A 1,153,433-nucleotide genomic window follows, 5' to 3' on the forward strand; every position below is an offset into this window, starting at 1 on the left:
TTTATATTCGAGGTCAAAAGTGAGACTTATATTGCAATTTTCTATTAAATGATCATTAAATGTAAGTCCTAACTAAATACACAATCCGTGAAAAGGAGAAACCATAAATTTACCGACAATCATAAAAACAACTGAATGCAAGCTCATAATATTTCGAAAAACACAATTAGAAAACAATTTACAGACAATCATAAAAAATCAACCCAATTTAATAATGAACCCAGAAAGTAATCATTTTTTAATGATCTATACAAATTATAAATATAAGACAAAGTTGATCATGATAAACGATATTTATCAAACAAATTAAGTTTTTTTTCTACACATTATTTAATTTTATAATTTGTAAATAATATTTTCGGAAGAAGTGTGTACACCTGTGGTGTAACTACTTCGTGTGTACCAGGTGTCAAATAAAACTCATTTTAACAGGTTGTGATTTACCTGACCATCGGATAATTCAAGCCGAATATACATGTCACACTGCAGTGACATTATGTCTCCGAGACAGGTGTATATTTAATAGAAACCCATTATGAAACATTCAAATAAAATTAACTCTGATACAGGACATACAATTTATTACGTATTAATTATTTAAAATCGTATTTTTAATACAATATCAAATAATGTCTCTTTTTCAATAATACAAATAATCAAAATTAAAATGACATTGAAATACATAATTACGTATGAACTAAAATTATTCAATTAATTATGTTAAATTTAACACTGAAACAGTTAATTCAACTTTACTATTTCTTCGAGTACCTTTAATACTTTGATAAAGACTCTATTGACCACAGAAATCTCGCGAGATTTAAATATGGCCGAGTGAAATCACGGGATTTCGGCGAGTTGCCAATCTCTTGTATTATATGTCTCTGGTAAAAATAAATTACGTCACATATAAATAAACAATTACATGTGCGAAAACATAAGTATTTTAATTTATGCATTTCCATATAAGGTAGTGGTCCTGACCCGTTTAACCACAGAGTGAATATTTGTGGGGGCGACGACGGAATATAGGATTGCTATGTTTCACTATTTCGAAAAATGTTGAAGGCTAGCAAAATTAAGACCACTTGTAAGTAATATACAAAAAAACAGGAAATAAATTTTTACAAAATTTCCATCTGAATATTAGCTTGATTGTAAACAAACTTCTGTTCATGTTTAGTACAGAGTTATTAAAATTTCAAAAACCGAGTGAATATTTGTAGAAGACTACAAAAGATATGTAGGATGGCTTAGATAGTCTTGCTTTTGCCACTAAAGTTGCAGGCGCTATAAAAACATGAAAATAAGTTCATGGTCAGATGTACCTCATCAGACGAACATGTTTACCTTTATATAATCATTCTGTATACCAAATATAGTTGACCCTTTTTTGAATATCTCTTATAACTTTTACTAATAGTATCCAAGAAATAATCCTTATCACAAAATTTAAATATGAACAAATATCCATGAAAATAAGGTCAAGGTCAGAAGAACCTTGTTAGACAGACATGTGCACCATACAATCATTCCATCCATTAAAACATAAATAAACATGAAGAATTACCTTGTTTCAGAGAAACAAATACATAATCACAAAACTGAACATTAATCACTGAACCATGATTTGTTTAGGCTAGGCATTCCCTCAGGATGGTAATAATGAATTGCTGTTTAAAGTCCTGTGGCAATTAAATGCATATTCAGGACAGGTTCGTGAATATTAAGCCTACTTTGTGCAATCCACAAATAGAGCGGCATGTACTAAAAGGTGGAGTGGAGTATTGGAGTGGAGTGGTGGAGTGTTGGAGTGGAGTCATGGAGTGAAATATACTTAATATATAAAAAAAAACTATATCAATTTAAAAATCATTCATAAGTGGTTTTCTTTTTTAAATTGCAGCACACAATGATTTTATATCATTTCATTTGACATATTCAATCAAAGTTGGACAATGTTTTGGGTAGCATTTTATGACAGCTTAGATGGAGGGGAGATTATGTTGTGTATCCTGTAATTTATTTTACTGTCTGAATTGTTGTGTATTTATAATGAGAAGGGGGAGGGAAAGGCCCAGTAACCTATTCAGTTAAAATTAATTTTGGAAGAGCTCACAAAACTTTTATAAAAATACACATATTGCTAAAAGTAATTTTCAAAGTGTTGTACGTATAGTCCCTAGTTAAAAAAAGTATGTCTTACTCCTGGCAAAATATGTTAGAATTAAACAGAGGCTAAAAAGTCATCTTGTGAAAAAAAAATATATTAATAGCTTTATCATCAATGGACTATGATATAATAAAATTAAATTGTCAATCAACATTTTCAGTCACTTTGATTTTTATCTTGCATGTTAATTTAATAACTGTACTATTTAAAAAAAATGTTTCTTCCAATTAAGAATAGATAAGGAAAATGCATCTAGCCACCATCGCCTGTCCATAGAACCCATAAAACTGTCATTACTATAACCTTAGAAACTAAATAACTTTAATAGATGAGAAATGTGGTTGCTTCTGATTTATTTGATAAAATAAACAAAATCATTTATGTTAAATCAGTACAAACGACACATTAAATGTTCTACAAATGTTATCAAAACAATTAAGACAGATACAAGTATATAATGAAAACATTTTCAACAAATTTTATTGTAAAATTAAGAATTTATCTATTGTCCTGAATAATTAATGTTGGATTCCAATCGATTCAAGGAAAAGCAAATGCTCATCTGATAAACTTTGCTTTATTTCATTAAATCTATGAATTTTTTCTTGGACAGTCACAATTTAAATGAAAATATGTGTTTGTAGAGAAACAGATTGTTTCAAGATGTTAGATCTTGGAATTAAATACATTCTATCTTTTTAACACAAGATAATATGGAACATTTCTATGTTTATCTGAAAATTATTGTCCACAGCCGAATCATTTTCATATTATTCCAGCTATGAAAGTAAGATGGAATGGTTGTGTTGTGTAGTTGAATCATGTCTTTGAACTTCAATGTCTTGTTTTTAAAATTATTCACACCAGAATGATGTTAACTAAGGTAAAACTGCTGAGAGACACCCTCCTAAATTATAGAAATCTTAAACTTAATTTTTATTTAATATTCTTTGGAGATATTACCTTAAAAAATGTCCCTGACACATCCAAGGTGAATATTCAATTTGGTATAATGAACATGAATACAGTTGGATGCTGTTAAAATATTTAATCTATGGTTGTATAGCTACACAAGTATACACAATATCTTATAAATTGGTTTAAGATTCTAACTCATTTTTTTCCCTCTGTGACTCTACTGAAAAACTCAACAACTCCACCACTCCACTCCACTCCACTCCACCTTTTAGTACATGCCAAATAGAGCAGCAGTAAATGCCATTTTTTAAATCATTGGTTTTAACATGCCAGGGGGTCCAACTTGAGACCAACCCAATAACACAAGACCACTGATGTAATCTTTGTATGAAGGACATGTATACCTTTTTTATAATTTTATAATATACCAAATATATAGTCAGCCATATTACACATAAGGTTGCAACCATTTGATTTTCTGGGGGGGGGGCTATGTTTTTTTTTTCCTGTGCAAACTTTTTTTTCGCCTTTGGCAAAGAACAATATATTTTTTTAGCAACAAACCAAAAACATTTTTTTTCTTTCAATTTTAGCATTACATAGTGGCAGCTGAGGGTGAAACCAAAATTTTTTTTTTTCTCATGGTCCAAAACAAATTATTTTTTCACCAAAACCTGGAAACAAACTTTTTTTTCCAAAAAAAAACATAGAAAGATCATATCATAAGGAACATACATACTAAATTTCATGTTGATTGCACTTCAGCTTAAAAAAAACCTACCATGACCAAAAACTTTAACCTGAAGCGGGACAGACGGACGAATGGTACGACAAACGGACGAACAGACCAGAAAACATAATGCCCCTCTACTATCATAGATGGGGCATAAAAACACCCTGGTTATTGAACCTGAAATATAGGGTAAAATGTATAATGAAACACCATGAGGCATCTGCATACAGATATGGAGCTATCGAGTCTCTTCTACAGTTTGCATAATTATGATTTTACATAAATCCTTTTAGCATTATAGTCACCTATTAACAGCATTGGTAGCTATATGATGGTAATCAGCAAACACAATGATCAATTCTGTAAGGTAGTGCTTAAAGCATCGTTTATCTTGGGTCTTATTCAAACCAGCAAAGAAATTACACAAAAAATTCTTAAAAAAGTTGAATGATGATGATCGACACCTAATGGAAATATAAATCATCTGCATGTGTGTCATACCGTGGACCACAGAAATCTCTTCCCCCTTAACTTATCCAAATTCAAATGAAATGAGGCTGGTTTTTCAAATATATTTTATTTACCAATTATAATTATTATGATATATCACAATGATACAAAATATCCAAATGAAACCAAACACAATCTGCTTTTGTTAGGTGTGTACGAATATCAAAAAACAAATTGATTCTAGGGATATGATTTTGGACACGTCTGTAAATTATCTCTACAATAAAAAGGAGGAAAAGGATCTGCATCATGGGTTTTGTATCATTAGCATAATATTACATTTATACAAAATAAATGTTGACATTACTGAGGATTCTATTTATTTTCCGGGTTGTTTTTATAATATTGTTTTGAATACTAATTAGGGGGAGATAATCCTAATGTAATTTCCAATTAAATAAGCATTATGAATTAAATTAAATCATGTCTAATTTTTGATACATGTATTAAATTCTGTAAACAGAGTAATTATTCTTTGTTTAATAAAAAAAACCTTTTTATTGCTAACCAAACTTATAAAAGAATTCCATAAACAACAGAATCCTCAATTAGTGTCAACTTTTAAAAATGACATTAAAAAAACATTACAATTCTTAAACAAAGGAAATTAAAGCTATGTTTATGCTACAATAAAAAATACATGAATCAAATTATTTTTTGAGAACAAACTCAACTTATTTACTGGGTTATAAAAAAACAAAATAGCAGAGACGTGGATTAAGAGGATTTTTCAGAGGGCCCCCTTCAGTGGGAAAAATTTGGTTTAATATTTAGGGAATCACTAAAACATGACTGGAGCAGGGCCCTGCTGAAGCAGTCATTGCCCCCCATATTCCTGGAAAATTTCTGGATCCACCAGACTAAATATCTTGATCTGTGCAAAAAATTATTAGATCACCAAGGATATGTTTAACAATTCATTTCATATTTTTAATCACATGCTGTTTTAAAATAAAAAGTAAAGTTTATTTACTCACACCAAATTTCTAAGCATATTAATCTTTATTAAATATCCCCCCCCCCCCCCAAACCCCTTTCGGAGGAAAAATTTGGTTGATTGTACAGGAAATGACTGGTGTTGGGGCCCCTTTATGTTAAGTTCTGGATTCGCAAATAGGTAAAGTGAGTAAGTGTATGATATGTTTGTTTATCCATCTACAACTTTAACCCACAATTATCAAGATTAAATGGGACTTTCTCTAAACTTTCAAATAATCTTCAGTATCTGCCAACACTGTGTTCCATTGTTTTCAATTCAAAAAGGTTGGGAAAACCCAAAATTTCATTATAATAAATTAAAAAACATACTGCCTTTAGTACAGAAAATCAGCTGAAAGTTTCAATGAAAATCTACCAAGCTGTGGATGAGAGCTGATGATGTACAAACAAACAATACAAATCTTCTTTAACACCCCATTTCAAAGGCATATTTATGGGGATGTCTCCTCTCCCTGTTGCGGGAAAATTTTTGTTTAATCAATTGCGCTGGCCCCCTCTAAGAAAGTCCTTTAGGACCCCGCAAAATTTAAGTTTTAATGATTCATCAATTAAAAAACAATAATTGAATGCAAATGGAATACAAATAATATAAATAAAAAAATATCCAATTTGAAACTCAATACAGGAATAAAAACAATTTGTTTACAACTCATTCTGCCACAAGATTACTGTCTAAGGATTCTACTAAAAAAAGATAGTAACAGTTCAGCCACGGTTTGCAGGATATTGTCTGAAGATTGTACCACACAAGGCAGCAAAGGTGTAACTTTCAACTGAAAAGAAATAAAGTCAAGTTTTAATTATTGTTTGATTTCGAATTAATTATTATTCTGGAATATAATAACATTTAATGTGCAATTTTTCAAATAAAAAAAGAACCTGATATCACTGAATGTGAAATATAAAAAATAGAAGATGTGGTATGATTGCCAATGAGACAACTCTCCACAAGAGACCAAATGATACAGAAATTTAAAACAACTATAGACTGTATGACCGTCCACAATGAGCAATGCCCATAAACCATTATCAAGTCAACTATAAAAGATTCCCAAAATGACATCTGTAAAACAATTCAATCAAGATAACTAATGGCCTCATTTATGTACAAAAAATGAACAAAAAACAAATATGTAACACATCAACATACAACCCCAGAAACAGGCTCCTGAAGACAAAAATAAACTTTCCAAACTTTTCTGAGACTTAAGGTGGTACCTTACACTACAGGGAGATAACTCTGTAAAATCAGCTAAACGTTTTAATTACGTTGTGTTATTTAGGGAGGATTAAGCTTTTTAATGATCAAAAGTAGTGTTTGTAAAACTGCTATATAATCAGTGTAATTTATGATAAAATAGTTCGTTCAACGTTTTTGAAATTTTTATATTTTTGTCAAAGGGTCAAAAGTAATACTTTGTCAAAATTTTATGAAAATATAAACGAGCCAAATTAATTTTAGTGAAAGTGTTGGGTACCACCTTAACATCAATTTTCCATGAGTAATTATTTGAAATATTCAACATGATGAGTGCAGAAGCTGCTGATAAATTCACTAAACAAAAAGTTAAAATAATTGAATACGGTATGTTATTTGTTGTTTAGTTGACACTTACTCCACACAAAATTTATGTTAAAAATGTAGGAATAAAATTCTTTTGAAAGTTGAAACGAATATATGAACCACTGAATGTAAGGCAGTTATTATGCATCTTTTTATAAAAGCTATTTTTTTACTTGATATCAGGTTATATCCCCTTCATATTTCTTGTTCAGGAAAGGGACAAAAAATCAGTAAAAATGGATACATAGATATCTAGGGGCATAGATACATGTATAATTAAAATTTAAATTGTTTGTTGATTAATAAATTCTCACCTTAAACAGCTCTCTTTACTCCTCAAGCAAGTTACTTAAAGGAAACTTGTGATGCTAACCTGTAAAACAAAGTTCAAGGTCAGTTATTCGCAACTTTAAAAAATATATATAGATCATAATAATTGATTAAAAGTTCTCGAATAACATACAAAATTCTGTGAGAAAATAATTGGTATTCAAAATCAAACTAATGGTTATGTTTTCTGCTCTTTGTATGTTTTTTTTTATCTCTCCAACTCATTCTCGATTGCTATTTTCAATTCTATTAAGTTTGCAATACAAAAATAAACTTGTACTTTATCATATAGTATAGTATTTCAAACCTTTAAAAAAACAATTGATATCAATTACTATTAAATTATGAAAAAAACTAAAAGCTTGTATACCTACCATCATGTTAACAATATCAGATATTCAAGTCTTACTCCCCACATCATGAAAACATTGTAATTTCAACAACCTGGAAAAAAATGTTTTTAAGATTAAATTGTACATAAGATTTTTTTAAAAAGTGTAACAAAATTATGCCTTGTCACATTTCTTATGAATTTGTCTTATACTATCATTTTCTGTATGTTAACTTGATACCTAAGGTACAAAACAATTCAATTGAATACAAGTTGTTGTTCACATCCATTTGTATTTTTGTGCATCTGATGAGTTGAGCCTTTTTCAACTGATTTTTATAGTTCGTTCTTATGTTGTACTGTTATACCACTGTCTCAGGTTAGGGGGAGGGTTGGGATCCTGCTAACATGTTTAACCCCGCCACATTATTTATGTACATGCTTGTCCCAAGTCAGGAGCCTGTAATTCAGTGGTTGTCGTTTGTTTACGTGTTACATATTTGTTTTTCGTACATTTTTTTTACATAAATAAGGCCGTTAGTTTTCTTGTTTGAATTGTTTTACATTGTCTTATCAGAACCTTTTATAGTTGACTATGCAGTATGGGCTTTGCTCATTGTTGAAGGCTGTACAGTGACCTATATTTGTTAATGTCTGTCATTTTGGTCTTTTGTGGATAGTTGTCTCAATGGCAATCATACCACATCTTCTTTTTAATGTGTTATAAAATTGTTCAGCATTGATGTAGATGTCCTCAAAATCAAACCCATTATAAACAAATAAGTTAAAATGCCTATAATAATATGATCATTAGTTTTGTGGAATATTTCAACTCACCACATATTTTTCATGGTAAGGCCTCAGACTGGGTTGAAGATTTAATTGACCATCTTCCTTAAGAGCTGCTATCCTAACCTGGAAGGTGGTTTATGTCCTCATCTTATTGTCCATTTGCTTTCAGAAATAACATTATGTAAAAATAAATATCAGATGCACTTTTTAAGTCTTTTAAAATTTCACCTAATCAATTGTAGTTACCCACAATTTCTCCCACCCTCCAAATCTATTATCTATAGCTAGAGCTCTGCTTACATTTTTTTTTATTTACAGAACTCTAAATAAAAGTAATTTTAGCCAGTATACATCTGATATTTAAAGAAAATGTGTACAAAAGTGAATATTTTAATTAAAAAAGTTATATTCCATATAAACACTCAGGAAATTTCAAGTATAATGAGTATAACAAAGGAATTACCTCCCTTTTGTCCTGAAAATTTCACTGTTGAGACTCCACACCCTTTAAATATTTAACAAAACAAAATTTGTATAATTAAAATAAAGAAATAATAATATGTAAAAACTACAACACATTTCAATAAAGGGATGCGCTTTAGCACATGATACGGCCGTTGCTCTTTTAAGTTTCACCAAAACTGCATAAAATCCCCCTTTTTTAAGTATAAAAATTCATTACTTAAGAAAACGTAAAATCTAAAATTAATAAAAAGGGAAAGGGAGCTTATGTCAATAGATATAAACAATTTACCAAAGTTTCATGGACATTGGTGAAAGCCTTTTTGAGTTATTGTCCAGGTGTGAAAAATCCCCCTTTTTTATGAATAAAGCCCCATAAATCTAAAACTTAAAATCTGGAATTTATAAAAATTGAAAGGGAGCAATAACAAAATGTATATAAAAATTCAGGAAACTAAAAAAAAACACTTTACATATTTTTTTTAGATTCTCCATTCTAAACCAACTGGAGGCTTTTGACTAGACAGACCATTATTAAGTTGACAAGTAAAATTTGTCTGTTCCATTTCATTTTCAAAGTAAAAATGAAATAGAGATACAGGGGGTGGGGGAATAACGAAGAAGATCTAACAATTGTAAATACAAGCTTCCAATCTAATTGAAAATGGAGAATCTTTACACCTTTTTTTTTTTTTTTTTTTTTTTTTATAAAAAATTACATTTTTTGAAATATATACACAAAAAAATTGAATAACATTCTTCAGTTTTATCACATAATCATTGCTGCAGCCACAGCTTCCTGAAATAGTAATAAACATTCTTAAACATATTTGTCAAAACAAGATCAAACCGATATACCGATTTATACAATTATTAGCAAAAAAGGATGATAAAATCAATGGCTGATGTGCATCATGTTTATTTTCCTTTATTAGTTGTATGAATTAATGCATTGGTTTTCTAGTTTGAAACTGTTTCACATTTTGTTATGTTCAGGCAGGGCCTTTAAAACTGGTACTGTAAAACCAGAAATTATTGCATGCTATTCTTGTGATTTTTCAACAAATGGACAAATATGCAAGATAAATAATCCCAAGATTTCAGAAAAATCTGGCCTCAAAGTTTTGCATTAGAGATTAGATTTATAAATACAAGTTCCTATTGTGATATTCAACCAGTTGCATTATTTACATTCATATAGGTTTTGCTCATTGCTGAAGGTCCTACAGTGATTGTAATTTGCTTCTCTTATTGATAGTTGAGTAGTTGGCAATCTTATAACATCTCTTTATTCTTAAATACCCAATCCAGATTACCAGTATAATTAAAACTATTAATTTGGAAAATATTTCAAAATACATGTGTTCATAAAAAAATACATGGTGAATTTAAAAATTAATTAATAAATATTTTAGTTTCTTACCATAAAATTCAGCTCCAATGGCCGTTTCCCAGCTTCAATCCTTGCAGACAAGCTGTGGTGCTAACCTGAAATATAAAATACAAAATTGTTTTAAAGGATAACTTCTGAAATATTGTATCTATGATATATAAAATGGGTTATATATGCGATAGGTTTTGAGAACATTGGTTAGACATCAATCCAACAACACAATTCAATCCTAAAAGGAGTAGGCTTAAAAGGGTTAAGTTGGCCCTAAGATTTTTTTTTTTTAAATCAAGCCCAAATACTACAAATTTAACATATATATTGTTCTGGTATCATTATTGATACAAAATAAACACTTCATTTTGGCACCTGACACTATAAACTATTAAGTTATGACATCTTGATTATGCAATTCTGGTGTATTCGCAAAAGCGCCAATTAAGGTCCAATTTTTCACAATTCAGAACAGTTTTTAGCATATCCAGTAATAGTTTACGTCTTTTTATTTAAATACATGTATTACCCTTGGTTCCTATAAGTTACGAAACATTTTGGATCAAAGGTATTCTTTAAGCTTTTAGGTAAGAAAATTCACAAAATTATAGCATTTTGATAATATCTCCCAATATAGCTAATTATGGAGACTACAATGTATTATAAAGAAGCGATTTATTTTAAGTCACATTAAGTTTCTTGAAATATATCCATTTAAGATCCAAATTGGGGCCCCTTTGATATTCTATGATAAAAGTTGAAATTTAAAATCTATTATAAGGCCATACTTTGCCAAGAGACCATTGTCATATGATACTGATAAAATAAAGAGTATATATACTGTTGACCAAACTCTTATAAACCTTTAACCCTAAAAAAGTCAGTATTCATTTTAAAATAATCTTATTTATAGATTATTTTTTTTTAAACAGGATTAACAATACTGGTACCTACCTACATATTAGCTGTATTTGACCACCAAGTCTTATTCCCACACCATGAAAACATGCCACAGAAAGTACCTAAAAAGAAATTAACACATTTATTAATTTTACAAACCAATTTCTATGTCAACCTAAAGATTGATTTACACATTTTTCTGATTTCTTACTTCAAGTACCAATAGTATAAAATCCACATATTTTGTAAAGATTGAAAAACAAACAAAAGTAGTCAAGGTTTATGATTTGAATTCTGCACTCAACTAATTTGAATAATGAAAATGAGTTGTCTCCCATTGAATGAACAAATCTTGCTGTTAATTGTGCTAGTCTCCCCTTGAAAGTTAATTCCTATCTTAGAATTTACTCCTGCAATTGTAATAGAAATTCTTGTTAATGTACAATCAAGGGGTACAATCAAAATTACGTGATGGATATACACACACCGGAAGTTACAGTCGAACTCGCCGCTTGAAAGGTTAGTAGTTGCATTTTCTTGTTTATATCAATTAAATTTTGATTAATAAGTTGGCACACCGAATGTCGGATAGTATGTAGTTTTAAAATACACAATTGTTTTTGCTAGAAAGCGTGCAGTTATTGAAAACACTTCGACACAGTTCCAAATTTTCAACGAATTTTTGTGTCGAAGTGTTAGCAGTAACTGCACGATTTCCAGCAATGATAATTGTGTATTTCAAAACTAGATAGTATCCGACATTCTGTGCACTACCTTATTTATTAAATTTCATTGATATAAACAAGTAAATACAACTACTTACCTTTCAAGCGGTCTGCTCGACTGTTACTTCCGGTGTGTTTATATCCATCACGTGATTTTGATTGTACCCCTTGACAATGGTATCCCAAAATATTAAACTGGTAAATAAATTATTGAAAGATGTTTTTCATGCAGAAAATAAGGATGAATATGTACATTTAACAAATATTTCTAGAAAATGTATAGAAATTGTTTGACTTCAATAAACTTGCCTTCTCAATTTCATGGTAAAGCCTCAGACTTGGTTGAAAATTTTATTGACCATCTTCCTTAGAGCTGCTCTCCTGGCTGCCAGAGTGGCTGTAATCATTATCTTAATTGCAATCTTTTCGTTTTTGGTCCATTATTTATAGAAATAAATAAAAAAAATATCAGATGCACTCTCAATTAATCATGTATCTTGAAAATTTCACCAAATCAATTCTACCGATAGTGTCCCATAATTTCTCCCACCCTTAAATCTATTATCTCGAGCTCTGTTTACATTTTTTTTTATTTACAGAACTCTGAATAATAGTCATTGTTAGCTAGTATACATCTGATATTAAACAAAAAACTTATACATATGAATATTTAAGTAAAATAATAAATTTAAAAGAATGAGGAGTTAAACAGGGGAATAATTTATTACCTCCCTTTGCCAAAAATTTCACCTGTTTAGACTCCACATCATTGCTATATCTAACAAAAATACAAGATGGTATAGCTATAATAAATAATAAATAATTTGATATAAATTATTTAAATAATTAACAAAAATATTTAGTACTTAATTGTTCACCTAGGTGGTTCACTTCCATTACTCCGATTTTCTCAACCAATTGAAAAAATGGACACCAAGATATATAACAAATCTTGCTTATTGTGGAATTTAACACTAAAAATCTGAATTAATCTTTTCTCACCAAGATGTGTTTTTTTCTATGCTTCTTGTGAAATAATCTTTTTTATAGCTAAAAACACTGCAAAAAATAACAAACTAATGAAGAAAAAAAGAGATACATCCAACAAATCAGAAAACCAAAATGTACATTTTAACAAAATAACATTATTTTTCTTTTTTTTTTAGATTCTTCATTTTTAACCTTCTGGAAATGTTTGATAACACATTGACCATAATTAAGATATCAAGAGTAGGTCTAAAAGTAAAATTGTAAAATTATGAAGTATCAATTTAGCCAACAACTTCCAGCTTTGTTGAAAATGGAGAATCTTTACAATTTTTAAATTTTTTTTTTGGTAAAAAAATATGAACATTTTTTAAAACATACACAAAAATAGTCTGAATTACATTCTTTTTGGTTTCAGTTGTATTGCACAATAATTTCCTGCAGCCACAGTTGAAGTCACCTGAAAAAGAAATATACATTCTAATATCTTTCAGAACAATATTCAATGCAAAGGAATAAGTAACTAGTTAATAAATGCACTTATGATGCATAGAACAATAGAACATTGCTTTTACCTTGCTTTGAAGTGATTCTGTAGACTGAATTTACAAACAACCAGTCTTCAGTAGCAAACAAGGGATGAAAAGTAGTTGGTTGTTGTTCGACGTATTTATAGATTATCGTTGAGATGACCAATGATAATCTGTTTATCGCTATTTTACCTATGATGACCTTGTCAATTTCAATGTCAATTTTGTTAGCAACGCCACGTGGTCTCCTTAGTTTCTAGCGATAATTTTTCCATCTCAAGCGAGAAGCATGATATGAAAATTATCACAAAAAAGATCAAAGGAAAAATGCACAAAATAGCGATAATTGTTATTATTTCATGGTTTCATTATAAATCAAGCTGTTGGTTTTCTTGTTTGAATTGTTTCACATTTTGTCATGTTTCTAACTTTTAAAGTTAACTGTAAGGTATATGTTTGGCTCATTGTTGAAGGCCATAGTGACCATTTGTTGCTTACATATCATTTGGTCTCTGGGAGATAGTTGTTTCAGTGGCAATCATACCACATGATGGTCCACATCCCATTCATTATACAATGTATATACGGGAACAATTTTAGAAAACTTACAGATAGTAAGATTTTCTTAGTAACTGAATAATTTTTTTATTTCCTTTATTTATCTTGATACCTCCCTTTAGATTATATCACAGTTATAGTTCAAGAAAAATTAAAGTTTACTACGTCTCAAGATCTGCATAATTAAAATATAATACTTCTTTGCACAACATTCTAGGGTATTTACATGTTCTTGGCTAAATGACTCATTAATTTATGTATTGGTTCTTACCATATTATTCAGCTCCAATGGCCATTATCAGCCTCAATCCTTACAGACAAGCTGATGCTAATCTGAAATATAAAGTGTTAAGTCTTACCAGAATGGTTTCAAAAGATCACTGTTACCATATGAAATTATAAAGAAATAGGTTACATATATGTGTAATAGAGGCTGAGAACATATATTAACTAGATAGCAATCCAACAAACTAAATAATTAGGTTCGATATTCAAAATTACGTTATGTTTGTACTGATAAAAAAAAAAATGCGTAAACTAGAAACCAAACTCTTACAAACTTTCAAGCCTGAACCACATAAAATTTAAAAAGAATATTTATAAAACATTTATTTTATTCGAAACTGTATACTGGCACCTACCTATATACTAGCTGTATTAGACCTCCAAGTCTTATTCCCACACCATGAAAAAATCTCACAAAAAAAACCTGAAATATATGAAAATTTACAATTTATATACTTTATATTTCAATTTCCCTGACATTTACCAAACATTATTCCAATTTCTTACTATAACATAAATAACTGTAAAATCAATATAAAAGATTAAAATCAAAAACAGTAAGTCTTAAGTTTATTGATTGAATTTTCAACTCCACAAAAATAATAATTTAAATATATTCCATTGTTTATAAAGGTAAATTATGAGTTATCTCCCATTGAATGGCAAAAATAACATTTTACATTAGCAACATCAACTCTATCATATGCCCTTAATATACAATTTTTATCAAATTACTGTAATAGGCCCAAGACCACAATTAATGACCCCGCTTTTCGTTGTCCACGAATATAGTTCCTTTTAATTAGAGTGTATTTTTCCTTAATTTTTTTTCTTTCCTTTCCTCACTCATTCCTTAAATCTTTTTGGGTGGAAATGAAAGAAGAGAGGTCAAATAAATTTTTGGAGGTTGTATTTTAACTGATTTTGATATGGAATGAGTGATTAGGTCAAGTGCAAAAAGGTGATATTTACAGTTTTTGGAACATCTCTTGACTTGTCAATAGGGGTATGGATGTGTATTGGCTAAATTTGTAAAAGTGATTGCTTCAATCTTTCTGAATTTTGGATATATATTTGGACTAGGACAATACATTACACACACAAAAAAATTGACAAAAGTGCATGGTGCAATTTTTTTAATGATTCAAAAGGTTATAAAGAACTGATAGAGGAATTAATTGTGGTCTGTGGCCTAAGAGGTGCATTTCAGCAAATTTTGAATTTTTACTTTGGCATCTTTTCTGAATGATTTATTGGTATTGATTTGTCAAACTATATGAGAAGAAATGATTTTCACTTTCATTTGATAGAAATTTTGTGAAAAAGTCACTTTTCAGGTTAAATGCCTAAAATGTAGCTTTTTCACTTTTTTCACAATTTTTTCAAAAACAGCATGCTTAATTTCTCTCTGACAGTTTTTTTCTGATATCTATTTGTGTTTGTGGTACTTATTTCAGTTGTTTAACTTATTTGTGAACTCTGAACACAAAAAAAAGTAGATAAAAACATAAAAGGAGTGCAAAATGTGCTGTTTTAATAGTCTAAGGCTAATGGTCAGTATACACAGCAGGTGAAATGTGAAGTTCTATGCACTTAAAAGTTGTATTCCAAAACAGATTGCACTGAACCTACATCAAAAACACTTATTACTGGTTGCTTAACCATTTCTGTTTCACAGACTACCTTTACTTTCTTCTGTTGGATAGCAAGTGGTTTAAATATTGGCCTTTTGAGGCTGAAATTTCATTCAGTTTTTAAACAGTAAAGTTAATAAACTTTGCATCAGACCATACTGTCTGCATATATAGTTGAAAGTGACAGTCTTGTTACATCCAGGCTCCATGTTTTATCATATCTGAGCACAGATTTTAGCAAAAAGAAGTATATCTCCATCTCCCATATCATTTATATGCTTTTAAATATGCAAATGTGGGGAACGGCCTAAACTGGCAATCTGTTTTTTTAAGCATAACATTGCTAAAGACCATTTTATCCACATGTGTTATGCTATTTGAAACTTATATTTCCATCAAAAGTACATTTATAACCTGTTAAAGTTTGTTTGATAACTTAACAACTTCAGAAAATTGTGGTAAGTGAAAAATATTACATTTGATATAAGGCCTCACCCTAATTGAAAACCTCTATTTTTTGGCACAGGCTCATATAAAATTAACTTCTGGCCATTTTTCATAAGTCTGATACATGAAGTATGCTTTCTGTTGCTTTAAATAGATGTTAACTTATACATAGAGACATTAAAAAGTGTTAGTTTTGGTATCTTTTGGTTTTTAAAAGCTCAAATTTGATAGTTTTAATTGTTCTAATTCAACGCCACAATTCAGCACCCAAAATTCAGATATAAAAAATGCCACATTTTTTTTATGTGGTATCATATGGCTTTGAAACTTTGTAACCTGATTTATAATATACTAAGCTTGAATCATGCCAAGTTTTATTAGAATTGGTCAAGTTTTAGGCCCCTCATAGGCCCAAGACCACAATTAATGACCCCGCTTTTCGTTGTCCACGAATATAGTTCCTTTTAATTAGAGTGTATTTTTCCTTAATTTTTTTTCTTTCCTTTCCTCACTCATTCCTTAAATCTTTTTGGGTGGAAATGAAAGAAGAGAGGTCAAATAAATTTTTGGGGGTTGTATTTTAACTGATTTTGATATGGAATGAGTGATTAGGTCAAGTGCAAAAAGGTGATATTTACAGTTTTTGGAACATCTCTTGACTTGTCAATAGGGGTATGGATGTGTATTGGCTAAATTTGTAAAAGTGATTGCTTCAATCTTTCTGAATTTTGGATATATATTTGGACTAGGACAATACATTACACACACAAAAAAATTGACAAAAGTGCATGGTGCAATTTTTTTAATGATTCAAAAGGTTATAAAGAACTGATAGAGGAATTAATTGTGGTCTGTGGCCATTGTATAGAAAATGTTTGGCTTAATTAAACTTGCCTTCTTATTTTCTTGATGAAGCCTCAGACTTGGTTGAAGATTTATGTAACCATCTTCCTTGGAGCTGCTGCCATGGCTACTTTTCATGCTTTTCAACATAATTCTTTGTGATAACCAGTTCACTGAATCCATTTTAATATTCCAATGTCCTTTCCGTTGTATATAATCCAATATACAATTGTCCAAAGAATGTTCCAAAGCATCTCACAATATTTTCTTTTTACATTCATGGCAGCATGGAAGTAATTCTCAATATAAAAAATAATTGTTTGAACTCATACATAAAACAGTAAAAATATCAGATGTGCTTTTATACATGTAACTTGAATTTTGAAAATTGACCAAATGTTTTTTTTTAAATACCCACAATTTCTCTTTCCATTTTTATTTAGAACTATGTTTACATTTTTTTTATTTACATAGCTCAAATTATTGCTCTTATATTAGTTAGCAGACATCTGATATGTAAATACCTAAAAAAAAAAAAAGAGGTTATAAAAAAAGAACAGAATATTTATTGGCTAACACCTATAAATCACAAACATTTTTTTAATATTTTGGAGCATAGTTTAAAAAATTTCCCTTGTTTTAAGTTTCTCAACAAAGGAGAATGGTCTTTACTGAAATTTAAATATATGGAAATATAAAAGGTCAAACATTTGTGATGACGATTAACCTTAATCAATTTGCATGCTCATCATGTGAGTTCTAAACAAAAATTGTTACATTCTTACAAAGGTTTAAATAAAAATCTCCTAATTCAAGAATAGAAAAAATTATAACTGCAGGAGTTGATTACACAAACGAGTACTGTCTGTTTCATACTAGGAATAACACAACTTCAACGTGAGTGCAATCTTCCTTTGAAGTTTCAATGGTAAAAGAAACGCTGATAATATAAAATACAAATATAATACAAAATAGTGGTATGTTGTAAGAAATCTTTACATTTAGGATAAAATTTAGGATGAAATATTGTAAACTAAAAAAATCCTGTTTCTTTAAATTAAAAAATAATTGTCCAAATTCAAATTCCATGTAATAAAATCATTAAACTAGAATAGTTGAAGGAAATAGTTTCAAAATTTACAATTCAAAAGTAGCATTTTTGTTCCCAAATTAAGTTTGATACATGAACCATATTAATCGGTGATGTCAAAATTTGTTTTTCATAAGAATGCTTCCAAAAAACTTAAGAGAAGAGAAATCACTGATATCTTGACATTAATAGAGATGGACTGACACAAGGTAAACTTTGGGAATGACTGGTTCCTTAAATGGAGGATAACAGTCAGAACTAGCTCCTGTAAATACACAAGACAGGAAACACCTCTTTTCTGCCATTTCGAAACAAATCCCATGTAATAACGTAAATAGTTTTTTCCATCTTCAAATGATAAAAAAGCAATTATTCTCCCCCAGGGGTGGTTCCAGCCATTTTTAAAGAGATGGGGCTCCCACCCAGGATAAAAGGCAGGGTTCAAACTAGGTTCTGTTCTCATTTAATTGCAACCAAAAAATTTGTACAGGTTCTGCAGATCCCAGTGTCTCGCTTACTTTTGCTGTTAATCCCAGGCTCAACAAAAATGAGGGGGGGGGGGGAATATCAATAAAAATATTCCTCTCAGACTATCATTTGATTGTAAGAAGCTTCTGTCCAAGTTTGGTAAAAATCCAGAATAGTTTATGAATCTAATAATTGTTTTAAAAACTTTAACTTCAGAATATAAGGTTAACTAGGTCCATTAATAAGCAAAATACGGAAAAACAGGAAATAAGTTTTAACTAGCTTTTGATCATAAACAAGCTTCTGTCTAAGTTTGTTACAAATCCAGAATATTTGAAGAAAGTTATTAAAATTTTAAAAACTTTAGTGAATGTATTGTATCCTGGCATTTATAAGTAGAATATGGAAAAATTAATTTGTTTCATTTACAAAATTTACTTCTGGGTACTATCTTATGATCATATACAAGCTTCGGTGGAAGTTTTAGAAATCCAGAATAGTTTTAGAAAGTTATAAAAATTTCAAAAAACTTAAACTAAAGAGTGAATTTTTGTGATCGCCAATGATGACGCTGCTGACAGAATGTAGGATGGCTAAGTCTCATGTTTTTTTCAATTAAAGTTGAAGGCTCGACAAAAAGTATTAATGGTTTAAAAAGAATGTTAAATAAAATTTGTTGAATAGTGTTTAATCAAATTTTGCAGAGGTACATGCTTCCAATTGGCTTCCCTCAGAGTTACATGCCTCTAATTGGGACCGCGCTGCCAGGGGTACTGCTTCTAATTAGCTTTAGCAGACAGAGGTATATATGTACTGCTTCAAATCAGCTTCGCAACAAGACAGAGGGTATGTGCTCCCAATTAGCTTCACTAAGAGGTACATGCTTCCAATTGGCTTCGCTCAGACAAACGTACTGCTTCCAGTGTCGAAATGGTACGGTATGCAAGTCTGTACTATATCCAGCCTAGTAAATGGTACATAATTGCAAGTCAAATGTCGTCCAAATATACAAAAACATATTTTATTTAACATTCTTGATCTAGTTTATTTTCGCATCTACCTTCACTCTCCTATTTATAATTTATCCTGATGGTGACATTGTGAAATGCAAATTATCATTACAGGATTCTGCAGTTCCCTATAGTTTCAATCCTGATGAAGGTGCCATAGGATCCAAAATATGGCTATCTTATCAAATTCACTTTAGCAATCCCTTAATTTTTTTTATTATCTTTTGATTAAAAGAAGCATGTCCTAGTTCTGTCAAAGTTTGGTAAAAATCCAGAATAGTTTATGAATTTAATAAATATTTTAAAAACTTTAACAGCAGACTGAATGTTATGTTAACTTGAAGAAAAACTAAGTCAGTTATAAGTGAAAAATACAGAAAAATGAAATTTTATTTTTACAAAATTTACTTCTGGGTACATGTACTATCTTATCATCATAAAAAAGCTTTGGTCCAAGCTTGGTACAAATCCAGGAGAGTTTAAGAAAGTTATCAAAGTTTTTAAAACTTTAACCACAGAGTGAATGTAATATTTCCCAGGAGAAAAACTAAGTCCATTACAAGTAAAATACGAAGAAATGGAATTTTATTTTTACAATATTTACTTCTGAATACTATCTTATGATCATTTACAAACTTCTATCCAAGTTTGGTATAAATCCAGGATAGTTTAAGAAAGCTATTAAAATTTTAAAAACGTTAACCACAGAGTGAATATTTGTGGACGATGCCAATGACGGAATGTAGGATCGCTATGTGTCACTTTTTCAACTTAAGTCAAAGGCTCGACAAAAGGAGGATCCAACCTCTCCAGAACCCCCACCCTCTGAATCTACCACTGCCCCTAAAGTATGGTACATGATCTAATTTGAACCTGCTTAGTTATAAAAAAGAAGATGAGGTATGATTGCCAATGAGACAACTATCCACTATCCACTAAAGACCAAAATGACACAAACATTAACAATTATAATATGTTTAAAGTGAATATTGTATGCATTTTTAAAAGAAATATAAGGGGAATTTCGAAAAGAAATGTCAAAATCTTGTCATGAGTAATTTTTAAATGTGACGAAAAAGTTAAAATTAAAAATAGTTGTTAATTATGTACTGATAATTATAAACCAAATAGTTATACCAAACATTTTTAAGAATTACACTGATTTTAGAAAAATATGATGCCGAATGGACAAATGTCATTTTTAGAAATTTCTTAATTAAATTAAATTTGAAACAAGTTATCTCCCTTGCTTAAAAGTAAAAGTTTTCAGCTGTGTAAAGACAAAGCAAAGAAACAAACAACTATTTCGCTTAAATACAACATTCGAGGCTAATTGATGAAACTTGATTACAAATATTTTTCAAGCAAAATGTGAATACTGTGGATTCCTTATTATTGACAGTTTTTTTTATTATTATTATTCATGTGAATGACAAATTTTAGGTTTTCACAAAATTATTTTTTGGGGGATTTGTATGGAGAATTTGTCAAATGTCTGAATGAAAGCATATTATTGGGGGTTAGAGTTAAAAATGAACCCAAGAATGATATATTTGAAGCAAAATAATTAGATACTTCTGTTTAATACTAGGGATTTTTATCTAAATAACTCTGGGAAATGATGATAGTTTCAGATAAATAAGAATGAAGGTTTAAGGGGGGTATTTGAAATGATTTAAATACTTTTTCTTCCCACTTGGTCAAGCATTAAGTGAATTTAATTTAAAAGGTAGATTATAATTTTGAAATGTTACTTTTACTTCACCATTATCTTGTTAGCAATCAGTGCTTTTAAGAAACAGATACCCTGAAATAATTTTGATGACGCTTAAGTATATAACATTTTGGGTAATTTTTCACAATAAGGTATTTGAATTCAATCTAAGATACAAATATATTTTTAATATTTTGGTTTCCAATACATCATAATATGTCAAATATAATTTAGAATTTGATTAAAGACCTTTGTTTTTGACATTGTTTCGAAAATTATAAAACTTTTTTACAGATTTAAGCTCAAAATTATAATTTTTTTAATACTTAAATTACCAAACAAATATCAAATATTTTCATTTCAGAATTACATATAAAGATTCCCTCAAAAGCAGAACACCATATCCTGAACACTTGAAAACCATGACACCATTCAAAGAACCAATGAAAAAACAAAAGAAACAACCAGACCCTAGCAACTGCAAGCTACTCCAAAGAGAAACTATGTTAGTAATAGATAAGAAACGCAGCGCTCTGAGCTCAATGTATTTCTGAAATGGTCATTTGATATTTGCTTAGTCTTCAAAAAAAAAATCAAGATGAACATTAATGTTCAGCTATGAAACTTTAAATGCAGATGACAAACTTTAATTTAGTTTCAAGTACAAATGTACTGTTATTCTCCAATTTGACAATCAAGATGTATTGAAAACAGTAAAATATTTAGGGAAGTTGTTAAATTACAAAACTGAAATTTCAGTTTTATCATTTAAACGAGTGTATCACCAAAAACTGCATGAATTGTTTTGAAAATTTCAACCACCCGAAAGCACTAACAATGCAAACAAGACAATGTTTAAAAATGTTTTATAAATATCTGTTGATCATTTGATCCAAGGACCTTAAACTGTTTTACAACCTAATAAACCTCATCCTAAGTTATTTCAACTATCACCCTTTCTGCATTGATCAATTTGATAAAGAAATTAAATAAATGGGCGTTCCACTCTGGGTTAATCTCCAACCTCTTTTTTAGCTTCAAATGTTGTTGCATATATAAGTATGGAGATTTGTCACATTGGCACTCATACCACATCTTCCTATATATATCAATTTAACTATTGAAATTGATGGGCAAACCATTTTGCTGCATTTCAGAAGAAAATCTTGTTCAATGGTTAAATAGTGTTGTAATCAAATTATATCAATCTTCTTCCACGGTTTTATCATTTAATATCCAGTTTTTAATGTATATTATAATTTGTTTGCCTGAATCTTTTTTTGAGTTTTTTTCGGTCAAATTTCTAACTTGGTTGTTCACATGAAATGCTTAATAAAAATCTCTGTCATTTATGTATTCAAGCTGAATATGTTCTCAAAAAAAATACTTTTTGGTAATTTTTAAATATGAAATGAAAATTATTCCAGAATCCACCGACAAGAATCAAATGAGTACCACTTGTATTTATATCGGCATATTTATCTCAATATTTTTAAATTATGAGAAGGTGTCCATGGCTTTAATTAATCAAATTATTATTTGGCTACAGTTATAAATTATTGGATGAAAACTTTTACAACAAAAAAAAATTGCTCGACATAATCTTCCAGAATCGTTGATGGTGAATGTTTGGGATAATCATAAATATTTTTTTTTATTACAATATCAACTAATTTCAGAAATTCAAAATCTTATTCAATTAATCTGAACCAAACCATATTTTCCCCAATTACTAAATACTTTGCAGACATATCTTAATTTTCAAGCAGTTTTTTACCACTTCCCAAGGGTAAAATATACATGAATTTGATCTTGGCATAGTGTACCTGAATTTTACTTCACAAATTTAGAGCAAAATTGCATCATTTGTTGAAAAACCATATCGTATTGATACCCTTATTTTATACAACTGGCCTCCCCTTCTAATTTAGTGAATTTTTATTTCGCTACTCAGTGGCAGAATCCAGAACTTTTCATGAGGGGGCCCCCTCTAGTCATACTACAGTGATTCCTTATATAATCAACCAAAAGGAGTATGTTCGATAAGGTCCTAAAATGGCCCCCTTTTTAGCGTAAATTTCAAATTCAGATTAATCGCCCAATATCACGATAAATTACAGCTAATCCATTGACTAGCTAGGATATACACCATTTTTATGGAAATTTTACGTTTCTGCGTTTCATTATGACGTCACAAGTTAAACTCATATTGATTTTCACGAAAAAATCAATGAAAATGGGTAAATTTCCAGATTATTGGACAGGAAATCTAGAGCGCATACGTCGACAACAAAGATCTTTTAAAATAATGTTTGTGAAGACATTTCACACGTCTTATTTGAATCTTAAGCTTGTCGACGCCTGCGCTCTATGTTTCCTGGTCCTTCATTTGGTTGCAATCTGGCTTATTTTGACAAATTTCACCAAAATCCCTTATTTTGACCTTTTTGGGATGTAAAAATTAACGTGTTAGAAGTAAACTTTGACAAAAACAGTTCTGTGTAACTTTCTAACATGTCTTTCAGGCAACTTGAAACAGTTATTGTCTTGTTACTATGAACTTTATAATTGGGGCCAAATATGGCTCTTACCGAACTTACTCCTTTACCCACAAAAGGGGGGGGCAAGGCTCCCTGGATCCACCTATGCTACTGTCATTCAAGATATCAGTGTTTTCATGTAAACCCGAATCATAATTTGTCATTTTACCTTATATTTTTTCTGTAAAAAACAATACATTATTATATTCTGGAACAGTTCAATTGTAAAAACTCTTAGAAGCATATCTTAATTTTCTAAAAAAAAAAATATAGAAATTTTTTATTTGTAATCTTTTATTTAACACATTTATTAATTTGGTTATGCATGAAAAAGGTTTGAACATTTATTTTCATATTCGTTGATTAAAGTAAATTAACATTTCCAATAAAAAAAAATTATTCAAGAAATTATTTACTAATTATTTTTGATAGTCCAATGGAATTTTCAAAAAATTTCAATATGTAAAACATTTTGAAGAAAGAGCTGAAAAACACATAAAAATTTCATGTTGCATTTTGACAATTTTTGATAGAATAAATGCAGCACAGAATGAAAAAAAAACATTTTACTTACACAAGTAGTAGATAAGTTAACATATCAAATACTTGCTAACATTCTGTGGCGTCTGAGATCACCCTTTTTTATGTTTTGGTTGGTGCTTGGTGTCAGATCATTCCTGGTCTTTGGTAAGGTTGTTGTGCCTGAAAGCATCCCTGATCTTTGGAAAGGTTGGTGCATGGTGTCTGAGATCATCCCTGGTTATTTAGTTTAGTTGGTTGCATGGTGCCTGCAAACCTCTTGGGTCTTTGGTTGGGTTGGTGCTTTTTGCCCTAGTTCATGTCTGTTCTTTGTTTTGGTTGGTGCTCAGTGCTGGAGTTCATCCCTGGTCTTTGGTTGAATTGGTGCTTGAGAATCTCTCAGGTCTTTGAATGGGTTGTTGCTGTATAATATTTTGTTGTCAGTGTAGACAATTTTCCGTCACTTTTTTTGGTTATGTGTTGTCTTTTTTCACCACATGGTTTGAGATTGTACCTCTTGTTGATCAAAATATCTGACTGTTTTGTTTGAATTTTGAGGATAGTAGTAAAAATACTATTAGAGATATGCTATTCCCAGATGTTCCAGGACATGGATACCTTCATGATTACACTGTGTGTGCTGCTTCCTTCAAAAAAGGTGAAAACAAGATGTCTCATGTTAAATTTTGTGAGGTAGGATATTTCTCGTGTTCCAGGGTGTTCTCAAATTACACCAGTTAATACTTCTGATTGATTTGTTCTGTGGTTTTACCTCATTGACAAAAATACACAGAGACAAAAATAATAAATACTGCATACCTATACATCTTCGTAAGAACTCTGAAATAGATATGAAGAAGAAAGATTAGTTATTTGCACTTCCATAAAAGAAATCTACATGCCACTCTTCTTCTGTCACAACATAGCCAAACTCTAGGGTGTATGACTGAGGTTGCATCTACAACAAAAACAAATTTGTAAATTATTAGTGTTTGAGAATGTTGGTGTCACTTCCATCAAATGAGTCCATGACTGAAACATCCTCTCGGCTGCATCTGCAAAAACAAATCTGTAGTGTTGTGGAGAACGTTGGTGTCACTTTCATCAAACGGGCCCTTTAACAAGCTCATGGTAGAGTGATCTTGTTACTATTGTATAGTGCTGCGGAAACTCTGTGCTACCCTCCCTGGCCTAGTACAACGGAGTCTATCCAACGTCTATGACTGTAACATCCCACTGCTGCAATCTGCGAAAAACAAAATAATAGAATTAATAATCTGTTGTTGAACTCTGAAATGAAATAAAAATACATATACAACATTACACATATAAGAAAAAAATCAATTAAACTTTATTTTATTTTCTTTGAGGTAAATTTCAAAAATTAAATACATATTTTTTTAATTTAACTTTGGTATCTTCCTTTTTTTTATGTAGCTCTTGTTGACCATTATACCAGACTGTTTTAACTATAAGAGGTATTGTATTTCTAGAAGTTCAAGGACATGCATACATTCTTGACCACACTGTGTGCTGCTTCAATGAAAAAAGGTGAAAATAAGATGTCGTGTTAAATTTTTATGAGGTAGGATATTTTTTGTGTTCCAGAGTGTTCTCTCTCAAATTACACTAGTCAAACTTATTACTTCTGATCGATGTACTGTTTTTTGGGTTTTAACTCATTGACAAAAATACACCAAAAGACAAAAAATAATAAATATTTTATACCTATGCATCTTTGTAAGAACTCTGAAATGGAAAGAAGAAGAAAGATTAGTAATTTGTCACTTCCATAAAAATGGACATACAGAAGTCTATATGCCACTCTTCTTCTGTCACAACATAGCCAAACTCTAGGGTGTATGACTGAGGTTGCATCTACAACAAAAACAAATTTGTAAATTATTAGTGTTTGAGAATGTTGGTGCCACTTCCATCAAATGAGTCCATGACTGAAACATCCTCTCGGCTGCATCTGCAAAAACAAATCTGTAGTGTTGTGGAGAACGTTGGTGTCACTTTCATCAAACGGGCCCTTTAACAAGCTCATGGTAGAGTGATCTTGCTACTATTGTATAGTGCTGCGGAAACTCTGCGCTACCCTCCCTGGCCTAGTACAACGGAGTCTATCCAACGTCTATGACTGTAACATCCCACTGCTGCAATCTGCAAAAATCAAAATTATAGAATTAATAATCTGTTGTTGAACTCTGAAATGAAATATAAATACATATACAACATTACACATATAAGAATAAAATCAATTAAACTTTATTTTCTTTCCTTTGAAGTAAATTTCAAAATTAAATATTTCTTTTTTAATTTAACTTTTACTTTATTTTCCCACAAAATTTAGCTTTGTAAATGTTGTAAAAATACACAAATTATTAGTCTGTTTCTTTTGTTACCTTTTCTGAAGTTGGACACAGACTTCTTTTTAATGAGTTTTACGGTGCAAATTGCTGTGTTTGTTTTTTCTACATTGGCTCATAGAGGTATAAGTGTGGGTTGAGATCTCTCAAAACATGTTTAACCCACTGCATTTTTGCACCTGTCCCTTGTTAGAAGCCTCTGGACCTTGTTAGTCTCCTAGGTTTTTTAATTTCAGTTCATTTTAATATATGTTTGAGTTTAGTATGACATCCACTTTCACTGACCTAGTGAACATTTTTGTGTAGGGGTCAGCTGAAGCCTGCCTCCAGATGCTGGATTTTCTTGCTGAGTTGAAGAGTCATTAGTTGATTCGGCTGTTTTTTGCTCTTTGGTTGGGTTGTTGTCTCAGACATAATTCTTTTGTATAAGATTTGTACTTTGCAAATAATTGCACTCAAGTGAGTAAAAAATTGAAGCAAAAACATTTGAGTTTTACCACTGAAATAATATTTTTTGTTGGCAAAACCGTTTTATTTTGACATTCTGTTCTTTTTATTATCTGACCAAGCTGAGCAACCATCTACTACAATGGTTCTTATTAAATGTTGTATGCATACAGACCAAAATGAGGTTGAATTGTGGTTTTGGAAAAAAATATGAAATCAGCAATGCTTTTCAGATCATTTTTACCAATTTAACTATAAAAATGACTGTTAATAATTACAAGTCATTTCTTCATTATTCCACTTTTATTAATATTCATAAAAAAAACAAAGTGCTGTTATTGTTTATCTAAATCATTGCAAATGCCTCTTTAAGTGATAAATTATCTAAATGTATTTTTTTTAAGCAGAAGGTGGCTAAAATACACAAGATAATGGTAATTAAGTAATTTTTATAACAATTTGAAGCTCCTACCTAAGCTTAGGAATTTGATGGTTTCTTTAATGTTTTTTGAGTGAAAGTGACAAGCTCCAGGGGAGGATCCAGCCATTTTAAAAAGGGGGGTTCCCAACCCAGAGTAAAGGGGGGGAGGGGTGGGGGAGTCAAACTATATGCTCCCATTCAAATGCATTGATAGGCCCCAAAAAAGGGGGGTTCCCAACCCAGATTAAAAGGGGGGGTCCAACTATATGCTCCCATTCAAATGCATTGATGGGCCAAAAAAAAAGGGGGGTTCCAAATTCCAGACCCCCCCCCCCCCTGGATTCACCACTGAGCTCATTGTGTAAAAGGCATATTCTATTGTGCAAACCATAAGCCTTGCTATCAACAATAAATTTGGTGAAAACTTTATCAAAAATGAAAGTCAAATCTTCTTATCACTAAAAAAAGGTTATATTGCCTTTTGTTCAAACTCATTTACACTCTGACGAAACTAAAAAAAAAATCAGTCAAAGTCAATCAAATGTTTAGCATTGACAATGCATATAACATTTCAATGGAACTAACGTACATAAGGTTCTTTGTGACTCAAGAGGTGAAAGCCCATAAAACTACTAACAATGACGAAATGCTTTCCATGTCTCCAACAAAGTTGTCACTAGTACCATTCAACTTCAATCAACATTGTGTTTGTCTTAGTCAAAGTCAAAGTGCAGTGCTAGTGAAATTGTCTCAACAGAGTAGAAATGAGTAAAAAATGTTTTTGAAGATACTTGAACATTTATAAAATTATATTTATTTCAAGATGTAGGACACACGTTTGGACATTTTAGTGTGCTGATTAGGGTCTCCATGCTGTGGTATTTTGTTAGAAGAATGGCATCCTACATCTTAGTCTTGGAATTTATTTTGAAAAATGAAGAAAAAAATCTTTTGTTGATTGTAAGCATGGCAAAAGGCAAAACAATTTCTGTATTTCTTTTATCTTAGTTATCAATTATATATGTGAGGGGGATAGGACCTATATTGGGACTCAGGAATCTGGTATTTTAAAGCACAGGATTTAGGGATTGACCCCTTCAGGATAAAGTTTTTTTTTTTTTAATTTCTTGATGTCAGGATCTAAATTTATTTAAATTTCGGGAGCTCAGGATTTTGTGTTTTTAAGCCCGGGATTTCAGGATCAGGACCCCTCTTTAAGTTTTCAGAATTATTCCATGTGGTCAGAGTTATCTCCCATTGACCAAACAACTCCATATTCACTTACATTGTTAAATTTTGAAAAATGACCAGAGCAACTGAATTAATTCTAAAGACCATTCAGGTAGTGGCCATTTTCCTCAATGATAAGAGTGACATTTTTCTCTTGTTGGGGAGTCAAGATTTCGATTATTTTTTTAAACCATAAATTGGCTTATTTAAAATTTGAAACCCCTCAATTTGAAAAGTTTTCTGTATGAAATTTTGTCGTTAAATGGTTAGGCATTGCACAAAACAGGCTCAAGCTTTATTTAAAAAAAAAATTTCACCCTGCAACATGCTCATGTGCTTAGGTCAGATATTTGTGTGCATGTAAGTTATTTGTTAGTCTGTTCATTTTATTCACAAATATTTTAGACTTTGGATGATTTACAAGTTCACGTATTGTATAAACATCAGACTATAGTTGAAACCTCTAGATGGTTTTGGTTATTTATTTTCCTTTGGTCACTGTCTTGTTGGTGTATACCCTTGATCCCCCATTTTCCATAATGATGCTTAATATTTAACCAACAATAAGAATACTCACCAAGTATAATTTAAGATGAGGTTCTTACCATACTCTTTGGTAACCCCAAATATACTTAATACATTGCTTACTCTTCAAGGTCATACGGTTCTTCTTTCTGCTCAGTTGTTTGGTCCCTACAAAATATCATTTTATTTTAATATATGAAAGGATTGAAAGTCAAAACTGTATTGTTCATCCTTTTTTAATAAAATGTTTATTCAATCACATGTTTTCCTTGGTACATCTCCTTTAATCAATGCCATATTTCACCTCATTTCTAATATATTTATTTCAAGAAAGATAAAATTAAACACCACTATTATCCTATAAAACAAACCTCAAAATTTTAACCAATACATACCTGAGTAATCATTTCCAATGCTGTAAAGCTTCATCATAAACTGATTGATGAAATGCAGCTGGCTGATTTTCTAATCATTGTAATGTTGACTATAGTCTGATTCTCTAATCATTGTAATGTTGACTCTAGTCTGATTTTCTAATCATTGTAATGTTCACTGTAGTCTGATTCTCTAATCATTGTTATGTTGACTATACAGTCTGGGTGTCAGTAAGTCTTCACATTTCTCTGGTTCAACAATTCATCAAAATAAGACTGTTGCATTTTGTGGATAAGTCTTGTAAATTCTCTGAAAAACCAAATGTAATTAACTTTTATATAAAAAATGTATTCAGAAGGTATTGCCAACAAATTCAGTTGGTACACTGTCAGTCTCCTAGACATATATATGAATGTGTCCCCTATTCCTGTTGTTGTAGGTAGATATTATTTGGAAGCAATACCTGGTCAAGTTACATGGATCTTTCAACTTGAAATGCATGATATATTTGCCACAGGGGGTTATGCACCCACAATCAATCATGAATTTTACCATGGTTACAGAACTTATAGTTACAGTTCGATGATGTTTATACAAGAGTAAAAGCTTGAAAACATAACAACTCTAATAAATCAATAAACTTAAAGAAATGGGGTAAAGTCATCATATTGTAATTTCACATGCAACATGAAAAATTAGTGAAATCATTCAATTCTCCAAAAGTAATTTTCTGGAACTTTTAAAATCTAAAATCCAACACAGATCACATTGAATCAATTAATTGCCTTAAAATTCTTTCAAACATATTTCATGTCCCCTAATATTCTAATGAAACAAGAATGTGTCCATAGTACACGGATGCCCTACTCACACTAATTTTCCATGTTCAGTGGACCATGTAATTGGGGTCAAAACTTTAATTTGAAATTTAAATTAATAAGATCATATCATAGGGAACATGTGTACTAAAGTTTCAAGTAGATGTGACTCAGTTTAACTTCATCAAAAACTACCTTGACCAAAAACTTTAACCTGAACTTTGCACTTTCATTTTCTATGTTCAGTGGACCATCGTAGGTGGGGCATAAAAATACCTAGGTCTTTGTCCAAGTAAAAATCAATTTAAACTGATTTGGCTTCTAATTCTAACCTATTGATGACACGACCATATATCGGTTCAAATTCTAACCTTTTGATCACATGTCCATATAGGTGTTACACAACAATCTACTCATTTCACACTTTAGTAATCGGCTGTGCAGAAAAATATCTACTGACAAAGGACATACTGCAAATAAATTATGTAACTGAACTTTACTCAGATCAATAACAAAAACGTGAAAAAAGTGTTAAAACAATTGAGATTAAACCATGTACATAATATTTATTACCACCAAAACGGCTGTAAGTAAATCGAGGATCAAGGACAATAATATAATGGAGAATCAAGTCTTCTACTTTTTGAATTATGGCTTTATTATCTTTATAAAATACAAATAGACTGCATCTACTATAAACTTGAAAACTGTAAACTTGAAATATAATTCCATGTATCAGTAAAATACGAAAAAGTAAAATAAATATTTTCAAATCTTTGCTATCGATAGTTGAGCAAAAATATGCCATCTGCATTTTCAGTTGGTGCAACCTTTTCAAACATCACGATACTTGCTACAGCATCGACTCAGGCACTTGTTTTGTAGTAACCAGTGCATGCTCTAATTTTTTTTTATTTATTCCGATGTCAATGAACACGATTGATTGTTGGTTACTTGGTGTCCAGTGGCAAATATTTCATGTATATTCAGGACGATCAATGAACACGAGCCAACTTATTAAATTTCATCAGATAGTCTTCTTTATCATATCTTAATTTTTCGAAAAAGATTTCAAAAGTCGTGTTTTGATCCATATTTTTAATAATGAAAATAATCTGGGAAAATACCAAGGGGTTAATATCTACCTTGAGTATGTGTGGTTTCACGAACAGTTCAAATCAAATCTTTTGCTTCTGTAAACTGCATGTGTCCATCTTGTTCGTTTGAAGACAAAGTGCTATTTGAAACACTTCGGCGGGAAGTTTTCCACTGGTCAACAATGAAGGGTCTAAAAACTCCAAACCAATGAAAACTCACAAAATAAGACACACCCTCGGTATTAAAACTGCTCACAAAATTTATTTGACAACAGCTAGCCTTTTTTAACAATAAAATTTAGATCTCAAATCGAGCATAAAAAGGTGTGATAATACATTTGATATAAAAATGACTTGTAAAGATCTTTTTTTATCCTAAAGACTCATGAAATTAAGAGACCGTGGCATTTTATACATGAACAGTAACAAATAATAAATAAGAAACAACACGAACTCCATTAAAAAAGTTACAATTAAATATGTATCATACACGGCTGGTAATCTACACACGCAGAACAATTGGTTCTGCAATGAAAACCGTGAGAGGATTTTCCGGTTGTGCTTGAGTGGAACAATTGTCACCGCTTCAAAGGGTATAGACATTTCCAAATCGCAATTTTCTTATTCGACTAAACAAAATATTGAAAATCGGAGAATGCTATGCTGTGGTGAATACTTTAACGAAGAGATACATGTATCATTTACTGTTGTACGTGGAGTTGAACTTCTACAAAACCAGTTGCCGCACGAGAATTTGCCGAAAGAAGTGACATTTAGATTTTGAAATGGTTCTATTAACAGACCTACAAGTTCAAATTTACTTGTATTCGGTCAATGGGTATGAATGTCGTTTTGGGCGGCGTGGACGCTGTCCGGTGTTGATAGACATCTTAATAAATCTAAAAACCTCATATTTTCATTTTGTCATGTGTGAGGGGATCGGTTCTGATTGAGGACATCAAGAATGCGTGAGGGGACTTGGAATTATGTCTTTATATATAAACTATCAGTCGTTGAAAGTTGCCTTGATATGGTTAGATTGTTTATGAAAAAACAAAGGAGTAGGTCCGGTAAGGACCGATTTTTGCCTCAAATTTCAGGTTCATCTTTTGAAAGATTTTGACCACTTTTTAAACACTTAAGTGTCTATTTCATTTGATTCAATTAGTTTATGTGAAAGATTTTTGACTGATTTAGTCATAAGAAACGATCCGATTCAGGCTTAAATATGAAAAACTACCAAATATGCCGAAAAATGTCACTTTTCAGATGTTTTTGTAAAAAATGAAAGTGGCCGCATCCGTGTTCATCCACAACCTTTATATATGTTATGTATTATCATCAAATACAACTTATATTTCAATATCAAGGATAAACACGAATGCGGCCACTTTCGTTTTACACGGAAACCGTCCAAAATTTAACTAAAATGCTAGAATTGTGGAGATTTCAGTAATTTTGCATGACTTAATGGTGCTACTACCCAATATATGTGCATTGTATTGTAAAAAAACAGCCCATATTTATGTAGCAGAAGCATTCTTCTATCCAATAAATAACAATAAGTTAACATTTCAACAATTTTGTAAAACTGCTATATCATTTGGGGCCAAAAAGGGGTCTTACTGGACCTACTCCTTTGTGTGCATAAATAAAAAATATGAGATAGAAATTTGAAATAACAATAAATCACCAAGTTTTCTTTTTATGAATAAAAGTCTATAACCAATAAATTTCAAATATGTCTCCAAATTCGTGGATTTGGGCAAATAATCGGTATAGTTTACTACCACAATTTGATATTAATTAATGTTGTAATTTTCATTGTTATATCAGTATTGCAAATCTAATCCTGAGCTTTGTCTATCCTATTTTTGGAATGTTGTTTAAATTCATGTGACGTCACATGTGCGTTGATGGTATAGCTAACTCGGCTGTGAATTTTTATGCGCTGGTTTAGGTTGTTTTATGTATCCGTTTTTATTGTGTAGTTAGTCACCACTTCAATTTTATCATGCATATCTATTATTATCGAATAATTCATAATTTTGCAACCAGTGAAGCTTTATAAAATGACTACTAGTATATAAATTACAATGAAGTTTTATAAAATGACTATAGTCATTTTATAAAACTTCACTGGTTGCAAAATTATGAATTATTCGAAATAACAAAGATTTTCTTATTCCAGGCAGAAACCCTAGCCGTATTAGGCACAACTTTTTGGAACTTTTGTTCCTGAATTTACTTGTCTTGGCTTTCGAACTTTTTGCAACTGAGCGTCACTGGCAAGCCTTGTGTGGACGGAAGACGCGTCTGACGTATAACCTGGTACCTTTTGTTAGCTATAATTGGCGTGTTTCTCTGTCCTATATGTTCTCATTTATTTGTATTGTAGTCCTGTCGTGTAATGTTGTCTTTAAATGATATATTAACTATTGCCGTAAAAGCGGGAGGTTTGGCATGCCACAAAACCGGATTCATCCCACCATTTTTTCTTGAAATGTCCTGTGCCAAGTGTGTGTGTGTTAAAGTTTAATGTTAACTTGTGTTTCTGTTGTGTCGTAGTTTTCCTCTTATATTTGATGTGTTTTCCTCAGTTTTAGTTTGTAGTCAGAATTTGTTTTGCAATTTATGAATTTCGATCAGCGGTTTACTTCTGTTGCCTTTGTTGGAGACATATTTGCAATTTATTGGTTAGACTGTTTATTCATATACAGAAAACTTTGTGATGTATTGTATACATCAAAATATTCAAACAAATATCAAAATTTGTGTTTTAGCAATCACTTTTTTTTAATACGCAGTATCACAGTGTACAAGCGGACAGTGACACAAAACGGAAGTTGCTGATCAGTCCGACGGCGATCGGCTCGTTGTTTTTCAAAAAAATATAGAATATCAACACAAAGTGTCCCATAATGGATTGTTCAGCAGCTCAAGGTAAGTGAATAACTACAATGATGTATTTTTGACCATTTAAAGCTTATTTTATGCTTTTAGCATCAACCGTCTTTTTAAAATAACTCCTGATCATGAAGAGGGGTCAAAATTTTGCGATTTTTCGAGTCATAAATCTTAACAAAACTCCGAAAATTCAAACATTTTCAAGATTTTTAATCGATACATAGTTGAATAATCATATTCCGCATACACACACAAAAGTTTGGTTCATTTTTTTTTATTATATTGTCACAATTGAATCTTTTCTATTCAAAGTGTACTGTCCGCCTCGTTGCCACCGTATGTTTTCATACTGTCCGATTCGTTGGTCATATTCATGATCGATATCTTAAGCAAAAGTAAGATTGAAACATGCAATTTATCCACATTCATGACCGATTTCCTAGGAAATATCAACATTTATAAAATGTTACTGATTATTACATATAAAAAGCATTGTTAATGCATGCACATGAAAATTTAATATACGTTTCTCTAGTTTGTTTTAGGAAAATGGGGCACGTAGGTGATTTTTATGGTATATTTATTCATACATTCATGTGGAACATTGTTATTTTTATCACTTAAAAACATAAATAGGGGTAATAACTTTTCATGAAAAATACAACCATGCAACAAAAGTTATTTCTAGGCCTTTTATAGCTGACTATGCGGTATGGGCTTTGCTCATTGTTGAAGGCCGTACGGTTACCTATAGTTGTTCATTTCTGTGTCATTTAATTTGTTCTCTTGTTTAGAGTTGTCTCATTGGCAATTACACCAAATCTTCTTTTTTATATTTATAAACGTTTGACACAGAAAATCAAAACAATAGTTTTTTACACCCAGTTTGCGTCTTATTTCACCAATAATCAAACAAATCTCATGGCTTGGAATTCAAGTCAAAAAGAATCAATTGAAAAGTTAATTGAAAAACTATATCCATAAATAACAAAAAGCAAATATTTTGCAAAGGAAAGTCGTCGTTTACAACTAATCGACTGAATCTTAAAAAATTATGTTTTTGATTTACTGTTTTCAGTTTTTCAAAAAGTATTGGCAGCAATTGCCGCATTTCTTCAATATCAGAGTCAATGTAATTGTCATCCGATATAGAAAGATCCAAAAGTTCTCTCGACAGATCTGCATCGATATCGAAAAATGATTTATTCTTGTCTCCTTCAGTTTCCATTTCCTCGTCTGTCTGTTCCTTGAGGTCATGAGAAATATCAGATTTGCGGGGTGTTGATGTGGAGATTTTTTGTCTTTTTGCAACTGGGCTTCCAATTTCATGCGAGTTATCATTTTCAATTTCAAAAAGAGTGCTTGCTGTTTCCAAAAGATCACATGTTTTTCCTATATTAAGAGTGTCCTTATAATTGTCACTATGTATGTAATAACCATCCTTTTGTAGTTGGTTTGGTATAACACAAAAGTTTTTCGTCTGAAGAATGCATTTATTTTGAATATAAACCTTTATTTTAAGTGTTTGTTCCGGATGGCGAATTATATTGTGGTCTATTATTTCGGAAAATATTTTGCACGAAAACAAGCATGTTGTACAACTATAAGGATTACTAGTACTCATCATGTATATCTGAAAATATAAGCAAAACATTATTTAATTGATGTTCTTAAGTGCGCTGCATCACTCACTATCATCTACTGTTGTTTTAAAATAACTTTTAAACAAGAATGTGACCATAGTACACGGATGCCCCACTCGCACTATCGTTTTCTATGTTCATTAGGCCGTAAAATTGGATCAAAACTCTAATTTTGCATTAAATTAGAAAGATCATGTCATAGGGAACATGTGTACTGAATTCACCATGCATTTATTAGAATATTATATCGGTAGAGAATCTAACAACAAGGTCCGCAAACGATGAATACGAGCAGCAGACATGAGTAAAGGTTCTGGAAGAGTGACCAATGTCCCCCTTTAATTGACACGAGATCCAAGCTGAATATATAATCTATAAATATTTTCCATATATAATCATAGACAGTATCTGTGTTGAATAAAGTTTAAATGTGGATAAATTGCATGTTTCAATCTTACTTTTGCTTAAGATATCGATCATGAATATGACCAACGAATCGGACAGTATGAAAACATACGGTGGCAACGAGGCGGACAGTACACTTTGAATAGAAAAGATTCAATTGTGACAATATAATAAAAAAAAATGAACCAAACTTTTGTGTGTGTATGCGGAATATGATTATTCAACTATGTATCGATTAAAAATCTTGAAAATGTTTGAATTTTCGGAGTTTTGTTAAGATTTATGACTCGAAAAATCGCAAAATTTTGACCCCTCTTCATGATCAGGAGTTATTTTAAAAAGACGGTTGATGCTAAAAGCATAAAATAAGCTTTAAATGGTCAAAAATACATCATTGTAGTTATTCACTTACCTTGAGCTGCTGAACAATCCATTATGGGACACTTTGTGTTGATATTCTATATTTTTTTGAAAAACAACGAGCCGATCGCCGTCGGACAGATCAGCAACTTCCGTTTTGTGTCACTGTCCGCTTGTACACTGTGAGTATAAGAGGAGTTAACTCTTTTCGTAAAAAAATATATACTGTGCTGATACGAAATTTTTCAACTTTTATTTGTAGCTAGAAACACCTCGTTGACATATTTTTTCCTTTTGTTGTTCGTAAAACATATCTTCCCACTATGTATTTCAAAATTCTTTTTCATTAATTTTGTTTATGCACACAAATGTTTTTTTTTCCTGAACAGTCTGACCGCATTTAGGCAACTTTCAAAGACTCATAGTTTGGAAATTATATTATGATTTCACGTCCCCTCACGCATTCACGATGTCCTCAATCAGAACCGATCCTCTCACGCATGACATAATAAAAATATGAGTTTTTTTAGAGTTATTAAGATGTCGATCAACACCGGACAGCGTACACGCCGCCCAAATCGACTTTCATACCCATTGACCGCATAAAAAGTAAATTTGAACTTTATGGTCTGTAATTAGAACCATTTCAAAATTAAAATGTCACTTTTTTAGGCAAAATCTCGTGCGGCAACTGTTTTTGTAGGAGTTCAACTCCACGTACAACAGTAAATGATACATGTATCTCTTCGTTAAAGTATTCACCACAGCATAGCATTCTTCGATTTTCAATATTTTGATCAGTCGAATAAGAAAATTGCGATTTAGAAATGTCTTTACCCTTTGAAGCGGTGACAATTGCTCCACTCAAGCACAACCGGAAAATCCTCTCACGGTTTTCATTGCAGAACCATATGTTCTGCGTGTGTAGATTTCCAGCCGTGCATAATCTAGTTGTTCTTTATCACTTAGATCACATTTTTTTTCCAGATCCATCAATAGAACAAACACTACCAGCTTCAATTGGCAACTTGTGACTTCCACATCTAAATTTATTAATAGTATACATCATTTCAGGTGGGGAAACAGAGAGATATTTCTCAAAACCAAATTCAGTCTTACAATTCTATAATTAATACACTTAGGTGAGTTAAATATTTGTGCTTTCCAATTTTCAATAAATTTTTCATGAAGAAACTGTTTAACTTGTCTTGACAGAATAACATTTCTCTCCATAATTTGGTTATTCCTACAGTGATTATAACCACATTCAAGTAAAATTTCGTTGATACATGGTAACCATTTAGAGTGATACACATCATCTTCGTCAAGTCTATATAACATATCATATCGTGCGTGATATTTTCTTTTTTTTACCATTTAAAATAAGTTGCAAAAAGACAACCATTCTGGCTTAATACAAATAGGCATAGGTTCTCTACCAAGCTCTCCATAAACAATACAATTTGGAGTACATTTTTTAATCTTCAAAATATACTTGCAAAATTCTATTGCAAAGATTAAATAATTTCATTGTTTTCGTAACCCCACACTTGAGCACCATACAACAATATAGGTGCAACCATTGCATCAAATATTTGTAACAAAATATCAACTGGTAAACAAAGCCTTCTCGCTTTACACAATGCATAGAGCATGGCCTTCCTAGCCTGTTAGACTAGCCGAGCTTTATTTTTTGAAAGTGTACCTTTTCTTAAAAAAGACTGTTCCCAGATATTGAAAATCTTCTATAACAACTATTTATTCATTATTATATAAAAACTGAGTATTCTCACACTGCCTATTTTTGAAAGTAGAATAACATTGGTCTGAGTTACATTGACTTTAAGTTTCCAGGTCTCACAATATAAAAACATCACATTTAGACTTTAGTGCAGATTGCAATTCAGCTGCCAGATTCTGCAAAAATAACAGTATCATCAGCATATATACTAGTCAACAAAAGAAACGATACACGTAATTTATCAAAGAGTATTAAAATTTTAACAAAATGAGTTACACTATTTCCAAAGGCTTTCATTTGCAATGTATGCAATTGTGATAATGAAAATCAAAACCTTTCGGAGAGTACCTTAATTCCATGTAAACGATCATAGGGTGCAAATTATTTTTGTGGAAAGTTTGACACAAAATCGTCACACAATTTTCTAAGTACCAAATAGAATTATCAAATTCGTTTAAAAAATATTCATAACGCTAATCAAGTTAATATGTTCATGTTGTAACTAATTATATATAATGGGTTGAATTGAAAAAAAATGGGTAAAAAATGTGTTTATGAAATCTCAAAAATGCAAAAAAATAAATTGTTTTCGTCTCAAATCAATGTTTTAGATATGAAAACAACACACTGTAACTTTAGAACCTTTCGGATTAGTTTTAAGATTGTTAACGTTCTTTTTAATTTCACTTTACACATACAGTCAATGGTAAATCAATTGATAATGTTTACATTTTAACGATTTCTTGTTGGGCAGAACTTTGCTTTACAAATAAACAAAGAAACTGTACGATTTTTAAAAAAGAATTAATGTCAAACATTGTCTTTATTGTCATTGAAAGGTTGACATCATTAGTTAGAACTTCTGTTTTTAAAATTGTTGTTTTATGTAAATTTTGTCAAAAAACTTAAATTTCGCAAAATGACGTCACGAAAGCCCCAAAAAATCTTTTTTTTTTAAACGGATTTATATTTTCATGGTCATAAGATATCACTACCTTCAATATTGGTCCTATAAACGAAAAACTTCATCTTTAATTTGAAAAAAGTCTTGTATCGTTTCTTGTGTTGACTAGTATAGTAACAAATACAATTTAACCTTCAATATCATCATTATCAAACAGCAAGTGAGAAATAGTACATACATCATTAAGACCATCATAGGCATATGATAAGAACTATGTCAGATCATTAAGAAAAAATGAAAATATTAAATGAGAGAGGTTTTCTCCTGGTCTGACTCCTACATTTGGAGCAAAATATTCAGAGAAATTATTACCTTCTCTTATACATGATTTTGCATTTTCATACAGATTCTGTACAGCAATAAGCATTTTACCATCAATATCATTTCGTAACTTGCCATAGTTAACTATGGCAAAAATTGTTACGAAATGGTATTGATGATAAAATGCTTATTGCTGTACAGAATCTACTAACCAAGTCCGTCCGTCCGTCAGTCCTGTTTCTTGTCATCGCAACTCCTCTCAAACCGCTCAACAGAATTTCACGAAACCTTTTCAGATAATAAGGACATACTATGTAGTTGTGCATATCGACGGGAAATTGCGATTCAATTTTTTTTCTAGGAGTTATGCCCCTTTGAACTTATTTACTTTAACGTACTACTGCAACAGTTTGTCATCGCAACTCCTCTCAAACCACACAACAGAATTTCACGAAACCTTTTCAGTTAATAAGGACATACTATGTAGTTGTGCATATCAACGGGAAATTGCGATTCAATTTTTTTTCCAGGAGTTATACGCCCCTTTGAACTTATTTACTTTAATGTACTACTGCAACAGTTTGTCATCGCAACTCCTCTCAAACCACACAACAGAATTTCACGAAACCTTTTCAGTTAATAAGGACATACTATGTAGTTGTGCATATCGACGGTAAATTGCGATTCAATTTTTTTTCTAGGAGTTACGCCCCTTTGAACTTATTTACTTTAGTGTACTACTGCAACAGTTTGTCATCGTAACTCCTCTCAAACCACACAACAGAATTTCACGAAACCTTTTCAGATAATAAGGACATACTATGTAGTTGTGCATATCAACGGGAAATTGCAATTTAATTTTTTTTCCAGGAGTTATACGCCCCTTTGAACTTATTTACTTTAATGTACTACTGCAACAGTTTGTCATCGCAACTCCTCTCAAACCACACAACAGAATTTCACGAAACCTTTTCAGTTAATAAGGACATACTATGTAGTTGTGAATATTGAAGGAAAATTGCGATTCAATTTTTTTTCTAGGAGTTACGCCCCTTTGAACTTATTTACTTTAGTGTACTACTGCAACAGTTTGTCATCGCAACTCCTCTGAAACTACTCAACAGAATTTCATGAAACCTTTTCAGATAATAAGGACATACTATGTAGATGTGCATATCGACAAGACATTTTTATTCATTTTTTTTCTAGGAGTTATGCCCCTTTGAACTTATTTGCTTCAATGTACTTCTGCAACAGTTTGTCATCTCAACTCCTCTGAAACCACACAACAGAATTTCATGAAATTTTGTAGATAATAAGGACATACTATGCATGTAGATGTGCATATTGACAGGAAATTATTATTCAATATTTTTTCTTATACAATTTTTTTCCTTACACTTATTTAATTTCTCCAATGACAATGTGGGGACGTGGGGTATGTGAGCGTGCTCACTATTTATAATTAACTACCTCAGATATACTGCACAGTTCAATTCTATTTTTACCTTATGGGGCGGTTCCTAGATTTTGAACGGGCGTTATTATATCAAATTAAAAAAAAAATGTCGCCGAGTGTAGCGAGACTAAAAACAATATTGACTATTTTAAGCTAAAACACGATACTTTATCCAATACATGTTAGCCTCCAACCCTACGTCGTTCAGGTTAATAAGGGTCACCTGAGCTGTGCAGATTAACTTCTATATACCGACTTGCTTGGTCAATAACTATAACTTAACGTGTACTGTCAAACTAATTCTTCTGTGACAAAAGTCGGATAAGATAAAAATCACTTCTTTGCGTATAAGATGTAACATTCTCAAATTTGAAAGGCAAGTGGTAGGTTATATGCTTTTTTTATCAAGTTGAAATAGACACTGTATGCATTTTATTATAATATCATTCCCATTTCCATTCTCAATTTTATTAAGTCTCCCATTATAACCCTGGTCCACCAATAAAACAACTAGAATCACAAATTAGTAGAAAAAGTGCTATGTATTCATATTGCTTGGAGTGCAATATTCCAATAAAAATAACCTGCACTCATAAACCACTGATCTCAATATTATCAATTAAAATACGACAAGCCTTTTAGAAAAGCTATTACTAATTGTTTTATGATATTTCTTTATTTAGATAGTTCTAAGTCACCGTGTATCATCAATACAGATGATATAGGTACAAAGGGTTTTCGTTACTGTGTAAGATCAAAATCGCTCACGCCCGCTTGGTGACTATTATCCGCTGTACGATACACGGTGTAAGTCACGTAAGGAAGATTGCTTCTTATAAGAACCATTAAAACATCCAACTAAAACCATTTATATTTTTCTGAAAAAAAACGCATCACAACGAACTTTTCTAATCGACAAACTATCGCCAGATTGTTTCTTTTAGGAACCATTAAAACTCCAGCTAAAAGTTTTTATAATGTTTAGAAATGACGCACCACTATGACCATTTAAATCGACAAAACCATAGACAGATTGTTTCTTTTAAGAACCATTATAAATTCAACTAATACCAATTATAATGTTTTAGAAATAAAGCACCACAACGACCTTTTTAAATCGACAAAACCATTGCCAGATTGTTTCTTTTAAGAACCATTGTAAATTCAGCTAATACCACTTATAATGTTTAATAACGCACCACAACGACCTTTTAAATCGACAAAACCATAGCCAGATTGTTTCTTTTAAGAACCATTGTAAATTCAGCTAATACCACTTATAATGTTTTAGAAATAACGCACCACAACGACCTTTTTAAATCGACAAAACCATTGCCAGATTGTTTCTTTTAAGAACCATTGTAAATTCAGCTAATACCACTTATAATGTTTAAGAAATAACGCACCACAACGACCTTTTAAATCGACAAAACCATAGCCAGATTGTCTCTTTTAAGAACCATTGTAAATTCAGCTAATACCACTTATAATGTTTTAGAAATAACGCACCACAACGACCTTTTTAAATCGACAAACTATGGCCAGATTTTTTCTTATAAGAACAATTTTGAATTCCAACTAATACCACAACAACCTTTTTTAAATCAAATGTGTTCTGCACAACAGAATACAGAATCATAAATGCTAATGATAAGGAACAAAACACAGGGTGAATATAATAATGACGCATCATACAATAAAAAATGAATTTCTCCTTGGTATATTAAAGCAAGAATGGTACAGTAAAGAAGTATATATACAGTCCGCCAAAAGTTAAGCACCACCGAAATATAACTGGCAATATTTGTTTAACTATTGCGAAAAAAATATTAATGTTTCGTGTTATGAATTACCTTCAACATACACTAAGAAAATCAATTACGACCAAAAAGATTGAACTCCGATAAAGCAGTCAAGCAACCTCTTATCAAATGTCATCTGCGCGTTTACAAATACACAGTTTCTCCAGGTGGTCGTGTAAGTGTTCGTACATTGGTCAGTCGACTTGTCAGAGGCAACTGAAGAGCAAGTCTTGGTTAAAGAGACCTGTACTTACAGGAAGGCACTCCACCGTCAGGTTTTAATGGGATAGTGACTATCTATGCTTGAACATAAGAAGCTGACAAAACACTCATTGTTCAGATGGTAGTCAGTTTCTTTTACTGCCAGTAGACGCCAAAATACGAATATCGCGGGGTAACAAAACGGCCTATGACCAAAAACAATGTTTGCACAAGGACTGCATTCAGTGCTGGTGGTGTTCCAGTACGGGGTTGCTTCTTATACCATTATAAGCTGGGTATGCATGTTCTGCAGGGTAGCATAAACGGACAGACAAACAGATATTTGGAGCCTTAAAACATTGTAGTCCCTCATTTTAATAATCCCCCACTTGCGTCTACATTGCCAAGACTCTTGTACATGAACGACAACGCTAGAACATACAGAACAAGGATTTTAACAGAGTCCAAAGAGCAACAAGCCATTTTCATTTTTTAGCCTTCCATGTACCCATACATAAACCCTATCAAACATGTCTGAGATGCCATTGGCGGAAATCTCAATCACAGAGATCCAACTTCACAATATTTTGTCGATTTAAAAGTGGTATTTGTTGTGTAATGCAACAGATTTCCTAAACTAAAGCTTGAAGGCTTATACCGAGAATGAAACGTCGTGTTTTGAAACTCTACCGGAAGTGAGGTTGATATGCATGCTATTGACTCAAATGTTGTCATTAAAATTGCCAAACATACCTAAGCTTATGTGTAGAAAGTTTTAATAATATTGGGTGATCATTTTTTGTAAAAAAAATAAAATCAAAGTGAAACTTAAATTCTGTTTCTGAATTCAGTAATTTACACTATTTCTATGAACGGAAAACCTACATGCATAGAACCTTCATAAGTGACTAAAATTACATTTCTGGTTTGTTTATGGTATACATTAGCAAAATTGCTATATGATTGTTTTATTTTTTTCGTGGAATATTTTATTTTTTAAATTTGAAAAAAAATCTGTGCAATAAAAACAGGTGGTGCTTAACTTTTGGCGGACTGTATACATGGTGGCATACAGCTGCCATCGAAATGACCAGTTGCCTCTACAATAACTTTTTTTTATCAACTAGTACATATCAAAACTTAGTAAATTTGGCTATACCTGTAGAAAGCTTATTAAAAATGGTATTTCACATCCTAAATTTTATGGTAATATTGTACTTAAAGCGAGGAAATCACTATGTGATCCTTGTAAACTCATCGAACCTTTAAACAAACTTATAAGTAAGGGTTATCGTACCAATATTGTAATTAGATCTCTGAATATAGTTCACATTGGCACTAATATTGATTTTGTCATTAGCAAATTAAAACATAACTAAAATCATTATCTTTTGAGGCGAGATGTATAGAGACACAGACACGTTAACTTTTATTTCTATAGAAGTCGCTCTTCACTTTACTACTACCTGTCGATACATTTATTTTTGGCATTGCACAAGTCATGTCTTCTTTGACTATTAATAACGTTAAAATACTAAATCCCTGTGATGTGTTTTAGTCGATTTTAGTCTCTGATGCATGATTTTATATTATTAATTGGTTTTGGCTTTTAACTAGCTGTCAGTAACTGCGAGTACTCTCAAATCGTATTTTCTTGTTAATTCGACCTGTTGATACTGTTTATAATGCTTTTTTGTTATTTTTTATTTATATGGATCTTGTCTGTACACCAGCTTTGATTATTTGTAATATCTAAAAAAAATCACTTATTCTTACAACATTTGTATAAACTTCAAGATTATAAAAAAACGTTTTTTTTCTAAAAAGTGAACATTGATTGGTTAAATATTTCTCAGTGATGTCCTGTGTTTGAATTTGTTTGTTAGCTTTTTGGTCATGAATGTTTGTCTCTAATATTTAATTAACTGTGCATTTGTATTCAGATATCGCAGATCAAATTTATTCGTTCATTGTGTAATCATACGTTTTTTGATTGAGTTAAGTCTGCCAATTGATATTTTATCGCATGTTTTTCTATGTTGTGATGTTATGCTATTGTTTCAGAAAAAGGGAGAAGGTTTGCATCCATTAAAACGTTTAATCCCGCTGCAAATGTTTGCACCTGTCCTAAGTCAGGAATCTGATGTACAGTAGTTCACGGTTTGTTTATGTAATATATACGTGTTTCTCGTTTCTCGTTTTGTTTATATAGATTAGACCGTTGGTTTTCCCGTTTGAATGGTTTTACACTAGTAATTTTGGGGCCCTTTATAGCTTGTTGTTCGGTGTGAGCCAAGGCTCCGTGTTGAAGGCCGTACATTAACCTATAATGGTTTACTTTTTAAATTGTTATTTGGATGGAGAGTTGTCTCATTGGCGCTCACACCACATCTTCCTATATCTATTGTCCGAATGAAATTGTTACTTGCCATTTTTATTTTTTTTTATTAAAAATAACATTTTTACATCTTAAGTTGATTAAAGGAACAAAACAAATTAAAACAAAAGAACCGAATTTGATATATTTCTTTTGAAATACTTTTCAAAATATGAGTCAAGTACACCTAATCTAGTCATATCACAGCACTACGGTTCAAGTTTTCATCAATGCCAGTCTCATCAGACTGCACACGAGACACCATCTGATAGGCCTGTACATTCATTGAATTTGTATGGTATCCGGTTTATTTTTAAGTTGAAAAAAACTGTTTTGTAATTCATATATCTGCATTCGCAGATGAAACGGTGGAAATTGGGGAACCCAGTTAATTCCCTTATTTCAACAGACATATGAAAGTAAAACTCGGGCTGTTTTAGCACCTCCCCCATCCACCTTGATACCTTCTATTAGTTGTTTTTCTACTCCTTGTTACTTTGTCTAGTCCTATGCAGCCTATTTTTACAATGTAATCAGTTGTTCTACTGTTACATTATTGTCCCAGATTTTGGCGGTTGAGCATAACCCGCCATATTATCTCATGTCCTAAATCAGAAACCTGTAATCCAGTAGTTGTTTTTGATTACTTGCTCTTATATTTGTTTATTTGTTCATTGTTTGATATACATAAATCAGGCCGTTGGGTTTCTTGTCTTAACTGTTTAGTTATGTCGGAACATTCCAAAACTTATACAGTATAAGGTTTATCTCAATGTCGATGGCGGTATTTTTTCTTTTATTTCATTAAATTTTGAGAAGAACGATTGAAAGGAAAGTAATCAGGCGAGAAAAGCAAGAAAGTGCGTGTTTGAAAAATGGAAAATGCCTGTACCAAGCTAGAAATATGGCAGTTGTAATCCATTCGTTTAATGTGTTTGAGCCTTTGATACTGGCATTTGCTTATTGACTTTCCGATTATAATTTTCCTCCAAGAATAAGTTCATTTTTAAGATCGAATTTAAATTTCCGAGTTTGGTTAACAAGATATCCGTAAAAATTAAAATATGCCATCCGTCGTTTGAAATAAGTTTTGTACAGGTACAACCAAATTTCAAAACCAAATCTCTATATCTATGTGTACTAGTTTACTGAACTACATGTTCTATTTGTTTTGTTTCAGATTTCGCGTTTTTTACTATGCGTTTTCGACTTCGCGATTGCGCGATTTTGACTTTTCGCGATTTAATTCACGTTTTTTCCTTTTCGCCTTTTTGTCGCGGGAGTAATCTACTTGAACATTTACCCACCTGGGTCTAGGCAACCTTGGGCAATTGGCTATCATTTGTACCTAGTGGTGCCAAAAGCTTTGCCGTATGAATTTTTTTATGAATGAAACGGAAGGGTGATGGTAGGGTCACCCTAGCCCAACTTTGGACCTCAATTTAAAAAAAGTCCCCTCTGGATAGGTACAAATGATAGCCACTTGCCTAAGGTTGCCTGGACACAAAGACCCAGGTGGGGAAATGCTCGAGTAGATTACTTCCGAGACAAAAAGGTGAAAAGGCTAAAACAAGAAATGGCAAAATTGTACAGAAAAAGTGTTTCGCGTGTTCGACTTCGCAATTTTGCGTTTTCGCCCTATAAAATATGAAAGGCGGAAACGCTAAATGGCCTTAATATATACGGCCAGCATGAAATACAGTAATCAACCAGAACCATATGTAAATTTAAAAAAATAAAACTGTAGCATGCTTTAATCTATTGAATGCTGTTTATGTGTTAGTCCAGTGGCTGGCATTTCATCATTTTACTAGTCTGCAAGTCTATTATAGATTTGCTTTCAAATGTTGTTACGTAGATTTTATGTTATATTGCTGCAGCAAGACATATTAACAGATATAATACTCATTTGTAACTCTTCGATTACAACTAACCCTATAGAATTTGTATCTTGAGTAATTAATGTAAATCTAATAAAATGTTTGTGTTATAATCATGCATTAAAATAAGTGAGACTTTCGTAAAATATTGAAACTGAATCATATTTTGTTCAGATAATCTACCCGGTATAAACGTTTTTTTAAACTGCTAGATGATTAAATGATATTATTAGTAAAGTACCTGAATGATAATTAAACCTGTTAGATAGTAATTAGTACTTGGTGTTGGGTAATTATTGTAAAAACAAGTACCACGCGACTGTTTAACTCAATGAAACCCTACAACAAACCTCAAACACTGGACAGACAATTGTGTAGACAGAGCGTGTGCTCTTGTTTTTACTGTGGACCCTTTGATGTGTCTCAAATTTAAAAAGAAGCAAAAAATATATAAAATTTAACGAATGTTTCATAAAATAAATAATAAATAATAATTTATTTTATTATTGTGTCACATATTGATTGACATACATATCATACAACAATATTAAAACATACATAGAACAATCAATACCCAGCCATATCATTTGGCTTATGAGACACATTGCACAAAATATATATACATTTTCTAAAAAATCCAACGATACCTTGAAATACTATATTTTAAAAAATAATAACTATGATTTTAAAGTATTTTCAACATGATGAATAAAACTTAAGAAAAAATATTTAAAAATGTTTCATAAAAAATATTTACTTTACATACATCTAAAACTTCACACATATAAATGTGAAAATATTTACATTAAGATATTGCGAGGGGGAAAAAATCAACTGATATGCATAATTTAAATAAACTCAATGAGTTAAAATAATTCTCTACGGTTAAAAATTTAGGTAAAAAATTTATGTAGCATGAAAATAGTTAAAAATTATGTAAATAATTTACGTCGCATAAAAAACTTATGAATACTTTTACATAAAAATGGCTGAATCTCGGAGCAATTCATGATTTGTATAAATTTTAAATCGTCATTCAAATTTTCAAAACTATTAATATGTTGTGAACATTCTGAGTAAAGGTCAAATCTTAAGTCATTATATAGACAGCAGTTCAATACAAAATGTTTCTCAGTTTCAACACTATTGTCAGAGCAATAAACACATAAACGGTCATCAACAGGTATTGGCGGCTTGGTGTATCTTCCAGTCTCGATGGCTAACGGGAGCGAGCCTGCACGAAACAGGGCCATTACACGTCGGTGCGACCGTGGAATTATTTTTAACACATACGGTTCCACAGAACAGTTGCTTTTGTATTGCCTATATGTTCTAAGTTTATTTCCATTGTCTTTTCCGCGATCGTTAAATAGTTCTCTCTGCCATTCTGTATTATTTCATAACAAAGAAAGATATTTTTTTTTATCTATATTCCTCCACAAAATGTTCTAATTTATAAATATAAGTAAGATATTTTTTGTCTGCAATTTTTATTTATGCACACCAATTCCAAATGTTTACAAATAAGATTAAGTAGCCACAACTTGGCTATAGAAAATCGAAAAAGAATTTAATGGTATAACCAGAAATGATAGAACATGTACTTTTTGTAAAAATGATATAGAAGATGAGTTTCATTTCATCCTCAAATGTCCACGTTTTCAAGGTTTTAGAACAATTAATATTTAAGCCATTTTATTGGTAAAATCGTCAATGTAAAAATTTATTTTAAAAATATGAGTCCTAACAATGGAAGAGGGTTGTGTAATTTAGGTAAATTTATATTTAGATCTTTTAAGCCTAGAACTGAAATGTTAAAATAATGTTTGTGTATTTCTACAACACCTTCTGCTATTCTGTCACATAGTTTGTGTTTATGTATGTATTATGTGTTTTATTGATGTTGATATAATAAAAATGTATGTCTATTTAAAAAGAAGATGTGATATGATTGCAAATGAGATAACCATCTACAAGAGACCAAAATGACACAGAAATTTAAAACGTCTATAGGTCACCGTACGGCCTTCAACAATGAGCAAAGCCCATTACGCATAGTCAGCTATAAAAGGCCCCGAAATGACAAATGTAAAACAATTCAAACGAGAAAACTAACATTTATGTACAAAAAATGAACGAAAAACAAACACATAAACAAACGACAACCACTGAATTACAGACTCCCTACTTGTCACAGGCACATACATATATAATGGGACGGGGTTAAACAAGTTAGTGGGATCCCAATCCTCCCCTAACCTCAGACAGTGGTATAACAGTTAAACATAAGAACGAACTATAGTTTATATTGACTGGTAATAAAGATGCATCTACATTGAGTCTCTGTTAAAAAACTAAATCTGGGAGACCAAAAAGCAAATACTGCATAGAGTTGGAACATCGTTTTTTTTTTTTTTTTTATTTTTTTTAGTAAATAGTACTTAAAATTCTTTCCTTCATTGCTACTGCCCATTCTATATAAAAAAAATAGTACTTTTGTATATGCTGCATGTCCATCTATCTTTTTTTCTGAGTTGATGGACGGCATTTGTAAACTAATATTATTCTTATAATGAATGGAGATTAATTCTGGTCCTCTATTCTTACTTTTTTTTAGAAATTAAAAAATGAATGAATGAAACTATAGGAAAAAGAAATTTTTGACCGATTTGATTATTACTGATATTAAAATTCACATGGTTAGATTCAAAACACCATTGTGTTTACTTGAATTTAACAATATAAAAGTGCAATTATGTACAAGGACAGTACAGAACGGTATATATATAAATTGTAAAATAATCTACAAAAAATACAAAATTTAAGATATCTTTGCTAGATAATAAATTAACATGAAGCTAGATATTGTAATGATTTATATATATTTTTTTATTTGTCATGAGCTTGCCTGAAAAATTTGTCATTGGACGTTAAACAACACTGAAAAAATCATGTTAAAAATCAAGAACTTCTTGTATCTATTAATTTTTGTAATGCTTGTGAACTGATTGCTTCAGGATATCAGGATATTTAGAAATTATTCGTATAGTGTACTACATGTATATAGTGCTTTTTTATGTTTATGCATTTAAATTAGTGAAACATTAGTAAAATGTTCAAACTGAATCAAAAGCTTTCAAAATCATCTTCAAAAGTACAAAATAAACTATCTCTTTTTTTATAATGATGAGCATTCGAATTCTTTATTGATGCTGAGCCGAAAGGCCTTTTCTTTGCTTGATAACAAATTGGGTACCGCAATGATAATTAAACTTGTTAGATATTAATTAGTACTTGGTGTTTGGTATCTATAATACTAAAATTACGAGGTCCAATTTGTCAGCCGTCATCACGTAAAAACGACGAATCAAATAATTCAACTGTATATATAACTAATATAGTACAAAGGTGTAGATTAAAAATTACACCACTCTAGGCCCTTTTGTTTTCCACGTAATTAATATTGCAAATAATTAAGAAGTTCCGGGTCGAGTCCGATACCGATACCAATAGTGTATCCACCTGTTACCGATTACCTTATCTGTACGTTCCGCATCTGACAGGCGCACCACCAAACGGTGTATTCATATGCTTTATACGAAGGTCATAATCACAGGGTTGACACTACCAGAGACATATAATACAATTGTATTATATGTCTCTGACACTACTAAATTGTCAAATTGTTACACATTGAGGTATTTTAATCAGTTAGAATGCTAAAACAAGGCTTGCGCATAGTAATATACTTTAATTCAATCACGGGTGTGTGCTAGTGTATTGTAAAAACAAATGGCACGCGACTATTTTACTCAGTGAAACCCTACAACAAAGCACGATAGACAATTTTTAAGACATAGCTTGTGATCTTGTTTTCATTGTATTCCTTTGATATGTCTCAAATCTTTAAAGAATCAAAATACAAAATAACTCTAATACTAGTACATGAATTAAGTTAGAAAAAAAATATATACCTTTTATATCCGCGATTATACTATACTTACATTTAACATGAAATATTGAATTCTGCATAACTTTGTCGTTTGTTTCAAAGTTTGTTTTTTGTGCAACACGGATCCAACTTCTTATTTCTTTTTTTTCTGTATATTTTTTTTTTACTTGAGTCAATAAGTTATTAAATCTTTTCTTGCCATTGTCTATACGATATAACAATAACAGAACTTTATTTACATATTCTTCATGCATGCTAGCACGCTTTCTTATGTTAATGTAGTTTTCTTGACAATCTGAAATAGCTGTTCATGATAAGAAACAAATCAGAGAAATAAGAATAATCCACGCAAAATAAGGGGGGAAAATGAAGTATATACACCGAAAGTAGTAAACAATTTTAAAATTAGATAATCTCCAATAGTTTAGAATTATATAGATTTATTTATTTGATGATTTTAAAATCAACATGAACCAGGATATTCCAATGATGATCTTAGTAAAATAGATTACAACTATACTTCCAAGTCATAATTTGTAAGAAGTAATTATTTTTTAAGTTTAAGATATTGCTAGAAATCAATTAGTGTCGTGTCTTCGGTACTTCGGTTTTAAAACATTTACATCAGCCCGTCGAATGGTGAGACTATAATTAAAATAAAAAATGAATCCTAACCAATTAAGATTTTATTTTAAATAGCGTTTATGGTCTTGTGTGTGAATACATTTTATGTCCAAAACTCTAAATTTGATAAATACTAAAACTCTTTAACTAATGAAATGCAAAAAAGGGTCTTTGGTAGATGATTAATTGTTATTATGTAAGGTACCTGAATGATAATTAAACCTGTTAGATAGTAATTAGTACTTGGTAATGGGTAATTATTGTATAAACAAATGGCACGCGACGGTTTTACTCAATGAAACCCTACAACAAACCTCAAACACTGGACAGACAATTGTGTAGACCGAGCGTGTGGTCTTGTTTTTATTGTATACTCTTTGATGTCCCACGATCCGATACTTTTCTTATCTTCAAGATTAAAAAAGAAATTGTAATAAAAATAAGAAAAAAAATTAAGAAAATGTTTTTGTTCCATACTGTTTAAATATATTATAAAACCATCCGATTGACAAAATTACTGATCGCGTTTCGACTGAAAAAAAAATATCACCTTGTATGACATACACAAATTCTTTGCTTATTCAAATCATCTTTCGGAACAAAAATGCAGAATTTCGAAAAAAAGATGATATAACATAACAAATAAACGAACGAACGAACAAAACCATGAACTATTCAATTATTGTAATAATGCTTTACCCAACAAGTTCACCCGATCAAAAAACAACAATATACACTTCACTTCGAAGTAAGGGTTGTACAGTTATTGATTCATTTTAACAAAATAATGTTGCGAATAATGGAACAGCAATCTTATGAAACAATAGAACACCAAAAAACCCATAAAAAGAGTTATCGATAACCATACATTTGTAAAAGTTCTCCTATACTTTTTTCAGACATATAACACAAAGTTTATTATGGTATGTGTCTGTTTTCCTTTTGAAATGAGAGACACTTTTATGTTGTAAGATCCACTTTGTTTTTGGTTGGTTGCTTTTCTAAGATTCTTTTTTTTTTTCTCTAAGAGTTTATTAAAAAATTGCTTACTTAAGAAGTTGTAAGCTCTTGTAATGATGGCTCAAGGAGAATGTTTTTATCTGATATCTTTTATTTGAAATATGCAACTGATTTCCATATCAACTATTTTCAAATTCTGGTACAAGAACAGTGAAGTTTAAGTAAATAAATGACAAAATTTGGTTCCTTTACCACATAGTTGAACAATCTTATTACAAAGCAACTTGCGATGATAAATTATGTCATTGGAGATGCATCCCATTATCACTTTATATGCAGTCACATAGAATTAACAATGTTTGAGATCGTATTTATTCCTACTTGATTTTTATCATTCAAAGCAAAGATTGATTATCCTTTTGTTAGAAACTCTTTCGAAATAATCTAAATAAATTAGAAATATTTTTGAATAAAAGTTCTAGAAACAAATCTGGCTTGGTATATTTCTATATTTTGTGTTTATATAGATAGACTTTACTCGTGCTATATGTATATATCTATGTTTCTTTTTGTGACTAAAATATTCGCTCAATGTACTTTTGAATTCTTCTTGAAACAAAATTGAAATTTTCAAGAGTATCAATAGAAACTTGTACAATATGAAAAATCTTGGTAAATAAAAATTCTCAATTGCTTACTAATTCCACATTTTACCCAAACCTCAAGTTTTTGAGATACATACGATGCCCTTCTTTTTTTTTGGGAAGGGGGGGGGGGGGGATATTTTAACTGTTATTTTACAAAGCCATGCAGACAAATTATATCAATACTGAATGAATTTATCAGGTTAAAATACACTAGAGAAAACATTTTAGCAGTTTTACTTTATTTAATAAGAATCACAGAAATCACAGAAAATAAGTCATAGATATAAGATTTTATTTTTTACTTTTTTTTTTAATTTGCAGAAACGTTTTTTTACCATGGATTTTCATGGTTTGTAATTTGGAAAGCTTAAAACAACAATGGGCGGAGCCTTAGTGCATTATTAGGATAATCGTTAATCCTAATTATTATTCAAAATTAAAATAGTCCAATAGAATTCTAACAAATGGCTTCACTGTAATAACAAATTCTTAATTGGTCAGTAATTTCTCAAAATTTGTAATAAAAAGAAATTTTTACCAAATATTTTCATAACTGTTCAAAATGTCTTACACTTGGTCAACTGATTACTTGAACCTTAGTACCATGCTAAGTGCCGGTCAAGATCCTAGAGACAAAGAGCCACCAATGATTGACCACTCAGCAGATCTTCTAGACATTATGCCAATGGACTACATAGAGACTCAGTCTACTACCAGTACCATGTCTTATGACTCAGTACCACCAACAACTGCTGATGTACTCATGTCCAACATTGAAGCACTGACCAGTCTGCAAGAAGTCACATCTTACCTGCAACACGTTAACGTCCAAAGCAACAACGCACACATGCCGTACAATGTACATAGCCAAGTGATGCCACCAGTGCCAACAATTCAGCCACCTCCAGGTCTACCAGGTCTACCAGCACCAAGCGCATTCTCGTCAGTTGTCAAAAGACCAAACGCACAAGATCTCTGGCGTTCAACATTAGTTCAGCCACCACCAGACTTTTCTGTGTACAACCCATCTGGAAAGCTGCCAGAAACACACACTCAACAAACAGCCTTTGATCCAGAGAATGCTGAGATCGATGACTCCTACTGTGTCCTCTGTAAAAGAAACGGCGAGGTCCGTGAGTGGTACACTTCTCATGTGTTGAAAGACAATCGTGGTAAAGTAGCTTGTCCCATCCTTAGGAAGTACACGTGTCCAACATGTGGAGCTACCGGTGACAACGCGCACACTATTCGCCATTGCCCAAAGTCTAGCAACAAACAGAAGTCATCTGCCAGTAGTAACAAAGGTTTCAGAGTGTAAATAACTGTCTTTTAGAACTTTTAGTGCTTACCAGATACTGTTTTAGTGCTTTGCTTTACAATAGTATGCTAGCTTCTACTGACAATTTAACATAGTATATATATATATAACTTTCAAATGATCTAAATAGTGCATAATATATGTAATATGTTAACATGAACAAAGTTTTTATATCTTGATGTACATAGTTTAGTAGTATATTTATCAAATAAATAGTATTTATTTTATATCTTGTATTTTTCTGTCAAACTATACTCGCCTCATCTCGCCCTTACTACATAACAGAACTACGGTATTAGTAATGGTTTTAGTTAATGAAAACATATTGGTTTGTTCTTTCAATGTCATTGGGTTTAGTATGTCATACATTGTGTCTTCTCATATCAAGGAAAAGGTTCGCATATCATAGTCTTCAGATTTCACACATACAATTGGTGTTCTATTATAACTCTACATTAAAAATGGTATACATGTACCGATTAAACACATGCAGGAAAAGTTCAAAATGAAAAGTTCCTATGCCAAGTAAAAATAATAGCACTAACTCTACTATCCGACATTGGGTTGCTGAAACTCTAATAAAATTGAAAATTGAAAAAGGTTTTGTAAATAGAAAAGTTCAAATTAACAAGATAGTCCAAGTAAAAGAAAAAAAAAATGATAGCGCTCTCCTTTTCAACATTGGGTTGCTGAAACTCTAAATACACTGTGAATAAGGCCATGAAGTCAGACTGAATATGACTTTTTGGTTGGTCCAATATCAAACATTCGTCCCGAAATGTGAAAACGATAAATCACGAAATACATATATTCAGGCTGTACGACAGCACTATACAGCCAAAAACCAGATAACTTGATGTAGATCATATTGCTAGTAATTCATTGGTCTCTTGACATTAGACTCTTCACCAAATTTGTCGTTTAAATCAGACAGATGCTCAATCTGGTCAATGATCACAAGCGAGATTCACAATATAGGTCAGACAATCCATAGTTTTTATTTACAAATCTATGCACAACGGTTCCTCTTTAAGAGACGTTAATCAGAGACCAAGGTCAGATGAAAGTGATGTGAAAAGCTAGAAGAGGATAAGCTTGCAATTCAGATTCCATATTCATCTTACTAGGTGCAGTGTTTTCGATAAAAAACGAGAAAACATTATAAAAAAATCGGCCTAATATAATACACACTTACCTTTCAGTTTGTAAAGTATAGACTTAGATTTGCTACATACATATTTTTCTGTCTACCTCAAAGAATAAATATCACTCAATTTACACGGGAATGGAACCATACATTGCAGACTGTTTTGTGTTGTTCTGAACCTGGTATTTATCTCTTTATATGCCTCTGCCTCCCTTTATTTTTCTACTTGACTAACATACTAGATTAAAGCAGAGACATATAATACATGTATTATATGAGTATGGATTGAAGTAACTTGACGACAAAGGCTCTATTTGATGAATCATACTTAATGAGGGACAGTTCGAGCCTTGTTTTTATTTCCAACCCCAGTGCCAACAAAGCAGTTGTTTTTATAAGATAAACCTGGAAGTATCATAGTAAAACATTTGTATTTATTTGAATATTGTTGTTTGTTTAATGTCAGTGGCAAATAGTGCATTTAAATGTAGTATGACTAAAAGGCCAACCATATTTGGTCTATCGTAATGTCCAATTGTCTGTTAGCTGCGGAACCGTAGCTTTTATGTTCCATGTCTATTTTGACAAGTTGCCAACCACAAATTGTCCAAAAATATCATAATGACCATATGAGCCATGGTTCACAGCTATACATCTGTCTAAAAGCTCATTTGACCTTGACCTAACGTTCAGGTTTTAATGACCTATAGGTTCCATTTAAGTTTTTAAGTATTAAGAATAGGTGATTGAATTATATTTTAAAAATTTGTAGAATCGCTAAGCTTGATGCATGTCTGTCTGACATTAGTCACCTGACCTCATTTTCTTACTTAGGTTGAGTTTCTTGCCTAATAGGTACATAATAGTGTTTACATAATCAATGTTAGTTTCTCTGAGCCCTGAAAGGGTTCAGGCCTGACATTAATCTCCTTTTGATGGTCAAGTGTAGTTTTTCTTGAATCAAAAGGGGGCATTGCTGGCTGAGTGATCTAAGTATAACTGAATAACTAAACTAGTCTGACAACACTCAGGTTGTAAATTTCGAATCTTTGTTCTACACCAATATATATGATATATATATATATATATATACGAGTCTAAATTGAAAACTACGTTCAAACCTATGATTGCGTTGGATAAAAACCGCAATTTTTATACGTGTGCATGTCAAACAAATTTCGTTGTAGAAGGATCTAAAAACAGCACAAACAACATTTTGCAAAAGACCAAAAACGTGAAAAAGTATATTTAAACAAAACGCATTTGACTATATATATATATATATAGGAAGATGTGGTATGAGTGCCAATGAGAAAACTCTCCATCCAAATCACAATTTATAAAAGTAAACCATTATAGGTCAAGGTATGGTCTTCAACACAGAGCCTAGGCTCACACCGAACAGAAAGCTAGAAAGGGCCCTAAAATTACTAGACGTGTCAATCTATTCAAACTGGAAAACCAACAGTCTAATCTATATAAAAACAAGAAAAAGTTATGAACCACATAAACAAACGACATCCACTGGACATTAAATTTCTAACTTAGGACAGTTGCAAATAATTGCATTAGGATTAAACATTTTAATGGTACCAAACCTTCTCCCTTTTCTGAAACAATAGTGTAACACCACAGCATAAAAATAGTCTGTTTTCCTGCTGAAAGTTGGTGGTTCTCTTCAAGCACACCAGCTTCCACCACCATTTAAAATTGACTCAGGATATGGCAAATAGTGCTGATCTCAGCATTTTTACATACTATGATGGTCATTAAAGAGACAAGACAATAGTTTCATCATTTAATGAGTAAAATATTATAAATCAATATTCATAAAATGGCAGATAAAAAGTAGGTATATAAATTGCTGCAACCTATTCTACTAATTTGATAGTATTGTGCAGTGATGATTTTCAGTGATTACTTCTATCAAAATTAAAATAAACATAAATCCATGAACAACTTAAACAACATACAGATACAGGGGCGGATGCAGGAATTTTCGAAAGGGGGGGGTGCTAACCCAGGGCAAAAGGGGGGGGGGGGGGGTGCAAAACATATGTCCCGATACAAATGCATTGATCGGCAAAAATAAAGGGGGGTGCGCACCCCCGGAACCCCCCCTCTGGATCCGCCACTGAGATATATGTATGTACAAGTCATGTGATGAAAGTTTTGATTAGAATAATTACCCTGATTTGTTTCTTTTACTTATGAATGTAAGCTTTATTCAAGCTTATAAATTGGGGAACACTGGTATTTAACCCTAGCAATACCACTAGAGGGGAAATAACTCTGTACACTTCAAAATCTTTGTATTCCCCAATGCTCTGTACACCGGCCAATATGTATATCAACAAATGATCAAATCTTTGTGTTGTACAGGACCAAACTCCAAAATACTCTAACACATATTCCTTTATATTCATATCTTATATGGACTGGCCAACACATAAGATCTTAATTCTTAGTTTTTTAACTGTCTGAGTATTATCAGGAACTACGTAAGTTTAAATAATCCCAAAAGTAATGTTTTATTGTTAAACACCAAAATTGGTATGTCCATAATTTAATTCTAATGATTCAATATAGTCTCTTTTTCTAAAAGTCGTCAGTATAAACATTATTTTAATGAACTCATGATTTGTGCAAATCTTCTGATTTTTCATCAAAATTTCTCTAACTATCAACAAGGATTTGTATAGTAACAATACAAATCCTTGCTATCAATGAAAGTATACTATTTGTAACTTCACTAATCTATCCCATAATAAGACCCTTAGTTTTCAACATCTTAAAATTTCATACTACCATGTACTTATACACAGGTATAACTTTTCAATAACAGGAAATAACAAATCAACAAATTAAAATTGCACTTGAGAATTGAATAACAGGAAGATTTCATCCAGAACTTTGTGTTGTGGATGTAACAGCATTGTTTTTGGGTGGTGTGTCGTCGTTTGAGAATGCTCCGGCACCATAGGCTATTAATACGGCTATGATTATAACAACTACTATGCCTACGAGGACCAGTATTAACATCATCTTGGTATTCTTCCACCAATATTTTCTTTTGATTCTTCTGGCAGTCTTTTGGAATGTGGCAGCCTAAAATAAAGAAAAGAATATCAACTCAGTTTTTTACATTCTTGGAATTCGTTTAACATTTTTTATATTAAATCTGGATTTCTCTATTAAAATTTCTTTTTTTATTGCAATAACTTTTTAAATATTTTGATACCTGAGTTTCATGTTCTTGTTTTTTCAGAAAATATATTGAAACTACAAGGCCGTTCCCAGCCCCCACCCCAAAGAAAAGAAAAAAAACCCATGGCTGACATTAACATTTATTCCTGGTAATCATTTTTTACGTCTTTCTTTCTAGTAACAAAGCACACAAAATTGTTCCAAGTTTTTTTGATATTTTATGTTTAAGATAATGAATAACATATGAAACCCTAAATCAACTTTATACACCTTAGATTCTTAATTTTATCACCTTTTACCTTTTAAAAAAATATTTCTACTGTCTTATCTTATCTTAACTTGTCTTCATTTCTTATTTTAATTCCAATTTGAAATGGAAACACATTTTCAAATGGTAAAGCCAAGTGAGAAATGATTTAATGTAAGTCTTTTCTTTCAATTTCATTTACTCTAACTTAAACTTTTAAAATTGTTATACGATGATGACAGATGTACCCATATTTTGACTATTTTATTCATTGTGTCTGTTTATTTAACGCATCAATGTAAATATAAAGGAATTTGATGAGATTGTCATTAAAGTGAGAGGGTTAGCGCTATAAAACCAGGTTTAATCCACCATTTTCTACCTTTGGAAATGCCTGTACCAAGTCAGGAATATGACAGTTCTTGTCCATTCATTTTTGATGCAATTTCTTATTTGATTTTGCCATGTGATTATGGACTTTCCAAATTGATTTTCCTCTAAGTTCAGTATTTTTGTGATTTTACTTTTTAAACTTACACTAGCTTCTAAATCTTCTGTTTTATCAACTAAATCATCCAACTTTTCTCCTCTATCTAAAACTCGTTCAATATTCTGTGTCATTACATCTTTAACTTCATCAACCTGGGATCTCAATTTGGCAACATTGTCAGATTTTGAATATCTCTCCTTCAATTATAACAGTAAAAAAAAAAATTACTTGAAACAGTAAAAAATCACAAATATAAATAGTAGATCCAAGAAACCAACATCACATATGGAGACAAATATCTCATTTTAATATTTATGTAAATAATTTCTGGATAAAAATAAATGATTATTTAATGGTAAAACTATGGGTTATTCCGAACAAGAATCCGTTCTGTTGTCTGGCTAAGAAAGTATATAATTATATGTTGCTGAGTTACAAGTTTGATGAAATTATATATAATAATAAATTTACAAACTGTCTTATGAGACCAATTGCTATTATGCCATTTTTAAAAAGTATTAGAAAATTTCCTACTTGAATTGTTTCATTAAAATCAATATGTTAATTTTAAACATTAAAAGAAGAAACTCTTTTTGATGGCATTATACAGGTTTTCTCCTATATTACATTAAATAATTATTTTGACTGTTATATCTGAATAGATTGGTTACTCCAGCTTGACATTTGTTCTGTATTCTGTTAAGGCAATAACTCAAATTTTTAAACTATTAAGGTCATGATTATGCTTGTATTGCTGATTATTTTTGCTACTTTTCAATTTCTGTCTGCCTATAATAATTTTCAATGCAACAGAATAATTAAATTAATTATCAAAGATTTTTTTTTGCCCTGTTTATGGGCATTATGTTTTCTGATCTATGCATCCATTAGTCCGTCCGTCCGTCTGTTTGTTCCGTTCATTCTTTTGTCTGTCTATAAATCCAGCTTCAGGTTAAAGTTTTTGGTCGAGGTAGTTTTTGATGAAGTTGAAGTCCAATCAACTTGAAACTAACTAAACATGTTCCCTATGATATGATCTTTCTAATTTTAGCCAAATTAGAGATTTTATCCCATTTTCACAGTCAACTGAACATAGAAAATGATAGTGCGGATGGGGCATATGTGTACTATGGACACATTCTTGTTAAATGCAATCACTCTTTTAAAAAGTCATACCAACAAAAGAGAAGTTGTATATTGTCAATGATGTCAGTAACCACACAATATAAATATTTTTTGTACCAGAAATCAACCTACCATTTCTTGTGCTAATTCCATGCTAAATTCACTATCTAATTCATGACTTTCAGCACTGACTGCTCTCATAGCAATTGTCCCACCTTGGAACTTTCTTTTGATCTATTAATAGAAAAGACATTTTCTTGGTTGCATTTTAGTTAATAATAACTAGCAGGACTTCAGAATATTTTTTAATTTTAGAAAATTAACTATTTAAAATTTTCTCCTGTGTATAGGATTTAAATTTCTGCAAGTAATAAAGTTAATTTTAAGTGCAACAAACAGCAATGGGCTTTATAACAAATAGGCAGTTTATATTTAAGACATTTTATAACCACAATAAATATAGTAAAGATCACAGGAAATGAGTATATATTACATGTATCAATTGGTGAAAAACACTTCAGTGTTAAAACTCTTCCTTTATGTTATATAAAGGTTGATATCATTTATCAGAAAATATTATATAAATTTGTTTAATACAACTTTTTCAGTGTGTGATGATTATGAGGCCCAAAATCTATCAGTACCTTCACTTTTACAGTACTATACAGCTACATTTGCATATGTACTATTTCTGTACTTAAAATCTGCAGTACTGGAAATTTACTTGTAATATTTAGTACTATTTATTTACCTTAAAATTATTGTAATATTTAGGTACTTGTATTTTCCAGTACTTGATATGTACTAAATATTTTGGTACAGAAATAATACAATATTCCACGTTTGAAAATCATAATTTTAAGAGATTTTGAATAGAAAAACTTTCAAAATGATGAAAATGTAACGATAGTAACCAAAAAACTGTAGTACCTAAATTTCAAGTACAAATTAAGTAATGTAAAATACAGGTACCTAAACATTACAATAATTTTGATAACAAAATAATACTGAATATTAAATGTAAATTTCAAGTACTACAGATTTTTAGTACAGAAATAGTACCTATGCAAAAGTAGCTGTATAATCTTACAACATTTCATTTGAGAATTACAATGTATCACTTCTTTACAGAATAGTACTGGGCATGTTTGACATTTTATCATAAAAAGGTCTAAATAAAATGAAAAAAAGATTTGCATCATATTATTAAGTACATAGCAATGGTAAATATATCAACTTAGAAACATAAAACTACAAAAATACCTCAGCTAAGAAATTATAAGATTGTTGCTTTCCAAACTCTGGTTTAGCTGCACATAAATAAATAATACCATTGTCTACCACACAGTGATACAAATAACTACAAAATAATTAGTACAGTTAGATATATGGTCAGAACAAAATCTCCATGCAATGACAACATAAAATTACATCTAGTATCTATTTCTATTATTACAAATCTAGTATATGCATGAGTAGAAAAAATAGAAAATTAAAAAAATTTGGATATCTAGAAAAAAAAAAAACATCATCAGTGTACTAAAGGCTCATTTAATTGTCGATATCTGTTATCACATGTCAATCCAACTGTTTATTTTGATTTAAGGTGGTACCCTACACCTTCACTAAAATTTATTTGGCTTGTTAATTTTCATAAAATTTTGAAAAAGTATTTACTTTGACCCTTTGACAAAAATATAAAAATTTAAAAAAATTTAAAACAACCATTTGTTTTCAGAAAAAATACACAGGTTATATAGCAGTTTGACAAACACTAATTTGATCATTGAGAAGCTTAGTTTTCCCTTAACAACACAACGTATGAATTAAAACGTTGAGCTGATTTTACAGAGTTATCTCCCTGTAGTGTTAGGTACCACCTTAAATGCAGAAATTTCAATAAACATAATTGAACATTGTGTCTATTACTTACAGGTGCCAGCAATAATAGGATTTTAATCAGTCTGACAAAGTTTGTGATCAGATTGTTTTAGTAGCAAATATCCTTTTTCTTCTCCTTCTTGCAATGTAACAAACTATTGTTTGTCTTTGATATTTTTTGTGTTATGTTTTTTAAACTGATGTTTGAAAAAGTATTTAGTGTCATTATGTTTTCTGTGGAGTGTTATATAGGCTGTTGTTTGTATTTGTTTTTTCTGTAAGCCATGGCATTTTCTTCACTGTGCTCTGTGGACTGTAATTTTTGTTTATTTTTCTGCGATTTGGTTAACATGGTTAAAATCCCATTGCAGTTCAAAGTAGTTTGCATTTGTTAAAATAAAATATCAGTAATTTGGATCACACTGATTATTATTTTTTGTAGAAATGTTATTTTGTTATGGTCTGGTATAAATGTATTACTGGTAAAGGTGATAGGAAAATAAACTCAAATCACATCTAATAGTGCAGCAAACACACATGCATTTTGTTATACAACACCAAAAAAAATCACAACATCTTTATAAAACAACATTACCACACAGTATATCCTGAATCCATCTCTTTAAAAGTAGGCACTGTCAAACATAACAATAATAAAATATCTAATATTGGTACAGAATGCACAGATTGAAATAAAAAGTTGGTTATAGTCAATCTTATTGACATACAGATCTATGTGGTTGCTTAGCTTGCAAGGATATGAAAAATCGTGTTCTACTCTATGTTCTTGTAATTATAAGATCAGCCTATCCAGATTTCTGCCTTCGAATTAATGTTGGTTTTGCATCGTAGAATTTATCCCTTTAATTTTTTTAAAGAAACTAAAACTTAACTGGAAAGAAAATTAAAATCTTCCTGAGGATTTTTTTAAAGTATTTATTCCTTTGTTACTTTTAAAATAACTTGATGATAATAAATTAGAGAGTATATATTTATAATAATTATAGAAGGCAGAAATTGAAAACTGGTTATTGTTTTTGAACACTGCATGAACTCTAACTAAGGTACATAGTAATAATTGAGTAATTCAATTTCCCTGCTTTTAATAATTTCTTGTTTTTAATTGTAATATGTGGTTCACAAGAATTATTTGCCCTATTCATACATCTTTTTTCTGGATTTTGGAAGTTAATGCAATGGTTCATATGTAAAATCTAAAAATAGCTTAAATCAAATTCTAAAGTTATAATTTTTTTTCTCTTTAATATCATAACATGTGTGCCAAATTTCATTTCATTTGGTTGACATGTCATGTGGACCCACTTATAGGCATTTTGCATGGTTCTATCAAAGACTGGTTGTAAAAGTTCTAATAATAACCAACAGTGAAGACCATTTTCTGAAATTATCATAATACAAATGGTAAGTGAGTCCTAAATGTTACCTGTCTGAGGTAAGACAGTGAGATAAGTTAAACTCTATACAGAAAGAATTACCTGCTTGATTTGTATGTTGTCTTCCCATCATTCCTTGTAGGGATATTGGGTAACATTGATGTAACCTCATTCTCAAATGATCCTCCAGCATTGGCTTGGCTACAGAGAATGGTCGTACCACGTGCAACACAACTATATAAGATTGTCATCTGAAATAAAAAAAAACACAACTCAAAAAAAAAAAATTGGTATTCATGAAATTTTTTTTTTTTAGCAATTTGTTATATATAGGAAAAGTGTATTATTTCGTTATAAAACAGCATGATTCCTACACATTTGTCCAAAAGTATTATTTGGTAAATGTCAATGCCATCTTCATAAAAGATAAATCAGGTCAACTAAGCTTTTCATACAAAATGTCATTGATGCCAAATATTTGAACTTGTGTATTAAAATTACTTTTTAAAGCTCCAACATCTCTTATAAATATAAATGAAATTTCACCCATGATCAGATGATAACTGAAATAAGTGAAAAGAAAAGATCTTGGTTTGTAAAAGCCTGGGATCCTTGCCAGAGGGTCTCATTGGGGGGTTCTGATCCCAGATCCCGATTACTGTTTTGTCAGATTCCTGTATCCCGTTTACACTATGTACGTACGCAATTCTCACATTTTTTGTCATTTCCCGGGTCCCACTAGACCTCATTTCCCTGTTTTCACGACACAATAATTTGACTTTCAATATTGTTGTTGATTTATTTAATTTGCAGTAAAATATCATGAGTAAATAGCATTAATCGTGCACTCCCCTTCTAATGTACAACCTCCTAACCATATTAGACAAATCATCCCATTAAAACAGTTAATTCATTTTAAAACAAATGCTAAATCATCAAACAAACCTTATTTCCAGTTTTGTATCTGTGTGTTGTAAAAAAATACCCTGAAGGAAATGTTTTAAATTTGAGAACATAAATATAAAATCTTATCAGCAATATGTTACAGGTGGTTTTTATCTCACTTCCGGATTACGACAAGACAAATTAACACATGTCCCATTTACCAGTATTTGTTCTTATTGTAAAGTTTATGTTTAAATCCTTTTGTGAATCAAATTAGCATACTTTTCAATAAATTTGTGTTTCAGATATTGGTGAAAGTGGGTGGTGTCATCCTTCTCGATAAATCCGAGGTGTTCTGAACTAGTTTCACTTTTGGTTTCTTTACAATCAATGGACAATGAAGAGAAGTTCCGATATGACAAATGGCGGGAATTCCGTAGATGCTGATGATGGAGGATGGTTGTTCTTCGGCTGAACACGGTTGTTTGAAGAAAAAATATCGACATGCTGATAATAATGAGTATGAACAGATTAACTACATATACATATATTTTTGTATTGACACAGACAATTAAGTCCAAACTTAGCTTTTAGGATCTGAATTTATAGATGTATGAAATTCAAAATTAAGTTTTCTAGTCCAAATCATAGTGTTGGATAATCGGTTGAAATTACCAACCGATTATCTATTACAATCGGTTGACAGCAACCAACTGACTATCGGTTATAATCGGATCATAACACCTTGCCCTCTTTTATTAAAGGAAATCATGCATTTAGTCTCATTGTACTTGTCTAATGTGTATATCCATATCATTGCAGAGTTTATATATTCATATTTGATCTTTTGTTTCCATTTCATATTCTGGCGTACTTACTACTAAATTATAATTCTGGTACCTTTGATAATTATCTATTTAGCAGTTAAAACAATGAATTAATAAGAATCAAGCCATTCATATTGAACATATTTTATCTCATAATTGCAACATTAATTACCAACCTAACATTTCTAAATTTCAATGGTGAAACTCACAAAAAAAAATCAATAACATAGCTGTATGAACATTTGAATGCTTCAAATTAGGAAAAGATATATAAAGTTTTTTTAACTTTTAGAAATTTAAAATTAACAGAAAAAAATAAATCAATGCATTTGCATTTTACAGTAAACATACTAAACATGGGTATTAAGCCAATGTCTGTTAATTCGTGTAGAAAGCTTTTATTACTTTTGTAATCATTATTTTCTTTCAATTGTGGAACTTGTGCGTCTGAACTTATAATTGCAAGAATGCGGAATTTTTACATAGTTGAACTGTATCCGAGTCGTGATTCTTATATTTTTATAAATGGCAGACAAATTTCGTAAAATTTACAAAAGTAAACAATGTTTGGCAAGCAATCTGGAAAGGAATATGACGTTTTTGATGCTACAAATGGATAACACATTACATGTAATAAAAGGCAACTTGCAACATGTTTTAATGAAGCAACGGAATTATTTTGTCTAAAATCAGAATTCTTTGTACGCTCTCAAGTAACAAGTACCGGTATTGTAAGAAAGTATTTCATACAAAGTTATTAATCTTAAATACCATTCCATCAATCTGCAAATGCTTTTTGTCACGTTTATAAAGAAGGAAATTAGTTATTTCTTTAATTATAGGATGTTTGACATTGTTACTGTCATCGACTGATATTTTTTGTTAATATTGTTTGACTGCGCATATGAAATGCAAACAGCAAACGGACCGGAAGTGGACAAGCTCAAAGTCCGGAAACTTTAACGACAATCGATTGAACAAAATCCCAATCAATTATCGACATCGCCAGTCCCAACCAACTGATTTCCGACTTATTTCGATCATCGGAACAACACTACCAAATCATTATGACGTCTTGTACTCTTTAAAGGCTATTATGATCTATTATATTTTTAATGCTTTGAGCACACCTTCCACATAGGCAAGGATTTGTATAGTGAGAAATCCTTGACATAGGTCAATATCTTTAATTGTTTTTACATAGGCGGTAATGGTAACGCTTTTTCCTGTAGCTCAGTCCATAAGGCAGCAACCATTTGATTTTCTGGGGGAGGGGGGGGGGGGTGCTATGGTTTTTTTTGAAAAAAAAAGTTTGTTTCCAGGTTTTGGTGAAAAAAATATTTGTTTTGGACCCTGAGAAAAAAAAATTGTTTGTTTCACCTCAGCTGACAATATATGTAATGCTAAAATTGAAAGAAAAAAAATGTTTTTGGTTTGTTGCTAAAAAAATAGGTTGTTCTTCAGCGAAGGCGAAAAAAAAAGTTTGCACAGAATAAAAAACCATAGCCCCCCCCCCCCCCCCCCCAGAAAATCAAATGGTTGCTGCCTAATGCATATCATAAACTTGGATATGTATGATAGCTTGTTTCGAAGTTGTGACATTTTCACATATGTGGTTCAATTTTCGGGTTACGAAGTGAGATTACTTTTTCCGTAAATTAGCAAACCCATAAAAAAACCACCAAAATTCTTAATTATTCAAGCCAGTGGAAACCTGGTATTTTATACTGTAGAAACCACTATAAACTACTGTAAAAGCCGTTTGAATCATATAATTAGAGTGCAATGAAGTGCAAATTTTCAAAACTTGTTCTTTCACATAATTCTATTTGAGAAAACAAGTTTTTTACATGTATTTCAGTGAAAATCATTATCAGTGAGATAATCACATGCGGGATTTCAAACTGACAACTTTAGTGTTGTTAGGCTAGTGATCCAAAAGTTTGACTTCCGAGTCCACTCAGCTGTAGAGGCCCCACGATGGTTTTGAGTTGTGGATTCATAGGGCTGAATTTTGGAATCATTTTTTTACTTTTGCAGTTTTTTCTTTTTTTGCCTTTGTACTACTTTAAATTCAGCAATTTTTGCATGCACTAATTATATTGTGAATTTAAGAAAGTACAAAAATGCAAGTTTTATTATTGTAATTTCATGTGTATCTGGCTACAGATATATATGTATAAGATATCAGGATTAGAGTTTGAATTCTCACCCAGTTGCATTAGTTACATTAACTAAAACCTCGGGATAATTTTCAGGTTTTGTCTAATGTTGGTGAGTTCAGAAAAGGTGTTTTGGATGCATGCAATTTTTAAAATATCATTTTCATTTTGTACACCCTCCTTGTATATTTAACAATTTACTTTATCATAAAAAGTGTTTGCAATTTGTTTTAATATATGTAAAATTCTTTTTCTCATTGTTAAGGTAGTTCGGGGGTTTAAATTTTCGCGCCGTCTGCGCATAAAGTTGCGCATTGATATCGTAAGTGATGTACAGAGTCGTAATTTTCCGTAACAGTAAAATATGATCATTTAAATAATCTTTTTTATTCAAATGCATTGAGAAAGAGTTGAATAACTTTTAAATGCAATTTTAAAACTTAATAAAATTTATTGTTACAATTGTCATTGTTGAAATAGGACTTCCGTTCTAAAAATAAATGCCATGTTTTTGACGAAGGAGAAGAATGAAAAGAGAATAACTTACATTTATCGAACACGTGAACTGCTTTTCATGAATACTGTAATGCAGATCGAAATTATAGATAACGATATTCATTTTGGTAGCTTATGAAGCAGTTTCACTCTTGTCTTACATTAGAAAAGGTCCGACAAACATGCGAAAGATGATGTAAACAAATCATGAAAAAGGGGAAATTTAAACTGACAAGTAGTTGAATTGAATATAAATGTTCAAGAGCGATTCACGACCACTGAAAAATAACATGCAAGCGTAAATAATTTCAGAACAATATCCGTGTCGAACAACAAAAAAATGACCCTCCCCCTTTTCAGGCTGAAAATGAATTATTAATGCAACCAAAAGCATAGCTCATGGTACTTTTATCATGTAATAGATTTGAAATTTGTGAACCTGAGAAATATGTCATCTGCATAGGGTTCAGACCAAATAGGTTTCTGGGAGTAAAGGTCATGATTATGTCTCTGTATACATGTAAGACATGTAATACACCTTATTGCTATTTGTCCACCATTACTGGATATCACACAGGTTCCCATACATTTTGACATCATAAAACAAAATATCTAATGTCACAATGGAAAAGTGATTGTTGAATGCGTCAAAAGGTCAAGCGACCAGGTCGGCCGGCCAAGTAGGCTAATAGCGATGAGGTGTATTACATGCAAATGCAAAAAGAATTTTCTTGTTGTAAACCTGGAGTATTCAAATGTGAATGGAGTTGATTTTGCCGGGATTCCAGTTATAACATTTTTCGTTAAGAATGCACACTTAAAATTTAGACATGTTAGAACAAAACCCATCTATATAAAAAAGATGTGGTATGATTGCTTGGATGAGACAACTTCAATATATCCAAAAAGAGACCAAAATGGCACCTACATAAACAGCTATAGGTCACCGTACGGCCTTCAACAATAAGCAAAGCCCATACCACATACATGTATATATATATACTAGTCAGCAATGAAAGGCCCAGATTTGACAATGTAAATTGTATATGATGTACATGTACAACAATTCAAACAAGAAAACTACGGCCTTATTTGTATATAAAAAAATGAATGAAAAACAAATATGTAACACATAAACAAATGACAACCACTGAATTACAGGCTCCTGACTTGGGACAGACACATACATGAATAATGTGGAGAGTTTAAACAAGTTAGCAGGATCTAGACCGTATAAATAATTTTTTAAAATGAATCATTTCACAAAACTACCTTTCTTACCAATGGTCTGGATTGAGGGTCCTTCATTTCATTCCTAACTAATTCTTTATACGATTTATCTCTATTTATTTTTTCCCATTTTTCTGTACTTCTTATAATTTAACAACCCAGTTTTTCTTCATTGTAACATGTATGTCTATTTTCTTTTATTCACAAATGTATTGTGACTCATAAAGTGGCGAAAAGTATATTGTTTTGGCGAAAGAGGTGGCGAAAAAAATAATTGACCCAGGGGAAACCCTGATTGTGAACATTACATGCATTATTCTCTATTCTTTAAACCTTTTCCTTACCCCCTATAATATATTTGATCCCACAGAATCTTCATGAGAGAAAAACAAAACTTTTACTACCTAAACAGGAAAAGTGGTCTTGTCATTAAGTGAATTTTTTCTAAATTTAAAAGCTTGTTAGGGGTCTACACAGTTATTTCGAAGAGCATTTCTTTAATTTGTTAAAGACATTAAATGCAAACTTTAAAAAAAAATATTTCAAGATATGTAATCAAATTTTCAAAAATGATTATATAATTGATTTTCATGTGGAACGCATGGTAATGTCCACACAAGAGTCTTTATTTTGTAAATAAAGATAAAATCAAAGGATGTTTCTTCAGTGTAATAGGAAAGTAGGAACTAACTGATCTTAACCAACTTTGTATGACCAGAGATTACTAAATTAAAAGTCTACGGACCAAGTTTCATGGCAATTATAAGATATATATAATAGACAAAATGTTTTTACAGACTAAATTGATGTATATGTATCTGATATATGTAGAATGTTTAATAATTATTCAAAAGTCAAAATTATACAAATGTATAAGTACAAATGTATGTGACTTTTAGCATGTTAAGTAGGTTTTTTTGAATGAAAAAAAGGGGGGGCTTGTATGAAGAGGTGATATTTTCCTGCAATTTAAAACCTCATGAATGTTTTTGTTGTATAAAAAATCCCAGTGGCGGATCCAGAATTTTTCAAAAGAGGGGGCTCACTGACTGCCCTAAAGGGGACCCACTCAGGTCATGCTCCAGTGATTCCCAATATAATTAACCAAATTTTTCCTAGGGCTGCCTCTGAATCCTCCCATATGTTTAAAATGTACTTTAAATAAAAAGGAAATTACCAATTGCATAGTATATTACAATATACATGTAATAATTTAATAGTACTTTAAGTATTAAAAATCCTTAGGCCAAAACACTTGAAATAATTCAGGGTCAATTTAGGCCCCTAGCACATACATTACATTCAAAAATGCATATTACAGCTGAAGTTATTAAAATTTGCTTTTTTTTGGGGGGGAGGCTGATTTCTATTGCATGTAATTTAAGTCTCAAGAGGCATACATGTATATTTGAACCACTTACTGTCCTACAGTAGAAAAGAAAAATAACATGTGAAATACAGCAGTTACAAAAAATATTGTTAAATGTGAATATACTGAAACCTTTAATTTTATGACGGACTTTATGTACATACAAACCTCATCACATTTTTTTTGCTCCATAAAGTTTGTAAAACAAGGGTCCTGACTATTCATACAACTCATTCTGCAAATTTATCTGTGATAATCTACTTTTCGCTAGATTTAGAGTTCAAAAATGAATAATACAAATTGATAAAACCCCTATCATGCCTATGTTATACCAAATTATACCACTGTCCCATGGCCAGGTTAAGGGGAAGGGTTGTCACCTTCAAACATTATGTATGTGACAGAAGTGGCTCATTATGTATGTGCCTGTCCCAAGTCATGAACCTGTATTTCAGACAGTGGTTGTCTTTTGTTGTGTCACATATTTTCTTTAGTTCATCATTTTGTACATTTATATGCCTTCAGTTTTCTCATTTGAATTGTTTTTCATTAGTCATTGAAGGGCCTCTTACATCTCACTATGCGATAACGGCTTTTGACCTGTAGCTGTTAACTTCTGTGTCATTTTGTCTATTGCGGAGAGTTGCCTCATAAATAATCAATTATCATACCATATCTTCCTTTTGTATTGAAACACAAATATTGACACATAAAAACCTTTTAGATAGAAAGTCAGATTGAGACTTATGGATAAAAACTAAGCAAACTGTCAGCTCACAGTTTACATATGTTGTCACAAATATGGTTTAAGCACAATAATTACCAGATGCTCCGCAGGACACAGCTTTATACAACCGCCAAGGTCAACTCCTCTTTGAACAATGAACAACTTCTGTCATTTATTTTGCTAAAAAAAATCTCGGATGGCAGATGACCCGCAAATTTTATTTCAATTTTATAAAATAGAGACATCAAGCTATACAGTCATGACAGTATGAAAAAATGAGCCACTTCTGTCCTTTATTTTGCTCTGTAAATTCAACCAAAGAGATTTTATGTCTGTTTTTCCCATATTTAGCCTATTTGCACTCATTTTCAGAGGTAAAAAAATCTCTTGGATGGCCGGTGACCCCAAAATTTTATTTCAATTTTATAAAGTAGAGATATCAAGCTATACAGTATGAAAAAATGAGCCACTTCTGTCGTTTATTTTGCTCTGAAAATTCAATCAAAGAGATTTTATGTCTGTTTTTCCTATATTTAGCCTATTTGCACTCATTTTCAGAGGTCAAAAAATTTCTTGGGTGGCCGGTGACCCCCAAATTTTATTTCAGTTTTATAAAATAGAGACATCAAGCTATACAGTATGAAAAAATGAGCCACTTCTGTCGTTTATTTTGCTCTGAAAATTCAATCAATGAGATTTTATGTCTGTTTTTCCTATATTTAGCCTATTTGCACTCATTTTCAGAGGTCAAAAAATCTCTTGGATGGCCGGTGACCCCCAAATTTTATTTCAATTTTATAAAATAGAGACATCAAGCTATACAGTATAAAAAAATTAGCCACTTCTGTCATTTATTTTGCTCTGAAATTTCAATCAAAGTGTATTTGTGTCCATTTTCCCTATAATTTCCTATAACCTATTTGCACTCATTTTCAGAGGTCAAAATATCTCTAAGATGGCCGGTGACCCCCAATTTTTTTTGCATTTTTTCATTTATAATACTTCAAAGTTAAATTTCACAAAGTATAAGAAAATTCTGTCGATTTTTTTCTATACCCCTGAACTACCTTAAAGGCCATAATATGTTGCCTATAATTGCTTACATCCACTTCATTTGAAATTTGTAGAATAGTTGTCTCATTGATAATTATACCTTCTTATTTTTGTATATATCTGTACTAGATCATGCATGGATTTTTGTTGAGCTCATTTTATAAAGTTTTGTTATATAACTGTAATGTATGTTTTACACAATTATATGCAATCTGGATCACAATTATTGTCACATCAAGCAATTTTATGCTCTATATGCTCTTTTTGCGTTGATCATACAATTGTGTCAATGAAACATAAATGTCAGGCCCGTAGCCAGGAATTTCCAAAGGGGGGTTCGTTTGATTCACAAACTCGACTTTAACAGTCACAATTCGAACAGAACATCGACTTTAACAGTGCTTCTTAGTTTTCAAGGGGGGGTTCGGACGAACCCCCCCTGGCTACGGGTATGAATGTTTACAAGTTACACACAAATGGAAAGTTTAGTTTGCTATAAAGCAGGTTTATTTTGCCATTTTCTTCAAAAAATGCTTTTACAAAGTTAGAAATAGGACAATTTAATGATGTTGCTGTAGTCCAGCTATGAGTAAATATGGAACTTTAATAATGCTAAAGAATTATCTAAAGGAAATGGCATGAATGCTTCTTAACTAACTAAGTAATAGCACATGATTATATGTAATTTATTCTTTTTGTCTTTTTTGTTTGCTAGTTTTTAATTAAGATTGATTTTATTAACTTATCATATCATTTTGTCCTGAAATAAATATAGAAAATACCTTTGACATTTATTTTGATTAATCATTTGCTCTATTACAAAAGAACACATTAAGACCGTTGTCATAAATTCAAGAAGCATTGTGAAATATATCGATGTGTGCAATGAAATTAAAAACAATATTCAGGACATTGTTAATTTAATTTAAGAAACAATTCCTTCATGTCATGCTCTATATGCTAATTTTAACATGGGAAGGCACTAGATTTGTTGACAGATCACACTGAGCGTAAGCTTTCACATTTTCCTGCACTGATACACATAATTAATATGGCTTCTACTAACAAAAGCTCCATTTGAAGCTACATGTATATGTTTAGAGACCTTTATGTCAGTACACATGTATTGCCTATGGTCAAATTTAATGCCTACCAATGTTAATTTTTTTCTTTATTGAAAAGCACTTTACGCCCATATGGACCAATGGCTTAAATGAAATGAAATAATCATAGAACATGACATGATGGAATTATTACGATTCAAAGAGGGAAAAAACTGTATTTTTATCAGGCGACGCATACAAAAATACTGAAGGCACTTTGGCAGTTCCTGTTCCCTCCTCATTTTACTTTCATATTCAATAAGTTTAAAAACTAATAGCAGGGAAAATATATGATGTTTTAACAACATTATTTAATTAACTTTTATGTACATGTAAGCAGTTAAAATATATACAATTTACTAGAGAAAGAAAAATAACGAGAATGTAAACACAAAGTTTGTGCACATGTGATTTATATTAGAACACAGCTTTGTGTACAAAGTGTTAAGTACGTCATATTAAAATCAAATATATACAAGATTTCATCTGATGAAATTTAAACAAGATGACCAAAACTAAAGCATGTACTAAAAACCAGTCTCAATCAAAGTTCAGAACACTGATCATGATCACTAAAAAACATGAACAATACTCCTACAAAAACTGTCTTATATTTTTTTTGTCTTCAAACAAGAGGTCCGAAAGATAATGTCCCATATTCTAAAGGCCACTACATATAAATCCAGTGTCTACAAACTAAATAAGAAAGTCACAATGATAATATAACATGTTTTGGAATCCTGAACTTAAAAATGTCTAGCCATACCTCTATCAAGGATGTAGTTTTGTGTCATTCATTGCAAATTATAAACCGTCACTTTAAAACAAATCATTAAAAAGTTACGAAAATATGCACTTCACATTATTTCAGTGTTACATGAAAAAGGAAGAATTCTATTTAATCTTATGTCAAAAACCGATATATATGAATCAGGAACATGTCACTAATTCCCCAGATAAGAAGTCCCTGAATACAATTATATGATGCTAAACAGGGGTTAGCGGACATGGGAATGAGAGACAGGAAGTGGGTTTCTTTTGGAAGGCAGAACTGAGGGAAATTGTGGGGTAAAAAACTTTTTAAGGGATATTGAAATATTTTTTTAACGATTTTAATGTGTAGTAATGAGGAGGGGATCAGGAGTTAAGGGTAGGGAAGGGGGAATCAGGAACCCCCTGTAAAACCCCTTTCATAAATATTGTTTCTTTATTGAATTGCTTTCCATTTGTAGCTGTTTCATATCTTATCAATGAAACTTAAAAAGAATCATAATTACTGGAAAAAAAACTTTGTATGATCTTGAACCATATCATATATAAACGATTAGAAGCCTTAGAGCAATTTCAGAGCATGTACTTTTGCCTTGTTTTCATCTTCTTTAAATGCATCACACCCAATCCACAAAACCATATTTTGATCAAAATGAAGACTGTAAGGTAACTGAATTCCTAGGGGTTTTACCTCCTTGCATAAAATAATTTCTCCAGTATGACTTAATATATGTATTGATGGGTTTGAGTTGTCGGACACCACAATCATGTCATTAGAGGATACTGCTATATCTCTTGGAGTAAATTTAGCCTTATCAGAATTGACACTATCACTACCATTGTATTTCCATAAGACATCACCCTTATAATTCAGAAGTACAACAAATCCCTCAAATTGATTGTTTATAAGATCAACAACAATTATGTTGTTTTTAACAGTTGCTATTCTACGTGGCCATGAGAACAGTCTCTGATTGTCCTTGTCATGCTCATAGATGCGAATTGCATTTCCTTGCTGGTTGATGATCACAATTTGTCGTACACTTTCTTTTGTAGGATTGGTAAAATAGCCTGATTCACTCAGTCCTACTAATATCTGATTACTTTTGTTTACATGAATGCCTAATGTCTTTAACGGAGAAAAACATTTCAAAGTTTTTGATTGTCCATCATTTGAAAACAGTTTTAGATTACTTTCATTTGATGAAATAATGAGGTCTCCATTTTGTTGTTTTGCTATATTATAAACTTTAATTTTAGTGCTTTTTTCTTTTTGAACATTGCCATCTTGAAAACGTACTTCCTGAAGTTCTTCATCTTGCCAGCATGAAATATAAGCTTTGTTAGCATTGTGCAATATATTCTCTACATTACACAACTCTGTTTGGTAAGTGTTCATTAATTCAAAATCGGGAATAGTCAGAAGACTGCCAAGTTCTGCAGTTAATTGGTTATTAACCTTCCTAGAAATGTTCCCCTGAATAAATTTTGTCTTCCTGAGTTGAATTTTTGTATGTGATATATTTGGCAGTGTGTCATTCAGTGTTTTACCTGCAGAAAAAATATCTGTGCATTGATGAGATAGTAGTTTTTTATCCAGAATAACTTTCCTTGAAACTAAGCCATCTTTATTTCCTGAAAGAGTAGAAAGATTTGCTTTAATGTTATTTTCTATTGGCCTCCAGTTTGTTTCAAGATCTTTTAAAAGATCACTAGTATATCTTGATACTCTTTCCTTCAATTCCTTTTCTGCTTGAATAATTGTGTCCTTTGTCTCCAAAAAGTTTTCGTTTCCCTGTGAAAGGAGGTGTTCGAATTCGGATGTTTCATTTTCATACCATTGAATATCTTTTACTAATCTTCCGTTTGTTGCATTAATTGCTACAAGAATGGTATCAAAAGCATCATGTAGCTTTTTACGTTCATGCTTTTGGTGAGACTCTATTACACATTCAGAACAAATGGGATAACAGCAGTCATTGCAGTAGACCTGGACTTTATGTTCACTGTGGATTGTGCATAAAATATTTTGCAGATCCACCCTACGGATTATGGCAGTTTCATTCTCAGTTCCACAGTCTTTTATGTTAATTATTTTGTGTCCCTGAAAGGCTTTACATTTGCTATGAATCTTTGAACTACAAGACTCACACAAAAACAAATCACAGTTAATACACTTCCATTCTTTTTTTTTCAGATCACAGTACTCGCACAGAGCTGGTTGCTGTTTTTTCTCATTTGATTTCAAAAACGCCATTTATTATAAAGACAGTCTTATATAGAAATAATACACTGGAAAGAAATGAGTCCAATAATTGGTAAGTAGTAGTACAGTGATTCATATTTAGCTTATTATGTTATTATATATTAAAAGCTTATTAAAAGAATGAAATATGATATTTGAACTTTTATAAAAAGTTATTTCTGTGTGAAATTTGAACAAAGACATAGACATTATTGATAAACCAACTTTGTATAAAGTCATTGTTATCTGTTATAGGGTAAGTTTGTCTTTACCATTCAGCCGTGTTAAGATAATACTGAAAGGAATAATATTATCTGTAAAAAATGGAAAACATGTAGATTATAATTAAAATAAACACTAAAAAATCTTTAGTTATGATTCCCAAACTCCTGGCAGCTGAAAATATTCAAATTTACAGTTGTGACTTGACAACTCTGTCACATATGTCTGCTTTAGTTCAGTCATTTCATTTCTGAAATAAGAATGAAATCAGACATTTCCAACCCTCAATCTGAGTCAATATGTTAAGTAAGTCTGCACAATTTTTGTCGAGTCTTCAACTTTGAAAGACAATAACTATCAAAACAAATAAGTAAACAAAAGACTCACAAAACCAAAGGACATTTACATCAACAGTTATAAATAATAATTAAGAACCAACACACACTCCACTGAAAACTTGGAGTGAAATCAGGTGCTCTGGTAGGCTAAGCTAACTGTATACGGCACCCGCTAAAAGCTTGCATACACCTTGTTTCCTAGCCTCGTACAAACACAGCTGATATTTAAAGACACTAAACAGTTATTGTCTATATCCATTATTCACACAGAAATGATGTGTATAAAACTAGAAATTATTTCTGCAAAAAAATAAAATGTCTGCATATGCCGCTGGTTAATTTGAAAGTGAATAATTACGCTCTTGATAAAACAAGAGCCACTAAATAGTAATTCAAATGGGTTATTTGGACTCACAAACCTGAATTTAACAGTCACAATTTGAACAGAACGTTGACTCTAACAGTGCTTATTTGTTTTCAAGGGGGGGTTCATCCGAAACCTCCGAACCCACCTGGCTACGGGTATGAGTGCCAAATAGATACTGGGGCCTGATTTTCTAATGTCTAAGTAACCTTAATAAATGTAGCAACTTAGCTTATCAGCAAGGGCTGCAGATACTTTAGTTAAATGCAATTGTATCTCTAAACAACAAGTTAGGTCAAAGTTTCCACTATATTTGAAAATACTTCATTTATTACAATTAAATAAAAGTAATTCTTTGTAACATTTTTTATGACATTATGAAAGTTTTTACTTATTGTCAATCTGGAATTTTGTTGACATAACCAGAGATATTATACAATATTGTTTTATATGTCTGTGACATATCCAAACAGCTGGTAATTTATTTCACTTTTAAATTTCTTGAACCTGATTCCAGGGATAAATTGTGTCTTCTTCAATTGAATGGTACTAAGAGGCTTCTTTGCCAGTTCCTTATTTAGTCCTTTTCTTGCAGTAAAAATATCCAAAGATTGCTTTGATTGAAGTGTTTCATTTAGAATGTCTTTCTGTGATTCTAAATCTGTCTGATTCTTTGCTAAAGAAGAAAGTTCAACTTTAAATTTTTTCTCTAGTAGCCTCCATTTTGTTTCAAGGTCTTGTAACAAATCACTAGCATATCTGGATATTGTTTCCTTCATTTCCTTTTCTGTTTTAAGTATTTTGTCTTTTGTCTCTTGGAAATTTTGTTTTCCATCTGAAAGGAGCTGTTTGAATTTAGCTCCTTCGTTTTCATACCATTGCATCTCCATTTCAATTCTGCCCTTCAACTCCTTGATCTCAGAAACAATTGTATCAAAAACTTCATTAAAATTTCTCAATTCATGTTTTTGATGGGTCTCAGTTGAACAATCTGTACAAATAGGAATCCTGCATTCAGTGCAGTACATCCAGTATTTTTGTTCACTGTGGGTTTCACATTGCATATTTTTGAGATCCACCTTGGGCGTTTTGTTAGTAGCATCCTCAGTTCCACAGTCTTTTAAGTTTATTATTTTGTGTCCCTTTGAGGCTTTAATTTTACTATGAATTCTTGTGGTACAAAGTTGACATAAAAGCAAATCACAGTTTATACATTTCCACTTTATCTTTGATTCTTTTTCTTCACAGAATTGACACAATGCTTGATTTTGGGCTTTTTCAATTGACTTGAGAAAGGCCATGTTCACATATCAATAAATCCCTACTTTATATAAATATCACACTATTTTTTCAATATATAATGTATGAATTATTTCAAAATAAGTTTATACTCTTCATAGTGTGTTTCCCATGCATTTGTTTATGGTGAAATATTATCTGTAAGCTTTATTTTAAATTATCTGTGCATGTATCTCAAATATCGTAAAATCAATATCAATTCTTTTTCTGTTAGTTTCTTGTATATATCTACTTGAATATAATTCTGTCCAGTTTATGGGATAGTCTTGATTATTTTCCTTGCATGTAGAATTGATTTAAAAAATGAATAAATAAAAAATTATGATCATCAATGTGTTTCAAAATAAAATGGAACATCAAATGAGCATACTTAAAGGATTGATACTTCCAGGAGTTAGAACCCCCCCCTTTTTTGGGGACGATCAATGCATTTGAATAGGGACATGTAATTGGAACACCCCCCCCCCCCCCCTTTTTTGGTTCTGGGTAAGGAACCCCCCTTTTTAGCTCACCTGGCCCGCCAAGTGAGCTTTTCTCACCACTTGGCGTCCGTCCTCTGTAAACTTTTAGAAAAATTTTCTCCTCTGAAACTACTGGGCCAAATTTAACCAAACTAAGCCACAATCATCATTGGGGTATCTAGTTTAAAAATTGTGTCCAGTGACCCGGCATACCAACCAAGATGGCCACCACTGCTAAAAATAGAACATAGGGGTAAAATGCAGTTTTTGGCTTATAACTCTAAAACCAAAGCATTTAGAGCAAATTCGACACGGGGGTGAAATTTTTTATCAGGTCAAGATCTATCAGCCCTGAAATTTTCAGATGAATCGGACAACCCGTTGTTGGGTTGCTGCCCCTGAATTGGTAATTTTAAGGAAATTTTGCTGTTTTTGGTTATTATCTTGAATACTATTATAGATAGAGATAAACTGTAAACAGCAATAATGTTCAGCAAAGTAAGATTTACAAATGAATCAACATGACCGAAATGGTCAGTTGACCCCTTTAGGAGTAATTGCCCTTTACAGTCAATTTTTAACCATTTTTTGTTAATCTTAGTAATCTTTTAGAAAAATCTTCTCCTCTGAAACTACTGGGCCAAATTTAACCAAACTTAGCCACAATCATCATTGGGGTATATAGTTTATAAATTGTGTCCAGTGACCCGGCATACCAACCAAGATGGCCACCACGGCTAAAAATAGAACATAGGGGTAAAATGCAGTTTTTGGCTTATAACTCAAAAACCAAAGCACTTAGAGCAAATCTGACAGAGGGTTAAATTGTTATACGACCGCAAAATTTGAAATTTATATTGCTATCACGTTGGCGTCGACGTCTGCGTGGTCAGTGTCGTCGTCGTCGTCCGAATACATTTAGTTTTCCCACAACTTAAGTAAAAGTGAATAGAAATCCATGAAATTTTTACACAAGGTTCATGACCACGAAAGGAAGGTTGGGATTGATTATGGGAGTTTTGATCCCAACATTTTAGGAATAAGGGGTCAAAAAGGGCCCAAATAAGCATTTTCTTGTTTTTCGCACAGTAACTTTAGTAAATGTAAATAGAAATCTATGAAATTTTGACACAAGGTTTATGACCACAAAAGAAAGGTTGGGATTGATTTTGGGAGTTTTTTTGGCCCCTAATTCCTAAACTGTTGGAACCAAAACTGTTTTGGTTCCAACAGTTTAGGAATTAGGGGCCAAAAAGGGGTCCAAAAAAGCAATTTTCTTGGTTTTTGCACCATAACTTTAGTATAAGAATAGAAATCTATGAAATTTAAACACAAGGTTTATGACCATAAAGGGAAGGTTGGTATTGATTTTGGGAGTTTTGGTCCCAACAGTTAAGGAATAAGGGGCCCAAAGGGTCTAAAATTAAATTTTGTTTGATTTCATCAAAAATTGAATAATTGGGGTTCTTTGATATGCCGAATCTAACTGTGTATGTAGATTCTTAACTTTTGTTCCCGTTTTCAAATTGGTCTACATTAAGGTCCAAAGGGTCCAAAATTAAACTTAGTTTGATTTTGACAAAAATTGAATCCTTGGGGTTCTTTGATATGCTGAATCTAAAGATGTACTTAGATTTTTGATTAATGGCCCAGTTTTCAAGTTGGTCCAAATCAGGGTCCAAAATCAAACTTTGTTTGATTGCATCAAAAATTCAAGAAATGGGGTTCTTTGATATGCCAAATCTAAATGAGTATGTAGATTCTTAATTTTTGGTCTGTTTTCAAATTGGTCTACATTAAAGTCCCATGAGTCCAAAATTAAATTAAGTTTGATTGAATTCTTGGGGTTCTTTGGTATGCTGAATCTGAACATGTACTTAGATTTTTGATTATTGGCCCAGTTTTCAAGTTGGTCCAAATCAGGATCCAAAATTATTATATTAAGTATTGTGCAATAGCAAGAAATTTTCAATTGCACAGTATTCAGCAATAGCAAGAAATCTCCAATTGAACAGTATTGTGCAATAGCAAGAAATTTCCATTGCACAGTATTGGGCAACAGCAGGAAATCTTCAATTGCACAGTATTGCGCAATAGCAAGAAATACTAATTGCACAATATTGTGAAATAGAATTTTTTTTTAAAATTAGAGTTATCTTTCTTTGTCCAGAATAGTAAGCAAAAACTATCTAATTGCACAGAATAGCAAGAATTTTTTTTAATTGGAGTTATCTTTCTTTGTCCAGAATCAACTTAAATCTTTGTAACATACAATATACAATGTATATTAACTTTTTACTACCAACTGATAAATTAACTGATAAATTAAAACAATCTTTACCATTCAGTGATAACAAGCACTTTTTTACATCTTAATATTTTATGATGTATTTAAATGAGTAGTTATTGTTGCAAACTCCATTAGAAATTTGAATTGAGATCAGTTTTGGAATAAGGGAAAGGGGGATGTGAAAAAAAATTGGGTGTGGGGGATGGCTTTCAATTTTTCTCATTTCAGATTTCATAAATAAAAAGAAAATTTCTTCAAACGTTTTTTTTAGAGGATTTATATTCAACAGCATAGTGAATTGCTCAAAGAGAAAAAAAAATTTCAGTTCATGAGCACACATTCATTCTGTGTCAGAAACCTATGCTGTGTCAACTATTTAATCACAATCCAAATTTAGAGCTGGGTTCAGCTTGAATGTTGTGTCCATACTTGCCCCAACTGTTCAGGGTTCAACCTCTGCGGTTGTATAAAGCTGCGCCCTGCGGAGCATCTGGTATATCAGGTCAAGATTTATCAGCCCTGAAATTTTCAGATGAATCTGATAATCTGTTGCTAGGTTACTGCCCTTGAATTGATAATTTTAAGGAAATTTTGCTGTTTTGGGTTATTATCTTGAATATTATTATAGATAGAGATAAACTGTAAACAGCAAAAATGTTCAACAAAGTAAGATCTACAAATAAGTCAACATCACCAAAATGGTCAATTGACCCCCTAAGGAGTTATTAGCCCTTTTTAGTCAATTTTTAACAATTTTTGTAAAATTTTTAAATTTTCACTTACATTTCCACTGAAGTTTATTGGGCCAAGTTCATTAAAGATAGAGAAAATTTTAAGCAGCAAGAATGTTTAAAAAAGTAAGATCTACAAACACATCCCCATCACCAAAACACAATTTTGTCATAAATCCATCAGTTTCCTTTGTTTAATATTCACATAGACCAAGGTGAGCGACACAGGCTCTTTAGAGCCTCTAGTTTAAATATAGTTTGATCCGCTGATGCTATATATTCTTATCTTCAAGAGATACTAAGAAGAATATAAGCCCCCCTTTGGATCCGCGCCTGTAATAGAATATATAACTACAACTGATATTGATGAAGATTTTTTATGGCCAAGAGGAATTAAGGCCACAGTAGTTACCAAATTTTCAAATAATGTCATTTTATAAAAGATAGAAAAGACCAATCAAGTTTACTTGGGAACTGGCATGAAATACAGATTTTTTTTGTGTTTTTGAAATTTGCTGTTACAAAATATTAGAAATTATTTTAAATTAACAGCAACAGGTCTCCCTCATGCAAAGCTCTGATTCCTTTCATGGATTTGGCTATACTTTTTGTACCTTTTGAAGTATAGCTCTTCATCTTTTATATAAGCTTTGGATTTCAAATATTTTGACCACGAGTATCACTGAAGAGACATGTATTGTCTAAATGCGCATCTTGTGCAAGAAAATTGGTACCATTAATGCAGAAGATACTTTTTTTTGTTTAATAAAACAATACATATATACAACTATATGTTTTGAAAAACAACTGTCAAGATAATCAGTAGAAGAGAAGATGCAATATTTGTATGCAATTGATAAAAATATGCAATTGATAAAATTTTTATGAAAAACTAAATTGAATATCAGTTTTCAGAGAATATTTTCGATAAATTACCTAATTAAGTATAAACTTTTACTGTTACAAAGAAACTTCAGGATTTACTATACTTATTTAGGATTCAATGTCCAGATTAATTTTTATTGAAAACTAACCACACTTTACACTTTGCCTCTCTCTCCTCCTCTCTTTCTCTCGTGTTCAGACCGTGTTCAGAGCGTTTAATCTCTATCTTATATTCTTATATCTAAAAAAAATATGCCTCCTTAGAAAGATGTATGGATTAGATATTACCAATAGATTTATGATAAACATATTATAATATTGCTATTATATATGTAAAATTGAGAATGGAAATGGGGAATGTGTCAAAGAGACAACAACCCGACTAAATAAAAAAAACAACAGCAGAAGGTCACCAACAGGTCTTCAATGTAGCGAGAAGTTGACGCACCTGGAGGTGTTCTTCAGCTGGCCCCTAAACAAATATATATACTATGTGTATGTGTATATTACTAGTATACTGTAAATTTGACATTATAAAAAATAAAGATAAAAACAAGTTTACAAACGAAAACTGATGGAATATCTCATGGATGTTTCAATATACAAGAATAAACTAAAAGACAAATGGTATTATATTGTAAAAGATTTAAAGTTAATTTGAAAGCATCTTCTTTTCTACCAATTATCTAACTGTTTTTGTCCATTGATACAGGTAGAACAAGGGTACCAGGACAGCAGTCATATGAAAAGCAAGTTTCATAATTCTGTAAAATAAAATATCCAACAGTTGCTTCCCTTACCACACAGTATGGTTACTTGCAGGAAATAATTAGGTTTGGAAAGATTAATTAAGTGTAGCAGTAAACAGTTATTTTAATAAGATTCTTTATGTTTTCTTAATTAAAAATGCATTTTATGAATATAAAATAAAGCAGGTATACTTTAGTGATGAAAATAAGTTTTTAATTAAGTAGGAACGTAAAAAAGAAAATTAAGTACACATGATAGGAGTATTTATAGCAAATACTTACAAACTCTAAGGTTTTATCAATGACTTTGTAACTTCAGAGTATATACTTTGATTAAAAATAGTTGATGGATTAAGAATGCAGGGAGGGTTGTTTTGTGGTAATAGTTGTAATGAGAAGATCAGATAACAAGGCCAACATTAAAAATACATTTCCCTGCCTACTCTATTTTGTATGCTTAAAAAAACCTACCCGATGTTTTTAAGAGTGAATTTTGACAAAAATTGCAGGTCTTCCCATTTAATAAGATATGGGCTATTCCAGAAAAAAATGTAGGGGGGGGGGGGGTGGTTGGAAGGCACATTGTATTAATAATACATGGGTGATGGGTATCAGAGCAATTTTTCACACTATAATGCACTATAATTCTTAATTACAATTGTATGGGTGGCGGGTGCTGACAAAAACTGCCTTCCAACCCCCCAACCCCTACATTTTTTCTAGAATAGCCCAAAACTAAATTTGGAGCAATAATTGATAAACTAATCCTACTTTCTTGCCTACCCCTATTTTTTTAACAAGAAAAATCTATTAACACACATTTATTTGGCCTGGCCTTAGATAAAAGAAGACTGTCTATATATATATATCTGACAGACATATTTTGAAATAGCATAAATTTGTCAAATATTTAAAGCATTCCAAGTACACTTTTAAGAAATAGGTGAAGATATTTGCAAGAAATGAATCAGACAGCATCATTTATAGAAAGACTTCAAATAACAATAATTCATTTAATCTTATCTTTATTAATTTATCCTTTCTAAAAGTTAAGTTGGATTTTAAAATTTGAAGTTTTAAGTCAATCTGTACTCCCTGAGATATGAATTTTCTTAAATGCTGTATGATAATGACCTGGAAACAAAATATACTTTGAACAAAAGATTTTTGTAAAGAATGATTCTGCAAATCCCTTGCCTGTTTACTTCATCAATTAGCTGTCATGCCTCAGGTGCAAGAAAATTTTAAATTGTAAAAAAAAAAAAAAAAAAAAATGATTAAAAAATAAATTCATTTGACAATTAGAATGACATTGGTTGGTGTTGTATAACAAGACCTATTTGAATCTATAAATGAGCGTCAAGTTTTTTTAGTTCCAGATCAATTTATTTATAATGGTGCCATGTCCTCTGCTTGTTTCTTTAAGGTTGTTGCCCTGTGTTGTGGGACGTTTTAAAATTTTATTGTTAATCAGCATACAGTGTAACAAATAACTAAAATAAATTGATATCAGAATATAATTTTAAAGCCTGTTAAAATCATAAAAAGCATGATAAGTAATAATGTTTGGGTGATTAGGTTTATTATAAGCGTTCGTCTAAATATTTTTAAAATTAAATTCCCTTTCAAAGTTTAAACATCATGGATATTTAAATTTTGTTTAGTTTAAATTGTATTTTCTCGACTTTGAATAAAGCAGATTGCCATTTTCAGTTATTTGAGTAAAATTATATTGTTGAGGTTATTTGATCCTAATCTGATAAATAAATAAATTGCTTCACAATATTAGCCGAGAACAAACTTTGTGAAATATTTTTCTAATTTGCCTATAGAATATTATTTATATTCTTCATGCTTCAAAAGATATTTAATATGTTGATAAAGTATATATTGTTAAAAAGATTAGTTATATTTTCACCTTCTCTTGCTCAAAAAGTCACAAAGTATTTTATCAGTCAAACCCTTCTATAACAAAAGAGACAGGTCTTTTCTTAAATGTTAAGTTTTATTCAAAATCAGTCAACTGGAAGAATATGGGCAAAATCTAAGTTCAGTTTTAGATATTAATATTGGTGTTACATTTTATTGATAAATTTAAAAGATTCAATTGAATTATGTCTGTGTTTTGACTATGTAAACATAATGGAATTCTTTATCGCATTAAGTGGCGAGTTGAAAATAAATTTGTTTATTTTAGAGTCTATTATATGGAACATGCTATAATAGATACTTATTTATTGGAAAAAAAGATTAGGTTTTCATTTGCACATGATTTTTGATTAATTTTGTCTTTTAAAAAATGACTAGAAAATAAAAGTTTATTTTCCATGAATGATGAAAAAAATAAAGCTAAGCAATCAAGTATATATCATTACACTCTGTTGTATACCTTCAAATCAACTTATAAATATCTTGAGGGGGGTCTCATTGGGGGGTGCTGATCCCAGATCCCCGTTACTGTTTTGTCAGATTCCCGTATCCTGCTGACACTATGTACCTAAGCATTTCTTATATTTTGGTAATTTCCCGTGTCCCGCTAGACTTCATTTCCTGTTTTCATGGCACAATAATTTGATTTTCACATGTCTCGCTTAGAAAGATTTGGCAATCCTGCGTCACGCTTAGACCCCAATTAGACCCACTCTTGAGACCAGTATTCAAGGAAGAATAGAAAATTTTAGTCACCCAAGGTTAAGATACCAAGAAACTTTGTATATCAAAGCCAATTAGCATATATATCTTAACCTTACTCACAATTTGCTTGTCATCATTATTTACTAGCAAGCAGCAATGCATATTCCCATAAGAACAACTTACCCAACTTTCTTTGCCTGTTACAAACCCTGCATTACTGTGGATTCATTTATTTTCATGGATATAGGAAAACTTGTATGTTCATGGATATTTAATTTTGTGTTTTTGCTAAGGTCTGTATACCAGCCTACAGAAAATTTGTAATTCGTTGAAAATTTTATTTCGTGGTTTGTCTGTACCCACGAAATCCACAAAGAATTGTTTCAAACAAATAATAATGAATCCACAGTAACCAAAATTTATATATCACAACATCAACATCAACGTTTTGGCACACAAGAGCTACACATTTATTTCACTTTATAGCTGGGTACATTTTGGCACCAAGAGCTACAACATTCGCGCTACCCCAAAGCTCCATATGTTTTGGTGCTAAAAGCTTTAAGAGCTACAACATTTACTTAACAAGCTCCACATGTTTAAGCACTCAAGAGCTGCAATATTTACTTCATTCTAAAGCTCTATATGTTTGGACACTTAAAGAGCTTCAACATTTACTTCACCCAAAGCTCTATATGTTTTGACACTTAAAAAGCTTCAACATTTACTTCACCCAAAGCTCTATATGTTTTGGCACTTAAAGAGCTACAACATTTACTTCACCAAAAGCTCAATATGTTTTGGCACTTAAAAAGCTACAACATTTACTTCACCAAAAGCTCAATATGTTTTGGCACTTAAAGAGCTACAACATTTACTTCACCAAAAGCTCAATATGTTTTGACACTTAAAGAGCTGCAACATTTACTTCACCAAAAGCTCATTATGTTTTGACACTTAAAGAGCTACAACATTTACTTCATCAAAAGCTCAATATGTTTTGGCACTTAAAGAGCTACAACATTTACTTTACCAAAACCTCTATATGTTTTGACACTTAAAGAGCTTCAACATTTACTTCACCAAAAGCTCAATATGTTTTGGCACTTAAAGAGCTACAACATTTACTTCACCAAAAGCTCAATATGTTTTGGCACTTAAAGAGCTACAACATTTACTTCACCAAAAGCTCAATATGTTTTGGCACTTAAAGAGCTACAACATTTACTTCACCAAAAGCTCAATATGTTTTGGCACTTAAAGAGCTACAACATTTATTTCACCAAAAGCTCAATATGTTTTGGCACTTAAAGAGCTACAACATTTACTTCACCAAAAGCTCAATATGTTTTGGCACTTAAAGAGCTACAACATTCACATTACCCAAAGCTCAATATGTTTGGGGACTCAAAGCTGCAACATTTACTTAATCCTTATGCTCCATATGTTTTGCCCCTTAAAGAGCTTTAACATTTACTTCTCCCAAAGCTCTATATGTTTTGACACTTAAAAAGCTACAACTTTTACTTCATCCAAAGCTCCAAATGTTTTGCCACTTAAAGAGCTTTAACATTTACTTCTCCCAAAGCTCTATATGTTTTGGCACTTAAAGATCTACAACTTTTACATCACTGAAAGCTCTACATGTGTTGGCACATAAAGATCTGCAACGTTTACCCAAAGCTTTTACCCAAGGCTCCATATGTTTTAGCCCTTAAAGAGCTAAAACATTTTCTTCACCCTAAGCTCTTTATGTTTTGACACTCAAAGAGCTACAATATTAACTTCATCCAAAAGTTCCATATTTTTTGGCACTCAAGAGCTGCTAGATTTACCCTATTTCAAAGCTCCATATAGTTTACTAATGAGCTACAACATTGATTACATTATTATAAAAAGCAAACAGCAATGCACACTTTCCCAAGAACAATGTATTCTTACTTTATTTGCTTGTTACATACCCTGCATTATCCAAAAGTGTCATATCTGTAAGGAAGTAACAATGTCAACATCAACATCTATTCACTCAAGAGCTACAATATTTATTTCACTCCAAAGCTTTTTATGTTTTTGCAGTAAAAAACTGCAACTAAAAATAGTATGGTTTTTGGTCATTGTTAAAGACTGTACACTACAGTGACCTATAGTGGTAACCTCTATACCATTTGGTCTCTGTTAAAGCGTTGCCTTATTGGCAATTACACCATCTTATTTTAAAAAAAATTAAAAGGGTAATAATAAACTGTACAACACATGCATTACTGGCTGAATAAATTATGAACATGGGGTATGATTGGTTATATAAAAAAGAAGATATGGTATGATTACCAATAAGACAACTATCCACAAAAGACCAAAATGAAAGGTTCTTTATTTGGATAAGGTTGTATCTCATATCAAGATTTTAATATGCAGACCTCAAAATGCTGCTATTTTGGCAATTCTACAGTTTAGCTATTAACACAAGTAGTTCTAAGCTCTTAGGCTAATAAATTGGACAAAATAAAAAGAGGATATTACTATCTGACAGATATGTCTTTTGAACTTCTGAAGTGCTTCATCATTCTGTTTGATTTTAAATTCCTGTGGCCTTATCATATCTTCTTTATATTAAATGCATTTATTATTGGGAATCCTAAATGATTATCAGAAATGTTAAATTAATACATGCAATACAATTTTAAAACCATAAACTAGAACATTACAGATGTAAGTTAAAAAAATAAGGTTTATTGGAAGGAATTTCCTGTTACCTTAATTTAAAATCTCAGTAAATTTTACATTTGGAATACCTTTCGCTAATTAAGCTATATAGCTACAGGTATAATTAAATACAATTAAATTGCATTTACGACTTTAATGTATTTTAAAAACTTTGATTTTTCAATATTTTGAATGAACTTCAAAATTTCTGTCACAAATGACATCAGGCAGATTTTACAGTATTGTGTTCTGTCTCCTACTTTCATGTTGCTAACGTGACGGAGACAAAAATGAGTAACATTAGCGACATTTGGACATGTAACATGAGCAACAACATCTTTAAAAGTTCAAATGTATGCACACAGTGATGTTTAATATATGCCTGAAGTAATAAAATTGTACAGTCTGGTTTAGAATTTCTAAATAAACAGAATGTCATTTGCAGGTGTACTTTATATCAAATGAATACACAAGAAACCAATTCGTAATAGTAACATTAGCAACATCTACTATCATGACATTACGTTTTGTTGCGAACGTCTTTTTGATGGACGGAATACATTTAAGGTCCTCTTGTAACGATATTACATACAACTTACCTTCTTTGCTACCCCATCATGTGAAGGAACTGACTCCGAATCTATTTCTGCAAAGGGCGATATCGTAACTCCTATACAGGAGAGTTACAGATCTAAATATATGTTGCTCACGTGACACTGATTTGGACGGAAACCTCAAGTAGTAACGTTCACAAAAAATAAAACAGCCAATGATATTGATTCCTCAAGTCCTTTGACCCCCTTACGTCATCCAAATTTAATATGATTGCTATTTTCAATTATTTATAAAACCCGGGATAAAAATAACTACAATGGCCAGTCTGAGAACCAACAAGAAAATTGCGATCGTGACATATCACAATGGACGGAAAAGACGTGACGTTAGCAACAATATTATTAAATTACCTTTTTTAGCCTTTACCAATAAAAATCTGCCTTAAAGTTATGATTAAAACACAAAAGAAGACTTTTTATTAAAATATAAGTCCATGTGATAAGGCTCAACTTATAAATAATACTTCAAAATTCCACTCCGAATAAGCTGGATGTCAGTAAAGTAGGTCATGATGTCTATTCCATGTCCAATATTTTGAAATTGAAAACCCTCTAATTCTAACAAAAAACACAAACACAGAGTAATTTTTATTTTTATTTACTCAGAAAGACACATTTTATTCAATAACATAATGCATTACTCCATTACACAGTCTGTTTCACAGTTTCAGCAATTGCTTTTTTGATGGATACAAAAAAACAATAATTCCTTCTTATTGTAAAATCTGCCATCATATTTGAGGGGGGATAGGAGGGATGCTGATCCCGAAATCCAGGGCTTAAAAACACGAGATCCTGAGGTCCCGAAATTCAAAAAAAAGAATTCCTGGATCCTGAAAGGGTCAATCTGAAAATCCCGAGCTTAAAAGCACCCAATCCCGGAGTCCCCATAAAGGTCCTATCCCCCCTCATATTTGGTCAGCAGTTCAACATTGATGTCAGAGAATGAAGATATGAGCAATTTTGTTATCTGTCAAACACCCACTTCCTGTTTTCTGATTTCCAGGTATGCTTAGCCTGACAACACATGCATTCATGTTTATTATGTTATAGTCGTAATTCAGAAAAAAGTGTTTTTTTTTATCAATTACAACTCATATTTTCATGAAATAAGTCAAGGACTTTAACACATGATATTTTGATGAACATCTTTTGTTGAAAACAACTGGATTGACGCTAAAAATTAGGGTTAGTAGAGAAACCCTGAACAGATATCTATTTTTATGGTGTTGTGTAACTGTATTCATCGTGTATCATCAGTACACCGGATATAGGTACTAACCAAGCGGGCATAATTGATTTTGACCTTACATGGTAATGAAAATCTTTGTTTTGCTTTTCTGAAATTCCTGCTCCCAAATAACAATGAATAATTTTCGTATTGATTTTTTCCTATTCATAAAACAGCTTTGATATCCAAATAAGAACAATTAACTTGTACATGCGCAAATAGTTGTGAATGTCAACACCAACTTTCAATTTAGATACAGTTGTTGAGACATTTACATGTTTTATTTGAAAGAAACCTACTATAGGACAAAAGTAATAGTTACCGATCATAAACCTACCAGTGATTACTCATTCCTTGAAACTTTTTGGGTGATAAACGAGTATGAAAATAAAGTTTTTGTGTACGGTGTACAACAACTTAACTTAAAGATTAAGTTGTTAAAACATGAAGATTTATGTGCTCAGCTAAACACCGTACACAACGCTTCTTTAGGGATAAAATATCGAAAAATAACAGATGTATGATAGATTTCAATGCCAATTATTGAAACAGCTATACTTATTACACGCACACATTGACCTTCTATCAGTAAAAGAGTTGCAATGAATATAAATGATATCAGATGAGACGAGGGCCAACTTCTTTGACAAGTATTTACACATGCTTTTACAATGTTTTAGTAATCCCTCTTGTTTTGGGAAAATAATGAGACATCTCTATACATCAATCTATGACCAAATCATTTCTTAAAAAGGCAATTATGTTTAGATTGAAGTACACATTGGTATTATGTGAACAAAACAAAGATTTTTGTTACAGTGTAAGATCAAAATCACTCGAGCCCGCTTGGTTAGTACCTATATCCGCTGTACAATGATACACGGTGGTATTTAATTTAAAAAAAAAGGACATGGTGTATCCATCTATGACATAAAATCAGTATGTGCACTGGGAAAAAAAATCTTAAAATAAACATTTATTGCTGTTCTTCATCTCAAAGTCACATTGAGGCTCATTTGTTTTTCTTTCCAAAAGTGTTGTTAACTCAAATGACGTATTCTGATTTTTGGTAAAAGTACAAGGTTTATAAAAGTTCATCTGACCTATATATAGACTTAAGTAAATGAGGTTATTTTGTTAAAACGCTTTGAAAAAGAAATTTGTTATTCTGTTATTTTAATTAACTGTGAAATTCATTCAAGTCATGTTTTTAACAATTGCAGTTTCTGAAGAAGCAAAAAATTGACAAATAGCAATAGAGTTTGAATAATGAGCAAAGTCAACAACAAATTTAAAAAAAATGAAAATGTTTAATAAAGTAATGGATAAAAGCTTGATGCTATTGATTTTGGCCCGAAAGCCTTTCAGAAGCATCAGCTATCATATCAATCCTATAATGCTGTATTTTTGTTTTTATCGATTTTAGCAACACTAGATATTAATGGCCTTTCTTTACATGAGAGTTGCTTGTGTACAATTTACAGAGAAAATTAATCAAGGAGAGCAGATCGTTTGAATATCTCTGTCCATTACTGGTGTTATAAATCAATTGACGCAGGCATATAATTGGTATTGTCGTATCGGAAGGTTTCCATAGTCGACACATTTCTAAAGTGTTTTTATTTACCTGTAGCAAAATTATCTTAAATCAATCCAGTATCAGTAATAGCTTAAATGATGGTAGTTGAAAATTATTTCTTTCAATTGTCAATTGATTTTTCGTGTTGAGAATTATATTGTGAATTAAGCATTAATATTGATGTTACGAGACATAATAATTTAATTTCTAAGATTGTTAAGCACAGGAAAGTATAAAATTCTATTTCCCGTAGTTCCTTAACATCTAACAACCATATTATTCAGCGTAAAGAGTTAATGAGTACACAATACTTGCTTTTCATCTAGCCAATCAAAATGGCCATTATAAGCCTAGACCATCGTTGTTTTTGAAATGTACTCTAAAACTATTTAATCAATTTAAACAAATTGTAGGAAGGAGTATTGTTTAATTTCAATATTACAAAAAAATTATTCTAATTGAAATGTTTATTATGCCCTCGCTGTAGCAGAAGGGGCATTAAGTTTTACCCTTGTCCGTCTGTACGTACTTATGTACGTTTGTCCGTACTTCCGTTCTCTTAACTTAAGTTTGCCTCAATCAAATGTTATGAAACTTATACACAATGCTTATTACCACAATAATCAGATCAAGTTTGAATTTTGGTGCCGTCACTTTTACTGTTCTAGAGTAATATCCTTTACAAATTGAAAAATTGCTGAAAAATTTCAAAAATATCAATCTAGTAATTTTTTTTTGAATTGGAGTTATCTTCCTTTGTCCATGATTGTCGTTGAATTAACTACAATCAATGCTTTTTAAAATTTTCTATGAAAATTGGAGTTATCTTTTTTTGTCCAGAATAGTAGTTGAATCAACTACAATGTAAAACCAATGCTTTATCCAATGCAATGTTCAATTTTACTACCAACTTATAAATTAAAGCAATCTTTACCATTCAGTGCTTATACGCACTTTGATTACCATTCAAAGGTTATGCCCCTTTACATTTGGAAAGTTGCTGATTTTTTTTGTTTCTGTTCTCCTAACTTTGGTATGTCTTTCAACTGAATTTAATGAATGTATATATAATATACTGACTGACTTTAAAAATGCAACACCTTTGTAGATCTTTTTTTACCAAATTATGTTTGATCCTCATACAACTTTTATTCATGCTAATAATACTTCCTTTTCTTTCAAAAAATCATCATTTGACTTATCTGTTTTTCACTCTTTGCTCGGGTTGTTGTCTGAGTGTCTTGTTGACACATTCCCCTTTTTCATTCTCAATTTTTAAAAAGTCAGCTTTATAAATATCCTCAAATTCCTATCAATAATCACTATAATTTTTTTTTTGTCAATTATATTTTATGGATTTCTAATAAAGTTGGAAGATCTGCACAAAGCAAAGTTGAGTATAAATGGTAGGATTATTTCAATAATTTCATTAACATTATAATCACCAGAAACTTGTTTTAAGACAATCAAACTAATAAAAAAAGAGGAAAACCAAATGAGCTTCTGCTTTCCATAAAAAGCGTGTATTTGTATCAAACTAGGTTAAAGCTGCTTAAGGAAAGCTCATAAAACATAAATTCATTTTGGATTTTCTAATGCGACAAAACTGTTAAAAGAATAAGATGTGAGTTTTAAGTGCGGAAAGTCCATAAAACTAAGACAAGTGTCAGGAAAGTGCTATTAATCGGAAGATTCTTTTATTATCTGATTAAAATATCGTTATTCATTATTACTGTAGGCTTTCTATTGTTGTCACTCTTATCACCGTCCTTTAAACAAAATTACGGAGAAAAAAACATAACGGAATAGAATATTGTCTATTGATTGAAGAGGTTGACAGAGGGGAATTAATATAATACAGACAGATGTGATACACAGAGTTAATGGAAGTTGGTAGCCTAACATTGCCAATATTACGTTAATTAAGCTGAGTTGTTACATATTGCGAGAGAATTACCTTCACTTAGTTAAATTGATATATGATACATGCAGTTTAAATTCTGATTTGTTTATCTGTATGATTTTTACCTGCTAAAGGTAAAAATGAGTAATACTTTAATGTTAAAATATTTTATTTGCTAAATATGAATAAAATGAGATGTTGGATGCTACAGATTTGTAGTTATTCGTTTGATACCAACTTTCGTAGATTTGGTTGGTACAGGTGAACCAAGATATTAGTTGCTCATCTAAGTATCAATTTTTTAAAGGCTTGTATGAAAATTTATACAACATCAAATTCCTATGAAAATATAATACTTTGTCAAACCACGAAATTTGGTACAAAAAAAAAGTTAAAAGATCGAAGAAAATACAATGTTTGTACCAACAAAATAAATGAATGCACTGTAAATGTTATTGAGACAACAACCCAATTACATACAAACGGAGAGACATCCAGAGGTGAATTAGTGAGAGAATCTAGTGTGAAAGTTGTTCCTTGGTAACCTCAAAACTATAAACCAATCAAATGATGATATGTGGATTTTTCAGTCCGGCTGTCCTGTCTGGATATTGCGGACTAACTTCTACCTATTGTTTGGTTCTGCATCAGTTGACTGTTTAGCTTTTAGTTTGTTTCGAGGAGTGTAATAAGGTGTATCTGGCCAAGATCATAAGTGCTGATGTTACTGCCTCTGGAGATGGCATCACTAGTGGCAATGTATGTGGTGGTGTCTGGAGCAACTCGGGATCATCTAGGTCCAATCCCTCGTCGTAGTCGATCCAGGATAGCTTGCCTCAGTCTTTAGTTGGCTGAAGATAGTATTGGCGATGGCATGCCTTCCTGGGGTTGTATGGACTGATGACAGTGTCCGTCTTGATGATAATGCCCTCAGGTTCCCCTTGATATTTTGTGTTTACTATCTCCCTGTCGTTTAGTGCTGTTTTGGCTTCTGTCTATTGGTTCCGGTCTACCTTGGTGGTGTGTGGTATAACCTCAGCCGATGTTGCAGTAGAGCTTTTGGCCTGCACCCACTGGTTGTAATGCTTGGCATCCCTTCTCCTGGTGGATGGTGGTTTAATCTTTTTCAGGGCTGGCTTGGGTTTACTGCAGGATACCTCTTGTTCCTTAGCCTTGGTCCATGTCAACTGTATTGTCACCTGGTCAGTACTTGCCAAGAACTCCCAGGCAGGTTCTTTACCATAAAACTTCCATGACTGCTAACAAAGCGTTCAATTCATCAGGGATTTCCATGATGATTTGTCCAAGAAGTGAGTTGTGTTAAGCTGTGATCAGTACAAGTACATGGAACATGTTTAACTAATTTTGTGGTGATTAGTAAAATAAACCAATCTAATATTACAAATGATCTATTTATGCAACTTTTGCAAGCATAAAAACAATGCAATCATATATCAGACTTAATCTTATATCACAGGTGACAGCAATCTATGTTTGGTATGGATTGAGAAAAGCCTTACCATCAGAGTGGCAAGTTAAAGACCTCTCCATATATTTGTTTCACCTGCGATGAGAGAAGCAAAGGCATTGAAGCTGACAACAGATTAGTCACAGGTGAGACACTGGGTTCAGAGGAATATTTGAAATTTGTATTCCGGTAGATAAGAGAAGAAAAATAGGTGAAGTTTAAAACACAAAATTGTAGGCATTACTGAATTTAAGTTTCATCACTAAAAATACTAACAATCAAAGACAAGTGACAATGAAAAACACATGGTTAGAAACCCTGACAAATACCAGTAGGTACAAAATGTTGTGGGGGTAACACTGGTTTCACACACAAACCTCCCACTTAACCTATTTAGGTCATATGTTGTAAAATAAAAACACAAAATAAAACTGCATGGTGTATCTACCAATTCAGCTGATCACTAACAGTCACTACATAGAACAAGGGAATTGCAGCATAAACCCCAAATACTTTGACCAAATTTCTTTAAGCTGGTCAGATCTATCTGAATTTTATCAAGGGCTAACAAAAATGGGTGTAGTCAACAACTTGACTTTGCTGACAATTTTAACTTGTTTCAGGTGACCAAAGGTTAACCTCAGCTCTAATGGAGCAATTTAGATTTCAACACCTTATTTCTAAAAATGAAATTGACCACTAGTGCAAGAATATTATTGACTTGTTTGAAGTTCATATTGTATAAATTAGTGGTTGTGAAATGATTATAGTTTGCAAAAATCCTGCATTCATAAGATTTGATATTGAGTACTGATAAAAATTTATACTGAAATAACTTGTAGTGGTCAAAGTAAAAAAAAAGTTCATTTGAATTGAAGAAAGTTGAATTGGGCACTTAAGTACTTAAACTGTAGCATGTTTAACAAATTGTTAGGACAGAAAGAAAAATGATCTTTGAAAGTAGCATTGGTGAAAATGTGTATCAATAAAAGAGATCAATGACTTAATTGTCACATTGAGTTTTAAGGGCCTCTGATGCCAAATTTTTAATAGAGTATCGCTAGTCTGTCCACTCTGGGGTTGAGAATTCAAACCTTACAGTGTTTTTCAACTAAGATCTGAATTGACTAAAACAGGTTCCTCCATCGATAAAAACTAGCCCAAAATATATTGTCAAAAGTGCTGAAAGCGGTGATAAACACTTATAATCCTCATCTAGAATGTTTTCAAATACAAGAAATAGATGTGGTATGATCTTTCAACCAGAGACCAAATGACATAGTAATTAAAAAAAACTGTATTTGAAATATTTGTTTTTTGTTCATTCTTTTATATAAATAAGATCGTTAGTTTTCTCGTTTAAATTGTTTTACATTATTATATCGGGGCCTTTTATAGCTGACTCTGTGGTATGGGCTTTGCTCATTGTTAAAGGTTGTGCAGTGACCTATAGTTGTTACTGTCTGTGTCATTGTGGTCTCTTGTGGACAGTTGTCTCATTGACAATCATACCACATCTTCTTTTTTATATTTATGGCAATCAAAAAATGAGCAAAACCTGTATCTCATAGTCATAATACAGTCATCCTGTATCTCATAGTCATACTACAGTCATCCTATATCTCATAGTCATAATACAGTCATTCTGTATTTCATAGTCATAATACAGTCATTCTGTATCTAATAGTCATAATACAGTCATTCTGTATTTCATAGTCATAATACCATAATACAGTCATTCTGTATCTCATAGTCATAATACAGTCATTCTGTATTTCATAGTCATAATACAGTCATTCTGTATTTCATAGTCATTATACAGTCATTCTGTATTTAATAGTCATAAAACTATCTCATAGTCATAATACAGTCATTCTGTATTTCATAGTCATAATACTATCTCATAGTCATAATACAGTCATTCTGTATTTCATAGTCATAATACAGTCATGCTGTATCTCATAGTCATAATACAGTCATTCTGTATCTCATAGTCATACTACAGTCATTCTGTATTTTATAGTCATAATACAGTCATTCTGTATCTCATAGTCGTAATACAGTCATTCTGTATCTCATAGTCACAATACAGTCATGCTGTATCTCATAGTCATAATACAGTCATTCTGTATCTTATAGTCATAATACAGTCATTCTGTATTTCATAGTCATAATACAGTCATTCTGTATTTCATAGTCATTATACAGTCATTCTGTATTTCATAGTCATAAAACTATCTCATAGTCATAATACAGTCATTCTGTATTTCATAGTCATAATACTATCTCATAGTCATAATACAGTCATTCTGTATTTCATAGTCATAATACAGTCATGCTGTATCTCATAGTCATAATACAGTTATTCTGTATCTCATAGTCATACTACAGTCATTCTGTATTTTATAGTCATAATACAGTCATTCTGTATCTCATAGTCATAATACAGTCATTCTGTATCTCATAGTCATAATACAGTCATGCTGTATCTCATAGTCATAATACAGTCATTCTGTATCTCATAGTCATAATACAGTCATTCTGTATTTCATAGTCATAATACAGTCATCCTTTACACAATGTATTGCTAACATCTTGTTTGACATAGTTTTAAGCTCATTTATTTATTACAGAAAATAATCTGTATACATTATGTTAAATCTAGAAAGTGTTTGGAGATATTCCAAAGATATTTTTGTTACTACAATAAATTATTTCTTATGTTATCTGATAATGTGTGGAGTTTTTATGATCTTTTGTAGGAAATGTTAAGTGATATTTTGTACAGCAAACAAATTTGTTGAATAATACAAAAATAAGTAAGAAAGTTGTGATTTGCGCAATAATTGCATAACAAATAGATGGTTTATGGTGTTTTGATGTTAACAAATTACCAGATAAAATGTCTGTCTAACTTGAGAGGGAGAATGCGATACAAATATCTATTGAATGTTTGTTTTATTGCACTAATACAGAAAACATTTAAAAAAAGAAAAGAAAGATGTTTTATGATATTTATTTTTTTGAGTAGGACGTGTGTGAGTCAGTTGTTCTTTGATTTCTGCACTTCCTCATTTTCAGTTTGAAATTTAATTCATTGAACGTTCAGGCAGTGTTTTTTTTTTCACATTAAGGTATCACGAAAAGACATTCAGTGTAAATTTGAATTATTATATAGAGAAATTTTAGCATTCAAATTAAATTTATTCATAAGAAAAATAAAAAGAGATACCCAAGGCTATTTATATTTCATAAAACTGGTGACAACAGATTAACAGTAACACCATTTCTGTAAGACAAAAGACACAAGGCCAAACAAATTTCACAAGTCAACATGCGGAAAAGTGAAAATTTAGCGACCTGTACCCCCCAATAAAAATGAAAACACCAAGTAAGGGTGCACAGTTTCTTCTCCATATGTGACACCAGACATATTCCTGCTATTGGGTTAACATGTGCTGAATAATAGATAACAAAAGTAACTTAGGAATAGCTTAAATTTAAGGTTTCTTTTGGCTGTTTTATTATTTTGTCCACACAACCATGTAGGCCCACCCCTTCATGGATTTTCATATATGGTTGATGCATAGAATTTTTACATGTTCACTCCCAATGTAACCTTGCTTCTTTTTCTCTAGGTACCAGATACTAAACAGAATGTCTCTATAAGTCACAGAAAAACGACCAATAGAAAAACTAGTCCTCATATAAATCTAAAGATTGAAAAAACAAGACATTCCAGAAAATAGGTTTGAACTCATTTGTTCTGAAAAGGTTAGTAGTTCATACTCAGCCAGTGAAATTCTTTGTAAAATGTTGTTCTGAAAGGGTTAGTAGCATATATAATAGGGGTCTTCTATTGAACAAAGGTACCATTTCCATTACTTTTTCGTATCAGCTCTTGTAACAAAATAGAAATGTTTTTGTCATATGACATAATAGTGCGTAGATTTACTACGTATTACAGACCTACCAAAGAATTTTTTCATGATTTTATTCATTTATCAAGACCTAAAACCATTTTACCGTCAGACAAATTTATCACAGTGATCTATTTGTCATTGGATAATCACAGGCAGATAATGTAAAGGATGACAAATGCATATGTCTATGTTGTAATGAGAGAAAGGTTACGATTGAATTGAAATCTACTTTTTAAGAACTATCATTACAAAGAAGTTAGATTTGTTTCTGTAACAAAGATGATCTTTAAGTGTCTTAATGTTCGTTTGACCTTTGTTTATTTGGAATTGATGATATCTTCTTTCAAATATTTATTTATGTCATTGAAGCGTATATCAAAATTTGTCATCAGTATTTTTAAAGTTTCCAGCCAGTTTTTTTTCTTATGTTTGTTATTGTTTGATTATTTGGTTCAGTATCAAGAATCGACACATTTTGAAATAGCTTCATACATTAAGAAGTGAAAAGTAGATAAGTTGATTTCAAAACTTTCAATGCAATTTTTTTGCTGAGGTAAACTTGGCTTCAGGAAGTAATCTTTTATATTTCTGGACAGTTTTTTTTATGCAATTCACATTATTTTTTCAAAATTTAGTTTTATATTGAACCGTTGGGGTGGGAAATACACCTTTTGATTTTGTGGTCACTAGGTCAAAGGTCTAGGGTCAAAGTTCTAGGTAACAACAGCAATTGGTAGGCTGGTTTCCAGCTGATCTCTTTTGAACCATTTGGGAAACCTTCGTTTAACTTTTTTTTAAAATATTTGTGTCTGAACAATATCTTTTTAAACCATGATTTCAGCTTTACTAAAATGTATTAAACAATTTTGTATGACTGACATAGACCACTATTTCATCTTAAGATCAATAGGTCAGAGTCAAAATTACTAGCAATGGATTGACTAATTGAGACAATAGTTTTGTTTTCAGATGATGATAATTCATTTTGTCAACAACAATTGGAAGTAGGAGAAGGGGTTGTAGCTTCATATTTTCAAGTTGGGATACTAAACAGGGAATTTATATTTGACAATTTTATGCCTTAAAAGAGTATTCTTTTCAAGAGGTTGGGTGGGGTGTAGTGTATGTCACTACACCCCCACCTGAATGTGCCTCCTCCTCCTGTCAGTATTTTTCAGTACTTGATTTTAATAGCTTTTTGGGATTTGTGCTTCAGCAACTCATGAACTGTCAACAAAAAAAACATAACATATGCATGCAAAGTGAGTGACACAGGGTTCTTTGATACTTTAGTGAGATTACTAATTTTTTTATTAATTGGTACTAATGTACTGTATGACTAATGTTTCCTGAAGTAAGTCCATGATGTCTGTCCAATTTCCATAAAATTTGCATCATTGTTGTCTGGAGTAAAAATGATATGACCAAAAAGTGTATTACTGACAGCTGAGTCAGTGGCCCAGTAAGCCCAATAGAGCCTTTTAAGTGTCTTACAAATAGAGCCTTTTAAATGTATTACAATACTTTTTAACCACCCGGTATAAAAAAATAAACTTTGTATCTACACATTTAGAAAATGACCTTATTCTCTATAATGATAACAATATTACTTGATTTCATAATAAAAGTGATTGATGAACACAAATAAATTTGATTTTTGAAAATATAAAACTTGTGGCTATTTGGAAACACACTTTAGTGGAACTGTTCTAAGTGGCCCCTGCACAAGATCAGATTTGATCTTTTATGACTTTAAGATGATAAGACCCACTTTCATAGATATGAAAAATAAAGATTCAAAATATATGTCAATAAGACAGTGTTCAATTCCAACTTCAACACTTAAACCAAGAGGTCATTTGCATGCACAAACTGAATAACTTGTGCAAATTTAAAAGGTTATTTTCTGCTTATGATCAGAAATGTATTTAATATTCTAAAAATGAAAAAATGACTTTTTTTAAATACTATGCAGCAATTTCTGAACATGAAATCTCAATTTTTCAGCAGATTATGAAAATGTTCCTTCATTCCTTTAATTAAACAATAAGAATGTTGAATGATTTCATTACAAAAAAAAAAATCCCACATCTTTATTATCCATACTTTACTGGCAATAACCTTTAATAGTTCAAATCATGACAAATGGTCATTAAATGTAAATTTCAACAGAGTTATCTCTCTTTGGGTTGATGCAAATATGTAACATTCCATACTTTTCATACTCAAGATTTTTTTGCAAAATAAAGTTATTGTTTTAGATTGTCTGTTATTTTTTAACATGATTGATATTTATGTTCATTTATTATTAAGTTGTACACCTTGCACGGTTTTGCATAGTTCAAACAGTTACTGGGTTTAATGAAAAATCACAGTTTTAGAGAAGTAAAACAAAATACCATAGGGTATTAATCTCAAATAATTATTAAGTCTATCATGGAGCAAAACTATGTAATACATGTAAAAGATAGCAGGAATTAACAAATATACAAATGTATCAGACTGTACAACAGACCAAACCTAGCAACATCCAAAATAATACTTTTACAATTTAGACAATCAGCAATTAAACCACATGGTCCAGGTAAACTGACTTGATACAAACACAACATGTGATGGGTTAAAAATGATTTTACATAATATAGTATACAAAAGTATCCACATTCTCTCTCTGGACCATACATGTCATACAAGTAAACACACAAAATAAAAAACTGCACTGTTCTGGTACTAACAGGATCCCCACTAACCTGAACCAGGAACTGAAAAGGGGCACATTATTTTGAAAGTAGGGTCAAAATGTGTTGGATGCTACAGAATTACAGGAAGCAAACTAAGGTAGCCACAGAGGTTTGTTGGGTGCTTTTTTTTTATTTATCTAATATACTAAGGAGGTAGTTCAAACTAAATAATTGTTCTAAAACGTGACAAAGAAAATGTAGAGGGTCAGACCAAAAATAAAAATGTTTGAACTTTGTATAATTTTGGTATTATGAAATATATAATACAGTTGTATTTTCAGTTACATGTATATATAACCCTAGTAATTTATTCAGTGTATTCCACTTTCAGCATAATAATGCCCATATCATGATTGGGAAGATTAAGGTGTAACCACAGAAGACTAATGGAGGTTTAAAAGGAAAAGTCAATTTGAATGAGAATTTGAAGACTGAAGATGATCCAGTTTGTTTATGATTTGTTAAATATAGGATTTGTAAAATATTTTTTAAACTTGGCTATATAACATGCTCTTTAGATCTGATAAAATAAGTTTTGGTTATTTATATACATGTAGTAATTTTTGACACTTTTCCATATTCCTGACAGTTGATTAAGATATATAGTTCATGTTCAATCTCATTCTGATTCTACCATTTTTTCAGTTGAATAGTTGTAATGGTTCATTTTATTTCTAAAATTGATGTATTTGACCTACAGTGGTCATTTTGTCAGATTTTGTTAAAAGAAAATATGTGCTATGGATTTCTCCAAAAAAGATGTTTTACTCTATATCAACATAATATTGACATTAAAAAACAAATAGACTGTTTTGAGTCCCTTGTTGACAATTTTGATATTGGCACTGCAAATCTGAAAACATATAACAATAAGAACTATAATTTTATTACTTGGAAACCAATTAGACAACTTAGATACTTAATTAGATTTTGGAATTTCCTAAAACAATGTTAAGTATGAATGTCATTCATGTTTTTTTTTTCTAATCATGTTCAAAGCAATAATAGTGCAATTTGACAATGATGAAAAGTGCATACTACCCATAAGTAATTGAGAAATTGAACATTTATGTTACAAAATTTTACATAAAAATATTATACAAGAAAGATTCTTCATTCTTTATGCAACCCCAATTTGCATAGATTTCAGAGTAAATTGCCGGAAATTACTTTGTATGTTCAGTGCTACACTTCAGAGTAATTTTAAAGTTCTTTAGGCACTTTGTAACAGGAAATTTCTATAATTTGGAAATAAAATGATACCAATTTTATTTGTGCATTTTTAAACAAAGTCTTTTACTTCTATGTTACATAATAATTCTATGTGATGTTATTTGTTTTTCCGAAAGGAAATTTAACGTTTCTCTATGGACACAAATTATTAAGTAATTGCAGAAAAAATGATTGCCGTTTGACATCTTCAGATGTCCATATTTACTGTTTATTATAGACGGACCTAAAGTGTAATATCGATAAATCTTCTATTGAGCTAGATTACTGTCTGGTTCTCATTTAATATTAATTTGACTTGTATCTTTGTCACAATCCACAGACATATCCTATATTGAAAATAACAATTGAAAAGATTTGCCATGCTCCTAGATATAATTAAGAGGTTAGCCAATCAAAATACTAAATTGTATCTGTTTTTTAGATGCTTCTTTTCAAGTTTTTCCGTTGTCGCTGACTCTTATAGTGAATCAGTTCCTGATTTACAGTAATGTTAATAAGTTGTTTTATTATTTTAACCTAATCATGTTTATACACTCATTTTCCTTTGTTGCAACTACCTATCTGATCATACCTTTCTTATTTCAGGCCACTTACAGCATTTACAATAAATTAGCAGACGACAGTTTACATGGGAGCAGACGATAAAGAAACCTATTGGTGATAATGGGACAGAAAGAAGATATTGTCCACAGTTTAGTAGAAGATTAGTTTTGATAACAGGTAATTATTTCAGATAATCGTCATTAAGTGTTGTTAGCCGAAATTTTGTACATTCTTTTGAACCATAGGGTTAATTGCAAGATAAATAATATTTCTGTTGCAGATGAATAAATGATTGACATATTTTAGTAATTAGATCTCAAATACAGGTATTTTTCCACTTCATGCAAAAGTAACTAATCAATTGCATCTCGATTGATTGATATTGTGTCAGTTGATAAGTCTGATAAAGAGATTGCATACAGTTTACTAAATTTTAAAAGATTTTCAGTTTTGTAAAATTAAATATTGTAAATCTGTTCGAAAAAAATTGATCAAAGAAAAACCAATAAATAAATTAGAAATTTTATGAATAATTTAACAGACTATAAAGAAAAGAAATAGGATACAGATTTCTTTATTGAATTTGAAGACATTTACTTCAATAAAATGTTGTATAAATTTTATTTGAAATGATGTGGAACAAATACTTAAAAGTTAATTGAAGTCAATAAATTGTGATATATATGTTGTGAGAAACTTTCAAAAATTGCATAAATTATGTTCATTTGCGTCAATAATTCTATTTAGTTATATATTATTTTAAAAGAACAGTTAGGTTTGTTGTATTAGAAAAAAAACATATGTAAAAATATGACATCTGAAAGAGTAATCGTCACTTCTTTATGTTTTATTTTTGGTATTCTCAAACCCCTTAGTGAAATCTGGTGATGGGCTACTGTAGTTTAAGGATACACAAGATTGTGTTTTGGACAATATTTTTTTTTTTACCAAAATTGGACTTTTGAGCTGTGTTTGTCATCCCTTAGTCCATTATCTTTAAATTGTTCTTTAAAAATCTTTTTTTGTAAAACCACTTAATCCATTGTTCTGCTTCAGCTAGAGAATGTCCCTTATGCAGTTTTTGATAAACCAATATGGCCAAAGTGACTTATTATAGAACATTGGGTCAAATTACAGCTCTTGGTTAATGTCTTGAAAATTATAGCCATAAGGGAAAGGAGTTATTGCCCCTGAAATAATAATATTTTTTTTGGGGCTGTTCTTGGCTATTATTTTGAAAACTAGAAAATGGTCAGTAGTGCAATTTCTATCTTTTTGGAAACTTCTGAAAAAAATGCAAAAACTTTTTCTTATTCAATAAAATTTTGTATCAATTTTATTTGAAACGATGTCAGACATCTTCTTAAAAGTTGATTGAAGTATATAAATTGTAATGAATATGTTGAGGGAAACTTTAAAAAATTGCGTGAGCTACTGTATGTTGAATAGCAAAAATGATCAGCGATACATGATCTATCTACCCTGAAAGTTTTAGAAAATCTGCCCCCTCTATTGGAGGGTAGGAGGGGTCCTTATCCCAAAATTCTGGGCTTAAAAACCTGAATCCCTGAGGTTTCAAAATTAAACTGTGTTTGTTTTCATCAAAATTGAATTCTTGGGATTCTTTGATATGCTGAATCAATCCATGGCCATGCATTTAGATTTTGATATTGAACCATAATAGGTCAAAAAAATAATTTTAAGTTCATAAGACAACATTCATTCTGTGTCAGAAACCTATTATGTGTCAACTATCTAATTACAATCCAAATTCAGAGGTGGATCAAGCTTGAATGTTGTGTCAATACTTCCCAACTGTCCAGGGTTTGACCTCTGCGTTGTATAAAGCTGCGCCCTGCAGAGCATCTGGTTCTTAACTGAAAACATTGATAGATTGAACAAAACTGTAAAATGCAAAAATATTTAGCCAAAAAAGATCTACAAGTAAGGCAACACTGACAAAGATCCTAGCATTTGGTCTTGTAAAGCACTCTCACAGATACAATTCTTTGGACTATTAGAAATTTATATCAAACGTTCATATCAGCAATGGCTCAGATGGGTTTGCAAATAAGGAGTAATGCCCCTTGGAAATTAAAGCTGTATTGAAAATTTCGATTGCTTTGTATTTGCTTTCAAATTAAGTTAGTTTCTAAAAGTTCATATTAATAATCTAATGTCAGGAGGGAGTTTGAAAATCAGTGTTGGTCAATATTTTAAAGGAGTTTTGCCCCTTGGAAATAAAAATCTAATGAAAATTGTCATGTCAGCCTACATTTGTACATTTCTTGGGTTCAATCATCAGCAGGCAGGAGTGATGATCACATATTTGACAACAAATACTTTGCCGCTTAAACTTCGTCTTAAAATTCTCACAGGAAAAAATGATAAATTCCTCAAAATACTGACAGAAATACCCAAGGACATTAAGTACAAGCATCTAGTTAATTAGTATTGGTTTTTTTTTGGCATATCAATAAATAACGTGTCAATTTATGTAATATCAGAAATTAACAAGTGACATAATATTGGCAATGCTATTTATTTGCACAGATAATTTGAGATAACAGATGTGTATATTTTTATCATTTTTATCACTTTTTATCATTGATACATTCGCCACAAACAATACATACCACAATACAATTTTTCGTAATGTACAAAATTGTTTATTGGCGATCTTTTTTCTTGATATAAAATTGATGATCTTGGGACTGTGTAAGTTGATAATGGAAATCTATAGACATTCAAAGGCTTATCAGATTATATGATGTTAATTGGACAATAGTTGACCGTTAATCAGCTTTCAGCTGACCATCCAGTAACCCATCTTATCAAGCGATCAGTTTTCTCAGCTGATTACAGATTTACTAATAAATCTTGAACATTTGGTTAGAGCTTTGATTTTATTACTTGTAGGTTATTGTTAAATTGGTTATAGGGAATAACATCTTACTTTTTTTTGTTGTTTTGTTTCAAACAAAAGTGGTAGACTTCTGTAGGTGACAGTCATTTGGTAACATGTAACAAATATCCCTCTTTCTTTTTTTGCTGCGCATGCATGTACTGATTAATGTTGAGGATGGACACCCCATATCCTTTCTTTTTTATACCCGGCTTTCAAAAAAAGGGGGGTATACTGATTTACCTCTGTCTGTCCGTCCGTTAGTCAGTCCGTCCCATGAAACTTTCGTCGCATTTTTCTCGGGAACTACAATACAAGGATTTCTGAAATTTGGTTTCAGGGTTTATCTAAGTCATCTATACCGTGTGATGTGTTTTCAGATTGATCACTTGACAACTTCCTGTTTACCGAACACTTGTATGATTTTACACATGATAGCCAAGTTGAAAATTTTCGTCACATTTTTCTCAGGAACTACAATACAAGGATTTCTGAAATTTGGTATCAGGATTCATATAAGTCAGCTATACTGTGTGATGCGTTTTCAGATTCATCACTCGACAACTTCCTGTTTACCGAACACTTGCATATTTTTACACTATTAATATTATCCACTTGCGGCGGGGGTATCATCAGTGAGCAGTAGCTCGCAGTTTCACTTGTTGCCCCCTGCGTAAGGTCTTAGAAAGGAGGGTGTTTCGGGGACATGGAAATACTAGGTGTCTGTCTGGTCTTGTAAGGGCTCTCAAGGGTACAAGTCTTGCCAGATTTTTATAAAACTTATTCTATAGGTTAATATCAGCAATATCTGGGACAAGTTCTAAAATGGTGGACCATCAACTTTATAAAAAGAGTTATGACCCTTGGAAATATAAAATAAGTGCAACACAGGGGACATTGGAACTCTGTACTTTTATTCTATTGTAACAAGATTTCTCTTTGATTTACAAAAATGTTATACTTTGGATTTAGTGTTGTGTAAATTAATTACTTCTAGATATTTAAACTTAAAAAAATAAATCATAATTGACCAAATTTAGTAAATGTGAACATAATGACCCGCTTACCATTTATATCAGTGATGGACACAGTGAAGGTGCAGTAATTCTCGTGAAAATAACAACAAAAAAACTAATTACTTAAAAAGGTTTAAGTTTTAATACATGTTTTCTAATAAAAAATTGATATGGTAATAAATTAGGATTATTCTATTTAAAATATTTGCCAGTTAATGTGAATGATTTGATAGTTAGATTAGATTATTAAACTTATACTTTGGGGACTTCATTGGAATTCATGAACTCCATAGCTACAAATTGTCGTCAAGGGAATACTCAGTGATATCGCCAATAAATAGGCTGCGAATAAATCTAAGAGAAACATCTTCACTAAAATTGGTTTGAGGATCAGTAAAATCAAATATTAACTTGTTGCAAAATTCTCATTAATATCCTGCTTTTCAATTTTCTAGCAATGTTAAAAGAGTCTCTCGGGATAGCATCCACGGTAAAGTATATATAATACATCTTTTTCTATACCAGCAGACTTATTTAGTTAATGTACAACATTGATTATCAAATGGTGAATTATTGTTGCCGAATCTATTTAGCAGAATCTTTGTGTGATTGAGAACAACTTTTACAGTGTTTTCAGCTTTTCATCTGACGACCTTAGATTTATATACTTTCGAGAGAAAATGAAATATTGCTTGATGTTTCTATGGAAATATTCCAGAATAATTCTTAAGAAAGAATCATTCTAATTTTAACCACTATGTTTTCACTTGAATTGAATGATTCATGCAAAATATTTTGTAAATTAAAGACGCTTTTTGATCCTGATATTTAGCCTCCTTATGAAATTAAAAGAGAGGTTATTGACCTTGACCCCTATTTAAGAATTGATGTTTTTCGAGACACTTTGATTAAGCTTATGCAATATTTACCTGATTCACCTGTGTTTTTAATTTCATCTGCAACAAGACGATGGAACTAACATTAAAATTGCATCAAAGTAGTTAAAACTATAATAATGGAAAAATATTTATATGTCAGCTGTTAGGATACAAGACTTTGGCTTTTATTTGTTATTTAAAAAATGTAATTTGTTATTGGTCCTTGAACCTGAATTATAGAAAGGATAATCATCATTTGAAAAAAGTCTTGTTTGTGGCTCTATATAATATTTTCTTTTCTGTTCATCGTTTTGTAGATAAATGAGGCCTTTTGTGTTCTCGATTGAATTGTTAAACATTTGTCAATTCTAGTTTTAGTTTAAATTCACTATTTCAAAATGATGTCCAGGATGAAACATTTCTGACCATTTTGAAAAGAACCCACTTTTTCTAAGTTAGTGCAGTCTTATGAAAAAAAAATGTTATTTATTTCCACTGATTGCCTCTGTTTCATAAGAAGTTTGGAATACTTTTTGAAAAATACCATTTACCACATACATATGTACACTAGTTTAAAAAATTAGACTTTAATATGAAAACTTCCATCATAATGACATTTTATGCTTAATCACCAGTTGATCAGGTTTAGTAGTTTAAACATATTTATTTATAGTGGATTGGGAAACAAGTTTTGCAACTTATATTAATCCCTTTCCACTTTGCGGGTTCGAGTGCTGCCTTGTAGCGGCATTAGCCTACTCTTTTTCGAAATCTACAAGGGTGTCTTTAACATGCAAGAGATATGGCGCTCTCTTAACACAGGTCAGCCATTTATCGTCCCCTTCTGACGGACTATCATCGTTTCCTCAAAACCATACTCGCAAATGGTGTCAGGGGAGAGCCGAAAATTGAGTTCCTGAAATTTTCATCCCGAACAGGAATTGAACCAGGAACCTTTGTGTTAGTAGTCCGATGCACTAACCACTACACCATGGCTCTCATTAGGTTTAGTAAGAAGTGATAGTGAGGTGTACATGTCTGGGCAAGGTTCATCTGATCATGACTTCATTTTCATGGTTCATTGATCAGTGTTATATCTAAATGATAAGGTCCTTTTCTTAAATCCTATACCAATTATAGATCAAGTACTATATATACCATGGTTTTTACGAGTTAACATATTTAAACAAACGAATCCGAAGGATGAGTTTATTTAAATATGTTAATGAGTAAGACACATGGTATATAAAATTTGTAATATAAATAAAATGATTGACAGCTTCAAGACCTTCAACTAATATTGGAAATTGATCACGTTACAGTTTTATCCAATGAAATGGAAGCCTGCGCAAGTCACTTTTGCGCCTCGTGTACGATATTTTGTGTATTTCATGTAATAGAACCCCTGAATTTGCAAAAAAGGAAAGAAAATATCAGATTTTCCCGATTTTTATTTCGTTTTGCGCCCCGTGTATGGTTGTTTGCGCAAGTAAATTTATAATGTCATCAGACTGAGGTTAACAAAAAAATCGGATTCCAGCGTCGGACAAGGATTAAATAATTATTCTATTGGCGGTAAGAATTGTTTTTGTTTTGTTTCAAGTTTCATACAAATTAATCATATTTTACAGAATTTTCATCTCATTGAAAAATGCATATTTATACATTTCTAGTTTTCGTACAAACTGCTTTCTTCCGTTATTTTATTAATTCGATTATTAGATTATTTATTAAAACACAATTTTAATGAGAAAACACTGTATTTAAACAGTAGCGGATCCATGGAGCGTGATAGTGTACGTTCCCCTAATTGATCGCAAAAATAAATCATGTTTTTACAGATATTTGTAGCCGATATTTACTAGTATTCCTTTTTCTATAGGTACCCCCTTCTTAAATCGAAATTTAATTGGATCTTTGCAAAGGAAATGATAGTTTCACATTTCATTTTTTCACAACTTAAAGAAGAAACATTAAGTAATTGTTTACAAAATTAGGGGAATGCGTAACAATCCTATATAGTTTGAAAAAGTGTATTAAAATTTGGGTACACATAATTTTTTGCTTTTTGTTATGAAATGAAAACAAATGAAGATCTTGACCTTTTAGTACGTTTAACAGTTTCCTAAATATTCATGAGGCGGATACATTTAAAACTGAAAAGGTGGAGCTTCAGCCATGGAATAACATGAACATGAATATGTTATACCATGGCTGAAGCTCCGCCTTTTTTCCTTTGAATTCTTGTTGAGTTGCATATTTAATTAGCAAAGTATGGTACAACATTAATTTGCATATAATATACCATGGTTTTCCATCACCACACTTTTTAAGCAAATTATTTCATAAAAACATCAAAGGAAAAAATCCAATTTATGTTACAACTCTATTTGTTGTATGGAAAGATTGTCAAGCATTCATGCTGTGGCAAAATTCATCTGACCTTGACCTCATTTTCATGGTTAATTGATTAGCTTTACCTGTTCATGATAGATCCTTTTCTTATATACTTATAACAAGAGATCAACTATATATATTTGGGGTATGTAATTATTGTAAGGTGTACATGTTTGTCAGAGAGGGTTCATTTTCAGTGGTGGATCCAGAACTTCTTGTAAAAGGGGGGAGGGGGGGGGGGGGGGGGGGGGGGGCACTCCAGTCACACTTCAGTGATTCCCTATTTAAGCAACCAAATTTTTCCCACAAAAGGGGAGGCCCTGGCCCCCAGGACCCGCCTATGATTTGACTTTCACTTCATTTCATGCTCATGGATCAATGTTAAGTTTTGTGAAGAGGTATATTTCTCAACCTATAATAAGCCACAAGTCAACTGCATATTGTGTATGGAATGATTGTAAACTGTACATGTTTGTCTGGCAGGGTTCAACTGGTCCTATCCTCATTTTCATGGATCACTGGTTATGTTTAGTAAAACCTTGATCTTGAAGACTTTCAGCATGAGCAGTAAAGCAGGCATAAAGTCATTTCACCATGAACACCCTTGTGATGGAATCTATAGGGCATATTTTTCAGATCAGTCATTCAGACTCTTTCGGACTCTTTAAATTATTTTTTGTGACATGGGTTGAACTCTAGCTTGAAGGTCAAGGTTGCTAACTTGTCAATACTATATAAGGTGGATGTTTACCAGCTTTTTATCATTCACCTGAATTATGTCTGAAGGTCAAGGTTGCTAACTTGTCAATAAAATAAAATGAGGATTTTAACAAACTGTTTTACGTTCACCTGAAATATATCTAAAGGTCAAGGTCACAAGCTAATAACATTTTTAATATATTTTTAATGCTTCAAAATGTATGGACTTGGGCCCATTAAAACGTTTAATCCCGCTGCAAATGTTTGCCCCTGTCCTAAGTCAGGAATCTGATGTACAGTAGTTGTCGTTTGTTTATGTAATATATACGTGTTTCTCGTTTCTCGTTTTGTTTATATAGATTAGACCGTTGGTTTTCCCGTTTGAATGGTTTTACACTAGTAATTTTGGGGCCCTTTATAGCTTGTTGTTCGGTGTGAGCCAAGGCTCCGTGTTGAAGGCCGTACTTTAACCTATAATGGTTTAATTTTTAAATTGTTATTTGGATGGAGAGTTGTCTCATTGGCACTCACACCACATCTTCCTATATCTACTTGGGTAAGTTTTTATGCCCCATTTATGTTTTCTAGTCAGTGCCTCCGTTTGCCTGTTGGTTGGTTCAGTTCTTTGTCTGTCCATCTGTCCGCTTCAGGTTAGAGAGTTTGGTCAAGGTAGTTTTTGATGAATTTGAAGTCCAATCATCTTGAAACTTAGTACACATGTTCCCTCTGATATGATCTTTCTAATTGTAAGGCCAAATTAAGAGATTTTATCCAATTTTCAAAGTCCACTGAATATAGAAAATAATAATGCAAATGGGGCATCCGTGTACTATGGACACATTCTTGTTTTATTATAAATGGCTTGTGTACCGAGTTAAACATGTAAGTGAAGTTCCATGAGGTTGGTTGTTTCAAACAGATAACTTTGAATTTGTCTTTGTTCAGTTGAATTATCTTAAAGATATATTACAACTTTTTAAGTAAAGGTAAATTGATATCTAGATATAACCAGTTGAGATTTTATGAATAAGTAAGTTGAAAAAGGTACTCCAAAGAACAAGGAAGTGAATTTGATTGCCATTTATTTCTCTGCACTCTAATAGAAATCATGTCTGTTCAAAAATTGATACTAATGCAGTAAAAAAAATCATTTATATAGCCTATGTAACATTCTGTTCAGTTAAAAAGAAAACAACTATATTTGTGATTATCTATTTCTGCTGACAATTACTATATGTGACATTTATTTTGATTAAAATACGGATGGGAAAAAGTAATCTCTTTCATCGAAAATGGTTTTTGACAAAAAACCAATGAAAGATTAACACTATAAATGGATTTTGAAGTCAGTAGCCATATTTCATATAATGCATTAAAGACAATTGAATTAACTATGAACCATTATCCCAAATATAGCCAAACAAAAAGGCATCATTTGAAATGTAAGCAAATTGAGACTTCTCGTTAAACTTGATTACATGCTAACCATATTTAGACTTGAAGATCCGTCCGGTTTTAATGGTTTTGTCTTTCTTAATTTAAAGTAACAAGTTTGTATACTTAGTTATAATGAACAAATGTGAAGGCGTCTTGATTTCCAAGTTCATACTTACTGTATTTTAAATGAATATTTTGTTGACATCAAAAGCGTGAGTAAAAATAATAGTAAGTGAAAAAAGAACAATTTACGACTGTTAGACATATCTATGATGTAAAATTATAAGGAAATGCAAAAGTAGATATGTTTTGATGTAAACTAATCATTGTCTTGTTTTTACAAGAAGTCTACTTTTGGAATTTTTTGTCGACAAAGATGTATATTATCACATTGTCAGTTGCATTTGATTTGTAAGCATCAGTTCACCTTCTGACATGCCAGACTTATAAATGTTCAAATTAAATTGTATGGAAAAAAAAAGAAAATGATGACTTTGAAATGTTTGCTTCAAAAGAACTGGTCCAAATGTTACTCATTTGAACAAATTTCTTTAGAAAGTTTTGTCATGGTTCCAGTTAAATGTACCATTATCTTGTGGCTGACAATCTTGACTGAAGTCTTTCAGAAATCTGATTTTGTACTGATTTATTTGAATTATGTGAATGAAATTAGACTTTATTTTTACGTCTGCTGTTTACTTCCTGTGAAAAAAATCACTTCTGCAGACAATTCATTCTGGCTTCTTCTTAATTAAAATTCTTAAATTTTCTTCTGATGAGTTGTCCTGATTTTAATCCAGAAAACAGGATCTTGTACAGTTCAATTGACTTTTAACAATTGACGCAAAAGTTCATTATTGTATAAGAAGATATCTGTTACAATTGTCTTCTGCAGGTATTTAACCGTGTTTTAATGTCAACAATAACAAAAATTAAAAAAAAATTGTATAAATATTTTTTTCATGATATTTTTTGACACTTTCCTGTTAATTTGACATTTCAAACTATACTTTTGAATTCAATTAGACAATATTAAAAAATGACTAGCGCTCATCTGAACACTTACATTCAGGTATTACAATTGTGATTATATGAAACATATATAATCAGCATCAAGTTTCAGCGCCAAACTGATAAATCATCAGAAATGTAAATGAGATCATATACAAAACAGATATTCCATTAAAATAATTGACTACTTTTTCTTTTCAACCTTCTAATGGTTATCGATGTACCATAATTAAAACATATTGATGATTTTTACCGTCTTCATTTTATGATATTTTATGATCCAATTTGTTAACGACGGGATATGATCGAATATAAAAATTGGTACTTAGATTAAATATAGCATGTAATAATGTGTAAAATGTTATATGATACGCCATAATTCTGTACTCGGCTGAGGTTTAGAAAATCCTATTTGTAATGTATAAAAGAGTTATCAACCATCAGAGTACAACAGCAAGATTCATAAGTGAATTAGTGAAATAATAATTCTCTTTTAGCAGCCAAAATGGTTCATTTTGTCAAATTAAGCTAAATAATATTGATAATGAACTATTCACTTGCAAGTGAATAAGTCAACCTCATTAAATCCGTATTCAAGTGGACTTCAACTTAACCCCTTATCTAGAGATGGGCAAAGCATGCTTTGTATGTGTACTGTTTATTTAAAGGAAAGGAATGTCAAATCTTTTTTTCTACAGGTACAAACGATGAGAAACATATATTTTTATTCTATAAAATAAAAATTAAACAGACCTATAAAAATCCCACTGCACGTGTTGGCTTAATCTATTTATATCTAATCATTAGTATATTTATGTTGACATCGCTTATATGGTCATCTGAGGTCAACTCAATATTTAATTTGATGGAGTCTTAAGCTAGAATACACAGGAAACGAAGCTCCATATTATTGACCATATGTTCTGTAAACTGTTTAATTCACACTTTTGATAGTTTGGATAAATGTTTTGCATTGTTATAAATAAAATTTGAAAATTTGAGTCAAATCGGCGACCATGAATTTGACAGCTAGTGCCCCTTTTAAGACAAAACTGCTACTCTGTTACTGATTTAACAACAAGGAAATAATTATTTTTACAACGATCGTAAAATAAAAGAAATGCCATAACAAGAAACATTACATGAAATTAGCTTCCATTCATTACCAAAATATTAGCTTTTTGTAATAAAGATTCAATAAAATATCCAAAGAATTGGTAGAATGTTTGTAATGATCACTATGTTCTGGTTTTAAAGTTCTTGACTGATTGTAATTAATTGCTGTCATCGTAATCGAGTGATTTTAAAAGATGTTGGCCCTTGCTAACAAATGAATCCTCTTCCCAATTTCATGCATGAATGAATTGGCATTTGTAAATAATAAGAGATCAACTTGAATTGAGTGCTTTTGTCTGATTTGATTTCTCTTCCATTGTGCAATGTCTCTTTCTGATCAAATAGGTAATCCAATTTACATTTTATTTTTCTGCCGTTAGATGAGTTTTCTGATGTGTAATTTAATTACCATTGTGATCGAAATCGGAAAGGCAATATCCTGTGCCGCATCAATATTTACAGCATCTAGGACAACTTGGCAAGATTTATTGTCGTAACAAGTCCTGAAGATTTCATCAATTTCATTATCTTCTACCGAGGCCCTATCAGCCGCTTAATCAATTTACTAACTGTGATTGTTCTCTTGTTGTCTCACTATAATAATTAACATTGAGCTGTATCCTAGATATACATTGTGGGCTAATCATATTCATTTTGTTGCTCTTAACATGACATTTTCACCGATTCTCTATTTATTGGTATAATGTAAACAGTTACGGGTTATATTATTGGTCAAACTCCTGGAAAGAGAGGTTAATCAAGTCATTGACCATTCATGTTTCTACATGGGTTTAATTAGTTTATTGACCGTCACTTTTATAGACAGATTCGTTTTTTCCCCCGTCATTATTGGACAAAGAATAACCTCTTTAATCAACAAACACAGATGCTTATTGTTCTCTTGATACCCGTGAAACACCTGGCTTTGCTGTCAAATCTATCTTTTGAGCTTAAATTTAAAATACCGCAGTCTGATTGGTTATTTTTTTCTTTTCAAACACTATTTAAATTTTGAAAAATCTATAACCTTTCACATTTGCCTTTTGGGCATTGTATCTCTTGTGGTTGACAATATCTTCTTGTTGTGTTTATCCACTAGAGGGTGTTTTATATGCTTATGAAGTGTTGATGGCAGCTTGTTGATAGGAATGACATGATTGAAGCCTCCTTCTGGTGATAATTAAAGCCTCCTTCTGGTGAAGATTAAAGCCTCCTTCTGGTGATGAGAGTCATGGCATTGATATGCTATTGATATACAATTATTCTTTGCTGTTTATCTTTTGTTATGAATATCGCATGTAAAAATAACTGATGGAATGATTCATGAAAAATGACAATCTTATAAAAAAAAAGAAGAAGATGTGGTATGATTGTCAATGAAAAAACTATCCACCAAAGGTCTAATTTAGTGGATGTAAGCAATTATAGGCAACTGTATGGCCTTCAACAATGAGAAAACCCTTTTCTGTATGGTTGGCTTTAAAAGGCCCCAACATAAAAATATGAAAAGTTATATCAAAATAAATTTTACCCCCAAAAATATGACAGAAATGAACCAATGTAAACCATGTGGCACAAAGGGCCAAGTGAGCTTTTCTCAACACTTTGCGTCCGTCGTCGTCTGTTAACTTCTACAAAAATCTTCTCCTGTGAAACTACCAGGCCAAATTAAACAAAACTTGGCTACAATCCTCATTAGGGTATCTAGTTTAAAAATTGTGTCCGGTGACCCGGCCAACCAACCAAGATTGCCGGCATGGCTAAAAATAGAACATAGGGGTAAATTGCAGTTTATGGCTTATATCTCAAAAACCAAAGCATTTAGAGCAAATCTGGCATGAGGGAAAATTTGTATCTCTCTGCCCTGAAATTTTCAGATGAATTGGACAACCTGTTGTTAGGTTGCTGCCTCTGAATTGGTAATTTTAAGGACATTTGGCCATTTTTGGTGATTATCTTGAATATTTTTATAGATTGAGATAAACTGTAAACATCAATAATGTTCAGCAGAGTAAGATTTACAAATAAGTCAACATGACCAAAATGGTCAGTTTACCCCTTGAGGAGTTATTGCCCTTTATAGTCAATTTTTAACCATTTTTGTAAATCTTAGTAATCTTTTACAAAAATCTTCTCAACTACTGGGCCAAATTAAACTTAATTTGGCTACAATCATCATTGGGGTATTTAGTTTAAAAAATGTGTCTGATGACTCGGCCAACCAACCAAGATGGCTGCCATGGCTAAAAATAGAACATAGGGGTTAAATGCAGTTTTTGGCTTATATCTCAAAAACCAAAGCATTTAGAGCAAAACTGACATGGGGGGAAAATTGTTTATCAGGTTAAGATCTATCTGCCCTGAAATTTTCAGATGAATTTGATAACCGGTTGTCAGGTTGCTGCCCCTGAATTGGTAATTTTAAGGAAATTTTTATGTTTTTTTGTTATTATCTTGAATATTATTATAGATAGAGATAAACTATAAACAGCAATAATGTACAGCAAAGTAAGACCTAAAAATAAGTCAACATGACCAAAATGTTCAATTCAACCTCTAAGGAGTTATTGCCCTTCATAGTCAATTTTTAACAATTTTCATAAAATTTGTAAATTTTTACTAACTTTTTCCACACCAAGTTTATTATAGATAGAGATAATTGTAAGCAGCAAGAATGTTCAGTAAACTAAGATCTACAAACACATCACCATCACCAAAACACAACTTTGTCATGAATCCATCTGTGTCCTTTGTTTAATATTGCCATAGACCAAGGTGAGCAACACAGGTTCTTTAGAGCCTCTAGTTGAGTTTTGTGCTGTGCATATACTGATTTTGAGTAATTATACTATCTAATGTCAGTCAGTGTGCAAATTAAGTGTAAGAAATCATCAGCTGACACTGCAAGACTAAATAGATTTAATTCACTGAAGATCTAGAAAATTTAAGAAAAGTAAAAAACAGAGTCAAATTGTAAAAAATTCAACAACTGGCATAAAAATTAAATAAAAGAAACATCTGTATAAGAAAACGGTGATAAAACCTCAATTTCTTAAAGATCTGTAAGACAACAAGAATAATTATCATATTAACTTTGTTTTTCTGAAAAGAGCCAGTTTCCAGAGGCGATTTCTCTAGACTTAATTTAAATTACCATTACTTTATACTCTTGAAATAATTTGATAACATTTTTTTTACCATGGGCATTTTTTATTTTCTGATTTGATCTGTCTCTTAAGACAAACAACTAGTGATAAAATGATGATGAAACAGTCGTCAGTTCTGAGAGTGCAACCATTTCTTATTTGTCCTGATGTTCATTTGGTAACTATACTAAAGTCCTACGAGAACTCCAATTATTAAAAGTTCACGTCTTTCTTGTTTAGGTTCTGGTTCATTTAGTGACTATGTACTGTACTAATTTAATGGTATTCCAGTTCTTAAGAGTGTTAGACTTTCATGTTTAACCCTGTTGCTAGTTTGGTTACTATAAACTGTTAAAAGATGCTACATATTTTATGGTCTCAAAAATCTTACAGCTTTAGAGTGAAAAACTTTCTTGTTTAACAGAATTTCAATTAGGTTATCATGAAGATACTTAGGTCTTGTCAAATTTTTCATATTAGAGGGCAAGACTTACATGTTAACCCTGTTGCTTTTCTTGTTACTATAAACTGTCTTAACCGTTGGTTTTCCCATTTGAATGGTTTTACACTAGTAATTGTGGGGCCCTTTATAGCTTGTTGTCCGGTGTGAGCCAAGGCTCCGTGTTGAAGGCCGTACTTTAACCTATGGTTTACTTTTTAAATTGTTATTTCGATGGAGAGTTGTCTCATTGGCACTCACACCACATCTTCCTATATCTAATTAAGATATAAACACATTTAATGGTCATAGAAACCAAGAAATTTAGGCCATTTGAACTCTACATGTAATTTGATATACATGTACAAACCCTTTCTTCTGCCATTTTGTGATATTCTTGGTGTTTAAGGCCTTGTTAGCTGGTGCCAGCACTTATGTTGTGAGAAGTTATCAATTATATGATGGAATGTATTAGAGTCTAGTGGAAGTATCATTTCTGAAAGACTTGTCTTCTTTTGGACTATCCTATATATATTCTAGTGCTGAATTATTAAATTAAACCATGTCATTTAGAAATATGCAAATGTTGTGGTCAAGAAGGCATGGAAAGAACCAACCACAAAGTTATTTTGAATTAATTTGTGGTTTTATTACATAATTAATAGAGTATATGGACTAACCACAGCAAATCTTCAAGGTGGTACCTAACACTACAGGGCTCTGTAAAGTCAGCTGAACGTTTTAAATACATTGTGTTGTAAAAGGAATATTAAGCTTCTCAATTATCAAAATTGGTGTTTGTCAAACTGCTATATAACCAGTGTTATTTTCTGATAAAATGGTTGGTTGAAATTTTTTGAAATTTTTATATTTTTGACAAAGGGTCAAAGTAAATACTTTGTCCAAATTTTAGGAAATTTAAACGAGCCAAATTAATTTTAGTTATAGTGTATATGGACTAACCACATCAAAGTTTTAAATTCATACTACTGGATTTAAAAAAAAAAGATGTCAGTGCTATTGTAACTATTATCTTGAGTGAAAAAAATGTAATTAGAAAGTTCATATAGTATAATGATAACAATAATAAGTACAGAATTTATGAGGGACATTGTATTTCCCTAAATCTTGTAATATTTCATTTTCTGTCCATTTTATGAGAAAACTTTTGGAACTACAATCCTGAAATATTATCTTATAACCATAAAATTCTGTCGGCCCTGAAATTTGTAACTATTAAAGAAGGAGTGATTGTAGAAATACCCAAAACTAAACAAGATTTTATCCAATTAATGTGTAACTTTTGATTAATTATACATATTAATTGGGTGTTAATCAGTGAAATTAGAATAACAGTTGAAATGAATACATTTAGGTTCATTTAAAGTAAGGTGATGTTTCAGGGTTTTCATAAACATATATGAACTGGAGGTAAACAGACTTGGATTTCAGTATTTCAAAATTGACACTTGATACTTGATACTGGATACCAAAAGAAAATTCTGTTTGTGTTTTATTTTTTTAGATTTTTTTTTGGCCCTAGATGTGGAATAGGCGGGATTAAGTTTAACCTTTGACCATCAGTATGTCCCAAACTTAGTTTCCATTGTCTAACCTTACTTTGAATAAAACAAATGTTATATAACTTATACAAAATGTTTATTACAACTAAAAACAGATCAAGTTTGAATATGGGAGGTACATTTCTTATCATTTTCAAGTTATGTCCCTTTACATATGGAAAATTGGCAAATTTGTTTCTACACTCTTAGTTTAGATTGCCTATTCCAAATGTTATAAAACTTAAACACCCCAAATACTGATGATGTTTGTATTTCGATGGCCTTCCTTCACCATTTTCCAGTTATGTCCTTTTGTAAGCAGAAAATCAATAAATTTGTGGTATATTTTTAAGCAGGGGCATCTTTGTTTTATAGACACATTTTCTTTTTAATACTTCTTATTGCTGTTGATGATTTTCAAAAATGATCTTATTCACCCAAGGGGACATGATATCATGTATTTGTCTTTGTCACCAAATTTAAGATATAAAACTAAAGAAACTCATTTATTCAGTGGGTTTACATAGTTTCAATGCATTTATGGTATAGATAACAGTGCTAAATTGTAAGTTGGGTAAGCATTCTGATTTAATATTTGTTCAGTTCATTATGACCAATTATAGCTCTAGAGTTTTCTGATCCTGGCTGGAGTCAATTTTATATTTATCAAATTTGGGTTAGCAGCAGCAAGGATATACAAAAGTCAGATTTTTCTTTATTCATAAAAATAGGAATAAAATAGAATAAGATACCCAGGGGGCTATCAAATTATACAGAGTAGTCAGTTGACTTTTTACATAACGAGTTGACATAGTTTTGTAGAAATTTTATTAGTGATTCTAGCAAATGATATAATAGGTTTATTTGTCTGATCTTAGCTTTTGATCGTAAGTACTTTAAATGATGCTTCTTTAGTGATAACACAATCCATTCATTAATAGGAATGACCAGACAGATATGATTTCTATTTAATCCAAGCTGTTAAATTTACATTGATTTCTAAACTTCCTTCATTTAAAGTACAAGTGCACTTTCATATGATGGGGGGGTTAGTCACATCCACTTTATTGCAAGAGATTCCATATCTTCAAAAGATATATATGTACATTTTAAGATGCACATGTTTGTCTTTTTAGCTCACCTGGGCCGAAGGGCCAAGTGAGCTTTTCCCATCCCTTTGCGTCCGGCATTAGCATCGTCCGTCGACGTTAACTTTTACAAAATTCTTCTCCTGAAACTACTGGGCCAAATTAAACCAAAGTTGGTCACAATCATCATTGGGGTATATATTTTAAAAAATGTATGGCAGGACCTGGTCAACCATCCAAGATGGCCACCATGGCTAAAAATAGAACATAGGGGTAAAATGCAGTTTTTGGCTTATAACTCAAAAACCAAAGCATTTAGAGCAAATCTGACCTGGGGTAAAATCAGTTCAACATCTATCTGCCCTGAAATTTTCAGATGAATGGGACAACCCGTCGTTGGGTTGCTGCCCCTGAATTGGTAATTTTAGGGTAATTTTGCTGTTTGTATAAAAAAATGTTATTTCAATGAACTACATTCCATTTTAATATTTTTTAATCAAATATAAGTTCAAATATTTAATGTGAAGAAACATAATTACCAGCACCAAATTTTGAAATTGGCAAAAATAAAGGAAGTAACTGAAGTTTCTGTAAATTTTGGTTTTACATTGTTTGATCTAAATTGTTCCTGTGCAACAAGTTGATCCCCATTACTGCAGTAATAAATTCTTGAATTGGAATGTGCACTATAGGAATTTAAAAGACAAAAATAACTGAAACATGAAATATTGTACTAAAATCGGCACCAGTTATATGAAAATCAAAACCAATTTAGTCTTTAATATTACAAGCAGAAAATACAATTAAACTATGATCTCATCATTAGCTCTGCTTGTTTTACTTAAATCATTGATTATATGAAGATGTTACCAACTTGACAATAGGGACACAGTTAAATGGCTGACTTCAAGTTGATCTTAGCAACTATGGTATTGATTGATAAAACTAGATTATTGTACAAAATAAATACTATCAATAAATACACGCTTCTTGTTTACTGATCAACTAAGGGACAATTTAATATTTTATTAGCTCAAGTTTGAAATTTGATTTTATTGAGAGCAAGTATATGTCAATAAAACATTTAAATTCGATAATAGAAGATTTGATGATCAGCAGGATTTTAAACTAGTATTGAGTCAATTTATTTTCTTAAAGAAGTTTAATCGCCATTAGAAATTGACAGTTTGTGCTAAATATCTTGACATCAAACAAACAGTTTAAAGATGTTTTTTTTTAAAGATTTTTTAAAATATTCTGACATCAAACAAACGGCTTTCAAGAAGTTTTTTCTATCTCCTCTTGTTTTAAGGTAGTCATTTATTTCTTAATAAATTAAAGTATGTTACATCATCAAGGTTGATTACAAGATGTCCTTGACCTCATTTTGTGTATAGAATTATTAAAATATGCCCATCTAGCAGGATATGTCTGACCTTGACCTCATTTTCTTGATTCATTGGTCATGGTTACTTCTTGTGCTTAGGTGAGTTTCTCAAAATACTATGAACAAAAAGGTCAATCAAGTTTTGATTATGGATGATTGTAAAGAGTGCATGGCCTTTTGGCAAGTGCATCTGACCTTGACCTCATTTTCTTGGATCATTGGTCAAAGTGAGTTTTTTTTGTGGTAAGATTTTTTTTTCAAGATACCATAATCAATAGGTGAACTATAATTGTTGTATGAGATGATTGTAAGGCATACATTTCCTTATGGCTGGGTTCATATGACCTTGACCTGTTTTCCATGGTTCATGGGTCAACATTAAGTTATCGTGGTAAGGTTTGTTTTTCATGTGCTTTAAGCAATAGATCAACTATATTTGATGTAGTGTGTACATGGTCATCTAGAAGAGTTCATCTAACCTTTAAATTATTTTTATGGATTTTAACATTTTTATGTGATGCATGCAGTAAAAACCTTGACCTTAAAGACTTGCAATATAAAATTTAATCATGATCATTAAAGCAGGCTAGACATTTCAGTGTGTGCATTCTTGTGTGTAATCGACTCCTCCTATAGTTTTCAAACCTTATTCTTGAAACTTCACTCATATTGACATTTTGAAAATGCTATCAAGGAATTGTTTGTCAAAATTTTCCTTTGTTTTCCAGCTTGGCAATTTAGTATTATTTAGATCAAAACTTACAAAAGACAATTTTATTTTTGTGCAACCTAATCTTCCTACAGTTTTCCACCTAGATCATTGAAACTTCACAGAAGGCTGCACACTTATCGTAGTTCTGCACTTTCTATTAAGAAATTATTTAAAGATTTTGTCCCCATTTTATATTTTAATGGTCATTATAGTCCATTCTGCTTTGTATAAGAAACATTCTTTGCAACCTAAGCATTTGAGTCATTCATTTTTCTCTCTTTAAATTGCACAAAAACATTATTTTTTACAAAAATATAGTTTTATCTCCTTTATTATCTGATATTTATGTAGTTCTTATCTGTTTATATCAGAATAATTTGTTATTCATTTTCTTTTCTGTTGGTTAAATTTTGTTTTTTGAAGAATTCTAAATTCAAATTCGATTTAATATTATCTTTTAAGTATCCAGGCGACAATTACCACGAAAAGAAACGCATTTTTTTGTGTACATTGAAACATAAAAAATTGCATAAAACTTGTTTATTGTTGAAGGTCATATGTTTGACATTTAAATGTCTTAGTTATTTTGTATGGTTGTGTTGCTGTCCCATTAACATATGTACCCCACATATTTTTTAATCCCAGCAAATCTTTTGTTTACAATTTTCTTAAGAACAATTGCAGATTTATTGAAAGGGATAACATTTGTGAAAGTTATATAGTAAATGAGGAATCAAGGAAGAATTTTTAATTATTCAGCTGTAGCTTTACACAATTGTTTTCTATTGTCAGCATTGAAATTCTATCAGGGAAACACAATTTGACTAAACTTCAAGGTATATTCTGAAAAATATTTGCTTATTTTTTGAGATTTTTTTTTAGAAACAGCTGACTTTGTTATAGAATTTAATTCAGTCTTTTTTTTGCTCACAAAATAAAATATAATAAGACTGTAGTTGTTGCAAACTTATTACAGCACTTATGCTTGATTTTCATTTTTTTGTTATTGAGCAAGATACAAACCTTTTTGTACACTTATATCCAGGCCAGTAGCCAGGAATTTCCAAGGGGGGGGGGGGGTTCGTTGGACTCACAAACTCGACTGAATAGTCACAATTCGAACAGAACATTGACGTTAACAGTGCTTATTTGTTTTCAAGTGGGGTTTCTTCCGAACCCCCCTGGCTACTGGTATGATATCTATAAGCATCATGAAAGTGATGCAAGAAAATACTATTTCAAGTCTCAGTCAAAAATGCATCTGTTAATCTTTAACATACAATCAGCGTCTATCGCTGTTTTAATGCGGCGTAAAGCAACCAACAATCAATCAATCAATCTATCGCTGTTTTAGGAAGTTAAGAACAATTAGCATATGTTCAGACCCATATTAACATCCACCCACTCTAATGACAAACCTCACTTAGCTTTCATATTTAAAAAAAAATATCGTCATTTAAAAAGTTGTACTAAAGTATTTGCTCGTTTAAGTACCTTGCTATAAAGGTTTTTTGTCAGTTATTGCTTTTTTAGCTCACCTGGCCCGAAGGGCCAAGTGAGCTTTTCTCATCACTTTGCGTCCGGCGTCTGTCGTCGTCCGTCGTCGTCCGTCGTCGTCGTCCGGCGTTAACTTTTACAAAAATCTTCTCCTCTGAAACTACTAGGCCAAATTAAACCAAACTTGGCCACAATCATCATTGGGGTATCTAGTTTAAAAATTGTGTCCGGTGACCCGGTCAACCAACCAAGATGGCCGCCATGGCTAAAAATAGAACATAGGGGTAAAATGCAGTTTTTGGCTTATAACTCAAAAACCAAAGCATTTAGAGCAATTCTGACATGGGGTAAAATTGTTAATCAGGTCAAGATCTATCTGCCCTGAAAATTTCAGATGAATCGAACAACCTGTTGTTGGGTTGCTACCCCTAAATTGGTAATTTTAAGGAAATTTTGCTGTTTTTGGTTATTATCTTGAAAAATATTATAGATAGAGATAAACTGTTAACAGCAATAATGTTCAGCAAAATAAGATTCACAAATAAGACAACATTACCGAAATGGTCAAATGACCCCTTTAGGAGTTCTTGCCCTTTATAGTCAATTTTTAACCATTTTTCGTAAATCTTAGTTATCTTTTACAAAAATCTTCTCCTCTGAAACTACTGCGCCATATTAAACCAAACTTGGCCACAATCATCATTGGGGTATCTAGTTTAAAAATTGTGTCCGGTGACCTGGTCAACCTACCAAGATGGCCGCCATGGCTAAAAATAGAACATAGGGGTAAAATGCAGTTTTTGGCTTATAACTCAAAAACCAAAGCATTTAGAGCAATTCTGACATGGGGTAAAATTGTTAATCAGGTCAAGATCTATCTGCCCTGAAAATTTCAGATGAATCGAACAACCTGTTGTTGGGTTGCTACCCCTAAATTGGTAATTTTAAGGAAATTTTGCTGTTTTTGGTTTTTATCTTGAAAAATATTATAGATAGAGATAAACTGTAAACAGCAATAATGTTCAGCAAAATAAGATTTACAAATAAGTCAACATTACCGAAATGGTCAAATGACCCCTTTAGGAGTTATTGCCCTTTATAGTCAATTTTTTACCATTTTTCGTAAATCTTAGTTATCTTTTACAAAAATCTTCTCCTCTGAAACTACTGTGCCATATTAAACCAAACTTGGCCACAATCATCATTGGGGTATCTAGTTTAAAAATTGTGTCCGTTGACCTGGTCAACCTACCAAGATGGCTGCCATGGCTAAAAATAGAACATGGGATAAAATGCAGTTTTTGGCTTATAACTCAAAAACAAAAGCATTAAGAGCAAAACTGGCATGGGTTAAATTGTTTATCAGGTCAAGATCTATCTGCCCTGAAAATTTCAGACGAATCGATAGTCAATTTTTAACAATTTTCATAAAATTTGTAAATTTTTACTAACACTTTTAACTGAAACTACTGGGCCAATCATTATAGATGGGGATATATGTACGCAGCATGAATGTTCAGTAAAGTTAGATCTACAAACATATCACCATCACCAAAACACAATTTTGTCACGAATCCATCTGTGTCCTTTGTTGAATATTCACATATACAAATGTACCAAGGTGAGCGACACAGGCTCTTTAGAGCCTCTAGTTTAAATATGCATTAGATTGTTGTATAATTTTAGAAATACATATGAGATTCAGTTCAAATGTACAAGTATTATACCTTTGCAACTGTTTCAAGAACATCTTTCCTACGTAATTTTCTGCACAGTAAACGACATTCTCAACTATTTATAATAAATAACAAAAAGAGAAAACATGACAATTTCTTTGTTAAAATGACATACGATATCTGGATGTTTACGAGACTGAAGTACTTTTAAAAGTGATAGAAACAAACGCTGACCTTTGTGACTTTAAGCGGTTATGTTTACATCTGGAAATTTAAAACTCATTTTTGTTGCAAATATACTTTGCATTTTAAGATTAAAGATTGATGATGTGATTGTTGGTGCTTAATGTCCAGTGGCAGATATTTTCATGCATGTTCTTGAAGATAAAATTAGAGAACATGATTATGAGACATGTCATTATTTTGTTGATTGATTGCTTTGTGATTAACTTTTTCCAAGTAATAGTTCATGCACCTCAAAGATGCCAGGGGGCCTCAGTGGCTGAGTGGTCTAAGTATTTACTACTGTAATCATTAGCCAGTCAACACTGAGGTGTGAGCTTGAGCCCTGTACGAGCGGGTGCACTCGACTCCAATCTTAATTGACTAGGATTGTCAATTTTTCCAACAAAGGTCCCTCCTTCACCAATAAAAACTGGCCACAACAAAAAAGTCTTATTGCGGTGCTTTAAAGTGGCGTTAAAACACCAAATATCAAAAAACCATCAAAAGAGCCAATAAATCTAACAATAGAACAAACAGGTAGGATCTGTAAAGTGGGTAGACCAGGATGAAGGAAGAGAAATTTTTAATTCTACTTGAAAAATAATACAGTACAATGATCAATCAGATATTAAATCAGTAAATCATATGTTTAATCGATACAAGGATCATTGAATCAGTAAATTACATATTTAATCAATACAATCATTGAATCAGTTAATCACATGTTTAAGAATACATTGATCATTCAATCAATAAATCATATGTTTAAACAATACAATGAAAATTGAATCAGTAAATCATATCTTAATCTTTACAATATGATTTTTTGAATCAGTAAAATGATCCGTCTATTATTGAATCAGTAAATCAAATGTTTAATCAGTACAATGATCAATAAAATATTGAATCAGTCAATCATATGTTTAATCAGTACAATGACCAATCAAATATTGAATCAGTCAATCATACGTTTAATCAGTTGAATCAGTCAGTCATATCTTTAATCAGTACAATGATCAATCAAATATTGAATCAGTCAATCAAATGTTTAATCAGTACAATGATCAATAAAATATTGAATCAGTCAATCATATGTTTAATCAGTACAATGATCAATAAAATATTGAATCAGTCAATCATATCTTTATTCAGTTCATTGATCAATCAAATATTGAATCAGTCAATCATATGTTTAATCAGTACAATGATCAATCAAATATTGAATCAGTCAATCATATGTTTAATCAGTACAATGATCAATCAAATATTGAATCAGTCAATCAAATGTTTAATCAGTACAATGATCAATAACATTTTGAATCAGTCAATCATATGTTTAATCAGTACAATGATCAATAACATTTTGAATCAGTCAATCATATGTTGCATCAGTCAATCATATCTTTAATCAGTTCAATGATCAATCAAATATTGAATCAGTCAATCATATCTTTAATCAGTACAATGATTAATCAAATATTGAATCAGTCAATCATATCTTTAATCAGTACAATGATCAATCAAATATTGAATCAGTCAATCATATGTTTAGTCCATATGATGATCAATTAACTATTTGATCAGTCAGTCATTTTATCAATAATACAATGATCAATCGACTGTTCAATCAGTCAACAGTTAAATCATAATAACACCCTCATTTTTGTACTATTAAACATAATTGAAATAGTCAATCATTTATTTAGTCCATAGGATGATTAATTAAGTATTTGATCAGTCAGCCATTTTATCAAGCAATACAGTAACAGTAATCAATTGACTGTTCAATCAGTAAATAATTCAATCAAAAAACCAACCTGACCATTGTACTTATGTACAAACAGGATCTGTAAATGCATCAGTCAATGAAATAATAATTAAGCATCCCTCTGTTAAATCATGAAGTCAATTGAATAATTATAAAACAAAAGATGATGTGGTATGATTGCCAATGAGACAACTCTCCACAAGAGACCAAAATAACACAGAAATTAGTCAACCATTTAAGATATGCTTTGAAATAGTAAATTTTACTAATTGTTGGATGAAATATAATAATTAATAGCCAACCAGTTAACTAATTGTTGGTGCAAAGCTGAAATATCCTAATAATTTAACCATGTGTCGGTCTGATATAAAGAACCCTCAGATCAATCTTAGTATGACATAGACCTTTAATTTTGTTGCTACAAGTAATTTGTTACAAGTGAATCTGTAGTCATTCTGGCATTAGATAATAAATGGCAAACAGCAAGGACTATAAACAATAAGCTTTGTTGCAATGATAAATGTCTAATACATAGACAGTAGATACAAATTACTTCCTTTGTAGAGCAACAGAGTACAGTTAGAGTTATTTCAAGCCTCATCAGTTGTCAGTTTGTTACGGTATTATAACAAATAGTTACCATTGTCAAATTACATCAGAGCAATAGTTTAGTGTTATTTCTTCTCTAATTATCTTGTACAGAAAACGCTTTATAATTAATCATGTTTTGATCCTGTTAATGATCCTGGAAAAACCGGAGTTATTTTCTCTAATTGAAAATATTTCTCAAAGAAAAAGTATAAAGGACGGGGGATCTTTATTGGGACTCCAGGATCGGGCGTTTTTAAGCTTGGGATTTCAGGGTTTCGTGTTTTTAAGCCCGGGATTTTGGGATCAGGACCCCTCCTATCCTCCCCTTATAAAGGAGACAGATTTTAATAAAAAGAATTTCATTTTAAGAAATCATTTTTTTTCTCAAATAGAATTATCAGCATCTTTTAGATAATAATAGTCATATTTTAAAATATGATTAATATGATTTCACAAATTCTCATTTGTGTCATCAGAGTAGTGTTTCTAACAAATTAATTGAAACATGAAGCAACAGCAGCCTAATTGAACCAAATGTTTGAAAATGTAGACTTGAAGATGGATCTGATCTGAGACAATGCTCTTTTAACAAGAGTTATTTCCATTGAACCTAGATCACTCATGGAATTTTATCTTGAAATAAAACCATAAAAGATACTAGGCTCATTACTTAGTGCTTCAGATGCATATTTTGTTTTGATAAGGACATGAGTTATGTTTAAATAAAAAAAAAAAGAAGCTAGAAGAATTAAGAAGTTAAAAACAGTAATTGATGGGGAAAAAAAAGACTAAATAATGCTCTAAAGTTTTAATTAAACACAGTTTGCATGGTAGCATTGAGAAATAGATGAATAAAGTACTACATGTATAATCAAAGTGTTTGACAGTTAAATGTGAAGCTCTGACATCAATACAAGAGTATATTATAGCATATGATAAGTTAAAAATTGTAAACTAACAAAACTGGTAAAAATGCTAAACAAAAAATAAAAAAATTGTTCAAAAGATTTTGTTCTTGATAAGGAGTATATGTGACTGATTTGTAAGTCCCAGCTGTGGCTTTCATATGAAGAACTGAGCATTCTCCACTTAAATATCAAATATCGCTGCTGAAAAGCTTTTTTTGTGCCGAGGATGGTGTAAAGCAGAACGGTGTAATGCAGGAAGGTGTAAATCAGAACGTTGTAAAGCAGAACGGTGTAATGCCAGACCGGTGTAAAGCAGGACGGTGTAATGCAGGACGGTGTAAAGCAGGAAGGTGTAATGCAGGACGGTGTAATGCAGGAAGGTGTAATGCAGGACGGTGTAATGCAAACACCAATTAACCAATCAATGATGGTTTCTTGCTTTCAAATTTTTCAAATATTCATGAGCTCTACGATCTTTGATATTTGCTGTGGGATGACTAAATGAGGAGATACCATTATGTATTCCACAATACATTGGAATTTAAATCTCAAGAACCTGATCCAATTAACTATGTGTCAGTTTTATTCACCGTACTTTACTTGAGGATATTCTGCTAGTCCAGATAAAAATTAATATCAATAAAATCCTTTTCTATCTGTTTATTTACCAATAGGAAAGCATCTTATGTTCTTGTACCAGCTTTTTTTGCTATTAATCAGTAATTCAATCATGTTTTTTTAAAAAGAACTTTGAAATGGAATGGTGGCTAATCTATTGCAATATGTTAGAATTGGTCCTGATTGTACGTCATCAATTCGGAGAGGTCATGTGTTACACAGATTTACATCTTCATGGCATTAATGGCTAATACGGAGCTATCAAGCTTCATCAATTAACTTTCATGAATCTTCAGCGGTGATTTTTCTCCGATGTCAGTATTTGTATCATTGTATTGATTGCAAATAACTTGACACATCATTTCTGCGACTTTCCCGCCATGATAAATGGCCTTTTTCCGTTCTATTGACATTATACATTACAGTATTGTCTTCCAATTTAAAACATTCCATCTTATATTTGCACAACCAATTCAAATATATAATTCCAATCATTTTACCGTTTAAAACGACAAGTTTATATACATTATTTACTTTTTATTGAAACAGTTTGTTTTTAAGCTTCTGCAGGAATGTCCAAGTTTAGATGAACTTTAAAATCAAATTAAAAATCTGAAAAAAGAAATAATTTGTGATACTTCAGAAACAAATATTGAGTATTGATGAGGGAATTTTAAAACAACAGCGGCTGTAAATTGACTTTTATCAGTAAATCAACACGGGGACAAGTATGAATTACTAGAGTTGTGTCCCTTAGAGTAGTAAATTTTAAATTTTAATGTGTATAGACATTTCTTCAATAGAAGTCTTCATATTTTGCTGAATGAAAAATTTTATCATTCCTTTTAAAAAATGCAATAAAATTTATGTTTTTATTTATATTTATAGCTGCAGACTAATTTATCGAAAAGGTTTTATAAAAGAAAACACACACTTATATGAATTAAATGAATTTGCAGATAGAAATATTTTATAAAATGTCAGAAAATAGTTTATATAAATACTTATTTAAAAATATGAAGTTGCATTTGGCGCACAACAATGAATAATGAACTCAAGCTTGATTGGAGAGTTATTTCTTATGTCAAATCATATTTTTTCAAAAGATGTAAATAAACAAGTATCTTCCTTATATTGATATAAAATAGAGACAAGTTGTTTTTATGTCCCAAATATTTGCATTACGTTTTCTGATCTGTGCATCTGTCTGTTCGTTTGCTCGTCCGTCTGTCCCAATAAAGTTTTTGGTTGAGGTAGTTTCTGATGAAGTTGAAGTCCAATCAACTTTAAACTAAGTACATATAAGATCCCTATGATATGATCTTTCTAACTTTAATGCCAAATTCTACCCCATTTTCACGGTCCACTGAACATAGAAAATGATAATTTGGAAGGGGTATCTGTGTACTAGGGACGGATACCCCTTCCAAATTATCATTTTCTATGTTCAGTGGACCGTGAAAATGGGGTAGAATTTGGCATTAAAGTGTACTAGGGACACATTTGTGTGTATTGGTGAAAGGAATGGTAACCAAACAACACTGTTGTGCTAATGCTCTTTTGTAAATACAAACCAAGTTTTTTTTTTTAAATTTACGGGGGGGGGGGGGGGGGTTGAAGAGTGTGTTGTGAAAAACAAAATGGATCTGGATATAGATTGGGCAATTATATTATTAATGATAAGAACATATTGAGACTACAGATTGTTTTATTGCACATAAGATATATTCTGATAAAGACAGACAATTTTATTTTTTTTGTATAATAATGACTCTTAAAAAACATATAAAAAGCAGAGGAAAAAATGTCAAAAAGTCACATATTATTTATGATATGATAATAAAACTTAAAATTGAGAGATGTTTATATGGTGTTTTACATTGTAAAAGAATATTATCTTATTTTACTGTTAGATGTTTCAAGTGAGTGAAAAACCATGCAGCAAAGAAGTGTTTTTGAGAAGTTATATTTTATAACTGGAAAAGGATCAAAGTTGTAGTATTTTTTTAGTAATAATTTATAAACTAATAACATGAAAAATAAAATAGGTGGTATGGTGACATAATGATATATGGATAGGACAATAATTTTACAAATAAGATTTATAAGGCTTTTAAATCTACTTTTGAACATTTAAATCATTGTTTTCTTACATATATCAAAATTTATTCAACATAAAAATAACAAAAAGGTGTTTAAAAGTACTTATTAAAACTTTATTGAAATCGGTGCATTAACTATCCGATTGGGAACAATTAGGATCAACAAGTTTGTTTACATTTATAACTTGTGTATTGGTCAATATTAAACTGACGATCTTTTAAGCCCAAGTCAACAAAAGAAGGATTAAGTTGTGTTAAGTCAATAATTAAGTTGTATTCATATCTTTTGTCTCTTACGTTGATCATACGGCACTTGTAATAACTGAATTATTACAGCTTATTTACGTTGATTATATGACACTTGTAAAATCTGAATTATTACAACTTATTCTAATTCCTTTAAATAGAAATTGACTTCAACAATAGAGAAAGTAGTGGCTCATTTAGCTTATTCTTATTTAGTAAATCTGTTGGGGATAGAGATAAAATGTCAGCGTAGTAGATTAGTTACTCTTTTTCAACTTTTATCTGAACAGAAAATGACATGTATCACAGTATTGTTTGTTAAACAGTCGTTCCGATAAATTGTTTCCGAACAAAAGTAAACATTGGGACCAGGTCTCGCCCTCAGGTGTGCGAAGTCACTGAGGAACCTTTAGGGGAAGTTGGCTATCAGTTTAACGAGTGTATTCAATGCATTTGCTATCAGTTTAAACAAATAATTGTTGGCAAACAGTAACAAGGTGTTTCAATTTTCTGTTATTGTTAATTTATTGAGTCGATTGTGTCTTTATTTCTAAATCTGTTTTGTATATACAAATACAGTAGCCTCAACTTGGCTAATATCCAGAAAAAATGTAGTACATGATTTTAATATCTAGTGATGTTCCTTAAAGAAAGTTCAAATAAGATTGATAATTGATCCCAGGTAAACACAGAGCTGTGATTACAGGTAAGGTGTTCGTAATTGATTTATGTCCTATGTCGCTCACGTTGCTTGAAGGGGGAGGATAATAACTACATCTATTAACGTCCATTTAATGCAAATTACGAAATTTTAATTTTATATCTACCAGCAGTTAATGTATCTAGTGATAGAAAATAATGCATGATTTTAATTTTAATTGTGAAATTTTAATGACATCTTGTAAAAATTTACAAAAAAGAAAAATTTGAGATGCTGAAATCGTAGTTCATGTAAACTTTAATAGTATATATGTAACTTTTATTCATTTTTTCCCCCTCAAGGTATAGTATTTGTTTAATCTTAATAGGTGGTCTTTTCAAACAATCTTAAAAATTTAATTCTTAGACTTCAGGTTAACCACAACAGTCTGGATGTGATTTCTTTAAGGTAATATTTGTCTGAGAAATTTTCTGTATGATCCACCTGTCATGCATCATGCCTGATGTTTTAAGCACTGTGACATTCACCTTGAGACCTGTCTCTTGACATGTCAATAGCCATGAATAGCCTGGTGATTCTATACAAGAATCAGATTTATTGGACTTGTCTGCAAGTTTATGTTCCTGAGCTTCATTTTTTGAATTGAATGAACTTTTAGAGTTCAAGGTCAATTAATCTTGGGTTGATAATTAAAATTTAATTAATAGTGTTAAATATTAAAATAAGATGTGGTATGGTTGCCAATGATACAACTCTGAACCAGTGACCAAATGACATAAACATAAGCAACTTGGGTACAGCCTTCAACTTTAGGCAAAATAGCAAGAGGACCCAAAATGAAGCTTTGACCTCTTTGAATTTTGCCTCCCATTTTCTTTCTAAATTTATATGAGTTGTTGCCTTTCTGTTGGAGAGTATCCTTATATTAGAATGTGTTGGTGTTATATATATAAGGTTTTGCTTCTTTTAATGAAATTTTACAATAATTGTTTAAAATCATATTTTTATGTGTATTTATTTCAATTACCCTCTGACATATTTTTTTTGTCTTTTTTTCTTACTTATAAATTTTAGATAACTTAGTTTTAATTTTGATGGTTTGCAATTATTTACAGTTTCAGAGTTCAGTAAGACACAAACTGTCTGATTTTAAAATTTGAATTATTTCTGATTTCTAAGACCTTTTACCTACATAATAACCAATTTTGAACTTTGAATTTTGACCTACTTAATAACCAATTTTGAACTTCGAATTTGGGAAGTTTTTACTTTTCTGCACTTTGTTTTTGTTTAGCTATCAGTGTCTGAGTTGATATTTAGTGGAATATCACCAAGTTATAATACCTCAAATTATTTCAAAATGTTCACTAACTCTTTACTATTTGAAAGCACTTTCTAAAATTGTCCCAAAGAAAGACATCTTGTTTTATTCATCACTTGATCTTATCAGACATAAAATATGAATTTGAGATATTTTGGTACTTAAATCAATACAGATGTGACAAAACAGATGCATATCTCCATATTCGTAAAAACCATTGATGTTTATTTTATTTAGATGAAAGAGTGCCATAAATATAGCATCCCTGCACAAAATCGTTGCATTAAAACCTCTGTTTAAATATCAAGTTTCGCTTCAAAGATGACACTGTGATTACATTAGAGTTGCAATACTGGCTTTGATGTTAAAACACAATTATTTCATTTGAATGTATCAAGTTACTTTTATAACATAAACCTGCAATACCACGATCCAGAGATCATCTGCTTTGTTGACAAGGTAAACAGTATTTGTTTACAAATAGCACAATTTTAAGTGAGTTTACACACAGTTTTAGCTGTATATCAACAATATAAGGATATATAAGATCACCGATTTAGACTGAGGAGTTATTTAGGGTATAATAGTTATTTTATTATTATACCTTTGAACAAATGACTTCTTACAACAGTTACAGAGTCATTCATTGCCTTAACAGTTAAGAATTTAAATTTAATATGGCCTTAAAGATTTTTGTGTTATTTTTAGCTTTAATTACATAAAAGTTGCATAACTTGCCAGTAATTCTACATCTAAAGACTTGCAGGTAGTTCTCAGAAAACAATAATGCTTATGTAACTGAAAAAGTCTTTTATAAAAATACTGGCTTTAAAAAAAAATAATGTTTTGGTGAATTTTAAACTTATATCAAAACCTTTGCATGTGCACTTTTAAATTGGCGGAATTTATTTTTTGGCAATGTTGTTCTATCCGTAAAAATAAGCGAAAATTTACAGCCCGCAAAAATAACCCGCTATACAGTATTTGATGGAAAGAAGTTTTCACTGACATTTTCTTTTGCAGACAGATGCATAGTTTTTACAACAAATTACTAAATGATATTAAACTTTGATATTTTACTGCTTAAACAAATCACCCATATGTAGTTTATTTGATTTTTTATGGTGTCATTATTCATAAAAGAAAATATGTTTTAATTTTCATTATATCGCTTATCAGTGTCCGATCTACACATCAATAATTCTATCCATTTAGAAAAAGTATGATAAACATATTTTACAGATTGCAATAAAATTTACATATAGATTCAAATAAGATTTAAAATTACAAAAAATGTTAAATTTGATTAAATTTTGAGTTGTTGCCTTTCTGTTAGGGAGTTTCCTTATATTGGAATGTGTTGGCGTTAAATATATAAAGTTTTGCTTCTTTTAATGAAATTTTACAATAATTGTTTAAAATCATGTTTTTTTGCTTATGCAAAAAATAATTTTGTGTGTATTTATTTCAGTTACCCTCTGACCTGTTTTGTGGTCTTTTTTTCTTACTTACGAAGTTTAAGATAACTAAGTATTAATTTTGATGATTTTGCAATTATTTACTGTTTCAGAGTTCAGAAAGACACAACCTGTCTGATTTTAAAACTTGAATTATTTCTGATTTCTTAGACCTTTGACCTACTTAGTAACCAATTTTGAACTGCGAATTTGGGAAGTTTTTTACTTTTCTGCGCTTTGTTATTGTTTAGGTATCAGTGTCTGAGTTGACATTTAGTGGAATATCAACAAGTTATAATACCTTAAATTATTTCAAAATGTTCACCAACTCTTTACCATACAGTCTTTTTTTTTGAAAGCACTTTCTAAAATTGTCCCAAAGAAAGACATCTTGTTTTATTCATCACTTGATCTTATCAGACATAAAATATGAATTTGAGATATTTTGGTACTTAAATCAATACAGATGTGACAAAACAGATGCATATCTCCATATTCGTAAAAACCATTGATGTTTTTTTATTTAGATGAAAGAGTGCCATAAATATAGCATCCCTGCACAAAATCGTTGCATTAAAACCTCTGTTTAAATATCAAGTTTCGCTTCAAAGATGACACTGTGATTACATTAGAGTTGCAATACTGGCTTTGATGTTAAAACACAATTATTTCATTTGAATGTATCAAGTTACTTTGCAACGTAAACCTGCAATACCACCATCCAGAGATCATCTGCTTTGTTGACAAGGTAAACAGTATTTGTTTACAAATAGCACAATTTTAAGTCAGTTTACACACAGTTTTAGCTGTATATCAACAATATAAGGATATATAAGATCACCGATTTAGACTGAGGAGTTATTTAGGGTATAATAGTTATTTTATTATTATACCTTTGAACAAATGACTTCTTACAACAGTTACATAGTCATTCATTGCCTTAACAGTTAGGAATTTAAATTTAATATGGCCTTAAAGATTTTTGTGTTATTTTTAGCTTTAATTACATAAAAGTTGCATAACTTGCCAGTAATTCTACATCTAAAGACTTGCAGGTAGTTCTCAGAAAACAATAATGCTTATGTAACTGAAAAAGTCTTTTATAAAAATACTGGCTTTAAAAAAAAATAATGTTTTGGTGAATTTTAAACTTATATCAAAACCTTTGCATGTGCACTTTTAAATTGGCGGAATTTATTTTTTGGCAATGTTGTTCTATCCGTAAAAATAAGCGAAAATTTACAGCCCGCAAAAATAACCCGCTATACAGTATTTGATGGAAAGAAGTTTTCACTGACATTTTCTTTTGCAGACAGATGCATAGTTTTTACAACAAATTACTAAATGATATTAAACTTTGATATTTTACTGCTTAAACAAATCACCCATATGTAGTTTATTTGATTTTTTATGGTGTCATTATTCATAAAAGAAAATATGTTTTAATTTTCATTATATCGCTTATCAGTGTCCGATCTACACATCAATAATTCTATCCATTTAGAAAAAGTATGATAAACATATTTTACAGATTGCAATAAAATTTACATATAGATTCAAATAAGATTTAAAATTACAAAAAATGTTAAATTTGATTAAATTTTAAGTAGCAACTATAAAAAATTGTGTAAGCTCAATGATGTGTGCTAATGATAGTGAGATATACCATATTTATATAAATGTTATAGACGTTTATTGCCGTCTGCTAATAATATGCTTAGATAAGTACAACTAGAAATGACATTGAAATTGATTATAGTTGTCACATAGTCATTCATTTTTATACTAGGAGGTCAGCTATATACATGTTTAGTGAATACACATCGCTGATTTTACCCCAAACTTCAGTTTATGTGATATGTCTAAATGAAATAGCTCTATGGGTGTCTCGTTTACTTGATATCATGTGAAGTTGTCCTTTTCAATTACGGCCTTTACCGAGCGTTACCGCAAAACTTTAAAACCTTTGCTTTAAAACATAAGACAAAGTAATACACAATTTAGGTAGAATTTGATGCAAACCATTTTAGAAATTTACCTGCAGTTTTATGGGCTGAATAATAAGAATTTCTGAACTTTATTCAAGTATTAAATTCTTGTGGTGAAAATATTGAGCAAATGATAATAGATATGTAATATTTGCCAGACAGTAACCCCCCAACTTGAGTTACTGTTTTTCAAAACTTTACAAGATCACCATACAGGTTTGAACCTTGACCTTGTTTGTTGACATTTTGTAAATGATACCAAACATAACCTTGAGCAAAAACAAGTCGTGAATGAGTTTTAAATAGATGACACAACATTGCAAGCAATGAACTGACAAAATACATTGTAGAGCCCTACAGAGCTTGTTTGGCTTCCCAATACCAACAATGGCCACCCTCCAACCAGTTTCAAATCCAATCAAAAATTTATTTATAGTTGGTTCATATACAAAATTGTATAACTTTGAATATAGCTTTGCTGAAAAATGTTTTTCTTCTGAAGTTACAAATTTTCTAGCCAGGCCCTCGTTTCATTTTCGTAATTTAAGTGTTTGTTGCCTATCTACTTGAGAGTAGAGACTGGGACAAAATTATATAAGAAGATGTGGTACAAGTACCAATGAGACAACTCTCCATCCAAGTCACAATTTGTAAAAGTAACCCATTATAGGTCAAAGTACCGGTATGGTCTTCAACATAGAGTCTTAACTAACGACTGAACAGCATGCCATAAAGGGCCCCTAGTACATTATTATAAACTGGTCCCAGCTTGAAAATTTATAGTAGAAAGACGACAACAAAAATTGAGCCTCTTGTTATTTCTGTAATTTTATTTCTGTAAATAAGTTTTTATCCTATAATTTCTGTGTTTATTATAATTTGCTTACTACATACATTTACATAATAATAAAACGGATCTTGATTTGTGCTGTTTTTCAAAATATTGCCTTTGTGCTTTTACATATTTTTACAGATCAGTAACTGTTAACATATAATACTTCCACAATACATTCTCACATGGATAACTTTGATGACTTTGTCCATCTGCTTACAAATGTTTTTATATAAAATTGTCTCATAAAATGTGATTTACTACTGTTTTGTCACATATTGTGGTCGTTTCTTATTGACTAAGTGATTTTCGTTATCAGATATAATCCTCTTTTATGTTGTGTTCTTATTCATATGATATATATATATATATAAATTTCCGATCGGTGAAAAGTTTTCTTAATTAAATCCTCTGTTTGCTCTGGTTCCACCGTGTGTTAGGCAACAGACAATCAATGAATGATCGCTTTTCATTAAATACAATTGACTAGATAACCTATGTAAGACTAGATAATCTTTTACGAAGCCAAACAAGGTCTTTGGCGGCATTCTTCAGTATTTATATACCTGTACCTATCAATATATATATTTATCGGAAAATCATGCATTTTCACATTGATCCTGATGCAAAGTATATTTTAGCTCCAGGATAGGAACGTGACTTGAAAATTTAAAGGCAATGACGTCATATAGATCAGCGTCACACTTTTGATGTCAATCTTTGCCAATTAATAAATGAAATGTAATGCAACTTCATTTATACAACAGAGCAATTATATATATATCACTTTGTACTTGTTAAAAATAGTTTAACTTAATACATCATGTCCATTCATATTAAAAAAAAACATATACCATAGTAGAGACAATTTGCTGATAAAAAAAAGTGACAATGTAGAATTTATATATTGACTAATTATCAGCTGGGCTCTTGTAGAGTAGCTTGGTATTTTTGCTAATAATACAAGTATCAAAAAACAAAAATGCCAGTATTCTACATGCTGTATGACAAGATAATCATTATTGAAGCCAAACAAGGTCTTTTGCTGCATTCATCAGTATTTTTATACCTGTGTGCCTATCAATACATTTGTATATATATATTTATTGGAAAATGGTGCATACACTTTGTTTCTGATGCAAAGTATTTTTTAGCCCAAGGACATGACGTGACTTTAAAATTAAAAGCAATGACGTTATACAGATCAGCGTCACACTTTTTATGTCAATCTGTGCCAATTAATAAATGAAATGTACGCAACTTCATTCATGCAACAGAGCAATTATCACGAACTTTTTACTTGTGAAAAAAAGTTTTACTAACTACGTCATTTCCATTCATAGTCTAAAAAAATTATAGTATTAATGAGCATTTATTTATAATATACTGACCATTTATCAGCTTGCTCAAGCCAAGTTGCTTTGTATTAGTATGTTAAATTATCCCTGGGTGCCAATTTTTCGTGATTTTATTGTTCAATAAAACCCCAAACTTCAAAACCCAATTTTGACCAATTCTAACTGGACTCAGATTGAAACTGTTGTGAAGCATTAGAACCTTTAATACCTGATAAATCACTTCTATAATCACTTTTACAGTATACTTAGCTCATGATCATTAGATAAGTCACTTTTAACAGTAGCTAATTAAACAATTACCACATTACATAATTGATTAAACAAGTGTGCTTTCGTGACATATATGATGATGTCATATGACAGACCTAACATGATGCATTGTTGATATATTTAATTGCACTGTAAAATATCATGTTGGACTACATTTTTACATGTGGCAATCTGACATACTGTTACACTTTTACATGACATGTGTGAATAAATTGTCATATGACATCTTTTAAGATCACTGTTAATGACTCAATTGATTACACTCAAGTTAGCATGTAATACTGGGAAGAGGCTAATTACATTTTATTGATGCAGAACATGCTCATGTCTCATTTGGTTTACACTGTGACATGTCATGTTTCAATACATTGACACCTGGGGTATTTGATTACACTGTTACATTGGTGGGTAGATTACACTGTCATATGACAGTCTGATTACATTATACTGACGGAAGGCTAAACCATTTCTGATTTACTGTTGAAGAGCATATTTGAATACACTGTATCATACGACATCTTTTAAGATAACAGTTAAGGCTCAATTGTTTACACTCAAGTTAGCATGTAATACTGAAAGGAGGCTAAATACATTTGACTGTTACAGAAAATGATCATGTCTCCTTAAGTTACACTGTGACATGTCATGTTTTAATACAATGACAACCCTGTTAAGTTTGATTATACTGTAACATTAATGATTAGATTACACTGTCATGATTACTTCTACATTAACATATTTTACTGGCAGAAAGCTAAATGCAGTTTTGATTTTACTGTTGCAGAGCATATTTGTATCATATGACATCTTTTAAGATCACTGTTAATGACTCAATTGTTTACACTCAAGTTAGCATGAATAACGGGAGGAGGCTAAATACATTTCACTGTTGTATAACATGCTCATGTCTCATTAGGTTACACTGTGACATGTTATGTTTCAATACACTGATAACCCTGTTAAGTTTGATTACACTGAGTAGATCACACTGTCATATGACAGCCTGCTTACTTCTAAATTAACATATTTTACTGACATAAAGCTAAATGCATTTCTGGTTTCACTATTGCAGAATATTCTGTTGCATGTCTCATTTGATTTCACTATGACATGTCATGTCTCATTTGATTTCACTATGACATGTCATGTTTTATTTGATTTCAATTTGACATGTCATGTCTCATTTGATTTCACTATGACATGTCATGTTTCATTACAATGACACCTGGCTTATTTGATAACTCTGTGAAGCTTGATTATCATGTGACATTACTAATAAGATTACACTATTATATGACAAGAGTTGATTACTTACACATGATTTTTGATTACACTGTCATATGACACATTTGATAACATTTTCATCAGACATTTAATAGCACTGTCATAACACTATATAAGTAACATAGCTGAGAGGATGATAGAGCAGATTGGTATCATGAGAAAACATTGTCAATCGGGGTGAAGCCAAGCATGGTCAAGTGATTTATTTGATGACACGGTCAAGTGATTCATTTGATGACACGGTCAAGTGATTCATTTGATGACACTGTCCAGTGATTCATTTGATAGCACTGTCACATGACACTTATGATGGCACTGTCTTATGACACATTTGATTATTTTTAGATTCCTAATATTATATTTTTCTGTTTTACTGTATGTAGAATTGTTGATTATGTTAAGATTATTAATCTTACAACAAATCTTTAAATACTGTACCTAATGAGATGTTGACTAGCAGTAATTAGACTTCTGATGCTTTTAATAACAACAAGTCACATGACATGTTCAAGTCATGCCCACACTATAACTATTTACCCTATATTGCAGAGATGATGTGGTATAATTGCCAATAAGACAACTCTCCACAAGAGCCAAAATTTGCATAATAAAATATGTGTATATTTGATAACTTCAACATGATTAATCCCCATGTGAAGTGCAGTATGATATCTTGAAAGAGTTTTTGTCAAGTGCTTTTGATTACAATGTCTTGTAGCATGTTTTTATTTCTGATTAAACCATTGAACACCCCATTTTTTTGGCCAATCAATGCATTTGAATGGGGACATATAGTTGGGACCCCCCCTTTTGTCGTGGGTTGGGAACTCCCTCCTTTTAAAAATGGCTGGATACGCCCCTGAGATTGATTGTTCTCATTCTGGCTTTGTCTGCCAATGAAAACTGCCAGTCATGAAATTGCCAATAGTGCTGAAATTAGTGTTAAACACCAATCAATCAGTAAGGTGGTATCATGATGTCATCCATCAGAACATTAAATTTGCTAATTTTTCGAAATAAGATAAACTTGCGTAAATACTCCCCCCTCCCTAAATCAGCCACAGGCATTTAAGGACAATGACTATACATGTATTCAAGTTTTATTATCAAAGACCATAATGATCAGGTTATTAGTCAGAAATTTATATTAAGTTCCAGGATGTGCTATTTTTTGTACATTTCTAACATTAAAAGCTATATTTAATTGATTCCATTCTGTCAACTGTCTTTTATGACACATCTTTGCAACTCCCAGTGCTGGTTCTTAGGGCCAGTTACTTTTGGTATTTTAATCGAGACAAAGTTAGACTTTTCAAGCTTTCGTACTCCATAAACAAATGTTGAAAAGACAATTTTATCAAAATAATTTGTTTTAAATTGATTTATAAGAAAGAGATTTTGAAATAATATCTGGACCACTTTGTTGTTCAAATAAAAATATGAAATGTAACTTTCCGACCCATTGATAAGTTATCAATAACTTTGGTTAGATATAAATTATCTGTGTACCGAGGAATTTTATGTGGTAATCATCAGTATAAACACCACATCCTTGACAACATGCATCTTTTTAACAATGTCCATCAGGACATGACTTAATACTATACAATAGAATACAGAGAAAGAAAACGGAATTAGGCTTTATATCTTTAAAAGTATACTTAAAAATCTGATGTAAAGAAAACATTTGTAAGTTCGGTTAAGTATATAAAAATATTTTGTATTTTAGTGTTTTGAAATTAATATTGTTATTTTGAATCTAATATTCTGAAATAACTTTTTGATATTAGACAACCCTCCATTATGACGAAAATTTATTGGACCTATAAGTTGAAATATCCCTTTATTATTTTTTCCATCCCTTTAACTCCTTTTCAGGTCTTTATTTTGATTATTTCTTTGATTTTATATTTATTGTAGGGTTTTTAATATGAATTAAAGAAAATATAAGCATAAAAATTGAATGAAAAAGAAAAAGAGGCACTTGACTTTTTGTTGTAGGGCTTTTAACTTTTTTAGTTGCTAAGAAGACTTTGCTATTTTAAAGACCTCTTTTTTGTAGGGTAAATATGGAAATTTGATGTTTTAATTTACTTTCACTACATTAACTTTCTTAACACTTATAAAAGGTCTAAAGCCCTGATTGATGGTATATTTAGACCACCTTGTGACACTAAGAAGTCTAAAGTCAGCAAAGCAAGAAAATTTCCCACATTAACTAGACCTGGACATTGATTTTAACATCTTTTTATGGTGTTTCAAATGTCCATAGCATGTTAAACACCCATTCCACTTATAATTGATCTGTTAAAACATCAACAAAGGGATAAAGACATTTATATAGGGTCATAAGTCATCATTCATGAAACTTATAATTTTGTAAAATGCCAACAAACCGACCTCATGATTATAAGCTATTAAAAACTGGATAGGCTTTAATATTCAGCCTGCTATATTTTGTGACACCAAGTTTCCCTCACATAAGTTTGATTTAGATGGGTCAATAGGCCTTATTCACACCTGAAACGACCATCAAAGAAGTTCCTGAGCTGGTCAGCGGACAAAGCTATATCCTGTTTGTCTTCTCTAATCTATAATTCAATAACATTTACTATTGCTTTATAACTTTCATGCTATGCTTTGATATAATTTATTGTATTATATCCAGACCAATAAGGTCACTTCAGGTAAAAGGAAAAAAATCGTTGAATTTCAATGAGTCTAATAAAAAGTTCAATTATAACCTTTCATTTTATCTATAAACTAGGATGAATTCTTTAAATAGTTCTTTAACTTTTACCTGTATAAAGAGTTTCGTCAGATTTATCAAATTACCGATTTTTAAAATGGGAGGTACTGTTAAAAGTGTAATTTGTACTAAGCTGTCCCTAACTCGTATCAGTGAAATCTTAATACCTGTCTGAAAATTTAAAAATTCTTAATCTCTTTCAGCATGATTCTTTAGACAGAACTTAGCTATTTAAAATCAGATTGTTTTGTTTTACGTGTGAAAGGTTAGAAAATTAACAAGCGTGTCCGTATTATTAATATTTTAATACAATATGCCAAAAACATTAGTAATGAAACTTTGAGGTAAGCAAAATCTTTTATAAATTTAAAATTTGATTAAATTCTTTTATTTAAGACGTGTATTGTCTTTCAGATTGGTTTGAAAGTAACCGAATTTGAAAAAGCCACACCAAAAAAATAGAGAGATTATTTAATGGTTCACTTCGTCGCTTTTGGTCGTCGCAAAATTTGCCATGATAAATTATGATATGAAATAAGAAGATGTGGTATTATTATCAAAGAGACAAGTGTTCACAATGGTCCGAATTAAGCAACTACAGCCGAGCAAAACCCATACCCTATTATCTGCTGAAAAAAGGCCCACATATATATTAAGTAAAGCTTATCAAGTAATTACAAGGCTAACATGTATTATCAACAGTTATAAAATTAAAAGTAACTCCTTTCATATATGACTTGAGAAATGAGGTACTCTTCATTTCATAAAGATAAAAAACAATTGTAAACTTTTGATATTGATCAGATTAATTATGATAAGATTTAGTCAGTCTAACATAGGCTTTAGTTTGCAGACTTATGATTGTTACAGTCCTTAAATGTACTTGATATGCAGTCCAGGAATGCTGTACAGTGACGTATAGCTACTAACCTTTACATCAGTATGTCTGTGGCATAGAGTTGCCTCAACAGCATATTGATCATACCACATCTTATGTCTGTGGCATATAAGAGTTGTCTCAACAGCATAATGATCATACCACATCTTATGTCTGTGGCATAGAGTTGTCTCAATAGCATAATGATCATACCACATCTTATGTCTGTGGCATTATAAGAGTTGTCTCAACAGCATAATGATCATACCACATCTTATTTTCATAATGCCACACATTTAAAAATTGCACCAGACAGGTAACCAGTTACTTCTGCATTTATTTGTGCCCTCTTGAAATCTGTTGGTATGTTTTGTCGTTGGGTTGCTGTCTCATGGATGTATTTGTTTTATTTTTAATGTAATAAATGAAAGAAAAACATGAAAACAAGAAAAGTGGTTAAAAAGACTGTATCTGTTTATTTGAAACTTTAAATAGTTAATTAGTATTAAATCCAAACAGTTAATTAGTATTAAATCCAAACAGTTAATCTGGAACACTTCAAGATTAACACAACTTCAATTTAAAAGGCATTTATTTGAAATTAATTCTTGCACAAGACAAAATTATCACCCAATCAAACTGCATAATAGTTTAAAAGAAAGTCAATAATTGGCCAATTTACAATTAATCTGCCAAATTAGTACTGATAATTTAATCAGAACAAGCTACTTAAACACAGCAGTTCATACACTACCGATCGGTAAGTAGCGATTGTTGACGATTACGATGATAACTGATATGTTTGCTTTGGCGGGGATTAGGAGGTATTAGAGACTTTGACGAGAAGACTTTCTAAGCACACAGAAAAGGTAGTTAGACAATCTTGATACGGTATTTGTCTACAAAGTGTGTACTTTGTACTAATTTATTAGACAATTGTCAAACATTTGTCTTACCAAAAATTGTTAAATGTTTTAAAAGGCAAAGGTTGATAATTTTATTTGAAAAATTGAATAAAAAGGTGGGGAGATGATAGAAGATTTTAAGAACATTGATTTCAGTAATAGGTTTGACATTCATACAATTTATCATTTAAATGTTGAGCTCTGTCGGTTACTTATTACAAAGGTTACTATAGATATAGAGTTTAAATGATGTAGGTCGTAGTGGTAGTAGTTGAGTATGCATATAGGTCATAGTGGTGACAATTTTGGTTGTATATAGGTCATTGTGATCTAATTATAGGTAATGTAATGATACCCTTTTAACTCGCTATTAAAACATTTAAACTATAAAAGTTTATTAAAAGGGATAAGTAGGATGCCACTTAGAAAGTTAAGTTTACAATAAGGTGACAATAAAATTTAAATGGAGTGGCTAAGTGGTCTAAGTGATTCATATACAATAATAACTAGTCTGGCAACACTGAGGTTGTGAGTAAAAACTCTTCTCAACGCAGATGCATTAAAGGTACGGATCCAGCCATTTCAAAAAGGGGGGTTCCAACTATATGTCCCCATTCAAATGCATTGATCGTAAAAAAAGGGGGGGGGGTTGCAACCCTCCCCTGGATCCGCCACTGCATTAGACTTGTGATTGCTTGTTTCATGTTAAAAGTTGTGGTTCTCGGCAGGCAAGCTGGCTTCCTCTACCATGATAAACTGGTTGCTATGATATAAATACAGTGCTTTAAGTGGTGCTAAATACCAACTATCAATCAATCATACTTTAATAGATTTATCAGGGAAGAAATCTTATGTATCTATATTGGTTGATTGATTGATGCTTGCTCTACACTGCCTAAGCCCCCAAAAGCTATATTGCTGCGTTATGTAGATATAGGAAACTTTATTAGGTGTTGATGTTTTCAGTCCAAAATTTTGCTTTCAGTCATCTAAATATTGGAGTTTTGCATATTCATTATTTCCTATGCATTCCATTTTCTCAATTTTCAACTGTCATGCTTGTTTGTAACCTATATCAAATGAGAAATAGATATAAATATTAAATGTTGCTGATATTGCTAAAAAAAAATCATATGATAGCAGGTTCAGTATCTTTTCTTAACAATAGTCTATTGCTCCTGGTGTTAATATATTTAAAAAAGTATTTTGAAATAAAAGTGTTTTGATATGTATGAAAAGTGATACAGTGTTCTAATAGCAGGAGTGTCGTATGGCCTTCATCAGAGGCCTATTTTGCAATGTTTTTAACACAGTATACTACAATCAAGGTTATCCTTAGGTATAAAGAACAAATAACTGTTTGCTTTTATAACTTTTTACAATAGAATTTTATTTAAATCAACTTGAAATATCTGTTAATTCATCATGAAGTGTCAGATATCTTTTATGTAATGTTATATCTCTTTATTCTCCTGTGATTAAGTAGTTGTTGTCGACAAATGCCGATCACAATGAAAAAATGTTACCTTAGTCTGCATGGGGGAATGTACATACAAACTCGTAACTCAAATTTGCAACATCATCTTTATAAGAATGGTACTCAACTAGTCGAAAGATTTTTAAATACATGTATTTTCAATTAAATTACACTTTTTATATATTGATCATTTTCGCATTGTCATTTATCAATCAAGAATTGATTTCGATAAAGCATCTTAAAAAAAAGAATAATGAAAAATGACGTGATAAAAAAATTGTGCAACTGCAAAAAATATTTAGTTTCTGTAAGTTTATTTAATTAAGCTGTCAATTGGATTAATAAAGAAGGTAAAAATTAAGTGATAAGAAAAGAGATTATTTTATTACAAAAGCTTCTCAAATTTAGTTGACAGATACTTAAGACCAAGTTGCCGATATTTACCCTCTAGTAAAAGATATTTTAAACAGGTAAATAGCAACATAATAGAATAACGTACTTGCTGATCGGCTCAGCAAACTAATGTTTAGATAACCATACTTTAAGTGACGGTAAACTTTTGCTACTTTACAAGCAAGAGAATAGATTGTTTGATTTGTGAGAGTGAAGATCACAGTTCAAGTTTAAATATCATGCCGAATTACAGTGATTTAAACAGGTAGATAAGGTTTTAAACAGGTAGTAGATCTACACGGTAAAATGATATTACAATTGTATACCCTGGCTAACACCTTGTCATTTGTGTATTTAAACTTCTAAGTAAATTAATAAATACACATGTATACAAACTAAAGAGTAAGGTATTTCCTTACATCGTTTCAAAATCAATTCATCAAAGTTCTAAATAAAAAAAGTTATTCTAGAAATTGACTTGTATTTTCTTTGTAAGACAAAAAACTGATAACAAACATATTATAAAAAAAGCAATTTTGATTGTTAAATTTCGCTGCATGCAAAAGAACTTTTTTTTTTAGGATTTCATTAAAATTATTAACATAGGTAATCTTAAAGTAGACAGAAAACTGATAAGAGATGAACCTTAAACAATTTGTAAAAGTTTATAACTTGCGATTGTAAAATTCGATTGTATGCCAAAATTTTTTTTTTTTCCAAATTTCATCAAAATTGTTGAAATAAGTAATCTTGAGTTCAGCCATGAGGGGGTCTTTCCCCCATGGAGCTGTACAAATGGAAGATTATACCTACCCCCTGCTTTGAATGCAATTTACCCCCTGTTTGTTTATCCTAAGTGGTAGGCTGTTCATCATGCACTAATTTCTAAGTAGGAGATATTAACTTTTACAGGATTTTTCAATTTAACAAAACTAAAATTCAGAAGGAATTCCTAATTATTCAGGTTTTTTTTCTCTTCCACATTCTTTACAAATGGAATTGCTTAATATAACAGTGAAATAAAAAAAAACTTTGTCAAGTTTTATAGGTAATAAAAAAAAGGCATCACAGATTTTTTGAATTTACAGTAAGACAATTGATGTCAAAAGATGCTGAGTAACCTCTGTGGCCAAGTTGTCTAAGCTAAGGTAAAATGTTGTATCAGTAGCCTGTCAACACTGAGATTTAGTGTTCAAACCTGCAGGCATGCCTTTTATAGCTGACTAAGCAGTATGGGCTTTGCTCATTGTTGAAGGCCGTACAGTGACCTATAGTTGTTAATGTCTGTGTCATTTTTGTTTTTTTGTGGATAGCAGTATCATTGGCAATCATACTACATCTTATTTTTTATAAGCTCCATTCTACAATTGTCAGTTTTGCAATCGAAGTGCTATAGGGCTATTATGTTGTCTCTAGGCACTTTTGATTTCTCCACCAATAAAAACTGACCTCCAAGGAAAGACACAATAGTGGTGAAACTGGCATTAAATTTAAACACTATTCAGTCAATTGAAGAATGCTGTGGCAATAAGAAGCCAGCAATCAATTTTAAAATTTTGCTTTGGTGTTTTTGATAAAAACCCACAAAATAACTCATTATCCATTAGGACCTCCAAGTTAAAATGGACATTTCAGTAATATATAACTAAGCATGAGTGAATCGTTTGAAAGGTGTCTGTTAATTAATGTTCTACTGTAACAGAACCTGAAAGATCCTAATCTGAAAGCAATTTTCTACAGATATGTGTAAAATTATAAAAACCATAAAAGTATAACAAATATGATGATGTAGTTAACGAGAAATGATGTGGCATCTGCTATATTAATAATTTCTTTATAAGGACGAAAAGCAACAGATTGTTTAAAAAAATAAAGTTTTCAATAATTAAAGTGATAATCAATAAGACATGACAAAGTTTGTGATGAAGAGGTATAGAATACAAAACAAGTAGCAATTTAATGCATAAATATTAAAATTAATTCTATTAATTTCTACGCTGAGCAGCAGGCTTTTATTGTGTTTGTATCTCTGTTAAGATATTTCATTATTTGTTCCGAAAAAAGAAATGGCTTTTGCGTAAGAGATCAATTTATAAAACCAGTTCTTTAACTCACAATCAATAGATTTATTTCTGTGTTTTAGAAAGTGTCTTCGGTTAATAACGTACGTCTGTTTATCTTCCAATAAAACTTTTTTTTTTGCCTTTTACCTGGCTTGGGCTGATTATTCTTTTGAAATTGAAAATATTATGCAATTCTTTTGTTGAATTATTCAGATTTAAATGTTATTTGTCAGTGTATTAATTTTCTTTGTGCAGAAGCATCCAATATGTCAGCTAATTTAGTGTATGATCAAAAGTAAATCATATTTGTTATAGCTCACCTGGTCCAAAGGCAAGATTGAGCTATTCCCATCATATGATGTCACTTATCTCAATCTTTTTTTACGATCAGTTAGTACACTCTTCCAAAAAACACAGAAAACTATGGACCGTTTAAAACCAAACTTAATTACAAACAATATAAGGATGTTAGGTTCTAAATTTGTATCAATTGTTTCTCAGATAAAGCATCATGGCTCCCATTTAAAAAAAAAACATGTTGGGGGCTGAAAAGTGCACAGTTATGGTAGTATTGTAGTTTCTTAAATATTGTAGACATTAGATGAGAATTTGTTCTAACTCATTTAATTTTACACATTTATCGTTATTTGAACTTAGATGACTTTTGAACCAAATGCAGGAAATCTCAACCTATAAAAGTACTGGAAACCTACTTTTAAAATGGATGATGTTCAGAGTTTGAGGAAATCATTTTTTTTCTCTTTCATAATATAAAAAAGAAGATGTGGTATGATTGCCAATGAGACAACTATCCACAAAAGACCAAAATGACACAGACATTAACAACTATAGGTCACTGTACAGCCTTCAACAATGAGCCTAATGGCAACTGACAAATTTTACACTGAGAGATTTCTTCATTTTCAAAAACTGCAGAAAATAACCCTATTGAAGCTGTAAGCTAAAAAGACATAATAGAGGTCACCAGTCTTAGAGGTCACCAGTCTTCACATTTTGTTAGTTATTCATACTTGATTAAGTTTTGTCTTTTGCACAGGAGAGAGGACATCAAGCGTCTGAGCATCATACCAAGTCTCAAAAACATATGCTGCATACACTTAGTTTGAAAAATATCTTTTAAATAAAATTTAAAGAATTTCCTATGTCCTGCAAAAGGGATGGGTAAAAATTTAATTGATGCTAAATATTTCATCATATGAAGGAAAATATGTTAATGTGAAAACTTGAAATAGTCTTTTGACCTTAATTTTTTGCTTCAAATAGAGTTTCCTCTTATTTTCAAGCTGTTCATGTTCAAGGGTGTTTTACCTTTAGAGTCTGTAGGTTGAACCTATGATTAAAAATTTAGCTCAAACTGTTAGTCAACAGACTTATTGGCCTGCAGATGTGTAAAATCATGGGCCACTTAAATTCCTACTGGTTTCTTGAAATTTTCAAGTTGCAATATTTTTTTGAAGTTTGCATGGAGCACTTTTTGTGTTGTCATTGTAAGATTTGACTTCAGCAAACAAATTGTCAGGTAAATTGATAAATTCTGACAGGGGAAGGTTACTCAGGAAGGAAGAGGTTACTTTATTAAATTTATATCATTTGAATTGAAGGAAGATTTGACAAGATCAGATCATTTTAAATTTTTTTATCTGAGAGATTTTGAGTCCTTGGGTTATTTTTGGATACTTGTCTGGTTTTGGTTGGTTCAAGGAGAATAACATGTAGATAGTGTTTTCTTCATTTTGTTTTTTTGTAAAAAAAAAAAAAAAATGGGGGGGGGGGGGATTTTCAATTAATTTTTTATGTTTTTTAGTAAAATATTAGACACTTTCTGTACATTAATGTCTTTAATTTACCAATATACCCTTTATGTTTATTGCAAACAATAATGTGGAGATGGAGATGAGACAGAAACGTTTAAAAAAAACCGAAACAAAACCAGGGGGAAAACTTCATTGAAACAGAACTGTTACTTAGACATATGGATAGGTTTTCTTTCAGTCCCAATCCATATAACTTCAATAATTTTGAAGTGGCTTATTTGCTTGAATGTTTCTACAAGTTACTAATTGAAATCTCTTAAAACTGATCAATTTGTGAGAAAAAAAAACACATAAATTTTATTAAAACAGAGCTCAACTCCTAGATTTGAATGTTAGGAAAGATTTTTATCCACCAAATAGCCTAAAAATTCATACTATCAACTTAGCATACTAGAAATGAACTTTATTATTTAACCAGTTGATCAGTTTTAAGAGATGAATTCAAACTGCAACTTGGAAAAACGTTTAAGCAAATTGTTATTTTAAAAGGACAAAACCTTTTGAAAATGCACTTTAAATGTAATGAAGAAGAGTGCTTTTCTTCAATTAAGGAATTAATAATTCTACCGTAGATTAATACAAGTATCGTTTGACCCACAGCTTTTATTTTCACTTGTACACCAACAGTAATTGCTGTTAATATCGATAGACGATGCTGTTACAACATTAAACCACACTTGCACATGATTCTGCTGCATTTAATTTGTGCAAAAGCCATATAGCATATATTCTGTAAAACCTATTCTACCGTCCTATAAAAGATTTAATTATTAGCAGTGTTTAATATTAGTTTGCTTTTAGAACTTAATGTCAAATAATCGTAGAATGAATATTGCATGTTGAAATTTAAAGGAATTACGTGTTAGATTGGTCTAAAATAACTTTTGTGTAATCGGCTTTTTTTCTTATTGATTCAATTTGCAGATTATTTGCCGTAATTTTCTAAAAGGATGGAATTAAAATGTCAGACATATGTTTATGTAACATTTCAAGTCTGTTATGTAAATTTCTATCGTTAATTTCCATAGCTCACATTAAGTACAGGTTTATTGGGAATCGCATCATCTTAATTTTCCAGAAGTTGCATCGGAAAATACCTCTAGGCTACTGCCGTGTTATTGATGTCGTTAGTGTTGGCGAATGTCGAAAGATTTCTGTTATTTAGTAATTATTAAGTGACATTCGGTTTGAATATGAGAAGTTTAAGTCGCTAATCTGAACAATGAGCTGTTATTGAAAATTATATTACATTTAGCAATTTTTCTACACGTGATGATTTTCTTTTAATATTTTGGCTTCTAATTTAAGATGTTTCCTTTATGCTGTGTACGGAGAATGATTTTTAATTTGATTGGAAAGTTACAACAATAAACTAATTTTGTAATCCTCATTAAGAGTGTTGCTTCCTTTTATGATGTTTTATGAGCTTTGATTGATGTTTCCAATTTTGATTTTAGTTTCAATAACAAAATGGTAAAAAGCAGAACTTTGTTGATAAAATCTTACTTGCTTGATCTTAAAATATTTTTAAAATGGTAAATATTTATCTCAGCTAAAAGACAATATACAATAAACAAATAAGTAAACAAATTTTGAACATTCAAACAGAAATATTGATGTGTTTCAAAAATTTCTTAATGCATACCTGCCAACTTTTGAAAATGCCCATGGGGGTTTTAGCGCGCGACAACAATTTCAAAGGTTACAATTCTTTGCGACGACTTTTTTGCGCATGCTGTTTTGTAGTCTAGAAAAAGTGTCATATTTGTAAGATGAGCTTACATACCTTTTTATTAAGTTTATTTGCATGATTCTAGTTATTATATCAGCAGAAAATATGAACATGTAGCTGTAAGACCATGAATTATTTTCATGTGTAAGGATACTATATAGTTGTTGACTTTTCCAATTTAAAATTATACACAAAGAAGGACCTTTATCAGGTTAGGAACAACACCTAGGGACCCCCCCCTCAATGTTAGGACATTAAAAACCACTGTTTAAGTACAAATGAGCACACATTCATATTATTTGAGGAAACTTTTCCCTAAGAACTAGACATCTTATGATCTATCTTGCATATTTCTTGTATTATATGGTCAACACATGTCCAAGAATTTTGATATGTTCTTGGCCTTATATCTTCTTTATTATTCAAAATAATAGGACTCTTCATTTAGAAAAGCTGTTCCAAATGTAATCACTAATGTCAGAATTTCCCATTTTTAAGTTAATAAATCTACATTTTTCTATTTTTTTTTTACAAGAGTGACCCCTTGACTAAGGGTAGTCCCTCATTTAAGGGACTCCTCATGTTGATGGGGGGGGGGGGGGGGGGTTTCCATGTGAAAAAATAATGAATAGTACATTATACTTTAAATGATTGAAAACATAAATAAAATTATGTTACAGCAAGTGTACATGTAATGTCAATAAATTAGTGAATAAACTACTATTTATTATCTTCATGGTAGTACTGCATCATTGAAGTTTGTCAATCAGCCATGCTTATATTCTTATTCTGTGTAAGAACCTCCTTGCAGTTGAAAAATCATTTGCCATGTTCACGTTTTACAATTCTGACCAACAAACACAAGTTCAATATCTAGCATGTTAAATAATCTTGAGAGAAAAGTTTTTGATTGGCTGATTAATTTGATCATGAGAAACACACAATTTGATTGGCTGAACACGATTTTCCTCCATTGGACACAGTTCAAAATCGGGAACAACAATATTTTTCGTGTAGATTTTCACCAAATCGTGTTTTAGAGGGTTTTTCAGGAACACGATCGTGCAATCGTGACAAAGGGTCAAAATCGTGTAGTACACGCCTAAATCGTGAAAGTTGGCAGGTATGTTAATGATTAGAAAATATCCTTAAATGGACTACATTACACAAATAAAACAATAAAATCAAAATAATCTAAATCAAATAGTGAAAAACCGAAAAAATTGATCTGACATGAAAAGGAAATCCTTCACTTGAAAGATTGATTGTCTGTTGTTTGCTTAAAGTCCAGTTGCAAATATTTCATGCCTATTTAGAATAAGAAACTAAAACATCTAGGACATACTTCTGAAGGTCATATAAGTCACCTTTTGGTGACCTTTGTTGATATTTTAATGTTGGGCATGAATCCAGGGGGTTTCATTTTGTAAAAGATTTTTTTTAGTATAATTTTCCGAGATTTTCACAAGTTTTACCCTTGTCTGTCTGTCCGTCCATACGCCTGTACATCCTGATATAAGTTTCTGTTCTCTAACTTTAGCTAGCCTCAACCAAATTTTATGAAACTTTTTTACACAATGCTAAATCACCTCTGAATACAAAACAAGTTTTAACTTTAGGGTGTCACTTTCTGTTTTTGAGTTATATGTGCCTTTATAAATTTGATTGTTGGATGCATAAATGATTAAATTGATTTTTTTTTCTGCACCCAGATTACAAGGCAGGGGCAGTCTCCAGCCATTTAAAAAAGGGGGGGCCAACCCAGGACAAAAGGGGGGGGGGTTCCAACTTTATTTCCTTATTCAAATGCATTGATCGTCAAAAAAAAAAGAGGTGGTAAATCCTACCCCCGAAACCCTCCCCCTGGATCCGCCACTGTAAAGCAGAGTGAGCATTGGTTTTCATAATAAAATGGTCATCTGTAAGAGGAACTTCCTAGACCATGAGAGAGATACATTTATCAATAGAAAGTCAGCTAGTCTGAATAATGAAGTGGTATAAACAATTTTTTATCAGTTTTTACAATCAGATTTTGAAAGATTTAAAATATGAAATTTTATCATAAGAATATTAGTTTTAAATTGACAGCTTGTTTTGTTAATGCATTGGGTTCTGTTCACCTGTAGTTAATGGAAAGAATTGGAAATTTTTTATGAAGAAATTTGAATAAAAGGATGATGAATGGAGAAAATGGATTTAAAAAAGCGATTTCATTCTCTTTGTTCAAAGCGTATTTGTTTGAGGTCAAATTAGGTTGCACCTGTCTACCTCTAAAGCATAAGGTCAAGGTCATTCAGAAAAAAAATATGTCTGCTGCCAACTTTTGAATTGTCTGCTCAAAACACAATAGAAATATTTTTTTAAATTTCAATTAGATGCGTAAGTGTTTGACATCCTTTTTACGGGAAAAATATTAAAACTATAAAATCCACAGATGAGTTGTGATGAAGTGGATAGTTGTCATTTTAAGCACCCAGTAGCATATTATATTTTCATTAGTCATTCAAATGGAATTTATTGTTCGTAAATATAACTTAAATCATCTTTTTATTAAATTTAATTGAAAAAAATAAGTTCTCTGAAAAGAAAGTATGTTTCTTTATAAAACCAATATGAGAAATTATTATGGTAATTTCGAATCTACCCTGCAAATTTACTACCTATTAAAAAGATACAGGTGAGCTTAACAGTGTTCTCCAGTACAGTACGTTTTCTTTGTGAATTTCATAGACCCGTTTTTTTCTTCTTCTTCACGATCTGCAGGTGTATCCGTGGAAAAGTTTAAAAGTTTGACCTCTTTGTCATTAAGGCAGCCTTTGTCATTGAAAATCGAGATTTCTATTCAGCATTCCTAGTCATCTAAGGGATTTATCAGTAACTACATATGGATAAAATTTCAATCGCACCCAGGGTGGCCAATTATATATACCCCATTTTACAGGTATTGATAAATTCCTTGTATTTGATTTATGGTTTTGTTAGTTGTAAGTCAGATTTTCTCAAACTATATGAAGATTTATCAATGTGACAATTCTGTCTGCAATTTGTTTACTTAAGGAAAGGACAGCTTATTTACTTATGTATTATCTGTTTGATGTGTTTGTCATAATTCATGGAGATTCTTGAATATGATTGAATATTACAATATTGTATTATTTACTTTGATGATTGTTGCAAGAGGAGATAGGTTTTAAGAATTTTTCTGATCCACCTTAACTTTAATTTGGAGCAATCTCATTTTGATATAGGAATTTAAAAGATAAACGGGAAAATAGATTTTTGTTTTGTTTTTAGTTCCACAGAAAGCAGCAAGTTTTGTAATATGAAAATCAAAAGATATTTTGACTTTAGTAATGTTCTATAAGGCATTGCATTAGCTATGATTAGGTAATGCTATTTATGGGTGTTAACATTAAATTTGTTTGGAGGTGTGCTGATTGATACCAAAGTCTTGTAAAAACATATTTATTCATCAAATGGTCTAAGGTGTCCAAAAGTAATTGGAAAAATCATGTGTAGTTTTTTTTTTGTTTCTTGAGAAATAAATGATATAATTGTCCAAAGTACTGGTCTACCTTAATAAATACATGTATTGTATTGTACTGGTGTTACATCATTGTTAAAGTTTCAGGAGAATCAGTTGCAGATCCAGGGGGCGAGGGGTTCATAGGGTTGAACCCCCTTTTTTTAGCCGATCAATCGATTGAATTGGGAAATATAGTTGGAACACCCCACCCCACCCCCCTTTTGTCCTGGGTTGGGCTGGATCCGCCACTGAGGATGCATGCTCCCATTATGTTTCATTACATGTAATTGCTCTTGTTGTTTGGTTGTCTTTGATATATGATTTATTATTGTCCTTTTGTCCCTTTGTCTTTGTTTTATATTGATAGTGCAACTTGATTGATTATTGTCCCCCCTTTTTTTCCTAAAAAAAGTATGACATTGTTGTCAATTAATTACTTCCTGGTGAAACCTTAGCAATTATCTGCTGCAAGTTTTATAGACAAGAGTTGTCTCCCCTCTACCATTCATATCAATAGCAGGATGAGAAATTATAATTATTTTATTAGGCGAAACTGCAGATTGTATGATAGTTAAACCAGACAAATGAAACATAATACAGCTACATTCTTAACCATGATGTGTTGAATTTTTCATGAGTTTGGGCAAATCTCCACACACAGAAGGTTTGTCAGTGCAGCTGAGTGTTTTTTTAGTGGTATTTGTAAACTTGTTAAACATGTGCTTGATTGCTTCAGAATAACACATTATCCATTCAGAATTACACTAGATTTTTCACTCATCATTAAACATCAACTTATAAGAACTGATAACGACAATAGGCGTTTCAGATTAAATATAGATCATTGTTCGTGTTTTTTTAGCAATCTGATGATGAATTCTTAAATATTTGATATTCTGTCTGCCTTTGTAAGGTTTGTTGAAGAGAGAGACAAATTTGACTTAATCGCTGTTATTATTTGACATAGAATCGTGGTCCAATCGTATGAACTGGTCCGTTGAGGATACTAAATAAGGCACAAAACGACATCGTCATATAATGTACTAATGCAGTGAATTAGATCAATAAACTAGCCAATGTATTTTATTTGATTAAAGGAAAACAGATTTTTCATTGGAATTGTGATAAAGTAATATTTGATCCTCTTGTTATGTGTGGGAAGGAACTAGGAAAAGATCAATAATAATAGATACCACAACTTTCCTTAAAAAGATATTATGTGTCATGATTATGTTAATTGGTCTTAAAAGATTGATGAAACATTTATTCCAATAGTATTAAGAAATCAGGAAGTTTTGTTCAGATGCTGAACTGACGAGAGAAAATTAAAGTAGCATGGCAAAGCGTTTTGTTCTATTGATGTTTTAATTGTATTTTCCTAGTTTTTATTTTTTGATGAATTGCACAATCTGAATCAATAATTTGTATACTTTATGCATGATGGGTATATGATTTGGAGCAGAACTTACTGGCTTCATTGTTGTAGTTAATTTGTGTATGATTATGATAAATAAGAGGGACAGCTTTATTTTAGACTCCTGCTGCTAGACTAAAAGGGGGGGGGGGCATTACGTGTTACCATTATCAGTCCGAACATAAGTCCAAAAGTGGTTCTGGGGGTTGGAACCCCCCCTTTTTTTTGGCTGATCAATGCATTTGAATGGGGACATATAGTTGGAACCCCCCCCCCCCCCCCCCCCCCCCCTTTTTATCCTGGTTTGGGATTCCCCTTTTCACTGAATTTCGAATTTGGTTGGCCTCACATTTACTGTTCTCTAGTTTTATCATACAAGGATATATTGCTATACTATGACAATCTGTCTGTTTGTAAGGGTGTTGGTCTGTCCCATGGAATTTTATATCTTACTTTTTCTCAGAAACTACAAATCAAAAGTTTTAAGAAATTTGGTATCAAGCTTCATGTTAGCATGTTTCACCTTGTGACATGCTCTTTTATAGATTTCTCATCAACTACCTTTTTGCTTAATTCTTATAAAAAGGGGGGGGGGGGGGTCATTAGAGAGCAATATCTCACTGTGCTGTGAGTGCAACTTGTTTGTAATGGAAATGATCAAATCTTATAAGTTTCTTCAACACACTACAAGTATATCATCACAAACAGGCTAAGACCCATTTGGTTAATGTTCTCTTGAAGTGATATGGTTACAAAGTATATTATTCAAGTCTTCAAAACCCCCCCTGAAAGATTTGATGTTCAGGTGTATGGCTTTTATATCATAACAATTCAAATCTATGGCATAAAATGGGTTATTTTTATTTTGATTACAATACCAGATCTTGTTGTACAATTGAACTGTGAGGATTAGTGTTTAAAGTACTACAAATCAATGAAATTGGATTATGAAGACAATTTAAATTGATGGGCCAACTTTTGTGTTCACTTTCTGATGACTTTGATCGGGGTTTTATAGTATTAAAGCTGACTCTGACAAGATTGAAGAATTTTATTTTTTTGGCTGAATATTTCATTGATGCATGTCTAAGTGTAAAATGCATATTAAACAACATATTTAATGTTCTGGAATTTTGAAATACATAAAAAAAAAAAAGTAGCAAAGTTTGAACCAATCAATGGTCAGCAAAAGTAAAAGTACACTTTTATCAAAATTTGCATAATCCCGCCATAATGAAGGATGTTGCAAGGCATAACATGACAGAACTATACTTAAGGTGGTACCTAACACTTTAACTAAAATTAATTTGGCTCAATTATTTTTTTTTAATTTTGACAAAGTATTTATAAAAATTTCAAAAAATTTGAACCAACCGTTTTATCAGAAAAATTACACTGGTTATATAGCAGTTTGACAAACACTTATTTTGATCATTGAGAAGCTTAATATTCCCTTATGAACACTACATTATTAAAAGGTTCTGCTGATTTTACAGAGTTATCTCCCTGTAGTGTTAGGTACCACCTTAATATCCTAATCAGGATAAAGTCAAAGTAATCAATTATAAATAAACATATTTTTTAAGCAGCTGTGTTTGTTCTTGAATGTTACATGTAATACCAACATCAATATAGTTATATACTTTTTTTGTTTTTTCCACATGGATAAGTAGAATCTCGAAAATCTTTTGGTAATATACTCTTGTTTTCCAAACTTATTTGATTTTTATGCATTTGTACATGTTAATACCATGTAAAAATTTGTTTCAATCTTAATAAATCCCTACTCTATGATAATAAGGTATAAAAATTTCAGAAGTAGATTTCTTTGCAAAGGGTAAGTAACCATAGTTACAAATTAATGATATTTTTTTATTAAATAACTCGAGAGACATTGTTTTTTTTCTGAAAATGAATTTTCTTTAGATAAATGGACAGGTTATTTTTAAAAAAAAAGTGATAATACATAAATATGCTTTTCTGAAGGGGTTTCTTACTTGTTAACTTTTACAAGATGAATTAATCCACATCCACAAATGAAATGGAGTCCTTTTTCAGACTTTTTTAAAAGTTCTTTTCTTCAGACATGGTTTTATCAGTGATGCAAGTTTTCTGAGGATTTAGCTGTTTGAGTTCATGTTTTTTCAATCATTTTATTCTCTTTTACCGAGTTTTTCCTCCTGGGGACACCATTTCTACTTTTTTCTGTTGGAGGCCAATATCATTCTTGTAAAGTACATCTCCAGTGCAGATAAATTACTCTAGGGAAAGTTCTGTATCATAGATGGGGATTTTGTTATGAAAAGTGAAAACTGTTCAGACCACTATTTAAGTCAGATATTCCACAAAGACCCAGGAATACCTCTAGAACAAATGGATGCTCTCTTTATAGTTTACTCTTCAATATAAACAAGTTTGTTTCCTATTTTAAAACAAAGAACAACTATAAGAACCAACAGGGTAAATTACTCCATAATCCAGATGTTGAATATAGAGAGGAATTACTGAATAAACAAAGTGATGTTTTCTTCCATAAGGGGTAAATTCTACCCCTAAAACTTGAACAATTGAGACATTTCGAAGAATCTGTTTGCACTGAATTTTTATGCATTGAAATGTTTTGAGGATTTTCTGAAGAGATTTTTTAGTAATAACAGAATTCAACCTTTACATTTGTTGTTTATTTAGTCTGGTTTTGTTGTTATGTTGCTGTCTTCTTTGAGGTGGCCCAACCGCTTATGTCACTCAGAATGACTAAGTTCATCTGATCTTGCACTTGAAAAAAAAAGAGAATTTTGACCTTAAAAAATGGGAAGAAACGTGACATAACTTTGATTGTCGCCAATGGTTTCCGTTCTATTGTAAAAAATTGTAACTTTTTCTCAATTCAAATCACCAATTGTGAACCTGTTTTATCTTTTAAACTATAAAAACCACCGTACAATCAACAAAGAATATGTGGTTTGTCTGCTGGTTTGATTTAAAAGGGATTTAAATTTGTGCTCATTGAAAATTGCAGACATTTAACCATTGTCGTAACCCGTCGATGAAGTAACAACATGATCTTAAGGTCATCCTTTCAATTTGTTTGAACAAAAGTAATGCTGTATAAACATGGTATGTTTAAACGTTACCGATTACCTAATATATAACATTTAAATTTCATTGGATTAGATATTTCACAAAATTATAGTATTTTTCAATTTTGATAAATCGTTCAATTTTTTTTTGGCAATTTGTCATCATTTTGTGGCTTTAAGTAATATTTAGAAATAAACTTGTGTCATATCACAAATTTTTCATTCTTTTATTGATATGTGATATGTCAAAATATTTTTATATTGTCATTCATGGTTCCACATTTAAAAACAAATCTATGTAACGTCTTTCATCAAACATATTTTAGAAGATATACAAATTTTAAGGTGTCAAATTTTGTGGTTTTGTTGAATATGATTAAAAACTAAGAAGAACAGATCAATTTAATTGCAATGTATGAATTTTTATCATGTCGAAGATTTTTTCTTTTTTTTTTATTTTTTTGCTGAATTGCAGAGGAGAACACGCCAAATATAGAATTACATTCTCACTAGAGGCATGTCTTAATAGATTTTATGATTCCATTAATAGCCAAGATTACTCTTGAGTGGTATCTTAATAATACTTTATATTCTTTTCTTACAGGAAAGATTCCTTATATGTTGTTTTAGTCAAGAAGTGAAGAAATCATATATAAAGGTAATTTTGAATATATATTTAGGTTTGAATCAATTTTTTACATGTGATTGTTGTAAAGTTGGTTAAGCCGTATGATTAGGGGTAGAGAGTATTTGTAAACACAATCCCTACTTAGACTTGATACACTTCCATTGGGAGACCTTGATAGTAATGATAGATATCATAAACTGACTTCTGGTTAACAGTTCTAGTCTTTTAACTTCTGCAGTAGTGTTATGTTGCACATATTGCACATGACGAAATAGAGCACAAAGAATATTTTGTATTAATTCATGACGTATCATGACAAAACCAAAGGCAAATGAACAGCACATGTGTTGCTGTTTTCATGTACTGCATGGACATGGAACTAAAATACACACTTCACTGCAAGTCTAAATTGGTCTCTAAGCAATGTTTTGAAACAAGTTCTTAATTGAAGTAGATAACACTACAAAACTCAGCACATTGAAAAATAAAGGCACTGGGTAGTATAACAAGCTAAACCAATTCTTCATCTTAAAAAGAACATGCACTTTTATAATTTGCTTTACAATCTTATTATGAAATAGAAATACTATACAGGGTACAATTATAAGCCCAAAAATGATGAAGTTGAACTCGGCTTCTAAACAATAAGTTGAACATTGTCCTGATTTACTGGCTGACCAGAAATCCAAACATTAGAATTGTCTCATCGGCACTCACACCACATCTTCCTATATCTATTGGCACTTGGTTTGGAGAAAAATCTCCAGTCATAATGGTGTTTTGACCATCATTGGTTTGGTAATGCCACATGTGATGAGGAATCCACCTATTGGTAATAGGGTCAATAGGTCAAAGATCAAGGTCACAGCAGCTATTATTGGACAGAAATTTGGGGAGTAAAAAGGATTGGTTTTCTTTTAGTTAATGTTCTTATTTTACAATACTTGGTTATTTAATGTCTCTTTGGATGGAATAGATGACTTAGGAATTTGGGGTTAAAAGGTCAAGGTCACATCAGTTGTTGTTTAAATCAAAATTATCAAATGTCTTTTGAATTTTTTGTCTTTTTTGCCAAATTTTATTGGGTAATAAATACCCACTAAAATCTTGGTACATGCTCTCTCAGCTTGGTGCTGTAGCTCTAATTTAATATATGAGTGATCTAAAATTCATAGAGCCTCTGGATTCTTGTCGAAGCAGCTTGTATTTGTTTTGTAATGATTAAAAGGTTTTTACACCTTTTCGTAACATTGTTCCAGAAGGCAATTTGACCTTTGACTTTATAAAAGTTGTTCCAGTGTATGTATAAACATTAAAAGTCTCTTCCCTAGCAGAAAAAAATGATTTCAATGTCTATTTTCATGTATTCCATCCAATTTGTATTGCCTTTTAGGCAGCTATTGGATCTTATTGACATTTGTCAGTAAGTTGAAATACTGAGTTTATTAAATAAAATATGTCCTATATATATTTCATAACTTATTATTTTTCTTTTAAATGAACATCTGTGATTTTTATTAGAAAGAAAACATTTAATGATAAATGACAACATCTATGTTGTTTATGATAGGTACAGGGAGATTCTTCTTAGTACATTTTGTAATTAGTACCTTACTTGGCTTCTCTCATAAGTTCACAACATACAGGTACAGAGTGATTCTTCTTAGTAATTAGTACCTTACTTCATGTACTTGGCTTCACTCACAAGTTCACCAGAAACAAGTACAGAGTGCTTCTTCTTTGTACTTAGTACCTTATGTGGCGTCTTTTATAAGTTCTCAAGATTGATCTGCCAAGGAAATAGTGTTTAACTGGTAAATGCAGAAGCAAAAAAGCTACATTCTTTTATTCTTATTTTTTCTCTTTTTTTGAATAACAGAAAATAGGCAATTATAAAAGTTATTGTTGAAAATCTATTGTTAGATAACTAAGTTGTAGCTGGGTTGTCCTTTTAAAAGTTCTTGGAATGAAGTAGCTTCTTAAAGTGTCTATCACCAACACAGTGGGGGAAGAAATGGTCTGTTTAAAAAATTTCTAACTACTTTGTACATGGTCTATCTAAATGCAAGTCCTGCAATGCATTTATAGTATGCTTGGTCATGAGGTATACATCCATGTTTTGTCATATTTTGCCAACATAATAAGACATGTTAAACACACAGTGGTCAGCAATAGACTGTTGTCTATAAAATGCAAGTCTTAACTTCAATAGAGACTAGTAATCGTCATGTCAACAATCATGATAAACAGATTAATTGAGCCAGCTAAACATTGCAATCAAGAAAAGGAAAATTAACAAGCAGAAAGTAAAAGTAAGTTTTCCTGTTTTGATATTTGGTAAAGAGATTAACAAAGGAAATTCTAGTCGCTATTAATGTTTTAACTTTGGAGAGACTTTGGAGCTTGTATAGACATTGGTCAATTGCTAATGGATGTATGTTGACCTCTAAATGTCATTTGGCTATTTTATATTTCAAGACTCTAGTTTTGGCCTCTGAGCGATTTAAAGCTTGCATAGGGATGTGTCTAATGTTCTAGACTGTATGTTGACCTTCAGATGTGTTTTGGCTGTTTTTGTCATTGGGTAGGACTGTATTTTGACCTTTAGATGTGTTTTGGACTGTTTTGTCATTGGGTAGGACTGTATTCTGGCCTTAAGATGTGTTTTGGCCTGTTTTGTCATTGGGTAGGACTGTATTTTGACCTTTAGATGTGCTTTGGCCTGTTTTGTCATTGGGTAGGACTGTATTTTGACCTTTAGATGTGCTTTGGCCTGTTTTGTCATTGGGTAGGACTGTATTTTGACCTTTAGATGTGTTTTAGCCTGTTTTGTCATTGGGTAGGACTGTATTTTGACCTTTAGTTGTGTTTTGGCTGTTTTTGTCATTGGGTAGGACTGTATTTTGACCTTAAGATGAGTTTTGGCCTGTTTTGTCATTGGGTAGCTGTCTAATTGATGTATACCAGACATCTCATTTCAATTCATATTTTCAGTGCCATCAGTAGGATGTTTTTGTCATATGATAATCTGATTGAATTATTTAAGCTAATAACTTCTTTGCTTCCTTTAATTAATTCATTTCACTAGCTCCCATAGACAGCTGTATGGCTGTTTTGTCAAGTGAAGTCAATATTAACCACAGGGGTCAATAAAGTGTTGTATAAATAATTTTATTTGCTACCTCTCACCCTTCGGTGATCGGTTGACCAGTTTATCAACAAATTTGGATAAAATCTAGCCACTTGTTGTCTGATCAGTGTTAGTCGCTGTATCTTTGACAATATGTAATCCTATGAAGGTATTGACTTAGTAGAAAATGATTAATTATTGTTAAGTGATACATTGTTATGGCCGTTCATTGTAAAGCTTTTACAATGTCACTAACAAACAAGATTTATCATATTTTTAGTAAAATCACTTAAGCGGGTTTTATTACATCAGCGTTCATATGTATTGATTTCACAAAATGAAAAGTGATTTAGATTCTATTTTTGTTGCCATTTGAAATATCAATTGCTGACAAATCAAGAAATGAAAATTTTTTAATATGATGCTTTATATGCCAGCGTCACGGAACAGCGTTCTTGATGTTCCCGATCATATCGTTTACTAATTGAAATATATTTTACAAAAGGCCATGTGTGAGATACATTGATCCGTTATAGATGAGTTTACAGACTTTATTTACCGTGCATAAAAAGGAAATTATGCTGGATTTATTCCTTGTTTCTTTTACAAATGAAATTGATGACGCCAAAAATTTATCGTCATCAAATAATTATGTAGTGGTTGATTATTGATATATAAGGATATCAATTGAATAGTATTACACAGTTGAAAATTTTCTTTTGACTTTTTTAAAATTAACTTTTAAAAATTTAGGAAAGGTCTTATTGATTGGGCGTATATTTTTAATTTTAATCTTGATTAATAATGATATTGCAATAAATAAAAATCACAAAGTTAATCACCCATAGTTCTCACAACATAATAAGTAACTTATTTAATCAATATTTATAGCATTCAGATTAAAAGTTATCTATGTCATGAACAAGCTTTCAGAAACTAATTATTCAAAATAGGTTATAGTATGAAATTGGAAAAGTATCCATATAAAGCGTTTGAATCTGTAATTGGTTCCATAGGTAATTCTCTATGTCCAAGTCTATATATAGCTGTATGATCAGTCTGTCTGTCTGTCTTTCTTTATATGAAGTGTATAACATTCAGTATCTTGTCTGGTCCATCTAAAAGAGTATTTCTGTTGCTCACCTGACTTAAGGGGTTGCTAAATCTTACTTATTTGTATCTCATCTGACTGTAGGGGTCTTTGAAAAAACTACTTATTTTTATCTCAACTGAATTGAGTGGTCTTCTAAAACCTACTTCATTTTTTTACATAAATAAGGCCGTTAATTTTCTCGTTTGAATTGTTTTACATTGTCTTATCGGGGCCTTTTATAGCTGACTATGCGGTATGGGCTTTGCTCATTGTTGAAGGCTGTATGGTGACCTATAGTTGTTAATGTTTGTGTCATTTTGTGGATAGTTGTCTCATTGGCAATCATACCACATCTTCTTTTTTATATTGTACATTGTATATTAATTGTACCTCAACTGACTCAAATTGTCATCTGCCTCCTACTTATAACTAGCTGGCTTGACTCAAAAGTTTATCTCTATTACTATGGGTTCGTTATTATCCATGTGATGATACCATTTTTGTTGGTTTTCGGTGGTACAAGTGAACTGATAATTTCGATGTTCAACAAAGTTCTCATTCACTATTGGGTTGTATGCAGATTTGGACAAAAACAAAAAAAGAAAAATTCGATGAAGATGCAAGATTTTCTCAATCCATGAAAGCTGGTACCAAAGAAAATAAATGAATTCACAGTACATATTTGTATCTGGCCTGACTCCATGGGTCTTTTATATCCAAATTAAATTTTTCAAATTTATTTACAATTTTGTTTTTATTTACTAGTATAGGAGTTACTGCCCTTGTTAATTTCTTAAACTAAAGAGGGACATTGTAAACAGCCACATGATAATATTTGTATTTCCTCCTGATAAACTTCAGTTAATTTGTTTTTGTTTTCAATATAAAATCTTGTTACAAACGTATATTGATATCTTTTGGTCAATACTTATACAAATTGGTTTTCAACATGTCACTTGTGATTTTAACAGCCACTTACGAAAAGTTTTAAAAACTCATTAGGCTTGAAAAGAAAAATGGCTAAATTTGTTCATAGTTATTGAAATAGATATAATTATTGTTGAAATCAATGTTTTTATCAACATATTGTGCTATATCAATCGTTTGAAGAATCGCTGTCGGCTAGGGAAAAAAAGAAGTCTTCGTGTAATTATACACGGCAGATCATAAATTTATAATCAATTTCATGATTTCCTTTTACATACATCTGTCACTTAAGGGTATTTGACTATAAAAGACGATTTTTTTATATCGTTTTAAATACTTTACTGAAAATGTTTCTTTTATACTTAAGAAGCTGGACTTGAAAATGATTTTCATGGATGATGGATTTTATAGTTAAAATGTCATATCAATTGAACAATAGAAGTTCACTAACAAATTTCCCGCTCATCTGCTAAAATCTTATGGAAGAACAACCATGCATATAATATTTGAATGATTTTTGTATGGATGCCTTGTTGATTATATATATAAATGTTGAATTTTATCAAGACATTTTTAATCATCATATCATAATAAATATTTCAGACAGAGGTTCATAACTCTTATAACTCGTTCTTATTGCCATATCAAAAATATCTGTTAATCTTTAATCTCTTTTAGTCTTTTTAAGTTGTAAACAGGCAAAACCTTGGGAAGTTCTAATTTAAATGCTCTGAAACATACTTTATTTGGCCTTTTCAGTTTTTTTGATTGAGACTCACTGGCGAGTCGTTTATAATGTAACATGAGCCAGTCGGTTTCTTTGATGAGTTTTTTCCTCATACAATATTCATAACTATCTTTGTTCCATCCAAATTAACAAAACAATGCTGATGTCATCAATTTCCTTGGTCATGGCTTATTGATTGATTGAGTGGTGTTTAACACCACTGTAAGCACACTTGGTTATACCATCGTTGCTAGTTGTTTATTGGTAAAGGAAGCTGGAGTACCCTGAGTGAAGCACATCCTTTCAGCCTGGAACTGCCTCAATTAAATTTAAGCTGGCAAACTCACATTGCTAGTAATCACTGTAGGTATGCTACTCTCTTTTGAGTAAACGAGTTATAAACCAACTGTAAAGGTTACAACATGACATATTCAACTGTGTGTTTCTTCATTGTAACATATTCAACGATTTGGTAATTCATTATTTAACTTTGCCATTCTTCTTTACAACATATTCAACTGTGTTTTAATTCATTTTAACATATTCAACTGTGCTAATATTCATTATAACATACTCAACTGTGCTAGTATTCATTTTAACATATTCAACTGTGCTAGTATTCATTATAACATACTCAACTGTGCTAGTATTCATTATAACATACTCAACTGTGCTAGTATTCATTATAACATACTCAACTGTGCTAGTATTCATTATAACATACTCAACTGTGCTAATATTCATTATAACATACTCAACTGTGCTAATATTCATTTTAACATATTCAACTGTGCTAGTATTCATTATAACATACTCAACTGTGCTAGTATTCATTATAACATACTCAACTGTGCTAGTATTCATTATAACATACTCAACTGTGCTAGTATTCATTATAACATACTCAACTGTGCTAGTATTCATTGTTACATATTAAACTGTGTGATTCCTCATTATAGCATTTTCAATTGTGTAACAACTCATATAACATATTCAAATGGGTAATAACTCTTTATAACATATTCAACCGTGATGATTATTCATTTTTGAATATTCAACAGTGTGATTATTCATTATAAGATATTCAACTGTGTGATTATTCATTATAACATATTCAACTGTGATTATTCATTATGAATTATTCAAATTTTTCAAATGTGTAATTATTTATAACAACTTGATTACACAAAGTCACCTTTACATGTTTATCAATTTCAGATGTTTTACATATATGATATCATACATTGTCTTTATAAAAAAAAACCAGTGTATATGAATATAAATACACTACAATTAAGTGTAATTTTCTTTCTGATAAATGTTAAAAAGCTATAAAATAAATGTTTTCTTGTTATTTATAATTCAGATAAAAATTGAAGTTGTATATATTGATATATGTGTGACAGGTGTTCTCTGTATAATTATAATGTTTTTTACCTATTTTTGATCTGTTTGAAAACGACATATCACACCTGTTGCATATTTTTATATTATCTTTAATATAAGTAATACATTTCGTTAATTAATATGTAGAAATGATGAATGAAAATTACATACACAGCAATTTTACAGTTCAAATAAATTAAAGGACATGTAAGGGTGCTCAGCAAACCATCAATACAAATTAGAATAGATATATTGAGATTACAACTACAAGAGGGTCTGGATGGGGGGGGGGGGGGGGGGGGGGGGGTCTGTTATTTTGTAAACATATAATTTTCACCCCTTTTTTCTCTAATCTTCCAAAAATTAACCCCTTTTTTTTCCACTAATCTTCAAAAATCAACCCCTTTTTTCTCTAATTTTCATTCTAATATGACGTGCTTCTTTCGCTTTGTAAACAACACTGTGTGAAAAATCTCGATATATCTATACTTAGCGCAGACTCAGAGATATACATAATAATGGATGTTACAATATACCTCCCACGTAAATCCACATGTATTTGAACCTACTTTGCAAACGCTTTGCAAATTTTATTGTATTAGAAAGTGTTATAAAACAAAAGACAAAAGGACTTTTATTCTTATTCGGATCATTAATAAAAAGAATAAATATATTGCAACTAGTTTGGTTTATTTCCTAAATATAGTAACACAGCTGTGTTTTGTGCGACGTCAATTTCATCATGGAACACTTTCTCTACAATCAGGGGCTCATTAAGGGATGAAAATAAGCTTGATATTAATGTTACGATTTTAAAAGCTATCAATATAATAATTTAAGTTGCAGTATAAAAGCAATACTTAGTCAATGTCACAAAAATATAAACTTTTTTGTAACAATCGAAGTTTGTATAATATTGTATAAAAATGGAATTATGAGGTAGATTTGTTTTCTATTCTATTGCAATTGATTTCAGCTAGTCAACAAGGCAACTCCTTCATTACGAAATGTCCGTCAATTTTGGATTTGACAGTAGTTTACGAGAAAACATGTAAATCAAAAATCGGAAATATTTGGTTTGAGAGTTAAACATATTTTTGACTAGCGGTTATTAACGAAATACTTAATGCAAGCTTAAGCTTTATGAGAATATTTGAGCTTTATCTAACAAGTAGTAAAAAAGAACAGCTACACACACGGCATACATGTACCTATCCTCGCTTCAGTATTTGACTTATTTGTCCTATTAGAATCGAAATAATTCATGAAAGCCATAGATTTGTTGGAAATTTACACATGGCCTGGGCCGTGATATTGGTTAATTTTATCCCTCGCTAACGCTCAGGATAAAATTCGAATATTACAGCCCAGGCCATGTGTAAATTTCCAACAAATCTATGGCTTCCAGGAATTATTTCTTAATTTTTGTTTGCCCGTTATTCTCTAATCTTCATTTTTAAGGGCATTATTCTTTAATCATTTAACCCCATCCAAACCCTCCTACAAAAGTGCTAAACAATTTAGTTGGTATTTTGAGTTGGTAGCTGACTAGAATTGTGTTCTGCATTCGTGCAATTGTAGGGGCGGATCAAGCCATTTTTTAAAGGGGTAACCCAGGGTTCCTGAACAAAGGATAAAGAATGGAGGTCCAACTATACGACCCAATTCAGAGCACTGATATTAAAAAAGGTGGGGATTTCTAATTAAGGAATACCTTTAGAATATCAGTGTGATTACCTTTTAAGCAAAATTTGAATTTGAATTGAGTTTAAAAAAGTACCCAAAATTCTTAATAGCATGACAAGTCATTTGAAGACAAGTGTTGAGAATATTGAACGATTGACCTTGACATCAGTTGAAAGGCATTTGTAAGTTTTCATCTGACTGTTTTGAAATGATTGGACAATATATTCACTTCCGTATACAGTAGCATTAGATATAATCCTTCAATTTAGTTGTGATTATACCTTGTTGATGTTTAATAAGTCTGCAATCATTGTCTCAGTTTTTGAAATTTTTGCCTTCGATAAGTGGAATCAGTTTTCCAACGTCATAATAAATTCAATAAAAACTTTTCAATTGTTTTTTTTTGGAGACTTGGAACATAAAGTAAATGTAATGTTAATTTTTGTTTAAATCATGTTTGTTAACCCTGCACTTAATTATTTTTGGCCTCAATGTGGATAAAATTCAAAAGATTAGTCAATTTTCACTAAAGTCTCTGTTTTAACCCAATTTAGATATAATTGTCAAAGCTTTGTAAGAAAAGCCTGACAAAAAAAATGTGTTTTTTTCAAGAATTTATCAAAAGTAACACCAAATAAGCTTTTTTCATTGAGCAGAAAAAGATTTTATTTTGCAAGAATGGAAATAATGTTCCTTTACCCTGTAGACTATTATAATTTGTGACTGTTGACTATAAAAAAAGGAAAGGAATAAAAGTTGTTTGTCTACACAGATTTTTTTTTATAGTTAAGTCAATGCTTCTGCATTAATAAAAGATGGAAAAAAACATCATTAAGTTTTATGTCTAATAAAGCACGAAAATGTTAGGTACATTTCTATTTCATGTCTCCTGGATGCAAAAAGTAATAAAAATCATATGTTTTTAATTGGGGCAAATAGAATTTATTACAAAACAAATTTGAAGGCGTATAACTTTAAGCATTTAAAAAAAAATGACTAACTACAATGAAAATTCACACTTCTGTCTTGTTGTTACTTCTCTAGGCAAAATATTCACCTTTTTAACGGTAAAATCTGTTTGAAATCAAGAGAATATTTAGCAGTGATTTTCCTGGTCTTAACCACATCAGAGAGGGCTTGCTCATGTCCTGGTACACATTACTACACCATTTCTTCCTTATCAAAGTGAAACGTGTAACAAGCTTTTGTTTCAAAAGACCTCAATCCTTAAGAGAATTCTATAAATAGATGATGATATTTTATACCAGTTTAATGAGTTTCTTTTTAGGTTTATTGAAAATAATCATGAATTATTAATTTCTGTTATAATTGAATAAGATTACATTTTAAAATGTTATTTAAAGTAGTGATGGGATTCATTTTATATCACAATTAAAGTGGTCTGATTTGGATATTTAAACATATTTATTTATAGTGGATTGGGAAACAAGTTTTGCAACTTATATTAATCCCTTTCCACTTTGCGGGTGCAAGTGCTGCCTTGAAGCGGCATTAGCATACTCTTTTTCAAAATCTACAAGGGTGTCTCTAATGTGCAAGAGATATGGCTCTCTCTTAACATGGGTCAGCCATTTAACGTCCCCTTCTGACGGACTATCATCATTTCCTCAAGACCATACTCCCAAATGGTGTCAAGGGAGAGCCGAAAATTTAGTTCCTGAAATTTTCATCCCGAACGAGAATCCTACCAGGAACCTTTGTGTTAGTAGTCCGATGCACTAATCACTACACCAGGGCTCTCTTTTGGGATAATACAATAGAGGAGAAAAAAACATATGACAATCAGCAACCAAATGCAACCACTGAAATTACAAGTTCCAGAGTTATGTTTTGGCATGTTTGGATGCATTGTATCTTCCTTCTATCATGGGACAGTGGTGCAAAAGCACAAATTTTTTTTTTAGAAATTAGTAGGAAATGGAAATGATTCATTTACTTGGTGGGTCCCAAGTGGTTTTCTGGATTAAGCTCCATCAGGAATTCTTAAATCCAAAAAATTTGAAAACCGAGGATGTAAAAGTACTTGCATACTTTAGAAGATGTATGACCCAACCAACCTTTGAAATCCAGATTTTTTTTTAATAATCACATTTTTAGCAAATACTTTTTTTTCTTTGAATTCTACTAAGTTTATTTACACCTGGGTGTTACAATATTTCATAAAGTATATCAACTCATTATCATTAGGCACCATTAATCAAAGTTGTCTATGTGCTTTAACCAATGTTTTCTAAAAACTTTCTCCGAGACGGAAGACGGTTATAAGCTTTAATAGATTCATACAATTAGTCTTTTGATATAACCTGACAGATCGAGCCACACAATTAAGTAAACCCGACGTTTACCATAGAAATCATGACAATTTTTCCAATATTGAAAATGTATGAAAAATTGTTAGCAATCAACACAGAACCCTTTGTAAATCAGTTTCAGTTAATCATCGATACTTTTATTCAAAAGCCAGATCAGATGTATATTTTCGTTGCGATCACAGTTTTGCGTTAATCTAATTGATGTTTTTATGGCTTTGAGTATCGCACCATTTTTGTACTTGTTCATCTTGTCTTTTTCAAAACTCCTGATTACTCATTATATTCTTATATAATTGAACAGGATTGGTGTAATTCCAGATTTGGAACTATTGAATTATATTTGTCGTATGTGGACGTACAACTTGAAGCAATCTTAATTATTTCTCTTAGACAGAAAAGATTACTTTTCTAGACAATGATTTATGTTTTGTGTGAAATAAGTTGTAATTGTTTATTTTAAGTAAAATTGATTTCCAATTTCCACCCGTCATATTGAAAAATAAAAACATTCATAGATGATTGAATTACTTCTTCGTCTATCATAATTTACCTTAATTACTAGTGCATTTCCAGGAAAGTGATGTTAATATGCCAATCATTGACAAAATTTATTGTATGCCGTTATGGTTTTGTCTGTCTGTCTGTCTGTCTGTCTGTCTGTTTGTTAGATCACATCTCAGAATCATTGAAATTTTCTTTGACAAATTCATACAGATTTTTTTGTTGTTGTCTATCTTAATTGTCTGCTGCTAAAGAGTTGAAGTTTTCTTTCTATAAAAATGTACACATTTTTTAAAATATCTCCCAAGATCACGTTTTGTTTGTACCTTGGTCATGGTAGTTTACCATGTAGTTGTGGTCACTACTGGAATCTTAATTGTAATGTTCATTATATGCCACCTAATGGTTATTACCCCCTTTTAGGGATTTATTGAACATAGAAGTATAATCCAAGCAGGGCCTATTATCCTATGGACACAGATTCCTGTTACCTTTGTAATATCCAACATGTTTCTTTTTAAATCTAAGACTTAATTTTAGTTTTGAGAAACAACAACTATATATTGTTTTCAATTTTCAAACTTATCAAGAACTGTAACTCTTTTTTTTTCTTTTTTTGTTGAGCTGCATTTAACTGTGGAACTTGAGTCACTGTTATGATTATTTAAGCTTTGATACAAGAATCAGTCAGATTAATTGTAAAATTAAATGGTTGGAGTGCTTACAAAGAAATTTTATCAGTTTCAAGGGCCATAACTCTTGAAAATTGACAGTAAATGTTTGTGTTTAGCGAAATTCTTGATAGTAAGCATCATGTACATTGGAAGATTTCCGGGTAAAGGTATACTACCAGTAATGACATAAGTAAAAACCACAAATAGATTGTACTGTAATTAGATTAAGTACACAGATTATCAGTTTTGTGATACCCTACACCTTTGATAAGATAATAAACAGTGCCCCCACAAATAAGGAACTCCTATCCAATATGGTGTGAATATTTATATTTAGTATTTAATTAGTTCATAAGCTCTTCACACTCATTCTTCTTTTAATTAATTGAAACCTGTATGACGTAGAGATAATTTTCCCATTGTTATGCTTTAGGTATGTTCTAGATATTGACTTTTTATAAAGTAATCAAGCCTAAAGAATAATGCTAAAGTATTTTGAGTAAGCTATTCTAAAATAACAGCATGAGTATTTTTATCATACATAGAACTAATGAACTGATTCTAAGACATTGACATTGTAAACCAAAGATGAACTGCCATCATTCTAAGACGATGACATTGAATCAAAGAAGTAGGCCAAATTCGTTCTTCTGTAATGGTACTACATGTTCAAGTCCCTTCTTCTCTATGGCAGTACACATTCCAATCCTTTATTCTCTTCTGGGACTACACATTCAAATCCTTTATTGTCTTCTGGGACTACACATTCCAATCCTTTATTCTCTTCTTGGACTACACATTCAAATCCTTTATTGTCTTCTGGGACTACAAATTCAAATCCTTTATTGTCTTCTGGGACTACACATTCCAATCCTTTATTCTCTTCTGGGACTACACATTCAAATCCTTTATTGTCTTCTGGGACTACACATTCCAATCCTTTATTCTCTTCTGGGACTATACATTCAAATCCTTTATTGTCTTCTGGGACTACACATTCCAATCCTTTATTCTCTTCTGGGACTACACATTCCAATCCTTTATTGTCTTCTGGGACTACACATTCCAATCCTTTATTCTCTTCTGGGACTACACATTCAAATCCTTTATTGTATATGGTACTACATGATAAAATGCTTTCTTGTCTAGGGTACTACATGGTCTAATGCTTTCTTGTCTATGGTACTACATGGTCTAATCCTTTCTTCTCTATGGTACTACATGGTCTAATGCTTTCTTGTCTATGGTACTACATGGTCTAATGCTTTCTTGTCTATTATACTACATGGTCAAATGCTTTCTTGTCTAGGGTACTACATGGTCTAATCCTTTCTTGTCTATGGTACTACATGGTCTAATGCTTTCTTGTCTATGGTACTACATGGTCAAATGCTTTCTTGTCTAGGGTACTACATGGTCTAATCCTTTCTTGTCTATTATACTACATGGTCAAATGCTTTCTTGTCTATGGTACTCCATGGTCAAATGCTTTCTTGTCTATGGTACTACATGATAAAATGCTTTCTTGTCTATGGTACTCCATGGTCTAATGCTTTCTTGTCTACGGTACTACATGATAAAATGCTTTCTTGTCTATGGTACTACATGGTCTAATGCTTTCTTGTCTACGGTACTACATGGTCTAATCCTTTCTTGTCTATTATACTACATGATAAAATGCTTTCTTGTCTATGGTACTACATGGTCTAATGCTTTCTTGTCTACGGTACTACATGATAAAATGCTTTCTTGTCTATGGTACTACATGGTCTAATGCTTTCTTGTCTATGGTACTACATGATAAAATGCTTTCTTGTCTATTATACTACATGGTCAAATGCTTTCTTGTCTATGGTACTACATGATAAAATGCTTTCTTGTCTATGGTACTCCATGGTCTAATGCTTTCTTGTCTATGGTACTCCATGGTCTAATCCTTTCTTGTCTATGGTACTCCATGGTCAAATGCTTTCTTGTCTATGGTACTACATGGTCTAATCCTTTCTTCTCTATGGTACTACATGGTCTAATGCTTTCTTGTCTATGGTACTACATGGTCTAATGCTTTCTTGTCTATTATACTACATGGTCAAATGCTTTCTTGTCTATGGTACTCCATGGTCTAATGCTTTCTTGTCTATGGTACTACATGGTCTAATCCTTTCTTCTCTATGGTACTACATGGTCTAATGCTTTCTTGTCTATGGTACTACATGGTCTAATGCTTTCTTGTCTATTATACTACATGGTCAAATGCTTTCTTGTCTATGGTACTACATGGTCTAATGCTTTCTTGTCTATTATACTACATGGTCAAATCCTTTCTTGTCTATGGTACTCCATGGTCTAATCCTTTCTTGTCTATGGTACTCCATGGTCTAATCCTTTCTTGTCTATGGTACTCCATGGTCAAATGCTTTCTTGTCTATGGTACTACATGATAAAATGCTTTCTTGTCTATGGTACTCCATGGTCTAATCCTTTCTTGTCTATGGTACTACATGGTCAAATGCTTTCTTGTCTATTATACTACATGGTCAAATGCTTTCTTGTCTAGGGTACTACATGGTCTAATGCTTTCTTCTCTATGGTACTACATTGTCAAATGCTTTCTTGTCTATGGTACTACATGGTCAAATGCTTTCTTGTCTATGGTACTACATGGTCTAATGCTTTCTTCTCTATGGTACTACATTGTCAAATGCTTTCTTGTCTATGGTACTACATGGTCAAATGCTTTCTTGTCTAGGGTACTACATGGTCAAATGCTTTCTTGTCTATGGTACTACATGGTCTAATCCTTTCTTGTCTATGGTACTACATGGTCTAATCCTTTCTTGTCTATGGTACTACATGGTCAAATGCTTTCTTGTCTATGGTACTACATGGTCTAATGCTTTCTTGTCTATGGTACTACATGGTCTAATCCTTTCTTGTCTATGGTACTACATGGTCAAATGCTTTCTTGTCTATGGTACTACATGGTCTAATCCTTTCTTCTCTATGGTACTACATGGTCAAATGCTTTCTTGTCTATGGTACTACATGGTCAAATGCTTTCTTCTCTATGGTACTACATGGTCAAATGCTTTCTTCTCTTCTTCGACTACATGATCAAATCATTTCTACTTTCTAGACTACATGGCTAAATTTTTCTTCTCTTCTGTGACTACATGTTCAAACCCTTTCTTCTCTTCTGTGACTACATGTTCAAACCATTTCTTCTCTTCTGTGACAACATGTTCAAACCCTTTCTTCTCTTATGTGACTACATGTTCAAACCCTTTCTTCTCTTCTTGAACTAATAAATTAAATCGAGGTACATGTATAGTTATTGTGAGTTTCTGCATAATAAATACCCAAATAATTCAGATAATAGAATTATCACATTTTTCTTAAAAGACACTATAAATATCAGCCTCTTGAAACTTGCTGTCAAGTTTTATGTGTTCATTTACAGTATAATGTCTTCATGAATTTTGTCAATTAAACTTAGTGAATTTTGCGTGAGCATACTTTACCTTGTGATTGGTTTTCACAGCCATTTCCTCATCAACTTCCTCTTTACTGAATACTGATAGCAGGGTATCATTATTGCGCAATAATTCATACCGCTTGTTTTCCCCCCCAGAGTTGCATGAAATATTTGCCAATGGGAATTAACCAAGCAAAAAATAATCTAATTTGGTTTTATTGTGCTGTTGTGTTGCTGTCCACATATTCCAGCATTCTTTGGTTTTATTGTGCTGTTGTGTTGCTGTCTACATATTCCAGTATTCTTTGGTTATATTGTGCTGTTGTGTTGCTGTCCACATATGCTAGCATTCTTTGGTTATATTGTGCTGTTGTGTTGCTGTCCACATGTTCCAGCATTCTTTGGTTATATTGTGCTGTTGTGTTTGCTGTCCACATATTTTAGCATTCTTTGGTTATATTGTGCTGTTGGTTTGCTGTCCACATATTCCAGCATTCTTTGGTTATATTGTGCTGTTGTGTTTGCTGTCCACATATTCCAGCATTCTTTGGTTTTATTGTGCTGTTGGGTTGCTGTCCACATATGCTAGCATTCTTTGGTTATATTGTGCTGTTGTGTTGCTGTCCACATGTTCCAGCATTCTTTGGTTTTATTGTGCTGTTGGGTTGCTGTCCACATATTCCAGCATTCTTTTGTTTTATTGTGCTGTTGGGTTGTCCACATATTCCAGCATTCTTTGGTTTTATTGTGCTGTTGGGTTGCTGTCCACATATTCCAGCATTCTTTGGTTTTATTGTGCTGTTGTGTTGCTGTCCACATATTCCAGCATTCTTTGGTTTTATTGTGCTGTTGTGTTGCTGTCTACATTTTCCAGCATTCTTTGGTTTTATTGTGCTGTTGTGTTGCTGTCCACATATTCCAGCATTCTTTGGTTTTATTGTGCTGTTGTGTTGCTGTCTACATATTCCAGCATTTTTTTGTTTTATTGTGCTGTTGGGTTGTCCACATATTCCAGCATTCTTTGGTTTTATTGTGCTGTTGTGTTGCTGTCTACATATTCCAGCATTCTTTGGTTTTATTGTGCTGTTGTGTTGCTGTCCACATATTCCAGCATTCTTTGGTTTTATTGTGCTGTTGTGTTGCTGTCCACATATTCCAGCATTCTTTGGTTTTATTGTGCTGTTGTGTTGCTGTCTACATATTCCAGCATTCTTTGGTTTTATTGTGCTGTTGGGTTGTCCACATATTCCAGCATTCTTTGGTTTTATTGTGCTGTTGTGTTGCTGTCCACATATTCTGCTATTGTGCTGTTGGGTTGCTGTCTACATATTCCAGCATTCTTGTTTTGGTTTTATTAAGTTTCTCTTGTTTATTGAATATTAAAACAGCAGCTTAATGCACCTGAAAAACTTATTTTCCGCAATAGCTTGTTTTTTAAATTTCTTTAAAAAAAAATCGTAATGAAATTGATTTGCAACAGTAAAATCAATGATTAATGTGCCAGACAAATAAAAATGTTCTGATTCTAGAAAAGTGAAAAAATAGTTCTAATGTATAGAATACTGCAGCTTAATTGTTTTTTTTTTCCTCCAAAAATCAATGATATGTTCTTAAGTAAAATAAGATAATTATTAACATGTATTGAATTAATTCTAAGAGTTTGTAAAGAGGATTTAGCCGTTGTTTAAGAACTACTCATCTGATTAGAGATATACAGCTTTCGCTTCCGCACATTGCAATATTGTTTTAAAGTTGATTCCATAGTGGAATAATTGATCCATTATTACAAATAGACAAACAGATTTACAGCCCATCCTTTGACTTCTAGAAATATGAGTTCCATCTAATGAAATGATCTTTATTGATTCACGGTAATAATTGTCAAACAATCGACACGACTGTGTATCTATGTATTGCTATCGACTAAATAATTTTTAAATGAATGCTTTTAATACCATCTAGGAGCTAATGTATATATCATCTCTTTTTACGTAATTATATCTTGATTTCAGAAATACCTTATTTTGAATTTAGTTTAGAATAAAGGCAATTTGAACTAAATACTTCTTATGTAACAAGTGTTTCTGGTTGGACCTAAACCTGCTCACCCTTCAGAGCACCTTGATTTGTTGTATTATGTTTTGCAGATAATTTTTTATCTTTTAAATTTTCATCTTATTGCTATGGTCCTGTGTTTTCTTTTTTAATATGGATATTCAAGTACCTCCTTTTGCATCATTCTACTTTTTTTTGTACTGATTACTTCGTCTCTGTCTCGGAATTAATTGCTGTGAACTGTTGAAATACATGTAGTACTATCTACTTACATTTATGTGTACAATGTACTTCTTATAAGATATTTATAGGATAGCAGGAACTACTGAAAATATTGGACAGCACAACCAAAGACACCAACACCATAACTCCTGTATTTATGTGAATTTTGACTAATTGATCCAACATTATTTGTAGGTGTCTTTATTGTATATATATCAAGCACATAACCTAAAAGCACTGGTATATACTTCTTGAACTGAGTAAATAAGTTCTTCAGTCCTTCCGCCTTTCTGTCTATTGGTCAGTAATTATGGTTTCATAACTTCATATTGAATTGCAACTGTACTTAATAATGGTCAAAATAATATAACAGGAAGATGTCTAGTATTTTGAGGACTATACGTCCACAGTCAAGGTCATAGTTACGAAAAGCAACTGGAGTTTGTGCAGAAAAGTTTTGTGGATGCTTTATCAAATGCTTCATAAGGGATTGTAACCATTTTTTGATAAATGGCTGCATATAATAAGCGGCAGATTCCTACATATGGTTTTGAGGTAACTGTGTTATAGGTCAAGGTCATTGAGAACATTGCATAAACCTTAGGAATAGATCTTTGATGGTGCAACCTTGACCTGAAACAGAGTAATTTAAAAGTTTTGACTCAGGTTGATTTGTCTGATTTTCTTTAATCTAGAACTAATTTGAAATAGATAAATTTGAAAGTTTAGACAGTCTAAGCTTTCAAATTTATAAAAACCTAAATCTCCTGACCAAAATTTTCAAATCTCCTGATCTGAGTTTCACAGTCCATCACATGTATGTAGACTCTGAGTTTGATTTAGATGATGTTTAGTAAATTAAGCTCATGATGATTTGGAGCTCGATATTTTGCTTAAACATGTGTCTGCAGTTGAAGGCTGTTTTTGTTCTATCAGAAGTTTTGGGTTTTATGCCATTTATTTTTCATTTGAATCGTTTTACGTTTGTCATTTCTTGGCCTTTTACAGACGATGCAGTATGGGCTATCTTCATTGTTGAAGGCTGTATGGTGACCTATATTTGTTAATTTCTGTGTCATTTGGTCTCTTGAGGAGAGTTGTCTCTTTGGCAATCGTACCACATCTTCATTTTTATATGGTTTGGTTGCTGTCTCATTGAAATTAACCTCTAAATCATTTTTTTTTAACACCCTTATTGATTCTTTATTGCACATATTGCTGTTTAACAATTAAACTTGGTGTACAGCATTTCATATCCTGTTTATTTATACTTCCACATGAAAAAAATATCAAAAGTTTATCAAAAATAGGATGTAATAAAGATGTAACCTGAAACATTGCAGACTATTTGTTAAGTAAAATAGGTGCAAGTTTATACTAAATCATTTATACCTAACATTTGTAATATGAGGTTTTTATTGTTTAGATATAACCTGTCCCAGTTAAAAGCAACCACAAAAATGTGCAATGGAAAATTTTCTTTAAATGTTTTTCCCATTAACAAGCAAGATTAATATTTATAAGCAGAATTTTTATGAAACATTACACTAAAAAATTAAATATCATTTTGTTCAAAACTTATTGAACCGAGACTACTTGTATCAATTGGCGCACCTTTAGAATGTGTTGTAAACAATTACGGATTGATGAAACCATGAGTTTTTATGTACAACATCTGAAGATTAAGGGTTATCTTCCTAAATACGCAATTGCTCTACTGTTAAACAGCTATTAACAATTTAAACTAATAATAGCTGCTGTTTCCTGGGTGGTTAACTGGGAAAATTGGATCAATTTTACGTCAATTGTTACCAAAATAAATTGCTTCTTGTTGCTTATGTTTTTTCTTACTGTTTATATATTTTGTTCTGCAATATTTTTATTGCCACGATAGTGTAGTGTAATGTTAGATAACAAGCTGATCATAGCTGGGTTTTACAAGGTGCCTGTAGTAAATGTAATTGAAATGCTGTAATCAAGATATAGTAGAAAATATCACACATTCTGTAGCTTAGAAATTGTTGAGGTGTTACAAGGAGTAAACATTTGAACTTATAATTGATTTATGCTTGCTAAATGTTCAGTGGCAAATACTTCATGCATATTTAGCATGATAATTAGCTTTTATTGTATCATTTTATTTTTGAATACTCACTTTTGTGTAGAAAAACATTTCAATTTTTTTTATATTTTATTTAAGAATTTAGGAATAAACAGATTGCATCTTTGAAAGGTTTTTGATAAATTGAGAATGGAAATGGGGAATGTATGGAAGAGCAGAAAACAGCTCAAGGCCACTAATTGGTCTTCAGCACAATGAGAATCCAGCACCCTGAGGGGGCTTCAGCAATGGCCCCTTAACAAAAAAGATGTTCTAGTTCAGTGAAAATAGACATCACACTAAACTCTGAATCATATCAATGAACTTATTATAAAAAGTAGATATGGTATGATTGCCAATGAGACAACTCTCAACAAAGGACACAGAAATTAACAACTGAAGGTTGCCTTCAGCAATGAGCAAAGCCCATACCTCATAGTCAGCTGTAAAAGGCCCAAAAATGACAATGTAAAACAATTTAAACGAGAAAAATAAAAAAAAAGAATACATACAAGACTTTCAAAGGCCAGAGATATCTGTGTTTAGGATTGCCTCCCTTAGATCAATAACTATATTGCATTAATGAAGTTAAGTTAAGGTGTTTGAAAAAAGTTTGATAGTTTCAATTATCAAGTCAAAGGTATCACAAATGAATAGAGTGTATAATAAGATATCTTTTTTCAAGTGACCGATGTAAACATAATTTCCTCGTAAAAGTGATAAGTAGGTAAAATACCATCACACTAAAATGAATTATTTCTGGTGGAAAAATATAATTATTTACAACAAAAGTTGTGAATTATGCATTATAACACAGATCTGAATATCAGGATTAAGCTGAGGCACTCCTTAAAAGACTGTGTAATCAATAAAATTTAATTATTGATATAGTGAATAATTGATATCTATAAAGATTAATATATTGTTTGTTTGCTCTTTCAAGCATATTACTTTTATCCTATTGTATGGTATATTATCAGTTTATCATGTCGGGCAGGAGGTTGTTTCACACATGTAACGTAGCTTTTTGATTTATTTAGATGGCAAATGTAACAAATCGGGACTAAGGACCTGTTGTAATGTGACTTGTCGGAGACAAATTAGTACAACAAACTAAACTTTGGTTGACTTGTATGTGACAAATTAGTACAAGTAGTAGCTTGTCATTTGGCTTTTTTACCTTGAAATTAGTATCATTTTTAAGAAGTACATGTGTGATTGATTGATTGATTGTTGCTTAATGTCCAGTTGCAAATATTTCATGAGGGGGATCTTTATTGGGACTCCAGGATCTGGTGTTTTTAAGCTCGGGATTTTGGGATTGACCCTTTAGGGTTCCGGGAATTCTTTTTTTCTGATTTCGGTACGTCAGGATGTACTTATTTTAAATTTCGGGACCTCAGGATTTTGTGTTTTTAAGTTCGGGATCAGGACCCCTCCTTTCCCCCTTTTTCATGCATGTTCAGGGTGATATTGTTAACAAACAAAGAATTATATATTTTGAGGATATGACAGGCAATTTCATAGAAGGAAGTACAAAGTAAAATGAGGAAAAGGAAGATTTCAATTAAATAATCTTAAAACATATCAGACAAAACGATAATTAAATAAAGAAGTCGAAAAGGAACGCAATATTAAACTTAAGTACTGCGTATATCTGTAAAACTATTACTCCCAGCTACCAAAATTACATTATTTTTATAACCTTTCAGCGTTAAAAGCTCCCTAGTGTTGTATATATATATTATATAATCCAACAGTCCTCTTAAGACTTACTACTTATCTCCTCTCCTTATGTAACATATTATACAGTAGTAAAATTATGTTATATCGTTAATATGTGCACCATATGCATGGATAATTAAAGATTAATAACTCGGCTGTAGGCTACCTGATTTGTACTAAGCATTTTAAGTAGGGGTGCTGTTAACGTGCATATTTGTGAATCAATCGAAAATTTTAAGAATAGGTGTTATTATGTCTTTTCATAATTTACTAATGACTGTAAAGGGCTATATGTTTTATTTTTAACATGTATGTGTCTGATTAATTAGTTGATGGAGGGTTCAATAATCTCTAGGGGAATGAATTACACACATATTGAGGACAATAACTTTTTGATTATATTTGGATATACTCAAATTTATAATAGACATATACACTCCGAATCTGTTTACTGGATATGAAAATAAGGAGATGTGGTATAATTGCAAATGAGATAAATATCCACCAGGGACCAAAGGACGAGGACGTAAACAACTATAGGTCATTGTACGGCTGTCAAAAATTAGCAAAACTTATTCTGTATAGTAAGCTTTAGAAGGTTCGATAAAATGCTGCACAATTTATAATAAAAAACAACTAGCCTGATTTTGGCTTGAGACAATTAAAAAAAATATAATGCAGACCAACCTCTGATTAACAGGTTTTTAACTGAGACAGAGACACATAAAGAATGTTGAGAGGTAACATATTTGCATGAGAGTCTAAACATGCAAAGCTGCACACAAGATGGTCCAAGATTATCAAAAGAGTCCCAAAAGTATTAATTTGTAAATAATTCAAAAATGCAAAAGTAAAAAAATATTTTTTTTTTTTTGCATCCCAAAATTTTTTTGTCGCCCCTCTTTGTTAGTCCATCATTTTAACTAATGAATTGACTGAAATTTCCAATGATAATTGAAAGTATCCATTCAGTAACATATGCATTAAATTTTCCAAAATTAGAATTGCCTCCCTTAGGTCAATGATAAATGATTTATACAGTTTATGAATAATAACTATAGGATATTGTCCCATTATTAAATAACCAGTGATTTTTTATTTATTTAGTGATTGTAATTTATATTATGTTTAATCATTCGATTTAAAATGACTATGTTGTAAAGGTGTCCAATTAAATATTTATAAAAGCAGTTAGTAGAATACAGGTGTAAATATTAAGACGTGTAGGTAAACTCCGACTTGTTCCCCGATTATCTTGTGTAAATAAATATTAAGGCTGTATCTCAATGTATAATCAATGCAACTGTATCATGTTATGAGTGAAAAAACTTTAACTCATGAATACTTTGCCCCAATAGGGTGTAATAAATTGCATTTGACATGATGTTAACACGACAGAATAGGACTCGTAGCAGATAGCGAGAGAGGTCCGCAAAGCACGTCATCCTCTCCATTATACTATTGTCATTGAATGAAAATTATGCTATTTGAAAAGGCTTGTATTGATTTTTAGGCAAGATAATCTAAGCGATGGAAACTAGTATTATTGAGACGGTCACAAGAGAAAAAGACTGAGAATATATGGCTAAAGGCATTGATAAAGTTATCACCAATTGATGTGCATCGCTATCATCATTATTTTAATGTAGTAGTTGTATGATTATTGTTCTGTTGTATCGAGTATTTAAAAAACTTTACGATTTCCTATTTCTCAACAGACTTTTAAATCGTGGAGAGTGATAGTTTAAGAAGTGTGCAGCGTTTGATGGGCTATTGTTACACTTGACTGAAATGGATAGCAATCACAGGTGACTTATCAAGGTATCAACCACTAAGCAGCGGTCAACAAATAATCAGGTATTTATAACTCGTTTGTCTCTCGTTATTAGATAATTAGCAAATTGGCACCATTACTTAATCATGGTTGTCTAATTAAATAATGAAAGTGTTGAAGGGTAGTTATTAATATTAGTAATAAATAATGGGATAATTCAAGTCAATCATATGATATGTGTATAAAAACACAGGTGACAAGGCTGAAAGGTGTTTAAACATAACTTACTACTTGTTAAATTGTTTTATTACTAAGGTGTCAGCATTGTTATATGGCTTGTTTGATTTGATAATACCTCATGCACATACAATCAGTATAAATCTGTGTGTAAATAAAGAAGTAGGGATAATATGTGTATTTATTTTCGGTAAACAAATAAACATGTTTATCAATTAGCTTCTGTAGTTTGTTTACAGATTGTTATACACAAATGTTGAGTTATATTAACGAAAGGGGTGATTTTATTTTTAAAAAAAATAAAAAAAAAATAAATATTTTTTTCCTTTTCCCCTCCTATTTGTAAGAGTACCATTCTGTGTTTTTGTTTTCTTTTTTTTTCATTTAAAGTATCCTGTTTGATATGAACTCTTATCAAGTACTACTTGTACAGTTTAGGGAAATTTTATAAGTAGATAAAAACTATTGATGCAGAAGTACATGATTAGTTATATAAATTGTTATTTTTATATAAGTAAATTACGGGACTTTTTCTATTACCCAATATTTGTACTTTGCGGTTTATAAACTTGTTAAACAATCATGTTTTTCGTGTTAATATTATGTACTGTAAGTAATGTATTTAAAATTAAAAGTTGTTTGTCATCAATTTTTTCGTTTTTTACCATTTTGAAAAAAAAGAATAATAAGAAAAGTGAGGGAAATAAGTTCAGGAAAATCTTGTTGAAATGTATATTTCCTTCGACCTACTGTTTAACCCTTTTCTTATATCAAAATAACTCTAAATATCTTATTACGCTAAAATTTTAAAACTTTTTCTGATCATATTTTAAATTTTAGATTTTTTTTTTTAACTAAATCAAAGGTCTTTTGGGATTCATGGGGTATATATCGATGAGAAAGCAATTCATTGCAGGTACTTTTTATCTTATTTTGCACTTTTGCAGCAAATTTAAATTTCCATGACTTTGATTTAGTTCCTTTTTTTGAAATTGGCAGATGGTGTAAATGTACATGAAAGAAATGTTCATATAATACTGAGAAATGACCAAATTTGCTTTTATTGTTGTTCTTCATCCGACAGCTGCTTCAAAGTTTCAAACTGTTAGAGTTGCAATGGTATCATGGCTTGGTTCTTTTTGAAAGGATTTTTTAGATCACCAAGTATTCCAACCTTTTCATTCTGCATTAAAATGCCAGCAATCATTATAAAATAAGAAGATGTGGCATGATTGCCAGTGAGACAACTGTCAATGCTAACTTGACATTCAATTGTTTACTTCAAAAGAGTTATTTCCCTTGAACCAAAGACAAAGATTTCATCTGTATAGGAGAAGTTTGAACTTCTTTTTTATAGGACTGCGTTCATTTAATGGTATGGTGTCATCATCTGCGCATTTGGTGTCCGGCAAAATAACTTTTGTTAAGTTAAATGAATGGATCTCTATGAAATTTTATAAGGAGGTTCAATATTTTTAAAGGAAAGTTGGGATTTATTTTGGGGATGATGGTACCATTCATTTTGGAATTAGGGGCCCAAATCAAGCATTTTTCTACTTTCAGAAAATCAACTTATGTATAATTATTTCAATTGCTCTAAAATTGTACCACAATTACAAGACATATAAACCAGTAGTTATTGTTGCAAACTCTTTTTGAGGGGATTAACATTCAACAGCATAGTGTATTGCTAAAAAACGAACAAAATTTTTAGGTTCATTTGACCACATTCATTCTGTCTCAGAAACCTATGCTGTGTCAAATTTTTTAATCACAATCCAAATTCAGAGCTGTATCAAGCTTGAATGTTGTGACCTGATACTTGCCCAAACAGTTCAGGGTTTAACCTCTGCGGTCGTATAAAGCTGTGCCCTGCAGAGCATCTGGTTGAAAATGTTTTACCAAATAAATTGTATAGAGAAAAAAGTAGTCTGAAAATAATATAAAGCTCACATGAGATAAAAAGGGCAACAGTTATTTGTCCTAAATTCACATGGTAATAGAAAGAACTGTCTTTAAGGACCAAAAAAGTTAAAGATGAGGCAAAAAATGAAATATAAAACGGATGGGAATCAGAAAGAAGAAAGATGATCCTCAAGTGATATTGCTGGCCCTGCTGGAAGATCCATGCCTCAAAATCAGAAGAAAAGCAATGTAAAAAAGAAGCACTTTGATTGTAATTTTTGTATTTTTCTTAAAGAATTATTCTGTGGATTCATTATTATTTGTTGGATATAAATTTTCGTGGGTACAGGTAAACCACGAATTCAAATGTTCAACAAATATCATATTTTCAATAGGCTTTGTATTCAGGGTTTTTGCAAAACCACGATATCAAATATCCACGAATATGCCAGTTTTCAGTAATCCACAAAAATTGATACCCACGAAAATAAATGAATCCACAGTAGTTTACTGTTGCACTGAATTTTGGGTTTTGTTTATAGTTTATTATCTGTATTGTCAATTGTCAAAAAACAATATTTTTTGGAATGGTGAGTCTTTTTTTCAACTATATCATAAGAAGAAATGAATTTTATTTATATTATCTTTTATTCTATATTGTTTGATGATTAATCTCAAATTTTGTGGAAGAAGTTTGACGGTGATGTGCATCAAAGCAATTGGTCCAAAGAATCCAGTGTTTCTTATTTGCTGAGATGCTTTATATTTAGCTCACCTCTGTTACTCTAGATTCATTTATTTTTGTGGGTACCACATTTTGGTGGATTGATTTAATATTTTCATGGACACTTGTTTTCAAAAGTCTGCATACAGGCCTTCAGATGACTTGTTGACCATCTAAATCTGGGGTTTACCATTTTAAAAACAAAATACATGAAAATTGGTATCACACGAATTTTAATGAAACCACAGTATTTGCATTTTTCATTGAAGTGGTACTGATTTTTATAAAAGATTACAATAATTAAAGCTTTTCAAGCTGGACACTTTGTATTATCTTGTTGAAAAAAGTCATCAAACTCGTGTCATATTCTTACATAAAAACCCTTTACATACATGTATGATATATCCTACCATATAAACTACTTAAACATTTCTTAAACTGTTTCTTGTAGTACAAATGATCACAGCCTTTAACCTTTAAATATTGAAACTTATTTAGACAAGTTATTTCAAGGCATAAACAAATTATTTAATCTTTTGAAGATTTGTGTGTTCTTTAGTTGTACTTTTATTCAAAAATATTGAAATATAAGAGGGTATAAAAAGGGGAGATAATTTATATTTTTTAATTCAATGGGTTTCATGTTTTGAATTTAAACCGTTTATTACATTGTAAAATGTTTATTAAAAGGTGTAAATTTTCCATCTAACAAAACTTTATTATCGAAAACCTGACTCTGACAAATAATTTGCATTTAACATAATGTAATTGAGAAAGTGGTAACTTATTCTTCATTGAATTTAAATATTTCTTACAAGATTGCATAGTTTATCTTTAAAAAAACATCAATGAGTTTTCATTTGACAAAGAAAAACCTTGCAGGCATATAAAGTTTCTGTGTTAAAAGTTTACTATTGTGACTGAAAGATGATTTATATGACTACATTATTGTTAAGCTAGTTTGACAAATGCATGCATTCAGTTTTTTATGATGAATATTAACAAATTCTCAGTGTTATGTATTATACCATTTATAAGTTCATAAAAGGTTAAAGTTTAACCTCTAGGATAAAATTTTCATTTTTGATAAATATTTTTTAACTGTCAATGAGTCAATTAGGTGTATATGCTGAATTTGTTTTAAATTTATGAATTGAAGTACTGAGAAAAAAAAATCCTTGCTAAAAACTGAGAACTTTTGGTCACATTTGAGTTCATCAGCAAATATTTTTCAATCAAAGTTAAGATACCTGTAGTTATGATGATAAGCAGCCACTATATTGCTTTAAGTTATTACTTTATTAACTTTGAGCAACTTGCCCAATTTGAGTCATTATTCTAAACTGATATGACATAGGCAACACTATTACTGTTGCCTACCTGAGGGTGTTTTGAACATGTTTTTTGTCACCCAAACCAGTCCCTAAGTTAAGTATCAAAAGTGCTTTTTTTTTCTCACAATTTTTTTTCAACTTTAACCATGTTTTGCTGATTTTGCGATATTTTCTATTTTCATAAAAGATACTAGCATCCTGGTTTTGACATATTTTAGACAATTAACTTTGTACTATTTTCTACCACACTGACACAAGTGGAAAAAAAATGCATGCACAAATAGTTTATTTATAGTATTCTGAAGCTATAATGAAAAACCAAAACTTTAAGATGGTGCCTCATGTAAAAAGAAAATTTCTTCCAAATGGTTATCTTAATATATATTTAAAAATAGCACACTTTAACTGTAAAACCCTTGTTTATATGGGATCAACTCAAAAGTCACGTTTTATTCTGTCAATCAACGTTTTCTTATAATAAGTTCATCAAAGGATTGCTGATAAGAAAGGATATTATTTTCTTAAATAATTTTGAATTATGCTGCAGTTTAAAACACATAAAATGTATCATTAAAATGAGAAGCTGTTTCCTCTTTTGCAATTTAAAATTTGTTAAGATAAAATGTTGCACATGTACCGATTTCTAATTACACAGTTGCATAACACTTACTGTGACCCAGTAAAATACACGATATGTTTTGAAAATTAAGATAAACAATAGATACAGGGTCTGATCCAGTCATTATAAAATATGGGTTCCAACCATATGTTCCAATTCAAATGCATTGAGCATCCAAAAAGAAGGGGGGTTACAACCCTTGGAACAGCTCTGTATCCGCCACTTTATATTTGGAACTTTCATATTATGTTATTTCAATTTTTTACTGTTCTGTGATTGTTGCTTTTTGAAATCGTTGCTCTTGCTCTTTAGCTGACTTGGACAAATTGTTAGTTTCACTTATTATTCTCTCTGCCTATTTCTTTTGGTCAGGTTGCTGTCTTATCATTAACTTGAACATTTTCATCTCTAATTAAATCATCACAGTACCAAACTTAAACAGGTTCTGAGTAGATAAAAGTATGGAAAAATCTTTGATGGTCTTTGAATAATATGTGTATTTTTGGGTTACTGCCCATGTAACTTATTTTTCACATTTTGTTTTAGTCATTCCATTAAGTTAGGATAAATAACATTGCCAACTAAATAGAAGTTTCAAGAGTTTTGACCATATGTAAAAATGACACCTGTCAAGAGTCATCACCCTTTGTAAACCATAATTGTTTTAAAAAGTATAAATTCAGTACAAGAGTTATTGCTCCTGTTATGAATGACAAAGTTTAGTGTTGTTTTGTGTCAATAGGATAATAACTCTGTTTTAGTAGTTACTCATCTTTGCCTTTAAAGTATAAATTCACTGCAAGAGTTATTGCTCCTGATATAAAAGTTTTGAATGACAAAGTTTAGTGTTGTTTTGTGTCAATAGGATAATAACTCTGTTTTAGTAGTTGCTCATCTTTGCCTTCAAAGTATAAATTCACTGCAAGAGTTATTGCTCCTGATATAAAAGTTTTGAATGACAAAGTTTAGTGTTGTTTTGTGTCAATAGGATAATAACTCTGTTTTAGTAGTTGCTCATCTTTGCCTTCAAAGTATAAATTCACTGCAAGAGTTATTGCTCCTGATATAAAAGTTTTGAATGACAAAGTTTAGTGTTGTTTTGTGTCAATAGGATAATAACTCTGTTTTAGTAGTTGCTCATCTTTGCCTTCAAAGTATAAATTCACTGCAAGAGTTATTGCTCCTGATATAAAAGTTTTGAATGACAAAGTTTAGTGTTGTTGTGTGTCAATAGGATAATAACTCTGTATTAGTAGTTGATCGTCTTTGCCTTTAAAGTATAAGATTGAGCAGGTAATAAATATCTGTCTAACCACTCGGTAGTAACGATCTGCGAACATACTACTAAACTAGTCACTTAGTTGTAAACTATACTTGTTTTATTGGTTGCACAGCTCCTAGTGTAATTTGAAGTAGAGAGCTCAATTGTTTTAATTGTTTAGTTGAAGTGATTGAATTATTTGAAGTATTTGTGAATTATTTTATATTTAATAAGTGGTGAAATAGGCACTCTTGTGTCTTTAATAGAGAATTATTATTAAGCTTCTGTTTGGAAAACTATGGTTAATTATTTCTTTTTAATTTGATATGTTGATAAAGCAGCTAAATTTACTGTGAATTACTTTTTTTTTTTTTTGTATTAAATGTTCTTTTAAAAATGTTGCTGTAAGAATAAATCATGTCTTTAGCTATATAAAATAAGGAGATGTGATATGATTGCCAATGAATAAACTCATCATAAATACCAGGACTAAATTTAGTATAACGCCAGACGCACGTTTGGTCTACAAAAGACTCATCAGTGACGCTTGAATCCAAAAAAGTTAAAAAGGCCAAATAAAGTACGAAGTTGAAGAGCATTGAGGACCCAAATTCCTGAAAGTTTTGTCAAATACAGCTTAAAGTAATCTATGCCTGAGGAAAAAAAGCCTTAGTATTTCAAAAAATTCAAACATTTTGAAACCACTATCCAACAGAGTCCAAACGAATAGGATTTATTCCACTATAGATCACTGTTTGGCTTTCAATAATGAGCAATTCCCATACTGTATAGTGTTGTTTTTTTTTTTATATTCACTAACATATTTTCAAAACAACTGAAGTTTATTTACTATTTTAAATTCTCTTAATAGATGCCATAAACCAATTGTTCTTTTTTAGCTAAACACAAGTCTTACTCCTTAACACCCTCTCCTGATGGTACCCCCTCCACCTCTTTTTTGACAAGAGATGGTTCCTATAGATACTATTTTGGGTTAATTGGTAAGAAATTAATTGACCCTTTAACACTTCACTCCTATAGTCGACTAGCGCCTCTCATCAAACCAAAATAATGATTTATGGTCAATTGGCTAGTGTAAAAGTGTGTAGATTGTAACATGTGCTCTACACAGATAGTTATTTGTCTGTGATTAGGTTAGATGGCCAGTCTGTGGTCATTATCAGTGGCCAGAATGATTGATAGGTCAGCTGGCTAACTTGTTTACATTCAAACCCTGTTGTTACTACTAGTTAATTAATTGCTACCCACTAAGTTATTTACTAGTGCATGTACTGAAGTTCAAGTTACAATTAGACCGTTAAATATGTTTTAATTGTATTAATTTAAACAAATATACATGTTCTTTAATAAGGAGGAAATTTGTTATAAAAAAATACAGGACATTTCCTTGTGTGTAAATATTTAGAGGAAATACTATGACCTTTTGTCATGAAGTAGCTTGGCATTAATTTGAGGTAGGAATTTTTTTCGCTAATAGGGGGGTAATTGATGGCTACAATTATTTAGTATTGTAAATTACCATTGCAATTGTTTTAAATGACATCCTGTGTGTTGTGGTTTTTTTTACATTTAAGATTTTTAATGATGATTGTTTAAATATTTGGTATTGTGAAATTTGAGATTGCAGTTGTTTTAAATAACATCCTGTGTTGTTTATTAATCTTTCACCTTAAAGATTTTTAAGTGTAAATATTGAATTGATACTGTTATTTTATTAATTGATTTCATAGGTTTTTCTTGTACTTAAAAAAATAGAAGATGAGGTATGATTGCCAAATGAGATGACTCTCAACAAGAGTCTAAATGACACAGAAATTAACAGCTATACTGGTCACCGTATGGCCTTCAACAATGAGTACAATCCAAATCACTCAGTTAGCTTTAAATAGCCTGAAATGACATATATGTAAAACAATTGCATGCTTTAATAGTATGGCAAATGATCGTAATTGTACTGTACAGTCTTGCAACTAAGCCCGAGAAATCACATCAAAATGATGTTGGGCTTATCATCTGCACCACTTAAAAAAAAAACATAATTTCAAATTAAACTGACACTCCAATTAAAATTTGTTAGATGATAAGAAGCACATGTTATTTTATCCTGATCCACAAGTGGTAATTGTTGCATAAATGGATTAAAAGTAAATACACAGCACTGCCTCCCCCTTTTTGACGGAGGTTTTATATAAAAATGACATACATAAAAATGCATTTACGTTTGATAACTATATATTGATTTGGGGTATGTATGATCTTCATTTCATTTATAATATGCTATTCAGAATCTTAAATTATAAATGGTCAATGTTATTATACTAATTTAAACTTATATATGAATTAATATGAAAGTTCACCTTCAAAATAAGTTCCAAATGCCCCTCCCCCTTTTTCATGGGAAAAATTTGGTTGAATATTTAGGGAATCACTGATGACTAGAGCGGCCCCCTATTTGGTCAGTCAGCCCCCCCCCTTTTTACAAAAATTTCTGGATCTGCTCCTGACTATAGGTGCTGAACGTAATGTTACATGTATATTAAAATTGGTACATTTTTTAGGCCAGAATGGCACACCCCTACCATAAAAAAAATATTGAGGTATCATTAAGTATCAATGGGATCTATCCCCTAGATGAGAAAAGACCTAATCATTCTTCTTATATTCTTTTCTTTTTTTTCTTCTGAACATCTTTTGACAATCTATCAATAAATGCATAAGAGCTGAGCTCTAATAGTATTTTAGTAACAACAAATTAATGTATATGTAATGAACTTAATTAAGCTGTTGAAATTTACCGAAATTTACCATACTAGTATTAAAGATTCAAAGCTTAAATATAACATATAAAACTATGAAAAATAATACATTATTCAAAACTCGTGCTTCTTCTTTTTAATATCTGACGAGGTAATGTGTAGATGTAAAACTAAATCAGAATATTTACTTTTTACTTTTTACTTTGTAATTTCTTTACTTGAGGGTTTATCAAAAATTTGTACACTCAGTTTTTAATTTGTTTTAAACATCTGTTTTATGTAATATCATCTGTCCCCTAATCAGTAGTGGATGACATATTTATTTCTCTACTTAACCATTTTATAATTGAGAGAAGATATGAAATTTTCACTCTGAAGGGCTTAGTTGGAAGACTGTGTATTTGTAAGTCTTAAACATTTTTAAAATGAACTAATATCATTATATTTTCATTGTTATAGTCAAGGACAAATGTAAATATATAATATAACCTCTTATTACAGTATAGTATTGCAAAAATATATCTGGTACTACTTTATAAATGGGTTTAGTGCACAGGTACTGAAAAATAAAGTACGTCACAGTATATCACAATTCTTATTTTGCTTGCTTCAAATGAAAAACTATCCTTGATACTTATGTAATAACCCTCAGTAAAAGTTAGATCGTGTATGCTAGCTATGCGTCCCTCTAATAATAAACGCATTGCTTACTTACTTACCCCGTAATATTGTGATTGAATACATGTCATTAGTCTCTTATTATCTCGACTGTTATAGACATTGTGTTGTTGGTATGCTGTCTCTTTGAATTATCTTAAATACCTCCTTTTATTCATCTATAAACGTTTGTTTTTTTCTTGAAATCTCAAAAATGAGTTTTATTTGAGTTCCGAATAAAGAGAATTGAATATTTCCCACATTTTGCCAGCATCTCACCTCAAGTAAAATTGTCTCCTGTTTTTCAAAAGGTATTTTAGACTTATAAATCATATGGTGAAAATATTCAAGAAGAAATTAATTATCAGTAGTTTTATGTATTATTAATTAAAATATGATACATAAACTTTTAAGAAGTATGATTAGATTTAAATCTAAAAATGCAGACTTAAATTAAATTCAACTAAAAGAGCAGACGTGTTAAATTTTAAATCTAGAAGATATCTAAGCTAAATCCCTGACAAATTCCAATATTATGCAACAGAAAAAGTCACTTCAAAATTGAATTAATTTTTCAATTCTACATTATCAATTATTACAAATCAAAGGGCATATTAAACAAAGAATCCCCTAAGTAAAGATCCTTAAGTACACATTGTTTTATTCCTATCATTTCCTGTGTCTGTGTATCATATCTCTTTGATGCCATTGACAAAATTGTCCAGAAATATTTAATTGGGCGGAGGTTAAGGGGAAGAGATAAGACAGTGATAAAGACCTGCTCTAACAACACTGATTGATACAAGAAGACGAAGTGATAGTTTGCTACTTATTACAACACTTTGGGGGCCTGTGGATTAAATTACAAGCTGATATGATTGAGGATAGCATCAAGCTCACTCCATCACTTTTTACATATCAGCGGTTGATGTAATGATTATTTTATTTACATATATACAACTAGCACTAATCTGTCGGTGAGTAAAAAGATAATATTTTGTTGCATGTCTGTTTATACAGGGATTATTTGATTGGTCATACTGTGGCCAGGAGTAGATTATTGGCGAGACTTTATTGTTTTGTTAAGAGTTTAAATATGTGTGACATTGAACGAAATCCATTCATCTTGTTAGAATTAACCATTTCGTGTTTCCTCTATTGTCATAAACCATTGTTGTTTAGAGGCTAGAGAAATGATTATCGGACAAAAACCATCAGGAGACAAGAATTCCATTTAAATATTGCTATTAGTCTCAGTTAATTTAAATAATATCTGGTAAAATCTCATGCACGTGTACTGACAAATGTGTTCTTAATAAATCTTGCTTGTTTTCTTTTATGTAAAGGAAATGCATTTCTAGTGTGTAATTGATTAAATTCTTAAGATGTGTATTACTTAGGGAGTTGTATTTTATGTTACTTGTGTCACATTTCTAATTCATTAATGACAAAAAAAGAGATATTATCGTTACGAACTATACTTATACATTAAATGTAAATTTTATTGACAACCAATTGATTTTTTGTTTTAAATGTTCATCTTGTTAAGTTTAACATGATTTGTTTTTAAATTTGCACTTGAAAAGGAACTATTTTATTTTGTAATGTATATTTTTATTTTAATTGTGCATTTAAAATTCAATGAAATGTTAGTTGATGAGTTAGTTTTGCTGTTTTAAAAAATAATGTAGTGACTTTTCAAAAGTTAAGCATGTTGAGGAGCATCTCTGAGTGATACATACACATACTAAATCTTTTTGTGGTCTATTAATTGATTTAGCATCATTAGTACCTAAACCACATCTTATCCTTACTCAGTGATATATCATCCTGTTGTATTAAACATATATTTTTTTTTTAATTTTTAATGCTCCTTTTCCTGGACACTTGTATATACCTGTACTAGGTAGCAGAAAATTATCATGTATGTCTTAGGGTGTGTTTGGATATACGCATGAGGAGGCTTACTGGTTACCCATAGGTACCTGTGTATAAAATATCAATCCATAGGTACCTATGGGTAACCAAAGGCCGCCTCAGGCATATATCAAAACACACCCTTATATTGCTGTGTTTGCTGAATGAGGCATTTTTTGCAACAAAATTTATTCTAAAACTGTGAATGGAAATGGGGAATGTGTCAAAGAGACAACAACCTGACCAAAGAGCATTAAACATCCGAAGGCCGCCAATGTGTCTTCAATGCAACAAGAAACTCCTGCACCCAGAGGTGTGCTTCAGCTGCCCCCCTGCATATTTACCGCTTTAGAATTTAATTTCATTATAACAGGCTGGGAAAAGGGAACAATGAATCTGGAAAAGATAGAACTGTTCCAAAGAGAGGATCCAGCCCTTTGCAAAAGGGCTGGTTCCCAACCCTGGATAAAGGGGAGTTTCCAATCAAGGTTAAAGTGTGGTTTCCAACCATATTCGTATTCAAATGCATTTATCTTCCCCCAAAAAAGGGGTTTTTACCTCCTAGAACACCCCTACCTTGGATCCACCATTGTACTCCACCTATTTGAGCTCAAACCATAATGAAAACCTAACACATAACAGCCTATTTACGAAAATTAAAAACTTTCCTAAGAACTTGTATAATTGGATTGGTACTCACATACATGTATAAATTTCCTTTTGGTTTACATGAACTGCATTAGAGTAAACTGACATATTAATATGCATATTTACTTATGAATTATTGGCAAAACAGTTTAGTGCATGGTTACTTTGGGCTATCCAAGCTTATTGCATGTAATGACCCAAAAGCTCTGCTTTTTGTTTATAAATTGCAGTAAAGTTATAATTATGTTATGATATATTTCATATAATGGTAGTCAATAATAAATGAAAGCATATTTCCTTCTTTAAAGAAAGGGAGAGGTTCAAATTCATAAGTGATATGCATCATTGAGATGAACAAATTCTTCTTTTCAAATAGAATTAGAATTATTTCAAAATGTAAGCTATGAGAAAAATGTTTTGGAATATGGGGATAAAAATGGACATACCGGTATATGATTTAAAGAACAGATGAGACCTCTGAAAAAAAATCCTTAAATGAATCTTTCTTAATATGAGTTATCTCCCATTTTGCAGGTATTAATCCTGAGTTAAGATATTCACGCTATAAATCAGGAAATAGTTTTTATGAAAATGCTATATTTAAGATAAACGTCACTGAAAGTGCAGGAAGGCGAAGTCATAAATTGCAGATTTCAATTTTGAGTTTTATTAATTTTGAAATTTGTTATATTTTTGAAATATGCAACATCAAAAATTGATTAATAAATTTAATAGAAATAGGGAGGGTACCATTACATAATTTGCTATTTGTAGAGAAAATGATTGCATATGAAATTTTCACAATGATCAGAAATTAATGTGTCTGTCCTAAGCAACGCTGGATTGATGTTTAGAATCCAGTAATCTTTCAATCATAGAAAAGACAAAGCGTTCTTTGAATTCTTTTTTTTGCATTTACTGCGAGGAAAGAACTTGGAAAATCTGGTACCCACATCTGTTCCTTAACGTCTCCTCAAAGCTGTCATAACAGTAAAAGATGAGTGAAAACTTTCACAGATTGTTTTCTTTTTTATGCACTGTTTTTCATCATCTGAAACAAAGCCTTCGCCAATTAGTGTGATAAATTGTCTCTATTGCAGAAGAAACAATTACGATAAAACCTAGCAGATGAAAAATGGGTTAAAATCGTGAGCACTGATTCAGTGTCTAACTATTTTTGACAAAGTCGTCAAAGTGGAGAAAAAAATCTGTAACAAACAGAGTAACGATTTAACAAGCGATTTTCAACCTCAACAAACAAGTTATTGTGTATTGCTGACTTAATCTAATGAATACACAGATTAAATGACCTGTATCAGCGTGATTGTGACTGAGTGTTGAGATAATTGCCAGATAATAAACCCATAGCAGCGTTTCTCTACAGTAATGTAGAAATTAGCTCTGAAGGTATCAGGTTTTATCTGTTACATTTTTTTCACCTCATCTATGTAAATGTTATGGTTGCTTAGGTATTTAGTGAAAATGACGACCTGTCATGTGCTATAAATAAGTAAACGGCAAATTGTTTGTTAGGAAATCATAGAAAAATGTGATACAAGCCAATTATTAAGACAGATAGGGGTGATTTACATGTTTATTATGTATTTACTTATCAGCTTATATCTATTTTAAAAATATTTATATTTTGTGTTTTTGGAGTTGTTTTTATTATTGAAACTTATTATATACCGTGACCTTGAATTGATTTCATTTGTAATACGATTTTAATCCTTGTTTGTCTAGTCGTGTTCAACATTATATTAATGCATCTGAAGTCGGTATATTTAATATAAATAGATTAGTTTTGTGATACCAAGGCAATATCTTACTTCCAGGCAAAAATTAAAGCGTTTTTATTTTGAAAAAAAAGAATCAATAATGAAAAAGATTGTCTTAATGTTGATGCTGTTTATTGCTTGAATATAAGTCTTGATCGAAAGGTCTTTAAACTTTTTATTTAGAGGTTTACAAGATTTTGTATAGAATTATACAACCCTTAGTTAAGTTTAAACATATTTATTTATAGTGGATTGGGAAACAAGTTTTGCAACTTATATTAATCCCTTTCCACTTTGCGGTTGCAAGTGCTGCCTTGTAGCGGCATTAGCCTACTCTTCTTAGAAATCTACAAGGGTGTCTTTAACGTGCAAGAGATATGGCTCTCTCTTAACACGGGTCAGCCATTTATCGTCCCCTTCCGACGGACTGTCATCGTTTCCTCAAGACCATACTCGCAAATGGTGTCAAGGGAGAGCCCTTGAGGTTCATTACAAAAAAATATGTGATCAGATTTAACTGCAAAGGTATAATGTACCAAGAAAAAATAACAATTGAAATCTGAGAAAGTAACAAAAAAAGTAACTATTTTACAAGATATGACCAAAAATATAAGACAGAATAGATAAAAAGTTGTGTAAAGGGGAGGGGTGTCATTCCAGGATAGAGCCCAAATAAGTTATACATTTCAAATTTCCTGAAAATACACATTGAAACCATATATTTGAAAAGCAGTTTCTTTATGAATTAAAAAGTGTTTTCTAGAGAGAGCCCTGACAGCTTTCAAATTATCCAATCTTTAACCTTGCTGCTGATTTTCTTGAAAATTCTTTGTATATGTTTTCTTGAAATTCCTTTGTATATGACAGTGATCTTATTAATAGTCAAGACACAGATGTTTGTCTCATGTCAGTCACTTAGTTTTGGTTATGTCATATTTAGTAATTTGATCAAATATAGTTGTTTAGATATTGTCTTTATGATGTTGACCCAATATCTCATTTTATTCATTTTTCTCAGTGGAATAATTCTTGTAGTGCACTTTAAATGAATTATATGCAAATATTACCATGAATAAATTTTCTTTTCATTTTGATTTTTTTGGTTATATATGTGATTTTTTGAGTGATTTATAATCATGTTGTAATATTTTTTTTATGTATAGGAAATATTTTTTGCATTTTTTAAACAATATGTACATGTTAACAATAGTGCCTAGGGCCAATTATTCATAAACTTCATCTTTTTGTAAAATATCCAATATAGTTTGTGTTGTGTTAAAAAATGACACGATTTTTCAGACTTTTACTAAATGATCACTTTGAAATCTGTTTTAATCTATATAACATCCCTGTTCAACTTAACTATTAACCCACCCCCTCAGTATGAAATCATACTTGTAGAAATAAAATTACATCTTGGTCAACTTTTCTTCAGACATGTCTAGAAGTTTCAGAATCTATTTTTATGATGCCAGCAACGAAATTGCACTTTTACAGAAGTTTATCAATCAAAGGAAATGTAAAAAGATCGAACTGGTTTAAGTAAATTGGTCATTTTAAACATACAAAGTAAGATATAGGTACCAATTGCCCTTAAGTCCAATGTATTCTTGTTTTCCTCGATTTCTATACCTCTGATAAATGGTCTCATTTTATTATATTAGTTTTCCAAAAAAAAAATTATTTGGGTATCAGAAAAAGCGAGATAAGGGACATAATCTGGAAAATAGAAGACTGTGAGTTATTGTAATATCACACACAGACGTAGTTTGAAATGAAGAAACAGGAATCACAAATGTTTTTGGGAATTGAAATTGTGAACAACACAGGTTTTAAATATATTGCAACGAACAAATTCAATTAAATTTTGTACTGAACAGAAAGAACAATATTTTTACAAGAATTTTCTAGTTTGTTTGACAACAAATTATTCAGTTTATCAGAATATTTACTTAGCAGTCTGTTTGGTTTGTTTACATGTAGCTTTAGATATTTAATGTGTAAAAGTGAATACTTAGTACAAAGAATGAAAATAAACTCATTTTAAATCATAATTATTCCCTTTTAAAATCATTTGTAAAAATCTTTTCAATATAGATTCAAAAGTTGTTAAACATTTACTTCTTTGTATATTTACATTCTAACAGCTTCTTTTGTTAATTTGTAAGTAATTTTTGTGGGTAACAATACATTTAACATTTGACTATAGGTTTATCCGATGTAAGAGAACTATTTAACTAATTTAAAACTTCTACTTTTGTGATGAATGATCAATTCATAGGTTTTTTTCAGTCATGTCAATGTTTGATCTGAATGCAGTACTTTGATTTAGATTTCTTTACACATTCTTATATCAAGATATATTGAGATAAAAACCACTGACATGTTAAACATCAAAGAAACCAACCTGCACCCTTAAGAAACAATGAAGACCGAAACAAGCATGGGTCTAAGGTCTGGGGCCAGTGTCTTTTCTAGGAGGGGCCTTTTCGTTAATTGAATCACAAAAGTCAAAGACCTCACTCTCTTTTCACTTATGAATTATAAAGGACCATTGACTTTTTCAAGGAAGACCTTTCACTTGACAAATTGAGTGGTCCTTGACCTTCCATTATTTAATCATTACAAACATACATGAAATATTTGCCACTGGTTGATAAGCCATCAACAATCAATCAATCCATTATTTATAGCAAATTTGTTCCCATGAAAGACTTATTTTTGGGATATAAATACCAGCATTCGAATTTTTCCTTGGGAATCTGGTTAGTTTAAAGAGGTGTGTTACAGATAACTGGGGCTTCCATATTGATTTTCACCAATTTAGATGGATGGATGGATGGTTGTTTAACGTCCAGTGGCAAGTCAGATGCATATTCAGGACGAGAACATGATAATGATAAATGAATATTAACCCCGCTTTGTACTAGACCGACACGCTAAGCCGGATTTTTAACGTGCTAGCTCACAAGGTAACAGTTCGCAGGAAGACATGTCACCTTACCCGGACACATTATTCTGACTCCGGGCCGACCAGTCTTTGCTCTAACTCCTTAATGCCGCGTGCTTGGCGGAGAAGCAGCAAATACCAATTTTCAAGTCTTTGGTGTGACCCGGCCGAGGGTCGAACCCACGACCTACCGCACTCGAGGCGAGCACGCTAACCATTACACCACCGAGGCGGTCACCAATTTAGTAGGCCCTTCAGAAAAAAGGAACATCATCTTTTAAGGGGTTTGACATAAATGTTTAAGTTCCTATTTTAAAAATATCCTTATTTGTTTCAAGGGCCTAATTGATATGAGAAGAAAATTTTGAAAGCTCTCCCAATCCCATCCTAATTAGGTTATCAGCTCTTTGAAATATACTGCTTCATTTTTGGGATTGAAAAACTGGTCACATTTGTGTACTAAATCTCCCTGATATATATACCTGCTTGGATAAATCATTTTATGATTGAAAACATAGAAAACATTGCTAATTGCCTCAATAATTATGCAATTAATTAATAAGATTTATTAAATATGTGCAAAAATCATTAATAATGTTTATAAGATGGTGATAATGATATTCTAATTGCTTCATGATATATATCATAATTTTGGATAATGGTAGACGTTCATTACTATATAAATTGTCACGTCAATTACGCCATCATACAAACTGTAGGAATTGATTATATCGTCATATTCAGCGGAGAAATTAACATCCCTCTGACGACACAGGTGAAAAGTGGGTGGTGGGGGATGATCGTCAGATTGTTTCAGATTTCTAAATCTAGAACTTGTGGTAATTTTATACTGTATATAATTTCAATTATTAAACAAGAATCGTAAAAAAAATATTGGAAAAAACTTGATGAAAGGAGACAAAGGTATGACAATTTACTTTTAGTGGGAGAGATAAATGAAATATCATGAACTTGATGATATTTAAAGTTGTCAGAATTAAATTTTATATCAGTGAAAAAAGATCTTAGAAAACAATGAAATATTAGATGTGATTAAAAAAATATGTAAAGGATGACATGTGGATCTAAGATTCCCCCAAAGATACAATTGATAACTTGTAATGACCTTTTTATCTTTAACTTCTAGCTGTATCAAGAGACTTGAAAGAGCTCCTAGAATCACAGTATTTATATGTATAGCATATAGATGATTTTTTAACCTTTAATTAAAAAAAAACATTATTATGATTGGTTGTCAAGTTTTCTGAAAGGTTAATTCTGACATGTTTAAGAAACCAAAGATGAGTTTTTTTTCCAAATTTCATAACGTAAAAGTATTTTTATATGCCTTGCAAAAAACACAAAAACCAAATCATAACTTGATTCAGAAATTCACAAGTATATCATTTTCATATTAGTATTTTATGAAATCGAATACTGATTTTTCTTAGGCAAAGCATCTCAGCTGAGTTACTGCAAAGAGGTGCCAATCTGGAGTCAAGGGAGTATGGAATAAAGGTTTAAGCATGTTAGCTCATCTGGTAACAGGCTCAGTCCATTCACAATCTTTCATGCCTAGAAAACATTTTGAAACTCTGAATCCTTATACGGTAAAATTGAACTGTAGTTTTGGGAATTGTAACTAAATGTTAGTGTGCTCAAACATCTAGTTATAGATAAAGTATAAATGTATGTCAATTTTGAGGTGAGACTCTAATAAAGTATTTGTCTTGTCTTGTCTTGTCTATAGAATTATATCAAGATACATATATATATTATCAACCAATTAGGACACAAATTTTGTATGTTGATTTTTTAAAGCCATACTAAAATTGTAATTTAATTATACTAATGAAAGGATTTCTAAGAAGCAGTTTCGATAAAAAGATAAGCAGCTTAGTTTTAAAGCCTAATTTTTTATTCTGAATTACCATGGATATTAGGTCATCGTTTATTGAAGTCTAGGGGGGGGGGGGGGTTCATTTTAATTAAGAAGTATGCCAAAGATGTGATATGTATTTTTTTTTCCCTACTCAGATCTTTTACCTGATAAACAGTTGCAGAGTTAAACAAATTGATGTATGTACATAAATGTTTTATTCTATAAATAATTGATATTGTTTTTAATATATTTTTTATCAAAATGATTGACAGACGATTATTATACAACTATCAATTATCATAAATTTTACAAAATTTATTTGCCTCATGACAATATATTTTTAATTACTTCCATATCGATATCTTAATGTTTAAATAAGGATACTTTTGTTGACATCCTTAAAATTAGCAATTGTAAAGTGTTGATTTGCCACAAATGAAGCATGTTTTCACAGTTCTGTAAGCACCAACATAGGGGGTCACTTGAGATGTTGTTTATCTGATAAATATGAACACTTTACAATGCCCAACAGAAATCTGTATCATAGATTCCTTGTATACAAAAGTAACTGTAATGAAACGTACATGATTTACTCAATTTCTTTTGTATGGAAATCTAAATAAATATAAAGGTATACATTTCAAGTTTGTATTTTTAAAGAGATGGTGGTTTGCTAAACTGTTCATTGACATTAACCTGATGAAATGCTTAGAGGTATGATAAATATATAGTATGATAAGTTTAAATTCATTTATACAAACATAGTAATTTGTACTGTTAGGGGACAGGGTTTAAAAAAAAATATGTTATTTTTTTTAATTTTTTTAATTTAGAAAAAAAAGAAAAAATGTCAAATTTTGATCAGTTCTGTTACAGGATATAGTAGTTTTAAAATGGTGAAAAAAATATTTTAAAAATATTTTAAATAAGTTCGAAAAGATGTGATTATAGTAACAAATCTAAAATCATCAATTGAGATCATGGTATTGGCAAGAACCCAGCATAGAGAGGTTAATAATAGCGGAATCATCTGACAAGTATTTAATTATGCGATCAATGTATTAACTTATTGGTATGTGATCCATATTGAGAGTAAATTAAGAATATCATTATATAAGTGATCCATAGTTATTGTCAGGTTTATGTTCTATTGGATCTTGTTAATATCTACAAGCTTAGTTATTATATGATTTTGCACTTATAACTGCAGCATAGTAAATTAATTAGGTGGTTCAATTATGAGAGTTTTACACTGGTTGCTCGCAGCATTGCATTGTCCAAAAGTTCCTAATATTTTTTTGCAATAAAATATAAAAATGTTGTAGGATTTTAAGCATAGCTACAGTATTGGGTAAAGGATAAAAATTAACATTCATAAACACTATGAAAAAAGTTAACTCAAGTTATTTTTTTCTTTCTTTTCTCTCTCTCTAGTGTCTCTCTTTCTCTCTTGATCTCAAGATACAAAGTAATCTTTACCTGATGAATTGCCAAAATTTTCATTCAGTAGAGTAAAAAAATCTAATCATAAATTCACTTTTTTTTTAGACTTCTATCTTCTAACTTTGTGTTTACTGACAGTGGCGGATCAGAACTTTTCCTAAAAGGGGGCCTGCTGACTGCCCTAAGAGGGGGCCTGCTCCAGTCATGCTCCAATGATTCCCTATATAATCAACCAAATTTTTCCCACACAGGAGGCCTAGGCCCCCCCCAGGGCTCCGCCTATGAATGAAATCAGAATAAAAGACAGATCAACTTCAGTACCTTATTCAGTGTCACAAATTTAAATTTTATTAAAAAAAATCTAAATAGATATGTGATAATATTCCAGGAAAAGTTCTAAAATTTATAGTTCTTTCTTGTTTTATGAAACTAAAGATTTGAGCAATACATAACAAGCCACACTGAAACCAGGTTGCTGTCTCATAGATATAGGAAGATGCGGTGTGAGTGCCAATGAGACAACTTTCCATCCAAATAACAATTGATGTATGGCCTTCAACATGGAGCCTTGGCTCACACCGAACAACAAGCTATAAAGTGCCCCATAATTACTAGTGTAAAACCATTCAAACGGGAAAACCAACGGACTAATCTTTATAAAAAAACAAGAAACGAGAAACATGTATGAATTACATAAACAAACGACAACTACTTTACATCAGATTATGCATGTTTTTCCCTATCTCCTTTTATTCATAACAAATAAATTCACTGAAAGACTTTTTAACAATATATTACCAAGTATATAGATAACTGAATAAGATAAAAATCAAAGGCTTGACTCTGTCAAGTTTATCAATGATGTTATTCAGTTTAAGTTCTGTAAAATGAGGTTGAAGGTCAAAGGAGAGCCATCAAAACCTGTAAAAATTCTAAGTAAAAAAATATCTTATTATAGCAATTGAACATAATAAGATGTCATTAATGTCATTTTTCTGCGATGACAAATATGAACCTATTTTATTCTTCCATTCTTTTCATGGTTGAAAAGTTTTCAAAAGGCACAAGTTCTTTATCCTATGACAATCGATATATAAAGGATATGACTTGCGCGAGTTATCTGATTACAACAAAGTTGTATAAAATTGAGTGAATAAACCTATCTATTACCCTTGGGTTTTATATTATCATAACTTGTTTGTCACTTAATTGAAAACTAAATACACTAAAAATACAACATCATTTATCATACTATTTTGTCATTTTTAAAAACTTACAAGTGACAATATAATTTTTACCGCCTTTTTGCTTTATTGTTAGGGGAAACTGTAAAAAGTTGAAGATTTTTACGTAACTGCTATTTTCATGCATGATCAATTGATAAAATATTTTGGGAGGAACTAGAGATGTTTTATGGTCATTGCTTGTCTAGCCATAAAGGTAACCAGGAAATAGGGCAAGAAGTACTGGTATGATAAGGCTTCCTGAAACCCACCAGTTCTACTAAAATATGCCTCTATTGAAAAAGCCACTCTTTCAATAGAAGTATTTAAAAGAACACTGTAAATATAAAAAAAAAAATGCTACATCAATAATTGCATTAAGGTCTAACAGATCAATATGATTTTTTTGTTTCTTTTCTTTTTATGTATCATTTGCATCATTTATAACTGATTTGTTTTACCTTGGTTTTTAATTTACAGTAAAAAAAATTATGTGTCCACACTTTTTTCAGTATTGCTTTGTTTTATGTTTTGTAGTTTACAAAATCTTCATGAAACTTTGTCCCAAAATTCCTCCAGTATTGATGATATATTAAGATATCAGATTATTTTTTTTACAAGTCTTGATGAGGTCAATAATTTTTTTACAAGACTTGATGAGGTCATCTTCAGCATCTGTCTAGGACTTGCTAAATTTGTAAGAAAAGCAATAATTACTCAACCTTAAATGTTTTCTCATTTATCACAGTAGAAGTGATATGTCAGCATTTTTATTAAAGTTTTGTTAAAAAAGTCTTGAAATTCTATCAGCTAAGTTTAAGTTCTCTCTGTTGGAATATAGATAAAACAACTGTTTTATGCCGCAAAAATAAGCATAGGGTATATTTTTCATCCATTATTAGCTCTTCCAAAATATATTTCTTTATGCTTTCAATATCAAGTTGATTAGTTAGTACTGTAATTGAAGAGGTATATTGATGAGTTACAAGAAGTTTGTGTTATATTCCAGTTGACATGCCACTTATGGCACAATAATGTAGCCCTAATTTCAGAACTTTTTGAGTGCCATCATTGACAATTGGTTAGCCTTCTTTGTGAGACTTCTTGGTGAGACTTCTCGGATATGTCCTGTCACTGACTATCATACCATGTATCATAATTTTCATGTAAAAAGTTAATATTTTTTCATTATGTTAGGCACCCTTATGACATATGTTGAATTGGTCTTTTTTTTGGTAGCTGCTTTAATATCAATTAGTCAGAGGCTTAATGGACGTTTGTTTCTTAGAGATATACCACAAATGAGCCAAAACTGAAAGAAATTAAATATTGAATAACCCAAATAGCATATTAACAGTTGTAATTACATATGTAAGTAGATTTATGAATTTTTTTTTTAAACTTAAAGGTTTTTTTATAGCAGGTAATGTACTTCATCTTTCCATAGTACTTAAGTTTTGTTATACTAGGTTTTCTGGTTTAACGCATTGAAACCGACTTTGTAAAGAATGCCTTCTTCGTAATCGCTTTGATAGGCTGCCAAAATCTTAATATAATTCAAAATTATGATGTTCTCGTTGTAAATTTTGCATAAAACATTCAATAAACTGAGAATATTTATAATAGTTTTATCAAATTTTCACCTGGTAACATTCCATTAACTAAGATGAATAGCAGTCATCCTTGATATTATAGTCAAATCATTTTACAATCTATATATAATTATATACAAAAATGTAATTAAATGTCGCGAAACATGATACATGTAACTTGTATGCTTTCATATTTTTTGTCAAAAACTAATTCTTTAAGTAAGTTTAAGTTTTTTTAAATTGCCGTTCTGAGCAGATAGTTACTGTTGAATGCATTGAGGTGAGAAGGAGATACACACTGCACTATTATATAGCCCATTAAATCTCATTCAGCTGCTTAACTGCCTACCGAATAATTTTTGCCTGCAATTTATTTTCTTTAACTCTTTCTACATGAAAAAAAGTCGCAAACTTGGATAATATCTGACATGAAAACCTTAACATAGTGAAATTGATTGATTGTTGGTTGCCTAACGTCCAGTGTACAAAATTAGAAAATTATGATTCAAATATAGATTTCCAGGAAACCCCCTAGAAAGAGCTAAAACATGGAAAAAGTATATAGGAAAGTAAGTTGGTCTATAGTTTTATTGTAGAGTAACTGAAATAAGGCTTTTTAATTTTAACTTGGATGGAGAGACTTGTCTCATTGGCACTCATACCACATCGTCTGACATCTATTTTGTTTTTTCAAGTAAGAATAATTTGTAGAAGCAAAACAAATATGATGAAATATAAATACATTATTTTTTTATGAGAATATGGTACTTTTTACCTTGACAATACAAAAGTTGATTGAATCATTATTATATGAAATATTCAAATATTGTATGGTATTAAAAATTCTTGAATAAAAGCTACTCTAATAAAACAGTAAATAAACAAAATATTGTCATTTTGTTCAACTTCTCCCTTGTTTCAGCAGGTAAAACATCTGCCCGCCTCACCTGGTGTCTTTGTTTAGTGTTAGGCCATCTGATTTAATACAAATAGTCTTATAATTGAGGAGTGAACTGGGGTCATCTTACGGCAAATGTCAAAAGAGATTTTATAGAAAAAATATAAATCATATTGTTGTCTGTGAAACTATCCACGTAAATTGTTTGCTTTTTGGCTATCAATACTTGGTATTTATATTGTCAAAATAAATTAAAATCTCCCAAACAGGTGACAAGTTTACAAATGTTTTACTTGAATAAATATTTTGTGTTTAAATATTGGCGGTCAGTATCCCGCTTCTTCAACAATTTTGTTTAATTTCTTTTTCATTGTACATAATATGATTTATAATGTATTCAATAAAGCTACTATATAAATTTTTTATTTGAAGGCTAAGTTAGAAAGATATGTTATATTTTAGGTCTTCAGTAAAATGTTTGATGAACTTTTCGGTGACCTATAGCTGTTAATTTCTGTGTCATTGTGGAGTGTTGTCTCATTGGCAGTCATACCACATCTTCTTTTATATATTTTTATCTAATTTTTTGTATTTATTATCTCAATATTGTATAGGTTCCATGGTGTCCTTTACCCTGGTTCCATCATAAACAAATTCATTTAACCAAAATTCAGATGACTTGTAAGACCTTGAAGAAGGCAGATGTTGGCAGTGGCATTGTCCGAGAAAATATGTGGGAAATTTTTGTTAAAAATCATGGCAACCATAATTTCTTTTTCTTTGACACTTATAATAAGAATCTGAAATAAAGATGTTGTACAAATTGCAATAAAGTTTAAGGTCTACAAGATTTTTCCAATATGTAAAAAATGTGTATTTGATGTTTCATGACAAAAGGGATAAAGGAAAGAAGGGAAATCTGATCACTGTTCTATTTTGTGAACATGAAATAAATTGTTGCAGTATCAATTACTTAGAAGATCTATTTATTATATAATGATTTCTTGCAAGTGGGTATAATTATAGTATCTTTAACAGTTACCGACAATCAAGATGATCTCTTGGTGCAGAACGTTTTTTTGTGTGCAACAGCTATGCTCTTAACAAGCTAGACAAGATATCTTTACACTGATATGTATTATTTGTGGTATTTAGATGTAACTATTAATGATTGCCAAGGTCGTCTGAGGTGATGGTTGTTTATTGTGTAAATATTTTTTATCAGACAAATTATCTATGTTTTCTGTTTTCTTTCTCATTTTTCATTGAGAAAATAATTGAGTTGTGAGGTGTTGCCAAGTACTAAAAATAATTGTTGCTGTTAGTAACTGTGTTACTCTGTCAAAGGTCATGGACATTGTAACCTTGACCTTTCTGTTTGTTTTATTTTTGATATCCATTTGAATTTTGTAAACAGTCTACTTTACACTTGCATATTATTTTATAAATCTTTGACCTTTTTTTTTTTTTTAGTCCTAAGATTTCTTTATTTTAATTTTTCTTCAAACACTGACACATAAAAAATATTTTAGTCTCCACATTTTGTAAGCGATTAAATAAGAATATGAGTTGGGTTCCTAATTATGCAAATTGACCTGAGTGTAAAGGGCATGCCTGGGTATGTTTTGAATTTGTTTTGTACTCACGTACACCCCTCTCTGGAAGATATTGTTGAGTTATTGCCCTTGTTGACATTCGTTGTATGCATATGAAAGTGTTCTACAGAAGTTTTGTTGATTTATTGCCTGTTTTGGCACTTGTTTTATACATTGGAATTCTCACCATAAGATTTTATTGAGTTATTGCCCTTGTTTGCCTGTGTTGAATACATTAGGAAATTCTCTCCATTTAAACGATTGTGGGGTTATTGCCCTTGTTTGTATTTTTATACACCAGAAATTGTAATTACAACTTTAATCTGGTTCTTTTGTTATTTCAGACTACCAACCATGTAACCATATAAATATAAACCAGTACTATTAGAAAGGGAAATCCAGTTTTGACATTTATACCATTAATCTTCCACTATATATACCAATGTTTGACGTCTACCCAATGTACCTGTGTGATCCACAGAAAAACGGACCACCATGAATGAAATGGAAAGACATATTCAACAAACAATAGATAGACTTAGTTGTATTAAACAGGTATTAAAATATAGAAAATACTACTATCACAAGTTTAGGGGTCTGCTTAACTGTAAATTCATTAATATTCATTGGATAACAATTTTCATGGGTACAGTGGAACCACAAATTTAAATGATCAACGAATTACAAATTTTCTAAAAGAATGTATGCAGACTTTGCCAAAACAATGAAATCAAATAAAATTATAACCATGAAAATGCTAGATTTTCTCGATCCATGAAAATTGATACCCGCGAAAATAAAGATATGAATCCACAGTTTTTCAGGATATTATCTAAGACATGATTTTATAATGGCATATTTATGAAGTCTCCAAGAGAGAATATTCATGCAAGTTTCCAAATTGATAAATGAAAGTCATCTCAGCAGGGGTGGATCCAGCCATTTTAAAAGGGGGGGGTCCAATTACATGTCCCCATTCAAATGCATTGATCGTCAAAAAAAAGGGGGGTTCCAACCCCCAGAACCCCCCTCTGGATCCGTGCCTGCTCAGTAATATTGTAATTTTTTTCAAACTACTCAAGCAATATGATTGTTTGATTGGTTTTTGTTTTACATCACCTTAGCTCAAAATACGTATCTCAGCTAGAGCTTTAATTTATATAAATTGATATAAACAAAAAACAAGCAGTATGTATAATATTTGCCCTATTCAGTTTAAGAGTGTCTTTATTATTTATTGAAGGACACTATCTTCTTAATTTTCAATTGAATGACACTATACATGATTATCTAAACTTTGAGTTAAAGGATCATGCTACCACCATAACCACCAACCAACATGGCTATTGTTACTATAAATAGATGATATTTGATAGTGTTATTGGTCTGGTCTGTCAGTACTAATGAACTAACTAAATTCTAGGAGCATATGGCTACTCCTTATATATTTCTTGTTAAATGATAATCTCATTTTGTTTACATCAAAAGATATCAATTAATGTTTTGTAGATCTTGGAGTTGAGTAATTATCATCAGTACTATATAAATAGGGTTCAACGACCTTCGTAAACAAATCATTGTAAACAGATTGTTATTGCTAAATTCTTACACAATTAATTTATTTCTTAATGTTCTAGTAAATTGTTGATGATTTTATATGAAAAGTATTTTGATTGACAAAAAATTGTGATTTATGATTTTAATGAAACTCAAGATCTTGTTAAAATAGACAAAGACACATTTTTGAAATTCCTGGACATGGAAAGCGGTGCAGATCCAGGATTTTGAAAAACAGGGGGCTCCCTGAGTGACAAAGGAATGGTACGAGTGATACTTTTAAAAGTCTATATATATTTATCATATCTGAAGCTCCATATGACGATCCCCATTTTCCCTAAATCAGCCTCTTTAAAATCGTCAAAAAAAGTATAGGGAATAATTTTCATCCTTTAACAAGTGTTGATTGATATGACAAATTTTGAAATATAAATGACTTGAATATATATATTAAGAATTAAAGTAACTTAACCCTCTGTCCACACAATTTTAAAATATCATCTAAATTCCAATATTGTTTGGCAATGTTCATATGTAAAAGTTTTATAACTTGTTTACACTGACACCCTATTGGAATGCATTTCAATGCAACAAATAGAAATTCATAATTTTCAATTACTCAATTTCTATGATCTTTCTATTATTAGCAGATAAGATAGGCAGTATACAAAACACATAAGACTGCTAGCATTCCTTTGCCTTAAAACTAATCTGTTGGATAATTTTATATATGCCTTTGAAGTATAAATCTATTTTAATTAATTCTTAGTGTGATGATATTTGCTCTTAAAACAGTCTTTATTTCAAATATGTGGAGGTGCGCTTGACTCCAATCTTAATTAACAAGGGTAACATATTTCTCTCTGTGCAGTTAAGCTTCTTTCAACAATAAAAGCTGACCACCACGTGATACTTATAGTGCTGAAAGTGGTGTTAAATACAAATCAATAAATCAAATATGTGGCATTGTCCAACTCCTATTCAATTTTTTTTATTTTAAGTCATCATAAAAGTTGAAGGCTTTTTTTTAACCAAAGTTGAAGAAAATGGCAGATTCCCTATAAGAATCAAAATGGTGACCTCAACTGCAATCTAACATGACCTTCAATGTGTGATTTCTTGTGAGAACTATGACCTTCAATGTGTGATTTCTTGTGAGAACTATGACCTTCAATGTGTGATTACTTGTGAGAACTATGACCTTCAATGTGTGATTACTTGTGAGAACTATGACCTTCAATGTGTGATTACTTGTGAGAACTATGACCTTCAATGTGTGATTACTTGTGAGAACTATGACCTTCAATGTGTGATTACTTGTGAGAACTATGACTTATTGCTGTGGACCATCCTGCTGTTACTAATACTGGAAAATCTGACAAATATAATGAATAATTAGGGAATTGGTTGAGTTGATACAAAAGATTGGACACAAGGGATGATGATTTAAGGTTGCTTTTCAGGATAAAGTTGATAACTGCCACAATTTAAAAAATCAACATTCAGAAAAAACTAATAAGAACATTTGAAACAATATGGTCATCTTTTACCAAACTCTGGGTAATAAGCACTTGCAATCTCCTTTTCAGAAAAATGCTTATAATCTAAAAATTATTATCAAACACAGTACCATCAATTAAAAATTTTTGCTGAAATTTCAATTTGAAATTTTTTGAAATCAAAATTGCGCCTAAATTTAGAGAAAGGTTATGCACTTTTAAAACCTATATGTGTACTTTCTTTTTTTTAAATATTTAGTTTTGTTCTCATTTTAAGCCATTGATGACACATAACTTGCTATATATGTCAGGCATATTATTTGTACAAAACACTTTCTTAGTCTCAATTTCAAATTGGCATTAATTGCTTTAAATTTGAAAAACATAGCTGGCCACACCCTTCACGTTTCTTTGTTTTTTTAAAAGCATAATTAATTCCAAATCTTGAAGTAAATGATTTCCTGATAAACAAGTACAAAGAAATATATATCACTGACATATTTTCATAATAATCTTTTGATATGAAATTACCAATAACAGCTTGCAGTAGGAAAAAAACTGCATTTTCTTTGCATCTGCACGATAAGATAATTTTAATTCCTTACAAAATGCTGTTAAATCCATCAAAAACCATTAATTTATGGTGCATATCTGTTTGCCAAACTAAATTAGATTTAACTTCTGGCTTTAAGCAAAGATAAAAATATACTAAATAAAAATTCTTATTGTTTATGAAGTATAAGAAAAGATTTTTGCCAATTAGGTTTTTTTAAATATTGTTGTGTGCACTTTTTACGTGAAGAATGAGTTTGGTCTTCACCAAGCATGAACTAGATCATTAGATGGAAATGATATCATTTACAATGTAAAATATTTGTGGAAAGGTTTGTTTAAAGTTATAATGATTAAACACATCTGGAAACAATTTTGTTCTTGTTGGCTAACAAATTAAAGAAGTAGTCTACATGAGTTACTCCCCTTTATATAATTCTGGTCTGAATAGAAAAAAAATGTCAATTTAATTAATCACTTTAATCTGTCAAATTGAGAAATCTAATACACTGTTTTAAAATTGAAAAAATGTAATCAATTTTCAATGATTATTAATACAATTTAACACAATTTAACATTGAAAAACGTCATACTAGAAAAAGCGGTCAAAACATAAACTATTATTAGAAAAGGTAACGTATTAGTACATTTAGTACTACTTAATAAATCAGAAAGTTGAGACAAATTATTTAAGAGCAAGAGAAATAATCGTTTAAAACAAAAAACATTTTTGGAGGTATTTGATCACCTAGTGCCTGTAGTGTTTATTTTTACAAAACTACTCTGTTTGTATCTGCTTAAAGAATGATTTATTTACACTATTTAGTTGTTAGAACAGAAACTATTTGCACTACATGTCTGTCTGTCTGTTTAGTATTGTTATAAGTCATCAAGTTAAAACTGAGATGAATTTGTTGATATATTGACCCTCCTAATTACACACTTACGTCTTAACAGGCAGTTAGGTAAATATTAAGGTATGTTTTTAACACCTGAGCGTGAGGAGATACTACACTTTATAAAACGTAACTATTTTCTTAGTTTACCTATCTGTTATCGCTTTCTCGTAACAATTTAACTATGGAATATCAATTACCAATAATCGTCTATTTCCTGGCATTCTCCAGAAATCGGGTTCTGTGGTAGAATTGTTTTTGTATAAATATATCACAGATAATATCAACTTATGAAGAATTTAAGAGAATTAACAGGAATGGTCTGTTTTTGTTGTAGTACATCAATCATGCTTCATTAATTGTATTCTCAATGCTGTAGACTTTGACAGCCATAGCTATTTATTTGCTACTAGGAGGATGTCAAAAGTTCAATATACAATATAGTTCTGCCAATAAGTGCTGGTCAAATAGCTGTAAGGGTTACAAAGTACAGGTAAAAACATTGGGCTACTCAAAGGGATATTCATCAATGGCTTAATTACAGAATCCTGTCCTGTTATTATTTCTTTTAATTCTACTGGTTGTATTGAGGTTTTTTTGCGATTTGTATTATTAAAATTGTAGCTAGTTTTGATTGAGCTGTATAATTATACGAAATCTTCAAAAACTCAATATAATCTAGTTCCATTGAAATGACTATTTTTTTTCTAAATTACTGAATTGTTTGATTGATTGAACTTTTGGTGATTAATGCCACATTCAGCACAATTTGCAATCAGTTTTATTGGTAGAGGAAGGCAGAAAGAACACACACCTTTTAAGGATAGACTACCAAATTGGAGTCCAATGCATCTGCCATGTGGAAGGTTCAAACTTGCAACCTCAGAGATGACATATTAGTCATACAGTAAACAAACTATTCTGAAAACTCTTTCTTTTTGTTTAAATTAAAAGTTCAGATATCATTTGTTTTTTGTGTTGCTGCCTAATTGAACTGTTCTCCAAGTCTACTTGTTTCTGATCGACTTTGTTTCAATTTTGTTTATTTTTATTTCTTTCTAAATTCATTCATTAGACATTGATAAAATTAAGAATGAAATGAACATGAAAAAAAGACTCCGAAAGAAAATGGTAACAGATATTTTTGCAAAACTTATCTCCCTCATGCAAAGCTCTGATTCTTTTCATGGATTTGGCTATACTTTTTGGACCTTTTGGATTATAGCTCTGATTCTTTTATATTAAGCTTGGGATTTCAAATATTTTGGCCACCAGCATCACTGAAGAGACATGTATTGTCGAAATGCGAATCTGGTGCAAGAAAATTGGTACCGTTAACTTTATTACATGCTTTGTGAATTTTAATATCTGAAAAGGAATGTAAAGCTCAGTCTATGATAGTAAGAAGTTTTATGTTTTGTAGTCTTTGCAACATCAGTTGTTTTTCATGAACCAGGACTAGTCTTATGATGTTCATTGAACAAGGAAATGTGATATTATGAGTGGGTCATGTATTTCTTTTTTGTAGATGAATGACTTAAATCGTTCATTTTCTGTTTCAGCATTTGTCTTCCCCTACAGGGTTTCAGAACGCAGCACGTGAGCTACTTGAGTGGTGCTCAGACTTAAGAGCTTTCCAGCCTCCATTTGAAGGCAGTCTCATTAGCTGTTTAACAGTAAGTTATATGTGACAATGTCATTATGTAGATATAGTGCTTACTAATATATATAATATTTTTATCTATATCCTTCCTTATATGCCCTTACCTAATGACATTATGTTTTTTGGACTGTGCGTCCATTTGTCCATCCGTCCGTCCAGCTTCAGGTTAAAGTCTTTGGTCAAGGTAGTTTTTTATGAAGTTGAAGTCCAATAAACTTTAAACTCAGTACAAATGATGTGGTCTCTAATTTGAATTCCAAATAAGAGTTTTGACCCTTATTTCAAATTCTACTGAACATAGAAAATGATAGTGCAAGTGGGGCATCTGTGTTACTATGGACACATTCATGTTTATTTTGCTTTAAATATATTTGTGATGTACCCCAGAAGTTCTTTGCAATAACTTTATTGCAGATTGGAGAAAAATCTGTTTCAAACTAAAATTTCAAGAATCTGAATGGATCAAGTTTATCAACTTACCATTTTAAGAATGGATCAAGTTTATCAACTAACCTTTTCAAGAATGGATCAAGTTTATCAACTTACCATTTCAAGAAAGGATCAAGTTTATCAACTTACCATTTCAAGAATGGATCAAGTTTATCAACTTACCAAAGTATCAAGAGTCGGTAATCAAAGAATAGAAATAAAATTAAGGATGAAATTCTTAACCTACTGGGTAGTTCAAAACTAATCAATTTTATTAAGGTTACACTAAAAACTGAAATTTGAATATGAATCATTTGTGAAAAACAATTCTTGCTCAAAAGTGCAAAATTTTATGTTTTCCTATTTGTTGGTGTGAAAGAAAATATACAATTAAAGAACTTTTATTTATCAAATTTCACATTGCGGTATCATTATTTGAAATTAAAGTTAAGTCTCTATTCTCAGTTTTAGTCGTAATTTACCGTGAATGTATCATATATTGACTATGTAATTGTATATGTAGCTATAAACAGTGTACACATCTTAACAGATTCTTAACAAAGCAAATATTTTCTGTAACGGTTTACAAAGAGAAAGAAAATTGAAGTTAAAATGTTTTGTCACCCTTCGATATTTTATCTTGTATTAAGTTAAGTGTAAAAAGGCATTTAAATCATGATGTAAGAGGGAGTCGCAACGGGATATCATGTAATACAATAAATATTCACAATTGTAAAAAGATTTTTTTTAATGCGTTCTTAAATGACAAAAGTGTAAAATATCTTATAGATTTCAAAATCTAATTTAGTTAAAATGTCTATTTCTCGCTTTCAAAAAAAAAAGGACACGATTCTGACAAATTGTTCTCAGCAGCCCCTCGTTTGAAACCCTCTCAAGATCAGTGGTAAGCAAACAATGCTTAAAAGATAAGTCATTTTAAGGTAGATTTAAACCTAATGATAACTCTTCATGTATTTTAAACTTGAAAGTCTCCAACGCGCAAAATGAATCAAAAGGTGTTACATCGCAGTTTTTACCTATTGACGTAAATTACTTGAATGTACTCGTCATGATTCTCTAATAATCAAAAGTTTAATAGATTTATTGGGGATGTGTTGCTTGTAATGGCAGGAATTTATAGAACACACCTATTACAAATTTCTATTTACCTGTGACAAATAACGATTTTCTTGTCCATTACATAACTCTTTACATCACCTGCGGAGATTTTTTTTGTTACATCTCTGCTACAGTTATTGGAAAGTGAAGCAATTAATTTGAAGTCATAGACTGATAATGATCTAACACCCGCCATTTTCTTTTACCCAAGCTCCACTGGAGGGGTAAAGCTGTTTACCAATTCCTGCCAGTATTCTTTCTTCTCTCTGTCTATCTACGTCAAGTTTCTATTTTATTTTTCTCAGCAACTAAAGATTGTTGATACTTTATATTTTGTTACAATTTTTAATCTGGATAAGCTGTTTTCGTTTGACAGGTTTCTGATCCCTTCTCCATCTTCTTCCTGTTTGGTGCATACATACAAATAAAAGTAGATATGGGGTATTCCCCCAATGAGACAGCAACCTGATGACAGCTAAAAAATGTTGAGAGGTCAATATATGGTGACAATCATGCCAATTGCTGATTGACTAGGATTGCCAGTTTTCCTTATGAAAGGAAGTGATTCTCTAGCTGCTAAGATATAGCCAAATGTGGCGTTAAACACCAAGAACCAATCAATCTATCTAAATTCCTGGAATAGTAGAAAAGTTGTAAAAAAACTTGATCAACTGGTTGTTGAAACTTCTTGTAAAATTTGATAAATGTAAATAGGAAAATTTAGATTTACCACTTGTTAACTGTTATCTGCTCTTTGGTCGAATTGTTGTCTCTGACAAATTCCCCATTTCCATTCTCAATTTTATTTGCACATTGCATAAGAATTTTTGCCTGGAAATTTTGCAGATGCTATATCATAAATATTTGAGTTTTAAGGTATTGCTACGTTTTTTTTTGTCTATGGAAATCCCCCAATGAGGAGAGATGATCTGCATTAATAGGTACTATATCTTATTTCAGTAATAAATGACAATTTTAAAATTATTAATTTAATTACTTTAATTAACCATGACAAGGAATTAAAATATATTAAACATAAATTATACTAGTTATTACTAGAAATTCTGTCACAAAAACACTTCATATGGAAAAAAAACATTACTTTATTATTAAATCCAATATTGTTTCTACTCGTTTCACCTTCAAATATTGATAGGTTTTGTCATCGTTTAGGATATTTCTGTATGAAATATTAATCAAAACATTCTGCCTTCTAACTGAACAAAAATCAATTTCTCTATGTTTGTTGAGCTCTGTCAAATAACTATCTGAAGTGTTGGGTAATTGTGCTCAATTATATTATCTGCCTCATTTGGTTCAAATGTCTGATTATACAGGAACTTCTTTATGTAATTATATTATATAATAGATTGGTGATATTTAGGAACAATCTCAAATGTTTCATTTATGAAATTTAAAAGGACAAATGATGGTTAAGGGATTGCAACTAAATTATGTTATTTTCATTAAGACTATAACCTATTATGGGCCAAGCCTTATATTTGAAAAATCTGGGCAAGTTCTATTAATAGGGGAGTAGGAGTAACATCTAAAACAGAATTAATTCCATTCTCTAAATGTCATTTGTCAATTTGGTGAAATTAACATTCAATTCTATCTATCAATGGCATTATCTCAAACAACCTGATCAATATCATTCTTACGCTTAATTTCATGTAAGATCACAGAATAATTTTAATTCTGAGGGCAAATAAAAATGTAAAAGGTTGCAAAGTGTGTTAATGTCATAGTTATATAGACATTGACTCACACAAATGTCTGGTCATTTAGGTTTTTTTATATGTTCAACAGCTTGCATATTTGTTTCATTTCTTCATATATTTCTCATAAAAGAATTACTCATAAACATTAAATTACCCATCAGTCTAATTAAGCTTGAAATAATTCTGAAATAGAGTCAAGGTTTTTTTCTATGATGGCTGCTTTAGAAAGCCTGCTATTTACTATTTTCACAATAATGAAGAAAATTGTGTAGTATGAAGATGGATAGGGAGACTAGAACAACACTTTTGAGAGCAGAACAACACTATTTAAAACAAGACAACACTATTTAGAATAGGACAACAAAACACAATTTAGACTAGGACAACATCATTTAGAACAAAGCAACACTATTTAGAACAGAACAACACTATTTAGAACAGAACAACACCATTTAGAACAGAACAACACTATTAGAACAAAACAACACTATTTAGAACAAAACAACACTATTTAGAATAGAACAACACCATTTAAAAGAGAACAACACTTTTGAGCTCAGAACAACGCTATTTGAAATAGATCAACACTAATTCAAACAGAACAACACTATATAGACCCAAACACCAATATTTAAAACAGAACAACACTATTAGAACAGATAAACACTATTTAGAACAGAACAACACTATTTAGAATTGAACAACACTCTTAACAGATTTTTTTTCATTTAGAACAGAAAAACACTATAAGAATAGAACAACACTATTTAGAAAAGAATAACACTATTATTATAAATTAGAATACAACAACACATTTGAGAACAGAACAACATTATTTATAACAGAACAACTTTTGAGAATAGGACAACACTATTAAGAACAGAACAACATTATTTAGACATTATAGCTGATGCTGAAAATGCACAAGGCTCATATCACAAAGTGTTTTTAATGTGTTGGAGGTGTAGAGCTTTTTAATCCTGAAAAGAAAAAAACATTTTAGTACAAATGCACCAACTGTATGCTCACACAGATAATCTAGCATAAAACTTGTCAACAATAAATTAACAAGCTTATTTGTATCTTAATCAAAAAAATAAATGTAAGGATATACTTGTTAAAACATACAAATAACACAATTCTGTTGACACCTGTCATGTTGTAGAGGTGATTCTTAACATTTTGTAATGACACGATTATAACATAATTATTATGTAATTAAGACAGAACAAGGTCAAAGTTGACACTTCATTAGAATTTACATACATTTTACATTTATTTCAGTCAGAAAGCTATAAAATTTGTCATAAATTTAACAAATTGAAACAAACAAGCAGTTGCTTATCTTGATTGCCTAGAATTATCTGATGGCCCTGGTAATTAGGTAATAAAATACGAGGTGCATTATGTAAAAAAAAGTTACCAAAGTTTATAATACAATGTAGAATATTTAGTTTTCATAAAAAAAACTGCTTACAGTTCAATTTTTTTCTACCAGATAACAAATCCTGTTAGCTTTTCAAACTGGGTTTTAACAGAAAGAAAGAACGTAATTTAAAGATCATAACTTTTCTCACATTATTCTTTTATTTTGTTTTCAAAATTTAGCTCATATAAAAGTAAAGAGATAAATAAAAAAATAAATATTTTCTTTGACATATTTGTAATAGATTATGTTTTAAAGGGGAGACAAAGTGTGATTGCCACTAAACAAGACATTAAATAAATCATTTGTTCAATATAATTTCTAAGAGAGTTATTTCCCCTGATAACTCACAAATTCTTTAAATGTGTATTAATTTAAAAAAAAAAAAAAAAAAAAAATATTTTCTAAGAATGGTAGGACAAGTCTGGCCCTATTTTGTTCCAGTGGCAGTCTAAATTTTGTACTTTTCAATCTGGTGGGAAAACTTTGCAGAACACTACCCTTTTATTGTATTTTTCATTATATGGAAAGAGACATTTGAAAATTGGTGTTAAGCATGTAACAAGCAATCAATCTAATTTAAAGTATTATGTCTTCTTTTTGTTACATCCGGTCTGATCTAGTTGACATGTCCCCACTGTTCAGCATCTAATATTTCATCTGTATCTAAATAACACGAAAATAGAGAGGTTTATATTCTTTTTAACTTGTAATTGAAATATTAGCGATGATCACCTTTCTGCCTGTTTTACCTTTTAACTGATATGGTATTGTCTTGACTTTTACCTGAGAATCACTTAATCATAAAATTCAGGTCATCAAGGGACTACATGATCACTCTAGAACTTCACTGATGTGTGCTGAAGTATGACCTTTAACCTTACAATGAAAACCAATGTTCATCTTGCAGGTGGTGAAATTATACTTTATGTAATAGGTTATTCAGTTTAAAAGATATATGTTCTAAATTCTTAAGATGTTTTCATTGAGATTTTCACAGGAAATTTTACAGACTTTTGTCTGCTCTAAAAAATATAAAAATTTGATTGACAGTTTTGGTTCAAAAAAAGTTTGTTTTAACGACATTCGATAGGTTTTGAGTAATATACACCAGTAGGATTAAGCCTGGTAAAGCTAGTTTACATTGTTACATAACTTATTTAAAACTTTTATTTATAAAATGTTGTCATTTTTTATATTTTTTTAAATGTATGAAACAAGATTAAATTGCCAGATTCTTGTAAGAGTTATCTTTCTTTGCTAATAAAAACTTTAATTTTAACTTTTTATTTAAGTTATCTTTCTTACACCAGAAATTTGCTAATTGGCCCAAGAAAAAGTGATAACTTTTGATCTGTTATAATTGGAAGTTTTCAAACTAATTTGTAATCAATTCTATTGATATAACTAAAAAAACTGAAAAATAGAATTTTGATTTACTTTCCATCTCTAAATTTATTCATGCATTACAATGATTACTAAAGATTAAGTTATAGAAATTGATAAAAGAAAATAAAAAATTCAAATTATTTTAAGAAGGTCTAACTCAGTACTTCAATTTTTATCTAGATAATCAAAAACATAATCATTTATTAGCATCTTCAAGCTTTCAAAGGGAGATAATCGATCATAGGATATAACCTTTACGCTCCAATCTGATTAAGCAAAGAAATTAAAATCATGCTCTTTTTAATACCTATACTTATCTGCATTTTAAGTAAACTTTGTCTAATAACAGTGCCTTAAATGAATTGTAAAGAAATTGAAATCTCATGAATTAGAACATATTTTAATTAGTTTCTAAATTTGGTTTTTACCGCTAATACTAACACCTCATTTATATGATCGTAACTTTCTGGTGCATTGTATGAATTACATTGAGAGCGTGATGTATATATTTTCCAATAGATTTTGTAACAAAGAGTTATCAAAACTTTCTACATTACGACAAGTTCTCAAATTTAAATTGAAACACAAAAAAAAACCAGTCCAAAGTTTAAATCTATTGAATTCTTGACTACTTAGAGAATTTGTAAGGATGTAGTATCGTATTGATTAGCATATTAAACTTTTCAAAATGAAAAATTTAATACTTAAATTTATTGTTGGCGCTTCACTTGATTTTGTCCCTACACAATAAACTGTGTATCTGATCTGTGAAATCTTTAATGTTGTTAAAGTTTGGTTGATATTGATCCTGTCAATGTAAACATTTTATATTATTGTAAGATGCTATTTTAGACAAATATAATAAAATATGTTGAAAAAGTGCAAAATATAGGTTGATGCTTACAAATATCAAATTATGTCACTAGCATAAGACAGTCACTTGCATATGCCTGTCACATCACTCACATGGGTATGACAAAATAGAACCATTGATCCAGTAACCCAGTTAGATGCTAAATTGGGTTTTTTTCCTGATTAGATTCTCTTACATACAGGAATGAATCAAGAAAAAAATCAACATCTTACTTTTTCTGGTATTTTGTCGTAATTTAGCTTGAAATGTAACATTTTGAAATGAAAGCGCAAATGAATATGTCCATGTTAAAAGTCTCCCTGATACGTTGAGATGAAGAACATGGATATTAAGGAGCTGTTCTTTTTCTTTTGGTCTTTTTACATAATCATTTTGTGTCATCTGCTTTTTGGTCAGATTCAGTTGTCTCTTTGACACCTTCCCTATTTCCATTCTCAATTTTATTATACCTTTACCTTTCTTTTCCAACTTATTAGGATAAGTGCCAAAAATATATGGGCATAACATGACTGTCTGAAAAGTCTTTTTGTATCAATTAATACTTCAAATCTTTAGTTTTACATTTTTGTTGCATTATACAAAGAGTCAATACATCTAATAACATTTTGCACAACCTTGTATCATTTTTATTATTTTATTTTTGGCAGTTTCTTTGATGATCATAGGGTTGGCAGACAGTTTGTTTGTTTAAATTATAACAAATGTAGAAACAGTATTTGGAGATAAATAGATCTTGACAGTTTAACTTGATAGATGGTAAATTATGAAGTCACTGTCTGCAATGAAGATTCTTATTTTCTGTATTATTGCCAACCAAAATATTTAGAAAATCTCTCTGATTGAAGTTTATTTAGTGATTATCAAGGGGCATAACTCTTTGATAATCTATTTAAATGTAAATTGATTAACTTTACATATATTTTGAAACTGATATGTTTTACAAGTTGTATGACATTTTTTATGCCCTGCCTACCATAGTACTGGGCAGGATGTGTACGGACTAAGTGTCCCTCAATCCATCCACTCAGATTCATGTTTTAGTACGGTAAAAGGTAGTTTTTCACCGAATTCTACAGAATATGCTTAAAATAATTGCCCCTACTAGAAGTGATGCAAACAACGCTCGATCTAATTTTGGGTTGCATAATTGATTAATTATGGTTTAATGTCACCTATTTGACATCTTTTAGTATTTTGCCATCATTTCACCATTTATGGTTTGTTCTTACATGTGAAAAAAACATCATTTCAAGAAACCCACGTCTATACAGCTTTGAAATGTTTTTGCAACAGTCAGTCTACATGGTAGGGTGTTAGTTTATTAAATCTATGATTTTTTAATTGCAGTCATGTAGACTTCCGCAAAAAAAATAAGCTGATGAAACTATCCAATAAAGTAATCTTAAAACAGACATGTTCATGTTCATGTTTTATTTTTTTTTCAGCTAATAATGATATCATTTTGACATTAAATGTTATTTTTGACAATAATGTACTCTTCAATCAAGATTTCTGCTTAGTTTCATAAATACATATAATTCCCATACTTCGTAACCTTTTACTTCACAACAACGAAGCTAATATGCCTTTTATGTAAAACAAATATTTCTTTTGAAAATCCCTAGCGACAAATGTGAATTTATATCACAGAAAATAGTCCGAATGATGATGAATGATGGAGCATTTTGTAAAGATTACCCTGTATACTCAAGAGGTATTAAACATATATAGGATCAATGGTAAAACATTGCGTTATAACTGATCTTATGGTGTATATCATAAACTGGTCGTCATCGGCATTCTGTTGGAAACCACTTACATCAAAACTTATTAAGCGTGATTGCCAGGAAGACAGAATTGCTACTCTCTATGGCTTTCCGATTTTCTTCTTTATTGTCCATACAGTGACAAATAAACGAAATTAAAGAAAAAGCATTTTCAATAATCAAGCTTACAGAATTGCCGGCAGTGTAGTATCTCTCGTATTGATCTCAGTTATCCTCATTAAAAGTGATTGATTGATTAAATCTTGTAAATATTGTTGTGATTCCTTTGTTGGTTGTAGTGTACAGTGGGGTCATAAACCTGATTAGCTGGGTTTTAGAACATCGGTTATTTACAAAATAAGGTGTTTTTCATCGCTTATTCACTTTCTGTTTTGTTACTTACGGTTATAAGAAAGTAGACAACAGGATTAGAAGCTGAATACCGAGTTATTTTTTTTCACGTAATGAAATTTACACGATTTGATTAGAAAAAGACATTATCCTATATTAACTTGTCTGGCTGCCATAGGACAAGTCCGAATAGTAAAGCATTATTTTTCATTTCTGCCTCAGAAGTCTTCAGACAATAACATGAATATTTTTTTTATTAGATTGGTTACGAAAATTAATAAAACTGCAATTAGATTGAGGTTTTAGAACATATAGACTTTGACTGTGTCTACTCCATTCAGTCAAATTCCATTATAATATTCAGATATGATAAAGACATATACATCCTGGCCCCTAGCCAGGAATTTACAAGGGGGGTGGGGGGTATGTGGACTCACAAACTCAATTTAAACAGTCACAATTCGAACATAATGTAGATTCTAACAGTGCTTTTTTGTTTTCAAGGGGGGGGGGGGGGTTTGTCTGAACCCCCCTTAGACGAATCCCCCCCCCCCCCCCCTTGGCTATGGATATGCATCCTGACTGATGGAATAAAAAAACTACGACTGATCATTATCAAAATAGAGTACTTAGTAGAAACTTTTAAAAAAATTGTATTCAGCTCTACATATTTCAACAGTTATGAAATTTCTTTCCGAAATTTGGTTTAAACCAAATTAACTTTCCCAATTTGCTATCTTTTATTTAGGATTTTTCATATTAATTATTGTTACACTTGAATTTTGAATAAAAGTATTAAATAATTAAAGAGCCTCTCATTCAAATACTTTTCCTGAATTTGCATGAAATATTTGCCACTTGACATTAACCAAACAACAATCAATCAATCTGATGAAAATAACGACATACATTTGTTTACTTATTGTAAATTAAATTGAATATCAATATATTGAACAGGGAACGTTTATAACAATGAAAACCATCTACATAATAATGTATTGTGTCAAAATAAGTGATATTATTACGATATTGATCTGAGCCTCAGTGTGATTGACTGATTAAACCATTGATGACTTCCCCAGTGTCTGTCAATTGTAAAGTTGTAAAGCTATTTCCTAAGGTTTAAGTCTGACATTTTGTTTACAGAAATCCAAGTGTTGTTGTTTGATTTGCCATATTATTGTAGTAGAGGATTACTACGTTTATAAGAATTTATTGAGTAGATTGCAGTGTATGGTGATTTTTGTGGTTGTTAGACATAGAATTGTAATAGAGCTTGTTATTGATTAAAGTTAATGAAGATTGTGATATGAAGAATTTGATTGTCATGTTTAACTCCCAGGAGAATGACCTTCAAATTTACAATTACTGGCAAAATGGTATTCTAAATATGGTTTTATTCACTCCATTAAAGAAGATCTCACTAGGTTTTAGTCTCGCAGGAGACAATCAGTTTTGGTATTTATTTCAATTAATCTTTATTGGTTTTTCACAAGCTTTTAATACCATATATCACTCGTACAATATCATTAAGAAAGGATGAAATCAAATCAAAGATGGCCATCATTGTAAATGAAATAATACATTATAAGATTATATCTGAAATGAAGAAAGATTTACAAAATATCTACTGATTGGATATTTTTTAGGGTGGTCTGTCGAATGCCTGTTGCAAGGCAAAGTTTATGTCCATATCAATATACACTCTCATATGCCAGTGGCAGTCTAAATTTTCACGACCTTTATCTTCGACAAATCTATTACAGGACCTAACTGATTGTCTGTATTGGTGATTTATTGTCACCCTGAAAATGCATGAAATTTTTGCCACTGGAAATTAAGCAGTCAACCAATCTACCATTTGGATGGATGATATCCAGTTTCACAGAGAGAACATGAGACTGATAGGAATATGATCTCTGATTTGCTCTATACTCACAAGCTGAGCCAGAATTTTAAGGATTTGTTTGCAAGATTACAGTGAATACAAACCCTAGAACTCAAGGACAAGCATAATCTACCAATGCCACTGAGTGTTAAACAGCCAAAATCAGGTGCAGGATTTTCTCACTGTGTTGAAGACCCATACTCCTTATCGCTATTTGTCCGCCATTACTGGATATCTGTATAATGTTGACTTCATAAAACAAAATATCTGACGCCACTATTGAAAAGTCATTGTTGTATGCATCAAAAGTTCAAGCGGCTGGGTCAGCCAGGATGAGCGATAATATGTATTGGTGGTCGTTGGCCTTTTTCTGCTCTTTGTGGTTTGGTTGTTGTCTTTGAAGCATTCCCTATTTCCATTCTCAATTTCATCCCTCTCTAATCTCTTCAATCTTCAATGGTATTTAAATCTTGTCCAAACTTTTGATTAGTTTAGAAAAAAACAGAAATCATATGGAGTACATCTTGCTCACTAGTTTCTCCATCTTGGGAATTATGACTTCCTGGTTGATAAATCTAACAAATTGATTTCATGTTAGAATATCATAAATAGTGCAAACTTTGCACATTTGTGATGAATATAATATGACAATGTTTAAAAAAAAAGATTATCTTTTTTCATTATGTAATGTTATCAATAATTCAAAGTTATTTATTGTCAAAGCGTAAAAACAATTCAATTCTATAAAAATTACTACTAAAGTTATTTCATGTGTCCCCATTTATTACCTCACTGATCTATAGACAAAAATATTAAATTGTTCATTGAACTTCCTCAGCCATTATGGGATAAAAATATCAGAATGTTACCAACAATGTCAATTACCATTTCTTATTATTTATTGATTGAGTAGAAATGAACTGCTTAGAAAACACGGAAATCCTGTAGGCCACCAACACTGGTTAATATAAAATAATGTTACACTCTGTGTCTTCTGCTAATAAAGTGCTTGATTTCCCCGCCATAATTGATTACTGCAGTAGATTATTGTAGTCAATAGCAGTTTTACCTGTTGTCGATAAGAGTTCATACATCTTACTTATGTAATTATCTTTTTACAAATAAATTTAAGTTATATGATATGTCTATGTTATGAAGTCTGCAGTACTTATCTGCTGTTTTGACTATGAGGACTTTTTTTAACAAAAAACATTTATCACCAACCCTTTCGCTATTTAGCTTAATTAGTACATATCTGTTTGTGCTACTGTACTTTGTTACATTTGTCTGTCAGTTCTTTATACTGTCTCTGAGTAGCCTCTTCTTCATCATGGATTTTCCAGTCCAAAGGTCAAGGTCAACACTTTTGTCAACAAAAGACAAAGATTTTCTTTAAGACCTTGACCTCTGTGTCTCAGACCTTGAAAATTATTATAAAAAAAAATCCTTTTTCCTAGGTTGATTATGATTCTGTCTCTATAACACCAATATGATGATGATCTTGATTCTTGACCTTGAAATAGGGGTCATTTGATAATTATGGTAATTTGTTTACTAAATCGAATTGTCAGCACCAGTTAGTACCAGTTCATATGAAATACATCATCACATGACTCTAAGATTTAATATGATCATTTCTGCATGTCAAGGTTAAAGGGCAATTTCTAAGGACAGTTGTTGATAAAATGAGTAATCTCACTAATGTGCTTAGAATTGATTTCAAATTTAATAAGTTACACAAAATCATACCATCTTTATTTTCTGTGTCTACTAATTGGACAATGATCATAAATTCTTTACACTAGCTTGAAATAGATTACATCATTTTATCTGTGTATAATAAACATTTGCTTGATTTGATATGTAGCAGAAGATAAAAGACCAGGATGTTGAACAAGAGTAGATAATGCACAGATTAAACAAATTGATATGAAAGTGTTATTGATGTTTAGAACTCCTGGTATGTGTTGGTAGCAGAATAAAATACATGATGACAGAAATTGCAATAAAATAGCAACAGACATATTCTTTCAGCTTCTTGTCAAGTTAAATAATTACTTTTCCCGTGTTTATTACAAATAAAAACAAATCTGTGCAACTTTGCCAAATCATTATATTGGCATAAACTTGAAAGTGGAAAAACCATAAAAGCAACAATAGCTCAACTAATTTTTTAAAACTTCTTGGCATAGCATAAACATAGCATTTAGGAATTCATTCAAAAGATGTACATAAAAGTCCAAATTTGTTGGCATCTCACATATCGAACAAAATCTACTGAATATTTAGATATCAGATTAAAATCTCAAAATGAGAGATCTTTTTAGGTAAAGCGGTAAAAATATTGCAAGTTCCGTATAAAATCATAATTAAGCTTTTAATTGTAAATTTTTGAAGTACCTCTCATTGCTACCCTCATATTTATTTAACCTGCTCAATAAAACTTCATAACTCTGCATCTATGGGGAAGCTAGATACACATTTAATTCATGCTAACAAAGTAGTGGAACCTGCTGACAGGGGTTGTGCCAAAATGTTATATCTCCCAGCAATCCTGTTGTAAACTACTAATATTAAGACTTAATCTGACAGGGAACCCAGCAAGGGAAACAGAACAAGATTGTTGACAGACAAGTTAAGATATGTGTACACTAACAAATCTCATCCTCACCCATTATGTTGTAATTAGATTCAGAAAGCTGTGAAATGCATATAAAACAAGAGAGGTACCACACAGGAACTTAGCACAGTGAAGAATTTTTGTTTAAGAATTGAACTAATTAAAAATTTTACTGATTACATATCTTAATTGTTTTATTAAAAAAATTGTAAGAAAATTTCACTCTGCTGTTTTTTTTCTTTGATCCTTTACACTTTATTTAAACTGTTGAGAAAACTTTATGGTTTTTGATTGACAGCTGAGGGCACTTGGTAGTGCAAGGAAGATAACTCAGACATGATGTTTTATTGATTGTTTATTACTGTGATATGATTGTGTGGAAAATAGCTCTCCTGAGTTGGAACTTGATCTAATTTGATTGTGCTTGTCAGCTATCCAAGTTTGTTCTGTGGAGCGATTACCAGTTATCATTATCTGGGGTCACTGGCGGGGGAAATTTGATAAATCTGTTTAGCATTTAATTTGAAAGAAATAAACATGGACTTGTATGGTTTTAATGATGGTTTATTTACAGTTGGGAGGTGGTGTGTTTTATAGCTGTGATTTACGTAATTGATTATCCGATTTTTTTTGTTGAAAAAAAGTTACGGGAATACATTTTCCACTGATGGCTGACTTTATTGACTGTGCATTAAACATCAATTGATGTCAATTAAGACTTGTGTGGAGGATTTAAATATCTTTTTTTATTTAAATCAATGAAAGATTGAAGTAATTTAACCCTTGGATGAAATATACATTTGTCTTGTTTGTTGAAAGATTAAAGATTCTTTTGATGAAGTTTGTTTTTATTCTGTTGTAATTAACCGTTCAAGGGATTTTCTTTTCTTTCTTTTCTTTCTTTCTTTCTTTCTTTCCTTTTCTGTCATTTATAAGTTTTAGAAGAGACCCTTGCTCATTAGAATCAATTGAGGATTTATGTGGTTTTTATTACTTTTTCTTTCTTTCTTTCTATCTTTTTCCCTTTTTTTCTTTCTTTCTTGTTTTCTTTTCTTTTCCTTTCTGTTTTTTTTTTTTCTTTCCTTTTTGTTTTTGTTTTTTTTTCCTTATTTCTTTTCTTTCCTTCTCTGTCCTTTATTTTTTTTTTCTTATTCTGTCTTTTTTATAAGTTTTATAAAGAGACACTTGCTCATCAGAATCACAGTGCAATGTTTTTATATGATACTTGTCGTTTTAATTGTGATTTTTATTTTTACTTTTCACTTGAGATAGACGATTTATTGACTTATCAGAATTTAGTCAACATCAGACCATTTTTCCTAAATCCATTATCATGTAATTGTTTTTGTCCTTTCTATTGAGCAAAGTAATTCATAGAATTGTATTGATTTCTGAGTTAATAGAGACACAGCACATTTTGTAAACTTTCATCAACGAAGAAAAAAAAATCACATTTTTTCATCTGTTATTAAAGCATGAAGAAATCAATATTAAGTTAGAATTTTATTACCATATCTAAAGTGGATTGATTCTGCTGATAAATATTGAGCCTAGGATCAAAATTAAATTAAAAGAAACAATGCTTAAGTTAATCTTGTTTTAAAAGGCGTTAAATTTCAATTACTTCCTGCAGTTGCTCTTAAAGCCGGAGCTAAAAACAGATATTGGAATGACTCGTAATATTAAGTTAATTTCAGTCCAATATAAACAACTGAAGCAGGTTTATTCTTAAGAGTACAGAAAGACATAGTCTTAATGTCAAATCTTAATGGTTACATGTAAATGAAAATTTTAAAGTGGTTATAAACAAACCGAGGGTGATATAAACATAGAATTTGTTTTTTGAGCTGATTATGCTTGTCACTTCACAGCCTACCAACATAGGGAGCACTTGAATTGCTGCAAACAACTAATTGTAAAAAAGCAGTGAAAACAGACCTTTCTTAGAAACTTAACACATTTTTGAACAAGGATGCAAGATGAAACTCAGCAACAAATTTACTTTAATTGTTGTTTTGTAATGAGCACATCAATCCATTAACCTAATTATTTACAGGAATAATATAAACATGATCTATTCAAATTAATTCATTGTTCACAGGAAATTGATAGTTTGGTTTTAATCAGTTCATGATTTATTATTTCATCATAAATGACATACTTTTTCAATGACAATTTATGACAAAAATTTTATCTACTTTTCTTCAGACGTTGAAGGCCGTACTTTAACCTATAATGGTTTAATTTTTAAATTGTTATTTGGATGGAGAGTTGTCTCATTGGCACTCACACCACATCTTCCTATATCATGGAATTTAATTGTTCATTATTATCCTTGTTTACTTTTGACTTTTTTCCTTTTTTTTAAACTTTGATTTAAATCAGCAGACATGTTTGAATTGATGCTGCTTAAAAATGATTTGTTTAATTCAATAGCATTTATTTTCAAACCCGCTGGAGAGTAAGAGGGTGGTATAACAATTTCTTGTTTGTGCTATTGCTATTGTATTTTTTGGCGAGAAGGTTTTTTGTTCTGACTGTCATTACTATTTCCATACCGATCACATTTGATAGAGAAACGATTATTCTTGTAATAATTGTCTACTTAATAGAGTAAATGCGTAGTTTTCTCAGTGGTTAGTTCACATCAAAAGTATTGTATTTATAATGACGGAAATGAAAACATCTTTAGAGTAGCTTAGCGGAAAAATCTCGAATTGATTTAAATTGATTTACACAAAAGCGGTTAGTTGCTGTTGTGCATTTTCTGTTACTGCATGACAGGATTTGCTATAAAATGAAACCTTTGGAACATGAGGATGACGGTTGAACCTAAATTGTATCAAATTGATCGAGAATTATAAATTTGTCGCTGATGAATAGATAGATAATGTGCATAAGAAATAAATTTATTGTCGCGGGACAAATAACATAATATTCAGAGCATTACTTAGAGCAAATTTAAATAGTTTTATTTTGCGTCACGAGAAAACATCAAATAATGTATCTTATACTCTTAGAGAATGACCTTTCTTAATCTTGACATTTAAATTCAAAAGAAATCTGATAACGGTGTGAAATCATAAAAATTTTAAAGATTTAATTAAATTGAAAGTAGTGACTTTGCTTTTTGTACTATGTTAATTTATGACAAGAAAATCTGAATAATTGGAAAGTTTTTCCCTTTTCGTGGCAATTTATTCAATTCTACATCTAATGCATGTGATCAAATGCAAAAAATAATGATAAGCCTCTTTGTTGTCAGTAATCTAAAATGAGACACAACTTGTTCAAAACTATGTTCTTGCATTTCAATTATACATATACTTTTCAAGGCTATTTTTTTAGAAAAGGTAGCAACTTTTATACCTGGACAGGACCAGGCATTTAATGGTAACTCAAAGCCAATGTTTCTGTCTGTTCAATCATGGAAAACAATAGCTATCCCTTAGAGCTAGCATGATCTTTGAATTTTATGAAATTCTTTAATTGTACATTAGGGACATGTCTACTTAGAATAATATGTCTTTCATCTGTCTCATTCTTGCATATTATTTAGTTTCAAAAACGCTTTTTCATTTAAAGATTTTTACCCTTTACAGTACCTCAGCTTAACAAGATATTCCTGTGGTGAACCTCAATTGCAAAGTATGCATTGCTATAACAAATCTTGACATAAATAATTATTTATATCTACTGCAGAGTGGCCCAATTTCATCAGACTCTCTATGATATTCAACATATTATCTTTGTCAATAAAAATTACCCACAATTACCCACTTAGTAATGTGTCGTCTGCAACAACAAACTCTTGCTATTTACCATAAATAATGACAGGAACAATATAAACAACCAATATATCATGTATTTGCTTCCCAAATTTGTCTGTCCATGCTAAAAATGTCACTTAGAAGTAACTTAAGATATCTTAAACTGATTGAAATTATTCATAAATGGATTTCGTTTGTAATTGAGTTATAGAAACTTTAAAAGATTGCAGACAATTTGGCATAAAAAAGTTGTATTTAACATTCTAGATATATTATGAGATAATGTGCGGCTGAAGCAAGTGTACAGAGAAATAAATATGTTGTAAAAATAACATACATAGATAATGTATTTTGTATTACATTTAAATTGTGTAACACTATTTTCAAAATATTTAAAAAAAAAATCATACAAGCATGTTGCTGTAAAAGTAAAATAAAAAACATATAAAAGTTTAAAATTAATTGTTATTCGATCAATTATATGGTAATATCATTCTGACAATTCAGGTATACACAATTAATTTTCAATTAAAATAATTGAACAAACCATCAGAAACTAATATGTTTTAAATAACCTGACAAAATATCTCAATTATATACTATAAATCACTAACGACAGTGCAAGCAAAAATTGATATTTTACGAAAGCTAATTCTGTGAGAATGCGCAATTGTAAAAAAATTAGTTTAATGACCAGTAGTGACATTTTAAGCTGTGATTGAATTTTCTATGATTGTATTGATGAACACCTACAGTATTATATGACAAAGTTTATTTTTAACTATTAATTTCTAACGATTGATCATCGAGTTCAATTAACGTCATCAGTTTTGCTGCCAGTTTAGTTCTGTAGGTGGTAACACAGAGGTAAAAGTTGTCATGATTTTACCTAAAATAGTATTTTTTTTACAATAAAACATCATTTATCTAAATTTGTATCTGCTAATTAAGGGATAATTTTTTTTATTGTGTCGTTGCAATCAGACATAAGAGTGCAATTAATTGATGCTGAATTTCAACATATATTTTATTTGAAACCAATAAAGTAAAATATAATTAGTGGAAGTAATCACATTAGGCCACTCTATACTAGTAATCTTATAGTCATAGTATTTTGGGTAGTCACATGCTTATAGTATGTTCAGTAATCACATGGTCATAGTATGTTGTTATAGTATTTTACGTAATCACATGCTAATAGTATGTTCAGTAATCACATGGTCATAGTATGTTGTTATAGTATTTTGGTTAATCACATGCTTATAGTATGTTCAGTAATCACATGGTCATAGTATGTTGTTATAGTATTTTGGGTATTCACATAGTCATAGTATGTTTGGTAATAACATGGTCATTGTATGTTGTTATAGTATGTTGGGTATTAACATAGTCATAGTATGTTTGGTAATAACATGGTCATTGAATGTTGTTATAGTATTTTGGGTAATCACATGCTTATAGTATGTTCAGTAATCTAATGGTCATAGTAGTGTTCTGTAGACTCTAATCACATGGTCATAGTATTAAGTATTTTGGGTAATGACATTGTCATCATATATAAGTATTTTTGGTATTAAGTAATGACTGTGGTCATTATAAGTATTTTGGGTATTGACATGATCATTATAAGTATTTTGGGTATTGACATGATCATTATAAGTATTTTGGGTATTGGGTAAGGATGATGGTCATTATAAGTATTTGGGGTATTGGGTAATGACTGTGGTCATTATAAGTATTTTGGGTAATAACATGGTCATTATATGGTGAGTATTTTGGGTATTGGGCAATGACATGGTCATTATAAGTATTTTGGGTAATTACATGGTCATTATAAGTATTTTGGGTAATTACATGGTCATTATAAGTATTTTGGGTAATTACATGGTCATTATAAGTATTTTGGGTAATTACATGGTCATATTATGTTTTCAGGACTCGCATGAGGCCATTTATATACCGTAATGGCATGAGGCTATTCTAAGTAGAAAAGTAATAATAATAGACCCTTCTATGTACTGTATGTTAAAGCTAATTTTGTCTGGGAGGATCGTATCACAGAACTAAATAGTTGCAGGTTTCATCAGAAAAGGACTTGTTCAGTCACATTTGTTAAAAAAGTACTTATGAGGTATGGATTCAAGCTCGTTTTATTCATCCTTGTGTGGAATTTAATGGAGAAGATAACTTGAAAGTATACATCAGAAATATAAGATTCCATGACGATGACAATATTTACCTGAATCAGCTTTAAATTTGATCAGGTGTTAAAATTCATCCAGGTAGAACTACGACAAATGAGTTTCTGTACTGAAATTGACAACTTTATAGTTACACCCTTACTAAAAAACATAAATCGTACTGATAACGCTATAAACATATTTGGTACTAAAATCTAAGATGTTAACCTCTGATAACAAATTTGTACAGTACACACCTGGGGGTGTCTTTTTACCAAATGTACTGTACTTGCTGAAATTATCCCCCTTTTAAACCATGTGACAACATAATCTCCTTGTTAAATTCACCAAGGGCAGATAACTAGTTCACTTGGATACCAGTTAAAGAGTTGTCTCCCATTGCTAAAAACTTTGAATTGATTTAAGAAATGAAAAAAGTTCTGTTCAGTGTAAGTTTTTATTTCTATTTAAAAAATAATCAAAACGCAATTGTTTTGCATTAAATCAATTACAAGGTAGAAAAGTATTTAACTATTTATTCGCCAATATTGTTTATATTTAGATAAAGTTCAGATACATGACACTAACTAGCGCTATTTCATTAATAGATAATAAGACATTGTAGAAAGAAGATCTCTGTATTAACAATTAATATAAGAAAGTGTCAAACAAAAGCTTTACATTTCCTTTCTCCTTATACCATTGATTGACAGACAAAAATAGAGTTAATTTTCTGGGCAATGTTATTAAAAGGTTATAGAGAAGTTGTTAATCAATAGATTGTGTTTCCAAATCAAAATCATTGGACAGGAGACTTATTTGTGAAACTGACATTGTATTTGATCTGAACTTGTATTGATTCCCGGCTAATTCCTAACAAATTATTACATCTAAAATATTGATTCAAAGAAGATTTAATAAATAATGAAGCAGATTCGCTTAGCAATGTTTCTTTTCTTCTTTCTATAAAATTACACTGATATGAATTTATAGAAGTTTCGTTGAAAGAGTTTTTTAATGTGTCTCAACGATCACGTAATGGTTGAGAAATTGAGAAGACATCATCAAGAGATGTTACATTATTGATGAAGTGATCATTAAATCAAGGATCATTTTCTGCCTTTTTCCCCTCAAATAGTCCTATCTTTTCTAATTGAGTGGTCAATAAGAAAGATATATTGACATTAAGATTCTATCTGATTGTACTGGTATCTTTTCTATGAATGAAAAATGAACCAGTTAATACTCTTTTGATTACATTAATGGTTTTGAGTGTTAATCATGTTAATGATTCAATAATGTTACCTATATTGATCAGTTAATGTATATAAATGTTAATAAAGATTAAATTATCGCAAATAAATGTTATGTAGCTTTTGGTGTAATTAAAAGGAGTGAAAATATTTATTAATGGCATTTAATGGCGACAGGTAATAAGAACTTTTAGATTTTGTAAATTGCAGAAAAAAAATCCAAAATGTTATTCTTCAATGAATGAGTCTTTGAACATGTATTTACAACCTTATGGTAGAAAAGCGTAGTATAATGAAATAATATGTAAAATTTAGAATGGAAATGTACATGCATTATAAAAGATAAAAGCTGCAGAATACAGAGATGACTATCTGTGAATTAATTTTCCACTCCACATTTAGATATTTAGGTAAAATAATTTCAGTGTTATTATAATAATATGAACTCTTCTTCTTTCAATTATTAATTTTTTTATTTCTTTGTCATGAAAGATAATTTTCTGAAAATGACATCTGAATGTGTTTATAATGGTTTACTTTTTTTAAATTGTTTTTTGGATGGAGAGTTGTCTCATTGACACTCACACCACATCTTCCTAAATCGATATATTCAGAGCAAGTCAATGCATAATGATACTCATCCCCAGCACTCTTTATAATACAATATTTACAAGTAATGGCTTCAGTAGTTCTTAGTTTAAGGTCACCTGAGTAACGACCAAGGATAGACAAAATCAGTTTATGTAAATGCGCTTATATAAATAATCATTTTATTGTACTTTATTAATCATCTAAAAGAAATTATCACTGTTTTAATTTTGTTATCAACCAAATCTAACACTTCTAGTCTGTTAGGATAAAGTGATTATTAAAAAGTTTTGTAAAACTTAATAAAAATATAAGTATGAACAATTACGAAATACTGATAGCTTATATTTAATGTTTGTTTGACATATGTGTCCAAAAGACCATTTGTAAAGTATGTTTTGCCTTCATATCTATAACTTGAAAGCCTATTACAGCATATTTGAAATCCATACTAAAACCTAATTTTACTGAAGACTCTTCAAATAGATATATATGTGTGATGAAGGTTTCAAGTGAACATCTTGTACAAGCCTCCACTCTATTGGGATAAAGGGATAAACATGTTTATTAATGACCGTTAGTTACATGTATCAGATCATTGAATGCACATAAGTTTTTTATTTAGAAAGTTTTGTTGGTTGTTTAAGTTTTTTCTTTGACACAAAATTACTAGTTTTTCTAGTATATGTCTGGTAATTTCTTGTCTCGAAGTGCAGAGAAAGTTGTTTACATTAGTTAACAAGAAAAACATATTTTGAAAAACCAGCCGTTTACGTTTTCTAAGTTACAAAACAACCTATTAATAGGGTAAATAATTGTTTGATTATAGTTCATATAACACTCCTGTAGAATCATTTTATAAACCTCAGAAACAAACGCATAAAATAATCTGAGTCTCTCAAATTGAAAAAGACAATACGAGCAAAAAAGCCGATTGCATTACAATCTTATAGTGCACTTGGGCATTTTGTAGGGCTGTTTGAACATAAATAGCATAGATCTTTAAATGAATGATTTGTTACGAATCTGTTGATTAGTAATTCCATGGTATTCCTGGTTGGAAATAGAAACTCCAATATGAAGTGAACAATAAGTAAATCAATTCTCCTCTGGATCAATGCTACAGCATCCATCAATTATTTAAACAATTGTCATTAGAGGGTTTGTTATAGTTAATTACAGATCTGATCAAAATGTCATATAATCAGATTATAGCGTATCAAGTTTTCTACCATATTTTTAATTTCCGTCTTGTTTTCATAATAGATATAGGAAGATGTGGTGTGAGTGCCAATGAGACAACTCTCCATCCAAATAACAATTTAAAAATTAAACCATTATAGGTTAAAGTACGGCCTTCAACACGGAGCCTTGGCTCACACATAAGATTGTTTCAGTAAACTTAACACATCCCTAGATGTTACATGTGAGTGTCAGGCCTAATCATTGTTTAAATATAAATATGTTGGTCCATGGAAGTGTTTTCAGTTTTGTTTGTTGAATATTATCTCGACAAATTATAGCTTTATAATTGGTTTAGACATTTTTCAAATACTTGGCATGAGTAAAGTTTTATCCTGTCCAGTTCTAGAGAAAAAGTTGCACATAACATTTCATTGCATATAAGAAAATAACCATCATTGGAAGTTGACCAATCAAATTTCTCCCCTTATTCTATCTGTGTACAAGGTTTAGTCACCATGTAACCTCAAGATTACAAAATTTTCTATAGAAATCACAAATAAAAAATAATGGTGTTTTGAAATACCCAAGTCATATGTTTATGACACAGAAATAGTTTTACTGCAATAAAATGTAGGATTAATTACCTACAACGGTCAAATTCAAGGGAATATTTTTTTAGACCTACTTTCGTATGCAACCAGATGTGACGTACCATGATTTGGTGGTATTACACCTAAAATCAAAATACTAGTATCACCAAATATTCTCCATAAACATGAGTTCTCCTTTGCTTAAAGAAGATGATTTTGTCCCATGAGATGTGCCATTACAGAGACAATTACAAGGATTATCTCCCTTTAAACAATTCTCCTTCCTAAGAAAATGATTTTGTCCCATGAGATGTGCCATTACAGAGACAATTACAAGCATTGTCTCCCTTTAAACAACAATCTTATTTACCAGATCCCAACTCTGTCATTTATATCAGATATTGACAGAATAATTATGTCTGATACCCTGTTTATTTGTTAATCAATACTCCAGCTTATTAGACGTTATTGTTTGCACTGGAGTTCTCATTTAGTGAGATGAGTAATTCACTATTGTGAATTAGATCCCGTCAAAGAGATAACATTTAGCTTGTAAATCAGAACGATATTTTATTCATATGTATCAATTAAGAATTATTTCAGATTCCATTTCGTTGTTTTTCATAGTAAAATGAATTTGATATTATTTTATTTTTTTATTGTATCAATTTATATCAATTGCTGCAACAATGCACCTTGTGAAACAAAGATGATATTGACACACGGCGCTGATTATAGCAAATCAATTACAGATAACAGCATCAGAAAGGAACAAACAATTAAATAGAAAGCTAACTCCTGCTTCCTATTGTAACCAAGGATGGATTATTACTTTGTCAACTTGTTTACATTAATAGGGTGAAATCTATTTTCTATTGATTAGAGGAAAGAATCGCTTGTTTTTAAATATCGATAAAGATGTTGATTAGGACAATCATATTGTTACTATGTCAGCAAACAACGCTATCTGATTTTTAGTTCAGGTTTTAAAAGGAAATGAATCAAGAGAATAGAAGAAGAAAAAAATACAATATGGAAATTAATTGGGATATTTCGAGAGATTTTGTAGAATAAACCTACGCAATTAAACGAAAAGATGCATTGATACTTAATGACCGTGTAATGTGGCAATTAATTTTCATTTCAATAATGAAAAGATTAAAATAGGAATACTATTGATATATCCGAACCTTAATTAATATTTAACATTTGTTCTGAAAGTGGATAAATATTTTGAAACAAGGGATGGCATAATAAAAAGAGTTTGTAGTAACATCACTCACTAATTTGTTGAGACAGAACCAAGTGATTTTGCAGATGCTGTAAAAGAACATGCTGCAAATAAGATTTTTATGCATGCTATAAAATATCCTTGCAATAAAAAAAATCATGCATTATGATCAGCCTTTGTCCTTTATTTCCATTATGTTTATATAAAATTTAGGAGCAAAACATATAAAAAGATTTTTTTAAGAATTTGTATTTTGACTACATCTGCATGCACAAATATTAAATTGCACTTTTTACCAGAAGTTAAAAACAAACTGTATATAAATGTTCCTACCTATGTAGACTACAAAATATCCAACTGTCATTTTGCATCACTCTTGATTTTTGGTTCAGTTAAACTATTCAAATTTCAATGGGATCTTTTAATTCTTTGAATGATGAATGGTAGTTCTGCTATTTTTTTATTCTCGGAAAATGATATGTCATGTTTTCCAAGTACTGAAGTTGTCATTTTTTATTACTTTTTGCTGGTTTGGTTTTGTGAGCTATGGGGAAAATTATATTTCATATTGTAAGTACATGTACCATATTATATCATCTGAAGGTTTTTAAATTTAAAAGAGATGAATGATTAGAGGGTTCTTTTTTCCATGTTATATAAAATTGAGAAAGGAAATGGGAAATGTGTCAGAGAAACAACAACCCGACCATAGAGCAGACAAAGCCGAATGTATTTCAAACTTTTTTTGGGTGTTTCTAGGGACCATGCTGCTTAAGGTGTATCATATGTAGTGTTTTTCCTTTTCTTTACTGGTGTCAATATGCTTATTTGGCTAATGTTTTGAAACAGTTCCTTAAATATCCATTGCTGCATCCCCCATTATTGAATTAGTAAAACAAAGAATGTGGCAAATTTCCATCTTATAAACCCTGCCAATTTGTGAATAAAGAATGTGCATCAATCACAAATAAAGCAGCAATCAATGTAATGTGTGATCTCTCTCTTATTCGTCAATTAACTTAATAGAATAAAGGAAAGACTTGTAATTATCATTGACCTCTCACAGCTGTCCAACAATACTATGACAGATTTCAAGTATTGATTGTTTGTCATATTTCAGAATAAAATCTATCTTTTAAAGTGTGTCGCTTTTGATTAATTGTCACTTTTGATGTTTAATTTTGATATGGTGTATAGATATCATAAATTTAAAGTTTGAAATCATTTTTCACAATCATGAATATATTTTTCCATTCATAAGATTGACAGGTGCAGTAAAAGTTCACTTTGTTTTTATTGAATGGTTATTTTAAAATGAATGTTAATAAAATCATTTGAAATTCAATAATTAATTTTGACAGTTTTATTTATGACCAGTGTAGAACCTTTATGTTCAATGGCATTGTAAGGGAAGAATGTTGAGGTTGTGGTTTAAAAACCTTCCTAGTTTGAACATTTTCCAATTCTATCCAAACTAAAAATAATCCGCAATCATTAAGATATGTTATCATTATTGTTTGATCTTGGAATTCAACATCCAATAGACCACAATTTAAGACAAACTTTTATTTTTTCTTCTTTTAAAATGTTAATTATGTGATTGTTTACCTCTATCTTTTATAATTACAGATTGTCAGTAGAGTAGCAGCCCAGCCTGGATATGACCTTGACCTTGGTTATAGGTTACTTGCAGTATGTGCTGCTCACAGAGAAAAGCTGAGTTCTAAATCTTCAGGTTTGTATTTAGTGTTGTGACATATTTCTTGTTGTCCTGGCATTATAAAGAAGGGAATAAATAAGAGTTATTTTGAAATAATTGCACGAGAGTTAAATTTTTGCAGCAGCAGTTATAAATGCTGGTGATAGTCTCTATCAGTGTTTTCCACCTCATTCATGGCTTCAAACAATCTTGTTGCCACGCATGCTACATCTCATGCCATTAAAAAAAAGTCACAGATGTGTAATCTATGGACAACAAGGATGTATTGAACATAAGGCCAAAAATTTGTAAAGCCACTTTATTGTTCAAAATTGGTGTACAATAGTTCAATTAAATGATATTTTGATTTTCGAAATCTGTGTAAAACATTTAAAAAAAGGTTCAGATTTAGTCGCTTCTGAAAAAACAACAGTAGATGCTGTTTTCTTCAAATTTGAAGCCTGGTAAACAAGATTGAAATTTTCTACAATACTATTGCAAAGAGTTATCTATCTTGAATGGCATGTACCTTCTCAAAACTTGACTGTCATTGCTGAATTATTTCATAAACACTCTTCCTGATTCAGTGCATTTGGATACCTCTGCAATTTCTTAACTTACTTGTACCGTTCCAGACAATTGTTAAGTATTTTAAAATTTGTTCGTAATAACTTTAAAATAAAAGTTTTAAAGTGTTTTATTTGTATTTCATGTTGTCTTATACTGCTTAGGTCAATGATAACATTGTAAGTTCAAAAAAGTTTAACAGACATGATTTATTTAGACATGTATATAAATACAATAACATTATATTGTTGTCATGCTACTAGATGATAAACTGCTCCTTTATCAAAGGATGATAATAAATATTATTAAATAACCAACTAAGTATACCTTATACATTGTATTTGTATTTTAAATTCTCAAGATAAACACATTTAGTGTAGCATCACAAGCTATTGATTTTTATATTGATGCCCTATAGATGATAAATATGACTGTATTGTCCCATTTAGATTATAGTTTCTATTTTCATTAACTGAAAAACCTCATTGAATTAAGTATAGATTTATGTTCACTGAAGCATGGCATTAGATGTTGGGCAGATCACTTTGTCTGTATTTTGTACTTTATCCTTAATAATTATAAAAATATTGATATTGATCAAATCATGTATGAATTGTATTATATTTTTATTTGAAGAGTTATTTCCCCTTATGTTATATGACAGTGCTTATTGTTTGTTATTTCTAATCCTTTGTATAAAAGAGTTCGAATAAATGTAAGTTTTACTGAAGTTTTGATAGCCAAATACTTGATATGTATAGAAGTTTGAAAGAAAGCAAATCAAAACATCGTAAATTAATAATAATACTTAAAGAGAGATGACAAGAATCACGAAATATATTGAACAAAACAAGACCACACCAACACACATAGCTCTTGCGTTCAAAAATATAACCGTACAAAGACAGACTACAAGAAAAGACACATGGTACAATCTTGTGCATGAGAACTCTTACTGACACTAGAAACTTTATTTTTTATCATATTATAACTTATCAGTGTCTACCATTTACTGGACTTTTTTTTAAAAGATAAATATTTAATTTTTATTTGAAAACAAAACACTGATTTTGCAAAAAATCACTGTGAATCTGATGAAATAAAATATCTTAAGACCATATACATAAACATTTGTTGCCAAAAATAATCGTGACTTTATTCTATCAGTTTAAATAATTCATAATATGATTATAGATGTACTCAATACATTTATCAATTTTCCTGGGGCCACTTTCTAGACGATTGATCCTATGATTGTTTTCTTACATATTCAATAACCAAATAACCATATCAAGTTACAATAAAGAACAAAAATGATTGACGTCGGCATAAAATTTAAGACTTACAAGTAGAAAGGTTCATATATATTTTTTAAGAATTAAGTTTAAATACTTATTTCAAGTGTACAATAGGTCATTTAGTTAATTGTTTGTTAAATGACTTTTCAATGTCTTATCTATAACAAAAAGTTTGTACTGATTTTACTCGGCCAGATATCTGTGTGATTGACAGGTCTCTATTGACAAATTATACAGGTAAATTTACCTATAATTGGCAAGAATCAACATGACTTAAAGGTGTCCTCTGTGTTCATAAGTAACCTAATTCTATGCTTACACTTTAGCAACAAGCTGACAACAGTGTGTGTTGATTATTGATTTCTCAACTATAATTCATCTGTGATTGAAATAATTTAACCTTTTAAATGTGCATCATTTTCTTGAATTATGTAATGGTTTGTTATAACTGTGTCTAGCTACTTTTATATAATCTTTGAAATTTTCCAATTGCATAATTTACCTCCTCTATTTAAAAAATAAAGTCAAAGTCCATTATATCAGTCATTTGATGATTAAAAGTGGAAAGCAAGTCTTGCTAGCAAAAGAATAAAAAAAAATAACTTTATAAGCACAAGTTTCTTCTTCTGCTAAATAAAGGCATCATTAAAATACTGCTGTCTGCACAAGTTTCTTCTTCTGCTAAATAAAGACATCATTAGAATACTGCTGTCCAACAGACCTAAGTCATCAATCATGAGGTGATTGCAAAAACTCAATTTTCAATATGGATTTTAATAAAAGAATTAAAAAAATAACTTTATAAGAACAAGTTTATTTTTCTGCTAAATAAAGGCATCATTAGAATACTGCTTTCCAACAGACCTAAGTCATCAATCATGAGGTGATTGCAAAAACTCAATTTTCAATATGGATTTTAATAAAAGAATTAAAAAAATAACTTTATAAGAACAAGTTTATTTTTCTGCTAAATAAAGGCATCATTAGAATACTGCTTTCCAACAGACCTAAGTCATCAATCATGAAGTGATTGCAAAAACTCAATTTTCAATATGGATTTTAATAAAAGAATTAAAAAAATAACTTTATAAGAACAAGTTTATTTTTCTGCTAAATAAAGGCATCATTAGAATACTGCTTTCCAACAGACCTAAGTCATCAATCATGAGGTGATTGCAAAAACTCAATTTTCAATATGGATTTTAATCATTCGATATGTAAAAACTCAATTTTCAATATGGATTTTAACTATTTTGATATGTAAAGGTATTTCACCTTTTTCTGGTTGTACTCGGTAATATGAAGTTTAAACTACAAATCAAAACACAACCTTGGACTTTAGTCCTTATATATTCATGAAGGTTATCTTTATAGCACTAATGTTATATTATATGATATCTCCACTAAAAACAACCCAGCTCATTTGGTCATATTCATACATAAATGAAATAGACAGGACAAAAAAGGATGTAGCAAGTTTTACTATTTTTTGGGGCAAATTTCAGGAATCAAATAATGACTCTTATCATTGCACTTTCCTTAGGCTTTATGAAGTTGTATTATTTTCTCTGACAGTAATAGCATAAAGATCTGCAAATTCCCATTCTTATTCCACTGATTGTTATAATTCTTTAACATATTGAACATGATTTTTAAATTTTGAACAAAAAGCCATTTGAAAAATGCACCAATCTCCTTTGGTTGATTTCAAAAATCTATTCTTTAGGATGAATGTTCACACTTTAAGCTGTGGTACAATAACTTTGATCATTAATGACACTTACAAGATGACCAGAGAAGTAAACTAAAGATTTGATTGGAACAGTATACAGAAAAAGAAAGCCATTTGGGTTCTTATGCCAAAAAAATGTTATAACGTTGCATTCCAATAAAATTCATTGTGCAAACATTGGTTATGAGGATGTAAATAGTTGTTTCCATACAGGTCGTAATCAATGTGAAAGTTGATTTTCTGAATATGTACGAGTTGAAACAAATGCAGTGAAGCTTTCAAGTGGAAATTCATGATTTTTCTACAATTTGATTGAATGCCAAGAATAGTAAGATTGTTATTTTGTAAATTGACTTCAGCAGTTTCCAGTTATATTTTAATATTATCTCCATGAAATCTAAATCAAAACAAATTTGAATTATAATCTTGGTAACTTTGATAACTATTGAACAACATGGACGCCAAAACGACTTGACCATTTCATTGACAAGATTTTCAAAGCTTTGTGGAGTACATTATGTTTTCCAACAAAAAGTATTCCAATGGGTGTCTAACGTGCATCCCCACTAGCTTTCCATCTAATGTTTTCATGCAGTTGATCTTGGAATTCGAATATAGTCTTTAGATAAGTAATGGTCTGAATCATATTAAGTACTGATGACACAAAAGAAGCATAAAACGATGATAAAGTCTGCAGTGCCTGTTGTAAATTTATTCTTGAGTGTAACATACCATATATCTTACCTCTCCTCTGTCATTTTTGCGTTTCAATTGACACGATTTTATATATATGATATCATAGATTCAAGTGTATCCTTAATTAGAAACCACTCTTACTGTGTTATGTTGAATAAGTACTAACATCTACACTTGCTAAAGTATCTACAGTTGCCATTACGTTTTGGGCTGATTATTGTCTCTTTTGACAAGACATTTTTACTCAGATGTTGATCCAACATAAGGTATATTTGACATTTAAATTAGTTCTATTCGTGTTTTTTGATTCATGCTTCTTGAAATGGCTATATAATTTAATGTCAGTTCATGTATGAATAGCAACTGATACTTACCCTATGACGACCCAAACCTTACTCAAAACGGCTGCTTACAAAAATCGTGTTGAAGTCACTCATCATCGATAACCTGAGATTAACAATCAACATGCTTTAAACACAATAATTATTCCTTTAGGTTTTGCTTTTCTTTTTGTTTACCTGTCAAAGCTGTCTGGTGTATCCTCACTATTTTTTAATGAAATTGACAAATGCATCCAAGTATAATTAAAATTTACGGTATGCTTACTATTAAAATTTGATTTTAAGGACGCATATAGGATGGATCTAATAAAACCAAAGTTAAAACATTTAAGGTTGAGGAAAAACAGACGTGAACCAAGCCGAAAAAACGACAAATAGACAAAACAACAGTTTACAAAACACTTACAGAAAAATAGAAAACTAAAGATGGACCAAAAACTTGAGAGACACGTGTGGTCTAGGAAAGAAAGCAGATCCTTATCCACTTGTGGCACCCATTATGTGGTATCCTTTAATTTCAAGATGAATTTGGAAGGTGTGTTCAGCGTATTTAACCGACTTTAAACTTTTATTTTATTAAGTAAGCTAGCTCCTTTTTAGAGCTTCATATGAAGTCTGACTCCTGCAAATTATTACGAAAGCGATAAGAGGAACACTGATTGTTCTCTGAAGAAGGTTGACTACTTGTATCTGTTAAAAAAAAGCGTACCCAGCAAACACACCAAATATGTTCAACTCAAGCATCCCCGTATGTGATATCTGATTCTTATGACTTTTTGATAATATAGAGTGTTTTATTACGAGGCAAAATGCGAACTCTCTTATAACCTTTGGATTGAAAAAAAGGTGTTGATTTCTTGATAGCTCTCATTGTTTACAATGAAATTTGAATAAATGATATCCCGTAATAGTTGAAATAGTGTATCCTTTCAAGATGTTCATATACTTCTGCATATGTTTGTCAAGATTTCTTGTAAAACGATATCATTTAAGATGAGAAAGTGTTGAATACTCTCATGGCAAACAGCGCGGTGTACTCATCTCTAAAAGCTAGAGTTAACTTCATCAAAATGTATAGAAATAAGCACAATCATTGTTATCTTAGTGTGTTTTATGAATTGCTTGTTTTTTCTTTGATATTGAACTTGTGTCTCGTGTATTTGATTTTATTTGATGGGAAACTGGTATGTCTGTTTGATAGTGAAAAGAGATATTCAAGACGCATTTAAGATGATTCAGATAAATGTATGGTTTAAAAATAAAACAGATTATGTAGAGACGTTCCCAAATATAAATAAGATGCAATAGTAGTTTTCCAATTTAATATCTTAAATCCATTAGAATCCGTATATTTTACTTAGAGGAAAAAAAAATAACATGCCATAAAGGAAGTAACCGTATAACCTGTATATTGTTGATTGAAAAAGTTGATGTTTAACTATTTCCATTTCAAATTTTCAAATTCCATGGTTTTTCTGACGTGTCAACATATTTGGAGTAAAGCTTTAAAAGTGAGACAAATAAAAAAAAATCGTTTTCCATATAAAAAAAGGATCATTGCGGGAGGTTATATCCAACTGGTATATTATAATTTCAGGACACAGATGACATTGTTAATTTGATTCTATGCTCGAAATTTCAATACATATGATTAGCTGTAGACTCGTTTAAGGTATCAAAATACAAGTGCCTATCTGTTCTAGTGCTAACATTGAATTGATATTTTCAAATTTGTTATCCTTTAAGTGGTACCTACATGAATGTGCATTGTGCAGCAATGATACAGTATTGTCGGAAGATCAAAAGAAGGAAGTTGAGATAATTGCCAGTCAATCATTTATACCGGTATCATGTTGATCTATTAGGAATATTACTTCATCAATACATTTTCACCTACAATACTTAACTACATTGTTGCCAGTTATATTCATTTATCAAGTGTATCAAAATAGATTCCGGATAATTATCTGCTGTAAGTTTGTTATAAACATAACTTCTCTTGTTGGCTTATCAACAAATGGGGCTGTAATGGGGTGTTTGATATCAAGAGATACACACGCTTACTAGCAGGATCTCTGTTGGAGTGTACATTTCTTTGTCGATAAAAAAGGCATTCCTCAAGAGGTTAATTTAATATCAGAATGTGTAAGACGCTACCTTTAATTTTATTTATTGTAAGAGGTACGCATTGCCATTAACAGATTGTGAAAACATTGCAATTTTCGAAATATCGAACACAATTAGCTTTAGTTCTCCTGGACTCGAAAACATATTTATCTCAATTAAATGATCTGCATCACATCAACTTCATTAACTCTCATTCTTTAATTTAAATATTGAAGCCAGTATAAGCAAACAAACTTAGACTACTAGAATTCTCAAATATAAAACACCAGACGTCAAACTTGTTCCATAAGTACCAAAGTTAAGATTATTGACAGCATGTCTGAGTTTTTGTTGTTTATGTGAATATTTATTAAATGCCTAAGGCTAAAATGTAACAACGTGTTGGTGAACATGTACCAATGTAGATATTGACCATATCCTGCTAAATAATTTAATAATTTGAATTTGTACAAGGCATTTATGTCGACCTCAGCAACAGCACCTTTATTTTAGTCGTAATCGAATTAAGTCTATTAAAACATTCATAATATAACCTGCAAAAACTATGATGTTATTGTTTACAAATACGTTTCATCTGGTCACGCACCTGTTAAAATATCTGCAAATAAAGATATAACCATGATCTTTTCAATGCGGCTTACGAGATGCAAATCACAACAACAACAACAACACAATGATCAAAATACAAATTAAGAGTCGAGATAAGTGAATAAAGTGATTTCAACACTAAAGCAAGGTTTATTATTTATTGCTTAAAATCCTCAATAAGTTATCTCAATTGCCCTTGTCAAAATTTCAAAGGTATTTAAATTAATGGAGCATATCATGTTAAACTGATTTGATGTAATGAGTGAATAATTTTGTTTATTAAATAGTGTACACAAATAAGGGTGGTGGCTTTTTAATACGAAGTATTTTTATCACATCGCAACAACATGGAAACGCCGCGGTCATATGATAAGATGATGTTTATGACCTCAGAAAGTTGTGAGCAATGTAAAGAGTATAATACGTATCTTTTCATTCATCTGATCTTTAGTCCAGATTATTTCTTCGATGTCTTATGGAAAAGTATGATTAGTTGGTTGATTGATTGACAAAAAGGGGCAAATAGTTGCTGTTAATACTATAATATATTATCTACACGGTAATATGTATCCCCATTACGTTTTTTTAAATATATTTAAAGTATATAGATGAACAAATGTGTAAGTGAAAAAGTGTGCATAACCTCTAATTTGGCTATAATGGAAGTAGACTCTGAAGTGGGAACATAACTTGAGCTCACAGTATGAATTTGATCCGACTGTCATACAAGTGAGAGGTTTAGCAAGCTATAAAACCAGGTTTAATTTAAAACTATTTACTACATAAGAAAGTCAGGAATATATCATTTGTTTTCCGTTCGTTTAATGTGTTTGGACTTATGCCATTTATTTGGGGACTTGTGATTTTACTTTTATATTAATATATTTAGGACTTAAACACAGATACACGTGTTTGTATACATCTGATATATGTGCAAGCTAGACACGCAGTTGTATGGAACTGTAACCGTATTTCAGTATTTTTAGGACGTCTTAACGTAATGCAGTACTGTAGGCTATATTTCCAATGCACAAAATTGTACATTAGTGACACTGAATACTGTCATTTTATCCTTTTAATCTTGGATCATACCTGTCGTTCATTTAATTGCATATACTTGATTTTGGTATTTAACAAAGTCACTTCAAAAGAATAAAGAGAAGCTTCCTTTCCACTATAATTGTCTTGCAACACCTAAACAATTGACTTGTTATATTTGTGCTCGCTGTTGAGGTATGTTAGAAATTAATAGCTTTGAAAAGTATTGTTGATTCAAAAACATGTTAAACAAACATCTGTGTAAAAAGATTTTCACAAGATTACATAATAGCATCTTAACAACGGGCAAAACTACATAATACATAAATCAACTTGGCTTCTGAATATGTTTCTTTCTTTCGTTACATATCAAATTTCTTTTTCATTTCTTGATAAAATGTCTTCATTTGCTTTTAAGAAAAAACAACAAATCGGTGAAATATTATCTAGTAAATTGTGCCAGTTACAGCATCAATCAACTAAATGCATGAAATATGGATTCGTTTTAAAGATGAACTACTTTAACCTTTTGTTAGGTTGTCAGTACAAGCAGAACAAAGGCAAAACAGCCTGATTCTTTAGAGGACATCTGTCATGCTAAACAAATCAAACATTTAAACAGATTGTGGCGAAGAACACAAAATATTTCTCGATATGAGTCAAATTTTAATTTAGTAACTTTAAAATACACGTTATTTTATAAAAGGATGCATCAAAATGAAAGTTGTATTAAAACAGTGTATGGCTTTGGTAAATGGAGAGGAACTTCGAAAAGCCCAAAGACGCAACATTTTATGACTGTGACAGTTGTTGGTAAAATTTGCGAAAATCTTGTTCAGCTCAAAAACATATGCAAGTTGATGAGGAGACACGTTTGTTATGCAAAATTCCACGCCCTAACATTCGTGCATTGACTATACGCGAAAATTTTAGTAAAATTTAAGTATCGTTTTACAAAAATATCTGAATGCCCGTCAATCAATTGTTCCTTATCGGCTCTTTTTACACTTGAAGTACTCCATTTAATTGAAAGGTTAAGGGAGAAACATTTCTTTGCTTAGTGGGGTTCACTAGAGATACATTTCGAGCATCGCGAATTGTTAAGTGCTTTATATAACGAACTACAATGCATAAACTCACACCCAATTTACTCAGCAAAAGATATAAATGTCCAAACACGTTGCGTGTATCAATTGATATTGAAAGTCCTAAAGATTAACACCCTACCCGTCATAGACACCTCTCGGTAAGTGAATTAAAAAGATACTTGACCGCATCGATGGATAATGGAGATGAATAATTTACCTGTCACCTGTTTACAAAATGTATTGATGGCTTGTAAAGATTTAACTGTTTGTTTTCTGTGTGAACCTAGGTGAAGGCAAAGCTTCTTTAGTAAACATGTTTCGGTGCTCTCCTGGTCAGGCTTAGTATAGACTACCGGAAGTAAAAAAATTGTGTGCGTTTGAATCTGATAATTTGCACAGTATGCATAATGATATATGTTATCTTCAGATAGTGAGAAAATATTTATATGAAATTTACACGTATAATTTCTTTATGGACCTATGCACTGCTTGGTATTCTTTTAAAATGGTAGTTTTTGCTGGTGTAGTTTTAAAAGGGGTATGAGAACGATAGACTTGTTTTATGTGTCTGTATCATCAATCGAAAAGCCTCATCAGTCAGAGCATGTTTTTGTCGTTTGCGGAAATTTCTTGTTGAATGTAGAAATGTCGATTTAGAACTTTACATTGAATATGTAGACACCTGCCTTTTATACCTTACATTGTCCTCTTCTTGTGTTGTGTTTTATGTGAAATTGGGTTGTTGTCTCGTTGATGCATATACTGCACATCTCAATTAATCCATGAACATTAGCATTGCTTCTCCGACCTGTATGCTCATATACCTTTGTCAGCCTGAAAGCACTTTCTTTTATCAGTACATGCTTACTTTCGGGTTTAAAGTCATTAAATACATATCAATTTCTTTTATAAAATCTTGTAAATAGATATAACCATTTTAACTATAACAATTATTTACATTTACTCCATTTTAAATAATTTAAATAAAGAGACTTGGGTTTTAAATTATGAAATAATAATTTGTCTTACATTGTTTGTATAGGGAAGTTTTTATACACTATCTGTGAAAGAAGGTCAGTGTGTTAACCAGACTGTGATTAAATATAATATTATTTTATATATTGGGTCATATTGTAATATGTTTAACAACCAGAACTTAAAACATTGTCCTTAATGAACTGCATAATAATAATATGAATGCATTTTACAGAAAGACAAAGCCATATGAAGAACTATTTGCACTAAATATCGTGATTTCATTTGTTTTCACGGCATCTGCAAATACTTCATACCAATAAAACACCAAGTCAAAAGTTTCCGGCCATTCTTTTAAAAGAGGGTTTAAAGAAATTATCTATATTATTATTTGAAAATCTTATTTGCTGTTTGCATCAAATTGCGTCCCATTGTACACATATTAAATAGTTCGTTTGGTGTCTGCTTCATGTCCAGTGGCAAGAAATTCGTGCAGTTTCAAGCCGTTGGAAAAGATTCAAGATTAAAGGTTTACCGGGCCTAATGACGGCCGGGGTTAATTTAGGTTGCCACTGTTAAGCACTGTCCATCATTTGAAGTCTACATGTACGCATGATGCTCTGTGGGAAAACAAACACGAATTCAGCTGAAGGTTCACTGCATGTTGGAAATGAGAGCCCACTGGCTGCTGGCCTAAGAGGGGCCCGCACCCGTCACGCTTCAATAATTCCCTATTATAATCATAACCTTGGGGTCACCCATATCGAATCACAGACAGAACCGTTAGTTTAGGATTACGTCGATCAGTGTGCTCAAATAGTCTCAGTGAAAAGGCTCGGATAAGTTACATGCAGTCAAGGTAGATTACTTGCGATGTTTTATCCATGGGCTCAAACGACCCCAGTAACGTTATAAAAACCTCAACTATTCTCTTAATGATCACTGATGACTTTATCTACATGTAAACGGTTGTCACCTTTGGTTACCTGTTGTCAACCTGTACGTGATCACCTGTTATCTTTTATGGCCGTGTAGTGGTATTTTAATTCTTTGTAAAGATGACAATATCTTACTTGATACCTTTTAACACGCAACTTAGCCACTGTTGATATTTTGATGATACTCATCATGCTCGTTTATACACTGATGTTTATATAAATAGTAAACAGTTTTAGCTCACCTGGCCAGAGGGTCTGGTAAGTGTTGTTTTTTTCTTGCGATAAAAAATTCAACCACAAAGTTCAAAGACGCTCGACCAATGCCTACCCCTACAATGGCAATAAAACAATTTTCAAATTAAATGGTATTACTCTCTGGCTGTACACAGTGAAAAAAAAACGGTTGCAAATCACTGAACCAAAGATTTGTAAAGTTACTATACCCCTAGCTGCCAACGTCCAATAATACCGTGACGAAACGTGTTAAACTATTGGTATTTTAAATTGTACGCTGAAGTGGTTCAAAAATAAAATAATGTAAATGATGCAAAAAATAAAATCAGAAACAATATCTAATGTCTCTGGAAAAATAAAGTCTAATTAGTAACTTTAGTTCTGTAACTGTCCAAAAGATTAATGTCTAAATTTATTTTGTAAAATCAGCAGCCTATTTGCAGATAATTAATTACAGAATACATTATTAAATTGTTTATTTATTGCATATTAAATGTCCTGAATGATAAACAGTTCAAAAATATTTTTACCTATGAAATTATCCCGCCCATTCAAATATATTGTAATACGTCAAACATCAATACTGATTTGCGTTGTCTTGTAAACCTTTGCGTAGTTAGACATACCACGCATTACAAAAGTTTGTACGCATCCTCGATCCGGGCCGGTGCGTATGAATATTCATCATGGAGAACCCCATTGTGTGTTGAAGTGAATAAGATACTTTGTCAAGCTAACAAGTTAGTGATATCGTTAAATAAACTTTAAAGAGGAGTTTTGTGCAGCATTATACAACTATTTACGACTCATCGAGAATATTGTCAATGTGGATAAAGGAGAGATTCTATCCGTGAAGAAATATGACGTTAGGAAAGGGGTATGTATATTGTCTGTTCGCGTGCTTTTTTGATAAGATTACCGGTGTTTTTGTAGCGAGAGCTGATTATTTAAATTGCCTATCAGCTGAGTCTCAGTTTGCACTGCTGTGTGAATGATATAAATAACAAATCATATAATCGTTTGCATTTACGTGATTAGAAGAAGATAGAATTTTAAAAGACAAAAAAAAAACTATCAATAACAAATCTATTTTTAGAACAGCATGTGCTAGACGTAAACACAAGCACGTTGTCGGTGTTGCGCAAGAAGTTTATGATAAAAAGGAAAGTTAATTAATCATTTAAAATAATATAATATGTATTAATATGGAATATTTTTAAATGAATATTAGATTTGTCAGAATTAATGCATTTATCTGAAATTCAAGCCAAGACTTTATATGCAGATATCATGTACATGTAGTTGCCATTTTTTGAAAATCTTATAATTTTATCTTTTACTTGCTTTAGCATTATACTTGACATAGTTTGGGTGATTTAACTTTAGCAGTTTGTCTTGTGATGTTAATTTCATTACAGTGATATTCTAGTTTGTGTCTTGAAGAATTTTGTTTACAAACCACAAATAAGTTATAAATTTCTTTTGAAGTATTAGAAATTGCATTAGTTCACTGAAATAGTATCACAATGCGTTTATCATTTCATTTTATATTTTACATTTTTTTTCTGACATAAATTAGGGTCCAGCAAATGCCAGGTAGTAGATATTGTATTTACTTTATAATTTGTTTGTTTTCTTTTTTAATCTGGACATGTATAAATCTCTATATTTGTCCAGTTTACCTGTACACAAAAGTTTATGTCATAAAGTGGTCTATTTACGATGAGTTAGGTGTTAGTGGTGACAACAGTAAAGTCAAACAAAATAATGCCCCAGGGAACTAGCTGTAATCATGTCTTCTAAATGAGCATATCTTTGGATTAACTGATTAAATTACTGGTGTTGATATAAGATCTTTTTAATGGGATACTACTATCTATCTACTTGTATTGATTTTTAGGTCTCAATTTGTATATCTATAATGACCACTATGGCATTTTTATAGATACTGGAGTACTTGACACTTTTTTTATTTACCAGATTTAAATAGGTTTTTAATACTCTCCTGATCATTTTGGAACTACATCTGTACTGTACTGAACGTACATTTGAAGGTTACTTGATTTTAAAAATGTAGAAAGATAACAAAGAAAAAGCTTATAAAAATCAGAATGTATGTGAATACAAGTAGTGATACAGTAAAAAAAAATATCTGGAAACTAAGAATCTTCTAAAAGAGGGAGAGACTCTTATATGAGGCATTTTAAAATTATATTAAAAATAGTTTGCTCATGTAAGAACTATGACTTTCTTACGAATTAACAGTATATATGGAAAGGGTGCACATGTAAGTGTTGGTGTTGCTCTAAAAACAAGATCTAAAATTAAATTCATGATAATGCAACTTTGCTAGCAAATGGTAACACCTTGTCCTGTCCACTCAAGCTCAAGTGGACATTATCTTAACCCTTGGCTAGCATAGATGCATATATTGATAGTAGTTTGTTTTTAGTCTTATTCAAGCTTGATGTTTGACATTTTATCAATTTACTATTCAATTAATGTATTGACCAATATTAGTGGTTATAATATGTGTACAAGTTTAGAAATTAAAAAGATCATTTCAATATAAAGAAAGGTTCATAGAACGTGACTGTAATTTTCTTGTGCGTTTCATCATTTTCATGTTGTACAAATTCCGATTATAAAGGCAATGATAGATAACCATTTAAAGAAGATACATGATAATACACCCTGTTTAAATAAACAAAGCTAATAGTCTCAGTAAGTGATAAATTGGATAAATATTGATTCTCTCACCTGTAATCATGTTAACCTGTAGAGAGATACAGAAAGTGGTGCAAGGGAGGTAATCTACTCTTTTTCAATCAGATGAAGATTATTTGTATTTGCATTGTCACAAATAATCTCAGAGTTTAAACTGGACAGCTTTTGTGAATTTTGAACTTTTTTGATTACTCTCATTTTAAATCAAGATTTTTGTAGAATTTACTTTAGGTTTTAGTTATTTAAATTTTATCTTCCATCGAAAGAGGATTTATTACTGAACAGCAAGTTAAGGACCGAAGTTCAAATGCCCAACACTATTTATCAACATGACAAATTTACTATTTCATCATTCAGTGAAATGATGACCATACTAAAATATTGATGTTTTGAGTTATGGTACATGTAATATTTTTTCCTTCATATATTTAGATTTTGAGAGCAATGATTATGTCATTAGATTTGAACAGGTTTTCTAGCATGTACATGTATGATTGAAGCACTTGTGAGCAGCATGTACAGCAAAGCAAAGACCAGAGGAAGAAGTAGAATAGATATTCATGTTCAATTTGTATTTGAAATAGTGTTCATTTTTCATTTGACAGTTCACTTAATGTATTTGATTTTTAGTGAATACTTTATGAAGTTTTATTAGTTTTGCAGACCAAGATGAGCTGAAATTAAGATTTGCTTCATTATATGCATCAACCACTATTTGTCAGGATATGATGAGACATAGTAAAAGTCTTATTTTAACTTACTTATGTATCTTTTTAAGGAACAAAATTCCTGTATACATTATACATTGTCATTTGTAACCCAAGATATTTATTTATTGACTTAAAATGGATTTGATGTTTAAATTGCCTATTTAGAATATTTAATCTTATTCCAATCTTATTCTAACAATGTTCATTGATCACTAAGCATCTTCCATGTTTTAAATTATCAAAAGTTGAAAGAATTTGTTTTTACCTCAATCCTCTTAGAAGCTGCAGCACAATTCTTTAACAGAAAGCTTTGTCTGAGTTATTTTTTTTATAGTAAATAGGGATGTGCATGTGAGGTCCCAAATTTGTGAGGTCCAATTCTGACTTGTGAAATGTTATAATTAATTTTGTTGAATATATATAGATACTGGGGAAAGTGACTTAAGAAATTTGCCTGATTTCTTATTTATGATATAAAATGTCTTGACAGATTTGTTCTTCTTTGGCAAAATTAAAAAAATAAATATGTATTACAGAATTACATCATATAAACCACTTAAACTATCTTGGCCGCAATGAGAGCACATTGTATTACGCAAGACCTCTATATAGAATACATCATTTTATTTTATATATTTTTTCTATCTGAAAACCAGTAAAATGTTACAGCTCTTGACATGATTTTTTTTTGCTTAGTTATAAGAAAAGCTTGGTGAGCCACACACTTTTACTTCCTGGTTGAAAGGTTGTACAGATCAATTTTCTGTTTCTGACATTAAACATATATTGTATGTAAACTGAACATGTGAAAACTTCTGATTAATGTCAACTTGGTACAATTGACCTATGAAGATGTTAAACCTTGAATTGACTATGTACATGTAATACGAATATTTATATTTTCTATAACTTAAAGTTTATCATTGGTCATTTGAATACATGTATTAATTGTACAATTATTTTGCACTGCTTATTGATGGTTAATAGGATTATTTGTGGGTGGTCTTTTTGCCACCGGTACTGGTAGTTGAATCCCTTTTGGGGCTGAACCAGACTTAAAAAATGGTTATTTAGGAGAGAGGGCAGTCTGACTTGTCTGCTTGGAGTCAGAATACTGCTGAATTTATTAGGTTATTCCTTAGGTAGCAGGATATATTTGTAACATATTTTAGAAATCATTTATATTTACTGTTCTCAAAATTCATGTCATTTTTGCACCAGAGCAATAATAAGCAGCCTTCAATCAATCCTACATTCATGTAGTTGTTAAAAAAATTGAGCACACACAAAATTGAAAAAAAACAAAGAAATACTTTGCAAATCGTTTGTAAACATGTTTATTTGAAGAGTTTTGCACACTTTTTTATATGCAACTTATATACAGGAAATTCACTTCACACTATGATCTAAAAACAAAATAACAAAGAAAACAGATAAGTTAAACAGAGAAATTACTTGCAGGAGTTAGTTTAGTGCAGGGGTGCATTTCTTAAAGACTGATTTATGAGTTGGCTCTGCGCCAGACTTGGGTGTTGTTGTGGAGTCAATTTCACTTTACCTATATTTAATATTTCTTACTTAGCCAGATAATTCATGTACCTTAGTATAAGTAATTGAAAAGGTATTCAGAAACTTTTTATTGCAGTAAATTTTGCAATCTTGTTAACTGTTCAACACTTAATGTTTTGTAATTGAAAACTCTAAGCGTATTTAGATCAAATTAAAAAAAAAACGATAATGGAATGCAGAATTATGTATTAATTGTCTGGTATCTGATCAGATACTGATGGTAATCTGAAAATTATGTATACATAAATCTTGTCTACAAGAAAAAAATATATATGTTGAAACAAAGAAAGATATAAACAAAGTTATGAAGATATAGATGTGTGAAGTTGCGTAGATTTCTTTATACTGTCTGTTGTAAGTTTCGTCTTGAAATTTGTTTGAAAGATGATATTTTTTCAACACATTGAAAAAAATGGATCCAATATATTGAAGTCTAGATATGTTTCAACACATTGATCAAAATGCATCCAATATATTGACATCTACAAAAAATGTATGATAGAGATACTTGTATTTATTTATGTTCGAACTAAGATATCAGAAATATTAACATTACATGTTCTTATAGATTGTCATGTAAAGTGGTTGATGTATGAGTTCTTGACATAGTGGAAAGATAATAATTAATTTGTTTCAATGATTACACTTGTAATTAATGGCATATTTAGCTGTGTTATCTATGAGTTTGAAATGACAATAGACTAAAAAAAATGTATTTTGCAAATCTTCACTGACTCTTAAAACATCTTGTAAGCTGTATTTGATAAATTCCACAATGTCAAAACTCTTTCATCGTTTCTTTGTATTTGTTGGATATTTAGCATGTTCACCTGTGAGACAGGTATTTAAAGGTCAACCTAGCGGTCACTTTTCTGACCTATTGACTGTCAGTTGAGCGTATATTGTGTGGTCAACACTACATAGATTTCCCTGCCAAATTAAGTGATTTTTCGGTCTGTTTGGCTAATAGAAATGATAACATGGGTTAAATATAACAGATTTACGGTGTTTAAATAGTAGGAATAATGTAGTATGATTATCTAAGATATTTATATGGCCCCGTGTTTGGTGTAAATAAAACTGTTTATTTTTGTTACATATCAGTACTTTTAACTTTTAAGAATGTTAATGCTTTGTAAATTAGGAGATTATGTTCATATCATCAGTTGTTAATATAACTTTAATGTAACTGTTAATTATTTAATTGATGGGGAGTTATTTGACAAATTTTGCATCAGTGCAACTATAAAATATTAATTTACTATATCATTTACAATTAACTTACACCATTTTTTTTCAAATATTAGGTAATAACTTTAGGCATCAATCATGAATTTGATGGTATGAAAATTTAGACCTTGTCCAATAAAAGATTAACATGTATGAACAAATACTTGTCCTTTTACCTCAATATTTTAAGTGTGTTATCTAGAGAAGGAAAAAAGTTACTGTATTGATGCATATTACTATAAAAACTTTGATTATTTAGTAAAGCTTGAGTTAACCTTGCAAAATAATGTGTCTGTTCCAAATCAGACTGTCTAATTTATTTGTTATTGTACAACTTTACAAAAAATAAGATGTGGTATGATTGCCAACGAGACAACTATTAACCATAGACCCAATAACAAGAATATAAAAAATAAGGCACTATGAAGCCTTCATTTGTCATTTTGTATGTGTGTTTGTTATTTTCTAAGTTATATTTATTGTTAGATTGGTGCATTTTGTTGATACTAATTAATTTGTGTTATCTTACATTCAGTGCAATGTACATGTACGTATCAATATGTATGTTAAACTCATCATTACATGTAAAACTGTGAAATCTTTTGTATGTACCTGGTATATTTGACATTACAGTTTGTTGATTGCACAATATGTGCTATTTTTCTGCGTATGTAAATTTTTGATGACGTAGACTGAAATTGATGTCACAATCATTTAAATATCTGAAACATAAACCAAAATAGTTTACATGTTTCTTCATGTACCTATTTAGTGCACACTACGAAATGACGGTTATATGGTATTGTAACTAAAAATATGCTTAATGCAAAAAATTACAAAGAAAAACACAATGAAGCAGCCAAACAATTTTTTGAGAACCTGCTGTCTAACTTATATATATGTAGTTTTTGGTGTATGAGTTGCTTGCATGTGAGCTGTTGACTTTGTGATGTATGAGTTATGAGCCGTTGAGTTTGTGATGTATTATGCATGAGTTGCTTGCATATGAGCTGTTAAGTTTGTGGTATATGAGTTGCTTGCATATGAGCTGTTGAGTTTGTGATGTGTAAGTTGCTTGCATATGAGCTGTTGAGTTTGTGATGTGTGAGTTGCTGCATATGAGCTGTTGAGTTTGTGATGTGTGAGTTGCTGCATATGAGCTGTTGAGTTTGTGATGTGTAAGTTGCTTGCATATGAGCTGTTGAGTTTGTGATGTGTGAGTTGCTGCATATGAGCTGTTGAGTTTGTGATGTGTGAGTTACTTGCATATGAGCTCTTGAGTTTGTGGTACATGTATACAAGCTGCCTGCATATGAGCTGTTGAGTTTGTGGTACATGTATATGAGTTGCCTGCATATGAGCTCTTGAGTTTGTGGTACATGTATACGAGTTGCCTGCATATGAGCTCATGAGTTGGGTTGCTTGTGGTATATAAATCTTCATTTACTGTTACTGTTAAATTAACTATAAATTTATGTATATGAGCTACTGAGATAAATGTATTTTTTTGCTACATTGTATTAGGTTTCATGTATAAGATACTGAGTAAAAGCCAGTGAAGTGAATGGTAAAGGGAAAGGAAGTTGTTTACATGTTTTTAAGTAGGGAACATATTAGTCTGTAATCTTTTGCCAGACTTAAGTCATTTATAAATAAGTCTGTTGATATTCTCAGTATGGAATTAAAATTAGATAAACATCAGTGTTAAAGATATCAATTGATTTGCAGCAAATAAACCGAACATTTTTTAAGTAAAAAAAATTAAAGCTAAAATTTTAGATTTGTTTTTTTAAACTTTTCAGATCCTTTTGACAAATTGTTGGGACAATCATAAAACATAATTTCATCATTATATAGATAATTTATTTATTTACACTTATGATACAAATCTCTCCAGGCTAATTCATGTTTCAGATGCCCACTCAAATATACATGTACATGTAGAAAATTAAAATGAATCATAAGGGTTAAGATATTTCTACAATTTGGGGGAAAAAGGAAAAAGGGGAGGGTGTTATAATCTTAAAGATAATTTTGTATCCGTTTATTATACCTCTCAATCTGAAAGTTGAAAAAGGAAAAGGGGGGAAGGTGTTAGAATTTGTTAGATTATTTTGTATTCATTTTTGATACGTCTCAATTTGACAGATAAAGAATGTACCAAATCACTGATGCATGATATTTTATGACCAACAACTGGTGTAAAATTATGTTTTGACATATCAGCTTGACTAACAAGTCTTGTAGTAGTAACTATAATCATTTATTTATTATTTACACAAAAAAACATTTAGTAGAACATGTTTTACCAACAAAGTGAAGGTCAAAGTGTGTCTGGTTTTTAACAGGTCGTTTGACCCCCTCTAGCAAGTCGTAAAGGACGTAGGTTTTGCTTCTGTTGAATTTATGATGAATAGTGTGAAGAAGTTTTGGAAACATTGTTTATATTTTATTTTATTTTTTAAATTGACTTTAATTTTGTGAGGGAACTGTAAAATTAATTATTGACAAAAGTCTAGTAAGTAGCATCTTGGTGGTTAGTTTAATATCATATACAAGTCCTTTCTTCATCTAATAATTGAAATATTTTTGATGACCTCAAGAGTTTAGAAGATGTTTTTTGAAAGGATGAAGTGATTGCCCTTGTGATTAATGACTTTTATTTACCTCCTCTTCAAAAATTCAAATAAAAAAGTCGACAAAATTTATTTACTTTACGTAAAACTTGACATATTTCAAACTTCTTTGTTCACTAAGTAAATGACATTGGATTTCATTTAAATGTCTTTTTCTAGTAACAATTTGATACAAATCTTTTGAAGTTTGTTTGGAATAAACCTGTTAAAATTGGTAATAAAATAATCTATAGAATTGTTACCTGTGTAGATTACATAGATCAGATGACTTCTTGTTACTTTAGAGTAGTTAAATATTGTTTATTTAATAATAAGACGACCGTCCCATGTGTGGCTTTTTTACGCTCTAAATCTATTATAAGTAGAGAACACAGGTGAATTATCTTATTCTACCTGTAAAAGTCGTGTAACTTGGTTCATTTTAAAAATCCCAGGTAAATATTGAGGAGGGAAACAATGATTCTTGAGCAGACAACAAAGTTGAAAGGTCAACATAGAAGGGGAACTTCATGAATATTCATTAGATGGGCTGTGATAACAAAAGGTTATTGATTTCAAATTCCTAGTTTGTCATATTAAGGGCTCAGTTATTCATTAGATTTTGTTTGTCCTAGGTGATTTGTAAGCTATTGGAGTTTAACAACACGATAATGACACACAAAGTGTCTAGCATTGTGAGTATTGGTGAAATGTTAGAGTAGTAATGGACTGGATAAATGGCCTATAGGGCTATTGAGAAAAAATAACATACTTTGAGCTTAACAATTAGATGGGAAGCTATTATTTACTAATGTAAAGTTAATCGTTACTTAACTGTTTTGTAGATATTGTAAGGTACCGCACAGGTGAAGATTTTTATTGATCAGTCATTGTTAGCTAATTCTTTGATTGATTATCGTTTTGTTGATAAATAATTCTCATTCGATGATTACATAAAATGAGGTGAATATTTATGTAAATATGTTATTATAATATGATATTTATTGATATTAAGTAAGTCAAGATTAAATTTACAGGTATTGATATGCTTGTGAGCAATAAATTGATTAGAAAACAAAGTAAATTAAACATGATGATATGGGTGCTTTCATAATCGCTTGTAATTATTGAAAGGATTGGATTAAATGGAAATAGAGTTGTCAAGTCATTGTTTGAAGTGAAAGTAAGCTTGTTGTTCAATCATATTTAGATAGCTTGTTCAGATTAATTTTATAAGGATAGGTATATTATGTAAATAATTAAGTGTTTTTGATGTAGATATAGGATGATGTGTATTGTACAGATTTTTCTCGCATCATTTTATTATGTGAAAAATTGAAAGTTTTTGATGAAATGTTTTTTAAATCTTTCAATAGATCTTACTCTTTGTATATTTATAATGATTTTTAATCAGTTAAAAATAATAGGATAAAAATCACTTGAAAAGGGATGCTGAATGTACATCAATTTGACAGCAACTCTAAAACACCAAAAACTACATATAACATACAGTTTTCAACACCATGCAAAGTAAAATATTCAAATGCAATGCTTGTTAAAAAAAAAGGAACTTCCAATTATTTTATATGAAGTTGAAATAACATGCTCTGCCTTTGAATAATTTGTAGGATAAAGAATGAGATCTTGTCTTGTATTAACTGGACTTAGACACTGATATAGTGTTTAAAAGATTGTGCTTTGGTCTAATTTCTAGGGCAGAGTTCTATTTTTAGAAATGAAACTGGTCATAATCTCAAAGCTTTAAATTGTCAAAGAGCAGTTAAATGTCTGTCACAGCAAATATGAAGTTAGCATTATCAAATTGGACTAAATGTCTTATGTATCAAGGGCGGATAATAGTTCTTTTATGAAAAGGCTTGGTAATACTTTTTAAGAAGTGATAAATGAAAAATTAAATGGTTATAAATACATATGCAGACAAAGATTTTTTAGGAGTTCACTTGTTGTGATAAACCTAATTATTTGAAGTCATTATGAAAACCCAATTGAACATTAACAGCTTAAACTCAAATGGCCCATCACAAATACTGTACATAATTTGTAATAGGTTGAAAAAACTTTATTCATGTTCTATTAGGACCTATGACATCATATAATTTGATTTGGTAATATATTTTTTGATGATATGATGTTAAGCATACATAGGGATTGATTTTAAAAGATTTCTGCCAGCTGACCAGTAAATATTGTGATCAGCGTTGATGGAAAAAATATTAAGATGTTTCCAATACTTCATAAGTATTTTCCATCAATTCTTGGCTTTAAAACTGATAAACCATATATATAGCTTCATCTCAACATGTAGCTTGTTTAAAACAAAAAACAAAAAAGATTTGAATTAACTTTCTAACCATCTGAAATGACAATATGTTGATTTCGATATCAAATTCATTGAAATTATCTAAAATGTTGTTTTCTAAGATTTGGAAAGAAAATAATTTGTGTCCTATTATAGGAATTCCGTAACAGATTTACCATAAACTTTTTTAAATAAGTAATTTTCAGGATTTGAATTTCATTATCAAGTATATTAAGAATAGATAACAAGTAAAGAAAATTTATTTTATAGTCAGTTGTTTTGAATTGAATGTCAATTGACGTCAATATAAATAACCTTATGACCATATTGCAACACGTTACTCATATTATATGTATAGAACTGGTGATCCTTTCCAACAAAAGGAAAAATCTGATTAACAAACTGTTACTGTATGTAATTGAGGAAGTCAGAAAGTTTAGAGGGCAGTAGTGCAATCTGCGCAACTTATTTCTATATGTAGACTTAACATATACCTACATTAACAAACAGGATCGGTATTATTGATCTGTCCATGTATTTGTGGGTTTCTAAAAAGTTCATTAAGTTACAAGACATCAACAGTTACTAAACTCATAGATCTAACAAAAGAAATCAACCACGGATCAACCAGTTTGTATTATCATTTAAAAGGTATTTGGGTATTTAAACTCTGGAAGAAATCATATCCGTCAAGTTACATTCTCAGTGCAACATGGACAAAGGGAGGAAACTCTGACATGATTATCAATCTGCCCTTTGATGCTGATATGTTATTCTTTTGATTATAACAACTTAGCAGGGAATACAATTATTATATATAGATAAATGATAAATTGTAATGAATATTATTCAGAATCTACATGGTTGACAACATTTGTGGACACAGATGCTGTATTAACATAAAATTATAAATACTTATATGAATGAGTACATTAAACATGTTAAAAAGTTGAAGGCCACAACCACATATGTAATGAAGTAATTGATTAAATTAAATTTATATGAAATGTATTTAAACATGACACAGAAATAAATTTCACATTAAGATTGTATTTGTGGTTGGTCTTTCGACTTGTGGTGTCCAATAGGTGATAAGTTGGCACTAGAAAGTGTTACAATATTCAAATATTTGTCCTAGTTAAACTCATCCCTGTATTTGTTCTTTAAAAGAGGAGTGTTTATTGGAAATCTATTAAAAATACATATTTGTAATAATTACAGAAATGTTATTCAGAAAAGGTGTTGCATGCTTGTAGTTATTTAACAGTGCTGTTTTAGTTTGGTACCAGGAATTGGTTTTCTTGACACTTTATTCAGGAATAGTCCTGTAAATCAGAATGGACTAAGATCAAAAACCTAGTTTTCAAGTCTTAATTTTTATTTTCATATACCACAAATTGAACATACCATAAATCTTTGACCTTTGACAAGTACCTTGTTGATGATCCTTTGTCAAGCTGCTGTGTTGCTAATCTATTTGTACTCGAGGTTATTATATGGACATAATTTTGTTTGAAATCAACACATTTTTCCACCTGAGTATAATGCTTAAACAAGCATATTTTTCGATGTATTGGAAGTTTTATTGTTGTAAATAGTACCATCAAGTCGTATGATCTATTAACCTGAAACATATGTTGTTTTTCTATGTTGCTTATTGATTTAATCATATTAAATATTCAGGTAGATATATATACTCACAGAAAGTAATTATATAAGGAAATTGATAATTTAAAATTGACAATCAGGAAGAGAGTTGAGAATGGGGACAAAATTATACAGTGTTAATTATTTAATGGTCGATTCTATACAACAATTAGAAATCGTAAGATTAATTGGAAGTGCATTTTACTTCCTATTCATGTTTTAAGAAAATGAATTGTCGAGTTAAATATAAACTACAGGAAGATTAAAAGTCACACAATTTAACAGTCATTCATTTGAATAAGGTTGCATGTCATATTATGTTCATTTATTTATTCAACAATTAAAAGAACAACTTGAAAAAAAAGTTTTTTAAAAAAATTGAATGAGTAGGTGTTTGTTCTTTGGGTCAATGGTTTATTTTGATATTTGCTTTCAACTATTTTTAGCAGTACTTGTATACTAATGATACAGGTATTCTAATACATGTATTGCCATTAAAAAATTTAAATTTGTGTGACAAATAAAAGTCAGAAAAATAAAATCTTATAATTTTGGTACCCTTGTATCCATTGATTAAAAATGAAACACGGGATATTGCAGGATGATTTTACAGTGTTCAAATAACACTGGAAGAAATAAGTAACATGATATAGCCTTGCTGATTTTAACGTTTGTTTGGGGACACCAGAATAATGTGATATTTCTTTTTTTCAGCGTTACTGTCAATGTGGTGTGAGGAACTAGGAAGACTGTTATTACTGCGACACCAGAAAAACAGAACTCCTGATTCCAAGTCACCAGGAATGCATTCACAGTTACAAAATAAAATTATGCCACCGATGCCGCCCATGTCAGGGTATGTACAGAAATGGTATGTTTATTTTGAAACCTTTTTCCTAATTGGGGGTCCCTCAAAATACTAGGTAATCATTAAAAGCTTTGAAAGATTGAAGAAAAAAAATATATAAGATGTCTGTACTACGTCAAGTTTAAATTCATTTATGTAAAATATAAGCACATCACTAAATCTGTCAACTAAAAACAAATATTGATGGAACTATTACAGCAAATAGTAATCAATATACCTGTAGTCTGGTTTGTTAATTGAAAGCTTAAATTGTAACAAGTATAAAGAAATTAAGCATCATCAATTACAACTGAAACCATACAAGTGTTAACCAGTTTTCTTGTAATCTTTCATATTAGTTTCATCAGTGTCTGAAAAATACCATTTATCAAAATTTCTCTGGTAGAATTAGGTACTGGTACCTCAAACATTTGACTCTTGTCATAAAAACATGAAAAAAATCCTTTATCTTGCTTGCATAAGCATGTTATAGATATTTTTACCTTAGGAAACAGTTAATTTCTATGGCAAAAAGTACAATAAAAAATTGCTCAACAATTTAAATGAGTTCTATGAATATTGTAATAATGGCTCCTGTAGTGAAGACTGAAGAAAAAAATTGCAAGTTTTGCATTTATTCAGAAATCCTTTTCTACTTATCAGAGGGGGTAGGAGTGGTCCTTAAATCCCTAAATCCCGTCTTAAAAACGCAAGATCCTGAAATCTTGTGTTTAAAAACACGAAATCCTGAGGTCTTTGAATTCGAAAAAAGAATTTCCCCAATCCCAAAAGGGTCAATCTCAAAATCCTTAGCTTAAAAACACCAGATCCCGGAGTCCTGATAAAGGTCCTATCCCCCCCTCACTTATGTTGCAGTTCATGTATTTAAAAAATAAAATTCAATATCGTCTGTGAATTTATCATAGCTAAAAATTACAATTGGATTTTGAAATCTCATTACGACTATAAAACAAAGTGTGACAGATGGTACACTGTATGAAACACCAATTATTCTGTTTCATTACGGGATAAATCGTGTTTTTCTAAATAATTTTTTGCTGTGGAAAAATGAGGGGTGAATAACATTTTCAAACCCAGCAGCATATTTTGGAGGTCAATGTGTTCTTAAAGTAAGGGTTGTTTGTGAAACTAGAATAAAAATGTGTAAGAAGGTCCATATCTAGGCAGATTTTTTTGGGGGGGGCCTGTTTTGCGAAAAAAATTGGTTGCTTATATTATAGGGAATCACTTAAGCGTGACTGGAGCGAGCCCCCTCTTAGGTCAGTCAGTGGGCCCCCACTTATGAAAATTTATGGATCTACTACTGCATATAACTGTAAAACCCTTTTCCACAACTTTTTAGGCTGAAAATGTGTGGTTCAATTAAAAGTTTTAAAAGTTATTTATATATAGATATTTATTTATTTTTATTTATATATGATATGTATGGTAATACTTGTAGAAACTTTTATTTCTAAATTCATACGAGTGGGATTTATTTGAACTTTGACATTTAACTGTTTAGGAGCTATTATATTATTTATTCTGGGATATAAATTATAAGTTTATTGGATTGTGTTGTGTGACTAAAGACTGGGATGTTTTTTTTCTAAGAAACATTTTTACATTGGTATTAATTGATTTTTAGCCTAAATCAAGCTGATGATTTAAAGGAGCGTTCTTTTGTTGTTTGACATTAGTTAAAAGACGGTAACAGATGTAAGAAAACTATTGATTCGATTTAAGATGTAATTTAATGGAAAATATTTCTATAATAGAAACAGTTAATATAGTGATCAAACTATATGAACATCTTTGTCGAGTTCAGGCACTCTGGTTTTCTCTATTAAAAAGTGTAGCCATCATGAAATAGCCATTGTGTTGAACATAAAAAAATCAATCAATTAATTTAATTAGGATGTTAATTTAGACAATATAAATGGCTTTATTCATTAAGATAGCTAAACATTTACCATACTTTTTGACTCTTCAAAACTTGAAATCTTACCATGCTAAACCTCTTAAAAAACGGAATTCTGAACAAAATTAATGATAGGGCCCTCCATGAGTTACTCTTTTCATAATGCTGCAGCCGTAAAGGACCCTTCCTATTAGCTTTTCTTTTCATTACCATTAAATTGTTTGACTAATAATCTTATCCCCCCTTTTCTCCCAAATAGTCTGAACTCCCAAATTAGATTCTTTGCTTTACACTTTGCACTATGACTTTCATATTCTGTCATTTTTACAGAACCATGATTCTGTGCAATAGTTTTCTAACACAATGCAAATAAAATTGAGAATGGAAAGTACAGATAAAGCCCTCCTTGGCAGACAATCTTTATTTGTTAAACATACTAATTTCTATTAAATAGAGATCTTTATGCCCATTTGACCAATATTGTCAGTAGAAATAAGCATCTCTAATGTCAGACATTTGTAGTATTATTTTTCTCATTAATATGCAACTTAATTTTATTTGTTAAACGTCTGTCACCGATAATATTTGTCATCAGCGAGAAATTTTTTCATGGTAACATCAGATACTTCAACTGTTACAAAATCAATGCCAAGATTACAATAAAAACACTGATATTTTGTGTTTTCTCATTTATTGATTTTGGTTCTTTTCTCCGCCTAATAACAGTCATATTATACTGACAAAACTGTTTAATCAAATTGTCTAAGTATTTCATCTGCGAAAGGGAAGTACATTAACAAAATAGATATATTTCTGTCAATTTTATCTTAATAGGTTACTGGTGTAATTGGGGAATAATGATGCTCAAACTGTGTCATTGGTATCGACAATTCTCTTATTACAAAAATCACATTGTCCATTACAGCATTTTTATGTTTTTTAAAAGCTCAAGTTCAGTTGTCCTTTTTGTTGCTTATTTGGTCTGATGAGATGTTGTAAGCTTTTTTTTCTAAATCTGTCTTTTATATCTAAAAGATTATTTTTTAATCATTAATTGCTTAGAGAAACTAAATCAAAAATGGTATTCTATAATTCAAAATATGGATATCCGAGTCCTCCACATAATGATGTGTGATGCAGGCTCCAAGGAGCCTCTAGTTTACTTGTTTGGAAGCTTGATCTCTTGCATTATCAGAAGTGACTTTATTTACAATGTTATATGTACAATGAATGATGTTTTACTTTGTAAATTACTTGTCAAAGCTCTCTAGTCATGAACGCCACAAAGAAAAGTAGACATTTGGATTTCAAGAGAAAAGATGTATAGGCAGAAGACTCTATAGAAGGATTTTTGTCAACTGCCTTTCTTCATTCAAGTCAGCATTACCTTGTTACAAAGAGGAGAAAAGCAATGGTCATGTCTTTTTATGTAGACTACATGTATACCTGCACACAACTTCATGGCATATTGATGAAAATATTGTAGCGCAACTTGGTGGCGCTTATTAATGAAAATTCTCTGGCACCTATTGATGAATATATTGTGGCACAATTTGGTGGCACCTATTGATGAAAATACTCTGGCACAACTTGGTGGCACTTATTGATGAAAATACTCTGGCACAACTTGTTGGCACCTATTGATGAAAATACTCTGGCACAACTTGGTGGCACCTATTGATAAAATATTGTGGCACCTTTTGATTAAAATATTGTGTCACAACTTGGTGGTGCCTACTGATAAAAAGACTAAGAAAATGGCAATTGGCCAAGAGAGATGGAGAATAATTTCAAGATGATGAAAAAGTTTACCAGCTAGGAAAAAGATTTAGAAGAGGCTTTTAAACGTTAACTGTATGTAGCTAGGTAAGAGAGCATGGAGAAGATGGTAGAAACCTGTCTATAAATTCCATTGCAATGCTCTTTATTTAGACATATAACATTACCAATATTTAACAGATGAATGATTTTTCAGGCCATCATACCATACAACATTATCTTTATGTTAGTTAATTTGTAAAAGTTGGTTATAAATGTTGTCACTTTGTTGATTTTTTACACTCAGATATACAAATGTATGTAAATTGCCACAGGGCAAGTCACCTATAAGTTATGTTGGAACAACGACAATCTTGTTAATATATTTAGATAGGTACTTTTGTATCAATTTTGAAAAAAAATGTAAAAATATAAAAGTTTACAAAATAGGTTGTTGCCCTAAGGTTCAGTATTCTTTTAAAAAAAAAATTGCCAGTGAATCAAAAACTATAAATAGAATAAGCTGCTAAAACAAAGAAGAAAGGGAAATTTGAATTTTAAAATAAATTTTCTATAAGGATTAACATCCGTGACAGAAGAATAAAATTAAATGTTGAAATTTTCCGGAAATGAAATCTAAGTTAAAGTTCACAGGGTTTTTACGAGAACACGAAATTGTCACCAATGAATATGATGATTGTAAAGGGAAGTATTACAAGAGCCTCTTATCGGAAGTAACTATGTAATACAAAATACTTGGTTTTCAAGGATATGTGCTTTACAATTCAAGTCCCTGTCAAATTTCCTAACATGTGTTTTAAATATCAAATCTGTTAAATTTTCTAACTTTCAGTTGATATTTAACAAAATTCAAGGAGCTTAATAATTTTTTTTATTATTGTTTATTGACATGGCTCGCACAGTTGCATTTCAGAAATCAAGATGAACTTCATTTAATTCATTCCATTAGTCTCATAATTACCTAATAATTAGTTTTCTTATATAATTTTATGGTTGGTGAAAGGGGAAAAAGTTTTTAGGTAGAGCATAAAAGTTTCTAAATATAAACATCATATTGATGGGTTAGATATACAGAAAGACATATTGTAAATTAAAGAACAATCAATTAAGGCACATTTTCTAAATATTGTTTGAAGGGGTTTTAACATTACTTTATAAGTGAGGTTAAATGGTAAGAGTATTTGAATTTTAACTGATACAATTACAATGTAAACACATACTTTAAACATGCACTTTGCACTTGTATTCTGTCATGAAGAGGCATATATTTATCTGCCCAATAGTTTGGAAATCTCTCGGTTTCCATAACTGTGAACATAGAGTTGTAATAATTAAGGACATAAACAGTTATAGTGTAGTCAAGTGCTACTTAGATCTTGTAAATAACCATCCAGACTCAAGATATATATCATTTCACTTAGTCTGGACTAGTAAATGTATTTTTTATGGCAAAACATGTATGGAAATATTTGTTCCTTGCTTGTCTTTTTATACCTTGACCTTTGATTTTTGTTTGATCAATGATTAGCCATTCTTATTTTTTGGGGCAGTGTTCTCTCACTTAATTTTTTATTCAAACATACATTTACTAAATCCATAGTTGCACTAGAAAGTCTTTTCAGAGAGTTTGATGTGTTATATGCAAGTTCTTTAAATTTAACATAACACCACTGGGAAGAAAAAAAGTCCAAAAAGAAAAAATGATAGCAAAATAATATAAACAATTGTAAACAATTTAGTCTTCTTCAAAACTTTTATTTTTCAACCTTGACCCATCATTCAGAACTTTGAAATGATAAATAGGTCAGCCTTTCCATGCATGCTTGTAAAGTAGGTTAAAACACTTTCCCAATGAAGATTGCAATGTGAGTGTAATCAATGTTGAAGAGATATCTATATGTCGTTTTATAGCTTGCATACATGAGACTTTTTTACTGTCTCAAATTGAGCTAACCTGTTGAAGCATTGTGGAGCTAAAATAACTGAAATTTTCTTTCACCTCTGTAAAAAGGCTGATGATTTACCGAAGACCAACATGTTTCCTTCAGTGAAAATATTCCATTTTACAAAATACTGAAACTGCTAAATTGGTGCCATCTATGCCAGCCTGTTGACTTTTTTGTTTGTAATTCATAGTTTGTATTTTGACCAATTAAAATTGTGTACCAAATATGAATCCTTGAGTGCAATTATTACGGATGTTATCTATGCAAGAAAATTTAAAAATACTATTTCGGTAGGCAGAGTTTCCTGTGATATTTTAAGAGGTTGTTGATCTAATTCTGTTTACATTCTAACCAATGACTCAGTATACGTATCTTCTTTAATTGCCATACAAATTTCTTTATCTACACCCTAATTATCAGATATTGCGTACAATATATAACAACAGTGCATGGTCAAAATGCACGTTTTTTTCAATTGCCTTTTTGATATCTTGTTTATGAAGACACAAGGTCAAACCTTATTGTAATTTCTTATAATATCTTGTTACATCTTATATAAGAAATTCATCAGACAGTGATCTATTTCTGAAAGCTTGAATTCGCCTTGTCATGAAATCAGAGAAATATGATCAAAAATCAGGACAGACCATATGTTTGGCAAATAAAATATTTAAAAAAAACCTATAAGTCACAAAATCTTACATATTGTGTAAAAGTTACTTTTGGTAGTCGAATGATTTTATTTCATGTATTCAAAAGGTATGATTCTTACTAATAGGGAAAATAAGGAAATGTATAATGAGGTCATTATTTTTTCCTGAGTAGGTGGGGGCCAAAAGTTTTTTAAAAACCAAGGGATCCCCAATATAAATTTCAGTTTCTAATATTATAGTTTAACTTGTCTTAAAATGCAGTTTTAAAATAAACTTTACTGATTTATAAAGATTTAAACCTTATCATCAATAATTAATTTTTGATTAAATTAATTATTATATGAGGTAATCTGTCAGAAAGCCAAATATTTTTATTGTAGGTACTTATCGATTAGGTTTAAAAGTTTAGTTGTGTAGAGGTCATTATTTGATAAGTATAATGTGTTTATTTCTAAAACAGCAGGTGAATAGACTTGTAGATTAGCCCCATGAAATGTTACCTTCTAACAATAGAAAAGTGGTTTGTGTTGTAAGTCACATGATCAAAACATGAATGCCCCTTAGGACATTTAAAAACCAGACATGTTTATGAAAATCATTATTGATTTTATATGTGTGTTTATTAGTTGAAATTAAGTGTACATTTTGTGGTTTTGAATAGGATTTTACATTGCTCAACATTTTTGACATTTTTAACTAAGAAATTGAGAGAAAAAATAAGAGATTTCCCCTCAGAGCCTCTGTGTACTAAAACAAGGCATTGAGCAGTTAGTGCTGATCATGTGATCAACCAAGGATGAACTAAGATTATATTCTAGATAAAGTATTACATAGTGGGTTAAATCAATCAGCTTTATAATTGTGTATCAACATTATGTGTAAAATGGACTGATAGAAAGAAGAAAGGAAAAAGATGGCAAATACAGAATGGCAGCCTCAGGTGGATACGGAATTTCAGATAGCTATTCAGACTGAAAGGTGTGCTCTAATTTCTATATGATTATATTGTATTTACACACATAGGTAGTTTAGTTTTATAGGTCAAATATCTGACAATGTTTTACTTACTATTGACATTTAATACATGTTTCTAGAATGTACATATTTAATACATATTTTATATGTGTGTAGGCTCATGATTTAAAGAATTGCTGATGCATTGATTTTTGTAATGATCATCCTATAACAATTAGACTTGCCTACACTATTGTTAAGGATTGACTACAAATTTCTTCCTCTCTCAATATTACAAATTGTAAATGCCGTGTAAGGTTGCAGTATTGGTATTTTTGTGGAAATTCACTCTAATATGGACATATTTTAGTATGTGTGGGGACAGTTTCATTCAAAGATTTTTCTAACACTCATAAAGATTTGACATGCTTCTTTTAATGTAAATATCCATTATTGTTATTGTTGATATAGCATTATGTAATTTGTATAAACAGTTATAGAACTCAAAGTGATTTTAAAATCCTTTTTGTTTTTTAAAGTAAGATTTAATTTACTTTGATAGACCTTTTTGGTTATATATTTTAAAAGGCTATGTATAAACTAGGGATTAACTGCAGATTAACTTGATAAGACCTTGATTTCAGTCTAACAACCCTAATAATAATTTATATATAACCTAATATGTTATTATATTTTGACACTATACATTTCTTCTTTCTCATAATTATGAAAGGTTATAATAATAGAAGGGAAGGGAATTTTCCACTAAAGTCTCAAAGAATCTTTATTTAGTTTAAACAATACTTTTGATTATAATCTCTGAAATGTTTTCAATCTATTTTTGTTTGTGTGATATATACTATAAGGATAAGTCACTTAATCCTGATTGAATTAATTGACTTTTAATTTGTCTTTGATATATTTCACAATTCTGTATATATATTTATATTACTCTAAAAGTCTTTGTACATTTTGTGAATTGGGATAATGAAGACGAAGACTTCTTATATTTTGTATACTATAGAATTGTAATTATTCTAAATGGCTTCTGATATAATGTAAATATATATTTTTACTAATGAATGTGACAGTGCTAATCATATTGTTTATAAAATGGCTTCGTTTTTTTTTCTTCACAAATTTTCTCCTACAAATGTAAATTACGTAAATTACATCGTCTAAATATGTTAAATAGGTGAAGAAACACTACGACAGTTCATAACTAGTTCATATAGACATGATCATATGATTTAATGTATCACAGAACATAACTGTCACTCAAAAACAATCAAAATCCCGTGTCATTGATAGGTACACGATTTTATAAAGGTGACTTTTCATTTTCTTTTCTCCAAATGTTTATTACTTCCTGGTTTCTGTTGTCTTAACAGTAACAACCTTAAATTAGTCCTCCAAAAAATAATTGAAGAAGCTGGTGGATTTTCTTTCAACACTATAAATCTGAAATATATGTAGTATGATTTTGTATTTCAAAAAACAATGTATGATGAACACTTTGTTTTAAAATTGAAGGCAAAGAAAATGCAAAACTAGCTTCAATTTATTCCTTTCTGTCACTTGATGTACTCATTTCAAAGTTATAACTCTGTATTTTTGCTACTTAATTTGAAGACCATTATGTATAGTTCTTAACAATTTGAAAGTAATAGTTTCAATGTTGACTTTATTTTTGGAAGAGTTTATATTTGTTTAGGGGCAAGCTGAAGGACGCCTCCAGGTACAGTAGTTTCTCGCTGCATTGAAGACCTGGCCTCGCGGTCATAAAACTTTTGAGCACGATTTTTGTACTCAGACTCAAGAATCAACCAATCAAAATGCTGGATTTCATGTTTTAAGCATGATTTTTGTGCTCCCGGCACTGAGCAAAGTTTTATGACTTCAACCCCTGGTCTTGCGGTCATAAAACTTTCGAGTCTGTTTTTTGTACTCAGACTCAAGAATCAACCAATCAAAATGCTGTATTTCATGTTTTGAGCATGATTTTTGTGCTCCGAGCACTGAGCAAAGTTTTATGACTTCAACCCCTGTTGATCTTCTGCTGTTGTCTGTTCTATGGACGGGTTGTTGTCTCTTCGACATATTCCCCATTTCCTTTCTTAATTTTATTATATACATGTATACAGATCTGTAATGTGTGATGAACAGCCTCATCAGATTGAACACTGCTTGAGTTAAAATTTGTATTTTAATTGAGGATTGCCAATTTTGTTCTATCCTGAAGTTTGGTTTCTCCATTAGTAAAACTGGACAATACAATAACAGTGGCGGATGTAGAAATTTTTGGGGGCCCACTGGCTGCCTAAGAGGGGGGCCGATTTCGTCACGCTTCAGTGATCCTTATAAAAGCAACCAATTTTTTTCTCAAAAGGGTGGTCACACTACTTAATGTATGACCATACTGACAGAATTATAAGACTTGTATTTACGGTCCATATATAAATTTTGACAACAAACTGCTAGCCCTAGTCTTACTCTGGCAATGTAGATGCAGGACTTAGCATCGCTTAAATAAAAATCTTTGATAGTTAGAGTTCTATTCCAACTAACTCATACTCAAACCAGTGATTCCTAGTGCTTAAAAAAATCAACAGGACATTTGGTCCAGTAAAACATTTCTTTTTGACTGACTTGACTCTTTTTACAGGACTTTTACACATATGATACGGACAATTGAATAATGCATATCACCTTACTAGACCAAACAAATTTTTTACTGAACTTTGCCCAATGTCTGGCAACCTTGGGAATAACTGTCTTACATATACATGTACCAAATTTTGTTATGGTTGTGATGTGTAATTTCTGAAAGCATTTGGGCTTGTTTGGTGACGTTGAACTTTTCTGTTGGTCTTGTGTATACAAGAGAGTTTGATGAAACGTGTTGTATTCCTTACACAGAGTGTTAATTATATTAAACAAAGGGTACCTCCTCAGTCATGACATCAGTTAAATAATCATGAGGTGAAACTGTTTTATATTGATTTGTAACCTATATGTATATTATTTACGCGTTGATACAGAAGCAGTTTAAGTTTATTCTTTACTGCATTAAAATGTTTGAACTTCTGGAAACTGATTTGAAATCTTCTCTAGAGTTGGTGTAAGAACTGTCTGTGCTTGCTTTGTAGTTAATTTGAAATATGCATATTTACTGTGGTTTCATTTATTTTTTTGGATACCAATTTTTCGTGGATTAAGTAAAACTTGCACTTCCGTGGATATTTAACTTCATGGTTTTACTTAAGTCTGGATACAAGTCTATAGAAAAGTTGCATTTCGTTGATCATTTAAATTCATTTAGGTTCACCTGTACCAAAGAAATCCAGGAAAATTGGTATCGAAAGAATAAAAATAAATTGATTGAAAGCTTTTATATTTAAAGAATATATGTTGTTTATTGTAGTGATCCAAATGGTCCATGGTGTACAGGAAATCAAGGCCAGTCTGGACCTGGTTTATCTGTAGTGACCACTGTCTGGGGAATGACCAATACTACGCAAACAGCACCATTTAATCATCAAACCCCGGGATATACCACTACCATGTCATCAACAAACTATACGCAACAACCAAACTTCCAAGTTAATGCATTACAGAAAGGACCATACAACCCTACTTCAATATCATCAAATAACATTCCATATCGTCGTCCAAGGTAAGTCTAGAGAAAAGTTCTATTTATTGCATTACAGAAAGAGCATTAACTTCTATTTTAACAGGCTACAAAAATATTTCATTATTGTTTTAAACATGGCTTTTTAATTTACTCTTGTCAACTTTCTTTTTTCCTTCTTTTTTTTTTTTACAAAATTTGGAAACTTTCATGAAGGAATATTTAAGAGAGAATCCCATTTCTAATATTTCCTCCCCTTTTTTCTACCCTATTTCATGAAGAAATTCAAGGATTGTTTTTCATGCAAACTTTCATGTAGGATTATCACAGAATGAAAACTTTCTAAAATTCTCTTCTCCTCTTTTTAATTGTATTTCATGAAGAAAATCAAGCATTGTTTTTAACATGCAAACACACATGTAGGCTTATAATTTAACAGAGACAAACCTATTTCTTAAATTCTCCCTTTCCCTTCTTGCACTGAAGAGATTTAGGGATTGTTTGCATGCAAACTGGCACGTAGGCTTATTGCAGAGAGGTACCCATTTCTAATGTAGTGTAGATTTCCTTCCTCAAAAAAGGAGATAATTGCATAAAAATTGATATGCCAATCACTGAGCACTTTATTGAAACTTTAAAAAAAAATGGCACTTCAGCTCAAATCAAACAACTATCCCATTATTGGTCTTTTTAAAAAAAAACATGTTTAGGGCTTGATGTTGGAGTGGTCTTAAGTAATTCATCTATAATGATCACTAGTCAGTTTCCCTGTCACAGGTCATTTGTTCTCTCCAAGTACTCTGGCTTCCAACCAATCAGGACATTATTAACTACAATTCAAATGTCTTTCAATTCTGCTGCAATTTGTGATAGTTCTTAACTTGAAAAGAAAAATGCAATTCCTTGATATAATTTTGGTAAATCATGTTGGTAATCAATTTTGAATGTAACAACATTATAAGCTTTGAAACATGTTCTTTTTAAATAATTAGAAGATGAGTTTAAATACATTGTCTAATCGGGGCCTTTTATAGCTGACTATGGGGTATGGGCTTGGCTCATTGTTGAAGGTCGTACAGTGACCTATAGTTGTTAATGTCTGTGTCATTTTGGTCTTTTGTTGATAGCTGTCTCATTGGCAATCATACCATATCTTCTTTTTTATATGATTTGTTTGTTCAAAATCTAAATATTTGGTTGTTTATTATATTTCAGTTACCCTCCTACACCAAATACCCCAGGATCAAATACACCAAGTAATAATGATTACCCTGGTGCACCTCAACAAGGAAATCCAGCACTGGCACAAGCTTTAGTAGCGGCAGCAGCCACAGCCTCGGCCACAGCAACGGCGACTGCCACCATGATGATGCAGAATGACCCACAGATGAATAACAACCAACCAATGAATGTCCAAATGAATTATGGGCCTAACATGCAGGTAATGTATTAAAAATATTTTTTTTAGGGCTGTTCCATAAAATACCAGGTCTCCCCAGGGAATGTACTTTTTTTTAACCCACAGAAATGAAAATAAATTATAACAACACTCCCCTTGCATTTTAGTACATGTATTTCAAATACATCCACCTACACAAAATTTTAAAGAATTGCCTTCCCTTCGGGGGGAATAGTATTTTCTGGAACAACCCTAGGAACAATCATACCTGTTCTTAGTCACAAGTCTTATATTCAGTGGTTGTCTTTTGTTGCTTCATAAACAAAATTGTTATTCTTTGGTTGTTTTGAACATAATCAGACCATTTGTTTTCACCTTTGAATTGTGTGGCATTTTTCATTTTGTAGCCTTTTAGGCTTGCGAAACTGTATGAGTTTTGCTCATTGTTGAAGGTGGTACAGTGACCTGTTGTTGCTAACCTTGTATATCACTTTGGAATATCTGATGGAGAGCAGTATCATCTGTGAAATTTGATCAGTTTTCACATTCAAATCTTATTTACTGTTAAGGAAAATTTAAAGGAAATCCTGTTTATTGTATCTTTGCTGCTGCTTTTTATTTTTTTACTGGATAGGAAGATTGTTTTGATAAATACTTTCATTGGTTAGATGTTTTGTTTATTGTTTTGCATGACTACTGACGGTAATATTTTCAGTTTGTTGTTTTTTCTCTAAGGGAATTATCAGCATGTTTTTTGGTATTTATCCCACACTGGTTTTTTATGGGATTGATCATGTTTTCAAAAATACGTTATAGTGATATTTTTGTTTACATTTTTTTCATGTGTGAAATTTGGTCTTTTTTTTTTTTACCTAGAATCAATTATTTTGACCTTTTTGGAAAATTATGACGAGGTTTATCGTATCTTTGCTGCATTATATTTTTTATGGATAGGAATAATGTTTTGATAAATATGTTCGTCAGTCAGATGTTTTGTTCATTGTTTTGCATGACTGCTGAGGGTAAGATTTTCAGTTTGTTGTTTTTTTCATGGTAACCTTTTGAGGATATATTTGGTATCTTTACCACCTTAGATTTTTATGGGATTGATCTGGTTTAGATATAAATATGATAATTTGTAAGATGTTTCTTCATAGTGATTTTATGCTTGATGTGGTAAGTGCTTCCGTTTTTAGTCTGTATTCCATGGTAACCTTTAAGAACATTAAGGGGAGATGTTTAGTCCAATTAGCAATGTTAAAAGGTGTTTCTGTGTATAGAATTCATTTTTAGGTCATAACCAGAGTCAATGAATGTCTTAAAAAAATTGATACAAATTTTGGATTTGTGAGGTTAATTTATTAATTTAAAAATATCTCAATGTCAATTTTTTATGAAAAATAAATTATTTTTTTATAAATAAAAAAATCACTGCTACAAGTATTAAATTCAGAAGCAACTTTCTCTTGCAGAAAAGTGTCAATTATAAGTTTAATTCTGCATGGGTAGTTCCAAAAGAGTATTTAAAACGTCAGTTTATTTAGTGTCGAAGTGAAAGATGATCAGCCATTGTTTGACGACTGCTTAGACACATTTAACAATGTATGAATATTGATGCTGCGTTAATAAGATCTATAATTCTGGCATCGCTGTAATCATTCGTTGACACTTTATTGATTCTTCTTACAAACTGACGTGTCTTTTTACCTGTGTTTCACTATATAGTAGGTAGTTAAACAGCTTTTCTTAATTACCTGAGTGTTTTTTCACTGTCAATCTGGTGCTTGTGAGTCTGCGATACCTGGGTTGATAAATTATTCACACTTGATTATTATTTCAGTAAATCTTATCATTAAAAAGGTTGGTTTCTGATATATTGACTTTTTTTATTTTGAAACATTTTATATTAAAATATGCATTTTGATAAACTGTTTTTTTTAGCATCAGTTTTTTTTAAGACTATTGATTTTTTTGGTCAAGTTGCAATATGATGAATATGATTTGCATGTTTTGTTTAACACAAGTCTAATGATAATGCATATTTTTTTTGATACAATAGCCTTTAATAACAAGACTTTATTTTTACTTTTTAGCAACAGATGCCAATGGGCCAGTATGGGAATCAGTATCCTCCAGGAATGTCTCAACGACACCCTGGTCCAATGAATATGGGACCGGGTCCAGGGGCAGGTCCAGGCCCTATGATGAGAAATCCCATGTATGTCAGAAGACAAACACCATATCATAATCCTCTCAAACCAACAAGACCCTCTTTTCCAAATGGTCCACAGGTAGGAACCACTTATGATCTATTAGCTTAAAACAGACCAAAAATTTTTTTTTAAATGAAATTAAATGAATTTAATATTATGGGATGATTCTATTTTTTCAACCATTTTTCTAGACCAAAAATCCAGTAGATTCAAATCACTTTTGTTCAGTTATTTTATGATTGTTTTTTTTTTTAAACCAAATAATGTATCCAAAATTTATCACTGTCCCATGTGCATAGTACTTATTTGTGCAGTTTTCAAATCAACCAATTTAACATAAGACTGGTTTCAATGAAATAGAACAAAAAATGTTCACAATGTTGTTTGCATAGCTTTTTGTCATATAATAATTGTTTGTGAAAAAAAATTCTGATTTTGGTGTAAAATCCTCCATTCGATGAAAGATAACCTTGTTAACTTGACATCAGTTGTCTCATATTTGCGCCTCAATTTTATTAGTTTTAAAAACGCTGAAAAACTAAATGTTTTAAAAGATGCTGAATGCTTGAAATTTTTTATACCTAGTGTAAAAAATCACTTAAAAGATAGGTTAGAAACTAGGATATTATAAAACATCCCAGCTGGTGCAGCATTTAGTTCAGTATCCAAGGAAAGAGATATATAATAAACCAGAGTATTAATTATTATCAAATTAGAAAAAAATGCTAGAGCAACTTAATTAAAAACTTAATGTTACCAGAATACATGTTGTAATTAAAAAAAAATCTTTTAAAAAGGTTTATTTTTATTTTTTTATATATTAAAAAGACCAATGGATTCATGTATTCTAATCATTCATTAATTGTTGATTTGTGCATTTTAACTTTCATTCATGCTTATTAACAGAAACAGCAGAAATCAATTTGTATATTAGATGAAGTGATTATTTATTGTACATTGTTCAAGGGGAGCTAACTCTAGTCAATATCTATTTTAGTATGGTGATCAGTATAACAACCAACAACAGTATTCTGGTGGAAAATACCCACCAACACAGCAGCCACTTCCTTCACCTACATACCACCAGCAACCAGGAATGCGGCCCAACCCTGGTGGCCCCTATCCCAACATGCCTAACGGTCAGGCATACTATAATAATCCAGTGGGCAGACCGATGCCACCCCAGCCTCAGAACTTTAATAATTATAACATGGGACAACAAGGCATATCTGTAAGTAGAAATTGTATAGGATAAATGTATTTTATTTTATCCATTAAATTTACACTTAAATTACTTTTTTTTTCAAGATTAAAAGAAAAGAATTGCAATATACTTTACCTCAAATCATATTCATGCATGAAATAAAATTCCGAGGTTGATACTAAAAATTTATTAACAATAATTCATGAACCACACCAACAAACGAAAACTACTGAACATCAGATTCCTGACTTAGGACAGGTGTAAACAATTGCAGTGGGTTTAAACGTTTTAATGATACCAAACCTTCAATCTTATCTGAAACAATAGTGTAACATCACAACATATAAAGACACACTATAAAAAATCAATTGAAATGGCTTAACTTAATCATAAGACGAAATAACACAAGTGAACATACACTTTTAGTATACTGAAATGTCTTTGAATTATATATTTTTCTTCTTCATTTTTCAGTCACCCCCATCAAATTATCCTCATTCCCCATTACCTGGAAATCCGACCCCACCCATCACTCCTGGGCCTGGTCCTAATGGCTACAATGGACCTATGCCAAATGGACCACCAATGCCAATTAAAAAAGGTATGTACATGATTGTTGTTGTTTTATTTATTTTGATGCTAATCTATATTGAAATGATTGTTGTTCTATTTATTTTGATGTAAATCTATTTTAAACTGTATTTATTTCCTGTTATTGTAACTTATATCCACAATATGTGTGGTAGTAACATAAAGTGGTCTATATTTAGTTCAAGGTCATTTGTCATAGAGTTAGAAATTATGATTTTCTGTATTACCTTAAAAATCAAGAATTCAGACTTAATAATATTTAAATCTCAAAACTTTATATAATATATCACTTCTAGAATGCTGAGTTGAAATAAGCAGAATTACTTTTGATGAACAAATATTTCCTATATACTGTAAATTCAGAAATTATTGCATGCAGTTATTATTGCGAATTTTTTTATTTTTAGGATTTTGAGTAAAAGTCATGCTTTATTCAGTTAAAATATTACAAAATGCGAGTTTTAATTATTGCATTTACAACTCTGTTGCATTATTCGCAATAATAAAAACCTCGCAATAATTTCTGAATTTACAGTATTTTTTTACTGGTTTGATTTTAACCCAATTTTCAAAGTAAAAATCAGCTATTTATTTGTTACATGTATTTGATAATAAATTGATCTAAACTTAGGTTTTTATTCACATGTGATTTTGGTTTTTAGATCCTGAAGAATTACGATTGACGTTTCCTGTACGAGATGGTGTGGTGTTACCGCCTTTTAGACTGGAACATAACTTGGCAGTTAGTAACCATGTCTTCCATCTGAGGGAATCGGTTTATCAGACATTAATGTTCAGGTTAGTAAATAGCTTTCTAGCAATGTTCTCACTAATGTGTCGTAGAGTCCTGAACCAATGAAAAATCAGGTTGGACTCTATGGTATCTCAACTAGTGAGTTCAAAGAGTCCAAAGATACTTTATGATTGTTATCAGCAGTAGTCTATTCATATTTTCGTTGCACAAGTTTAGAAATGTACAATTAATTTGTCTCTTTTGTCATTTTGTTTGTAAGAAGACTGACATTGACCTTGTTTCTCTACAAAACTTTTAACTTGGTTTGGCAAAAAATAGGGTATCCCTGGAATCTGCAGAAATATTCTTTGTGAGAATCCTGTTTTCCAGTAAACGTGATTAAGGTGTTCCATAAACATTTTGTTTACATGGAAATCTGTATCATAATTTGTATAACCATGTAAATTAGTGTTTCTATAAACATGCTTTCTATCAAAATAGTTTACCTGATGGAATGTCAGTGAACTTAATAAAACAAGATCAATGAACTAGTGGTAGTAGCCATTTTTTGTTTTTCTGTTTAGTAAGAATAACAAATGTTCAAATCAAAGTTTTATAAAGTGGATAATCCTCTATTATCATTGAATTGTATACCATTTAAAAATTGATGGACTTACCTATTTGTTGACCTAGATGTTGTTGATGGTTTTAATGTTGTTATATCAATGGTGTTTATCCGATCTTATCTTGTTTATACTTGCCTATAAGTTTTATTTCTGAAAATAAGAAAACATGTTGATATCTAAATGGCTTCTAGTTATTTGACTTGGTATGCTGTCTCATTGACATACACTTAAAAAAATACAGCATCAGTTTTAACAGTAGCAGGAATGTGCCCAACTGTTAAATGGATGATAATTTAAAAAAAAAGTAAATTTAAATATGTTATGTGTATTTATGAATGGAATTTTTTATCATACATCAAAAATGTTAATTTTGTTAGTACAATTCTTAATCCTGCTTCAAATTACACAATAACAGAAACAAAAGGACTGCTGAATTTGCAGCAAGTATATTTTTTAAATTAATTAATAAAAAAATAATTGATATTAATAGCATCCTTTTATTTTACAGATCTGATTTAGAGTTACAGCTGAAATGTTTTCATCACGAGGACAGACAAATGAATACTAACTGGCCAGCCTCAGTTACAGTCAGTGTCAACGCTAATCCTCTCAACATTGAACGTGGGGAAAATAAAACCTCTCATAAACCATTATACCTCAAAGATGTCTGTCAACCAGGCAGAAATACCATTCAAATTACTGTCACTGCATGTTGTTGTGTAAGTTTACGTACAAATAAAAAAAAAGAAGATGTGGTATGATTGTTAATGAGACAAGTCTCCACAAGAGATCAAATGACACAGAAATTAACAACTATAGTTCACCGTTTTGCCTTCAACCATGATCAAATCCCATACAAATTTTTTTTCTGCACATGATTTTTTGGTAGGGTGTTTTTAGAACTGTATATACCTTGGACTGTTTAAAAGAGTTAAAATTTTGAAAATACAGATTGTAGTTATGTTGTCTGAAGCATGTAGATATTGAAAGATTCTGAAACCAATATAATATTAGACTTTTTAAAAGTTACTTAACTGCTCCAAAACCTCAAACTTGTATGAAACTTAATTCCAGCTCAAATTTAACAGTATACCTTTAATTGATTTTTTCAAATCTTTCTTGGCATGACAACTAAAATCTTATAACTTATTATTTTTATTTTCAGTCTCATTTGTTTGTTCTACAATTAGTACATCGACCAAGTGTACGATCAGTTTTACAAGGGTTGTTACGGAAACGGTTGTTACCAGCAGAACATTGTATAACAAAAAGTAAGTAGTTACTGTTGGAAAATACAATATAAAAAAGAAGATGTGGTATGATTACCAACGAGACAACTCTTAACAAGATACCAAATGAAAATACAATATAAAAAAGAAGATGTGGTATGATTACCAACGAGACAACTCTTAACAAGATACCAAATGAAAATACAATATAAAAAAGAAGATGTGGTATGATTACCAACGAGACAACTCTTAACAAGATACCAAATGACACAGAAATTAACAAGTATAGGTCATTATACGGTATATATTAGGAAAATGTGATAGAAAACTCAACAAATACTTTGAATATGACACAAATGTTAACTTAAATCATACATTGATGGAACATACTTCAATAATATTATCAAGACAGTTGAAATCTATATCATGTAGATTTTTTTTTCATATTTGTTTTAAAGAATCTAAAAAAAAGTCATTCACAGAATATTTCCTAATTGAGAGAACTATGTAGAAATGGGTTGACAATGATTCTCAATTAAAAAATTATGTATTTTAAGAAATTCTAGTTACTTTATAATGTTGATATTGTTTTTCTTTTCAGTCAAAAGAAATTTTAGCAGTGCTGCACCAAATTCATTAAATGGCGAAGATGGAGTTGAACAGACGGCGATTAAAGTTTCATTAAAATGTCCAATCACCTTCAGACGGATAACACTGCCGGCTAGGGGTCATGAATGTAAACACATACAGGTAAGCTTGATATTGCATAGACCATAAGTCTTGAGGGGGGGGGGGGGCACATTTGCAGGTTAAAACAGTAGTTAGATATATACCAAGGGAGGTAATAAAAATCATAAGTTAAAAAAGGAAAGATAACACTATCACTAAGAGAAAAAGAAAAAAAGGACAATCAACAGTTAAGACTAAAAACTGAAAACAAAAGAATGAATGAGTGATTGTTATGATGATACCACATAGACCAGCTTAAACTCAAATGATATGGAAGGGTAATTTTCTTGGTGTGAATGAAATTTTGTATTTTATAATTTTATTTGGTACCTTTGATAAACTATTTTAACAGTTGTTTATTTAACTACAAATAAATGTTTATAATTAATTGTTTTCTTTTACAGTGTTTTGATCTTGAATCATACCTACAGTTGAATTGTGAAAGAGGGTCATGGCGATGTCCAGTTTGCAAGTAAGTATAATCTCTGGTTTTCTGGTAGATAATGAAAACATGATATCAACCATATTATACTAAATATCAAGTCTAATTTTTAATTATTTCATTTTGGTATGTTGAAAAGAAAAGAAGTCTTCTGATTAAAATATCAGTCCATATTTTTCCGCTCTTAAAGACTGCATGTTAAATTCTAAATTAAAAAGATTGATGAATTAAATGTTGTTGTTTTTTTATTTACAGCAAAACAGCATTATTAGAAGGTTTAGAAATAGACCAATATATTTGGGGTATTCTGACAAATCTTCAGACGACAGAGTTTGAGGAAGTAACTATTGATCCCCTGGCAGCATGGAAACCTGTACAACATAAAACTATCAAAGAAGAGGAAGCTGGTATGTTGATAATATTGTTTACATCAATACCCAAAATGACGTCTTTATACAAAAATATTTTGATATGTTTGAGTGGCTGCAGAATTATGAATGATGTAAAAAAATAATTCTTTGTTATATTTCATTCTTTAAGAGAACTCGTACCAGTTAGAAGTTTAGTTGGCTTTAAAACCAGTTTTTAATCCAACATTTTCTACAGAAAAAATACATTTACAAAGTCGGGAATATGACTGTTGTTTTCTATTTGTGTGATGTGTCTGAGCTTTTGATTTTGCCATTTAATAATGAATTTCCAATTTGAATTTTCTTTGAAGTTCTTAATTTTTGTAATTTTTAGCTCACCTGGCCTAAAAGGCCATGTGAGCTTTTCTCATCACTTGGCGTCCGTCGTTGTCTGTCGTCGTTAACAATTTTTCAAACAACTTCTCCTCTGAAACTACTGAATGGATTTGAATGAAACTTAGCATGATTGTTCCTTAGTATATCCTGCACAAAGTGTGCGCTTCGATTTTTGATCGGTCAAAAAACATGGCCGCCGTTACTTAAAATAGAACATAGGGGTCAAATGCAGTTTTTGGCTTATATCTCAAAAACGAAAGCATTTAGAGCAAATCTGACATGGGGTAAAAATGTTCATAAGATCAAGATCTATCAGCCCTGAAATTTTCAGATGAATCAAACAACCCATTGTTGGGTTGCTGCCACTTAATTGGTAATTTTAAGGAAATTTTGCAGTTTTTGGTCATTATCTTGAATATTATTATAGATAAAGATAAACTGTAAACAGCAAAAATGATCAGCAAAGTAAGATCTACAAATAAGTCAATATGACCAAAATTGTCAATTGACCCCTTAAGGGGTTATTGTCCTTTAATGACAATTTTTCACAATTTGTTCATCATATTTGCTAACTTTAAAAAATCTTCTTCTCTGAAACTACTGAATGGATTTGAATGAAACTTAGCATGATTGTTCCTTAGTATATCCTGCACAAAGTGTGTGCTTCGATTTTTGATTCGTCAAAAAACATGGCCGCCGTTACTTAAAATAGAACATAGGGGTCAAATGCAGTTTTTGGCTTATATCTCAAAAACGAAAGCATTTAGAGCAAATCTGACAGGGGTAAAATGTTCATTAGGTCAAAATCTATCACCTCTTAAATTTTCAGATGAATCATACAACCCATTGTTGGGTTGCTGCCACTTAATTGGTAATTTAAAGGAAATTTTGCAGTTTTTGGTCATTATCTTGAATATTATTATAGATACAATTAAGCTGTTAATAGCAAAAATGTTAAGCAAAGTAAGATCTACAAGTAAGTCAATTTGACCAAAATTGTCAGTTAACCTCTTAAGGAGTTATTGCCCTTTAAAGACTTTTTTCACAATTTGTTCATCATGTTGACTTACTTTAAAAAAATCTTCTCCTTTGAAACTGCTGTATCAATTTCAGCCAAACTTAGGCTAAATGAGTTTCAGGGTTTCAGAATATCTAGTATAAATTTTATATTTCATTTCCTTGTATGTCAAGAAACATAGCTCCTATGGCTAAAATAGAACATAGGAGAAAATGATTTTTTTTTTGCTTTTGAAGAAAATAGGACAATTCAAAGAACATTTAAATAAATTGAAAAGCCAAAATAATCATTGATGAGAGATTAAACCAAAAATTCAGGTGAGCGATTCAGGCTCTTGAGAGCCTCTTGTTACACAATCTCAACTGTAAAGGTACTAGAAAGTACATGATGTTTGTTTTTTTTTAGAAAAACCTGATAGGGAAGAAAATAGTTCATTACATAGCATTGTTTAAAAGGTCATAGAAATTGTTAACTGGTTAATGAAATAGAAAATGATGCAAGCCTTTTTTGGAATTTTGGAAAATTTAATTATTGCTTGGAGATAAACATCATAACCAGTGGGGAATTGTGGTAGAACATTGTATAAATTATTGAGACAAAACCTAGTTCTAATGGTGTATTTTTTATTCCCAGAGTCCTGTAGCAGTCGATGGATAAAAGCTATGTCTCCGTCAAGTATGCAGTTACCTACCATGAATTCATGGGACGTGGGTCGAGGACCATCACCATTTACTGGTAACATGCCCCCTTCATCACAGAATATGCAGGGTAGGTTTATTTACTCACATTAATGTTTTATTGTAGCAAAATATCTTTATCATTGATTAGGTAACTGGAATCTTACTAGATAACATTAACAAGATATCCATTAGGAAAAAATAAGGTCACTTGAAATTATAAAAGTTCTCAAAGTTGGTTATTTTGATAGATTTACCATTCTTTGAGTATATTTTGGGCAAATATCTAAAAGGTCAAGAAGTTATTTTCCAATTTAATTTGAATCCACTATAGATAACATTGAAATTAATATTTATTTTATATTGTAGGTCCACCTTATTCAAACATGCACAGCAATGATGTCATGCCAAATGGAGGCCCATCACCTATGAGCTATCAGCACCCGGCTACCCCCGGGGATTATAACAATCCTCTTTCTCACATGTCACCTCCCACAAGCGTGGAAGCCATGAATAGCATGAACAATGTAAATATTAAAAGTGAACTTCATTCGTCAGTAGACATTCAAAATCATATGAATCATTATTTACCGACAGTGAGTGACACGACGCCGTTGCGACATCCTGATTCAAGCAATATAAACAATTGTGGAACTCCATCCAGCCAATCACAGAACCAAATTAATGGCAGCCAACTTAACCATGGTACACCAAATGGAATTCAGTCCAACAATTCAGGGGCAGATAATACTATAGTAGATTTGAACTTTGACCCATCAAGTGTGATAGATGGTGAAGGTCAAACTCCAACATTAGATGTAAGTATTGGTTATTTGAATATTTAAGATTCATTCATAACCTTGAAAAAAAATATTTTAATGAACAAGTCATTCTTCAAGAAATATATTGATCATTGAAACAAAAATAAACCAAAAAAACATGGGGAAAAAATATAGATGAAGAGAAAAAAAGATAGTTGAGAGGTAATGATATCTTCAAGAAACAATATTCACACAAAATTATTCAAAAGAAGGATATAAACTATAAAAAAGAAACATCACATTCATAGTGGTTTTATTTTTATTTTTATTGCACACAGAGCTTACACATAAATGTAAGACCAAGATGGCTCATGTCATTGATTTCAAACAATTTACATGTATTTTGATCCAGATTTATTGCACTTGGCACATCATAAAACCTGATATGGGATTTAATAGTTTTATGCATTTACAGTAAAGAAAGGTTGCAATTCATCCTCACATCAGATCAATAAAAATGCAGTGCATTGCAACACATATATTTTAGTATATAGAATGTGTTATCAGATTCTTAATTGCTATTTTGCTTCTTTTTTTTGACGCACGCAATTATAAAAAAACAACGATTTGGATCTCTTTTACAAAAGACAATACTTTTCAAGGTTATAACAATGTCTGATATATAACATTGTTCAGATAGAAATATTACATAACATTTGCATTGAATGAATTAATTATTTTATTTGATCTTCATTGATTGAAACTGAGAAGGACAGAAATCAGTTTCATCCTACAGATTATTATGTAATGATAGATTAATTCAGTGAAAGTAATTTTTCACTCCGATTTTCTTCCAGCATTGGAGAGTAATGTGTTAATATTTAATTAGATAGTTTTGCCTCTTATTGATGTTTTATCGATACAAATTGTGTTTTACATCACGCATCAATAAAGGCTAAAGTTCTGATTTTAATGAAGAAAAAATAGATTTACTCATGATTTAAAAAAAAATTAGATCTACTTATAATTCTAAAAATAGATTTAACAATGTTCCTTTTTCTTTCAGCTTGATTTGAACTTAACAGATCCTATGGAGTTGTTATCATATTTAGGGCCTTCGGAAAATTCTAATAATAACTCAGGTTCAGTTTCGTCGGGGAACACAGGGAACAATCAAAACACTAATACGACGTCGAGTAACAATGACGATTTACTGGCCTTGTTTGAATGATCAGTTAAGTGACAAGGGACACACACACACAGCATAGGGCCAGTAAATTGGAAACGGATTTGTTTCCTGTAAACAGTGCTATTGTTTTCATTACTACTGCAAATGGTGGAGGACCCTGAACGTTGTTGATTCATGTTTAAATCCGCCAGTGTAAATTCATAATCGTAGAAGTGGTTGTTGAAACAGGAGGGTAATAAGATGCAAAATTTGTAGACAGTGATAACCGTTGAGGTAGATATCAACAAGTTTTAGCATTCAGTTTACTGAGGAGTATCATGTGATCACCGTTGTCATGCAAACAAACAAAACAATATGGTTGACAGATCTGCAAGAACAATGATCAATTTCATCGAAACTCATTCATTTATTTATTTTATCATTGTATCTCAATTTGACTTGCCCAAAGAAAACAGTACAGAACATTCATGTGAACAAAAAATCTTCGTGCAAAAATGAAGGATAGTGACCTTGACCTATTTACAATGATCATGTGACTTTATACAGATGTGATATGTTTTATTATCAGTAAAATATGCTGGTCTTGACCAAGACATTATACTTTAAAAAAAGGCAGCATTATCAATATCATGTGAAAATCAAGACACATTGTGCTTATGATGATGATGACGATGTTTGTCACGTTGTCATTGGGGGGAAAATCCTATTTGTGGTTGTCATTATAGACTGCAATACATTATAATTGTGAATGCTGTTGCAAAATAAGGAGCATTTTGTCAGAATCATATCTCTGTGCAAAAATCATTAACTCAAAATTGCAATAATATGAACAATTTCAATCTTTTTGCTCTTAATTTCTAAAGTACAGGCCTCATTTTATGGTCTAAATCTATTAAATGGTTAGAGCTCTTGTTTAATGTCTCAATATTTTTTTTATTAAATATTTTGAATAAATTCAGAACTTTTAATTCAAAACTAAATAATTACTAAATACTAGTTCGCTTATTTAAGACATTGAAAGCTGTTCAAGATAATATTATTTTGGAAAGTGTATAAAAGACAAAACTTTTTTAAATCTTTAAAAAAAAAATGAGCAAACCATGAATCTTTGCAGAAGCAGATAATATAAAAGAGGAAATGAAAGTCCTTAAAAATTCTAAATAAAAGGAAGGATCCATTTAAGAACAAATCTCTTGATTTATTTTTTGATCTGCACATTAATACTTCTGTAATAAAAAAAATTAAAGTGCAATATAAGATGCCTTACTTAATGTGATCAACAAATTTGTATTTATTTTCATAGTTCTTTGTAGAATTTCTTTAATATTTTTTTTTAATGTAGACAGTCATATCTTTATTTTACATGCAATCTATTTTTAGCAATTTATAATCACACTTTTAGAAATCTTCACAAAATTAGTAACCGAATAAACATCACAATGACATTCAGTGATGTTACTAAAATTAGATTCGGACTTTGAATAAAAAATTAGGAGGGATATATATCTTAGAAAGGGCAATATATGACTGTCTATACCAAATATTTTTAATAAATTGTTAAGAGACAACATGTACTTTTTTGCAAACTTTAACTGATTATTTTTTAATCATTTGTGCAATTATTCAGAATTCATCTTTGGCAATTCATTTGTAATCAATATTTACCATGACAATTCAAAATATTTTTAATTTTTTTTATGAATTCAATTTATGAAAACTTGTTATCTTGTTGTTTTTAAACCCAAAACATTGAATTATTTTTATGAAATCACCATTACAAATTAGTTTCATTTCACACCTTGTTGAAATCTTTTTAAAAGATCTTGTATGAATCATTTTGTCTCACGCAAGGCGTTAATTATTATTTATAATGTGAAAGACATTTTTTTAACTGTTTACTGTGGTTTTAAGAAGATATTGTATGGAGAAGAGTTTGCCAATTTTTTGTTAATGTTGTACTGTTGACTATAAGCATTAATTTACATTTTTTGCCAGTGTTTATATATAACCAGATTTATCATATACCAGTGTATTATATATGTAAATTATTTAAGATGTGAACGCATCATCTGTACAGAAATTTTGAAAATGAAATTTAACGTAACCATGGCGTCTGTTTTTTGTGCCGAAGCCAAGTTCATACAACAAAAAGTAGATTAGTTTTAAAACATTTCTCTGTATATATTGACTTTTTATAAGTAGAAACATGATTTGTAGTCATAAACAAATATATAAACTATTTTTTGTGAAGATTTATTTATGCTTCATGTCTTCTCATTGGCAGTCAGTTGTAGAGTCACTTTTGCCGGTTGGTTTGCAACAGTTTTGCTTATTGCCAAAATCAGTCTTATTGTGTTACATAAAATATACTTGTTGTTACAAAAGAGTTTTCGATCAATATTTTTATTTATTTTTTAATTGATAGTAAAAATTATGCATTAGTTTTAAACTAAGGAAAGAATCTTAATCCTGTTAGTTTGGTACTCTTGCAAATTTAAATAACACTTTTACTACGATTTTTTCTTTGTTTTTAAAGGAAAAATCTATAGAAAGAGGGTAGCAAGTAGATTTGTTTTGGCAGCAAGGAAAATGTATGTTGCAGTTCATTTGAAAGAGATTTGCATTTGAAGAAAAAATAAATAATTAGCACCTCCCTTTTTTCAGCATTCTGTTGATACAGCTGTAGTTTCCTAGGTTAAATATCTAAAATCTGTCTATGCAATGTGCTATGTTAAACTTTATCATGTTTTTGTTTGATCAGGGATTAATTATTAAAAGCACATTATTTTATCCGTCAGCTATGCATATTCTCAGGATTAGCATACATCCAGATTTTTTATATCAACTGCAGATCTCTTTCATCTGAGTGTTTGTTTCCATCTGTTACTTCTAAATGTGACAAAGAGTTAACTTTTCTACCTGCCCCAAAAATTCTGGTTGTGTTGTCAATTTATGACAAAAAATGCATTTCATATATTTCAGAAATTTATATATTCTAAAATAAAATTCATGGCAGCCTGAAAAGTATTCACTTGGCAAAAAATTCTAAGCATTCAGTTGTTGTAGGTTGCAATAGGTTATCTCCCCACAGTTGTATTAGCTCCCCTTGTTAATGTAAAATAATCAATCCTGCAATAGAAAAAAATAAGCCCATTAATGCAATAGTTTTGTCATAATATCTTGGCAATATTATAAATTCATATTCCCTAAACCAAAGAAGATTAAAAGGATGGAAAAAAATCAGTTCTTTTATTTGTAAACAAGGAAAGTGCTCATAATCATTTAAATAAAACCATAAAGAGTGGTATATGTGTTATTGAATGCTCTAGTTTTAATTTTATATAAAATGTTACTTAAAAAAGAAAGTTGATTTATTTTTGTTTTTTTACGTTAATGACTTGCAAGATGAAGTTCTTGAAGGGACCATTATCAATACAGTTTTATCAAATACACTTCTTTCAGTAAGAATAAGAGGACTCTAAATGTTGCAATTTGAACAAATCATTTCTATAACTGAAAAAAAACATTGTTCTAATATGACATATTACAATTTGTACATGACATTAGTAGACACGAAACATTCATTTTAATCGCCAAATACAGTTCTCTAAGAATGATACTATGAACGAATTTATTTCAAATATCATACAATGCATTGAAAGGGACTGAATTTTTGAACAAATGCAACATTTAGAATTCATCTTGTTTACCTAGGACACATAATATTAAGGACAATAAATATGTTTGGATGCAGTCTGTGTTTTTAAAATGGCTATTTTTCTGTGAGAAAGTGCAATCACATGTTAGATGTCACCTGCAACTTATGTACTTTAGTCCCTTACATGTGATCATTATTTATCTAATAAAAAAGGAATTATTACAAATCATTGAAGTATTTAATGTGTTATATTTGATGCCATAATCCATCAATACCACATGGTTATCTTGTTCTGTGAAATTACGTGACATAATGCAGGGGTACAACATATACATGGTATTTCGTGCGACAGTGTTGAAAATGGAAATAACACCTTATCCATATATTGAGTTAAGGTGGTACCTAACACTTTCCTTAAAATTAATTTGGCTCGTTTAATTTTCATAAAATGTTGACAAAGTATTTACTTTGACCCTTTTACAAAAAATATAAAAAATTCAAAAAATTTTAACCAAGCGTTTTTTCAGAAAAATTACACTGGTTATATAGCAGTTTGACAAACCCCAATTTTGATCATTGAGAAGCTTTACATTGCCTTCACAATGAAATGTAATTAAAACGTTTCGCTGATATTACAGAGTTATCTCCCTGTAGTGTTAGGTACCACCTTAAAAGTGCTATATGGATTTACCTTTATCATGAACACTCATATTACAAAAATTGAAAGCAAAAGGATGCTTAAAAAAAGTGGAATAAAAAAAACGAACTCTTATGAAAATTCAAATCAAGAGAGTCCATTATAAATTGGCAAAATCAAAAGCTGAAACACATTAAAGGGATGAAATGTAATTGTCATAATTCTGACTGGTACAGACATATGTAGAAAATTGTGGATCCAACCTGGTTTTATAGCTAGCTTTACCTTTCACTTGTATGCCAGTAACATACAGTTCCTTTATATTGACAACAATGTGTGAACGAAACAAACATAATAGGTATTAAATGAGGTACAGCATCTTTCTTTGTGTTATAATCTCAATCACTATAAAACAGGCAACTATGTCAAAAAGAAAAAAAATATGCTTAAAACACATGAGCAAAAATGAACAAAAATACAAAAAATTACCACATCACAACACATTGGCTGGGTGCATGAGTAACGATCTATGTCAAAATGATATTTTCAAAAACGGACTGAACAGTAAAGGTTAAAAATAAAGAAACTATTAGAAAGAACAATTAAGATTATAAACGGGGTAATTATCCTGAATTTATAAGACCATCATGCATTATTAGATGTTTGATACAGCATACATATCATCTGCAATATGAGAAAGCAAAAATATACCTGACAGAAAATATGACCACAGTCAGGAAAGCTAATACCACACAAGAGTTAACTGAAATGATTCTTAGCAGCATGCAGGATTTGGAAGATCGTCTTTTTGGTAACATTTGATTAACTACTTGGTAAAAGAAGTGCTCATTGACAATTGAAAATGTGTTCTAAGGACAATCATTAAAGAGATAGCCTGAGCATTCATTGGTCTGTTTTATGTTCCTGTTAAATAACATCCAACAGTGAAAAAATGGATCGCCATTCACTCGAGTTTATACCAACGTTACATAAGTGTTGAGAGAAGAAACTCATTGAATTGACGTGTCTTTCTATTGCTTTGCTTTTCCAAATTCTTGATCAGCAATAAAAAATCTAGCTTCAAAGTAAATAGGAAATTACCTACTCGAAGGTAGGTTTAAATCCGATGTAGATACATACATACATTCCAAGTCCTTCTTCACATGCATTAGTTTAAAAAAAAACTTTAAATCATCCTTAACACTAGTTTTCCTCGTTTATAACTTCTTTTAAGACTCAATAGAAAGAATGATCAAACATCAAATTACGCTAAGAAACATTGATAATTAGTTATTCACTTGCAAGTGAATGAGTCGACCTCTTTAAATCCGTATTCATGTGAACTGCAATTTAACCCCCTAGCTAGAGATTGACAACGCATGCATTGTACGTGTACTGGTTATTTAAAAAACAAATGTCAACAATGAAAGTGAAACTACGGTAAATCATTTGATGACTAATTCGATGCACATAAAATCATTCTTATACGGCTAAAAATAATAAGAAACATATATTTTTAATCTATAAAATGAAATCCAATTGCACGTGTTGATTTAATCTATTGATATCTTTATTTATGTTACCATCGCTTATATGGTCATCTGAGGTCAAATCATAGTTAATTAGATGGCGTCTGAACTAAAATCCTCACGAAACGAACCTATATATTATCTACCCATGCTCTGTAAACTGTTTATTTTAGACTTTTGATAGTTTGGATAAATGTTTTACATTGTTATAAATCAAATATGGGAATTTGAGACAAATCGGTGACCATGAATTTGACAGCTAGTGCCCCTGATATTTGTTAAATCTTTATAAATAACCATTTTTGTCTCATTTCCTGCACACTCCTTGTATTCGTTTTTGACTCAGCATTATGATTTTATATCCACGGGCTTCAATTATCACAATCACTACACTACATTGAACTCTTATTGGAACGTTTTCGCTTTGATGAGTATTTTCACAAACACTTCCGGATTTGTATCTTTCGTTCATCTGTGTTGTTAATTGATATTCCCAATGCTATAGCTACCTACCCTTTTTATGTCCATATTAAAATGACTTGCAAAGTTGATCAACTCAGTAATATTCAATTTCTGAGATAAAGATATTGACAAAAACAATAATTTCCAGATATAAGTCAATTGCTAGAAAACAGTGGAAACAACTTATTTAAAAAATGGTATCAATGTTAAAACGATCCATGTCTAGGTAAAAACGTATAGAATTATCAATCGGCTAAATTTTTATCTGCCAATGCCCAGAGTAAGATCTACACTGCATAAACATTTATGCTATATTGGTCCAATGGTCATCTTAGGTATACCTTTTTTACAAGGATAAAGGCAAAAGTAGTATCAGGATCTACAACGTACGTCACGAGTCACGTGATATTTGTAAGTTTCAAGCCGCCATTTTTGCAATTTCAAAGTGAACAAAGGTAAGAAATCTATGATTAATTTGCCATGAAAGCATGTATAGGTAAAAATATATTGACGAGCACATAGCAGGGGTCAATTCTGATATGGTTTAGCATTACATTTTCATGTTAAACGTCCTTACTTTACAAACACTCTCAAAAACCGTGAGCGGATCATGCATTGTCTCAGTCTGCATCATGGCACAGTGTAAACACAACGTAGATCATTCTTTTATTTCCTCAGTAACAAAATGATAAATGATAGTATAGATCATATAGATCAACAGGAACATTAAGCAAAAGCAAGTACACCTACTCTCCTGTAAAATGGTTTCACGACTTTTATTGATACAGGTTCTGAGAAGTAATGAAAACAGGAAAAATCGGGGTTCTGGTTCGTTCCAATACAGCTGTGATTGTATAAATTTAATATCAATATCAACATTATTAATTCCTGTAATATGCTCTAACCATTTGCGGAACCCGGCCCCCCTTTTGTCTGAAAAAATTGGTGGATTATATATTATAGGGAATCACTAAAGCATGACTGGACCCCGCGCCCCCTCCCCCTCAAATGGTTGTATACTGCTTTACAAGTCATAAAACGATTCAGCGAAAATAATTCAGGGGCACAAATCAAAACCGAGAGAAACACAAAAATTATCAGAGGAAAACAACGGAACAACAGAAACACTGAACACAAAAAAAACCTACCATACATAGAAACGGAACGGACATCTTCAATGAATTCATGACAACATACCAGGACGTTAAAAAGGCCTGAATTGAATAACTATATCGTCTACCCTTCTTTTCTCGACGTAAACGAAGATATGTTCATGCTACTGATGGATGCAGTTGAGGCTTAATCGGTAACGCAAGATCCAGTTCAATCAAAACTGAACACTGAATCTGAATATATCATACTGTTTGTTCATGCATTCTAAATCAACAATCTACAATTTTGTAACTTCTTTCCTGAATAAAAAATTGCCTTCAGAAATATTGTGATGAGGTATATTCAACCAGCGGTGTTAATCAAATGTGGATTCTTAAACATTATCAAGATCTACTCCAAAATCTTTAATCACAATTTGTACAGTTTTGCAGTAATATCAAAACTTTTCTTTTGTACGCATTGCACATCTTTTCACAATGCTCAATTGGAAGATCGACTACATCATCTGATTTAAAGGTTTTAGTTTGTAACCTGGATTTGTGTTTTCTCAATTGGTCTATGACTTTTAAACAATGTTCTGCATGATAAAAAATTTTGATACAAGTTCTTTGTTTTTGGTCGTTAAAATCTGACAGTGAAGAACGACTAAAAATGCACAGAAGAAGAAATATATAAAATGCTGAACTTTTTGATCCACATCTTATATGTAGTTAAGTCGGCTTCGTATCTTGACTTACATCTAGAAGTTGACAATGAGGGTCGGTTGAAAACAAAACTTTACGACAAAAGAGATGATTTCAGCTTTCCAATTGTGAACTTTCCATTTCTAAGTAGCAACATTCCAGCAGCACCTGCATACGGGGTATATATCTCCCAATTGATACGATATTCCCGTGCTGGCATTTCCTATCATGATTTTCCTGATAGAGGGTTACTGCTCACAAGGAAGCTATTAAACCAAGAGTTCCAAATGGTGAAGTTGAAATCATCCCTTCGTAAATTTTACGGACGCCATCACGAGTTGGTTGACCGTTAAGGAATGACCGTTTCACAAATGATATCGGAAATGTTCCTTACGTCGTAACTACAATCCCCTTCCCTTTCATGAATGTGACCTACCGAATTAGACTATTTACCAGATTTGTAATCACATAAGCAACACGACGGGTGCCACATGTGGAGCAGTGTTTACCCTTTCGGAGCAACTGAGATCACCCCTATTTTTTGGTGGGGTTCGTGTTGTTTATTCTTTAGTTTTCTATGTTGTGTCGTGTGTACAAAACTATTGTTTTTCCGTTTGTCTTTTTCATTTTTAGCCTGGGCGTTGTCAGTTTGTTTTAGATTTATGAGTTTGACTGTCCCTTTGAGATCTTTCGTCCCTCTTTTATATGTTGAGTTTTGAAGAATAATATTTTAGCAGACAATCTGGATTCCGAGGGGCATTAGTTATGCTTACTACAAGTCACTCTGAACTTTCATAAGGCTTAAAATTGCATATTACAAAGGTACAGCTGAAAGTAGAAGGTCTGCTTCATAACTCGACCTTTTCCTATAATTTGACAAATATTGACGTCATCAAACGGGAATCTATCACAAACCTGATGGTACAATTATCTAATTGAAAAATTCCCAATTTTCATTATTAACATATCCTCTGCTCCATTTGTATATCGTGTAAATATCTCAGATCTTAGATCTTAAGATGATAGCAGTACAGTACACTATTTAACTTTGCCGATTATCACACGTTTGCTAAGTGGGGATTCAGATTGCGTGTGCTGCATGCATAGCAGAAGACACTTCTTACCCTGTGGAAGCACCCGGTCTCATTTCTTTTAAAAGTCGATGCGTTTCCCTCTATTTCTGTTTCAGAGTTTTTTAGAAATTTATCTATGACTTTTCTTTTCGGGGCGTTGAACCACTCGTATTACAGACACACACCTTGTAATTCTCTCAAGCTGTTTTTGTGTGCACTATCCTGTGTTTAACTGTCGAAATGTTTTTTTTATTATTTATTTATGTTTTTCTCTGTCTTTGGTGTCTTTGTATTTATTGTTCTATGTTCCCGTCATGTAATGTTGTCATCTTAGCAATATATTTATCATTGCAATAAAGCATGGAGGTTTGGATAGCCACAAAACCGGATTAAACCCACCATTTTTTTCTTAGAATGTCTTGTACCAAGTCAGGAATATGACAGTTGTTATCTAATAGTTCGTTTGTATGATTGTTGCATTGTTGCTGCTCTTTTGTTTTCCATTTCTTGTTTTCCTCTTGTAGTTGATGTGTTTCCCTCTAATTTATTGTGTAACCTGGATTTTTTTTCTCTCAATCAATTTATGACTTTTGAACAGTGGTATACTACTGTTTTCTTTATAAGTTCTTGATCGGTCGATTATTAATCCATTTGTGATCATTGAACATCGACAAATTACTGTTGCCTTAATTTTTCAGATGTGGCCAAGAATATGTTAAACAATCGCAATCCCGTGATCCTTTTTTTCGAATGTAACTTCATCGAGTGCGACTTATCATTATAATTGTTGATATGAACAACATCATGTGTTACAATGGTGGAACAGGAACTGCCTAATTTTCCAAAGTTCAACACCAACGTATGTGAGTTTCATAATGTCCAATCATACATTTTTTGTGCAGTTTTCGTTTGTCTATTATTCTAAGTTTGTTTTTGTTTTGCTTGGCAATGTCTGTTTTTCTTCCATTTGTGGTTTTATAATGCACCCTTGGGGTTTAGTCCTTTTGCATCACATGTGTAAATTTACTTGCAATGCGTTTTTCGAGTTAAAAATTCGTTCATCAAAATGGTTGATAGAAGAACATTTGTCTTTTTGGTTACAACAGTAAGGACAGAAAAAATATACTTAAACATATAAGCAATTGCCTTTGCTGAAAATGGAGAACAAACATTATTGTTGACTTGTTGGAGAATCAAAATATGTCAGTAATATTTTCGTCTAAAACGAGATTAACAGAACCTAAGACAGGTGATTGAACTCGTTATACAACTTTTTATTCAAATTGAAGGATATGTTAGATTAAATTTAATGAGAAAGCAACCAAACCAAATCAATAGCCAACAGTATATCTATTCCATCGAATCAGTATACGAGTGTGTTGTATTGGTCATATCGTGCAACGCTTTCTTATATTTACATTTAGACAGATTAAATCAAAACAACAGTGTTTTTTTTGGTGTTTTTACATCTGTTTCTCGAGACATCTCGAGACAAGAACTTAACAGAAGGTAGTTGAAGACTGGACTTTTAAAGGACATGTGATTGATTGCCAGAAACGATATTGAAGGGTCAATATTTCCTGCTTCACTAGTTATGTCTGTCATGTTGTTGGTGTTATATAAATAGCTGATGACAATTAGCATTTGGTGATAGTGATAAACTACAGAAGAGGACAGGGTTGTGACATATATTCCTCAATACTACATATGGAAAGGCCTGTACCAAGACAGGTATATGACAGTTGATTTCCATTCGTTTGATATGTTTGAGCTTTGATTTTTCCATTTAATGAATGACTTTCTTTTTTTAATTTTCGTAGGAATTCGGTAACATTTTAGTTTTTACATTCATTTTACAATTATAAACTCTTTGTTTAATTGTTTATTTGTAAGCAGCAAATTTCAATAAAATAATTCCTGGAGGGAATAAACTCATCTTAGATACCGGAATTGAAAAAAGTAAGCCTTGAATATATTTCATCTGGAATATATAAACTTAATGTGCAGGTGCTGTAATTTTGCTGCATAAAAGCGGAAAGTTAACAATTGGAATGTTTTTATCGTTTCTTGTCGTAAGGTATAGTTTGGTCAATATCAGATGTCGTTCAAAAGTTATATTTTTGTTAAATAATTGCGTTACTGTTTGTGATATCATGTGGTGTCTGTCGTTGATGGAATATGTTAGTTGTTGTTCTGCGGTTTGTATGTTATGTCCACTGTTATATCATTTGCATTTTTCGGTTTTTTTTGTGTTTCTCTGTGATGAATGCCTGTATTTATTAAGTTTGCCATAAAAAAAACTTTTTTTTTTAACATTGTCATAAAACGGGTGGTTTCGCTAGCCATAAAACCAGATACAACCCACTTTTTTCTGGAAATGTACTGTTACAACTCAGTAGTATTGAAGTTGTTATCAAAAAATGTTTGTTCCTCTGTATGTTGACGTTTGTTTTTGTTTCACTTAAATGTGCTCTCTTGGTTCCTTTGTTTTCATCTTATAGTTGACATGTTTCCCTCAGTTTTAGTTTGTAACCCGGATTTATTTTTAGTTGATTGATAACTTTGAATTACCGGTATACAACTGTTTCCTTCTTGTATGTGATCTCGGTCATCCAGACGTTCCATGTGCATATTTAGAAATCATATGTAGAGTGTTATTGTTTGCAGTAAGGACGATAACTCTGGTGCAACTAGACTTTTTTATATAAATAAATGCGTGCGATGAACACCGTAAACCAAATTTGAATTCCTAGTAGTTATTTTAATATTCGTGGGAGAGATTTTAATACTTATAAGAGTGAAAATTGAGATTTTAATTTGTCGATGTTTTATTCATTTGAGTTTAGGAAAATACAGACTATTTTCAGCCAGGAGTTGTCAGTTTTTTTTCGATGTATGTAGATGGTAATAATTGCCTATGCACATTTGCTACTTATTACTATGGACTGAACTGTGTGTATTTATTCACACATGTCTTTAATGTAGAACATTGACCACGGTCATCTGTAATGAAAAATAAAACATTATAAGCAATAATATGCACATTTCAGTCCATAGTTATAAGTAGCAAATGTACAAAGGCAATTATAACTCTTTGTATGAGTTTGACTGTTCCTCTGGTATCTCACGTCCCTCTTCTATAGATAGCAAGTGCAGTTGTGGAATTTCACAGGTTATCTTCGTCCGAAAGTATATTCCAATAGTTTTCTTACCTTCAATCAAACCGATGGATAGCTCATTACATTTTAAACATAAACTGGCAAATAACGGCAACAGTAGTATACCGCTGTTCGAAATTCATAAATAGATGCACAAAAAAAAGATATCCGTGTTACAAACTAAAACTGAGGGAAACACATCAAATATAATAAGAGACCCATGACACAACACAACAGCAACACCACACTAAAATGTAATACACACAGAAACTAACTAAAGTATAACAATGGCCAGTTTCCTGACTTAGTACAGGACATTTTGAGATAAAAAATGGTGGTTCTGAGATAGGTTGAACCCGCTTTTATGGCAATGTTAAATATAGCATTAAAATGACAAAATTACATGACAGGACTACAATATAAAAAGATGGGAGAACATATAGATAAAGGCAACAGTAGTATACCACTGTTTGAAATTCCTAGATTGAGAGAGGAAAAAAATCAGGGTCACAAACATTGGAATTACTTTAAGGTTCGTTTTAAAAGCGCTGTTTTGAGAATGCCGCACCATCTGTTTGCAATTTTAAAAACAGTATTGTCAGCAAACTGCTCTCGTTAGTTGGCCCCTATATTACTAAATGAATGAATGAATGCCGTAGCTGCATAATCATATGTAATAAGCAGTTTGACATATGTGATTAGAAATTTGGCATATGTGATTAGCAATTTGACATATGATTCTTTTAACTAAGCAAAATAATTTTCGGACAGTTATGAGCACAAGAAGAGATCCTCCTATATGTACATGGCTGCAGTAAACAATTATACTTAAGAAAGAATTATCAACAAAAATACCAATATAGAATTCTAATGTTGATTCAAAAAGGGTGATTTATAAAACCTGACAAAATCAAAAGCTCGATTAATCAACCACCAGAACGAACAAAACGAATGGAAACAAATGACATGTTCCTGAATAGGAAAAGTTTTTTTCCAAAGATAATTGTATTGTCCGCTATGCAGATAATTATATAAATCCTAGAAGATGATCATTCAGATGCTATTATTGATCTCACTAAGTTCTAAGGTCAAACACAACATGAGAAGTTGAGTCTTATCATATGGTTATAACTAACAACACACCAAGATATGAACACAAGACGTTGTGTCCCCTTTAATATATGCCTGGTTTGAAGTGACTGAAAGAAAACAATGGGTCCGGATTTGGAGTAAAAATAAAGATAATACATGTAATAATAAAAAAAGTTATTATCAAATATAGTTCAAACAGTAAAAAATATATTCTAAGACCATAAAATTTGATGACTGTTATAATAGAACAGAGATGGCTAACCAGATGACGTAAACCACGTGAAACAAATCATACCACGTCATGATTGTTGTAACGAACCAAAAACGATCCTAAGCTAAAATATAACTATGAGATAGCAAATTTACATGACTTGCCATGAAATTTTGTAACTAAGAATACGTGTATGACCACAATGGAGATATGAACATCAGGCTTGAAGTCTCATCGCATGACATTATTTTTGCGACTAAGCTCAGATGATTTTCAGTAAGATTTAGACACCAGATGAAAGGCCCCTAGACGACCTACGTTGATAACTGTAACTAAGATCACATAAAATTGGCATCAACCCTACACAGGCAACTTTCACTCACATCAATTTCACGTTAATTTAAATTCATGTGAATCTCACGTGAAATGCACATCAATTTCACCTCAAACGAGCTTATACGTGAAACTCCCGTTAAATCAGTTACTGTGAGTTTCACGTGAAACTTATGTAAAATTCACATGAAAATCATGCATTTTTTTTTTAAATAGAGCATTTCAAATAACATCTAAATTTTCAAATAAAGTCATAAGAAACCTCAAATTAAAAAAAATATGCATATGTTTTTTATAACTAAATGAATAGTTTTCATTATACAACTTATGTACAGATACTTTTTTCTGAGGAAAATTCTTTAAATTGTCCACATTTAGAAGAACTTTACTAATTTTTAATTGCTTGCTTCCAGGAAGCAATTCGCGGACATATTTTTCGTATGCATAGTGACTCGAGCGTAACCCTTATCGTAAAAATCCGGTGATCGCAATACGCATGGATCTGTCATTGAAATAAACAAATATCTGATTATACCTGTTAAACACGTGCTCAATGCCTATGCTTTTTGTGATTTGTTTACTATAAGGTGACAATCGGTAAAACTCGGCTTCAAAACACGGCATTTAATGAGCAGCCATATTTGTTAAATCATAACAAACTGAGAGAAAAAAATTGACGATTATATGATATATTTGCGAAAATAATGATAAAATCGTGCACATATGACTAAGTTTATGACATATACATGCATTGGTTCAAGAATTTGATAAACTTTATTTTTCACCACTCAATCGTTTCATATGACTTTAAATAAAAATCATGAAAAAATCTTTTTTTTGTAAATTTCACATGAAATTCATGTGAAAAAATAAACATCAGGTTCATGTGAATCTCAATTCACGTGAAATTCACATGAAAATTTTCACGTGATTTTCATGTATAAGCTCGTTTGAGGTGAACCTCACGTAAATTTTTTCATGTGAATTTCACGTGAGATTCTCAAAAATCATTAAATACATGAATTTTCAGAATGCCGTGAGGAACAGCCACGAACTTTCAAGCTCCCAAAATTTTGGATTTTATACATTTTTAGGCAATCTCTTACCAGGAATTAAAGCATATGTCATTAACTTGCGTATTATGGATCAATGCTACATCATTTTTCTTCTCGATTACCAGATAAATTAACTTTATCAATTGTCATCAACTCTGACAAAGGAAGCCAAGCAATTGTGGCCGTCATCTTTGTTTGTTTACATTCACTACCAGCTGTAAAAAAACATGTCACTTAGTCTGTACTTATCAATTATTCTGAGTATATTGGTGAACATTAACTCTAATACACAAACTAACGAAATAAATCATCCGATCTATCCAAAAATCAAAAACGTTGATTGTATATATAACTGGTTTAGTAACACAACAATTAAACAGGAACGTTTTAAATATTTACAACCGAAATGTGTAATCCAAACCATACTGCTGCTGAGCGGTAGCGTTGAGTATACTCCAGTTCCATACACTCCAAAATATCCATGTATGATATGCACAAAGGCAGTGAAATGGGGTCAACATGCATTAGCCTATGACAAATGTGACAAATGGGTCCATACATCATGTATTTCAATGTCAACTCCAGAATATAACTTGCTGGCCAATACATCTACAACTTGGATCTGCAGCGCTTGTAACACCCCAAAGCACACAAAATTTTTCGATTCAATTCTTACTGATGATTACATCTATGACAGCCTGCCTAAACTTATTAACATCTCAGAGCCAAAACAACACCACAATATCCAGCTCTCATTCAGTCATCGGTAGCCCGCAGGCATCCTCCTCTCCGAAGAAGAGTCCTCAACCCCCATGCTCAAAGCCGAAGCATAAACTTAGGACACTGGTAGTAAACTTCCAAAATATCCGCAACAAAGTACCAGATACACAAGTACTTCAGAAGAGACAGAGATGACTCTCATAGAGGAGCGACCTGGTATGTACACCTGTCCACACAAGCAAGGACTCAGAGCTATTGACTATTAAACTGCATCATACAAAGACAAAATCTACCATCATTTCTGCATTTTATCGTCCGACAAACTGTACGTCTGAAGAAAACACCAGAAACATTATGTCGATCAATTGTCCAAAATCCGATCAGACAACCCAAAGAGTGAATTTTGGATTACGGGAGATTTCAACCTCCCCGACATAGATTGGAGTAGCTTATCAATCACGTCACACCAATATCCTGCTCGTATGTCTTCTGACTACCTTGAACTAGCCACTCGTTGTTGAGTTGAACAAATGGTCAAGACCCCTACAAGAGGAGAAAATATACTTGATCTATTTTTCACCAGCCATCCTTCTCTGGTAAATAAGTGCAAAACTATCCCAGGAGTTGGCGATCATGACGCGGTGCTTATTGAAACACTAGCTAAACAACAACGTGCAAAGCCTACCAAAAGGAAAATTTACTTATGGGATAAAGCCAACCTTCCATCCCTAAAGGCAGATGTCACCCTATTTGTATCCGACTTTGTCTCACAGCCACCTCATAACATGAACACTTGTTGGACTTCATTCCGGACAAAGTCATTACCCTGATGGACAAGCACATCCCACATAAACTCACTCGTTTGCGACACACAAATCCATGGATGAACACAGATACACGCCTACTTGAACAACGCAAGGACCGAGCGTTTTAAAAAGCAAATGCCACTAAGAGCACTAGAGACATTCGCAGATATAAACATCTTAAAACAGAATGTCAACGCAACATCAGACAGGCTCACAGCAATTATGTTAAAGACATCATTAGCCCGGAAGCAAAGCAGAACCCCAAAAAGTTTTGGTCCTTCGTAAAAAGTGGGAAACAGGAAGCCTCAGGTGTGGCTCCACTTAGGAACACTGATGGATTGATCCACAGCGACCCGAATATAAAAGCTAATATCCTCAACAAACAATTTAAATCTGTCTTCACAAAAGAGGATACTAACACAATGCCAGATAAGGGACCTAGTCCCTATCCACAAATGGCACCGATTATCACCGGAACCACAGGTGTTGCCAAGTTTCTTAAGAACTTAAACCCACACAAGGCAACAGGACCTGACTCGATATCGTCTCGCTTCCTGAAAGAGTTATCATCGGAACTAGCGCCTGCTCTTGCACACATTTTCAATTTTCAATTAATGTGGGGCAAGTCCCAGATGACTGGCGAATGGCACATGTGGTGCCCCTCTTTAAGAAAGGAGACAAGAGTACTGCGGCAAATTACCGTCCTGTGTCTCTAACAGCAATTTGCTCCAAAGTGATGGAGCACATACTCCACTCGAAGATAATGGACCATCTAGAAAAGCATTCCATTTTGACACCAGCCCAACACGGATTTCGCAGCAAACGCTCATGTGAGACACAACTGATTGCCACTATTCACGAACTGGCAAGTGGACTATCAGATGGCCAACAAATTGATGCAATACTACTGGTATTAGACTTTGCCAAAGCCTTTGATAAGGTGCCACACAAGCGACTTCTACATAAGCTCCAATTCTACGGAGTCAGTGACTCTACTCTCAAATGGATGGAGAGCTTCCTGAACAGTAGAAAATAACTTGTGGAGGGAACAATATCAGACGAAGCAGTGGTAGTCTCTGTTGTACCACAGGGTACAGTAATGGGACCCCTGCTCTTTCTCGTCTTCATCAATGACCTCCCTGAATCAGTTAACTCGAGCGTGAAAATTTTTCCTGATGACTGCCTGTTAAATCGCCCTATTCGATCCACTACCGATTCCACCAAGCTACAAGACGACGTAGATAAATTAGAAAAATGGGAAAATAATTGGCAAATGGTATCCCATCCACAAAAATGTACCACCATCCATATCAGCAAGAAACGCAAACCCACCATATGCGATTACCATCTGCATGGCCACACCCTCTAAAGCGTCCCAGGTGGGAAATATATTGTCCTATACATCAGCAAGGACCTGTCTTGGCTTTAGCACATTAACCAGACCACAGCCAAAGCCTCCAGATCTGTTGGATTCCTGCGTAGGAACCTCAGGAGCTGTCCTCAGGAAGTAAAGAGTCAAGCCTACACAACTTTAATGAGACCTGTCTTCGAGTACGCCAGTGCTGTCTGGGATCCCTACCAGCATCAACAAATCCAACAAATGGAAAATGTACAACGCCAGGCTGCCAGATTTGCAATGGGTGACTTTTTCTCGGGGAACCTGGTTGCTTAACTAAAATGACTCAGCAACTAGGTTGGGAACCACTGGAACACAGGAGAGCTAGGAACAGAGTCATCATGTTCTACAAAACCAAAAACCATATCGTAGAAGTTCCTGTACACCACCTGCTCATCCATCATAACACCATAACCCGTGGTTCCGTGTCAAACAACATCAGTCAGATCAGGACCAGACTGGATGGTTTCAAATATTCATTCATCCCAGCCACCATCATATCCTGGAATAACACACCTCCAGACATCCGAGCTTTCCCGTCTGTGGAACATTTTCGACACGCCATCCAAGATGTCAGCGTGTCGACACTACTCCACATCTAAATTTGCACGGATTTTAACTGTACATACAGTTCTCTTTTTAATTGTACATAGTTGAAGGTTTTTAGATGTTCACTCACGCTGGAGTATATATACTCAAAAATGAGTCCACTCCTTGACGGGAAAATAGATAGATAGATGCGTATCTAGAAAATTAATACTGTAAAATTGAGAATGGAAATGGGGAATGTGTCAAAGAGACAACAACCCGACCATATAAAAAAACAACAGCAGAAGGTCACCAACAGGTTTTCAATGTAGCGAGAAATTCCCGCACCCGGAGGCGTCCTTCAGCTGGCCCCTAAACAAATATATACTAGTTCAATGATAATGAACGCCATACTTATTTCCAAATTGTACACAAGAAACTAAAATTTAAAAAATACAAGACTAACAGAGGCTCCTGACTTGGGACAGGCGCAAAAATGCGGTGGGGTTAAACATGTTTATGAGATATCAACCCTCCCCCTATACCTCTAGCCAATGTAGAAAAGTAAATGCATAACAATACGCACATTTAAAATTCAATTCAAGAAAAGTCCGAGTCTGATGTCATAATAACATTGACACCAGACATTAATCCTGTTGACACACACAAATTATAACTTGCATATAACTAAAGATGACTGATATCAACAGGAAAGGGATAAATTAGTGCAATCATAGTTTACTGATGTTCCTATAAAAAGGAAGGTTTAAAAGTGTTAAGTGCTGAGAATTCCATTTTTTTGTGGATTTCATTGGTAAAGGTTAAACACGAATTTAAATGTTCAGCAAAATGCCAATTATCTCTAGGCTTGCATGCAAATTTTGCAAAAAACAACGAAATCAACTACTTTTTGTATACTTTTTTTCAACAATCCACGAAATCTGTGATTGTGGTTGGTGTGATCCGTTGTGCTGTTCGATATTGTTGGAACTCTTTCTATGTTTGATTAGACATTTCTGTTAAACAAACATGTGAACTTAAACACCCTTACACCATACCATACAATTCTTTAGATATTCTCAATATCACTGTTTTTTTGTTGTATATAGTAACTATAAACTGCACCTTCATTCATCATTTTGCCAAATGTCTCATTGTCTATACTATTGACCACATATGATTTTTAAAATTGTTTTAAATGTTTATATCTCTCAGTTTAAGTACTTTGTATTGTATCTTCCTTAACTTGCCAACATAATAGGCATCATTCTACAGATCAAAGATAGCTGACCTACGATTTATAATAAATTAAGGCAACAGTAGCATACCGCTGTTCAAATGAGAAATCCGTCTACTATATATAATAAATCTTAACATTGATCAATGAAACAAGAAAATGAGGTTAATATCAATTAAACCCTGCCTACTCTGTGTACATCTTATAATGAAACCATCAAAAGTTGATATGTTACTAAAAGTGAATGAAAGACCATGTAAAATACCAGTTAATCTTAATCAATGAACCAAGAAATTTAGGTTGAAATATGGGAAACCCTGTCAGGCCTATGTGTACATCTAATAATGATTCTTTAAACCATGTTTAATTGGTCTGTTACTTATAGTGACAGAAAAAACCATGTAAAAAAATGTAAAATTTTAGCAGTCTATGGTTCTTGAAATAAGTTGGACTTTGGGGTAGAAACTTCTGACTTCTAATGGAGGTATTAGCATATAGATATAAATTTTCCAGGTATTCTACCTCTGAAATGTTAAGTTTCTTTTAACAGATAATGCAATTTCAGCAATTTTAACTTTTATGTATTCATTGAAATTGTTTTACTGATCAGCAAATATAAATCAACATAGGATCTTCAACAAATGTCTATAACGTGGGATACCCAAATTGCACCTATTTTGACAGAATTTTTTTCTCATACATTTATTTAAGATCAAGGCAAAAGTTTCCATTATGTGTTGATTTTGTTCACATACCCTTAATTAATAAATATTTTCACAAAATTAAATTTGAATCCATAGATAATCATAGCAAAATGAGTTTGAATCGTCATCCAAAGGACCAAAGTTTATGTATTGAGAAGTATGTAAATTGCACAAATTCCTAAATACACAGTTGTAAAAAAAGAATTTCTATCAAACTCTTAAATGCCCTAAGTCCAGACAAACTGATTAAAATAACAAATACAACCACATATCAACCATCTGAGTCTATAAAGACAGCCACTGACAAAGTTTCTGATCTAAGACACATTCATTTACAAATGCTGAAATTCGTAAAAATTTACAAATGCTGAAATTCGTAAAAATTTACAAATGCTGAAATACATTAAACAAAAGGTGAAACAATGAAGGTAAAAAAAGAGTTCAGAAAGGTGCTATCCTATATGTATAATAAACATAAAACAGTTGACAAAATCTTGAGAAAAGAAATGTTCCAAAAGAATATTCAAACCCAAAGGTTGAAAACAAAATAACAATTCCATGGCAAAATACAATAAATAACCCAGTGAAAAAAGCCAGGTAGGAAACTAAACCCTATTAAAGCAACATATAATGAAATTGAGAATGGAAATGGGGATGTGTTAAAGAGACAACAACTCAACCATAGAAAACTAGAGGCTCTAAAGAGCCTGTGTCGCTCACCTTGGTGTATATGAATTAAACAAAGGAAGCAGACAGTTCATGACAAAATTGTGTTTAGGTGATTGTGATGTGTTTGTACATCTTACTTTACTGAACATTCTTGCTGCTTACAATTATCTCTATCTACAATGAACCTGTCCGTGTAGTTTCAGTGGAAAATGTTAGTAAAAATAGACAAATTTTATGAAAATTGTTAAAAATTGATTATAAAGGACAATAACTTCTTAGGGGGTCAATTGACCATTTTGGTCGTTTTGACTTATTTTTGAGTCTTAAATTACTGTTCATTATTGCTGTTTACAGTTTATCTCTATCTATAATAATATTCAAGATAATAACCCAAAACAGCAAAATTTCCTTAAAATTACCAATTTAGGGGCAGCAAACCAACAATGGGTTGTCTGATTCAACTGAAAATTTAAGAGCAGATAGATCTTGACCTGATAAACAATTTTACCCCATGTCAGATTTGCTCTAAATGCTTTGGTTTTTGAGTTATTAGCCAAAAACTGCATTTTACCCCTATGTTCTATTTTTAGCCATGGCGGCCATCGAGGTTGGTTGGCCGGGTCAAAAAACACCAATTGTAAACTAGATACATCAATGATGATTGTGGCCAAGTTTGGTTTAATTTGGCCCAGTAGTTTCAGAGGAGAAGATTTTTGTAAAAGTTAATGCCGGACGACTGACGACAGACGACAGACGCCAAGTGATGAGAAAAGCTCACTTGGCCCTTCGGGCCCGGTGAGCTAAAAAACAACAGCAGAAGGTCAGCAACAGGTCTTCAATGTAGCTTTTCTCTTTCATTACCATAACAAAATACAATATATATCTGTATTCAAGTTTTTTTTATCAATGGTCCCGTATTTTGGGTTCTCTGGACAATTTGCCACTGTAATGGTGTTTTTTTTGGGGGAGTTGGGAATAGTTTCTAGTTCATATAAGTCTACTATAAAAGTCCAAAGTTCCTTAGATGTGCAACTAGCTTGATAAAGATATACAAAATAAGTCATCATACTTTTATAAAATCTATATTTTACAAAACATAAATACTGCACTTTATTACCTTGCTACCGTACAATATATATGTGCAAATTGTGAGCATACATTTTAATGGAATGCAACATTGCATTTATTTAAAAACAAACAAAGCAGATATAACCTACTTTTCTCTTTCACTACCATAACAAAATACAATTTATATCTGTGATCAAGTTTTTTTTTATCAATGGTCCCGTATTTTGGTTTCTCTGGACAACTTGCCACTGTAATGGTGGTTTTTTTTCTGGGGAGTTGGGAATGGTTTCTAGTTGATAAACTGATTCAGAAGCAGTTTTGAAAAACTTCAAATGGAGAAGTCCATATAGCTAACTTTGCAAAATTATATCTCTTGTTATACTGTAGATTCATTATTATATGTTGGATACCAATTTTTCGTGCATTTCGTGGATACAGGCAAACTACAAATTAAGATGTTCAATGAATACAAATTTTAGATAGGTTCTTTTAAAGCTTTTACAAAACCATGAAATCAAATATACATGAACTTTGTCCATCTGATGAGTTAAGCTAATACAGTAACTTCATAATAATTTTTTTAAAAATATCTATTTTAGTTGAAAAAATAGGACTTTGTTAGACTTGGAACTCACTTTTGTCCCATGACTAGTTTTGTTTAGGAGTTTTTGAGAAAACAGTGAAAAATCAATTTCTACTAAAATATTCTATTCTTCAAAAAATAATAAATGGTGTGAGATCCTTATGGGTAATTAAGGTCATTAAATACCATGCACAATGTAGTTTTTTGTTCAATAGAATTACCATTATGTTTTTGAGTTATCAGGAATTTTCCATAATTTGTTTGGTACATTTTTACCTCTGTCTTACACTTTTAGTCATGAAGGCAATGTTGTTTTGTCCCAGTGAATTCAATTATAAATTTCAAAATTCATCTTGAACAATGGATAAATTCCAAGAAATCCCACAGATAATAAAAATATAATGTATTAGAATAGAAAATAACAAAAAAAGCCAGTGGTTTACAGATGCCAAGCAAAAGCAGACAATAGCTCATGTTGCACCTTAGAACAATAATATTAGCTGAAAATATAAGAAAATGTAAATAACAACATACAAAATTATTTTAGTACAAAAAAATAAAATAAATTTGGCAATTAAAAACTTTTTTAAAAAACAGAAAAAGAAAAGAAAAACACAAGTAAGATTTGAACACCAGTTATAGATCCAGACAAACATATGTTAGGGGTCCAAGGAGTTGCTAAACATTTTTCTAGTAAAAACTACAAGTTTTCTAATATCATGAAAGAATCCATGAAAATTAAGTTGGAACACCTTTTCCAGTTTGAACCCGCTCAAGCCCCTTTAAAAAAAATCTAGATCCACCCTTGAACACAAAAGACATGAACAAATATTTGTAATGCATCAGAAACAAAACTTTTGGCAGCAATAACATCTTGGTCAAATTATGGACAGAAATTTATGAATAATACTTCTATGGCTAATAATTTAAAAATATTTTACTTCACAACTACACATTTGTTTCTAATAGCTAAATATTTAAACCAGTTTCATCGTTTTCATTTATGAACTAAAGGGGACATAATCCAAAATTTAGATATTAAAAAAAGTTTACAGATTTAAATAAACAATAAACAAAGAAATAAATTCAAATCAAGGTTATGTGTCATTTGCAATTTATTTCACATACTAAAATATTATTAGCTGGTCAAAGACCTTTTTTGAGAAACACACATGATAACTTATCATTTGATCATCTGAGCATGATTAGGAGGCAAAGGCCACTTAACAAATGGCAGACCTACATTGCATTCTTCACATGATTGCACACACTATTTATAAACTGTCAGGCATAGTTAAGAAAAAACACAACTAAAGCTAAGTATACCCAATGGAGCATGAAAACTAGGTCAACTCCATGTGAAACATATTGAATGAACATATTCTACTTCAAAAGAAATCACAAACAACACATCCTCCAAAATATTAAACTTCAGTCACAAAAGCATAAAATGAGATCAAATTCATTGAGGCATTTTCAATTTGACAGTGGAATAAGCTACCTATGTACAAATCAAAGTTGACATAAGTGAGAGAGGAAGTAAAATATGAATATATTTGCAACTGATTATGCAGTCTTTACCATCACGCAAGAACATTAATAACTGTGTATGATTTTCCTAACAAGCAAGATATAAATGTACATTTCAATCAATTTTGGCACACTTATCATTTTGTAAAACAAAACATCAAGGTATTCAGTCAAAATAATGAATATATGACAATCACATTCAATAATGTGGGGATAAATTTGTTCAGTAAATAAATAATAATAAAATAGAATAAAATGATAGAATCAGATTCAAAACTATTTTCAAAGTAACAAACTAAGATGTTTTGTACATAACAACCATCGGGCATCCATATTTGACAAAGCACACAATCGATCAAGCTACTAAGTGAAGGGTAATAGAGTATTAGCCATGTGATAGAATAAATTATCACCCTCTTATTAACCAATCAAAATCTGGTATTTTAACATGAAGTATAATAGTTTATCAGTAAAATGATTTCCGGAGAGAAAAAAATCAACAGGTTCTAAAATTCGATGTTTTATAGATTGCACAAAATGAATAAATATGAAATAAATAGAAACTAGAAATTACGTATGTCATTTTGGTATTATGCAGTTTTAAAGATCAACGAAAGCCACAAAAATAGTCACCACAAATTATTACCCGTAAGTGCATTAAAATGGATAAACATCAAAAAGATATTTCCCAAATTCTGCTCTCTTAGATGTTAGCATACAAATAATTTAAAATGTTAACCATATCAAACAACAATACATACTAAACATAATATTCACAATTTGCTGTTTCAGAATCTAATGCATCCTGGGTAATATTTTCAAAAGCATACACCAAACCATTGTGATTGGTTGAACACTTTCTAATACAGGATTTAAACACTTTCTAAACAATGGACACTCAAACATTAACCTGATGATATTTTCATTAAGGAACAATGAAATAACCCAGAGTTCTTTAGAAACTGAAATGGCGAATTGACTGCCTGGAAAAACAAATATTTAACAATGATTGTAATTTGCTTTGCATATGATGCATGACAGAGTTTGGCAACAAAACTAACACACAGTGCTTACTATTTACCTATGTACAAACCCAAAAATCAACAAAGATATTTAAAGCATAAAAATCAACAATTGGTTTTAGATCATAAAATAATTCTTAATAATGTGTAGCACTTTTATCAGTAAGTACAAAAATGCTGAAGATAATTTACCAAAAAAGTGTCCCAGGTTGTTTTTTTGATTAATTTATTATCAAGCCATTTTCCAATTTTGTTAAAAAGCCTGTATGAGCACAATTTTGAAGGTATAAGATGTATGACGTTGTAGATTATAAACAGCAATAAAAGTATTGTTCATTTTATATAATTATCAATTCTTATAATCAATGAGATAGATAACAAGAGGCTCTAAAGAGCCTGAATCGCTCACCTTAATTCTTTTGGTTAAATCTCTCATCAATGATTATTTTGGCTTTTCAATTTATTTAAATGTTTTTTGGATCATCCTATTTTCTTCAAAAGCCCAAAAAAATAATCATTTTCTCCTATGTTCTATTTTAGCCATAGTAGCTATGTTTCTTGACATACAAGGAAATAAAATATAAAATTTATACTAAATACTCTGAAACTCATTTAGCCTAAGTTTGGCTGAAATTGATACAGCAGTTTCAAAGGAGAAGATTTTTTAAAGTAAGTCAACATGATGAACAAATTGCGAAAAAAGTCCTTAAAGGGCAATAACTCCTTAAGGGGTCAATTGACAACTTTGGTCAAATTGACTTAATTGAAGATCTTACTTTGCTGAACATCATTGCTGTTTACAGTTTATTTCTATCTATAATTATATTCAAGATAATAAACAAAAACAGCAAAATTTCCTTAAAATTATCAATTCAGGGGCAGCAACCCAACAACAGGTTGTCTGATTCATCTGAAAATTTCAGGGCAGATACATTGTAGATCTTGACCTGATAACAATAAAACCCCAGGTCAGATTTGCTCTAAATGCTTTGGTTTTTGAGTTATAAGCCAAAAACTGCATTTGACCCCTATGTTCTATTTTTAGCAATGGCGACCATGTTTGTTGATAGATCATAACTTCGGATACAATTTACAAACTAGATACCCTAAGGAACATTCAGTTAGAGTTTGGAAGTATTTGGCCCAGTAGTTTCAGAGGAGAAGAATTTTGTAGAAGATTTTTAAGATTTACGAAAAATGGTTAAAAATTGACTATAAAGGGCAATAACTCCTAAAGGGGTCAACTGACCATTTCCGTCATGTTGACTTATTTGTAAATCTTACTTTGCTGAACATTATTGCTGTTTACAGTTTATCTCTATCTATAATAATATTCAAGATAATAACCAAAATCAGTAAAATTTCCTTAAAATTATCAATTCAGGGGCAGCAACCCAACAACGGGTTGTCTGATTCATTTGAAAATTTCAGGGCAGATAGATCTTGACCTGATAAACAATATTACCCCCATGACAGATTTGTTCTAAATGCTTTGGTTTTTGAGTTATAAGCCAAAAACTGCATTTGACCCCTATGTTCTATTTTTAGCAATGGCGACCATGTTTGTTGATAGATCAAAACTTCGGATACAATTTATAAATTAGATACCCTAAGGAACATTCAGTTAAAGTTTGAAAGTATTTGGCCCAGTAGTTTCAGAGGAGAAGATTCTTGAAATAGTTTACGACGACAGACGACGGACGACAGACGACAGACGACGACGGACGCCAAGTGATGGCATAAGCTCACTTGTCCCTTCGGGACAGGTGAGCTAAAAATGAATGGGTGTACAAATGAAAGAAATATAGATTCCTACACTGCAACATGTGTATTACGATATACAGTTAAATTTTAAAATTTAAAGTGTGAGGCTTGCAGAGCATTTTAAATAATTAAAGTTTAACTGTCGAGAGTGGAGAAATATCGTAATACACCAGTTATAGTGTCGAAATCTGTTTCTCTGATGATTTTTATCATTCTTTTTCAAAGATTTTCAGAAACTTGTATTCTTTGTATGCGACGTCATCAGGCAAGGTCGCCTTTTTTCATGACGTCACAATAGGAAAGTTCAGAAGAAAACAAAACTTTTGACATCATAATCAAATTTCAACTAATCATTTGCAGAGAACAGATATTTCATTAGTGAGAAAAATATTTTTCTCACACCGATCAAGAAATGTGAAGATAGCACAAAAAACAGAGAAAATGGAATATGGATTCAATTTGATAACATTTTACAACCACATTGGTTAGAGAAGCAAAGAATCTTGAGAAACTGTTCATTATTGTTTTGTGATAGAGTTACATATTTGATCACTCCAACATTTCACAAAGCAGTGATAAAATATACCTAAGTGTAATGATTTTTAAGTTAAATCAGTGTTGTGGAGTTAGTTATATACAAATTAATTACAATTTTTTTCCTAATTTAAAATTCTAGTTCATCACATCAGTCTAAAGCCATCTTCTAACATGCCCCAGATGACAGTTAAAAGTATATCACAAACACAAAAATATCTTTGAGCTTGGTTCCTGGCCTGAGGTAACACACCAGGGAATTTCTCCACTGGACTGTATCCCTGTTTCAGTATCATCGTTCTAGTGGCATTTCTTCAATCACTGTCAATACTTTGCTGGCACTTTCTCTCACTTTCTCATCTTTATGCTCCTTCAAACTTTTGACAATATTGGTTAATCCTGAGTTCATTATTTCATCTTTTAAGTTTTCTGAAATTCAAAAGGATAATTCATAGCATTAAAAGACAGATATTATTTTTTTTCATCAACAAGGCTGACATTACAGCATAGCACATAAACATCTTATAAACATTTCGTATAAATAGAGTAAATAATGCTGAAAATTTCTATAATTTATTTCCTTCCTTTTCAAAGATTTGAAGAAAGTTGTGTACTTTTTATGTGAAGCCATCTTGCATGCTTGCCTTTTTTCAAGACGTCACAATTGATAAATTCAGAAGAAGCCAAAAACGTTTAATGTCACAGTTAAATTTCAAACAATCATTTCCTGAGAACAGATTTTTCACTAGTGCGGTGAAATAATTTTCTAACACCAATCAAGAAATGTGAAAATAGAGGAATAATTTGAGAAATATAATTGCTTTATGTGGTATGACATATGTTTGTGTTTTCACTTGGTTTAGCAAATTAGATGCCGCTATTGCAAATTTTCAATAAACCTATTAAACAAATTTTCCATAAACTTATAAAACAAAATTGCCATAAACCTTTAGTTCTGAACACAGGTTTACATGTTAATGGAAGCATTTAACTAGCCTGAAAGTTTGTATGCATTTTCACATTTAGATTTTTTGCTGTAATACTGACATAATTGGTTTGAAGAAACACAAAAATTAAATATTTATTAACAGACAACACACCAATATACACAATTTCATGCTAACAAATGTTTATGGTCACACACAAAAACCTTTAAAATATAAACACATGAACAAAGAACCCAGAATCTATAGAATTCAGTTTCACATAGATCTTCATAGAGTTTAATTTCTGATGTAGAGTTTAATGATATTTTCTTGGTTTACAGTACCAGTAACGATGCCAGTTTAAAACCAAAAACATTTTACTGCAAGGGGAAAGTGTTCAGCATTAAATATTTTCTATAGATTCTTTGCACACATTTTATTAGCAAAGCAGTCCCTTCATATAAATTTGTATTTCAGAACCATATATTAGCTTTTATATATCTGTTAATCAACTACTTACTGCAAATCAGCAAAATACTTTCTAATACTTCATACACAAAGAAAAGATAAAACAAGTCTTTTCTTAACCATTGAACATGTTGAATATAAAAACTATCAAAATGCAATCAATTTTTTTCAAATATCTTACAAAATCCTTGGAAATCCCAGATGGATTTTTTTTCAAATATCTTACAAAATCCATGGAAAACCCAGATGGAATTTTTTTCAAATATCTTACAAAATCCATGGAAAACCCAGATGGATTTTTTTTCAAATATCTTACAAAATCCATGGAAATCTCAGACGGTAAAGATACATTTGCATTTCTGACCAACCAAAAGTAAATAAACCAGAATTACATGTAATGTCATAGTGTGTAAATACCACTGATATACATTGAAACAGATTGACGAAAAAATTCCCAAAAATTCAGAAGGCAAGTTACTGGATGAAAGATCTAAAAAGTCAATTAAACGGCACAACTATAAATGTAGACTAGGAAATATGGAATAGAAATTAAAGATGGACAATCAAACCAACAGACATACTCCAGACAAAGTGATTTAAGGGTACACATCACTTTATGAGTGAGGCTACAACAACATGCAGACAAAGCTAATCTTTGACACAATTATTGCAAAAGAAAGTCCTAACAAATAACATTCATACAGGCCTTTCTTTTATAGCTATCACTTAATTATTTGTTTTCTTCACTAAAGAAATGTTCTTAATTTCAAATTTACAGATATGCCTTTGTGTGCACTAAAAATACCTCTGAGTTCACAATTTTCTATCATTTCTACACATACAATAAAAATTCCAGTAAGAGAAGAAAACTAAAAGTTAACAGAAAAAAACAACTTGCACAGGCCAAAATATAACATAAAAATAATATTTTACATAACTAAAAGAAGTGAATTTGACAACACCATCATACTTTGCATATCAGACAGTGATCCTGAACACATAAACAAACCACCACATGGTAATAACTGTGAGAAGGGTGGTGTAGCTAGAAATACAAAATTAGATGCAGTTATCTCCCTTACAATGGAACCACATGGTAATAACTGTGAGAAGGGTGGTGTAGCTAGAAATACAAAATTAGATGCAGTTATCTCCCTTACAATGGAACCACATGGTAATAACTGTGAGAAGGGTGGTGTAGCTAGAAATACAAAATTATACTAAGTTATCTCCCTTACAATGGAAATCTGACTGGCTGGCTTCATCAACAACTTTCTGTCATAGCATGCTGCATTTTATAAACAAATACATCACACTAAACTCTAATCCTTTTAAAAGATTTTGCTGTTACTTTTGATTGTTATATCTATATGAACTGAGCAGCTATATGTCACACACCCTAATTGCTCTTGTGAATAATTTTGATGAGATTCAATTTCAGATCTCCACAGATATGCTTAAGCTGCTTTTAATAGAAAAAGCTCTTGAAAAAAATTGACCACTAACAAATGGATAATCAATTAATGGTTAGGGTTGCTTCTATCAATTATGTTAAGGAAAGGAAGTGTCAAGAAACAGGAAGAGAAGATGTAAAATACAAATTACAGCAAAATGCCTCTAGTGTGTAGGTAATCAGTTTGATTAGCTTGCATATAAATATATATGTCTGTAGGACTAGACTACCCCAAAAGGAGGGTAGTATACCTAACCTTATAATAATTTCACGGTTCAGCTAGCAAGCAAGCTAACCATAAATATTACCTGTAAGTGCACACTAGAGGCATTTTGCTGTAACAGTCAAACCATAGAACAGTACATATATCTTAAATTTAAAGTTACTAAAGTCTTCCTCACAAGAGTTTTTGCAAAAAAATTACAACACTTCAAGAATTATATATCTTTGATTTACAGTACTGTTTTAATCAGTAAAATTGTGCTTTGTTCTCTTTCAATGCAGTTACAGTATGTATGCATTGTTATACTTATCTACTTGGTTAAAAAAGGTCTTGCACCAAAAAGTATTTAAAATTCTGGTTATAAGTTGTGTTATGTCCCTTTACTAACCTGCTTCACACACAGTTTTAGTGAGTGTAAGTGTATTACACAGTATTTCTGGAATGACGTCTGCGTTTCCTAATAAATTAATGATTGTCTCAGCAAGTTCTGCTTCCTTCAACTGGAGAGCTGCATCAGCTACATACAGGGAAAAAATCAATTCCATTAAAATATAAAACATTTGCACTTCTAAAAAGAAAAGATGCTCACTGTTTTTTAAAAAGATGACATTCAAATTTTTGTATTTTTTTTAGTAAATTTATGTTGTCATACTTATGTTATTATGACATAGTAAGGGTGAAAGGACTGAACCTGCATTACAGTTTAAGTTCAAATAATCCTAGCACCATTTCAGCAGTTAAGTGCATATAGAGAATACTGTAAATTCAGAGATTATAGCGTGCATTTATTGTTGCGATTTTGTAATTTTAGACTTAAATTGTTTTTATTTTTACGATTTTGAGAAAAATCCTGTTTAATTCATATAAAATATTTCAAAATGCGAGTTTAAATTAATGCGTTTACAACTCTTTCGCTTTTTTCACAATAATAAAAACCTTGCAATAATTTCTGAATTTACAGTTTATCTCCCATTTGATATTTAAACTCCTGGTTTTAGTGGTGTTCGTGTTGTTTCTTATTTATGATTTATAACTGTTGATGTAAATGTCCTTTGGTTTTGTGAGTCTTTGTTTACTCCTTGGTTTTGATTGTTATTGTCTTGTTAAAAATTCGAGAGTATGCATTTCATGTCATCATAATTTCATTAATAGATAAATGATTTCCGCATACAAGGATGCTATTTTACCAAGAGTTTCAAATAGTAGAGTTGAAATCTTCCCTTCAAAAATTGTATGGATGTCATCATGAGTTGTTAGCTGTTAAGAAATATGCACTTGTTTCATAGATGACAAAGGCCGTACAGTGACCTATAGTTGTTAACATCTGTGTCATTTTTGTCTTTTGTGGATAGTTGTCTCATTGGCAATCATACCACATCTTCTTTTTAATCAAGGATATGTTTCAACAGCTTTGGTCCTTATACATCCTTGACCTTCACATATTCGGCTTTGAGTCTTACTGATTAAGTTAAATCCTGAACAGCTTTTTCATTTTTCATAGATCGACTTTCTGATTTAGACTAATCACAGTGTTAATATGTATGTGAGCAACTCAATGGGAGCCACGTGTGGAGCAGGATCTGCTTACCCTCCTAAAGCACCTCAGATCACCTTGTTTTTTTGTAGGGTTTGTGTTGCTCCGTCTTTAGATTTCTTTGTTGTGTTTTGTTTACTGTTGTTTGTCTTCTGGTATTTTATTGTCTTTTTGCCATGGAATTGTCAGTTTGTTTTTGATTTATGAGTTTGAATGTCATTTTGGAATCTCTTGACTTTTCTTTCTTTAGAATTTGAATCATTTCTAGTATTGTCAAATATTTTTTCTCTGGCCTTTGTTAGTCTTGTATTATTTTAATTTTAGTTTCTTGTGTACAATTTGGAAATTAGTATGGCGTTCATTATCACTGAACTAGTATATATTTGTTTAGGGGCCAGCTGAAGGACACCTCTGGGTGCGGGAATTTCTCGCTACATTGAAGACCTGTTGGTGTCCTTCTGCTGTTGTTTTTTTATTTGGTCAGGTTGTTGTCTCTTTGACACATTCCCCATTTCCATTCTCAATTTTATATTGTTGTTATTTAGGAATAATTGTCACACTTTACTTTGGAAAGTCCTTAATACTAAGAAAGGTACCAAATTATCAGAAAATGTTCTGTATATATTTACCTAATATAGTTGATGCTATTAATGTCAAGGCCATCAGGGCTTCATTCTGCATTACAATATGCTCTGATGCAACCATGGTCACCAATGGTAGAACTCCATCTTCCCTAACAATATTTCTCATTAGTTCAGTTGATCTTCCATTTTTTATTAACCATGCCAACATTCTAGAAGCTTCTCCTACAAATATAAATCATTACAATTTGATCACTCCATAATTTTCTTTCTCATTCACCATAATGTTATTGTTGTCTTAAATATTATGCAGCAAATATTTCAAGTACCTTGGAATTATATGCCTCAGCATTTAGAAATGCTGTTTCAATCATATGAACTAACTAAATTCCATTAACTTTTTATTCTTGTACTTAACTTTTACTTTTCTTAATCTATATTTTGTCCAAATTATAGGTTCCAGAAAGAGTTCTTGTCTACATATTCATCATGACATCCTAACAGGCTTGACAAAAATTGGTATACAATGACATTGAAGGACATAAAGCAACTATTCAATCAATCATTGAAGGGCAAAACTATAAATTATGAACTAAATTGGCTGCACTATATGCAGATCTTTTACTCTATCACATGGCTGAGCTGGTGACAATTTTTTTTAATGTTACCCTATCGTCCAGACCAATCAAAATCGATAATTTGGAGGATAATGAATTGTTTTAACATCAAATTAATAAAGACAATGCTTAAGATCTGCATTTTAGCTCTTATTCTATTAATTGACTGTCAAAATAAAAAAAAAACAACATCTTGCTTCAAATTTGTTGATTGTTCTAATACCCGTAATGTTGTTATATGCGTGACGTCCCTAGAAAATACTTTTAAATACAATTTATCCGTAAAAGACAATAATGATAGGACATTCAGTATAAGAAAAATAAATAACACATAGCTGAGATGGTGATAGAGTAGATTGGTACCTCTCAAAAAGACATTGTCAACCTTGGCTTCCGCGCGATTGACAATGTTTTCTCGGATACCAATCTTCTCTATCACTCTCTCAGCCATGTGTTATTTAAATAGTGGCAATCTTATTTTCTAATTGGCAGAGTAGTTTCAGAAGAAAATAATTTTGAAAAAACTCAATGGACTAAGACAGATACCAAGTGATAGCAAAACTTAACACTAGTACTATAGTCAGGTGAGTTAGCAAGGACTTTGTACTGTTTCTTTATTTGAAGTGTACTCACTATTTGCTCTTCATTCTCCTATACTGAATGGTGAGTTCTGTGTTGAAAATACAAATGATTAAAGACAATGGCAAATTTTCCTTAAGACACTTTTATCATAAAGATATTGCCAGAACAATACTACTTTCGATACCTAAGAGGTGTGTGATTAATAAATTTAGGACTCTGGTCACAAGACACACTTTTTGTTAAATATTTGTTTTATTTTTACCTTGAACACCAGCATGTTCATCACATTCACACCATTTCACCAACTTGTTTAAAAAATCTCTATTGTTTCCCAGCTGTATTGCTACTGATTCTGAAAAAACATAATAAGAATCTCTGATATAACTTGATTAGTCATCCAGACAAAGTATCCATTTGATTAGCCCATTGGCAACAGAGGACAAGACAATCTATTGTAAGTATAGGGCAGGCACTGGGTAATATTTAAAACTGTTACATCCCTGTTGTGCCAGGTGAGTGAAAACATTTGACTGAAGATTAACATAATACAAATTAAGATAAATTAAGACCTTAGTTTTTTTGTTGGATTTGACATTTGTCATTAGTCATATGTTGTTTTTTCTCATTGTTGAAGGCATTACTGTGACCTATAGATGTTAATTTCTGTGTTATTTGGTCCCTTGTGAAGAGTTGTCTCATTGGCAATCATACCACATATTCTTATTTTCATATTTTGTAGAATTTTTTTTTTTTATGAACTAGCTAAGTTGATCCAAGGAATTGAAAGTTAAAGTACAGTCAGCAATGAAATCTAATAATTATATGCTTCGTCAATGCTTTAGTCTTACCCAAAACAATAACAATCAGAAGAAACTGTTGCTGTCTTATCAAAATATATTTTTGATCATTTTAATTGTGCCAAAAACCACTTAAAATAGTTTTCTGATTCAATTTAAATGTTCTGACACACCATAGAACCATTTTGATGTATATCATCATCAAAACTTCTTGTCTGTTGTCTTTGAATTTAAGTAAACACCCAAAATATTTTACTTAATAAGATATAAATAAAATGATAAACAGATTTTAATATAGTAAATGCAGTCATGAAATTAACTGTTATATGCTTTATTTTATAATGTCAAACAAATGATGTTTGATCAAGCACTTTTTCAGACTCTTAATTTGAATAATCACCATATCTACTAAATCAAACAATATTTTTTCAAGACATTAATCTATAAGACATCCTTTATAATGTACATTTTATTTGATCATCTTCTTGTTATTTTCTTTTGGTCCTCAAATATACATTTTTTTGTGAGAAAAATTTCTAAAACTACACAATTTTTCATTAAAATGAAATTTATTTTGTAAATACTAATTAGAATAGAAAACCATGTTGATCCTTCAACTGTATTCTTATCCCACCAAATATAGTAATAGTGTTGTATTGTAATTCTGAGATCAATTAGCATACATGTATAGTTGTAGATGTTCCTGATGTTTAAGTGTTCATAGTGTACTGCAAGTAATTTCTCATTGTGAGCTCTGTAGAGTTTGACAATAAACTAAGTGTATATACATATGCCTAGAAGCAAGAAACAACCTAAGACAAAACTCTATAAGATAAACCAAGTATGTGCACAGCTTAAAAATGATGCCATATATTCTTCTATAAGGCATAACAGGTTACTGAGTACTGTAAAGACTCTGCTTAGTATCATCCTATGCATTGACATATACCCCATATTTGCAAGGGAGTGCAGCTTCTCATATACCAATTTCTACATTTACATGTATGGATAATTTGACGACGGATCTTACCACTAGTATAGTAATAAGAAAGGTGATGTCGACTTACTATTTTGATTCTTGATAATATCACTCCCTAATGTAATAATTAGACAAAACTAAAGTAGTTAATAATTTCTATTAATAAAAAACATAATATCAAAATATTTACATACACAATAAATCACTCAAAATTACTCTAATCAGAAAGATTATACTATATTACATAACTTCTTAATACAAAATAACTAAAAACTTATACTTGATTTGGGTTTGGGGCAGACTCAGCATTTTCTAAATTACTGACATAATTAAACTCGGTGTAGCAGCAATTGGAAAGCTTTTAGAACATAAGAGTAAGTGTTTACTCACTGTAAATGCTGTAGCTTAGGCTACAAGAGCCGGAATAACAATGTCAGTAATGCACATGGAAGTAATGCTCAACTCGGTGTAGCGGTCAACTCGGTGTAGTTAGCTACAAGAGCCGGAAGCAATGTTAGATGCTACTCGGTGTACCCAGAACTACAAGAGCCGGAAGACAAGTGTGCTACAAGAGCCGGAAGAGCATTACTTCAAATTGATGTGGATGAAGATAGCAAAACTGCTAGACAAATTTAATAGCCCATTCAAATATTAATGTACATGTACTGTACATGGAAACAAATGAAAACTACAGAATTTTGGGGAATTAATGAATTATGTATTCCCATTACCAGATTAATTAATTAATACGGCCGGGCACTCAGACCGCATACACTTCATGTATTCAATCTGATTTATGGCCGTATTAATTAATTAATCTGGTAATGGGAATACATAATTCATTAATTCCCCAAAATTCTGTAGTTTTCATTTGTTTCCATGTACAGTACATGTACATTAATATTTGAATGGGCTATTAAATTTGTCTAGCAGTTTTGCTATCTTCATCCACATCAATTTGAAGTAATGCTCTTCCGGCTCTTGTAGCACACTTGTCTTCCGGCTCTTGTAGTTCTGGGTACACCGAGTAGCATCTAACATTGCTTCCGGCTCTTGTAGCTAACTACACCGAGTTGACCGCTACACCGAGTTGAGCATTACTTCCATGTGCATTACTGACATTGTTATTCCGGCTCTTGTAGCCTAAGCTACAGCATTTACAGTGAGTAAACACTTACTCTTATGTTCTAAAAGCTTTCCAATTGCTGCTACACCGAGTTTAATTATGTCAGTAATTTAGAAAATGCTGAGTCTGCCCCAAACCCAAATCAAGTATAAGTTTTTAGTTATTTTGTATTAAGAAGTTATGTAATATAGTATAATCTTTCTGATTAGAGTAATTTTGAGTGATTTATTGTGTATGTAAATATTTTGATATTATGTTTTTTATTAATAGAAATTATTAACTACTTTAGTTTTGTCTAATTATTACATTAGGGAGTGATATTATCAAGAATCAAAATAGTAAGTCGACATCACCTTTCTTATTACTATACTAGTGGTAAGATCCGTCGTCAAATTATCCATACATGTAAATGTAGAAATTGGTATATGAGAAGCTGCACTCCCTTGCAAATATGGGGTATATGTCAATGCATAGGATGATACTAAGCAGAGTCTTTACAGTACTCAGTAACCTGTTATGCCTTATAGTAGAATATATGGCATCATTTTTAAGCTGTGCACATACTTGGTTTATCTTATAGAGTTTTGTCTTAGGTTGTTTCTTGCTTCTAGGCATATGTATATACACTTAGTTTATTGTCAAACTCTACAGAGCTCACAATGAGAAATTACTTGCAGTACACTATGAACACTAAAACATCAGGAACATCTACAACTATACATGTATGCTAATTGATCTCAGAATTACAATACAACACTATTACTATATTTGGTGGGATAAGAATACAGTTGAAGGATCAACATGGTTTTCTATTCTAATTAGTATTTACAAAATAAATTAAGACTTATAAGTATAAGTCATGTTTATGTTGTTAAATTGTTCCTATAGACTCAACTATAAGACAGTTATTTTTAGTTCTGAGTTTCAAGGCTTTTGATTGGCTGTTAATTAATTATGACATCATTGATCGTTTAACATTGTAACTGCCAGGTCTTGTGTCTTATCAAAGTTTATACAGCCACCACCATCGCCGCCGCTCTTCCATAAATTCTGTATAAACTTTGATAAGACACAAGACCTGGCAGTTACAATGTTAAACGATCAATGATGTCATAATTAATTAACAGCCAATCAAAAGCCTTGAAACTCAGAACTAAAAATAACTGTCTTATAGTTGAGTCTATAGGAACAATTTAACAACATAAACATGACTTATACTTATAAGTCTTAAGAGTAAAAAAAAAAAAAAAAATATGCAAGTTTAGAGTTTTCATTTTGCTATACGGAAGGTTGTTCTGCCAGTGTTATTAATTGTTTACTTTTAATTATAACATGGTCACTGAACTATAAAATATAGGTCAAACCGATCTACTTTTTAATTTCAATATTGGAAAAAATCTATACAAAACACTTTGATTAGGATGAAGAACTATATTTTGGGTACTGTAAATTCATAAATTAATGCGAGGTTTTTATTATTGCGAAAAATGCGACAAAATGCAATTTAAATTTTATTTTATCAAAAAAGAATTACTGATTATATAGAATGGAAATAAATCCTTATTCTTTCCAAGACTATTTCTTTAAAAAAAAAAACACACACAAAATGCATATAACTAAACAAAATAAGCTTTTATATCTCTGTGAAGAACCTCAATTACGTTCAGGTAAATTAAGAAAAGTAAGATAGACAATTTACCATTTGTTGCAATTACGTGTTGTTATTAAACACAAGAGTGCACACACTGAAATGTCTTGCCTTCTTTACTAATCATTGATATTATGTTGATAGACCTAAATATAAAGCTTTATTACAACTGTCACATAAACTCAACATCAACCAAGAAAACAAAACTATGATCAATGAGCAATGAAAATTTGGTCAAGGTCAGATGAACCATGCCAGGCAGACATGTACAGCTAACAATTCTTAAATACAACAAATATAGATAACTTATTGCATATAAATTAAGAAAAAGAGACCAAAACACAAAGTCTTAACCCTTAGCAAATGGACTGTGAAAATGAGTCAAGGTCAAATAAAACCTGTGATATCTGAGATATGGACTTGACCACCAAAACTTAACTTTGTTCACTGATCCATGAAATGAGGTCGAGGTCAAGTGAAAACTGTCTGACGGGCATGAGGACCTTGCAAGGTACGCACATACCAAATATAGTTATCCAATTACTTATAATAAGAGAGAATTTAACATTACAAAAAATCTTAACTTTTTTTCAAGTAGTCACTTAACCATGAAAATGAGGTCAAGGACATTGGACATGTCAGTGGCGGACCCAGAACTTTTCCTAAGGGGGGGCCCGCTGACTGACCTAAGAGGGGGCCCGCTCCAGTCATGCTTCAATGATTCCCTATATAATCAACCAATTTTTTCCCACAAAAGGGGCCCCCCTGGATCCGCCTATGCATGTGACTGACGGAAAGTTCATAACATGAGGCATCTATATACAAAGTATGAAGCATCCAGGTCTTCTACCTTCTAAAATATAAAGCTTTTAAGAAGTTAGTTAATTCCACCACGGCCGTAGCTGCTGCCAGATCACTATCCCCATGTCGAGCTATCTGCAACAAAAGTTGCAGTCTCGACAAAAATCATGATTACTTGTAAAACCAGTTGGAGGTTTTCTGTAAGAGCTATTAGAAAATATTCAGTATATATTGTATTCTCAATCTGCAATACTTCTATATCAAATCAAAAGCTTTATTTCTGTATATTTATCTGACTTTAATAGTCATGAACTAGGAAATAATATTTTTGCATTCATAAAGTAAAATCATTGAATTTGAGAGGAAATATTCTCTCAAATGAATGCATGTTTGTTTTTTTTTAAAGTATAAATTCATGTTTGCAGCAAAATAAACATGTCTACATAAAAAAAAATCAAAACCAAGGTCAAGGGCATGAACCTGGTTTAAAGTTTTAAACATAACATGCATGTCTCTTTAGGACAAAACTAGCATGCCCTTGCTACAGAAAAAAATAAAATTATATTCATTTATTTCACATATGAAAAGTATTTCACTTTTACTATAGAAACATAAACCAAATCCATTTTTGCCTTCAATTAACAAATAGCTATGCACCTGTCTATCATAAATTACCTACATCATATTAATATAATATTTATCTATACTTTACAGTCCTATGTAAGATTACAAAGCTTTCATGCTCAAATGTTTATTTGCAAGAAAACAATGTTACTCTTGTAGATATGAATCACAATAAATTATTACATAGATTCATTCTTGTCTGGCTAATAAAGTTACCAGTTAATTAATTATTGGCCTGGTTCCCTGTTTCTGTCTGTGTCCTTGAGAAAACCTTGAGGTAACACAAACAGAACACTAAAGGTACAGAATGACCAGCTTAATTTAAAGATAGAGTCAACTGTCAATGGAAAAAAGTCTCAACACTCTTTGAAGTATCTCATATCAAGTCACTTTTTAATCATAAAGTTTTTTTAAAATTGTGATATCATTAATTTGTGTTTTTATGAAGATTTCATCAAACACCTAACTTGTGGAATCATGTTATATTATATATTAATTCATTCCCAGTGCTTCTTACTTTATTGTTACTCAAAACCAAAAATGTTATTTGACAATTGGTTTCAAATGTTTCAAAAAACAAGCTTGTCACATAAAAAATATCAATTTACCAATGAGAGATACAGAACATTGAAAAATACAAATTCAGTTATGATGTAATTTTGTATAGACATAAGTATATAAAACACATCAAGTAACAATTTTAATTTTTCGAAACAAAAAAAAGTTGCTTAAATCGTCACCTTGAAGCAAATTTCTAACAGTCATTCATAAGTCAAATATAGGTCAAGGTAACCTTATGTCCTATTCTGATTTTGACCTTATAGCCTACATTTAATCACAATCATTCATGCATGGATTATGGGTCAACATATCAAAATTCTTTATGAACCCAAAGTTCTCTGTGAAACTGTATCTACTCAAAAAAACAAAGAAAAATGAATTTGGTAACTTTAAAGCCAAAACACTCTGAAGATCACGTTTACCAAAATGCTTGTCCTTATCTATTAAGTAATTCTCAGGTAAGAATTCACAGGTGTGTCATTATTTTCTCATTACGTAATTGTTTATCTTTATTTAAGACTAAGTCTGTAATATATGTCAATGTTTATTTCACTAGTAATATCAATCCGTCTGTATATCAATATAATCACATTCTCTCTATGCCAGCTGTAGAAGAAAAAAACCCAAACGTTTATGCAATTTTTCTTCTTGGCCTTGATATTACATGTATCATCTTAGACATTATTATCTGATATGCGTCTGATATTCTATTTCCAGTAAATTCCTGAACATAATGTTCTGTACTTAAGTTGTTGTAATTAATTAGAATTAACAAAGAAAAACTCTTACTTTTAATGCAATCATTTGGGATTCTTAGTTTATATATAGATCTACAAGCAATGACTAAATAAGAAAAAATAACACACAAAATCTTGAATTTCATCGAACTTGATAACAATTTTTTTTTACATATGAAATTTATAGATTGACCTGGATTCAAATAAACGGTTTTCAAGGCGACTTAAAAAAAAATGTGGAAAAAATTTGGACAAATGAATTTATAGTTTGACCTGATTTTTTCAAAATAGATTTCTAAACAATAAATATATACAGACAAATAAATCTTCCTACACCCATTATGCATTAAAGATACCTAAACATGCTAACAAAAGATAGATCATAACAAGATGCTCCGCAGGGCGTAGCTTTATACGACCGCAGTGGTTGAACCCTGAAAGATTGGGGCAAGTATGGACACAACATTCAAGCTGGATTCAAGCTCTAAATTTGGATTGTGATTAAATAGTTGACACAGCATAGGTTTCTGACACAGAATGAATGTGTTCTAATGAACGTAAAATTTTTGTTTTCTCTTAGAGCAATTCACTATGCTGTTGAATATTAATCCTCTCAAAAAAATGTTTGAAGAAATTTTCTTTTTATTTATGAAATTTCAAATGAGAAAAATTGAACCCAATTTTTTAATCACATCCTCCTTTCCCTTATTCCAAAACTAATCTCAATTAAAATATTCTAATGGAATTTGCAACAATAACTACTCATTTAAATACATCATAAAATATTAAGATGTAAAAAAACTGCTTGTTATCACTGAATGGTAAAGATTATTTAAATTTATCAGTTGGTTGTAAAAAGTGAATATACATTGTTTATTGTATATAACAAAGATTAAAGTTGATTCTGGACAAAGAAAGATAACTCCAATTAAAAAAAATTCTTGCAATAAGATATTTCTTGCTTACTATTCTGGACAAAGAAAGATAACTCTAATTAAAAAAAAAAATTGCTATTTCACAATATTGTGAAATTAGATATTTCTTGCCATTGCACAATACTGTGCAATTGAAAAGACTTGCTATTGCACAATACTGTGCAATTGAAAAGACTTGCTATTGCACAATACTTAATATAATAATTTTAGATCCTGATTTGGACCAACTTGAAAACTGGGCCCATAATCAAAAATCTAAGTACATGTTTAGATTAAGCATATCAAAGAGGCCCAAGAATTTAATTTTTGTTAAAATCAAACTTAGTTTAATTATGGACCCTTTAGACCTTAATGTAGGCCAATTTGAAAACGGGACCAAAAATGAAGAATCTACATACACAGTTAGATTTGGCATATCAAAGAACCCCATTTATTCAATTTTTGATGAAATCAAATAAAGTTTAATTTTGGACCCAGATTTGGACCAACTTGAAAACTGGGCCAATAATCAAGAATCTAAGTACATTTTTAGATTCAACATATCAAAGAACCCAACCGATTCATTTTTTGTCAAAATCAAACTAAGTTTAATTTTGGACCCTTTGGACCTTAATGTAGACCAATTTGAAAACATGACCAAAAGTTAAGAATCTACATACACAGTTAGATTCGGCATATCAAAGAACCCCAATTATTCAATTTTGATGAAATCAAACATAGTTTTATTTTGGACCCTTTGGGGTTTCCTAAACTGTTGGGACCAAAACTCCAAAAATCAATACCAACCTTCCTTTTATTGTCATAAACCTTGTGTTTAAATTTCATAGATTTCTATTAATGTTATGTTGCGAAAAAACCAAGAAAAATGCTTATTTGGGTCCCTTTTTGGCCCCTAATTCCTAAACTGTTGGGACCTAAACCCCCAAAATCAATACCAATCTTCCTTTTGTGGTCATAAACATTGTGTTCAAATTTCATTGATTTCTATTTACTTAAACTAAAGTTATTGTGCAAAAACCAAGAATAATGCTTATTTGGGCCCTTTTTTGGCCCCTTATTCCTAAACTGTTGAAACCAAAACTCCCAAAATCAATCCCAACCTTTCTTTTGTGGTCATAAACCTTGTGTCAAAATTTCATAGATTTCTATTAACTTAAACTAAAGTTATAGTGCGAAAACCAAGAAAATGCTTATTTGGGCCCTTTGGCCCCTATTTCCTAAAATGTTGGGACCAAAACTCCCAAAATCAATACCAACCTTCCTTTTATGGTCATATACCTTGTGTGAAAATTTCATAGATTTCTATTCACTTTTACTAAAGTTAGAGTGCGAAAACCAAAAGTATTAGGACGCAGACGACGACGCCAACGTGATAGCAATATACGACGAAATTTTTTTCAAAATTTGCGGTCGTATAAAAACTATTTTAAAACAGTCAACCTGTCCTATCAATAGCCTTAGATGCCCGATATCTGTCCTGTGGAGTTCTTAGATAATTCTAACAAATGATATGGCTACTAATAGCGTCACAAGGTTAGGATCTGTAACGTTAGTGTGAAAAGTTTGTCTTTTACATTTAGTGTTTTATATAGGTAAAGATACAATTTCACACCTCTCAGAAAGATAATCATTATAAATTCATTTAAGGTGGTACCCAACACTTTCACTAAAATTAATTTTGTCAAAGTATTTACTTTGACATTTTGACAAAAATATAAAAATTTCAAAAATTTTGAACAAACAGTTTTGTCAGAAAAATTACACTGGTTATATAGCAGTTTGACAAAACACCAATTTTGATCATTGAGAAGCTTAATATTTCTTTTACAACACAACGTAATTAAAACGTTAACTTTACAGAGTAATCTCCCTGTAGTGTTAGGTACCACCTTAAGCAACTTTTCAATATTATATAAAAAATTTCGTACTTATGATAGTTATGGATAGAAAAAACTAAATATGTGACTTATAATTACATAAGTAAACCACATATTCACCATAAAATAAGGATTTTTTTTAAAATTCCAAGCTAAGTTTCTAATAAATTACCTTGGCCATCAACAAGCATCCTAAGTACCCCTAATAATTTGAAGATTACAGCCATCGCATTTGAAGATGTTAAAATCATTACAGCTTCTAACACACCACATTGTACCAATAACTGCTTGTTAGATACTGAAAACAAAGATTAATTCATATTTGTATTTAAAATAATTGATCACTAAAAAAAATATATAAAAGTGCTAACCTTTTACTGTTAAATTGACAAGAGTGCAAACGCCTTCTTTACTAATCATTGATATTATGTTGATAGTCCTGAGTATAAAGCTTTATTAAAAACTGTCACATAAACTTAACATTAACCAAGATAACTAAACAAAGACCAATGAACCATGAAAATGAGATCAAGGTCAGATGAACCATGCCAGGCAGACATGTACAGCTAACAAATTATAATAATGATGCTTCCATACAACAAATATAGTTGACCTATTACTTATAGTTTGAGAAAAATAGACCAAAACACAAAAAATTAACACTGAGAAATGAACTGTGAAAATGAGGTTGAGGTCAAATAAAACCTGTGCAACTGACATATAGATCAAAAAATATTTCCATACACCAAATATAGTTGACCTATGACATATAGTATTAGATAAAAAGACCAAAACTCAAAAACTTAACTTAGACCACTCAACCATGAAAATGAGGTCCAGGTAAGATGACATGTACACCTTACAATCATTCCATACAACAAATATAGTAGATCTATTGCATAAAGTATGAGAAAAACAGACCAAAACACAAAAACTTAACTATAACCACTGAACCATGAAAATGAGGTAAAGGCCGGATGACACCTGCCAGTTGGACATGAACACCTTACAGTCCTTCCATACACCGAATATACTAGTCCTATTGCTTATAGTATCTGAGATATGGACTTGACCACCAAAACTTAACTTTGTTCACTGATCCATGAAATGAGGTCGAGGTCAAGTGAAAACTGTCTGACGGGCATGAGGACCTTGCAAGGTACGCACATACCAAATATAATTATCCTATTACTTATAATTAGAGAGAATTCAACATTACAAAAAATCTGAACTTTTTTTTTAAGTGATCACTGAACCATGAAAATGAGGTCAAGGACATTTGACATGTGACTGACGGAAACTTCGTAACATGAGGCATCTATATACAAAGTATGAAGCATCCAGGTCTTCCACCTTCTTAAATATAAAGCTTTTAAAAAGTTAGCTAACGCCGCCGCTGCAGCCTGATCACTATCACTATGTCAAGCTTTCTGCAACAAAAGTTGCAGGCTCGACAAAAGTCTGTGTGTATATTTTTTAATAATAATGTACATGCAAACTTTGAAGATATTCTCTCATAGAATCTTTGTTGATAATGGAAAACTGTGAATAACAGAAAAAATGTGGTAATTTACATTTATAAAGGGACATAACTTGAGAAAGGTGACCCCACACAAATTAGAAAAAAGCGTTTGGTGGCAATAAGAATTGTGTGCAAGTTCCATAAACATTTGGTTCAGGCTGAGTAAAGTAAGAGTGTGGAATGACAAATTCTGTGTGGAATGACAAATTCCGCAATTTTTTCATATATAAAGGTACACAACACAAGATGTGATTCACATCACCCAAAATCAAATTTGATCTGTTTTTGGTGGTCATATACATTTGTGTTTAAATTTCATTACTTTGGTTGAACAAATTTTAAGCTAGAGAAGGAAAACCAACTATGGAGATATTGATGAGCGACCATAAAGACAAGTGCAAATCTTTTGCCTAGTTCCATTAGCAGCTGGGGCATAAAAAACAATCTGATCCAAATTTTCTGTATTAGAGTCTGTGTATGTTAATGTGATTTTTCACAAGTTGTCTATAGGAAATGTTGATTTGACATGGAGGTTTCCAGGGGTTAGAACCTCCCTTTTTTGGGACGATTAATGCATTTGAATGGGAGCATATAGTTGGACCCCCCCTTTACTCTGAGTTGGGAACCACCCCTTTTTAAAATGGCTGGATCCGCCACTGCTGCCATCCACCTTTATTGTACATTTTATATCCCACTTGAAGTGGCTAAATTTTTTTAGAGCACTAAAAAGTGTAACATAGTGTTACATTGCAAAGATTTTCCCTACATCTCCCCATCCTCCCCTTTATCTTATATATAAATATATACCCACCTGGAATGGCTAGGTTTCTAAGAGCACTAAGTATAGCATGCCGTAGTGTTATTTGTTCCTCATCAGAATTTTTAAGTACAGATAATAATTTGTCTAAAACTCCTTCCTCTACCAGCTTTCGACAGTGATCATCTGTGAGTATAAAATATAAACATGATATACTATAAATTTTATATTTGCCAGAGATATCTATAATAAAATGAAAAAGCTGTAGAACCAGATACTTTAAACTATCTGTTGTTAACACTGACTTGATATGTAGCAATTTATGGGTTTATTTTTACTTGGAAGAATGATGTTGCTGTAAAAAGCATGCCTGAAAGAGACTTAAAAACTGCAGTTGTATCAAGTAAATTTACCCCACATCCAATTCATTTGTATTTCCTTATACTGTAAATTCAGAAATTATTGCGTGCATTTATTACTGCAATTTTGTCATTTTAGACTTTAATGCGATTTAAATTTTTAAGATTTTGAGAAAAATTCTGTTTAATTCAAATAAAATATTTCAAAATGGGAGTTTAAATTATTGCATTTACAACTCTGTTGCATTTTTCTCAATAATAAAAACCTGGCATTAATTTCTGAATTTACAGTAAATGACAGTTCCATATTTGTATTTACTTTGTCATAGACTTATTATTTGTCTTATTTTTGTGCTATTTGAAAAGTAACAAAGGGAGATTTAGGATTAAAGTTAAAGACATAGCAACCCAACTGCTAGCTATAGAGTTGACATGTTCTTTGTTTAATGTTTATATTCTGTCCATATCTAATATTAAGGTGGCACCTAACACTACAGGGAGATATTTCTGTAAAGTCAGCTAAACGTTTTAATAATGTTGTGTTGTAAAAGGAATACAAAGCTTCTCAATGATCAAAATTAGTGTTTGTGAAATTGCTATATACAGTGTAATTTTTTTGACAAAAGGGTTGGTTAAAAATTTTTAAAATTTTTATATTTTTGTTAGAGTATGTACTTTGACAAAATTTTATGAAAATTAAAAGAGCCAAATTAATTTTAGTGAAAGTGTTGGGACAGCCTCTTTTACATGACCTACCTATTGTACTTATGGTTACTTTGATCATGTACTTATGGTAACTTTGATATTGTACTTATGGTTACTTTGATCTTGTACTTATGGTTACTTTGATATTGTACTTATGGTTACTTTGATCTTGTACTTATGGTTACTTTGATCTTGTACTTATGGTTACTTTGATCTTGTACTTATGGTTACTTTGATCTTGTACTTATGGTTACTTTGATCTTGTTACTTTGATATTGTACTTATGGTTACTTTGATCTTGTTACTTTGATATTGTACTTATGGTTACTTTGATCTTGTACTTATGGTTACTTTGATATTGTACTTATGGTTACTTTGATCTTATACTTATGGTTACTTTGATCTTGTACTTATGGTTACTTTGATATTGTACTTATGGTTACTTTGATCTTGTTACTTTGATTTTGTACTTATGGTTACTTTGATCTTGTACTTATGGTTACTTTGATCTTGTACTTATGGTTACTTTGATCTTGTACTTATGGTTACTTTGATCTTGTACCTATGGTAACTTTGATCTTGTACTTATGGTTACTTTGATCTTGTACTTATGGTTACTTTGATCATGTACTTATGGTTACTTTGATCTTGTACTTATGGTTACTTTGATCTTGTACTTATGGTTACTTTGATCTTGTACTTATGGTTACTTTGATCTTGTACTTATGGTTACTTTGATCTTGTACTTATGGTTACTTTAATCTTGTACTTATGGTTACTTTGATCTTGTACTTATGGTTACTTTGATCATGTACTTATGGTTACTTTGATCTTGTTACTTTGATATTGTACTTATGGTTACTTTGATCTTGTTACTTTGGTATTGTACTTATGGTTACTTTGATCTTGTACTTATGGTTACTTTGATCTTGGACATTAAGCAGTTAACAATCAATCAATCTTTTTATGTGGTATCAAACTAAGACAGAGCTAAACTCAATAATAAAATTGTTAATTCAGTGTCATTTGGGCTCTTGTGAAGATGTGTCTCATTGGCAATCACACCACATCTTTTTTTATATTCAATGACAATTTGCTGTGGAATATTATACAATACCATTTCTTGCAAAATTTCCTACAGCCAGAGCTCCGGATAACCTTAGATGGTCAACATCACTGTCTAACCACTTGACAATCTCATAAAATACTGGACCTTCACTATTCTTAAATAATGCTTCCATGCTCTTGTCTGAAAAATATAACACTATTTAATTTCATTTCTTAAGATGATCAATTGTTTTGACTTGTTCAATTTTTTTTGTTTTTTTCATTTTTTGCCATGGTGTTGTCAGTTTTTTTTGGAATTTTTAATACCCTTCAGTTTGGTATCTAAAACTTTTTTTAAATTAAGAAATAATTCTATCATGCCATGCTCTATGCTCATTTTAACATGGGTAGGCATTATATTTGTTAACATCTTAATACCGAGCGTTAGCGAGGTATTAAATGTTTACAAAAATAACTACCCATGTTAAAATGAGCATAGAGCATGGCATGATAGAATTATTTAGATTCTAATAGGAATATTTTATACTTTTGTACTTCGAAAGCGGACCTATTGTAGATGCTCGAAATGTCGCCATTTTGATTTGATGAACAAAAGCGTTACGGAAAAATCAACAGTTTATCAATAAAAAAAGAACAGAAACATTTAAACTTTACTTTTAGAATTTTTTTATCTAATTTCCTAACGAGCAACACCAACAAAAATGTCCATTTTGATCTCTGGCGTTCAAAATTCATGTGACATTGCAATTTCAATCACGTGCAGCCCATGTTCTATTCAAATTAGAACATGGCTTTGTACCCAAAGCTATAGAAGAACGTCATATTAGAATGATAAATAGAATGCATTAACTTTGAATGTGATATGAATAATAATAATTTGAAAGTATTTTAATACCATTCAAATTTCAGTATTGAATTTGATATTATGTTCAAGGACTTATATAAATACAATTCAAGATTATTTTTGTATTTCAAACAATGAGTAAACATAAGTGCATCATTAAATTCTTGGCAATTCTCAGTGAAATCATTTTTGTGAAATGAAAAGTTATCAGTTTTCAATCTTTAAGTTGCCAAAACAATTAAAATAAGAAGCATAGTTACGCAATATAGATGTTTTCTACTGCCAAGTAAGATGCAATCTTTAGATCAATACATTCTGGGTTTTTTAACAGTAAATTAAAAGTAAAGAAGTGCACATATGTCATGCATTAACTCTGTACGTGCTGTTATTTGTGAACTGCTTTTAAAATTTAAGAATCTTAGTTTTTATGTTTCAAAAGTAAATTATTTCATTAAATATGAATAGGGCCTAGGATGTTAGGTCTTGTTGGTAGCTGGTCACACATTTCTGTACAGGTAAAAAGTAAAATGAACTCTGAGAAAAATTCAACACAGAAAGAACATTATCAAATGGCAAAATCAAAAGCTCAAACACATCAAACAAATGAATACCATCTGTCATATTCCTGACATACAACAGACATGTTTTTTATGTAGAAAAAGGTGGATTGAACCTGGTTTTATAGCTAGCTAAACCTCTCACTTGTATGACAGTTGCTTCAAATAACTCAGCATAGGTGCTACAGTCTACTTTAAATCATTTACATATTGACAATTTAAACTCAATCTATGGAAATGGGATAACTGAGTTAGTCCATTGTTTGGAAAAAGTCAGTGATTCAGTCTGGTAACTTGAGTTTCCATCAGTTCTTAAAATGATTGTCTTGCAATCTTACAAATGTATATAAAACAGCACCAAAAACATTGAACATTAGAGATAACAAGAGAATATGATGGTATCTATAGGCAGATCCAGGGGGGCTCTGGGCTTTTGTGGGAATAATTTGGTTGATTATATATGGAATTATTGAAGCATGACTGGAGCGCCATAAATATGACTAAATAAAATCCTTTTTTGAACAAATCTCTCACATTGTGTTGGGAAATGTAGAGGAACCTTATAATTTTGATTGGAACTCTGTGATATTCATAAACGAAAGAACAGACAAACAAGAATGTGTCCATAGTACACAGATGCCCTACTTGCACTTTCATTTTCTATGTTCATTGAACCGTAAAATTGGGGTAAAATATCAAATTTGAATAGATCTTATCATAGGGAACATGTGTACAATTTTAAAGTTACCTTGACTGAAAACTTTAACCTGGAGGTAAAAGACGGACAGACAGATGATCAGAAAAACGGACACACAGATAAAAAATATAATTCCCTAGTTGGGGCATAAAAAATAAAAATAAAAAGTTTCTTAAAAAGATTCCTCAATACTATGACTTCCAAAGTATTTACCACCAGTGAGCAATAGAACTAGCAAATCAGATGCCATTTTGATTGTCTGTTGACTTTCAGTGTCTAATTTGCCAGTCTTTGATTGGATAATCCTGATCAGGTGATTGCTTAAATTTGTCTCTGCCAATAAGTCCTTGATCTCATCTGAAATGAAAAAGCAATGCAAGTATCAAATGATGTAAGATCTTCTGTTCACTGAAGGAGTTTTAGATACAACTAAATCATCAGTTATTCATCAACGGAGTAAATCACAAAACCATAACGACCAGTTGTCATAAAAGTCAATTCCACCATGTTTCTATTTTTTCAAGAAATTTCTAACCTAAACAAGAATATGCATTAACTAGTATATATTTGTTTAGGGGCCAGCTGAAGGATGCCTCCGGGTGCGGGAATTTCTTGCTACATTGAAGACCTGTTGGTGACCTTCTTGCTGTTGTTTTTTTCTAAGGTCAGGTTGTTGTCTCTTTGACACATTCCCCATTTCCATTCTCAATTTTATTCACAGGACAGAATGCCTGCTAAAATTATTTCATTTCTATATTCAGGTTAACCATGAAATCTGGTTAAAAATTCTAATTTAGCATTCATATTAAATAGTTCACTTTATTATGAACATGTGTACCTAGTTTCATGTTGATGTGACCATTTCTACCTGAGACCAAAACTTTAACCTATTACATTTCCATTTTAAATTAACCTTGAGATCTGGTGGAGTGAATGCATTTTAACGTAAGGAAATGTGTGATATACATCAATTAAACAGTAAACCAAAGACAACAGCTGGAGGAATCTAGATGGCAACATACTGTAAACCAACTTATTTTCGGGAGCAATTTATTTTCGCGACTTTCGCGAGTAGAAAAATAACACGAATATAAATCCGTTATCGTCACGAATATGTAAACCTTGGATCTTTCCTTATTAAACTTCATCAAGTAAATCAGAAAATCGTGAAATTGAATAGCCGTGAAGTAGTCAAGATTGGGTAAAACGCGAAATAAAGTATCCGCGAAAATAAATTGGTTTACAGTAGTCTCAAATAGTAGACTGGTGTTCAGACAACATGTCATGCTCTAAATTGTATCGAATCCATAAAAGTTATGTATAATTTATTGTCAACTAGGACTAAACTGTAACTTGTGAGTTTAAATATAATAAAAGCATTTGATATTTACACTGCACTGGCAGTAAAGCAACATTTTGTTAACTGACACCCACAGATTTCAGAGATTCTAATACAAGTTGAACCAAAAAATGTAGTTATACATGTCAATTGAATTAAAACAAGGACTTACCCCATTCTGACATGCCAATTGAATTAATACAAGGACTTACCCCATTCTGACATGCCAATTGAATTAATACAAGGACTTACCCCATTCTGACATGCCAATTGAATTAATACAAGGACTTACCCCATTCTGACATGTCAATTGAATTAATACAAGGACTTACCCCATTTTGACATGTCAATTGAACTATTTCCAAGGACTTACCCCATTCTGACATGTCTATTGAATTAATACAAGGACTTACCCCATTCTGACATGTCTATTGAATTAATACAAGGACTTACCCCATTCTGACATGTCTATTGAATTAATACAAGGATTTACCCCATTCTGAGATGTCAATTAAATTAATACAAGGACTTACCCCATTCTGACATGTCTATTGAATTAATACAAGGACTTACCCCATTCTGACATGTTAATACAAGGACTTACCCCATTCTGACATGTTGATCAACATATCTAGTATAGTATCTGTATGGGCTCCATCATTATCTGACTGTAACAGGTTGACAATAGTACTACATAGGGTAGACTTTACTAATCTGTCTCTACTCACTTCTGGAAAGATATTGATGATTTATAAGCATGATGCCAATACAAATCAATTAACTTCTTACCAAAATTAGTCAACTAAGGATTACATGTTTGATCATGAAAAAGTGCTTTAAGAAGACTAAATATGGATCATTTATTACCAGATTCTAGTAATACTTTGAAAAGATCTTAAGGTGGTACCTAACACTTCAGGGAGATAACTCTGTAAAATCAGCTAAACGGTGGAATTACGTTGTGCTGTTAAGGGAATATTAAGCTTCTCAATGATCAAAACTAGATTTTGTCAAACTGCTATATAACCAGTGTAATTTTTCTGATAAAATGGGTGGTTCAAAGTTTTTGAATTTTTTATATTTTTGTCAAAGGGTCAAAGTAAATACTTTGTCAAAATTTTATGAAAATTAAACGTGACAAATTAATTTTAGTGAAAGTGTTGGGTACCACCTTAAATAATATAGACTAGATAGGGTAGTCTGGGACTAGTCCAATTAATTTTGACATCTTGCAAAGCTATTTTTCCCCCTGGAACTCCCTCTATGAATGCTTCCCAGAAAAAAAAATAGCCTTGCTAGACATCCTAATTATTTAGACTAGTCTTTTAAATGGGCAAATGTTGTCATCAGGACAATTTCTCAAACATCCAGAAGTTAAATCAATCCTGAAGACATGTTTATTTGCAATACATCTTTGAGAGGTTTCATTTAAATCTGGTAAAGGGTTTAGACGGACTTACAGATATATTGTGACAAACAACTCCTATAAATAAAGCATTATCATAAATCTACTGAACATTTATCAGGCTTGAAACAGAATAAAAGTACTTTTCAAACAGGAAATAACAGAATAAAAAAACTAAATCTCTACGCCAAATGAACATCTTACTTCTGTTGTTTACACAGAAATTACATCAGTTTAATCATTGAACACAAGTATAACCATATGTCTTCAAAAATATAATAAATTGAATTCTCTAAAAAACACATGAAGATAACCAATGATTTGTCAATAAAACATCTCTGAATCTTTAATATGCACATCTTGAAATCATAACAGCTCTCAGAGATGTAAAATTATTACTGGAAGTTAAAATCTTAGCTCAAATGTGATCATAACGGAAGAAAACTAAATGCCACCTTCTGACAATGTAATCTAATATCTCAATAGGAACAACTGTATCATGGTCTGTAAAACTACATTTTCACTAATTAGAGAAACCTTCGATGACCCTACATTCCCCCTATGTAAATATTGACCCTGAATGGTTGACCTTAGAAATATTGTAGCAATGTTTGGTTACAACACAGGAATTCCATTGTTTATTTGTTTTGTTTTTCTTGAAATTCATCTTCTCCCAAAAAAATGCATTTATGTTTTTGTTGGTTGCTTAAAGTCCAGTGGCAAATATTTCATGCATGTTCAGGACGATAAAACTGCATTAAGGAGTTATTAATATTGTAGTCAATTTGTCAATAAGTTTCTAATCATTTATGGGGTGATATTATAAAAACTTCATGACTTCTTTTACTTTTTGCTAGCATGAGCAAAATCAGGAATATGACAGTTGTTATCCATTTGTTTGATGTGTTTGGACTTTTGATTTTGGATTTTCCTTTTTGAATTTTCCTCAGAGTTCAGTATTTTTGTGTTTTTACTTTTTACACCAACAATTTAATCATACAAACATCAATTCCAACACATTTTCTAAATACAGCAAGTGACCAACCTAATGTTGAAGTTGGTGATCCAAAAATTTGCTTTATTCATTTAGACCAAACATTATAATTTCAGAGATCTTTAACCTTCTTTTTTATAGTACTAGTAACAATGAAGAACTGTAGTAAGTAGAATTACCAAAAAGAACATTTCAATTTGTTTAACTGCTTTAAATTTTTTTCTTGAGATGTAAAGTGACAAAGAAAGCCTTCTTATTAGAAACTTCTTGACACTGTAAGACAAGCATCATAGGTAAGTTTTAAAATGTGCATATCAAGATTATAAAAAAACGTTTTTTTTCTAAAGTGAACATTGATTGGTTAAATATTTCTCAGTGTGTTTGAATTTGTTTGATAGCCTTTTGGTCATGACTGTTTGTCTCTTAATATTTAATTAACTGTGCATTTGTATTCAGATATCGCAGATCAAATTTATTCGTTCTTTGTGTAATCATACGTTTTTTGATTGAGTTAAGTCTGCTAATTGATATTTTATTGTATGTTTTTATATGTTGTGATGTTATGCTATTGTTTCAGAAAAAGGGAGAAGGTTTGGGCCCATTAAAACGTTTAATCCCGCTGCAAATGTTTGCACCTGTCCTAAGTCAGGAATCTGATGTACAGTAGTTGTCGTTTGTTTATGTAATATATACGTGTTTCTCGTTTCTCGTTTTGTTTATATAGATTAGACCGTTGGTTTTACACTAGTAATTTTGGGGCCCTTTATAGCTTGTTGTTCGGTGTGAGCCAAGGCTCCGTGTTGAAGGCCGTACTTTAACCTATAATGGTTTAATTTTTAAATTGTTATTTGGATGGAGAGTTGTCTCATTGGCACTCACACCACATCTTCCTATATCTATATCACATATTTTTAAGAAAAAAATACCTGAAAAGATAGAAAAGCAATGTTTCAAAGCACTCAAAAGGTGAACCTACAGGAAAACATTTATCACTTCTTTTCATCTGTTTATCAGATAAAATCTTAAAATCTCAAAATCTTATCATATTCTGTATACAGGTAAAATGAAAAATTACCCTTTGCATTCAAAAATAATTCTTGTTATCAAACAGACAGACTATGCATGTCAGAAGCATGATTTGATTGTATCATCTTTAACCAGTTTTTTTTGTAGATGAAAGCAAGCTGTTTTACTTCCTTGTTGCATCTATCAATAGACTGAAAAGAATCCTTCTTTTACAAAATAGAAACATCAGCATGATTCATTTTTCTGCAGATCTTTTAGAATCTGCTTCAAAGCTTTCCTGACAGTTTATTTCTCTGACCAAACAAACTAACTGACAGAATCCTGTTACACAGTTAAACTTTCTTTAATTAGGAAACCTACTGACAATGAGAATCATGATAAGTAGAGATACAAACTTATGTGGGTGGGTAAGCAATCTAAAAAACTGACTGCCATTTTATGCAGTGCTAATCTTACCTGTGACAGCAAAGCTATAGAATGCAAACACATTGGCGGATCCAGAAATTTTTATAAGTGGGAGCCCACTGACTGACCTAAGAGGGGGCCTTCTCCAGTCACGCTTCAATGATTCCCTATATAAGCAACCAATTTTTTTCCCCAAAAGGACCCCCCCCCCCCTCCCCCCTAATCCGCCTCTGGAGCACAACTTTACATAAACTTAACCAGAATCAGAAAGAAACAAGCTATGTGTAACTAATATAAGGAGGATCATGTCATTAAATTACCAGATTCACAACTAATAACCATACTTAGAGTCGCAAAAAAAATCATAGCTTTCAACAGAAAGGAAATCTAAAGTTTATCTAACTAGATTAAGAAAATCACCCATAATGATATCTGTGTATAACTTTACTTTACCCCAACAATGATAGATAAAACTGGCGTACTAATTATAATCCTGGTAACTTTGATAACTATAGATACCGAGGAGAACAATGTTAAGATATCTTGAGCAAACCTTATCTGAACCAGAAAAGCTATGGAGGAGAACCAATGTCACTGAGTTAGCATTCCCTGAATCAGCAAGCCTACAAGGAAATAATCTATACTGGCAAATCTTTGTCTGAATCAGGAAGCTACTGACGAGAACCATGCTTTACAAAGCAAACCTTCCTGGAATCAGCAAGCCCACTGAGAACTAATATATACTGGGGAAAGCTGGTCTGAATAAGGAAGCTACTGATGAGAACCATGCTTTACAAAGCAATCCTTCCTGGAATCAGCAAGACCACTTAGAAATAATATATACTGGGCAAATCTTTGTCTGAATCAGGAAGCTACTGAGGAAAACCATGCTTTACAAAGCAAACCTTCCTGGAATCAGCAAGCCCACTGAGAACTAGGACGAAGAATCAGGAAGCTACTGAGGAAAAACATGGTTTACAAAGGAAACCTTCCCTGAATCAGCAAGGCCAATGATGCAAACCAAACTATCTACATAGAACAAACCTAGCAAAGTCACTTAGAAGGACCATGCTTTACTAAACAAACCATACTATCTACATAAAACTAACCTAGCAAAGTAACCTAAAAGGACCAAGCTATACCAAACATACCATAGCTAAATAGGAGAACCATGCTGACTATGTGTTATGGGCTTTGCTCATTGTTGAAGGCCATACGGTGAGCTATAGTTGTTAATGTCTGTGTCATTTTGGTCTTTTGTGGATAGTTGTCTCATTGGCAATCATACCACATCTTCTTTTTTTTAATTTATAGAACAAACCTACCGGTATATGGAATCTGTAATACTACTACAGAATACAATGCTATGGAGAACTAACATGAATCAACTTAGCTGATGACTGTCAGGACACACATGCATACATAGAGCTAACCTTACATGAAAGGATAGCTACTGACTTAGAGGAGACCCATGTGACACAGATCTAGAATACTTATCTGCAAACTTACTTACTGTGAGGAGGCTTACCTTATGCAAAGTTTATCTTACCTGAATCAGCAAAGCTACTGACTGTGAGGAGAACCATATTACATAAAGATCTATCAGACAGATGATAGGATATATATTGTTCTAACATGTCTAATACTCCTTCCTCTAAAGCTCGCTCTTGGAGACTCTCTAAAAATAAATAGGTAACTGCAGGTTTGAACATTTTAAATTTTCTCTTTTGTATTTATATAGATTGCTCTTTTAAAATTATTGTGGCAGTCACATATAATAGATACAGTTTGGTATATGATGAACATCATCAGACCCAGTAGCCTACCGAAAGTTTTCTCAATTAAATTTTTTCTTATTCATCATGTTGAGTGCTTCCATACAACAAATATAGTTGACCTATTACTTAAAGTTTAAGAAAAATAGACAAAAAACCAAAAACTAAACAATGTGCAATGAACCCTGAAATTGAGGTCATGGTCAAATAAAACCTGGGGGACTGATATATAGATCATAATATATTTCCATACACCAAATATAGTTGACCTTTGGCAAATAATATTGGATAAAAAGAACAAAACTTAAAAACTTAACTTTGACCACTAAACCATGAAAATTAGGTCAAGGTCAGATGACATCTTACAATCATTCCATACAACAAATATAGTAGACCTATTGCATAAAGTATGAGAAAAATCGACCAAAACACAAAAACTTAACTATAACCACTGAACCATGAAAATGAGGTCAAGGTCAGGTGACAGAAGCCAGTTGGACATGTACACCTTACAGTCCTTCCATACACAAAATATACTAGCCCTTTTGCTTATAGTATCTGAGATATGGACTTGACCACCAAAACTTAACCTTGTTCACTGATCCATGAAATGAGGTCGAGGTCAAGTAAAAACTGTCTGAAGGGCATGAGAACCTTGCAAGTATTTAAGCCTAACAAAATATAGTTATCCCATTACTTATAATAAGAGAAAATTGAACACTACAAAAAATCTTCAATTTTTTTGTAACAGTCACTGAACAATGAAAATGAGGTCAAGGACATTGGACATGTGACTGACTGAAACTACATGTAGTAAAATGAGGCATCTATATACAAAGTATAAAGCATCCATGTCTTCAACTTTCTAAAATATAAAGCTTTTATGAAGCTAGCTAACGCAGCTGAGCCGCTGGATCGCTATCCCTATGTCGAGCTTCCTGCAACTTAAGTTGCAAGCTCAACAAAAATTAATACCTTTTACTATTTTGTGCCCTATGGAACTTTTGTAATTCTATTATAAGTGTACCTATTTTGGTCTCTGTTCCTAACATAACTGTGACTAATATATAATTTTAATTGCAATTAGCCCGTCGGTACTTCAAATTTGTTTACTTATAGTCTAAGTGTTATGTGCATTTTGCTATTTGCTTTTAGAAACTGAAAATGAATATAAAGTAAAAGGGTCAAATAAAATAAAATATATTTTTTAATATTGTCTATTTTAAATCTACACAACTTTAAACTGAAACTATAAATTCCTGGCTTTTTATTTTACACAGAATTAAAATACATTATTTTCTGGAAAGGACTATACAACAAAGAATTGCAGTAGGCACATGACTGATGAATGTATGCTCAATTCAAAGTACTATACAGGTAATATGTTCTGATAAGAATCAATGGTAATGCTTAGTACTACTTATTGGTATACTAAGTTGTCAGTTCTTAAACGTATTATTGTAGATATAATTAGGACAGACCATTTTGTTATTCGTTTTATATACTAGCTAGCATATTATGTTTTTGCTGATCTTCAATGAACAAAATGTATGTTGCTTTAATGCAAGTAGTCTAAGACCCCGTCAAAGTATTTGAAACAACCAATAAATCCCAATACATGTATGATGTATTATGACCATAAGGCCAGGAATTTTTAATTTGTTGGTTTACGGATCCGCCGACCCGATTTTGCCGGTTTCATGAATAAAAATAAAATTGACTTGTCATGCTTTTTTATTCCCGCCGACCCTAACAAATGCATTGTCCCTGAAAAATAATTAAATTATGCTTTTTTATGAAATCAAATGCATTAATTACTAATATAATTGATAATACTTTCTGTTGTATATACTTTTGCGGAAAGAAACCTGTTTAAAACCAATTACACAATAGGTTCGTTTCCCTTCTTTGTCATCAGTCCGTAAGATGCATCATTTCATAGAAATAGACTTGTCCAAATGTGGACAGGTGGAAGTACAAGACATCAAGTTAATTTACTGAATATTAACAAATCATTTGAAATTTTCTTGTTTCATAGATAATAAAAAAAAATCGTCCAATTAGAAAATAAAAAACGTGAATTCATGACAACTGATTAACCCGACATTCTTGTTTTTCCAGTGGACGAGTCTTTTATGCTTTTGACACATGTGTTGAAATTTTTTTTCATACAACGTTTTTACAAATTTTTTTTATCAGTTTTCGTGGTTGGAGATCAATATCACTAAGTTTTCTGGAATTGATTAAGAGCTACACAAATCTGTTTTTTTGTTTTTGTGAAATAACGATTTAATATCGTCAATGTCCGTGCACCCCCCTTTTTACAGGAAAGTATTAGAAAATGTTGTCGATGTTTATGACAGCTGAGTAATAATGTTTCAACTAAAGTTTAATAGATGATGGCAAAATAGCATGACAAACATATTATTAGAAAGGTGAAATATATATTTATATATATTTTGCATAATACATATTTTTCTCGAGATTTTTCTGTCTTGAAAGATTTTTTTTAATTTTTATCCCGACCGACCGACCCGACTTTTTCATGGAGAAAATCCGTAAACCAACAAATTAAAAAACTGTGGCCTAACTACCCCACACCTAACACCCCAAAAAATCCCAAAAAATAATTAATTTAGAAGGTTAGACAAAAAATCTCAAAGGTCATATTCTAGTTGTTCAGTTTGCTATGATATTGAGTGCCCAAAGGTGAATGGCTTGGGAGCATAAATCTAAGATTCTGTTAGTTAAACAATGCAAATTTTGTAATCAAATGTTAAGTTTTTGTATTGTGTTCTTTTCTTAAATCTAACATAAAATGAAATCTCATGTTTTTTGTGCTTGCCAGAAATTTCAAAATGAAGATGTTTTTTTCTGATTCATGAATTTGATGAGTTCAGCAAGTTTTCTATAACCCTGTATAACTGTAGCAGTATGTAAGTATATCAATCAAAAATAGAATGTATACTATTTATACTGGATGACATGTATATCCTTGTATTATAGGTGATGGGGTCATGTCAGAATAAAGCAAAGTCTGCAGATTCTATAATACTTGATTAAGTACACCAAACTTCATATGAACAAAGCTATTGCAGAAACTAGAATTATACATGAGAAAATTTTTGAATATAAAATCCAAAGATATCTTTAAACTGCTTATTTGAAAAATGTAAAACTTCCATTCAAAGCTAGGGTTCTGATACTTACAATGCAGAATTTACAGTTATAGAAATAGATATAGGAAGATGTGGTGTGAGTGCCAATGAGAAAATAGAAATAGAAATAAAAATAGAAAACATGAATACAAAACTAGAGACTCTGAAGAGCCTGTGTCCCTCACCTTTGGTCTATGTACATATCAATCAATGGACACAGATAAATTCATGACAAAATTGTGTTTTGGTGATGGTGATGTGTTTGTAGATCTTACTTTATTGAACATTCTTGTTGCTACAATTATCTGTATCTATAATGAATTTGGCCCAGTAATTACAGTGTAAAATATTTTCAAAAATTTTATGACTATTGGTCTATGTGAATATTAAACAACAAAGGGCGCAGATGGTAACATGACAAAATTGTGTTTTGGTGATGGTGATGTGTGTTGTATTGAACATCATTGCTGCCTACAATTATTACTATTCTATAATGAACCTGGACCAGTAGTTTCAGTGGAAAATGTTAGTAAAAATTTACAAAGTTTATGAAAATGATTAAAAATTGACTATAAAGGGCAATAACTCCTAAATGGGTCAACTGACCATTTCAGCCATGATGAGTTATTTGTAAATCTTACTTTGCTGAACATTATTGCTGTGTACAGTTTATCTTTATCTATAATAATATTCAAAATAATAACGAAAACAGCAAAATTTCCTTAAAATTACCAAATCAGGGGCAGCAACCCAACAACGGGTTGTCCGATTCATCTGAAAATTTCAGGGTAGATAGATCTTGACCTGATAAACAATTTAACTCAGTCAGGTTTGCTCTAAATGCTTTGGATTTTTAGTTATACGCCAAAAACTGCATTTTACCCCTATGTTCTATTTTTAGCGGTGGCAGCCAGTTTGGTTGGTTGGTGTGGTCACCAGACATATTTTTTAAACTAGATACCCCAATGAAGATTTTGGCCAAGTTAAGTTAAATTTGACCCAGTAGTTTTAGAGGAGAAGATTTTTGTAAAAGATTACTAAGATTTAGGTAAAATGGTTAAAAATGGACTATAAAGGGCAATAACTCCTAAAGGGGTCAACTGACCATTTCAGTCATCTCTATCTATAATAATATTCAAGATAATAACCAAAAACAGTAAAATTTCCTTAAAATTTCCAATTTAGGGACAGCAACCCCACAACAGGTTGTCCGATCATCTGAAAATTTCTTATCAGATAGATCTTGACCTGATAAACAATTTGCTCTAAAAGCTTTGGTTTTTGAGTTATAAGCCAAAAACGGCATTTCACCCCTGTGTTCTATTTTTAGCCATGGCGGCCATCTTGGTTGGTTGGCGGGGTTACCTGACACATTTTTAAAACTAGATACCCCAATGATTATTGTGGCCAAGTTTGGTTTAATTTGGCCCAGTAGTTTCAGAGGAGAAGATTTTTGTAAAAGTTAACGACGACAGACAATGACAACAGACTACGGACGCCAAGTGATGAGAAAAGCTCACTTGGCCCTTTGGGCCAGGTGAGCTAAAAAAGAAGGATGGACACACACACAGGGAAGAGTTTTGACTATCACAGAAGATATATAATGAGTTAGGTAAGGTCAGAAAGCTTATCTTCAGCATTGGCCCCAATCAGCCTATCGGGGAGCAATTAACTACCTTAGATAATGTGTTATGTGTCTTATGTATGGATCATCAAAGTTTTATGTGAGTTTACCATGTGTATTAGTAAGATTAAGTAGAAATCCACAAGCTATGGTACGGAGTCTGTCTGCTCCCTCCTCTTCACTCTTTATCTTTGACTTCAGAAGAGACAACAGCTTAGCCATTCCATCAAATGAATCAACTGCATTCCTGCCTTCATCTAAAAATTAAAAAAAAAAGATTATTGGCTTAACTGAAATGATTTGGATTATTTCTGTTAGTGGAATCTGAAAACATTTTTTTCCAAGTACCATTTCAAATTGTGTCTTTCTAAAAGGGACATATGAGTTCTACAATACATGATAAACTGTATTTTTTTTTATAAAAGTGAACCTACTCCATGAAACTACCAAAACTAAAGATGTAAAAAATCTTATACAGTATCTGTGCCTGAGACACAGGAATAATAATGCCTATCAAATTGCTTTGATGTCCTGTATTCATATTTTTTTGTGAAAACCAGTTTTTCTTAGATTGCAGAAAAATAGTTGGTATTTTCATGAACAGTGGATTTCTTTGTTTTACCTCAAATAAAATCGTAGTTCATTGAACATTTAAATTCATGGTTCACAATTACATATACCCTAGAATTCTACAATATTTGGTATCCTGCGAATAATAACATCAATAGTTATCAGGGTTTCAAAGTTGTCTGCATCGAGAATAGAATGTATTATTCATATGCAAGTATAGAAGCGGAAGTCAAATTCCTTAGCCCTCCAATATATCTGTCACACAAAGTTCATTATTTAGACATAGCTTGATAAATGGTTCATCTCATAATGAAGCATAGCTATTTATTTATAAGTTGGAAATCATCTTCTATATCGCGATGACCACTTCATCTTTGAGTTAAATTATAAGGTATTAGTATCTGACCATACAAAATTCATAAACAGACGATGAATGGCATATAACTTATAACATATCATTGGTCATTTTCTGATTTCTGTAACTAATTTCAGAAACTAAAGAAAAACCAGATGCTCCGCAGGGCGTAGCTTTATACGACCGCAGAGGTTGAACCCTGAACGGTTGGGGCAAGTATGGACACAACATTCAAGCTGGATTCAGCTCTAAATTTGGATTGTGATTAAATAGTTGACACAGCATAGGTTTCTGACACAGAATGAATGTGTTCTAATGAACTTAAAATTTTTGTTTTCTCTTAGAGCAATTCACTATGCTGTTGAATATTAATCCTCTCAAAAAAATGTTTGAAGAAATTTTCATTTTATTTATGAAATTTCAAATGAGAAAAATTGAACCCAATTTTTTTAATCACATCCCCCTTTCCCTTATTCATTGTTATTCTAAAACTAATCTCAATTTAAATTTCTAATGGAGTATGCAACAATAACTACTCATTTAAATACATCATAAAATATTAAGATGTAAAAAAACTGCTTGTTATCACTGAATGGTAAAGATTATTTTAATTTATCAGTTGGTAGTAAAAAGTGAATAGTTTTCAATTTAGACTCGTTTACATTGTATATTATATATAACAAAGAATTAACTTTATTCTGGACAAAGAAAGATAACTCCAATTAAAAAAAATTCTTGCTATTGCACAATATTGTACAATTAGATATTTCTTGCTTACTATTCTGGACAAAAAAAGATAACTCTAATTAAAAAAAAATTGCTATTTCACAATATTGTGCAATTAGATATTTCTTGCCATTGCGCAATACTGTGCAATTGAAAAGACTTGCTATTGCACAATACTTAATATAATAATTTTAGATCCTGATTTGGACCAACTTGAAAACTGGGCCCATAATCAAAAATCTAAGTACATGTTTGGATTCAGCATATCAAAGAACCCCAAGATTTCAATTTTTGTTAAAATCAAACTAAGTTTAATTTTGGACCCTTTGGATTTTAATGTAGACCAATATGAAAACAGGACCAAAAATGAAGAATCTTTATATACACAGTTAGATTTGGCATATCAAAGAACCCCATTTATTCAATTTTTGATGAAATCAAACAAAGTTTAATTTTGGACCCCGATTTGGACCAACTTGTAAACTGGGCCAATAATCAAGAATCTAAGTACATTTTTAGATTCAGCATATCAAAGAACCCAAACGATTCATTTTTTGTCAAAATCAAACTAAGTTTAATTTTGGACCCTTTGGACCTTAATTTAGACCAATTTGAAAACGGGACCAAAAGTTAAGAATCTACATACACAGTTAGATTCGGCATATCAAAGAACCCCAATTATTCAATTTTGATGAAATCAAACAAAGTTTAATTTTGGACCCTTTGGGCCCCTTATTCCTAAACTGTTGGGACCAAAACTCCCAAAATCAATACCAACCTTCCTTTTATGGTCATAAACCTTGTGTTTAAATTTCATACATTTCTTTTAACTTATACTAACGTTATGGTGCGAAAAACCAAGAAAAATGCTTATTTGGGTCCCTTTTTGGCCCCTAATTCCTAAACTGTTGGGATCTAAACTCCCAAAATCAATACCAATCTTCCTTTTGTGGTCATAAACATTGTGTTTAAATTTCATTGATTTCTATTTTCTTAAACTAACGTTATTGTGCAAAAACCAAGAATAATGCTTATTTGGGCCCTTTTTGGCCCCTAATTCCTAAACTGTTGAAACCAAAACTCCCAAAATCACTCCCAACCTTTCTTTTGTGGTCATAAACCTTGTGTCAAAATTTCATAGATTTCTTTTAACTTAAACTAAAGTTATAGTGCGAAAACCAAGAAAATGCTTATTTGGGCCCTTTTTGGCCAATTCCTAAAATGTAAGGACCAAAACTCCCAAAATCAATACCAACCTTCCTTTTGTGGTCATAAACCTTGTGTTAAAATTTCATAGATTTCTATTCACTTTTACTAAAGTTAGAGTGCGAAAACTAAAAGTATTCGGACAACGACGACGCCAATGTGATAGCAATATACGACGAAAATTTTTTCAAATTTTGCAGTCGTATAATAATGGAATTTTTGTTGAAAATTTATAGGTTTTATAAATGTGATTTTCTAATACAGAGGGTTTCATAATCTGCATCCTTTTATAATTTATAATTTTCAATATGATCTATATTAAGGGTAGGACATCTATGCTACCCAAGGTTTGTGATCCACTCCCCTACTCTCTGCATCGTAACCCTTGGCTAGCAAAGATCTCCAGAGAGAAGGGGAGTGATTCATAACCTTTTGCTAGCAAAGATGAGTGAATAAGTAAACAGATAATTCCAAACAGAAAATAGGCAGACTATAAACTCATCTTATTGCACATGTCATATCATTACAGGAATCAAATCATATAAATATTTGTATAACTTATAATTAGGCCACAAATTATGATTAATATGTAAGAATGATGGCAATCATAGAAAAAATAATATGAAACCAGGAAGTTAAATAGATAAAGAACTATGTGATGGACATTAAATCAGCAAGACTTCCTGGAGGAGTCCTAAGGTTATCTGGTAACATTAACATGTTAAAATGATATCAATCTGATCATAATTTACTCACAAATCAATGTAATCTTAGATTTATGCAGTTTTTGTGATAATCAAAAAATTAATTGTTTCTCTGTTTGATTTAGATCTGCATTTCCTATCATGCATGTTCCGGTACATACCTATGCTGTTTTTTGCTGATGATAATAATGTGGAGAAATCAGTAATATTCCAGAAATTTAAAGAATATATAATAAGGCTCATCTGAATAAATAGAAAATGTTCTAACACAATTTGGGTGTGTTTTTTTTTACATTACTTTTCAACTTTCTATTTGTGACCAAAAAAAACAATTAAAAAATAATTACAAAAGAGCAAATTAATTATTATCTGCAACGGAAAGACATATGCTAGTAGATATGTATGTGCCCCTTTGCAACCAAATTGGTCTTCCCTTATTCCTATATCAATCATATTCTTTGAGTAGTACTTTCAGTTAGTCTTCAAATGAAACCAATTACTGGCCAAAGTTGTGACTACATGAAATATCTTTTATCGTATATAATCAGCTATTCTATTGAGATGATAGTTTCTGTTACTCATGCACTTTGTGATTAATCAGAAGAACATTCTTTGATCAAATCGGTAGAAGCTTATCTTGTGCTGCACTGGATAAATTCTTACCAGAAGTTTCTGTGCACGGACTAGCATCATTAAATGATGTACATTATATTATTCATCTAGTTTTCAAAGGTTAAATAAAATCTGTTTCATGAAAATAGAATTTCTAATTTTACCGCAGTCTTCATTGAGCATCATAATGTTTACTGATTGAGTGGATAAGAATATATATAAAAAAGAAGATGTGGTATTATTGCCAATGAGACAACTATCCACAAAAGACCAAAATGACACAAATATTAACAACTATAGGTAACCATATGGCCTTCAACAATGAACAAAGCCCATACCTCATAGTCAGCTATAAAAGGCCCTGATAAGACAATGTAAAACAATTCAAACGAGAAAACTAACGGTCTTATTTATGTAAAAAAAAATTAAAAAATGAATAGACTAGAAATTATTATTTCACAGTCTAAGTGCACGTTTTCTATATCTAAAACACTGCAACAAAACAAATTTTCCTGATAGAAAGCACGGATACTGTTCCGATATTAAAAACATTTATTTCCTGAACTTCTAATTGGCTTGCTGTGTCAGGGTTCAATGACCACATTAGAATATCTATAAAAAGAATATGTCTTACGCTCTACCCACCCTATTACATTTCCATGTTCAGACTTTTGTGAAATCTTGGACAACATATATATTTAAGTTAACATTGTAATGAATATGTGTACTAAGATTTTTAAAAAATTACATGACCACAACGTAATGGATACTGTGGATTCATTTATTTTCGTGGGTATCAATTTTCGTGGATTGCTGAAAACTTGCATATTCGTGGATACTTGATTTGGTGGTTTAGCCAATCTCCGTATGCAAAGCCTTTTGAAAATATGACATTCATTGAATATTTAAATTCGTGGTTCACCTGTACCCAAGAAACCCACGAATAATAATGAATCCACAGTAACTTATTTCCATTATTACTCCTACCTTCAAGCAAAACTTTAACTTCATACAACTGGCATATAGATATCCAGACTGGAAAACATACCCCTGCCCTCCCCTCCCCTCTTCTATCCTTGGCGTACACAGACAGGTACCTATGAATGTGCTTTTGGATATGTGTGAATGTATTTGTCTGTCAATGACAACATAATTTTTTCAAGTTATAAAGCATGGTAAACAAACATAATGAGTCTGTTAAATAAATAACCAGCCTTCGATTCAGGGTATAGTCTAGACCTAGACAGACATGGTATAGACACTTGCTCATTATTTAAAGATCTAGGCAGAAATACACGAGTCTTTAAATGATGTTTAAGTTTAACTCAAATAATGATACAGGTGTTCCTGTTTATATGATAGTAGGATTTAACATCAGCTTCTCACTTTAGCTTTGAAATTAGAAAATAATTGAAGGAGCTTTTGGAAGCAGTTGGTGCCCCTCTATCAATTGCTATAGTGCAGGGAACACAAATGTCAGGCATATCAAATAAAACTTCAACAGACCAAACCAGAACCGACTCTGTAATTCAAAGGCTTTCTTTTATTGCTGTATATCATATTTGTTTTTTGTTCATTATTTTGTACATAAATCAGGCTGTTAGTTTTCACGTTTGAATTGTTTAACATTTAATTAATTTTCTTTAAAAATTCTTTGCAATGGCATTAATTAGACTGGCATCTTTACCAGTAATAAGTGGTTTGCAATATTAGATGCACTCATTAATTTCAGATTTTCTGAATTACGGAAGTATTTTTTAGCCTTCTCCCTATAGGTATCCGTCTGCCATCATTGTTTTTCAAGAAACTTAATTTTATGCTATAAATCTGTAAAAACCTCTTGATACATATCATACAAAGTGTATCAAGTGCACCTTAAAAAATTTGCATATGAAATAAGTCATATTGTAACCCCTCTGGATACATTGATCGATTAAGTTAAATTTAGTAAAATGCCATATAAATGGCACTAACCAATCCTTGTTAACCCATATATATCCCACACAAACTTCTGTAGACAATCACAGTTTTGCTTTAAATATAAGTATATATAGTCAAACTAATGCGAATTCCATCTGTACTTTCTCAATACCCCATCCAATCAAGATTTAATGAATTAAGACTGGCACTACCAGTAACATCACAATCACAAACTGTTGTAACTCATTCTTATAGATTTTCTATGATAAATTGATCTGCGTTGATACATATAAGCTAAAAGGAAAGAAACTATTAACTTTTCCTGTCTAGAAATTAGAGGCTTTCTGTGAAATTATATTGTTGATCTGACTGTCATCTAAAAGTACAAATCCTAGTAATAACAAAGTTGACATTTAAGATATTTGTAAAAAAAAGGGGGAATCATCGGGAAACTGCTTAGCAATCAAATTAAATCATTTTAAAGTGGGAGGTGTATAATACATTCATGAAGTGTTTTAGCTTTTGCTGTTTTTGCAAAATATTTATTTCAAGAACTTTCAGAATGTCCTTTTTATTTTAATTTGAGCAAAGCCTTTTTCTGACTTAGGCAAAATTGACTGTAACACCTTATAAATATTTAAATAGCTCGAATTAAAATACAAACTGAAACATTCAGATGCAAGAATGTTGGCTTCTAATTGGCTGCATAACATGGATGTAAATACAAATATAAGATGTGGTATGATTGCAAAAGAGACAACTGACTCCATCAACGACCAAATGAAATAGAAGTTAGCAGCTATTGCCTATTGGTCACTGTCAAGCCTTTTAAAATGAGCAAACCCCATACCTCATACCCCAGTAGTCAGCATTCTTGCATAACTATTTACATGTCAATTTAGCATTAACTAGCATTCTTTTGAGTTACTGTTTATATATCAATATAGATAATTATTACAGCAGTTTATGTGTGACATTTAATTAAACTGGACACTTGCAAGAAAATTACATAACATTGCATGGATTATGCAGTTACAAAAGATTACATAAAATGCAAGGACTTTTCTTAGAGATTAAATATTGTGCTACATAATTATCTTTCCTGATGCTAAAACAAAATAAAAACAGAACATTTATCTAATCACTTTCCATGTATTAAGTTAATTACATCTTTAAGATTGGTAATTCTTTTTCGTTAAAAGACATTTTTTCAACCTTGGGAAATAAATGGGTGTATGAAAGTTTGTTACAAAACAAAACAGGTTTTATGCTGATTGTTTTTCAAATTGTTAACTTTAATTAAGATTCTAAAATGAGTGAATTAACAGCAATTCCAGAGCGATGTTGCAAAAGAAATTGTTTTGTATTTTCTCATCTTTTAAAAGTTTCTTCAACCCTCAAGGTAAAACACATTCCTATCCTTAGTTTAGACAATGTGTATGCATCATTAGCAATGATCATGCAATAGTTTATACCCATAAGGCATACCTAATTGCAACTAAAACATATTAGCACTTTAAAATATATCCAACTTAATAGGCTGACAAGTTATACCAAAAAGTACAGTATTTTTAAGAAGTCTCCATTGGGGAGATCATATATAAAAGAATGGAAAGTCTCTGTATCAGTAAATTGATTAATATTTCATTGAGAAAATAAGTTTAAATATAAACTTATAAATGGTACTGGAAACACCATTTGATGGTACAAGTCCTAATAATAATTAGTATTACTGTACTAAATAAAACCAAATTCTGATTTTTTATCTAGATTGTCTCTTAGTACTGTTAAATGATAAAATTTGAGAATGGAAATGATGAAAGTGTCAAAGAGACAATAAACCTACCCAAGAGGTGAAAACAGCATAATACCAGGGTCAGGCGATCAATGGGTCTTCAACTCAGCAATGAAATGTTATCATGGCTTGAAATAATCGTGATAAAAACAATCCTGAGCTTTAAGGATATGTGGAATGGTAAAAGAACTAGCATCCCTGATAGAGTACATTATTCAGCAGAAACCAACATATTCCCCAACAGATACCAGTAAAACTACTTAATAGAGGCCTGCTGTTAGTTCCTTCAGGAAGATAATTATTCGTTAATGGTTTCTAACAAAACGCTGTTATGTAATTTCACAAGCATGCAGGACATTGTTAAGAAGCTTTAAATGACCTAAATATGTATATATATTGACGGGGAAAATATAATACATGTACAGGGATGACTCATAAATTGTGCTTGCTTTATGCATTTCATGGTACTAATAATTTAACTTGTGTTAACTCAATTGATGAAACCACTTTCTGATTAACATGTTTTTTAAGGTACCCACCCATACAGACCCACTTAACTGTTTTCCAAGGGTTTATGAGTTGCAGAGTAAAGCAGGCTTCACTTCATAGTAAACAGTTTCAACGGTCTACACACTATACAAATAATTTATTATTATTATGTCCTTCTGTGATAGGGCTTTTAATCATGTAGGCCTTTTTCCTAGTTAAGTTTTATTACTGGTTAGCCAAAAAAATCTATTGACACATGACAAAAGTTTGCTTGTATCAATTATAATACAATGTAATTTTTTTTTTGATAATTGCAAAAGCATAGATTTAAATAAGCTATGAAACTGAACACATCAAAACTTAAAGAGAGTACCACTTGTGGCATTTTTCAACCAGGGAAAAAAATGTTTTATATATCCCAAGTAATATAGTAAGGTATGATAAAGGTAGGCGTCTTCCATGAAAGGAACACTAAGATAAAGCTTGCAAACCTTAAAACAAAAGATCAAAGTAATATTTGTTATTGTAAACAAAAATAAAATTGCACACCTGAAGAACATAATCTGAAGTGCATAAAAGAGCCTGCAGAAAAATCAAAGATAAAATGTGAAGGGGGTCAATGACCTAAGCTAATCTGGCAAGATACAAAAGTGTTCTATAGACATAAAAACAACTTGGCTATGTTTATTTAACCTTTGCACAGATCATCAGTTTCCAATAGATTTAGACACTGAATAACTAATCAACCATAATGATACTGCCTAGCTCACCCAGATCATTTGAAGCACCTGTCTTTATATTTATTTATGATTGAAATAAAGTGTGAACTACAACTTTCTGTCAAATCATCTTTATATGTTACCGCAAACAATCAACGATTCCAAAAAGAAGAGCATTCTTAAACTATGCTATATGTTTGAGTCAGTAATATAAATCAAAGTGGTTTTCTTACAATTTTTGAGTTCAACTGTAGTGCATATAGGTTTGTCTATATTCTGATGTTCATTTAGTTTCAATGCTAAGATGCCAATTTCACATATCATATCATAAGAACTGTCATAAGTTTGTTTTCATTTACAACCATTTGACAATTTTAAAAGAACCAATGTAATACATTCTCATCAGCATATAAGTCCCTTTTTTAAGTCCTACAACTGTATGACATAACATGTGAAACTTCTGTACAGCAACTATCCCTACTGTCACTAAAATTGCTGCAGATTTCAATCATATTTGTGTACATAAGAGATGAAAGGATTTGTTGGAATGTTTTCTGAAAAAAGGTCCATTTGACAGCATACAAAAAGCAGAAAATCAATCAGATTTCCTATTGCAGTCAGAATTGTTTTTGCTGAGTACTATTTTCAAATGACTTTTTTTATCAGAAAATTTCTAACTTTGAACTATTTTAACTCAATACTCTTAAAAATTAACACAAAAAAATGAAAAATGAAATTTTGTGTAGCAAATGGGAATGCATCAAATCTTTTGTTGCTGAGTATAAAGAAATGTACTGGAAACAATTGTAAAATATTTATCCTAGAAATAACTTAGTCATAGCAACCAATTATAAATGTATGTTGAAAATTGACCTGATTGAGTTTTAAGCCAAACTGCAGACAAATCCTAGCGATTCCATAGAAAATTAATAAATGAAACAATTAGTGTTCTATCAATATTACTAAATACGTAATTATCTCAAAAGCAATATTTGCCATAAACTTAAAGCAAATAATTTTATCAATACAAATAACAAAAGCCATTGGAAATAATAACTCAGAAAACATTGAAACGTTCAAGTCTGGTTCAGATAGATGCAGTATCAAATGGTAATTTGCTGCTTATCTTTATTGTCAGCTGAGAAACAGTTGATATAGCTCTTTAAGTACATGTATTTAACGACCATACTAGGGCTGTATAGTCAGTCTAGGTTTGTTAAAAACTTCAATCATCATCAAGTACATGTACTTGGATTCATCTAGTGTAATGGAAACTAATGTCATTGTATTTTCATTAAAACTTAATTTAAGAATTCTGCTTTTATAATACATGTACTGGTATGTAGATATAGGAAGATGTGGTGAAAGTGCCAATGAGACAACTCTCCATCCAAATAACAATTTAAAAATTAAACCATTATAGGTTAAAGTACGGCCTTCAACACGGAGCCTTGGCTCACACCGAACAACAAGCTATAAAGGGCCCCAAAATTACTAGTGTAAAACCATTCAAACGGGAAAACCAACGGTCTAATCTATATAAACAAAATGGTCCATTATATTGACCAAAAAAAAACAAGAATATGTCTGGGACAGTCACAGTACACGAACGCCCCACTAGCACTATCATTTTCTATGATCATTGGACTGTGAATTTGGGGTCAAAAATCTAATTTGGCATTTAAATCATAAAGATCATATAATAGGTAATATGTGTACTAAGTTTAAAGTTCATTGGACTTCAACTTCATCAAAAACCTACCTTGACCCAAGTCTGGTTCAGATAGATGCAGTATCAAATGGTAATTTGCTGCTTATCTTTATTGTCAGCTGAGAAACAGTTGATATACATGTAGCTCTTTAAGTACATGTATTTAACGACCATACTAGGGCTGTATAGTCAGTCTAGGTTTGTTAAAAACTTCAATCATCATCAAGTACATGTACTTGGATTCATCTAGTGTAATGGAAACTAATGTCATTGTATTTTCATTAAAACTTAATTTAAGAATTCTGCTTTTATAATACATGTACTGGTATGGTCCATTATATTGACCAAAAAAAAACAAGAATATGTCTGGGACAGTCACAGTACACGAACGCCCCACTAGCACTATCATTTTCTATGATCATTGGACTGTGAATTTGGGGTCAAAAATCTAATTTGGCATTTAAATCATAAAGATTATATAATAGGTAATATGTGTACTAAGTTTAAAGTTCATTGGACTTCAACTTCATCAAAAACCTACCTTGACCCAAGTCTGGTTCAGATAGATGCAGTATCAAATGGTAATTTGCTGCTTATCTTTATTGTCAGCTGAGAAACAGTTGATATACATGTAGCTCTTTAAGTACATGTATTTAACGACCATACTAGGGCTGTATAGTCAGTCTAGGTTTGTTAAAAACTTCAATCATCATCAAGTACATGTACTTGGATTCATCTAGTGTAATGGAAACTAATGTCATTGTATTTTCATTAAAACTTAATTTAAGAATTCTGCTTTTATAATACATGTACTGGTATGGTCCATTATATTGACCAAAAAAAACCAAGAATATGTCTGGGACAGTCACAGTACACGAACGCCCCACTAGCACTATCATTTTCTATGATCATTGGACTGTGAATTTGGGGTCAAAAATCTAATTTGGCATTTAAATCATAAAGATCATATAATAGGTAATATGTGTACTAAGTTTGAAGTTCATTGGACTTCAACTTCATCAAAAACCTACCTTGACCCAAAACTTTAACCTGAAGCAGGACAGACGGACAGACGAATGAACAACTGAAAACATATAGACTAGAAAACATAACGGCCCTCTACTATTGTAAGTGGGGCATAAAAAATAAATCCAAAGAACAATATTAAAATCCACACTTTTGTAGCAATGTCTGTTAAGAGAGCTGACAAATGAGAAGAAATAAATCCTAATACGGTAATTATGTTAAAAGTAGGTCAATGGGAACATTTTGTGATTTCAAATTAAGAATAACAGTAAAGACTTTTTCGCACTCAAAGAGTCTTCTAAATTCTAAAAAATGATGGCATCATTCATTACATATGATACAATTTTGAAACTAAACACCCTAAGAAAGTGATGAGAAAAACACACACTAGTAGACTTTAGGGTCCAGGGGTAAAAAAAAAAGAGCAGAAAAATGTTTTATTTCTTCATTACAATCATTGATAAAAACTATGAGTCCTTGGCACTTAGCATAATGACTTGTAATATTGATGATTGAATTGAAGGCTCACCTCTCTTTAAGCAGATTAGAATTTAAACCTAACTGTACGTAAATGAATAAAACTGCAAGTGGGACATATTTTTCATGAACTGTCAACAATCAGAGCGATACACTTGCTGTCAATAGTTAATAAAGGTTTCTTTTTATGAAACATAAAGGTTACATAATGTTCATAGACAATCTCTGAACATCAACTGTGAAGATATAAAGCATGCAAAATTAATTATTGTTTAATGTTCTCCTTTCTATATTCTTTATAAACTTTTTTATAAACTTTGTCCTCAATATTTTGTGATGCACTACAGATGCAGTGCATAGTTTATATTAATCATTTTACCATATTGGCAATTACTCAACAAGGATTTTTTTGGAATCCTTATGAATTATATAATACTGCATCTCAATAAGAAAAGACAGAGGTATTGATTTTTCTTTATGTTTGAACAGACAGAAGAACTTTTAGAAAGCATTAAAAATTATCAAGAATTTACAAAATTACTTTTTGATGTCAGGAAAAAGTAAAATCACAAAAATATCCGTTAATATCCTGTCATAAACAGCAGATACTAAAATATAAACGTCACTGATTTAACTTTAAAAGCTTTCTTTTATTAGTAAGAAGAAATCACTAGAAAAGTAACAAAATAGACTTAAAACAGCCATTTCAAGTAAAATATTTTGGAAAATGGATAAAACTATGATGGGCTTATTTATGTTGTTGATTTTCTTTACGTATACAGCAGAAGGTCTAACTATCTATAGAGAAGAACAGTGAACCTCTTAATATTGGTTTTCTAAAGTCATATCATGATGTTTCTATCCTATAGGGGATACAGTACTAAATGTAGTTCTTTCAAGGGTAATAGCTTTGCTGAATTCATTGACAACTTTTCTACAGAATTTAGAGATTGTGACAATTTGTATCGAGTCTATATTGACATCTGTCCTTTGTTGAACACAGCATGTTATCTCTACCAGTAATTTACTTTATTTGTTTGGGGGTTGCTGTCTCATTGACTAACACATGATCCAGTCTTCGTGCTGAACGGCAGCCCAGGCAGCCAAGGCTTGTAAAATTGCTCTAGGGCCTGTAAAAATCATATTTACAGGCCAACATAATTTGAACTAAAAAAATTCAAAAATTGAGCTCTGAGCCTGTAGATTTAACAGTTCATCGTAAAGACTGCACATCACATCATCTTCTATTATCTCTATCCAATGCAAAATTTGTATTGTTGGCTATAATTAAGAAGCAAAGATATTCCATGAAGCACATTTTTACATTAAACTATCTTTCATCTGATGAATACTGTACATGTAAACTAGCTTATTTTCACAGCTACTTTATTTCATGTTTAGCCCCATCTTACCCACTATGGCACGATTTTATCTCAAGATTTTCAAATTTACTTGATGCAGTTAGATAAGTACAAATCCAAGTTGTACTTTTTAACAATGATTTATATTGGTATTATTGTATATATAGTCAGACCATGTTTGAATTCTTGTGCATTTCAATTGTCAAATTTGTCTAAAAAAAAGTTGTGGCATTATACTTGTTTGTCCACAAAATAATTTAAATGCCTGAATAATAGGAAACGACAAATCTTACAAAATAATTTGTATATTTTCATCTGTTTCTGAAGTAGTAATTAAATGAACAAGAATATGTCAATAGGAAACAATGGTCTGCATACACCTTCACATTTCCATGCTCAGTGAACTGAGGAATCTAGGTCAAAAAACTAATTTTGACATATTTTTCAAAAGTTTATCTACAAATTATATAGAACTCATGTATCTAATTTTCAGGTTATTGTGTTCAAAACCTTTATAATTAACATGTTACTGCCTCTATACATTAACTATTTGAAGGCTTCACCTTGTGTCTGTTTATTGTATAAAACTCACTCAAGCATAAAATTTAGGTCAAAGAGACTTAAATTTTGCAGACCAGTATTGCTATCTAGTGAGTTTATATCACATTAATATATCCCCATAGTTTTCTCAGAAATGCACATACATGTGAAAAGTAACTCAACTGGATATTAGTTTGATTAATTGTTGATTGCCTAATGTCCAGTGGCAAATATTTCATGCCTGAATATAACAAATGAACGTACAGATGGACTAGAATTACAGTCTGTGCAATGGCTGTATAGCCAGTCAGGGTCATTAAAAATTCCATTTGTTGTTGACTAGGATTAATATCTAAACTGAGAGCCGTGGTGTATTGGTTAGTGCATGTGACTACTAACACAAAGGTTCCTGGTTCGATTCCTGTTTGGGATGAAAATTTCAGGAACTCAATTTTCGGCTCTCCCTTGACACCATTTCGGAGTATGGTCTTAAGGAAACGATGATAGTCCGTCGGAAGGGGACAATAAATGGCTGACCCGTGTTAAGAGAGAGAGCCATATCTCTTGCACGTTAATGACACCCTTGTAGATTTCGAAAAAGAGTACGCTAATGCCGCTACAAGGCAGCACTCGAACCTGCAAAGTGGAAAGGGATTAATATAAATTGCAAAACTTGTTTTCCAATCCACTTTAAATAAATATGTTTAAACTAAACTAATATCTAAACTGAGTTGCTGTGCACTAGCCTTGCACAAAACAATGTTAGATAATATCCACCCACAGAATGGAAGATTCCTGCTATAATTAAGATTACAACATCATCACCTGCTTTCATTTTACATGTGTGCTTAGACAATCTCAGAACTAAATGTCAATTACAGTTTGTTTTATTGTCTGTAGATTTTATTAACAGACTTAAAAGCAATAGAAAAATTTATCTTCCAAGATCTTTCTGCGATTGAATACTAACAGACCTTAATGGGTTTGACACTTATATGAAAGTTACGTAACATAAACTTGGCGAATTATTCACACAAAGTGCTATTTAGTTACATTATTTGGGGACACATTTATTGACATTTCATGTGACAGTAGTCTAGTATGATAATTCTGTATTGAAATATTGGCGTACAGAATTGGTCAGACAGAAAAACAGCCAGTTAAACATGATTTAGACATTAGGTATTGGTATTGACATTCTCAAATCACTTTCAGCGATGACTCATGTTTCCTTTTTCAAGTAATTTAAATGCTGACCACTCTAATATATTACTTTCCAAGAATACTTTTGACTGATTATTTAAGATTGATGACATTTATATAAAGAAATAACTGAAGTTCACCATTTGCAATTTTTTTCAATGGCTGCCCGTCAGCCCAGCCAAGTTCCTCCCTGGTATATACATGTGTATAAATATAAATTAATATAATTAATATACCCATATACATGTGTATATTAATGCAAATCGTGTGCAACCTGTACCCCCCCTTAAAAAAAAAGTTTGGTAACAAATTTTGATATAGATCTTTTTAGACATCTCACAGGAAATATGTTTTATAAAATCAATTTCATTGTATGAGCCTTTAAAAATCATTAACATCTAATAATTACAGTTTTAGCAAATACAAATATGAAGTCTTCAAGTAATTTTCAATTTTATTAATTATTGCATTCACTTCAAAATATTTATCCTATGTCTCCTAATTTCTTAATGTTTTACAAGAAATATGCAGACATTATTTAACAAGAGGGTGTAAACTACTATTGAAGTTATAGCATGATAAAAAAGAAACACTGTTTCATGTGTATAACAAAAATTTAGGCAGCATAGATATTCCTTCAAAGTGAAAACAATTTTCCATTGAAATTCAGTAAACATCTAGCAATTTACCCAATATACCGTGTCAACAGATATTAAATTAGAAGGACCGTCAATTTTAATTTCCAGAGTAAAGGAGATTGTGCATGATTATTGCTCTGTGCATACTTTCCCGTACACAACACCATTATTGGATTGCCTATTCCAACTGATAGCACTGAAGACTTCCTTTTGACTTTATCATACGGCTCACTTCAAAATAGACTTGATAACTTCTCAACAATCGGTTGATTGATTCATTTATATCGGTAATTACTCTTGCCATGTTTCAAGGATTATCAGACTCAAATTTGATTATTGTCTTACTATTTGTAAATTTGCTCACCATTTTCAAAACAGATATTTCCCAAAGTTCTGCAAGCTTGTGTTGCTATGGAGATGTCTTCCGATTCCAAAATTGGAAGGAGTATTGGAACAAATCCCAAGTTGACACAAGGAACTCTCAAGGCCTCTGAAAATAGGTTATTTATTATTCTGTTTATTCACATCAAATCAGTTTTCTATTTGTATTTTTTTTTCAATTTTCTCGTAATTAAGAAACACAATTTTAAAATTTAACAGTGAAAACAAGAGTAATTGATCTCAGTAGAGAAATTCTATAGAAATGTAATATTGGTTTTAAATAAATTACTTCTGTTCCAAATAATTTTTCTATCTAATGACTTGGTAGAATCCTGTCAAAATTCTGATAAATTGCAATACTGATCAGGGACCAGGAAGTGAAAATATTACATTAAAGGAAAGCTGTTAGACTTAAGGTCAAGGAACAGTAAATGGGCTATATCGCAGATTTTGCTAAAAATTTGTATACAACCTTGGCTCGTTGAACTACAACTGAAAATCGAAAAAATAATACATTGATCTCTTTTATTAACTGAGAAATTGTAGATTGGTTTCTTTTAATATGGGTGAATATTTGTATAGAAAGCACATGAAATTGGCGAAAAACCTTCTAAAATTTGTCTTAAAATCGCCAAATCTCTAATTCTACTAGTACTCCATAGATTTTTCTTTAAAAACTATATATTGTTGACACATAAATTTCTGTTTTAATGATATAAAATAATTATGGGGTCACCGACTTCGTTTTTTGTCTAATAATCAATTTGTTACCTTGTTCTTAGTGAGAAACGCCAAAAATCAACGTTTTACGGCCTGCAACGTGATAACGTTACGATAATTTCGACGTTTTGTTGGATTTTTTCACAAAAAACGCAACTTTGAATGATGAATACCGTAAAAACTAATTTGGTGACCCTATCTTTATTTTGCATCATAATAACAGAAATTTATGTATCAACAACATATAGTTTTTTAAGAAAAATCTATGGAGTAGAATTAGAGATTTGGCGATTTTAGGACAAATTTTAGAAGGGTTTTCGTCGATTTTATATGCTTTCTATACAAATGTTCACCCATTTTGTAAGATTTCAATCAGTAATATTTCAAATGATAAATAAGATAAATGCATTATTTTTATTTCGATTTTCAGTTGAAGTTCATCGAGCCAGACTTGTATGCAAAATTTTACTGAAATCTGTGACATAGCCCATTTACTGTAACTTGAGGTTTCGATGTTATTGGCAAATAAAACTCTGAAACATCTTTTACAGAAATATACAAACACAAAATTTGATAGACATACTTATAAATGAACTTTAAGTCTGAAACATCTTTTACAGAAATATGTAAACACCAATGTTGATACATTCTTATAAATGAACTTAATGTTAAAGGAGGGAACATAAATTGTATGTTAAATATTGGAATTTCTAAACAAGAATCGTTGTATTTGACAAAAGTCATCAATTTTTTTCATTTACGCCTACAACTGACAAATGTTTTTACTATGCCAGTCTATAGTTATATTGGTTCCCATTTATAAGCTATTTCCACTGGTGTTAAATATCTGTGACATTCTACAGACAATTTATTCAGTTTTGAACAACTTCACACTTAGTGAGTAAATCACTTACTATAAACTGCCGCCAAGATGAGCTTAACTCAACACTTTGTCAGTCTTGTTTATGTGACTAATACATTTTGTACTTTCACCAGTTTACGTAATATCTCTGTACTTTGGACTTACCAAAATTTTGTAAGTTCAACTAATATGGACTTTGGAATTAGTATGTCCTGTTGTATTGCTAATACTCACAACTTGTCTCAAGTCCATCTTTTGAATTACTATTTCAATGAAACCTATTACAAATGTATAAGTTTTTACTACATTAAACCTACAAAATTTTACAAAGTTAGCTTTACTATATTAGTACATTTGATGACTGATTTTGTTCTGTTGAATTTGTCCATACTCACCAACTTTTGCAGGATTAGTTTTTTTCTGTATAACTCTAGACCAATTTTCTTCTGCTAAATTTGCCTATATTCATCAACTTTTGCATATTTAGCAAATATATATATGACTGTTGACTGATCAAGTCTTTCCCACTGAATTTGCCTACACACACCAACTTTTGCCTGTTCAGTTAATATCTGAAAGATTTTTTACTAAGTCTGTCCCTATGAATTTGCTTATACTCACAAAGCTTTGAAATTTCAGCTTATGTTTGTATGACTTATGACAAATTTCGAAACCACTAATTTTGCCTATACTCACCAAGTTTTGCAATTTTAGCTTATATTTGTATGACCTTTGACTGAGTCTGTCCCTATGAATTTGCCTATACTCACCAACTTTTGCAAGTTCAGCTTATATTTGTATGACTTATGACAAAGTCTGGACCACTAATTTTGTCTATACTCACCAACTTTAGCGAGTTCAGCTAATATTTGTATGACTTTTGACTGAGTCTGTCCCTATGAATTTGTCTATACTCACCAACTTTTGCAAGTTCAGCTAAGATTTGTATGACTTTTGACTGAGTCTGTCCCTATGAATTTGCCTATACTCACCAACTTTTGCAAGTTCAGCTGATATTTGTATGACTTTTGACTGAGTCTGTTCCTATGAATTTGCCTATACTCACCAACTTTTGCAAGTTCAGCTGATATTTGTATGACTTTTGACTGAGTCTGTTCCTATGAATTTGCCTATACTCACCAACTTTTGCAAGTTCAGCTAATATTTGTATGACTTTTGACTGAGTCTGTCCCTATGAATTTGCCTATACTCACCAAGTTTTGCAAGTTCATCTTATATTTGTATGACCTTTGACTGAGTCTGTCCCTATGAATTTGCCTATACTCACAAAGTTTTGACAGTTCGGCTTATATTTGTATGACCTTTGACTGAGTCTGTCCCTATGAATTTGCCTATACTCACCAAGTTTTGAAAGTTCATCTTATATGTGTATGACCTTTGACTGAGTCTGTTCCTATGAATTTGCCTATACTCACCAAGTTTTGCAAGTTCAGCTAATATTTGACTTTTGTATGACTTATGACAAAGTCTGAACCACTAATTTTGTCTATACTCACCAACTTTTGCGAGTTCATCTAATATTTGTATGACTTATGACAAAGTCTGAACCACTAATTTTGTCTATACTCACCAACTTTTGCGAGTTCATCTAATATTTGTATGACTTATGACAAAGTCTGAACCACTAATTTTGTCTATACTCACCAACTTTAGCGAGTTCAGCTAATATTTGTATGACTTTTGACTGAGTTTCTCCTTTAGTATTGGTCAGTATACTATAGAGATCATCTAACATTCCACCTTCAGCAGCTGTTTCTATGGCTTCCTCAACTGTCTCTTCTGAAATAACGAAGTCATTTAGATTAAGTGATACATGCATGGTCTTTTCTCCTTTTTTCTAATGAGTAGTGATGCACTGACTAATTAATAATTATTTCATTCTTGAAACTGGCTAAATGTAAATTGTTTTTGTCTTATGGGTCATCTTTTCCAGAATTCTTTAAAAATAGTGTATACATACATGTACCTTAAGTGCAGATCAATTGAATGTAAAACATTTGAATTTTCTAAGACATGTTATTACCATGTCAGTCCAAATGTTTAACACAATTTTTAAATATGTTTAAAGAACTAGACTTGCAAACTGATCTCCTCAATTAATCATGATCAGGATTGATAGATTTCAAAATCCAGCTAAGTTGTTAATTCAAACATCATTCTTATATTGTGCAAACAGCCTGAATTACATTTAAATGTGATGATCATATAATCAGAGCTTGTATCCTCCACATGAAATTTGTGAATAATATTGTCTTAATAAATAAAATAGATGATTTGTGCTTACTATCTGTTAAAGATTTCCTCTGGTATAATAATCCTACATTCACAATATATTTTCAACATGTAAAAGCATTGAGTAAGGAACCAAGGTAGTGGTGGTTGCCGTTAGCCATGTCATGATGTTTGTTGAGTAAGGAACCATGGTAGTGGTGGTTGCCGTTAGCCATGTCATGATGTTTTTTTGCACATCTCAGAAAGACTTTGGCTATTTTATTCATGTATTTTTTTTCTCTAGAATATGATTAGGAGATTGACATAGTGTCTTCTGTTTTTCTATTGTTTTTTGTGTTACTAGACTCTTGACATATATATAGAAGTGTAGCCTACATCTCCTTTTATTAATATGGGGATGAAGTCCCCTATAACAGTAGAAAATTCAATAAAAAAAATTTAAAAAAATCGGGGAAAATTTCCCGAATTTTTCATTGTACTAATGAGCTCAAAATTGTTCATTTTTTTTTGTCGTGTTTTTGAATTTCCGGATCGGCGCAGAAATCTACTTCTGTTTCCGGTCTTGTTTACATGAGACTTTGAATAAAATGTATAATTACCATTCTAAGAAAAGAATTAATACTAATTCATTTAAAAAAAAAAATTATTGAAAAAAACGTTACCTGATGACAGCGTTTCTTTGTTTACATTGGATATGATGTCATAACTTAAATAACGTCACAACTAAAATCCCTAACAACAGAACCAAAATCGGAAACGTTAGGGTATTTCCGTTTCTCTTTTTAACATTGATGATTTAAAAAAAAGAAAAAATCATCGACTTCGTCCCCATTCACAGGTAATTCCTGCCTCATATTATACATTTCTAACCATTGGATGGATGAACAGACTAAAATTTTATAAACATATGTGTTAAAGCCTTTAACTGGTAGGGTTTAAGAATATTTCAGAGATTAATGGCAATGCATCCCTCTTTGTCAAAGGTCAAGGCCAATGAATCCTTCTTTGTCAAAGGTCAAGGACAATGCATCCCTCTTTGTCAAAGGTCAAGGACAATGCATCCCTCTTTGTCAAAGGTCAAGAACAATGCATCCCTCTTTGTCAAAGGTCAAGGACAATGCATCCCTCTTTGTCAAAGGTCAAGAACAATGCATCCCTCTTTGTCAAAGGTCAAGGACAATGCATCCCTCTTTGTCAAAGGTCAAGGACAATGCATCCCTCTTTGTCAAAGGTCAAGAACAATGCATCCCTCTTTGTCAAAGGTCAAGGACAATGCATCCCTCTTTGTCAAAGGTCAAGAACAATGCATCCCTCTTTGTCAAAGGTCAAGGACAATTCTACAAGATAAGAAAATTAAGGTTGAACCACTGTTCTCCAAGTGCATTTCTGAAATGCCAGTACAGTAGTTTTGCAACTTAAGCAATTTTATGTTGAAGCTGTTTTATGGTGGTCTTTTTTCACAATTAATAATGGTAAACAAAAGACTCTTTATGTCAGTATAAATCCAAATTTTATTTCTGGAACAAATAGTGAGTATGTTACAATCGACAACATCAGCAAAATTTTCTTATACATTTTGTACTAAGAAACAGATATATATTCTGCACCTTTAAAATTACATCATACGTCAATTTTGTACTTACATTACTCCTTAAGTGAACATTGTATGATGACAATTAAGTAAAATGTTTATAAAACATATCTTACCATTGTCAGCGCTTGTCAGATAATTCAATATTCTATCTAAACTTTGGTTCTGTTCGACTTCATTATCCAAAATCTGTAACTTTTCTAACATCTTCTGTACTTTTGATGGCTGACCTTCAGCTGTAGGAAACAAATTTTCCATTTGATTATCCAACATGAAATGGTTAATTATACATCTATTACAAAACAGCAGATTAGTCCCACAAAATTATTTAACGTATAAATTTGAACTACGATTGAAACTTAACTGGAATGGTAGAGAAAATGATCAATACAAAAGTCCTTTATTCTGTCAATACATACCATGACTTATAGCTATATGGGACTGGCAATTCAATCCAATAACTTACTAATTTCCATGTATTTTCCTCAATGCTTAAAATAATCAGCTATTACCAAGTAAGGATGAAATTTACCCTAAACTAATTATATTTATGTTACATAATTGTAACAATCAGAGACTCAGTCAGTGTATTGGTGACTATTTTTCCAAATGTTAATATCATAAAATAGAATCAATGTTGTAGATAACTAAAAACATATATATAAAAATGTTTATGAAAATATTAGTCAATTAAGAAAGGTATTCAGGGGATATTAACAGCTGGGGAAATATATTATCCTTCTTTTTTCTTTTACATGAATTTTATTTGACTACTGATATTTTCAAAATTGTTAACTTTGTTTTTATATCCATGCAATACTATTCATGCACAAAACATAAATTCATGTCACCATGACTGTTTTCTGATTTTACTTTTCTACAAAAAATATGATTTATTGATTATTGGTTGCTTAACATCCAGTGGCAAATATTTCATGCATTTTCAGGCTGATACGCATATTATGATATTTACAATGCACTACACGTATACAAACTAACTGTTTCTGGTGATTTTTTGAGAGAATTGGATATCACTTGATATTAAATAGAATTAATTAAGAATTGAATGCTTCTTTTAGTAACTTCATTAGGGAATGGATAAAATAATATATGTACCTACATTGAATGTACAAATGTATACGGTTTCAATTTTTATGATAATAAGTTAACATAAAAATACAGCAAGTAAAACCTGAAAATATCTCATGCACTTCTCTCTTTTATTTTTCACAATATGATTGGATGAAAATTCCAACAAGAGGCTGTCACAACGACAGCAAACCGACTTATTAACATTTGTTTGTGTCAAGGCAATATCACAAGAACCATTACTGATGAATAGTGAAAGTGAAAATCGTCAATATCAAATTTGACCTCCATTTTGTCATCAGTATCAACATATTAAAATTTGAAAAGCTTAGATTGAATGGTTCATGAGTAAATGCAACAATTTGAATGGAAACTCCATTTTACAATCTTTCAAGAACCGTAACTCCTGAACAGTAAAAGTCAAAATCGTCATTATTGAACTTGACCTCTATTTTGTCATCAGTAACAACATATAAAAATTTCTAAAGCTTTGGTTAAATGGTTCATGAGAAAATGCACGGACACGACTGGAAACACCATTTTTCAATCTTTCAAGAACCATAACTCCTGAACAGTAAAAGTCAAAATCGTTATTATTGTACTTGACCTCCATTTTGTCATCAGTAACAACATATTAAAATTTAGGAAGCTTTGGTAGAACAGTTCATGCGTAAATGCATGGACACAACTGGAAACTCCATTTTTCAATCTTTCAAGAACCATAACTCCTGAACGGTAAAAGTAAAAATCGACATTATTGAACTTGACCTTCATTTAGTTGTCAGTAACAACATATTAAAATTTTAAAAGCTTTTGTAGAACAGTTCATGCGTAAATGCATGGACACGACTGGAAACTCCATTTTTCAATCTTTCAAGAACCATAACTCCTGAACGGTAAAAGTAAAAATCGACATTATTGAACTTGACCTTCATTTAGTTGTCAGTAACATCATATTAAAATTTTAAAAGCTTTGGTTGAATGGTTCATGAGAAAATGCACGGACACGACTGGAAACACCATTTTTCAATCTTTCAAAATTTTAAAAGCTTTGGTTGAACATCCCCAAATCAATAACCGACATTTTTGTCCCAAAAATCCGGTTAAAAATAAACCTACATGTACATTTGTAAACAATTTGCATAATAAATCATGATTACAAAAACATTTTAGAAGTGTCTTAAAATCATAGTCTTTCAAAATCAAGACACTGAATTTTCTATTGAAATGTTAACACATTGCATGTCTATATCAAAAACATTTTGTTGTGATAAAGCCTCATAATAACAGCAACATTTGAATATTTAGTGAAAATCCCAAAGATACTTAAAGTATGACTATGAGCCTAAAATCCTCTTTGAAACTATTAAGTGAATCTGTGCCAATACATGAAACAAAGCCAAATCAGTGTAAATTATCTGGCACAAGTACATATAGATCTTATTAACAAAACTTCTTTCATGACCTTTTGTCTTTTGGTACATCATTTTGTACATGTAGATAGATGTCTTACTGGAAATAATACCACATCTCCTTATTTTCGTACTTCATGTATTCAGAAACATTTCACAAATAATATATACACTCCAAAGTCAAAGTCCAGCATGATTAATGGAGTCAGAACTCATATTCTCCTTCAAACTAAAATGCAAGATTACTACTGAAAGTCTGCAACAGCTTACAAAATATCAATGACCTGCAAGGGTACAGGGGATCCATGTACACTCCCTAAGGATTAATGGAGATGTGTCCTTTACAATATTTTCCCACCACCAGAACAATCCTCACCCAACACTGTCTGTAATTATGGTGGAGGAAGCCAAATTACTTGGAGATAACCACCGGGCCACGCAATGGAAACAGGCAAACCAGAGGGATATCAGAAGATTGATCTCCAGGTCAAAGTAGGGGACATCTTTGACAAACCAAGGCCCTCAAAGTACCCATTTTAGTTTAAACTCTGGTCTGGGTACCAGAGATGTGTGTGAGAGGGTGAAAATTACCCTTCTGATGTACTGATGTTTTTAGGAGTATGGTACAGTATTCGACAATCGATTGATTCGACAATATTTTTTTTATAGTATAATTATCTTGTCAACTGTATTCGATTGTGTCAATGTGTCGATTCAATCAATTGTTGTACCAAATTTACAAACTTTCTTAGTGTCTGGATTAATCAACTCAGTCAACTGTACGATCAATATAATCAACTCAGTCAACTGTATATTCCTATTTTAAGTGGAGCACGATTGTATCGATCGTGTACAATCGATACGATAGTGCCACGATTGATCAATTTAATCAACTCAGTCAACTGTATATTCCTATTTTAAGTGGAGCACGATCGTATCGATCATATACAATCGATACGATAGTGCCACGATTGATCAATATAATCAACTCAGTCAACTGTATATTCCTCTTTTAAGTGGAGCACGATCGTATCGATCATATACAATCGATACGATAGTGCCACGATTGATCAATATAATCAACTCAGTCAACTGTATATTCCTATTTTAAGTGGAGCACGATCGTATCGATAGTATTCAATCGTTACGATTGTGCCACAGTTGATCAATTTAATCAACTCAGTCAACTCTATTTTTTTTATATTTTAAACATTGCACGATCGTATCGATCGTATTCAATCGTTACAATTGTGTCACAGTTGATCAATTTAATCAACTCAGTGTACTCTATTTTTTTATATTTTAAACGTTGCAGGATCGTATCGATCGTATTCAATCATTAAGATTGTGCCACAGTTGATCAATTGAATCAACTCAGTCAACTCTAATTTTTTTTAAACGTTGCACGATCGACACGATCATATTGAATCGTTACGATTGTGCCACAGTTGATAAATCTAATCAACTCAGTCAACTCTATTTTTTTATATATTTAAAACGTTGCACGATCGTATCGATCGTATTCAATCATTACAATTGTGCCACAGTTGAACATTTTATTCAACTCAGTCAACTCTATTTTTTTATATTTTAAACATTGCACGATCGTATCGATTGTATTCAATCGACACGATTGTGTCACAGTTGATCAATTTAATCAACTCAGTCAACTTTATGTTTTTTTATATATTTTAAATGTTGCACGATCGTATCGATCATATTGAATCGTTACGATTGTTCCACAGTTGATAAATTTAATCAACTCAGTCAACTCTTCATTAAAATTACAAACTAATTATGAGTGTTGATAAATATGGTCAACTCAGTCAACTCTGTATTTTAATAGATATTCTTATAACCTTAGTCTAATACAATAACATACGCATAAGGCGCTAGGCGGCGTATATTGACACAGCATACGGCGCTATAAGGCATATTAACACAGCTTTCTGCGCTAGAAGGCATATTTAATACAGTCTTACTATTACTCTGACCTAAACCCTAACCTAAGTCTGATACAATAACATAGCCTATGGTGCCGCTCGGCGACATATATACATATATAGCCTACGGCACTAGAAGGCATATAACCCTAACATAAGTATGACACAATAAAAAAGTCTATATATATATATAGCTAGGTGTGTGTTTTTCATTTTTGTAATCCCAGTGAATCTTTAGGAAATCTCAGTGTGTAATTTTCAATTCTAAGTGTGTAATTTTTAATTCTCAGTGTGTTTTTTTAAGTTTTTAAATCTTAGTGTGCTTTGTTGTAATTCACAGTATGTGAATTTTTCGAAAAATAGTTTAAACATAGTTTTGACGAGGACGGATGGTCATAAACATACGCATACGGTAATGGCGGCGTATTGACACAGCCTACGGCGTTAGAATGCATATTTAATACAGTCTTACTATTACTCTAACTTTAACCCTAACCTAAGTCTGATACAATAACATAGCCTACGGTATATCATATTGACACAACCTACGGCTCTAGAATCTGTATGTATTACAGTCTTACTGTCAACCTAACTCTAACCCTTACCTTAGTCTGACACAATAACATAGACTTTGGTGCTGGGCGATACATTGACACAGCCTACGGTGCTCCAATTAAGGCCCATCAACACAGTCGACGACGCTAGATGGCTTATATTTAATACATTCTTACTATTACACCAACTCTAACCCTAACCTAAGTATGATACAATAAAATAGTATACGCTCCTAAGTGTCATATTTACACAGCCTACGTCTCTAGAAGGCATATTAATTACAATCTTAATATAACCCTAAATCTAACCCTAACCTAGGTCTAACACAATAACATAGTCTACGGTAGCACTCGGTGACATATAGACACAATCTATGGCGGTAGAAGTATATTTAATACAGTCTTACTATTACTCTAACTTTAACCATAACCTACGTCTGATACAATAACATAGCCTACGGCGCTAGGAGGCATATTGACACAGCCTACAGCGCTAGGCGGCATATTGACACAGCCTACGGCGCTAGTAGTCGTATGCAGTCTTACTGTCACCCGAACTCCAACCTGGGAACAGTATACAGTAATATATATGTTCCTGCTCCAACCCTAACCGGAGTCTGACACAACAACATAGACTTCGGTGCTAATTGATAAATTGACATGTAGCCTACGGCGCTAAAAGGCACACAAATACAGTCTACGACTCTAGATGGCTTATATTTAATACAGCTATAAAAAATGTATATGCGCAATTAAGCCAGCATATATTTACATACTACAGCACAAGCAGACACATTGAACGATCTTTCCTCTAATATTAATTTGATAATAATTTTCATGTTTGTTTACTCACTTCAGTTTCTTCATTTTTATGATCTATATATACTACTGTCATAAACTGGCTACTACAATACACATTTTTGTGACATTCATATTTTTCTCTCCTGAAACTGTTGCTATTAATCTTCTTCAAACTTGAATTAATGTTAAAAATGTTTTATCAGTGTAAAAAGTCTTTGAAACAGCAAATTCCTATGCTTCAACTTTTGTATCTGTTTAAATTATGTGTACGTTTTATGTTCACTATACTAATATCTCCGTACCCAATCTGACATATATTATTTTCATAGAGTTTTTCTCCATCAGTGCTGAAGTGGGAAATACAGTAATACAACTTATTTTTTTAAATCTTTATTAATAAAATTTATTAAGTAGTTTATACCATTAACAAATTAAGTCGATTGATTCCATATATGGCGTTTAATCGAGTCTTCATGAAACACATTGAGTTGATTGATTCGACATATAAAGTTCAATCGATATCGATCGTATAGATCGAGTGACGTCTTCATCAAAATACATTGAGTTGATTGATTCGACATTCAATCTATATCGATCGTATAGATCGTTACGATCGAGTGACGTCTTCATCAAAATACATTGAGTTGATTGATTCGACATATGACGTTCAATCGTTATCGATCGTATCGATCGTTACGATCGAGTCTTCATCATAACATACATGTGACAGAGTTGTCAAGTCACAACTGGAGATTTGGAAATTTTCAGCTGGAGTTTGGGCCTCATAACTGGAGATTTTTTATCGACATTTTTATCGACGTACGCAATGGTTTTTGTCACCCATCATATATAGTTGGTAAAAAGTATTTCTGCTTAAGCTTCATTGTTAATTTTGGTATCACTAACTGAACTGTGGTGTTGAATTAATAGAGTTGTGAACTTTCTGGTGGGTTTGCTGTTTCCATATATTTGATCAAGTCATTACTGTCACCATAGTCAGCTTTGCAACAAGTGTAACAGGCATACATATCATGTTTGAGTTCATTAAGACACTTGTCTTGATGCTACATGTAAGTAATATAACTGTTCAATGATTTTAACAGCATCACAAAAAAGTCGTTGTTTATACAACTTTAATTAATCCATTGTCAGAATTTCACTTTTAATCATGTAGGCATGTGTCTTAAACTTGCTAGTTGATCACCAGGTAATTGCCAATACTCTTTTATTGCTGAATATACAGTCTAATCCTTAACACCTTCATAGATAACTCAAGGCTATATACCTTTTGACATCAAAACAGTTAAAGGAAACTTCCGCTTTTCTCGGACTTTTCCGATATTAATTTCGAGTTTCTCGGACTTTTTTTCTGTCAGTATCAATTTTGTAAACAAAAAATTCTACTGAAAATTTTTGAGGTTGACATTTTCAAAAAGCGGAAGATTTCAAATTTTAACGGGAGGTATGGAAGAGGGTCTTATAAGCGGGAGATTTTGACTCCCGCCGGAAGAATCACATGTATGTCATAACACGTATGCATTGAGTTGATTGAATCAACAAACTATGTTCAATCGTTATCAATCGTATCAATCATTACAATCGAGTATCCATCATAAATACATTGAGTTGATTGAATCGACAAACAATGTTCAATCGTTATCGATCGTATCTATCATTAAAGATTTGTTGAATAAATCGATCGTTAATGTGTCTATTCAATTCATTCTTTTTAATTGAATTGAATTAAAACCTGAAGGAAAAATCAACTCTTGTCTAATCAATCGATTGTCGAATACTGTACCTTAATGGTTTTTAGCGCCCGAGTGAGAATCGAAATCGGGACCTTAAGCACTGTAGGTATCAGTCTTAACCACTGGACCACAAACTCACACAAATTGATACATGTTCATTGTTGTATTGATTCATCATAAAATCTTTGTATTTTATCTGTTTATCTGTTTAAGACACACTGATTTCAATGATACTTTGTGTTTTCCTTGTTTGCATTCTGAGAAAATAAAATCAAAGGGTTGATAGTTACTGTGTAATCTACCACTTTCTATGTTTAAGGTCTAGTAAGTTGAAAAACCTTAATATAAACTTGCTTACCCATGACTTGAGTTTGTTTATCTTGACAAACCGGAAATGATTAAGACATTCGGTAACTCTCGGATTACTTCATTGATTTGAATGTAAAAAAGAAGGGCACATGCTGAGCAGATGATTTTTGTTTTGGTTAGGGATTATCCCACATTTCAGTAGTAAACAACTGTCTGATAAGAGTATAACTGTTATGATGGTCATAACAGGGCATTAGTCTGTCGAATTCTTCAATGTTTATACAGAATTAAGCAACAGGAGAATATTTTGGTTTCACTTTACTTTTTGATCTCTATGAAACCCTGTTGGAGATGCAGTACTGGATTTCGACAAAGAAAATTGACATAGAATTTGTGTGATTTAATTTTAAATCAATATTTTTTATCAAAGAGGATCCTTGTTACATTATAGTTACATTTATTTTCCTTCTTGAGTCTTCACATGCGATACATAACGTATATATTTGGATTCCGTATGCATCAAATATCCCACTCGACTCTCACCTTAGTATTATTCTTTTGATGGCGGTTTCAACCGATTCGTAATGTACACTGTAACTTTAAAGGGTGGATCACCCTGGGGATTTAGATTCCAGGGAGGATGTGATTTCAACGAACCAATTAAAATAGCAAAGGTAAGTTTTAAAATGTTTTGGAAAGGTGACAAAATACTGCAAACAGTTTTAGCTAACTAAAAGTTTTGTAAACTTTTCTGATTTTTTATTAGCACAAATAGAGAAATGCAGCAGTATACAAATATAAATAATTTCCAAGTTACTTTTCAATGCAAAATTTTCTTACAGTAGTAAAAGAAGATTTAAATGTTATTACCATTCATATTTAATATGTTAAATTTGTGTACAACTACATGTACATTTGTACATGTTCAAATATCCAGGAAAAGAAACCCAAAACAAACATTTAAAGACTACAGTGTACAACATACAATTTATATGTTATGTAGCAGTTTGATTTCTTGTGTTAATTGTTTGAAGTGTAATTTAAGTAAATATACAAAGTATAATGTTTGTATTATTATCCTATAAAATGTAAACATGCACTGATAGATTTCTCATGAGACTGGTTTGGATGTGCTTGAGAGATTTTATAAGAAACTGAATAAAAATTTAAAACCATTAGAAATTTGAAGTGAATTAGTTTTTTATGTGAACCTGATAATAGTCGTCACCATTCTGTTATTCGTAATAGATTATTTGTCAACAATTTTACTTTGAATTGATAACTTTATATTATTGTATTGTAGCATATTGTGTGAATATGAAAACAGTTAAATAGGTCACATTATTTGTCATTTTGATAGTTTGGAGTTAAATAAGGTGTCCTATAAAATGAAAAATAAATAATGTCTTAAATGATATTGAATAAGAATTACAGAGTTGAAGAGAATTTGGATCAGTAACAGCTCGGGAGTAACAGTGATAACGATTATGTATCTGATGAACATTTAGGTGTTTTTTGCATCATCATTTGAAGAAGTAGTTTCTTGACTCATATTTAATAAGATGATTAGGGTAATATGAATGGTTCCATTGCTCTATCATGACTAGATCTGGCACAAGACAGGTAAATTTATTGTTTGGCATCAAACAGCATCAATCTTGCTGTTATAATCAAGGAAGTCATGTTCATCATAGCAGGCCAGGCTAATTAAAGTCTTCGTTTTTGGTTAATTAGCAAATATGTTAAATATCCCCACTGAGATGTATACACAAACATGAAGTACATAATGTTGTGTAATAGTTTGTATGTTATACATTTTGGACCTTCTGGTAATACATGTATCTTCAATAATATATTTGACCATTTAATACGTTTTGAACCAATTAAATATAATGCACTTTAAACATGTAAACACAAGAAATTTAAGACCAATACCAAATGTTTTGCAAAATTTACTATTATACTTATCATAGCAACAGGACATGAAAAGTGGGCACATGTGAGACATTAAAAAAGAGTTGTAAATTCCTTACGCTGTAGGGCCATGTATGATTGATTTAAAGTACCCTTTATTTTGTTATTACCTTGTACTTTTATTGCACACTTTTAAAACCTATTGAAAATATTAAATTTACAATGTACAATGGATGCATACAATGTAAATGCGTCTATTAACTAATTGTGATGCACTTGTCGCCTTAAAGAAGGAATTGTTAATTAAAATTCCATTGTCTTATTAATATAATGAAGGTCATCTTCTTACGAAGAAATACTGTAATATTGTCAGTGTTATTTAAATTAAATAAACTCTACCCTATGTTGTCAATTTTGAATAACAGTTGTAAATTCAAAGCTTTTGTTACACTCTAGATAAGAGATGGGTGCTTTAAATTGGTGATTGACCAGTGACATACCAGATACATAATTTGGGTTCATAACAACCAAGTATGAGTAGCAACTTTGAATTTAAAGTTTTCCTTCTTAACCATTTCTACAAAAATGATTTATGAGTTTTAAACAACCTGATTGCACAGGTGTGTTTTTTCGATACACAAATTTTTGGATAACACCCCCTCAAATAGGATTTTATCATAATCACAATAACGTAGGTTATTGACAAGTAACAATTTCACTTTAGATGAACAACCACAGGCTTGATACATTTCACAGAAAAATATTTGATTTTCTTCCAAACTTTAAAACATAGATTAATTAACACTTTACCATTTTCTCTGAATTGTAGGTTTCACTTTACCTAGCTAGAGAATTGAAGGATGATAAATGTTAATTTGCAGCTCATGTAAAAATGAGATGATTGTTTATAACCAATTTTAAATGTTGGTATAATGTGAAATACATATATATATTAATATTGATTGATATAAAATGAATTAAAGGATAATGCAAGTCCACATAGAAATTTAAAAGAAATTTAAACATGTCCTACAGTAACCCCTACTAGTATTGTACTGTTTTGATTTAAAAAAAAAAAAGAGAGAGGAATTAATCATGAACACTTGTATGTGAGACAGAAAAGATTCAAATACTACACCTATGGTCACTGCATGCTCTTTAACAGTAGTTCAGTATATTTATTTTCTAGAGCAATCTCAAGAAAGGTATGTGAAATATATATGAGTCAAAGAGATTTTTGTGAAACAGCAATCAGAACAACCCTACTTCTTAATGAACAGTCATGCACTCTAGATAGCAATTAAGCATTGGCATGTTATATCTAGCATGTCTATATCACCCTGCATGTGCCCCTGAAAGCTACTAATTGAGAGGTAATTGATAATCTGAAAATCAAATCTAAATTTCTCTCTTGTGCATTGGCTCTATGAATATTCAGCAAAAATCATTGATACAATGAATATATAGATATAGGAAGATGTGGTGTGAGTGCCAATGAGACAACTCTCCATCCAAATAACAATTTAAAAATTAAACCATTATAGGTTAAAGTACGGCCTTCAACACGGAGCCTTGGCTCACACCGAACAACAAGCTATAAAGGGCCCCAAAATTACTAGTGTAAAACTATATATGACTATTTACTTTGCACTCCTGACTGGCAAGTGAAATGCATACCTGGAAAAGTTAACCTCCTGAAAATAATTACTTAACTCCTTAAAAGAAAATGTATCCCCCCCCCCAAGAAAAACGCTCTTAACATTGTTGATGACAGAAATTAGTGATGACCAGTATTCCCCTTGAGAGTATATATGCATCTTGAGAGTATACATGGTATGCCTCTTGAGGGTATATGCATCATTTAGAGAGTATATGCTTAGTGGGGTTGTTTTCCATTAATTGTAGCCTCTTTTAATTTACAATTTGAAATTCTTTTTCAACTTAGTATATATATTATTGTACTGGTAAGCAGAATCCTTCAACATTGATAAATATCACTCTTTTATTCAATGATCGTGACCAACCCTTCATATTTCAATGGATTGCACAGAATATATCAATGATCCACTACTACTGAAGACGTGACAAATGATGACAATAATTTTGTTGTGGAATATATTAATGCATTGAATATATTTTTATGTTTCAAAAAATCTGTTAAAATTTTTATGATGTATACATATATATATTTTTAACTGAATCGCCTTAGATAACTTGATAAAATTGGGTGTTTCCAAAAGTAAAATCAGGTGATTTTTTCCTATTTAAGTTTTATTATATAGTTTTCCAAATAGTAATCTTCATTTTTTCCCCTCTTATACATATGCATTTACACTTAACTTTATCATTATATAGGGTATCATTGTGTTATTTAATGGTAGAAGGTACATGTACATGTAACATTCCAACATTGAAGAGAAAGTTTTTTGGCAGACTTCTGTTGTAAATAGATAATTAACCGAGGCCAATTCATCTTTACTGAATCAGAAAAATATGTTGGAAAATATTCAAAATAACTTCAGAATTAACTGCATCAGTAAAAATTGAGATAAAACAATCGAAAGGCAATATATTATACACTCAAATTTATATATATTCCGGTAATGAGCATTTACCAAATCACTCAAAGTTATGTATGTATAAAGAAGTAAGCAACTGCACATTTAGTTACAGTACACATCATATGAATGAAAACCATTCAGATCAGCATACATTAATACATGAAAGTGCCTCAACCATAACTTTATAAATTAATTGGAATAAAAACTTGGGCTGTTGGCAAAACCTTTCAGAAGTTTGGATTCTCATGATCAGTGTTTTTCAACTTTCTGTACTTTTTTGGGGGTCTATAACTTTTTTGATTTGAGCGTCATTGACGTGCCTTACTTACGGACTGGCAAAGATGTATCATGCACCGGTATACAAAATGTTAACCCTGGTATTGTGTCTATGAAATGTTTATCTAGTTCTGACAGTAACAAAGTTTATAATTTACTTAAATAATTGTAAGTGAAAAGACTCTCATTTAATGAATTGGTATATTTTTTTCATTAGAAACAGGAAGACAGTTATATGTAAAATGTAGATAGAATTTGTCTGACTAAGATTTTTCTTTTAAAATTTTTCTATCAAATTATAAGCTTTAAAACAAGAATACATAATCATATACATGTATTTTTAGCAATACAGCTGTCACTATTTATTTGCTAAATCTGTTTGCTCTAGCTAGTTTCAGGTAAATTGTAAAACAATTCAGATTTCATTGTCAGCTTTCTACAATACATGTAGAACTAGCTTATAACTTATTGACAAATTAATTGTGCTGTACACAGTACTAGAACAGATAAAAGCGAAGATACAATAAAGTCCATTACTAGTATTTCCTGTCGTTTAAACTGAAATGGAAATTGACTTATGATAAGGGAGATAACTCTAGCACCCAAGAACAAACAAAATAGAGATTAAATTGTAGTTTGTTGTGTTATATTATTGAGTTGGGAAGTGGATAATTACTGGACTGATTGATGTTTTGACTCCGAATGATAACCTTGAATAATTTGTAAGAGATTTAAATCACCATGTGTTTGAAACCTAAAGCTCTATCCTTAGACACCTGATATACTTGTATAATTATGGTATTAAAACCTTCTAAATGTCTGCTCCATTTTGCCTTTGGGATAGATATAAAATAGGACATAATATGTTTATCACTTTTTCTAAATACCATTTAATTTTTATGACAGTTTTAAAAGATGAATGCATTTGTGATTTTAAAATTGTGGTTCATATTACATGTACTAAATTTTTAGCTGCGTGTACATTATTACAAGAGTAAATATAAACCATGTAGAAATAAATATCTTTTTATTTCTTGTGCAAGCACTTCTTTTTAGATAAAAATCCTGGTATAGTTCCCTTTCTTTCTGATGATAAGGATAAAGGATTAGTCAGATGCCTGTGTACCTGATTATTTCCTGGTATATTGTCTGAAAAAATCTACCTTCGGTGTCATCCTTATATAGATATAGGAAGATGTGGTGTGAGTGCCAATGAGACAACTCTCCTTTTTTTTAGCAAAAATAAAAAAATAACTTTAAATCTGTTCCAAGAAACCAAGCATTAAAAAAAGTTAATGTAAAATGCTGTAAATGCATGAGAACAAAAATATAAAATTTTATTTAAGTGATGACTTTCACTTTAGAATTGTCTAAAACTTTGTACGAAAAGTCCTCGACCTTGGCAAAAATACTAGTATTTTCTGTATCTGACATTCTACTGCAAATCATCTGTTTTTTTTGCCCTGTCTACATTAGTAGAAAATTTTGTTTTAATCTTCTCTCTGCAATATTTATCCAGATAAAGGTGAAAGTTTTGGTTTAAGGTAGTTTCTGATAAAATTGTGTTCACATCAACTTGAAGCCTAGTACATGCTGATTTTAATAATCACTTTTAAAATCTATGCCAAGTTAGGATTTTGACCTAGATTTCACAGTTCATTGAACATTGATATGAAATCTGATAAAGTTAGCAAGGGCATGGTGTCCTACATTATGAGACACATATATATTTGGTGCTAATTAAGCATGGATATAAACTCATTGTCAATTTGGTATCTCCCGAAAAAAGCCACAAATAGACAGCAATTTTCATATACTATTTATACAAAGGTATAGCATCAGAAATTCTGATAAGAGATATGAAGATAAGTCATCTTAGAGAAAATTGTAGCATAGTAACAAATTAAATCTTCACCATTTTTATTTGAACAATGTACCTAAGCAGGTCTGGTAAGACAGGTGGTCAGACAATGTTTCCGAGAATGCCAATTCTAAAGTTTTTTTATGCAGGTATAAAACCTTCAAAAAATCTACACATGGTGATTTGTCAAACAAGTGTGGTTATGCAGACTGTTCTTGATACTATCTGTAATATTTCTGCAATAAAGTTTGATCCATCCGTCAATTTGTGATAAGGTTCTATAGATAGCACATTGGTTTCCTTGAAAGCATCATTAGTATGAGGGAGTATGAATGAACTACTGTTTTATGGAGTCATGGCAATGACCTTAGGTCAGGTCTTGAAGAGTTCAAACAGTTTCTGATTACATCCCAGCTGGTGGCACTTTTGAAGTTAGTGGCAAATTTAAATGTTAATTCCTCCGTGACTTATTTCATTCTTTCAGTAGTTTGGATGTTGTGATTATTTATCTGCTGTGTTGATTTTACAACATTCTTTCTTGCTGTTGGATTGATTTGTACATGCCTAGTAAGTGTTAATGTTTTCTGCATGTGATAATTACCTGACATATATTGTGTAACAGTAAACTGGTACCTGATAGAGATAACAGTAGGGTAACATTGTTTATAACTCAATTTAAACAATAACTACAACTTGCATCTGTAAGTTAGAACATAATTTTAAGTTTCACAACTACATAAATCATGCACTGTATATAAAATTGAGGATGGAAATGGGGATGTGTTGAAGAGACAACAACCTGACCAAAATGCAGAAAACTGCCCAATGTAATTTTGCATGGAAAGTAAAAACCATGAGAGTTTAAACAGTTTAAACATGTACAAACCAAAATACTTCTTAAGGTCAATATTTATACAGTCTTCATTCTTAGTGATCATGTGCAATCTTCAATCCCAATCATGCCAGTATTCAGTTTGAAATCTCAGTGACCATGATCGTTCATACTAAGTGCTCACTCTTTGCTGATCTATGTTCTCATTGGGGGCATTGGCCAAGGTGGCCAACAGGCCAAGTGGTCCATGTACATATAGTCCTACTGAAACATTAGCCTGTCAACACTGTCAGGGGGTGTGCGTTTAAATCTTTCACATGACAGGGTGGCCATGTGATCCATGTAGTCCTACTGAAACAGTAGCCTGTCAACACTGTCAGGGGGTGTGCGTTTAAATCTTTCACATGACAGGGTGGCCATGTGATCCATGTAGTCCTACTGAAACAGTAGCCTGTCAACACTGTCAGAGGGTGTTAGTTTGAATCCTGTCCATGACAGATGCCTAAAGTTTGACTCCAATCTTATCTGACTAAGATTGTCAGTTTTCCTACCAAAGTGGTTCCTTCTGGGCACTCCGGCTTCCACCACAGATAAAAAACTGCCACAAAATAGCACAATAGTGCTGAAAGGGGCATTAAACACCAATAAATCAATCCAATCATTCTTAGTGATCAACCTTAAATCTAAGTATCGACTGTGAATCTCTATGAAAAAATGATATATTGGTATCTGGTATCTTACAATATTAAATTTACTTTTGACACTTGTTAAGTTTATCAAGTTGTGAGTCAGTTTTAATGCATTTTGTGTTATATTTAGATTTTAAGAACTATTTATGTATTTAAAACATGCATCTATGTATATTATCAGAAGGTTTTTGGAATCATGAAATTTGAAATTTTTGAGATATTAAAATTGTGCTGACAGAAAGTCTGTTTTTAAATCACCTGTTTCCATTACCTTTTTACTGAATTTAAAGATTTAAAAACTGAGGCAAAGCTGATATATTTTTTATATTTTGACACTGACACGGATAATCTTATCATTTTTAAGAACAAGATGGTTGCATCACTTTGGAGCCACTCCAGGAATGATTTTATGCTTGGTGTGATGCCAATCACTAGGTACACTGTATAATATGTCTTTCATTAATTACACACTATTGCAGAGAGTTGTAGATGATCTTTGTTTATATTGTATGTGTGTCTGAATCTTTTGATAAGTCTGGTTTTTTTTTGGGGGGGGGGGGGTTATACATATAGCTTGCTTAAATAACAATGATATGTTTGAGTGTGTTTTTTTTTGTAAAGAATGATCAACGTAAAATTTGATGAAAGCATCAGAGATGTCCAGTTATACACAGGTAATCACTGATTTTTATTAAAATCAAATATTAACCTTTTGTTATTCAAAGGGACCACTGATATAGCTTACAATATGTTATTGGCTTTGCTCATTGTTGAAGGCGATACAATGCCCCATAGTTGATTACAACATTGTCCTTAGGTCTCAGTCTGAAGTTGTTGCATTGGAATAAAACCTCCTCTCCATATTTAATTTTTTAAACCAAAGTTAAAATGTGCTTATGCCGTTATGGGGCCCATTTATAGCTGGTTGTTTGGTTTGTAGCCAAGGCTCCAGTTGAAGACTGTACTTTGACCTATAATGGTTTACTTTTGCAAATTATGAATTGGATGGAGAGGTGTCTCATTGGCACTCATACCACATCTTCTTATATATCTATATATTATAAACTGTTTTAACCTTAGAGAGTGCCTATATATTGCTGACATTCATGTTATTTACGGTCATTAAGATAAGGGAGTTTACCTTGACAGCATGCGGTCAGTTATTTCTCACTTCTTTCTCAGTGATCATTAACCTTTCCCAAAATAGCATTACCTCATAACACTCACCAGATTCCTTGTGTTGTTATGTATCATTATTTTTGAAGATTTCTTGATGAAAAATGTTATGTACTTGCTTTGATGCACTCACCTTTAAGATGAAAGTTAGTGCACCATAAATTAGTTTGGATTCCTATGATATGGTATATATGGTTTGCCCCTGTTCTAAGTCAGGAATCTGATGTGCAGTACATGTAGTTGTGGTTTGTTTATGTAATTTATATGTGTTTCTCGTTTCTCGTTTTTTTTTATATAGATAAGACCGTTGGTTTTCTCTTTAAATGGTTTTACACTAATTATTACTAGTCTAGTAGTTTTGGGCCCTTTATAGCTTGTTGTTTGGTGTGAGCCAAGGCTCCGTGTTGAAGGCTGTACATTGAACTATAAGGGAAGGTGTAAAAGGCAATACAGAGATACAAGATACGAGATACGAGATACAGAGATACAGCGATACGAGAAACGAGATACGAGATATGAGAAACAATTATAAGTAATATAAAAAAAATAAGTCAAGTGTGTTGAACTACACTAATTTCATTTACACAAACTGTTAAAATTGTAAACTCTGGGAACTAATAGATAAATTTGTCAACATCAATTTAAAACACAAGCATTACAATAAATAAAAGCTTCTGAAGATTATACACTTTAATTTTATTTGAGGTTATTGGCCTGTGCCATAATTTGATACTACCATGGTCAAACATAAAAATTCTTTAGTGATTTATTTATTTAAAACAGATAAACATCTTGTTAATTATATAAATGTAGACTATTTCAACATAGATTTTTAAATTGATTTCTTAATCATTTGTTTATTGTCATCTTATTTAAAAATAATAAAGTCATATTAATATTCACTATAACAATTATGTTTTTGTGTACCTTATAATTTGTAAAAGACTTTCTGTTTTCTACTGGAGTTAAAATGACACACACAAATACTTCTGTGGAATTTTATCTCATTCATCTTTGTGAAATTATGCTTTAATGAGTTATCTGTTAACTATTTTTTTTTTCACAATCATAAAAATTACCATTTAACAATTGGGTTAAAACTTATTTATAAGGGTCTGGAGTGTGGGGGTGGGGGTCTGTTATTCTGTAAACATTTAATTTTCACCCCTTTTTATACGACCGCAAAAAATTTGCGTTCGTATATTGCTATATATCACGTCGTCGTCGTCCGTAGACAGATTGGTTTCCGGACAATAACTTTAGTTTAGGTGAATGGATCTCTATGAAACTTAAACAAAAGGTTCAATACCACAAAAGGAAGGTTTGGATTGTTTTGGGGGGTAATGGTCTCAACCGTTCAGGAATTAGGGGCCAAAAAGGGGCCAAAACAAGCATTTTTCTAATTTCTGGACAATGACTTGTGAATAAAATTTTTGATTGCTATGAAATTGTACCACAAGGTTCAATACCACAAGGTTCAATATCACAAGTAGAAGGTTGAGATCGATTTTGGGGATAATTGCCAAAACCGTTCAGGAATGAGGGGCCAAAAAGGGGCCCAAAACAAGCATTTTTCTAGTTTTCAGACTATAACATGTGTTAAAGTGTATGGATATCTCTTAAATTGTACCACATTTTACAAATATAAAATTTCTTAACAAATTTGGGGGGGGGGGGGGGGGGGGGGTAAAAAAAAATGGGGGGCCAAACTTTTTTTTCTTCCAGATTTACGAAATTACCAGTTTTTTTGGAAAAAAAATTGGGGGTAAAATATATTTAGGGGTGGGGGGGGCAATTTTTTTTTTTTTTTTTATATTTAAGGATTATTCACAATTTATTTTGCTATTTCTTTGTCTATAGTCTAAAAACAGAGGATTGGACTTCTGCAGTCGTATCTAGCTGCGCTCGGCGAAAAAAAAAAATCTATTTTTTGAAAGTGATTTTTTACGCATTATTCTCTTATTTTTTCCCATGTTTTTTTTAATCTTTAAAAAATAGTAAAAACATTCTTTAAAATGAATGAGAACAGCAAGGTTTTCTTTTGATTTTGTGTTGATGTGTATTCTGCATGATTTAAATGTTAAAGTTTCTTGAAGTAACATGTCCAAGTTTTCACCAGTTCTTTCCAGTGAATTTGACTACATGACGATAAATAACACATGCTATTAAACATATAATTTACAATGATAATTTTGATAATTTTCTTTAAATTTTAAGAAGGGGAAATTCTGTAAACATTTAACGTTTAGCGTTTTCTTTTATTAATTATTAATTATTCAATATTCATTATATTTTTATACCACACATTTCTCTAATCTTCATTTTGTTTGCCGTTATTCTCTAATCTTCATTTTTTGAAGAGCATTATTCTTTATTCATTTAACCCCATCCATATATTACAGCTATCTAGATGCACAATGATAAAACTTGGCTAACACGGGTATAAACATGTTAAACCCAGCCTTTTTTTAACCTGTCCTAAGTCCGGAACCTCTAGCCTTTGCAAGTCTTGCATGTTTTTTTTTAGTTTAGTTCATCTGTAATGTTTTTGTGTACATTTGGAGCTTGGTCAAACTCGCCTATGAGTACATGAGTTCCCGCTGTGTTGAATATTGTGGTCAGGTTGTTGTCTCTTTGACACATTCCCTGCTTCCATTCTTTTATTCTATTACAGAAAGCTCCAATTTCAATGTCAGTATATTTTTTTATTTTTGAAAGGGACCTATGGTTTGTTAATTTGATATGCTACATTTCATGAGTGTTACAAGGTTGTGTCTTAAATATTGAAAAACATAAAACATTTTTTTTTTAATTCTGATAACAACAATTAAATGTATACATATTATGTCATTAAGATAAATATGATTCTTCAATTCAAAATAACTGAAATAATTGATAGATATTCATCAATGCAAGTTTTTATCTTGCAAGATCTGTCACCAAATAAGCAATTTTATATAATTTTTTTCAAATGAACCATAGAGAATTTAAAATTATTTTTTTTTGCATAAGACTGTGTCCTCTTTATGCCATTGTATTAGAATAACTGAAATTTGTAAAAACATTAATATCAATGATTAATGCATTAACAAGTTTCATGTATTTCCATAATATACATTTTTTTAGCTTTAATTAATTATTATATAATTTTCAGTTATTTTGTATCTCGTATCTCGTATCTCGTATCTTGTATCGCTGTATCTCGTATCTCTGTATTGCCTTTTACACCTTCCCGAACTATAATGGTTTACTTTTATTAATTGTTATTTGGATGGAGAGTTGTCTCATTGGCACTCACACCACATCTTCCTATTTCTATGAACAAAAGCAATTGTAGTCTGTCAACTCCAGATCGAGTCAGACCTACTCCCATTGAAAAGCTAAAAATATGATAAATGAAAAGTAGATTTAAAAAAAAAGTATTTCCGAACATCTTGAACGTTAATTATTAGTTATTGTTAACATGTAACCTGTATCTAGATTGCTATCTATTATCTAGGCACTAGGTAACAGATAGAATAGAGAATTGAAATGGGGATTGTGTCAAAGAGACAACAACCTGACCATAGAACAGACAACAGCCGAAGGCCACCAACGGGTCTTAAAGTTCAGTGCAGCGAAAAACTCTCACACCTGGAGGCGTCCCTCAGCTGGCCTTTATATATATACTAGATCAGTGATAATGGACGTCATACTAAACTCTATATTATGGAGGTTTATATATAGACATGTTTTTTGAGATCTCAACCCTCCCTCTATACCTGTAGCCAATGTAGATAAAATGTTTAAGGTCAAATGTTTCCCACTGACCTGTGGCTAGAAATGAAATCTTCAAGTTTCAATCTGCACACCTCTTGCTTTTTATCAGCAAGGATGAGTAGTACCAGAGATTGTTTTGATTTACTAAGGTGTGAATTAAATCTGTTCTCTCTTTCCTTTCTGTGTAGGCTATCCACTTCTGTTGTAAGATTATCATAGGATGATCACCAACTGTGTTATAATGATGTGATGACAAGATTGCTGTTAACAAAAATATGATTCATGAAGGATTAGCACAGCTTGATAATAGATATCATCAAATAAATGTATCTGAATACACACTTCTTATGTCCATACGAATTGATCTGTAACCACTTAACTGATAGATGTTTTGCTCTATACTCTGTTATAGGAAGTTTTTACTCTAAACATGGTTATCAACATTTCTATATACATGTATATATACTTATTTCACAGTTTAGTGTTTAACCTGGTGTTCTGACCTCAGTAGAAAAGGATAACGGGAACAGATATTAGCCAAGCATTTGTAAAAGATTCGTATCTACATTTATAATGAGTTTAATTGGTTGTTCGCTAGTTTTTAGAGTAAAACTCTGTGGCAGAGTGGCATTATTGTAAAATAGTTTTTCAATAGGGATTCCAAAAAATGGCTGGATACACCCCTATTTTTGGCAGTTATCCTGCAGAAGGTTGTTGTTCCTTCTTAGATATTCAAGTTTCCTCCACCAATAAAAGCTGGCTTCTATCATACAGCTTTGAGCTAAGAGTTCTAAGACTAAAAGTAAAAATGATGCTTAATTGTCACCAACAATCAATCAAAATTACAGTAATTGGTAAATTTCAGCCTGTGCAGCTACAATGTAACTTGTCACCACTGTTGTATAGTTTTCTCTGGTCAGTAATAGCATGTCTATAATGGCTCTGTTACTTGGTTATACAATTTTGGATGTCCCCTTTATATCTTTGAAAATTGCAAATGTTTTCTTTTACACATGCTAACTTAAGTTTAACTCATCTAAAACTAGCAGTGATGTTGAATGCTCATAATAAGTATTTTAAATGTATTATAAAATTTCCTTTAATTTAAGTCACATTTTATTCACCATGTGCTTTTTCTAAAATGATGATAACACAACCAAGGTGTGAACATCATACCATGATTATGCAGATTGGACAAAGATAAAAAGTTACATGTGACTTGTATCATGCCAAAAGTGACATAATCTAAAAAGTGAAGCATGTAACATTCAAATGTAAACAGTAAAAGTAATGTTTACAAAGTACTCTTTGTACTAGTCTACTTGTACGAGGGTTTGGATGGGGTTAAATGATTAAAGAATGATGCCCTTAAAAAAATGAAGATAAGAGAATAATTGGCCCAAAAAATTAAGATTAGAGAAAAAAGGGGTTATTTTTTTGAAGATAAGGGAAAAAAGGGGTGGAAATTAAATGTTTGCAGAAGAATAACAGACCCACCCCCACCCCTCCCCCCATCCATTCCCTCTTGCACCACCGTGCATAACACAGCTTATAACACATATAGTAGATAGATGGTCTCATCTGTGCTCTTGAAACTCTTGTTTTGTCCTTGTATGAATGTTCTTCAACACCATCAAACAAAAAAACATTGTTTATGATGAAAAACAAAATATCTTCTTAAGACAGTGATTCATGAAAGATAAGGCGAGCCTGATGAAAGATGCATATTCAATAAAGCATTAATATTACTCTTTCATTTACTTCACTGTTGACTTCTGATGTCCATTATTATCAGAAACTTTGTGGTATCTTTTACCACTTTATATCATATAAAACATAATTTATTTACTGCTGGGTAGTGATCTCTTTATCTGTTTATATCTATTACACTTGCAATGAATCAAAGAAGCTGTGAGCGTATTTCAAGAAGACAGCAACCCAATGGCATTTAAGGTCATCTAGATAATGTTCAAATGGTTAACCTCTATAGCTATTTCTAGGAGAAAACTAGGATATAGGGTATGTTTGCAATTGAGATAACTTTCTGTAAGAAACAAAAGGATGAGGATGTAAGCAAATATACATTTGTAAGGCATGGTATGGCCTTCAACAATAAGTAAAACCTATATACATGTATTATAGTACGCTATTAAAATGCCTATGAAACATGGTCGATCCCTGTTTTCACTGTTCCATGTTTACCAGTAGTCATTCTTTTCTTTACTTTTCATAACTGAATAGCGTTAAAACATGTGGAAACTGGGGTCAAATTAAAGGTTGTATTAATATAGATTCTCAAATGGTTGTTGACTTCCATACTGATTATACATTTTTTTATATTTAGCCTTATTTGACAAAATTAAACCTAATTGGCAGATAATAGCAATATATATTATTTCAATATTTTGCTTTGATAAATGTTTTCGATTTTTTTTCAACTTTTAGACTGGATCTTTAACAGTTGATACTTTGGGGAATAAATAGTTCAATGTAAGTTTATTGAGATTAAAACCATTGTTATGATGTGGTCTTTGAGATGTGAACGTGCATTGATGATTTAACTTTCGACAGTTTTTTTTAGCTTGATATTAAAGATTTCTCTACCTGATGAGACATGATGTAATCAAGTATGCAGGTGAAAAAATAAAATTAAAAAGACTTATTTACCATAACATGTAAATTGACGTACGAAATACCTTTAACAAAATTTGATTTATAATCCTTATATATATATTCTATCAAATCACGTAAAAATAGTTTTTCTCAGGACTTTCAGGTATTAGGTAAGTAATATTTTCTTCTGATTTCCCAATCAATTTTCACTAAAGACAAGTAAATAAAGCTAGAATGAAAATTTTGAAAAGTGAAAACTGTAATGCTTTTTTGTAATAATAAGTAATAGTTATAGCTTATTTTTGAACAGACTGAAGTTCAGGGTAATCCGAATGTGACTAGAAACTAGTGTCAATTGGTATCTTACTATTAAATGAAACGTTTAGTTTATGATTGAAAAGCCGTGTAATACAAAGTTTCGGACTAAGATGACTGCCTGATGTTTATGGACAAATCTTGTAGTGGCTAAAAGATAACCTTTTACTCCAGACTTGGTAAAATTATTTCAAGCAAAGAGACAACAATCCCTTTTAGTGTCAAGGTTGGAGGTCAAGGTTAAGCCCTTTAGGTGATGAAAAAGGCTTGTATGCTCTGTATTTGTCTGCCTTAAGGGTCAAGTTATCATCAAAACCTAGTTTAAAGTGTTACATTGAGGATTTTATGTGTCAAGGTCAAACTTTTTACTTCAAGGTCAAGGTTGTCTGATTAATGAAAATAAACTATTCAGATTATATTGATATCATTTGGATGCTCTGTTTTGAGATGGCCTGTTTTATGTATAGAGATTTAGTATGCAACTAAAGAAAATGCTATTAAAACACTAAATGTTGAATACTATAAAGATCTACAAAACAATTAAGAGGTATTGTAAAATTCCTGAGAATCTTGTGATCACCTAATTGAATCAATTAACAATCAATAAATTTCTTATCTAGACTTATTTCTTAACCTGAAGAATCATGCGTATCAAAGGCACTAAGTTAAATTGCTTATTTTTTAAATAACTTAATACCTTGAGAATTTCATAGGGCATATTGCACAAAGAGAAACAAGTCACCCGAGCCAAATTACAATCTCATGCTCAAGTGATAATTGTGTAATCTAATTGATGAGTTTTGTGAGAAGTTTGTAGTTGTATCTTTAAAGACAATTGTTCAGTTTGATATTTGGGACTTTTGGTGCTACTCAAAAAGGTAAGCACTGTATATTATCCATATTCAAGAAGTTGTTTTCTGAAATCTGGAACAAACTGAATTTTACTAGATACATTGAAATATCGAAAATGATTAAATCACATTTCAAAATACTGTGGAGTCATTTATATGTGGGTACAAAATTTTGTAGATTGTGGATACTATGATTTCATGTATATGTATTACCAAATTGGTCTGTGAACAATCTGAGAGAAAATTTGTTGTTTTTTGAACATATAAATTCATTTTTAACCTGAACCCACAAAATCTATGAAATTTGGTACCCTACGAATAATAATGAGTCTTACAATAATTGCTGTTTCATTTTAATGAGTGTTTGTACTTAGAGCCACAAAACAAAGATATTTTGCTTTTTCTTCAAGCAATTTAGTATTAAACATTTTGGCAAGGTACTATGCAGAGGCGGATTTAAGGGGGCCTTACAGGGCCCCCTCTTTTGAGAATAAATTTTGGTTGATTATATAGGGAATCATTGAAGGGTGACTGGAGTGGGCCCCCACTTATGAAAATTTTATGATCCGCCACTGCTATGGGATATCAACCTCGGTGCTATAAATATTTTGCTGGTCTGTCATATTAACAACAGCTTTTGAAAAGGAGTTCCTTTTGACCTAATAACTCATCTCCACTTCATATTCAAGTGGGGCAGATACAATATGACAATAAAATTTGCTCTAAATTCAAAATGAATACTTTGATCAGCACATTTAGACCTTAAATTTTCCAAGGAAATCCCCTGATTGTGCAGTTTGAAATATGAATAACCTGTCAGGTGCATGATGGAAATATTAAAATATCATTATGATATTTAAACTTGTTTCAATATAAATGCAGACAAAAGACCCATTGAAATATTTTTTATCAAAGTTCAATTTGAATTTGATGTTTATCAATATTGATTGTATGATAAAATCAATTGCATGTATAAATAGCACAGCAAGAGAAAAGATAATAAAATAATATAAAAATAATTTGGTTTGTTGGAAAACATTTATGTTTGCTTCAAAATATCATCAAGGGGGAAAGATCATGGTTTAAGAAGGCTTAAAAAGAAAATCTCATTTTAATTGGTCAGATATTATTAAGGGATTATGAAATGGTGTAGTAATCCAAACGTTTAATGGAATAACACTATACTACTAGTATTTTAATACATACTCTGTAGAAATAAAAATTATATTGATATATATAATTGTAGTAAATGTATATCTAGTTAAAATAATACTGATGGTTTATTTTAATGGGATTATATATATATGGGATAGTAGTGTTCAATATTATACTAAGCCAGAGTTCATTGTACTGGTCTGTACAACAGCTTATTTATTTTTCAGTGGTTAATAATACATAGTACAGATATATGAGTTCAATATCAAAGGCCAGGTAGACCCCAAGTTCCAATATTGTTGTCCAAACACAAAATGAGTACCTATCCTATTTTCGATTTAACTTTTAGATATTTATCAAACAGTGCTTATTCAGAAGACTTTTAGTTTGCATTCCCTTTAACATTACCAACTTCTTAAAAAGTTTTACCAAATTGCAACTCTTCATGTTCTTTGACCTAATTTTATGGAAGTCTTTTGTTACAAAGTTTCTTTCTGTCATATGTTCATTGTCCTTGACCTCATTTTCATGCTTTAGGTACGTACTGCTACTGTCATGTGAATTTTTCTTTTACTATATAAATAATGTAATAAGTAATATTTAGTACAATGTATATGGTAGCCTTAGTGCTAGATCAATTTCAGACGGGGTTCACATAACTTAAACCTCATTTCATGCATCCGTAATCAAGGTTAAAGTTATTTGATTGGGTCCATTTTTCAGGTTCTATAACAGTAGGTCAAATGCATTTGGTTTAAGGTTATGATTGTAAGGTTTTCTTATCATTCTGGCAGGTTTTATCTAACCTTGACCTCATTTTGATGGTTCATTGGTCACTGTTGATTTTGTGCGTTGATCGGTTTCTCAGATACTATAAGGACTTTATTTGTAAAGTGTAATTGACCTTCTGACAATAGATATAGGAAGATGTGGTGTGAGTGCTAATGAGACAACTCTCCATCCAAATAACAATTTAAAAATTAAACCATTATAGGTTAAAGTACGAAGTTCATCTGACCTTGATCTCATTTAACTTATTAGTCCGTGATCCATTAGCAGGGAGAGACAGGGGTGGACCCAGCCATTTAAAAAAAAGGGAGGGGGGTCCCTAACCCAGGACAAAGCGGAGGTTCGAATCACATGTTCCAATTCAAATACATTGATCGTCCAAAAAAAAAAGGGGGGGTTCCAGGGGAGACATTACATATATAGCCCATACAAGTAGTGAAATGGGTCGTGCTGACAACTCACAAACTATAAAATCATCTATAATATAATTCTTCACTTTCATGACAAATGCCGATAATAACATTATATCTCTCTAGGTATCTAGTCTTAAGAAACCCTACGACAACCCTTGTGTCTATCAGGTTTCACTGTTTCTTGTCTAAATTGTTTGCATTTTAATAATTTTCACCTTCTGAAATTAAAATTCTGGAGCAACCATATTTGTATACTAGTATTCTAAATATGATAATGAGACATGAAAACCAAAACATTTATTTCATGTTTAACAACCGAAAAATTATGTCAGGTTTAAATAGTAAGTTACCACTGTTTGAAGATATTGATCATTAATATAATAAATAAAGGTTTTTTATTGATTCTTATGTGAAATTAGTTGTAAATTGTACTGGTGATTTAAGATGTCTTCTCAAGTTCTGTTAAATACTACAAAGATATGGGTACAACTGGTACCCTGTAAAAAAAGATCTGTAGGTCAAAATTAATGCAGTTGATGTTATATATGGTTTCATACTTTTATTGTGGTCTTGAAACCAAAATCTTTTCAAGTTTTATATGATTAGGAGTAATAATCTTTTTATAAATTCATACACTAATGACTTTGAGTAAGATTTTCATTTGAAACCCATGTTTGTATGTATATGCCTTTTCTATCAACAAGTTGGATGTTTAGTAGGAAAATAAAAAGTGAATATACTGTAAACCAAATTATTTTCACGAGCGATTTATTTTCGCGACTTTCGCGGGTAGAAAAATAACGCGAATTTGAATCGTCGCGAATATGTAAACCTTGGATCCTTATTAAACTTCATCAAGTCAATCAGAAAATCTCGAAATTAAATAGCTGCGAAGTGGTCAAGAAAGGGTAAAACGTGAAATAAAGTATTGGCAAAGATAAGTTAGTTTACAGTACTTAGTGATTGGCTCCCATGCTTTCCAATTGACTAGTAAAGGAAAATGTTATTATGTTAGTTACTGTATAAAGATATACATTCATGAATAAAGAAACACTCTACTGAAATAAAGATAAAGTTGTTTGGTAAAATCAAACTTTAAGTTAACCTGAAACTTCTCTCAATACTTTTACAAGGATATGGTTGTGTTTGTCAATTATATTAATTCAACTTTTATGTTGTATTCACATATGTTACAGAAATCAATGTTTGGAAACACTATCATATCATATGATTATTGTTGAAATTTACTGATAAATATTTAAACATGTCCATTATTTAGGATGCAAATTAAACATACAATACATTTTGTGGCTATTGTTTCCAAAAATAAAAGTTCACTGACAGCTAGTTGAGTTAACAAACAGTTCTTTCAAGTAAGTAGTTACAGTAGAAACTCATCTGTCCATAACATAAATTTGGGATATGGTTGATAGTTTTACTGTAATATTATTTATAAAGCTAACAAGCTAAGGAATTGTCCTTCTAATATTTCCCTTTTGCTAAGTAGTCTTATACTGTTTTACTGTAATATTATTTATAAAGCTAACAAGCTTAGGAATTGTCCTTCTAATATTTTTCTTTTGCTAAGTAGTCTTATACTATGGATTCATCAATAAGTCTAATGGCAGGGGTTTACAGAATAGAAGAAACTTAACCAAAAATGAAGAATAGAGAAAAACAGTTTGAACAAATGAATAATGGACATTTAATGTAAAACAAGAGTTGTTGTATAATTGCCAATGAGACAACTATATACCAGAGTTCAAATGACATTGTTGTAAGCAATTATAGGCATCCATACTTCCTTAAACAATGAAAACAAATCACATATATTGTTTAATCTGCTATGTCTTCGAACAACCTTGACATGAAAAATATTAAACAATTCAAATGAGATAACTAATTTAAATTTATGAACATGAGCAATGCTACACTACTTATTGCTGCTGTTCAATAAGAAAGATATTTTAATTGTCCCTTTGCATATTTTGGTTAAAATTATCATCTACTAGTAAAACCCTAATTGATTTACAAACATAAAAAAATATTAATGGTTTGATCATATATGTTTATGATTCATCTCCAGCAGATGTGCTAGTTATTTGATGAGATAAGAATTCAGAATTTTTACACGTTTTTGAAAGATTCTATTTTTTGAGCCTTCAAATAAAATAAATGCATCCTTGAAGAAAACATCATTAGAACATTTATTTTGGTGGTGTTGCTTGTATTTCTTCTTTTGTATTGGTTTGTATTTAAGCGATGTTATTCTTTGGTTTTCTGTTGAGAATTTATTGCTAAGGTATAAAATGGAGAATATTTCATCAGATGGATGGATTGATGGATGGTCATTCAACATTGATCAGGTTTGCAATAAAACTTATGATAAACCATGCTTTCTGATAGTCAATCTGATGCTTGCCTACATTTTGTTCAAAATATGGTGCTGTACTATTATTTATCACTGTAAAAGATTTATTACTATAAGCTAAACTTTATAATGTACATATTGCTTACTAATTTGACTAAATTTTGAAATTGAAGCAGTTCAATTTATTCGATTTATATTTTATTTTTGTCTCCATTCTGACTAAAACTTCAACTGAATTCAAGATTTTTTTTTCATTTGTTAAAATTTTGTATAAAATTAAGCACTTGAATAACAGACATTTGTGCCTCTTTGAATATCGATGCTGTGTACTAGCAAAATTTCAAAATATTAACACTGCAACAAGTAATTTGTAGGTTTTATTTAAAGTCATTTTATTTAATGACTAGAAAGGCATGATTTGAGTCATTTGCAGACCTGCACCATGCAGAAATCTTATAATTTTTAGTCTTTTGCAGACTTGCAACATGTACAGGGCTTGAGAGTTTGAGTCCTGCTATAAAGTATGTAACAATATTTTCTGAGGATATGTCAACCTACTCAGACTTACTATCTTGCTAAGGATTTAAACCTTAATCTCCCTCACTAAATTCAGTTTATGGATCTGAAACATGTTTTAGGGGCCAGCTGGAGGACGCCTCCGGGTGCAGGAATTTCTCGTTACGTTGAAGACCTGTTGGTGACCTTCTGCTGTTGTTTTTTCTATGGTTGGGTTGTTGTCTCTTTGATACATTCCCCCATTTCTATTCCCAATTTTATTTGCTATAAGAGATATTTAATCCTGTTTTAAAGGTAAATTGAACAATACAATAATTTTGGGTAGTTCTAAATCTAGCCTCTGTTACTAATATCGGAAGTGCAGATGTCTTTTAGTGCATATTAGGATACATATATTTATTTATTGACTTTTATGGTTCAAATTCAATACAAATGGCTTTAAAAATTAAAAACTTGCAGACAGATTTCTTGTCAATAAGATAAGTACATAGTACACTTTTTGTAGGAGTTGAATACAAGTAGGATTGGCCATGTATAGAAAACTAAATTCCTTCATAAAAGTTAGTAGTATATCTAAAAGTGATGCATTTATTGCACTCAAAATGAAGAGTGTTTATATTTATATAAATCTTTTCAGGTAAATATGATATGGAATTTTTTGTGTAATATCTTATGATCATGCTGAGAAAATCTTAAGATAAAACAGTTATGGAACTTTAAATAGTTTTATATGTTGTAAACCACCCAGCTCCAGATTTCATTTTATAAACAGTTTAAAGTTATGAATGAGCAAATTGTTTCATGTTATCATTTATGAAGGCTGTATTTTCAGTTTAGGGTTGTTTATGACTTTCATGTGCCAGGCTGTTACATTTTTTTCTGCAGAAGAAATATCTGTCTGCAAACAGAGTAATTGCCCTTTGATTGCGTCTATGAGTATGATACTCCTCTAGACAAATTGATGGGTATGAATATTTTTCTAAATCTATGCTGTTTTAATATTTATGTTTGACGGTCTTGGTTTTTATATATTTAGTTTTGCAGTTGTTTATAGCTTTTCTAATGCTTTGCTGTCACATTTTAAAAAATACATGTCTTCAAACAGAGTTATTGGCCTTGATTGTTCTGTAAGATACCCCTCTAAACAAATAAATTGATAGTGAATATTTTTTTGTGAATCTGTGTTATGTTTTTGTAATGTATGATGGTCTTTGTTCTTGTTGTTTTAGTTTTATGGTTGTTTGTGGCTTTCATAGATCTCCTACCTTGCTGTCATTTTTTTTTTGCTGTCTGCAAACAGGGTTATTGCACTTGATTGTTCTCTAAGATACACCACTAGACAAAACAGATGATATAAATATTTTTTATAAGTTTTTGTTATGTTTTTATAGTCTATGATGCTTTTGGTTCAGAAGATTCTGACATATCTCTATCAGACTTCTATCAAGCCTCCTGGTTATTTTAATCTTAAAACATTGATGTTTTCTAGACAAAAGACAGATGGAAAATAGAATGTAGAATGATTAGTTTGTCTAAAACATGATTTAAGTGTAGATTCTGATGCTTCTGATAAAGTTATATGAAATAATGAGATATCTAGCAAGTTGTGTAAGATATTGATGATTAAAGAGTTGAATTTCTTTGGTATTGGCTAAGTTGTAGATGTGTATGATACATAGAAAAAGAGAAAGATACTGAGTGCATGATTTTAATTCAAAATGAGGGGAAAAAACAAATATTTTTTATACAGTTTAGCATTCCTATTGTTCAACTTGAACTCTTACAGAAGTAAAAATTGTATAGCTAAAGAGAAGTCAAAATAACATTATTTTGATGTTATGTTAACGCCAGCCTGGCACCCTTTGGAATAAAGAAAATGATTCTGATACTTGAGTGAAATTAGAATCTTCAGTATTATACTTATATAGATACTTATCTGGGTGTTTATCCCTTGAAGTGCCTCTGTGGCAAAATAAGTGTGTTGATTAATCATTGATTGATTAGTATAGACAGTGTTATAATATCTGTGTTATGTAAATCTTGATTGGAATGTGTCGACTGATAAATCTATTCTACATGTAGTAGGAGGTCATGATCAATCTATTCTACATGTAGTGGGGGGAGGTCAATGATTTTAAGTGCACAACTTGCACAAAAAAACATGTTTTGTGTCTTGAAATGAAAAATATATGCAATTGAAATATAAGAAATCTGGGCAAACGTTCCTTTCTCTTGATTTTATATGTCTGTTTACTGGAGGTATTATGGTATATGGTACTGTTGTTTCGATTTTTATCAATTTGAGTTATAGAACTTTATTCTTTTAAAAAGCTACAAGTGTATCATGCGTTTAATTAAGGCACAGCTTAGTTTATTTCAACTGTTACACATGCAGTGGTTTATGTTTCCAATTTTTTCCCAAACATGAAACCTTAAAAGGGATCTTAGTTTATTATTTTCAAATACTATCCAGTATAGATTACCAGAATTAGGAAATGCTTATAGCACTATATATAGCGAGCCTGAATAAAATAATAATCTCCAAACTTGTTTTTATTTGTTGCAGATGATGTTTAATTTCTTTAGTTTGCAGGTATCATGTAAAAGATGCATTACTACCATAGATATAAGAAGATGTGGCATGAGTGTCAATGAGACAACTCTCCATCCATTGATCACAATTTGTAAAAGTAATTTAAAACCATTATAGGTCAGTCTTCAACACAGAGCCTTGGCTCACACTAAACAGCAAGCTATAAAGCACCCCAAAATATAACTGGTGTCAGGGAAACCATTCAAACAGGAAATCCAAATGTCTAATCTATATAAAAACAAGAAACAAGAAACACTTATAAACAACATCAACAAACAACAACCACTGAACATCAGGATCCTGAATCAAGCCTGAATAAAATAATAATCTCCAAAATTGTTTGTTTTTGTCACGGATGTTGCAAGTGTTTTATTTTCTATAGTTAGATTTCATGTAAAAGATGCATTACTACCATAGACAGGATTAAGCTGAATGATACTGTGTCCTCTTTTGGTCAGTGTTCTCTCTAAATGTATGGATTGATAGTGAGTTGGAATATCACAAGTGGATTAGTCTAGTAATAGCCAAGATCAAATATTTCTACCATGAATTAAATGGTATTTTTCTTTTGTTTATTTCAGATAAATCCCAACAGTAAAGCTTACAAGGAAGGTATAAAAGTAGGGGACTATATAGAACATATCAACGGTCAGAAAACAGAAGGATTACTACACAATGATGTTCAACAGATAATAAAATGTGCTAACAAAGAACTTACCTTAGATCTAAGAAGGTGGGATATAATAGAAAAATAATATGAATTTGATATTTTTTATTCATTTAGTGCCAGTCTTTGTAAGAATCAGGCAATTTTGAAAAAAAATCAAAACATGGCTGTAAAAAACCCTCTTACCTAGCCATCCTATTTTGAAGTAAAACTCGTCCTGAGTTAGAAATGGTAGGTCTTTAGTGTCTGCGTGTCTGGTAACTTGAGGAATCTTTAGATAAAATTTGGTTAGATTGATAGCAAATTACAGAGTTGTCTCCCCTTAATTGTTAATTTCTAGTGCATTGTAACCAAATTTTATCTCCAATTACCAGAACAGGAAAAGGAAACGAATGGTATATTTTTGCATCATTATACATTTTGAACATAAATTAATGTCAACCTGAGTGGGGTTTTGTTTGTCATGTTTTCACAACTGCCTGATTCTTAGGTAGACTAGCACAAAAAAAAAGAAAAAAAATTGTACAATAATGAACAATTAACATACATGCTCAAAATTGTTAACTTTTGCTATGATACACAATTATACTGAGTTACATGCTAAACAGGATATAGGGTTTTTCCTTGAATTTCAAAGGATTTGTCTTATCTGTACAAGAAAACCAAGGTCACTTCTAAAAGAGCGAAAAATTATTTTTTCATATATTTGTACATATTTATGGCCATAAGTTAATGAAAAAGGCTACTTTGAACAAATTAATCTGAACAGCTTTATTCACATTTTCATTACACTGAAGATGTCTCAGGCTTGAATTAGCAAAAAGAAGAAAGGTCCTGCTGATTTGTCACATACATATGTTTTGATGGCATATTAAGATATTTGTCCAATTTCTGTATTGTACCTTCGATATTCGTTCACTTAGATACATGAAATTAACTGAAACTCGAAAATCAATACATTTTATAAAAAATCAACATGCACTTGCCCTGCATTACATGTTATAGTATTCGTCCATACCAATTTTAAGCAAATTAAGTCGTCTTGCAGGCCTCCAGATTTTTTTGAAAATTTATTGTTCACACCAAGAACCGGTTTGGCCACAACATAACAATTTCAAGTTTATTTACAATTTACACAATGTGTATATATAAAGTATGTTTAAATGAACATATGTTCTTATAGTTTAGGACTTTATTCATTATAGGTTGAAAAATACATGCAAAGTTTAGATGTTTATGAAGTGTCCTATATTTTGACTTTAGTGGAACCTTAAAGTAAAAGAAAGCCAAACTTGGATTGTAAAAGATTTTGTATGTCTTAAAATTGTTTTGCTCTTTATAATATTCTCAATATAACTAATTGATAATATATTCAGTTGTAAGAGTCCAATGATGAATGGCCAGATAAACGGTGATATCCATCCAATAGAGGCACAGATCATATCAGGTAGGTTTCCATACAATCTGGCAGCATGGTAAGTGAAGACTATAAACACTGTATAAAACTATGTCCTCTGACTATGTTTTGGTTTATGGTGTATTGGCACTTCATGGATGTATGGAATTTATTCTGTGAATTGTGTCTGTTTTTATAAAACATTGAGTCTCATTTTACTGAGTACACACTATACAACACAGAAGTGACTATACACCAGAAACACATGTAAAAAACACATTTTGTAGAGGGTGTGGTTTACACAGTCTGAAGTCAAATAATTATAAAAGTAATAATACAATAGCTGGATTGTCATGATTGTAGTGAATTAAAACATGAAAACATGTAAATCATTGTCTTCATTCTCCACTAAGATCAACAGACCAGTCATAGTGGATTATGAGACAAAATGAGGAGGACAAAAAAAAACCTTAGTATTTTAGGGTCTGTGGTTTTCAAAACATGATATATCACCAGTATTTTGGGCTTGAATGCTGCAATTGACTTAATAAGGTAAAGTGATTTGCAAGTGATAAAACAAATTGACAATACATGCTTATTTTGTAAGAAAATGAATTGCCCTATTCCAATAAGTGCATATGATGTTTTCAGTTAAATGTATAGTCCAAGCTATCATAAGAGCTTTAAGTTCTTATATTTGGTCGTCCTGAATATGCATGAAATATTTGCCACTGGAGGTTAAGCAATCTGATCAATCTTACATTTGGATCTTCAATGTTCCAGTTTTTTTTATGACAACGTTAGTTCCATTCCTTTAAAAATAATATTCTTTAGCTACCCCTTTAATGCTTATCTTGATAGTTTTAATCTAATAGTAAAACAATTTTATTTTTTAATTGAATTGAAAACAAATTACTATGTTATAATATTTGACAATCAATCTACAGGGATATTTCGAGCAACACCTCATTACATTCAGCCTCAGCGTAAGCTTACTACAACAAAATAACCCAGTGTTTTTAAAATGCAATTTTGCTCTGCTAGCAGTTTTATTTCTTTGCTGAGGGTGGCTTAAAGCTTTTCATCTTAAAACATTTAATATGTGTTTTCGAATGCATACAGTTTTGTTTCATGCTACAACATATTCTTTTTTATTTGATATTTGCACAGCTAAAGCACTTGTTTTCATAACATACATCTCATTTTAGTCCTTCTGTACAGTTTAAAAAGGGATGATAAAATCAATTGTACTCTAAGTCTAAATTTTGATATTATTCAGGATAAAAAATTGAAAGAATGTGATAAGGAATTTTGAATACTAAATGTGACATTATTCTCATGCAATCTAAGCTCCATATGAGCAGTTTGATTTTCACACCTGGCAATTTGAAAAAAACCCTGCTCTTGATAAATCTGAAATAGAAAGACCAGAAAATTGGTAAAACATCTACAGTTTATGCTGTTAGGCCACTGAATAAGTAGTAATTGGTTGTAAAGAAGTACTGAATTGAGTTCATATTTTCTGTACAAAAATATTTTGGTTTTGCTTAAAAATTATCATTCACATGTTGTGTACTCATTCACTGGACATATATAAAACATGTATTTATTTAATACACTACCCACTAAGTTAATTTGAATACGTCAATATTTTATTTTTGAACTATAACCATCCTTAATTTTGTATATATTGGTGGATTCTTTTTGTTATAGAAGATGACTTTACAGTTGTGAGAGGGAACTAGATCTGAGCATATTTATTACACCCTTGCATGAAAAATTGAAAAACCATGTTTAAATCTTTTCCAAAGTTAAATTCAAAGCATAATAATGTTATGATCTTTAACCTGTCGGATTTGAAAATAACAAGTTAACGGTCAATATCAGAACCTAATATTGATATAAAAAATCTTACATGTAAGCTTTGTTATTCATTAGGAGTAAGGCAAGACAGTTTTTTCTTTGGAGATGTTTATATGAAAATTTTAAATTATGGATCAGAGATGTATGATCTTAGTACCTAGTGAAAGAAATTTTGTAAAATATATTGTTTTGAAGCATTTCAGAATAACATTCCCAATTCTGTGAGCAGTTTTTTACTCCGACATATTTCTAAAGCTTGTAGTTGGTATTTCTGCTAGATACTTCTCAGTCCATATGAACATTTCTGTATATGGCCGGCTTCTATCTTTTTTTGAAATCTCTGGTTCACAGTAGAATAAGCTATCACCCTGTGTTTTAAAGTAGGAAACTTAGATTGAGTGATGGTATTTGGGAACAGCTTTATGACCCATAGTCTTAGGTCGTTTTATCAATCATATTTTCAATGTCATGTTATCATGATATTGAAACTATTACAGAACCAAAGTTGCATTGATGTTGTTATTTTTTTCCTATATGTAAATAATATTTTTTGTTAGTCTGTGACAAAAATGAGGAAAGTGAGACATAGGTATTGCTTTGCTACATGGAAAATAGTATCAACAATAGTGGAACAGTGGCAGATCAATACATTTTTATTAAAAGGGGTTGGGGCACACTGTCTGCCTTAGAGGGGGCCAGCTCCAGTCATGCTTCAGAGATTCCCAATATAATCAACTAAATTTTTCCAACATAAAGGGGGCAGGACCCCTTCTGCCCTCCTTAAAACTGCCTCTGTGTAGTGTCTGTGATTGCAACACGAACTGCTCATCATGGGTCATTGATATCTGGTTTGACATTGAAACATCGTCAGTTCTATTTAGACTGAGTTTACCATTCAATGGCTTTAGAATTCAATTGACATTCTGATTTTTCTGTAGAGAACCATTGAAGCAATACACCATATTTTGGAAGAATGCTCTATTAGAGATATTTAACTGAAACTCATTATCAAAATCAACACAACCAGTTGAAACTGGGTTAAATATAACTGTTCCATTGAATTTTCACAAATAGTTTGTTTATACTTTAATCCACCAAACTTCATGGCAACTATCAAAAACACTAGGTGAATCTGTATTTTATTGCATTCTGCTCCAACCTCATCAGTTAAGCTCAAGTGTTTGTGGAATGTTTTCATCAATATTTTTTAACACACATGCACAAGTCTTAATTGAAGTAATTTCTTTCAATTCACCAGTGGTGTTTTGTAATTTGTTAAGTTAGTATCTGAATTTGTAAAGCCCTGTCTGCAACTAGACTGAAGATGTTACAGTCTTTTCATACCAGCCTTTATTAAGCAGCAGAACAGATGAGACATTTCTCTGTGTCACTAATTTATGTCCTTCTATGTTTGTTTGTCTGTTTTGGAATTTGTTCTAACCCTTTAAAACTAAAATTTTTACTTTCTTTTTATAATAATAAATGTAATTTACATTTAAATACTGTTTTGCTTTTTTTTTAACAAGCTGTGGTTTAATGTTCAAACTTCAAAAAGGGAAAATATAAGTATGATTTCTAAATGGCAATGAATACTGTTCTGCTAAATACACATGATACTGATAGTAAAATTTGTTGGTTTTTTTGTTTGTGCTTGTATGAAAGCTTTTATTTTTGAATTTTCAAGGAAAGACAACTGCTGATGACTACAAACCCATATCTTACCATGTGACCAGTACAAATAGTTCTTCATCCCGTCCCCCGTCATCGGTGAAAGTGAACCCTAGTCCCTACAGAGGTAAATACATGTTTGTTTGCAGGTATATAAGAGTAGACTTTATCATAACTTATTGTCTTAAATATTGACATATTTTAATAACAGATATGTGTAGGTTATGCTGTTGTGCTAGTATTTGGCAATTAGAATCTAATGCATCCTGGGTAATATTTTTAAAAGCTTACACCAAATCGTTCAACCAATGACGTAACGTTATTTTCACTTTGGGGTACAAACAATGAAATTACCCATGATGCTTTAGATTCTGAAACAGCCAATTAGCCAATTAGCAAATTGTTATGTCATAAGGATAATTTCTAACTGAATGATATATCTGATTTCAAAAATATTATTTGGCATCTGAGATATATAAATATAATAGAAGTACAAAAGGCGGTTTAACTAGGAAAATAAATGAATTCAGAGCCATTTCTTTAATTCTGATGTCAATTATTTATCAGTTTTATAGGTATTTATTTTTGTAGTGAAGTTAAAAAAAGAAGAAAATTTAAAATATTTTCTGAAAAAGTTAAAAAAAGAAGAAAATTTAAAATATTTTCTGAAAAAGTTAATTTTTCAGGATTTATAGATATTTTATAGGAACTTGATTGTCAGGGAAAAAAAGGCGATATAAAGTTTTCTGCCAGCAGATAAACACCTGACAATCAAGATAAAGAGGATGAAGTTGGTGTTTTATTCTTGATTTGTTGTGTTTTTATTGACTGAAACACTCCTAATATTTTAATTAACCAAGCAAGAGAAATGAAAAATGAAGAAATCAGTAAAAAAGCATTGCAATTGTGGTAACTAGGTATTGATTGGAATATGAGTTCGTCATATATACTTTTTAGTTTTAGGAAATTACCAATCTTGTGGTAAGGGTCTCTGAATGACAGCTTGATTTGTTTCGTTCAATCCGATTATATCATATTTCTTTTCTGAAGAAAATCTCAGAATATTATCATCTAGCTTTGCAGACTAAAGGAATTTTTCTTTTTCTGTAAGGTAAATTGCACTTTTTAAAGTTTTTTACTCTTTTATTGAAATAAATGCAGTTTTGTTTTGAATTCATGATTAGGAATACTTAATTTAAGAATGAAAAATTTGTTTTCTTATCTTTTCGGCATTTCTCCAACATTTTTCAGATGATTAAGTTCTTTTCGTATTTAATGACTTGTTAAAGCACTTGCTTCATTTCAAATATATTTTGAAAAATTGAAACAAATTGATTTGTAAATTTCAGGATCTCAGTCTGTACCTTCAAGTCCTCGCTTTCATTCTAAACTTATTGTTCCAATTACCTCGCCAAAACCATTACGACACAGGGGTAAATACATGCTTGTGTTTGGAATATTGAGCCCTCGTTGCATTGTTGTTAAACTTTTAATTAAAATTCTTTTATTGGTAGACTGTGTTTTAATAATGACCAATCTTTAACATTGTAAAAATATTATTTTTTAAATTCTACAAAAAACTAAATGAATTGTCTAATAAACTTCAGGCAACTTTGAGAAATATTAAGTTAATCCTAGATAAATATGATTAACAAGAAAAAGATTATTGTTTTTTATTAAAACACAGCAATTATTTTTGTCTCCTGAATGCTGGAAATGAATGAATGGATCTGTTATTATTAATAGGGTATAATTAAATTTTCATTTATCAGAAGGTGGCATGTTATAAGATTATTTTACTAATATCTGAATGACTTCATTTATAACTTTATCATTCTGATGATCGGTTTCAAATTTTTATAAAGATATGATTTATGTATATTATGAAAAATTATGTTTTAGATATATCAGGAGCTGAACACAAGCTCATTTTGCAATCGAAATCTTTCTTTGCTGTACTTTCCTTCAGAGCTACAAGTTTAATGTTTGTGAAAGACTAAAGAAATAGAAAAAGAAAGCTTACTATCTGCACAGACAATTATTTCTTTTCTTCGTGTCAGAATTTTATCTGAACTGTAAATTAACTGTCACAACCAAACAAATTATGAAAGACAAACAAAATTAATGTCTACACTGCTAGTGATGATCAAATGAGTTGATGTAACTAATTGAGACAGTTATCTTCCCTTGAATAGATGTAAGAATCTTTCGTAATCTTTACTGCTACACCTGCCTGGGTTGATCAGACAGTGTATATCCTTTTTCTTCCCTGTTTTTTTTACTTTGTTTCTCATCCAGCTGTTTATAAAATGAAGAGTGGTGGCTCTTTTCACCAAAAAATCAGTAGTGAAATTGATAGTCAGTTTTAATGAAATGATCGTGACTTATAAATATTTTTTGTCTGAGGTATTTTTTGGAATTTGCTGATTCTCCTTAATTCGGATATATGAGGGATATGAAAACCAATCATCAGAAGAAATTCTTGTTTTATGTAATTCTATTAATATCATGATATCAATGTTCAAAAGAGTCTGACTTCAGATGATGCAAATAGAATATTTCCATTTTTTTGAAAAGATGGCTTCAAGCTGTCAATTCCCTATTTGGCTAGCAATACATTCCACTTTCCATTTTGATTGTTTTTTTGTTTTTTTGGTTCAAAATGTAATTTTAGAGAATTTTGAATAAAGCAAAAAACCTAATTTTTATTAAAGAGAATATGTAATTATTATAAGTAAGTCAGACACTTTTTAGAATGTATGTATGTACAAGTATAAACTTTATAACTATACAGAGATGACTTGACTGACATGATTTTCCTTGCTCCATCTCCACTTCGACAATGGTATCATTTTGTTTTGTTCCAAATGTCCATCTATGCTTACATGGCATCACATATGCAGTAAAAGTATTATTTATTGAACAAATATAGTTTTACAGTTTAAATACAATATTCTGAAGGAAATTAATATCTATACATCATGTTATTTAATTTCAACAAGTAAAATTTGAGTAGTTAATTAATTAAATTTCATCCTAATGATGATTTTTCAAGGCATGATGGAGATAGTAAGGCAGTCAGATGAGTCTTTGAATTCCAGGGATATGTTGGTGATGGCATGTAAATAATCATGGCATGTAAATTATGTTATATACAGTTATACCTTGTGTCTATTTTGTCCATTTTGTACCATCGTAGACAGTTTCAAAAAAATAAACAGCGAATAATACTACTTATATGTGTATTTTAATATTTTGTATGAAGTTAAGTCGATCTGTTAGTTTCTGTTGCAGTTATTGTTATATTAATTGTTAACCTTTGATGATAAGGTTATATATATTTGACTGTTTATTTATTTCATTATTGAAACCTAACTAATTATCAAATGGTACATAGTACAGTTATTGTAAGAAACTAATTATATTATAGAGCAAAATTTTACTGGTACATTTATATGAAAAATATAGATTTGTCATTTACTGCAATTTAAACCTAGTTATTTCTATTACAATGCTAATGCTTTATATGTTGTCAGCTTACATGACTTGTTCAGTAGTTTTCTCACAAATTTAGATGCAGCATGGGATCGGTCATCTCCATCGCCAAGCTTATGGTCTACTACATCATGCTATACTAGTGATTCGGCCAGGTCAACTCCACAAACCTCGCCTGCCTGTAGACGTCGCCAGCCACCCTTGCCTTTGCCTAAACCCATTACAACTGGTGGCAGGTCTCGGCGACAAATATTTGAACACAGCTCCAGCCTAGGTTCTTCAGCTAGAAGCTTAGTATCACCCAATAGGAGCCTAGGTTCTCCCAGTAGAAGCATTTCACCAGCAACATCAGATCATTCTTCTAAAGGCATGCAAATGTTTTTACGGCAGATGGAAAAGTTATCTAGATATTCAGATGATGAAGGTAGCTGTCATGCTTTGCATGATCCTGTTTGAAATGATTTTTGGAAAGATTTGGAAGCATGAGATTTTGCTTTTTTGAATTTGTGCATTTCAGTTGATTTTGAAATTTGAACCATTGACCATTGGTAGATTTCTAGTGCATTTTACTTTAGAATTTTGCAGATTCACTTTCTTTTATTTTAGCTACAGTAAAAGTTTTGGATGAAGACTTTATTTTTATTTACACTTGTACATGTGTTTGTTGTAAACAAATATTTCTATCAAAATGCATCTGACATGGTAATGTTATTAGTTTTTTGTTAATTAACATATCAGTATAATTCAAGATTTAAAAAAAATCATTATGAATTTATTTTGATAAAATTGTAGCTTCTAATTACAATTTGAAATATAAAGATTGCATAGATCTGAAATTGTTGACATTTTTCTTTGATGCATTTTGATAGAACAATTGAGATTTTTAAGTTGCTGATTTTTCATAAATTAGTTAAAAGTTTCTTCCCTTGTCCAGTAGCAGTTGTCCATTCTTGTTTCTTGCTGTTTGATCTTAATTTTTGACAAGACACAATCAGAGCATCATAAATAAGTCATTTCCTGTGCCTGTAACTTAGCAGTATCCTTAAATGATGTTCTGATTGGTAAGATAAGATATAAAGTGGCCTTGATAACCTCTTCTTATATTTTACTTAAAATTAAATCTAAAATACATTTAAAAAATCCATCCCATAATTACATTGATTACTATCAGATCTTATCTTTTAACGAAAAATCCTTCTTCTTATCAAGTTACTTGTTGGTCATTGTCTTCTTATACTTCAAAGAAACAGTCATAAATTTGAATAGGAATTCTATACAAGAAAGACTTTCTAATAGAAGTGTTGATAATTGTACAATCTTTGGCACTTCTTAGAACAATTTTCTCAACATTACAGGCTTGTGCTGAAATTCCAATTATATTTTTCATCTACAGAAATAGCTAAGCCTACTTAAAATTTCTAATTATAGATTTCTGTTCAAACATTAATTCTCTTAACTACTTTACAGTGTAGAGTATATATTAATTTGCTCATTCTCTGCATCAGTCATTGTTTGAGGTGCCTCTGTTTCTTACGTTCTCATTAACTTTCTTCGATCAGACAAAGGTGTGTCAGACAGCAGTACCTTGACAGCACACTCCCTGCCACAGGAAGATCATCACCTACCCATCATGAAAGAAGAAGTCGCTGTCGAAGAACATATAATACCGATTAGTGTTAAAAGAGAAAGGATGATTCCCTTGACAATTCAAACTTCTACACCAGATTTGAGAAATTTTCCTCAAGAGGAAACTAGATCTCGGGATTCAGGAATAACGAGTCGTGGATCTTCGTGGCAGAGTGGTAGTTTTAAGGATGGAAATTTTAGTCCCGGTTCGTACTATACACTCCCAGTTAGAAAATCATCAAGTGAAAAAGTTACTGACAAACAAAATGATGATTTTGATTATAGTAAATGTACAACTTTGCCAACTATAAAACCTCTGAAAACACACAGGGGATTCGAAAGTGAAATGAATTATGATGGAAGGGGAAGAGGTGATGTACGAGTCCAATCACAGAGAAAACCTATAGTTGTTCCACAGGATGGATATAATACCGATGTGGATTATAGTGGGAGGGGGAGAGGCGACATGCGAGTCCGCTCACAGAGAAAACCTATAGTTGTTCCACAGGATGGATATAATACCGATGTAGATTATAGTGGGAGGGGGAGAGGCGACATGCGAGTCCACTCTCAGAGAAAACCTATAGGTGTTCCACAGGATGGATATCATACTGATGTAGATTATAATGGGAGAGGGAGAGGTGACATGCGAGTCCACTCTCAGAGAAAACCTATAGTTCAACAAGATGGATATTCTACGGATGTGGATTTTTGTGTCCGAAATAATCAACGAAATAATCAAGACTATTCACAAGGGAGACAATATAATCAGAGAGACTATATACTTGACATGGATTTAGATTCAGTCAAACTTCCACAAAAAGCTAAACTTTATGATCAGAGAGGATTCGTGAGTGAAGTTGATCTTTCGTCTTTGGATTCACAACCAGACTTCAATAGATTCAGACAATGGCCACCACAGCCACAAACACAGCCACAAGCACAGCCACAATATAACCCCCCTCAACTGGTGGAATCAAACTTACCTAGGAGACATTCAGAAACTGTACAGTCTCCTAAATATGTGACACCTTCACGACAGGAGAAACCGAATTACACAAAATGGACTCCTAAATCTTCACCATCTGTTGTTCGAAGACAAGGATCACTGGACTCATCTTCTTCCTCTCCAAACAGAGGAAGATATATTCCAATAAAAGTGATGCACGAAGAAAGTCCACAACAACCAGATGTCGACCACAGAGGTATTGTATATGTCAGAGTTTAAGCACGTCCCCTCTGGTAACAGCATGAGAATGATGAATACCTGGATTGCAATACTAACTACAGATATATGGAGTGAACATTTTTTAAACTGATCAATATTTTAAGCATGGGTGAAATATTTAGTATAATACATAATGTCATAGTTTCAGCAGTATCTTAAGATATGTAGTATTAACAAATCAGTTTTAGTTTTCCTTGTAGTTTTATAGCTGTTTAATTGATGTTAGTATTTTTTTCTCCATTTTATAGAAATAAGTTTGTGAATTAGTTATAAATTTGAACAAGATTCTCAAAATCTTTTAAAGATGTAGTAATTGTCATTTTGCATGTAACTAGTAGGTATTCTTCTTTAAGTTTATGAGTGAACCCCATTTTATTTTTTGTGTTTTCCCCATTATTTTATAAGATGCATGTAAATTCCTTCTTATTTAGAGTAGAAATCCTAATTTTTCTTTTTTAATGAATGTTCATCTATTTTATCCCTTAGAAAAAATTAGTGTGATGAAAAGTTAAATTTTAACTGTATTAAGAACTAAGAAGTGATTTGAACTTTTATTTCCAAACATTGTTTGGATCTATAGAAACCTGTATGGTTTTCAGAACTGACATGCCAAGATGTAGCTTTTATATTTTGTATTATAGAGTATTAATTTGTGATCGGTAAAGCCATGTTTATATTATTTAGATGTGAAAGCAATTATATATTTAGAAATCAGGGTAGGGTTAATAGTCAGATAAACACACATGGATGTGCACTAGAGCTTTTAATATAATTATACATGGGTAATTGGTGTGAAATTGGTGGCTTGTGTCAGATTAATGATTCAATCAATGGTTTGCACACACTTGTCCAAGTAAAGCACATTATTTGTCATTTTTGGATAATCTCCCTTTCAATAAGAAATATTTTATTGAAATTTCTTTTGCTGGACATCAAACTGAAATTTTTAAATGGTACACATTCTGCTAAAGGAATCGGTATATCATATTTCCAGACTTGTGTCTGGAAGCCAGGGAATCAAAATGAAAAGTCATTAATGCAAACTACTGTAAATTCAGAAATTATTGCGAGGTTTTTATTATTGCGAATAATGCGACTGAGTTGTAAACGCAATAATTAAAACTCGCATTTTGTAATATTTTAACTGAATTAAGCATGACTTTTCTCAAAATGTAAAAATTAAAATCGCATTCAAGTGTAAAATGACAAAATCGCAATAATAAATGCACGCAATAATTTCTGAATTTACAGTATGTTTAAAGTTCAGATATTTGTCACTGAATTATAATAAGGCAAACATTGAACACTCAGTTCATTAACATCCAACTAAAACACCCTTTTTGATATGGTTATTGTTCTTGGCAGCATCGTAGGAAAAAAAATTGTAAAGGTTAAAAGTAATCCTTTGTTTATGACAAGTGATTTCACCAGTTTTTACATGTAAAACACCTCTAAGATCCGTAAACCACACATTGTTTTCAACTATAAGTGTTGACAAAATGAAGCACATAGCTATACCAGATCTGCAGCATGTGCATGCATGCTGACTTCATCAATATGATTATAATTAATTGTGTATTCCTCTTTAATGGTCATTAGCTCTGTAGTAAATTACCTGAAAATCATTTCACATACCTTTGTAATGAATCATTATAGCCAGAAAGTATACACAGACATTTGGTAGGAATATATCATGAAACAGACCCTTGAAGTGTAATGAGGTAAAAAGCCTCTGTTCAAGTTATTAGATCTATTGTAAAAGAGTGATTGGGAGATATACTTTGAACATGAATTAAATGAAATTTAGTGGTATACGTCAATGAAATGTCAATCACACAACACTAAAAGACAAAAAGACATCTTAGGAAAAAAACTAATGTCTATATATATATATGCAATATATCAATCTCTTAATCAGCTTCTAGTCTAGAATAGTTGTATTTATAAAAAGATGTTGTATGAGTGCCAATGAGACAACACTCCATCAAAGTCATAATTTGTAAAAGTAAACCATCATAGGTCAAAGTATGGTCTTCAACACTCAGCCTTGGCTCACACCAAACAGCAAGAACATATGTTTGGTTTATAAGCGACCTTTTATACCTTACCTTTATGTATGGGTTTTCACCCATTGATGATAACTGTTACACCTTGATGTATAAATACTGGGTTCAGGGGCAGATCCAGCTATTTTAAAAAAGGGGCTCCCAACCCAGGATAAAGGGGAGGAGGTTCCAACCATATGTCCTCATTCAAATGCATTGATCGACCAAAAAAAAAGGGGGATTCCAACCCCCGGAACCCTCCCCCTGGATCCGCCAATGGGGTTGTCTTATTTGCTATCACACAACATCACTTTATTCATATTCATTGTGCCAATAAAAAACTAAGCAAAGCAAGATTTTTGTATTTGAAATCTTTGTATACTTCAGTAATGAATATAATGATGTGATTTTTTTTTAAATCTTAACCATTTAGATAACCAAACTATATTTTAGCTGGATTTGAAATCATCATTACCAGATGAATCAGTCATTCTGACGTAAATCCTATCTGATTTTAATCATGGGTCCATATTAGCAAATAATTAATCTATGAAAACGATACATAAGACAGTGAAAGGTCAACAAAATGACCCCTAGATACATTTAATCTGCATTTATCTTATCTTCCCAGAGACAAATTCCAGCAACAATGCACAGATGATAGCGAAATTAACATTATTAAGATAAAAGTCCCTTGGTAGTATGGAAGTTGTATAGTTTGTACATGATTACATTGCGAAAGCACTTAATTTTCTTTTTTAAAGAGGGATAGTGAATTGAAATGAAATGAAGAAGTTTTGGAGTGAGTTGTTTCAAAATTGGGCTCTTTTGTGTTCTTTAATTCTTAGAGTTTTAGATATTTTATTTCAGTATATATGATAAAATTAAGTGTGTGCTGTGAAATAAATGGACTAAAACCATTTTGTAAAAATATATAAATGAAAATAGGATTAGAAAATTGACCAAATTATAAAAAAGGGAGATAACTCGTGAGATTCCAATACAAGGGAGATAAATAGATGTACTACATGTTACTAAAAAGACCACCTGGGTATTGTAATGACCCAGGAAAGTTAGATAATGTGGCAACAGATGCATACATATGTTGCAGTTACGAGAAAAAGGGTATAATATCAATCTCTTGAAAGATTTATCGATTTCTAAACTAATCAGAGCATGTTTTATGTTGGATAAATTTACAAAATCAAAGGTTGAGTTATCTTTATTTAATTACCCAAAATAGAAACCTAAATGTTTTTTATGTAAACTGACTTCTGCTTATCCAGTTGAACTGTTGTGTCTTATTAACAATGTTTATGTAAGAGGAACGTTAAAATTGCAAAAATACTAAAGTATAGTTTTTTTTCTTGAATTTCATGGTTAACAGTTGGCCAGAAGAATGAAGATGAAAGACCTATTCATGGTAAGTTAAAGAAAATACATTTTTAACTACTGTATATTTATGATACTTTTATTTATTTTATTGATTGTTTTAAATTTCATTATTGATTGCTTTTTCTTAAGTTCTGTTCTAATGTTTAATTTTTTGGGGGTTTAGATAACTACATGCACTGCGGATTCTTTATTTTCATGGGTACCAATTTTGGTAGCTTATGAAAATTGAATTTTCATTGATATTTGAATTTTTGTTTTTGCCCCAGTTCAAACTTTAACTTCCTAGAATCTTTTAGTTTGTGGTTTACCTTTACCCACAAAATCCATGAAAAATTGGTATTTTTACAAAATATGCAACACTACTGTTTATGAAACTATGAGTTTCAGTTGTTAAAATGCTTTATACAATGAAATAGAAAACATTATAAGGAATTAAATCATAGAACAAGAGCCTTACAAACACTTGATTAAATTCAAAGCAAAGGAACAGGGCTAAAATATTGCTGTTCTTCATCTCAAAGTTAAAATGATATTTGAATACTGTGGATTCATTATTATTCGTTGGAAACCAATTTCCGTGGATTTCGTGGGTAAAGGTGAACCACGAATTCAAATGTTTAACGAATAACATATTTTCAATAGGCTCTGTGTACTGAGATTGCAAAACAATGAAATTAAATATTCGAGAGTATGCCAGTTTTCAGCAATCCACGAAAATTGATACCCACGAAAATAAATGAATCCACAGTATAGCAAAAGTTCATAACTCACTGATTAGACAGATGGTCTTCAGTGTCATTTTATGAGGAATTCTCACTGTTATAATGATACAATCCTGCTTTCTAACTAGGAATTCTCACTGTTATAATGATACAATCCTGCTTTCTAACTAGGAATTCTCACTGTTATAATGATACAATCCTGCTTTCTAACTAGGAATTCTCACTGTTATAATGATACAATCCTGCTTTCTAACTAGGAATTCTCACTGTTATAATGATACAATCCTGCTTTCTAACTAGGAATTCTCACTGTTATAATGATACAATCCTGCTTTCTAACTAGGAATTCTCACTGTTATAATGATACAATCCTGCTTTCTAACTAGGAATTCTCACTGTTATAATGATACAATCCTGCTTTCTAACTAGGAATTCTCACTGTTATAATGATACAATCCTGCTTTCTAACTAGGAATTCTCACTGTTATAATGATACAATCCTGCTTTCTAACTAGGAATTCTCACTGTTATAATGATACAATCCTGCTTTCTAACTAGGAATTCTCACTGTTATAATGATACAATCCTGCTTTCTAACTAGGAATTCTCACTGTTATAATGATACAATCCTGCTTTCTAACTAGGAATTCTCACTGTTATAATGATACAATCCTGCTTTCTAACTAGGAATTCTCACTGTTATAATGATACAATCCTGCTTTCTAACTAGGAATTCTCACTGTTATAATGATACAATCCTGCTTTATAACTACAGAATATTGTTTGAATCAGATTAATTCTTTTAATGAAGGACGCCTCCGGGTGCGGGAATTTCTTGTTACATTGAAGACCTGTTGGTGACCTTCTGCTGTTGTTTTTTCTATGGTCCGGTTGTTGTCTCTTTGATACATTCCCCATTTCCATTCTCAATTTTATTTTATAAACCAGATATTCATATGTTTTTTTTTTAAATTTTTACCAATTTGACTGTTGTGTAACAGAAACTTTTAAACAAAATGTATACTTAGATAACAACCAAGTGATAATAACAAAAGAGAAATAAAAAGTACTAGAAGTTTGGTGTGGATATACACCTAATCGCTATTTATTCCATTCCGGATAAGTTTTAAAATGACACAACTTTTTCATCCAGTTCAAGCTATCTGGGACCCTGTTTAAACAATTCACCATGCATGATAATTTTTAATGAGACCTGTTTAAACTACTGTTAATGCTTCAAACAAAATATTTTTTTACTTCAATTTTAATTTCGAAAAAAGTGGATCATACTATATCAAAGTTTCTTGATGATCACTTTCTAAAGGTTTTCTCCCTCAGCTCACTAGTGATGACCTTCATTTTTCGGCCGGTGACCCAAACTGGAAGTTGTATAAATAACTGTTTTTCCCGGAATGGACTAAATAGTGATAAGGTGTATTATAACCTAGTAGCCTTTTGATTTCAACTTCTTAACACTTTTAGATTATGATTTTGTTGCATTTTTTCAATCACTTAGCATGAAGAACGGTGCAGTTTTAGATGCATTGTTTGCAATCACTTGACATAGAAGTTGGGTGATAAGTATTCTTCAGGAAACAAAGGCACATTAGAATATGCACTAAATCATCTCGTTCATCCATCTGTCTTGGTGCAAACATTCTAAGAATGTATTGCTTAAGGTGTTGAAGCATTTAGTATTGCAACCTTCATCAATCAATATATGCATATTGATATTGGTAATATCTTTTCACCATGCTCATGCACTCAAAAATCTTTTAACAAGTATTCAGGTTTCCTTGGAACTTTTGATGATTTGTGGATGTACATTTTTGTGTTAAGCACTTGATTGAATGATGAAAACTGCTATATGAAGGCCATGTGTTGACTTAAAGATGTATTTTCTGGTCCTATGGTCCATTGTGAATAGTTGCCTTAGTTACTGGTATTAATTATATGTATTGCTATTGAATTGTTTAAAGTAAGCTAAAGGTATCAACAGTAAACAATAGACTGATAATTTAAAATTGAAGCTAGAAAAAAATCAAAGCTCTGGTTAAATAAAAAGAAACATATAAAAACAACCACTAAACACAAAAATTGAGCAAGTTAAAAATAATGATGTTGATCGTGTGCTCAGGAGAGGTAAACACACTTCCTGTTCGGCATGGCACACCTGTTTGAATACTCATTCACAAGGTATACATTGTTTTTTGTTTCTTTCCCTCAGAACTTAATCCTTATTGCAACTCTTTTATCAGTTATAATTCTTGCAACTTTTCATCTTTTCTGAGAGTTCAGTCACTTTGGTTTCCTCTTCTCATTTATTGGCATTTAGTGATTATTTACAGTGAAGGCAATCTCAGATGTTGTTCAGATTCAGGTACATATTGTATAACTGACCTTAACTCCAATGTAACCCTGATATAATTAAACAGACAGATAGGTGCTTGTATTATAGACAAGATTTTAATTAAAATTGGTAGATGTTAGAGACATATGGCTGATAAACAGAAGCTTATATACAAGTGTACTCTTACTTTCTCTTCCAAGAATAGCAAACAAATGATTTTAATGAATGAGTATCAGATATAACTTGGCTATGATGTAAGTTTTTTGATGCAGTTCGTTGCTTATGTAATCTTAGTAGATATTCTTACTATAGATAGACAGTACTTTATATGCATTTAGATGTGTAATTTGTTTGGGGATGCCAAAAAGCAAAAGTACAAAAAAAGTATTGTTTTATTTTCTGTGGCATATTCTGTCTTATGTCAAAGATGATTTGTAATTGTTCTTTTTGCTTAAAACAGTAAAAAACAAAATGAGTCATTAAATATAAATAAAATATTATTATCCTACTTTTTATATTTAGAAGTGCCACCAGCTATGAATGGAACCCACATATCAACAGAATATAGTCCCACTACTAGTAAGTATGGTACATATACATGATATAAAAAAGAAGATGTGGTATGATTGCCAATGAGACAACTATCCTCAGAAGACCAAAATGACACAAACATTAACAACTTTAGGTCACCGTTCTCTCATTGGCAATCATATCACATATCCTTATTTTATATTTACACATGCGACGGAAAAATATTTCCATTGCTTTTCTCCACATTCACAAAATAAACTACCGGACATAATGATAAATACAATATACAATTATTTTTTCATAGTAATTTGTAGCCTATTAACCTGAATTGCTCCATTGAAGCCATAAAAGTAATAAAATATAAATGAAAGTTTTTTATTGGTCAGATAAAAAACAACCTTTTTATAGAAGAAATTTTAGAGTCTTTTTTGGATAAAGATAACTAAAATAAATGAAAAAAGCTGAAAAAGTCAATGATTTGTTTTTCTGGGACCTGCTGTAGAAACATGAAAAAGATTGTCTATAAATTGTAAATCTTGTTTCATGTAGTTTTTTTGTTGAAAATTGCTTGTTGATAGTATATTTTTACTGAAATGAGGGCTTAAACAAGTATCTCATTTTAGCAAGACCCAAGATTACTATGCATTAAATCAAATAAGACCAACACCTAATCTAGAAAATTGCATGGTCCGAGATTGCCCATTATTCTTGAAACACTAATTACATTTCTAGAGAGCTATTAAAAACAACACAAAGGATTAGTGCTTGCTATTGTAAAGGGGAAGAATTGTGATTAAATTCACCAATCGTATCTGCACTATCATTATTTGTACATATTGCTGTAAATAAGTTAAGTAATACTCGTCCATGTAAAAGTGAAAAGAGGTCTGTCTTGTCCTAAATATTACGCAAAAAATGTGAAGCATATTACAAGTTAGTGCTTAAAACCAAAAAGAAGCTTAATGATAAAAAATGTGAAGCATCATAACAAGATAGTGCTTAATACCAAAAAGAATCTGTATGATGAAGGATTGATTTCTGACATACAAACTTCATCAATCAATTTTTGTTGCGATCAATTAAGTCCATAGCTGTACGTGTGGTGTTGGAAAGATAGATCCTGGGACACAACTATGTGGTTTTAAATGTCAAAATAATCGGATGTTGTAGAAATGATATTTTGTGATTGGAGTAATTGATCTTGAGGAGTTTTGGCGATTTGAAGGTAATTGAACTTGCGTTAAATGGATTTATTGAAAACAAAGCAAACCAGGTAACGACATTGTTAGTTTGATGTGTCAGGTGTTACATTATATCGATAAAACTAGAAATGGTGTTGTTATTATTATTATTTCAATAGCAAACTTGTGAAGTTATTGATTTTCATCATCTTAAGAAGAAATTTTGACAAAAGAAAATTTAGTGAAGATAGTATCATTTATCCAATAGATTTTTGCAAATGTGTAGTAAATGTAATATGCATAAAGACTTAAATTATATCATACCTAACTGGGATTGTTCAATGATAACTCTTCAGATACTGGAACAGTGTTGATTTTTTTGCCATAAAATAAATGGAATTGCTGCAATTGAATTAGTTTCACAGTCATGTGCAAACACATTAAATAACATACCAAATAAATGAGAGCAATTAAGGAGAACAAGCTGTTTGAATGGGTGATTTTGACTAGACTTGATGCTCTCAATTATTATTAATAAAACATGTATTCATGACATTTGGTTCCAAATACTGTAAATTTTGAAACTATTGCATGCATTTATTTTTGCGATTTTTCCAGAATAGACAATAATGTGAGTTTATTCATAGCAATTTCAAAAAAAATCTGCATACAGGTCTATGTTTCAGTCAACGAAATGGGAGTTCTTTTTATTTCGATACTTACCCAGGCACATTATTTACATAAATAAAAACCTCTAAATAATTTCTGAATTTACAGTACAACAAAATCCAAAAATTAAAGATAGAGTTTTATCAAATTTGAGGCCACATCAATTCATTTTCAACATCTTTTACAGATATAGAATCTCACCATGAACCTACAAGTCCACAAAGAACAGTAGTTCATACAGAAAGCAAACCTGTGATATCTAATGTTGCCCCTGTATGGAACCCCAAAAAGGGAACATTATTTCAGAAGAAGGAATATAAACCTATCAAGCTAGATACCCTAAGAAAAACTTCAATGGAAATCCAGAAACAACATATAGAAAATCAGAAGGTATACTTATTTCTGGGTACCAGTATCGTTTATCTGGTAATTCATTCATTGTAAGTAGGAATGCTAAAAAACATATGCTTGAGACAAAAAGAAAAAATAAACAATCGATAATAAAAAAAAAACCTACTAAAAACTTTCAGGATAAGAATTAAGAATATTGTATTAAGAATATTGTTCTTTTTGCTTGACATTGAGGCCGTTTTAAGTGGGAAAATCAGTAGAATTGATTTTTTTCTGAAAGATCTTTTTTTATGTAAATAAAATCATTAATGAACACAACTTTAAACTGTAAAATTGATTAACAGCTTGAAAACTTCTGTGGCCTGTTTCTTAAACAACATTTTAAAAAGATTTATGAAATATTGGTCAAGTTCATTCAGAGATAACAGATACATGACTTCTGTACTAGAATCTCCCTATAGTAAATACGATTGTAATCCTTACTGATTATTTACTAGGATTAAGCCCTGTACTAATAGAGGAGTTCAAGGCCTATTATTTACATTTCTATAGTATATTGTATATTGTATTGATCCATATACGGTACAGTGGAATCTTATTAAATGTATCTATTATATCATTCAGCATCTGCCAGGATATTTTATTTTCAGAAAACAAAATGTGTTATGTTCAATTTACTTTATACACTGCTCTTATAACCGAGTATTTATAAACAAAAATCTATAAAAGGTCTTTTAATATAAATATAGAGCAACCAAATTTATGGCAAAAGATCCTTCCCTGATAACAATATTACATGTTTTCCAATATAAGTGAATCATTCAAAACACACTTACATAAATTGCTGATATATATGAAACCATATTGTATATTGACGATAAAACATTCAGTTACTGCCGGATTATTAATAATTGACAAAGTGAATAAAGTGATCTGGTCTGCATCATACTAGCATCAAACAAACGAGGTTACTAATTCAATTCTTGATCCACAATCTAATATAGAATATTTGTACGGAATCAGTAAACAGCTTCTGGCCTCTTTATGGCTTCCTATTGTTGTATCCTTCATTAAGAAATGAAGAAAGACATTTTCTCGGAAATAAGAGCTTTCTTGTTGTCCATTTATCCATTAAAACTGTCACTAAATACTGAAAATTGCTTCAACAGTTTTGCCCTGAAGTTAACTAAAAGAGCATTTCAAATCAATAATTTGTTAGACTGTTTCTTTTGTGAAGAAATTTAATATTTTATGAAAGTTTTGTATGACAGACGGAATTGGTTGGAGGTATTTACAATAAACAAAAATGAAATTTGTAATGGAAAAAAGTGAACTGCTGGTATAATATTTCACTAAAACTTTTTCATTCATCAAAAGTAATAAAGAGGAAAGGGGATACAGTGGTTTTTGATTTGTCATGGTAATAAAAGATATTTTATTTTTTTTACATTTGCAAAGTCTGAAATACAGTTGAATATACACTATGTAGTCTTTTTTGTTTCCTACAAATAAATATTACACATATCAAAGTTGAAGATTACAGAACAAAGGATAAAAGCGTTTTCATCAGAGTAAAAGACATTTGTTAAAAGGCAAGATTAAGAAGTTGTACTCCAAGAAATTGAACACAACATATATCAATTTTAATGATGCTTTCAATGCAATTGCAAAGTAAAAATGTAAATTATAACAAAAACATGATATCTTTTATTTTCAGCCAGAGGAACTCAACATAATTCCCCCTCCCCCAGAAGACAGCTACTCCTGTCAGCAACCTGACAAAGACGAGCTACATGAATATAAATCTTTCGTTTCCTATAATCCCCAAACTAGTACTTCAGAGCCAGCTCCTGCCGAGCCCTCTAGGACAGAATATGCTCCCTATCAACCCAAAACAGAATTCGTAGATTATACCTTTTCTAATGGTCAGTTTGATGATGAACCCAGTCGACTGCCACCAACTCAGAGCCCTTTCGTAACGTTATTACGGAAAGGTAGAGGTTAGTATTGAAGAATATTTTTACGATATTTTAAGGATGCAGTTTTGCATGTACCCATTGTTATTGATATCCATTCTGCTTATCATCAATTTCCCTTTGTATCAGTTTATTTATAAATGCACACAGATGAATTTATCACAGACATAAAACAGAGTGTATAAGACAGGTTGTTATTTAGAATTTGCTGGTGTTTATAAACCTTCTGCATGCTTAAACCAAATTCTTTAAGTACTTGTTGGCATTGTAAACTTTCAATTACGATTTTGGTTGTATTCCCATAACGAAACATAACAATTGCCAGATATCACAATCTGCAACTTCTGCTAAACAGTTAAATGAATTGGCATATAACTTCCAAAAAGTCTTCATACTAAGACAATTTGCATTGAACATATTTTATTAAATTCTTAACAATAAAAAAACTTTAGATAAAGATATCATATTGCAATAAAATATTTTGTGCAAAAACTTTCATGATAACTCTGATTACAGTACATCAAGTTCTGTTTTCGTATTATTCAACTCTATTCTGATACCTTAATTAAATGTTAAATACATTTTATAGTCTATCTGTTTAAATTTCAACATACATGTAGTAAGAGCTTAATAAGAAGCAGAGCATTTTAGTTATATCCTGATTCTAAGAATCAAGTACCAATTGTACTACAATGTTGACTGTGGATTCAAATAATACTAAACATGACAAAAGTCAAAATCTTTGACCTTGGATTCAAATACTGTATATTCAGAAATTATTGCGTGCATTTATTATTGCGATTTTGTCATTTTAAACTTAGATGCGATTTTAATTTTTGGGCGTTTGAGGAAAGTCATGCTTAATTCAGTTAAAATATTACAAAATGCAAGTTTTAATTATTGTGTTTACAACTCGCAATAATAAAATCCTCGCAATAATTTCTGAATTTACAGTATTACTTAAAAAGTAACAAAAGTCAATATGACAATGATAGTGTTAGTCGTGACCTTTCAGAATTTTTATTCTTACGCAATGTTTTGTATTAATATCAATAACCAGGAAATAATGGTACATTTTCAATATGAAATATGTATTAATGGTATCCCTTGGGAAACTGTGGACTTATTAATTTCATCTTTTAAAGGATAAAGATAAGGTCAATGGCAATTCAGTAGTGAAAATATAGCAATAACATGAAATCTATTACTAGTAAAACATGCAAAGTCAGTTGATCAGATAATATAAATAAACAAACAAATCTGACCAATGTCCAGTAAATCAAATAATTGAAAGGATCAAATATGGTAAATAGTAACATCAAGTTGATATGTAATATGAGGGGGAGTAGGAGGGGTCCTGATCCCAAAACCCCGGGCTTAAAAACACCTGATCCCCAAATCCCAGACTTAAAAACACGAATCCCTGAGGTCCCGAAATACGAAAAAAAAGAATTCCTGGATCTCGGAGTCCCGATAAAGGTCCTATACCCCCTCTAATATGTAAAGTTAAACGAGTGAACAATTAGATCCAAGTTAATCCACCATTTTGACAGGGTTCTTTTAAAATTTCACACCATTTTATCTTTATAACATAAAATTAGTTTATCCTGAACTTTACCAACATGGCTAGTATGATAAATCAGCCATACAATTTAGGTCACACAATCCTTTTGGATTCTTAAATTAGATGTTGAATTTCCATGTTAAATTCAAAAATACTTTTCGATCCTTAAAATCTAAACCCTATCAATTTGTGTCGGTGGTAAGACTTTAAATACAGTAGTACACACATAGTAGAAACAAAATACCCTATGCTTTCACAAGCAGCGTGTGAAAATGAGATAGCCTTCATTGAGTGTCAAAAGTTTAAATTAATAACTAAATTTAAAATACAAAATAGAGAAATTTTAATCGAATAGCAGATAATGTTTCATTGTATGTTTTCCTCATAACTACATTTTTATGTACTGGTTGTATTACATTAATGGTGTTTTCACTACCCTGGGGGCGATCATCTTTATAAATGCATTTCCTGTGTAGGTATCCTAGTGCCTAATATTATGTAAGTCATTAAGAAGTTAACATGTAGACTTGAATTACAAATTTATCGTCAATTTTATATTTATTTAGAAGTTTACTGATTTTTTATGAGGGTTCTTGAGACATTTAAAGATGATTTTCCTATAAGGTGACATATTAATGTTGTGAAATGATTTTTAAATTTTAAACGAATTAAAGTTACCTTCTAATTAAGTACATTATATCACTGATAAGTACCGTTTACAATTTCTTAGTATCTGTTACCTGTAGTAGTACATAGTTGTAGTATGTCTTTACTAAACAAAATACTTGGCGGTAATCTTTGTAAATGTTATTGTTTGAGTTTGTTAGGAAACAACAATGTGAACACAAATATTCATGAAAGGCATATCTTTAGGTTAAACAGATCATATTTTCACCAACAAGAAATAGAACAAAGATGATGGTCCAATTTTTTCTTTGGTTTCATTAAAGTTATTCATTTATATGATATCTTTAAGAGTGATAGATTTGTTTTTGGTCCTTAAAATCCATAATTAGTAAACAGGCTACATAAACGTAAGATCTAGTAAGCATGTATCACAATTTAACTTTCCCCACAGATTAGCATCATAATCAGGTAGGATAGTAGTTCAAATTTCAAATATATGCAAGCCTTGGGTTTGTAGAGGTGGCTTCATCACCCCCAAGCAACTTTTGAAAACAGCCAGGGTCATCTTTCATGAATTTGCTGGCCCTCGATTTATTTCAACGACAAATAGTGCAAAATCATCCAGAATGCATAGTTACATGCAGTCTTATTTTTAAAACAAAATACCAATTTACCAATATGTAATCATCAATCATAGGAGAAAAAAAATAAAACCACAAGTATTTAGAGGATAAATATATGTTAGGAATGCTGTTGTGGTCAAACAAATTCTCACCTTTTAAGGTAACGATCACCACAAAAGATCAAGTGATATAAACATACAAACAAGACACCTATAATGGTAATAAAACACTACTACAGGGGACTCTTGCCATCTGATAGGCCTTGATTTACAAAGATACAGGGATTGATTTGTTAGAAATTAACCTCATGTTACATTTCACGATAAATAGGGAATGTATTTGTGTCCTAGTTAAGGATGGTGTTCATCAGATATGTCCTAGTTTAGGATGGTGTTCATCAGATATGTCCTAGTTTAGGATGGTGTTCATCAGATAATAAGTATTTCCTGTCTTCAGTTGATTGGACTGAATGGTGCTCTAACTTAAATTTTCAGTGTAGAGTTTTTTATTGGAAAATTAAAAGTCATCCAATGATTATTTTACAATTTGAAATTTCTTACTTAAGGGGCATTTTTGGAAAGTGATGTCAGTAATATTACTAAAAAGAAAGATAAAACATTATCATTTTTTTTATGGTTTACAATTGTTAGCCTAATATCTATGATTAGTAAAATGTACATAATGTAGCTTTAATTTTATTGGAAAGTATATAAGATAAATTTTGAATGTCATAATATAAGCTTCCTGAAATAGAACTACATGAAAGATAAAAAGGAAGAAGAATTTGTGTCCAATACTTTTAATTTGAATTCAAACAGCATACGAGGGAGGGGCATACCATAGTAAATAAGATCATATATTTTGACATTTCTGTGACATTTATTGATATAAGTTATGATTTAGTTTGCACTTGATAACACAAGTTTTTTTTCTAGCATTGATAAGTTATAAAAGTGTAAAATTGACAATAAATGAATTGCCATTTATCTCTGTGACATAATATTGCAACAAAATAATCTCTCTTTAGTAATAGGTTCACAAATGGGAAAAGATACAACTGACTATAACCTGATACTATTATAGTCAACTGAAATAAAAAAAAAAAAAAAAAAAAAAAAAAAAAAACGTATTAAAAGCACTTTTAAATGGGATTTTCTGGTACACGTAGTAAAATTGATTTGAAATGTTTTTGCCTACAAATAGTATTGGGTTTGTCAGGTAAGGTTATCTGGGCTTTAGAAATACATTATTGATAATCTATGCTATTTGTGAAAGTAAAGTTTAGTCTTTATACTTTGTGCTTAGAATTTTTATATCCATCCGAAGTTCTTTTACGCCTGTCAAATGTTGTAAATATAGTATTAAGAATTCTTTGTTTTGCTTTTGAATCAAACTTTATAAAGTCTTTTTAAAAACAAATGTTTTGCAATGTATGTTACCTTTATTATAAGGTGTAATGTTTTACCCGAGGGTCATGACTTTATCATTTATCTTTTCCTTAATACTGCATGCCTACTTAGCATGTGGTATGTCTTAATACCAAACAGAATAAACACCAGCAAATCCATAAGATATCGACCTGTCTTACGAGTGTAAACTATTAATGAATATGACAATTGTTTATACAATTTATTTATTAATAAGTTATTAAGCATGTACAGTTTATTTTTTTACCTGGCATGGCCCTATGCCCTTTAACCTCTCGTTACTGGCTTTACCTGTGTTGTCAAACAGGAACTGAACTGTGTCCTAATATATCATGTAAGGTAGTGTTGTGACGGAGTAGTAGAACTTTAACGTTTCTCAGCTCCCGTGGAATGTGTATTTAATTCAATTAAGTGGATTAGACTTTCTGCTGTATTCATTGGATTATCATTATTGTGAACAATTTTAAAATTTCAGTTTGTTTTGTAAAGTGTGCTATTTTTAGAGTTTTGGTGAAATATAATTTTTACAGAAAATGGTTTTCCAGTGGATTTGAAAGATATTAAAAATGTCACCGAACCTCTTGTTATAGATACTGGTAAGAGTGCGTTTTCTACCTAACTTCTGCATTTAGATTTATTCTGCATGAAAATGATTAATGCATTAATGTTTGCTGTGACTTTCTACACTTGTTTCTAACTTTTTTAAACAACCTTATCGTGTGTAGTTCTTAATTTGGGATTGCTTCTGCTACTTTCAACTTTTCAACATATTACTTTATTTTTTAATATTGATTTTAGTTATTTTTTTTCAAAATATAACAAATAAAGTTAGTTTCTTATTGATATTTTATAGAGATTATACAAACTGTAATTTAAATGTTGTACTTAGATAATTGTAACTGTAGGACTGGCAGTTTATAGTAAATTACACGTTGCTTTATGGAAATATACTAAAATAACAACACCATTCAATCATTTTGGTCTGGAATAACAATAACAAAACATTGCTTCAGGTTTATGAGAATAGCTGGAATCTTCTAAGGCATTTCTTTTCTCTTTTTAGTGAGAAAGTTAAATATTGAATTTTCATATTTCTATTCTTTTCTTACAATGTCAACTTTGACATCATTGTTGAACTTTTGAAAACTGAACAAACAAAATTGTGGGTCTAAGACACAAGGAAAACTATAACAATTCCTCACAGTGGCTCAATTAATCAACAGTCGGCAATCATACTACATCAAACTAATTAATCCGAACTAATATTCACTTTTAAGCCATCCCCTTCATGAACTGTAAATTATAACAAAGTTAACAGGATCTCTTTTGATATCTTTTACTCTATGTGTTCATTTATCTTAAAGTTACGAAAATGACATTCAAAGCCATGCTCCTAAAAAGCACACATTGAATTCTGTCTTTGCATAAATCCGTCGTCACAATTGTCATATTCATGTCTAATTATTAAATTGTGGTTAAGACATTGAACATATTCATTTATAAACCTCATGACTGAAAAGAATAAAGAAACGAGTATTATGATAGACTGTGCATACTTTGAATATAAAACAAATTAATAACATACACATATATAGATTTGTGCATACTTTGAATATAAAACTAATTAATATGTAGATTTGACTTTGTAATGGTGGTATGAAACGCTGCCAAGTATAGAACTAGGTCCTAAAATATGGCACATATAGAAAATCTCAGCTAGATTAATTTGTTTACTTTATCTTTGTCTTGCTTTTGTAAAAATTATGCCATGCCAATTAGTATTGCAAGTTTTAGCTTTGAAAAAAATGGCTAAATGTACTTTATATAAGCTAATTAGGCACTTTGCTTACTTTTTGAATAGTAGTAAATAGACTAGTTTTGGTTACAAAATTCAAGAATGATTATATAACGAGGATTGCTAAAGCCACCTCTCCTTTTGTTGTTTTTTTTTCTCAGAAAAAAAGGCCACCCTCTTACTGCTCAAAAACAAAAATCTACTCTGAGTTGAAAGATAGAATCATACAGTTATCTTTTGTATCAAATTCTTTATTTAATATTCCAAACTCCATCTCTTCTCTAGATTGCTGTTTCTATTTTGCAAGGTTTCAGTGCTTAAAAACAAGATGCGTCTCCAATTGTCAAAAGCAGGCTAGTTTTTCTCCATGCGTTAACTTGCCTTCAGTGAAATTTACTTTGCCTTTTAGAAATAAATGCCATCTGATAAAATTAACTAGGACTATAGGCAAGTTACTTTCAAAGGTTCGATCATCAGAAACGACTGAAAGTACCAAATTGTAAAAATATTTTTGCCTATGGATGTGCGAAGGAAATCTCCAAAATTGCATCATAAATTGAATTCAAAACATGTAAAGTACATTTAATTTGAGATCATATTAAAAGATTTAGCTGATTTACCTGTAGAATAAACAGAAATACCTGTAGCCTTAGGTTAATTTAATATGCCATGTTTGTAGATCTAAAGATAGTGAGGCAGGTAGTTTATTTTTATCAGAATTATATAATCAAGATTTGTATCAGTGTAATTCACTTGGAAATGTTTATAGTTGGCAGCAGAGAGAATAAACTGTTTATGTTTTACTAAAATTCGATCCGTTCACCAATATGTCAAGTTGGGATTTGGACTCTAATAAAGTTCATGTGCCACCTTAAAACGCATGATTCATTATACACGATGGTCTCATATTGCATTCAGTTAGCCCCTAAATCCTACAAGGGGTATAGGTCTCATCATATATGTAAAATAGCAGTATATGCAGAGAGTGGATGTACCCATGTGTGAACTAAATCATGCAAGGCTTAATGTTAAAGGCCCCACTTTTACCTATAATGTTTTTTTTTTATACATTGTGACTTCGATGGAGAGTTGTCTCATTGGCACTCATACCACATCTTCTTATTTCAATATATCTGTATTTGTATATATCAACAAGTTACCAATAACAGCCATCTAGTATCACATGGCAAACAAGACTTCCATATTTTTGGACCTACTAGTATGTCCCACTATCAATCTTGTTGATGTCTGCTTAACGAGTTCAGATACCAAAACCATTTCAGTAGCTTTGTCACATATGAAGATCAAATGCCAATTCAATAAAAAAATTGTTGATTTAATAAAACAGCTGTCTAATTGAAAATAGTATTATACATGTATAAGTGTTGCAGTTTTAAAAAGACATTGGTTATGTAATACCTTTTCTTTGTTACTTTTCGATAAATGCGTTTTTCTTCAAACACGTCAATACAAATGTTGAATTAAGAATAAGAGAGATAATATTCCACTTCAGATCAGTTGTATCTAAGTGTTTCCAGACCCTTTACATACATTTGCTTAACTGAATTCACATTTTATTAGTTTTACTTGGAAAAATGATCAAGCAGGAAATATTCATTGTGCACTGTATAAGTACAGTAATGTGCAAAATTAAAGTACATATATACAGATTAAATCTGCAAAATCTTCTAAAATTATCTGTTATTAATGTTGAAAAGATTATTTTGTAAAGAATGCATAAAGATTTTTTTCTTCCAAACTGTATATTGTTCCTGCAAACTATCTTAAAATCTACTATGAAATAAAGTCCAAATTTGTTGAAGAATAAGGCTGTACAATTTGTATATATATCAATTTAAACTGAGTTAAGGGTACTTCAAGTACTGGTGTTGTGATATATACCCAGATAGTATCACTTTTGGCTTGAATATTTTAAATACCAGATATATATAAAAGTAAGATTTAGCTACTTAACTCTGGTGTTGATAAGTCATGACTGAAGGGTTAAACATTGAAACTTTCATATAACACTGATGGTATTCTGTTCTGTATAAATTTAATTGATTATTGTTTTTAAAAAGAATACAATTTGGCTTGTAGGACAGGTAGGAAATATAAAAAAGAAGATGTGCCATGTGGTATGATTGCCAATGAGACAACTATCCACTAAAGACCAAAATGACACAGATATTTAAAACAACTATAGGTCACCGTACAGGAAGTCTATTTAAATTGGCAGGTTCCTTTTCTTAGATTGTTTGAATGGCGTAAGATTCTATCTAAATTAGACTGGAACTACCTTTTCCAGGTGTAAACAAACATTTGATTGTTTTCTTTGTGGGGTTCATGTTGTTTTCTTTATTGTGTTTCGTGTATTGTTTGTCTTTTGATAGTTATCATTTTTTGCCATGACATTGTCAGTATGTTTTTCAACTTTGAGATTGTATATCCTTCTGGTATCTTTGGCCTCTCTTTCAAGATAAAACATGACATAATGTCCTGTGTTTCTATTGCCCTAAATGTGCAAGTTCCAGTAGATACTCTAAAATAGTATGCAAGCAAGAAGGGATCTAACAATGATTTCTCTTATATCAAATTAATTTTATGTCAGTAAAGTTCTGAAGCTGTACCCTTCATATTTATAAACACTTTTCTATTGACTACCAAAACTATACACATTTCTCATTGCATTGAAGACCTGTTGGTGACCTTCTGCTGTTGTCTGTTCTATGGTCAGGTTGTTGTCTCTTTGGCACATTGACCCCATTTCCATTCTCAATTTTATTGACATTATGACACAAGGTATAACATTTTAATAATCTTACAAAGTCCGTCCTTATACACTTATGTTGTAAGGTTGATCTTATGAAGTCTGTCCTTACGCACTTATGTTGTAATGTTGATGGATTATACCGGTATGTCGTACCTACATAATCTGACTGGACAGTTCATCTATCTCTGTCTATACACAGGTGAACAGGAAGTCCTCATTCACCTCAAAAAAACGTTTCGTCTGTAACATATCCTAAAGGTATCAATGGTTTCTAAGTGATTTATCAAGGCTTCAAGTCGAAAAATGCATTATTTGCAGCAACAGTAACAATAATTATAAACACATCAATATATACAATTTAGAAACAGGCTGGCAGAAATGTCTTCCCAAACTGAAAAAGAAAATTTTGAAGATTGTTTTTAGAATATGATTAAGTCATGTTTGGTCACATTTTTCTGACTGAAGGGTATAGTGGATTCAACATTTTTGTTTGTATTTATTTTCCTGTTTAGTGCTTTTTGTGAAATCCTCATTTTAAGGGTCGTCATTAGCTGCAACTTTGTGTTTTATCCAATTCTAGTATTGAATTTCAAGGGTTTCTTCTACTCCTAAAATCCTTAAAAGGAATATCCCACTAATATGAATGGATCTTTAGTACACTTAAATATATATGAGACCAAAGCTGCCATATTTACTGAACACAAAGTGTATAATTGTTTTTTATGGTGACATTAACAACAATTATGCAGATAGATTTATAGTCTTAACTTTGCGTCATTAAATTATTGGTCTACCTAACGATGTATGAAAGAGGTGACGTCTTTACTGTACATGTACATGTATCATTGTGTTTTCCCCTATGCAGACATTAAAATAATTATGCAGTTTTAATATCCTTGCTTTGAGGGAGACTATATATAGCCAGACACTTACTATACATTAAAGTTTTGTCTTCTTTGTGGTTTATAAGTGTTATAGTTGTTTAGTTCAGGTGATAAAATATGAATCATGCACACTTCTGTCAAGTTAAGAAGATCTCTTGCACATTAACAAAGTTCAGTTGGTGCACTTTCTTTACATGTATTTAACTTTGAAAATTAACCTTGAGAGAAGATTCACAGGACTATTTTAAGGTTTTTTTCTTCAATGGATCAAAGCTAGTTATGTACAGAAAATAAACAGAAACCAGTCTTCAGATTTTTTAATTAAGTGAAAATTAAGTTATATATAAAAGCACAGTTAGTGATCAAATTCAATATTATATTATTATTTTGGTTAATTGAATTAAAACGTAATATCTTGAAGTTTAAAATTCCTCCCTTAACATATTTTAAAACTGTTTACATGGGTCTATTTGTATTGTTTGTTTGATGGAATTGTATACCTCCTTCTGCATACTTGTACAATTTCATGGTGTGTTATGAAAAAAAACCCAGAACTTCAGAGAGTGCAATGCAACTCCCACCACATTCCATTAACCAGAACCCTTACTGTAAAAGAGAACAACTGTTTGCAGATGAACATCATCTTTGAAGTTTTGAAGTCTAATGTGATAGAATTAACATAACTGATTTTATAATTTTTTGTAATTTTTTTTTTAAAAGATTTTGAGAATTTTTATGATGATAATTTATGATGTACTAATTATGTATGGCTTTAAGTTCTTACATATTTCGTATATTAGTTTTTGCATTATAATGATGCTTAATGCAGCTTCTTTTTTTTTTTTGCAGAGGGTCAAATACCAAAAGGAGCACTATATATAGGAGAACAAGCCTTAGTACAGGATGGACTGAAGCATACAGATACATATTACGCTGTACCTACGACAGAAGAAGAAGAAGATATGTCACAACAAAGCCCTACCAGTCCTTCAGAGAAGAAACCTTTAAAATATGATGGCATTGGTCCTACGGATGATGGAGGCATGCCATTATCATTCAGAATGGTAGGTTAGAAAACAAATATGCAGGTTGAAACATTTATAAAATATGATGGCATTGGGCCTACGAATAGAGGCATGCCATTATCATTCAGAATGGTAGGTTAGAAAACAAATATGCAGGTTGAAACATTTATAAAATATGATGGCATTGGGCCTACGAATGATGGAGTCATGCCATTATCATTTAGAATGGTAGGTTACAAAACAAATATGCAGGTTGAAACATTTATAAAATATGATGGCATTGGTCCTACGGATGATGGAGGCATGCCATTATCATTTAGAATGGTAGGTTACAAAACAAATATGATTGGTTCAAAATTGTCAGAAAGGATTTCAATCTTTGATGGTTTTAGCCAAATGCTCTAATTGGGCCATGTTTATAGCAGTGCCATCATGTTGGGTCTGTTTTACATCCGTTTTTTTTTTGTAAACTTTCCAACCAGTTGGAACCAAAATTTGCCCAAAAAATTTATTTACTGTCTAATTTCAATTTGTGTCCAATATACCCACAAAATCGTGACATGTGAATGGCCTAATTCACAAACCCCAATCTTTCAAAGTGTTATTTGAGCATATAAAAAAGCCAGTGAAGATTACAGAAAAAGGAATAACATCTTTGCTTACAAATTAGTATTACAAACATTATGCACACAATATTCAAATGGCCTTAGCTTAGAACATTAATATCAATGAAGCGTTAATAAAAAAAATAATAATATGCAAGCAGCCAACTTAATTAAGTACAACAAGGGCAATCCAGGTGAATTAGATCAAAATAAATATTTAAAAATACAATAATTTCCCATGCTTTAATTATATTTTATATCAAGGTTGCGAAGATTTTAAAGCTCAGGTTTAAAAGAAATCACCTTGGACAAAACACGACTGATCATATTTCACTTTACCTCATGAAATGTCATATAATTAGTCATAATTATATAATTATGTGTAAGATTTTCATGATATGTAACTGAGAGGGTAAACAAGGGGTTTCTTTGTATGGATTTGGCTGACTCAAAGTGGTTTACATTGATGAAGTAAACTAGTAGATGCGGTATTGACTTTGCTCATTGTTGAAAGCTGTATGCCGACCCATAGTTAATTCCTGTATCATTTGGTCTCATGTGCAGACTTGTCTCATTTACAATCATACCACATCTTCTTTCTTATAGTTTATGCAGTTCTGTTTTGCATTGTTTAAAACCTCCCAGCAGCTCAAATAAAAAACTGCTCTTGTAATACTTTAAATTCAGAAATTATTGCGTGCTTTATTATTGCGATTTTGTCATTTTAGAATTATATGCGATTTTAATTTTTACGATTTTGAGAAAAAATCCAGTTAAATTAATGTCAAATGTTTCAAAATTTGAATTTAAAATTTAAATTATTGTGTTTAGAACTCAGTCGCATTTTTCGCAATAATAAAAACCTCGCATTGATTTCTGAATTTACAGTAATAGGATATTTTTTTTGTTGAGGGCCCTTCCAGTTAGTTTAAGGCACCCTTTTAGGAACTTCTGGCAAGTTATCATGCACAGGGTCATGGCCAAACTATCTACAGGTACTTTGTACATACAAAGCTATATTTTTTTGAAGCAGTGGTGCTGAAATTTAAATCTTAATCACTCACAGGGTCAGAATTTAGTTGTATAAAGTCATTCAAAACTAGAAGGGAGACAAATAAATGTAAATTTATTGCTGCTTTGTCTCATATCTTAGATTTCAAAACCACTGTAGTGTGTTTTCTGTGCTGCCATTACCAAATACAAGTATATCCTCTTTTTCCAATGATAAATCTATTTCTCCTTCATCTACATGAAATATTTGACCATTGGACATAATGATTGATTAATCAATGGTCACTTTATGTCTCATCAGCGAAAAAAAGCTATATCACTAAGACTGTACATAATGTAAACAGCAGGAAATTGAGCAATAGTGTACTGAAACGTTCATGTTTTTAGTTATTCATTAGATCTCCTAGATGTTACTGCAATTCTAATTTACTGCCTTGATTACTTGAACAGAGTTAAGATAGAAGTACCAACCGACTGTGCAAGTATAAAAAAGAAGATGTGGCACGATTGCCAATGAGACAACTATCCACAAAATACCAAAATGACACAAACATTAACAACTATAGGTCACTGTACGGCCATCAACAGTGAGTGAAGTCCATACCTCAAAGTCAGCTATAGCCAGGCCAGGTCATTAAAAGCTTCCCTCCATCATCAGATTGAAGGAGATAGCATTCTTATTTTTGAAAATTTCCCCATAACTGATTTTAAGGTAAATGCCTACAACTCCCAATCTTCCAATACCTTACAAGGGCTATAGTTTTGATATTCCTGAGTTCTTGTATCAAACAGTTTTAAGAGTTTAATTACAATCACAGAATAACGTTTAAATGGTAAATTGATAAATAAACAAATTACAATTATAAGCCAGTGTACACCTGTATATACGTCTTTGGTCCAATTATCTGCTATCTTTATTAATACATTAAGAACCTTTTCTTCTAATCACATGATATTATTTGTATATTGAATAGAAAAGATAAACTTTACCATGATAGCATAGTTATGTTTGCGTATTAGAAGCGTGTGTTACAATGTATACTTCTTTGGTTAAGACTTTGTAAATAACCTTAATTAAATATGGCGTACTGCCAAATTGGGGGCTATTGAACAACTGTTGTGAGCTTGTATTGAATTCAGATAGCTTTGAAATTACTGTAATTAAAATAGCGAAAGAGGTTAAATTCAAGTGTTATGGAAAAACAAACTTTTTCAAGTCTTCAGGCTACTTTATTTATATTTTATTCAATATTATTATTTGAAGAACAAATAGCACTTGAAAGTCTCTCTTGTTAGTTTGATCTATCTTAAGATATTAAAAGATTGTGATCCCTCTTATAAAAACTATTAACGATTCTGATTATTGAATGGTTTGGCCATAGTACAACAGAGGTGTATATTAAACTGTATAGTATTTGGGTTTTATTGTCCTTAATGTAAAATTAATATACAATTTTAGAAAAGAAAAATAATATTTATGAATACTTGTATACTGTGATCAAATAATTAAAGTTTTTAAATTAGTTTGAAGTTTAATATTTATGCTTCAGTAGGTTTAAATGAGTTGAAATCAAACTTGTTGATAGATCTCGATAATGAAATTTATAGATTATTTTTTTTGTTCAAAGGATGTAATTTTACATTGCACAAAACTTTCATTCAAACCGTGATTCTGCTTCTGTGGTTTGGAATTTTATGAAAAAGTCACTGACTTTTGGAGGTTGATATTTTTGTCATAGTGCCCTGATTTTCTCATTCCCTGGCCCTGAGTACTTTGGAGGAATCGCGGGATCATGCTTTTATTTAAGATGTGAGGTTGTGTGTTTGCTTCTTAGCCAGATGAAGGGAAAAATTCAAAACATGGTTTACCTTAAAGGATGCAGCGTGAAAAAAACCCAAAAAACTAGATCATGGTAAAATGCATTTGAGTAGTCTTATGATCCAGTATGCTCAAATTATACATATAAAGTCTTAGTTTGTTATTTAAGGACAAAACTGCTTCCCTTTCATATCTTTGAAACACATTCTTGTGATGAACGTGGCTTATAATTCCCTGCAGATATTTAACATTAATGCATCTGCCACTAGTCGTGATGTCTTCATTAACAATTATATGTTAATAAAAATAATGCACAGGTGTTAGCTCTGACATCCCAGAAAGATGCCCTTCAGTGCTTGTTTTAGACTTCCATTCGTGATGTGCAAAAAAATGCTGACAATGGCTTAATTTGTTGTCTGCTCTTTTTTTCCCCCTAGAAACAAAGAGGTTTAGAAAAATTAAAACACCCAGCAATATATACTTAGGAAATTGGAAAAAGGAAATTGGAAATCTGAAATAGTCTAAAAGGTCCATAAGTCATTGTGACCACAACAAAATTTTGGTTCAAACTACACATTTCACTAATGACAATGGTCAAATGCAACTAGATGGCCACTATAAGCCTAACTAATCAGTAGGACTGTAAGACATATGGAGAATATTGAATATTTGCATCTTCTGTGATACTAGTAATAGTCGTTAGTTCTTCCTTCACATGGTTGGCAACGAACAGTACGACGAACGAAAGGACGGACAGACAGTCATTATCCATGCAAGACTGGTGAAAAGATCAGGGGCGGATCAAGCCATTTTAAAAAGGGGAGGTTCCTAACCCAGGACAAAAGGGGGGGGGGTTCCAATTACATGTCCCCATTCAAATGCATTGATCGTCCAAAAAAAGGGGGGTTCCAACCCCCGGAATCCCCCCCCCCCCTCTGGATCCTCGCCTGAAGATTGAGTGTATGAGTGTTGCTTGTATAATGTCCAGAAGCAAATATATAGCACAACTGAATTAGAATTGTGTTTTGAACTTAAACTTAAATCTGCAGCCATCATGCAATCTTTTAACAATTATTTCTCTATTTTATAGAATGTAGATGAGAAGAATCAGCACCAGTGGTATAAACAGATGTACAAAAGTCTTCATACATCTAAGAAGAAGGAAGGTAAACAATGGTTATTACAGTAAAAAGGGGGGTGGGGTTGGATTATCTCCTTTACTTGAAATTCACGACTTATATTGGCTTAAGTTCCTAAGGTAACTTTGTGGGCCTGAGTTCCTTAGCTAAGCTAGGTTAAAATAAAAAAAAAACCTCATAATTGTTACTTGGATGGAGAGTTGTCTCATAAGCATTCAAACCACATCTTTTTATATCTATCATAAGTCATTCACATTCTTTTACAATTGTTCAAATACATTCTAATTGCTGATGAAATGACAAAAGTAAAACAAAACATTATCTGTCTACCTGTATTTGAATCTGCAGTAAGAATTCAGACATTCAAAATAGTTTTAGTTCTTGTGTAGCCAAGAAAATTGTGAACCTCGTGTTCATCGTGTTCATCGTACAAAAAATGTATTATGATAAATGATACTAGTATTCTACGGTATTTTACGGCAGGATACGTTTTTTAAAAGATACTGATGACAAGGAAATAAATAGTTGACATATTTGTAAGGTGTCACTGTTTTAACTTGACACTCCGATATTAAAAAATTTATCCAACAGATTAAGCAAACTTGTTTAATGGATTGTTACAATACAAAGGGACAATGACCTCTCTTTCAAAAATATGCCATGTTTAGTTAACCTTATGTTGTTACACTTTATTTCTTTTGGCTTGAAATCTTACAGCGGAAAACCTACACATAAATACCAATTTTTGTGAAAGAAGTCAAATGTATTTAAAAATAAAAAATGTCAAGAGTGTCAGAAAACCTAAATTGCATTACTTCATCTTGATTACTTGAGGGTACAGATACAGTGATAATTTTTGCCTTAAAATAGTGGAGAATAAAGGCTTTTTCCCCTGGAGAAGAATCCCAATTTGAAAAAAAATGGCTTAAAATTATTCCCAAAAAGACAACTTTTTCTCAAATAGTGCAGTCTCAGTAGTATTGTTCATGAAATTGATGAATACAAACTGAAAAACACTCATTTCGACATTTTTCATGTCTAAAATGACCATATGAGCTGATTTGAGGTTGTATTTATGTATCATTACTGACCAAAAGGGGTCTTATTTCAAAGCAGGGTTTGACTCTTAAAAGGGGGTTGGTAAATTGAAGTTTCAGTCAAATTCATAGTTTAGTCTAATTTTCTTAATTTGATGAAAATAACACATATTTTCTCAATAAAGAAGGGTAGAGGTAGTTTTGAAAAAAAGGTAACAATATCACTGAGATAAGACAATGAAAAGCAACCCATAAAATTAAATGTTCTTCTTACTTAAAATTCTAACAAAATTCAAAGGAAAACACAACCATCCACAATTTGATTTGTTGTAATATTCTGCCAGTCACATCTCTCAATATACTTAACAAGATTACTTTGTTATTAATCAAAGTTGACATAACTAATAATTTGTTTGTTAAATCTGTAAGGCTTGTCCCTTTTAACTCTGCTTATTGTCCAAGATGCTTTACCCCTATCAGAATTCTAAAGACCCAAAAGACTTTCTCTAGTTGCTGTAAGAATTCAATTTTTCAAACTGATCAACCTGAAAAATTTCAGCCCATCAATTCATAACTGGGGTTTTCCTGGCATGAGGTTAAAAAAGTAATTAATTATAAAATATAATTATTGTAGGAGATGTCATATCAAAATCAAACTATTTATATATCGTTGTGCCAGGAACAAGTTGTTTTATTTTACCACATTTCTTGACAGAAAGTCAATCATTGGATTGTAGGATAAGAATATCGTTGTTACGCTAGGACTGCCGTAGTTTACAACATAAAAATAAGAAGTTGTGGTATAATTGACAATGAGACAACTCTCCCTCCACCAGAGACCAAATTACATAGAAGTTAACAAAAATAAGTCACTGTACAGCTTTTAACAATGAGAAGAGTCCATACCACATAGCAACAGTTCTCTTTGGAAGGGCTACACTTTTTGATCAATTTCAACAATTAATTCAACCTTCAAAATAAGAAAGTGTTTTGTTCAACTGCTTTTCTGATAGGGCAGAGCATCTTAAATAAGCACACGCCTTTATTGAGTCTGACTAAGTTGTTTTTAAATGTTTTAGTTAAGCGTAGAAGAACACTTCCAGGTATGAAATATGCCAATCAAGAGATGCCTTCCTCACAATATAACATGCCTATATATATGTAAATTAAATGCTTACTTAATCATATACTTGGTAAAGGTGAAAAGTTGAGGAGCTGCAACAACAAAATGTAGCTTTTCATGTTAACAAATTTACTACATGTAGTAAGATATTTTTTTAACCCACAATCACAGAATGGCAATTTACATTTGTGTATTTCACAAATAACATGTATACTTTTAATTCAATACACTTTAAAAAGAAACAAATTTGAATAAAAGATCAAAATAAGCACAACAAAGAAAGTATTTTTGACTTCAATGAAGAAAGTATGTTTGTCGTGTTCTAATTCAGGAGAAACAAGCGAAGTTACAGATAGTGGTAAGAGAAAGAAAATGTTTGAATGGCTTTTTTGTTTGTGATTTTGATACTAGTTACAAATGCAGATAACAAATCTCACATTTCAAAGTGACTATGTAATATTGTACCCAGATAAGAGAAAATTTTACATCAACTTTCCCAGTTTTTATAAAAAAAAAAAAAAATCTTTCGACCCTGAAATAAATCGTGAAATTTTTCACCTTTTCGATAAATGGATTTTTTGTTTGTTTTTTCACCTCACTTTCAAATAATCATATACTTAAAGTTTTAAAAAGATTATATCAACACAACCTGCACAACTAACAAATTTTTCAAAAGAATGGAATTGGGGCATTTACATTGCAGCACTGTTTACATATTTGTTTTACCATGTTTAACCATGACCAAACTATTTGCATAGCATACCGTTTACAAATGTTTTGAGTTTTGTCCTGTATTTTGATATGTGAAACAGTAAGCTTTTGTTAGAAAACAATGGCACGTTAATATCTTGTGCTGTCTTCATTGACAATACTGTTATTTAGTTTATTGTCATGAATAAAAAGGTAGTTGCATGTTATGTCAGTATTACTTAAAAATTTACATGGCTTAAAATTGTAAAATGCTTTTGTTTTTAAATACCACTTGAATATTTTCATTGTTAGAAAACATGTTTAATTTTTTTGTCAGACAAGCAAATTTGACAGACTTCGCATTAACTAACCACTAATGAATATTTTCAGTGACATTTTTTTCATTCCAATCTATCATGACAGATTGTCCTTGAGGGTTGTCTTGTAGAGAATAAGACTTTGTTTTACCCATTTAGTTTACCAGTATATAAACTATTATAAAGTATACATAAACCCATCTCCTAGTTACCCTGCAATGTTTGGGATTTGTACAAATGTGACCTTTTTCAAGGTCATTCCTATGAGTTATTGTAATCATGTGACATTTCCCATGATCCATCATTTGCATGACTTTCATAAACATCAAACAAATAACAGGTACAATTGTTTTTGATCATTTTACCATCATCATTTTTCTACTGTATTTAAATGTAAACAATGGGTCATGCATTATAATATATGAAAAATTCTTTTTGCATTTAAATTTTTTCAATATAAACCGTTCAAAATTGATTCACGCTTTGAACAAGATGATTACTTTCAGTTCATTTTTTTTTGTGGGTTCCAATTTTATGGATTGAGGAAAGATTGTATTTTCCTGGATACTTGATTTTGCAGTTTTGCCAAAGTTGACATAGAAGCCTCATGAAAATTGTATTTTTGATATGGAACACTTTCAAAATTTATAGTTTACCCATGAAATCCAAGAAAATTAGTATTCCAGTATTCCATGAATCAGCAATAGCTTTTGTTGAAGGCTTCGGTTACCTTTAGTTGTTAATGTTTGTGTCATTTTGATCTTTTGTGGATAGTTGTCTCATTGGCAATCATACCACATCTTCTTTTTTACATTTGGCACATTTCTAAATTTAAATACAGTAGACTAACACCCATGCTATACTATACTAACTCCTGTTGGATATGTTATTTACAGAGAAAGAGGTGGAAGATGTCACTGTTATCATGGATTGTCTATACAAACAAGCAGGTTGTTTTACTTTTTGTTCAGCTTTTGTTTTTGTTACCTCCCTTGCATGTGACTCGTAAAAACTCTTGTTCACATATATATTATCTGATATAAGTTTGTTCTATTATATAGTAATTTATTCTTTATATGAAGCTATATTTGAACCTAAATTTATTCATTCATATGATGTGTTTATGTATAATTTTGCAGATAAGGTAAACTTTTAAAAAAGAATGTTCAAGACAATAACTTCAGCAAAGATATGGTTAGGAAAGAACAAAAAGATCAAATTTACTGAATAAAATTCTAGAGCATGGAATTGTATCTTAAATTAAATAAAAAAAGTTATAGGCATTTATGTCTTTAAAAAGATGTCTTCAAAAAATATATGGCTGGGAAGAAAATGATTTGCTGAAAAAATTCTAAAGAGTCTAAAAAAAATAGGACATTGTAGCATTGAATATGATGACTTGCAAAATCTGGGTCATAATCATTCAAATTCCGCATCTTTACTATTGAATCATGAATGCTAATTGCACATTCAATTCAGACATTTTCAAATACATTCTTTGATTTTAAAAGACCTTTCAAAATAAAAATAAAATTCTTTTTATATGCTAATTATTTTGAAAAAAAAAATGCATTTCAATTAAAGAAACTCATTTCTTTTGTGCATTGACTATTTAGTTACGAATCTTATCAGCACATAGCAGTCTATAATCAGATCGCCTTTGTATAAAGTTTCTGGATTATATTGTATAGATTTCAATATAGTACACATTTTAATTGTAGAAAATAATGTTCCCCAGTTCCTATTGAGGACAAAGTTAACACTTGCATTCTTCTATACAAGATTTATAAAAGATTTTGATATCATAAAAGATTTTAATATCTACGACCTAATTTGCTATAAAATAGGAAAAAATTACTAAATTAAATGATTTTACTACTGATTTAGATTAATGTGCTTGGGAGTCACCTGGCAAATTGTTCTTCCATTTGAATATTTAATTGTATTGGTTTTGGCTTTTATATTTTATGATGAAATGTTCGCTTCTGATTAAATATATTATATTTATAAAACATTGAAAGATAGCATTCTGATCAAAGGACTTTATTCCCATCTGTTGACTGTCATTATGACTTGAATAAGCTGTAAAAACCTGAAAAACTAATTTAATATCTAATTTATTATAGAATATTATAGCATATTATTATTGGATGGGCAACAATGAGTTAATTAAATTTAATGGAAAACACAAATTGTGTCCTTGAATTGAAGTACTTTTGCAATAATGCTTAAAAATAAGATAATAAAACCTCTTGATATTGTTGTTTCCAGTAAATGAATTGTATAAGTAAAGTAAGGGGAGAATTATGTCCTACTTGATTTGGAATACGGAATCTGCGTTTTGGAAATAGTTCCCTCATTCTTAGGGCAATTGAGTTCTCCAAATTAATAAGAATAAAAAAGCCAATAGAATTAGAGCCTCTCTAACTTAATCCTTCATACTAAGCTTTTCAGGAAAGTGTTCAAAAGAGGCATTAAATCTGTTAAATCAGTAGTGTAAGTGTTACCATGGATATCCTTTAAAGGTTGATTAAACAGGATACTTAATCCTGAAAATCTATAATGATGATGATGATGATGATTATGGATGGGAGTTTAACGTCCAGTGGCAAATTAAATGCATGTTCAGGATGAAAACATGTTAATCGAAAAGGATTATTAAATCTGCTTTTTAGTAGACCTTCAAGCTGAGCTTGATTTTCAACGTGCTTGTTCACAAGATAACATTTAAGGAGAACATGTCCCCCTAATTAGTATAACCTGACACTTAATCTGAGCTGACCGATCTTTGCTCTACACCTGGAAAATCTTTGAGGTTGAGAAAAAAAATAAGGTTCTATAATTCAATAATATATATTCTCCTTAAAAAAAATTAGTAAAGAAGATTAACTGTACATGATGAATATTTTTAAAGCAATTTATCTTGTTTGAAATTTTATTATTTTCATTTGTCAGAAAAGTGTTGATTGAAAAATGTCACATGCTTTCTGTAATTAATTTATGACCATAAAAATCATTTGAAAGTATTTAAATTACTCTTTAATGATATTAAAATAGCTTGTGAACATGTCTTAAACTATCAGAAAAGTCATTATAATCACTTCCCTTTCAGCAATACAATCTTTTATCAGAATATTTATGATATATGTTTTTAAAATACACAGTTATAACACAATTTGTATATACATTATATATATGTATGCCACAAAGCTGTTGCTATTTTTCATATTTTTGCATGTTCTTAATATTTAATTTCTCATGTAACAGTCTTTCTATTCATATAATTCAGATGAATTGTTAACATTCATATGTGTGATGTGCACTTTTAATCATGTTGGCCTTTTCTCGTGTTGTCTGCCCTATTGTCGGGTTTTTGTCGCTTTGACACATTCCCTATTTCCTTTCCTATTTTTATTTTCTTTGTAATTTATAACTGTAGGAATTCCATTTTACTCTTAAAAAGTATACCCTTTTTAATTCCATGGTGTTATGGAAGCACCTTTAACAGATTTTTAACATAGAAAAAAGCCAGTCCTAATAAGACTAAAGCAGGATGCCATAGAATGTTTCCAAGATAGCATATTTACATTCAACAAGTTTCATTCCTTCTATATAACCAAATCATGCATTTATTTTCATTTGAATCTTGTTCATTCTAGCATGTTTCCTTGTCTTTGAAAGTTGTTTTGTCCAGGCAGCACATTTAGCTTCATACCAACTTGTTCAGCTAAGCTCATGTTTAATTAGATTTTATAAAAGTAACAAATTGAGTAATCTTATATGTGATGAAGGCATGATATTTTGCATTACTACAAAGACCATTTATTCAGTTTTCTGATGATACTATTGAAAAGGCTTGGAACTTAATTAGTTTATAGATGAAGGGTTAAGATTCAGTTGCATTTTACATTTTCTTTTTTGAAGTTGTCAATGATTTGATACTTGGTATGAGGAAATTACATCACAGTTGTCAATTATTATATCATTTGAGTCATATATATTAAATTGCATCCTAGAATTTGATTTATTCATATATTTTTGTACAATTAGGTGTATCTTAAATCACATTGATGTAACATATTATGAGATGAAAAGATTATATTTTAAACACTTTTACAAAAAAGCGACACTCAGATATATAATTTTTTTCATGTAAGTTTTTGACAGTATAGCTAAAGTTAATTTTTGAATAAGAATTCGTTATAATGTATAATACTTGTCATTTAAAGTAGCTCTATCACAGATTTAATTTTGTTAAATCTGTCTGTAAATCTGATGTAAAATCAATGAAAACTGGAGAGTTTCTGCATTTATATTCCCAGTCATGTACGTGAATCTTTTTGACGTTGATGTGCATGTGTTATTGTGTGTGTAATTGTATGTATTATTTTATTTTAAATGCTGTCTCAGTGAGTGAACTGTTTGGTGAGAATATTTTTAGTTTATCTGTCTTGTTACACCTTTCCCTTTTAGTGTTTGTACATGTATTTATGTTTTCATGTTATACAATTTGACGAGTAAAAACTCGCATATGCTGCTTTTATTAAACAGTCTTGGCATCTCTTCTGTACTGAATTACAAAGACTACATATGTTACTCTCTGTGTGGGATAATACGATAAGTTCTATTGTTTCTTAAAAATAAGCTGTTCAGGGGCAGGTCCAGCCATTTATTAAAGAGGGTAAAAAGGGAGTCCAACTATATGTCCCCATTCAAATTCAATGATCGTCAAAAAAAAAAGGTGAGTTCCAACCCCTAAAACCAACCTCCTGGATTTGCCACTTCTGTCAGACATAAGACCAGTCTTGGACTTCTGATAGCAGGATAGTGCCTGTGATAGCCCTTTTGTTGGTCTATCTATAAACTGGACTTGAGTTATGAGAACAAGGAAAGAAGGACTGCCTCATTATAAATTAATCCAAAGTAAATTTAGAATAATGATTTCAAACACTTGATCAATTATCATACGAAAGATTCCAGGTTATTCAATTTCATCTCATCTAATTAGCTACGTTGTTTAAAGAATGTAATATAGTTTGAAATGGTGCTTAGTATTTGGGGTGTCCCTATAAAAAATTCTATTTCTATATTCAAATTAGCTCTCGCCACGATATAGCCTTTTGTGCTAATGCGGTGTAAAGCGACCGACAATCAATCAATCATTGTATTATGTTCTTGTAAAATACTTTTCTTCTTGAACATTTCTGAAAAATCTTTAACATCTAAACCAATATCTTTCATTACGTAATGATACACAAGGTTCCATGTGTGAATATAAAACTGAATGAAATATACATGTATGTCCAGACAGAAAAATACCTAAATATTGGATTGATTGATGTGTAAACCATTCAGATTAAGTTATATAATGATACAGTTGTGATCCATTAAGTGTTTACTTTAAATATCTGTATAAAGTTAGTAATTGATGGAACTTTATTCTGTATATGTCTGTGCTATGTTGTATTGTCATGTTAATGTTGTGTCTGGGACAGGAAAATGCATGTTAAAGTAGTGAAAAAAGTAGAAATTTAAGGATTAAAGGTATCCTTTTATATTGCATAGGATTGGTCTATGAAAAGATTGAGAAAAAAAATAGAAGGTGGAATTGTCAATCTTATGTGTGGTTTGAATTTAACAACATACGTGTAGATTTATACATGAGGAGTACCTAGACAACCTTACCTTTTTGTAACAAAAAAAAATGATACAAGAATTGTTTATTTATGTTCAATTTTGAAAAATAAAGTTTTGAGCATTACATAAAATTTAAAAGGTATTTGTTTGAGCATCTATCAATATATAAGAGATAAATATGGTCTGTCATCACATAGGATTTTCACTTATGAAAGGTGTTAACTAATTGCATTGTCAGGCAACAGTAAATAGAATGGTCCGCAGAAAACATTTATATTATACTAATTTTGCTTTATTTTACAAATTATCTACTCATATTTAGCATGGTTTCATATTTTCTTATATTAAACTAATCTTCTAAATTTTATCTCCGTTGAATATTCATAACCATCTGACAGTAGAAATTCAGTGAGTTGGAAATTATATATAAAAAAAGATTGATCTAAGCTACTGAATTTCAGCTGTTCTTTTTATTTTGATTTTTGTTATAATCTTGATTACCATTCATTTTATTTTATTAATTTTTTGGTGTAAATCTTGAACATCATACATTATGTTTTAATTTTATAGATTTGAAAATACTAGTATATCATCATGCATGAAGTTAAACATCATTAATTTAGTTTAGTTACATCATTTTATATTTTGTTTAGTTCATCTCATCTCATTTCATATCATACCCTGTTTAATATTTACATTGTTAACCATTTTCAAGTTGAAACAAGGACTGACCTTCATAATACAAATAGTTGATCTTTTTTTTTTTGCTTAATTTCAGAATCCAACTCCTACAGACCTACGTATGAATTCCCAGAAGTGAAGACAGAACCAAAGTCAAAAGAAGGTACTTGTTTCTAGGCATCGTAATTGTAATGGTCAGGAACTATCTAGTACAGGGAATATGTAACAAGTTAGAAGTATTACAGCATAAGGGATATTGCTAGGTGGTGTCATTTTGTAGGCTATAGCACTAAAACCTTTCATTTCCATATTTGCATCAGGCTGTATAATTGTCAGAGTTTTCTTAAATGAATCACAACAATGTAAGTTTAATTCTCTGAGTTTACCTTACTAAGGGTCATGATAGATATTGAATACATCTCTGATCTGAATATATCTCAAAGAGGGCAATGAGAAAAGAGGAAACCATCACTTTATTAAAGGTTGTATTCTCTGAATCTTTCTCACCAATGGTCATGAATGATAGTAAAAACATGACTGATATTCCACTATACAGAGGAGTAAAATTTTCTAAGTCTAAAAAGAAAAAAAGTTGCAGTTAACATTTAATTAAATTTGGGAATATATACCTTTAGTAAAAAGAAGGGGAAGGCTCCTATGAAAAATAACCAAAATTTGCTACTATATATCTTTTAAGTTAAAACTGATTTCTAGCTGTTTGGGATATAAGTTTTATGCTAAGTAGGCATTTTTACATTGTGTGCATTCCTTGTTCCAAAAAGGACAATTGATTGTGTCATAATGATATATTATCAGATTTACATATCAGGTTGATTAAATCAAAATTTGTCACATTGATAACTATCTTTATTAATTAATTGGGTTCTTGATTAAATAATATGAAAACATTTATGCAAAAATGATCATGGTTGATGCATATCTTCTTCTACCAATATTTAGGCCAAGCTTTAATCATCTTTGGAGTACATATCAGGTCATTGTCCTTTTTTGTACAAATTACTCTGTTTATCATTTAATAAGACATTAGTGAATTTTAAAGCTGTCTCAACACAAGATCATCAACCTTTGAAATAAGTCATAGGCCGCAAGACAAACTTTTGATATCTGAAAAAAAAAGGGTACAGAATATTTGTTGCTTGATATGACAATTTATTAATAGTACAATAATTTAGTTTTGGATGTAACGTGTCTTCTGAGTGGCTGACGTTATTTTGTTATCAGCCCATAGACATAATTTAGTCTTGTGACCGTGACGTCATCAATGTTTTTTAATGGTTTTCTACGATTTAAAATGGAATTTAGAATTAAAATAAGAAATGACTGTAATATTTTTTCTGTCTTTTTGAAATAACATAAAAAATGTGGTGCACACTGTTAAATAACGCACATAATTCAGTATGCAACAAATTTTTTATGTTATTTCTTCATAGACAGAATTTTTTTTACAGTCATGCCTTAAATGAATTGTAAACAGGCTGCATTTATTCACCGAACTCAAATACAGGCAGTACTATTAATAATTGTTTAGCATGATATTTGTAAATCCTCCTGCATGTATTATATATTTTGTATGCATGGATATATCCTCAATGGCACAAACATGTTTGAGGTATGCAGAATTAAAAATTGTTGAAAAATAAGAAGAAAAAGTTATAATTTGAAAATGAAAAGTTTTATTTTCCTTCCATGAAAGAAATAAGTTTCTTTTTTTCCCAAGAAAGCTAAGTTTACTATGAGAAAAAAAGTTATTTATATTTCTACATCTTCATTCTTTGGGCTCTAGTGGATAGTTGTCTCATTGACAATCATACCCCATCTTAATTTTATAAAGTCTGTTTACATTGTTACATGTAAAGTACACATAACACCTCCGTTTTTTAAACTGACAATGGAAACAAACATCTAAATCAATAAAAATCAAAACATTACGAAAGTTGTCTTAATTTTACATCAGTTTACAAAGTCTCGACTTTGATCGATACATGCTTATAGACAAGATGAAATGAACCATTCAAAGTTTTTTGTCGTATTTTGTATCTGTAGACAATAGGTCTAATTCAAGCGGACGTTATCTCACATTTTTGTTGCTAGTAAATATGATATAAGCGGAATTTGTTATTGTTCATTGGTTATGGATATACAAACATTTGTCACATCTTTAGTTCGTCTTGTCATTGTTTATAAAATGTTGGACATTTGGACGGGGTTTTAAATTGTTTAGAAATTTACATTTAAACATTACAAGATAGTAAGGATGTTTGGCTAATTGTTTGTATTTCTTATTTAGGTATTTGATTACATATTTTAACAGAGAGTGATCATATAGGGAAAAAATAAAACTTTGAAAATCATCAAGATATTAAGTGAAGTTTCTCCCTTCAGTTATCTTCATGTTTAGGCTTACGTTTTGAATAGTTACAAAGCTAAAGAGAAATGACAGCATTTACATTCATACTAGGCCAGAAAAATCTATGAATTCTTCCAACAAGTTGACATTAAAAAACTAACTTGTAGAAATGTATTTGAAGGTGCTAGAAACATATCAACATCATATCATAATACTATAAATTCAGAAATTATTTTGTGCATTTATTATTGCAATTTTGTCATCTGAGATTTTGATCTTTGCGATTCTGAGAAAAATCCTGTTTTATTCATTAAAAAAAAATCGAAATTGAATTATTGCCTTGTCGCATTTTTTCCCAATAATAAAAACATTGCAATAATTTCTGAATTAACAGTATTCATTTCTGAAAATTTGGCACTTTTGATCAACTTTATTTTTTAAATGAACTATCAATCAAGCATTTATTTAAACTTACAAATTTGTGTAACAATAACTGCAAGATTGATCAGGGATGAAGTGTTCCTTCTTGTGTCACCATGTTTGATAACATCCTGCTTGTGTGTGTTTGTGTTTGTGATATTTTGTGCTGTTACATCATCAAAACATTTCATTTTAGATACAAAGAAACCTGTAGTTGAGGAAACAGTTACCAGTAAGTTGTTCTTTAAAAGGAAACCAGTTTTCTATCAAGATTAAAGCTTAAATCAGAGCACTTAATTTTACTCAGCTTGTAGCCAGCACTCGAAAATATCAGAATTGGAAAAATCTTTCTCCTTATATTGTGTAGCCTAGAAACATGATGTCAATGCGATATTCTACCCTTGTTCAAATTATGCCTCAAAATAAAATAAATTTAAAAATCATCATTTGAGGAAATTTTCAGTAATGCAGGTCAAATGCAGACATAAATTTTGTCCTGTCACACAAGTACATATTTTAATACACAATTTCATGACATGTTTGCATAGAGTAGTTATATCACATTAGTTTTATTAACTGTAGCTTGTCATAGTTTATTAATACCAGTAGTCAAATTAGTAATTTACTGGTAACTAACCTTACGTCATTCAGAGAAGATGTTCATTTCACCCTTACTTAATGTATACAATGTAACACCATTATGTAATGCAATTATATGTTACTGAAGTGTTATTTATTGTCTTGTAAGAATTGTTAATTTATATTTTGTATAAAGGAACCTGCATGTTCTGTTCATGTAATGGTAAACCTGTGCATAATATTATTATATACCTTTTGTGCATGAGAGTAAATGTTTTGGTGTAGATTCTGCCTATTTCTATAAAAAATTGAGAGAAAAAAGTACTTGAAGGACTGAAGTCAAAGCATGCTTATTAAGGAAAACACTACATAGATATGTATAAGAAGATGTTGTACAATATCAATGAGACAACTTTCCATCCAAGTCACGATTGTAAAAAGTAAACCATTCTAGGCCAAAGTATGGTTCCTCAACACAGAGCCTTGGCTTACACCCAACAACAAGCTATAAATGTCCCAAAATGGCTAGTATATAACAATTCAAAGGGGAAAACCAACGGTCTAATCCCGATTTATAAACTTGTCAGCATAAGTCAAGGGTTTGATGGTTGCAAATCAATGGTGATGTTACAGATTGTAGTCGGTTAGAATATTTGCAATTGATAACAGCACTCTTTGAACTCAGTAATGTTATTCCTATTCTAATGCAATACTCTTAAAATGCACAAAATCAAACTTTGCAAACTTGAACTGCCCTACAGTTATATTGCCATTCACTCTGATTCTCAACAGTGGCATTGACGGCAGTCTTAATCCAATCAAAATTGGCCTAACATAGATATAAGAAGATGTGGTATGAGTGCCAATGAGACAACACTTCACAAAGTGTAAAAAGTAAACAATTATAGGCATACCTGTCAACTCACCCGTTTTTTGCGGGTGACACCCGTTATTTTCACCTCTCACCCGGGAGTTTTTCTTTACCCGGCGGGTCCCGGGAATTTCTAACATTACCCGTTTCACCCGGATTTCTGACCGGAATTGTTTCCGGTATTTAGAAGTAATACGACCTTGGGTTTTATCGGTCTTTTTCAATGTAACCAAAAGTCAAAATGTAGGACTTGTTTACCTGAGCTACGTAACGATATTTTCAACAAGCTACAAGATGAGTTCAGTGACTATCAGTTGACTCCATTAGATGAACTTCCACTTTGCACTTCCCCTGAAACTGACATTGGTACATTTTGGGGAGAAATGTCCAAGTTGCATGTCATTTTTCTAAACAAGCCAAGATTTTTTGTTTTGTCAAAACTTGCTAAAACATTACTGGTTTTGCCAAACAGCAATGCAGACAGGACTTCAACACAGTGCCTCGGTTCACACTAAACAAAAGCTATAAAGGGCCCAAAAAATGACTAGTGTAAAACAGGAAAAAGGTACTCATTGCTTAAGAATGTTTTATTACCTATATGTTTGACCCTGTTGTTTAATATTTTGCAGAAGAAAATCCCTACAAGCCTGCATATGAACTTCCTTCTACACACAGAGAAGACTCATCTAAATTTCGTGTTAGTGAAAAGAACAAACAGAATGGAAGATTATCATCTTCGCAGACAGAAAAAATTACCAAAACAGATTTTAACCAAAGAAAAGAACTGTTTACAGGAAAGAAAGGTAAAACTGAAGGAATGAAGTCAGTCTGTTGTTCATACAAAATAAGAACAATAAATTTAAGTTAACGTTTGAACACATTAAACTATCAAGACATATGCATCAAACATTTGAACACATTCATGACATTAACTACAAAGATGTATGCATCAAACATTTAAAGCCAAACCCTTTCAACTAAGATAGGTGCCTCAGTAGCTTAGTGGTCTAAGATTAGCTTATAAACACTCAGTTTGCAATTTTACGTCTCCAACAAGTCCTGAGCAATTGAATTGAATCATCAGTGTCAAATATTCAATGAACATCTTAAACCAACCGAAAAAGTTGTTGAACATTCAACATATGAACGAATACATGTACCATCAAACAATAGCAAAACTTCAAATCAGAATTGAATTTCTTTCAGACAATATAAAACTTTTTCAAAAACAATCAATTGTGTCATAAAAAAATGTGTTGATAAAACATCAAACATGTCAAATTTCATATAATGTTTCAATTTACCTTAAATTTTATGCATCCAAAAAGCTCTTGAATTATACTTAGGCACTGTCAAATAAGCACAGATACAGGAGTCAATTTCATGAAAAAATTTACAACTAAGATTTGTCGTAACTCATAAACAATTTAGTATACTTACGATCAATCTACGTCCTAAGTTTTTTTTGTGAAATAGACTCCAGATGTTTAGGTGTATTTTATAGTAAGTGCCAGTCTTTGTAACAATCATGCAATTTAGAAGAATTCAAATATGGTTAAAAAAATCTGCATTCCTTATCATCCAATTTTGAGGTAACCTTCATCCTTAGTTTAAAATTGTATTTCATATGTTTGCTAGTTTATGACGTCTCTAGATATCTTTGGGTTAGAATGATAGAAGATTTACAGAGTTATCTCCCTTTTCTTGATAATTATTTGTGCATTTCCACCAAATTGTATCTTGAAATACCAGAACAGGAAAACGAAAGGGAATGTTATATTTGTAACCATTGTAGGTTTTAAACTGAGATTAATATAAGCTTGAACGGGATTCTGTTTGTCATGATTTCACCAGTGTCTAATTCTTCGACATATTGGCACTTTTGCATTCCATGCAGTGTAAAAGAAAAACAGTACCATATAAAAGATTTTTTCAATTTATGAAACATTTTTGTGTTTTTCAGATGTAGATGCTGGTTATAGATCAGAGCCCGACAACTCATCTACAACTAAATCCAGATCAAAAAGTTTATCAGATTTCAAAGCAGATTTTAAATCATCTACAAAACCAAAGACTTTGTAAGTAAATGGTGTTTCTTTGGTTTGCAAAAAGTTCCAAGGTGCTAAAAGAATTTGATAAATTTGAAATAAGCAAAAAAAAAATCAAAATTAAACTTGGAACTGTTTATTTGATATGTGTTTATTCTTGTCGCTGATGGTAAGACTTGGTTATATTAAAAGTGTTAAAACTTCAGTTTAAAATTGGTTTTCTCAACAAAAACAAAATGCTATCGTCTTATATGATCAAATTTTATTTATATAACTTGCAAATAACACCAGTACAATCTGAAACATTTTTTAATGGGCATATAACATGTATAAGCTAAACAGTGATAAAGAAGAAAAAAATAAAATGAAGAATATATTTTTCATATTGATAGTCATTCAAGAATTTTAATTAACAGTTTGAACATTTATAAAACATGAAAAAAATGTTCGGTGATACAAAAGCATACCGAGATTAATTTAAATTTGATATGCAGTATTGACGTAGGCGTAAGGTGACCTATAGTTGTTCATTTCTACGTCATTTGATCTCTGGTGCAGTGTTGTCTCATTAACAACCATGCCGCACATCGAAATTCAAATGATTAAATTATAAAGCAAAAACTTGAATTGAACTCTTAGATGAATGTGACCCACCAAAAAAGTGCCTTGAAGGTGTGGACTAATTAAACTGAAGTTTTAACATGTGATACATGTATGTGTCATGTGTTGCATCATTGTAGTCAGGATGTGTGTCATTACATGTATTAACAAACGTACATGTCTCTGTATTATGTGTGGTGTCTGCCTTGATGTCCTATATCAATTTGCATCATCCAAGCATTGTCCAATCGGAATACTCTTTTAATCCTCTTCCAACATGTATTATGAAGAAAAAAAATGCCTTGTAAAGATTCTTAGTTTATTCTACACCCCTTTGACAATGTAATTTCTTCATGCACCTTTAAATTATATTAATTTTTCTGTCATGATTGACATTTGTTTTTTCATTCATTTCCTGAATTTATTGAAAATGTCCAGGCCTTGCGGTCAAAACTTTCGAGCAAGATTTTTGTACTCAGACTCAAGAATGAAGCAATCAAATTGCTGGATTTCATGTTTCAAGCATGATTTTTGTGCTCCAAGCACTGAGCTAAGGTCTATCCCCTTGCGTTTATAACTTATCTACACACCAACTTAAGCATGTGTAATATTTTATCTTTTCACTGCTATGTTAAAAAAAGTTTTATAATTTTGTATTTTTTATATACTGTGTCACTAAAAAAATATATCCTAAAAATACACTTCAGAATTATTTGAACTGCTAGTGCATGCATACCCCTGTTCAGTGACAGTTTTTTGTAACCATAGAAATGCAGCATGCCATTATTTGACAAATTGATCATTTTATTTTAAATTTTAATTTTCTTTTTTGACAGAAATCTATATAAAGTAAATTTTTATTGAAAATGACAATATTTTCAACATTGAATAATTTTGTAATTTAATTGGAAATAGATTATGTTTTTTAAATTTAAACAGAATTTAAAAATTATATTTTAAATTCAATATTTTATATATAAATTATAACCAGAATAAAAATGGGAAAAAAATAAGTTATTTTTATGATATATATGCTTAATTGTATAAGTTTTCTCCAACATTTCAGAGATACTGAAATTTCGGAAGAGGTGCAAGACTTCTTGAATTACCTAGAGTAGGTTCATCATTATTGTAATCCCCTCCTAGCACAAAGCTTGCTTATCAATTATTGACAATAATCACAATGGCAAAACATTTTATATTTGGGTTTCAGGAAATACACAGATATTAATAATGTTAGTCCTTCTTTTAAATCAGTCACAAAAATTGTAGAGATTTTAATAGAATTTTATACTAGAACTATAGCAATCAACCATTGCCATCTTATCTTTTTGACCTCCAAATTCATGGGATTTTGAAAACAAGATGCCCATTTTATCTGTCTATGTGACAGCAACCTTACAACAGTTTGATGATAAATGTCATTGTGAGTTGTGTGTTTGTCTAGTGTAGTCCTGTATGTTGATGTATAAATGTGCATTCTGTGTATTTGTATTACAACATTCATAAATGTGTTTCTCCATGATTTTAATTTCAGCGTGTGCTTAATTTTAACATCTTTTTGGGTTTGTTTTTTTCATCCTTATTTTTATTTTTATTTTTGGATTCCTTTGGATATCAAAGCTGTAAAGCAGGGTAATGGCTAAATTTTTTTTTAGAAATTTGCATTGATAGAAAGTCACACATGTGAAATCAAAAACACTTAGAGTTATCTCTCTTTGATTAGGTTTTTAATTTTCTCTGGTCTATATCAGATCATGGTTTAAAGAACTCTTTGATTTCCTAAGGTAAGATGGCAAAGGTTTGGAATAATCACCATAGTAACCATGAAACAGAAAAAAATCAATAATTAGACTTTTATAACATACTTATTTAGTTGAATAGGTAAAGATTACAAATAAAGTTTGGTGCGTTATAAATTCTATGGTGATGTCAGTTTTATCACGGTTATTTGAAAAATAACAAACATATTATTTTGTTTTACTGACACTTTATCCACCATTTTGGTTTAGTTATTTGTTATTTAATTAATTTATTGGTGATGGGTTACTTATTTAAGAATTTGACAAGAATGTGTACAGTGAGCTGAGATAGACTTTTTGTAAAGAAAACAACACATCGATGGTAGTTTTGGGTACTTACAAAAAAAAAATGGCGATTGTTTACACTTAGTTTTACATTATTTCATGTGCTGAGAGGACTTATAGTCAGTTACCATGTACTATAGATAGAAGGCTTATAAGTAATCACTTCAAGCTTTTATGTTGTATGAATCTTATTGTTGTAAGGATCAACTAACATTGTAAATCAACAATCAAAAAATGACTTCAAAACAGAGTCTTTTATATTCAGAAAAACTCTTAATAGATTGCCAGGAGGTATACCTTAAAAGGAGATTTATATATTTTATACACAAGAAATAATTAAATATAGTCTTAAGATTCCTATACCCTGCTTAATTATACTTTGTGTTCCAAGGAAGGTAGGTAGACTAGTTAACCTCTGTCCATATTTCTCTCATATTTCTTGTTTCTCAGTAACAAGTTATAGCTTCATGATATATGGCACTAAATATCATACCATGTGACACATTTTCTGTTCAATTTCCTGTATGGCAAAAACATCTATCAAATTTCAGGCACCATATAAAGAAATTCTAATCAGATTTCCCTCATCAACATACTCCCAGCAATACATGATATACAGCACTAAAAATCATACCATGTGACAAATTTTGTTCAACTTCTAGTATGCAAAAAATATCTATAAAATTTCATGCACCGTAAGAAATGCAAATCACATTTCCTTCATCCTACATCTCACAGCTTCATCTAGTTATGCCAAACATAGTGTCACATTTGCAGTACCCTAAATTTACGACCTCCTCTTTGCCAAAAACTTGTAACTTTAGAATATATCTTCTTATAAGACATTTTCATCACATTTTCCCAGCAACACAAAACATTTCATCTTGTTATATGTCAGGGTACAATAAGTAAGCAATACAAGTTTAATAACTCGGTATAAAGAATTTTCATAAACCAGATGACTTATGTTTTCTATTGTTCATTATTTTTTGTGGGATACCAATTTTTGTGGTGTTAATGGGTAAATGTAAATCATGATTTTAAATGTTCAATGATCAAAGCACATCTTTTCTCTAGGCTTTAAATTGCCTGCAATGAGACGACCAAAACCATAAAATAAATTATTCATGAAATATATGAGTTTTTTTCAATCCACAAAACTTGGTACCAACCAAAATAAATAAACCTACAGAATATTACTTTTAATAATGAATGTAACTTAAAACTTGTATGTATCACAATTTTGAAACAGTTAGGAACTCATCTCAGGATTAAACATTCAAATGATCAGTTCAGTATCTGAACAGAACAAATAAAATCCCTGTGTAATTTACTTTAATGCTGGTTAAGAAATAGATCAGAATTTAATTTGTGCTGGAACAATATGGTGTATAAGTGTTATGTGTTTCAAGCGCTCAATTAAAATGAGTTGAATGGTTTCCCAAGTGTCCATTCCTGTCACTGTCCTTTCAAATTTTGAATTATTAATTAGGATAAATCAATATAAGGCAAGGTTTTTGTTTCTGAAATTGATACTATATATGGATTGTTAATACTTTCCTAAGTGTGAACCATAGATTATTAAAAAGTCATAAATATCCTTTACGTTCAATCAATTATGAAATCTTTTCTCTCTCAACAGCTTGGTTTATTGGAACATTACAGGTAAAAACCTGCAGATTGCATCATAATTAAAATCAATTTCAGTCGCAGGCAATTTGATATTTCCGTAACACTTCTAAAATCTGTTAAATGTCGACTCCATCATCTAATCATAGTTGTGTTGTTACGTCTGTTTTAAATTAACGATCTTTAGTGACATCTTTTTTTTTTAAAGTGTGATTGTGCAACAGCTGTTTTGAAACGACATCTTGTTCTGGTATAGAAATATTTACCTTTTATCCAGCCTTTTACATGTAAGACTTCAGTAATCATCTTGTTCAGTGAAATGTGAGGGCTGTTAACTGTATGTTTTTCTTTATTTACCAACAGCGAGTGGAATCCACCCAATGCACGATCCACGGTAGAGAAGTACCGATGTCAGCCGAGAAGTATCGTTGATTATGAACCTGGATTCTCATCTTTAGCATTTCAAGAGGCAAAAACTGTAAGTATTTTGTGTGTCGTCTTTTTTCTTCTATAGCTGTATTAAGACTAACTATAAATTACACAGTCAGAGTGCCTTCCCCTGTCTTAAAGTAAAACCTGAACTTCGTTATCCCTCTCATTTAGAAGTAGAAAGCCCCCTCTATTACTGCTTGCCTTCAGAAACCAAATTTTAGCTTATTCAACCTGACATGAAAGTGTTGGCCTTTCTCCTCACTTTGTGTCTGTCTTTTACCCATCATCATAAACTTTCCAAAAATCTGCTACTCTTCATACACTGGACCTATTAAAAAAAAGGTTGGCCACAATCAACTATTTATATCAAGTTTCAAATGGTATCTGAGGACTTATCCAATTAATCAAATGGTTCCTTACTGAAAGTACTGTAAATGATAGATTAGGATGTAACAGGTAAAAGTAGATTTAATGGCTTTCCTAGTAAATCGTAAGTGTTTAATAAAATAATGATATTTCATGATAATTGGGGGTACTAAAACTAAAATGTTGCTAATGCTGTCCATTTTGGTTTTGGGAATCTTTTAAAATTAAAAACCTACCTGTTTAGCAGCAGGCCTGTACCGGTAGCCAGGAATTGCCAAAGGGGGTGGTTCGTTAGACTCACAAACTCGACTTTAACAGTCACAATTTGAACAGAACATTGACTTTAACAGTGCTTATTTGTTTTCAAGGGGGGTTCATCCAAATTCCCCCCCTCCCCCCTGGCTACGGGTTTGAGCAGTAATAGTGGATGGCAACCTTAAATTCATCTGCTTCTTTATACAAATAGGCCTATACTAGCGCTCCCCCTTAAGAAATGATATATCATTACCATTGTACATAATATAAGAATTTTAAAATGGGTCTGATAATTTTGATGCACCATTACAAATTACAGCATGCACTGGTTGCATTAAGGTGTATGGAATGTTATGCATGTGCACTCTGCTGAATGTATGGCAAAAGTTACTGCATATGCCAAAAGCATGGATAAGTTACTGGGGTTAAAAAGATTTATACTATTTTGTTCTATAAAATAATATGTGAAAACAACAATAGTTAGTTAATTTATATTAAACTGATTTTTGTGGTTTGAACTCTCAAAATTTCAAGCTGATAAACTTTGCTCATGACTTTTTAACATTTCTGTTTATTGATAATGTTTCATTTAAGTCAGACTAGTTTAAATAACTCTATATATTTGATAATTTCAAAAATAGAGGGAAATTGTTCAACCTTAATTTATACATTTCATGCCAAGGTATAATATTAGGAAGGTAAATTTTGTAATTAATTATTTTTTTCTGTAAAAAAAATTATTTGCTAAAGGCAGACAGAAGACTGACAAGATCTTGGTTAATTTATAGTCTTATGATACCCTGAACAAAGGATAAATTGGTGAATAGAAAAAAACATCTTCTGGATCAATTTTACCTGATTATTGATTAGTGAAATGAGGCACATAAAGGGAATAACAATATGAATTATACTTGTTTATCCTGAATAAACAGAGATATATTATAAATATTACAAAATATTGTTTATTTTGGTTTTTTGAAACAGAAAAAAACATACATTTTGATTGAAATTATCTGAGAAATTTCGAGCAAATGAAATCCCTTATAAACAATAGTAACCCCAGTAAAATTATTTTGACCATTGTTGTGAAATATTAATCACCAAGCACTTCTATTTAACACAACAGAAATTATTTGGATGTAATTATTAGAAACATTATGGGGAAATACTACTTTTTCAAAAATTGAAACATACAAAATTCATGAAATGAACAAACGGACGTATTATGTGGAATCAAATGCCCCACCCAATGTTTTAGAATTGCCTTTTGTGTTGCATGTTGAATGATTTTAGTGTACCTGCATAGTGGAGAAGAAAACAAAGACCTTTTTGTTGACATGATTGATTTGTGATGTAGACATTAAACAAATCAATGTTTGTGTTTGGATGTTGAAATTTATTTTTATCTTCGGAAATATAAATCCAATAATTAGTGATGACACACACATGTACGGGTAGGTTATACAATGACTAAATGTTGTGACGTGTTTGTGTGAAATGACGGGATGTGTGTTATTATTTTGTATTTTTAATTACGCATGTAGGGACCAGGTAGATATCGTTCATATTCGGAGAATTCTCCAACGGAGAGAAAAAAGAAAACAGATGGCACCAAGGTAGTATTGTGTGATGGTTGCACATAAATTATGCTTTTAGCTATGGCTTCTGGCTATAATTTTATTTCACAGTTTGATTTTGATTAATTATCTATATCTATATTACCTCTTACTTATTCATTTTCAGTTTTAATTTTCATGTAAATCATTGTGACCCCCTCATACTTAACTTTTTGGTATAGTGGACTCCTTATATGAGTCTTATCATTTTAATATATACTATTGATATGGGAGTTTTTGTGTATGTTATTTTTATCGTAACTTTTTAGATGTTGTCGATTTGTATCACATTGTGTCTTATATTTGAAGTTACACTTGCATGCCGATCCCTTCTGAATGTAATAATGTTTGACTTCTTAACATCCAGTATATATTATAGCATATTAAACTTTGTGTCCTCAGAAAATAATAGGTTGTTTACGATTGTGCAAGTAGATTTTTTCTGCCTTGTAATGTAGTCAAAGTTTGAGACAACATACAATACTGGATTCATTTTATTTGGTTCCATGAGGGGGGATAGGACCTTTATCGGAACTCCAGGATCGGGTGTTTTTAAGCTGGGGATTTCAGGATTAGCCCTATGGGATCCAGGAATTCTTTTTTTCAAATTACAGGATTTCGTATTTTTAAGCCCGGTATTTCTGGATTTTCATGTTTTTAAACCAGGGGTTTCAGGATCGGGACCCCTCCTACCCCCTTCCCCCTTTCCATACCAATTTTGGTTGATATCCTTGGTAAAGGTGAACCATGAATTTTAATGTACAAAGAATTTCCAATTTTCAATAAACTTGTATGCAGACTTTGCAAATTTAAAGTCAAATATCGTTGGAAATCATTTTGTTCCTTAAATCCACGAAAATTGGTACAATGTACCAACAAAAATTAAACATTCAAAATACAAAAAGTAATTTTTCCAATTTCTATGAATCTCTGAAAAATCCTCATCAGACAATAGTTCTCTTGAAAGTATTTGTATATTTTGGCGTCTCATTATGATTTGGTTCAAGTTTTATGCTGTTTGTAGTTGCTAGTTGGACAGCTGATAGTGACAGTATTGCCAAGTTTTATCTTACTACTCTTTTGTTTTAGTATTTTGCTTTGCAGATTTTAGTTTTAGAAGCCTGATTCAACTATCCATAAACACATACAGTGAACATGCTTTATATTTATTTTATTTTATTTCTATACTTTAATTTTTTAAATTTTTTTTCACGTGATTTTATACAATTTGTAAAATCCTGATTTTTAACTTTTTCTAACATGTAGTGAAATATTGATTTTTAGAACATAACAAAAGATTTTTTATTTGCTTGGAGTGGAGAAAAAATTTGACGGCTGATTGTTGATTGCTTAACACTCAATATCAGATTAGAAAGCAAGTTAAGGTGGTACCCAACACTTTCACTAAAATTAATTCGGCTCGTTTAATTTTCATAAAATTTTGACAAAGTATTTACTTTGATCCTTTTACAAAAATATGAAAAAAAATTAAAAAAATTTGAACCAACTGTTTTATCAGGAAAATTACACTGGTTATACAAAATGTATAGCAGTTTGACAAACACTTATTTGATCATTGAGAAGCTAATTAATATTCCCTCATGAACAGAATGTCATTAAAACATTCTGCTGATTTTACAGAGTTATCTCCCTGTAGTGTTAGGTACCACCTTAACTTAATCATATTGCTCAATTTTTCAGATTGTTTTCGAATTATTTTAAAAACTTAAAATGATAATAGAAAATGCAAACTCAAAATGAAATGAATAATACAATTAATTAATTAAGTACAGAAACATGTTAACAGAAAGAGGATCTCACATGGCATTGATATGAACATGTTTGTTAATGTGCATGAGAATAGTTAAGCATGATATACAACTGGTATTGTGAAATTCAAATTTAAAAATTAAAGTAGACCATAGAGGAGGTCCATTGAAATTTCACCCTTTTAAAAACAAAATCCTGGATCTTCCTTTAATAGGTTGCATCATCAACATACAAAAATACAAAAATGCAAAAAATATGTGGTATTGAATAATTAGAAATTACATCCAACTAACCTTTGATACCCAATCTAGTTAAAATTAATATACATTTGTATCTTTCCATGACTTTTCTCAAATTATTATACAATGAAGTATTATAATCAAGTTTGTCTGTCAAATAGTTCACAATACCAGAAGTTTTAGTGTTCAGTTTAAAGTCTTTTCATTATATATTACTAAGATCTAATGGATCTCTCTTTACTTTCAGGGTGCTGTCCATAATCCTCCCATAGATAAACCAGGACAGTTTAGTAGATAGTAAGTTTTCTTTATGTGTTGCAAGGGTTGCTTCCCTTTGGTCATCAACTTCTTCATATTCATGATATTTCCGTGAATTATCATGAAATATTTGAATATGCATATGTAGTTTTGAGAATTTCCTGTAAGAGGTTGATATATTTTGTCATGTAAGGTTGCACACACTTTTTTGAAAATATTCAATGATACTGTATTTATGTGTTCATTTGCAAAGATCTCACTGTACAAAAAAATATCTATGACATATTTTTGTGTCCTCTTTGCATACTTTGGGTTCGTGTGACAGAATTAACACTTTGCAGTTTAAATACTATGTAGTAGTGGTGTACTGTACGGAATACTTACTGTAAAAACAGTACTTTGTCAGTGGTTTACTCTGTATATTTTATTTGGACTCTGGTGGATAGGTATCTCATATATAAGGCAATCATAATTTTTGGGGCAATATGATTTCTTTTGGGATGTATATAGTCCAATTTAATATATGTTGCAATTCTATGCTTAGTTAAGAGCCTCCTTCAGTAAAGTAAAATGATAGGAGACCATAAAATAAACTTGAAAATTCAAAGATTTGGCCTGGTCAGGTCACCATATAACTGATCAATATCAGATCATAAAATTAATGGTCCAATAACTAACACATTGTAAAAGTATGTTTTCTTGACCAAAATAAGGAACAATAATGGCTAAAATATTGATGTTTTAGGGGGCCTTTTGTTAAAAATAGATGTTGTTTTCACCTTTGGTTACATACATAACCCTACAGGCAGGTAAAAACAATAAAATAAACAAACTGTTATAAATTCTTACATCATTATTGATTATAATAACACATTTAACTTTGTGTGATAAACATCAATATTATAATCTATTGTACAAATCTGTCTCTGATGAATTGAGGCAGCAAACTAATAAATTCTATGTGTGTACTTTTATGGGTTAGACAAATAAATTATTTACACAATATGAAGTAAATTCAGTGAAGTCAGGCAGTTGATGCTATTTCTATAATTGCAAGTGTCTATTCATCTAGACATCTGTATCAATGAAATTATTTTTTTTCTCTGAAAAGTATTCAAACATTATTTTCGTTGTTGTATTATAAGACAGCTGTTACACATCCATCTATCTAACTTTGGGGTATTACACAATTTTATATATACTGCATTAAATTGTACTTGATTTTACAAATGTCGAAAGTAGTGTTCAGAAGGTAATTGAATTTACTATATGAAATTCAATCTGAACATTGACAGCGCACTGTATATCTGGATTTTTCACATGCATCTGATTTTTGTGGTTGATACGTTACTGCCAAGTTTGACTGACACAAACAGTTTACTTTTCATTTTACATTCATTGCAAAAGGCCTTGATACATGAAAAATGAATACAGAATAGTCTTTAACTGTCCTGTTTGTGACTCAAATGTAAATAAAACATAAAGTGAAAATAACCCAATAAAAGATAGAAAATAGCTCCTGAAAAACTATGAAATAAATCTTTCAGGGGCAGATCCATCCATTTTTTATAGGGGGTTCCAACTATATGTCCATTTAAATGCATTGATCATAAAAAAAGGAGGGTTTAAATCCCAGGACTCCCCCCCCCCCCCAAGCCCCCCCGCCCCCCCTCCCCTCTTAGATCTACCACTGTCCTTCCATTGTCAACTTAGTTTTGATTATTATAATGTCAATGGACATTTATTTATAGCTACATTATCAACAGCTTGTTTGTATCTCCTATATACATTAAGAATGATTAATTACAATTATTATTGAATGATTTTGAATATTTGAATTAATTATTGAAACAATGTGATTGTGAGCATGCATACTGTGTTTTAAGGGATGGAAGGTTTACAATCACAGCCGAAACAGGGGATTACATATGGTAAAACAAAATGCTTTGATACTTCTAAACAAATTATAATTGATTTTGCAAATCGCTTACATAAAACTGTAATCATAAATAAGCGCATTTTATCACAATACAAAATACATACTAGTAAACAAGACAGATGTTGCATAAAAATTTTATATCTGCAAGTTAAAAAGTTTATTATTTTATCGATCAACGTTTTTTTCACCTTCATTGTTTTCCTGTTTGTGACACCTGGCCTTTTATTATTGAAGACCTCATTCCCAGGTAATTACAGGTGAGATAATCAAATACCTCAGGTAATTTATCTGCTTCATCTAATTAAATGAGAATAGATAAGATACATAATAATAGTATTTAGAAACAGATTGCTTTGTTTGCCCACACGCCATTTATCGATGTATAGAAACATCAAAATGTAAACAACAATTAAATTTGGAGTTATCTCCCTTTAAAACATAAGGTGAACGTTACATTTGAGTGACTTGATGCAAAATAAAAGATATTCTTTTTCTCACTTCACTGCATATAATTATTTCAATTTTGTGATATAGTTGTGGAAATTTTTATGATGACTTGTGAAAAACATGGATTTAATTTTTTGTTATGATTTGTAAAACAGTCCCAAGGTGAAGGCTAATTTTAAATGACCCTTTAAAAAAATTGTGAAGACAGGTAAAAAAATATTATCTCAAAGTTTTCGTCACTGTGGAATAACATTATGTGATAGTAAGATGCTGACTCTGATTGCAAGATACTGCGGGTAAGTTTCTTTTCAACGCTATTTTTTTCAAGAATTGTTTTTAATTTTTGTATGTAAAAAAGTATTTAATTTTTGCAAAAGATTTCTAATGAGAATGAGAGACTGAATTTTAGGTAATATATAACAGAACAAGAGTGATTTGAAAAAACGATCTTCAAGTTAAACCACCGTGGTACAATTTGTAACCTTTTATCCAATAATACTACAATTTTATTCTAACAAAGAATTTTATTTTACGGTATGAACACAAAACTTATGAAAATATGAATTAATAACCGATTTGAATAAAATTTCAATTTGATAACAACATCATCTGATATGAAAGATCTGTTTTCTATGATATGATTTTAAATCGTCTATTGTCAATATCAACTATTCAAAATTGGTCAGTAATAACTTATAAGTGTGTCTTGAGTCCAAATAGAAGGTCAGATTATATTACCTTGGGGTGTGGATTCTATAGTCATTAACAAAGATACTTATCTTCTTATTTTGTACGATATATTGAACTATGTAAATATTAGGATATTCTTTAGGTTTTGAAACGCAAGCAATTTTCATTGCCTTAAACTGTTTATTTATTTTGTTGTAACATTCTGACATATATGATATTCATACTTCCAAATCTATGTCATCTGTTTATTTTTGGCTGGACTTTGGAGAGAGACAAGAAAGGTTGATGCACAGTTGTTACAAACCATCACAAACTTCCTGGAACAGATAAACCCATTAGGAGGGGGGATGGAAAATATACACAATATGATGGGACATACCAAGGTTTCCTCAACAAAGAACTAATTATGAAAGGGTCAGCTTTTTTGCACTAGGGTTCCCCTCCCTTCTTCAAAACACACACACCCTTCTGTTCCTATCTATAAAGATAGATCTATGAATATTTCTTTCATGATATGTACAGATGGACCAGACAAGACTGGAACCTATAATTGAACAAAAACAAAGAACAACCTCATGATAAGTTATGTTGAAGTTGGTCATCGTAATTGAAAACGTAATAAATAAAACTCAGCTGTTAAATTTTAAAAATAAATAAGAGAAATATATCTTGGTACATTGCCACATATTTTGTATAAGTTATAAGAATATTAACAAGATCATTATGATTTAAGTCACATGCATAGTTGACAAACAGAGATAAGTGCCAAGAGAAATAATAGGGACACATACTACTGTATCATCATGAATGAGTTAAAGGTAGTACAGTGTGTTTGTAACACAATCTATTTTAGGCTTAGAATGTTGCTACTCTTGTTCTTTTCATCCATAATAACCATCATATTGAAGGGTCTCTTTGAGATAAGAGGAGGCTACAGTGATCTCAGTCATTGCCAAGTCAGCAAAAATTCTGAAGTATTAACCTAAAAAATATATATATAATTTCACAGTAGGTTTGAGAAGGCGATGAGACCAATTTTACATTTCATTTATAAAACATTATTTTTCAGAAGTTAACAGCTAAATGCATGTTAAAACCTTGATGGAAACACTATTTTGGACCCCCTATTTTCTTTTTTGATGATTGAAAAAAGGTGGTGGTCACTCAGAAGTTTTGTCTTCCTCTCCCATGTATTCGTACATTGTGATTAAATGTACATGTATAACATGACCAGATTCTGCTTTTCTGTTAAATGAATTCAGTATTAATTTTGTGTTATTCCTCTCTCAAATTAAGAATCAAATATTTGGCATATTTTAAGACCAAAGAATCTGAGAACTGAAAGTGAGAAAAAAAGAAAAAATCTTAAGATAAAATCAGAGAGATGACGTTTTTCACTGGATTAACTTACAATCTTTAAGTACACCCATCCAAAATGTAATTCTATAAAAGTCCTGATATAATTATAAGATTAAAACATATAAAATTACTGGAAAAAGAACTGACATAGGCAAAAAATTACAACCAGATACTTGTATATGAACTCTAACTTGACTAATAATCATATGAAATATATGCAGAGTTTATAGTTACAGATATCATATTTTTACTTATATATAAAAAGATACTATTTATCTTTAAGACATAAAGGCTTATTATTACATACTGAATATGATACTAGAGAGAAATCCTTGCTCTTATATTAACAAGTACTGAACCAAGCGTCTAGACAAAAATCAGCTAGCAATACTATACTTAAAGATAATTGGTACGGCCTAATTTATAATAATTTATCAAAATTATGTTTTATTCATAAAAAGAGATTTTAAATTCATATAAAAATTTAGTCTTTTGATGATCGTTGTGTCCGGTGACCTATGGAGACTTAGGGTTTAAGTATTAGGGCGAACTAATAAAGAATATGTCAGAAGTCGTATACCATCTTGTCTTTTTGTCAAAAGATCAACTTAAAACCTTTTATTCTGCTTTTAAAAGGATTAATCTGATAAAATCGGATTATAGGAACAATCGACCACCTCTGGAACTACGATCTTTTAACCAGGTCTACTGCTTTTTATATGGTAGACATACTGTAAGCCTTAGATATACATTCAAAAGAAAAAAAGTTGACTTTTATTTTATTGAATATCAGTTGTTTAAACCTGTAATTTTTGTAACACAATGACTAATGGTAAAATAAAATTGTGACCTTTATCAATAATTAACCTTTTCGAAAGGTAGAATGAAAGCTAGGTAAATTTCTTTTCTAATAACGGTCAATCTTTTCTCTGACTTTCAATTCCTCATCAGTAGTTCTTGTAGCAAGAATTTATTTATGGTCTCTGGTTGTTATATTGGGAGAATGAATAAAAATCATAAGGCACATGTAGTAGTTTTATTATCTGCAAATATCATTTCTATCTTATGAAAGTTTTCCAGGTGTTTGTTTGTTGTTTCTTTGAGGTAAAGTAATCCAAATTTCCTCTATGATGTCGGAGAGAGATTTCAAAGAGATATACACCTGTGAATGGAATGCTATTTGTTCTAATTGGGATCTGTTCATTATGAAATTGCCATGGCATATGGAGTTGTAGCACTTATTTCAGGCACACTGCAGACCCATTGGTGGCATTCCTCTGTAATCTGCTCTTTGGTCAGTTTGTTGTCTCTTTGACCTATTCTCCATTTCCATTCTCAATTTTTCATAGCTCTGTGGTGATCAATTTTGCTTGATCTTGGATCTGTTCATTATGGAATTGCCATAGCATATGGATTTGTAGCATTATTTCAAGCACATATAGCTCTTGGGTGTTCATGCTTGAAAATAGTGTCATGCAAAATGGCTCCACCAGGAAAGAATTATAAGACCATTAGCATGTGTTAGAATAATAAACTGACACTATAACCTTTCATTAGATGAGCCATAATCCAGCCTTTATTCCTATATAATCTCTATTCCAATTCTGATGTCCTTATTTTGCATCATGTTGTCCTTTAGGGAGAAGTAAAAGTGTGAAACATCCCTCCATTAATTCAATGTAAAGTATTTCACAGCTTTATCATCACGTTATCAATGATAATTAGCAATTCTAATGACTACAGATAAGTTATTATATACAGCTCTTTATAATGAAGGAATTTATGCTAATATTTTATTGAAAATGTCAATGGTTGTGCTAAGTTTATAGCATCATCTTTTATTTTATTGTTGAGGACACAAAATGGAGCTCATTGCGTCTGCTGCTTTAATGAGATAAGTATTTTCAATTTTCTTGATAATTATGAATCTATAAAATTGTGTAAGTTACACCTATGAGGGTGTTAGCTCAATTTGATGTTTTTAATTTACACCAAGTGACACAAAAATTATGGTGAAAGAAATTTAATAATTTAATTTGGGAGGGGGTCTTTCAGCATTTTGATCATGAAAAACATAATATGTACAGGATATCTAATTACCTATAATGATCTCTTGATGTTAGTATACACTGTATATAAGTAGGGGTGGGGAGAAGTTATGTTGAGTGGATGCATGGGAGGTTCTTTCATCAACACAATTAAGTTTGGGTTGCTCTCCAAAATTTTGTCAAAACAATCACTATAAAGAACTATCATATAAGTGGGGGGTTTATCTAGCTAATTCAAACCAGATTTAACCCAACCATTTCCCTTGGAAAATGCCTGTGTACAGGAATATATAGTTGTTTTTTCAGCTATTCAATTGGTTGCAGTCTGCACCAAAAACTTTTTCAGCTACTAGTCCGAAGACCAATATTTTTACATTTTTCTTATTGGGCCAAACAAAAAGTTTTGTCTGGGGCATCAGACTAGTGGCTAACTGTGCAGACTGTGGTTGATATATATATATAGTCTGGGAAGGGTGAATGTTGGTACCTATTAAAACCTTTGATCATACATGTTTCTTGTTTCTGGTATTTATATAAATTAGACCTTTGGTTTGCCTGTTTGAAAGGTTTTACACTTAATTTTTGAAGTCTTTATAGCTTGCTGTTTGGTGTGAGCCAAGGCTCCGTGTTGAAGACCATACTTTGACCTATAATGGTTAACTTTTACAAATTGTGACTTGGATGGAAAGTTGTCTCTTTGGCACTCATACTACATCTTCTTTTATCTATCTAAATTTGATTTTGGCAGGACTTCATTTTTTTCTCACCAATTAGGTGCCTTTGTAATAAAGTGTCTGTCTCATTGTAATGTCCAAATAAGTTTGGATCTATGTAATGACATTTTGACTGGGCATTCAACCGAAGTATATATTCTGTGTGGAATTTTTATGGAAAACTTAATTATTTAATTTCACATTGTTAAAATTGAATCTTTTGAAAAAGTAAATCATACTTTCAGGTTAACTGGCTGATTTACTTCTTTAAAGACTTGAAATAAAGTGCTTAAAAGGACATAATTAAATTCAAACAGTGACAAGTATATACCATTGAAATGTCAAGCTAATCAAGCTAAGATGATAACTCAATAGTAAAAGGCCATCTTAACTTTAGATAGCTATAAAACATGGTAAATAAACATATAAATACCTATATCACTAAAATTGAAAAGTAAATTTACCTCATACTTTATCAGTGAAGGATAAAATTGATTTCTCTGCACCCACACAATAACTCAGCTGATAAGTTTAAAAGGGCGAGAGGTATTATCATAATGATCAATAGATGCAGTTTAAGTTGTGGGAAAAAATGATGTCAAACTTTTATTAGCAAATATGAGATAATTGAATGTTTATATCTTTTTGTATTTTATTAAAAGAAGTTTTTGTAAGAAATTGAGGTAGAAGTTTCAGTCCTATTAGTTTGTTCATAAAACTGCTGTTTATATGCATCAGACTCTAGTTATCTGTTCTTATTTTGCATAAAAACAATTGGTTTTACCATGGAAGTATTATATTTAAGTTGGGTGGTAGTAGATCCTGTCATTATAATACTTCCATGGTTTTACTAATTGTAGAAGGTTGCACAGTGACCTATAGTTGTTAATTTCTGTGTCCATTTGGTCTCTTGTGGAAAGTTGTATCATTGGTATTATACCACATCTTCTTATTAAAAAAATAAATTTGAAAAAATACTGTAAATAAGTACTTGAAGATAATAAGTATCTGATACACCCTACAAGTGTTTGCCAAATTGGGTCTATTCTATCTACACCAAGATATTTAAATTAATATAAAAAGGATAGATATTTATAATTAAGATTTCGGTCTTTCTGCAAATTGACACTATTCATGGTAAATCATGATAAGTGCAGGATATCTGACATTTAATAACGTTATGCTGTAAGTGGAATATATATGGTTATTTTGGATATTAATAAACTTACAGAGCTATTAAAAGCTTTTCAATGCATATTAATTATTTTCTTAATTTTATACTTGTAGTACTGAAAATGCCCACACAAGATTAGCAGCAGGAGCTGGTGATAATAACTCAGATGAAGCCGCCAACCAAGCAGACTTATATAAACTGGTACAGCAAGGTGGGGACATACCAATACGGGGACTACAAAAACCTGGACCAGACAAATCAGGAAGTAGGTTCATTCAACTTTTCTTTCAACAGTCCCCCCCCCTTTTATTTGTATCTTGTAGAAAAGATTACAATATTTATTTTTTAAGAATGTTTGAAGTGTGTATCAGTATGTATAATATAAACTCTGTGACATTAATCCCAAGTATAAACTTCAAATCTATACACAAATAGGTTGTTTAAATGAAAGATCGTAAACACCTTTTATTTAGGTTTTATGCATAGACACATTTTAAACTTCGATGAATTCACATTACAAACCAGTAGAATACATTTGACACTGCAGGGTGATAACTTTGTACTATTTCCCTGGTATTACAAACCAGTTAACATTCCAAGCTATCAGTGCACCCTACTGATGTTTCATATTTCTGCTTTTGTTTTTTCTGTTATGTTCAGCCTTATTTTTAAGACAGAACTTGGTTTATTTTAAAAATATTTACAAGATTTGAAATATAAAGTATTGAGATTTTTTTTGATTTTTTTGTCAGTTTGTCATGTGATCAAGTTCTGTCTTCTTTGTTTCCAGTTACCTCCCCTAGCATGTATTTATTATGTTGTGCAAGTTGGAACATTCCTATGAATATTTAGATAGAATTACATGTGTATTCAACCATGAAATCCTGGATATCATGTATATCATTTTGTGATATAAATATATAAATGTTTATGGGTTTCAGAGCAGATATATGCAAATTTTATCTGATAAATGTGTACAAGGGCAGATATTAAAAATAATTGACCTAATTGCATTGTTGTATTTTATGATGTGGAGTAACTGGTAACCTGTTTTAGACCAGCAACCAGCAGCAATTATATATAAACTAATGTTACCATAGCAGTATAGCTCTTTATTTACAACATTTATACAGTATATGATATCTACCGTATATAAAGACTTCACCCAGGATAACAATTTGTTTGTTTAGACTAAGGTCACATACAATAGGATACTTCTGGTAGTACCTGAGATAAATAAATCATATAGATTTTAGTAAGTAGATGGACAATGTCAATAGTATTGAGATCTTTATAATTATATTTAACCTTGAGTAAACTGCTAAAGTGTAAGGGAACTAACTCTAGAGATAAATTTTATTTAAAACTGAATTTTTCAATCATTCAAAGAAATTGTTGCTGTGTCATTTTAGTTATTTATTATTTTTCTTACTCTACCTGAATGTTGTTGCTTGAAATGTTGCGCTGGTTAGGTTTTTGAAGTGATAAAATGTCACTGCAAAACTAAGAAAACTTCAATAAGTAAAAAAAACTACACAAGTATTGCTTTCCTGTTGGAGAGGCTAATTTTTAGTTTTATAGTTAAAAAAATACTAAAGGTCAATGAAAAATAGATTTGATAAGGATAGGCTACATTTAACTTCATTTTTTATCTATTAAATGAATATCTTGTTATTTTATAATAGTTATAGCATTTTTATTTGCATTGGGATTGGTAATGAAGAAATGAAAATGATCAGACTGAGTATTTAAACATTGTTTTTCAAAGACAAAATTTAAACATTCTTTTATTTTATACATTTTTTATGTGAAAAGAACCATGTCTGATAAATTGACATTTACTGCGACTTTATCAATATTTTGGTGGTTTTTGAGTAGGATGAGGGATTATTACATTGTAAATTTTATGTCGTAAACTCATAAATTGTCAAGGTGTGGTTCATTTTCCCTTTTTTGGAGAAGGTTAAAGCTTGTTAAAACTGTCCTCTTTCCAGGTAATATTATATTTAAATTTTAACAAAAAAATGTGCAGTTATGTATGTATTTACATATAATTTTATTATTTGTAGACATTATTACATATATTTCAACAATTTTTGATAAAAAAAAAAGTCAAAACCAAATTTTAATAACTAAGATTTAATACAAGACAGGTTAAAAAATGACAATTTTGTATTTGAATAACTGCAAATATTTAATATGAAGGAATTGAAAAATAAGATGTTAAATGCTGTTATATTAATTTATTAATTTTCAAAAACAGAAAGATAGTCACAAATATTTAATAGAAAATATTCAATAGATATATGTTATCATAAAACCTCTGCTTTTGTTGTCTTACATTTTATGTTTGCTTCCTGCTTGTGATGTTGTATCTCCTAGCCTAGGAGTCCTAGGGATCACTGGTGCACTGGTAGACACTCAAAAATTGTACAGAAATAAATAAAATCCACTTTTGTAACTTCTCTTAGATGATGAAAAACAAACATGATAATCAGACGAAATTGACATTTCAATCTTGAACTTCCATTGTTTAGTATTGTGACCTAACATGATTGTATAATATGTCAACAACAACTTTATCAAATAGTCAAATGTGCAACGAGGCTCCATGCAGAATGTTTTAATAACACAACTAACCTATTAACTAACTGCTTTCTTTCCAGATTTTATCCAGGAGTGTGTTCTAGTGCATTAGTGATCTTATATTAACATTTTAAATTTTAACCAAAACATTAACAGAACTTACATGTAGTTACAAGTACACTTGTACTTTAGGCTATTATAGCTGACATAGTTTTAGTTTTCTGCATCCAATATGCTTGCTAGGTCTACGGCCCATTTGGAGGTAACAGGAGGAAGAATATCTAAGCGCAAAACCGATCAGAACCCAAAACAAAGCTCAAATGCTGGTTATAAAAGGGACAAGTGTAATGTCATCCCTGTGAGGAGCCCCACATCTGGAGGGGATGCTCAGAGTATCGTATCGGGATTCAGTGGATTTCAGCCAGAATTGCATTCTACACCCAAGTCATCAATCGTAGATAGCCATAGACCTACTCAACGACAAAGTGGTAAACCAGATTTGTTAAATTCAGCTCCTAATCAGTCACCTACAAATTATCTACAAAATGATAAAAGCAAATTAGGTTTGATAAATACAGGACATTGTAATGTATCATCATTGATTGAAAATAGACACAAATGTGACAAGGATTTAATAGAAAGTCCTAAAAAACATAACAGTAATATGGATTATCATGCAATCACTGAAAATGTACGAAAATTTGCTGGAAGTCCTAGCGCTTTCCCAGAGTCTAAAATAAAGCAAAACATGGAGGATAAAGCATGCGATAATTTATTAGAGGATGAACATAAAGTTTATGACAGGCCACCGAGTAGGGCAAAGTTATCCAGATCGGCCAGAGGGTCTGTTAGTAGTGAGAAATCGTCCAGGTTAGATTCTCATACTTATCAATCTTATACAGCTGGACTTCTTCATTCAACAAGTCGGTCAGAAAAGTTTCTTAATCTGCAGAAAAACTATGCAATGCTAGAAAGGATATCAGAAATAGAAGAAAAATCTGAAAAACCTATGAGACCAAATAGTATGGATCCACAAACATTCCAAGATATGTTTGACATTGTGAATACAAGTCGACAGGAAGAATTGGATGAATTGTATTTTGAACTTGAGGAGGCTAAGAGAAATAGAGAGTTTTTCAGTAGTGTCAAATCTCAGACATGGGACCCAAGGAGGGATTATTCATTGACAAGAAAAGAAAAGTCTGTAGGGGATTTAAAAGCATTATATGCTGGCCTTGAAATTAATTCTGAGGAAAAGCCAGTTTTGACAAAAGCAAAATCCTTAGAGAGTACTTATGTTAAAGATCAATCTGATGAATGTTATAATTCTCCATTACAAGAAAAAGTATATATTCAAAGCTCTCAAAGATCGCCGAGAGGAGCTAGAGCAATACATGGTACTAGTATTGAACCGCTAACAAACAAGTATGAAATTTATGTTGAGAAAAAACAAAAGGAATACAAGGATACTCCAAACAATGAGGAGTTACATGTAAGATCTGTCTCTGTACCAGTCAATGAACTAGAAAGTCCCAAACCACTCAAAAGAGCCCATTCATCAATAGGAAACAAAATAGTTACCAATGTGGATTCTAAAATCTATGTGAAGGAGCCAGAGCTTTCAGTTAAGCCTGAAAAGGCTCAAATACGACATGGAGGTAAAGTAATCGCTAGATATGTCAATGATAGTGTTCATGGAGTAAATTTTAAAAATAGAACAGATTCTAATGGAGATAGTCAAGTAAATACTAATATTAGAGACAACCAGGGTCGAAATTATTTACAACACAAATCTGGGACATCTGACAACTATGAAAGAATATGGGACAATGAGACAAATGTTTTTCACAGACATTTTGGTGAGAAATGTGTCCTTGCGGAAAGAGACAAGTTGCCCCTTCAGAAAGATAATTCTATGAAAACATGTAGTCTTGAAAAAATACATAGTTTAGAAGAACCGAAGTTAAATGTAAGCTTATCTCAATCTCCAGTACAGTTTAGAGTCAGAAATTTAAGAGTTCTTGCTGAAAATAATGAATTTTCTGATAGTAAGTTTGCAAAAATGAGACCAATATCTGACTCTGTGTCGCCATCAGGATTTGAAACTAGGTCAATTTCACTCGGTACAAATGAAACAGAGTTACTTGTCAAGGAATCTGACCTTGATTCTGCAGATGATTATGTTCGATTAAAAAAATGGAGGACGTCCGAGCTGTGTGAAAATGATGGCACAAACTCTGAAAATAGCAGCACTGACACATTTATTGTAAAAAGTAGTGAAGATGAACTTGAAAAAGAGGGAGATAATCTTCCTGATGTTACAAAAGGGACTGAATCTAATTCTAAACTTCCTGAAGAACCTGCTTTTGAAAAAAGTAAATCTGAACCAGATTTAAAACAGGTTAATATCAGAAAAGAGCCGGTAAGACCTAGATCTGCCAAATCACATGTCAAATTGAATGAGCCTGTCAAAGAAAATAAATTACCATCTAATTTTGGAATGCCAAGAACTGTTTCTGGAAATTTGAGGGAAGTTTTCAAACAATATAAACATGAAGGAAAATTTTCAAGGTTCCAAGCACCTGAACACAAGACTGAGAGTCCAAAAGCCCAAACTTTACCAAGAACATCAAGAGTTAGCAATAGGCGATATGATGCTTATATTCCTCCTAGTCATATAATGAAGGAAGTAACCCGAGAGAGTGATCAATATAAACGGAATGAGCCAATACACAAGGATAGGACACCATCTTCTGCCAGTAAAATGACTGTTGAATACCTAGACCTTATTGGGAATGAGTGGTCACAGGAACGTAATAAACAAAGCATTGTAAATTCTCCAAGGTCAAACAGTCAAGGTCACAGACGTGATGGTGATTATGTCCAATTAAAGGAGAATAATAATTTGTCAGATATAAGAATAAAATCTGCATCACTTGGTCGTCATCCAAAGAAACAGGATTATCCAGATTATTATCATACATGGAGTCCCCGATCTCCATCAGGACATTATAACCAGCAACCTAAATCAGACAGGCATGAAACAAGATCCCACGGGAACCAGCCTCCTCCTTACCCAAGGCATCGTACTAACCCATCAAATTCAGGTTCTTATAACACTAATATTAGCATGCTTTTCCTATGTTTTTTTCCTTTACTTAATTTTTCTTTTCTTTCTGTTCTGAAGTTTTCTTTGTTTATGTTTAGCTCACTTGATGCTTTTGCCTTGACCATTTAACTTTGTTGTGAATGTTGACTTTTTTTTCTCGTTTGCCTTATTTTACAGCTTTTCTTGTATTTAACAGCAACAATGTGACTCAATCTAACAATTAAAGCTTTTTATTAATATTAAAAAACATAATTAAAATGAAAAATGTTTTTATTAAAAATAGAATTTTTAAGTATTTGTCAAACTTATTTAAAAATACAAGCAATAGAGTTTCTGATTTTTGTCATAAGTTTTGGGTTGAATCTACCCGTGTGCACAAAAAAAAATCATAAAAATCTTAATCCAAAAGATAAATGTTGAAAGGCTTTCAAAGCAAAACAATCAAAATATTTATGATTATAATATAAAGCCAAAAAACATAGGACTGAACAAACATCATCATAGTTTTATAACTCATTCCAATCATATTTGATGGATATTGATATATGCAATATGTTTGATGGATATGATCTATGCCCCTGTTATAACATATTAATTCTACAAGGGAGCAACATATTTAGCATATACAATGAATTTAAAAAAAAAAAATAATCTAAAAAGTGTAATTATAAAGCCCTGCAGGAATTAATTTTGTCATAACAATGGCCTTGATAATATATTATATGTAAAACAATCTGATCTGTAAATTTTCATCAATAAAAAACATAAATTATGTAATACAAAGTGTTTTCTTGAATAAGCCTGAAGATTTTAGATTTATTTATGAGAAGTATATCACAAAAAGGTAATTGGAATAACTCATCTGCCGAATTTCATGATACTAAAAAAAATTCCCATGATGCTCTTGTTCAAAAACCAATTGAGACAGATATTGACCTGACATTTCAGGTCCCAGGCACATGTCAAGTGTAAATTTCAGCATAGATACTGTTGGAAGAATTATAGAATTATTATGAATGTTCCAGCTTGCACTACTGTGACTTTGTATTATCTATCTTGTTATTCTGTATACTTTTTATCCTGAACAAAGTCATCCACAATTTATTATATTAGTATGATAGGAGTGTGCAGCAACAAGAAGGATTATAATTTTCTAGGTCATTATTTTCTTTATATTAGTAGCTAGTTAAGTTTACAAAATTAATTTAAAACGAAAATTTTGATTATGTACATAAAAGAAGGAGGCATAACCCTTCTTAAGTGAAATTTTAACATTGCTACATCTCACAGATTTTGTGACATAGCAAACATGCACAGTTCTAAAAATAAACATGGAGTCTGAGGTAGTTTTTAGAATTTTGAAAGATTCAGACAACTATTTTTAGATATTTTTGAATTCAGCCTCAACAATTTTTGATTCACAAAAGCTCTTGATAAAAATTATATGGACTAAACCTAGTTTGTGCAAAATTGGTTAATACATGGAACCATGACCTTTCTGCTAATAAATTTCAAATATTATTGGTAATAAAGATTTTTATCCAGGATTTTGCAAAAGAAGCTGACATAGGAATAAGAGAACCATCAGAATCAGATTGTAAAACCTGATAAATTTAAGATTTACCTGTAAAATTGTTCACTTTTTTTGGCATGTCACCTTAAATATAAGTTTTTAGTTGAACTTTTTCTGTAATTGACGAATTCTTGTTTCATGTGACTAATTCAATACAAATTTTGATTTTAATTTTTTTAGTCTAAAAAGGGAAACAAATCTAGAAATACTTTTTGTATATCATTACTTTATGTAAATATAGTGTTGAAAGACATGCTGTCTGCAATTGGCAGTTTCAGAATCTAAGGCATCCTGGGTAATATTTTCAAAAGCTTACACCAAAGCGTTTTGATTGGTTTAAAACGTTACAAACAATGGAAGTTCAACCAATGACGTAACGTTATTTTCACATTGGGGTACGAACAATGAAATTACCCATGATGTTTAGATTCTGAAACGCCCAATTTGGTTGACATGTCTTAAATCATTACTAAAAAGTTCAACTAGGTTTTGATTTGGTTTATTGAATTTTGATTTGTTTTCAAATGTTTGTGCATGAGTTTTTTTTCTCTCCTATTTGCATGAACAATAGAAAAACCACAACAGCATCAACAACAACAAAGTCCTTTGTCTCCACTTCCTCCTAAAGTACCGCCTCCTCCAAAGCTATCACCAGGGCAACAACCAATCATAAAGTCCAGTACATCATACAATCAGCTTTACTCAAAGTTTGAATCGCAAGGGAATTCATATACCAATAGATTTGGGAATGATCCACCTGCCCCGCCTGTACGAAGTGGCAACTACCACGAACCACCAAATCCACCTGTTCGAAAGATTAAGTCTGCACCAGTTTCAAAGCTGCGGATTCGAAGTAATTTGTCCGCAGCAGAGCAACTGGGAATAAAAAGTTCAAGTCCAAAGCTTAACGGAGGTATAATTTTTATATAGAATTGCTCTTGTGGCTTGGTGTGTTTTTTGTCCTCACGCCAGATAGATATTACACAAATGCTACTATTAACACACTTGACTTGATTAACCATTTTTGTATTTATATAAAACGGAAAACAGATCACTAATAACATCATGTATTGGGGGGGAGGCATTAACCATGGGTTGTTGTTAACCAGAATTTCTAAACATAGCTTGTGGTTAGGGATAGTGAATTGTTCTTGACCAAGTTGATAGAAATTTTAAAGACTTTGGTATTTTACTAAGTAGATATTTAAGGGTTAGTTTTAATCATTTAAAAAAAAAAAGAATTAAATTAACCAACATTTAACATTTTCCAAAACTTAAGATTTGTGAAAATTTTAATAGTTGATTTTGACGAGGATGGTGAGTATTTGCTTGAAACTTCACGTAAGCATGGATAGTGCTTATGACATTCATATTACTAATTGATAATATCATAACACATACATGTACTGCCATAGACGTATCGGAAAGAAAGTGAATTGTCGGTAAAAAGCATGCTTCTTATGCAAATTAATAGCCTTGAGAATATGTCAGTTGTATCAAGCAAACCATTGTTTTCCGCCTTTATTGTTGCAAGATACATGTACAAGGATGAAATAAAAAAAAGTGGCTTGAACTTAGAACAAACTACACTGTAAAGTGCTTCATAAGTCTGTTAGTTTATGTTTAGTTCTTCGTCTTTCCACAATCTGCTTGCACTAATTTCTTCTTTTTATACTGTATAAACGTTTCTTTTTCTGTCTGCAAAATCTTAAATCTTTGTTGTGATGCCACATGTTCTATTTATTTCATATTCCACATTCAATTATTTCTTTTATACATATTTTATCTATATTTATACAGGGATTGGGAATATAGTCCATAAATACACATCCGGAATTAAATTTAATTTGAATATTAATGAATTGTATGCTTTATTTTGAAGGCTTATCAAAATAATGTAAATTAATTGCATTTTGTATTGTTCATTTAAAAGTATCAATTTTCTTTTGTATAAGACATAAGATTTAATAGTAATTTTATATGTTTTAAAATCTTTAAATTAAAAAAGGCTGATTAAACTTATATTATTTCGGTCAAACTTTAAATATTGCTATCAAAGAGATAATTGTGCCAGTATCTAAAATATCCTTGAGGGTTTAACTGATGAGAGGTATACTTATATAATGTTTTGTATTTCAGCATTCAAGTTCCAGACATCAGATGTACGGAGAAGTCCGACGGAGAGAGTACAACGGAGAAGGGAAGATGAAGAAGAATACAGAAGGAAAAGACTGGTAATTTTATATTCGAGCTTTATAAAATTAAGTTGTGCTAAATACATTTTTAAATCAGTAGAAAGGACAAGTCATTTTTTTAATAAAAATTATTTCAAAATGTTTCCTTATCCAAGCATCATCAGTGATGTGAAGAAGCATTACGGCTTCGAGGATTAATAGACCTTTACCTTATGTCACAGGGGCAGATCCAGCCATTTTAAAAAGGGGGGTTCCTAATTCAGGACAAAAAGGGGGGGGGGGGGGTTCCAATTACATATCCCAATTCAAATGCATTGATCGTCCAAAAAAAAAAAGGGGGGATCCAACAACTGGAACCCCCCCCCCCCCCCTTTCTGGATTCGCGCCTGTGTCAAGGCAGCACTCTTGCTAATAGCAATGTCAGATTCAAAATATGTTTTGCACTGACACACAAAATATAAGGACCAATTTTAGACAAACTTCTTTGATGAAATACCAAATTTACAGTGTACACACAGCATACATGGTTAGATTTACGCCCTTCATGCCTTGTAGTGTTAATGATAGAATTAGAATATGAATGTACGATATGAGTAAAGAAATCTGATCTTCTTCTGTGTATTGAATAACAACGTTGCATGAAGTCTTGAAGTTGTGATATTTAAAAAAAACATGTACTTTAATTTGATATCATATAAAACAAAGGTGACTTATTTTATCTGATTATTTTTAAAATCTTATATTTCAAGTTTTCACCTGTACTTGTCTTTTCTAGGAACAAATATATGAAGAAGAGAGAAGAAGAAAAATAGAACAAGAAAAGGCTGATCTGGAAGCACGGAAACATTCAGACTTTTTTACGTATGTATAATTAATAAACATATCTTTCATAGTCTTAGAACTTTTTGCTTTTCTAGACTGCATTGGAGGCTTGGGAAGCTTAATTCTTCCCTGGCTTTCTCCTACTTTATATTTGAATTTAGAATTGTTCAAATTATAACATACAGAAAAAAATATCTTTTAATAGAAACTGTTGATATTAGTGATTTGATTTTCATTAGTATACTGGAGTTTATTCAAATTATTCAAAACTAAAAAAAGATAAGAGATGATGAAACAGGATTTATGACTGAAAATTACTTGTGAAGACTTGTTATTATAGGTATATTATTTATAAGTGCATGTATCTATATTATGATTGTTGTAAAGCCAAACTTTTATCAAGATCATATGAATGTTTATAAATATATATGAATATATTCAATGTCGTCATCCATCTTAAATTCTTTAGAAAGGGACTGAAATAAAAATGTGATACTAAATGGAAAACGATTTTCCATTATATAGAAAGAACTATTTGGTTACATACCCCTTTGTATTCAGCAAATTTTTAAATTAGTTTATGTGAAGAAGGGAGATAATACTAACCGAGAATTAAGTTTCAACGAAAATAGTAATTTTCTCAACAACAAAAATCAAAGATTCCACTTAGTTATGTCATTTTGCAATAATTAAAAACTATATTGAAGCATGTTTCATTTAAAGAAATTATTTATAATTTGGCCAAAATTTATCATTGTTTACAGTTGACAAAAATCACCATATCAAAAGAGTCAGTTTTATTTGTGTTGATCATTTTCAAACATCAAAACAAAGTATATGTTGATTTCATCATATTTATTACTTATAATGCACAATAATGACTTTATACTTCGAACAAATTATTGCATGTTGAAAGTATCATTGCAAACTTGCTATATGACATATATTTTTTCCTCCCCAGTCAAGAAATATATATGGAGTAAGTATCAAGGACTGACAACTCTTACTAACAAAAGGGAGTTAACTCATTAGACTTTGTAGTGCAGTGTTTGATTATGTGTTTTGGTCTGCTTTATATTATATATTTTGTAAGCAAAGAAAAATGCTTGCTAATAATGAGGAACGGAAAGTAGTAGCGGAAACACAGTATAATAATCAAGGATACCTAAAACACATAATATATTTAAATGCTGTGAAAGATTTATTATTTCAGTTTTATTTTTATTCACTTTTTATTTCCCATGTTAATTATTTCCTTCTCATCTTGATTTCATTAACACTTTTATTTAGATTATTTTATTATGTATTTACACCGTTTTCTTATCATTTTCACACTTGCTTTTATATTTGAATGCTTTCAAATTTAGAAGTTTTGTTTTTTAACTCCATCACTATATCAAAAATAGGCTTTGGAAATTTACTGGAGTTATTTCTATAAGTATAAAGTGTGGTTAATTTTCTATTAAATTTTTATGATTAAAATCTGAGTGTGACTGTGTATTTAAACTTAACTTTAATATTTCTGGAATTGTTCAAATTTTAATCTAATATCTTTCAAGACAGTAGAAAGTCTTGTTAATATTGACAAGGGTTAAGATTAAAAAAGATATTAGGTATAATTTAGTATGTCTTGTCTGTCATGGTTATATAGTTTCGTTGGAACTAATCCTAGTCCATTTGTACGTCAGTATGTCTCGTTATTACAAATTGAGTTGGCTTCTGTAAGGTAAAGCATGCATCTACATTTTAATTAACCTTAATTGTCATGTTTGGTCAGGAATAACAAAACAACATTTCATCATAACTGTTAAAGCCCTTAATGAAAGATTTTGGATAATCTCCCCTTAGAAAAAAAGTATGATCCAATTTTTGGTCTCTTAAAATATATGTTTTTAAGTTTTATACAAATTGTGTTTGATATATGTTTTGCTAGATATAAATAGATATATCTCACCTTATACCAATTGTTGTTTAAATACCTTTTATTTTGCATATGTTATATATGTTTTCTTCATTTTATCTGTCATCAATTTATTTATTTTGTTCACTTATTTATTAATGTCTGTTTTGCATTAATGAGACAATCCAATAAATATTTGACTTATTTTTTTAGCGCTGCCCAAAAATCTCCCATCCCAGCTGATCGCTTTGAAGAACCAATCAGTGGATACAATACAGTACCAGCTGATAGACGCAGAGGCTTTAAAATCCATGGCAAAGCTAAAGCTGTTTATAATTTTAATGCTCAAAATCCTAGGTGGGTATAGCTTTGAACTTTAGATGTTGTAAAGGGTTTTCTGGTGAAATATAAAGCTTCTTGCAAAAAGGCTCTTGTAATATAAATGTTGATTGAGAAAAAAAAGTATATGTGATTCTATGGAGGCACATTTTTGGAGCCCCACCATAAAAAAATAAGAAAAAAGATGTAAGGTTGTTGTTGGAACCCATAGTTATTTAACATTGAGAATGGAATTGGAGAATGTGTCAAAGAGACAACAGCCTGACCAAAGTAAAAAAAACAACCTACGACCACCAATCAGTCTTCAATACAGCCAGAAAATTCTGAAACTGGAGGTTGACTACAGCTGGTCCCTAAACAAAAATGTGTACTTATTCAGTACAAATGGACATCACAATAAATGCATGTGCCTTGATAGACCTTCAGATAAGGTTTCTTTAAAATGACAGAAAACTATAATTACTAGAAGAAATACTGTGGATTCATTTATTTTCGTGGGTACCAATTTTCGTGGTTTGAAGAAAACATACATATTCATGGATATTTAATTTCGTTGTTTTTGCAAAGTCTACACTCATTCCTTTAGAAAATTTGTAATTCGTTGAACATTTGAATTTGTGGTTCTCATGTACCCACGAAATCCACAAACATTAGTATCCAACGAATATTAATGAATCCACAGTACAGTTCAATTGTAGTGATGAATATATACTGGAATTTAAGATACATAATTGTTTCTTATTGTTTTTCAGAGAATTGTCGTTTAGGAAAGGTGATATAATATATTTACTAAGACAGATAGATAAGAATTGGTTTGAAGGAGAAAGATATGGACGATCTGGATTATTCCCTGTTAATTATGTTGAGGTTTGTATATAAAGTTTATTGTTCAATATCATTCAACCCTTTCCACCATTGAAACTTTTTTTTTTTGCATACTTGATTCTCATAGGATTTTTTAATAAAATGCTTGACATATGCTTCAAAGTATTAAGGCATTGCTAAAAACAAACATTTCATCAAATAAATTTAAGTCAGATATTCCTATGATATTCCTTTTCATATTTGATACAAATTTGATTAAGTCTACTGCAGACACTTTGTAGTCAAAGTGTTTCAACTGAGGTACTACACAGGCATCAAAAGGCGTCACTATGGAGTAAGGGGTGGAGTCAAAAGGCGTCATTATGGAGGAGAGCTTTTAACGAAAATCATTGAAAAAATTAAGTGAAAGCAGTAAGAGAAACAAGATATAGACAAGTTATAAAAGAGGAACAAAATGAATGTCACATTTCTCTGAAATGACTATTACAATTGTAAATTTTTAGTCAGTTAAATAGTTGTAGTATATTTTATAAAAGGTTTAGTAAACAAAAATAAAACCATGAGGCAAAACATAAGTTTCTTTCAATTTACTTAATCTTAAAGACAAAATATAAACAAAGTGTCACTATATACTGCTGGTCAACTGGGAATTGTGTTTAACACTTGTCTATTTGTTCTTTTGTACATCCTTAAATTGATATATGTTCTCTAACTACATTTTGCCTTATGTTTTTTAAATGTTATGAAACTTAAATGCTTATCACCAAACACAGATTTTAATTTATGGTGTCATAACTTTTTAATAATTCTAGAGTTATGTCCCTGTATATATTGAAAAAATGACTGAGTTTTCTGAGTTACATGCAAAAGGGTTGGCAAGGGGGATGTTTGTCCCTTTCACACATTCTATTTTTGTGTCAATTATAGTTTCAATATACAATTGCAAAGAAAAATGGTGTAACTTATTCATGTACAGCAGAAAGAATTAAAAATATTGAATAACATGTATTTTATTTACCATTAAAGGTGTTAACATCAATAGAGGAAGCACACACTGCTGCCCAGCAGGCAGAGGGCCAAGCAAGGGTCAGATATAACTTTACTGCCCAGACAGGAGTGGAATTAACATTACGCAAGGTAAATTAGAAAAAAAAAGAATTTGTTGATGTGAAGAAGAAAATAGTTAAAAAGTGCTATAGGAAAGATAAGCCAACTTATAAAACCAAATATCAACTACTATCAATTTATTCTAAAGGAGTATATAAGTAGATGATTTATTTATAAAACAGAAAATACAGTAAAGAGTTTTTAATTTAATCATGAAAATACAGAAGGTGTCACACACTGGTCACTAAAGGTGTCACACACTGGTCACTAAAGGTGTCACTCACTGGTCACTAAGCTGATAATACCCTCGTAGATTGACCAGCAGCTGCACTGACCTAGTAATAGAAATGTCATTGTATGATACTAATTTCAAAAGAGAGGGAAAAGATATTAAAGAGACATTCTAACTCATAAGTTGAAAATAAACTGACAATGCCATAGCAAAAATAGAAAAAGACTAAAAGACAAACAACAGTACACAAAAACCAACATAGAAAACTAAAGAATTAGCAACATGTACCCCACCAAAAACCAGAGATGATCTCAGGTGCTCCTGAAGGGTAAGTAGATCCTGCTCCACGACTGACATCTTTCATGTTGCTAATGTGAACGATCCTGGCGATAAGTCAAATTCAATGGGTCACATTTAATAGTACATTGAAGATGAAATACTGTGAATTCATCATTATTTGTTGAATACCAATTTTCATGGGTTTCGTTGGTACAGGTGAGCAAAGAATTAAAAATGTTTAACGAATATCATATTTTTAATAGACCTTGTATACAAAGATTGGCAAAACCACGGAATCAAATACCCGAGAATATGCAAGTTTTCAGTATTCCACGAAAATTGATACCCACGAAAATAAATGAATCCATAGTAATTGCTGATCCGTACTAATTCTTAGAAAGCTTACATTTCTGAATGGTTTTTTTTATTTAGGGTGATATAGTAACATTATTACGATCGGTAGATGAAAATTGGTATGAAGGTCGAGTAGGAAACAAACAGGGTATCTTCCCCAGATCTTACATAGAAGTGATATTTGATCCATCAACACCATTAGTGACACCAGCGCCATCTGTTATCACGACACCTATGACAGGTAGAGGTGATTATCCGCTATCTTATTCTCTGCATCTTTTTCTTGTCTTGCTGTTTTCTACCTGTTTATTTATTTGTTCACTTTGATGTGCAAATATTACATCACAATTTTGTTTGGGTTACATATTGTTTCTTATTGCATATTAGTACATTGGCAAACTTTATATATTAAATGGAAAAAAGAAACTTTTTGATTAAGAAGTTATTGTGAAAATATTGAGTTTGAATATGATTTATTTCGCCAGTCATCTTTGAAAAATTTAGTATTTGGATAATGAAAATAAAGGTATAAAATTATCTGTAATTGAAATAGTTAATGTATAGTTTGCCAATGTCAATTATGTTTTGCTTACTTTGACCAAGTACCTGCATGATTTCATTTATTATTATATGTGCATTTTTGTTAATATGGAATTTAAATCTAAATATTTTTAAACTGTTAAATCTGTTACAGTATTTTTATCAACTGCTTAGGTTACAGTAGTTATATTCTTTAATTTTGTTTTGGACGAGGAAATAGAATTTAAAGATAAAAAGTCTATTGAATTTAATTTACATTTGAACCTAGAGCTAGGATGCATGTTCCTTAAAGATGACACATACACTCATAATATTCCAATATTTACATCTCATGATTTATTTATAACATCAAGACTCGTTAACAACAACAATGATAAGATAGTTTTGCAAAGTGAAACAAAAATTTTTATAGCTAAAGACGGGATATAACAAACAAAAAAGAAAGGGAATTTTATAAATATAAAGCGAATATGTGTTCCATGTGTAAACTTGTACAAATGATAACATTGATAATGGGAATGGGAAATATGCCAAAGTGACAGCAAACCAACCAAAGAGCAGAAAACAGCTGAAAGCAACAAATTGGTCTTCAACACACCAGAGATGGGTTTCAGCTGCTCCCTAAACAAAAATGTGTACTAGTTAGGTGAAAATATTGATTTTTCTGTTTTGTTCAAAATCAAAATTAGCAGTTTGTTAAACAAACATGCACTTGCTATTAGTTAAAAATACTAGGATTCCATTTCATTTTACATATTGAAAAACATATTTACATCTAACAAAGATTTATACAAAGAGATATGTATGGGTCTAAAAAAACAAAGCAAAATAAATAGAATGGCACAAATAAGTATACAGGATCTACAATGTATCATGTTATTTAGAAGTGGAGAGAATTGGGTATATTTTAATGAGACTACAAACTGACAACACCAAAAAAAGACTTCCAGAAAACAACAGACAAGTCAGTGTCTATCAATATGTCAAGCTGTTATTGGACATGAGTCTGAAGAAGTTAAAAATGTATTTTTTTAAAATACACAAATTGAGAGAATGGGAGACAACCAATTTTGTTTAAACAAAGTCAAAATATATTAGGATTTATAAGCCTTTACATCTTGTTATAATTAAATCAGGGTCTCATGCCCTTCTTTATGAAAATGTAAAAAAAGAAATGACTAATGTAAAAGTACTACCATGCAGCATTAGTGGTGGATTATATGAAACATATTCCCTTATTTCATAAACATGATCTGTAAACTAGATATTGACCACCTTTGTCAATGGAAAATATGATTTTTAGATCTCCATTTTCTTTTTTTGGTTGGGTTGTCATCTCTTTGACACACTCCCCATTTCTATTCTCAATTTTACTGTATAATATGTGGTATGTTATAATTCTAATGTTACAGGTACCCCTGAAATGTTATCACCATCTGGTTACGATGCACCAACGCCTCCTCCTCAACCGTCTCCACGAGCTTTCTCACCCCGATCGTCAGCTTTTCAACATCATCAACAACGTCAGTTTAGTCCACAACAACAGGGCATAAGTCCTCATCAACAGACATTAAGCCCACAACAACAGGGCATGAGCCCTCATCAACAATCATTTAGCCCTCAACAGCAAGGCCTTAGTCCTCATCAACAAACATTTAGTGCATCCCAACAAGGATTAAATTCACATCAGCCAGCATTCAGTCCACAGAGATCAAATTTTACCTCACCACGTTACGATGGCCCACAACAACGAATGGAAGATGGCCCGGTTCGTATAAATGGATACTCACAGTATAATGGAGATTATAATGGTTCTCCGCCACATCAAGGACAACAACAACAAGGTCGCCCACGACAAAGTCCAACGATAGGAAGGAAACAGTTTGTGTCTAATGGACCGTCATACCCACCTAGTGCCAATATAAACTATAATGTAGAAACAAACAATAATGAAATCAGAAATAAAGTGCCAGATGACGATTTAGCGTTGTGTAGGTTAGTACAAATCGTGAACTTATAATTCTGAGTTGTTTCCCTTGTAGCATATACAAGCTGTAGTAAGTTATAAAAATGTATCTTTCAAAAACTTAAGTGGTTGCTCAACACATAAACTAAAATTAATTTGGCTCGTTTAATTTTCCTGAAATTTTGACAAAGTATTAACTTTGAACCTTTGACAAAAATTTTAAAGTTTCAAAAAAATTGAACCAACCATTTAATCAGAAAAAATACACTGGTTATATTGCAGTTTGACAAAAAATTATTTTGATCATTGAGAAGCTTAATATTCCCTTAACAACACAACATCATTAAAACGTTCTGCTGATTTTACCTTTATCTCCCTGTAGTCTTAGATACCACCTTAAACCATAGATTTATTTTACCTTTAACAAGAAGGACATATGGATAAGAACTTATTAGTTCTCTCATTGTCATTGGAATCCACTAGTTATATTGGTACCTCAAATAAAAAAAATTAAACACTTTAAAATGTAGAAATAAATATGAAATTGACTACTTTTGAAAGCAGTAAATTATTGGTGCTTTTAGAAAAGCAAATTGCAAGAATCTCTTTGTACTTATACATGTTTTTCTTTTAATTCTCAATTCTGGTGATGAATCAAAAAAGCATGCACAACTACACAACACAAATACAGATTATTGTCAGCATATTTTCTTTGTGTTTTTCTGATTGATGAAGTAGCAACTTTCAAATGACTTGATGTCCTCAAATAAAAAAAATACATTGTTGTGATTCATATTCAAAACGATACTATGAGATAAAAAAAAAGATGAGAACTAACCATCAAGTTATATATCACAGGAATCATAGATATTTTTGATCTGACAAATTTTATTTTGAGAAACCTTGATTTAAGTAAACTTTAAATGCTATAATAGTGCTAAAATGTAATATTAATAACTTTCTATTTTCAGATATAGGGCAGTTTTTGCGTATAGGCCACAGAATGATGATGAACTAGAACTTTTAGAAGGAGATGAAGTTTACGTGATGGAGAAATGTGACGATGGTTGGTATGTGGGGACATCAAACAGGACGGCTATGTTTGGTACTTTCCCAGGAAATTATGTACAATTAATTCAATGTGAGTTTATGTCACTGTGTCACACAGCTATCTGCTGAATAACACTTGTCTGTGTCCACACTTTTTGCGGCATGAGTATTTTGCATGGTGTATTTTTAAATTTGGATTGATTTATATTGCTAGATTCTTCTGAATTTTTGAGGTTTTATTCTTCTTCAATTTAAATTAAAAAAATTGGTAAATCATTATTGTGCAGTTGGTGGTAAAAAATTGTGTTAAACTATTGCACCAATAAAGTGTTTTATCATAAACATACAGCCAACTTATATGATAAAATTAAGAATGGACATGGGTAATTTGTCAAAGAGACAACAACCCGACCAAAGAGCATATAACAGCCAAAAGCCACTTCAATGACCATTTAAGATTTTTAAAAAATCTTTTGTAATATACAATTAAAATCACACAAGAACATTAAAACCAGTGAATTTATTACAATATAAACTTGAATCCTGAGATGCCTTACAGACTTGTGTCTGACTTAGAATTAGTATTCTTAAATTCTCTGAACAAATGCCTTAAATGTAACAGTTAAAGTTCCATAACTTTAGAATAACAAACCTGAAAATAGGGGAGCTTCAATTCACCTATCATCACAATAATTAGAAGTTAGAATAAAAATCAAACCAGGAATTAGGGGTGGGGGCTGTTGCCTTAAATCTAACTGTGCTAATGTTGTCTTTATATTACATGAGAATTGGTTTAAGCAAATTTGAGTTTTTCTATAAAGTGTTGGCAATTCGCCGTTTCAGAATCTAATGCTTCCTGCGTAATATTTTCAAAAGAGCACACCAAAACGTCCTGATTGGTTAAAAATGTTATAAACAATGGAAATTTCACAAATGATGTGATGTTATTTTTATTTTGGGGTACTAACAATGAAATTACCCATAGTCCTTTAGATTCTGTAACGGCCAATTGACAGACAGATGAATTTACAAACAGAGAGGAGAACGGTATATACCTTCTTCAATGGGCATATAAAAAAATCATACATTTTGTATTAGTCAAACAATGTCTGCACTTACACACACAGTTTGGTTCAAACCATTCATCCTGGAGTGATATGCCCTGAAAGTTGTGGCCTTCTTCCATCAAAATGATTGTTTCAAACAATATTTTATAAGAATATTCATTTAAGTCATAATCAAAAGCAATTCTCAAACTATTTATCAGAAGTATAATTTATTGTTATTTAACTTGTTTCTTCTATTTTAGGACGAATCAGAATCTACTGTAGACCTGGTTATAGAAGTGAATAAAAGACTCCATAATCACAGGAGTATAAAATGTAACAAGTCCCAAGCATCACGCCAAAGCCACAGTGACAAAGGACACTTTACAATGGCTGCTAGAGATTGCATCATCAACTATTTATAGCCATCTATTTATAGCCACACAAATAAAATGCATTTAGATAGACAAAAGCTGCATGTTACAAATAATGTGTTCATCAACGTGTACAAATTATCATTTATCAGCAGATTTAGTAGAAGAACAAAATGGACGCAAGGTTTTTTTTTTAATTTAAATTATTTCCATTATAACAAGGGTTTGTTTGTTTGTTTATGTCTTGATTTTTTAACATTTCATCCTGTTATAAATTTCATTAGCTATTTATGGATCATTTAAATGTGTATATGTTTGTTGTCTGGGTTGAAAACCCAAATTTCCAATATAGGAAGCTCATTATGCAGAAAATTTGACAATCTGACAATTACTTACTAAATATTTTGGATTGAAATAAGACAATTGAGACAATACCAAATAAAAAAACCATTAAATTCAAAGCATACTCAAACTTGAATTGAAACAACATGGTTTGACTCCATCAGTTCAATTGAACTTTTAATAATTGATTGTTTAAAATTAAATTTAGCAATGCTGTACTTTTTTTTAACCATAATGACTTCTTTGATGGAAATTTGGGACTTCAGTTCCCTTTTAATGTTGTACTTTTCGAAATTATTACATGTACAACAATGGTAAAGGGGTTCTCGTGTGTATGTCGTACAAATGATACAATTAGACATTCATTATAGGACTCTGTCGCTAGTATGTTGTACATTTCTGCAGGGAGAAACATGTCCGTGTCTTTTCATTCAATTTCGTAAAGTTTAATTAGGGAATGTTTTATTAGATATATCATTTTTTTGTATTTATTGTTGCTTGAAACTTTTATAAAAATCATGAATTTTCGTACCTAATTTTAACCTTTTCCCGCATTAGATACATCATAGTTTAAAAAATGATAATAATTTTCTATAAAAACTTTTTAAATCATACAAAAGTATATGATTAACTTTTTACCTCATGGGTAGTTCTGTATTTGGCTTTTGCGGCCTTGATAATAATCTTCCCAATATTTTGTCTCTGTTTGTTTCAGTTTCTTTTTGTAGTTAATAAAAGCCACATAGCGAACAAATGTTGTTTTTTCTTCTTTTAACCAGTTCATGTAAACAGAGAAGAAAAGAAACTGAACAAAATTTCCCTCATAAAAGTTGTAATGAGAACCTAGTTATATTTTCATGATATAAATATTGAGATTTTTTAATTGATCAAAAGAGGACAATTATCTCATTTATATTTTGTATATTTCTAAATTTAATTGTAACAATCATGGAGGCTGATTTGATGCTTTAAGTTTTAAAACAGTCCAGATCTGATTTGTTAACAACTATCTACCTGAATCTGATTTATAGAACTTTATAAATATCAAGTCTAGTACCAATGGTACATATTATCCTTACGATTTTAAATCAAGACTACCAATTTAGTTTGAAGTTCCAGTCTTTTGTTTAGACATTTAGCAATGTTAGTTGTGGCTTTTATAATAGAAAAAACTAATTATTGTACAAATAGATTTAACGTTCTCAAATCTAATACCGGTGAAATTTTCCTCCCAATAAAATTTTGGGACAATTATTTTAAAATCCAAATATAACAAATGTATTTAATCTAGTGAATATTGTTTTTGTTTAATCTGGATAATTTAATATATACATACCAACCAAGAAGACAGGAAAAGAAGTATAACAAGGACATTACTAACGTTTCTTCTGTTTTTGTTTAAGGTGGTACCTAACACTACAGGGAGATAACTCTATAAAATCAGCTAAACGTTTTGATTACGTTGTGTTGTTAAGGGAATATTTAGCTTCTCAATGATTAAAATAAGTGTTTGTCAAACTGCTATATAACCAGTGTATTTTTTCTGATAAAAAAGGTTGGTTCAAATTTTTTGAAATTTTTATATTTTTTTCAAAGGGTCAAAGTAAATACATTGTCAAAATTTTAAGAAAATTAAACGGGCCAAATCAATTTTAGTTAAAGTGTTGGGTACCACCTTAAGTATGCTAAATTAAACTTTTAAAAATCCTCATTACCAAAACTAGTGGCTACTATTGAACAAATAGTTCTGAAAGTGGCATTAAATACCAATAATCAATCACATTACCAAAAGAAACATCAATGAATTATATGAATTAGTCCATATACCAAAAGTTGTGACTTGTATTTTAAGGTTAACTTATTGATTTAAAATATTATAAAATTTTAGTATGCATGCTTTAAATGTAACTGACTTACTCTACTTGTTAATGTTTTGTTGCATCTGAATAATATTCTACAACAGATTGTTGGGGTCAATTTTTAACTCAAAATTGATTGCTTTCAAAACTTTGTACTAACTTACGTTGTATATTATGTACATAACTTGATACCTGTACATAATCCTACCCTATATAATTATGTCCCTTTAATCCTGATGTGATATTTATTTGATGTATTAAAGGTATAGATTTTATAATTCTACAAATAAAAGTTCAGACGTTTATGTATGGCAGGTACATATACATGTATATGCAATGGTTATTTATAATGTATCCTAGTTTCAGTGTTGTTTCTATTTATAACTGTGTCATTTAAATGGAGCTTTTTTTTTGTTTCTTATTAAAATTTGAATGAAGTCTTGTCTGCCTGATAGTGCCTTTTCTTTGTAGAAGAGTTAGGTTATGAATTATGTTTTTAGTTCACTTATTTCTGTCAACCGACTATGGTATAATTAGAGAAATGAAACAGTAAATTACATCTAGGAAATGTACAAGCTCAAATTTCACTACAGTGCAAATATATATTTTCTGATTTTTCCAAGATAAATTTTGACATAATTTCGGAAAAAAGATAAAAATTCAGTTAAAATTTTAAAAATTCTTTTGTTTTCTGTCAATTAAGGTCAAACTTTGTGCCATAAAACTCTGTCTCCAACACATTATTTTGGAATTCAAGAACAACATGATATATCATTTAATCTGATGGTTTGTTTCTAGTCACTTTCAAATGTCAATCAATTCATACAAATCGTAGTTATGTACGGAAATGAAATTCATTACAAAAAACATTCTAAAAATAATCAGCCCTATCAAATCTTTCAATTCTTCAGCAATACAAAGTTTAGAGTGGAATGACTAATAAACAATTTCCATATAACTATTGAATATGTTTAGGTTTTTATATTGTCAATAAGATTGTTTGAAATCTGACAAATAATTTTGATAGCTATTAATGTAGAAAGAGAGAACTTGATATTATGCTCACAGAATCTATGGTTGTTTTTTTAAGACGTTTAGGTTGTGTTAAATTTGTCTGACTTTTGTTATTTTTTAAGTTTCTTTCTGTGCGAGGTTGTGTAAAACAATGATCTAGATAATGACCTTTTTTATGTAGTTAATTTTATCAGATATTCCCTCTTTTCACTTTTTTCATTTGTTTTGTTTCTGCCATAGATTCATTGGTGCATGAAATAAAAATAAATGCCTGTGTTATGTAGTCTTTCTTTTAATCAGCCATTATTATAAAACAAAGCTGGATAAAAACAATATATGTCCCTTGTGATCAACAGTTATTTGTAGCTCACCTGGCCCGAAGGGCTTTTCTCATCACTTGGCGTCCGTCTTAGGCATCTGTCGTTGTCGTCGTTAAATTTTTACATTTTGAACTTCTTCTAGAGAACCACTAAATGGAATGAAACCAAACATAGCATAAATGTTCCTTATGAGATGCTGACCAAGTGTTGTTACTTTGAAGCTGATCCGTCATCCCAGATGGCTGCCAGCGGGTGACTTAGTTTAACATAGGACCCTATGGGAAATGCATACAAATGACTTCTTTTAGAGAACCACTGAAAGGAATGAAACCAAACATAGTATGAATGTTCCTAATGAGATGCTGACCAATTTATCTTTTTTATACGACCGCAAATTTTGAAAAAAATTTCGTCGTATATTGCTATCACGTTGGCGTCGTCGTCGTCGTCGTCGTCGTCGTCGTCCGAATACTTTCAGTTTTCGCACTCTAACTTTAGTAAAAGTGAATATAAATCTATAAAATTTTATCACAAGGTTTATGACCACAAAAGGAAGGTTGGTATTGATTTTGGGAGTTTTGGTCCCAACATTTTAGGAATTAGGGGCCAAAAAGGGCCCAAATAAGCATTTTCTTGGTTTTCGCACTATAACTTTAGTTCAAGTTAATAGAAATCTATGAAATTTTGACACAAGGTTTATGACCACAAAAGAAAGGTTGGGATTGATTTTGGGAGTTTTGGTTTCAATAGTGTAGGAATTAGGGGCCAAAAAAGGGCCCAAATAAGCATTATTCTTGGTTTTCGCACAATAACTTTAGTATTAGTAAATAGAAAATAATGAAATTTATACACAATGTTTATGACCACAAAAGGAAGGTTGGTATTGATTTTGGGAGTTTAGGTCCCAACAGTTTAGGAATTAGGGGCCAAAAAGGGACCCAAATAAGCATTTTTCTTGGTTTTCGCACCATAACTTTAGTATAAGTAAATAGAAATCTATGAAATTTAAACACAAGGTTTATGACCATAAAAGGAAGGTTGGTAATGATTTTGGTAGTTTTGGTCCAAACAGTTTAGGAATAAGGGGCCCAAAGGGTCCAAAATTAAACTTTGTTTGATTTCATCAAAATTGAATAATTGGGGTTCATTGATATGCTGAATCTAACTGTGTATGTAGATTTTTAACTTTTGGTCCCGTTTTCAAATTGGTCTACATTAAGGTCCAAAGGGTCCAAAATTAAACTTCGTTTGATTTTGACAAAAAATTAATCGGTTGGGTTCTTTGATATGCTGAATCTAAAAATGTACTTAGATTCTTGATTATCGGCCCAGTTTTCAAGTTGGTCAAAATCGGGGTCCAAAATTAAACTTTGTTTGATTTCATCAAAAATTGAATAAATGGGGTTCTTTGATATGCCAAATCTAACTGTGTATGTAGATTCCTAATTTTTGGTCTTGTTTTCAAATTGGTCTACATTAAAGTCCAAAGGGTCCAAAATTAAACTTAGTTTGATTTTAACAAAAATTGAAATCTTGGGGTTCTTTGATATGCTGAATCCAAACATGTACTTAGATTTTTGATTCTGGGCCCAGTTTTCAAGTTGGTCCAAATCAGGATCTAAAATTATCATATTAAGTTTTGTGCAATAGCCAGTCTTTTCAATTGCACAGTATTGCGCAATGGCAAGAAATATCTTATTGCAAAATATTGTGAAATAGCAATTTTGTTTTTAATTAGAGTTATCTTTCTTTGTCCAGAATAGTAAGCAAGAAATATCTAATTGTAAGATTTTTTTTTTATCTGGAGTTATCTTTCTTTGTCCTGAATCAACTTAAATCTTTGTTATATATACAATATACAATGTATATTCACTTTTTACTACCAACTGATAAATTAAAATAATCTTTACCATTCAGTGATATCAAGCATTTTTTTTACATCTTAATATTTTATGATGTATTTAAATGAGTAGTAATTGTTGCAAACTCCATTAGAAATTTTAATTGAGATTAGTTTTGGAATAAGGGAAAGGGGGATGTGATTAAAAAAATTGGGTTCAATTTTCTCATTTGAAATTTCATAAATAAAAAGAAAATTTCTTCAAACATTTTTTTGAGAGGAATAATATTCAACAGCATAGTGAATTGCTCTAAGAGAAAACAAAAATTTTAATTTCATTAGTACGCATTCATTCTGTGTCAGAAACCTATGCTGTGTCAACTATTTAATCACAATCCAAATTTAGAGCTGAATCCAGCTTGAATGTTGTGTCCATACTTGCCCCAACCGTTCAGGGTTCAACCTCTGCGGTCGTATAAAGCTACGCCCTGCGGAGCATCTTTTTTTTATATGATTTCAAAAACCCAAGTAGATTCAGGTGAGTGATACAGGCTCTTGAGAGCCTCTAGTTTGATTAGGCTCCACAAGTTTGCTGAGAGGGCAAGATTTGGACATTCAGTTTTTAACTGTGCCAACAGTGACTTCACGATTTCTTATAGTTTGTGATATATTTTTTTTAAAGGAGATGTGGTATGACTGCCAATAGGACAACTCTCAACCAGACACCAAATGAAGTAGAAACAACTATTGGTCACAATGAAGGAATACGATAACCAGCAACAAACAACAAGCACTGAATTAAAGGCATATACAGAATGTGGCCAGGTTAAACATGTTTTAAGCACCAAACTCTTCTCTAACCTATACATTTGGATAACAGTACATCATAAGAACAAACTATAAAAATCAGTCAAAAAGTGGGCATTTGTCAAAACAGCACAAACAAAATTTGAGGGAAATGTTTTGTGGTAAACAGTCAGAAGATTTTAAAGTTAAATATCAGCAGCCTTGTTATCAAAAACCTAGGCATAACATACAATTAAAAAAGTAAAATGTCTATGTTTTTGCTTTGACAACAGAGAAGCAGAATTGTATCAGAGGAGTTGGTTGTACCATGTGTTTATGGGGATTAATATGATATCCTCTATGGCTATGGGTAAGGTCACATGATGAGAGAATTAGTATGTGACGTTACGCACGATATTGCGTCCAAATTGGTAACGTCAAAATTCGACGTTTTACGTCGGTAATCGAGTATACTTTGTTCGTTTTGATTGTAATCATTTTTGATCGATATGGATACTTCAAAGTCTTGAATATTTATGAAATATTTGCTACTGGTAGATACGCAAGCAAATGAACTTTTCGGACTTCTGATTCGGCTTCTGTTGTATTTTTCTTTATATGTATTGTAACTTTTATTTTTTTGCTCTTTTCTTTTTAGTTTCTTTATCTCTTTACAATATTTAATTGTCTCTGTCTCGGATATGAAATTCTTTTGTTCTGTAAGTAATATTTTACCTATATATATTTACAAATTACCATATGTTGTTTTTTTCATTTTAGATAATTATTCATTTTCTATTTGATTATAACTACTTTTATATATTGCAGTTCTTTAATATCGTGGTTTCTATGATTCTATCTATTTTCGAAATTTGTAATTTGGTTATTTTGTTTTGTCCTCTGATCTTAAAAGATAAAATCGAACCGTACTTGTTATTTAAAAACAATGAAATATCGTTCACATATCATATGATAATACGAACTGCTTTCAAATTCGATGGCCTAGGAGGATGATTGGCCTAATGAGTTCATATAAAGTGATAAAAAGCATGGTAATTTTAAGACACGCTCGTGGCGAGATTTGTTCGACTCCGATGCTAATCGACAGTTATTGCATGATGTCCGGCTTCTACCTTTGATGACAGATCAATAAAATACAACAAATGTCGCTTATACATGATGTGGTGTTTAAAACCAAAAACAAAGAACAAACTTTAAGAAATAATTTGAAAATACATATATGTATAGCGTCCCGAATCGAAAACGTTCAAAACGTAAGAAAATTGCTCAGTGGACAAACTTGCAAGACATTTGATTTCTTAAAAAACGAAGTCATTTTGACTTAACAGCTTATCAAAAAGTGTGTTATCGTATTGTAGGGTGAAAGCACAATTTCGAAAAAGCACTGTTTTATATGCTACAAATTTAATAAAATGACGTTGAAACTGACAGTGTTTTTGTAAAAAGCGGCGAAATTCGACATTGGACAATCTTGCAAGACATTTTCCCGAGGCCAATGCGTTTTTATTTGCGGTGCGAGTGCTGTAAAATTCCGGATTTGAAATGGTCTATCTAAGCACATTTGTAGGAATAATTTATAAAAACAAAATTTTATATCATCTGATATTTTAAAAAGCGATAAATTTTGATAACTTACCATTTTCAGAAACCTGACAATGGCGAGGATTATTCATTTTTGAAAAAATAAATTTTTACCGTTCGATCAACACAAAAAACAGCAATGGCGTCATAAATTATATTAGACTTTTATCATTCATGCGAATTTTCGCGGATTTTAAACTTTTTATTAGACCACAAAATTCCAGCAAAAGTTATTTTGCGAATAATTTGTTACGTCTGACACGCATATTTTTGACGTTTTGGTAATATTTGTATCATTATTTGAAATTATTATGAAAAGTTAAAGAATATTTTTAATATTTTTGTAAACAGTAATACTTGCCTAATCTACGGATATAAATTTCATAAAGCTGAACTAGTTAGTTTTCATAGAAGAGCTATTTATCAAATTGCTATGTCGCATTTCACGGCATTGACGCAATAACGTGCTTAACGTCTAGTATGAACACGGGAAAATGATAGAGAAATATGCTTGCCAGATAAAACCTTTCAAATTATACATTTGGGTATCTATTTGACAAAGTACTGGTATGTTATCTACAGTGATCTCTCGCTTATCAACTCTTCACTTTTTGCAAGTTCAAACCCGCTCTAGGTAATTTATGTTTAACTCATTCTGAATCGATAAGGATTGACAGTTTTCCTGCTGTAGGTCTTGTTCTATCCTGGATATCTGGGGTGCCCTCTACCAAAAAACCTAGTTGTCATGGTATCTGTAGCCAAATTGTCACTGGTAGTATTGTTAAGCACTAACAAACAAATAGTCAAATCATGTACATTCAATCAGGCGTGGATCCAGAGGGGGGTTCCTGCGGTTGGAACCCCCCCTTTTTGGGACGATCAATGCATTTGAATGGGGACATGTAATTTGAAACCCCCCCCCCCTTTTAAAATGGCTGGATCCGCCCCTGTTCAATGTAATTAAACTCACTCAAACTGCCCTCCGTAATAAGGCTTATAATACCCGTTGAAAGTTCTCAGTGTAATGAAAATGTTGCTCCTACCACCAACTCTATATTTTACCCTACTTATATGGTTATTTCGATCTGATGTGTGCACCTTTTCTTCTGGAATGGACAGATTTGTCAAGGTGATACAGCTAAGGCCACTAATTCTAAATTTATGCAGAATAAGAGTAAAATGATATCAACCGATACCTTTTAGTTCTTATTCTCTGGAGAACTGCTTATCCTATGATCTAAAATTATAGTTGTTCATTTTTAATGTCATTTTTGAAGAACAGATCATATCTAATTCTAGAGAACTATTTTTTAGTGGTTAAATCAAATCTTAATTCTAGAAAAAAAAAATTAGTGGTTGAATCATATCTAATTTTAGAGAACTGTTTTATTATATGAATTTGAATTATTTCCCTTTGAAGAGAAATGTAGAAATATAAGTATTTCATCAAAAATTGAATTCTTGGGGTTCATATTTATGCTAATTCTTACCTTGTGCATAGATTTTGGATATTGAACCGTAAATGCCCAATTAATATTTTAATCTTTTCGTGTCACAAACCTTTGCTGTTACAAATATTTAATCATAATCCAAATGAGAGCAAATTTAACATGAGTTTCACATGTTCATCAGGTCAAAATCTATCTGTTCTGAGTCTTTCAGAGAAATCGTACATTCCGTTGTTGGTGTGCTGTCACTAAGTATTTTTTGGTTTTTTTTTCTTCATTATCTTCAATATTATTATAGATAATAAGCTGGGGTACATCTAAACACTGCTCAGTACCTCCTGAGTGCACTCAGGACATACAAAGTGCACTCAGGACATACAAAGTGCACTCAGGACCCTTTATATGCATCGTATCGGCACACAGGATGGATCTATATATTCGTTATACGCTTCCTATTTTAGAGTTAAATTTTGGTAGAAATTGAAATGGAACTTATGGTTACGGTTATATGTTTTTGGTGGACGGCTTACCAACTGGTTATTATGCCCTGGTAGCTAAATTTGGAATTAGTCCATTAAAGTATTTTTTTACTTTAGAGATAATTCCATTTAAATAAAAAAAAATAAGAAAATAAATATATATTCATGGCGACTCTCTTTGTTTACAGCCTTATTAAACTATACTTCATGTAGTTTAAACTTATTTCATTAAATTTAAATAGAAACCAGATGCTCTGCAGGGCGCAGCTTTATACGACCGCAGAGGTTGAACCCTGAACTTTTGGGGCAAGTATGGACACAACATTCAAGCTAGATCCAGCTCTAAATTTGGATTGTGATTAAATAGTTGACACAGCATAGGTTTCTGACACACAATTAATGTGGTCTAATGAACTTCAAATTTTTGTTTTGCCTTTGAGCAATTCACTATGCTGTTGAATATTAATCCTCTCTAAAAAATGTTTTCTTTTTATTTATGAAATCTGAAATGAGAAAAAATAGTTTAAACATATTTTTTATAGTGGATATGGAAACAAGTTTTGCAACTTATATTAATCCCTTTCCCCTTTGGGTGCAAGTGCTGCCTTGTAGCGGCATTAGCCTACTCTTTTTCAAAATCTACAAGGGTGTCTTTAACGTGCAAGAGATATGGCTCACTCTTAACATGGGTCAGCCTTATGTCGTCCCCGTCCGACGGACTATCATCGTTTCCTCAAGACCATACTCGCAAATGGTGTCAAGGGAGAGCGGAAATTTGAGTTCCTGAAATTTTCATCCCAAACGGGAATCGAACCAGGAACCTTTGTGTTAGTAGTCCGATGCACTAACCACTTCACCACGGCTCTCATTGACCCCTCATTGAGAAAAATTGACCCCCCCTCCCCCAATTTTTTTTAACATCCCCATTTCCTTTATTCCAATTCAAATTTCTAATGGAGTTTGCAACATTAACTACTCATTTAAATACATCATAAATTATAAAAATGTAAAAAAAGTGCTTGTTTTCACTGAATGGTAATGATTGTTTTAATTTATCAGTTGGTAGTTAAAGTGAATATACATTGTATCTATAATACTAAAATTACGAGGTCCAATTTGTGAATGTCAGCCGTCATCACGTAAAAACGACGAATCAAAGAATTCAACTTTATATATAACTAATATATTACAAAGGTGTATATTAAAAATTACACCACTCCAGGCCCCTTTGTCTTCCACGTAATTAATATTGCCAATAATTAAGAAGTTCCGGGTCGAGTCCGATACCGATACCAATAGTATATTCACCTGTCACAGTTACCTATACCTTATCTGTACGTTCCGCATCTGACAGGCGCACCACTAAACGGTATATTCAGGATTACCATGCTATATACTCGGGTCATCATCACAGGGTTGACACTACTAAATGGTCAAATTGTTACCTACTGTATTCTAGTATTTTAATCAGTAAGACTTTCTAAGATAACAATACGAATACTGAAAATCTGGACTAAAAATAAGGCGTATAGGTACAGTTTTCAGTTTGTTAGCGGGCATGGCGTAAAACAACGAATCAAAGAATTAAACTTTATTTATAACTAATATAGGACAATGCTGTTGATAAAAAAAATACTCCAATCCAGGACCTTTTGTTTTCCAAATAATTAATATTACCAATAATTGATAAGTTCCAGTTCGACGGGTTCAAACAAAGATTTGAAAGCAGAGATCGGCATGACTTTATCAGATGACAATACTTATACTAAGATAAGGCTTGCGCATAGTTAAATACTGTAATTCAGTCACGGACCCGCGATAATATCGCGGGTCCGTGACTGAATTACAGTATTTAACTATGCGCAAGCCTTATCATATCACGGGTGCGTTCTAGTATTGTATAAAACAATTATTTAAGTTGATTCAGCTACTATTCTGGACAAAGAAAGATAACTCCAATTGAAATTTCTTGCTATTGCACAATATTGTGCAATTAGAATATTTCTTGCTATTGGGCAATACAGTGCAATTGAAAATACTTGCTATTGCACAATACTGTGCAATTGAAGATTTATTGCTATTGCACAATACTGTGCAATTGAAAATTTCTTTCTATTGCACAATACTGTGCAATTGAAGATTTCTTGCTATTGCTGAGTACTGTGCAATTGAAAATTTCTTGTTATTGCACAATACTTAATATAATAAATTAATTTTGGATCCTGATTTGGACCATCTTGAAAACTGGGCGCCATTAACAAAAATCTAAGTACATGTTTAGATTCAGCATATCAAAGAAGCCCAAGAATTCAATTTTAGTAAATCAAACTAAGTTTAATTTTGGACCCTTTGGACTTTAATGTAGACCAATTTGAAAACAGGAACAAAACTTAAGAATCTACATACACAGTTAGATTTGGCATATCAAAGAACCCCATTTTTTTTCAATTTTTGATGAAATCAAACGAAGTTTAATTTTGGACCCCGATTTGAACTAACTTGAAAACTGGGCCAATTATCAAAAAGCTGAGTACATCTTTAGATTTAGAATATCAAAGAACCCCAAAGTTTCAACTTTTGTTAAAATCAATTTAATTTTGGACCCTTTGGACCTTAATGTAGATCAATTTGAAAACAGGTCCAAAAATTAAGAATCTACATACATGTACACAGTAAGAACCCCAATTATTCAATTTTTGATGAAATCAAACAAGGTTTAATTTTGGACCCTTTGGGCCCCTTATTCCTAAACTGTTAGGACCAAAACTCCCAAAATCAATACCAACCTTCATTTTGTGTTCATAAACCTTGTGTTTAAATTTCATTGATATCTATTTACTTAAACCAAAGTTATTGTGCAAAAACCAAGAATAATGCTTATTTGGGCCCTTTTTTTGGCCCCTTATTCCTAAACTATTAGAACCAAAACTCCCAAAATCAATCCCAACCTTCCTTTTGTGTTCAGAAACCTTGTGTTTACATTTCATTTATTTCTATTTACTTAAACTAAAGTTATAGTGCGAAAATCAAGAAAATGCTTATTTGGGCCCTTTTTGGCCCCTTATTCCTAAAACGTTAGGACCAAAACTCCAAAAATCAATCCCAACCTTCCTTTATTGGTCATAAACCTTGTGTTAAAATTTCATAGATTTCTATTCACTTTTACCGTTAAGTTAGAGTGCGAAAACTAAAAGTATTCGGACGACGATGCAGACGACGACGACGGCACAGACGACGACGACGGCACAGACGACGACGCCAACGTGATACCAATATACGACCCAAAAAAAAAATTTGCGTTCGTATAATAAAACTAATAAAACCAATGAATGTTTTTAACTTCTATAAGGGGTTAAGAAATTTGTTTTTTGAAACTTCGGTTTTTCCCTATACTTTTACATCTAGTTTTTAACTAGAAGAAAATTTTTTTTTCTCCATCTGTGGTTCTTAGTGTTATCAGAGAACTGTATTATATGTCTCTGGTATTATGTGTTAAAAATAAGGTATTGTGTCACTGATTTATGTTTGTTTTAAATATGATAGTCAGTTGCTCTGTCGTATTTCTTGAATACTATATGTAGACTATGTTTGATCACTTGCCCCAGCCAGTGGTCCCGCGAGAATCGTGTATACGCACTATCTCACGGAAGATACAAACCATGATAGTGGTTTAATTATTCAATTAATTTTGTTGATTGGATACTTCACGGCTCAGCAGTTGTGTAATCAGTGACACATGCCCTCATTATTTTATAAGAATGAAGTAAATTTTTAACAATTTTTTTTTTTTTTTTTTTTGGTAATTCTTTACGAAAATCTTCTCCCCTGTAACTGAGACAAATTTAGCCACAATCATCATAAAGGTATTTAGTTTTAAAAATGTGTCCGATGACCTTGTCTACCAACCAATAATGTTGGACCATTATAGATTGAGAAAATAGTATAATAGTACAACGAAATCAGAGATCTATTTTTTAATCAATTCAGTCTTTTATTATCTTTAATAGTGCTGTGTTTAAAATAAGTTCAGACATAAATGCCGAAAGTAATGAATAAAATTGAAAAAAAAGTGTTTATAAGAGAAATGTTTAACAGCCACTTTTATTTTTATTTAACGATAATACTGATAATTCTCAGAGTCTAGATAATCTTAATTTAATTAGAGAGATCGGTTCATTCCCTCTATTCCCACTTTTTATAAACCTGGTAGGAAAAGGTAAAATTTCATGTGGGAATAGGAGGAAAACATGTGCAAACAAAGGATTATACTCTACAAACATTTTTTAATCAACTGTTAATTAGAACAGGTAGTAAGTTAATTTTGCATCTGTATGAAATCTGTTTTTTTTTTAACAAAATAAATATGAAAGAAATCAACGGTAGATTCAAGCAAGCATAATATAACACAAATTTTACAACAGAACTAAATCACATCACACAAACATTGTAGCACAAACATTAGACAATCAGTTTAAAAGTCTTTTAAAGTTTATAAATCTATTCCACCTGAAGAAAGAACCTTGTATATACTAGTTCACTCTTGGCTGGAAGTAAACTGTGTACGAGTGGATACATTGCTCCATCAACCATTGCGAGAAAAATGTACAGTTGGAAGAATAGGCTCAGACAGGTGTAAAATGTACCATCACCATATATGATATTTGAAGCTAATAAGTGTGATAGATTCTTTTGTGTACTGAAGATTAGCATACGCCCTTCTGTGTTGTCCTCTGTTGGCAGGAATGGATCACCTTTGGTTGTACGTGTCCAAATACCATCTATGTTGATTTGATCAACAGTTTTTGGTAAAACTAGAAGGTTCTTCTTGCGTTTGTTGTACATTGTGTTCTTGCAAGATGGAAAAGTTGGAAAATTCGCTACAAGTTCTTGTATGTCGTCGTTCCAGTCGTCAGTTCTGAGTTTATCTAGTTTTTCCTGATTGCTCATGCTTTGAAGTAAAGTTAACAGTTTTCACCCATTATTTTAAATCTATGATTATTAGTTCAAGTAATTATATTTTTATACGACCGCAAAAATTGAAAATTTAGTAAAAGTAAATAGAAATCTATGAAATTTAAACACAAGGTTTATGACCATAAAAGGAAGGTTGTGATTGATTTTGGGAGTTTTGGTCCCAACAGTTTAGGAATTAGGGGCCAAAAAGGGGCCAAAATAAGCAAGCTTAATTGTTGTGTCCATACTTGCCCCAACTGTTCAGGGTTCGACCTCTGCTGTCGTATAAATCTGCGCCCTGCGGAGCATCTGGTTGGAGTATACTTTTATTCCACATCTTAAGATTATGCTTTGTTATATATTATTTATATTATGATTTTTTAGTACAACAGACATTTTTTTAAGGTCACAGATTCAAAAAATTAAAAATAAATCTAACTCCAATCTATTTATCATAATATTTCTTAATTTTTAAGTATTTCTTTGATGAAAAAAGAAACATATTACAAATACACAGGGTATTATACCTAAACAGTGTACCAAATATGTTATGCTTTAAAAAAAAATACAGGTAAATCTTAGGTGAAATTCTAATTAACCTTGATTGTTATAAAAACAAATTATTTATCAAAACATCTATTGTTATTTGCAAGTGGGAATAGAAGGAATAGTATTTTTAAAAAGTGGGAATAGGAGGAAGACACCGAGAGATCCACAGTTAGCTTCTTCTTATCGTTCGCCTTTACACTTGAATACCAGTCTCCTCAACAAATCTGGTGGTCTTCTGTAGGGAATCCACTGGTCCGTATAGCTTCTCTTCGAGTGATGTTACTGAGTGCCATATCTTATCTCTCAATGCCTGATGGAGATTGCATGACTGTAGGAGGTGTGCTGTATCCTGCTCTGCTTCTCCACAAGGACACATAGGAGATGGAACAACTTTCAACAAATGGAAGTTTTTAACGACCTTGACTGGCTATACAGCCCTTGCACGGTCGGTAACAACTTTCATGACCACAGTTAGCTTTAAAACCAATCCTCACTGAAGCCCTCACTCAGAAAGACATAAAACCAGAAAATTACTAAATAATTAAACATAAACAAATATGAAATTGTTATGAAATAAACAATTTTCGAAACAGGTAGACGTGATGAATTGACACGGCATTGGAATCATCCTAATTACCTTAAAAATATTTAAAAAGTTTGAAATTCTAATCTCGCCAGATCGGTAAAATGACAACTTAATTGGTTTTGTATCTTCTTTTACTTTTTGACAACTGTATTGTTAAAAACCCATGGTAAGTGTCAGATTTAGTATTAAAATATTATGATATGACAAATACATGTGACACCTTGAAACTTGACGGGGACATCTTTATATACCTCATAAAACATGTTTGCTTATCAATTTATCAACGAAAATCGGTAAATCCATATCGATGTAATTAATCCTATAGTCCTTTTAGAATTAGCGTGATGTCATATTTACCGGTGTGTAATTAAATCATTCTTTAAACAAACATACTTTAATTATCAGCATGACACCCAAAACAAATTGTTCTTGAAACACAACAATCATTTAGATGACGATAATTAGCTGAACAGTTATTTCTCATTAATCGTCTTTCTCGCTAGGAGACTACATACATTAAAGCACACACCGACATAACGTTAGATTGTGTTACGGATTTTAATTAGACACACATATATAAGATCATACAAAAGATCATAAAAGGTTAAAGAGACATCCTGTGTAATAAAAGATATTTCCGGATTAAATACTCGAGGGCGATGGATTCACACACAGCTTTGCATAACCTTTCTAAACTTGTGATTGATAATTCTAGTGATTCAAGAGAACAGCCAATGATGTCTGATTTGCCGTATAATCCCGTGTTTGGTATAATTTGTTCTTCTTCGTACGATCGAGTCACTAGAAGCTCTGAACGTCTAGAGGCTTACTTTGACGTATTTAAATCGGATTATCCCGAGGTAGAGAAACTATGTGACCATTACCATAAACTGACCGCTCAAATAGAACTGGACAAGTTATCTGCGGTAATTAATTCTCCAGTGGTTCACCATAGCAGATTGAACAACCATTTCAACCAACAACGTCAGCAACTGATGACGTACTACACAGAGCGCCTGGCTGATATCGAGAAATCAAAGACTGGCGTTATTACTGACAAAGATGTCAACTGGACAGCAGTAGAATTGATGAAAGACTGGTTTGACAAGAACGAACATCGTCCGTATCCAAAGAAAAAGGACATTCAACAGATTTCAATGCTTGGTAATATATCTGTAAAGGACATCAGAACCTGGTTCATGTTTGAAAGAATTCGCCGTTTGTCAGCAGCAAATGAATGATTTCGGAATTAACACTGAAGATGTTAATAAGCAATATACAGTTAAAGCAAAGAATTGATACTCTGACACGTGCATGACAGTGGAAAGAGAAATAAATTGCCAATTTTTAAAGAATTAACAATCTGACACGTGCATGACAATGGAAAGAGAAATAAATTGCCAATTTTAACAAGTGACAATGGAATATAATGTAATTGAAAGAAATGAAATGCCAACTTTTACAAGTGACAATGGAATAGAATGTAATTGAAAGATATTAATTGTCCACTTTTACAATTTACAATGGAGTACTGTATACAGTGATTGAAAGAAATGCATTTTCAAATAAAAAGTGAGAAATCATTATAAACAGGCATGTGCAATGTAAGGACGTATGCTCAATGAGCTTCTATGACAGAAGAGAAAGATTTCCCGCCATGCATCATGCTTTATAGTCAAGTATGGGACATACAGTTGAACTGAGACTACTATGTGTTATAGTAGTCTCAGAGTAAGTAATGAATAATGACGTTAGTCTTTTGAAAAGGTTAGATAGTTTAGGCTACCCAGTCGTTTGTTCACGTGTTAACCAGAGATGTGGATACAACACTGAGCCGGTTGGATAAAATTAACCTTACATAGTGCTTTTGTATTTTTATATCAAGTCTTGTAATTTTAGTGCTTTTATTATTTAGCTATTGAAGTATGATTTTAATCTTAAGAAGTCTGAAGTATTTATGAGTGGAATGAACATTTAGAACTGAAGACAACCCGCTTTTGTTTATTTTACTGTGTAGTTTTATTTACTGTGTTTGTGTGTGTATTTTGCATTTTGTAATATTAAAAGTTTTTTGTGAAACATGAATTATTTATTTATATTGAATCACTGACTAAGGCGGATTTAGGGGGGACGGGCCCCCCTTTTCTAGGAAGCGTGACTGGAGCGCCCCTCCCCCACATTATGCAGTCAGTTGGCCCCCACTTATGAAAATTTCTGAATCCGCCACTGACTGAATAATATCTTTGTATGGGTTTTATATATGGTTTTATTTTGTCATAATTTATGGTGGTTTATTTTACTTTTTTTAAGATGAGTCTATGGAAGGGACATTCTGAATGTAACTGCTTATTGAAAAATGACAAAAGAAACATAAGGAATTGCTATTATTGAGGTTAAAAATAGGGTAGGTGTGGTCATAGGAAACACAAATCTTTTTTAATTTGACCTAAGTCCCGGTTCAATAACATAGCAAACAAGACATTTATGATTACTATTATCATCATCATTATATATACGCTGGGAATAATAACAATATATTATGTCCCGCAGTATATACTCCAATAGAATTGGGGATGGTTTCTAATACATGTTGTACTTCACTGTTTGTGCTTTGACAGCAAATTATTCACAGGCAGACATGGTAATTTTCTGTTTGATCGTTTTCGTTGGTTATTATATAATAAGACATTGTGCTTGCTAGTTACACTTTACAAAGTTCAGATACAGAATTATCTCTTGTAATTTTTCTCATCATATTTCAGAAATAATTGAATGTGTTGACCTTGAAGTGTAAATGTTACATATAGATATAGGAAGATGTGGTATGAGTGCCAATGGGACAACTATCCATCCAAGTCACAATTTTTAAAAGTAAACTGGCCAGTATGTGTCAAGGTACGGGCTTCAACACTGAGTCGTGGCTTACACCGAACAGCAAACTATTTAGACCCATTAATAACTAGTGTAAAAGTTAAACCATTCAAACGGGAAAACCAATTAACGGTCTTATCTAAATAAAATTAGACGAGTATGAACCACATCAACAAACGACTACTCAGTGAACAACAGATTCCTTACTTAAGACAGGTGCAAACAATTGCAACGGGTTTAACGGTTTAATGGTATCAAACCTTCACCCTTATCTGACACAATAGACTGTATACTCATCTAGATGAAAGATCATCAAACGTTTCAAACAAAACTTTTTTCCCCCATCTACCGTTTGATCATCAATGCAGTGACAGTGACACATTTCAAATCTCATTGTGTACAGAACCTTATGTCAATGGTACCCGCTAGACAAACCCGAAAGGTCTTTAAAAGAGAAAGTATCGTTGTCAGATTCGTTTAACATGTTAAACATAGTGTGAACAAGCGGTCAGTATCAGAGTGATCTAGAAGTCTGTCTTTCTTTCGAGCTTAACAGCATTTCCATTCTCAATTTTATTAACAGGTTAGCGTACAAATATCACAAAAGAATTAACTTCTAGTATTTGTAACTGCCCAAAACAAGAACACCAAAGTTTGTCACATGGTACAGTGATTATTTATAGATCAACTGATCTAACAGATCGAGGTATATTAATGCTGAGTTCACACGTAATTCGAATTCGATTCACATTAACTAATTCAAATTAGTTTAATTCGCATTCGAAACGTTTTACGTCCTAACGTCAATTCTAATTCGAATTAGAATTCGCGTCAACTTCGTTTTACTGTCCAAACGACGTTAACTTTTAATTCGTATTAACAAGAACGTATTTCTAATGCGAATTGACTAATTCGAATTAGTTAATTCGAATCAATTCGAATTAAAAAAGAAGAGTGTGTGAACGCGATTAGCGAATTCGATTCGCATTCGATTCGAATTCAATTCGAATTAAATGTCCGTGTGAACGAGGCATTAAATGCTCATATCACGGCACAATATTAGACTTTTCAAAATTTATTCCTTTTTTAAAACTGAAAATTGGAAATACATCGTTTTTACAAGCAGAGGCGAATTTAGATGCCCTCCCCTCTTTTTGGTGAAAATTTCTGTTGAATTTATAGAGAATCATCATTAGAAGCATGGCCGGATTGGGCCATTCTTAAGCAGTCAGTGCCCCCCACTTACGAAAATTTCTTAATCCGCCACGTACTGACAAGTAATCCAAAAGCTCAGATGATAAACACACCCAATAAATAGAAGAATAAAAAACATAAGAAATCCGGAAACTTAGACAAATACAATTTACATAACAACATAAACATTCAAATGTGTTCATAACGCACACAACGGCCTACCAACATCAGTAGTCCAAAAGTTTTGATAATACATTTTTAAAACCAAAATATGAAATCAAAAAGTTTCCTGGATATAATATACTTTTCCAACCAGCGTAAAGTTCGTGGACAAGCTACAGTCTGCTTAAAAATAGCATTTTAGGGGAATTCGTTTTGCATATTTGTAATCCTATACTATATCCTAGTTCGATTATATCAATATTTGTCCAATTTCAAATGCGAAATAATAACTTTTACGTCATATAAATATTAGCAATAGGGAACCGGAGCACGGCGAAAATATCACATAATATGCAGGCTAACGTTACATCTGATAAATTTGAATGGCCAAAATTTCAAAATTGGCTGCGAAATCTCGATTTGAAGCATTGAATTCAGATTCGGCATCACTGAAAAAACGGACGTTTACGGAAAAGATGGAGCAGCGGTCAGTTATCAAATTTCGTGTAGACATCGGAAAAACGCCAACAGAAACGCACTAGTTCTCAAAAACACTCTGAGAAACATAGCAAGACAATGAACCGGCCCACACTTCTTTGAAAACTTGTCTAGAAATTGATTTACTTTGATTCGAATGTCTGAAACATCCTCCGTATAGCCCTGACTTATCGCCAATGGATTTTGCGATATTCATGCATATCAAATATTTTCTCCGTGGACAATGGTTCCATGATTTATCTGAACTTAAATAGGAAGTAATGAACATAATTTTAAAAAAGAAAACAGAACAGTTTGAAAATATTTGATGACTGGGTAAAAAGATGAAAGAAAAGTATTGCTTTGAAAGGAAACTACGTTGTGAAAAGTTAAAATGTTGTCGTCGTCGAACGTCAGAACGTCGGAACTATTTGTTTTGGTGCTCCGGGTGAGAGTTCCTTATGATTTTTGAATTGATGGAAATCCGATTATTCTAGCAGGTACTGAAATAAAATTTTGTACACTTAATCAGTAAATCATGAAATTTGTTACACACTTGTTTTATTTATTTCGGACGTGTAATTAATATTTTATTGAGATTGTCCACAAACTTTACGGACAACCCTTGTAAGCAATTTAAAAGTATGATAGTTCACGTACACGGCCTAACCAACATACGAAATTCCCGCCAACATCAGTTATTATAATAAACGATTTTGAAAATACAAACGTCCACCAACATAAGTTACCTACAAGGCTTGGTGATATAAAAACTCAATCAACTTCAGAAATTAAAAAGTTTTAATAATACATACAGACTATCCACCTGATAATACACAATTGGAATTAGACGTAATTTAAACATTAAAGTATAAATATGCATGAAGTAGACCTAGCTGTGCCATCCTTACATAACAACATATTTATTACTCAGTTTCTATCTAGAGAAAACAAAAGTAAATTGCTGTGCTTATGATCCACGAGGTCTTTTTACATATTTATTTCAAACATGAATCCAAAGTTAAGAAGTAAGCAAGTAAAGCAATAAGGCCCTCATTTGGCCCCAAAATTACTGCAAATTTAAAAGTTATCATAGGGTGGGGCGCCCATATTCGCCGGGGACATAATTTCGCCGTTTTATGATTTCGAGGTGTAAAAAATTCAAAGGATGGCTGAAATGGAAGACAAATACCGGAAAATGATATTATATAACAAATATGATCATTTTTTAAAACTGAGACAAAATTGCGACACCTACTGAAAAGGACCGAAAAACCGACAACGATTTTCGGCCAATTTTCTGAAGAAAAAACACGAATTCAAAGAAGTATTTCTAAGTAATTCTTTGACTGAATGCCGCTAAATTTCAGTTCTTAATACCTTTGAAATGTCTGCTATTCATCTATAATGAAATTGATTTGATCAATGTTGTTAAAAGCTGCGGTTATTTGATTTTAAATAGATGTGTAAAATCGGCGAATATGTGTCCCCCATTGACAAAAAATCAGGAAATTTCAAACACCCTTTGATCTAACTTTTCAGATGATTATATTCAAACAAACACGTTTTCAAGCTTAAGAATATTTTGCATTTGAAGTTATCTTCATATAGAAATATCAGTATACTTCAAAAACATTTAGTCCTGACCATAAACTGTAGAAAACATTAAAAGATGTGGTGAAAATGAGCACCCCACTCTACATATTTTTAAATTACTGTACAATATCTAAGGTACAAGGACTTAGGTATTCAGAAAAAACAAAACAATTTTGGACATTGATTGGTCTTTATGTTTTTCATTGATATTTCTTGACCCTATGCATTTCTAAACATCATGTTCCAATTTGAGAAAGTTGTCAAACATTTTATTTTCTTGGACCAAAAACCAGGCTTTAAATGCCCCTACTCCTTTGAGAAACAAAACTTACCCATTAGTTTCCAGGCTTGCATTTCGGATCAGAACGGATGTGTGGTACAATGTACGAGTTTACACGAAAACAAGTTCTATGCAATGAATGATTTCAAATACTAATATCAAATATTGTAAACTGTAGTAGATATGACACCTGGCTAATTAAAGCGCATATAAAAAAGGGAGAAGGTAGCTAGAATCAAAAATGATACCGTTTTTTATCAACGAAAACCATGATATAAAACAAAAGCCCTAGAAGAATATCGTATCAATATATATTGACCTATATATATATGGAAATAGAAACTACATATACAGTTGCTGCTGTTTGTTGTTTGGACGACTCACAAAGAAACACGTCTAATTTAAAAGGGAAATGGGAAAGTTCACAATGGGAATATTTCTTTTAAGATTAGACTTCAAACTAAATTTAAGGAAAATGTCACCTACGTTTTCTGTTCTTTTTGTTAAGAAGAGGAATGAATTCTTTCAGATTGAGAAGAATAAAACATATACAAAAAAAAAAGATATACGATACCGTGTTCATTATCATGTTCAACATGGCTGAGTATGCAGAGAAGGGATATTTAAATGTATTCAATTCAACACTTATTTTTCTTTCTGGTCAATTTACTATCACTTAAACCGTAAATAAATTTTACGCGGATTTAAAGATTAAATCCCTGAAAGATCGTTAGTATTACTTATTTGAACCAACCCATGTATGTAACTATATTGTCCTGTATTGCTTTACCCCATTGATTAACCACGTTGTCACGTTAAAGCTCCCATCTATCACCCAGTTACTTCAGTTTCACACTCGTCTCGGAGCAGAAACGTATAACTAGTCTAAATAATTTAAACGACGATGGCGGACGAATCGTACTGTAATCCAGTATTCAGTATCGTTTGCTCTTCTTCTTATGACCGAGTAATTCAACATGCCGAACGTCTAGAAGCTCGCTTTATGGAAGTTATATCCATAAACCCCGAGGTGGAACTGCTATCAGAACATTACCACAAAGTGACGGCACAAATAGAAATGGACAAGTTATCTGCGGTAATAAGTTCTCCCGTGAGTCATCATAGCAGATTGAACAACCATTTCAACCAACAACGTCAGCAACTGATCACGTACTACACAGAACGCCTTGCTGATATTGGAAACCGGAAATCATATATTGATCAAAGCAAAGATGTCGGCCTAAACAAAGATGTCAACTGGAAAGCACTGAATATAATGAAGGAATGGTATGATAAACACGAAGACAATCCGTTTCCCACAATACATGACATAGGACATATTTCAGTTCTTGGTAACATTACTGTTAACGACATAGACACTTGGTTCCATTTCGAAAGGATTCGTCGTTCTATTGCCAACAAGTGAACTGTTATTAAAGTAAAAGCGTCATAAATGAATGGATTGACATGCATATTGTCTTGATAGAATTCTTATTTTGAAAATACTGTGTAATTGACAAGAATCCTAATTTAGAGTCTTGGTTTGATTAAAGACAAATATATAGAAAATTTGTCATATATAGTGAAAGATTCAACGTATTTAATTTAGTGCTTTGATTGGCACATAACAGCTAAATGATGTCAACGGGAAAGAACTGAATCTAATGAAGGAATGGTAAAACTATAATTAACACAAAGACCATCCATATAAACAAAATACATGATATAGGACATTTCAATTCTTGATAACATTGCTGTTAACGACATAGACAGTTGATTCCATTTGGAAAGGATTCGTTGTTCTATTGCCAAAAAGTGAACTGACATAAACAATTGAACTATTAATAAAGGGAAAGCGTCACATGTGTGGATTGAGATGAATATTGGTGTCTTGATAGACATTTTATTTTGAAAATGCTATTTAATTGACAAGTATCGTTAAAGTAGTTTTAAGTCTTGGTTTTATTAAAAAAACCATATGTATGGGAATAATGTCATTCATAGTGAAAGCTTCAGCGTGCTTTGTTTCAGTGCTTTTTGTGAGGTTTTATTAATTGACATATCACAGCAATATATATGGTTATTTAGCACATATAGTCACACTAGAAACCATTGGACGTTAATTACCGAAAAATTATTCTGTCGGTCCATCAGCTCCAAATAAAGGTCAGTCGTTGTATTTGATTAAATCACGGAACTTGAAACGTTCATTGAGTTTTTTATTTTCTCATCAACGTTTTTAAATCTATGAAATCATCTAGGCATTGCAAAATAGCTTAAGGATAATAATTACTGAACTTGCACAGGTCTAATGTTATCTGTATGATAAAAAAGATAACAAAAAGTGTTTCTTACTAGTTTATCTTGACTTACATCTAGAAATTGACAATATAGGTCGGTTGAAAACAAAACTTTACGACAAACAAGATGAATTCAGCTTTCCAATTGTGAACTTTTCATTTATATTTGTAGCAACATTCCAGCAGCGTCTGCATACGGAGTATATATCTCCTAATTGATACGATATTCCCGCACTTGTATTTCCTATCAAACTTGTATTTCCTATCATGATTTCCTTGTTAGAGGGTTGCTGCTCACAAGGAAGCTATTAAACCAAGAGTTTCAAATGGTGAAGTTGAAATCATCCCTTCGTAAATTTTACAGACGCCATCAAGATTTGGTTGACCGTTAGTTTAAACATATTGTATTTGCGTAAATGTGCAAAAGGGATGAGACACAAGTTAATCAAACTTATAAAGTCTTCACCGTTATGGAATAACCGTTTCACAGATGATATCGGATATGTTTCTTGGGTCGTAACTACAATCCCTTTCCCTTTTCATGAATGTGATCTATCGAATTAGACTATTTACCTGGTTCGTAAAAACATGAACAACACGTTGGGTGTCACATGTGGAGCAGGATCTGATAACCCTTCCGGAGCGCTTGAGATCACCCCGGTTTTTCGTGAGGTTCGTGTTGCTCAGTATTTATTTTTCTATGTTGTTTCTTGTGTACTATTATGTGTCTGTTTGTCTTTTTCATTTTTAGCCATGGCTTTGTCAGTTTATTTTCGAGCTTGACTGTTGGTCTGGTATCTTTCGCTCCTCTTTCTACCTGTTTGTATTTCGATATTATTTTTAATGATAAAAGTAATGCAAACTCTAAGGAACCCACATTTTGTTTTCTGGAATAACCTTGATCGGTTATGCTCGATGCTAACATTTCATTAAGCCACATCGTGCATTATGTATCCATGACATAAAATTATTATTTGCACAAAGAAAATAAACAAAATTCAAAAAAAAAAACATAAAATAAGCAGCCGAAGAAAAAATGTCTTTCAGAACAGTAAACATTTAAATTGGTTTAAACTCGTCTAGAGAAATACAATCATTTGATTTTGAAAAATTGTCGAATTATTAACTTAAAAATTACAATAAAAATGTTATTCTACCAAAACCCCTGGCTGAAGGCACAGTGGTACGTAATTTATAACTCAGTCATTTTAACAATGCACGAGTTGAATTGAATTGCCAATTTTTAGGGATTATAGCTAAAATTTCTATATCTTATTTCATCCATATACACATATGAGAATTAAGTAATAATGAATAATTCGGAGTCATCTATAGACCAATGACCTTTTAAGCTTCTTTTGATACTGTAAGCATATAATATATATTTAATCTAACCATGACTTGACAGGAATGGATTGTTATGGGATATATTTTTTAAAAGACTGTAAAATATTTACACAAATACAATCACATAAAAACAAAGATAAACACTCAGCCTATACAGACTTATGATCCACTACTGTCATAGTACTGACTTGGTACAGACATTTTTAAGTAGAAAATGGTGGAATGAAACCAGTTTTATGGCGCTAAACCTTTCACTTATATGACAGTCGTAATATCTATGTCACATATGACCATGGGTATGTTCCAATTATCGTAACAACTTTCCAAGGCAGTCCTCTATTCTCTGTGTTTGGCGTATCACCAAATGTTTACTTTTCATCAGTGTCACGACGATCCAACCTTGGAGCAGGAACTTCTTACTAATTGGAGCATCTGGCATCATTCCTAGATTTTAATGGAGGTTTGTGTTCCAAATAGTGTTCTGTAGATTGTTGCTCGTCATTAGGTAGTTTTTCTTTTTTTAGGAAATTATTGTCTCTTCGTCTGCCTCCATCCTATGTTTTTGTTTATACTGCTACCATTCAGACACATACATTTGGTTTCATTTTACATCTGGTGTATCAGGAGCAGTTAGATAGATATACATTTATAGAAAAATCCGCATTTATTTATACTTGATATATAAAACAATAGGGATACATAAGAAAATTTAATTGCATAATAAGTTTGCTTAAAAGACAAAAACAATAAAAGAATAACCTGCTTAACGAAACACGAATGCCTCTCCTGAGGCTTTGTAATTTAAACAAGTTAAAATGGGGCATAACTCTAGAACAGTAAGTGACACACCTCCCAAACCACGACGAACACCTGAATGAAATCAAAACTGGATTAAATCAAAACCAAAATTTACCGTAACAGCAAATCACTTAGTGATTTTCAAAATTCTTCCAAGAGAATACGAAATAAAGAGCCTCAATGTATTTTATAAAAAAAAACTGCTGAAATCATTCATGCAAGAACTGTATATTACGGTATTTTATAACTTGACATGTTTATATATAAAAAAAAATATAATACAATGCGTTTGTGTGGAAATTGAGACAGATGTACATCATTTATTTAAATGTCAGTTCCTATGTATAGATTCCATTTTCTTTAATTCTATTTAAATTATCCCTTTCCGAACCCATTGTATAATCTATATTTATCAGACAGTAACTTGTCAAGTAACCGGGCTGAAGTACGTTCACTATTCACTTTTTACTATCCACTATTCAAAATTCATGAGTAGTGAACTGTGCTTTTTTTTTTGCACTATTCAATATTCAAGTTTATTTATATTGAATAAGTTTATTCAAATTGAATAAGTGAAATAACTGCTTGTAAAAATAAAAAGAAGATGTGGTATGATTGCCAATGAGACAACTATTCACAAGAGACCACAATGACACATAAAACAGCTACAGGTGGCCATACGGCCTTCAACAACGAGCAAAGCTCATATCGCATATATAGTCACTAAATACTAACGACCTTAGTAGTAATGTAATTTTTTTTTTTAACAAAAACATATATATGCAACACAGCAAAAAACGTCAACGAATTACAGGCTCCAGACTTATGACAGGCACATACATATAGAAAGTGACAGAGTTGAGCATGTTAGCTGGATCCCAAAATTCTCCTAACCTGGGACAGTGATGAAACAGTACAAAAATCAGTTGTAAAAGTCTCAACTAATCGGATGGATACAAACAAGAATAGTGCAAAAAAACACAGTTCACTATTCATAAATTTTGAATAGTGAAAAGGGAATAGTGAATAGTGAAAAGGGAATAGTGAAAAGGGAATAGTGAATAGTGAAAAGGGAATAGTGAATAGTGAATGTAATGCAGCCTGGTAACTTGTTAATAACAAACGAAGCAAAATTTGTATTTTCTTGGTATAATTCAATTTAATCAACTTTTCATTTTTTTGGGCTGGCAGCCTGCAAATAATGGATTTCAAAATTGATTCAATCGCATATATATAACTAATATTTTTTTAAAGACTAACCCTAAATTCCAGACCACAATAGTCAATCCAAGAATTTTGACAACCGAATCAATTATAATTTTGACATTATGCTTGTGTTATTTAGGGAACCAGAGGTTGAGTTCAATATCGTAGCAGCTATATATATATATATAGAATTAAGAAGTACTGAAGAAGTAGCTACCTAGCTGCTATCTAGATCTATTTGGTAGCTAGGGTAGCTTCACGTTCAGTAGTAAAAAATGTACGTCGCCCTATGTTGATCTATGTAGCTGATATGATATTTAACGCAACCCTGTATATAGTACAAATGTAGAGGTTTCAAATCTTTGGAAGATATTTTGGGTAGTGGCAGCAATATGTCAGTCGGTGGAGCGTACGGACCTGAATGAAGAGTGTAATTACAAAAACTTGCAAGTACTCTATGAGTTATATACCTCCAATACAAATATTGGCTGTTTTGTTTGTCTACACAAATGTTTGTTTACTTTGTAAAGTTGTAAAATTAACGATTTGTAAGTGTTTAGATTGCAGTACTGGTTGCAGGAAAATTGCATTGTTCATGTTTTGTTCATGTTTACTGATAACAATAACGCACGTGCAAGACATTAGTCCGATATGGGTTGAAGAAGACCAGTACAATTATAAATTCTTTTAATAGCACTAAGCATAATCGACAATTTATGTTAGACATAGTATGCACAAAAATAAGTTGTATAATTTATAAGTTAGCACTATAGCAAAATGATCATGATATTTAAGGTTTTAAAAAGTCAGTTTAAAACCTGTTTGCACATTTCCGGATGACGGCTGATGACTGGCGTATTCTTTCACTTGCAAACCAAACTCTGACGGCTTGCATATTAATGTTGGCAACCTTGGACAGTTTCTTTATCTCTTCCCTTGATGGATAAGGATTGTCGAGATGTTGGTTGAACCAGTCATGTAGTATACTGACGTTTCTAGTGTTGAACGTGGCTTGACATGTTTGAGGTTTTACAAGACTGTTGAGCTTTCTGTCTATTCTGTACATTAGTAGTTGTCGTTGGTGGTTGTAGTACTGATTTATACGACAGTGGTACGGAGGTGACGACTCCATGACTGCAGTAAGTTTCTTCATCTCTATGTCGGCCGTGATGTTGTAATACTCTGTAAATAGTGCATCGATCTCGGTTGGGAAGTTTATCTCGTATGAATGTAATCTGCTCTCTAGAAGTTCTGACTGTCTCTCAGTTCTGTCGTAGGAGGGATCACAGATTATGCTGAAGACTGGATGGTAAGGTTCAGAAGCTGAGACAGGTTGTTTTATGGTCTTTGTGACTGATGGTATTAATTGATTTTGCTGGTAAGTAATAGTATGCTTAACTGGTAAGATGTTTTGAAGTCCTAACATCTCTTCTACTGTAGTATTCCTGCCAATTTCGAATGGCAATGGTGTCGGTCTGGGCAAGTTGAGCCATACGGAATTCATATTTGCCATATTGTTTATACTATAGATTACGGTACTTTGGAACAGAGTGTTTAGAAAAACTGATTAATTGTCTTGGATTGGCGTCACATTTATGCAGAAACCAAACAATACAGACCAAGCTCTAAGAAATGCTATGATTTCATTGGTTATCGGGACTACTTTAATCTCGGTGTATCAAACATTCCATCCGTTGAGTTAGCTTGACCTTAAAACAACTTAATTCAGTTAATTTCTCGATATTTTAATTGATAATTAATGATTAGAATCAATGATTACCAATTGGAAAACATGAAAGGATTTTAAGTGAATTAGTAGGTAATGTTTAATTGATTAATCAGTTTTAAAAATAATGATTGGATAATATAGGCGAATGAGCAGAAAATAAATAAAAAGTCATAACTTGTTTAAATATTGAATTGAATTTAAATCTAAATTAATATGAATTAATATTTTATTGCAGCAGCAAATATAATGCTATAGCAAAATAACATAATTTATTGTATAGCAATATAAAATTTCCCACAGAACGTAACCAAAAGTTAACGTGCAATAAATTCTAATATTGCACCAAACTCCGGACAGTGATCGTTTCCGTTCCGGAACTATTTTCCTTTACTCCATCTAGTGTAGAGTAGTATTCGGGCCCGTATGCGGATCGGAACTGGAACTGCCGGGGAGTTTGATATTGCACTAGTGCAATAAATCTTCAAAATACATGACGTCGTCAACGTTTAAATCTTAGTTTAAACCAATTTTTATTTTCAAATATTATATTGCTATACAATAAAAGGGTTATTGCATGACTATTGGGGAATATTCATGCAATAGTCCTATAATATAATGACAATAATGACAATAAACACACAGAGAACAACACAATAATAATAAGCACAGAACCACAACCGTCATGCAATGAAAATATGTGATCTTCTTTTTTAAAAGAAATTTACACAGTGTTTTTGATAGAATCTTTGGGCTAGTCTGTAAGACCCTGTTCACACTAGCATTTTTGTTTTATCGATCTAAATAAAACCAGTAAGCGTTCACATTATCTTTAATCATATCGATCTCTATCGGTCTAATCTGAACCACTGCGTTCACACTACAATTAAAAACGCAATCGGTCTAACCTTTTTGACCGTAAAACTGTAAACAATGTGTATAAATAGAACTGATTTATCAAATTTATGTGTTGATACACTGATACACACACTTGGAAAAGAAAAATGGATAAACTTATTGTTTCTCTTGAATCACAAGTTAAAACTTTGATACTGGTGTAATTGCAGTTTTCTTTAATTTTGAAAAAAAAATAACTGTAGCAACGAAGTTACAACACGACGCCGGAAATACAAGGGTTCCTGCAATGAAAAAAAATCAACATAATAAAAAAAAGACACAGATTTCGCAAATCTATGCTATGACGAAGACAACATCTTGATAGTTTGTTTTAAAGGTCTTTTAACAGAGAAATGTGGGTTAAACAACTAACCTCTGAGATAGTTTTGCCACTATACATGCGCATACGTTATTTTCGATTCAATCGTACTAGTTTAAACCGATCTATGCGTTCACATTTAAAGTAAGATCGGTTTACTTTAGATCGATTCAAACTAAACTACCTCTTTTGGTGTTTTAGTTTAGACCGATTGAAGATCGATTCAATGCGTTCACATTATAGCCCTTAAACCGATCTAAAGTGAACCGGTCTAGATTAAATCGATAAAAATGTCCTAGTGTGAACGGGGTCTAACAGAAATACCAGCTTTCTATTTATTGGCCATGAACAATAATATTTTAGTAAAAACTGTATCTAAAGGCAGGACATACTAAAACAAAATGGTACTCATTTTCAATACAATTCATATGACAGCACATACATATACGATTTTCTCTGACCAAGCTGGATTTTACGTCGATTGAAAAACAATTAATATCTTATTATAGAATAGTCTCAGAGATCAAAGTGAAAAGCTGATAAAACCATCATTAATATTATAAAAGTAAAATCCAAGGTCTAATGCATTCAACATTTAAGGTATACTTAGTTATAATATATGATTATATACCAAACTTTTATTTTAGTTTTAAAAAATACGAATTTAGAGTTTTAAAACAGTAATAATTTATGGTCAAGTAAAAAAATAATCGACATTAAAAAAAAAAGTTTGGTTGTTATATATATTTAAAGGAAGTAAACTTTCAGTTAAAATTTACAAATCGAGGTCTAAAGATAACTAAAAGCTTCAATATATATGTATGTTCTTAAAATTCTCTTTAAATTTGTTAAATTTCCCACTTGAATAATGATCTTTTATTCAAACTGAAGTAGCGTTTGCTATTTTACGAGGAAAATTACCACTGCAACGAAATACTGGTATCAGCAAAGTTAGGTCTATTCAAATACGAATTTTATAGTAAAGTATAGTTTTATTCTGGCAATTTCAAGCACCTATACAAAAATGCACAAGAAATACCATAATATAACAGAAACAAGTATATTGGGTATCTAGCGATCAATGACACAAAACCAGTAAATGCAGAACAAAAACATCACTAAAAAAGCAACGGAATGTTGCACTTTTATTACTGTCTGTCTTCTTCTCAAAGTCACAGCGAGACCGTCAACACAGAAAACAGAAAAAACTATCACATCACTACAAGTTTCAGACGACCCCTTGTACCGCCTTATTCTCTGCAAAATTGATTTTGATAGACTGTAAAATGCAACACCACCTTTGGTGCTCCTTATTTAGCACACACAATAACTAACTGGACAGTGCAAATGGAAACAATTTCTAAAAAAAAAGAAGATGAGGTGCTATTGCCAACGAGATAACTAATATCCACCGGAGTACATTAGCAACTACAGATCGCAGTACGATAGTTTTTTTTTTGTCAGTCGGTATCTGGATGTCATTCATATGGTCAATTACTAAGTGTCAGTAAACTTGATATCTGTCATACTGACCAATAAAAGGAGTCAGTATACTGTATATCTGTCATATAAGCAATTGCCAGAAGTTTGTATACTAAATATTTGTCATACTGACCATTACTAGGAGTTGGTCATATTGAATGTCTGTTATACTGACTACAATCTAATTGAAAACCGATCTCTCAACATATCAAAAAAAGGGAGCGATGAGAGATCGGTTTTTAATTAGATTTTACTGACTATTACGTGGAAACCTGCAAAACTCGCCAATAGCAGGAGTTGTTAAACTGGATATCTGTCATTTTAAAAGTATGACAGATATCCAGGAGTCGGTTTACTGGATATCTGTCATACTGGACATTACCAACAATTGATATACTGGATATATGTCATACTGATCTTTACTAGAAGTTAATATACTGGATATCTATCTTACTGACCATTACCAGAAGCCGTTTTTCTTGATATCTGTCATATTATCAATTATCAAAAGTTGCAATATTGGATATCTGTCATACTGACCACTACCAGAAGTCGGTTTACTGAATATCTGTCATTCTGGCCATTACTTTAATTTGTTACTTTAGATATCTGTCTTATTATCAATTACCGAAAGTTGTAATACTGGATATCTGTCATACTCCATTAGACATAGATTACTTTAGCAGGATTTGACAAAACTTTTAGGAATTTTGGTCCTCAATGCTCTTCAACTTCGTACTTTATTTGGCTTTTTTAATATTTTTGGATTCGAGCGTCACTGATGATTCTTTTGTAGACGAAACGCGCGTCTGGCGTATATAAAAAATTTAGTCCTGGTATCTATGATGAGCTTATTTACTACCACTGGGTCGATGCCACTGCTGGTGGAGATTTATTTCCCCGAGGGTATCACCAGCCCAGTAGTCAGCACTTTTTGTGCTGACATGAATTGTCATTGATATGGTTATATTTATAAATTATATGTTTACAAAGTTTAGAATTTTTGAAATACTAAGGCTTTTATACCTCAGGCATAGATTATTTTAGCTGGATTTGGCAAAACTTTTAGGAATTTTGGTCCTCAATGCTCTTCAACTTTGTACTTTATTTGGCTTTTTTAATATTTTTGGATTCGAGCGTCACTGATGATTCTTTTGCAGACGAAACGCGCGTCTGGCGTATATACAAAATTTAGTCCTGGTATATATGATGAGTTTATTTACTTCGAGTCGGCTTACTTGATATCAGTCATACTGACCATTACCAGGAGTTCTTATACTGGACATCAGTCATATTATCAATTATCTAAAGTTATAATACTGGTAAGTGGATATCCGTCAAACTGATTATTACAATGAGTTGTTATACTTGACCAAATACCAGAAGTCGGTTTATTGGATATCTGTCATACTGGCCATTTCTATAAGTTGTTATATTAGATATCTGTCATATTATCAATTATCAAAAGTCGCAATACTGGATATCCGTCATACCATGGAAGTAGTATATTGACAATATAATACTTCCATGGTCATACAAAATTACAAGGAGTTATTATACTTGATATTGGTCATACTTACAAGTTGTTATACTGGATATCTGTCATATTGTCAATAAAAGGAGCCAATATACTTCATATGACGTACTGAACATTAAAAAAAGGGGAAGTATAGCTGTCAATTACCAAGTGTCGATATACTGGATATCTGCCATGCTGATAATTAATCGGAGTCGTTTTACTGTATATCTGTCCCTATGGCAATGCAATGTATTGAAATTTGGAATTTTGAAATATGATGAAGTCCTAGGCGGGTTGAAGAAAACTCTAAGTTAAATGTAGGTCACTGTGCTATATTTCAAGAAAGTGTGTGCTGAAAATGATTATTAAATTTTGTAAAAAAGAAAAGCCGCGTTTTAATTGTTTTAAGAGTAGTAAGAAGACCTATAATTCTTCGTCACGCATTATCAAAATTTCATTTTTTTGTACCGTGATAAGTTAAAATAAGAAATTAAAAACACAGTATTGTCCCTGCTAATCTGAGGAGAGTAGGTTTCAGCTCGAGAGATCCCAGTGAAGACATTTTATTTCGATTAAAAAATGTAAGGTACACAGTTTATAAAATGAAACAAAAATTAAGAATCTGATGCTCGTCATGGCGTATACTCAATCCTCATATTAAGCTCTCCAATCTTATTAGAGTGTAAACATTGCTTTCTAACAGATCTAATTAGAGTTTAAACCTTGCTTTCTAACAGATCTAATAAGAATTTAAACCTTGCTTTCTAACAGATCTGTTTACCTGACCGGCAATTTTCTTTATTTAATAAGAAAATCTACAGTTCCATTATATTCATGTTGTCTGCTTGAAGTCCCCACACGAAAAGAAAGAAATAAGCGTTCTAGCTTTCTACACACAAACCAACCTTGGCGCCATGAAATTGCAGATAATGATTAAAGTGGCGTTAAAGACTAACAACAAATACATCAATCATTGTATATCTTAGACGTTTCCCACACAGATTATAGTTTTGCTAATGACGAATTTATTTTATTTGAAATTGAACTTGATAATAGCAATTTTTCCGCATCGTGTAATGATGAATTCGGATAATACTAAACTATTTGCCGCTGGACATGAAATAGTTTAACCTTTAATCATTTTGAATAACAAGATGACTAGATGAATTTTAAAGCACAGATTTAGGCAGTTATTTTTACGGAAATCAATGGGTTGTAGCGACCTCGTGTGGAATATTGTGGTTTTACACTAGTAATTTTTGGGTCCTAAATAGATTGTTGTTAGGTGTGAGCCTATGCTCCGTGTTGTAGACCATACTTTGACCAATAATGGTTTTCTTTTGTAACTGTGACTTGGACGAAGGTTATCTCATTGGCAGTCATACCACATCTTCCTATATCTATGGGCTTCTTTTTAGTGCGCATGTTGTAAATTCATATGCAAGAAAAAAGTGTAGTTGATATTCTGGACCACAAGAGACTAAATATGTTATCAATAAACTAAGAAAAAAGAAAAAAAGTTCAAATATGCTTTATTATTAGCACTAAACATTGTCGATAACACATATTTAAACATAATTAAAACAAATGTATGTATATCATTGTTACAGAAGTTCTCTTGTTTGATAAATTAGCATACTAGTATATGAGTCAATATGTATTGTCAGTTTAAAACTTATTTTCACTTTTCCGGTTGACTAATGAAGACTGGCGTTTTCTTTCACATGCAAACCAAACTTTGACATCTTGCATTTTAATGGCGGAGATCTTTGACAGTTTCTTAATCTGTTCCCTTGTTGGATAAGGATGTTGACGATGTTTGTTGAACCAGTCTTGCAGTACCATGACGTTTTTTGTATTGAGTGTGGATTGACAAGTTGGGGGATAAACCAGACTGTTGAGCTTTCTGTCTATTCTATACATTAGTAGTTGTCGTTGATGGTTGTAGTACTGATTTATACGACAATGGTACTGTGGTGACGACTCCATGACTGCAGTAAGTTTCTTCATCTCTATGTCGGCAGTAATGTTGTAATATTCTGTAAATAGTGCATCGATCCCTGTTGGGAAGTTTATCTCGTATGAATGTAGTCTGCTCTCTAGAAGTTCTGACTTTCTCTCAGTACTGTCGTAGGAGGGATCACAGATAATGCTGAAGACTGGATGGTAAGGTTCAGAAGCTGGAACGGGTTGTTTGACGGTCTCTGTGACATATGCTGTCGGTTGAGTTTGCTGTTTGGTAGTCTGCCTTCCCAGTATCTGTTCTATTGTTGTATTCCTTTTTATCTCGAATGGGAGTGGTGTCGGTTCGGGTAAGTTTAGCCATACAGCATTCATGTCTGCCATCTTGTTTAAAAGTGTATGATATATACTGAAGCAACCGATTTAGAGAATCTGATAATTCGACAGAGATCGTCGTCATTTTAATGCAAAAGACGAACAATACAGACCCATGCTCAGAGAAATGCTATTATTTCATTGGTTATCGGGACAACTTTAATCTCGGTGTATCAAACATTTCGTCCGTTGAGTTAGCTTGAACTTAAAACAACTTAATTCAGTTATTTACTCGATTTTGTAATTGATAATTGACGATTAAAAACATTGATTACCAATTAGAAAACATCAAACAAATTTATGTGAAATAGTTGGTAGTGTTGATTGGTTAATTAGTTTTTAATAAATTGATAGAACAATAGAAAATAAATTGAAATTCATTATTTCATTTTTTTTAGTTATTGAATTTAAATTTAGAAGAAAGTGAGAGCTTAATCATCATTATGTCGTTTCCAGATACTTCGAAGGGGGAAATTATTAACATAGCAATGCAATATTATAGCTATGTTGAGATTACTATCATGAGGGAATAACATAACATTTTGAGGGAACGTTAAAGTAACTTTAGGGAACAGCATAGCTACCTTGTGGACACGACCTAACATAGCATCTTGAGAGAACGAGATAACCATCTTGTGTAAAGGAAATATCATCTTGAGGAAACAAGATAACTATCTTCAGGAAACGAAAAAATGTCTTAAGGGAACGACAAAGCATCTTGCAAGAACGACATACTAACTTGAGGGACCGACATAGTACTTTGAGGGAACGACAAAGTTTCTTGAGGGAACGAAATAACTATCTTGTGACAACGACATAGCATCTTGAGGGAACGATATAACCATCTTGTGGGTATGACAAAGCATCTTGAGGGAACGAGATATCTATCTTGTGGGAACGACATAGTTTAGTCTTAGATTTATGATTGTTTTATTAGTGATTAGTGGCTTTTAATTAGCTGTTAGATAACTGCGAGTTCTCTCAGATCAGTTCATTGTGTCTTTTTGTGTCGGGATGTATAAGTACCCGGTCACGTCCACTTGTATTTTTTTCCATCTGATAAGCTAAGCCTTTTTCAACTGATTTTTATAGTTCGTATATGTTATTCTGTTATACCACTGTCCCAGGTTAGGGGAGGGTTGGGATCCCGCTATCATGTTTAACCCCGCCACAGTATTTATGTATGTGTGTCTGTCTCAAGTCAGGAGCCTGTGGTGTCGTTGTTTATGTGTTACATATTTGTTTTTTGTTCATTTTTTTTTATATAAATAAGGCCGTTAGTTTTCTCGTTTGAATTGTTTTACATTGTCTTATCGGGGTCTTTCATAGCTGACTATGCGGTATCGGCTTTGCTCATTGTTGAAGGCCGTACGGTGACCTACAGTTGTTAACGGTCTGTTGTGGACAGTTTTCTCATTGGCAATCATACCACATCTTCTTTTTTATATAGCATCTTGAGGAAACAACATAGTATCTTGAAGGAACACAATATTTTTCTTTTGTTCATTACTAGGATTAAGTAGTTAATATATTTGTCATATTATTCATAACTATTATATTTGATAATACTGTTCGAAGCATACGTCTATAGTTAATAGTAGCCATAATTCTAGCCACAATTCCTTTCCTTATCATTTTTCTTTTTTGTTTTAGTCTGACATTTGGAGTTGTTTCATTAGATGTGTAAGAGCTTTGGATTTTGCCATTTCATAAAGGACTTTCCGTTTTAAATTTCCTTTGGGGTTCGTTATTTTTGTTATTTTACTTTTTACTAGGCGAAGAATCCCAGTATTAATATTTCAAATAAATATTTTCTTTACATCCAATGTGTATAGTTGTTGTCTCCCATTTCATAATTCCTAAACTGATCTTAAATATTTCTTTATCAGCCAATGTTTTGATTTGTTTTGTTTGATATTACTTCCATGTTTTGATATATACTGGCCATAGAGCCCTCGCACTGTTGGTCTTTATCGATCTGTACATATGTGAGTCGACCCGGTTGTTATCATGGTTTGAACAACTGAAACAAAAGGTAGATGACACTAATAGTGATGCAAATAAGACGACGAAACACAGTCACCGCTATGGCAAAAGTTTGCAAAAATTACTTAATATTGGAGAGAAAAAACCGGTGTGGAACAAGTTGCAAGTTTTTTCTTCACCCATCTTGTTGCTAATTCATATAAAAAAAACCAACAACTTTTCTTTAATTCAGTCTGGAATTTTTGAATCGCTGTTCATGATAATTGGCTTTGGTATCGTATACGACTTCTTTTCAAAACAGTTTCGGGTTTCCAAATTTGGACGTTTAATGGAAACACTGAAACATTATCGTTTTCCTTCGGTTAATTGACCGCGCTGAAGTACGTCCATTATTCATAGTTCATTATTCATTATTCAATATTAAAAAATGAATAATGAATAATGAAATAGATTATCATGTTTCATCATTCAAACTGAAGCGGTGAATAGTGAAATATGACTATAAAAATTTGACTGTGACACTATAGCTATATTTAGATTCGCAATGACCATAAGAGGGTTTACGGAGGACCTAAATGCCACAACATGCGTAAAAATGAAGAAATATAAAAAAAGAGATGTGGTATGATTGCCAATGAGACAACTATCTACAAAAGACCAAAATGACACAGACATTAACAACTATAGGTCACCATACGGCCTTCAACAATGAGCAAAGGCTTTAAGCCCATACCGCGTAGTCAGCTATAAAAGGCCCCGATAAGACAATGTCAAACAATTCAAACGAGAAAAATAACGGCCTTATCTATTTAAAAAAAATGAACGAAAAACAAATATGTAACACATAAACAAACGACAACCAATAAATTACAGGCTCCTGAATTGGGACAGGCACATACATAAATAATGTGGCGGGGTTAAACATGTTAGCCATTTTGAATAATGAAATGGATATTTTGAATAATGGATTGGACTGGCAGTACCCTTCAGCCCCTAATTTCAAATATATCATACCTCGCTCGAAAGCTTATTAAGAGGGGAACAAAAGGTATATAGTCAATATGTTCCGCAACGGATATTACAGGAGTAACCAAGGACTTAAATATCGAATTACGCGTGAACATTGAGAAATAGCCAATTTTGAATAATGAAATATAAGTGAATGGATTATTGGCTTTGGTATCGTATACGACTTTTTTAAAAACAGTTTCGGGTTTTCAAATTTGGACGTTTAAATGGAAACACTGAAACATTCTCGTTTTCCTTAATTATTGTTCAGAAATACTTTTGTGTGGTTGAGGTCTCATTCATGCTTAGTTTACTTATATTCATACACGAAAGGCTTCCAAAGCGTCACAATGAAAGGAAGCTATGCAAACGATACCGAAGGGAAACTCACAAGTCGAACTGACAACGTCATGACAAAACAAACCAGATGCTCCGCAGGGCGCAGCTTTATACGACCGCAGAGGTTGAACTCTGAACGGTTGGGGCAAGTATGGACACAACATTCAAGCTGGATTCAGCTCTCAATTTGGATTGTGATTAAATAGTTGACACAGCATAGGTTTTTGACACAGAATGAATGTGGTCTAATGAACTTATTTTTTTTTGCCTTTGAGCAATTCACTATGCTGTTGAATATTAATCCTCTCAAACAAATGTTTGAAGAAATTTTATTTTTATTTATGAAATCTGAAATGAGAAAAATTGACCCCCCCCCCCCCCCCAATTTTTGTTTCACATCCCACTTTTCCTTGTTCCAAAACTGATCTCAATTCAAATTTCTACTGGAGTTTGCAACAATAACTGCTCATTTAAATACATCATAAAATATCAAAATGTAAAAAAAGTGCTTGTCATCACTGAATGGTAAAGATTGTATTAATTTATCAGTTGGTAGTAAAAGTAAAAATACATTGTATATTGTATAAAACAATGATTTAAGTTGATTCAACTACTATTCTGGACAAAGAAAGATAACTCCAATTGAAAATTTCTTGCTATTGCGCAATATTGTGCAATTGAAAATACTTGCTTTTGCACAATACTGTGCAATTGAAGATTTCTTGCTATTAAACAATACTGTGCAATTGAAAATGTCTTGCTATTGCACAATACTGTACAATTGAAGATTTCTTGCTATTGCTGAATACTGTGCAATTGAAAATTTCTTGCTATTGCACAATACTTAATGTAATAATTTTGAATCCTGATTCGGACCAACTTTAAAACTGGGCCCATAATCAAAAAGCTAAGTGCATGTTTAGATTCAGCATATAAAAAAAGCCCAAGAATTTAATTTTTGTTAAAATCAAACTTAGTTTAATTTTGGACCTTAATGTAGACCAATTTGAAAACGGGACCAAAAATTAAGAATCTACATACACAGTTAGATTTGGAATATCAAAGAACCCCAATTATTCAATTTTTGATGAAATCATCCAAAGTTAAATTTTAGACCCCGATTTGGACCAACTTGAAAACTGGGTCAATAATAAAAAATCTAAGTACATTTTTAGATTCAGCATATCAAAGAACCCTAAGGATTCAATTTTTGTTAAAATCAAACTAAGTGTAATTTTGGACCCTTTGGACCTTATTGTAGACCAATTTGAAAACGGGACCAAAAATTAAGAATCTACATACACAGTTAGATTCAATTTTTGATGAAATCAAACAAAGTTTAGTTTTGGACCCTTTATGCCCTTATCTGTTGCGACCAAAACTCGAAAAATCAATCCCAACCTTCCTTTTATGGTCATAAACCTTGTGTTTAAATTTCATAGATTTCTGTTTAATTATACTAATGTAATGGTGCGAAAACCAAGAAAAATGCTAATTTAGGCCCCTAATTCCTAGACTGTTGGAATCTCAACTCCCAAAATCAATCCCAACCTTCCTTTTGTGTTCATAAACCCTGTGTTTAAATTTCATTGATTTCTATTCACTTTTTCTAAAGTTATTGTGCAAAAACCAAGAATAATGCTTATTTGGACCCTTTTTTGGCCCCTAATTCTTAAACAGTTAGAACCAAAACTCCAAAAAGCAATCCCAACCTGCCTTTTGTGGTCATAAACCTTGTGTCAAAATTTCATAAATTTCTATATACTTAAACTAAAGTTATAGTGCGAAAACCAAGAATATGCTTATTTTTGGGCCCTTTTTGTCCCCTAATTCCTAAACTGTTGGAACCAAAACTTACAAAATTAATCCCAACCTTTCTTTTATGGTCATTAACCTTGTGTTTAAATTTCATAGATTTCTATTTACTTAAACTAAAGATATAGTGCGAAAACCCAAAAGTATGCGGACGACGACGACGACGCCAACGTGATACCAATATACGACCAAAAAATTATTTTTTTTGCGGTCGCATAAAAATAATAAGAAAAAAAAAACCCAAAAGACAACAACAAAATACTAAACACAACACAGAACATTAAAGGGAGCAACAAGGTACTTTTAAACATGTGGCAACTGTTGTGTTGATCATAGCAATTCGACATGGACTCAATGCTTTATTTTTATGAAAAAAATGGATATATAATAACCACTTTACATCCAGTATGTGTCTGTTTCAAGCCAGGAGCCTGTTATTCAGAAGTTGTCGTGTGTTGCTGTATACCATATTTATTTTTCCTTCATTGATTTGTACATAAATCAGGCCAGAAGTTTTCGCAATTGAATTGTTTTAAATTTGTCATTTTTGGGACTTTTATAGCTTACTATGCAGTATGTTTTTTGCTCATTGTTGAAGGAGACCTAGATTTGTGAAATTTATTTGTCATTTGGTCTCTTGTTGAGAGGGAGTTGTCTCATAGTCTCTACATCTTCTTATTTTTATATTTAGGCCCGGATAATCTTAAACTTCGAAGTGGTCTTTGAACCATAATTATTGAAGTACTATCAATCCATTAGCATGTTTATATGCTAATGCAACTTGATGAACTGGGTAATGAGTGTGTAACATTTTAACGTTGTGCTTCCGTTGTGTCGTTTGTTTTCTCTTACATTTGAGTGTGAATTCACATTACGATAAGACGTGTCACGGTACTTTTCTATCCCATATTCAGGTATTTGGTTTTGGTGTTATATTTATTATTCTCATCGGATTTTGTCTAATGCTTAGTCCGTTTCTGTGTGTGTGTAACATTTTAATGTTGTTTCGTTGTTCTCTTTTTATATTTAATGCGTTTCCCTCGGTTTAGTTTGTTACCCCAATTTTGTTTTTTGTCCATAGATTTACGAGTTTTGAACAGCGTTATACTACTGTTGCCTTTATTTAATGATAGATTTCAAACAAACAGAACTAGAAACTTGAGTCAAGCTATTTAGTAAAATGGTTTGTTCTACATGTAACTACTGAATTTAAAACAGAATTACTTTTGCTCATAATACAAAGGAATAACTGCACAAAATAACTGTCAAATTTATTTAAGAACTTGTTTTAAACAAGGGCTACACTCATAATATAACAGATTTTCATACTTTCACACATATGTGTACATAACTTATAGACTAATGTAACTTGCAACTTTTGCTATTAAGTTTAATTTCTAAAAAATGAAATTACAAAACATTCCTAAATTTCTAGTCTATAGACCTACGGTACCTATTGATACACCGTTATAATCCGAAACTATAGGTACCCGGCTGTAGACTAGAACTTGTGAGGGATTAATCATATTTATCAAAACAGCCAGTGCTTAGCCATTTTGTTGTCACTTGAATTCGTGTTATAGTGAAATATTTTGATGAAAAACATGATAAAGCTATATGTTTAGTTTCTGATTTGATCTGCCTCGATGTAACAATAAATTGCCTTTTTAATTGGATATAATATTCAACACATCAATTTTGTTTTCTTGGTTCAAATCTAAGCTCCTAAAATCTTTTAAGTAATCTATAACACAATCAATCTAAAACAATGAAAAATTATAAAAGAAAAATCATTTTGTGGGAAATTTGTCATAGAGTCATCTTATTAACAACTCGCCATATCATCTATTTGATGGTTGTTATATATTTTTAGCAGCTTTTCAACTTCATTAATGAATTAATCATGTACAAGTGTTTATTTTGACAGAATTGTCAAAACTTATGATAATTGCACTCAGTAATAACATAATGTATCAAAAGAATACACAGATAAGATACAAGGATTCGTTCTGATGGCTCAAACCCAAATTAGGTTTCTATGTAAACCAATATCATTGCTGCAATGCGGTTACGAGATATCGCGAGATTACCTGTGACATAACCCACAATGCAACACAAAGATCGTCTGCTTGGCAAGACAGCAGATAAGAAACAATCTTCGATAAGAGAGAGGTAGCTGGAAGCTAATGATGAAGATCAGAGGGAATGCTTAAGTTTCCATGGTAACATAACAAAAAAGAAAAAAAAACAAAAATCAGTCAGAACAATTTGTCGATATATACACAAGTGCTATTATATAAACTAGTCTGTTATAAAAGTCACTCACACAGTCTCTCAGAATATCACAAACTGATAACTGCTTAAATTATCCGGAAAACATTCGTTCGGAAACTGGTTAGAAAACCGATTATATTTAAAAATCAAAAAATAGGAATATGAGTTTTCTTTCACAAGTCGCTTCCTGGTAGTCCATCAGTTGTCGTTTGGTAATTATAATTATAATCCATTCTCTTTTGATTACGACCTGGATATGTACCATAATTATTATTTTCAGTCGTCACACGTTTAACGGATTTTTGAGTTTTTCTTGAAGTACTGGTTTGTTGCGGTCCAGTATTCCAAGCACGTATTTTTCTATTGTAATTATCCGTTTTCGTAGGCAATGGAGGCGGTGGTGGTGGTGGTTCTTGTCTAGAAGTCCGTTGCGGGTAACTCTCTTCCTGCGTATACGTCTGGGTTTCTGTACCTGAAAATGAAACAAAATTGTTCTCATCAATAAAATACTAGTAATGATGATTAATTGTCGTTTGATAAATGTTCAGTGCAAATATTTCATGCATATTAAGGACAAGAAGAAAAAAAAAATAATCGAATAAACCATTTCTGAAAAGTGAGCCGACCTCGATAAAAGGCGGTAAAAATAGAGTTCAATTTTAAAAGATAAAGGTATGTTGGCTAGGAACATATATTTTGCCTTTCATTAAACTACATACGAGTTTTTCAAAATTGCCTCGCAAACAATGTTTCCCATGTAGAGACAGTCGCAACCACAGCACTGTTTGTTCTATGGAGGAGAAAAAAATCACTGCAGAAAGGTTTTTGATAAGAAAATTCAATACGTTGGCACCAAATGGGCCAATGAAAAGATTTAGTTCAAAGAGCGCTCTGCAAACAACCGTAGCTTAAATTTGTTTACATAAATACACAGCATTTGTTGGAAATATTAAATTTGCGTAAACATCGAAATTTTAGAATCATACAAGTGTGGTTCGGATTGAAAACAAAGTTAGTTATCATGATGACTTGGATACCTCATACTAGTAACACATCTCCTATAGAAGGATAACACTATTATACATACATGTATATTCAACTTTTTAAACAAAAAACAGGACTTGCCTTTCTAAGCATGCCTATGTTTTATCATTAAACATGCAAGGTCTATATCAAAATGAATGTCTTGAGTGTTATATAAATTCAACAAAAATGTGTATGTTTACTTTTTCAAATTGTGACTTGACTGGAGAGTGGTCTCATTGGCAATCACATATCACATGTACATATTCCTATGTCTAGTATACAAATAACATTTATACATAGAAAATGTTTTTATCAACAGTCGCATTTTTATGAGGGTAAGCAATTTAATTCTGCAAGTTTGAATATGACTGCCATAATTCTGCTATTTAAAGACACAAAACTAGAGCAGAACATATAAACCATGCCAATTTGTAACGAAATCTCAAAATAGCTGTGTTGGATAGAAATCGACCTTGTGCAAGTGCACGTATACATGTATACATATATGAGACATATTATATAATTACATAAACTATCAAGTTGTTTATCTATAAGAAGAAACGTCATGGAATTTAAGAATAGCACTGGTCAGTAAATATTAAAATTGAGAATGGAAATGGGGAATGTGTAAAAGAGGCAACAACGCGACCATAAAAAAAAACAACAGCAGAAGGTCACCAGCAGGTCTTTAATGTAGCGAGAAATTCCCTCACCGGGAGGCGTCCTTCAGCTGGCTCCTCAACATATATAAAATTGAGAATGGAAATGGGGAATGTGTCAAAGAGACAACAACCCGACCAAATAAAAAAACAACAGCAGAAGGTCACCAACAGGTCTTCAATGTAGCGAGAAATTCCCGCACCGGGAGGCGTCCTTGAGCTGGCTCCTCAACATATATATATACTAGTTCAGTGATACTATTACTTTACTACATGCCACTTCCTAATACAAACCTATTGTCTCATTGGCACTCACACCACATCTTCCTATATGATCTATTAATTGAGTTCTTAAACTCTACTACATACCAAGCATTACTTTATTTTTCGATAATGCCCGAGTCAACAAAATGATGTCAGTTACCCTTCATGGACCGAATTATATCTTCTGAAGTTTCTATAACGTCCATTACACGTGTCGGAGAAGGCTTATTAAGGAAAATAATAGGGGCAGAAAACAGAACTATATTTTTATGTCATAAAATTGATAATCGGGTAGATGTCAGCATTACTAAAACTTCAAACGATGATTACCAAATTGTATCATGGGCTCGATTAGTTTTAAAATGTATGACTACTATAAATGCACAAACTTATAGCCATACATTGTGCTTATACTCAATATCATCAGACAAAGTTAACCTAGGACGGCCTGAACCCTGCAAATTATCTCAGATGGATTTGTAACTTTTATTATTCGAGCGTCACTGACAAGTCTTTTGAAAACGAATCTTGTATTTGGCGTACACAATTGTTAATATCTATGATGAGTTATTTGAATGTATAGGTTCTATGTCTAACAGCGCCATTGCCATTTATATCTAAGGATATAAACCCGATTTTGACAACACCCAGGGGTTACTATAGTGTCTGATTCGCTCACCTGTCAATTTGTTGTAGTTTTTTGTTTCTGCCTATCGAAATAGTGGTAAAACACAATTTATGCAAGGGCCATAACATCTACTAGAATCATCAAATAGTTTCCGTCATTTTTGCATATTTATACCTTGTTTAGCTGATCGTTTTTTTTGCTTTCGAATGGTTTTGAATTATGATTTCCTATAGTTTTCCAGATATTTTTCTTGAAACTTTTACCATGTTTTTTTTTCTTTCCCGCATAAAAAGCCCAAAATGGATAACATCGTCTTTATTTGCTCTTTAGTCGGGTTGTTGGATTTTTGACATATTCCCCATTTCCATTCGCAATTTTATTCAAGGGGTATGACTCCTATAAGAGGAAGATTGACGATTTTATCTAGGCTAAAACCTAAAACATTTTTCAACTAGTTATTATTTTACTTAATATTTTCCCTATTTAAAAGTTCTCTTTATCTAATAAAGTTTCTGCAAAACACGTGGATATAGAAATCGCTTTTATAAAGGCCAGTATCTCTTATAAGGCATATAGATCATTTTAATCCCCTTACTACTTTTAAAAGTTTGTTTTAAAGATATAAGCCAATACTTCAATTTACTCTTATTTTATTTGTTTTAAGTATAGCCCTGTTTGATTAATTTTGATAACATAAGGATTAATAGTTTCAGAAGAGAACATAAAAAAAAACCAAAGATTTACGACGACGACGAAAGAACGGTCAAGACGTCGACTAACGCCAAGTAAACTCACATAGCCAGTTATGCCGGGTGACTCAAACAATCTAAGTACATGAAGACCACGATATTACATTCATTGGCTTAGGTAACGTTAATGGCCGGTCTACAAATTACCTGCGTACTATACACGGCCGAATACGGTAAATTGAAATTCCTCTTACCTGATATAGTATTAATTCATACGATTGCTTTCATTTATCAATATATAACACGTCAAAATTCATAATATATAAAAAAAAAGTATGATATAATTTTAGTGCATACGACACATGTACGTGTTTCTGTAATAACCTTCTCCAGGTACGAATGAAAACCAAAAGAGCATAAACAGAACGGCTGAAGGTCAATTTTGCCCGGATGGAGTTGCAGCGTAATTCCTTATCGCAATTACTTATTTGTATGCACATTTACAGACAGAATTTATCGTTCTAATCGTATCAAAGCTATAAACACTGGCTTCGGGTTGTAGTTTCCTCACGAACTTAAAGTTCACCAGGAGGATATTGAGATATAGTGGGAGTGTAATCGTATGCTATGATGTACGTGCGTATGCACTTCTTGGGTATCTTTTATCACGAACACGAGACCAAATGTAAAAATGAAACATTGTGAGCATTTAGAAACAAAAAGAGACGAATTAATCCTGACAAAGTTGGGGAATAGATGGAGCCAAATTTCAGCGTTTTTTTTTGTTTCAAATAAAGAATTCTAATTTAAAACTGGTTAACAATTCATGAAATCTGTATATAAAAAAATCAATGAAGTATACTTATAATTGATAAATATACTTTATTAATTTACGTTTTTTGATAGAGTTAAGTCTGCCAATTGATATTTTATCGTGTGTTTTTCTATGTTGTGATATTATGCTATTGTTTCAGAAAAAGGAAGAAGGTTTGGATCCATTTAAACGTTTAATCCCGCTGCGAATGTTTGCACCTGTCCTAAGTCAGGAATGTAATATATTATATATACGTGTTTCTCGTTTTATATATAGATTAGACCGCTGGTTTTCCCGTTTGAATGGTTTTACACTAGTAATTTTGGGGCCCTTTATAGCTTATTGTTCGGTGTGAGCCAAGGCTCCGTGTTGAAGGCCGTACATTGACCTGTAATGGTTTACTTATTTTTAAATTGTTATTTGGATGGAGAGTTGTCTCATTGGCACTTACACCACATCTTCCTATATCTATAATAACAATTTTCAACATGATACATACACTAGTAATCGCATAGTCTAAATCAGAATCTTTAATCATTTGTTCATCTGAAAGATAACATATTGCTTTAACAATAGAATTGGTACTTGTTTTCATCACTCCCTCCGTTTGTATTCAATATTAGCCAAAATTTGTCAAAATTGCAGTTTTTAGCTTGTTTAAAGAATTTATAAATTGGTCATACATTTAAATGTTAGCCTAACATTTTTTGACATCCCAATGTGCGCCTACTACATGTGTTATTGTTGTATGATTATTTCTATAAAATAATTACATCAGAACGAAATATACCAGAGGGATAGTCAAACTCATAGATTGAAAATAAATTGACATCGCCATGGCTAAAAAGACAACGACAAACAGACAAATAATAGTACAGAAGACACAACATATGAAACTAAAGAATAAGCAACACAAACCATCAAAAACTGGGGGATGATCTCGGGTGCTTCGGTAGGGTAAGCAGATTCGCTACACATGTGGCACCCGTCGTGTTGCTTATGTAATTACAAATCCGGTAAATAGTCTAACTCGGTAGGAGGTAGGTTAAATATATTTTTTCATATTTAAAATATAAGAAAAGTGATGGATTATCGGTGTCTCAGATGCAATCCCGACCAACAATTAATAGATTGAAGTCTTCTCTTATTGATAAAATATAATTATCTGTAAAGAAGTATGTATACGTCTTTATGTACATGTTTTCGTTTTGGTTAGGCGAGGGAATGAGGCGAGGATTTTAGCATGCGTTCGGATTTTGCTTGGGTTCATCAAGGCTATTTAAATATATTATACATATATTTAATCTAGAGTTCTAAGTAGTAAAGGAATTAACACACAAAAATGTCATATCCGATTCGTTTTCATGTTTTGTTCAAACAATGTTCTTAAAGCTGTCTAACCTCAACCTAAACCTAACTGACACCTCACAGTGATATTGTTTTCCTTAAATTACCGGAGAAAAAAGGCTTTTGTCCCCTGGAGAAGAATCCCAATTCGAAATGGCTTAAAATTATTCCGAAAAAAGACAACTTTTTTCCCAAACAGTGCAGTCTCGGTAGTAATTATGCATGGTTACAACCTGAAAATCACTCATTTATACATTTTTCATGCCTAAAATGACTATATGTGCAGATTTAGAGGGTCTATTTATGTATAATCACTGAAAATAAGGGGTCATATTTCAAATGAGTGTTAACTTCTTGAAATGGGGTTTGCAAACTGAAGTTCCAGTCAAATTCATGGTCTATAATAATTCCTTAGTGGTGAATAATACAGGGGCATCATTAAAAATTAATGTAATTGTTTTATACTGAATTGATATAAGCAAGAATCAACAAACTGATTGAAGCAATATTCAATTATTAAAGAATTAAAAAATTCAATACACAAAATAGTGTAAAGAAAGATTCCCCCAAGAGCATGTGATTAAAAATAGACTATTTTTGGAAAAAAAAGCCTTTTTGTCTCGCTTACAAGTACGGTAATGTATACAATCTACATCTACAAATCTAATTTACCCTATTCACATATTTTTTTTAACAAGGAAAATTGTATTGGCGATATGACACTTATAGAATGTCTCAAATTGACAATTTCAAGAAAAGTATTCAAACCATGTTTATTAACTGAAAGGTCTATTCGATTAGCTACTACATAGCACTCACAGTGCTTTGATCTTTAACAATAATATTAGATTCATTGCAAAAGATATGCTCATTGGAGATGTCAAGAATTTTCATGCAAAGTGACTTTCGGTATATGTTTTCTTTGGAAAGGTAATGAATATCGTATATATAATTGATGTTTCTTTTGGCTTTATGGTCGATGGAGGGTATATTGATTGGTTAATTGCATTAGCTACTTTGAGTTAATTAATACCAGATGATCATAATTAATACTTACAGAATCATTGCTGAAAGCAAAAGAAAACAACGCATTCTAAGCTTGGTTGCAGTAAGTGAACAAACAGTTTCAACAAACCAACCATATTATTAAAATAAAAGCCACGCAAAACACAGATCTTTCTTTTTCCATTTCAATAGTTCCAAAGTTGATGTTAAAATTTACTATAATAAATATTGTCAATTAAGAAAAAAAAAGAGAAAGAAAATGTCTTTAAAAGTTCCATTGCATTCATAGTTAACCAATTTTCATTACAAAAAAATACTAATATAGAATGTCAACAAACATTATGTAATATTTGCAACCAACATGCACTAGTATAAATAAAACGAAAACCATTTGCAAACTTTATATATTGATAAGTAATAATTTAAGTATTAAATCAGAAATCAACACACAAAATATTCACTCATTGTTAAATTTAAACAAATTGAAAAGCGATATTAACCATGATAGATGACAAAAGACTTACGTTTTGTTTCGCGACCTGCTGGACACCATCCCCTGGCCTTTCTGTTGAAGTCTTCTCCATGTAGTATCTCCAAGTCATTTTGATTGTCAAGTTTTGTTCTCACTTCAGGAGTGTAATACGGAACAGATACAGCCTGGGGAGAGAATGGCGTCACATTTTGTAAATTTCTGTTTATTTGTTTTAAATTTTCACGGTGATCTAGATGATGAAATGCTCCTTCCACACTTCCAAGAGGATTTTCCATTGCTGCTTCCCATGGGGACTTCGACGGTTTTGGAGATAACATAGATTCGAGTCGGGTACCGCTATGTGGAACAACATCAGGTCGCCTTGCATTGCTTTCATCGATGACCCATTTTTCTGACCTTGCTTGACGTTTTTGAAATAGTTTTGCTCCTCTATTTTTCGGAGATTGAAGGTCCGCAACAAGACTATGACATGTGCTTGGAGACACAACACGGTGCTCGCATCTCTTCTTATTCAATCTCAATCTTTCGTATTCATTTTGACTTAAACTCATTTTGTGTGCGTCTGGATCTGGAATAGCAAGCCTGTTTTTAATATTAGGTATACGAAAGGTAAACAACGGCTTTCCTCCCCCGTCGTGTAGGTAAAATTCGCTATCCAGGTCGTGAAGGTCAGCTATGTCCCCTGCAGATGAAGTTCCTTCGTCGTGTATCCACTTCGTTGATTTTCGTCTGCGTTTTGCAAACATCTTGGCACCACGTGCCTTCCGATTAGCAGCCGACGTTAATGATTGGGCAATTCTCTTACATAGCGACATCTGTTCCTCGATAGTTGGATAATTAGCTTCAGGAGTCTCAAAGAAGGCTGAATCTGAGTACATTTTCTCTGAAAAGTTGACATTTTTTTTTTATTTACTACCAGACATGATATTGGTACAAATAATAAAATCAACATCACCAAAATATTAAATATTGTTTCGTTTTCATATGAATGGTTTATCTTAATTAACTATTACAATGAGCAAAGCTATATATGATTTTTTTTTCATATGATAAAAGTCTGCAATATAAAGTGTCTGCATAATACATAATCATAGCTCCCATGCATTGTTTTGTCAATATGATGATGTACACGGTGCTAATTGTGCATTCTTCTCAGATCTTCATAACAAACACAAGAAACGTAAGAATCTCCCCTGTAACTAATTACATCTGAGATTACAGAAAAAATGCGATCAGGGAACGCTAAGGATCGTGTTTTAGAATATTTCATTTTGCACCAAATGCAAGAATTTCTATGAAAGCAAAATCTGAATATTTGCATATCTTTCACTAAACTCCTTTAAGGAACCCCTAATGCCTGCGTCCTTGTAACCATTGTTATATGTTTTACCCAATTATTCTCTACGTTAATCAATAGTCATTACTGACAATATACATTTGTAATTCCACGTTATTGTTTGGCAAGATACATACAAATCTTGGTTGCTATCTAAAAAAAACGGACAATATAGATTTTACAAAAAATTAGACTAATCGTAGAGAAAAGAAATAAAATAAAAAAATAAAAATAACTTTTATCAGGACATTTATAGTACTGAGTCAATTTTAATTTAGTTGGTTTCTTTTTATAGAAAAAATTCAAACGTTTCCACTGACATGACATTATACTTTAAAATAAAGGAATGACTGTAATACATATTTTTTATTAAAAAAATATTGAAATCATTCCTTATAATATAATTCTAAATTCCATTTTTAAAAGGTGTAAATCATGAAAAAACTTCAAAAATTATGTCTATGAGCTGATAGACAAAATACGTTGAGCCAATCAGACCAAATGCATCCAAATTTAAATTATTTTGAGAGAGAAGAACTAGGTAAATGCATAAAACAGACGGGTGCATACCTGTGTTCAGTTGTACTTATCATACATGTTTACAAACTATGAAAATCTCTAGAAGAAGAAAAAAAAAAAACTAACCATAGTCGTTGTTAAAGCGATCAACTATGAAGTTTTTCGTTATTGTTTGTTTAAAAAAAAGAAGAAGTCCGCTTAGTCATATATATTGTTTAAAAGTTTTGAAGGTTTTGTAAAAAATCAACCCCTTTTCGACATAAAACCCTCTAACTAAACCAAGTATATGCAGCAGCTGATTATTTCAAATTTTGTAATAGTAAAACCTATATTTTTGTTAAGGTTACCAAGGAGGTAATCACCTATTACAGATCCCCCCCCCCCCCAATACACAAGGGGTACACATACTGAAACGCTCTTGAATATATTGCAGAGATAGCATTCTTAGATAGACTATTAGAAATACCATTGATACAGGTGCATTGGTGCGTGTTATATACAGTTTAATAAACAAAATAACAGCTTTGACAAAGGATTCCTGCAATCATAATGTATTTAGACTTACTTTTTCTTGTCGTGGCGCCAGTTGATTCTGAATCCGGGGTTCCTGGTCCCGTAAACTCGCTATCGGGTAGACTGGTTACCCTTCTTAGATCAAGGAGTGGTAGGTTATTTCGATCATACCTTTCATCCTCGTTGTACATATCCTGTTCATTTACAAAATCCTCATAGCCAATTTCCACCTTTGGTGCAAATACCGGTAAATGATGGCGATGATGATGATGATGGTGGAATTCATCTTCATGTGGATGAGTATCGATTATGTCGTCGTCGTCATCATCTACTAACTGTACCTCTGGGAAATGGTAATCATGGCTGAACATGCATGGGTCCGGAATATACTGCCTATCATGGAGATCAAATGCATGAACATTTTTATCAAAATTCTTTCTCTCTTGTAATGGTTTTGGAGGAACAGCTGGACCAGACTTGGAAGGCGATTTAGAGTTCATTGTTTCCTTTATGTTTCTGACACTAAAGTTCGGTACCCTGACTGGTGATATATTTTCTTTGGAATCTGAATACCGTTGCGGTGGTTGCCAAATATTTGGAGTAGTTGGTGTTGTTACTGTTTTTGGATGGAATTGTGGAGCCTGCGTTATAACTTGTCTCTGTTGAAAAACGGATCTTGTCTGTCGACCATCTGGTGAATTATCTTGAAATTGTCTGGTTTGAACATGTCTAGTGGTGTCGCCTACTCTGGTGGTATATGCTGATTCAACGACATTTGGTTGATAAGGACTTGGCGATCTTTTGTTACCGATTGGACTAGCCCTAAAATTAGGGCTTGGAGACCTCTTGGCGCCGATATGGCTCACAGCCAAATTTGTATTAGGCGTAAGAACTCTGTTATTTTCCTGTTGGTAAGGACTTGGTGATCTGTTTGGAGTGAACGGTACTGGGCTTACTCTCAGATTTGTTGGATTTATGTCGTTTGTAAATAGTGAGTCATGGCCATTGACAACTGGTGCAGGCTGACTGACATTTGTTGGTCCGTTCCTTCAAGAAAACAAAGACTTTTTTCTAACAGTTCCTAAATTTAAGTAATAAGAAGTATACAATTGGTGCTGATTATGTAAAAGCAGGAACAAGAAGAATTAAGGAACAAAACCCTTTTCTGCAATTAAAACCCTAAATACAACGTCTAAATTTACTTTGAGTGTCATGCCATCTCAGAACAAATGTAAATTGATTCTTTCTCTAGATTATTACTGCATATTTAGATAGTTATTTTGGAAAAACTGCAATACGAAATATATTAAGTTGCATGCGTTGTTGAACAGTTATACTTTAAAACATTTAATTTCATACCTGGACATTTCAAATGATAGCGAGTCCCCGGCATTGTCGACAATGAACATGGCATCTTGGTGAGATTTTCCCGCCATTGAAACTCCATTTATGCTCAAGATAACGTCTTCTTCTTGAAGACCTGACAAATCAGCTTTACTCTTCTTTCTAACCTGGCAAGAATATAAAAACTATTACAAAATACAGCAACTGACTACAAAAAATATACTTCTCACATTAGTTCGAATTTAATTTTTTTTTTTAAACTAGAAGAACTTTTACCATGGCAACCACTCATATTTTCCTACTCAAAATTATTTTTTGAGCAGGATTCTTTAATTGCTTCTACTAGGCCAATTATAGAAAAAAAATCTGAAACCCCCCATGTATCGCACTTTGCCTGGTTCTTACAAAGAGCTTGTTTATAAGTTACATTCTTTCGGTTTTCAATCGTTATAATGACGTTACGCACGATATTGCGTCCCAATTGGTAACGTCAAAATTTAACGTTTTACGTCGGTAATCGAGTATACTTTGTTAGTTTTGATTGTAGTAATTTTTGATCGATATGGATACTTCAAAGTCTTGAATATGTATGAAATATTTGCTACTGGTAGATACGCAAGCAAATGAGCTTTTCGGACTGTGTTGTATTTTTCTTAATAGTTATTGTAACTTTTATTTTTTTTGCTCTTTTCCTTTTAGTTTCTTTATCTCTTTACAATATTTAATTCTCTCCGTCTCGGATATGAAATTCTTTTGTTCTGTAATTAATATTTTACCTATTTATTGACAAATTACCATATGTTTTTTTTTCATTTTAGATAATAATTCATTTTCTATTTGATAATAACTACTTTTATATATTGCAGTTCGTATCGTGGCTTCTATGATTCTATCTATTTTCGAAATTTGTTATTTGGTTATTTTGTTTTGTCCTCTGATCTTAAAACATAAAATCGAACCGTACTTGTTAATTAAAAACAATGAAATGTCGTTCATATATCATATGATAATACGAACTGCTTTTAAATTCGATGGCCTAGGAGGATGATTGGCCTAATGAGTTCATATAAAGTGATAAAAGGCATGGTAATTTTAAGATACGCTCGTGGCGAGATTTGTTCGACTCCGATCCTAATCGACAGTTATTGCAACTATTTTAACTTGAGGTCGCCTGATGTCCGGCTTCTCCTACCTTTGATGACAGGTCAATAAAATACAACAAATGTCGCTTATACATGATGTGGTGTTTAACACCAAAACAAAGAACAAACTTTTAGAAATAATTTGAAAACACATATATGTATAGTGTCCCGAATCGAAAACGTTCAAAACGGAAGAAAATTGCTCAGTGGACAAACTTGCAAGACATTTGATTTGTTAAAAAACGAAGTCATTTCGACTTAACAGCTTATCAAAAAGTATGTTATCGTATTGTAGGGTGAAAGCACAATTACGAAAAAGCACTGTTTTATATGCTACAAATTGAATATTTAATAAAATGACGTTGAAACTGACAGTGTTTTTGTAAAAAGCGGCGAAATTCGACATTGGACAATCTTGCAAGACATTTTCCCGAGGCCAATGCGTTTTTATTTGTGGTGCGAGTGCTGTAAAATTCCGGATTTGAAATGGTCTATCTAAGCACATTTGTAGGAATAATTTATAAAAACAAAATTTGAAATCATCTGATATTTTAAAAAGCGATGAATTTTGATAACTTACCATTTTCAGAAACCTGACCATGGCGAGGATTATTCATTTTTGAAAAAATAATTTTTTACCGTTCGATCAACACAAAAAACAGCAATGGCGTCATAAATTATATTAGACGTTTATCATTCATGCGAATTTTCGTGGATTTCAAACTTTTTATTAGACCACAAAAATTTCCGCGAAAGTTATTTTGCGAATAATTTGTTACGTCTGACACGCATATTTTTGACGTTTTGGTAATATTTGTATCATTATTTGAAACTATTATGAAAAGTTAAAGAATATTTTTAATATTTTTGGAAACAGTAATACCTGCCTAATCTATGGATATAAATTTCATAAAGCTGAACTAGTTAGTTTTCATAGAAGAGCTATTTATCAAATTGCTCTGTCGCATTTAACGGCATTGACGCAATAACGTGCTTAACGTCTATACATTCAACATAAAATAAGAACATGTGACATGAGTGCCATTGAAACAAATATTCACAAGAGACCAAATGACACAGATATTGCCAACTATAGGCCTACATACGACCTTCAACAATGATCAAAACCCATAATGCATATATATAGTCAGCTATAAAAGAACCCAAATCCACAGATGATTTTTTTTAGTTCAAACAAGAAAATCAACGGCCTAAAATATGTTTCAAAAAATGGACGAAAATCAGACTCCTGACTTGGGACCTGCACATACATAATGTGGCGGAATTAACTTATAAATGACACCAAAGCCTCAACTAACCTGGGACAATGCATGGTGCAACAGTACAACACAAGAACAAATTATCAAAATTAGTTTAAAAAGGTTTAACTCACCAGATTGATACAAAATATATATATAGAAATACATCTATATATCAATAGCACCTAATGGACGTGGCAGAGTAGATATACAAGAACAAATTATCAAAATTAGTTTAAAAAGGTTTAACTCACCAGATTGATACAAAATATATATATAGAAATACATCTATATATCAATAGCACCTAATGGACGTGGCAGAGTAGATATACAACCACAAAACAAGGACATTAAGTAAAGATATGAAAGTACTCGCAGTTACTGAGCCGATAACAACTAACACAGTGGCGGATCTAGAAATTTTCATAAGTGGGGGCCCACTGGCTACCTAAGAGGGGACCGCTTCCGTCACGCTTCAGTGATTCCCTATATGATCAACCAAAGGGGGGGCGGGCTTCCTTGGCCCCCCTAAATCCGCCTCTGTAATAAAAAAAACCCAACCCAATATCAATCAGTACATATTAAATTTCCAACAGATTTAGTGCAAAGGACAGCACTAACAGTCAGAGAAAAGTATGACCTTTTGCAATGCTAAGGTACAGATATCGATAGATTCTAGAGCCATTTTAATGTGCATATGTATTTAAATCACTTCAAAGCTCAGAAGAGAGATTCTCTTATCTTTGAACTTATTAACCTGCTGTAGTTCTTTAAGTAACATTTTAATAGTTTCATCTCATTTACTTTCATATACACCAAAGAAGATGTTGGATAAACTTCAGTCAGATAGAAACCAAAACAACACAAGTAAACTGAAATAACCCTCAATGTTTTCAACAATGTAGAAACATACATTCTTTGTTAAAACACGAAGCGCTCCGACTTGAAACATCCAAGAGTGTTTAAAGAAATGGGAATTTTTTTACACACAGACACAAAACTAGTATTTCAGCAGTATTGAAGTCAACATTGATCGAGGATGTAGGTCGGGATCAATAAAGACATCAAAAACTCATAAAGACTGATACAGTAGACTATGACCAAACTGCAATTATTTTTTTATGAACAACACATACACACACAATGAAAGCAAAACCAATTTAATGCGATAAGAGAACTAGTAGAATGTCATTTTAATAATATGGAATAATTCTGTAAAAGTTTAATTGAAACAAACAGAAAATATCAAAAGATCTTGAGAATCATATCCAATTTTAACCTATCGTCCCTAGGACGTACAATGATTGACCATAGAACAATTTTACACGTACGTTTAGCATCAGTTCAAGTAAATGGTATTACGTATTTTTAGCAATCAATCAAAATGGTTGTAGAACATGACATTCGAAATAAAAACTATATTATTGAAGTCAAATTTCAGCATACCTAGCAATTCATTGTTTTCTCTGACAATGATAATATCATGCTTTTATTTACAGTTGCCATGGACACAAACAATTGTAACATTCCTTCGGTAACATATATACGATGCAGTTCTTTTAATAAACCACCGACTGTGACATGGATGTATTACATATGTTTCTAGATATTATGCTTATTTTGATATGCTGAGTACAGCTGTTTTATATCTTTATTTAAGACAGTTACATAATATTCATTAAAAAGTAATGCATTATTTCATCGCAAAATATTTAAAGTTCCTATAAAGAACTAGCTTGGGTGTGTCTTAGTTTTTCATGGGATTTTTAATAATATCAACCTGTAAATAAGTACGTCATACCCATAAATATGTGTTGTACATTTTCAAAACTTCCAAAAGTATTTGCAAGAAACTAAAAACATTTAAAATTTTGTAGCATCAAGATCAAAAGGGTCTAAACAGAAAGCCGCCCTGTCAGAGGGTGTTTCAACCTAGAAGAATTATATATATTGAAGATTTACGATTACAATTCAATTCAATTATTAATATAGTGAACTCCAAGTATCAGAAAAAAATACGCAATGATAACACGTGCAAAAAAAAGACTAAACAGAGACCAATGGGGATTCTTCTTTGTACAGATTACCAAGAACGAGGAATGCATAACACCAACGTGTATATATATATATATATTGATATTATCTTTTTACTTCTACCACGTGGTCATCATGGGTAACATACAATAAGTTCTAGCAAAAATGCAATTGGATAAAAAAGGCATTTTGCTTTTATAACAATGTGCTACAACGGATGCCATTTTTGCTCAAAAACCTTAATTATACGGGGGATAAGAACGTAATATAATTCGGCATTTAAACTGACAGATTTTTTGGGTTTCTAAAAAATTGTCCAATCGGTTTGCAGAAATTTCCATCGCTTTCACCAATAGTATCAAATGGTAGCATGCAGTTCACAAAAGTTATTGATATCATACACTACACATGAAAAAAGTTTCTCATGCACACACAAAATAACAGAATTTTCTATATCCTTACCTTAGCTACTTGGAGCGGGAAACTTTCACCACCAAACAACCGAAATCCCCATGGGCTACCACCTGTAAGTGTGACGTTGAACTGGTTTCCACTGCCCATGTTTATCCCCAGGAATCAGTAAGTGTTTTTAAATGTTTATTTACCCATCCATTTCATCTGCTGTATCCTGGTTGCGGCAGTTATTGGTAGCCCTGTAAAACAAATTCATATACGTGCTAACAGTTATGTTTACATTATATTCCTAGTGATTGCGCCTGATGTTTTCTAAGGCGACAGAAACTGCTACCTAACTGCGGAAGAATTATGTCTGTACATCATAGTCAGATTTCAAGTACAGAGAATTGATTATGACAAGTAGTTATCTAAATCAAATGAAAGGCGAAAAGTAGCAAATAAAAGCAATTTGTCTTTGGGTGCATGAAGGTGTTATAAAGAGTTAGGTGACTAAGACTTCAAAGTGGAGATAGCGAACGAGTGTGTCAGGAAACTAAATCTAGAAATGAAAAAAGTTATGTTCTCTTTAGTATAAAACTTTTAAACGCCAGAAAACAATACTTATAACAGAACAAAGATAAACAAACATCAAAAGGACGCTTATAACACACTCCAACTTGCATGGAAAAAAATGGTTATTCCTTTTTAGATATATGCATTGAATATTATGAGCTTTTGATTATTTTAAGATATGATGTTTGTCTTCTGTGATCCACATGTTTTCACTTGATAATGATATCGCGGTCTTCCACAATTGCCTTTAAGCTTTTGTGTTGTTTTTTTTTGTCGCACAAATCAGCACAGATCACATTGTCAACTATCGCGTGAAAACATGCACGAGCAGAGCAAGTTAAAAATCCTGCTACAAAACATGGGATCGAAATAACTCAGTACAGCTCATGCTGGTGCAGTTCATTTGTATAGTGCTGTAAAGTTTGAGATTTTCATACTTTGTTGGAATTCTTAATTTATTTTGCTACTTTCAGTAGATATTCACTACTGCACTAAATTTTCTTAACTTTCGAAGAAAAGAAATTCAACAAAAATCTGACTTGATGTTATGCTTTTATCTTTTATTTGACATTTATTCTAAAGTCAATACATGTTTGTTTTTTTGCATGACTGTTATAGATATTATTTATACATGTGTGTGTATCTAGAACTGCTTAAAAGAGCTACTGTTTTGCACTCTTGTTATTGAACATCTAATTAAAATTGCAAACAAATGGATCGAAGAGTTCAACAGGCAGCTAGTCTTTCTGCAGACAACAAAGAGGAGGAATAATATGAGGTCTTTTTTTTACATTGAAATACAAATATATAATTTGGTTGATAAAAAATAATCGACGTAGAAAAAGTTTGAAATTAATGTGAAGTGAGAAAATATGTATGGTAATGAGACAATGAACAGAGGTAAATTATTTTTTTACAGTAAACAGTGAATTCAAAAAGTGGTTTAAATTTTTTTTAGGATGATTCGAATAAAATCTAGAATATACTGCAAAAAAATGATAGATGTCTTATGACGGCTTTTGTAATTGAACATAACAGGGGTTAATTATCGCTTACGTAATAGATATTAGAGAGGGCAAAAAGGTTCTGATCTTTACGTCACTTTAGATCATAGATAAATACAATCAGTTCGGTGGTTAATGCATTACAACCCCTGTGTTATATCAGAAAACAAACAGGAGTAAAATTCTCACTCACAAATGATTTCTTATTAGAAACATCTATAAAAATACTGCAATTATATATATTTTACACCTGGTATCAACAACACGAGAGAATATAAAGTTGATGGATCTTCATAGAATTTACAAAAGAAGTAAAACCCATTAATCCTGTATTTGTTTCACTGACAAGAACAAAATCTAAAATTTATATAGTTGCTGATGGTACTTTGTAGCAATCTTACAAACTTTGCAAAGTAGGACTTTAAAACACAGGAAGAAATTGTGTCTATTAGATGAGACAATATATAGCTCTACAACCAAAATAACTTTGATGTCGGTTCTTACACAATTTTTGAAAAATACTCAAAATTTGTTTAAATTTGTCAAAACTGCGATTTTTCCTATCTTCAAGCATTTACGATAATTTAAGACTTGATCGTGTGTTTTGAAATAAGCTGTTATTTTGAAAGAAACTCGTAAGGTAATGTGATACTGGGAAAAAACAGTTAGATTGAAAGACCTTTCGAAAATGGCCTTCATAATAAATGAATTCAGAGGAATTTGGCCCAATCAAAATATATTCGGAATTTCCTTTCCCATAACATTGATTCTGCTATATATTCTGAAGTATGTAACAGTTTTTTTTTCAGTTAAGGTGGTACCCAACACTACAGGGAGATAACTCTGTAAAGTCAGTGATACGTTTTAATTACGTTGTGTTGTAAAGGGAATACTAAGCTTCTCGAAATCAAAATTGGTGTTTGTCAAACTGCTATATAACCAGTGTAATTTTTCTGACAAAACGGTTGATTCAAATTTTTTGCAACTTTTGTATTTCTGTTAAAGTGTCAAATTAAATACTTTGTCAAAATGATATCCAAATTAAAGGAGCCAAATTGATTTTAGTGAAAGGATTAGGTACCACCTTAAGAAATATATATTTCGCTAGTGCACATTTGTGATTCTTTGTCCAGCTTTGGTAATTCTTTTGATCTTTTTCGTTCAAATGAATTATTCAACATTTGGAAGTAGGATTTTCAAATATTTTAAGTCCAAATCATCACTGCACGTACATTAATTGTTTACATGCGTATCTTGTGCAGTAAATTTGGTACCGTTAATACTATCAAGGAATTTGAATATACTATTCCTTGATAATATTATATGTGCGGCTATGAGGTTAACCACAGAAGATTTCAATGAAACTTTCAAAGATTCTGAAATAAGCAATGTCATTGTAGCTGTTTCTTTTGTTTTTCTGTTTAAAGTTTGTTACTTAGCTCTTGGCCTTATTCGCAGTGTCCAAAATGTTTAGTCTCGAGCAAATATACTAGTACTGTTCCATTTAAAGATTGGATGCATATTTTACCCGAATCCCATAATATATTATAGAGGACGTTCAACTTCACTTTGACTGTTTATGCATTTTTACAGTAATTATATCTGCTGTGGCAAAACGTAGCTTTTGTGCCCTTGTCATAACTGAAATGTGCCAAAAAGATCTATTTAAGAATTGAATGCTTCTTTTTGTAACTTTATTGGGGTGTAAAAGCGTTGACCGAAGTACATTTTGTATGAAGCGCTTCCGCGCTTCATTCTAAAAATGTGCGCACGGCCGGCAACGCTTTTACATTCCTATGAAGTTACAAAAAGAAGCATTCAATACTTATAATTACATTTTTTAGCTAGTATCATGAAAACACGATTTACATCAAGTATTTATTTAATTTACCTGAGCACTTTATTATGGGACCTCGTGGCATCATGAATGAAAAGTTTTATTGTCTAATGCAATTGTTTAAGGAATAACACGTGATATGCAGTTAGCCAATCATAATAACGAGAATGAAACACACATCTAATGATATTATTACATGATAGTGGACCAACCGAGTTTTGAGTTGTACTAATGACTTTTTGAAAGTCTTCCCTGATATAAAGCTATAAAGCGAATACACAGAACTAGTGAATGAAGCAAAGTTACCGACCAAATTAGTGAAAATACATCTTTGGTTCAGATTATACAGGTGAAAGTAATTCAAGTTAACAAATAATATTTCTAGATCATGTTTCTAGATATACAAAGGCCAATTGTCTTCAAGTATATTACAAACACATATATCTCTTTACTTTAAAGTCTTGCCAACTTCGATGACTGGCAGATTATCAGATATGTTTATATATAATTGTTAAACCATCTTGATGTCTGCAGAAAATATCAGTTGTGTTTATTTTGTTCAAGGTTAGAAACTTAAGTTTGCGACGCAACTATAAACATGTATTATAGTGTCATTCATCTTGAATACTGGTATATGGTTAAAAAAAAATGTAATGGAAGAAAAAGGAATGTGGACATCCAAATATCTTGCCAAACATATTGTGGCAATATACTTTTGCTTATTTTCCCAAACGAGTCTAATCTCACTTTTTCAATTTGTTTACCTAATAAAATACCTATACCAAGTCAGGAATATGACAGTTCGATATTTTTGTGATTTTGCTTTTTACTCTTCTTAAACGTCTACATCAAAGCATATAACTTTTTTAGTGTTTTATTTTACAATTTCGTTAAAGATACCGACAAATTTCTTTTATATATATCATATAGACGTTAATTGGGAATGGAAACGGGGAATCTGTCAAAGAGAAAACGACCCCACCAAAAAACAGAATGCCTAATACCACCAATGGGCCTTTAACATTGCAAAAAAAAATGTACTAATCAAGTTCAGCAATAATGAACGTCAAACCATGGAAGTATTATATTGACGTCAATATAATACTTCCATGGTCAAACTTTAACTCCGTTTATGTATAAATGAACGCAAAAAAAACCCCCAAAAAACATACATATATATGAGTAACAAAATTAGAGATCAGGCACACAAATGAGGCGGGTTAATTAATCACGTTTAGTGAGATATCAATCCCTCATATATCTCTAGCCAATTCAGACTTAACAATCACACAACAATGTTTATGACGTAAAGTGACGCATGAAAGAGGACACAAACATTTTTTTATGACATTTAGAATGAAACAGACAGATAGTCGAAAACTTTGGTTAAAACGGTCCATATCATTCCTCTTCTATCGCATGCACATCGTTGACTTTCAATTCAACTTTTTTCACCTTTAATTAGAATGTAGATGTTACAGTAGACATATTTTATTGCAGGTAAGATGCCAACTCTTTAACATTCTGATAAGTGTACTCTATTATTACTGATTGAAGGATAAAACGAGATAAAATCATCTTAAATTGACGTAGCACTTACGTAACAACGAGGTTACACCTAAAGAAAATAAATTATAATGTTACTCTGGTGGCTCATAACTTAAAGTAAAAACATACATAATCTAGGGGCACTTTTTCGTATATCAATTGACCGATTCTTTATTGTTCCTGGTTGTGAAGATTGAATACTGCTATTCTGAATGTATATAAGAGATTGAGGTAAAGTTGTAGGTTTGATATACTTTGGTTGGTCAACAAATTGTTTGCTAGAATCCTTTCTGATTCTGTTTCATTCCAAACTAAAAATTGTAAATTTTGATTTTGATACAAGTAATTTGATTGAACCTCTTTTAAGCAGTTTCTTCGTCTTGCAGTACATCATTCTAGATGTGGAATCTCTGATTTATATAAAGATAATCTTATTCGGAGTATAACGAGGATCTTAATACGATATAACAGGGCGATGACTGTCGAGAAGGGCCATAATTGAAATAAAGAGTAATAGTCCTTGCAGATGTGATCAAATTTCGCGTATGTGATGATCGTTTGGGTAAATTTCTGTGAAGGGCATCGTCGAATGGAAATGAGAATTGTTATGCAACAGCATTCCAACAAAGTGTTGTGTACGAACGGACAGGTTACATGTCGAAACAACTGAATTGCGATAAAACTTGAATTTACAGTGTTTAAATTCAGTTTTCGAAATTGAACAATTGAAGCAGTTTAATTTACGCTGTACAAAAAAATGGCATTGAATTTGATTATCTTTGTTCATTCAGCAAAAGCAGTATTCTACATTGTACTTTTGTTTATTTTGACTCGCATGCTTCTGATTCCAATAAAAAAACCAGTTGGAGTGCAAAACGGTTAACTGTTGTTGAAAGGTCAAACTGCGTATTCATATATATCAATACTAAACATCTTATTATCGGCACTACGAATTTATAACATTGACCATTATCAATAACGACTCAGCGTGATAAAAAGAATCAAGCTGTCCATACATTAATACGATAATAGCAATGCATTTATTAAAAAAAAACCAATCTGTTACAGATTTAGGGACGACCCCCCTTCTTAACTTAATTTGGGAAAAAATGATTTACCTATATGGATATATGTAAAATCGATTTTAGATTAACAAAACTTGCAGCAATGTTGAACCCCCACCCCCAAACTATTTGATTTAAGTTTTTTTTTTTTATCCTACATCGATCTTTTGATGTCGTCCCTTAATTTTTGTGTTATTATTTTAAAGATGTAATATATTGTCAATTGGCAAATGACATGTAACCACTCAGAGGCAAATTTATAGAAGGGTCCAGCCCCGACCCCTAATGGAACAGAAACCACATACAGGGTTTAACGCATAGACATTTTACCTGTTCATTTCCAAGCGTTGCCTACTTCCGCCCCTTTTTCAAAATCCTGGATCCATTTCTGCCACTACATAAGGGTTTATGAGAATTAACTTGAAATGCATATTTAGGAAAGAGTAATTATAAAGTTGAAATTATTTACAGTAGAGTGAAAAGTAGCCTTCGGTTAAACAAACAAACTTTAAAATTGCCAACTATATAAAGTACAAACATGTAGCACCATCAGAACTTCTCATGAATAAAAACTTATAACATCGATAAAATGTTCATTATCTGTAATAAACAGTTCGTTTTTTCTGTTATTTCTTATAAAACAAATACATTAACCTTGTTTTGTTTATCATCTTTGAATATCAGATACATAAGGGAAAAAAATCGACATTATGGGATATTTTTTTGTAGATATTGCGTGGTTTATCAAAGATCTTGGAGAATTTTACATATTGCATCTGTTATCCCTGATATTTATCAGAAGACGAAGAAAGCATAAAAATACCGATTTGAAACAAAATAATTAGTTAAAATCTGTCTATTTGACCATTTCTTTCTAACAAAAGTAAATAGAAATCGTTGAAGGTCGCATACATTGATTTATGCATGACGAGACTTGTACTGCACGGAATCTTGGCAAGCGAACGTCATGTGCATGTAACACGACACAAAATTGGCAACTAAAACAAGGAAAAGATATTACGATACAGTTTAATTTTCAGTAAAACACATTTTGTCAATAAAAAAACATTTGAATAAACATTTCAAAATTAATGCACCATTCTCAACCTAGATAAAATTTTGTTTACACTGTTTATCTGAAAACGGCTCGAAGCTTTCAGAAATCGGTCGATCATTACAGTGCCTTAGTAACTGAAATTGTTGGTGACATCTGACCTATGTAATATATCACACTTTCCTTATGAGATACATGTATCTAACACTTTAACGAGTTTTCATGTACCCGTGTCAGTCTGGCTTAACTCGATCATATTAACCATTGTACATGTATTTGGCTCAGAATCGTATGACGGGCGGGACATGACGTATAGAAGGAGAAGCTTGCCGTTTAGACGCACCTGGTATCATCACCATTGGTTTTATTACAATTTGATTTGACTGTGTTAACATGGACTATTGAACAATTAACATAAGTACCCTCTCTATACATTGATCCCCTTCCCCAAGAAACGGCAATCTGACAACAGCAAAAAAAGCGTTAAAACGAAACAGTATACCCCGAAATGTCCATTATGCTATATCAAAACACATGTTCTATAACAGTATATTTAGTTTTGAAAAAAAAAGGAATTTATAAGTGAACTTGAAGTAGAACTTCATTCTTCATAACAGGAACATGTACAATGTATTTCTTATATTCGATTAATCTCATTTTCTCTTTTTTCCGTTGCTGTTTTAAGCTCGTTAAACCTTTTTTTGCGTCATTAGTGATAAATCCTTTAGTACAAATAAAATGACAGCATGTGGTATTTTATTTATCAAAGCCTTCCGTTCAACCAAAATCTTCAAGGGAAAGCAAAAAGTAACCGCCTCCAATCTGGGAGCAATCCAATAATACCGATAGTGTGCCTGCAGAGTTATCTTATCTTATCTCCAATGATTATTATCTCTAATCACTATCAGGTGCTAATGTTCTTCACAGATCCAAGGACATAATTGGTTCCAGGCGTAACGGTCGAATATAATAATGTTTTATTGCGCATTGGTGTAATTATCATAATTATAAAACTAGAGGTACTGCAGATATCAATAAAACACCTCCAACTAATTTATTGTTCATTAAATCACTGAGGTATAAGGTTAATTTCTCACCATTAGTAGTTTTTTTTAATTATGAAAGGAACTTTTAAAAATAGGCATTGCAGAATGATGGAAATAAAAGAAATGAATAAAAAACTGAATAGCATAATATGAATAAAAAAAAACAATGTCTCAGCTATGTCAAATCATTGATAGACATCATAGGTATAATATTAAAGTTATGTTATATAGTCACTGTTGACATACATAAAAGTTCTTAAAGTGACTACCAAAGGTGTGACATATTAAATGATGCCATCTAGCGGTAGTCATTGGCTTTTGTATCTAATAACAAGATTTACGACAACGAAAGACGTTCAATTCTCCCTAAAATAGCTTAGATCGGAATTAAGCCAACAACATCTGAGACAGGCTAATGCATAGAAATTGTGTGCCTCCAATTTTACTGTGATCGAATCATTCTTTTTATACATTTTACACAGCTTAAAAATTAAAGTTTAAGAAGTGACACACACACAAAACTTTGGGTGTACCCACACCAAAAGAGTGTAAGAAAGGTCAATTGTGCCAGACAAGGCTGCAATCTTAGTTTTTGGTACAATAACAAGTCTTCAGAAAGTATCATCCAAAATTCATAATAATAGAGACTTATCACTGTTTAGATTAATACTATTGATGTCATATTTTGGATATATTGATCAAAAGTAGAAATAATACATATGAAATGCACGAAACTACAATTATGTAACAATTTATTCAATCCATCAGTTGGTATAGAGGTGAAAAGTGAATGGACATAGATTTTATACACGTACAATTTCACTTCAAATGTTATCAAGTTTATTAGCATAGTTTATAAAATTAAAGCGCATATATAAGTTGCATTTTTTATAAGAAGAACAAGGAGAGAAACTAAAACGGGCACTTACCACTGCCTTCAAGGTAAAATTCCGACCTCTACAACGTCACGAAAGAACTTCCACTGAATCTATAATATATGTAGACATATGATATCTGGCAACATGCAGAGTAGAGAATATTGAATGCACGTGTATTTCTGATGAGGTGATCTAATAGTGTTTACACGACAGCCCGTTAGGGAGTATATGATAATCTTTGCTGAAAAATTGTCTGATTTAATACTTAAGAGAAAGTTAACCAATCAAAAGTCAAATAGATGTTTTGAAATTTGAAACCATCTATCGATTCAAGTGAAATGTAAACACGTTTTCGTAGGAAAACAAGATAAAAAAAATAATGTGTTTTCAAGTGCTTTGGTTGATTAGAAAAAAACTTCTTCATATCAGAATAAATGTTGACGTTATCAAAACATAGACTGATGCGCGGTGGCCAAGTTTATTGGAAAACTGTCAGATTTCTTGTAGAATATACTTTTATATATATATATATATATATATATATATATATATATATATATATATATATATATATATTCTTAAACATGACAAATAAACAAATACAGGTAGCTTCTTCAGTTATTAGAACATAAGTTTATAGTGACGCTTGCAATAAAATGTCTACAGCTCCATGTCTGATATATCTTTATGACGTCATTGGTTCAGATCTTGTAACCCGATTTTTTCCAGGTCATCTATTGTAACACATTGTAGTTTGAAACTCCCTTTTTTATGATAAGACTACCGGAACTCGTATTATTTCTTTATGTAATGTGCATTAATCTTAAAAATGCCATTTACGTCATAAGGTCCAAATATTTAGAATCCGTGTGACTGTCGTAAATGAAACACATGGTACGTCTGCGACTTTCGTGATGTAATATCAGGACTCTTAAAGGTACAAACACATGTGTAGCTATGAATTTTCTTGCATAAGATTGCATATTGCGGAATTTATAAACATTTCAATCAAGTCGTTTTTAATTCATCTGAATTCAAAGAAGTTTTCAATGTTGTATTTGATTCGATGCAAGATTGATTGAAAATAGTTTAACAGTATCAATATATTCAGCCAATTTAATTAGCACATACGCCTAGATAGTCCTTCTTTCAGTTTAAATAGTAGTCTGATATTCAAACAGTACTGATAGTGGAGACACGCATACATCTGCGTTTTTCAAAAACTGAAATCAAATGGAGCAAGCCATTTAGGAATTGAAAGATATTATCCAGAAAAGTACAATTTTGTACATGTTTGTTTTATTTTGAAAAGGGGTGAAAACATGTAAGAATAATTTCATGAAAAAGGTTTATGATAAGATGGATAATTTCATAATTTTGCATAGTTTTGTTTGTTGTCAGGAAAAAGCACGACAGCGATGATTATATATAGTTGTCTAAATATCCTTGGGTATCAGACCAGTACAAACACAGTGTTGTTTATAAAAAAGAAGACGTGGTATGATTGACAATGAGACAACTATCCACAAAAGACCAAAATGACACAGAAATTAACAACTATAGGTCACCGTACGGCCTTCAACAATAAGCAAAGCACATACCGCATAGTCAGCTATAAAAGGCCCCGATAAGACAATCTAAAACAATTCAAACGAGAAAACTAACGGCCTGATTTATGTAAAAAAAATGTTTGTCTATTATATTTGTCTTAATGTTCAAGACTATCATGGAGGAGATATTCTTTATATTAGTAACGAAATGATTCTATTCAAATATGTACAATAGCTTTGCTTTTGCATAAAAGCAAAAACTAAAAATTAGGTTTGTTAAAAAAGCAATCTGTAAATAAATTAAGAATGTTACCAGTATCATAAGTGAAGGATTTTATTAAAATGTTTGAATTGTTTTTCGAAGGTGTGCAATATAGTTATATGTGATAAAATTGCATAATACGAGGCCTTGGGTTATATAAGCTGAAAAGTAAACTTATTTTGTGTTATTTTAATTCTTTCTTTGAACATTTCATTTCTACACTCTTCATTTAAAGTCTATTTAATTCGAATCGAATGCGAATCGAATTCGCTAATCGAGATCACACAATTGATTCGAATTGGCTAATTCGAATTACCCGATTCGCATAAGAAATACGCTTTTGTGAATATCTAAATTTTTTTTTTTCTTTTTTTTTTCGCTTTTTTTTAACGATTTGGAAGATTTCTTTTGTAAAGGGAATTTGATAGGCTTAAAAACTATATCAGATGCCCTAGAAGACGAACTAGATATATATGTTAAACTGTTTGCAATTCTTTACGCAGACGATACTGTATTAATGGCTGAATCAGCCACAGAACTTAATTTGTTATTAGAAAAATTCGAATCGTATTGTGATGTTTGGAAAATGAAAGTCAATGTAGATAAGACTAAAATCATGATTTTTTGCAATGGTAGACAACCTGCTGATCTTAAATTTAATTATGGTAATACTGATTTAGAAATTGTAAATGAGTTTAATTATCTTGGGATTTATTTTTCAAAAAATGGCTCATTTAAAGCAAACAAGAAGCATCTCGCAGAAAAGGCGACGAGAGCCATGTATGAAGTTATCAAAAAGGGGAGAAAGCATGGCTTATCCATAAGCTGTCAATTAGATTTATTTGATAAATTGGTTAAACCTGTTTTACTTTATGGCTGTGAAATTTGGGGATTTGGAAATAATGATATATTAGAAAGGGTTCATTTGAAATTTTGTAAACTTCTACTACATCTTAAATCTTCTACCCCGAATTGTGTTATATATGGAGAATTAGGACGTTATCCTATTAGTTTAGATATCAAGGTTCGCATGATTTCATACTGGGCGAAACTGATTTTTAGCAAACCCAGTAAATTATCAGCAATTGCATACAAATTAATGTTTAGTTTATATCATGGAAATAATGTTAAACTTTATTGGATGAAATGTATAGAATTTATCCTTAATGAAACTGGTTTATCTTATGTATGGTTATCTCAAACTTGTGTAAATGAAATTAGGTTAAAGACTGTTGTAAGAACATCTCTCCAAGATCAATTTAAACAAACATAGTACTCAGATATTCAAACGAGCTCAAAAACATTAAATTATCGCCTTTTTAAGGAACTTTTCGGATTCGAAAAGTATTTAGACATTTTGGAACCCCGTGATATTTATACTTTGTGTCAATTTAGACTCATTAACCACAGATTACCTATAGAAAGTGGAAGATGGAAAAAAATTCAGAGAGATAAAAGAATATGCGAACTATGTGACTTAAACGATCTTGGAGATGAATTCCACTATGTAATGAAGTGTAAATTTATGGCTATAGAAAGACAAAAGTATATCGCTAAAAAGTATATTGATTATCCAAATATAATTCAATTTAAAGAAATAATGAATATGAAAAAACAATCATATTTAAAAAAGCTATGTACATTTATAAGGCATATTAATTCATGTGTGTGCTCTCCTGGCTAAACTCAACTTATACATGTATTTGTAAATAGTGTACATATTATGTTTTCTCTAATTTATAACTGTGTTACTTATTACATGTAACTTCTGTATACCATTGTATTTACGAAGGTTTGTCAGAATAAAGATATATATATATAAATATCTGTTTCTCATAAACATATATTGACAATTTTCATCGCAGATTTTAGCCTATTGTTTTGACAAATAAATCGGGATCAGGTTGTCTTTCTTTACTCAGATTATTTGATTTGTATTAGAACTGAATATGTTTAATAATTATAGACAAATTTTCTATAATGCTTTAACGTTATAATTATATAATTTTGTTCAGAACAACTCTAAATCTTATATATACATCTTAAATTTAATGCAATCTTGCATTATATGTTATTGAGAGATAAAATATTGAGGTAAACTAACAACTTGTTCGCTATGCCCGTGTCTGTTGTGACGTTTTTGATTTTATTTGATGTATTACTGGTAAATTATTAAACCTGGGATATCGTTACCATAAATTACTTAAAACCTTTACTAAATTTTTCCATAGATATAATTTTGTTTTGAAGTTTGGTTGTACCTGTAGAAAACTTATTTCAAACGGGATAGCACATCCTCATTTTTACGGAAATGTTGTTAACCGTGCCCGGAAATTTAGAAATGATCCATGTAAACTTGTTGCTCCTTTAAATAAACTTATTCTTAAAGGTTACCCATTCAACACTGTAATACGATCATTAAATATTGTTTTTATTGGTATAAATATTGAAATATTGAAAAATAAAACTTTGTTATCAGTAGATTAAAAGCTAACTAAATATTACTAGTATGTTATATACATATACATTTTCATGGATCTACAATCTGTCGATACCTGTAACTTGGCATTGCACATGCAGTTAGTTGTTAATGGTTTTGAACTAGCTGTCAGATAACTGCTCTCAGATCTGTTCATTGTGTCTTTTTGTGTCGGGATGTATAAGTACCCGGCCACTTCCACTTTTATTGTTTGTCTATCTGATGAGTTAAGCCTTTTTCAACTGACTTTTATAGTTCTTTCTTATGTTGTACTATTATACCACTGTCCCAGGTTAGGGGGAGGGTTGGGACCCGCTAACACGTTTAACCCCGCCACATTATTTATGTATGTGCCTGTCCCAAGTCAGGAGGCTGTAATTCAGTGGTTGTCGTTTGTTTATTTGTCACATATATTTGTTTTTCGTTATTTTTTTTTACATAAATATGGCCGTTAGTTTTCTCGTTTGAATTGTTTTACATTGTCTTATATACCGGGGCCTTTTATAGCTGACTATATTTACTCATTGTTGAAAGCCGTACGGTACATGAATAGACCTGTTAGAAAGCAAGGTTTTAATTTTGATTAGATTCGGGAGAGCTTAATTAGAGGGTTGAGTAAACACCAAGACGAGCATCAGATTTTCAACTTTTGTTTCATTTTGTAGATTGTGTACCTCAAATGTTTTAACTGAAAAAAATATGTATTCCCTGGGATCTCTCGAGGTGAAACTTTCACTGTTCAGTTTAGCATTGACAATACTCTGTTGAATTTTTGTCATTTTTGCGCATTGCATCGTTATATAGACACTGACAGTATTGTTTGTCAAAGACATGTCTACTGGGTTAGAGAATGCTGCATACGAACAGGGACTGCTCTATTCATTCTCAGACAATCTTTTGATATAGAAAACACCCTTTTCTATTTAAAATAGATATTCTACATTACAAGGTGTCGACGGTAAGTTTGTAATGGAACTTGAATAACTTTATAATTTTTAATATGTTTTAAGACTTAAACAAAAGGTTGCCACATATATGCAGTATGACGGACATACTAACCTGTGGTGACAGGCCCGTTCTATGTTGCCCTATCCTTCAAAATCTTAAATATCTTTTCAATACCTTTTCCTTTCCACTAGAATAGTTGTTTAAATTTTGAAAACATGCAGTTTTGCTTTAATATTCATCTATTCTTCTTTAACCCTTGCAACAACTCTTTTAGGGGTCCGAAGGCAAAATTTCTGTTTCTATCCAATATACCCTCATTCAGTTTCCAGTGGCAGTCCAAACTTCCCCGACCATCATCGTCTATTATAACAACCCACCTTTTGTATTTATTGTTAACTTGTTCTCGTCCTGAATATGCTTGAAATATTTGCCACTAGACGTTAAGCAACCAACAACCAATCAATCTATTCTTCTTGTAATTCGAATAGATTAAAGGTTAAGCTTTATAATGTCCAGCGGCACATATATCACAGTCTTATCCGAATTCATCAGTTTACGATGCGGGAAAAAGGCTATTGTCAAATTCAATTTTATATAAATAGGTTCGGGTTTATATACTCAAACTATAAGCGGTGTAGAAAACGTCTACGAAGATATACAATGATTGATGTATTCATTGTTGGTTTTTAACGCTATGGCGCCAAGCTTATTTTGTGTGTAGAATTCTTAAGACGCAAATTTCTTTCTTTTCGGGAGGGGAATCCAATTAGACAATCATGCATGTAACGGCACTGTAGATTTTCTTATTCAACTAATGAAAATTGCCGGTCCGGAACACAAATAGATCTGTTAGAGAGCAAGGTTTTAATTTTGATTAGATTCGGGAGAGATTAATTTAAGGGTTGAGTATACACCAAGTAGCCTTTTCATCTAAAATTGGGTTTTTATTGTAAAATTAGAAAAGAAGGTGAACAAGTCTTTGTGAGACCCCGCAATTGAAAGTATTATCCTTTTCCTATATCAAAGTATTGTTAATCAATTAAAAATCATCAAACAAATAATCTTGATTTGAAACTGGCTGTTATCAAAGGGAAACAATTCAATCTCAATCTCAATGTGTTTAAATCCCAGGAGAGATAAATCTTGTTATACGAGGGGGAAGCTCGTCAACTATAGTCTATTTCTAATTTCTATTAATTCATCTTAATAGAAACCCTGAGTATGTTTTTGTTATGCAATCTTTGTGGTTTTGTGAAAAGATAGTTTGTATTGTGTGCGTTGATGCCATATAGTTGATAATAACAAATACGCATGGGAGTTAAAAAACGAGATGTGTGAAAAAAATGGCCATTCATCTTAAAGCAAAAAAACCTGACTCGTAATTTTTGCATATAGGAGACAAATCAGGTAGTATAGTATAATATGTAGAATGATGGGTTGTTCATGGGTGCGAGCCATTGTGACACTGATAAGGGGTTGGACAGAATTATGGGAACTATGGAATGAGAGGAGTAGAAATGAGAATATGATGGATGAAAGCTTGAGGCAAGGGGATTTTAATCCCGAGAAAAGTGTTGCTAAAACAGAGATAATTCTTGTTGATGAAAAATGGGAGTGGAGGGGATAAGAATATGGAGGGAATTAGGAGTTTGGGGAGGGATCTGGGAACCAATTTCCTGTGTCCATCCAACTGTAAGCCATTAAAGAAATAAAGGAGTGTGGTCTGCCATGTATGTAAATAAATTCATCATTATTACCAGGACTAAATTTTGTATATAATACGCCAGACGCGTTTGGTCTACAAAAAACTATCAGTGACGCTCGAATCCAAAAAAGTTAAAAAGGTCAAATAAAGTACAAAGTTGTAGAGCATTGAGGACCAAAATTTCTAAAAGTTTTGCCAAATCCAGCTAAGGTAATCTATGCCTGAGGTAGAAAAGGATCCATTATGCAGGGGATACAGATCACGGATTGGTCTAATTTGACAACTGATCAATACAAATACGATGAATGCCTAATGTAATAGCGATATCTAAATAAAATAAATGAAAACAATATATATTTTTTTCAATAAGTACAATTTTTATTATGTAGACCAAAAGTAAAAAATATAGCATTGAGTGACTTCAATAAGAACGCAGCCGACAAAGCGTAGCTTCCCATGGTCGGACTGAACGTCAGGCCACAAACATCTCTATCATTGGATGTTGTCAACACCCATATACAGTTTTAGCTTAGGCAGAATAGCGTTATTGACTGCGATCAATCAACAACAAATGGAAGTTTTTAACGACCTTGACTGGCTATACAGCCCTTGCACGGTCGGCCCTGGCTTGCGCCTTTTTGGGCATTAAATAATTTATATTTTTACCATGTGGTAATTGAAATAATTTTGAATGATAAAGAAAGTTTAATAAAAACAAAAATTTAAAAAGCAAAAATTTGGATAAATAAATGAATAAAAACAATAAGAAATTTAAGATTAAGTAAATAATAAAAGAATAAAAATAATAAAGGAACATTAAAATAAATATAATAAAATAATATAGAAATAATTTTGTTTAAAAATAAAAATAAAAGTAACTAAAATAAATAAATAATTATTAAACACGGAGCCACCGGATATAGGATCGAACAGGAGGAAAGCTTGGCCAAGCAAACAGCAGTGAACGGCAGCAACGTTGTCCTGGTACACCAGCAGCCAAGTTAAGAGCGGATAATTTTGATATGCCAAATCAATCAACAACAAATGGAAGTTTTTAACGACCTTGACTGGCTATACAGCCCTTGCACGGTCGGCCCTGGCTTGCGCCTTTTTGGGCATTAAATAATTTATATTTTTACCATGTGGTAATTTAAATAATGTAGAATGATAAGAAAGTTTAATAAAAACAAAAATTTTAAAAGCAAAAAATTTGGATAAATAAATGAATAAAAAAAGTAAAAATTTTAAGATTGAGTAAATAATAAATAATAAAAAATAATAAAAGAATATAAAAATAAATATAATAAAATAATAAAGAAATAATTTTGTATAAAAATAGAAATAAAATAAAACAAAATAAATAAATAATTATTAAACACGGAACCACCGGAAGTAGGAACAGGAGGGAAGCTTGGCCAAGCAAACAGCAGCCAAGTAAAGAGCGGATAATTTTGATATGCCAAATTGTGTATGTTAATTTATATGCCAAATATTATGTATAAACCACAATAAGCCTAAATTTGTGTATGTGAGTTTTGCAAAAATATTTAGTGGGATGTTTTGTATGTACTAGAAAAAAGAAAAGTGAAATAAAATAAAATAAAATAAATAAAAAACCAAAGGGTGTATGTACATTTTGACTGCTTTGTGCTAGCCTACCGTAGTTGCAGGACTTTATAGTGCTAGTACACTGGAACACTTATCCGCAGGAAGACAGGGCCCCACAATCAATCAACAACAAATGGAAGTTTTTAACGACCTTGACTGGCTATACAGCCCTTGCACGGTCGGTATCAATCAACGGAATATTTCCAAACAAGTTATATAAAATGATTAGTTATTCCAACAAGGGTTATAAATAATAAGCAACGATGCAAAAATTGAATTTTAGAACATAAAAAAATCTCTTTAAAAAATGAATTCAAAACAGTAATATCTATTCAATTTAATAAATATATACTGAATAGTGTTATATACCAGAAACAAACAATGGTTTGGAACAAACTATATCACTACGAACGACAACTCCACCTAAAAAGTTACTCACATTTGTTGATAATGTAAATTAAACAGTAATTCTTAGACATGACCATAAAAGAGGGGGGATAGGACCTTTATCTGGACTCCGGGATCGGGTGTTTTTAAACTCGGGATTATCCCCCCTCATAAAACGTACACTTTTTCTAGACAATTAAAAAATCAGCTGAATTTGACAAATCACACTACATGTATTTGTTTTCCAAAAATAACCGTTAGTGGTTGGGGGTTCTGTGTATTCACATTATTTGTACAACTCTCCTCACTGATGCCATATTATGGAATTTCTGTGACCTAAATGGTTCCCCTCCCCCTTTTTTTACAAAATACTCAATAACTCAAATATGAAATTTTGAATCATCACCAAAAAGTATACAGATATTAAGATTAATATAACTAAGAAGTGTTCAAAGTTCTAAGCCACATTCAAGAATTGTTTTTGAGATACGGTGCCACATGTGAAAAAAACACACCCCTGTTAAAGTTACAATGTGCCGTAACTCAAAAAGGCTTAATCTTATTTACACCAAAAAGTATACAGATCATTTGACCATCATAAGAAACAACTATATTGAGTTTCATAAAATTTGGATAAGTCGTTCTCAAGTTACGGAGCCACATGTTTACGCCGGACAGACAGACGGACAGACAGACCGGACATTTGTATACCATAGTGACGTATAAAAAGCAGTACTAAGAGTGCATGTTAAGCTAGAAACATATTCAAAGAATAAAGTTTTATAACTTCTTAATGTCATATCCAATATTTATCAAAACCTAAAGGGGAGTTACATGTATCTCTTACTTCCTATATTTTTTCGTGGATGTCAATGCACCTAATCGCTATTTATTCCATACCGGATAAGTTCTAAAATTACACAACTTTTTCATCCAGTTGTAGCTATCTGGGGGCGGTTTAAAAATTCACCATGCACAATATTTTTTAATGAGACCCGTTTTAACTTACCGTAAATACTTTAAACAAAATAATTTTTTACTTCAATTTTAATTTAGAAAGAAGTGGATCATACTCTATTAAAGTTTCTTCATGATCAATTTCTAAAGTTTTTCCTCCCTCAGCTCTCTACTAAAAAAAATCTATTTTCGGCCGCATGACCCAAACAGGAAGTTGTACATACAGTGTATGACTGTTTTTCCCAGATTGGACTAAATAGCGATAATTAAATAAGGTGTAATTTCCAGGGTTGTTGAAAACTTGCATATTCATCACTATCTGATTTTGTGGTTTTAACAATCCAGACAGATAAATAGCAATGAGGTGTTTAGGAAAACATGACCTAAAACCTCCTTCATATAAGACAAAAAACATGAGAACTCATACTGAATGGTCAAATGTGTTTAATATGAAAATTTCAGTTAAGATGGTAAAATCACAAATCAGCCGTTAATGTAAATGGACTATAAGTATGACTTTTGAGCAAATTTAAAGGGAAATGACGGGGAAGGGGCAAATAAGAGTTCAAGGGGAGCAAATGCTGTTTAAATTTGAAAGCGGATTTTAAATATAGAGGGAAAGTGGAGTTATCTTTTTAGACTTTAGTTACATGTAAATATAACTTATGTAGACTTACCTTCTAATTCTATAGACTAAAAAAAAACACACATGCTCAACTCAGAACTATTTCTAATTCACTTGGACTACTGATATGCAAACCTAAAAACAAAAAGAAATATATCATAAAATAGTGATTGAAAGATTCATAACACTTTGAAAGGATAATTTAGACACGTGTTACACGGGGAGCATGTTTGTTTACAAATAAAAATGTCACATGATCGCACACTGACCTCGCATGTTGCATCGCCCTTACAATTCACTAATACATGTACATAACCATTTTCATGCAATCATGCAACGTAAATGTGATTGGTTATCAAATAATACAAAAATAATGCATGAACCGCTGAAGAAGAAATTATTTCATCAAATAGATGGGATTTTCACTTTCGACACGAATAGGTCGAGTTGACATTTCTGTCATCGGAGATAAATGGGATAAAACGGACCGTCAAAAAGGTCTAGAGAAGCACATCAGTAGAACCTTAACATGCATAAGTAATACTTACCAAAAATTCTCTAATTGATAAACTATATGACTAAAATTTCACGAAAATAACAATAAATAATTTTGTTGATTGTGAAGAAACTACTTAAATTGGCGCGAAAAATATTCTTATTCCTATTGTTTCACGTAAAAAAAATGTATAGAATTAAATTCGACTACAGTTCAGCATAAAAAAACGTTAATATGCAAAAGTCTGATAATATGTTAATGAAAAAGTGTGTATAAACTTTCGTAAACGAAGTTACCTGTATACTTCACCAAGAATTACATTTGAGCGCAAAGATCTGTATGTGTGATTCGGCTTATGTAATCGTCAATCGGAACTACTCGGCTATTCACTTCGTGCAACCAGAAAGGCCGAGTAGTTCCGATTGGTAACAAAGTACAACATGATTAATGGATTTTTTTGCGTTGCTGACCACGTGATTGAGGCCATCTATTTTTATTGCGGGTTCCACATATCTAAATCGGAATTATAGAAAAAATGGAATGTTGTGAGCAGAATCAAAACCGAAATGATGAACACTGCAACATTTCCAGCAAAATAAAAATAGGATGGAGGATCTGTGTATTCACATTATTTGTTAAACTCTCCTTATTCCTGTGAAGCGTGTGCTTTACATCGAGGCTTATTATGCTAAGCATCGACGCCACAGTACTTCAACCAATCAGACAGTGTTTATTTGGGGCATTCTATCTATCTTTACTCAGATTTTGGAATATTTTAATCGAAATTATAGAAAAATGGAATATTGTTAGTACATATAAAATAGAAAAAGATGAATAATTTTAGGCTAGAGATAATTTGGATGGGGGTTCTGTGTATTCACATTATTTGCACAACTCTCCTTACTGATGCCATATTTTGGAATTTCCGTGACCTAAATGGTTCGCGAAAATTAATATTTTTATATATAGTATAGTAACAAACATCGATTTCCAAAACACGGTAATATGTAGCAATTTACAACAATCAGAATGCTGTAGTAAAGATCATAAGGAAATTAATCTGGTTTGCCGCCCGGAGATACCGATAAGTGATATTTTACAAAATCATGTTTTCAGGGGACGTGATGAACTGTCCTTGCCAAAATTACAAATAATTCAGGTATCTAACATTTCTAACATATATTGATACAACGATAATACATTGATAATTCTGCTTTGTAAAATATACCTGATTGTCAAAGAATACAGCAATAGTTATGTCGTCAACGACCAAAGAAAAAATCGTTATGATCATGCATGGAATTCCGGAAATTGACCGTCTCCAAAAATATTAAATTCTAAAATTGAGTTATCGTCCTTTTCGCGGCAGACGACTTTTGAAAAGGCTACACCAAGACGAGCATCAGATTTTCAACTTTTGTTTCATGCTTGGCATCGTTAAAGAAACTGACAGTATTGCTTGTCAAAGACATGTCTTCTAAGTTAGAAAATGCTGCATACGAATAGGGACTGCTCTATTCATTCACAGAAATTTTGCAATCTTTTGACATAGAAAACCTCTTTTCTATTTATAATAGATATTCTTCATTATAAGGTGTCGACGTTAAGTTTGTACTGGAACTTGAATAGTTTTTAAAAGTTTAATACGTTTTAAGACTAAAACAAGAGGATGTCACATATATGTAATATCATGGACAAACCAATCTATAATGACAGGCCCCTTCCATGTTGCCCTATCCTTGAAAATCTTAAATATCTTTTCAATACCTTTTGCTTTCCTCTAAAATAGCTGTTTAAATTTTGCCAAACACGCAGTTCTGCTTAAAAATTCGTCTATTCTTCTTGTTATTCAAATAAATTAAAGGTTAAGCTTTATCATGTCCAGCGGCACATATATCACAGTCTTATCCGAATTCATCAGTGTCATCTGTATACAATGCAGGAAAAAGGCTATTGTCAAATTCAATTTTAAATAAATAGAAAGTAAATCACAAAAATACTGAACTCCGAGGAAAATTAAAAAGAAAGTCCGAAATCAAATGGCAAAATCAAAAGTTCAAACACATTAAACGAATAGATAATAGATTGTTGCCCTATCCTTGGAAATATTAAATATCTTCTCAATACCTTTTGCTTTCCTCTAAAATAGCTGTTTAATTTTTGAAAACATTCAGTTCTGCTTTAAAATTCATCTATATTTTTTGGTATTCAAATATATGAAAGGTTAAGGTTTATCATATCCAGCGGCATATATATCACAGTCTTATCTGAATTCATCAGTATGCGATGCGGGAAAAAGACTATTGTCAAATTCAATTTCAAATAAATAGATTCGTGTTTAACAAAACTATAAGCTGTGTGGGAAACGTTTATAAAGCTATAAAATGATTGATGTATTCATTGTTGGTCTTTAACGCTACTTTTATACTTTTTTTCCAATTCATGGCGCCAAGCTTATTTTGTGTGTAGAAAAAATAAGACGCTAATTTCTTTCTTTTCGGGAGAGGACTCAAATTAGACAGTCATGCATGTAACGGCACTGTAGATTTTCTTATTCAATAAAGAAAGCTGCCGGTCCGGAACATGAATAGATCTGTTAAAAAGCAAAGTTTTAATTTTGATTAGATTCGGGAGAGCTAGATTTGAGGGTTGAGTATACACCAAGACGAGCATCAGATTTTCAACTTTTGTTTCATGCTTGGCATCGTTAGAGACACTCACAGTTTTGCTTGTCATAAACATGTCTACTTAGTTAGAGAATGCTGCATACGAATAGGGACTGCTCTATTCATTCACAGAAATTTACCTTTCACATAATATAATTGAATCAAATGAAATAGACACTTAAGTGTTTAAAAAGTGGTCAAAATCTTTCGTCAGATGAACCTGAAATTTGAGGCCAAAATCGGTCTTTACCGGACCACATTGACCAACTAGAAAATATATAGATCACGAATTGTGTTCATTTTTCAAATTTTACAGAATACTATAATATATTCGGACTTCTTCCAAACACAGCTTTTTTGTATCGTTTTTACTGTGTGTTTGTTTATTCACATTAATAAAAGGTACTGGTGAAGGGTTGAGAAGACAAATCATGTTGAACTCCGTCGCATTTTTTTTATTCTTTCCCAAATCAGGAACGTCAAGCCTTTGGTATTTTTGTGTGCATGTGTGCTTTTGTTTTAATTGATTTATAATAGTAGTGTTTCGAGTCATGTTCAAACGGAAGTTTTTCGAATATTATCGTACTTTTAGTCACGTGACACCTGACTTTATGTGTTCTAAATAAAAGTTTAATGTCGCGTTTATTTTGATTTGATTTTAGTAAACATTATTGTTGAGGGGACAAATGAATTCTCCCGGCTACTCGTTGGTGTCTCTGACCTGTTTTTGCTCTTTCGTCGGGTTGTATGTCTCTTTCACACATCCCCCATTTCCATTCTCTAATCTATGAAATCGATTCCTTAACCCTATTGTGACACACAATGATTTGAAGACACACAACAACAACAAAAAACAAGCGAATCCAGCCATTTCAAAAGGGAGGTTCCCAACCTAGCAGAAAAGGGGTGATTCCATCCATATTTCCTCATTAAAATGCATTGATATTCTAAAAGGTGGGTCCCAAACACCCTCTTCTGGATCCGCCACTGATCCGTCAAGGAAACTGAAGTCAGACCTTTGAAGATGTTTTTCCTACATTAAATGTATGAATGATAAGCTTTTCTTATACACCACTTAGTCTGGTGCGAGTTTTAGTTATATCTAAATAAGCTTAAATAGTTGTCAGTCTGTTTCCCGCGACCAAATTGTGTTGTTTTCTAAATGCAAATTATTTCGGTACAAATGTATAACAAAACTATATGAAATTTATATGTACCTGTCTTTGTTCATACATATGCTCCCATAACAATTTTTGTATATGTTTATTCTATTTGAAAGACCATTTTCTGCCAACATGTGATCATTTTACCTAAAACTAACTTTACTAAGAGGAAAACAAAATCTAAGCTTTCTAACTATTTTATTGATAAAAATTCTAAATTTAAACATCGATCCCGTAAGCAATACAATGTATATCATGATATATAATATGAATTGTTGTTTACAGCTAATAGTACTGTTTATTTTCTAATAAGATATAAAAACATATTTGACAGTAAAACTAATTGTAATGATTAAAAACAATAGATGTCTGAGGATTGTTTTGCATTGACAAAAACTAAGCAATGGAGACATAATTATAGCTGTGTAACATAGATTTAAAAAAAAAAGATTTTTACCTTTCATCTTTAATATTGCAATTAAGTATGAATAAAGAAATACAATCCGCACAAGAAGGTTGATGCAACGGAAGATAGTCATTAGGTCTTTCCACCTTTCTTGTGGAAAGACCTTTTGAATTTGTTCTGATTATTTTTTTTTTCTTCCGCCCTAATTTTTTTCTTGCGGTGTCAAAAAGATGTCGCTTAGTTTTTTTGTATATGAAATCATACAGTCTATACGCTTTTGAAACTGACCCTGTTTAACCGAACACTTTTTTTGTAAGAGTTATCTCCCCAAACACTGTTTTTCTTGTTATCAGATCTCCTCCACAACCGTACAAGAAAGCGACAAATTTATTTTTCCAAATTGCTCGCTATATCCTCAGGATGTTACATTTAATTTTTACCGAAGCTTTACGAAGACTCCATATGGAAGTTATTTCCCCTTTTGTATTGAAATAAATGAAATAATTTTGTTACTGGAAAACCATAAGTGATAGAGGCCTAGGGTCCTTTGATTTGAGGTCCTTGGTCCAAAAAAATGAAAATGAGGTCAAGGTCAAAGGTCAAGGTCATGTTCAAAAACATGATTTTGGCTTGTTATCTCTTCTTTTCAGAAATCATATAAGATATCGACAAAATATTTTCACAAGATGTGTGTTGGGACATGGCGTAACACGTAAATTTTAGTTAAAAGGGTACGTAAACATTTGACGTGACTTTTCCCCCCTTTTATATCTTGTATTAGTAGTATGGTAATATAACTCATTAACAATATAAAGTAGAGACCTGGGGTCTATTGATTTTAGGTCCTTGGTTGTTGACCTTGAAATTGAGTTCAAGGTCATACACAAAATTCACGTTCTAGATTTTGACCTTTGCCTTTATCTCATATGTATACATGATAAAGACATGGGACTTTTTGCAATAGGTTGCAAGCAATGTGAACTTGTAAATCCCAACCGGAAGTGACATTTTGTTTACCGGAAGTAGCTATTTTTTGTTCTAAATTAATGCAAAAGTATGTAGAACCATATATTTTTGGAATCAGTGTCAATTAAACTATCAAATTATACCGGAAATAACATCATTTGAACCGGAAGTAAACAATTATCTTCCTTATCTATATTTTTTTCCATAGAAACCATATATATTTGGAATAATCGTTCAACAAGCTGTCATTTGACGCTACAACTGACATTTGAAACCAAATTTTAATATTTTGATATAAGAAATCATGACTGGTGGAAAGACCATCAATGGTTCTTTGAACAATTGGTTTTTAATTAGTCATTTTTTGTTCAATACATGCACGACGCATATATATCTAGCAATTGAAATGAAAGATACCATAGGGACAGTCAAACTCATAAATCGAAAATAAACTGACAACGCCATGGCTAAACAAAGGGCTGCGCTTTAGTGCATGATACGCCCGTTGCTCTTTTAACTTGTCTTTTATGCTTTAAATGAATTTATATGATCAACTAGTGAGAAATAGTGTGAGCCCTGTCGAATACCCCCCTATTATGGCACTATTAAGGTCAATAGATATAAACAATTTATCAAAGTTGCATAAAATATGTGAAAGTATTAGTTATTGTCCCAAAATTGGAAAATCCCCCCTTTTTTAAGCATAAAAATTCATAACACGGAAATGTAAAATCTGAAATTTATAAAAAAAAAAATTGAAAGGGAGCTTACATCAATAGATATAAACAATTCACCAAAGTTTCATGGACATTGGTGAAAGCCTTTTTGAGTTATTGTCCGAAGTGTTAAAAATCCCCCTTTTTTTATGAATAAAGCCCCATAAATCCAAAACTTAAAATCTGATATTCATCAAAATTGTCCGAAAAGTTAAAAATCCCCCTTTTTTATGAATAAAGCCCCCATAAATCCTAAACTTAAAATCTGAAATTTATAAAAATTGAAAGGGAGCTTACATCAATAGATATAAACAATTCACTTATGTTTCATGGAAATTGGTGAAAGTGTTTTTGAGTTATTGTCCGAAGTGTGGACGACGGACCCCCCTTTTTTTTATGAATAAAGCCCCATAAATCCAAAACTTAAAATCTGAAATTAAAAAAAAACGAAAGGGAGCTTACGTCAATAGATATAAACAATTCACTTAAGTTTCATGGAAATCGATGAAAGTGTTTTTGAGTTATTGTCCGAAGTGTGGACGACGGACCCCCTTTTTTTTTTAATGAATAAAGCCCCATAAATCTAAAACTTAAAATCTGAAATTAAAAAAAAACGAAAGGGAGCTTACGTCAATAGATATAAACAATTCACTTAAGTTTCATGGAAATTGGTGAAAGTATTTTTGAGTTATTGTACGAAGTGTGGACGACGGACCCCTTTTTTTTACGAATAAAGCCCACTTAAAATCTGAAATTAAAAAAAAACGAAAGGGAGCTTACGTCAATAGATATAAACAATTCACAAACATTTCATGGAAATTGGTGAAAGTGTTTTTGAGTTGTTGTCCGAAGTGTGGACGACGGACGGACGGACGGACGGACGGACAGACGGACGGACAACGGTATACCATAATACGTCCCATCTAAAAGACGGGCGTATAAAAATAAAAAGACAAACAGACACATAATAGTACAAAAAACACAACAAAGAAAACTAAAGACTAAAACAGCACGATTCCCACTAAAACGGGGGTGATCTCAGGTGCTCCGGAAGGGTAAGCAGATCCTGCTCCACATGTGTTGCTCATGTTATTACAAACCCGGTAAATAGTCTTATTCGATAGGTCACATTCGTGGTAAAAAGAGATATGATCATCTGTGAAACGGTTGTTCAATAATGGCGACCCAACTCGTGATGGCGTCCATAAAAAAATTAATGATATCAACGTTCATTGTCAATTTCTAGATTTAAGTCAAGATATGAGCCAGACTTTACTAAATTTGTTGTTTTCTTTATCTCTAGTTCGATGGAACAGATGCGTTCAGAATAGTCACCAAATTTTGAATTATTTAGTGAGAGAACATCATCTATATAGCAGAAAGTAAAGTTAAAGGATATTGCTAACTTCTTATCTTTCTTCCTAAAAAGTTCCTGTATGAAGTTAGCCTCATGATAATAAAGACACAAGTCGGCAAGAAAAGGGTCAAAATTGATTCCCATTGGAATGCAGACAATATGTTTTCAACCAAGAAAGCTAGTATCTTGATAATGTTAGTTTCAGAGAATGTTTTGTTTGAATCAGAGTGATTCTTTAGAAAGTAGGATATATCCCTCCTCAATACAAGATAATTGTCACCCATGTTCGCCATTCTTTTTCTGATCCAAAGCATTACCAACTCTTTCAATTTGTCTTTTAGTTTGGAATGGATAATACTTGTGTAAAGTGTAGAAAAAGTCAAACGTTTTAATACCATTACAAGATGAGAGAGTCGTAAATTGTATACGTACTCTAAATGATCTTTTGACTTTTTTAGTATCGACATCTGATTCACGCTACCTCTAGTTTCATGTCCTTTTTTTTTTGTGTTTTTTTTCTAAAAGGTACTTAGGAAGCTACCATTTGATTTTTAGGGGGGGGGGGGGGGGGGGGGGGTTGGGGCTAGGATGAAAAATTTTGTCCTGCATTTTTTTTAGCTGTAATCTCTGTCCTGCCTTTTTATTATTCACTCTGTTCGGTCCTGCCTTTTTTTTTAGTTTATCCTGACCTTTTTTTTAACTAAATTGTCGTCCTGACTTTTCATTTTTGCAAGTGTCTCATCCTGCCTTTTTTTTACTCAAAACTCCTGTCCTGCCTATTTTTTTCAAATTTCACCCTAGCACCCCCATAAAAAATCAAATGGTAGCTACCTTATATAAAAAATGTTGACACTGATGTATAATCATTATCGAACTTACGCCAACAGATTGTTCTGCTATAGATTTTGTTACATTCTTGCGATAGCATCATTTTTTTTAGAATATGATTAAAATTATCACAAATCTAATTTTTAAAATTATTGGGCGTAGAATTTAAACTGTCATGTAAATATATTTAAGTTACTAAAGTGGTGTTTAGTTTTTTTTTATAGGTAGATATAAATAAGAAATATGCTGTTGTTGCTTTTCACATCTATAGCGTTTAACACAAAATACTTATGTTCCGATCGTTGAAAAAATATTTCAATTCCAATGTTTTTTTTCGAATGACAAACACATTATTATGACGAAATGCCATCATTGTTATATATTGGATCAGGGTCATTTATATGAACAACACGTACCTTTAAAAAGTGTCAAAATAATGAAAATGTTGCAACATTTTCTATAAACGTCATCTACAGGCAAAGGTGATTTTACTACACAGATTCGTTCATTTGAAAATATATCTATGATTTTTTCTCATTTCTTAAATATTAAGAACGAATTACATGAATATATATCTAGGACAAAATGTTAGTTAATTGTAAAAAGCATATAATAAACTAATATAAAAAAGAAGATGCGGTATGATTGCCAATGAGACAACTATCCACAAAAGACCAAAATGACACAAACACTAACATCTATAGGTTACCGTACGGCCTTCAAAAGTAAGCTATCCAAGATGATGCGGCCCAATAATTCCTGCTAAATAAAAAACAAGTATATCTACTGTATCTAAATACAACTTTCCATACTCATGAATTTTACATACATACCTATATATTTGAAAGCAAAATTAAAAATCTACGATTGGTATATTCAATCAAAAAATCAATAAAAAAATATACATGAGCGTCTGATATTGAAAAATACTCATTACTTTATCGGGTATTATAATATTTACCCTTAGGTGTCAGACCACCGATTCACACACTCTAATTTAGAACGTAAAAGTAGTCCTTCCCCGACAAATTTAGTGATTTTGATGTCATTGTTAACTTAACCAACCAACAAATTTACAGAAATGAACATTTTGGTGAAAGAGAAATATATTTCGACCATTTTGATCTAAAATTTACTTGTCCATGAGTTTTCATTAAACATTGAGAATAAATGCGCTTTGTAGTATACGGTGGTTATTTTTAGTAGTACTTCGATTTAGAACGTTAGTTCTTCGTTATAAAGCTTTCAAAATTTCGTAAAAATTGACATGTAGTACGGTGATACATGTATCATGATTCAGGAAATATATACAAATGTACTAGTATAAGAAGATGTGGTATGAGTGCCAATGAGACAATTCTCAATCCGTCACAATTTATAAAAGTTAAACTAAAGATAAAATATTTAGAAAGTTGTAAAAAAATGTAAAACTTGGTCGAATAGATAGTGATTTTGATTTGGTGGTCTTGCCCCTTAAAGAAGTTATATTGAAAAGACAAATGATATACTCTAATAATCAGACGTAATCTGTTCATAGTATTTATAATTACATGGAGAACAGTACAATTTGAGACACACTCAACATGATCAATATGGAGGTGAAAGGTTTTATCCTCGCCATTCCCCCATGGAGATTCTTAAACGACTGTAAGTCCACCAATACATCATTTAGGTCTCTAGAAGAATGATAGTTTTTTACCCCTGGAATTTAGAAACAAAAAAACAACAAATAAATATGTATACCAGTGCATAAATGTTTTGTTGAAGCACGAATAAATATATAAACACAGTAGCAAAAACAAAATTAGATATCTCAATTCCGAACCGAATTTCTCGTTTAAAACATCACGACGGTCTAGTTGGTCGGCTCGGAGTCAGATGTATGTGTCCGGCTAAGGTGACATGTCTGATACATAAAAAAAAATCCAGATCAGCATGTCAGTCTAGTACAAAGCAGGGTTTATATTCATTCATATTCATACTCTTTTCGTATTTACATACTAGTATTATAGTCTCTAAAATTATTTTTATTGGTCGCTGGCGTGAGAGTAAACAGCCAATCTCTAAACACTATGAAAAAAATATTCAACATTCTTCCGCATGTGTTAAAACAATTTTTCTGTACGTGTGCATTTATATTAATGATTTATACTTATATATATATATATTTCTAACAACAAAAAGTTTTCATATTATTAATTATTTTGCACTCGATAATGTCCGCGTTAGCGCGTATTTATACGATCGGTTACCAGTCAAAAACGAAAGTAAAATCTCTTTGGCAACAATATATCGGAATGCCCTCACGAACATCGCGATGTAAAAAGGAGATGTGGCATGATTGTCAATGGGACCAATATCCAGCAGAAACCACGTTACGTATATTTAAGCTATAGTTATCGTACAGCCTTTAAAAGTAAAAAAATAAATCATATAAAAAACGAAATATAAACTAAGGAAATGGAAAAGTACCTCCTGAAATGCTCCCTTTTGCAAACAGTAAATAGTAGTTAGTAGTAAGATCAAAAACCTTCGGATCAGGGTTGATGTTGCTTCTTGTCAACGAAGCTGTCAAAATTCCATCGCTATAAGTGGCCGCTGCATTTGCTAAACCGTCAAGTGGCTGAAATAAGACATAACAAAGCCTTAGTTGAAAACATTTTTGTTTGTTTTCAGAAATACAAGTTTAACTTTATATATATTTCACTATTTAATGAACAAATGACAGTATATAAGTAACACATAGACGAGAGGGTGACAGAGCAGACTGTTACCCCGAGAAAACATTGTCAACTTATACTAAACAATCTGCTATACCACCCTCTCAGTTATGTGTTATTTAGATTTTGTACTGAATGTTCAATCATTTTTGTCTTTTACTGTTTAGTTTTTAATTGAGTATTTAGCCATGACATCACGTACATAACGTTACAGGTATTAAAAAACATTCCAGACATGAAACCAAAAACGAAGAACTTGAGCATTATGTTTAATTTATCAATGTTAAACAATATATTGTCCTTTCATTTTGTTTTCGAGCGCAAAGTTCTGTTAAATAAAGTTTTATATCGCATGTGTAGTTGAAATGAAATTCGCTAGTCCAATGAAATTTCTGCATGTGAATGTGGCAAATCACAAGCCAGGTTTACATTGATTTTGTGTATAGGCATAAAAAATGACACGTAAGAAATCAGCAGTTGACATGAAAGATGAAAAAATTGTTACATGTTAAGTTGAACCCACGATGCACATGTGTTTTAACGGCGCGTTTTGAATTCTTTATGGAGTTATTTTTGGGCAATTGTTGTTTTTTTAATTTTAAAGTTCGAATTTCAAATATTTGGTTTGAATATACCGCGGACACGAAATAACTATCTGATAAAAAAACAGTCCACAATAACAACGCTCTCTTTTACTTTCTAGATTGATGTTATGGATATTAGAACAGAGAATAAAACGGAGAGAAGAATGGAGAGTTGTGCCAATTATCAGAAAAGAAAATAGAACGCCGAGTTATCAGAGCGTTATTTAAATATTCTAATCAGATTCAGGTAAAAGAAATAATAATGTAGTAAATCAAAATCGGTTTCGTTACCACCACTAGTCTAACATACATAGGACTATATTATTACTGTTATAGAATGTTCACGACGGATTTCAAAGGCTGATATTAAAACATTTCTATTTGACACTAGTCTCGAACATTCAGCTGCTTTATTTTTCAAAGTATATTCACATGCGTTTGTTATCGAGACTAACTATGAAATTGAAACTCAGGTGCAAGGAGGGGGATAGAAGGGGTCCTGATCCCGAAATCCCGGGCTTAAAAATACGAAATCCCGAAATTCCGGTCTTAAAAACCTGAAATTCCGAGGTCCCAAAATTCGGAAAAAAATTCCCGGATCCAATCCCGAAATCCCGAGATTTAAAACACCCAATCTCGGAGTCCCAATAAACGTCCTATCCCCCCTCTGCAAGGGACTCGTATCTTAATAGACTAGGATTGTTAGTATCAGTGTGCCTCTTCGGGCACTCCAGTTTTCTCCACTTATACAATCTGACTGCCACGAAATAGTACAATAATACACAAAGTGGCTTTAAATAACTATTTATCTCCTAACTTCTTAATTTGATAACATAAACATTTGCATGACTTTCTTCTATAATCAAATTTTCGTTGAACAAAGTCAGAATATTCATTATTAGTGTGCTGTCTTCATGACCTTAAACTTTTCATTTGTGAAGTTTCAGAATTCTTAATGATGAATAATACATTTTAATAACTTACATTAGTTACAGGAGAGTTTGACTTTCCAGTTGGACTATTATAAGAATTCTCAGAATTAAACACAGTACCGTTACTTGTCATAAGTATTGATGTCACACTGGTATCTTCCTACAACCAAGACAAAAAATAATATGTAATAAGCAATTTGGAGGACAACTTATTTGCCAAAATGAAACAGCTAGAAAAAAGATGCAAACAAAACAATAAAATCAAATGCAAATTTTGTTTTACTTTTTTATTTTGACCTTTTTGTAGTTTTTAGACCTGTTGAGTTGAATATTATTTCAACACCATATTCCTTTTTTTGCAGTAAGAAACATTACATGCATATATATATATATGATGTCTTAGAAAGAGTAAAATCTTATAACGAGTAATTTAGGGGGGAACCTAAATAGTAATCACTGCTCCAACTGAGTAACTGAACCGCATGCAAACTCAATTCAAGCTTAATTCAAGCTTTACCTTAATTCAAACTTTACCTTATGCCTGCGGCACACTGTCGCGAATCGTACCACTTGGTTAAGGACATATTTAAAATTTGGGTATGTGCGTTAAATAATTTCTGTGATTTTCGTGCCAGAAAAAGGTCAAACAAATACCAACAACAACAACTGAATTAATAGGCACCTGACTTGGGATAGGTACATCCAAATGTGGTGGTGTTAAAAGGTTTAAGAAGATGTGGTATGAGTGCAAAACATGTTTGTGAGCAATCAACGCTCCGCATGGTATATTGGTGTAAGTGTTACAAAACAACACGAATACACTGTTGATACCAGTTGCAAATGTCGTAACTCAATAGATCGGTATAAAGCTCGATTAAACAGAAAACACAGTTTATTGAAATCCAAAAACGTCATTATAATGATTTTGACAAACAACGACACTTCAAGACTTATGGGAGATGTTGGTCTAATTTGGGCTCATATCATATTTATTATGTACATTCTGAAAGGAAATCACCCGGTCGAGTTGTCACGACAGATACATGTTGAAATAAAAGTGTGATGTGTCTTTTTTTACATATCGACATATGGAGAATTGACTAAAAACTTTTTGTCAATAAACACATTAATTTATCAAGTAGGCCCTACAGATATAGTTTAGAAAATAATTTATAATAGCCGATTTAAAAACAAATTGCAAATGTAATAATATACTACTTGGTAGTCAAGCCACATATCATTATCTAAATATAAACAAACACAGGTCTTTAATATGAAATTAAAATGTTACATTGGATTAATTCAAAATTATATATAATTATTTTCATCCGAGCAATACATTAATTTGCTCTGGTTTCTATAATGAGTTTTTCTCAATGCCACCATGTGGTAGCTTATTTTTTTCAATATTTCTTTTAAACGTAGCAGTTTGTCTGTTAAATTATGCATGTCTCACCATTCGAACCCTGCAAAGCATAACAGTTTTCCTAAATAACACCTAAAATAGACATCAAATACGACGGTTTGTATTACTTTTTGTGCAAATTTAATTATTTCAACTAGGAAACCATATAGAGCAGAAAGTTTAGAATTTTAAACACATTGAAAACGTGTGTACTAACTAGCATAAATAGCATATAACCAACGTTATGTGGTAAATATTTTCACATATACTTCGAAACAACTAAGCACCATTTATTTAGATCTAGAATCAATTGAAAGAACTATATGAAAGCAATTAAATGTTTGATTATATTTTAAGTTTTCAATGTTTCGACTTTGTTGGATTTCTATGATAGTCTGATAATTGTCTTAGTCTACTTTTTATAAAAATGGAAATATGAATATTGTTTTGAATTCATGTGCAATGTTATATCTCGACTGCTATAACAACTAAATTCTATTTGTGTGTACTTGTTGTGTTTCTAGTTGAACATTGGAAATTCATAGATTTTTATATTTCCACTAATTTAATACGAAAAGTCCATGACCAGGGAGTCTCATTGGAAGTAATTTTTTGTTATACTGATCGAACTAAGCTTAACAGAATTTGGAATATTACAGAATTCGCAAATCCAAAGAATACGTCCAATAATTATTAGAAATGATTTCCATGTGAACTTTTATTTTGTATTGTAGTGTAATCTCCCCAAAAAGGGAATACTTTATTTATTTAAGAGACTTGTTTTTATTTCAAAACCAGGAAAAAGTTGTTTTTCAACAAGATACATATAATTACAACTTTTTTCAATCTCAAGCAAATGTCTATAATATTGCGCTTTTAAATTAACTCAATTGACACATTTTGCACACTATTATAACACTCACACGATGAAGTACACGTTGCTCTGTAAATGAATGTCAAGGTAGTCTTAAAGACAATTGCAATCGTATGAAAACTGAAATACTTTACATGTTAAAGTAGTCATTGCGTGAATTCATAACGGGAGACAGTCAGTATTTGATAACTATTTCAGTTTTTACTGAATTCAGTTTCATTTTACACCACTATTATTTTGGTATTTTTTAAATCTGTAATTCGATTGTTGTCGTTTGTTCATGTATATAACATTTGTTTTCGTTAATTGTTTTGTACATACTTCAGACCGTTTATTTTTATTTGAATTGTTTGCATTGTTTGGCCTTTTATTATAAATTGGTGTGCAGTATGGGTTCTAATTGTTGAAATTTTTGCGATAACCTATAGTTACTAACTTCTAGTTGAGAGATGTCTAAACATCAATCATACTATATCTTCTATAAGTTTCTTTTTTTGGCCTTTTAAACTTTTTTGGATTCGAGCGTCACTGATGAGTCTTGTAGACGAAACGCGCGTCTGGCGTATATACTAAATTCAGTCCTGGTATCTATGATGAGTTTATTTTCAACTGTAACTAGTTCCTTCCGTTTAGCTTTAAAAAGGGAATTGTTTTGAGTCAGAAAATTACAATTTTTTTAAAAAGTTTTTAGTTTAATTTTTCAAAATTGTACACTATAAGGCGTTGAATTCTGAACATTTTTTTTCATCGAATTGAGGATCAGATTTTTTTTTTATGAAAACCGTCTCCCTTTAAACAAAATGCTCCATGAATAGTTAAACAGAAAAAAGACACTGTTTTATCACAAAGACCAAATAAGACATTTAATAAATAGGATAGCAGCGTAGATATAAAATATACAAGTAATTAACTTTATTTTTTGCAGCCCAATTAAAATAATAAATTCATCATAGATATCAGGATTGAAATTTCATATAATTGCACCAGACGTGCGTTTCATCTACAAAAGACTTATCAGTGACGCTAGAAAAAAAAGCCAAATGGCCAAATAAAGTAGGAAGTTGATGAAGAGCATTGAGAACCAAACAAAATCTAAAAGTTTTCCTAAATACAGCCCAGGTATTTAATTCCTGAGGTAGAAAAGCCATATTATTCAAAAGATTCAAAGTGTTGTAATTATATACAATCAATCAATCAGTTACAATTTAATGACAGTTTTTATATGGTTCCTTCAATTTCATCGAGATTCTATTGAATGATGCTCAATTGCCACTTCGAAATATTTGTGAAAAAAGGGATTGACACTTTACGTTTTTGTTTTGCTGGAACTGAATTTTAAAGTCTATAAAGTTGTAAATAATAATTTTTATATTATCGTTTGCAGGTAAAGTATACAAATAAAGGCAACAGTAGTATTACGCTGTTCGAAAGTCATAAATCGATTAAAAGAAAACAAATTCGGGTTACAAACTAAAACTGAGGTAAATACATCAACTATAAGAGAAAAACAACGAAACAACAGAAACACTGAAGTGCAACCAAAAAAAAAACAAAATTGCCAAAAAAAAAAAAAATAAAAAAAAAATCAAAAATTCTCTGCTCTATAGATTTTCATAAGTATACTATAAAATCAATCATAAAATATAATCATGTACCGTATCAAACTATTTATGATAATGTCTACTTATCATTATAGATTATCGTTGATCATCTCAACGAGATTGATTTTCTCGCTTGAGCTGGAACAGCGAAAGTGAGAAAAGCAATCGAGTTGAGATGACCAATAATAATCTGTTTATCGCTATTTTACCTATGACGTCGTTGTCAATTTCAATGTCAATTTCGTTAGCAACGCCACGTGGTCTCCTTAGTTTCTAGCGATAATTTTTCCATCTCAAGCGAGAAGCATGATATGAAAATTATCACAAAAAAAGATCAAAGGGAAAATGCACAAACTAGCGATGATTATTATTATAACTGAATTACGCTTCGCTTGTTGTGTAATGCAGATGCGTCATAAATATAAGTTAAAAGGCAAATTGAAAAAAAGTGATTCTAAAAGATTTCTTTTACAAATTTTATACTAACGTCATTAAAAGTTTAAATTACATTTTCTGAAAGAGATATAAAAACTGTTTGCATAATATAAATTTTGTTCATTTGAAATGTGCACTCCAATACACTGTTGTAGATTACTAAGCAGAAACTTAATACATTATGTTTGTACTCTACAAAAATGGACCTGTGATAATAAAAAGTCGGTATCGAATAGTCGCATAATGTTTTTATTCAAAAAGACTTCAGTATGCACTTAAACATATAGACTTAAGGCTAAATTTAGACAAGAAATCTTCATGAACCTGGGAATGTCGCGACTAGTGACATATTTGCTTTTCGTTTGAACCTTTTGTAATAAATTACAAAAACCTTCACATATGAAGTTTAATCCACCATTTTCTACATTTGAAAATGCCTGTACCAAGTCAGGAATATGACAGTTCTTGTCTGTTCGTTTTCGATGCGTTTTGTTATTTGATTTTGCCATGTGATTATGGACTTTCCGTATTGATTTTCCTCTGAGTTCAGTATTTTTGTGATTTTACTTTTTATGCAGATAGTAAATTTACTGCATGGTAAATGTTCAACAAATACCTGGCACTGGGAAGAACATTTAGGGAAGGGTAATCGGTAACATACGTATAATTCAGGTTTCAGCATTCGGTTTAGGGAATATAAATTCTAAGCTGAGAATGTCACATCATATACCCCGCCTGAGACCCGAATAACATATAATACAAGCATAATTTGTGTCTAAATCCCAATCTGTTTTTAGGACAATTTGTGCCTCAGGTTTTACCATGACTGGCAAACAAAACCGTTTGCATATCCTTAACTAGTACTCTCGTTTCTGTCATTCCTCGGTCTTTTATACCTAGCCATGCTTTATGGGTTTTGGTCATTATTAAAGGTCGTACTGTGAACTATGGTTAACTTCCGAATATTTTGGTGGAAATTGTCTCACTGGCAATTAAACCACTCATTATAATATTTGTTATCGCTTCGACAAAGGTGAGCTGTTACCGGTCAACAATGTATTAATTTAACAGTTTGTGGTTGGGTCAGTTTCATGGAGAACCACTAGTGGTAGGTGAGTGATATTTTGAACTCATTTGTATAAGAATTGGCACATCTTATTTACATTGAGATGTTTTGGCCTTAACCACTTAAATATTTTCTATTTACTTTGAAAATTTTGTTTAGTTAACATGAACTAGCGTGTGATTAGGTCAGTTCATAAAGATTCGATAGTGGTGGGTTTATTTCATTTGGTATGCAGTTATAATAGTAATGGAACGTCTCCACCATCCTCAGTAATGGCCTGTTGATTGTGAATATTTTGCATATAACACATGTAAATGTTTGCGATTACATCAGATATGGAAGAAACGCCTAAGTGATTGGCAATTGGTGTGGAGTTGCATAAACCGTGATTTGAAAGTCTCTTTTCCATGCATTTTATATAGGTTATTTTAAAGGAAACCACTCTTGATTAGTGAATTGTATTTGTAATGACGTGTTATCAGCATTAGCAACACTTATTTCCATTGAGGTTATTTATTCCTGCTTCATGAGTAATGGTTCAGTGACTGAGTCTGAGAATGTCTTACATTCTAGTAAAGCTAAGAATTGAAATGGGGAAGGTGTCAAAGAGACAACAACCCAATCAAAGAGCAGAAAACAGCCGAAGGCCACCAATGGTTCGTCAATACTGGCCTTTAACATGTTTGCATTTCGTCATTTGAACATTTGCATTTTACTATCAAAATCACAAAAAGCGAGACATATCTCTGTGTCACCAGTTTATCATAATGTAACTTTAAATACTGTGGATTCATTATTATTCGTTGGATACCAATTTTCGTGGATTTCGTGGGTACAACAGAACCACGAAATTACATTTTCAACGAATACAGACTTTTATATGGGCTACATAGAATACAGACTTTGGCAAAACCACGAAATTATATATCCACGAACATGCAAGATTTTCTTAATTCACAAAAATTGGTACCCACGAAAATAAATGAATCCACAGTAGTCCCTTTTCTTATATAAAGATTAGGGGATGAGGTATGATTTCCAACTATCCACTTTAAATTCTAATGATCTTGATGTAAGCAACTAAAGTCAACCATACGGCCTTCAACAATGAGAAAACTTCATAACTTGTAGTCGGCTATAAAAACACTGATATGAAACATATGAAACAATTAAAGTTTTTGAGGTCTAATGTAAAGCAAAAATTAATTTACGAAATAAAAATACAACAAACAGGAATAAACAAAAAAAACCCCACTAAAATACAGGGACAGACACATAAAAAATGTGCCGGGATTAAACATGCTTTTGAGAAATCAACACCAACCCAACCCTACCACATAAACCTGGGGCATAGTTAAAGTTTAACTTAAAACCGAAATTTTGTTGAAATGCATTTCGGAAAAGGGTTTCCAAATTTCTCGGTTAATCTTCCGGATGCACTTTTAACTGAAGCCATACAGATTTAATATGAAAGTTATTTCCCCTGTATTTTTTGACATAAGTGGTTTATGAACATACCACATGACAATAAGTGATAGAGATCTATGGTATTGGAGGTCCTTGGCAAACCAACAAGAAAATGTTGTCAAGGCCAAAAGTCAAGGTCGTTTTCAAAATTTTGCCCTTTGGATATGTGTTCAGCTCGTCTTATACTTTAGAATATACAATAAAAAGTCATATAATAGAACTGATGCTAAATGCTTTGGTTGTTTCGGACGACACAATCTAATGATATTTTATAGGAATGATCGTCCCTTGAATGTAAAAATTAATGTTAAATTGAATATAACTTCATTCTGGTACATGCTAAAGCCATAAAGATTTTCAACAGGAAGTAGCTAGTTTTGCACTAGTTCAAGAAAAAATACTAATTAACTCTTTGTTTAGGGGCCAGCTGAAGGACGCCTCCGGGTGCGGGAGTTCCTCGCTGCATTGAAGACCTATTGGTGACCTTTTGCTGTTGCCAATTCTATGATCGGGCTGTTGTCTCTTTGGCACATTCCCCATTTCCATTCTTAATTTCATACATATTTAAAATTAAATTAAATAACCTTTTAATGACACAGTAAGTGATATAATTTAAAAAAGAAAAGTATAATGGACAATTGATTTATGGAATCACTTGAATGTTTGCTATGCCTAGAAACTACAAAAGACAACTTTTAACCGGAAATAACAAATTATTGTCTAAAGTAAATGGAACCCTAAATTTCTTACGTAAGTATGAGGAAATCTATGACTGGACGCTTATAATAACTTTGAGTAAATTAGCAACATCCTCACATTAACTTCACATTGCGTTCACATTAAGAAGTGAGGTAGTTAACCTGGGTTCGTCCCACATTAACTCCTCCTCAAATGAGGGGTAATTTTAAACCGGGGCGAATTAAGATGTTTTTTGCATACGGGTCCTGTAGATATGATTTAAGCAAGTATATTGTCAATAAACAATAAACAGGAAGCCAGCTTCGTGGAGCAAAATGCAAGAGAGCGATACAACAAGTATATAGCGGGCTACAAAACTCAACTTGCTTTGACTAAATAATATGTCATCAACTGACACTGTTATACACCACTGGGTCGATGCGTCGTACCGGAGATTATCACAAGCCAAGTAGTCAGCACTTCGATGTTGACATAGGGTCACTTTCATAAATTTACTGTTTGCAAAAGTTATTTGAAATAATAATGTTTTTCTTATTCCAAGCATTATAACCTTTGACGCAATTGTTTTGGAATTTTAGGTCATAAATAATCTTCAACTTTGTACTTGTTTGGCTTTCTATTTTTTTTTTATCCGAGCGTCATTAATAAGTCTTATGTAGACGAAACGCGCATCTGGCATAATAAATAAATTCTGATACCTGTGAAAACTTGATATGATACATTACCATTGTTTGTGATAGTGATATTCCGAAGCCCACCCATTGATCATCACTTGATGATAATTCGGCTTTCATTGTAAAATCTACACCTAAACCGTTACTCGCAGACGTCCACGTGAGTAAGAAGGTGCAATTTTCATTACAGTCTCCATAGCATCCATGTGTCACACCACACTTATCGTCTTCAGGAAAACCCTGCATGAAATCAGACAAACGAAATTTAGTATGAACCATTTGTCCAAAATTGATGTAAATGGTGATTCTCTAAATAATTTATCGAAAACTTCATTGAAAGTATATTTATTTTATGAGTTATAGTTGATATTCCATCGAAACTCTCCGAACAATTATATAACAAAAGATCTTTTATCATATACATATATATAAAACATTTTTTTTATCATGACAAATTTTCAACCGAAGTAATAAACGATTATAGCTTATCATGGTTTGAATTTTAACCCCCCCCCCAAAAAAAAAAAAACACCCCAAAAACAACAAACCAACAAATAATAAAAAACTCAGAAAAACATGAAACTGGAAACATAGATACGAACATTCTTCAATTATTTTTTCAACATGAAATATGTTTTTAAAAAGTGCCAAATCAGATGACAACTTTATCATAATAAATATATACAAGTTTGATAAAATATTTAATGGATAAACAGATAAGCAGTTGTGATGTGTTGATTGTTTTTAGATTGCACATCTTCTGCTTTCGAGTGATTGAATACAGAATCGTCAAGTCACAATTTCTCTGTCGAAAGTATATATAGACGACAATATTTATGGAAAACCTCAAGAAAACTCAGTCATCATTTTTTTATACTGACCTTTTACTAATTAAAATATTGTACAAATCTTATTGAAAAACTGGGTCGTTTTCTCTCAATAAGTCACTCAGTCTGGGACTTACATAATATTCTTCAAATACTTTTTTATAGCTGAAATTTTTAACAATAAAGCGTTTCCACTAATAAACCAAGATTCTTACAAAGGGCAAAGTATGTTGACAATATACTTACATTTACAAGATTGATAGCAACAAGCAAACATAACATACATATCAAATGGACACCATAATTCATTTTGATTGCTGGCATAATGTCTCCTATCTGAAACAAACAAAGTTTCAATTATAATGATTTAGTTGACACTAATTTATAAACACACGGTTATATCGATTAGAACTATTTTTAAATGGAAAATGAAGAAACGAAATACAACAAAATCAAAGCCAAATTATATATTTTTATTCCAAACACACCTAAGAATTCGACTCTTCTGGTTGATGCAATCGTGTGGTGTTCTTGATAATTGTAATAAATCATTAATCATAAGTTCACATATATATTTTGCGTTTATGAACGTTTTACGGATGAGGCGAAAAAGTAGAATATAGAAGTTTTTAAAAAGACACTAAGGCATCTTAGTTAATTGTACAACACCAATATACAAAGCAAAGATTGGTGTGAAGTACATTTGTTGGGTTTATCTCGAGAAAGAAAAAAAATTAAACAGAATGAGCAAAATCATATGTCTTATTGCTAAAATTTTACGAATCTTGTGTAGCTTGATCGCTTTTAATGTCGAGTTAAAGTAAAGGAGTTATGTCACATATTTTGATAAAGTTTCATATAAAATTTATTTGGTTTGTTGAACTATAACCATAAGTCCAAAAATAATGCATTTATCGCATTAATTTTCTGAAACATTACCGATTTAAATCTTTCAAAATAGACGAATAATGTATACACAAAATACACATAAAATCTATGAAAAGCGTTTATAAATTTGTCTTAAAAACTTAAAATCTCCAAATTAATATCCAACGATTTTTCTATAAAATATATATGCTGTTGATATAGATATTTCGGTTTGAATGCTGTGAAATAATAATGCCCCGACTTCATTTGTTGAACTTTAACTATAAATGGAAAAAAACAAGGCACTTATCCCTTTTATTATCTGAATATTACTGAGTAAATTCATCCAAACATGTTTAAGATTTGAATATATAAAAAAAAAAAAAAAATAGTTGAAAAGTGTGCTTAAAGTCTTAAAATCATAAAACACAAATTGAAATCTATAGCTCTATCCCTACAATCTTTTGGAATTTCTTGTCCTGAATGCTCTTCAACTTTGTACTTTATCCGACCTTTTTAACTTTTTGATTCAAGTTTTACTGAAGAGTTAAGCGTATAAAATGCAATCATAATAATCTATAATGAATTAAATTATGCAAATGCAAATGACGCGAACTTACTATGTGAAAAGGGAGTTGGAATAAATCTGTTTAAGAATTTGGAACTCTTTTTTTGAGTTAATTGTTTTCAACATACTAGTGTTAATAGGCAGGATTATTAAAACAAATATTGATATATGTATATTGTATACTTATTGACTGGGTATGAGTGGAATAGTAAGTTTATTGTCTCGAGGAGCAACTATTCAACAAATATCCAGTCAGTAAGTTGTTTGTTATATCAAAAAAGACAACAGAAAATAAATGGCGGTGATCAATCAACTATCGTAATATTAAAAAGAAGAAACCAAACCATAAAGTTTACTTTATAGATATGTTCAAATGTTAAGGCTACGTCTTGCACTGAAGTCAACCCTATAAAGAATACAATTGGTTAAACACGACGTTGTTACTCCCGCGTTAAATCCTCCAATCGTGTAGCTGCATTTAAAAGTTCCACGAAATATAATGACATTTGCGGTCAAATAGTTTCAACCAGGTCCAATAGTTGGACATTTTTGACCGGTCCAATAGTTCAAAGGTTGTAATTTGAAAAATAGGGAAAATATTGTGTACATATTTTATATAAAAAAAATGATAATTGAGGTATAATAAATATTTATATCGCAACCCGCAGCCTCATTGCCTTAAACTCAATGATAGTAGTTAAAAGTGACTTACCTTTCTTATGCTAACCTTAACTTGTTAAACAAAATAATTTAAATGTCTGAACAAACTCGGATAGAAAAACAGGTGGATAATCGTGTAAATAGTTTCATACTTTCTTAAATACGATGTTCAACAGTGCATTAATTTTTTAATGACTAAAATAGCAACAGCATCTTTTCACATGAGAGCTGTTCCTAAGGCAACATAAATAAACACCATTTTAGTAGAAATAAGAACAAGACAAGAGGAAGCTTTCCACCCCAAAAGCATTTAAATAAATAAAACGATCTCCAAAAATAAAATCGATTTGTGCAGGTAAATTGCTGATTGCCTGCTTTCATTTTGTGTTATATTGCTAAACAATTTGATTTAGAGCCCAGTTTAACGTGATACAGAAAGGTTGACTTCATTGTGAAAATTGTAGAAACTAGGATTCTCTTGTATGTTTACTCAAGCACAAATTATTCATCGTTTAAGGAGTGCATGTCTTTTCTATGGATAAAAATTTATTTCCCCCTTTTTTGATAATAAAAACAAACCATTTTAATCAAATACAGAAACAAGAAAAAGATTTTAAACTCAATGTTTTGTAAACACAACCTTTTTTTCAATGTTCATACACTTCTATTTTTTATTTCACTCCACAGATAAAATATTTTTTTTCAAAATATTTATAATAAAAAATGTATTAGATAAAACAATCCCAGTACATCATAAAAGATGAATGGTTAGTGCATTAAAAACAACACAAACGAAGTGCTCCGTGTAGATTTAAAACCACATCATCATAATTGAGAGAGGTAATAGAGAAAAATCTGTTGGATATTGGTTAGAGTTCCTCCTTAATAGTTATCAAAGGTACCAGGATTATAATTTAGTACGCCAGACGCGCGTTTCGTCTACATAAGACTCATCAGTGACGCTCATATCAAAATATTTATTTTAAATTAAGATAGAATATTTTAGATTTGCTCATTTATAACGGTCGAAGACGAAGCTCATTGTTGTTAATATTAACATATCTTCTATAAAAAATAATATTACAGAACTCTTTATCAGTTTCATAACTTGAGAAAATTACATAACGGTACTATTAATTTGGACAATTTTAAACGATAGTATATCTAAATTCAATAATTATCTGAATTCTGTTTTGAAATAAGAAAGGTAAATAAATCTTAAAACAATTATCTATTTAGAAATTGTTTTAATTTCAAACAAGTTGATATAAACCTAGAGTTATCCATCTTTGCATACCGTTTGTACTGACTATTGGAAAATAAGTGATATGTGTTATATCTATCAATGATCAAAATTATATTGTGTCGTTATAATATGTCAGGTCAACTTTGTATGACATTTACCGGATTAGTTATAACATCAGCAACACGACGGGTGTCACATGTGAAGCAGGATCTTCTTACCCTTCCGGAGCACTTGAGATCACCCCTAGTTGTCGGTGGGGTTCGTGTTTCTTATTCTTTAGTTTTTCTATGTTGTTCCATATGTACTGTTCTAATATGACGTGCTTCTTTCGCTTTGTGAACAAACCCATGCTCTAAATCCATTATAATTTGTTTGCACATACGTATATTGACTTCTTCAGAATAATTATCATGCCAGGGCTCCGTGTTGAAGTACATTGACTATAATGGTTTACTTTTATAAATTGTTATTTGGATGGAGAGTTGTCTCATTAGCGCTCACACCACATTATATATTTTCTTAACGTTAAAACAATTTCAAACTCTTAAATGGTGCACTTGATGTTACAAATTCATTTATTATGACTGTAACGTGTTGCATTTCGAATTCACATATTTAACCTAGATACGACAACAGTTCATGCTGGCTGTTCAAACTCCTCCCTCTGAAAAATCACAGTGCCAGCCGTTTGCTTCTTTACAAAAAAGGGGGGTTTATGGAAGAGCCTACACAAACGATTTCACACTTATTCTTATCGGACATAGAAAAATACCTTATTTGTGCAAGCTATATTTTATTGTAATTTTAACATGGGTAGGCATACATTTCGTGTTATTTTAACCCTCACTATCGCTCGGGCAAACTAATCACGAATATAATGCCTACCCATGTGAAAACTACAAAAAAGTATAGCTTGCATTAATTATTTCTTAACTGATTGTCTGTTTGTCATAGCATTGCCAGTTTACTTCCGATTTAGGAGTTTGGCTGTCCCTTTGGTATCTTCTGTCCCTCTTTTTTTTTGGCTGTGCGGGAGATCGAGTATTCGAACTCAGGCCGAGTCAAACCAGAGACATATTGGGATTTGATATTTCTCCTTTAAGCACAAGGAATTAGGAAGTAGAAAAAAAATGGTCGGATTGGTGTCAGAATAATGGTAATACGTCTTCCTTTGGGCTTTTACCTTGTGGACAAGCACGGTGACAATCCAGCTCAACATACACATGTACATTTAACGATTCCTTCTTCTGTTTCTTCATTAAATGTATGAAATATTATCTTTACTGTAATTAGGCTTCCAACATGAATCAAAACACCTTTCCCTCACTGCAAGTCCAATTCAGTCACAAGAGTCCGAGTTACTTATTTTCACTTATTTAAGTATTTGTTTATTATCTCAAAAGCTGAAATTTAGAGACTATAATTTGCAGAAAATAATCAGAAACAATAAACTAGAACTACAAAGAAAGTTATACAACCGAAACATTTGAAAACTTTTGAGTTCGATTCATTTCCGTCAAAACTTTGGTTTCAGTGAACGTCATTCGTGCGTTTAGAGGCATCTTCAATTACGTTCTAATGTTAAGTATGTGGTTGTAAAACTATGATTCTACATTACATGTACACGATTGATTTGACAAATTGAATTCTCACAATTTACAATCAGCACTGCTGTCATAATGGAATTGTGATGAAGTACCTACAGAACAAACATTATTTCTAGTTAATTCTACAAAATGATGATCACTAAGCCGCGAACATTAATAGTACAGGGATACAGGATATATCTGGTAAAAATACATAACGTCATAAAGAGCGACGAGTTTCTTCAGATGACAGACAAAAATCGAAAGGAATCTATTGAAATAGCTCTGAAACAAACAAACAGAATTGAAAAACACGATTTGTATATCAATGAAATTGGCTCTGAACTAGCATTCAGTAAAATTTATTACTATTACGTCGGTGTTTTCTGTTAAATTAGTTTCGTGTTAGTTGTTTTTGTGCTCCGTACTTTTTTCCTTTTTTGAACTGTATGATCATTTCCTCAATTCATATACATATAAAAATCATGTCAATTGTTTTCTATAGTTATTTCCTTTTGTGAATGAGGTTATATAACCTTGCTATTAAAGGCAAATTCAAATAATACGGAAATATATATCATATATATGATATCAAATATTGGTCGTTGTTTTTTGAAAGACACACAATTGAAAGGGATATGGCCAGCAATAGTCTGAATGTTCTGAAAGCAATTTTCATTTTGCCTTTTACTGCTGGTCTTGTGAAGAAAAGAAGGACTGTAGGATTTTCATCACATGACGGTAGCATTTCTGTATGTGTCCTTTTAACAACGACTATTGCAATAATTATAGAATTAATGAATAATTACATACATCATGATTTCCCACTGCGTATCTTGATTATTGTACTGTTATGCATTGGAATATTAACTTTGATATTATGCTCATTTATTTTATCATTATGTAGAACATGGCGTTTAGAAAAAAAAGTAAAGGTTAGCAACCGACTTAAATTATTTTTCTTGTGGATGTTTTGTTGTGGGAATATTATTTATCAGGTGGTTGATCTAATAACGGAATTTGAATGCGGGGTTTCATCTGAGTTAATGCTATTATCTGTGTATTACATTTTAACATGGATTTTCACTATTGGACAAACAACTTTCATACAATGTTTTTCAAAATACCGATTTGCAAATAAAATAGTTTTATACTATGGAATACTAATGATTTTCTTGACAAATATTTCATTATGGATGAGTAGAAATATTGACATGTTTTACGAAGATGTAAGCAAACTGAGAAACGAAACAGATTTTTTCTGTGGCAACAGTACCGTTTTCATTTCTAATGAAGCCAGACATATTTTTAACTCCTTTCTTGATCCTGTTTTGTTGGAATTTTGTTTGCTTAGCCTAATCTGTTTATCAGAATTATGGCCAAAACAAATGCCGTGTAACACCGACAATGGCATACAGGAATGCGTAGTATTCCCTGAAGAAGTTGGAGAACGTCAATTGTTGCTATCTGATGAAACGGTAAATGGTAGGACACCTTGGAATCTACAATCCGTAACTATAGCGATAATAGGATCGCTATGTACACTTATTTCAAGCGTTGTTATTTCTTTTTACATGTTTTCAGAAATTGGGAAAAAACTGCCGTTGGGAATTCACTATGTTTTCAACTGTGTAACAGTTCTTCGCATTATTCTTATTTTTATTTGTTTTTATTTCCTATCTGGGCAACTGAAACCAAGAGCAAAGAATCGAAAACTTATGAACATGCATCATTTCATCATTTTAACAAGTTCTGTTATGACATGTGCCTACTACGCTGTACAGCGAACTATTGTATTTTCCACTCTGCGGTCAATTGCAACTGTGCTTCAGACAATATTTATATTGCAGATGAAACATTATCGAAAGGTAAATCTTGCGAACAGATTCTTTTCAATTCAAAACGTGTTTCTAATCTTGTCGATCAACAATTTGTCAATATGGATCTTCTATACGTTTGCGTACGGTCACAAGAATATCAATTTGTTATACACACCAAGCACCTTTGACGTTGTTACATGGATTAAGTATAATCATTTCTGGGTTCCATTTGTGATGTTTTATCATTTTGAATGTTTTATTTTATTTTATTGTCACTTTTCAGAATAATGTATGAGAATTAATAAATAGTGCCGTAGATATACAGACATATGGAAAAGGGTTCAGTTTACAAAAAATAACTAGAATGGAAAACTGCTGTCTTGATTGAGGGTCTATATTGGTGTATTTAATTTCTGTATTCTTAAATTTTCGGACACTTTTCGTCGAAAATAAGATTAATTCTGTAATATTCCCATACAAATTATTTTAGAATTTCTTTATCATGTTCTTCATTTATTTCTGTAATCAGCACTGCGTTATCCTATTCTGTTATATTTCACCCCATGATCCTCTTTTCGTTTCATTTTTTGATATTTTTCTCTTTTCATTAATTTTTGATCATTTCTCCCTATGCCATACACCCTACCAAGACCTCAAAGGCTCTTGTAATTTTGAAAAATCCATCAACAAATTGGAATATAAGGAAGTGGGATTTGATTAGTCATTGATGGTTGTATCACACTTCCTTTTATTCCTATTTTTTATGGATTTTTAAAAATTATCAGAGACTTTTTAAAAGGCTTGTTAGGGTTTACGGAATATAGAGTTTTGACCAAAAAAGAAAATATTGACACAGAAAAATTACCTAACAATAAAAAGAAAAGAGGACCAACTGCGCTGTTTTCCTGCTATTTGCACCAATCCAACACACACAGAAACGAACAATAAGATAACAACTGCCATTTTCCTGACTTGGTACGAACATTTTAAGAAAAAAAGGTTGGTTGAACCTGGTTTTGTGGCTAGTCGATCCTTGCTCTTTTATGGCAATGTTTAATATAAAGTTACAACATTACAGGTCTGGAATACAGTTTAAAGAAATGCAAGAACATTCAGGACAAAGACATACACAAATAAACATTACAATAGTTCATTTTGACATGCTTACCACAGAATAAAAACAAACACGTAAAATTAGTAAACAAAATCCGTTCTTTTACCATAAATGATTGTAGGTCAAACATGTGTTCTTAATATATAAGTATATTAACTGCTTCTTTCTAACCAGTGGGAGCTGGTATGTCAGTTAACTGCTAGTAGTCTGTTGTTATTTATGTATTATTGTCATTTTGTTTATTTTCTTTGGTTACATCTTCTGACTTCAGACTCGGACTTCTCTTGAACTGAATTTTAAATGTGCGTATTGTTATGCGTTTACTTTTCTACATTGGCTAGAAGTATACGGGGAGGGTTGAGATCATAAACATGTTTAACCCCGCCGCATTTTTGCGCCTGTCCAAAGTCATGAGCCTCTGACCTTTGTTAGTCTTGTATTATTTTAATCTTAGTTTCTTGAGTACAATTTGGAAATTAGTATGGCGTTCGTTATCACTGAACTATAGTGTATATTTGTTTAGGGGCCAGCTGAAGAACGCCTCCGTGTGCGGGAGTGTCTCGCGGCATTGGAGTCCTGTTGGTGACCTTCTGCTAATGTTTTTTCTATGGTCGGGTTTTTGTCTCTTTTGACACATTCCCCATTTACATTCTTAATTTCATGTTAAGTTTTTGGTGGTACATGTTTGTTGTAATAATGAAAAAAATCCATTCAGTGTCTCCAGAGACATAAGTTTTAATTGACAAAAATCTAACATTTAACGAATGAATAACAGTAGAAAATAACAGTAGAAAAAATGTAACAAGTAATAACAGGTTTAAATCGTTTCTGGATGAGCAGACATATATATGTAGTGCTCGAAGTTGCGATGGGTACACATACGTTTGATGATCTCACTGAAAGGCTATGGTTTACGCGGGTAGGATTGCTACATATGATTCCGACAACAAAAGTAGGCGTGTAATACACCATTGAGTAGAACAATCAATTTAGATCTAAGACACACCAACTTTCAGTGGAGTTGACAACCTAGAAATGGTCAAATAACGGAAAATCGTGACCGGCTGAAATTCTTCCCATAATGCCTTGTTTTATATTAAGGTATAATACAGAAAAAAATTTATTCCGAGACAAGAGCCTGTTATGAATTGATGAATCCTGTTTAATAAGAAAACTAGCGCTTTCAGTATTTTTATTGTGCTTATATTACCATTCTCCTGCAACGGATTAGGCCAAAAAAAAACCCAACCCAAATTTAAATGGTCAATATTTAGTGTACTTCTCAATATTTGCTGCTCAGTGCGAACCAACCCATACACTCTAACGTAGCTAATAACAGTCAGCGTAACGATGTCACCCTTGCACTTCAGAGTGTTAACCAACGCAGTTCGGAGTACCATTACGGTTCAGAGTCATAAATAAGTATTTACACATAGTCCTGAATTAAACAAACCTTTACCCTGCAAACGACAGTTAACATAGGCTACCTTACACACATTTATAATACACAAATTTTCTATTTTGATAAATCTGTTTTGTCTGTCTGAGTGGTGTACAGCGTCACATTGCAAATTGTCCATGACGCATATTCACGCACGATCCCTGCACGTTTTTCTATAAAGGTGATCAATTTTCAGTTTTTTTTGAAAAACGAAACAAAATATAAATTACAGATTAAGTGCTCGACAAAAAAATATCAATCTTAAAGAAAATTGTCGATATTTTATTTATAAAATGTAAATTAAAGCTTATTAAACCAAAAAAGTAAGATTTTACAATGTAATTTAAGGTTTATATCAGTCTCTTTAAGTGGTTTTCGAATGCTTATTGCACGTGTCAAAATGATACAATGAAAATGTGTTTTTTTTTAAAATTCATCAGGAAATATTTCATATACACAGTACATTATATCTAATTATGGTACAACACAAGTTAAAAAAAATTACACATCGCATAACGATTTCTATCATTATTAAATGGCCTATCAAAAAATTCAATAGTCAATATTTTTTTAATGTTTTTTTTGCAATTCAGTATCAATTTTGAATAACAGAAAATGTGCACAAACTAGTCCTAAAATATTAAAATGGTTGCGTTATTTATGAAGTTAAATGATGATTGTTAAAGTCGTTTTAAAGAAAATACAATCTTCTTCTAAGATGAAAGAAAATTGAGTTTTACTCACGTATAATAAACACTTAAATGATTGCAAAAATAGTTTAAACTACAACAATGACAATCCATGTTTTTAAAAGAAAAAAAAATGAAATCTAGAAACTGATAGTTTTTACAGTATAATAAGACTTTATAATCAGACTTGAATCAATAGCGTTTTCACCACTTGCTTCTATAAATTGCTTATTAACCGACCAGTTCATAAATCAACCTGACACCTACTAAATGAATAATAGCAATTAGATTTTTTATCGATATGTTTTCCCCCAGCACATATGTCATACACTAATTTTCAAGGCGTTTCATTAACTCTCCTTCCATTGAAATAATAAGTGAAACTGCAAGCTAAGTGGATAATATAAATAGTGTAAAATTATGCAAGTGTTCGGTAAACAGGAAGTTGTCGAGTGATGAATCTGAAAACGCATCACACAGTATAGCTGACTTATATAAATCCTGAAATTAAATTTCAGAAATCCTTGTATTGTAGTTCCTATGAAAATGTGACAAAAATTTTCAACTTGTCTATCATGTGTAAAATCATACAAGTGTTCGGTAAACAGTAAGTTGTCAAGTGATCAATCTGAAAACGCATCACACGGTATAGCTGACTTAGATAAACCCTGAAACCAAATTTCAGAAATCCTTGTATTGTAGTACTTGAGAAAAATGCGACGAAAAATATTCATGGGACGGACGGACTGACTGACGGAAGGACAGACAGAGGTAAAAAGTAAAATCACAAAAATACTGAACTCAGAGGAAAATCAATTTGGAAAGTCCATAATCACATGGCAAAATCAAAAAACAAAACGCATCAAAAACGAATGGACAAGAACTGTCATATTCCTGACTTGGTACAGGCATTTTCAAATGTAGAAAATGGTGGATTAAACCTGGTTCGATAGCGCTAACCCTCTCACTTTAATAACAGTCTCATCAAATTCCGTTACATTTACATGATGCGTTAAATACACAGTCACAATCAATAAAATAGTCAAAATATGGGAACATCAGTCATCATCGTATAACAATTTAACAGGACACAACAACATCTACTTCTACGAACACATGGATTGATTTGAGTGTCTGACGTCAGAAAAATTATATACGTCACATAAATTTGTCGTTCAATGTGCATACAATAGTTATCAAAAGTACCTGGATTATAAACAATTTTAAATTGTACATAGGCAATGTACGCATACAGGGTTAAAAAATCAAAAGTATGTAAGAATAAATTACAGAAATCAAACTAGTCCAAAAGTTATACATAGAATTTATGAGAATCCAAAACTTTTAAAAGGAACAATTTAACAGGACACAAAAACCTATCCACGAACACATGGATCTACTTGAGTGTCCGACGTCAGAAAAACAGTATACCCCCCTTTTTTAAAGCGGGGGTATAAAATTTTTATTTTATGTGAAGACAAATAACTATTATAATGTATATCTTATGACAATCCTTGTGTATATATAGATAAAAAAAAATGAATAGAAAAATATAACCGACAATAAAATTTATGATCTATTGGAGTAAACGTTTTTCTGTCTAGTCGATTGATATACTAGTATATATTTTTTAACTCTAATATTTCATGCCACATCCTTTTTCACGTTTATAAATAACTGCTGTACGATTTGTTTTCTACGCTTTTGGAGTATAGCTTGCATTAATTATTTCTTAACTGTTTGTCTGTTTGTCATAGCATTGCCAGTTTACTTCCGATTTAGGAGTTTGGCTGTCCCTCTGGTATCTTCTGTCCCTCTTTTTTTGGCTGTGCGGGAGATCATGTATTCGAACTCAGGCCGAGTTAAACCAGAGACATATTGGGATTTGATATTTCTCCTTTAAGCACAAGGAATTAGGAAGTAGAAAAAAAAAAATGGTCGGATTGGTGTCAGAATAATGTGTCCAGGTAATACGTCTTCCTTTGGACTTTTACCTTGTGGACAAGCACGGTGACAATCCAGCTCAACATACACATGTATATTTAACGATTCCTTTTTCTGTTTCTTCATTAAATGTATGAAATATTATCTTTACTTTTATTAGGCTTCCAACATGACTCAAAAACACCTTTCCCTCACTGCAAGTCCAATTCAGTCACAAGAGTCCAAGTTACTTATTTTCACTTATTTAAGTATTTGTTTATTATCTCAAAAGCTGAAATTTAGAGACTATTATTTGCAGGAAATAATCAGAAACAATAAACTAGAACTACAAAGAATGTTATACAACCGAAACATTTGAAAACTTTTGAGTTCGATTAATTTCCGTCAAAACTTTGGTTTCAGTGAACGTCATTCGTGCGTTTAGAGGCATCTTCAATAACGTTCTAATGTTAAGCATGTGGTTGGAAAACTATGATTCTACATTACATGTACACGATTGATTTGACAAATTGAATTCTCACAATTTACAATCAGCACTGCTGTCATAAGGGAATTGTGATGAATTACCTACAGAACAAACATTATTTCTAGTTAATTCTACATAATGATGATCACTAAGCCGCGAACATTAATAGTACAGGGATACAGGATATATCTGGTAAAAATACATAACGTCATAAAGAGCGCGCATAATTGACGAGTTTCTTCAGATGACAGACAAAACTCGAAAGGAATGTATTGAAAATAGCTCTGAAACAAACAAACAGAATTGAAAAAACACGATTTGTATATCAATGAAATTGGCTCTGAACTAGCATTCAGTAAATTTTAGTACTATTACGTCGGTGTTTTCTGTTAAATTAGTTTCGTGTTAGTTGTTTTTGTGGTCCGTTCTTTTTTCCTTTTTTGAACTGTATGATCATTTCCTCAATTCATATACATATAAAAATCATGTCAATTGTTTTCTATAGTTATTTCCTGTCAGAAAATTGTGAATGAGGTTATATAACCTTGCAATTAAAGGCAACTTCAAATGATACGGAAATATATATCCTATATATGATATCATTTATTGGTCGTTGTTTTTTGAAAGACTCACAATTGAAAGGGATATGGCCAGCAATAGTTTTAATGTTCTGAAAGCAATTTTCATTTTGCTTTTTACTGCTGGTCTTGTGAAGAAAAGAAGGACTGTAGGATTTTCATCACATGACGGTAGCATTTCTGTATGTGTCCTTTTAACAACAACAATTGCAATAATTATAGAATTGATGAATAATTACATACATCATGATGTCCCACTGCGTATCTTGATTATTGTACTGTTATGCATTGGAATATTAACTTTGATATTATGCTCACTTATTTTATCATTATGTAGAACATGGCGTTTAGAAAAAGAAGTAAAGGTTAGCAACCGACTTAAATTATTTTTCTTGTGGATGTTTTGTTGTGGGAATATTATTTATCAGGTGGTTGATCTGATAACGGAATTTGAATGCGGGGTTTCATCTGAGTTAATGCTATTATCTGTGTATTACATTTTAACATGGATTTTCACTATTGGACAAACAACTTTCATACAATGTTTTTCAAAATACCGATTTGCAAATAAAATAGTTTTATACTATGGAATACTAATGATTTTCTTGACAAATATTTCATTGCCTACTACGCTGTACAGCGAACTATTGTATTTTCCACTCTGCGGTCAATTGCAACTGTGCTTCAGACAATATTTATATTGCAGATGAAACATTATCGAAAGGTAAATCTTGCGAACAGATTCTTTTCAATTCAAAACGTGTTTCTAATCTTGTCGATCAACAATTTGTCAATATGGATCTTCTATACGTTTGCGTACGGTCACAAGTATATCAATTTGTTATACACACCAAACACCTTCGACGTTGTTACATGGATTAAGTATAATCATTTCTGGGTTTCATTTGTGATGTTTTATCATTTTGAATGTTTTATTTTATTTTATTGTCACTTTTCAGAATAATGTATGAGAATTAATAAATAGTGCCGTAGATATACAGACATATGGAAAAGGGTTCAGTTTACAAAAAATAACTAGAATGGAAAACTGCTGTCTTGATTGAGGGTCTATATTGGTGTATTTAATTTCTGTATTCTTAAATTTTCGGACACTTTTTGTCGAAAATAAGATTAATTCTGTAATATTCCCATACAAATTATTTTAGAATTTCTTTATAATGTTCTTCATTTATTTCTGTAATCAGCACTGCGTTATCCAATTCTGTTATATTTCACCCCATGTTCCTCTTTTCGTTTCATTTTTTTGATATTTTTCTCTTTTCATTAATTTTTGATCATTTCTTCCTATTCCATACACCCTACCAAAACCTCAAAGGCTCTTGTAATTTTGAAAAATCCATCAACAAATTGGAATATAAGGAAGTGTGATTTGATTAGTCATTGATATTTGTATCACACTTCCTTTTATTCCTATTTTTTATGGATTTTAAAAAAAATTATCAGAGACTTTAAGGTCTTGGTAGGGTTTACGGAATATAGAGTTATGACCAAAAAAGAAAATATTGATATAGAAAAATTACCTAACAATAAAAAGAAAAGAGGACCAACTGCGCAGTTTTCCTGCTATTGGCACCAATGCAACACACACAGAAACGAACAATAAGATAACAACTGCCATTTTCCCGACTTGGTGCGAACATTTTAAGGAAAAGGGTTGGTTGAACCTGGTTTTGTGGCTAGTCGATCCTTGCGCTTTTATGGCAATGTTTAATATAAAACTATAACATTACAAGTCAGGAATACAGTATAAAGAAATGCAAGAACATTCAGGACAAAGACATACACAAATAAACATTACAATAGTTCATTTTGACATGCTTAGATATAGGAAGATGTGGTGTGAGTGCCAATGAGACAACTCTCCATCCAAATAACAATTTAAAAAGTAATACCACAGAATAAAAACAAACACGTAAAATTAGTAAACAAAATCCGTTCTTTTACCATAAATGATTGCAGGTCAAACATGTGTTCTTAATATATAAGTATAATAACTGCTTCTTTCTAACCAAATAATATTACAGAACTATTTATCAGTTTCATAACATGAGAAAATTACATAACGGTACTATTAATCTGGACAATTTTATACGATATTAAATCAAAATTCAATAATTATCTGAATTCTGTTTTGAAATAAGAAAGGTAAAAGATCTTAAAACAATTATCTATTTAGAAATTGTTTTAATTTCAAACAAGTTGATATAAACCTAGAGTTATCCACCTTTGCATACCGTTTGTACTGACTATTGGAAAATAAGTGATATGTGTTATATCTATCAATGATCAAAATTATATTGTGTCGTTATAATATGTCAGGTCAACTTTGTATGACATTTACCGAATTAGTTATAACATCAGCAACACGACGGGTGTCACATGTGAAGCTGGATCTTCTTACCCTTCCGGAGCACTTCAGATCACCCCTAGTTGTCGGTGGGGTTCGTGTTTCTTATTCTTTAGTTTTTCTATGTTGTTCCATATGTACTGTTCTAATATGACGTGCTTCTTTCGCTTTGTGAACAAACCCATGCTCTAAATACATTATAATTTGTTTGCACATACGTATATTGACTTCTTCAGAATAATTATCATGCCAAGGCTCCGTGTTGAAGTACATTGACTATAATGGTTTACTTTTATAAATTGTTATTTGGATAGAGAGTTTTCTCATTAGCGCTCACACCACATTATATATTTTCTTAACGTTAAAACAATTTCAAACTCTTAAATGGTGCACTTGATGTTACAAATTCATTTATTATGACTGTAAAAAGTAAAATCACAAAAATACTGAACTCAGAGGAAAATCAATTCGGAAAGTCCATAATCACATGGCAAAATCAAATAACAAAACGCATCAAAAACGAATAGACAAGAACTGTCATATTCCTGACTTGGTACAGACATTTTCAAATGTAGAAAATGGTGGATTAAACCTGGTTCTATAGCGCTAACCCTCTCTCTTTGATAACAGTCTCATCAATTTCCGTTATATTTACATGATGCATAATGTGTTGCATTTCGAAATTCACATATTTAACCTAGATACGACAACAGTTCATGCTGGCTGTTCAAACTCCTCCCTCTGAAAAATCACAGTGCCAGCCGTTTGCTTCTTTACAAAAAAAGGGGATTCATGGAAGAGCATACACAAACGATTTCACACTTATTCTTATCGGACATAGAAAAATACCTTATTTGTCCTATTCACAATCAAAATAATTGATGCAAGCTGTATTTTATTGTAATTTTAACATGGGTAGATATAGGAAGATGTGGTGTGAGTGCCAATGAGACAACTCTCCATCCAAATAAAAATTAAAAAATTAAACCATTATAGGTTAAAGTACGGCCTTCAACACGGAGCCTTGGCTCACACCGAACAACAAGCTATAAAGCATACATTTCGTGTTATTTTAACCCTCACTATCGCTCGGGCAAAACTAATCACGAATATAATGCCTACCCATGTGAATACTACAACCAGGTATAGCTTGCATTACTTATTTCTTAACTGTTTGTCTGTTTGTCATAGCATTGCCAGTTTACTTCCGATTTAGGAGTTTGGCTGTCCCTCTGGTATCTTCTGTCCCTCTTTTTTTGGCTGTGCGGGAGATCATGTATTCGAACTCAGGCCGAGTTAAACCAGAGACATATTGGGATTTGATATTTCTCCTTTAAGCACAAGGAATTAGGAAGTAGAAAAAAAAATGGTCGGATTGGTGTCAGAATAATGTGTCCAGGTAATACGTCTTCCTTTGGACTTTTACCTTGTGGACAAGCACGGTGACAATCCAGCTCAACATACACATGTATATTTAACGATTCCTTTTTCTGTTTCTTCATTAAATGTATGAAATATTATCTTTACTTTTATTAGGCTTCCAACATGACTCAAAAACACCTTTCCCTCACTGCAAGTCCAATTCAGTCACAAGAGTCCAAATAACTTATTTTCACTTATTTAAGTATTTGTTTATTATCTCAAAAGCTGAAATTTAGAGACTATAATTTGCAGAAAATAATCAAAAACAATAAACTAGAACTACAAAGAATGTTATACAACCGAAACATTTGAAAACTTTTGAGTTCGATTAATTTCCGTCAAAACTTTGGTTTCAGTGAACGTCATTCGTGCGTTTAGAGGCATCTTCAATTCTAATGTTAAGCACGTGGTTGGAAAACTATGATTCTACATTACATGTACACGATTGATTCTCACAATTTACAATCAGCACTGCTGTCATAAGGGAATTGTGATGAATTACCTACAGAACAAACATTATTTCTAGTTAATTCTACATAATGATGATCACTAAGCCGCGAACATTAATAGTACAGGGATACAGGATATATCTGGTAAAAATACATAACGTCATAAAGAGCGCGCATAATTGACGAGTTTCTTCAGATGACAGACAAAACTCGAAAGGAATGTATTGAAAATAGCTCTGAAACAAACAAACAGAATTGAAAAAACACGATTTGTATATCAATGAAATTGGCTCTGAACTAGCATTCAGTAAATTTTAGTACTATTACGTCGGTGTTTTCTGTTAAATTAGTTTCGTGTTAGTTGTTTTTGTGGTCCGTTCTTTTTTGCTTTTTTGAACTGTATGATCATTTCCTCAATTCATATACATATAAAAATCATGTCAATTGTTTTCTATAGTTATTTCCTGTCAGAAAATTGTGAATGAGGTTATATAACCTTGCCATTAAAGACAACTTCAAATGATACGGAAATATATAATTATCCTATATATGATATCATTTATTGGTCGTTGTTTTTTGAAAGACACACAATTGAAAGGGATATGGCCAGCAATAGTTGTAATGTTCTGAAAGCAATTTTCATTTTGCCTTTTACTGCTGGTCTTGTGAAGAAAAGAAGGACTGTAGGATTTTCATCACATGACGGTAGCATTTCTGTATGTGTCCTTTTAACAACCACAATTGCAATAATTATAGAATTGATGAATAATTACATACATCATGATGTCCCACTGCGTATCTTGATTATTGTACTGTTATGCATTGGAATATTAACTTTGATATTATGCTCATTTATTTTATCATTATGTAGAACATGGCGTTTAGAAAAAGAAGTAAAGGTTAGCAACCGACTTAAATTATTTTTCTTGTGGATGTTTTGTTGTGGGAATATTATTTATCAGGTGGTTGATCTGATAACTGAATTTGAATGCGGCGTTTCATCTGAGTTAATGCTATTATCTGTGTATTACATTTTAACATGGGTCTTCACTATTGGACAAACAACTTTCATACAATGTTTTTCAAAATACCGATTTGCAAATAAAATAGTTTTATACTATGGAATACTAATGATTTTCTTGACAAATATTTCATTATGGATGAGTAGAAATATTGACATGTTTTACGAAGATGTAAGCAAACTGAGAAACGAAACAGATTTTTTCTGTGGCAACAGTACCGTTTTCATTTCTAATGAAGCCAGACATATTTTTAACTCCTTTCTTGATCCTGTTTTGTTGGAATTTTGTTTGCTTAGCCTAATCTGTTTATCAGAATTGTGGCCAAAACAAATGCCGTATAACACCGACAATGGCATACAGGAATGCGTAGTATTCCCTGAAGAAGTTGGAGAACGTCAATTGTTGCTATCTGATGAAACGGTAAATGGTAGGACACCTTGGAATCTACAATCCGTAACTATAGCGATAATAGGATCGCTATGTATACTTATTTCAAGCGTTGTTATTTCTTTTTACATGTTTTCAGAAATTGGGAAAAAATTTCCGTTGGTAATTCACTATGTTTTCAACTGTGTAACAGTTCTTCGCATTATTCTTATTTTTATTTGTTTTTATTTCCTATCTGGGCAACTGAAACCAAGAGCAAAGAATCGAAAACTTATGAACATGCATCATTTCATCATTTTAACAAGTTCTGTTATGACATGTGCCTACTACGCTGTACAGCGAACTATTGTATTTTCCACTCTGCGGTCAATTGCAACTGTGCTTCAGACAATATTTATATTGCAGATGAAACATTATCGAAAGGTAAATCTTGCGAACAGATTCTTTTCAATTCAAAACGTGTTTCTAATCTTGTCGATCAACAATTTGTCAATATGGATCTTCTATACGTTTGCGTACGGTCACAAGTATATCAATTTGTTATACACACCAAGCACCTTCGACGTTGTTACATGGATTAAGTATAATCATTTCTGGGTTCCATTTGTGATGTTTTATCATTTTGAATGTTTTATTTTATTTTATTGTCACTTTTCAGAATAATGTATGAGAATTAATAAATAGTGCCGTAGATATACAGACATATAGAAAAGGGTTCAGTTTACAAAAAAAAAACTAGAATGGAAAACTGCTGTCTTGATTGAGGGTCTATATTGGTGTATTTAATTTCTGTATTCTTAAATTTTCGGACACTTTTCGTCGAAAATAAGATTAATTCTGTAATATTCCCATACCAATTATTTTAGAATTTCTTTATCATGTTCTTCATTTATTTCTGTAATCAGCATTGCGTTATCCTATTCTGTTATATTTCACCCCATGATCCTCTTTTCGTTTCATTTTTTGATATTTTTCTCTTTTCATTAATTTTTTATCATTTCTCCCTATTCCGTACACCCTATCAAGACCTCAAAGGCTCTTGTAATTTTGAAAAATCCATCAACAAATTGGAATATAAGGAAGTGGGATTTGATTAGTCATTGATGCTTGTATCACACTTCCTTTTATTCCTATTTTTTATGGATTTTAAAAAAATTATCAGAGACTTTAAGGTCTTGGTAGGGTTTACGGAATATAGAGTAATGACCAAAAAAGAAAATATTGACATAGAAAAATTACCTAACAATAAAAAGAAAAGAACCAACTGCGCTGTTTTCCTGCTATTTGCACCAATGCAACACACACAGAAACGAACAATAAGATAACAACTGCCATTTTCCTGACTTGGGACGAACATTTTAAGAAAAAAGGTAGGTTGAACCTGGTTTTGTGGCTAGTCGATCCTTGCGCTTTTATGGCAATGTTTAATATAAAATTACAACATTACAGGTCAGGAATACAGTATAAAGAAATGCAAGAACATTCAGGACAAAGACATACACAAATAAACATTTCAATAGTACATTTTGACATGCTCATCATAAAATAAAAAAAGAACAACACTTAGTAAACCAAATCCGTTCTTTTACCATACATGATTGCAGGTCAAACATGTGTACTTATATATAAGTATATTAACTGCTTCTTTCTAACCAGTGGGAGCTGGTATGTCAGTTAACTGCTAGTAGTCTGTTGTTATTTATGTATTATTGTCATTTTGTTAATTTTCTTTGGTTACATTATCTGACTTCAGACTCGGACTTCTCTTGAACTGAATTTTAAATGTGCGTATTGTTATGCGTTTACTTTTCTACATTGGCTAGAAGTATACGGGGAGGGTTGAGATCATAAACATGTTTAACCCCGCCGCATTTTTGCGCCTGTCCAAAGTCATGAGCCTCTGACCTTTGTTAGTCTTGTATTATTTTAATTTTAGTTTCTTGAGTACAATTTGGAAATTAGTATGGCGTTCATTATCACTGAACTAGTGTATATTTGTTTAGGGGCCAGCTGAAGAACGCCTCCGTGTGTGGGAGTTTCTCGCTGCATTGGAGTCCTGTTGGTGACCTTCTGCTATTGTTTTTCTATGGTCGGGTTTTTGTCTCTTTTGACACATTCCCCATTTACATTCTCAATTTCATGTTAAGTTTTTGGTGGTACATGCATGTTTTAATAATGAAAAAAATCCATTCAGTGTCTCCAGAGACATAAGTTTTAATTGACAAAATTCTAACATTTAACGAATGATTAACAGTAGAAAATAACAGTAGAATAAATGTAACAAGTAATAACAGGTTTAAATCGTTTCTGGATGAGCAGACATATATATATGTAGTGCTCGAAGTTGCGATGGGTACACATACGTTTGATGATCTCACTGAAAGGCTATGGTTTACGCGGGTAGGATTGTTACATATGATTCCGACAACAAAAGTAGGCGTGTAATACACCATTTAGTAGAACAATCAATTTAGATTTAAGACACACCAACTTTCAGTGGAGTTGACAACCTAGAAATGGTCAAATAACGGAAAATCGTGACCGGCTGAAATTTTCCCATAATGCCTTGTTTTATATTAAGGTATAATACAGAAAAAAAAATATTCTGAGACAAGAGCCTGTTACGAATTGATGAATCCTGCTTAATAAGAAAACTAGCACTTTCAGTATTTTTATTGTGCTTATATTAGCATTCTCCTGCAACGGATTAGGCCAAAAAAAAAACCCAAATTTAAATGGTCAATATTTAGTGTACTTCTCAATATCTGCTGCTTAGTGCGAACCAACCAATACACTCTAACCTAGCTAATAACAAGTCAGCGTAAAGATGTCACCCTTGCACTTCAGAGTGTTAACCAACGCAGTTCGGAGTACCATTACGGTTCAGAGTCATAAATAAGTATTTACACATAGTCCTGAATTAAACCAACCTTTACCCTGCAAACGACAGTTAACATAGGCTACCTTACACACATTTATAATACACAAATTTTCTATTTTAATAAATCTATTTTGTCTGTCTGAGTGGTGTACAGCGTCACATTGCAAATTGTCCATGACGCATATTCACGCACGATCCCTGCACGTTTTTCTATAGAGGTGATCAATTTTCATTTTTTTTTAAAACGAAACAAAATCTAAATTACAGATTAAGTGCTCGACAAAAAACTATCAATCTCAAAGAAAATTGTCGATATTTTATTTATAAAATGTAAATTAAAGCTTATTAAACCAAAAAAGTACGATTTTACAATGTAATTAAAGGTTTATATCAGTCTCATTACGTGGTCATCGAATGCTTATTGCACGTGTCTAAATGATACAATGAAAATGTGTGTTTTTTTAAATTCATCAGGAACTATTTCATATACACAATACATTATTTCTAATTATGGTATAACACATGTTAAAAAATTACACATCGCATAACGATTTCTATCATTATTAAATGGCCTACCGAAAAATACAATAGTCAATATTTTTTTTTATGCAATTCAGTATCAATTTTGAATAACAGAAAATGTGCACAAACTATTCCTAAAATATTAAAATGGTTGCGTTATTTATGAAGTTAAATGATGATTGTTAAAGTCGTTTTAAAGAAAATACGATCTTCTTCTAAGATAAAAGAAAATTGAGTTTTACTCACGTATAATAAACAATTAAATGATTGCAAAAATAGTTTAAACTACAACAATGACAATCCATGTTTTTAAAAGAAAAAAAAATGAAATCTAGAAACTGATAGTTTTTACAGTATAATAAGACTTTATAATCAGACTTGAATCAATAGCGTTTTCACCACTTGCTTCTATAAATTGCTTATTAACCGAACAGTTCATAAATCAACCTGACACCTACTAAATGAATAATAGCAATTAGATTTTTTATCGATATTTTTTTCCCCAGCACATATTTCATACACTAATTTTCAAGATGTTTCATTGACTCTCCTTCCATTGAAATAATAAGTGAGAAACTGCGAGCTACTGCTCACTGATGATACCCCCGCCGCAAGTGGATAATATAAATAGTGTAAAAATATGCAAGTGTTCGGTAAACAGGAAGTTGTCGAGAGATGAATCTGAAAAAGCATCACACGGTATAGCTGACTTACTAGTATATAAATCCTGAAATTAAATTTCAGAAATCCTTGTATTGTAGTTCCTGAGAAAATGTGACAAAAATTTTCAACTTGGCTATCATGTGTAAAATCATACAACTGTTCGATAAACAGTAAGTTGTCAAGTAATCAATCTGAAAACGCATCACACGGTATAGCTGACTTAGATAAACCCTGAAACCAAATTTCAGAAATCCTTGTATTGTAGTTCCTGAGAAAAATGCGACGAAAAATATTCATGGGACGGACGGACTGACTGACGGAAGGACAGACAGAGGTAAAACAGTATACCCCCCTTTTTTAAAGCGGGGGTATAATTTTTTTTTTAGGTGAAGACAAATAACTATTATAATGTATATCTTATGACAATCCTTGTGTATATATAGATAAAAAATGAATAGAAAAATATAACCGACAATACAATTTATGATCTATTGGAGTAAACGTTTTTCTGTCTAGTCGATTGATATACTAATATATATTTTTAACTCTAATATTTCATGCCACATCCTTTTTCACGTTTATAAATAACTGATGTACGATTTGTTTTCTACGCTTTTGGAGTTAGAAATTTCAAGGTCAATATCTCTAGGTGTCCTCGCCCTGGAAATACAACCACTCTTTTGGGACAATTTATTAAAACGTTTCTTGTCTTCTTCACTGATCACATAATCAAGGTCTTCTTTGCTTATTCCGTCTCCTTCAGACGACTGGTTTTTATCTCCATTTTTTTCATTTTTCTGAAAATCAAATTTGTTCAGTGTATTAATAGTTAACATGTTAAACGAAAAAAATGCATGTAAATTTATCATTTACTATAGCATGGTCATTGATCTTGTTTAAAGTGCTGGCGAGAGTATACATTTTTATTTCTGGTTAGGAATATTATTAGAATTCCAAAGGTTAAATAATAGACTTTTAAACGGCAACAACAACATATGAATTGTAAGTATTCAAAGATCAATTCATTATTGATCAGGCTTGGCTGACTTTCGCATCAAACATGACTTGTAAAAGTCCAAGTCTAAAAGAGGGACGAAAGATACCAGAGGGACAGTCAATAAACGGACAACGCCTTGGTTAAAAATGAAAAACAAACAGACAAATAATAGTACACATGACACAACATAGAAAACTAAAAAATAAGCGACACGAACCCCACCAAAAACTAGGGGTGATCTCAGGTGCTCCGAAAAGGTAAGCAGATCCTGCTCCACATGTGGCACTCGTCGATTTGCTTATGTGATGACACATCCGGTAAATAGTCTCATTTGGTAGGTCACATTCGTGAAAGAGAAGGGGATTGAAGTTACGATGCCAGGAACATATCCGATATAATCTGCGAAACGGTTATTGCATAACGGTCAACCAACTCGTAATGGTGTGTTTAAAATTTAGAAAGGGATGATTTCAACTTCCCCATTTGGAACTCTTAATAGCATCCTTGTGAGCAGAAACCCTCTATCAAGAAAATCATGATAGAAAATGCAAGCATACAAATTCTGTTGATTAGTGCATTAACTACTTTTACATTATCCTTGTGCTTCAAACAGAAATAAAAATAGTTCAATTTCATATTTATCAAGGAGTAAGCCGCTACAGTTTTGGAATGCAACTTGTGACTAAGAAAATAGGATAATTTCATGATAAAATTAGGGTACAGATTATCAAAATTAAAATGAAACAATTGCTGTCAAAAAACAAAATTGTAATTTTATTTCAAATGCTTACCAATTTTTCATCTCCGACTTCTCCAAAGGTATCCCTTAGAAGTTGTAGCAAGTTTGGTGTATCAATTTGAGCATTCTTCTTTGGTACGCCTGTCATGTATTCTGAAAGGTTAAACACAAAATAAAGATCTCGTGATCATATACACAAAGAAATTATGTAATCGAATCAAGAAAACTGTTATGTTATAATTTAATATTCTACATCATTTATTCGATATTGTCGTTTTCATTATTATACATTTGAAATTTATATATTATCATATTAATGTGGAAAATTGAAATTTCCTTTCTCAAAAAATTTAAACAAAACAAATTCAATTTTAAAATGTTTCTCTCTCTAAAAAAACCAGTTCATTTATCTAACAAGTTTTTTGTTAATCCGAAGATAAACATTATTGGGGTTTGCAAATAAAATATTTAATGAGGCAATCTAAAGATAAACAATAATATATGGCATGGTATATTATGGTGTATCTTAAGAATGATGACGTCAAATACTGTATATGTAAAAATTTTAATGTCCTCTACACAGGGAGTCTACAGGCAAGTCAAGAGAAGGAAATAAGAAATGATTGGTAAATGAATATTCCAACAATATAGTCAATATGACTCATTTAAAGCTATACAATATATATTATTGACTTACTTTTCTGTACACTGTTTTGTCGTTTGTTACTTCTCAAATGGATGCCTACCAATCCCAACAAATCCGTAAATGCCCCTTTAATCAAATCAAGAATTCCAATTGGGCTCTCATTCTTGTAGTTGGCACGTACTTCCGTGATACTCTGATTCAAAATGGCAGCAAACATCGTTAACAAAATAAATATAATAAACAGCACATACACAAAGAAATATACTTGTGCAAAGGACGGAGCCGCAGCAACCATTTTGTCAAGACTGTTTCTTCCTATCAACGTATTAGCCAGACTGCCGCTTGCTGTAAGCATGTTATGATAATCAAACATCGACGAGCCAAATAATAAATGTCCAAGAATAACAAACCCAAAAAATCCTAATCCGAAGACTACAAAAAAGCTGAATAGTTGTGGAGCAGCGTGTTTGACGACAGTTACGAGTTCGGCACATCTTTTATTATATCCCAAGGCTTTAAGTATTCTTAGAGTGGCCGTGAATACTATAATACCAACTATACTGTTGAATACGTTATCCCAGAAGACAATTTGAACGAAACTTATGAATCCACTCTTATCATTGTAATACCGTTTAAGGGCTCTGCTTGTTTGAATATATTTGACAATCCAGACAGCTATAGCGGCATAACTCAATACAACAGTTATTAGATCAATGACATTCCATGCAGCTTTAAAGAAATCACATCCTTGGTCACGAAATTTTCCAATAATTTTGACCGTTGCTATAATAAGTGCTATAATATAGATAAAGTAAAAAAAAATGGAGACCGCACCCGTTGCATCTGTTAAAAGTGTCGGTCTGAATGATTGTGTAAATGTGTACGCTAACACATTTCCCGTATCGGTGAACTCGACAGCAAAGGTTGAAAATGCAATAAGCTTGATGTTTGAATTATATAGTGAAAACTCAATCAAAAGAGCCCTTGTTCTTCGATCCATCCATCTGTGTGTTTTTATTTCGTTTAAGATAGTATTAACAGAATCACGGTTGTTTGGAAAATCTTGAACATAGCCTCCCCCTCCATATACATCATAACCTCCAGCAAATGGCATACTATGCAGTTCCTCCGCTGATCTGTATCTATATGCATCCTTCGTTAGGAAAGTGTCTTCTGCTACTGGGCATGTTGAGTTCCTTGATTTCCATGACACACAGTGATGACGTTTTTCTTCTCTACTCGACTGAAAATCAGTTGTGCAGAAATGCTTTGGTGTTAGTTTCCAATAACCACATTTTTCTACAAGCATACAAAAATATCAAAATCAAAAACGACTTGCATGGACCGTGTAGTTTAACACCAGCGTTTATACCTAACTTTGGTTTGGTCGGACATGTAAATATTCTTATACACTGCTGTCATGAGGTCAAGACCATGATTTTGAGAGGTTTGTCTCTAATTTTGTATGCATTTCAAAGTTAAATCTGTAATCAATGTGATAAATAAACTCATTATATATACCAGAATTAAATTTTTGTAAGGCATCAGCGCGTTTTTGCTGCAAAAAACTCATCAGTAACACGTGAATCAAAATAATTTGAAAGAACAACGAAAGTACGAAGTAATAGAGCATGTGAACTCAAAATTCCGAAAGGTTTTAGTGGATAATTTCTCTCATCCCCTTTTAAGCAATTTTGACATGGACGACGACAACGACGAAAGACTACAACAATGATTATATGCGTAGTCACAGCTGTACGCTTTTCATTAAGATATTAGGACCATTTTGCTAATTACCTTTCGGCATTCTGACTTGACGAAGTCGAACCAAACCAAGACGTATGTTTGTAAGATCATTGATGTAGAATTTATCTTGTAAACTAAGACTGGCTCCATTGTATTCCTGAACTGGATAAAACACTGGAACAAATGTCTCATCCATCCACTGCATTAACGTATCCATAGAATTGACCTGCAAAGAATTTTTTTTAAAAAGAGCAGAAAACAGCCAAAAATGAGTCTTCAACACAGCGATAAATTCCGCGGAGGCGGGCTTCAGCTGGCCCCTCAACAAAAATATGTACTCTTTCAGTGAAAATGAACATCCCACTAAACTCCAAAGCATATAAATGAACTTAAATTTAAAATAACAAACATCGGCTGTTATCTGCTCTTTGATCGGGTTGTTGTCTCTTTGACATATTTCTCATTTCTATTCTCAATTTTAAGACTTACAAAGTCCAAAGGCTCCTGACATGGGACATTCTGTTTTGTTGTTTTACTTTGTACATAGGCATATTTGTTGAATGGTGAAAAGTAAACTCACAAAGAAAAATGAAGAATTGTATTTCAAAGACAAAAAAATTGCAACTTATAGTGTAAAATCCAAATGATAAAAGTCCGTTATTCCAAAGTTTTTATGAAAATATATTTATGCAAAACTTATAAATGAAGTAATGGCATTTCAGTCTTAACGCTTTACTTGGGGTACAAACTTATTTCCGAAACACAAAATTCAGTATTTTGATTAATTGAATTCTGAGTTTAAGTACGCTAATCGTATTTGAACTTTTTATGACCAGAACTTTTAAACAGTTTAGCTTATTTATAATGTCTCTTTACAACTTTACCTTAGAAAATCCAAATTGTACTTTGCTGGATTCATATATGTGATTGTCAATGTTAGACTTCATGATGTAGGCTCTGTCATCTCGGTTCAAATAACTAATACAATACACAACTATTGCAAAGACTGTGTATAAAATAACTTCACGGAACACTGATTTTGCCCTCGTCTGCAGCTTTATAACTTCCCTTTGTTTATTCAGTTTTTCTTCCGCTGGTGGTTCAGCTTTCGACAAAATCTCATGTCTAAATGCTGTTTAAAAACAAATAAGATTGTCACTAATCAGATTGTTCTAAAATATATCTTTTATTTAATGAATGGCTATTATTTATTTTGATTTTATTGAACCATAAAACTAATTTTTGACTCTTCACATTGAATAATCCGCGAAGCGGATTATGTAAAGTGTGAAAAGTCAAAAATTAGTTTTATGGTTCAATAAAATCAAAATAAATTATTGCCATTCATTATAAATAAATTTCTATAAAAAATAAGGCTCAAAGAACTTTTTATATTATTTATATTAACAATAACAACCGTACACACATGTTGGCGTATGAATACACAACGTCAGAGTGGGCGTGTCGCTATCAAAATTGACAACATTGGAAATAAAACTAATAATTTTAACCAATCAGAAGACAGTAAAAACACAAAATTTATTTATTAAGTGATATGATTGCACAAACGTTCCAGATTCGGTTGATATTTTCATGTATCCTCTTATTCTCTTAAATAATACATTAAAAATATACTTCTACTAATATTTCAATTTCTTTTATCAAACAACGTGTTCACCTAGTTAAAAAAGAACTCAACAAATTCCGTCAAAATGAACTGATGAATTATTCACTTGCAAGTGATAATAATAGGTTACCCTTTAATAAAGGGGCTAAAGATACCAAAGGGACAGTTGAACTCATAAATCGAAAATTAACTGCCAACGCCATGGCTAAAAATGAAAAAGACAAACAGAAAAACAATAGTACACATGACACAACATAGAAAACTAAAGAATAAAAGAATAAACATCACGATAATTTAGCTATTGAAAGTAAAAGAATGAAAATATTGAAGACCAAACAAGGAATAAACAAATTGCTTTACTGATTCGATCCACAAATATAAATCATTTATACACAGGTAAAAACGACGTTAAACGTACTATCTTAAACCCTAAAATAAGAATTCAAACCGACCTTAAAAATCCTATTCCATGCGGTTGCTATCTATTTATGTTTTTTTAATGTTTATATCGGTTAAATGACCAAAGGCAGTCTATTGGCGTAATCTGAATGCTTTCATTTTAGTAGTTATACATAAAATATATCAGTGAACATACATTCGACAGCTGATGACCTCCTTAAATTAACTTAAACAATATATTGTGAATCTGGTCATTGTTAGAAAATAATACATTACCCCAGAAAAGCCGAGAGTTTCCAGCTGAATGTTTACTTGCTGCAGACCGTAGTTTTTTCATATCAACCAATGTGGTTTCATCATCAACATGCTTTTTAAATATCAGGGCAATTAAAAAGGCTATCAAAATCACCTGAAACATACGTTACGTGATTAAATGAGTTGAATTTTCCGTGGATTCCCAGATATCTAACGTACAAAATTATAAGCCTGGTATATTGATGAGGTTTCCTTTCATAGATAAAACGAAAAAACAAAATGAAGAACGTATATAGGAAATAAGAATCTTCTGATACTGAAAATCAGATGCAAAAAATTTAGATACCTCACTTAAAAACTCACTTTTTCTACCTCCGCATCGTTTTTGTGTTGTTTGGCCTTAATTTACTAGTATATGAAATATTTGCCACTGTACCAAAATGATAATCAATCAAAGAATTGATCGATCTTGTTCTTTACATCTTTTGAATGTAAAACAGATGTGTTCCAGTAAAATGAAATGGGGTACATTATCATATTTCATGTTATTTAATTCATTACGATTCATTGGTGTCATATCCATAAACTTTATTTCTATTTGGTGATTACCTTTATTGGATCTACAAATAAGATAGATTCGAAGAACGACAATATGAACGTTGAAAGCCATTCTTCTGATTTGTTCTTTCCCCATTCCATGCTGTATAGTAAAAGGAAGAACGCAGACGCTGATGATGCTAAAACCAACACGATCCAAGCAATATAAGCGACAAAGTATGGAAATCTACGCTTTTTATAAATGAGAAATTCATCATCCTCAGATAAGCCAGATTCAATTTCCTTGAGTTTTTCTCCATCACTTTCCTTTTGTTTTAAACATGGTAAGCATTTACGTTCCTTTGTTTTCTTCTGGAAATGTAATGGTTGGGCCTTTGGTTCGGTGTTCCTAAATACAAATGTTGCAAAGAAAATAGGTGGAGTGGTAATTATAATACCAATGAATGATATGAATAAATTTGACATTGACAATCGAAAAAATCCGATTTTTACACTGTCAGCTTGCATAGTTTCTTCGTCCGCAGACTTGAAGAACATTGCATTTGAAATCATGGTCAGGAGAAGCAGTGTCATTCCACAGGCAAGTCTCTGCACACGCGTAAAGACGCTTCTTGTAGGACGTACAAACAAAGACATCCATAGATGATTTTCTGTCAAGTTCATTCTTGACTGCTGATAAAACAAGGATTCTACTCCAATGTCGTCCGTAATGGAAACTGGAATTATGCGTTCAATCATACCATCATCAAAATCAATTGATAACCATTTGTCACACTGAAACAGGTACCTTTAGAAGAGAGCAACATATTATGTTACCTTTAAATATGCAAAATAACAACAAACTTATTTATGAACTTATTGTGTTAATGTCATTGTGCTAAGCCTACGTTATAGAACACTTATATAATTTCTTGAATTGGAAACGTACAGCGAACACGAATCATTTAAATAACATCACTACCAAGTAAAGGCTCCTTGGAAGTGATATCATCAGGAACATTTTTATATCCTACCTTTCTACGCGTCCCATCTTATTTCTTACGTCCCAACTCCATTGGACAAAGAGGAGAATACCTTATTTTGATATTCTTGTTCGATCTTAATTATGCATGCAGCTATTAACTTTTCTACGCATCTAAAACAAACTTCGAATGCAATTCCTATAGTGTTTGGTTGTTACTAAGATGTGTCCCTTTTCAATTGTTTTAAATCAATTGATAATCATCGGTTACAAATGTTACCTAACCTAAAATATAGCCTTGATAAAAACGAAAAAAACCAAAACAAATCTATGAGGAGTTCTAACTAATTTAAGCGCATTTCCTAATGTTATGACATTTACCAAAGTTTGCCAATTCCAACTAAGACAAGGGCTTCTTGCCACAGTTAGATTGAGGTCGCTGCCACCAACAGTAGAACCGACATGTATTACGGTATTCATCACAAATTGGTGGAGTGAAACAATGTGTCGGTGTCTCAAATCTCTAGCGAACTGTGTTCACCAATAGATCTTTAGATAACAATAGTAACGTCCGATTTGTAATTTTAGCAATAGTGTTTTAATCTAGATTGTGACATTTTGGCTAAAAAGTAAAATCACAAAAATACTGAACTTAGAGGAAAATCAATTCGGAAAATCCATAACCACACGGCAAAATCAAATAACAAAATGCATCAAAAACGAATGGTCAAGAACTGTCATATTCCTGACTTGGTACAGGCATTTTAAAATGTAGAAAATGGTGGATTAAACCTTGTTCAATAGCGATAAACCTCTCACTTTAATGACAGTCTCATCAAATTCCGTTATATTTACATTGATGCGTTAAATAAACAGACACAATAAATAAAATGGTCAAAATATTGGTACATCAGTCATCATCGTATAACAATTTTAAAAGGAACAATTTAACAGAACGCAAAAACATCTACTATCTACGAACACATTGATTGATTTGAGTGTCTGACGTCAGAATTTTTTTTATACGTCACATAAATTTGTCGTTCAATGTGCATACAAACAATTTTAAAATTTACATACAGGGCATACAGGGTTGAAAAATCAAAAGTGTGTAAGAATAAATTTCAGAAATAAACCGAGATTTAAACTAGTCCAAAAGTTATATATAGAGTGTGAATTCACATGGTGGGTGATTCATATAAAGCAGGACACACAAACACTGTCGAACCAACAGATCATCGTCCTTTTTTGAGTGCACGAGATTAAAATTTAAAAACAAATAATAACTTTCCAAAGTGTCTGATTTTGAAAATAGAAAAACTATATCTGTAAGGATGACAAGGATAATACCTTTGATTTGTTTGTGGATCATCCACAATTAATTTATGCAGATACCATGAATTTCTGTTTCCTTGGCCCGTGTTGTCATGCCATAACCGGAAGTAGGTTAACTCGCCGAGGACAACATTAGTAGACATCACGAAATTCCTTACAGAAGAAGTGCCGAATCCCTAAAATATTACCACAAAACATATTTCATCAAGATACTAATAATTACATTCTCCAATTGTTATAACAGCTATACGACAGGGTCATCAAAACGAAAGAAAAAAATAATATGTTGTCCCTTTGATATATGACAATTTTATGAAATATAGATCCATATACACGTACATTCACACACCTATGATGTCACAGTAGACTGAGTTCATAAAAATATATTCGTTGATCCCAACGTGTACGGTTAACGTCCCAGTTATAAAAAGTTATTAAATTAGATTGTCTTCAATTTATTTCTTAATATCAAGATTCCCTTTACATTTTCCCTGAGCTTTAAGGAAACAAGCCTGTAATTCAGTGGTTGTCGTTTGTTTATGTGTTACCTATTTGTTTTTCGTTTTATATAAATGAGGCCGTTAGTTTACTCGTTTTAATTGTTTTACATTGTCTTATCCGGGCCTTTTATAGCTGACTATGCGGTATGGGCTTTGCTCATTGTTGAAGGCCGTACGGTGACCTATAGTTTTTAATGACTGTGTCAAATTTGGTCTCTTGTGGAAAGTTGTCTCATTGACAATTATACAACATCTTCTTTTTTATATTGCAAATGTATACTTTTTAATTGTAACAGTTGATTTAATGAATATGAAGAATTATTTTTAGTTAAAAAAAAGCCTGATCCGTTTCTTTATTTTAAACATATATCAAAAGATGAAGGAGCGCGGTAATTTATTTTGTCCTGGTATCTATGGTGAGTTTAATTAACCCTCTGCTCATCCCCTTCCCCCCCAAAAATAAGCAGTGAATTTTGATTGTCAATGTAAAAATTCAGAATGAATTGACTGAACATGTTTTTGACGTTTGTTTTATAAAACTGAAATTACGTACTGTTTTACGTGGTAAGCATGATTGCTCTTCGTTATATATTGATATTTTTGTTATCAATATGTCTCTCCTCAATTCCAATGAAATTATGGTAGGTCAGACATAGCTACACCACATAGAAAAAAACAAGAATGTGTCCCTAGTACACGGATGTCCCATCCACACTATCATTTTCTATGTTCAATTGACCGTGAAAATTGGAGAAAATCTAATTGAGCATTAAAATAAGGAATATCATATCATAAGGAACATGTGTACTAAGTTTCAAGATGATTGGACCAAAAACTTAAACATGAAACGGACGGACGAACGGACGGATGAACGAATGGTACGACGAACTAACGGACGCACAGACCAGCAAACATAATGCCCATAAATGGAGCATACAGATAAAAGTATAAGTACACTTACGTGTTGAACTCCATCGCTTAGAAGTCTAACTCCACTATCTCCACCTTCTCCCGCCAAAACAAAGTTCACGTTTGAATCTGTCCCCGAACCAGGTCGTAAGCCAGTATGTACAGATATCATATAGAAATATGGATCCTCGCTATCACAGTCACATAAAAATCTCATTGACCACTGCAATATAAATATTATATTTCAAGATTAAACATGTTAAAGTTAAGATTGATAATTCTAAGATTAAAGTTGGAAGTTCCTAGATAATATCAAGGTCGACAATTGGAAAAAAAAAAAAAAAGGTTTTGCTTCCGTAATTGTAAGATATTTAGCTCGTGGTTTGAATTTTGAGGGACTTTGAAATGACGTTGTGCAACATAAATCAACACCAATGTTGTAACATACACATTTACTTCTTTTTTTTTATATAAATATACATTCGTTTATACGATAGGTGCATTAGTAGGAATACCTTGAATCTTGATTAAAACAGCATTTTACTAACATTAAGTTTGTCCTTTGAAATTGAATTTGGAAGGAATGTAAAATGTCGTCGTTCAGCATAATATTAATCATAGACAATGTAACTATGTTTACATTCATTTTGTTTATGTGCAGCATGCTGAGAAATGTCGTAAGTCGATCCTAACTATATCATATTTTCTGTCCTAAGAATATCTTATAGGACTAATCTTAGGACAGTGTCGACAAACAGGCCACAGTTATCATAATGTTATTATGTAACAAATGTATTTTAATTTAAATGAATAAATGCCTTTTATTTACTTGCATTTACATTTTAGGCATTAAGCTTAATGCCTGCACACATTTTTCAGGATTTAAGCTTAAATCCTAGGATTTAAGACTAATGACTAACATCCTTTAGGCAATAGACTCTGTAACAATAACATCTTCATGCCTTATATATCATGTACTGTAGTACGCCGCTAGATTAACACTGACGTGGAAAGGTAACACATGGCCAGCGAGAGCTCTTTTTTTGAGAGCCCAGGTGGTCGTGTGGTCTAGCGCGACGGCTGCAGTGCAGGCGATTCGATGTCACGATATCACAGAAGCATGGGTTCGAACCCCGGCGAGGGAAGAACAAAAAATTTGCGAAAGCAAATTTACAGATCTAACATTGTTGGGTTGATGTTTAGACGAGTTGTATATACATTATGTACACAGCCATGTATCACCATCATTGATGGCGATCCGATGGATACATCTGTTGTAGAGTTGTCACTGACTCAGACGTACATATATATATATATATTGATTCGTTTACACGCCGGGTGCACTCGTAGAAGTCCATTAGGTTTATCTTGTCTATTTTACTTACATTTAGTTTATCTTGTCTATCCTTTCTCCTTAGCAATATTGCCAATAGTAGGTAAAGTAGTAACAGTACTGTAAGAGTACCATACACTGCAGCATTAGCAATATCAAACTTTGACCAGACATTGTTAAAATCTATCGTATTAGGAGTAACAAAAAATGTTGTTGCCAAAGTCTTTGTTTTACTTGGACATCTGCAGACTGTCTCATTCAAAGTGGAAAAAGGCAAAACCTGAAATAAAAATTGAAATATAACATTGAGTTTGATATGTCTTTTAAAAAAAAATACTACAAAGAAACAAATATTGAATTTCATTAAAAAATGGTCGATTTGAATGACTTTGATTAAGTGTTTTCGTTTGTTTTAGGAAGCAAAAATGAAACGGACTCCATTTATTTTCCATTCTATTTTCTTCAAAACACGTAAACGGAATGTAGTATTAACTCTTATATTTTTTGCAAATATCAATATAAAAGGACGAAATGCAGGTTCTGGTTTTTAAAAACCCTGTTCTCATCCAAGCTGACACCGTTATCAGAACTTAGCTATTTTTTTTAATAAAATCCTATGTAATCAATAAACAATAAAATAAAACAAAATAAAATCATTTTTTTGAAAATAAGATTATTCTGCAAACAAAACACTATATTACAAAACAAAACTACAAGAAGTATTGCCAAATTTAAATGCTTTAAAACTATTTAAAAGAACACTTGAACTTAGAAAAACACATTTCATTTAAAAAATCTTTCTGTAGATGAATATAACAAATACTGGAGTCCTTGGGCTCCTATTATAGAATACATGATTAATGTCGATTATAAATTGAAACACCACAAATAGTATTGCAAAAACGAATTAGATTTCATTGTCATTAGATAATTATTTATGTTCAACCTTTTGCTGCGCCATTAATTATATATTGATTTCAATTGTTGTTTTGTTATTTAATATTTCCATTGTGTGAATATTTCAATTTTGTATACCTTTGTTCATACGTGTTGTGCTAGTATATTTGCTACAATAAAGCCCGGAAAATTCATTATAAAAACAAATGTACTAAAAGACTGATTTATAAACTATATCTTACAATACATCCATTAGGTTCCCATGCGGATGTTGTTTGATTAAATGATCTGCATCCAGTTGTTATAGTCACAATGCTAACGTTACCAGTGAACGGGTTAAAAGTATTGTTTCCACTCGATGTACTGTTGTTATTTACAGTACTCCTTTTTCTTCTTGTCTGCGCAGCATCGTCTGCAGCTGGAACATTTGGTTTCGGTTGCAATGCCAAGAAACACTGACCTTGTTTTAGAGTTCCTACAGGTGTTATTATTTTTAATCCCATATCCTCCATATCATCAGTGGTTACATCGTATTTATAATCATATTCTGTGATTGTGGGATACGCTTCACTCTTGAAGTATGCAGTGTAAATTATATACATGTCCCCTGGAACATCTCCTTTCAGTTTTATGTAAGTTATCGATGCATCATGATTATCCAGGACTTCAAACCGGACATACAACATAAGTTCTGGGTTAGCTGGATCGGGACTAGTAGGGCCCAAGAAATGTACAATTTCAGGGTTCGGTAAGGATACTTCTCTTTCCATTTTTAAATCTTTGCCATCTGCATCTACGGCAGATATCATTACACATTTGCTAGATATGCGATGGTCACCTTTTGCATGAGGAACTGGAGATTTCTTGACAACAGTTACCTATTAAAACAAAGACATCACATATGCATATCTAAAGTGTAAGTGTGATTATAAGGTAAAGAACACTTATCAATCAATGGTATTTATGTAAGGTTGATGTATCATTTTTCAAGGCGATGTTTTTTTTTGTGTGTCTACAAGTCTTAGTCATAAATGATCGTAAATATTGTAGATGTGTATTACTCTTCTCGTGTCACTCCGACACTATCCTTCCCAAAAACACCAGTTGATTGATATAATATACTTTATCAATAAAAGATGTGGCGTGAGTACCAATGAGAAAATTATCCATACAAGTTACAATTTATAAAAAGTAAACAATAATTATCATAGATCAAAATACGGCCTTCATCATGGAGCCTTGGCTCACACCGAACAGTAAGATTTAAGAGCTCTAAAATGACTTTCGATAAAAAAGTAAAAAAAGAAAACCAACGGGTAAAAACCAGCGGTATAATATAAATAGACGTTTATTATTTTTTTTAAATATTTACTCTTAAAACTTCGACACAATTTTTTTTATGCATTAAAAAAAAACATTTGACGTTTGAATAAAATTTCAGATCGTAGAAAAGACTGCAAATGACTATTGCTTTCCATAAGACACTTAACAAATACGTCAAAAAGTTTGAAAACGGCGAGTGTGACATTTCAACGGATTTAATAAAATGAACAATTTAGGACATGATTTAAACAATACTTACTAATTGAAAACATAGAAAGTTATATATTTATTGTATAATTTTGACACTGGAAGGATGGATATGTAAATAGTATTTTGGGTCTGCAGCATTCGGTCAAATTTTGAAGAGCTCTTTAAAATATGCGAGATTTTGGTTTTGTGACAGAAATACAAATTTCAAAAAAATCATTAATTCTGCCAAGATCTTTTGAAATGTTGTACCTAAACTTTTCATTTATTTCTCTTGCCATATACGGAATAACATGATTGATCATTTTCGGAATAATCAATTTGAATTACTTTTTATAATCACTCTTAACTTCACCCCTATCCATATTTTTTCTATTTTCGGCTTGACCACAAAACAAAGACTACTCTTTCTAAGTGTACAATTTTTTTTAAAAGTTTAAAAATTGACAAAAATAACTTCCAAACAACGCTGTTCATATGTCGCCGTGTTACTTGTCTACACGCTCTTAATCAGTGTTTTTAGGGATCATTCGAGTAACAAAGTGCATAAAAGTATTGATTTTAAGGCATATTCCATTTTACTTTTAATTACGTACATTTTGAAATATATTATAGATATAGGAAGATGTGGTGTGAGTGCCAATGAGACAACTCTCCATCCAAATAACAATTTAAAAAAAAACGAGAAACGAGAAACACGTATAAATTACATAAACAAACGACAACTACTGTTCATCAGATTCCATTTATATCGTTATCTATTCCGAAACATTGAACAAATGCAATAAAGGCGAACTGGAAAGCAAAACCCGTATTATCACCAACATCGTTCGCGACGTCATAACGAAAAACGAGAAACACTTATGAGCCACACCAACACATGACACGAACACGACAACAGCCTTAGGAAATATGCATAAAAATGCAACGGGTTTAAACGTTTTTAAACAAGTACCAATACATTTACCCTACCTGAGACGATATCGTATCATTACAACATAAAAAAGACACTCTATAAAATATCAATTGAAATAACTTAACTCAAACAAAACGACATTTAAATTTACACAGAAACAAGTATAAATACAAAGAACACTAAGATATTTGGCACAATACAAATACAATATAAAGACAATTAAATAGAACTATCGGTCAAACAAGGAAGTGTTATATTCTTACCGTAAGTTGCATAGAGGCATCAGACACGTTGGAAATCGTGAGATTTTTAGTTGAGATTTTCACTCCATCCCTGCTCACATTTCCTTGATCCAGAAAACTCTGAACACTGTTTTTCTCAAAACTCATATGTAAATTATCTTTTTCTAAAGTTGCAACTTGTTCTCCATATTGTTTAATTTGAAGTGACACGTTGGCTGCTGTATCCAATGTGTTGTAAAAATTTGCCGTACTGCTACTAGCCTGTTAAAAATAAAATAATTATTCTAAATAAAGATGAAATAGGAATTTCCACCTAACATGCTAATCTTGGTTGTTAAAAGAGGGACGAATGATACCAGAGGGGACAGTCAAACTCATAAATCGAAAACAAACTGACAAACATACACACAATAGTACACAACATAGAAAAATAATTTAGGAATAACAGTTCTACCCTTCTTCTGGAACGAATTTGCATTGTTCTAATTTATCTTTTTTTCATTTTAAATATTCACATTCGTTAAAATTTAAGGAATAAAAACATAAACATGATTCATATTTCATAAATTTGAGGCGGTCCTTGGATTGGGTTCAGATTTCAACCCTTTGGTTACTTTTTATGTATTATCACTGCATATGACCAAAATAATATTATATTTTACCTGGAATATCACAGTGGGTAACATAAGAGGAGCAAGACATGGTGAGTTAATTACCCAGTTTTAAAAAGCGCTCGTGTGGCGTTTCGTTTGTGATGTTGACCTGTTTAATCTTTGGCCATTATTTTGTCAACTTTTCTTCTACTCATATGTTTCGATTGACCCCTTGGTATATTAATTTTCTCTATAACTAATACTTATTCCATATTGAAGCGTAAGTCAAACATTCTAACATTTTAATTCAAACGCAATATTGAGGGCTTTAAATTTAAACAGTTTTAAATTATTATTCTTTAAAATTATTAAGATTGTTCATTCCCAAAAAGTCCCCAAGATGATTATATGCGTATTCTTCAACAAATAAAATTAATGCTGCCAATTTGATATCTTATTATTAAAATTAATAAATATCGTAAAATGGAGAAGAATTTTCTCTTCACAATACCACGTTGGGGTTGTTAATGTTTATTAATGTATGTATGGCTTGAGCCTTTTTTTTTTTTAAAGATTATCCTAGATTATCTCAGATAATTTAGGATTTTCTCAGATAAACTATGATCTAATGGAAAAGATGGAGGGAGACGACATTCCTGGACTTTTACTTTTAGTCGATTTTGAAAGAGCCGAATGGTCTTTTATACTAGAGGCGTTGCAGTTTTATGGCTTTGACCAAACATTTATGAGTTGGATTAAGGCATGCTACTGGGATGCTTCTAGTGCAGTGTTAAACAACGGATATATTTCAGAATTTTTTTCATCGAAAAGAGGGGTTTGTCAAGGGGATCCTCTGTCTTCTTATCTATTTATTTTAGTTTGGAACTAATAAGTGCAGCTATTAAAAATGACCCTGATGTTGCTGGAGTAACTATTAATGACTCAGAATTGTTATTGAGTCAATATGCTGATGATTCTTCCATTGTCCTGGATGGTGACAAAAAGTCTCTAAATCAATGTCTAGATTTGTTTGATAAATTTTCAGAATGTGCTGGGCTCAGGTGTAATGTTGACAAAACTGAGGCCATATGGATTGGGTCAAAAAAGGTTAGTATGAAAAAAACTTTTACCAGAAAAAATCTTGTTTGGAACCTTTCTGGGAGGTTCAAACTATTAGGTATATGGTTTGAGCTTGCTAAAAGGGATAAGACTCTTTGTAATTTTAAAGCCAAGATAAACAGTATCAAGTCACTTCTTAATACTTGGGCTTATAGATAACTTACCTATATTGGGAGGGTGGTTATGATTAAAACTTTAGCACTTCCCATTTTGGTTCAAGTTCTGACTGTCCTCCCTAACCCCCAAGATTGGGTTTTGAAGGAGATTCAAAATATATTTTTCAATTCTTTATGGAAAGGAAAACCAGATAAAGTGAAAAGAACAGTGGCTATGTCCGAACACTGTGATGGCGGTCTTAAGATGCCTAATATTTATTATTTTTGTTATAGGGTAAAAATGTCTTGGCTGTATAAATTACTAGACCCCCAAAATTACTCTCCTTGGAAAGTTTTGCTGCTTAGTTATATACAAAAATTGGGGGGGGGGGGACAAAATTTTACATTTAAGTAAGGAAGGATTGCTTTATTTAGCAAAAAAAGTCAATCCCTTTTGGCATGATATCCTGGTTAGTTTTTCAAAATTGAAAAATAAATTGAAAGTTGAAAACAACACCGATATTCTGGCCCAGTCCATATGGCTAAATCCAAACATCAAAATGGATGGCAAGATGATTTTGAAGGGTAAATATATTGAAAATTGCATATTTTTTATCAATGATTTGGTGTCAGATAATAATACATTATTCTCATATGAAGAATTTGAGAAAAAGTATAATTTTGATACTAATTTTGTAGAGTTTTATGGTATTTTAATTGCTATTCAAAATATATGGAAAAATAGGATAGTAGGTAGTTCTAAACTTGAGAATATTGAAAATAAATTAGTAGATAAAGTTAAAAAAGTCTTGTAAATTTTTCTATAATTTATTTTCGGGAAGATAATAAAGTATTATCTTTTCTTCCCGTAACAAATGGGAAATAGGCTTAAATTTACAGATTGAAAATTGGAATGCTATTTATAATTCCATGCCCTTCATTATAACCAAAAATTCGTTTTTACAAAATTTTCAATTTAAGATTGTTCATAGGATTTTACCATGTAATTCCTTTTTATATAAATGTAAATTAAAAGAAACTGATCTATGTACATTTTGTTCAGAAGTTAGAGAAAATATTTTTCACATTTTTTGGGAATGTAATGTAACACAAAACTTCTGGTAATCCATTATAGATTGGATTAGAAATTATGAACTCTTCTTGCCTTTAAGTGTAAAAGAGGTCATTTTAGGTGTGTCTGATGACTCTGTCAACAGTAAAACAGTTAATAATATTATAGTGTTGTTAATTAAATACTATATATACAAATGTAGATGTAAGAGTGTATTGCCCACAAAATATGATGGGATAGAATATTTAAAGTATTGGATTAAAATAGAAAAATTCTCTATAATATGTTTCTTAACCCCTACACAAAAAATAAAAATGGATCAGAAGTGGCAATTGTTAGAAGCAGCATTTAATTAACAAAATCATTCTCATTTATCCAACTTTTTAAAATTTTAGGTTGTTAAGGTAAAAAAAAAAGTTGGATAGATGAGATCAAAGGTAATAAATTACAAAAGACTGAAAATTATACCTATACCCGGATTAAATTTTCTGTAGTATTATTTAGCATAGCATGTTAAATTGTGCAACTGACATTAAATTAATGTAATTTTAATCATTTGAAAGTATTTAAATTTTTTTTAACCGTTAAATGGTACAAAATATAAGCTGAATACATTTTACTACACTAAGACTGAACAGAACAAAATTCAAACAATATATATCTACACTATTAAACGTTCTATAGGTACCACGTATAGTCGCATTAACATCCTCTCTTATGATTATTCCGTTTGTGTTATTTTGGGAAAAAAACGAAAATAAAGGTGTCCGGATATAAAATTACAAGTTTATTGATAAATTACTAACAGTTCCCTACTATTTCGCTAGCTTCCCTTGGCCAGAGGTCATTAAAATTTCTGCAGCAGTACCTAAAGTGGTTTTGTTATAAGACTCTCTAAATTATAAGTTTATTTCTAGTAATGGTCCTGTCCCAAAGTACCTATAACTTTTGATACCTTTTCTGAAATTCCGTCACTAAGTAATTAAATAGAGAGGATCTATAAAATATATCAATTACCGTTGAATGTTCAGTAGATTCATTTTTTAAAATGTTTATATAAAAATATTACTGATTTGTTGGTTTCTTCTGTATAATTGATGAAACTTAATGAAACGTTTATTTATAATTTAATAATATACTAAATTTTATTTAAAAATAAGATGTAACAAGTTTACTATCACCTATTTTAATATGATATTTTTCAAATAGATAATATAAAAACATTACAGGAACAAATTTAATGTCAAATTTTAGAAAGACACCTTATTATGTCTAAACAAACAACCCAATAATTAACAAAAATAAAAAGTTGGCTAAATGAGAATGCCTTATTTTAAAAAGTTGGATAAATGAGAAGACACCGTAGTATTTATATCTTATTATACAATTATGATTTAATCGATCTTACAAGTATTAATTAACTTTTTATACCTTGTGTCTAATACTGTAATATGTAATTTCACATGTTTCATCTTGAAAAATAAAATAATTACAAAAAAAAACCAACTAGGATTATCTCATTATTTTACATTAAGCTCAGATAAACTGCGATTGTCTCGATTTTCTTCAGATAATCCCGGTCTATATCAGAATTTTCAGGTAAACCGGGATTTTCTCCCGATAATGAATTTTCTAAATTTTCGAAGATAAACTAGGATTTTCTCGAATTTGAATTAAGCTGAGATGATCCTAGTTATCTGAAATAAACCGTGATTATCTGAGATAAACCTAGTTCATCTCAGATAATCTACGATAAATTAATAAAAGTCGTTCAGGCGTGCCAAAGTATGATCTGATTTCTGTGATCGGGTTACTTAAAATGATTGTCAGTTTATTTTTGATCTATGAGTTTGACTGTTCCTTTGGTATCTTTCGTCCCTCCTTTAAGATAAAAATGAACACTTTGCATAACTTACAGCCTTTATCCTGCCTTCTTGTGTCTTTCTTGTAAATTGTCTTTGTTGGTAAACTGTGTCTACCAGTTGCTGAAATCCTTCCTCATTCCCAACATCTATTTCGTATCGATCCTTGTAGTAAGTGTCATATTTAGTTCGAAGTTCCGCCTCTACTGTCACTCTTGTAAGTGGTTCTTGTAGATTCTCACGATTTTCAACAAATATATAGTTAAGATTCTTGTCAAGCGAAGACATAATTGCTATAAACAAATAATGGAAGATAATTGTGATGACAGTTTATAAATTAAAATGCACTGGATAGAAGGCATGAAATCTTATTTAAAAAAAAATGTCACATCACTTTACTATCTGTAAATTTACTGTTTAATAATTATTATAAAATGCCGAGATATTTTTATTTTTTTATTTTTTTAACCACCCTAGAAATATTGCCTAAGCCGCATTTGGTACAAAACAAAATGTTTCTCTTTTTGTTTTAATACTGTTCGCTTTTGTGTTTTATTTGGCTTTCCAAATGGTTTGAATATAGCACTACTGATGAGTTTTATGTTGACGAAACGCATAGTATCATACTAGGCAAGCATGGTTATTCATGTTTTTTATTTTTGTTTTGATACATGTCATTGCTTTGTTTGCTGTGACTAACAGTTTACGGAAGTATTAAAAGAAAAGCAACAGAGCTCAAACTTTCAGCAAAATGGAGAAGAGATAAGTGTCTATTTGAAATAAATAAATGTCTTATTAATTACTAGAAACTCAACGTTTTTGTATACAACGAGTAGAAATACACGAAATCGTGATTTACAGGAAGAATTTCCAAACCAAATTTATTAACAAGAGGCTGTCACAACGACAGCAAACCGGATTTATTAACATTTATTTGTATCCTGGCAATATCATAAGAAAAATTACTGATGATTGGTGAAAGTGAAAATCGTTAATATCAAATTTGACCTCTTTTTTGTCATCAGTATCAACATATTAAGATTTGAAAAGCTTAGATTGAATGGTTCGTGAGTAAATGCAACAACATGAATGGAAACACCATTATACGATCTTTCAAGAACCATAACTCCAGAACGGTAAAAGTCAAAATCGTCATTATTGAACTTGACCTCTATTTTGTCATCAGTAACAACATATTAAAATTTGAAAAGCTTTGGTTGAATGGTTCATGAGAAAATGCACGGACACGACTGGAAACACCATTTTCAATCTTTCAAGAACCATAACTCCTGAACGGTAAAGGCCAAAATCGTCATTATTGAACTTGACCTCCATTTAGTCATCAGTAACAACATATTAAAATTTGGGAAGCTTTGGTAGAACAGCGCATGCGTAAATGCACGGACACGACTGGAAACGCCACTTTACGATCTTTCAAGAACCATAACTACTGAACGGTAAAAGTCAAAATCATCACTATTGAACTTGACCTCTATTTTGTCATCAGTAACAACATATTAGAATTTGAAAAGCTTAGATTGAATGGTTCATGAGAAAATGCACGGACGCGACTGGAAACACCATTTTTCAATCTTTCAAGAACCATAACTCCTGAACGGTAAAAGTCAAAATCGTCATTATTGAACTTGACCTCTATTTTGTCATCAGTAACAACATATTAAAATTTGAAAAGCTTTGGTTGAATGGTTCATGAGAAAATGCACGGACGTGACTGGAAACACCATTTTTCAATCTTTCAAGAACCATAACTCCTGAACGGTAGTTGTCATTTAGTTGTCAGTAACAACATATTAAAATTTTAAAAGCATTGGTTGAACGGTTCATGAGTTAATGCACGGACAACATTTGATTGCCGCCCGCCCGCCTGGCCGCCCGCCGAGCATCCCCAAATCAATAACCGACATTTTTGTCACAAAAATCCGGTTAAAAATGCACGGGTCACGATTAAAAAGAGATAAAATATCCTTTTTTTCTACACATAGATAGAGTTCGAATCTTGAAATAATATTTCGTTATGAGCAGTTACTTTAATGTTCAATCAAACCTCATTTGAATCCGTATTCATACAACCTTTATCGACAGCATTACCTGAAGTTGATCTATTAACGCTGTTGAGCTGGTCCATTTGAAAAGGATGTTTCTGTGTTGTAGTGTACACATTTTGCATTAGCTCATTTGATCCAGCAAATCCTGCAATCTGTAATGTAGTCAATACTAATCAATTTTAAAAATTGACAAATGTCCAAAATTATTAGAAGATCAGAAGAAGATGTGGTATGTTCAGTCTTCGTAAAAAAGGACACGAACCTGGGAACAATATATATCTAAAATATAAGACCCCGTTCACACTAGCATTTTTTTTCTCGATCTAATTTGAATCGATCTACATAAATCCAGTTAGCGTTCACATTATCTTTAATCATAACGATCTCTATCGGTCTAATCTGAACCACTGCGTTCACACTACATGTACAGAATTGATTTATCAAATTCATGTGTTGATACACTGATACACACACTTGAAAAAAAAATGGATAAAGTTATCGTTTCTCTAAAAACACAATTTTTTTTTTATCTTTATTAAAACAAGTTAAAAATTTGATACTGGTGTTATTGCAGTTTTCTTTAATTTTGTAAAAATAAATAACTGGAGCAACGAAGTTACAAAACGACGACGGAAATACTGCGATTCCTGCAAAGAAAACAAATCAACATAAGAAAATAAGACACAGATTTCGCCAATTTATACTACGGCGAAGACAACACGTTTTCAGTTTATTTAAAAGTTCTTTTAACAGAGAAATATGGGTTAAACAACGAACCTCTGAGATATTTTTTCCGCTATACAAGCGCATACGTAATTTTCGATTTTATCGTACTAGTGTGACAGCGATATTTTCCTTTTTTAAATTTTGTAACAATTCAAACTTAACATGTATCTAAAAGCAAGCGACAACTTTTCTCAAAATTGTTAGCCTACACGTTAAGAAGTTAATTCATTTTAATCCTATCATTGCCTATTTCTTGTTATCGTATATATGTTTTTAATTGTATTATTTGTTTAGAGCATTACGTGACAAGTTTCATTTTTACATGCAGTAAAATAAATGATTAAGTAAGATTATGTAATTATTACATTCTATATTGTTTCTATGTAAATGCACTGGTATTAAAGAGATAATCGTAACTGCAATTACGATTATCTCAATATGGCGACGGCAGATATAGGTAAAATCTTTACAGTCATTTTTCTCAAATGTAGCCTGTTTTTGTCACTAGTTACTCAGCTGCAAGGTTGTTCTATACCATTTCATCATATTTGTATCGTAACGGTGCACTGGAATTGTCTAAGCGCTTTGAAAATTGCCGTTGAAAAAATCGGGATGATAATCGTAACTCGAAAAAATAGATAGTCGTAATAATGGTATTAAAAAATGAGAAGATAATCGTAACTGGATAGTGTTTTATTGATATTGACACTTAAAACTTATATCTGATAGCATAGGATGAAATTATGGTGATGAATTAATCACATTTCAACATCTTATGACATATCTTTTTGTGCATATATAATTATTAATGGTTCTAACAGCTACATACTATATTATATCATAAAATTGGAAGGGTAAACAAGCTTCAAGAAATTTGGATATGGGAAAACACGAACTATGTTAACATACAGATTACTCCCAAGAACAAGGAATGTCACAAAATATTGGAATGGGCGAAGAGGCAATTTTAAAGGAAGTTATGATATTTGACAATACTTGTCAGGGAAACGCATGTGTCATCCTACATCAGATTTGCGATTAATAAAATTGAGAATGGAAATGGGGAATGTATCAAAGAGACAACAACCCGATCATAGAAAAAATAACAGCAGAATGTCACCAACAGGTCTCAAATTTCACAGGAAATTCCCGCACCCGGAGGCGTCCTTCAGCTGGCCCTGAGACTGTTAAAGAACATTCAATTTGCTTTATTCTGAATAAAAACATATTAAATATAGTAAATATTGTTTTAAATCATTTAATGCAGGTGGCTATATATGTGCTATTTCAATTCTCCCCCCGGGAAGCGACTGCTGGTTCAATTCTAGCCCATACCCTTTATGCCATAATGCAGTAGAAAAGACGTTTAGTATTCGCCAAAGACAGTTTGACGAGAAATTAAAAACAACAGTTTTGCACTTTTGGGATATGGGATATTGCTAATCCCCCTCCATGTTCTCCCCAAAAAAACCTACCTTAAAAGCGCACATAACATTGAAACTTTGAAAACAATTAGAAAATCTACTTACCACAATACCATGAATCGACAGCTGCTTCATTGTCAATATCTTGAACAGGTTCATGTATATGTTCCGGACCATATGAGTATTTGGACCATACGCGTATGGTCATGACCATATGCGTATACTCATATGGTCCGACCATACGCGTATGGTCCGACCGTACGCGTATGGTCGGACCATATGAGTATAATACTCGTTTGGTTATTAACGGGCCGGACCATCTGAGTATTTGGACCATATAGGTATATATATTTTTTTCAAATTACATTCTAAACGTTTCAATAATACAAAAACTTTATCTAAAAAAACAGTGATGGTTTAAAACATGACAATTTTTGTAATTTTATAATAAAAAAAAAATACGTAAAATTTAATATTGATGTCATAGTTAGTTTTCATCGCTAGTTACATTCCTGCATTTAGGTTTGGATGACATTCACTTCCACACGGTATCATAGCTTTTTTGCATTTGCAAGAAATTTGTGCACGATCTTTTTCATTTACACATTTTGTTTGCGAGTGAAAAACAAGCCTTTTTTGCAGCTGCGTTCAGTGATACCGAGGTCTTTGGCAATTCTGATGTCTACGGTGTTTTTAAGAAGCTCTAGATCTCAAATATCGTAAAATGACTGCAATACACCATCTTCACAACACAACTTAAATAAAATAATAGTATGCTACTTTCCAGTGATTTCTTATGTAACAGTTCATTAAGAAATTTTTGGAATTTAATTTTTAAGTCGACATATTGCCATTACTCGTAATAACAAATCGGTAATGACCATCGGTATAAAATGTGTTTACTTTAAATTTGACAATTAAGTAAAATTAAGTAACTATGTGAAACTTTTTATTATCATTTAGCTTTATCTTTTTATTATAATATAATGATAAAATTACCTTTATGATAGCGTATTTTGAATGAACGGTCATACCATATGAAGAGTTTAGAAGTATGAAAAGTAAACTGTAACAGAGTGTTAATTACCCCGACCATACGCGTATGGTCCGACCATACGCATATGGTCGGACCATATGAGTATATACCCATATGGTCATGACCATACGCGTATGGTCCAAATACTCATATGGTCCGGAACATATATATTAAAAGGTTATGCGTATTGTTGTCTGTTATAAGGGCATTTAAAAAAAAAAAGACGTAAAAAATTGAAAAATCAACTTGTCGAAATTTTTATTTCTAGAGTTTTTTTGAATACCTCTATTGTAGACCTGTTTGTAAATAAAAAGTGCAATCTTAAATACTCTTTGAAATGATAACATTTTCATAATGTATGAACTGTTTTATAGGGTACATTTGTCCACTACAAAACTGCTTTTAAACGCACATCTTATTGCATTTTAATGTCTCCTATAGACATTTCAGTTTGTTTTACTTAATAAACTAAAAAGATCTCATTTTTTTCTGAACGTGAGAACCATTTTTATCGATAAATATTAGACAGAACTTCACATATGAACATACAACTTATGTTACGTAGTGGACATTTTGATGAGTGCCGTAAGGGACAAAACCGTTTCGATCGTAGTTGACAAAAAGTTTCGTAGTTGACATCAACCCTATTCTATGTTGATAACATTCTGAAAATTACATGAAACTAACCCTTGTTATTTTTTTTGCACGAATAGAATTGAAAAAATAAAAATCTCCAATACTTGTTTCGTAGGTGACCGTTTTGTAGTGGACATATTTACAAGTTTTTTTCCTCCACGATCTCTAAATTGCAATAGTAACAAGAAAGATTATATTCATCAAAACATGTACTAAGCTGTACACTGATTTTGTTTTATAATTTTAAAACCAGATACTGAAGGAGATTTGAACCGTTTCGAAGTGGACATTAACAAAAATACGGTATCACTCTGGTCCATTTGATGTGCTCTTTTTTGTCAACAATTAAACTGCCGTTATTAAAACATCAATTCTTTTGTAAGACCCTTATGTTTATATCTCTTGCAAACATTGAGCATGAATGTTGAATAGGGCGTCTAGGAAAATGCCATTTTGGTTATTTTGAATCATTCAGGAATCAATGGCTTATTAGTCCCTCTAAAAATATTATGTTTCTTTGCTTAAAAAGTGTTAAATCTAATTCCATGTACTGACTGCACAAAATATTACGTGTAAAGATCAAACACATTTTTTTTTAAATGTCTGGGACAAGAAATCACGGTTTTGTAGAAAAACGCCAATAAATCGAGAGATATATAAGTAAATGTCTTAGATATTAACCTGTAAGTTTCTTCATTTATTCTTATTTTCCGTTAATGTCATCAATTAACTGTACATTTGCATTTTAATACACACAATACCATTGAAATGCTGAAAGTTACATTTAATATTTTTCAGTTACTATTATCCGATAAAGAAATTACGATTATCAAACAAGAAAAAATCAATAGAATTACGATTATCATCCCGATTTTTTCAACGGCAATTTTCAAAGCGCTTAGACAATTCCAGTGCACCGTTACGATTCAACTATGATGTAATGGTATAGAAAAACCTCGCAGCTGAGTAACTAGCGACAAAAACATGCTACATTTGAGAAAAATGACTGTAAAGATTTTACCTATATTTGCCGTCGCCATATTTGGATAATCGTAATTGCAGTTACGATTATCTCTTTAATACCAGTGTAAATGGTTAGTTGGATACCAGCGGTCAAGCTGTACGGACGCCGTGCATTTACAGAGACATTCATAGTGTTTAGTATAGAACATTTATAATTGGAATTACCATTTGTTGTATCCTTTCGGATATTTACCGTTGAACTTTTATTGTAATTAATGTATTGCACTATTGAAGAAGTTATGTATAAACCATCGTAAAGCTTAACTTAGATTTGTTGACTTTAGCCAGTGACTTTCTCCCCGAATTCTAAATATCACAGGAACGACGAAAACCCCTGTTATACATTTAAAGTAAGATCGGTTTATTTTAGATCGATTCAACCTAAACTACCTCTTTTGGTGCTTTAGTTTAGACCGATTGAAGATCGATTCAAAGTGTTCTCATTAGCCCTTAAACCGATCTTAAGTGAGCCGGTCTAGTTTAAAACGATAAATATGTCCTAGTGTGAACGGGGTCTTAGATGTTTTTTTAAAAGTTATAATTGCCCCTGGATAGATAAAATATGTGACACGCGTGGAACAATGGAACTCTGTTTTATTTTTATTTTTTTGAAGATTGTCGAAGAAATGTTTTAAAATAACATCATTTGTAAATAAATATGTATGTTTAAGGCCATATGGGTATTTGGACTTAACGCGTACCGTCCAAATACATCATATTACCTGGAACATATATTTAAACTATATATATTAATTTATAAAACCGCTTCGAATAAACTGATGGCATTACGATTTTCTTCGCAGGTATGCTTCGGTTCAAACTAAATAAAAAAAGAGATTTTTTTCCAAAAGACTATCAGTTTTGATCTTACTGAAGTATCACTTGTTACGACATCTGTGTTAGAAAGTGTCTCTTCAACAGCCTTAGCTACTAACTGACAGTCGTCTGGTAAAAGAGGCGCTGGTGATTTGGAATTTGGTATGGTACCACTAATTATATCCATCAATCTTTGATTTTCCTGAAAACAAATAAATGTTATGCATGTTAAATGTAGCTATAATGATTCAATGAATAATATATGTCAGGTGTACATAGATAACGAAGTTTAGAGGTGTATAGACTGGCGACTGCTGTCCCCTGGCTGGATACCTACGCACTATATCTACCAGATTTGAGACATATTTATCAATCTAAGAGGGTACAGAACACCCAAGGGAGTAAACTCTTTGAAAATCAGCTAAATATTTTAATCCTTTACCAAAAGTAAGGAGTAATAAAGCCTATGATTGTTTGGTGTTTGTCAAACTGCTACGTATCCAATGAAATTGGTCCTGTAAATTGTGTGGTCCGACAAGCCCTTGTCTCAGAAAAAAAATCACATCTCTATATCTGAAAGTGAGATTATTGTACAGCTATACGTTTTTTTTCTGGGACAAGTTGGTGCGTGGATGATAAATTAATGACAGGGACTAGATTTAAATTGCATTCTTTTTCCCCTGGATAGATGGTTCATTTTGTAAACAAAGACCCTTAGCCTGTTCCTGGACGACTAAGGTAATTGTTTACAGGAAATATTTAGAAATAAAACGTTTATCATGTTTATATGTCTTAAAAAAAAAAAAAAAAAAGTTACGTAATTGTAATCTAGGTGATTGCAATACACCGAAATGCCCTAACGATTATCCACTGTAAAAAAAAATCTCGTAGCTAGTGACCCTTTAACATATCGCGTGCAATGAACGATGAAAGTTGAAAGAATAAAATCATCTTCGACTGTAGTTACCTGTTTTAACATTGTCTGAATTTTAGAATCTTCTGACGTATCCAGAGATGAATCAACGAACATATTGTTGTCAATCTGTAAATAAAAGAGACCACACTTTATAATTTTATATAAAATCATATTTTCTTCAAATTTTTATAATTATTTAAATACAATGATGACACATAAACATACTCTAGGGTTAGGATTCATAAAGATAAATAGGAAACGAGAAATATTAAACTAACCTTCAATAACTATATTAATAATACTAAATTTCGATGATATCATAATGAAAAAAAATTATGTGATTTTCATTAAAGTGAAAAAGCACAGGGGCGGATCCAGCCATTTAAAAAGGGCCGGGGGGGGTCCCAACCAAGGACAAAGAGGGTGGGGATTTTAACTATATGTCCCCATTCAAATGTATTGATCGTCCAAAAAAAGGGGGGGGGGGGTTCTAACCCCCGGAACCCTCCCTCTGGATTCGCCACTGAAGCAGTCTAACCCCCGGAACCCTCCCTCTGGATTCGCCACTGAAGCAGATGTTCTTTAAAATACGAGATAGCTAATTGCTATGAACTATCAGAAATGTATACCGACCCGAATAACTAAGTAATTTCCCACAATCATCTCTCCTTCTAAGAAGTAATAGTAGATCAGCGAAATAGAACGACTGAACTTTCCGGTTTATGTATAAACCAATGATACCGATTTCCTGGATTACGCCACGTGTCATGAGGTATAAACGATACCAAATTTTGGAAACCCGTATATATATAGAACGTTTGAGCGCATTATAGCATGAAGGACCTACAAGTCGTATATTTAAAATAATGCAAACTTAAGTAAAATAAAATATAATTTTATCTATAGAATTCGAAAGCATTCATATTTTTTTATCCTGGTTATTTGCATTTAAACAATGATAATAAACTTTCTTGTCCTATTCCAAATAAAGATGGAATACTATTTAAATACGTGTTGAAAGGCGTAATAAAAGTCATACAACTTTTGGGTCAAACTCACATTAACAGGCGATTCTGTACTGTCTTCAGGCGAACTTGTCTGTTTCTGAAAAGACAAAGCAAATACTATCATTCAAATCATCAAGCGTTCACACCTACTTAAGCTAAAAATACATCAGAAGAGGCAATAGACCATTAAAAGTATGTGTTTATCTGAAACATGCCACGTTATCTGTGCGTTCAAGAATGGATACCAGGCAGAAGCTAGCGAACAATAGCTAGCGAACAATAAGCCAGCGAACAATAAGGCGATATATCGAGAAACCAAAAAACAGAATAAGACAACAACGGCCGTTAAATAAAAAAGTATTCAAAAAGGCAGAAAATCAGTTAAAATATAGCAATTTTAACTCAATTTTGAAATGGTTTTTATCCAATCCATTGATTTAACAAGTCGCATTACTTTTTAGGCTAATATTCAGTACCACAATAACTCTGCATCTATCAACGGATTATTTGTAGGTGTAGGGCCACCAATGCACCTACTTCAATTTAGAACGTATGTAAAAGTAGTCCTACCCTGTAAATTATAGCACCTTTTATGTCATTGTTTAATTTAGAGCTCAAAATTTGAAAAAAATGTCAAAAAATTAGGGGGGTCGGCCTATTCCAGGGCTTCTAGAGAAAAATAATGAGGGGTGTCACGGGGAATGACTATATAGGTCTTGTAGAGGAGAAACAGGCGCTTCTTTTGCGTTAGGTATCGAAGGGCGCTATGTTCAAAAATCTGAAACTAGGGTTCAAAATTTGAAAAAAATGTCAAAAAATTGGGGGGGGTCGTCCTATTCTAGGACTTCTAGAGAAAAATAATGAGGGGTGTCACGGGGAATGACTATATAGGTCTTGTAGAGGAGAAACAGGCGCTTCTTTTGCGCTATGTATCGAAGGGCGCTATGTTAAAAAATCTGAAACTAGGGCTCAAAATTTGAAAAAAATGTCAAAAAATTAGGGGGGTCGGCCTATTCTAGGACTTCTAGAGAAAAATAATGAGGGGTGTCACGGGGTATGACTATATAGGTCTTGAAGAGGAGAAACAGGCGCTTCTTTTGCGCAAGGTATCGAAGGGCGCTATGTTCAAAAATCTGAAACTAGAGCTCAAAATTCGAAAAAATTGTCCAAAAAATGGGGGTGGGGTTGGCCTTTTCCAGGAGTTCTAGAGAAAAATAATGGGGGGTGTCACGGGATATGACTATATAGGTCTTGTAGAGGAGAAACAGGCGCTTCTTTTGCGCTAGGTATCGAAGGGCGCTATGTTCAAAAATCTGAAACTAGGGCTCAAAATTTGAAAAAAATGTAAAAAAAATTGGGGTAGGGTCAGCCTATTCCTGGAGTTCTAGAGAAAAATAATGAGGGGTGTCACGGGGTATGACTATATAGGTCTTGAAGAGGAGAAACAGGCGCTTCTTTTGCGCAAGGTATCGAAGGGCGCTATGTTCAAAAATCTGAAACTAGAGCTCAAAATTCGAAAAAATTGTCCAAAAAATGGGGGTGGGGTTGGCCTTTTCCAGGAGTTCTAGAGAAAAATAATGGGGGGTGTCACGGGATATGACTATATATGTCTTGTAGAGGAGAAACAGGCGCTTCTTTTGCGCTAGGTATCGAAGGGCGCTATGTTCAAAAATCTGAAACTAGGGCTCAAAATTTGAAAAAAATGTAAAAAAAATTGGGGTAGGGTCAGCCTATTCCTGGAGTTCTAGAGAAAAATAATGAGGGGTGTCACGGGGTATGACTATATAGCTATTGTAGAGGAGAAACAGGCGCTTCTTTTGCGCTAGGTATCGAAGGGCGCTATGTTCAAAAATCTGAAACTAGAGCTCAAAATTTGAAAAAAATGTCAAAAAATTAGGGGGGTCGGCCTATTCCAGGGCTTCTAGAGAAAAATAATGAGGGGTGTCACGGGGAATGACTATATAGGTCTTGTAGAGGAGAAACAGGCCCTTCTTTTGCGCTAGGTATCGAAGGGCGCTTTGTTCAAAAATCTGAAACTAGGGTTCAAAATTTGAAAAAAATGTCAAAAAATTAGGGGGGTCGGCCTATTCTAGGACTTCTAGAGAAAAATAATGAGGGGTGTCACGGGGAATGACTATATAGGTCTTGTAGAGTAGAAACAGGCGCTTCTTTTGCGCTAGGTATCGAAGGGCGCTATGTTCAAAAATCTGAAACTAGGGTTCAAAATTTGAAAAAAATGTCAAAAAATTAGGGGGGTCGGCCTATTCTAGGACTTCTAGAAAAAAATAATGAGGGGTGTCACGGGGAATGACTATATAGGTCTTGTAGCAGAGAAACAGGCGCTTCTTTTGCGCTAGGTATCGAAGGGCGCTATGTTCAAAAATCTGAAACTAGGGCTCAAAATTCGAAAAAATTGTCCAAAAAATGGGGGTGGGGTTGGCCTTTTCCAGGACTTCTAGAGAAAAATAATGAGGGGTGTCACGGGGTATGACTATATAGGTCATGAAGAGGAGAAACCGGCGCTTCTTTTGCGCAAGGTATCGAAGGGCGTTATGTTCAAAAATCTGAAACTAGAGCTCAAAATTTGAAAAAAATGTCAAAAAATTAGGGGGGTTGGCCTATTCCAGGGCTTCTAGAGAAAAATAATGAGGGGTGTCACGGGGAATGACTATATAGGTCTTGTAGAAGAGAAACAGGCGCTTCTTTTGCGCTAGGTATCGAAGGGCGCTATGTTCAAAAATCTGAAACTAGGGTTCAAAATTTGAAAAAAATGTCAAAAAATTAGGGGGGTCGGCCTATTCTAGGACTTCTAGAGAAAATAATGAGGGGTGTCACGGGGTATGACTATATAGAGTCTTGAAGAGGAGAAACAGGCGCTTCTTTTGCGCAAGGTATCGAAGGGCGCTATGTTCAAAAATCTGAAACTAGAGCTCAAAATTCGAAAAAATTGTCAAAAAAATGGGGGTGGGGTCGGCCTATTCTAGGACTTCTAGAGAAAAATAATGAGGGGTGTCACGGGGAATGACTATATAGGTCTTGTAGAGGTGAAACAGGCGCTTCTTTTGCGCTAGGTATCGAAGGGCGCTATGTTCAAAAATCTGAAACTAGGGCTCAAAATTCGAAAAAATTGTCCAAAAAATGGGGGTGGGGTTGGCCTTTTCCAGGACTTCTAGAGAAAAATAATGAGGGGTGTCACGGGGTATGACTATATAGGTCTTGAAGAGGAGAAACAGGCGCTTCTTTGGCGCAAGGTATCGAAGGGCGCTATGTTCAAAAATCTGAAACTAGGGCTCAAAATTTGAAAAAAATGTAAAAAAAATTGGGGTGGGGTTGGCCTTTTCCAGGAGTTCTAGAGAAAAATAATGAGGGGTGTCACGGGGTATGACTATATAGGTCTTGTAGAGGAGAAACAGGCGCTTCTTTTGCGCTAGGTATCGAAGGGCGCTATGTTCAAAAATCTGAAACTAGAGCTCAAAATTTGAAAAAAATGTCAAAAAATTAGGGGGGTCGGCCTATTCCAGGGCTTCTAGAGAAAAATAATGAGGGGTGTCACGGGGAATGACTATATAGGTCTTGTAGAGGAGAAACAGGCGCTTCTTTTGCGCTAGGTATCGAAGGGCGCTATGTTCAAAAATCTGAAACTAGGGTTCAAAATTTGAAAAAAATGTCAAAAAATTAGGGGGGTCGGCCTATTCTAGGACTTCTAGAGAAAAATAATGAGGGGTGTCACGGGGTATGACTATATAGGTCTTGAAGAGGAGAAACAGGCGCTTCTTTTGCGCAAGGTATCGAAGGGCGCTATGTTCAAAAATCTGAAACTAGAGCTCAAAATTCGAAAAAATTGTCCAAAAAATGGGGGTGGGGTCGGCCTATTCTAGGACTTCTAGAGAAAAATAATGAGGGGTGTCACGGAGAATGACTATATAGGTCTTGTAGAGGAGAAACAGGCGCTTCTTTTGCGCTAGGTATCGAAGGGCGCTATGTTCAAAAATCTGAAACTAGGGCTCAAAATTCGAAAAAAATGTCCAAAAAATGGGGGTGGGGTTGGCCTTTTCCAGGACTTCTAGAGAAAAATAATGAGGGGTGTCACGGGGTATGACTATATAGGTCTTGAAGAGGAGAAACAGGCGCTTCTTTTACGCAAGGTATCGAAGGGCGCTATGTTCAAAAATCTGAAACTAGGGCTCAAAATTTGAAAAAAATGTAAAAAAAATTGGGGTTGGGTTGGCCTTTTCCAGGAGTTCTAGAGAAAAATAATGAGGGGTGTCACGGGGTATGACTATATAGGTATTGTAGAGGAGAAACAGGCGTTCTTTTGCGCTAGGTATCGAAGGGCGCTATGTTAAAAAATCTGAAACTAGAGCTCAAAATTTGAAAAAAATGTCAAAAAATTAGGGGGGTCGGCCTATTCCAGGGCTTCTAGAGAAAAATAATGAGGGGTGTCACGGGGAATGACTATATAGGTCTTGTAGAGGAGAAACAGGCGCTTCTTTTGCGCTAGGTATCGAAGGGTGCTATGTTAAAAATCTGAAACTAGGGTTCAAAATTTGAAAAAAATGTCAAAAGATTAGGGGGGTCGGCCTATTCTAGGACTTCTAGAGAAAAATAATGAGGGGTGTCACGGGGTATGACTATATAGGTCTTGAAGAGGAGAAACAGGCGTTTCTTTTGCGCTAGGTATTGAAGGGCGCTATGTTCAAAAATATGAAACTAGAGCTCAAAATTTGAAAAAGATGTCAAAAATTAGGGGGGTCAGCCAGCAGCGGCATAACACAAAAAAACTCATCATAAATACCAGACGTGCGTTTCATCTACAAATGACTCATTAGTGACGCTCGAATCAAAATAATGGTTGAAAGGCCAAAATAAAGGACGAATTTGAAGAGCATTGAGAATATAACATTCCTAGCAGTTTTGCCAATTACAGGTAAGGCAGTCTATTCCTGGTGTAGAAAAACCTTATTTTTTTCAAAAATTCAAAGCGGTGTTAATTTATAAGATTATGTCAATGGTTAGCCAAGTCAACACAAGTGCTGACTACTGGGCTGGTGATACCCTCGGGGAAATGAATCTCTACCAGCAGTGGCATCGACTCAGTGGTTGCATTTTAAGTTTTAACTCATCATATATAGATACCAGTATTTTAATTTTATATTTACGCCAGACGCGCATTTCGTCTACAATATATCAGTGAATGTCCTGTGAAGGGAAAACAGGCAAACCGTTTGCGTAAGACCACAAAGGGTGCTATGTTCAATTTTGTCGAAAGGAACTTAAAAAATTTAATGAAAAACTCAACTGTCAGACAAGAACGCGAAAACCAAAAAAAAACATATGATAGTCAGCAAAGACTAATTTTCAATTTCTTGTCATAAAAAGTCATAATTTCCCCATCCGAATAACATGATAAAAGAGTTTGTAAAATGTGTTATGTAAATACTGATAAAAAAAAATGCTGATTACTGGCTGTGAAGGTTATGTCGAAAAGAAAACAACGAAGATGAAAGAACTTTAGTGCGAATGCCAGATGGTATATAACCAAATTGGAATTGAAATTAAAAAAACATGCACTCTTTATTTTTTTCTGATATAATTTGTTAAAATTGAACTAGTTAAACACTATTTAAATATCACCGGAGTTTGATCAATAATTATCGACTCGATAAGTTCTTATCTGCACATGCAGCTACTGCACCCGTACACAGCAAAACATGTTTTTCATCCTCATTGTTTTCAACACTTTAAATAACCAAGTTTATAAAGTTGTGTGATTGACACCTTGAAATAGGTCCTCCACAACTCATAACCGCAGCAAGATGGCAGATTATCAGCATGAGAGAGGCAGGAATGTCGCTCTGACAACTGCACGTATTGTCGGTCATCACTTTTCCACTATTAGTCGTTTAGAGAATAAAAATCAGGCAATACACGATATAAAAGACTATCCAAGATCAAAAAGACCCCCTATGCCACCTGCTAGGGAAAATCAAGCATGATGAAGCTTAGTCAGAAAGAAACCCATTGCATACAATACAACCATAAAAAGAGTGGACTGGGCATACAGGAGCCTTTTAACAATAATTGTTCGAGATTGAATCATCCCTTCTGGTTATTGTGCGATAAGACGTTTGCTTACGAACAGACACACAGTTATACGTATCCAATGTAGTGCAGAGCTCTCCAAAATTGGAAATAAGTATCGTGGAGGAAAATCCATTTTCTTTGACCAGATCGTAGCCCGGATTTGAACCATATCGAGCATATTTGGGACACTATTGGGCGGAAAGTGCACAAAAGGACACCCCAGTCCAAACACGTGATGAAATAAACAATGCCCTTCATCAGAAATGGTTGCTGCTACCTAAGCAACAAATTAGTCGATTTATGGCAGAAATCATAAGACGTTAAGTGGCGATTGACCGTTTAAATGGAGACTGCGCACAAAGTACTATTTTTTTTGGCGTATAACGATTAACCATGATGTGAACAATCATCTTAAGATTAATTTTGAAATGTCTGACATTGTAAAGTTCGACTACAGTAAAAGTGGTAAAATGCAGTTTTTTGTACAAAAAAACCACCTCATTTTGTTTTTAGAATTGTGGTTAGATAAATATTTTTTTTTCAATTATTTTTTGTTCGTTAAAATGCCATTATTTTCATAAACTATGTTTCAATATTATTTTACAAATATTTTATCTAATTCCATCAAAAATAAAAGGCTGATTATTCAAGTTTTAAAAAATCAATATTTTGCAATACTTTTTTCCATGTGTATATATAAAAAAAGAAATATTACTTTTTAAGTAAAATATATTTAATATATTAGTTTGTAATATTTTCACGATTAAAACTAATGACCTGAATAATTTATTCCTGATCATTTAGTTTTTTTTTTAAATTCGAAGATAACTTAACTCCATTTTCCGATTTCAAACAAATACGCATTTTAATCATTTACCTTTATAGAGATGGAACTGAGTTTTCCTTTTGATCATTAAATGTATCGAGCACTATTCAATGTCTCTAGAATGACTTTGAAAGGCGCTAAAGACTCGTCTTAGAGATACTGGTACAACATTTTAACGTCCCCGAGGTTGCAACTCACGTGAAACGAGGTTGTGTGAAGATTGGCAAATCCGCATTATTCATCTCCATAATCGATTTGGAGAAACTCATGGAAGAAACAAAAATAGGCTATATGCGCAAACAGTTTGTAACCGACTTTATTTTAGGCAGTCTAAGAGCTCGTCGTTCGTTGAAGTGACCTATCCTTACGCAGAATCGAAGGATGTCGCGAGTTAAATAAGGGGGGTTCGGTTTCGATGACATAGACTAACATGGAGACAAATCCTTTTTACCGCTGAATCGAAATTCAACTTGAAATTTATCGACGGCAGAGACATGATCTGCCGCAGGTGCAAGGCATGCTTTTTTTGATGCGTGCGTACAGGAAACAAATTGGCTTTAGGGTGGCGAATTAATGGTATGAAATGGATAACCTACCAGGAACGCCCCGATCTGACAATTAGTGAATGAAACCTAAATGCAAAAAGGTATAGAAACGAAATTCTGGCTCCACTAGTTCTCCCGTTTCTCCGAAGGCATCGTTAAACTACATTTTTAACAGAAAACGCCCGTTGTAAACACATTTTAATGAGTTTTGGAGAATAATCGCATTCGAGTGTTGCCGTGGCCAGTAATGTCTTCAGATTATCGCCAATGGGACATCTTTTGGGACGAACTTGGACGACTCACCAAAAAGAGCCCAAATCCATCGGAAACGGTCATCCAACTTGAATAACACTTTTCAGGGAAAATAACAACAGAAAGGGTCATTGATAAAAAGGGACGATCAAGTGTAGTTTCTTCAGATACTGGAACATGAATGACCACAATATCACCATCATGAAAGCTCTGAGGGCCATTTCGGATGCTGTAATGAAATGTTTGTTCATTCAAAAGCACGTATGAAACGGATATAAAATGGATGCAAATAGAATATGATGCAGCAATAAAAGAACATGAGAAAAAATAATGAACAAGCTGGACAAGTATGACCACAAATTCAAACATGCAGAACCATTGATTTGTTAACTTCACGAAAATAAAACGACAGCTGAGATCCAGGTGATGAATGTTTGGTAAGAGAAATTGAATAGATTCACGGAGTGAGATGTGTTGAGACAAACTAGAGTAGATATCGAAACCTTAAAAATTTAGGGTAATACGTTGCATCATACTCATACCTCTCGTAAATACCACACACATGGCGTTTACTATGTGCCGCACTCAATGTAATGTCACGTCACTTTGACATCTTTCTATGAATAATACGTCTCTCACATAGTTAAGAAGTCCTTTATTTCTATTTTAAGAAAGGAAAAGTAATACAAAGCTTAAAGCCATTTGTTCCAGAAATGAACGAGCACTTACAAGACTTCAGAAGAATTTTTGATACATAACTAGATAGTTTCGATATAAAAATTGAGGAATTTTAGATTCATACTCACAAAAAAGTGATATTTATATAGGTCATCATGATAAAATTGCAGAAGATTTCTGGTATAAAAAGGTGGTGGAAGAGATTTAGGAAACAAATCAGTAAATGTTCGTTCAGATTAAGAAATCCGTTAAATTAGATTTTTTTTATTCAATCCTCACAATCATCTAGTTATAACTTACCCGTCAATACTATCGTTTTTTTAGGTAGCAATGTTACTACCTCTAATACACAAATACATATTATAATTTCAACTACAAACAATGTCTACTCGCAAGTCACTCCTCTCAATATCACCGGCACGCCAATTAAATTGATGCACGTCGACATCTCTTGTTTAATAGAATGCATCATATATTCATAGTAGTTACTCTGATTTATCAGAGAAAACCGCTGAATCATTGGTTACTAGTAGTAACCTTTACATTCTCATAACCTTTACAGTCCTGGAGAATCAACAAGAATATAGACCTTCTAGAGATGTTAGTTTAAGCATAGTTATTTGAAGTGTATTTGGAAACAAGTTATTATGAGTTAAATTAATCATACCCCTTTCTACTTTTATTGTGCGAGTGCTGCCTTGCAGCGCCATTAGCCTGCTTTTTTTGGAAGCTAACAAGTTGTCTTTTACGTGCAAGTGGTATTGCTTTCTTTTAACACGTGATCAGTCGCGTATCCTTCTGACAGACTATCGTTGTTCCAGAAGAAAATACTAGCAAATGGTGTGAAGGAAGAGCCGACAATTTGGTCCCTGAAATTGTCTCCCAGAAACGGAGATAAAACCACGAACCTTTGTGTTTGAAAATAGAGGTTGTGACTCCATGTCTTATTGTTTGAACCAAGAAATGAATGACTGAGAATACCTTTCCATTCCTCCAAGAGATCATTTACATCACCCCAATTATACGATTATAGATGCGATACGAGGTATTCAGAAGTTCGGGAACCCTGTTTTTCCTCATTGTTAAAATTCTGGAATTGGTAATCACGCGGAACTGACCCTGCTGTATAGTTAGTATGTCTGCATACAAGTTACACTTCAACTTATTATCTTTCATATTTCTTATAAGTTGCGGCCATATGTCCTAAGTCGATTCCTGTTTGGTGGTGCTTTTGTTGGTTAATGAGATCATCTAAAGTACTAATCACGCAAGTGCGAATATTTTTGGCTTTAAAGTATTTTTTCATCTTCCCCATCATGGTATGATCTCAGTGGTCGAGAAACACTCGAGTTTCCTCAAATCTTGCGGGATCGATAGAGTAGACATCAACGCAGTGTTTTATACATAGTACTTTGATCTCTTTGTTGTTGAATTCGGTAATCTTTTCCGTCCATAGTTTTATGAAAATACTTGACTTGAATATGGTATGACATAAATGATGCGAAGAATAAACGTGAATTCTTTATTCTGTTGAAACAGAACTGTAATCCAAGTTTCACTCAAACGAACAACGATCAAGCATCGTTTCTCGAATTTAAGTCGAAATATTTTATCCGTTTAACAAACTTTTCTATAGAGACACCTAGACCGATTTGTACTTTTGTGAAGATGAGGTTTGATAATCGGCTGACTAGATGAAGTCGGTTATATAGTGCATAGTTAACAACCCTTGTTCTTTAACTTACATAGTTGCGAGTCGTTGTATTCTAATGTTGAGCACCGACTGCTTATTTGCAATAGGCGAGTGACTTATTTCAAAAAGACGCTAAGTTAACAACCCTAATTAACCCATCTTACGCACGGCTGTATTATATATACAAATAGAAAAAATATTGCAACACCTTGATTTTTTAAAACTTGAAAAATCAGCCTCTTTTTTTGGATGAAATATAATAACATATGTGTATGATATTATTGAAACATAGTTTATGATAACATTGGCAACCACAATTTTAATAACAAAATGTAGTGTTTTTTTGTACAAAAAATGCATTTTCAACTTGTACTGTAGTCGAATTTTACAATGTCAGGTATTTCAAAATTAATCTTCAGATGACTGGTTATACGCCAAAGAATTAGTACTTTGTGCGCAGCCTCCAATCAAACGGATTACCGCATTTCACCGTATTCTGATTCCTGCAATAAATCGGCTAATACGTTGTTAAGGTAGCAGCAACCATTTCTGATGAAGGGCATTGTTTATTTCATGATGTGTTTGAACTGGTGTGTCTTTGTGTGCACTTTCCGCCCAATAGTGTCCCAAATATGCTCGATATGGTTCAAATCCGGGCTAATATCTGGCCAAGGAAGATGAACCGAATTCAATTTGAACTATGGATTTTCCTCCACGATGCTAATTTTCAATTTTGGCGAGCTCTGCACTACATTGGATACGGATAACTGTGTGTCTGTTCGTAAGCAAACGTCCCTGAAATGGTCGCACAATAACCAGAAGGGTTGATTCAATCTCGAAAAATTATTGTTAAAAGGCTCCTGTATGCCCAGTCCTCTCTTTTTAGGATTGTATTGTATGCAATGGGTTTCTTTCTGACTAAGCTTTATCATGCTTGATTTTCCCTAGCAGGTGGCATAGGGGGTCTTTTTGATCTCGGATAGTCTTTTATATCGTGTATTGCCTCATTTTTTTTTTTATCTAAACGACTTATAGTGGAAAAGTGATGACCGACAATACGTGCAATTGTCACCGCGACATTCCTGCCTCTTATCATGCTGATAATCTGCCATCTTGCTGCGGTTAAGAGTTGTGGAGGACCAATTTCAAGGTGTCAATCACACAACTTTATAAACTTGGTTATTTAAAGTGTTGAAAACAATGAGGATGAAACACATTTTTTGCTGTGTACGGGTACAGTAGCTGCATGTGCAGATAAGAACTTATCGAGTCGATAATTATTGATCAAACTCCGGTGATATTTAAATAGTGTTTAACTAGTTCAATTCTAACAAATTATATCAGAAAAAAATAAAGAGTGTTTTTTTAATTTCAATTCCAATTTGGTTATATACCATCTGGCATTCGCACTAAAGTTCTTTCATCTTCGTTGTTTTCTGTTCGACATAACCTTTACAGCCAGATCAGCATTTTTTTATCAGTATTTACATAACACATTTTACAAACTCTTTTATCATGTTATTCGGATGGGGAAATTATGACTTTTTATGACAAGAAATTGAAAATGAGTCTTTGCTGACTATCATATGTTTTTTTTTTTTGGTTTTCGCGTTCTTGTCTGACAGTTGAGTTTTTCATTAAATTTTTTTAAGTTCCTTTCGACAAAATTGAACATAGCACCATTTGAAGACTTACGCAAACGGTTCGCCTGTTTTCCCTTCACAGGACATTCACTGATATATTGTAGACGAAATGCGCGTCTGGCGTAAATATAAAATTAAAATACTGGTATCTATGATGAGTTAAAACTTAAAATGCAACCACTGAGTCGATGCCACTGCTGGTAGAGATTTATTTCCCCGAGGGTATCACCAGCCCAGTAGTCAGCACTTGTGTTGACTTGGCTTATCATTGATATAATCTTATAAATTAACACCGCTTTGAATATTTTGAAAAAAATAAGGTTTTTCTACACCAGGAATAGACTGCCTTACCTGTATTTGGCAAAACTGCTAGGAATGTTATGTTCTCAATGCTCTTCAAATTCGTCCTTTATTTTGGCCTTTCAACCATTATTTTGATTCGAGCGTCACTAATGAGTCTTTTGTAGATGAAACGCGCGTCTGGTATTTATGATGAGTTTTTTTGCGTTATGCCGCTGCTGGCTGACCCCCTAATTTTTGACATCTTTTTCAAATTTTGAGCTCTAGTTTCAGATTTTTGAACATAGCGCTCTTCAATACCTAGCGCAAAAGAAACGCCTGTTTCTCCTCTACAAGACCTATATAGTCATACCCCGTGACACCCCTCATTATTTTTTCTAGAACTCCAGGAATAGGCTGACCCTACCCGCATTTTTTTTACATTTTTTTCAAATTTTGAGCCCTAGTTTCAGATTTTTAAACATAGCGCCCTTCGATACCTAGCGCAAAAGAAGCGCCTGTTTCTCCTCTACAAGACCTATATAGTCATTCCCCGTGACACCCCTCATTATTTTTCTCTAGAAGCCCTGGAATAGGCCGACCCCCCTAATTTTTTGACATTTTTTTCAAATTTTGAGCTCTAGTTTCAGATTTTTGAACATAGCGCCCTTTGATACCTAGCGCAAAAGAAGCGCCTGTTTCTCCTCTACAAGACCTATATAGTCATATCCCGTGACACCCCCCATTATTTTTCTCTAGAACTCCTGGAATAGGCCAACCCTACCCCCATTTTTTGGACAATTTTTTCGAATTTTGAGCTCTTGTTTCAGATTTTTGAACATAGCGCCCTTCGATACCTTGCGCAAAAGAAGCGCCTGTTTCCCCTCTACAAGACCTATATAGTCATACCCCGTGACACCCCTCATTATTTTTCTCTAGAAGCCCTGGAATAGGCCGACCCCCCTAATTTTTTGACATTTTTTTCAAATTTTGAGCTCTAGTTTCAGATTTTTGAACATAGCGCCCTTCGATACCTAGTGCAAAAGAAGCGCCTGTTTCTCCTCTACAATACCTATATAGTCATACCCCGTGACACCCCTCATTATTTTTCTCTAGAACTCCAGGAATAGGCCAACCCTACCCCCATTTTTTTTACATTTTTTTCAAATTTTGAGCCCTAGTCTCAGATTTTTGAACATAGCGCCCTTCGATACCTAGCGCAAAAGAAGCGCCTGTTTCTCCTGTACAAGACCTATATAGTCATATCCCGTGACACCCCCCATTATTTTTCTCTAGAACTCCTGGAATAGGCCAACCATACCCCCATTTTTTGGACAATTTTTTCGAATTTTGAGCTCTAGTTTCAGATTTTTGAACATAGCGCCCTTCGATACCTTGCGCAAAAGAAGCGCCTGTTTCCCCTCTACAAGACCTATATAGTCATACCCCGTGACACCCCTCATTATTTTTCTCTAGAAGTCCTAGAATAGGCCGACCCCCCCTAATTTTTTGACATTTTTTTCAAATTTTGAGCCCTAGTTTCAGATTTTTGAACATAGCGCCCTTCGATACCTTGCGCAAAAGAAGCGCCTGTTTCCCCTCTACAAGACCTATATAGTCATACCCCGTAACACCCCTCATTATTTTTCTCTAGAAGTCCTAGAATAGGACGACCCCCCCCCCCCAATTTTTTGACATTTTTTTCAAATTTTGAACCCTAGTTTCAGATTTTTGAACATAGCGCCCTTCGATACCTAGCGCAAAAGAAGCGCCTGTTTCTCCTGTACAAGACCTATATAGTCATATCCCGTGACACCCCCCATTATTTTTCTCTAGAACTCCTGGAATAGGCCAACCATACCCCCATTTTTTGGACAATTTTTTCGAATTTTGAGCTCTAGTTTCAGATTTTTGAACATAGCGCCCTTCGATACGTTGCGCAAAAGAAGCGCCTGTTTCCCCTCTACAAGACCTATATAGTCATACCCCGTGACACCCCTCATTATTTTTCTCTAGAAGTCCTAGAATAGGCCGACCCCCCCTAATTTTTTGACATTTTTTTCAAATTTTGAGCCCTAGTTTCAGATTTTTGAACATAGCGCCCTTCGATACCTTGCGCAAAAGAAGCGCCTGTTTCCCCTCTACAAGACCTATATAGTCATACCCCGTGACACCCCTCATTATTTTTCTCTAGAAGTCCTAGAATAGGACGACCCCCCCCAATTTTTTGACATTTTTTTCAAATTTTGAACCCTAGTTTCAGATTTTTGAACATAGCGCCCTTCGATACCTAGCGCAAAAGAAGCGCCTGTTTCTCCTGTACAAGACCTATATAGTCATATCCCGTGACACCCCCCATTATTTTTCTCTAGAACTCCTGGAATAGGCCAACCATACCCCCATTTTTTGGACAATTTTTTCGAATTTTGAGCTCTAGTTTCAGATTTTTGAACATAGCGCCCTTCGATACCTTGCGCAAAAGAAGCGCCTGTTTCCCCTCTACAAGACCTATATAGTCATACCCCGTGACACCCCTCATTATTTTTCTCTAGAAGTCCTAGAATAGGCCGACCCCCCCTAATTTTTTGACATTTTTTTCAAATTTTGAGCCCTAGTTTCAGATTTTTGAACATAGCGCCCTTCGATACCTTGCGCAAAAGAAGCGCCTGTTTCTCCTCTACAAGACCTATATAGTCATTCCCCGTGACACCCCTCATTATTTTTCTCTAGAAGCCTTGGAATAGGCCGACCCCCCTAATTTTTTGACATTTTTTTCAAATTTTGAGCTCTAAATTAAACAATGACATAAAAGGTGCTATAATTTACAGGGTAGGACTACTTTTACATACGTTCTAAATTGAAGTGGGTGCATTGGTGGCCCTACACCTACAAATAATCCGTTGATAGATGCAGAGTTATTGTGGTACTGAATATTAGCCTAAAAAGTAATGCGACTTGTTAAATCAATGGATTGGATAAAAACCATTTCAAAATTGAGTTAAAATTGCTATATTTTAACTGATTTTCTGCCTTTTTGAATACTTTTTTATTTAACGGCCGTTGTTGTCTTATTCTGTTTTTTGGTTTCTCGATATATCGCCTTATTGTTCGCTGGCTTATTGTTCGCTAGCTATTGTTCGCTAGCTTCTGCCTGGTAGAATGGATGGCACATTGCAAGTCTAAATAATTTTCCGATCTATACACAAATATATCGATAAAAGAATACCGCAATCCTAGGAAAAATTTCTAAATTTGACACCTTTTTATTATAAAAACCGGCGATAAAATGGTTTTGCGGTATATATCATTATGTTTTAGACATTGAAGTCAAATAGTTGCATTACCATTTCAGAACTGAGCCATTTTGAATTACCCCTAGCAACCGTAACTTTACATCCAGTTAATGAAAATTTGAAAGCCTGTTCGAATGAATTTCAAGACACTTTTTTCATGAATTTCAACGTTTATATTGTAAATATAAACACTGCAGCTATTCATGAATAGGCAAAACATATATCATACCAATAAATAAATTCACAAGTTCCAAAGTTGTCATCCTTCACCTGCCTTCGGTAAACAAAAGCCCAACCTAAGATCAATCTTCTCTAGCCAAGGATTTCGATACAGTCTTCGCCTCTCCTTGGCTTTCAAATATGCCTAAGGACAGGAAATTTGAAATATTACTTATCCCCTTAAATTACATTACATGCTTATCTTTTACCCGGTATTGTTAACAGCAGACGACACTTACAACATTCACGTGACTGTACATACTAGACGTTGATCTGGCTATTCTGACGACGCTCATTTTGTTTCCGCCTTTGTTCGTTATTGCATACGTTCCTTCGAATGCTTCAAAAAGCTTTCCGACGGCAGTTGTGTCCTTTGCGTCTTTTGGCTGCAGGTTGGTATCTGGTCTCACCTAATTGTTATAAAGGAGTTATTGTATTATTCATGACAGAAAATTAAAACGTCTGGTGGACAATTGGACATTACAACTATCTAGGTCAACAGTCAAAATACCTTTTAGGGTTCTATCTTGAAAAAGTCCATAAACTAAAAATTATTATTGAATGTCTCCGAAAAAAACTACCGTTTTTGAACAATATTTGTTATTTCTTCTGTGAATTGCTCATATGCGTTTAAAATTTCAATTTAATTATAGTTATGATTCTCATGTCTAAATAATTCAAAGATGTACCTTAACTGGCATTTCCTCAGTGACGTAATCTCCATAAATGTCCGATATCTCCACTTGTAATATCCTGGTGTATTCCAATTTAGGGCTACCGAGTGACAGACGTAATTCTGTAGCAGACATTTCACCTAAAATTACAGTAATTTGGTGATAATCCTTTATAAAACGTGAGTTTCTAAATACTAGCACTTGTATTTATTTCGTGGTGAATACTGAACTAAAAAAATCCCTGTTTGAGTCGGAACCTGAGACTTTTTCTAAATTCATATTGGTAAAATTATAAACCAAGAATATATTTTTTTTAAATTTTGAATCATTTTAGTACCGGGCACTTAGTTACTGCTGATAAAACCCCACGAGAGATAACAGTCAACCAGCAGCTTTAGCCGCAGACACTTGTCTCAGAATTTTTTTTTCTATATACCTAACACCTAACCTAAAGTTATATAGGAAAGTTTTTTTTCTGAGACAAGTCCCGGTGGCTTGAACGAGCCGTTACCTACTGATTAAAGAAACTAGATTACTTAATATAGAAAAGAAGGAAATACTTGCAAATGTTATGTACATAAACTTTAATTATTATTATTTAAGTGTACATTTGAAGTGTTTACCAGAACAACTTAATCCTTATAGTACTGCAACTGACATCGAGAAAGACGCTTAGTTAACGAGTTTAATGGTCTGGAATAACACACGGCTGCAAATTGTTTTAATGATAGAATAATATCTATATTTTAATTTCCGTCGGGTCGTAAAAGGTTTCCATGGTCAGATTTTTGTATTTTATCCCTTTAATGGGGGTACCCCTCAATTTACGGTTTTGAGTAGTTACCTTACAATCCAAAAATATATTTTTTGGTTATATTTCCCGCTATTTTCGTAAATATTTTCTATGCACATATCATCAAGGATCATCGGAATGATAAAGACATAAATATAATACCATCTCCAAGTAAAACTTTCAGACTTAAAGTTGGCTGTTTTTAGATAGAAATTAAACGCTTTTTTCTTTGAAAACGAGAAAAAATATGATTCAAAAACAGTATTTCACATTTGAGAGGACAAAACATATTATTACGATACTGCATGCAAATTTTTTTGGGCAAATTCCAAACAATTTTGTCAAAAACTCAAAAATAAAAACATCATTTGTACCTTTTTTAATTACGGAAATTGTCTATCCGTCAATCAACTCCACCATTTATTTTTTCCTTCACAATCAATTTGATAGTTTCGATGTGATTATGAAGATTTTGTTGGAGAAGTTAATTTATTTTTGAGTGATCTGAATATATATATAGTAGTTCTTTCGTGTATTTTCTGTAAATAAGCTAAATTTTGGTTAATCAAATTTGAACTTTTCATAAAAGTTAACCAAATCCTTCGGATAAGAGTTTTTTTTCCGGATAATGACTATTTGATATTGTGTGAAAATACATTGTATGTCAATGTTTAACCCTCAGAGCAATAAATATGCATGCAAGTGGTCGGATGGAAAAGTACTATTGAAGTTTCGCAGAGATTTAGTGTGTGACAAGGTGATGCTAAAACCAACTTCTCTTGATATTCTGCTGTCCTTGGGCGAATCATCAGTGATGTTATGAGACTTGCACAAGAAGGCAAAATTGGTGCGTCTTTAAATTAGATTGATTGATTGATTGTTGGTTGTTAACGTCCAATTGAAAATATTTCATGCATCTTCAGGACGAGAACAAATTAATAATAAAAACAATAGGTATGTTTTGTCATAATAGAGGTCATTCGGGATGATGGTCGGGAAAATTTAGACTGCCACTGGAAAATGATGGTATATTGGATTGGGACAGAATTTGCCGTTGCAACAGGCCACCTACGGACCCCTCAAAGAGTTGTTGCAAGGGTTTTTAACGTGCAGAGAACGTGGCACTCCCTTCTCGGATTAAACGTCCCCATTCTGACCGGACGTGACTGCGAACTTGATACATCCCCCACAGCCAAACGGACGCTCCACTTCGTTTTACTGCCGATCGGGAGAAGACCAAGTGACCATATTTCGTTCACCCAGTCACCCTTGGGGAACTTTAAATTAGAAACAACAGAAATCCATATATGCGATCAAACTGATCGACATGTATCCTCACAACCTGACCTTTTTATACGGTATCGCGCTCAATTTCTTCCTTGAAGTTTGGATAGGAAAACAGGATTTTTGGGTAAAAGAAAAACCTGAAAAAACCCCCCAGAAAACTACACAAAACTGAATCCTCTAAGCGTGTTGACAGTCTTTTAAGGTGTGCTTATTAATGTGAGTTATCATTTATCCACGCATAACCAATTACTTATTGAAGTCAACACCTGTGCAATTAAGTAAAACAGTTACTGAAACATTTGAATTTCAACTTGCTGTCAGTTCATTTATAACGATTGTTAGTGATGATCTGTTCTTCCATAAGAAAAAGCCTTTCTCATGTAGCACGACCCAATACATATACCGATCACTTTTACCCAAGATTGTCTCTGATGCTTACCAAACTGCCAAACTCAAGACCTAACTAGATATTGTGACACCTTACAATTCAGACACAGTGGTGCCAAGGGATATGAAATATAGTTTAGCTCTGAACTCAATATAGGGGATGCCATATCTGCTGAAGGAAAATCAAAGTCTATGTTAAGACTTTCAGAATTACACCAAGGTGTGTCTGAAAATATCAAGAGTATATTAAAAGAAGAACAACAACTTCACCCTGCCACCAGTGCTCTAAGAGCTATGTCCTCGGTTTGGTATTTCTATAGAAATGATGCCCGCATAGCTTCTTAATAGATATAAGAAAATGTGGTATGAGTGCCAATGATACAACACACCATCCAAGTCACAATTTATAAAAGTAAACCATTATAGGTCACGGTCCGGTTTTCAACACGGAGCCTATGCTCAAAAGTTCATTTGTTAGTTAAATGTATGGCTATTACAAATTCAATCGTTTCTGTAGCAACATTCGCCCAACTACATTTGGGATTGGCAGTACAGATATATCATGCATATGCATATGGGACTATGGGTCACGAACATTGATCGAAACTTTGTACTCACATTGCTTTTATGTTTCCTATGCAAAGGTAAGACTATATCTGACGAGTTTGACAGAATCTTGACGGTATTTACGCTCCAGATAGCATTTGTACTCAAAACTGTGCTATGAACAAACTCTGTCTAACTTGTTCTTATAAAAAAGGGAAGTGTCTTGTTATGCTTATACGCGTACTGAATCCGCATATGATGACTAAGCGATTGATTCATGTCCCCATTTATTGAATACTTGAGCTATTGTGTGTCGATCGCTTTTAAAAGTTATATAAGGATCATAACTGATTTTGAATTACAACATTAGAAAATTGGCATTGCATTGTATAATTTTTCATCCTTCCCTTAAAAAATTAATGAGTTAACTTTTTTTACCAGGATTAATCCACTAAAAAAATGTTCATGCACCGAACTGACTTTGTTTTACACCCAATTTTGTTTAAACCTTGCATTCGCCTCGGGTGACTATAGTATATTTTGTGTTTTGTTTAGACTTTACAAATACACAATATGTATTTATCTATAACTAGATACTAATTTTTACAAAATACACAACCTTTAAGATGCAAAATTAAAAACACTGTTTCAGCGCTTGAATTTTTTTTTTTTTCAAAGATAGAAAAAATATTGAAATAATTTGATAAGCTGGTGTTTTATCGTTTAGAAAATAATTATATAATATACTTTAGCGAAACACTATACACAATTTGAAAGTTTATTGATGTGAAAAGGACAAGGCCACTTCTTCTTTTGCTATCATGTCTTAAATGGAAAAAATCAGAAGGTTCCAAATCAACGCCATTTTGTAATGGCAGCTCTTCATATAAGTTGTCAAATTTGTCATTTTAACATCGTTTATAGCATATGCTTATGATCGAATTGTTTTTGTAGTATTCTATTGAATAAAAATCAGAATATTTCTCCTTATTGTCCCTGTGTTGAAATATTGATATTTTTAGGTCTGACCTTTGACCTCAATGTCACAAAATTGTGACCACTCTGGATTTTTACGACCCAACTTTTCTTATTGTACATGTTTTCCTCTTTCCGTCGATATATAATTTAGGTGTGTGTTCTTCCGGACCATTAAAGTTTAAAAAAATGACCTCTGGTTGCAGTACTATTAATTGAATATAAATATACGAGTTCAAATAACGATCAAAAAAGGTCAGATCTTTTTGGTATTCCCTCAATGATCAAATAAGTCCTTAAATTTCATAAATTACTATTCACAAAGCGAAGTGTAAAACTAAAAAGTGATGATCCCACTACGATTAAGTGCGCATATTAATGAGCGATCCTGAATACTTGCTCAGAAATTGCTACTGTAGATTATCTGTTTGAAGAACGGACAAAATTAACGCATACAAATATCATACCACCAGAAAATAGCACCGATCTTTCTAGTCTTTCTGTTCCGTCAGGGTTGATATATTTATCCATAGCAAAGTATTTGTACTTTAATGCTCTATTTGCATTCTTGTCCCTAACAATATCTTGATCAAAGTTGTCTCCTTCATCCAAAAACCCACTGCAGTAGATGGAAAAAGAGGTCGTCGTGGCGTTTCCTAAACAGTATGTAAGATAAAATTCGTCATTCTGCAGTAGTCAATATACGCATGTGCAAACAAATTATGTTGGATTTAGAGCATGGGTTTATTCGCAAAGCGAAAAAAGAATGTCATATTCGAATCTAATATAATACAGCTTAATTAGGTGGACACATTTTTAATGAATATATATCTAATAACAAAAAATCTTGAACCAAATATTTAAAAGCCATTCTTAATACTAGTTGTAATATTAGAGAAATGTGTTTCTTAAAACTATATAGGTTAAAAAAATAGATATGAACTTAGAATAGGTATTATGGCAAAAATGACCCAAATAATCAACTAAAATATAAGGCCGTCAAGGCAACGAACAATTACATGGCCATTACAAACTGGAAAGTAAGTTATAACATGACCCTGGATTACTACACGCAAAACAATTCAAGAGATAAGCAACGGCCTCATTTGTAATTGTTGATAAGAAATATAAGAAAACGAAAAGAAATTTGGCAGACAAGAAATATCGAGATGTACTGCATTACAGACTTAATATTTGGAAAAGCATATTTAGAATAAGGTCGGGTTTAACATGCGTGTGAGAGCTTTACTGTACCTTACCCTAAACAGGAAACTGATGTCACAGAAAAAACAAATGTAACAAAATGCAAACACCAGTTTGAGAGGCTTGACTTAACAAATCGAGAGTACCTTCAAGTAAGCATAAAACAACTAAAACGCTGCATACTTTGAATTTTTGTTGATTTCTAGTGTATCTACTAAGGCGAAGAAGATCTAAGGTAGACATCAACCAATGTCTTACCCATTTACAATATGTCTAGCAAAAAATATGTTTACACTTGAACAACAATCAAAAAGACAAGACTAACTGTTAAGACGCCATACTCATACAAATTAAATGGGGAACAGAAGTAGTCAATTTCCTGTTCTGTTCTTGTTTTATTTCATCAGTTAATGTTTAAGTACATGCATACCTCACCCATCGGTAATAAATCGGTTTGAATTTGGAATTCCTTGTCACAATTAAGAGAAAAAAATACTACTTGACGTATTGTTGAATTATTGAAAGTAAATTTCTTCATGTAGACGTTATTTATGAAACTGTCGAGCAATTATTTCTTTTAAAAAAACTTAAGTTTGTTTTTATCCTATTTACGTTTATTTTTACAACACCTCGGCAATAAACTATTATGTGCATTCATTTCCCAGATTGGGATACAATGATCAACATTACCCTCAGTTGGACTTGCAATACAGTGGCCATTGTATGGTGGGCTGTTTGTCAACAGTGTCCGACCAGTTTGTGTGCTATCGTCAGTCCTTCCCCATCCACCAGATGCAGAAACCCACAGTTTATATTCCCTGCCTTGAAGTAACTTATCTGCGGCTATCGATATTGTAGCAGTATTTATGTCTGTAGAAGTAAGAACACAAATGCCATTCATTTTTATAAAGCAGGGTTAATTCGCGTTGTCACATAAATGTTTAGCTTCACGTTTTTAAATAACTATATGATAAAGAGAACCTGTATTTATTTTAAATACGCCATTCTTTCCCTTTAAGATTCATGCTACATGTATATGATAATATCAACGGTTCCAGATGCGCATTTCGACAATACATGTCTCTTCAGTGGTGCTCGTGGCCAAAATATGTAAAATCCATATTATATAAAAGATGAAGAGCTATAATTCAAAAGTTTCAAAAAGTATAGCCAAATCCGTGAAAGGAATCAGAGCTTTGCTTGAGGGAGATACATGATTTCTTAATTTATAATAATTTTAACATTTTATAACAGTAAATTTAATATCCCCCCAAAAATCCGTATTTTCATGCAAGTACCGGAGTTCTGGCCACTGGGCTGGTAATACCCTCGGGGACTAACAGTCCACCAGCAGAGGCATCGACCCAGTGGTAGTAATAACATTAACGGTACCAATCATTTGAATTATCAAATTTAAATTTAAAGTATTTTGAAAATGCACATCAATAAATATCAATAATTAGTTTTTTTCTAATTGCAGCAGCCTGAGATCCCAGGTCTGTCTTTTTTAAATCATCGAAGCCATTCACGTGGAATTTGTGTTTACCTCGGCTGCAATATCTTTGCACGCGTTATCATTATCTTTGCGCGAAATAAATACCTTTACGCTCATACTTATAAAGGCAAATGCAGGTAGATTATATTTCTTAAGTTATTTAACTATAATTTGCTGGATAATTTCGCTTAATTATGAACAAGCACCAAGGCCTGTAAATATAAGCAAATAAAATGCTAAAACATAGAATGTAAAGATTACAAATCCTTCTATTCAGATCTAGCAATAATATCTTCTGTATATATTATTTTTACTTAAGGCTAGGTTAAAGCTTTAAAAAAAGCGAAAAAAAAATAGGGTCACCGACCTCGTTTAAGACGACATCTTTTTTCATTGAGTTTAAAACTTGTAGTCAATGAATAACAGTGATAACGTGAGAGTATGAAGAGTTACCTGTCAACGCCATTGTCTTAAAATCGGATGTTTCAACATTTATCCCTTGTAGTGACCATAGAAAGCTTAGATCATTTATTTCCCCTGGCTCACAGTCGTGGCATATTGCTTGATATATACTTTTCAGCGTTGTTGCATATTTTCTATCACAGTTCAGTATGCACCTATAAATATTAATTATAATTTAGAGCATATTTTTCATCGGACAATTTAAACCAAAAAAACATACAAAAGAAGCAGAATCTATAGCTACCAGCAGATGATCCGGAACCGCACATATAGTTTGTGGGTGACAGGTGCTTGGAGTAACAATGAAAATATCTGATGTTATTGGTGATAGTTTACCTGTACCAAGTATGTTTTGAGTTATATAGATACAGCGGACAACCGTTGATTCTTGAAAAAGAAACCACGAGCTGAATAGACTGATGTCACGAAAATGGTTTAATTAATGATAAAATACTCGAGTTCACGATAAAAAAAACCTGACTAAATAAGAAGTATTGTTTTTTTAACTTTTTTCTGGGAGTGCAGGAAGTCATACGTCTAGGAATTCTTTCAACCTCGGCTTATTCACAGTGTCTAAGGGATATATTCGACATTCGTGCAAACGATTGGTGCCACGTGCTACTGGATGTAATCTTATCGGATCACCTGTGATTCCAAACGGATTGTGTTGGGGTTTGTTGTGTGTTTTTCTTCTTTATAAAGATTTACAAAGCTGGACTTTATGATGAACCATATGGAATGACGAAAAAGTTGAATTAAAATCAAATTGTTCTGAGAACATTTTTAAGGTCTTCCCACCTAAGTTATTGATAAGAAGCTGATTAACTGGCAGTTACTATTGGTGCCCAATGAAAGGTTTCTGCATACGTATTTAAAAAAAAGTATGGCTTCTATATACTTTTGTTTAAAATGAAAAAGATGATTAGCTACTTCCTGTTAAGAAAATGTAACTTACGGTCTCATATGATAGCATTAATAAAATATATTCCAAAAATATGTTGTTTTAATATACTTTTCCCGAATATTGGAGATAATTTGTAACTTTTGATCCAGAAATTGTCACTTCTGGTCTCATGTGATAGCTGTATCAACACTTATTCCAAAAATATATGCTTTCTTTATACTTTTGCATATAAAAGGGAGATGATTGTCTACTTCTGGTTTATAGAAGGTCATTTTCGGTTTCAAATGATACTTTTCTCTGAAAAATGGTAAAAGTGTATACTTCCGCCTTATTCAAAGTCACTCGCGGTTGACATTTTCAAGGTTATATGTCACCCAACATTTTGCTAAAGAACCTTTGGTGTTTTTATGAACCCAGGTAAAGGAATTGTCAATTTACCTTAGTTTTAAAAATTTCAGGGGTAGCAACTTGGGTTGTGTCAGACCAAATCTTTTACCCGTGAAATATAGAACAAAAAGCAGGCACCACCGTCGGAGAAGCGTCCTTATCTCTAGCATATATCAGGAGGACAATTAGACTTATTATCGTTTCGAGAAAATACTTACATTATACCAACATCTGGAGCCCCACCTTCTCGAGCTTGCAGAAGCTGAGTATAATTTGAGATGAGATTATCTAGAAATACTTCCACTGAGACCGCATATCCTTCTTGCACTGTTAGATTCATGTTCAAAATACCGTTCGTATCATTTGATTCTTGTTCTAGCTTGTCCATGCAGTCTGGATAAGTATCTAGTAGTTTATTTTGTTTTGCTGTTTCGTACTTGTTACTTAAATCATCCAATTGATTTGTGCTAAATCTACAGTAAAAAAAGAAAATACCAAAACATCCAGATTCCGTGTAAAGAGTAAACGGAGTGAGATCAGGTGTGAAGAAAAAACGAAAGATAAAAAACATTTTCAAAACAATCTGACTTTTCCCTCCGATCATTTCCATAATCGTAATTTGAAATTAATATGTTGATATTTGCAGTCTTTTTATTGTGTCATTGCAGGTAAAGTAAGCTACACAATTACTTATGTTTTATTGTTTTTCAGATTAATAATTCAGCCATACATGCTATTTTTAATTGATCTTTAGATAGAACTTGTTTACGTTTTTGTTTAGCGTATTAAAATATAACAATCTTAATATTGAAAAGTAAAACAGGGGAGCCACAAGGATGAACCAGTTCTGTCACAGATTCAGCACCTTAAAATAATATTTATATACCAGTGAAAGGATGATTATTTCTAAGCTATGACAATGCTTTCATGAAATTTTAAATCGAATAGTATCATTTTCACAACGAGGCCTTTTATAATTGTCAATTGTTTCTTTTTGACTTTCTGTTATTTGAATATATGTAATTATATGCGTGTCATTTTTAAAAAAGTAAGAATTTCGAGTCAAATCGGTGAAAATCAATAGAAACTAACTTACCTCTTTACCTTAAAGATTAAGTACCCTTTTTGAAATGATTAATCATTGATAAGACTTATTTTTCGTATTAGATTTAATCTATTGGAGATTAATAAATTGTACAAACCTTTTGCAAGTCCAGGCGAAAGTTAAATTCTGATTTGCACCTTCTCCGTACATAACATCATATGAACTAGTCAGAGCATCAAATTTTACTAACAATTTGTTAAGTTTTACCGACAAAAGATTTCCACCCACTATATATGCAAATGGTGGTGGTTTGACAAATTTAACATATGTTGGTTCATATACCCAGGTTGTATCTAGTGTAACATTCAGTGTTACTTTATATATGTTCTCTTCAATTGATCCTTTTGCGAAACGTATAATACCGGTAGCTGGTACAACTGGTTCGTATGCATACGGGATCGTATAGGTTCCATTATCATCTATCGTAGTCAATTCCCAGACGTAAGTAACATGTTGCTCTGTACAATACACGGCCATTCGACTACCAAGATCTATATCTTGTGATGTGTATAACACTAACGGATTAGTTTCATTGGAGTAGTCACGATCAAACATTCCCGTGGGCTGAAAACATTCATTCCAAACGTTCACTGTAACAGCATAATCTACATGACTGATAGAATTTGAACAATTTATAGTAGCAGAGTGATTGCCAAGTGTAATGTAGGTAAAATAAAAGAGGTACGGATTTGAAACAGTCAAATTTTTATAAATATGATACATTTTTCGATCGATTAAATCCCCCATGAAAAAGGTGCAATTGATAAAGGGTAATGAATTGGCACCATCTGCAAGTGATACATTAACAAGAATTTTACCAGGTGGAAGGTCTATTTTTAACGGTAAACTGATATTAACTCCTATCATAGGTTCTTCTGCTCTTACAGGTTGTTCGGTGTAGGTTATTTCGTAAAAAGTTGTGTTGTATGCGATAACTTTAGGGTTAAACTTCTCAAAGTTTGGGTAAATATTAGTTTTAACAGATGGTTCATCTGTCAAAATGAATGTTTGACTCGAGCTAATAGAAACTTCATAAGTAGCTCCAGGTCCTACCCCTGATACAGTAAAAGAGAATTCACTGACGGCTATTCTTCCTCCATAATCTGGAATAATTATGTCTGTAGCTCCCATTTTTACATAACATGAATTTGATCCTGTTCCTTTGTTTTGATCACTGACGTTTATTGTTACGGTATAATTCCCCCGTTTTATGTACGTATGTGTTATTGTTGTTCCAACCGTCACGTTTTTCAAAGATTCGTGGAAAGTGGAATCCCCAAAATCAAAACTTATATCAATTCCAGGTGGAAATTTTACACATCTTAGTAATTCTACTTGAAAAGTAACATTCTTTTCATCATAAGTAAAAGTTGCATCACTAAAACCATCGTCGGAAGGAACTATTGTCATGTTCATCCCTGTCACTGGAGGGTACGATAGGCTGAATTTGTTTAAAATCGCAATGATCATTTCAACTTTGGTTAATAGTTCGACCCTACTCACTTCGTTGAAGCAGGTAATATTCACCGTGAAATCTCCGGCATTGGTGTAAGTGAATGTTTTGTTTATTTCAATACCGTACGTTATATTTGTTTCTTCTATGTCATCCTGCATACTAGGATGGAAAGAATTATAACATGTAATATTTGTAGGGTCGGGATGATTGACAATCATACTGTAGCTAAATTCTACAATCCCATCTGGTATTGGATACATTATGCTGGGATCAGTGAGAGCTGGTGTCAAAACCATGTCTTTGATGGGTGCTTGAATTAAGATAACCTTTGAATAAGAAGAGGAGTAAAATGGATTCCATATAACTACATTGACTGTGTAAAATCCAATCTTATTGTACGTGTGAGTTAACATTGGATCACTGTATGGATTGTATAAAAATGAAGGATCATTTTCAAATACCTGAACATCACCAGTTAATACTCTATAGTTAAAACCACTGGCTGGTACATCTGTGAACTTGAAACTTACTATTTCACTTAAATTGCCAAGGTCGGGTACATTTAAGCTAACATTATCTAAATTGTCCCAAATATATTTATCAATAAAGAACTGTTGTGTGCTGATTTCAGATTCAAAACTCACAAGGGCAGAATAATTGCCCTGCACAGTATATTTGTGATTAATTCGATAACCATGACTAGACAATAAATCTGCTCGGTAAGCGCCAGTCAAGACTATATTATTGACCCCTTGATCGCCGAAAGTTAATCTCATGGTGATGGTTCCCATAGGTTCTTGTGCAGCTGAACTTAGGAAGTTAGCAAACACTGTATCTTCCCCAGTTCCATGAGGTCCAGAATTACTTACAACAGAAAAACCATTTACATTGTATTGTGTCTTGAACTGAACGAATTTATATACTCGCCCAAGAGAGTTTCCAGCAATTACAGTTATGTTAAATTCAGCAATTGTACTGAATGTATGGTTTTTAGTAATAACAGATACCATTCCAACATGATCATCTAGCTCTGTATCACCCGAGAGAACGTCCCAGTGCCATTCAATTTCAACATTTGATGCTTGGGTAAATGTTGCTGTGAATGTAACTTCTTCGTTGATTGCCACGATCGGAGCCACTGTTACCTAAAGATGTAGATGAAATGTTAGTTGCTGATGAGGTATTCAAAGATACTGTATTGAACTAATATTTAATAACTCATAACCAATTATCATTAACCTCATTTTAATTTCTGTAATTTTTCAAATAGGTTTTGTAAATTTATTTTAAAAAGAAAAAAATCAACATCGATCATTTGTTATAATATACATGTATATTGATAAAGGGTTGATTGTCGATTAGACAACTTCAGAGCAAATGAAGTAAGAATTGGGTTTAATTATTTCGGAAAATGTCTTTGAGGAATTGTAAAATAGCGACAGCCAGTAGCCTGAATATCACTCCTGCAACAGTAGCATTTATCGTCCCTACATTTGAGAAATACAGGGGCTAGGTTTGAATATCAATTATATGGTCATTTTTATAAATTTTATGTTTACAAAACTTTGAATTATTCGAAAAACTAAGGATTTTCTTACCCCAGGAGTAGATTACCTTAGCCGTATTTGGCACAACTTTTTGAAATTTTGGGTCCTCAATGCTCTTCAACTTTGTATTTATTTGGCTTTTTAACTATTTTGATCTGAGCGTCACTGATGAGTCTTATGTAGACGAAACGCGCGTCTGGCGTATAAAATTTTAATCCTGGTACTTTTGATAACTATTTACATCACTGGGTCGATGCCACTGCTGGTGGACGTTTCGTCCCCGAGGGTATCACCAGCCCAATAGTCAGCACTTCGGTGTTGACATGAATATCAATTATATGGTCATTTTTTATAAATTTTATGTTTACAAAACTTTGAATTATTCGAAAAACTAAGGATTTTCTTACCCCAGGAGTAGATTACCTTAGCCGTATTTGGCACAACTTTTTGGAATTTTGGGTCCTCAATGCTCTTCAACTTTGTATTTATTTGGCTTTTTAACTATTTTGATCTGAGCGTCACTGATGAGTCTTATGTAGACGAAACGCGCGTCTGGCGTATAAAATTTTAATCCTGGTACTTTTGATAACTATTTACACCACTGGGTCGATGCCACTGCTGGTGGACGTTTCGTCCCCGAGGGTATCACCAGCCCAGTAGTCAGCACTTCGGTGTTGACATGAATATCAATTATATGGTCATTTTTATAAATTTTATGTTTACAAAACTTTGAATTATTCGAAAAACTAAGGATTTTCTTACCCCAGGAGTAGATTACCTTAGCCGTATTTGGCACAACTTTTTGAAATTTTGGGTCCTCAATGCTCTTCAACTTTGTATTTATTTGGCTTTTTAACTATTTTGATCTGAGCGTCACTGATGAGTCTTATGTAGACGAAACGCGCGTCTGGCGTATAAAATTTTAATCCTGGTACTTTTGATAACTATTTACACCACTGGGTCGATGCCACTGCTGGTGGACGTTTCGTCCCCGAGGGTATCACCAGCCCAATAGTCAGCACTTCGGTGTTGACATGAATATCAATTATATGGTCATTTTTTATAAATTTTATGTTTACAAAACTTTGAATTATTCGAAAAACTAAGGATTTTCTTACCCCAGGAGTAGATTACCTTAGCCGTATTTGGCACAACTTTTTGGAATTTTGGGTCCTCAATGCTCTTCAACTTTGTATTTATTTGGCTTTTTAACTATTTTGATCTGAGCGTCACTGATGAGTCTTATGTAGACGAAACGCGCGTCTGGCGTATAAAATTTTAATCCTGGTACTTTTGATAACTATTTACACCACTGGGTCGATGCCACTGCTGGTGGACGTTTCGTCCCCGAGGGTATCACCAGCCCAGTAGTCAGCACTTCGGTGTTGACATGAATATCAATTATATGGTCATTTTTATAAATTTAATGTTTACAAAACTTTGAATTATTCGAAAAACTAAGGATTTTCTTACCCCAGGAGTAGATTGCCTTAGCCGTATTTGGCACAACTTTTTGGAATTTTGGGTCCTCAATGCTCTTCAACTTTGTATTTATTTGGCTTTTTAACTATTTTGATCTGAGCGTCACTGATGAGTCTTATGTAGACGAAACGCGCGTCTGGCGTATAAAATTTTAATCCTGGTACTTTTGATAACTATTTGATCTAGGCTCACACAATTTGGTAAGCCTATTTGAAGACATTATCTCTTAAGTTGACCTTAAGCTGTCTTTGTATTTCTCTCAAAAAGCTCTATAAAATTGGATGAAATGGTCATTCAAGGACATTGATGCATGTAAGGAATCGATTGCCAATTTGAATTATGATTATTACATACTAGTATTTTGTGATCTTATCTCGCTGATCATATTTGCAACAGTTCCTCTCAAATCCATTAAATAGAGTCTAATCCCCTGTATATAGCAATTCCCAAGTTACACCTTATTGTGGTGCGCCTGACAGAGACGGAGTTTATAGAATGAAAAAAGCATGAACGTAAAATTCGTTAAAGTGTTAATTTAAGGAACGTAACCATTGATAATTTTAGTTGTGTTAACTAAAATGTTGGTCTTATTTTGCTGATCATTTTTTACGGTTTACAATTTCTTTCTAATTATTATAGATTTTACCCCGATTTTGTTTTTTTGTCCATGGATTTATGAGTTTTGAACAGCAGTATACTACTGTTGCCTTTATTTAACAACAACAATAGGGAACAAAAATCCACCATGAAAGTTGTCATGTGGAACTAGTTGAAGGTCTTATGTTGTTGGTAATTATTATAATTTACAGTTTATAGGTTTTCTATCTACTATTATAGTAAACGATTTGTTAACAACAAAAATACCGATCTCAAGATCAATTTTTCCAAAAGTTATCTATATATATATATATAAACTATAGATATGATATATTTTTTTAATTTCCTGTCAAACCAAGTATTTACATGTAGCATGACCAGGATCTGTAGAGTTCTATGATGATTTAATGAAACTTTAAAAATCAATGTTTGAAGCGATGCATTGATGCATATTTTAATAAACGCAACTTCGCAACTTATTCCTTATCATAAAAAAAATATGTTAAATTCTATGTTTATGTCAGAACTATTTTAAAAGCCGACAGATATACGCACAGTTATTCGTATAGGTTTTTTTTATTCATATCGATTGGGTTATATTACGTGAAATATTTTTGTATTTTTTGATTTTTTTGATTATTTGTTCAAAATCACTTCTTAAATAAATATATTTTCTGAATTTATATTGCTGTGAGTGCCGTTGTTCAGCCAACTTTATTAGTGTGTAAGAATGTATGGCTTGGTCTTTCAAAAGCAATACGAAAGCCATTATAAGTTGGTTGACCATTTTTGAGTTATATATGTGTTATAGATGAGGACGGCTATGCCCTAATCGTTGTTATAACAATCGGGTCCTTTGAATTAGACTAACAACCGGTTTTGTACTAACATAAGCAACACTACGGGTGCCATACTTTCAGCAGGATCTGCGCACCATTATAGAGGACAGGATATGTAATGACCAATTGTAATGACAAATTAGCATGATTAGTGAATGCAAGTTTTTCCGAACCATGTTAATAAATACATCAAATTTGAGAGGCATATATACGAGAATACAAAAATTACATCTTTGAACAATAACACAAGAACGAGATGTATAAGTACAGAGCCGCGACAAATGGGTATCACAAAAAAAAAAACTAAAAAGTAACATTAATATTAATAGACACAAAAAAAAATATATAACACGTTATGAAGTGTACAAACAATGTTAGTATACAGAATCTATACTACAAGACCATCGTGCATTATTTGTGTAGTTGATACGGAATATTCATCAACAAGGTCTTGGAACCTTCCGATGAATTTTTAAAAAGAAAACAAAAACTGGAATGATAAACACGCTTCATGTGAAAAACAAATATATATAATTACTGAACACAGGTCTGTGCATGTTTTTTTTAGACAAAGCTAGCTGTCATGTCTTTAAATATTTTAATGAATAAGTAGTGCTGTTGGCATTTATTGATTGAAAACAAACTGCTTTCGATATTAGTTCATAAACTGTAAATTAGTATGGGAATTATAATAAACGAGATATAAAAAAACATTTTAAATAAAAAATGTCATCCATGCATGGTGGAACACACAGTCGCAATAACTTATAGATAATAAAGAAAATAATAACTTGCCTGGAGTCCTGTAATTGGTATTTCATAAATGATTGCTGTGTTCAAACTTCCACCGTCATCGCTCAATTCTAATTTTACTTCATATATTCCATAATCCAAAGACTTACTCGAAAAGTCGGTAGTGGTAAATGTGATGGAATTACTATTGATAAGCTTTGATAAAGACTCACTTCCCGTGCTCGTATAGATCGTTGTTTGTGCTGAATCAGATGTAGTATCGGTGATATTGATAGCAGCTGTTGTTACGGTGGGACTAAGGGTGATATAATTTTGCGAACCAGCCGCAAAATCTGGACTCCCTGTAGAAATATAAAAGCCTTCTTAATAACTAAATATCATATGATCTTTTACGTTTTGTATGTTGAAGATGTCGATGAAGTTTTTATTTGATAAAGAAGGCATCAGGACAATCATAATGATACTCAACAATTAGATAACTTAAGTTTCTATGATATCTTGACAATTTGGGTTCTCAAACTGCATATCATATGCATTTTTACATGCACTTGAACTTACTTATTTTTTTGTCTATCTGATGAGTTGAGCCTTTTTCAACTGATTTTTATAGTTCGTTCTGATGTTGTACAGTTATACCACTGTCCAAGGTTAGGGGGAGGGTTGGGATCCCGCTTACATGTTTAACCCCGCCATATTATTTATGTATGTGACTGTTCCAGGTCAAAAGCCTGTAATTCAGTGGTTGTCGTTTGTTTATGTGTTACATATTTGTTTTTCGTTAATTTTTTTACATAAGTAAGGCCGTTAGTTTTCTCGTTTGAATTGTTTTACATTGTCTTAACGGGGCCTTTTATAGCTGACTATATGCAGTATGGGCTTTGCTCATTGTTGAAGGTCGTACGGTGACCTATAATTGTTTTGTGTCATTTTGGTCTTTTGTGGATAGTTGTCTCATTGGCAATCATACCACATCTTCTTTTTTATATTATACGTGCATTAATTACTATTCATATGACTATAGTTCACAAAGTCCTATAATATCAATGTTATTTGTGTGTAACTGTACTTTTGGTTTAAATTTTCCAAAAGTGAACGGTTAATAAAAAAAAAATCTGTAATACTTTGTCATACTTGCGGATAATATTATTATTTACAGTTTCTCACTATCATCTATAGTTTCATTGCCCCAAAATACAGAAAGGTGATAAAAAACTTCTATAAGCTGACATATCAATCTGCATGTATGCAGACCTATTTTCAGATCATCTCTTTAATGTCAGTTTTGTCTATACTGTTTGTATTCTTTCTCAGGAATAAATTACATTACATGTATTTGGCAAAACTTTTATGAATTTTGGTCCTCAAATGTTCTTTAACTTCTTATTTATTTGGCCTTTCAACTTTTTGGGATTCGAGCGTCACTGATTAGTCTTTGATAGACGAAAAGCGCGTCTGTCGTAAAAAATAAAATTTAATTCTGGTATCTATGATGAGTTTATTTAAAGTTTTCAAAATAAAAATGCGATAACAATAAAAATTAAAAATTGGTAAAAAATTATTCGCATATCTTAAATAAAGAATTGACCAACGATTTCAGCTATATCAACTTTTATGTAAATGTTGCGTTTTGAATCATATTTACTCATTGGAATTCTTTATTCTTTTTATTTTTGTTTCAAAATAATAGGCATGGTGCAAGAAATCGTTAAATCGTCATTGAAAGGCGATATCTACCTAAAGAGTTCACTGTTCAGTGATTATACTTATGTGAAGATCTTGTCGTGCCGATTATTCCTGGTATCCTAAGTTTATGTCTATATCATGTATATATTATAATTTTCTGAAAAAAAAACAATAAAGATAACAATTTCTCCAACAAGAAGTCGTATCGAAATTTTAATGTGAACAGATAAAAGTAAGATATCTTAACATTTATATTACGTCAGATTTCTCTTTCTATTTGTGTTTTCAAGATAGTAAGTTAGGTTTGTCTTGTCGTATAATACGGCAGGGTTGTCCGGGTTTATCAAATCAAAGATCGACCATTGGGCAAGCGAGAAAACTAAAATCATGTACAAAACTAGTATCTCAATTGTTTGTAAAACAATTGAAAGGTCTTTCCTGTAAAAGTGATGTTTTCGTATTGTACTTTGAACGACCTTTCGTTTGATATACGACAAGCATACCTTCTGAAACTTTTCGCTTTTTACACTTAATGACCTTATCCGCCTACATTTTTGAGATCGGAATTATAATATATGAAACAGAGTATATGAGCTTTCATTTGATATGCGACAACGCCATGTTCTAGAAAGTTTATTTTTTACACTTAATAACCCTATCCAACTAATTTTTGGAGGTTGGGAATTTGATATTTCAAATGTACACATCATGACCTTTCATTTGATATACAACAACCCTACCTTAAAAGAACATTTATTTTTTGCACTCAATGACCCCATCTAACCCATTTTTGGGAGACGTCAATTTGAAATTTGAAATGTACGCTTTATGTTCTTTCATTTGATATGCGACAACCTTACCATCTGAGAAATTTGAATGTTTGCACTAAATGACCCCACCCTTCCCTCTGGGATGAAAAGGGGGTTTAAAATTTTCATTTTTAAGTAGAGTTTATTAAGACCTTCAATTTGATATATCAGATGACCCCATTTGACAAAGTGCAAATAATGATGCAATATCAACTATATAAATAGAAGTTATGAAACTTACAAAGTCAATGCAAAACTTGAAAATTTCAAATTGACTTTTTGGTGTTTTTTTCCATGGAATGTTTTTGGTATTTGGTCAAACATATAACTATGTTAACCTCTTCAATTTCTAAAACATTTTAAGTGGTAAGCTCTTGTTGATTCAGAAATACATGCCTCCGCTCGCAAAACTTCAAACTGCATTATCTCTATAACGATAATAGATATCTCAAATCTGTTAAATGATAAATGATCTACAGTTGAAGATCAACATTATAGAAAAAGGATTGGAACAAATTCAAAGTTCACCAAGGTCACAATTAATCATCAAATATATGATGCAATATCAAACTTGAGAACCGGAAGTCGTAGAGACATGGGACTAGCACCATTCAACTCAGGACTACTTGACCTTTCAACTATCACAAGGTCAAGGTCATAGTAATATGTGAAGGTCAAGGTGAAATTTCATCATGACCTTACATTGACCTCAAATTGAAGGTCTTGAATTACTGATCATCTTTGCAGTTTATAGTAGGTTGATATCTGTTACCTTTAAAAAGATATACACACAATACTATACTTTTAAGAATCATCCCGTTGTAACTTATCAACAGACGGTCGGACATGTTTGGGCTTATTGCATAAAATGTAGAGCTCGTTGAGAGGAACAATTTACACGCTGTATGTATGCAGCAAAGTCTTATCGTTTTCCTAATATGTAATCTTGAAATTGCAGCGTAATTTTTTTTTGCACTCGGTGACCTTTGACCTTGGATGCATATTGAAGGTCACATGAATTAAAGATTATTGGTGAAGGTTCCAGGTCTCTATGACTTCCGGTTCTCGAAATAGAATTTTTCAAAAAATATGTTAATTTTTTCAAGGGAAATAACTCCTTATAAGGGTTAATAACAAAATTATTGTACATGTCCATTAACATTGTTATCTGTTCTTGTACATGTTGCCGTTTTCAAATCGATTCTATCTCTTATACTTTTTGAAAAAAATGCAAAGGAAAGAAATTGTTTCAAGGGGATATAACTCTCATAGGGGACGATGAAATCCTATGCAGCCTCATATGGTAACACATAATGATGAGATGTACATTTTGTCCAAATAAGGTCATGATATCTTTAAAAACCACGAGGGGGGGCCATGTTGAAAAAAATCAATAAAAGGGAGATAACTTCTTAAGGGGATGATGAAATCCTACAAAAGTTCATCAGGTAACAGTTCATAATGAGGTCTATCGATGGTTCAATTTTGATATTGATAACTCCAATAGAAGCGGTAGGAGGGCGTGCCAAACAAATGCTGGAAGTAAAAAAAAAAGAAAAAAAAACATTAGAAAAACAATAAGGTCTTTCCTCACGTAGGGGAAAGACCTTAATAAGGAATGAAAAACAAATATGATATAAAGAAACAAACGACATGTGGCGAGTTTAAACATGTTATCGGGCACCATAGCTTCTCATTACCTGGAACAGTGGTGTCTCAGTACATCATATACGCAAACCAAAATGATAACAGTTTTATAACAAAATAGAAAATTTACTTAAAAATATGCATAAAAACTATTTAGAATCTGTTCTAAGCAAATTTCAACTAAACTAGTCACTGTGGTATATGGGTTTATATGAACAAATGATAGTTTGATCATATAGAAAAGCAGTAAGTGTAAATATTGATTTTGATTTACTAATCTATATTTGAAAATGATATTTAAAAATAAAATGGCCTCTTCACATCAATGTCAGAAAAGGACGCAAGTATGACATGAAGATTTAATACTGAAGTTGATTCTTTGTTAAATTTGATGTATGACCTTTTGTGCTTCTTCGTTTCATTTGTTGTTTTTATAGTGATTAAAATGATAACACAATGTTGACTGCTGTACCCCTATTTTAGTTTGACTGTCCTTTTGGTATTTTTCGTCCCTCTTGTATACATTTTTACTCTTTGAGTATGTTTGTTTTGTTCAAGCATCGGTGACAATGTAATGGAATTTGATGCGACTGTCATACAAGTGAAAGGTTTAGCTAGCTATAAAACCAGGTTCATTCCGCCATTTTCTACATTAGAAGATACCTGTCAGGAATATGACAGTTGTTATCCATTCGTTTGATGTGTTTGATGTGTTTGGACTTTTGATTTTGCCTTTTGATTTTGGACTTTCCTTTTTGAATTTTCAGTATTTTTGTGTGTTTACTTTTTATATGATAGATATTGCGCAACAAGACTTTTTTATGAAGCAGGAACATATTCTTGGTATATATAATAATTTGTTTTTTAATGTAATTGCAATTCTTGAAAATAATAAATAAATGCCAAGGATAACTTAAAAGTAGATGACTATATTTTGAGAATAGGAATTGGAAGGTAAGGAACTATTTAAAAAGAACATCGTTACTCTTTTTTTTCAAGGAATGTGGACAAAATGAAGATAACTATTCAAGCATAATAGATGACATAAATATAAGAAAAAAAAAAGTAAAATCACAAAAATACTGAACTCAGAGGAAAATCAATTTGGAAAGTCCATAACCACATGGCAAGATCAAAAAACAAAACGCATCAAAAACGAATGGACAAGAACTGTCATATTCCTGACTTGGAACAGGCATCTTCAAATGTAGAAAATGGTGGATTAAAGAAAGTTTCCTGTTTATTTGATAACCTTCATATATGTAGAATTTATGTCTGGCATGTTCATCATATATGCATTTATACAGTTATCCGGTATGATGTCACATTTATAAATCAATTATTGGTCAATAAAAACTGTATGCTATGTACATCTGTATATTATTTACTGTAGTTTTTAACTATTCATGTGATTTAGTTTAAACATATTTATTAATAATGGATTGGAAAACAAGTTTTGCAACTTATATTAATCCCTGTCACTTTACGGATGCAAGTGCTGCCTTGTAGCGGCATTAGCCTGTTCTTTTTCGAAATCTACAAGTGTGTCTTTTACGTGCAAGATATTGACTATTTCTAAACACGGGTCAGCCATTTATCGTCCCCTTCCGACGGACTATTATCGTTTCCTCGAGACCGTACTTGCAAATCATGTCAAGGGAGAGCCGAAAATTCAGTCTCTGAATTTGAAATGCACTTTGAGAATTAAAATAATTGTTAATTTAAAAATTTACATATATGCCATCAATCCCCTTGGAATATTATTGTGCATATAAATTACAAACTTAAGTAGATACAATTTTCCCCTATGTCCTTTTATAGTAACTTTTTATCGACAAAAAGTGACATTTATTGTTACGAAAAGGTTAAATTGTGCTTATTGACGTTTTCTGATATTTGCAGGGAATTATTGCTTTTGTCATAAAAAGATTATTCCTGTTACATATTGAAAATTGTATATTATTCTAATTTAAATAAGCAACAACGCATCAATACTTCTAAATGAAGCAAACATTATTTCTAACTGCCTTTGAATTTGATTCAAGATAAACGATAACCTAACACAAGTCAATATATTTTTTCTTGGAGCATATTTCATTGGAACTTTGTATCGTTCGGGTTGTTTCTTCAAATAAGAGACCTATAATTACGACAGGGAATTACAGGTATAATTCATATTCTACACCGTTTATTGAATTGTTATTCGTTGCTAGATACATTGTCAAAAAAAAAACGAAACTTAAAGATGTTTTTGATACTTGAATGGCTTAGTGTCAATATCAAACAAGTGAATGTTTACCTTACACTAGGGAAAATTTGTCATATTATCAAAATCGTCATCAATTTTCGGATGTTGAATTGTTTTTTCAAGACACTAATTCGCAATTAGGTTCTCGCTTGTAGTAAACTCATCCACGATAAATCTCGTAGAAAATGGACGATCCAACCTGATTTTTTTAGCTACCTCTTATGCAGTAAAACGAGTTGTTTCTGGCTTTTGATGAAAGCATGAAGTCTTACTAGCAATAGAGTAAAATGAACATTCTGTCATCGAAAAATAATCTTAACCCTCTACCGAAAATCAAATTAAAAGGCAGTTCCCCAAGAACTGAGTTGAGAAGGTAAGTTTGAGTACATTTGAGAAGTAAGAACACTACAACCCATCAATAACGCTGACCTTTGATGTAACGATCAACTAAGTCGTGGCATTCATAGATAAAGGATAAAGGCAACAGTAGTCATAGTATCGAAATTCAAGAAAAAAGAAGTTAAAGGTTAGTGCCAGGGTCATTCTATTTTGTAAGATATTTGAAAAAGTTATCTGCCCATAATGTATCAGTTTTTCAGTCATTCAATTTCCAAAAACATACTAATAATTCCTTAGAGTAAAAATAAATAATCAATACAGTTAATTTCATGATTATTGGATAACAAGTATGTTTTAGTGACGTCAAGAAGACAACAAATATTGTCTTTTTGTGGAAACAATAGTCAATAAGTTAACCAAAGAAGCATATATATATAATTTATCTTTGCATGCATTTTAATAACTAGGCAATAAAATATATTGATGCATAAATAATTATACCAATTCTTACCATCGATTAAATTCAGCATACTTTAAACTCTGAGATGGTACACGCATATGGCATGTGATCGCTCTATTAAAAAATTGCTTAACAAATTACTTTTATCCAACGTAAATAGTAAGCATGAGATATTTGACTTATTTAATTCGTGTATAATTCTTTCCTTATTTCAAATCATAAATGTTTTTGTCCTAATTGATAATCTACCTATTTCATGGAATGTCAAAGTGTTGGAAGGCCCTCTGTCGTGAACACCTATACCAAGGTGAAAGTCAACAGCCTTGACTTCAATCTGAGTCAGTTGTTGTAATTATATCATCGTTGACAACTCGCGGATCGATTCGAAAGAAGCTACTTTTTTTTTCGGACGCGGATTGTTCACGACTGCGCTTATCACATAGCAACATACTTACTTTGCTTAGACTAACATAAGTTTATTAGTGAAAAATAGATGACTTCACATCATAAATGTTAACTTTTGTCTTTAAATTATCAGAAAAAACTCATAATATTTACGTCGTCACTATCTGTTGGGCAATTGAGGACCTTAACACTATATTTGTGTAATCAGTAATATATCGAATTTTACATCGTTGTTGAAAATTCACACACTCTGCGGCGCAGCTAAGTTGGTGTATAAATTCTCGACAACGCTGTAAAATACAGTAAAATACAGTACACTCCTGATTACACTAAGATAACGAATGTATTTCTTTTTTTTTAAAGTTCTCAGAGTAATTATTTGATTGAAGTTTGACAAATACAAATATATGTTGCTAAGCAACAATAAGCTATTATATAACAAAAGTTATTATCTTTTACGGATTTGAACACTCCACTACTCATAATAACCGAGTTATCAACCACAAATGTCTAAATGGGCAAAGACAATTAAGCTATGATACAAACTCATATTTTTTGCAGATGCCAAACATGCAAAATTAAACCAAACTACTGTGTCAAATTTGTTTGAATAATTGTATAGTACGACAATTTGTTTTCGATTTTATTGATATTTTTAAAACATATCAAATATATCAGGTTTATAAAAGGTATGCAAGATGCGGGTTTCGTCTACATAAAACTCATCAGCGTCACTTGAAGCCATACAGATACATTTGTAAGACAAGCCAAGACAATTTATAACAACTTAGGCACACGTCTTGTGCTACAAGAGGATCACAATTAAACATTAACAATAACATATATACCTTTACATTCACAAGCAAGACACACAATAAATAAATAAGTGATTGCATACAATAAAATTGAAATAAACCTTATTTGGTTGATTTGTTTGCAAAAGTCTTAATTGCAACGTGGATAAGAAGTTATTGTAACAAGATATTTTATGAAAAGAATTTGTCAATGTGTTTAAAAACGTGCAAACTTTTGTAATCACTGGCATGTTACAGTGTTGAAGGTGAAAGAACGAAGAAAAGTTATGTCAAATATAGAAAAGGCAATCTTTTGCCTGTAGAATAGTTATCAAAGAGGGGCAAAATTTACAAGAGTGAAAGTCAAACTCATAGATAGAAAATAAACTGCCATGGCCATGGTCAAAACAAATCGCGCGTCAGACGTATTAAATTATCAGCCTGGTATTAAGTTTGATATCTATTTACTTTCGACGTTAGGAGCACAAATGTCAAACGAATGTCTTCTATTGCGTCGCATTCAAATAATTGATAAATAAATTTTGTGTGGCCCCTTTTTCATTTTTGAAATCAGTCACAGATTGCTTGGGTTTTAGAACATAATATACGTCAAACTCATGATATTCAACAGGAGTATTCGCAATAATTTATGATCAATATCTGTGCTCGAATTTGTATATGGATTCAATAAGGTGAAATTAGTCACTTGTGAGTGAATAAATCATCAGCGATGTTTCTTATATTATTTTGATGAAATTGCAACAATCTAGCTGCTAAAAGCGAATTATGTTTCACTACTTCACTCTCCTTGGTGAATAAACAAAACACATCATATTTATTTTGTTTAATATATGGTAGCTAATGGTCCAACTTTGGATTAACATGTTTGAATTCCCACCCCCCCGATTCGTGAAACATTTAACGGCAAAGAACTACACGGTCTACAGGTCATGTACGTTCACGCAATACGTAGTTTGTCAGAAATATACAAACTTGAGCAGTTCGGCAGTGCGATTATCGTGACGTATACGATTACAGCAGAGCTAAATCTCCTGGGTTCATTATGCGTGATAAGACACTTAATTGCAGGATAAATCAATTTTATGACAGTAAATTGAAGTCGTATAAGTTAATCCGTTATTTTTTTTCTAATTTTTCTATACATTGTGTTATTGGAAATATCGGTGCGTTGATATGCTTTATTTACCTGCACGTATAGAAGCTGGTGGAGTTCCTATAGCTTAATCTTTATTTTTCTGTGTAATGTATTGTGGACTAATGGTTGCCTTCTTGTCTTTTAGTGTTAACAACACCTACTGACATTTATATATGATTTAAATATCAAATTTATTACAATTTACAAGTATAACCATGATCAAATGTCATAAATGTAACCACAATTTGATATCTTCCATATTTGAATATAAATTGATTAGTCAAGTGTTCACTAATATTCAAGTCATGAATGCATTATGTATAGTGACAACGTTTCTATATTGCTTCTTTAACAATAATGCATGCAGGAATTCAGCATCAACCAACACCACAAGTTGCATTTAGAAGATGATAATGGGTAAAATGAAATGATATAACAGCAATAAAAAAATCCTTTCCACCAAAATAAATTAGTAAATATTATTATCAAACTCTAGAAGCATTTATCAAATACTTACATACCTACAAGCAAACTTAAACAATGCTAAAATTTCTCGTTATAGATGGTTGAGTAAATCTTTTTAAAAGCATCGTCATAATTGAATGTACATCGAGGCATATCGAAAAAAAATTAGTTTACACAATACGGACATGATCAGATGAATATGTAATAAGTTTGTTTTACAAGCATATGACACTTCATAATAATTTGATTAATAGAAAGTCGATGCACTCTTTACATTTACAATTTGGCAATTCATACGACCTATTCATTTGTCGTTTCGAGCTTATACGAGCTATTTGTTATTTATCATGTTTATAACGAATGAGTTTGAGGTATAATGATGAATTTCTTTCTACGATAAGTTACGGATAATAACAATAACCAACAAACGGGCTATTTACGGATTATAACAAGTATATTACGGAATGATACTATCTATCGAAGGTTCAACGTGATAGCTAAGACCTGTTTACGTGTTATTCAATTGCATTTTCAAGTCATTACGGTTTTACAGCTTTCATATCTTTCCCCAAATCGTAAACAATACGTATAGATTATTATACATATATATTCGTGATGTACACTCGGCATCACTTTTAATACACCCGTAATTCTCAGTAAACTAAACAAACTTACCATAAGAAATCGTATAACAATAAACCGATTCTTACAAGCGGTTTACAGGTGAATACGATTTGTTGCTTTTTGTAAACGAGAATTTTAGCGGATTGTTATAAATTCCTTCATAGGAAAAAAATTTAATCAATGAACAATCTTTGGAAATATTTTGATAGGTCAATACATAAAATGTTTCAAGGATCCTTACAAGTGTTTGCGAGTTGTTGCGATTTATGGCGAGTTATTCAAACTAGGTTCACACTGCAATTAAGATAAACTCGATAATCCAATTTCCCAAATTTCCTAGAATAATCTTAACTAAAATTCTTGATGAAGCCTGCTTACGACGTTACCCGACCGCCATACAACTATAATGATTTTAACTCGACCATTCACAACTCCTTAACGATTCCATCACGATTCTAATCCGACAAGTTATTGAATACATATTCGATTACTCCAATCAATTTACGATCTTTACACGATCCCTACCTGACTAGCTTGACATAATTAACTAGACTCGATATAAGCCCGATCCCGATAAGACCAGATCGACCCGATCGTAGTGATAGTCGGGAATCGGTTGGTCATATAAAAAAGAAGATGTGGTATGATTGCCAATGAGACAACTATCAACAAAAGACCAAAATGACAAGGACATTAACAACTATAGATAACCGTACGGCCTTCAACTATGAGCAATGCCGATACCGCATAGTCAGCTGTAAACGGCCCCGATAAGACAATATAAACCATTCAAACCAGAAAACTAACGGCCTTTTTTATGTAAAAAAATGAACGGAAATTAAATATGTAACACATAAAACAAACGACAACCACTGAATTAAAGGCTCCTGACTTGGGACAGGCACATACATAATAATGTGGCGGGGTTAAACATGTTAGTGGGATCCCAATCCTCCCTTATCCTTGGACAGTGGTATAACAGTACAACATAAGAACGAACTATAAAAATCAGTTGAAAAAGGCTTAACTCATCAGATGGACAAAAATACAAGTTGACGTGTATATTATCAGTATCAAAATGTCTGAACTTTTAATGCCTCGCCGCAGCAGATGGTTATTAAGTATTACTTAGTCATTTGTCCGTACATGCAATTTATGTACGCCCAAAGCATATTTTTAGTTCTTTAACTTTAGTTTTCCCCAACCAAATTTAATGAAACTTAAACACAGATTTATTACCAAAATGCATGCCATGCCCAAATTTCCTTGGCGTGACTCTTCGTTCTTGTGTTTTGCCGCTTATAATGTAATATGCCAGATAAAACATTATCTAGGTCACATGGACATATTCTTTATTTATTTTGTTATTCAGAAGTTTACGGAATCTCTAATATTTTTCATACATTTATTACAACATCTACATGGACATAGAGGAGTTGCAGACGTGGACAAGGTGGATATAGCTCAAAGAGACGGCTTAAAAACTGTGACAAGCTTTAAAAGAGCATAGTAGACTATTAAGGAGTGTTGAAAGCAATGGGCGCCGAGCAATCGAGATTAGTAATTAAGTTTCTAGTGTACAAGGCAATCACTGTATGGGCAGTATGACAAATTGGCACATGAGCTCAAAAGACAACCCAAATTGTCATGAAATTTTCCGCAGATCGGACCCTTATATATAATTGTAGTTCTGAAAGCGTATGTCACAATAAATGGTATAAATGACACCAACGTTAAGTAATTTGACAATTTTTTACATAATTGATATTTTCATCAAACTGTTATACACGAGTACTCGGATGAGGTGATGCAAGCCGTGAGAACATTTAAGATGCTACAGATTGCCGATGACTAAAGCTATGAAACGTTACTCATGCAAGTGCAACACTGGACAAAATCACGTGAGCATAACGTACCAACAGTTATTTCCTCAATATTATAAGTGGCCATCGTAGACGCAGACTACAAGTTCACATAGGTGCACATGGAAGTGCGTTTTTTTTTTATCCTTTGCCTCTTTTTAAAGAGTTTTAAAAGACTAGTGACAGTTTATTTTTGAGAAAGTAAGTTATGGTGTTAATCATATCTTCACATCCTTTAATATAATCTTGTAGCAGTCATGTGAACTCGTGAATAACCGAGTAGAGATCATAAAGGTCGAATTTGTTCGAGGTGAGATCGAGTACTTAACCAATTGGTGTGGAAGAAAAAAATACAGTATTCGCAGTGATCAGGAAGCGATCAGACAATTTTCAAGTTAATCAAGTTGAGAACCAATCGAATTATACTCGAGCATAGGTCGAGATGATCGAGTACTGATCAGTAAAATATTTGTGTTCCGACCAATGTCTACACGATTTTTTCTTGATCAATTCGACCACTTCTCGACAAATTTTCGATCCCTTGTCGAGTGTCTGGCACATCAATCGACGACAAGCAAGGTACACCATCCCGAACATTCTTACCTTCCGATCTGTCCATCTATCTTGATCGGTCTTAATCAATCTGATCTGATCCGCAGTGTTATCCTAGCAAGGATTTCAGCGAGTTTTTACTTCTTTTTTGAATAATGCTAGCAATTGACTACGAGTAAGCGATCCCAAAGTTCCCGTAAAAAATATCGGTGTGTGTGAAGGAGTCATTAAGAATATTCTAAAGTACCCGACACCAGGCAATGCTTGGAATAAAGATTACACCAACATGTAAAATTCATTATAATCAAATCCAAAGCAAATTAGGACTCATTATATTTTTTGTGAATCACGTAAAAATCAACAACATTCACGCTTCCGGGTGCGGGAATTTTTTGCTACATTGAAGACCTGTTGGTGACCTTCTGCTGTTGTTTTTTTATTTGGTCGGGTTGTTGTCTCTTTGACACATTCCCCATTTCCATTCTCAATTTTATGTTATCGGAAGGGATGTGTTCTTATACTATCCCCATACAGAAAGTAACAAGGTCGAAACTATTCACTTAAGCTGAAACTGAAATAACCCAAAGACTTGTGCTGTGTAATATATGTTAAGAAACTACTCAGTTTGGATGGATGTAAGTATTGACAAGTTTAATGTGTAAAGCAAAATATTGTCCTCTAAAGTTATTGTATATATTGAGACAATATTTCATAGGTGTATTGTTATGAATTTCATCTCATGAAGGGAGGCTTTATTATTATTTATTTTTTAGAAGAAAACGGTATCATTTTAGTGTTTTCTTTGAATGGTAATAACAAACACTTCTTAGTTAAATTAAACATCAAACAAATGGTTAAAGAAATATGTTTTCAAAACAAATATTAAAAATATATAGAAATGTTCTAAATTTCATGGCAGGAGATTTCTTTTGGAAAACATAATAAGTTGAAGAAATATCTTTATTGACAGAATATCACAGTAAAATAATATCATAAACAGATTTTCAAAGTAAAATGATCTACAATATTGTAACGAACAATATTTCATACTAAAAACATATTGTCTAGACTTGCAGGTTACAAAATATCACGAACAGGGACACATTTGGTATGAAATATAGTTGCACCAATATGTTTTTCATATTTCGTGGGAGACATTATTCTATCTAACAGCTCATTATTATAGTATTTCGTGATATTTATTTTTGTTTCATTCAAATCTAGTCAATATCTAGTCCAAATTATTTCATTGAGAATAACCTCTCATATATTCTTTTATTTATATACGATGCATGGTTTTGCGGAAATACTTTATACAGGGGATTGACAAGATATGTCAATTGAGATTGCATGTTCGAAAGGGTTCAAATTATGCTTTGAATCAGGCAAGGAAGGTTGTTGAGAGACTTTCCCTACATTGTACATCTTAAAATACCTTTCAAAAGCAAACGAAAACATTTTAACTCACAGTTACAGAAGTTTTCATTATTGTCAATATATGACATCTCCTATGATGACCTTATAGAAAACAATTTCCTTGATCGGATCTTCAGTAATAAACACTCGCTCTTATACGATTTTCGGAAGGAACTTTTGATAATAGAACAGCTGAACGGTTTACCGTCATTTTAAGGAACACAATTACATTATTGAATAAATCACGAAAGCACTTATTTTGAAAAAATACATCTAAATTGAATGAAATTTAAGATCTTACAGATTCTTGATGATAAACTCATCATAGCTGCCAGGATTAAAATTGTGTACGCCAAACGTGCGTTTCGTTTACAAAAGACTCATCAGTGATGCTCTTATAAAAAAAAGATTAAATGACAATATAGTACAAAACGGAAGAGCATCGAGAGCCGAAAAAAGATTGCAGACATTTTTATTAGTTACTCCTAAGAGGAGACTTACTTACATTTCGTCAAAATGATAGTACCGTAAAAAAATAACAAACTAAAAACCCGCTGTATCACCAAAATATATCCCATAAACGAAGAAACTATCAAAAGTTGTATATCAATATCTAGGTTAAAGCAATTTAAAGTATATGTAATTAGGCAGTAATTTGATTTTTTCATATTTAAATCAGAAGTACTATTTTATGAGTTTGAAATTCGATACGCTGCATTTGAACACAGACAAATGTATTGTGTAGCGAAAAGTCATTTAAAAAAATATATTTTACATAGCAATTATGAAACAGGTCTCTCTAAACTAAAAAAAACAGAGGAAAAATGCTCTTTTTATCGATATAAAAATAAGAGCCTACAATAACGATATGATAGCTTTAAAAGGTTTAATGAATTTATTGCAATCGCTTTTCATCAAGTTTTTCGTCTGTTGAAACCTTTCAGTTTTCTTCAACATCGTGTTCTCTTTATGAAAGGACATAGTACCTCTTATATTGTGTATTGAAATAAGCGCCGCCTTCTAACCTAATTTAAAATATGTGAGTGTTCATGCGTATCTTATAACCAATCATATTACTAGAAATGTATAGAAGGTAAACAAAATATGTCTATTCACTTCGTAACGATATCAAGAGGAAAATCCTGAGTATTTCATGTTTTAATTTGCACTCAAATACAGTTCAAGAAATTCTGAAAGTGTAATGGTTGTTAATAAAGACAAAATGGAGGTCAAATTTGATATTGACGATTTTAACTTTTCACCGTTCAGGTATTATGTTTCTAATTTTTTTAAATGGTGTTTCCAGTGAGGTCCTTCGGGTAACTAATGAACAGTTTAACCAAATCTTTTGAAACTTTTGTATGTTGTTACTGATGACAAAATGGAGGTCAAAATCGATATTGACGATTTTCACTTACCCCGTGCAGATGTTATGGATCTTGAAAAATTGAAAACTGGTTCATTCATGTCGTGCTTTAACTCATGAACCGTTCAACAAGTACTAAAGCGTTTCAAATTTTAGTTTGTTGTTACTGTAACTGATAACAAAATGGAGGTCAAGTTTTATATTGACGATTACCACTTTCATCGTTCACTAGTTGTGATATGGAATAATGAGAGGACACACACAAATGATAATAAATCTGTTTTGCTGTCGCTCTGATGGCCTCTTTTTGTTGGATGTTATTCTATTTGTATTATTCTGATTAATTAATCCTTTTTCAACTTATTTTTATAATTTGTTCTTATTTTTAACTGCTACATCTCTGTCATAGGTTAGAGGGAGGGATGGGATCCCGCTAACATGTTTATCACCGCCATATTCTGTATGATGTGCCTGTTCACAGTCAAAAGCCTGTCAGTCAGTGTTATTCGTTTGCTGTGTTACATCTTTGTTTTTGTTCATTTTTTTGTACATAAAATACGCCGTTAATATTCTAGTTTGAATTGTTTAACAATTTCATTCGGGGACTTTTGTAGCTAACAATCGGTATGAACTTTGTAAATTGTTGAAGGCCTTACTGCGAACTATAGTTATTAATTTCTGTGTCATTTGGTCTTTTATTATAGTTATCCCATTGGCAATCATACCACATGTTCTTTTTTATAATCAATTAACTCATCACACCTCTAATAAGTATATATAGCATATTTAGCTTTCACATTACAGATGTAGGTTTTAAATCGGTTGCAGCCTATATATCACCATTTCAAATGATCACACAACCAAATAATTTAAAAGGAAACGTTTTGCAGGATAAGATTGTGTTGAAGTGTTGTGTAAAGAGTTGAAAAGTCAAATCTGTTACACAATCAAAAGGACCATTAAATGCACGTAATTTATCTAAAACATCCACATATTTTTTTACACTCCTAACAAAGTCAATTCCATTATTTTCATATGTTTTACTACAAAAGTTGATGATAACTGCTTGGTAGTGTTTAAGGAACTGGTTAATGAATGAAATCATCATTGATACTGGGATTTAAATTTGGTATTGGCGACAATCAAGCGTGTCGTCCTTAAATGACTCATCACTGACGCTCGAAAAAAAAAGGATAAAAAACAAAATAAAGTCTGAAGTTGAAGAGTATTGAATACCAAAAATTCTTATTTTTTTGTCAAAAACAAAAGGTAATCTATAATATTAATAATTCCCCACAACACGGAATGATTAGTTGTGGAACATTACAAAAGTCTGAGATGAAACGATCTTTTTGTGTAGTTTAGGTAACCAATACATAGTAAGTATATTCAAATGTTGAGAAGATTGCTTAAGCTGTAATCCTGGTTGTGTTATGATTGTTTGCTATAAAGTAAAATAACAAAAATACCGAACTCCGAGGATAATTCAAAATAGAAAGTCCCTAATCAAATGGGGAAAAAAATAAAACCAAACACATCAAGCGAACGGATAACGAATATATGACTCTCTAAAGCGCATACAGATTTGATTGTAGCAGAATTTAACATTACATTTTTAAAAACTTCTGTGTAGTATTTACGGTGTAACAGCACCAGATTAGTGTCTGCTTTGTCGGAAGGTACAAACACAAACCAATTTGCGTTTTTCAGTCATGAGCGATATTAAGGCAGTGGTATGGGCGTATTGCATTTCTGCTGTTTGTTCAAAGTTCTAATACTACGTTTCCGAACACTTAAAATATACGTTTTCAGAAATTGTCTTTATCAATTTTTACTGGAAATCACCTGTCAGTAAATTATTAATATTTGAATATCTGTTAGATTAATTATTTATTTCATATTTTCATACAAAAAAGATATCTGCAATATACTACATAAAAAATGAAATCATAATAAGTGAAAGATGATGATGTCGGAATCGTTATATTTTTATGTTTCACCAACTTGTAATGACTATGAACGTCTATCATCAGCCCAGTAGTCAGCACTTCTGTGCTGAAACGAATTATCATTGATACGGTCCTATTTATAAATTAACTGTTAACAAAATATTTGATTTTTTTTAAATACTATGATTTTCTACATCAGGAATAGATTACCCTAGTTGTATTTGGCAAAACTGTTAGAAGTTTTGTTCCACAATGCTGTTTAATTTCTTACTTAATTCATTTTTTTTTAAAACTTTTTGGATTCGAGCGTCACTTGTGTGTAGACGAAAAGCGTGTCTGGCATAAATAACAAATTTAATCCTGGTATCTATGATGAGTTTGTCTATGTTATGAAATAACTGATATTTTCATAGAAGGCACAGTTTATCACTCGATACATGGGTGTAAAATCGTAACAACATTCCTCTTGTATTTGCGTTACTTCCACTTTTTTGTCAAAATGTGGGATCTGCTTATTGATGTGTGCACTACCCGAAGACTAACTCTCCAGCCCGAGCTAGATCATATTGACTTCGAATGTAAAATGCATACTACTGTTTAAACAATTTTATGCTGCTACAATCAGTTGTTTCAGGTTTCATTTACAAATTTCAAGGTACTCCTTATTTATTTTATCGAAAAAGTCATAATTCATTTTTTTCCGAAATCATAATATTTTTTCGGAAAAGTAACGTATTTATTTCCGAAAACGGAGATTTGTTTTGGCAGAAACTTCATCATTTTTACCCGGAAAAGTGATGCAAATTTGAGGAAACGTAAAACGTCGCGCGGTATAACAAGATCATAATAATAATATCTTAAATTGTGACGATTCACAGTTTCAAGTTTGAGGAGTATTTTTCTCTCCTGACGTGTGATGGTATTTTACCAATTTTACATAATAATGTATGCCTACTATTGGTTTTGAATATAGATAGATTGTCACGTTTATAAGTAATACAATGTTTAATTCGTTAATGTCGATTGATACGTTTGTCATGCGACCTGTTATAATGTTGTCTTTTATCCACAATATTCATGATGTCGATAGAAACAGTTTAAAATATGTTCCATTGTCCCATCATGTTGTCATTTAAACCCATAGGGTATGCTGTCTTCAGTCGTTTAATAAAAAATAAATTTATGGTAATCTTCAAATTGGTAATATATTCGATTGTATTTTTCGTTTATGAAGCGTTTCCAGTGTTTGGAATCTTATTAGTTTAATATTGTGATTGTTTTAACCTAAGTTTTGGCAAATGCTACTTCTTAATTTCTTACGTTTTCAAAAGCGATATAGAATGATGTCCTTTTGCCCATTTATGTTTTTTTTTTTTCTTTTTTTTTTTTTTTTTTTTGGGGGGGGGGGGGGTGGTGTCTTTACCCGTAATATGTTTTAACCGATTTTATTTAGGATTCGTATTACTCAGTTAAGTTTTCTTGTTGTTTTTAAAGTATCAAACAATACTAAATTCTTCATTAAGTGTTAATGGGTTAAAAATTATAGTATTATCAATTATAAAAAAAACACAAAAAAATACACAAAACAATTAAAAAAAACACGAAAAAAACCCACATATCTGACCTTAAGGGTATTATATCAGCAATTATGTTGTATAATTCTCAAATATACTTACCATTTGATGTATCAACAAGAAAGACAAGCACAGTACAAACTATCCACAGTAACAACATCATGTTTCTGTGTCTTTCATTTCAGTACCAAACTTAGTGCAGTGGATTGCATTTCAGAACTGCTATGTGTTTGAGTATTGACCCAGCTTCGCATTTGCGTTTTGTCTCACCCACTTTTAAAATCCTTTGCAAGTTTATTCATTGGATCAGCCGCGATATTAGTCTGTCTTAAATAATTGAATATTTGAGATCGATTTCAAAAACTGTCAATTGAAGAAAAACAAAAAAATAATTTCCCTTGACAGAAAATGAATGTTAAGATTTTAATTTAATGTAATTGTTATAACTGATATTACTTAAGTCAAAAGAAAAGTGATAATGGATAATCTTTAGCCTTATTCAGTCTATTAAGGCTTAATTTCTCTCTCTATTGAGCACATGCTTGTCCTTTTACTTATGTTATATGATAATAAATAATTATTATTGATATTTGCTAATGAAATATTCGAAGTGCATGACTATCTATAATAAAGAAATAAGTACCACGGTGTCTGAAATGTTATTATACATCCATGGGTACATGTATCATGCTTTAGGTCACACCCTTATAAAAAACTTTTCTATTATTTGCATTAAAAATAATATTAGGGCGACAATATGATACACCTCTTCAAACTTACATCCTCAGTAGCTATGCATAAACTGTGTCTGAGGAAGTTTAAGTCATTGGCTGTTACTTTAAACTTCTTTGCTGTTTTTAAGAAGTTTACAATGCTTAATTTTATTTTTTTAATTTTTTAAATTATAGTCTCATATGTTTCACAGTTAGCATATACATTGGTCCGATGCACTCTGTTAAATTGGTTTATGAATAGAGAAATTGAATTGATATATGCATGTACATATTTGAAATAAATGCACGAAAGTTAGTTTTTTTTTCTCTTTCTTTTTTTAAAGATAAGTTTGCATGGTTATGAACACTACCATCTTCTATGCCATAATATGCACCATGAGACTATCTTTATTGAATTGAACATAGTTACAATTATTTAGTTTATTAATAATTCATGTTGTTTTATTTAATATATATAACAGCTGACCCGTGCATCAGTACTGTTCATACATGCATTTCAATAATTTCTTATATAAATGCGTTTAAAGAATTCCATAAATGGCATAGTGATAATTATTCGAAATTAATTTTATAAAAACCTTTAAAATTTGAATTGGATTTCGTTTAACTATTTACACGATTAGAGCAAACCAATAATAACAAAGACGGAAAATGTCTATTTATTTCCTAAAGGTACCAATTACAATTATTGATATATAAATCATTGAAAATAAAACCTTAAACAGAAAAATCTAAATATATAGCCAGCTTCGTAGGTTATATATAATCATAAACACATAGTTACAATTTTTTTTAATACATTTTTGTTAAATTGTTATACTTTTGTGAATTTGGTCCCCCCAAAAAGTCGATATCAAGTGTATGATTAAATGGCTCAATAGATATATTTAAAGATTTTCCTTGTGTTGCGTTTACATCATTTGACTTGATATCAATATACTATGACATTCACATGAAAGTTGTAAGGGTATATATATAATATACAGTTACAGAAGGGTTTGACATCAACGACCCAGACCTACTGCGAACACCACCACACACATCGCCCGTCATCAACACGGAATCGAAAGAGGCAACTCAAACAGCCATGCTAGCAGCACGACCTGATACTCCGTACCAGCAACAACAACACAGTCGGAGTAAAATGAAGGCCAAACGATAAACAAACGCCGGTCTGAAAAATATGTTTTCCCAGTCCGAAATATCCAGATAGGATTGCCGGACGTGAAACATTTACATATAATCATCATCAGAAGGGGTAATAAGGTGGCAAACGTAAAACGAAATTGTCAAATCTTGACATGTTGTGAAAAATTTATTTTCAGAATCCGATTGGTTTTCACAATTATGAATGACTGATTAAATTTGAAAACGAGTACATCGACTTCTCTTTTTAAAAAAAATGATATTTTGCCTGATTACGCATTAAGATTACTTTTGCCAACAGAAAAAATACTCACGAAATGTTTTAGATCAAATAAATGTATAGTTTTACTAAAATCATGAAAATTATGTTTAAAAGAGGTTTTCCAAAAAATTGCATTTTACATTCAAATCATATTGAGATAGAGAAGATGCTCAAACTGATTTTGCAAAAATCTGTTTGCGTATATCTTTTGAAACAAAAAGTGAGGTACGTCTTCTCAAATGATAGATATGACAAAGAAACCGAAATTTCCTGTCGACAATATTTGTATCTCAAATTATTACTTGATTTATTTCACTTGACTCACCGTTCACTCAGTAGAAACCAGTCTATCTATAGTCAGGTAATTTGGGATACACTGATTAATGCTGCATCCAGTTATGGTCATTGAACGGGTTAAAATATGTCAAATTTATATGTGTATTCGTTAAATAAATAATGACACACAGTCGTTGAATTTCTTGTAAAGTGGAGTTTCAAAGCATGTTAAATTGACTCAATTGGTAATTTGTGGATATGAAAGAAAATCTATAACGACAACAGTAGCAAAAGCTGAATACGTCGTTATTCTATAATATTTTGGTGACACTTGATTAGAAATCAGTAAAAATGATAACGGCAATCATCCTTACCAGATACATCTTCGAATAGAATTACAAAAGAGTACATTTCTATGAAATTCTTACAATTTACATTTAACGTGGAAATGGAATTCATCTTCAATCTTCAGTTTTCTCCTTGCAAAGTGGATTAATTTTCTGAATGTGATATATGTCTTGTGCTTTAATACATTGAAACGTTTCTCTACAGGTCACATTACTGACGTTACGATTTTTGTCGTACTTCTATAAGACTAAAATTACGAGGTCCAATTTGTCAGCCGTCATCACGTAAAAACGACGAATCAAAGAATTCAACTTTATATATAACTAATACAGTACAAAGGTGTAGATTAAAAATTACACCACTCCAGGCCCTTTTGTTTTCCACGTAATTAATATTGCCAATAATTAAGAAGTTCCGGGTCGAGTCCGATACCGATACCAATAGTATATATTTAATTGTTACCTATTACCTTATCTGTACGTTCCGCATTTGACAGGCACACCACCAAACGGTGTATTCAGGATTAATATGCTATATACACGGGTCATAATCACAGGGTTGACACTACTAAATTGTCAATAAAATTGTTACCTATTGTAGTCCTTTAATCAGTAAGACTTTCTAAGATAACAATACGAATACTAAAAATCTGGACTAAACATAAGGCGTATAGGTACAGTTTTCAATTTGTTAGCGGGCATGACGGGTTCAAGCAGAAAGATTTGAAAGCAGAGAAAACTGTGTATCTTATAATCGGCATGACTTTATCAGATGACAATACTAATACTAAAATAAGGCTTGCGCATAGTTATATACTTTAATTCAGTCACGGACCCGCGATATCACGGGTGTGTTCTAGTATGTTTAAAAATCAAACACCGTATTGTTCAATTGAGTGTTATATTCATGAGCTTTTCATTCTCTTGTTCTACGTTTCCAGATATTTCTAATAGTTATTTTGGAAAGATATGTTTTTTTAAAGCATTTTCAAATGCAGATGTGTATTTAGTATCAGGTTCTGTACTTTAGGGTTAAAAAAATGTCAAACATCATTATCTGAAACTCTTCCTTATTACCTCCAGTTATTTTGCCCAAGCACTTTCATAATTATACAACCGTACTTATGTACTATGCTAGTAATCGTAGATATCTAGTTACACTGATCGAATGGTTTGTGTTTGTAAAGAGAAAAAAACTGGGACAGCTATAATAGAGTAAATGCAGGCAATTGATTTGTATTGTCAAAACCATTATAGCAAAAACAATCTAAATATAAGGTTTACCTTTCTCTCTATAATAGGAAATACCCAGGTAAAAGACATTTTTTCTGTATCAAATTTTGCCAATTAGCTGAAACAATACGAAAAAAAACCGAAAAAAAATATATACATATAATAAGTGACGCAATTTTCTTATTTATAATATGTTCTTAAAGCACATATCAACACCCATCTTTTTTATATTCTATTTCCAAACTCTAACTGAACTTACAGATTTCTTTTTATTAACCAAAACGTGTTTTCTATGAATCAAAAAATGAACTATATGTGTATATTATATTATCATGGTATTTTTGGAAAAGCATGGTAAAATTTGTATTTTGTTAATATATGAAAAGATTATATCTGAAAACATGATTATCAATTATGGACTTTTAACGAGGTCAATACGCTATATATGGATCAGTTAAGATTACATTGAAAGGGGAGGAAGTCAACAATTTTAAAATGATCTAATAGGTTCATATATACATTTTATATATAACGCATCGGCTAAGTAAAAGTGTTTAATTTTGATATATACTTCATATTATGTAAATCATAGCGTAGATTGAAAAACGATGTTGACTATGTGTTACTATTTCTGAAAATGATTTTGACGCTATGTTACTATTTTTTATTAACAGGGCGTCAATATCATTTCTTCGTATTGTTACGTCGAGTCGATGTGTCAAAATAGTGAAAAAATGCAAAATATATATTGAAAAAAACGTGACCAAAAAAAACCGCGACAATTCCAGTAGATACATCCAAGCAGCGCCTGCATACGGAATATATATCTCCCAATTGATACGATATTCCTGGGTTTGTTTTTCCTATGATGATTTCCTTGATCGAGGGTTGCTGCTCACAAGAAATTTATTAAACCAAAAGTTCGAAATGATGAAGTTTAGATCATCAGTTCGTAAATTTAACGGACACCATCACCAGTTGGTTGACCGTTTCAAAAGTTTCAAAGATGATATCGGATATGATCCTTATGTCGTTACTACAATCCCGTTCCCTTTTCACGAATGTGACCTAAAGAATTAAATTATTTACCGGTATTGAAATAACATGAGCAACACCAAGGGTGCCACCTGTGAGGCAGGATTTGAATACCATTCCTGAGCGAATGAAATAACCCCAGGTTTTGGTGGGGTTCGTGTTTGTTTAGATTCTATTTTTCTATATTGTGTCTTTTCCTTTTTAGCCTTGACGTTGTCAGTTTATTTTCAATCAATGAGTTTGGATGTCCCTCTGTTATCTTTCGCCCCACTTTAGTGACGATTGTCGATGCTCTTTAGTAATTTTGCCTTTCTTTTACCTCTCTATAATATGACATTTAGTCAATATGCATGACTGGAACAATTTATCGACCCGTAGGTGAAATGCCAATAGATGTTTATAAATTCTATTTTATAAGATTTCAATGGTCTTGTTCAACAAAATGTTTGTGATTTTATTTCCCAACTTACAATACAAAATACAAATATTATCTGGGAACATGTATTTACTTTTCAAACAGACTGTTATTTTGTACACCTAGAAACAGTACTTCTGAATGTATTACTATGATTTGGAGGATTATGAAGAGGAGGAAAGGGGCATCCAAAAGTCGTTGTATTATAAATCGAACAGAAACATACAACGCTATGGTATAAAAACGAATGACAGCGACAGGAATTCCAAAGAAATCTTGGGGATTATCTCCGAAGCTCTGGAATGGTAAGCATATCCTGCTTCACTAGTGGCACCTGTAATGTTACTCATGGTAAGTAAATATTATACTATAGACCTACATCATCACTACAATCTTAATTCTATTAAAAAAATCTCAGAAGGGTAGCGTAAGATCTAACACAAAGTACCAACTTGGAGATTTACATTCCATATGCAGGAGCTGCCGGATTGTTGTCATACGAATAGAAAGTTCAAAACTGAGAAGCTGAAACAACAGTCTCGACATAAAGAGTGGGTATCAACTGACATCAGTTTTTGCTATAAGTGTAAGTCAATTTTTAGACACGAAGGAGTCATTAGACACAACTATAGATGCGTTAAACATAGTCCCAAAACTTTGAATTATTTAGTAAGAGCACATCTTCTTTACAGCTAACTTTTTTTATTGTTCATAGATTGATGTCTGCCGTATATGGATTTAGGAACAAGTCGGAAAGATGGGGATCAGTGTTGGCTTTCAACAAAATTTATGATGGATAATACATCCGGCAAACGTTACAAAATATAAATTAGCAAAAAATACCGAACGCCAAAGAAAATTCAAAACGAAAAGTCTGTTTCTAATGGCAGTATCAAAAGCCCAAACATATCAAACAAATGGATTACAACTGTCATACTCCTGACTCGGTACAGGCATTTTTCTTATATAGAAAAAAAAAATCACAGAAATACTGAACTCCGAGGAAAATTCAAAACGGAAAGTCCTTGCCCAGAAGGCAAAATCAAATGATAAAACACATCAAACAAATTGGCAACAACTGTCATATTCATGACTAGGTACAGTCATTTTCAAATATTGAAAATGGTGTATTGAACCTGGTTTTATAGCGCTAAACCTGTCACTTGTATGACGGTCGCATCACATTCCCTTATTTTTACAACGATGCGTGAACAAAACAGACATAATCGGTAAACTAGTCAAAATATGGTTACAGCAGTCATCACTGTGTTACAATCTCAAAACAAACAAACGTTTACAAAAAAGCGTGAATTTAACCTTGTTTAATAGCTAGTTATACCTTTTACTTGTATGACAGTTGCATACAATTCTATTATTTTGACAACAATGTGTGAACACAACAAACAAACATAATAGGTACAAATATAAAAAATTGAGGTACAACAGTCAACATTGTGTTAGAAACTTAATCACTATAAGAAAAAAAATAATGTCAACAAAGAAAAACAAAATGGCATAAAGACCAAGCACATTAGTAAAAACAAAATAGACGAATACAAAAAATTACTATAGCACAATAACATGTACAAAATGACAGGATGCAAAAGTACCGATCCACGTCAAATCTATATTACTAAAAGAAGTACCATACAGTAAAAGTAATAATTAAAAAAAAACAAAAAAACAAATAAAAGAATAATATACCTTGTTATTAAGATGATAAACAATCAGTTCATAGAATCCATACTTCATGACCATCGTGAATTATGCATGTTAATTATGAAGTTGATATGGAATATTTGTAATAAGATCTTGGAATTTTCTTATAAAAGTTCTGCCCAGACACTGGTGACCTTAAGCAAAGTTTGTGTAGCAGCTGCATTGCGGATTAAAAGTTTTTATGACTTAACCTATCACTTGTGTGACAGTCGCATACAATTTTATGATATTGACAATACATGTTTGAGCAAAAAAAGAATTTTTTCAAGTGTGTTATCGTAAACCATAACACATAATTATATGTGTAACATGTGTAATACAAGAATATAAAAAAAAAACATAATGGCATAATACCACAATAGCGGGGTATACAAATACAACATAACGCCAACAGTTTATTATCAGAAAAGGACTAAACAGTAAAGTATAAAATATATAAAGACAAACAAAAAGAACATCATAACACGTAATTATGATAATATACAACCTAGAATATATACTTCAGACCATCATGTAATATTTGTGAATGGCTATTAATTAATCAACATGCGATTTCAAACACACCAAACGAATGGATAACAACTGTCATATTCGAGACTTGGTACAGGCATTTTCTTATGTAGAAAATGGTGGATTAAACCTGGTTTAAAAGCTAGCTAAACCTCTCACTTGTATGTCAGTCGCATCAAATACAAAACAACTGTCATAGTCCATTCCTGATATAGTTAATGCGTTTTTCGAAGAAAGCTTAACCAGAAACCAAATTGATGTACTTTAACTTATAGACTAAGCCTTTCGAAATGATGCACACTAAATCATATTTAAGTATTCATTTAAGTATTTCAAATATTGAACAAAGAGTCTTCTTCTTCTTTATGTACAGATAAACATTAACATTTTGAAGATTACTTTCCGGCGCATGCCTGAGTGATGTTGCTTTTATAGTAATTAATCTCAATTTTTCTTTTATTTATTAAATTTTACAATTTTTATTCAACTTTTAATTATTATATTTTTTATTATAATTATGTTTTTTTTTTATTAATTAAGATAGATAAAAACAATAGCACATACATTTAAGTGAAAAAATGTTTTAAGGAGTACTTCATGGGTAAGTATATCCTTAATGTTGTCTGTAGAAATTTTGTTTGCAATTTCAGGTCACCGTGGTAATGTATTCAATCTTTGATTGTTAGGCTTTATTAAACTGTCTTTGTTTGGTTGGAGTTGTCTGTATGTTTGTTGATTGGTAGATCTTGTTTTGGACTGGCTTTTTATGAGAATATATTCTAGGATGATATTGCAGTTTCAATATTTATTACTTTGTGGAACATTTGAAGTCTGCTTTTTAGCTTTCGTTCTTGTAAGTTTGCCAGTTTAAATATTTAAGCATTTCTAGATACTCTGCTGGTGTTGTGAAATATGTCACGTGATCATCATGTAAGTTTGCTGACTCATTGCAATATTACCCTCATATCTGATATTCATATGGTTTTACCATGCCTCTAGAGACACCACGAATGTCTAACAAAAATGATAATTTATCTCTCTTTAATTGACATTTTAATGAAACTAATTTAAAAAAAAAAAAAAAAAGGGAAATATAAAATTAATTTCATAACTTTAAAAAATTTTCATTTGGATTTTTATTGAAAGCATAAAGTTAACTTTGTCGAAATTAAATACTGATTATGAATGTTTAATGAATTATTTTCCTTTTATAGCAAAAAAAATACAACAATCACATACATTATTAAGGAGGGTTGTTAAGGCGAATACTTTGTTAAAAATTATGTACCAATCAATAGAAATAAGAAGATGTGGTATGAGTGCCATTGAGAAAACTTTCCTTTGAAGTCACAATATATAACTAGAGGCTCTAAAGAGCCTGCGTCGCTCACCTTGGTTTATGTGAATATTAAACAAAGGATGCAGATGGATTCATGACAAAATTGTGTTTTGGTGATGGTGATGTGTTTGTACATCTTACTTTACTGAACATTCTTGCTGCTTATAATTATCTTTATCTATAATGAACTTGGCCCAGTAGTTTCAGAGGAGAAGATTTTTGTAAAAATTTACTACGATTTACGAAAAATGGTTAAAAATTGACTATACAGGGCAATAACCCCTGTCAGATTTGCTCTAAATGCTTTGGTTTTTGAGTTATAAGCCAAAAACTGCATTTTACCCCTATATTCTATTTTTAAACTAGATACAATAATGATGGTTGTGGCCAAGTTTGGTTTAATTTGACCCAGTAGTTTTAGAGGGGTCCTAAAGGGGTCAACTGACAATTTTGGTCATGTTGACTTACTTGTAAATCTTACTTTGCTGAACATTATTGCTGTTTACAGTTTATCTCCATCTATAATAATATTCAAGATAATAACCAAAAACAGTAAAATTTCCTTAAAATTACCAATTTAGGGGCAGCAACCCAACAATAGGTTGTCCGATTCATCTGAAAATTTCAGTGCAGATAGATATTGACCTGATAAACAATTTTACACTGTGTCAGATTTGCTCTGAATGCTTTGGTTTTTGAGTTATATTATAAACGAAATGAAAAAAACAACAAGAAACGAACCATAATATGCCCCCTTTGAAAGGGATAACAAAGGACGTCCTATAGCAGATGCACGATTATCAAAAACAAGAGGGGATCTTAAGACCGACCCGGGGATCCTATAAACCGCACAGGATATCGTATAGAACATCCTGTTATAGATACATGAACACCGAACAGGGGATCCTATAGAACGCCCTATAGCAAATACACAAATATTGCACAACAGGTGATCATATAGATCCAATAGGGGATCCCATAGAACGCTCCCTAGTAGATACATGATTACCAAACAACGGGATCCTATAGAACACCGTATAGCAGATACACAATTATTAAACCACAGGGAATCCTATAGACCGCCCAGGGGACCCTGTAGAACGCCCTCCAATAGATACATTATGAACAAACAACATGGCTCCTATAGACCAACCTAGAGATTCTATGGATCGACCCAGGGATCTTAAAGAACGCCCTATAGCAGATGCACGATTATTAAACAATACGGGATCATACAGACCGCCCAGGGAATTCTATAGAACGCCCTATTGTAGATACATGATAAACAAGCAACATGGGATCCTATAGAACGCCCCGGGGATCCTATAGAACGCCCTATATTAGATACACGATTCTTCAACTATAGGGGATCCTAAATAGGACACCTTCTAGTGGATACATCTAGCAGATACACAAATATTAAACAATAGGGGATCCTATAGACCGCCCAGTTGATCTTATAAACGCCCTGTTATAGATAGATGATGCACAACGAACAGGGGAACTTATAAGCGGTCAAGAGGATCTTATAGAACGCCTTATACTGGAAACATAATGAAAAAAATAACCAGGGGATCCTATAGACCGCCCTGGGATCCTATATAACACCGTATAGCAGCTACACGATTATTAAACAAGAAGTGATCATATAGACCAAACAGGGGATTATAAAGAACGTTCTCTAGTAGATATATGATTAACAAACAACGGGATCCTATAGACAGTCTCGGGGATCCTATTAAATGCCCTCTAATAGATACATGATGAACAAACAACTGGGGCTCCCTGAGATCGACCTTTGGATTATATCGAACACCAACTGGAAAATACATGGTGAACAAACAACAGGGGGTCCTTTAGAACGACCCAAGGATTTTATAGAACGCCCTATAGCAGATTCACGATTATAAAACAATAGGGGATCTTATAGGCCGACCGGGGATCCTATAGAAAGCCCTATAGCAGATGCACAATTATAATACAACAAGGGATCCTGTAGAACGCCCTGTTATTGATGCATGATTAACAACCAACAGGGGAACATATAGACGATCTAAAGGATCTTAAAGAACGTCTTATACTAGAAACATAATGAACAAACAGCAGGTGATTCTAAAAACCGCCCCGGAGACCCTATAGAACGTCATACAGAATGCAGATACACGACTATTAAACAACAGGGGATCCTACAAAACGCCCCCTAGTATATATGTAAATATGATACATGTTTAAAAACAGGGGAACCTATAGAAGGTCCTATACTAGATGCATACAAATCAAACAGAGGATCCTAAAGAATATATAATGCTCAGACAACAGGAGATCCTGTAGAACGGCCTATAGTATAAACATGAAAAACAATCAACAGGGGATCCTATAGAACGTCCTATGATGGATATATAATGTTGAGAAAACAGGGGATCCTGAAGACCGCCCAGGGGATCCTGTAGAACGCCCTTTTAGTATATAAATGAAAAACAAACATCAAGGGATACTTAAGAACGTCTTATAGTAGATATGTATTTTTAAACAAACGGGGATCCTGTAGACCGCCCAATAGATCCTGTAGAACGCCCTATAGTATAAACATAAAAAACAATCAACAGGGCATCCTGTAGCCCTGGGGATCCGGCAGAACGCCCTTGGGTTAGTATATAAATAATAAACAAACAATATAGGGGATCCTATAGAACGTCCTATAGTACATATTTAATGTAAAGACAACAGGGGATCCTGTAGACCGCCCAGAGGATCATGTAGAACGCCCTATAGTATAACATAAAAAAACAATCAACAGGCATCCTGTAGACCGCCCAGGGGATCCAGTATAACGCACTTTAGTATATAAATAATAAACAAACAATATAGGGTATCCTATAGAACGTCCTATAGTACATATATAATGTAAAGACAACAGGGGATCCTGTAAACCGCCCTATAGTATAAACATGAACAACAATCAACAGGGGTCTTATAGAACGTCCTTTAGTAGATATTTAATGTTCAGACAACAAGGGATCCTGAAGACCGCCAAGGGGATCCTGTAGAACGGCCTTTAGTTTATAAATAATAAACAAACAATATAGGGGATTCTATAGAACGTCCTATAGTAGATATATAATGTTCAGACAACAAGAGATCCTGAAGACCGCCCAGGGGATCCGGTAGAACGCCCTTTAGTATATAAATAATAAACAAACAATATAGGGGATCCTTTAGAACGTCCTATAGTTGATATATAATGTAAATACAACAGGGGATCCTGTAGACCGCCCAGGGGATCATGTAGAACGCCCTATAGTATAAACATGCAAAACAATCAACAGGGGATCTTAAAGAACGTCATTTAGTACATATATAATGTAAAGACAACATAGTATTCTGAAGACTGCCCAAGGGATCCTGTAGAACGCCCTTTAGTGTATACATGATTAACAAACAATAGGGGATCCTATAGAACGTCTTATAGTAGATATATTATGTTGAGACAACAGGGGATCATGTAGACCGCCCAGGGGATCCTGTGGAACGCCCTTCAGTGTATACATGATTAACAAACAATAGGGGATCATATAGAACGTCTTATAGTAGATATATTATGTTGAGAAAACAGGGGATCCTGTAGACCGCCCAGTGGATCCTGTAGAACGCCCTATAGTATAAACATAAAAAACAATCCACAGGAAATCCTGTAGACCGCCCAGGGGATCGTGTAGAACGCCCTTTAGTATATAAATAATAAACAAACAATATAGGGGATCCTATATAATGTCATATAGTAGATATATAATGTAAAGACAACAGGGGATCCTGTAGACCGCCCAGGGATCCTGTAGAACGCCCTATAGTATAAACATGAAAAACAACCAACAGGAAGTCTTATAGAACGCCATTTAGTACATATATACTGTAAATACAACAGAGTATTATAAAGACCGCTCAATGGATCCTGTAGAACACCCTTTAGTATATACATGATTAACAAACAATAGGGATCCTATAGAACGTCTTATAGTAGATATATAATGTTGAGAAAACAGGGGATCATGTAGACCGCCCAGGGGGTTCTGTAGAACGCCCTTTAGTATATAAATGAAAAACAAACAACAGGGGATACTTTAGAACGTCTTATAGTAGATATATTTTTTAAACAAACGGGGATCCTGGAGACCGCCCATTGGATCCTGTAGAACGCCTTATAGTATAAACATAAAAAACAATCAACAGGGCATCCTGTAGACCGCCCAGGGGTTCCTGTAGAACGCCCTTTAGTATATAAATAATAAACAAACAATAAAGGGGATCTTATAGAACGTCCTATAGTTGATATATTATATTAATACAACAGGGGATCCTGTAGACAGACTAGGGGGATCATGTAGAACGCCCTATAGTATAAACATGAAAAACAATCAACAGGGGGTCTTATAGAACGTCATTTAGTACATATATAATGTAAAGACAACATAGTATCCTGAAGACCGCCCAAGGGATCCTGTAGAAACGCCCTTCAGTATATACATGATTAACAACAATAGGGGATCCTATAGAACGTCTTATAGTAGATATTTTATGTTGAGAAAACAGGGGATCCTGTAGACCACCCAGGGGATCATGTAGAAACGCCCTTCAGTATATACATGATTAACAACAATAAAGGATCCTATAGAACGTCTTATAGTAGATATATGATGTTGAGAAAACAGGGGATTCTGTAGACCGCCCAGGGGATCCTGTAGAACGCCCTTTAGTATATACATGATTAGCAACAATAGGGGATCCTATAGAACGTCCTTTAGTAGATATATAATGTAAATACAACAGGGGATCCTGTAGACCGCCCAGGGGATCATGTAGAACGCCCTATAGTATATAAATGAAAAACAATCAACAGTGGGTCTTATTGAACGTCATTTAGTACATATATAATGTAAAGACAACATAGTATCCTGAAGACCGCCCAAGGGATCCTGTAGAACACGCTTTAGTATATACATGATTAACAACAATAGGGGATCCTATAGAACGTCTTATAGTAGATGTATTATGTTGAGAAAACAGGGGATCCTGTAGACCGCCCAGGGGATCCTGTAGAACGCCCTATAGTATAAACATGAAAAACAATCAACAGGGGGTCTTATTGAACGTCATTTAGTACATATATAATGTAAAGACAACATAGTATCCTGAAGACCGCCCAAAGGATCATGTAGAACGCCCTTTAGTATATACATGATTAACAACAAAGGGGGATCCTAAAGAACGTCTTATAGTAGATATATTATGTTGAGAAAACAGGGGATCCTGTGGAACGCCCTTTAGTATATACAATGCACATGATTAACAACAATAGGGGATCCTTAAGAACGTCTAAAAGTAGATATATTATGTTGAGAAAACAGGGGATCCTGTAGACTGCCCAGGGGATCCTGTAGACTGCCCAGGGGATCCTGTAGAACTCCCTTCAGTATATACATGATTAACAACAATAGGGGATAGAACGTCTTATAGTAGATATATTATGTTGAGAAAACAGGGGATCCTGTAGACCACCCAGGGGATCCTGTGGAACACCCTTTAGTATATATATGATTAACAAACAATAGGGGATCCTATAGAACGTCCTATAGTAGATGTATTATGTTGAGAAAACAGGGGATCCTGTAGACCGCCCAGTGGATCCTGTAGAACGCCCTATAGTATAAACATAAAAAACAATCCACAGGGAATCCTGTAGACCGCCCAGGGGATCGTGTAGAACGCCCTTTAGTATAAACATGAAAAACAATCAAATGGGGGTCTTATAGAACGTCATTTAGGACATATATAATGTAAAGACAACATAGTATCCTGATGACCGCCCAAGTGATCCTGTAGAACGCCATTTAGTATATACATGATTAACAACAATAGGGGATCCTATAGAACGTCTTATATTAGATATATTATGTTGAGAAAACAGGGGATCCTGTGGAACGCAGTTTAGTATATATGTTCCGGACCATATGAGTATTTGGACCATACGCGTATGGTCATGACCATATGTGTATACTCATATGGTCGGACCATATGAGTATGATACTCGTTTGCTTATTAACGGGCCGGACCATATGAGTATTTGGACCATATAGGTATTGTTTTTCAATAATATGCATTAGAAAACTTGATAAAAAACAATGATTTTTTCATGCAATAGTATTATTTACACTTCAAATAGCACTAAATAATTATGCCAAAGCTACTTGTCATTGCTAATGGTATTCTTGCTTGTATGCGTAGAGTGACATATACTTCCATACGGTACCATAGCTTTTCTTAGTTCCTGGGTCATTCCGATGTGTCTAAGATGTTTTTAAAAAGCTCTAGATCTCCAATATCGTAACACGACTGAAGTGCATCATATCACCAGACAACTTAGAAAATTAAACTAGGGTTCTTGCCGGTTACCTCATTCATTTTTTAACAACAAAAACACGTATTAGTATACAAATTCTGAATATTGCACTGCTAAATAAATGCTAATTATATAAAGTTTCAAAAGTAAGCAAATTATTAGACTCTTTATCCCGTCAACTTTTACGTCAGTTTTTAGTAAAACAATTGATTTCTTGTGTAACAGTTCATTAAGATATGTTTGGAAGTTATCTTCCCAGGTCGACATTTTGCAGTTCACTCATAATAACACATCGAAAAAGGAAAAAACAATGTTTTTACTGTAGTTTTGACTAGTGATGAAATTTACTGTGTGAAACTGCTTATTTCATTTTGTTAATCTTGTTATTATTAATTTTTTTATAGATCTATACTAAAATTACCTTTGGTAGTGTCTTTTTAATAATGACGTGACAACTAGAAGTAAACCTGTTAATAACCCCGACCATACGCGTACGGTCAGACCATACGCGTATGGTCGGACCATATGAGAATATACCCATATGGTCATGACCATACGCGTATGGTCCAAATACTCATATGCTCCGGAACATATACATGATTAACAAACAATAGTGGATCCTATAGAACGTCCTATAGTAGATATATTATGTTGAGAAAACAGGGGATCCTGTAGACCGTCCAGGGGATTCTATAGAACGCCCTTTAGTATATAAATGAAAAACAAACAACAGGGGATACTTTAGAACGTCTTATAGTAGATATATATTTTTAAACAAACGGGGATCCTGTAGACCGCCCAGTGGATCCTGTAGAACGCCCTATAGTATAAACATAAAAAAACAATCCACAGGGCATCCTAGACGGCCAGGGGATCCGGTAGAACGCCCTATAGTAGATATATAATGTAAAGACAACAGGGGATCCTGTAGACTGCACTATAGTATAAACATGAAAAACAATCAACAGGGGGTCTTATAGAACGTCCTTTAGTAGATATATAATGTTCAGAAAACAAGGGATCCTGAAGACCGCCCAGGGGATCTTGTAGAACGCCCTTTAGTATATACTTGATTAACAAACAATAGGGGATCGTATAGAACGTCTTATAGTAGATATATTATGTTGAGAAAACAGGGGATCCCGTAGACCGACCAAGGGATCTTGTAGAACGCCCTTTAGTATATACTTGAAAAACAAACAACAAGGATTCTGTAGAACGTCTTGTAGTAGATACATAATGTTGAGAAAGCAGGGTACCACATAGACCGACCAAGGGATCCCGTAGAAAGTCCTTTAGTAGATACATCAAAAACAAACAATAAGGTATCCAATAGAACGTTTTATAGTTTATATATAATGTTCAGACAACAGGGGATCCTATAGACTGCCCAGGTGATCCTGTAGAACGTACTTTGCTATATACATGATAAACAAACAATATAGGAGCTCCTATAAAACATTCTATAGTAGAAATATAAGGTTCAGACAACAGGGGATCATGTAGACCGTCCAGAAGATCCTGTAAAACGCCCTAATAGAAAATGTAGCTTCATTATAAACAATTAACAGGGGAAACGAAGACCAGCACCCCCCACCCGACCCCCACTAACACCACCCCCTCACACCCCGTAAAGGAAATGTGTCGTGTCTAAGAACGTTGTAAGCTACATGTTTTTTTTTTCAATTTGCCTACATCAAAGTATCTTTATCATATATATCTTAAAAAGGAATATGTATTTGCTTAATGAGGGCACAATGATATATGCTACTGTAATGCGGAACATTTTCCTATTTAAGACACCATTTCACGTTGAACGTGAAATAATTTCTGTCATAAACGTTGCACGAAAAATAAAGATTTTAAGGTGAACCTTTTGTGACTGAGTCACTGTCCTCTTGTATATATGAACTCTCTGTTTTACTTTATATTCCCAATTTAGTGTGTACACATTTATTATATAAATAATTTACAGCTTTTAAAAAAGTATATGAAGATATTCTTAACTTTTAAAATGCAAATAAAGGAACACCAGCATTGGCCTTACCGCCTTATCATTTCATATCACGGAAACAAAATTAAATCAATTTCGTTCTTGACCATGTTGACGATCCCTGTCTAGTTTTTTTTTTTTAATTATTTTTTTTAAATACTGAGCACGCAAAATAAGCTTTTACGCCTTTGAAATTTTCAACTGATTTTTATAGTTCGTTCTTATGTTGTACTGTTATACCACTGTCCCAGGTGAGCAGAGGCGGATTAAGAGGGGTACCCAGGGGGCCCGCCCCCCCTTTTTGGGAAAAAAATTGGTTGCTTATATAGGGAATCACTGAAGCGTGACTGGAGCGGGCCCCTCTTAGGTCAGTCAGTGGGCCCCCACTTATGAAAATTCCTGGATCCGCCACTGGTGAAGGTGAGGGTTGGGATACCGCTAACATGTTTAACCCCGCCACATTATTTATGTATGTGCCTGCCCCAAGTCAGGAGCCTAGCTAGAATTCAGTGGTTGTCGTAGGTTTATGTGTTACATATTTGTTTTTCGTTTATTTTTTTACATAAATAAGGCCGTTAGTTTTCTCGATTGAATTGTTTTACATTGTCTAATTGGGTCATTTTATAGCTGACCATGCGGTATATGGGCTTTGCTCATTGTTGAAGGCCGTGCGGTGACCTATAGTTGTTAATTTTTGTGTCATTTTGGTCTTTTGTGGATAGTTGTCTCATTGGCAATCATACCACATCTTCTTTTTTATATTTGAAACACGAAGCACGTATAATAATTTCATTATATTAGAACATGTTGAACACCTAGCTGTTTTGCACGACTGAACGTAAAATAAAAAAGTAAAAACACGTTGAATGTGAAATAAAAAAACGCGATCACGTTCCACGAAAATAACCCTTTACCACTCTCCATGAAACTTAATGATTTTGCATCGTTTTTTTTAAGATAGTTTTAAATGTTAAGAAAATTCTATTTTTAGCATTAGTATTTTCCGAATCGTTTAAAAATAGCCTATAAATAGAATATGCATAATTCATGCATCGTGACGTAGGGCGGTCTACGGGATCCCTTCTTCCGCTTACCATTATACATGTATCGGTAATTTTGAAAATCTTGAAACTTCCACATTAAATTACGGCTTGAGCTTTTGAATTTCTTTAATAGCAATACTCATAGGAGAAGACCCTATATCAATACTGAACTAATAACAATAAGATGAAGAACAACGATCAAGAGTTGTTGACGTATTTTTAAACTATGTTTAAGTCATTCCTAAAATTAACAAGAGTTGTCTCTCTTTATCTGTTGTTTTACAGTAATTCACAAATACCAAAATTAACATGATACAGACTTACTGTATACTATACTCATTTGTGTAGATGTTCAATGCTCTGTTTTTTATTTATAACTTTTACAACTATTACAAAAAAAATTCCATTGAATTAAGCATACATTTTATTACACCAACTTGTATTTACATTTCCATGACTAGAATATACATTTTTACTTTGTGCCATTTCTTTGACTACAGAGTATTCTATAATATTTTGTTGAGGCGCCAGGGTGACTACCGATTACCTAACACAATGGCTATAAGCTGACCTATGTTGACATAGTGTCATAAAACCTCTGGTAGTTAAACACGGTTACACCACCATCTGCCATGGGAGTGACCGGGGAAAAACACTCGTATTACCAATGCTCCAGTTATAAATGCCCCACCTGTTGGCAGGTGTAGGCTTCCCCTCTATAAGATGAGGTGGAGGAGGTCGCAGCGTTATCCATCTGTAGACCCCACCGTTACCACAAACCTTATTTTCCAAACCTGCAAATTGTAGAACTTGTCAGGCCCAGAGCAAGGGCCGAGTGAAATAATCCCCCAATCACTACCAGTCTCCCTGGACCTCCCCCATTCCAAATTGACTCTGCGCCTAAGGATAGTAGAAGAAAATTAATTTCTTTAAAATGTCTTGTTTTCTTTCCAATTGTTAATTACTTAAACTAGAATTAGTTCTGGATGCTTAAATCACAATAGTCTATAGGTTATTAATAACGTGCTTAATGACGGAAATGTCCAAATGATAGCAACGCAAGTTTATTTCTAATAATCCTGTCTAGGTCCAAAACTAGGAAGGTCCGGCTTGAATACTGGTAACCATAATATTGCGATCAAATACAGCAAACCAGTGCCTGAAAATATAAAACAAAAACAGCAGCAACTATTCTCATAGGGAGGGTGGGCGGGTTTGGAGAGTTTAACTAATTTTCGTAACACCTGCTTTCGTCGACAGCAAATTAACAAGTGCCCGATACGGGATTTCCAAAATTCTATTCAAGCTGATCCGGGAATTCCAAAATTCTGATTCATGCTTCGAGCGCCGCTATGGCCAAGCCAAATATAGCATTGAGCTACAGGCTGCAACACCCACAAACCCTCAAGAATATTTGATTGAATTAAACCAGGTTATTGAAAAATATAAAAAAAAAATTATAATCTCAATTAATTAAAATACTCATAGAAGAAGTTCCTATATCAATACTGAACTAATAACAATGAGATGAAGAACAACGATCAAGAGTTGTTGACGTATTTTAAACTATGTTGAAGTCCTTCCTTTAATCACAAAGTGACTAAAATTAACTAGAGTTGTCTCTCTTTATCTGTTGTTTTACAGTAATTCACAAATATCAAAATTAACATGATACAGACATTCTGTATACTATACTCATTTGTGTAGAGGATCCATCATCTGTTTTTCATTTATAACTTTTACAACTATCACACAATCAATCCATTGATATAAACATACATTTTATTACACCAACTTGTATTTACATTTCCATGACTAGAATATACATTTTTACTTTATGGCATTACTTTGGCTACAGAGTATTCTATATTTTTTTGGTTGAGGCGCCAGGGTGACTACCGATTACCTAACACAATGGCTATCAGCTGACATATGTTGACATAGTGTCATAAAACCCCTGGTAGTTGAACACGGTTACACCACCATCTACCATGGGGAGTGACCGGGGAAACACTCGTATTACCAATGCTCCAGTTATAAGTGCCCCACCTGTTGGCAGGTGTAGGCCTCCCCTCTATAAGATGAGGTGGAGGAGGTCCCAGCGTTACCCATCTGTAGACCCCACCGTTACCACTAACCACATTTTCCAAACCTGCAAATTGTAGAACTTGTCAGGCCCAGAGCAAGGGCCTAGTGAAATAATCCCCCAATCACTACCAGTCTCCCTGGACCGCCACATGAGAGCCCCATTTTCATTATTGATTTATTGGAAAAGTTGAATTTGTTGTGCGTAGGAAAGACTCAACACCCCCTTGTATATTATTTAAGAAAACCTGATTTCAAGTTTGTGACAAATGAGTTCCATCTGTTCTGTATAAAGACACTTCACTTGCCCTTATGTTCTCATGTGATATAGCTTTCCCCCCGTTTTCTATTACACAGTTTTTGACCACTCTTTTTCTCTTCTGTTCGATTATTGCACCCACATTCAAGGGGGCAAAATGCCAGTATCTACGCTGTAGAATTGAAGACCATATTATAATAACTTTTTTAAAATAAAGCCTTGTAACGTAGGATAGAACATTTTACATTTTCCATTACGCCCTTCCCTGTCAATTCTAAGTCTGTCAAATCATTAGCTCCACAGTGAATAATAATAAAATGAGGAGAAGGTAAGCAATTTCTTTTTGCGTCCAGTAGGGAGTCCAAATCTTTAAACTGTAAACCAGGTTGCCCAATCCAGTATCTTGTTACACCTTTTGACCCCAGTCCCAGGTTGTTCCTACCATATTTCTTCGCATCTACGTTGGCCCAATGAACAAGGGAACTTCCAACAATCCATAATATATTGGGACCTGTGAAAACCTGTAGCTTGTTAGCCTTTTGAAACTAGAAAAATTGTAACCTTATATAGCGAGAATAAGCATGCGATTTCCATCTGCCTAATCTCATAATTACCTCCTCTGATACCCCTTGTCTGGCTAGTTCCGTGGCTCCCCCAATTCTAAAACTATGTGACCTAAAGTTACCTTTACTAATATGAAGCTTTTTCAAGTATACTACTGAATTGGTATCTAGTTAAAGGCATACAAGTATAATGGATAAACAAATCTGAAATGTTACAGGTAGGTCGTACCTCTAAATATTCGTTAATGAGTCGTATCGGACAGTAGTTTTTTCCGTTCTCAGGTATCAACAAATTAACACACTTTCCCTTTTGGTCAGTTTTTGACCACCTTAGAAAACCAAAGAAAGCAACAGAAAAAACTGCTGAAAATAAAGCAGCTTCATATTTATTCTTACATACTTTATCTAAAGAACTTATCATATCTGATAACAATTGCACTGTAATTGGTGCTCTAATGTCATAACGTTTTCCCCTTGAATTCTTTTTATTCCTTCTAATGCCTTTCCAATTATAAAGACTTTTGTAGTGTCCTGTATCCCTTGAATTTTATGATGGTATGAAACTTCTGATATATATGATATGCCCCCCGGAAAGACCCTGTACTGACAAATAAGCTATAAAATTTAACAAATCATTGACTGGCACCGGCCAATCCTGTTTCAATTTATAAGATGATCTAAAGGTACAAAGTTTTGACAGAGCCAATTTGTATTAATTTTGTGTTTTTTTGGACACACCTTGATTGACAATATAGTCAGCCACCTGACTTAAATGTTCCAGATCGGTGTTGGAATTTTGGTTGGCCACTGGTCTGCTTCTAGAGCTAGGCTTCTGAACTTCCCCCACTGAGAATGAGAAAGACAATCAGCAATTTGGTTTTGTTTTGAAGGGATATAAATTGCCTTAACTAATGTATTATTTTTTAAGTTCATTAAAACCATCTGTCTTACTAACGTCATAACTCTACTTGATTTGCTAGTTTTCATATTAATGATTTGAACAACAGCCTGATTATCAACATGAAAAATAACTTTTTTGTAAACAAAAAGGGATTCCCAGGACATAAGAGCAGCTACAACTGGAAACAACTCTAACAAAATCATATCTCTGGTGATTCCAGCCTCAACCCAATGTTTTGGCCACATGCCTTGGGCCCACTGACCTGCAAAATAGATCCCGTACCCGCCTTTGAACCCCCTGCACTATCAGTGAACAACTCTAATTTTTCATTTGAAACCCATACATTGTCTGTTATTACAGTGACACCATTGTATTGTTTTTAAAAAGTCTAACCAAACTTCTAAATCTGCTTTCATCTGCTTGTTTACTCGAATTTGAATACGATTTTCTAACCCCGATTGTTGAATTTATGAGTCTGCGAACAGAAGGTGAGGCCTGGAGCAACTACCTTACAAGCAAAATTCAGGAGCCCAAGAAGGGATTGCATATCTTTAAGAGTTATTTTAGAACTGTTCAAGGTATTTCTGATTTTTTGGGAGAGTTTGACAAGTTTTTCATTTGGAAGTCGCATTATTAAATTCTGTGTATCAAATTCTATACCCAAAAACATAAGTAATGTAGTCGGCAAGTGGTCTTGTCACTAGCAAGAGGAATACCTATTTTGTTGCATACCGCTTGGAATAATTTTAAAGTATTGCCAACTTTTGATGCTTGGCTCGACTCGACAAAAAGAAAATCATTTAAATAATGGAGGATATCATCATTTCCGCTTTTAAGCTGTATTATCCAATGCAAAGCTCTTGCAAATTTCTCCCACAGGGCACAACTTATTGAGGCCCCCATAGGGAGCATTTTATTAAGATAATATTCACCCTGAAATTTTATCCCCAACAAGTCAAAATCGTACGGGGCAATTGACAACAAACGAAAAGTCGCTCTTACGTCGCACTGACTTAATCGGGAAAATGTTTTGTGTCTATTAATCAAACATGCTGCTTCGTCCACTGAACTGTACTGCACTGAACAATGATCTTTATCAATAAAATCGTTTATTGAATTATTCTCAGGATAGGATAAATGTTGAATAAGTCTGAAATCCCCATCCTTGTTTGGCACTAGCCCCATTGGTGATACCTGAAGTGTGGGAAAAGGTGGGTATCTGAAAGGACCAGCAATGCGACCAAGTTTTACTTCCTTCATTAATTTTTCTTTAAAAAGTTTGGGTAGCTGTAATGCACTTTTTAAATTGGAACTCTCCCTTGGTTCCCTAGAGCCAAAATATATACTGGAGCTGTCTAGACGTAATCCCTTCATTCATTCCGGTTAAATTATCGTTTCCGCTCCGTAACGAATAAAATTTTACATTAAATAATCGTCATCAGTTTCTGTGTATTTACCTTAGATATATAAATTCTGATATGATATCTTGGCGGTAAAGTCCAAAGAAGAATATATATATAAATATTTATGCTCCTTCATGGCAGTTTCTTCAAATGGGTATAACAATTCGTTTTATGTTAATTTACAATCATTTTAATGCTAATTTATTTACCTAGCAAACAATAAAATTGAAAATGGAAATGGGGAATGTGTCAAAGAGACAACAACCCGACCAAATAAAAAAAACATCAGCAGAAGGTCACCAACAGGTCTCGGGTGGGAAGGGGGGGGGGGGGCACTTAATTTTTTTGTTGGTAGGAGTGAGCAGCTGAGACATTAAGTACCCCACCCTTTTCATATATTTTGTTCATCAAAAATATATACCTTGTCATATATATCATGTATATTAATTAACAAAAAACAGACCTATAGATATATTTCAATATTTTCCCTGCTCATCATCACGTTCTTGTTAAGGAGCAAAATAGTCGCAATGATATCACCGTCTTTTCCAATAAATTCGCCACACTTTTTTCTTAATTGCCCATTTTACATCTTTCATTATGAAGATATTTCAATTCCAAAATACAATATATATAAAAGACGTTTTGAATGTCTGGAAGTACCTATCAGCCACGTTTGCCTATCCTCCAGGACCCAACACATCGTGTTTCTGCAGTACAGAATAGGACAAACTCTATAATATTCCGTGGCTCATATGAAGGGTGGGTGCTTCATCAGGGGTCCTGACCCAATTCTTCATATTGTACTAAGCTTTGACTACCGATCTAGTCAGTATTTCTTTTAAGTTCCGATGTCTACTATACGCCACCATTGGTGGTTTTGGAAATAGCTCCCTACATTTCGCATTACTAGCTAGTTTTTTATAATGTTTTCGTAAAGCTTTATTTATATTTCCTAACGAGAAGTGATATTTAGTTACAAATACTAGTGGTATCTGCTTGTCAGATTCTTGTTTAAAGCGGAGTAACTCTGGTCGTTCGATATTGAGAGCCGATTCACAGTTACGACGTATTTCAAGGTCCTTATATCCCCTTTGCTTAAGATGGCCTTTGAATTTACAGAGAGTATCTTTCAAATTTTGCGTGTTGCTGTTGTTTCGGTGGTGGCGAATAGCTTCCCCTTTTATAAATCCGGAGAAGACTGTTGGGTTGTGCATAGACGTCCTATCTAAATATTGAAACGTATTAGTAGGTTTGGTGTAGCTCTTGATATCAAGGATACCGGTGTTCCTGAATCTTAACCCTTTATATACGACTGTGTCGAGAAAGATTATTTCTTCGTTTGAAATTTCAAACGTAAACTTTAATAAAGGGTGATGATCATTTGCTATTTTAAAAAACTCCTCAACTTCTTCTCGTGATGAATGTGCTATTATAAACGCATCATCTCTATACCTTCCGTAAAATAAGATCTTATTTTTATACTTATATTTTTCAATAATTTCATTGATAATTTCGAATGCTCTTATATCACAAATTTCTGGGCTGCATTTACTTCCCATACTAGCGCCTATTTTCTGTACAAAGTATCGGTCATTAAATTCAAAATAATTATTTTTCAACACTGTGGCTACTAACAATTTAATTGTTTCACAGCTAGGTAATTTGATCGGATAATCATCTTTTACTGCACTGTTATAAGCCCGTCCAACAGAATGAATGAGTTCATTGAACTCCATGTTTGTATACATGCTGGTGCAGTCAAAAGAAACCAAGAGGCAATCCTGATCAGGCCTTAAATTTTCTATTTTATTTATGAAATCCCCACTATCTCTAATGTAACTGTTCTGTCTTTTAACTATAGGTATTAAAAAGTAATCAATAAATTTGCTAACCCTTTCGGTGACAGAGTTACATTGAGAAATAATCGGTCTGCATGGGGGTAATTCATTAACTGTCATCGTTTGTTTTTTTATCCCTTGAATAACAAGTTCACTTAATTTGTGAAGTTTAGGAAGAAGAAAAAGACGACCCAATCTGGGTCCCTCTTTTGGTGAGCCACGGAGAAAATCAAGAGTTATCCCATCAATCTCACCATTGTCAAACATCTTGCTGATTTGTGTTTGTATATTATTTTTAATCAGTAATAGATTAGGTTCTTGTATCTCCGTGTAATGGATAGAGTTTAATTGTCTTAACCCTTCTTTAATGTAGTGTGTCTTTTTAGATATTACAGTTGCGCCTCCCTTGTCGCTTTTAGAGAAAATAATATCCTGCATGTTTTTCAAAGATCGTAATCCTAGCTGTTGTTCTTTAGTGAAATTGTAATAATTATTTCGTAAATCAAGATTTGATAATTCAAACTTTGTTAGATCTAGATAATTTTCAAGTTCAAAGCAAGCAGGCGTCGGTTCATAAAATGATTTTTGTCGGAACGGATGCATTCCCTGACTTTCTGTATTGCCAAAATGAAAACGACATCTAATTTTTCTGGCAAATTCATTGAAATCTGTCATTACAGATCTGCCTATATTACACTTCTTAGGCATAGGTATAAATTTCAAACCTTTACCTAGAACTATGTATTGGTCGTCTGTCAATTGACAGTTGGCTAAGTTATATACATATTGTTTAGCTTTATATACCTGTGCTTTTTTTTGTCTTTTCTTTCTAGAAACCCGATCCAGTTTTCTTAATTTTTGTTTAACCGTTTTTATAATACTTTCTTTTTAAATCTGCGAGCCATTCTTAATATTGACGATTGTCAATCTGATAGTTATAAATGCGATCACAATTGTAACTTTTACGCCTAAAACAAACCACAATGGGAAAACCAGCTGTCTGCAATCACAGACAAATGTTAACTGAATGCACACATTTTATCGTACACCTACTTGATGATAAATCAAGATGTTGACCTCAGCTGACCCAATATGTCAGTATTTGGAAAGTAAACATATGTTTTCAAATATATTGATACCTTAATTAACATGCATAACTCAACTTATCTGTAATGAGGAGTGGTAGAAGTGCTGCTAAAAAAAACATTAAAATCCAATTAAGATGATAGATTAACACTTGTTTTATTAAACAAGAAATAAAAAATCCAATGAAAACATAACAAATTTCCATAGTATCATAATTAATAGTTATATGAATTGTCCCTGTATCTTTTCCTTTGGTTATGTGGTCCACTATGTTTTTCCGATGGTTTGTAACGAATTGCTGTTTTAAATTCCGCTAGCTTCCTGTCATTATGGTCTTTCAGTTCTCCTAGTTTTTTGTACATGATAGATCTTGCTGTACCCGCACTTTTACTATTAGTTCCAATTTTATCTTTCGCCTCTCTTCTTATAGTTGTTATAGTTTCCTTTTTTTCTTCCAGGAAACCGTCTAATGTTTGGATTATTCTGTCCGTGAACGTGTTTCTTGTCTCTTCTGTGATGTTCTTCATTTGATCCCTAAACAAATTGTTCATTTCAACATTGCCCAGATCAGGGGTGCATCTCATGTTGAGATGACAGAAAGGGGGCATATTATTGGATGTTTTCCCGTACACCATCCCTTCTCTGGCTTTGGCTATTCCTAATCTCTGGCCCATAACTTCCTCTATTCTATTAACGGCTTCAAAGGCAATATCAATAGGTGGTGGTCCGGAATTGTCGTTTAGATCTGTTAGGTCCAGATCATCGAAGTCGCTGTCATTCATTTCATTCGCAGCGATCGCGAGTGCTTCTTGATTTAGTGGTGGATGTGAACTGTCCATCTTTCTACTCTTCTTTAATGTTAGCTTGTTCCTTCCTGTCTTATTCATAATATTACTGAAATAATAGAAGTTGGCTATCAGAGATTCTTTTTTCTCTGGTTTTTCCAAACTCATAAATAAACACGTGTCAGCAAAATTTGACAAAGGCGAGACTTAAGAATGTCTTGCAGAAGCACTTATCAAGTGTGAGTCCCTGAGAACAGGAAATACGGATCGACATCAATCACAATTGAAGCGATACACGGGAAGGTACTAAAAAGGACAATGTCCTATAATCTACATGTTGAATGTCTGGAAGTACCTATCAGCCACGTTTGCCTATCCTCCAGGACCCAACACATCGTGTTTCTGCAGTACAGAATAGGACAAACTCTATAATATTCCGTGGCTCATATGAAGGGTGGGTGCTTCATCAGGGGTCCTGACCCAATTCTTCATATTGTACTAAGCTTTGACTACCGATCTAGTCAGTATTTCTTTTAAGTTCCGATGTCTACTATACGCCACCATTGGTGGTTTTGGAAATAGCTCCCTACATTTCGCATTACTAGCTAGTTTTTTATAATGTTTTCGTAAAGCTTTATTTATATTTCCTAACGAGAAGTGATATTTAGTTACAAATACTAGTGGTATCTGCTTGTCAGATTCTTGTTTAAAGCGGAGTAACTCTGGTCGTTCGATATTGAGAGCCGATTCACAGTTACGACGTATTTCAAGGTCCTTATATCCCCTTTGCTTAAGATGGCCTTTGAATTTACAGAGAGTATCTTTCAAATTTTGCGTGTTGCTGTTGTTTCAGTGGTGGCGAATAGCTTCCCCTTTTATAAATCCGGAGAAGACTGTTGGGTTGTGCATAGACGTCCTATCTAAATATTGAAACGTATTAGTAGGTTTGGTGTAGCTCTTGATATCAAGGATACCGGTGTTCCTGAATCTTAACCCTTTATATACGACTGTGTCGAGGCGCAACTGTAATATCTAAAAAGACACACTACATTAAAGAAGGGTTAAGACAATTAAACTCTATCCATTACACGGAGATACAAGAACCTAATCTATTACTGATTAAAAATAATATACAAACACAAATCAGCAAGATGTTTGACAATGGTGAGATTGATGGGATAACTCTTGATTTTCTCCGTGGCTCACCAAAAGAGGGACCCAGATTGGGTCGTCTTTTTCTTCTTCCTAAACTTCACAAATTAAGTGAACTTGTTATTCAAGGGATAAAAAAACAAACGATGACAGTTAATGAATTACCCCCATGCAGACCGATTATTTCTCAATGTAACTCTGTCACCGAAAGGGTTAGCAAATTTATTGATTACTTTTTAATACCTATAGTTAAAAGACAGAACAGTTACATTAGAGATAGTGGGGATTTCATAAATAAAATAGAAAATTTAAGGCCTGATCAGGATTGCCTCTTGGTTTCTTTTGACTGCACCAGCATGTATACAAACATGGAGTTCAATGAACTCATTCATTCTGTTGGACGGGCTTATAACAGTGCAGTAAAAGATGATTATCCGATCAAATTACCTAGCTGTGAAACAATTAAATTGTTAGTAGCCACAGTGTTGAAAAATAATTATTTTGAATTTAATGACCGATACTTTGTACAGAAAATAGGCGCTAGTATGGGAAGTAAATGCAGCCCAGAAATTTGTGATATAAGAGCATTCGAAATTATCAATGAAATTATTGAAAAATATAAGTATAAAAATAAGATCTTATTTTACGGAAGGTATAGAGATGATGCGTTTACAATAGCACATTCATCACGAGAAGAAGTTGAGGAGTTTTTTAAAATAGCAAATGATCATCACCCTTTATTAAAGTTTACGTTTGAAATTTCAAACGAAGAAATAATCTTTCTCGACACAGTCGTATATAAAGGGTTAAGATTCAGGAACACCGGTATCCTTGATATCAAGAGCTACACCAAACCTACTAATACGTTTCAATATTTAGATAGGACGTCTATGCACAACCCAACAGTCTTCTCCGGATTTATAAAAGGGGAAGCTATTCGCCACCACCGAAACAACAGCAACACGCAAAATTTGAAAGATACTCTCTGTAAATTCAAAGGCCATCTTAAGCAAAGGGGATATAAGGACCTTGAAATACGTCGTAACTGTGAATCGGCTCTCAATATCGAACGACCAGAGTTACTCCGCTTTAAACAAGAATCTGACAAGCAGATACCACTAGTATTTGTAACTAAATATCACTTCTCGTTAGGAAATATAAATAAAGCTTTACGAAAACATTATAAAAAACTAGCTAGTAATGCGAAATGTAGGGAGCTATTTCCAAAACCACCAATGGTGGCGTATAGTAGACATCGGAACTTAAAAGAAATACTGACTAGATCGGTAGTCAAAGCTTAGTACAATATGAAGAATTGGGTCAGGACCCCTGATGAAGCACCCACCCTTCATATGAGCCACGGAATATTACAGAGTTTGTCCTATTCTGTACTGCAGAAACACGATGTGTTGGGTCCTGGAGGATAGGCAAACGTGGCTGATAGGTACTTCCAGACATTCAACATGGACCTTGAAATACGTCGTAACTGTGAATCGGCTCTCAATATCGAACGACCAGAGTTACTCCGCTTTAAACAAGAATCTGACAAGCAGATACCACTAGTATTTGTAACTAAATATCACTTCTCGTTAGGAAATATAAATAAAGCTTTACGAAAACATTATAAAAAACTAGCTCGCAATGCGAAATGTAGGGAGCTATTTCCAAAACCACCAATGGTGGCGTATAGTAGACATCGGAACTTAAAAGAAATACTGACTAGATCGGTAGTCAAAGCTTAGTACAATATGAAGAATTGGGTCAGGACCCCTGATGAAGCACCCACCCTTCATATGAGCCACGGAATATTAGAGATTGTCCTATTCTGTACTGCAGAAACACGATGTGTTGGGTCCTGGAGGATAGGCAAACGTGGCTGATAGGTACTTCCAGACATTCAACCCATATTTATTTTTAGACAAGTTATTTAAAGATAAGATGACGATTACAATTTTGTTGTGTTCTATATAAAACCTAAATTACATACGGAACGGAAACAATTATATTGACCCGGAATGATTGAAGGGATTACTTCTAGACAGCTCCATATATACTTTCTGTGTTTGCCAATGCATATTTCACATATGTGTTTAAACCTACAACGAGAGAAGTATGGACAGTCAGTACCATTATTATAGAATTTACATGACATATTTACACTTCCGCTAGTTACATGTGATTGTTGATGTATTCTACTGTTTGAAAGCGTAGCTGCAGTTGAGTTATAATTACCACGATTTTGTGTATTTTTTCTATAACCCTGTGATTGCACTGACACACTGTTATGTACTGTGGGAGATGTGATGTGTAATAGCCAATATTCGCCGTGTATATTTCCCCAAGATAAATTTTGATTCTTTTCTATTTTTAGCCTAAACTGCTCGTCATAGGTGGCCCAGTTGTCTGACCTTGTTGCCGCTAATCTTTTATCGCGCATATATTTTAACAATTCCTGTGCCCGTGTGCTGTACTTCTCAATGTTAAAACTCATAAAAATCATGAATGCTGAAGTCCATTCATTTATTGACAAATAAACCCCCGACGATCTTTTTTCAATGCAAATTTTCCCCCTTTTTAATTTCATATCGCCCTCGTCAACCTCTTCCATTTCTTTTGGCGTTCTCAAAAGAGAATGAAGCTCTATACACTTTCCCTCCCAAATCTTTTCTTTAATTTTAAAAGACACGTGTTCCCCCACTGTGTCATGAACGCTAGATTCTTGTGGCGGAAGGAATGGAATTATTTGCAATTTCGTGCCTTAAAGAGGGAAATGCCCGTGCATCATCCTCCGACTCATTTCCTGATGAGATATCAGTAGTTTCCTCAGATTCCTCAGGTACTTCTGCCACCACACGTCCGACCTCTTTTGTTTTTCTTGGCAGGTCTTCTCCGGCCAGATCCGTCTTTCTTTTGAGCAATTTCTTCACGCTGCACTTTCTTTCCTCCTGTCCTGCTGCTCGTTCTTCTTTTCTTCCCCATGGCCCTTGATGGCGATCCTACGGCATTTCTCTTGTTATGCATCTTCTTTTTGGATATTTGGAGAGTTTAGCTAATTTTAGTAACACCTGCTTTCGTCGACAGCAAATTAATAAGTGCCCTATACGGGATTTCCAAAATTCTATGCAAGCTGATCCGGGAATTCCAAAATTCTGATTCATGCTGCGAGCGCCGCTATGGCCAGGCCAAATATGGCATTGAGGCTGCAACACCCACGCATCCTCACGAATATTTGATTGAATTAAACCAGATTATTGAAAATATAAAATATTTATAATCTCAATTATTAGACTTTAAGTTTGATTAAATCCACACCTGATGATATCAGGATTAATCTGATCATTTAACTACTTTGTCATAAATAATTTAATAAACGTTGGTTGGTTCCATGATGATCGAAACTTGATTTGTTTTAAACAGTGTGACGTATATTTTGTATTCATTATAGGTTCTTTAATTGTATTTTACTCGATGATTATTGGATGTGGTTATAATTTACAGTGCATATATTGTGATGCAAGTGATACTTACTGATTGGATAACACGTTGGATAATCTGATACCTAGTTTTGCTCAGTTGATGTTTTACAACTGGATCAAGTAGATATAGTCTATATTTTGTGTCAATGATTTAGAATAATCAAAATGTGGACTATCTTTTTGGCACTAAGTAAGTATTTTTTTTTGTATAACTTGTATAAAATGTTTTAAGGTATAATTGTATCAAGTTGAAACTAACTTTGACTTACGATTCAGTGGCCAGTTTCACAATGGTATCTTAGGAATGTTTTACGATAATTTTAGTCCTAGGTGGGTTTTACAAAGTGTTACTAACTTAGGACATTTCTTCAAGTTGTTTATCAAGTAACGACTACATGAGAGGTGTCTAATGATGGTCATAGGCGGTATGTGTGATAAAACTTAAACGTTTACTGAAAATACTCACGTGTTCTTTGATTAATACGACATCCATATGAGTTTGAAGCTCTTTATCTGTGAAATTTAAAGTCCTTTTTTCTGCTCTTATTTAATCTTCAAAGGTTGACGGATTATATATTAAATGAATTCTCAGCACTGAACATTCAATGCATTTATAGCAAGAATGCAAAACCTTTTTCCTTCAACCTTATAAACGATACAGTGGCAAATGTAATTCAACTCTGTTATACCAAAAAAATGTCATAGTTTTTTTGTTGTTGTAAGAACGTGCTATAATCGCAGAAGAAGTGTGTTAAGATCGTGTTACAATCGGATAACTCATGGTATGGTCGTATTGAGAACGTGATGACGTAGTAGTATCGTGATAATGATTGAATGAGCATGGTTATAACATGGTTTAATCGTAGTGGGATCGTTATAGAAACTTTATGAGGACTTAGTATCATCGTGAAAACAACGAAAAATAAACATTTTCATACCGCGACCTCACTACGATCTGAATCAATTTAAGAACGCTGTCAGCGTGGTGCGATCGTGGTCTAGGAGGACTAAGGCTTCAAGATGCAGATTTTTCGTTAAATCTAGATAAATATTCAGAGACATAAACTTATTAAAAGTTAAGGGCGTATGTCTGTTTTTCATGGTTTTTAAGTTCATGATTCTAAAACATTAGTGGTGGTACTGCCCTCATTGATATCTTTTTTGTTGTAGTGAAAACTTTGGTATTTGATATTTCGAACGCATTAGCACCTCCCGATTTTATTAGTAGCTGGAAGTCAATATCTGCCTACATAAATCCAGAAGTGGACATTTCACATGGGTTAAATGAACTTCCTCTTAAGGTTGAAGTACAGGTCAAAGTGTTTGATACGTTTTTAAATAAGGACATGTGGTTCTTAGCAGAAGGATCTGCACAGAGAGGAAATGATTATGCTTTGCCATTTGGGGGAGTTCTGTACGTGTATAATAATGAAACAATAAAGATAATTGCACCAGGACCAAAAGATTGTAACCACCAGTATTGTACAGGTTTACTAGTGTATTTGGGTAAGTATGTTTACTAACAGCTTTGATTTATGTACTTTGAAAACAATTTACATATCAGTTGATGCGTATTTTTGCGTCTCAGATTTTATATTTTACTTGCTGTTTAAAGATCATACACATTCCAAACTTGTCGAGGTATTTAGACTATAGACCGAAAGAAAATAACCTGTCAAATTATTTTCGTTTTTACGAGTCTCTTTGTATGTCACCGTGAATGGGATTTTCGAACACATGTATTCATAAAATATTCTATCAAATTTATATAAACTTTCAATTGCAGTACTGTACAAATGTTAAATGTTCATGTGTATCAATTTCAGATCTAGAACTGTACAAATATGACATTTTCTGTAACTGTGAAAGCCCGAAATGATAACAATGTACAACATGTACAATGTACAACATGTACAATGTACAAAAGGAAGAAATTTTGATAGTAAAATGTCTACCTTTCGAATAGAAGTTTCTAAAGTGGAGATAGGATTGAAATACTAAAATATAGAACTAAAAAATATTAATGATCTTTATTTTTGTTATGAATAACCCCGGTAGCCATGTACGTTTTATTAACTCCAAAGCAAATTATTTAACTGTTACCAAAACCTGTAGCCAAATTTAGTAATACTATGCGTTTTTATTTTCTGTATTCCTGTAGTCACCATGTTAGCTTCCATATTCATTCTACTGTAATTATAAATTAACATGTTTCAATATTTGACAGTACAGTGTTGTCAAAAAAGTATTCAGCCCTAAATTATCATGAGTCAATATAGGATCAACTCAAAATACATTTCCAATGTGTCTTTCGTTGGTTCTGTTTGTTACTTAATATATCCATCTTTTTCTTAAATTTGGTATACTTTTAAATGTCTATCTTTTTAAATGAAATTCATTGTCCTGATCAATCTATAATTAGACAAAGATTTCGTTGTTTTTGTTTATTTAATTCGTTGGCTCTAACAGAGACTTACATTTTCACCCAAATTAAATATTTAAAGTTCATTTTTGTATTCCAAAGATGTTATATTTTAAATTTAAGAAACGATTTGAAAATAAATAAATGTTAAAGCAGTTGTGAATTACTAAATTATTATATACAACTTTATCAAAACCTATCGATGTTTTTCGTAAATAAGAATGACAAGCTATAATTGAAGAATAAACTTTAAAATGAATTTTAATTTATTTTATTATAATTAATTATAACTTGATCTTTGGCTTTATTCGGTCGGGGTTCGAACTCATGATCTCTGTCACTCGAGACAAACAAAATACCAAACCAGCGACTTTTGAAAAACTTAAGAACAAATTCAGCAAATAATTTCAAAAAAATATACAACTACCATTAACACCAAATTCTAAAATTCCTAAATTGGGAAAATGTATTGCGATAGTCATGCATTGGCTAATTGATTATTGCAAAGCGTTTTGTAGAGAAAAACTACATTTACTTGAAAATAAAGATATTCAACACATTTTTATGACGGTGGAAAGTGTAATGATATGCAAAACTGATAGAGTGCAGATGAACTTTCGTGTATTGGTTTTACTCGTGGTTGATGGCCGTTCAAATCAGTACTAGTACTGTTCACTACTGTTCTTTGGTTCAGGTAGAACGTTGTGTTTTAATTGTGGTTGAAGGCCATACGAATCGGTAGTTTTCACTACTGTTATTTGGTGCAGGTAGAACGTTGTGTTTTAATTGTGGTTGAAGGCCATACGAATCGGTAGTTTTCACTACTGTTCTTTGGTGCAGGTAGAACGCTGTGTTTTAATTGTGGTTGAAGGCCATACGAATCGGTAGTTTTCACTACTGTTCTTTGGTGCAGGTAGAACGTTGTGTTTTAATTGTGGTTGAAGGCCATACGAATCGGTAGTTTTCACTACTGTTCTTTGGTGCAGGTAGAACGTTGTGTTTTAATTGTGGTTGAAGGCCATACGAATCGGTAGTTTTCACTACTGTTCTTTGGTGCAGGTAGAACGCTGTGTTTTAATTGTGGTTGAAGGCCATACGAATCGGTAGTTTTCACTACTGTTCTTTGGTGCAGGTAGAACGCTGTGTTTTAATTGTGGTTGAAGGCCATACGAATCGGTAGTTTTCACTACTGTTCTTTGGTTCAGGTAGAACGTTGTGTTTTAATTGAGGTTGAAGGCCATACGAATCGGTTGTTTTCACCACTGTCCTTAAATGAAGGTAGAAAATTGTGTTTTAATCGTGATTGAAGGCCACACGAATCAATAGTTGCTACCACTATCTTTTGGTGAAGGTAGAACGTAACATGTCATCGGTAGTCATACAATGTGCAACAATTCACATTTTCCTTTTTTTAAGAACTACACACGCTAATATTTTTGTATTTTTGCATTTTTGTGAAAAATGTTCAAACAGCACTATTTATTTTAACACTTACTCCTGACTATATATATTTTTCTTTTATTTTTTGGTAGAAATTGTTTTTCGGTTTGCATAGATGATCGGCATCGGAAAACGGCGCTCCCCGATAGGTTTTTAAGAGGAAGAGCACGCGCTCATCGTATGACATATGCGTTAAAAATGCGCATTGTTATAGTTCCGAGCCACATTAAAGTATGTTCATGAACTGTTTTTATCTATCCATGTGACACTTTTGGACAACTGTAACCTTGCACAGATTCTGACAGCTCTTCTCTAGAACAGATTCTGGACAGCATTCTCTCTTTCTCTCATTCTTCTATCTAATTTTAATATTTGAAACGAAGTATTAGGATATCTTTATTAATACACTTATTAGTTAGTATTGTTCATTCCTTTGAATTGTTAGTATATTTTTCGTTTATTAACTTTGTGAAATATTGTCATTTGCATATACGTATCAAAATCTGTATTGATACATATATAAAAAAAGAGATGTGGTGTGATTGCCAATGAGACATCTCTCCACAAGGGACGAAATGACACAGAAATTTAAATTTATAGGTCACCGTACGAACTTCAACAATGAACAAAGCCCATACCGCATAGTCAGCTTTAAGAGTCCCGAAATGACAATATAAAACAATTCAAACGAGAAAGTTAACGGTATAATTTATGCACAAAAAATGAACAAAAAAGAGATCTGTACATTTTAAGAAATGACAACCACTGAATAATAGAGTCCTTTGGACAGGCACATACATACATAATGTGGTAGAGTTAAACATGTTAGCGGGATCCCAACCCTCCCTTAACCTTAAACAGTGGTTTAACAGTACAACATAAAAAACGAACTATATAAATCAGTTGAAAAAGGCTTCATGCTTACTCAGTTACTGAAAGCTATTTCAAAGCCACTAACAACTAATAAAACAGCATGCATCTATAACTAGTTATCACTCAGTTCACATCCAACATCCAATGGATTTAGTGTAAAGTAGTCAGAAACAGTCAGAGAAAAACATGATATTGTACAGTGCCAACAAACAGGAATCGACAGATTGTAGATCCATGAATGTGTATATGTATATAACAATAATATTTAGCCTGCTTTTAATTTACTGATAACAAAATTAATATTAATACCAATTAAAACATTATTTAATGATTTAATTACAGTAGTGTTTAATTGGTAACCTTTTGAAATTTTTTATTTAAAGGATCGATAAGTTTACCAGAATCGTTTCTAAATTTCCGGGCACGGTAAACAACATATCCGTTAAGATGAGAATGTGCTATCCCGTTCGAAATAAAATTTCGACAGGCACAATTAAACTTCAAAACCGAATATTTACATCTATTGAAGAATTAAGTGAATGTTTTAAATAAATTGAAGTAACAAAATCCCTGGCTTTACCAGTAATACATAGACTACGTTCGTTAAAACCAGAAACGTCACATTAGACACGGGCATAGAGAACGAGTTGTGAAATTTGTACACCATAATATAGTTCCAAAGGAACATCACCATCCAAAAAGGAAAAATTAACAATAAGGAACGAAATATTGTCCCTTTTGACGTAAGTTTTAGTGTGGAAATTCCCGTGTAAAACCGAAATATCTAAATCTAGGAAAGGACAGTTATAACCGTTTAAATTTGATTTATGTAAAACAAGTTCCTTTTGGTTAATACCGCCAGTATGTTTAGAAAATTCTTGATTCATTTAATGAAAAAAAATCATCAAGTTATTGGTAAATGTGGTTGAGCTTATCATTTAAATGCCATTTACATGATTTAGACGGGTCTTTACTGAGTTTGGTCAGAAATTGTTTGGAAAGTTAAACTCTCGAACTGATTCAACAACAGACACCGTCTAAACAGTTTGCAATTGTTCTACATGATTACATGTGTGTTAAAAAATGATTTAACAATTGTTCGATAATAAAGCACTGATTGTTTGGGAAAAATCGATTACTGACATTCAAAGTTTGAACGTATTATTTACATTTAATACCAAGGAAACATTTACGAAAAATAACCTTTTTTGTCAAATCTCTTGAAAATTAATTGTTTCAAAGGCTCATCGATGGTCATTTAACTGGAGATTACCAAACAAAAATTGAAGCAAAAAATGGTTTTGTGTTGGTTTTTTTCATGAATGCAAAACCGTTTGTAACATGTGTAAATAAAAAGAAATAAAATGAAATGAAAATTTTTAGGACTAATTGTTGTTGGAAGTTAATATATCATTTCAGTTTTTGTCTGTTTCAGGGAATAGTAATACATTTATTGGTAACGATTCAATGGCTAGATCGTTTTCAGCAGGACATGTGCGAGCAAGAGTTTGGAGAGCATGCTCACTTCCAAGACCTCAATTCGTCTCTGAAGAAATTCAAATGAGCTCAGGTTTAGTATATAAGATATGAAAATGGATTAAATTGATCAAATGCATATACATTTTTTTGTAGAATTTTGGCTGAACATTTTTCTCTGTTGCGAATAATCCCTAATCAAAACTGTAAAAATATTAACAGGATGTTAACTCTTTTTAATAAATATTCATAAACTACATGTGTCTCTAGTGAATTGAAAATTTCAACCAAATAAAAATCCTGCCGTTTGAAATATGAAGGATTTTTTTAACATTATAGTGATTTTTTTAAAATCCCTTCCCTTTCATATGGAGTGTATTCCTTAACAAAAAAAGAAGCTCGTCTTCCACCTGCATACATGTATTCTAGCCCTAACAACACAAGTAAAATAATTTATCTTTATCGATTCTTTTAAGTCGATTTTTGTTAATTTTTCACTGATTAACCCTTATTCTAAATTGTGTCAAGATTTTCCTATGTAGAAACTTCTAAATTTGACTTATATGATTCGCTTTTGAGCTTTTAAAGATGTTATTAAATTTAGAATAAGTATGCAATTTAGATTTTTTAATATTTGCTTGAGTTTAGCTATCATTGATATGTTCATACTTATAAATTAACTGTTACCAAAACTTTGAATTTTCTAATTACGAATGCTTTTTCTCTCAGGAAAAGATTAGCTTAGCTGTATTTGGAAAAACGTGTAGGTCCTCGATGCTATTCAAAATCGCTCTTTATTTTGCCTTTTTAACGTTTTTTTGATTCAAGCGTGACTGATGTGTCTTTTGTAGACGACACGCGCGTTTGGCGTAAATATAACATTTAATCCTGGTATCGATGCCACTGCTGGGGGAGATTTATTTCCACGAGGGTATCATCAGCCCGGTAGTCAACACCTCAATGCTCTCCAACTTCGTACTTAATTTGTCCTTTTTCACAATTTTTTATTCGAGTGTCACTGATGTAATCTGTAGACGAAACGCGCGTTTGGCGTTAATATAACATTTTAAATCTGGTATCTATGATGAGTTTATTTGTTAATATTGATTAATAAATGACAAAAAAACGGATAGCCTATTTATCAAACCATGATTTACAAGATTTTATTTGTTTTGTTACACGAAACCCCTTCCTCGAAGTGGAAATTACATCATTATTTACCTGACCAAAATCATTCAAAAGAATTTTTTTCAGACTGCATATTTGAAGTCTCATATTTGACATAAAAACAAACAAATAACATTACTTTCGAAAATAAAAGAAAAAGAAGAAAAAATACGCTGAAGTTAAAGAGAACTACAACAATCAACGAAAATTATAGGTAGATAATTGTGTCCCCGGACCAAATGCAGACGTAATAATCGGTCTAGATATATAATAAAATTTGCTGTTTTGGAGGAAAATGCAATGCATTTGTAAGATTTTTCATATAAATGAAGAACCGGCTGTTTAAAACCTTATTATTTTGACTGATATTACCAATACAGAATTGTATTGGTTTGATTAATTGTTTTAAACACGGACATGAAAAGCACCCTGTACTTTAGTCCTATAATATATGACTTCGTATGTCAATAGGTAGTCCTGTTATATAAGACTTCGTAGGTCCATATCATTTGCTTTCAACGTTTTTTATCGGATTTATTTTACTATCAATGCTAAACAACGGTTCAGCATGGTTCCAAGATCTCATAAAAACATTGAAAGCAAATGATATGGACCTACGAAGTCTTATATAATAGGACTACCTGTAAATACGTTTCAGTAAGAATTTGAGATGGTGCATAATAAAATGATAAGCATGAATCTTTTTTGGTGTAATATTGTGAACTTTCTTTATGCATTATTCTTATTTTACGTTAGGTGACTTCAAGTCTTTAACAAATGGACATAAAGCCACGTGGGTTATTGTAAGGGTGCATTCTGATCAAGGCTGGGTTTATGAGGCACAAGGTAATGTATTGTTATAAGTAAGCATATTATTGTCACACGGTACATGTACCTCGCCATAATGCAAATGTCTTATCATTAGTGCCATTGTCGAAAAGGTGGCATCGAAAAGAAAACGGTAACTGGTTTTTCCCTTAAAATATTAAAATAAGAGCAACACGATGTGAACAGCAGGTTAATGATTGTTTGTATTACTGGAAATTAACTAAGCCTGCAAGTTCTCTTGTTAGTACTACTAGCAAATACCTTAGCCTATTCCAAAATAATAAGAATGATGAAGTTCCATTTTTGGGGGGTTTTGCACATAAAAAAAACCACACCTACACACAGTGTAAGCACCATATCCATGATGGTGATGTCCATGCATGCATATATTGTAAAGTTTGACAGTATCTAGCTACTTATACTTTTAAAAGAATATGTTTATAAACGTGGGAAAAAAGTTTGCCTTCTATTTTTGCTGTATAAAGTGGTTATAAAATAGATGAATAAGTAGCAATATCAACCCAGTTGTTTGGTTAAATGATTGTTTGTAAAACGTGTGATTAGATATAATAAAAAAAAGTTCAAATAACTTATGTGCTCTATCATGTTGTATTATATATTGAGTGTCCTGTTAGGTATTTATTTATGTAACATTTCTTCTGATCATCAGGTAGCGTATTTTATGAAACATCCAGTAACCCATTTGGAGGTGTCGTATTTGCATTTAGCGATAGTCAAATCAGATTATGGGTTCCAAGAAGAGGCGCAGGATCGTCGAGTGCTAATGGTAAGAAATATTGTTGATAAGTCAAATCACATTCTATCTCCTTATTGAGCGAGTTAAATCCAAAACTTTCCGTTAGCACAAAAAAAGATACGCCTCTATGGTTTTGACAATTTCACAGAAAAAAATTCAAAGCACGCAGACGTAACAAAATCACAAAATCGACCTTCTTTGTTTACCATTTTCCTGTGTAGTCAGTTATAAGTTTATATCATGTCATTTGGTTTTTTTCAATAGGGATTACTAAGAAGGAAACATTTTCACTAACTCAAAACATTATCGATTCAACATCTCTTCGTTATCAGAGCGTGAAACAATATTTGATCTCTCAAAAACGTATAAAAAAATGAAATAAGAATATAATATGTTTTTCTTAGCTAGAAACCAACTCGGTGGGCTCGATCTCTGGCTTATCAAACCAAAGACATAAAAATGGTGTTTGCTCCTTGTCTAGTTATATCAGAATCTGGTGGGCTCGATATGTGAATATTGTGTCCGGATAGGGCCATATGTCTCTGAGGACTCCTATATATCTAACACATTATATATAAAAATAAGGGGATGAAGTTTGATTGTCAGTGAGACAACTATCTACCAGAGGCCAAATTAATTGGAAGTAAGCAATGATGGTTCTCTATACAGCTGTAGAAGTCCGGTTAAGCTAGACAGACATGTGCACAGCAGGTTTCATATTCAGATTTTTCGTCTTGATATCCGTAAAAAGTTTCTTCATGGACGTGAACACCAATCCGTTCATATAAAGTTATAGTTGTTGAATCCGTGTCATACTTTTCCATGAGGACTCAGATGAATTACAAATTATTACACGAGGTTTATTCACAAATTTTTACGTGTACTTGACAAACCCAAAGCAAAAGAACGGCGCTTTTATCGAATTGTTTTACCACTAAGCCACAGCTAAGTAACAGCTGTCAACTCAAGATGAGTTCCAAGCCAATAAACAAGGAAAAGTCATTACCACCTTGTGAAGTGAAAAATCTGCAATTTATTTTATTTATACATTAGAATACCATTCTTTGTCTGTAATATCTTTTATGTTAATGATATATTTCACATTTTGAATACAGGTGTTCCATTTAATGCTATAAATGGTTGGGGAGAATCTGGTGATTTCGGATACAGCAAAACAGTAAGAGTGAGGGCATTTGTATGGGATTTTAACAGTTTTAACCACACACCAATCGTTCTAGAGCAAACCTCGTACATAACAAATTCCAGCTTTATATCTGTTCCAGCTGGTTACTCATTTCAAGATAACAACTATTTGCTTCTGTTTTCGGTAAGTGGAAATACTTAGTTTTAATTACGAATTCAGTATTTCTAATACATAATTTGTACTTAGGGGTGCCAGATGTGAAGCAGGATCTGCTAACCTTTTCGGGGCAATGGGATCCAATGAGTTTGAATATTCCTTTCTCTTATTTGTTATTCATTTATTAACTGAGAACCGTTCTTTTTATTAATTTTAATAGGTATTTCCCGCATGTGACATGAGTTATAATACTTAACTAGCTCTATGATTTGTGTAATCTGTACTGTTTCTTGGTCATGTAGTTTTCTATCACTTGTCGTCTGTTGTCATTCGTCTGCAACTTTTCCAAAGACCCTCTCTCAAACTACTGATCAGAACCATTTTCAACCATACTTTAAATGAATGATCCTTGCGGTATCTAGTGTAAAGTTTGTATTTTTATTTCGGCCACTCAACGAACATGGTAGCCATTGGTAAAAGTAGAACATAAGGGTAGTATATTTTAATAATTTTATCTTGAAAACCACAAGAAATAGAGAAAACTGATAGGGCAAACATGTTCAAATTATTCAGGTTTACTTTCACAAAGGTTTTCAAATGACTCGTTAAAGGTGTTATTGCTCGGAATGGACGATTATCTTTACTTTATCTAACAATTAGAATATAGAAAAGTGCTCTCGACAAATGAAACTGTAGAATTTGATGTTTCTTAAATGTGAAGATCGAATGAATGTAACTCATGATCTTTAGTAAAGATTAATCCTTTTTTGGGGTCTATTTTCAGTTTAAAACAAGAATTTTATAAATAAGTTACCCGTAGCACATTTATCAGATTAAAAGGATTTATCACAATGATTGAATCTGACAAATATTCGAATTGTAAATATACAGAAAAATATCAAAATAAGTTGAATTAAGTTTTGAATATATTTTGAACTTTTAAAGGACCTTTATTAGAACATTTCTTTGACATAAGGGACTGTGCAATATTTATCTGAGGGTGGGGCCGGTGCAAACATTGACGGGGCACATACTTTTTTTATGCAAATTATGAGCGGGGCGACAAGTTTTTTTTAAGAAACATTTGGCGGGGCGCACACTTTTAAAACCCCTTTGCGTGTGCATAAAAAATAATTAAATCAGAGTAAAAAAGATTAAAACTATTTATTAAAATCAAATTGAATAACAGCACATTTAACATATCGATGGCTTGAGATAATGTTAGTTCATATACTTATGTATTATCTGAATGCAAAATGTTTAAAGGTCTAAATGTTCTTTTCAATACATATATTTGTGATTTCTGTGAGAAAAAAATAACTTAAAAAAAAACACCACAATATAATCTAAAACAAATTAGCCTAATACAGTGCTTCAATATATTTTTGTGTGTTTATGCTTTTAATTATCATTTAAAAAAATGAAATACTGACCAACATATAAATGTATAAAATGTTCATGTACAATGTATAAACAACCTATTTGTACACATGTACATGTATATTGTACTCACATTTTTGTTTATAAAAGTAAAGGAGAATCAAAACATTAAACTCAAATGTATTAAAATGAAAAAAAAGAATGTTGAAACTAAAACAATGTAAAATAAGAAAAATAAATGTTTGGCACTTTAAAAAAATATCAAATTGCTTTTAATATAGTACATTATTATTATCTGTATAAATAAAATATCTGGAAAACTATTAACAATGGTTTGTAAATTAAACATAACATAACATATGGAAAATAAATGCTTAAACTTTAATAAAATAACAAAATTAAATTCTTAAACATTAAAAGAATTACAACTTAAATTTGGGTTGTGTAAATACCACTAGAGGAAATTTATATAGTTTTGTCAATATCTCAAAATAAATACTTCTTCACAAGTTTATAAAAATTAGTAAAAATGTTGGGTAAACCCTTATTAAAGTTGAATTTCATAATTCCAAGGAAAGTATATCATGTATATCAATGAATATAAAAAAAAATGTATAGAAACATTCTAGTGGCAGTTTAAAATATTATTTTCAAAACACAATTAAAATGTGTTATAAAATCTTTATAATATTGAAATATATGCATTTGAGTTGATATATTAACTCTGATATACATGTGTTATTGAATGTTGTGCATTTGAGTTTAAAAATATCATGTTTCCATATGTGTGTTTTATTTTTTTCAAGCGGGGCAAGGACTTTTTTTGTAATTAATTGAAGCGGGGCAGGAACTTTTTTTTAAATAAATTTTGGGGGGGCATAAAGTTTTTTTTTAATAAATATTTGCTGTACACCGGCCCCACCCTCAGATGAATATTGCACAGTCCCTAATGAAATAGTATTTGATTTAAAAAGCAGGACCAAACTTTTGTATGTAAAATAAAATTAGTTGTATCTCAAAAGTATTTATTTATTTAAACAGGAAATAAAAAAGACAAATCATCACTAAAATTTTACACGAATGACATTCATACTCACAATCGGGAAACATTTACAAAGTCTACTTTTGCTTTGTACTGTTGTGTCACCCAATGTTTATAACATTTTTTTTAATATTTCCAAATTATAAAAAAGTCCTTACTCCACTAAAACTAGACCATGAATGAAATGATGCAAAATGAAGTCATGCATCAATTATAAAAATTTAATTACACTGACAATGGAACTAATTCTTGAATAAAACCAATCAAGAGATCATTTGAGCCTTGAGCACTTTACAATATTCTTGTACGAGAATGATTACGCCATCGCTCGACTTAATCATAAAGAAAGGTATTCTCATTCTCTTACATATACAAATTACACGCATAAGAAGGTCGAATGCATAAAAATTACATCTCAGCTGGTTTGTACTAACGAGGATGATCTGAGCCGGATCCCCCTACCATATCACCCTATCTGGAGTTTCCATTTTCTGCATGTATTCCTTTGTCCTGCAACTTTAATTTAAGGCGGGAATGTTAAAAATGTTAAAACTTAGAAAATCAAATATTTCTATGGAAAAGACTCACTTTCAAAATTTGTGTAGAAAAAAAACAGTGTCTATGCTACGATTCGAACTCAAGACCTCAAGCGTATAAATGCACAAATCAAACCCCTACACCAGGGTGACAAGACACACGCACTTTGTTATTTAACATATCTAAAGGAAGCAAGATATTTTTCCTAAATGGGGCCAGTTGACAGACCTGTATTCTGTGGGATGTTAACCCTTTTCATAAATTAGGCGAGTTGTCAGATTGATTGTTTAATGCGATTTTACCTAATTTGGGCGAGTTGGTATACAAGAGAAAAGCGTTAATTTGTCTTTGAAACCTCGATAAACTTATTTGATTTGTTTAAGAATATTTCGTTACGTGGTTTGTTTATTTAAGAAAAGAAACTCCCTCCCGGTCTCTTAATGTGGTATTTAAGGTTTGTATGAGCAGAGTAAGAACTTTACATTTCATTTATAACTCATAGAATTTCTATTTTGTTATATGCTTTATACTATATATTTATAACGATACTTTTGAGTAGTTCTATAATTGAAATTATTTGTCAGTTATAATCCATGATCACATGGGTTTTAAATTGAATAATAATCATGACATATGTATATTAAAATGACTACCTGCAAAGCCGAAATAAAAGTTAGTTTTTTTAAACAGTATATTACTCTGAATTAATTGCCTTTAAATGATAATTTTTACTATTATTTGAACGTCTGTCTTAAACTGTTTCTCTGAAATTAATATCAATACTAATTTCAAACAACATTTTTATAAATGATCTTTATGGTGTCCAAAACAAATTTAAAAATGTCATCCGTGCCGACAAACACACATAGCCGGTATGTTTTGTAAATAATCTTCAAAACGTGTTAATACAGAAAATCTGACAAGGGAAATATGTTCAAATGTCAAGATCTACCTAGTATGTCTAATTTGACAAAAATTTCTGACAGGTCCTTGAGTAATAAGAGTTGGCTTTGTATTGCACTTAACTAACTATTTTTCCGTTTTTTATGTTTGCATATTACCTTGTAAACAATAAAATATAAAAAAAAAAATCAGCAAGACAAGATCTTCGAAAAAATCAACATGGACGAATTGTCAGCGGTCGCTTTATTAAAGTTATTCCCCTTTAATGACGATTGTTATCCCTTTAAAGCTTTTGGCAAATCTAAAGCAGAATGATCATAGATATAGTCAATAGCAAAAACTTATCAGCAAGCTGAGATCTTCTTATAGGTCTAGTTAGCCGAAATTTTCGAGAGACTCATTAAAGAAGTTATTGCCTTTATGTAATGAGATTTACCAATTTTGGCATCTTTAAAAAAAAAAAAAAAGTAGTTAAAGAAAAATCCAAACAAGTAAAAAAAGTTTAAATAGACAAGATCTGCAAATAGTTTAACGTAGCTGAAATTGTCCGTTTATTTCTTATAGGAGTTTTTGCTATTTAATGACGATCTTTATCTTTTTTCTTTGAGTTAAGAGCTAAAACTGGAAAACGGGGGAAAAACGATTGGCGGATAACACGAAGTCTTTTTACTTCTGTATGCAGAGCCAATTAATTCTTTTATTTACCAGCCGACACCCAGAACAACTGGTCTGTAATATCTGGCCGTTTTGAACTCTAGAATCGGATGATATGTGTTTACTTTAATTTGTTCCTGTAGTCCTCAATGATCAGAGACGTCGTTAATTCATTTTGAATGTAAAATTGTAAATCAGAGAAAAATAATATATTAAAAACTGGATAACACATTAAAAAAAGTAATTCTTCTTTATGTTTACCTTTCCCCTAACTTTGGCAAGAGACTACATATATGTTACTTGTGCACTATTTGACTTGACCAGAACAATAATGATAATACTATAGACATTGATAGGGTAATTGGGATGGAGAGTTGTCTCATTAGCACTCAATCCACATCTTATATCGTATACATCCATTTCAGATACAAGCAGAAAGTGGAAATAATCAGGGCTACCAGTTCTATCCAGCTGGTTCATCCATGACAGACGGGACGACAAACAGTAGTAATACTAAGTTTGGGTCATTAGTTTATGGCTTTACTGATGACACAATTTACTATTGGACACCTAATTTCAACGCATCAGGGTGTGTTCTGTTATTGGATGGTTTATGGGGTTCACAGAATCAACAACACTGTCTGAGTAAAAATGAAGTGACACTGATGATAACGTTTAATGTGCTAACAATATATGGTATGATAAAACTTTCTTGTTTCTTTCTTTCGATGCTATGCATTTAAGCCAGTTTACATTTTATTTGCGCCACAAATAATATTTCATTTGCGCCACAAACAATACTTCATTTGCGCCAAAGTAAGATATCAAAATGGCACCAATAATACAGGTTAATAGTAGATTCAATATACATAAAGCTTAAGTTATCAGGTTATATCTATATAAAAATACTTGCATTAACCTGTATATTTCATGGCATTGTTCATGTTGAAAAAATAATAGAAAATATGCATGTATAATAATATGAAATTATGACCCGTAGAAAATGTGAATATCCAAAATTTTCAACACGAGAAGGTTATTTCAATTAGGGCGCAGTCCGAAGAGAAATTAATTATTTAGAGTCAATTTTAGATATTCATCGATTCTAAGGGGCAACATTTATTTTATTTTAACGAATTAACAGTGGAAGTTTTTTTTGGACCATTGAAAAAACACTTACTGTACTATTGACTAGTATTAGTAGTTACAATCACAACTTCACGAGTTCGAAGTTGACGTTCGAAATACTTTTGTGTCTTAGAATTTCTCGTATGTACAACAAAGGTTGAATCTTTTAATAAAATATTGATGGTTCTAAAAAAAGACCGTTTATATGAGATGTCATCGGCACTAGAAGCATGTTCAAAGCCTTGTTTCCTCGTCACTCAATGGACTTACTATAACGTGAATCATGAATGTTGCCATTTTTTTTTACTTTCGTCTGTGACGTTTTTTTTTTTGGGGGGGGGGGAGATAACTCGTGAACAAACCTAGAGACTCAATAGTTTTTTCGCCAGTGCAATGAATATGGTTATTCACCGCTGGTGTATATATTTAGGGTAATTCGTTCTTCCTTTCAATTAAATGAAAATTAACTGAATTATTCCATGCCATGTGATAATGTGTTTCTCAATAGAATTTGCCGTTTCAGAATCTAATGCATTCTGGTAATATTTTCAAAAATGTACACCGAAACGTCGTGATTGGTTGAAAACGTCCAAAACAATGGAAATTCAACCAATGAATTAAGTTATTTACCCATGATGCTTTACATTCTGAAACGGCCAATTGTTTATAATATATGTGAGGTATAGTAACATCAGTTGTATTGATATACCTAGAAAGGTGAATACAATGAAAGGATAACTACCTACCGAAAATACAAATATAAAACTGTATAAAGGCCAATGCTAGTTTCGAATGTAAAATTATCATCAACATGATCAACGCTACAAGTTATAGAGGAATTTCAATCATAGAACAATTACAAGTAAAATTTCAATTTATAACTACATGCATATGGCAATATAATAACAATACTGGGTTTTTATGTTTTTAAAGAAAAAGTTACGTCCTTCAAAAAAGTCCTCACGTGTACCATTACAATTTATGTTTATCTACGGAAGTAATATATTAATGTCATGGTACGTCGTTTCGATCTTACAGAAAGAAGAATCCATGACATCGATCGGATTGTTTTAGAATTCAAAATACATTAATTTTTTACTATTCATTTTAAGAATAATATGACAATCGTTACTCATGTTCTCACTCTACAAATATGTAATACAAGTTTTATAGACCAAATGCTTTTTATGCTGCCCTTCACTAAAATGAAGTTAATATTACATTACTACGTGCGTCGGCAAATTGTCTAATTAAATATTTATCCTTTACGTAAATCATATCATTATAATTTTGTAAACAAAAGTATCACGGTGGGTATGGTTGTCCTGCGAGAGAACGTACTGTGCTGGTGATTTGGTCCTGACGGGTGCTGGTGGGTCCTGATTCTGTGCTGGTGGGTTTGTTTACATTGTATCAGAACGGCAATAAAACGACTGTTTTGTTGCTTAATTTTTCTTTGATGTGTCATAAATACCATGCAAAGTATATAACAACAATATTTTATTGCAAAAGTCGTGCAAGTTCGTTAAACGGAATTGTCCTGACGCTGTGCTGGTGATTAGAAAAACGGTCATGGTTCTGTGCTCCTATGTCCTGGTTCTGTGCTTGTATATTTTAGTTAAAAGTGGCATATATTTAAGATCATTGATGCTGTACTGTTATTGACATATTAGCTGTTGTCTGCTTTCTTGAAATTGACATTGTTGTGAATCTGTTTACTGTTATTATGAGAGAAAAAATACCCCTATTTTTATAAAAAAAAAATTTAAACTAACTGTAATCTCATTCATTGGCCTGTTAATGGAACCCTTCTTGCCCCCTTTTAAGATAAGAAAATATGTTTACGATTTTCGGGATTACGATCATTTTGCAATACTTATATAAAGTAGATGATGTGGTATGTTTGTTGTCAATGGACAAATTTCCATAAGAAACCAAAGGAAGTATGTGTTAACAACCATAGGTCATCGTACGACCTTCAACAATAACCCATAAAATAAAAATGTAAAAGGTTTTGCATGAAAATGGAGAGCAAAAATATAAGACAAAGGACTTTCTGAGCGTTTGAATCATGTCTTTAGCAGCTTAAAACACATTTGTTTGTGAACAATTGAGTGCTGACTATAAGAATGACAATAGTATTGCGGGTTTGTTTGTTTTGTGTTTTTTTTTTTTTGGGGGGGGAGGGGGGATAAGTTAGAGCGAGGTTACAGTGAAAGCTTGGAATAGTTTCCCGTAAGATTTAAAAGTTGTATTGTAAAAGAAAAATGTATCTTATAGCTATTAAGAATCACTTGCTGTAAGATTTTTCCAACACATTTTTTTTTGTCTAAACGGTTATCAGGTATTTTTTTTTCGAAATTTCGATAGAACACTAAAAAAATCACTATTTTATGAAAGGGCAGGCTAGAATATGTCAGAGAATGAAGACGAGATAACCTAGAAAACACTAATTTAAAATTTCTTAGCTTTTTTCATTTCAAAATAAAAGAATTACGGGGGAGGAAGTGAATAATGTGTCCTTCTTTTCTATATATAAATATTTTTCATGAATAAAAATAAAATGTGCCTTGATTATAATTGAAAATGAGTAAATGGAAAAAATACCCAACTAAAATACACTTTTATTTTAATATTGGTAATATCACTAAGCTTTTAAGTTTTGTGTGTCAAACACACCATCTCTGTAGTAATGACTCCTTACTAAGATATTTCACTTCATTCATTTTTTTTCTGCATTTTTTTATATTGTGAATTCATAGAATTATTATATTAAAATGTAGCCTTAATTTATATTGAAAAAAACTGAATCTAAAGCCAGATATATCAAACATTTTTGTTTCCATCTATCCGTTTTCAGGACTTTAAAAATCAACAATAACACGCCTGGAAAGTAAAATGCGTACTCGGCTGTCTGTAATCGACACCCCAGGCTCCTAAAAAAACAAGCCGGGTGGGGGTTCAAAGATGCAAATTAAGTACTTATATCAATATTTTATCTTTTCGTGTACGGTTTATGACCCCTCCTGTGGCCTGTCAATTCCGAAATGTGCAAACTGCAATAGTATCAAAACAGCACAGACAATGAATAATAGAGATATAATTTTGTACATATATCAAGGGGAAACTTCTTGCAAAGCATTATTATTTATAGTTCATTATTGTTTTTAGTAGAAAAAGAGAATTAAGTGAAAATCAAATCACTATTTTTGTAGAAAATTCACAGACCTTTATATAGAGATTTTTGTTATGTTTAGCATGGGATCAACACAATGGTTCATTACTGACGGTAAAAAAAAATCAAAATGTCTATCTACCTTGCACATTTCAGAAAATTCAGATCAGATAACGGAACTGGTTTCAGCAACATTTATAAGCAATTTAAAATTGTGACCCTTACAGTTTCCATTCACCACAAATATTCTCGTTACAACGAATCATTTTAAATACAAAAAATACGTGTTGCATGCAGCCTTTTGTTTATCTATTAATATATGTATACGAATAAAGTTATGAAAGGCAGCAGGGTCATCATGATGAGGAGTCCATGTCATATGAAATAAATGCTAAGCATAGATCTAGAAAGCGACATATAATCATGACATTAAAAAAAGTCTCTTCCTTTCGCCTTTTTCGAACAAATTGACACATAAAATGAATTATATAGTATTGTGGAATTTTAACTTATTTTAGATACTATATATTAATTGTTATCTGATATTGGACGAAAGATGTTGCCCTTTTATGTTATTATGTAATACAAGTTCAGATCATTTAAAAACACATATTAAACAGCCAAATGGATGCACAAGAGCTAAAATAGGAGTCATAGATCCTGTTGGCAACAATTATTTGGCTAATTTTATTGATTTTGTAACATTTGTTTCAAATATGGCCAACTTCTTATCCAAAATCACCAGCACCGTATCAGGACCCACCAGTACAATGACAGGACCCACCAGCACAGTATCAGGACATGAATAAATTGAGAAAATGCTAAATTTTAATAAATTGCAATGTTTTTTTCACAAAATTGTTTTGTCGTGTGGATTGCAGTATAGAAAGCGGACTCAATGAGCATTTTTGTTTTATTTTTTCAGTTCGAGATTTTCTGAAAATGAGCATTTTTGTGTTACACTTACTGAAACAGTTTAGAGGGTCATTTTTTTAATGGTTTATTTATGAACCCCTAAGAAACGAAATTGAAAAATCTCAACTGTTTTCTTCCATTTTTTATGAGTGAAAACGTCAAAAATCATCATTATCGTCTTTGTTTACATTTTTTCATTGATCACCAGCACCCGTCAGGACCAAATCACCAGCACAGTACGTTCTCTCGCAGGACAACCATACCCACCGTGAGTATGTTTTGTTTGTAGAAACCTATTCTATATCATATTCGGATTTGGGTATTATCCATATATATTTTACACTCATGTTTTATTTAAATATAAGGAATTGTAATGTAACTACGGTATGTTAAACGTATTACTATTGTGAGCAATTTTCTATTTCGATGTTCTCCATCGATGCGTACTTTATTCCCATATTTTGATTTTAGAAAGAGTTGTGATAACAGGTAAATGTCTTCTCCAGTGACAATAACAAGTAAAAAATAATGTACGTTTCAATTACATGTAATAATATATATCTAGGGTAATTGAAATACGATTATGGTGACAATCTGATCAAAATATACTGAGCCAAAAAAGTTTAGCAACAAAAATGTGAAATTTTATTTTCTTACAAAATCATAACAAAACATAATTTTGATAATAACAAAATGGAATTATGACATGTCAGAAGCAACATAAATGTTTATCACTAACATTCATTAGGATTTTCTTTGTATGGAGCGCGGAAGGGTCAAAGTGTGGAAATGAGTATAGTGTTATTCAAAACCAATTTCTCAGCCATAACCCTAAGTGCACCATTGCAGGATTGGCAGTCACACCAGCTGCTGCTCTTAGTCAATGCACAACTTTTGTGGCCGGAAAAAAACTTGTCACGTTTTGATTTAACGCGAAGAAAATTCTCATACCTTGACGATACTTTTTTTGGTCTACGAGATATCGACCTATCCTGTTCAGTTGCAATTCGTCGAAATCTGTTTGTTAGTCTCTAAACTAATGTTTTATGCACATTGAATCGAGATGCGATGTCAGTAACACTCATTCCCCGGCATCAATCATTCCAAGAGCTTTCTGACGGTCATTTGTTTTTAAAGTGAGAGGGTTAGCGCTATAGAACCAGGTTTAATCCACCATTTTCTACATTTGAAAATGCCTGTACCAAGTCAGGAATGTGAGAGTTCTTGTCCATTCGTTTTTGATGCGTTTTGTTATTTGATTTTGCCATGTGATTATGGACTTTCCTTATTGATTTTCCTCTGAGTTCAGTATCTTTGTGATTTTACTTTTTTGTGGGGAGGCCTGTTTGAGGCTCTATGCATATTTTTCAAAAGTGTATGTATTTTTCTTACCAATGGTGTGTTTCTGAACGTTAGTGGAAAAGAATTTTTAAATATCGTTTTTAAAGTACAGGTACAGAAGGTAAAACATCAATTACACGTACAAAGCTGAAATGGCTCGAAATTGATTACCAGGAAAAAAGAATGATAGTTTCAAATTAAAGGTCAAACTAAGGAATATATTAATGATGTTTAAATAAAAAAAAAATAAAAAACAACAACAACAAAAAAAAGTGTTGCTAAACTTTTTTTGGCTCAGTATACATATTTTGTATATACGTTTACCACTAATTTCATTTTTCGATTGTCATAAGTTCAGAAATAAGTCTGATCAGATTTGTGACTTGAACATTACCTTCTGCCATTCGTTGTTGATTATTTGTTCTCGTCTTGTATATGCATGAAATACGAAAGAAGCGACAACCATTAACCATTAAATAATCATATAGAGTTTTGACTTTTCAAAAGGTTAGTCTGATTTTAAAATCTTTTAAATGTGAGAAGATAGTGCAAGTTCTGGTATAGTTTAATGACTTCTGTTAATCCCGTAGTCTAGGATCAAACTCCGCTTCCTTTTACAAATATCCGTCCGAAGCGTGATTAAACACACCGATAAAAAGAAAAAAAACTTTATCAAGTCTGTAGAAAAAAATAAACACATAGGAAAACCAGAACACATATTTATTGGTACCAAATCTTAACCAAAATAACACCAAACGCACCGATGATATAGAAATATCATTTTTCCAAGCTTTAAATAATATATCTCCCCTCCCCCCTAACAAAAACCTAAAAAATTGCATCAACCGTTTTGCTTGTCCTGGTTTTGTAACTTGACTACAATTTGTCTGCAGCATTTACTATTCTGAATGGATGAAATAACTATGCCAAAATACCCAAATTAACTATAGAAATATAATTAGATGTCATCTTTTTAGTAACTATAGCTGTAATTGCTTGTCCTATTACAATCTCTTTTGGGAGTTTTTAATATGACGCACATTTGCGACGCAATGGAGGCCAAACTGTGTGACACTCAAAATTTAAATATTCATTTTTGGCTCACTATATCAATATAAGAAGTTTATTTTTTGTAATGATAATGATAATGGCGTTAAGCGTCCATTGTCATATAAAATGCATAGTTAAGACGAAAAACTTTTTCAGCAATATGGCTATGAATCCTGCTTTTTACTGGACAGGCACACTGATACAAATTGTCAACGCTCTAGTTCACAAGGTAGCAGTCCGCATGACGAAATGTCATCCTACACATTTTCTGTCTCCGAGCCAACCAATATCTTCCTTATCTTCTTATTGCCACCACTTGCTTAATGGAGAAGCAGAAACTGCCAAATGAACCGGTCGAGTAATCGATCACGTCAATTAACTAATTAATATTTCAAAGTTTTTTTGATAAACAACTGTTCATCCCGGGTCTCAAGGGTGTACTTAGGTGAGGTTTTAGAATTCGTGTCAAATGATCAGACTCCTTGATATTTTTTATAATATAAGGTTAAATATTTTGCCCCATAACACCTATCTCTTTTTTCATATAAGACTAAATAGATCATGAAAAGTCATTTACCAAAATTTTAAAAGAATCTTGATTTTCTTTATTTTTGTCTGAGGCCCAAATAATCCCAATGCATATATAAGGTAAAAGTCCGAGATAGTCTTTTCCCGCTATATTTTAAATCTCAAATATCTCGAAAAGGAGGTCCATGAATTATCAATATTTTTAGTTTTTTATACTTAATGAATGCTCTATCAGCTTATAGTATCAGTTTTAAATTCTTGATTTATTAGTTTTCTCATAACCTCACCTAAAACCTAAAAACATCCTTAAAGTTTTTCTTGTCTTCATAATTTGTTGTATTATTCAGAAGAAATAATATGCAATAAAGCTGACATCTTAAAAATACTATCCGTCCTCGAACATTGATAATAATGATTTGACGAAAATTATAACGTACGAATATTTAAAGACCTGGCAATTATCATCCAGCTAAAAAAAACTTTATTTTACAAGGTGTAAATAACGAATACGTAGATTTCAGTTACCAATCAGCATCTTAGAATTCTTAAAGTTTACTCATACATGTTTAACTGAATAAGAAATAATCATACTGATATTGTATTCGGTTCATTTAAAAGGTCGTACATTAAAAAGAACATAACGGGTACCAATATGGAACCTACAGTAAAGACGTAGTAACTATTGTAAAGGGGTTTTTTTTTCTGATGGAGAGAGCTGACTTCAGTATCTCCGTATTTTGACAGGTCAGTCATATTTACCGTAAAAAAATTTAGAAGGCATCTTTAGTTGAATACTCTGTAATAGATTTTATACAATAGATATGTACAGTTAAATAAGTAAATTATGTCGCCATTGTTGTTCACGTTTCTGTGTAGAACCAGCATGTGGTGTGTTTCCATGTGCAGGTGCATCAGACAGAGGACCAGAATGCAACTGTACAGGAAGTGGAAAGGAAGGACAGTTCTGTGATAACGGTAATTATATGTTATCTAATAGTACATGTTTATTTTATTTTTTAATTTAAAACACTTTATTCTTTAAATGTCAAAAAGTTTAACAAGATAAAAAGGAAAATCCTGTTACGAGTTATCAAGCAAAAACGCAGATTATTTTAGTATGAAAAACAAAACAAAACAAAAACATTTTAAGAATGAATATTGAATATAGTGAGGGAGGAAAGACACCAGAGGGACAGTCAAATTCATAAATCGAAAATAAACTGACAACGCCTTGGCTAAAAATATTAAAGACAAACAGACAATTAATAGTATAATGACACAACATATAAAACTAAATCATAAGCAACACAAACCCCACCAAAAACAAGGGTTGATTCCAATATAAGGGTATAATTATTACATCTCACATTTTCAGATATTAATCAAACAAAAACGGGAGTAAAAAAAAAGGATTTAAAAGAACTCAATCAGAATGAGACTAGTAAAAAACATTGCTTTCTTCTTAATGTCCCTCATGATCAAAACGCCACTCCGGTCCGTCGTTTTTATATTCGAGTGTTTTTAATGAAGTTAAATCTTTAAAAAGCGTACCGGACACACAATATATAAAACAAAAATGTATTTTAATCAACATTATATATAAAGGCAACAGTAGTATACCGCTGTTTGAAAGTCATAAATCGATTATGACAAAACCAAATCCAGTTCACAAACCAAAACTGATGGAATCTTAACAACTATAAGAGGAAAAAAAAAAACCGAACACGTGCACTGAAGTGAACAAAACAAACGACAATGCAACACACACAGAAACGAACTATAAGATAACTGCCAATTTCCTGACTTGGTACAGGACATTTCAAAAATAAATGGTGGTTTGAACCTGGTTTAGGAACCAGTTATAGTTTCATATTGTCATTGGCTATATAATCCATGGTATAGATGAAGCGTTCGTAATGATTTATTTTCACTGCAACGATGAATAAACCGCATTTTTGCGCCTGTCCCAAGTCAGGAGCCTCGGGCCTTTGTTAGTCTTGTATTATTTTATTTTAGTTTCTTGTGTACAATTTGGAAATTAGTATGGCGTTCATTATCACTGAACTAGTATATATATATGTTTAGGGGCCAGTTGACCTGTTGATGACCTTCTGCTGTTGTGTTTTTTTTCTATGGTCGGGTTGTTGTCTCTTTGACATATTCTCCATTTCCATTCTCAATTTTATTATGGTGCCGAACAATGAACGTGTGGAATCATTTCTCGCAGACAATGTAGTAGCATTTGAGTAAATGTATTCCATCCTCGGCAATTTCATTGCCGTAATGAGAGAAATAACTGGCATTATTTATCGATATACTTTAAAGTCATATGATACATGATTAACAGATGATGCATGTATATTTTGAAGCTTAACAATGGACAATTAACAACAATAGAAAAACTGAAACGTGACTTACGTCATAGATCCTATTTTCAACCGATTTCAAATTACTAAACCAACAAGGTTTTCCCTTGCTTAAAATATCCATCATACATTCTTTGGTTTGAAACCATTCTCAATTATGCATTTTTAATGATGTAAATCAATGTACAGCTCTTTTACATTGAAAAACAGATGACACACTCGTACATGTATATTTTTTTCGATGACGTAAATTCGTTAAAATTTTCCCTGAAGACACTGATTTGTACTCATTTAAAGCATAAATGTTTAAATATGCTCATAACAAAAATACAAAATGTAGTTGTTACATCAAATATTCACAGTAAATTGAATCTAAATTATAGAATATTGGCTCCCGGACTCCTAAACATTTTATTAAGTGAAACGTGTATTCTTTTGTATTACTGAGAGCAAATGTTGTGGAAAATTAAAATTAAAATTATGTAGAAATCAAATGGACAATAGTCAATATCGTAAGTAGGACATGAACCTTAAATGATGCAAACCTAACAAATCACAATCTGACTAACCTTTTATATTACCTTGACCTCGATTTTAATCCTTTATAAGAATCTTTGTTTGATTAATTCACAATTTCGGATTGTCATCTTCATAACACGCTGCAAGAACATCTGCTCATTAGGGAGATATTTCTGTTTGTTATTCTATCAACATGTTACTAATCAATCTATACAGCACAGACAAATGGCATCAGGTGGTACTATACATAGGACTATATTTTTCTACAATGATTTGCAAAGGGTGATACCCACAGGCCATTCTATTATACTTATATCAAATTTAACTAATGTAAATGATCTGAAGTAATTTTTTGTCGAACCTGAAAATTTAGTGGCATAAAGCTCGATATAGGGATACTGATCCGGCGGCGGCGGTGTTAGTTTACTTCTTAAAAGCTTTATATTTTGGAAATGGGAGACCTGGATGCTTTGTATATAGATGCTTTATGTTATGAAGTTTCCGTCTGTCATATGTTCAGTGTCCTTGACCTTTTTTTTCATGGGTCAGTGATTACTTGAAAAAAGTTAAGATTTATTGTAATTCTATTCTTGTGAGTAATATGATTACTATATTAAGTATGTGCGTTCTTTGAAAGGGAATCATGTCCGTCAGAAAGTTTTCATTTGACCTCGATCTCATTTCATAGATTCGGGAACAAGGTTTAATGGTCAAGTCCATATATCAGATACTATCAGTAACATGTGTACTATATTTGGTGTATGCAATGATTGTAAAGTGTACATGTTTTACTGGCAGGTGTCATTTGACTTTGACCTAATTTTCATGGTTCAGTGGTGAAAGTTAAGTTTTTTGTGTTTTTTTCTAATACTTTATGCCATAGGTCAACTATACTTGGCGTATGGAAATATTTAATAATATGCATGTCAATGAAATGTTAAGATAACCTCTGGTCAGTGAAATCTGTATTGGTAAACAAGTTTTACAGGAAGACACTATTTTGCCATTACTGGAAAAGGGGATTTTAAACATGTTCGACACTATTTTAAAATCGACCGTTTCACAGATTGTAGTGAATTTGTGCCTAATGTCGTAACTTCAATCCATTCCCCTTTTCACGAATGCCATCTTCAAAATTATATTTATTACCAGATGTGTACTAACATGAGCAAAACGACAGATGCCACATATAGAGAAATTTCCCAGGGTCGTATTACCCTTCCGGAATACCTGAGATCACCCCAATTCCGATGGGGTTAGTGTTGCTTAGTCTAGTTTTTTATGATGTGTTTTGTGTACTATTGTTTGTCCGCTTGTCTTTTTTCTTTTTAATCATGACGATGTCAGTTTATTTTCGACTTATAAGTTTCAATGTCCCTCTGGTATCTTTTGCCTCTCTTCTGTTCTTTCTATTATGCTAGTCCTGTACACCTTTACCGAAGTAGATAACATCTGGTTAGTAAGTTCAGCGGTGGTATACAAAGGGATACCGGAGGAAACTGTTTTCGCTTTGATGGACAAAGGATTGGAAAACATGGAAGTCATCATTCAAAATTAACCAAATGGTAAAGGTTGAGGGTTTTTAGTTTTTGTTTAAGGAATTTATTATTTTCAAGCAATTCAAAATGATATATTTTCAACTTTTTTTAAAAACCTTTTTCATCTCCCCTTAACACCGATTATATAAGGATATACACAATGTCAATGTTTGGCGGCAAAACATATAACTTTATGTCATTCTCATATATTTTATAATGGTATGATACTAAACCCCTAACGGGAAGAATTGTGCACGATGTTCATATGATGAAATCATATTCTTTCAGCAGTCAGTTTAATTGAAGTCTGGAGCTGGCATGTCAGTTAACTGCTAGTAGTCTGTTGTTATTTATGTATTATTGTCATTTTGTATAATTTTTTGGTTACACCTTCTGACATCAGACTCGGACTTCTCTTGAACTGAATTTTAAAGTGCATCTTGTTATGCGTTTACTTTTCTACATTGGCTAGATGTATAGGGGGAGGGTTGAGATCTCTCAAATATTTTTAACTCCGCCGCATTTTTGCGCCTGTCATAAGTCAGGAGCCTCTGGCCTTTGTTAGTCTTGTTTTATTTCATTTTAAGTTTCTTGTGTACAATTTGGAAATTAGTATGGCGTTCATTATCAATAAAATAGAATATATTTGTTTAGGGGCCAGCTGACGGACGCCTCCGGTTGCGGGAATTTCTCGCTATATTGAAGACCTGTTGGTAATCTTCTGCTGTTGTTTTTTCTATGTTCAGGTTGTTGTCTCTTTGACACATTCCCCATTTCAATTCTCAAAATGTGAATTTAAATAGAAAAACATGAATACATCTGAAACGTACACTTTTTCGATGCTATGATGACCTGGGGTCTAACAATTTAGTACATTTTAAAAACATGCATCACAATTAATCACTTGTTTTCCATATATTTTAGATACAACAAAGTTTACAACAGTGGAAAGATTATCGACATCAACTTCATCACAAAGTGACGGTATGTTAGATTTTATATATGATGATTTGAAGTTTAAAAACTGTTTTGTAGTCACACAAGACTACATAGGCAAACAGCTTTTATCTTAAGTGTGAAATTAATTTGCTCGAAATTTTGTTAGCTATCAGAACAGGTCTCGCCTTTCATCACTGCGGTATACATTGTCCACTTCGTGCCTCGAACTCGTTTCCGTACTTTGTGACAATGCGAAGGAGCAATAAAACAATTTATATTTATCAGGAGCCTGTAATTCAGTGGTGGTCGTTTGTTTAGGTGTTACATATTTGTTTTTCGTTCATATTTTTATATAAATAAGGGCGTTAGTTTTCTGGTCTGAATTGTTTTACATTGTCTTATAGGGGCCTTGTATAGCTGACCATTCGGTTTGGGCTTTGCTCATTGTTGAATGCCGTACGGTGACCTTTAGTTGTTAATGTCTGTGTCATTTTGGTCTCTTAAAGACAGTTGTCTCATTGGCAATCATACCACATCTTCTTTTTTTTATATATATTCATCTACCAAAATCAGTGTTTTGCGATAAAATCGAAAAGCTGCGTACATGTGACAATTTTATAGATATGAATGTGATACACTAAATATTTTTTTTTTATGACTGATGAAAACCATCAGATTGTACTATACACAGTAGCATATTTCTCTACAATGATATACAAAGATGGATAACCACATGCCATTATGATATACACATCAAATTGAACAAACGGAAATGATCTGAACTCACTTTGTTATACTAGTCCTGTACATATTAATGCAATGTTGATATAACCTCTGGTCAGTGAAGTCTGCATTGGTATACAAAGGTACGGTATACCAGAAGACACTATTTTGGCATAAATGGGAAAAGGGATATTAAAAAAATGTTCAACACTATTTTAAAATCGACCATTTTTCACAGATGATAACGAATATGTACTTATGTCGTAACTACAATTCCGTCCCCTTTTTACGAATGTGACCTTCTGAATTAGACTTATTACCGGATTTTTACTACCATGAGCAAAACGACAGATGCGACGTATAGAGAAAATTTCCAGGATCGTATTATACTTCAGGAACAGCTGAGATCACCCCAGTTTCCGATGGTGTTAGTGTTGCTTAGTCTAGTAGTTATGAAGTGTTTTGTATACTATTGTTTGTCTACCTGTCTTTTCTTTCTAGCCATGACTATGTCAGTTTATTTTCGACTTGAGAGTTTGAATGTCCCTATGGTATCTTTTGCCTCTCTTTTATTCATTTTATTATACTATTCCTGTACATCTTTGCAAAAGTAGATAACATCTGGTTAGTGAGTTCAGTGTTGGTATACAAAGGTATACCGGAGGAAACTGTTTTCGCTTTGATTGACAAAGGTTTGGAAAACATGTTCCACATTATTTTACAATTAAGAAAGGGGATATTTTTTTTTGTTTAAGGAATTTATTATTTTATACCAATTCAAAACTATATATTTTCAACTTTTTTAAAACCTTTTTTCATCTCTCCTTTTTCTCCAATTGAATAAGGATATACTCATATCATTTTTTTTTTCGGCAAAAAAGTATATTTGGCATGCGCATTAAATCAGAAAAACATATATCAGAAACGTAGACTTTCTCGTTGCTAGGATGACCTGAGATCGAACAATTTAGTACATTTTATGGTTATACGTAACAATTTATCACTTGTTTTCCACAAAGTTTACACCAGTGGAAAGGTTGTCGACATCAACTTCATCACAAAGTGACGGTATGTTTAATTTTATATATGCTGATTTAAAAATGAAATACTGTTTTGTAGTCACACAAGACTAAATACGCACACAGATTTTATCTTAAGTATGAAATGGTTTTGCTCGAAATTTTGTTACCTATCAGAACAGATCCCGACTTTCATCACTGTGGTATGCATTGTCCTTTTCGTGGCTCGAACTCGTTTCCGTACTTTCTGACAATATACAAAGATAGATACCCGCAGGCCATAATGTTATATTAAGCAAATTTAACACACGGAAATGATCTGAACTCATTTTGTTATACTAGTCCTGTACATGTTAATGCAATGTTCATATAACCTCTGGTCAGTGAAGTCTACATTGGTATACAAAGGTATACCTGAAGACACTATTTTTGCATTACTGGGAAAATATTAAAAATGTTCAACACTATTTAAAAATCGACCGTTTCATAGATGGTAAAGAATATGTGCTAGTGTCGTAACTAAAACTCCGTCCCCTTATTACGAATGTGACCTTCCGAATTAGACTTATTACCGGATTTTTACTACCATGAGCAACACGACAGATGCGACGTATAGAGAAAATTTCCAGAATCGTCCTTCAGGAACAGCTGAGATCACCCCAGTTTCCGATAGGGTTAGTGTTGCTTAATCTAGTTTTTTATGATTTGTTTTGTGTACTATTTTTTGTCTGCTTGTCTTTTTTCCTTTTGAACCATGGCGATGTCAGTTTTTTTTCGACTTATAAGTTTCAATGTCCCTCTGGTATCTTTTGCCTCTCTTTTGTTCAGTCTATTATACTTGTGCTGTACACCTTAACCAAAGTAGATAACATCTGGTTAGTGAGTTCAGTGGTGGTATGCAAAGGTATACAGGAGGAAGCTGTTTTCGCTTTGATAGACAAAGGATAGGAAAACATTTTCGACATTATTCATGTTATTTTTACATTAAGAAAGGGAATAGGTTGGGTTGTTTTGTTTTAGTTTAAGGAATTTATAATTTTATACCAATTCAAAACTATATGTTTTCAATTTTTTTAAAACCTTTTTCGTCTCTATGAACATTTTATGAACAAGCGTAACAATGTATCTCTTGTTTTCCACATATTTTAGATACAACAAAGTTTACAACAGTGGAAAGGTTGTCAACATCAAATTCATCACAAAGTGACGGTATGTTCGATTTCATATATGCTGATTTGAAGTTTAAATACCATTGTGTAGTCATACAAGACTAAATACGCACACATGTTTTATCTTCAATATGAAATGAATTTGCTCGAAATTTTGTTAGCTATCAGAACAGGTCCCGCCTTTTATCACTGCAGTATACATTGTCTCCTTCGTGGCTCAAACTCGTTTCTGGACTTTGTTACAATGTCATGGAGCAATAAACCAATCGATATATTCATCTACCAAAAACAGTGTTTTGCGATGAAACCGAAAAGCTGCGTCAATGCAATTTTATAGATATGAATGTGATACATTTAATGTTTTTGAGAATTTTTTGTTGACAGATGAAAAGCATCAGGAGGTTCTATACACAGAACTATATTTTTCTACAATGATATGCAAAGAGGGGTACCCACATGCCATTATGTTATACTGATCAAATTTAACAAACAGAAATGATCTAAGCTCATCCTGTACATGCAATGTTGATATAACCTCTGGTCAGTGAAGTCTACATTGGTATACAACAGTATACCGGAAGACACTGTTTTGTCATTACTGGGGAAAGGGATTTTAAACATGTTCGACACTATTTTAAATTTAACAGAGTGGATAGGCTTCAGAATTTTTGTGTTCAAGGCATGTATTATGTTATACTAATTTTGGCTATTAATATTCAATTTTTCTTGAAAACTTCAATGCAAGGATGGTCTGAGGTCGGATCTTTTAAACACTTTAAGAGTGTGTGTGACAATTAATCACTTGTTTTTACCACATTTTAAAAACAACAGATTTTACAACAGTGAAAACATTTTCGACATCAATATCATCACAAAGCGACGGTATGTCTTATTTCATACATGTATATGCGTATTCAAAATTTTTAATTACTGTTTGGTATTCTCACAAGACTCAGTATTCACACAGGCCTTATATTTAATATACCAGAATTAATAGAAATGTTGTTAGCTATTAGTGTTACTTCCATTACTGTGGAATGAATTGTGCCCTTCGGGGCTCAAACTCAAGTCGGTACTTGGTGACACTTGGAAGGAGCAATAAAAAAATTGATATATGTATCTGCCAAAAATGTGTTTTTGGAAAAAAAATGAAAAAGATGCGCGTATGCGAAAATTATGTAGATATGCATGTGATACATGTAATAATTTGAAAATGTTTTGATGACTGATGAAAAGCACCAGGTGGTACTATACAAAACACCGTATTCTTCTACAAGGTGATATACCACCATTGAATTTACCCTATTAGGGAACATGTATTTATTCTAGTGAGCTTCCCCCAAGCATGCTCGGGGGATGCCTGGAGCCTTTTAGAGAAGCTTCTTCCATTAAGAAGCAATCAAAATCCAATAAATGTCAATCAAAAAGCAAATCAACTGTGAGTTTACTATTAAGAGCTTTTATAAGAGCTTTTATAAGCTCATAAAAAAGCTTGTTATTTATAGTATTAAGTAAACATAAGCTGCATATGAATTGTTTTGAAATTGCAAATGTTCATTTTTACAAAGAATATTTTATGATTCGTACACTCCAAAATGTAATGCTAGTGCACAATCAAGTTATATTTATTACAAAAACAAAGATTTGATAACTAATTCAATAAGTTTAAAATGCGCTTTTATTGTTACATGCAAGTAGAATTTTTTTATAATAGTTTTTATATTCTTTAATCATTTCATGTATATATATACCATTTAATAATGTTTTGATTAGTTATGAAGTAGCAGCTGATTTTACATTTAACACATCTAAACCACATAAGCAATAAAAGTAATTCATCAACTAGCTGCGATGCATACAGGATTGAACTTTGCTTGACCGCAGTAAATGATAGAGATACAATTTAAGTAAACTGTTTACCCAGACATGTATTAATTCATGTCAAAAATTAGCAGACGATGATTTGATCAAAGATCACAACAGGATAAATTTGTAAAAGTTACTTGCAATTAAAAATAGTGTGCAAACGATCTCTACTCTATTTAATACTAATTAAGAGATTGTTATAGTTCTAACAATTTAACTTAACATATGGCCTTCTCGACAATCATACATATAAATAAATAATCATATTAAAATGGAATTAAATTAGGGAAAATGCTAGAAAAAAAATTGTTTGATAACGAAATATTTTAAACATTTCTTATAAGTAGATAATGAAGAAGAAGCAAATACAAATGTAAACTGCAGTATGTGAATTTGATAGAGAGTAGACGTCACCCATAAAAAACAAAATAAACAGCTGCGCCAAGAGCGCATGATACGCCCGTAGTCTTGTGAAAAACCGTAATAAATGTTTTTGGCATAACACGGGGTTGTACAAGATGTCATGCTTAATATATCCAGACTCATTCCTTATTCCAGCTCAATAGGAAGTTTTAAAATATAAGATGTATATGGAAACCAGTCGCAACATAAACGTGTTAAGTTTTAAGCAATAGAGATACGGCACGAAATTTGAAAAAAAACACACCCTTTTTTACCAAAAAAAATTATGACATACATTAATCCTTTAAATTTGTAGCCAGGACTCATTAAACAGGTATACCCCGGGGTCAATGTGATTATGATATTGTGTATATAACAAGAGTCTTATGATAACATGCCACTTTGTTAATTAGCTTAATTTATACAAAGTTTGAAGGAAATCGATATTGAACAAAGATTGTACAGTAAGTTCACAAATTTTTGGTCAAAACATTTTTACGATTTCCAAGCGGGGGGGGTTTTCCCGAACCCCCCCCCCCCTAAACCCCCCTAAATCCGCTAGTGATACATGTGCCTGTCCCAAGTCAGGAGCCTGTAATTCAGTGGTTGTCGTTTGATGCTGTGTTACATATTATTTGTTTTTCGTTCATATTTTTGTACATTAATTAAGCCGTTAGTTTTCTCATTTGAATTGTTTTACATTTGTCATTTCAGGCCTTTTATAGCTGACTATATATGCGGTATGGGCTTGGCTCATTGTTGAAGGCCGTTCGGTGACCTATAGTTGTTAATTTCTGTGTCATTTGGTCTCTAGTGAAGAGTTGTCTCATTGGCAATTACACCAAATCTTCTTTTTTATACAAACTGCTTCTTTTTTTTTTTTTTTTCAATGGTTAATAAAAAACTGATATTCATGTTCATATTCATTGTTTATTTCCAAGATACAATCATAGCATATACATGTTCATTTTTTAACTTCAGCTTTTTCATATCACATGCAGTTCTATAATAATACATGTTGTACAGCTTACCTATATTCTTCACAATTAACTTTTAAACTCCATGTACAAACCATTAGATTAATCAATATATTTCTTGTAAATTTGTATTTGGGTAGCAGGTTGCAAAAACCATTTTTACAACATTTCACCATCAAAATTACTTTTTAATATTCTGTACTCTATAGAGAAGATACAATCTAACCAGCTGTCATTTTAATACATACAGATTATAATTAGTAACACCAAGATATTATGGTTGATGCAAAGTTATATATTTCTAATAATTAAGGGGGTCTTTCAGGAATCTGACCTTATCATATGGTGAAGCATGATAAATGAAGGATATCTGATTACATTTAATGGCTTCTTGGTGTTAAAGATAAAAACATGTGGACAGTGCTTTACATTTTATTAATGGGATAATTTGCCAGTTTTATGACTACTGACCTCAACTGACCTCCACTGATGTTAATGATATTAGTGATAAGAAATGGTTTTTAAATAGGGACATTGAAAAGTTTTACATTATAAACATTTGACAATTTATAAAAAACAATACTGCAAAATCAGAAATTAATGCAATGTTTTTATCATTGTGAAAATTGCAACATCACAAAAAAATAGCAGCATTATTGAAAATTAACATTTTCTGAAATCACTATTTGCTTCAATGTTTGTTGTCAGTAAGAAATTTTCACAAAATTTTATAAATTTATGTTAGTATTTATTTGATATTTATACCCTTGAATCATTTCAAGAGCAGTTCCATCAAATACAATGTATAATGGCATAATAATGTAGACATATAGCAGAGATTTTCACATTCAAACATCAAAAACTACTCTTTTGTGAATTCAAAAAAAAATGACAATTTCACTTTCCTATTTAAAAATGCATTTCATAAAAATGAACAAATTTAGTTTATAACATATATTATTGAATAATTACATTACATGTATATTTCAATATAATCCGCTAATTTGATTGGCTAACAGCAATCTAGCGTCATTCTTCATAGCACAATGATGTAACATTCATGATAGCACGTGCGTACACAAAAAAGTGCACAGGCAAATATTAGAAATATTAAATAAAATCGTTTTTTCTCATGATTCTAGCAAAAAATGTAATTATAAGAATTGAATGCTTCTTTTAGTAATTTTATAGGGGTGTAAAAGCCTTGATCGAAGTACATTTTTAGAATGAAGCGCTTCCGCGCTTCATACAAAAGGTACTTCGGTCAATTATTACTTTGAAACTGAAAAGCGAGCTCCCTTAACAAAATGTGTGTGTTTTTTTTATCTAGAGATAGATAATTCCCTTGACATCACAAAACATTAACAAAATAAAAAATAAATGGTCAAAACCGGCATGATAAATTGTCAGACACGGATTAAGAAATAATTTCTTCATGTCATGCTCTAAGCTCATTTTAACATGGGTAGGCATTATATTTGGAGATTTTTTACACTGAGCGTTAGCGAGGTGTAAAATGTGGTCAAATATTATATAATGCCTACCCATGTTAAAATGAGCAAAGAGTATGACATGAAGGAACTATTTCGATTCTAATAGGACAAATACAGCATTTTTATAGATCGAAGCGTACGAAAATACCGTAAAAATGTTTAGCTGTTCCCGTTTCTGTACATTACATTTCATATTTGATAAGTTTTAAAAAATACGAGCAGGGTAAATATATGTTGTTCGATATAACAAATATTATAAAAGTTTATGTAATCTACTTGAATGTATATATTTTATAGGATAACGATGGAAATAACTTTAATATAAACATTAAATTTGTGCGCATGTGTCAAACAGATTTTGTGCTCATTAGAACACGGCTTTGTTTACAAAGCGTAATAAGGGCGTCATATTAAAATTACAATTCTACAATGATGCAACACTAGTATTCATTAAAAGCTCTACAGGCATATTTGAAAAGAAACATTGTACTTTACAAACTGTAAAACTGAGTGAGGTTTGTACGATTTTGCATGTACATGTATTTACGGGTAGGGTCTGTCAGAGAGAAAAAAACACATTTTAAAAAGAGAAACATACGAAAAAAGCCCATTATTTTATTTCTGTTTGCTGTTTCATAAGAGACACTGCCACTGGACAATACATTCTCTGTGACAGATTTGGTAAAATGTTTTTGGATTCATTATTCACGCTGTAATTGCTTCACATGATTATTTCAACGAAACACATGATAACTTTTGGTATGAAATTATCAATATCAATCCAATAACTTATCTTCCTAGAAAACATGTCTGACGAAAACCTTCCTTTTTACTTACTTTCTTGCAATTCGGACAATTTTCCACTAGAAGCCGACCAATTAGTAACATTCCAAGCCATATGTGCTCGATTTATTTATAAATTTATCACTTTACTACGAGATTAAAATAACTAATATCCGTTACTGATACTGACTCATTCAATCTGATCATGACATTCTGATTTAGCTTGCATATTTTGTTCAATTGTTTGATTTTGTGTTTATTATGTTTATTATTTCACTCTCCTTCTGGAGACAATAACGAATATATATACCTTACATGCTATAACAATAATAAACTTATTTATGACATCTTTGTTTCGAATAGGTTCTTGCCAAGACATATACATGGCCGACAACCGGAACTCAAATGGAAACTACGTCATTCATCACAATGGGAGCGCAATCAATGTGTATTGTTCATTCGAAAGTAACTATGGTTACACGTACATCTCTAAACAGTCATATAATACAGAACTTAACATAAGTTTATTGTATACCACTTTAGATTTTGCCAAGATTCGCCATATAAAAAGCAATGGTATTCAAAAAGAAGTTATCGTAGAAAACTTGTCTTCGTTCCAAAGTCGGTCTACTTTATATTTTGGTTACAACGCCAATACTTCGTATCAAGGACCAGATAGGAATAACGCAGGTTTAAAACCGTACTTATTTCTCGGCTTTTTACCAGAGAGTTTTCTAAGAAACTATGAAACACAAGGGTACCGCGCAGCTGGAAAAGACTTCACTTTCAAAAATTGTGATAAAAATCCGAACAGTTATATTACATTTTACTATAATCCCAACAATACAACACCTGGTAGGCTGTGTAATACCAATCACTTCATGATGGGGTGGATGGATGAATCTGAACTATTGCCAATGAACAACTATATGGATACTGATTTTTACTTTGACTGGGAAATGCACATGGGCGGATGTGGTGGTTTCATGACGTCACACTGTCTGTCAAACAACAGAGCGGCACTTGGATTACCATTTAGTATGTATATATATATTGTTTTATGATGTACTAATTACTTTTATTTCTTTTTATATTAATTGTATATGTTAAATTGAGAAAGGAAACGGGGAATGTCTCAAAGCGACAACAACCCGACCATAGAGCAGACAGCAGCCGCGAGAAACTCCCGCACCCGCATGCGTCCCTCAGCTGGCCCCTTAAAAATATGTATACAAGTTCAGTGATAATGAACGTCATACTAAACTCCGAATTATACACAAGAAACTAGAATTTAAAATCAACAAGACTTTAATACAAAGGCCAGAGGCTCCTGACTTGGGACAGGCGCAAAATTGCGGCGGGGTTAAACATGTTTATAAGATCTCAACCCTCCCCCTATATCTCTAGCCAATGTAGAAAAGTAAACGCATAACAATACACACATTAAAATTCAGTTCAAGAGAAGTCCGAGTCCGAAGTCTGAAGTCAGAAGATGTAACAAAAGAAAATAAACAAAATGAACAGACTACTAGCAGTTAACGGACATGCCAGCTCCAGACCTCAATTAAACTGATTGAAAGATTATGTAATCATCATGTGAACCTTTGAAGTTCTTTTCTTTACATTTGATATTATCAAACATGTAAAATGAAACGGAATAAAAATTATAAAACGCATTTGTACAAAAAGCCCCTCTTCTAAGCGTTTCATCATTAAAGCTATCATATTAATCCAGTTCTTAAATTGCATATTAACGACTATTAATTTATGATACGAGTATCACAGTACCATTAATGCTCTTTTTTGTTATTGTGCAGGCATCAAACCATGTGACGGTCTTAATTGTCAAAATGGCGGAAGTTGTGATTCATCCGTGTCACCAGCCTGTTGTATATGTGTCGGGAATTACTTCGGTGACAGATGTGAAAATAGTAAGCCATTATATGTTTTCCATAATCTTATGTGTAGATATGTCACGATCAAACATAAACAAAAAGACTTTGACATAGACAAAATAATAATAAGAATAATAATGAGAATTTCATTAGATTAAATTCCAAACAATAGGATTGTTGATAGATAAACAAACCAAACAAAAACAAACAAACAAACAGACAGACACGCATATTAATGACAAAATGATAGACATTAAACTATACATTTAGCATTGAAACAAAATAAAGATTATTAATATTAATTATAATACTATTTTTTTGACATCATGGCTCCACAATTAATATTAACAATTCAAATATTATGATTATATATATATATATTATATAATTTAAGCCACCAATCACAAACAGTTCATTTACTTGCTCATTGAATTAAAAATGGGGACACTACTAGAAATTTTATTAAACATTTTGATCCTAGTTTTAATCTCGGTAAATGCTATGATAAAATGGAATTCATCTTCCACCTCTTTATGGCATAAAGAACATATTCTATTTTCCAAGTCTGTTTTGTTGTATCTACCACGTTCAACATCCATAATTCTATTACTTATTCTTATTTTGGCATATTATTTTGTAACAAAGGAAAATGACAGACTTCGCATACAATTATAATCATTTGTCATGTTGATTACCTGTCAATAAGAAATTGTTTTTTCAAAGACCAATTGTGTGAATTTAAATTGATTTATATCAATATTCACGAAATATCAACAAAATACATGTAAACTGAAAAAGTACAGTGTCTTAATGACATTTTGCCATTTAAGTTAATGTAGGATGGACAGAATGGTCAGTCTGGAGCGATTGTCCGGATACTTGTGGTGATGAGGACCTTACTAGGACTAGATCCTGCACAAATCCTGCTCCAGAAAACAACGGAACAGTTTGTCAAGGGCACACCTCGGAAACAATTTCATGTACTACAGCAAAATGTCCAGGTTAGATATCCATAACAGAAAGGTGTTGTTTTAGAAAATAGTTTTTTTAGTATGAACAAGCTTTATATAGTATCATAGATCAAACTTATTCGTATTTCAATGTATTATAAAGTGTCTTTTTATGTTGTAATGATTAACATTTATAGACAGTATCTCTGCTTTTGATATAAAGGTAGCACAATTACAATTTTGTATTCAGCGGCTTTTCTACAAAACACTCTTTAAGTATCCATCTACAGGCGTATCAAAATACCAAAGTTTTGTGAGCCAAATGCCACTGATTCGTAAGGAGCAAATCGTTCCAATTGTTTTCTTTAAACTGCAAATGGTATTTATTAGTAAAATGTATTTTCTACTTTAGTTAATGGGGGATGGACAGAATGGTCAGTCTGGAGTGATTGTCCAGAAACTTGCGGTGATGAATACCTGACAAGGACTAGATCCTGCACAAATCCTTCTCCCGAAAATAACGGGACAGATTGTCAAGGAAGCAACACGGAAACACTTTTATGTTCTACAGCACAATGTCCAGGTAAGATTACATAAACTGGAGTGCATTTTTGATAAAAAAAATTAAAAAGAGTTACCTGGAGGACAACGTATAAGCAAACAGACTTGTTTTTGAACAAATGTGAAAATTATATTAACGATAGCTTACTTGAAAAAATGCCGTTATTATCACAAATAAATTAAAAGAAATATGGAACTTATAGAATAAGCAATTTCACCATAATCTAAAATAAAAAAAAGACATTTATGTTAACGAATTAGTTATCAAATCTTTGTTTTTGTAATAAATATAACTTGATTGTGCACTAGCATTACATTTTGGAGTGTACGAATCATAAAATATTCTTTGTAAAAATGAACATTTGCAATTTCAAAACAATTCATATGCAGCTTATGTTTACTTAATACTATAAATAACAAGCTTTTTTATGAGCTTATAAAAGCTCTTATAAAAGCTCTTAATAGTAAACTCACAGTTGATTTGCTTTTTGATTGACATTTATTGGATTTTGATTGCTTCTTAATGGAAGAAGCTTCTCTAAAAGGCTCCAGGCATCCCCCGAGCATGCTTGGGGGAAGCTCACTAGAATAAATATATGTTCCCTTAGTTTGTGTTAAATTTGCACTTTTCAAAAAATAGTGCAGAATTGTTCTTTTTTTCAAATAAGAAAATACTTGGCATGAGTAAAGTTTTATGCTGTCCAGTACTAAAGACATTTTTTTCACATAACATTGCATTGCATATAAGAAAATAACCATCTCTGGAAGCTAACCAATCAAATGTTCACCTCTTTTATTTATATGTGAACACGTTTAAGTAACCATGTAGGTTTCAATTCTGTAAATATTGACAATGCAATTTCCCATAGGAACTCCTTTTATGACTAAACTGTTCAACTTTTACTATTTAGTTTTGAAAAAAATCTTATCCTAGAATTGAAAGTTCATATGGACCACAATTTTTTTCAAAGATCAAAATATAGGGCTGTGCAGCATATTTTCAACGTTTATATGCCCTGAACTTCTCAGAGTTTAAACTAACACTAATTTTCTTAACTACCCCTACCTCGAATGAAAGGTTATCACAGATTTCGATGTAAATAATATGCACATGTTAATTTACTGGCATAGCTGTACGTCAGAATAACATAATTATATATCTGACATGTATAATTTTTCAATACTAGAATGATCTGAGGTCAATACTTTTGAGACATATTGAGAACGCGAATAATAATTAAACAATTGTTTACTCTATATTTTAGATACAACAAGTGTTACAACAGAAGACAGGTTGTCAACATCATCTTCTTCACAAAGGAAAGGTATGTTCGATTTTAAATATTCTGCTTTTAATTTAAATACTTTTTTGTAGTCGCTCAAGACTAAATATACAGATAAGCCTTATCTTAAAGTATAAAATGAATATCCTCGCAGTTGATTTAGGTATCTGATTCCACCTTTCATCACTGCAATATACATTCTTGTCTTCGGGGCTCAATTTCATTTCGGTGCTTTGTGACCATGGGAATGATCAATAACCCAATTGATATTATATGCACCAAATATCAAAATAGTACAAGGCGTCGAAGTTGAAAAGCTGCTTACCAATTAATAATTGAAATGGAAAGACATTCAATTATTCCTTGAACAATAGGTTTTAATTTTTTTTTAAATATATTCTTCCCTTAAACAATATAAGTGTAGCATATTCTTCTTTTAATCAACTTTGTTGCATCAAACTATGTTGTAGGTACCGATTTTGGATATACTACAACGTCCGTTTATATGGGACCTGACTGTTTTGAAAACATAACTTTATTCGGTACTAATTATAAAGAAGAAAAAAATCCATTACCTATGCTGATAACGAATGATAATACGGTATGTTTAATTTATTTATATTCGCATTTAGTTAGGATCAGATAAAGGTTAATATATTTTTAGTCTAAACTATTAGGTATGACTTACCAGCCAAATAAGGGTTTGGAATTCAATTTGTTTTTTGATTATTGGAAGAGAAAAAAATATTATGAAGTTATTAGTCCCCGCACCAAAAAAGGAAGTCCAGGTGAAAAAATAACATGCCACATGTATAAATTCTTTGAATTTAATATCTGTCTTTAAAAGCTATAACCTGCAAATAATACAAACTTTCAAATTTCAATATTTCATTCATATATGATACATAATTCATCATTGAAAACATTTTCTCTTATGTTTGACATTAACCATCTCTCAATTGGTATCAAGTCATAAAAATCAGACTTGACCTCGGTAATCCATTGTGTCCAATATTGAAATATAAAACACAATGTATAAACGGTTATTTAAATGTATCAACATATACCCCGTCAACCCACTCACCTGCCCACCGTACAAACTAGAATTAATGAACGCATTCTAGTATTTTACTATTAATGAAAAATGGTGTGACTGTTCACCAATAAAATTTCACGCAATCAAAATGGCTTAAATCCCGAAAGTTTTTTAACACTTATAGAATTTTGCTTTCAGAATTTAGCAAAAAATTGAGAATGGAAATGGGGAATGTATCACAGAGACAACACTCCGACCATAGGAAAACCAACAGCAGAAGGTCACCAACAGGTCTTCAATTCAACGAGAAATTCCCGCACCCGGCGGCGTCCTTCAGCTGGCCCCTCAACAAATATATACTAGTTCAGTGATAATGAACGTCATACTAATTTCCAAATTGTACACAAGAAATTAAAATTAAAATAATACAAGACTAGCAAAGACCAAAGACGGCGGGATCAAACATGTTTATGAGATCTCAACCCTCCCCCTATACATCTAGCCAATGTAGAAAAGTAACCGCAAAACAATAAGTAATTTTTCAATATTTACGTTTATGCCAACAATTTCATTCATTGCATGTGACACTATAATAGTCTCCGCTTTTGATAATCAAGGGGCCTTATGTTTTCCGGTCTGTACACCCGTCCGTTTGTTTGTAGCCCTTCTGTATCGTCCCGTACTAGGTTAAATCTTTAATTTACGGTAGGTTTAAGGTTTTTTTTAGGATATCTTGTGGTCACATCAATTTGAAACCTAAATTCATGTTCACTTATGACTGAACTGTTTAATTTATATATATGCGAAAATAGGATTTCGACCCAGATTTCATGGTTCATTGAATATGTAAATGTGATACAAATATTGTGCGATCAGAACATGACATTGGTTTTCTATGGTCCATCATTTTGTTTTGTAAATATTATTGGAATGACATGTCAGGAAAGCTATACAATTGTACAGTTGCAAAATTTCGATCATATAATAAACTGACATCATTTTTAAGGATTTAATATATCGTCATTATAATGAAATGACATAGCAATGAAGTATGACCCCGATTAGAATCCGTTAAATATGCTTGTTTTAAAGTATTGTATGTTATCTAACATAAGGCAATGTAATAAAACAAATCCTGTAATTTTTGGTCTCAATTTGTTGAGATCGGCTTTGTACACTGCACGTGCCAAAAATAAATCATCGTTGAAGTATCATCTCTGGTGTCTTCTTCACACGATGCATGTGTCACGGAGAGTGTGTTTGATTTTACGATTTCCCTGTGAGAGGATGGCTGCAAATACAGTTGAAGTCGTAAACTGCACAGGATGGATGAATCTTGATAAACAATAAAACAAATAGCCCTCCGACTACTGCAGAATGTGGGCATTTTCGAAAAAATATTATTGCTTTTACAAAAAGTTCAAAGCAAATTGTTATTGTAGAACCGATCGTATTAAATATTTTAAATGGTTTGAAGTTGGGCTTTTTTGTGCTTTTAGATAACAAGCAAAGGTGTTGTAGCACTAACCTGTCGAAACAGTCATATGGACTACAACTGGGATTTATGGCGAAAACTTCAAAATGGTACATATATTGAAGACAAATATTTTGCTAATCCAGCAAATCAACCAAAATCTGCTGCAATCTTCTTTAGAAAAGAGTCGATACCAGAGGGACACTATTTGCTTCGAATGGTTGTTAATCTGACAGATTCTGGTCAATTTTTGGAGGACGAAATGTATGTGGAATTTAAATTACCGCCTATTGTAACAGGTATTCAAGGAGGCTCAGTAAGATATGTTAACAAAGATAACGATTTGGTTATAGATGCTGGTCCTGTAACATATGATAAAGTACACAAATACAAAAGTGTACCTTTTAACTATGAATGGTTCTGTCGCAAAGGTCTTAACCAGTCACAAGTGGACGCAGTTCTTGGGAAATTTGGGTTACCGGTAGCTCCAGAAATTATAACCCTTGGAACAAGTTGCAATGAACCTTCATGGGGAGCAAAATGGACAATTCCATCTGGAAACCTTAGTTTAGATACGTGGTATTTATTACATGTAAAAACCAAGAAAATAACAAACATAATGAATGAGGGATTATTAGGAAGCGCAGACACTATCAGATCAGCAACTGCTCTTCAAGCTGTAAAAGTGCAAATTGGGGACGCCCCAACGATTAACATACTGTAAGTATTAAAGGTTATATTAGAAGGTCTATATGCCATTTTGTTTTTCTTTGTTTTTATGGTAATTAAGATTATAACCCAATGTTGACTGCTGTACATTTTTACCTATTATGTCTGTTTCTTTTTGTCACACATCTTTATGGAATTCTATGCGACAGTCATACAAGTGAGAGGTTTAGCTTGCTAAAATACCTGGTTAAATCCACCGTTGTATACACGAGGAAATGTCTGTACTAAGTCACAAATATGACAGTTTATAACTTTTTATTTTGCCATTTGATGAGGGATGAGTCATTTTTCGTTTTGAATTTTTGATATTTTACTGGTACATATAAATGTTGACGACTCAATTTCGTTTTTAGTTGTTCTGATGTCTACAGGTACACATGTCGTCATTATTTGTAATGGTTTGTTAAGAAAATAATAAAAAAAACCCAACCTGATGAGGTATGATTACCAATTAGACAATCATCCAAAAGAGAACAAAGAACGTGGATTTTAGCAACTATAGGTACGCCCTTCAACAATGAGACAATGTAAAACATAGTGTTACAGCCAGAAATCGCCTTTAAATTGTAGCCAACAAAAGACACACATCAATAGTAAAATTTAACAATATTTATTATACAAAAATTTACAAGAAGTAAAACACAAACATTACTGTCAACTTAACTGTCAAAATATGAGTCCAATCTTTTATCTTTATCTGTATCTGGAAATCTTTGGGAATCAAATCTGAATAATACGTTCACTAATAAAGTCACAATCCAGTATGATTTTGTTTGTAGAATAAAAATGTCTATTCAAATGCTGTGAATACTAATATCTATCGATGTCTAAGTCTAAGTCTGAGAGTTTAACTTTACATGTAGTGTCTGTATATATATATTTGTCACGGAAAATTCTAGAACACTCTAGAATGGAATGTCCTAGAAAGTTACAACGGAAGTTTCTAGTAAAATGTAGAATTCAATATGACTCATCAGATTGATACGAAGTACAATAAAATAAAACATCAAGAAAACAAAACAAAAATGACACAAAGTACACAGTCTAAGAATACTGGAAATATTTTAAAGCCAATTACAATAAAAATAATCATGTTTACACAGAATTATATATCAATCAGTTACTGTACACAACCAATGGATTTAATGTACAGACGTCATAAACAGTCTAAGAAAATCAGAATATTGTACTATTCCGAATACACTTTTAAGTGCAATGTATAAAAAGAATATTGGACCATAAGTTCACATAATTATTTTGTAATGCATATGTTGAAGACCGTACTTTAACCTATAATGGTTTACTTTTTAAATTGTTACTTGGATGGAGAATTGTCTCATTGGCACTCACACCACATCTTCCTATATCTATAGTTATTTTTTTATATATCAAAGACAACATAAATGTTGGTACCAATAGCATGATTAAAGAAAATATTCAAAAAATTTATTTTAGTGTTAAGTTGTTAACTTAAATGATTCCTATGGATACGAACTGTGCGCCTCTTCTTACCGACCTCTTCTTATTTTCATATGAATCGGAGTTCCATCAGACATTTGTCAAAAATAAGAAGATCAAAGGACCCAGATTATGTAATTTACTTTCAGATCTATTGATAATGTTTTTTATATTAACAATCCCAACTGTTCTGATTGGGTTTCATTAATACATCCCCATGTCATGTCTAGACATTAAAAAACAACATATAAGTCTTCCTCGGCTTTATTTTTAGACTGATAACTCGAATTACACATGCACAGTCATCCCAGTACCAGAATCTATGATGAATGAAACGATTCTAACTTTGAAATTATCAATTTTCCCACATTAGTAGCAATATACCAAATTCACTTCCATATGTGATATTCATTTCCCAACTTATTCGTTATTAAAGAGCTTACAGGTCCTACTCAGACTTTGTAAAACGTCACCAAAGTCTGAGCAGAAAGTTGATGAACCAGGGTATGTCAAAGAACTTCTCCTCCTTCTACGGAAGGTACCGAGACCTTGCTTATAAATATTCCGTATCAACTTTACAAATAACGCATGATGGTCTTGATGTACAGATTATGCGAAGTGATGATGTTTATCATCAGAACAACGTGTTATACTGTTTTTTGTTTGTCTTTGTTCTATTTTTGATATTTCTTTTACTGTTTGGTCTGTTTTCTGTGCTTTTTGTTCTTTTATGTTAACTATGTGCTTGTTTTGAGATTGAGGCACAGTGATGACTGCTGTACCTATATGTTGACTATTTAAACTATTATGTCTGTTTTGTTCACAAATCGTTGTAAATATAAAAATATAATGAAATTTGATGCGACTGTCATATAATTGAGAGATATAGCGCTATAAAACCAGGTTCAATCCACAATTTTCTACATAAGACATAGCCTATACCAAGTTAGGAATATGACAGTTGTTATCTATTCGTTTGAGGTGTTTGAGCTTTTGATTTTGACGTTATATTAGGACTTGTATCTAAAAATTGACTATGAGGGTCGGTTGAAAACATAACTTTGTGACATAAGAGACGATTTCAACTTCCCAATTGTTACATTTTAAATTCTAAACCTAGAGATACACATAATGAAGATGTATTTATCATTTCGTAAATATTACGGACGCCATCACGAGTTGGTTGACCATTCTGGACTATTCCTAATACAGATGATATCGGATACCTTTCTTCTGTCGTATCTACAATACCCCTTCCATTTTAACGAATGTGACTACCGAATTGGACTATTTTCTGTCTTTGTGACATCATCAGCACTACGACGGTGGCCACATGTTGAACAGGATCTACTTCCAAATCCTGAGCATCTGGAATAAACCCTTTGGTGGGGGTCCGTGTTGTTTTTGTACCGCTGATCTTGACATAAGAAAATGCATGTACCAGTCATCGCTGACCTTGACATTCGAAAATACATGTATCAAGTCAGGATTATGACAGTTGTTGTCCATTCGTTAGATATATTTTATCATTTGATTAAGGACTTTCCGTTTTGAATTTTCCTCGCAGTTCAGTATTTTTGTGATTTTACTTTTTGTTTAATAGGATGCACAAATAATTTCTGATAGAATCTAAATTTACGGGCTCTATAAACGAACTCCTCGTGGAAAATAGAAATCGTTATCCCGTTGTTCTGAAAGTATTACCAACCTTCTAATTTTAAATCAAATCAAATCTTTGTACTTTTATCGGAGTCTTTTTTTTACAGAAACCCATATGAAAATTATTTTGTCATGTATGCCTTCATAGTTTCATTGAAGTCATACATGTCACTGTAGTAACAAGCAAAACGAGCGAGTTAAAAGAAACAATGTGAATGAAAGCGTAACAATTTTCCTACACGAGATATTCAACCAAATTCCACGCGGACATAGCTACGATTTAATACATCCTAAGCAGAAAACGACCGAACCTTAAGGTGGTAGACCTAGGTTAAGGGGAATAACTCTTAAAATCATCAGTACGTTTGTGACAGCTTTTTTAAAAAATACGTTCTAAGCTTCTAGGATACATAGATTATTTTCAATCTGTTTCAGGTAAATGCTTGAAATACATTAATAAAACTTGACTATTACAAACGCATCACTGAATTAAAGAGTTATCTCCCTGGACATAGGTCTACCCCCTTAAGATAACAGATATTTAGGGAATTTGGGAATTTCTATAAGATTGAGTAAATTCGGAATTTTTATTTCAGATGCAGAAAGAACTGTCTACCAAAATTATCCCTAAATTCTTTACTGATCCTTAATGCAGATTGTCCAGAATGTAGCTTATCAGACACCAAGTACGAGTGGTCAATACTCGTGTTCAACCACACAACAGAAGTATTCGATAGTTTGAATTCTGTACCAAGGATCAACCAGTCACGACTTATTGTGACCAGTAAGTGACCTCCGTTGTTATATTAATAAAAACTTATTGCATTAAGCCTCGGTCACACCTTACCGGATAAGACGAACGGACGCAGAACGGATGAAAATAAAAGTTGTCCGTTGACAAAATTGTTATCCGTTGGGAGTCTGTTGATGTACTGACCAATTAAAACGGACGCCTAACGAATGCATAACGGACATGCAACGTACGAGAAATGGAGACGCACCGGACATAACGGATGTCGAACGTACATCCAACGGACGAGTACCGCATAAAACGGACACCTAACGGAAGCGTACCGGACAAAACGGATATACAAGATATACGAAAATATTAAAGGCTACAATAATAATACATCTAAATCGCATTAATATTAAAAATGTTCTGTGTAACTGGTTTTGGTTTGTTCTTCAAAATGCCGCTAAAGGGCAGTGTCTGACCTGAATAACAGCTGCTTGATAGTGAAGATGTGTCCTGTCTCTAGATCTAAGATTGATTATGAATAATAAGAATTGATAAACCTTAAGAAATCTGACATACCAAAAATCGGCATTTCTGAATAGAAATTTTAAATTGGCATTATTTTTGTCCATCTGATGAGTTAATCCTTTTTCAACTGATTTTTATAGTTTGTTCTAATGATGAACTGTTATGATACTACTGTACCAGGTTAGGGGAGGGTTGAGATCCCGCTAACATGTTTAACCCCGCCACATTATTTATGTATGTGCCTGTCCTAAGTCATGAACCCGGTAAAATCAGTGGTTGTCGTTTGTTTATGTGTTACATATTTGTTTTTCGTTCATCTTTTTACATAAATAAGGCCGTTATTGTTTTCGTTTGAATTGTTGTACACTGTCTTGTCGGGGCCTTTTATAGCTGATTATGTGGTATGGGCTTTGCTCAATGTGGAAGGCCGTACGGTGATCTATAGTTGTTAATGTCTGTGTCATTTTTGTCTCTTGTGGAGATTTGTCTCCTTGGCATTCATAACACATCTTCTTTTTTATATTTATCAGATCCGTTCATCATCCGTTTTATCCATTACACGTCCGGTAAAAGTCCGTTTCACATTCATTCAACATCCGTTTTATCCGTAAGACGTTCGTTAGAAGTCCGTTGGTGAATTTATCTGCAAGACCTCCAACGGATGAATAACGGACACGAAACGGATACAAAACGGAAACGAAACGGACGAGTACCGTACAAAACGGAAACGAAACGGACGTCCAACGGATATTTTATCCGTTGGACGTTCGTTCAAAGTTTTAAACATGCTCAAAGTTTTCGACTGGCAAAACGGACGTCGACGGATAAAACGTACGCTTAATGGACAGGCAACGGATATGGACGGACGTCTAACGGATAAGAACGGACGTATAACGAACATGAACGGATTGACGTTAGGTGTCCGTTCGAGCTATCCGGTAAGTTGTGACCGAGGCTTTACGGACATACAAAGCATGTTCTTCGTGCTAATAATTCATAGTACAAATTGTAATGAAATCTCAAAAAAACAACATTGTACTTATTTACGACCAATTACGTATACGCTTTGAATCTTCCTAAATTTCTTCAATTTGTTTCAAAGTTCTATCTCGTTGCCGTTTACACAACATTTTAACTGTGAAAGCGCTTGATACTTTTACAGATTAAAAACGCTCACTATAACTCACATTACATCAGACTATAGCTATAGCCTTATAAATGCAATATTGCTGCGAGAACTACATTCAAAATTATTAGACACAAATTCGACAGTGTTAATAATCAGACGAACGGTCTTTCAATCTACTTAAACTTGAGTTCAAAGCAAAACTATTGAATTACGAATAAATTCATTAATGAGATAAATGCGAAAAGTTTTCACTATAATCCTAATGACGATGAACCTATAGATCACCGTACGAACTTAAGGGGGTACAGTACACACAAAGGAGTTAACTCTTAAAATTAAGCTGAGTGGTTTGATCACATACTGTTAGTTCGAAAAAAAAAGCTTTCAACGATCAAAACTAGTGTATGTCAAACTGCTACATATATATAGGCAACCAAATGTTTTCATATTTTTGTACACAGATCAAAATAAATCTTTTTGTCAAAACTTTATGAAAATTAATAATGCATTGACTTCAATACAAAACACAACAAACACACCTGAAAACAAAGCGCACCTACAATGATGTTCACTTTCCCTGTAAAATTAAACATAAACGAAGAAACATCAAAACCAAACAACATAAAGAAATCATCAGACTTCGAAAATTCTAGAATAAACAAGAAATAAGCTTGATAATAACTAGAAATAATCTTTGCTAAATGGCATAACAGGGCATATAACTAGAAACCATACCAGCTTCGGTTAGCGTGTGACAAATATACCTTTATTTGCATACTTTAGTGTTCAATGTTATTTGTATATTAGTTATTTTGTTTTAAATGTTAGTTAATGATTTCTGGTTCAAATGTGCATAATATAAATGATATATGGCACAATTTCCAGTACTCCAGTATTTTAATCAGCGCATTTAACTATAGTAAAGATCTTATACTTTTAATTTTTCACTTTTTAGGTCTAACTGCTGATGAGATAGGTGTCAGACCCGATGCCTTCCGAGAAATGGATAGAATAAGATTTGTATTGATCAGAACACCCGGGGGATATCATTCGGAGGCAGATTATATCGTGTCTGTGAATGCTCCACCATATGGTGGCTCATGTTCTATAACTCCTAATACAGGTATGAATACATTTGTATAATTTAAAGTTTGTTTGAATCGAAATTTAAAACAATTCAGATATGATAGTTATGCATGAGAAAATTAGAAGTCGGACCATTGATCACACATGGTAAAAATAATACTGCTCTGTTGATGATATAAATATCTAATGTTTCTTTTTTTAGGTATTGCAGTTAAGACTAAGTTTACTATAGCTTGTACAAACTGGTTTGATGAAGGAGACAGATATATACAAAACAGAGCAGAAGATGGAAAGGAATTATTGACATATTCTATCTATCATATGAGAAACACCACATCTGGTATAGTAGAATCTTTGTTGTCAAAGACGGGTTTGTATACTGTATACGTACTAAGAATATATATTCCTTGAATCATTAAAAAAAAAATCAGAATATATCAATTCAGGTATCTCTGAGCAGCTTTGACTTTATTTTAAGGCTATTTACTTTATCATTTTAAGAATAAATCAACATACAAAAATTCACAATATTTAAAGAATTTCGAAACAAGCTGCACAATACTTAAACAAATCTGTTTTCTTCAAATACACATTCCAATTAACGATTACATAAACATAGCATGAAATTGTACAATGAAGAAATAGAAAAAATATAATTTGAAAATAACGCAAATAGTTGAAATACAAAAAAACAAAAAAACAAAAATAAACAAAAAAACCCAGAAAAAAAGTCTTAAGTACTACACACAGGTCCAGATGAAATGCAACTTTGTCAAAATAGAAAACAACAGTTTAACTTGTAAATCTCTTGCACTTTAGTAAGAATTTTTGCTTTTTCTCAAATATATTCTTGTAGTTTTGTTGGATATTATTTTTTCGTGTATCTACGTCGAACTGTTTTTTAGTAATATTATTCTTCATTTTAGAAGGCAGCAGTATTATTACAACGTTAGCAGTAGGAGATCCAGAAAATAATTTTTATAGCATCATAAGGGTTAATATCATAGATTTCTACAACGGTTTCACAAGAGTGGATTTACAAGTAACGGTAATTCTCACCTTTTGAAAACTATTATGTCCAATACATAAAAAAACCTGTTTAAGACTAACTATATTATCTAAATAGTATTTGAAAATGTTCTGTGAAATAATGGTTAAATCGTAAAATGACGTTCAACAATCTACAGTTCTATTGTTGATTTTCTATTTGCGGTGAAAAAAAAATGAAAATACTCTGTGTCTTATCATTTTCAGGTTAATAATGTCATTAACACTGAAAGATCTACACAATCAAATACAGAACTGATTAAGACTATTAACGAACTAGTAAATGACGGTATGGTTAACGCACGAATCAGTAATGATCCTAAGCAGGTCATTTATCAGGCTTCAATTATCGTGGCTTCTATTGCATTAATAGTAAGTAGAAACTCACTCACAGTCACCATACCCCTAAATATATAAAAACCAACTGTACTTCCCAAAATTCATTGTTCGTATATCGGTTTAAATGATGATTTTTTTTGTATTTATGACATAGACAAAAAGTACCAAATAACTTACTTGTAATCGATAGAAAAAAATGCAAATCGTTGTAAAGATTTGTTTTTTTTTTGTATCTAATGATAAATTATAGTTTACGGCGATAAGACATTACATTTTTTTATCTTATTAACAAAATTGTACAGAATCAATTCAAATTCTGTATATTATTAGAATTAAATAATTATACTGGTCACAGTCTAACTATTATTGGTTGTTCTCTTGTACTTATCCTATTGATATCTAACTTTCTCCTTTATAAATTTTACACTGCTATTTTTTTTATTATGTTATCAAATACTTACAAAAATAACTAAATGTTATTGCTCATGTTGATGTAAAGCTATCACGATCCTGCATTCTGTCGATTCTAATAGTTTGGCATTGCAAAAGATCATTTATATTTTCGTTGACTCTCTATGATGTCTTTACACTTATTCCATTGGTGCGTACTCAGACACATGATTATTTTTATTGACTTTGCCCTAGCTTTAAATAACCGATAGAAAATTTGTAAGTAAAGTCTTCTTGTTTGATTATTTTTTGTGTAGCTAGCCGCAACACCAGGTTCAACCCACCAGTTTTTCTTAAAATGTCCTATGCCAAGTCATGAAAATGTCAGTTGTTATCTTAATGTTCATTTATGTGTGAGTTGTATTGTCGCTTTGCTTTTTTGTTGCACGTCAGCATTTCTGTTGTTTCGTTGTTTTCCTCTTATAGTTGATGTGTTTATCTCAGTTTTAGTTTGTAGCCTGGATTTATTTTCTCTCAATCGATTTATGACTTTCGAACAGCGGTTTACTTCTGCTGCCTTTATTTGTATCGATCTGATGAGTCAAATATCTTTCAATTGATACTTATTATCGTTATGATACTGTTTAAAAAATTATAGAAAGAAAGATATATCAAATATAATCTTAATGAAAATTAAACGTTATAAACTTGGAGTCACTTGATAAATAAAGTCATGTCAACTAGCAATTATTGTTTTTATCGGTGTACAAAAAGAGTCACTTATAGTGTAGCTGATATTTTTTAGCCAATTCAACCAGAGACGTTTAATACCACGGACAACCCGTTAGAATGGGTTTCTGGATTATTGGAAGCCACAAAGAATGGAACGAAACCATATGACGATATACTGCATGATCTACTAAAATATTATCAAGATCCTGTTAAGGCGGTTATTGTACAGGTAGGTATATTTGATCAGAGCGAGTAAATAGTTATCAATAGCTACCAGGATTATAATTAAATACGCCAGGCGCGCGTGTCGTGTACATGAGACTCATCAGTTACGCTCAGATCAAACAATTGTTTATATTACATACTGATTTAATAATTGTATTTATAGAAATTAAATAAATCGTAATAAGGATTAATAAATCATAATAAGGATTCTGCGTAAACGTTTAAAGAACTGCCTTCCCATTTTATTAGCTATGATAAGAGAAGCTAGTAAGAATAAATATGTGTAAGGCAAACTGCATTTTCAAATACCTGACAGTTATCCGAATCAAGGTAGTATGATATGCAAATAAAAATTACCAAGTATTTTAAACTTAATCATTTTTTTCAAGGCTGTTGAGAATTTGACAAAAGAAATGGAAGCCAAGTTAATGTCGGATGACTCAACTTTTCATATGACAGAAATGGCCACCAATGCATTCGGCACTGCACTTAAAAACAATAAACTAGTTAATAACTTTGCCGGGGTAAGTCTTATAAAATGAATTGTATTGCCATTATGAGTTAATTAATTAACATAATGAGTTAAAATCAAGAGATACATGTAGATTTTTATATATAAGTAAGCAGATATCGCATTCTCCGAAATTAAAGATAAAAAAGAAATATCGAAAGGTTTGTTCATTCCAAATGAAAGTTTGAATATTTATATTTAAAAATATACGTCGAAATTATTAATGTTTTGGGGCATACAAAACAACCTAATATAATCTAATTCGTTGAATTCGATTTTTAGATTTCAGGATCCAATGCACTAATAAATCTTGCTTCACGTTTCAAAAACGCAAGTGAAACTGCATTATTAAGTGATGGTTTGTTCGATAGCTCAGACCTTCATTTAGACTCAACATCAACTGGTGAGATTTACATTTAAAATGCTAGAAAATTTAATCAAGTAATGATATTAAATTACGAGAAGCAACAAGTATTACTCTGTTATTTGATAACTTTTGTCTACTAGAACGTTAAATGAAAGGTTATGTAATATATTGATATTTTACTTATTGAAATGTGAGACGGAATTTACTCTTCAGTTGTATTAAGTAAGACTGACCATTATTAAAAAAAAAGCCTAATTGTGTTCAGCACAAAATAAGAAGATGGGTCAATATTGACATTTGGACACATATCTAGCAGAGACCGACTGACTTAGATGTAAGCAACTATAATTTAATGTATTGGGGTCAACAATTTACAAACCCTTTACAGTGTAAAAGTGGTGCAATGATTACATGTCAAACAATGCAACCGAGAAAACCAACGGACTGGTTAATGTACAAAACAAAAATGACCAACGACAACAACTTAATTACAGGTTTCTGACTTGAGACAGACACAAAATCTGACAGAGTTACATTTTGAGTGAGAGTTCAATCCCCTTAACAAAGGACCGTGCTGTAGCATTTCAAAATAAAACAAACTTTTAATATCTATTGAAAAAAAGCATAACTCTTCAGATTGACAAATAAATACAATATCAAAAACGTTTGGACTCAAGGTATTTGCAGTTACTAAAAACTAGTTCAAAGCCAATAACAACTGATAAAAATAAATCAGTGCACATCCAATGAATTTAGTGATTGGACGTAATAAACAGTTTGAGAAATTACCTTGTGCAATGTCAGAATATTAGCATCGACCAGATGTAGAACCGGTATCGTTCATACCTCTACAAGAATATATATTCAGTTATATTAAAAAAAATGATAACAAAATTAATGTCAGTTATGATATATATAAATGCAATATTCAAAGATCTAAAATTTGCTGATATTTTCTAGAATAAGACTTCCTTGTAAGTCATATATCTTATGGTCTTTCAACGATATGCCTTAGAGTAACAGCTTAGATAAAGTGAACAGGGACTATTATATAAGTGTTGGTCTTTGTTGGGGGAAAGGATGTTGTGTGCTATACAACATTTTTCCCACAATAACTTGTATTTAAAAACTTTTCCAATGACCTCAATTAATCGTTAATCTAACTCTGTTTTGTTGTTACATAACATATCTAGCTATCATAAAAATATCCATTGAATATTAAAAAAACAATATTTGGAGCTGATTACTAGTGTTTGATGCTTTTATTATAATTCTATTTTAATGGTATTTTGTCATCTTGTAATACATTATGAAAAAGGAAAGACTTGACAATGTACTTCTATAGATAGATATAAAAAGGAGAATGAGCTCATAAAACAGCTAATCAAAGTGTAAAACAGGTTCATGCTATTGTCCCTTATAGGGCATTGTGTAAGTGGTTATCGATGTTTCAATGTGGTTTGTTTTGGTGTTTGTTTTTGTACTAGTTTTAATTTTTTTTTGTTAATGTCAGATTATTGCGTCTTTTGCGACGTACGTTGCTTCCTTTATATAATTATTCTTCAAGTATAGACTCGGGTACTTTCATAAAACTGTGAATGGAAACACAGATTGCGTCAAAGAGACAACATCTAGACCAAAGAGAAAAAAAGCAGTCCATTGCCACCAATGGGTCTTAAATACAGCGTGAAAATACTGCACCCGGATGTAGGCTTAATCAATGCAATAATGTATACTACCAATATAATAAGGTGTACTGGCATACGAGGTCTCTAAATACATGAAACCCAAAGGAGCTTTCGTTCGTAGAAGCCATATCAATTATGTGTATCAGTGGGGGGAGGGAGATTTAAAAGCATAAAAATATAGTATGTTTGCTAATACACATAATTATCAGCGCCGTGTGATGTTTCATAGGCTGCCTGGTTTATGTCCAACAAGCCCAAATCGGTTATATCATTATACTGGATAACTGAACCGCCTGTTAACTCTGAACCGCCAGTTAAATGAACAACCGGTTAAATGAACCACCGGTTAACTCTGACCCGACGGTTTTCTATACAAATAGGGTGCCAACATTAATCCACTATTCTGCCTCTGAAGAAGATCTTTTTTGGACTGAAACCGGTCAGACTATGAAACATCACCAGGCACTGATAAGTATGTGTGTTGGCATATATATTATATTTGTATGCAATAATGTATACTAGTTCAGCGAAAATGGTCTTTCGAAACATATAAATGAACTAAAATTTAAAAGAAATACTAACAAAGGCCAGATGTGCCTGAATTCGTATCGGCACTTAAATGCAGCGAGGTTAAACATGTTTTGTGAGATCTCAACCCTCCTCCTATACCTCTAGGCAATGTCAAAAGAACACACACACAGCAATATGCACAATAAAATTCGGTTTAAAGGAATTCACAGTCCGATGTTAGAATAGGTAACAGTAGAAACGAAACCAAGCAAAATGCAATAAACAAACACACAGGAATACGCACAGTAAACTTCGGTTTAAAAGAATTCCAAGTCCGATGTTTGAATATGAAACAGAAGAAACTAAGCTAAATAACAACTATATATCAACCTTAATTAATAAAGGACTACTAGCAGTTACAAACATGCAAGTTTGAACCAAAAGACTGGTTAAAAACTTCGTTTTTTCCACTGTAGATTTTATTTGTTTTTAACGTTCGATTGATGTCCTGTCTATGTTGATGTTGATGTATGTCGTACATGTATCATACTGTTAATTATGGAATGTTTCAATACAAATTTGTGGAAGGACAGTGAATTTGAATCAATTATATTTTAAGCTATTGTGACATTAGTGTCTGCTGTTGTTGGATCAACACTGACATCAAATTTTCCGGAAAATAGTTTGCCATTGTTATCTGCAACAACTGCTGATGCAAGAAAACAAGTAGACTTTTATGCAAAGATGTACAAAGACGATGCTTATAGTACAATGGAAGATGGCGAATTAAGTCCAGAGGAGCGCACTGGACTATACTTATTGAGGGCGAGAATTTCCCAGGCCGAGTTTGAGGAAAAACAAATATTGGTATTAATTATTGTTTTAAATACAGCAGGAGAGGCAATATATGTTTCGTATGCAAAGCAAAAATACAGATACATTTACACAATAACACAATAGCTTTTAATCAAGGCCATTATAGCTACTATGAATTTTTGTCCTGGACATATATTCGTATTTATTTCAATCTTAAGCAATGGTAACATTAATGCGGTGTTTGTGACGATTCCTGAATTCTAAAACTAAGATTAACGGTTTCGACTTCCAAAGTTTTAATTCGTGGTTTCTAGAATGTACATTGACATTTATTTTAAGTCATATGGATAGAGTTTCTGATAAAATGTCAAGAAAATGATTTAACTAATGCATACATATATATTTAACTAAGTCCTCTGAATGCGTTTTGTATGCCCCACCTACGATAGAAGTGGCATTTTGTTTGCTGGTCTATGCGTCCGTTCGTCTTGTTTCAGGTTAAAGTTTTTGGTCAAGGTAGTTTTTGTTGAAGTTGAAGTCCAATCAATTTTAAACGTAGTACAAATAGGCGAGCGCCGATTTGAGAAAAAGCCTCTCGTTAAGGTTTTTAATGCACCTATCGAACACACAGCTAATTTTGGTATCAATCGAAAGAAAAACTTCTAGAGCATACGATTTGGGTGGTCGTCAAAGTTCCCTATGGTCACGTTTTTTTCAAATCTCACGAGAACACAGACATGTCGAATTACTTTGGATTATACGGTGATACTTAACATTGCATATATCGGCATTGTTGTAAATATATTATTCGTTTTTATCTAAGATAGCTTGGAATACATTCTAAAAAGACATGGAATCCAATAAAAAGAAGATTTTATGAAAAATTAGTTGATTCTGAGCCATCTGTAAGACCAACCCTAAAATGTAAAAAAAAATACCATATTTTTTTAGATTGTCAGTGTCACTGACTTATTAAAACTCTTATATGTTTTGTTTTTTATAAATTCCATATACCCTGAAAAGATTGCGACACACATCGAAGCTCAATGATGGATAATAAACGTTTGACGACTTTTCTAAAATCTGCATTATTAAACGGTATTCCGGATCTGTATCGTGTTTATCCCAGACGCTAAACATTTATATAAATCTAGTATCTAATATGCATAGGTAACACTTGAGTTTCCAAAACACAAGTCGTGTTTCAACATATTACTAGATAAATATTCGTATATGTGTTACCAAAAGACCACTTTAACCATTACTAATGATAGTAGCATGTGCTATGTAAGCAGCAGACTGCATTTTGTATAATAGTATATCCTTGAACATTATTATAATTACTCATCATTGATGAGTGTCCAAGTCATGTGAAATGTGCGCCACTTCCAATGAAGCGCTGCCGCATGTCCATAATTAGCAATGCTGTATAATATGTCAAAATATTACACAAGAGACTCTTAGTATGACAACAAATAGAGGTTTCACAACCTTAATGAATGCTGTTAGCTTAAGGCAAAGACATGATGATGTGTTAAGGTTGTTAGAGACATTGTTGGTTTTACAAAGAGGAAGGCTTCATTGATAAGATGGAATCTTACAAGGCATGTGCTTAGTCAGATAACATCGGCAATGAGAGCACGTGCGTGTCTTGTCCAGGTTAGTGACCAATGTCACGATGAAGAAAAACCAGCTGCAATGAAAAGGGATAAAACATTTGTAGACGATCTAACTGTTTATATAACAGAAAATATGACAAATCCATTTGACGTTGATAATCTCTCCCGTCAGCATATGAACATTTCAACTGGTCTCCATGCAAGTCACGACATTGAAGATTCACTGTTAAAATCAGTTGAAACTTGAAAAACAAAAACGTCAAAAAGGAAGATATTTGTTGAGTCATTACTATCAACAGACAAAGATCAGGACTGAAGACATTTGAGGATATGAACCCCAAAGTACAACTAAAATGCAAATCTGGGCAAGTTGTAAAAGGTCATTTGATTCCCGAGCTTGTGTTTACCCGTGCACTATCTCTAACTAAATGTAGAGATGCCGTTTCTGTGGAAACTGTTTCGTCCCATCTAATTTGTCCCATTCCCACTGCATATATTATGACGATGGAATTATGAGGAAGACAAATAAGTCTGATCTTCCCATGAATTTGAAAATTAAGGTAGGATCAGTCCCTAACATTCCTCCAATCAATCACAGTGCTACCGTACCAATAAGAAATGATTTTCAGTCATTTGATGTTAATAGGATGTCCACAATTGGAGACTTGGCCAAATCTTACATTATGCAGGCACTCATTTTTAGCCATGGCGTTGTCAGTTTATTTTTGATTTATGAGTTTGACTGTCCCTTTTGGTATCTTTCGTCCATCTTTTACAATCATGCTTCCGATTCACAGACAAGGTTGTTGATGTCTTCGATCGCTATGACACTAGTACTGAACATTCCATAAAATCAGCAGAGCGACATAGACGATCGGCAACAACTACGAAAAAGTTTCATATCGCTGAAGGCCGAACTGTTCCAGACTGGAAAAAATGTCTATCAAGCAACAAAAACAAGCAAGCTCTGATAACTTTCCTTTGAGATTATCTGAGAAGCAATTTGTCTGATATGTTCCAGGATGAAAACAAATGTTTAGTTCTTGACGGCGCATTTTCCAATCCAGAATAGAGCGACAACACTCAATGAGAGCATGTAATCGATCATCAGATCTGTCCTGTTCGTATAAAGACACAGACACCAGAATCTTGCTTCATGTTATACTCTCATAAAATCTTTTAGCAGTTGAATATAAGGCGACCAATCATAGTCAAGTGTTCCGATACAGATGTTCTTGTGCTCTGTGTTCATTATTTCAAGATTCTTGTGTCGACTGAACAAATGTGGTTTTTGACGGGGTCAACTAATTGTCTTAAGGACTGTAGAAGGTACATACCCATCCATGAGTTAAGTAAATCTTTTTCACCTTTACTAGCTAACATTCTCCCTGTAGTTCATGCTTGAACTGGTTGTGATACCACTTCTGCTATAATTGGGATTGGCAAAAAGACTGTTTTCAATTTGATAAGAAAATCTCCGAGTGAGTTTACAAATCTCCAAAACTTTGACAAGATTGCTTTTTCCACATCGTTGTCAGCTGCCATAGAGCTTATTTCAAGCTTGTATGACTTAAAAGAAAAATTCGCTGCATCACATGTTGACGTGTTAAACTTGTAACATGCAAAGACTCAACTGAACCTGCATTCAAAGAACATATTTTGCGGTCATTTCAACAAACGACAATTTGGATGTCCTCACATCTCGATCATCCAAATCCTTTGTCTCCTTATGAATACGGATGGAAAAGAATTTACATGGCCCAGATCCATTCTACTTTTTAGGCATGATGAAGTCCGATTTCCTGCAAGATCTAGTATGTTCTTGCAAGAGGGAATAAATACGTAGCAAGAAATGTATTTGCCGAGAGCAGCAAATGTCTTGCACGGAGCTTTGTCATGTCAGGGCAGTGATACTTGCCAAAATATTTATTCTAAAGAGAACATCAACCTCTAAAAAAGATCAAATGATGACGATGATGAAGATGAAAACGATACCATTGACTAATAGCAAAAGAGCATTTGAGCAATGGGGCAATATAAAGTTTAAGTTGCCTCACTGTTATTCAATGTAAATATGTATATTATTATTAATTTTGTGTTTTGTAATAACTCTACCAAATGGTTGTGTACTTAAGTTCCGTATGCGATGATAGTGGTAGTTAAAAAAAAAACCAAAAGAAACAACAACTAGCAAGTGATCTAAACAAAACAAAAAACAACAAAACTTGCTAGTGATCTTCGGCCTTGACGTGGTTGGCAAGCTTAAGACAATTAAATCATATTGTATTTATAACTGTCGAACTAACAGGAGACCAAAATAACATTTATTTTTAACTGTGCTGTAAACATGGTAAATATGCGCTTTAGAGCAGTTTTAAGATATGTTTTAATATAGTTTTATCAATATTTTGTCGGTATAAAAAACAAGCTAGGCGAGACATTAGAACTTAAAAAACTAGTTATATATGTTACTAATATAAAACCAATAGAATTTGTGTGTTTTTAGATGCAAAATTAAATATTACCGAGAGTTTTGCTTCAAAATTATGATTTTCACAAAAATACGAGATTTTTTTCATTTTAAACACTTTTTAAATTTTTTTTATTTCAGAAACAAAAATTAGATAGACTTTAGTTTGTCAAATGATATATTACATATTATATTGCAGATGAATTTGCTCTTAAACTGCATTTTTCGAACAATATCGTCAAATTATGACTTATATTTTTTCCTCCTTTTTTGCCGTTTTTTGAAAAATGTGACCATTTCCCAGTTTGACGACCAGGCAATTCTGAATGTACGATAAAAGACCTTTCAAATGATATATCATATAGCCGTGTGTTAGGTAGGTGCATTAAAAACCTCCGAATCCTTGTTTTGGCGCTCGCCTAATGAGCTTAAGAATATAACATGGAACTTTATTTCCTTCTTCATTTTCATTTCATTAGAAAATGTTTCTCCGATTAACTTAAAGACTTCCTTTTAGACAAATCATGCATAATAATGAAAAAATGCATTGCATTTCTTGTTTCTGTAACATTAAGGAAATAACACAAGTCCTTGTACAAATTCAGGATATTGCTAACAACGATTTATTAACATTTTGACCTAGATGCAAGTGGAATGTCGATCAAAAGCTGGGAGAACTGAGCCATTATTTCAGGTACAAATGTACCAACTATAAAACCATGTTGTCTTAGTAAAAGTATACCTTATCGAGGCTATATGAACTCATAAATACGTTAATGATTTCAGAAGATATAACACAGTTTATATGCAGTAAGTTTATAACAAGAGTTCAGTATTTCTGTTATTTTACTTTTTTCAATTATCTTGGAACAATCTCAGATCTATAGATACCAGAATAGTAGGCTGATCTGTAAAATTTACCAATTGTGTCCTGACTTTTCCCTATTGCGACATTTTTGTTGTGTGTAAGTTGGTTTGACAGGTTATTCATCCACAACAGGAGTCTGTTCTCCTGTTGCCACACCCAGTCTTGCTTATTTTGGAGTTGCTGCCATCCCTAAGTTTGTCTTCATTTAAAAAAAAACTAAATTTGTACTTTTCTAATGGATTTAAAGCATCAGTAAACTGCTGTTTCCCCTGATTAAGTATGTCTGGAGTATTCTGAAAAATCCTTCCAGGATACATCTATATCTTTTATCTCTATAATTAAAGCTTTATAAATGGTCGGCGTTTTTCGGATTATAAAAATATTTATATTTGGATACATATTTTTGAACGCGTTATAGATTTCTGTTCAAACTGGAATAACTTAATTATGTTTACATAACATAAAAGTAAGGGGTATATCCTGTATCCATACCCCAAAAAATAAGAAAATAAAAGAACATGCAAAAAACGAAATAATCGTTCATATATCTAGCAAGGATAAAAGGCTATGTTAGGAACATTTTATGAAGGATGCATCCCGGAAAAAAAGGCATCTTTATGTCAAAAAAACTTTTATATGATGAAATCGTTTCCGTTCGCACCGTCCTGAATTTGTACTTAATTTTAGTCGTACGAGTTTTTTTATAAATAGAAACCGCTGCTGACCAACCCTCACAAGTGTAATTGCTGTTTATCGTCCACCTTGTGCGACATAGGCGAGCGCCGATTTGAGAAAAAGCCCCTCGTTAAGGTTTTTAATACATCTATCGAACACACAGCTAATTTTGGTATCAATCGAAAGAAAAACTTCTAGAGCATACGATTTGGGTGGTCGTCAAAGTTCCCTATAGTCACGTTTCTTGCAAATCTCACGAGAACACAGACATGTCGAATTACTTTGGATTATACGTTTACGGTGATACTTAACATTGCATATATCGGCATTGTACATGTTGTAAATATATTATTCGTTTTTATCTAAGATAGCTTTGAATAAATTCTAAAAAGACATGGAATCCAATAAAAAGAAGATTTTTTGTAAAATTAGTTGATTCTGAGGCATCTGTAAGACCAACCCTAAAATGTAAAAAAAATACCATATTTTTTTAGATTGTCAGTGTCAATGACTTATTAAAACTCTTATATGTTTTGTTTTTATAAATTCCATATACCCTGAAAAGATTGCGACACACATCGAAGCTCAATGATGGATAATAAACGTTTGACGACTTTTCTAAAATCTGCATTATTAAACGGTATTCCGGATCTGTATCGTGTTTATCCCATACGCTAAACAATTATATAAATCTAGTATCTAATATGCATAGGTAACACTTGAGTTTCCAAAACACAAGTCGTGTTTTAACATATTACTAGATAAATATTCGTATATGTGTTACCAAAAGACCACTTTAACTATTACTAATGATATTAGCATGTGATATGTAAGCAGCAGACTGCATTTTGTATAATAGTATATTCTTGAATATTATTATAATTACTCATCATTGATGAGTGTCCAAGTCCTGTGAAATGTGCGCCACTTCCAATGAAGCGCTGCCGCATGTCCATAATTAGCAATGCTGTATAATATGTCAAAATATCACACAAGAGACTCTCAGTATGACAACTAATAGAGGTTTCACCACCTTAATGAATGCTGTTAGCTTAAGGCAAAGACATGATGATGTGTTAAGTTTGTAAGAGGCATTGTCGGTTTAACAAAGAGGAAGGCTTCATTGATAAGATGGAATCTTACAAGGCGTGTGCTTAGTCAGATAACATCGGCAATGAGAGCACGTTCGTGTATTGTCCAGGTTGGTGACCAATGTCACGATGAAGCAAAACCAGCTGCAATGAAAAGGGATAAAACATATGTAGACGATATAACTGTTTATATAACAGAAAATATGACAAATTCATTTGACGTTGATAATCTCTCCCGTCAGCATATGAACATTTCAACTGGTCTCCATGCAAGTTACGACATTGAAGATTCACTGTTAAAATCAGTTGAAACTAGAAAAACAAAAACGTCAAAAAGGAAGATTTTTGTTGAGTCATCACTATCAACAAACAAAGATTAGGACTGAAGACAGTTGAGGATATGAACCCCAAAGTACAACTAAAATGCAAATCTGGGCAAGTTGTGAAAGGTCATTTGATTCCCGAGCTTGTGTTTACCCGTGTAACTAAAGAGGGACGAAAGACATCAAAGGGACAGTCAAACTCGTAAATCTAAAACAAACTGACAACGCCATGGCTAAAAATGAAAAAGACAAACAGAAAAACAATAGTACACATGACACAACATAGAAAACTAAAGAATAAACAACACGAACCCCACCAAAAACTAGGGGTGATCTCAGGTGCTCCGGAAGGGTAAGCAGATCTTGCTCCACATGCGGCACCCGTCGTGTTGCTTATGTGATTACAAATCCGGTAAATAGTCAAATTCGGTAGGTCAAGTTCATGAAAGGGAAGGGGATTGTAGTTACGACGTAAGGAACATATCCGATATCATTTGTGAAACGGTTATTCCAAAACGGTCAACCAACTCGTGATGGCGTCCGTAAAATTTACGAAGGGATGATTTCAACTTCACCATTTGGAACTCTTGGTTTAATAGCTTCCTTGTGAGCAGTAACCCTCTATCAAGAAAATCATGATAGGAAATGCAAGCACGGGAATATCGTATCAATTGGGAGATATATACCCCGTATGCAGGTGCTGCTGGAATGTTGCTACTTAGAAATGTAAAGTTCACAATTGGAAAGCTGAAATCATCTCTTTTGTCGTCGTAAAGTTTTGTCTTCAACCGACCCTCATTGTCAATTTCTAGATGTAAGTCAAGATATGAAGCCGACTTAACTGTATCTGTAGTATCCTTAATCTCCAATTCGATGGGATAAATGCGATCCACATAGTCACCAAATTTTGAATTGTTTAGTGAAAGAACGTCATCTATATAGCGGAAAGTAGAGTTAAAGGATATTGCTAACTTCTTATCTTTCTTCCTAAGAAGTTCCTGCATGAAGTCAGCCTCATAATAATAAAGAAACAAGTCAGCAAGTAGAGGGGCACAGTTTGTTCCCATTGGGATGCCGACAGTCTGTTGAAAAACACGTCCTCCGAACGTAACAAATATGTTGTCAATCAAGAAATCAAGCATCTTGATAATATCGGTTTCAGATAATTTTTTGTTTGAATCAGAATGGTTCTTTACAAAGTATGATTTATCCCTCCCTAAGACAAGATACTTGTATCTACGTTGGCCATTCTTTTTTATGAAGCAAAGTAATACCAACTCTTTTAATTTGTCTTTTAGTTTGGAATGTGGAATACTTGTGTAAAGAGTAGAAAAGTCAAATGTTTTAATACTGTTACAAGATGAAAGAGAGTTAGATTGTATGTACTCTAAAAGATCTTTGGAATTTTTAAGTATCCACATCTGATTCACGCCACCTCTAGAATAGGCAGTTTCACAATAACTTTGAAGCCCGTCTTTGATTGCTGATAAAATGGATGTTAATAATTTAGAAAGGGGTTTCGTGGAGCACTTGGAAGACCCAGCAATATACCGTTGTTTGTAAGGACACTCATGTAGTTTAGGTATCCAATACAGTGATGGAAGATCCAGTTCTTCATCTGTGGTTGAAATACCAAAGGAACAAAGAACAGACATATGATTATCCAGGATTTCCTCTTTGGTAAGTGTCGTGAGGGTATATGTTGGGTTTCCAAGTGAATTGTCTATACCTAATTCGTTTATCAAGCAATTAATGTAATGACTTTTACAGATAAAAACGATGTTATTTGGGGCTTTGTCTGCGGGGACAACAACATATTCATCATGGAGGTCAGATAGGTGTTTAGCAACATTTGGATCTTTGAAGATTGACGTAGCCTGGGCATTGATGGACCCATTCAGTTTCTTAATTCTGATTTGTATTAACGACCTCACTGCCTTAATCCATTCGGATAGAGTGTCTACGTCTTCCTTCTCGCGCTTAGCCCATTGCCTGGCATAATCCTCGACTGAATCCATCAAAATTTTAAAGTTGTGTTTCCAATTGATGGATTTAGGCTCACGATATTTCGGACCTTTCGATAACACGTTTCGTAGAGAAGTGTTATTAACAATGTTAAGGTCACCGGTAATAACGTGGCCAGCAGGATTATATGTGAATTGGGAACTAGCACAAGTGCAATCAGGAGGTTTAGACTTGAAGTCGTCAATATCGAGATCCTGCAAAACGCGTTTGTAATTGAAAATTTTAGTTGCAATAGGTTTGGTATAGATATAAGAAATTATTGGTACAGACTGGTCTTTGAAATAAGGAGGTATTTTCGATTGAACTAATTTATGATGAAGGATATTGCCTAGGTTGACGCCATCGAGACCTTTTCTCTTTTTCATCTTTTCCAATGCGAACTGGCTTGAAAAGTCTGTGACTAGCAATATCCGAAATTATAGCTTGTAGTTTGTATTGGTTTGAATGAGGGTTTGTTACAGTGGATTCCAAACATAAATTGAACAGAGAATGAAGTTTTGAAAGGGGTAATGAATAAAGTTTCGTGCGAATGTAGAGATGACGTATCTGTGGAAACTGTTTCGTCCTATCTAATTTGTCCCTTTCCCACTGCATAATTTTATGACGATTGAATTATGAGGAAGACAAATAATTCTGATCTTCCCATGAATTTGAAAATTAAGGTAGGATCAGTCCCTAACATTCCTCCAATCGATCACAGTGCTACCGTACCAATAAGAAATGGCATGATTTCAGTCATTTGATGTTGAAAGGATGTCCACAATTGGAGACTTGGCCAAATCTTACATTATGCAGGCACTCATTTTTAGCCATGGCGTTGTCAGTTTATTTTTGATTTATGAGTTTGACTGTCCCTTTTGGTATCTTTCGTCCATCTTTTACAATCATGCTTCCGATTCACAGACAAAGTTGTTGATGTCTTCGATCGCTATGACACTAGTACTGAACATTCCATAAAATCAGCAGAGCGACATATACGATCGGCAACAACTACGAAAAAGTTTCATACCGCTGAAGGCCGAACTGTTCCAGACTGGAAAACATGTCTATCAAGCAACAAAAACAAGCAAGCTCTGATAACTTTCCTTGGCGATTATCTGAGCAGCAATTTGTCTGATATGTTTCAGGATGAAAACAAATGTTTAGTTCTTGACGGCGCATTTTCCAATCCAGAATAGAGCGACAACACTCAATGAGAGCATGTAATCGATCTCCAGATCTGTCCTGTTCGTACGAATACACAGACACAAGAATCTTGCTTCATGTTATACTCTGATAAAATCTTTTAGCAGTTGAATATAAGGCGCCAATCATAGTCAAGTGTTCCAATACAGATGTTCTTGTGTTCTGTGTTCATTATTTCAAGATTCTTGTGTCGACTGAACAAATGTGGTTTTTGACGGGGTCAACTAATTGTCTTAGGGACTGTTGAAGGTACATACCAATCAATGAGTTAAGTAAATCTTTTTCACCTTTACTAGCTAACATTCTCCCTGTAGTTCATGCTTGAACTGGTTGTGATACCACTTCTGCTATAATTGGAATTGGCAAAAAGACTGTTTTCAAGTTGATAAGAAAATCTCCGAGTAAGTTTACAAATCTCCAAAACTTTGACAAGATTGCTTTTTCCACATCGTTGTCAGCAGCCATAGAGCTTATTTCAAGCTTGTATGACTTAAAAGAAAAATTCGCTTCATCACATGTTGACTTAAACAAGTTACGTGTTAAACTTGTAACATGCAAATACTCAAGTGAACCTGCATTCAAAGAACATATTTTGCGGTCATTTCAACAAACGACAATTTGGATGTCCTCACATCTCGATCATCCAAATCCTTTGTCTCCTTATGAATACGGATGGAAAAGAGTTCACATGGCCCAGATCCATTCTACTGTTTAGGCATGATGACGTCCGATTTCCTGCAAGATTTAGTATGTTCTTGCAAGAGGGAATAAATACGTAACAAGAAATGTATTTTCCAAGAGAAGCAAATGTCTTGCACGTAGCTTTGTCCATGTCAGGGCAGTGATACGTGCCAAAATATTTATTCTAAATAGAACATCAACCTCTAAAAAAGATCAAATGAATGACGATGATGAAGATGAAAACGATACCATTGACTAATAGCGAAAGAGCATTTGAGCAATGGGGCAACATAAATTTTAAGTTGCCTCACTGTTATTCAATGTAAATATGTATATTATTATTAATTATGGTTTTGTAATAACTCTACCAAATGGTTGTGTACTTAAGTTCCGTATGCGATGATAGTGGTAGTTAAGAAAAAAACCAAAAAGAAACAACACCTTGCAAGTGATCTAAACAAAACAAAAAACCATAAAAAACAACACCTTGCTAGTGATCTTCGGCCTTGACGTGGTTGGCAAGCTTAAGACAATTAAATCATATTGTATTTATAACTGTCGAACTAACAGGAGACCAAAATAACATTTATTTTTAACTGTGCTGTAAACATGGTAAATATGCGCTTTAAAGCAGTTTTAAGATATGTTTTAATATAGTTTTATCAATATTTTGTCGGTATAAAAAACAAGCTAGGCGAGACATTAGAACTTAAAAAACTAGTTATATATGTTACTAATATAAAACCAATAGAATTTGTGTGTGTTTAGATGCAAAATTAAATATTACCGAGAGTTTTGCGTCAATATCCGTAAAAATTATGATTTTCACAAAAATACGACATTTTTTTCATTTTAAACACTTTTTAAAAAAAAAATATTTCAGAAACAAAAATTAGATAGACTATAATTTGTCAAATGATATATTTCATATTATAATGCAGATGAATTTGTTCTTAAACTGCATTTTTCGAACAATATCGTCAAATTATGACTAATATTTTTCTCCCCTTTTTTGCCGTTTTTTGAAAAATGTGACCATTTCCCAGTTTGACGACCAGGCAATTCTGAATGTACGATAAAAGACCTTTCAAATGATATATCATATAGCCGTGTGTTAGGTAGGTGCATTAAAAACCTCCGAATCCTTGTTTTGGCGCTCGCCTAAAATGTTCCCTATAATATGATTTTAATAAATGTTAATGCCAAATTATTTTTTTTCTCAAATTTTCCGGTCCACTGAACATAAAAATGATAGTGCGAGTGGGGCATCCGTGTACTTTGAACGCATTCATGTTTATATTTATTATGCAACAGTATTATATGATCGACAATTAAATATTTCTCTCTGTGATTGTTGATCGTAAATTTTGGGAATTGATTTACTTTCGAGCCTTTTTGCCGAAGATTATCGATGTTCACATATTGATAAACATTCAACACAAAATCATGGAGCATGTAAAAAATAAATGGATAATAGATTGACGTTTGTTTTTTAACTTGTCTCGCTAACCCATTCAACGCATCACATCTTGCTCCATATTGAATTTTTGTAATTCCCTCAGGTTTTTTGTTGCCTTGATTTGTTTCTTCTTAGTGGAATTATGAGATTGAACATTGGCACACTATTGTTGCCTTATGTTTTATCAAAAGATTTGAAGTAATAAGTTATTATTCTTGTCAATATTTCCAGGCATCATTAGCAGATGTATCAATAGACACAGCGTTGCACGTTATCAATGACCAGGGATTGAATATGATATGTAAAGGCTGTCAAACAACCTTCAACACAAAACATGTAAATCTTCACATATTTAAAGCAAGACGTCAAGAGAGATCCTTAAGTGAAGTACCAAATGGTATACTCCAGAATTCGACAATTCCTGTGAGGCTAGGCGATATGAATGACATAACTTCACTTGGAGTAAGAATGCCTAATTTTAAAAATTTAAAAATTATTTTTTATAATTGTTGTTTTAAACGCGTTTATTTTTTTTGGAATGCTAGTATACCAACAAACTTAAAAAGCGCTTTTAGTACTGTGTTTACTATAAAACATTTCGGAAAGTTGCATTTCAAGTATCAAATATTAATATATTTAATTTTGTATTGTAGATTGCAGATTTCCCACAGAATGTGTATATAGCCGGTAGTTCAGACACAGCTTTAGTTACGTCAAATGTCCATAAATTGTTTCTAAAAGATAAAAATTATAAAACTTGTATTCCGGCCAATTTAATGGTTGCAATTAACCAAACTACTCGAGCTTTGCAATTTTCTCAGATCTTACCTGTATACACAGAAGGGGATGCTTCTAATCTCTTTTACCACTCATTTTTTTATCGTGACAATGGAGACTATGTGTGTGTGTCAGTTCTTCCAGTACAGGGCGTTCCAGATTATGTTACGTCATATGACGTCTATGTAAAATTCGATACCCAGCCAACTCACTTAAGTTATGACGCAAAAGGAAGAACATCACCTGACAATGACAGAAAGATATGCTTCCCTCCTCAATTGTTTTCTTCAACGGGAGAGATGCATGTAGCCCTGCATGAAAATAGTAAAGTGGGTAAGACATAAGAACAAACATAAATCGTATTCTGTATAGAAATTTGAGTTAGATGCTCTAACGGTACGAAGACTAAAATAAGTGAAACCATTTAATCGTGATACTACACATGTATTAAGTTGACTCTAAGTCATATTGAGTAACTCACACATAGCTTAAAGGTTTATACAGCAAACTGTTGCCCGGAGTAAACAATCAACGTCTAAGATATGTGTCCTTTGATGTACTATACTGAATGTTCTGTTATCATTGTCTACTAAATCTTACATTAAAAGTCCATGACGTCATATGTAACAACGTTGATAAGATAAATAACTAAAAAAAAGTAAATAAACGCAGCATAGATACATTGTACCAGGATTAAAATTTTATATTTACGCCAGACGCGCGTTTTGTCTACATAAGACTCATAAGTGACGCTCGAATCAAAAAATGTTTAAAAGGCCAAATAAAGTACGAAGTTAAACAGCATTGAGGACCAAACATTCCTAAACTTTTTACCAAATACAGCAAAAGTAATCAATTCCTAAGGTAGAAAAGTCTTAGTTTTTCAAAAATTCAAAGTTTTGTTATCAGTTAATTTATAATTATGAACATATCGATGATAACTAAAGATATATATTTTTCTTCGGTTGACAGTTTTTGGGTCCCTTGGTTATGTATGGGAACCAATAACCGGAAGATATACTAATGGATCATATAACATATCAGCACCAGAACTAATGCCGTATAATTTGCATATAGTGACATCAAATTGTAAAGAGTGGAATCCCAAAAGACAATCATGGGTTTCAGTCAACTGTGAGGTAATCAAACTTATTTCTTTAAAGGATTTTTACTGCTACCACAGGATTAAAATGTAGAGAGATACTGAAATAACTTAAGTCTGGGTTTTTGTCTCTGATTCTCGAGAAAAAAGGCAGACTTTGTGACTGATATTTATAAAATTAACATATACTCGCGACAAGAAAAGGAAAGACAAATTGTAAGGATTTGTAATGCTATTCAGGATTCCTAAGAAAAGTTTATATGCATAAGTCTGTAAAAAAAAGTATTTATAATGAGGCTCATTATAAATATTTGATATTGGATTATTAATGAATATTGATATAAATGAAGTAGAATAGACCATATTGAATTTTCAATTCACAAACATTAAAAATTGAGAATACAAAAAGCAAATATACACAAAACAGGTCACACTAATAAAGTAAGTTTGTGCACATTTATTGAAATTTTACAAATTCATGAATGTCGTTGTAGATGTAGTTTTTGCGAGCATCAACAATGCTTCTACTCTTTACAACTTTAAAGGTCCATCTCAGGGTTTTGTTCTATAATGGTGCATCATAACAATTAATCTGTTTGGAAGGTCTAAGTTTACAATGTGTATTTATTAATTTAACGACATTAATGTCATTTTTTTCCAGTTAAATATAAGACTAAACTTTGTTTTTCTTTGTTTCATTCCCTGATTTTTAGGATTTTTGAGGTATATACAGAAACATTTTACAAAATTATATACTTAAGTGGTGTCTATTAAATGAAGCAATTGAACAAAATGATTTAATGATACCATACGACCTCATACTGTATTTAACACATGAATGCGTTTTATATGTGTGTGTGGTTTTTTTTTAGCTAGCTATTACGTTTTAAAGATTTGACTGAATATCAATTGAATAAAATTAAAGACTCAATATACTTGGGAACATTTATGTCCTTATACGGTACCACAGTCCCACTAGGCCACGATCGCACTACGATTTGTAAAAAAAATGCAAATTTTGATGATCGTAAGGTCGTATCACAGTCGTTGTGAGGTGTTCAGGATCGTGACGAGCGTGGCTAACCTTGAACATGCTCAAAACAATCGTAGTGCGGTCGTGGCAAAATCAGGTAGTAGAAGAAGCGTAGTCAGAGCGCAGTAAGGTCGGGGTAAGATCGCAAAGGTCGCTGTACCAACGTAGCGAGAGCGTAGTGAAAGCGTGATTCTATTCGGAGAGACTTCGTTACGATCTCACACCAACAGCGACGTTGTTACGACCTCACAACGACCATCACGTTATCACCACGACCCAACCGCGATCGCAGTATGAACGTAGCATAATCGTGATAAGAACGTGCTATAATCGCAGTAGAAGCGTGGTAAGATCGTGTTGCAATCGGATAACTCGTGGTATGGTCGTAGTGAGAACGTGATGAGAGTAGAAGGATCATGATAATCGTAGAAAAAGCGTGTTGAGAACGCGGTACAATCGTAGCAGGATCGTGGTAGAAGCGTAATGAGGACGTAGTATCATCGTGAAAGCAACAAAAGTTTACATTTTCATGCCGCTCATACCGCGAATTGACCACGACCTGAATTTATTTAAGATCGCGGTGAGCGTGTTGCGATCGTGGTCTAGTGGGACTGGGGCTTTAGGTCGAAAGAAAAAAAATTAAAGGTGATAACATGTCGTGCTGCTCAAAACAGTACACATTAGATATATGCGCCTGCATTTAGTGATGTCAAGGAAAAGAGAACGAAATTATGGTAAAAACCAAAGCAATATTTGTTCAGGGATGACTTCAACATAACCATTAGTAACCCTTTGTTCAATAACTTCAATGTAAGCACAATCCTCTATTAATGGAATAAGAAGTAGAAGACGCAAAAGGAACAATCGAACACCAAACGTTAAAGTTAAACAGAAAACCAATGGTCAAAAGAAACAAAAACGACAACAACAAAAACCGTGTACAAAACACTACACAAAAGAACCAAACAATGAGACAAATCCTACAAAAACTGAGGTGATCTTACGTGCTCCGAAGGGTGAGATAAACCTGATTTACTAAAAACATTCATCATATTACCAATGACATAACAAACAATCGGGGATCAGACGCATCTGAAAATGTCATAATCGAAAAAATATAAACAGAGGTCGGGATTGCGGTAACCATAATTTGAACATGGTAAAGTCCGTACATCATTTTATGGAACAGATTCTTTGGAATACCTGGAAGATATATTCTCCATATGCAGGTGCTGATTTTTACTATATAGCAATACAATACAATACAATACAAAGTTTTTTATTGTCAATTATGACGCCCAATAATTTGAGCAGTACAATTAAGTTCAATTTCATACAAGTGATTACATATTGATTACATTGATTATTTAACAATTAACAAAGTCAAGTCTTTTTCACCCAAATAATATCTGCAAAATAGATGAATATATATTTATATGGCCTTCCAAATACCGTTTCGATCTCTAACATCACTGAAGAGACATTTATTGTCGAAATCCGGATATGGTGTACTAAAGAAATATTGACGCCGAAGTTTGTGGCTCTACAACCTGTCCACAAGTTAACATTTTTTTTTTCTTTCTGTGACGTATTAAATTTATATTGAGATCCATTTTGTAACATCTTGTGATCAATTTTATTTGGCAATCGCCAATGGCAGTCAGCAGGGTTAAAGAACATCAGTTGTTCGACCTGTTAGTCAAATGCGTTTTGTTTAAATATACTTTTTCACTCTTTTGGTCTTTTGGAAAATGTTGTTTGTGCTGTTTTTAGACCCTTCTACAAACGAAATTTGTTTGACATGCACACGTATAAAAATTGCGGTTTTTATCCAACGCAGTCATAGGTTTGAACGTAGTTTTCAATTTAGACTCGTTTATATTTTTTGTTTGGGCATGTATCATATTTTCCCTCCGGTTTATATGATCCGTTCATCCTATATATTGACTCTTAAAATTCAAGAGTTAATCTAAAAATGAGGGTACTTTCTCTAAAAATGAGGGTACTTTTTATATGGCCTTCCAAATACCGTTTCGATCCCTAACATCACTGAAGAGACATTTATTGTCGAAATCCGGATATGGTGTACTAAAGAAATATTGACGCCGAAGTTTGTGGCTCTACAACCTGTCCACAAGTTAACAATTTTTTTTTCTTTCTGTGACGTATTAAATTTATATTGAGATCCATTTTGTAACATCTTGTGATCAATTTTATTTGGCAATCGCCAATGGCAGTCAGCAGGGTTAAAGAACATCAGTTGTTCGACCTGTTAGTCAAATGCGTTTTGTTTAAATATACTTTTTCACTCTTTTGGTCTTTTGGAAAATGTTGTTTGTGCTGTTTTTAGACCCTTCTACAAACGAAATTTGTTAAACATGCACACGTATAAAAATTGCGGTTTTTATCCAACGCAGTCATAGGTTTGAACGTAGTTTTCAATTTAGACTCGTATATATATATATATATATAGTTTTACAATATAATATAGATGAACAAACTACCGGTGACTAAACTGTATCTCGAATTGATTTTCTCTCTTTGAATAAAGTACACAATAATAAACTTACTTTTTTAATTATAACATTATCCTCAGATGACATTAACCATATTAATTTTGATTTATTTGGGAGGCTTTTAAAGATTTTGTAAACCCTATTTAAGTAATCTATATATTCAGATCTTTTATTTTCTAAAACAGGACACTGAAGAAGAAAATGAATTTCATCTTCAACTTCAGTGTTACATAATTTACATATTCTATCCTCCACTCGAAGCCCCACATATCTGCCTCTTTCAATTTCTAATTTATGTGCACTGACTCTAAACTTAGTGAGCAGTCGCCTTTCATCCTCATTTAAAATTGATAAGTATTTTTCCATATAAATATTTTTTTAAATAGTTTATTTCCATGCGGTTTATTTTGTCTATCATTATAAAGTTCAGATTTCCAAATACAAGAATATTTCTGTTTTAATTTAAAATAGCAGGTTTACATGTCTCATCAAAAGAGTCAAGAATATCATTTATAAAAATTTTAAATAAAGTGGGGCTTAAACTATCCCCTTGTTTGACTCCTATGTTAGATGTAAAGTTTTCAGTCATAGAATATTTGTTTACCTTTACACAAAGTTCAGTATTATTATACATATCTTTTAGAGTGTTATAAAATAAATCACTGACTCCAATATTTCTCAGTTTATAAAAAAAGTCCATCATGATCAACAGTATCAAAGGCTCTTCGTAGGTCAACAAAGCACGTACAGAATTTTGTATTGCCTTGTTGAGCATACTTTTCTATAAGAGTTCTCAAAACTAAATGATGATCACTGGTGCGCTTGTCTTTACTGAAACCAATTTGTTCCGGTTTAATAATATTTCTACTTGCCAAAAATTTCTCTAAACGAATGTTTAAAATTTTCACAAATAACTTGCCTAAACAACTTCCAATGGTAATTCCTCTATAATTTGAAGGATCATCTTTTTAACCACTTTTAAATAAAGGAACTATATATCCTTTTGCCCAAATTTTTGGAAAATTTCCTGAGTTTAAGATACTATTAAACAATTTTTTGAAAACAAGAAACTAAATATATTTGACTGGACTTTAACATTTCATTTAAAATTGAGTCAAAACCACTGGCTTTTTTATTTTTTAGTGTACTAATCGCCTTTTCTATTTCTGCTTTTGAAATCAAATTATCAAGTTCAGTAAATATGTTTTCTCTTTCCATGTCTTTTAGCTTATCTTTTAAATAATCACAGGATGCATTAGTGTCTTTTTCATTCAAATTTTTAAAATAAGAAAACCAAGCATCTGTTGACACATCAGATGTGGTATTCTCCCTATTTGTATCTGATAACCCATGAAGCAGTGCCCAATATTGACTTGGATTATTGTCTTTTAAATTATCTAATTTATCTATTAAATCTTGTCGAAAATCTCTTATTTTTTTTCTTCCTTGTTTTTCTGTAATGTTTTAATAGACTGAAAAAAAATGACCGTATTACTGGATCAAAAGGATATTTTTGTAATAAATTTTCTTTGTCATTTAAGTTATTTTTTAATTTAGATAATGAAGCATCTAACCAATTGTTTTTTTTCTTTACATTTTGTTTTAACTTGCTTGTTGATTTTTTAGTAGGCTTTTGTTTTAGTGATAAATTTGCAGCTTCATAGAATATAGTATTAACATCTTTAATCATAGTGTTTATATCAGAATGGTATTCAGTTTTATTAAAATTCAAAATTTTTTGTTGCATACTGCCTGAAGATAATGCTTCCTGAAATAATTCAGTAGAGTTCTCATTCCATTTATAACTTTTAAGAGACATCTGAGTTTGACATGTATCTCCTTTTATTTTACAATGTATGTTCAATAACACAGAAATTTGACAATGATCAAAGAGATCGCCCAATAAGTTATGGACTTTAAAAAAACATACTTTATATAATAAATTTTCTGATACAATAAAATAATCTACAACACTACATCCATTTGGAGTATAGCATGAAGTTCACAATGGAAACCTGAGATCAGGGATTGGCACGATTACTGACAAATGTAATCGATTAATGATCGATTACATGAAGGATTTTTGTGCAATCGATCGATTACTCAAAATTTAGTATGTAATCGATTACAATCGATTACTTTATCAAAAGTAATTACATTACTTTTCGATTACTGTCAATTACATACTTCAACATTTCAACAAAAAATAACATGAATAAAACACGATTATATAGCTCAACATTTGTATAGTGGAAATTAAGAACTTTACAAAATGCATTATTCAAAGCATTGTTTCTAAATTATAAGGTAATAGCTGTTTTTTTTTTTATATCAAATCTCTTGATGAAGATTAGAAATATTTAAAAAATCTTGAAATTTTGACTTTCAACACAAATGAAAGATATCATTGCATTGCAATAATCACTTATTCATAGCTAATTGTTTTTAAAAAAATTAGCTTTCTTACTGACTTACTTTAGCTTTTTTGTTTTTACTCTTTATAAAAAAAAATGTTTTAGCATAGTTAATTAGATATAGGAAGATGTGGTGTAAGTGCCAAAGAGACAACTCTCCATCCAAGTAACAATTTTAAAAGTAAACCATCATAGGTTAAAGTACGGCCTTCAACACGAAGCCTTGGCTCACACCGAACAACAAGCTATAAAGGGCCCCAAAATTACTAGACGTGTAAAACCATTCAAACGGGAAAACCAACGGTCTAATGTTTAAGGAAATATAAAAAGAGTAGAATAATTAATTAGTTCAGCTAATTTTTAAAATCAAGATTTATTTTTATAATGACCTGCATGATTTAACCCTTTTGTTTGGATAACCACCCTAATTACAGATTATTTAACTGCCACTGGAGTACAATTTATAACCTAGGGCTAAATACTGTAAATTTCCTTCTTAATTAGATATAAGATAATTGAAATAAAAACAAAGTATGTTTGATATTGATTAGAAGACTTTGATCATCTCATTATACAAATTAGAAAAGGCAAGAATTTTGTTAAGATTTGTAACTTCTTCAATCAAATCATATACCAAATATATGTATAGTGTCAAAGGGATACTATCTATCTATTTCTAAAAAGAATTGCTAAGCATTGCCATTGCTTCATTGTTAAAAGGATGTTGTGTTCTTTTTAATTTAGTTTATATACATGTATATCATAACATTTAAGAAATCAACTGTTTATCTATTCTAATCTTTAATTTCAACTCTGATTGAAAATGAAATTAAATACAAATAAACTTTCTACTTTTAAAAAATGTAGTACAGAACTTACCGAAAGACATAAACATTTCTTATTTAAGATCTATTTTACTATTTCAAATCTATTTTCTTATTTAAATATCAAAGCTCTTGAATTATTGACAAGCACATACATCCATTTGTTTCCAAAGCTAGATATAAAGTAAATTTAGGTAGGGGATCTGGTTGCTCATAATGCAGCTTCAGACAATAGATATAAATAAGGCAGTTGCTTAACTCTCAAGTATTGTTGATGCATAATATTTTATCTGTTCTATAAAGTGATAACATACATATTTTCCTCTGAAATAGGTTATTTTTCATCAAACTATTTTACTAAAGTAATCGAAATGTAATCGAAAAGTAATCGATGATTACATCCAAATTTTTGCTGTAATCGATTAAATTACGATAACATGTAATCGAAAATGTCTTCAATTACAGATTACTGTCGATTACTTGAAAAAATGTATTCAATTACAATCGATTACGATTACAGATTACGATTACCCCATTTCTGGCTGAGATCATATATTTTCTCGTAAAGTATAATTCTCAACTGGTCATTATGATTGAAGGCTAGATATGGCTCAAGATTTAAAATAAGACTTAGCTCCGTCAGTGGTATCACTTTGACTAAGTCAAGTTAATGCGAGTCTATTATTAGTTGTATGCATTTATTTGTATTACTGTTTTTGAAATTTCTGACCTGAAACCGCCAAATTACATGAAAAGCTTAGCAGGCGACAGTCAATAAGTTTTATATTATTTGTTTTCATTTGCTTTCTAAATTGCCATTCTAGACATAATTCTAAACAAACATAAAAAGATATCAAATATATGTAAAATAATTTTATTTAAATCATTTACGTAAGCTTTCACTGTAATGCTTCGTGTAGACTTATTAAATCAATAGCAAGGAACTAGCTAAAATGTGTAGCAGATGATTTACCCCAGGAGTAGATTACCTTAGCCATATTTGGCACAACGTTTTGGAATTTTGGATCCTCAATGCTCTTCAACTTTGAATTTATTTGGCTTTTAAACTATTTTGATCTGAGCGTCACTGATGAGTCTTATGTAGACGAAACGCGCGTCTGGCGTATAAAATTATAATCCTGGTACTTTTGATAACTAATTAGAGCAATACAATTTGAATATGCGTTTGGAATTTTTTCAGATGAATTGGTTTCCAAGGCAAGATATCATAGAATGTAAATGTTGTCCAGCTTTTGGTTTAACATTTGGTAACACTTTTTATGTGGCGCCAAATACGATCGACTTCTCTACAGTGTTCTTACGGTTTGATATAACCAATCAAGGTCCTGTGATCGGGACTCTTATAACGATATTAGTGATTTACGTTCTGCTTCTTATCTGGGCGAGACATCAAGACAAGAGAGATATTGTAAAGGTAAAGTTCTTTTCACTGATTTATTTTCATCAGTGTTAATCTACTGAAAATAAAAAAATAAACAAAGTATCGAAATCAAATGCAATGAAGAACAATAACCGGTGTCTTATTTATGCTTTTAAGTTTTTTACTAAAATTAACTGTAGAATCATTGTGCACGAAATATTTTTTTAAATATTTTAATCATGTTGTTTATCCTCCAGAATAGTATGGATTTAAAATTATGTTAAGTCTTAAGTGATATATATGATATAATCTAATAAACATTAAAAAAAAATTGAAAGTTATCAAAATTTATAATTATGAACTAAGTCAGAATTTCTAAATCTTTTAGTGGGGAGTAACACCATTAATTGACAACTTCGTTGACGACACATATTATTACCTAGTAACAGTTTATACAGGAATGAGACGAGGGGCAGGTACTAAGTCCAAGATAGGATTTATAGTTCATGGAAAAGATGGAGATACAGGAATACGGGAATTATCTGATGGCGTCAGATCGGTAAGCCAGTATTCTTTGTTTTGAGTTCAAAAAAGTAAAATATTCACTCATCACAGTTTTATCATATTATTTAGTTTGTTTTAAATATGATGAAATGCCATTCAGTTTTCTCAATAACAAAGTTTATTATGTTCCTTACGTCATAACTACAATACCCATCCCTTTTCACGAATTTGATCTACCGAATAAGACTATTTACCGGATTTGTAATAACATAAGCAACACGACGGGTGTCACATAAGGAGCGGATCTGCTTACCCTTCCGGAGCATCTGAGATCATCATCAGTTTTTGATGGGATTTGTGTTGCTTAGTCTTTAGTTTCTTCGTTATGTCTTCTTTTCTACAATTTGTCTGTTTGTCTTTATTTTTAGCCATGGCGTTGTCAGTTTATTTTCAATCTATGAGTTTGACTATTCCTTTTAGTATATTTCGTCCCTCTTTTCTGAGATCTAGATCCTTATCGTTGTAGTGTTAATTTCGGATCTTAAAAAGAAAACAAATATATTAATGTGATGTCTTAATCGGCCATGTGTGAAGGACTTCGAACTATATTTTGTTACAAACGTGATAATTTTCAATTGTCAACTTCCAATTTCCCAGCAGTAATATACTATCTGTGCATATATAAAGAAATAAGAAAACGTATTTAATAACCTCATCATAGATACCAGGACTAAACTTAGTATATACGCCAGACGCGCGTTTCGTCTACAAAAGACTCATCAGTGACGCTCGAATTCAAAAAAGTTAAAAAGGCCAAAATTTAAGACCACCATCTGTTTACACTATATAGACTTTATCAAAAACGGATGTGCTTCTTACAAACAAATTTGAGCAAACAGAGTCATGAGGAAGAGCTACTTAAATTGTAACGTCATATTTACGTCATCAATGTGTTGACCGGTACGATCGTATGTATCTCAACTCACTAGCAACATGTGTTTGCGGTCTTAGATTGTAAGATACCAGAATATTACAATCTGTTTAATTCACCGAGGGTTCCAAAATTGTAATATTGCAGTCATCCCTTTATATGTCTGATCTGTTGATTAACACCAAGTGTGTTATACTCCTTGTTATGACATTTTGACGAGTGCGGATTATCATGGCGGGAACAGCATGAATAGCAAGGGACGTTTACCTTGTTGAGGCACCTAATCTTGCACTCTTAGAAGATGATGCGAATCACACTTATTTTACTTGGTACTTTGATATTTATACGTATTTTTACGCCTTTCCCAAGTCAGGAGCCTCTGACCTTTGTTAGTCTTGTATGCATTTCAATTTTAGTTTCTTGTGTATAATTCGTAGTTTAGTATGGCGTCCATTATCACTGTGCTAGTATAGATATCTGTTCAGGGGTCAGTTGAAGGACGCCTGAGGTTGCGGGATTTTCTCGCTGCATTGGAGACCTATTGGTGACCTTCTGTTGTTGTCTGTTCTATGGTGGGGTTGCTGTCTCTTTGACACATTCCCCGTTTCCATTCTCAATTTTATGTTGGTAACCTATATGTAAGATTTGAACATAGAAGAACTTCTATCATATATTCCTTTAATTATCCGTCATCATTTAAAAAGAAAAATATTAAAATTATGACTAATATTACAGATTTACCGATCGTCGTATCATACTGTGCAAGAAATTTATATTCAATGCGTACGTATACTAAGATATTCCACTTCTTCCACTAAATTCCAAATGTGTTGCAAGTATAATTCTTGCCAATACATGTACCACTTATCGCTTTCTACTTTTGTTTTAATGACAACAAACTTACAACTCATTTTGAGACAATTTTAGCGCGAGGTCAAAATTTAAGTTTTGAATTTGATTTCGTTACTTACATTTAGACAATATACGTATAGTGTCTTGAAATATGAAATTTATTTGTATGAGGCTTAGAAACGGGAAAAAGCGAGGTTCTACCGAGCATTTTCCCGTTTCGTGCCGAATACAAATAAATTTCATATTTCAAGAAACTATACGTATATAGTTTTTATACTGAAATCGAAAAAAAAATGAAAAATGAAAAAAACATGTAACAAAAATTGTTAAAAAAAGTGTTTGGAATTTCCCTCTTGAGGTACCATTTTGGGGTATTTCCCTATGAACGTAGTCCAGGTGGTAAGACATTGGCGTATTAAGGAATTAGAAAGGGAAAATGAACTTTATTAATAACATTTGATAAACATGATATATAAATAACCAATTTGAAGACATAAAAGTTTAAATTGAAAAAAGTTTGACCATTGTTACTTTACGACGTGATGTTGTTGATGAAATACAATAAGGAGGCGGGGTTTATATGTCAGTTGGGGTCATTGACGTATAAAGGTAACGTTAATACGTATAGCTTTATCTGTACAGTAAACTAGCTGATTGCAGTATAAAAAAAAACTACATCTTGTATCAACGAGATATTCAACGTTTGTTATTGTGGAAATAGTTATTTCCTGTGAAATTTTTCCAAACTTATGATTTTATACATTGTTCATAACAATACAAATTTGGTGATTAATCTTCTTCAGTTTAGTTTTCAACCGATCCTCATCGTCAATTTTCTAGAATAAAGTAAGTATCTATGTGAAGCAGATTTTTTTTTCTTTTGTTACCTCTTTTGACATCGGACTTCTTCTCTAAAACTGTGATTTGCTGTGAATATTGTGGTGCGTATTTTTTTCTTCATCGGCTGCAGGTAAAGAGGGCGGGTTGAAATCTCAAAAACATGTTTAACCCCGCCGCATTTTTGTGCCTGTCACAAGACAGGAGCCTCCAGCCTTTGTTAGTCTTGTATTATGTTTAATTTCAGTTTCCTGTGTATAATTCGGAGTTTAAGTATGACGTCCATTATCACTGAACTTGTATGGATATGTGTTTAGAGGCCAGCTGAAGGACGACTCCGGTGGGGGTGTTACTCACTGGATTTAAGACCCATTGGTGGCTTTTGGCTGTTGTCTACCCTGTGGTGGGGTTGTTGGCTTTTTGACACATTCCCCATTTACATACTCAATTTTATTACCTGTATCTGTGGTATCATTTATTTCAAGTTTGATAGGATGGACGCTTTAAAAAAAAATACAGACCATTGAAATTTATTATCCCAATTTAAAATGAAAATAATTTACAATTTGAAGAAAAATAAAATGACGTTTTAAAACATTAGATCATCTTTTAAAGTTCTTCGGAATTATGTCGCCAGGTGAAGGGCAAGGATTGTGTATAAAATGAAATAGCAATCAAACGGTTTCACACTTTAATAACCAGTTTCTGTTTTTCACATTTCACAGTGCCATAAAATTATAATATACATTCAAACAGAAATTATTGTCACTTTACGGACCCAATAACCATTTTAAATTGTTACGGTTTTGATGTGGAAATAAAGAAAGACAATATTGTCTTTTCTCTATGTATCTTTGTTATACATTGAAACAGTTGATTTTTGTTCCAGGAAATACCAACTGCAAGTGTTGTACATTTCCTGATGTCAACACCATATCCGCTAGGAGACTTAAGCTATGTTTACATATGGCACGATAACTCAGGTGAAAGCGATTCTTCATCATGGTATTTAACTCGTGTTGATGTAGAAGACATACAAAAGAGGGAAAGGTAGTGTGATTATTAAAATCCGTGTAGTTTATATTTTGATTTGAGCGTCACTGATGAGTCTTGTGTAGACGAAACGTGCGTCCAGCGAACTTAATTATAATCCTGGTACCTTTGATAACTATTATTTTGATAAACTGTATTTATGGAGGTTCAGATAATCCAGATTATAACTTCAATGTTGATTTTTTTAAAGGCGGAAAGGGCGCATCAAGAAAATTGCTGAACAATTTTATTTCTTTATATAACGTTTCCTTAAAATAATCCGTGTCGTCTAAAAAAACACTCGGAAATCTATTTTAAAACCTCCATATTCAACAAATATGAATTATTTGCTACTCTGTTTTCCAGAAAAATTAGAATGTATTTTTACCTTTTAGTTGCATTGTAAGATACATTATCTTGCTAATTTAATGAATTCCGCTATTTTTCATTCAAATTAGTAAATACATTTTATGAATTCCATTGAACATTAATATGTACATCTCTAATCTCAATGCAGGTTTATTTTCCTATGTGGTAAATGGCTATGCTTAGATACAGTTGAAAGCAGTGTAGATGCTGTCCTTCCAGTTTGTGGAAAAGAAAATGTTACGACGTTCTCAAATATGTTTACTCTTAATATAAAAGAAAACTTAGCTGATAACCATATGTGGATTTCAATATTCTTCCGGCCGACAAGCAGCCATTATACAAGATGTCAGAGACTAACATGCTTCCTTTTATTTGTTTTTTTAACAATGATAGGAAATGCAATATATTTTCGTGACGAAGACGAGTACTCAAATGCTGGATCAGATATTCATGTTGGTCCCTTTTCATTATCATTGACAGCAACTTACATTGCATTCATATCTGCTCTAATTTCAACACCTACCACCGTATTAGTAATTTTGATGTTCAGTAAAAGTAAACACAGGAAAAATAATACTGATACTAAAGATACTTCACGAAAATATAGAATACCGGTATTGGATTTTTGGTTGGATAGCTTAATGGCAGATAGTCGTAAATTAGAGAAAGCTCTCGTTTCAAAGGGACTTTTCAACACTGAAAGTACTATTTTTCCATATTGGTTTCAATATATAGCATGGATTTTGGCACTATCAGGAATAGGAGCATGTTCCGTCTTCTTGGCTCTTTATAGCGTCGAATGGGGGAACAATAAGTCTGAGAAATGGCTGGGACAGTTTTTCCTGTCTTTTTCTAGCTCGATCTTTCTACTGGATCCATTAAAAGTAAGTAACATATTATAGTTTAACAAACTTAAAAAATATATTTTCACTGTTGTTACTAATTTACTTATCATCAGTTAAAAGTATACGCATTTTGTAATCTAGTTCAGTTCAATTTGTGTTTTGTTCTCTTGTACATTTGATATTGTTTTTATTATCGACATTTGAGGTCAATGAAGGTGGTAATTGTTTTTTCAAATATTTTTCGAATGTTGTGAAATATATCGGGATGATTTTTACTACATGCCTGTGCATTGCACTAAAATTGTTAACGTTAATTTTATCATGTTTATTACACACAATGTGTCAATATCTCTGCTAGTACACTCCTAGTCCCCGAGAGTACAATAAGCCCAGTAGCCATTGTACGATTGTACTTAATGTAAAGTACGGAAATTGTTTGTTTTAAGTTTGCTGTTTTAAAAGGCATTTTAACTTCATGAAACCTGATGTCAACCTGATTCTTTGTCTGGATTTGACTATAGTTTCGTTTGATCAGACCTTTAACTTTTGTTTAAGCATTTTAAACTTCTAATAATTCTAAACGAGACATTTAATGTCGAAATTTGCTTTTGATGCAGAAAATTTGTCCCGTTTATGTGTTTATGACACGTATTCATAATTTCTTAAATACACCTTATTGAGAATTACTGGTTACATATTTTATAACTTATGTTTTATTTAATAGATCATAGTTATGTCTGCAGTATTTGCAATGGTAGTAAAGCAAATCAACAAGTTCAGACCTACAGGACTAGAAAGATCATTCATTCTCAAGAACTACAGGCACACTTTCGGATGCGAAATAAGTAAGTAATTGGTGCATGTATGACATTTCTATGTATTTGCTCAGCATATAGTTATTTCAAACGCAAACTTGTCTGTCATTACCACTGCATGAGACTGGTACGTATCAAAATGGGATTCCAAATCGTTGATTTTGACTATAGCTCGTCTCGGCTAACAACTATGCAAAACGTTTTAGATTTTAGTTCATTTAGTTGTAGGCATAATGTCTCGAAATGTTCCTTTTGTTCTGTCTAAAAATGAATTTGCTGACGTAAATATCGCTGGTTAACATATTGATGATACTTATCTGGTTATAAAGAACAATAACAGATTGATAAATGTATAGTATGTAACACTTTGACATCACCTAATTCGGTTTATGTGAAATCCTTAACCCCAAGTTTTGCCGAATGTCAAAAATAAAAGCAAGGTTTCTCGTTAAAACATACTAGTAAACTACACGTTTAACAGGAGGTGTTCAGACAAATAAAAGATACATTTGTGATAGGAAACGCTAGCTCTAAAACAACTTTAATACCTAATACAATATATAAGGGATCAGTAAATTCAATATGGAGATCCGAGCTTCGCTCTATCCCCATACGGAATTTACTGACCCCATATATATATATATATATATCGTATAAGTCACTTATACACTTTGTCCACTAATACAATCCAATTCTCACAAGTTGATAAACCTTTTCTCTAATGGTCAACACTGTCATTGTGTAAACTAAAAAGTCAACAGATAGTTGATCTAATCATTTACACATTAAACGTATGACGTCATATGTCGTGTTTCGGTGTCAAACTTTAAAATCAGTATCTTTTTTTCGCTTTTTGTACGTTTGTGAATGTAATGAAATCTTCATGTCACTTTTTCGTATAAAACTCCGCGGAGTGTGATACGAGAAATATTTCTTCATGGAAGACATTGATAACAGGCCACAACCATATTATGAGAAAATGTTTTCACTTATGGTTGTGGCCTGTTATCTATTTCTTGCATGAAGAGATATTAATCGTATCACAATGCACGGAGTGTCATACACAAAACTGATATGAAAAAATGCGTTACTTGAATTGACTTTTTAAGCATCAGTAGACAACATTACGGCATTTCCAATTGCTATTCATTTGGTCATGTTAAGGCTTTTTGTACGCTTCCGAATGTAATAAAATCTTCATATCAATTTTTCGTATAACACTCCGTGCAGTGTGATACTAGTCATATATCTTCATGAAAGAAATTGATAACATGCCACAACGATACGAAAAAATGTAACCGGTTATGGTTGTGGCCTGTTATCTATTTCTTGCACGATATTGCTCGTATCACAGGAGATTAATTTGACTTATTGAGCACCAGTAGACGATATAACGAAATTTCCATTGACTATTCATTAGGTTATTGATAACTTTCAAAAGTAAGGATGATGGAAACGGACTAATGTGATTTCTTCAATTATATACAAAACACTCACACTTTTCACCTGTAAATCTTCAATTTATTTAAACTGCCTGATATTCAAGTTTAACATCATAACAGGACATTTGACGTCATACAGCTGGTATGTGCAAAAGACTAGATCAACGGTTCGCGGGATTTTAAATTAAGCAAAATGAAAGTGTTGACCATGAGAAAAATAGGTTAACATTGGTTAGAGGTTGGGGGAGGGTTGAGATCTCACAAACATGTTTAACCCCGCCGCATTTTTGCGCCTGTCCCAAGTCAGGAGCCTCTGGCCTTTGTTAGTCTTGTATTATTTTAATTTTAGTTTCTTGTGTACAATTTGGAAATTAGTATGGCGTTCATTATCACTGAACTAGTATATATTTGTTTATGGGCCAGCTGAAGGACGCATCAGGGTGCGGAAATTTCTCGCTAAATTGAAGACCTGTTGGTGACCTTCTGTTGTTGTTTTTTATTTGGTCGGGTTGTTGTTTCTTTGACACATTCCCCATTTTCATTCTCAATTTTTTTAACAACATTGCTTGAAATCAACTCTCGTTATTTAGTTTAAAAAGTAAAAACAGTAATATAGTACGCCAGACGCGCGTTTCATTTACATAAGACTCATCAGTGACGCTCATATGAAAATATTCATAAAGCCAAACAAGGATAAAAAAATCCAAAAAGCTGTGCCAAATACGGTTAAGTTAATCTATGCCTGGTATGAGAACATCCTTAGTTTTTCGAAAAAATCAGAGTTTTGTCTACAGGAAATTTATAAAAATTACCACATTATTGAGATTCATGTAAACATCGAAATATTGACTACTGGGCTGATGATATCCTTGGGGACGAAATTCAAGCTAAATTCAAGCGAGATTCAATTCTCAATCGTTTTGAAATATATATATACGTCTTTTATGAGGTAGGTTTTTAAGGATATGATGATCAAATAATCAAAACAAATTCCCACTCATTATGTTGTACTGTAATACCACTGTCCCAGGTTAGGGGTAGGGTTGGGATCCCGCTTACATATTTAACCCCGCCACATTATTTATGTATGTGCCTGTCCCAAGTCAGGAGCCTGTAATTCAGTGGTTGTCGTGTGTTACATATTTGTTTTTCGTTAATTTTTTTTATATAATTAAGGCCGTTCGTTTTCTCGTCTCGTTTGAATTGTTTTACATTGTCTTATCTGGGCCTTTTATACATGTAGCTGACTATGCGGTATGGGCTTTGCTTATAGTTGAAGACCGTACGATGACCTATATATGTTAATGTCTGTGTTGTTTTGGTCTTTTGTGGACAGTTGTCTTATTGGCAGTCATACCACATCTTTTTTTTTTAATAATTTCTCTACTTAAAGCCTCGGTAAACATATCATATTTCTCCGAAATTTGGATGCAATAGTGTAACGTTGTTTTATATATTTGGTGCATGTGTACTTTTATTTTTTACAAAATGGATTTGTTGATAAATATGCACACATGTTTGTATCCAAATTCAAAGATATAAAACATAAAAAGCACTTATAAACCAGTTTTGAACTGTAAGGATCATGTTGATCTGAACACCCCTTTAAAACTGGACAAGGGATTATTTATTCACATTCAGTGTTTCAGTTAACTGTCATACTTATTTTCTTCAGTAAATTCAGTACTGTTAAGAAATTTGTAATCAATTAAGATATAAGCAGTCTATGTTCTGACCGCTCAGTAGTTGTTAGTTACATGTACAAACTAACAACATTCTGAATTGTCTAACTAATGATCAGAACAGTATTAACTGCAAGTCATATGTCACAACGGTAATGAATTTCAAACAACAAAATATTTGAAAGTTAACTTAAATTCCTACCAAACCTTATCGTTTTTTAGTTTCAGACTTAGATGTTTTTTTAAGATTAACGTTACTATTTAAGACTTTATTTGTTTACTAGTGAAACATGTGAAAGGAAAACAACAGGTTTATCTAAATGTTTACAATTTTTGCAGATAAACGACTGCCTGCGTCACCACTCAACCATTCGTCAATCGAAAAAGCTCGCAACGAAAGGCAGAAGGACATACAAATGATGGAAAGTATCCAACAAGTTCTCATTACGTGTTTCTGTTTATGGATTATATCTAGCATAAGCTACAGTTATAAAGATGACAGATCTTATAATTTTCATCAAAACATTGCCAACAAGCTTCTGACTCCTCAAAATAAAACACTGCAGCATTTCGGCAAGGTAAGGTAATGCTTCACAGTCAAATTACAAGAACATCCAAGAACATTTAGTGAGCAAGGTAAAATATTTTAACAAACCACAATACCTTGTACAATAACCCTGGTGGGACAAATATGAAATATGACAAATTCATACTAGATATGCGTGTATTGGGTCCTTGATATATTTCCAAGTTTCAAATAATTTGGTGTATGCTTGCCAAGGTTATCATCCGAAAATAATTTTCTACTTTCAAAATTAGAAATCTGGGATATTTTTTTAAACAAAATGTTGTGTGCATTATATATTTCTTCCTATATGTATTTGATAAAATAAAAACTATATATAAAATTAAATATTTAAAAATAAACCACTCCAAATTAGACAGTTTTGCAATTAAAGAATGTATGTGTCTCTTTACGTGGTAAATTTTACAAACTAAATCTGATAATTCTCAATTCATTTGAATTACTGTGTAGTGTTGTAAGAAAACTAGACTAAGGGTCATGCATTCTATCTTTTCTTAAGCAATTAAAAGAAGTCAGTTATGTGATAACTCTATCAAAAATAAATGACATTACGCTCATTTTTTAATTAAAACACAGGTGCCAGGGCATACATTTTCTTAATGAAACTAAATCAGGCAAAGATGTTGGCATGCTTAGGAAGAAACAAGCATACATGCATAACAGGAGGACGAAAGATACCAGAGGGACAGTAAAACCCATCACTCGAAAAAAAAACTGACAACGCCATGGCTAAAAATGAAAAAGACGAACAGAAAAACAATAGTACAGTTAAAAAAACATAGAAAACTTAAGAATAAACACACAAACCCCACCAAAAAATAGGGGTGATCTCATGTGCTCCGGTAGGGTTAACAGATCCTGCTCCACATCTGGCACCCGTTGTGTTGCTTATGTGATAAAAAAATCCGGTAAATAGTCTAATTCAGTATGTCACATTCAAGTACATAGCGTTCTTTAACATCATATCATAATGATCTATGACATACTTGACGATTTCCTGTCAACTTCCCATTCTCTACAGGGACTTACCCACTTTCCTATCGTTTAACGTTTACATATATCAATCGACACGTAACACGCATGTGTGTTTACATTATACTGGTTTTCTTTACCAATGTTGTGATCACGACAGAAACACCTCCAGGAGGAAGAAAGACTGGAATTTTGTTTTACGGTCACCATCATAAACTGTGGGTCTGTGTTTCAACTTAAAAGAGCCATGTTATTGTGATCTAAGATCTTGATAATCAAGAATTTCGTCTGATCTGTCAATTACCTAAAAAATCATAAAAAAAATGACCGCCGAGGAAAATTAATTCAAAACGGAAAGTCCCTAATCAAGTGCAAAATCAAAGAATAAAAACACATCAAACGAATGGACAACAACTTTCATATTCCTGACTTGGTACAGGCATTTTCAAAGGTAGAACATGGTAGATTGAACCTGTTTTTACAGCGTTAAACCTCTCACTTGTACAACAGTCGCGTCAAATCTCATAATAATGATAATGATGGGTGAACAAAACAAACAGACACAATCGGTAAAAATGTCAAAAATAAAGGTAAAAAGTTTAATTCGGCAGGTCACATTTGTACCAATTGTGACCAACTTCCTATTTTGAGAATGTAGATTTGCATGGCAGATTATGTATGGACTCATTCGAGTTTCTCTCGGTGTGTAGTATTTTCGAATCCCTCATTGTCTGTTTATTTTTATCTAGATTTGTATATTTCAGAAGATTTGAATTCAACATTGATAAACTACTATTGCCTCCAAATTATCACTGATGTAATTCCTTAATAAATATAGTTATATTGAGAATAATGATATCAACCTGTAATATAATTATTCATTATAAGAAGTTTGAGACAGATTTAAGGTGGGACGATATTGACTGAAGTGTGAGCAAACAATATTGGTTGTTTTTTTCTATAATTATTTCCTGTCTCATTTTGTAATTTCTTTAAAACGTTTGTCAATAGTATTGGTGAATATTAGTAAAACAAAAGTTACATTTTAGTTGTGGTAGCCACGATGCAAATATAACTCTGCTACTTTGTGTGATTAAAATTGTAATTACGGAGATCCTTTGAACAGATAAGTGCATTAAATAAAGCAACACACGTCAAACTAATATATATTTTTTTTTAGATAACACACGTCAAGGATTATGTGAAATGGCTGCGATATACAGCGTTTCCAGAGTTGTATCCTGAAACTGATTATACAGGAAAACGTTTACATTGGAGACTTAGACAAAATTTCAATGATTTGACAAGTTTCAGAGTTGGACCACCTCGACTGAGACAACTTCGGGTCACAGATTGTAAGGACAACCGTTTTATCTTCTATTATAACGTTCATATGAAATTCAAATTTCATTAAGACTTAAGGTTTGGGTTATAATCATTAATCATAGTACATGTCGTAGCAAAATAAAAAAGAGTATTTAAACATGTTTGCTTGAAACAAACACTTTTACGAAACATTTGTTTACAGGTTGTTATTTTCTTTTTCTTTGCAGCTTCTGAAGTCTTTCCTTTTTTTGGTAAAATTCAAACGAGACCAGAATACTACTTACCGATGGAGGAAAACAGAGATTTTTGTTTTGGTTGGGTGAGTGGTATATGTGACAGAGAAAAAGTGGCACGTTCATTTTCGTATGCTGGGTGGAAATTCACGAGTGCCGTTGATATATGGGGTCTCCCCATACCTGGACGCTATAACACATACGGAGGTGGCGGATATATTACCGAACTAGCTGTAAACTTTGATTTTTCCAACAGAACTTTAAACGAATTAACAGACTATTTATGGATTGATAGAAAAACACGAGCTATTTTTCTAGAGTTCAACTTATATGCACCGGATCTCAACCTATTCGCGTACAGCATTTTTTTAGCAGAATTTCCTGAGACAGGAGGAATAGTTACCTCGTATTCTATATATCCATTCCGAATTTATTTTCATCTTGGTACGAATGGTATCTACACATTAATTTGTGAAATATTATTTTTATTATGTCTAGTCGCTTTTACAGGCAAGGTCGTGTCAGGTATTATAAAGAAGAGAAAAACGTTTTTCAAAAGTATCTGGAACATTCTAAACTGTTGTTGCATATCCCTGAGTTTTGTGTGCATTTCAATGTATGCTGGGCGTCATATTCTTGCATCTCAAACCATGGAAAAATTCAAGGAAGGTCCGAAGCAATTTATAAATTTTCAGCATATTGCAATATGGGATTTGTTGTTTAATTCGCTGCATGCTACTTTGTTATCATTGTCAACATTAAGATTGATCGGTATTCTAGGCTATGACAAACGAGTTGGTAAGATTTTCTTGGTTTTTAATAATTGTGCAAAGGATTTATTCTGGTTTGGTATTTTTATTCTGTACGTATTTTTGTGTTATGCCGCTCTAGGATATTTGCTGTTCGGAAAATATATTGAATCCTATCGTGATATATTTGAATCTATGGGAACATTATTCATTAGTATGATGGGAAAGAGCAAATTCACAGAAATAAATGAGAAGGATCCAATTATAGCACAATTTTATTTCTTAACTTTCATCCTGGTGATAGTATTTACATTACTGACCATGTTTATGGCCATTCTTGGTGAGAGTATCAGTGCAGTACATACCATGAACAAACGGAACAAGGCGGAAGAATTGATTGAACGTTTGTGGAATAAATTTAAGAATATGTTCGTAAGAAAGTTAGAACCTACGCAAAATTACAAAAAGCAACGTAAGTGTTTTTCTAATAAAAAAAAATATTTCTTGTCTCTTAAGGAATATAATTACGAATTTTTAAAGAATTGGAATTTTGATGAAAGTTATTAAAAAGAGCCCGTTGCATGTTTAAAAGTAGATAGTGGTGCGATTTTAAAAATAACATGGAGAAATAATCGGTTGAAACTAGTTTTAAAGCTAGCTTAACCTCCCGCTTGTATGATAGATGGTTATAGTTAGGTGATAGTTCCGTTATATTAAAGAAAAAAAAGGGATACAAGATATAATAGATTAATGAGACAATAATTGGGATACAGAAGCGAAAACTGTGTAAACATACATCACAGACGTACAACACAACTAACTAAAAAGATTAAACAAATTGTTTTATTGATCTAGCAAACACACCAACAAAAAAGGTGTAAATGACAATAAGTTTGACAATGATGTATGACTGAAAAATAGTTTTGTCGTTGATAGTACATGTACATACAGTGTATAATACGAATTTTCTCAATAAAATAAAAATTAAGTAAATATAAATACAAGGATAAGCCAAAAAGAAACAACCCTGCACCACCTTTATGGCCTTTCGCACTGCAGGACCCACCTGCCCCAGATATTTAAGAGTAAAAAAGGTTAATCATCTAATTGCGGGATGTATAAATAGCGAGTCACGTCAAAATTCATACGTCAGAAAGAAACTTAATCGCACGAAGACTAATAACGGAAAACTTAAAGTAAAATAAAAAGATACACAGCTTTAGCAACTATATCATCTGCGACATAGATATTTAAAAACAGTTTACCCCTTTTAGAGTCGGTACAACTTTAAAAAACAATGATTCTAAACTTACAGCTAGAAACCCTGGGTCAAAAGCTTCCTTGTAAGCAGGAAGCCACGGTTAAGGACACCATGGGAGAAAAATCAAGCCCGGTTATACGGTATCAACATGAGAGAGAAATGTATTACATATACAACCAATGTTGAAATGTTGCTTTACTATAAAACGAGTAGACCTAATGTTGTGTGTCGCCTCTCTTCCTCCTACAATGAACAATATTCCTCTGTGTATATATAGGTATCATGCATAGTCGCATTTGTCATCCATTCTATGACTATTCAGTTTGGGTTATTTTGGGAAAAAACGAAAATAAAGGTGTCAGAGCACCAATTAAAAGTCCCTATCTGTTCAACCAAATTTTTCAATTTTCATAGCTTTCTAAACTTTTTATCTTAAGTTTAACCTCTTACAAACCAGGTATGTCCTGAATCGTACAGGTATCACCTTTCCTCGTGCCAATTTTCGACATACCTTTAAAGCCATATAAGAAAGAAGAGACCTTCCGAATGGATGTCCACTAAAAATAACCCCTGGTTTTCTTGAAATCTTAAATAAGTATACTATGGAGCGCATTAATCCTCAATTTTTAATTTCAACTCATAGACAAGTAAATTTGGGCTCAAAATGGTCTTAATATATTTCTCTTTCACCAAATGTTTCATTTCTGCAAATTTGTTGGGAAGTTTAAGAAAACGATGACATCAAATGCACTATTTTTTGTCCCGAGTAGGCCTACTTTTACATACGTTCTAAATTTGAAGGAGTAATTGGTGGTCTGACACCTAAAGGCGTCCGGATATTCATTCGGTCATAAGACCGACTTTTATGTCAGACAAGACTACCGGTTTTAACGTTGAGAACCAATCGTATGATAGATTACAAAAACGAAAACTTAATAAGCCAATCAGAGTGTTGTCCATATCGAAGTTTTAGATAGTAAGAACCACTTCTATTATACCTCGGTTTTAACTTAGTACACATAGTTTTCATTAGGACTCGTACGGGGACACTAAGGACAATTATTTTTGCGTTAATTTGCATGTGCTGTAATATATACAGACACTCTATATAATATATCAGTGATCGCCATGGAAAAAACTTTAAAAGTAGATAGAAAATTAAATACACTTTAATATTTATAATATGGATACGAATGTTCATAGCAGAGACATAGAATGTATTACATGTCTCTGTTCATAGTATACAGAAATACAAAAATAATGGACTATAACAGAAAACCAAAATGATAACAGACTTTGAAAAAAAAGGCTGAGGGCTTAAAAATATTGTCCTGTCTTCATATACTTATATCACTTTTGATATCATTTCTTAAATTCTCCAGACATAATATCTTTTATAAAAATTCTTCCTAAAAGAGATAACATACTTTCAACCAAGCTTAAAATGCCCGCGATTTCGTTTTTAAGTCAAACAGGATTTCCGGTTTTCAACTTGCACATCAATTTCTTAAGAGTACTCGGGGACAGCACAATAATTATCGGGTTGATAGAGATTCACTCTATAATATAGCAGTGATCCGCTATGAGAAGAAACTGAAAATTGATAGTTAATAGCAAATACACTTTATTTATAGGATACGTATGTTTATAGTATTCAGAAACGCGAAAAAAATGGAATTTAACCGAGAAAAAAAATAACGGACTTTGGAAACAAGGGAAATAAGACTGAAACTATTTCCAAGTACCTATGAATATTGATACCTTTTACTGAAATTCTCCAGGCACAAAATATTTTACAAAATATCTCCCTACAACAGTATAAATACTTTCAACCAAGCTCTAAATTCCTGCGATTTTGCAATGATATTTACAATAAGGATACAAGTGTAAAGGGTAGAGAGTTTGTATCTAATAGATATCTGACATATTTTAGTATCCACATCTGATTCAAACATCCACTAAATAAGTTGCTTCAAGGAAACTATAAAAACCAACGGTTTGTTTTACTGATATGAACTTCTTTCGTTGAATTGATTATCTTTTAATTTTTTATCCAAATAACTCATGAAAAACGTGAGAGGAAATGCCAAGGCGGCAATCATAAACCCTACTCCGTATAAAAACAAGGAGAGCAATGACCAAAAATAAAACGCCGAAAACAAATCAAAATAAAACATATAAACAAGCAACAAAAACCTTGCCAAAACATTGATAATTTACATTAGATAGAAACATTTATTTTCGTGTAACCAGGAAAACATGAAAACGAATATTTCAAGAATAGGACATGTAGAAAGTAATATAATGTTTTATTTCTGTTTAATTCTTTGTAGATTTTCAGAATCCATCTATTGGTCTCCTGTACGACATAAGAAAAGCCTTTAACGATTCTGATGATGATAATAAGTTACCACGAGTTTCTACTGACTTCGTAAAGAGAGCAAAACGTATTTTTGATACCAATAAGTAAGCATGATTTTTTTCCGTGAACACAACAAGAAGTTGTACAACTGAAGTAATATAAAGTTTAACACAGCATATATCTATCGAAGAGTAATTTGATGATACCAAGAATACTGTCTCACCACATTTCAACTATCAAATTCCTTGAGTTATTTGTTCTGAAATAGCAAAACAAGTATTTATTTATTCCGTAAAATTTATCACCGTTCGGTCAGAGTGATAGAGGGTGTTTAGAGGGAAAATATTCAAAAAAGTAAAAAAATAATAAGTTGAAAGATTCATTGATAAAATTATCAAAAGGTTTTAACTCCTATCGATATATACCAAATGAAAACAGACGCATGCCAATATTTCTTTTTTTTCAATTTTGTCTTAAATGAAGCGAGAAATTCTTTATTGTACTACAATGTGTATATGTGTCATAGATGTGAGTGTAGAACTTCAAAATTCATGAGACCGGACAACACTCGATGAAATATCACTTAATCAGAAATACAATCTATGAGATTTCATACACGATAGAATAATTACTTTTGTAGTGTTTCAGACTAACAAAGGTCAATTCGACTTTTGAAATAAAAGTTGTTATGAACATTAATTCAAAAGATATCTAACAAAATAAGTTAAGGACAAAGTAAAATCTAAAAAAATACTGAACTCCGAGTAAAATTCAAAAAGGAAAGTCCCTTGAGCAAGTGTTGAGGGTGGCATTCAAAAGCAAAAAAAAATATCAATATCGCTGATACTCCAAACAAATACGTTTCTTACTATTAATTATCTCGGAATTACAAATATCTAAAAGGATGTAAATGAGTTGCTGTTGAGTTGAGTCTACGGTCGGGTTGTTGTCTCTTTGACACATTCTCCATTTCCATTCTCAATTGTATTAATCAAAATAGAATTATATAATAGCATATATAATATACACAAGCCAAATTAAAAATAAATAAACTAAAACCACGTAATAACGTGTGGCGATTCAAGGTGTCGTATCTGTACCAGAGAAAACTCCTACTATCGTGAAACGTATACACTAAACACTAAATGTATTGCATTTGATTCCGGTTAATTCGAATTCAACAAATTTGATTTAGTGAAATACCTATATTGAGTGAACAGAAGATGGACCGTTGTTTGTTAACATGTTATAGTCTTTGTTAGAGGGTCATTAACGGTCACAGAGAAGAGAGAATACATAATACATTAAAAAATGGGCCAAGTTAATTCAATATTATACTTTCAATCAATGCAAACGTATTCAACTGGAACATAGGGCAATACAGTTATATTTGTTTATATAGAAATAGTCTACATACAACTGAATTTTATGAAAACTAGGCATTAAGATTTTAGTGTACAAAAAAAAGGATATAAAAAAAGAGTTTTACCTCTGACGAATCAACAATTGATGTCAACATGTTGAACCTTTGAATATCTCTTCTTATTTTGTGCTGTTACACCATTGATATAGATCAGGGAAAATGATAGAACTTGCAAACATTTCAACCCCACCAAGTTTTTTTTTTGTCTGTCAGGACCCTGTAAATAAACTCATCATAGATACCACGACTAAATTTTGTATATACGTAAGACGCGCGTTTCGTCTACAAAAGACTCATCAGTGACGCTCGAATCCTAAAAAGTTCAAAAGGCCAAATAAAATACGAAGTTGAAGAGCATTGAGGATCAAAATTCCCAAAAGTGTTGCCAAATACAGCTAAGGTTATCTATGCCTGAGGTAGAGAAGCCTTAGTATTTCAAAAAGTAATTCAGTGTTTGTATTATTGTAGCTTCTGTCATACTTATTTTATTTTCTTGTTGAAAAATAGAACAGATCGTCGTTATTCTCGTTTGGAGTGCATGAAGTGTTCACATTTTGCACTGCAAGTGTTTCTATAGCTAACTACATACATTGTCTACACATTGGTCATGCTCAGTGTTGAAGTCCGTACGGTGACTTTAAGTTATATCCTTATTAGAAATCATAACCCGTCTGCCTGTTTGGTATGTCCCTGTTTTTTTTCTTTATCTGTAAATGAACAACCTCTTTAAACTATACAATTTTTGAAGGATATTCAACTTAGAAAGAAAAGCAATGAGCTGAATCAATGTCTGTTCGTGAAGTTAACTAAAAATCGTTTTTCGTTACGTTGTGTATCAATAGATAACAATCATTGAAAGACAAGTTGATTTATATACGACATGATCAAAACTGATGTGCATAAAATACTTTACCATACAAGAGAAAAAAAACACACAGGCTATAAAATAAAATGTATGTATTCGAATCTATCCAAAAAGAAAAAAAGAAAATATTTCTTTCTTCCAACTGATGATCAACACAAGTTAAAGTCTGTGTCATTTGGTCTCTTGTGGACAGTTGTCTCATTGGCAATCATACCGCATCTTCTTTTTTGTACTTATGTAAAATTGAGTTTTTTATCAAGATTTGGAGATGTAACGATTTTAAGAAGGAGAAATAATGATAAATAATAAATAATTATACTTTAACATTATTTAATTGCAGGTAAACAAAATATCAGATGCTCTGTCGTCATTTCAATGTGTGTGAATGTTTTATTTAGCAGAAGAATGATATATGCATTAACAACTTGTGCTAAACTGACATTCGTATGAAATGTACAATGATTTCTCAAAGAACAAACTGTTTCGATGTACCATCAAAAGATTTCGCCAATGTAGTTACTACAGCTATAACAGAACACTTATGATAACTATTTAATTTCCCTAACATTGTAAATGTTGTAGATACTTATTGCATATCTGTATTCAGTTCTTTGGCTTTTTTTACTTTATCATAATTATTAGTTTGTTTTGCAGTACAATGTATGTTTTTTTTATTGAACACGGGCATCTTTGAAGTGGTACTTTGACTTGCCATACAAACTGGTGAGTCTCATTGTAAAATCTGTATCTATATGTGTTTTATATGTACATGTTGACAACACTATAATGATAAAAAAAGGCTGAATTTCCATAAGTCGGAATATAAATCACTCAAAGATACTTTCAAGTGGGTTCCAGAAAAAAAAAATGGTTTTGTATTTTTATCTATTTGCTGAATAAAACACAAAAATTTTATAGATACATTTTAATGATTATTTGTTTTATTTGAGAAATACAGTGTGAACTTTCATTCTAAACAATGCACGACTTTTTATTCGTTGTTCGTGGCGTTGGACTAAGTCCTAAATAATTCGCAGTAACTGCGAGTACTCTCAGATCAGTACTTAGTGCCGTTTTGTTGTTGGGATGTACAAGTACCCGGCTACGTGAACTGTGTTTTTGTTAGATGTATTTCTATTTGTGTCCATCTGATGAATTAAGCCTTTTTCAACTGATATGTATTTTTCGTTATTTTATTGTACTATTACACCACTGTTCCTGGTTAAGTGAGGGTTGGGATCCCACCTACAAGTTTAACCCCGCCACATTCTGCATGTATTTACCTGCCCCAAGTCAGGATCCTGCAAGTCAGTGGTTGATTTTGGTTGATGTGTTACATATTTGTGTATCGTTCATTTTTTGTACATTTGCCGTTAGTTTTCTCGTTTGAATTGTTTAACTTTTTTCATTTCGGTGCCTTTTATATCTCACTATGCGATATGGGCTTTGCTCATTGTTGACGGCCGTACGGTGAACTATAGTTGTTAATTTTTGTATCATTTTGTCTCTTGTGGAGAGTTGTTCATTAGTCATCTTTCCATATCTTCTTTTTTATAATTATCCAACATTGACGCAATCCTAGGAATTTCTTAACTTTAGGATGCCAATTTAGGTGTCTTAAGATTGCTCCTCACCAAGAATATAAACAAAAATGGCCTGCATCGGTTGCATCTTCTTTAGGGAGCTTCCATTTGATTTCCATGTTGTCCTGTTTTTGGAACAAGTCTGAGTTGTAATTTGCAACGCACACAAAATATTTTGACTCGCATCTTTCACAAAGAAAGGAAGCAAATACAGAAGATAATGTCATTTAAAAAAAATGCAATGTATACCGTTAAATTGAGTACACATGCATATACGGTAAATACATGTATATGTTTTGTTAAAAGTAATTAGATGATGTTTTCTCTCTCCGATGAAATAATCGCCCATTTTTGGTAATAGTTTTTTTTTCAACAAAAATTTTCGCCGGGGGCAGATCTAGAGATGCACATTAATGCTTTAAAAAGATCTTTTATCTGTCTGCGAATTTTTTCAATGAAATGTATGCTTATGCACAAAAAAGATACACTTGTATTAATAATTCCTACCAAAATCGACTGTCTTATGAAAATTGGTCTATAATTTAAAAGTTCACAAATATTATCCATCCATATCACAATTGTTAATAATTTGATAGGACATGTCATATTGCAATAAAAGTGTAGACATGCTTGAAACAAACTTTCTAAAAATCATTACTTTTTACCTCACCTGGTCTAAAAGGCCAAGTGAGCTTTTCTCATCACTTGGCGTCCGGCGTCCGGCGTCCGTCGTCGTCGTCGTCGTCCTGCGTCCGTCGGTGTTAACTTTTACAAAAATCTTCTCCTCTGAAACTACTGGGCCAAATTGAACCAAACTTGGCCACAATCATCATTAATGTATCTAGTTTAAAAATTGTGTTTTTTGACCCGGCCTACCAACCAACATGGCCGCCATGGCTAAAAATAGAACATAGGGGTAAAATGCAGTTTTTGGCTTATAACTCAAAAACCAAAGCATTTCGAGCAAATTTGACACGAGATAAAATTGTTTATCAGGTCAAGATCTATCTGGCCTGAAATTTTCAGATGAATCAGACAACCCATTGTTGGGTTGCTGCCCCTAAATTGGTAATTTTAAGGAAATTTTACTGTTTTTGGTTATTATGTTGAATATTATTATAGATGGAGATAAACTGTAAACAGCAATAATGTTCAGCAAAGTCAGATTTACAAATAAGTCAACATGACCAAAATTGTCGGTTGACCCCTTTAGGAGTTATTGCCCTTTATAGTCAATTTTTAACCATTTTTCGTCAATCTCCAAGGTCTGTTACAAAAATATTCTCCTCTAAAACTACTGGGTCAAATAAAACCAAACTTGGCCACAATCATCATTGATGTATCTAGTTTAAAAATTGTGTTTTTTGACCCGGCCAACCAACCAAGATGGCCGCCATGGATAAAAATAGAACATAGGGGTAAAATGCATTTTTTGGCTTATAACTCAAAAACCAAAGCATTTAGAGCAAATCTGACAGCAATAAAATTGTTAATCAGGTCAAGATCTATCTGCCCTGAAATTTTCAGATGAATCAGACAACCCATTGTTGGGATGCTGCCCCTAAATTGGTAATTTTAAGGAAATTTTACTGTTTTTGGTTATTATCTTGAATATTATTATAGATGGAGATAAACTGTATAAGCAATAATGTTCAGCAAAGTAAGATTTACAAATAAGTCAACATGACCAAAATGGTCAGTAAACCCCTTTAGGAGTTATTGCCCTTTATAGTCAATTTTTGTACCATTTTTCGTAAATCTTAGTAATTTTTTACAAAAATCTTCTCCTCTGAAACTACTGGGCCAAGTTCATTATAGATAAAGATAATTGTAAGCAGCAATAATGTTCAGTAAAGTAAGATGTACAAACACATCACCGTCACCAAAACACAATTTTGTCATGAATCCATCTGCATCCTTTGTTTAATATTCACATAAACCAAGGTGAGCGACGCAGGCTCTTTAGAGCCTCTAGTTATATATTGTGACTTCAAAGGAAAGTTTTCTCAATGGCACTCATACCACATCTTCTTATTTCTATTGATTGGTACATAATTTTAACTAAGAATTCGCCTTAACATCCCTCCTTAATAATGTATGTGATTGTTGTATTTTTTCGCTATAAAAGGAAAATAATTCATTAAACATTCATAATCAGTATTTAATTTCGACAAAGTTAACTTTATGCTTTCAATAAATATCCAATTGAAATTTTTTTAAAGTTATGAAATTAATTTTATATTTCCCTTTTTTTTTTTATTTTTAAATTAGTTTCATTAAAATGTCAATTAAAGAGTGATAAATTATAATTTTTGTTAGACATTCGTGGTGTCTCTAGAGGCATGGTAAAACCATATGAATATCAGATATGAGGGTAATATTGCAATGAGTCAGCAAACTTACATGATGATCACGTGATGATCATGTACTTGCAACATATTTCACAACACCAGCAGAGTATCTAGAAATGCTTAAATATTTAAACTGGCAAACTTACAAGAACGAAAGCTAAAAACCAGACTTCAAATGTTCCACAAAGTTATAAATATTGAAACTGCAATATCATCCTAGAATATATTCTCATAAAAAGCCAGTCCAAAACAAGATCTACCAATCAACAAACATACAGACAACTCCAACCAAACAAAGACAGTTTAATAAAGCCTAACAATCAAAGATTGAATACATTACCACGGTGACCTGAAATTGCAAACAAAAATTCTACAGACAACATTAAGGATATACTTATCCATGAAGTACTCCTTAAAACATTTTTTTTCACTTAAATGTATGTGCTATTGTTTTTATCTATCTTAATTAAAAAAAAAAACATATAATAAAAAATGTAAAAATTAAAAGTTGAATAAAAATTGTAAAATTTAATAAATAAAAGAAAAATTGAGAATAATTACTATAAAAGCAACATCACTCAGGCATGCGCCGGAAACTAATCTTCAAAATGTTAATGTTTATCTGTACCTAAAGAAGAAGAAGACTCTTCGTTCAATATTTGAAATACTTAAATATGATTTAGTGTGCATCTTTTCGAAAGGCTTAGTCTATAAGTAAAATTGGTACCGTTGATTTTATTACTACCACTGGGTCGATGCCTCTGCTGGTGGACTATTAGTCCCCGAGGGTATCACCAGCCCAGTAGCCAGTACTTCGGTACTGGCATGAAAATACGGATTTTTTGTGTTATTAAAATTTGCTGTTACAAAATCTTAGAAATTATTATAAATTAAGGAATGTATCTCCCTCATGCAAAGCTCTGATTCCTTTCACGAATTTGGCTATACTTTTTGGACCTTTTGGATTATAGCTCTTCATCTTTTATATATGCTTTGGATTTCAAATATTTTGGCCACGAGCATCACTGAAGAGACATGTATTGTCGAAATGCGCATCTGGTGCAACAAAATTGGTACCGTTGATTTTATTAAAGTACATCAATTTGGTTTCTGGTTAAGCTTTCTTCGAAAAATGCATTAACTATATCAGGAATGGACTATGACAGTTGTTTTGTATTTGATGCGACTGACATACAAGTGAGAGGTTTAGCTAGCTTTTAAACCAGGTTTCATCCACCATTTTCTACATAAGAAAATTCCTGTACCAAGTCTCGAATATGACAGTTGTTAACCATTCGTTTGGTGTGTTTGAAATCGCATGTTGATTAATTAATAGCCATTCACAAATATTACATGATGGTCTGAAGTTTATATTCTAGGTTGTATATTATCATAATTACGTGTTATGATGTTCTTTTTGTTTGTCTTTATATATTTTATACTTTACCATGTTTACTGTTTAGTCCTTTTCTGGTAATATACTGTTGGCGTTATGTTGTATTTGTATACCCCGCTATTGTGGTATTATGCCATTATGTTTTTTTTTTATTCTTGTATTACACATGTTACACATATATGTGTTATGGTTTACGATAACACACTTGAACAAATCCTTATTTTTGCTCAAACATGTATTGTCAATATCATAAAATTGTATGCGACTGTCACACAAGTGATAGGTTAAGTCATAAAAACTTTTAATCCGCAATGCAGCTGCTACACAAACTTTGCTAAAGGTCACCAGTGTCTGGGCAGAACTTTTATAAGAAAATGCCAAGATCTTATTATAAATATTCCGTATCAACTTCATAATTAACATGAATAATTCACGATGGTCATGAAGTATGGATTCTATGAACTGATTGTTTATCATCTTAATAACAAGGTATATTATTCTTTTATTTGTTTTTTTGTTTTTTTTAATTATTACTTTTACTGTATGGTACTTCTTTTAGTAATATAGATTTGACGTGGATCGGTACTTTTACATCCTGTCATTTTGTACATGTTATTGTGCTATAGTAATTTTGTATTTGTCTATTTTGTTTTTACTAATTAAATGTGCTTGGTTTTTATGCCATTTTGTTTTTCTTTGTTGACATAATTTTTTTTTCTTATAGTGATTAAGTTTCTAACACAATGTTGACTGTTGTACCTCAATTTTTTATATTTGTACCTATTATGTTTGTTTGTTGTGTTCACACATTGTTGTCAAAATAATAGAATTGTATGCAACTGTCATACAAGTTAAAGGTATAACTAGCTATTAAACAAGGTTAAATTCACGCTTTTTTGTAAATGTTTGTTTGTTTTGAGATTGTAACACAGTGATGACTGCTGTAACCATATTTTGACTAGTTTACCGATTATGTCTGTTTTGTTCACACATTGTTGTAAAAAATAAGGGAATGTGATGCGACCGTCATACAAGTGACAGGTTTAGCGCTATAAAACCAGGTTCAATCCACCATTTTCAATATTTGAAAATGACTGTACCTAGTCATGAATATGACAGTTGTTGCCAATTTGTTTGATGTGTTTTATCATTTGATTTTGCCTTTTGGGCAAGGACTTTCCGTTTTGAATTTTCCTCGGAGTTATGTATTTCTGTGATTTTTTTTTCTATATAAGAAAAATGTCTGTACCGAGTCAGGAGTATGACAGTTGTAATCCATTTGTTTGATATGTTTGGGCTTTTGATATTGCCATTAAAAACATACTTTTCGTTTTGAATTTTCTTTGGCGTTCGGTATTGTTTGCTAATTTATATTTTGTAACGTTTGCTGGACGTGTTATCCAGCATAAATTTTGTTGAGAGCCAACACTGATCCCCAACTTTCCGACTTGTTCCTAAATCCATATACGGCAGACATCAAGCTATGAACAATAAGAAAAGTTAGATGTAAAGAAGATGTGCTCTTACTAACTAATTCAAAGTTTTGGGACTATGTTTAACGCATCTGTAGTTGTGTCTAATGACTCCTTCGTGTCTAAAAATTGACTTGCACTTATAGCAAACACTGATGTCAGTTGATACCCACTTTTTATGTCGAGGTTGTTGTTTCAGCTTCTTAGTTGTGAACTTTCTATTTTTGTATGACAACAATCCGGCAGCTCCTGCATATGGAATGTAAAATCTCCAAGTTGGTACTTTGTGTTAGATCTTGCGCTACCCTTCTGAGATTTTTTTAATAAAATTAAGATTGTAGAGAGGATGTAGGTCTATAGTATAATATTTACTAACCATGAGTAACATTACAGGTGCCACTAGTGAAGCAGGATATGCTTACCATTCCAGAGATTCGGAGAAAATCCCCAAGATTTCTTTGGAATTCCTGTCGCTGTCATTCGTTTTTATACCATAGCGTTGTATGTTTCTGTTCGATTTATTATATAACGACTTTTGGATGTCCCTTTCCTCCTCTTTTTTATTAACTGTAAATTTGATGGAACATTACAAATCATAGTAATACATTCAGAAGTACTGTTTCTTTCAACTAGGTGTATAAAATAACAGTTTGTTTGAAAAGTAAATACATGTTCCCAGATAATATTTGTATTTTGTATTGTAAGTTGGGAAATAAAATCACAAACATTTTGTTGAACAAGACCATTGAAATCTTATAAAATAGAATTTATAAACATCTATTGGCATTTCACCTACGGGTCGATAAATTGTTCCAGTCATGCATATTGACTAAATGTCATATTGTAGAGAGGTAAAAGAAAGGCAAAATTACTAAAGAGTATCGACAATCGTCATTAAAGTGGGGCAAAAGATAACAGAAGGACATCCAAACTCATTGATTGAAAATAAACTGACAACGTCAAGGCTAAAAAGGAAATGACACAATGTAGAAAAATAAAAACTAAACAAACACGAAAAAAACCTGGGGGTGATTTCATTCGCTCAGGAATGGTAATCAAATCCTGCCTCACAGGTGGCACCCTTGGTGTTGCTCATGTTATTTCAATACCGGTAAATAATTTAATTCTTTAGGTCACATTCGTGAAAAGAGAACGGGATTGTAGTAACGACATAAGGAACATATCCGATATCATCTTTGAAACTTTTGAAACGGTCAACCAACTAGTGGTGGGGTCCGTTAAATTTACGAACTGATGATCTAAACTTCATCATTTCGAACTTTTGGTTTAATAAATTTCTTGTGACCAGCAACCCTCGATCAAGGAAATCATCATAGGAAAAACAAACCCAGGAATATCGTATCAATTGGGAGATATATATTCCGTATGCAGGCGCTGCTTGGATGTATCTACTGAAATTGTCGCGGTTTTTTTTGGTCACGTTTTTTTTTTCAATATATATTTTGCATTTTTTCACTATTTTGACACATCGACTCGACGAAACAATACGAAGAAATGATATTGACGCCCTGTTAATAAAAAATAGTAACATAGCGTCAAAATCATTTTCAGAAATAGTCACACATAGTCAACATCGTTTTTAAATCTACGCTATGATTTACATAATATGAAGTATATATCAAAATTAAACACTTTTACTTAGCCAATGCGTTATATAAAATGTATATATGAACCTATTAGATCATTTTAAAGTTGTTGACTTCCTCCCCGTTCAATATAATCTTAACTGATCCATATATAGCGTATTGACCTCGTCAAAAGTCCATAATTGATAATCATGTTTTCAGATATAATCTTTTCATATATTAACAAAATGCAAATTTTACCATGCTTTTCCAAAAATACCATAATATAATATACACATATAGTTCATTTTTGTAAGCTAACAGCTGGTGCAAAATTACCCATGATTCATAGAAAACACGTTTTGGTTAATAAAAAGAAATCTGTAGGTTCAGTGAGAGTTTGGAAATAGAATATAAAAAAGATGGGTGTTGATATGTGCTTTAAGAACATATTATAAATAAGAAAATTGCGTCACTTATTATATGTATATATTTTTTTTCGTTTTTTTTTTCGTATAGATTATACCACTTGTTTTCCTGTTAGGATTGTTTCACGCTAGTAATTTGGGGGGGGGGGGCTTTTATAGCTTGCTGTTTGGAGTGAGACAAGTTAAAGGCACCGTGTTAAAAGCCTTACCTTGACCAACGCAAATGTATAATGGTTTACTTTTACAAATTGTAACTTCGATGGATAGTTGTTTCATTACAATTGGGATTCGTACTACATCTTCTTATATCTAGGTATGTCTTTAACTGTCTATCAGTATTTGCTGTTTACAGTAACTATCTCTTACAGTATTAGTCTTTTTCTAAAAATATATTTTGTTTATTTTATTTCAATGATCTTAGATATAGGAAGATGTGGTGTGAGTGCCAATGAGACAACTCTCCATCCAAATAACAATTTAAAAATTAAACCATTATACAATCTTGTTTGCTTATTACAGTTTTGTTTCTCTTTTATATTGTTTCAGCTAATTGGCAAAATTTGATACAGAAAAAATGTCTTTTACCTGGGTATTTCCTATTATAGAGAGAAAGGTAAACCTTATATTTAGATTGTTTTTGCTATAATGGTTTTGACAATACAAATCAATTGCCTGCATTTACTCTATTATAGCTGTACCAGTTTTTTCTCTTTACAAACACAAACCATTCGATCAGTGTAACTAGATATCTACGATTACTAGCATAGTACATAAGTACGGTTGTATAATTATGAAAGTGCTTGGGCAAAAGAACTGGAGGTAATAAGGAAGAGTTTCAGATAATGATGTTTGACATTTTTTTAACCCTAAAGTACAGAACCTGATACTAAATACACATCTGCATTTGAAAATACTTTAAAAAACATATCTTTCCAAAATAACTATTAGAAATATCTGGAAACGTAGAACAACAGAATGAAAATTTCATGAATATAACACTCAATTGAACAATACGGTGTGTGATTTTTAAACATAAGTACGACAAAAATCGTAACGTCAGTAATGTGACCTGTAGAGAAACGTTTCAATGTATTAAAGCACAAGATATATATCACATTCAGAAAATTTATCCACTTTGCAAGGAGAAAATTGAAGATTGAAGATGAATTCCATTTCCACGTTAAATGTAAATTGTAAGAATTTCATAGAAATGTACTCTTTTGTAATACTATTCGAAGATGTATCTGGTAAGGATGATTGCCGTTATCATTTTTACTGATTTCTAATCAAGTGTCAACAAAATATTATAGAATAACGACATATTCAGCTTTTGCTACTGTTGTCGTTATAGATTTTCTTTCATATCCACAAATTACCAATTGAGTCAATTTAACATGCTTTGAAACTCCACTTTACAAGAAATTCAACGACTGTGTCTCATTATTTATTTAACGAATACACATATAAATTTGACATATTTTAACCCGTGCAATGACCATAACTGGATACAGCATTAATCAGTGTATCCCAAATTACCTGAGTATAGATAGACGGGTTTCTACTGAGTGAACGGTGAGTCAAGTGAAATAAATCAAGTAATAATTTGAGATACAAATATTGTCGACAGGAAATTTCGGTTTCTTTGTCATATCTATCATTTGAGAAGACGTACCTCACTTTTTGTTTCAAATGATAAACGCAAACAGATTTTTGCAAAATCTTTTGAGCATCTTCTCTATCTCAATATGATTTGAATGTAAAATGCAATTTTTTGGAAAACCCCTTTTAAACATAATTTTCATGATTTTAGTAAAACTATACATTTATTTGATCTAAAACATTTCGTGAGTATTTTTTCTGTTGGCAAAAGTAATCTTAATGCGTAATCAGGCAAAATATCATTTTTTTAAAAAGAGAAGTCGATGTACTCGTTTTCAAATTTAATCAGTCATTCATAATTGTGAAAACCAATCGAATTCTGAAAATAAACTTTTCACAACATGTCAAGATTTGACAATTTCGTTTTACGTTTGCCACCTTATTACCCCTTCTGATGATGATTATATGTAAATGTTTCACGTCCGGCTATCCTATCTGGATATTTCGGACTGGGAAAACCTATTTTTCAGACCGGCGTTTGTTTATCGTTTGGCCTTCATTTTACTCCGACTGTGTTGTTGTTGCTGGTACGGAGTATCAGGTCGTGCTGCTAACATGGCTGTTTGAGTTGCCTCTTTCGATTCCGTGTTGATGACGGGCGATGTGTGTGCTGGTGTTCGCAGAAGGTCTGGGTCGTTGATGTCAAACCCTTCTGTAACTGTATATTATATATATACCCTTACAACTTTCATGTGAATGTCACAGTATATTGATATCAAGTCAAATGATGTAAACGCAACACAATGAAAATCTTTAAATATATCTATTGAGCCATTTAATCATACACTTGATATCGACGTTTTGGGGGACCAAATTCACAAAAGTATAAAAATTTAACAAAAATGTATTAAAAAAATTGTAACTATGTGTTTATAATTATATATAACCTAAGAAGCTGGCTATACATTTAGATTTTTCTGTTTAAGGTTTTATTTTCAATGATTCATATATCAATAATTGTAATTGGTACCTTTAGGAAATAATTAGACATTTTCAACTTTATTTTTATTGGTTTGCTTTAATCATGAAAAAAGTTAAACGAAATGCAATTAAAATTTTAAAGGTTTTTATGAAATTATTTTCGAATAATTATCACTATGCCATTTATGGGATTCTTTAAACGCATTTATAGAAGAAATTTTTGAAATGCATGTATGAACAGTACTGATGCACGGGTCAGCTGTTATATATATTAAATAAAACAACATGAATTATTAATAAACTTAAAAATTGTAACTGTGTTCAATTCAATAAAGATAGTCTAATGGTGCATATTATGGCATTGAAGATGGAATGTTCATAACCATGCAAACTGATCTTTACAAAAAGAAAGAGAAAAAAAAACTAACTTTCGTGCATTTATTTCAATTGTGTACATGCATATATCAATTCAATTTCTCTATCCATAAACCAATTTAACAGAGTGTATCGGACCAATGTATATGCTAACTGTGAAACATATGAGACTATAATTTAAAAAATAAAAACTTAAAATTAAGCATTGTAAATTTCTTAAAAACAGCAAAGAAGTTTAATACAATTAACGGTACCAATTTTCTTGCACCAGATGCGCATTTCGACAATTCATGTCTCGTCAGTGATGCTCGTGGCCAAAATATTTGAATCCAAACCTTATATAAAAGATGAAGAGCTATAATCCAAAAGGTCCAAAAAGTATAGCCAAATCCGTGAAAAGAATCAGAGCTTTGCATAAGGGAGATACATTCCTTAATTTATAATAATTTATAATATTTTGTAACAGCAAATTTTAATAACACAAAAAATCCGTATTTTCATGCCAGTACCGAAGTACTGGCTACTGGGCTGGTGATACCCTCGGGGACTAATAGTCCACCAGCAGAGGCATCGACCCAGTGGTAGTAATACAATTAACGGTACCAATGTTCTTGCACCAGATGCGCATTTCGACAATTCATGTCTCTTCAGTGATGCTCGTGGCCAAAATATTTGAATCCAAACCTTATATAAAAGATGAAGAGCTATAATCCAAAAGGTCCAAAAAGTATAGCCAAATCCGTGAAAAGAATCAGAGCTTTGCATAAGGGAGATACATTCCTTAATTTATAATAATTTATAATATTTTGTAACAGCAAATTTTAATAACACAAAAAATCCGTATTTTCATGCCAGTACCGAAGTACTGGCTACTGGGCTGGTGATACCCTCGGGGACTAATAGTCCACCAGCAGAGGCATCGACCCAGTGGTAGTAATACAATTAACGGTACCAATTTTCTTGCACCAGATGCGCATTTCGACAATTCATGTCTCTTCAGTGATGCTCGTGGCCAAAATATTTGAAATCCAAACCTTATATAAAAGATGAAGAGCTATAATCCAAAAGGTCCAAAAAGTATAGCCAAATCCGTGAAAGGAATCAGAGCTTTGCATGAGGGAGATACATTCCTTAATTTATAATAATTTATAATGCTTTGTAACAGCAAATTTTAATAACACAAAAAATCCGTATTTTCATGCCAGTACCGAAGTACTGGCTACTGGGCTGGTGATACCCTCGGGGACTAATAGTCCACCAGCAGAGGCATCGACCCAGTGGTAGTAATACAATTAACGGTACCAATTTTCTTGCACCAGATGCGCATTTCGACAATTCATGTCTCTTCAGTGATGCTCGTGGCCAAAATATTTGAAATTCAAACCTTATATAAAAGATGAAGAGCTATAATCCAAAAGGTCCAAAAAGTATAGCCAAATCCGTGAAAGGAATCAGAGCTTTGCATGAGGGAGATACATTCTTAATTTATAATAATTTATAATATTTTGAAACAGCAAATTTTAATAACACAAAAAATTCGTATTTTCATGCCAGTACCGAAATACTGGCTACTGGGCTGGTGATACCCTCGGGGACTAATAGTCCACCAGCAGAGGCATCGACCCAGTGGTAGTAATACAATTAACGGTACCAATTTTCTTGCACCAGATGCGCATTTCGACAATTCATGTCTCTTCAGTGATGCTCGTGGCCAAAATATTTGAAATCCAAACCTTATATAAAAGATGAAGAGCTATAATCCAAAAGGTCCAAAAAGTATAGCCAAATCCGTGAAAGGAATCAGAGCTTTGCATGAGGGAGATACATTCCTTAATTTATAATAATTTATAATATTTTGTAACAGCAAATTTTAATAACACAAAACATCCGTATTTTCATGCCAGTACCGAAGTACTGGCTACTGGGCTGGTGATACCCTCGGGGACTAATAGTCCACCAGCAGAGGCATCGACCCAGTGGTAGTAATACAATTAACGGTACCAATGTTCTTGCACCAGATGCGCATTTCGACAATTCATGTCTCTTCAGTGATGCTCGTGGCCAAAATATTTGAAATCCAAACCTTATATAAAAGATGAAGAGCTATAATCCAAAAGGTCCAAAAAGTATAGCCAAATCCGTGAAAGGAATCAGAGCTTTGCATGAGGGAGATACATTCCTTAATTTATAATAATTTATAATATTTTGTAACAGCAAATTTTAATAACACAAAAAAATCCGTATTTTCATGCCAGTATCGAAGTACTGGCTACTGGGCTGGTGATACCCTCGGGGACTAATAGTCCACCAAAGGGGCATAGACCCAGTGGTAGTAATACAATTAACGGTACCAATGTTCTTGCACCAGATGCGCATTTCGACAATTCATGTCTCTTCAGTGATGCTCGTGGCCAAAATATTTGAAATCCAAACCTTATATAAAAGATGAAGAGCTATAATCCAAAAGGTCCAAAAAGTATAGCCAAATCCGTGAAAGGAATCAGAGCTTTGCATGAGGGAGATACATTCTTAATTTATAATAATTTATAATATTTTGAAACAGCAAATTTTAATAACACAAAAAATCCGTATTTTCATGCCAGTACCGAAATACTGGCTACTGGGCTGGTGATACCCTCGGGGACTAATAGTCCACCAGCAGAGGCATCGACCCAGTGGTAGTAATACAATTAACGGTACCAATTTTCTTGCACCAGATGCGCATTTCGACAATTCATGTCTCTTCAGTGATGCTCGTGGCCAAAATATTTGAAATCCAAACCTTATATAAAAGATGAAGAGCTATAATCCAAAAGGTCCAAAAAGTATAGCCAAATCCGTGAAAGGAATCAGAGCTTTGCATGAGGGAGATACATTCCTTAATTTATAATAATTTATAATATTTTGTAACAGCAAATTTTAATAACACAAAAAATCCGTATTTTCATGCCAGTACCGAAATACTGGCTACTGGGCTGGTAATACATGTACCCTCGGGGACTAATAGTCCACCAGCAGAGGCATCGACCCTGTGGTAGTTATACAATTAACGGTACCAATTTTCTTGCACCAGATGCGCATTTCGACAATTCATGTCTCTTCAGTGATGCTCGTGGCCAAAATATTTGAAATCCAAACCTTATATAAAAGATGAAGAGCTATAATCCAAAAGGTCCAAAAAAGTATAGCCAAATCCGTGAAAGGAATCAGAGCTTTGCATGAGGGAGATACATTCCTTAATTTATAATAATTTATAATATTTTGTAGCAGCAAATTTTAATAACACAAAAAATCCGTATTTTCTTGCCAGTACCGAAGTACTGGCTACTGGGCTGGTGATACCCTCGGGGACTAATAGTCCATCATCAGAGGCATCGACCCAGTGGTAGTTATACAATTAACGGTACCAATTTTCTTGCACCAGATGCGCATTTCGACAATTCATGTCTCTTCAGTGATGCTCGTGGCCAAAATATTTGAAATCCAAACCTTATATAAAAGATGAAGAGCTATAATCCAAAAGGTCCAAAAAAGTATAGCCAAATCCGTGAAAGGAATCAGAGCTTTGCATGAGGGAGATACATTCCTTAATTTATAATAATTTATAATATTTTGTAACAGCAAATTTTAATAACACAAAAAATCCGTATTTTCATGCCAGTACCGAAGTACTGGCTACTGGGCTGGTGATACCCTCGGGGACTAATAGTCCATCATCAGAGGCATCGACCCAGTGGTAGTTATACAATTAACGGTACCAATTTTCTTGCACCAGATGCGCATTTCGACAATTCATGTCTCTTCAGTGATGCTCGTGGCCAAAATATTTGAAATCCAAACCTTATATAAAAGATGAAGAGCTATAATCCAAAAGGTCCAAAAAAGTATAGCCAAATCCGTGAAAGGAATCAGAGCTTTGCATGAGGGAGATACATTCCTTAATTTATAATAATTTATAATATTTTGTAACAGCAAATTTTAATAACACAAAAAATCCGTATTTTCATGCCAGTACCGAAATACTGGCTATTGGGCTGGTGATACATGTACCCTCGGGGACTAATAGTCCACCAGCAGAGGCATCGACCCAGTGGTAGTAATACAATTAACGGTACCAATTTTCTTGCACCAGATGCGCATTTCGACAATTCATGTCTCTTCAGTGATGCTCGTGGCCAAAATATTTGAAATCCAAACCTTATATAAAAGATGAAGAGCTATAATCCAAAAGGTCCAAAAAGTATAGCCAAATCCGTGAAAGGAATCAGAGCTTTCATGAGGGAGATACATTCCTTAATTTATAATAATTTATAATATTTTTTAACAGCAAATTTTAATAACACAAAAAATCCGTATTTTCATGCCAGTATCGAAGTACTGGCTACTGGGCTGGTGATACCCTCGGGGACTAATAGTCCACCAGCAGAGGCATCGACCCAGTGGTAGTAATACAATTAACGGTACCAATTTTCTTGCACCAGATGCGCATTTCGACAATTCATGTCTCTTCAGTGATGCTCGTGGCCAAAATATTTGAAATCCAAACCTTATATAAAAGATGAAGAGCTATAATCCAAAAGGTCCAAAAGGTATAGCCAAATCCGTGAAAGGAATCAGAGCTTTGCATGAGGGAGATACATTCCTTAATTTATAATAATTTATAGTATTTTGTAACAGCAAATTTTAATAACACAAAAAATCCGTATTTTCATGCCAGTACCGAAGTACTGGCTACTGGGCTGGTGATACCCTCGGGGACTAATAGTCCACCAGCAGAGGCATCGACCCAGTGGTAGTAATACAATTAACGGTACCAATGTTCTTGCACCAGATGCGCATTTCGACAATTCATGTCTCTTCAGTGATGCTCGTGGCCAAAATATTTGAAATCCAAACCTTATATAAAAGATGAAGAGCTATAATCCAAAAGGTCCAAAAAGTATAGCCAAATCCGTGAAAGGAATCAGAGCTTTGCATGAGGGAGATACATTCCTTAATTTATAATAATTTATAATATTTTGTAACAGCAAATTTTAATAACACAAAAAATCCGTATTTTCATGCCAGTACCGAAGTACTGGCTACTGGGCTGGTGATACCCTCGGGGACTAATAGTCCACCAGCAGAGGCATCGACCCAGTGGTAGTAATACAATTAACGGTACCAATGTTCTTGCACCAGATGCGCATTTCGACAATTCATGTCTCTTCAGTGATGCTCGTGGCCAAAATATTTGAAATCCAAACCTTATATAAAAGATGAAGAACTATAATCCAAAAGGTCCAAAAAGTATAGCCAAATCCGTGAAAGGAATCAGAGCTTTGCATGAGGGAGATACATTCCTTAATTTATAATAATTTATAATATTTTGTAACAGCAAATTTTAATAACACAAAAAATCCGTATTTTCATGCCAGTACCGAAGTACTGGCTACTGGGCTGGTGATATCCTCGTCGACTAATAGTCCACCAGCAGAGGCATCGACCCAGTGGTAGTAATACAATTAACGGTACCAATTTTCTTGCACCAGATGTGCATTTCGACAATTCATGTCTCTTCAGTGATGCTCGTGGCCAAAATATTTGAAATCCAAACCTAGTATAAAAAATGAAGAGCTATAATCCAAAAGGTCCAAAAAGTATAGCCAAATCCGTGAAAGGAATCAGAGCTTTGCATGAGGGAGATACATTCCTTAATTTATAATAATTTATAATATTTTGTAACAGCAAATTTTAATAACACAAAAAATCCGTATTTTCATGCCAGTACCGAAGTACTGGCTACTGGGCTGGTGATACCCTCGGGGACTAATAGTCCACCAGCAGAGGCATCGACCCAGTGGTAGTAATACAATTAACGGTACCAATTTTCTTGCACCAGATGCGCATTTCGACAATTCATGTCTCTTCAGTGATGCTCGTGGCCAAAATATTTGAAATCCAAACCTTATATAAAAGATGAAGAGCTATAATCCAAAAGGTCCAAAAAGTATAGCCAAATCCGTGAAAGGAATCAGAGCTTTGCATGAGGGAGATACATTCCTTAATTTATAATAATTTATAATATTTTGTAACAGCAAATTTTAATAACACAAAAAATCCGTATTTTCATGCCAGTACCGAAGTACCGGCTACTGGGCTGGTGATACCCTCGGGGACTAATAGTCCACCAGCAGAGGCATCGACCCAGTGGTAGTAATACAATTAACGGTACCAATTTTCTTGCACCAGGTGCGCATTTCGACAATTCATGTCTCTTCAGTGATGCTCGTGGCCAAAATATTTGAAATCCAAACCTTATATAAAAGATGAAGAGCTATAATCCAAAAGGTCCAAAAAGTATAGCCAAATCCGTGACAGGAATCAGAGCTTTGCATGAGGGAGATACATTCCTTAATTTATAATAATTTATAATATTTTGTAACAGCAAATTTTAATAACACAAAAAATCCGTATTTTCATGCCAGTACCGAAGTACTGGCTACTGGGCTGGTGATACCCTCGGGGACTAATAGTCCACCAGCAGAGGCATCGACCCAGTGGTAGTAATACAATTAACGGTACCAATTTTCTTGCACCAGATGCGCATTTCGACAATTCATGTCTCTTCAGTGATGCTCGTGGCCAAAATATTTGAAATCCAAACCTTATATAAAAGATGAAGAGCTATAATCCAAAAGGTCCAAAAAGTATAGCCAAATCCGTGAAAGGAATCAGAGCTTTGCATGAGGGAGATACATTCCTTAATTTATAATAATTTATAATATTTTGTAACAGCAAATTTTAATAACACAAAAAATCCGTATTTTCATGCCAGTACCGAAGTACTGGCTACTGGGCTGGTGATACCCTCGGGGACTAATAGTCCACCAGCAGAGGCATCGACCCAGTGGTAGTAATACAATTAACGGTACCAATTTTCTTGCACCAGATGCGCATTTCGACAATTCATGTCTCTTCAGTGATGCTCGTGGCCAAAACATTTGAAATCCAAACCTTATATAAAAGATGAAGAGCTATAATCCAAAAGGTCCAAAAAGTATAGCCAAATCCGTGAAAGGAATCAGAGCTTTGCATGAGGGAGATACATTCCTTAATTTATAATAATTTATAATATTTTGTAACAGCAAATTTTAATAACACAAAAAATCCGTATTTTCATGCCAGTACCGAAGTACTGGCTAGTGGGCTGGTGATACCCTCGGGGACTAATAGTCCACCAGCAGAGGTATCGACCCAGTGGTAGTAATACAATTAACGGTACCAATTTTCTTGCACCAGATGCGCATTTCGACAATTCATGTCTCTTCAGTGATGCTCGTGGCCAAAATATTTGAAATCCAAACCTTATATAAAAGATGAAGAGCTATAATCCAAAAGGTCCAAAAAGTATAGCCAAATCCGTGAAAGGAATCAGAGCTTTGCATGAGGGAGATACATTCCTTAATTTATAATAATTTATAATATTTTGTAACAGCAAATTTTAATAACACAAAAAATCCGTATTTTCATGCCAGTACCGAAGTACCGGCTACTGGGCTGGTGATACCCTCGGGGACTAATAGTCCACCAGCAGAGGCATCGACCCAGTGGTAGTAATACAATTAACGGTACCAATTTTCTTGCACCAGATGCGCATTTCGACAATTCATGTCTCTTCAGTGATGCTCGTGGCCAAAATATTTGAAATCCAAACCTTATATAAAAGATGAAGAGCTATAATCCAAAAGGTCCAAAAAGTATAGCCAAATCCGTGAAAGGAATCAGAGCTTTGCATGAGGGAGATACATTCCTTAATTTATAATAATTTATTATATTTTGTAACAGCAAATTTTAATAACACAAAAAATCAGTATTTTCATGCCAGTACCGAAGTACTGGCTACTGGGCTGTAACAGCCAATGACTTAAACTTCCTCAGACACAGTTTATGCATAGCTACTGAGGATGTAAGTTTGAAGAGGTGTATCATATTGTCGCCCTAATGTTATTTTTATGCAAATAATAGAAAAGTTTTTTTTATAAGGGATTGGATCTAAAGCATGATACATGTACCTATGGATGTATAATAACATTTCAGACACCGTGGTACTTATTTCTTTATTATAGATAGTCATGCACTTTGAATATTTGATTAGCAAATATCAATAATAATTATTCATTATCATATAACATAAGTAAAAGGACAAGCATGTGCTCAATAGAGAGAGAAATTAAGCCTAAATAGACTGAATAAGGCTAAAGATTATCCATTATCACTTTTCTTTTGACTTAAGTAATATCAGTTATAACAATTTCTTAACATTCATTTTCTGTCAAGGGAAATTAATTTTTTGTTTTCTTCAATTGACAGTTTTTGACAGACTAATATCGCGGCTGATCCAATGAATAAACTTGCAAAGGATTTTAAAAGTGGTTGAGACAACACGCAAATGCAAAGCTGGGTCAATACTCAAACACATAGCAGTTCTGAAATGCAATCCACTGCACTAAGTTTGGTAATGAAATGAAAGACACAGAAACATGATGTTGTTACTGTGGATAGTTTGTACTGTGCTTGTCTTTCTTGTTGATACATCAAATGGTAAGTATATTTGAGAATTATACAACATAATTGCTGATATAATACCCTTAAGGTCAGATATGTGGGTTTTTTTCGTGTTTTTTTTAATTGTTTTGTGGTGTTTTTTTTTTGTTTTTTTTTATAATTGATAATACTATAATTTTTAACCCATTAACACTTAATGAAGAATTTCGTATTGTTTGATACTTTAAAAACAACAAGAAAACTTAACTGAGTAATACGAATCCTAAATAAAATCGGTTAAAACATATTACGGGTAAAGACACCCCCCCCCAAAAAAAAAAACTAAAAGAAAAAAAAACCAACAACATAAATGGGCAAAAGGACATCATTCTATATCGCTTTTGAAAACGTAAGAAATTTAGAAGTAGCATTTGCCAAAACTTAGGTTAAAACAATCACAATATTAAACTAATAAGATTCCAACCACTGGAAACGCTTCATAAACGAAAAATACAATCAAATATATTACCAATTTGAAGATTACCATAAACTTATCTTTTATTAAACGACTGAAGACAGCATACCCTATGGGTTTAAATGACAACATGATGGGACAATGGAACATATTTTAAACTGTTTCTATCGACATCATGAATATTGTGGATAAAAGACAACATTATAACAGGTCTCATGACAAACGTATCAATCGACATTGACGAATTAAACATTGTATTACTTATAAACTTGACAATCTATCTATATTCAAAACCAATAGTAGGCATACATTATTATGTAAAATTGGTAAAATACCATCACACGTCAGGAGAGAAAAATACTCCTCAAACTTGATACTGTGAATCGTCACAATTTAAGATATTATTCTTATGGTCGTGTTATACCGCGCGGCGTTTTACATTTCCTCAAATTTGCATCACTTTTCCGGGTAAAAATGATGACGTTTCTGCCAAAAAAAATCTCCGTTTCCGGAAAAAAATACGTTACTTTTCGGAAAAAATATTATGATTTCGGAAAAAAATGAATTATGACTTTTTCGATAAAATAACTAAAGAGTACCTTGAAATTTGTTAATGAAACCTGAAACAACTGATTGTAGCAGCATAAAATTATTTTAACAGTAGTATGCATTTTACATTCGAAGTCAATATGATCTACCTCGGGCTGGAGAGTTAGTCTTCGGGTAGTGCACACATCAATAAGCAGATCTCACATTTTGACAAAAAAGTGGAAGTAACGCAAATACAAGAGGAATGCTGTTACGATTTTACACACATGTATCGAATGATAAACTGTGCCTTCTAGGAAAATATCAGTTATTTCATAAGATAAATAAACTCATCTTAGATACCAGGATAAAATTTTGTATTTATGCCAGACACATGTCTACACAAAAGTGACGCTCGAATCCAAAAAGTTAAAAAATAATAATAATTAAAATAAATATAAAGTACGAAATTAAAGAGCATTGTGGGACAAAATTCCTAAAAGTTTTGCCAAATACAACTATGGTAATCTATTCCTGAGGTAGATAATCTTAGTATTTAAAAAAAATCAAATATTTTGTAAACAATTGATTTATTAATAGGACCATATCAATAATAATTCGTTTTAGCACAGAATTGCTGACTGCTGGGCTGATGATAGACGATCATAGTCATTACAATTGGTGAAACATAAAAATATAACGATTCCGACTTCATCATCTTTCACTAAGGTGATAATTTCATTTTGTTTTAAAAAATATGTAGTATATTGCAGATATCTTTTTTTGTATGAAAATATGAAATAAATAATTATTCTAACAGATATTCACATATTAATAATTAACTGACAGGTAATTTCCTAGAAAATAGATAAAGACAATTTCTGCAAACGTATACTTTAATTGTTCGGAAACGTAGTATTAGAACTTTAAACAAATAGCGGGAATTCAATACGCCCATACCACTGCCCTAATATAGCTCATGACTGAAAAACGCAAATTGGTGTGTGTGTGTACCTTCCGACAAAGCAGACACTTTTCTGATGCTGTTACACCGTAGATACTACACAGATTTTTTTTAAAATGAAATGTTAAATTGTGCTTCAATCAAATCTGTATGCGCTTTAGAGAGTCATATATTCGTTATCCGTTCGCTTGAAATATCCTCGGAGTTCGGTATTTTTGTTATTTTACTTTATAGTAAACAATCATAACACAACCAGGATTACAGCTTAAGCAGTCTTCTCAACATTTGAATGTATTTACTATGTATTGGTTACCTAAACTACACAAAAAAGATCGTTTCATCTCAGACTTTTGTAATGTTCCACAACTTATCTTTCCGTGCTTTAACCCCGTCACATTATTTATGTATGTGCCTGTCCCAAGTCAGGAGCCTGTAATTCAGTGGTTGTCGTCTGTTTATGTGTTACATATTTGTTTTTCGTTCATTAGTTTAAATAAATAAGGCCGTTAGTTTTCTCGCTTGAATTGTTTTACATTGTCTTATCGGGGCCTTTTATTGCTGACTATATGCGGTATGGGCTTTGCTCATTGTTGAAGGCCGTACGGTGACCTATAATTGTTAATGTTTGTGTCATTTTGGTCTTTTGTGGATACTTGTCTCATTGGCAATCATACCACACCTTCTTTTTTTTTTATATTTGAGGAATTATCAATATAATAGATTACCTTCTGTTATTGACGAAAAAAGTGGAAAATGTATGGTACTCAATACTCTTCAACTTCAGACTTTATTTGCCTTTTGATCATTATTCATTCGAACGTCAGTGATGAGTCATTTGTAGACGACACGCTCGACTGGCGCACATACCAAATTTAAGTCCCAGTATATCTGATGAGTTCATTTATCAACCAGTTCTTAAAACACGATCAAGCAAGTTATCATCAATTTTTATAGTAAAATAATGGAAATAAAGGAATTGATTTTGTTAGGAGTGTACATAATATGTGAATGTTTTAGATAAATAAGGTGCATTTGATGGTCCTTTTCATTTTGATTGCGTGACAGATTTGACTTTTCAACTCTTTACACAACACTTCAACACAATCTTACCCAGCTAACGTTTCCTTTTAAATTGTTTGGTCATTTGAAATGGTGATATGTATGCTGCAACCGATTTAAAACCTACATCTGTAATGTGAAAGCTAAATATGCTATATATACTTATTAGAGATGTGATGAGTTAATTGATTATAAAAAAAGAAGATGTGGTATGATTGCCAATGGGACAACTTTAATAAAAGACCAAATGACACAGAAATTAATTACTATAGTTCGCAGTACGGCCTTCAACAATTAACAAAGCTCGAAAACATGAACGAACCATTTTTTCAATTTTTCAAGAGCCATGACTTCTGCACGGGGTAAGTGAAAATCGTCAATTTCGAACTTGACATCCATTTTGTCATCAGTAACAACATACAAAATTTTGAAAAGATTTAGTTAAACTGTTCAGTAGTTACCTGAAGGACATGACAGGAAACACCATTTAAAAAAAATTAGAAACATAACACCTGAACGGTGAAAAGTGAAAATCGTCAATGTCAAATTTGACCTCCATTTTGTCTTCAATAACAACCATTGCTATTTATAAGCTTTTGTTGAATGGTTCATGATTAAATGCAACTTTATGACTGGAAACATCATTTTTCAACCTTTCAAGAACCATAACTTTTGAACAGATAAAGTGGAAATCGCAATTATATAACTTGACCTCAATTTTGTCATCAGTAACAACAAATTTAAATTTGAAAATTTTTGGTTGAACGGTTCATGAGTAAATGCACGGACACGACTGGAAACGCCATTTTTCAATCTTTCAAGATCCATAACTTCTGAACGGTAAAAGTCAAGATCGTCCTTGTTGATCTTGATTTCCATTTTGTTGTCAGTAGCAACATATCAAAATGTTAAAAAGTTTGGTTTAATGATTCATTAGTTAATGCACAGACAACATTTGGCTGCCGCACGCCCGTACGACCTACCAATTGCCCGCCGTACATCCCCAAATCAATAACCTACATTTTCGTCGAAAATTAGCAAAGAGTGGACGTGGCCGGGTACTTGTTCATCTGAACAACAAAAGTCACTTAGTAAAGCTCCGATACTAATCGTAGTTACTGACAGCTAGATCAATGCCAGTGACGCCGAGAACTAAAATAAATCAAGTATCTAATACTTAATTATCAATCATTACACATGAAGCTGTTTATGCACGTTTTGGTTGAGTCTCACAGTGGGTTTTTTGAAATGTTATTCTCCTGTCCGAGCTAGGTTATGGTACTGTTTAACGCTCACAACCATGTTTAACACACTACCTCGAACATTGTATGTGCCTGTACCAAATGAACAGCATGTAGTTCATTAGTCGTTGGTTCATGCCGATTGACAGTTGATATTCTCGTCATGTCAGGCCTTTTTTTGTGACAACATCATAACGATTTAGTTGATTGTTTATTGTCACATGTTGACATACGTTCATCAACGTCTACTTGAATCCTGGGTTTTTGTGTCATTGGCAGTCAAACCTAAGTACCCGTCATTTGGTGAAATCTTAGATTTTAATGAAATTGTGTTCACTTTCAGAACTTCTTGAACTGTATTTGAGTGCAAATTAAAACATGAAATACTCAGGATTTTCTTCTTGACATCGTTACGAAGTGAATAGACATATTTTGGTTTATCTAACCTTCTATACATTTCTAGTAATATGATTGGTTATAAGATACGCATGAACACTTACATATTTTAAAATAGGTTAGTAGGCGGCGCTTATTTCAATACACAATATAAGAGGTACTATGTCCCTTCATAAAGAGAACACGATGTTGAAGAAAACTGAAAGGTTTCAACAGACGAAAAACTTGATGAAAAGCGATTGAAATAAATTCATAAAACCCTTTAAAGCTTAGTGTGTAAACCGGAAGTTTCTATATTTTGTACTAATTGCATGTTAAAGTATACAAAACAATATATTTTTGAAAGCAGTGTCAAATAAATAATCAAATAATAACGGAAGTGACATCATGTTTAAGTCCGGAAGTAACAAATTACCTCCCTTATTTCAACAAAATGGTAAAGAAACCATATATTTTTGAAATCAGCAAACAATGAGCTATCATTTGACACTGAAAATGACATTAGTAACCGATTTTTAATATTTTCGAATCAAAATACATCGTAAGAAGTGGAACGACCTTCAATTGTTCTCTGAACAATTTCTTTTTAATCAATTTTATCATGTTTAAGAAATGCGTTATTGATATTTAAACCGGCGCGGATTGACTGAGGTTTTTGTACTTGTGCTTTTAAAATGAACATTTAACTATGACAATTGCTCTTTTACAAAAAGATAGTTCATTTAAAAAAAAATAGTTCTCATTTTCTGCACTTCAGTTGAAATTTCAGTTCTTTGGCAAAAGCATGAATTTTAGGAACTGGCGAATCCTGCCTTTTTATCAGATGATATTTCTAATAAAACGATATAAATACTTTGAAAAAAGTGAAAGTGCATTTGTAAAATTTCTTTTATTATCACGGTAAATAAGACGTATTCACTGTGTACTTGTCAACACAAAAACTATTTCTTTGAATGAGTTTGAGCTGCAATTTGCAACGCACCCAAAATATTTCGACGCGCATCCCTGAAAAAAGAAGGTGGAATAAAAAATTTAAAATTTTTATTCCGAAAACTTGATTTGATAATATAGTTCAGCAATATTTGAGATGTAAAATATATTTAACATCTAATTGCGGAAAAACCCTGGAAGGAGGGGATTCAAATTAAAAAAAAATGCTCTTAGTAATCTTTGCATGTTATCAAACTCATAAGCTTTTCGGGATCATCTTGAATTTTCAACAACAATTTTATGGTTTTGTTTTACTACTAGAAATATAAAAAAAGAAGATGCGGTATGATTGCCAATGAGACAACTCTCCACAAGAGACTAATGACACCGACATTAACAACTATAGGTCACCGTACGGTATTCAAGTTTGTTTTCCATGTGTATTATTTTTTGGTGGCCAATGGTTTAAGTAATCGAACTACTGCATCATATCAACTCTTTGTTAAAGAAGGTAAAAAAAGATTTTATGGTCTTTGAAAGTTTTATAAAGGTGGATAATTAATAAATGTTTTATACCACTTCCTGCTACCCCTCCTTCCAAAATCAAATGGTAGCTCCCTAAAGTAAATGCAACCAATAAAGGCCATATTTGTTGAGAAAATAACCATTCTAAATTGGTATCCTAAAGTTAGGACAATTCCTAGGATTGCAACATGTTTGATAATTATAAAAAAAGAAGATGTGGTATGATAGCCAATGAGACAACCCTCAACAAGAGACCAAATGACACAGAAATTAACAATTATAGGTCACCGTACGGACTTCAACAATGAGTAAAGTACATACCGCATAGTCAGTTATAAAAGGCCACGAAAAGACAAATGTAAAACAATTCAAACGAGAAAACTAAAGAACTTATTTAAGTACAAAAAATGATAGAAAAAAAAATAGGAAACACATCAACAAAAGAGAACCACTGACTTACAGGCTCTTGACTTTGGACAAGCACATACATAATTGTCTGCTCTTTGGTCGGGTTGTTGTCTCTTTGACACATTCCCCATTTCCATTCTGAATCTTATATAGAATGTGGCGGGGTTAAAGATGTAATTGGGATCCCAACCCTAACCCTTACCTGGGACAGTGGTGTAACAGTACAATAGATGAACGAACTACTGGGGTTTACTATCAGTTGAAAAAGGCTTAACTCATCAGATGGAAACAAATAGAAGTACTATACATCTAACAAAAACACAGAGTGGACGTGGCCGGATACTTGTATACCCCTACAATAAAAAGATATTGATCTGACAGTACTTGCAGTTTCTGACAACTACTTCAAAGCCACTAACAATTAATAAAAAAAATCCTGTATCTAAGACTAAATTATCTATCAGTACATATCCAACATCAAACGGATTTAGTACAAAGACGTCATAAACAGTCAGAGAAAAGCACGACCTTGTGAAATTCCAAGATGCAGATATCGACAGATTGTAGACCCATGAAGGTGTATATGTATATAACAATACCATTAAGTTTGCTTTTAATTCACTGAATACGAAATCAATACTAATACCAATAAAAAAAATATTCAATGATTAATTTACAGTGTTCAATTGGTAACCTTTTAGAATAAGTTTATTTAAGGATTGACAAGTTAACCAGGATCGGTTCGTAATTTCCGTGCACGGTAAACAACATTTCCGTAAAAATGAGGATGTGCTATCCCGTTTGATATAAGTTTTCTACAGGTGCAACCAAACTTCAAAACCAAATCTTTTTATCCCACTGCATGTTGATTTTGATGGCGAAATCAACATTTGATTGGTTGAAAGTATCCCACGTGACGTCGAACAAAACGTCTTCTGAGAAGCATATTCCCCTCTGAACGTCAAGATTGCCTTGTGCGACGTTACCCGTTACCAAAAACTTTTTGGTCGTTTTTTTAAAGATAGTATAGTAATTTCGTTTTTAAAAATATTTCAGGTCTTAAAACAAACAGAAATAAATGAATACTTAACTTTTAATCGATACTGATTATCATTGTGTATGTTGTGTTTAAAAACCCAAATGGGTAAGAAAACAATTATGTAACTAACATCTTATGTTCAGAAGTAAAAACAAAGTATAGGTAGTGGATTAAAACATTTGTTTCGCTTGGCTTAGGGAGATATGAAGATTTGTTCACCCTCGAAAAGTAATTTTTTTCTCGGGCGATGCCCTCGTAAAATATGAGTTTTCTTGGGTGAACAAATCTCCATCAGGCACCAAAAATTAATGTATACTTTCTATGGATGAATTTGGTTAAGGTTTTAAGTAATTTGTGGAATCGAAACCCCTGACTTAATAATTTACCAGTAATACATAAAGGTTAATGTACTGTTGTCTTTAAATAAGTGAACAGGAAGTGAAATTTTAAAATGCTTTAACCTGTTCAAAATAGATAGAATTCTAAAAGTCAGTACTATGTATACAGAAATACTAATATACTAGTATCCTATACAGACGACTGATAAAGAATAAAAGGAGCTTACAGATCAGTGCAAGGATTTCAGCAAGGATGAAACGCCTAGCCTTTAGTAATTATAACGAGCCGTGGATAACACAATAGAAATCACATATGAAAACTGCTTGATATAGATTAAAAATAAAATTTACTTAAAAATATACTGTTAACGACCAACCACTTAGCTTCAGTCCCAAACTTGGAATATGGCTGGCTTCCACTTGTTTGTGAGCACTCAACTATTTCCTTAATTAGGACAGTCGAGTAACAACACTTTATTGCATAAGACAACATTATAAACATCAGCTAAATGAATTATTGGTTGGATTTTAACAGACCGGTTCTGAAGTGGGGTTTAAGTCAAATGAATGTTAGAATTAAGTAATAAGTATACCAGTATCATGAATCATATAAACAACGAAATATATTTCATATGGACAATTATCTCATTTCAAGCCTGATTTCTTGTAAAATGTTGGCAATTTAAAAAGAATATATTATTACTGTAAAGATTAAGGGCTTCTGTTGTTCATGATTTTTAATTTGCATGTTTTTGGAGCATTAATGTTTTATTACTTATATCTTTTTTGTTGCAGTGAAAACTTTATTCGATATATCCAACGCATTAGCACCTCCAGATTTTGTTAGTAGCTGGGTGACAATATCTGCCTACTCTAATCCTGAAATAGACATTTCACATGGTTTAAACGAACTACCTCTTAAGGTTGAAGTTCAGATCAAAGTGTTTGATCATAGTTTCTTAGGAAAGGACATTTTGTTCTTAGCAACAGGATCTGCACAGAGAGGAAATGATAATGCTTTGCCATTTGGGGGAGTTCTGTACGTATATAATAATGAAACAATCAAGATAATGGCACCAGGCCCAAAAGGTTGTACAAATCCGTATTGTACAGGCTTTCTTGTGTATTTAGGTAAGTACTGTTTACATAAAGCTTGAATTTACGTTCTCTCAAAATAATTTATCAATCAGTTGATGCGTATTTCTGCGTCTAAGGTTTTTATATTTTACTTATTGTTTAAAGATTATATAGATTTATGTGCCTAGTTAGAAGATTTCCAGGCTTATCCAGATAACTCGACTTCAATGAGTTTAATGCATATTTGTGAAGTATAGACCGAAATAAAATACACAGTCAAATCATTTTCCTTTTTAATGGGTTTGTTTGTTTAAACTTTTCCACCCTTTTAAATGTGTATTAGTATTTGTATTCATTACTCAATTATAATTATCAAATAAGTCACAATGGCCTTAGCAGGGAGCTTTGGTACTAATGTTCCATTATATTGGATTTGGATAGTGTATTTTCGATAAATGAAGGTCTAAATTGCATAAACTTGAAAAGGGTTAATGGTTTTACTTGGGTATCTATTAAAAGCGGAGTAATATTATGTAGTGTATGAATTCATTTGTAAATTGTTATACAGTGAAGTAATGCTTGTATGGTAACAATGGATTACTGATGTTTAAAGTTACTACATGCACGTTTGATACCAAAACAATAAATCAAGAAAATCACCTGTTCGTGCAAATCTCTTGAACATGAATTGTTGCAAATCATAGCTGATCGTTTGACATTTAATTAACTCGTATCCAAAACCAAAAGAAAAAGTTGGGAAAACAGTGTTTTCTGTGCTTTCTGTATAACCGCTAAATAAGATAGTTCTGAAGACAAATAAATGAAAACAAAATCTCTATGTCTGATTGATGTCGCATATATCATTCATTTTTGTCTTTTTCAGGGAAAAACAGTACATTTGGTGGCAAGGACCCAATACATAGATCGTTTACAGATGGATTTGTAAGAGCAAGAGTTTGGAAAGCATGCTCACTTCCGAGACCTCAATTTATCTCTGAAGAAATTCAAATGAGCTCAGGTTTGGTATATTAGATATAAAAACTTTAAAAAAAAGCATATCAAATGCATAGACATTTTTTAAAGAATTTTCACTAAACAATTTTCTCTTATAAAATGTGTCTTGGATTGTAAAATAACAGAACACAATAGATCTTGATCTTAATAATATGCAAATTTTTGGAGATTCATTTGTAAAACTATTCAAATAAATGACATAGTAAGAACCTTATATGTATCCTCTTCTTACGCACCGTAACAATTTGGAGTGGTGCCTAATAACATATGACATAGTAAGAACATTATATGTATCCTCTTCTTACGCACCGTAACAATTTGGAGTGGTGCCTAATAACATATGACATAGTTAGAACATTATATGCACCATCTTCTTACGTTCCGTAAGAATTTGAGATGGTGCCAACACACGACATAGTAAGAACATTATATGCACTCTCTACTTAACTTACGTTCCGTAAGAATTTGGAGTGGTGCCTAATAACACACGACATAGTTCATTTTTTTACATAAATAAGGCCGTTAGTTTTCTCGTTTGAATTGTTTTACATTGTCTTATCGGGGCCTTTTATAGCTGACTATGCGGTATGGGCTTTGCTCATTGTTGAAGGCCGTACGGTGACCTATAGTTGTTAATGTTTGTGTTATTTTGGTCTTTTGTGGATAGTTGTCTCATTGGTAAACATACCACATCATCTTTTTTATATAGTATGAACATTATATGCACTCTCTACTTAAGTTCCGTAAGAATTTGAGATGGTGCCTAATAACACACGACAAAGTAAGCACATTTTATGCCCTCCCTACTTAAGTTCCGTAAGAATTTGAGATGGTGCCTAATAACACACGACAAAGTAAGCACATTCTATACCCTCCCTACTTACGTTCCGTAAGAATTTGAGATGGTGCCTAATAACACATGACACAGTAAGCACATTTTATGCCCTCCCTACTTAAGTTCCGTAAGAATTTGAGATGGTGCCTAATAACACACGACAAAGTAAGCACATTATATGCCCTCCCTACTTAAGTTCCGTAAGAATTTGAGATGGTGCCTAATAACACATGACACAGTAAGCACATTTTATGCCCTCCCTACTTAAGTTCCGTAAGAATTTGAGATGGTGCCTAATAACACACGACAAAGTAAGCACATTCTATACCCTCCCTACTTACGTTCCGTAAGAATTTGAGATGGTGCCTAATAACACATGACACAGTAAGCACATTATATGCCCTCCCTACTTAAGTTCCGTAAGAATTTGAGATGGTGCCTAATAACACACGACAAAGTAAGCACATTATATGCCATCCCTACTTACGTTCCGTAAGAATTTGAGATGGTGCCTAATAGAGATTTCCAATAAAATGACATACGTACCTAACTCGACGTACGTACGTAACGGGACCGGTTGTTGCTAACCAATTAATTTTGTTAAATGCGTTACTCAAGTTTTAACTAAGTATTCCTTAACTATGACACCCATTCATAATAAATTTTATCAATATAAAATATTTCTAAGATGATGAAAAACGAAAGAAATCATGATTTGTATATATCACGTGATTATTGAGATTCCCGCCTAAACTTCACTGGCATAAGACCACGTATATATACGTATCTGTACCTATCACACAGTGTGGGAACGGAACTGTACGGTTTTCTAATAATTTGGTCATTCGGGAGACTGTCAAGCGGTGCTCCGACATTCGCAAAATAACAAGTTGCTTGATGGAAACTTTGACGAACTCTTATGTTACTATATATCGTTTCTGCTTCAAAATTTAATAGCTCAAACATTCTTTATGTAAATATGAACCAATAAAATAATTAGAAAGATATATGCATCAACACGTTTTCCTTAGAATGGTGGAGCTCCGTGTAAAACGATACAAATTATCACACAACAGCGATCAAAAATGTCAAATAAACATCGAAAAATCAATGTTTGCTACCTGAATTTTCACCTGTACCTTTTCTGATATATAGTCTTACCTGTCTAAAAGTTTCAAAGCCATTGTCTTAGTAGAAATCTTTATTTATTCATTTTCTCCATGTCGGATATTTTTATTGATTGTACAATCGCTCGCAAGTTTACTGTAATATCACTCGGAGCCTTCCTGTACACTCAATCGGAGCTTTCCTGTAGAATTGCTTGGCCAAATTTATTAAATTCATTGTATATGCATTGCATTGGTTGTTTATTGCTGTCCTATTATATTCATATATGGTATTTGAAGTGAAAATAAGCATATTACCAGTTATTTTGACAATTAAGATTCTATCAAGGAACCCTTTTATGGTGACTAAATCAGAAACAAAAACAAAATGTGTACAATAGATATTTAAAAAAAAAGAAGGTGTGGTATGATTGCCAAAGAGACAACTCTCTACAAGAGACCAAAATGACACAGAAATTACCAACTATAGGTCACCGTGCGGTCGTTAACAATGATCAAAGCCCATACCGCATAGTCTGCTATAAAATGTCCCGAAATAACAATGTAAAACTAGAAAACCAACGGCTCATTATGTACAAAAAATGAACGAAAAACAAATATGTTACACATAAACAAAAATAAAAGGACAGTACAAAATATGTTAAAAATCTAATTTAAAATGAAAATGAAAATAATTCTCGTACAAAATAAATATTTATGTATTCCGAAAAGGTGACTAGATTCTCTGGAAGGGTAATTATCATATTTTGAATTTTACTTAATATATTATTTACCAGCAGTTTAAAAAAAATTATAAATACGTGTTTGAATAATACAACAAAGAATTTTTCATCACAGGATCTGGATATTGTAACAAGGAATTCGAGTGTAGAAGTGTGGTAGCTAACCACTGATCCTATAAAAGACACGTATATGTCAATAAACATGATATTAGAATAAGAAGATGTGGTATAATTTCAAATGAGAAATCTGTTTATTATAAGTAAAAGATACTGGTAGAAAAAGCTATAGTAAAATTAAATTTTATCAAGGATGAAAGAGGACTTGATATCTGAAAGACAGAGTAAACACAAAATCCTTCAACATATTTTTTTTATATCAATGTCACGATTAAGGAACTTTTCAATATTTCCAACTATATCATCCGACAAATATGAACGAAACAGTTGGTTTATCAAACAACATTTATATCTTCAATATTAAAATAAGGAAATGTGATATGATTGTCAAAGTAAAAAAAAAATGGATTTAAGCAATTATAGTCGGCTATAAAACATGAAACATAAGAATCAATACATTTAGAACTTAACTGACGGCCTAATTCATAATATTTTTTTTACCAAAAACATATATGACAGACATGAACCAACTACTCTTGACTTGAAACAGGTACATAAAGAATTTGGCAGGGTTAAAAATGTCTGTGTGCGCTCATTTCTCTCCAAAAACTAGCACAGCATAAGACCAAACTATAAAAAAATCAGATGAATGATCGGATCATCATACTATCATTGACGATATCAGACCAAGTGCGGATCCCGCCTAATGGGAACCAAACCACGGAACACCATGAAACGTCCACAATATAAAAAAAATCGGAAAAATGGGGTTTCAACCACCAAAACTCCCTCTACCCGCATACCAGATCCGCTAATGCAGGCTGCATCAATTCAAATAAAATATAAGTCCATTCAAAAGTAAAACACGAAAAAAATGGATTTAATTTTTTTTCAAGATTTACTTCTGTATGCTATCTTATGATCAAAAACAAGCTTCTGTTCAAGTTTGGTACAAACCCAGGATATTTTAATAAAGTTATTAAAATTTGAAAAACTTTAACCACAGAGTGAATGTAATATTTCCCGGCAGAAAAACGAAGTCCATTCATCGGTAACTTACGGAAAATATAGAATTTTATTTTTACAAAATTTACTTCATGATACTATCTAATGATCATAAACAAGCTTCTGTCCAAGTTTGGAAGAAATCCAGTACAGTTTAAGAAAGTTAATAAAATTTCAAAAACTTTAACCTCAGAGTGAATATTTATGGACCCCGCCGACGCCGACGCCGACGCCGACGGAATTAGGATCGCTATGTCTCGCTTTTTCGACTAAAGTCGAAGGCTCGACAAAAATGATAACAATACCAACTAACTAACTGTTATTAAATCGTAACAGAAAAAGGAGAGAAAAATCATACCAGACATATATGTGGTATTTGGATTGCAGTAAGGCATCAACCATTTGATTTTCTTGGTGGGGGAGGGGGGCTATTGATTTTTAGGAGAAAAAAAGTTTGATTCCAGTTTTTTGAAAGAAAAAAAAAATTGTTTTTGATTCTGAGCTGCCACTCTATGTAATACTTAAATTGAAAGAAGGAATAATTTTCGACTTGTCGCGAAAATAATAGATTGTTTTACGACGCATTCGAAAAAATAAGTTTGCCAGAAAAAAATCCATAGTCCCCCCTAATACCTTAGACTAGCTTGCTTGCTAGCTGGACCGTAAAGTCATAACAAGGTAAAGTATGTCTCTCTCCTTTCGGAGTAGCCTAATTGGCCAAACGATGAAAAGAATAGCTCCAAGCGATTGTAAATGAAGGCTCCGAGTGATATTACAGTAAACTTGCGAGCGATTGTACAGTCAATAAAAATATCCGACATGGGGAAAATGCATATATTTGGATTTCTACTAAGACAATGGCTATGAAACTTTTAGACAGGTAAGACTATATATCAGAAAAGGTACATGTGAAAATTCAGGTAGCAAACATTGATTTTTCGATGTTTATTTGACATTTTTGATCGCTGTTGTGTGACAATTTTGATCGTTCTACACGGAGCTCCACCATTCTAAGGAAAACGTTTTGATGCATATAACTTTCTAATTATTTTATTGGTTCATATTTACATAAAGAATGTTTGAGCTATTAAATTTTGAAGCAGAAACGTTATATAGTAACATAAGAGTTCGTCAAAGTTTCCATCAAGCAACTTGCTATTTTGCGAATGTCGGAGCACCGCTTGACAGTCTCCCGAATGACCAAATTATTAGAAAACCGTACAGTTCCGTTCCCACACTGTGTATCATACGATTCAAAGAATTTATCTTTCATGGTTTTGACAATGACAATGAGTTTAGGTATACTTAAACAAAACCCTCGCCCCATAATTTGGTAAAGGTAAAGACGAAAAAGTACTTTTGAAAAATAGATAATTGATATGAATTTCTGCCCGCATCAAATTATCTTCAATTAAATTATAGAAAAATATTATTTTGTTTTAAAAGTCGAGTACACCTTTTACATTCGGGTGTGCTAAACGTTAAATCTTTTAAAAACAATAAAAAGGCAACCTTCTCGCTTCGGAATTTGTTATTTTAATATTTGTATGCTAAATGTCGTCTCGGTAGTTTTTAAAATTCATAATGTGAGAAAAACTAAAATATGGGCCAAGTGAAATGACAAAAAATGATGGGTGTGTTTCATTACAAGTTGCTAATTTACTTTTTCTATTATAGTATTTATGTCAATAAAGTCATTCAAAGTTTAATGACAAAATATTTAAAGAGTAAAAAAAAACAGTTGTTGTTGAATTTTACTGAAGGCATATTCCAGCAACAATGCGTGTTCAAATAGCAAAACATGCATGCAGTGTATGCTCCCCTCCGTCACGCTTCAATGCAGTAGGACGAAATACGCTGAGTTAGGTCGGTTATGTCGAATAAAGTCATTTTATTGGAAATCTCTAATAACACATGACACAGTAAGCACATTATATGCCCTCCCTACTTAAGTTCCGTAAGAATTTGAGATGGTGCCTAATAACACATGACACAGTAAGCATCAATCTTTTTGCATGTAAGATCGTATTAGTCTTTATTTATGTATTATTCTTATTTCACATAAGGTGATTCTAAGTCTATAACAAATGGACACAATACAACGTGGGTTATTGTAAGAGTACACATTGAGCAAGACTGGGTTTATGAGGCACAAGGTAATGTAATATTATAATAATATAATAATAATAATAATAAATTCTTTATTTAAAGAGGGAAACTCAATTAGAACGAGTCCAATTTTCATTGAGGCCCTCAAACAAAATACATGTATACAGTTACCATTCGTGATTCATACATTAAAATACAATATTATATATTACCAGTTTACTCAATTCAATCATTCAAACATAAAAATGACAATAAATGGCAATAATTGATAAAGTATTGATTAAATTTTCTTATTCTTAGGACAAAAGAAAGAAAACAAATTATTCAACTTGCATAGACTTTTGAAGAAAATGATTATTATAATAACAAATTGAATGCTTCTTGAATAATTCCACATTACGACAATATTTTATTTTGAGTGGTAAATTATTCCATAACTTGGTTGCCGAATAATGAAAAGACTTTTTTTTTTTATAAAAAAAATGTATTTAGTCTTGGAACAAATACATCTTCATTCGGGATTATATTAGTATTGATAAGACTTATATTGTCAAATAATATAAGTACACGTAAAACTATTATGTAAAATTAAAAATGGAAATTAGGAATGTGTCAATGAGACAACAACCCGTCAAACTGAACATTCGGATCGATGCAAACAGACTCTTTTAATTTTGTTTTTTTATAAAGTGTTTATTAAATGGATGAATAAGCAACAATAGAAATCTACTTGACAGGCTAAGTTAATTAATTTATAACTTGCGATTATGTTTTTAAAAAATCAATAATATAGCTATGATTTTTCATGTTGTGTTATATATGATAATTCATTGTCCTGTAAGAGTACTTCAACAGCCTGTCAACACTGAGGTTGTGAGATCGAACAACCCTGCATTTGGCTGGTGCGCTCGAAGCAAATCTTATTTGACAATGATCAGCAGTTTTCCCGCCGAAAGTCGATGATTCTCTCCCAAACTCCGAAACAGCGGTTACGTCCTCTTTACTACGCTACGTTGACTTTTGATAGTTTAGCGAAGCAACGTCACCACTGTTTCGGAGCTGGTTCTCTCCGTGCATTCCGGATTCCCGCAACAATAAAACTGATCATCACAAAACAGCCAAAATTGCTGATAGTGGCGTTATACAACAATCAATTAATCAATCAATTTATTTAAGAAACATTTCTTTTGAACAACAGGTAGCGTCTTTTATGAAACATCAAGCCATCCATTTGGAGGTGTCATTTTTGCATTTCGTGATCGTCAAATCAGATTATGGGTGCCAAAAAGAGGAGCAGGATCGTCGAATGCTAATGGTAGGTAGAATTGTTGATAAGTCAAATAATAAACTAGCTCTCTTTCGAACGAGTTAAATCAATAACATTTAGTTAACAACTTTTAAAAGATATTCGTTCCTATGGTCATAACAATGGCACTGGAAAAGTCCAAAGCATGCAGACGTAAGATAATCCTAAAGTAACAGCCTTCTTTGCTTGAAATTTTCATGTCTTTATCTGTAATTACCAAGAAGTTTATTTCATACCGTATTTGGTTTATTCCAGTAGGGATTGACTAACAAGGAATATTTTTTACGTACTCAAAACAGAACCGATTAAACATCTACACTTTTTCAGAGTGTGAACAACATTTGATCTCCCAACACATAAAACATTAACAATAAAAAAAAACCATATATATATATTAGCAGGAAACACAATCGATGGACTCTATCCATGCCGAATCAGACACAAGAACTCAAAATTATATTTGCTCATTCTCTACCACATAGCATTTATGAGTAAGATGGAAAAAAATATGATAGGCTCAATGTGAGTATATTGTTTCCGGATTAGGAAATGTTCTAGAGAACTCTATATTCGTATTCTAATACATAGAATATAAAAAAAAAGTGAGAAAAAGTGAGACAATTATGCATCAGAGACCAAAGGAAATTGAAGTAAACAACTATATAATTACTGCATTAACAGTCCTGTTAAGGATGTCAGACTAGTATAAAGCAGGTTTGATATACATATTTTATATCTGTATATAACTGAACACTTTTCTACTGGACATGAAGTACCAATCAATCTGTAGAAGGCGTACCATACTTTACCATGAAACGTAGATGAAATTCAAAATTTTTACACGAGGTTTTATCTCAACCTTTTTGACAAACCCGAAGAAAAAAAAACGCGATTATCGTGAGGGCATTCCGATGTATTGCTATCGCCTATATTTTCATTACGTAACAGTCGTTTTGAGTTTGTAACTGATCTATAAACATGATAAATACGCAGATATTAACGAGTGCAAAAAAGCATTCCTTATTCACGTCTGGTAATCTACATACGCAGAACATTTGGTTCTGCAATGAAAACCATGAGAGGATTTTCCGGTTGTGCTTGAGTGGAGCAATTGTCACCGCTTCAAAGGGTATAGACATTTCTAAATCGCAATTTTCTTATTCGACTGATCAAAATATTGAAAATCGGAGAATGCTATGCTGTGGTGAATACCTCAACAAAGAGATACATGTATCATTAACTGTTGTACGAATGAGTTGCCGAAAAAGTGACATTTAGATTTTGAAATGGTTCTACTAACAGACCTACAAGTTCAAATTTACTTTTTATTCGGTCAATTGGTATGAATGTCGTTTTGGGCGGCGTAGACGCTGTCCCGTGTTGATAGACATCTTAATCAATCTAAAAACCTCATATTTTCATTTTGTCATGCGTGAGGGGATCGGTTCTGATTGAGGACATCGTGAATGCGTGAGGGGACTTGGAATTATATCTTTATATATAAGCTATCAGTCGTTGAAAGTTGCCTCTATATGGTTAGACTGTTTATGAAAAAACAAAGGAGTAGGTCCGGTAAGGAGGGATTTTGGCCATACATTTCAGGTTCATCTTTTAACACATTTTGACCACTTGTAAAACACTTAAGTGTCTATTTCATTTGATTCAATTAGTTTATGTGAAAGATATTAACTAATTTAGTCATAAGAAACGATCCGATTCAAGCTCAAATATGAAAAACTACCAAATATGCCGAAAAATGTCACTTTTCAGGTGTTTTTTTTGTGAAAAATGAAAGTGGCCGCATCCGTGTTCATCCACAACCTTTATATATGTTATGTATCATCATCAAATACAACTTACATTTCAATATTAAGGATAAAAACGAATGCGGCCACTTTTATTTTACACGAAAACCGTCAAAAATTTAACTAAAAGAATTGTGGAGATTTTAGTAATTTAGCATGACTTAATGGTGCTACTGTATTGTCAAAAATATCCCATATTCATGTAGCAGAAGAATTTTTCTATCCAATAAATAGCTATAAGTTTACATTTCAACAATTTTGTAAAACTGCTATATTTTGGGGCCAAAAAGGGGTCTTACTGGACCTACTCCTTTGTGTGCATAAATAAAAATTATGAGATAGAATTTTGAAATTATAACAATAAATCACCAAGTTTTCTTTTTATAAAAAAAGTCTAACCAATAAATTTCAAATATGTCTTCAAATTCTAGGATTTTGGCAAATAATCGGTTAAGTTTACTACCACAATTTGATATTAATTAATGTTGTAATTTTCATTGTTATATCAGTATTGCAAATCTAATCCCGAATTTTGTCTATCCTTTTTTTGGAAAATTGTTTAAGAATTCATGTGACGTCACTTTGTGCGTTGATGGTATGGCTTACTCGGCTGTGCTGGTTTAGGTTGTTTTATGTATCCGTTTTTATTGTGTAGTAATTCACCGCTTCGATTTTATCATGTATATCTATTATATAGTCATTTTATAAAACTTCACTGGTTGAAAATTATGAATTATTCGAAATAAAAAAGATGTTGTTATTCCAGGCAGAAACCCTAGCGGTATTAGGCACAACTTTTTGGAACTTTTGTTCCTCAATTTACTTGTCTTAGCTTTCGAACTTTTTTCATTTGAGCGTCCCTGGTAAGTCTTGTGTGGACGAAAGACGCGTGTGACGTATAAGGTTTTTTTTTTAACCTGGTACCTTTTGTTAGCTATAATTGGCGTGTTTCTCTGTACTATATGTTCTCTCATTTATTTGTATTGTAGTCCTGTCATGTAATGTTGTCTTTAAATGATATATTTACCATTGCCGTAGAAGCGGGAGGTTTGGCATGCCACAAAACCGGGTTCATCCCACCATTTTTCCTTAAAATATCCTGTGCCAAGTGTGTGTGTTAAAGTTTAATGTTAAGTTTTAGTTTGTAGTCCGAATATGTTTTTCTCGATCGATTTATGAATTTCGAACAGCGGTGTACTACTGTTGCCTTTATTGGAGACATATTTTCAATTCATTGGTTAGACTGTTTATTCATATACAGAAAACTTTGTGATGTATTGTATAAATCAAAATATTCGAACAAATATAAAAATTTGTGTTTCAGCAGTCCATTTGTTTTTTTAAATACGCAATATAAGGGGAGTTAACTCTTTTCGTAAAAAAATATATACTGGGCTGATGAGCTGATATGAAATTTTTCAACTTTTATTTGTAGCTAGAAACAAATCGTTGACATATTTTTTCCTTTTATTGTTCGTAAAACATATCTTCCAACAATGTATTTCAAAATTATATTTCATTAATTTTGTTTATGCACACAAATGTGTTTGTTCATGAACAATCTGACCACATTATGCAACTTTCAAAGACTCATAGTTTGGAAATAATATTATAATTTCACGTCCCCTCACGCTTTCACGATGTCCTCAATCAGAACTGATCGCCTCACGCTTTCACGATGTCCTCAATCAGAACTGATCGCCTCACGCATGACAAAAATAAAATATGAGTTTTTTAGATTTATTAAGATGTCTATCAACACCGGACAGCGTACACGCCGCCCAAATCGACATTCATACCCATTGACCGAATAAAAAGTAAATTTGAACTTTATGGTCTGTAATTAGAACCATTTCAAAATTTAAATGTCACTTGTTTAGGCAAAATCTCGTGCGGCAACTGATTTTTTAGGAGTTCAACTCCACGTACAACAGTAAATGATACATGTATTTCTTTGTTGAAGTATTCACCACAGCATAGCTTTCTCCGATTTTCAATATTTTGATCAGTCGAATAAGAAAATTGTGATTTAGAAATGTCTATATCCTTTGAAGCGGTGACAATTGCTCCACTCAAGCACAACCGGAAAATCCTCTCACGGTTTTCATTGCAGAAACAAATGTTCTGCGTATGTAGATTACCAGCCGTGAATAAGGAATGCTTTTTTGCACTCGTTAATATCTGCGTATTCATCATGCTTATGGATCAGTTACAAACCCAAAACGACTGTTACGTAATGAAAATCTAGGCGATAGCAATACATCGGAATGCCCTCACGATAATCGCGGTTTTTTTTTCTTCGGGTTTGTCAAAAAGGTTGAGATAAAACCTCGTGTAAAAATTTTGGATTTCATCTACGTTTCATGGTAAAGTATGGTACGCTTTCTACAGATTAATTGGTACTTCATGTCCAGTAGAAAAGTGTTCAGTTATATACAGATTGATGTGATATAAAATATGTATATCAAACCTGCTTTATACTAGTCTGACATCCTTAACAGGACTGCTAATGCAGTAATTATATAGTTGTTTACTTCAATTTCATTTGGTCTCTGATGCATAATTGTCTCACTTTTTCTCACTTTTTTTATATTCTATGTATTAGAATACGAATATAGAGTTCTCTAGAACATTTCCTAATCCGGAAACAATATACTAAAATTGCGTGTGTAGATTACCAGCCGTGTTAATGATTGTTATAAATGCATCTATTCAATGAATACTGATAAAAATATTTTTGTTTAGAACAAATATTAAAAATATTATTTTTTTTTTTGCCGTTAGATGTATATATATAAATAGAAGTAAATCATCATTGATAATATCTATGCACACGTACCGAAAAGTTGTGTTAAAGCATGCGGAAGACTATATCAAGAACGTTTTGCGACTATCACGACAAGGACCGGTAACTCTGCATGAAAGATTGTTTTTGCGGGAAAATTTGAATGCCTACTCATATCCAATCTTTTAGAAAAATCTTTTTTTTTCAGAAGAGTGTCCACAATGCAATTGCACTGCACTATTATTAAAATAGAATAATAGAATGATATACAAATGGAAATTATGTATACATAATCATGTAACTATTAATATAATATATAACAACAAACCAGTGTATTCTGATTTGTATCACTACAATATAATAGTTATTAAGGTGAGGTTGAACTTTATGTCATTTATTCATCATCCACGCACGAACTTGTCTCAGAAAAAAATATATATCTGTACATTAACCTCAGTTTCATGTATAGAGATGCGAGTTTTTTCTGTGACAAGTGCTTTTGACCATACACAAGAACTTGAAGTCTTCCGATGTTCAGTATTTCAGTACCTTGGTTTATTATTTTCTTTGCCTTAAAACCACAGTTTGGAAACAGCTATCACACAAGACGAGTTCCAAGTCAATATACAAACCAAAGTCATTACCAAAAGTGAAAAGCTCGTATACATTTGTATACCATTCTCCGTCTGTAAATTTTGTTTTAATGTTGATGATAAATTACTAATATGTTTCACGTTTTAAATACAGGTGTTCCGTTTAATGCTATAAATGGTTGGGGTGAATCTGGTGATTTCGGATATAGCAAGACAGTTAGAGTGAGGGCATTTGTATGGGATTTTAAAAGTTTTGACCGTAATCCTATCATCGTGGAGCAAACGTCTTACATCAACAATGACAACTTTATATCTGTTCCACCTGGGTACTCTTTTCATGACAACAACTTGCTTTTGTTTTCGGTAAGCCAAAATAAACTCTTTCTAGTTATCTATTCAGTTTTTCTAATACACACTTTGTACTTACAGGTGTCATATGTAAAGCAGGATCTGCTTACCCTTCGGGGACAATCAGATCAACCCTGGCTTTTGATCGGGTTTGTGTTCCCCGGAACTTTAGCTTTCTTCGACTGCTCCTCTCTTCTTTTTAATGCACACAATGTTTGTTTTACGTATACGTTGAAACTAGCTCTTGTTTTTTAAAACAAAGTATTTACCCTTAATTCCGGTTTAGGTTAAAATTTTATAAGCGAATTTTAGGTTTCTTTGCATGAGTAGCGTACTGTAACTCTGTTTTGTGTTTTGTATTTTTTTCTATCACTTAATTGTCATCCTTCGAAAATATTTTCAAAGACGTGTTCAAAAACTACTAAACCGATTTCAACCAAAGTTAAATCAAATATTCCGTACGGTATTTAGTATTTAGTTTATGTTTTTTTTTTACGGCAATTCAACAAACACGGTCGCCATGGCTGAATTACTGCTCTGAATTGACGTTTTTTTGCCAATTTTTGTCTTTTATATCTTTATAACTTTTAAAGGCAACAATGATTTATTTAGCAATATAAGACTTTAAAAAACCAATCGGATATGACTGAAACTATTGTCTTTAAATGACGATTTTTAAAAATTAATTTTCTGACCTCGTCCGGATTAAACTGCCTAAAAGATCTCCTCCTCATATAACCAATTTCATCGAATGTTTTAATGAATGATCTTAGAAATAAGGCCGTTAGTTTTCTCATTGAATTGTTTAACATTGTCTTATCGGGGCCTTTTATGGCTGACTATATGCGGTATGGGCTTTGCTCATTGTTGAAGGCCGTACGGTGACCTATAATTATTAATGGTTGTGTCATTTTGGTCTTTTGTGGATAGTTGTCTCATTGGCAATCATACCACATCTTCTTTTTTATATTAGGTTGTATAGAACAAATGATGGCTAAAATTAGAAATAGAGGTTAATTAAGGCAGCAGTAGTGTCCCGTTGTTCCAAATACACGTTTTTATATTATCTTCCATCTTTTTGAATAGAGAAATCTGACAGAGGCAGATACATTCAAAACGTCAAGATCTATCTATGCCTAATTTGATTCAAAATGTCAGACGAGCTGTCTATTTTTACTAACAATATCAGACGGCTCCTTTATTAAGAAGTGTTGGTTTTTTATTGCACTTACAATGGCTATTTTGACAATTTTATATGTTTGCCTTAAATTTTCAGCCTACTCCTTTTTGGTTTTATTGTTGTCCTTAAATGAGGATTTTTACCCTTTTAACGTTTTGGGAACAAAACCAATAGCAGAATGATAGAAAGCGTAAATTATAAGTTAACATAGCCGTAGGCTGCTTATACGAGTTATTGCATTTATGTAATGAACTATACCAAGGTTTGCATTTTTTGACAAGTCTTCAAAAATTGAAAAAGAAAAATATAAAAACAAAATGATATGGTATGATTACCAGCAAGACAAGTACCAAATGACAGATATTATTCCACTTAACATCTATAAGTCACCAAACGACTTTCAACAATGAGCAAAAAATCCGCTCCCGAAATAACAAATATCGCCCATTTTAAACGAGAAAACTAAAGGCCTGATTTATGTATTTTATTTGAAGGCGCCAACCCTCCCCTTAAAATTGGACAGTTGTATAACAATACAAAATAAGTCCTAACTATAAACGTCAGTCGAAAAGGGCTTAACTCACCAAATTGATAAAAAGCAGAAAGACATACAACAACAACACAGACCGGATGTTTGTCAAAAATGTCTAAATGAACAAGATTTGCGAACAGGTCAATATACTCTAAAGTGTCAGTTGACATCGTATTTGAGTTATTTTTCTTGCATGACGGTGTTTATCCATTCTATGTGTTTAAGGCTAAAACTATATAATAATGTATCATTTATTTCCCTATTTGTGCTGTCACTATGGCATGTTTCGAGTGAACGTATTAATTTACACAGAAAAGTAGTTATACAACTGCTAACAATGACAGGATTATTCATCAATTTCAGATAAAAGCAGAAAGTGGAAATAATCAGGGTTACCAGTTCTATCCAGCTGGTTCATCTATGACAGACGGAACGACAGACAGTAATAATACAAAGTTTGGGTCATTAGTTTATGGCTTTACTGATGACAAAATTTACTATTGGACACCTAATTTCAACGCATCAGGGTGTGTTCTGTTATTGGATGGTTTATGGGGTTCACAGAATCAACAACACTGTCTGAGTGCAAATGACGTAACACTGATGATAACGTTAAGTGTGCTTGAAGTAGAAGGTATGTTATGCTTTCCCTCTTTCAACCATTTGACATATTTTGCATCACAACCCTCATTTCATTTGCTCACAATTATATATAACATTTCTGCCTATAAAACAGGTTAGAAGTAGATTCAATATACATATAGTTTAACTAACCAGGTACTATTTTATAAACATACTTGCATTACTCTCTTCCCTTCACCCATATTACATATAACCCCATATTGAGAACCGAGTACATAGTAGTTTGGAATTTATATCTTTAAAACAAATAAAATACAACTTACATAAGTCCGTCATCTGGTGCGTTATCTTAGTTAAAAGTTTTAAAGTGTATTGTACTACGTTTGGCACAAATTAAATCAAAATTACAAAACATTTTTTTTCAGTTCCACGGTCCGTGTATATCTGCGTCCATTTTTCGTTTTGATATATCAAAAACAAAAATCAACAAGAGGCTCTCAAGAGCCTGAATCGCTTACCTTAATTCTTTTGGTTAAATCTCGCATCAATGATTATTTTGGCTTTTCAATTTATTTAAATGTTTTTTGGATCGTCCTATTTTCTTCAAAAGCAAAAAAAAATCAATTACTCCGATGTTCTATTTTAGCCATAGAAGCTATGTTTCTTGACATACAAGGAAATAAAATATAAAATTTATACTAGATACTATGAAACTCATTTAGCCTAAGTTTGACTGAAATTGATACAGCAGTTTCAAAGGAGAAGATTTTTTAAAGTAAGTCAACATGATGAACAAATTGTGAAAAAAGTCTTTAAAGGGCAATAACTCCTTAAGGGGTCAATTGACAATTTTGGTCAGATAGACTTATTTGTAGAACTTACTTTGCTGAACATTATTGGTCACTTTAAAGTTTATCTCTATCTATGATAATATTCAAGATAATAACCAAAAACAGACAGATCTTGACCTGATAAACAATTTTACCCCATGTCAGATTTGCTCTAAATGCTTTGGTTTTTGAGTTATAAGCCAAAAAACTGCATTTGACCCCTATGTTCTATTTTTAGTAATGGCGACCATGTTTGTTGATAGATCAAAAATTCGGATACAATTTATAAACTAGATACCCTAAGGAACATTCAGTTACAGTTTGGAAGTATTTGGCCCAGTAGTTTGAGAGGAGAAGATTTTTGTAAAAGATAACTTAGATTTACGAAAATGGTTAAAAATTGACTATAAGGGGCAATAACTCCTAAAGTGGTCCAATGACCATTTCGGTCATGTTGACTTATTTGTAAATCTTACTTTGCTGAACATTATTCCTGTTTACAGTTTATCTCTATCTATAATAATATTCAAGATAATAACCAAAAACAGCAAAATTTCCTTAAAATTACCAATTCAGGGGCAGCAACCCAACAACGGGTTGTCTGATTGATCTGAAAATTTCAGGGCAGATAGATTTTGACCTGATAAACAGTATTACTCATGTCAGATTTGCTCTAAATGCTTTGGTTTTTGAGTTATAAGCCAAAAACTGCATTTGACTCCTATGTTCTATTTTTAGCAATGGCGACCATGTTTGTTGATAGATCATAACTTCGGATACAATTTACAAACTATATACCCTAAGGAACATTCAGTTAAAGTTTGGAAGTATTTGGCCAAGTAGTTTCAGAGGAGAAGATTTTTGTAAAAGATTTCTAAGATTTACGAAAAATGGTTAAAAATTGAATATAAAGGGCAATAACTCCTAAAGGGGTCAACTGACCATTTCTGTCATGTGGACTTATTTGTAAATCTTACTTTGCTGAACATTATTGCTGTTTACAGTTTATCTCTATCTATAATAATATTCACGATAATAACCAAAAACAGCAAAATTTCCTTAAAATTACCAATTCAGGGGCAGCAACCCAACAACGGGTTGTCTGATTCATCTGAAAATTTCAGGGCAGATAGATCTTGACATGATAAACAATATTACCCTGTCAGATTTGCTCTAAATGCTTTGGTTTTTGAGTTATAAGCCAAAAACTGCATTTGACCCCTATGTTCTATTTTTAGCAATGGCGACCATGTTTGTTGATAGATCAAAACTTCGGATACAATTTATAAATTAGATACCCTAAGGAACATTCAGTTAAAGTTTGAAAGTATTTGGCCCAGTAGTTTCAGAGGAAAAGATTCTTGAAATAGTTTACGACGACAGACTACGACAGACGACAGACGACGGACGACGGACGACAGACGACAGACGACAGACGACAGACGACAGACGACGGACGACGACGGACGCCAAGTGATGGCATAAGCTCAGTTGTCTCTTCGGGACAGGTGAGCTAAAAAACGATAGTGTTTTCATTTTTTGTTTTTGATATCTTAAAAACCAAAATGAAAAACGAAAGTGTCTTCATTTTTTGTTTTTGATTTCTTTAAAAAAACCAAAATAAAAATCCAATTGTTTTCGTTTCTCATTTTTTATTTCACAAAACAAAAAACAAAAAACAAAAGTATTTTCATTTTTCATTTTTTGATTTCTCAAAAACTAAAATCGACAAATGAAAGTGTTTTTATTTTTCATTTTTGATTTCACGAAAACAAAAAACGAAAAACGAAAAATGAAAGTGGATTCAATTTATTATTCCCACACTGGTCATTCAAAAGATGACAATGTTGTCATTTCTCATTCATTTAAAGGTGCTTTATTTAGAATAGGGAATGAAACTATAACAATGTTGTCGATTTTGTTACATACTTTAACAAAAAGGGTTAACATAGTGTTTTGTTTATAATTTAAATCATTTCTCGGTTTATAATTTAAAATGTTGCCTTAATTGTTGTACAGTCATTGATAGTAAATATTGCCAATTTGTAAACACCCCTGTGTTCATTCAACATAATGTAGACAAAATAGACCGCATGACTTCTGAATTGAACTACGGTGTGAAATAATCAAAGACTTTTAATATACATTGTTTATATCTTTGATAAAGAATAAATTATTATATTTAGATATTAAACGAATCACAAATTTAAATTGTACAATTTTATATTATATAAAAGTGGTACGAATAAATAGATTGACGACAACATCACACTAACAAGGGAGTTAACTACTTTTAAAACTGACACGAAAACTAGCCCGGTCGACCTTAAAGTATACATAAACAGCGGTTGTCAGATCAATATTATTTTAATCAAAGAAAATTTCGACGGATGCAAAAGTCTTTATCAATCTAAATAATTAGGGTGTATGATCTTCACTTTTCAGTTTGAAGAGGTTGATCTAAGATGAAAATACAGAAGCGTAACAAGCCTCTATTACAAAAAAGCAAACTATATTGTTGGCGAGGGAAGGGATGAAGGACCCCAGAAGAACTGGGTAAAAAAATGATACAAAATCTTCCGGACCTTTCCTAATCTAAAGCGCAAATTTTGTCTTACTTATTTTATTATGTTCTGGTCTCGTAGCGAAATATATAGCACCTCGTAAGATGGACAATTTTAGTTAAAGGGGTCTTTAATTCAATTTGACTACTTTAGACAAAAATATCATTTCTGGACAAGATATACACAGAGTTTTGAAGGATTCGACATGTCACTGAATTTCTTGAACATATATAAATGTTAGTCTCCGTCAACATAAGATAAGATATGTTTTTTCAGATGAGACAAAAAGTATGAATTATTGAAATGACAATTACATAAATTATTCTGAAATGTTCATGATTTACAAGTATTTTTTTTATCGTAATATGGTTGATGTAATGAGTCGCTGCTTTTAAATAACACAAAAAGTCATGCTATTACCTTCATATGCTTTCCCCTTCATACGAACAAACAAGGTCTTGTAGAGAGTCTGATGTCATTTGTCCTTCAAAGAATACTGGCTCTTCAATGTAATTTTGACAAATTTCTAACCAAACTCACATGGCGTGCCTTTATTTGTGTAAGAAACATTTGTCTAAACGCAAAAATTGGTTGCTATAGTAAACGTGCTTTTACATGTTTCCCATTAATACTGGCTCTTAAATGTAAATTTGACAAATTTCTAACCAAACTGACATGAAACTTTTATATATAGCAACTGTGTAATAAAATTTGAATTGATTTGCGTTAAAATCGAACTTGCATTTTAAGTCGTATAACGCAGTAACAAACGGCATGCACTGTCAACATCATCATGTGCTAATGCTAGATTATGCTAGATTATAATAGTTAAGAGTGACTTGATTTTGTTCCAATGAGGTTGCATACCGATCGAAACCACACAAAATAGAAGTGGAATAAAATCTACTATAGGCATGAATGATCGGCAAACTGGGTCAAAGGACGCAACAGTGGTGTGAACAGGAATACATCGTCTTTTGTCCTTCAAACTGCGAGTTGAACCAGTCTGAATACATACGTCTACAGTTTTGAAAATTGAAGCATCAAGAAATAATGGACAGCCAGATCAAGAACACCAATATCATTTGATCAGATAACAATTACATCCTTACTGTTTTTTCCACCAAAAATATCAGCATTATGAAAAGTATAGAACAATCATTGTGGTATTTGACTCTTCATGGTTACAACGTAAAGTTGGACAGTTAATAAAATTACGATCTGACGGCTTTTAAGCAATATCAATTAAGCTATGGTGTTATTCGCGGCTTTAAAAGCGTCGCCGATGGAAATGTCGCTTGTAAATTAAATGTTCAATTGACATTGTCCTTGTTTAGAAAAAATAACTTGTCATCCATGTAGTTCTTATCAAGTTTAGCCTTTAGTTTAAAGGAATTACAGTAGGTCTTACTACTGATATTTGGTATGAAAGACTGACACATTATCAACATTGATAAAAAACAAGAGTCTTTTTGTCACGAATAAGGTCTTTGTTTATAATTTTATCTACACTTTGTGTAATTTGATCTTTACCTACGCAAATATGTGGTCAAACAATTTGCATGATAAACTGCAAGTGAACTATTTTTTTTACGATAAAACGATATGGATACGTAAAATATGAAAAAAAAATCGTGCACAGAAGACTAAGTTTATGATATATGTATGCATTGGTTCAAGAATTGGATTAACATTATTTAATTACACCAATCACTCGTTTCATATGACTTTAAAACCTGCGATACTTAACTATGGTTAAACAAGTTTTACGTATCATTATAGGGATCACCGAAACAAATCAATTAATGAACACGACTCATTGTTGTAGCATATTTATCAGACTTTTGTTCTAGACTCTATTGCTTTCTTAACATTTGAGCAAATACAAAATTGCAGGTTATGTATGTGCTGAAATCCAACTCCAGACCACCTTTCCTAGGCAGGAGACGCGACCAGTTTTTACGAACTTGTAAAAAGTAAAATCACAAAAATACTGAACTCCGAGGAAAATTCTAAATGGAAAGTCCTTTATCAAAATCAAAATCTCAAAAACAACAAACGAATGGACAACAACTGTCATATTCCGTACTTGGTACTTGGTACAGATTCAGTTCACGTTGGTAACGATCTGCTGATTTGTTCCGAAAAAATGGGCCCTTGTCTTTGGAGATACGGACTTTCATTCTCCAATTTCCACCCCAAATATGGCTTCAGTTTAAGGAGAGTTTTAGTAATGTGTTTGTTGGATGACTTGTATTCTATCGCACTGACAATTGTTGTATGTTAACGACACCATGGCATGTATTTTAACCAACTCTGTAAACTCATACATGTACAAGCCATAAGCTAAGGAATTGAGTAACCTCTAAACGTCCATACAAACATAATGCATAACTTAAATTTAAACAATTAGTGGAATATTTATATTATATTTCTTCGGTACTGGAATGAAAATATGGATTTTGCTGTTACACAATTTTTAAAACCATTTTAAATTTCAGGAATGTCATCTCCCTCTGATTCCTTGCCCGGCTTTGGGTATACTTTGTTTTACCTTATTCGTTGATACTTTTTCATTCTTTTAGTTAGCTTTGGATTTTAAAATAGTTTTGCCTCCAACATAACTGAAAAGACCGTATATGGAAAATATAAAAACACATACAAAAAATACACATCAGACAGCTCCTTAAACTTTTTATACATGTTATATCTATGTCATTGTATTTGGTAGCATAATAAAGACACTGGTGTATGTGTTTAAAACAAATCGTGTTCCCCTCCCCCCAAATAATCCTCATATGTATCGTTACAACCTATGTTTATCCACGGTAGTATGTATAATAGTACTTCCATTGGTGATTTAAAGCTTTAGCGTATAATAACAAATAGAAAAATCCATGAACTCGCTGGTATTGCTTTAGAATTCAAAATACCTTCTATCTTTAAAAATGAAGTTGAAATATTCCGTTACTAATTGCAAATTGTCTAAAGAGATATAATCTTTAAAGTAAATTATAATATTTTATGACTCAAATGGAGTTTGAAAGGCACATAACAAATTTTGGTACAAAAAGAGGACCCTCAATCAGCATTGAAGCATTTCATGAATATTAAAAAAAAACAAAAAAACATGAGTGCAAGTGTCAAATTAGATTTACTTGTGCTCAAATAATTGTTTTGCAAATGAAATTTCAGTAATAAATGGAAATCAAGCTGGTTTTAAAAAGGGATATTCAACTGTAGATTGTATTTTTGTACTTCATGCACTAATTGAGGTGTCTTTCTTATTTGGCAAACAAACTTTTTTGAACTTTCTGAAAACATTTAGATACCGTATCGATCTGGTTTATGGGGAAAACTTCGAATTAGGAATATTAAAGGAAAGTGCTTCAAAGATATTTTTAATAATTACCAAGGAATAAAACCACGTGTAAAATACGATGGATATTAGTCAGATGATTTTTCCCTGTCTAGCAGGTGTTAGACAGGGAAAGAATGTATCTCCCTTTTTAGTTTTTTACTTTTTCTTAATGCCTTGAGAACTACTTTAAGAATCTATATGGAACTCCACTTGAAATTGTTGAGGAGAAGCTTCAAAATGATTCGCACATTTATTTGATTTTTTTAATTATTTGATATATTATATGCAGACGATACTGTAGTTTTATGCGAAACACACTTTTTGAGTTATCAGGGTATATTGTGATTAGTGGTAATTAGAGGTAAATTCAAATATAACAAATGTTATTGTATTTAGCCTGAGAAAAAGTTTTGATTTTTTTTATAACAAGACAAAGTATTTTAAACTTATTTTATTTTTCTTTAATTGTAACGGTACTCTTACGATACCAAAAAGAAACTTATTGACCAAGCTCAAAAATCGTGGCATTTTTTCTATCGAACTGTTGGAAAATCAAAAACATTTCAAATACTATAAAATTGAAATTATTTGATTCTATGATAAAACCAATTATCTTATATGGGGTTCTGAGGTTTTGGGTAATTATGTTTTGCAATTCATTGAATAGTTGCATTTAAAATTTTGCAAAAAAAATTTTAAAAGTTAGTAATACTACACTTAACTTTATGGTGTATGGAATTGACAAAATTTCCTTTGCAAATACGAGGTTAATGTCACTGATGAGTCTTTTGTAGACGAAACGCGCGTCTGGTGTAAATACAAAATTTAATCGTGGTATCTATGATGAGTTTAATTCGTACTGGTGTAAAGTTGTAAACAATAGCAGTAAACTCAGAAGCACTCTGTAGTGGCTGCTGTTATCAAGGGATCAATTGTGTAAAATCGATATTTTACAACACTGGTTTTAGATATATTTTTATGAATCAGATTGGCTTTTGTGTTAAAAATGATCTTGACCGAATGTTGAGTAATCAGTTTATTACCCCATGGTTTGGCGATATAGCAAATTCATTTGGAGGATAATTTCATGGGATATTGATAAAGGACTTTGGATTAGAAACATATCTGATCAGACCATCTGAACAAAAATAGAGGCTGGGTAGCAAAATTAAGGACATCGAACTTACGTATTCCAATCGAGTTGGCAAAATATACCTAGACAATAGATAATATGTACTCTATGTCATGAAGTTGATAGTGATGAGTTTCATGTTTGTACGTCAACATGATTCTATTGTTAATAACAGAAACTAGATACATCTAACATACTTTTTCTCTCATTACATTAGAATGGAATTTTTATTGTTTGTATGTGATATTGATGTCTACAAACACCTTCAGTTTTTATGAAGAAAACTGCTTGTTTATTCTAAAATATTGTACAAATTGATTTTTTCTGTGTTTAAATAGTACTGCATACTAATTTTGTCATTTCATTATTAATGCTTTATACTTCGACCTTATATAACACATTTATGTGTTTGAGCGTTATCAATAAATCTTATTTTAATAAAACAATTTTATATCAAGTTCGGATGTGGAAATTATCCATACAAGTTGAACGCTCATCAATTTTTGAATATATGGAAATGTAAGGTAACTTTGTTTTGTAATTCAATGTTCTCCATAAATGCATCATTCATTTCATTATTTTATTTTACTGATAAGAATTATGTACCAGATGACAAACTTCTCCAGTGACAATTATAGGAATAAATAATGGATGGTTCATTTAATGTAATAATGAGAATCTAGGGGTATTGAAATTCGATTGTGTTGTGCGTCGACCATCTAATTAAAATACAGATCTTGTGTTCGCGCTTTCCTCCCAATACTTGTCAACAATTCATAAATAAGTCCGGTCAGATTTGTGACTTGAATATACCCTTCTGCCATTCACTTGGTGGTTATTAGTTCTCGTCTTGTATATATATGCATGAACTATTTCAACAACTCTTGCAGTGAAGCGACACCCATTCATTTCATTAGATACATGTAATCATACACAAGTGTTCGCTCTTCAAAAGGTTTGTCTGATTTTAGAACTTATCAAATATTAGGATTGCGTTGCTAGAAGGTAGTGCCAGCTCCGGTATAGGTAAAGGACTTCAGTAAATCCTGTAGCCTACCGTTTGATATATATATTTATGTATTTTTAAAGATAAATGTCAGGACAAGAAAACGTGTTTCAACTTTTCCTACATAAACACACTGACAAAAAGAAAAAAAGGACCATGTTTGCAGAAAGAAAATACAAAAACTTACCACTTCCGGTTGAAATATACAAAAGATACCATTTCAGGTGAAACAAAAACAATAGAAAAAACAGAACATATATACAAATCTGAACTGAATTAGAAAAGAGTGATCACAGAAATCGAAAAAAAATATAATTACTTTTGTAAACCTTTATGCCCCAAACACATGTAAGGATAGAAATATATTCTTTGAAAAAGCTTTCAGTGTTATTGAAAAATATAGTCTTGGTATAATTCTCATTGGAGTGATATGAATGAAACACTTAATATAAAGGATAGAAAAAGTAATAGAAAAGATCAACAAAAAAACCCCAAAAAAACCCAACCCAAATGAGCTTAAAACTTTGAAATTAAACTAAAAGTTATAGATATCTGGAGAGCAATAAATACAAATAAACCGCAATATACCGGGAGAAGTAAAAATAATGAAGTAGCTAGTAGAATTGATTATTTTCTAGTTAGTCTAGATGTGAGATCAAGAGTACTCAGCAATGATATACGATCTGCTACAATTCAATATACAGATCGCTTAACGAATGCACTTAAAATTAATCATTGTCAAGGAAACCAGGAAAGGGATATTTCAAATTCAGCAACAGTATTCTTAACGACGAATCGTTTCAAATAAAAATATAAAAACTTAAAAAAGATAAATATGAAAAAATTAAGAAATAAAACAAAGCCTAGCAATTGTGTGGGATCTGTTTAAAATAGAAGTAAGAGACTAACCCTGAGTTAAGAGTAATTGAAAATTATACTGAAAAATCTAAAATAAATAACAAACTAAGAACACATGAAAGCAATGAAATTGATGGCAACCTGACAATAGAGCAATGTACAAAATCCGTCATTAAAATGAAACTTAATAAAACACTGGGTATTGATGGTCTCCCAAATGAATTTTATAGAGTTTTCTGGTCCAATTTACGAAACTTTGCTTTATATGTCTTTAAACATTGCTATTAAAACAATTGATAGATTTACAGAAACTAGGATTTATTACCCTTATTTAGAAGAAAAATGACTGATTGAATTTAGACAATCCGTCTAGAGGTGTCCCGCGAGTTCTATAATGTTCGTTATTGCTGTTGAAATGTTAGCAAGTAGATTAAGACAAAATAAAACATTTAAAGGTTTTCAAACTAAATTAGACAACAAAACCCATACTATAAAATTAAACCAGCTTGCAGATGACACCACTTTATTTTTAAATTCAAAACAGGAAGTTTCATTGACTTTGAATATTATTGAAATTTTTGGATCACTTTCAGGCCTAAAGCTTAACCTAAATAAAACAGAAGGAAGATGACCCGGCAATGTAAAGTCCTGCAAAATAAAGTTGAAAACAATTAAGTTTACACAATAACCGATACAAATTTTGGGAATATACCTTGGACTTAATAAAAATGAGTGTAAAAAATGAAACTTGCAACGACAATTCGCAAAATCTGAAAAAATAATTAAAGACTGGAATAAAAGAAATTTAACTATGTTAAGTAAGATAACTCTTGTTAAATCATTAATCTTACTGAATATTACTTATGTTTCATCGGTATTCGCAATTGATAAAGAATACCTAGCAAAAATTAAAAAAAATATATATATAGTTTTATATGGAACTATAAACCAGAAAAAGTTAAAAGAGATATAATAAGTAAAAAATACCATGCTGGCGGGCTTTAAATTATAAACATAGATAAATATCAAGAAGCAATAAATATAAGTTGGGTAAAAAAAACCTCATTGATTACGAAGATCTATCACCCAATTGGAAAGTTTTACCAAAATGTTATTTTGATAAATTTAGTCAAGAATTCCTTATATTCAAAATGAACCTCAACAATATTAATTTGGTCAATAAACTGAAAGAAATAATTCCACAATTTTACTTTAAAATAATCATATCATGGATACATTCAAAATCTGAAAAAGGAATCAGATCAACTATCATATAAATAAATTTGACGTAGCAAACAAAATATCAAGTTAAACGATAAATGTCTCACTTTCAAAAGCTGGAGAAACAGTAAATTTTTTATTTGTAAATGAAATAATTGATAATAAAGGAAAATTTAATCAAAATATGATTTTAGATAAACTAACCTGCCATTCTGATTGGTTTTCGGAATATTCTAAATTAATGAAAGCAATATCAAAAACTGTGGTTACAAGAGCTAAAGAAGAATCAATTAAAACAAAAGTTTTTATTGACTCCGAATATGAATTTAAAGATAGAAAAGGAAAAATGGTATCATTTAAAAAAATATTCTTCCTAAGACATTTACATCTCCCTCTTACATAGACATTATGAAAAACCAATAGGATTTCAAAAATGGGACAACATGTTTCTTTTTGAAAACAACATGAGCAAAAGACAACAAATGCTGAACTATATCTTGTACTGTATACAAGATATAAAATTCGAAATGTTAAGACGGATATTTCTGCATTACATTTAACCAAACAAACAATTTCTTTTCACTTGGGAAAATAACTAAAAATCCGCTATGCAATATTTGTAATGTCATAAAAGATTATGAACATTATGTTTTGACATGCAAATTTCTGAAATCATTTTTGGATCAAATAAACTTTTACTTGATAAACTTAAAATAGGACATCATATAATATCAATTAGATCACTTTTACATGAATATGAAATAAACGATACAAATAATTACAGTATTAATGATTTATTAACAATTCTACTTTTAAATGTTTACAAAGGATATTAAATATCCGAGCAAAATAACAAACAAATTAATGTGTTCGAAATTTTTAAAAAGAAATTTCTTCAATATCACGAAATATTGACAAATAAAGAAGGCAAGTATGAAAACTTCCATAATCTGGTTGCAGCAAAAATTAAATTATCTGGAAGTTTTTGAATTAGAGTTGAAAATATATTATGTTATCTTATTTTTATTAAGTTGCATATATGTCATTGGCTAAAATATTATTATGTGCACTTACAAGTACTAACCTTATCACTGCAATGCTTTATACTAACGTTAACGAGGCCGGGATAACGTATCTATCTCTAACAAATATAAAAGTCAAATAAAATAATGTAACACTGAAAAAAGAAGAAAAAAAAGTGAACACACATGTGATTTATAAATGACATCTTGTACCACGTATATATAATTTATTGCCCTCAACAGACAGTTATTATTGTGCTAGTTCGCAGGGTAACAATTCACAAAAAATCATGTCATCCTACTCAATTTCTAAATTCGATCCAACCCTTTTTTGTCCCAAGTTCTTATTGTCACGTGCTTAGCAGGGAAGCAGCAATTGCCAAAGATAATGCTTTGGTTTGAACTAGTCTGGGAGTGGACCCACGACCTGAAGCACTCCTGGCGAGCACTTAACTACGGGACCACCAAGACGGTATAATAGCTATCGAAATATCAAAGTGTCGATCCTTGAATTCCTCCCTACAGTATGAAGCCATATTGTTTATTATTTTTCATTTTTGAAAATGTTTTAAAACTGTGTTATTTAACATAATATTGACTACATTCATTAATAAGAACAGGTTAAGTTTGTATTTTTGCAGATGGCAGAATTTTAGTCAACTGTATGATTTGTTATGATTGACATTTAAATTAGCAATAATCTTGATTACAGCCAATTAATGATGCTAAAACCCTCTTTGATAGATTTGATTGGTTTTAGGTTATTAACGTATGAATAAATACACATTTTTGGTTTTCACTCATTTCTATCATTTTCACTAGAACTTTTTTGAAAAAGTATTTTAGAAAGAAATTGTCGTCAATTAACTTAATAGTTGAAAGGCACGCATTCTTGATGACTTTTTCCGGAGAAGGAATTAACTCGAAAGTGGTCTTTTAACTTAATATTTTAATCTGCTTGAGTGAATGTTCATCCAGGCTCTTAAAGTTTTTCTTGTTTGCATAATTTTTTTTAATATTTAAAAGAAATAATATACAAAAATGCTGACATTTTAAAAATGAAACATGATCCGTTCTTGACCTTTGAAAGTAATGATTTTTCGGAAATTGTAACGCACGAATATTTCAAAAAGTCAGTTTCACCAAAAAAAAGATTATGACTAAAGATGATCGTAAGTCTCTTACGACCAATTTTAGTTGTAAGTTTTTTTTGTGGAACTCGTTCCTGACAATAATCACCAAGCTCTTTGTTACAAGTTGGACATAACGAATACGTAGACTCTAATCATAAATCAGCATTTTACAGATCTTCCGAGTTAACGTCATATATATATATATATATATATACAACTCGTCTAAACATCAACGCAACAATGTTAGATCTGTAAATTTGCCTTCGCAAATTTTTGGTTCTTCCCTCGCCGGGATTCGAACCCATGCTACTGTGATATCGTGACACCAAATCGCCTGCACTGCAGCCGTCCCGCTAGACCACACGACCACCTGGGCTCTCAATAAAAGAGCTTTCGGTGGGCATATGTTACCTTTCCTCGTCAGTTTTAATCTAGCGGCGTACTACAGTACATGATATATAAGGCATGAAGATGTTATTGTTACAGATCAGCTAAATTATCTATAGTAAAGGATCCTACAAATTAATGTAAGATACAGTCACAGAAAATAATTATATTCATAAGTACGTCTGAGTCAGTGACAACCCTACAACAGATGTGTCCATCGGATCCCCATCAATGATGGTGATACATGGCTGTGTACATAATGTATATACAACTCGTCTAAACATCAACGCAACAATGTTAGATCTGTAAATTTGCCTTCGCAAATTTTTGGTTCTTCCCTCGCCGGGATTCGAACCCATGCTACTGTGATATCGTGACACCAAATCGCCAGCCGTCCCGCTAGACCACACGACCACCTGGGCTCTCAATAAAAGAGCTTTCGGTGGGCATATGTTACCTTTCCTCGTCAGTTTTAATCTAGCGGCGTACTACAGTACATGATATATAAGGCATGAAGATGTTATTGTTACAGATCAGCTAAATTATCTATAGTAAAGGATCCTACAAATTAATGTAAGATACAGTCACAGAAAATAATTATATTCATAAGTACGTCTGAGTCAGTGACAACCCTACAACAGATGTGTCCATCGGATCCCCATCAATGATGGTGATACATGGCTGTGTACATAATGTATATACAACTCGTCTAAACATCAACGCAACAATGTTAGATCTGTAAATTTGCCTTCGCAAATTTTTGGTTCTTCCCTCGCCGGGATTCGAACCCATGCTACTGTGATATCGTGACACCAAATCGCCTGCACTGCAGCCGTCCCGCTAGACCACACGACCACCTGGGCTCTCAATAAAAGAGCTTTCGGTGGGCATATGTTACCTTTCCTCGTCAGTTTTAATCTAGCGGCGTACTACAGTACATGATATATAAGGCATGAAGATGTTATTGTTACAGATCAGCTAAATTATCTATAGTAAAGGATCCTACAAATTAATGTAAGATACAGTCACAGAAAATAATTATATTCATAAGTACGTCTGAGTCAGTGACAACCCTACAACAGATGTGTCCATCGGATCCCCATCAATGATGGTGATACATGGCTGTGTACATAATGTATATACAACTCGTCTAAACATCAACGCAACAATGTTAGATCTGTAAATTTGCCTTCGCAAATTTTTGGTTCTTCCCTCGCCGGGATTCGAACCCATGCTACTGTGATATCGTGACACCAATATATATATATATAACTGTATAGTGTAAAAGAAATAATCAAACAGTTATTTTTACAGTTCATTTAAAAATTTAACACTAAAAAGAAAAATAAAGAATATACATTACGCAAAGTTGTAGAAATTACTGTAAAGGTTTGTACTTTAAATGATTGACAACAGTATCTACGTATTTCTAAATTTCAATCTAACTTACTGTAAAAAAAATTATATAAACTCATCATTGAGACCAGATTAAAATTCTGTAATTACGCCTGATGCGCGTTTCGTCTACAAAAGACTCATCATTGAAACTGGAATTCAAAAAAGTTAAAAAGTACCCTGTGATATATTTTATATAGCTGAAATGTTCAGTTAAATATGTAAATGTATCCATTGACATTCACATTTCTTTGTAGAACCAGCATGTGGAATGTTACCATGTGCAGGTGCATCAGACAGAGGACCAGAATGCAAATGTACAGGAAGTGGAATGGAAGGACAGTTCTGTGATATCAATATTTATACTACATGTATATATATAAACACACTTTTAATTATTCTTTATATGTAAAAAAGTCAATCAAGATATACACGGAACTAGTTATCATGCAAACACTCAAATTATATTTGTCAGAAAACTCCTAACATTTCTTTGTATTTAGACATCCTTGACTTCAGATTTTTAGATTTGAGTGTTTTAGACAATATAAAAAAGATGTGGTAGGTTTGCCAATGAGACAGATATCCACAAAAGACCAAAAAATGACACAGACATTCAAAAACCCATAGGTCACCGTACGGCCTTCAACAATAAGCTAAGCCCATACCGCGTAGTCAGCTATAAAAGGCCCCGATAAGACAATGTAAAACAATTTAAACGAGAAAATAACGGCCTTATTTATGTTAAAAAAATGAACGAAAAACAAATATGTAACACATAAACAAACGACGACCACTAAATTACAGGCGACTGACTTGGGACAGGCACATACACATATAATGTGGCGGGGTTAGCATGTAAACATATTACATGTATAATATAAATTTTGTATCGTGTAATTGACAGAAGCATTATAATAACATGAACATTATAATAGCATGAAGTTTGTTATAACATGAGCAACACGACGGTTGCCACATGTGGAACAGTAACTGCTATTACCCCAAATTTTTTGTGGGGTTTGTGTTGCTAAGTCTTAAGTTTTGTATGTTGTGCCTTGTGTACTATTGTGTGTTGGTTTTTCTTTTTCTTTTTTTAGCCAACGTTGTCAGTTTATTTTTGAGCTATGAGTTTGAATGTCCCTCTGGTATCTTTCGCCACTCTTTTATGAAACTACATATAGTGTCATATTGGCATAAGCTACACAGCTAATTTTGCATAGGTACTATTTCTGCACTAAAAATATGTAGTACTGGAAATTTTGTCCATTCGTTTTTGATGCATTTTTGATGCGTTTTGTTTTTTGATTTTGCAATATGATTATGGACTTTCCGAATAGATTTTCCTCTAAGTTCAGTATTTTTGTGATTTTACTTTTTACTTTTAATATTAGTACTATTTCTTTACTTGAAAATTATTGTAATATTTTTTTACTTTAAAATTATTGTAATATTGAGGTACTTGTATTTTAGTACAGGAATAATACAACATTCCATGTTTGAAAATTATAATTTGAAGAGATTTGCAAAAGAAAAACTTTCAAAATGCTAAAAATGTAACGGTAGTAACCAACAATCTGTTATTACTGTACCTAAATTTCAAGTACAAATGAAGTACCGTAAAATACAGGTACCTAAATATTATAATAATTTTAAAGTAACAAAATAGTACTGAGTATTAAAAGTAAATTTCCAGTACTACATATTTTTAGTACAGAAATAGTACCTATGAAAGAGTAGCTGTGTATATGTATCTATTACATAATTATATGAAACAGTCGTAATGATGCGGATTCACTACCACGATAAAAAGATGTGGTAGGTTTGCCAATGAGACAGATATCCACAAAAGACCAAAAAAAGACACAGACATTAAAACCCATAGGTCACCGTACGGCCTTCAACAATAAGCAAAGCCCATACCGCGTAGTCAGCTATAAAAGGCCCCGATAAGACAATGTAAAACAATTTAAATGAGAAAATAACGGCCTTTTTTATGTTAAAAAAATGAACGAAAAACAAATATGTAACACATAAACAAACGACAACCACTAAATTACAGGCGCCTGACTTGGGACAGGCACATACACATATAATGTGGCGGGGTTAGCATGTAAACATATTACATGTATAATATAAATTTTGTATCGTGTAATTGACAGAAGCATTATAATAACATGAACATTATAATAGCATGAAGTTTGTTATAACACGAGCAACACGACGGTTGTCACATGTGGAACAGTATATGCTATTACCCCAAATTTTTTGTGGGGTTTGTGTTGCTAAGTCTTAAGTTTTGTATGTTGTGTCTTGTGTACTATTGTGTGTTGGTTTTTCTTTTTCTTTTTTAGCCAACGTTGTCAGTTTATTTTTGAGCTATGAGTTTGAATGTCCCTCTGGTATCTTTCGCCACTCTTTTATAAAACTACATATAGTGTCATATTGGCATAAGTTACACAGCTAATTTTGCATAGGTACTATTTCTGCACTAAAAATATGTAGTACTGGAAATTTTGTCCATTCGTTTTTGATGCATTTTTGATGCGTTTTGTTTTTTGATTTTGCAATATGATTATGGACTTTCCGAATAGATTTTCCTCTAAGTTCAGTATTTTTGTGATTTTACTTTTTACTTTTAATATTAGTACTATTTCTTTACTTGAAAATTATTGTAATATTTCTTTACTTTAAAATTATTGTAATATTGAGGTACTTGTATTTTGGTACAGGAATAATACAATATTCCATGTTTGAAAATTATAATTTGAAGAGATTTGCAAAAGAAAAACTTTCAAAATGCTAAAAATGGAACGGTAGTAACCAACAATCTGTTATTACTGTACCTAAATTTCAAGTACAAATTAAGTACCGTAAAATACAGGTACCTAAATATTATAATAATTTTAAAGTAACAAAATAGTACTGAGTATTAAAAGTAAATTTCCAGTACTACATATTTTTAGTACAGAAATAGTACCTATGAAAGAGTAGCTGTGTATATGTATCTATTACATATATGAAACAGTCGTAATGATGCGGATTCACTACCACGATAAAAAGAACTTATAGTGCCCACCAATGCATTTGTCTCGCAGACAATGGAAAAACATTTGCAAGAAATATATTCCGTTCTCGTTCAATGAAATTGCAGTTATGAGAGAAATCTCTGGCATAATGTATCAAAGCATATACTTTAACGCAATTTGAGACATGACTTAGGGACAGGGTATCACCAGCCAAGTAGTCAACACTTCAGTGCTGACATGAATATCAACAATGTGGTCATTTTTATAAATTTCCTGTTTACAAAACTTTGATTTTTTCGAAAAACTAAGGATTTTCTTATCCCAGGCATAGATTACCTTAGCCGTATTTGGCACAACTGTTTGGAATTTGGGATCCCCAATTCTCTTCAACTTTATACTTGTTTGGCTTTATAAATATTTTGATATGAGCGTCACTGATGAGTCTTATGTAGACGAAACGCGCGACTGGCGTACTAAATTATTAATTTTTCTATGATGTAAAACAATGATGTCTTATTACACTGAAATACAGATATCGCACTCCCATAGTTCAGTGACGTTAATCTTAACATTTAAAATTTGACCAGAGACAATAATTTGTACCAGTTAAAACATTTTCAAAGAAACTCAAAACAGAAAAAAAGAAATCTTGAAGTTTTTCATTTATATTTCTTGAACCGATGCATTTTTAAACATTATGTGCCAATTTGGAATGGTTATCAAACATTTTATTTTCTTAAGCCAAAACTAGGCCTTAATGCCCCTACTCTTTTAATTAAATTATAAAATGTTAACTTCCCGACTTCTAAACATTTTCAACTGAAAATTTAAAAACTGCTTTATAGTAATTCGAGACAAAAAAATAAACAGGATCTTCTTTGTTTATATGAATTTACTCAAAATTTGGTTAACTATCAAAACAGATCCCGCCTATCATCAATTTTGTATACATTGTCACCCTCGCAACGCCTCGAACTAGTTTCACTGCTTTGTGACAATGGAAAAAAGCAATAAAACAGTCGATATCTGCATCTACAATGTATCAGAACTGTTACAGTATTTTGGGTCAAAAATTGAAAAGCTGCGTACATGCAACAATTTATAGATATGCATATGATACACGTAATATTTAAAAAAGAAAAGGATAACTGATTAACACCATCAGTTGGTATAAACATAGAATCATGTCTCTACAAAAAAATACAAAAGGCGATGCCCAAATGCCATCCTATTATACTTCAATAATTTAACAAACAGAAATGATCAGAAGGTTTTTTTTCTTCTTAATTGATAAAGAGCATTTTACCCTGTTTAACACTATTTTAAGTTTACACAGACGACAGCCCTTCGGTTTTTGTGTTTTAGTGATTATTATTGTATTTCATTTTTAGACTACTTATTTTCAACTTTTCAAAAAAAAAAATTCAACTTTCTTAATTTTTTTTTTACTCCAATTAAAACAATATCGGCTCATAATTTATTTGTTAAACAAAATTATATCCGTGATGCACATTACGTATGAAAAACATAAGTAAATATGAAACGTAGCCTTGTCCAATGCTAGTATGATCTTAGGTCCATACTTAAAGTTCATTCTGAGAACCTGCGTAAAATTATCACGTGGTTTTCCCATATTTTAGATTCAACAAATTGTGAAAAGTGAATCTCAGATTAATATACATGTAGTTATAAACCAAACAAGTAAAAATTTGAAGAGCATTGATGACCCAAATTTCCAAAAGGTTGTGCAAAATACGGATTAGGTTATCTCTGCCTTGGATAAGAAAATTCTTATTATTTCGAATAATTCATACTTTTGCAAACAGTAATTTTATAAAAATGAGCATAACATTGATATTTATGTTAACATAGAAGTGCTGACTACTGGGCTGTGATACTCTCGGGACTATGTATCTGTGGAAAAAGGATGTTCACCACGCTAAACGTCCTGTGATATAAAACTTTAATTTATGTTAAAATGTTTGATAAACAGTTTATAACTAAGGTAAACACTTGTCATCATACATTGTTTTCTGTAAGAGTATGGAATAAAACAATTACTGTCTGGTGTTTCGGTTAATACGTAGTTTAATAAACATTTGATTATACAGATATTTACTTTGGCCGCTAACCCCAATGAATTTCATGTTTTTAAAAGTCAATAAAACCATATATTGTCCTTAGCAAAAGACAATACTTGTATATTATGGATATAGGAACATGTGGTATGAGTGCGAATGAGACAACTTTCCATCCAAGTAACAAAAGTGAACCATTAAAGGTCAAGGTATGGCCTTTAACACGAAGCCTTGGCTCACACCGACAGCAAGCTATTAAGGGCCCCAAAAATTACAAGTTTACAACCATTCAAACTGGAAAACCAACGGTCTAATCTATATAAAAACGAGAAACAAACACGTATGAACTACATAAACAGTCGACAATTACTGTACATCAGATTCCTGACTTAGGACAGGTGGTAACATTTCCAGCAGGATTAAACGTTTGTTATTGTTAAGGGAGGTAGACGTACAGAGTGTCGAATGTAATACATTTTTAGATTGACAAATCATGTCAACCATAGTTATCATGTCATTAACATATGTTTATATTTGTTGTAGCAAACTTTGTTGTAGGTGTTGGTTCGGGAAATACTTCAACGGCCGTTTATATAGAACCTAGCTGTTTTGAAAACAAAAATTTATTCAGTATTAGTTATAAAGATGAAAACAATCCATTACCTATGCTGATAACTAATGATAATACGGTATGTACAATTTATCTATTTTCGTATCTATTCATGATTAGTTTACGGTGGATGATACATTTAGGCCGCGTTCACATTGACCTAAATTCGGTGTTGTGTTAGTGTAACTCACACGTAAACTAAACACAATTGCGTTCCCATTGATAAAACTCAATGTTTACATGTAGTTTAAATCATGTTTTATCTACACACAGTCGATAGTCAATGTAGGCCTTGTGTAGGTTAAGTGTACACAAAACTAGGCATTTAGGACATTAGTTTTACCGTGTATATATTTAAGGAGGAAACTATTTTTGAGTAAAATTAATATTTTTGATAATTATTTGTATAGTTCTTTACAGAAATTGTTGTCTTAATTTACAGATTTTTTTTGGTTAAGAAAAAATTAACGTACATGTACTTTATTAACCCCTGATCAAGATTCATAGCAGCATCATTGCCGAACCCATAAGGCAGCAACCAATTGATTTTCGGGGGGAGGGGGGGGGGGGGGGGCTATTATTGTTGAGTATGAAACATAAAGGCAAGGGGGTTGGGTGGTGAGCTATGGATTTTGTTTTGGAAACAAAAAATGTTTCCAGTTTTATGGCCCTGAAATTGTTTTGTTTGTTTCACCCTCAGCTGCCACTATATATAATGCTTAAATTGATTACGACTTGTCACCAAATTTGTCCTAAAAAAAAAACAATAGCCCACGCCCCCTACTCCCCCCCCCCCCTCAGCTCCCTCCCTAAAAAATGAAGTAAATAGTTGCTGTCTAATTCATTTGAAAAGGTCTTCCTGAATCGACTTGACGTACACAGAAATATTCGCCACTGGTCTTTACTCAAACAACGATTTACGCATAAATGCATGACTAAAAAAGGTGTGGGGTAAATGAGATGTTTGTCGAGTATCTCGGATCCGTTAAATAACACCTAAAAATAAATAAAAAAACGTTACCCTATTGTTTTACAAATACTTCTTGGAGAAGAAATACCATTTGAAACAAACAGAAAAGATAAAAATGTAGTGATCCCTAATATCTAATTTTTTTTCCGGCTGTAAGCGTGCTGCTGCAGCTAACGTTTTCTAATACGTAATCGAGACATATCAAGTATATTCAAACTACTGCATATTATAAAAATGGCTTTCATAAAGTAGCAACCACTTAACTTTAAAAAAAAGGAGGAGGGTTATTTTTTTTTTATCTGAGTCAGATTTCTTTCGCGCGTACGTTTTTATTCCTTTTTTTGCGATGCTGGTGATCGAATACTTTTTGCAATATTTAACACTATAATGTATGGTGAATCTTTTGATTCAGAATATTTTTTTATCATCTGTATGACCATATTTTATTTTATGAAATTGGGGATCGGAATATTTCCATTCCGACCCCCACCCCCCTTTTGAAGTCAAATGGTTGTTTCCTTACAGCTAGAAAAATTGTCCAAAAATTTGAATTCAGTTCTACGTAATGAACATTTAAATGACATATAGTTTACAAGTGGGAAACTAGGTGTATAGATGTGAACAAATGTAATGTGAAACCAGTGAACACTACAGCATAGTGCCATAAATGAGTCAACTTTTTTAATGGATGCCAAAAATAACAAAAATGTTGAATGAACTTTGAATAAAAACTTACCTCACAAAACAAGTTTTATACTTTTAATATTTTGATATGCCACCCTTCTGAACAAGAACTTGTCTGCAACGACGTGGTAGGCTTGAATAAAGTCCCTGAATATAAAATAATGGCACTTCTAACCAGGCACGCAGTAATTCAGACTTAAGGTCTTCAACGTTACGAACCAGATAAAGTCTATTTTTTATTTTATTCTTCATCAGAAGCCATACATTTTCGATTGGGCTCAAGTCTGGTGATTGTGCAGGCCAGGTTAGTTGCGGTATCTGGTTTTGCCTTTTCCATTCTTCTACAACCCTTGACCGATGACAGGGTGCATTATCATCTTGAAAAAGAAACGGTTCATTGCTAAAATGTTTGGTTACAACTTGCCATAAATTATCGTCCAGTGTTTCTATATACTTGACAGAGTTCATATTACCATTTATCATAGCTAAAGTACCAACTCCATAATATGTTATACATCCCCAGACCATAATTTTAAGATTGGTAGACGGTCGCTGTGCAACATATCCCAGACATTTTTTCATTTGACTTCCTCCAAACTTTAAGTGTTCCGTCAGGTCATGTACCATCATCATCTCATCTGTAAATATAACTTTTTTCCACTGATTGTTCACAGTCCAATGAAGTTTACTCCTGCAATAAACCACTCTTTTCTTTTGATTAACAACCCTGATGCCAATTTTCTTTAGAACAGATCGTCTGGTGTACCCTAGTTCATGCAATTTTCGTTGAACAGTTCGTCTAGACACTTTAGCAGGTGTGCGAGTGTTAAATTCCTTGGTGATATCCTTGAGGGTTGAACGGCGAGACGTTTTCACTATCCATGACAGAGTGTTTTCTGCCCGTTTGGTGACAGTTTTTCTCCTTCCGCTTCGAGGAACATTTTTGGTATTACCACGCACCCGCCAACGCTTCAAAAGCCTGGAAATTGTTGATTTGGCTATTCCCAAGCTTTTCGCAACACTGCTTGCTCGATGACCACTTTCAATTAAACTTATGATAGCCTTTTTGGTGTCGTCTGACAATTCTTTCTCGTGCTTCGCCATTTTTGTTGATACCAACAATGGCTAAACTTCGCTACGATTCCGGTTTAAAAATCCGTATTTAAAAAGTTTAGTTCGAGTAATTCCCCTTTGAACACATGTTATTGATTTTACGTTACACGACATCGATAATGACGTTCTTAAAAGTCGGACAACGAAAATCATCACCAATCGCCATTAAAAAAGTTGACTCATTTATGCCACTATGCTGTACACTTAACTAATTGTAAACATGTTTACTCTACACGGCGTTTGGTGTGAACACGGCCTTAGTGTTACTTATTGTAAACATGCATACATTCTACCTCTAATCAATACGTTTTATATACATATGTTTAACCTCAATTCTATATTGTTAAATATGCATATATTGTACCACTAATATGTGACTTTCAACTAAAAAGGCCCTAGTCGGCGGTGAGATGTTTATTGTTTGTATTTCAATTGTTATTGTTGAAAGTGAAAAAAAAAAAAAATAAAAAAAAATGAAGTTATAAGTTCCCCTCCCCCTCAAAAAAAAATGATGAAACAATAAATAAATATACATTTTCTGAATTTAACATCTGTCTTGACGATAACCTGCAAACAAATCTAACTTTGTATTTTACATTAAGATGAACACCACTTATTCGAGCCCGGTAAGAAAGCACATACCAGAAAGTAATATATATGTAGCACAAAATAGTTCCAAAACAAGGGTGTAACTGTCAAAATGTATAAAATGTTTAGGTAATTTTGGTATCAAATGAGAGCTTAATGACTGTTTATCATTGTATACCACTTTTTGACATTTAACTTTGAATACTAAACAAATAGCATGACCTTTTAAAAAGAGGGTACATTTTGCCTGTTCTGAAGTACCTCTTGTGGGACATCCGAAGTTCAGGGAACCAGTTTTTACGTATATGCCATTAAAGGTATGTTGATTTTTTTCTGTACTAGGCACCATACATTGATGCTTTAAGTGCAATGATTGCCACTTTTATTGGAGGATTTATATTTCAACAGACAGTCGGTATTCCAATGGGTACTAATTGTGCACCCCTGCTGGCTGATTTGTTTTTGTATTCGTATGAAGCAGAATTTATTCAGAACCTTCTAAAAGACAAAAAGAAAAAGCACCTTGCTAGATTCTTTAATTTTACTTTCCGATATATTGATGATGTTTTATCATTGAAGAACCCATACTTCAGCCAATACTTACATCTCATATATCCCAGTGAACTTGAAATTAAGGATACTACTGATACTACAAGGACTGCTTCATACCTTGATCTTTTCCTCAATATTGACGTAGATGGACGACTTCACACAAAAATCTATGATAAACGGGACGATTTCGACTTCCCAATTATCAATTTCCCATTTCTCAGCAGTAACATACCCTCTGCCCCTTCGTATGGTGTTTACATATCACAATTGATCCGTTATTCACGTGCTTGTTCAAACTATACGGACTTCATATACAGGAGTGTGCTCCTTACGCAGAAACTGCTCCAACAAAGTTATGAGGAGGACAGATTAAAATTGACACTCCGTAAATTTTATGGACACCATCACGAATTGGTGGATCCATATGATGTCTCTTTAACCAAACTAGCTAAGGACATTTTTACCACATGGTAGATTGTGGTTTGTCACTATGTCGTCTAATCTTTTAATTACCAAACGTGACTTATTCCCGATTGTGACTGTTTTGCTGAATGTGAATTCGCATTACTATAAGACGTGTTTCTGTACTTGTTTATCCCAAATTCATGTATTTAGTTTACATGTTTAATGTTATACTTGTAATTCTCGTCAGATTTTGTCAAATGTGTTGACGTCTTCTTATTATATATTTAGGTGTGACGTATAGAAAAATTTATCACCTCCTCTTTATTAATTATATTAAATTTTGTACGTTTATTTACGTTTGAAGTTGGATTCATAACAAACTGAACATATATATATATATATTACAGTTAATTGCTATTAATAAGTATTGCAATATGCATTTTGTTTAAATGAATTATCAGTATTTAGTTCTAAATCAATTCTAATTTTAATGATAGTTTTTCATATGTGACGTCATGCTGTTTCTAAATTTCATAAATTTAAATGTGGCATAACGTTTCTGCCTTTTCGCCATCGTATGTGACGTCACATTTTTTTTAATTACGTTGACGCCTGAACTGATTCGGATGTGTGTCTATTTTGTGATAAACTTGGGTTTAGTTTTCTGTAATTAGTTAATATTTCAGTTTCATTATGTATATCGCTTTCATATTCATTTGTTAAAATTTACTGGTTGCACAAGCATTAAGTGTTCTATATTATAATTATAATTAATCATTACTCATTTGTTATCAAGTGGGTGGCATTTTCAACCAAACCTTAATAAATCGTCAAAATGAATGACCTCGGTAATCCGTTCTGTCCAGTAATATTTAAAAGGTTCTCAACAAATACCCCGTCAACCCTCTCATCATTCTGTTACTAACCTTAAAAATATTGAAAGGTGATACAGGCTCACATTATAAGTGCAATGTTTATCATAAATGCCTGACTTCTTTTTTGTTCATGTTATTTGTCCTAAAGCTGTAATTACTTTCAATAAATTAGGAATATTTTAATAAAACTTGTTGTTGATATTGCTGTTAACACTGAGGTTTTGAGTTCGTATCCTGCAAGTGGCAGGTTCGCTCAACTCTTAATCCATTTGACTAGGATTGTCAGTATTTCTACCGAAGATCGATGGTTTCGTCCGGGTATTACGGTTTCCTCCTCCAAGACAAACTTACTCTCACGAGATAGCACAAATATGTTGAAAGTGGCGTTACAACACTGATCAATCAATCATTTTTTTAAGTTTGTTATTTTGAGTAGATATGTTCATGTAACATTCAAACATTAAATTTAATCACCTATTATATAATTGTTTAAAAAAATTTGAAATTAATTATTCTATGAAAAGAAGAAAGCACAATTAAATGTTTGGTAAAGAAACTGTAAGTAAGTGGTAAATATTTTTGCGATGTCTATTAAGTAAACTATAGTTAACCTATATCAAAATCAGTTTGACCCAATGTAATTTTTAATGCATTTTTAGTATATTTATTCAAACTCTTATGCACTGAAATCGGTGTCATACATTCATAAATTGACATAGTCCATCAGCTGGTAGGGCAAAAATTCAGTTCTGTGTTAAACCCCAGGGTACCGCATTTTTTTTTATAAATCTAAAGCGTAATATCTGAAGAATATTTTAAGAGGTGTTAGACTTTTGAAAAAGTGTCCAAAAGGGGTTAAAAGGGGACTTATTTCAGGGTATATCAAAAAAAAATTTTTGCACATTAATTATTACAGAAAAATGTAAGAATAACCAAGTATTCAGTACTATACTTTTTATTAAATGGATCACATCATGTCTTATTAAAACGCAGGCTAATTTTCAATCAATTTTTAGATCGTAGAGGACCAAGAAAAAAAGGGGAGGGTCAATTTCCAAAAGTCATGATTTTGAATGAAAACAAACATACATGTACGTTCTAATTTTCTTGATAAAATGGTATATTTTTTCACATTGAAACTCAATTTTTAGATCGTAGAGGACCAAGAAAAAAAGGGGGGTCAATTTCCAAAAGTCATGATTTTGAATGAAAAGAAACATACGTACTAATTTTCTTGATAAAATGGTATATTTTTTCACATTGAAACATACAGCATAAAGTATATAAAAATTTAAAGGTAAGAAACAATAACATAGAATCAACGACAAACACAAACATAAGCAACCAGAAATGCACGATTCTGTCACAAATTTATAAATCGCATTCATGAAATAACTCACATATTAAAACACACAAAACTGTCAGGGTTTCCAGATTTCTAAATGTTTTTTAATTTAACAACCGCATCACCACATTTTAAGGTCACACAGAAGGTCAATCCATAGAATCATCATCAGTTTGGTCACCTGCATCTACCGAATTATCATTATCATCTTTTTCGTCATCGTTAGCAATATCAACGATTTGATAATGCTTATATCTACAAGCTTTCGAGCATTAACATACATCTATCTGTTAAGGATAAACCTTGTTGAACAAATGAACATCTTTTTTGGCACAACCAGCTTTACACGAACAGCACATCAGAATTACAAAAGCATCTAACGCATGTGGTTGGTCTAGAAAATGATACTGATCAAAGCGCTCTAAACAATCCAACCATAGTTGTTTGGCAACAGACAAGTGTTGTGTTTAAGCAGTCTTCGTCTGAAAGTTGGCTTGATTAATGTGCTTCAACATTGCATCTTTTGCATTTCAAAACGTTCTGATCTTTATTTATCGATATTTTTATTTCTCAGCCATATATAGAACACAAAAACCTCTCGAGTGTTTAGCCAACTCTTCGCCAACCTCTACCAAGGTTTCACCAAGTTCAAATAGACCTTCTGAAAACTCAACATAACGTGTTAAAAAGCCGAATGCTTTGCTTTTTTTTTTACCAGACAAAACACTTACTGAATCACAACCTGTATTGGCGCGAAATCCTTGCAGTTTTCTACAAACATTCTCACCAAATTTGCACACATTGATTGCACATTTAATAATCTGCATTTGGGGGATGCATCTGTCAGACTTACAATGTTATAATTGATATGCAACTGTGAAAATAGTAAGCCAATACTTCCACAACAGTGTCAAAAGGTTTTTTAACAATGGACTCGTAACCTTTGTCATTTGCATGGTTTTGCATTTTATTACGAAACATTTTTTCATCGACTTCTTCCTGTTTGGTTATAAGCTCAAACCATTCTACGCTCTTTCATTTTCAACATATATTTTGTGGCACATACTTCGATGAGATATAAATAAATCAATACATTCAATTGTAAATCTATAGGATTGTTTACTCTTTTCAAAACAAAAGAATTCAACAAAAGCAACTTTGTTTCCCCCAACTAACAAACATTTCTTCCATTCCCAAGAACACGATTGTGATTGTTTAGAACTTATCGTAATGATTTGCTCTACCAAAGACCTGCCGTTCTTATTTCGTTATGAATATTGTGCGATACTATTCAGTAACAAAATCAATGCGAGACTACTTTTCGAAACTAAAAGGATGGTTTTTAAAATAACTATTGCCAAATCGAAAAAAAGTGCTTGGTATCCTAGTTATAGTTTGAATAACTGCCATGTCATCAAATACCCACATGCTTTCCTACGGAATGAGCCTTTTCTAAAAGACCACTCAGGACAGGTTTTACTTTTTCATTACATGTGTACCATCAAAGTTTGCAAAAGACATCGGAAGAGGAACTAATTCAAACTGGAGAACCTATCGCAGAACCAACTATCTTGTCTGGGCTATGACAAGTAGGCGACTATTTTTTCATCTGCTCTCAATGTGCTGTTGTTCTTATCAGCCATTTAAAACTGCTTGCCTTTTAGTTCCTTTTTTAAAAATGTAAGCAATGATTTTCTTTTGAGTGTTTTGATGATATCGGTTGACTTTTGAATAAGACGTTCCGGAATGAAAATTTCTGAATCAAATTTTCCCTTTTCATATGCGTTAAGAAGGTCGCACATTAATTCCAAAGAAGCAAGAGAACCCGAGAACAAGCCATATAACTGCTCAGATGTGATAATGGAATTGGCCAGCTTTGCGGTGTCTGAAACAATTTCAAAACATCAGTTTCGTGTCACTCCATTCGAGTTTTTCTGAGTTCTTTTTGGGCGGATGTTTCAGGGTTATCCATTCCTACCAAGTCTCGACATGAGAATAATATCCAAGCTCTTTAATGTGCATTTAGCAACCAACGTTTATCAGAATCTTTATTTAAACTGAAACCAACAAAGTCATTATTTTTTGTATCTCTAAGAAATCTAAGAAAGTAAAAAGTATTGCGAAACCCCACAACTGACTATTTGACGTTCGTTCAAAGAGATGTTTGTCGATTGAATGACTTAACAATCTTAAGTCAATCATTACATAGCTAAAACATAAAATGTTATCAAGCACACCTTTATTGAGTTCGATAGAGTGCACCTTTTCTGAACGCAAAAGAAATCGCCTTTATTTGTATTTTTTTCATAAATATTTCGTTACACATTCACTTTATAAAATAATTTGTCTCACAAAAACATCATACATCGACAATTAAATGTTTGTTTTCAGTTGCAAATTGATAATGCTTATGTGTGAATACATTGTACATGTTGTATACTGAATCGATTAATTCTCAAGTTAAATTAACTAAAACGGGTAATTGTAAAACGAATTTCTTTATGAAAGGAGAAAATATGCCTTAATTTGAACCCTAAAAATCGGATTGTTTGTAATGTAAAAAACATTTTTTTAAACAAAAAATTTTCCGAGTTACAAAAAATATGATAAGTTTTGTATCTCTGTTAGTTGTTTAAACCTATACTTTATTTTTTTTAATCGCTTTATATCAAAAATTTTCATTAAAACTTACTTAGTCGTGATTGCTAAATGAGGGGACCATTGAAAGGGACGTATTTAATCCTCTTTTGGACACTTTTTTTTTTAGTCTAACACATTGTATTTTATCAATAAGATAATGGAGTTGAATTCTATCAAAAAATAATCACGGTACCTTGGGGTGTAACACAAACTCCTTAACTAGCGCGCTTTTGAGAACTAGCTGATGGACTAACATACTCGTTTCAATTTAGTGCTTCGAAATGCTCTTGTTAATAATTTGGCGGGTTCCCCCGAGCTCGAGTTTATCTGCAGCAGCTTGTTTAGAAACGAGCATAGAATCATTGAAATAGGTACGAAACGTTAATGAATTCAGTTATAACATTTGCTACAAAAGGCCTCCACCAGAATAGATTTCATCTTCTAAGAATGATAATGTTTTCTCAAGTAACTCTTTATTATCTTGATAAAGGTATATCTGAAATGGTCAATATTCAGTTTTTAGTTTTGAAGTTCGTATTTGTAACTGACAATGGTTATATCTTCTTAATATTTTACAAAATGAAATTCAGGAATATGACAGTTGTTTTCGATTCGTGTGATGTGTTTAAGCTTTTCATTTTGTCATTTAATAAGTAACTTTCCTTTTTTATATTTTCTGGGAGTTCGATATTTTTGTTGTCTATCATAACTACGCTGAAGTACGTCCGTTTATCATGAAATAGTTCATTATTCCCTATTCAACGTTAACTGATGAATACTGCATAATGAAATAGTTTGTATTTCAGTATTCAAGTTGAACAATGAATAATGAAATAGAACATTTCATTTATGACTAGGATTTCGATTTTTAAATTCATTATTTTGGTGTTATTTAACCATTATTCAAATTAATATAGGGAAAAAATCGAAACACTCTTAGCAAAGGTCCAGTGAAAATTAAAAAAAAATCCAATTTATAGTATTTTAAGTTTATATATGTTTTGGTATTCAGGTCGTCAATAAATTATAAAAAGGAATTTCTGTGAAAAATAATTATGGAAACACACTAGTTTATCCACTAAAACTAAAACAAAATTAATAAAGGTAAAAATTTCGAAGAGTATTTTGATTTGATTTGATTTTCCTATATTAATTTGATTATTTGTTGAATGACATTAAAATGACGAATTTAGAAATACGTGATAAAGTGTCACAATTCTATTTCATTATTTAATTTTCAATTAATTTGAATTGTGAAATTTGAACTATTTCATTATTTAATTTTCAATTAATTTGAATTGTGAAATTTGAAATATTTCATTATTTATTATTCAGTACTAAAAGTTGAATAGTGAATAATGAACTATTTCATTATTCATTATTAAATATTGAATATGGAAAAATGAAAAATGAATATATCCTCAGCGCGGTTCCTTAATATTCAGGGGAACACTATTTACGTATGCTTGTATGTAAAGGATGAAAGCATTGTCGGACACAATAATGGATTGATTGGCAGACGGACGGACTAACGAATTAATGAATTAATGAATGACTGATATCATGGAAAGATAGATAGATGGATGGATTGATGAATGGATGGATTGCATAATGGAAGAATGAAAGGATGGAATAATGAATTTAAACTTTTAGTCCTACGACTGCTGTACTTTCGAAGAAACAAAATATAGTAGTTTACGTATAAATCCGATGTCATAAAGTGGAAATCAAATTGGTATATAGGACTGACCATTTTAAATTTTCTTCCTGGTTCGAAAAAAGTATTTTTTGTGCTTTTAGATTACTAGCAAAGTGGTTGTAACAAAGTCATGTCAAAACATTCCAAGACACTACTATTGGGAGTTAAAGCAAAAACTTCAAAATGGGACATTTCTTAAAGATCGGAATCAATATTATGATAATCCAGCAAATCAACCAAATTCCACTGCAATCGTATTTAGAAAAGAGTCAATAGCAGAGGGGAAATATTTGATTCGAATGGTTGTCAATCTAACAGATTCCGACGAATTTTTGGAGGACGAAATGTACGTGGAATTTAAATTACCGCCTATTGTAACAGGTATTCAAGGAGGCTCAATTAGATACAATAGCAAAGATAACGATTTGGTTATAGATGCTGGTCCTGTAACATATGATAAAGTACAAAAATACAAAAGTGTACCTTTTAACTATGAATGGTTCTGTCGCAAAGGTCTTACTCAGTCACAAATAAACGAAGCATTTAGGACATTTGGCTTACCAGGAGCTCAAAACGTCATAACTCTTGGAACAAGTTGCAATGAACCATCATCAGGGGAAAAGTGGACAATACCATCTGAAAACCTTAGAGTAGATACGTGGTATTTATTCCAGGTAAAAACCAAGAAAAAAACATACAAAATGGATGACGATTTATCAGAAAGCACAGCCACTATCAGATCAGCAACTGCTCTTCAAGCGGTAAAATTGCAAAATGCGGCCGCCCCAATGATTAACATAATGTGAGTAGTAAAGGTTGTATTAGAGTGTGTGTATGCCTTCTTGATTTTCTTTGTTAGCATAGTTTTTTTTTATAGTGATTAAGATTTCATGATAGTGATGACTGTTGTTCCCCAATTTTTGACACTTGAACTTATTGTCTGTTTGTTTTTTGCTTACACATTGTTGTCAATATAACGAAAGTATACACGAATGCCGTACAAGTGAGAGGTTAATCATGCTATAAAACCAGGTTAATATATATTGTTTACATACGGAAATGTCTGTACTAAGTCAATAATATGACAGTTGTTTTCCATTCCGTTAATGTATTTCAGCTCTTGAATTTATCATTCAATGAGGGAATTAGTTACTTTCCAATTTGAATTTTTCTTGCAGTTCGCTATGTTTGTTATTTAATGTTTTGGTGAATATCAACTTTGCATTTAACTTTTAAATTTTGCCTACATTTGTTCGTTTGTATTCAAATACACATGTCTTCAAACCTTATAAAAGTTTGTGGTGAAAATCATCTTATATAGTGTAATTCGAAAAGGATCAAAACCCATGCCATACACATTTGTACATGTACAGATATAGTAAGTTAAAGCAGGGTCTGACGTGACGAAATCGGGGCGGGGGGGGGGGGGGGGGGGGGGGAATCAAATGATTTAACCAACAACAAAATTTTCGCTTACAAAAATTAGGGTAACACAAATATGTCAGATAACAACCAATATCAACCACTGAATTACAGGATTTTGACATTAGATAGATATATAAAGAATGTGGCAGGTTTAAATATGTGTCTGAGCGATAATCCCTTACTTTGGACAATAATGGAAAGCAAAAAAATAACACCAAACTGTTGTGAAAGGCTTGACTTTCCACAAAAAAAGACAACAACCAAAGAAAAAGACAAAACAAAAATGACACAAAAAAACAATCAGGGAATACTTGCAGTAAATGAATCTTGTTTAAAATAAATAGAAGAAGATGAAGTATCATTGCCAACAAGACAACTCTCCACAAAAGACCGAATGACGTAGAGATTATATCTACGTCACCGTAAGGCCTCGCACAATAAGAAGAATCTATTTCGCATTGTCAGCTTTGATAGGCTCTGAAATGTGAAACGACAAAACTAAAGGCCTAATATATGACAAAAAAAGAACGAAAAACAAATATGATACACAGAAACAAACGACAACCGCTGTATTACAGGCTCCTGGCGTGAGACCGACTCATACAGAAGGTTGTGGAGTTAATATGTTAGCGGGCGTCCAACCGTCCGTTAATATGTTAGCGGGCGTCCAACACACTTACAATAGAAATAATCAAGTTAACACAATTGTAAATACGAATCAGTTACTGTAAACAACCAACTGATTCAATTTGAAGACGTCAAAAACTGTCTGAGAAAATCAGGTTACGTATAAGTTTTGTGTATTAAACGAATATGAGACCATACGTTTACACACTTGTTGTACGTGTAAAGTAATGTATAGTTAGTTTTGATGCATCAAAGACAACAACAATAATAATAGTAATAGTAAAAATTTCTATAGCCCCCTATATAACAATAAAATCACTCTAAGGCGCTTTACATATATATATATATATATATATAAATGATAAAAATATAATAAGTTAACCACAAAACAAAATGAAATAAAAAATGTTATGTTTAAAAGAACTAAAAACGTATATATGAAAGATATATGAACATAAATAAGTATATTGATAGAAAAATAATAGAATTAAAATCAATAATAAGTACAAAAATATTAAAACAAAGAAAGCGAAAATATATTAAAAATTTAGCTGAAAGATTATAATAAATAATTGAAATGGTCATGAAAACTTTTGCTAGAATAAAAATTGTACGAAGAAAACAAAAAACAAAAATCACAGCACATTTTCAAATAAAAGGAATAAGAATTAAGATAACAGCTTATTAAACGCAAGTCTGTAAAAATATGTCTTCAATTGTTTTTTAAAACACTGAACAGATTTAGAATGACGAATTTGTACAAGAAGATTGTTCCATAGGGTAGCGGCAGCACGATTAAATTGTCTTTCACCGTACGGTTTTTGTTCGGACATGTGGCAGTTCGAGTCTAAGGCTGCCCTCTGATCGTAGTGCCCTAGTTGTTGTTTGGAGATGTAATAGTTCCTGTATATGGTCCGGGGCAGTTCCTTTCAGTGCCGTGTACGTATAGACAAGGATTTTGAACTTTGGCCGGAATTCAACAGGGAGCCAGTTGGTACGTCAGTTCCGATAATAAAAATATTCAAAACTCGTGCTCCAGTGTGGATGGATAACTTGAAGGACATGTTTTTCAATTTTCTTAGCACGGACGTATGGGTATAATCTAAAAAAAGGGACCACAAACAATATCTTCGTTTGAAAAAAAAATTGATATGTTTTGCTACTATGTCGAATTAAAAAAAAATCAATGTGCTTTTAGAAGAGTTAAACATATTTGAAATAATTTGTTGCAATAAAACCCCTAGATTAGTTATTTATCACATGTTTCAATTATATCTACATAAGTTACGTTGAAGTCACAATAGAAACAGACGACGCGATTGAGTTAAAAGAAACAATGGGAATGAAAACGTAGCCCTTTTCTTACACAAATCATCGAATATTCATCCAAATTATTACAAGCAGACACAGCTACGAAATTATACATTCTTAGCAGTAACACTGCCGACCCTTAAGACTAAGAGAGTTTTAGAATGAAATAATTTCTTCCAAATTTAATACCTTTTGAAATATTATTTCAGGTGCAGAAAGAACTGTCTACCAAAACTATCCCTAAATTCTTTACTGATCCTTAATGCGGATTGTCCAGCATGTAGCTTATCAGACACCAAGTACGAGTGGTCAATATTCATGTACAATAACATAACTGGAGTGTTCGACAGCTTGAATTCTGTACCAAGAATTAACCAGTCACGACTTATAGTAACCAGTAAGGGAATCCTTTGTTATATTTCTAATACAGGCATGAAAAACAGGTTTTTTTTGCTAGTTCATGGTATAAAATGTAATAAAAAAGGAATGATATTTAAAAATAAATTTTACTTTTACACCAATTTCACTTTGAAATTGATATTTCTACATTCTGTTTTACTGTTAAATCTTGGTGCCGTTTATAAGATGTTTCAACTGTGTAAGTGCTTGAAATCTTATAAACGAAGAACACCGAAAACAACTCATTAAACATCAGGCTATAGCTTATTAAGTCGTTAGTCGATAAAATTGTACAATCAGATCTTGTTTTATCTATCATATGCAATTATTTTGAGGCACAAACTTTTTGCGATTCTATTTTACTTGCATTGAGTGACATGTGATTGTTTCAATTTATCAGTTTGAGAAATTAATAAAAAAAATACTGACTTTTTCCCGAATATGACTGTTTTGCTTTGTGTGATTTTACATTGCTTTTTAGATTAAGACAACAGTAGTGAACTGATTTTGTATAATGCTTTTAAAATCTAATCATAATTAGTTAAGTTATATTATCATAAAAGCGTTAAAGTCCGTGCTAAGGCAAGCATCGAACTCTCTAAAACTCTCATAGTATGGTAGTGCATTTTATTTGTATATCAATGACTTAGTCAAAAATAAAGGGACACTTTCAGATTTATTGTTGAAGTATTACTCCATACATCATGAAAAAGTTCAATAATGTAGGGTACAATTTGAAACGTTCGTCCCCTACCACCATTATCTGAACCAGTGCATTTAAATATTATGAAAAGCGTTGAATTTCAATTTTTCACTTTGTAGGTCTCACTGCTGATGAGATAGGTATCAGACCCGATGCCTTCCGAGAAATGGATAGAATAAGATTTCATCTATTGATCAGAACACCCGGGAGATGTCATTCGGAGGCAGATTATATCGTGATTGTGAATGCTCCACCATATGGTGGTTTTTGTTCCATATTTCCTAATACAGGTATGAATATATTTGTATATTAAAATGTTGTTGAAATTGCAGTTGTCCAAATGCAGATGAACTGATAGAAGGGCTGTTCATGAGAGAATAAGTAAAAAGACGAATCTGTGGAATAACCTGAGTCAAATCATAAGCACACGATATTTCATGGTAAATAAAGATAACACTGATCTTTTGACAATCAATATATTTTTTTATTTTTTTCCTTTTTAGGTATTACAGTTGAAACTAAGTTTGATATTGCTTGTAAAAACTGGTTTGATGAAGGAGAAAGATATGTACAAAAGAGAACAGATGATGGAAATGAACTGTTAACATATTCTATCTATCATGTAAGAAACACCACGACTGGTATAATTGAGTATTTGTTGTCAAAGACAGGTTTGTACTAGTTTGCATTAATTTCATTATTTGTTTTGCTGTTCGCATTTGAAGAACGAAAGACAAATCAAAGACAACTATTTCACAAATTAAGTTTTAAAATAATCCAAAAATAATTTCATTTTGTTCATTATTTAATAGTTAAAAACAATCTGTCTTAAGAAAACTGTGTGTATTTATTAAGTGTATTAATAAAAACGTTTGTTCCTCCATGTAAATGTAACCGCATAAAAGAGGGACGAAAGATACCAAAAGGGACAGACAAACTCGTAAATCTAAAACAAACTGACAACGCCATGGCTAAAAATGAAAAAGACAAACAGAAAAACAATAGTACACATGACACAACATTGAAAACTAAAGAATAAACAACACGAACCCCACCAAAAACTAGGGGTGATCTTAGGTGCTCCGGAAGGGTAAGCAGATCCTGCTCCACATGCGGCAACCGTCGTGTTCCTCATGTGATTACAAATCCGGTAAATAGTCTAATTCGGTAGGTCAAATTCATGAAAGGGAAGGGAATTATAGTTACGACGTAAGGATTATATCCGATATCATTAGTGAAACGGTTATTCCATAACGATCAACCAACTCGTGATGGCGTCCGTAAAATTTACGAAGGGATAATTTCAACTTCACCATTTGGAACTCCTGGTTTAATAGCTTTCTTGTGAGCAGTAACCCTCTATCAAGAAAATCATGATAGGAAATGCAAGCACGGGAATATCGTATCAATTGGGTGATATATACCCCGTATGCAGGTGCTGCTGGAATGTTTGCTACTTAGAAATGGAAAGTTCACAATTGGAAAGCTGAAATCATCTCTTTTGTCGTAAAGTTTTGTCTTCAACCGACCCTCATTGTCAATTTCTAGATGTAAGTCAAGATATGAAGCCGACTTAACTGTATCTGTAGTATCCTTTATCTCCAATTCGATGGGATAGATGCGATCCACATAGTCACCAGATTTTGAATTGTTTAGTGAAAGAACGTCATCTATATAGCGGAAAGTAGAGTTAAAGGATATTGCTAACTTCTTATCTTTCTTCCTAAGAAGTTCCTGCATGAAGTCAGCCTCATAATAATAAAGAAACAAGTCAGCAAGTAGAGGGGCACAGTTTGTTCCCATTGGGATGCCGACAGTCTGTTGAAAAACACGTCCTCCGAACGTAACAAATATGTTGTCAATCAAGAAATCAAGCATCTTGATAATATCGGTTTAAGAGATTTTTTTGTTTGAATCAGAATGATTATTTACAAAGTATGATTTATCCCTCCTAAGACAAGATACTTGTATCTACGTTGGCCATTATTTTTTATGAAGCAAAGTAATACCAACTCTTTTAATTTGTCTTTTAGTTTGGAATGTGGAATACTTTTGTAAAGAGTAGGAAAGTCAAATGTTTTAATACTGTTACAAGATGAAAGAGAGTTAGATTGTATGTACTCTAAAAGATCTTTGGAATTTTTAAGTATCCACATCTGATTCACGCCACCTCTAGAAAAGGCAGTTTCACAATAACTTTGAAGCCCGTTTTTGATTGCTGATAAAATAGCTGTTAATAATTTAGAAAGGGGTTTCGTGGAGCACTTGGAAGACCCAGCAATATACCGTTGTTTGTAAGGACACTTATGTAGTTTAGGTATCCAATACAGTGATGGAAGATCCAGTTCTTCATCTTTGGTTGAAATACCAAAGGAACAAAGAACAGACCTATGATTATCCAGGATTTCCTCTTTGGTAAGTGTCGTGAGGGTATATGGGTCATTTTCAAAAAATGTAGATATTTTGTAATGGTGTTTTTCAAAAATAAAATTACTCATATCGTTTTAAATTTTATTTGGTTTCAACACAGAACTATTCAACAGTATGAAAAAAATAACAGAGCATTACTTGTGAATGCACAAAATGTCAAAAATTAAAAAAATGTACCTCTTGCTGTCTGCAAGTGTCACTTGTGTTACCATAACAACTTATTTGAAAAAGAATACTTAATTATTTAAAACAATCTTTGTAAACGTTCTAAAAGTATTATTAGTTGAAAATTACTCGAATGATATATATTTTATCTAATTTTAAAGATTTTTTAATATTATTTTTCTTAATTAAAAGTCAGTCACAGAAAAAGCAAATTTTAAGTAATAAACTTTGGTAATTTATTTGAAAACAAGTTGAATAAAAATATTCGTTCTCTCTCGAATGAAATCAACTGGCAATGCATTGTACAAAAGTGAAACAATTATTAATTTAATTCAGGGGTTCAGTTTTAGCATGCATTTTTTCTATCAGTAACGCAAGTGACAATTTGGTAACACAAAAATGAAAAAAGTAACACTAGTGACAATCATACAAAATAACAACATATTTGATACAGTAAAAATACTATCAATGTTTCTGAAATATTTAATATGACATTGTTTGTTGTTCATTCATATCTAAAACCTATATTGATCTAGACACACATTTGAGGTCTATCAGTTAAGTCACATTTTGATCATTTCAAGGGCTTGTTTCCAAAGACTGACATCAACGATGTACTTTTGTCCAACAAGTGTGGGTTCTGGAATTGTTCCCAAAACGTTCTCCATGTCATACCAACATTCGTCTCTTACTGCAAGAGGCCAATAAAAGGATGGATTTTCTAGGTTTCCTATTCTGTGCATACAACTTACAAACACTTCGGTTTCATCGCAATCTGTTACGATTCCAGGGTACGGTTTTTTGTCATAATCCACTAGTACATACTGTCCAAGTAAATCTTGAGGACTTAGATCTGAGACATTGAGATAGTTGTGTCTACTCCCGCCAGGATTATCGCCATTGTCAGTGTGTTCTTTTGTATTAACATCTTCGAATTCGTTACCACTATTGAGTTCACCTCTTCCAGTTTGTTCCATTGGTAGTAAAACAATGAAATGATTGGGTACCCAATTGTTCCTTTTCATGTCGTTTCTCGTTGTAGTCCACATTATAAAACTCGTTTCTTTACTTTTTATTTCTCTAGGTTGAATCATGCGGTGAAGGTCTCTTCTGACATTAGGGTTACCAAGGTTTGGATAAACCGAATATATGGGACGACATAGCACACTAGCTAGGGCAAATACTTGCCAAATACCCATATAAGATTTATTCTTGCAAATTTTCAGGACCTCTCTCTCATATAACCTTTCGATTTCTCCGTTTGACAATACTTCATTTGCATATTCATCCGAGTAAAACGCATAGGTTTTCGCAAGAGAATTATTCTTTTCCCTAATTCCCCTTTCCAAGAAACCTTGATTCAAGTATGCATCCTTGAAAATACAGGATTCCAGAATAATTCTGACTCTAATTTCCTCACTCATACCTTCCTTTCCAGAGACAAGTATACTACCCGAGTACGGTAAACAATTACCATCTGCACTAACTTTGACAGGATAAAGCGTTACATCAGGTGGTATGTCAGATGGCACAATTGAATGTGTTCTTTCATCAATTGCGATCCCAGTATTTGTGATATTTGGCGAGTAATTATAGTCTATTCTGTAACCCTTCTCATCTATGATTCGATTGATATTTTCGCATTTTTCTAGTATTTCCTCGTATGTCTGACATTGTCCAAGTTCGGTTAATGTGCGTGCGAAATAATACTTTCTTTTAGCTACTGTTCTATCTTCAGGTACCTGTATTTCTGGTGATTGTAGTGACCGGTGTCCTTCTTTATCATTGCACGCTCCTTGGTGTTCTGTTTCTGGTTGTTCACTTTTTTTTCGTTTTTCTGTTGTTTTAGCTTTTCTGTTGATCAGGGAATGCACTTTCATATCGTGTCCTACATGAAATGAGCCTTTCACGCAAGTGCAGCTCACATCTCTGTACAGTATATTTCCATACCCAGAGTACGATATTTGATGGAGTTTTAACGTTCCTGGAACGGGTTTGAGTGTTTCCTTTGATAAAATTATTGCCTTATTGTCTATTTCTTGCTGTCCTACTTCATACACAAATACGGCAGAATCCTGGAAGTTCTTTACAAAAGACTTGGCACTCATTATATCTTTCCCATGAAGCACCAGGTCATTTGCTCGTCTTTTCAGAGCTCCACCCACACCGTCTGGCACTCCTTTTCCGTGTCCACTTTCATGGAAGTTCCATTCTCCAGATAAATTTCTGACTGTCATTTCGTGCGTAAAAAGTAAGAAATTGCCCTTCTGCTTGTATTGCGTTGCCGGACCATCGCTAAAAAAATGCACAGTGTCAACATCTTTGTTGGCGTGTAGAAGTTTATCCAAAATGGGGTCCATAAATGCCCAAACTGAGCAAGGATTGTGATCTAGACTATCTGAAACTGCGCAAAATGTTTGTGAACTTAATGCAGTGTAAAAGACTCCAGTGTGAAGTGTTAATTGCTTTTTCGATGCCCCAAAATGCATGCTTTGTATTTCATTTGCTAATTTGCATTGGAAATTTTCAGCAAAATCGACGTGAACAAGTGCTTCGTTTGGCTTTAAATTTTCTTTGATATTTCTGTAATGTTTCATCTGATTTGCTATGTTGAATGCATGTATTTTGAACCTTTGCATCTCTGTAGAAAAGGCATCCATCAACACATGAATTCTATCTGTGACTGTTTCCTTGACGGTCAAAGTGATTTCTTTCTCGTCACCTTTAATATTTCTTTTCTCCTTCTTTGTTTTCCATTGCAGCCAGGATGTTTCCTCATTATTGTCTCCCTGGTCGTTTGTAATGATATTTATTTCTTTGCATTTCTCACACTTTCCATACATGCAATCCAAATCTTTTATGTCACAACTGAAAGTTTTTATCAGATCAGAAAGAGATTTCGACTCGACATGTTGTAATTTGAATAGTGAGTCTACAAGAAACTGCATGTTCTCATGTTTCTTACAACCACAGGTGTCCCTATCAGATTCTTTTGGGGGTTGAACCCAGAATGGTCTAAGTCGACTAAATGTTGTGTAGCTTAGAGTTATTTTTGTATTTTCAATCAGGAACTTCTCATGTAACTTTTCTACAGTGTCATTTAATATTCTCCTTTGTTTTTTCACACCATTTTTAGTCACAGTGTCCTTCATACCAGGTGTTATCTTGCTGTTGTCGTCTCTTTCATAGAATTCGAAGATTTTTGGTTCAAGTCTGTATGACAAGGACCCTTTCTTAAAACGAGTTGTACCTGCTTTCATTTTAAGTTCTTCTCTTGCTTTGTCTATTAACTTATATTTCTTAAGCAGTCTACCCTGTGTCAACTCTGCTAGATATTTCTGTTGCTGTCTTTTAGCTTGGCCATATTTTGTCTTCAGTTCATCACTCAACGAAAGTTGAAACATAAGAGTTTTCTTTGCCTTGTTTTTCATGTTTCGTCTATTTCGTCTACTTCCCTTCATTTTTCTATTTTCTGTATTCCAATTCCGTAATAATTTGTTTGTTTTGGTTCTTGGTGTATCAGGACATTTCATTAAAGGTGAATTCTTCCTTTGTCTACTTAGGCGGACGTATAACTTTTGATTGAGTCGTCTTGCTGCTTCAAGTTGATCTTTCAATTTCATATTGTCTCTATAGCATTTTGCTATTCTTCTTTTCTTTCTCCGGGTATTGTGAAGACCGATCTGTGGAGTTGGATCAGGTACATGTCCTAACGGACCTGGCACAGGCGAGGATGGAGGCGTAAGAATTTGACCATGATTGTTAGCCTTTCTTTTTCTTTCTGCTATCTTTTTTTTTCTTCCATTCTTTTCTTTGTCTACGCTGTTCTCTATGCGTCATGTCATTTATATGTTTCACTTTGCCTACTGCAACATCTTGTTGATATTTCGATCTGCACTTTGCCTGGTGTTCTGCCCTTTTAAAAGGATCTGCGTCTCGTTTTTGTCGATGGCGACGTTGTTTTTCTGCATTTGTGAGTACCATGCTAAAATTCCTGAAAATATATAGAAGAAATATTTATCAATAAAAAGATAAAACATTATTATGATAAATCTGACAGTTTTATGTCATTTGTGTTACTGCATTTGTCACTTGTGTTACTTGTTCTATTATTGTAGGATAAACATCTTTTGTGACAAAGAATTCATTATAACTCTGATAAAAATTATTGTAAATGGTCTTTTTATCGTTATCATCTTGCTAATTTGATAATTTTTCATGTAATAACTTAGAAAAACTATTGATTTGTCATTTGTGTTACCAATTTTGTCATTTGTGTTACTTTTTTAATAGTAACACAAATGACAGTAACACAAGTGACATATGGGCATGGAAATTGCACTTTTTATGAAATATATTCTCCCTGACAGCATGATTTATCTTCTGTCATAGTAAGTGTTCTAAAACAAAAACACTGGTCACAAAAAGAATATGAATTTAATATGTAAACTGCTTATTATTGCAATAACATTGTGGACAAAAATAAAAGTTATGCTATAACTGTACATACCTTTAAACTCAAGTTTGATGTTAAAACTGCATCATGTTGTCTGCTAAACTACCCATAATTCCAAAGAGGAAGCGCTGCTACCGGGAGAAACTATTTTTTATTTGAATTCATAAAGAGAGATAACCCGAACTTTAATTTTGTTTTACAAAGTAACACAAGTGACAAATTAAAACGGCACACCTAACACAACTATTTTAATATTTTTTTCGTAGATAGTTGCCTTTTTATCTTTTAAAGTTTCTAAATTCAAAAGAAGTCAATGGATAGAAAACTAACACACCAAAGCAGAAACAAAATATTCAGTATTATGCAAAGATTTTTGTATATCTTTATCATACTGCGGCGCACTTACATGCATTTTAAAGCATACCTAGCAATTTGAAATGCATATTTTATCACATAGAATTGCAGATAAGCGATATTTTCTGTTTAGATATCATTTCTTACATTTTATTGTTGAATAACGAAAAGAAAAAACATGATTTTTTAAAAATATTAGTCCAGAAATCAACTGCATATGTTACTTACACAAATATCTACATTTTTTGAAAATGACCCATATGTTGGGTTTCCAAGTGAATTGTCTATACCTAATTCGTTTATCAAGCAATTAATGTAATGAATTTTACAGATAAAAACGATGTTATTTGGGGCTTTGTCTGCGGGGACAACAACATATTCATCATGGAGGTCAGAAACGTGTTTAGCAACATTTGGATCTTTGAAGATTGACGTTGCATGATATGGGCATTGATGGACCCATTCAGTTTCTTTATTCTGATTTGTATTAACGACCTCACTGCCTTAATCCATTCGGATAGAGTGTCTACGTCTTCCTTCTCGCGCTTAGCCCATTGCCTGGCATAATCCTCGAATGAATCCATCAAAATTTTAAAGTTGTGTTTCCAATTGATGGATTTAGGCTCACGATATTTCGGACATTTCGATAACACGTTTCGTAGAGGAGTGTTATTAACAATGTTAATAAGCATCTTACCGATCATTTTTCCTTCTTATATTATTAATTCTATACATGTTACTAAACATGTATGTCAGCATAATTACTGTATTTGTTAACCTTAACTATTGTGTCTGTATTTTCTCTGTAAATTTGTATCTAGTTTTTACAGAATAAAGTATCTATCTATCTATCTATCTTCAGACTAAAAATATATTTTCCTTGAATCATTAAAAACAATGATAATTAGAATTGATCCCCTCAGTTATCTGTTTCAACGTTTCCCGGCGCTTGTACAAACGAAACAAATCTATCTTCGTCGAATTATTTTTAGTAATCACCATATTCTTCATTTTAGGAGACAACAGTTTTCTTACAACATTAGCAGTAGGAGATCCAGAAAATAATTTCAATAGCATCATACGGGTCAATATCATTGATTTCTACAACGGATACACTAGTGTGGAGTTGCAAGTTACGGTAACTGACACCTTTACAAACAATCTTACCAAAAAAAAATGCAATCTGTTCAGACAAACTATATAACAGATACACGGCCGACACTCGGCTAACCGAGAGATTGGTCGGTTAATCTATATTGAGTATGCGGCTATATGGGCAGGTGGTCTGGTAATCGGGTTTGTTATATGTTTGAATTTTCGGCATATTATCAGAACCAAATAAAAAAAATAAAAGTGTCTGACAAAATGATAATTATCATCGATCAGTTTCCACCTAAAAAAATATTCATAGTCTGAGCAGTTTTCAGCAAAATTAAAAGCGCCGCGCAGGTATGAAAGATTTTTTTAATAAAAGGCGAAACAAACAATTTTAGATATTATTTACAGGACACAAAATACAACTTTGGTTTTAAAACATATTTTGACATTAGTAAATATTTCATAACTGTAATATAAAGCCACGACAATAGTATTGATACCCTTATATTTTCCCATTGAAAAAGTAAACAATGAGATGTTGTTGAGTTAAAAAAAAAAAGGCAATACGATGACCGTTATTCTTCTAGTAAGATCATTTTTATTTTGACTTTCTTTGCATTTTATTGAAGGGTGTTTCACTTCAATATATCGTGATATGGATTGGCCGCTGGAATATGCATGCATTTATTATTAACTTTTTTAATCAGCCTTATTTTTTTGTCTGTTCAAAGTAGCACGTTCTAAAATCCGACTGAAAGTGTCTTTCTAATACAACACCGAGAACATATATATAATAAGTTATATGGGTCGCTACTGACACCCTACGGATCTATAGAGGGTGAGTAAAATCCATAGGGGGTGAGGCCCCAAAACTTCCATTTGGTGTATGCACATGCTATTTGTTTCAGGACGTTAAACCGTAATTCGTCAGCATCATCCAATTGGTTCTTTTTTTCTATTACTTAATCATATGTTGTTTACAAATCATTCTATAAAAGTAAATGGTAAGGAGCGAATACAGCTACATTTAGTTATCTTAAGTTTTAATTTATTTTATTCCGTTAAGTTCCTTTTTACATACGTACATCTGCCACCAATTTGGGTACATCGTTATCTGTTACTGTTTCAACACACAGGGGTGTTTTATGTCTGTATTCTGCAACAGTTATTATCTGTCTCTCTTTTTGTAGCAATGCAACAGTCTCTACTGTCCTTATCTATAATATTCTATATTCTGCGTCTCCATCTACCATGAAGGTGTGGATTAGGGGTGTTGTTTATTTCTGTATTCTTAAAACTGTTATGCCAATTTTTTTTCTCTACATCTTATTTATCTTACTCATTATTCTTTCTTTATTCTTTATATTCTAGCATCCCAATATATTTCACTTACCGATGTTTAGTTACATTATATCGTTAATCTCTGATTTATATACTGGTTACCCATGTAGATGACAAATTGGTGTCATTCATGACAATTAAACAGAATCCACATGATATATTCAACCATTCTTGGATGAAATTAATATTACTTTAATATTACACTTTTGAAGCCATTTTTATCAATTATCTATTTCCAAATTGTCTAAATTGTTCATTGTTTATGTGTTCTTTCCGTATATTTTATTTTTCATTGTTCGTGTGTTGTTTCCGCATATTTTATGTTTTATTGTTTATGTGTTGTTTCCGTATATTTTATGTTTTATTGTTTTTGTGTTGTTTCCGTATATTTTATGTTTCATTGTTTATGTGTTGTTTCCGTATATTTTAGCTGCTCGCCTTGAGCCTACCGATTTGATCCGATTATACCACGTATAGTAATAAATAATACTTATATTACCATTCACAAATCTTAACAGACCAGGTTTTATACATCCGACCCATCAACAGACCAGGTTTTAAATAAAAATTGAATAATGTCGCCAAAATACAGATTTTCGTGTAGATTTTTTCACACAATGATATGAGTATGGTTAACAAACATAATGCCTGTCCTTTTTCGATGTTCCAAATTTTGCATGAGAGTAAATTCAACCAACGTGTCATTTTATGTACATTGTGTGTGTGTAAATTGCGTATAAATTCATTGGTAAGTAACCATCCTTTTCATTTTATAGATCGTTTATCGAAGCTAGAAAAAAAAGTAATTGCACTATTGGATTCAGTACCTCGAATTGTTTTGTCACACATGAATAATTTTTATGATAAAAATAGATTTAAAAAGTACAATGAAACATACTAACCTTTCAATGATTTTCTTGATAACACCCAAATTAACAGACCTTAGCCAATACGATTAACGGATCAGCAACCGATATAGTCTCAACTCAATACAGATTAACAGACCAATCTCTCGGTTAGCCTGGTGCCGGACGTGAGATAGTTTTTTTTTTTTAATTTTTCAGTGTTATCAGGTTATGACTAGCTGCGAAAAAGAATGACGATTACCAATCTACAGTTCTATTCTTGATTTTTACAAAAATGTTTTAATAGTGATAAAAACATCTTGAATACCATGTATCTTATTATTTTCAGGTTAATAATGTCATTAATACTGATAGATCTACACAATCAGATGCAGAACTGATAAACACTATTACCGAACTTGTTAATGACGGCATGGTTGAAGCACGAATCAGCAATGATCCTAAGCAGGTCATTCATCAGATTTCAACCATCATTGCTTCTATTTCATTAATAGTAAGTAAAAGAATCACTTTATCTTTTGTGTAGTTTATTAAAGGTAGCAATACAAATTTTTCATCCTCAAACAGACATCTTTAAACTGATGTAATTCCACTCATCCTTCTTTTAAAATTTTATAAATCAGGTACTTAAAGAAAAAAGAATGATTAATCTTTCAAATTGTGATAATTTCATTATGACATAATTATTACATACTTAGTTGTTATGTAATTAGTTTCTATATTGTGATGTCTATACTTGAAAATGAATTAAGCTTCTTTAATTTTGTTATTCATAGCATCCCAAAATATTTTATAGATTCTTGGTCAACACAGTTTGACCTCCAAATATTAAGGAGAATGTTTGGTACCATTAAAACGTTTAATCCCGCTGCAATTGTTTGCACTTGTTCTAAGTCAGGAATCTGATGTTCAGTGGTTGTCGTCTGTTTATGTGGTTCAAGAGTGTTTCTCGTTTCTCGTTTTTTCTATAGATTAGACCGTTGGTTTTCCCGTTTGAATGGTTTTACACTAGTAATGTTTGTGGCCCTTTATAGCTTGCTGTTCGGTGTGAGCCTAGGTTCCGTGTTGAAGACCGTATCTGGATCTATAATGGTTTACTTTTATAAGTTGTGACTTGGATTGAGAACTGTGTCATTGGCACTCATACTACATCTTCCTATCTATAATACTAAAATTACGAGGTCCAATTTGTCAGCCGTCATCACGGAATTAATATTGCCAATAATTAAGAAGTTCCGGATCGAATCCGACACCGATACCAATAGTATATTCACCTGTTACCTATTACCTAATCTGTACGTTCCGCATCTGACAGGCTCACCACCAAACGGTGTACATAGAATTTTGCTGTATACTGTTGATTAAAAGAAAATCCTTTCCAGGCCCTTTTGTTTTCCAAATTATTAATATTACCAATAATTGATAGGTTCCAGGTCGACGGGTTCAAAACAGAAAGATTTTAAAAGTAGAGAAAACTGTGCATCTTATAATCGGCATGAATTTATCAGATGACAATACCAATACTAAAATAAGGCATACGCATAGTTATATATTTTAATTCAATCACGGACCCGCGATATCACGGGTGTGTTCTAGTATCTATAAAAGATATACCGTTGTTTGATGATGATTTTATCACTTACTCCTCTCATGTTCTTTGTTTACGATGTCTATAAAAAAAAAGAAGATGTAGTATGATTGCCAATGAGACAACTCTCTACAAGAGACCAAATAACACAAATATTAACAACTAAAGGTCACCGTACGGCCTTCAACAATGAGCAAAACCCATACCACATAGTCAGCTATAAAAGGCCTCGAAATGACAATGTAAAACAGTTCAAGCGAGCAAACCGGCCTAATTAATTTACAGAAATTGAACGAAAAACAAATGTTTAACACATAAACAAACGACAACCACTTAATTACAGGCTTCTGACTTGGGACAGGCACATGCATACATAATGTGGCGGGGTTAAACATGTGAGCGGGATCCCAACGCTCCCAATGTCATGATGTTCAAAGCTTGTCCAGTTAATTTTTGAAGCAAGATAGTAAAAGGGTTTATTTTAGTGGTGATGCTAAGGCAGACCTTCAGTCTTCATACATTATAGAAATATTTCATGATTTATTTGATTTGAATGATTCTTTGCCACATTTTTAAAGAACGCATAGTTTTATTTTAAATCAATTGCTTATTCAGCTATTTGTCTAAAATCGTTTTTTCAGAAGTCATTGTTATGCTAAACATATCATAAATAAAAGACAACTGTGCTCACCCAAATTCAAATACCGTACGTGTATCGGCTTTATTAATAATTTTATATCTTTGGAACATAGAATTAAAAAAAAAAAAAACTAAATAACAAAATTTTGCAATGAATAAAATATTATTTTGCTTGTATTGGTAAGGATGTTTTTTTTGTATCTGAAGATACGGGATGAAACACAATAGATTTTCGTCGAAAAGACAAATAATTGTGTATCCCACTAACACAACTTTATCAGATCCAATCGAATCTGTATATTTGTAGAATTGTAGAAGTATACTAGTTTACAATCTTATTATTATTGGTTGTTTCCTTTGCATTAACCTAATGATACGAAACGGTCACTTCATGAAAAATAAAAGGGAACAAGACTGACTAAAATGGAAAGTAAACAGCCGAAATGTTATGTTAGTCTTCTGTACATTATATGTTTACTAGTTGTTATTGGCTCTTAACTGACTCTCAGTAATCGTGAGTACTCGCAGATCGATATTTTGTGTCTTAAGTATATTTTTTTTTTAATTATTTTTGTGTGTGGATCTTCTTGATACATATGACGTGACTGTGTACTTACACATCCAATCATTGTGTTTTTGTATGTATTCTTGCCTTTAATATTTGTTAATGTGCTTGGTCTGTATGCCATTTTGTGTTTCCGTGTTACATATTTTTTTTATTTTTTTTTAAAGTGATTAAGATAATAACATAATGTTGACTGCTGTATCCCTATTTTTGATATTTCTAACATTTTCACCTAGTATTATGCCTGTTTATTTTGTTTACACATCGTTGTCAATATAATGGAATTTGATGCGATTGTTATACAAGTGAGAGGTTTAGCTCGCTATGAAACCCGGTTCAATCAACAATTTTCAACATGAAAACATGTATGTACCAAGTCAGGAATATGACAGTAGTTATCCACTCCTTTTCGACATAAGAACATGCCAATACCAAATCAAGAATAACAGTTTTCATACGTCCGTCAAAATTTTGACAGAACGTATTATGGTATACAAATGTCCGCTGTCCGTCCGCCTGTCTGTCCGGCGTCCACCGTTACTTGAGAACCGCTTATCCAACTTTCATGAAACTTAACATAGTTGTTTCTTAATGTTCTTAATATGTTCAAACGATCTGTATACTTTTTGGTGAAAATAGGATTTAAACTTTAAAGGAGTTACGGGACTTTATAACTAACACAGGGATGTGTTTTTTTTCACATTTCGCGCTGGATCTCAAAAACGATTTATGATTATTGCTTAAAATGTTGAACACTTTCTTGTTATATTATTCTTAAGATCTGTATATTTTTTGGTGATGATTCAAAATTTTATTTTTAGATTTATTAAGTTTTTGGTAAAATAAGGTTTTATTTACATGTCGTGGCGTATCTAAGAAACTATCTATGACTAATGCATTAAACCTTTTACACAAGACGAAGGACGTATCATGGCGCAGTTGTTCAATTTTCATTTGTTGGATGCCTTTGAGCTTTGATTCTGCCATTTGTTTTGGGACTTTTCGCTTTGAATTGTCATGGACGTTCGCCTTTTTTTGTTCTTTTATTTTTTTCTTAGGAGACAAAACGTAGAGTAAAAATAAAACAAGATCTATTCTAATAAAATATAATTAGAAAAAAAAATGTAATTAGGGCATCACACAATAGCACATTAGTCAACTTTCTTTCAGTATTTATATTTTTTCATTATTGTTAAAAAAAGGTAATCAAAATGCAAATTCGAAGTTTGCTAGATCCAAAACATTATTGGTACAATTGTACAAATGGAAAACTGAATAACCCGACAACACAAACAAGAATAGCAAAAACAAAAGTAAAAATACTAATGATGATTAAAAGTAAATTTAAAGGTTTTTTCCTTTTTCCTTTTATTGAGCAAAAGTTTATGGTTGCACAGGGCTTTTTTGTTCATAACAAGTGGTTGCCAAAGACAAAAATCATTCTTAGGATAAAAATATTACTTCAAGAATTAAAAATATCATTAGTACTATGCATAGCCTTTAAAGTTAAACAATTAGTGATTGCTAAGGACTTATACATGTTAAAGGTTGCATTTCTGTAAATGTAAACAATGCAATTTCCCACAGGAACTTCCTTTGGGGATTAAACTGTTACACGGATATTGTTAAATGTGTTAAATTTGTTAAATGTGTTAAATAAGTAATCGTTCGTAGTTGTAATTCTAATTCTTTTAATATTCTATTCGTATGTAAAAGTAAAGGTAATTAATCACCCAGTTCATTTATGAATTTTAGTTTAGGGCAACTTGACGAATACGATTTATTTGTTTTATTACTAACTCAATTCTATATTATTGAATTGTAACTGTTATGTTCTACATCAAATACCAATTTTACAAAACTGATTTTGAATTGTATCAAACTTTTAGAAATTTCAGTGACGTCACGTTTACCTGTGACGTCATGTTGTAGCGTTATTCAGTCTGTGTCACTGTATGGTTTTTTTGCGCCGTTTAATGTGCTGTCTTTTTTTGTTCAACGTGTTCGTTTTTATTCTGTGGTTAGTCACTACTTCGGTGTTGATATGAACATGAGTTATATGGTCATTTTTATAAATTAACTGTTTGCAAAAGTAAGAATTATTTTAGATACTAAGAATGTTCTTATCTCTGGTAAAAATAATCTTAGCCGTATTTGGCACAACAAATTTTGTGTCATCAATTCTCTTTAACTTTGTACTAGTTTGGCTTTGTTTACTATTTTGATATGAGCGTCACTGGTGAGTCTTATATAGACGTATGGTGTATTAGATTTTAAGCCTGTCTCTTTGATAACTATCAGCAATTCGAAATGTTCTATTGTAATGTTTATTCATTTATTTCTCTGTCGTCAATGTTTATTTATTTGTACTGTAGTCCTGTCATGTGTGTTTTCATTTTAGTGTTATATTTATCATTGCCATAAAAGCTCAAGGTTTGGCTAGCCGCAAAACTAGGTTCAATCCTCATTTTTTTCTTATAATTCCCTGTACCAAGTCACGAAAATGGCAGTTGTTATCTTATAGTTCGTTTCTGTATGTGTTGCATTGTCGGTTTTTAGTTTGTTGCACCTCAGTGTCTCTCTTGTTTCTTTTTTTTCGTCTTATAGTTGATGTGTTTACCTCAGCTTTAGTTTATTACCCGGATTTTGTTTTTTTTCAATCGATTTATGATTTCTGAGCAACAGCAAACTACTGTTGCCTTTATTAATAATAAATTTTCGTGAACAATTATATCCTTTAAAATAGAAATTTGATATGCATTACTTTTTTTTAGGGCTGTGCTGCATATCATTAACATTTATATGCCCTGCACTGATGAGAGTTAACACTTATGCTAAAAGTGTGTACTACCCATTCCTTAACTTTTTGCCTACTTCAGAATTTATTTTTCACCGCAATAGTATGTTTTTATACTGGTAACAGTCTTATGTCGCTATAAGATAAAACATAGAGATATATCTGGGAACCAGAATGTAAACAAATCAAATTAGCTATGAATGTTATATATCTCACGAAAAGAGGCGTGGCCTGAGAAACAGATGTTTTTAAAAAGTGCAACCTATATGTCTTTGCTAAGGACACGAATTTCATTTCCGGTATTAAAAATTATATTTCTTTATTATTCATAGCCTTCTACGTTCAATCATATGTGGTTGCTAAGGTGTTTTTGTCGTTATCAAATACCATCATATTATGCTGAACATTTTTGCAGTTAAAATTTCTTTCTATCTCTAACCTCTTTTGAGATATAAGCACCCTGAAAATAGTTTTTGTTCCCTAGGTCCATAATAGTTGGTCCAATTATTTTGGAACCAACAAAACAAATGTAGATCTCGACAAGACATACAATTTCTCTATTACATTATATCAACCATCTTTTACGAATATTTAGTAAATGGATAATGTCGTTCAAGTTTGGCGGAAATAATAATAATAAGATTAATAATTAAAAACCTTAAAAGTTCTAAAGTTTGTGGTTGCTAAGGTTTAATGTCGGTACTAGGGACATCGACCTCTGACCTTGACCTAACTTTGTTGATCCTATTATGCTGAACATTTTTGCATTTCAAAGTTTCTTTTTATTTCTAACCTCGCTTGAGTTATAAGCAAAACATCTTCATTACGCACCCCAAAAAAAGTTTTGGCGACCTAGGTCCATAATAGTTAGTCCAATGATATTTGACCAACATTACACATGTAGATCTCGACAAGACACACATTTTGTCTATAATACTTTTTCTAAACGGTTAAATCTAATAACAAGCTAAGATCATTATCTAGGTCATGACCTTGACCTTTGGCTTTGAGGCATTTCCATGGTTTCATGAATTGATACTCATTAGTAAAGATGTAAGATGGCTATAACTTAGGGTTTACGTTTGCGAGACCCGTGACGTGATGGAGTCACTTGATAAAAATAGATATGTAAACTATCAGTGTACCCCCAAAAAAGTTATTTGTGGTTTAATTTATATTATTTAGCCAATACAACTAGAGACGTTTATTACTTCGGACAACCCGTTAGAATGGGTTTATGGATTGATGGAAGCCACAAAAATTGGAGCTAAACCGTATGACGACATTTTGAATGATCTGCTAAAATATTATCAAGATCCTGTGAAGGTGGTTATTGTACAGGTAAATATAAAGTAAAATAACTAAATTACCGACCTCCAAGGACAATTTACTCGCATAGTCTTTTATCAAGTGGCAAAATCAAACTCACAAACATACTTAACTAATGTAAACAACTATCAAAATGCTTACTAAATACAGTTTTTTTCTTAATTAGAAAATGGGGGATTTCACCTATATGATTTGAGCAAAGGAATTGTACTTTACACTATTTAAATTGATCATTTGTATAATTAATAAATTTGCTGCATAAACGTATAAAGAACTCCCATTGTTTGGCTTTGATACAGTTAGGACTCTAATTCGTCAAAAGTATCTCCTCATTACGCCAACTACATTTTATAATCGTAAAATTGGAAACCATTGTAGTAATGATGATCTGCCAATTAAGCTCTTGAAAATCAATCAATTTGGTCATGCACTTAAAACATTGTTGTGACGTCATTCTATTGTTTTACCTGTTTTTTATTATAGTGATTGTACTACCATTTACCTGTAAGAAACCATTATGTCACCTTTAGCTGTCCAATATTTTTAAGAATAGCCCTCCTCTTTTTTTAAAATATTGGATAGCTAAAGGTAGCATAACTGATTCTTACAGGTAAATGATAGTTAAATCACTGAAATAAATAAAAATATTAATTACCCCAATTGTTTCATCATGTAAACAAAAATACAAACAAAAAACAAATGACAATTAAAAAACAACATTTTTATTGAAGTCACTTTTAAATACAATAACTTGTCACTCATCAAAACGGTTTCTTGAGGAAAAAATCACTTTTAAATTGATTTTTAATACATCCAATACTTATATCACAGCCATTTTCTCATGTTTTGGGGTTGTCTCTTTTAAAACTAATTCAATCAATTGATTATGCTCGTTGTAAGTCTTGATTTTTGGCTTTTATGAATTTCTTTTTTCAAAAGAGTTATCCTCATCCGTCTTTAGACTATCAAAATTGACCTCTGGTGTTGCTCTTATTCTTCCTAACATCATTTTCAACTAGATTTAAAATGAAAAAAAGCAATGAAGTAATCCTCCTTAAATTTGATTGATCATGCAACAAAACAAGGGCAATGAACAACATAAACCTTATCTCCTGTGTACAATGTGCGAATCTTGAACTTCCTTCATGAACTAGGGGACTATAATAGTTTTTATAATTTTCAAGTTTCTAAATTGATTTAGAGGTTCTTGTTTTTGTAAGTCTGGTATTATTGCTTAAATATGAATATAATGCTACACTTCGCTTATGAACGACGATGAATATTGGAAGTAGAATTTTATAGGAAAACATTACCGCATTTTATCTGTCAAACAAACCAATCGTGTTTCCGATTCGCACTTTTTTGCAGTGATCGTTTTATGAGAGATTTTTGTTCAAAAGAAAATCGAGATAAGAATATGTTTCGGTAACATTTATAAACCACAAGGGACTCAATAAACAAATAAATGAAAAAAGAGCGACACGATCTTGCAGAAAGAAAAAACAGAAAAAAGGGGGGGGGGTATAAGGTGGTACCGTTTGGGTACAGTCTCTTGAAAATTCCGACAAAAGAATATAACTGATTGCATGTTGCTATTTTACCATTTGTTAATATTTACTATATATCTGTAATAAAATCGACTGCGGTGCACTCGATATGGTTCGACAAGAACCTGTTTTCATATCCTATTATTTTTATTTTCTCAATCACTTCGTTAAAATAAAACCCAAGAAGAAACAAGAAACTAATAGAAGAGCACTACATTATGAAATATAATATATATATAACTTACCATTATTAGCTGCTTTGAACTATATCCTCTTTGTAATCCACACTGAAATAATGTATCTGAATAGATTCTGAATACACATTTGATTTTAATCCAAAGTTTGAAACAACACATTCACTAATACATGCAACGACATCTTTTTCTTCGTATTTGCATTTAAATTAATATACTTTCATCACTTTATCCATTTAGAAACACAAACCGTATGTAAAGGTATTCACGAAAACTATGAGCAGAAAATGTGAGTAGTCCTTGCGCACGCAAAAATCATGATACGCATACCCTGTGTCTTATTCTTCATGTAGCAATACATGTTGTTTACCTTCAGCTGTACTTTCTTTTTATCTATTTGTTTTACGTTAAGTTATTGTTTAAAGGGGCCAACATGTAGGATATATCTTTATGTAATTTAAAGAAAGTTTATTTACAAAACAATTTTCATACTTGATGAAAAACAATCTTTGCTTGCTTTTAGTTTTTATTTTACCTTTTATCGACGTGTTAAACAATGTTTTAAGTAAGATATAAGCCTCTAACAGTCCATTCTGTAAAATATTGAACAGGTCTTCGGCCTGCGGCCTCAAACCTGTCCAATATTTTACAGAATGGACTGTTATCGGCTTATATCCCTTACATAACATCATTAGGATTCTTATATGCCAATTGTATATATTTCAAAAGACAGATATATATATACTGGGCATCATTTAATAATTTTTCATGCATTTGACCAACTCAAAACTATTATCTGATCGGTTGCCAAGGTGAAATTTCGAAAGTTCAGAAACATTAAAATAAAAATCTACTTCCATATTTCAAGGAAGGGCAGCCTAAAATTTTAGAGGTTGAAGAATTATTACCATAGATATCCCACACACAAAATTAATTCTTTTTGAAGTTATGCATTTTAAGGTTCACTTGTACCGTGTGTTTTCCAGTATTTTTAGTTAAAGAATTGTAATTCAAACGCAACTCATTTGATGTTATGACCCATCAGAAAGGTATTTTATCTGACCCATATATTTTAATGTTTTAGTACTTTTAATTGATTAATTTCAAACCAGTGTCCACTTGGATAGAAGAAGCTCAGTGTCATTTTTTGGTAAAGGAAAACGCTTTCTTTAATCACATGAAAGTTATTGGAATTGAGATATTCTCATGTTCAAATAAGAATTGCTTATAAAATTGAGAATGAAAATGGGGAATGTGTCAAAGAGACAAATTCCGACCAAAGAGTTGATAACATTTTAAGTATTTTAAACTTAAACATTGTTTTCAAGGTTATTGAGAAGTTGACCAAACAAATGGAAGATCAGATGAAATTGAATGACTTGACCTTTTACATGACAGAAATGGCAACCAGTGCATTCGCAACTGCACTCAGTAATAACAAACTAGTTAATAACATTGCGGGGGTAAGTCTTATTGAATAAATTTAATTGCAAGAAATTATGATTTTAAATCGAGATAAACATGTAGATTTTTATATATAATTTAGCAGATATGGCATTCTCCAAAATGAAGGTATAGAAGAATTATGAAAAGATTTACCTTCAAGAAATTGTGAATATTCATACGTGTTTAAAAACAATTTCACAGAAATAATTTTAAAACAAAACATGCAAAAGCTTAGAAAAGCTTAATAAAATTAATTCGTTGAATTTTGTTTTCAGATTTCTGGATCAAATACACTTACAAATCTTGCTACAAGTGTCAACAAAGCAAGTGAAACTGCATTATTTACTAATGGTTTGTTCGATAGTTCAGACCCACATATAGATTCATCTTTAACTGGTAAGAACTATATCTAATGCTAATTTTATTTATCATTAAACAACACGACGGGTGCGACATGTTAAGAAGAATCTGTGTAACCTTCCGGAGCACATACTATATATCGCAGGTTTTTGATGTTGATCAGTCTTAAGCTGGGGCCACACATTCACGATTTTTACTGCCGTCCTTGACAGGACCATTCACGATTAAAATTTGTCAAAAGTCTGATCAAGATCCTGTGAATCGTGGATGGAAATTCAAACTTTAATTAAAATTTGTAAAACAAATAATTTAATCACGACAACAATCTGATATTGTTCAGGAAGCGCCGATATTCCAAGCGAATTTATCCCGATAATCCCGTTCTCAATCCGTTTCTAATCTAATTTGTATCTTTCGCCAGGTAAATTTCGACCGAGCCTGTTACGACTGCGTCCCGATTCTACCGAATGTAATCCGACAGAGATCAGACAGTGACCAGACAGTGAACCGACGCTGACGGAAGTTGTCCGTTCGAAAATTGTCAGCATAATCGGGATCAGCAGGTACTGTCGGAACGTTATCCTATCACGGTCCGCTCTATCGCATTGCAAACGGCTTTGTCTGGTCTCAGTCGTATTGTATTCTGTAATTGTCGGGACTCTGACGTGGGTATTATTGACGAATTTCGTATTAATAACGGGACTGTTCCGGAACGGTTTCGGCAAAAACGGTTCGCAATCGACAAGATCTGGATGCAATCTGGACTCAATCGGCAGAAAAAAAAACAATGAAAAATTTCTCAAGATCATTCCCGTTCCACAGGACACCGTTCAGAACACACAGAACATTGTTAGGATTGTGATCCGATACCTCAGAATCTGTCACGACATAGATACGATTGTAATCCGACTAAACTAAATCGGCTGAGTTTTCCCGAATGTTACGGGACGCACCTAACTGTCGGGGTGCTTCGCCGAACTATAAGGTTCCTTCCCGACCCTAAGCAATCTGTTACGAACTTAAACGACTGCGTTCAGACAATGATAGGACATTCCAGATAATTGAGGATAGTAGTCCGACTTTTTCACTTTTCGTTTCGTATCGCTGTCTGATCTCAAACGGGAGCAATAATCGGCAATGTGTGAACCCCGCATTAAGTGTTGTGTTTTGTGTACTGTTTATTGTCTGTATGTCTTTTTATTTTAAGCCATGCCATCGTGAGGTTATTTTGTGACATATGAGTTTGAATGTTACTTCGGTATCTTTCTCATCTCTTTCAAAAAAGCATTTGGTTTACTGTTGATTTTTATTTATTTTTTATGTTTGGTTGCTTTCTTGTCCATGTTGATGTATGTTGTATCATACGGGAAATTCCAGAAAGTACCAAACACATATTTGTTGTAGTAAAATGATTTGAAAACAATTAAATTTTCAGCTATTATGACATTAGTGTCTGCTGTTGTGAGAGCAACACTGACATCAAATTTTCCGGAAAATAGTTTGCCATTGATATCTGCAACAACTGCTGACGCCAGAAAACAAGTAGACTTTTTTGCAAAGATGTACAGAGATGATGCTTATAATACAATGAAAGATGGGGAACTAACTCACGAGGAGCGCACCGGACTATACTTATTGAGGGCGAGAATTTCACAGGCCGAGTTTGAGGAAAAACAAATATTGGTATTCATTATTTTTACAGCATGAGAAGCCATATATGTTTCGTTCTCAATGAAAAAAAAATAAAAAAATATATTTACACAGTAACATAATATTTTTTTAATCATGGCTATTATCGCTTTTATTAGTTGTTTAAGTCCTGATTATAGATTCTTATTTATATTATGTTTTAACTAATTCCTACATTATTAAGGTTTCAGAAGTTCTAAATTAAGGTTAACATGGTTAAGGGTTGCGACTTTGAAAAATTTGAGGAGTTATATAACTTTAAAGTCTATATCACACACAAAGCATTGAATTAGAACAAGAGTATTTTATATTTTAAAATTTATATTTTTAAGAGGAAATGCCTAGTAACTAATTAAAAGTAGAAAAAAAATCGAAATGATATTCAAAAATGTTTTGTTGAATAAAATTACCACCACGAAATACAAACTAAAAAAATCATCAACAAGGCTCTCCACAGACGACTAAAACTTAACAAATCGAAAAGTACCAAAAATTTGCTGTGTATTCTTCTGCTGTAGAGGAACGTTTAAAACCAACAGCCGGTAATGCGTCGCTTTCAATGACTTCACAGTCAAGAAACAGAGGGAGGATATACTGGAACAAGTACACATGGTACCGGTAATCTGTGAAGTTAATCATTTTGAGGCCCAGATGAATTGATAACAACTTTACAATTGAGAAGAATTTGTTCAATACATAACAAGAAACCTTGACATCGTTGTCAATATAATAGATTTATTTGCGATTGTCATACAAGTACGGCATTTAGCTAGCTAAAAACCAGGTTTAATCCACCATCTTCTATTGTATTTCCCTTTTGTTTCTGATTAGAATTTTCCTCGGAGCTCAATTTTTTTGTTATTTTACTTTAAACTATAATCTGAGTCATCAAAATTCTAGTATTTTCACGAATGTGGAACAACGAGGATTCTTTTTCGAACTCCTAGGTTTGCGATTATATTAAGGCGACAGCAGTATACCAACATTTACATCACGCTAACAAATCAAAGACTAGGGGAATAACATAAGCTCCAAAAAGAGCGATTGCGAGTGATTTGACAGAGTAAGCGTCTCTTACTATCCATGCATTAAACCGGTATAAAAACTATTGGCACACTACTTTTATATAATGTTACGATACAGAATGTTTTTATAAAAACATTAAAATGATTGTAACTTTTTATACGGTTTTCCCGACTTTAATGTACGACACACATTGTAGTTACTAACAAGATTTTGTGAGGAAGACGAAATTGACCTTAAAACGTTCGTATTTAATTTTTGATGTCCAAAAATAGGCAAATCGAACATACTTTGACATTGTTTACTAGGTACTTTAGTATGGGGTTTGTAATAACTACAAAATTCCTATGAAACTGGAAATTACTATACTTTTAATAATCCAACTGCTTACTCTTTCATGTTCACTTACCATTTACATAGTCTACATAAGATTCCCTAGCAGCGCTTGAATCAAAATAGTTGTAAGACCAAAACGAAGATTTAATTGACCGATTGTGTTCCATTCACGTATTCAACATTTTGACCTACCATGTATTATCAAGTCTAGGAGTGCATGCATAGAGACGCTTACCCAATTGTAGCGATTCCCTCAGTATCTTTTTCCATGATTATATCTGCTGTGGATTTATGAGATTGAACATATGAACATTGGAAAACTATTATTGCCTTAAATTTATCAAAATTTATAGGTATGATGATATAACAATTATTTTGCTCAATATTTTCAGGCATCACTAACAGACACATCAATCGATGCAGCGTTGCAAGTGATGAATGACCAAGGATTGAATATGATATGTAAAGGTTGTAAGAAAACCTTTAAAACGAAACATGTTGATCTTTACATATTTAAAGCATCTCTTCATGAGAGAGGCAGAAGATATAAAAGGGATATTCAAGCCTTTAATGACGTACCTAATGATATACTGCAAGCAGTTCATATGAAACTATGCGATTGGACACAAATAACTTCACTTGGAGTAAGAATGCCTTATTTAAATAAAATCCGAATTATTTTCATGAAAGTTGTTGCAAACGCTTTAATCTATTAAGAAAATGCCAATCAACTGACTTTAGAACTTGAGGACTATAAATAACTATGCATTTTATTAATTTGAATTTTAAGTATCAAACATTAATTTATTTTATCATGTATTGTAGATTGCAGAATTCCCACAAAATGTGTATATAGCCGGTAGAACAGACACAGCGTTAATAACGTCTAATGTCCATAAATTGTTTTTAAAAAATAGAAATAATGAAAATTTCATTCCCACCAATTGCAATGTTACAATAAACCAAACTACTCGAGCTTCGCAATTTTCTCAGAACTTACCTGTGTTCACTGAAGGGGATGCTTCTAATCTCTTTTACCACTCATTTTTCTATCGTGACAAAGGAGACTTCGTGTGTGTGTCAGTCCTACCAGTACATAACGTTCCAGCTTGTGTTACGTCATATGACGTCTATGTAAAGTTCGATTCCCAACCAACTCACTTAAACTATGACGCCAAACGCAGAACATCACCTAACCACGACAGGATGATATGCTTCCCTCCTCAATTGTTTCCATCAACGGGTGAGATGTTTGTTGCTCTACATGCAAACAGTAAATACGGTAAGACATACAGACCATACCTTAATCGTATTTTCTATAGAAATTATGCTAGATGCCCTAACGGCAAAACAGTTCAAATGTGATTCTATAATGTCATAAGTTGACTTTGAATTACATTCTATGATCATGAATAACACATATTCAAGAGGTTAATAGAACACATTGTTGCGCTGAGAAAACAGGGGTAAAATCAATTATGTCACCGTCTAATGTGTGTTTAATGTTCTGTTATCATTTTTTATGCAGTTTTAAATTGAAAGTCCATTACATCATAATATAACAAAGTTATAAGCCAGTTACACAAGAGAAGCAATATGTTTTTTTCTACTGTTGGCAGCTTTCGAATGCCTTGGTTACGTATGGGAACCTATCACCGGAAGATATGCTAATAGATCATACAACATATCAGCACCAGAACTGATGCCGTATAATTTGCATATACTGACGTCAGATTGTAAAGAGTGGGATCCCAAAAGACAATCATGGGATTCAATCAACTGTGAGGTAATCAATCTTATATATTTCTTTTTTTTTACTTTAACCAAAGTCTTTAGACATAGAAATAGACTTAAATTATTCAAATTTGAGTTTTTGTATTATTTTTTTGAGAAAGAATCCATATTTTTTTTTACTAAAATCGACAGGTACTCGCACCAACATGAACAAGAACGGGTAATATATACATCAGGATTTACACTGCTGTACATGTACAGGCTTTCTATGAATTTCATTATTAACTTGTCAGCTTTGACTAAATATTTGCTTTAATAAGAAGACCAATTATTAGAATTTGAACAAAATATTAAAATAAAATTGATATAAACAAAGAGGAAAAGTCGATATTTGAATTTTTTAAATTCACAAAAATTAAGATATTGAGAATACAGACAGCAAATAATGTCATATGAATATAGTTAGTTTGAACACATTTATCGTTGTTTTTAAATTTAGGTGTGTTCTAATAGGTGTAGTATTTTAATGCATAAAAAAGGTGTATACTGTATAAAATCTCTAAGGTTTGGGTATATTTTTTTTTTATTTTGGTACATCATAATAAATAATCCAAGTTTAAAATGCGCATTTATTTATTTAACAGTAATATCATTTTAATTCTCCAGTTAAATATTAGACCAAGTTTTGTTTTCGTTTTATAATTTGTATGGTCCATACAATGTATAATAAAAAAAATAACAAAATTCTTTTCATAGTGTTTTCTACCAATTAAAAGTATTGAACAAAGTTATTATACAAAACGACGTCAGCGTGCTTGTTACATATATGGTGTTTTTTGTGTGTTTTCAATCCAAACTGCAGGTAGCCAACAAGTTTGAAATATTACACTAGCAAAAGAAAGAGGAGGAATATATATTCACTTGGGTAAAGCTAATGACCGTAACTGCATTCACGGTCATCCCAAGATGTCGGATGAAGAATTAGGTCAGTATTTGTAGTGTCTGGTTAAGTGTTTCTACATCATTTTCTTTACAGACCATACATTGGTACGATGTAAATTTATTAAAGATTCACACGGAAATCGTAAATTACTACCGAGAAATGTGTATTGAACAGGAAATTGGATTTGAAAAATCGCTAAGATGACCGTAAATCATAATCGAGATGACCGTAACTAGACCAGCGACTAATAACAAGGGTGACCATAATTGGTTAAAAGATGACCGTAATTTGTAAAGGATGATCGTAACTTTTAAAGGATGACCTTCCTTTTTAAGAAATATACATATCTGTATTCATAGCTTTTTGTTGAGTTTGTCTCAATAGGGGGCTCGGTTAGCGGATATAAATATATTTAATCAATTTACTATTTGCCGTATTTTGAGTTTATGACAATGGTAGTAAATTGCATATTTCTCACGAATATTTAAATATTTAATGATAACGACATTAAAATTTGAATCAAATTAACAGCGATACGACGAAAAGTAAAAAAAAACCATTAATTAAACATATGAATATCAAGTAATCGACCCCATGTATATGGTTCTAGAGGAAGCACACTAAAATCTTAACATCTGCCAAAAAATCAACATTCTCCTTACAACACCGGATCCAATGGAACTGCAAAATTAATTCTGCATTCAGTTGGTTTACTGGTATATTTTCTTCTGATAGTCCTATTGCTTTATAACACCTAAAAAATTGATCCCCTTACCCTTGAACAGTTTCGTAATAGTAATACAGAATGCCAGCGTTACTGGAACATATCTTTTAGAGTAAAACAAACTATATTGTTTACTGGGAATAAAACATTCTGACGTACAGTTACAAATAAAAAGCACTATGTTCAGTATATATTCAGTTAGAAATGGATTACACCACATCTTCCTATATCTATATACAATACGGAAATGAAGTCTTCGTATCTCTTTAAGTGTTGCCTCAATATTTGCACTAGCTCACAAATATAAAACAAGAAGATGTGGTATGATTGCCAATGAGACAACTCTCCACAAGAGACAGAAATGACACAGAAATAAACAACTATAGGTCAACGTACGGTCTTCGACAATGAACAAAGTCCATACCACAGTGTCACTGAGCTATAAAAGTCCCCTAAATAACAATGTAAAACAATTCAAATGAGAAAACTAACGACCTAATAAAGTTATTTTTTCAATTCCGTTTGACACCCTTCTTCTACACTATCGCCACTGACTTTCAAATTTAAGGAACATCTTTTGATGATATAGTTTGTTCTTCAAAATTTATATTTGGCTTATAACCTTTTCCTTACATTATTTAAAGTTTTGTTACTTCAATTCTGAAATGTACAGACTGATATGCAGAATGACTAGTGCAATAGTAGTTCAAAAGTTATGTCAATGGGTGTACATGCTTTGACATTTTTAAAAGGGTTTATCTTTTATATGACATTAATAGGAATCGAAGAAATAAACACAATCATTTGGCGTGTACTTGGAGGCTTCATATTATTGTGAACTATGTATTTTCTTCTAACAAAAAGAATAATGTTATCTTATAAATACGTTTTATATCACCACGATTTATTATTTAAAACAAAACATGTAATAAAAATACGGCTATTTCTTAGAATTGATGGTCATCCTTTAAATGTAACGGTCACCTTTTATAAATTACGGTCATCCTTTACAAATGACGGTCATCGATTTACCAATCACGGTCATCCTTGTTATACGTTATGGTCATCTTAAAAATATTTTAATCGCGATTTACGGTCATCTTAGCGATATTTCCAAATTCAATTTCCTGTTACATACACATTTCTTGGTAGTTATTTGCGATTTCCGTGTGAATCGTTTATAATTTTACATCGTACCAATGTATGATTTTTAAAGAAAATAATGTAGAAACACTTACACAGACAATACAAATACTGACCTAATTTCCCATCCGATATCTTGGGATGACCGTGAATGCAGTTACGGTCATCAGCTTTACCCCAGTGTATATTGCGGACATTGAAAATCATAAGTCGTAAAAAACTAACAATTTCATGGCTAAAACAAAAACAACGAAAAGACTAAAAACAGTCTACAAAACACAACACACACAAATAAAAAGAATTTACAAATTGATTTAAAAAATAGTTTGTTAAAATTCGATTTAATAAACCAAAAAAAACTAAAACTAACACATATAACAGGTATAGAATAATGTGACATCTGAAATCCTTGCAAATCTATAGTTGCATGCTAAAAAAATGATCTTCTATAGGGCATTTTATCAGAGTTAATTATTGTCCTTTTCCCTTTGATTTTCGATTGATGTTAGTTAGTTTTGTCCTGCATTTTCAAAATACTTAATACACAATATATGCTACGGAAGAAAACAATTTCTAAAATACTTATCATGTTGGATATTTATCTCATCGGCAATCAAAACAATTATATGCGATCAATACATTTTTTCAATTTTACTTTTGAGACAACCCCTTATATCCCACCTGTCGTAGTCGTCTTCAACTGAAGGTGTAAACATCTGTTGAAAAGGTCTTATTTACAGGGATCTTCACTAAAATAGCTGTAACATCAGCATTTGAAATAATGTTGTACCAGTCTACAAAACGCAACACACACAACTAAAAGTGAGAATATGTCGTGTTGCTCATTGCAAAGCTCATTTGGTGAAAATGCGCATTCGGTGATGTCACAATCTAGGAAAAAGAAGACAAAATTATGACAATAAAAACGGTTTTAATCATGTTAGATATATTACATAACGATCATTCGAGTCATGATGTAGTCTGTAAAACTTTCAAAGGGATGAGATCAAGTTAACTTTTAAGTATCCGTTGATCAATAGTCTCAGTCTTCATTAATGGAAAAAAAAGATAGAGGATGCAAAGGGAACAATCGAGCATCATACGTAAAAGTGAAACAATTTTAAACAACACAAATGATAAAAAGAAAGAATAAATAACAATGTAAAACATACAACATAGAAACCCAAGCACTGAAACAAATAATACAAAAAACCCAGAGTTATCTAACATGCCGCGAAGGGTGCGATAAACCGGATTTACCAAAAGCTTCCGTCGTATTGATTATGACAATAAAAAAAGTATGTGACTAATCGCATCCGAAGATGTCATAATTATAGAAAGAAGGAAGGGATCTGTATAACGACTATTGGAACATAATCGCGTCCGTACATTATTATATGGAAGTCATTCTTTGTAAAAAAAAATGGAGGGATATATATTCCTTGTGCAGTTTCTAAATGTTGCTACATAGCAATAAAAAGTTTAAAAAAAACCCTTACATCGTATGTTTTCTTGTTAAGTATATATACTCATCATACTGGTTAACTGCTAGGTGTTGGTCAAAATATAAAACTGAATGAGCTCAATCTGTGATATAACTGACTAACAAAAATTCATTGGATTTTATTTTGTTTGTATGCATTCGGTTGTAGTAATCATTACGAAACTCCTGATCAAATTCCATGGAATTCTATACAGGCGCAAGTTCCTGACGGTGTATTTTCCTTTTTATTTTAAACAGCCATTCTTAAAAGTATTCTAAACTAAAATAACAAGACATTAGATATATGTAAAATCATTTTATTTAAAACATTTACATAAGTTTTGACTTAAACCGTTCTTATTGAACTATAATTACAAGTTACTAGCTAAAGCACATAGTGGACGTGATTATAGAGCAATTCGTGTTCAATGTGATATTGATATACATTTGTGTTGGTTATTTTCAGATGGATTGGTTTCCAAGTCAACATATCTTAGAATGTACATGTCGTCCAGCTTTTGGTTTAACATTCGGTAACACTTTTTATGTGGCGCCAAATAGAATCGACTTCTCGACAGTGTTCTTACGGTTTGATATAACCAATCAAGGTCCTGTGATCGGGACTCTTATAACGATATTAGTGATTTACGTACTGCTTCTTATCTGGGCGAGACAGCAAGACAAGAGAGATATTGCTAAGGTAAAATTATGTTAACTGATTTAAATTATGGTGTATTAATCTATTGAAAAAAATATATTTTATTAAACGAATAAATACCAATTTTTAATAAAACAAAAACCTGTGTCTATTTTCTGTTAATAAATTTTTACAAAAATCAAATAGAAGAAAAATAATTGTGCACGAAACAATTTTAAATATACGAATTGAAAATTAGTTTTAAGTCTAAAGTGCTATCCTTGACACAATATAATTAACAATAAAACAAGTTGAAAGTTACTCTATAAACAATTAACGTGATGAATTAAGTCAGAATTTCTAATTTTTTTTAGTGGGGAGTTACACCATTAATTGACAATTTCGTCGACGACACATATTATTACCTAGTAACAGTTTATACAGGAATGAGAAGAGGGGCGGGTACAAAGTCCAAGATAGGATTTATAATTCACGGACAAGATGGAGATACAGGGATACGGGAATTGGCTGATGGTGTCAGAACGGTAGGCCTATATTGTTTGTTCTCAATTTAAAAATTAAATTATCACATAAAATATTTTGTGTCATATAATTTGGGGTCTTGTTATATGATATCGTAATTAGTATAATACTTTTCGTGAATTATTAGATCTTGTTCGTCAAAGTTGAAATGAGGAGTTTTAGTCGTGGTTAACACAGTGTATTTGTATTCGAAACATCCGTTATTCTTGAGGATAATCATATAATTAAAAGAGAAGTATCCATTATCAATAAATTCATATTCCGTCTCATCAAAAAATAAAATGTTATAGCCCCTATTTTTGTATCAAGCTGAATTTGAAAATGCTGCGACTTTAATGATTAAATATTTTGACTATCCGACATATACAAGCTGAACCATAATGATAGTAAATAATCCATTTTAAAGCCAATAATATACAATTATTGACTTTTGATTTCAGTTGATACATATAGATTCGAGACAGTTAATTTTCAAATTTAAAACGCGAGGCTTGCCCGAGCGTTTTAAATATTTAACATTTAACTGTCGAGAGTGGATAGATATCGCATTACACGAGATTTTGTGGTGGAATCTGTTTCTCTTATGATTTTCTAACATTATGCAGGCAAATTTATTCCTTCTTTTTGAATGATCTGCAAAACTATGTGTTCTGTTTATGTGAGGTCATCAGGCATGGTCGCCTTTTTTCATGCCGTCACAATAGGAAATTCAGAGGAAAGCAAGAAAATTCAACGTCATAATCGGATTTTAACCAATGAAGTACTGAGATCAAACGAACCACACGTTGATTATTTTTTTTATACAATTGGTGCAGCAAGGGAAAAATTGACGAAGAATTAGAGAAAATGACCTCGGTGAATATCATATCTCTGGAGTTGATAAGTCATTGTATCAACCGAAATTAAAAGTCAACAATTCTTTTATAATATGACTTTTTATCGTTCTTAAATTTCTAGTATTTGATCAAGATACTTTTAAAACTGCTCCCTGTTTTTATACTAAATATATCATGTGCATTTGTAGTAAATAATTTTCGAAAGTTGAAATAATCAATAAAGTTTACTAAAAACAAATACACAAACACAAAAAAAGACAAAAAATACACCGAAAACAAGAAGAAAAGAAAAAAGGATTTTTTTTACGTCATATCATTGACGTTGCCTTCGAGTATCAATATTAGGTACACGGAAGTTGTTCCAAAATTTATATTGACCTCTCGTGATTTTTGCTGCGGTGAATATAACGTTTTATCAAAGAGGATTTCCTTTGCTTTAAGCCAATGAGAATAAGAAAAACATATAATAACAACTAATGATAACAGACAACAGACAATAGATAAACAACCTTGTCAAAGAAAAAACATTAACCCAATTAGAAACCATGATGAAATCAGCTGCACCAATTATTAATATCTGAAATAGTTTTAGTATAACATGAAATCAGTTGCTCCAATTATTGATATCCGAAATATTTCAGTATAAAGCTCTATTAATAGATGTTTATAAGGGCCAAATGAAATTACGTCAGAAATAAAGATTATTTTTTGTAATTTTGATGTATTTTGAAAGGCGTTGGAGATCATTATCGAAAATTGATATAGTCGGTATATGAAGGCAACAGTAGTATACTGTTCTAAACTCATGTATCCATGGACAAAAAACAAATCGGAGTAACAAACTAAAACCGAAGGAAACGCATTATTATAAGAGGAGAACAACGACACATCACTGAAATGTAACACACACAGAAACGGACAAGCATCAGACAAAATCCCACGAGAATAACAAATATAACATCAAAACCAAATACATGAATTTGGGATAGACAAGTACTGTGACACGTCTTATCGCAATGTGAATTTACATTAAAAAAAAAGAGAAAACAAACGACGCAACGTCAAAATGTAACCCACACAGAAACGAACAACAATATAACAATGGCCATCTTCCTGACTCGGTTAAAGAATAAACAAATTGATTTTAATATAATAATTTGTCATTGATGAAGTTCAATTCATAAGACGAAAACAAAGTAAAACATGTAATAGGTAACAGGTAAAGTATATTGTGTCAACTGAAATCCTGTCAAATCTAGAATTGCATGCTAAAATATGAATATCCTCTATAGGTCATTTTATCAATGTTAATTTTTGTTGTTTACCCTTTAATTTTAAATTGGAGTTAATAAATTTTGTCATGCATTGTCCATTCGTTTTTGATACGATTTGTTATTTGATTTTGCCATGTGATTATGGACTTTCCGAATTGATTTTCCTCTAACTTCAGTATTTTCGTGATTTTACTTTTTTTTCAAAATACTTTATAAACAAAATAAGTTACGGAAGACAACAATTTCTTATATACACATCATGTTGGATAGTTGTCTCATCGGCAATCAAAATAATCATATGCGATCAATATTTGTTTTTCAATTTTACTTTTGCGACGACCCCTGTATATTCCACCTGTCGATGTCGTTTTTAACTGAAGGTGTAAACATTTGTTAAAAAGTTCTTATTCAAAGGGATCTTCACTGAAATAGCTGTACCATCAGCATTTGAAATAATAATTTATAATAATTGTTTATTGCCAAGTGATGCCCCGCATTCAACTCTGAAGGAACTGTTTTATAACAAAGTCAAAACTTTATGTGATGTTTAACTGAGATTGGAAAACACAAGTTGTATTTTACAATACACATTATTGAGCATGGAAGCAAACAGGTCTATGGTTCAGTGTATGAGAAGTTATCCGGATACTCTATGCATCTCTTATACTCCACAAATAACCAAGTTCAACCATCTCCAAAAAGAGAAAAAATAATAAAAATAAAATTTCTGACCACATGCACATTTTCACTTTATGTACAAACAGCCAATAAATTGAGAACTTCACAGCATTCAAACCGAAGGAAAATTAACCGGAATCGCTATGCTCCTCTTATGCAAGTAAAAGGTCAACTATTTAAAAAAAAATATTAAAAAAATATCAGAACCCTCACAAAATGAACATCTTCAATTTATGTATCAACAGCCAGAAAAATGAAAACGTCATAGAATACAAACTGAAAGAGTATTTAGCCAGAAACGCTTTGCCCCTTTTATGCAAGTTAATACTAAAACACTACAAAGTTTAACTATCTCCTAGAAGATAAGATATATAAAATATCAAAACCCTGACCACATGCACACCGTCAATATATGTACAAACAGACATCAAAGTGAAAACTTGCTAGCATTCAAACTGTAAGAAAAGTTATTAATAATGTATATATACCGATAATGAGACAGACACACGGACGAATGGACAGGGCAAAACAATATGCCCTCCTCCTATTTCAGTTACGGAGCTATACGAATGAAATATCGTATCAACTGGGAGATAAATACTGCATATTCAGGCGCTATTGGAATGATGCTACATAGAAGTTAAAAGTTCACAATTGGGAAGCTGAAATCATTTCCTTTTAACGTAAATTTTTAACCTATACTCGTTGTCAATATGTAGATGTAAGTCAAGACATGTGGCAGAACTAAGTGTCTATGAGGTGGGTTTTTTTCAAGTTCGATAGAAAATATCCTTTCAACAAGGTAACAAACCTTTGAAAGGTATTATGCCGATTTAAAATTGGAGAGTTATTCACCATTTGCAGAAAAATATTTAAACGTTTTAAAAAGGCTAATCAACTGTTCAAGATCTCAGTAAAAATTATATACCTATATGGAGTTATTTTCTTTCAGAACGTCAGGTCATTCTTTTTCAGAATCAACCCGGACGATACCATGTTTCAATGGTATAAGCTCCAAGGCATAAAATAATTACCTGTGTAAGGTCATTATTTTCCTTGATAAACATGCAATCTATGATTTACTTCAAAATTTTATTCGACTAATAGTTTTTTGTTGCCGATTTGGAAATTTATTTTCTAAAGTTCAACCGATGATAGATGTAAAAGAAACCGTCATTGTAGACCCGCAATTAAATTTTAGAAAAAATAACGTGAAGTTTTGTTGATTTATCGCTATAACAAAGAAACATTATCATATAGGTCAGATGAATTTTAATGTAGACTTTCATAAAATAAATCCAGATTTAACATGTGTAAGATTTTGAAAATCTTACAGAGTCAAACTTAATAGGTTGATTGCTTAACGTCCAGTGGCAAATATGTCATCTATGTTCAGAACCATACACACTGAATAGGAAATCATACTGTGACCTACTGTGTATTTATATTCGTCTTCGTGTCAGTTCGTAACTTTTTTTAATTTATGTATACCTTTTACTCTATCAAATGATCAACTAACAAAATAATCTTATATTCTATTGAATAACATTAACGTAACTCACGAAAGGGTCGGGTGCGGAGGGTATATAATTTTATCCTGATTATCTTTTAATAAAATGTATTGCTATTCGAAAGACAATTTTTCTGAATTTTTCATTCGATTCAAGTTGAATGGTTAAATAAATAACAACTTTTCCGCGATAGAAATAACATAACAAAACGACGAAAAAAAAACATACCCCCTCCCCTCCCCCTTTTCCATAAGCTAAGTGATACAATAAATAACTTACAATGTGTCTTGTATTTGTCATACACCGTTATCGGATGGTAACAATACAGTTGTGTCTTACTTCTTGCAGTTACAGTAATATTTTTATTGTGTATGGATAACAATTTTCAAAGGTTTATATCTAAATTATATAGTGAGTTTTATTTTACATTTTAAATGAGCCGCAGGGCGTATTAAAACCTGAACGCAATAGAAAGGAATATCCCACTTTAGTGTTGTTGGTAAAAAAGAATACTAAATTTTACAAATCTTTATAAAATTAATATTTGTTGACGGTATATAAGTCAGATAATGCATATTTTAAGGTTTTTCTTGTCGTAGAACACACCTCGAGGTGTCAGGATTGTTCAAAGAAAGAACTCCCTCCGGTCGGTCTTTCATTTGATCAATCCTGACACCCCTCGGTGTGTTCTACGACAAGAAAAACCTTAAAATATGCATTATCTATAACATATCGCTAGATAAAAGACAAGAACTGTCTATAAATCAAAATTTAATTAAGCTATTTTAAACTTCAAACATTACTTTCTGTGTTTTCTATGTCAGAGTCATATGAAATTCTTGAATAATGTATACATTAAAAAAAACAATGATCCCTTTACGGCCTCAATATTATCATAATTGTTTTTATGGTTTTGCCTTGGAAACTATTAAAAGATAACATTTTCGTTTCTACATGTCACTTTGGTTTTTATTAAAGCATTTATTTTTTTTCAGAACATACCGGCTGCAAGTGTTGTACATTTCTTAATGTCAACGCCATATCCGCTAGGAGACTTAAGCTATGTTTACATATGGCATGACAACTCCGGTGTCGGCAAATCTTCATCGTGGTATTTAACCCGTGTTGACGTCGAGGACTTACAAACGAGGGAAAGGTATAGTGATTATTTAAATCAAAGTTTATATTAATGAACTGCATTAGTACAAGTTGGACAATCGATATTATATTGTTTCATATTTAATGTAGAAATATAAATAAAATTAAAAAGGCACATCAAGGACAATTTTGGAATATATAGTTTCTTTTTCTGATATTTTCCTAAAATACTGCTGCTTGCCTGACGAACATTCAAAAACCAATTTCCATGCCTTTTAGATTAACAAATATGAATTACTTGATAATTGTGTTTGTAAAAAAAAAAAGAACCAGAAACATAAGTATGCATTTTTATCTTTTATATGATTTATTGTAAGATAAATTATCTCGCTGATTTAATCAACTTTAATGGTTATTTTACATTCTAATAAGTAAATAAATAAACATATATATTGTATCAAATAAATTAAACTTTGATATGTACATTGCAGGTTTGTTTTCCTATGTGGTAAATGGCTAAGCTTAGATACATTTGATAGCAGTGTAGATGCCGTCTTACCAGTTTGCGGAAAAGAAAATGTCACCACTTTCTCAAATATGTTTTACCTTAATATAAAAGAAAACTTAGCTGATAACCATATGTGGATTTCAATATTCTTCCGCCCAACCAGCAGCCATTATACAAGATGTCAGAGACTAACATGTTTCCTGTTATTTATTGTTTTAACAATGATAGGAAATGCAATATATTTCCGCGACGAAGACGAGTTTTCAAATGCTGGATCAGACATTCATGTGGGTCCATTTTCATTCACATTGAGTGCAATTTATATTGCATTAATATCTGCACTTATTTCAACACCTACCACCGTATTAGTAATTTTTATGTTCAGTAAAAGTATGCACAGAAAAAGCAATACTGGAGATTCTTCACGAAGATATAGAGTACCGATATTGGATGTTTGGTTGGATAGAGTAATGGCAGATAGTCATAAGTTAGAGAAAGCGCTTGTTTCAAAGGGACTTTTCATTACTGAAAGTACTATTTTTCCATATTGGTTTCAATATATAGCATGGATTTTGGCACTTGCTGGTGTAGCATTATGTTCCTTCTTCTTGACTCTGTACAGCATCGAGTGGGGAAAAAACAAGTCTCAGAAATGGCTGGCACAGTTTTCCCTCTCTTTCTTTAGCTCGATTTGTTTACTGGATCCATTAAAAGTAAGTAACAATTACAATGAATTAGTTTCATAATTTATTTTAATTGTTGTTACCAATTGCAATCTGTTGGATGGATGATCAGTGAAAATAGAAATGTTTTTTCAGTTGAATTAAAGTTGTGTTGTGTTCCCTTAACTTTTTCTATTATTGATTTTTTGATATGCCTTATCAAAGTAACGTGGGAACGGATTTTACAGACATTTTCCATATATTTTCAAATATTTTGGCATCAAGCTTTAGTGATGAATCATTAATTATAAAAATGCGCATGTGGTGTACCGTTTTATTTAAAACAACCAGTGGCTCGGTGCTCTAGATCTAATTGTGGACTTTTAGTCCCCGATAATACCACAAGTCTTGTTGCCAGTAAGTTTGAACAAGAATGAAAATATGGATTATGTCAAATTGAAATTTGACATTTCTTTCTCCGTTTTTTATTAAAGTTTAGGTGTTTTGGTTTGGTCATCTCTTCAATATTTTTATTTGTTTTTCGATTTACAAATATTTGGGCCTCAAGCATCCCTGACAAAAAATTAAATGTTAAAATTACTGATGCAGTAAAAAATATGTTGTTATAACTAGTATTGTATAAATTTCTACATGCACTTAATTGATAATTACTAATAAACAGTTGATACCTTGTGTTTTTTCATAGGTTACAATTATGTCTGCAATATTCGCAATGTTCGTAAATCAGATCAATAAGTTCAGACCTACAGGACTTGAAAGATCCTTCATTCTCAAGAACTACAAGCAAACTTTTGGATACGAAAAAAGTAAGTGATCAACGCATAAGAGATCATTGTACTAGTATTAGTTATTGGCAATATAAATATTTGAATGCAAAATTGAATGACATTACTACTGACTGAGACTGGTACGTTAATAGGATTCTTTTCTTTTCGAGGAATAATTTGAATATGGACCATTTGATAGTATGCTTTCGAATATATTTAACTACGTTATATTTAAAGGTCGATTCAGAAGTAGACATAATGTCTAGAAAAAAAAAAAAAAAATACTGAACTCCGAGGAAAATTAAAACGGAAAGTCTGTAATTAAATGACAAAATCAAAATCTAAAACACATCTAACGAATTGATATCAATTGTCATATTCCTGACTAAGTAAAAGCATTCTTATGAAAAACATGGCGTAAATCTGGTAATATAGCTATCTCAACTTTACACGTACCTTTTGTTCTAGATCTTTGGAACATCTGCTATTAGTGGAAATTGTTATCGTCTTTCTCTACCCATAGACAAGAATAATCTCTGTAAAATGAATGAATGACATGATTATATAAAATTACTAGCTAAACATAAACCTTTTTTCCCCATGTATATAGTAATCAAAGGTACCAGGATTATAATTTAGTACGCCAGACGCGCGTTTCGTCTATATAAGACTAATCAGTGACGCTCATATCAAAATATTCATAAAGCCAAACAAGTAAATAGTTAAAGAGCAATGAGGATTCAAAATTTCAAAAAATTGTGCCAAATACGGCTAAAGTAATCTTTGCCTGGGTTAAGAAAATCCTTACTTTTTCGAAAAATTCAAGGTTTTAAAAATGTAACACAAGGACATCAATAATTTCAAAAACTATCGGTTTATGTAAATCCTGAAGTTTTGACGAATGTCATCAACGAAAGCAATATTTCTGATAAAAAAAACTTCTACGGGTGGAAAATTAGAAAAATAAAAGATTTATATGTAATAGGAAATGTTAGCTCAGAAATATCTTTCAAAAGAAAGACAATTACAGATGCAGCAGAACTGTTTGGCTGGAATAGTCATAGTTACCGCTATAGAACCAGGTTTAATCAACCATTTTCTACATTTGAAAATGCCTGCACCAAGTCAGGAATATGACAGTTCTTGTCCCTTCGTTTTTGATACGTTTTTTTTTTTGATTTTGCCATGTGATTATGGACTTTCTGAATTGATTTTCCTCTGAGTTTAGTATTTTTTGTGATTTTACTTTTTTTTCACATTGGGCATGGATTTCAATTGAAAGGCAACCGTCTTTGGATATTTCACTCTATGATACACGCATGGCTATGATACACACTTTTACGTTTTTATGCCAAGAACCTTTTTATAGATATGATGAAAAACATAATTTGACAAAAAATCAACTTCTCCTATTTTACCGCCATGGATAAAGATTGGGATGCAATAGTATGACATTGTTTAATAATGTTTCATAAAATGGATTTCTTCAAAGCTTTGCACACATTTTTGTATCTTAATTCAAATATATATAATATAACAAAAACTAATTGTCAATACTATTAACTTTGGTAAATTCGGCACTGTTTGCGGTCAATAAAGTTGTACACAGTATATGTTCAGACTGTTCAGTATTTGTTCATTACATGTACAAAACAACAACAATATGGATTTATACAGCTACTCAATGAGACTTTCAAACTGGAAACAAGCAATTTGACATTTATTTTTAGATATACAAGATGTTTTTTTAAAGATAAAAATGGCTTCTGAAGACTAAGATCTGTCTAAAAGTTTACATTATTTTGCAGACATACGACTGCCTGCGTCACCACTTAATCATTCGTTAATAGAAAAGGCTCGGAACGAAAGGCAGAAAGATCTTAAAATGACGAAAAGTATAAAACAAGTCCTGTTTACATGTTTCTGCTTATGGATTATATATAGCATTAGTTACAGTAGTAGGGATGACAGATCCTATAATTTTCATCAAAACATAGCAACAAAGCTACTGACTACTCAAAATAAAACACTACAGCAATTTGGAAAGGTAAGGTAGTGCTCAACGGTTACATTACGGGAAAACTCCTGAAACGTTCATGGAGCAAGTAAAATATTTTAAAAAAGTCACAATGCTTTCTTCAATAACTCTGAAATGACTTTTATGAAATATTACATATTCAAACTAGATCTGCATATGTTGGGTTCTTGGTATAGTTGCAGGTTTTAAATGATTTGATGGATGCTAGCCAAAGTTGTCGTTCGAAAGTCTTAAATTTGTCCACTTTCAAGCTAAATTGACACAAGAGTGCACACGCTGAAATGTCTCGGCTTCTTTACTAATCATTGATTTTATGTTAATAGTCCTAAGTATAAAGCTTTATTATAACTGTCACATAAACTTAACATTAACCAAGATAACTAAATAAAGACCAATGAACCATGAGAATGAGGTCATGGTCAGATGATCCATGCCAGGCAGACAAACACAGCTAACGATGCTTCCATACGACAACTATAGTTGACCTATTACTTAAAGTTACTTAAAGAAAAATAGACAAAATCACAAAAACTTAACACTGATCAATGAACCGTGAAAATGAGATCAAGGTCAAATAAAACCTGCGCCACTGACATATAGATCATAAAATATTTCTATACACCAAATATAGTTGACCTATGGCTTATAGTATTAGATAAAAAGACCCAAACTCAAAGACTTAACTTTGACCATTGAACCATGAAAATGAGGTCAAGGTCAGATAACATCTGCCCGCTAAACATGTTCACCTTACAATCATTCCATTCAACACATATAGTAGACCTATTGCATAAAGTATGAGAAAAACAGACCAAAACACAAAAACTTAACTATAACCGCTGAACCATGGAAAATGAGGTCAAGGTCAGATGGCACCTGCCAGTTGGACATATACACCTTACAGTCCTTCCGTACACCGAATATACTAGCCCTACTGCTTATAGTATCTGAGATATGGACTTGACCACCAAAACTAAACCTTGTTCACTGATCCATGAAATGAGGTCGAGGTCAAGTGAAAACTGTCTGACGGGCATGATGACCTTGCAAGGCACGCACATACCAAATATATTTATCCTATTACTTATAATAAGAGAGAATTCAACATTACAAAAATTCTGAACTTTTTTTTCAAGTGGTCACTGAACCATTAAAATGAGGTCAAGGACATTGGACATGTGACTGATGGAAACTTCGTAACATGAGGCCGCCGCCGCCGCCGGATCACTATCCCTATGTCGAGCTTTCTGCAACAAACGTTGCAGGCTCGACAAAAACCCTAGAAACTGATTTTCAAACAAAATAATGCGTGCACAGTACTTCATTTTGTCATCCCATATATATTTTATAACTTTTCAAATAATTAACATTAATTGAATTAGATGTTTTAAAAACACTCTCAATTAGACATTTCTAAAATCCAAGAATGTGTCTCTTTACATGTTATATCTAACAAACAAACTCGGATATTTCTTAATCTATTTGTATTGCTATATTGCACTGCAAAAAAACTATTTCTTTTTCTTTAGTTGTTATAAGAAAATCAGTAATGCGATTTTTCTATCAAATATCAATGCGAGTAAGCTCATTTTTTTTTTAATTCAAAAACAGGATCAGTACACAATTTTTTAAATGGATTTAAAACAGACATACATTTTGGTATTTAAAAAAAAAACAAAAAAAACAAGCTTTAAAGCGTAAAATTTATTTTACAACAAGGATCTAATATGTCAAACGTGACGATATCCCGTCAACTTCCGATTTTATACAGGGACCTACCATCGAACCTATTGTTTGAAGTTTACATTTCTTATTGATACGTAATGCGCACGCATTTTTTTTATTATACTGGCTTACTTTAACAATGGTGTACTCCTCAAAATGTCTCGAGTATGGTTATAAGTAAGAACAACTTGAATCATGTTTTACGGTCACCATCGTGAATTGTTGTCTGTATGTCTTCTCACAATAGCACTGGCATTGTGGTATGAGATCTTTATATGTAGGAATTTTCTAATTATTTTATACTTGCTGTTATGATAATAAAACTAAATGTAGATTTGCATGATGTATGGACTCCTCTGGTCCATCTCGGTTCCTTCAGATTCTATTTGCTTTTAACTATATGCGTACATTTAAAATAAAAGATTGACGAAATTTGAACATCAATAACTGCTGTTGTCTTAAAGTTACAACTGATGTACATTCTTACTAAATATAGTTATATTAAAAGAACAATTATATCAGCTTGGAATGTAGTTATTTACTTTACAAAAGTTAGAGACAAATGTTAGGTGGTAACAGACAATACATTATTTTCTATTTTATAATTATGTCGTGTCTTAAGAATGTTCGCGCCTCTTTCTCAAAATAACAAGTTTTTTTAAAAGACTTTAGTAAGTTAATATATATACAAGTATATGAACTTTAGAACCAAAAAAAAAAACAAAAACAAAATAGGTCCAAGTCCTTGTTTATGAGATATTGTAATTTTGCGGGAAATGGTTCTTTCCTAGATTTTTTGTACATTAAACATTTATACTTTTTTACTTAGCGAGAAGCGAATATCATTAATGGTATAGTGTTGATATAACGCTAGTATTTGTGAATATCAGTATGAAAAAGTGTGTTGCTTGTAGCCACGATGCAAATAGTTTTATGCTTTTTTTGTGTGATTTAATTGTAAATACGAACAACTTTTTAAACAAATAAGTGCATTAAAAAAAAAAAAACACACGCATTAGTATTATTTTTTAGATAAGGCTCGTCAATGATTATATAAAATGGCTGCGATATACAGCGTTTCCAGAGTTGTATCCTGAGACTGATTATACCGGAGAACGTTTACATTGGAGACTTAGACAATATTTTAATGATTTGACAAGTTTCAGAGTTGGACCACCTCGACTGAGACAACTTCGGGTCACAGAATGTAAGGGCAATCATTTTTATTTTATTTCATTTCGTTCATATAAAAAGCAAATTAAAAAAGACTTAGTTGGGTTACCTCCATTTATTGTAGTAACAAACCAAAAAAACATAGACTAAATGGGTTTAAACACATTGCTTGATATAAAAAAGATGTGGTTTGATAGCCAATTGGACAAATCTCCATAAGAGACCAAATGACACAGAAATTAAGAACTGTAGTTCACCGTACGGCATTCAACAATGAGCAAAGCCCATACCACATAGTCAGCTATAAAAGTCCTCCAAATAACTATGTACAAAAAAGGATCGAAAAACAAATGTAACACATAAACAAACGACTACCACTGAAATACAGGCTCCTGACTTGGGAAAGGCACATATAAACAGAATGTGGCTGGGTTAAAAATGTTAGCGGGATATCAACCCTCCCCTGACCTGGAACAGTGGTATAACAGTTCAATAAAAGAACGAACTATACCAATCAGTTGAAAATGGCTTAACTCGTGAGATGGATAAAAATAAAAATATTACAAATGCAAGTGGACGTGGCCGGGTACTTGTACATCCCAACAACAAATAGACACTAAGTACAGATCTGAGAGTACTTGAGTCAAACACTTTTCTTAAACATTTTTTACGGATTGATATTTTTTTTATTTGCAGCATCTGAAGTACATCCGTTTTTAGGAAGCATTCGAACGAGACCAAAATACTACTTACCGGTTGAAGAAAACAGAGACTTTTGTTTTGGCTGGATAAGTGGGATATGTGACAAAATAAGTGAGGCACGTTCATTTTCGTATGGTGGGTGGACATTCACGAGTGCTATTGATATTTGGGGTATTCCCATACCTGGACGTTATAACACATACGGAGGTGGCGGATATATAACCGAACTAGCTGTCAACTTAGATTTTTCCAACAGAACTTTAAATGAATTAACAGACTTTTTATGGATTGATAGAAATACACGAGTCGTTTATTTAGAGTTCAACTTGTACGCCCCTGATCTAAACCTATTCGCATACAACATGTTTGTAGCAGAATTTCCTGAAACAGGAGGAATAATAACCTCATATTCTATTTATCCATTTCGAATTTATTTTCATCATGGTACGAATGGTATCTACACATTAATTTGCGAAATAATATTTCTATTAATTTTAGTCGCATTAACGGGCATGACCGTGTCACGTATCACAAAGAAGAGAAAGACCTATTTCAAAAGTGTCTGGAACATTCTTGACTGTTGTTGCATATCCCTGAGTTTTGTTTGCATTTCAATGTATGCTGGGCGCCATATTCTTGCGTCACAAACACTGGAAAAATTCAAGGCAGATCCAAAGCAATTTATTAATTTTCAGCATATTGTAGTATCGGACTTGTTGTTTAATTTGCTGCATGCTACTCTATTATCACTTGCGACATTGAGATTAGTCGGTATTCTAGGCTACGATATACGAGTTGGTAAGATTTTCATGGTTTTTGATAAGTGTGCGAAGGATTTATTTTGGTTTGGTATTTTCATGTTTTATTTATTTCTGTGTTATGCCGCTCTAGGATATTTACTATTCGGAAAATATATTGAATCATATTGTGATATATTTGAATCTATGGGAACACTATTTATAAGCATGATAGGAAAGAGCAAGTTCAAAGAAATAAATGAGAAGGATCCAATTTTATCACAATTTTATTTCTTTACGTTCATCCTGCTGATAGTATTTACATTGCTGACAATATTTATGGCCATCCTCGGTGAGAGTATCAGTGCAGTACAAACCATGAATAAAGGAAACACGGAGGAAGAATTGATTAACAGGTTGTGGAAAAAAATCAAAAATGTGTTCGTAAAAAAGTCGGACACCACGAAAAACTCCAAAAAGCAACGTAAGTTTTCTTTTTTTCAATGATTTTTCCCCTGTCTCTCAAGGAATCAATAACGAGTTTTAAAAGTATATGGTATTGATGAGAGTAATACTATCAGATTATTACATGGCATTTTTCATATCGCATGTGGTATCAGCCCTAGGTTCAATATCAGCCCAAGAGCCACATGGCTCGAGGGCTGATATTGACTGAGGGCTGATAATACATGCGATATGAAAAATGACATGTTATGATCTTTTTATCATATGCTTTAACAATGGAGAAAAATTAATAGATTCATATATTGATCCTTTTACGTGGTTCCCAACTAGAAGTTGAAATAGTGAAAAGTTCACGGACGCCGTACCCCAAATTTAATACATTCGATATGATATCTTTCTATCATATGCCTTAACAGAGAAGAAACATATTTTAAATGAACGAATCGACAAAAATATACATAATGTACACTGTTTGGAAAAGTCAACTTTTTAAAGTAACTTTCTGAATTATGTTTGAAACGTTTAAAAATGCATTTATTTAAAAACTTGTTTGTTAGTTAAAGGGATTTTTTTTTAAATTTACTATTTTACACAATATACTTTCCAGTATTAAAATAATTGTTTTGTACACAACTTTGTAATGTTTTTCATAGAAACCGTCGCATTGAGGTGTATTTTTCGGAATTTGCCGAGTATCACCGGAATGCCATGCGATAACGTTATGGAAAGGCATGTGATAACAATCGAAGCATGTGATAAACTTTCCATATCAGCCCGCTAAGCACCAATTCCAAAAAAATGGAATTTACGTTAATTTAAAGCTATTATCATACAGTAAAAATCAGGTGTTATTAAGTCTAAGTATATGATAAATAGTGTTTGCCACATGTTGATGAGTAGATTATGATGTTATTTAAAAAGTTAAAGGGATATGCCATTTAAATATCTATTATATTTTTTCATTGTTGTTTAATTATCAGTAATTTGGGGACTTTTAACAATTAAGACGACATATCTTTAGTTTGTTTTCCAATACATCAGTAGGTTATTTTTACAACTAAAAATAATATTTAAATACTTGACTTAGTTATGTTGTATATCTATATCTACAAATGTATATACAATATGATATACTATTACACTATTACTATTACACAATCCAAATTTATGTAATATAAATCAATTTTGCCTACTGGTTGTTCTCTTAATTTTGTCAAAATACAACTGTCCTACCAGCGAATGGTTTAGCTAGCTAGAAAACCATAATCAACTCGCAATTTATTTAAGGAAAACTCATGTACCTAGTCTGGAAAATGATTTTTCCTGTCGTTAGAAAGCTGTTAGCTTTGCTCATTTGGTTTGTTTTTGGGTTCTTGAATCAAGTCATTCACATGAAGTTTGACAAAATTATAGGATTTACTGTGTTCTGCGTTATAAAAATACAAATGAAAAAACCTTCCTTCATAGACCACTTGACGTAAAAGCTAGCGTCTAAAGATCCCACAGTACAAGCGTCATAGATATAGGAAGATGTGGTGTGAGTGTCATGTTCATTATATTGCCGATTATCTGAATTGCAAAGATATACGATAAACCAGAGCCAAAACGTTTTTAAGAATGATTTTTAATGTAACGTTTTATACATTTAAGTCATGGAGAGCATTGTCGAAGTATAACCATCAACGTACCCTAGAATGAATATCGCACACAAAAAGACGGTACGTCTTTTTGTGTGCGATATTCATTCTAGAAGTGACGAATAATAATGCCTTGCTTCATCAAAGAACTCCAAATTTGAAATATTACGTATGTGTCTGACGTACTTTTCAAACCCCAAAACATGAAAGTTATTGATATAAAAGATATTTTACAGATAGAGAACGTAAAATGTTCGGACATTTGTAGTCCAAATATTTATGACGTTTGGCAAGGCTATTTTATTATTTTTCTGGGACGCCTTCCTACAACGTCATAACGCCGAAGCCATTTTTTACGTCTGGAGTTTGAGAGCAAATTTTGGGGGGAACTTTGAAACCTGATTTTGACAAGAAATTTTTATTGCCGGTTAGAAATGTTTACGTAGTTACAAAGTCCTACCTTTTTTGTGCTTATTGATGTAAATTATTTCCAGAAATATCCAAAAGAAAGGATAAAACAAGCTACGATTCCATTTGAAGTGGGGAAATATTTATTTTGTTTGGCCAAGATTTCCCACAATTACCAACGGCACGTGACTTCCGGTGAATATAAAATTCAAAATCCGTTAATATTTGACAGACCCGAATTTCCGGATAATGTAAATCAAACGTTCCGAAAATTCGGAGCCATTAAAATTGACCGGATTTTAAATTTTATATTCACCGGAAGTCACGTGCCGTTGGTAATTGTGGGAAATCTTGGCCAAACAAAATAAATGTCCCATCTGCACTATCATTTTCTATGTTTAGTGAACCGTGAAAATGGGATAAAACTCTGATTTTTGCATTGCATTTTGAAAGATCATACCATCGAGAACATGTGTACTAAGTTTCAAGTTGATTGGACTTCAACTTCATCAAAAATTACCTCGACCCTACAAGACCAAACTCTTCAACCTGAAGCGGGACAGACTGACGGACGAACGAATGAATGAACGATACGACAGACGAACGAACGGACGGACGGAAGAACGAACGGACGCAAAGACCAGAAAACATAATGCCAATAAATGGGGCATACAAATACATAAACTAAAGGAAACAGTAGTATACCGGTGTTCAAAAGTCATAATTGATTGAGAGAAACAAATATGGGTTACAAACACCAAGGGAAACACTTTAACTATAAGAGGAAAACAAAAAACAACGAAAACGCATCAAAAACCAAGGCCAACATACATAGAAACGAACTTTTCAACAACAGCTGCCCTATTTCTAACTTGGTACAGGATATCTTAAGAAAAATGGGGGGGGGGGAGGGGTGAAACTGGTTTTATAGCTAGCAAAGCCTACCGCTTTCTGAAAATGTTAAACAATATAAACGACACTTCAAGTAGCACTTAAAACGTTGCCAAAACAGAAGTACTATAAATTAGATAGAATATTTCAAAAAAACGAGTATTTCACGAATACACTTTACTTATATAATATAATGTTTTGATTGTTTTGATTTTTGTAGCTTTTCAGAATACATCTATTGATATCTTGTACGACGTAAGAAAAGCCTTTAATGATTCTGATGATTATAACGAGGTGCCACCAGTCACTACAAACTTCAAAAAGAAAACAAAACGTATTTTTGATACCAATTCGTAGGTATGAGTGTTCATTTCTTATTCTAATGCAAAAACGTTTGTAACGTTCATTTTGATTGGATAACGTCACTTATTTACATGGCATCAATTGACAATTGATGCTAAGGAACGTACGCGACAGATTTTAAATTCATTTTTTAAAGTTGTTTTCTGTCAGCTTCATTAGAAGTAAAAAATAACAATATTGTATTTAAAGCTCCGACGGCATCAATTGGGGATTTGATGGTAACATATACCCGTTTACTGGGTCGCCCGAGCTGGGTCGATGCCACTGTTGGTGGAGATTTATTTTTCGAGGGTATCACCAGCCCAGTAGTCAGTGCTGACATGAATTATCATTGATATGGTTATATTTATTAATTTACTGTTCACAAAATTTAGATTTTTTGAACTACTAAGGCTTTTCTACCTCAGGCATAAATAACCTAAGCTGTATTTGGCAAAACTTTTAGGAATTTTGTTATAAGTATCAAAATGAACAACAATTTAAAATTATGCAGTTTTCAAAAGTATTTTGTTCAATAAAAGATATATCAATATCTGCTTGTGTCAATTATGCCCTTATTGTTCTGGGTTATATTGAAACACCTTTCTTTTGGGCGACAAAAATGGGAAGTTAGCTTTCACTTATTTATCGATATGTGGTGTAATAATGACGACATTCATCGAAAAGAAAAACAGATATTTAATTTACGACATGATTAAAATTAATGTGGATAAATACTTTACCATAAAAGAGAAAAATACACACATGCTAATTCATAAAATGTTTATATTTGACTTTAGAAATGTATTCAATATACGCCTCCGGGTGCGGGTATTTTTCGTTACATTGAAGACCTGTTGGTGACCTTCTGTTGTTGTTTTTTCTATGGTAAATATTCATACTTTCCTATTATTTTATTGCAGGTAAACAACATAGCAGATTCTCTGTCGTCATTTCAATGTGAGAGCTTGTTAAACTTAGCCGAAGAATGAAAAGTGCATGAACAACTTAGCAAAATATTTTGATTATATATGGGCGGCATGTGAACTGCACGTGGTATTTTGATGAGCCCAAAGTTTGGTCTAATGATGGACCCCTTTGTAAATATTGTGTTTAATATACTATCGGTCTTTAAAACGCAACACTAAATTATTTGTTAGTTAATTATTTTTCTATTTAATTAGTTTTTGCAATATAGATGTAAACACACGATTTTAATTAATTTCATTTGCACTTCATTGTCTTTAAACAGTTTCCAGTTCCACAGTTCTTTCATGTTCAATGTTTAAATCATGTGGTATGCACTGATGCCCTTTTTTCACCCTTCTGATGGATGTGTTACCGTTGAGGGCAATGAAAGCCTAAATTATTGACAGAAAGGTCAATCAATTCAGTTGATTATGTTTGGTACTTTCTGATTTGGTCCCTGTCCCACCAATTTCAATTATGCGGTTTAAACTTTTGACTTGAAATGTTTTTCTGCAGTCATTTCTTTGCACTTTCAGTATATGGGAACAATTACGGCGTGAATATATATGCCATGACATTCGACGACTTGTTTAAATACATGTATGATCCCATGTAATCTAAATTTAAAGAAAATTGGGCCCATAAACAAAATAAATATTTTTTATAAATAATCGTGTCAATGAATTTATCTTAGCAAAACCTAAAAATATTATTAAAGTACCCTTAAAATGTAACTGCATTTGATTCGTTACACGATAAAAACATATTGATTACAATTAAAAAATAATTTTTATCAAATGTTAGAGTAAATAAAAATAAATTAGACCAGGGCACCTGACACGGATGAACAGCCTTGGTTGAACTTGAGCTAAATGATATCCGAAACACCAGGTGTAACAGTAAATATGGTCCGGTAGTACTAAAATCTGTCCGCCAGATTTCTTTACTAGGAAATCAAGTCCATGATCATTATTTTACTAAGAATGAGATTTCCAGGACAAATTTTCCTTGGAAAATAAGTCTATAGGTGGTAAAATATGTCTGGTACTTATATTTTCTAGGAAAAATTGTGCTAAGACGTTATACTGCCTAACTGTCTAGTATTTTTTATTATATTTTAACAATTTTTGAAAATAAAAACAGAATCATATTTTGAGATCAGATTTGAAAGTTTCATTATTTTTTCCCTTTTCAAATAAAGGAAAGAGACTATATAACCTTAGCTAGGAATGTTAATGCCAAGACATGATGTCCTAGGAAAAAAAAGTCTGGGACATAGATTATAATAACTCTATAACCAAATATTGAAACATAACATTCATATTGATATCTTAAAATAAAAGTCTTGGACGATGAATATTATTGACATTGACACGATTTTCCTAGGAAAATTAGTCTGGGGACATCAATTGTATTAAAATATTATGACCCACCTTTTCAACTGAAGATTGAAAAATAACATTTATATTTATCTTTTAAAATAAAAGTCTGACATTTTACCTAGCAATTATATATTATTGACATGGACATGATTTCATAGGAAATTAGTCTGGGTGCATTCATTTCATTAAATTTTTAATGCCCAAGATCTTGATCCGAACAATATTTTAAAACATAAATTGTATTTCCATGTAAATAATTTGTTTCATTAAAACATTTCTTGTAAAATACAGGACATGGACGATTTTACCTAGGAATATTGAATTTTTAAAACATATAAAATTGATGCACAACTGTTTTTAACAATATCAAAATATAACATTTTTATTTACCTTTCGAAATAAAAGGCACGGACAATTTCACTTAGGAATATTAATGACATATACATGATTTCCTATCCATTTAAATGCATATAAAATTGCATATAACTATACACAGCGACACATAGAAAATCATTATAGAAACTCGATACGGACAAGAAATAAAATTTCCTATAGGCAATATTATTTGTAGGATTTGCTTAGATTGGTTCATGGACACAATTATTTATAAAATAAAAATGTAAATAGCAGCTAAGTATTGTGAGTTTTATAATTGTTCCATTGGATATTTTGTACTTTTTTAAAGATTTTATATCAAGACAATTTTTTGTTGTTACCATGCTAACCAAGAATTTTTTTCTCACATCATACATGTTATAAATATGTACTTGATGAACAAAAACTCAAAATATATTCTTTTAGCAACTGAATAGGCCATATTATTTTAAAAAAAAAAGACAACCCCCCCCCCCCCCCACCAGAATAAAGCATAGCCACTCCCTCCGTCAAAACTTTTAAACTTACAAGCCTGCTTAAAGATTTCAACATGGGTTGACAATAAATGCAGAACACTGCAAAGGCTTGATTTGGTTTTTATGCGATGGTCAAACACATGTGGAATTTTATGAGAATTGCAAATTTGGCATTTTCTGTAGGTTTTCCAAGTAGTAAGCCAAAGGTAGAGAGGATGTTGTTCAGTTTCGGGAAATGTGGTTATAGACAAACAGTTATTGTTACTGCAATTAATATGGGATAAAAAAAAAAAAAGGTTTTAATCGGGGCCTTTTATAGCTGACTATGCGGTATGGGCTTTGCTCATTGTTGAAGGCCGTACGGTGACCTATAGTTGTTAATATTTGTGTCATTTTGCTCATTTGTGGATAGTTGTCTCATTGACAATCATACCACACCTTCTTTTTTATATTTAAAGTTTTAAGTCCCTTCCATTTCTTTCTTTTCACTATTGTATTCCTAATGATTAGAGAAAGATGAAAGGGGCAGTAACTCTTGCAAAAAAGATGTTTTACTGATACTGCATCCTCTTTTAGAGAAAAAGGACTGCTTACCCCACTACTTTTATTTTTGCATGTCTTCACTTGTGTTTATTCATAACATATGATTATAGGTTTTGGTCTTTGGAGATGGATTATATATTAGTCTTTACAAGCAAATTAAAATACATCGTTTTTATCTTTTTTTCATCAGATTAAAAGCATGTTTAGGACAATGTTTTAATATGATGGCAACACACATATTTTTATAGGTTTCTCTAACCATTTCCAGCTGACGAGAAATATCAGAAATCACAGAAAATTGCTTATAATTAGGTTTTTACTATTACATGCAAAACAGGGGATTTTATTTAATAATGCCAAAGTTAAATGGTTTCCATGGTTACCAGAAGAAAAAAATATATAAAAAATAGTTATTTTCTTTTATTTAGACAAAATGAAAAAAGTGATTGCCTTTTATAATCAAATGTATGGCCAAAGCGTGTCCATGTTTATTTGGTCCTTACAGAGAATTGGTGTTAAAAGCAGTTGACGTTGCGTCCGCTAACATGTCTCGAAATTGACGTTGCATGATCACATTTTATTGACGAGCTGTTTTCGCCAAATATAGCTCTGGTCATTGGTGGTCATCAACAAATCCCGTCTACCTGAACCTTTATTCTAAGGACTGTAAGATGAGTTAAGACGTGAAATTGGCTAGCAATAGCACGTTCGCGTGTTCTCTCTACCCTGGTTTGCAATACTACAATGGCCTAATTCATATTTTTATTGCTCAGTCTCGGCAATATGGAGATGCAACAATTTTTTAACTGATTTAAGTGTAGTTGTGGATTGAAAGAACAGTTTCACGAAGAAAAAAGCTTTATTAAAAGCATTTATGCGTTTCAAATTTCGCTTTAAGCAATTATAATTAGTGCGACTTAAATAAAAAGGTGTGTTCAAAAACCTCAGGTTAGTCAGGTATTTGTTTTTTCTAAGCAGAAATGAGTATGGTAAGTATGAATAATAGTTACACGTGCATCAATCATGATTTAGTAAAAGAAATCACAAAAAGTTGTGTTGCGTTTAAAGTCCGTCATTATAAATTAACGCTGATGGTAATACATTGATAGATAAGGCTAAATTTCCTTAAAAAAGTATGCACTATTGTAAAACAATTTAAAATGGGTTCCTGAAATAAAGTTGTTGCATCTTTTAAACTCAAAATGGTGTACAGTTGATAATGTGGGGGTCAAACGGGTCGAAATCATGTAATGTGTCATTAGATCACGCAAGAGGTTCATGACTTTTGTTTAACATATCATTACTTGTCTATAGTCATTGTTCTTTAGTCTGTCATATGTAATAAGTGTTGATCGTTTCTTTTCTTTTCAGTCTCCTAGTAACGCTGTTGTTATCTTTTTTTTTTTGCTGTAAAAAAAATTAACATTTATACAGCTCAGGTTGCTACATTAGAAAATAGAGATATTCCCGTATTTGTTACTGCTAACTAACCTATAATGTCATTTCATTAAACTCAAGACAAATACACAAACATTTACAAACATTTAAACAAGATATGATATTGTTCTTCGTTGTGATTTTCTTTAGTGTTTTTTTATAAATGGTTCAATTTTTCCTTCATTGATATCAGCTTTACTTAGTCATGTTAGTCTAGTATTTGCTAAATTTTTCCGAAATAAAACATTAAAATGTTATAGACAATCATTATTTTCTTATTATTTGTGAAATCCAATGTGAACTTTAAATTCTAAACAATAATTAGCTATCTGAGATATATAATATTATAAAGGTTCAGGAGATACAAAGGACTTATATGTCGTTAACACATGACATGGGCAAAACCTCTTACTGTGCTATAATCTAATAATGCAAAGTTAATGTGTGCATTAACTTCCTCAGATATACTTCACAGTTCAAAGGTACACTTACCTTTAGGGACGGATCCTTGATTTTGACAGGCGTGTAATTACATTAAATTTAAAAATATCACCGAATGTAGCGAGACTTAAATCAGTCCTAAATTGTGTTATCCCATTGTTCTTTGTTTGCTTATTTCATAAAACGTAACAGCCTTCTTTTCACATTATTCTCTTTTTTCTTAGTTTTGAGAATTCGCATGTTCTATGCAGTTTATATCCTAATTGGAAGAGAAGCAATACAAAAGATTTTCAAAACCTTCAAACCCTTTGAAAATATAAGACATAGCATAACATACTACGCCATTATATTTCTTTTAAATGACAACGTTAAATGTTTGTTCTACTGAATATGGTATTTATATATGTCATAGATCTTGCACACCTTTTTTCAACTTTTGGTTTTCAAGGCTCTAATGAGTCTAACAGAATGTACACAAGACACTCGTCTGGCTTACTAAGTATTAAGTTTGGTATTTTGTATGAGTACGTACACCACCACATATCTATATCTTTCATTGTTATCCTTTCTACAATCTTGACTTATATATCGTAAGATTTGCACTTTCCAAGTGTAACACAGCTAATGCTACTGGTAGAGTAATAACCGCTCTGGAACATGATCATTTAGGATTTCAGCTGGACTTCATCAAGTGATGTAATTTTTCGAATGGTTGCAAATAAAGTGTTAATATTTAGTTATTGGGGTCAGCACCAAAGCAAAGAGGGTAATTCAGATGACAAATACAAATGCATGTGTATTTTGAATACTTAATACTAAAACGAATGGCTTGTTTTTCAGTCTAAAATGATAGGTGTAATCAAAAGAAGGAGCGTACGAGATAGGAGTCGAAGAGACAACAACCTCACAATACAGTTTATCATGTTATACATGTACAACAAGATGATTAACAGGATACATGTATGTAATGAATGAAAGTCAAGGAGGCAGAAACTGAACAACACAAAACACCACAAAGCATATAAAAATCAGCATACAATGTTCAGCATGTTGAAATTTCAAAGAAGTTGTGATACAAAAGAATCCTTTTTTTAAACCAATAGTGAAAGTACTTTTATTATTCTCTAATTTTAGAAAGTGTTCTTCCTATTCTTTTCAAACAACTGGAAAGTATCACTTTATTGATTTATTGTTGCTTGTTTGAGGTCCATTTCCATTATACACTATCTACTTTTAAAATATGTGATATATAAATTTAGAATTTTAACTCGGGTAGTACTTTATACATAGACCTGTTAAATTATATTGAAACTTGGCATTCGTCCTCGCTCAATACAATTTCAAACAGATCAATATATAACCTATTAGCCTCGTCAAAAGTCCATAATTTTTATAATGGTAAAATCAGTGTATTGTATACAAAAATATTCTTTAAGATATTGACTTTGTAAGATGCCAGTTTCATATAATATATATCATATTTAAGTATTTCAAATATTGAACAAAGAGTCTTCTTCTTCTTTAGGTACAGATAAACATTATCATTTTGAAGATTAGTTTCCGGCGCATGCCTGAGTGATGTTGCTTTTATAGTAATTATTCTCAATTTTTCTTTTATTTATTAAATTTTACAATTTTTATTCAACTTTTAATTTTTACATTTTTTATTATATGTTTTTTTTTATTAATTAAGATAGATAAAAACAATAGCACATACATTTAAGTGAAAAACTGTTTTAAGGAGTACTTCATGGATAAGTATATCCTTAATGTTGTCTGTAGAATTTTTGTTTGCAATTTCAGGTCACCGTGGTAATGTATTCAATCTTTGATTGTTAGGCTTTATTAAACTGTCTTTGTTTGGTTGGAGTTGTCTGTATGTTTGTTGATTGGTAGATCTTGTTTTGGACTGGCTTTTTATGAGAATATATTCTAGGATGATATTGCGGTTTCAATATTTATAACTTTGTGGAACATTTGAAGTCTGCTTTTTAGCTTTCGTTCTTGTAAGTTTGCCAGTTTAAATATTTAAGCATTTCTAGATACTCTGCTGGTATTGTGAAATATGTTGCAAGTACATGATCATCACGTGATCATCATGTAAGTTTGCTGACTCATTGCAATATTACCCTCATATCTGATATTCATATGGTTTTACCATGCCTCTAGAGACACCACGAATGTCTAACAAAAATTATAATTTATCACTCTTTAATTGACATTTTAATGAAACTAATTTAAAAATTAAAAAAAAAGGGAAATATAAAATTAATTTCATAACTTTAAAAAAATTTCAATTGGATATTTATTGAAAGCATAAAGTTAACTTTGTCGAAATTAAATACTGATTATGAATGTTTAATGAATTATTTTCCTTTTATAGCGAAAAAATACAACAATCACATACATTATTAAGGAGGGATGTTAAGGCGAATTCTTAGTTAAAATTATGTACCAATCAATAGAAATAAGAAGATGTGGTATGAGTGCTATTGAGAAAACTTTCCTTTGAAGTCACAATATATAACTAGAGGCTCTAAAGAGCCTGCGTCGCTCACCTTGGTTTATGTGAATATTAAACAAGGGTTGCAGATGGATTCATGACAAAATTGTGTTTTGGTGATGGTGATGTGTTTGTACATCTTACTTTACTGAACATTATTGCTGCTTACAATTATCTTTATCTATAATGAACTTGGCCCAGTAGTTTCAGAGGAGAAGATTTTTGTAAAAAATTACTAAGATTTACGAAAAATGGTACAAAAATTGACTATAAAGGGCAATAACTCCTAAAGGGGTTTACTGACCATTTTGGTCATGTTGACTTATTTGTAAATCTTACTTTGCTGAACATTATTGCTTTATACAGTTTATCTCCATCTATAATAATATTCAAGATAATAACCAAAAACAGTAAAATTTCCTTAAAATTACCAATTTAGGGGCAGCATCCCAACAATGGGTTGTCTGATTCATCTGAAAATTTCAGGGCAGATAGATCTTGACCTGATAAACAATTTTATCGCTGTCAGATTTGCTCTAAATGCTTTGGTTTTTGAGTTATAAGCCAAAAAATGCATTTTACCCCTATGTTCTATTTTTAGCCATGGCGGCCATCTTGGTTGGTTGGCCGGGTCAAAAAACACAATTTTTAAACTAGATACATCAATGATGATTGTGGCCAAGTTTGGTTTTATTTGACCCAGTAGTTTTAGAGGAGAATATTTTTGTAACAGACCTTGGAGATTTACGAAAAATGGTTAAAAATTGACTATAAAGGGCAATAACTCCTAAAGGGGTCAACCGACAATTTTGGTCATGTTGACTTATTTGTAAATCTTATTTTGCTGAACATTATTGCTGTTTACAGTTTATCTCCATCTATAATAATATTCAAAATAATAATCAAAAACAGTAAAATTTCCTTAAAATTACCAATTTAGGGGCAGCAACCCAACAATGGGTTGTCTGATTCATCTGAAAATTTCAGGCCAGATAGATCTTGACATGATAAACAATTTTATCTCCTGTCAAATTTGCTCGAAATGCTTTGGTTTTTGAGTTATAAGCCAAAAACTGCATTTTACCCCTACGTTCTATTTTTAGCCATGGCGGCCATGTTGGTTGGTTGGCCGGGTCAAAAAACACAATTTTTAAACTAGATACATTAATGATGATTGTGGCCAAGTTTAGTTCAATTTGGCCCAGTAGTTTCAGAGGAGAAGATTTTTGTAAAAGTTAACACCGACGGACGCAGGACGACGACGACGACGACGGACGCCGGACGCCGGACGCCAAGTGATGAGAAAAGCTCACTTGGCCTTTTAGATCAGGTGAGCTAAAAAGTAATGATTTTTAGAAAGTTTGTTTCAAGCATGTCTACACTTTTATTGCAATATGACATGTCCTATCAAATTATTAACAATTGTGATATGGATGGATAATATTTGTGAACTTTTAAATTATAGACCAATTTTCATAAGACAGTCGATTTTGGTAGGAATTATTAATACAAGTGTATCTTTTTTGTGCATAAGCATACATTTCATTGAAAAAATTCGCAGACAGATAAAAGATCTTTTTAAAGCATTAATGTGCATCTCTAGATCTGCCCCCGGCGAAAATTTTTGTTGAAAAAAAAACTATTACCAAAAATGGGCGATTATTTCATCGGAGAGAGAAAACATCATCTAATTACTTTTAACAAAACATATACATGTATTTACCGTATATGCATGTGTACTCAATTTAACGGTATACATTGCATTATTTTAAATGACATTATCTTCTGTATTTGCTTCCTTTCTTTGTGAAAGATGCGAGTCAAAATATTTTGTGTGCGTTGCAAATTACAACTCAGACTTGTTCCAAAAACAGGACAACATGGAAATCAAATGGAAGCTCCCTAAAGAAGATGCAACCGATGCAGGCCATTTTTGTTTATATTCTTGGTGAGGACCATCTTAAGACACCTAAATTGGCATCCTAAAGTTAAGAAATTCCTAGGATTGCGTCAATGTTGGATAATTATAAAAAAGAAGATATGGAAAGATGACTAATGAACAACTCTCCACAAGAGACAAAATGATACAAAAATTAACAACTATAGTTCACCGTACGGCCGTCAACAATGAGCAAAGCCCATATCGCATTGTGAGATATAAAAGGCACCGAAATGAAAAAAGTTAAACAATTCAAACGAGAAAACTAACGGCAAATGTACAAAAAATGAACGATACACAAATATGTAACACATCAACCAAAATCAACCACTGACTTGCAGGATCCTGACTTGGGGCAGGTAAATACATGTATACAGAATGTGGCGGGGTTAAACTTGTAGGTGGGATCCCAACCCTCACTTAACCAGGAACAGTGGTGTAATAGTACAATAAAATAACGAAAAATACATATCAGTTGGAAAAGGCTTAATTCATCAGATGGACACAAATAGAAATACATCTAACAAAAACACAGTTCACGTAGCCGGGTACTTGTACATCCCAACAACAAAACGGCACTAAGTACTGATCTGAGAGTACTCGCAGTTACTGTGAATTATTTAGGACTTAGTCCAACGCCACGAACAACGAATAAAAAGTCGTGCATTGTTTAGAATGAAAGTTCACACTGTATTTCTCAAATAAAACAAATAATCATTAAAATTAGTGTTGTCAAATCGTACACTTTTGCGTAACCGGTTACTCGGATAATCGTTCGACCGATTAACCGGTTAACCGGTAGTTTAAGTTGTCGTTTAAAAGCCTTATCAAAAGTACTCTACATGTACAAATAATTATAAGGTGTGGTATGAGTGTCAATTTGACAACCTTTCATCCAAGTCATAATATTACGATTAAAGAATTGAAGTTTGTCCTTTGGCATAATAAGGCTTGTCTGTGAGGATTCCTGGAGAAATTTGACCTTTAATAAACAAATACACCGTATCAACTATATAGCAATTGAACCAATTTCAGATATAAAAAAAACCATCTTGATCTCGTAGAATTGAATTTGTCTGAAACCGATCATTGTTTAATTTTCTGTTTCTTTACGTTGTTTGCTTGTTTCTTTAAGCATGTTACTCGTACTATCACGTATACCTTGAGTACATTCACATTGGTTTGCATTTCACAAATTTTGGGGAAGCATTTCGTTTAAAGTAAGACTGAACCTTGCACTACGGAGGTTACACATTTAGATGTTGGTTTACACAATATAAGACCAAAAACGAAATAATGAACTAATTAGTAAAATTTAATTGCATCTCTAATTTAAAGTTATTGTTAAAAAAACATGTTTACCAATCATGTTTCTTTAAGGTCCTGCCCCGAGCTCTAATTAATTTTATGTTTTTATGATCAACTATAGCAATCAATATAATGGACAATTGATCTGTCAAATTTATAACAACAACGACAATTTTTAAATAAAACATATCTTTTTAATGATTTCCATGCAAAGTTATATGAAAACTATCAAAATTGAAAAAAAAGTCCGGTTAACCGGTTAGCGTTTTTGGTATTCGGTATTCGGTTGTTCGACCGGTTAACCGGTTAACCGGTTAACCGTTGACAACACTAATTAAAATGTATCCTTAAAATTTTTGTGTTTTATTCAGCAAATAGACAAAAATACAAAACCATTTTTTTTTTCTGGAACCCACTTGAAAGTATCTTTGAGTGATTTATATTCCGACTTATGGAAATTCAGCCTTTTTTTGTCATTATAGTGTTGTCAACATGTACATATAAAACACATATAGATACAGATTTTACAATGAGACTCACCAGTTTGTATGGCAAGTCAAAGTACCACTTCAAAGATGCCCGTGTTCAATAAAAAAAAAACATACATTGTACTGCAAAACAAACTATTAATTATGATAAAGTAAAAAAAGCCAAAGAACTGAATACAGATATGCAATAAGTATCTACAACATTTACAATGTTAGGGAAATTAAATAGTTATCATAAGTGTTCTGTTATAGCTGTAGTAACTACATTGGCGAAATCTTTTGATGATACATCGAAACAGTTTGTTCTTTGAGAAATCATTGTACATTTCATACGAATGTCATTTTAGCACAAGTTGTTAATGCATATATCATTCTTCTGCTAAATAAAACATTCACACACATTGAAATGACGACAGAGCATCTGCTATTTTGTTTACCTGCAATTAAATAATGTTAAAGTATAATTATTTATTATTTATCATTATTTCTCCTTCTTTAAATCGTTACATCTCCAAATCTTGATAAAAAACTCAATTTTACATAAGTACAAAAAAGAAGATGCGGTATGATTGCCAATGAGACAACTGTCCACGAGAGACCAAATGACACAGACTTTAACTTGTGTTGATCATCAGTTGGAAGAAAGAAATATTTTATTTTTTTCTTATTGGATAGATTCGAATACATACATTTTATTTTATAGCCTGTGTGTTTTTTTCTCTTGTATGGTAAAGTATTTTATGCACATCAGTTTTGATCATGTCGTATATAAATCAACTTGTCTTTCAATGATTGTTATCTATTGATACACAACGTAACGAAAAACGATTTTTAGTTAACTTCACAAACAGACATTGATTCAGCTCATTGCTTTTCTTTCTAAGTTGAATATCCTTCAAAAATTGTATAGTTTAAAGAGATTGTTCATTTACAGATAAAGAAAAAAAACAGGGACATACCAAAACAGGCAAACGGGTTATGATTTCTAATAAGGATATAACTTAAAGTCACCGTACGGACTTAAACACTGAGCATGACCAATGTGTAGACAATGTATGTAGTTAACTATATAAACACTTGCAGTGCAAAATGTGAACACTTCATGCACTCCAAACGAGAATAACGACGATCTGTTCTATTTTTCAACAAGAAAATAAAATAAGTATGACAGAAGCTACAATAATACAAACACTGAATTACTTTTTGAAATACTAAGGCTTTTCTACCTCAGGCATAGATAACCTTAGCTGTATTTGGCAACACTTTTGGGAATTTTGATCCTCAATGCTCTTCAACTTCGTATTTTATTTGGCCTTTTGAACTTTTTAGGATTCGAGCGTCACTGCTGAGTCTTTTGTAGACGAAACGCGCGTCTTACGTATATACAAAATTTAGTCGTGGTATCTATGATGAGTTTATTTACAGGGTCCTGACAGACAAAAAAAAAACTTGGTGGGGTTGAAATGTTTGCAAGTTCTATCATTTTCCCTGATCTATATCAATGGTGTAACAGCACAAAATAAGAAGAGATATTCAAAGGTTCAACATGTTGACATCAATTGTTGATTCGTCAGAGGTAAAACTCTTTTTTTTATATCCTTTTTTTTTGTACTTTAAAATCTTAATGCCTAGTTTTCATAAAATTCAGTTGTATGTAGACTATTTCTATATAAACAAATATAACTGTATTGCCCTATGTTCCAGTTGAATACGTTTGCATTGATTGAAAGTATAATATTGAATTAACTTGGCCCATTTTTTAATGTATTATGTATTCTCTCTTCTCTGTGACCGTTAATGACCCTCTAACAAAGACTATAACATGTTAACAAACAACGGTCCATCTTCTGTTCACTCAATATAATTATTTCACTAAATCAAATTTGTTGAATTCGAATTAACCGGAATCAAATGCAATACATTTAGTGTTTAGTGTATACGTTTCACGATAGTAGGAGTTTTCTCTGGTACAGATACGACACCTTGAATCGCCACACGTTATTACGTGGTTTTAGTTTATTTATTTTTAATTTGGCTTGTGTATATTATATATGCTATTATATAATTCTATTTTGATAAATACAATTGAGAATGGAAATGGAGAATGTGTCAAAGAGACAACAACCCGACCGTAGACTCAACTCAACAGCAAGTCATTTACATCCTTTTAGATATTTGTAATTCCGAGATAATTAATAGTAAGAAACGTATTTGTTTGGAGTATCAGCGATATTGATTTTTTTTTTGCTTTTGAATGCCACCCTCAACACATGCTCAAGGGACTTTCCTTTTTGAATTTTACTCGGAGTTCAGTATTTTTTTAGATTTTACTTTGTCCTTAACTTATTTTGTTAGATATCTTTTGAATTAAATAAATGTTCATAACAACTTTTATTTCAAAAGTCGAATTGACCTTTGTTAGTCTGAAACACTACAAAAGAAATTATTCTATCGTGTATGAAATCTCATAGATTGTATTTCTGATTAAGTGATATTTCATCGAGTGTTGTCCGGTCTCATGAATTTTGAAGTTCTACACTCACATCTATGACACATATACACATTGTAGTACAATAAAGAATTTCTCGCTTCATTTAAGACAAAATTAAAAAAAAAGAAATATTGGCATGCGTCTGTTTTCATTTGGTATATATCGATAGGAATTAAAACCTTTTGATAATTTTATCAATGAATCTTTCAACTTATTATTTTTTAACTTTTTTGAATATTTTCCCTCTAAACACCCTCTATCACTCTGACCGAACGGTGATAAATTTTACGGAATAAATAAATACTTGTTTTGCTATTTCAGAACAAATAACTCAAGGAATTTGATAGTTGAAATGTGGTGAGACAGTATTCTTGATATCATCAAATTACTCTTCGATAGATATATGCTGTGTTAAACTTTATATTACTTCAGTTTTACAACTTCTTGTTGTGTTAACGGAAAAAAATCATGCTTACTTATTGGTATCAAAAATACGTTTTGCTCTCTTTACGAAGTCAGTAGAAACTCGTGGTAACTTATTATCATCATCAGAATCGTTAAAGGCTTTTCTTATGTCGTACAGAAGACCAATAGATGTATTCTGAAAATCTACAAAAAATTAAACAGAAATAAAACATTATATTACTTTCTACATGTCCTATTCTTGAAATATTCGTTTTCATGTTTTCCTGGTTACACGAAAATAAATGTTTCTATCTAATGTAAATTATTAATGTTTTGGCAAGGTTTGTGTTGCTTGTTTATATGTTTTATTTTGATTTGTTTTTCGGCGTTTTATTTTTGGTCATTGCTCTCCTTGTTTTCATACGGCGTAGGGTTTATGATTGCCGCCTTGGCATTTCCTCTCACGTTTTTCATGAGTTATTTGGATAAAAAATTAAAAGATAATCAATTCAACGAAAGAAGTTCATATCAGTAAAACAAACCGTTGGTTTTTATAGTTTCCTTGAAGCAACTTATTTAGTGAATGTTTGAATCAGATGTGGATACTAAAATATGTCAGATATCTATTAGATACAAACTACCCTTTACACTTGTATCCTTATTGTAAATATCATTGCAAAATCGCGGGAATTTAGAGCTTGGTTGAAAGTTTTTATACTGTTGTAGGGAGATATTTTGTAAAATATTTTGTGCCTGGAGAATTTCAGTAAAAGGTATCAAAATTCATAGGTACTTGGAAATAGTTTCAGTCTTATTTCCCTTGTTTCCAAAGTCCGTTATTTTTTTTTCTCGGTTAAATTCCATTTTTTTCGCGTTTCTGAATACTATAAACATACGTATCCTATAAATAAAGTGTATTTGCTATTAACTATCAATTTTAAGTTTCTTCTCATAGCGGATCACTGCTATATTATAGAGTGAATCTCTATCAACCCGATAATTATTGTGCTGTCCCCGAGTACTCTTAAGAAATTGATGTGCAAGTTGAAAACCGGAAGTCCTGTTTGACTTAAAAACGAAATCGCGGGCATTTTAAGCTTGGTGGAAAGTATGTTTTCTCTCTTTTAGGAAGAATTTTTATAAAAGATTTTATGTCTGGAGAATTTAAGAAATGATATCAAAAGTGATATAAGTATATGGAGACAGGACAATATTTTTAAGCCCTCAGCCTTTTTTTTCAAAGTCTGTTATCATTTTGGCTTTCTGTTATAGTCCATTATTTTTGTATTTCTGTATACTATGAACAGAGACATGTAATACATTCTATGTCTCTGCTATGAACATTCGTATCCATATTATAAATATTAAAGTGTATTTAATTTTCTATTTACTTTTAAAGTTTTTTCCATGGCGATCACTGATATATTATATAGTGTCTGTATATATTACAGCACATGCAAATTAACGCAAAAATAATTGTCCTGAGTGTCCCCGTCCGAGTCCTAATGAAACCTATGTGTACTAAGTTAAAACCGAGGTATAATAGAAGTGGTTCTTACTATCTAAAACTACGATATGGACAACACTCTGATTGGCTTATTAAGTTTTCGTTTTGTAATCTATCATACGATTGGTTCTCAACGTTAAACCCGGTAGTCTTGTCTGCCATAAAAGTCGGTCTGATGACCGAATGAATATCCGGACTCCTTTAGGTGTCAGACCACCAATTACCCCTTCAAATTTAGAACGTATGTAAAAGTAGGCCTACTCGGGACAAAAATAGTGCATTTAATGTCATCGTTTACTTAAACTACCCAACAAATTAAATTTGCAGAAATGAAACATTTGGTGAAAGAGAAATATATCAAGACCATTTTGAGCCCAAATTTACTTGTCTATGAGTTGAAATTAAAAATTGAGGATTAATGCGCTCCATAGTATACTAATTTAAGATTTCAAGAAAACCAAGGGTTATTTTTAGTGGACATCCATTCGGAAGGTCTCTTCTTTCTTATATGGCTTTAAAGGTATGTCGAAAATTGGCACGAGAAAAAGGTGATACCTGTACGATTAAGGACATACCTGGTTTGTAAGAGGTTTAACTTAAGATACAAAATTTAGAAAGCTATGAAAATTGCAAAATTTGGTTGAACAGATAGGGACTTTTAATTGGTGGTCTGACACCTTTAAGGGAAATGCTGTGAAACCTCAAATTTCGAAAACAATTGATTTTTTTTACTTAAATGATCATATGAAGTGATAGTAGTCACATTTCAATCTTTTTTGGGGTAAAAAGTCACATATTGCAAACTCAGAGCCTTAAACTTGAATTTGTGCTATTTTAAGCTTTTCTCACCCTGACAATATGCTTTACATAAAAAAAAATGTCCCAAATTGTTATAAATGCACAGTAAGTTGTTTCTGTGGTATCAACATTAAAACATGGTTATTTTACTACCAATAAAAGTTGTTTTCATCAAGATTTAATGAAATTATTTGATTTTTATCCCTTATATCATTGCGTCATAGCATGTATTTGGCAGATAACATAGCCTGATGTAAACATTACAAAAACTCACAAAAATCCCAATCATTATCTCAAATGAAAGTTTAATACCTTAAGTTGTATCAATTGATAGTCAATAAAAACAGTTAAATGTCCATGACTGCACTTTTGATCATTTAATAGTCCCATTACTTACACCAGGTGTAAAAAAGGGGGGTCAATATTCCTTGACTCTTCAATACCTTTGAATTTTTACTTAACCCATGTTAAAAATTGTGGAAAGTCTTTTAAGTAGTAGAACAAACAAGAAAAAAATCAACAAAACTGATCTTGATATTGAAAGTTTATGTTCCTGTAGCCCAAAATGAAATTTTCAAGTATTTTCTATCAAAGTCATACATTGCAGTCAGTTTAAATTGAGCTGTGAAATTTGTAATATAAGTCACATTATGCTCAGATAAGCTGTTTCTGACTTCAAATTGACTAAGGATTAAGAATAAAGCAAAGCAAAGATTTCTGAGCAATTTTTTTGGCTCTTTGGGTGTCAGACCACCAATTACTCCTTCAAATTTAGAACGTATGTAAAAAAAGGCCTACTCGGGACAAAAAATAGTGCATTTGATGTCATCGTTTACTTAAACTACCCAACAAATTTGCAGAAATGAAACATTTGGTGAAAGAGAAATATATTAAGACCATTTTGAGCCCAAATTTACTTGTCTATGAGTTGAAATTAAAAATTGAGGATTAATGCGCTCCATAGTATACTAATTTAAGATTTCAAGAAAACCAGGGGTTATTTTTAGTGGACATCCATTCGGAAGGTCTCTTCTTTCTTATATGGCTTTAAAGGTATGTCGAAAATTGGCACGATGAAAGGTGATACCTGTACGATTCAGGACATACCTGGTTTGTAAGAGGTTTAACTTAAGATAAAAAATTTAGAAAGCTATGAAAATTGCAAAATTTGGTTGAACAGATAGGGACTTTTAATTGGTGGTCTGACACCTTTATTTTCGTTTTTTCCCAAAATAATCCAAACTGAATATTCATAGAATGGATGACAAATGCGACTATGCATGATACCTATATATACACAGAGGAATATTGTTCATTGTAGGAGGAAGAGAGGCGACACACAACATTAGGTCTACTCGTTTTATAGTATAGATGAGACATTATTCATACAAGAGCTTCTAACGAAAAACTAATAGAACTTTGAAGACACGTATTTGAATCATCCTTTCTTTGATTTTTTTAATTGAATTTGATAGAAGAAAACGACAAATACAACTAATTCACCTCCAAATTTACGCTCACCTCTAGAAGTTAACAATGAGGAGATATTTTAAAAGAACTAAGCTCTCCAACAAAAGAGACGCATTCATTTTCAAATATGAATTTAAATTTTTCTAAAGCAACATTTCAACATTGGTTGTATATGTAATACATTTCTCTCTCATGTTGATACCGTATACCCGGGCTTGATTTTTCTCTCATGGTGTCCTTAACCGTGGCTTCTTGCTTACAAGGAAGCTTTTGACCCAGGATTTCAAGCTGTAAGTTTAAAATCATTGTTTTTTAAAGTTGTACCGACTCTAAAAGGGGTAAACTGTTTTTAAATATCTATGTCGCAGATGATATAGTTGCTAAAGCTGTGTATCTTTTTATTTTACTTTAAGTTTTCCGTTATTAGTCTTCGTGCCATTAAGTTTCTTTCTGTCGTATGAATTTTGACGTGACTCGCTATTTATGCATCCTGCAATTAGATGATTAACCCTTTTTTACTCTTAAATATCTGGGGCAGGTGGGTCCTGCAGTGCGAAAGGCCATAAAGGTTATACAGGGTTGTTTCTTTTTGGCTTATCCTTGTATTTATATTTACTTAATTTTTATTTTATTGAGAAAATTCATACTATACACTGTATGTACTATCAACGACAAAACTATTTTTTACGTCATACATCATTGTCAAACTTATTGTCATTTACACCTTTTTTGTTGGTGTGTTTGCTAGATAAATAAAACAATTTGTTTAATTTTTTTAGTTAGTTGTGTTGTACGTCTGTGATGTATGTTTACACAGTTTTCGCTTCTGTATCCCAATTATTGTCTCATTAATCTATTATATCTTGTATCCCTCTTTTTTCTTTAATATAACGGAACTATCACCTAACTATAATCATCTATCATACAAGCGGGAGGTTGAGCTAGCTTTAAAACTAGTTTCAACCGATTATTTCTCCATGTTATTTTTAAAATCGCACCACTATCTACTTTTAAACATGCAAAGGGCTCTTTTTAATAACTTTCATCAATATCCAATTCTTTAAAAAAATCGTAATTATATTCCTTAAGAGACAAGAAATATGTTTTTTTATTAGAAAAACACTTACGTTGCTTCTTGTAATTTTGCGTAGGTTCTAACTTTCTTACGAACATATTCTTAAATTTATTCCACAAACGTTCAATCAATTCTTCCGCTTTGTTCCGTTTGTTCATGGTATGTACTGCACTGATACTCTCACCAAGAATGGCCATAAACATGGTCAGTAATGTAAATACTATCACCAGGATGAAAGTAAAGAAATAAAATTGTGCTATTATTGGATCCTTCTCATTTATTTCTGTGAATTTGCTCTTTCCCATCATACTAATGAATAATGTTCCCATAGATTCAAATATATCACGATAGGATTCAATATATTTTCCGAACAGCAAATATCCTAGACCGGCATAACACAAAAATACGTACAGAATAAAAATACCAAACCAGAATAAATCCTTTGCACAATTATTAAAAACCAAGAAAATTTTACAGACTCGTTTGTCATAGCCTAGAATACCGATCAATCTTAATGTTGACAATGATAACAAAGTAGCATGCAGCAAATTAAACAACAAATCCCATATTGCAATATGCTGAAAATTTATAAATTGCTTCGGACCTTCCTTGAATTTTTCCATGGTTTGAGATGCAAGAATATGACGCCCAGCATACATTGAAATGCACACAAAACCCAGGGATATGCAACAACAGTTTAGAATGTTCCAGATACTTTTGAAAAACGTTTTTCTCTTCTTCATAATACCTGACATGACCTTGCCTGTAAAAGCGACTAGACATAATAAAAATAATATTTCACAAATTAATGTGTAGATACCATTCGTACCAAGATGAAAATAAATTCGGAATGGATATATAGAATACGAGGTTACTATTCCTCCTGTCTCAGGAAATTCTGCTAAAAAGATGCTGTACGCGAATAGGTTGAGATCCGGTGCATATAAGTTGAACTCTAGAAAAATAGCTCGTGTTTTTCTATCAATCCATAAATAGTCTGTTAATTCGTTTAAAGTTCTGTTTGAAAAATCAAAGTTTACAGCTAGTTCGGTAATATATCCGCCACCTCCGTATGTGCTATAGCGTCCAGGTATGGGGAGACCCCATATATCAACGGCACTCGTGAATTTCCACCCAGCATACGAAAATGAACGTGCCACTTTTTCTCTGTCACATATACCACTCACCCAACCAAAACAAAAATCTCTGTTTTCCTCCATCGGTAAGTAGTATTTTGGTCTCGTTTGAATTTTACCAAAAAAAGGAAAGACTTCAGAAGCTGCAAATAAAAAGAAAATAACAACCTGTAAACAAATGTTTCGTAAAAGTGTTTGTTTCAAGCAAACATGTTTAAATACTCTTTTTTATTTTGCTACGACATGTACTATGATTGATGATTATAACCCAAACCTTAAGTCTTAATGTAATTTGAATTTCATATGAACGTTATAATATAAGATAAAACGGTTTTCCTTACAATCTGTGACCCGAAGTTGTCTCAGTCGAGGTGGTCCAACTCTTAAACTTGTCAAATCATTGAAATTTTGTCTAAGTCTCCAATGTAAACGTTTTCCTGTATAATCAGTTTCAGGATACAACTCTGGAAACGCTGTATATCGCAGCCATTTCACATAATCCTTGACGTGTGTTATCTAAAAAAAAATATATATAAGTTGGACGTGTGTTGCTTTATTTAATGCACTTATCTGTTCAAATGATCCCCGTAATACAAATTTAATCACACAAAATAGCAGAGTTATATTTGCATCGTGGCTACCACAACTAAAATGTATCTTTTGTTTTACTAATATTCACCAATACTAATGGCAAACGTTTTAAAGAAACTACAAAATGAGACAGGAAATAATTATAGAAAAAAACAACCAATATTGTTTGCTCACACTTCAGTCAATATCGTCCCACCTTAAATCTGTCTCAAACTTCTTATAATGAATAATTATATTACAGGTTGATATCATTATTCTCAATATATCTATATTTATTAAGGAATTACATCAGTGATAATTTTGAGGCAATAGTAGTTTATCAATGTTGAATTCAAATCTTCTGAAATATACAAATCTAGATAAAAATAAACAGACAATGAGGGAATCGAAAATACTACACACCGAGAGAAACTCGAATGAGTCCATACATAGTCTGCCATGCAAATCTACATTCTCAAAATAGGAAGTAGGTCACAATTGGTACAAATGTGACCTGCCGAATTAAACTGTTTACCTTTATTTTTGACATTTTTACCGGTTGTGTCTGTTTGTTTTCCTCACCCATCATTATCATTATTATGAGATTTGACGCGACTGTTGTACAAGTGAGAGGTTTAACGCTGTAAAAACAGGTCCAATCCACCATGTTCTACCAGTTTGAAAATGCCTGTACCAAGTCAGGAATATGAAAGTTGTTGTCCATTCGTTTGATGTGTTTTTATTCTTTGATTTTGCACTTGATTAGGGACTTTCCGTTTTGAATTAATTTTCCTCGGCGGTCAGTATTTTTATGATGTTTTTTTAGGTAATTGACAAATCAGACGAAATTCTTGATTATCAAGATCTTAGATCACAATAACATGGCTCTTTTGAGTTGAAACACAGACCCACAGTTTATGATGGTAACCGTAAAACAAAATTCCATACTTTCTTCCTCCTGGAGGTGTTTCCGTCGTGATCACAACATTGTTAAAGAAAACCAGTATAATGTAAACACACATGCGTGTTACGTGTCGATTGATATATGTAAACGTTAAACGATAGGGAAGTGGGTAAGTCCCTGTAGAGAATGGGAAGTTGACAGGAAATCGTCAAGTATGTCATAGATCATTATGATATGATCTTAAAGAACGCTATATATTTGAATGTGACCTACTGCATTAGACTATTTACAGGATTTTTTATCACATAAGTAACACGATGGGTGCCAGATGTGGAGCAGGATCTGTTCACCCTTCCGGAGCACCTGAGATCACCCCTAGTTTTTTGTGGGGTTCGTGTGTTTATTTTTAAGTTTTCTATGTTGTTTTAACTGTACTATTGTTTTTCTGTTCGTCTTTTTCATTTTTAGCCATGGCGATGTCAGTTTTTTTTCGATTTATGAGTTTGACTGTCCCTCTGGTATCTTTCGTCCTCCTGTTATGCATGTATGCTTGTTTTTTTTAAGACAGAATAAGTTTTCTTCCTAAGCATGCCAACATCTTTGCCTTGATTTAGTTTCATTAAGAAAATGTATGCCCTGGCTCCTGTGTTCTAATTAAAAAATGAGCGTAATGACATTTATTTTTGATAGAGTTATCACATAACTGACTTCTTCTAATTGCTTTAGAAAAGATAGAAAAATCATGACCCTTAGTCTAGTTTTCTTACAACACTACACAGTAATTCAAATAAATTAAGAATTATCAGATTTAGTTTGTAAAATATACCACGTAAAGAGACACATACATTCTTTAATTGCAGAAATGTCTAATTTGGAGTGGTTTATTTTTAGATATTTAATTTAATTAATAGTAATTATTTTATCAAAAACATATAGGATGAAATATATAATGCACACAACATATAGGATGAAATATATAATGCACACAACATTTTGTTTAAAATAATATCCCAGATTTCTAATTTTGAAAGTAGAAAATTATTTTCGGATGATAACCTTGGCAAGCATCCACCAAATTATTTGAAACTTGGAAATATATCAAGGACCCAATACACGCATATCTAGTTTGAATTTGTCATATTTCATATTTGTCCCACCAGGGTTATTGTACAAGGTATTGTGATTTGTTTAAATATTTTACCTTGCCCACTAAACGTTCTTGGATGTTCTTGTAATTTGACTGTGAAGCATTACCTTACCTTGCCAAACTGCTGCAGTGTTTTATTTTGAGGAGTCAGAAGCTTGTTGGCAATGTTTTGGTGAAAATTATACGATCTGTCATCTTTATAACTGTAGCTTATACTAGATATAATCCATAAACAGAAACACGTAATGAGAACTTGTTGGATACTTTCCATCATTTGAATGTCCTTCTGCCTTTCGTTGCGAGATTTTTCGATTGACGAATGGTTGAGTGGTGACGCAGGCAGTCGTTTATCTGCAAAAATTGTAAACATTTAGATAAACCTGTTGTTTTCCTTTCACATGTTTCACTAGTAAACAAATTAAGTCTTAATTGGCAACGCTTACCTTAAAAAAAACATCTAAGTCTGAAACTAAAAAACGATAAGGTTTGGTAGGAATTTAAGTAAACTTTCAAATATTTTGTTGTTTGAAATTCATTACCGTTGTGACATATGACTTGCAGTTACTACTGTTCTGATCATTAGCTGTTTAGACAATTCAGAATGTTGCTAGTTTGTACATGTAACTAACAACTACTGAGCGGTCAGAACATAGACTGCTTATATCTTAATTGATTACAAATTTCTTAACAGTACTGAATTTACTGAAGAAAATAAGTATGATAGTTAACTGAAACACTGAATGTGAATAAATAATCCCTTGTCCAGTTTTAAAGGGGTGTTCAGATCAACATGATCCCTACAGTTCAAAACTGGTTTATAAGTGCTTTTTATGTTTTATATCTTTGAATTTGAATACAAACATGTGTGCATAAATATGTAAGCGGGATCCCAACCCTACCCCTAACCTGGGACAGTGGTATTACAGTACAACATTATGAGTGGGAATTTGTTTTGATTATTTGATCATCATATCCTTAAAAACCTACCTCATAAAAGACGTATATATAGATTTCAAATCGATAGAGAATTGAATCTCGCTTGAATTTAGTTGAATTTCGTCCCCAAGGATATCACCAGCCCAGTAGTCAATATTTCGATGTTTACATAAATCTCAATAAAAAACTTTTTTTTTCGAAAAACTAAGGATGTTCTCATACCAGGCATAGATTACCTTAACCGTATTTGGCACAACTTTTTTGGAATATTTTATCCTTGGCTTTATAAATATTTTCATATGAGCGTCACTGATGAGTCTTATGTAAACGAAACGCGCGTCTGGCGAACTAAATTACTGTTTTACTTTTTAAACTAAATAACGAGAGTTGATATCAAGCGATGCTGTAAATAAAATTGAGAATGGAAATGGGGAATGTGTCAAAGAGACAACAACTCGACCAAATAAAAAAAACAACAGCAGAAGGTCACCAACAGGTCTTCAATTTAGCGAGAAATTCCCGCACCCTGAGGCGTCCTTCAGCTGGCCCCTAAACAAATATATACTAGTTCAGTGATAATGAACGCCATACTAATTTCCAAATTGTACACAAGAAACTAAAATTAAAATAATACAAGACTAACAAAGGCCAGAGGCTCCTGACTTGGGACAGGCGCAAAAATGCAGCGGGGTTAAACATGTTTGTGATATCTCAACCCTCCCCCTATACCTCTAACCAATGTTAACATATTTCTCTCATGGTCAACACTTTCATTTTGCTTAATTTAAAATCCCGCGAACCGTTGATCTAGTCTTTTGCACATACCAGCTGTATGACGTCAAATGTCCTGTTCTGATGTTAAACTTGAATATCAGGCAGTTTAGATAAATTGAAGATTTACAGGTGAGAAGTGTGAGTGTTTTGTATATAATTGAAGAAATCACATTAGTCCGTTTCCATCATCCTTACTTTTGAAAGTTATCATTGATTGTTGATTGATTGTTGGTTGCTTAACGTCCAGTGGCAAATATTTCATGCATATTCAGGACGAGAACAAGTTCACAAAAAAATACAATAGGAAGGTTAATACAATAGAGGCCATCTGGGATGATGGTCGGGGAAATTTGGACTGCCACTGGAAAATGAGGGTATATTGGATAGGAACAGAAATTTTGCCTTGCAACAGGCCACCTACGGACCCCTCAAAGAGTTGCTGCAAGGGTTCTTAACGTGCAAAGAGCGTGGTACTCTCTTTACACGAGGCATCGGATTTAACGTCCCCCTTCTGACCGGACGTGACTGCGAACTTGATACATCCCGCACAGCCAAACGGACGCCCACCTTCGGCAAGCGTTTTACTGCCGGTCGGGAGAAGACCAAGTGACCATATTTCTTACCCCAGTCACCCTTGGGGGTTGAAAATTATCAATAACCTAATGAATAGTCAATGGAAATTTCGTAATATCGTCTACTGGTGCTCAATAAGTCAATTAATCTCCTGTGATACGAGCAATATCGTGCAAGAAATAGATATCAGGCAACAACCATAACCGGTTACATTTTTTCGTATCGTTGTGGCCTGTTATCAATGTCTTTCATGAAGATATATGTCTAGTATCACACTGCACGGAGTGTAATACGAAAAATTAATATGAAAATTTTATTACATTCGGAAGCGTACAAAAAGCCTTAACATGACCAAATGAATAGCAATTGGAAATGCCGTAATGTTGTCTACTGATGATAAAAAGTAAATCAAATTAACGCATATTTTCATATCACTTTTTTGTATCACACTCCGTGCATTGTGATACGATAAATAGATCTTCATGCAAGAAATGGATAACAGACCACAACCATAAGTGAAAACATTTTCTCATAATATGGTTGTGGCCTGTTATCAATGTCTTCCATAAAAACAATATTTTTCGCATCATACTCCTCGGAGTTTTTATACGAAAAAGTGATATAAAGATTTTATTACATTCACAAGCGTACAAAAAGCGAAAAAAAAGATACTGATTTTAAAGTTTGACACAGAAACATGACATATGACGTCATACGTGTAATGTGTAAATGATTAGATCATCGAACCTCTGAATTTTTAGTTTACACAATGACAGTGTTGACCATTAGAGAAAAGGTTTATCAACGTGTTATAATTGGATATTATTAGGGGACATAGTGTATAAGTGACTTATACGATATATATGGGGTCAGTAAATTCCATATGGGGTGAGAGCGAAGCTTAGATCCCCATATTGGATTAACTAACCCCTATATATTGTATTATGTTACAAGCACACTGTGCAACGATTTTATCTTACCGAATATCTTAAAATGTAGTATTTAGACTAGTGGTGATCAATATAAAAAAGAAGATTTGATATGATAACCAATGAGACAACTATCCACAAAAGACCAAAATGATACAAACATTAACAACTATAGGTCACCGTACGGCCTTCAACAATGAGCAAAGCCCATACCGCATAGTCAGCTATAAAAGGCCCCGATAAGACAATGTAAAACAATTCAAACGAGAAAACTAACAAGTCTGCAATATAAAGAACCTACTGACAATTCAAACAATAACAGCTTTCCATCAACACCGTGTCGTTCTAACAAAAGGACGTAACATCACTACTTACCGTGTATAAAAATAAACAACGCCTACTAATCAAAAATGAAATATACATGGTCTCCACGGTTGGCATTTAACCAATCAAGTTCCAAGACATGTATAGGAGGTAAGACTATACTTGTTATGAACTCTAGTTATTTTATTTAAATAGTAATAATGAACTTGTTGAAGTCTCAATTATTACTATGTTGAAATTAAATGAACGCGAGTTGATATCAACCAATATCAAATTCCCACTCGTTATGAAAAATATTATTATCATATACTTAGACTAGATAACATATATATTTTACCGTATGATAATAGCATTAAATTGACGTAAATTTCATATTTTTCGAATTGGTGGTTAGTTGGCTGATATGAAAAGTTTATCACATGCTTCGATTGTTATCACATGCCTTTCCGTAACGTTATCACATGGCATTCCGGTGATACTCGGCCAATTCCGGAAAATACGCTTCAATGCTACGTTTTCAGTGAAAAACATTACAAAGTAGTGTACAAAACAATTATAATGGAAAGTATATCGTATGAAATAATAAAAATAATAAAATTTAAATCAAAAACAAACAAATTAATTAATTATTTTTTTTTTTATTTTCTTCTGCAACATAATTTAGAAAGTTTCTTAACTTTTTCAAACAATGGTCATAATTATGTATACTAGTATTGTTGAATTATTTATTTTTTCGATTCATTTATATTAAACAGTACTGTTGGTGTTTTTTTTCTTTCTCTCTGTTGAGGCATATGATAGAAAAATTTCATATTGAATGTATCAAATTTTGGGTCCTACGTCCGTGAACCTTTTTACTCTTTGAACTTCGGGAACCACGTAAAATGATCAATATATATACATTAATCTGTTGTTTTTCTTTACTGTTGTGGCATATGATAAAAAGATCATAACATGCGGCTCTTGGGCTGATATTAAACCTAGGGCTGATAATACATGCGAAATGAAAAATGCCATGTAATAATCTGATAATATCGTTGCCATGCATTTATCATAAAGTGAACTATTCAAAGCAGGAACATGCATCATTCAGTTGTCGATTAAGATCCATAGTCAATTTTAAAAATTATTATTTAAGCCAAACAGGCTGCTGCATCTACATGTCTTCAAATGTAAAGTTATTTTAGGGCTAGCGTTTCCTATCACAAATGTATCTTTTATTTGTCTGATTATCTACTGGTGAACGTGTAGTTTATGTTATAACGAGAAACCTTGCTTTTATTTTTGACATTCGGCATAACTATGGGTTAAGGATTTCACATAAACAGAATTAGGTGATGTCTAAGTGTTACATACTATACATTTATCAATCTGTTATTGTTCTTAATAACCAGATAAGTATCATCAATATGTTAACCAGCGAGATTCACGTCAGCAAAGTCGTTTTTAGACAGAACAAAAGAAATATTTCGAGACATTATGCCTACTCGACCATAATCTAAAACGTTTTGCATAGTTGTTAGCTGAGACGAGCTATATTCAAAATTAACGATTTTAGAATCCCATTTTGATACGTACCAGTCTCATGCAAGGGTAATGACAGACAAGTTTGCGTTTAAAATAACTATATGCTGAGCAAATACATAGAAATGTCATACGTGCACCAATTACTTACTTATTTCGCATCCGAAAGTGTGCCTGTAGTTCTTGAGAATGAATGATCTTTCTAGTCCTGTAGGTCTGAACTTGTTGATTTGCTTTACTAACATTGCAAATACTGCAGACATAACTATGATCTATTAAATAAAACATACGTTATAAAATATGTAACCAGTAATTCTCAATAAGGTGTCTTTAAGAAATTATGAATGCGTGTCATAAACACATAAACGGGACAAATTTTCTGCATCAAAAGCAAATTTCGACATTAAATGTTTCGTCTAGAATGATTAAAAGTTTAAAATGCTTAAACAAAGGTTAAAGAGCTGATCAAACGAAACTATAGTCAAATCCAGACAAAGAATCAGGTTGACATCAGGTTTCTTGAAGTTAAAATGCCTTTTAAAACAGCAAACTTAAAACAAACAATTTCCGTACTCTAAATTCAGTACAATCGTACAATGGCTACTGGGCTTATTGTACTCTCGGGTATTAGGAGTGTACTAGCAGAGATATTGACACATTGTGTGTAATAAACATGGTAAAATCAACGTTAACAATTTTAGTGCAACGCACGGGCATGTAGTCAAAATCATCCCGATATATTTCACAACATTCGAAAAATATTTGAAAAAACAATTACCACCTTCATTGACCTCAAATGTCGATAATAAAAACAAAATAAAATGTGCAAGAGAACAAAACACAAATTGAATGAACTATATTACAAAATGCGTATACTTTTAACTGATGATAAGTAAATTAGTTACAACAGTGAAAATATATTTTTTAAGTTTGTTAAACTATATGTTACTTACTTTTAATGGATCCAGTAGAAAGATCGAGCTAGAAAAAGACAGGAAAAACTGTCCCAGCCATTTCTCAGACTTATTGTTCCCCCATTCGACGCTATAAAGAGCCAAGAAGACGGAACATGCTCCTATTCCTGATAGTGCCAAAATCCATGCTATATATTGAAACCAATATGGAAAAATAGTACTCTCAGTGTTGAACAGTCCCTTTGAAACGAGAGCTTTCTCTAACTTACGACTATCTGCCATTAAGCTATCCAACCAAAAATCCAATACCGGTATTCTATATTTTCGTGAAGTATCTTTAGTATCATTATTATTTTTCCTGTGTTTACTTTTACTGAACATCAAAATTACTAATACGGTGGTAGGTGTTGAAATTAGAGCAGATATTAATGCAATGTAAGTTGCTGTCAATGATAATGAAAAGGGACCAGCATGAATATCTGATCCAGCATTTGAGTACTCGTCTTCGTCACGAAAATATATTGCATTTCCTATCATTGTTAAAAAAACAAATAAAAGGAAGCATGTTAGTCTCTGACATCTTGTATAATGGCTGCTTGTCGGCCGGAAGAATATTGAAATCCACATATGGTTATCAGCTAAGTTTTCTTTTATATTAAGAGTAAACATATTTGAGAACGTCGTAACATTTTCTTTTCCACAAACTGGAAGGACAGCATCTACACTGCTTTCAACTGTATCTAAGCATAGCCATTTACCACATAGGAAAATAAACCTGCATTGAGATTAGAGATATACATATTAATGTTCAATGGAATTCATAAAATGTATTTACTAATTTGAATGAAAAATAGCGGAATTCATTAAATTAGCGAGATAATGTATCTTACAATGCAACTAAAAGGTAAAAATACATTCTAATTTTTCTGGAAAAACAGAGAAGCAAATAATTCATATTTGTTGAATATGGAGGCTTTAAAATAGATTTCCGAGTGTTTGTTAGACGACACGGATTATTTTAAGGAAACGTTTTATAAAGAAATAAAATTGTTCAACAATTTTCTTGATGCGCCCTTTCCGCCTTTAAAAAATTCAACATTGAAGTTATAATCTGGATTATCTGAACCTCCATAAATACAGTTTATCAACATAATAGTTATCAAAGGTACCAGGATTATAATTTAGTTCGCTGGACGCACGTTTCGTCTACATAAGACTCATCAGTGACGCTCAAATCAAAATATAAACTACACGGATTTTAACAATCACACTACCTTTCCCTCTTTTGTATGTCTTCTACATCAACACGAGTTAAATACCATGATGAAGAATCGCTTTCACCTGAGTTATCATGCCATATGTAAACATAGCTTAAGTCTCCTAGCGGATATGGTGTTGACATCAGGAAATGTACAACACTTGCAGTTGGTATTTCCTGAAACAAAAATCAACTGTTTCAATATATAACAAAGATACATAGAGACAAGACAATATTGTCTTTCTTTATTTCCACAGCAAAACCGTAACAATTTAAAATGGTTTAATTGGGTCCGTAAAGGGACAATAATTTTTGTTTGAATGTATATTATTATTTTATGGCACTGTTAAATGTGAAAAACAGAAACTGGTTATTAAAGTGTGAAACCGTTTGATTGCTATTTCATTTTATACACAATTCTTGCCCTTCACCTGGCGACATAATTCCGAAGAACTTGAAAAGATGATCTAATGTTTTAAAACGTCATTTTATTTTTCTCCAAATTGTAAATTATTTTCATTTTAAATTGGGATAATAAATTTCAATGGTCTGTGTTTTTTTTGAAAGCATCCATCCTATCAAACTTCAAATAAATGATACCACAGATACAGGTAATAAAATTGAGTATGTAAATGGGAAATGTGTCAAAAAGCCAACAACCCCACCATAGAGCAGACAACAGCCAAAAACCACCAATGGGTCTTAAATCCAGTGAGTAACATCCCCACCGGAGGCGTCCTTCAGCTGGCCTCTAAACACATATCCATACTAGTTCAGTGATATTGGACGTCATACTTAAACTCCGAATTATACACAGGAAACTGAAATTAAACATAATACAAGACAAACAAAGGCTGGAGGCTCCTGTCTTGTGACAGGCACAAAAATGCGGCGGGGTTAAACATGTTTTTGAGATTTCAACCCGCCCTCTTTACCTGCAGCCGATGAAGAAAATAATACGCACCACAATATGCACAGCAAATCACAGTTTTAGAGAAGAAGTCCGATGTCGAAAGAAGTAACAAAAGAAAGAAAAAATCTGATTCACATAGATACTTACTTTCTTCTAGAAAATTGACGATGAGGATCGGTTGAAAACTAAACTGAAGAAGATTAATCACCAAATTTGTATTGTTATGATCAATGTATAAAATCATAAGTTTGGAAAAATTTCACAGCAAATAACTATTTCCACAATAACAAACGTAGAATATCTCGTTGATACAAGATGTATTTTTTTTTATGTAAGTAACGAAATCAAATCCAAAACTTAAATTTTGACCTTGCGCTAAAATTGTCTCAAAATGAGTTATAAGTTTGTTGTCATTAAAACAAAAGTAGAAAGCGATAAGTGGTACATGTATTGGCAAGAATTATACTTGCAACAAATTTGGAATTTAGTGGAAGAAGTGGAATATCTTTGTATACGTACGCATTGAATATAAATTTCTGGCACAGTATGATACGACGATCGGTAAATCTGTAATATTAGTCATAATTTTAATATTTTTCTTTTTAAATGATGACGGATAATTAAAGGAATATATGATAGAAGTTCTTCTATGTTCAAATCTTACATATAGGTTACCAACATAAAATTGAGAATGGAAACGGGGAATGTGTCAAAGAGACAACAACCTCACCATAGAACAGACAACAACAGAAGGTCACCAATAGGTCTCCAATGCAGCGAGAAAATCCCACAACCTCAGGCGTCCTTCAACTGACCCCTGAACAAATATCTATACTAGCACAGAGATAATGGACGCCATACTAAACTACGAATTATACACAAGAAACTAAAATTGAAATGCATACAAGACTAACAAAGGTCAGAGGCTCCTGACTTGGGAAAGGCGTAAAAATACGTATAAATATCAAAGTACCAAGTAAAATAAGTGTGATTCGCATCATCTTCTAAGAGTGCAAGATTAGGTGCCTCAGCAAGGTAAACGTCCCTTGCTATGCATCATGTTCCCGCCATGCTAATCCGCACTCGTCAAAATGTCATAACAAGGAGTATAACACACTTGGTCTTAATCAACAGATCAGACATATAAAGGGATTACTGCAATATTACAATTTTGGAACCCTCGGTGAATTAAATAGATTGTAATATTCCGGTATCTTACAATCTAAGACCGCGAACACATGTTGCTAGTGAGTTGAGATACATACGATCGTACCGGTCAACACATTGATGATATTGACCGTTAAATATGACGTTTCAATTTAAGTAGCTCTTCCTCATGACTCTGTTTGCTCAATTTTGTTTGTAAGAAGCACATCCGTTTTTTGATAAAGTCGATATAGTGTAAACAGATGGTGGTCTTAAATTTTGGCCTTTTTAACTTTTTTGAATTCGAGCGTCACTGATGAGTCTTTTGTAGACAAACCGCGCGTCTGGCGTATATGCTAAGTTTAGTCCTGTTATCTTTGATGAGTTAATTTACAACGTTTTCTTATTTCTTTATATATGCACAGATAGTATATTACTGCTGGGAAATTGGAAGTTGACAATTGGAAATTATCACGTTTGTAACAAAATATAGTTCGAAGTCCTTCACACATGGCCGATTAAGACATCACATTAATATATTTGTTTTCTTTTTAAGATCCGAAATTAACACTACAACGATAAGGATCTAGATCTCAGAAAAGAGGGACGAAATATACTAAAAGGAATAGTCAAACTCATAGATTGAAAATAAACTGACAACGCCATGTCTAAAAATAAAGACAAACAGACAAATGGTAGAAAAGAAGACATAACGAAGAAACTAAAGACTAAGCAACACAAATCCCATCAAAAACTGATGGTGATCTCAGATGCTCCGGAAGGGTAAGCAGATCCTGCTCCTTATGTGACACCCATCGTGTTGCTTATGTTATTACAAATCCGGTAAATAGTCTTATTCGGTAGATCAAATTCGTGAAAAGGGATGGGTATTGTAGTTATGACGTAAGGAACATAATAAACTTTGTTATTGAGAAAACTGAATGGCATTTCATCATATTTAAAACAAACTAAATAATATGATAAAACTGTGATAAGTGAATATTTTACTTTTTTGAACTCAAAACAAAGAATACTGGCTTACCGATCTGACGCCATCAGATAATTCCCGTATTCCTGTATCCCCATCTTTTCCATGAACTATAAATCCTATCCTGGACTTAGTACCTGCCCCTCGTCTCATTCCTGTATAGACTGTTACTAGATAATAATATGTGTCGTCAACGAAGTTGTCAATTAATGGTGTTACTCCCCACTAAAAAGATTTAGAAACTCTGACTTAGTTCATAATTATAAATTTTGATAACATTCAATTTTTTTTTATTGTTTATTAGATTATATCATATATATCACTCAAGACTTAACATAATTTTAAATCCACACTATTTTGGAGGATAAACAACATGATTAAAATATTTAAAAAAATATTTCGTGCACAATGATTCTACAGTTAATTTTAGTAAAAAACTCAAAAGCATAAATAAGACACCGGTTATTGTTCTTCATTGCATTTGATTTCGATACTTTTTTTTTATTTATATTTTCAGTAAAATTAACACTTATAACTAGAGGCTCTAAAGAGCCTGTGTAGCTCACCTTGGTCTATGTGAATATTAAACAAAGGAAGCAGATGGATTCATGACAAAATTGTGTTTTGGTGATGGTGATGTGTTTGTACATCTTACTTTACTGAAAAATCCTTGCTGCTTACAATTATCTCTTTCTATAATGAACTTGACCCAGTAGTTTCAGTGGACAATGTTAGTAAAAATTTACAAATTTTATGAAAATTGTTAAAAATTGACTTAAAAGGACAATAACTCCTAAGGGGTCGGGTCAATTGACCATTTCGGTCATGTTGCTTCATTTGTAGATCTTACTTTGCTGAACATTATTGCTGTTTACAGTTTATCTCTATCTATAATAATATTCAAGATAATAACCAAAAACAGCAAAATTTCCTTAAAATTACCAATTCAGGGGCAGCAACCCAACAACGGGTTCTCTGGTTCATCTGAAAATTGTAGAGCAGATAGATCTTGACCTGATAAACAATTTTACCCCATGTCAGATTTGCTCTAAATGCTTTGGTTTTTGAGTTATAAGCCGAAAACTGCATTTTACCCCTATGTTCTATTTTTAGCCATGGCGGCCATCTTGGTTGGTTTGGCGGGTCACGCCACACATTTTTTAAACTATATACCCCAAGGATGATTGTGGCCAAGTTTGGTTTAATTTGGCCCAGTAGTTTCAGAAAAGAAGATTTTTGTAAAAGATATATAAAATTTACGAAAAATGGTTAAAAATTGAAATTAAAGGGCAATAACTCCTAAAGGGGTCAACTGACCATTTTGGTCATGTTGACTAATATGTAAATCTTACTTTGCTGAACATTATTGCTGTTTACAGTTTATCTCTATCTATAATAATATTCAAAGTAATAACCAGAAACAGCAAAATTTCCTTAAAATTACCAATTTAGGAACAGCAACCCTACAACGGGTTGTCCGATTCGTCTGAAAATTTCAGGGCAGATAGCTTTTGATCTGATTAACAATTTTACCACTGTCAGATTTGCTCTAAATGCTTTGGTTTTTGAGTTATAAGCCAAAAACTGCCTTTTGCCCCTATGTTCTATTTTTAGCCATGGCGGCCATCTTGGTTGGTTTGGCGGGTCACGCCACACATTTTTTAAAATAGATACCCCAAGGATAATTGTGGCCAAGTTTAGTTAAATTTGACCCAGTAGTTTCAGAGAAGAAGATTTTTGTAAAAGAAATAAAATTTACGAAAAATGGTTAAAATTTACTTAAAGGGCAATAACTCCTAAAGGGGTCGACTGACCATTTTGATCATGTTGACTTATTTCTAAATCTTACTTTGCTGAATATTATTGCTTTTACAGTTTATCTCTATCTATAATAATATTCAAGATAATAACCAAAAACAGCAAAATTTCCCTAAAATTACCAATTCAGGGGCAGCAACCCAACAATGGGTTGTCCGATTCATCTGAAAATTTCAGGGCAGATAGATCTTGACCTGATAATCAATTTTACCCGATGTCAGATTTGCTCTAAATGCTTTGGTTTTTGAGTTATAAGCCAAAAACTGCATTTTACCCCTATGTTCTATTTTTAGCCATGGCGGCCATCTTGGTTGGTTTGGCACACATTTTTTAAACTAGATACCCCAATGATGATTGTGGCCAAGTTTGGTTTAATTTGGCCCAGTAGTTTCAGAGGAGAAGATTTTTGTAAAAGTTAACGACGACGGACGACGAAGACGACGGACGACGGACGACGACGGACGACGGACGCCAAGTGATGAGAAAAGCTCACTTGGCCCTTCGGGCCAGTTGAGCTAAAAATAAATCAGTGAAAAGAACTTTACCTTTACAATATCTCTCTTGTCTTGATGTCTCGCCCAGATAAGAAGCAGAACGTAAATCACTAATATCGTAACAAGAGTCCCGATCACAGGACCTTGATTGGTTATATCAAACCGTAAGAACACTGTAGAGAAGTCGATCGTATTTGGCGCCACATAAAAAGTGTTACCAAATGTTAAACCAAAAGCTGGACGACATTTACATTCTATGATATCTTGCCTTGGAAACCAATTCATCTGAAAAAAAAGCCAAACGCATATTCAAATTGTATTGCTCTAAATCATCTGCTACACATTTTAGCTAGTTCCTTGCTATTGATTTAATAAGTCAACACAAAGCATTACAGTAAAAGCTTACGTAAATGATTTAAATAAAATTATTTTACATATATTTGATATCTTGTTATGTTTGTTTAGAATTATGTCTAGAATGGCAATTTAGAAAGCAAATGAAAACAAATAATATAAAAGTTATTGACTTTCGCCTGCTTAGCTTTTCATGTAATTTGGCGGTTTCAGGTCAGAAATTTCAAAAACAGTAATACAAATAAATGCATACAACTAATAATAGACTCGCATTAACTTGACTTAGTCAAAGTGATACCAATGACGGAGCTAAGTCTTATTTTAAATCTTGAGCCATATCTAGCCTTCAATCATAATGACCAGTTGAGAATTATACTTTACGAGAAAATATATGATCTCAGCCACGAATGGGGTAATCGTAATCTGTAATCGTAATCGATTGTAATTGAATACATTTTTTCAAGTAATCGACAGTAATCTGTAATTGAAGACATTTTCGATTACATGTAATCGTAATTTAATCGATTACAGCAAAAATTTGGATGTAATCATCGATTACTTTTCGATTACTTTAGTAAAATAGTTTGATGAAAAATAACCTATTTCAGAGGAAAATATGTATGCAAATGTTTGCACCTGTCCTAAGTCAGGAATCTTATGTACAGTAGTTGTCGTTTGTTTATGTAATATATACGTGTTTCTCGTTTCTCGTTTTGTTTATATAGATTAGACCGTTGGTTTTCCCGTTTGAATGGTTTTACACTAGTAATTTTGGGGCCCTTTATAGCTTGTTGTTCGGTGTGAGCCAAGGCTCCGTGTTGAAGGCCGTACTTTAACCTATAATGGTTTAATTTTTAAATTGTTATTTGGATGGAGAGTTGTCTCATTGGCACTCACACCACATCTTCCTATATCTATGTTATCACTTTATAGAACAGATAAAATATTATGCATCAACAATACTTGAGAGTTAAGCAACTGCCTTATTTATATCTATTGTCTCAAGCTGCATTATGAGCAACCAGATCCCCTACCTAAATTTACTTTATATCTAGCTATTGAAACAAATGGATGTATGTGCTTGTCAATAATTAAAGAGCTTTGATATTTAAATAAGAAAATAGATTTTAAATAGTAAAATAGATCTTAAATAAGAAATGTTTCTGTCTTTCGGTAAGTTCTGTACTACATTTTTTAAAAGTAGAAGGCTTATTTGTATTTAATTTCCTGAAAACATCATTTTCAATCAGAGTTGAAATTAAAGATTAGAATAGATAAACAGTTGATTTCTTAAATGGTATGATATACATGTATATAAACTAAATTAAAAAAGAACACAAAATCCTTTTAACAATGAAGCAATGGCAATGCTTAGCAATTCGTTTTAGAAATAGATATATAGTATCCCTTTGACACTATACATATATTTGGTATATGATTTGATTGAAGAAGTTACAAATCTTAACAAAATTCTTGCCTTTTCTAATTTGTATAATGAGATGATCAAAGTCTTCTAATCAATATCAAACATACTTTGTTTTTATTTCAATTATCTTATGTCTAATTAAGAAGGAAATTTACAGTATTTAGCCCTAGGTTATAAATTGTACTCCAGTGGCAGTTAAATAATCTGTAATTAGGGTGGTTATCCAAACAAAAGGGTTAAATCATGCAGGTCATTATAAAAATAAATCTTGATTTTAAAAATTAGCTGAACTAATTAATTATTCTACTCTTTTTATATTTCCTTAAACATTAGACCGTTGGTTTTCCCGTTTGAATGGTTTTACACTAGTAATTTTGGGGCCCGTTATAGCTTGTTATTCGGTGTGAGCCAAGGCTTCGTGTTGAAGGCCGTACTTTAACCTATAATGGTTTACTTTTTAAATTGTTACTTGGATGGAGAGTTGTCTCTTTGGCACTCACACCACATCTTCCTATATCTAATAAACTATGCTAAAACATTTTTTTTATAAAGAGTAAAAACAAAAAAGCTAAAGTAAGTCAGTAAGAAAGCTAAATTTTTGAAAAACAATTAGCTATGAATAAGTGATTATTGCAATGCGATGACATCTTTCATTTGTGTTGAAAGTCAAAATTTCAAGATTTTTTAAATATTTCTAATCTTCATCAAGAGATTTGATATAAAAAAAAAAACAGCTATTAACTTATAATTTAGAAACAATGCTTTGAATAATGCATTTTGTAAAGTTCTTAATTTTCACTATACAAATGTTGAGCTATATAATCGTGTTTTAGTCATGTTATTTTTTGTTGAAATGTTGAAGTATGTAATTGACAGTAATCAAAAAGTAATGTAATTACTTTTGATAAAGTAATCGATTGTAATCGATTACATACTAAATTTTGAGTAATCGATTATTAATCGATTGCACAAAAATTCTTCATGTAATCGATCATTAATCGATTACATTTGTCAGTAATCGTGCCAATCCCTGATCTCAGGTTTCCATTGTGAACTTCATGCTATACTCCAAATGGATGTAGTGTTGTAGATTATTTTATTGTATCAGAAAATTTATTATCAAAAGTATGTTTTTTTAAAGTCCATAACTTATTGGGCGATCTCTCTGATCATTGTCAAATTTCTGTGTTATTGAACATACATTGTAAAATAAAAGGAGAAACATGTCAAACTCAGATGTCTCTTAAAAGTTATAAAGGGAATGAGAACTCTACTGAATTATTTCAGGAAGCATTATCTTCAGGCAGTATGCAACAAAAAATTTTGAATTTCAATAACACTGAATACCATTCTGATATAAATAATAAGATTAAAGATGTTAATACTATATTCTCTGAAGCTGCAAATTTATCACTAAAACAAAAGCCTACTAAAAAATCAGCAAGCAAGTTAAAACAAAATGTAAAGAAAAAACCCAAGTGGTTAGATGCTTCATTATCTAAATTAAAAAATAACTTAAATGACAAAGAAAAATTATTACAAAAATATCCTTTTGATCCAGTAATACGGTCATCTTTTTTCAGTCTCTTAAAACATTACAGAAAAACAAGGAAGAAAAAAATAAGAGATTTCGACAAGATTTAATAGATAAATTAGATAATTTAAAAGACAATAATCCAAGTCAATATTGGGCACTGCTTCATGAGTTATCAGATACAAATAGGGAGAATACCACATCTGATGTGTCAACAGATGCTTGGTTTTCTTATTTTAAAAATTTAAATGAAAAAGACACTAATGCATCCTGTGATTATTTAAAAGATAAGCTTAAAGACACGGAAAGAGAAAAAAATATTTACTGAACTTGATAATTTGATTTCAAAAGCAGAAATAGAAAAGGCGATTAGTACACTAAAAAATAAAAAAAGCCAGTGGTTTTGACTCAATTTTAAATGAAATGTTAAAGTCCAGTCAAATATATTTAGTTTCTTGTTTTCAAAAATTGTTTAATAGTATCTTAAACTCAGGAAATTTTCCAAAAATTTGGGCAAAAGGATATATAGTTCCTTTATTAAAAAGTGGTTCAAAAGCTGATCCTTCAAATTATAGAGGAATTACCATTGGAAGTTGTTTAGGCAAGTTATTTGTGAAAATTTTAAACATTCGTTTAGAGAAATTTTTGGCAAGTAGAAATATTATTAAACCGGAACAAATTTGTTTCAGTAAAGGCAAGCGCACCAGTGATCATCATTTAGTTTTGAGAACTCTTATAGAAAAGTATACTCAACAAGGCAATACAAAATTCTTTACGTGCTTTGTTGACCTACGAAGAGCCTTTGATACTGTTAATCATGATGGACTTTTTTTATAAACTGAGAAATATTGGAGTCAGTGATTTATTTTATAACACTTTAAAAGATATGTATAATAATACTGAACTTTGTGTAAAGGTAAACAAATATTCTATGACTGAAAACTTTACATCTAACATAGGAGTCAAACAAGGGGATAGTTTAAGCCCCACTTTATTAAAATTTTTTATAAATGATATTATTGACTCTTTTGATGAGACATGTAAACCTGCTATTTTAAATTCCTTACACCTTAATTGCTTATTGTATGCAGATGACTTAGTATTGATGTCAGAAACAGCTGATGGTCTACAGAGGTGTATTGATAAACTATATAATTACTGTGATAAATGGGGGCTCCAAATAAATATAAAGAAAACTAAATCAGTAGTATTTAATAAAACAGGAAAACTAGATGAAAAAATATTTAATATTAATAATATACCTATTGAAAGGGCTAGGGGCTATAAATATTTAGGAATTTATGTAAGCGCAAGTGGAAGCTTTACAGAGGCTAAAGATGATTTATATAAAAGGGGACTGAAAGCTTTATTTAAATATAAAAAAAGTTTTAACTTATATAAACCTAAAATTAACACACTTTCACATATATTAGATCATACTGTGAAACCTGTGTTGTTATATGGGAGTGACATATGGGGATCTTCAGTAATAAAATAAACTAAATAAAAATGAACATAATCTTTTTAAACTATGCAAGGACATGAAAAAAGAAAGTGTTCATGTCAAATTCTGTAAATTTTCTTTGGGTTTAGGTAAAAAATCTACAAATATAGCTGTATTGGGTGAAATGGGCAGCTTTCCCTTAATTCTTGAAGTAATTTTAAATATGTTTAGATATTATAAATATATATAAAAGTCTGATGATATCCTTCTCTCTGAAGCCCTGAATGTCTCTAGATCACTAAATAGTTTAAACAAAAATAGTTGGTATAGTTTTATTGCTATTCTTATGAAATATCTTGATATAGATCTTAAACTTATTAAAAATTCAAAGATGGATTTAAAATCAATAATTTAACGGAAATTAAAACAGAAATATTCTTGTATTTGGAAATCTGAACTTTATAATGATAGACAAAATAAACCGCATGGAAATAAACTATTTAAAGAAAATATTTATATGGAAAAATACTTATCAATTTTAAATGAGGATGAAAGGCGACTGCTCACTAAGTTTAGAGTCAGTGCACATAAAGTAGAAATTGAAAGAGGCAGATATGTGGGGCTTCGAGTTGAGGATAGAATATGTAAATTATGTAACACTGAAGTTGAAGATGAAATTCATATTCTTCTTCAGTGTCCTGTTTTAGAAAATAAAAGATCTGAATATATAGATTACTTAAATAAGGTTAACAAAAACTTTAAAAGCCTCCCAAATAAATCAAAATCAATATGGTTAATGTCATCTGAGGATAATGTTATAATTAAAAAAGTAAGTTTATTATTGTGTACTTTATTCAAAGAGAGAAAATCAATTCGAGATACAGTTTAGTCACCGGTAGTTTGTCCATCTATATTATATTGTAAAACTATATATAAATATATATATTCATCTATTTTCCAGATATTATTTGGGTGAAAAAGACTTGACTTTGTTAATTGTTAAATAATCAATGTAATCAATATGTAATCACTTGTATGAAATTGAACTTAATTGTACTGCTCAAATTATTTGGCGTCATAATTGACAATAAAAAACTTTGTATTGTATTGTATTGTATTGTTATATAGTAAAAATCAGCACCTGCATATGGAGAATATATCTTCCAGGTATTCCAAAGAATCTGTTCCATAAAATGATGTACGGACTTTACCATGTTCAAATTATGGTTACCGCAATCCCGACCTCTGTTTATATTTTTTCGATTATGACATTTTCAGATGCGTCTGATCCCCGATTGTTTGTTATGTCATTGGTAATATGAAGAATGTTTTTAATAAATCAGGTTTATCTCACCCTTCGGAGCACGAAGTGTGTAGTGTTTTGTACACGGTTTTTGTTGATGTCGTTTTTGTTTCTTTTGACCATTGGGTTTTCTGTTTAACTTTAACGTTTGGTGTTCGATTGTTCCTTTTGCGTCTTCTACTTCTTATTCCATTAATAGAGGATTGTGCTTACATTGAAGTTATTGAACAAAGGGTTACTAATGGTTATGTTGAAGTCATCCCTGAACAAATATTGCTTTGGTTTTTACCATAATTTCGTTCTCTTTTCCTTGACATCACCAAATGCAGGCGCATATATCTAATGTGTACTGTTTTGAGCAGCACGACATGTTATCACCTTAATTTTTTTTCTTTCGACATAAAGCCCCAGTCCCACTAGACCACGATCGCAACACGCTCACCGCGATCTTACATAAATTCAGGTCGTGGTCAATTCGCGGTATGAGCGGCATGAAAATGTAAACTGTTGTTGCTTTCACGATGATACTACGTCCTCATTACGCTTCTACCACGATCCTGCTACGATTGTACCGCGTTCTCAACACGCTTTTTCTACGATTATCATGATCCTTCTACTCTCATCACGTTCTCACTACGACCATAACACGAGTTATCCGATTGCAACACGATCTTACCACGCTTCTACTGCGATTATAGCACGTTCTTATCACGATTATGCTACGTTCATACTGCGATCGCGGTTGGGTCGTGGTGATAACGTGATGGTCGTTGTGAGGTCGTAACAACGTCGCTGTTGGTGTGAGATCGTAACGAAGTCTCTCCGAATAGAATCACGCTTTCACTACGCTCTCGCTACGTTGGTACAGCGACCTTTGCAATCTTACCCCGACCTTACTGCGCTCTGACTACGCTTCTTCTACTACCTGATTTTGCCACGACCGCACCACGATTGTTTTGAGCATGTTCAAGGTTAGCCACGCTCGTCACGATCCTGAACACCTCACAACGACTGTGATACGACCTTACGATCATCAAAATTTGCATTTTTTTTACAAATCGTAGTGCGATCGTGGCCTAGTGGGACTGTGGTACCGTATAAGGACTTAAATGTTCCCAAGTATATTGAGTCTATAATTTTATTCAATTGATATTCAGTCAAATCTTTAAAACGTAATAGCTAGCTAAAAAAAACCACACACACATATAAAACGCATTCATGTGTTAAATACAGTATGAGGTCGTATGGTATCATTAAATCATTTTGTTCAATTGCTTCATTTAATAGACACCACTTAAGTACATAATTTTGTAAAATGTTTTTGTATATACCTCAAAAATCCTAAAAATCAGGGAATGAAACAAAGAAAAACAAAGTTTAGTCTCATATTTAACTGGAAAAAAAATGACATTAATGTCGTTAAATTAATGAATACACATTGTAAACTTAGACCTTCCAAACAGATTAATTGTTATGATGCACCATTATAGAACAAAACCCTGAGATGGACCTTTAAAGTTGTAAAGAGTAGAGGCATTGTTGATGCTCGCAAAAACTACATCTACAACGACATTCATGAATTCGTAAAATTTCAATAAATGTGCACAAACTTACTTTATTAGTGTGACCTGTTTTGTGTATATTTGCTTTTTGTATTCTCAATTTTTAATGTTTGTGAATTGAAAATTCAATATGGTCTATTATACTTCATTTATATCAATATTCATTAATAATCCAATATCAAATATTTATAATGAGCCTCATTATAAATACTTTTTTTACAGACTTATGCATATAAACTTTTTCTTAGGAATCCTGAATAGCATTACAAATCCTTACAATTTGTCTTTCCTTTTCTTGTCGCGAGTATATGTTAATTTTATAAATATCAGTCACAAAGTCTGCCTTTTTTTCTCGAGAATCAGAGACAAAAACCCAGACTTAAGTTATTTCAGTATCTCTCTACATTTTAATCCTGTGGTAGCAGTAAAAATCCTTTAAAGAAATAAGTTTGATTACCTCACAGTTGACTGAAACCCATGATTGTCTTTTGGGATTCCACTCTTTACAATTTGATGTCACTATATGCAAATTATACGGCATTAGTTCTGGTGCTGATATGTTATATGATCCATTAGCATATCTTCCGGTTATTGGTTCCCATACATAACCAAGGGACCCAAAAACTGTCAACCGAAGAAAAATATATATCTTTAGTTATCATCGATATGTTCATAATTATAAATTAACTGATAACAAAACTTTGAATTTTTGAAAAACTAAGGCTTTTCTACCTTAGGAATTGATTACTTTTGCTGTATTTGGTAAAAAGTTTAGGAATGTTTGGTCCTCAATGCTGTTTAACTTCGTTCTTTATTTGGCCTTTTAAACATTTTTTGATTCGAGCGTCACTTATGAGTCTTATGTAGACAAAACGCGCGTCTGGCGTAAATATAAAATTTTAATCCTGGTACAATGTATCTATGCTGCGTTTATTTACTTCTTTTTGGTTATTTATCTTATCAACGTTGTTACATATGACGTCATGGACTTTTAATGTAAGATTTAGTAGACAATGATAACAGAACATTCAGTATAGTACATCAAAGGACACATATCTTAGACGTTGATTGTTTACTCCGGGCAACAGTTTGCTGTATAAACCTTTAAGCTATGTGTGAGTTACTCAATATGATTTAGAGTCAACTTAATACATGTGTAGTATCATGATTAAATGGTTTCACTTATTTTAGTCTTCGTACCGTTAGAGCATCTAACTCAAATTTCTATACAGAATACGATTTATGTTTGTTCTTATGTCTTACCCACTTTACTATTTGCATGCAGGGCTACATGCATCTCTCCCGTTGAAGAAAACAATTGAGGAGGGAAGCATATCTTTCTGTCATTGTCAGGTGATGTTCTTCCTTTTGCGTCATAACTTAAGTGAGTTGGCTGGGTATCGAATTTTACATAGACGTCATATGATGTAACATAATCTGGAACGCCCTGTACTGGAAGAACTGACACACACACGTAGTCTCCATTGTCACGATAAAAAAATGAGTGGTAAAAGAGATTAGAAGCATCCCCTTCTGTGTATACAGGTAAGATCTGAGAAAATTGCAAAGCTCGAGTAGTTTGGTTAATTGCAACCATTAAATTGGCCGGAATACAAGTTTTATAATTTTTATCTTTTAGAAACAATTTATGGACATTTGACGTAACTAAAGCTGTGTCTGAACTACCGGCTATATACACATTCTTTGGGAAATCTGCAATCTACAATACAAAATTAAATATATTAATATTTGATACTTGAAATGCAAATTTCCGAAATGCTTAACTGTTTTATAGTAAACACAGTACTAAAAGCGATTTTTAAGTTTGTTGGTATACTAGCATTCCAAAAACTAGAGGCTCTAAAGAGCCTGTGTCGCTCACCTTGGTCTGTGTGCATATTAAACAAAGGACACAAATGGATTCATGACAAAATTGTATTTTGGTGATGGTGATGTGTTTGAAGTTCTTACTTTACTGAACGTTCTTGCTTCTTACAATTATATCTATAATGAACCTTGCCCATTAGTAACAGAGAAAAATATTTCGTGAAAATTTACATAAATTTACCGAATTAATGAAAATTGTTAAAAATTTACTATAAAGGGCAATAACTCCTTAAGGGGTCAATTGACCATTTAGGTCATGCTAACTTATTTGTAGATCTTACTTTGCTGAACATTATTGCTGTTTACAGTTTATCTCTGTCTATAATAGTATTCAAGATAATAACCAAAAACGGCAAAATTTCTTTTAAAAATTACCAATTGGAGGGCAGCAAGCCAACAACCGATTGTCCAATTCATCTGAAAATTTCAGGGCAGATAGATATTGACCTGATAAACATTTTTATCCCATGTCAAATTTCCTCAAAATGCTTTGGTTTTTGAGTTATAAGCCAAAAACTGCATTTTACCCCTATGTTTTATTTTTAGCTGTGGCAGCCATCTTGGTTGGTTGACCGGGTCACGCCACACATTTTTTAATCTAGATACCCAAAGATGATTGTGGCCAAGTTTGGATTAATTTGGGTCAGTAGTTTCAGAGGAGAAGATTTTTGTAAAAGATTACTTAGATTTATGAAAAATGGTTAAAAATTGACTATAAAGGTCAATAACTCCTAAAAGGGTCAACTGACCATTTCGGTCATGTTGACTTATTTGTAAATCTAACTTTGATGAACATTATTAACGTTTACAGTTTATCTCTATCTATAATAATATTCAAGATAATAACCAAAAACAGCAAAATTTCCTCAAAATTACCAATTCAGGGGCAGCAACCCAACAACAGGTTAACCGATTCATCTGAAAATTTCAGGGCAGATAGATCTTGACCTGATAAACATTTTTACCCCATGTCAGATTTCCTCTTAATGCTTTGGTTTTTGAGTTATAAGCCAAAAACTGCATTTTACCCCTATGTTCTATTTTTAGCCGTGGCGGCCATCTTGGTTGGATGACCGGGTCACGCCACACATTTTTTAAACTAGATACCCCAATGATGATTGTGGCCAAGTTTGGTTTGATTTGACCCAGTAGTTTCAGAGGAGAAGATTTTTGTAAAAGCTAACGCCGGACGACGGACGCCGGACGCAAAGTGATGAGAAAAGCTCACTTGGCCCTTTGGGCCAGGTGAGCAAAAAATAAACGCGTTTAAAACAACAATTATAAAAAAATAATTTTTAAATTTTTAAAATTAGGCATTCTTACTCCAAGTGAAGTTATGTCATTCATATCGCCTAGCCTCACAGGAATTGTCGAATTCTGGAGTATACCATTTGGTACTTCACTTAAGGATCTCTCTTGACGTCTTGCTTTAAATATGTGAAGATTTACATGTTTTGTGTTGAAGGTTGTTTGACAGCCTTTACATATCATATTCAATCCCTGGTCATTGATAACGTGCAACGCTGTGTCTATTGATACATCTGCTAATGATGCCTGGAAATATTGACAAGAATAATAACTTATTACTTCAAATCTTTTGATAAAACATAAGGCAACAATAGTGTGCCGATGTTCAATCTCATAATTCCACTAAGAAGAAACAAATCAAGGCAACAAAAAACCTGAGGGAATTACAAAAATTCAATATGGAGCAAGATGTGATGCGTTGAATGGGTTAGCGAGACAAGTTAAAAAACAAACGTCAATCTATTATCCATTTATTTTTTACATGCTCCATGATTTTGTGTTGAATGTTTATCAATATGAGAACATCGATAATCTTCGGCAAAAAGGCTCGAAAGTAAATCAATTCCCAAAATTTACGATCAACAATCACAGAGAGAAATATTTAATTGTCGATCATATAATACTGTTGCATAATAAGTATAAACATGAATGCGTTCAAAGTACACGGATGCCCCACTCGCACTATCATTTTTATGTTCAGTGGACCGGAAAATTTGAGAAAAAAATTAATTTGGCATTAACATTTATTAAACTCATATTATAGGGAACATATGTACTACGTTTAAAATTGATTGGACTTCAACTTCAACAAAAACTACCTTGACCAAAAACTTTAACCTGAAACAAGACGAACGGACGCATAGACCAGCAAACATAATGCACCACTTCTATCGTAGGTGGGGCATAAAAAATGCATTCAGAGGACTTAGTTAAATATATATGTATGCATTAGTTAAATCATTTTCTTGACATTTTATCAGAAACTCTATCCATATGACTTAAAATAAATGTCAATGTACATTCTAGAAACCACGAATTAAAACTTTGGAAGTCGAAACCGTTAATCTTAGTTTTAGAATTCAGGAATCGTCACAAACACCGCATTAATGTTACCATTGCTTAAGATTGAAATAAATACGAATATATGTCCAGGACAAAAATTCATAGTAGCTATAATGGCCTTGATTAAAAGCTATTGTGTTATTGTGTAAATGTATCTGTATTGTTTCTTTGCATACGAAACATATATTGCTTCTCCTGCTGTATTTGAAAAAATAATTAATACCAATATTTGTTTTTCCTCAAACTCGGCCTGGGAAATTCTCGCCCTCAATAAGTATAGTCCAGTGCGCTCCTCTGGACTTAATTCACCATCTTCCATTGTACTATAAGCATCGTCTTTGTACATCTTTGCATAAAAGTCTACTTGTTTTCTTGCATCAGCAGTTGTTGCAGATAACAATGGCAAACTATTTTCCGGAAAATTTGATGTCAGTGTTGATCCAACAACAGCAGACACTAATGTCACAATAGCTTAAAATATAATTGATTCAAATTCACTGTCCTTCCACAAATTTGTATTGAAACATTCCATAATTAACAGTAAGATACATGTACGACATACATCAACATCAAAATAGACAAGACATCAATCGAACGTTAAAAACAAATAAAATCTACAGTGGAAAAAACGAAGTTTTCAAACGGTCTTTTGGTTCAAACTTGCATGTTTGTAACTGCTAGTAGTCCTTTATTAGTTAAGGTTGATAGTTGTTATTTAGCTTAGCTTCTCCTTTTCATATTCAAACATCGGACTTGGAATTCTTTTAAACCGAAGTTTACTGTGCGTATTCCTGTGTGTTTGTTTATTACATTTTGCTTGGTTTCGTTTCTACTGTTACCTATTCTAACATCGGACTGTGAATTCTTTTAAACCGAATTTTATTGTGCATATTGCTGTGTGTGTGTTCTTTCGACATTGCCTAGAGGTATAGGAGGAGGTTTGAGATCTCACAAAACATGTTTAACCTCACTGCATTAAAGTGCCGATACGAATTCAGGCACATCTGGCATTTGTTAGTATTTCTTTTAAATTTTAGTTCATTTATATGTTTCGAAAGACCATTTTCGCTGAACTAGTATACATAATTGCATAAAAATATAATATATATGCCAACACACATAATTATCAGTGCCTGGTTAAGTTTCATAGTCTGACCGGTTTCAGTCCAAAAAAGATCTTCTTCAGAGGCAGAATAGTTGATTAATGTTGGCACCCTATTTGTATAGAAAACCGTCGGGTCAGAGTTAACCGGTGGTTCATTTAACCGGCGGTTCAGAGTTAACAGGCGGTCCAGTTATCCAGTATGATGATATAACCGATTTGGGCTTGTTGGACATAAACCAGTCAGCCTATGAAACATCACACGGCGCTGATAATTAAATGTATTAGCAAACACACTATATTTTTATGCTTTTAAATCCCCCCACCCCCACTGATACACATAATTGATATGGCTTCTACGAACGAAAGCTCCTTTGGGTGTGATGTATTTAGAGACCTCGTATGCCAGTTCACCTTTCCTGTATTGGTAGTATACATTATTGCATTGATTAAGCCTACATCCGGGTGCAGTATTTTCACGCTGTGTTTGAGACCCATTGGTGGCTATGGACTGCTTTTTTCTCTTTGGTCGAGATGTTGTCTCTTTGACGCAATCTGTGTTTCCATTCACAGTTTTATGAAAGTACCCGAGTCTATACTTGAAGAATAATTATATAAATGAAGCAACGTATGTCGCAAAAGACGCAATAATCTGACATTAACAAAAAAAGATTAAAACTAATACAAAAACAAACACCAAAACAAACCACATTGAAACATCGATAACCACTGACACAATGCCCCATAAGGGACAATAGCATGAATCTGTTTCATAGTTTGATTAGCTGTCTTATGAGCTCATTCTCCTTTTTATATCTATCTATAGAAGTACATTGTCAAGTCTTTTCTTTTTCATCATGTATTACAAGATGACAAAATACAATTAAAATAGAATTATTATAAAAGCATCAAACACTAGTAATCAGCTCAAAATATTGTTTTTTAATATTCAAGGCATATTTTTATAATAGCTAGATATGTTATGTAACAACAAAACAGAGTTTGATTAACGATTAATTGAGGTCATTGGAAAAGTTTTTAAATACAAGTTATTGTGGGAAAAAAGTTGTATAGCACACAACATCCTTTCCCCCAACAAAGACCAACACTTATATAATAGTCCCTGTTCACTTTATTTAAGCTGTTACTCTAAGGCATATCGTTGAAAGACCATAAGATATATGATTTACAAGGAAGTCTTATTCTAGAAAATATCAGCAAATTTAAGATCTTTGAATATTGTATTTATATATATCATAACTGACATTAATTTTGTTATAATTTTTTTTTAATATAACTGAATATATATTCTTGTAGAGGTATGAACGATACCGGTTCTACATCTGGTCGATGCTTATATTCTGACATTGCACAATGTCATTTCTCAAACTGTTTATTACGTCCAATCACTAAATTCATTGGATGTACACTGATTTATTTTTATCAGTTGTTATTGGCTTTGAACTAGTTTTTAGTAACTGCAAATACCTTGAGTCCAAACGTTTTTGATATTGTATTTATTTGTCAATCTGAAGAGTTATGCTTTTTTTAATAGATATTAATAGTTTGTTTTATGTTGAAATGCTACAGCACGGTCCTTTGTTAAGGGGATTCAACTCTCGCTAAAAATGTAACACTGTCAGATTTTGTGTCTGTCTCAAGTCAGAAACCTGTAATTAAGTTGTTGTCGTTGGTCATTTTTGTTTTGTACATTAACCAGGCCGTTGGTTTTCTCGGTTGCATTGTTTGACATTTAATCATTGCACCGTTAATTTAATTACACTGTAAAGGGTTTGTAAATTGTTGACCCCAATACATTAAATTATAGTTGCTTACATCTAAGTCAGTCGGTCTCTGCTGGATATGTGTCCAAATGTCAATATTGACCCATCTTCTTATTTTGTGCTGAACACAATTAGGCTTTTTTAATAATGGTCAGTCTTACTTAATACAACTGAAGAGTAAATTCCGTCTCACATTTCAATAAGTAAAATATCAATATATTACATAACCTTTCATTAAACGTTCTAGTAGACAAAAGTTATCAAATAACAGAGTAATACTTGTTGCTTCTCGTAATTTAATATCATTACTTGATTAAATTTTCTAGCATTTTAAATTTAGTTCTCACCAGTTGATGTTGAGTCTAAATGAAGGTCTGAGCTATCGAACAAACCATCACTTAATAATGCATTTTCACTTGCGTTTTTGAAACGTGAAGCAAGATTTATTAGTGCATTGGATCCTGAAATCTAAAAATCGAATTCAACGAATTAGATTATATTAGGTTGTTTTGTATGCCCCAAAAAATTAATAATTTCGACGTATATTTTTAAATATAACGATTCACACTTTCATTTGGAATGAACAAAACTTTCGATATTTCTTTTTTATCTTTAATTTCGGAGAATGCGATATCTGCTTACTTATATATAAAAATCTTCATGTATCTCTTGATTTTAACTCATAATGTTAATTAATTAACTCATAATGGCAATAAACTTCATTTTATAAGACTTACCCCGGCAAAGTTATTAACTAGTTTATTGTTTTTAAGGGCAGTGCCGAAAGCATTGGTGGCCATTTCTGTGATATGAAAAGTTGAGTTATCCGACATTAACTTGGCTTCCATTTCTTTTGTCAAATTCTCAACAGCCTTGAAAAAAATGATTAAGTTTAAAATACTTGGTAATTTTTATTTGCATATCATACTACCTTGATTCGGATAACTGTCAGGTATTTGAAAATGCAGTTTGCCTTACACATATTTATTCTTAGCTTCTCTTATCATAGCTAATAAAACGTTTACGCAGAATCCTTATTATGATTTATTAATCCATATTAGGATGTATTTAATTTCTATAAATACAATTATCAAATCAGTATGTAATATAAACAATCGTTTGATCTGAGCGTAACTGATGAGTCTCATGTACACGACACGCGCGTCTGGCGTATTTAATTATAATCCTGGTAGCTATTGATAACTGTTTACTCGCTCTGATCAAATATACCTACCTGTACAATAACCGCCTTAATAGGATCTTGATAATATTTTAGCAGATCATGCAGTATATCGTCATATGGTTTCGTTCCATTCTTTGTGGCTTCCAATAATCCAGAAACCCATTCTAACGGGTTGTCCGTGGTATTAAACGTCTCTGGTTGAATTGGCTAAAAAATATTAGCTACACTATAAGTGACTCTTTTTGTACACCGATAAAAACAATAATTGCTAGTTGACATGACTTTATTTATCGCGAGTGACTCCAAGTTTATAACGTTTAATTTTCATTAAGATTATATTTGATATATCTTTTTTTCTATAATTTTTTAAACAGTATCATAACGATAATAAGGATCAATTGAAAGATATTTGACTCATCAGATCGATACAAATAAAGGCAGCAGTAGTATACCGCTGTTCGAAAGTCATAAATCGATTGAGAGAAAATAAATCTGGGCTACAAACTAAAACTGAGATAAACACATCAACTATCAGAGGAAAACAACGAAACAACGGAAATGCTGACGTGCAACAAAAAAGCAAAACGACAATACAACTCACACATAAATGAACATTAAGATAACAACTGCCATTTTCATGACTTGGCATAGGACATTTTAAGAAAAACTGGTGGGTTGAACCTGGTGTTGCGGCTAGCTACACAAAAAAATAATCAAACAAGAAGACTTTACTTACAAATTTTCTATCGGTTATTTAAAGCTAGGGCAAAGTCAATAACAAATAATCATGTGTCTGAGTACGCACCAATGGAATAAGTGTAAAGACATCATAGAGAGTCAACGAAAATATAAATGATATTTTGCAATGCCAAACTATAAGAATCGACAGAATGCAGGATCATGATAGCTTTACATCAACATGAGCAATACTATTTAGTTATTTTTGTAAGTATTTGATAACATAATAAAAAAATAGCAGTGTAAAATTAATAGAGGAGAAAGTTAGATATCGACAGGATAAGTACAAGAGAACAACCAATAATAGTTAGACTGTGACCAGTATAATTATTTAATTCTAATAATATACAGAATTTGAATTGATTCGGTACAATTTTGTTAATAAGATAAAAAAATGTAATGTCTTATCGCCGTAAACTATAATTTATCTTTAGATACAAACAAAAAACAAATCTTTACAACGATATGCATTTTTTTCTATCGATTATAAGTAAGTTATTTGGTACTTTTTGTCTATGTCATAAATACATAAAATCATTATTTAAACCGATATACGAAAAATGAATTTTGGGAAGTACAGTTGGTTTTTATATATTTAGGGGTATGGTGACTGTGAGTGAGTTTCTACTTACTATTAATGCAATAGAAGCCACGATAATTGAAGCCTGATAAATGACCTGCTTAGGATCATTACTGATTCGTGCGTTAACCATACCGTCATTTACTAGTTCGTTAATAGTCTTAATCAGTTCTGTATTTGATTGTGTAGATCTTTCAGTGTTAATGACATTATAAACCTGAAAATGATAAGACACAGAGTATGTTCATTTTTTTTCACCGCAAATAGAAAATCAACAATAGAACTGTAGATTGTTGAACGTCATTTTACGATTTAACCATTATTTCACAGAACATTTTCAAATACTATTTAGATAATATAGTTAGTCTTAAACAGGCTTCTTATGTATTGGACATAATAGTTTTCAAAAGGTGAGAATTACCGTTACTTGTAAATCCACTCTTGTGAAACCGTTGTAGAAATCTATGATATTAACCCTTATGATGCTATAAAAATTATTTTCTGGATCTCCTACTGCTAACTTTGTAATAATACTGCTGCCTTCTAAAATGAAGAATAATATTACTAAAAAACAGTTCGACGTAGATACACGAAAAAATAATATCCAACAAAACTACAAGGATATATTTGAGAAAAAATCAAATTTCTTACTAAAGTGCAAGAGATTTACAAGTTAAACTGTTGTTTTCTATTTTGACAAAGTTGCATTTCATCTGGACCTGTGTGTAGTATTTAAGACTTTTTTTCTGGGTTTTTTTTTGTTTATTTTTGTTTTTTTGTTTTTTTGTATGTCAACTATTTTCGTTATTTTAAAATTATATTTTATCTATTTCTTCTTCCTTTGTTAAATAGTTACTCATTTATCTATATTTCATATCATTGTACAATTTCATGCTATGTTTATGTAATCGTTAATTGGAATGTGTATTTGAAGAAAACAGATTTGTATAAGCATTGTGCAGCTTGTTTCGAAATTCTTTAAATATTGTGAATTTTTGTATGTTGATATATTCTTAAAATGATAAAGTAAATAGCCTTAAAATAAAGTCAAAGCTGCTCAGAGATACCTGAATTGATATATTCTTAATTTTGTTTTAATGATTCAAGGAATATATATTCTTAGTACGTATACAGTATACAAACCCGTCTTTGACAACAAAGATTCTACTGTACCAGATGTGGTGTTTCTCATATGATAGAAAGAATATGTTAATAATTCCTTTCCATCTTCTGCTCTGTTTTGTATATATCTGTCTCCTTCATCAAACCAGTTTGTACAAGCTATAGTAAACTTAGTCTTAACTGCAATACCTAAAAAAGAAACATTAGATATTTATATTATTTTTACCATGTGTGATCAATGGTCCGACTTCAAATTTTCTCATGCATAACTATCATATCTGAATTGTTTTAAATCTCGATTCAAACAAACTTTAAATTATACAAATGTATTCATACCTGTCTTAGGAGTTATAGAACATGAACCACCATATGGTGGAGCATTCACAGACACGATATAATCTGCCTCCGAATGATATCTTCCGGGTGTTCTGATCAATGCAAATCTTATTCTATCCATTTCTCGGAAGGCATCGGGTCTGACACCTATCTCATCAGCAGTTAGACCTAAAAAGTAAAAAAATAAAAGTAAAAGATCTTTACTATAGTTAAATGCGCTGATTTAGATACTGGAGTACTTGAAATTGTGCCATATATCATTTATATTATAACAAGGTATTAAATAAAACTGGAAATCAACATCAAGTTTAGAAAACCTCCATTTCTTCTTACCACTTAATTTCATGGTGTTAGTTCAATTATTTTTTAATTTGATGTAATTACCTTTTTTTTCTGTTTAGTTGATTTTTTTCATATTCAACCTATTAATTATGTTTTACATGCATATTGTGCATTATAACTTACCTTAGGAAATAAATTGCAAAACTTGATAGTATGGCTAAACCTTTTCATGATTTGTAAACATGAAAACTTAGAAACTAAGCTTACTCCATGCATGCATGGACGAAGGTAACTAACGTTAACTTAGTCCATGCATGCATGCACTAAGGCAACTAACCCTAACTTAGTCCATGCTTGCATGGACTAACACAACAGACTTAGTCCATGCATGCATGGACGAAGGCAACCAAGGCTAACTTAGTCCATGCTTGCATGGACGCAGGCAACTAAAATTAACTTTTTTAAAGTTTGAAAAATTTATAAATGCAAAATATTTCAAAAAAATCAAATTTTTTAAAATTAAAAAAAAAAAAAAAAATATTTAAATAAAATTTTCTTTTAAAATTTAATTCTTTTAAAAATAAATGAAAAAAACATGAAAAATTTACAAAATTATATTTTTCCAAAATGCTGAAAAAAGTTTAAATTCCATTTTTTTTTCAAAATTACACAAAAAGAAGAAAAAAATGGTTAATTATCACTGTGTATCATCACCACCAGATATAGGTACCCTTGCATATAGGTATAAATGCCACATGAGAATATTCACGTCTGCCAAAAGATTAGAATGTGTTCACATTTTATTTAAATGATAAAAACTCTTCACTGAACAGATCAGTTGGAGCTGAAAATTTGTTTAACATAACCTGGACAGTAGCTGCAATTAGTTCCTGAAAGTTCCTAATCATTTAGAAGTGGTAAGTGTTATTTTAGTTTATTGTTATTATATCTGTAATAAACATGTTTAATCAGTTTAATTGAGGTCTGGAGCTGGCATGTCAGTTAACTGCTAGTAGTCTGTTGTTATTTATGTATTATGGTCATTTTATTTATTTTCTTTTGTTACATCTTTTGACATCAGACTCGGACTTCTCTTGAACTGAATTTTAATGTGCATATTGTTATTCTTTTACTTTTCTACATTGGCTAGAGGTATAGGGGGAGGGTTGAGATCTCATAAACATGTTTAACCCCGCCGCAATTTTGCACCTGTCCCAAGTCAGGAGCCTCTGGCCTTTGTTAGTCATGTATGATTTTAAATTTTAGTTTCTTGTGTATAATTCGGAGTTTAGTATGACATCCATTATCACTGTACTATTATGCATATTTTAGGGGCCAGCTGAAGGACACCTACGGGTGCGGGAATTCTCGCTACATTGAAGACCCATTGGTTGCTTTCGGCTGTTGTTTGCTCTATGGTCGGGTGGTTGTCGCTTTGACATATTCACCATTTCCTTTTTCAATTTTATTTGTTGCACTATGATTTTTGCCTTTGTCTCAATAGCAGCTAACTTTTTGTATATATTGTACATGTACATGCAAGTCGTCAAAACATCAACCCAAAAATGTAAGATCTGTAAGTTTGCTTTCGCAATTTTTTTGTTCTTCCCATGCCGGGATTCTAACCTATGTTACTGAGATATTGTGACACCAAATCTGTACAATTTTTAAACACCAGAGAAGAGCAGATGATTTTAACACTTTTGTGTAATCCAGCATTATATAAGATGTTTTTGTGTCTAATCATGCTAATGTTATAGTGCAGTTTGAGCACTCAAAAACATATTCATTATGTCAACTGGTTGTGTTTGGTTGCTGTCTGCCATATTAAATGGATTTCCTTTTTTTTTGTTTTTTGCTTAAATTTGTCTATTAGCTTTCTCTTTTGAAATTAAAAGAAAACAGTTCACAAATTAGGTGTGCTGGGCTTATTTTAATTAACCTTCGTCAGAAACATACAAACAAAAATTTGACAGCAAATGATGTAGATACCATTATCTTGGGACTTAATAAGCCCATGTATAACGATCTTTAAATTAAGGCTTTTGCTTATTGTTGAAGACTTCAGGTGACCTGTACTTGTTTACATCAGTGCCCTATTATGCAGGGATAGTAGTTGTCTCAATTGCAATCATTCCATGTATCCTTGCTTTTGTATCATTTAAAGACTTCAATTCTTAAATCATTTAAGTTAACACATTTTAATTTCAAAACATTCAACAGATATTTCCAAATAACAAATTTTGTAAACAACAGATATAATTGGTAACTGGTAATTATTTTACAGTCAATATGTTTTTATATTTATCAAGAGGCATCATAATCATGTTCATTAAATTCTTTCCTTGTCAGACTGTTACTGATCTCAAAACCAGTGAAAATTGCAAGTAGCTTTTAGTTTCTAGTAGTGCTATTTTGATAAGATGTGTAATTTTTCGTCATTTCTTTTGATGTTCTGTCATAATCAGTCAGACTATTTCACCAAGATGTTTTCAAATTCTCCTAGTACTTCAAAGTGCTCTTTTTTCAATAATAATCTGAAATACACAAAATCAACAGGTTAGTAACTTCATAATGTACAAACTTTAACATGTCAGATTAATATGATTAAGAAAATGATGTGCAGCGCAGCCTTGTTATTTGACTGACCAGTTGGTGCATGTTTGGACACAATATTCAAGCATGATAGACTGTCTGTATTTGAATTTTGATCAGAATTATGAGAAAAAAAAATCCCCCTCCCCCAATTTTTTTCAACCCCCTTTCAGTAATTACCCCAAAACTTAATCCCAGCCTTTGTGGTATGGTACTTTGCAGTACAATTTTAAAGAAATCCATACACCTAAACACAAAATATTGTCTGGAAATTAGAAAAATGATTGTTTTTGACCCCCTATTTCCTGAACGTTTGAGGCAATTACCCCTTTAAACAATTCCAGTCTACCCTTTGTGATATGGAACCTTGAAGAACAATTTCAGAGAGATTAGTACACTGGCACACAAGTTAATGTCTGGAAACTACAAAAATGCTTCTTTTTTGCCCCTAATTTCTAAACTGTTGGTACCATCACCCCAAAAATCAACCCAACCTTCCTTTTTGGTATTAAACCTTGTGTAAAATTTCATGGATATCCATTCGCTTAAACTATATAATTATCCGGAAACCATATGTGTCGACATACATCGCTAACAACAACATCATACCATAATATGACTCAATTTTATTCTTCGAACTTATAAAGATCAGGATGCTGTTAATTACTTTTTAATTGTTTAACATTTTACAATGGGGGGCTTTTATTTATAGCTTATTACAATATATATGGTAATTATTTTTGATAAAGGCTGAAAGCAAACCACTGAACTGTCATTGTTCATAAAGATAGTTTTCATGGGCAATCTTAGCACATCTCTTCATTTTTACATGATGATCATTTTGAAAATCAGTCATTGTTATTTGTGGAAACCCTTCTTGGAATTTAGTGAAACTTGAATATATAAGCATAACCATTTTTATGATAAAAAATTTCAAAATATTTTCATTTCCTGTATCTACATGATCTAATTAATAAAGGATTTTAGTATTTTTGCAGTTAACATTAATCTGTAGCTTCTTTCTAGGGTTTAATATAAAACCAAGAGTGCACACGCTGAAATGTCTCGCCTTCTTTTGTAGTCCTTAAAATAAAGCTTTATTACAATTGAAACATAACCTTAACATTAACCAAAAAAACTAAAAATTGACCACTAAATCATGAAAATGAGGCCAAGGACAGGCAAGGTGAGATCAACCATACAAGGCACACATCTATACAGCTAATAATTCTTCCATACAACTAATATATTTCCATACACCTAATATAGTTATTATAGCAGTAGACTTATTGCATATAGTATTAGATAAAAAGACAAAAACTCAAAAACTTAACTTTGACCACTGACCATGAAAATGAGGTCAAGGGCAGATGACACATACCAGCTAGAAATGTACACCTAACAATCATTCTGTTATTATTTCCATACACCAAATATATTAGACCTATTGCAAATAGTATATGAAAAACAGAAAAAAACCCACAAAAACTCAACTATAATCACTGAACCATGGAAATGAGGTCAAGGTCAGAAGACACCTGCCAGTTGGACATGTACACCTTACAGTCCTCCATACACCAAATATACTAGACATATTGCTTTTAGTATCTGAGATATGGACTTGACAGTCAAGTTGACCACCAAAACTTAACCTAGTTCACTGATCCATGAAAGGAGGTCGAGGTCAAGTGAAAACTGTATGACAGCTATGAGGACCTTGCAAGGTACTCACATACCAAATATAGTTATCCTATTACTTATATTAAGAGAGAATTTCACTTTACAAACCAGATGCTCCGCAGGGCACAGCTTTATAGGACCACAGAGGTTGAACCCTGAACAGTTGGGGCAAGTATGGACACAACATTTAAGCTTGATACAGCTCTGAATTTGGATTGTGATTAAATAGTTGACACAAGATAGGTTTCTGACACAGAATGAATGTGGTCTAAGAACTTACACTTAATAAACTGTTATCACAGAGATATGTATCCCTTTTTTGTAATTTTGATTATGCAATGTTGAAATTAAATAGCAATATTTTAACATGTAAGTTATGCAAATATTCATGTAATTTTGATTATGCAAAGTTGAAATTAAATAGCAATATTTTAACATGTAAGTTATGCAAATATTCATGTAATTTTGATAATGCAATGTTGAAATTAAATAGCAATATTTTAACATGTAAGTTATGCAAATATTCAAAGTCTATGAACAATGACTGAAGGTACATAGCTAAACAATCTCCATGGAATGAGATGTGCCAATGATAAATATAATACAACTGCATACCAATTACCATTGACTCATAATAAGTATCTCCCTTTAAACGAACCTAAACACAAACATTAACTTTTAAACTATGTAAAAGTTTCAAAGTCAATGAACCATGATCAGGGGTGGGGCTATATAATCTCCATGAAAACAACACTTTCAAATGACAATAAATGTGCATACCAAATATCATTGACTTAACATTAGCAGTTCATCTTAAACTGATATTATCACACACTAATACATGTAAACTAAGCAAAAGTTTTAAAGTCAATAGACCATGACTGAGGGGACAGGGCCAAATATTCTCCATGGAAATGAGATGTGCTAATGTTTATAAAACTGAACACCAATTAACATTGGCCTACCACTAATGGTTCCCCTTGAACTGAACTTATCACAAACTTATACATATGATTCTAATGATATCTAGTTTTATACAAGTATCTTCATTAACATTAACACCACTAAGGGTCAATTATAGATGGTCCCTCAAAATATGACGTCATAGAAAAAACTGTTGATTGCACCCTAAATACACGGTAAGATTTGACATATATACAAGAACCAAAATAATTCATTTTTTGATGAAATCAAACAAAGTTTAAATTTGGACCCTTTGGCTTTGGACCCTCATTCCTTAACTGTTTGGGACCAAAACTCCCAAAATCAATAACAACCTTCCTTTTGTGGTCATAAACTTTGTGTTAAAATTTCATAGATTTCTATTCACTTATACTATTAAAGTTATTGTGCAAAAACCAAGAAAAATGCTTATTTGGGCCCTTTTTGGCCCCTAACTCCTAATCTGTTGGGACCAAAACTCCCAAAATCAATTTGAAACTTCCTTTTCTAGTCTTTAACCTTGTGTTTAAATTTCATAGGTTTCTATTTACTTCTACTAGTTATAGTGTAAAAAAAAACGAATGTCTTCGGATGACAACGACAACGACGCCAACCTCATACCAATATACGACCAAAATTTTGAATTTTTGCAGTGTAAAAATCTTAACTTTTTTTCAAGTAGACACTCAACCATGAAAATTAGGTCAAGGACATTAGACATGTGACGGAGAGAAACTTGGTAACCTGAGGCATTTTGGTATATATTCAAAGTATGAAGCATCCGGCCAGGTCTTCATCCTTCTAAAATATAAAGCTTTTAAGAATTCAGCTAACTCCGCTGCTGGCCCCCAGAACATTATATATATGTCGAGCTTTCTGCAACAAAAGTTGCAGGCTCGACAATAAGATGATATGGTATAATAGTCTATTTTCACATTATCAACTTTTGACTCGGATTCTATGTTTTTTTCAACAGGTTTTAATACCTTCTCTGTGGTAAGACATCTTGGTACTCTGTCACTTCAAACACCCGAAAGAAATAAATTCAAAAATATAAATGGTGCAATTTTGGCGGAAGGTTTACTGTTTTCTGATGATTTAGTCATGTATAGAAAACATAATGGCATATGCATTAAACAGTTAACTTCCCTCAAATTTGTTCTGATTAAAGTGGGTACATGTAAATAGGAAATTTGTCTATTGCCAATGACACAATATCCACCTTGAATGACATAGACATCAAATAACTGATACCATGGATACTGTGTCATACTTTCACAGATTTCTATGAAACTTTGCAGATGCTTTTATGATTGCATTTTTAGTTGTGCTAATGTTGATGGTATGTTTTAATATACATGTACTGCCCACTTTAAACAAATTTTATTGTTTCACATACAGTTATTACCATCTTACCCAATACATCGTTGATGCATACTCGAGGTACATGTATTAATACAAATATAAACATTACTTTAAATTTATGTTTACCTTCATTTGATATCCTTAATCTTCAGTCAAACTTTCCGACTCCTCAACCATTTTTTTGTCAACAGAGGAAATTTACCTCCTTTATCTACAATAAAATCCTAATTAAAACTAGACCGTACAAAAAACTCTGTGGCTAATTTATTAAATAATTAGGAGTTGACTGACAATTTCAACCATTCATGATACTTATTTGATGATCTTTTCTTGTTGATCATTTTTGCGACTTAAACTAAAATTTCTCTCCATCTATATGTTATTTGTTTAGATGACATCAAGTGATGGCTATAATCATTCATTTATAGGTCTAGGTTAGCTTTTAAGGGCATACAATACAGTTACAGAGGAGGTTACGTGACGTTGCTAATGCAAAATGTTATTTTCGCGACATCAAACTTTAACATACCAGAGAAAAATGCATTTTTCGACTGATTTTTATCATTCAAACTGAATTTATTTGAAAACGAGTTCATGGAACCCCATTTTTCAAAACAGCAATTTGTTTGACTTTCAATTTGCAGGGAGATCATGTGACCCAAATTTTATAAAACTGTAAATAAAGGATTTTTTTTTATTTTGATAAACATAAAGCCAAAATTGACATATCTTTCCTCAATTCATGAACATTTGACAAATACGAGTTATTTCGGAATAAAAAATGCAAAATTTTTTAGGATACTTAAAAAATACAGAAATTACCGATTATTTAAAGTCATAAGAAACCTCAAATTAAAAAAAAATATGCATATGTTTTTTATAACTAAATGGTTAGTTTTCATTAAACAACTCATGTACATATACTTTTTTCTGATGAAAATTCTTTAATTTGTCCACATTTAGAAGAAGAGTACTTTTTTTAATTGCTTGCTGCCAGCAAGCAATTTGCCGACATATTTTCAGTATGCATAGTGACCCGAGCGTAACCCTCCTCGTAAAAATCCGGTGACCACAATACGCATGGATCTGTCATTGAAATAAACAAATATCTGATTATACATGTTAAACACGTGCTCAATACCCATGCTTTTTGTGATTTGTTTACTATAAGGTGACAATCGGTTAAACTCGGCTTCAAATCACGGCATTTAATGAGCAGCCATATTTGTTCAATCATAACAAACAGAAAGAGAAAAAAATTGGCGATTCTATGATATATTTGCAAAAATAATGATAAAATCCTGCACATAGGAGAAATCAAATTTAAACTATTCTACGTATTACAAAGGAAGAAACAAATAGGCTAGGGATACCTGACGAGGATAAGCCTAGGTCAACATGACCATAACCGAAACACCTTTTTTCAATACAGACACAATAATTATTAAACTACAAACATGCAATTGTGTATTTCTAGAAAAATACGAAAACAAATGCTGAAAAAATATATTAAATAATCGGAAATATATATTTATAATCTTTAATTATTCTAGTTGTATGTACATAGAAAATTGAATTAAAAACGAAGGATTTTGATAAGATATACTGGATTGGTCCTGGACCCGATTGATTTTAAAAAATTTTTAGAAAGAAGAAAATACGGCCACATATCTGAATTTTGAGCAAATATACAAAATTTCGACCTCATTTTTCTCAAAAAGTAGCACATGAAGGTATATTTTTTATTACAAATTTGATTTAATCAGGTAAAAAATAGCCTATATGCAAATTTTCACGAACTTGTAAATACAGGATCAAAACTGTACGGTATGCCCTTAAGAGAAATTCAGGCCATTGTGTAAGGACAAGGACAAAATATTGATTATTAGAACATGCTTTCAGTAACTGCTATAAATCTCAGATGTGTATTTCATGAGTTTTTGTTTTAGGATTTTTTATTGTGCTTTGACTTTGTATTGATCTTAGAATTAAGCCCTTTTCAAATGATTTTTATAGTTTGCTAGTTGAAATGTTGCACCACTGTCATAGGTTAGAAGGAGGGTTTCGTGCCAGCAACTATTTTTAATGTTTTACAAACTCCATGTGTCTGTCTCAATTCAGGAGCTTGTAATTCAGTAGTTTGTTGCTGTATATCATAACAGTTTATCGTTCAATGTTTTGTTAATAAATCAGGCCCTAAGTTGTTCATTGGTAATTTCAAGTCCTTGACGTTGTATAGCTCATTGTTGAAGGATGTACAGTTACCTATGGTTGTTAATTTTTGTCTCACTGGTCTCTCATGGAGAGTTGTTTCATTTACAATCATACCACATCTTCTTATTTTTACAAAACATTTAAATAAGTATACTTCACCTTAGAAGCAGCAAACAAAATGGTACAGTCCAAGTTCCTTTTCTCTTTGTTTCTTCAACATCATTTGTATGAATGTATCTGCAACATCTACAAGGAAAAATTGTTTCTGTAAAAATGATAAACGTACTTAAATCTTGTACTTAATAAAAAAAAAATGGGGTCACCGTTCACAACCTGCCTTTGAAAGAAGCATACATTTTTGTAAAAGTACCTTTTTTCTGCTGAACTAATAGCAGAAATAGAGGTAATACCGAAATAAGAGAACTTAATTACAGAAATCGCTCAAATTTTACAATAGTTAAGTTTAAGAACAGCTTAATTGAAAATAATAATAAAAATAAAGGTCAGAGATGAGTTCCAAAAATGGCATTTTTATACCAAAGGGAGATAATTTTGAGCAATTTTAATGATGATCTACATTTTACAATTCATCTGAGGCCATAAAAAAATGATTTTTTTAAATTATTTTTGTACCATATGATAAAGTAACAACTACTTAAGGTAACAAATAAAAGGAGTATAGGTAAGGTTCCGATTTTGGCCTCAAATTTCAAATTCATCTAACGAAAGATTTTGGACACTTTTTAAACTCTTAACTGTCTATTTCAATTGATTCAATTAGTTAATGTGAAAGATTTTGACTGACTTAGTCATTAAAAACGCTCAGATTCAAGCTTTCGTATGAAAAATCTATTGAATTTGCCAAAAAATGTAACTTTTCTGATGGTTTTTTGTCAAAAAATGAAAGTGGCCGCATCTGTGTTCATCCTCAACCTTTACATGTATATATGTATATATATATTATGTATTATCATTAAATACAATTAAAGAACCTTAGTGAGCACACTCACATACCCCACGTCCCCACATTGTCATTGGAGAAATTAAATTAGTGTAAGAAAAAAAAATTGAATAAGAAAAATTAATTTCCTGCCAATATGCACATCTAAATAGTATGTCCTTATTATCTACAAAATTTCATGAAATTCTGTTGTGTGGTTTCAGAGGAGTTGAGATGACAAACTGTTGCAGTAGTACATTAAAGTAAATAAGTTCAAAGGGGCGTAACTCCTAGAAAAAAAATTGAATCGCAATTTCCCGTCAATATGCACAACTACATAGTATGTCCTTATTATCTGAAAAGGTTTCATGAAATTCTGATGCATGGTTTGAAAGGAGTTGTGATGACAAGAAACAGGACTGACGGATGGACGAACAGGTCAAAAATATTATACCCTCCGCAACTCGTTGCATGGGGTATAATTAACATTTTAATATTATATATGAACACGAATAATTACAATATCATAATGTAAGGAGGAAATTTACACTTTCATTTAAGACAGAAACCGTCTAAAATTTACCAAAATATCTAAAATTTTGAAGATTTCAGTAATTTAGCATAACTTAATGATGCTAGTACCTGATATATGCATTGTATTGTCAAAAACATCCTATATTTATTTAGCAGAAGCATGCTACTTTCCAATAAATAGCGTAAGGATTACATTTTCACAATTTTGTAAAACTGCTATATTTTGGGGCCAAAAAGGGGTCTTACTGAATCTACTCCTTTGTAATGAAAAAATAAATGTTTATTTTTCTCTTAAATTTTTATACATGTACCCTCGAGCCTCCTTATTGTAACTTATAGTAGTTTCTGGTTTTATCATTGTTGAAGGCCACACAGTGACCTAAAGTTGTTAATTTCTAATGTAATTGTGTCTATTGTGTGCATTTTAAATGCATAAATTGTTTTATATGTATATTATTTTAAAACTTCTCTGTAACCTTTTTACTTGCATGGTTTTATGAGAATAAACTATCTTATCTTATCTAGAGACTAGATTTGTCTCATTGGCAATCATACAGTATACCATATTTTCTTTTTAATTTGTTGACTTAATATTCTGAATATTTCAACACCTATTCACATATTTTTAAACTAGAAATCAATGGTGGATCTAGAAATTTTCATAAGAGGGGGCCCTTTTACTGCCTAAGAGGGAGTCCCTACTCGAGTCATTCCCTATACAATCAACTAAATTTTTCTAACAAAAGGTGTTGTCAGACCGGGCCCCCTGATTCTGCCTATCTAGAAACATAATAGTGAGTTGTCTCATTGGCAATCATACAGTGTACCACATTTTCTTTTTAATTTGTTGACTTAATATATTTCTTAATATTTTCAACACCTATTCACATATTTTTAAACTAGAAAACAATGGCGGATCTAGAAATTTTCATAAGAGGGGGCCCAAAGACTGCCTAAGAGGGGGTCCCCACTTCAGTCTTTTCCCCTAACATTATGATATTGTAAAGTCAATTGTAAAATACTGGTATAGATTTAAAAATCTTACAACTGAATTCAGTCTATTGAAAGATGCTTATAAATGCAGCCAAGAGCTTCACAAATCTAACATAAATTCTTCTGCCAGTTCTCATTTGCTAGTAGAAAAAGTTTTTGAAATTAAACAAGAAGTAAAACATTTCGGACAATATAAATTTTTGAACATATCTAGCAAAATAATTCACACTAAATATATTAGAAATTGGTATGCTAGCCAAAATAAAGCTTCTGATAGAAAACTGTATAATAATGTGAAATTTAAGCTACAGTCATGCTTCAATGATTCCCTATATATAAACAGTGGCGGATCCAAAAATTTTCATAAGTGGGGCCCACTGATTGACCTAAGAGGGGGCCGCTCCAGTCACGCTTCAGTGATTTCCTGTATAAGCAACCAAATTTTTCCAAAAACTAGAGGCTCTAAAGAGCCTGTGTCGCTCACCTTGGTCTAAGTAAATATTAAACAAAGGACGCAGATTGATTCATGACAAAATTGTGTTTTGGTGATGCTGATGTGTTTGAACATCTTAATTTACTGAACATTCTAGCTGCTTACAATTATCTCTATCTATAATTAACTTGGCCCAGTATTTTCAGAGGAGAAGATTTTTGTAAAACATTACTAAGTTTTACGAAAAATGGTTAAAAATTGACTACAAAGGGCAATAACTCCTAAATGGGTCAACTGACCATTTCAGTCATGTTGACTTATTTGTAAATCTTACTTTGCTGAACATTATTGCTGTTTACAGTTTATCTCTATCTATAATAATATTCAAGATAATAACCAAAAACAGCAAAATTTCCTTAAAATTACTAATTCAGGGGCAGCAACCAAACAATGGGTTGTCCGATTCATCTGAAAATTTCAAGGCAGATAGATCTTTACCTGATGAACAATTTAACACCATGTAAGATTGCTCTAAATGCTTTGATTTTTGAGTTATATGCCAAAAACTGCATTTTACCCCTATGTTCTATTTTTAGCCATTGCGGCCATCTTGGTTGGTTGGGCGGGTCACTGGACACAATTTTTAAACTAGATACCCCAATGATGATTGTGGCCAAGTTTGGTTTAATTTGGCCCAGCAGTTTCAGAGGAGAAGATTTTTGTAAAACATAACTAAGATTTACGAAAAATGGTAAAAAATTGACTATAAAGGGCAATAACTCCTAAACGGGTCAACTGACCATTTCAGTCATGTTGACTTATTTGTAAATCTTACTTTGCTGAACACTATTGCTGTTTACAGTTTATCTCTATCTATAATAATATTCAAGATAATAACCAAAAAACAGCAAAATTTCCTTAAAATTACTAATTCAGGGGCAGCAACCCAACAATGGGTTGTCTGATTCATCTGAAAATTTCAAGGCAGATAGTTCTTGACCTGATTAACAATTTTACCCCATGTCAGATTTGCTCTAAATGCTTTGGTTTTTGAGTTATAAGCCAAGGATCCGACTATGCATTGGGAACATGTGTACATGTATTAAATATACTGGTCCCAGCTGACACCTTATATGTATAGGAAGTGCCCCCTCCCAAGATTCCTGTTTATTCAATTCAATTCAATATTTTATTGGAAAGAGCTCAATAGAGGCGTGATCCAAATACAGATAATTAATAATATTAAAACAACACACAAATGAAATAAAGATTCATGGAACAAGTCAAGCCAATTCTATGTATACAAATACATTATAAACTGATATTGATACCATAGACTTATATTTCAGTATTATTCTAGATTTTCATATATTTACTTAAAACACACATGTATATGGACAAACTACTGTCAAGGATTATTATCTGATGAAACGGTATGGTGGTCTCTCAAATCAAGAGCTTCTTCAATATACATGTACATACAAATAGATTTTAATTCCTTTTCCGACATAGGATTTAACATTTTGGTAAGATTTTCATCCAAATTATTTAAATTTATATCATTAATTTTATATTTAGATCTAATTTTGTTATATTGCAGACATTCAATCAAGAAATGAATCTCATTTTCAATTTTTCCTGTGCAAAATCTCTCATTAGATGGTATTTTTGGTCTTGCATACCTCCCAGTTTCTATTGCTAATGAGTGTGCATTATTCTTATTATTAATTAAGTGAGTTTTTTTCAATTAACCCTTTCCTCCATTGAATTTTTTTTTTTTGCATACTTGATTCACATAGGATTTTTTTGATAAAATGCTGAACATATGCTTTAAAGTATTAAGGCATTGCGAAAAACAACTATTTCATCAAATAAATTTGAGTCGGATATATATATATTCCTATGATATTCCTTTTCATAATGGATACCAATTTTATTAAGTCAACTGCAGACACTTTGTAGTCAAAGTGTTTCAACTGAGGTACTTCAAAGGCGTCAAAAGGCGTCATTATTGAGTAAGGGCGGTGGCGTCAAAAGGCGTCATTATGGAGGAAAGGGTTAAAGGTATTTAGGAATATTAAAATTTAAATATTCTTGTTGTTTAAATTTTACTAAAAAATAAAAGTTTACCACAGTGTCCATCTTTTATTTTAGAAAGTTAAAATATAATTGTGTGCATTATTCTTATTATTAATAAGTGAGTTTTTTTCAATTAACCCTTTCCTCCATTGAATTTTTTTTTTTTGCATACTTGATTCACATAGGATTTTTTTGATAAAATGCTGAACATATGCTTTAAAGTATTAAGGCATTGCGAAAAACAACTATTTCATCTTCTAGTTTCTGTTTGAAATTACTATTACAATGCTTTTTAAAGGGTATTGCAATATATTTCATTAATTCAGATAGTTTATAAGACCATGAATTTTCTCTATTTGTGAGAGTTTTGTCCACTTCAAAAGGCTTAAGCAGCCTTGAAAATTTCATGCGGACCACCAGACTGTTCACCAATATTATTGAGACGCTCATAATATTTAAACATAAGTTGATAACATTTAATGCGAATGGGTAAAGTGCCTAATTCACACCGCACTGCTAGATTGGAAGACTTTCCATGAACCACAAGTATGTTTTTAAATATGGAGTTTTGTGTTTTGTCTAATGTACTTTTGTCTATAAATGCTTCAAAATTTGGTTTGAATTCTGATAACCATACTTCTGATCCATAAGTTAAAATAGGAGTTATCATTGAATTAAAAAGCTGGAGCCAAGTCTTAACAGACAAATTTTCACTATATATGTATGGTAGTTTTGACTTCAATGCAAAATATGCTGTTTTAGCTTTATCTGAGAGGCTTGACACTACTTGTATAAATTTTCCAGAGCTATGAAAATCAACTCCTAAGTATTTATAACAATCAACAATTTCAATTGCATTAGAACTGTAATAAAAGTAAACGTTTTTTTAATTTACTTTTAGTTTTAGAGAAAATTATAATTTTTGTTTTCTTAAGGTTCAAGTCCAGTTTCCATTCAGTACTATGTTTTTGTAAAGAATCAAGAGAGTTCTGGAGACCATCTGCATATTCCGATATCAATAATAAATCATCAGCATACAATAAATGGTTCACTTTTTGACCATTTAAATTTACTGCACTAGTTAAGTTTGTAACTAAGTATTTTTCTATGTCATCAACAAATATATTACTGTAAATTCAGAAATTATTGCGTGCATTTATTATTGCGATTTTGTCATTTTAGACTTAAATGCGATTTTAATTAAAATGATTTTGAGAAAAATCCTGTTTAATTCATATCAATGATTTTAAAATGCGAGTTAAAATTATTGCGTTTACAAGTCTGTCGCATATAATCAAAACCTCGCAATAATTTCTGAATTTACAGTAAATAAAGTTGGACTTAAACTGTCACCTTGTTTGACACCCTGATTATCAAGAAAAGGCTTGGTAAACATATTTTGATATTTACATGAATATAAGGTATTAGAGTACATGTCATGCAGTATATATTATAAAATTTGCCTTGTATTTCTTTATTTTGTAATTTTAAGAACAGAGCTGATCTCCAGACACTGTCAAAAGCCCTTTTAAAATCTACAAAACACACATATAGTTTCTTTTTACATTTAAACAAATATTTGTTTATTATTGTTTTTAAAATAAAGACATGATCTACAGTTCTGTAATTTTTTTCTAAAACCACCTTGATTTGAAAAAAATAAATTATGTGTTTCAAGAAAATCACTAAGTCGTTTTTGTAAAATGGATGTAAAGACTTTACCAAGACAGCTTGTTATGCTTATTAGATAGTAAGGAAAAACTCCTTAAAAAGTTTAGCAAATATCCAATTGTTAGGACATCTTATTTTTCACTATTATAGCCAACCAAATGAAAGTTTTCCACAGAGTCGTCTGCTCTTTACCAAGGTATTTAAACTTTTGCAAGTTTACCTGTTCCATTGAACCAATACAACAGGTATTGTTCTCAGTGTAGTTTATTCACTTGGACATTTAAATTTCTTCTAGGAGAAATCTATCACTCATTGATTAATTTGCCTGACCAAAAAAAATCTTCTTTGTAAATTGATTGAAATACATGTATAAACTCACATAAACTGCATGTGATACGGTATTTATTCAATATCAATGATATATATTCAATCTATTCAATGTAAGCACTATTTTAATTAAAAAAAGTTTATTTCTGATTTTTTTTAAGTACTGCATGCATTTATCATTGTTTATGTTTCAAAAAATCTGCATGTTTTTCATGGTTCTTCAGTTATAAAGAATACATTTATGAAGACCTTATCATTATCATTTAAGTTTTTATTTGTGAACAGACTTAAAATAGCAAATTTTAATAGGTAAAATGTTGAAATTTGATCAGAAATCAACTTTTAATTTTTAAATCAGTGTTTATATTAAACAAATTGAAAATGTGTTATTGATTGAATAAATACAACATTACATGCAGTTTTATAATTACTTATTTGTACATGTATTTCCATCATTGGCAGTTCAATTTTTTGTTCAGGTAAATTAATCAGTGACTGATAGATTTCTCTTGCAAAAAATTTAAAGGTCTGAGTGAATAAACTAAACAGAGAACAATACCTGTTGTATTTGTTAGATGGGACAATAGAACTTACAAAAGTTTAAATGGACAGGTAACTTGCAGGTGAATCTGTGGAAAACTAAAGTAGGTTTCGCAATAAAATTGTACAGAAAAACTAGAAAACAGAAATTAAAGGAATTTAGACGAAGTATAATGGATGAACTTGACAACCTTCATGAAAATAACCCTAATAAATACTGGAGTTTACTAAAGGATTTATCAAAAGATACAAAGAAATCTACATCTCCAGACTTTCCATGTAATACATGGTTTGACTATTTTAAAGAGCTAAATACATTTGTAAAAGCAAAATTAATGCAACCGATAACAATTTTATTAATCGATTTAAGCAATTGGAAAAGGAAAAAATATTCTCAGAACTTGACTTCCAAATTAGTGATAAAGAAATAATTACAGCTATAAAACAGCTATAAAACATTAAAAAATAAGAAGTCAAGTGGCTTTGACATGATCCTAAATGAAATGCTAAAATGTAGCCAGTCATTTCTATTAACAAGTTTTAAAAAATTATTTAATCATATTCTTTTAACTGGCTCCTTCCCTACTATGTGGGCAAAAGGATTTATAGTGCCAATATTCAAAAGTGGTTCTACTGATGACCCCTCAAATTATAGGGGTATAACCATTGGAAGTGCACTAGGAAAACTATTTGCAAAAATATTAAACATAAGGCTAGAGAATTTTTTATCAAAGAGAAATATAATATGTAAAGAACAGATTGGTTTTTGCAAGAAAAAAAGAACAAGTGACCATATGTTTGTTCTCAAAACATTAATAGAAAAATATACTCAAATGGGCCCTAAACTTCTCTTTTCTTGTTTTGTCGATTTCAAAAAGGCATTTGATACAGTTTGGCATATATGGGTCTCTTCTATAAACTAAGACAATATGGCATCAGTGATTTATATTATAATGTTATCAAAAGCATGTATAAAAAGACTGAGTTGAATGTGAGAATGAGCAAATCTCACATGACAGACTCCTTCTCATCTAATATAGGGGTTCGCCAAGGGGATAATCTCAGCCCTAATCTTTTTAAATTTCTCCAGAACTCTCTTGATTCTTTACAAAAATATAGTACTGAATGGAAACTGGACGTGAACCTTAAGAAAACAAAAATTATAATTTTCTCTAAAATTAAGGTAAATAAAGAAAACTTTTACTTTTATTACAGCTCTAATGCAATTGAAATTGTTGATTGTTATAAATACTTAGGAGTTGATTTTCATAGCTCTGGAAAATTTATACAGGCAGTGTCAAGCCTCTCAGATAAAGCTAAAAAAGCATATTTTGCATTGAAGTCAAAACTACCATATAGTGAAAATTTGTCTGTTAAGACTTGGCTCCAGCTTTTTAATTCAATGATAACTCCTATTTTAACTTATGGATCAGAAGTATGGATATCAGAATTCAAACCAAATTTTGAAGCATTAGACAAAAGTAAATTAGAAAAAACACAAAACTCCATATTTAAAAACATACTTGGGGTTCATGGAAAGTCTTCCAATCTAGCAGTGCGGTGTGAATTGGGCACTTTACCCATTTGCATTAAATGTTATCAACTTATGTTTAAATATTATGAGCGTCTCAGTAATATTGGTGAACGGTCTGGTGGTCCGCATGAAATTCTCAAAGCTGCTTTTGAAGTGGACAAAACTCTCACAAATAAAGAAAATTCATGGTCTTATAAACTATCTGAATTAATGAAATATATTGGAATATCCTTTAACAAGCATTGTAATATTAATTTCAAACAGAAACTAGAAGATTTCTACAAAAATAAAATTATTTTTGAACTTTCTAAGATAAAAGATGGAAACTGTGGTAAACTTTTATTTTTTAGTAAAATTTATATTAAATTTAAACAACAAGAATATTTAAATTTTAATATTCCTAAATACCTTAGAAAAAAACTCACTAAATTAAGAATAAGTGCACACTCATTAGCAATAGAAACTGGGAGGTATGCCAGACCAAAAATACCATCTAATGAGAGATTTTGTAAATTTTGCACAGAAAAAATTGAAAATGAGATTCATTTCTTGATTGAATGTCCACAATATAAAAACATTAGATCTAAATATAAAATAAATGATATTAATTCAAATAATTTGGATGAAAATTTTACCAAAATGTTAAATCCTATGTCTGAAAAGGAATTAAAATCTATTTGTATGTATATTGAAGAAGCTCTTGATTTGAGAGACCACCATACCGTTTCATCAGATAATAATCTTTTACAGTAGTTTGTGCATATACATATATATATATAAATATCTTGTATTGTGTGTTTTAAGTAAATATACGAAAATCTATAATAATACTGAAATATAAGTCTATGGTATCAATATCAGTCTATAATGTATTTGTATACATAGAATTGGCTCATGACTTGTTACATGAATCTTTATTTCATTTATATGTTGTTTTAATATTATAATTGTCTGTATTTGGATCACGCCTCTATTGTGCTCTTTCCAATAAAATATTGAATTGAATTAAATTATTCATTAATGACCTCCCTGAAATATTTGATAAAACTTGTGACCCAGTTCAACTTGATTCAATTCAGTTGAACTGCTTATTATATGCTGATGATGTAGTTTTGCTGTCTGAAACTGCAGAAGGCTTACACAATAGTTTAGATAAATTGTGTCTGTACTGTAATAAACGGGGATTAGAAATTAACCTTAAAAAAACAAAAAGTTTGGTTTTCAACTGTACAGGAAAAATAAATCATTCATCTTTTAAATTAAATAATTGTCCTATTGACAAAGCTAGACAGTATACATATTTAGGAATAAACTTGAGTGCCTCTGGAAGCTTTACAAAGGCTAAACATGATCTCTATAAAAGAGGACTAAAAGCTCTTTTTAAAATTTATAAAATATTTAAAGGTCATAAACCCAAAATTAAACTTTACTTCATATATTTGACCACACAGTTAAACCAATTTTAACTTATGGAAGTGAAATTTGGGGTGCTTTAGATTCAAAAAAGTTAACTGAAAAAGGAGATTGTTATTTAGAAAAATTATGTAAAGAACTGCAAATTGAATCAATTCATTCTAAAATATGTAAAAAAAAATGAGCTTGGGAGATATCCTTTTCGTACTTATAACGTTTAACAAGTACAGAGGACCAATTATTGTCTGAAGCTCTCCTTGTATCAAAATCCTTATCAAACCATAGTAAGAAAAGTTGGTTTAATTCTATAAATTCATTAGCAAAATATTAAGACATAGATTTATCACAAGTTTTTAATATGAAATCAAACTTGAAAAGATTTATTTTAAACAAACTTAAATTAAAGTATAATAAGTTGTGGTATTCATCTTTAAACAATGACAGAAAAATATGTCATTTGGAAATAAACTTAGAACATACAGACATTTTAAGAGAAATATATATTTTGAACCTTATTTGGCTATAGGTAATAGGAATCTGAGAATTCAGATGACAAAATTCAGAATTAATAATCATGATTTAGAAATAGAGAGAGGCAGATACAGGGGACTTCAGGCAATGGATAGAATTTGTTATCTTTGTAAAAAAGAAGTGGAAGATGAACTCCATTTTTTACTTAAATGTTCAATAAATCATCTTTGGAAAATGAGAGAGTTTCCATTATTTCCAACATAGTTAAAAGTTACAAAATCTTTCACAATTTAGACTATCAATCACAATTTATTTGGCTAATGTCCAATGAAGATAGTCACATTTTTAATCAAGTAAGCAATTTAATTAATAATTTAAATGTTGTTCGAAAACAACTATTAGAAACTTAGTGTACTTATATATTTTACTGTAAAAAGACAGAGGCATAATTTAGAAATTTAGATATTTATAAAGCTTCTCATTTTAAATGTAGGATCCTAAAAACACCAGGGGAAAACCCAGAATATCTAAATTTAGTTTCCTATATTCATTTTTTTATTTTAGGATCACTGTATTTGTCAAGTTGAAACATGATACATTTTATGAATGCACATTAGTGATCATTAGTGTGTCTTTCTTGTCTTTTCATTGTAATCATTGATTTAATTGTATTCAAATAATTGTAATCATTTTGTAATCATTGTACCAAATTTAACTTGTGATTATTCTGCCTGTAATGGGCGTCTTTAATTGACAATAAAATATATTTGATTTTGATTTATACCTCTATAGTTCCCACAATCAGATGCCATCATGGGTCACCAGATTTATAAATTGATGTCAACAGAGAAATGTTCCAAATTTTGGGGAATTATTAAAAAGTTTGGTCAAAAGTAAAACTAGAGTGTTTGACCACACCTTTAGAAATTCATTAATTATCAAATCAGGACCTCCAGATTTTCCCTTTTTTAACTTCTTAATACAGTCTTTGATTTCTTTACGTGTAATAGGGACATTAAGGGATGTATTAGAAAAGTTGTGATTTTTGTTCTCTATATTTTGATTTGTATCAGTTGTATCATTATTACTAGGATGAAATTTGAAAAAAGGCAGGACAAAATTTTTCATCCTAGCCTCCCCATAAAAATCAAATGGTAGCTCCATTTAGCTACCATTTGATTTTTATGGGGGGGGGGGGGGGGGGGGGCTAGGATGTAAATTTTGTCCTGCCTTTTTATTTTTCACTGTGTTCGGTCCTGCCAGAGACATATAATACATTGTATTATATGTCTCTGATCCTGCCTTTTTTTTTTTTTAGTTTATCCTGACTTTTTTACCAAAATTGTCTTATTTTTTTTGCAAGTGTGTCATCCTGCCCTGCCTATTTTTTCAAATTTTATCCTAGCCCCCCCCCCCCCCCCCCCCCTAAAATCAAATGACGGCTAAATATTATATATCAGGCCGAACGTTCCCGGAATCTTCCGTTGAGACACCCCCCCCCCCCCCCCCCCCCCTTTTTCCAAACGGGTATTTTAATGCGTGTTTCCTTAATGGCAGTTTTGAAAGAGAAATAATAGTAAGTGACTTTTTACCGAGAAAATTTAAGTTTTATGCATTTTACGTTTCAGATCTTATCAACACATCTTCATCTTCATCCTCAAGTTTCGTTTGCTCTGCCTTTACGGTCTCCTTTCGTACAGAAAAGTTAGGGCATATTACTACACGAATATTTATTATTAAAGTCGCAACGTCCCTAGAAAGATCAATAAAATACAAATGTGTATTGATATCATGGTTTGTTCTACAAAGAACGATGAAATGTCTTGTCATTCTAAATCAAATTAAAACTCGACAGCGGACTATTTTTATGTGCATTTAGAACTTTGTTGACAGATTGCGATTCGTGCTCGCGTCGTCTGTCAAAGATGATTTGCAAATATTCATACTAGAAGCAAGGAGATTGAAAATTATTACAACCAAAATCAACATTCAATTAAATAAAAAAGAGAGTTAAGGAATTTACGTGGTAAGATTTTAATAGAACAAGCGAAAAAAGGATCTGAAAATGCAGTTATATGAGGGGGAGGACAGGGGGGTACTCTTTTTCCTTCTCTCACCTCTTTTCTCCTTTCTCCTACCCCTCTTCTCCTAATTTTATTTTTTTTAATTTACCGGAAAAAAGAGAGATATTTTATTTCTTCATATTTTATTTTTTTCTTCATATTTTATTTTTTTCTCCAACTTCTCCTTTTTCCCAACCTTCCTCTCCTTTCTCCTACCCCCTTTCTCCCACCCCTTTCTCCTACCTCCTTTCTCCCTGTCTCCCTTAGAAAATCAGTCCATAGCTAGTAATTTATGTTTGTAACTTGTTTTCCTAGGAAAATATGTCACAAGACTTGTTTTTCTAATAGTTCTTTTGTATCATAAAATATATTTAAAATTGAAGATTTTTTTTTTATAGATAAGATTGGATAATAGAAGAAATTTTTTTCCAATAAAAATGAAGAATATTTCCTTAATAACCTAATTATTAAAAACATAAATATTCAGTTTCCTTTGCTTATAACATTTTTTATAATAAAAGACATGGACATTTTTTGTCCAAATAATTATGACGTCTTGATAGGCTATTATATTTTTTTTCTTTGACGCCTTACTTAGTTCGTCGAAAATAAGGCGTCAAAGAAAAAAAATATAATAGCCTTTCAAGCTGTCATAATTATTTGGACTAGGACATTTTTACCTAGGAATTCAATGCTAATGACATGGACATGATTTCCTAGGAAAATTAGTCTGGAGACAAATTTTATTTACAGCTAATTTCCTAATGCATGTAATGCAAAACTTTGGTTGGCTTGCCTTCTTTGTTTGTATAATTGTTTATACAAGCTTTGTTAATAAGATTGACATGATGGTCATCTTTATATAATATATATATAGGCATAGTTTAACCTGTATATTTAATATTTGAATTTAATTGGATATTATCCTAATGAGTGTACAGTTTAAATACAAAGCAAGCAAGCTAACTTAAGTCTTGCTCTACATGCTTTAGGAAATTAGCTGTAACAGATTGATACACAACTCTTTCGTTTTGTCTATAACAATGTTAAAAACATATTACATTCATATTCACTTTTAAAAATTAAAGGCAAAGACATTTAAACCTATGACTTCTAATGACATGGACATGACTTTGTGGGAAAATTAATAGTCTGGGGACATAAATTTTATCAAAAATTTAACTATGTGACTCTTAAAAATTACTAAAACATAAGATTTAAATTTGCAAATGCAAGTAATTGAATCTTTTATAGGATTTTATAGGACATGATTACCTAGGAAAATTTGGTTGGGGACATATATAACTAATATCGGACTAAATATATACTAGTAAATTTTGTAACCATGGACTTTTTATACTATATAGTAATATTTGTCCGCCCTGACATATTTTACCAGGACAAATTTATCACTCACACTTGTACTTGTTCGCCCTGGATCAATTTGCTCTGATTTTTTTTTATACTCCAGTGGCATAATGTTAATTATTTGAACATTACATGTTAAAGTTTGTTGAAAAATTTGCTGAATTTTTGTATTGCCACAACCAATTTATTATTTCCCCTATTTGCTTAGTCACTGTCATGATAGTAGAACACTGGAGTACAATGTATTAATTTATCTTCATTGCTATTTTTTAACAAAATAAATTGTTTTTTAATACAAGTATCAGAATATACAAAATGTAATTTTAAACGAACTTGTAAATCCTTGTATTTAATTCCTGTTTTCGTGATTTACAGTTCATACATCCATGACATCATTGTTTTTATTAATTCCAAGCTGACTACTAGCTTATAAATCAAAACAAAAAGTTTGTTTTTTTATTATTGATCCATCAAAAGACAATTATCACAAAAATCAGTGAGAATAATTTACATGTTATTGAACAATTAACTTTCCTAAAAACTTTTAAATATTTATGGGTTTTTTATAAATTTTAAGCTATACAATTCTTACTTGCATCTCTGAAATTTGCTTCTATGTGGTTTTGTTAGCAATTTCTGTACTGGTCTGCTAAAGGCTCAAATTGACATTTCACCCAATTTCACCATTTTCCCTCCAAAATTTGGGTTTTAAGGCAAAATTTTTATTTTTCCTTATTAGTGACCCTTGTATTTGCCAGGGACGCATACATGTATATATAAGTCCTTGTATTTGCTTAATATTTGAAGCTATATTTCAGCTTTGAACATTACAGATTTGGACCAGGTCACACCTGAGGTATCACAGACAGTTTTTATTTGATATATCCCATAAAAATATATCGGCACCTCTATTTTCCCTATCATTTCATTGAAAATGGTCCCTTTAACCATGTTAACATGCTTGTACCTATTTAAAGTAAAATTTTGAGCTTAAATGGTCTGGAACCCCTATTTTTTTCGACAAATTTGAGGTACTCTTTGTAAAGATTAAAATAATACGGCATTCTGATAGAGACTTTGAATAAGTCTGAGCCATCTTAACTGTGTAAAATCAAAAGTAGCAGCACGAAATAAAGTTAAAATGAATATGAGTCCCCTGTATTATATTTTAAACACCGCTTTTTTGATGATCAAGTAATTCCTAAATGAATACTGGAAAATAGCTGTAGAATGCTCTCGAACATAAAATTTACATCAAATATTAAAAAGCTTCATTTTAATCAACATAGAAATATGTTTAGAATTTGATGATTTATTGGGTATATATATATGATATTGCCTTCACTCAGTTATAAACTAGAAAAAAAGTAATGTTTAGCTCACCTAGCCCAAAGGGCCTACTGAGCTTTTCCCATCACTTTGCATCCGACGTTGTTAATTTTACAAAAGTCTTCTAGAACTCTGAAACTACTGGGCCAAATTAAACCAAACTTGGCCACAATCATCATTGTGGTATCTTGTTAAAAAAATATGTCAGATGACCCGGCCAACCAGCCAAGATGGCCACCATGGCTATAAATAGAACATAGGGGTAAAATACAGTTTTTGGCTTATAACTCAAAAACCAAAGCATTTAGAGCATATATCTGACAAGGGTATAATTGGTATAATTGTTTAACAGGTGAAGATCTATCTGACCTGAAATTTTCAGATGAATCAGACAACCCATTGTTGGGTTGCTGCCCCTGATTTAGTAATTTTAAGGAAATATTGCTGTTTTTGGTTTTTATCTTTAATATTATTATAGATAGAGATAAACTGTAAACAGCAATAATGTTCAGCAAAGAAAGATTTACAAATAAGTCAACATGACCGAAATGGTCAACAAGGTCAATTAATCCCCTATGGAGTTATTGTCCTTTATAGTCAATTTTTAACAATTTTCATAAAATTTGTAAATTTTTACTAACATTTTCCTCTAAAACTACTGGGTCAAGTTCATTATTTATAGAGATAATTTTAAGCAGCAAGAATGTTCAGTAAAGTAAGATGTACAAACACATCACCATCACCAAAACACAATTTTGTCATGAATCCATCTGCTTCCTTTGTTTAATATTCACATACATGTAGACCAAGGTGAGCGACACAGGTTCTTTAGAGCCTCTAGTTTAAAGTCTAGAATACCTTTTTATACAACCATAAAATTTTTGCAATCATATAATTATATTGGTATCACATCGTCTTTGTGGTCAGCTGAGCATCTTTCGAAGACAGATGGTTTCCAGATAATAACTTTAGAATAAGTGAATCATGTTAATAGAAATGAATAGAATTTTAACACAATGTTTAAAACAACAAAAGGAAGCTTGGGATTGATATTGGGGGTTATGGTCCCTAAGGTTTAGGATAAGGGGACCAAAACAAGCATTTATCTAGTTTCAGGACAATAAGTTGTGTATAAGTATTTCAATTCCTCTGAAATTGTACCACAATGTTAAATATTATAAGAAGAAGGTTGGAATTTATTTTTAGGGTTATGGAGCAAACAGTCATGAATGATGGGCCAAACACAAGGATTTTTGTAGTTTTAAGTTAATGACTTGTGTAAAAGTGTACATGTATGATCTTTCTAAAATTATACCCCAATGCTCTATACTACTATGGGATGGTTATGATTGGCTGAGGGTATAGATAAAACCATTTATGAATAAGGGGCAAAAAAGATGAAAAACAATCATTTTTCTGGTTAAAGGATAGTCAAGACAATTTGAAAGCTGTGTAAGGGAGGTAATCCAAAAGTTATATTTGAATTATTTCACACAACTTTTAAGGTGGTACCTAACACCACAGGGAGATAACTCTGTAAAGTCAGCTAAACGTTGTAATTACATTGTGTTGTTAAAGGGATATTAAGCTTTTCAATGATCAAAATGAGTGTTTGTCAAACTGCTATATAACCAGTGTAATTTTTCTGATAAAACGGTTTGTTCAAAAAAAATTTTTTTTTTATATTTTTGTCAAAGAGTCAAAGTAAATACTTTGTCAAAATTTTAAGAAAATTAAACGAGCCAAATTAATTTTAGTTCAAGTGTTGGGTACCACCTTAAAGATGTGATTTTGAAATTTACCAACATATATAACTTCAGTAAAAATCAGTTATTTGAAGTTATATATGATAACTTAAGTTTAATTAAAAAAAATGCCAATAGTTTTAGCATAAGTAAATATAAATCTTTGAAGTTTGAAACCACAAAAAGGAAGGTTTGGATTGATTTGGGGGTTAATTTATGGTCCCTTTGGTGTAGGAAAAAGGGGTATAAAAGGGGCCCAAATAATCAATTTTCTATTGTCCAGATAATAATTTGTAGTACAGTTTATAGAATTGCCTGAAGTTTCCACACCACAAAGGATAGTAAGGGTTGGAATATTGGAGTTATGACTCAATCTGTTTATGAATTAGGAGCAACAAAAGGGGAAAACAAGGGTTTCCTGGTTAATGGACAATTACTTTAGATTTGTTTCTTTTTGTTGGTGCCTTTTTTTGCTAGTTCTTTTATGAATTTTTATACTCTACCTACAATAGTAGAGAAGCATTATGTTTTCTAGTCTGTGTGTCCTTTCGTCTGTTTGTTTGTCTGTCCATCCATTCTTCCCACTTCAGTTTAATGTTTTTGGTCAAGATAGTTTTTGATGAAGCTGAAGTCCAATCAACTTGAAACTTAGTACAAATGTTCCTTATGATATGATCTTTCTTATTTTAAAACAAAATTAAAGACTTTTGACCCCATTTTTATGGTTCACTGAACATAGAAATTAAAAGTGTTCCCTCAGTTTCAGGTTAAAAATTTTTTAAGTCAAGGTTGTTTTTGATGAAGTTAAAGTCCAATCAATTTGAAACTTAGTACACATTTATCATTAAAAAAGCTGATTGTGTAGTTTCATATTAATTAAAATTTATTTACCTAATTTATAATTTCAGCTTTTCCATGCATTGTAAGATTTCCAGAATATAGAACATGTAGTTCCTGATAAAAAAAAACACCAAAAGATTGCTAAGATAAAACTGTTGAGTAACTATTTGTAATACAGAATGCATCAAGATGGTGGTATGCTACATATATAATATTGATACTATGACAGATGAGAAAAGAAACTGAAGACATAACCAAATGCTGAAGTCAGCAAAGGTATGATTATAACTGTTATTGATGTTTGAAGAAGTGTGTCATTATAGCATCTACAAATATTTCAATCAAACATGGTTCAGTACTTAAGACTAGTTTTAATTTAAAAGAATTAAATGGCTACTAACATCCATTGCTAATAACAGCTTATTAACCTCCTGTTAAAAAAAAGAGGGGTGAAATATACCATAGCAACATCCAAACTCATAATCGAAAATAAACTGACAACGCCATGGCTAAAAATGAAAAAGACAAACAGACAATTAATAGTACACTAGAAACAACATTAAAAACTAAAAACTGAGCCACACAAACCCCACCAAAACTGGGGGTGATCTCAGGGTCTCCAGAAGGGTAAGCAGATCCTGCTCCACATGTGGCACCCTTTGTGTTGCACATGTTATTACAATGTATATATATATAGTCTATTTCGGTAGGTCACATTCATGAAAAGGAAAGGGGATTGTAGGTACGAAGAAAGAAACATCCGATATCATCTGTGAAATGGTTTATCCATAATGGTCAACCAACTGTGATGATTGGGTAACCTGTATTATATTCAGGGGTGAATTCAGACATTCCTAAAGGGGGGTTCAAACTAAATGTCTCCATTCAAGTGCATTGATCGTCTCAAAAAAGGGGGGTTCCAACCACCGGAACCCTCTCCTTGGATCCACCACTGATATTTGAGAAATTGCCACAATACATTTTGTTGATATCAAATTAAAGTTGAGAAGCTACGGTAATCTATAAATGTTTATCTATTTTTCATTGTCTACTCTCATGTTGGAAGAAAAAATTAGTCATGTGTATATGTTTTAGGAACTAATTGTGGTATATTCTTCAGATTGAAACATGCAACAGAAAGTTCAATCATGACCATAAAGCAGGCAAGACATTTCAGTATGTACAATCTTGTAAAAATATGTCAAACTATGTCAAAGCATATTTTTTGTTTTGTTTTTTCAGATTAAGATATAAAGAGTAGATATTTTCCTGAAGATCTCATTTATGTCTCGAATGTGAAGGGAACAGAAGCTATCATGATGATTCTTTATAAAGAAAAGATACAGAAACACAAGCTCCTGTAGACACTTATAAAAAAGAAGATGTTTTTGCAATGAATATGTGTGAATGTGATAAATTATGGCAAATCAACATGGTCAATTAACAACAATATGTTCTACACATTTCCTAGATTTATAAGTTTCATAACATTTAGTTGAGGCAAACTTAAGTTAGATAACGGAAAACAAAACAAAAATGGCAAATAAATATTGTTATTAAATACTCAGTTTTAGTTATTTTTATTTTGATATTAAAAAATATACTGTATTAGATAAATACTAGTTATACATTTAAAAAATTAGTAACCCTCATGTCTCCCTGCATTAGAAGTTGCATAATTTAGCATTTACAGATGAAATATAATTGTGAGTAAAGTTCAACATGTGAAATAGTCTGACTGGATATGACAGAACATCAAAAGAAATGACGAAAAATTACACATCTTATCAAAATAGTACTACTAGAAACTAAAAGCTACTTGCAATTTTCACTGGTTTTGAGATCAGTAACAGTCTGACAAGGAAAGAATTTAATGAACATGATTATGATGCCTCTTGATAAATATAAAAACATATTGACTGTAAAATAATTACCAGTTACCAATTATATCTGTTGTTTACAAAATTTGTTATTTGGAAATATCTGTTGAATGTTTTGAAATTAAAATGTGTTAACTGAAATGATTTAAAGAATTGAAGTCTTTAAATGATACAAAAGCAAGGATACATGGAATGATTGCAATTGAGACAACTACTATCCCTGCATAGTAGGGCATTGATGTAAACAAGTACAGGTCACCTGAAGTCTTCAACAATGAGCAAAAGCCTGTTTAAAGATCGTTATACATGGGCTTATTAAGTCCCAAGATAATGCTATCTAAATCATTTGCTTTCAGATTTTTGTTAGTATGTTTCTGATGAAGGTTAAGTAAAATAAGCCCAGCACACTTAATTTGTGAACTGTTTTTATTAAATTTCAAAAGAGAAAGCTAATAGACAAATTTAAGCAAATAACAAAAAAAGGAAATCCATTTAATATGGCAGACAGCAACCAAACACAACCAATGGACATAATGAACATGTTTTTAAATGCTCAAACTGCAATAATAACATTAGATACAAAAACATCTTATATAATGCTGGATTACACAAAAGTGTTTAAATCATCTGCTCTTCTCTGGTGTTTAAAAATTGTACAGATTTGGTGTCACAATATCTCAGTAGCATGGATTAGAATCCCGGCATGAAAGCAAATTTACAGATCTTACATTGTTGGGTTGATGATTTGACGACTAAATGCATGTACATGTACAATATATACAAAAAGTTGGCTGCTATTGAGACAAAGGCAAAAATCATAGTGCAACAAAACATGTTTATTACAGATATAATAACAACAAACTAAAATAACACTTACCACTACTAAATGAATAGGAACTTTCAGGAACTATTAATTGCAGCTACTGTCCAGGTTATGTTAAACAAATCACCTCCAACTGATCTGTTCAGTGAAGAGTTTTTACCATTGAAATGAAATGTGAACACATTCCAATCTTTTGGCAGACGTGAATATTCTCATGTGGCATTTATACCTATATCCAAGGGTACCTATATCTGGTGGTGATAACTAACCATTTTTTTCTTCTTTTTGTTTAATTTTGAAAAAAAAATATGGAATTTAAACTTTTTTCAGCATTTTGGAAAAATATAATTTTGTAAATTTTTCATGTTTTTTTTTCATTTATTTTTATAAGAATTAAATTTTAAAAGAAAATTTTGTTTAAATATTTTTTTTTTTTTTTTTAAATTTTGAAAAATTTGATTTTTTTGAAATATTTTGCATTTATAAATTTTTCAAACTTTAAAAAAGTTAATTTTAGTTGCCTGCGTCCATGCAAGCATGGACTAAGTTAGCCTTGGTTGCCTTCGTCCATGCATGCATGGACTAAGTCTGTTGTGGTAGTCCATGCAAGCATGGACTAAGTTAGGGTTAATTGCCTTAGTGCATGCATGCATGGACTAAGTCTGTTGTGTTAGTCCATGCATGCATGGACTAAGTTAACGTTAGTTACCTTCGTCCATGCATGCATGGAGTAAGCTTAGTTTCTAAATTTTCATGTTTAAAAATCATGAAAAGGTTAAGCCTTACTATCAAGTTTTGTAATTTATTTCCTAAGGTAAGTTATAATGCACAATATGTATGTAAAACATTATTAATAGGTTGAATATGAAAAAAACCAACTAAACAGAAATAAAAGGTAATTACATCAAATTAAAAAATAATTGAACTAACACCATGAAATTAAGAGGTAAGAAGAAATGGAGGTTTTCTAAACTTGATGTTCATTTCCAGTTTTATTTAATACCTTGTTTTATGCACATTTGAACCAGAAATCATTAACTAACATTTAAAATAAAATAACTAATATACAAATAACATTGAACACTAAAGTATGCAAATAAAGGTATATTTGTCACACGCTAACCGAAGCTGGTATGGTTTCTAGTTATATGCCCTGTTATGCCATTTAGCAAAGATTATTTCTAGTCATTATCAAGCTTATTTCTTGTTTATTCTAGAATTTTCTAAGTCTGATGATTTCTTTATGTTGTTTGGTATTGATGTTTCTTCGTTTATGTTTAATTTTACAGGGAAAGTGAACGTCATTGTAGGTGTGCTTTGTTTTCAGGTGTGTTTGTTTTGTTTTGTATTGAAGTCAATGCATTATTAATTTTAATAAAGTTTTGACAAAAAGATTTATTTTGATCTGTGTACAAAAATATGAAAACATTTGGTTGCCTATATATATGTAGCAGTTTGACATACACTAGTCTTGATTTCTTCGAACTAACAGTATGTGATTAAACCACTCAGCTTAATTTTAAGAGTTAACTCCTTTATGTGTACTGTAACCCCTTAAGTTCGTACGGTGATCTATAGGTTCATCGTCATTAGGATTATGTTGAAAACTTTTCGCATTTATCTCATTAATGAATTTATTCGTAATTCAATAGTTTTGCTTTGAACTCAAGTTGAAGTAGATTGAAAGACCGTTCGTCTGATTATTAACACTGTCGAATTTGTATCTAATTATTTTGAATGTAGTTCTCGCAGCAATATTGCATTTATAAGGCTATAGCTATAGTCTGATGTAATGTGAGTTATAGTGAGCGTTTTTAATCTGTAAAAGTATCAAGCGCTTTCACAGTTAAAATTTTGTGTAAACGGCAACGAGATAGAACTTTGAAACAAATTGAAGAAATTTAGGAAGATTCAAAGCGTATACGTAATTGGTCATAAATAAGTACAATGTTGTTTTTTTGAGATTTCATTACAATTTGTACTATGAATTATTAGCACAAAGAACATGCTTTGTATGTCCGTAAAGACTCGGTCACAACTTACCGGATAGCTCGAACGGACACCTAACGTCAATCCGTTCATGTTCGTTATACGTCCGTTCTTATTCGTTAGGCGTCCGTCCATATCCGTTGCATGTCCATTAAGCGTACGTTTTATCCGTCGACGTCCGATTTGCCAGTCGAAAACTTTCAGCATGTTTAAAACTTTGAACGGACGTCCAACGGATAAAATATCCGTTGGACGTCCGTTTCGTTTCCGTTTTGTACGGTACTCGTCCGTTTCGTTTCCGTTTTGTATCCGTTACGTGTCCGTTGGAGGTCTTGCAGATAAATTCACCAACAGACTTCTAACGAACGTCTTACGGATAAAACGGATGTTGAATGAATGTTGAATGAATGTGAAACGGACTTTTACCGGACGTGTAATGGATAAAACGGATGATGAACGGATCTGAAACGGATAAATATAAAAAAGAAGATGTGTTATGATTGCCAAGGAGACAAATCTCCACAAGAGACAAAAATGACACAGACATTAACAACTATAGATCACCGTACGGCCTTCCACATTGCGCAAAGCCCATACCGCCTAATCAGCTATAAAAGGCCCCGATAAGACAGTGTACAACAATTCAAACGAAAACAATAACGGCCTGATTTATGTAAAAAGATGAACGAAAAACAAATATGTAACACATAACAAACGATAACCACTGATTTTACAGGCTCCTGACTTAGGACAGGCACATACATAAATAATGTGGCGGGGTTAAACATGTTAGCGGGATCTCAACCCTCCCCTAACCTGGGACAGTGGTATCATAACAGTTCATCATTAGAACAAACTATAAAAATCAGTTGAAAAAGGATTCACTCATCAGATGGACAAAAAATAATGCCAATTTAAAATTTCTAGTCAGAAATGACGATTTTTGGTATGTCAGATTTCTTAAGGTTTATCAATTCTTATTATTCATAATCAATCTTAGATCTAGAGACAGGACACATCTTCACTATCAAGCAGCTGTTATTCAGGTCAGACACTGCCCTTTAGCGGCATTTTGAAGAACAAACCAAAACCAGTTACACAGATCATTTTTAATATTAATGCGATTTAGATGTATTATTATTGTAGCCTTTAATTTTTTCGTATATCTTGTATATCCGTTTTGTCCGGTACGCTTCCGTTAGGTGTCCGTTTTATGCGGTACTCGTCCGTTGGATGTACGTTCGACATCCGTTATGTCCGGTGCGTCTCCGTTTCTCGTACGTTGCATGTCCGTTATGCATTCTTTAGGCGTCCGTTTTAGTTGGTCAGTACATCAACAAACTTCCAACGGATAACAATTTTGTCAACGGACAACTTTTATGTTCATCCGTTCGGCGTCCGTTCGTCTTATCCGGTAAGGTGTGACCGAGGCTTAATGCAATAAGTTTTTATTAATATAACAACGGAGGTCACTTACTGGTCACTATAAGTCGTGACTGGTTGATTCTTGGTACAGAATTCAAACTATCGAATACTTCTGTTGTGTGGTTGAACACGAGTATTGACCACTCGTACTTGGTGTCTGATAAGCTACATTCTGGGCAATCTGCATTAAGGATCAGTAAAGAATTTAGGGATAATTTTGGTAGACAGTTCTTTCTGCATCTGAAATAAAAATTCCGAATTTACTCAATCTTATAGAAATTCCCAAATTCCCTAATTATCTGTTATCTTAAGGGGGTAGACCTATGTCCAGGGAGATAACTCTTTAATTCAGTGATGCGTTTGTAATAGTCAAGTTTTATTAATGTATTTCAAGCATTTACCTGAAACAAATTGAAAAATAATCTATGTATCCTAGAAGCTTAGAACGTATTTTTGAAAAAAGCTGACACAAACGTACTGATGATTTTAAGAGTTATTTCCCTTAACCTAGGTCTACCACCTTAAGGTTCGGTCGTTTTCTGCTTAGGATGTATTAAATCGTAGCTATGTCCGCGTGGAATTTGGTTGAATAGCTCGTGTAGGAAAATTTTTACAATTCCATTCACATTGTTTTTAACTCGCTCGTTTTGCTTGTTACTACAGTGACATGTATGACTTCAATGAAACTATGAAGGCATACATGACAAAATAATTTTCATATTGGTTTCTGTAAAAAAAAGACTCCGATAAAAGTACAAAGATTTGATTTGATTTAAAATTAGAAGGTTGGTAATACTTTCAGAACAACGGGATAACGATTTCTATTTTCCACGAGGAGTTCGTTTATAGAGCCCGTAAATTTAGATTCTATCAGAAATTATTTGTGCATCCTATTAAACAAAAAGTAAAATCACAAAAATACTGAACTGCGAGGAAAATTCAAAACGGAAAGTCCTTAATCAAATGATAAAACACATCTAACGAATGGACAACAACTGTCATAATCCTGACTTGATACATGTATTTTCGAATGTCAAGGTCAGCGATGACTGGTACATGCATTTTCTTATGTCAAGATCAGCGGTACAAAAACAACACAGACCCCCACCAAAGGGTTTATTCCAGGTGCTCAGGATTTGGAAGTAGATCCTGTTCAACATGTGGCACCCGTCGTAGTGCTGATGATGTCACAAAGCCAGAAAATAGTCCAATTCGGTAGTCACATTCGTTAAAATGGAAGGGGTATTGTAGATACGACAGAAGAAAGGTATCCGATATCATCTGTATTAGGAATAGTCCAGAATGGTCAACCAACTCGTGATGGCGTCCGTAATATTTACGAAATGATGAATACATCTTCATTATGTGTATCTCTAGGTTTAGAATTGAAAATGTAACAATTGGGAAGTTGAAATCGTCTCTTATGTCACAAAGTTATGTTTTCAACCGACCCTCATAGTCAATTTTTAGATACAAGTCCTAATATAACGTCAAAATCAAAAGCTCAAACACCTCAAACGAATAGATAACAACTGTCATATTCCTAACTTGGTATAGGCTATGTCTTATGTAGAAAATTGTGGATTGAACCTGGTTTTATAGCGCTATATCTCTCAATTATATGACAGTCGCATCAAATTTCATTATATTTTTATATTTACAACGATTTGTGAACAAAACAGACATAATAGTTTAAATAGTCAATATATAGGTACAGCAGTCATCACTGTGCCTCAATCTCAAAACAAGCACATAGTTAACATAAAAGAACAAAAAGCACAGAAAACAGACCAAACAGTAAAAGAAATATCAAAAATAGAACAAAGACAAACAAAAAACAGTATAACACGTTGTTCTGATGATAAACATCATCACTTCGCATAATCTATACATCAAGACCACCATGCGTTATTTGAAAAGTTGATGCGGAATATTTATAAGCAAGGTCTCGGTACCTTCCGTAGAAGGAGGAGAAGTTCTTTGACATACCCTGGTTCATCAATTTTCTGCTCAGACTTTGGTGACGTTTTACAAAGTCTAAGTAGGACCTGCAAGCTCGTTTATAACGAATAAGTTGGGAAATGAATATCACATATGCAGGTGAATTTTGTATATTGCTTCTGATGTGGGAAAATTGATAATTTCAAAATTAGAATCGTTTCATTCATCATAGATTCTGGTACTGGGATGACTGTGCATGTGTAATTCGAGATATCAGTCTAAAAATAAAGCCGAGGAAGAATTATATGTTGTTTTTTTAATGTCTAGACATGACATGGGGATGTATTAATGAAACCCAATCAGAACAGTTTGGATTGTTAATGGAAAAAACATCATCAATAGATCTGAAAGTAAAATTACATAATCTGGGTCCTTTGATCTTCTTGGTTTTTTACAAATGTCTGATGGAACTCCGATTCATATGAAAATAAGAAGAGGTCGGTAAGAAGAGGCGCACAGTTCGTATCCATAGGAATAAGTTATCATTTACAGTTAACAACTTAACACTAAAATAAATTTTTTGAATATTTTCTTTAATCATGTTATTGGTACCAACATTTATGTTGTCTTTGATATATAAAAAAAATAACTATAGATATAGGAAGATGTGGTGTGAGTGCCAATGAGACAATTCTCCATCCAAGTAACAATTTAAAAAGTAAACCATTATAGGTTAAAGTACGGCCTTCAACATATGCATTACAAAATAATTATGTGAACTTATGGTCCAATATTCTTTTTATACATTGCACTTAAAAGTGTATTCGGAATAGTACAATATTCTGATTTTCTTAGACTGTTTATGACGTCTGTACATTAAATCCATTGGTTGTGTACAGTAACTGATTGATATATAATTCTGTGTAAACATGATTATTTTTATTGTAATTGGCTTTAAAATATTTCCAGTATTCTTAGACTGTGTACTTTGTGTCATTTTTGTTTTGTTTTCTTGATGTTTTATTTTATTGTACTTCGTATCAATCTGATGAGTCATATTGAATTCTACATTTTACTAGAAACTTCCGTTGTAACTTTCTAGGACATTCCATTCTAGAGTGTTCTAGAATTTTCCGTGACAACTATATATATACAGACACTTAAGTTAAACTCTCAGACTTAGACTTAGACATCGATAGATATTAGTGTTCACAGCATTTGGATAGACATTTTTATTCTACAAACAAAATCATACTGGATTGTGACTTTATTAGTGAACGTATTATTCAGATTTGATTCCCAAAGATTTCCAAATACAGATAAAGATAAAAGATTGGACTCATATTTTGACAGTTAAGTTGACAGTAATATTTGTGTTTTACTTCTTGTAAACTTTTGTATAATAAATATTGTTAAATTTTACTATTGATGTGTGTCTTTTGTTGGCTACAATTTAAAGGCGATTTCTGGCTGTAACACTATGTTTTACATTGTCTCATTGGTGAAGGGCGTACCTATAGTTGCTAAAATCCACGTTCTTTGGTCTCTGTTGGATGATTGTCTAATTGGTAATCATACCTCATCAGGTTGTTTTTTTTTTAAATTATTTTCTTAACAAACCATTACAAATAATGACGACATGTGTACCTGTAGACATCAGAACAACTAAAAACGAAATTGAGTCATCAACATTTATATGTACCAGTAAAATATCAAAAATTCAAAACGAAAAGTGACTCATCCCTCATCAAATGGCAAAATAAAAAGTTATAAACTGTCATATTTGTGACTTAGTACAGACATTTCCTCGTGTAGACAACGGTGGATTTAACCAGGTATTTTATCAAGCTAAACCTCTCACTTATATGACTGTCGCATAGAATTCCATAAAATTGACAAAGATGTGTGACAAAAAGAAACAGACATAATAGGTAAAAATGTACAGCAGTCAACATTGGGTTATAATCTTAATTACCATAAAAACAAAGAAAAACAAAATGGCATATAGACCTTCTAATATAACCTTTAATACTTACAGTATGTTAATCGTTGGGGCGTCCCCAATTTGCACTTTTACAGCTTGAAGAGCAGTTGCTGATCTGATAATGTCTGCGCTTCCTAATAATCCCTCATCCATTATGTTTGTTATTTTCTTGGTTTTTACATGTAATAAATACCACGTATCTAAACTAAGGTTTCCAGATGGTATTGTCCATTTTGCTCCCCATGAAGGTTCATTGCAACTTGTTCCAAGGGTTATAATTTCTGGAGCTACCGGTAACCCAAATTTCCCAAGAACTGCGTCCACTTGTGACTGGTTAAGACCTTTGCGACAGACCCATTCATAGTTAAAAGGTACACTTTTGTATTTTTGTACTTTATCATATGTTACAGGACCAGCATCTATAACCAAATCGTTATCTTTGTTAACATATCTTACTGAGCCTCCTTGAATACCTGTTACAATAGGCGGTAATTCAAATTCCACATACATTTCGTCCTCCAAAAATTGACCAGAATCTGTCAGATTAACAACCATTCGAAGCAAATAGTGTCCCTCTGGTATCGACTCTTTTCTAAAGAAGATTGCAGCAGATTTTGGTTGATTTGCTGGATTAGGAAAATATTTGTCTTCAATATATGTACCATTTTGAAGTTTTCGCCATAAATACCAGTTGTAGTCCATATGACTGTTTCGACAGGTTAGTGCTACAACACCTTTGCTTGTTATCTAAAAGCACAAAAAAGCCCAACTTCAAACCATTTAAAATATTTAATACGATCGGTTCTACAATAACAATTTGCTTTGAACTTTTTAAAAGCAATAATATTTTTTCATAAATAACCACATTCTGCAGTAGTTGGAGGGCTATTTGTTTTATTGTTAATCAAGATTCATCCATCCTGTGCGGTTTACGACTTCAACTTTATTTGCAGCCATCCTCTCACAGGGAAGTCTTTAAATCAAACACACTCTCTGTGACACATGCATCGTGTGAAGAAGACACCAGAGATGATATACTTCAACGATGATTTATTTTTGGCACGTGCAGTGTACAAAGCCGATCTCAACAAATTAAGACCGAAAGCTACATAATTTTTTTTATTACATTGCCTTATGTTAGATAACATACAATACTTTAAAACAAGCATATTTAACGGATTCTAATCGGGGTCATACTTCATTGCTATGTCATTTCATTATAATGACGATATATTAAATCCTTAAAAAAGATGTCAGTTTATTATATGATTGAAATTTTGCAACTGTACAATTGTATAGCTTTCCTGACATGTCATTCCAATAATATTTACAAAACAAAATGATGGACCATAGAAAACCAATGTCATGTTCTGATCGCACAATATTTGTATCACATTTGCATATTCAATGAACCATGAAATCTGGGTCGAAACCCTATTTTCGCATATATATAAATTAAACAGTTCAGTCATAAGTGAACATGAATTTAGGTTTCAAATTGATGTGACCACAAGATATCCTAAATAAAAACTTAAACCTACCGTAAACCAAAGATTTAACCTAGTATGGGACGATACAGAAAGGCTACAAACAAACGGACGGGTGTACAGACCGGAAAACATAAGGCCCCTTGATTATCAAAAGCGGAGACTATTATAGTGTCACATGCAATGAATGAAATTGTAGGCATAAACGTACATATTTAAAAAAATACTTATTGTTATGCGTTTACTTTTCTACATTAGCTAGAGGTATAGGGGGAGGGTTGAGATCTCATAAACATGTTTAATCCCGCCGCTTTTTTGGTCTTTGCTAGTCTTGTATTATTTTAATTTTAGTTTCTTGTGTACAATTTGGAAATTAGTATGGCGTTCATTATCACTGAACTAGTATATATTTGTTGAGGGGCCAGCTGAAGGACGCCGCCGGATGCGGGAATTTCTCGTTAAATTGAAGACCTGTTGGTGACCTTCTGCTGTTGGTTTTCCTATGGTCGGAGTGTTGTCTCTGTGATACATTCCCCATTTCCATTCTCAAATTTATTGCTAAATTCTGAAAGCAAAATTCTATAAGTGTTAAAAAAACTTTCGGGATTTAAGCCCTTTTGACTGCGTGAAATTTTATTGGTGAACAATCACACCATTTTTCAATAATAGTAAAATACTAGAATGCGTTCATTAATTCTAGTTTGTACGGTGGGCAGGTGAGTGGGTTGACGGGGTATATGTTGATACATTTCAATAACCGTTTATACATTGCGTTTTATATTTCAATATTGGACACAATGGATTACCGAGTTCAAGTCTGATTTTTATAAATTGATAACAATTGAGAGATGATTAATGTCAAACATAAGAGAAAATGTTTTCAATGATGAATTATGTATCATATATGAATGAAATATTGAGATTTGAAAGTTTGTATTATTTGCAGGTTATCGCTTTTAAAGACAGATATTGAATTCAAAGAATTTATACATGTGGCATGTTATTTTTTCACCTGGACTTCCTTTTTTGGTGCGGGGACTAATAACTTCATAATATTTTTTTCTCTTCCAATAATCAAAAACAAATTGAATTCCAAACAGGTAGTACCTTTTTGCATCCCAGACCCTTATTTGGCTGGTAAGTCATACCTAATAGTTTAGACTAAAAATATATTAACCTTTATCTGATCCTAACTAAATGCGAATATAGATAAATTAAACATACCGTATTATCATTCGTTATCAGCATAGGTAATGGATTTTTTTCATCTTTATAATTAGCACCGAATAAAGTTTTGTTTTCAAAACAGTCAGGTTTCATATAAACGGACGTTGTAGTATATCCAAAATCGGTACCTACAACATAGTTTGATGCAACAAAGTTGATTAAAAGAAGAATATGCTACACTTATATTGTTTAAGGGAAAAATGTATTTAAAAAAAAATTAAAACCTATTGTTCAAGGAATAATTGAATGTCTTTCCATTTCAATTATTAATTGGTAAGCAGCTTTTCAGCTTCGCCGCCTTGTACTATTTTGATAGGTGCATATAATATCAATTGGGTTATTGATCATTCCCATGGTGACAAAGCACCGAAATGAAATTGAGCTCCGAAGACAAGAATGTATATTGCAGTGATGAAAGGTGGAATCAGATACCTAAATCAACTGCGAGGATATTCATTTTATACTAAAGATAAGGCTCATCTGTATATTTAGTCATATGCGACTACAAAACAGTATTTAAATTAAAAGCAGAATATTTGAAATCGAACCTACCTTCCCTTTGTGAAGAAGATGATGTTGACAACCTGTCTTCTGTTGTAACACTTGGTGTATCTAAAATATAGAGTAAACAAGTGTTTAATAATTATTCGCGTTCTCAATATGTCTCAAAAGTATTGACCTCAGATCATCCTAGTATTGAAAAATTATACATGTCAGATATATAATTATGTTATTCTGACGTACTTTTTTGTCGCCAAATATTGACATGAGCCTTCTTTTCTTTTTAATCCGAGTTCAAGGGAGTTGAACAAAAATTGTACGAAAAGATATATGATAGCGTGATTAAACACACCGATAAAAAGAAAAAAAACTTTATCAAGTCTGTAGAAAAAAATAAACACATAGGAAAACCAGAACACATATTTATTGGTACCAAATCTTAACCAAAATAACACCAAACGCACCGATGATATAGAAATATCCTTTTTCCAAGCTTTAAATAATATATCTCCCCCTCCCCCCCCCTAAAAAAAACCTAACAAAATTGCAACAACCGTTTTGCTTGTCCTGGTTTTGTAACTTGACTACAATTTGTCTGCAGCATTTACTATTCTGAATGGATGAAATAACTATGCCAAAATACCCAAATTAACTATAGAAATATAATTAGATGTCATCTTTTTAGTAACTATAGCTGTAATTGCTTGTCCTATTACAATCTCTTTTGGGAGTTTTTAATATGACGCACATTTGCGACGCAATGGAGGCCAAACTGTGTGACACTCAAAATTTAAATATTCATTTTTGGCTCACTATATCAATATAAGAAGTTTATTTTTTGTAATGATAATGATAATGGCGTTAAGCGTCCATTGTCATATAAAATGCATAGTTAAGACGAAAAACTTTTTCAGCAATATGGCTATGAATCCTGCTTTTAACTGAACAGGCACACTGATACAAATTGTCAACGCTCTAGTTCACAAAGTAGCAGTCCGCAAGACCAAATGTCATCCTACACATTTTCTGTCTCCGAGCCAACCAATATCTCCCTTATCTTCTTATTGCCACCACTTGCTTAATGGAGAAGCAGAAACTGCCAAATGAACCGGTCGAGTAATCGATCACGTCAATTAACTAATTAATATTTTAAAGTGCTTTTTATAAACAACTGTTCATCCCGGGTCTCAAGGGTGTACTTAGGTCAGGTTTTAGAATTCGTGTCAAATGATTAGACTCCTTGATGTTTTTTATACTATAAGGTTAAATATTTTGCCCCATAACACCCAACTCTTTTTTCATATAAGACTAAATAGATCATGATAAGTCATTTACAAAAATTTTAAAAGAATCTTGATTTTCTTTATTTTTGTCTGAGGCCCAAATAATACCAATGCATATATAAGGTAAAAGTCAGAGTTAGTCTTTTCCCGCCATATTTTAAATCTCAAATATCTCGAAAAGGAGGTCCATGAATTATCAATATTTTTAGTTTTTTATCCTTAATGAATGCTCTATCAGCTTATAGTATCAGTTTTAAATTCTTGATTTATTAGTTTTCTCATAACCTCACCTAAAACCTAAAAACATCATTAAAGTTTTTCTTGTCTTCATAATTTGTTGTATTATTCAGAAGAAATAATATGCAATAAAGCTGACATCCGTCCTTGAACTTTGATACTAATGATTTGACGAAAATTGTAACGTACGAATATTTGAAGACCTGGCAATTATCATCCAGCTAAAAAAAAACTTTATTTTACAAGGTGTAAATAACGAATACGTAGATTTTAGTTACAAATCAGCATCTTACAATTCTTTAAGTTTACTCATACATTTGTACATGTTTAACCGAATAAGATATAATCATACTGATATTGTATTCGGTTCATTTTAAAAGGTCGTACATTAAAAAGAACATAACGGGTACCAATACTGAACCTAAAGTAAAGACGTAGTAACTATTGTAAAGGGTTTATTTTTTCTGATGGAGAGAGCTGACTTCAGTATCTCTATATTTTGACAGGTCAGTCATATTTACCGTAAAAAAATTTAGAAGGCATCTTCAGTTGAATACTCTGTAATAGATTTTATACAATAGATATGTACAGTTAAATAAGTAAATAATGCCGCCATTGTTGTTCACGTTTCTGTGTAGAACCAGCATGTGGTGTGTTTCCATGTGCAGGTGCATCAGACAGAGGACCAGAATGCAACTGTACAGGAAGTGGAAAGGAAGGACAGTTCTGTGATAACGGTAATTATATTTTATCTAATAGTACATGTTTATTTTATTTTTTAATTTAAAACACTTTATTCTTTAAATGTCAAAAAGTCTAACAAGATAAAAAGGAAAATCCTGTTACGAGTTATCAAGCAAAAACGCAGATTATTTTAGTATGAAAAACAAAACAAAACAAAAACATTTTAAGAATGAATATTGAATATAGTGAGGGAGGAGAGACACCAGAGGGACAGTCAAATTCATAAATCGAAAATAAACTGACAACGCCATGGCTACAAATATTAAAGACAAACAGACAAATAATAGTATAATGACACAACATATAAAACTAAATAATAAGCAACACAAACCTCACCAAATCAAGGGTTGATTCCAATATAAGGGGATAATTATTACATCTCACATTTTCAGATATTAATCAAACAAAAACGGGAGTAAAAAAAATCGGATTTAAAATAACACAATCAGAGTGAGACTAGTAAAAAACATGGCTTTCCTCTTAATGTCCCTCATGATCAAAACGCCAGTCCGGTCCGTCGTTTTTATATTCGAGTGTTTTTTATGAAGTTAAATCTTTAAAAAGCGTTCCGGACACACAATATATAAAACAAAAATGTATTTTAATCAACATTATATATAAAGGCAACAGTAGTATACCGCTGTTCGAAAGTCATAAATCGATTACGACAAAACCAAATCCAGTTCACAAACCAAAACCGAGGGAAACATAACAACTATAAGAGGAAAACAAAAAAACAACAGAACACGTGCACTGAAGTGAACAAAACAAACGATAATGCAACACACACAGAAACGAACTATAAGATAACTGCCAATTTCCTGACTTGGTACAGGACATTTTAAAAATAAATGGTGGTTTGAACCTGGTTTAGGGACCAGTTATAGTTTCATATTGTCATTGGCTATAGAATCCATCGTATAGATGAAGCGTTCGTAATGATTTATTTTCACTGCAACGATGAATAAACCGCATGTTTGCGCCTGTCCCAAGTCAGGAGCCTCGGGCCTTTGTTAGTCTTGTATTATTTTATTTTAGTTTCTTGTGTACAATTTGGAAATTAGTATGGCGTTCATTATCACTGAACTAGTATATATTTGTTTAGGAGCCAGTTGACCTGTTGATGACCTTCTGCTGTTGTTGTTTTTTTCTATGGTCGGGTTGTTGTCTCTTTGACATATTCCCCATATTCCCCATTTCCATTCTCAATTTTATTATGGTGCCGAACAATGAACGTGTGGAATAATTTCTCGCAGACAATGTAGTAGCATTTGAGTAAATGTATTCCATCCAATTTCATTGCCGCAATGAGAGAAATAACTGGCATTAATTATCGATATACTTTAAAGTCATATGATACATGATTTACAGATGGTGCATGTATATTTTGAAGCTTAACAATGGACAATTAACAATAATAAAAAAACTGAAACGTGACTTACGTCATAGAACCTATTTTCAACCGATTTCAAATTACTAAACCAACAAGGTTTTCCCTTGCTTAAAATATACATCATACACTGTTTGGTTTGAAACCATTCTCAATTATGCATTTTTAATGATGTAAATCAATGTACAGCTCTTTTACATTGAAAAAACAGATGACACACTCGCATATTTTTTCGATGACGTAAATTCGTATAAATTTTCCCTGAAGGCATTGATTTGTACTTATTTATACCATATACGTTTATAGATGCTCATAAACAAAAATACAAAATATAGTTGTTACATCAAATATTCACAGTAAATTGAATCTACATTATAGAATATTGGCTCCCGGACTCATTAACATTTTATTAAGTGAAACTTGTATCCTTTTGTATTAATGAGAGTAAATGTTGTGGAAAATTAAAATTAAAATTATGTAGAAATCAAATGGACAATAGTCAATATCCTAAGTAGGACATGAACCTTATATGATGCAAACCTAACAAATCACAATCTGATTATCCTTTCATATTACCTTGACCTCGATTTTAATCCTTTATAATAATCTTTGTTTGATTAATTCACAATTTTGGATTGTCATCTTCATAACACGCCAAACGTTGACATTGTGGACATCCTTTATATAATCCTTATATAATCGGTGTTAAGGGGAGATGATTTTTTTTTTTTAAAGTTGAAAATATATCATTTTGAATTGGTTGAAAATAATAAATTCCTTAAACAAAAACAAAACACCCTCAACCTTTACCATTTTGTTAATTTTAAATGATGACTACCATGTTTTCCAATCCTTTGTCCATCAAAGCGAAAACAGTTTCCTCCGGTATCCCTTTGTATACTACCGCTGAACTTACTAACCAGATGTTATCTACTTCGGTAAAGGTGTACAGGACTAGTATAATAGAATGAACAAAAGAGAGGCAAAAGATACCAGAGGGACATTGAAACTTATACGTCGAAAATAAACTGACATCGTCATGATTAAAAAGAAAAAAAGACTAGCAGACAAACAATAGTACACAAAACACATCATAAAAAACAAGACTAAGCAACACTAACCCCATCGGAATTGGGTACACATCCGGTAATAAGTATAATTTTGAAGGTGGCATTCGTGAAAAGGGGACGGGATTGAAGTTACGACATTAGGCACAAATTCACTACAATCTGTGAAACGGTCGATTTTAAAATAGTGTCGAACATGTTTAAAATCCTCTTTTCCAGTAATGGCAAAATAGTGTCTTCCTGTATAACTTGTTTACCAATACAGATTTCACTGACCAGAGGTTATCTTAACATTTCATTGACATGCATATTATCAAATATTTCCATACACCAAGTATAGTTGACCTATGGCATAAAGTATTAGAAAAAAACCACAAAAACTTTACTTTCACCACTGAACCATGAAAATGAGGTCAACGTCATATGACACCTGCCAGTAAAACATGTACACTTTACAATCATTGCATACACCAAATATAGTACACATGTTGCTTATAGTATCAGATATATGGACTTGACAACGAAAATAAATTAAACCTTGTTCCCGAATCTATGAAATGAGATCGAGGTCAAATGAAAACTTTCTGACGGGCATGAGTCCCTTTCAAAGAACGCACATACTTAATATAGAAATCATATTACTCACAAGAAGATATAATTTAGAATTACAATAAATCTTAACTCTTTTCAAGTAATCACTGACCCATGAAAAAAAGGTCAAGGACACTGAACATATGACAGACGGAAACTTCATAACATAAGGCATCTATATACAAAGCATCCAGGTCTCCCATTTCCAAAATATTAAGCTTTTAAGAAGTAATCTAACACCGCCGCCGCCGGATCAGTATCCCTATGTCGAGCTTTCTGCAACTTAACTTTCAGGCTCGACAAAAAATTACTTCATATCATTTTCTTTGTTAAATTTGATATAAGTATAATATAATGACCTGTGGGTATCATCCTTTACATATAATTGTAGCAGAATATAGTTCTATGTATAGTACCACCTTATGCCATTTGTCTGTGCTGTATAGATTGATTAGTAACATGTTGATAGAATAACAGAAATATCTCCCTTATAAGCAGATTTTCTGCAGCGTGTTATGAAGATGACAATCCAAAATTGTGAATTAATCAAACAAAGATTATTATAAAGGATTAAAATCGAGGTCAAGGTAATATGAAAGGATAATCAGATTGTGATTTGTTAGGTTTGCATCATATAAGGTTCATGTCCTACTTAGGATATTGACTATTGTCCATTTGATTTCTACATAATTTTAATTTTAATTTTCCACAACATTTACTCTCATTTATACAAAAGGATACAAGTTTCACTTAATAAAATGTTAATGAGTCCGGGAGCCAATATTCTATAATGTAGATTCAATTTACTGTGAATATTTGATGTAACAACTATATTTTGTATTTTTGTTTATGAGCATCTATAAACGTATATGGTATAAATAAGTACAAATCAATGCCTTCAGGGAAAATTTATACGAATTTACGTCATCGAAAAAATATGCGAGTGTGTCATCTGTTTTTTCAATGTAAAAGAGCTGTACATTGATTTACATCATTAAAAATGCATAATTGAGAATGGTTTCAAACCAAACAGTGTATGATGTATATTTTAAGCAAGGGAAAACCTTGTTGGTTTAGTAATTTGAAATCGGTTGAAAATAGGTTCTATGACGTAAGTCACGTTTCAGTTTTTTTATTATTGTTAATTGTCCATTGTTAAGCTTCAAAATATACATGCACCATCTGTAAATCATGTATCATATGACTTTAAAGTATATCGATAATTAATGTCAGTTATTTCTCTCATTGCGGCAATGAAATTGGATGGAATACATTTACTCAAATGCTACTACATTGTCTGCGAGAAATTATTCCACACGTTCATTGTTCGGCACCATAATAAAATTGAGAATGGAAATGGGGAATATGGGGAATATGTCAAAGAGACAACAACCCGACCATAGAAAAAAACAACAACAGCAGAAGGTCATCAACAGGTCAACTGGCTCCTAAACAAATATATACTAGTTCAGTGATAATGAACGCCATACTAATTTCCAAATTGTACACAAGAAACTAAAATAAAATAATACAAGACTAACAAAGGCCCGAGGCTCCTGACTTGGGACAGGCGCAAACATGCGGTTTATTCATCGTTGCAGTGAAAATAAATCATTACGAACGCTTCATCTATACGATGGATTCTATAGCCAATGACAATATGAAACTATAACTGGTCCCTAAACCAGGTTCAAACCACCATTTATTTTTAAAATGTCCTGTACCAAGTCAGGAAATTGGCAGTTATCTTATAGTTCGTTTCTGTGTGTGTTGCATTATCGTTTGTTTTGTTCACTTCAGTGCACGTGTTCTGTTGTTTTTTTGTTTTCCTCTTATAGTTGTTATGTTTCCCTCGGTTTTGGTTTGTGAACTGGATTTGGTTTTGTCGTAATCGATTTATGACTTTCGAACAGCGGTATACTACTGTTGCCTTTATATATAATGTTGATTAAAATACATTTTTGTTTTATATATTGTGTGTCCGGAACGCTTTTTAAAGATTTAACTTCATAAAAAACACTCGAATATAAAAACGACGGACCGGACTGGCGTTTTGATCATGAGGGACATTAAGAGGAAAGCCATGTTTTTTACTAGTCTCACTCTGATTGTGTTATTTTAAATCCGATTTTTTTTACTCCCGTTTTTGTTTGATTAATATCTGAAAATGTGAGATGTAATAATTATCCCCTTATATTGGAATCAACCCTTGATTTGGTGAGGTTTGTGTTGCTTATTATTTAGTTTTATATGTTGTGTCATTATACTATTATTTGTCTGTTTGTCTTTAATATTTGTAGCCATGGCGTTGTCAGTTTATTTTCGATTTATGAATTTGACTGTCCCTCTGGTGTCTCTCCTCCCTCACTATATTCAATATTCATTCTTAAAATGTTTTTGTTTTGTTTTGTTTTTCATACTAAAATAATCTGCGTTTTTGCTTGATAACTCGTAACAGGATTTTCCTTTTTATCTTGTTAGACTTTTTGACATTTAAAGAATAAAGTGTTTTAAATTAAAAAATAAAATAAACATGTACTATTAGATAAAATATAATTACCGTTATCACAGAACTGTCCTTCCTTTCCACTTCCTGTACAGTTGCATTCTGGTCCTCTGTCTGATGCACCTGCACATGGAAACACACCACATGCTGGTTCTACACAGAAACGTGAACAACAATGGCGGCATTATTTACTTATTTAACTGTACATATCTATTGTATAAAATCTATTACAGAGTATTCAACTGAAGATGCCTTCTAAATTTTTTTACGGTAAATATGACTGACCTGTCAAAATATAGAGATACTGAAGTCAGCTCTCTCCATCAGAAAAAATAAACCCTTTACAATAGTTACTACGTCTTTACTTTAGGTTCCGTATTGGTACCCGTTATGTTCTTTTTAATGTACGACCTTTTAAAATGAACCGAATACAATATCAGTATGATTATATCTTATTCGGTTAAACATGTACAAATGTATGAGTAAACTTAAAGAATTGTAAGATGCTGATTTGTAACTAAAATCTACGTATTCGTTATTTACACCTTGTAAAATAAAGTTTTTTTTTAGCTGGATGATAATTGCCAGGTCTTCAAATATTCGTACGTTACAATTTTCGTCAAATCATTAGTATCAAAGTTCAAGGACGGATGTCAGCTTTATTGCATATTATTTCTTCTGAATAATACAACAAATTATGAAGACAAGAAAAACTTTAATGATGTTTTTAGGTTTTAGGTGAGGTTATGAGAAAACTAATAAATCAAGAATTTAAAACTGATACTATAAGCTGATAGAGCATTCATTAAGGATAAAAAACTAAAAATATTGATAATTCATGGACCTCCTTTTCGAGATATTTGAGATTTAAAATATGGCGGGAAAAGACTAACTCTGACTTTTACCTTATATATGCATTGGTATTATTTGGGCCTCAGACAAAAATAAAGAAAATCAAGATTCTTTTAAAATTTTTGTAAATGACTTTTCATGATCTATTTAGTCTTATATGAAAAAAGAGTTGGGTGTTATGGGGCAAAATATTTAACCTTATAGTATAAAAAACATCAAGGAGTCTAATCATTTGACACGAATTCTAAAACCTGACCTAAGTACACCCTTGAGACCCGGGATGAACAGTTGTTTATAAAAAGCACTTTAAAATATTAATTAGTTAATTGACGTGATCGATTACTCGACCGGTTCATTTGGCAGTTTCTGCTTCTCCATTAAGCAAGTGGTGGCAATAAGAAGATAAGGGAGATATTGGTTGGCTCGGAGACAGAAAATGTGTAGGATGACATTTGGTCTTGCGGACTGCTACTTTGTGAACTAGAGCGTTGACAATTTGTATCAGTGTGCCTGTTCAGTTAAAAGCAGGATTCATAGCCATATTGCTGAAAAAGTTTTTCGTCTTAACTATGCATTTTATATGACAATGGACGCTTAACGCCATTATCATTATCATTACAAAAAATAAACTTCTTATATTGATATAGTGAGCCAAAAATGAATATTTAAATTTTGAGTGTCACACAGTTTGGCCTCCATTGCGTCGCAAATGTGCGTCATATTAAAAACTCCCAAAAGAGATTGTAATAGGACAAGCAATTACAGCTATAGTTACTAAAAAGATGACATCTAATTATATTTCTATAGTTAATTTGGGTATTTTGGCATAGTTATTTCATCCATTCAGAATAGTAAATGCTGCAGACAAATTGTAGTCAAGTTACAAAACCAGGACAAGCAAAACGGTTGTTGCAATTTTGTTAGGTTTTTTTTAGGGGGGGGAGGGGGAGATATATTATTTAAAGCTTGGAAAAAGGATATTTCTATATCATCGGTGCGTTTGGTGTTATTTTGGTTAAGATTTGGTACCAATAAATATGTGTTCTGGTTTTCCTATGTGTTTATTTTTTTCTACAGACTTGATAAAGTTTTTTTTCTTTTTATCGGTGTGTTTAATCACGCTTCTTGGACGGATATTTGTAAAAGGAAGCGGAGTTTGATCCTAGACTACGGGATAAACAGAAGTCATTAAACTATACCAGAACTTGCACTATCTTCTCACATTTAAAAGATTTTAAAATCAGACTAACCTTTTGAAAAGTCAAAACTCTATATGATTATTTAATGGTTAATGGTTGTCGCTTCTTTCATATTTCATGCATATACAAGACGAGAACAAATAATCAACAACGAATGGCAGAAGGTAATGTTCAAGTCACAAATCTGATCAGACTTATTTCTGAACTTATGACAATCGAAAAATGAAATTAGAGGTAAACGTAAATACAAAATATGTATACTGAGCCAAAAAAGTTTAGCAACACTCTTTGTTGTTGTTGTTGTTTTTGGAAAAAAAATTATTTAAACATCATTGATATATTCCTTAGTTTGACCTGTAATTTGAAACTATCATACTTTTTTCCTGGTAATCGATTTCGAGCCATTTCAGCTTTGTACGTGTAACTGATGTTTTACCTTCTGTACCTGTACTTTAAAAACGATATTTAAAAATTCTTTTTTCACTAACGTTCAGAAACACACCATTGGTAAGAAAAATACATACACTTTTGAAAAATATGCATAGAGCCTCAAACAGGCCTCCCCACAAAAAAGTAAAATCACAAAAATACTGAACTCAGAGGAAAATCAATTAGGAAAGTCCATAATCACATTGCAAAATCAAATAACAAAACGCATCAAAAACGAATGGACAAGAACTGTCACATTCTTGACTTGGTACAGGCATTTTCAAATGTAGAAAATGGTGGATTAAACCTGGTTCTATAGCGCTAACCCTCTCACTTTAATAACAAATGACCGTCAGAAAGCTCTTGGAATGATTGATGCCGGGGAATGAGTGTTACTGACATCGCATCTCGATTCAATGTGCATAAAACATTAGTTTAGAGACTAACAAACAGATTTCGACGAATTGCAACTGAACAGGATAGGTCGATATCTCGTAGACCAAAAAAAGTATCGTCAAGGTATGAGAATTTTCTTCGCGTTAAATCAAAACGTGACAAGTTTTTTCCGGCCACAAAAGTTGTGCATTGACTAAGAGCAGCAGCTGGTGTGACTGCCAATCCTGCAATGGTGCACTAAGGGCATGGCTGAGAAATTGGTTTTGAATAACACTATACTCATTTCCACACTTTGACCCTTCCGCGCTCCATACAAAGAAAATCCTAATGAATGTTAGTGATAAACATTTATGTTGTTTCTGACATGTCATAATTCCATTTTGTTATTATCAAAATTATGTGTTGTTATGATTTTGTAAGAAAATAAAATTTCACATTTTTGTTGCTAAACTTTTTTGGCTCAGTATATTTTGATCAGATTGTCACCATAATCGTATTTCAATTACCGTAGATATATATTATTACATGTAATTGAAACATACATTATTTATTTACTTGTTATTGTCACTGGAGAAGACATTTACCTGTTATCACAACTCTTTCTAAAATCAAAATATGGGAATAAAGTACGCATCGATGGAGAACATCGAAATAGAAAATTGCTCACAATAGTAATACGTTTAGCATAACGTAGTTACATTACATTTCCTTATATTTAAATAAAACATGAGTGTAAAATATATATGGATAATATCCAAATCCGAATATGATATAGAATAGGTTTCTGCAAAAAAAAACATATTTTTGTTTACAGAATTATATTGATATGATTTACGTAAAGGATAAATATTTAATTAGACAATTTGCCATCGCACGTAGTAATGTAATATTAACTTCATTTTAGTGAAGGGCAACATAAAAAGCATTTGGTCTATAAAACTTGTATTATAATTTATAGAGTGAGAACATGAGTAACGATTGTCATATTATTCTTAAAATGAATAGTAAAAAAATAATGTATTTTGAATTCTAAAACAATCCTATCGATGTCATGGATTCTTCTTTCTGTAAGATCGAAACGACGTACCATGGCATTTATATATTACTTCCGTAGATAAACATAAATTGTAATGATACATGTGAGGACTTTTTGAAGGACGTAACTATTTCTTTAAAAACATAAAAACCCAGTATTGTTATTATATTGCCATATGCATGTAGTTATAGATTGAAATTGTACTAGTAATTGTTCTATGATTGAAATTCCTCCATAACTGTTAGCGTTGATCATGTTGATGATAATTTTACATTCGAAACTAGCATTGGCCTTTATACAGTTTTATATTTGTATTTTCGGTAGGTAGTTATCCTTTCATTGTATTCACCTTTCTAGGTATATCAATACAACTGATGTTACTATACGTCACATAAATTATAAACAATTGGCCGTTTCAGAATGTAAAGCATCATGGGTAAATAACTTTACGTCATTTGTTGAATTTCCATTGTTTTGGACGTTTTCAACCAATCACGACGTTTCGGTGTACATTTCTGAAAATATTACCCAGAATGCATTAGATTCTGAAACGGCAAATTCTATTGAGTAACACATTATCACATGGCATGGAATAATTCAGTTAATTTTCATTTAATTGAAAGGAAGAACGAATTACGCTAAATATATACACCAGCGGTGAATAACCATATTCAATGCACTGGCGAAAAACCTTTTGAGTCTCTTGGTTTGTTCACGAGTTATCTCCCAAAAAAAACCCCGTCACAGACGAAAGTAAAAAAAAATGGCAATATTTATGAGTCACGTTATAGTAAGTCCATTGAGTGACGAGGAAACAAGGCTTTGAACATGCTTCTAGTGCCGGTGATATCTCATATAAACGGTCTTTTTTTTAGAACCATCAATATTTGATTAAAAGATTCAACCTTTGTTGTACATACGAGAAATTCTAAGACACAAAAGTATTTCGAACGTCTACTTCGAACTCGTGAAGTTGTGATTGTAACTACTAATACTAGTCAATAGTACAGTATGTGTTTTTTCACTGGTCCAAAAAAAACCTTCCACTGTTAATTCGTTAAAATAAAACTAATGTTGCCCCTTAGAATCGATGAATATCTAAAATTGACTCTAAATAATTAATTTCTCTTCGGACTGCGCCCTAATTGAAATAACCTTCTCGTGTTGACAATTTTGGATATTCACATTTTCTACGGGTCATAATTGCATATTATTATACATGCATATTTCTATTATCTTTTCAACATGAAAAATGCCATAAAATATACAGGTTAATGCAAGTATTTTTATATAGATATAACCTGATAACTTAAGCTTTATGTATATTGAATCTACTATTAACCTGTATTATTGGTGCAATTTTGATATCTTACTTTGGCGCAAATGAAGTATTGTTTGTGGCGCAAATGAAATATTGTTTGTGGCGCAAATAAAATGTAAACTGGCTTAAATGCATAGCATCGAAAGAAAGTAACAAGAAAGTTTTATCATACCATATATTGTTAGCACATTGAACGTTATCATCAGTGTCACTTCATTTTTACTCAGACAGTGTTGTTGATTCTGTGAACCCCATAAACCATCCAATAACAGAACACACCCTGATGCGTTGAAATTAGGTGTCCAATAGTAAATTTTGTCATCAGTAAAGCCATAAACTAATGACCCAAACTTAGTATTACTACTGTTTGTCGTCCCGTTTGTCATGGATGAACCAGCTGGATAGAACTGGTAGCCCTGATTATTTCCACTTTCTGCTTTTATCTGAAACGGATGAATAAGGTATAACATGCGGTATGAGTGCCAATGAGACAACTCTCCATCCCAATTACCCTTTTAATGTCTGTAGTATTATCAATATTGTTCTGGTTTAGTCAATAGTGCACTAGTAACATATGTAGTCTCTTGCCAAAAAAAAAAGAATTGATTGGCTCTGCATATATAAAAAGTTAAAAGACTTCATGTCGTTTTTTTCGTTTTCTTTTGTTTAGCTCGAAACACAAAAAATAGATAAAAATCGTCATTAAATAGCAATAACTCTTAAAGAAGTAAACGGACAATTTCGGCTACTTTGACCTATTTGCAGATCTGGTCTATTTAAACTTTTTTTATAAGATCATTTTAAAAAAATGTTCGCTGAAATTAGTATTGATATTAATTTTAGCGAAACAGTTTAAGACGGAGGTACAAACAATAGTCAAAATCGTCATTTAAAGACAATTAATTCAGAAGAAAATACTGCTTAAATAAAAACTTTTATTTAGGCTTTGCAGGTTGTAATTTTAATATATATGTTCCAGACCATATGAGTATTTGGACCGTATACGTATACTCCGTATGAGTATACACGTTCGGTCCGGTACGACCTGACCATACATGGTATTTGATCATATGGGTAATTAATTAAATTGAAACAAGCATTTATCACAATCTTTATTTTACCAGTGATTTTAAGTTTTACAAATTGTTATTGATAATTCATTACAATTAGATAAAATGAACAAACGAACAATTGAAATTAAGTATTTGTTTAATTGTAAATCTGAATCCTATTTTGGTACTATCGACCAAGGTGACACTATTCAAGTAACGTAATATTTTTTTACATTTTCATGTATGCAGTTCATGTATTTTCCTTCGCATTTGCATTTTGTGGTAAATTTGATAAATATTCCAAAACAATTGACCTCCCACTTGATATTTACTTCCGATACATTCAAATTTAGCAATTTTTCCTGACCATATCGGGAAATAGGTATTTATTCGGATCTAAACACGTACTTGTGATTTGGTTAAAACCGGTTTTGTTATAAATATACGAACATATCCAGAAATCAACGCCACTTTCCGGATACGGGTCACTGAAATTACATTAAAATGATAGGGAATTTTGAAAAAATGTCTGTTTTAATTTTAATTTAAGTGATAGACAGGTAGCCGGGGCAGAAAATGAATATACACAACAATATACACCATTTAAACGAAACATAATGACTGTTGTTGCAAAAATACAGGTTTCTGAGCTATTTTGAAAATCGAAGCGAGAGGCTTTTAACATTGCAGTGTAAAATACAGGCTAAAATGGCTGAAACGTCAAATTTGCAAACTTCGTGTTGAAAATTGGCTTACAAGGTAATTACAAAAACAGGTTGCCGGGGTGAAATTTGAAACTTGAATAAGCAAGTCTAAACCTTATATGTGTAGTCGATGAAATCTAGGTTCCAACGTAAAATCAAAATGTCACTATTTCAAGAAGAATAAACTCACGAAAGCACGAAAAATTCACTAAATTCGAGTTCATTGTTTTGATTTTGACCGCTTGACAACTTTACGGAAATATCAAAGTGATTGTAAATAAGGACTCTGTGACGGGCAACTTATAATATCCGTGTTTTAAAGATTTTAATGATATCAAGCATACGAAGCCGGTCCAGTTCAAACTACTATCACGTGGTACAATTCTCATTTACATATTATGAATATTAATTAGCAAAACCACTACTAATTTCTGGCTATGCAGAAATGTCGAAATGTTCAGGACTTAATTAAATCCGTATTTCTGTAGGAAGGTGCAAGCATACGATTTTTATTGCGTCTTACACTTTGAGAAGCGAATAATCTTTAACTACTTTATTCAAATGTTGTGTAAAAACGTTAATTTTGAGCTTTGAAAGTCAAGTGGCTCGAGCATTTTTCTGAGGAAGTTTTAAAAAATTGCAAAAAAATATTTTTACAGTGGGTTAGCTTTCATTAGTCTTCACTATCTATAGATCAACAACTTTTGGTTATATTTATAATTTAGAATCACCATTGAAGGTGGGGGACGATTGCGCAGTTAAAATATTCTATTCGTATGCAAGAGTGACATTTCGTTGTATTATGTGTCAATTCGAAAAAGTTAATCGAGTATTCTCTCCCCTTAACAGGTTCATTATTTTATAATTAAGTTTACGTTTCTGATATAATTTTGAATTATTACAAAGTGTATCAATTCAATATATTTCAGTTTTTGTTATTGGTGTATCAAAAACATTGATGTACGAATATAAATTCATAAATTTGAAACGTTTAAAATGATTACATACCAATTTAAAGAACCGTTCATCATTTTTTAAAAAGACTATGAATGTTAACCGATTTAATTATCTTCTCTTGATGATAGATTGATTGGGAAATGAACCAGCGTTATCTAATGGTAATCACATGGAGGGACCGGCAAGCAATTTTTGATTGTAGCTGAATCAACGTTAAAACTATTTTCCACTATAAACGAATGTTACTTTATACAAATATAAGGACTTAGTTAGCTAAATCTACAAATTTTATTAGATATTATGATTTTTTATTGCAATAGATTAATATGCTAATTCAATTAAGTGATCATAATTCAATTAATGTATTACTGATCGACATGTTAAATGTAAGAGATTAACAGATTTAATTAGCGTGAATTTAAAAAAAAGTTAAAATATAAAGTTTTTGTTTCAATTACAATTGATTTTTTTTATATCAATATGATAGTTAAGTTATGTTGATCTGCTTTATGCATTTGTATTTAATAAACCTGACCATCTTTTTAATAGAAGCCAGACCGTACGCGTACGGTCCGACTGTATGAGTATTTTAAAAAAGTACGCATACGGTCCAAATACTCATACGGTCTGGAACATATACATATGTCATGATTATTATACAATTTCAAACCCATGTGATCATATATTATAACTGACAAATAGTTTCAATTATAGAACTACTTAGTACGTAGTATCTTAATAAATATACAGTATGAAGCATATAACAAACTAGAAATTCTATAAGTTACAAATGAAATGTAAAGTTCATACCCTGCTCATACAAATACCACGTTAAGGAACTGGAAGAGAGTTTTTTTTTTTAAATGATCAAATCACGAAACGAAATGTTTTTAAACAAATTAACTACGTTGATCGAGGTTTCAAAGACAAAAAAAGGCATATTTAAACATACTAATTTAAATAATTAGAAATGTTAATTACCTGCCTTCTGGTGTTTCTAAAACTGTGATAATTAGTAGTGAGTTCTACTTTAAAACTAAAACATTTATCCACTATCATTCACTGTACTAAGTGACCAAAATGAATCGAAAAATGCAATCACAGTTATGTATACTTAGTCTATCAAAAGCTGTCAAAGTGGTCTGAACCATTTACTTTTATTCATTTGATTCTTTGGTTCGTACTTTTATTACATATATAAGGATGTGTTCAGATCATCTTTTGCTAGAGTTAGAAAAAATAATTCTCCTTTGGATAAACTCAATTTTATAGATAAGAGTCCCTCTGAAAATATTCACAATAAGTTTCGTAAATTTACCCTGGAAAAATACATGTGCCAGTAACATTGCCTTTACATTTGAATTAGGAAGATTCTCCTTTTACTGTGTTATTGCACACAGTCAGTTTTGTATGAAGAACGACTTTTGAGTGAAATCTCATCTGATTTACTTAAAGAGTGTTATTCTCTTTTAAAATCACTTCATGATCAAGGTATAAAATCATGGTACTTATATGTAAATCATATGAGTTTCGACCATAATATAGCAAACCCAAAGATGCAAACACTATAAACAAATACAGAGCATTTTCGGATTTAAGTAAAAATTTACTATGAATATTTACTTCACCAAAGATACATTGTACAAAGAAAAATATGACAATAAGATATCATACCTTGATCAGAATAGTGCACTTTTTTTGTTAAAGCATATAAGAACTGAATACAAACAAGAATTTTAGTTGACATATCCTAATCTTAAGAAAACTTATATCCAAATTTAGAATTAGTGATCATGCCCTCGTTCTGACAACTCGCCTAATTTATGAAAGGTCTGTCAACTTGCCCCACTTATGAAAATATCTTGCTTCCTTTAAATTTGTTAAATAACAAAGAGTTTGTCTTGTCACCCTGGTGTAAGGTTTTGATTTGAGCATTTGTACGCTGAAGATCTTGAGTTCGAATCTTAGCATAGACACTGGGTTTTTTCTACACAAATTTTGAAAGGGAGTCTTTTCCATAGAAATATTTGATTTTCTAAGTTTTATTATGTATTTAACATTCCCGCCTTAAATTAAAGTTGCAGGACAAAGGAATACATGCAGAACATGGAAACTCCAGATAGGGTGATATGGTAGGGGGGATCCGGCTCAGATCATCCTTGTTAGTACAAAGCAACTGAGATGTAATTATTATGCATTCGACTTGCTTAAAAGTGTAATTTGCATATGAAAGAGAATGAGAATATCTTTCTTCATGATTAAGTCGAACGATTGCGTAATCATTCTCAAACTTAGAATATTGTAAAGTGCTCAGTGCTCAAATGATCTCTTGATTGATTGTATTTCTATTGTAAGTGAAAATTAAATGTTTATAATTGATGCATGATTTCATTTTGCCTCATTTCATTCATGGCTTAGTTCTAGTGGAGTAAGGACTTTTTTATAATTTGAAAAAAAAATTAAAAATTAAAATGTGTTATAAACATTGGGTGAAACAACAGAACAAAGCAAAGGTAGACTTTGTACATGTTTCCCGATTGTGAGTATGAATGTAATTCATGTAATATTTTAGTGATGATTTGGCCTTTTTATTTCCTGTTTAAATCAAGAAATACTTTTGAGTTACAACTAATTTTATTTTACATACAATATTTTGGTCCTGCTTTTTAAATCAAATACTATTTCATTATGTCACAGAAATGTTCTAATAAAGGCCCTTTAAAAGTTAAAAAATATATTCAAAACTAAATTAAACTTATTTTGATATCTTTCTGTTTATTTACAATTCGACTGTTTGTCAGATTCAATCATTGTGGTAAATCCTTTCAATCTGATAAATGTGCTACGGGTAACTTATTTATAAAATTCTTTGTTTTAAACTGAAAATAGACCCCAAAAAAGGATTAATCTTTACTAAAGAACATGATTTACATTCCTTTTGATCTTCACATTTAAGAAACATAAAATTCTACAGTTCCATTTGTCGAGAGCACTTTGCTATATTCTAATTGTTAGATAAAGTATAAAAAAAACTGTTTTTAAATTAAATCAAACTAAACCATGACAAAAGATGATTTTACTGTATAATGAAGTGAAACCAATAGTCCACTTAACAATTCACCAAATTATTTTTTTCTTTCTGATTCTTCATTTATTAATCATTTTTATTCAAAAATTTACAAATGGTTTCAGTCATATTTGTATTTTTGAAGGTCTTACATTGTTGATCATTGTTGCTATTTGAAGTTGATACCTTTTAAGATAATTGACGAAAATTTGCAAAACAATCGTCCATTCCGAGCAATATCACCTTTAACGAGTCATCTGAAAACCTTTGTGAAAGTAAACCTGAATAATTTGAACATGTTTGCCCTATCAGTTTTCTCTATTTCTTGTGGTTTTCAAGATAAAATTATTAATATATTTTACCCTTATGTTCTACTTTTACCAATGGCTACCATGTTTGTTGAGTGGCCGAAATAAAAATACAAACTTTACACTAGATACCACAAGGATCATTCATTTAAAGTATGGTTGAAAATGGTTCTGATCAGTAGTTTGAGACAGGGTCTTTGGAAAAGTTGCAGACGAATGACAACAGACGACAAGTGATAGAAAACTACATGACCAAGAAACAGTACAGATTACACAAATCATAGAGCTAGTTAAGTATTATAACTCATGTCACATGCGGGAAATACCTATTAAAATAAATTAAAAAGAACGGTTCTCGGTTAATAAATGAATAACAAATAAGAGAAAGGAATATTCAAACTCATTGGATCCCATTGCCCCGAAAGGGTTAGCAGATCCTGCTTCACATCTGGCACCCCTAAGTACAAATTATGTATTAGAAATACTGAATTCGTAATTAAAACTATGTATTTCCACTTACCGAAAACAGAAGCAAATAGTTGTTATCTTGAAATGAGTAACCAGCTGGAACAGATATAAAGCTGGAGTTTGTTATGTTCGAGGTTTGCTCTAGAACGATTGGTGTGTGGTTAAAACTGTTAAAATCCCATACAAATGCCATCACTCTTACTGTTTTGCTGTATCCGAAATCACCAGATTCTCCCCAACCATTTATAGCATTAAATGGAACACCTGTATTCAAAATGTGAAATATATCATTAACATAAAAGATATTACAGACAAAGAATGGTATTCTAATGTATAAATAAAATAAATTGCAAATTTTTCACATGACAAGGTGGTAATGACTTTTCCTTGTTTATTGGCTTGGAACTCATCTGGAGTTGATAGCCTTTACTTAGCTGTGGCTTAGTGGTAAAACAATTCGACAAAAGCGCCGTTCTTTTGCTTCGGGTTTGTCAAGTACACGTAAACATTTGTGAATAAACCTCGTGTAATAATTAGTATTTCATCTGAGTCCTCATGGAAAAGTATGACACGGATTCAACAACTATAACTTTATATGAACGGATTGGTGTTCACGTCCATGAAAAAACTTTTTAAGGATATCAAGACGACAAATCTGAATATGAAACCTGCTGTGCACATGTCTGTCTAGCTTAACCGGACTTCTACAGCTGTATAGAGAACCATCATTGCTTACTTCCAATTAATTTGACCTCTGATAAATAGTTGTCTCACTGACAATCAAACTTCATCCCCTTATTTTTATATATAAAGTGTTAGATATATAGGAGTCCTCAGAGACATATGGCCCTATCCGGACACAATATTCACATATCGAGCCCAAGAGATTCTGATATAACTAGACAAGGAGCAAACACCATTTTTTATGTCTTTGGTTTGATAAGCCAGAGATCGAGCCCACCGAGTTGGTTTCTAGCTTAGAAAAACATATTATATTCTTATTTCATTTTTTTTATACGTTTGTGAGAGATCAAATATTGTTTCACGCTCTGATAACGTAGAGATGTTGAATTGATAATGTTTTGAGTTAGTGAAAATGTTCCCTTCTTAGTAATCCCTATTGAAATAAACCAAATAAGACATGATATAAACTTATAAATGACTACACAGGAAAATGGTAAACAAAGAAGGTTGATTTTGTGATTTTGTAACGTCTGCGTGCTTTGAATTTTTTTCTGTGAAATTGTCAAAACCATAGAGGCGTATCTTTTTTTGTGCTAACGGAAAGATTTTGATTTAACTCGCTCAAAAAGTAGATAGTATGTGATTTGACTTATCAACAATATTTCTTACCATTAGCACTCGACGATCCTGCGCCTCTTCTTGGAACCCATAATCTGATTTGACTATCGCTAAATGCAAATACGACACCTCCAAATGGGTTACTGGATGTTTCATAAAATACGCTACCTGATGTTCAGAAGAAATGTTACATAAATAAATACCTTAACAGGACACTCAATATATAATACAACATGATAGAGCACATAAGTTATTTGAACTTTTTTTTAAAACTAATCACACGTTTTTACAAACAATCATTTAGCCAAACAACTGGGTTTATATTGCTACTTATTTATCTATTTTATAACCACTCTATATACATCAAAAAATAGAAGGCAAACGTATTTTGTTTCTCACGTCTATAAACATATTTTTTTTTTTATAATGAAAGTAGATAGATACTGTCAAACTTTACAATATATGCATGCATGGACATCGCCATCATGGATATGATGCTTACACTGTGTGTCGATGGGTTTTTGTATGTGCAAAACCCCCCGAAAATAGAACTTCATCATTCTTATTTTTTTGTAGATAGGCTAAGGTATTTGCTAGTAGTACTAACAATAGAACTTGCAGGCTTATTTAGTTTCCGGTAATACAAACAATAATTAACCTGCATGAATGAGTAAGTTCACATCGTGTTGCTCTTATTTTAATATTTTAAGGAAAAACCAGTTACCAGTTTCTTTTCGATGCCACCTTTTCGACAATGGCACTAATGATAAGACATTTGCATTATGGCGAGGTACATGTACCGTGTGACAATAATATTCTTACTGATAACAATACATTACCTTGTGCCTCATAAACCCAGCCTTGATCAGTATGCACCCTTACAATAACCCACGTGGCTTTATGTCCATTTGTTAAAGACTTGAAGTCACCTAACGTAAAATAAGAATAATACATACAGAAAGTTAACGATATTAGTTCAAAAAAGATACATGCTTTTCATCTTACTATCCGCCATCTCAAATTCTTACTGAAAGGAATTTACAGATATTCCGATTATATAAGACTTCGTAGGTCCATATCATTTGCTTTCAACATTTTGTATCGGATTTATTTTACTATCAATGCTAAGCAACGGTTCAGCATTGGTAGTTAAAAAAATCTCATAAAAACGCTGAAAGCAATCAATATTGACCTACGAAGTCATATATTATAGGACTAAAGTACAGGGTGCTTTTCATGTCCGTGTTTAAAACATTTAATCAAACAAATACAATTCTTTATTGGTAATATGAGTCAAAATAATAAGGGTTAAGACAGTCGGTTCTTCGTTTAGATGAAAAATCTTACAAATACATTGCATTTCCCTCCAAAAAAGCACATTTCATTATATATCTAGACCGATCACTACGTCTGTATTTGGTCCCGGGACACAGTTATCTACCTATAATTTCCGTTGATCGTTGTAGTTTCCTTTAAGTTCAGCGTATTTTTCTTATTTGATCTTCTTTGTCTTTTATTTTCGAAAGTTGTTATTTAAAATTGAGAATGAAAATGGAGAATGTGTCAAAGAGACAACAACCCGATCAAAGAAAAAAACAACAGCAGAAGTTCACCAACAGGTCTTCAATGTAGCGAGAAATTCTCGCACCCGGAGGCGTCCTTTAGCTGGCCCCTATACAAATATATACTAGTTCAGTGAACGCCATACTAATTTCCAAATTGTACACAAGAAACCAAAATTAAAATAATGCAAGACTAACAAAGGCCAGAGACTGATTAGGGACAGGCGCAAAAATGCGTCGGGGTTAAACATGTTTGTGAGATCTCAACCCTCCCCCTATGCCTCTAGCCGATGTAGAAAAGTAAACGCATAACAGTACGCACATTACAATTCAGTTCAAAAGAAGTCTGAGTCTGATGTCAGAAGATGTAACCAAAGAAAATAAACAAAATGACAATAATACATAAATAACAACAGACTACTAGCAGTTAACTGACATGCCAGCTCCAGACTTCAATACAACTGACTGAAAGGTTATGATTTCATCATATGAACATCAGGCACAATCCTTCCTGTTAGGGGTTAAGTATCATACCATCATAACATATATGAGAAGATCATAACCCGTGTCATACCAACAACTGTTTTTTTTTAATAAATGTGTTTAGTTCCGATGCAAAGACCCTATAAAAGAATCAATATTAACGCCAAAATATGCAATCTTTAATGACCTGACAACAGTATCGTAACTATATCCCTTCTTAATAAGTCTATTCATAAGTTTTGTTAGTTTCTGAGGTGAATACTGACACCTTTGTGCTTTATCAAGATTTGTTTGTATTTAGGTGGAAGATGAAACTTCAAATATGCTGTCTGAAAAATAATTCTTTTGAATGATTTGGTCAGGTAGATAAAGGTGTAATTTCCTCTTGGAGCTAGCGCTCTGGTTTCATCCTTATCAGTGTCCTTATGTTTTGGGTCATAAGAGAGAATGAGCTTGTAGACTATTCTGTTTTTGTTTTATATGTTTTGGGATAAAAGTAAACTTAGTTCCCTTTAATTTCAGTGTAATTTTTCTTTTATTTTTCTTTGTCCGATTTTGGAACTTTTATTTATTATTACCTTAATTTAACAGGTATAAGAACACCTTTATCTTAAGTTTCTTTTACTGGATCAAACGTTTGACTCAAAATGCCGTCCGTATTATAACTGACAATATTTATTTTTATTAACTCCATACAAAGTCTTGATGCATTTTGTTATGAAATAAAAATGCACAAAACAGTCAACCTTGACCTGCTGGTCTATATTGGCACATCGATTTAACAGGGATTAGCAAACCAGTAACTTTGACATTTGTAAAATATACTCAAAGTTTGAAACAATATAGACAAAGTAAGGTTACTGAGGGGTTTCGTGTAACAAAACAAATAAAATTCTTATAAATCATGGTTTGATGAATCGGCTATCCGTTCTTTTGTCATTTATTAATCAATGTTAACAAATAAACTCATCATAGATACCAGATTTAAATTGTTATATTTACGCCAAACGCGCGTTTCGTCTACAGACCACATCAGTGACGCTTGAATCAAAAATTGTGAAAAAGGACAAATCAAGTACGAAGTTGGAGAGCATTGAGGTGTTGACTATCGGGCTGATGATACCCTCGTGGAAATAAATCTCCACCAGCAGTGGCATCGATACCAGGATTAAATGTTATATTTACGCCAAACGCGCGTGTCGTCTACAAAAGACACATCAGTGACGCTTGAATCAAAAAACGTTTAAAAGGCAAAATAGAGAGCGAAGTTGAAGAGCATAGAGGACCTACACGTTTTTCCAAATACAGCTAAGCTAATCTTTTCCTGAGAGAAAAAGCATTCGTAATTAGAAAATTCAAAGTTTTGGTAACAGTTAATTTATAAGTATGAACATATCAATGATAGCTAAACTCAAGCAAATATTAAAAAATCTAAATTGCATACTTATTCTAAATTTAATAACATCTTTAAAAGCTCAAAAGCGAATATATAAGTCAAATTTAGAAGTTTCTATAGAGGGAAATCTTGACACAATTTAGAATAAGGGTTAATCAGTGAAAAATTAACAAAAATCGACTTAAAAGAATCGATAAAGATAAATTATTTTACTTGTGTTGTTAAGGCTAGAATACATGTATGCAGGTGGAAGACGAGTTTCATTTTTTTGAAGGAATGCACTCCATATGAAAGGGAAGGGATTGAAAAAAAATATCATAATGTTAAAAAAATCCTTCATATTTCAAACTGCAGGATTTTTATTTGGTTGAAATTATCAATTTGCTAGAGATACATGTAGTTTATGAATATATATTGAAAAGGGTTAATATCCTGTTAATATTTTTACAGTTTTGATTAGGGATTATTCGCAACAGAGAAAAAAAATGTTCAGCCAAAATTCTACAAAAAAATTTCTATGCATTGGATCAATTCTAGAAAACAAATTCAGATCATATATACTAAACCTGAGCTCATTTGAATTTCTTCAGAGACGAATTGAGGTCTTGGAAGTGAGCATGCTCTCCAAACTCTTGCTCGCACATGTCCTGCTGAAAACGATCTAGTTATTGAATCGTTACCATTGAATGTATTACTTTCCCCTGAAACAGACAAAAACTGCAATGATATATTTACTTCCAACAACAATTAGTCCTAACCATTTTGTTTTCATTTTATTTCTTTTTATTTACAAACGATTTTGCATTCATGAAGAAAACACAGGAAACCATTGTTTGCTTCAATTTTTGATTGGGAATCTCCAGATAAAAGTGATGAGCCTTTGAAACAATTACTTTTCAAGATATTTGACAAAAAATGTTATTTTTCGTAAATGTTGCTTTGGTATTAAATGTAAAGAATACGTACAAACTTTGAATGTGAGTAATTGATTTTTTCTATACAATCAGTGCTTTATTGTCGAACAATTTTTAAATCAATTTTTAACACATATGCAACCAAGTAGAACAATTGCAAACTGTATAGACGGTGATTGTTGTTGGATCAGTTCGAGAGTTTAACTTTCCAAATAATTGATGACCAAACTCAGTAAAGACTCGTCTAAATGGTAAACTCATCCACACTTACCAATATCTTGATGATTTTTATTCATTAAATAATCAAGAATTTTCTTAACATCCTAGCGAAATTTAACCAAAGAAACTTATTTTACGTAAATCAAATTTAAACGGTTATAACTGTCCTTTCCTAGATTAAGATATTTCAGTTTCACACGGGAAACTGCAAACTAAAACTTAAGACAAAAGGGACGATGTTTAGTTCCCTATTGTTAATTTTCCCTTTGATTGATAATGATTTTCCTTTGGAACCATCTTACGGTGTTCATATTTCACAACTCGTTCGCTATGCCCGTGTCTGTTGTTACGTTTTGATTTTAACGAACGCGAACGTAATCTATGTATAACTGGTAAATTATTAAGCCAGGGATCTTGTCACCACAGTTTACCTTTACTAAATTCTTCCATAGATGTAAATATTTGGTTTTCGAGTTTGGTTCTACCTGTAGAAAACTTATTTATAACGGGATAACACATCCTCATTTTAACGGAAATGTTGTGTACCGTGCCCGGAAATTTAGAAACGATTCTGGTAAAATTATCGATCCTTTAAATAAAAATTTCTAAAAGGTTACCAATTAAACACTAGTACTGTAGTTAAATCATTGAATTTATTGGTATTGATATCAATTTTGGTATCAGTAAATTAAAAGCAAGCTAAATATTATTGTTAGATATATATAAACACAGTCATGTACCAAAGAACAGTGGTGAAAACTACTGATTCGTATGGCATTCAACCACAATTAAAACACAGCGTTCTACCTGTACCGACGAACAGTGGTGAAAAGCACTAGTACTGATTTGTTTGGCCTTCAACCACGAGTAAAACTCATACTCGAAGGTTCATCTGCACTCTATCAGTTTTGCATATTATTACACTTTCCACCGTCATAAAAATGTGTTTTACCTTTGAATATCTCTATTTTCAAGTAAATTTAGTTTTTCTAACTACAAAACACTTGTTTGACTCGAGTGACAGAGATCATGATTTCGAACCGACCGAATAAAGCCAAAGATCAAGTTATAATGAATTATTATAAAATAACTTAAAATTCAATTTAAAGTTTATAATTTTTTAATAGATTTTCGTTCTTATTTACGCAAATCTTCGATAGGGTTTGATTAAATTGTATATAATAATTTAGTAATTCACCACTGCTTCAACATTTATTGATTATCATAACGTTGACATATTTAAAATATTACATCTTTGGGTACGAAAATGAACTGTAAATATTTCATATGGTTGGAAATGCAAGTCTTTGTTCGAGCCAATGAATTAAATAAACAAAAAAAACGAAGTCTTTGTCTAATTATGAATTAATCAGGACCAGGAATGTCATTTTAAAAGAAAGGCAATTAAAAGTATACCAAATTCAAGAAACAGATGGATAAATTAAGTAACAAACAGAACCAATAAAAGACAAATGGAAATGTATTTTGATTTCCTAATTTTTGTGAATTAAATTTGAAATAAATCTCCTACTGACTCCTGACAAATTAGAGCATGGTACTTCGTTGACAACGCTGTCCTGTAACATATTGAAAATTGTATGTTAACATATAAACGACTTTCAATTCTGTTTGTTGGAAGACTGCTGTCTTATTAAGGTATGCCATACATCACTTTTATTCACGATGAAAAAAAATATGTACGGGTATTTCGCTAGATTTCCTGTAGATTTGTATATCTTGTAATTGATTGAAGTCGTAATACAGTTTTGGGAAAGATGGTTAAATCATAACATTTGGTTCTTTTCCTTTTGTTTGTAAATTAAAAAAAAATCCAGCAAGAATTGATAAGTTTTGTTTGGGTTCTCTTGATTAGAAATACTCTTTTCCCGTTAAATTGATATGCACCAAATAAGTCATTTTTATTTTAAGCTGTTGAAATTCGTTCTCTGTTTAAAGAGTTTGTTATGTTTTTTTCAGGATTAAAACAAAATTGTGGACTACTAGCCAACTGTCATGCTTTTTACAGTTACTAAAATGGGCTTGTTTCATCAATTCATAAGTCATACTTATTTTATTCAATAACAATAGAATGAAAATACAAGCTACCATGGTGACTACAGGAATACAGAAAATATTATTACTTACTTCGTTTACATGTGTTTTTTTTATAGTTAGATAATGTGCTTATGGGTTCAAATAGAAATTACTTGACTGCATGGGTTACTCATCACAAAATAAAAGATCAGCACTATTTTATCGTTTTATATTTTTGTAATTTAACCCTTTCGCTACTTTACAAACTTTAATTCGAAATTCTTCCTTCTGTTGATTTTAACGTGATATCATTTCGGGCTTTCACAATTACAGAATTTTTTATATTAATTTTGTACAATGCTGAAATTGATACACATGCAAATTTTACATTTATACAGTACTGAAATTGATACCCATGAAAATTTTACATTTGTACATTTGTACAGTACTGAAATAAATACACATCAAAATTTTACATTTGTACATTTGTACAGTGCTAAAATTGATATACCTAAATATTTTACATTTATACATTTGTACAGCGCTGAAATTCATACTGATACACATTAAAATCTAACATTTGTACAATGCTAAAACTGAAACACATATAAATTTTACATTTGTACAGTGGTGGAATTGAAAGATTGAATAAATTTGATAAATTTTTTTACGAATAAATGTGTTCGAAAATCAAATTCACGTTGAAATACAAAGAGACTCGTAAAAACGAAAATAATGTGACAAGGTATTTTCTTTCGGTCTATAGCCTAAATGCCTCGACAAGTTTGGAATGTGTAAGACCTTTAAACACCAAGTAACATATAAAATCTGAGACGCAAAACTACGCATCAACTGATATGTTAATTGTTTTGAAAGTACGTAAATCCAATTTGTTAGTAAACATACTTACCCAAATACACTAGTGAACCTGTACAATTCGGATTTGTACAACCTTTTGGTCCTGGTGCCATTATCTTGATTGTTTCATTATTATATACGTACAGAACTCCACCGAATGGCAAAGCATTATCCTTTCCTCTCTGTGCAGATCCTGTTGCTAAGAACCACATGTCCTTATTCAAGAACGTATCAAACACTTTGACCTGTACTTCAACCTTAAGAGGAAGTTCATTTAACCCATGTGAAATGTCCACTTCTGGATTTATGTAGGCAGATATTGACTTCCAGCTACTAATAAAATCGGGAGGTGCTAATGCGTTCGAAATATCAAATACCAAAGTTTTCACTGCAACAAAAAAAATATCAATGAGGGCAGTACCACCACTAATGTTTTAGAATCATGAACTTAAAAACAATGAAAAACAGACATACGCCCTTAACTTTTAATAAGTTTATGTCTCTGACAATTTATCTAGATTTAACGAAAAATCCGCATCTTAAAGCCTTAGTCCTCCTAGACCACGATCGCACCACGCTGACAGCGTTCTTAAATTGATTCAGATCGTGGTGAGGTCGCGGTATAAAAATGTTAATTTTTCGTTGTTTTTCACGATGATACTAAGTCCTCATTAAGTTTCTATAACGATCCCACTACGATTAAACCACGTTATAACCACGCTCATTCAACCATTATCACGATACTACTACGTCATCACGTTCTCAATACGACCATACCATGAGTTATCTGATTGTAACACGATCTTAACATACTTCTTTTGCGATTATAGCACGTTCTTACAAAAAAAATAAAACTATGACATTTTTTTTGGTATAACAGAGTTGAATTACATTTGTCACTGTATCGTTTATAAGGTTGAAGGAAAAAAGTTTTGCATTCTTGCTATAAATGCATTGAATGTTCAGTGCTGAGAATTCATTTATATAATCCGTCAACCTTTGAAGATTAAATAAGAGCAGAAAAAAGGACTTTAAATTTCACAGATAAAGAGCTTCAAACTCATATGGATGTCGTATTAATCAAAGAACACGTGAGTATTTTTCCGTAAACTTTTAAGTTTTATCACACATACCGCCTATGACCATCATAAGACACCTCTCGTGTAGTCGTTACTTGATAAACAACTTTAAGAAATGTCCTAAGTTAGTAACACTTTGTAAAACCAACTTAGTACTAAGATATATCGTAAAACATTCCTAAGATACTTTGTGAAACTGGCCACTCAATCGTAAGTCAAAGTTAGTTTCAACTTGATACAATTATACCTTGAAAAAGCGATGGGGCCTGATATTATAAGCAACAGAATGTTACTTGCTGTCAGAAATCAAATTTCAAAACCATTATGTTTATTATTCAATAGGTCATTACGTGATAAAATATTCCCAAACCAGTGGAAAATTGCACATGTTATTTCATTATTTAAAAGCGGTGATAAATCTTTGCCCTCAAATTATAGACCTGTCTCTTTATTATCTTGTGTGAGCAAACTTCTGGAAAAAATAGTTTTTAAAAATATTTTTAATCATTTGCATTCACATAATCTATTATACAAGTTTCAATCAGGATTCATTCCTGGATATTCCACAACCCATCAATTGATTGAGTTGTATAACCATATTTTAAAGTCACTAAACGACAAACAACTTACTAGTATAACATTTGTGGACATAAGTAAAGCTTTTGATACAGTTTGGATCAAAGGTCTTTTATATAAGCTAGAAAAATATGGCATTAAAGGGGATTTATTATGTTGGTTGAAAAGTTACTTATCGGGACGGTCTCAAAGAGTGGTTATGAAAGATTCACTATCCACATTGGGCTGTTTAAGAGCTGGTGTGCCTCAGGGGTCGGTACTTGGTTCATTATTATTTTTGATTTTCATAAATGACATTGCAGATGATCTAAGTGGGTTCAGTAGACTTTTTGCTGATGACACATCTATTGGCCATACTGCACCCGATGTTACAAGTCTCAACACTTTAATAAATATTGATTTAGATAATTTACAAAATTGGTCTGAGAAGTGGATGCTAAAATTTAATCCTAATAAAACAGATATTATGATTTTTAATACTAGGAATATGCAGAACGTCCTTACTTTTGATTTTGGTGGAGTCTCAATAGCTCCTGTAGATATACATAAACATTTAGGTATTATTTTTAGTAGTGACTGTAAATGGAATAAACATGTTGATAAACTGATAGAGAAGACGTCAAAACAAGTAAATGTACTGAGGAAACTAAAATTTAGACTAAAAAGGGAATATCTTGAAAAGATTTATATGATTTTTATTCGTCCTATTTTGGAATATTCATCTGAAGTTTGGGACAACTGTGGGCAAATTAATTCCGAAAGGTTAGAAAAGATTCAGATTGAAGCTGCACGTATAGTTACCGGTTTACCATGTTATGCTAGTATCAACTCTATTTATAGAGAGACGGGATGGGAGAAATTAAGTGTCAGAAGGGAATTTAAAAAACTGACCATGTTTTATAAAATTGTAAATAATCAAACACCGGATTATTTACAAGAATTGGTTCCTCCGTATGTATCAGATACAAATAATTATAACCTTCGAAATAGACATAACATTAATATACCATTGAATCGTCTATCAGTTTATCAACAGTCTTTTTTTCCTTCTTCTATTACATTGTGGAATGAATTAGATTTGCATATTCGTCAAATTCCTACATTCTTTTCTTTCAAGTTACAATTGCAACAACTGTATTTTCATAATGTAAAACCTCCTAGGTACTATTTTTATGGAGATAGACTGCTATCTGTATTACATGCAAGGCTACGCAACAAGTGCAGTGCACTGAGCGCAGATTTAAACAAGGCCAACTTAGTACATGATGCATATTGTGCATGTGGGTACACTAGTGAAAGTGTTGAACACTATTTATTATATTGTAATAACTTTGCATCGCAAAGAAATGTTATGCTTACTGAACTGACCCACTTGGACATTCCTGTTACAATTGATTTGTTATTGTTTGGTAATGACAACTTAGATACAAAAGACAATTTTGTAATATTTTCTGCAGTACATAAATATATAAAAGAAACTCAACGTTTCTCACTCTGATAACAACCTTGCTGAATATTGTTTTATTTACTAGTCTAAAGTACAGACGATGCATTGTTCGAATGATTGATTTATTGTTCATAACGGTATCATAATGTTTCGCCTCAATGGATTTCAATTATTGGAGTTAAAACAAAAACGATACTTACTTCTTGTCATCCTTTTATCCGCATTTTTAACGGCAGAATTAAATGTCCGTATCACAATTATATATATTTACAATATTGCATGTTACTTTTACAACTTATACAGGTAAATATTATAGAAAGTCATTTAAAACACACACTAATAACAGTAGGTGTTTTCCCTTTAGACTAATCGTTTGGGTGTGTTTGATTATTTAAAAGAAGAACGTTTGATATCCATTGAGCCGTTTCTATTATTCTTTGTGTATAAATGTTATAGTAACAATAGTTTTGATTTATTTAATTATTTTTCATGCCTTCATGCTTATTAGAAAAATACAAATTTATGTAATGTGCTATATAAATATAATGTATATTCATGTATATTATGGAGAAGACGGAACTAAGTTGGAAAACTTGTGTCTAATCCATTTGTTTTGAACAATAAAATATGTTTAAACTAAAACCTTAAAACATTTCATACAAGTTATACAAAAAAAAATACTTACTTAGTGCCAAAAAGATAGTCCACATTTTGATTATTCTAAATCATTGACACAAAATATAGACTATATCTACTTGATCCAGTTGTAAAACATCAACTGAGCAAAACTAGGTATCAGATTATCCAACGTGTTATCCAATCGGTAAGTATCACTTGCATCACAATATATACACTGTAAATTATAACCACATCCAATAATCATCAATAAATGATAAAATACAATTAAAGAACTTATAATGAATACAAAACATACGTCACACTGTTTAAAACAAATCAGGTTTCGATCATCATGGAACCAACCAACGTTTATAAAATTATTTTATGACAAAGTAGTTAAATGTATATATCATCAGGTATGGATTTAATCAAACTTAAAGTCTAATAATTGAGATTATAAATATTTTATATTTTCAATAATCTGGTTTAATTCAATCAAATATTCGTGAGGGTGCGTGGGTGTTGCAGCCTGTAGCTCAATGCCATGTTTGGCTTGGCCATAGCGGCGCTCGCAGCATGAATCAGAATTTTGGAATTCCCGGATCAGCTTGAATAGAATTTTGGAAATCCCGTATCGGGCACTTGTTAATTTGCTGTCGACGAAAGCAGGTGTTACGAAAATTAGTTAAACTCTCCAAATATCCAAAAAGAAGATGCCTAACAAGAGAAATGCCGTAGGATCGCCATCAAGGGCCATGGGGAAGAAAAGAAGAACGAGCAGCAGGACAGGAGGAAAGAAAGTGCAGCGTGAAGAAATTGCTCAAAGGAAAGACGGAGCTGGCCGGAGAAGACCTGCCAAGAAAACAAAAGAGGTCGGACGTTAGGTGGCAGAAGTACCTGAGGAATCTGAGGAAACTAATGATATCTCATCAGGAAATGAGTCGGAGGAAGATGCAAGGGCATTTCCCTCTTTGAGGCACGAAATTGCAAATAATTCCATTGATTTCACCCCTCCACAAGAATCTAGCGTTCATGACACAGTGGGGGAATACGTGTCTTTTGAAATTAAAGAAAAGATTTGGGAGGGAAAGTTTATAGAGCTTCATTCTCTTTTGAGAACGCAAAAAGAAATGGAAGAGGTTGACGAGGGCGATTTGAAATTAAAAAGGGGGAAAATTTGCATTGAAAAAAGATCGTCGGGGGTTTATTTGTCAATAAATGAATGGACTTCAGCATTCATGATTTTAATGAGTGTTTACATTGAGAAATACAGCACACGGGCACAGGAATTGTTAAAATATATGCGCGATATAAGATTAGCGGCAACAAGGTCAGAAAACTGGGCCACCTATGACGAGCAATTTAGGCTAAAAATAGAAAAAAATCCAAATTTATCTTGGGGAAATATATACGACGAATATTGGCTATAACACATCACATCTCCCACAGTACATAACAGTGTGTCAGTGCAATCACATGGTAATTATAGAAAAAAAAAACACAAAATCGTGGTAATTTTAACTCAAATGCAGCTACTCTTTAAAACAGTAGAATACATCAACAATCACAGGTAATTAGCGGAAGTGTAAATATGTCATGTAAATACCATAATAATGGTACTGACTGTCCCTTCTTCCCTCGTTGTAGGTTTAAACACATATGTGAAATATGCAGTGGCAAACACAGAAAGGCCCAATGTAATTACCGGGCCCAAGGAAGAAGTAACAAAAAGTATTAATTTTTATTCGTTAGGAAGTACTCCTATAAAAGTATCAGTCTTGGAAAATTATTAAGAATTCTACCCACTTCACAATGTAGCACATGAAATTATATCTGGTTTCAAATACGGTTTTTCATTAAAATATTTTGGCTCTAGGGAACCAAGGGAGAGTTCCAATTTAAAAAGTGCATAACAGCTACCCAAATTTTTTAAAGAAAAATTAATGAAGGAAGTAAAACTTGGTCGCATTGCTGGTCCTTTCAGATACCCACCTTTTCGAATGGTTTTATGTGATATCCGTTTGACGTGGCTCGGTACTTATACATCTCGTCAATGTGTTTGTATTGGCTTTCATTTTTTGGTGATTTGTTTTGTATATGTGACTCTTTGTATTTCTTTTGTTCTTATAACGTGACTCTGTACTTTAAAAGATCCCGTCAGTATGATATTGGTCTATAATATGTCATTATGATATATTTCTATTATGAATTACTATATTCGTTAGTGCCAAACAAGGATGGGGATTTCAGACTTATTCAACATTTATCCTATCCTGAGAATAATTCAATAAACGATTTTATTGTCAAAGATCATTGTTCAGTGCAGTACAGTTCAGTGGACGAAGCAGCATGTTTGATTAATAGACACAAAACATTTGCCCGATTAAGTCAGTGCGACGTAAAAGCGGCTTTTCGTTTGTTGCCAATTGCCCCGCACGATTTTGACTTGTTAGGGATAAAATTTCAGGGTGAATATTATCTTAATAAAATGCTCCCTATGGGGGCTTCAATAAGTTGTTCCCTGTGGGCAAAATTTGCAAGAGCTTTGCATTGGATAATACAGCTCAAAAGCGGAAATGATGATATCCTCCATTATTTAGATGATTTTCTTGTTGTCGTGTCGAGCCAAACATAAAAAGTTGGCAATACTTTAAAGTTATTCCAAGCGGTATGCAACAAAATGGATATTCCTCTTGCTAGTGACAAGACCACTTTGCCGACTACATTACTCATGTTTTTGGGTATAGAATTTGAAACACAGAATTTGATAATGCGACTTCCAAATGAAAAACTTGTCAAACTCTCCCAAAAAATCAGAAATACCTTGAACAGTTCTAAAATAACTCTTAAAGATATGCAATCCTTTCTTGGGCTCCTGAATTTTGCTTGTAAGGTAGTTGCTCCACGCCGCACCTTCTGTCGCAGACTCATAAATTCAACAATCGCGGTTAGAAAATCGTATTTCAAAATTCGAGTAAACAAGCAGATGAAAGGCATGTGGCCAAAACATTGGGTTGAGGCTGAAATCGCCAGAGATATGACATTGTTAGAGTTGTTTCCAGTGGTACAATGTAGCTGCTCTTATGTCCTGGGAATCCCTTTTTGTTAACAAAAAAGTTATTTTTCATGTTGATAATCAGGCTGTTGTTCAAATCATTAATATGAAAACAAGCAAATCAAGTAGAGTTATGACTTTAGTAAGACAGATGGTTTTAATGAACTTAAAAAATAATACATTAGTTAAGGCAATTTATATATCTTCAAAACAAAACCAAATTGCTGATTATCTTTCTCGTTCTCAGAAGCCTAGCTCTAGAAGCAGACCAGTTGCCAACCAAAATTCCAACACAGATCTGGAACATTTAAGTCAGGTGGCTGACTATATTGTCAATCAAGGTGTGTCCTAAAGTACACAAAAATCATACAATTTGGCTCTGTCAAAACTATGTACCTTTAGATCATCTTATAAATTGAAACAGTATTGGCCGGTGCCAGTCAATGATTTGTTAAATTTTATAGCTTTTTTGTCAGTACAGGGTCTTTCCGGGGGGGGGGGGGGGGGGGGGGGGGACCATATCATCTTATATATCAGAAGTTTCATACCATCATAAAATTCAAGGGATACAGGACACTACATAAGTCTTTATAATTGGAAAGGCATTAGAAGGAATAAAAAGAATTCAAGGGGGAAAACGTAATAACATTAGAGCACCAATTACAGTGCAATTGTTATCAGATATGATAAGTTCTTTAGATAAAGTATGTAAGAATAAATATGAAACTGCTTTATTTTCAGCAGTTTTTTTTGTTGCCTTCTTTGGTTTGCTAAGAGTACGGAAAATTACTACATCAAAATCCAAGTCTGTTATAAATGGCTCCAACTTAACAATTTCAGATATTTTAGTTAGGAGAAAAGTCCTTGAGCTAAGAGTAAGCTGGTCAAAAACTGACCAAAAGGGAAAGTCTGTTACTTTGTTGATACCTGAGAACGGAAAAAATTACTGTCCGATACGACTCATTAACGAATATTTAAAGGTACGACCTACCTGTAACAATTCAGATTTGATTATCCATTATACTGGTATGCCTTTAACTAGATACCAATTCAGTAGTATACTGGAAAAAGCTTTATATTTCTTCATATTAGTAAAGGTCATTTTAGGTCACATAGTTTTAGAATTGGGGGAGCCACAGAACTAGCCAGGCAGGGGGTCTCAGAGGAGGTAATTATGAGATTACGCAAATGGAAATCGCATGCTTATTTTGCTATATCAGATTATTTTTTTTTTATTTTCAAAAGGCTAGCAAGCTACAGGTTTTCACAGGTCCCAAGATTTTATGGATTGTTGGAAGTTCCCTTGTTCATTGGGCCAACGTAGAGGCGAAGACATATGGTAGGAACAACCTGGGACTGGGGTCAAAAGGTGGCAACATACTGGATTGGGCAACCTGGTTTACAATTTAAAGATTTGGACTCCCTACTGGACGCAAAAAGAAATTGTTTACCTTCTCCTCATTTTATTATTATTCACTGTGGCGCTAATGATTTGACAGACTTAGAATTGACAGGGAAGGGTTTAATGGGAAATGTAAAATGTTCTTTCCTACGTTACAAGGCTTTATTTAAAAAAGTCTTCAATGCTACAACGCAGATACTGGCATTTTGCCCCCTTGAATGCGGGTGCAATAACCGAACAGAAGAGAAAAAGAGTGAATTCAGTGGTCAAAAACTTTGTAATAGAAAACGGGGGAAAAGCTATGTTGCATAAGAACATTAGGGCAAGTGAAGTGTCTTTATACAGAACAGATGGAACTCATTTGTCACAAACTGGAAATCAGGTTTTCTTAAATAATATACAAGGGGGTTTTGAGTCTTTCCGACGCACAACAAATTCAACTTTTCCAATAAATCAATAATGAAAAGTTTGTGGAAATGAGAACTCCAGTCAGATCTCATGTGGCGGTCCATGGAGACTGGTAGTGATTGGGGGATTATTTCACTCGGCCCTTGCTCTGGGCCTGACAAGTTCTACAATTCGCAGGTTTGGAAAATAAGGTTAGTGGTAACGGTGGGGTCTACAGATGGGTAACGCTGGGACCTCCTCCACCTCATCCTATAGAGGGAGGTCTACACCTGCCAACAGGTGGGGCACTTATAACTGGAGCATTGGTAATACGAGTGTTTTCCCCGGTCACTCCCCATGGTAGATGTTGGTGTAATCGTGTTTAACTACCAGGGGTTTTATGACACTATGCCAACATAGGTCAGCTGATAGCCATTGTGTTAGGTAATCGGTAGTCACCCTGGCGCCTCAACAAAATATTATAGAATACTCTGTAGCCAAAGTAATGCCACAAAGTAAAAATGTTTATTCTAATCATGGAAATGTAAATACAAGTTGGTGTAATAAAATTTATGTTTAATTCAATGGATTGTTTTTGTAATAGTTGTAAAAGTTATAAATGAACCTCTACACAAATGAGTATAGTATACAAAAAGTCTGTATCATGTTAATTTTGATATTTGTGAATTACTGTAAAACAACAGATAAAGAGAGAAAACTCTAGTTAATTTTAATCACTTTGTGATTAAAGGAAGGACTTCAACATAGTTTAAAAATACGTCAACAACTCTTGATCGTTGTTCTTCATCTTATTATTATAAGTTCAGTATTGATATAGGGTCTTCTTCTATGAGTATTGCAATTAAAGAAATTCAAAAACTCAAGCTGTAATTTAATGTGGAAGTTTCAAGATTTTCAAAATTACCGATACATGTATAATGGTAGCAATTCTTAGTATAAAGCCAACCTACAAATATTTATTATATATTTTATCTTCATTTATTTTTTTCATTGATATTTTATAAAAGTAATCTTTTTTCAAGGTTTTTATTTTAGATAAAGTACGTGTTCTGTTTTTGTTGTCTTTTTTGTGTTGTTGTTTGTTATTGATGATTTGTCTTCACAAACTAAAACTTAGTTTTAAATTTGACCCTCGTTGAGTGATCCTTGAATCTTTGTTATACTGCTAGACAATTTCACGTCTTAACTCATCTTACTGTCCTTAAAATAAAGGATCAGGTAGACGGGATTTGTTGATGACCACCAATGACCTGAGCTATATTTGGCGAAAACGCCTCGTCAATAAAATTTGATTATGCAACGTCAATTGCGAGACATATAAAAGCGGACGCAACGTCAACTGCTTTTAACACCAATTCTCTGTTAGGACCAAATAAACATGGATACGCTTGGGCCATACATTTGATTTAAAAGGCACAATCACTTTTTTCATTTTGTCTAAATAAAAGAAAATAACTATTTTTGATATATTTTTTTCTTCTGGTAACCATGGAAACCATTTAACTTTGGCATTATTAGATAAAATCCCCTGTTTTGCATGTAATAGTAAAAACCTAATTATAAGCAATTTTCTGTGATTTCTGATATTTCTCGTCAGCTGGAAATGGTTAGAGAAACCTATAAAAAATATGTGTGTTGCCATCATATTAAAACATTGTCTTAAAAATGCTTTTAATCTGATGAAAATAACATAAAAACGATGTATTTTAATTTGCTTGTAAAGACTAATATATAATCCATCTCCAAAGACCAAAACCTATAATCATATGTTATGAATAAACACAAGTGAAGACATGCAAAAATAAAACTAGTGGGGTAAGCAGTCCTTTTTCTCTAAAAGAGGATGCAGTATCAGTAAAACATCTTTTTTGCAAGAGTTACTGCCCCTTTCATCTTTCTCTAATCATTAGGAATACAATAGTGAAAAGAAAGAAATGGAAGGGACTTAAAACTTTAAATATAAAACAGAAGATGTGGTATGATTGTCAATGAGACAACTATCCACAAATGAGCAAAATGACACAAACATTAACAACTATAGGTCACCGTACGGTCTTCAACAATGAGCAAAGCCCATACCGCATAGTCAGCTATAAAAGGCCCCGATTTAAACTTTTTTTTTTTATCCCATGTTAATTGTAGTATCAATAACTGTTTGTCTATAACCACATTTCCCGAAAAATTGTCTTGATATAAAATCTTTAAAAAAGTACAAAATATAAAATGGAACAATTATAAAACACACAATACTTAGCTGCTATTTACATTTTTATTTTATAAATAATTGTGTCCATGAACCAATCTAAGCAAATCCTACAAATAAATATTGCCTATAGGAAATTTTATTTCTTGTCCGTATCGAGTTTCTATAATGATTTTCTATGTGTCGCTGTGTATAGTTATATGCAATTTTATATGCATTTAAATGGATAGGAAATCATGTATATGTCATTAATATTCCTAAGTGAAATTGTCCGTGCCCTTTATTTCGAAAGGTAAATAAAAATGTTATATTTTGATATTGTTAAAAACAGTTGTGCATCAATTTTATATATTTTAAAAATTCCATATTCCTAGGTAAAATCGTCCATGTCCTGTATTTTACAAGAAATGTTTTAATGAAACAAATTATTTACATGGAAATACAATTTATATGTTTTAAAATATTGTTCGGATCAAGATCTTGGGCATTAAAAATTTAATGAAATGAATGCACCCAGACTAATTTCCTATGATACCATGTCCATGTCAATAATATATAATTGCTAGGTAAAATGTCAGACTTTTATTTTAAAAGATAAATATAAATGTTATTTTTCAATCTTCAGTTTGAAAGGTGGGTCATAATGTTTTAATACAATTGATGTCCCCAGACTAATTTTCCTAGGAAAATCGTGTCAATGTCAATAATATTCATCGTCCAAGACTTTTATTTTAAGATATCAATATGAATGTTATGTTTCAATATTTGGTTATAGAGTTATTATAATCTATGTCCCAGACTTTTTTTTCCTAGGACATCATGTCTTGGCATTAACATTCCTAGCTAAGGTTATATCGTCTCTTTCCTTTATTTGAAAAGGGAAAAAATAATGAAACTTTCAAATCTGATCTCAAAATATGATTCTGTTTTTATTTTCAAAAATTGTTAAACTATAATGAAAAATATTAGACAGTAAGGCAGTATAACGTCTTAGCACAATTTTTCCTAGAAAATATAAGTACCAGACATATTTTACCACCTATAGACTTATTTTCCAAGGAAAATTTGTCCTGGAAATCTCATTCTTAGTAATATAATGATCATGGACTTGATTTCCTAGTAAAGAAATCTGGCGGACAGATTTTAGTACTACCGGACCATATTTACTGTTACACCTGGTGTTTCGGATATCATTTAGCTCAAGTTCAACCAAGGCTGTTCATCCGTGTCAGGTGCCCTGGTCTAATTTTTTTTTTTACTCTAACATTTGATAAAAAATATTTTTTAATTGTAATCAATATTTTTTTATCGTGTAACGAATCAAATGCAGTTACATTTTGAGGGTACTTTAATAATATTAGTAGGTTTTGCTAAGATAAATTCAGGACACGATTATTTATAAAAAATATTTATTTTGTTTATTGGCCCAATTTTCTTTAAATTTAGATTACATGGGATCATACATGTATTTAAACAAGTTGTCGAATGCCATGGCATATATATTCACACCGTAATTGTTCCCATATACTTAAAGTGCAAAGAAATGACTGCAGAAAAACATTTCAAGTCAAAAGTTTAAACCGCATAATAGAAATTGGTGGGACAGGGACCAAATCAGAAAGTACCAAACATAATCAACTAAATTGATTGACCTTTCTGTCAATAATGTAGGCTTGCATTGCCCTTAACGGTAACACATCCATCAGAAGGGTGAAAAATAGGGCATCAGTGCATACCACATGATTTAAACATTGAACATGAAAGAACTGTCGAACTGGAAACTGTTTAAAGACAATGAAGTGCAAATGAAATGAATTAAAATCGTGTGTTTACATTTATATTGCAAAAACTAATTAAATAGAAAAATAATTAACTAACAAATAAATCAGTGTTGCGATTTAAAGACCGATAGAGTATTAAACACAATATTTACAAAGGGGTCCATCATTAGACCAAACTTTTGGCTCATCAAAATACCACGTGCAGTTCACATGCCGCCCATATATAATCAAAATATTTTATTCACAATAATGCAAAACTTGAAAACAAATTGGCGTGAGCAAGTTCAGGTTATAGAAAAGAGAACAAAAAAGCGAAATGTTGATTATGATAGGGGGAAAGCCAAATAATGTACCATGTTAGGGGAAGTAAATAGTGTTTATATGAATTCTGTTACAGTTGAAATAACTGAATCGGTGAAATCTTTTGGTGAGATATCAAACCAGCTTGTCCGTTGAGAGGTCTTTGTACATGACATACAACTGCCATTTACTAAGTTGTTCATGCACGTATCATTCTTCGGCTAAGTTTAACAAGCTCTCACATTGAAATGATGACAGATAATCTGCTATGTTGTTTACCTGCAATAAAATAATGGGAAAGTATGAATATTTACCCTTACTCCTTCTTCTAAATTGAACCTCAAATTGACAATTGACACTAGCCATAGGTTTTAGACTTACAAATGGCTGTATTATAGTCTTGTATATATTTCACGCAATGTTATATAATATAAATAGGGAAATAACCAATGAGAAAAACCCAATATCATATAGTAAATTATTAAAGGCATGGCATTAAAAAATACGAAACTAATCTGTTAATGTCTTTAATGCTGCTGAAATGTTTGATGTATTACTTGGAAAACCAACTGCAAAACACTTTTGTTTTCAATTTTTTGCCGGCCATCAAATCTTGGTTTTATTCGTGTTAACAGCACGTCAGTACTTTGATTTAATCTCAATATCGACGTACGTAATGTTATGCGCAATTTTTACATGGATTCGAGACAGCTTTGTAAACGTTAGTTACTCGACTTATATGAAGCTACAATATACGCTAACATATACATGTACGCTTGTTTCACATTGATATTTAACACTGTTCTTAAAATCCTTAAAAGCACGTACTCTAGATAATAACATAATACAAATTTCATTCCCCTTCGTATTAGATAAAATTGAGAATGGAAATAGGGAATGTTTCAAAGAGAAAACAACCTGACCATAGAAAAAACAACAGCAGAAGGTCACCAACAGGTCTTCAATGTAACGAAAAATACCCGAACCCGGAGGCGTATATTGAATACATTTCTAAAGTCAAATATAAACATTTTATGATTTAGCATGTGTGTATTTTTCTCTTTTATGGTAAAGTATTTATCCACATTAATTTTAATCATGTCGTAAATTAAATATCTGTTTTTCTTTTCGATGAATGTCGTCATTATTACACCACATATCGATAAATAAGTGAAAGCTAACTTCCCATTTTTGTCGCCCAAAAGAAAGGTGTTTCAATATAACCCAGAACAATAAGGGCATAATTGACACAAGCAGATATTGATATATCTTTTATTGAAGAAAATACTTTTGAAACTGCATAGTTTTAAATTGTTGTTCATTTTGATACTAATAACAAAATTCCTAAAAGTTTTACCAAATACAGCTTAGGTTATTTATGCCTGAGGTAGAAAAGCCTTAGTAGTTCAAAAAATCTAAATTTTGTGAACAGTAAATTTATAAATATAACCATATCAATGATAATTCATGTCAGCACTGACTACTGGGCTGGTGATACCCTCGAAAAAATAAATCTCCACCAACAGTGGCATCGACCCAGCTCGGGCGACCCAGTAAACGGGTATATGCTACCATCAAATCCCCAATTGATGCCGTCGGAGCTTAAAATACAATATTGTTATTTTTTACTTCTAATGAAGCTGACAGAAAACAACTTTAAAAAATGAATTTAAAATCTGTCGCGTACGTTCCTTGGCATCAATTGTCAATTGATGCCATGTAAATAAGTGACGTTATCCAATCAAAATGAACGTTACAAACGTTTTTGCATTAGAATAAGAAATGAACACTCATACCTACGAATTGGTATCAAAAATACGTTTTGTTTTCTTTTTGAAGTTTGTAGTGACTGGTGGCACCTCGTTATAATCATCAGAATCATTAAAGGCTTTTCTTACGTCGTACAAGAGATCCATACATGTATTCTGAAAAGCTACAAAAATCAAAACAATCAAAACATTATATTATATAAGTTAAGTGTATTCGTGAAATACTCGTTTTTTAAAATATTCTATCTAATTTATAGTACTTCTGTTTTGGCAACGTTTTAAGTGCTTCTTGAAGTGTCGTTTATATTGTTTAACATTTTCAGAAAGCGGTAGGCTTTGCTAGCTATAAAAGCAGTTTCACCCCTCCCCCCCCCCCCCCCCCCCCCATTTTTCTTAAAATATCCTGTACTAAGTTAGAAATAGGGCAGCTGTTGTTGAAAAGTTCGTTTCTATGTATGTTGGCCTTGGTTTTTGATGCGTTTTCGTTGTTTTTTGTTTTCCTCTTATAGTTAAAGTGTTTCCCTTGGTGTTTGGTTTGTAACCCATATTTGTTTCTCTCAATCAATGTATGACTTTTGAACACCGGTATACTACTGTTTCCTTTAGTTTATGTATTTGTATGCCCCATTTATTGGCATTATGTTTTCTGGTCTTTGCGTCCGTTCGTTCTTCCGTCCGTCCGTCTGTCGTATCGTTCATTCATTCGTTCGTCCGTCAGTCTGTCCCGCTTCAGGTTGAAGAGTTTGGTCCTTTAGGGTCGAGTTAATTTTTGATGAAGTTGAAGTCCAATCAACTTGAAACTTAGTACACATGTTCTCGATGGTATGATCTTTCAAAATGCAATGTCAAAATCAGAGTTTTATCCCATTTTCACGGTTCACTAAACATAGAAAATGATAGTGCAGATGGAACATTTATTTTGTTTGGCCAAGATTTCCCACAATTACCAACGGCACGTGACTTCCGGTGAATATAAAATTTAAAATCCGGTCAATTTTAATGGCTCCGAATTTTCGGAACGTTTGATTTACATTATCCGGAAATTCGGGTCTGTCAAATATTAACGGATTTTGAATTTTATATTCACCGGAAGTCACGTGCCGTTGGTAATTGTGGGAAATCTTGGCCAAACAAAATAAATATTTCCCCACTTCAAATGGAATCGTAGCTTGTTTTATCCTTTCTTTTGGATATTTCTGGAAATATTTTACATCAATAAGCACAAAAAAGGTAGGACTTTGTAACTACGTAAACATTTCTAACCGGCAATAAAAATTTCTTGTCAAAATCAGGTTTCAAAGTTCCCCCCAAAATTTGCTCTCAAACTCCAGACGAAAAAAATGGCTTCGGCGTTATGACGTTGTAGGAAGGCGTCCCAGAAAAAAAATTAAAATAGCCTTGCCAAACGTCATAAATATTTGGACTACAAATGTCCGAACATTTTACGTTCTCTATCTGTAAAATATCTTTTATATCAATAACTTTCATGTTTTGGGGTTTGAAAAGTGCGTCAGACACATAAGTACTATTTCAAATTTGGAGTTCTTTGATGAAGCAAGGCATTATTATTCGTCACTTCTAGAATGAATATCGCACACAAAAAGACGTACCCTCTTTTTGTGTGCGATATTCATTCTAGGGTACGTTGATGGTTATACTTCGACAATGCTCTCCATGACTTAAAAGTATAAAACGTTACATTAAAAATTATTCTTAAAAACGTTTTGGCTCTGGTTTATCGTATATCTTTGCAATTCAGATAATCGGCAATATAATGAACATGACACTCACACAACATCTTCCTATATCTATGACGCTTGTACTGTGGGATCTTTAGACGCTAGCTTTTACGTCAAGTGGTCTATGAAGGTAGGTTTTTTCATTTGTATTTTTATAACGCAGAACACAGTAAATCCTATAATTTTGTCAAACTTCATGTGAATGACTTGATTCAAGAACCCCAAAACAAACCAAATGAGCAATGCTAACAGCTTTCTAACGACAGGAAAAATCATTTTCCAGACTAGGTACATGAGTTTTCCTAAAAGAAATTGCGAGTTGATTATGGTTTTTCTAGCTAGCTAAACCATTCGCTGGTAGGACAGTTGTATTTTGACAAAATTAAGAGAACAACCAGTTAGCAAAATTGATTTATATTACATAAATTTGGATTGTGTAATAGTAAAAGTGTAATAGTATATCATATTGTATATACATTTGTAGATATAGATATACAACATAACTAAGTCAAGTATTTAAATATTATTTTTAGTTGTAAAAATAACCTACTGACGTATTGGAAAACAAACTAAAGATATGTCGTCTTAATTGTTAAAAGTCCCCAAATCACTGATAATTAAACAACAATGAAAAAATATAATAGATATTTAAATGGCATATCCCTTTAACTTTTTAAATAACATCATAATCTACTCATCAACATGTGGCAAACACTATTTATCATATACTTAGACTTAATAACACCTGATTTTTACTGTATGATAATAGCTTTAAATTAACGTAAATTCCATTTTTTTGGAATTGGTGCTTAGCGGGCTGATATGGAAAGTTTATCACATGCTTCGATTGTTATCACATGCCTTTCCGTAACGTTATCGCATGGCATTCCGGTGATACTCGGCAAATTCCGAAAAATACACCTCAATGCGACGGTTTCTATGAAAAACATTACAAAGTTGTGTACAAAACAATTATTTTAATACTGGAAAGTATATTGTGTAAAATAGTAAATTTAAAAAAAAATCCCTTTAACTAACAAACAAATTTTTAAATATATGCATTTTTAAACGTTTCAAACATAATTCAGAAAGTTACTTTAAAAAGTTGACTTTTCCAAACAGTGTACATTATGTATATTTTTGTCGATTCGTTCATTTAAAATATGTTTCTTCTCTGTTAAGGCATATGATAGAAAGATATCATATCGAATGTACTAAATTTGGGGTACGGCTTCCGTGAACTTTTCACTATTTCAACTTCTAGTTGGGAACCACGTAAAAGGATCAATATATGAATCTATTAATTTTTCTCCATTGTTAAAGCATATGATAAAAAGATCATAACATGTCATTTTTCATATCGCATGTATTATCAGCCCTCAGTCAATATCAGCCCTCGAGCCATGTGGCTCTTGGGCTGATATTGAACCTAGGGCTGATAACACATGCGATATGAAAAATGCCATGTAATAATTTGATAGTATTACTCTCATCAATACCATATACTTTTAAAACTCGTTATTGATTCCTTGAGAGACAGGGGAAAAATCATTGAAAAAAAAAAACTTACGTTGCTTTTTGGAGTTTTTCGTGGTGTCCAACTTTTTTACGAACACATTTTTGATTTTTTTCCACAACCTGTTAATCAATTCTTCCTCCGTGTTTCCTTTATTCATGGTTTGTACTGCACTTATACTCTCACCGAGGATGGCCATAAATATTGTCAGCAATGTAAATACTATCAGCAGGATGAACGTAAAGAAATAAAATTGTGATAAAATTGGATCCTTCTCATTTATTTCTTTGAACTTGCTCTTTCCTATCATGCTTATAAATAGTGTTCCCATAGATTCAAATATATCACAATATGATTCAATATATTTTCCGAATAGTAAATATCCTAGAGCGGCATAACACAGAAATAAATAAAACATGAAAATACCAAACCAAAATAAATCCTTCGCACACTTATCAAAAACCATGAAAATCTTACCAACTCGTATATCGTAGCCTAGAATACCGACTAATCTCAATGTCGCAAGTGATAATAGAGTAGCATGCAGCAAATTAAACAACAAGTCCGATACTGCAATATGCTGAAAATTAATAAATTGCTTTGGATCTGCCTTGAACTTTTCCAGTGTTTGTGACGCAAGAATATGGCGCCCAGCATACATTGAAATGCAAACAAAACTCAGGGATATGCAACAACAGTCAAGAATGTTCCAGACACTTTTGAAATAGGTCTTTCTCTTCTTTGTAATACGTGACACGGTCTTGCCCGTTAATGCGACTAAAATTAATAGAAATATTATTTCGCAAATTAATGTGTAGATACCATTCGTACCATGATGAAAATAAATTCGAAATGGATAAATAGAATATGAGGTTATTATTCCTCCTGTTTCAGGAAATTCTGCTACAAACATGTTGTATGCGAATAGGTTTAGATCAGGGGCGTACAAGTTGAACTCTAAATAAACGACTCGTGTATTTCTATCAATCCATAAAAAGTCTGTTAATTCATTTAAAGTTCTGTTGGAAAAATCTAAGTTGACAGCTAGTTCGGTTATATATCCGCCACCTCCGTATGTGTTATAACGTCCAGGTATGGGAATACCCCAAATATCAATAGCACTCGTGAATTTCCACCCACCATACGAAAATGAACGTGCCTCACTTATTTTGTCACATATCCCACTTATCCAGCCAAAACAAAAGTCTCTGTTTTCTTCAACCGGTAAGTAGTATTTTGGTCTCGTTCGAATGCTTCCTAAAAACGGATGTACTTCAGATGCTGCAAATAAAAAAAATATCAATCCGTAAAAAATGTTTAAGAAAAGTGTTTGACTCAAGTACTCTCAGATCTGTACTTAGTGTCTATTTGTTGTTGGGATGTACAAGTACCCGGCCACGTTTACTTGCATTTGTAATATTTTTATTTTTATCCATCTCACGAGTTAAGCCATTTTCAACTGATTGGTATAGTTCGTTCTTTTATTGAACTGTTATACCACTGTTCCAGGTCAGGGGAGGGTTGATATCCCGCTAACATTTTTAACCCAGCCACATTCTGTTTATGTGTGCCTTTCCCAAGTCAGGAGCCTGTATTTCAGTGGTAGTCGTTTGTTTATGTGTTACATTTGTTTTTCGATCCTTTTTTGTAAATAGTTATTTGGAGGACTTTTATAGCTGACTATGCGGTATGGGCTTTGCTCATTGTTGAAGGCCGTACGGTGAACTACAGTTGTTAATTTCTGTGTCATTTGGTCTCTTATGGAGATTTGTCTAATTGGCTATCAAACCACATCTTTTTTATATCAAGCAATGTGTTTAAACCCATTTAGTCTATGTTTTTTTTTGTTACTACAATAAATGGAGGTAACCCAACTAAGTCTTTTTTAATTTGCTTTTCATATGAACGAAATGAAATAAAATAAAAATGATTGCCCTTACATTCTGTGACCCGAAGTTGTCTCAGTCGAGGTGGTCCAACTCTGAAACTTGTCAAATCATTAAAATATTGTCTAAGTCTCCAATGTAAACGTTCTCCGGTATAATCAGTCTCAGGATACAACTCTGGAAACGCTGTATATCGCAGCCATTTTATATAATCATTGACGAGCCTTATCTAAAAATAATACTAATGCGTTTGGTTTTTTTTTTATTAATGCACTTATTTGTTTAAAAAGTTGTTCGTATTTACAATTAAATCACACAAGAAAAGCATAAAACTATTTGCATCGTGGCTACAAGCAACACACTTTTTCATACTGATATTCACAAATACTAGCGTTATATCAACACTATACCATTAATGATATTCGCTTCTCGCTAAGTAAAAAAGTATAAATGTTTAATGTACAAAAAATCTAGGAAAGAACCATTTCCCGCAAAATTACAATATCTCATAAACAAGGACTTGGACCTATTTTGTTTTTTTTTGTTTTTTTTTGCTTCTAAAGTTCATATACTTGTATATATATTAACTTACTAAAGTCTTTTAAAAAAACTTGTTATTTTGAGAAAGAGGCGCGACCATTTTTAAGACACTACATAATAATAAAATAGAAAAAATAATGTATTGTCTGTTACCACCTAACATTTGTCTCTAACTTTTGTAAAGTAAATAATTACATTCCAAGCTGATATAATTGTTCTTTTAATATAACTATATTTATTAAGAATGTACATCAGTTGTAACTGTAAGACAACAGCAGTTATTAATGTTCAAAGCTCGTTAATCTTTTATTTTAAATGTACGCATATAGTTAAACGCAAATAGAAGCTAAAGGAACCGGGATGGACCATCATGCAAATCATGCAAATCTACATTCAGTTTAATATCATAACAGCAAGTATAAAATAATTAGAAAATTCCTACACATAAATATCTCATACCACAATGCCAGTGCTATTGTGAGTAGACATACAGACAACAATACACGATGGTGACCGTAAAACATGATTCAAGTTGTTCTTACTAAGATCATTAGATCCTTGTTATAAGATGAACTTTACGCTTTAAAGCTTGTCTTTTTTTGGTTTTGTTTTTAAATAATGTATGTCTGTTTTAAATCCATTTTAAAAAATTGTATCCTGGATCCTGTTTTTGAATTTAAAAACAAAATGATCTTACTCGCATTGATATTTGATAGAAAAATCACATATTTATTTTTTTATAACAACTAAAGAAAAAGAAATAGTTTACTTGTAGTGCAATATAGGAATACAAATAGATTAAGAAATATCCAAGTTTGTTTGTTAGATATAACATGTAAAGAGACACATTATTGTATTTTAGAAATGTCTAATTGAGAGTGTTTTTAAAACATCTGTCTAATTCAATTAATGTTAATTATTTGACAAATTATCAAATATGTATGGGATGACAAAATGAAGTACTGTGCACGCATTATTTTGTTTGAAAATCATTTTCCAGGGTTTTGTCAATTTAGCTTGGAAGTTGACAAATTTAAGACTTTTGAACGACAACTTTGGCTAGCATCCATCAAATCATTTTAAACCTGCAACTATACCAAGAACCCAATATATGTTTGAATATGTAATATTTAATATTAGTCCTTTCAGAGTTTATTGAAGAAAACATTGTGACTTTTTTAAATATTTAACTTGCTCCATGAACGTTTTAGGAGTTTTCCGGTAATGTAACCGTTGAGCACTACCTTACCTTTCCAAATTGCTGTAGTGTTTTATTTTGAGTAGTCAGTAGCTTTGTTGCTATGTTTTGATGAAAATTATAGGATCTGTCATCCCTATTACTGTAGCTAATGCTATATATAATCCATAAGCAGAAACATGTAAACAGGACTTGTTTTATACTTTCCGTCCTTTTAAGATCTTTCTGCCTTTCGTTCCGAGCCTTTTCTATTAACGAATGATTAAGTGGTGACGCAGGAAGTCGTATGTCTGCAAAACAATGTTAGTTTTTAAACAGATTTTAGTCTTCAGTTGTCATTTTTATCTTTAAAAAAACATCTTGTATATCTAGAAATAAATGTCAAATGGCTTGTTTCCAGTTTGAAAGTCTCATTGAGTAGCTGTATAAATCCATATTGTTGTTGTTTTGTACATGTAATGAACAAATACTGAACAGTCTGAACATATACTGTGTACAACTTTATTGACCGCAAACAGTGCCGAATTTACCAAAGTTAATTGACAATAATAGTATTGACAATTAGTTTTTGTTATATTATATATATTTGAATTAAGATACACAAATGTGTGCAAAGCTTTGAAGAAATCCATTTATGAAACATGTCATAAGACAATGTCATACTATTGCATCCCAATTTTTATCCATGGAGGTAAAATAGGAGAAGTTGATTTTTTGTCAAATTATGTTTTTCATCATATCTATAAAAAGGTACTTGGCATTAAAACGTAAAAGTGTGTATCATAGCCATGCGTGTATCATAAAGTGAAATATCCAAAGACGGTTGCCTTTAAATTGAAATCCATGCCCAATGTGAAAAAAAAGTAAAATCACAAAAAATACTAAACTCAGAGGAAAATCTATTCAGAAAGTCCATAATCACATGGCAAAATAAAAAAAAAACGTATCAAAAACGAATGGACAAGAACTGTCATATTCCTGACTTGGTACAGGTATTTTCAAATGTAGAAAATGGTTGATTAAACCTGGTTCTATAGCGGTAACTATGACTATTCCAGCCAAACAGTTCTGCTGCATCTGTAATTGTCTTTCTTTTGAAAGATATTTCTGAGCTAACATTTCCTATTACATATAAATCTTTTATTTTTCTAATTTTCCACCCGTAGAAGTTTTTTTATCAGAAATATTGCTTTCGTTTATGACATTCGTCAAAACTTCAGGATTTACATAAACCGATAGTTTTTGAAATTATTGATGTCCTTGTGTTACATTTTTAAAACCTTGAATTTTTCGAAAAAGTAAGGATTTTCTTTACCCAGGCATAGATTACTTTAGCCGTATTTGGCAGAACTTTTTGAAATTTTGAATCCTCATTGCTCTTTAACTATTTACTTGTTTGGCTTTATGAATATTTTGATATTAGCGTCACTGATTAGTCTTATATAGACGATCGCGTGTCTGGCGTACTAAATTATAATCCTGGTACCTTTGATTACTATATACATGGGGAAAAAAGGTTTATGTTTAGCTAGTAATTTTATATAATCATGTCATTCATTCATTTTACAGAGATTATTCTTGTCTATGGGTAGAGAAAGACGATAACAATTTTCACTAATAGCAGATGTTACAATTTTACAAACCAAAGATCTAGAACAAAAGGTACGTGTAAAGTTGAGATAGATATATAACAAGATTTACGCCATGTTCTTCATAAGAATGCTTTTACTTAGTCAGGAATATGACAATTGTTATCCATTCGTTAGATGTGTTTTAGATTTTGATTTTGTCATTTAATTACAGACTTTCCGTTTTAATTTTCCTCGGAGTTCAGTATTTATTTTATTTTATTTTTTTTCTAGACATTATGTCTACTTCTGAATCGACCTTTAAATATAACGTAGTTAAATATATTTGAAAGCATACTATCAAATGGTCCATATTCAAATTATTCCTCGAAAAGAATCCGATTAACGTACCAGTCTCAGTCAGTAGTAATGTCATTCAATTTTGCATTCAAATATTTATATTGCCAATAACTAATACTAGTACAATGATCTCTTATGCGTTGATCACTTACTTTTTTCGTATCCAAAAGTTTGCTTGTAGTTCTTGAGAATGAAGGATCTTTCAAGTCCTGTAGGTCTGAACTTATTGATCTGATTTACGAACATTGCGAATATTGCAGACATAATTGTAACCTATGAAAAAACACAAGGTATCAACTGTTTATTAGTAATTATCAATTAAGTGCATGTAGAAATTTATACAATACTAGTTATAACAACATATTTTTTACTGCATCAGTAATTGTAACATTTAATTTTTTGTCAGGATGCTTGAGGCCAAAATATTTGTAAATCGAAAAACAAATAAAAATATTGAAGAGATGACCAAGCCAAAACACCTAAACCTTAATAAAAAACGGAGAAAGAAATGTCAAATTTCAATTTGACATAATCCATATTTTCATTCTTGTTCAACTTACTGGCTACAAGACTTGTGGTATTATCGGGGACTAAAAGTCCACAATTAGATCTAGAGCACCGAGCCACTGGTTGTTTTAACTAAAACGGTACACCACATGCGCATTTTTATAATTAATGATTCATCACTTAAGCTTGATGCCAAAATATTTGAAAATATATGGAAAATGTCTGTAAAATCCGTTCCCACGTTACTTTGATAAGGCATATCAAAAAATCAATAATAGAAAAAGTTAAGGGAACAAAACACAACTTTAATAAAACTGAAAAACCATTTCTATTTTCACTGATCATCCATCTAACAGATTGCAATTGGTAACAACAATTAAAATAAATTATGAAACTAGTTCATTGTAATTGTTACTTACTTTTAATGGATCCAGTAAACAAATCGAGCTAAAGAAAGAGAGGGAAAACTGTGCCAGCCATTTCTGAGACTTGTGTTTTCCCCACTCGATGCTGTACAGAGTCAAGAAGAAGGAACATGATGCTACACCAGCAAGTGCCAAAATCCATGCTATATATTGAAACCAATATGGAAAAATAGTACTTTCAGTAATGAAAAGTCCCTTTGAAACAAGCGCTTTCTCTAACTTATGACTATCTGCCATTACTCTATCCAACCAAACATCCAATATCGGTACTCTATATCTTCGTGAAGAATCTCCAGTATTGCTTTTTCTGTGCATACTTTTACTGAACATAAAAATTACTAATACGGTGGTAGGTGTTGAAATAAGTGCAGATATTAATGCAATATAAATTGCACTCAATGTGAATGAAAATGGACCCACATGAATGTCTGATCCAGCATTTGAAAACTCGTCTTCGTCGCGGAAATATATTGCATTTCCTATCATTGTTAAAACAATAAATAACAGGAAACATGTTAGTCTCTGACATCTTGTATAATGGCTGCTGGTTGGGCGGAAGAATATTGAAATCCACATATGGTTATCAGCTAAGTTTTCTTTTATATTAAGGTAAAACATATTTGAGAAAGTGGTGACATTTTCTTTTCCGCAAACTGGTAAGACGGCATCTACACTGCTATCAAATGTATCTAAACTTAGCCATTTACCACATAGGAAAACAAACCTGCAATGTACATATCAAAGTTTGATTTAATTGATACAATATATATGTTTATTTATTTACTTATTAGAATGTAAAATAACCATTAAAGTTGATTAAATCAGCGAGATAATTTATCTTACAATAAATCATATAAAAGATAAAAATGCATACTTATGTTTCTGATTCTTTTTTTTTTACAAACACAATTATTAAGTAATTCATATTTGTTAATCTAAAGGGCATGGAAATGGGTTTTTGAATGTTTGTCAGGCAAGTAGCAGTACTTTAAGAAAATATCAGAAAAAGAAACTATATATTCAAAAATTGTCCTTGATGTGCCTTTTTAATTTTATTTATATTTCTACATTAAATATGAAACAATATAATATCGATTGTCCAACTTGTACTAATGCAGTGCATTAATATAAACTTTGATTTAAATAATCACTATACCTTTCCCTCGTTTGTAAGTCCTCGACATCAACACGGGTTAAATACCACGATGAAGATTTGCCGACACCGGAGTTGTCATGCCATATGTAAACATAGCTTAAGTCTCCTAGCGGATATGGCGTTGACATTAAGAAATGTACAACACTTGCAGCCGGTATGTTCTGAAAAAAAAAATGCTTTAATAAAAACCAAAGTGACATGTAGAAACGAAAATGTTATCTTTTAATAGTTTCCAAGGCAAAACCATAAAAACAATTATGATAATATTGAGGCCGTAAAGGGATCATTGTTTTTTTTAATGTATACATTATTCAAGAATTTCATATGACTCTGAAATAGGAAACACAGAAAGTAATTTTTGAAGTTTAAAATAGCTTAATAAAATTTTGATTTATAGACAGTTCTTGTCTTTTATCTAGCGATATGTTATAGATAATGCATATTTTAAGGTTTTTCTTGTCGTAGAACACACCGAGGGGTGTCAGGATTGATCAAATGAAAGACCGACCGGAGGGAGTTCTTTCTTTGAACAATCCTGACACCTCGAGGTGTGTTCTACGACAAGAAAAACCTTAAAATATGCATTATCTGACTTATATACCGTCAACAAATATTAATTTTATAAAGATTTGTAAAATTTAGTATCCTTTTTTACCAACAACACTAAAGTGGGATATTCCTTTCTATTGCGTTCAGGTTTTAATACGCCCTGCGGCTCATTTAAAATGTAAAATAAAACTCACTATATAATTTAGATATAAACCTTTGAAAATTGTTATCCATACACAATAAAAATATTACTGTAACTGCAAGAAGTAAGACACAAATGTATTGTTACCATCCGATAACGGTGTATGACAAATACAAGACACATTGTAAGTTATTTATTGTATCACTTAGCTTATGGAAAAGGGGGAGGGGGTATGTTTTTTTTCGTCGTTTTGTTATGTTATTTCTATCGCGGAAAAGTTGTTATTTATTTAACCATTCAACTTGAATCGAATGAAAAATTCAGAAAAATTGTCTTTCGAATAGAGATACATTTTATTAAAAGATAATCAGGATAAAATTATATACCCTCCGCACCCGACCCTTTCGTGAGTTACGTTAATGTTATTCAATAGATATAAGATTATTTTATTAGTTGATCATTTGATAGAGTAAAAGGTATACATAAATTAAAAAAAGTTACGAACTGACACGAAGACGATTATAAATACACAGTAGGTCACAGTATGATTTCCTATTCAGTGTGTATGGTTCTGAACATAGATGACATATTTGCCACTGGACGTTAAGCAATCAACCTATTAAGTTTGACTCTGTAAGATTTTCAAAATCTTACACATGTTAAATCTGGATTTATTTTATGAAAGTCTACATTAAAATTCATCTGACCTATATGATAATGTTTCTTTGTTATAGCGATAAATCAACAAAACTTCACGTTATTTTTTCTAAAATTTAATTGCGGGTCTACAATGACGGTTTCTTTTACATCTATCATCGGTTGAACTTTAGAAAATAAATTTCCAAATCGGCAACAAAAAACTATTAGTCGAATAAAATTTTGAAGTAAATCATAGATTGCATGTTTATCAAGGAAAATAATGACCTTACACAGGTTATTATATTATGCCTTGGAGCTTATACCATTGAAACATGGTATCGTCCGGGTTGATTCTGAAAAAGAATGACCTGACGTTCTGAAAGAAAATAACTCCATATAGGTATATAATTTTTACTGAGATCTTGAACAGTTGATTAGCCTTTTTTAAACGTTTAAATATTTTTCTGCAAATGGTGAATAACTCTCCAATTTTAAATCGGCATAATACCTTTCAAAGGTTTGTTACCTTGTTGAAAGGATATTTTCTATCGAACTTGAAAAAAACCCACCTCATAGACAGTTAGTTCTGCCACATGTCTTGACTTACATCTACATATTGACAACGAGTATAGGTTAAAAATTTACGTTAAAAGGAAATGATTTCAGCTTCCCAATTGTGAACTTTTAACTTCTATGTAGCATCATTCCAATAGCGCCTGAATATGCAGTATTTATCTCCCAGTTGATATAGTCCGGCGGCTACAAGCATATTTCAGACGAATTGTGCACATCATGTAACAAGCATGAAATTTGGCATAGACCTTCCTCAACTATTACTCTTTTATTTCAGATAGAGAGGCATTTGAAAAAAGTGTCTCACTTCCGGTAAAATCCAAAATGGCGGACGTCATACCTAATTCAGCCCAATATCGAAGGCTAGCGTGTAAACATGTGTTAGTATCATGATACTAACCTAATATTTGATACAGACCTTTGTTTTTTACTACTTTCGGATAAATTAAAAAGATATGGTGTCTTCAGAAACACCACTTTCGGTTAAAATCCATTATGGCGGACATTCTACTTAAATAAGCTTATTTTTTAGGGAGGGTCATTGAAATGTGCTTTAACGTATTGCTACTATCATTACATTGTGTAGGAACCTTTCTGTGGTGCTTCTGATGGATACAATGTATAAGACATATGTCTTAAAAACCCTTACTTCCGGTAATATCCAAAATGGCGGACATAGAAATATCATTTTTTTATTCAAATTTTCAACTTTTTTCAAAATGTAAATAAAATGATTTTATTTTGTGCTGGTCAATAAACTTTTAGCTTAAAGTTATCCCCAAAACCACTTATTCTAGCATGTTGTAAATGTGAAGATATAAAGTTGACACTTCCGGTAAAAATATGACGTAAATTTCAAAAAAGAGTTCTCAATCTATTTCTTCGATGTAGATTTTTCGATAGAATGATAAAAAACAAAATAAAATCACTATAGTACTAAAAAATATTTAAGATTACTTCTATTTGGCCAAGAATACATCGTTTATTCACAGTCACCATGACATGCACACATCGCAGTGCACGGGATACCCGTTTTTCCACATTTAAAATGACCGCGGTATCCTTTCTTACATCCATAATGTACAAACTTTTGACAAAATGATGAGGCATCAAAAAGAGTTTTAAAAAAGTTATCCTCTTTGTCCTCGCCTGGAGTGGGTAGCATAAGAGCCAATCCCAAGCTCGTCTCCCTGAACACCTACCTAAGTATATTGCATGATATACATTCTAGAAAAGACTAGACCAAGTTGAGGGATCCGAAAAAGCCTCAAAAAGCCATCCCCTTTGCGCAAATAGTTATTTTCTTGCTTCGTAAACCATGTTATACCCATCTGTTAAGTTTGTGCGATCTTACATTAAAACCCCGGTGATTTAGTCTGATTAATCCTCATTCTTTTTGTTAAAGTCACATCTTCAAATGCAATCAATGTCTCCCACTTAGTCTTTTGTCCCCTTTCAAGCAAAGAGAGAACCATATCACAACAGGTAAAGGCATGGATAACAATAAGTGTGCCAGATCACTCAGATCACTCGTTGCCTAGTGCATTTGAAAGGCCATTGATAGCTATTAATCCAAAGTTTTTTGCCCTCCTAAACACAATCCATAGTTCGTCTACCCCTATGTGACGGAATAGCGAAACAGTAGTGACAGCATCATCATTAACGACTGTTCGAATTATGACTCGTTTAAGTTCGTGTTTCACTGCATCAGACACATGCATCATGATTTTAGTGTCTGCCTCTAAATATGAACTTGTTGCTGAACTTGAAATACATCACGTGGTGGATAAGATAGAATATCCTTACCATTTGCTGCTATAACTACCATACGCATCCAAGACTTCATCCACTCGTATTTCAGTTTCAATGTATTTTATTAAGGTAAGGACATAATACCCAATCAGCATCGTTAGGCCGCAATTCAGAATCGGAGAGCTGATTTCCAACATTTACAAAGACTGTGGTATTGTTTATCACATCCATAAATTCTGCAAAAACACATATTTTCTTGCCTTGTTAACCCAATCTGTTTTTTTATTCGATCTTACAACAAAACCACGTATCGTTTTCAATGACATTAAACTTATCATTTCCATATGGTGATGTTGGCTGGTCAATCATCATTCTAAATGCTATAGTAACATGTCCAAACTCCATTAATGTCACCAACGCAGTTCCTTTTCCAGCAAACGTGTTATCTTTTAATGCCTAGTGCATTTGAAAGGTCATTGATTGATATATATCTTATACTTTTCCCCTTCCAAATGCAAACCAAATTTTGTCTGCCCCTATGTCACGGAATAGCGAAACAGCAATGACATCAGTATCGACTGTTTGAGTCGTGACTCAGTTAAGTCTGTGTTTCATTGCATCAGACACATCGATCTTGATTCTAGTGTCAGTCTCTTCGTGTAAACAAGGAGCTAAACTTGAAACATCATCAAGTGGTGGATAACAGTGAACATCCTGAGCATTTGTTGATTTAACTACCTTGTACTCAAAATTGTATTGAGCAAGCTTCTGTGAATGAAAACTTAAAAGTTCTTTCTTACTGTTGTCATTTCTCAGAAAACTTTGACAATTTTTAGGCTGTTTTTAATCCTGGATACGTCTGTGTATTCCCTTTCCCCTAAATGTTGCTCTTCCTTCTTTTAGCAGCTTTCAAAATACCAGTATTGTCTATGTTCACATCCAACACTACATCCACTGTTGTTACAGTTTCAATGTGTTTCCTAACGAGTATGATGATTGTATATTACCTTAATAAAATACCTTGAAACTAACAAGAGTGGATAAAGTCTTTGATGAGTATGGTAGTTGTAGCAACGAATGCTCATGATATTCTATCTTATCCACCACGTGATGTATTTTAAGTGAAGCACCATGTTCACATATAGAGACTGACACTTAAATCGTAGAGCATATGTCTGATGCTGTGAAACACAAACTTAAACGAGTCATGATTAACAGTCACTGATGATGCTGTCAATACTATTTCGCTATTCCGTGACATAGGGGCAGACGAACTATGGATTGTGTTTCGGGAGGCAAAAATCTTTGGATTAATATCTATCTATGGCCTTTCAAATGCACTAGGCAATGAGTGATCACACACTTTTATTTCTGACCCATACCTTTACCGGTTGTGATACTGTTCTTTCTTTGCTTGAAAAGGAAAAAAAGACTGCGTGGGAGACATTGATGGTATTTGAAGATGTGACTTTAACATAAAGAATGATGATTGATCAGCCTAAATCACCGGGGTTTTACTGTAAGATCGCACACACTTATCATATCTAACATGATTAACGAAGCAAGAAAGTCAATTTTTGCACAAAAGGGAAAGCTCATTATAAGTGAGGATATTCCCACGATTGGTCTAGTCTTCTCAAGCATGTAAAACGTGCAATATACCAATGCAGGTGTTTAGTGAGACGAGCTTGGGATTGACTCTTATGCTAACTAGTCTAAACACTAATGGATTGCGAAGCGACAAAGAGGGTCCCTTTAAAAAAAAACTCTTTCTGAGACCTAATCATAATTTCAGAAGCTTGTACATTATGGATGTAAGAAAGGATGCCGCGGTTATTTTTAATGTGTAAAATCGGGTCTCCCGTGCACTGCCTTGTGTGCATGTGGGGGTGAATGTGAATAAACGATGTATTCTTGGCCAAATAGTAGTAATTTTAGATATTCTTTAGTACTATAGTGATTTTATTTTTTTAAATCAATCTATCCAAAACTCTACATCGAAGAAATAGATTGAGGACTCATCTTTGAAATTTACGTCATATTTTTACCGGAAGTGTCAACTTTATATCTTCACATTTACAACATGCTAGAATAAGTGTTTTGGGGATAACTTAAAGCCAAAAGTTTATTGACCAGCACAAAATAAAATCATTTTCCTTACATTTTGAAAAAAGTTGAAAATTTGAATAAAAAATTGATATTTCTATGTCCGCCATTTTTTGATACTACCGGAAGTAAGTGTTTTTAAGACATATGTCTTATACATTGTATCCATCAGAAGCACCAAAGAAAGGTTCCTACACAATGTAATGAATGTAGCAATACGATAAAGCACATTTCAATGACCCTCCCTAAAAAATAAGCTTATTTAAGTACAATGTCCGCCATGTTGGATTTTAACCGGAAGTAGGGTTTCTGAAGACATCTAATCTATTAGATTTATCCACAAGTAGTAAAAAACAAAGGTCTGTACCAAATACTATGATAGTAGCATGATAATAACACATTTTACACGCTAGCCTTCGATATTGGGCTGATTTAAGTATGGCGTCCGCCATTTTGGATTTTACCGGAAGTGAGACATTTTTTTCAAATGCCTCCCTATCTGAAATAAAAGAGTAATAGTTGAGGAAGGTCTATGCCAAATTTCATGCTTGTAACAGGACGTGCACAATTTTTCACAAAGCCGCCGGACTAATACGATATTTCATTCGTATAGCTCCGTAACTGAAAGTGGAGGAGGGCATATTGTTTTGCCCTGTCCATTCGTCCGTGTGTCTGTCGCATTATCGGTATATATACATTATTAATAACTTTTCTTACAGTTTGAATGCTAGCAAGTTTTCACTTTGATGTCTGTTTGTACATATATTGACGGTGTGCATGTGGTCAGGGTTTTGATATTTTATATCTTATCTTCTATGAGATAGTTAAACTTTGTAGTGTTTTAGTATTAACTTGCATAAAAGGGGCAAATCGTTTCTGGCTAAATACTCTTTCAGTTTGTATTCTATGACGTTTTCATTTTTCTGGCTGTTGATACATAAATTGAAGATGTTCATTTGGTGAGGGTTTTGATATTTTTTTAATATTTTTTTTTAAATAGTTGATCTTTTACTTGCATAAGAGGAACATAGCGATTCCGGTTAATTTTCCTTCGGTTTGAATGCTGTGAAGTTCTCAATTTATTGGCTGTTTGTACATAAAGTGAAAATGTGCATGTGGTCAGAAATTTGATTTTTATTATTTTTTCTCTTTTTGGAGATGGTTGAACTTGGTTATTTGTGGAGTATAAGAGGTGCATAGAGTATCCGGATAACTTCTCATACACTGAACCATAGACCTGTTTGCTTCCATGCTCAATTATGTGTATTGTAAAATACAACTTGTGTTTTCCAATCTCAGTTAAACATCACATAAAGTTTTGACTTTGTTATAAAACAGTTCCTTCAGAGTTGAATGCGGGGCACCACTTGGCAATAAACAATTATTATAAATTATTATTTCAAATGCTGATGGTACAGCTATTTCAGTGAAGATCCCTTTGAATAAGAACTTTTTAACAAATGTTTACACCTTCAGTTAAAAACGACATCTACAGGTGGAATATACAGGGGTCGTCGCAAAAGTAAAATTGAAAAACAAATATTGATCGCATATGATTATTTTGATTGCCGATGAGACAACTATCCAACATGATGTGTATATAAGAAATTGTTGTCTTCCGTAGCTTATTTTGTTTATTAAGTATGATGAAAAAAAGTAAAATCACGAAAATACTGAACTTAGAGGAAAATCAATTCGGAAAGTCCATAATCACATGGCAAAATCAAATAACAAATCGTATCAAAAACGAATGGACAATGCATGACAAAATTTATTAACTCCAATTTAAAATTAAAGGGTAAACAACAAAAATTAACATTGATAAAATGACCTATAGAATATATTCATATTTTAGCATGCAATTCTAGATTTGACAGGATTTCAGTTGACACAATATACTTTACCTGTTACCTATTACATGTTTTACTTTGTTTTGGTCTTATGAATTGAACTTCATCAATGACAAATTATTATATTAAAATCAATTTGTGAATTCTTTAACCGAGTCAGGAAGATGGCCATTGTTATATTGTTGTTCGTTTCTGTGTGGGTTACATTTTGACGTTGCGTCGTTTGTTTTCTCTTTTTTTTTTGGTGTAAATTCACATTGCGATAAGACGTATCACGGTACTTGTCTATCTCAAATTCATGTATTTGGTTTTGATGTTATATTTGTTATTCTCGTGGGATTTTGTCTGATGCTTGTCCGTTTCTGTGTGTGTTACATTTCAGTGATGTGTCGTTGTTCTCCTCTTATAATAATGCGTTTCCCTCGGTTTTAGTTTGTTACTCCGATTTGTTTTTTGTCCATGGATACATGAGTTTAGAACAGTATTCTACTGTTGCCTTCATATACCGACTATATCAATTTTCGATAATGATCTCCAACGCCTTTCAACACACATCAAAATTACAAAAAATAATCTTTATTTCTGACGTAATTTCATTTGGTCCTTATCAACATCTATTAATAGAGCTTTATACTGAAAATATTTCGGATATCAATAATTGGAGCAACTGATTTCATGTTATACTAAAACTATTTCAGATATTAATAATTGGTGCAGCTGATTTCATCATGGTTTCTAATTGGGTTAATGTTTTTTCTTTGACAAGGTTGTTTATCTATTGTCTGTTGTCTGTTATCATTAGTTGTTATTATATGTTTTTCTTATTCTCATTGGCTTAAAGCAAAGGAAATCCTCTTTGATAAAACGTTATATTCACCGCAGCAAAAATCACGAGAGGTCAATTAAAATTTTGGAACAACTTCCGTGTACCTAATATTGATACTCGAAGGCAACGTCAATGATATGACGTAAAAAAAATCCTTTTTTCTTTTCTTCTTGTTTTCGGTGTAATTTTTGTCTTTTTTTGTCTTTTTTTGTGTTTGTGTATTTGTTTTTAGTAAACTTTATTGATTATTTCAACTTTCGAAAATTATTTACTACAAATGCACATGATATATTTAGTATAAAAACAGGGAGCAGTTTTAGTTTTAAAAGTATCTTGATCAAATACTAGAAATTTAAGAACGATAAAAAGTCATATTATAAAAGAATTGTTGACTTTTAATTTCGGTTGATACAATGACTTATCAACTCCAGAGATATGATATTCACCGAGGTCTTTTTCTCTAATTCTTCGTCAATTTTTCCCTTGCTGCACCAATTGTATAAAAAAAATCAACGTGTGGTTCGTTTGATCTCAGTACTTCATTGGTTAAAATCCAATTATGACGTTGAATTTACTTGCTTTCCTCTGAATTTCCTATTGTGACGGCATGAAAAAAGGCGACCATGCCTGATGACCTCACATAGAAAGAACACATAGTTTTGCAGATCATTCAAAAAGAAGGAATAAATTTGCCTGCATAATGTTAGAAAATCATAAGAGAAACAGATTCCACCACAAAATCTCGTGTAATACGATATCTATCCACTCTCTACAGTTAAATGTTAAATATTTAAAACGCTCGGGCAAGCCTCGCGTTTTAAATTTGAAAATTAACTGTCTCGAATCTATATGTATCAACTGATATCAAAAGTCAATAATTGTATATTATTGGCTTTAAAATGGATTATTTACTATCATTATGGTTCAGCTTGTTTATGTCGGATAGTCAAAATATTTAATCTTTAAAGTCGCAGCATTTTCAAATTCAGCTTGATACAAAAATAGGGGCTATAACATTTAATTTTTTGATGAGACGGAATATGAATTTATTGATAATGGATACTTCTCTTTTAATTATATGATTATCCTCAAAAATAACGGATGTTTCGAATACAAATACACTGTGTTAACCACGACTAAAACTCCTCATTTCAACTTTGACGAACAAGATCTAATAATTCACGAAAAGTATTATACTAATTACGATATCATATAACAAGACCCCAAATTATATGACACAAAATATTTTATGTGATAATTTAATTTTTAAACTGAGAACAAACAATTTAGGCCTACCGTTCTGACGCCATCAGCCAATTCCCGTATTCCTGTATCTCCATCTTGTCCGTGAATTATAAATCCTATCCTTGACTTAGTACCTGCCCCTCGTCTCATTCCTGTATAAACTGTTACTAGGTAATAATATGTGTCGTCCACGAAGTTGTCAATTAATGGTGTAACTCCCCACTAAAAAAAAATAGAAATTCTGACTTAATTCATCATGTTAATTGTGTATAGAGTAACTTTCAACTTGTTTTATTGTTAATTATATTGTGTCAAGGATAGCACTTTAGACTTAAAACTAATTTTCAATTCGTATATTTAAAATTGTTTCGTGCACAATTATTTTTCTTCTATTTGATTTTTGTAAAAATTTATTAACAAAAAATAGACACAGGTTTTTGTTTTATTAAAAATTGGTATTTATTCGTTTAATAAAATATATTTTTTTCAATAGATTAATACACCATAATTTAAATCAGTGAAAAGAACTTTACCTTTACAATATCTCTCTTGTCTTGATGTCTCGCCCAGATAAGAAGCAGTACGTAAATCAGTAATATCGTTATAAGAGTCCCGATCACAGGACCTTGATTAGTTATATCAAATCGTAGGAAAACTGTCGAGAAGTCGATTCTATTTGGCGCCACATAAAAAGTGTTACCAAATGTTAAACCAAAAGCTGGACGACATGTACATTCTATGATATCTTGCCTTGGAAACCAATTCATCTGAAAATAACCAACACAAATGTATATCAATATCACATTGAACACGAATTGCTCTATAATCACGTCCACTATGTGCTTTAGCTAGTAACTTGTAATTATAGTTCAATAAGAACGGTTTAAGTCAAAACTTATGTAAATGTTTTAAATAAAATGATTTTACATATATCTAATGTCTTGTTATTTTAGTTTAGAATACTTTTAAGAATGGCTGTTTAGAATAAAAAGGAAAATTCACCGTAAGGAACTTGCGCCTGTATAGAATTCCATGGAATTTGATCAGGAGTTTCGTAATGATTACTACAACCGAATGCATACAAACAAAATAAAATACAATGAATTTTTGTTAGTCAGTTATATCACAGATTGAGCTCAGTCAGTTTCATATTTTGACCAACACCTAGCAGTTAAACAGTAAAATGAGTATTATACTTAACGAGAAAACATACGATGTAAGCTTTTTTTAAAACTTTTTATTGCTATGTAGCAACATTTAGAAACTGCACAAGGAATATATATCCCTCCATTTTTTTTTACAAAGAATGTGTTCCATATAATAATGTACGGACGCGATAATGTTCCAATAGTCGTTATGAAGATCCCTTCCTTCTTTCTACAATTATGAAATTTTCGGATGCGATTAGTCACATACTTTTTTTATTGTCATAATCAATACGACGGAAGCTTTTAGTGAATCCGGTTTATCGCACCCTTCGCGGCATGTTAGATACCTCTGGGTTTTTTGTATTATTTGTTTCAGTGCTTGGGTTTCTATGTTGTATTTTGTACATTGTTATTTATTCTTTCTTTTTATCATTTGGGTTGTTTAAAATTGTTTGACTTTTAATTATGATGCTCGATTGTTCCCTTTGCATCTTCTACCTCTTTTTCCATTAATGAAGACTGAGGCTTTTGATCAGCGGATTCTTAAACGTTTACTTGATAGCATTCCTTTGAACGTTTTACAGACGATATCATGACTCAATGATCAACACGACAGATTCTCACTTTTATTTGTGTGTGTTGTGTTTTGTAGACTGGTACAACAATATTTTAAATCACTTATCAATAATCAATTATTATTCAACAAGACTTTTTCAAATTGTTATGATACAGTTATTTCAGTAAAGATCCCTGTAAATATGACCTTTTCAACAAATGTGTTCACCTTCAGTTGAAAGGGAAATCACACTATTTAAACTACTAATAATAATTCATTGAAATTTCGTATTTAGACAGATCATACTTATTTCAATATTGTAGGCGGAAAAAAAATTGGGGTCACCGATGTTGTTTTCGAGGTATGACGTCATCAAAAAGTAAAGAATTGCGTTATACAGTAATTTAGAAGTAGCCATCAAAAATGCTAAAAGAAGGCAAAACTATTGAAAAATGATGTTTAACTGGTTTAACTAAAACAGTCAATTGTAAATTTTATCTTATACACATTTATTTTTCTCACTTTCCTTATTTTTTAAGGCCTTTTAAACTTTCCCGCCATTTTTAATTGCCGTTTATTATAGATTTTTCTTGAAATAAAAAAAAATCTACTAATGTTTTTTCCTTCAAACTTCTGCATTAGTTGTAGCTTTAGGGGAGATTTTAAAAGCATCAATAAAAAATGGGGGTCACCGATAATTCAAATCCGCTACAGTGGAAATAATCTTATTATCAATTTTGGCGGGAATTTTTCCTAACGTTATTGAACGACGTTGCTAGCATAGCAGTATTTCTTGAAATGCTTGGAACTATTGGTTTAAAATTATATATATATTTTTTTTATATTATAATATTTTTTAAGGTATTTTGATTATTCATTATTAAACATACAGTAACAGTTTATTAAAAAGTAATTGTCAAAGTTGGAATCATCTAGATTTTTTAATTGCATTTGTTGTATAGGAAAAACTAATGTGTGCCTCATGCCGTATTAAAGAATTAATTTACGGCTTGTAGGTTTAGAATCTTCTACTTCGGTATCTTGGTTGAAAAGTAACACGTTCCATTTAGACTACAAACAGAATAAATTCACTAACTTGTCCATTGCACCGGGAAGATAAAACCCGAAATGCCGTGTTTAAAAAGCCACAAACTCGGCACTTAAAAAAAAAAAAAGCCCTCAATGACACCGTTTTTGGAAGAAATTTAAAATTGGCTTACATTTCTGTTATTACATAACGCTTTATTCAGTCGAGGATTATGCCAGGCAATGGGCTAAGCGCGAGAAGGAAGACGTAGACACTCTATCCGAATGGATTAAGGCAGTGAGGTCGTTAATACAAATCAGAACTAAGAAACTGAATGGGTCCATCAATGCCCATGCTACGTCAATCTTCAAAGATCCAAATGTTGCTAAACACCTATCTGACCTCCATGATGAATATGTTGTTGTCCCCGCAGACAAAGCCCCAAATAACATCGTTTTTATCTGTAAAAGTCATTTCATTAATTGCTTGATAAACGAATTAGGTATAGACAATTCACTTGGAAACCCAACATATACCCTCACGACACTTACCAAAGAGGAAATCCTGGATAATCATAGGTCTGTTCTTTGTTCCTTTGGTATTTCAACCAAAGATGAAGAACTGGATCTTCCATCACTGTATTGGATACCTAAACTACATAAGTGTCCTTACAAACAACGGTATATTGCTGGGTCTTCCAAGTGCTCCACGAAACCTCTTTCTAAATTATTAACATCCATTTTATCAGCAATCAAAGACGGGCTTCAAAGTTATTGTGAAACTGCCTATTCTAGAGGTGGCGTGAATCAGATGTGGATACTTAAAAATTCCAAAGATCTTTTAGAGTACATACAATCTAACTCTCTTTCATCTTGTAACAGTATTAAAACATTTGACTTTTCACACAAGTATTCCACATTCCAAACTAAAAGACAAATTAAAAGAGTTGGTATTACTTTGCTTCATAAAAAAGAATGGCCAACGTAGATACAAGTATCTTGTCTTAGGGAGGGATAAATCATACTTTGTAAAGAACCATTCTGATTCAAACAAAAAATTCTCTGAAACCGATATTATCAAGATGCTTGATTTCTTGATTGACAACATATTTGTTACGTTCGGAGGACGTGTTTTTCAACAGACTGTCGGCATCCCAATGGGAACAAACTGTGCCCCTCTACTTGCTGACTTGTTTCTTTATTATTATGAGGCTGACGTCATGCAGGAACTTCTTAGGAAGAAAGATAAGAAGTTAGCAATATCCTTTATCTCTACTTTCCGCTATATAGATGACGTTCTTTCACTAAACAATTCAAATTTTGGTGACTATGTGGATCGCATCTATCCCATCGAATTGGAGATAAAGGATACTACAGATACAGTTAAGTCGGCTTCATATCTTGACTTACATCTAGAAATTGACAATGAGGGTCGGTTGAAGACAAAACTTTACGACAAAAGAGATGATTTCAGCTTTCCAATTGTGAACTTTCCATTTCTAAGTAGCAACATTCCAGCAGCACCTGCATACGGGGTATATATCTCCCAATTGATACGATATTCCCGTGCTTGCATTTCCTATCATGATTTTCTTGATAGAGGGTTACTGCTCACAAGGAAGCTATTAAACCAAGAGTTCCAAATGGTGAAGTTGAAATCATCCCTTCGTAAATTTTACGGACGCCATCACGAGTTGGTTGACCGTTATGGAATAACTGTTTCACAAATGATATCGGATATGTTCCTTACGTCGTAACTACAATCCCCTTCCCTTTCATGAATTTGACCTACCGAATTAGACTATTTACCGGATTTGTAATCACATAAGCAACACGACGGGTGCCGCATGTGGAGCAGGATCTGCTTACCCTTCCGGAGCACCTGAGATCACCCCTAGTTTTTGGTGGGGTTCGTGTTGTTTATTCTTTAGTTTTCTATGTTGTGTCATGTGTATTATTGTTTTTCTGTTTGTCTTTTTCATTTTTAGCCATGGCGTTGTCAGTTTGTTTTAGATTTACGAGTTTGACTGTCCCTTTGGTGTCTTTCGTCCCTCTTTTATAATCGACACAAATTATGTTCGAATATTTTCCAGTAAGATTTCTAGTTTAAGCTCGAGTTACACTAAGAAACTTCTCGAGTTATACTGTTAGATAGAGTAAAAATTCTGTTGAGAGTTTTTGAGAATTTTGAGATCCGATGAAATTAAGAGTAAGTATGTGGTTTCTATTTTATGTTGGTGCACCTCTTATTGTTTGAATGTATATTCTTTAACCACATTTATCTTTCATTGTCTCAGTGGTAAATGCACCGATGTTTGCCAATACTGATTAATGAGGGGGACGGGACCTTTTTCGGGACGTCGGGATCAAGTGTTTTTAAGCTCGGGATTTCAGAATTAACCCTTTCGGGATCCGGGATTTCTTTTTGCGATGTTCGGGATGTCAGGAGTTTCTTTTTAATTCTGGACCTCGGGATTTCATGTTTTTAAGCCCGGGATTTCGGAATCAGAACCCCTCTCCCCACCCCTCATTAATGATAGTTAATTTGAAAATAATTAAATGAATTTGTGTGCCAATATTTAAGCAATCTCTGTTATATCATGTTGACTTTTTTTGTTTAAAGAACCAATGAATAAAGAGTAAAAAAACTTGATGTCCTTTTCTGTCGCGGTCTCCGACAACATACCTTTATCACTGTCGACAGTGATCACATTGAGTGATAAAAACTCGAACCTTCATCTGAACTTTTATTACTATTCATTATTTTTTTACCATTGGTTTCTTGATTTTTGCAAAAACTTTCAGTGGCAAATATTACATGAACATCAGCACAAAACATTTGTCTATATGAGTGGACAGTTTAGCAGTACTCTGTGAGACATTTGTATATCTCTACATAAAGACATGTGTGGGTGTGTGTGTGTGTGTGTGTTAAATAGTTCTCTTGTTCGAGACTGGTAAATCCAAATGTATAGTACGTGTTGAATTATTATACGTCCGGTTACGGTACGTATTATGGTAAACATCTGTCCGTCCGTCCATCGTCAACATGTCGGACATTAACTCAAAAACGCTTTAACCGATTGGCATAAAACTTTAAAGAAATTGTTTATATCTATTGACGTGAGCTCTCTTTCTTTTTTTTTTTTTTTATAAATTTTGATTTTACGTTTCCGAGTTTTCCATTAAAAGGGGGGGTTTTCCAGTTTTCGGACAATTATAACTCAATATCGCTTTCATCAATTTTCATACAACTTTGATAAATTTTTTATAACTGTTGATGTAAATACTCTTTTAATTTTCATAAATTTCTAATATGACATTAAGAAGTAATAAATCTTTCTGAAATTGTACCACAAGGTTCCATATCACAAATGAAAGGCTGAAATTGATTTAAGGGGTACATGTAATTGCTCAAAACGTTCAGGAATTAGGGGCCACACACAAGCATTCTCATGTTGTACTGTTATACCACTGTCCCATGTTAGGGTAGGGTTGGGATCCCGCTAACATGTTGAACCCCGCCACATTGTTTATGTATGTGCCTGTCCCAAGTCAGGAGCCTGTAATTCAGTGGTTGTCGCGATCGTTTGTTTATGTGTTACATATTTTGTTTTCTTTCATTTTTTTTACATAAATAAGGCCGTTAGTTTTCTCGTCTGAATTGTTTTACATTGTCTTATCGGGGCCTTTTATAGCTGACTATGCGGTATGGGCTTTGCTTATTGTTTAAGGCCGTATGGTGATCTATAGTTTTAAATTTTTGTGTCATTTTGGTCTTTTGTTGTGTCATTGGCAATCATACCAAATCTTCTTTTTTATGTTTTACTAAAATTACAATTTACAACAACTTGTGTTATGGATCTATCTAAAATTGTACTACATGATTCCATACCAAACCGGGAAGGCTGGGATTGAGTTTGGGGGTAATTACTACAAGAGGGGAGGGGGTGGCGTTAAATTTTTTTTCCGCAAATTTTTCGAAATTTCTCAAAGGGAAATCTCCAATTGCACAATAGATTTTTAATACCTTTGACCACATTTATTTTCGGTCAGACATCTATATTATGTCAAAAATTGTATCACAATCCAAATTTATACCGTATCAAGCTTTAGTATTGTATACAAACGTGTCCCAACTGTTCAGGGTTCAGAGGCGTTAGATATCAAAGGAACATTTGGGAAAGATGGACGACACTTAGATCATTTCTGTGAAATAAATAACGATTTCAAATAGGACTTCACACATTTACGTCCAGTGGCAAGGTTAATGCACATTCAGAACTAGAACTTTACTCTGCTTTATAAAAACCCGACAGGCTGAGCCGGATAAATACTTATATATGAAATGAGATGATTGGTGAATTATCTATACATGAAGAACAGTTATGACGTTGCATGCATGTGATATGAGAACACTCTAGGTTGAAATTCATTGTTCTTATTTACAACCCTCTTTTGAACAGAAAACTACAGATTCCGATGTTCTTATTTACAACCCTCCTTTGAACAGAAAACTACAGATTCCGATGTTCTTATTTACAACCCTCTTTTGAACAAAAAACTACAGATTCCGATTGCTATACGCTAACATGCTGTTACTCTTGGTCTGTATGTACCACCCCCCCCCCCCCCCCCCCCCCCCCGAAAATATACGCTGAACCCGACTTCGTTATCGAGAAATTGGTCGGAGAGGGTACTAAGTTACATTGAATATGCTATGAAATTCCAACATTCTTAGTGCTGATTATGCATGATGATTTTGTGTTTTGTATTGGTAGATCATTTTTATCATATTGGTCTGGATAGTTGGTTATTCATTTATTAATGTTTATTTAGTGTTTCCAATGTTTTTTATATTTTTTTTTTCTTAATATTTTAGCATCTCAGCGTTCTATCTTTTTTTTGCCTTTTATTCTGCAGTATTTGCCCATTATTGTGTCACGATTCCGCAGGTAAACCCCAATACAATCTCGAAACTCGCAAGTATAACATATCAGTTGTAAAAAATATGATATGTCCATTATCATTTCTCCTGCTTTAGTGGAACATCCCTTCGAGCGTTCGTTTTTTCATAAATTAGCAACCTTTACGGTTTACGGCGGAATCGAAAACGGCGACGTCATAATACAGTTACGACACTATGGCGGCGCCGAGATCGATGCGTATAAACAATAGTGTGATTTCAGTTGAAGACGACTGCGACAGATGGGATATAAGGGGTCGTCTTAAAAGTAAAATTGAAAAAAAATGTATTGATCGCATATGATTATTTTGATTGCCGATGAGACAACTATCCAACATGATGAGTATTTAAGAAATTGTTTTCTTCCGTACCTTATTTTATGTATGAAGTATTTTGAAAATCAATCTAAAATCAAAGGGAAAATGACAATAATGAACTTTGATAAAATGCCCTATAGAAGATAAGCATATTTTAGCATGTAACTCTAGATTTGCAAGGATTTCAGATGTCACATTATTCTTTACCTGTTATATGTTTTAGTTTATTTTGGTTTTACAAATCGAATTTTAACAAATTTTTTAATCAATTTGTAAATTCTTTTTATTTGTGTGTGTTGTGTTTTGTAAACTGTTGTTAGTCTTTTCGTTGTTTTTGTTTTAGCCATGAAATTGTTAGTTTCTTACGACTTATGATTTTCAATGTCCGCAATAAACACTGGGGTAAAGCTGATGACCGTAACTGCATTCACGGTCATCCCAAGATATCTGATGGAAAATTAGGTCAGTATTTGTATTGTCTGTGTAAGTGTTTCTACATTATTTTCTTTAAAAATCATACATTGGTACGATGTAAAATTATAAAAGATTCACACGGAAATCGCAAATAACTACCAAGAAATGTGTATGTAACAGGAAATTGAATTTGAAAAGATCGCTAAGATGACCGTAAATCGCGATTAAAATATTTTTAAGATGACCATAACGTATAACAAGGATGACCGTGATTGGTAAATCGATGACCGTCACTTGTAAAGGATGACCGTACTTTATAAAAGATGACCGTAACATTTAAAGGATGACCATCAATTCTAAGAAATAGCCGTATTTGTATTACATGTTTTGTTTCAAATAGTAAATCGTGGTGGTATAAAACGTATTTATAAGATAACATTATTCTTTTTGTTAGAAGAAAATACATAGTTCACAATAATATGAAGCCTCCAAGTACACGCCAAATGATTGTGTTTATTTCTTCGATTCCTATTAATGTCATATAATAGATAAACCCTTTTAAAAATGTCAAAGCATGTACACCCATTGACATAACTTTTGAACTACTATTGCACTAGTCATTCTGCATATCAGTCTGTACATTTCAGAATTGAAGTAACAAAACTTTAAATAATGTAAGGAAAAGGTTATAAGCCAAATATAAATTTTGAAGAACAAACTATATCATCAAAAGATGTTCCTTAAATTTGAAAGTCAGTGGCGATAGTGTAGAAGAAGGGTGTCAAACGGAATTGAAAAATTAACTTTATTAGGTCGTTAGTTTTCTCATTTGAATTGTTTTACATTGTTATTTAGGGGACTTTTATAGCTCAGTGACACTGTGGTATGGACTTTGTTCATTGTCGAAGACCGTACGTTGACCTATAGTTGTTTATTTCTGTGTCATTTCTGTCTATTATGGAGAGTTGTCTCTTGTTGAGAGCTGTCTCATTGGCAATCATACCACATCTTCTTGTTTTATATTTGTGAGCTAGTGCAAATATTGAGGCAACACTTAAAGAGACACGAAGACTTCATTTCCGTATTGTAATCCATTTCTAACTGAATATATACTGAACATAGTGCTTTTTATTTGTAACTGGACGTCATAATGTTTTATTCCCAGTAAACAATATAGTTTGTTTTACTCTAAAAGATATGTTCCAGTAACGCTGGCATTCTGTATTACTATTACGAAACTGTTCAAGGGTAAGGGGATCAATTTTTTAGGTGTTATAAAGCAATAGGACTATCAGAAGAAAATAGACCAGTAAACCAACTGAATGCAGAATTAATTTTGCAGTTCCATTGGATCCGGTGTTGTAAGGAGAATGTTGATTTTTTGGCAGATGTTAAGATTTTATTGTGCTTCCTCTAGAACCATATACATGGGGTCGATTACTTGATATTCATATGTTTAATTAATGTTTTTTTTTTACTTTTCGTCGTATCGCTGTTAATTTGATTGAAATTTTAATGTCGTTATCATTAAATATTTAAATATTCGTGAGAAATATGCAATTTACTATCATTGTCATAAACTCAAAATACGGCAAATAGTAAATTGATTAAATATATTTATATCCTCTAACCGAGCCCCCTATTGAGACAAACTCAACAAAAAGCTATGAATACAGATATGTATATTTCTTAAAAAGGAAGGCCATCCTTTAAAAGTTACGATCATCCTTTACAAATTACGGTCATCTTTTAACCAATTATGGTCACCCTTGTTATGAGTCGCTGGTCTAGTTACGGTCATCTCGATTATGATTTACGGTCATCTTAGCGATTTTTCAAATCCAATTTCCTGTTCAATACACATTTCTCGGTAGTAATTTACGATTTCCGTGTGAATCTTTAATAAATTTACATCGTACCAATGCATGGTCTGTAAAGAAAGTGATGTAGAAACACTTAACCAGACACTACAAATACTGACCTAATTCTTCATCCAACATCTTGGGATGACCGTGAATGCAGTTACGGTCATTAGCTTTACCCAAGTGAATATATATTCCTCCTCTTTTTTTTGCTAGTGTAATATTTCAAACTTGTTGGCTACCTGCAGTTTGGATTGAAAACACACAAAAAACACCATATATGTAACAAGCACGCTGACGTCGCTTTGTATAATAACTTTGTTCAATACTTTTAATTGGTAGAAAACACTATAAAAAGAATTTTGTTATTTTTTTTATTATACATTGTATGGACCATACAAATTATAAAACGAAAACAAAACTTGGTCTAATATTTAACTGGAGAATTAAAATGATATTACTGTTAAATAAATAAATGCGCATTTTAAACTTGGATTATTTATTATGATGTACCAAAATAAAAAAAAAATATACCCAAACCTTAGAGATTTTATACAGTATACACCTTTTTTATGCATTAAAATACTACACCTATTAAAACACACCTAAATTTAAAAACAACGATAAATGTGTTCAAACTAACTATATTCATATGACATTATTTGCTGTCTGTATTCTCAACATCTTAATTTTTGTGAATTTAAAAAATTCAAATATCGACTTTTCCTCTTTGATTATATCAATATTATTTTAATATTTTGTTCAAATTCTAATAATTGGTCTTCTTATTAAAGCAATTATTTAGTCAAAGCTGACAAGTTAATAATGAAATTCATAGACAGCCTGTACATGTACAGCAGTGTAAATCCTGATGTATATATTACCCGTTCTTGTTCATGTTGGTGCGAGTACCTGTCGATTTTAGTAAAAAAAATATGGATTCTTTCTCAAAAAAATAATACAAAAACTCAAATTTGAATAATTTAAGTCTATTTCTATATCTAAAGACTTTGGTTAAAGTAAAAAAAAAGAAATATATAAGATTGATTACCTCACAGTTGATTGAATCCCATGATTGTCTTTTGGGATCCCACTCTTTACAATCTGACGTCAGTATATGCAAATTATACGGCATCAGTTCTGGTGCTGATATGTTGTATGATCTATTAGCATATCTTCCGGTGATAGGTTCCCATACGTAACCAAGGCATTCGAAAGCTGCCAACAGTAGAAAAAAACATATTGCTTCTCTTGTGTAACTGGCTTATAACTTTGTTATATTATGATGTAATGGACTTTCAATTTAAAACTGCATAAAAAATGATAACAGAACATTAAACACACATTAGACGGTGACATAATTGATTTTTACCCCTGTTTTCTCAGCGCAACAATGTGTTCTATTAACCTCTTGAATATGTGTTATTCATGATCATAGAATGTAATTCAAAGTCAACTTATGACATTATAGAATCACATTTGAACTGTTTTGCCGTTAGAGCATCTAGCATAATTTCTATAGAAAATACGATTAAGGTACGGTCTGTATGTCTTACCGTATTTACTGTTTGCATGTAGAGCAACAAACATCTCACCCGTTGATGGAAACAATTGAGGAGGGAAGCATATCATCCTGTCGTGGTTAGGTGATGTTCTGCGTTTGGCGTCATAGTTTAAGTGAGTTGGTTGGTAATCGAACTTTACATAGACGTCATATGACGTAACACAAGCTGGAACGTTATGTACTGGTAGGACTGACACACACACGAAGTCTCCTTTGTCACGATAGAAAAATGAGTGGTAAAAGAGATTAGAAGCATCCCCTTCAGTGAACACAGGTAAGTTCTGAGAAAATTGCGAAGCTCCAGTAGTTTGGTTTATTGTAACATTGCAATTGGTGGGAATGAAATTTTCATTATTTCTATTTTTTAAAAACAATTTATGGACATTAGACGTTATTAACGCTGTGTCTGTTCTACCGGCTATATACACATTTTGTGGGAATTCTGCAATCTACAATACATGATAAAATAAATTAATGTTTGATACTTAAAATTCAAATTAATAAAATGCATAGTTATTTAATAGTCCTCAAGTTCTAAAGTCAATTGATTGGCATTTTCTTAATAGATTAAAGCGTTTGCAACAACTTTCATGAAAACAATTCGGATTTTATTTAAATAAGGCATTCTTACTCCAAGTGAAGTTATTTGTGTCCAATCGCATAGTTTCATATGAACTGCTTGCAGTATATCATTAGGTACGTCATTAAAGGCTTGAATATCCCTTTTATATCTTCTGCCTCTCTCATGAAGAGATGCTTTAAATATGTAAAGATCAACATGTTTCGTTTTAAAGGTTTTCTTACAACCTTTACATATCATATTCAATCCTTGGTCATTCATCACTTGCAACGCTGCATCGATTGATGTGTCTGTTAGTGATGCCTGAAAATATTGAGCAAAATAATTGTTATATCATCATACCTATAAATTTTTATAAATTTAAGGCAAGAATAGTTTTCCAATGTTCATATGTTCAATCTCATAAATCCACAGCAGATATAATCATGGAAAAAGATACTGAGGGAATCGCTACAATTGGGTAAGCGTCTCTATGCATGCACTCCTAGACTTGATAATACATGGTAGGTCAAAATGTTGAATACGTGAATAGAACACAATCGGTCAATTAAATCTTCGTTTTGGTCTTACAACTATTTTGATTCAAGCGCTGCTAGGGAATCTTATGTAGACTATGTAAATGGTAAGTGAACATGAAAGAGTAGGCAGTTGGATTATTAAAAGTATAGTAATTTCCAGTTTCATAGGAATTTTGTAGTTATTACAAACCCCATACTAAAGTACCTAGTAAACAATGTCAAAGTATGTTCGATTTGCCTATTTTTGGACATCAAAAATTAAATACGAACGTTTTAAGGTCAATTTCGTCTTCCTCACAAAATCTTGTTAGTTACTACAATGTGTGTCGTACATTAAAGTCGGGAAAACCGTATAAAAAGTTACAATCATTTTAATGTTTTTATAAAAACATTCTGTATCGTAACATTATATAAAAGTAGTGTGCCAATAGATTAAGATTTTATACCGGTTTAATGCATGGATAGTAAGAGACGCTTACTCTGTCAAATCACTCGCAATCGCTCTTTTTGGAGCTTATGTTATTCCCCTAGTCTTTGATTTGTAAGCGTGATGTAAATGTTGGTATACTGCTGTCGCCTTAATATAATCGCAAACCTAGAAGTTCGAAAAAGAATCCTCGTTGTTCCACATTCGTGAAAATACTAGAATTTTGATGACTCAGATTATAGTTTTAAGTAAAATAACAAAAAAACTGAACTCCGAGGAAAATTCTAATCAGAAACAAAAGGGAAATACAATAGAAGATGGTGGATTAAACCTGGTTTTTAGCTAGCTAAATGCCGTACTTGTATGACAATCGCAAATAAATCTATTATATTGACAACGATGTCAAGGTTTCTTGTTATGTATTGAACAAATTCTTCTCAATTGTAAAGTTGTTATCAATTCATCTGGGCCTCAAAATGATTAACTTCACCGATTACCGGTACCATGTGTACTTATTCCAGTATATCCTCCCTCTGTTTCTTGACTGTGAAGTCCTTGAAAGCGACGCATTACCGGCTGTTGGTTTTAAATTACAGAACAGAAACGTTCCTCTACAGCAGAAGAATACACAGCAAATTTTTGGTACTTTTCGATTTGTTAGGTTTGAGTCGTCTGTGGAGAGTCTTGTTGATGATTTTTTTAGTTTGTATTTCGTGGTGGTAATTTTATTCAACAAAACATTTTTGAATGTCATTTCGATTTTTTTTCTACTTTTAATTAGTTACTAGGCGTTTCCTCTTAAAAATATAAATTTTAAAATATAAAATACTCTTGTTTGAATTCAATGCTTTGTGTGTGATATAGACTTTAGAGTTATATAACTCCTCAAATTCTTCAAAGTCGCAACCCTTAACCATGTTAACCTTAATTTAGAACTTCTGAAACCTTAATAATGTAGGAATTAGTTAAAACATAATATAAATAAGAATCTATAATCAGGACTTAAACAACTAATAAAAGCGATAATAGCCATGATTAAAAAAATATTATGTTACTGTGTAAATATATTTTTTGGTTTTTTTTCATTGAGAATGAAACATATATGGCTTCTCATGCTGTAAAAATAATGAATACCAATATTTGTTTTTCCTCAAACTCGGCCTGTGAAATTCTCGCCCTCAATAAGTATAGTCCGGTGCGCTCCTCGTGAGTTAATTCCCCATCTTTCATTGTATTATAAGCATCATCTCTGTACATCTTTGCAAAAAAGTCTACTTGTTTTCTGGCGTCAGCAGTTGTTGCAGATATCAATGGCAAACTATTTTCCGGAAAATTTGATGTCAGTGTTGCTCTCACAACAGCAGACACTAATGTCATAATAGCTGAAAATTTAATTGGTTTCAAATCATTTTACTACAACAAATATGTGTTTGGTACTTTCTGGAATTTCCCGTATGATACAACATACATCAACATGGACAAGAAAGCAATCAAACATCAAAAATAAATAAAAATCAACAGTAAACCAAATGCCTATTTGAAAGAGATGAGAAAGATAGCGAAGTTACATTCAAACTTATATGTCACAAAATAACCTCACGATGGCATGGCTTAAAATAAACAAACAAACAGACAATAAACAGTACACAAAACACAACACTTAATGCGGGGTTCACACATTGCCGATTATTGCTCCCGTTTGAGATCAGACAGCGATACGAAACGAAAAGTGTAAAAGTCGGATTACTGTACTCAATTATCTGGAATGTCCTATCATTGTCTGAACGCAGTCGTTTAAGTTCGTAACTGATTCCTACCGGTCGGGAAGGAACCGAATAGTTCGGCGAAGCACCCCGACAGTTAGGTGCGTCCCGTAACATTCGGGAAAACTCAGCCGATTTAGTTTAGTCGGATTACAATCTTGTCTATGTCGTGACAGATTCTGCTGTATCGGATCACAATCCTAACAATGTTCTGTGTGTTCTGAACTGTGTCCTGTGGAACGGGAATGATATGGAGAAATTTTTCATTGTTTTGTTTCTGCCGATTGAGTCCAGATTGTATCCAGATCTTGTCGATTGAGAACCGTTTTTGCCGAAACCGTTCCGGAACAGTCCCGTTATTAATACGAAATTCGTCAAGAATACCCACGTCAGAGTCCCGACAATTACAGAATACAATACGACTGAGACTAGACAAAGCCGTTTGCAATGCGATAGAGCGGACCGTGATAGGATAACGTTCCGACAGTACCTGCTGATCCCGATTATGCTGACAATTTTCGAACGGATAACTTCCGTCAGCGTCGGTTCACTGTCTGGTCACTGTCTGATCTCTGTCGGATTACATTCGGTAGAATCGGGACGCAGTCGTAACAGGCTCGGTCGAAATTTACCTGGCGAAAGATACAAATTGGATTAGAAACGGATTGAGAACGGGATTATTGGGATAAATTTGCCTGAAATATCGGCGCCTTCTGAACAATATCTCGTGATTAAATTATTTGTTTTACAAATTTTAATTAAAGTTTGAATTTCCATCCACGATATACAGGATCTTGATCAGACTTTTGACAAATTTTAATCGTGAATGGTCCTGTCAAGGACGGCAGTAAAAATCGTGAATGTGTGACCCCAGCTTAAGACTGATCAACACCAAAAACCTGCGATATATAGTATGTGCTCCGGAAGGTTAAACAGATTCTTCTTCACATGTCGCACCCGTCGTGTTGTTTAATGATAAATAAAATTAGCATTAAATATAGTTCTTACCAGTTAAAGATGATTCTATATGTGGGTCTGAACTATCGAACAAACTATTAGTAAATAATGCAGTTTCACTTGCTTTGTTGACACTTGTAGCAAGATTTGTAAGTGTATTTGATCCAGAAATCTGAAAACAAAATTCAACAAATTAATTTTATTAAGCTTTTCTATGCAAAGCTTTTGCATGTTTTGTTTTGAAATTATTTCTGTGAAATTGTTTTTAAACACGTATGAATATTCACAATTTCTTGAAGGTAAACCTTTTCATAATTCTTCTATACCTTCATTTTGGAGACTGCCATACCTGCTAACTTATATATAACCAGATGCTCCGCAGGGCGTAGCTTTATACGACCGCAGAGGTTGAACCCTGAACGGTTGGGGCAAGTATGGACACAACATTCAAGCTGGATTCAGCTCTAAATTTGGATTGTGATTAAATAGTTGACACAGCATAGGTTTCTGGCACAGAATGAATGTGTTCTAATGAACTTAAAAATTTTGTTTTCTCTTACAGCAATTCACTATGCTGTTGAATATTAATCCTCTCAAAAAAATGTTTGAAGAAATTTTCTTTTTATTTATGAAATTTCAAATGAGAAAATTGAACCCAATTTTTTTTATCACATCCCCCTTTCCCTTATTCCAAAACTAATCTCAATTAAAATTTCTAATAGAGTTTGGAACAATAACTTCTCATTTAAATACATCATAAAATATTAAGATGTAAAAAACTGCTTGTTTTCACTGAATGGTAAAGATTATTTTAATTTATCAGTTGGTAGTAAAAAGTGAATATTAAATGTATATTAAGATCCATTTTGTTACATCTTGTGATCAATTTTATTTGGCAATCGCCAATGGCAGTCAGCAGGGTTTAAGAACATCAGTTGTTCGACCTGATGGTCAAATGCGTTTTGTTTAAATATACTTTTTCACTCTTTTGGTCTTTTGGAAAATGTTGTTTGTGCTGTTTTTAGACCCTTCTACACCGAAATTGTTTGACATGCACACGTATAAAAATTGCGGTTTTTATCCAACGCAGTCATAGGTTTGAACGTAGTTTTCAATTTAGACTCGTTTACATTGTACATTGTATATAACAGAGATTTAAGTTGATTCTGGACAAAGAGAGATATCTGCAATTATAAAAAATCTTGCTATTGCACAATATTGTGCAATTAGATATTTCTTGCTTACTATTCTGGACAAAGAAAGATAACTCTAATTATTTTTTTTTGCTATTTCACAATATTGTGTAATTAGATTTTTCTTGCCATTGCGCAATACTGTGCAATTGAAAAGTATGGAACGCCACAGCTGTCTTATGTGGAACTCTGATATTACTTTATGATGTTTTATTATTACTTAATGATAGTTTGTCCTTATTTGATATGGTTTTGACATTACGCAATGATGTTTTAATATAACTCAATATGGAATAGTCATTACTTAATGATATTGCGATATTACACGATATGGTTTCGTATTGACTTGATATAGTTTTGTCATTACTTAATATGCTTTTGTCATTACTAAATATGGTTTTGTCATTACTCGATGTGGTTTCATCATTATTTAATATGGTTGTGTCATTAGTCAATGTGGTTTTAACATTACTTGATGTGTATGTGACTTAACGTAATGTAGTTGTTTCATTACATGATGTGATTTTGTTATTTCGTAATGAGGTTTTGTATATTCTTTATATGGTATTATCATATAGTTGTATAAAATATGACTAAAATTTTACAGTTCAATAACATTTGAAAATATCAAAAGGCTATAAAAGGATTATATCAGATTATTACATGGCATTTTTCATATCGCATGTATTATCAGCCCTAGGTTCAATATCAGCCCAAGAGCCGCATGGCTTCTGCTGAAGTATATGATAAAAAGATAATTACATGTCATTTTTCATATCAGACCATTTATCGGCCCTCGTTCGTGATATTAGCCCTTGAGCCTGCGGCTCTCGGGCCGATATCATAACCTTGGGCCGATAAAGGGTCTGATATGAAAAATGCTATGTAATAATCTATACTTATTACATTGGTTGCAATGAATTACATTGATTTCCCAGTTAGATAAATCCGATAATTTCACATGTGAAATAAACGTGGTTATTTCACTCTCTGACGTCATACAACAATAGGCGTTGACAAGACGTCGATAACGTCGAAACAAAACATGCGTAGGAAACCATATAGTTCCTTACATTTTCTACATTAATTCCATAAATAAAAGCAATTTGACAATGTAATAAAAAGTATAACTAATCGCCGTATTTGAATATCAAAAATAAGACAACTTATGACCGAACGCCGCTATGTATTAAACGCGTGCTGCGCACCCGTTTAATCCATGCGTCGTTCGGTCACGCGTTGTCTTTTTTTTATATTCAAATACGGTGATTAGTTATACTATAATTAACATTACGTAATGATGTTTCAAAATTTGACCATTTTACACTACTTGGTGTGTTTGTTTGATTATTTGATGTGGTCTTTTCATTTAATGAATGGCTATTATTATTTATTTTGATTTTATTGAACCATAAAACTATTTTTTGACTCTTCGCGAAGCGGATTATGTAAAATGTGAAAAGTCAAAACTAGTTTTATGGTTCAATAAAATCAAAATAAATTATTGCCATTCATTATAAATAAATTTCTATAAAAAATAAGGCTCAAAGAACTTTTTATATTATTTATATTAACAATAACAACCATACACACATGTTGGCGTATGAATACACAACGTCAGAGTGGGCGTGTCGCTATCAAAATTGACAACATTGGAAATAAAACTAATAATTTTAACCAATCAGAAGCAGTAAAAACACCAAATTTATTTATTTTTTGATGTGGTCCTTTCATTCTTTGATGTGGTTATCCCATTACTTGATGAGGTAAAACCACGTGACCAATTCGGAAAAACCTGTTCTATTTTTAGATAGATTTCCATGTTGTATGTGCCTCTAATGCGTTTGGCCATTCATCTAATTAGTGTTCAAATTTAAGTACGGGTTACTGTTAAACTTTGAGTTTGAATGAAAGTCATACTTATAATTAAAGTTCTAGTTAGAATTGATTTTCGAGTTGGACTTCGAGTTTGAGTCACATTTAAAGGCAGTTTTAGTTACAACTTTGAATTTGAGTCACTTCTTGAGGTAAAGTTTGATTTAGATTCAAATTCAAGTCGAATTTAGATTTATTAAGATTTCAAGTTGAAATTCGAGCTATTTTATATGTCTTTTTGAGTTCGTAATTAAGTTTTTCTATCGCGGAACAATGGCTATTGCTCGGGCTTCCGAAAAGAGGGATCCATGATATGCGTACTAAATAAGTAATGTTGCAGTATACAAAACGGAACATAGAAGTTGAAATAAAGTTAGATGTGGTGTTATTGCCATTGAGACAATATTAACCAGAGTTTAAGTGCAGTGGATGTAAGAAATCATATATGGGCAACCGTTCAGCCTTCAACTCTCCGTATATATAGTCAGCGACAAAAGGCCACCATACACTATGTGAAAAAAAATCGAAAAAAACTTAGGATCTATTTTACAAAACAACAAATTTGACACATATGTATACAACGACAACAATTGAACTTCGTGCTCCTGATTTGGGACAGGTACTTAAAGTGGCGGAGTTTAACATATTTGTGAAAGAACATCCAACTGTAACAGTAGCGTAACAGCACAACACGAGAAAAAATGTAAACTAGACAAATCGCACTCCACTCATTTAACCGCTTATACCCCAAAAAGGAAAAAGTTCCATTTTTCTCCTGAAAGAGGAAAATAATAAAAAGAAAAAACCTTGACATGTACACCATCAATACATGTACAAACAGCTAGCAGAGTGATAAACTCCTAGCATTCAAACTGTAGGAGGAGTTATCTGGAAACGCCCTACGTATGCAAGTCCCCAAAATGACAAAGTTCAACTTTCTCTCAAAAGAACACATATTAATAAAAATAAATGCCTGGCCGCATGCAGCACATCTATGTACAAACAGACAGTAAAGGGAAAACTTCATAGGACTCACACTGTTGGAGGAGTTATGCAGAATAACTATATACCCATAATGGGACGGAAAGACGGACGGACGGACAGAGGTTAAACACTATGCCCCATACTTTCAGTTGCTCTAAAGTTGCGGTGGCAAAATAAAACCAGTTTCAATTGGCTCAATAGATCGGTATGACTGGGTAATTTAAATCCATCGGGGTGATCTCGGGTTCCCAAAAAGGTAAGGAGATTCTGCTCAACGTGTGGCACACATCAGTCGTGTTCGTCGCGAAATTACAAACCGGGTGATTTGGTCTTATTTGGAAGTTCACATTCGAGTAAAAGATGAAGGTATTATGGTTACGACAACTGGAACAAGTTCGTCGTCCCATTTGAAACAGATATTCCAAAAAGTTTATTTTTCAATTAGTGCGAGGTAGAACAGAGAACTAAATTGATTAAAAGTAAAAGATTGATATTCGTATATATATTCGAATGATCCTGAGAAAAAAATTAGAAAATTATTTTCTCTATTATTTTATTTTTTTTAAAATAACTCGAATTTCAACTTTAAATCTTAAAAAATCTAAATACGACTTAAATTCGAATCTAACTCAAACTCTATCTCAAGTGACTCAAATTCAAAGTTGTAACTAGAACTCTGCCTTTAAATGTGACTCAAACTCGAAGTCCAACTCGAAAATCAATTCTAACTAGAACTTTAATTGTAAGTATGACTTTCATTCGAAAACTAACTCAAACTTTAACTTAAACAGTAACCCGGTCTTAGATGGATGGCCAAACGCATAACATGAAAATCTATCTAAAAATAGAACAGGTTTTTCCGAATTGGTCACGTGGTTTTACCTCATCAAGTAATGGGATAACCACATCAAAGAATTACAGGACCACATCAAAGAATGAAAAGACCACATCAAATAATCAAACAAACACAACAAGTAGTGTATAATGGTCAAATTTTGAAACATCATTACGTAATATTAAAACCACATAAAGAATAGACAAAACCTCATTACGAAATAACAAAATCCCATCATGTAATGAAACAACTACATTACGTTAAGTCACATACACATCAAGTAATGTTAAAACCACATTGACTAATAACACAACCATATTAAATAATGGTGAAACCACATCGAGTAATGACAAAACCATATTGAGTAATGACAAAAGCATATTAAGTAATGACAAAACTATATCAGGTCAATACAAAACCATATCGTGTAATATCGCAATATCATTAAGTAATGACTATTCAATATTGAGTTATATTAAAACATCATTGCGTAATGTCAAAACCATATCAAATAAGGACAAACTATCATTAAGTAATGATTTAACATCATTTAACATCATAAAGTAATATCAGAGTTCCACATAAGACAGCTGTGGCGTTCCATAGAAAAGACTTGATATTGCACAATACTTAATATAATAAAATTAGATCCTGATTTGGACCAGCTTGAAAACTGGGCCCATAATCAAAAATCTAAGTACATGTTTGGATTCAGCATATCAAAGAACCCCAAGATTTCAATTTTTGTTAAAATCAAACTAAGTTTCATTTTGGACCCTTTGGACTTAAATGAAGACCAATTTGAAAACAAGACCAAAAATGAAGAATCTATGAAGAATCTACATACACAGTTAGATTTGGCATATCAAATAACCCTATTTATTCAATTTTTGATGAAATCAAACAAAGTTTAATTTTGGACCCCGATTTGGACCAACTTGAAAACTGGGCCAATAGTCAAAAATCTAAGTACATGTTTGGATTCAGCATATCAAAGAACCCAACCGATTCATTTTTTGTAAAAATCAAACTAAGTTTAATTTTGGACCCTTTGGACCTTAATGTAGACTAATTTGAAAAGGGGACCAAAAGTGAAGAATCTACATACACAGTTAGATTCGGCATATCAAAGAACCCCAATTATTCAATTTTGATGAAATCAAACAAAGTTTTATTTTGGACCCTTTGGGCCCCTTATTCTTAAACTTTTGGGACCAAAACTCCCAAAATCAATACAAACATTCCTATTATGGTCATTAACCTTGTGTTTAAATTTCATAGATTTCTATTTACTTATACTAACGTTATGGTGCGAAAACCAAGAAAACTGCTTTTTTGGGTCCCTTTTTGGCCCTTAGTTCCTAAACTGTTAGGACCTCAACTCCCAAAATAAATACCAACCTTTCTTTTGTGGTCATAAACATTGTGTTTAAATTACATTGATTTATATTTACTTAAACTAAAGTTATTGTGCGAAAACCAAGAATAATGCTTATGTGGGCCCTTTTTTGGCCCCTAATTCCTAAAATGTTGAAACCAAAACTCCCAAACTCAATCCCAACCTTTCTTTTGTGGTCATTAACCTTGTGTAAAAATTTCATAGATTTCAATTAACTTAAACTACAGTTATAGTGCGAAAACAAAGAAAATGCTTATTTGGGCCCTTTTGGGCCCCTAATTCCTAAAATGTTGGGACCAAAACTCCCAAAATCGATACCAACCTTTATTTTGTGATCATAAACCTTGTGTTAAAATTTCATAGTTTTCTATTCATTTTTACTAAAGTTAGAGTGCGAAAACTAAAAGTATTCGGACGACGACGACGACGCCAACGTGATAGCAATATACGACGAAAATTTTTTCAAATTTTGCGGTCGTATAAAAATCTCCTTTTTATCTCGATTTAAAATCATAATTTCTTGCAATTAAATTTATTCAATAAGACTTACCCCCGCAATGTTATTCACTAGTTTGTTATTACTTAGTGCAGTTGCGAATGCACTGGTTGCCAATTCTGTCATGTAAAAGGTCAAGTCATTCAATTTCATCTGATCTTCCATTTGTTTGGTCAAATTCTCAATAACCTTGAAAACAATGTTTAAGTTTAAAATACTTAAAATGTTATCAACACTTTGGTTGGAAT

At 32.0% G+C, this 1,153,433-nt stretch overlaps 23 protein-coding genes and 5 long non-coding RNA genes across 44 annotated transcripts; 13 read left to right on the top strand and 15 right to left on the bottom strand.

The window, feature by feature from the left end:
• Positions 1-4,382: 4,382 nt before the first annotated feature.
• LOC134724848 (uncharacterized) lies at positions 4,383-32,020 on the bottom strand. The gene is made up of 7 exons (XR_010108495.1): positions 31,780-32,020; positions 11,151-11,218; positions 10,236-10,300; positions 8,396-9,611; positions 7,602-7,671; positions 7,212-7,270; positions 4,383-6,106 (listed from the first exon to the last, which is right to left on the bottom strand). It is a non-coding gene; the product is annotated as an uncharacterized LOC134724848 (long non-coding RNA).
• On the bottom strand, positions 13,005-15,639 carry LOC134724849 (uncharacterized). The gene is made up of 3 exons (XR_010108496.1): positions 14,538-15,639; positions 14,168-14,229; positions 13,005-13,268 (listed from the first exon to the last, which is right to left on the bottom strand). It is a non-coding gene; the product is annotated as an uncharacterized LOC134724849 (long non-coding RNA).
• A 22,460-nt stretch (positions 32,021-54,480) lies between the features above and the next one.
• On the top strand, positions 54,481-55,334 carry LOC134726934 (uncharacterized). Its single transcript, XM_063591331.1, has one exon. It carries the CDS (start codon positions 54,519-54,521, stop codon positions 55,230-55,232), a length of 714 nt encoding a protein of 237 aa, XP_063447401.1. The 5' UTR covers positions 54,481-54,518; the 3' UTR covers positions 55,233-55,334.
• Positions 55,335-58,983: 3,649 nt separating this feature from the next.
• On the bottom strand, positions 58,984-65,994 carry LOC134724850 (vesicle-associated membrane protein 7-like). 3 transcript variants are annotated; one of them, XM_063588142.1, is made up of 6 exons: positions 65,891-65,994; positions 64,826-64,974; positions 62,712-62,808; positions 61,581-61,682; positions 60,371-60,520; positions 58,984-59,487 (listed from the first exon to the last, which is right to left on the bottom strand). In XM_063588142.1, the coding sequence occupies exons 2-6, from the start codon at positions 64,972-64,974 to the stop codon at positions 59,281-59,283; spliced, it is 705 nt and encodes a 234-aa protein (XP_063444212.1). In that variant the 5' UTR covers positions 65,891-65,994; the 3' UTR covers positions 58,984-59,280. The 3 variants fall into 3 exon arrangements, with proteins under 3 accessions (XP_063444212.1, XP_063444214.1, XP_063444213.1); XM_063588144.1 differs by having other exon boundaries at positions 65,830-65,947; XM_063588143.1 differs by lacking the exon at positions 65,891-65,994 and adding an exon at positions 65,669-65,883.
• Positions 65,963-85,013, top strand: LOC134724851 (uncharacterized). Its single transcript, XR_010108497.1, has 3 exons — positions 65,963-66,128; positions 77,543-77,663; positions 84,893-85,013. It is a non-coding gene; the product is annotated as an uncharacterized LOC134724851 (long non-coding RNA).
• On the bottom strand, positions 78,961-79,827 carry LOC134726062 (E3 ubiquitin-protein ligase TRIM45-like). The gene has a single exon (XM_063590457.1). The coding sequence runs from the start codon at positions 79,813-79,815 to the stop codon at positions 78,961-78,963; it is 855 nt and encodes a 284-aa protein (XP_063446527.1). The 5' UTR covers positions 79,816-79,827.
• A 19,040-nt stretch (positions 85,014-104,053) lies between the features above and the next one.
• LOC134724852 (zinc finger MIZ domain-containing protein 1-like) lies at positions 104,054-299,891 on the top strand. 7 transcript variants are annotated; one of them, XM_063588147.1, is made up of 22 exons: positions 104,054-104,170; positions 105,544-105,678; positions 164,752-164,805; positions 188,529-188,667; positions 214,369-214,579; positions 220,091-220,204; positions 246,204-246,309; positions 271,428-271,569; positions 282,238-282,489; positions 283,663-283,888; positions 285,940-286,137; positions 287,057-287,290; positions 287,738-287,864; positions 288,517-288,652; positions 289,722-289,932; positions 290,379-290,484; positions 291,044-291,192; positions 291,576-291,643; positions 291,869-292,020; positions 294,011-294,145; positions 294,424-294,872; positions 295,882-299,891. In XM_063588147.1, exons 5-22 carry the CDS (start codon positions 214,520-214,522, stop codon positions 296,044-296,046), a joined length of 3,030 nt encoding a protein of 1,009 aa, XP_063444217.1. In that variant the 5' UTR covers positions 104,054-104,170; positions 105,544-105,678; positions 164,752-164,805; positions 188,529-188,667; positions 214,369-214,519; the 3' UTR covers positions 296,047-299,891. The 7 variants fall into 7 exon arrangements, with proteins under 7 accessions (XP_063444217.1, XP_063444215.1, XP_063444216.1 ...); XM_063588145.1 differs by having other exon boundaries at positions 104,061-104,170; positions 271,428-271,584; XM_063588146.1 differs by lacking the exons at positions 104,054-104,170; positions 105,544-105,678 and adding an exon at positions 135,596-135,631 and having other exon boundaries at positions 271,428-271,584.
• Positions 177,918-179,159, bottom strand: LOC134726301 (snake venom metalloprotease inhibitor 02A10-like). The gene is made up of 2 exons (XM_063590701.1): positions 179,123-179,159; positions 177,918-178,336 (listed from the first exon to the last, which is right to left on the bottom strand). The coding sequence occupies exons 1-2, from the start codon at positions 179,157-179,159 to the stop codon at positions 177,918-177,920; spliced, it is 456 nt and encodes a 151-aa protein (XP_063446771.1).
• Positions 181,307-182,946, bottom strand: LOC134726302 (uncharacterized). The gene is made up of 2 exons (XM_063590703.1): positions 182,932-182,946; positions 181,307-182,029 (listed from the first exon to the last, which is right to left on the bottom strand). The coding sequence occupies exons 1-2, from the start codon at positions 182,944-182,946 to the stop codon at positions 181,307-181,309; spliced, it is 738 nt and encodes a 245-aa protein (XP_063446773.1).
• A 12,028-nt stretch (positions 299,892-311,919) lies between the features above and the next one.
• On the top strand, positions 311,920-314,206 carry LOC134726303 (uncharacterized). Its single transcript, XM_063590704.1, has 3 exons — positions 311,920-311,944; positions 312,721-313,217; positions 313,964-314,206. Exons 1-3 carry the CDS (start codon positions 311,920-311,922, stop codon positions 314,204-314,206), a joined length of 765 nt encoding a protein of 254 aa, XP_063446774.1.
• A 9,217-nt stretch (positions 314,207-323,423) lies between these two features.
• On the bottom strand, positions 323,424-388,136 carry LOC134724855 (rap1 GTPase-GDP dissociation stimulator 1-B-like). Its single transcript, XM_063588161.1, has 15 exons — positions 388,041-388,136; positions 380,249-380,368; positions 377,954-378,088; positions 374,690-374,815; positions 358,384-358,530; positions 353,266-353,394; positions 348,491-348,616; positions 346,761-346,904; positions 344,499-344,630; positions 342,372-342,503; positions 340,211-340,336; positions 330,216-330,305; positions 328,803-328,979; positions 327,028-327,156; positions 323,424-323,998 (listed from the first exon to the last, which is right to left on the bottom strand). Exons 1-15 carry the CDS (start codon positions 388,042-388,044, stop codon positions 323,862-323,864), a joined length of 1,854 nt encoding a protein of 617 aa, XP_063444231.1. The 5' UTR covers positions 388,045-388,136; the 3' UTR covers positions 323,424-323,861.
• Positions 388,137-388,183: 47 nt separating this feature from the next.
• LOC134724854 (uncharacterized) lies at positions 388,184-508,314 on the top strand. Of its 8 annotated transcripts, XM_063588152.1 has the most exons (40): positions 388,184-388,665; positions 413,257-413,408; positions 414,719-414,789; positions 415,686-415,724; positions 418,286-418,396; positions 419,619-419,702; positions 421,844-422,188; positions 423,324-424,595; positions 428,051-428,086; positions 431,653-431,709; positions 433,699-433,901; positions 435,580-435,862; positions 440,610-440,675; positions 446,381-446,595; positions 451,082-451,157; positions 453,247-453,270; positions 453,622-453,648; positions 455,194-455,247; positions 458,708-458,722; positions 460,713-460,778; positions 463,600-463,635; positions 465,483-465,656; positions 466,817-466,931; positions 468,568-468,615; positions 471,581-471,695; positions 473,815-473,886; positions 476,143-476,192; positions 484,637-484,788; positions 492,363-492,704; positions 493,091-493,108; positions 493,931-494,025; positions 494,762-494,847; positions 495,770-495,787; positions 496,922-497,065; positions 497,800-497,914; positions 498,899-499,009; positions 499,923-500,091; positions 501,797-502,379; positions 503,322-503,491; positions 504,710-508,314. In XM_063588152.1, coding segments are annotated over exons 1-40 (5,901 nt in total). In that variant the 5' UTR covers positions 388,184-388,575; the 3' UTR covers positions 504,712-508,314. The 8 variants fall into 8 exon arrangements, with proteins under 8 accessions (XP_063444222.1, XP_063444223.1, XP_063444224.1 ...); XM_063588153.1 differs by lacking the exon at positions 453,247-453,270; XM_063588154.1 differs by lacking the exons at positions 453,247-453,270; positions 453,622-453,648.
• A 12,943-nt stretch (positions 508,315-521,257) lies between these two features.
• Positions 521,258-521,839, top strand: LOC134726304 (uncharacterized). Its single transcript, XM_063590705.1, has one exon. The coding sequence runs from the start codon at positions 521,258-521,260 to the stop codon at positions 521,837-521,839; it is 582 nt and encodes a 193-aa protein (XP_063446775.1).
• Positions 521,840-528,082: 6,243 nt separating this feature from the next.
• Positions 528,083-528,604, top strand: LOC134726305 (uncharacterized). Its single transcript, XM_063590706.1, has one exon. The coding sequence runs from the start codon at positions 528,083-528,085 to the stop codon at positions 528,602-528,604; it is 522 nt and encodes a 173-aa protein (XP_063446776.1).
• Positions 528,605-533,640: 5,036 nt separating this feature from the next.
• On the bottom strand, positions 533,641-534,342 carry LOC134726306 (Iroquois homeobox protein 6a-like). The gene has a single exon (XM_063590707.1). It carries the CDS (start codon positions 534,340-534,342, stop codon positions 533,641-533,643), a length of 702 nt encoding a protein of 233 aa, XP_063446777.1.
• Positions 534,343-540,440: 6,098 nt separating this feature from the next.
• Positions 540,441-541,118, bottom strand: LOC134726307 (Iroquois homeobox protein 6a-like). Its single transcript, XM_063590708.1, has one exon. The coding sequence runs from the start codon at positions 541,116-541,118 to the stop codon at positions 540,441-540,443; it is 678 nt and encodes a 225-aa protein (XP_063446778.1).
• Positions 541,119-547,515: 6,397 nt separating this feature from the next.
• Positions 547,516-573,238, bottom strand: LOC134724856 (uncharacterized). Its single transcript, XM_063588162.1, has 6 exons — positions 573,055-573,238; positions 564,066-564,256; positions 559,184-559,335; positions 557,877-558,871; positions 555,488-556,339; positions 547,516-549,003 (listed from the first exon to the last, which is right to left on the bottom strand). The coding sequence occupies exons 2-6, from the start codon at positions 564,162-564,164 to the stop codon at positions 548,705-548,707; spliced, it is 2,397 nt and encodes a 798-aa protein (XP_063444232.1). The 5' UTR covers positions 564,165-564,256; positions 573,055-573,238; the 3' UTR covers positions 547,516-548,704.
• Positions 573,239-610,953: 37,715 nt separating this feature from the next.
• On the top strand, positions 610,954-612,585 carry LOC134726935 (uncharacterized). Its single transcript, XM_063591332.1, has one exon. The coding sequence runs from the start codon at positions 610,972-610,974 to the stop codon at positions 612,439-612,441; it is 1,470 nt and encodes a 489-aa protein (XP_063447402.1). The 5' UTR covers positions 610,954-610,971; the 3' UTR covers positions 612,442-612,585.
• Positions 612,586-626,260: 13,675 nt separating this feature from the next.
• Positions 626,261-643,928, bottom strand: LOC134724857 (polycystin-1-like protein 2). The gene is made up of 12 exons (XM_063588163.1): positions 643,711-643,928; positions 641,244-641,879; positions 640,157-640,384; positions 638,824-638,994; positions 637,378-637,538; positions 635,118-635,853; positions 634,530-634,662; positions 633,112-633,359; positions 632,279-632,453; positions 630,533-631,780; positions 629,888-629,988; positions 626,261-628,896 (listed from the first exon to the last, which is right to left on the bottom strand). The coding sequence occupies exons 1-12, from the start codon at positions 643,834-643,836 to the stop codon at positions 628,678-628,680; spliced, it is 4,182 nt and encodes a 1,393-aa protein (XP_063444233.1). The 5' UTR covers positions 643,837-643,928; the 3' UTR covers positions 626,261-628,677.
• A 141,881-nt stretch (positions 643,929-785,809) lies between these two features.
• LOC134726308 (polycystin family receptor for egg jelly-like) lies at positions 785,810-828,355 on the top strand. Its single transcript, XM_063590709.1, has 18 exons — positions 785,810-786,459; positions 790,182-790,369; positions 792,934-793,101; positions 793,267-793,434; positions 793,991-794,112; positions 794,319-794,483; positions 795,646-795,801; positions 796,187-796,321; positions 796,591-796,711; positions 799,493-799,740; positions 812,317-812,547; positions 812,739-813,195; positions 813,835-814,001; positions 821,953-822,186; positions 822,521-822,691; positions 826,146-826,306; positions 826,806-827,541; positions 828,227-828,355. Exons 1-18 carry the CDS (start codon positions 785,810-785,812, stop codon positions 828,353-828,355), a joined length of 4,407 nt encoding a protein of 1,468 aa, XP_063446779.1.
• A 6,464-nt stretch (positions 828,356-834,819) lies between these two features.
• On the top strand, positions 834,820-842,077 carry LOC134726936 (polycystin-2-like). Its single transcript, XM_063591333.1, has 3 exons — positions 834,820-835,779; positions 838,902-839,034; positions 841,559-842,077. Exons 1-3 carry the CDS (start codon positions 835,173-835,175, stop codon positions 841,560-841,562), a joined length of 744 nt encoding a protein of 247 aa, XP_063447403.1. The 5' UTR covers positions 834,820-835,172; the 3' UTR covers positions 841,563-842,077.
• A 27,104-nt stretch (positions 842,078-869,181) lies between these two features.
• Positions 869,182-907,638, top strand: LOC134726310 (uncharacterized). The gene is made up of 10 exons (XM_063590710.1): positions 869,182-869,185; positions 870,214-870,549; positions 871,379-871,513; positions 877,382-877,471; positions 878,623-878,739; positions 884,068-884,276; positions 886,337-886,607; positions 901,722-901,835; positions 907,115-907,260; positions 907,624-907,638. The coding sequence occupies exons 1-10, from the start codon at positions 869,182-869,184 to the stop codon at positions 907,636-907,638; spliced, it is 1,437 nt and encodes a 478-aa protein (XP_063446780.1).
• Positions 907,639-947,835: 40,197 nt separating this feature from the next.
• LOC134726311 (uncharacterized) lies at positions 947,836-972,541 on the top strand. Its single transcript, XM_063590711.1, has 10 exons — positions 947,836-948,022; positions 948,360-948,526; positions 953,234-953,477; positions 953,786-953,949; positions 959,242-959,402; positions 959,836-960,565; positions 966,098-966,272; positions 966,935-968,161; positions 971,299-971,435; positions 972,344-972,541. Exons 1-9 carry the CDS (start codon positions 947,947-947,949, stop codon positions 971,433-971,435), a joined length of 3,081 nt encoding a protein of 1,026 aa, XP_063446781.1. The 5' UTR covers positions 947,836-947,946; the 3' UTR covers positions 972,344-972,541.
• Positions 972,542-983,211: 10,670 nt separating this feature from the next.
• Positions 983,212-1,080,236, bottom strand: LOC134726312 (polycystin family receptor for egg jelly-like). The gene is made up of 27 exons (XM_063590713.1): positions 1,079,939-1,080,236; positions 1,074,588-1,074,686; positions 1,066,767-1,066,826; positions 1,066,212-1,066,342; positions 1,063,553-1,064,247; positions 1,059,628-1,059,815; positions 1,026,101-1,026,268; positions 1,025,786-1,025,953; positions 1,025,064-1,025,185; positions 1,024,695-1,024,859; positions 1,023,376-1,023,531; positions 1,022,879-1,023,013; positions 1,022,489-1,022,609; positions 1,019,479-1,019,726; positions 1,018,209-1,018,439; positions 1,016,262-1,016,718; positions 1,015,456-1,015,622; positions 1,007,427-1,007,660; positions 1,005,118-1,005,288; positions 1,002,033-1,002,193; positions 1,000,798-1,001,533; positions 999,996-1,000,116; positions 994,897-995,135; positions 992,505-992,679; positions 991,080-992,306; positions 986,249-986,381; positions 983,212-983,718 (listed from the first exon to the last, which is right to left on the bottom strand). Exons 1-27 carry the CDS (start codon positions 1,080,234-1,080,236, stop codon positions 983,715-983,717), a joined length of 6,810 nt encoding a protein of 2,269 aa, XP_063446783.1. The 3' UTR covers positions 983,212-983,714.
• LOC134726937 (uncharacterized) lies at positions 1,027,056-1,054,954 on the top strand. Of its 2 annotated transcripts, none has more exons than XR_010108680.1 (3): positions 1,027,056-1,027,299; positions 1,053,527-1,053,734; positions 1,054,701-1,054,954. It is a non-coding gene; the product is annotated as an uncharacterized LOC134726937 (long non-coding RNA). The 2 variants fall into 2 exon arrangements; XR_010108681.1 differs by lacking the exon at positions 1,027,056-1,027,299 and adding an exon at positions 1,048,091-1,048,139.
• Positions 1,028,565-1,047,841, bottom strand: LOC134724858 (uncharacterized). Its single transcript, XR_010108498.1, has 4 exons — positions 1,047,706-1,047,841; positions 1,035,338-1,035,424; positions 1,033,091-1,033,175; positions 1,028,565-1,028,919 (listed from the first exon to the last, which is right to left on the bottom strand). It is a non-coding gene; the product is annotated as an uncharacterized LOC134724858 (long non-coding RNA).
• An 8,168-nt stretch (positions 1,080,237-1,088,404) lies between the features above and the next one.
• Positions 1,088,405-1,098,402, bottom strand: LOC134726313 (uncharacterized). Its single transcript, XM_063590714.1, has 4 exons — positions 1,098,393-1,098,402; positions 1,095,143-1,095,478; positions 1,091,632-1,091,766; positions 1,088,405-1,088,553 (listed from the first exon to the last, which is right to left on the bottom strand). The coding sequence occupies exons 1-4, from the start codon at positions 1,098,400-1,098,402 to the stop codon at positions 1,088,405-1,088,407; spliced, it is 630 nt and encodes a 209-aa protein (XP_063446784.1).
• Positions 1,098,403-1,107,854: 9,452 nt separating this feature from the next.
• On the bottom strand, positions 1,107,855-1,131,736 carry LOC134726314 (polycystin-1-like protein 2). Its single transcript, XM_063590715.1, has 11 exons — positions 1,131,722-1,131,736; positions 1,130,839-1,131,072; positions 1,130,357-1,130,527; positions 1,120,624-1,120,784; positions 1,119,462-1,120,191; positions 1,118,688-1,118,808; positions 1,116,659-1,116,897; positions 1,114,924-1,115,098; positions 1,113,038-1,114,264; positions 1,109,756-1,109,892; positions 1,107,855-1,108,238 (listed from the first exon to the last, which is right to left on the bottom strand). Exons 1-10 carry the CDS (start codon positions 1,131,734-1,131,736, stop codon positions 1,109,756-1,109,758), a joined length of 3,210 nt encoding a protein of 1,069 aa, XP_063446785.1. The 3' UTR covers positions 1,107,855-1,108,238.
• Between the last annotated feature and the right edge of the window lie 21,697 nt (positions 1,131,737-1,153,433).

This window comes from Mytilus trossulus, chromosome 7, assembly GCF_036588685.1.
Source record: "Mytilus trossulus isolate FHL-02 chromosome 7, PNRI_Mtr1.1.1.hap1, whole genome shotgun sequence".
NCBI lineage: Eukaryota > Metazoa > Mollusca > Bivalvia > Mytilida > Mytilidae > Mytilus > Mytilus trossulus.

Bases quoted from the DNA above. Each gene is read 5' to 3' on its own strand.
- LOC134726934 (XM_063591331.1), top strand. From the start codon at position 54,519: ATGCTAAGTGCCGGTCAAGATCCTAGAGACAAAGAGCCACCAATGATT.
- LOC134724850 (XM_063588142.1), bottom strand. From the start codon at position 64,974: ATGACAATCTTATATAGTTGTGTTGCACGTGGTACGACCATTCTCTGT. The intron at 62,809-64,825 runs GTAATTCTTTCT...ATTATTTTGTAG, and splicing joins ACAACATACAAATCAAGCAG to TTATTTGTATCACTGTGTGG. The intron at 59,488-60,370 runs GTAAGTTTAAAA...TCTTTATTTTAG, and splicing joins CAGAAGATTTAGAAGCTAGT to GCTGCCACATTCCAAAAGAC.
- LOC134726062 (XM_063590457.1), bottom strand. From the start codon at position 79,815: ATGGCCTTTCTCAAGTCAATTGAAAAAGCCCAAAATCAAGCATTGTGT.
- LOC134726301 (XM_063590701.1), bottom strand. From the start codon at position 179,159: ATGGAGTACCATAGACAAGAAAGCATTAGACCATGGA. The intron at 178,337-179,122 runs GTACCATAGACA...TATACAATAAAG, and splicing joins AGAAAGCATTAGACCATGGA to GATTTGAATGTGTAGTCCCA.
- LOC134724852 (XM_063588145.1), top strand. From the start codon at position 214,520: ATGAATGAAATGGAAAGACATATTCAACAAACAATAGATAGACTTAGT. The intron at 214,580-220,090 runs GTATTAAAATAT...TTTCTGTTTCAG, and splicing joins GACTTAGTTGTATTAAACAG to CATTTGTCTTCCCCTACAGG. The intron at 292,021-294,010 runs GTATGTTGATAA...TTTTATTCCCAG, and splicing joins TATCAAAGAAGAGGAAGCTG to AGTCCTGTAGCAGTCGATGG.
- LOC134726303 (XM_063590704.1), top strand. From the start codon at position 311,920: ATGACTCTCATAGAGGAGCGACCTG. The intron at 311,945-312,720 runs GTATGTACACCT...ATCTTAAAACAG, and splicing joins TCTCATAGAGGAGCGACCTG to AATGTCAACGCAACATCAGA. The intron at 313,218-313,963 runs GTACTGCGGCAA...TCTTGGCTTTAG, and splicing joins CTTTAAGAAAGGAGACAAGA to CACATTAACCAGACCACAGC.
- LOC134724855 (XM_063588161.1), bottom strand. The intron at 346,905-348,490 runs GTAAGTCCTTGT...TTTTCATTTCAG, and splicing joins GATCAACATGTCAGAATGGG to ATGAGATCAAGGACTTATTG. The intron at 340,337-342,371 runs GTGGGTATATAT...CTTTGTTTTCAG, and splicing joins TAGAAACCTAGCCATTCCAG to TATCTAACAAGCAGTTATTG.
- LOC134724854 (XM_063588152.1), top strand. From the start codon at position 388,576: ATGTACACTGTAACTTTAAAGGGTGGATCACCCTGGGGATTTAGATTC. The intron at 428,087-431,652 runs GTAAGTTAAAGA...TTTTATATTTAG, and splicing joins AGATGAAAGACCTATTCATG to AAGTGCCACCAGCTATGAAT. The intron at 453,649-455,193 runs GTAAGAGAAAGA...TGTTATTTACAG, and splicing joins AAGCGAAGTTACAGATAGTG to AGAAAGAGGTGGAAGATGTC.
- LOC134726304 (XM_063590705.1), top strand. From the start codon at position 521,258: ATGGATTCACACACAGCTTTGCATAACCTTTCTAAACTTGTGATTGAT.
- LOC134726305 (XM_063590706.1), top strand. From the start codon at position 528,083: ATGGCGGACGAATCGTACTGTAATCCAGTATTCAGTATCGTTTGCTCT.
- LOC134726306 (XM_063590707.1), bottom strand. From the start codon at position 534,342: ATGGCAAATATGAATTCCGTATGGCTCAACTTGCCCAGACCGACACCA.
- LOC134726307 (XM_063590708.1), bottom strand. From the start codon at position 541,118: ATGGCAGACATGAATGCTGTATGGCTAAACTTACCCGAACCGACACCA.
- LOC134724856 (XM_063588162.1), bottom strand. From the start codon at position 564,164: ATGGGCAGTGGAAACCAGTTCAACGTCACACTTACAGGTGGTAGCCCA. The intron at 559,336-564,065 runs GTAAGGATATAG...TATTCTTGCCAG, and splicing joins TCCCGCTCCAAGTAGCTAAG to GTTAGAAAGAAGAGTAAAGC. The intron at 556,340-557,876 runs GTAAGTCTAAAT...TCAACTTTTCAG, and splicing joins TGGCGCCACGACAAGAAAAA to AGAAAATGTACTCAGATTCA.
- LOC134726935 (XM_063591332.1), top strand. From the start codon at position 610,972: ATGGCCAGCAATAGTCTGAATGTTCTGAAAGCAATTTTCATTTTGCCT.
- LOC134724857 (XM_063588163.1), bottom strand. From the start codon at position 643,836: ATGAGTTTTGAGAAAAACAGTGTTCAGAGTTTTCTGGATCAAGGAAAT. The intron at 637,539-638,823 runs GTAAGTGTACTT...GTAATATTTTAG, and splicing joins TAAGCGATGGAGTTCAACAC to GGATTCGGCACTTCTTCTGT. The intron at 629,989-630,532 runs GTAAGTCAATAA...TTAACCTTTCAG, and splicing joins ACAAAACAGTGTACAGAAAA to AATACATGACAGGCGTACCA.
- LOC134726308 (XM_063590709.1), top strand. From the start codon at position 785,810: ATGGACTACAACTGGGATTTATGGCGAAAACTTCAAAATGGTACATAT. The intron at 794,113-794,318 runs GTAATTCTCACC...TATCATTTTCAG, and splicing joins GAGTGGATTTACAAGTAACG to GTTAATAATGTCATTAACAC. The intron at 812,548-812,738 runs GTAAGAATGCCT...TTTGTATTGTAG, and splicing joins ATGACATAACTTCACTTGGA to ATTGCAGATTTCCCACAGAA.
- LOC134726936 (XM_063591333.1), top strand. From the start codon at position 835,173: ATGTATGCTGGGCGTCATATTCTTGCATCTCAAACCATGGAAAAATTC. The intron at 835,780-838,901 runs GTAAGTGTTTTT...AATTCTTTGTAG, and splicing joins GCAAAATTACAAAAAGCAAC to ATTTTCAGAATCCATCTATT.
- LOC134726310 (XM_063590710.1), top strand. The intron at 870,550-871,378 runs GTAAGTACTGTT...TGTCTTTTTCAG, and splicing joins AGGCTTTCTTGTGTATTTAG to GGAAAAACAGTACATTTGGT. The intron at 878,740-884,067 runs GTAGGTAGAATT...TTTTAAATACAG, and splicing joins AGGATCGTCGAATGCTAATG to GTGTTCCGTTTAATGCTATA.
- LOC134726311 (XM_063590711.1), top strand. From the start codon at position 947,947: ATGATATGCTTCCCTCCTCAATTGTTTCCATCAACGGGTGAGATGTTT. The intron at 953,950-959,241 runs GTAGGCCTATAT...ATTTTTTTTCAG, and splicing joins TGGCTGATGGTGTCAGAACG to AACATACCGGCTGCAAGTGT. The intron at 960,566-966,097 runs GTAAGTAACAAT...ATTATTTTTTAG, and splicing joins GTTTACTGGATCCATTAAAA to ATAAGGCTCGTCAATGATTA.
- LOC134726312 (XM_063590713.1), bottom strand. From the start codon at position 1,080,236: ATGTTATACCTTATTCATCCGTTTCAGATAAAAGCAGAAAGTGGAAAT. The intron at 1,025,954-1,026,100 runs GTATGAATACAT...TTTCTTTTTTAG, and splicing joins TTCTATAACTCCTAAGACAG to GTATTGCAGTTAAGACTAAG. The intron at 986,382-991,079 runs GTAAGTGTTTTT...AATTTTTTGTAG, and splicing joins GCAAAATTACAAGAAGCAAC to ATTTTCAGAATACATCTATT.
- LOC134726313 (XM_063590714.1), bottom strand. The intron at 1,091,767-1,095,142 runs GTAAGTATGTTT...TGTCTGTTTCAG, and splicing joins AGGTTCACTAGTGTATTTGG to GGGAAAGTAATACATTCAAT. The intron at 1,088,554-1,091,631 runs GTTTAGTATATA...ATTTTACGTTAG, and splicing joins AGAAATTCAAATGAGCTCAG to GTGACTTCAAGTCTTTAACA.
- LOC134726314 (XM_063590715.1), bottom strand. The intron at 1,120,192-1,120,623 runs GTATAGTGATTA...TGTACATTGCAG, and splicing joins GACTTACAAACGAGGGAAAG to GTTTGTTTTCCTATGTGGTA. The intron at 1,109,893-1,113,037 runs GTAAGTTTTTTT...TGATTTTTGTAG, and splicing joins GAAAAACTCCAAAAAGCAAC to CTTTTCAGAATACATGTATG.